We start from the raw sequence: 957,835 nt of genomic DNA, 5'->3' as shown, positions 1-957,835 counted from the left end.
TGTTCGACAACGTCGGCCCCGCAACTACCGCCTTTGCAGCGAGCTCCCGAACTTTCGATCTGGTTAAGGCCTGAACGCTAGCCTCACCAAACAAAAGCCCCTTCTCGCGCAGGAGGTGATCGGACCTGTTCGAAAATAGGTACGGGTACTGAGGGGGCAGCATAGTTGACACTGCGGCCTCCGTCTCAAGCGCTCCGAAAGGTCCTTCAATGAGCACTTTTGACGGGCAGACACACGCTATGAGCTTCCACGGCTTGCTTGATCCATGCGCACTCGCCCGTGAACATATCGGGTTCTACGTAAGAGGGGTGAACTACATATCCATTGTAGCTGCGGAATCGCGAAGCACTCGACACTCTTTCCCGTTCACGAGGAGGTCTCGCATGTAAGGCTCGAGAAGCTTCATGTTCTCGTCAGTGCTGCATAATGGCAAAAACACGACTTTTGTTTTTGTTTCCGGACACTGCGCCGAAAAGTGACCCGGCTTCTGGCACGTATAACAAACGCGCGCTTGCCTCGTCTCGAACCGCTTTCTGCGTGCGGCTTCGGTTGCCGCCGTCTCCTTAGGTTCGGTCGGACTGCTTTCACTCGCATCCGCACTACGTGTGTTCCCCCTTGCTCTCATGGGTGTGAACTTCGGCCTCTCAAACGTGGAGCCAAATTCACCCTTTTGACCGTCCTTAGCTCCGCGAGCCCGACGCGTCACAAACTCTTCGGCTAGCTCAGCGGCTCTAGCCACCGTACTAACGTCTGGCCTATCCAAGACCCAGTACCGCACGTTCTCATGTAACCGACTATAAAACTGTTCCAGCCCGAAACACTGCAGAACTTTCTCGTGGTCACCAAACGCTTTCTCTTCTTTGAGCCACTCCTGCATGTTTGACATAAGCCTGTAGGCAAACTCTGTATATGACTCACTTCTGCCTTTCTCATTTTCACGAAACTTCCGACGGAACGCCTCCGCTGACAGCCTGTACATTTTTAGCAGACTCGATTTCACCTGGTCGAAATCCTCTGCCTCCTCTCTCTTCAAGCGAGCGACTACGTCGGCCGCCTCGCCGGGTAACAAAGTGAGCAAGCGCGGTGGCCACGTTTCTCGAGAGAACCCCTGCTTCTCGTACTTTCGCTCAAAGTTAACCAGGAACAAACCAATGTCCTCTCCAAGCTTAAACGGCCGCATCAGGTCAGTCATTTTGAACAATACTCGTTCTCCTGCACCGTGTGCCTGACTTCCATTACGAGCGCGTTCCATCTCTAACTCGAGCCGCTTCATTTCCAAATCGTGTTGACGGTCGCGCTCTCTTTCTTTCTCTTGTTGCTCTCGCTCTTTCTGTTCTTTAAGTTCGCGCTCCTGTTTCTCTTTTTGCTCTTTAAGTTCGCGCTCCTGTCTTTCTTTTTGCTCTTTAAGTTCGCGTTCCTGTCTTTTCGCCGTCTCCCTCTCCTGAATGGTCTCAAGGCATTCCGACAGCTCGTCATCCTCAGCTTCTAACTCAAGAATAGCCCTCAGCAGTTCTGGTTTTCTGAGTTTGTCTGAGACATCCAGACCCAACTCTCTTGCAAGCTCCAGCAATTTCGGTTTGCGCAACGACTTCAAATCCATGGCTGCTCTGATGCTGCTTTCTCTACTGCCTACTATTGTCTTGCCGCAAACTAACCCGGCAGCAACGACAACCACAATTACCAGCTCTGTTTTTGACACTAACAAAAGCCTGTCAAAACTCAGAAGAAGAAAGTCCCGCACTCACCAAACCTCGCAGCCAAGAATTCAGCGCAGTCGTCCCGCTGCAGGCAACCAGTCATCACACGGGGCTCGTTGCAAAGCTCCCGAATGGTCGTTGTGCTGCTCAGCATACAGTAAACCGCATATCTTCGCTGCTGGCCTCCGTTGTCGCGATCCCACCGCTGCCACCAGCTAGTGTAATCGGACCGCTGACACCCGTTGTTGCAACTGGGTCGCAAGCCCCAAGGGTAGCGTTGGCCTGGCGGCCTGGGGCACAACTGGAAGCATCCGAAGGTCCTGGCAAAGCATGAGTCGACTGCTAACAGAACAACTTGTTTATTCAAGCATCGCAAAAGAGCGGCCGGTCAGGTCGACCGAAGTGGAGAGACGGGAGAGCACGTTACTCAACAGAAGAAATCGGAGCCTCTCTCGGCGTCCGGGGGCAGCTGCTTTTATACTCTCGCTCTCTCGGAGTCGAGGAGTCGAGGGCAAGAAGGAGTGCCTCGTCAGAGGCACACGTGACGGCGCCACGGACATGCTGAGAGACACGTCGAGACGAGTGTATTGACGCATCCGCCGGGCCGGCGCCGGTCAGACCTCCTCGCTTCACACTTGGGTAGCTCCTCTCCCCGGCTGCCGCGCTTTGACAAGCGTGGGCACCAACATGCACACACACAAACACGCACACTTGAAGACACGTGGCATTTAAACATGCCTGGACGCGCTTGGCGGGGAGGCGTCGCGGCAGCGCTGAACGGGCTAAAATGTCCGCCGCTTTGAACGAAGCCCCGGCGTCCGTTGCATCCGCGCCGGCTATACCGCGCGTCGTAGGCGAAATGTAACAGCGCCGGGTAGGAACAACGTCGCAGTCACACTGCTGGCGAACCTCCCTGACCAGGCATATGAAGAACTGCTCGAATACATTAACGCGATTGTTAAAGGGGAGAAACCGGTTCCCTTAGATTGGGAAACATCATTGGCTACATTCATTGCTAAATCAGGCAAGGAATTAACACGGACAACTTGAAACCTATCTGGTTCAAATTGTGTGTGCGCAAACTGACGGAGACGATAGTGCGGGTTAGACTGAGGATATCTGGAACACCGTAACACTTTCTCGGACACGATCTGCGGCTTTCGCCCACATAAGTCAGCACATGACATCCTGCTCGAGGTTAACAGAGATGTAATACAACCTATCGAGCATCCTCATAATGATAAGGTTATATCTTGGCTTTGGACTTGAAGGGTGCTTTTGATAGCGTCAAGCACAGCGGTATACTGACCCACCTCAGTGAGACGCAGTTTTAATTGCATAAAGGATTTCTTAATAGATCGGGCCACACTGATCCGTATTCAAGACACTGAACATGGACCCTATTATATGGGCACGTGGGGCACACCACAAGGCATGGTGTCAGTGGCGTAGCTAGTTCGTCTGGCACCCGAGGCGCACAGGTCTTCTGTCACCCCCTCCACACCCGAGTGTAGTGGAGGACATCAACAATTTCTGGGTGTCTTCAGACGTATATGACACAACCTCCCCCCCCCCCCCCCCCCCCTGCTGGCCCCTTGCACCCAAGGCCCCTGATGTTTTTCCCGCATAGCGCGGCTCCAGTAATCCGGCTTCGCCGCGTGGCCTGCGTGATGCCTGAGGCGGTGGATGTGGTTGGGGCGCAGTGCGAGAGATGGCGCTGCTAACGCCGCTTCACGGCACGGTTACCAGGCCCCGCACACTCTCAAGTTCAACAAATGGCCACAGAGGGCGAAAAATCAATCGAGGCGCGTTTCAGCGTAAGCGCGCAAGTGGAGCTACTGTAATTTGGTCGAATACTTTAATTTATGCTTTCTCTGCTAGGGGCGCTGAACATGGTGAATTTTTTACTCAACACGAACCATTAACATAAACAATCGAGGCGTCTAAGTATGTTTTATTACCTCAGGCAAATAGGCAGTTGATTTCTTTTTAATTTGATTGTTGAAGCTGCTTTTTAGTCATAGCGTCAAGGTTTTTGTACTTGATTAACCACCGACAGCCGACAGCCTATTGGTATCGATGTGTTTCCTGGCCGTTGGCGTTCCAATACTACGGCGGTAAAACCGGTAAAACATTTTCGAAAGCATGCTGGTTTCGTCTGCGAGTCATACATAGACTTGCTGTAAAGAGGTCTACTCTTGGCAAAAAATATTGCCTCATTTTGTTTAGGCGTTGATTATCATAATGAATGCGGCGGAGGTTGAGGGAGTACGCTTGAAGGTACGTTTTTATGCCGTTGATCTCCATAACACCGTAAGTACGCAAACCGATGTCACAGAACACCCGATGCATCATTGTGTGTTCTCCGTCATCGCTTGTTTGCTGTACGCCTACTAATTCTTCATTTCTTCAAGTGTTGTACCCTCCTTTTGTCCTTGTTCTCTTGTGCTTCAGTTACAGTATGTCGTTCCGTCAGCTGTAATGCGCATTTGCAAAACCAATACGTGTGATAAGACGCAGTGGTTATCATAATTTCACTACACATGTATTAAGCTGGCACATATGGTTCAGATACAGATGCCTGTATGCTGACTTGCACGACGTTGACGCGGAGATTAGGATAATTATGACAGAGGCAGCTGACGGCCGTAAGCTGTTGCGTTCTTTCCGCCAAACTACCCGGCCTGGTAGTGCTGTAAAGATGCTGTATAAAAGTGGCACGCGGTGACAGGAAAATTATTATACTTAGCAGCCGATCGTACGTTTTGTAGCTTAGGTCTTCTTTCTTGTGCGCTTGTGCTACCCTTATTAATGAGCCATTTCTTGACTATGTTCTTGACTATGTAACCGCGTTTGTGTGGATGCGTAGACGTGTGCTTCTTGTTGTACTTGTAAAATGCAAATAAAGTATTTTCAGGCTTACTCAATCTTTGGTGCCGTGTGCGTTTATTCCAGTCGAGGCCATCGTGCCACCTGGAAACCGCACTCTGTCAGTAGCCCTACACGAAATGCAACAGCTGGAGCGCGGCGGCACAACTCGGGGTAACGGCGGCGTAATAAACGAAAAACCGCTCGGGATGCCCTTTAAAGTCAGTTCAGAGTGTGCGTTGACTCGATATGACTCAGCGTTACATGTATTCTGCTGCGCCTTGATCGTTCTCCCGCCAGTTTGGTTGCTGTGTGGCAAACGTATATAGCGCCTACATATATGTAGGCGCTACGTTTGCCACACAGCAACCAAACTGGCGGGAGAACGATCGAGGCGCAGCAGCCAGAAACCCAGTAAAGCCACAGAACACCTGGTAAAGCGTGTGCAAGACCCCGTTTCCTGTTGTACAGCGCCACCTGTGGTCGCATACTTTAGTTCACGGCGCCACCGCTACGCTTATTTCCGTAGCACTGTGGAAGGTACAGTTTCCCTTCTCTAAGTTTGTATAGGTGTTCCGTGGGGTTACTTGGGGGCGCAGGGGAGAACAGCAGGCTGTCTCTTTCCCGGCGGATCGGCTAACAGCGAGGACGCCCGGGCGCGCGCGCCGACCATGCTTCTGCGAGACTGTCTCGCGTGGCCGCCTTCGAACGCGCCACCGTTGGCGTGACCGTACACGCGAACGACCAGGCGTTGGGATCCAGCATGGGGCGAACATATTCGCTCGCTATGCGGTCGCGGTGTATCGGACTTCTAGATTTGTCGCGCGCCCATGCTTGAGGCGTTGTTGTGCGCCATATTTCATAACCTCTGAGAGGGTTGGGCATAGTACCTCACATGGCACATCGCATTTTGTGGATAGCAACTCGGCTAGCAGGCATTGATCTATGAAAGGTGCAATAAATGCCCTTGTGATTGTTTGCACTACTGTGTTGTCGTTCCTTTGTCCCAAGAGCACGGAGGAGAACCCCACAATACACAAGCATTGACATTTGTTGGGCCTGTTGGTAAGCTGTCTTGGAAAGCATATTTAGCGCCAGCAAACAATGACAGAAGGGAGACGACACCATAATGCACTGACCAACGACTTGATTTTCAGGAAACGCACCTATTAAACCCGTGCACAGTGGCGCCACCTCGTCCAAATCTTAAAGGGACCCTGAAACGATTTTGGCGATTTTCTACAAACGTACTGAGTCGTTAGAGTAGGTTCTTCTGATCATTAATTGATGCATCTAAGTGCTCTGCGTAAAGCGTGTAATTTATTATAAGGTTTTAAAAATACCCATCGTTGCCGATCGCAGCGCACTGCTCGGCGGAATTTTAAGCCGCCCCTACCCATATGATGCAAATAACCCATATTGCGTCACATGGGCGAGCTATCTGATTGGCTGACCAGGGCGCGTGGTCGATAATTTTTCCAACTTTATGGTGAACAAATGATGCTCGTAATAGTTGGAATGTTAGTTACTTTGTTTTTGTAAAAAGAAAATAACTTAAAGAGAATACACAAGAATAGTTTTTAGTACACTTCAGCACTTCCGGCACACAGCAAGTGTCGTCTGCTTGTGTTACAACGTACTGCATTTTGACGAGAGCTCCGCGGTCGGAGTCGGTCTCAGTCTTTTCGCGAGCACTATGATTCGACTTTGTTGCCTTGTGGACTGCAAACCTAGCGACCTGCAAACCGCGAGTCCAGTATTAGGGCAAACGCAAGCGCAAGGGGACAGGGTCTGGCCGCTTGACTGTGCCGGGATGAGCCACGAGATGAGCAGAAGGGCAAATGTGAAAGGTCTGCATGGTGCAACCACCTGGTGGCACAGAGCTCAACCATACACAGTAGCAGCAACGAAGTGTATTCCTTGCTGCTGGTGTGTATTTTTCGCAGGAGTGTAATCATCAACACGTTGATTTATAAATGTTTAAAATGCTTTACACTTGGTTAGAGCAATATTAGCGCTTTGTTTGACTGGTTAAGCGCTGCGCCAGCAAGTGTCTGGACCGTGCAGACCGATCAGGCTGCTCACGTACGTCTACGCTAAAGTTCCTTCATCAGCTTGAGTTTATGCCTCCAGTCATTTGCCGAAATGACCAGCTTGCCTGTTTTTAGCGGAGTACCGGACACGTTCGGCGCTACGACAGAATGCTCGCAACGCACGCTGCTTCGATAGCTCTCGGTCGACGGCCAAGCGGCTAGCGGAGAGGTCTCGCGCGGGAGGGGGCGTGCTCCTAAACAACCGGAAGTGAGCGATGTGACGTCGCATCGTGACGCTGAACCAGTGAAGGCGGAGCTTAGCGCCGCTCGCTCGGCGAGCGAGTTGAGGAGGAAAAGCATAGCTAGGGAGGAGGGTAACTTCTAATCGCTTGCAGCTCCATTAATACGTAACGCTTCACTTAAATTGTGGTGCGAATGTTCTACTTAAGCTGTACCCTACGCACCTACAAAATTTGTCCGAACCGTTTCAGGGGCCCTTTAACCATCCAAAAAAGCCGTCTCCTTATCTAACAAGTCGACCGAAGGGGCCACGTATCACTATTCCGACAGATAGCCTGAGCCTCAATAACCTCTCGCACATCTTTATAATCTTTGTGCTTCGCAAGAACCCGAAAGGATCCATGCACCGGCGCACACAAGGTTAGCCCAAACACGATCGGGTCAACTACTCCTGGCTCGACTACAGATCGAACAGAATTTCCATATACAGGAAAGGGTCAGGGTTCCAGTACTATGGAGACGCGCAGTCCGAGTTTGATTTCTTCCATTCAAGATGGATAGAGGAGATCATAATGGACGCCGCCAAGCTAAGGCGTAAGGTTTGGAACGTCACTATGGCAACAAACACGAAGTTTAGTACGTAGGTGTCACTGGGCCAAACCACAGGGAATTGTATAGGGTAGCAGTCACACATCACGAAACACAGGTGGATGGTCTCAGTTTTCGTGCATCAGGTACAACACAAGCAGAGGAGGTAGCGATCGCCCTTGCTGCCTCGGACTCTAATTCTAAATATTATGCAGATCCCACGCACTGTGAGAATAGATGTAAGCGAAGCATTGCGTGCTGGATGCCTTGATGGACGACAATTAGCGGTGATATTGACAGCTTAAGCTTAATTTCTTCAACGTTTACTCAAACACGAGGGTAGTGAGTTGATGTTAAACGTTACCTTGAGGGCACCACTGCTGTTTGTCTGCCTAGTAGACAGAACACACAGGGAGAGGTGTTTGCTTGAGGCGTTGTTGTGCGCCATATTTCATAACCTCTGAGAGGGTTGGGCATAGTACCTCACATGGCACATCGCATTGTGGCAGAAGTTTTAAACTTGAATTGGGTTATGGGGCTGTACGAGCCAAAACCACAATCGGATTATGAGGCATGCCGTAGTGGCCCGCTCCAGAATAATTTTGAATCCGTGACATTCCTTAATGTGTCCCAAAATCTAAGTGCGCATGCGTTTTCAATTTCGCCCCCGTCGAAATGCGGCTGCCGCGATTGTGATCAAATCCACGGCCTCCAGCAATGCCATAGCCGGAAAGCTAACGTGGCGAGCACAGGAGTGTTGATTTGATTGTCGACCACTCACGCAGTGTCGCCTAGACCCTGCGGTGCGCTTTAATTAATGCGGTTCTGCTTCTGCATACCCTGTGTATTTTGTCCGCTTGACATATTTGCGTGGGGTTTATTTTTCAAAGATAGCAGCAACGTACTCTACAGTATCTTGAACTTAAGCTTGTCCAGGGGCCGAATCTTATAACAGTTCGGTTGGGGAACCGTTCCTTTGGCCTCACCTGATTGGCCAAAGTTTTTATTACGTCACAGGTCGTCAGAGGCAGCGGGGCGGTATCGCAATTTTCGAATACGCCACGCATCTGTCAATCATCTTCAAAGCGAACCGGTCGTAGGAACCGGCGAAGGGGTAGTCCGCTTTGGGTTCCGTTGCTGTGGCTTGGCTTTGGCTTGTGACCCTGGCCGCACGCGCCGGTCGCGCGACCCCGGAGACACGCTGGCGTCGCGCGCGCGTGCGTTGGTTGCTTCGGAGGCTATTACTTGCCTTCGTCGTCTGCTTGGCGTTCCTCTTTCGGTGTCCACCACGGCTGGAAGCGCGATACGCATTCGAAGAAGTGAGGGATAATGAGTTGCACCGCCCTTGCTGGCTTTCTAAGTAAACCTTTTGCAGGCTACGCTATCAAATGTAGGGGACTCAGGTGCAAGCGTACGAGTGGCCATTCCACGCAGAGGAAGGAATATTGCGCGCTGCGGTTCATCGCCACTGGCCTGCACCTCCCAGAGGTCGGTCGGACGTGAAGCATTCATCGTAATGACCTAGATCTCTGCTGCCGACACCGTCCACAAAGTTGCTCTCGCAATTACTGTGTTGGCCGGTTGAAGGGCTGGGTCAGCTTTCCCGTGACCTCAGCTTCAAAGCCAATGCCAAGGAGATATTTGCATGGTGAGATCGAATTCTCAGTGCTATCGCCAGCGTGAATAGCTTGCAGATCGCCGTTCAGCAGTCAGAAGGGTTCAACCTAGGCTGGTTCAGCACTTCCATCGTTCGGCTGATAAAACTATACAGTCAGGACGGGAAGATATTGTGGAGATCTCTTATTTGGCTGCCTTTTTTTCTCTGGTTCGGGAGTGCCGCACTTTGTTACTCAATTTTACGGCACAGCGCGCACCGTCAGCACCACACTTGTTCGATTTGACTTCGCGCAGGCAATGCAGGGCCCGTGTATCGTAATGTTCGATTTCAAGTTCCATTGCTTTTATCACGCGACGCGCCGTGGGGCTTATCGCAGGGACAGCGGCAGCGCGGCGGCGAGCGAGTCATGTCCGAGCCGATGACGAAAGGCGAAAAAAGATGGAAAATTGATATAGTCGGTTAGTAAAGGTGTCCCTAAGAACCAGTTCACGGTTTTGTCGCGCTCGCTACTTGAGAAGTGCCGGCAGTGCGTTCCTGTTGCATGCATCCTGCGAGCTCCTGGTAGCAGACGACATAGCGCTGCGCTCTGCCAACTCATTCACGCTTGCGATACCGCCTGTCGGCTGAGAATAAAAAAGAATGACATTAACAAATTACTTCTGCATTGCGTAAACGCCCGGCACCACACGTTTATACTTCAGAACTTGGCGTATAATATTAAATTTATATTTTACATTTATTTAGCAAGCGGAAACATTCTGCAATTCCTCGATTAGCTCGTCATATAATGACGTACACTTCAGAGGTGGCACCCTCTCATCTATTGGTCGCGTCCTCCCCTTCTTCCACCGCCGGCTTGGGAGTGGCACATCTAGTGACGTAAGCGGCGAAGCGAACGGTTCGTATTCCGAACCGTTATAAGATTCGGCCCCAGTTTTCCCGCAACCGTCGTCATATAGTACTTGGGATTGGTTGCCTTCTCACGTGACTACCCCCCTCCCTTGTATGTGAACTGCCTCTTCTCATCCCTCCTTCCTGTATATATATATATACATTTCTTGCTACGTTCCCCTGTGGACTCGTACCTTAGTACAAAGGGAAGCGTTGTAGTTTCTGCACTGCTTCTGCGTGGAGTCACGAATAATTACAGCTGTCAAGAGGCTAATGTGGCGACGGCCAGGGAGCCCCAGAGGGCATTGTGCACATTCGACGCGGTGGGGTGAAAACTAGTTTCTAGTGTCGCCTTTCCTCCCTGACTCGCTCCTGTCATATATGCACACGTTGTGACCCCCCTCCCGTCCGGACGCGGTGTGCCTGACAGCAGCAGCCACAACAGCAGCCACAACAGCAGCAGCAGCCGTCCAGCTTTTCTGGACACGAGGGTTTAGTTAGCGTGAGTGCCACCACGTGGCGTACTGACTTTAAACTTTTCAAACTTCCCGCGGTGACGCGTGATGACGTCAACAAAACAAAAATAAAATAATTAAAAGCTATTCCTGCGTATCGAACTTCGCCACAATGCTTGTACCGCTGGCGTTATCAGTGTTCTTGATAAAGCGTAGCCGCTCGTCGCTTGGAAATGACTTATCATCCTAGGAGCGTTTAGTCGCGTCGAGCGATGATGGATTCTGGCCTTTTCATATGGTTCTTTTTTTTCTTCTTTTACTTTTTATATTTTTTATTTTTTGATGCTACGGAGTAAACAAGCTAGGCTAACCGTCAGAAGCACTCCGTGGCAGCCTTTCTTCAGTCGACGCACATTGTTAACGTCCGATCATCGCTCATCGTCTACGAGAGACGCCGTCGTCGACGGCTTTTGATTTTGACCTATCGATTTCGTTAAGGTGCCCCCAATTATTTCCGTAGCGACTTTGCTATCCGCACTCATGAACTATCGCCGCAGCTGCAAATCGAGATGCGCTTAAAGGGACACTAAAGCGAAACAGTAAATCAGTTTAGACTAATGAAGCATTGTTTGAGAACCCTGCAGGCAGTCATTTCAAAAAGATAGTTTGATTATTAGATGAGAAAATGAACGTCCAAGTACTATATTTGAATTTCGCGCCAAAACCCCAGCGCCAGTACGTCAGCGTGACGTCAGGGATTCCGAAGTATGTTTTCGCATTTGAGCCGCGTTGGCTTAAAAAGGTTCCCGAAACTTTCCATGTTTAATATTTGGTTCCTTTAGAACACAATGTAGTCAATCTGTACCGCTATATACAATTAGTAGGCCCTAGAAGATGCCATGAAAATCCAAGACGTCATAGCCCCCAGGCGCGGGAACTTAAGTAGGCGTCACCACCCGTATTTCGTTCTTGCGCTTTTTCTGGCTTACCAAACTCTTATCGTTGTAAGAGTGGTGTTTTTGGTGTTGTAGCACGGTATTTTACTAATATAGAAGAAATCATTTTTCACTTTAGTGTCTCTTTAAGCATTAAGATATATACATGGATATGTTGGTTTTGCACCTTGACGCAAAAGTCACGACACAAGAATTGAGCAAACTGTCTCTATGTCGTCGTCCGTAAGCATGCTATGGCCGAAGCTGCTCGCAATATTACGTCAGATTTACTGGCCACCAGGCCAGGTACACCCTTGGGTAGGACATATACAGTGCTTGCAGTTAGTTTCCAAAGTAGTCTCCTATGACGGTTATGCACGTGCGTGAAGGAAGACCGCTATTTAAAATTATTGTGCAGTAATATATGTAGGATTTGAATGTTCTCCATGTTTCCGCTCCTTCATAATATAGCCGCAATGTAGACTAGCATGTATCGAACGCCATAAAGGCTACCCACATACTCAAAGACCTCGCGCACAGCTCCTGACAAGTATTTGTATTCAAGAGTTGTGCGACTGCCAAAGCCATCTATAACGAATGTTACATAACACATTACGGGATTTCACGGGCCAAAACCACAATCTCATTATGAGGCACGCCGTAGTAGAGGATTCGGGAATAATTTAGACCACTTGGGATTTTTTAACGTGCGCCTAACCCTAGGCACGCGGGTTTTCGCATTTCACACCCATTGAAATACGGCTGCCGTGTTTGGGATTCGATCCCGAGACCTCGTGATTAGCAGCCGAACCCAATAAAAGCTAAGCAACTACGGAGGGGAAGGAATGTTGGCAGTAGGAGGAAGGTCACAGCCGACACGTGAGACAATTTGTTCCCATCCTCATTGCGCGAGAATCGGTACCATCTGTCGAAGAATGACACCGTAGGATGCACTGTATTCAATGTGATGGAGTCCGCGTCCAATATTTCAGACCAGAATCATACTGTAACTGCTGACGACCAGGCATCTCGCTAATACGTGCAGTCGCTTGACAGCTGCCCAGCGCTGGCGTCGGCCACAGGACCTACTTGACTTTTGTTCAACACTTGCCGACATTCTCGCTTATTTGGCACCATTGCGTTTCAGCTGAACTGCTTCGACAGCCAACTTGGCTATGCCGAAATTTGGCCACCCTGTCAACGTTGTGGTGTCTTATTTTTAAGTCATCTTTTATATTTAGGCTAATACTGTCCTGAAATTTCTAGTGGTTTCACCTTTCCCAAAATTCCCGCATTTTTGTCGGCCTCAGTTCATATTTTGGAGGATTTTTAATAGACGTGGAAACCATTGCGTGGTACCCTGACCAAGCTGCTCAAAAAGTCATTTTATATCCCTGAGATCTTGTGCAAGCTTCTGCCTTCTTGCCGTTCACCAACCTCCTGATTTCCCTGTCAACTGTATCCCATTTTGACGACTCCAATCCCACGGAAGTTGGCAACAATATAATGTTCATGGGATTAAAGCCATTTAAATCAATTCTGCTGTGGATACGACAGCCGCTTTTGCTCACTGTGAATGGAAATATTGCGTTAATGAGCGCGACTCGTAAGCATTTAAAGTGATCGTCAAAAAATTATGCGTATCCCAAGTATGTGCGGATCGATGTAAGCAAAGCTTTCTGTGTTGGTTGTCGTTGACATACGTAATCTCCACAGAGTAGACAGGCACTCTCTAATGAAATGCTGTCAATGTTTGCCTGGTTACGCCTGCCATTGTGATGCAAATAAACTGAACTTCAACTAATTTTCTCAGAAATAAACGCTGAATGAAATGCTAACGTCATGCTAAACAAGATCAACAAGTGGCGTAGTGCTCGATCTTATGATGTCCCTATTCGTAAGCTTATATTCGTGATTTTTTTTTTTGGGGGGGGGGTGGAAGCGATGTGCTCTTGTACCCTAGAAATGTCCCTCGGACGTCTCTGATGTGCTCGTTTTTATTCTCAAGCAACCAATGAAAACTCTCATCGCTGCAACTTCATGATGTCCTGGTGGCAGGCCACCATGGCGTGTAGCGCAAGTGTTACCACGCCGATTTATTTCGTTCACATATACTATTTTGTGCGTCATACTACGCCACATTGGAGAAATATGGGAGAGACCTTTGCCCTGCAGTGGGCGTAACCAGGCTGATGATGATGATGATGATGACTACGCCACATTCATTGCCAGAGCTCGAAAAGGGCGGCCAACTCACTACGTCCCTTTCCTCTGTTTACTTCCGCAAAGTGTGCGTTTATCGCTGAGTTACCAAATACGCCCAGCGGCGTGCTACCGCTCAAGCCTTTCTGGCGGCTGAGCAACTCAAGTCGCAGGCTTTATTCAACATGACGTCGACGTTCAATATTGCTATCCTCAATTACTTTTCGCGGACTTGGCTCACCGCCTTCTCTCCAGTGTCATCTCTTACACTACTCGCTCCTGCTAGAAACAACGCAAACACGCAACGACCTTAATGAAGTATCAATTACACGCTAATTGACATGCTGTCGATGTATATTTCCGCTGAGCACCGGGACTGGAGCGTGGTCCTGTCCATGGTGACATTATCTGTCTACAGCCTCGTTCAACAACACTGCTCGTTACTCATCACGCTTTTTTTTTTTTGTCGACAAGAGCATAGTGTATTTCCTCTGAATGTGCTTTCGGCTTTAGGTGTGACCTTGCACGCCCGATTATTCTGTTACGTTGACGGCGACCGTTGTCGTCAGGCTGCCGCCTCATTCTGAGCTTCGTAATCACCAGAGAGCACAGAAAGCTGTCTTCACAAACAAACCACCGGCATTCGAGCCCATCGCCCAAATGCACCATCTTTCATTTTGGAGATGGGCGCGCTAACCATTACTCTACCACCTGCATCCACCAATTTCTGTTTATCTGCCTTCCCACTTCACGTTTTTGCCGCAGACGCAGGCAGAACGGATGCAGAAACGAAAAAAAAAGTAAACATTGCTTGCGCCGCCAGCTGACACATGACCTTAAATTTGGCAGGTTATTCTCATTGGAGCGCATGTAGGCTTGCGGCTGCGTGCAGATTGTGGATCGCCTTAGCTTTATTGTAAATTTGCTTTCACCGACTCTTTTCAGTTCGAACTGAAACGCCGGAAAAAAATGAAACCTACCGAAAATTTTTTTCGTGTTTTCTAGGTTTAAACCAAAAACGCTCATTTACACAAATAGTGATTTTTTTAAAGAAATGGCATAAGGATACTGTATTATAAGGATACTAACCCTGGCCCCTGACCAACCGAGACATGCACAGCGCTGTCGTGGAGAGCAGTTGACGTATCATCTGCCAGTCGCATAGTTCGGCAGCTCGGAGCGGTCTCTCGTTCGCTTGGCGTTTCTCAATGTGTAAAGGCCCGTCCACGTTACCGGCACGAAAACTCGCCGCACGCCGTTTGCCATTCGCGGGCCCCCGTGCGACGGCGGTTTTGCTCGCGAACGGCGAGATTTTCTTGCCGTAGAGAGGATGGACCCGGGACCCATTTGTGCGGCAGCCGTACTACCATAGCCGTACGGCGAAGCGGCCACTCAGCGACCGAGGAGTGGTCACTCTGGCACAGACGGCAGCCTCACCGCCGCTGATCGCTCGGCGGCGCCGATATCGTCGCTAGGCCTCTTCCGGTTCACTTCAAAGCTAAAGCTTACGGCGCTTCGGAATGAATCACCGACTCTCACAAGCCGCAATATTTTCGTACCGTTGTTGTCGCTCTTCGCAATAATTATAATAATCGCGAAACGCACTTCGAATCGCCAGTTGTTTACCTCTGGCAGAGCACGCGTATGCGCTAGCAGACGACGCAGCATAGTTTTACGTCACTATTTTTGTGACCCACGTGACCAAGCCGTGTTGCGTTTCCTCTCCTGCGACGTCATAGCATCACCCAGAGCCCAGAAACCGAAATCGCTCGGTATAATAATGCTATTATTAAATTATTTATCGGGTATATATGAATCCCGCGGTGTGTATCGTGCTTCCTGAAGCAATACGCAACGCTTGAATTGAAAAACGCATGAACGAAAATTTTCATGTCTCCAACCCGTTTTGTTCATCTTTCTCCGACTTTGTATTGGCACACTCATGTGAGTTGTATTGTTCCCGCTGCATGCAAATCTCTTGGCTTCATTCGTCGAACGCTTCATCAGGCTAATAGTGATACCAAGCTTCTTGCATATACCACCGTACTTCGTTCAAAGCTCGAGTATGCCTTATATGGAACCCGCACCAGACGCATCTTATTAATAAATTACAATCTTTTCAGAACAAGGCCGCGCGATTTATTGCAGGTAACTATTCACAACATTCAAGCATCACCAAACTAAAACATGACCTAAGACTCATCCCATTGCAGACGATAAGAAAAATATCTCGGTTAACTTTCTTCCATCAGCTTTTTCATCAACCAAATATCTTCCCTCAGGCACACGTCTTACCAGCCAAAAGGAAATTCCCACGAATTGATCACATATTTAAGCTTGAACAATCATTTGCACCTACTAAACTATTGCAGTTTTCATGTCTGCACTTATCTGAATGGAATTATCTCCCAAGTAATAGACCCGCCGTGGTTGCTCAGTGGCTATGGTGTTGGGCTGCTGAGCACGAGGTCGCGGGATCGAATCCCGGCCACGGCGGCCGCATTTAGATGGGGGCGAAATGCGAAAACACCCGTGTGCTTAGATTTAGGTGCACGTTAAAGAACCCCAGGTGGTCAAAATTTCCGGAGTCCTCCACTACGGCGTGCCTCATAATCAGAAAGTGGTTTTGGCACGTAAAACCCCAAATATTATTATTATCCGAAGTAATATAGCAGAAATAACTGACCGTATTATATTCAAACAAGCGCTTAATGAAACATTCGGAAATTGGAAACATGAACATTTCTTCCCGCATTTCTTGAGATGTCAGAGGATGTAGGATAATTGTTTCTATAATGTAAGAATTATTGGCGTATGATGTCGAATGAGAAGTGATGTAAAAGTTGCGTAGCATGTACGACTTTATACAAGGATATTCGACTTACATGCACGTTGCCTTCAATCTGGATGATGGCACCATTTAATCTCTTACTGACCTCTTTGATCATCACTGGGAAGCGGGTACGCTACCAGCAGACTGGAAGCACGCGGACATCATACTCATTCCGAAGCCGGGCAAGCTCTCCAGCTTAGAAAATATGAGACCAATCTCACTGACTTCATGCCTAGGCAAGCTTCTGGAACATGTCATTCTGAACCGGCTTCAACCTTACCTAGAATCCAGCGACCTCTTTCCCGAAACAATGTTCGGATTCGGGTCCCACCTTTCTACCCACGGCATCCTTCTTCAGCAGAAGGAACAAGTCCTTAAACACATCTCACCACACAACACCGGAGCGATTTTAGCACTCGATCTCAAAGGCGCTTTCGACAATGTGGCTCACCATACCATCCTTACAAACCTAAGCCTCACGAGCTGTGGTCATAATACTTACAATTATATTTATTTGTTTATTTAAAATACCTTACAGGCCCCATGGGGGCATTGTGTAAGGGGGGTTACAAAATCAAGGTAAAAAAAAAGAGAACAGTAAGCAGCCTTCTAAAGTGGAATACAAAAGATACACCTCAATGCAGGGCTCATCAACATTACTACCAAGATTAAAACAAGAAACAGGAACAACTGAAGTAATGAAAGGCCACAAAGGTACACTTAAGGAAATAACATGAGTAAAACTTAACGTAAGGCACCAATACTAAAAAGTAATATACACGAAAAATGAACATATCAGGGAGTACAATTCTTGAAGTGATATTTAGGGAAAAAGACGCAAAAAAGCAATAATATATACAGGGCATACACGTGTACACGTGACGCAGCATAAAATAGCAATTCACAAGAGCGAGATAGCAATGCATAAAAAAAATATCACAAGTTCGAAGCAGATTGCCAAGTGTAAGAAACTAGATAAAGTGATTTGTAAGTGCTATTATGAAAAATGCTCGTGTAGGAGATGACGAAATTTTTCTTGATCTGACTCGGAAACAATGTGATCAGGCAGATTGTTCCACAAGTGAATGGCCATAGGGAGTGCGGAAAAGCTAAAAGCACTTGTCGCACCGTACATGCGCGCAAAACTTAAGTGGTTATTTATTCGACGAGATGTGTTCGAGGCGATCTGGATGTGTAGTGTGGATTGTGTGGCATTATAAACATATTTGTGAAACAAGGATAACAGAGCGATATTACGGCGAAGAACGAAAGGCTGTATGGAATGATCGAGTTTCATTTGCGTTACGCTAGAGTGATGGCTATAATTACGTGAAATGAAACGGGCAGCGCGGTTCTAGACTGATTCAAGCATGTCGATTAAGTATGTAGGATGTGGGGACCAAATGGATTATGCATACTCGAGCTGTGGACGAACAGATGTCTGATAGGCCAATTTGCGGATGTTGGAAGGTGAATTACCCAGATTACGACATAGGTAACCTAATGTCCTTGAAGCTTTTGCGCAAACGGTTGCAATATGGTCTGTCCAGGAGAGGTTTTCGGTTAGGTGAACACCCAAGTATTTATACGATACTGTATGTAACAATTCTTTATTATTGATGTTGTATAAAATGTGAGTTGTCACGCTTACGACTAAAAGAAATTGCCTGACATTTTGATACATTTAAAACCATTAACCAGGTGTTACACCAATTATGAATTAGGCTAAGGTCATTTTGAAGGGCCAGGTGGTCGTCAGTACTGTTAATTGATCAGTAAATCATGCAGTCGTCAGCGAAAATACGTAAGCGAGAACAGTAAGTGGCAAATCATTTATGTAAATTAGGAAGTGTAAAGGGCCGAAAACGCTGCCCTGAGGCACACCAGAAGTAACGTAAGTAGGAGACGAGGCAATATTATTAACTACTGCGAACTGTTGACGATTCGAAAGAAAATTACGAAGCCATGTTAGAGTGAATGAGTCAATTCGAAGTGCAGTTAATTTTGCAATAAGGCGTCAATGAGCTACACGATCAAATGCTTTGGAAAAGTCAAGGAAAATGCAGTCAGTCTGCTGGTTATTGTTCATGTTGAGCTGCCGGTCAGTCGTGAATTCGAGTAACTGTGTCTCACATGATAATCCTTTCCTGAAACCATGTTGATGGCGAAAAAAGAAATTATTGGACTCTAGATGAATATAAATATGAGAAGCAATTATATGTTCGAGCATCTTGCAGCAAATGCAGGTCAATGAAATTGGACGGTAATTTTCCGGGGAGTTTTTATTCCCACTTTTAAATATGGGTATGATTTTGGCCATTTTCCAGTCATTGGGCAGCTGTCCCGATGACAAAGACTGCTTGAATATATGGTACAGAATGTTACTGGATATAGAAATGGTATTTTTTAATATCTTGGAACTAATATTGTCAATACCAGATGAAGTAGATAACTTAAAATTATTAATAAGGCATGCAATTCCCTCCACCGAGATTTCAATACTTTCCATGATTTGCCAGTCATCATCAGCAACATGAGGTACATTGGTATGATCCTCGCGGCTGAAAATCGATGAACAAAACGTATTAAATGCAGAGGGGCACTCATTGTCAGAGAGGGGAGTTCTTGCATCGCTATGCAAGGCTATCCGGTTAGAGTCACGGTCAGGTGATATAACTCACCAAAACTTTTTCGGATTCGAATTTAAGAGAGAAGGTAAATCTGTGGAGAAATATTTATTTTTAGCTGCAGCTAAGGCAGAACAGTACGTTTTTAAGCAAAGGCTGTACCTTTCCCACGAAGGAGCATTATTGACGCGTTTAGCGCTATTGTACAGACGTTTCTTTTTATTCCTGAGCTTACGTAGGACATTATTAAACCAAGGATTTATTTTGGCATTTGTTATCGAGATCAACGGGATATATTTGTTAATTAGAGCAGGCATTTTATTCTTGAAACATACCCAGTTATCTTCCACCGAGCGATTATAAAAAGAAGGAATTAGCATGCGGTTAAAAAATACTTCAAGTTCATCGTTTATTTTAGAGTAGTTTGCTTTGTTATAATCACGTATTATTTTCTTTGAGATCCCTGAGAAGGGTAGTGGAACAATGATTGTTACATGGTAGATCGTTATCGCTAAAGCCGTTTAGATGAATTACGGATTCAGTCGTTTCGGGAGTGTTGGTGAGTCTAAGGTCTAGAATGTTAGTACCACGGGTTGGTTTGTTAACGACCTGGAACAGGTTAAGATCTAAAGTTAAGTTAAGAAAATCTACAGATGTTGGACAAGATGATGATAGATTACGCCAATTTATGAGCGGAAAGTTAAAATCACCGAATAACTAAACAGAATGCGCTGGACAGAGCTGGAGGGCCGTGGTTATGCTATTGCATAGTTCTGTAACGAAAGAAGTGCTGTAGTCAGGTGAACGGTAACAGGCACCTACCGTTAGTTTGGTCATATTTATTATTACTTCAACCCACACAATTTCAAGAGATGAGTTCGAGTCGATAATAAGTGAAGATAATGATTTTTTGACACCGAGAAGAACGCCACCGCCTCTCTTGCTAGTTCGATCTTTGCGGTAAATATTAAGGGGGGATGCGGGGCTAAAATACCGATTTTCGGGAAAAAAATGTGTTTTAAAGATTGAGTTGTTTTGGTTTGCTGGTCTAATGAAGAATATTCTCACCAGGTTTGGTTGTTATCGGAGAAGTAGAAAAGAAGAAAATGAATTTTTTTCACGACGCGGTGGGGCGCATTTGCCGTCGAAGGCGTCTGTGAACGCTCTTTTCAAGACGCGGCCGCGGTGCGGGCAAGAAACCGAACGTGAAGTGAATGCCTGTGATAGAAAGTTTGTTTTTCGCGCTGTTTAGTGACGGAATACTTTCCATCGAGACTATGCAAGGCAACTATCGAAGAACTAAAAAAGAAAGGCATATTACTGGCCGCAGAAACCGAAACAGGAGCTCGAACCGAAGCAGTGGGTGGCAAACCGAAACAGAAGCTCGGATTGGCGGAAATGTACCACGTGACCACCCAACGCTGTTTTCGGGCCATTTGGAGTCGTTCCTGCTTTGGTTGCGCTCGACGCTTGCTATGTGTTGCTACATCTTCCTTCTGTGAGCTTATTGCGATCATCGGGTGGCCGGTGGTGTGACCCGAAGATTCCCGCAACGAAGGCTTCGACACGGAAAAGCTTCGGGAAGCGAAAACGCACGACGAAAGCGAGAGGCCTAAACAGCACTGGGCGACCGCCAGCAAGTGAGCGTCTGCCTGTGCGTTCGCCAAGCCCAAGCCTGCTGCCGGCGGCTGATGCGAACCCTACAAGCTCCGATGGTGGTTCGTCACCTATGGAAATGTCTACTGGTTCTGCTGATGGTGGTGAGTGCCAATTGACGACATTTGAAAGGAAGGTCGCGCTACTTTGCCAAGGTCCTGCCGACGAAAGCGAGGAAACGCCGGAGCCCAGCGGCTACCGTTTTGTAAAAGTTACAGCCATCAAGGCGGTGGTAACATCGCTTCTGTGCCCGCATTGTCACGGACAGTCGTTGGACTTGGAAGAAATCGGTGCGGGTGTGAATCTGGAGTTTGTCGTGATGTGTAGATGGTGTGGTGAAGTCAAGAAGGCCGCGCATGCTCCACCTGTGAAGTCCAGTCGGCAGCCTGAGCTTTCATTGCGCCTCGTGGTTGCAAGCCGTAACTGCGGCATGAACTACAAAACCATGGCAAACTTTTTTGCGGGTATGGACGCGCCAATGCCCATGCACCACAAACATGAGGGTGCACGTGGCATCAAGAGAGTATTTGACAAGCTGGAACTAGAACATGGAGTCCAGACGATGAAGCACGTCCAACAAGCAACCCATCAAAGCATTGCCCGAGCGAAGGCAAGGGCGATGGACAGCTCTAAAGTTGAGAAAAAGAAAAGAAGGCTTGAAGCAATTGCCACAGAACAGCGTCGCGTTGAAGATGAGGGCCCGACCTATGGAGCAGGGCACTTTGATTAATTTTTTTTTACCACAAAATAAAATAGCATGTTCTAAAATCTTTGAACTCATTTTTCTGAGTTTGCACTTTTTGGGGAAACAAAACCGTTAGGAAAACAATCATTTCTAAACTACATTGCCAAAATATGCTTTCAAGGTGGTTTCTAGACTGAAATTTTCTCAGGAACAAGATAAGATACTTTTTAGGGTGCTAAATAGTTTCTAACAGAAAATATTTTGAGATGTCTGACATGTAATGACAACAAAAAAATTGAACTTTGTTTTTAGATTGATGACATTTTGACAGAAATTGCATAAAAAGCATGCGAGCGGTCTTATCTTGCACTATGAACCATCTAGAAGATATCTAATTACAAACAGTTGATATATCTCCATTATTTTTGAAATGATAGTTTTCCTAAGCTGAGACACATGATTGCTGAATATGAGAGCTATAACTTTTTGTCTGTTTGAGCTAGCGCATTGAAACGTTGAATATATTCTAATGAGCAGATTATAAACAGTCGCTGAAAATTTGATAAAAATTGATGCAGTAGTTCAAAAGTTGACCCTTGAGCCTAGCATCCCCCCTTAAAAGAATCGCGCCTATCTAAGCAACCGCACGGCCACAATAGGCATTGGCTCACTCAGAACCCCGACGTTACCTACCCTCAGGAAAGGAACCCCACAAGGTGCTGTTCTATCACCCACCCTTTTCGATATTGCTATGATGAAATTACCTGACAAACTCAACGCAATACCACGAATCACGCATGCAATATACGCCGATGACATCACTATCTCGACCACCACTGGTTCCGAAGGAGAGAAACAAGACGCCCTTCAACAAGCGACCGATGTCGTCCAGCAATATGCAAAACAAGTGGTCTCCGGTGCTCCCTCGAGAAGTCAGAACTATTAGTCGTTCGACAGAAGTCACGAAGAAAACTCTATGAACTATCCCACATCACACTCACCCTCAACTACAAGGAAATACCCACAGTAAACCACGTCCGCATTCTCGGACTCCACATACAACAGGACGGCGGAGGCGCATACACCATCCAACGTCTCAAGCAGACCACTTTCCAAATCATGCGAATGGTCAGCCATATCACCACCAAACAATACGGACTGAAAGAAGACATAATACAGCTCGCCCAGGCCCTGATAATCAGCCGCATTGCCTACGCTGCCCCGTACTTGCCCCTCACTCCCAAGGAGATAGATCAATTAGACGTACTTCTTCGGAAAGCCTACAAGCAAGCGCTTGGCCTACCACCGGGAACAGCGACACTCAAGCTTGAAGCCCTAGGAGTCCATAATACTATAAGAGAAATTATAGACGCCCACCTCACAAGCAAACGAGAACGACTAGCCCTCACGCCTACAGGAAGAACAGTCCTAGCGCGCCTAGGCTACCCCACACACGGCAAAGGCCTCGAACAAGCAATTCATCTGGCCCCTAACTTCCGGGAGCACATCAAGGTAGCCCCTATCCCCAGAAGCATGCACTCGGAAAATCATGCCGATCGCCGCCAAGCTCGCGCAAAAACTCTACAGACAAAATATGGCAGTCTCCCCACCACACTATACACAGATGCCGCGCAGTACCCCCAAAAAACAGCCATGCCGGCCAGCGTTGTCGACTATAACCTACAAGAGGTGGTCTCGATGACGGTCCGCACTGCCAGCGCCCTCGTAGTGGAGGAGACAGCCATCGCCTTGGCCATCACCTCTAGTGTGACCAAGGAGTACGTCACAATTATTACTGACTCCCAGGCGGCTTGCCGTAGCTACGCGAGAGGCAGAATATCTTCAATCGCGCGCCGACTTCTCAAACAAGCCTCCCAATTCCCGGACGTGGAAATAGTGTGGACTCCAGGACACGAGTCCCTCCGTGGAAATCAGCGTGCGCACGCTGTAGCCTGAGCTCATGCCTCCCGGGCGCCACAAGAGAGGGATACGGCCGCATCCATGGAGCCCGTACCTTTACAATACAACGCCATAATACAACACAACAGATTGAACAGACGAAAATACCCACCTCCACACAAGACCCTCTCACGTGAAGACGCCGTAACATGGCGACAACTACAAACCAACACATACCCCCAGTTAAGCAGACTACACGCAATAGACCCTACACTACATTCATACAAATGTCCCCTTTGTAAGGATTACGCCTCCCTATATCACACCACACGGGCGTGCCCCAACGTGAAGGCGGCCCTGCAAATACCCAACCCCACACCCGAGCAGTGGGAGGCCGTGCTGACTAGGTCGGACCCTCGTAACCAACAGCAGCAACTGGTGCGGCGGGTCCGGGAGACAGCAAGAGCCGCAGGAGCCCTGGGCTAAAGGCGCCTCCCGCACAAGCAGAAAGATACCTGCTTGTCCTTTTTTTAAATAAATGTTTCTTCTCCTCCTCCTCCTATACCTTTGTATATTGACGCGAAATAAGTTTGCACGTGATGACACGGGACCCTTAAAGGGAAGCTGAAACACTTTTCGAAAAAAAAAAAAATGAGTTCCCTGCGGCATTCTGCAGTTTTGAGTCCATTGGACGTGAGACTCAGGAGCTTTGCAAGACGCGTAGCGCCACTTGCCGGTGCGAAGAGGCAGTAATTGAGTAGTGCGAAGCCCGACTCTCTTGCTAAGTTGCCTATGCAGCTATAGCGACTGCGAAACAACGATTTAACTAGATTTCGGTTCATATTGCGAGTGTTTTGCGCATTTAACACCCAGACAGAGAGCTAAGGATTTCTACGATAGTCGGACGGGCCGCCGAACTGCCATAAAGCGCTTCAGACTGATGGCGGAAACGACGGCAACCGTGATAGCTCCGCGCGTTACGAAGAAACGCCGCAATCGACGCTGCTGTTGTGTTGTAAATTGACATGAACGTGAAGTACGGAATAACGTTCAGTTTTGCCGATTTCCATCACGATCGTATGAAGGGGAAAGGCGAGAGCGCTGGATACGGCCGTTCAACCTGTTGGGTAATCGGATTACATGCATTCCCCATAACAAAGCGGCTCGCATGAGAAAGTGCGACAATTTTGTTCTTCTGTAACTGTGTTGCGTAGCCCTGACGGAGGACCGTGGTAACCAAGCAAAAACTCAAGAATCTGCAGCCGCCACTTCGCTGGTAACAGAAAAAAAATGGCTGTGGCTTAGGTAAGGTTAAGCCCAGGATGCGAAGCATACTAGCCTTTATTTTAGTTGTTGAACCACTGTTTAGCCTGGTGAACTGCTGTTGCTTGGCTATATTTGGTTCGGCTAGACGAAGAAACAACTCATGCATTACTTCTTCGCCTTCAAGAGTGGAACGCGACAGCGTTCCCGTCGACCCGCCAAGGGGTGTAAGACAATGGGCTACAGGGCAGCGACTACGCGCCCCGCATTGGACGCGGTGAGCGTCGAGCAAAGCAGCGTTCGGCGCGGCAACGAAATGTGCGCCTGAGCAAGAGACGCACGCCTTAGAAACAGCGCGTTTCTAAGGCAACACCGCATTCACTAGAGGCGCTTTTGTACCGCTTTGAAGCGTTGTACTCGTGGCTCAGTGGTAGCGTCTCCGTCCCACACTCCGGAGACCCTGGTTCGATTCCCACCCAGCCCGTCTTGCAAGAGTTGAGCCAAAGCCACTTCTCCTCTGTCGTGACGTCACGGTGTCACGTGATTTCATGGTCACCGCCGCGCCTGAGGAGCTGGGTTGAGCCCTCGTAATATGCTTCGCATAAAAACAACGTTGCGAACCATCTTGCTTATGTGCTATCGATATCTCCACCTTTTAACAGACGTCCGCCTCCGCTTGACTCAACAAGTGGAATGGAGAGGTTTGGCAGGTCACCTTAATGAAACATTTTGGTTCGTTTATGAATTCAGAATCCTGTTCTAGAGCATCGTTGTATCGCGAGCTCATTTCTGCTTTCGGTATATATGTTCTGCGCCGATACAACAAGCACGCTTCGCAATGTGCTGAGCCTGTGCGACTGCGTTTTTCAAATGTGAGCAATAAAGTTGCTGTAGCAGCACTGGATGTGTAATTGCGAAGTAACGCACGTGTGTAAAGAAAAAAATTTCGCGTTTATTTGCATTTATTTGTGCGCGCTTGTTGCTCGAAGCGTCTGCGAAAAGTTCAAATTAAGGTACTGAGCGATGCTGAATGCATCTTTCTTTCTCCTGCGAGAAAGAAAGATGCAGCGCGTAGGCACTGTAGGAAGCTTACTTTCGTTATGATCGCACGCTGTCTGCTGCCTTGGAAAACGTTTTCTGTTTGCTACCCTGGAAAATGCTATCAAAGGATTTACTCTGTAAATAATTGCGAGACAAAGCATTACTATAAAATACATAAAAATATAGGAGATACTTAAGTCTTGTGTTCAGGACATATTCAAAATGAACCAATTTGAAATGCTTAGATTTTTATGCTGATATGCCTATAAACAAACCTGATGCTCTCTGTACTTGCGAGTTGCAGCACGCCGAAATAATACTTAAGACTTTATTTTATATTGTCACGTGGTAGTGACGGTAAAGAGAGAACACAGTAGCAGTACTGTGAAAGACAAAACTAGCTTTTATTGGGCGAACCTGTGCCCACAAAACAGGCTACACTGAAAGCACAACGATAGCGGCGAACACAGTCGGCGATCGTCGAAAATCTGATCAGCGGGTCAAGCGCGTCGGCTTTTATAGAGCACTCGTCGAATGTTCCAGACTAATCGTTCGGACCCGCGTGCCTTCCACAAAGTTCTACACCATTCGCGTTACGCGATGAAATTAGATAACACAAGGTTCGGCGACAACAGACAGCCGGGTAGAAGCATCGATAACCTTCCAGAAACATCGGATACATTCAGGCGCATCCATCGCTGTGCGAATACAGTTGTTAAGCGGCGAAACGTGGTCGCCCGATAAAGATAAGTACACGTGTCAATACCCCCCTCTTAAAAAAAAAGCATCGACCCGATGCTACATACAAGCGAAATAAAAACACCCGTAGCAAAGAAAACAACAACAAAAAATAAGGAATTTCGTCAGCGTCCGTAAAAGGGTTTAAGGCGCACCACGTGGACCACTTCAGATCGTGCGCGGCGCCGCTGTGAATGCGAAATGCCGTCTGGCACGACCTCATATAGTCCAGAGCGCCAATACGTCGGATGACCTTGTAGGGTCCGAATTAGCGTCGGAATAGTTTCTCACTGAGTCCTCGTCGGCGTATCCGTGTCCAAACCCAAACACGGTCCCCGGGCTGGTACTCAACAAAGCGTCGTCGGAGGTTGTAGTGTCGGCTGTCGGTCCTCTGTTGGTTCTTGATCCGTAGGCGGGCGAGCTGTCGGGCTTCTTCGGCGCGCTGGAGATAGCTAGCGACGTCAACATTCTCTTCGTCAGTGACGTGGGGCAGCATGGCGTCGAGCGTCGTCGTCGGGTTCCTGCCGTAAACCAGCTTAAACGGCGTGATCTGTGTTGTTTCTTGCACCGCCGTGTTGTAAGCGAATGTTACGTACGGCAGGACGCAGGCACGTACCCAGGGGGGGGGGGGGGCCCGGGGGGGCCCGGGCCCCCCCCGAAATCAAGTGGCATACCCCCCCCCCCCCTCCCCGCCCACGCCACCACTCCTCACACATTCCTAAAGCGCCGCCAGATTAATGTTGAGACTTGGCAGCTGTTCATCGGTCAGCGTTATGCTGCCGTTTTCACTCCTTTTAGATGGCGGTAGTTATCGGCATTTCTTGTAATGTGAAGGACAGTTTTCTCATAGATTCCGCACCCGCGCGATTAACTCGAGATGCGCTCAGTTGTCACCATCTATTCAACCGTGACGCGCATAGCTGTTGCTTTTGTTAGATCAACCTTCTTTGTTTAGGCTGATCCTGGGACCAGGAGAGGGATGCGGCTGTTACTCAGCTGGTATGTACTCTCAAGGAACGAGTTGCGGCCGGAGAAAACACCAATTGCGTTTAACTTTTCCCTTTGCTTCATTATTTCCTTGAGTTACGGCTCGCCGCGACTGGCCGATGCCCGGAACCATATACACGTGATCTGGGTTAGATAAGGTGGGAAATAATATGATGTGAAAGAGCGTCCATCATGAAACCCTGCAATAACCCTTAAACCCATAAGCAAGATGACTGTCGCCAGTTACCTCGTCTGTTTTTCCTTAATTGTATCGCACTTTTCGTGCAAAATTGGAAACCGGAAACAAAAATCGCAAGGAGTTGAGAAATTAAGCGATCTACTAAGGGAGAGAGCCAACGCGCAACAACCAAACTGCAAGCAACAGCGAATAATAAAAATGTTAACCGTTGTTTATGAGAATATTTATGGATCAACATATTTTTATTTAAAAAGGAAGTAGAGAAAACGCCGCCGGAAGTGGAGAATAATTACTTGCTTTGAATGACGCTTCTACAGTTATCGGTCGAACCGCCTCACGCAGCCACTTTTCTGCTGTGCTTATGTGGTTGTTTTTCTAACCTTTCTCGGTGAGCGCAGTACGTCTAGAATCGCAGAGTCCTGCGCTCTACGCGTTTGTATGGGACTGGCGGCCGCAGAGCGTTACGCAATTCGCGGAACTGTCAAACTGATCCACAAGGCGAAAATAACTGATATTCGAAACTATAACATGTGAAAGACTGAAGAAGCCGCAAAAAAATGAACGCGGCCTGACATCAGTAAAAAAGAAACCTGGCATAGGACAAACCATGATGTATGCACTAAAAGATAAGAGGGATAATATCATAAGGAATCTCGAAGATACAGTAAAAGCAGCGGAAAAATTCTAAGCTGACCTGTATACAGTACCCAGAGGAGTCCCGATACCTCACTTAGAAACAGTAATGAACAGGATACGGAAACTCTCCTATAACTAGCGATGAAGTCAGAAGGGCCCAGCAAGACATGGAACGATGAAGAGCGGGAGGAGGTGGAATAACAGTCCATTTAATCAAACATGGAGGAGACATATTGCTTAGAAAACTGGCGGCTCTTTATACGAAGTGTATATCGACTGCAAGGGTCCCAGAAAACTAGAAGGATGCAGACATTATACTAATCCACAAAAAAGGAGACGTTAAAGAATTGAAAAATTATAGGACCATTAGCTTGCTCCCAGTATTATATAAGATATTTACCAAAATAATGTCCAATAGAATAAGGGCAACACTGGATTTTGTCAACCAAGGGAACAGGCTGGATTCTGGAAGAGATACCTTACAATGGATCACATCCATGTCATCAATTAGGTTATCGCGAAATCTGCAGAGTACAATAAGCCTCTCTATGTGGCTTATATAGATTACGAAAATGCATATGATTCAGTAGAGATACCAGCAGTCTAGAGGCACTACGTAATCAAGGACTACAGAACGCTTACGTAAAAAGCTTGAAAAATATTGCTACATGCGTTTGGTATTTGTTTGTTTGAACGAGGTGCGTGGGCGCCACCACTCCAGAAATGAGGAGGAAGAACGAACTGGGCTCGCGCTGTGAATGTGACCGGTCAGCGCTGCAACCATTGTTGTAAATATAATCTGTAAATAGTTTCTCGTCTTACTGACTCGTCCTTCGCGTAAGAATATCTACAGAGGTTCTACAGCTACCCTACTTCTACACAAGAAAAGCAGGGAGATACCTATAGAGAAAGGGGCCATACAGGGAGACACAATTTCTCCAAAGCTATTCACTGCGTGCTTAGAAGAAGTCAAGCTATTAAACTGGGAAGGCTTAGGAGTAAAGATCGACGGCAAATATCTCAGCAACCTTCGGTTTGCCGATGACATTGTTCTATTCAACAACAATGCAGACGAGTTACAACAAATGATTGGAGACCTTAACAGAGAGAGTGTAAGAGTGGGGTTGAATATTAATATGCAGAAGATGACGATAATGATAAATAGCCGGGCAAAGGAACAAGAGATCAGGATCGCCAGTCGGCCACTAGAGACTGTGAAGGAGTACGTTTACCTAGGTCAATTAATCACAGGGAACCCTGATCATGAGCAGGAAATTCACAGAAGAATAAAAATAGGTTGGATGGCATACGGCAGACATTGCCAGCTCCTGACTGGAAGCTTACCATTATTATTGAAAAGTAAGGTGTGCAATCAGTGCATTTTGCCAGTGCTGACATATGGGGCAGAGACTTGAGAATGAGTTAAGGACCGCGCAAAGAGAGATCGAACGAAGATTGCTAGGCATGACGTTAAGAGAGAGAAAGAGAGCGGTTTGGATCAGAGAGCGAACGGGTATAGACGATATTCTAATTGACATCAAGAGGAAAAAATGTAGCTGGGCAGGTCATGTAATGCGCCGGTTAGATAACCGCTGGACCATTAGGGTTACAGAATGGGTACCAAGAGAAGGAAAACGCAATCGAGGACGACAAAACACTAAGTGGAGCGATGAAATTAGGAAATTCGCGGGCGCTAGTTGGAATCGGTTGGCGCAGGACAGGGGTAAATGGAGATCGCAGGGAGAGGCCTTCGTCCTGCAGTGGACATATAACAGGATGATGATGATGATGATGAATGGGATGATGATGATGATGATGATGATGATGATGATGATGATGATGATGATGATGATGATGATGGAGGTGGTGGGCCCCCCCCGAAAAAAAATCCTGGGTACGTGCCTGGCAGGACGGCATCCCACGTCTTGTGTTCGACGTCGACGTACACCGCTAGCATGTCGGCGAGGGTCTTATTCAGCCGCTCCGTAAGACCATTCGTCTGCGGGTGGTAGGCCGTGGTCCTCCTGTGCCTTGTCTGACTGTATTTCAGAATGGCTTGGGTGAGCTCCGCTGTAAAGGCCGTTCCTCTGTCGGTGATGAGGACTTCTGGGGCGCCATGTCGAAGCAGGATGTTTTCGACAAAGAATTTCGCCACTTCGGCTGCGCTACCTTTCGGCAGTGCTTTAGTTTCAGCGAAGCGGGTGAGGTAGTCTGTCGCCATGACGATCCACTTATTTCCGGTTGTTGACGTCGGAAAGGGTCCCAGCAAGTCCATCCCGATCTGCTGGAATGGTCGGCAAGGAGGCTCGATTGGCTGTAGTAATCCGGCTGGCCTTGTCGGCGGTGTCTTGCGTCGCTGACAGTCTCGGCATGTTCTGACATAACGGGCGACGTCGGCGGTCAGGCGCGGCCAATAATACTTTTCTTGTATCCTCGATAGTGTCCGGGAAAAACCGAGGTGTCCAGCGGTCGGATCGTCATGTAGGGCGTGCAATACTTCTTGACGAAGTCCTGACGGGACAACAAGAAGGTAGTCTGGAATGTCTGGAATTAGTCTGGAATGTTCCAGACTAATCGTTCGGACCCGCGTGCCTTCCACAAAGTTCTACACCATTTGCGTTACGCGATGAAATTAGATAACACAAGGTTCGGCGACAACAGACAGCCGGGTAGAAGCATCGATAACTTTCCAGAAACATCGGATACATTCAGGCGCATCCCTCGCTGTGCGATTACAGTTGTTAAGCGGCGAAACGTGGTCGCCCGATAAAGATAAGTACACGTGTCAATATTGTACACGTACTTCGCCCTGCTGAGCTTCCTTTCCGAAGCGTGGATGGGCGGAGGAAGCATTCCAGGTCCTTGATTTTTAGGAAACCGTGCCTCAACACAAACGAAAGAGAAGGGTCCATTGTGGCCTATGCACCTTTGCTTGCGGACAGCTCTCCTTGCACTACTCAGTTCGTGCCAAGGCTGCGATGGGGGCGCAGGTGACGGGTTTTTCCGCAGCGCCACCTGGGAAGAGTCTGAGGTCTATTGAACACGAATATCTCGTTTAAAAAGGGCGGAAACAAACGCAAGCGGCTGGTTTTTGCAAGAAAACGCGCGCCAGCGCCTCAGGGCATCGCGCGAACGCCGCTGTTGCCCGTGATTGGTCGGGACCGCTGTGACGTCAGTCACGGGGATCGTCGGTCGGCGCCGCCGCTTCAGAGCATAGCACGCTGTTCTGTTCTGGCTTCACAGCTGAGTTGTAAGCATTATGGAACGTTCTCGCGGTCTTGGACAGCTTGTATCTTCGCCGTACATGTTCGAACCGACAGCCGATAAAGAAAACGATGGCGGCAACGACGATGTTGAGTGTGCCAACAGCGAGAGCGATGTGTGCACCTTCTCGCGCGATGGAAATCTTGCTGGCACGTATGTTATTTTTTTCGTGTAGCTGCACGTTCCAATGACGGGAGAAAAAACGCGCTAAGGTGTCACTGGGAACTTGCTGCTGGAAGAATGCCGAAGCACTAACTTCTCATTAGATTGTAAACACGGGTGCAATTCCGCGATGACAAGCACCTTGCCGCTGCTTGTCTAAAGTTCCGTGGTTTTTGAGTGTTGATACACGATCGCGAACATAAGTGCCGCGTTTGGCTACTTCAAACTCTTCAACATTATCTGCCTGTGTCACACTGGCTGCTTCAATCTCTTCGATTGGTGATGGTACGGGAACAGGTTCATCAGGGGCTCGGTTCTCAAGGAGCTCTGCTAGAACCTGAAATAGTGCAAGGCATGGATGTCATGAATTTCAGCATATCATGCATATCAGCAAACATGATAACAGTTGGATTACTTACAGTAATTGAAATACTTTTTCAGTAATTAATGTGATGGATTAGTTATCTAGTGATTTAGTAATGGTAATTATTTGGTGTCTGTAATTTCACGGCTGAAGTAATTTATTAATTACGTTAAATATGCACCAGTAAGCTGTGTACGGTGCCAGAACGTTGGTAGTGTGGTGAGGTGTCGTGGAGAAACATGGGGCAGGAGGGCATGAAATGTTGGCAAGTGTATGTTACCTTGAAGAAAAGTTGGTGTCCCTTTATACTTTGCTTTTTGCTTCATGTATGCATGAAAACTGTTTGGAAGCAATCGCAAAGTAATACTATTACTTTTTTGAAAGCGGTAATTGCCAATGCAATTCAAATCAATGAGCGTAGTAAGAAAGTAATGAGTATGTAATATAATTAATTTCAAATAATAATTTTACAATGCGTGATGCATAGCTAGTTCTCTAGGTACAAGGGCAAGAAAACATTTTTTTGTCCAGCAGCGATGCCTGATTTGGGCTAGACCACGTCGAACGCTGAAAAGTTCAATACCTTCCAACGTTACTTCATTATTTAAGCCTGTTCGCCTTTGTTACGTTTCGCCTACGACGCGCGGTAAAGCCAGCGCGGGTGCAACGTACGCCGGAGCTTCGTTCAAAGCGGCGGACATTTTGGCCCGTTCGGAGCGGCCGCGACGCATCCCCGCCGAGCGCGTCCCGGCATGTTCAGTGCCACGTGTCTTTGTGTGTGCGTGTGTGTGTGTGTGCCCACGCTTGTCAAAGCGCGGCAGCCGGGGAGAGGAGCTCCCACAGTGTGAAGCGAGGAGGTCTGACCGGCGCCGGCCCGTCTGATGCGTCACCTCCTTGTCTCTACATGTCTCTCAGTCCGTCTGTGCCTTGCTGTCACGTGGTGTCATCTCGTGACCTTCCTTCTTGCCCGCGACGCCAAGAGTATAAGAGCAGCTGCCCCCGTACGCCAGGAGAGAGGCTCCGATTTCTTCTGTTGAGTAACGTGCTCTCCCGTCTCTCTACTTCGGTCGACCTGACCGCCCGCTCTTTGCGATGCTAGAATAAACAAGTTGTTCTGTTAGCAGTCGCCTCATGCTTTGCTGGGACCTTCGGATGCTTCCAGTGTGCCCCAGGCCGCCAGGCCAACGCTACCCTTGGGGCTTGCGACCCATTTGCAACAACGGGCGCCAACGGTCCGGTTGCAACAACGGGTGTCAGCACTGAGGTTCCAACAGCTGGTGGAAGCGCTGAGATTCCAACAGCCGGTGCCATCGGTGCGGATCAAATACCTTGCTACGGGCGCGGCTGTGCCGACGCTCGTTTTTGCGGCATTTCGCTGCTGTTAGCAAGCTGTGAGTGCGAAATCTACGGAACGAATTTTTTACACGCCGAGTTCAACTACTCTAACGCGAGCATGAAAATATTACCTTAACGCCTCATGTCGTGCGATTTAACACGGATACTGAACGGATTAACCTGCGGGCACCGCGTGGTAGGAAGAATAACAAATATCACTGAATGCGCAAACGTACCCCGGGCCAGTTATTTGACCATATCAAAACAGCGCCGAACAAACAGCCGTAGTACAGTGTCCCGTGACAAAGTTGAGTGGCAAAACGGCAAGCACTATGCACGCATATGCATATTCCCGGCTGTGCCTCCACCTCGCTTCGTCATATGCCGCTGTAAGACCGTTTGTTCGATACTCAGTTCATCATCTGTTAAAAAATTGCCCGTGTGCACATTAAAACCCTTACCTCACGCTTTCTCCTCTTGGCGAAGGCCCCTATTGGAGGTGGCGAGGTGTTTCTCATGTTGGAGAATATGGACGTCAGACTCTGGAGTTTTATGAGACGCGTAGCGCCACCTGCCGGTGCGAAGAAGCAGTAATTGAGTAGTGCTAAGCCCTGCTCCCTTGCTAAGTTGCCTGTGCAGATTGCGACTGCGAAACAACGATTTAACTAGATTTTGGTCCATATGGCGAGTGTTTTGCGCATTTCACACCCAGACAGAAAGCTATGAATTTCTACGCTAGTCGGACGCGCCGCCGAACTGCCATAAAGCGATTACTGTCTAACTCTTCAGACTGATGGCGGAAACGACGGCAACCGCGATAGCTCCGCGCGCTACGAAGAAACGCCACAATCCACGTTACTGTTCTGTTGTAAATTGCCATGAACGTGAAGTACTGAATAATAACGTTCAGTTTCACCCATTTCCATCGCGATAGTATGAAGGGGAAAGGCGAGAGCGCTGGATACGGGCCGTTCAACCTGTTGGGTAATCGAATTACTTGCATTCCCCACAACACAGTGGCTCGCATGGCAAAGTGCGACAATGTTGTTCTGTAATTGCTGTTGCGTATAGCCCTGACGGAGGACCGTTGTAACCAAGCGAAAACTCCATCTGCAGCCGCCACTTCGTTGGTAACAGAAAAAACAACGTTGCAAACCATCCTGCTTATGTGCCATCGATATCTTCACCTTCTAACAGACGTCCGCCTCCACTTGACTCAACAAGTGGAACGGAGAGACTTGGCAGGTCAGCTTAACCAAACATTTTGGTTCGTTTATGAATTCAAAATCCTGTTCTAGAGCGTCGTTGTATCGCGAGCTCATTTCTACTTTGGGTATTTTGTAATTCCTGAGCCGGTACAACAAGCACGCTTCGCAATGTGCTGAGCCTGCTCGACTGCGTTTTTCAAAGTGAGAAATAAAGTTGATGTAGGAGCACTGGATCAGTAATTGCGAAGTAGCACACACGTGTGTAAAGAAAAAATGTCGCGTTTATTTACATTTATTTGTGCGCGCTAGTTGCTTGCAGCGTCTGCGAAAAGTTCAAATTAAGGCACTGAGCGATGCTGTAGCTCCTGCGAGAAAGAAAGATGCAGCGCGTAGGCACCGTAGGAAGCTTACTTTCGTTATGATCGCACGCTGTTTGCTGCCTTGGAAAACGTTTTCTGTTTGCTGCCCTGGAAAAGGCTATGAAAGGGTGTACTCTCTGTAAATAATTGCGAGACAAAACATTACGATAAAATACATAAAAACATAGGAGTCCAAAACAAGAAAGGGGCTGACAGATGGAATAGCACACTGTGGTCTAAAGTTTGTAAACAGGGATAAGATGCCTCAGAAAGGCTGGCCAACGTTTCGATAGGAGGACCTATCTTCGTCAAAGGCGGCCTCGTCATCCTCGGCGTGTTAGTTTTAAAGGGTTAGTGCAGTGACGTCACGTGCGGGTGTTGTCGCTGGCGACTGGCTTTAAAGAGAGAGATTACCAGAGGAAACAAGCGCTGCGGTCCGACGTCTGTGAGCTTCATTCCCAAGACGAGGGGACAAGAGCGTGAGAGTGGGCACGCGGGGAGAAAAGAAAAGAAATAGAAGCAGAAAAGAAAAAAAAAGAGAGAGATAAAAGGGGGATGGGGGAAGCCAGGGCGGCACCAAGACAGACAAAAAAGAAAAGGGGGGGAGCGTGAAAGAAAAAGAAAGAGAAAAATGAAATTTTTAAGAAATACGGGGGCTTGGGAGCGTGTTGGGGATGCGAAAGGTTAGGAGGTATTCAGGGGAAGTCGTTGGCGGCATGTTTTTGAGGCATTAGAACGGCCAGTCAAGCGGTCAGTGCGCGAGTAACACAAGACAAAAAAAAAAGAAGAGAAAAACAGACACACACACAAAAAAACATGAGCTGAAAGTAACTTGAGTAGCATAGCTGCAGTCCGTCGACTAAATCTGAAATAGTTAAGATGGCGACGAGGAGTCAGCGGTGCAATGTGTCGGGTGACTGAAAGGCAGCGGCATGGTCTTTCAAGGGGCACTGCCCCAGTCGCTCATCGTAGGTGTCGTTACGGCGTCATCCAGAAATGGCGATATTCTGGGTTGAGGCGCCGAAAAAGGCATAATGACTTCGGAATGTGTTGATGAGGGGGTTTAAAAAATAGATTTAAAAAAAAGGGGGGGGAAGCAGAGGCGTAGCAACAGGGGGGTCCGGGGGGCCGTGGGCCCCGGGTGCAAGGAGCCAGCGGGAGGGGGCGGAGGGGTGTCATACGCCTGAAGACACTCCTTTTCCGCCGGCTTGACTGGGCGCAAAATGGCAAAGAATGCTCCGGTATCCAGTAGCCCGAGCTCATGTACCCGATGCGTTGCGCCGCAGAATTGTCGGCTGCAGCTCTATCAACACCCCATGAAATAATGGGCCGCTGGCACATTATGGACAGCAGTTTGGCATGACAGGTGAGTAATTGGTGAAGGCGGGGAAGCAGAGTGTGCGCCTGGCCCTCAGTGTCCCTGTACCGCACCCAAAACTTTCTCGTCCGCTTTCTGGCACGTCGGCGTCGCACAAGTAAAGAACAAACAAGTATTATAGTGTTCACAGTCAGCTCCTCGTGAGTATCCGACATGCCTGAGCGTGGCCGGCAGTGGCGCAAAAGGACACAGACACTTCCGATGGAAGACGAAATGGGCAGAACGGAGAGCGCGTTGTCACGAGAAGTATCGAATGGAACGAGACAACGCGGGACTCCACGGGCCGCTGCCGCGTGCCGCAAAACGCGACTGTGGACTTGCCCGCACGCGTCTGCCGCGCGCGTTTTTGTCGCTAGTGGGGGCGTAGGGCGTTCAACGAGCGCGCCCGGCGCTCTCGCGAAGCGTTCGTTGAGAGCGACGTTGCATAAGTGCGGCCGTGAAAAGTCGCGTATGGGATTCTCTGGATCGTCTTCAGACTCGGTGCGGCCGAAGAGTTTGGCGGCGTATGACTCGACAGGCTGTATATAGTCGCGGGCGCCGCGATGTTCGGCTCGCTTTTACTTCCCCTCTCCCGCTCGCTCCGAGAAGCCGCTGCGAAACCTGCCGTTGTGTTTCACGGTTTCCTTCTTACCGTCGAAAGTTTCAGAAAACTGTTGTTATTGTGTGACTTCATGTCATAAGTACAGTGTCTGTGTCAGCTGCACAAAATTAGAAAAAAAACGTGAATTTTGTAAGGATATTTCCGGATATTCTATGAAGTTATGTGTTTGTGATTACTAGGAACTCGGTAGCGTGAAAAATATGGCAGGTAAATAATAACCATATCCTTAATAATCCCCTAATTAGTACTTATAGAGGAAGCACTTCAATTCCAGAATTGAGGATTCAAAGTCATATTATTAACTCAACAAAAACTTCTTAAACAAAATCGTTTTGGGTGCTACAACCTACAGTACTTTGGCACTGCGGGCGGCGCCCATTATGGCAGTAGCGAAAGAAATATGAAATAGGGGACCAGTGAGGTTGATCCCTCAACCCTCTCCATTGCGAGTGCAGACCAACAGGTTTCGCTGGCACGGGCTTCATCGAGGTCCTTTTTTTTTATGGTGACGCCAAAAATCGACGCGAAGCGTGCTCTATTCTGTTCCCAATCTTTTGGTGGTACCGCAGCTAGGATAATCACGTTCGTCCGTATAGCAGCAAATAAAAACAAGGCTTTATTGATCACAATAACAAGAAGTCGTAATTGTCATAACATTGGCACCTGCGCAGCAGGGAGGCAGGTGACGTTTTACGTTTTTCTAATTTGGTGGGGAGATCAGCGTCACTGCGACACAATTTAATTTTCGTTTTCGTTCAGTGCTGCCCACAGCCAAAATACTGCGGGCCATAGTACCTACGACGATTTTTGTTAAGTTGTTGTTGGGCAAGATATGAATGTCGGCCTTCAATTTTGCAAATGCAATGCGGCCGCTAAAATTGGTAATTAAAACTTTATAAAAGTTTTTGTTTACTTGTGACGGTGAGCCGTATTTGCCACGATGCCGCATTTGTTTTGGTTGCCTAGCCTTACAGTCTGACAGAAGATGTGCACATGCGCTTATCACAAGTTATCAGTGCTGTGTTATTTGGCGCAGAAAAGAATATCGTGTATTGGCCTCGAGCTCCACCACTGGAAAAGCTGGCGCCACCGTCGGCGTGACGTGCTATCAGGGGTCACGTGGACATAGCGGCCTCGTCGGCTGCTTCGGGAGCGCCGAAGCGAGCTGAAAAGGAAAGTTTAAGTTCTCTCGTACGCTGCGGTCCTCATTTATTGGCGGGATTTTCCCGCTTCGAGTGTCTCCTTTACAACGATTGAAAGCACTAGAATAGGTAGTGGCTGCCTTTGAAGGTTCGCAGCAACATGGTAGGCTACTGCTCGGTGCCGCAGTGCCGGACGTACGCAACGGAGCCCGGTGTCAGCCTTATTCATACGTAGCCGCAGGACAAGAAGCTGCGTGAAGCTTGGCTCGCGAAACATAAAACCGGCAAACAGTCATCGGCTACAACTCGGGTATGCAGCAAGCACAGACGCGAGGAAGATTTCTGCTTCGGCGCCGGGTCTGCAATGTTCGAAAAACGCGCACTGAGACGCTCGCCCGAGTCCGCTGCCCGACTAATGTCATGACGGTTTGGTCTATGAACTTGTCGATGCTATAGATACTGGCTAGTTCACTGGAGTGGATAGGGAGTGGTAAGAAGCACAAAAAAAGAACGCATGACATATGGTCATGTTTGTGTGGTGAATTAATGCACTGAATTACAAAAAAAGAAGCAGCGGAAAATCGCACGCTGAGAACACCGATAAACATATAGTGCGACGCAACTCGAGAAATAATATTGAAACGTCCAAGAATTTAGAAAAGAAAGATTGAATCGTCGCGACGTTCGGCACATCAGTCCCCGTAGGCGTCGAAGTCTCTAGAATGAAATTATTTTTGAACAGCTCTGATAGCGCCCACGCAACATTGGTTGCTTGTATACTGTCAAATGCTCATATTCTGCAGCCTAAAGCTGATGGCACGGTGCGAAAACGCGCACGCGGCGAAAGCGAAACAGTGCGCTGACAAGCGTGCAGACGCGCAGTCGGTCTCTGCGAAGCTGTGCGATCGCTGCATTGAGGCTTCATTCTATTACGCTCCATTTAGATATAAGAACATATTTCACATAGACCGCGTTTGGTCTCGGTGTTTGCCTACCTTTCACGCAAGAAGCCGGTTCGGGAGACTTTGCGGCAACCGCGCACAGTGGCGTCCACTGTACGTATTCGGTAACGAGATAGCGTCTGTAAACGATTATGTGCTTTCAGTTTGCCCTAGATTATTATTTAGACAGTAAAAAACTTCTCTCGTTTCGAAAGTACTTACAGAAATTTTTGGGAGGGCACCCGGGTGGTGTTTTCAGTGACCGCTGACAGCAAAACCTATGAGGAGCGCGCCGCGTGATCCCTCATACTACGCCAGCGAGGCGCTTCCGATAGATGGCGACTCCGTAATTCCTCGCCGCCACTACCTGCTGCATTCGCGACGTCTGGGAAAGAAAGCGAAGGAGAGGGGGAGAAGGGGGACGTGCGCGGTGTCCAACAACGAAAGGCGGCTGTACTGGTGCTGAAACCCGGAAATTGTCGATATCCTCGCCTTCCTGGACTACACCCGGGGGGGGGGGGTGACAGAAGACCTATGGGCCCCGGGAGCCAGACGACCTAGCTACGCCACTGGGGGGAAGGGAAGGGAGAGGGGGAGGGGGACCGACACCGGAATAACAAACAGGAGGGTGACGCGCGCAGAAGCGGGTGGGGGCAAGTGTACATGGAAGAAGGGGTCGTACAGTTGGTATAGACGTAAAAACCTGAAAGAGTACATTAAATTCAGTAGTAGGCGGGAAATTTTTTTTAGAGATGGAAGAGTAGGTGAGGTTAGGAATTTAAGCTAGCTGGTGGCCTAATGTGTTTTGTGTCTTGGTTGATGATATGAGAGTTTCAGATTTAAGTTACCGCTTTTAAAGATTCTAAGTTGCCGCGTGCCAAATTAATTCCTTTCGGGTGTAGGCAGTTAAACCTGTGTATGAGGTATGATTATTAGGTATTTTGTGTATTAGGTATTAGGTACTTGTGTATGAGGTATGATTTTAGGTATGATTATGAGGTATGATTATTAGGTATTGTTATTAAGGAAGCAGATAAGGGTGGAAGTATAGTTATTTGGCCAATAGAAAAATACAAGCACGAGGCTTACAGACAACTAAACAACCCAGAACATTACCTCAAACTAGATAATGATCCGACATTGTCAACAGGCTAAATTACCAACAGGCTGAAATCACTTTTGGTTGATGAATTGCTAACACCGTCAGAAAACAAATTTCTTAAACCAAGCAACAAAACTGCCGGGCGTTTTTACCTCCTTCCGAAAATTCATAAAATTCCATCCGCTGAACTATACACTGCCATTATCCCAGGCCGTCCGATAGTATCAAACAACAACACCCCGACAGAGAGCATCAACACATTCCGAAGTCAATATGCCTTTTTCGGCGCCTCAACCCAGAGTATCGCCATTTCTGGATGCCGCCGTAACGACACCTACGATGAGCGACTGGGGCAGTGCCCCTTGAAAGACCTAAAGTCCCTTGATGATTTGAAAGTAGCGACACTCTTTGAACTCTGCCGCCGCCGCGCGACCTCCTCGCCTCCTCCTCGCCCCTTGTGCGTTCCCCCCGCGGTAACCAATTTTTCCCCCGTTTTTCTGCACGACGATTGGTCTCCCTGCCGTTGCCCTTGGAAACGCGCGGATCTTGAGTTTTGCTTGTGTTTTTCTTTTTCGTTCGCGCCATTTTCCTCCTCGGCACGGCTGGCTCGGCGCTTTAGTTCGGCGTAGCGAACGTTGTACGCCGTGTTTCCTGCTATATGTGCTAGCGCTATGCCGGGCTGTTGCGCATATAACTGCAGCAAGAAGCCTGAAGATGGTTATGCGGTTTTTATGATACCACAAGGAAAGCGTGACGGCTTGCGCAGGAAGTAGTGGCTGCATGACAATGGCCGAAAGAACTTTGTTCCGACAAAGAACAGCGTTGTTTGCGAGCTGAGGCGTCTTTCTTATAGCTCGTAGCAAAGCATCCCGTAATGCTGCATTTTTTTTCCTAACCGACAGAACAGCGACAGTAGGCCTAGGAGACCTACGGAGTGACGCCTTTCAAACGCCATGCAAGGGCACTCCGCAGGGCTCAGTAATCTCGCCAGTACTCTTCAACATAGCGATGGTCAACCTTACCAAGAAACTTAGCAAGATCCAAGGAATCAGTCACGCAATGTACGCGGACGACATAACGATCTGGACTACTCAAGGCTCACTAGGGGATAAACAAGAGGCACTACAAGAAGCTGCCACCTGCATCGAAGAATACACAAAGCAAAGAGGCCTCAGATGCTCCACGGAGAAATCTGAACTCCTCAGGGTGGGCAGACACCCCACTGATGCCCCGCTCGAAGTAAGGCTAGAAGGACAGAACATTCCGGAACAAAAGATGATTAGAATCCTCGGCATGTGGTTGCAAGGAAGCCGGAAATGCAGCCACACAATTTGCCTGCTAAACAAAGCAGCAGGACAGGTGGGCCGAATGATTAGCAGAGTGGCACACAAGCGATATGGCATGAAAGAGGAGGACACACTCAGGTTGGTCAACAGCCTGATAGTCAGCCGGGTCACATACTCACTGCCGTACCATGCAATCACCAAAACCGAAAAAGAGCAAGTGGAGACCATCCTCCGGAAAGCGTATAAAACAGCTCTCCACCTCCCAAGGAACACATCCAACGACAAACTCATGCAACTTGGAATCAGCAACACTTTTGAAGAACTAAGGGAATGCCAGCTCAACGCACAAGTACGAAGACTCAGCAATACAACGACGGGAAGGGCGCTCCTGACAAAGCTAGGTCGGGAAGTAGAAAAATCACAAAGTAGCAGGGCCACAATACCAGACCCACTAAGAAAGAAACTACGCATACAACCTATCCCTCGCAACATGGACCCAAACCTCCATGCGAGTAGGAGACAGGCTAGGGCAGAATTTTACGAAAAGACGATGGGACATCGGGACAATACAGTCTATACCGATGCGTCCCTATACTCACACGCACACAAAAACAACGCGGCAGCCGTAGTAGTAAATAATCAAGGAGAATTAATCACAGGACTCACGGCCGAGGTGGCAAACATAACCGAGGCAGAGGAAATTGCTGTCGCACTGGCAGCGGAAGAAGGTTATAGAACAGGAATATCGCTCAATATTCTAACAGATTCACAAGAGGCGTGCCGGAGCTATATAAGAGGCAGAATAAGTAACACGGCGCTCAAGATCCTCAGCAGAGTTCCAATCGCTGAGGGACAACCCACACATAACATTATCTGGATACCAAGCCACGCAGGGATCAGGGGCAACGAAGGGGCGGACTGCCTAGCTCGAGGGATGACCAGCCGAGCAGGAACGTCAACCGCCCCAGAGGGGCCACAGATCAACTGCGGGAACAGCTATTCAGAGCTATTAAACCTCTATAAGGGTCTAAGATATCAATATCCGCCACCACATAAAGCATTAACAAAGGAGGAGGCCGCAGGATGGCGGAGACTGCAAACGGGCACCTTTCCAAACTTACACCTACTAAGTAGGATGTTCCCCACGCAGTATAGCGCAACCTGTCCGTGGTGTGGAGCTAAGCCAACATTATACCACATTACATGGGAGTGTACAAGAAACCAGGCATTCCACAAACACAAAACACCAAGTGCGGAGCAATGGGAGAGCTGGCTCACCAGCCGCGCGCTAGAGACTCAAAGAGCTCTAATAGCGCACGCGTGCGAGGCGGCCCGGCTCAGTGGAGCCCTGGACTAGGGGCCCATCCATGGCTGAAGAGGACTCAAGCTTCAAGAATGAAGACTTCGGCCTCGACCTGCTAAAACCTTTAAAGAGCGAATAAAGTTTTCCATTCCATTCCATTCATTCTTCCGCTCACCACGCCCACCACGCTCATAAACGCTCACCAGCGTTTTTGTTGCGGTTGTCCTCAGTATGCTTAATATTCCCCTCACACGTCGCGAACTGTTGTTATTCAGTCGGAAGTGCAGCCTTATAGATTGTGCTTTGCGCCCTGAAAAAATTAGTGGCAAGTATACCCGTGTTATTGCAGGTGATGAGCGTTAGCTAGTCAACATTGAGTTTTTTTTAAGTTTTAAGGCGAAAGCCTTCAGATCTCTGTTTCAAGGTCGCCTTGTAAACTGTAAGTATCACGTGACCCAAGAAAGGCCAGAGGTGACCCAAATCATGTCCGCGCCTGCATAAGAGAATGATTACCCAAGGTAATTAATGAATCATTAGTGATTGACATAAAATGGATTAGGGAGGATTAATGATTAGCGTGTATTAAAGAAGATTAAGGTGTATTAGAGTGCCTTAAGAAGGATTAAGATGCATGAATAAGGATTAAGGTGGGTGGAGGAGGATTAAGGCCGATTAATGTGGATTAAGGTGAATTATGGTTGCTAAAGGAGAATTAAGACCGATTAAGGTGGATTAGGGACCATAGAGCTGGATTAGGTTTGATAGAGGTGGATTAGGGTGTATTAAGATATATTGGGACTATTAAGCAGGATTAAGGTGGATTATGGAGGATTAAGACGGTATATAATGGATCGCGGTTGATAAAGGAGGATTAAGAACGTATATGGTAGGTAAGGTGCATTAGGGGCGATGTAGATTGATTAGGTTGTATTAAGGTGGATTGGGAGTATTAAGCTGGATTAAGGTGGATGAAGGAGCATTAAGGTGGATTAGGGTGGACTAAGGTGAATAAGGGTTCATTGAGTATTAAGCCCGATTAGTCAACCATAATCCCCCTAATGCACATTAATCCACCGAATCCACATTAATCGACCTAATCCACCATAATCCACGAGAGTCCGCCTTAATGAACCCTAATCCAACGTCATCGACCTTAATCTGCTCTAACTCTCCTTAATGCACTTTAATCCTCCTTAACCAACGGTACTGCTTCCTCATCCACTTTAATCCACCCTAATCCCCTATAATCGTCCTTAATTCACCTTAATCCACATTCATCTACTTTAGTCCACCCTTATCCTTCTTCATTCACTTTAATTCACTTTAGCCCACCATAATCCTCCTTAATGCACCTTAATCCTTCCTAATCCATCCTCATCCTTCTTCATGCACTTTAATCCACCCTAATCCACTATAATCGTCCTTAATGCACCTCAACACATCTTCATCCACCCTAACCCACCTTCATCGAACTTAATCCAACCTTGTCCTCCTTTATGCACCTTGATCCACTTTCATGAACTTTAATCCACCTTAACTCTTCTTAATACACCCGAATTCATCTTAATCCAATCCTAATCAATCATTACTTTGCTTATCATTAATCATCTCCTATGCGTGGCTGCACATGCTTTGGTTCGCTTCCCGCCTTCCTTCGGTCACGTGATATTTTCTGTAGCCCACAACGGGACCTTGATACAGAGGTCTAAGGCTTTCGCTTAATAAGCCACACACAAAGGGATGTGTCACAAGCATTACTATATCAGACGCACGAAATAAAGCATCTCATCATGCGGCAGAAAAATTGTCTGGAGTATAGAACTCGCCTCAAAAGCTCCTTTTACATCGGTATACCCCGTTCATACGGCTTTAGCAAAAAACCAACCTCGTCATAAATGTTGCCTCTAGCATTATCGATGCTGCTGTTAGCATTTCTCAAAATTTTCAACCCCACTGGGGCGCGCAACTGGCCCAAAATAACACGCCTCCATAGAATCCTGCGGCCCGTCCGCGGTAGCCAGGGAGGAATAGCGTGCCGTGCGCAGCCGGCGGGCGAGGAGAATCGAGGAGGAAAGCGCCGTGAGGAGGAGAGTGTCGCTACTTTCAAACATCAAGGGGCTTTAGAAAGACCATACCGCTGCCTTTCAGTCACCCGACACATTGCACCGCAGACTCCTCGTCGCCATCTTAACTATTTGAGATTTAGTCGACGGACTGCTGCTATGCTACTCAAGTCACTTTCAGCTCACGTTTTTTTTTGTGTGTGTGTCTGTTTTTCTCTTTTTCTTGTCTTGTGTTACTCGCGTACTGACCGCTTGACCGGCCGTTCTAATGCCTCAAAAACATGCCGCCAACGACTTCCCCTGAATACCTCCTAACCTTTCGCATCCCCAACACGCTCCCAAGCCCCCGTATTTCTTAAAAATTTCATTTTCCTCTTTCTTTTTCTTTCACGCTCCCCCCCTTTTCTTTTTTGTCTGTCTTGGTGCGGCCCTGGCTTCCCCCACCCCCATTTTCTCTCTCTTTTTTTTTTCTTTTCTGCTTCTATTTCTTTTCTTTTCTCCCCGCGTGCCCACTCTCACGCTCTTGTCCCCTCGTCTTGGGAATGAAGCTCACAGACGTCGGACGACAGCGCTTGTTTCCTCTGGTAATCTCTCTCTCTTTAAAGCCAGCCGCCAGCGACAACACCCGCACGTGACGTCACTGCACTAACCCTTTAAAACTAACACGCCGAGGATGACGAGGCCGCCTTTGACGAAGATAGGTCCTCCTATCGAAACGTTGGCCAGCCTTTCTGAGGCATCTTATCCCTCTTTACAAACCTTATACCATAAAAATATAGGAGATACTTAAGTCTTTCTTTCAGGACATATTCATTATGAACCAATTTGAGCTGCTTAGATTTTTATGCCGATATGCCTATAGACAAACATGATGCTAACTGTACTTGCGAGTTGCAGCACGCCGGAAGAACACTTGAGACTTTATTTTATATTGTACACGTACTTCGCCCTGCTGAGATTCCTTTCAGAAGCGTGGATGGGCGGAAGAAGCTTTCCAGGTCCTTGATTTTTAGGAAACCGTGCCTCAACCCAAACGAAAGTGAAAGGTACATTGTGGCCTATGCACCTTTGCTTGCGAACGGCTCTTCTTGCACTACTCAGTTCGCGCCAAGTCTGCGATGGGGGCGCAGGTGACGGGTTTTCCCGCAGCGCCACCTGGGCAGAGTCCGAGGTCTATAGACAGAACAACGCCTGGCTTCAGTCGCGCTGATTTAATTGGAATACCGATTGCCCGCATCTTTGTCAAGCTCCGATGATAATCACTGTCACGGAAATGGTCCGAGCACAGCACAGTTGATTTCGTCGGCACGAAATTGTCTCCCCTCACTGCACGGACCCACTGCGCTGCAAGCTTGTTGTCCTTCGGGAACTTGTGAAACACCACATCGTCTCGCCGCTTGTGTTCGCACAGCCGAATGCTGCACAGAACGAGGGCATGTTGGGCGCCCTTGGCTGTAGGCACTCACGAAGCACAGAAAGGAAGCACAGTTCACGAAAATCGCAAAATAAGACAAACGTGAGCGGCGACCGATCTCTCGTCGCGTCGTTTAGTAAAGCGCAGGACGGAAAGAAACATGCCAGCACATGCCAGCACGCCGGTCCGGCAGCACGGTCCTCGGGAATGACGTCACTCTCGCCGGTTCTCTCCTCCGTTTGCCTCCTCCCCCGGCGCTCCGGGAAGTGACGGGGGCGTGTCCGCGGGGGGGATTTAGAAAGCGATTTCCGCGCCTTATATTAACAAAACGAAGAAAAAGAAATGTCAGAACCGTAAATTAATAGGTCTGTTCTTCACAACCCTAGCAATTCATAGAAATTGAAAACCGTTCCAGCTTCCCTTTAAGGCGAGAACGACGAAGTTCGTGGTTGCGCGCGCGCTCTCCGAGGACCACCCATCGCTAAAGGCAGACGTTTCTTTGACAATCTGTCGGTGGTAAACTGTTTTAGTTGTAATAGCTGGGTGACATTTCTGGTGGAGGTGCTTGGTACGGTCGATGTTAAGATCTCCGGAGCATGCCCCAGACCTAAGCCCGGCGAGTAGTTCAGCCGAGCACGTACTACGTGCCATAGTACGTACGTGCCCTGTGCACGTACTACGTGCCAGCCGATGTCTCCAGGGACTCCAGCCACAGCACGGTCTGCTACCCGAACGAACTAGAATGACGAACCAACCACCTCCTGCCACTCCTGCAGCATCACACGTTGTCGTCAATCACATTCGGACGCCGAATCTGTTCCACGGAAGTGCTTCAGAAGACGCCGGCGACTGGCTTGACCATTTTGACCGGGTTGCCAACCTCAACGACTGGAACCATGAGCGTAAGCTACGCTACGTGTACTTCGCTCTGAGGATTCCGCGAAAACACGGTTTGAGAACCACGACGTGACACTGACGTCCTGGGAAAAATTTCGTAGGCAGTTCCTCAATGCCTTCGCCAGGGCGGACAGGACGGAGAGGGCGGAGTTAGCGTTGCAGGCAAGAATTGAAGGCCCGAATGAGCGAGTGACGGCGTACGTAGAAGACATGAATCGGCTTTTCAGACGTGATGACTGAAACAAAGAAGGTGCGCCATCCCATGCGCGGCGTCAAAGAGGAAATCTTTGCTGGCCTCATTCGAAATCCGCCGACGACACTTGCAGAGTTCCATGACGAAGCCACTACTATGGAAAAGGCTCTTCAACAGCGGGCCAGGCAAAACAACCGCGACGCCATGATTTCAAGGGAGCTCTCTACCGTTACCCTTAGTAACGACGTTGGCGCCTTGCGAGAACTCAACAGGGCTGTCGTCAAGGAGGAACTGCAGAAGATGCAGACGACCACTGCACCTGTGGGACAACTATCCATTGCGGAAATCGTGCGTGCCGAGGTCCGGCAGGCCGTCCATATTCCTGGACAGTACGAGGCACCACAGCAGGGACCGCACGCCGAAATGAGTTATGCTGAAGCAGTACGCCGTCCGCCACCCTCAAGTGCGTGCAGCATGGTACACGCCACTCAACAAATGGACTTAAGCTTCAGGCCGCCTCGCAGCCCACCGCAAATCGCCGAAGGAAGGACTAGAAAGAGCGACGTCTGGCGCACCACAGACTACAAGCCACTTTGTTTTCATTGTGGCGAAGCCGGACACATCTACAGAATGTGTCCTTATCGTCATGTGGGGCTCCGTGGATTCTCGCCGAATGCACCTCGTCCACGACCTGGTGAGCGGCCGCCGGAAATAGAGAATTTCGTCGCGAATTGTCGCAATGTTGATCAGCGATGGCAGGAGCCCCGTTCGTCGTCTCCTGCTCGTTACAGGTCACCATCACCAAGCCAAGCCTTTGCTGCTCGCTTAGCCCGGCGGGTCGGGAAAACTGAGTTCAGCGACCTCCGGAGGTGAGGCCGCTGACGACGACCTTACGCAAGATCCTCCACTACGACGACAACGACGAAAACAGAACGACGCAGACGTCCAGACGGAGTCAAACACCTTACGAGAGGTAGTAACGTCGAACATTCCCGTCACCATAGACGACGAAGAAATAAAGGCGTTAATCGACACTGCAGCGCACACCTCAGTTATGAGCATGGACTTTGCCTGCAAGCTGAAGAAAGTTTCTACCGAGTGGACTGGGTCGCAGATTCGCACTGCAGGAGGCCATCTGCTAACCCCCGTAGGAAGATGCACAGCGCGAGTGAGCATTCGTGTCTTTACGTACCTCGGAGATGTCGTTATGCTCCCAAGCTGTTCGAGGGACCTAATTCTGGGAATGGACTTTCTGCAGGCTAATGGAGCTGTGGTTAACTTACAAAAGTCACGGGTAACGTTTTCGACGGCGCAGGCCTTAGCAGGGAGCAGCGCTGACGACACGTATGTCAACGCCTTGAGGATTGTTGACGAGAACATCACGGTGCCGCCAAGGAGCAGCGTAGTGACCCTCGTCACCTGCGACGCGTTCGACGGCTATGAGGGTATTGCCGAGGCAAATATCTCGCTGCTGCTCGAAAGACACATCTGCATCGCCCGGGGCCTTGTTCCAATACAGCATAAGCGCTCGCAAGTTTTGTTGACAAACTTCAGCCATGAGTATCAGCACCTCCCTCAAGGTGTTATGTATCTCCTGGCGCCCCCTACAAATCCCACATTTTTGATAAAGGCTAAGCCAATTGTGGCCGCCAGAGTTCTTCTCAAGAAATGGAGTCTGGACGCGGCCAGCGGCTTCCGCGGGTTCCCGATAGGGGCCTCCGCTGAAGCTCCTCGGGATCAAATAAAGTTCATTGTCTGTCCGTCTGTCTGTCTGTCTGTCCGTCCGTCCGTCCGTCCGTCCGTCCGTCCGTCCGTCCGTCTGTCCGTCCGTCCGTCCGTCCGTCCGTCCGTCCGTCCGTCTGTCTGTCTGTCTGTCTGTCTGTCTGTCTGTCTGTCTGTCTGTCTGTCTGTCTGTCTGTCTGTGTCTGTCTGTCTGTCTGTCTGTCTGTCTGTCTGTCTGTCTGTCTGTCTGTCTGTCTGTCTGGTCACTCGCGGCTTCGTGCTGCCGGATCTAAAATCCCAACGCAACCAACCCAAACATAACATGGTGTCAGAAGTGTTAGCAGATCGTCCCCGCAACGTCTGAAATCAACAAAATGGCCAACGTTGTCATCCAGCCGCTCACTCACTTCGAACCTGGTGACACTCCTCAGACCGCATGGGAAGAATGGCGGGAAGCATTTACCATATATGAACTGGCTTGTGAGTACAACAGTAAGCCTAAATTAGCGCGTAAGGCATTGTTGCTTCATGTACTTGGCCCGCATGCTCGTCGCATCGCACAGACGTTCCCTCCAGAGCCTGCCGCCGGAAACGAAGACGCAGACCCAGTAAAATACACACTTGACAAGTTTGACGAGTTATATCGCCCGTACAAGAACGTCATACAAGCAGCGGCGGTGTTCAACTCGATGGTACAAAAGTCAGGTCAGTCAGTTGACGATTTGTTACTGACCTTCGACGACAGGCCCAGAAAGGCGACTTCGGTGACAAGTCCGACAGATTCATCGGCGACCGCGTGTTGGTTGGAATCCTCGATGGAGCTCTCCGCGAACGGCTCTTTCGGGAGCGCGACCTCACTCTGGAAAATATCGTCTCAGCGTGCAAGGCAGCGGAAATATGAAAGAAACATATGCAAGAGATCGTAACCAGGGATCAGCAGCCAGAAGTGAATGCCGTTCACACGTATAATAGGAAACCCACGAAGACAACTGGTCGTCCGCTAGGTATCAACAAGCCTCAGCAGCCTCATCGCTCGTCGCAAAGGTCTAATCGTAAATGTTCTCGCTGCGGAACCTCGCACCCTCCACAACAATGCCCAGCTTTTGGCAAAAACTGTTACAACTGCGACAAACTTGGCCATTTCGCGCACCTGTGCAAGCACCCACGTCGGCAGACAGCAGCGCATCGACCGCGAGTCGGACTGCTTCATGAGCATCCACAAGACTCGCAGAAGGAATTACACTTGGGCTGCTTGACTACGTGCAGTGTCAATGCCGACACAACAGACTGGAGCGAAAGTGTCAGTGGTAATGGACACGAGGTGACATTCAAGTTAGACACCGGTTCGGACATCAGCACAATTCCAGAACATATGTTCAAGCAGTGGCCGTGCAGACCAGCAACCAAACCAACCACAGCTAAAGTGACTACGTACAGTGGCCACCAGCTTCCAATAGACAGTGAATGTGAACTGTCTTGTGCGGTAAACAACAAGGAGTGCCGTCTGAAATTTCTGCTGGTGAAGGAGCCACTCAAGCCGATACTAGGGGCCACTGCATGCAAAACTCTGCACTTGCTTTCCCGTATGAAGACCCTTCAAGCAACGACAAAGTTCACTGACACAGTGTGGCAAGAACAGTTTCAGAAAGTACTGAATGATTTCCCTGACATATTTGCAGGAATCGGCCAGCTTCCGGGACGTTATAGCATCCAGCTGCGTGAAAGTGCAGTGCCGACAGTTTGTGCTCCTCGCAGAGTACCTAGTGCACTCGAAGATAAGGTCAAAGCAGAGCTGAAGCGCATGGAGAAGAATGGTGTAATCACGCGAGAGCCTGAACATAGTGAATGGGTCCATCCCATAGTGGTGATAACCAAAAAAGACGGAACTGTTCGGTTGTGCCTTGATCCACGGAACCTCAACGCAGCACTAAAAAGGCAACACTGCCGCATACCAGTACCAGAAGAGCTTTTTGCAAGCCTTTATGGCTCAACAGTCTTCTTTGTCCTTGATGCCAAGAGTGCTTTCTGGCAATTTACTTTCGATCAACCAAGTTCACGGCTTTGAATGGTGTTTCATGGTGTTGCACATTCGCAACACCATGGGGCCGTTACCCTTTTCTTCGAGTACCGTTTGGGCTTGCGACAGCCCCCGAGCTGTTCCAGCAGGCCATTGACAAGGTATTTAAAGGACAGGCCGTTGTGAAGCCGTATTTTGATGACATACTGGTTGCCTCAAGGACTCCAGAAGAACACAAAGTCCATCTCAGAACTGTTCTGACCCTAGCTAGACAAAACAACCTGAAGCTTAACAAATCAAAACTGAAGTTAGGACTTTCAGCCAATAAATATCTGGGTCACCAGCTTTCCTCAGATGGGCTATCCCCAGACCCTGACAAGGTCAGATCGATTGAGGCCATGTCACTTCCATCAAACAAGTCAGAACTGCAAAGATTCTTAGGAATGGTGACATATCTCACGAAGTTCATCCCTAATTTTCCGGCAACTATCCGTCCTCTGCGTGAGCTTCTCAAGGCAGATGTAGTGTGGCGCTTGACAAGCCAGCACACAGACACTTTCAAGCTCATCGAACAGAAGCTCACAACAGCACCTGTGTTGCGTTATTTTCGCCCATCCAAGCCGATTACAATTTCAACAGATGGCAGCTCATACGTCCTGGGATCGGTTCTCTTGCAGGAAGGCAGACCAATCGCATATGCTTCTGCAGCCCTTACACCTCCCCAACAACGTTATGCTCATATAGAGAAATAACTTCTAGCAGTGGTGTTCGCATTTGAGCGGTTCCACTATTACACTTTTGGACGCTCTGCAAAAGTGGAAACAGACCACAAACCACTTGTTGGACTGCAGACAAAGGATCTAACAAAAATGTCACCAAGACTGCAAAGACTTTTGCTCCGGCTACAGTGCTACAGCACTAAACTAGTGTATGTACCGGGGAAACAGCTAACTGTGGCTGATGCCTTGTCAAGATCCCCAAACCCCGAATCCAAGATGGAAACTGCAGACAGTGATCCAGGACTATTGGTGTCCAGTCTGGTTCAAACGTCGCCCACCAAGCTCCAGCAGATCCAGGAAGCAACAAGTCGGGATCCAGTCTTGCAACAAATAACCAAGTACATTCAACAAAGATGGCCTGATCGCCCTAGTAATGTTAATCTTATGGCAAGACCATACTTTCACATAAGGAGTGAACTGTATATCACAGACGGCTTCATTTGCTGTGGTCAACGGCTTGTCATTCCAGCAGTTCTCCAGGCTGATGTTCTTGAGAAACTCCTTCAAGCACATCGTGGCATAGTGGCTTGTAAAGGACTAGCAAGCCAGAGTGTTTATTGGCCCACACTCAACAAGGATATTGCCACCATTGTCTCAAGCTGTGACACCTGCCAATCAACTCAGAAGGCAAACCCTCAGCAACCATTGCTTGACAGAGATCTGCCAGCACGACCATGGGAAAAGTTGGCAATTGATTACTTTCACTGTCAAGGCAATGCATATATCCTTGTTGTTGACTACTTTTCAAAGTACGTTGAAGTGAAACGTATGGAAACCACTACGGCTACTTCAGTTATTTTAGTCCTGAAGGACATCTTTTCACGTTTTGGACTCCCCAATGTGCTTATCTCTGATCAGGGACCACCGTTTGACTCGCAGGCATTCAGAGCATTCCTGCAAGAATGGGATATTGCTCATGAACCGTCATCACCCCACTACCCGAGGTCCAATGGGCAGGTCGAGAGAACAATACAGACTGTTAAGTCCATGCTGATCAAGTCGCACAGCGATGGCGAAGATCTGTATTTGGTTCTCCTCAACTACCGTGCCACCCCAACCATTGGAGCATCTTCTCCAGCAGAGTTGCTAATGGGCAGGAAATTGAGAACGTTTACACCGACCTTGCCCCATAATCTGAAACCACACTACCCCACAGATGCACATCAGAAGCTCCTCAAATGCACACAGAGTGCGCAGCACAGATATGGAGACAACCACTCTCGCATACTTACACCTCTGAAGAAACATCAACCTGTATGGGTGAGGCACAAGAATGACTGGAAAACAGTCGTCACACAGGTTGGTCCTCAACCAAGGCGCTATACAGTGCAAACTACAAGTGGAGCAATTTATGTGCGTAACAGTGTGCACCTGAGGCCACGCACTCAGGTGGTCCGTGAAGCCACTCGTACAGCAGAAGACTACACCCTGGATGAATCGGGGCCAACAAGTGCCAACGATGCTACGCCTCACAACTATCCTGAAGAAGCAAGACATGCTTTGACATACGTGACAAGGGCTGGAAGAGCCATACGGCCACCGGCCAGATTTCAGAACTGAACGTCATGAAGTGCGCGTTTTATTGTTGTAATCGTCATTCAAAAAGGGGCGTGTTATGTGTCTCCTGGCGCCCCCTACAAATCCGACATATTTAATAAAGGCTAGGCCAGTCGTGGCCGCCAGAGTTGTTCTTGTCGCGAAGCACTTCGAGCAGTAAGCGTTCGCGACTAGAACGTTGGAGCAGCGAGAGGCAGTGTAGCCGACCGAGCACCGAAACAAGGTTGTTCTTTCTCGTCGTCGTCTCTCTCCCAGCCACAGCCCCGCTGCTCCCTATTTTACAATACAGTTATCTCCCCCGCGGAAAAGGAAGCCGTCCCGGCGACCTACGGGTAGGACAGCACAGGCGGATCATAGTAGGGCTTGAGACGCTGGGCATGCACAATTTCGCGTCCACGACGGCGATGATCCAAAGGTAGCTCGAGGGGTTTCACAATATGGTTGACTGGAGACGTTTGGTTGATCACGCGGTATGGGCCTTGGTACTTCGACGCGAGTTTCGGTCACAGTCCAGTGGTAGAGGCTGGAACCCAAAGCCACACTAGCGAGCCAGGAGCATAGAATACAGGAACATTGGAACTTTCTCAATGGTGCTTCTGGCGTTGCTGGTCTTCTGACGTAAATATACGGGAAAACTTGCGACACACTTCTGCGTGTGCAGCAGCTTCGGATAGGGTAGTTGTTTCCGTGCAGTCAGGGCGGTACGGAAGGATAGTATCCATTGTGGAAAAAGGCTCGCGTCCGTACAGGAGAAAGAAGGGCGAAAATCCCGTGGTAGTCTGCGTGGCGGTGTTTTAAGCGTAGGTCAGAAAAGGTAGAACATGGTCCCATTTGGTTTGGTCGGATGCAACGTACATGGTCATGTCACCAAGAGTGTGATTAAAGCGCTCGGTCATGCCATTAGTCTGTGGATGATACGCAGTAGTGGTGCGATGAATGATGCGGCATTCTTTGAGGAGAACCTCGATGACGTCGGAGAGGAAGACGCGGCCTCTGTCACTGAGTAATTCCCTGGGAGCTCCATGGCGAAGGATGATGTGGCGCAGGAGAAACCAGGCGACGTCACGTGCAAAAGCGCTGGACAAAGGGGAAGTTTCCGCATAGCGCGTAAGATGGTCGATGGCCACGATTACCCAGCGATTGCCATCTGATCTGGTTGGCAGAGGTCCATAAATGTCGATGCCTACTCGATCAAAAGCACGTGCTGGGAAGGCAAAGGCTGCAATGGGGCGGTTGAACGACGAGGGGGATCTTTACGGCGTTGGCAAACCAGACAGGAGCGGACATAATGATGGATGAATCGATAAATCCCCCGCCAGTAGTAACGAAGGCGTAGACGCGCGTATGTCTTCAGTACCCCTGCATGCGCGCACTGGGGATCGTCGTGGAACGCTGCGCAAATATCCGAACGCAGGTGTCGCGGGATGACAAGCAACCATTTGCGGCCGTCCGGGAGGTAGTTGCGACGGTACAAGAGCCCGTCGCGAATGGAGAAGTGATGTGCTTGGCGACGTAATGCTAGATTGTTAGTGGGTGTCGATGGGCTGGACAAAAAAACGCAGCATGGACACAATCCATGGGTCTTTCTTCTGCTCCAGAAGAATGTCCGTGGCAGCAAGGGAAGACTCGGACAATGAGGCCTTCGGGAAGCTAGCCTCGTCTGTTAGTGGCGAATGAGACAAGGCATCCGCATGCGAATGTTTTCGGCCAGAACGATACAGCACGCGAATGTCGTACTGCAGTCGAAGGGCCCATCGAGCAAGACGACCGGACGGTTCTTTTAAGGATGACAGCCAGCACAGCGAATGGTGATCAGTTATGACGTCAAACGGGCGGCCATAAAGATACGGACGGAATTTGGTTATGGCCCAAATTATAGCCAGGCATTTCTTTTCTGTGACAGAATAGTTCGATTCAGGTTTAGTGAGTGCACGACTGGCGAAGGCAACGACGTACTCATCGAAGCCAGCCTTTCTCTGAGCGAGAACGGCCCCAAGGCCAACGCCACTGGCATGCGTGTGTATTTCAGTTGGAGCACTTGGGTCGAAATGGCGCAGGATTGGTGGTGACGTCAAAAGACGACGCAGCTTTGTGAATGCGGCATCTCAATCCGGTGACCAGGTTGAAAGGTTGTGGCCACCATGAAGAAGCTGCGTTAAAGGTGCTATTATAGTGGCAAAATTGCGGATGAAACGGCGAAAGTATGACGCTAATCCAATGAAGCTGCGCAGTTCTTTCAAAGTCGTTGGTCGGGGATACTGGGCAACAGCTTGTAGTTTCGCCGGATCAGGGAGTACACCTTCTTTCGACACGACATGGCCGAGGATGACCAGCTGCCGGGCAGCGAAGTGACACTTCTTCAAGTTAAGCTGGAGGCCAGCATCGGCGATGCACTTTAGGACGCGTTATAGTCGAAGTAAGTGGGAAGAAAAGTCCGGTGAAAAGATAACGATGTCGTCCAGATAACACAGGCATATCTGCCATTTGAAGCCACGCAAGATGTTGTCCATCATTCTTTCAAACGTGACAGGCGCATTACACAGGACAAATGGCATCACGGTGAATTCAAATAAACCGTCAGGTGTGATGATGGCCGTTTTCGGACGGTCTGACTCAGCCACTGGCACTTGCCAGTACCCGGATCGTAAGTCTAAGGATGATTAGAATTCTGCGCCTTGGAGGCAGTCTAGCGCGTTGTCAATACGGGGTAGCGGATAAACGTCCTTGCGTGTGATCTTATTAAGTCGCCGGTAGTCCACGCAAAAGCGAATTGTGCCATCTTTCTTTTTTACCAGCACTACAGGAGAAGCCCAGGGACTGTGCGAAGGCTGTATGACACCGCGTTGGAGCATGTCTGCAACTTCCTCAGCGATCACGCTACGCTCCGTGGCGGATACACGATACGGCCTGTGGCGTAAAGGCGCATGGTTGCCGGTGTCGATGTGATGGACAACAGTGGAAGTACGGCCTAAGCGAGATTCTTGTAGGTTGAATGACGTGCGAAAGCGGTCTACAAGATGGACGATCTGGGCGTGCTGCGCTGGAGTGAGGTTGGGATCAATACTCTGGTAAAATTCTGGGTTACACGGCGGCGTGGGAGGAGAAACTTGAAGGGCCAGAGCGTCAACCGGAGGAGAAGCCGGGTCGTCAGGCACATCGTAAAGGAAGCTTGGTTCGATTTCGTCGGCATAACCAAGACACTCATTGTGGAGCAGCCTAGCAGGGCAAGGAAACAGGTTCGATACATAAAGTGCGCTCGAACCTTGTCGAATGGCAAGAAGGGCAGAAGGAAGCAAGAAAGGATGGCGGCGAGCAACAAGCTTAGACGGCGTGAAAAGAACTGTGGAGTCGGAAAACCCAACGCAGGAAACAAGTACAAGTGCGGCAGAGTATGGAGGAACCTCGGTGACGGCGGTGACGAACACACGACCGGAAGTGTCATCAGTATCTTCAAAAACGTTGGTGCCGAATGGCGGCAGTGCGAGTTCAGCACGGGCACAATCTATAACGACATGATGAGAGGACAGAAAGTCCTATCCTAAAATCATGGCATGGGAGCAGCGAGGCAGAACAACGAACTCAATATGGTATAAAGCGCCGCTTATAACAACACGCACGGTACACTTCCCTAAGGGTTCAATTCGCGCAGCGCTTGCTGTACGTAATGAAATGGCTGAATAAGTCGTCGCGACTTTTCTAAGGGTAAGACGAAGCTGGTCCGAAATCACTGATATTGCTGCTCCCGTGTCTAAAGCGCATGAACGCCAATGTCTTCTTCATAAACTTCAAGGACGTACGCAGGAAATAAATGAGGTCTTGAGGAGTTCGCTGAGATCGCAGTTCTTGTCTCCGGAACTGCGGTCCTTAGTTTTCCTCTCGGATAGCTTCAGGACGACGGATAAGCGGCGACAGAGAACGCCGACGGGCATTGAAGGGTCGGGAAAGAGGAGACGAGGCTTCGAAGGGCTGAGCGGCAGTAGCGGAACGGGACGGAGAGTCCAAACCGTTACTTTGTGCCCTCGGAGAATCCGAAACATACCATCCACGCCGGCGGCAAAGCCGTGCTACATGCCCAGGTAGGCCGCACGAATAACAGATAGGCCGATTGTGATGGGTGCGCCATGGATTGAGAACAGCGGGCGGAGACTGTTGGAAATATTGGCGAGGTGGGCGCACGGGCTACTGTGGCGGCCAGTAGCTGCTTGGGGGGGAGGGGGGGGGCAGGAGAATATGTTGCAGCTGCTTGCGGAGGTGAGGGAAAGGCGCTGGTAAGTCTGGACTGATTACCTGCAGAAGGAGGCCTTGGATTAGCGACAACGGCAGCGTACGTAAGTGGCACAGGCGTCATCATCATCATCAGCCTGGTTACGCCCACTGCAGGGCAAAGGCCTCTCCCATATTTCTCCAACAACCCCGGTCATGTACTAATTGTGGCCATGCCGTCCCTGCAAATTTCTTAATCTCATCCGCCCACCTAACTTTCTGCCGTCCCCTGCTACGCTTCCCTTCCCTTGGAATCCAGTCCGTAACCCTTAATGACCATCGGTTATCTTCCCTCCTCATTACATGTCCTGCCCATGCCCATTTCTTTTTATTGATTTCAACTAAGATGTCATTAACTCGCGTTTGTTCCCTCACCCAATCTGCTCTTTTCTTATCCCTTAACGTTACACCTATCATTCTTCTTTCCATAGCTCGTTGCGTCGTCCTCAATTTGAGTAGAACCCTTTTCGTAAGCCTCCAGGTTTCTGCCCCGTAGGTGAGTACTGGTAGGACACAGCTATTATACACTTTTCTTTTGAGGGATAATGGCAACCTGCTGTTCATGATCTGAGAATGCCTGCCAAACGCACCCCAGCCCATTCTTATTCTTCTGATTATTTCTGTCTCATGATCCGGATCCGCAGTCACTACCTGCCCTAAGTAGATGTATTCCCTTACGACTTCCAGTGCCTCGCTGCCTATTGTAAACTGCTGTTCTCTTCCAAGACTGTTAAACATTACTTTAGTTTTCTGCAGATTAATTTTTAGACCCACTCTTCTGCTTTGCCTTTCCAGGTCAGTGAGCATGTATTGCAGTTGGTCCCCTGAGTTACTAAGCAAGGCAATATCATCAGCGAATCGCAAGTTACTAAGGTATTCTCCATTAACTTTTATCCCCATTTCTTCCCAATCCAGGTCTCTGAATACCTCCTGTAAACACGCTGTGAATAGCATTGGAGAGATCGTATCTCCCTGCCTGACGCCTTTCTTTATTGGGATTTTGTTGCTTTCTTTATGGAGGACTACGGTGGCTGTGGAGCCGCTATAGATATTTTTCAGTATTTTTACATATGGCTCGTCTACACCCTGATTCCGGCACAGGCGTAGGAGGCGTTTGATGAGCAAGTGGTACTGCGTTAGCGACTTGTTCTCGTATCATGTGACGGAGATATGGAGACAAGCGCGGCTCTGAGGCTGGAGCGACTGGCAGAAGAGAGAGTTGGCGCGCCACTTCTCGTACAAATTGCTTGATTTTGTCGAAAATTTCTGAACTGCATGGGAGTAGAAGTGACACCATCACTCAGAGCTGAAAGCGCGACGTCCGGAGCCAGCGCTTGGCGCGTAGAAAGCCGTTGTTTGCGCAGCTCCTCATAGCTCTGGCAAAGCGTTGTGATGTCGTTGACCGTCTGAGGATTCCTTGCCAAGAGCATTTGGAAGGCGTCATCTTCTATGCCTTTCAAGATGTTCTTGACCTTGTCATCTTCGGTCATATCTGGGTCTATGCGCCGGCAGATGTCAACTAAATCTTCAATGTAGCTCGTAAAAGTTTCGCCCTTTTGTTGGGCACGACAGCGAAGCTGTTGTTCAGCCCGAAGTTTGCGCACAGCAGGGCGACCGAATACTTCTTGAAGTTCCGTTCGGAATGCTGTCCAGGTGGAAAAGTCAGCCTCATGGTTGCGGAACCAAAGAAGGGCGACCCCGGAAAGGTAGAATGGGACGTAGCCAAGCTTGCCAGCTTCAGACCATTTGTTGCGGGCACTCACTCGGTTGTATGATGACAGCCAGTCCTCTAGGTCATGATCGTCAGTGCCATTGAATATGGGAGGATCCCGTTGGCGTGGCGCACCAGGACAGACGACTGGAGGCGGTGCCATGGGTGGCGTGGTAGGACTAGTCTCCTCAGGCATGGGAGATGTGACAGGGATCGTCCGGCTTCGGAGTTCCAGGTTTGCAATAAGTCCAGCACCTCCCACCAAATGTCGCGAAGCACTTTGAGCAGTAAGCGTTCGCGACTAGAACGTTGGAGCACCGAGAGGTAGTGTAGCCGACCGAGCACCGAAACAAGGTTGTTCTTTCTCGTCGTCGTTGTCTCTCTCCCAGCCACAGCCCCACTGCTCCCTATTTTACAGTACATTCTCAAGAAATGGAGTTCGTCACTCGCGGTTTCGTGCCATCGCATCTAAAATCCCAATGCAACCAACCCAAACAACATAACACAAGGTACAGCTGTGGCATTCCTGAACGACATTGCTGACTTCTCCGACGCCGGCACGTTACAAGTGACTTCACCGGATGCAACAACTCACGCCAGCCTGAATACCCGCGTCCACATTAATGCTGGCTTGGCAGATGTACAGAAGGATCAGCTGCTGGGCCTACTGACAGAATTCTCCGGCTGTTTTTCCACGGAATCCAAAGTCCAGCGCACTTCCGTTACGCAATACCGGATCGTTACAGAGGAGTCGGCGCGGCCTGTTGGTCAGCATCCGTATCGCGTGTCGCCTATGGAGCGGGAGGCGATTAAGCGTCAAGTTCAAGAAATGCTAAATGATGACGTCATCTAGCCGTCGACAAGTCCGTGGGCATCGCCTGTCATACTAGTAAAAAAGAAAGACAACACACTCCGCTTCTGCGTTGACTACAGACGGCTTAACCGAGTCACCAAACGCGACGTTTATCCCCTGCCACGGATCGATGACGCTTTGGACCGTCTGCGTCATGCTCAGTTCTTTACTTCGTTAGACCTAAAGTCAGGCTACTGGCAAATCGAAGTGGACGAGCGTGACCGTGAAAAAACCGCCTTCGTGACTCCCGATGGGCTGTACGAATTTAAAGTGCTGCCTTTCCGTCTCTGTTCCGCTCCTGCTACGTTCCAACGAATGATGGACACTGCACTCGTTGGACTAAAGTGGCAGACGTGTCTAATGTACCTAGACGACGTTGTTGTGTTTTCCAGCACGTTCGACGAACATCTCGCCCGGCTACGAAGTGTCCTTACCGCAATACGCAAGGCCAACCTCACCATCAAGCCTGAAAAATGTTACTTTGGCTTCCAGGAACTCAAGCTTCTAAGCCACGTGGTCAGCTCCCTAGGAGTACGACCAGACCCAGAAAAACTCGCTGCCGTTGCCGAGTTTCCTCGTCCTAAAGACAAAAAGGCTGTTCAGCGGTTCCTGGGCCTCTGCGCTTACTACCGTCGTTTCGTTGAAGGTTTTTCTCAAGGATTGCTGAACCGCTCACGAGACTGACGCGACAAGATGTGCCCTTTGCGTGGACGGAAGACCAAGAGCAGGCCTTCACCGAATTTCGTAAACGCCTTCAATCCGCTCCAGTGCTGGCGAATTTTGATGACACCGCGGCAACTGAAATAGACACCGACGCCAGCAGCGTAGGACTTGGGGCCATTCTGGTTCAATGGCAAGATGGCGCAGAACGTGTAATTGCGTACGCGAGTCGTAGTCTGACAAAAGCAGAAGCTAATTCAATGATCGAAAAAGAATGCTTAGCAGTCGTGTGGGCCATCAGCAAGTTCCGACCCTACTTATACAGCCGGCCATTTCGAGCGATCAGCGATCACCACTCGCTCTGCTGGCTAGCCAATCTACGAGACCCGTCAGGTAGCCTTGCTCGTTGGAGCCTCCGCCTCCAGGAATACGACATAACTGTTGTCTACAGATCTGGCCATAAGCATAGCGACGCTGGCTGCTTCTGACGTTCTCCTATTCCCTTGACATCCTCCGACTTGGAGCTAGATTTGCCGTTTCTTGGTGTCGTCGACGTGGTGCGCATGGCTGACTATCAACGTGCAGACTCTGAGCTGCTTCCAGTCATCCGATATCTCGAGGGAGCTGACTTTGTTGTCCCACGCCCACTTTCACGAGGATTGACGTCGTACTGCCTGCGAAACGATGTCCTGTACAAGAAAAATTTCGAGAACAGCCAGAAAACGTTCCTTCTCGTCCTCCCGACGGCACTGCGCGAGGAAGTTTTACAGGCGTGTCACGACGATCCCTGTGCCTGCCACTTAGGCTTCGCGAGGACATTAGCGCGCATACGGCAAAAATACTATGGGCCACACCTATTTTCGTCGGTTCAGCGCTATGTGCGAACGTGCCGCGACTGTCAGAGGCGTAAAGTTCCAACCGTCAAGCCTGCCGGCCTCCTTCAGCCTTTGGATCCGCCTCCAGCGGCGTTCCAGCAAGTGGGAATGGACCTTCTTGGGCCATCCCCCACGTCATCCTTGCAAAATAAGTGGATAATCGTGGCAACTGACTATTTAACTCGCTATGCGGAGACGAAAGCTGTGCCGCGGGGAACAGCTGCTGAAGTCGCCAGCTTCTTCGTCCACAACATCGTGCTTTGCCTCGGTGCACCTGGTGTACTCATTACTGACCGCGGTGCAGCGTTTACAGCGGAGTTATTGCAACAAGTCGTCACACTGACGCACACCGACCACCAAAAGACCACAGCCTATCATCCCCAAACTAACGGCTACATTGATGTGGAACACAAAGCATGAGATGAAATTTTGCCAAACGTCACGTTTGCTTACAATACCGCTGTGCCGACCACCGAGTTTACACCATTCGAGCTTGTTTACGGACGTCGCGTTACAACCCCCTCAGACGCCATGCTCCCGGTAGACCACGGAACCACAAGGAATGACACCACTGAAGATTTCGTCGAGAAAGCCGAGGAAGTTCGCCAGCTTGGTCGGAATCGCATCCACACCCAGCCGAATACCGACGCCTACCGTTACAACCGGACCCGACGGAATGTCCAGTACTTACCAGGGGACCGCGTGTGGGTGTGGACAGCTATCCGACACCGTGTGCTCTCAGAGAAATTGTTGCCCCGCTATTTCGGCCCCTATGAAGATCTACGCCGCCTCAGTGATGTGAACTACGAGGTGGTGCCTCAAAGCTCTGATCCTGGTTCGAACCGACGCCGTCCCCGTGCTGAAGTTGTCCGCGTAGTACGGATGAAGCCGTACTCCGCACGCGAGGGATAAGCAACCCTCACAAACCGCTTCAGCATTGTGTACATTTCTGTATGCTTTTTTTGTCTTTTCATGTATTTCTGCCGCAGCAGTGAAGATTCTGAAAGAAATAACAAGACGCCAAGAACTACCCGAAACCTACGTCGCATGGACCCCAGGCCACGAACACTTGGCAGGAAACGAAGCAGCACATGCTGTCGCCCGAGAGCATACTAGCCGGGATTTCCTGCCGCACGGTCTCCGGAAACCGACGAGGGTGGAGTACGTTCCCATCAACTACGCCGCAATATTGCAACATTACCGACTAGAGAGAACACATTATCCTCTACCACATCCAAAATTAAGCAAGGAAGAAGCCACCGCCCTCCGCAGACTACAAACGAATACTTATGTCCATGGCATTATCATGCATCGAATGCACCCCACCGCATTCACATACCTATGCCGATTTCGTGAGGTACCAGACACCCTACAACACATGGTGTTGGTGTGCCCACACCGCGAGAACAACAGTCAAGATGATGCCCCAGAACCGCTACAAATGATCCAAGAAACATGAGAGGCAATGTTAAACGCACAGAGCCTGGAAGATCAGCGAAGTCTGGTGGACCGGGCCCGGGCTGCGGCATTAGCCAACGGCTTTCTGGACTATGAGGGCCGCCCACCTAGGGCGAAGAAAGAACACTTTCTCGCTGTTTCACACAATAAACGTTCATTCCTCCTCATGTTGGCACTCTTGCTCACAGTGCGCTCCCGCTTCCCTTGAAGCGACCGGGCCGCTCGCTTTTGAGGAGGGAGCAATGACGCGAAATAAGTTTGCACGTGATGACACGGGACCCTACGGGCCCTTATGGCGAGAACGACGAAGTTCGTGGTTGCGCGGGCGCTTTCCGAGGACCAGCCATCGCTAAAGGCAGACGTTTTTTGCCAATCTGTCGGTGGTAAACTGTTTTAGTTGTAATAGCTGGGTGACAATACCAGTTGTTCTCTCCCCACCCCCCCCCCCCCTCCCTATGTAATGCACAAGCTGGGCCTTCATGGTAAATAAATGAAAAAAAAATAAGTGACACCTAGGAGAAAAATACCGGCTTCTGGCATATGGTCTCATAATGCAACAGGCTGCTACTTTCCAGGGCCGCTGGCTGCATGAGCCCCGCGGGGCTCATGCACGTGGCTTTCCGCATTGGCACACGAGCGGGCGTAGTGAAGAGCGTCATGCTTCATGCCTCGCCAGGTAGTGGTACCGCACAACTTTTGGGAAGTCTAAGTCCATTCGCATGTCCGGCCAACCGTGACTCGTGGACAGTGGCCATCTAGAATCCGTTAGATATGTTGACAGCACTGCCCCCCCCCCCAAAAAAAAGAAACAACAAAAGAACAAACAAAAACAAAACAAGGACGCCTACGGCGTCCAAGTCGGCGGTGGCTTTTACACTTGGTGCTGCGCTCACATTTCTCGTTTATGGCGTCGAATCCAGGCGTTTCGTCGAAGCCAAAAGGGCGCTTGCTGCCGACCGCATTATTTAGAGCGTTCTCAAGGATTTCAGCGATGAAAGCACGTAAATAGTTGCGCTGTGCCTGCGAACGTCTGCCCAGCTGCCCACACCAGATTTCTTCGTAGCCTTGCAAGCGCGCCCGAGGTTAAAAAGCCGAGTGTTTGTAACGGGCCTCCGAAAGGTGCAAGCGATCGTGGCGTTGTTCGACTGGTACAGGTACGATACTGACTGTTTCAGACCTTCATAAGGAACTCCGCACTTCGACTCGTTTTGCAGTATATCACATATAGTATCTCACAATATATAGACAGTGTGTCGCGCTTTGAAAAGCTTACTGCGGATATGCTGCACTGATAGAACAAGGATAAAAAAGTTACCAGGTCAGTGTGTCTTGCGATAAAAGGAAATGAGAGTTCCCTTTGTGAGTCGAGGAGGAATGAACGTTTATCGTAAGAAACAGCGAGAAAGTGTTCTTTCTTCGCCCTAGGTGGGAGGCTTAGTCCAGAAAGCCGTCGGCTAATGCCGCAGCCCGGGCCCGAAGTGCATTTTCTTCTTATATTTAACTAATACGTGTGATAAGGTCAACTGCGTCCGATGACTTGGGCTTCTTCGAGCTTGCAGCATAAAGTGTTGCGAGGTAGGGTCCAGGCTTGGGAACACAGCATAGACACGCTGCCCGTAGAAATTAGGAATTATCAAACACTGCTGAAACGTGACAAGTCAAGCAAAACCAATCGAGTCAACTTGAGTGTCTTACAACAGGTTTCCAAAACTTTGCGAGGGGTTCCTTTTGGGCCATGCCACTTGTATTACTGTAAATGCTTGGATTGGAAACGAATTGAACCTGTTGTAATGAAATTTAGCCGTGTGCACACTGTTGGGAAACAAAGTAGCGGCGCTTTGCACAGGTCTAATGCTCCAAAGCTATTGCTTCTAAATGTCTTGCGAGCAAATAAACTGACAGCTCAACGCGTTGAAAGAGAAGATCTTCTTGTACCACTAAACTAGACCATGCTAAGTCACCTCGCGGCATAACATCTGTCATGATCAAGTGCATACATTGCGAGGTAGTTATCATTCCTGCTCCAGTGCCGGCGGACAAAAGTATATTTGCGAGAACATTGACGCTGGGCCATAAAACTGTAAACGAGCAAAATGAAATGAAACTCAAGCGTACATAGCTATGATTTAGTAGAACACCTAATCGATGTACATTCCGCGATTTGAAACACCAGCAAGAGTTTTAATATAAACAAAAAGAAAGCAATGTTCTACTGGCCGGCAAAACGAATTAGTTCCGAAGGAAATATTTTGAACACACCGTTATGTTACCAGTCACTTTTTCCCAATGCGCAAAGCTATTTTGTGGCTCTCCGATGCGCGTCGTCTTTCGGGAAAGGAGGAAGCGATTCATTGCCGTCTTTCCACCGCGACGACACGCGCAAACGTACTCAACAAAAGCAGTTCGATATGCGTCTTTGAGTTTTGTTTGCGGTGGCATCGCGACAATTAGTGCGATAGAAGACTCGCTTTAGCCTGGATCGGCTGTTTCTCGCCGCTAGGTAGCGAGAGTTTACTTGAAGTCGCAAATAGGGCAAGACGTCTCAACAGTTACATTGAACCATACTGAGCGCGAACCATACGACCAAATTTTCTAATGGGCTGCAATGGTCCGGTAATTTTCTCCACCGCGAAAATAGACAGAAAGAAGACAGGCATTGTTATGGAGAAAGCACCATTTGGCACGCGTACCCATATTTAAAGCACACGATTAATCCACCGCTATTTTAATGCAGATAACATCCATCTACACCACAGTACATTTGCCCTGGAGGCTTCTCTTCACACGAAGCACGGTACAAATTCACAAAACACCAGCAGATGTACTTGGGAAGAACAACGTGCCGAGACATGTTTGCGCCGTTTGCAAAACAGCTAACCAGATGTTCACAGCCGAGAGTAGAAAAGCGTCCGTTCTCTCCCATTTTTACTGCTCAGCTCCTACTCGCTGAGAAATCGATGACCACGACGAAGCGCCTGAGAAGTTCGGAGAGAGAGAGAAAGAAACTTTATTAATGTATGGTCCGGCAGTTTCGTTGTGGTGGCCTCAGGTGGCGGCTCGACGTCCTTGGACTCGGGCGGCATCTTTGGCTTGCCGGACGGCCAAGAGCTGGTCTGCGAACTCTGAACTTTTGAGAGCCGCCTCCCAGCGCCGGCGACGCCGATGGAGAAGGTCCCCGCCGGCCCCCGCAGCCGGAGCAGCGTCGGGAAGAAGCGAGCTCGAGGCTTCCCGTACTGTGGTAACGGCCGAGATTACGGACGCGTCGCGAACGGATGTGGTCCCATTACCGTGGTTGCCGACACATAGCATGTGTCGCAGCGTTGGTCGCTGTCCGCAAGCTTTACAGGCATCTGTTGGATATAAACCCGGGTAGCAGTGATGTAGGACCGCGGGGCTAGGGTAGGTGTGTGTCTGGAGCAAGCGTAAAGTTACGGCCCCATTCCTGTTAAACTTGTCGTGTGGTGGCGGGAATGTGCGTCTTTGAAGTCTGTAGTGTTGGGTGAGGTCTCTGAACGTGGTCAGGCGATCGCCGCACGCCCATTGTGATTCCTGTAGCCGCATTTCTGCTGTAGTGTCCCGATCAGGCAGATCCGATGCCCCGCTCTCGGGGGCGGGGACGGCGACCACATAATCTGCGGCGGCTCGGCGTGTGAGATCTCGAGCCGCGGTGTGGGCCGGCTCGTTGCCCGCGAGCGGGATATCGGTGTGTGCCGGGGTCCAGAGGAGGAAGACTGGAGAATTTAGGGGTTGCGAGGGCGATGACGAGTCGCCGTCGTCACAAATTTGGAGTATGCAGACCGCTTCCCGCGAGACGCGACCGCGCGCGAAGCCGTGGATTGCCGCCTGCGAGTCGCTGATCACGATCGCAGCGCTAGGCACCGTGGCCAGTGCTAGGGGCTATTGCGGCTTCTTCGGCCGCCTCCGTGTATACTGTGGCGCTCGCGAGCCACTTAAACCCGAGACACATGGTGCGATCTGTCGTACGACCATTCGCATCGGCAGCCGCACTCAACCGGTTTTCAACCGAATCCGCCGCATGTGACGCTGAGTCGCACGCCGCGCTAGTGTTCCTGTATATGCTCCCGCAGGGAGCGGAAGCATATACAGGAACACTACGCCACGCATGCGACCTAAAGGACCTTAATGCGGGAGACACATAGTGCGATTTTCCGTGCGATCGGTCGTACGACCATTCGCATCGGCTGCCGCACTCAATGGTTTCCCAACAGAATCCGCCGCATGCGGCGTCGGATCGCACGCCGCGCATGCGACCAACTTGCTGACTATTGTCGTGCGCATGGAGGAAGGAAACTAAGGACAGGCCCTACCCCCTCGGCGCGCTAGGAGAAAAGTGTGGCGGAAATGACATATAGGTTCTCAATTTTTTGCTGCTTTTTAATTTTTTTTGCTGCATGGCCACGCCTTTTGGGCCACAATGGCGGCGTTGTTCTGATTTTTTGAGCGCTCACACGTGTTGCTCTGGTAGGTTTCGTGCCGTGGCAAAGGCGCTGTGTGGGTGGGTTTGCGTTAGTCACCGTGTCTTGTTGCGCTGTGTTACCTGCACCGTGCTCTGCCGGATGTTGCGCGAGCGCGCGCGCTCCGCGCGCGAAACCACGCGCAGCGCGGCGTGGTTTCGCGAAAGATGTAAACAAGAGAGGAGGGTGGCACAAAAGGCGGAGCATCGCCATGAGCAACGCCAACTTCCGGCTTCACTTTTGCTTCACAAAGAGTGACGTCAGGGCCTCTCCTTAGTTTCCTTCCTCCGTGGTCGTGCGACTGCCGCATCGGTCGGCGACCGCAGCCAATGACAGCGCCGGTAGCGCGAACGTCATGGCCACGTCATAGACCCGACGGGGCGGAGCCGGCGGACCAACTTGCGAATATTGTCGTGCGACTGCCGCATCGGTCGGACGACCGCAGCCAATGACAGCGCCGGTAGCGTGAACGTCATGGCCACGTGGCGGGTCATGGCCACGCGCCGGCCCCGCCCCGGCGGGGCGGGGCCAGCGAGCGAGCGCCTTGGTGCTCCGTTCATGCGTGCGTATTTTTATGCGAAGCATATTACTAGAGCCCAACCCAGCTCCTCAGGCGCGGCGGTGTCGCCTTCAATACCACCTGACACCGTGACGTCACGAGAGAGGAGAAACGGGGCTCCAACTCGCGCCGTCGCTCGCGGCGGTATATAAGCAGCTGCGCTTGCCTCTGCTAGACACTCACGAGGTGCGATGCCTCCTGGAGACAGAGCTGCTCGTTGGAATGAGAAGCGAAGGTTGCGGCGTGCTACAGAGACCGATTTTCTAGGTGGCTTTGGCTCAACTCTTGCAAGATGGGCTGGGTGGGAATCGAACCAGGGTCTCCGGAGTGTTAGACGGAGACGCTACCACTGAGCCACGAGTACGATCCTTCCAAGCGGTACAAAAGCGCCTCTAGTGAATGCGGTGTTGCCTTAGAAACGAGCTGTTTCCAAGGCTCAGGCGTGCGTCGCTTGCTCAGGCGCACATTTCGTTGCTCAGGCGCACACCCCTTGGCGGGTCGACGGGAACGCTGTCGCGTTCCACTCTTCCAGGCGAAGCAGAGTAACGCATGAGTTGTTTCTTCGTCTAGCCGAACCAAATATAGCCAAGGAACAGCAGTTCACCAGGCTAAACAGTGGTTCAACAACTAAAATAAAGGCTAGTATGCTTCGCATCCTGGGCTTAACCTTAGCTAAGCCACAGCCATTTTTTTTATGCGAAGCATATTACGAGAGCACAACCCCGCTCCTCAGGCGCGGCGGTGTTGCCTTCAATGACCTTTGACCCCATGCGATACCACGTGACACCGTGACGTCACGACGGAGGAGAAACGGGGCTCCAACTCGCGCCGTCGCTCGCGGCGCCGCGAGTATATAAGCAGCTGCGCTTGCCTCTGCTAGACATTTTCTAGGTGGCTTTGATCGGACGCGGTGAGCGTCGAGCAACGCAGCGTTCGGCGCGACAACGAAGTTTCTAGGTGGCTTTGGCTCAACTTTTGCAAGATGGGCTGGGTGGGGATCGAACCAGGCATAGAGTTTCCTACAAAAATATCTAGAGGGAACTCTGGCGCTGCAGTCGTTGTCCTACCATGGGAATGATGGGAAGTACATGGATTTGTCTGATATTCATGCTTGTGGATTCAAACGTTCTTGTGGCTTTGTATATTACGCTTTATAAATCTTATTATCGTATATTTCAGCGCAATCTATATTCTTCGAAGTGCAGAAGACGCCGGGAACGCATACAATTGCTATTATTTGCAACGATTGAGCTTGTCCAGGTGGGCAAATCTAAACGCGCCAAGCGTCTCAAGGCACTGCCATGCCCGCGATAAATTCATAAGGGCGTTTCATTCGCTTGTCCATACATGCGTCTGTGGCTTAATGGCTTCAATATCAGTCTTCTGTGCTAGAGTCCCTGTGTTCGGATCCTGCCGTCGGGCAAAATTAATGACGTTTATTTAATTACTTCTTATGCAATACACTGTTGAAAATGACGAGTTTCCAAAGTCACAAAGCCGTTTGAAGCCAAAAGAACGAGGTTAAGGCAAATCCATGTACTTCCCATAATTCCCATGCTGGGACAACCGCTGCCATTGCAGCTCCCGTAGACACTAGCGCCAGAGTTCCCTCTAGTAATTTTTGTAGGAAACTCTATGGAACCAGGGTCTCCGGAGTGTGAGACGGAGACGCTACCACTGAGCCACGAGTACGATGCTTCAAAGCGGTACAAAAGCGCCTCTAGTGAATGCGGTGTTGCCTAAGCGGAAAGCTAGGGAAACTACGGAGCATGTTTTGTTAGAATGTGAAGACGTCTACCCAGCGGTCGATTTAGGCACCACTGGCCTCCTTGAAGCCCTTGGGTGCAGAGGGAGCAGTGGTAAAGCAAACATGTCCGCAATAGACATTAGTAAGAGGCGACTGGAGGATTGGTGGAAGAAAAGTAGGGAAACGACAAAAGACGGAGACGTACAAAAGCACAGTTCACAGTAGGGGATCAGAAAATTTGGGCGTGGTAGTTCGTAGTGTTTTTTTTTGTCTTTTTTCATTGTTTAACCTAGGTAGAATATTAGGCAGTATAGTAGCAAGAGCTTGGTGGTGCAACCCACCGCCCCGTTCCAAAGGGGACGCTCATAATCATCCATCCATCCGGAAACGCAGTTTTGTTTAGAGCAATATCCAATATGGCCGCTTCTCGCCGGTAGCGTGCGCTGGTACGCGCTGTGCTCACCCTGCTGGCTATGCATTCTATGGCTCTGCGGCATGCCTTGTTTTGGCTGCCGCGTAGCTAGTGCGCTCTAATTGCCACGAGACCAATGAGCCTCTACTGACGCCCATACAAACAAGACAAGTGAGTGAACTGAACGTACGACTTTATTGGCAGAAGAAAAGCAGTGTCCTTGTACATTCTCGTGCAACAACAAAAATAAAATTTGCATGTCGAGATACGCTGGAATAATTAACGCGAGCTCCTACTTCGTTGTCGGACCTGGCGGTCTGGTAACAAGCGACAACCAGCAGTGCAAACAGGTTGGACAGAGCGTCCCACCTGTTTGAACCGACAGTTGCCGTTGAGAGTGAGCAGCTTGCATTGCGAAGCAATCGGGTGATGCAAGCATCTGCTGCCGCAGCCAACGCAGTAACATGGACTACCCGCCACTTTAGAGTTCAAACTTCTTTCCAACCTGCATGTTTCTTTTTGTTAATTCGGGGGCCGCTAAAGTGTCGCTCGCACTTCGCGCCCCACTTTGTCTCAATGTGTTCATCGTTCGTTTCGTGGGCATCACATCTGGCAGCCACTTTTGTGGGCCTTTCCACCCACGTGGCTATCAACGTCACGCACTTCAGACCATGAGAGCACGTATGCTGGTCTCCATTAATGCCAGACCGCGGCCGCCGAGGAAGGCCGCAAGCACAATTTGCCCACGGTGCATGTGAATTTGGAGTTCATGTCACTGTGCGAACTGCAGCAGCAGGTGCTTACCTCGAGAGACTGCTACCCAATGTAACTGACCAGGCCGCCACATCCGAGAACCATGACCGAGAAGGACAGCATCTCAACAAAACTCTGCAATCAATTACTTCTGCGTACCACTCGCATAAGGTTCACTGTATACTCTATACATTGGTTAACATCAACATGGCATCAGCGAGCATTCGCGTACATGGGTGGCATGCGGAACATTCAGCCGTTAGAATACAGGTATAGTGCTTGACTTCCGTCGCACCTGGCGGTCTGGTAACAAGCGACAACCAGCATTGGAAACAGATTGTTTTCAACCTGTTTTGCTTCAATACCTGGCAAAAACCCAGTCTTCCCAGCAAGGAGAGCAATTCTGGATGAGACCAGCAATGCAATATGGGGATGAGAAATCTTGCACTTAAGTAGGAAGCCACTACGCTCTGTAAGCAATGGAAGCCAAAAACAAGAAGGCAAATGCTACATAGCAAGAATTGCTTGACCTGTACGTTTGGATGAGGGGGAAGAATTGGCTCGAAGAATAATTGAGAATGAAAAAGCTTTTCTACTTGACACAAATGGAATTCGACAAGGCCAGGAAGCTAAGTAAGAAAAGAAAACCAAAATCCAAGAGTCATTGAAGTGAAAAAGAAAGGAAGTGTTACCCTTACTTTTGCAAGGCACTCCGACAGTTGCCTACTGCAGCTTCTCCGGTTTTCTTTTCGCAGCAGATTTAGGTGCTTTTGACAAGCTTAACTCCCGGTTTTTCAACCGCAAATGCCAAAGAAGTCTAAGGTGGACATAGAGCTGCAGAAATTGCTGCTTGCAGACTGAACTACAAGATGGCAGATTGCCGGTCTCCTCTGCCACAATGGAAAACAATTCACTTGTAACACCTTGATGGTGTACAACAGCCTCTACTGCGTGTGTAAATTTGTCCTCAAGCTTCACGACATACGCATATGCTGCGTCAGTTGGAACAGTTAAATGGCCGAGGGATTTGCCGCTTATGGGAACAGCTTTAAACATCATAAATAACTGACTAGGTTTTGCAAGGTCCTGGTTGCTTTCCTTCAGGCGGTCGTGGCACGAGCTGCACTGACTTTTCTTTAGGAATGCATGTATAACATATCCACACACATAGCAAACTATGTTTGACTCAAGCACGTCATCGCTTGCTTCTACACTACTTTCAGAGAGCCCTTCTGTAAAAGCAGCACTTGTGGAGCTAGGGGCTCCTTCAGTCGGGCTGCTAAGGTTGGTCAGTTGCAGCGACTTAAGTTGAGTTAAAAGAAACCCCTTCTACTCCTCACAGTTACTGTTGTCAGAAAGCTTGAAAAGCTTTGATACAACAATGTGCCGTAGACCGGCACAAAACTGGTAGACGTTTGGAGTTTCATTGCAACCATGCTGCTGCCAAATGAGCCCGAACATATTCTCAATTGGGTCCTGATTGAGTCGCCGGGTTAGCAAGAATTGAAAATTAGAAGAGTGGTGCAGATCTTGCCACAGCAACAAGATTGCCTTGATTGTTACCTGCTATCCATATATTGTCACGTGGTCGTGACGTTGAATAACACAGTAGCAGTACTGTGAACAACAAAACTAACTTTTATTGGGCGAACCTGTGCCCACAAAACAGGCTATACTTATAGCACAACGATAGCGGCGAACACGCTCGGCGATCGTCGAAAATCTGATCAGCGGGTCAAGCGCGTCGGCTTTTATAGATCAGCCATCGAATGTTCCAGATTAACCGATGGGACCCACGTGTCTTCCACAAAGTTCTACACTATTCGCGTCACGCATACATGCAATCAGATTACTCAAGTTGCGGTGAAAGACAGTGGACGGAACCATCGATAACATTCTTGAAACTTCTTTTACATGCAGGCGCGTCCTGCGCTGCACGATAACATTTGTTAGGCGGCCAAACGTCCGATAAAGATAAGTACACGTGTCAATATAGTCGTAGGCATAAACGCCCGATAAAGATAAGTACACGTGTCAATATAGTCGTAGGCCGGCGAGGGCTATCGAACTTCTAGGACTTGATCCAAGGCACGCAAGCCTTTAAAAATTCTATGTGCTCTGTGGACGAGGTCATGGCATGTCTCATTTTTTCGCTCTTTTATACGTACTGCGGAGCTGTTCAAAGCATCAAATAGCTTGTCCATCCTTTCTACAGAGCTGCCCGTGTGTGTGGCAGTAGGAGGCAGAACATTAAAAGCAATGAAGGCCTCAATTGCCAAATACACACTGTTGCTGAAGACCTGCGAGGCGAACTTTACTTTCATGTTGCCGAAAGGAGTATGGTACAAATGCTTGTTAGTGATTTTAGGCAGGTATTTGAGCTTTAAGTGGTGGGTGGACTCGTATATCTTGAGTATGTGTTTCCATGAAACAACATCCTTGCCAACCTTGAGGTCATACTTCCGAAAGTTGTTCTTTGTACACTTCAATAAGTGTGGCGGATCAAAAATAAAGTATATTTTCGTCCCATCCATTTCAAAAAAAGGATCTTGTGGGGTTATTTTGAGGGCTCTCCCAAGTGCACAGTTGTTGGCAGCTTGGTCACAGATTAGTGCCTTTACAAGGAGACCACTGTCCTTCAGCTTACTTATTAGTTGTCTCAGCAAACTCAAAATGGCTTCAGAAGGAACTGTGCCGTCACCTATCATAAAACCTACAGGTTGGAGCCACTGCTTCGCTATACCAGACACAAGAAACAAGAGTGCTGTGTTTGCTACACGACCAGACCTTTCAGTGCCACTGTCAACTTAACCAAGAACATCATGCTTAGCGTAATACTGCAGGTTTCGTTTCAGAGAAATTTCATCAAAAATAAGGACACATGCCCTGTCCATCAAATCCCAATTTTTCGCTTTTTCTTTCACAAAATCCAGAATCTCTGGCATCAATCCTGGTTTGAGCGATATTGCCGATAGCCAGGTTCTTAATGTTTTTACTGTTGGAAGGCTAAGGGTTTTTGCCAGGTACCTGTATGCTTTTGGGCTATTGAAATAGAGGTTCAGTGCAAACTGGCGGAACTCTGTTGGCCAGCGTCGTCCGTGCTTGCACATGGGTTTCAGGTGCATCTGAACAAGAAGAATTTCTAAAAAGTCTGTTGAGGTACCTGGATGACTCTGCCAATATCCGTGCTGATGGAATGTAGGCCGAGGCACTTTTCAGTCTTGGCACCGTTCTCCGTACGCTTGCTATTTCATGCAAATATTTCTGTATCCGCTTCTTAGTTCGTGGTGTAAAAGCCTTGCGGATTCGGCTCCGGCTTCTTCCTGTTGGCGTAGATGGTAGCTCCTGCGACGAGGACCAAGATGTGCTTGGGACAGGCTCTGTTGGGGCAGAACAGCAACACATCAGATGCAGCACAGGCAAGAACGTCGGCAATTAGCCACACACTGCCACACACTAGCTGTGAACGCACCTTGAACGACAACTGGCGGAGTCGTGCTCACTGGGTAGTGGAGCTGGGTCAACTGACTGGGTTGAGGCGTGCTTGGGGAGGCTCTGTTCCTTTTTACTGCATGTCTAGAAAATAAATTTTGACTCAATCAGAAATTGAAAAAAAGATCAATTTTGCTATGTGAAATGCAAGAAACTGTGACACTGTAATGGTTTGTGACTGCAGAACACATGCAAATGCACACCGTCCCACGTCAAAGAAACTTAAAAAAAAATAATACTTGCTAACACATATTTCTGGTCACAGAGGGTATATTAGTACGAAGAAAACAGCAAAATTACAATTAAGTAAAATGAATTAGTATGATGATTACCGAATTAGTAATTCATTCGCTGAGCTATTCACAACTGAACACTCCCTCCAGAATATCGGAAAGGTTATAGTATGGGCTGTACATTGGGTTTATAGCACAAAATGAAATTTTTCAGCATGGAATCCAGCTTATCAAAAATGATATGTTGGGCTTTGTGGGGTTAAATGAATATTGCCACTGTTCATAACTTTGGTATCTACCTAACTACAATGTGTGTCAACAGCTTAAGTATTATTATGATCACAAATGAGAACATTTGTGCGCTCATTTTGTACAATAGAAGAGATCACACTGCTGGTTTCACAAGCAAATGCATGAAAGACATGAAGCTATTATCAATGATGCATTCTTTTTCTGCATGAACGTGATGAACCGCTTCACTACCACAAAAATAAATGTCCTCAGGTAAGCCAAACTAAACAGCAAGAACATTTCGAACCAGCAGGTACGAAATATGGGTGAATTATCGTGCGTGCAACTGTTTGATACAATAAATTCAATACTTTAGCTTCAGTTTATCAAAAGGTTATTGGGTTCTGCGGACGAAAGAACTTGCAGGCGGACTCGAAAAAAATAAATACATTGATAAGTCTACTCTCTCACCCATGACTACGGCTGCGAGATAAAAAATGTGACGCGCGTTCCGATATCGCTTTCTCTTTCGTGAATTCGTAACTAAAAGTTTATTTCGGAAACAGCAACGGAGGGTACTAACTGCCCATATGTAATGCAGCATATAGTTCGTTAGCTTGTCTCCGCCTGTAAATTAACGAGAGCAATATTACTTAAGGATTCAGGTAGCGATATTAAACGACTCACCGGTACTGCTGTCCTCAGTCGCAGAATACGGTTCCCATTTCTATGCAGACGCGTGGCTTACGACCGAAACGTAGCTTTCGGGCTTACATGTCCACTTGCAAACACGTCACTTCACCCCAAGTTAAGTAACGCGAGACATCGAATCGCAATAAACTAATTTTAGCAACAAAGAAGCAATCAATCTAAGTGTACGAACGAATGAATCCGTGCCGCCATGCACTCGAAAAAAATCTTGAATCCAGGCAACGCCTCCTTTATTTAACTATGCCTGTCAAAAGAGCCCCTCCTGCTCAATCACACCCTCTCCTGTCGCTCTTTCCCATATGCCGGCGCTTGCCGCTCGTGGCGCTGGCGGCTGACACTACAGTCTCCCGTCCGTCTCGGCCGTGCATGGGCTTGCGGGGTTCGTGGCGCGAGATAAACAAAGCAATGTTTTGTTCGCTGGTGTCGACGTGCGTAGAAAGATGCTCTGAAGTTTGATTTGGTTCTGTTTTGTGTACGGACAGTGTTCAGCATGAGGCACTGCTGTGTGCCTATGTGCACATCAAGTGCAAGAAAGAAGGACGACGGAGTATCATTCCACGAGATTCCTGCCGACCTCGAGTTGCGCCAACGATGGCTAAAGGTGATCTCACGAAAGAACTGGGAGCCCAATACAACATCTAATTACTCCGTCGTTTGCAGTAAGCACTTCGTTGCCTCGGACTTTCGGGAGAATACTAAAATCCGACAATTAAACAAGGGAGCGGTGCCCAGCGTGTTCACGTGCTACCCCTCGTACATGAAGCCTGCACCTGCCAAGGTACGTAGTGATGCAAGTAGTCGAAAGCGCACTGTGCAGCTCGACTGTGGCCAGGAGAAGGCTAGCAAAAAACGGAAAGCAGTAGCTGCTACTACCTTCAACGAGAATGAAGAACCTGGCTGCCCTGGCGTCGCGACGTCAGTAGTTGCGCGACCAGCCTTAGCGCCAACTAACAGGCCAGCATGCTCGAACGCATCTCTTCCTTTGAGTGGCACAGTATGCGCTGTAGCGACGGCGGTGCGTACCGAAGCGTTAACTTGCAGAACAGTGGCGTTTGCGAAGCGAACATTTTCAACTCAGACGGAAAGGACCGCAAGTTCAAGCAGTTACGTAGATCGCCGAAAACAGCGAGCCAAAGAGAAAGCCCTTCGGTTACAGATCGCCAGGTTGCAACAGACAGTTGAAAGTTACAAAGAAGAACTTTGCAAGCTGAAGGACGACTGCAATGTGCGTGCCTTTGTGGACGTTGTAGCCGATGCGCACCAAAACAAGGCAGAGGCTGTATTCATTGTGGACCAAGTCATCAATTACGGTAGGAAGAGACCAACGTGGTCTGAAACTAGCGTGAGGTACTGCGTGATCCTGAGGAATCTCTCGACCAAGGCCTATGAGTATGTGCGGACTGAACAACTTCTGCGTTTACCATGTAGAAATACTTTGCAAAAGTATATTGGATCGGCAACTGGGGAAATTGGCTTCAGCCCTCTGGTTCGCTGCAGGCTCAAAACAGAGCTTCAGGGTCTTACAAAATCGCAGTCAAAAGTGTGCAGTTTGGTAGTAGACGAAATGCACATCAAGCAAAAGCTTGAATATAATAAACAAAGAGATGCTTTTGTTGGTGACGTCAATATGAGCATTGATCTGGAGCATCTGGTACCAAGTGACAGCGACCAGTTAGCAAATTCATTGCTTTGTTTCTTGCTTTGTGGCCTGTCGACAAGCTTTAAGATACCTGTCGGGTACTTTTTTACTAAAGCCTGCACAGGAGCCGAGCTCGCGCAGACCATTTGTCACGTTGTCCAGAAGACAGTGGAGCTCGGTTTTGAAATAGTTCGTCTTGTCTGATAACCACAAGACAAACGTCGCTGCCATGGACATATTAAGCAAGGGAACGGCTCAAATTTCTGCTCCACATCCAGCGGATCCTTCAAGACTCCTTTATCTTGCTTTTGACCAATCCCAAATAATTAAAAATGTCAGGTCACAATTTCTTGCAAAGGACATAGGTGGTAAGAAACAAATTTCGTCAGCTCCTTTGAAAGAACTGTACAGAATGCAGCGAGGCTCAACTGTGAAGCCAATACGATATTTAACAAGGAAACACCTATATCCATCAAATATTGAGAAGATGAGTGTGAGACATGCAGTGCAAATCTTCTCTCCGCCAGTTACTGTTGCACTCCAGTATTTGAAAGACCAGGCTGGTCACACCTGTGACTTGGAGTTCAGGTCAGTGGGCCCAACTGTTGAATTTTTGTTGCTGATGCACAAGTGGTTTGCGCTGATGGATGTCAGCAACACAGAGCAGCACGTCCACAGGAATGACCCTGACAGCCGGCATTTCAGTGATGTTGACGACATGAGGTTGCAGTGGCTAGAGACCGATTTCCTTAACTATATCGAAAGGCTGAGACAGGAGAGCCACCCTGACAATTTCTTTACCAGTGAAACATACCGAGCACTGGTCCTGACGACAACATCGAATGTAGCATGCATTCGTTTTCTTCTGAAGGAAAAGCCAGCCGCCAGCCAACCAGCCGCCAGCGACAACACCCGCACGTGACGTCACTGCACTAACCCTTTAAAACTAACACGCCGAGGATGACGAGGCCGCCTTTGACGAAGATAGGTCCACCTATCGAAACGTTGGCCAGCCTGTCTGAGGTACTTCAACCCTGTTTTAAAAAAGTTTATACCACAGTGTGCCATTCCATCTGCCAGCCCCTTTCTTATATTTAGGAAAAGAAATTCATATTTGTTTTGACTCGAAAATTCTCAAGTGATCCGATTGAGGCACTGTTCGGTTTCCTTCGAAGGACAGCAGGTTGCAATGATGCCATGGATGTGAAGACTGTACTCTGCGGACTTGAGAAGATGTTAAAGACTGGCATTGTATCTGCATCAGTTCGAAGCAATGTGAACAGCTCAACCTCATTCCGTACTGATGCGGCAGTTTGCAATGGAGACACTCAGAAACGCAGCTGTACTAGCAAGGGTTTTTTCCCATCAGCAGCAAAGAATAGATTGCGGGACCTGTGCACTACACCATGGCTCCCCAACCCCGAAGTGGCTAGTATTGCCCTGATTGGTGGTTATCTAGCCAGAGCCTTGTCAGAAAGGCTGAGCTGCGAGAGTTGTATTCAACTTGTCGAAAAACCAAAGGCCAATGCCCCTGTTGATGGGCTCATTGCGTACCAAGACCGTGGTGGACTGAAGTATCCAACCAAAGAGTTGGTGTCCGTCTTGATAGGTCTCAAGCGGTTTGTTGACATAATGTTGTTTCACAGAAAGTTCATTTCCAAACCGCTCGAAACCAGTGTAGAACATGCTGTTGATGTGCTTGTGGACGTCCCCGTCTTGATGTGCAAGAACGGAGAGCCTGGCCACAGGAAGATGTTCCTTGAACTCTTGTGCCGCAAGTTCATCAAACCCCTGCTGTCTAACCATGCTTTTAATATTACAGATAAGAATTCAGTTGCCAAATTATATGCAAAGAAGCCATTGTCACGGAAGCTGCTAAAACTGTAGCATATGCCATGTGAACTGTAGCATTCTTGACATATTTAGATAACTACTGCAAATAAATGTTCGATTGTTAAATGTCCCATGTGGTTGACTTGTGAGAAAATTCGGGCCTTGGGAACGAAATCTTTTGAAAAAGCAGGGCAAATCACAAAATCGAGGACAAGTACAGTTTCTGGCTATTACGCTTTACGTTTTTGCCGAGCTCAGTGAGTGACAATCGATGCGTTTGGCTAGTAGCTAGTCGACATCGGAATACCTGAACGAACACACGAAACTGCTAGCTACTAACGCGGCGGCGATGTCACGCAATCGTATCGCTTGTATCACAATAAATATTTAGGTTATAAGCACCTGAGCAGTGTTTCGTTAACCTACTGGACGAACTAAATAAATTATAGTGCAATATGTAACTCGACGACCAACGTGAGCAAGTCGGGCGCGGCGCGTATGTTTCAGCAGCGTTCTGAGCGGCGGCATAGTGGCAGCTAGCAGCGCCGCGGTGCGAGCGGCGCGTGAACCGAGGCGTCCGCGGCGGTCCCATTGCGTGGCGCCGGAACTGACAGGCATAGTATAATAAAGGAGGCGTTGATCCAGGCGAGGGGTCACGTGGAAGATCGATGATGCTGAACGCTATTTGCGTTTATAATGACAGAAACAGTAAACTTACTCATGAAAAGTACAGTAGCTAATTAGCAAAGATAATTTTATGGCTTATCTTATGTAATAAACATGCTTCGCTAATTGTAGGAGAAAGTTTGTAAAAAAATTGCGCTTATTACGGCGCTCCTAGCGGGAGATATTGAAACTAACTCGGGAATCCCTTGAGGTGTTCTACTATGCTTGTTTACTAGCAGCGGCGCGCGATCGATTTTTTTGCCCTCTGTGGTCATTTCTTGAACTTGAGAGTGCGCGGGGCCTGGCTTTATTACGAGCTGCGGACGCATTGCAAGGGCTCTCGGCAGGGGTAGCACACTCTCAAGTTCGACAAATGGCCACAGAGGGCGAAAAAATCGACCGCGCGGCGCTGCTAAAGAAACAGGCATAGTACACCAATTAAAAAGGTTCCCCGTTGAGCGCATTATCTCCCGCCAGAGGCGCCGTAGTAAGCGCAATTTTAACCTACAAACTTTCTTCAACAGTAAACGAAGCGTTTTTATTGCATGATAAAGACTACAAAATTATAATTCCTAATTTTACATTGTACTTTTCATTACCAGCTTTATTTTTTTTGTCATTTTACACGCAAAATAGCGTTCAGCATCATCGACCTCCCACGTGACCTCTGGCCTGGATTTAAATTTTTTACCGGTATGTTCGCGTCCACGGCAGGTACGGATTCCTTGGTTCGTACATTGGTTGGTTATGTTGTGCTAACACCAGTGTTTTGCGCTTCGATATCTCGCGTTATTTAACTTGGGGTGTAAGCCTGAACGCTAGGTTTCAGTCGTGAGCCACGTGGAACACGTCTGCATCGAAATGGGAGCCGGGTCCTGCTGCGACTGGGGGCAGCAATACCGGTGAGTCGTTTAACATCACTGCTTCAATCGCTATGTAATTTATTCGTCTCGTTAACTTACAGGCGGAGGTAAGTTAACGAACTAGATGCTGTATTACATAAGGGCAGTCAGGACCCTCCGTTGCTGTTTCCGAAATAAACTTTCAGTTGCGAGGCCATCATTATACACACATTCACGAAAGAGAAACGATATCGGAACGTGCGTCACATTTTTCATCTCGTTGTAGCCGTAGCCATAAGTGACTGAGTTGCCTTATCAATACTTTTTTTTCGAGTCCGCCGGCAACTTCTTTCGTTCACAGAACCGAATAACCTTTTGATAAACTGAAGCTAAAGTACTGAATGTAATGTATTAAACAGTTGCACACATGATAATTTGCCCATATTTCGTACCTGTTGGTTCCAAATGTTCTTGCTGTTCCGTTTGGCTTACTTCAGGACATCTATTCTTGCAGTAGTGAAGCGGTGCATCACGTTCATGCACAAAAAGAATGCATCATTTCTAATAGCTTCATGTCTTTCCTCTATTTGCTTGTGAAATCAGCAGTGCGATCTCTTCTAGTGTATAAACGAGCGCACAAATGTTCTTATTTGTGATCTTAATAATACATCTGTTGACATGCATTGTAGTTACGCAGGCATCAATTTTACGGTGAGTAACCATATTTATTTACCGTGCTGCTTAAGCACCCTAGAACAAACAGTGTACATTTGCATGTGTTCTGTAGTCACAAACCATTGCAATGTATATGTCGCACCTTTTCGCATTTTATATTGCAAAATTGTGCTTATTCAATTTATGATGCAGTCAAAATTTCTGTTCCAGACATGCAGTAATGAAGATGGCACCAGTATAAAGCAACACACTCCATGCACTGAACAGAAGCTGCTGCCTGCTACAAGGTCATTGTGTGGACTTTGGCTGCTACTACAAGGTAAATAACACCTGGTTCAGAAATAAATGTGCTTGATATATGCTGTATTGGCTTGCTAGTCTTGAGATACATGTCATTTGTTTGTAGCAGATGATATGAACATTTGTTCATGTTTACAGTTCAGCATAATTAGTTCGAACATAAAAGAAAACACTACATGAGTTTGGATAATCTCTGCTGTATCTCATGTGCCATTGTTCTGCCCCAACAGAGTCTGTGCCAAGTGCATCTTGGTCATCACGGGAGCCCCCATCTACACCAACAAGAATGGACTGGAGCTGAATTCGCAAGACCACGAACAAAGAAGCCATTCCAGAATTATTTGGATGAGATATCAAGTCTACGGACGACTGTTTCAAGAGTAAAAAGAGCCTACGCCATCATTCCACCAGCACGGATATTGGCCGAGTCATCCAGGTACCTCAACAACAAAAATTATTTGTCTTCAGATGGACCTGCAACCTCTGAAGAAGCACAGACGACGCTGGCTAAGAGTGTTCTGTCAGCTTGCCCTTCCTTAGTGAGCTTCCTGGCCTTGCCAATTCTTGCCAAGTATAATTTTGTTTCAATGAATGCAAGCTTTTTCATTCCACACTTTTGTTAGAGATCATTCCTATTCCTCATACAAACATTAAAGGTCAACCGATTCTTTGCTCATACGTAATGCCAGTCACTGTCTAATAGCATAACATATGTGTAGCAGTTCTTTCTAGTGTATGTTGCCATGTGCAATTCCTCTACTGAAATAGCTGATGCGGCATTGGCGTGTGTCTTGCATTAACCTTTACACTGAGTGCTATGTAGCATTTAACTTTTGTTAACGTTTTTGCCTTTCAATGCTAGCAAGGTAGAGTGGCTTCTTTCTTGAATGCAAGCTTTCTCATTCCCATATTGAATTCCTAGTCTCATTCAGGATAGCTATTCTTGCTCGACAGCCTGTATTTTTGTGCAAGCTACATTGAAGTGATTGATTGCAGAATCTGGTTTCGGCGCTGTCCGACTTGGTACTTGTCACTGTGTTACGTTTCTCATATGTGGGAGCCTAGTCAGTTGCATTGGGAAACAGTCTCTCGAGGCAAGCACCTGCTCTTACAGCCCGCACAGTGACAGACTGCGAATTTACACGCACCGTGGTTGGTGCTCCCCGTTCCGTTCTTTCCTGCTGCTGCCGTGTGCAAATTTTGCTTGTGGCCTTCCTCGGCCATGATTTGGCGTCAACGGAGACTCTCATACATAATTACATGGTTCTAAGTGTATGAAGTTGATATCCACATGTGTTGAAAGGCCTGCAAAAGTGACTGCAAAATAGTGATGTCCACAAAACCGACCATGCCCATATATAGAGAATGTAGGGGACCAAGTGTGAGTTACACATTAGTGGCATGCAAAAGAACAAAAAGAAACATGCAGGTTGGAAAGGTGGTAACGCTAAAATGCTGGGTACTCCATGTCGCTCTAGGCTGTGGCAGCAGATGCTTGCGTCACCCGATTTCTCCGCTATGCAAGTTGCTCATATTCAACGCTGACTGTCGGTACAAACACGTGGGACACACTGTCCAATCTGCTTGCGCTGCTGGATGTTGCTTGTTACCAGACTACCATGTGCGACGAAGGCAAGCACTATGCCTACAGTCAGACGGTTGAATGTGCCGCAAGCAACCCGTGTGCGTGTATGCTCACTGTTGTGATGTAGATCGTAGCCAATGCATAGTGCCAATGTATAGATTGAGCGTTATGTTAGAGTATGCTGAAGTGATTTGATTGCATAATCTTGTTTCAATGTTGTCCCACTTGGTCATGGTTGCCGTGTTACATTTCTGGGATGTGGCAGCTTGTTCAGTTGTATTGGCCAACGGCCTCTCGAGGTCAGCACCTGCAGTCCACACAGTGACACAAACTCCCTGTTTACATGTACTGTGATTGGTGCTCCCTGTTTGTCCTTTCCTGCTGCAGCCGTGGGTAAAGTGTGCTTGTGGCCTTCTTTGGCCATGATTTGGCGTGAACAGAGACTATCATACATGATTACATGGTTTGAAGTTTATGAAGTTGAGATCCACATGGGTGGAAAGGCCTGTAGAAGTGGCTGCGAAATGGCGATTCCCACAAAACAGACCACATCCATATTGGGAACAGGTGGGGCACCAACTATGAGTTACACATTAGCGGCCCCCGAAAGAACAAAAAGAAACGTGCAGGTTGGAAAGGCGAGAACGCTATAATGCCGTTTCGTCCATGTCGCTGTGTTGGTTGCGGCAGCAGATGCCTTGCGTCACTCGATTGCTTCGCAATGCAAGTTACGGCGACTGTCGATGCAAACAGGTGGTGCACTGCCCAATTTGGTTGCGCTACTGATTGTCGCTCGTTACCAGATCGCCATGTGCGGCGACGAAAGTGAGCTGTTTACGAGCTCGCGTTATTGGTTTCAGCGCATCTCGACATGCAAATTTTATTTCTGATCTTGTATGAGAAGGTGCACTGCTTTTCTTCTGCCAATAAAGTCGCACGTCCTGTTCACTCACTTGTGGCTTGTTTGTATGGGCGTCAGTAGAGGCTCTTTAGTCTCCTGGCCATTAAAACGCGGCAGCTGAGGCATGCCGCAAAGCCAGCGAGGCGAGCACGGCGCTTACCCAGCGTACGCCACCGGTGTAAAGCGGACATATTGAATATTGTACTAAAAAAAGGACATTTCCGCTTCCTGTTTAAGTAGCGCCATCTGTCGGGCCCCCCACTAAGTTCCATGCGCTGCCGCTTCTTATTTTCGAACCACTGTGGAAGGTACAGTTTCCCTTCTCTAATGTTGTTCTTTATTCTATGGCTCTCGGCCCCGGATGGGCGTCTTGCGCTGGAGTTTGAGGTATAGTAGCGGCGCCTGGTGGCGGCGCGGGAAACGACATCTGGGTCGTACCAGCTTGGGTCGTATTGAGCCCTGGCTGTGGCGAAGCACGTTTCTAGGCCGAGTTTTGCGTCGATTCGCACTTATTTCTGCCCTGTTGCGAGTGCGAAAAGGCTCGTCACTTCTCGCAGACCATGCCAACCACGCTGCCAGCTCGCCGCAGCCTATAGTTTAACGAAAACGGGCTCTCCGTGTGCCGTGGGACGCAATGCTGGGAGCAGACGGAATCGGTAGCGCCGATCCGGAGAGACCTAGCCCAGCCTCGAGAAGGCGTCACCGTCATTACTTCTGCGTCGTGGGATGCCATGAACCAGAAGGCCTGAATCCCAACATCATATTCTGCCGTTTTCCTTCAAGGCCTCACGAAGTGGAGCGTCGGGCGCGCTGCATAGCTGCAGTTCGTCGCGCTGAGTAAGCGAAACTTCGCGCCATGCTGACTGCTTCGCCTGTCTTGAAGCTTGCTTGATTATCTGCGTTCTAATGTTCGGTCTTTTGCACCTACAGTCCCGACAGCAGACCGACATAGCAGCAGGCATGGCTGGTAATTCACGATTTGAGACCCGGCCACAGCGACAATTAACAATTCGACCGATGCGAAGTGGTGAAGTGACCAGGTGTGTGCAAATGAGCACAAATGGTCGGGCTCATTCGATGACAATTCACTACTCCACTACGAGCAGCACAGGTTAAGAGAGTTAAATGCGCTCATCCTTGATCTCAAGCCAGCACGTTGAGGCAACGCAGCAAGGCAGTATTGATTGCAGCACATCGATGTTCGAGCGCTGTCATTAAAACCTACATCAAGCGAGCGGCGTACGAGCTCGCGCTGCAGCGCGATTCGCACGTACGTACGTGCGAGCTCATATGCATTGCATCAGTTATTACCAGTTACTAAAAAGGACAGATGGCCGCTACTACAACGCAGGCATAACTACTTGTTTAGCGGCATGCAGTCAACAAAGATTGCAGGAGGCCCGCCGTTTCGCGGCATGTCGAAAGACCGCTGCCGTCGCGGCGCGTACGATCGTGCGCTCGAGCAGTTCGTACATCGCGGCGCGTACCGTCGTGTGCTCGAGCAGTTCCGTACACATGATGTCTGCTTATCGCCGCTGTGGATTCATTTATAGGAAGCATTTCCTCGCGTTTGTGCGCCTGAATCTAGCAGCTAGCGTGCAAACCTTACCTGAAGTTCCACTTCGTACGCGACTCGCTTCACTTGCGATTGACACGGCGCTAAAACATCGCCGCCCAATTCTTGAACGGCGTACACGTATTCGGCACTGCATAATTTCTTGCCTTTACGCAGCGTGCCACCCCTGAAAAAATCTTCGGCGCCCGATATTCGCTGCAGGCCGTGAAACAACGCAACCGAAAGTGGCGGGTCCATAGTGTAAACGTGCTTTCCGAAGCAGACGACCGAGCTTGAAGCGAGACGACCGACCCATTTTAGCGCAGAGGGCGCTTTTTAGCACCTTTTTCGCAGCGCCCCCTGGGCAATGCAAGAGCCCCATAGACGGCCGGCAAGCTAGGCCTGCACCATTTCCCAGCGATCGCAAGCTCGCCTGGCATGCTCGTTTGCTTCCGTCGGCGCCGATGAAATCAAATGTGCTGCAATTTAAGCGTGACATAACTGTGTACACGTTGTGCCGACTAACATAGGCGCTTCGTTACACGAGCTGCAAGCGATCGTGTCACAAGCGCCACCGGTGTCGGATTCGATGGCTAAGCGAGCTTTATCTGCCGGCTCGAAGCCTTCGGCGGTGGTTAACGGAGCCGAACTGCGAACACGGCCTTGCGGCAACATGTCTACGGTATTCACATACACGTGTTTATAGTGTCATCGTTTGTTACAGGCAAGAGAGCTGTGCAAATGGGCGTCTTGCGCTGGAGTTTGAGGTATAGTAGCGGCGCCTGGTGGCGGTGCGGGAAACGACATCTGGGTCGTACCAGCGTGGGTCGTATTGAACCCTGGCTGTGGCGAAGCACGTTTCTAGGCCGAGTTTTGCGTCGATTCGCACTTATTTCTGCCCTGTTGCGAGTGCGGAAAGGCTCGTCACTTCTCGCAGACCATGCCAACCACGTTGCCAGCTCGCCGCAGCCTATAGTTTAGCGAAAACGGACTCTCGTGTGCCGTGGGACGTAATGCTGGAAGCAGACGAAATCGGCGACGCCCATCCGGAGGGACCTAGCTCAGCATCGAAAAAGTGTCGCCGTCGATACTGCTGCGTCGTGGGGCTGCCATGAACTAGGCCGGAATTCCAACATCCGATTCTATCGTTTCCCTTCAAGGCCTCACGAAGCGGAGCGTCGGCCGCGCTGGATAACTGCAGTTCGTCGCGCTGGGTAAGCGAAACTTCGCGCCATGCTGACTGCTTCACCTGTCTTGAAGCTTGCTTGTTTATCTGCGTTGCTAAAATTCGGTCTTTTGCACCCACAGTCCCGACGGCAGACCGACATTGCAGCAGGCATGGCTGGTAATTCACGATTCGAGACCCGGCCACAGCGACAATTAACAATACGACCGATGCGAAGTGGTGAAGTGACCAGGTGTGTGCAAATGAGCACAAATGGTCGGGCTCATTCGATGACAATTCACTACTCCACTACGAGCAGCACAGGTTAAGAGAGTTAAATGCGCTCATCCTTGATATCAAGCCAGCACGTTGAGGCAGCGCAGCAAGGCAGCATTGATTGCAGCACATCGATGTTCGAGCGCTGTCATTAAAACCTACATCAAGCGAACAGCGCACGAGCTCGCGCTGCAGCGCGATTCGCACGTACGTGCGAGCTCATATGCATTGCATCAGTTATTACCAGTTACTAAAAGGGACAGATGGCCGCTACTACAACGCAGGCATAACTACTTCTTTAGCGGCATGCAGTCAACAAAGATTGCAGGAGGCCCGCCGTTTCGCGGCATGTCGAAAGACCACTGCCGTCGCGGCGCGTACGATCGTGCGCTCGAGCAGTTCGTACATCGCGGCGCGTACCGTCGTGTGCTCGAGCAGTTCCGTATACATGATGCCTGCTTATCGCTGCTGTGGATTCATTTATAGCAAGCATTTCCTCGCGTTTGAGCGCCTGAATCTAGCAGCTGGCGTGCAAACCTTACCTGAAGTTCCACTTCGTACGCGACTCGCTTCACTTGCGATTGACACGGTGCTAAAACTTCGTCGCCTAATTCTTGAACGGCGTACACGTATTCGGCACTGCATAATTTCTTGCCTTTACGCAGCGTGCCACCCCTGAAAAAATCTTCGGCGCCCGATATTCGCTGCAGGCCGTGAAACAACACAACCGAAAGTGGCGGGTCCATATTGTAGACGTGCTTTCCGAAGCAGACGACCGAGCTTGGTACGACCCATTTTTGCACAGAGGGCGCTTTTTAGCACCTTTTTCGCAGCGCCCCCTGGGCAATGCAAGAGCCCCATACGTTTGCTTTCACTTTCTGCTCGAAGTTACGCAGCATTCCGAGCACCCACGCAGGGCGCCGATTCTGGGCGGGGCTACGTGGCGCTCGCTCATTCGTACCATGTGTCTAGAATCGCCTCATGCGGAAAGTTGCACACGACGCGCCGTACGACCGATCGCACGGAAAATCGCACCATGTGTCTTGAACTTTATACCCGTGCGTTGTAGAACAGCGATCGCGTGGGCGCTTCTCCCTCCTCCATATCGCGCCGCGTCTACGTACACCGCCTCGTTGCTGTTACCAAACTTCTTCTGAAGGTCGCTTGCTCGTTTGTTGCGTCTCGCGCCGTGGTGCGTCGGGTGAATGTTTTTGGGAAGCGGCGGGATGATCAGGCGGTCGCGGACCGAGGCTTGAACCGCCATCTTTTCTCCATGCTGAGTGTGGTGCGCGATGCCGAGTGACTCGAGGATGCATCGACCTGTCTTTGAATGAGATAATCGTTCGTACTGCGCAATGTCGTGCGCCTCGATGAACTCGTCCCGTCGTTTAGCGCTGTTTTTATTGCTCGTAATCATGAACCAACCAGCCCAAATGCGTACTCTTTTGTCGTCAAGTGAGTTGTGAAGCCCGAGCTCCAGAAACTTGTCGGTGCTCGCGTTGAGTAGAACGCAGACTGCCCTCTTAAAAGCCTTTCGTATGATGCATTCAACATTGTTTTTTTCGCACCCTATCCACTTAAGGTAGGGGGCAACATACGCTATGCGGCTTATCGCGTACGCCTGCACGAGACGGATCGCGCAGTGTTCACGCATACCATTGCGTCTATTCGTGATGCGACGCAAGAGTCGGATCTTGTCATCTACCGAACGACGAAGTCTTCGCTCCGTCTCACCGTTATGGCCATTTGCCTGCAGGTGTAACCCCAGGATTCTAATTTTGTCTACGTGCGGTACGGAAGTACCATCTGCCAATATAATACGTATTTTGAAGTATTCCCGTTCTTCGTCGCGCAGGGTTTTCCGACCTCTCCTTGTGGCTTTGTAGATTAACAGTTCGGAGTTGGTAGCCGAGCACTCGAGGCCCGTTCCACGCTAGGAATTCTGAACCGCATCTACTCCTGCCTGTAGCGTTCGCTCGACGTGACCGTCACATCCTCCCCCGGAAACCCAGAGGGTGATGTCATCCGCGTATAGACTGTGATGCAATCCTTCTACTTCTGTTAATTTCTCGGGTAGACCGAGTAGAACTAAATTAAAGAGTAATGGTGATATGAGGGATCCTTGCGGCGTGCCGGACGGACCCGTCTCAAATTCCGGCGATTCCTCGTCGCCAACGACGATGCATGCACGCCTGCATGCGAGGAAATCTCTAACGTAATTATACGTTCTTTGGCCTAGTCCTAATGTTCTAATTGTTTTTAAGATTGCTTCATGTTCAACGTTGTCAAAGGACTTTTTAATATCTAGGCCGATGATTGCCTTAGTGAAGCTGGTAGTGTCGTCTACGATCTGGTGTTTAAGCTGCAGCAATACGTCCTGTGCGGAGAGGTTGCGGCGGAATCCCAGCATGGTGTGCGAGAACGAGGCACGGTCTTCGAGAAAGTCGGTGACGTGGGTGAGAACTGCGTGTTCCATGACTTTGCCGACGCAAGACGTAAGCGAAATCGGTCTTAGATTATCGAGCGTAACTTGCTTGCCGGGTTTTGGAATCATGATAACGCGGGCCTGTTCCCACGCTTCGGGGAGGGTGCCCCCTCGCCATCACCCGTTGACGTAGGTCGCGAGGCGGGAGATTGACTCGTCGTCTAGGTTACGGAGAGTCTTGTTGGTAACCCGGTCCGGGCCGGGCTCCGATAGGGCGTTTAGTTCGAACAGGACTATCCGAATTTCTGCTTCGCAAAATTCCGCGTCCAATTTCTCGTTTGCGACGCCGTCGTATTTGGCATGTTGGATGCTTTCGGCCTTCTTAAAGTAACGATCACGTATTGCGTCGAAGAAGTTATCACCTTTGTAATCTTGTACTAGTCTACCAGTCTTGTGGCCTTGAGCCTCCTCCGGATCTAATAGGTGTCGAAAGACGCGCCAGGCGCTCGCCCCGGCCATCTGACTCTCGAGGCCTTTGCACGTGTCTTCCCACTGTGCCCTGGATACCTGGAATGCATGTTCTTCGATCTCTCTGTCTAATTGTGCTATGCGTTTGCGCAAAGCCTCATTATGTCTTTGACATTTCCATCTCTTTAGAAGTGCTCGCTTTGCTTCCCACATGTTTAGCAGCCTGCTGTCAATTATTTCGAGGTTCGCCTCGGGCGGAACTTCGCTCGTTTCCTCGTCTACATCCCTTCTGAGCGTCTCGGTCCACTCGTCTATGTCCGTAATCGGCTCGTCGCCTCGCTCCGCTTCTTCTCGTTTCTTGCGGAACGTGTCCCACTTCACAAGTTTGAGTTTACGGCCTTTGCTTACAGGGTTAGTCCCACGACCGCTCGGGTCCGTGCCTATTGTCATCTCGATCAGCATGTCGTCAATTCCTAGATCTTCTTGCGTATTTTGCCAGTGAGCTGTGGTTACATTCGAAACGAACGCGAGGTCTGGTAGCGTGTCGACACTCACAGTGTTCCCTCTGCGTGTAGGATCGGTGGGATTCGCGATCAGTTCAAGCCTTCGGTCTTGCGAGTCTTCCCAAAGGTGTTTGCCCTTGGGTGTTTCTCGGACGTAGCCCCAGGCTCCGTGGGGCGCATTAAATTCGCCCGCAACAAGTAGAGGCTCGCCGCCGGAAGCCGCGCGCGCGCCCCGGAGCAGGTCCCCGAAGCGGTGCTGCAGCGTGGGTTTACTGTACACGTTAAGGACGAAGAGTCCGCGGCCACTCTTAGGAATTAATTCTACGAATACGTGAGGTATCTTTACGCAGGGAAGTTCGCGCTGCGCTACAGTGACGTTATGCCGAACGAGCACGGCGCCGACCCGCAACGGGCGGGGGCCACGGCCGGCGCGCCACCACCGCCCGCGCCATCCGCCACGCGGGCTGTAGACCGTTTCCTTGTTTGTCTGTTGTCCGCCGCGGTCGCATCTATGGCTTTGTAGCCAGCTAGTTTGACCGGTTGGTTTGTCTCTTGCAAAAGGATCACGTCCGGTTTCCTCTCGCGGGTGCGTATGAATTGCTGGAGATTAGCGCGCTTCCTCCTGTAGCCCCGGCAGTTCCACTGCCAGGTTGTGTATTGTTGTTGTTTCCCAGTGTTAGTGTGGTTCGTTGCGTGTGTAACCACGGGGATGCCTGTGTTTAATTTAACCCGTCGCCATCGAGGCGACTTGTTTGCTGCTGCGGTTGCGCCTCTACGTCTGTGAGCGGGTTTTGCTGCGGCTGATTGTGTTGTTGGTGTCTAGAGTACGGCTTCTTCATCGTTCTTATTGGTCTACCCGCAGCTGGCGGCAGCTTCGCTTCTATTTCGTCTATGCGCGCCAAGTGCGCGGCGAGCATTTGTGTTATTTGCTCAGAGAGCTTAGCTACCGCATTATTAAACATATTGTTCATATGTGCCGTCTGTTTTGCAAAACGTTCCTCGAGGCTCTTTTCGATGCTGTCTACTCGTTTCTCTAGTTTCTCGTAACGACCGCATCGCTGTTTGGTGTCGGGTCTTGCGGGATCTAGTGCGATCCTTTTCGCGGTAACTAGACGATTATCCCGTTCATCCGCCGTCTCCACCGAGCTGCCCTCGTCATCCGTGTCCAACCCGGCCGGCTCAGACCGAGATGGAGTCGGTGATCGAGGCACCGAGGACGGCGGCATCGTCGTGTGACGTTGCTGTAGTTGCTGCGGTTGTGGAGCCTCGCCTTTCAATTTGAAATTTTCCTCTCTAAGGAGTGCATTTTCGCGTTTAAGCTCGGCAATCATCGATTCTAATGCTTCTAGGCGTTGTCGTAGTACTCGCTCTATCGCTCGTTCGAGCTCGTTCCGACCGCCGCCGCCGACGGCGGGTCCGCCAGGGCGGCCCACCGGAGCGCCTCCGCCGCCGGGAGAAGCGGCGACAGCCGCCCAGCTCACCTGTTGCCCAGTGCTCCTGTGACCTTGTTGCTGCTGCCACAGCTGCTGCTGATTTTGTTGATTGATGTGCACGACAGCTGCGATGCCCGGACCGGCACCACCGCGCCCCATCGACGTACTTCTCGGACGCTGTGGCCAGTTGCGAGAACGGGATCGAGATTTTCCCACGCCACATTTCCTGCCGCGGCTAGTCGAGCGTCCTCTTCGGTTGTCGGTGACTGAATGACGGTCTATCTCTGGGTAATTGAGGTAGTAGCATCCGTTGCCATTACAGTCGCTGCTGCTGTTGTAACAGCTGCCGTACTCTGCGGCCGCTTCTTCCTCTTATCTTTTTCGTTCTAGTTCGCGGCGCTTGACTATGTACGGGGTCTTGTATCTCGCCTGGCACCTGCGGTCTCCCGTGAAGTGTGCCTTGCCGCACAGTCGAGAACGCGGCTCGTATCGATGGTCAGGCGACGGATTGTTGCGTCCGCATCCATGGCAATCCTTGTCGTTGGGACTGGGGCACACGTCGGCGCGGTGTCCCATCCTCCCGCACTCGTAGCATACGTCAATCTGCTTCCTGTAGAGGGAACATCTGACGAGCATAGGTCCGTAATATACGTATCTCGGTACGTGGAATCCGTCGAACAAAACGATTATGTTGTCTGTGTTGCCCATGTGCTTGGCGTGCAGCACACCGGGGTTGCGCTGCGTCACTAGATTAGCGATGACGTCTGCCGGGCTCTCGGTCTTTGTAATGTTCCTGATAAGGCCCTTGGAAGTGCTCTCCGGGGCGGCTGGATAGGCGTTAGCCTCGAACTCTCGGTCTCCTATGCAAAGCTTGCTAATGGCTCCGTAACATTTAGCTCTGTCTTCAGACGGCGTGCTGAGCACCACAACGTTCTGTTTAACGTTGAGGCAGACGCTATCTTCCTCGGCCGCTTCTCTGCCTACACCCGTCGCGTTACGTAGGCAGCAGTATATGCGATCCGTCCCGTAATCGCGCACGTTGAAACCGCCTCGGGGGCGTACGACGATTTTGTAATCGTCCGGCGGTAACTCTGGCATTCGGCTTGCCATGGCAATCTGATGCACTTGTCGGGCGTACTTCCTTTTGTACTGCGCTGTGGTGATTCCCGTATTCGACGTGGCTACCGTCCGTCGCTGCATGTGCACGTGCTGGTTATGCGCCGACTCGGTCACACCGTCGGCCTGTTTCTTCCTCTTGACATCGCACCACCCCGCTCCCTCGCCGAAATCTTCCGGCCTGATCTCTGTTCCTTCTACCTGGACAACTTCCATTTAACGCCGGGAAAGGTCTGGCACGTAGCCGTCGGTGACTGGGAGCCCCACTGAGCTCCGGCGACAAATGGCGGCCGGGCAATAGACAAGAACGGCACCGAGAGCGGCGCTGCTGCGCCGGCGTTGAGAGCGCCGCATGCGGAGCAAAATTCTATTAGCCGGTGGTACCCCTCTCCCATCTCTCGTTCGCGCCGCCTTGATTGCCTCCTGCACTGCGCGTGTTTGGGCACGTTTCGCGCCGCGCGCAGTGTGTGCGCGTGGACATTTCTTTCGAAGGGCGGTGTACAGTCTCTCTCACATTTAGGGGAAAACTCGAAGCGCATTGCATCGCGATGCGGCGAGCGCTTGAGTCAAGCGGCGGCAGCAGCTCGCGCAGATGCTCGAGGGGCGGGATCTTGAACGGCGTCGTCTGCTACGGCGACGCACGCTGGCCGCATTGTCGAGAAACGTTCTACTGTCAGGTGCAGGGCGCTGATCACATCGTTACTGCGTGAAAGGAGCCGGTATTCTTTGCTAAGCGTTGCGCGACGCCCACTGATACGCCTCGAATGTAAGTTCATCGCTGCATGGCAGTCATAGACGACGTACTGATTCCATACATTCTTGACGGCCCGTTTCTGGAAGGCGACTATATATTGTAACGCGATAGGACGCCGATCCACACTGCTCGTGCTGTGCAAGAACTGCTAGAAGAGCGCGCAGTCACTCTCTTGGAGCGGCCGCCTCAATCCCCGGGCGCCAACATCATTTAAAATGTCTGGGGCTCGTTGAAAGTATCGCTGGCGCAACATCCCCTCTATCAGTCGCCCGAGGATAGGCTTCGATCCACCACCGCACGACTCCATTGCTTGCCGCATCGCGACGCAATACGTTCCGAGTTTTCCCCTTAGTGTGAAACAAACTGCACACGCTATATTTGCCTTTAAGAAGATCGGTACGCTTGACGATTATTTTTATGGCTGCAATGCGGCGAAACGGCAGCGTCTGCTTAACCATGTAAGGGACGCTGAGCAGGTAATTGGAAACGACATCGTATGTGCCGCCGGAAAAATCGTCAGCACATACGATGTCGTTTCCAATTACCTGCTCAGCGTCCCTTACATGGTTAAGCAGACGCTGCCGTTTCGCCGCATTGCAGCCATAAAAATAATCGTCAAGCGTACCGATCTTCTTAAAGGCAAATATAGCGTGTGCAGTTTGTTTCACACTAAGGGGAAAACTCGGAACGTATTGCGTCGCGATGCGGCAAGCAATGGAGTCGTGCGGTGGTGGATGTGCCGCCGGAAAAATCGTCAGCACATACGATGCGGCACATACATACGGCACCTACGAGCTAAAGTCATTTTTGCAGTTTCTCACATTATGTTTGCTACAAATCCGTGTTGTCTCTGATGGCGACAACGGACTTCTATCGGCACTGTGCGGAAATAAACAAGATATATCGCTGCATAGCACAAGTACGACATGCGCACACAACTTTAACTAGTACGTCCCCTACAATATGGAATAGAGGCAGCAATGTAGACAGCTTGGTGATTTTTTAACAGCACTCAAGAGACGGAAGTTGAAAGTATTATTAATCATTCCTGCTTCAGCAATGCCGGCGCGACCAAGACGTGGGTGTGTATCGTCCAGTAACCCGATCGATCGGTGCGGTGGTGAAGCGGGAATGAACTCCGGTCATGTTCAATGCATCATGCACATATTCAATTTCTCGGCACGCGTGAACTTCGGCCACTGCTAGCGCATACAACAGACGTGGTTTCCATTCTTAGACAGCGCACACACAAACGAAACACGAGAAAGAAGACAGGACAAGCGCTCGTTTAACTTAATGTTTTTATATGAATAAAAGGATTATGTACCGAGTAATTATTAATTTCACGTGGGTTACATATAGAAACCGTCATACACTCAGGAGTGATCAATAAACGAGCTCGCTTCGTTTGCCAGATGTTTACTTCGCTCGGCGCATAATCATGTCTGTTGTCTGCTTCTTTCGTACCATTTTCTTGTGAATCGGCAGAATTTCACTGGTGGCATCAACCTTTTCATGTTTACATTGCTTTCGTGACAGTTAACAACACAATAATAATTTCCGGTCATCTGAAGAGGCGCCGTCGCAAACATGAGACGTTTCGCGCGCAGCGCGAACTGAACGCGGGCGCGACCGCGAAGGGAAGCGGCGACGGAAACCACCGTTGGAGATGAAATCGTGCCGCCAGGGGAGAAACGAGCGCTGGCGTCTAGGATGAAATAAAGTCCCTTTTAGGATGAAACTTGGCGTGCGGTCGTCTATGGTAGCGTACGTGGAGATGCTGTCAACAGTGTAATGGCTAGTCACGAGATGGCGCCATGTATCCATTGGTGCGCCGTTTTACGTTTTCAAAGCCACTCTTGTATTTTTTCTCCCTCTCGTTTTTTTTTGTTCCGAGTTCGTTAAACAAAATGGCAGCTTGACAGTTGTGTGTCGTTTCGTTGGCTTCGTGCCAAATCCACTCAATCCGCGAACCCAAAAGATCTGGTCACGCTGCGCACTCAACAAAACCAACAGGTTATGGGCCCAGGACGACGCATCGACCACCATTTGGAAGAAATGAGACGGATTGCCTTGGTTGAGTGATGAAAAAGTGCGACCACGTTGAAGCAGAAAACGTCAAGCTACACCGCCTTCACTACGTCGTGCCGATGTCTTCAGAAGTTTAGACAGGCGTGAGTATCGTGGAACTGTACGGGAAGAAGTGACTGACAAGCGGTGTGTGCCCGTGAAGAAAAGCGGGAAGTGCGTATTCTTTTTTTTTGTAAGTAAGACGGTCCGTCACGCGACACCGGCGTTGCTGCATGCTCCATGTTGGATGTGTACGGAATACGCTCAAATGCGTCCGGCGTGAGTACGGCAAAACTGTCAAGTGACTGACAAAATATTTTCAGTGGGTGTTAGTGGCGACATTTTTTCAGCAAGAAGTGACCGACAAATCGTGTTCGCGTACGCTATAATTGAGAAACAGCCCCGAAAAGGTAGTGCGTTGTCCCTCTTGCGTTCGAGGACCAGCGAACATGTCGGCATTAGACGAATTTAGACTGCCGAAGTTGTCATCAGATAACTATCACACATGGTCAATAAGGGCAAGAGCAGCTCTTGTACAAAAAGGATGCTGGGAAGCGACCAACCCTGGATTCTCGAATAGAGAAATGTACGAGCGAGAGAAGCAGACTGACAACAAGGCCCTGACCTTTCTGTTCCTTATCGTCGAGGACAACTACCTGGACGACATCGGGACCTGCAGAACTGCAAAAGAAGCCTGGAATACGCTGCAGGAAATGCACTCAAGGTTTCGACTCTTGCATATACTCCAGCTGATGCCCGACTTTTTCAACGTAAAAATGAAAAGAGTCGAGTCAATGCAAGATTACCTTGGAAGATTGATGATGCTGCATAGGAAGTTGTCAGATGCAGGCTATGCATCTGACAGAGAGGTTGCATTAGTGGTGCTAATGGGGCTTCCTGACACATATGAACCGCTCATTCTGAATTTGGAACAAGACGAACAAACCCTCACGACCAAAGCAGTGAAGACAAGGCTGCTGATTGAAGAAAAGAGAAAGCTGCGTCGTGATGAAGATCCGTTAAGCGACGAAGAGAGTCAGACGAGAGTCCTGATCACTAAAGCTCGATTAAGGACTGAGAGCAAGCAACGCAATAAGAAGGTGCATCATCAACTCACTGTCAAGAAGGACGAAAAGTTTCGTCAATGCACCTCAAGTATGCAAAAGAAGGTGCGGTGCTTCGCTTGTGGCAAGATTGGTCATATAGCCAGAGATTGGGACCAGTTCCAAAACGAAGGAGATGACCAGAAGAGAAACTCATCACAGGCAAAGATTGCAACACAGATGGCTTAATGTGCCAAAAATGTCATAACAGCGCTTCCTCATGTGTGTGTGGCATCTTGATAGCGGTGCTACAGATCACATGACATCGCACAAGACAAAGGTCATTGACTTCAAGCCATGCGAGTCAGGAGTAGAGACTGCAAACAAAGAATCCATGAATGTCATCGGGAAAGGAAGAGTTCAGCTTCAACTATCTGAAGAGTGCGGTGAGTCATTCATCACGCTAGAAGATGTTCTTTATGTGCCCGACTTGAACGGCAACCTACTATCAGTCGGACGAATTGAAGAGCGAGGTTTGCAAGTGACGTTCGCCGAGGGCAAAGCCGAAGTTACGAAGGACACCGGTGAGCTGACCTTTACTGCTACTCGAGAAGGAAGACTGTACTCTGTCAAAGAAGAAATAATGTTGACAAAGATGGCAGACAAATGACACAGCTTTGTGGCGCAGATGACTAGGCCACCTTCACCAGGATGCTGTTAGACGCCTCTGTGGAGCTAGTGAAGGCCCTGTGAAAGACAAATGTGACACATGTTGTCTGGGAAAGATAAGACGAAGCAGTTTCCCGAAGGGTGAGGCAACACGGGCTAAGATTCCACTGGAGCTGGTGCATTCAGATGTGGGTGGAAAGATCACACCAACGACCAAAGGGGGCTCCAATTACTTTGTAACCTTCACAGACGACTACTCGAGAAATACTGTGGTGTACCCCATGAAGCCAAAAGCGAAGTGCTTCAGAAGTTTGACAAGTACAGACGCATGGCGGAAAATCTGCACAACACGAAGGTGAAGACCTTGCGTAGTGACAATGGAGGAGAGTACACAAGCAAAGAGTTCCGTGAGTACCTGGCCAAGCATGGCATAAGGCACCAGCTGACCATTCCTGGCACGCCTGAGCAGAATGGAGTCGCAGAGAGAATGAACTAAACATTGCTTCATATGACGAGGTGCCTTCTTATCAAATCAGGTGTCACCAAAAGACTCTGGGCTGATGCCGTTGTCACTGCAAATCACATCAGAAACAAGTGCACATCAAAGGAAGTTGGAGGAGAGTCACCAGAAGCTCTGTGGCCAGGGGGAGAAGTGACACTGGACCACCTAAGAGTGTTTGGGTGCAGAGCATGGAGTGTGCGAAGCAGACGGCGCAAGGGGAGCAAGATGGACCCGAAAGCAGGTGAGTGCATACTGGTCGGCTACCCATAAGGAGTGAAGGGATACAAGATGTGGAACCAGAAGGAAGATCGCCTCTTTGTAAGTCGGGACGTTACCTTTGAAGAAGAGTCCTTCCCATGCAAGATTGCCCAAGTAGCAAATAGGAAGACTGAAGCATATAGCGATACTTATTTCACAATCACATTACAGGTTGAAGACAGCTTGAGTGAGCCACATGATGTTGGTAGTTCAGATCGCAATGATACTGATTACAACTATGCTGAAAGAAGTTGGCTCATCAGCTGATGAAGACGAGGGAACTACACAGGACAAAGGAACTATGCAGCGACTGTCCAGTGTGACAGATTGTGGTACACAAGCACTAAGATGGTCGGAAAGACTAGCAAACAAGAAACCACGTCAAGGTGAATGTCACGGCTACTGCATAGCCAGACAAAACAGCCAAAGAGGTCCAGAAACTCTACACGAACCCTTATCTGCACTAGACAAGGAGGAATGGAAAGCAGCTATACAGAGTGAACTGGAGAGCCTCGAAGCTTCCAATACATGGAAGATAGTGCCACGACCAAAAGACAGGCAAGTAATAAAATGCAAGTGGGTGATCCGCAAGAAGTGCGACGAAAATGGTGACCTAGAGCGATAAAAGGCGTGGTTGGTTGCATGCGGGTACTCGCAAGTGAAAGGTACCGATTACAAAGAAACCTTCTCTCCTGTAGTGAAGCTGAAGTCCGTCAGGACACTGCTGGCCATAGCAGTTCGAGAGGAATTGGAAGATCCACCAGATGGACATCACGACAGCATACCTAAATTGTATTCTGAAGGAGACCGTCTACATGGAACAACTGCAGCCTTTGAATGACTGTAAGAAGGATGAAGTCTGCCTTCTGAGGAAGAGCCTTTACGGGCTAAGACAGTCGGAAGGGAGTGGAACCTTGCTTTGGACAAAATGCTCATGTCGGGAGAACCCTGTGTTTATGTCAGCAAGAAGAAGAACCTCATCGTAGGAGTCTACGTTGATGACTTGCTGATCATCGCAGAAGATGAGAAAGAGATTGCTGACTTCAAGAGCCGCCTGGGTAAAAAATTTGATGCAAGAGACTTGGGTGAAGCTAGCCACGTTCTTTCCATACGAGTGAAGAAAGAAAAAGATGGGAAATTAACACTGGACCAGACGGCCTATGCTAGCGACATACTGGAGACGTTAGGCATGTCAGATGCAAAGGCAGCATTATCTCCTTTGGATCCTGAAAGCAAGTACCGAAAAGCAGACAACAATAACCCATCAAGTGAGGACCTGCCCCGCAAGTACAGACAAGCAATTGGTGCATTGCTTTACCTTGTCGGAGGCACAAGGCCGGACTTGGCTTTTGCGACTACTTACATGAGCCAGTTTAATGAACATCCCACAGAAGAACATTGGAATGACATAAAGCGCATTATTCGCTACGTGAAACACAAAAAGGATAATGCACTAGTCTACCAGAGAACTAGGAAGTGCATACAAGCCATTTGTGACGCAGACATGGGCCAGTCACAAAGCTGACAGGAAGTCATTCAGCGGGTATGTGTTCACGCTAGCTGGGGCTGCGATTTCCTGGAGTAACAAGCAGCAAAGCACTGGATTGTCAACAGTCGAAGCGGAATATGTAGCAATGCGTCACGCTGCAAAGGAGGTAATGTGGCTCCAAAATTTCATGAAGGAACTTAATGCGCAAGAATTCATGCACGAACCACAGATTTTAATGGCTGACAACCAGGGTGCAATTGCGCTTGCGAAAAGCTAAGTTACTTCAGATAGAAGCAAACACATTGACCTGAAGTATTATTTCCTGAGAGAAAAGGTCGAAGAGGGAAAGTTACAACTCCAGTACGTCGAATCGTCGAACAACTGTGCCGACCTCTTCACTAAACCGTAAATGGAAGAATGACTCTCAAGCACTGTGAAGGTTTGGTCATCAAAAGTGTGAGCGCAATGACAGTCCATTAAGGGGTAGTGTCAGTAGTGTAATGGCCAGTCACGAGATGGCGCCATGTATCCATTGGTGCGCCGTCGCCGTTTCATGCTTTAAAAGTCACTCTTGTATTTTTTTCTCCGTCGTTTTTTTTTTGCTCCGAGTTCATTAAACAAAATGGCAGCTTGACAGTTGTGTGTCGTTTCGTTGGCTTCGTGCCAAATCCACTCAATCCGCGACCCTAAAAGATCTGGTCACCCTGCGTACTCAACAAAACCAACAGATGCTAGGCTTAGCTTGCCCCTCCTGCGTGGCGGGACAAAACGCGCTGCCTATCGGCCAGAAAATGGGCCCACCTGGCAGAACTTGATGTTGGGGGAGTCCTGAAGCTTCCGCCTATCGCTGGCAAGAAGAATTTTCACGAGAAGTTGGGTAATCCGCCAAAAAGTATAGGAAAGTAGCGAAGCCGACACGAAGCACGTCCGCACTCTGTGGTCTTCTTATGCTTACTTATTTAGTCTTCCGTTTAACCGACGTTTTTAGGCCGTAGTGGGTAACACGCAGCCAGCTGCCGACGATCTGTGACAGACAGCGACAAGTGACCAGTGCCCGAAGCAAGCAAGAAAGGTGAGTGCTGGATTAGAAAGTTAAGCTGCGCAGCGAATGGATCGATGCCGGAGAGAAAGAATAATGTGGCCAGGATGTAAAGCACGGTCAGTGTTTGCGTTGTTTGCCTGACCTTCCCGCGACCATCTTTCCGAGGTGCTCGTGTTCCAAGCATGTCAAAGATCTTGGGGTTTCCTGTTCGTAAACGACAATCTCAGTTAAAAAGTTGTCGCAGTAACCTGTGATCCGTCGATCGTACGAGCTGCTGCTGCTGCTGCTGCTGCTTGTCGCATGCAGTTGCCATAGGTGCATCATCATGTTAGGGATAGTCCTAGAGAATTAAAAATTCTGCATTTATTATTACCGATTTATTTGCATTAATTTGTAGCCTTTCTTTTGCTTAAGGTTAGAATAGTTAGCGTTAGATAGCGTTTCCGAGCTATGCTTCTGCATATTTTTATAAAATGATGAATCGTGACAAAAGAGAGTTCCTGCTTTTATCCAAATATGCTTCTCTGCCTAAAAGAATATACAGCCTGTTTAGTCAATTTTGTGTGGAAGTGGGATACCTACAGTAGAGACGGGAAGGTCCCGCTATGTTTTCGCAGCGTCTTGCTTTTATTTAATTGCTTAGTATTCTCGAATTTACTCGAAGCTAGGTTGAACGCGAATATAGGTCGACCCTTATATGTTTTACGCACCGAGAAATAAAAAAAAACATAATAAATTTGAATAGAGGTCTACCCGTACCCTTAAAAATGGCCGGCGACCCCAATCTTCAACTCAGGTTTCACTTCGTGGCACTCGCATCTTGGCATTGGGTTAACTTTTGGCGAACGCAGCACACGAACCGACCTTCGAGGCAACTGTTTTTCTTTAATTAGCCGGTTAGCTATCATGCCACCTTCTCGTGTGTGACGTCATTAGTTACGTGATTAGTTCGGCTGCGTACTTCCGGGTTTCCAGGAATTTCGCTGAAGTCATGTTCATGTGGCCGCTCTCTAAACTTTATGATTCGCTGGTTTAGCGTCCGGTAATCAGTGATTTCTAAATAGTTCTAATTGTTTGAGACACTTGAGTAACTGAACTTTAACTAAGCTTATGCTCTGATATCACGTATATAATGAAACCCATGAGTTTTGTACCGTACTATTTTTTCTATACTTTCTTCTGATTTATTTGGATTTCCTCCCCGGTCGTCTGAGAAAGTGAAGCGGGAGTGCGGCGTAAGAAACCCGAGTGTCACTCGATGCTCGTGCCACTGAACAATTGCGCCGGCACCCATCTCACGATGTCGGTCGACGTTAAAGATAGCGACACCGTCGAAACTGTGTGGAGCGCAGAGACTCCCCTGAGAACACTTGGCGCCATCTATCGCCGCCGCTGCGAAGCCTGGCCTCCGAAATGCACGGCCCGCCCGGAGCGTGCAAGCTTGGAGAAACGCGTCGCTGCGAATGGAGCGAAAAACAGCGGTGCACACGTTGCAGCGCGATAACTAAAGCGCTCATTTCACACGATTGCGATTTCCACAATTCGGCTGGTGCGACGCCTATAGGGTTGCTTGAAGCAGGATTTTCTGGCATATTCTGTGGCAACTAATAAACCTGTGCATGGTGATATTAACTTGTCATTTATAAGAGGTACTAATTGGGGAAAAATGAGACATCCACCCTATCACAGCAATTGCTATAAAGCAAATCCATACGGGTTCATCGAAAGAAAAAGCCTCGCAGTTGAAGAAAAATTCGTCCTGGTCCGGGGCTGGCATTCGGCTAGCCAGCCGCACGTGGTCTTCCTCCTTCACCTGCTTTGAATTCCCCACATACTCTTGAGGCGTAAGCCAAATACGCACGTAAGGGTGTCACATTTGCATGTGGTGCACACACAAACACACACACAGTGTGTGTGTGTGACACATATGCAAATGTGACACCCTTACGTGCGTATTTGGTGTGCGTATATATATATATATATATATATATATATATATATATATATATATATATATATATATATATATATATATATATGTAAGTAGTGAGTAGTAGTAACATCAGTAACAGTAACAGTGAGTAGTAGTAACAAGTAGTAACGTTCGTAAGTAGTGACATCGTATATATATATATATATATATATATATATATATATATATATATATATATATATATATATATATATATATATCAGTCTATATGAATTAATCCTATCGTCTTACGCATTACCTTTATTAGGTGTATTCTATTCTCTCGCCAATTGTCTGCTTTTCCGCTATCCTAGCTGATTAATCAGCCTCGCGGCAACCTAGCCTAACCCTGTGGTTGTGCGTTTAGGATTTTCCTCTCCACCGTCGAGTTCAACTTCCTCAGCACCAGCTCCTGAAGTTTCCGTCTGGTCCTCGTTGGTGCTCTTCTTTCCTCGGAAACAGCTCGCCATTGCCTTGAAATGATCCGGCATATACATTCCGTCATGCGGCGTTCCGTTCTAGTATGTTTCCATCTTTGTCTAGGATATGTTTTTGCATCATTCCCCACTTCCTGCCTACTAACTTATTGTTGTTCCAAAGTACTCTAGCTGCGGGCCTTCTTTGACAGCTCTGTATGGCGAGCCGATTCATCCGTACGTCCGTCTGTCGCCTGTACGTCGAAAAGCCCTCCGGCGCAACTCCATGCGCATGCGCAACAAGAAGAGAAAGAAGAGCGCGATTGGCTGCGTAAGTAGTGACATCGTTGCTCTTCGTCGCAGCCGGGCATGCGCGCAGCAGTTTCTGTACGGCTCCAAATTGGGAGGCCACGCGTGATACATACTCCTGAGGAGCACGCAGCTTTCGGTCAGCAGCTCCGCGAGCAGAACCTAGAAGGAGCTCGTCTAGGCGGTGCCGATGCTATACACGAGAAAACCATGGCCAGGCGGTGCTACTGCGCCTCCTGACAGCGCCCCCAATGTGGAAACGTCAAGCAGCGCGGTCGCGCCGTAACGCAGCCTCCGCTTTGTTTACATTGTTTCGTCCTTTCGTTTCTTCGCTGCTCGTGCTCACGGCGTTCCGTTTTCAACGGCGGCAGATCGCCTGCTTGTGCAACAGCGATGCAAAGATCGCAGTGCGGTTTCAAGAAGGTTGCCGACGCCGCCAGCTTTTTTCGTGGCGGCAACCTCACTAAAGGGGAGCGTCTGCTTCCGAACGTGTACGGCGTTGAACAGATTGTGGACGGTGATGTGGCAGTGAAAGCCGAGTGCGTGTCACAGCTGTCCGACAAGATCGTATACGACGTCGAGTTAGAGGTACGCACCAAGTTCAGAAATTTAGCCACTTTTATTTCCATTACAACATAAGTCACTCTGGCAGCAAGAACTTCTGTTGTCATACTACTCGATGGCTGCAGAACCAGTGGGCTGCTTGCTGACGGTTGCGACACTTCAGAAAGGCATGTTCTGGAGTCTGTTTCACGTGTGTCCCACTGCTGCTCAAGAGCTGTGTCGCTACAGTACGAAAGCACATGTCCCGCTGGTGCTGACTGCTGAGAAAACTGCTGTGATTGCCATTGGTCTGTGAGACACCGCTCCCATCTGCATCGCATAGAAATGAGACAGTATGTGTCTATTGCGGGAATTAAATTACTCCCAATAATATTGTTACGAGGAGTTCCGGAGGAATGGTTTTATTTACAGGAGAATTGGACGATGATGGTAGCGTGATCGTAGCGCAGTCCGGCCGCTCTAACTCCTCGTTCTCTTCGTCTTCTCTTTCTTCTCTTCTTGTCCGTGCCTTTCGTATTTGTTACATTTCCCCGCAAGCAGACGAAGCCCGTGGGGCGAGTCAGGATGGACAAGCAGGGTAGAAACGCTTCAGGCGAGCAATATGAGTCAGCTGAGTTCTGCTTGATCGCCGGCCATTGCACAGTAGGCGAGCTATGACGTAAGTGAGTTCGCTCAGGCGGTCCACAACTACAAATGGGCCTGAATATTGTGACAAGAACTTTTGGCACAATCCACGCTTGCGTTGCGGTGTCCAAAGAAGGACTAAGTCACCTTTTTGCAGCGATACTTCTACGTGACGGTCGTCGTATCGCTCTTTCGAGCAACTTTGCGAGGCCAGAGTACGAAGACGAGCTATTCGACCCGCTTCTTCGGCGAGACACAGTCTTCGATACAGAATCATCACTGTGCAGTACGAAGGGTAAGGAAGTGTCCAGAGGGCTTTGCGGTAACCTTGTATACAGGAGATGAAATGGGCTATAGTTCGTGGTTTCGTGCTTCGCCGTGTTGTATGCATAAGTGATGAAGGGCAGCACGTCGTCCCAGTTCTTATGATTGGAGGAGACGTACATGGCAAGCATGTTAGTCAGCCTTCTGTTTGTCCTCTCAACGAGGCCATTGGTCTGTGGGTGATACGGCGTGGAATGACGGAACTGTGAAGTGCACAAACGAAGTAACTCTTCAATGGCATCAGCCGTGAACTGGCGACCACGGTCACTGATGATGACATGTGGTGGGCCTTGACGAAAGACCACGGAACGCAGCAGGAAGACCGCCACGCAAGCAGCGGTGGAAGATGGTATGGCTGCAGTTTCTGTATACCGTGTAAGATGGTCTACGCAGACAATTATCCAACGGTTCTTGTTGTTAGATAACGGGAATGGACCCAAAAGGTCAATGCCTACTTGCTCGAACGGAGTTCTGGGCGCTGTCAATGGCCGAAGGGGACCCGGCGCTGCGGTGGTCGGTCGCTTGTGACGTTGGCATGTTTCACAACTAGCTACATAGCGCTTGGTTGTTTCGTACATCTTGGGCCAGTAAAAGCGCTCCTGCGTGCGGTGCAGCGTTCGTACGAAGCCGAAACGGCCGGATGTCACATCGTCATGCATGGCGCATAGAACGTCGGAGCAGAGACTCTCGGGGACAGCAAGCAGAAAACGCGCTCCATGCCCGGATAAATTAGTTTTTATGCGAAGCATATTACGAGAGCTCAACCCAGCTTCTCAGGCGCGGCGGTGTCGCCTTCAATGACCTTTGACCTCAAGCCATACCACGTGACACCGTGACGTCACGACAGAAGAGAAATGGGGCTCCAACTCGCGCCGTCGCGGCGGTATATAAGCAACTGCGCTTGTTTCTAGGTGGCTTTGGCTCCACTCTTGCAAGATGGGCTGGGTGGGAATCGAACCAGGGTCTCCGGAGTGTGAGACGGAGACTCTACCACTGAGCCACGAGTACTATGCTTCAAAGCGGTACAAAAGCGCCTGTAGGGAATGCGGTGTTGCCGTGCGTCGCTTGCTCAGGCGCACATTCCGTTGCCGCGCCGAACGCTGCGTTGCTCGACGCTCACCGCGTCTAATGCGGGGCGCGTAGTCGCTGCGCCGTAGCCCATTGTCTTAAGGCGCGCTCACACTAGCGGGAAAGCGCGCAACGCAGAACGTTTCCCGCACGCCGCTTCCCGCACAAACCGGTTTTTCTCCCGCAGACAGGCTGCTCTGCTGTCCCGCAGAGCGATGGGTCGGGTACCTATTTTTGCCGTGCCGCTGACGAGAACAGCCAATGGGGGCCGACCGTGAACCGTGACGTCGGTCCCAGTTCAGTGACCCCGTCGCCGGAGGCAGGAGGCTGCGCGCGTGCTGCGGGACACTCGGCTGTTGCTCGGCGCGCTGTCCTGTGTGTTCCTGCCTCGAGGGTCCTCCCTCAACGCCTCCTCTCTCTACATCCCAAGAACCGCAGCGAGAAAACGCGCGCAGTGTGATCGTCATTCCGAGCAGCTGCGACGCAGCGGCGTCGTTTACGCTGTGCCGCTGCGGGAAGTCTCCCGCTAGTGTGAGCGCGCCTTTACACGCCTTGGCGGGTCGACGGGAACGCTGTCGCGTTCCACTCTTGAAGGCGAAGCAGAGTAACGCATGAGTTGTTTCTTCGTCTAGCCGAACCAAATATAGCCAAGCAACATCAGTTCACCAGGCTAAACAGTGGTTCAACAACTAAAATAAAGGCTAGTATGCTTCGCATCCTGGGCTTAACCTTAGCTAAGCCACAGCCATTTTTTTACAGCAATTTATCACGGACAGTAAAGCGACCGCTGCCTTTGCAAGTACGGGCGGCGACAAAAAGCGGATCAAGGGTAACATCATCCCGTTGTTCTCGCTGAAAGTCTGCCGCGTCAGGGAACGTAGGAGTAACAGCAGCGAGACAGTCGTCAAAATTCTCAGCATCGCAGTCGGTAGTCGCAAGTGGAATCCGAGAGAGGCAGTCTGCGTCAGCGTGACGACGGCCACTCTTGTACGATACCACAAAGTCGTATTCCTGGAGGCGCAGCGCCCAACGTGCGAGGCGACCAGAGGGATCACGCAAACCGACCAGCCAGCATAAAGAATGATGGTCGGTGATAATCTTGAATGGTCTACCGTACAGATAACATCGAAACTTTTGTATGGCGAAAACGGCTGCCAGGCATTCCTGTTCCGTAACCGTATAATTGCGTTCAGATTTGCTCAGACAACGGCTGGCATATGCGACAACATGTTCTGCGCCACTGTGACGTTGTACAAGCACCGCTCCTACCCCGATTCCACTAGCATCAGTGTGAACTTCAGTCGGGCAAGATGGATCGAAGTGACGCAAGAGGGGTGCTGACGTTAGTATAAACTTCAGTTGAGACAATGGTGCGTCACACTCTGGTGTCCAATTGAAGGATGCATTTTGTCGCAAAATACTTGTCAACGGATAAACGATGTCGGCAAACCGGGGAACAAAACGACGAAAATACGAACATAGGCCAATGAATGAGCGGAGTTCTCGTGCTGACTGCGGTGGCTTGAAGGAGCTCACTGCTTCAATCTTACGAGGATCGGGTCTGACGCCATCCTTGTCGACTAAGTGTCCCAGGACCAGTGTTTGACGTTCGCCGAACCGACACTTTTTTGAGTTTAGGACCAGTCCAGCTTTCTCAATGCAGTCGAGGACGAGGCTGAGGCGTTCGTTATGTTCTTCAAACGTGCGGCCAAAGATTACAACATCATCGAGGTAACACATACATATCTCCCACTTTAGACCACGTAGTACTGTGTCCATGAATCTTTCAAATGTTGCAGGAGCATTGCAAAGGCCAAAAGGCATAACATTAAATTCGAATAGGCCATCTGGAGTCACGAAAGCGGTCTTTTCCTTGTCGGCAGGGTCCATAGGTATTTGCCAATACCCCGATCGCAAATCAAGTGTTGAGAAGTAAGAAGCAGCGTGTAAGCAAACAAGGACGTCATCTATTCGCGGTAGTGGATAGACATCCTTCTTCGTCACTGCGTTTAGATGTCTGTAATCCACGCAGAATCTCCAGGAGCCATCTTTTTTTCGGACCAGGATCACTGGAGCTGCCCATGGACTAGATAACTCTTGAATGACACCTTTGTTCATCATCTCCTTGACTTGCTCGGCAATAACTTTGCGTTCGGACGACGACACTCGGTAGGGCTTCTGGCGGATGGGGTGTGCTGAGCCGGTATCTATTCTGTGACGAGCGCGGGACGACGGTAAATGAAGGGGTGCATCTCCATGCGTGAAGTCGAATGCAGCCATATGCCTGGCAAGGACTTGTACCAGTGCTTGCCGTTCCGATGTACCGAGACCCTTGCTGATCATGTCAAGCATTAGCTCTTCAGAATGGCAATTATCGCAAGGAGAGCAAGCTATAGAGACGTCCGTAGTTAGTGCCGCTATTGAGCTACATGCGGCTTCATTGAAAAGAGCGATTTTCATACCGCGAGGAAGGACAACCGGCGTGGCGGAACAGTTCAGCGCCCACAATGTGGCGACTCGTTTCGTCATGCACACGACAGAGCAGGGCACAAGTATATCTTTTTTAGCACAGTTTATGCGGAGAGGTCTAACTACAAGGTCAACACAATCAGCATCAACAGTAGTTGCCGAAACACGAACGGGCGTCAGGCACCACGATGGTGCAATCACTTCATCAAGAACACTGAGTGTGTCTGCGTCCCTGTCTTCACCACCCGAGCTTTGTTCAGAATGTGCTGATATTAATAACTTGTTCAATGATATTTCGCCACAACCACAGTCCACGGAAGCGCCGCACTGTTCAAGAAAATCGATACCAAGAATAACATCGTGCGAACAACGAGGAAGAACAAGGAATTCCGACACAAACACTTTCCCAGCCAACGAAACACTCACAGCGCAAACACCAAAGGGATGAAGCCACTCACCGCCTACTCCACGAAAGGTAGTACCGTCGTTCCAAGAAAACATAACTTTGTGGCCTAGACGGTTTTTGAAAGCGAGGCTCATCACAGACACAGTCGCCCCAGTATCCACTAACGCCATGGTCGGTATTCCGTCAATCGAGACATTCACTTTGTTTTTGTACATCACAACAGGCAGAGGTACTTCTTGCAAAGACCGTCCGGCGACCACACCTCCATTGGCCGCGGATGCTACTTTCCCGGTGGCGGTGAGGAAGAACGGCGCCGAGGGGACGGAGAGCGACGGGGACGGCTATTTGGTGGCTCAGATGCTGGGGAATCGCTGCGTCTGTTCTCGTGTGAGAAGTGGTCTATTGGAAGCAAATCCTTCGTCCGAAAGTCATATGAAGTATGTGTTCTGGGTGGCGAGAACATCGGTGGTGTCCTACGTGATTGACGGCCTTGGCGACAATACCGGGCTATATGACCTGCGGAACCGCAGTTGTAGCACACGGGAGGGCTGCGGTTCATAGCGTCTTCCTTGAAACGAATGGTAGGCGGCTGCGGGCGGCGAGAAAGTTCGTTGTCATATGGATAACGTTTCTCTGCTGCTTGCTGAAATCCTTTATATCGTTCACAAGTCACGTCGTGATACTAGGGTCAGTGCTGTTCTTGTCTCGGACTGACAGTAATCACAGGGCCTCGGGGGTAAAAACGCGGCTGCTCTCGTTGTGGCCGAGCGTCATAAGTAGGGCTTCTGTCGTAGAGACGTGGCCGCTGTCGGGGCGCGAGTTCATAATCCTCAGTGCCCCTTGCCGCAGGATACGGGGAGAAGGATGCCACCTTTGGCTCGAAATCTGGTGGTAGGCGGAAGCTACGAGTACCTGGTTGTGTCACTTGCGCGTGCAGGCTGAGCTCTTCCCGAACTATTTGTCGGGTCGTTGATGCAAGATCGAGGGGCTGGTTGCTGTCCACGCTTGCAACTGTGGTCACATTGGCTAGCCTGCCAAACTTCGGCGTGATGCGCCTCGTCTTCAGTTGCTCGAAAGTACGACAGTGCCGAATGATGTCAGCGACGGAAGCCAGGCTGTCTTTTGCAATGAGGAAATTGTAAACATCCTCGGCAATTCCTTTTAGGATGTGCCCGACTTTGTCCTCCTCGGACATTACGGAGTCCACCATCCTACACAGTTTTATTACTGCCTCAATATAGGTCGCGCAGGTTTCGCCTGGTACTTGCGCATGTTGCAGAAGCGTCTGTTCTGCCCTTTTCTTTTTAGTCGCGGAGTCGCCGAATCGCTCTTTGAGTTCCGAAACAAATCTTCCCCGTGTTGTGAATGTTTCCTCGTGGTTGTCGAACCATACCAACGCAGTATCCGTTAGAAAGAACACGACGTTAGAAAGCTGAGAAGCGCTGTTCCACCTGTTGGCGGCACTCACCCGGTGATAATGGATGAGCCATTCCTCGACGTCTTCGTCCGATCTTCCGGCGAAGGGACGCGCATCTCTCAGTTGCAGAACAGAACTTGTCGGGGAAGCAGTTGGAATGAGCCGTTGTTCGTCTGCGTCGTGGGACATGTTCAGCACCGGTGAATTCGGTGGGAGTCGAGCAAGGCGACGGCTCCGTCGAAGAACTTGTGGTTCAACCTCCGTCTTCGGGTGTCGATTACCCAGCACCTCCACTACAACTGTTACGAGGAGTTGCGGAGGAATGGTTTTATTTACAGGAGAATTGGACGATGATGGTCGCGTGATCGTAGCGCAGCCCGGCCGCTCTAACTCCTCGTTCTCTTCGTCTTCTCTTTCTTCTCTTCTTGTCCGTGCCTTTCGTATCTGTTACAATATGTTTGCAAAGGTGACGTTTCTGTGAAATACTTGCTGGGGGGCTAGTTGGTGCATGTTGCCAGAGTAGGGTTGTAGCGCCGAGGAAGACAACAGATAGCAAGCGAGACGGGACAGGCATGTGTTGTCTTTTTTGGCGCTACAACCCTCTTCTGGAAACGTTCCTGTGATTGTGTGCATATATTATTCTACAAGAATGCTACTACTACAAGTTACGATACTTGCACACTGCCAATCATACCTTCTCGCCCTCTCTCGATCTGGTGTTTCCTTTCTGTATACAGGTGGGAAGATGGTAGGAATGTATGATGGATGCTGACTTAGGTTACTCGTGCAGTTGCCAACGAAATGGTTGCTGCGAATTCGCGTGCTTTTTGATGGCTCTCAGGGAGTGTCATCAGCACTGCGAGCACAGAAAGAACACATGCATTAGGCACCGATAAGCATGTCGCTATACTAACGAGAAAGACCCTTTCCCATCTTCAGCAACGTGGCGTAGCTTGTAGCTCCTTATAACCTCTCAGCCTTAGGTTCAGGCAAATCACAAATTAAGATGTTTTTGGCAAACTGTACACGCCTTTAATATATGGTGATTCGGAGACGCCTGTAACTTGTGCTGCCTATTTCTTATCACATAACATCACGGCATGGTACGAAGAGAACTGCATTATTATAAAGCTAACGCAGTAATGTGGAAAGTTGGGCGAGTTGGTGATTAATAATCATACCGTGTTGGTGAAGCGGCGCACTGACCAGTACAAAGCGAGTGTAATGTTTTCTTGTGTGTGTCTGCATTGTCCTGGTCAGTCCGCTGCTTCACCAAACACTAAAGCAGTTTCCTTCGTAGAGTACACAAAATCCTAGAGCACAACAGCCAAAGCACACATCTGCTAAAAATTTAACAATTGAACAACATTTTAATTAACAATTAACAATTTATTTAACAATTTAAGCACTACATAGACTCATATTGCCTTATATCATGCTGCAATAAATATTTAATATATATCACGCCTTATTCAATGCAGATGTTGGAGTCATATTGCAACAAATTGCATTAGTAAGCAAGGTATATTTTCACTGCTCATGAGAAATGGCTCGTGCAGACTGCTCCGCGAAATGAACCGAGACCATGTTAAGCGGGGATTAACTTGGGACCAGCAGTACGAGCGCAAGCATTAGCGATACATGCCTCACCAAAGCAACTCAAGCTCCTCGTCGGCCGAGCAGCTAAAGTAAGCTCGCGCCGATGGCTGGCTACCATTGGCTTAGCTAGGTCGTCTGGCACCCGAGGCCCATACGTCCTCTGTCCCCCCCCCCCCCCCCCCCCGGGTATAGTCAAGGAAGACGAGGATATCGACAATTTCCGGGTGTCTTTAGACGTATATGACGCCCCCCCCCCCCATCTGGCCACTTGCACCCGGGGCCCACGGCCCCCCCGTTGCTACGCCACTGCCGGCTACTACAGGAAACGAAGATTTTTGGCAGGAAGAGTGAATCAGGAAGAATGTGCAAGGTGGTAATTAACTTAAAGCATGCTTGGATATTGTGAATTTAGAAAGCGTGGCCAAACAACAAACATAACGCGCACGCCTCGAGCGGCTGCTTTCCGATCTGCCGCATACCGATGCACGCGATGACCACAGCTTACATTAACTACGGTCTGCTACCACACGAAAGTAACGCGCGGCCCCTTTCGTTACCTGCACAACTGGTAATTTAAGTTGCAGCGTTTGGAAAAGGGAAATAATTCTCTTTAGCTCGTTCATGTCGATCGCGAGGGAAGGAAAGTGTAATAAAATAAAATCTGGGGTTCTAAGTGCCAAAACCATGCCACAACCACGAAATCATTGAGGCACGCTGTAATGGGGAGTCTCAAGAATAATTTTAACCTCCGGGGGTTCTTTAACGAGCACAAAAATCAAAGCACACGCTAACAAGAATGTTTTTGCATTTCGCCCCTATCGAAATGCGGCCGCCGTGGCCGGGAATCGAGCTCGCGTCGTCGAGCTTAGCGGCGCAACATGCGTGCATTTACCGCTAACAAACGGCGGATGTCACCACAATTCAACTACGCGACACGACTAAACAAACGGCCGTGCGCTAAAAGCAGGCATATCACTATTCAGCTTTCATCGAGCAGCCGTGATATTGCAGGCGAATGCGAAAGTAATAGACTTACTTGACTTGCGGGCTTCATCTGTGCCTGTGATTGATCGTGTTGCCCAATAGCTTTGTGGAAAGCGACGTGGTTTGTGTGGATGTCATCGCAACGTTTGCCAGCTGCTAGGTGGCCCCTGTGCAAGTTATTGATGGCGTTGCCCAGTAGCTTTGTGGAAGTTGATGTACCTTGTGTGGGTTTTTCGTTGCCGCTTATGACTGCCTTAATTATAGGTGGTCACGCTGCCTTTTGAAGCGTGTACGAGCGCGAGAAACTTCACCGATTTTTGTGTAAACAACGTGGACGTCTCGAAATGTTAGCTAGAAAATCAACCAGCAGCAAGGCAAATCTGTGTTTTGTGGTTTTGCGAGCTTATGCTCATGCGAGCAGCAGAATGACAAAAGATCCGTTACATAATGTCAGTTCCATAAAATCAGCTTTGCCGCAGCACAGTTGTGGTATGCGGTGAAGCATACGTAATGTATTGCGGTAAAGTGTATGAAAACGTAGGCAGAGACCACTGCGTTACTGTGGCTGTTTTCTTGTATAATGGTCATGGGCGTGCGCGACAAGGAAGAATCACGGTGGAAGCGCATGGCACAAGCCTTGCCAATGCTTCAATCGAAAAAAAAAAGAAAACGAGTTGGAGTGGGTGATGCCAAAAGCAAAGCCTTGACTTTTGTATTATCAAAGCAGTTCCGAGAATATTGAATATTCCAAGCTCCTGCCTTATTTATGATTGTTTAAAGCCACAAAGTTCTTTCAGCGACAATATGCATATATTGTGCACCAGCCTTAGCACCAATTCTAATGTACTTTAATGATGTGTGTTTAATAACACGTGGCAAATATATAATTTGTGCTGTATGGTGTTGTACTATTTATAAGCTGCTGCTTTCATGTAGTAATGTGTACATTGGCTGGAAGAGTTCATGCATCCTCCTTATAGGACTCATTGAAAGGTGAACCACCTGTGAAGCCATCATTGTTCTTGCGGTTGCACACCAGATTTCACAAACATGGGGATAGTAATGATACGCAAAGTGGAGCTGAGGCTTAACATATCCAGATGCATGCACAGGAGGGCGGGAGTCGATCATCTATCTAACTCAGGTTGAATGTGCATACTTGAGTAACATGTAACACTTGTTGGGTGTCTGGTTTCTTTTACTGTTAGCTTAGTTTGTTAGCCTATTTGTAGGTTTTAGTGTGTGTTGCTGTGTATGTATATAATTGCTGTCAGAGTGGCTTTTTTGCTGCTAATAAATTTAGAGAAGGCAGCGTTCTTCATTTTGTGCATCAGACAGGAAGTGAGGATGTTTCAAAGGATGTTGGATTTTGTTGCCATAAGCAACAAAAAGGCATAATCATATAGACTGCTTGCTGGAGGTACTCTTTATAGCATTAAGGATATTATCACGCTGATAACTCTGTGCACAATATATAGAAAGATCACATCATGTCTGACATGTCTTCTTGCCACCATGAAATCTTGTCAGATGCATAACATGGAACATACACCTCAGATCTTGGCCAGCCATTCTCATTTGTGGTCTCGACCTCCTACCACTGAGCAGACTGGTCCAAGAGACAAAACATAAATTTTTTATCTTATTAAATGTCGTGTATGTTGCACAAACTTAGGAGACCATGTCAGGTGTTGTTGACACAGTTAATATCTGTGAGCCTCATAAACTAATGTCTAAAGAAAGAGAATAATACCCATGAAATGCACTCTTGGTAGGATGGCAGGACCATTCTCTTGCAGAACTAAATAGCAACCATGCAGCAGTATCATGACATCAAGCTGAACAATAATTTACTCCAAGAATAGTTTTCTTCGTGCAACCTTGCACTGATAGTGTTGAAATACAATACCCATTGCTAACAGAAGGCCTTCCAAATTAGCATGTCAGGAGAGCATATTTTAGGAAGCAAGAATAAAAACGGAGCTGGTTAACTATGAAAGCTGTGATTGCGACTCTGCAGAAGTTAGAAAAATGAACCAAATGGAATAGTTTAAAAGTAAGTGGTTTAGAGACAAAAGGCCGTTTTATTCCATGCCTGAAAAGCAAGCAGAGGTAGAAATGCTTTCCACATACGTACCTTCAAGGTACATATACAGGGTATGTCCTGAAAGTAATGTCAGTAAGGTGATTAAAAATCATTTATTGAATTTGTTGTTACAAAAAGTTGAAACATCTTCAAAATACTCTCCTTTTGCCTCAGTACATCGGCTCCAGCGAGACTTCCAGCTCTCGAATGCGTTGCGGTAGTCCTCCTCCGGAATGGCCTTTAATGCTGTGGTGCTAGCTGCTTTGATCACGTCTGCTGTCCCAAAATGATTGCCTTTTAGGGGTGTTTTGAGGCGTGGAAACAGAAAAAAGGTCGGGGTGAGCCAAGCCCGGGCTGTACGGGAGCTGGGGGATCGTTGGCACCCCTGCTTTAACTAGTTAGTTGGTGACGAAGGCACTGTGGGCCAGTACATTATCGTGGTGCAACTTCCACTTGTGTACAATGTGCGGCCGAATGTGTTGAACCCTGCGTTTCAGTCTTTCGAGGACATCCACATATAATTTGGAGTTCACAGTGGTTCCAGTTTCTTCAAACTCGTGATGAACCAGTCCGTGGATGTCAAAAAAAAAATACGATGAGCATGACCTTGATCTTTGATTTGCTCATCCTGGCTTTCCTCTGGGAGGGGACAGCTTTAGAAATGGTGTGCATGCGTATTACCATTGACAATAGGGATTGCATTTTTTGCGTATGTTACAGACCCCCAACTGCAACCCATTCTTTCTGTGATGAACTTCATGACGTCTTAAATAATATAGTTGCGTGATACCCCACATTGCCTTTTTTTCTGTTGGGAGATTTCAACCTTCCAAACATCTCATGATACAGTGGTACCGCCGCTATCACAAAAATTTCTTCGGAATGCGCACAGTTTCTTGGTGTTTGTTCCGATTTCAACCTCACACAACTTGTTGATGAACCTGCTCGTACTACTGCAGTTTCCGCTAATATCCTTCATCTCATTTTTACTACTACACCTGATCTGGTTTCCAAATTTACTTATATCCCTGGTTTAAGTGACCACTTGATTATTCATTTCAAGTTGCATGCCCATGTTTCAACTAAAAAGAGCTTTAAGGTTGTTCGCGATTACAAGCACGCCGATACGGCTTCTATCACGGCAGAAATAGTATCATTCACAGCTGCTTACATCCCCGGTTTTGACGAACGCTCAGTTAAGGATAACTGGCAACTTTTCAAAAATAAACTACTGTCTTTATTTGACAGTTATATACCTCATCGAAAGATACCCTTAAACACTAGATCACCATGGTTCAACAACACTCTTAAACGCCTGTGCAACAGAAAGAAACGGTTATTCCGCCGGGCCAAGCAAGCAAATCTCCCCGTTCATTGGTCAACGTACCGTCAAGTGGAAACTGAGTATATCCAAGTGACTAGTAACACTAAAACTACCTTCTTGAGTGTTACACTGCCCTCGTTTCTTCAAACGAGCCCGCGAAAGTTTTGGAGTGTTGTTAATGGCACTAAAACAAACATTATACATTTAATTTACCCTGATGGCACCAGTGTTCCACCTAATCAATGTTGCAGCGTTTTGAATGAGGCGTTTGTCTCTTTCCTCAATGCCAATATCATTGTCAATTTACCGAGTGCACCAAGTTCAAACTTCCCTGTGATGGATCTCATAATAATTGACTGGGTGGGTACTAGCCAGCTAATCAATAATCTGCAGATTTCGTCTGCCAGTGGGCCTGATAGTATTAATTCAACAATATTCAAATGCATTGAGGTATTTTCATCTGTTATTCTTTCTAAAATTTTTGCTCAGTCGCAGTATTCTTCGCTCCTGCGTGAGTGGAAGGAAGGAAAGGTGATTCCAGTCCCAAAGTCAGGCGATGCGCATGCTCCCGAGTACTACCGTTCCATTTCATTGACAAGCATTCCATGCAAACTTTTGGAACACATCATTTACTCTCACCTGGTTGAATTTTTCGAAACCAATTCATTTTTTCATTCCTGTCAACATGGCTTCAGAAAAATGCACTCGTACGAAACCCAACTAGCTTGCTTTACTGATTATCGTTTTGCTGCTTCTGACAATAACTTTGGCGTATTTTCTTGGACTATGCTATGGCCTTTGATACCGTAACGCACGATCTAGTAAACCTTAAACTCGATCAGCTTAACATTGATCCTTTAGTATTAGCCTGGATTAAGGACTTCCTTTCCAATCAAACTCAGTACATAATTGCCAATAACGCTTCCTCTGCTTTTTCATCGGCTACATCAAGGGTCCCGCAGGGATCCGTCCTCGGGCCTGTGCTCTTTCTAATTTATATTAACGATCTCCCTGACTGAGTGAAATCGTCTTCAATTAACCTATTTGCTGATGACTGCGTAATATATCATAAGATTAGTGACCCCGCCGATACCACTAAACTACAAGAAGACCTTAACAATTTATCTATGCGGTGCAATGCGTGGAACATGAAACTGAACGTAAATAAATGTAAATATATGCGCATATCACGCCGCTCTAACAATACTGACACACGCAAGTATTTTCTGAATAGCGCTCCTCTCTGTCAAGCTAATTTTTACAAGTATATCGGCCTTTACATCACTCACGATCTATCATGGCACAAGCATGTTGAATTTATAACTTCTAACGCTAATCGCACGCTAGGCTATCTACGCAGAAACTTTTACGACGTTCCTGCAGCTTTAAAACTGACGCTCTACAAAACACTTGTTCGATCAAAATTAGAATATGCCTCGGCCATCTGGGATCTCCCTCAAGTATCACTAACCCTCTCCCTCGAAGCCATTCAGAACCGCGCGTCCCGCTTTATTCTATCTAATTACTCTCGTCATGCTAGCGTAACTCATGAAGCAAACCCTTAACATACCGGAACTTTCAGTACGTCGTGCATACAGTCGCCTCTGCCTTTTCCACAAGATTTACCACAACCCGGTATTAAAAGAAAAACTTCTTACTCCTCCTTCCTACTTTTCATCCCGCAGCAATCACCTTCATAAAGTTTTCATGCTATCTTGTCGCACGAACGCGTACTATTGCTCTTTTTTACCTCGCACCTGCAATGACTGGAACCACCTCCCCGCATCGGTCGCTACTATTATAGACTCATCGATGTTCAAGACTGCTGTTTTACATGCCATCTAACAAATATTTTATTCATTGATCTGCATTCTTTTTGTGTGTAGATGTACCACTCCTTTCTGTAACGCCTACGGGCCTTGAAAGTATTTCAAATAAATAAATAAATAAATAAATAAATATTATCCTAAACATGTTTCACGATAAATTAAAGCACACTTTTTCAATGCACAGCAGCGTTACTTGGTCTGTGAAACTACACTGGGGAAGTTGCATGAAGAAAGTATCAGTCCATTTTTGTAGCAGGTGTGCTCCAGTTTAAGACAAAATTACATTTACAAATTTTGCGAGATGGATGTGCAACATTTAATGCATATCCAAAACAGGATTACTGTTGTCATCATCATCAGCCTATTTATGTCCACTGCAGGACGAAAGCCCCTCCCTGCGATCTCCAATTACCCCTGTCGTGCGCCAACCGATTCCAACTAGCACCCGCAAATTTCCGAAATTTTGGCGCAGCACCTAGTCCTCTGCCATCCTCTACTGCCCTTCCCTTCTCTTGGTACCCATTCTGTCACCCTAATGGCCCAACGATTATCTAATCTGCGCATTACATGACCTGCCAAGCTCCATTTTTTTCTCTTAATGTCTATTATAATATCATCTATACCCGTTTGCTCTCTTTCTGTCTCGTAGTTATACCTAGCATTCTTCGTTCCATCGCTCTTTGCGCGGTTCTTCACTTGTTGCTACCAAATAGAGAAGGCTGTTGGTGCGCACTGCGGGGAACTTCTATTTAAAGCGAAAGCTTTACTGGCCGCGAAGTTCCGATTTCGCCGTGGCGGTGCTCTGAGGAGGCACATGACGTCACAACGCGTGCCTCGCCGCGGATATTTCTCTCTCTCTCGCTCCCTAGTCACTACTGCACATGCGCCACTAGTAGCACCGAGCCACAGGTGTTCCGCCACTTGGCAGCGCCGCGCCTTTCCTGCGCCACCATTTGGTATGACGTCACACCGCGTTCCTCGTCGTTGGGCTCGCCTCCGCTCGCTTAGCTAGCTTTGTCGCATGCCTGATAACATGCCAGAGGATTGAAAAGGAGAGCTCACGTGCGCCGCAACCACAGTTTAGGCGGCAGTATGGACGGCGACAATTCTGATAAGCAGGAGGATGCCTGTAATCGACATCGGAACGAGATGAAGAGGGAACGAATCGCCTAGAAAACAGATGAATAGCGCACCGAACGACTGGCTAAACGCCGCAACATAGCTTGACAACCAGACTAACCTGGACTTGCAATCAAGATTGACCAAGGCTAACCATGCTATGCCTTAGATTTCGCTACGTATATCCTGGCATAGCCGAGCTAAGCCACTGCCAATTTTATTCGCGACGATGTCGCTGCACAAGCAACACAAAGACACTCCATGCCGAAATACCCTTTCGACAACGTCGGTTTTGTCTTCCAGGTGCTCCACAATGCTTCGTAACTCCGGGTCTATTCGTTGCTGTTCGGCGAAGTCGTCTGCAGTATTGTTCCCAGGAAGGCGTCGACGGCCAACTCGTCTTGCCGTGGCGGGTCAAGAGGGGCGCGCGAGAGACCGTCAGCGTCAGAATGCTTTCTTTCGGACTTATGCGTTACGGTGATGTAGAATTCCTGGAAGCCCAGACTACATCGCGCTAGACGACCTGAAGGGGTCTTTAACTTTATCGACGAACAGAAGGCGTGGGGTACCTTATCATCTTGAAGTACTTGCAGTATACGTAAGGCCGAAATTTCGTCGTAGCACAAATGATGGCAAGGCACGCTTTCTCCATCGTAGAATAATTCTCTTCCACGTTTGACAGTGACCGGCTAGCATAAGCTATGACGCTTGCCACTCCGTCCTTCCTTTGAACTAGCATGGCGCCGAGGCCGACGCTACTTGCGTTAGTGCGGATTTCCGTGTCGGCACGTTCCTCTAACTGTGCAAACACCGGTAGTGATTGCAGTGGTCGTTTCAGCTCCTCAAATGCGTTGTCCGGCCGTGTTTCGCATTTAAAGTCGATGTCGGCTTTCGTGAGAGCAGTTAAGGGTTCCGTTATTCTTGAAAAGTCTTTTACAGAGCACCTGTATTAGGCAAACAGGCCAAGGAATCTGCGCACTACCTTCTTGTCGACAACCCCCGAGACCTTAGCGAGGGCAGCGATCTTGTGTGGGTCAGAACGGACCCCAGACTTACTGATGACGTTGCCCAAGGACAGAAGTCCTTGGTAAGCGAAACGGCACTTTTACGGCTTCAGTGTGAGTCCAGATGACTTCATCGCCTCTAGTACTGTCTGAAAGCACCTCAGGTGACCTTCGAAATTCGTGGCAAAGCCTACCACGTTATCCAAGTAAGCGACACAAGTCTGCTACTTCATTACTGCCAAGACTGTGTCCATCACGCGCTGGAACGTTGCAGGCGCAGAACGAATTCCAAATGACATGACCTTGAACTCAGAGAGGCCGTCTGGCGTGGTAAACGCGGTCTTCTCTCTATCCCTTTCGTCGATTTCAATTTGCCAATAACCAGCCTTGAAAGTCCCTCGATAGAAAATACTTAGCATTGCAGAGTCGGTTTAGTGCGTCGTATATCCGTGGGAGTGGGCATACGTCATTCTTGGTGATTGTGTTCAAGCGGTGATACTCGACGCAGAAGCGCAGAGTTGAATCCTCCTTCTTCCCTAAGACTACAAAAGACGCCCAGGGGCTTTTCGACAGCTGGATGACGATTTCGTGCAGCATTTCTTCGACTTTACCCTTGTAGCTTCACGTTCTCGCGTTGACACTCGGTAAGGGCTCTGATGTGGTCGAGCGGATTATTCGGTTATTATGCGATGCTTTGCAAGTACTGTTGGCCGAATCTTCGATGACGCCAAAAATCAGTATTTGCATTGTCAGATAAGCTGTTGTTGCTTACTCATGGGGAGGCTTGGATTTATTTCGAGGACGGGTTCAGGAATTATGGTCGTTGAGATAGGTGCGGCAGAATGGGAAAGGACAAGCGTATTGCTGGTTTCCACCACTTTCTCGAGGTATTTGATCGTCATGCCCTTGTTGACCTGATTGAACTCCTGGCTGAAGTTGACGAGCATCACTTTCGTTTTTCCTACATGCAGTCGAGTGATCCCTTTTGTGACGCAAATTTCACGACCAATCAGTATACGTTGATAGCCCTCTATGACACCTTCTACGTCGGCGGGTGTTTCGGTGCCGACGGAAATGACAATGCTGGAATGTGGCGGGAAACTCACTTGATCTTCGAGTACACCCAAGGCGTGGTGGCTACGAGAGCTCTCTGGTTGTATCGCTTGATCTTGTGATAGCGTTGTCGACTACGACATCAGGTGGATGATTTTGCCGTGTTGCTTCAGGAAGTCCATGCCGAGAATGACATCTCGTGAACACTGTAGAAGGATAACGTAGGTGGCAGGGTAAGTCCGCTGATGAACGCTAATTTTCGCCTTGCGGGTTGCAGTCGGCGTTATTGTGTCTGCTCCACGGTCCAAATGTGGAGGCCTTCCCACGAGGTTTTAAGTTTCTTGGCGTCGGATCACGGCTGCGTCGCGTTCACCTGTGGCTGGTACGTGGTGTCATCGGGGCTTCTTTTGTTGGAGTAGTCTTTGCATCTAGGCTTCGTTGGGATGGCGGCGTCTCCTTGATTTGTCGACTAGATAGACTTTTCGGCGTATTTGTCAGCGGCGGGGGATCTTCGTCAATTCGACGAACAGCAAACGCACCTCTATAGGTTGCTACTTTAGGTTTCCGAATATGGGCTTGCTGACCGGCATCGGGCTGGGCCAGTGTATGGTCGGCGTTGCCGGGACAGGTAGCGGCCTGGTGTGGGTGAACGGGAGATGTGTCGAGTGGCTCCTCTGAGCGGCGGCGACGTAGTCGGTGATATCACGCGGCATTTCACCTTGCTGCGCGCGCGACGCATTACCGGCGATCCGTCGCAGTCCCATCTCCCGCTATGGGCACCGGCGGTAGACGTCACACGCTTCTCCGCAGTGGTAGCAGTGCGGGTGGTGATCAGGAGCGTGCCAGAAGGCGGCCTTCCTTGGATAGTTGCGCTGGTCGACGGATGGGCGAGCTAGCGGCGGCGGCGGCGGATGACGGGACTGCAGCGTTGCGGGGCCTTGGCGTGGACGCGGAGGGGTACTTGAACGCTGGCGACGGGTGGCGTAGGTCGTCGCTTCAGGCTGAGGCTGTGGCGATTCCGGCTGTACTTCCGGAACTTCCAATAACAGCTTGATTTCACCCCGGACTACGTCGTCAATATAATTAACTTAGGACTGAGACACAGGGAACATACTCCGGAGTTCGCACGCAACCAGCCTGATTGTCTCTCGCCATTCGATGGAGTAGAGGGCTTGAACTTTTGTATAGGCTGGCACTGAGCGGCGATTGAATTGCCTGGAGCGAAATTTTAACGTGTTCTGGATCGTCGTTGCTTCTGACAGAAACTTTGCTCCGGCCGTTGGCGGGTTGCGCATCAGTCCTGCGAAGAGTTCTTGCTTTACGCTGTGCATAAGAAGACGTACTTTCTTCTAGTCAGACGTTTCTGGGTCAGCGTGACGGAAAAAACAAGTCATCCCTTCCGTGAATGCCGCGACGTTCTCGTTAGAGAGCAGCGATGGTGCTTTTTGTCGAAGTTCGGCCCTATCCCTTCTGCCAGCACTTGTGAAAGTCTTGAGGAACTGGCTTCACAACAGGCGCCATGTGGTTAACGAGGGCTCTCGGTTCGCGAACCAAATCCTGCGAGAGTCTTCGAATGAGAAATAGACGTGGCGAAACTTGTCTTCAGGGTTCCGCTTGTTCTAGGCTGACACCCTCTCGAATGTAGCGAGGCAGGTCTCCAGGTCCTGCGATGAAGCTCCGCGGAAAGTAGGTGGCTCCCTGGGTTGTTGAAGCTCTGCGACTGATGGCGACGCTGTTGTGATCGCTGCTGCTTACTTTGTGTTGATGCTTCTGCTCTGCTCGGGTAGAAGACTGCGCTCCGGGGACAAGTTTCATAGTCTGCGGCTTGCTCGATGGTCCGCACTGACGTTGGTGCTGTATTCCGGGTTCGGGCTTGCATCACGGCTTTTCGGGTGAGTTCAGTGCTGAACGCACCCAGCACCTCCACCAGATGTCATGTATTAGTGACAACGAAGAAATCAGTACAGTGTCAATGACGAAACTAGCAATTTCTTGGGCGAACCTGTGGGCTCAAAAACAGGCTACACTCAAAGAATAACGATATGGCGAACGCAGTCGCCGATTGTCGAAAGTCTGAGCTGCAGTCAAGGGCGGCAGCTTTTATACTTGGGTCATCAAAGTTTTCAGAGTAATCGTCATCCTAAAAGTACTGCACACTTCGCGTCACATGTACATGCAGATTACACAAGCTTCAGTGACAACAGACATTGCATAGAAACAACAATAATATTCCCGTAAGTTCCAATCATGCAGGCGCGTATTGCGCTGAGCGATAGCTTTAAGTTGTTTGTGGTTGAAATGCAGTGCCCAAGAAAAGTACAAATAAGTACACGTGGCAATATTATAATTATCGAACGGCATCTGGAGTAGAAAATCAGACAAAACGCCCGCCTAACATCTCCAGCACCTCATTAAATCTCGTTTCTCTCTTCCTGTGCTATTGTTGGGCTAGGAGTGTTTTGAATTTACCTATTGCACACGACTGGGTAACATCGTGACGCTGCAACCACAGAAGCACAGGCAACGTGCACAGGCGCCGTCGCCACACTCTTCTCCCCTCTCATTACTAGTCAAAGAGGATTTTGAACAAATAAAGCGCATGAAGGCCAGCTTGCCACACTATGGGCACTTTCTAATATAGAGGGGTGCATTGGCACGTAGACTGTGTTACCTTGGACTTTGTTAACTTGTTGTTTTGTTACTTTTGTTTAATAAGTCCTTCTGCGTTTCGCTCTTCTGTTATGTTTGTACCATCTGGACGGTGCTTCTTGAGTGCCATCGATGCGTGGAATTGTATATCTGTACGGGTGAGCGCTTTTCCCGTCTAAGAAATGTCATCGCTCAGCGCCGGACGTGCCCGCATGTACCAGACGTTTCTCGAATGTTATCGATGGGCGGTTTGTCACCGAAGCTGGTCTAAGCTGATTGCGTGTGAGACGCGAATTGTGTAGAACTCTATGGAAGACAAGCGGGCGCCAGTGATTACTATGGAAACTTCGATTACTCGTGTATAAAAGCCGACGCCCATGACCGGCAGATCAGATTTTCGTAGATCGGCGACTGCGTTCGCCGCTATCGCGCTTCTTGGAGTGTAGCCTGTTTTTGAGGGCACAGGTTCGCCCAATTACACGGTGGTTTCGTCATTCCCAGTTTTTATACTTCACAGGCACTAATGCGTGACAACATATAGCGTATCTTTTAAAATTAAGAAATTATGCGGTTATATTTGGACCCGAAATATTAATGTTTCAAAGTTGGCGGATGCATGTTGTGTGGCAGGTCTACGCGTAAATACAAGTGTTCGTCTGACCAGACGATGTGCTGTGGTTCGTACGCACCCTAAGAAATTCCTGTGACGAACAATCTGTCTTACACGCTACCTTGGCAGCTACACATATTAAAGTGACAAGATTTTGTTGCTTCCTGTAACCCAAAGTTCCTTATTAAACGTTCTTGCCAGCTTATTTCTATTCAGAACTGGTAATGCCTTGCATTTTGTTCCTGTTGTTGTTCACCACTGCTGTTCATGTTACTACTTCGTTCATTCACTTTATTTGTTCTTCACAACATGACGTACGCATTGTGAAAGGGGCAAAGAATAAAAGCCGTTTTATTACGGCTTGAAAGAAATCTTGGTCCCCTTGGCATTACGGCAACGAAGAAAGACAGGCCAGAAAAGCTGCACTGGCAATTGTACTGCCATTTTTGCTTGTATGATTTTTTGGCGCTTTGTTACTTTCATTCTGTATTACATGTCGCTCGATAATGCTTGTCCAATTTGCAGTTCTTATGTATTACTGGCCGCCATCTTGCTGTTCTGCCAACTCCTAAGTAGCGGTGACCTCGTGAAGTTGTTAGAAAAAATAAATAAATAAATATTAAAGAGAAATTATGGAGTTTTACGTGCCAAAACTCCGATTTCATTATGAGGCACGCCGTAGTAGGGGACACCACAAATGTGAACCATTTGGGATTCTTCAATGTGCACCTCAATCTAAGTACACTGGTGTTTTCTCATTTCGCCCCCATCGAAATGCGGCTCCCGGTCAAGCTGTTACAGCTTTCAATTCCGTACTCTTCCTTTTCAAAGAAAATAAATATAATTATTTATTAATTCATTATTGTTTTAAGCCTGATTCACCTCCACCACGGGTCAGCCCGGTACTGCACTATCTCGGGGATCAGCGCACACATTGCTGTCACCCATACGGACTTAAGCCGGTCAGGGTATTCCCCCTTGGAAGCGCATGCGGTAATGCATACAGGGACTAGAGGCCTACAGCTTCGGTAGAAAACGTTATCACAACGCTTGCGCTATTTTACACGAACCATCAGGTAGGTGTTAACTAACCACCGAACACGGTGGTTAGTTAACACCTACCTCACTGGCAACCATGCCCTCGAATCACGCAACACCGATGACCAGCTTGGCGAGCAAGGCACCACACGCCAGTGATGTTTAATGCCGTTTAGATTACCGCGGCGGAAAAAGTGCGCATGCGCCATGTGCGAGCCCTCACAACTAATGGGATGGCACTCCCTTGCACTCTCACCGTTGTGCGCATCTCTTCTTTCCCCCTCTTCATACAGTGCGCATGCGCGGGGCTCTTGAACCGGAATTTCGCCCTTTTCTTGCAGAACAAGCCTAGGGTCAGCGAAAAATGCGTTAAAAGAAAAGGAGCTTTTCATAGCATACCGTAATGTGCCAAGAACCAAGCAAAGAGTGCGTCGATATAAAGCCGACTTTTTCGCCTTTAGCGATTCTATGATAAAACCTAAGTGTACCAGGAACAGGCTCTCCAGATGTTTTGCTTTGTTATTTTCAGGCACACATTCAGTTATGAAGAAGCAAGCTCCTGAGGCAGAGTCCGGCAGCGGAACAGGGGATAAATCGTAAGTTCTGGGAATGTGCCAGATGATGGTTTCAGTTCTGTGAAGGGCTAGCGGCTTAAATTGCCATTAGACTTTATTAAGTATGAGCGGACTTCTCCGAGTAACAGCACTACCCCACATTGTGTCAGTGACGTTGATTAGTGCGAAATACTTATAGCATTTGGTAATAGCTGAACTTATACACCTAATGAAGTCAGCATTGTTAAATCGCAGCGCTGAGCTCAACTAGTCAAAAAATTTAAAGCCCTTGAAAATTCGGGGCACTGGTCTGAACTCTCTGTGTCATGCACGTTAAACAAGTCTGGTAGCAGGTCGAGTCCTCAGAAGTGATTTTGAAGGACGCGATGAGTGAGCCCCCGTGTCCCAGAATTACAAGTAGCCTTTCTTTATTAGCTTTATTTAGTAGCTTTTAAATGTGAGGTAGAAATGCGTTCTCGAAGATTTTCGGTATATTTGCTTAGTGCCTGGCTCGCCTAGAAGTCAAGCTGAGAAGACTGCACCAGGATGCTTCACGTAGACATCCTTTCGCGATAGCTTCTGGCCCCCACCCAAGTTTTCTGTGACGAATTGCTGCTTGTAGAAAGCAGGTTTATTCCAAGTCTAAGGTTGAACATGTCCACTTTGAATGGCCATCATCTGCTTTTGTCACTAGAAAAATAGATTTAATTGAAGCTGTTTCAAGTGTAGCCGGTGGAAGAGCCACCAGGGACAATCGCTTTCTCATTCATTTTACGGATCAGAGGAGTCCGGAACCACCCCGCACTCCTAGAGGGACGGTTTGGAAACCTAATTAGAATGAATAAAAAAGCAATGTCTCGAAGGACGGCCTAAGCTGTTAGTGCTTGGGATTCTGCTAAGCATAAATGACTTCACCACCTTACCACTTTTATTTTACAATTCGAACATGTGTTATATATAATAAATAGTTGAAATTTCTTAAACTTAGATTACCTAGCTGCATATTGCCATTTGTCGTGCAATTCCATTTCTCCTTTTACTGAGCACGCAATGGCCGAATTATAGTGCATGCGGTTTGTTATTTTTATGTGATGTGTTCTCCGAAAAAAAATTTACCCATGCTATATTTCAAGGACAACAGCACTAAGTCCTGTCACATCCGCGCTGCTTAAATCCAGTAATATCCATATCGCTATAATGCCCAATCCAGCAACTAACAGAGAAGTAAGTTTTGGAGCCGCTAGTGAGAAATTAGGATGAATGATCCAAGTGATAGCCAGTTAGCTGGTACGCTAATACCAGAGGGAGTTAAGTTGCTGCGAGTGTGATCGGCAGAAATATTTGAATTCGACCCGTCCCATGACTCCTCTTCAGGTTCACTTGCAAATGAACTCACTACAAGGTGCAGCAATGATTTTGTTCTCGTTCTGAAAATGCGCAGGCGAGTGCTTTGAAGCTTCGCACACCATAGAGCGTAGTATGCGGCTTCGACGGGTCTAGCAATGCTCCGCAAGGGTGTTGGTGGTTCTCTCTATCGCTAATACATATGACGTACGATATGTGTACAAGTTGGCTTACTACGTGGGCTTTGGCGAACTGTCAGTGTTGTATATTCAGGTACAAGTGCTTTATTTTTCTTGAAATACACCAAGAAAGGCACAGATGGTTAAGTTATAGGAATACCTGACGGAGACCTCTATACCGGCTATACAAGCATGGAACATTTCAAGTGGATAGTCACAAGTTCGCAGCATGCAGCAGGTTTTTGTAAGCACATCCTGAAAGTAACTCACATAATAAAGAAACTGAAGAAGGTAGAAGATTCACAGCTCATTTCATCTATAGAAAAATATACCAAACATAAAATACATTACCATGCATGACAAGTGCACCCTCCGTAACGCAAAACGTTTTTTATTGACTAAAAGGAAAGAAGATTCGTAAACTGACTAATGGGAACGTACTGGTTGACAATATACATTTAGTTGCTTTTTAAAATTGTCTACACTGGCCTCAAAGTACACATTTGTTTCGAGTTAATGAGGAAGGACATTTATTTGGTAGGACATGGTTATCCGCCGTGATTTTTCTGCGTACATATTTTTGAAAGAATCGTTTGTATTTATCAATCAATCAATCCATCACTCATTCTATCAATTTTTCATTTTCTCTGAAATAGAGAAGGAGACATGACTAAAAACTCGCAAGCTTGACGGAGTTCGTGCGCCATTTTTCAACTTGGCAGTACAGCAGAACAACAACAACAAACAATGATTTTTTTTGACAAAAACAAACATTTGAGGGAGAACAGAATAAAAAAAAAGCACTAGGTAAGAAACAGCGCTATTCATTGCCGTACAAAAGAAAAGAGCAACACGCTCTGGGAAAGAAAGAAACAATATAACAATAAAATGCATCTCGTGTGATCACATAAACTTGTTAAGGAAACAAATGTTTAATGAAAAAATTTGAATACTCAAAAGGGTCAACTATTTCTTGGTTTAACTTGTTGAATAACACTGGCAGAGCTTAAGAGATAAATTTTTCAATGTAATATCCTATGGGTGTCAGAACTATCCACGTTTCTTTATGGCTAGTCTGCTGGGCATGGTTTCTTTTTGCAAGTTCTGCAAGACGACCAATATAATTTTCACTACTTCGTGAAGTAGCTTTGAGACGCAATAAAGGTTTGTAATTGCATAAAGCAGACGCGGGTAACATTCCATATTAAAGAAACAGGTCACGTGTTGGGAAACAGTAAGGTACACCAGCAATGCATCTCACAGCTCTTTACTGAGGCAGGCAAATTAGTGATACTCGTACCCGAAACCCAAAGTAGTACCCCAAACGGTACGGCAGTGTTGTAAGAAAGTGAGCGAATTACAGAGCTATAAACGAGCAGCCTAATTTTAACAGGAAGAATAGCGCACAGGCGAGACACAAAACTGAGTGCTGAAGATATTTTTGACCTGATATAATCAACATGATCATTCCAAGTCAAGTGCCTAGAAAATATGACGCCAAGGATTTTGACATAATCTACAATCTCTACAAGATGCTGGCTTAAAAATACATTGAGCAATCTGGATATTATCTTCACTTTTGGAAAGTATAATACCGTTTTTGTATCTTTGAAATTAATCTAAAGAATATTTGCTTTCGGCCATGTATTCATGAATCTGGTGTTCTACTAGCTTTCTCTTCGATATCAATTTCCGATTTCCGGATATGAACACTGAAGTGTCATCAGTATAAGACACAAATTTACTGTCAGTTCCACAGTGATAACTCCCAACATCCCGATAAGATATCATTTAGATAAATTAACCACAAAGGCTACACCAAAAGGCTTCCTTGAGAGACTCCTGCACTAATATTTGTATTGAATACAAGGAACTAAAAGCTTCTTGTGAATGTACAAGAAGGCGCTGAGAAAAAGGCGCGATCACCATGACTACTGCTGTCAAGTGACCAGTGAGATTACGATGGCTTCTTGTTTGGTAATAATGCGAAAGCATATATGCCCCTAACGCGAAAATCCGGCTTTGTAACTGGTGGCGTGACTGAATGCTGGTGCCAAAACTGCCCGACAGGAAAAAGGACATACGGGTTGAGAACATATGGGTTGCAGTTTTCGCTGGATCTGAAACTGAAACGCGTCTGACAATTCTCGGTTAACTTACTTCCCAGCGCTTTGTGGCTGCTAGGTACGGGTTAGACCTTTCTCTGCATATGAAAGTGAGACGCATGGCAAAAAATCTATGAGCACTTCGCTGAACTGAACTGCGATAGACGAAAGCCTGTCTATAACTCCCTTTATTGCTGTTCTCAGCACTGTTCTGCTAATGGACGCCGCCGTGGCCGCGAGCATGGGATGCAAATACAGCCATATGGCTTCAAGGTTTGTCGCCAATGTGCGCGCATCCCCCCCCCCCCCCCCCCCCACGTCCGCGCTCTCCGACGCGCCCACGTGCACAGCGCTACTGGCATGGCGCCTCCTCTTCTTGCTCCCCTGGCCGGTAATCACCGCTTTCCTTCGTCCACCACAGACTGTGCACGGACACTCTAGAGCCCCTAAAGCTAACGCCTTAAAATCTCGGACAGCTTTCTTTCGTGTGCACGCTAAGGCTGCTCTGCAGCGGACGGAGATTACGCTCGATCTGAAACTGAGACGCGTCGCACAAATCTTGTTAGCTTCCTTCTCAGTGCACGCTATATTATAGGTAAGGGTTGGACCATTCACTAGATGTAAAAGTGAGACGCATCACATAACACTCGGATAGCTTTCTTCCCGCCACGCGCTATCGCTGGTACGTACTGTTTGGAGCTTTCGCTCGACCTGAAACTGAAAGCATCCCAGAACTCTGGGATAGCTTTCTTCCATGCGTACACTATGGATGAAAAGTGCTGTTTGGAGCTTTCGATTGGTCTGAAACTGAGACGCATCGCACAACTCTCGGATAGCTTTCTTCCATGCGTGCACTATGACTCCAACGTACTGTTTAGAGCTTTCGATTGGTCTGAAACTGAGACGCATCGCACAACTCTCGGATAGCTTTCTTCCCGGGGCGCGCTATGGCTGCAACGTACTGCTTGGAGCTTTCTATGTATCTGAAACTGAGAGCGTAGCTCAATTTTCGGATAGCTTGGGGGATTGCCAGGCGGCGCCGAGAAGTGCGGACGCGCAAACATCGGCTTTGTTTCCTGAAATGTTTTCGGTGGTACAGTCCGCGAAAACGCTTGAACATTCTGCATCATCCGACGCAGTTTGTTGCGGGGATCAAGCCGATACCGGATTTATATCGGTAGGTGCTTTTCTCGAACTTTTAAACGACCTTGAACTTTTCGCGACGCCGGGCGGTTCTAACCCTAACGGGTTAACGCTGGTGAGGAGTACGGGCTAGGCCTTGGCCTAACTCCGGCTAGTGGGGCATCATGCCCAAAGTCGAGATGGTGGAGGGGGTAGAAATCACCCCGAAGAAGCAAGGTGCCCCGGCTAGACCACGGCAACGGGCAAGACTAAGAAGGCAAGGCAAGAAACTTCCAAGTCGACGCCGAGCCTGGTAAAGCAGGGAGGCGGCAGGGGTGGCCGCCGCATGGCAGCCCCGCGGAATGAGCTGGAGAAGCTGGCCGCAGCCTCAAGGCTCCCAAAACTGCCACGGGACCATATTCGAATCATCGTTAGGCCAAGGGGTGGCCTCGACGTGAAAAAGATCAGCGCTATTAGGGTGGCACAAGCGCTGGCTATGGCGGGGGCGCTTTCACCCGACGAGGTTGGCGAAGACATCGTCTGCCCAAATAATGTGCAAAACATCTGCGTCGTCTCAACACCAGAAGAAAGGAACGCGCGTGCTTACGCGATGGTTCAACAGATGCACCTGCGCGAAGGGGTCTTTGAAGTGGCCGCGTACATGGCCGCCTCGGACAATACATGCAAGGGTGTTGTGAGGGGAGTCGACATCGAGTTCAACGACGCTCAGCTCCGCGCGATGATCGTACACCAGCGGAACCCCACCGCGTTGGAGGTGCGTCACATCAAGACCACCACCACGGTTATCGTCCTATTTGACGGACTGAGGGCGCCGAACTTTGTCATGTGTGGAGCGGGCATGCTGCCTTGCTCTCTATACAGAAGGCAAGTTGATGTGTGCTACGCTTGTGGGGAACTGGGCCACATGGCCGATGTATGTCCGACCCCGAGTATGAAGAAGTGCAGGGGATGCGGAGCCGCGTCCCCCACTGAAGGGCACCAGTGTGAGGCGAAATGCGGCATATGCGGAGGCCCCCACCCAACGGTTGATCGTAAGTGCGAGCAACGCTTCCAAACGGCGTATGTCGTCAGGCAGAGACGCCGAAGGCACCGGCGGAAGAAAACTGTCGACGCCAAGAAGGGCGCCAATGCGGCACATGAGGTGAGCCAGGCACTGACGTCAGCGCTACGGAAGAGGAGTTCTTCGAGGGGGCGTTCCCGCTCGCGCAGTCTTTCCCGCTCTAGAACGCACTCCCGCTCACGTGGGCGCTCCGTGCAACGAGGGCGCTCTCAATCTAGGGGCCGCTCCAAGTCCAAGGTGCGCATCGCAGGAGGTCCCACCTGGGCCGACAAAGTGAAACAGACGAAGCAGACGGGCCGGACGCAACAAGCCACCGCACAGGAGAGCGAGCGGGTGCACGATCCCAGTATCGCGCAGTTGATGAGCAAAAACGCCAGTCTCAAGGAATGAATTCAGAGAATGAAGGCCGACTTTGAGGCCTTCCGAAACGCCAGCGTCGTCCAAGCGGCCACGGCAAGACAAACGTCTACGGAAGAAGGGGCCGCAGCAAGGGCGGTCAAGCGCAGAGCCACCTCCTCCCAGGGTATGGTTGAGGATGTGAGCACGGCGGAGGCTGCCATGCAGAGGTCCTTGGACCGCATGCAAAAATCCTTTGCCGAGCTGGTACAGAGTTACCAGACCCTTCTACTCAGAGTGCAGCTGCTTGAGAAAGAACTTGCCAAGCGATGTGACCTACACTACGGCGAAGCCGCCAGGCCGGGGGTGGTGTCCAGTGAAATGCTACAGGACAGTCAGCAGTCGTGGGCTCACGAGCAAGATGGCACCCCAGCCCACCTCCGGTCCAACATGGCCAGACCGGATAGTAAGCTCATCGTGTGGCAGTGGAACTGCGCCAGCTTCCGGAGGCGCAGGCCTCAACTGGCGCAGTTCATCAAGGCCCGGGAGCCGCAAGAGAGGCCCCACGTCATTTTGCTACAGGAAACAGGAATGGAAACTATTTCCCTCCAGGGATACCGAGCTGTCTCCTCGTTAACGGAGAACGGGCTCGGCATCACTATACTTATTGCAAAGAAGTGCGCCTTCCAGGAGCACGATCTCCGTCTTGGCAACACCAAACTGGAAGCGTTGCTCGTCGAGATCATACCCAACAGTTGGCTGAAGAACAGCGTCTACGTTATCAATGTGTACTGCTCTCCTAGGGACAACCGGCAGACTTCCTACAGCCTAACAACCAAGGCATCGTCCAAGGCGAGGGAGACGCCGCTTGTTATGGCGGGTGATTTCAACGCGCCGCACGAAGCCTGGGGCTATGTGAGAAGCATTCCCAAAGGCTGCAGACTCCTGCAGGCAGCGACTGACAGCTCCCTGGAACTGATAACCGACCCCCATTGCCCCACGCGCATGGGAAACTCGGTCTCGAGACACACCACCCCAGACCTGGCCTTCGTCAAGAACGCGCCGGGAGCGGAGTGGCACAACTTACAAGAGAACCTGGGCAGTTGCCACTACATCGTGGAAATCTCCCTACCGGTCAGCGCGGCCCTGCAGATGGCTTTCGAAATAGTCGACTGGGACGCCTTCCGAAAGAGAAGGAAGGACGACCACGAAAAATACGAGTCGTTTGCGGACCTCGTAGCAAGGACGTAGCTGCGGTCACCAGGACCGTGGAAACGGACCTCAAAGTCGACCACATGGACGCTCGATTGGCGCACCTGCTCGAAACCAAGAATTCCCTCACGGCCAGATGGAAGACGCAGAAGCTGAATCGCAACCTTCGGAGGAGGATCGCGGCCCTCAAACGCGATATCGAATAGCCCTGCAAAGAGCTCGGCCAGCAGCGATGGAACGAAGTTTGCGCGTTGGTCGACGGCCAGATGCGTGCGGGAGGTAAGTGGAACCTCCTCAAGCAGTTATTGGACGACATGCAGTCCAAGAGAAACCACACTCTGGCCATCGATAGGCTGGTCCACAAGCTGAATAGCGAAGGCGCATCTAATAACGAAGTGATGGACGAAGTCGCACGTCGCTACCTCCCCATCGGGCAGTCCGGACCAGAAGATTACCCGGCCTATGGCGGCAAGGTGGACGAGGAGCTCGACTCCCCCTTCTCCGTCTCGGCGGTCAGAGCGGCCCTTCAAAGCCTCAGCGGAAGATCGGAGCCCGGGCCGGATGGAATCTCGAACAGACTCCTTCGAAATCTGGAAGACGGCTCGATCGAACTGCTCACTAAAGAAATCAACGATGTCTGGGAGGCCGGCATCATACCGGATGCCTGGAAGGAAGCCACGGTGATCCTAATTCCGAAGCCGGGCAAGACACCAGCCATAGGCAGTCTGCGACCCATTTCGCTCACGTCTTGCGTGGGCAAGGTGGCGGAGCATGTCATCCACAACAGAATATTGACACGTGTACTTATCTTTATCGGGCGACCACGTTTCGCCGCTTAACAACTGTAATCGCACAGCGAGGGACGCGCCTGAATGTATCCGATGTTTCTGGAAAGTTATCGATGCTTCTACCTGGCTGTCTGTTGTCGCCGAACCTTGTGTTATCTGATTTCATCCCGTAACGCGAATGGTGTAGAACTTTGTGGAAGGCACACGGGTCCGAACGATTAGTCTGGAACATTCGACGACTGCTCTATAAAAGCCGAAGCACTTGACCCGCTGATCAGATTTTCGACGATCGCCGACTGTGTTCGCCGCTATCGTTGTGCTTTAAGTGTAGCCTGTTTTGTGGGCACAGGTTCGCCCAGTAAAAGCTAGTTTTGTCTTACACAGTACTGCTACTGTGTTCTTTCTTCACCGTCACTACCACGTGACATCTGGTGGAGGTGCTAGTGCGTTCATGTACCGAACGCCCCGCAAAGCCGCGATCCAAGCCCGAAGCCCGAGGACAAAACCGACACCGCCCAAGACCAGCGTGCTAGCCGCAGACTGCAAGGACTGCCCCCAGAGCACGGACTTCTGCCTGAGGCGACAAAGAAGATCGTGGTCAAGACAACCTCAATGGCTGCCCCAGCGCCCCCGTTATCTTACAACAACCCCGGGACCCACCGACCTTCCATGGAGCAGCGACTGAAGACCCGGAATCCTGGCTGGAGTACTACGAGCGAATCGCGACATTCAACAACTGGGACTCCGACGACAAGCTGCGGCATGTCTACTTCGCCTTAGAAGACGCCGCCAGAACGTGGTTTGAGAACCGGGAGTCGACCTTAACGACATGGGACCTCTTCCGTAGCGGCTTCCTGCGCACCTATACGAGCGTCGTGCACAAAGAAAGGGCCGAAGCCATGCTGGACGCCCGAGTGTAGCTACCGAACGAGAACGTTGCTATCTTCACGGAAGAAATGAAACGTCTCTTCCGCCACGCCGACCCGGATATGCCCGAAGAGAAGAAAGTCCGCCTTCTCATGCGTGGTGTGAAGGAAGAACTTTTCGGCGCAATGGTGCGAAGCCCACCGAAGACCGTAGAAGAGTTCCTTCGCGAGGCAACCAGCATTGAGAAGACACTCGAAATGCGGAACCGGCAATTTAACCGCCGTACGAGCTCTACCCACTACGCAGGAATTCAATCACTGGCCACAGACGATCTGCGCGAGACCATCAAGGCCATTGTGCGCGAAGAACTGCGCAAGGTCTTGCCTTCGTCGCAGCCTCAAGTGGCCTCGATCGCCGACATCGTGAAAGAAGAGGTGCACCGATCCCTTGGAGTTCCTGAGGTGGAACCAGAATCACCGCAGCCGGAGGCAATGACCTACGCCGCCGCCGTCGCCCGCCGTCAAGGCCCCCCTGCGCGACCGCGCCAGGGTCCTGCAACGCCGCAATTCCGTCGTCCGCCGCCGCCGCCGCAGCCAGCACGCCAATACGTCGCCCAGCGCACCTACGCGAGGAAGACGGACATTTGGCGAGCCCCCGACCACCGCCCGCTCTGCTATCACTGCGGAGAAGCCGGCCATGTGTACCGCCAATGCCCATACCGCGACCTGGGACTGAGAGGGTTCGCCGTCAACGCGCCGCGTCGACAGCTTGGCGAGCGCCCACGTGAAATCGCCGATTACCTAGCCGCCACTCAGCAGAACTCTCGACGACCATCCCGTTCACCGTCACCAGGCCGCTACCTGTCACCGCAGCGTCGACCATACACTGGCTCAGCTCGGGGCCGCTCTGCGAGCCCATATCCGGAAAACTAAAAGCAGCAACCGATGGAGGTGCGGTTGCTGTTCGTCGAACTGACGAAGAACCTCCGCCGCCGACGAAGTCGATGAAGAAACCATCTCGACGACCTAATGACGACACGACGCCGTCCCTACGAAGTCAGCAAGCCAAGACTACACCGACGAAAGACGACTTGACGACGCGACGTTCCAGTATCAGTTCAACACGACGCAGCCGTGATCCGACGCCAAGACCTAACTGCAACGCCAGACAAAGAACCACCGACCTCGACGTGCTTCTCGACGGCCACGCAGTTACCGCCTTAGTGGACACCGGTGCTGATTACTCCGTCATGAGTGGACACATCGCCGCCCATTTGAAGAAGGTTAAGACTGCATGGGAAGGCCCTCAAATTCGCACCGCTGGAGGACACCTGATTACGCCGACTGGAATCTGCACGGCAAGGATAACCATTCATGACCGGACTTACCCTGCCACCGTCGTTATCCTCCAACAGTGTTCTCGAGACGTCATTCTCGGTATGGACTTCCTGAACCAACACGGCGCAGTCATCGACCTGAAGTCGAAGTCAATAACGCTGTCGGAAGATAAAGCGATACCGCCGGAGAGCTCTCGTAGTCACCACGCCTTGAGTGTGCTCGAAGACCAAGTGAGCATCCCGCCCCGCTCCAGCATTGTTCTTTCGGTCGGCACCGAAATACCCGCTGACGTAGAAGGTGTCATCGAAGGCGACCAACGCCACCTGCTAGACCGTGAAATTTGCGTCGCAAGAGGGATCGCTCGACTGCATGGAGGGAAAACTGAAGTGTTGCTGACAAACTTCAGCCCGGAGTTCAAGCACATCAACAAGGGCACGACGATCGCATACATCGAGGAATTTCAGGAAACCAGCGATGCGTTTGTCCTCTCGGATTCTGTTGCATCTACCCCGACGACCGTAGTTCCCGAGCCAGACTTCGACATAAATCCAAGTCTCCCCGTGATTAAGAAGCAACAGCTCAGAAGTCTCCTTCGACGATACAAAGACTGCTTTTCGACGTCATCGAGGATTCGACAAACCCCAGTCGCAAAGCATCGCATAATAACCGAAGCGTGCGCTCGACCACTCCGCCAAAGCCCTTACCGAGTTTCGCCGCGAGAACGCGAAGCTATAAGAGAACAAGTCGACGAAATGCTGCGCGACGACATCATCCAGCCGTCGAAAAGCCCGTGGGCATCCCCTGTTGTCCTGGTGAAGAAAAAGGACGGAACCCTACGTTTCTGCGTCGATTATCGTCGTCTGAACAAGATCACGAAGAAGGACGTATACCCCCTTCCACGGATAGACGACGCATTGGATCGGCTCTGCAACGCTAAGTACTTCTCCTCGATGGACCTCAAGTCTGGCTATTGGCAAATAGAAGTCGACGAAAGAGATCGCGAAAAGACCGCCTTCATCACCCCAGACGGCCTCTACGAGTTCAAGGTTATGTCATTTGGACTGTGCTCGGCGCCTGCAACGTTCCAGCGCGTGATGGACACGGTTTTAGCGGGATTGAAATGGCAGACCTGTCTCGTTTACTTGGATGACGTCGTTGTATTCGCCGGAAATTTCGACGATCACCTTAGGCGGCTTGCCACAGTACTAGAGGCCATCAAGTCATCAGGGCTCACTCTGAAGCCAGAAAAATGCCGCTTCGCTTACGACGAGCTTCTGTTCCTAGGCCACGTCATCAGTAAATCCGGAGTACGCCCCGACCCGCAGAAAACAGCTGCCATCGCAAAGTTCCCGCAGCCCACCGACAAGAAGGCAGTGCGTAGATTCCTTGGCATGTGTGCCTACTACAGGCGCTTTGTCAAGGACTTTCCACGCATCGCCGAGCCGTCGACACGTCTAACTAAATGTGATGTTGAGTTGAAGTGGGAAACGCCGCAGGCCGACGCATTTGCAGAACTCAAACGACGCATGCAGTCGCCGCCGGTACTTGCGCACTTCGACGAGTACGCCGATACAGAAATCCATACTGCCGCCAGTAGCCTAGGCCTCGGTGCCGTTCTAGTCCAGAGAAAAAACGGAGTCGAACAGGTGATATCTTACGCTAGCCGGTCGCTGTCAAAAGCGGAAGGCAACTATTCTACGACCGAAAAGGAATGCCTCGCCATCGCTTGGGCTACAGCTAAATTTCGCCCTTATCTTTATGGCAGGCCATTCAAAGTCGTCAGTGACCATCACGCTTTGTGTTGGCTAGCGAGTATAAAGGATCCTTCAGGACGACTGGCGCGGTGGAGCCTCAGACTACAAGAATACGACATCACTGTAACCTACAAGTCCGGACGAAAACACTCCGATGCCGATTGCCTATCACGTGCCCCCATTGACCCGCCGCCGCAAGATGACGAAGATGACGACGCCTTCCTTGGCATGATAAGCGCAGAAGACTTCGCTGAGCAGCAACGGGCAGACCCGGAGCTAAAAGGCCTGGTGGAATATTTGCAAGGGCACACCGACGTTGTCCCCAGGGCATTTAAGCGCGGACTATCTTCCTTCACGCTTCAAAACAATCTCCTCGTGAAGAAGAACTTTTCACCAGTCCGCGCCAACTACCTTCTTGTTGTCCCGTCAGGACTTCGTCCAGAAGTATTGCACGCCCTACATGACGATCCGACCGCTGGACACCTCGGTTTTTCCCGGACACTCTCGAGGATACAACAAAAGTATTATTGGCCGCGCCTGACCGCCGACGTCGCCCATTATGTCAGAACATGTCGAGACTGTCAGCGACGTAAGACACCGCCGACAAGGCCAGCCGGATTACTACAGCCAATCGAGCCTCCTTGCCGACCATTCCAGCAGATCGGGATGGACTTGCTGGGACCCTTTCCGACGTCAACAACCGGAAATAAGTGGATCGTCGTGGCGACAGACTACCTCACCCGCTTCGCTGAAACTAAAGCACTGCCGAAAGGTAGCGCAGCCGAAGTGGCGAAATTTTTTGTCGAAAACATCCTGCTGCGACATGGCGCCCCAGAAGTCCTCATCACCGACAGAGGAACGGCCTTTACAGCGGAGCTCACCCAAGCCATTCTGAAATACAGTCAGACAAGGCACAGGAGGACCACGGCCTACCACCCGCAGACGAATGGCCTTACGGAGCGGCTGAATAAGACCCTCGCCGACATGCTAGCGATGTACGTCGACGTCGAACACAAGACCTGGGATGCTGTCCTGCCGTACGTAACATTTGCTTACAACATGGCGGTGCAAGAAACAACACAGATCACGCCGTTTAAGCTGGTTTACGGCAGGAACCCGACGACGACGCTCGACGCCATGCTGCCCCACGTCACTGACGAAGAGAATGTTGACGTCGCTAGCTATCTCCAGCGCGCCGAAGAAGCCCGACAGCTCGCCCGCCTACGGATCAAGAACCAACAGAGGACCGACAGCCGACGCTACAACCTCCGACGACGCTTTGTTGAGTACCAGCCCGGCGACCGTGTTTGGGTTTGGACACCGATACGCCGACGAGGACTCAGTGAGAAACTACTCCGACGCTATTTCGGACCCTACAAGGTCATCCGACGTATTGGCGCTCTGGACTATGAGGTCGTGCCAGACGGCATTTCGCATTCACAGCGGCGCCGCGCACGATCTGAAGTGGTCCACGTGGTGCGCCTTAAACCCTTTTACGGACGCTGACGAAATTCCTTATTTTTTGTTGTTGTTTTCTTTGCTATGGGTGTTTTTATTTCGCTTGTATGTAGCATCGGGTCGATGCTTTTTAAGAGGGGGGTATTGACACGTGTACTTATCTTTATCGGGCGACCACGTTTCGCCGCTTAACAGCTGTAATCGCACAGCGAGGGACGCGCCCGAATGTATCCGATGTTTCTGGAAAGTTATCGATGCTTCTACCTGGCTGTCTGTTGTCGCCGAACCTTGTGTTATCTGATTTCATCCCGTAACGCGAATGGTGTAGAACTTTGTGGAAGGCACACGGGTCCGAACGATTAGTCTGGAACATTCGACGACTGCTCTATAAAAGCCGAAGCACTTGACCCGCTGATCAGATTTTCGACGATCGCCGACTGTGTTCGCCGCTATCGTTGTGCTTTAAGTGTAGCCTGTTTTGTGGGCACAGGCTCGCCCAATAAAAGCTAGTTTTGTCTTACACAGTACTGCTACTGTGTTCTTTCTTCACCGTCACTACCACGTGACAATATCGAGACATGTCGATGAACGACACCTCCTCCCGCCGAATGTGGTCGGCTTCAGACCCTCGCTGTCCACTCAAGAGGTCATGCTGCTGATCAAGGGGCAGGTCGTCGACGTGGTCACGAGAGACGTCCGAGGCGTCTTGGCGCTGGACATCGCCAAGGCCTTCGACACGACCAAACACAAGCACCTCCTCGACTCTGTGACGAGACTGAACCTTGGCGAACGCTTACACGCGTACGTGAGCTCTTTCTTAAGGGATCGCAAGGCCACGATGAAGTTGGGCCAGATCAAGTCGGACGGATATGCGCTGGGAGCCTGCGGCACGCCGCAGGGTGCGGTGTTATCGCCACTGTTCTTCAACATCGCCATGAGAGACCTATCAGTCCGGCTCGACCGAATCGGGGCCGCCAGTCTCAATCACGCTCTCTACGCGGACGACATCACCATCTGGTGCGGCGGTGGGTCGGACGCAGCGGTGGAGCGGGCCCTGCAAGAGGCCTTGCACGTCCGGAAGAATTCCTCGAGGGCACGGGACTGGTGCTCTCGCCGACCAAGTCGGAACTCTTGCTGCATCGGCCCAACAGAAAGGGCCGTAAGTTCGACACGACGCTGGACCAAGTACCGATCGAACTCAGAACGAAGACGGGTCAGCGCATCCAGAGGGTGGATTCTCTGAGGGTGCTGGGACTGGTCCTCAATGCAAAGGGCAGCAACGCGTAAACGATCGCGTGCCTGAGCGCGAAGACGGAGAACATGCTCAGACTCGTTTCGCGAGTGACGATCAGGAAGGGGGGCATCAGCGAAGCCAATCTCATAAGGATCTACCACGCCTTCCTCATATCAACCACGTGGCTTCTGCGCTAAGCTGGTCGCGGTAGGAGGAGAACAAGATCGACGCACTCATGAGGAAGAGCTATAAACGAGTCCTCGGCATCCCCGTGACGACCAGCACGGAGAAGTTGATGCAACTTGGGGTCCACAACACCCTGAGCGAAGTGGTGGAAGCACAGAAAACGGCACAGATCGTTCGCCTCTCTACCACCAAGGCCGGCCGTCGAATACTCGAGATGGCGGGTCTGGCAGCCATGGCCGAGGAGCCGTGCACAGTCCCGCTCTGCGAAGGAGAAAGGGACGTCTTCCGAGTCTCCCCGTTCCCGAGGAACGTTCATCCACAACACAACGAGGCCCGGCGCGCAGCCAGAGCCCGAGCACTCATCAAGACGGCCCTGCAGAACCCAGAGCTCGCGTCCTTTGTCGACGCGGCGCGGTATCCCGGATCAAACTCCTACGTGGCCACGATGGTTGACCCCAGGGCAAGATCCTGAATGCTGCGTCTATCCAACGCTCGACGGCGTTCATCGCAGAGCAAATCGCAGCGGCGCTAGCTCTGTGCGAGCCCGGGCGCATGCATATCTTCACGAACTCCAGGTCGGCGGCGATGGCCTTTCTCGCCGGCTCTGTCTTGGCCGAGGCTGCGGCAGTGCTGAGGACCCGCAAGACAGGCACGGCCCGTCACGTGATCACTTGGTTCCCGGCTCATATGGGCCGGAACGTCTCCCCCGGCTCCATCAACCCGAATGAGCTGGCCCACGACCAGGCGCGAGGTCTCAACAACCGCGCCGGTCCTAGGGGCCCGGCTTCGCAGGGGATCGACCGAACCACGGACACGCTGCTAACTTTCCACGAGATAACTGCTCACTACCAGCTGGGACGCAGGCAGGTTCCGGCTCCTCACCCGAAGCTAGGCGGACCCCAGGCCTCAGTGTTGACAATGCTGCAGACGGGCTCCTTTCCATCTCGTTCAGGGCAGAGCCACTACACTCCGGGTGTGGATCCCCGCTGCCCAGACTGCGTCCCAGCTGGTAGTGAGCGATCCACCTTGAACCACATGCTGTGGCAATGTCCTGTGTTGCGCCACTCGCCTTTCAACAGGCAAGAAGATTGGGATGAAGCCGTCAAGAGCGACAACCTTCAAGTCCAACTTCGGGCTGTCCAAAGGGCCTGCGCCAGGGCTGAAGATCACGGTCTTCCGCCCCGGGCGCCGGTGCGGCCCGCGACTACGACAACGTAGTCCCTAAGGACCAATTAAAGTTTCTTGTCTGTCTGTCTGTCTGTCTGTCTGTCTGTCTGTCTGTCTGTCTGTCTGTCTGTCTGTCTGTCTGTCTGTCTGTCTGTCTGTCTGTCTGTCCGTCCGTCCGTCCGTCCGTCCGTCCGTCCGTCCGTCCGTCCGTCCGTCTGTCTGTCTGTCTGTCTGTCTGTCTGTCTGTCTGTCTGTCTGTCTGTCTGTCTGTCTGTCTGTCTGTCTGTCTGTCTGTCTGTCTGTCTGTCCGTCTGTCCGTCTGTCTGTCTGTCTGTCTGTCTGTCTGTCTGTCTGTCTGTCTGTCTGTCTGTCTGTCTGTCTGTCTGTCTGTCTGTCTGTCTGTCTGTCTGTCTGTCTGTCTGTCTGTCTGATAGCTTTCTTCCATGCGAGCACTATGGCTGCAACGTTCTGTTTGGAACTTTCGCTGTATATGAAACTGAGACGCATCGCACAACTCTCGGATAGCTTTCTTCCATGCCTGCACTATGGCTCCAACGTAGTGTTTGGAGCTTTCGCTTGGTCTGAAACAGACGCATCGTGCAACTCTCGGATAGCTTTCTTCCCGGGGCGCGCTATGGCTGCAACGAACTGTTTGAAGCGTTCTCTATATCTAAAACTGAGACGTGTCACGCAACTCTCGGATATCTTTCTTCCATGCGTGCACTATGGCTGCAACGTACTGTTTGCAGCTTTCGCTTGACCTGAGACTGAGAGGCATCGCACAACTCTCGGGTAGCTTCATTCCATGCGTTCCCTATGGTTGTAACGTACTGTTTGGAGTTTTCACTGTATCTGAAACTGAGACATCTCGCGCAACTCTCGGATGGCTTTCTTCCAAGAGTGCACAGTGGCTGGAACGTACTGTTTGGAGATTTCGCTTGACCTGAAATTCAGACGCATGTCGCAACTCTCGGATAGCTTTCTTCCCGGGGCGCGCTATGGCTGCAACGAACTGTTTGGAGCTTTCTCTGTATCTGAAACTGAGACGCGTCGCTCGATTCCCGGATAGCTTTCTCCCATGCGTGCACTATGGCTGCAACGAACTGTTTGGAATTTTCGCTGTACCTGAAACTGAGACGCGTCGCACAATTCTCGGATAGCTTTCTTCCATGCGTGCAGTATGGCTGCAACGTACTGTTTGGAGCTTTCGCTTGGTCTGAAACGAGACACATGGCACAACTCTCGGATAGCTTTATTCCATGCGTGCACTATAGTTGCAACTTAACGTTTGGAGCTTTCGCTTGGTCTTAAATTGAGACGCATCGCACAATTCTCGGATAGCTTTATTCCATGCGTTCACTATGGCTGCAGCGTACTGTATGGAGCTTTCGCTTTGTCTGAAACTGCGACGCATCGCACAACTCTCGGATAGCTTTCTTCCAGGCGCGCGCTATGGCAGCTACGTGTGGCTTGGAGCTTTCGTTCAATCTGAAACTGAGACGCGTTGCACAAGTTGCGTTAGCTTCCTTACCTGTGCTGGTTCTGTGCTCCGTATGGGTTTGATCTTCCGCTGGATCTGAAAGTGAGACGCGTCGCACAACTCTCGGATAGCTTTCTTCCCGGCGCGCGCTATGGTAGCTGCATGCGGTTTGGAGCTTTCGTTCAATCTGAAACTGAGACGCGTTGCACAACTCTCATGAGCTTTCTTTCCTGCTTGCGGTATGGCCGCTACGTACGGTTTCGAGCTTTCGCTTGATGTAAAACATAGACGCGTCACACAACTCTCCGAAGCAGGGTTTGTACGAAGCTAATCTCTCCTAAAGAGTGCTTGCCTTCGTCGTTCTTTGGTTTTCTCTGTCTTTGCACGCGCTGTAAGTGATGTTTGCACCAGAATTCTCGTTTGCTTTCTTCCCCGCGCGTGCTGTTATTGCTACGTATGGGTTGGAGCTTGTGTTGCACCTGAAACTAAGACGTGTCGCAGAACTCTCGGTTTACTTTCTTCGTTGTTCGCGATGGCTGGAACGGGAGGAAGCGGTCGTTTCGCCCTGCTTCTCCTGGAGTGTATACTTGAGAATTCAGCCCAGTTGCTCCTAGAGCAGAGCAGCTGCGGGAAAGGGTGGTTTGATGATTTCAAAGCTGCGCTGGTGCCTGAGCGTGAGTCTTTAGCAAGGATTCCTGCTGCATAGGCTCGCGCTATCGTGACGCGCGCAATCAATCAGAGCCGTTTCGATTCCACCGGGGAAATATTGAGCCGGATAAGGTCCGGGCGCGCTGCGCCGGCTTCGTTTCCGTCCATGTCAATGTGGGAAAGCCTATGTAACGACCATGCGTTGTGCGTTCACCTAGGAATGGGCAGCGTTTGAGTACCTCGGGCGAGAACTCGCCCATGAAAGTGCTCCCCGTCGGCGCACCGATGCAGCTGTCAATTGGACAACAACACCAATTGGCAATTGGACAGCAACGAGAATAAGATTCCGAGCTTATGTAGCGACAGGCCAAGCGATTCGGCACCGCTACCTGTGGGTTATTTCACCGCCATGAAGATCAGGTGAACGCTGGGAAGCTGCGCTTGCCTCTTTTTCCGTTAAAGGAAGAGCTGGTGGTTTTTGTTTGCGGCGGGCGCTATGGCTGCTATGTTCGGGTTGGAGCTTTCGCTGGATCTGAAACTGAGGCGCCTCGCACAACACTACAGGGCGCTCTTTTTCTGCTGCATGCGATGGCTGCAACGGGACGAAGAGGCTGCTCGGCCTTGTTTCGCATAGGGAATTACTTAGGGCTTTCGCTGCGCGTATTGCAGGCTTTTCTGAAACGCGTCGCAAGAAACCCCTGCGCTTTCTTTCTCGCTACGCGCGCGTTCCCTGGCGCGATTGCGCGGCGCGCCAACGTGATTTTATAGCTGCATCCAAATTATTCCTGCCTGCACAATACATATGCTTCTTCTTGCATGTCACCAAGCGCTGCAGCCTAAGCACTTTCAGAGCTTTCAGTCGTCACGGCTGTATATTTCTTAAATTTGCATTGAATGCGCTGGAATGTTGCAGTAAATGCGTATTGTAGTGCAACCGAGATATTTCTGGGCTGGATAGCATCACGGTGGGAGCAGCGTGAAATATCTGAACCCAGCCGATGCAACATTAGAGTACCTCCGAGAATAGCCCTTTTCGAAAAGGTAAATAAAACGACACCTCAAGGATATCTCGCTGCAGGGGTAGTCAAGCAGCTGTACGAGCTCATGGACGAAAATACACCGCTTCGTGGCGATAACGATATACGCGACGCGAAGCAGCAAGAACCACTTCGCCCCTTTGCAGCCATCATGAGCTGCGAGAAAAGCTATCCGAGTACGTGTTGTGCGACGTGTATCAATTTCAGATCCAGCGAAACCTTCAGCCCGTGCATAGCACTCATTGCGCGAACAGCGAAAAGAGCTATCCGAGACTTGCGCCAGGCGTCTCCATTCCACATATATCGAAAGCTTCAACCTGGGCAGTTATTCTGACACGCTCGCCTTCGGCGAAACTATCGCCTTGGCAAGGCCTCCGCGCTGGTATGGCAGTTTTAGCAAAACCGGGCAATAAACAGCGCCATCTAGTATTTCCCGCCTATATCATTTTAACGTCATCGTGTCGATGGGTGCTCTCGACATATATTGAATAAACGAACACGTCTTTTGGGGTCTTTTGGCGTTATGTTGGTGGTGCAATGTTGTGAAAATAAGAGAGGTGGTAGTCTATAGGAGCCTTTTTGGTGGCGTCTCACACGCATTCTTTCATGGCGATATTTCTTGATTCATTTATTATAAAGCATTTCACACTTTCTCATTCAGTTTATTTTACCTGAAGTGGCCGTAACCAGCCGTAGTCAGTGCGCAGAACACGTACTGCAGCTACTACAACCGAAAACAACACACCCGAGCCGCTCTCCGCTCGCGCGGCGAGCAATCTCATGCGATTTGAAGCGTATGACAGCCCGTATGAGTAGTCCCCGCTGACGTCATGGGTGAGCAGTCGCTTAATTTATTGAACGTGGCTATCACGGCGGCGAAATTATTGTGGAAGGCGAACGTTTCAGACTACAACCCTTGTACGTAGTACCCAAAGTGCGAACAGCCACAAAAACTTTGCGAGAGTAGTGCGAGGCGTCTCAGATTCAGATGCAGCGAAAGCTTCAGCTTGTACGTAGCACCCACATTGGGAGCAGCGACAAGAAGTATGCAAGATTTGTGCGAGGCGTCTCAGATTCAGATACAGCGAAAGCTTCAACTTGTACGTAGCACCCATATTGGGATCAGCGACAAAAACTATACGAGAGTTGTGCGAGGCGTCTGAGATTCAGATCCAGCGAAAGTTTCAACCTGTACGTCGCACCCATATTGGGAGCAGCAACAAAAACTATGCGAGTTGTGCGAGGCGTCTCAGATTCAGATACAGGGAAAGCTTCAACATGTACGTAACACCCATATTGGGAGCAGCGACAAAAACTACACGAGAGTTGTGCGAGGCGTCTGAGATTCAGATCCAGCGAAAGCTTCAACTTGTACGTCGCACCCATATTGGCAGCAGCGACAAAAACTATGCGAGTTGTGCGAGGCGTCTCAGATTCAGATACAGTGAAAGCTTCAACTTGTACGTAGCACCCATATTGGGAGCAGCGACAAGAATGCAAGATTTGTGCGAGGCGTCTCAGATTCAGATACAGCGAAAGCTTCAACTTGTACGTAGCACCCATATTGGGAGCAGCGACAAAAACTATGCGAGTTGTGCGAGGCGTCTCAGATTCAGATACAGGGAAAGCTTCAACTTGTACGTAGCACCCATATTGGGAGCAGCGACAAAAACTATACGAGAGTTGTGCGAGGCGTCTGAGATTCAGATCCAGCGAAAGCTTCAACTTGTACGTCGCACCCATTTTGGGAGCAGCGACAAAAACTATGCGAGTTGCGCGAGGCGTCTCAGATTCAGATAAAGGGAAAGCTTCAACTTGTACGTAGCACCTATATTGGGAGCAGCGACAAAAACTATACGAGAGTTGTGCGAGGCGTCTGAGATTCAGATCCAGCGAAAGCTTCAACCTGTACGTAGCACCATATTGGGAGCAGCGAGAAAAACTAGGCAACAGTTGTGCGAGGCGTCTCAGTTTCAGATCCAGCGAAAGCTTCAACCTGTATGTAGCACCCATATCGCGAGCAGCGAAAAGAGCTATCCGAGCGTTGTGCCAGGTGTCTGAGATTCATCTCATCAACTTTTCTCATCATCAGCCTGGCTGCGCTTACTGCAGGGCAAAGGCCTCTCCCATGATTCTCCAACCACCCCGTTCATGTGCTAATTGTGGCCAAGTTGTCCCTGGAAACTTCTTAATCTCAGCCGCCCATCTAAATTACTGCCGCCCCTTGCTACGCTTCCATTCTCTTGGAATCCATTACGTAACCATTGATGACCAACAATTATCTTCCCTCCTGACAACATGCCCGGCGCATGCCAATTTCTTTTTCTTGATTTCAACTATGATGTCATTAACTCGCGTTTGTTCCCTCACCCAATCTGCTCTCTTCTTATCCCTTGACGTTACACCCATCATTCTTCTTTCCATTGCTCGTTGCGTCGTCCTGAATTTAAGTAGAACCATTTTCGTAAAAATGCAGGTTTCTGCCCTATAGGTGAGTCCTGGTAAGACACAGCTGTTCTACACTTTTCTCTTGAGGGATAATGGCAACCTGCTGCTCATGATCTGAGAATGCCTGCCAAACGCACCCCAGCCCATTCTTATTCTTCTGATTATTTCGGTCTCATGATCCGGATCCGCGGTCACTACCTGTCCTAAGCAGATGTCTTCCCTCGCCACTTCCAGTGCCTCTCTACCTATAGTAAACTGCTGTTCTCTTCCGGGACTGTTGCACATTATTTAGTTTTCTGCAGATTAATTTTAGACCTACCCTTCCGCTTTGCCTGTCCATGTCAATGATTATGCATTGCATTCGGTCCCCTGAGTTAATAAGCAAGGCACCATCATCAGCGGATCGCAATTTATTAAGGTATTCTCCCTTAACTCTTATCCCCAATTCTTCCCAATCCAGGTCTCTGAATACCTCCTGTAAACACGTTGTGAATAGCGTTGTAGCGATCGTATCTCTCTCCCTGACTCGTGCCTTTCTTTATTGAAATTTTGTTGCTTTCTTTACGGAGTACTACGGTGACTGTGGAGCCGCTATAGATATCTTTCAGTATTTTTACATACTGCTCGTCTACATCCTGATTCCGTAATGCCTGCACGACTGCTGAGGTTTCGAGTGAATTAAACGCTTTCTCGTAATCAATGACAGCTATATAGAAGGATCGGTTTTATTCCGCACATTTCTCAATCGTCTGATTGGTAGTGTGAATTTGGCCTAAAATCCTGCCTGGTCCTTTGGTTGATAGAATTCTAAGGTGTTCCTGATTCTATTTGCGATTACCTTAGTAAATACTTTGTAGACAACGGACAGTAAGCTGAAGGTCTTTCATTTTTGAGGTCATTGGCTTCCGCTTTCTTATGGATTAAGGTGATGTTGGCGTTCTTCTAGTTTTTCTAGAACAATCGGCCCACCATCCTTCAACAAATCTGCTGTAACCTGATCCTCCCCAGCTGCCTTCCCCCTTTTCATAGCCCCCAAGGCTTTCTTTACTTCTCCCGGCGTTCTGTACTTCTCCCGGCCCCGGTAGCACTGGACGTGCCCACTTTTCAGCACTGTATGTGCTTCTTTCGGCCTCCTAACTTCAATGAGCCCTATATATCTCATTTACTGCCCTCTAATTCCTCCAATAGCACTGCTAGACTCGCCTCATTAGATAACGTTCTAGCATTGAACGTTGCCAGGTTCAGATTCCAATTGTGGCCTGTCTGGAGCCAGGGATTCTTAGCACCCTCTGCTGCGTCGCAGGTCAGAACGCCGCCGCGGTCAATTGCTTCGCAGCTGCTGGCGCCTGAGGGCCGGGGGTTTTATTGTTGTATTCATATAGTAGGTTGTGGCCAAATGTTGCACCAGGGTGGCCAATCCTGCTATGGTGAGGGAGTGCGTTACCGGTTCTGGTCGCCGGGATCAGGCCGCACTCCAGGCCTGTTTAGGCAATTTCATCAACACGCGGATCTTTTAAAATATGGTGGCACCGGGATTCGAACCCCGGTCCTCTTGCACGCGAGGTGGATGCTCTGCCTCTACGCCACCATTGAATTGTCTGAGATTCATATCCAGCGAAAGCTTCTAACTGTACGTAGCACCGATGTCGCGAGTCACGAAAAAAACTATCGGAGTGTTGTGCCAGGCGTCTAAGATTCATATTGACACGTGCACTTGCCTATCTTTATCGATCGACCACGTTTCACCGCCTAGCAAATGTTATCGCACAGTGCAGGACGCGCGTGCATGTATCGGAAGTTTCTGGAATGTTATCGATGGTTCAATCCGATGTCTGTCACGGAACCTTGCGTAATCTGATTGCATGTATGCGTGAAGCGAACCGTTTAAAACTTTGTGGAAGACACGCGGGTCCCAAGGATTACTCTGGAACATTCGACGACTGATTTATAAAAGCCGATGCGCTTGACCTGCTGATCAGATTTTCGACAATCGGCGGCTGTGTTTGCCGTTTTCGTTGAGTATTGAGTGTAGCCTCTTTTTCTGGGCACACGTTCGCCCAATAAAGTTAGTTTTGCCATTCACAGTTTTGTTGCTGTGTCCTCAACCGTCACTACCACGTGACGATATCCAGCGAAAGCTTCAACCCGTACGTAGCACCCATGTCGCGAGGAGCGATAAACGCTATCGGAGCGTTGTGCCAGACGTCTCAGACTTAGATCCAGCGAAAGACGTATCAGCCAAAGCGGCCATAGCACGCGCAGCGAAAAAAGCTGTCCGACTCTTGTGTGACGCGTCACAAACGCGCACGCACGCGCAGAGAATTATTGCCAAAGAGATAACAAACAGAATCCGGCGCGAAGCAAGGCTGCGCAATCGCTTTTGTCCCGTATGAGCCAGCGCGCAGAATAATGTTCAGCAACGCGCCCCAAAATCTAGAAAACGATGCTAAAGCTGCTGGCGGTGGAGCATATTTAGGGTACTATCTGGCGGGGAGAGGGTGCGCATGCGTTGTGCTCCTGGTGTGGTAACTGTGCCCCTCGGGAACGACGTCTGGGCGTTGGCTGTATTTGACGGTGATGTTTCCCGTCAAATTTGGCAGGCGGCTCGGCAAAATTTACCCAAAGTGGCAAAAGATGTCTACCACACCAGTCAGAACTCTGCTTGTTTAAGAACCCCAGGTGTTCCAAATTTCCTGAGTACTCCACTACGGCGTGCCTCATAATCAGATCGGGGTTTTCACACGTAACACCCCATAATTCTTTCCCACATGTCTTCCACAAAGTGCTACACAATTCGCCGCGCTCACACAACCAGATTACGCGAGGTTCGGTGACAATAGACCGCAGAGAACGGATAGAACCATGGATAACAATCGAGAAACTTCCGATACATGGACGCGCGTCCTGCACTGACCGATAACGTTTAACCTTTGTTAGCCAGTGAAAAGCTGTCACCCAAGAAAGATAAACAAGTAAAGTACATGTTTCAATGCCCCCTCCTAAAGAGCGTCGTCCAAATGCTACAAACATAACATGAAAGCGAAAGAAAGCACACCTAGCCAAGAAAAATTATCAAACAGTCTCCAAGTTTGTCAGCGCTGGTGAAAGGCTTAAGCCGCACAAGATGACTATTTCAGATCGTCAGTGGCGCCGCTGTCATATCGATATGCTGCCTGGCATGAATTCGTCGGATAATCGTGTATGGTTTGAAGTAGCGTAGCAGACGTTTCTCGCCAAGACCTGCCCAGCCTGTTGGGGTCAAACCAAAACACGGTCCCTGGGATAGTGCTCCACGTATCTTCCTCGGAGATATAGTGCCGGCATCCGGTCCTCTGCTGATTTTGGATGGGCAGGTGGGCGAGCTGTCGGGATTCTCCGGCGCGCTGAAGATAGGCGGCGACGTCGAAATTCTCTTCGTCGGTGACATGCGGCAGCATGGCGTCGAAAGTCCTCAAGTTCCTTCCGCAAATCAACTTGAATGGTGTGATCAGCGTTATTTCTTGCACGGCCATGTTAAAGTGAAGGTTACGTACGGCAAGACGGCAGCGCACGTCTTGTGTTCGAGGTCGACGTTCATTGCCAAGATATCGGCGAGATTCTTGTTTAGCCTCTCCGTAAGACCATTCGTCTGTGGGTGGTAGGCAGTCGTCCTCCTGTGGTTTGTCCTGCTGTATTGTGCGATCGCTTGCGTCAACTGCACAGTAAAAGCCGTTGCTCTGTCGGTGATGGGCACTTCCGGGGCATGATGCCATTGCGGTACATTCTCGAAGAAGAATTTGGATAGATTAAGCATTTTGAAGAAAGTTGGAGATTAAGAATTAGGCCATCTTCGACCGCACTACCCTTAGGCAGCGCTTTCGTTTCGCTGCCACGAAAAAGGTAGTCTGTTGACACAACGTCCACTTATTTCCGTATGTTGACGTTGAAAATGAGTTCAGTGAGTCCATCCGAATTTGTTGGAGTGGTCGGCAAGGCTTAATTTCAGCTGTAGCAGTCCCGATAGCCTTGTTGTGAATGTCTTGCGTCACTGACAGTATCGGCATGTCTTCACGTAACTGGTTACGGCGGTGGCGAGGCGCGGCCAGCAGTACTTGTGCCTTTGCGAGTGTACAGGAAAATCTGACGTGCCCGGCTGTCCGATCATCCGCAGTGCTACGGGCACAAGGAAAAGGTAGTTTGAGCGGACAGGGGAGAAGTTCTTCCTTATTAGGACGTCAGTTTGTTGAGAAAACGAAGACAAAGCTCGCCCAAATGTCTAGGGTCGACGTCGGTGGGGCCTTCCAAATGCTGACCGAAGCTTTCTAGCTCCGGTTCTGCTCGTTGTTGTGCAGTGAATTTTTCCTTGGTTATTCCTAGGAAGGTCGCCCTTTTCACCGTCTTGCGGTAGCGGGTCAATGGGGAGCATGATAGGCAGTCGGCACCAGAATGCTTGCACTCGGATTTGTAGGTGATGGTGATGCTAAATTCCTGGAGTGTGAGACTCGAACGTGTGGGGCATCCTGAAGGGTCCATTAAATTTGCCAGCCAGCACAAGGTATGGTCGTCAAAAACGACTTTGAAGGGCCTGCCGTAAAGGTAAAGACGGAATTGCGTGGTAGCCCAAATGATGGCAAGGCATTCCTTTTATGTCGTAATTGGCTTCGGTTTTCAACAGCGACCGACTAGGTTAAGCAATAACCCTTTGAAATCCATATTTCCTCTGGACTAGGACGGCGCCGAAGCGTAGTCTACTTGCGTCGGTGTGGATCTCGTTGTCGGCGTTTTCATCGAAATTGGTGAGTATTGGTGGTGACTGCGGCATCGCTTAAGCTCTTCGAATGCCTGTATTTGCGGCGTTTCGCACCTAAACTCGACGTCTGACTTTTCCAGAATGATTAATGGCTCGGCGATGGGCGAAATGTTCTGGACGAAGCGCCTGTAGAGGCATACAAGCGAGAAAAAAATGCGCAAATTTAGCGATGGCAGTAGTCTTCTGCGTTGTTGATGTGGGCCAAGAACAGAAGCTTGTTGTAAGCAAAGCGGCCCTTTTCTTGCTTCTGAGTGAGCTCTGATGACTTTATGGCCTCTAGTACTGCTCCAAGCTGCTTAAGGTGATCGTTGAGGTTCCCGGCCAAGACGACAACGTCATCTAAGATGACGAGACACGTCTGCCACTTCGACCCGGCTAACACCGTGTCCACCCCACGCTGAAACGTTGCAGGTGCCTAGCACAGTCCGAATGACATGAGCTTGAACTAATTCGCAGAAGCCGTCTGGCGTGACAAAGGCGGTCTTGCGATCTCTATCGTCAGCTTCTATTTGCCGTAGCCAGTCTTGAGACCTATCGACGAGAAAAACGTAGCCTTGCAGAGCCGATGCATTGCGCCGTCTATGTGTGGAAGGGGGTATACATCCTGCTTTTTGATTTTTGATCTTGTTCAACAGATGATAATCGATGCAGAAACGCAGGGTTACGTTGTCTTTCTTTAACGAGACTACAGGAGATGCCCAGGGCTTTTCGACAACTGGATGATGTCGCGCAGTGTTTCATCGACTTATTGCATTATGAGTTAACATTCTCGCTTCGAAACTCGTTAAACAATCTGGTGAAGTTCAGTAAATTCTGCGGTTATTAAACTCATTAAACAATCTGGCGGAGAAACTCAGTAGATTCTGCGGTTATTATGCGATGTCTTGCAACTGGTATTTGTCGAACACACGATGACGTCCTAAAGCAGCCTTTGTATCGTCGTAGGAGAACTTACGCTGTTGCTTACTTACGGGAACACTTGAATTTATGCCAAAGACTGGTTTCCAAACATTCACCGCCGAGGTAGGTCCGACAGAATGAGAGACGAAAAACGCCCTTCTGGTTTTCCCAATTTCCTTGATATATGCGATAGTCATGCTCTTGTTTATGTGCTTCAATAACCTGGCTCAAATTTGTCAGCCTCACTTCCGCTTTTCCTCCTTGCAGTCAAGCGATGCCTCTTGTGACGAAAATTTCAAGGTGGAGCAGTAAACGTTCATCATCGATGACGCATTCTTCATATGCGGGTGTTTCGGTGCCGACGGAAATCACCATTCTCGAGCGAGGCTGGATGCTGACTTGGTTTTAATGTACTCTGAAGGCATGCTGACTGGAAGTCCTCTCTGGCGGTGTCACTTGGTCTGTGGACAGCGTTATCCGCTTCGACTTTACGTAAAGGATTGCGCCGTTTTGATTCAGAAAGTCCATGCCGAGAATCACGTTGCGTGAGCACTCTTGAAGGATAACGAAGGTCACAGTGAAAGAACGGTCATGTACTGTAACTCTTGCTGTCCAGCTTTAAGTCGGCGGTATAAGAATTCCCCCAGCTGTTGAAATGTCTTGGCTTTCCTCAGCTTTGCGGCGAACGGTCCACTGATGATGGAATAGTCGGCACTTATGTCTACTAGAGCGGTGACGGTGTGGCCCTCAAGAAGCACATCAAGGTCGGTGGTTCCTTGTCTTGCGTTACGGTTAGGTCGCGGCGTCCGATGACGGCTTCGTGGAATTGTCCAGTTGTGTCGCTCTCGTCGTCATGTCTTGTCGGCGGCGTACTAGTGGATGCGAGGCATCGTCTTGCTGTTGGCGTGTAATTACTACGTCGTCGAGTAGGATGCGAAGGTGTCGTTGTTGGCCGTGGACAATGTATAGCCTTTTGAGGAACAGCAACCGCACCTGCATCGCTTGCTACCTTTAGTTTTCCGGATATGGGCTGACGGACAGGCCCCGGGTGCGACCAGTGCACAGTCAGCACTGCACCGAAAGGTAGCATCCTGGTGACGGAAAACAGGAAAGACGTCGTGGACTTCACTCCTTTGCACCGATGTAGTTGGCGACATCACGAAGCCGTTCACCTTGCTGTGTGCGTGGTGCCTTGACGGCTAACGCTCGCAGTCCCAAGTCGTGGTATGGGCATCGCTGGTAGACATGGCCGGCTTCACCTCAGTGTCAGCAGAGCGGGCGGTGGTCGGGACGCGCCAAATGTGCGTTTTCCTCGGAATGTTGCGCTGACCTACAGGGGGGCGGGGTGGCAGAGTCTGGCGACAAAATTACGGCGCTATAGCGGCATTGCGGCTTTGAAGAGAGCGTGATAGGCAACCGGATGGCTGGCGATGGCGGCATGTGTCATTGTTTCCGTCTGAGACTGTGGCGGTTCAGGATGTCTGAGTGACTGCCGGATCTCCTCTCGGACTATGTCAGCAATCGAACTCATTTGGGGCTGCGAGCTGGGAACATCTTTCTTAGTTGGTACCCTTATAGTCTACCACAGATCACTGGAGCAAGTGTGCACTGTCTGCCTTCGAGCGGCGACCGTAATGTCTTGTATGCCTTTATAGCATCTTGTCAGTCGTCCGAGCGATCGTCAAAAATTCTGCTACAGTTTTGGATGGATAGCGCATTAGTCCAGCAAAGAGTTCTTACTTTGACCCACGAATGAAGAAGCGAATTTTCTTTTTTTCAGGCATATTCGGGTCGGCATGACGGAAAAGTCGGGTCATCTTTTCCGTAAAAGCGGTAATGGTCTCGTTGGGCAGCTGCACTCGTGCTTGCAGTAGATGTTTGGTCGTTTCTTTTATGACGACTCTTCTGAATGTCTTTAGGAATTCGCTGCGCACCAGGTCCCATGAAATTAAGGAACACTCTCGATTTTCGAACAACTTTCTGACTGCTTCTTTCAGTAAAAGATAGATGTCGCGCAGCTTGTCCTCAGCCTTCCACTTGTATGTTGACGCTTTCGAATGTCTCAAAGAATTGTTTTTATCGTCCCATGAAGCTTCATTGAAAGTAGTGGGCCCACTGGGTTATCGAAGCACGGTCAGGGGCGCTGGGAGTGCCATTGTGTTTCTGGACTTGGCGACATCTTCCTGGTTGTCTCAAGTAAGAGTCCGCGCTCTGGGGGCAAGTTTTTTTAGCCTGCGGCTTGCTCGATAGTTCGGGGCGACGCTCGTGTTGTTTTCGGGGAGTGGGTTTGACGGGGGTGACATGGTACATGAACGCAAAAGCACCTCAACGGAATGTCACGCTGTAGTGACGGTCAAAAGCATAGTAGTAGCAAAATTGTGAATGACGAAACTAAGTCTTTATTGGGCGAACTTGCGCTCCTAAAACGAAGTGACATTCAGCGCACAACCCTAGCGGCGAACAAAGTCACCGATCATCGAAAATCTGGTCTGCAGGGTAAGCGGGTCGGCTTTAATAGATGAGTCATGGAAGGTTGCAGAATAATCGCTGGCGTCCGCGTCTCTTCCAGAAAGTTCTTCACAATTCGCGTCGCGCATACGATCAGAGCGCACTAGGTTCTGTGATGACAGACAGCAGACAGAACCATCGATAACATTCGAGAAACTTCCGATACGTGCAGGCGCGCCCTGTGCTGAGCGATATTGTTTAACATTTGTTAGCTGGTGAAAAGTCGCTCATCTGAGAAAGGTAAACATGCACGCGCGTCAACGTCATTGGAGGTACCACGTAAATACGCAGAGCCTGACACATCAATATAGACAAAATGAGCAACTGCGCCAAGTTTTTAGGAGTTACACCATGGACACTTCAGTTTACTACCAATACTCGATCACAGAAGGTGTATGTTCCTCTTAAGCCTGAAGAAATATCAGTCGTAGAGGAAATTTTTATTTGGCAAGAATAAAAGATAAATCTGAATAAAGAAATGCAATGGTCACACAAACAGAAAATCTGCAACGGTTAAGATGATGCCAAGTATTTAAGACAACAGGGGGTTATTAAGATAGCAAGGTCGTGTACAGCAGACAAATATGAGGTACGACGACAAGCACCCGACCCTTCTACCAGGAAATAAGAAATTCACGAAGGTGTTGGTTCATCACGCACACGTTGTGACCTTCGATGGTGGTGAGTGATACACAGCGACACATTCACAAGCACGTTTTGAATTACACGAGGCCATGAAACACTTACAGGAGAGTAATACGAGGTTCGGAAAAGATATTGAAGAAGGGACATACGATGAAGTTATGAGGTTCGGAGAAGACATACGCAACACATAGAACCAACGATAACATTCGCATAAGGTGTTAATCATGCAGGCGCGTCTTGCGCTGAGCCATAATTTTTCATGAGCGGGTCGAATGTAGACCCTGATAAAATGATAAATAAGTGCACAGTGCAAAACTGCTGCCGTTGCGTTAGGTAGTAGTCAAACCGCCGCGGAATATGTTCATTTTAAAGAGATGTTTAAGTGTAAATATCATTTTGGAATGGGAAACGCGGTCAAACGCTTTTTCAAAGTCTAGAACGTTGATATCGACCTGGCCAGTATTATCAAGAACTGAAAAGAAATTTCTGGTATTGGCAAGTAACTCGGTAAGTGTTGAAAGGCCACGCCTGAATTCAGGCTGTATGTTGCAGAAAAACTTGTTGCCTTCTAAAACGCCACTTAAATGTTTTAAAAGAAAATGTGCCAATGCCTTGCGAGTTGTGCACAACAAGGACACCAGGTGATAATTTGTTGCTGCGAACTTATCACCGGGTTTATATATCTGCATAGCTTTACTTATTTTCAGCAGGAATTTACCCTTTTTCTAAATTTTCGCTAAAAATAATACAATGATAGTTAGCCCACGACTCCGCGTTTCTAAACAAAAAACGTATTTGCAGTTTCGTTGCGCCCCAAAGATTTCGAAGTGCCTAAATTATTCGATGCTGAAAAAATGCCTTCTTCTATGATTAGTAGCTTGGGAAGTTGTACCGAGATGCGCTGCTGAAATTTTTACTGCTATCGGTACTGCGCAAAAAAACCTGATTAAAAGTATTAATTGCAATGTGTTGCTACAATGGTTGGGCCAATGACCTACTTATTGTACATTCTCAATTCATTAATTGGTTCCTTGTTTTAATAATAATAATATTTGGGGTTTTACGTGCCAAAACCACTTTCTGATTATGAGGCACGCCGTAGTGGAGGACTCCGGAAATTTTGACCACCTGGGGTTCTTTAACGTGCACCTAAATCTAAGCACACGGGTGTTTTCGCATTTCGCCCCCATCGAAATGCGGCCGCCGTGGCCGGGATTCGATCCCGCGACCTCGTGCTCAGCAGCCCAACACCATAGCCACTGAGCAACCACGGCGGGTGGTTCCTTGTTTTGTATCAAGTGAAGCGAACACTTTCTGCAATCCGTGGAAAGTTCTGCATTCTCAGATTAAAACGTTTATCTGGACATTTTTCATTTCAGTCGAAAATTTGATCCAACCATAGCCATGATGCTCCTATCTTTCTGATTTTCGGACGATAGTCGCTTCACGCACCGCTTTAGATGAAGTATTTGGCGCGTTATCCAGGGGCTTCTAGTTGTCACATTCGGACAGCACGACAGTGCTTAGCTGCTCCTCTGACAAGATGACTAGTCGACGCAGCAAATACAGATGAGCTGCACTGAGCATTTTTAATGCGCATGGTACCCCTTACGCTGAGTGTAAAAGTGAAAATGTTTATTGGTGTGTATGTTTAGGGCAACAAGCAGCTGTGATTAAGCGACTAATATGGGCACAAGGCTCTGCGTTTGTTTATTTTTTGTGTCATATACTCTCTATATTTGCCATACTTCAAAAATAAAAGTATTCGTAAGCCACCTAATGTGTTTGTTGCCGTCTCGTCCTTGTATTTTCGCGCTGTGATTTTTCTAGTATGAGTATCAATGAGCCTTAACAAACAAAGTACTGCTCTGTATGTTTCTCCTGTCCATCAGTCTTAAATTACCACTGCTTTATTAATCAAAACTGGCCATAAAGAAATTGGGGTGAAATGCTTTAAAGGCATTATTCAGGTAATCGCCTTTCTCCATGCGTTGGTGTATTTCGCACTTTTATTTGAAGGTACAGTTTCTTACGAAGAAGCAGTTTCCAGCGTTTCGCCTGCTGTAGGTCGTTCTCTAATGTTTTATTTTTCAGCCGGCGGACACCGGCTTTCTATTGAATGCAACTGTCTTCTGACGAGGCATCCATCCCGTCACGGCACTTCGCGTGGGCCATTTTTGTGATCGATGGATGCAGCACCTGTGGCGGTTGCTTAGTGGCTATGGTGTTGGGCTGCAAGCATGAGGTCGCGGGATTTAATACAGAGCACGGCGGCCGCATTTAGATGGGGGCGTAATGCGAAAACAGGCGTGTACTTGTATTTCGGTGCACGATAAAGAACACCAGGCGACTCAAATTTTTGGATTCCTACACTACAGCGTGCCTCCTAATGAGATCTTGCTTTTAGCATGTAAAACCCCATACTTTTTTATGGGTGCCGCATGTAAAGAAGCGAAATGCTATGCGGCTTCGAAAGAGTACGTCTATACTGTGAGTTATACAGCTCATAGCGGAGCGCTGGGTGGAAGATGCAAACGCATGCTTTGCATGGGATTTATATCCTGCATACTGCGTGAATGCCCGTGGCCGCGTTGATGCACGTCGCACAGCACCTCGGTGGCACACGCGAATGCTTGCGCCACCGCTACAGGAGCGTCCGGCGTTTTCGTAGCCTGACATCACTGAGACCAAGAATGTACGCAATCTGGGACAGCGGGCTCCTTCAGATTGGCGATTAGGATGACACTGGTGTGACTCTTTTCTCTTGTGTTTTTATTGTGGTTACAAAATGCTTCTGACGGGAACCTCCTGCTGCCATGCCATTAATGCAATATGTCTTTATCTCATTTCTCAGAGGTACGCCAAGATCAACGGGCACTTCAGCTGAACACTCAGAGAAGACTCAGTCTAAAGATAAGTAAGTCGACCAGCGTGGCTCCTTTTGCTTGTGGGTAGGACCTTTTTTTAAAGCGCTAGTTAACGCGACCGTTTGAAGAAGAAAGGCAAGGCAAGACAACGCAATGCCCTGCTCATTTTTTCTCATTCAGGCACTTGCACTAATAAATTTTTTTTTTAGCGTGAAGGCCGACTGCCGTGTACTATAAACGCAACGGTCTTAGAATTGTGGTAAGCGGCGCGAAGAGGTATCCGCTGTAGACATGGTTTATTTAGGCCGACCAGCCATGGTGCAAAAGCGGTATCTCAGCCGATACCACGGCCGCTCACCTCAAGCCCGTGTTCTATCCTCGCGCAACCTGCACACGAGCACTCTTCTTCTTCGCCCGTTTTGGAGCGATAATCGCGCTTGTACAGCACAATTTTCTATTCAATGAAAATGCTTTTAAATTTTAAGACATGGACCTTGTTAGAGTGAGTAATGCTGCATATTTACTTTGCGTAATGCACACTTGAGAGATCTGGGAAGACGGTATTTCAAATTTTAGGACAACTACGGAATGAAGAAACGATTTTGTAGAATCCCGCAACAACCGCATGGTCAGTTTCATGACAAACATCGAGATTAAGAAAAGACGATAAGTTGCGCTGGTGAGAGAAAGTGAGCGGAGAAGTTTCAACAAGCTCACCGCCCCGACAAGAAAGTGGTTTTTCCGTGCCCATTGCGAAAAGACAGTCCAGCAACGCTACCGGAAGGCAAGGTAAACTTGGCCAGTGTAGAACTGACGCACAGACCTTGTAAGCTCCTAGGTGACACGAGAAAATTCGTCTTGTGATCCGAGCCCACCGCCGTCTGCGCCAGGTCATTTCCGCCTTACCAAAATCAGGATCGAGGATTCGCTTACTAACGTTAATTCGAGTGTACACACAAGCAGGGTCAGCCGATATTGCTCAACGTTGAGCAATGTGCACAGAGTCTTGATTTTTCTGGTTGCTGTTTGTTGCCTCCGGCAACGGAGGGAACGGAGGGAACCTGCGTCGTCGCTACGAAGCCCAACAAAAAAAAAAACAATTTAGGCTGTCTTCGCATAGCGGTAATGATACATAAATGTCGGCCCGTGGAGCGACGTAATCATGCTGCGGTCCTTCAGGATATCCGCGTCAAGTGTTTGGTGTCGGCTTTTTGAGTCCCGTAGACTTTTTTCGGTGTAAAGCACTGAGTTGCAGCACAGTTGAAGAAGGTAGCGAAGTGAAGATATCGGTCATCGTCCTGTCGGCACTTGCCCTGACTAAAGCTAATATAGCTTCTTCATTCCGCTTGGAAATCATGACGCTCCTTGTGGTCAGAAGAACGTGCTCTCTTCCATCCCCTGTGCCATGATTCTTCCGTGAAGATGAGGTTGTGAGAGGCAGCGCGAAGAGGTAGCCGCCGAAGCCATGGTTTATTTAGGCAGGCCGGCCATTGTACAGCGGGATCTCAGGAGCAAGCGACACCATGGCCGCTCTGGTCGAGTGCGCCACCGCGTTCTATTCTCGCGCTACCTGCACGTGTCTTCTTCTTGGTCTTCTTTGGAGGTGATAGTCGCCGCGCATTGAGGCCCTCCTCTTAGTGCGAAGCGTGATTGAAATTAAGTTCAGTGGTAGAATCTAGGTACCGGAGTCCCTGTAAAGATTGTAGATAGTGTCGTTGTTCGTAGTTTCGGGTCCACGCGATGCAGGAGAGATGTACCAGGCAACGCCGGCAGCGTAGGTTGTGAGCGAGGCGTAGCCACAGGGATGCCGTATTGCGAAATCACGACCTGCTGCAGGCATTCGGAAATGCCCAGGCCTGTAAACCTGATAGTTCCAAAAGTAGACCATCTGGCGGCTCGGTATTTGCGTGGAGATGGCGCAAGTGTTGGTCACTCATGATGTAGACGTAGAAGTAATGTTCGTTTGAAGACCCAGATAACTGGCTGGAAAAATATGACAGCGTCGCTGCATTCAACAACTGGAACTCCAACGACAAGCTCCGGCATGTGTACTTCGCCTTAGATGACGCGTCGCCAGGACGTGGTTTGAGAACTGAGATCAACCGTGACTACATGGGACCTGTTCCGCAGTGGCTTCCTGCAGACGTTCGCGAGCGTCCTGCGCAAAGAGCGAGCCCAAGTTGTACTGGAAGCCCGCATGCAGCTGCTGAACGAGAACATCGCGATCTTTACAGAGGAGATGACTCGCCGATTCCGACACGCCGACTCTGACACGTCGGAAGAGAAAAAAAATCGCTTTCGGATGCGCGGTTCGAAGCAAGAGCTTTCGCCGGATTGATACGCAACCCGCCTAATACCGTTGCAGAATTTATTTCCGAGGCGACAACTATTGAGAAGAGGCTCGATAGGCGGACAAGGCAGTACAATCACCGACCACTGACGACACCTCTTTCCAAGGTCGCAGCCTCAAGTGGCGTCAGTCACCGACATCGTCAAAGAAGAGGTTCGGCGATTGCTTGGAATTCCTTAGGTGCAACCACAATAACTGCAGCCCCAGCCGGAAGCGATGACTTACGCCGCCGTCGCCCGCCGTCAAGGTCCCGCTCAGCGACCGCGCCAGTGCCCTGTGACGCCGCAATTCCATCGTCCAGCGACGCCGCCGCCAGCACGCCCACCCGCCGCCCAGCTCAGCTACGCGAGGAAGATGGACGTTTTATTTTATTTATTTATTTATTTATAGGTACCTCAAATACCCCATTTGGGATTTTACATGAGGGGTGGGCATGTTTAGATCATATTTTCAATGAATGCCTTGAACGATGAATGACTGGAGTAGTGCATCGCTTCAGCAGGTAGATGATTCCAGTTTTTCGCTGTTTGAACGAAGAAAGAGTTAGGATGAGCGGAGGTGCGAGCTGGAGGGGGATAAACAGCCTTTGAATGGCTATAACGGGATGAAGTGCGATGCGCAGGCGTGATGTCGGTCTGATGAAATAGTGAGTGATGAAATTTGTAAAAGAGGCAAGGTCTTGCTGTTTTGCGGCGCTGCTCGAGGGTTGGAAGGTTCAGAGATGACTTAAGTTTAGTGACGCTAGTGTGGTAAGAGGTAAGGGTAGTCAGAATGAATGAACCTTGCTGCACAATTCTGTGTGGATTCTAGTGCTGTTGCCAGTTTAGATTGGTGTGGGTCCCACACTGAGCATGCGTATTCCAGTTTGGTTCGAACGATGTGTACTGCCGATGCCAATACCGCCACTTGGAGCTGAGACGGTTCGCCGTCAACGTGCCGCGTTCACAGATTCGGGAGTACGCGCGTGACATCGCCGACTACGTCGCCGCAACTCATGAGAGCTCTCGACGTCCGTCCCGGTCGCCCTCACCTGGCCGCTACCTGTCGCTGCCACGCCGACCATAGACTGACCCAGCCCAGGGACGGTCGGCGAGCCCATATGCAGAAAACTAAAAGCAGCAACCAATGGAGATTCAGTTTCTGTTCGTTGAACTGACGAATATCTTCCGCCACCGACGAAGAGACCGAAAATGCTGTCTCGACGAGATATCAACGAGACGGCGTCATCCCGACGAAGACTGGAAGCAAAGAATATGCCGACAAAAGAGGACCCGACTACACCACGTACCAAGCAGACGCCAACGCGACGCAGTTAAATATGCGAGTAGTTTTACTGAGGGCGCAACAAGACGTAGATTACGGCGCAGGTAGCATAGTCCATAATTGGCATCATTGCTAATGTTGCAAATGTGTGAGGACCAACTGAGGTTATTGGACAAGGTAATGCCTAGGCACATATCACTGTCACAGCACATATTTCCGAACCGGCGATAATGTAATTAGCTGAAATAAATGATTGGCGACGATGAAAGTAAGTAGCGACGTTTTTTTTGACGTTGAGGGACATTAGCCAATTATTACACCAAGTTTAAATGACGTTAACATCGGACTGGAAAGCGCGAGAATCAGCATTGTTAGTAATAGGACGATAGATTACACAATCATCAGCAAATAAACGAATTTTGGAAGAACAACCTATCGGTAAGTCGTTCATGTATATTAAGAAGAGTAGTGGCCCCAGGACTGTGCCTTGTGGCACGCCGGAGATAACGGGTGATAAATTAGACGAGCATTGGTTAGCTTATACAGACTGTTGACGGTTAGCGCGAAAGTTGCGTATCGATTGAGAACACAAGGGTTAAGATTAAGACATGATAGTTTTAGGAAGAGCCGTTCATGAGGAGCCTTGTCGAAAGCCTTTTAGAAACCTAGGAAGAGGGCGTCTATGGGTATGTTTTGATCAAGATGCGAGCTGATGTCATTAACGAATAGGGCTAGTTGAGTGTCGCAGGACATGCCTTTCTGAAAACCGTGTTGATTAGGATTAAAGGAATTAGCGGATGTTAGGTAGTTTACATTATGAGAATAAATTATATGCTCCATTAGTTTAGAACAAACACTGATGCGGGAAATTGGACGGTAATTGTGGCACGTTGACGATAATCCTTTTTTTGGTACTGGAATTACCGTACTTATTTTCCAGTCTTTCGGCACCACTCCAGATGATAATGATTGCTGAAAGATATGGCATAAAAATAAACTAGAGGTGTGTGCAGTGTTCGTAAGCATTTTGGAATTGATTCCATCGATGCCGGCTCAGGATGTTAATTTGAGGGATTCAATTAGCTTGGTGATACCAAGTGCTTCGATTGTTCTGTCTGGCATCGTTGGGTTGTTGAGGTAAGGACAGTCTGTGAGGTCAGTGTGAAGTTCAGAAGTTAACACGGAAGCGAAGACAAAGTTTAGTACTTCAGATACTTTATGGTCTGGAACACGGTTATTGCTGTTATCATATAATAATAATGTTTACGGTTATTTGGGTTAATGTATTTCCAGAATTGTTTGGGATTGTTTTGCACTATGTTAGGGAGTGTAGTTGAGTAGAAGGGTCGTTTAGCTGTTACGGCCAAAGAATCAAACTCCTTTTCACTGATGTAATATTTTTCCCAGGCCGGAGCGGTATTGGAACGCTTGGCTTTACGAAACAACCTTTTTTTATTGTTTAGTCGTTTTAATGTGTTGTTGAACCATGCGGACGAAGGTCGCTCTGTTAAAATGATAGTTGGTATGTAAGTCTTAGTGAGTTCGATCATATTATTTTCAAAAAGCGTCCAGTTGGTGTCTACTGTGCGCTTCGGGAAATCTTTGATGTACCAGTTGTAAAACTCGGTTAGTGCATTGTTGATGGTGATGCAATCATCTTTATCGTAAAGTGTTATTTTCTTTTTTGATTTTTTGCACTGAGGTGGCTGCCAGGATAATTCTGCATGCAATACCGAGTGATCACTTAGTTCTGGTAGATGTGTTTCAGAAGAAACACTGTCGGGATGGGATGTTAAGATAAGGTCGAGTATGTTAGAGCACTGTTCGTTTTTTTCGCGTTGGGGTAGATACTAGCTGCGTCAAATCAAAGGTTTTGCGAGTCTCCGACCACCGTCTGCTCTGCTATCACGGAGAAGCCGGTCATGTGTACTGCCGATGCCAATACTACTACTTGGGGCTGAGACGGTTCGCCGTCAACGTGCCGCGTTCACAGATTCGGGAGTACGCGCGTGACTTCGCTGACTACGTCAGCGCAATTCAATGGAGCTCTCGACGTCCGTCCCGGTCGCCCTCACCTGGCCGCTACCTGTCGCCGCCACGCCGACCATAGAGTGACCCAGCCCAGGGACGGTCGGCGAGCCCATATGCAGAAAACTAAAAGCAGCAACCGATGGAGGTGCAGTTTCTGTTCGTTGAACTGACGAATATCTTCCGACACCGACGAAGAGACCGAAAATGCTGTCTCGACGAGATATCAACGATACGGCGCCATCCCGACGAAGACTGGAAGCAAAGAATATGCCGACAAAAGATGACCCGACGACACCACGTACCAGCCAGACGCCAACGCGACGCAGCCGTGATCCGACGACAACACCTAACTGTAACGCAAGACAAACAACCCACCCCGATGTGCTTATCGATGGCCATGCAGTCGCTGCTTTAGCGCGCACAGGAACTGATTATTCCGCCATGAGTGGATGCATCGCCGCCCAGTTGAAGAAAGTTAAGACGGTATGGGACAGCCCTCAGATTCGGACCGCTGGAGCATACCTCATCACGCCTACTGGAATCTTCATGGCAAGAATTATCGTTGATGACCGGACTTACCCTGCCACCTTCCTTATCCTCCAACAGTGTTCACGAGACTTTATTCTCGTCATGGACTTCCTGAACCAACACGGCGCAATCGCACACCCTGAAGGCCCACCCTGGAGTCGAAGTCGTTAACGCGGTCGCAAGATCAAGTGCCACCGCCGGAGAGCTCTCATAGTCACCACGCCTAGAGTGTGGTGTAGAGTCACATGTTGACGCCATGGGGCTCAGTTGCTCACCAGCGAATTCTGAGTTTCTCATAAATCGCAACAAATCCAAGGCTCTGCGAAGATTTTCTACCGCCTGTCACCTTTTACATTCGCATCAACGGCGTCAGCATGACTTAGCTGCACACCATCCGTAGTTAGGAATGCTGCTGCAAAATAACACGCACAATGGGGAATCCATCATCAAGCTGAAAACAGTGGCGCAGCAGATGGGCATGCCTCATTCGTGGAATTGCCGCTCGTAAACATGGGGTTAAGCAAAGAGTAGTTTGTAAGCTGATCCAGGCATTTATTCTCAGTGACATCACGTGCCCACTTCTTTATGTGCATCTTTGTCAGGCAGTTAAGAGCAAGGTGGATTGCACCATCCACCAGGCCTACAAAGCAGCGCTTGGCATCGCACGCTGCGCCAGCACCGAGCAGCTCCTCCACCTGGGCTTTCCTAACATTGTAGATGAGCTCTGGAAAGCCCACCGAACAGCGCAGCAACACCATTTAGCGCTTACAACGACAAGCAGGCGTGTTCCTGCCAAACTAAACATACAGCCAGGCCATTCTCACATGAGACGCGAAAAACGTGTCTCTTCCACCTCTGGTCTGAGCCAAAATATTCGCTAATCCGCGTCCCAAGTATATGCTCGCAGGGATCCATGATGACAGGCGTAGGGCTCGCGCCGACCCAGCACCATTTCTATAACGCGCCGTCCATCCTTTAAATGGACGCGACTCGCTATAATCCATCTCATAGCTACTCTCACTAGCAGTCTGGATGATGATAGGCTTTGGGCGAATCGCTACCTCAGGTTATCTCAACACACAAAAGGCTTGCGTTGGGTGTAGTAAAGATATCATACCTGTGAATAGCGTCTGCCTGAGCTCGTTGGTTTAACGTAGCCCAAATGGTTTCCAGCAGAGCGTACTGACGCAGACAGAAAGGAACGACGACACACGCTGGACTGGCAACTGAATCAGTTCAGTTGCTAGTCCAGCGAGTGCCTTTGTTTTTTTCTGTACAGGTGAGTCTGTTCTGCTAAAAACTATTTGTGGTATCATACTTCTGCTTATGAAGGAGCGCTGTAAAGACGAGATCTGGGACGAGAATCACACAGACGAAGCGCATTTAATACCTGTTTATTAAAACGAACAGGGGGTGTACAGTGCCGGCAACAGCGCCATGCACAAAGGGTAATGCGCAAACTGAGCTCAACCGGCCGCGGTTCCTTAGTGACTATGGTGTTGGGCAGCTAATCACGAGGTCGCGAGATCATATCCTGGCCACGGCGGCCGCATTTAGATGGGGGCGAAATGCGAAAACGACCGTGTACTTAGATTCAGGTGCAGGTTAAAGAACCCCTGGGGGTCCAAATTTTGTCAGTCCGTCACTACAGTGTGCCTCATAATAATATCGCCGTTTTCGCACGTCAAACCCCAGAATTCAATTTAAACTGAACTTCGCACTTGCGGATTATCCGATAGTACCTTTCCTAAGCATCTGGTTAAGTCATATTCCTAGTTCTGCGCACTCTCGGTGTTTTCAACCGAAGCTTGTATTGGCTCACAAGTGGCGTTGTAGTGGTAACGTAAAAATGCAGTGGCTTCAAGAGCAGAGAAGCTGCGGGAAAGGGCGGTTTGATTAGTTGACAGCTGCGCCGGTAGCGGAACGTGAGTCATTAGCAAGGATTCCGCAGCCAATCAGAGCCGTTTGGCTTCCGCCGGAAAAAGAAGGGGCAGGAAAGGGTTTCGGGCGCGCTGCGCCGCCTTCGTTTCCGTTCAGTTCATTCTCGGAAAAACGGATGGGACGCGTTGCGGATTCCACCAAGGAACTGGCAACGTTTGACGAGCGGCGGCGAGAACTCGCCCGTGAAAGGGCTCACCGTTGGCGCGCTGACCCAGCCGTGAGTGCCTAAATATAGTCGAACGTAGCGTGAACGCGAGCACACGTTACGTCACGTTGGCGAGAACAGCGTCTATAGTTCGACTGATGTTTCAACGCACTGGCGCCGCGAATGTAACCGGACGCGACCAATGCGCTCCGACGCACCCAGAATTTACCGACGCTTGCCCGCGCGCCGAGGGATAACCTTCGGGTATAAACGTACCTTTAGAGCCAACCGAGCCCAGGCAATCAGAAAGCAACAAGAATATACAGAGTTGAGGGAGCGGTAGGCCGAAGCAATCCAGCACCGTTACCTGTGGGTTACTTAGGCGTGACGAATGTCAGGTGTACGCAGGAGAAACTCCGTTTACCTCCCTTTGCCGGTTGGGGAAGGGTGGCTCATTTTTTCGTCTTGTTTCCTAGGATAGATAATTGCCTTTCTGTGAGCGCGATTTAAGGTGAACATACGCAGGTACCGAAGTTTCCCGAAAGCATACTGGACGCTTGTAGAATTGTCCTTCTAAGCCTGTCTTTATTGCTTCATAAAAATGATGTGTCCTTAATAGTACAAGGACAGTTGCAGCTACAGCCGTGAAGAGCAGGGTTCTCCTCCTTTTCCACCTACTACACAAGCAGTTGTGCTCCTGGAGCATCTTGTTAAGGCACGTACCCGTCTGTCCAATGTAGAATCCTCCACAAGACAGGGGGGGGAGAGGGGAAGCTTATATAAGATTCCAACATTGCAGTCAACAAATTTCTTTACATCTGTGACAGCACATTCTGCTGTTCGGAGGTTTCTTGCACTGCTCTCCACGTTCAATTTTTTTACACAAATCCATCGTCTTCCTTGGCGCCGAATATACTACCGGGAAGCCACGTTTTTCTATATGTGCCCTACTCTGTGTATCTAAGACAAAGCAACCATGGGTTGCTTGCCATCTTCCTTCATTAATACCTTCAGAGATAATAGCCTTCAGAAAGGCTATTAGTTCTGAAAGTATTAATGAAAGATGGATGGACTTCCCATGGATGGATTTCCCATGGGAAGTCCATCCATGAAAAGTCCAGGATGAACTTCCCATGAAGCATATAGCGACCACGGGTGCTATATCTTTCATGGGAAGTCCATCCCTTCCTAGGCACTTTTCTTGCAGCTCCATGCAGTGGCTTTTGTTCTGGCACAATATTTTGACTGCCTCTGTCATACAAGATTTTGCAGTAAGTTTGGTGAGGTTGGATTGATTTGGTGAAGGAGCTTTCCCGCTGTGTGTCTTCCCGCTGTGTGTCCAGTATGTACGTTTTAACACTGTAGTGATTTCCAAGTTTAAGAACTGCAGCCGGCTGTCGACTGCGGAACCAAACGTGAAATCAGTGCCACTGTGTGCAGTCTCAAAAATAGAGCATATGATATCTTTCGCAGCAAGTGATTACACATCCGTGGGTACATATACTCGATAGCAATCCGCATAACGGAAGGTCTTCACCACAGCAAGGGCGACCAGTTCGATTTTACAAGAAACAAGCGTCAAAGGATGGCTCAACTGACCACCCGATGTTGACACCATCTTCTTGGGCGCACAGTTGACCATTGAATTCAAGAAACAGAAAGCTCACGTACTTGTTTAGCATTGTCATGGATGCTTTCAGGTACATCTCACTCTTGATCACGAACCGCGTGTTCCCGTATTTGTTTATGCACTCCTGAACATTCTTTATTATCTCTTGCTATGTCACCTTGTAGAACAGATCCTTGACGTCCCCTGAGAAATAGGCGATCTGTCTCATTTTTCTCAGAAAATCCACTGCAGAATCCGAATTAAGCATAATGAAGGGAGTCTGTACTAGTATCAACAACAAATGTTCCTTCATAAAACTGTCAACATTGCGCTGCTGCAAACCTTTATCTTCCATCACCGAACAAAATGACTTTCCTTCTTCGGGCGTCTTCATTGTGAAGAAAGTACTCAGGCTATTTTTTGTGCTTTCTTTTACTCCTTTGCCAGTTTTTCTCAATTCCGCCATTGCGCAGGGCTTTCAAACATCATTTTTTCGCATTATGGACAGACATATCTGCATCTGTTTCCTTCTGGTGTGCGCTAATTGCATATATGAAATTCAGGTCGTATTATTCTTTGTTTAAGACCACGAACTCTCCAGAGTTGCAGGACATAACCATTCTAAGGCGATGGCTTCTTCTCAGCCGTTCCACTGCGCCCCTTTTGTCAGTGAGTGGCTTCCAAGTAGATTTGCTCTTGCGTGCCTGCTCAAGGACTGTCTTAGCTTCCGCTGCCCAAACGCCCTCTCAGCCTCCGGAACCTTGAAAATTAGGCTTTCTGTCATACTAGGTCTAGTGGTTTTCTCCACGGCTCAGCAGCATACTTGGGGCCTTTTCTCAGAGTTCTCTGCGTTCAGCTAGGCAAAGCAACGTCTGAGCGATTACCTACACGTTCCTTAGGGCCATTTCCGTCACTTCTGCTGCTTTCTGGCACAACGTAATCGAGTTTGATTCAAGGCGGGATTATACAATTAAGACAGAAACGCGGTAGAGAGGAAAGGCAACGCGAAAAACTGGGTGGACCTATCCGTACCGTCGCCACAATGTCCTCTGGAACTCTCTGGCCGTCTTCTTAATACCCTGTTCACGCCTGCAATTATCCGGGATCCCTGGAAAAAGCATTGCACAAGCTGCAGCGCTTACCTTTGTACTGACGCGAAACAGTTCAAAGAGAAAGTAATTATAATGGTAGAAATGAGGTAGAACCGACGCGCCCACGAAACAAGTAAATAACAGGCTTGTTACTGTTGGCTGCATGAGGACTTGCGCTTGGAGCTCGCATGCCTAAGCGTGGACGGGTTCTTTAGCACCCGTCCTTAGCGAGATTTTTCTGAGCCGTGTCAACAGAATTTCGGAGCACTTCGCAGAGACAGCAGAATGCATTTTTCGCTACGTTGACGATTATTTCGTTTTCATGCGTGAAGACAATTACAACCACAGGGTCATTAACGGGCTCAAGGTCCTTCGAGAGAATGCATTTGGCCTTCTCATTTGAGTTGGGACAGTACAACATGCTCGTGATGAAAGGTGGCAGCGCACTTCGAAACAAGGAAGTAACCAAGAGTGCGCAAACACGAGCGCTTTCTGTACACTCTGTGTTAGGTCCTTCTTTCAAACTGCGCTGCCATATTCCATAATTATTATCCAACTAGCCCACCAGTACGTCTTAAACATGCTCCGGTTTTCGAACACACGGATGTGGTTTCCGCCTCACCACGTGTATTGGTGTTACAAGACATGAACCAAGAATACCCTAATAAATATTTTTTCCAGGCATTATAATGTTACTAAAAACGGAATGGTTTGTTCTGCTACGCTCGTCGCTCCTGAAATCCTGTTCGCACGAAGTTGAAGAAAGTTTTCGTTGAAGCTTGGCCTCCTCGTTATGAAATTTGTCGAGGGAACAAATACATGAATAATAACTGCATTGCCATCGTCAAATATGCTGCAAACAAATTTGAACGCTACGCACTGTGAAGACAAGGAAAATATGATATCCATGCTTCCATGTTTTTGTGTATTTAATAAGTATCACACGAACTTTAGAACTATATCAGTTTGAAACCAGCCAAGCAGTGCTTGCTGCTCATATGAAAAATGTAAAGGCCGTGAAATGAACAGGTCGAGGACAAATATTTTAGTGAAACTTTGTCATTCAAGAACTTGTTTACATTTTTGTACAAATGCAACGGACAGAGAAAAATCTCAATTACGCCGTTCTCTGTTCCATTGTATTGCGCAGGAGCAGCTGTCACCGGTTGTGTATTGTGAGTAATTCCACTGAAATTGTAGTCACAAAAGATAGCACATATAAAAAGCAGTAGTTCTGCAATATACACGAGGGCGAGTCAAATGAAAGTTAGCCAATGCTAACATGTCCCAAACGGCGTACTTTATTTAAAAGTCGTCTCCATGACCATTTCGACATTTGTCCCACTGACTAACGAGTCGCGTGATTCCCGTCGCAAAGAAATCCTTGGGTTGCTGCTTCGAAACGCCTCTGACTGTTTCATGACATCGTTCGACAGGAATGTAGTTCCCTTCAGCTGTTTATTCAATTGCCAGAAAATATTGAAGTCGCAAGGCGACAGGTATGGGCTGTGTGGAGGATGTTGCAACGTTTCCCACTTGAACTTTGCCAGTTTTGTGTTCACGAAATCAGCGACTTGGCGATGGGCATTGTCGTGGAGCAAGATTTATTTATTTATTTATTTATTTCAAGATTACTGGCAGCCTCTGGTTAGAGGCCTTAAGCAGGAGTGGTTACATACATGATGAACAAGACTGAGTACAAGGTGTGAAGCGCGAGCAAAATGAAATAGCACTGAATTTGAAAATATAAGCAGCATGTCATTTGCGAAAACGTAGCAATCAGCGCTAACAATGTGAAATTATTCCAGAAGAAAATGTAAACTGCTCTTAGCGCCAAGTTGACAAACACTTAAGAGACAGAAAAACTAAACTAGAATAATATATGTATACCACGCGTGGCAAATAATTACAGAACATACATCCTGTCAGACAAATATAATGTGGTAGTGTGTAAAACTGTGTAGCAGTGGCAGAAGCATCAGAAAACACGTGCGTTCAGTTATCTGGAAGGACAAGCCGAAAAGCAAAGAAAAAAATGGCTGTGGCTTAGGTAAGGTTAAGCCCAGGATGCGAAGCATACTAGCCTTTATTTTAGTTGTTGAACCACTGTTTAGCCTGGTGAACTGCTGTTGCTTGGCTATATTTGGTTCGGCTAGACGAAGAAACAACTCATGCATTACTTCTTCGCCTTCAAGAGTGGAACGCGACAGCGTTCCCGTCGACCCGCCAAGGGGTGTAAGACAATGGGCTACAGGGCAGCGACTACGCGCCCCGCATTGGACGCGGTGAGCGTCGAGCAAAGCAGCGTTCGGCGCGGCAACGAAATGTGCGCCTGAGCAAGAGACGCACGCCTTAGAAACAGCGCGTTTCTAAGGCAACACCGCATTCACTAGAGGCGCTTTTGTACCGCTTTGAAGCGTTGTACTCGTGGCTCAGTGGTAGCGTCTCCGTCCCACACTCTGGAGACCCTGGTTCGATTCCCACCCAGCCCGTCTTGCAAGAGTTGAGCCAAAGCCACTTCTCCTCTGTCGTGACGTCACGGTGTCACGTGATTTCATGGTCACCGCCGCGCCTGAGGAGCTGGGTTGAGCCCTCGTAATATGCTTCGCATAAAAAAGGAAAGGAGGGCAGGGATGTAGCCCGGTCATTTACACAATTTATTTAACTTATTTCTTTACTTTACCACAATTTCTTGAACTTTCTTTGACCCCATTCGTCAAATTTCCACGTCGTTTGTTTTTCATTGCGGTGCGCAGTCGATCCGGCGTTTCACAATATTAGAAACGATAGATAATGCCTCCAGGTTTAGGAAATTCGATCAGTAATGGCCCCTGACGATCGAAAAAAAGTCAACACTTTCCCGGCGTTAATGACGGCCTGTGCTTTTTTTGGAGTGGTGAATCTGAATGTTTCCGCTGTAATCTTTGTCGTCGTGTTTCAGGCTCGTAGTAGTGGCACCATAATTCGTCCCTGGTCACAATCGCCGACAAAAAGTCGTCACCCTCATTGTGATACGGGATTAGTAGAGCCAAGGCAGCGCCGAACCTCTCCGTCTTCTAGTGGTGGTTCAAAATCTTGAGCATCCATTGCGCACGCAAGAGCCGATAACCGAGATGTTCATGAAATATGATGTGAACCAAACAGTGGCTGAAATTCGCACGCTCTGCCAGTTCATCAATGCTTATCCTCCGTTCTTGTCTAACCAGTTCATCAACCTTTGCAATTGTGTTGGGGATGATCGCACGGTGGCTTTGGCCCGGTCTTAGGTCGTATTTGCAACTTTCACGTCCTTCTTTGAACCATTTGCTCCAATGCTTCACAGTGGCCAATGAAATAAAATGTTCAACGTACACGGCAGCCACACGGTGACTAATTTGTTTTTGGAAAACAGCTTCAGCTGTCAAAAACTGCACGACAATATGCTGTTAAACTTTCCGACCATCCGTTATGTCACAGAACCATGTTTAATGCAGTGTATGAGAGCGTTAAAGAACATTTATCTTCACACCTGTGTGTCACTCTTGTAAATGAGAGATGCCTGTGCGCTATGCGGATGCTTTGCTGATAATGAATTGAACCATTATTGCATGAGATGGGTTGGCTCACTTTCATTTGTCTCGCCCTGGCACATTAAAAATGCGAATACACTATGGAATATACAAATGTGAAGATAGAGCTTGATAAAGGGCAGAAAAGTGTCACTGGAAACAAGGTTCACTGCACGTATACAGAAAAGCTCGCAAAAAGGCATTTGAATATACGTAAAAGTCTTCAATAAATCTAAGTATGTAAGAAAAAGTCACTGTGTATATTGCGTCAAACAAGGCAAATAAACATCTTGCGCAGTGACAGATCACAGAATCCTAAGGCTTGCCCACCCTGCTCCCTCTACTCCCTCTGACGTATAGCTCATGGCGGAGGGCATCCTCCCAGTTTTCCTCCCTTGCGCACACAAAACTAAGCCACCAACGTCGGCTCACCCATACCACCCTCCGACCCCCCCCACCCCCACCCCCCTATACGCTTTCACTCGCACATAAAGCATGCAGCACGTGGTGCTGTTGTTATCGCCCTTGGACTTCATACGGAACATGAGGGTGACGGCGACGGCAGGAATGCGCCTTAGTTTCCATAAAATTGGTATTGCAATAATATAATAAGAGTATCCGGCAACTGAAGCGTCTCGCAGCTCATCACTTTCCGCAAAAGAAGATGTAACAAAATCGAACTTTCGCCATGCGGCAATTCTGTGTGCCGCAACAATGTCTTTTATTTTTGTGTGGAGGGGGCACCGAAATGAAAAAGCCCGAAGGAAAGCATGTTGGCCATAATCGAATGCGTACTTTGGGCACCTAATGTGGCTACCGAACGAATATCGACGAAAACGTGAGACACTTGGCCCACAGAGAACCATACGCATACTGCTCGGTATCCTGCACTGGCGAGACAAAGGCTTCCCAGAGAGGTCGCGCTCAAGCGAGTACGTTGTAATCCGTCTAGGCCCATCAGTCATGGCGGCGTACGATCATTGTTTACTTTTCTCGTATGCTAGCCGGAACGCATCTACAACTGTTCCAGGTGAAAATGCACTCGGCCAGGGAAAAACAAACGCGCACCAAAGTGGCCGCGCGGTGGTCGGGGCTATACGAGAAAGACGCATGCGCTCTGGCTGGCTCTGGCAGCCCGCGGGTAGCCAGAACAAAAAAAAAGAAAAAAAAAGAGGCGGAATGTGTCCTCGCGAATAAAAGTCTAACTGCAAAAAAAAAAACATCTTTGCTGGCTTTACTGTCTTGACATGGATGTTGGCGCAGGTGAAGAAAAATGTTGATATTCTTTTCTGTGACACGACGGCACAAATGAACCACCACAACGCTTCATTTCACCGGACCTCGCTGCGTACTTTCTCAACTTGTAAGCTAGTGCGTTGATTTGGCTTGTCTACCTCGCTGCGTACTTTCTCAACTTGTAAGCTAGTGCGTTGATTTGGCTTGTCTAGCTGCATGGTCCGATCTACGACATTGAAAATGCCAATGCACCTTTCACTTCAAAAAGTTTATGCGAACATTACACCTATGGGTTTCGGAATTGTGATCCACGCACTCCGTAGATTCCGCGGCCTCCGGGAGATCCCGCGACGAGCCCGCTCGCCATCAAAACACCCTTGAAAATTGGTGCTTGGATGGGGCTCCCTGCATTATGTAACTCCAGTTGCATGGGCGTTGCCACGAAATCCAGCCCGAGTTCCCAATGTTCGCACTAAAATGTCTATGTCTTTTCGAGCGTGAAAAAGACATTCTAAACACAAAATTCAGAATGATTTCCGGCGCAGGGGGCTGTTTTGGTCGGCGGTGCAGGACAGCAAAAAAGAATTTTTTGTGGGGGATGAACCCCATAAGCGCCCCCCCCTGGCTACGCCCCTGGTCCCTGGTGAGCAGAATGCCGGGGTGCTGGTGCATTACAGCGTGGTTGATGACATCGAGGTTTTAACGCGACAGCGTTAAGGAGCTCGTGTCGCAGAAAAGCCAGTGTCGTCGGCGTCGGTTGCATTGGCTGTGAGCGATAAATCCCAGCAGGCACTTCATGAATAAAAAACAATTTGCAAGATGGGCTGGGTGGGAATCGAACCAGGGTCTCCGGAGTGTGAGACGGAGGTGCTACCACTCAGCCACGAGTTTTAACGCGATAGCGTTAAGGAGCTCGTGTCGCAGAAAAGCCGGTGTCGTCGGCGGCGGTGTCGGCGTCCGCGGCGTTGACCGTGAGCGATAAATCACGGCAGGCACTTCATAAATAAAAAGCAACTTCCAAGATGGGCTAGGTGGGAATCGAACCACGGTCTCCGGAGTGTAAGACGGAGACGCTACCACTCAGCCACGAGTTCGATGCTTGAAAGCGGTACAAACGCGCTTCTAGTGAACGCGGTGTTGCCTTAAAACGTGCCGTAGAAAGTTATACTGCGGTGTATATCGGTAATTATGAGCATGTAACTTACAGAAGTCGCATTTACACGAGTAGCGAAGTACGTTTCCGCTACATTTCTTCTGCACTTACCGCACACGCAGAGCCATCTTGCGGCAAACACAGAAGACCCCCTCCTCTCAATGTACGGCGCTGCCCCGACAGGTGGCGCGCTGTCGCGGACCGGTGCCAGGCGCGTCGTTGCCCCGACTCCCTCTCTCCTGACGACGCTTCGCCGTGCTCCCACGTGGGTTGCAGAATCAAGCGCCGTTCCTTTCTTTAGATTACTGTCTATCTATCTCTCTGCCCGTGCCGATCACGACGTTTGGCTGGCGCAGATGGTTTCCCCCTCCGAGACACCGAGTTCTTTGGTTCGTACCGTTTGCTCAGGCGCACGTTTCGTTGCCGCGCCGAACGCTGCGTTGCTCGACGCTCTCCGTGTGATAGGTGGCCGCAAAGTCCGATTCGGGGCGCCTCGTAAGTGATCCCTGCGCCGTAGCGCATTGTCTTACACCCCTTGGCGGGTCGATGGGAACGCTGTCGCGTTCCACTATTGAAGGCGAAGCTTAAGCGTCCTCGAATTTTTTTCTTTATTCATCCACTCAGCCACGAGTTCGATGCTTCAAAGCGGTATAAAAGCGTCTCTAGTGAATGCGGTGTTGCCTTAGAAACGAGCTGTTTCTAAGGCTCAGGCGTGCGTCGCTTGCTCAGGCGCACATTTCGTTGCCGCGCCGAACGCGGCGCTGCTCGACGCTCACCGCGTCCGATGCGGGGCGCGTAGTCGCTGCGCCGTAGCCCACTGTCTTACACGCCTTGGCGGGTCGACGGGAACGCTGTCGCGTTCCACTCTTGAAGGCGAAGCTTAAGCGTCCTCCAATTTTTAACGCGATAGCGTTAAGGAGCTTGTGTCGCAGAAAAGCCGGTGTCGTCTGCGACGGTGTCGGCGTCAGCGGCGTTGGCCGTGAGCGATAAATCCCAGCAGGCATTTCATTAATAAAAAACAACTTGCAAGATGGACTGGGTGGGAATCGAACCAAGGTCTCCGGAGTGTGAGACGGAGACACTACCACTCAGCCACGAGTTTTTTTTTAATACCGGCTTGGCAAAACAAGGTACAATGTGAGTATTACATGTCCATAAAAACAACTAGTCAATGCCGGATCAGTGTGGTGTGATAAGAACGATGTAGGCTAGTCACTTTGTCCAAAGCACTTAGCCAATCAGGAGGGTCACTCTGTGCACAGAAAAATTCGCGTATACATAACACACTTTCAATGAAATATTCATGTGCTGGGGCCTGAACAATGCGCTCATGTCTAATATCCATACGCGTTCGCCACACACTGTGCATGCACAAAAGCATTAACAGATCGACAGGCACTCCCTCTGGTTCCGCGCATGGCAGGAAGCGTATTCCGAAAGCACTTAACGGCAATTCCTTTTTAAGGCTACGTTTTAGAATATCCCACAAAAACACTGCGTCATGACAGTCCAAAAAGATATGCTCAATCGTCTCCGGTTTTTTGCATATAAAGCAATTCACAGACCAAGGTACAAAAATGCCTTTGCTTTGCAGCCACGGTTTCACTGGGAGAGTGCCTGTATGTAGTTGAAAAAAGAAAGATTTTATAGAAGCTCTTACCGGCATTCGTTTAACTCTCTTAAGAACATCTCGTTCAGAACCTAAAACAAATACTGTACGATACAACGGTACAGGCAAGAATGCATCAACAAGATCTTTGTACAACTTACTAGTAACAACGGCCAGATATTCACTGGAAAATCTTGCTTTTAGTATTCGGAAAGACGCGACCACTTCACGCAAAAAAGCACTTAAAGGCATTGGCCCCGTATACATGGACGACACTATATAATCAGGCAATGAATCACGCAGTCTAGCTTGAATCATTGTTCTCAGAAAAGCATCCTTTTGATCACGCAAAAAAAGAAACCTGCTTACAATCTGTTTGAGGAACAAATGTGACAACCCCAGCCCCCCATTGAACACTCTATGGAACAGATTACTACGACTTGTACGTTCCCATGTTGAGGCCCAAATGAACATCGCAAATACTCTATGTAGCTTTTGCACAGACATCCTCGTCAGGCATAACGCTTGCATCACATAAAAGATTTTCGCGACCAAAAACAAATTACACACTGTGGCTCTTGCAAACATTGAAAATTTATGCCCTCCCCATTTGCCGGTCTTTGTTTTCATTCGCACTACTTCATTGTCCCAGTATTCTTTGCTATCTCGATAATGTTCGAGGGGGACACCTAGGTAGGTTCCTGGAGTTACCGCCCATTGCATGTTACAAAAAGTCTCGGGCTTGTATTGCCAATTCCCATGCCAAAAACCAAGACACTTGTTCCAGTTAATAGCACTTCCACTTGCAGTACAAAATTTTACAGCCTCTTGTACAACTGCTTTAACACTGTCATGGTCCGTACAAAACACTGCTACATCATCAGCATATGCTAAAACTCGAACTTCAGTTTTATGAAAAGTGTAACCCCGAATGTTTGGGCTCTTCAGCAGCTGCAAACAAAAGGGCTCGAGGTAGAGAGCGAAAAGCAGGGGGGATAAAGGGCAGCCTTGTCTCACAGACGACAGCACAGGAATACCATCACTTAACTGCCTATTAATTATCAGCTTCGCTATACAACCATTGTACATCATTTTAACACCTTCTCTAATAACAGTTCCAACATTGATATGGTCTAGGATCAAGAACAGAACTTCGTGTACGAATTTATCGAACGCCTTGTGCAGATCTAATTGCAACATGGCCACGCGCCCATACATTCCGTCACAGCATTCAAGGACATTTCTAGCTGTGTGAACATTGGTAAAGATTGACCTGCCTTTTATGCCGCATGTCTGATGTGGCCCTACAAGTGACTTAATAACACTTTGAAGGCGCCGAGCTAAAATCTTCATGAATATCTTATAGTCCGCGTTTGTTAGACTGATGGGACGGTATGATTCAACAGACTGTAACTTAATCGGATCAGTCGTTTTAGGAATTAGTACTACGTGGGACGCTCGGAAGGATGGAGGACTTGTTTTCGTTTCATAGAATTCGCTAATCAGTCTTTCAAGTGCGACTGCCATTTCTGTTCTAAAGGCTTTATATAGAGATGCACCGAGACCGTCTGGCCCAGGTGACTTGTGTGAACTAAGCTCCAGAATCGCTGATTCAATTTCCTCAGCCGTAATACTGGCTTCTAGAGCGTGCACAAGGTCATCCTCTAATCTCGGCATCAGCGATAGGAATTCTGTTCTGAAGTAGTCAGTGTCCGGAGTATTAAGGCTGAAAATATCTGTGTAATGTTCGACGAATGCCTGTTTGATTATTTCTCTTCGATTTGTGATTTCGTTTTGATAGCATATTTCCGTTATCTCTTTCGACAAAGCGTGCCTTTTTTCATCACTGAGCGCGCGTTTGGTAGGCGCCTCTCCGGACCACAGTTTCTCGTTACGCGCCCTTATCACTGCGCCACGGTACATTTCTTCGTCTATTGCCTCGAGCTTAGTTTTAGTCTCTTTAATTTCCCTTGTGAACAATCCCGGCTCGTAGCACTCCGTACTTAGCATAAAATCTAGGGCACTCTGCAGCTCTTTAGCTCGTTGTTTTTCTTTTCGCCGGAGTGCACATGATCTATCAATAGCGGCTATTTTAATATCACATTTGAACTGCTCCCATACTTGCATAAAACTTCCGGAGTTACTTCGCAGCATGTTCGCTATATAATCCTTGACTTTAGTCACGTACTCTTCATCTTCCAGTAATTTATCATTAAACTTCCACAAGTCCCAATTAAATTTCGCAGCTATTCTCTTCGTACCGATTGTAACCATAACTAGGCAGTGATCACTAAAAGAGACATAGATCGTGTGGTAGTCAGAACATAACAGCGAACATTCGACAGGAACATATATACGGTCCAATCTAGCATGACTGCCTCCCTGAAAGTGAGTGTACATTGCCTGGCCTTCATGCGTCGATATCAAGCCCACATCTTCAAGGTCGTGCTCTCCTACAATTTCGGAAAGTAACTCGGCGCTCCGATCTCGAAAGGAACGGTTTGTTGTCCTATCCTCTGGTCTACAGACGCAATTGAAATCACCAAGCAAGACCACCCGCCTCTCAGTAAGCAGGACAGGCTTCACCTGTCGGAAGAAACTCTCCCTTTCAGCAATTGCATTCGGAGCGTATACACACACAGCTCTCCAAGCCACTCCATCCGAATCAAAATCACACATTACAAGGCGCCCACTTTCACACGAGAACACAGTATCAACAGCCCCAATACCATTTCTTAAAAAAATAACACATCCACCCGCTCTTCCAACAGCATGACATACGCAAACGCTGTATCTGCTACGATAGACCGCTACCATTCTGTCTGTTTGTTCTTCGTCTTCAATTTTGGTTTCCTGAACCGCGAGCAAATCTATTTCGTTTTCTAGCAGAAGGCGATTCAGTTGCAGTTGCCTTCTACGCGCCGACAGGCCCCTTACATTAAGCGTAGCAACACGTAGGCTGGACGTGAGGTTGGTAGCCATCTAAGGAAAAGGGAGACGCCGATCAGTCTACTCACACATCAAACAGGGTGAAACCATATCCATTAAGGCGTTTGAGCTAGTACTGACCCGATCAAAGACCGGGCTTCAACCGTTGTGGCAAAGGTAGCCTCCGCTAAGGCGGAGGGAGAGCAGACGCAGTACTGCGTTCCGGTGGCGATTTCGGTTTGTGCTTGAACGGTCCGCGGCGCGTTGAAGGTGCCTTCGGCGGAGGCTCCTCGCCGCGTTCACCGACCAATCTCGGTTCCTGAATATCCGAATCCTCGTGAGCCCGCTTCACTGGCACACTTGACGCAGCAGGCATCTCGGTATCGGCGTCTTCCTGGATGTCGCCCTGCTGCCCAGTCGTAACCAGGCTTACAGCAGTCACTCTATCCGCTTTTTCCGGAAGGAACGCTGGCTTTGATTCGACGGCCGGCTGGGTTCGGTCCTCACCGGCTTGGCTGGTATCTGCAAGGGGTGCGGGTGCGGTTTCCTTGGATGTTGAGTCCTTGATGGCATCATCTCCCTCACTTCCGTGGGTTGCTTCAACTGCGTCTGCTTCATCCATGAGGTGTTCGGCCACTTCATCACTTCGTGCCTGGCCCGTAACATTAGCGTAGCTACGCACGCACTGGCTCTCATCGTGGCCGAAACGCCGGCATAGCCCGCAGCATGGCACCCGACACTCACGGCGTATATGCCCTTTTCCACGGCACCGAAGGCAGAGCGGAGCCCTACCAGGAACATGGACGAGGGCAACGTCCTCACCAACACGCAACTGATGGGGCAAGTCCTCGATGGTAACACCCACCTTCAGTTTCAGTGTAACCGACCGTGTTGTTGAAGCCTTGTCGACGCAGCCTTTAACCCTCCATTTATCGCGGGTTATTTCAGTCACTTTTCCGAACGCTGCTAATGCCACTCGCACGTCGTCGTCTTGCACACCGTGGAGCAGCCAAAACAGCTTCAGCCTGACACCTCGGTTGGCCGGGTCAATAACCACGCAGCGGTGGTCTTTCACATTGAAAGCTTCGGCCTGCAGAATCTTTGTCTTCGCTCCTTCGCTGTTGAAAGTAACGGCCCACAGGTGGTTCATCTGATATGCCCCAAGGGCAACCACATCCGGCAGCAATGACAGACGCGCTAGGGCATCGCGAAAATGCTCGACGCGATATGGCCTGGCGGTGACATCACCATGCAAAAATACTGTGTTCAAAACACTCGAACCTGATGGCAGATGCGGAAGAACCATTTCATAATCCTGGGCAGGCATTTCAGTGCTCCTGATACCGCGACCCGGCTGGGCCGCTAAAGCCGCTCCTTGGGAGCCCATGAAGCACACGTCCGTCACGCTCGGTGGCCGGAAGTCGTCGACTCAGCCACGAGTTCGATGCTTCAAAGCGGTACAAAAGCGTCTCTAGTGAATGCGGTGTTGCCTTAGACACGAGCTGTTTCGTGCGTCGCTTGCTCAGGCGCACATTTCGTTGCCGCGCCGAACGCTGCGTTGCTCGACGCTCACCGCGTCCGATGCGGGGCGCGTAGTCGCTGCGTCGTAGCCCACTGTCTTACACCCCTTGGCGGGTCGACGGGAACGCTGTCGCGTTCCACTCTTGAAGGCGAAGCTTAAGCGTCCTCCAATTTTTTTCGTTTGGTTTCCGATGTCCAGAAGAAAATTATTGAGCTTGCGTGACTCTAGTGCTCACGCACTAGAGTCACGCAAGACAAGAGACGACAAGACAAGAGAAGACTAGAGAAGACAAGTCCACTTGCCGGAACGTTGGCTCCTGTTTTCGCCTTGTTCTCCTTTTGCTCATCGTCTTGAATTTCCATCTCCTGCCTTCCCCGTGTTTTCCCAACAATTGTGTGTAACTTCGGCCTTTTTAAAACTTTCATAGCAACTTTCTGTTTATCTTTTCCTTATGGTTTGCAGTTCCACTACCAGTGCTGTTATGCGACAATAAAGTACTTAGGAGTAAAATTTTCCTGAAGTATAACCATTTGAGTGTTTGCGCTTGCGTCGTTTCTTTTATTGGTCCCCCTGTTGTTGTGCAGTTAATATGATTCGGGACCTACTAGGAGAAGGCGAGAAAGGGTAAAGACGACGTAAGAATTCTAGGAAACGCCACAAGACAAGGCTGTAGCTGCGGACAAACCGTATAAGTTCACCCTAAAATACGGCGCGTTTCTGCTATTTCTAACAAAATAAGCACTGAAAAATTTGACGAGCGGACAACTCACCCAGGGCTTCCAGACGCTAAAAAACAGCGCAGTGTCTAGACTACTCTATACGGGAGTGGCTGAAACATCAAATCAACCCTTCTGTACCAGCTGTGGTATCTTCGTGGCTCGGGCGTTCCTTGAGTTTGCGTGTACAATTACAACCATGGCAGCCATATATCGACGAGCGCGAAATGCAAAAATGCTCCTGTAATTCTGTGCGTGAAAGAATTCCACGTGGGTAAAATTTATCCGGACCACACACTGCCGTGTGTCTCATAATCGGATTCTGTGTTTGCCACGTAAAGCCGCATAATTTAAATAAATTTAACAATTCTTCCTGAATGCGACATGGGCCCTGTGAGTAAATAACAGTGCTTATCTCGCAGTCTATGAATTTCGGCGCACAACTACACCGCAAGGAAACACGTCTCGCTCTGTGTTATTTGTACTGCGCAGGCAAACAATAGTGGTGCACGCGATCAAACGTTTAACAAATCACCAATCTCGGATTGCACTAACGCGGAAGAACTCAAACATTCGCTGTAAATGTGACCGTCAGTTATCGTCGATTGACGCAAGGATCACGCAAAACATCGCTTACATTTTATGACACAGTGCGTGGAATTCGCGCATTTTTTGTTTCCATGTCTGTGTCTGATACACGAGCTTCGCAGTGACAAATATGGCCACTGAAGGTCTCCTACTCAATGCTCGCTAAAGTCAACAGCGCGGCAGGCTGAACACTCTTGTGTCATTTCGAGATATTCCAATCAGTGTAGAACCACATCGAAGTGTGAAAGGCACACGCGGAGATGCATGTGAATGGGTTTCCTTGACTAGACTGGCACACGCATACTGAACCATTTCTTTACGCCTGTACAGGTTGGTGATTTTTATGCCCCTCCTAAATAGTGGGATGCACATTCGGCCGTAGCTGCTGCTGCCACATTCCTGTTCATGCCACATTGCTGCCACATTCCTGTTACTGTTATTTCCGTTGTTTATCTCGCGTTCTTGTTCGCTTATCTCCGTTTTGTCCTGCGCTCTGGTAGCAATGACAGGCAAGCAAGAGTTATCTAAACTTTTCGAAGAACTTAAACGCGAGTTGAAGAATGAATTTAGAGAACTGCGCGAATGCCTGGAAAGAGACTTAAGGAAAGAAATTAGAGAAATGAAGGGATTCTTGGAATTTGCGAACAAGAACTATGAGGAAATGAAAACATCTGTGAGTGAGCTGAAAAATGAAAACTCTGATCTAAGGAACACAGTGGAGGGTCTGGAAAAGGACCGAGATGCCCTGCTCGCAAAACTCAAGGATCATGAAGTAAGGCTCATGCAAAATGACCAGCATACCAGGTGTTTCAACATAGAAATCAAAGGTGTACCAACGAAGCCAAAAGAAAACACCTTGGATATAACCAGAAAACTTGCAGGTACACTTGATGTACCTTTCGAGGATTCTGATGTTGAAGTTTGCCACCGAGTTAGGACAAGCGGTAACGCTAATTGCCCTAATATTGTGGTGCAGTTCAGACACAGGGCCAAGCGCGATTCTTTCCTAGAGAAGGCAAGGAAAAAACAGCTGACAACAGAAGATATTCAGCTGGAGCCCAGCACTCCGATTTATATCAATGAACACTTATCTCCTCCCATGAAACGCTTGTTTGGAGTGGTGAACAGCAAAAAGAAAGAACTCGGCTGGAAATATGCCTGGTATCGTAATGGCAAGATTTTTGCCCGGAAATCAGACGGCAGCCCCATTGTCCCCATTTGCCATCTTGATGACTTGCAGAAGATGACGTAGGAACAACAGTTGGGTCCATTTTTTTTCTGGTAGCTTCTTATCTAAAATATGGTTTTGTACCATCCGAGGTAAAGGATCTTATATCAGATAAGCAACCAGCAATGACATTTTTGCATCAAAATGTTCGATCGCTCGCAAATAAGACTGATGAACTTACCATGTTAATACACAGCTTCGGAATACCGATTACTGTCATAATGTTAACCGAAACGTGGTTAACGCCCACATCACAATTGTTCCAGCTATCTGGTTATCAGTCGTTCTTCTGTAGTCGACAGGATAAGCGAGGGGGCGGTGTAGCGCTTTTGCTCAAAGATAATATTTTTGCCGAACCAGTCGACGAGTTCACTGGTATAACTTCCGATTATGAGGTACTGACACTACAAAGCCATACAAACTTGTTCTCTGTTGTGTACAGACCGCCATCAGGTGATGCGACCCGCTTTCTTGCTTTCGTTGAAAAGCTTTTCAATTATGCAACAGAAGAAAAAATGAATCTTGTTTTAGGTGGTGACGTCAATATAAACATGCTGTCATCTTTTCCGCTGCAAAATGATTTCCAGACTCTAATTACAACTTGCGGTTTTTCAAATACAATTTCTACAGCAACACGCATAACTGTTGACAGCGCCTCCTTATTAGATGTGTTCATATCAAATATAAATATTCATTCATTAGAGGCCGACGTTCTGTACACTGATATCAGTGACCATCTAGGCATTATTCTGCTAGTGAGTAAAATCAATCGTGTGACTCAAAAAACTAAGGAACCAGTTTATATTCAGTCAATTACACCACCTAATCTGGAGGCTTTTCGCCATGCCATTGCTCAGCAAACTTGGGACAGTGTTTATTGTGCACAAGACAGCGGCTCTGCATATTCCGCTTTTATTAATATTTTTAAACCGTTGTATGATACGCATTTTCCATGCAAAAAAATTACGAGGCCACCTAAAGCGCGGAAACCTTGGCTGACCCCTGAGCTTCTTGACATGATTAAACAAAAACATGTTTTATGTGCCAAATTTGTGAAATCTAGGGATGAAGCCTTGCTTAAGGCGTTTAAGAAATACAGAAACAGTTTAACAAATAAAATTAGAACTGCCAAAGATGCTTATTTTTTAGGAATATTTAGTGACCCTGCTAATCAACGAAGTGATGTACTTTGGCGCAAATTGAATGCCTTGTTACAGCCTAACTCTTACTCAGCTATTCCTGATATATTGGAACATGATGGGCAACAAATTTCTGGAGATGCAGTACCAAATGCATTTAATGAAGTCTTTACTCTAGCACCGCAACAGGACCTAGAACAAAGCCTAACTAACCACGCTCAGTTTCTACCAGTAAACAGGAATGGAGCATCGCTTTTCCTTGCTCCAACTACTTCTATTGAAGTTTTTTCGTCTATTAGAGCTACAAGCAACAGCAAGTCACTAGACGCCGATGGTATCCAGATTCGCCCTATAAAGTATGTGCTCGATATTATAAGCCCTATTCTAGCCCATGTTTATAACTTAATATTATCAACAGGTGCCTTTCCTAAGAGAATGCAAATTACCCGCGTTGTTCCCGTTTTCAAGCGCGGTGATAAAACAGCATTAAATAATTATCGGCCTATATAAATAATGCCAGTATTTTCTAAGGGTATGGAGAAAATAATGCATGCGCGATTACTTTCATTCTTTAACCGTCACCATTTGATTGCAGACTTTCAACATGGTTTTAGAAAGCACCGCTCTACGGAAACAGCCCTCCTGAGCCAAAAAGAAATAATTTTAGATGCATTCAGCCGGAAGCATATGGCACTAGGCATATACATAGATTTCTCTAAGGCTTTTGATTTAATTAATCATTCCATCCTTCTTAACAAATTAGAAATGTATGGTGTACGTGGAACCGCCCACTCGCTTATGACATCTTATCTGTCCCACAGATCACAGTTCGTAGATGCTAGTAACACAATATCTTCAAGGAAGCCAGTTATCACTGGTGTGCCGCAAGGCAGCATTTTGGGCCCACTTTTATTTTTGATTTATATAAACGACATTGTACGCTGTACAGATAACGCTACATTCGTTTCGTATGCCGACGACACAACCGTTTTTATTACAGGCAACGTGGAAACAGATATAGAAATAAAGGCTAATAAGACGCTGTCTGACTTAGAACGGTGGTCCGTGATAAACTGCTTAAAAATCAACCCTAAGAAAACAAAAATTATCTTGTACGCGCCTAGAGGAAAGTTGTTGACAACTAATATGAATTTGTGTCTGGGCAGTGAGCAGTTAGAGATAGTGGATTCCGTTAATATCCTTGGGGTGCGTTTTACAAAGCACCTAACCTGGAATGAGCATGTTGATCATCTCCAATCTAAATTGTCATCTGCCATTGGTGTTATTGCTCGTCTGCGTCGCTTACTACCGACCAAGGTAAAAATTATGCTACATGTACAATGCTCTGGTGGTATCTGTCATGCAGTACTGCGTCATGGTGTGGGGTACAACTGGTGTAACAAACTTGCACAAACTACATTTGCTACAAAAAAGAGTTGTGCGTTACATAGCTGATGTCCATTATACGCACTCCACAAAACCACTTTTGTCTAAATATGAAATTCTTCCTGTATTTTGTTTTTACAATTATAGGTTGATGTTGTGCTACAAAGATTTCGTAAAATTTGGCATTGATGATACAATTCATCTGGCAAAACTTCGGGAAAATACAAATATTCGACAGACCCGACATAAAGAAATGTGGTTCGTACCTACCCCAAGAACCTCCTATGATGAGCAATCTTTATCTCATACATTACCTTCGCTTTTAAACCTATTAGACCGACAAAATTTTGATCCCTCCAGAAACCGAAACTCTCGCATTAAACGTTTTTGTCAACTTATTTATTTGCAAGACTAGACATTGCCTTCTTATTCTCCTAATTTTGTTTTCCACTGTTATTTATGAGTGTTGATTATTTCTTGCCGTCTTGTTTCACTCTGTATTACCCGTTACATTGTGATGCTTTTTTTTTCATGTCTTGTGTATGACTGGCTGTCATCTTGCTGTTATGCCAACTTACAAGGGGTCGGGACCTCGTCAAGCTGTCCAAGCTTTTAGTCCTGCACTCCTCCTTCTTTAAGGAAATAAAATGATTGATTGATTGATTGATTTTACATGTGCGGGTAAAATGGTCTTATTTATTGTAATAAAGGGAACAATTAAGTACATATTGAGTACCAATTATTACCTTATGAATAAGAAAAATTGCGTGGTAAGCCACGTCCTTTTCTCCACAGGCGAAAGCACTATAAGACAGGTGTGTTTTGAACATTGACATCGCCGCCGAGATGAACGCTGCCACGTGAAAACGTGAAAACCTCAAACGTGAAAACGTGAAAATGTGAAAGCTTCTACAACTGTAGCATGAAAATCACATTGCTTTGTACTGAGTTACCGAAGCCAAAATTAGAAAACAGTGAAGCAAATTGTTTTAGAGTGCTACATGAGGTAAACAGAAAACTGCGTCTGCATTGCCGGCTGATACAGCCGAAGTTTACGCAGCCCTTACCTGACAGACTGCTCCAAAATTTCACGAAAAGCGTTGACTGGACGCTAAGGCATCTTTGCGCGTAGCTTGCTTTGAATCTATTGATAGGAGGGTGAGGTAATGCAACGAGACATCGCGATTGTTTAGTATTGTTGCGGAGCGTGCGCGTCCGAGCAGCCCGGTTGCGCGCAACGCGGCGTGATTTCGCGAGGAATGTAAACAAGAGAGGAGAGCTGGCCCGATAGGCGGAGCAACGTCATGAGCACCGCCAACATCCGGCTTCACTTTAGCTTCGCAAAGAGTGACGTCAGGGCCTCTCCTGAGTTTCCTTCCTCCATGGTCTCGGGTGTGCGAAAACCCGAAAGAGCTAGCTAAAAGCACAATAAAATACCAATATTTGACTGGTGAAAGTTGCGTATTGTTTCAAATTAGGTGCTGTAAAAAACAAAAAGCGTATTGTTTCCTATTTCCCTCGTATGAAAACACGAGCAAAACTGCGGGACTACTCTCGGCAGCGGTGACAGAGGCGCGCTTACTTTCCGTAGGCTTCGCTTCGCAGCCAAGAAAAGTTGTCCACGCGTATAGAAGGGAGCCGCTGGTCGCGTGTGCCGTGGTCCCCGATCCGGCGCCGCGCCTAACAGGCGGCCTCTATGACGGCCTTATCGCCTTGTGCTCGCTCCGTGGCGGCTTCACTGTGATATATAGCGGTGCGCTACGCGTTGGTTGATAAGTCTCGCCATGGAAATTACCGACGATGAGTGTATATCCATGCAGATATTGCTTTCGCAATTCAACCAGGTTTAACCAGAGCTAAACCACAGCCGATGTTTGTGATACACAATAACTATACGTTGTGATTGCTTACGGCTGTGCAGTCACGTCGATCTTTAATGTATTGTGTAGAATAGTGCAGGTAGATTCGACCCCACCTCCCTATGAGGAAACAATGGCTGCAGAACAAAGACCGCAAGAAGCCGAACCGCAGTGCGCTTGGCCATTTTATCAAAATGACATGAAAACCGGACGAAAGGAAAAGCTTTCTGTGGCGGCAAACTGATTTGACTTTGCCAGACTTCTTGCATTGTAGTTGCAGGCGGCCCATCTGGTAAATTTCATCAATTTGCTTCTTTATTATAGATCCCATGAAGTCTCCGGTACCGGGTCCGCGATCGCTACTGAGAGACCGCCTGCGGCTCCTGGCGCGACTGTCGCCGCAGACTCAAAAGAGGACGAGCAGGCGAGTTTCCTCACATATACGAATATTGTCTGGGATAAAGGGGCAGACTCTACAGCTTGACGAGGAACCATCTCAAGTACACGGCTCGGAGGGGGAGAACTGTGATGCGCATGCTAGTGTGCATAATACAATTTATCGACGCAAGGAAAGGTGTGATCAGTGCAAATCTCCACTCAAATTGCATAGAGCTCGACTGGCAAAATTGGGAATTCTACATGCTCGTTAATGTGTAATACAGAGGAATAACTTTCTTAAAGAGGAATATTGAGAAAATGCAACTTTCATCGCCCTTCGTCTTGGCGTTCTTGCTGCCTTTTATGAGAAAGTTACTCTAGTTACCGCTAGTTCCTCAAAGCCTACAAACGTATCAAGGCGTGGTTCGTCGGGGCTTTCATCAATCACCACGCAATGAATGGCATCGTATGCATTTTCGCAAAAACATCGAATGCTCAACAGCTGCGTCCGCTTCTTGAGCCTGTTTCTTGCTCGTTTGTAATTCCCGGCACTCCCCTTCTATTAATGATCGCCGGCATTCCTTGTAGTCTAGCCATTGGACGCGCTGAGGCTGATCGCCTAGTTTCTGGGGCACCCTTTGTGATCGCTGACGTCTTGCAGCATGCACTCAGTCGCAGTGGATTCTTCATTCACTGACTCGTCAACTAGGCTGACTTGACGGTCGGGTCTTTCATGACCATTAAACTAGAGCCGTTGTGAACTAAGCCCTTACCTGGGCTTAGTTCACAACGTTTCAAGAGACGTCGGCACATGTGGCGTTACGTGGTACACGAAACAACTTATATTTTTACTAGAAAGAAAGCAATGAATATATCCTTCATTTTAGCAAAATGCTACCGCAGAGAATTCTAATGAATTTAAGATGACGACGTGTTAGGTATATAGCGCCATAGACCAAACATGCACTGCCCATTTCGAAACGATGGAAAGTAGAATAACAATAGGCCGGAGAAACTTTGGAAGCACATAAAACGAAACAAGAAGGACGTTTCAATTCCGGCTCTGAGCAGAGGCATGCCAACAATAGTGAGCTACGGAAAAGGCAACATTGTTCAATTTTTTTTTACTTCAATATTCGGAAGTGCTTACTAATCTTGGATAATATATTTATTTGTCGAGGCCGAAATCGCCTCCCATGCTAACGTAATAATGGACTACTGAAGCGTTGAAGTACTACTACACTATAAAAGTAGTCCGAAGGCTATCGGCACTAATTGTTCAACAACTGTCATACTGAAGTCTTGTTCCCACGCAGTACCAGTATCCTCTTTGAAAATGACTTAAGAGACAGCTCTCTCGAGGCTAAACAGAAGATGACATCGGTTGCTCCTATTTATGATTATGGTTCGCGTATTGTTATTATTACCTACTATTCTATGTTCCTTACCTGTATGTGCAGTAAAATTCTCCAACGTATTTGTATATATGGCAGGAGCCCAGCACATAGATGTAAATTTATTGCTTAACCCGTACCAACCCTCATTTATGTAAGGTCTATCTTCTATAACACAATCAACAGTATTTAGACATAATTTAGCGGCAGCACATTTCGCAGTGTGTCACTACGCAATGGGGAAGATTTGCTCAAATAAAGGCGCACAAAGACGAGCTAGATAGGCCAAATGCTTGGGACGTTTTCTCTCCACCAATTTCGGCTTTATATTTAGCCTTTTGCCACTGCATATTCAAGGTGATTTGCACAAATAAAGGCTCACAAGGACGATCTAGACAGATCTAATGCTTGTGCTTTTTTCTCTTCATCAATGTGGGCGTTCTATTTCGCAGCGTGCCACAACGTAATGGGGAAGATTTGCTGAAATAAAAGCCCACAAAGACCAGCTAGATAGGCCAAAGGCTCGTGCCGTTTTCTCTTCACCAATATCGGCGTTCTATTTCACCGTATGCCACCTTATAATGTAGATGTTTTGCATAAAAAGGGCCCACAAAGACGAGGTAATAAGGTCAAATGTTCGGGGCCTTTTCTCTACACCAATTACGGCTTTATTTTTAGCTGCGGGCCACTACATAATGGATACAATTTGCGCAAATAAAGGCCCACAAGGATGAGCAAGAGAGGCCAAATGCTCGTGCCGTTTGCTCCTCACCACTGCTTGAGTTCTATGTCGCTGTGTTTCACTGCATAATGAAGACGATTTGCACAAATAAAGGCCCACAAAGACGAGCTAGACAGATCAAATGTGTGTGCCTTTTTCTCTTGGTCAATGTAGTGGTCTATTTCACCATGTGCCACCATGTAATGCAGAAGATTTGTTCAAATAAAAGCCAACAAAAACCAGCTGGATAGGCCAAATGCTTGTGCCGGTTTCTCTTCACCAATGTTGGCGCTCTATTTCGCAGTGTGCCACTACATAACGGAGACGATTTGCGCAAATAAAGGTCCACAATGACGAGGTAGACAGGTCAAATGCTCGGGACGTTTTCTCTTCACCAATTTCGGCTTTATTTTTAGCTGTGTACCGCTACATTATGGAGACGATTTGCGCAAATAAAGGCCCACAAAGATGAGCTATAGAGGCCAAATCCTTGTGCCGTTTGCTCTTCACCAATTTCGTCGCTCTATTTCGCATTGTGCCACTACATAATAGAGAAAATTTGCGCTAATAAAGGCGCACAACAAGTAGGAGAGGCCGAATGCTTGTGCAATATTCTCTTCACCAATGTCCACATTCTATTTCGCTGTGAGCCAGTACATAATGGAGATGACTTGCGCAAATAAAGGCCCACAAGGACCAGCTAGACAGGCGAAATGCTCGTGCCGTTTTCTCTTCCCCAATGTCGGCGCTGTTTCGCAGTGTGCCACTATATAATGGAGACGATTTGCGCAAACAAAGGCCCCCAAAGACAAGCGGGAGAGGCCAAATGCTCGTGCCATTTTCTCTTCACCAACGTCCACATTCTACTTCGCTGTGAGCCAGTACATAGTGAGATGATTTGCGCAAATAAAGACCCACAAGGACCAGCTAGACAGGCCAAATACTCGTGCCGTTTTCTCTTCACCATTGTCGGCGCTCTATTTCGCTGTGTGCCGCGATATAACGAAGAAGAATCCCAGAAATAAAGGCCCACAAAGACGACGCGGAGGGGCCGAGTCATCATGCCGTTTGCTCTTCACCAGTGCTTGATTTCCATGTCGCTGTGCCTCACTGCGTAATGAAGACGATTTGCACAAATAAACCCTTACAAAAATTTTTAATGTGTTTTTTTAGAAAGTCTTTTGAACTTTCTCTATAGAACTCTATTGTGTTTATTTTGATTGCCTATAGAATTTTCCTATAGAGTTTCAAAAGTTATTTGGCCACCGCATTCTTATAGGAACTCTAAAGACACATTTCTATAGAACATTTCTATCGAGTTGCTTTAGAGATGCTAAAGACAAATTTCTATAGAATATTTCTATCGAGTTGCTTTAGAGATGCTAAAGGCAAATTTCTATAGAATATTTCTATCGAGTTCCTTTAGAGATGCTAAAGACAAATTTCTATAGAATATTTCTATCGAATTGCTTTAGAGATGCTAAAGGCAAATTTCTATAGAATATTTCTATCGAGTTCCTTTAGAGATGCAAAAGACAAATTTCTATAGAATATTTCTATCGAGTTTCTTTAGAGATGCTAAAGGCAAATTTCTATAGAATATTTCTATCGAGTTGCTTTAGAGATGCTAAAGGCAAATTTCTATAGAATATTTCTATCGCGTTGCTTTAGAGATGCTAAAGACAAAAATTCTATAGAATATTTCTATGCAGTTGCTTTCGAGTCCCTACAAGCAAATGCCTATAAAAGCTAGGCCGATGTGTGTAAAGTACTTGCAATTTACCAAAGTTCTACTGTAGGCAATAAGGACTACAGTAAATGCAGTGGCAAAATAATTGGTGCTACAACCACAAAGTATTCAGTTTGAAATGTTTATTGCACTTCAGACTAGATACATGCTTCATATATGTGACATACACACTTCAGACTAGAACTTGCAACACACAAACTGTAGCTGCCAACATGCTTCTCAGGTCAAGCTGGTGGTGCAAACACACGAAACATGAGGTAAACGAATAAGTGGCAGACTTGATTACAGTTGACACCTCGCAATAACAGGCTTGACTAGGACAAGAAACCATACCATTAAAACTGCAAAAGGAGTGCCTGTTCCAGCAGTGCACATTAAATGTTTGGATACTAAAGCCTGAAAATAGACTGATATGAATGTGCACTGCAATGTTGTGTCAGCCTGACGAAACGACACAGCATTTTAGTCTGAGCAAAAATAACACTGGCAGTCGCTGCAAAACTGGCAAATAATGGCTTTCACAGATAAGTACACCATATACCGAAACCACACAGCATTTTAGTCTATGTTTATGTGTAAAATTAGCACTGGTAGGCCCTGCAAAAATGTGGCAAACAGGGGTTATCATAGAGCAGTACAGCATATATCGTAAAAAGTTTAAAAGCTTGTATTTCGTTGTAAGGGAAACAATTTTGAGATCAGAGCCAATATTCTAATTAGGGTGAGAAATACAAACCAGACCGACACACGCAATGACTAAAAAAGAGATCTAGCTCAGGAGCTCCTATGTAATGCACATGAACAGTAAAATCGTTTTTCTCGGCAACTATGCAACCAAATTTGATGAGGTTTGATACATTTAAAAATGTTTAAATTATAGTTTTTACATTAACACCATCAATTTTTATTAAAATTTGCTGAAAATAGCAAAACTTGAAGGAAAAGGACTTAGTTTGCAACTGTAAATAAAAAAAACAGCTAGCACAAGTTCGTTAATTCTGTAAATTTTCCTACTCAAATACATCCAAAATACAGAAATACTTTTGAGACAACCTCAGCACTAATTTGAATTAAGTTTGCGGCATTTGAGAATTCTACCTGTTGCAGGAAGAACTATTTGGCAGGTTTAAGAAAAATAACACCACAAAGCTTACTAATCCCCGTCTCTGTGCCAGAAAGAGATATCATAGTTCTGCAGACTCCATCTGCTATGTCTAAAGTCAACAAACTGTATGTATGAATTTACAGCTTGCATGAAATTGTTGCAACGTTTGAGAGTTTTGCGCATCTACTCATAAATTAGTGATTGTATATTAGAGCAGCATATGGTATCTCTAATTTGACAGATTAAATTATGGTATTAGGTCCAACAGAAATGTGATCTCATTTTTTGTTATATAAGATTTGTTAACCTTACTGCTCTGTTTCTTCAAAATTTACAGTTTCCATGAATTCGTGCTACGTGAATTATGCTTTTTCAAATAACGTTTACTTTGATGCAACAATATTTCTTTATTTTACCTGACTCCTTGCTAAAAAAAACTGCACAGTATTCATGAGATATGAATAAATAAATATTAAGTGAATAAGTAAACAAATAAATATTGCGGTTTGTCTTATCATTCCACCACCAGCATGAACTGTAGGGAGCTTTGGCTACTGCCCACATGGTTGCAAGTTCATTCTTACATGACCACCTGCTATTTCACTTCCCAGGAATGGAGCGAGGAAAGGCTAGTTTTTGGCCTCATTTGGTCCGTCTAGTAACGGCGACGGTGGAGCCTGGAAAATAAAATTGAAATTAATTTTCAAAAGGTGTAATGAACATTCAGTCATAATGTATTAGCAGGCACAAACATGCCACAAATATCTATATAGTTGTAGCATTATGCTAAGTTTCATTTCAGTATTTCAGAAAAAAATTATAACAGAAAGGTGGCAGAACGCCCCACCTCCCCACCACTCTGCCAAACAGTGGCAGTTCTTTTGAGAATCACTTTTGAGAATATTTTTACTTTCCCAAGATTCGGTGACATCAGCACTGGGCCAATGTGCCTGGCAGTAGAATATCATTGCTGATGACAAAAAGCATCTCCGAACGACAACAGCCTAGTCACACATTAATCTCATCTTGCAATGACAACACATTCCCATTTATAACATAAGCAAGCAGGAACACCCATGAGCTAAGAGTCCTATACAGATGTCACACTATGGATAGAAATTTTTTTTTTTTTGAAAAGAAGGGAATGACCTACTGGCTTCTATTGCTGAGCGGTAGACAAAATTAATATTCCATCCGCTATTAGCCATAGTTGGTATGTACTATGCTTAATATGCGAATAATAAATTTCTCACATGGAGCTTGGGCATCTAAGTATGCATTGTATGGGGAACAATAATGTTTTAAGTTGTTTTCGCAAACTATGATGGATAACTGCCAATTTGTGGTATTTGGAACACAGTCGCAGTGTCACTGTCAGATACAATGGACACAGCATATTCGTGCTTTTTGAGTTATTGAAACAATTAGTTTCTAATCTAGTACGGGTATGTACACTGATATGTATCCTAAACGCAATGATAAGACTGCCCAATTGCAATTGAAATGTTAATTCAGTTTTAATTAAAAAGGGTCCTTCTTGCAACCTGGCATGTGAAAAACAGAAAACAAAAATTATACTAATCAAGTAACTTTGAAAACTGATTGCATAACTGCTCTATAGGTGAAGCAGAAAATTTAACAAGAAATAACGTGCCTAAAACTAGTTGTAACAAACAAATTTGTTACTACGAAGGTTGCGGACAATTCAGTAAACAGATTGTGACCCAGTCTTTTTATGTGGCATTCCTCAGCGATGTTGTTGGTCAATTGGTTGCCGCAGCTGAACAAAACAGATGAACAGTCTAAATCTGGTGCGCAGCCCCAGTCCCATCGGTGCATGGTCAAGTGGGACGAACATACTGATCCGGGGAGTGAATTATGGTGCTGTCTTTGGCCGGTGCCTCAACACGTACCTATCTGTTGCATGTACATTTGACCAAATATACACATGATCACAAGAATAGACTACACTACCCCTGACAGACAAGACAAATTTAGTGGTATCTAAGCAAGCCTTTCTTGTCAGGGTGCCATATGCACAGCAGTGTGCAAGAGAATTGAGAAAGGCAAGCAGGCAAGGGAGGCTTGCTCGGTGAAAGATACCACCAAATTTGTCGTGTGTCACAGGCAGTGAGTGCACTGTATCCCTTTCACATGTGGTCAAGCGTACATACGGCAAACTGGCCGGTATCTTCTCATGTGTATAAGAAATCACCATATTTCATTTAAAAGACCAGTATGGTCATCCAACTTGGCCGTACATTTCCACAACGGGGCTTCATGTTGGATTACAATCGTTCATCTGTTTTCATCCACCGTAAAAACTGACAAGTGAAATCGATGAGGCATACCACATATATAGTAAGAGATGTGGGTGAGCCCCCATATTTAATGCAACAAACAAAAAAGGCATCCTGTGTAGGTCACAAGGTATCCATATCAGTCTGTGCCTATGTACTACAGAAGTAAATGCAGCTTAGTAAATACTGACCTTCATATTAATTTTCAAGAAATTAAAGCTCACCAAATGTGTATTTTGCAGTGGCTGTTACTATGGGAACAGAGAAGTAACTGTAAAGATATCAATGATAAACAAAGATGTGCACACTACGTGCTTAGACCTATGACATATTTAGTCCACTACCCTTCGAATTCCTACATGCACAGAAAACTGCACGAGATTCTAGCACAAACAGAAAAAAAATATGCAAATAGGGGTACAGCATAGGAAATAGTTTTCAAAGAACAAAACCCCAATAAAAAGTCATAAATACTATATGTACAAAGCAAAAAATATATGTAACTTGCAGGTAAGCAACTTACGCAAAAGAAATACTAAACATCAGGAATGGTTGGGTATAGTTTTATACAGAACACAATCATGTGGGCATAATGGCTATGCACACTAATAGGTAGCAAGTTCAATAAGGTTGCATAAATATTTAGTCTCTTTAGTATGCTGCATTAAGTAATGTGTCGACAAGCTTCACCATGAATGACACCAAGCCCCCTTTTTGGAACACGTACATTTCATACACACCTGTCATGACGATCCAGATCACACGCCATGCTGCTGCAGCCATATATCCACAGGGTCTGCATTTCTTGGGGCTCCTCGATCTTGTAGTTTATGTTGTGGGTCACGGCCTCGCCACTACAAAATCAGTTCTATGTTAGCTTATAGCAGTGGCACAATAAAGCTGTGATATCGTGAAAACATGCAGTCAGCACCTAAAAGAGTCACGAAAACAATGTCTGCACTAATGTGGAAAGAGAGCAAATGCTCGAAATCATAGAATGTCATGACAATGCGGACCTCTACATCAAATAAAAGTTTTGGACGCACCGCAGCAGCAGATTACAATCTAAACTTAATGTTTTTTTTTTCCATTACTTAGTATAGGCAACGTTCCCCTGTCATGCTTAGTTAAGTCAGTTATGTCAACACATCTTGCCTTGGAAATAAAGCTGTACTAGTAGCAAGCTGTGATTGGCTTACATTTTTTTCTTAGAACTGTTCGTTAGCCAAAAACCTCGTAAGTAGAGATTGTGCACAACGTCGAAGCATTTATAAGTGAGGAAACGTCATTGAAGAAAGAATCGATGAAGAGGTAGACGGGTCGTTGCTATGCAACTTTAGCAGACAAGCGGGAGCTCACGCACAACTGCACAAGGCGAACACGATTTCCGAAACTTTTCTCAGGGGAAGCAAACGCTTATCAGGATTATCAATTCCGCACTGTGGCAATAGAGTTGCGTACACAATTCTTACAACCAGCGGGTAGCAAGTATCAGCACAGGGTTCACTGTTGTCGTGGGTGTTCCACTTACTACGTTCGCAAGGCACTCTATACACACACGGGAAGCACACACAACACGGATGAACGCACGTGTAGTTGGCGAGCACGATTGCTTACCGTTTCAACAGTACGACGAGGTCGAAAGGCACTCTCCAAGTTTCCAGTGATGCGTCTGCGATGTTACTTGCAGCAAACAAGCCACTGGGTAGTGGACGAGCTGAGGCGCGCTAATAATACGCATTGCTTCTCTGCACCGTCCACCAAACTTTCCACGAACACAAGCGGAGACAAAGGGAAGGCACTCCATGGCATGAAAATCGTTGGTCCACATTTAGCTGGCGCGCCACGCATACGGCGTGCTTACAGCGAGACTCAAGCCATCTTCTGGCACTTTCGTGCTCGCGAACTACGTCTCATTTCATTACAGCAAACCTAATAACACACGATCAAACAAACACATCGACGCAGCTCGCACGACAACCGTTGAAGACGGAGAAATAACAACACGCCGTAGCATCGTATTCTACCTGTCGCGTTGAATACGAAAATACTGGCGCCGCCAGCGCCGTCTGTATAATAGTGCGGCTGCTGTGGCCTCCGTGATTCCTACAATAATACCCACTACAGCAGGTTTTGTGCCGTCTTGAGCCGACCTTTGAGCCGAACTACATACATATGTTGCTAGACAAGACGAAACATTGACATGCTCATATTGTGTGCTATAGTTTAGGGCAGAAATAAATTACATGCAGTATTCTTGCTTTTGAATCGCTTATGCCACATGTAGTCAGAAAAAAGCATGGCCTTCAAGATCTCGACAATTTACCCTGTGTAAGCTATCGCTGCGGTGTGATTTTAACGATTTCAACCTCGGTCACTGGCTTTAAAACCCTAACTGACTTTATGCGCAGCCGTTACCTGCAGTGCCTGTGCCCTCACTTCGTTTCTCATTGAAGTAACTTCCTGCTGTCGTTTAAATGTAGCCCAGAAATTGTCGACACAACCTCGGAGGTACACGTGTGCAGTGTGTGATGTTTCCGTGCGCTTGTGTCCGTCGCACAGCAACGTATATACGATGATGTTTAATTTTACCCGTGAGGTACAGGTTACGCTTATGTGTTCCCTATCTTGCTTTCGTGGCGATGCGCTTATCATGCGCGGATCGCGCTCATGTGGTCTATGACTGTTCAAGATTCCTTGAAAAAAAAAATCGTTTCTGCAGCGTGCATTTGTCGCATTTGAGTGGTATGTGCCAGAAATGTGCGGCGGCGTTCGATCTGTTTCCGCCCCAAGTGCTGCAGTCACTGCATGCCAGCAAATAGATATATGACGCGATTGCTAAGGCGCAGTTTTGCTTAGTGTTTCTTGGTATACATCTTTGTGATTTACCTGCATATGCGATATAAACCACAATGCGCGCTTCCGTTATATTTCTTTGGTTTTCCTAATTTCGATTAGTGTGACGTTTGCCTTGGTCAATGAGTGTCTTTTTAACGATGCTCTTACTTGATAGTAAAAAACCTCTCAAATGCCGATTGCAAGAACCAGCGTCTTCCAGTGCCTTCCAGTGTGAAACCAGCGCGTTTTTCTTTTTTCTTTTTCTTTCTTTTTTTTTAAGCACTGGATCGCACTGGGTACGCTGGCGCTCGCTGGGACTCACTCGAGACCAGTGAGAACGCTGGATAAGAGCTGGGTCACACTGGAAGAGACGCTCGCATTGGAAACGGCGCTGGTTGTGTTTGTGCCGCGCTGGCTCCAGCACGCAAGGACGAGCGCTGCTGAATATTAAATGCTTTATACAATTTCATGGCTTGATACTACTCTCTTGTCCTAAATAACGCTATATCTTAGGGTCATAGAACTATTTCGTGTCGCAGCATGGAATAAAGGTGCGTGAGCTGCCTTGTTTATTCCTGCACATGTGACACTGAAAATCACTTTCGTTTTTTGCATTTTGCCTTGTGACAGGGCGGACAGCTAAATTCTTTAACGAAACCACGCAAAGACGGAGGACGCCGCTTTTTTAGTAGTTCGCACGTAACGTATGACTTGGAGTTATCGCCATTGTCGCAGTGTTGTGGAGTGGACATGAAATCCAGAAGTCGTTCAGACGCGCTCGAACGGACCCCGAGTTCGAAGCCTACCGCTGCTTGATATTATCGCACCGATAACAAGGCTGAGGCGATTCGTGCGCTTCCACTTTCCCTATTGTACTAAAAAGAGTTCTGAGGCTCAAATACACACATTTTAGCTTTCGCCAGCTACCCGCGCCGAGATCAGTCCCCATCGAAGCTTAGGCATAGCGTATCCGCCGAGTCCGTCTGCACGCTATCGGCGCGCCTAACCTCAAGAATCAAGAAGTCTAAAAAGGATAAATTACTTTATATTTCAGATTTCGCATCGGTGCTTTTAAATAAACAATTTTTTCATGTCTACAGTGCCAGCACAAGAAGTGAGGAGCGCCGATGTGACGCATCATAAACGCAGGTATATGTGCTGTCGCCGAAGGCTCCCAGCACTAGCCTGCGTTTCTCTGACGAATATATATGGCTAGACAGACGTGTAGACTGAAAGGCATCACTGAACTAAGAAAACATTGCATACCCCTCGCGTGAAGAACAAGAAACGGCTATCGAAATCGGCAGTAACAGCCCATTCATGCAGCGTCCCGGGTCGGTGGTTCATTTAGGACTTTTTTTCGAAGCTAAAATACCAATCGCAGTCGATGTTATGGCACTTCCAAGCACACTATTGAATATGGAGAGCAAATTTTTCTTTGTGGTACAGGCGTGATTTTAGTTGCTGGCCGATAGCGCATCTACCACGTCTGTGCAAGACTTCTCTCTGTGAAACTAAAACTGCTTCTCGATTTTGATAAGCTAAATTATCCGCCCATTTCCCTATGCTGACGTGGCGTAGCGGTAATGAGCCGGGCTGGGGATCTGCAGGTACGACGATCGAATCCTGGTCAGAGCACTTCTGTTTTTACATGTTCATTCTTTCGATTTATATTGTACTAAAACGCTATCTGTTGCTTTCTGTATTCAAAAAAAAAAATACATACGGTGTCCAGGCACCACGTATTTAACGCGCTAGAGCTGTTTTTCGCACCAGTAACCAGCGCCTCCCAGTACGCCGCGCTTGCCCAGCGCCCCATGCATCCAGCGCGCGGCACTGGACCCATAATCCGGCGATGCACTGGATACTGGGTACTGTTTATAGAGTGAAAATATAGAGCCGTTCTTAGACAGGCCGCACTTTAGCTTGTTTAATTTCCTATAAACGTTCCTTTACAGAACTCAGTACGTATGCCACATGATGGCACACTTTTAGAACGGGAATGGAGAGCCAGTCTAGAGACAGGCCGCATTAGAAGTTCTGAAAACGTTCTATAAATTTTTCTATAGAATTTGGTACATAAGATGTCAACACGACCTCTATAGAACTTTTATGGAGGATGTAGAGCCATTCTATAGACAGGCCGCATTAGAAGTTCTGAAAAGGTTCTATTTACATTTTTCTGTAGGATTTGGCACATAAGATGTTAATACGACCTCTATAGAACGTTTCCGAAAACGTTCTATAAAATTTTTTCTATAGAATTTGGTACATAAAATGTCAATACGACCTCTATAGAACATTTATGGAGGGTGAATGGAGATTCAGTCTATAGACAAGTCGCATTAGAAGTGTTAAAAACTTTCTATAGACATTATTTTATAGGATATTGTACATATGATGACAATAAACCCTCTATAGACTGCTTATAGAGCGTGAATGGAGAGTCAGTCTATAGACAAGCCGCATTAGAAGTGTTAAAAACTTTCTATAGACATTATTTTATAGAATTTAGTACATATGATATCAATACAATCTCTATAGAACATTTATAGAGAGCGAATGGAGAGCCATTCTATAGACAGGTCGCGTTAGAAGTTTTAAAGACATTCTATAAAAATTACTTTATAGAATTCAGTACATAGGACGTCAATACACCCTCTATAGAACATCTATTGTGTGTGAAATGACTTGTTTCTATAGAAAGGTTTCTATAGACTTCTTATAGAGATTCTATGCAGACGACTCTATAGATCGCGAGTTCCTATAGAGTCCCTTTTGACTCCATAGGAACTCATTAGGAGTTCTAAAGGAACTCTAAATCCATTTTCATAAGGGAAGGCTCCCAAAGACGAGCTAGACAGATCAATTGCTCGTGCCTTTTTATCTTCATCAATGTAGTGTTCTATTTCTCAGTGTGCCAGCACGTAATGGGGAAGATTTGCTCAAATAAACGGCCAGAAACACCACCTAGACAGGCTAAATGCTCGCGCCGTTTTCTCTTCACAAATGTCGGCGCTCTATTTTGCAGTGTGCCACTTCATACCGGAGACGATTTGAGCAAATAAAGGCCCACAATGACGAGGGAGACAGGTCAAATGCTCGGGACATTTTCTCTTCAGCAATTTCGGCTTTATTATTAGCTGTGTACCACTACATTATGGATACTATTTGCACAAATAAAGGCCCACAAAGATGAGCTAGAGAGGCCAAACGCTCGTGCCGTTTGCTCTTCACCAATGTTCACGTTCTATTTCGCTGTGTGCCACTACATAATGGAGATGATTTGCGCAAATAAAGGCCCACAAAGACAAGCGGGAGAGGCCAAATGCTCGTGCCTCTTTTCTCTTCACGAATGTCCACATTCTACGTCGCTTTGAGCCAGTACATAATGCGATGATTTGCGCAAATAAAGACCCACAAGGACCAGCTAGACAGGCCAAATACTCGTGCCGTTTTCTCTTCACCATTGGCGGCGCTCTATTTCGCTGTGTGCCGCGATATAACGGAGAAGAATGCCAGAAATAAAGGCCCACAGAGACGAAGCGGAGGGGGTCCGACTCATCGTGCCGTTTGCTGTTCACGAATGTCGGCTTTCTTTTTCGCAGTGTGCCACTACATCATGGAGACTATTTCCGCAATTTAAGTTACGTAAAAACTCTGTAGACAGGCCAAATGTTCGTGCCGTTTTCTCTTCACCAATGTCGGCTTTAGTTTTCACTGTTTGCCAGACTACATCATGCAGACGAATTGCGAAAGTGAGGGCAGACGATGTACACAGGCCACATGCTCGTGCCGTTTTAACGCGATAGCGTTAAGGAGCTCGTGTCGCAGAAAAGCCGGTGTCGTCGGCATCGGCGTCCGCGGCGTTGACCATGAGCGATAAATCACGGCAGGCACTTCATAAATAAAAAGCAACTTCCAAGGTGTGCTGGGTGGGAATCGAACCAGGGTCTCCGGAGTGTGAGACGGAGACGCTACCGCTCAGCCACGAGTTGGATGTTTCCAATCGGTACAAACGCGCCTCTAGTGAATGCGGTGTTGCCTTCGAAACGAGCCGTGGAAAGTTATGCTGCGGTGTATATAGGTAATTATGAACATGTAGCTTACAGAAGTCGCAATTACACGAGTAGCGAAGTGCGTTTCCGCTGCAGTTCTTCTGCGCTTTCCGCACACGCAGAGCCATCTTGCGGCAAACACAGACGACCCCCTCCTCTCCATGTACGGCGCTGCCCCGACAGATGGCGCGCCACGCGCGCATTGGATAAAGCCCCTTAAACTTCGTAAAGTAGTGCCACGCTTTGAAGAATGCCGCCTCCTCCTCCAGCGCTCTGGCCGAAGCCGACACCGCGTCGCTATTGGCCTAATGGCATCACGTGGCCCCTTGCGCCGGCTTCGTTTGTTTACAGTCGCGCTTCAGTGCCATCTTTGCTCGAAAGGCGGCGCTTCTTGGCGGCATTCCTTCCGTTCCTATTCTGTGTTGTTTTGATCTTGTGAACGCCTTGAAGGATGTTTTGTGGCAACTGCGACGTCGCTTCACGTCATTTTCTGTTACCATGACCTGCTGCGCGTTTGGATGCCAATATAGTTTTAGCAAAGGCAAGAATATGTTCGCGATACCGTCCGGTAAGCGCAACGGGTCAAGAAGAAAGACATGGCTTCACCGAATTGGGAGGGAGAACTTCCGACCAACTTCCTCCGCGCGACTATGTGATGTAAGTTGTGACTCTCTCAGAGTATTGTATACGTGCCAGGCTTGCGTATTGTGCTGCGGGCAATAACGTAGTAGATATTGCACAGTTCACTGTGCATGTTGTCATTTGTACGGACGCTTTAACATGATTTTTACGCAACGTCTGCTTTGCTTATATGCGCACTACGTGGTCGTGTTAGTCATATTTGGTGCGCTTAATCGTTTTGAACGCCAACCGGCTTGAGTTCGCGGGCACGCGAGGTTGCGTGCGATAACGTGATTACGAAATTTTCAAGATTCAGCGCAGTCCTTTTGATAAAATTTCAGTCTCGATCATGAAAGCGCCTCAGGAGAGCAACTCTCTGCCTTTTGTGGTTACTTACTAGCCTTCTTTAGATAGACTAGCTTTGTTTGCCACATTTGTTCGTGTTTCTCGTTGGCGGTCGCCCGGTGGATTTGCGATACAGAGGCACCGATGAAAAGCGTGCGTGCTCTCCCGAAACCGTGTTACGCGGTGCGTTCGTCGTCGAGCGACCGCATCATAGGTAATTGAGACGTATGTGCTAATTCACGTGAGCTTTAAAGTGTGCGAAGCTTAAGATGCGGCGGTGGAGCACTCGCAAAGAAAACGTGCGGTCGCCCGCCCGTTCCCTGGCTGGTTTAGTCGTCGTTCGTGATTAGTTGTTTGCTCGTTCGTTCGCACGCTCGTTTAGTCGTTTGCTCGCTCGTTAGTTCGCGCGCTCATATAGTCGTTCGCTTGCTCGTCTATGCTACTATTAGTTTCTACAGTCGCTATGCCTTATTGAGACGCGCTTGCTGTAGGACTCTTAGGCTGGTGCGTTTATTTACGCAATGAGACAATAAATGGTGCACACGGACTTGTGACTGCAAAGGCAAATCTGTAATGCATCTATGTGAAAATAAACTGTTAACTTGCAACTCGAATGCCGTTTCATATCATTTTAACCTATGGATAAAACCATTTCACTTGCCGCAATTTCGGCCGCGTCATGGCGGGGGGATTCTTTGCGCGATCATGACTTCGCTAAGAAAGTCATATCTCGCAAATGTTACTTCGAAGGGAGTGCAACCGTTCTCAATGCATGCACCTCAGTGCAACTCGGTTCGCGACAAGTATACGTCACTTAGTAAACGGACGAACCAACGCACGGTGGAGTGTTACTCGTGATAAGTCATTAACCTCAAAAAATTACTGAAGGCCACAGTAGTCTTGTTTGAAATTGGGTCAAGCATTGTTATCGCGCTCCCGCTTCGCGCACGAATGCTAAAAACTCATTTTATTTTCTTGTGTACGCACAGTCCCGACTCGATGATCGGCTGCGGTATTTCTGTCGGCGTTGAGACACGAGAAACATAATAGCACCAGCGCCCACCTCTGAGGCTTTGCGCGCGCTTAGATTGGCAAGCACACACGTTGGCGGCACTGTAGCTTGTAATACACTTTCGAGCCTCCAGAGCAGTGATCTCCGTCAGCCTTTGTACGTCATAGCTGATACGCGCCGCCAATTCACATGGTAAGGGCGGCGCGGATTCTTTAGGCTGAGGGCTTGCTGGAAGCCAAGAGGTTGTCATTCGATGGTAAACGTGTTATTTACAAACATTCGCAACAATATCTTGCGACACGCCCTTGACAAATGTTGCGTACCTAACTGTAGGGCACGCGATACATTCGCAGTCGTCAACGCACAGCGTTAACACTCCGTCAGATACTTTTTTTACGAAATAGTTATCAAAAAATGAAACAAGAGCTGTCGTTACCGAATTTGTATAAGCATCCGAGTAAAGATTCTATGCTGTACACGAAGTTACGCGGAGCTGGAAAGCCAACGTGAACGCCTAAAGAGCACTGCCTTGCTATGCGTGCATTCACTCTGCGAAAGGTCGTCTGCTGCGCTCGAGCAAGTAGGCGGTGCCATGGTCGACGAGGGAGCGTGAAAGAGAGGAGAAACGAGGAGGAGTGAAGGCGGAGGAGGAGAGTGGCACTACTTTACGAAGTTTCAGGGGCTTTAGCATTGGAGCTGCGAGGACCGGTGCGAGGCGGTTCGCGGCCCCGACTCCCTCTCCCCTGACAACGCTTCGCCTTGCTCCCGCTGCAGAATCAAGCGTCCTTCCTTTCTTTAGATCGCTATCTGTCTATCTCTCTGCCCGTGCCGATCACGACGTTTGGGTGGCGTGCATCATTTCCCCCTCCGAGATACCGAGTTCTTCGGTTCGTTCCGCTTGCTCAGGCGCACGTTTCGTTGCTGCGCCGAACGCCGCGTTGCTCGACCATATGGCTCGGCGCTCACCGCGTCCGATGCGGGGCGCCTCGTAAGTGATGGCTGCCCTGTAGCCCATTGTCTTATACCCCTTGGCGGGTCGAGGGGAACGCTGTCGCGTTCCACTCTTGAAGGCAAAGCTTAAGCGTCCTCCAATTTTTTTTCTTTACCAGTGTTGGCGTCCTATTTCGCGGTGTTGGACTGCATGATGAAGACGATTTGCGCAATGAAGGCCCACAAAGACGAGCTAGACAGGCCAAATGCTTGAACCGTTTTCTGTTGACTGATGTCGGCGTTCTATTTCGCAGTTTACCATTACATTATGGAGACAAAGGCCACAAATAAAGATAGACGAAGTATGCAGGGAAAGCACTCCTCCCGTTTTCCCTTCACTGAAATCAGTGGTTTTTCCTCGCGGTGTGTCACCATATCATGGAAACGAAGGGCACAATTAAAGACACACATAAAAAGGATGAAAATCTTGCTAACATAGTTTAATTCGGCGAATTCCCTGTGAGAATATGCCCGCGCCAAATTATGAACATCAGGTGTGATGTTGCTTCCGATGATGACCTGATCGAGCTCACAGAAACTGAACTGTGGAAGGTTGGAGTGAGCTAAATTTGAATAGTGTTTAACGAGTTATCTTAAGGAGCGAGGGCACGGCGATGAAAACCAAGGATTTAGTACTTATCTTTGGCTGAAGCATACTGCCCGAGACAATCGAGGCATGCTATGTGAAGCTACGATTCATACCATATGTTCCAAATCCTCTTCGATGCTTGAAATGGCAGCGTATCGATCACAGTTCCCGAACTGCCGAAACCGTGCGACATGTGCTAACTGTAGTGCAGGTGACCATGCCTCTGAAACTTGCAAAAACGCTCGACGCTGCCTGAACTGTGATGGCGAGCAACGCGCATACTGGCAGACATGCCCATGCTGGAAGAAAGAACAGAAGCAGTCCATGTAAAGGAAAATGTAACTTCAAGGAGGCTCGCAGGCGGGTTTCCCACGTGCAAACGAACAGCTTTACCGATGTGACGCGTCAGGGGGCGGAGCCGCAACAGTCCCCCGTGGCTGTCTGGCCCGCATGTAGTGGAGGAAGTGTCACGTGATAACCTTGAACGCTAGTTACAAAAAAATTTAGATTAATGGAATGATAGGAAATAGGCCCTCACGTGATAGGCAAGCGGTAGTTGTAGTGGGCTCGCTTTGGCTGCTTGTGCTGCGGTACTTTCAGAATAGGCGCACGTATTAGGCGTGACAAACGCATACCGAGGTTGAGTGAAGGAATTGGCGTGTATGAAGCAGTGGAGTCTCTCCTTATGTCAGTCAGGTAACGCACCGAATGATAATGAAGCTCGCCGCTTAAGCAAGCAGCAGACCAGGTGGCAAATATGTAGCAAATGAATGCTTCGGGCGATTAACCAGCATTGTGCCCAACACGCCGTGAGGGCCGCGTCAAGGACGACTGGTTGCCTTTCGGGATGGCTTCAGGGAAACTAGGAAATTTTTCGCCCTACAAACGTACGTGTGAATACGTTTACGTGTGAGCCGCCCTTTCGACGGTGATTTGTTCCGTTTGGGCGTATTTTCAGGGAAGCGGTGATGCCTTTTGCCCTTGAAAACAGGTGCAGGCGATCAAGCGAGCGTTCAGGTTTCGTAGCGAGTGCTTTCCCGTGCGAGAAAAATTGGCCCCATCTTGTTTCCAACGACTCAACGATGCACTTACAAGCCGGGGACCTCCACCATATTTATGGTGGTGCCAGCCCATTGTTATGGCAGACAGTCCCTGTCGACGCTGTCTTTTTGCTCACTGCCTTGCGCTTCTCTGCGGACCGACGAGAACTCAGTAGGTGCGTCTCTACCGCGTAACGACATCGCACCACACAATCTTACAAAATACTGCACGGACACCTCAACAAAGGCGAAGACTTCGGAGTTTAGGGTGCAGGTTAATGCTATTTATTTCTCTCATAATAAAAGACGCACAACAGAATCTTTCACTAATGAAACGTGCGAGAAGTAACTACCCGCGATTGGTCTCGTCCCATCCTATATAGGTGCAAGACAGCAGAATGAAAATTAGCAAGCAAATACGCACTGGAGTTTAAGGTACTCAACAGCTAATTCAGGAAACGATAGACCGTGCTCGGGCATAGTCTTGGCGGGTTTCGAGGTGAGCGCGCGGATTAACAGCGCTGGTAAGCGCAAGTGATGCTTTGAAAATTATGTCGGGATGGCTCTGGCTCCCCAGTCTTTCTCGACGTTTCAAGGCAACGCATTTCAATCGAACAACGGCGCCTGCGGTAGCAGAAACCCACGCGTTATGCTTCTTATGTGGTTCCATGCCCTTGATGGCAGGCGCCCACTAATCGTTACCACGTACGAAACAGCCACGAACGGTACGGCAGCAGTGTGGGCCTATTCCTACGCAAAAGGCTCCACGCACAAGGCTCCGGAGAGTAGGAGGGACGGCTTCAGAGGAAGTTGGCCTGCCGAGGCGAGCTTTCCTCCATAGAGCCGGCAGTAGCACTACACTAATACAATACAATACCATCTTTATTGTGCATAAAGAAAACAAAGTACGTATAGCAGGTCTAAGAAAGCCTCAGAGGGCTTGACTGGCAGTGCCTGGCATTCAGGTCACAGAAAATTGCACAGGGTTAATAGTGGCGTTAGCTATTAGCGGGTCGGAGCAAAATGTTGAATAGTTATACAAAATCTTACATTAAACATCGAAAATTCTAAGTAGTTTCTTAATCCCACGTCTTGTGTATACCTTTAACACAGGCGTTGGCAATTTATTAAATATGGCTGGAACATAGTATTGCTGCGTTCTCCTTCCCTACTTTGTCGCAGTCTTGGGGATGACGTAGGGTTCCTTCGGTCTTAAGGAGCGGAAAGGCATATCTCGTGTATTAAAATCATTATTCCAGAAGTGTTTAATTACAACACTTTCGACATTCAGGGAAGTGAAGTTTGGCAAATTCAGCAACCTGAAGACGTCTGCATCTTGCTTTGGACACAAATTGTAAGCCACTGATGACAGCAGTGAACGTAAAATTGAAATAATTCTTGAGCTCCACCTAAGAGTACAATGGCCATACACAGTCGAACCATAAGGTAGCACACTGTAGACTGAAGCATGGACAGTAATTTTTTGAACCGAGATTGGCATAAGACATCGCATATTGTATAATACACAGGAGACCGCGCGCAGCCTTTTACAGAGGTGGAATAATTGCGAGTTCCATAAGAGATCACAGTCAAAAAGCAACCCAAGGTACTTAACAGAAGATGCATTTTTAACAGGTTGACATGTACAGTCACAACAGTCCGATGTGTGTAAGAATAATGATGTCGTAGGCAGGAGCTTTTTCATGGGGTTATGGAAACAGACAAGTCGCGTTTTTGAAAGGTTGATGCTTATTAAATTAGCCGCAAACCAGTCCATAACTTTCGTTGCTTCACTCTGTAAGGAGCTGATTGCATAAGAGTAATTAGTTGCACAGGATACAAGAACAGTATCATCGGCATATTGATATATATAATTACCTGCTACATTGGACAAATCATTCACATAAATGTTAAAAAGCAGGGGGCTTAATATCGAGCCCTGAGGGACTCCAGAATGAATACAGGCAAAAACAAACTATTTTCCACCATTACACACTGTCGTCTGTACTGCAGAAAGTTAGTTAAAAATGGCTGTGGCTTAGCTAAGGATAGGCCCAGGATGCGAAGCATACTAGCCTTTATTTTAGTTGTTGAACCACTGTTTAGCCTGGTGAACTGCTGTTGCTTGGCTATATTTGGTTCGGCGAGACGAAGAAACAACTCATGCAGGCGAGCGCACGAGCTGAGACCCCGCTATGTAGCTACGCGGCCGCAAGCGAGCGCACGAGTTGAGCCTCCGCTTTTGCAGCTGTTATGACGTCAGATGGTAGCTACGCGGCCGCGCGCGGCGCAGCAAGGAAGAGCGTGGTTGTGCGGCTAGTATGCTTCGCATAAAAATTCAAGAATGTAGAACATAGCTTGAATAAAGTTTCTAAGTTGGCACACGAAAACTGGTTTAAATTTAACCCCCACATAATTTATGTTCTTTTTAAAAGAAAGAGTGGCGTAGTTCCCGATCCTAGTGTATTAGTGTATGAACGACAAATGCCTGTAAACAAAGAACACGCGTTTTTAGGCATCCTAATTGACTCTAAGCTTAATTTAATTCAACACAAAATATCTCTAAGCGAAATGCATAAGGACAATGGACGAAATTAAAATTCTATCTCTCACAACACGGGGCGGCCAAAGGAAATGTTTAATGAACCTTTACAAGAGCCTCATCTGATAGCAACTGCATTATGGCACTGTAGATTATCACTATTACGCTCTGAGCGCTACTAAAGTTGTTAGATGCCGTTTAGGATCTACGTATCCGCCTGGCCACCAGCGCTTTCAGAACAAGCCCTATTGAAAGCTTATGCGTAGAATCGAATGTGTGGTCGCTCCATCTGCAGAGATCATACATCAGCTTCACATAGTTCGTCTAGGTGCACTCTAACCATGAACTCCATGTTCTAACACCGTTAACGATTTAGTGTACTACACTTTTCCATAATCGACCCTCAGTGAGACAGCGTTCTTACTGTATATGAGGGAAATTTGCCATGAAACGCATGTCCCACTCCTCGAACGTCGCTTAATGGCTCCAGCGAAGCTGCTACCGCCTTGGGAGTGGCAGCTGATAGAATGTGATATAGTTTTTGTAAAAGTTACACAGCACGCACCGGAGCTCGAAATACAAAGGCATTTCTATGAACTCTAATAGAAGTACTCTTCCTCTGAATTCTGCACCGATGCATCAAAGTCGCAAGCGGGCGTATGTAACGCGAGTGTTGGTCTCTCGTTTTCTTGATCAAAGGTATTGAATCCTAATACAGAATAATATCTTTACTGCAGGCATTAAGCAAAATTGTATGTGGTTAAACACGTAAAAATTAAAAATAGAGAAGGAAATACTATTTAAGGACTCCTTAAGGCTCCTAAAAGCACTGATTTCCTTAATAAAACAGAAAAAAATTCCTGTTGTTTATGAGCTTTACTCATAATTGTGCAATCTTTATTCATCTCGTAGACATGTGGTAACATGGTGGGTTGCTGGTCATAGATGCATCGAGAGCAATGTGTTAGCAGACCGAATGACTACACCAATTACATTGCCACCAATTAATGCTACCACTTCTACTCCAGTCACAGATCTGAAGCCTTTTGTGCGAAAGAAACAGCGAAGCCGCTGGCAATGCTTGTGGAACGCCGAAACAAATAATAAGCTTGCTTTGATTAAGCCACAGTTAGGTTTTTGGACCTCTACAACGGCAACATGACGAATTGATGTTGTATTCTGTTGTCTCAGAACAAGACACTCACATGGTACTTTAAGTTTTCATTGACTGGTAAGGAACCTACCATCTGTGGTAGATGTGGTGAGATGTTCACCGTCGTCCACATCCTCCTGGAATGTCGGGAAGCCAAACGAGAGAGAAAGAACCATTTTCTCCTAGCATACCATTTTTGCGTCCCGGTCCATGCCGCTATGTTTGTTGGTTACGACCGCTTTTTACCACCAAAGTTGTACCAGGCTTCTTGAACGATGTCTACTTGCATGAAACTAGCGCAATAGTTTTGTAGCGCATCGTCTCTCCAGAGGATGCTGCTGTGATAGCAGTTTTGTATAGCACACGTTTCCATGTTCTTGAGTTTCCAGGGCTCCTTTAAGGGAGCAGTTATGTTGGAAAGTTTTTGCATCAGGCATATCTTAGCACATCGTCATTGTTTCACAATGTATCTCTCGCGCCCGTATCACACTTCATTATTCATTGCGATATCTTATTACACATAGGCTTTGCGCCATTTACTGCGACAGGAATTTAGGCCCTTTCACAGCGCCATCACATCCACTGCTCGTTATCCATCGCTTCATTTTGAACTCATAACCACTGGCCTTGCCCTCCTTGGTCATAATTGTCCCTGTCGCCACAAAACACTACATGGATCATCAGTTCATGTAAATACTAAGTCTACTACATGGATGAGAATGCCATCTGTCTTTTTCTAGTGGCGCTGCTCTCAGGATAGTTATGGCATCTATTAAGTATATTTTGAACGTTGAAGTGCCTTGAAAGACGCAAGTGGTGTTATCATGTTCAGCGACACGCACGAAATGTGCAGCATTAATTTACAATATGGCAACATTTCTTTTTTGCCACTGGATTAGAAAGGGTAACAGATTAAGAACCATTTGATAGGAATTATATAGATGCAAACTGTGGTATATTCATGAAGTTGAACTTTGTGGATTTTTAATAATAGCTTTTATGACCTACCTAGTCGAAAGCATTTGCGAAGTCAACGAAAACACTATCAATATAGCGAGTCATATGCAATGAAATCAGACGAATAGTCATGAGTTGGAATAACTTATTTTGCCAGCATCGTTCATGTCGAAAGGCGCGTTAGTTATCAAGAAAGAAGGGAGTGTCATTCGGGTGTGCCATATTTTAACGCGATAGCGTTAAGGAGCTCGTGTCGCAGAAAAGCCGGTGTCGTCGGCGTCCGTGTCGGGTGTCGTCGTCCGCGGCGTTGTCCGTGAGCGATAAATCACGGCAGGCGCTTCATAAATAAAAAGCAACTTCCAAGATTGGCCCGGTGGGAATCGAACCAGGGTCTCCGGAGTGTGAGACGGAGACGCTACCACTCAGCCACGAGTTTTTTTTTCTTTACTACCTTGATTTCAACACCAGTCAAACGCGTACAAAGTAGGTCACTTGGTGCAGAAAAATAATATTACATCACTTCGAGAGACTACCTATTTAAAAGGCAGTCAAAGAGGATATCACAGACACCAAAGTGTCAAGCTCCTGAGGGTTCAATCATGTGCTTGAGGGCATCACGCGTGTATGTAAGACTTTCATTTAGGTGTTCCCGCGCAGACCTTTCATCTACGCGGGCATTCCTGACATCCATACGCGTTTTCCACACGCTGCTCATACACAAAAGCATAATCAAGTCAGCCGGCACTCCACCTGTGTCTGCACACGGTAAGAACCGAATACCGAAAGGACTTAACGGCAGGTCTTTCTTCAGAGTCCGTTTGAGAACATCCCACAAGAAAACTGAGTCATGGCAATCCAAGAAGATGTGGTCAATAGTTTCAGGTTTCTTACATATGATGCAGTTAACAGACCATGGAACAAAGAAGCCCTTGCTTTGCAGCCATGGCTTCACAAGGAGAGTGCCCGAATGCAATTGAAAAAAGAAGGTTTTCGCTGAAGATCTAACCGGCATTTTTCTAACGCGTTTCAGCACATTGCGTTCAGGTCCTACGTTATACATCATACGGTAAACAGGATGCGGCAAGAAAACATCAACCAGATCACTATAAAGTTTCTTACGCGTCACTGAAGTCAGAAATTCGTTCGAAAAATGCGCTTTCAATAAAGAAAAGGACATAACAACTTCCCTCAGAAAGCCTATTGGTGTTCGAGTGCGTTCATTTGTTGATGAGACAACCCACTCTGGCAAAGAAGAACTCAATCTCACTTGAATAACAGTACGCAGAAATATATCACTTTGGTCCCTTAAGAAAAAGAACCTACTAACAATCTGTTTCAAAAACAAATGTGTTAATCCTAGTCCTCCATTCTTCACCGAATGAAACAAGTTACACCGGCTAGTTCTCTCCCAAGTGGATCCCCATATATACAGTAAAAGCTCGTTAATTCGAACCGCAAGGGGAAGCCGCTTCAGTTCGAATTAACGAAAGTTCGAACTAACGAAAGTGAAGGAGGGCAACAGTACACTGCGATTTGGAAGCAGTAGGGCATGTCAAAAATTTGGCGTGTCAAAAAGTGATGGCGCCTGCCGCGGGCACACGCCATCTTCAAGTCGAAGCTCTGGGTCCGACTGTGCCACACCACCGATATCCACCGAAACGAACGTTAGCCGAGGCTTAACACCGTCACAATGAATCGCGATGGCCGATACCTCCTAAGCAGAAAACAGAGGTGCACAACCGATGAAGACTGCCGAGACAAAGACGCTGAACATGTGAAGGTGGCGAAGGCCTTGATTCGTTGGTTCTTGATTGCAAGCGCAGCTGCGACGTACTTGATTAACTGTGTTTTGGAGCTTGCCGTGCCATCTACGCACAACATTAGCAGCTGTACAAGATTTGCAAAGGCTCCGAGATTCGCAACGGGCAAGAAGTCTCGGAGGTTACGTAGAACGGCCAGAAGGCAGCCGCCGCTGCCTTCTGGCTGACCTCGCGTCGATTAGATTTTTCTCCGATTTTGCCTTCTCTCGCCGTTCTCTCCGTTTCCGAGGCAATACAGCCTTGTGTGTAGGCAGTAGGCGCGCTTCTCTGGCCGTGTGCCAGGCGAGCGTAGTTCGAATTATCCGTGAGGCAGCCTTCTCGCGTTCGAATTAACGGACTTTTTTATACATAGACATCTGTGGAGCTTGGCCGGACCAAATCGTACAGTTCGAATTATCCATAAATTCGAATTATTGAAGTTCGAATTAACGAGCTTTCACTGTATACCGCAAACACTCTGTGAAGTTTCTGCACCGAAATCCTTGCCATGCATAACACTTGTAGTACATAATACACCTTTGTAACTAAAAACAAATTGCAAACACTAGCTTTTGAAAACATCGAAAAATTATGCCCGCCCCACTTTTCTGTCTGATCTTTCACTCTTTTTACTTCTTCGATCCAATACGCAGCACTGTCACGATAATGTTGTAATGGCACCCCAAGATATTTTCCAGGGGTAACACTCCAGTTCATATTGCAAAAATACTCGGGTACCTGTGTCCAGCTGCCGTGCCATAAACCTAGGCATTTAGTCCAGCTGACAACACTTCCAGTTGCGGCGCAAAAAGAAACAACCTCTTTCATAGTGTTATTCACGCTTTCTGTATCACGGCAAAAAATTGCCACGTCATCTGCATAAGCCAGAACTCTAGTCTCAATTCCTGCGTAGATAAACCCACAAATGGATTGGCTCTTAATTATTTTCAAACAGAAAGGCTCCAAATACAAGGCAAATAAAAGAGGTGACAAACAGCATCCTTGTTTTACTGATGACTCCACTTTTATACTGGCGCCTAATTTCCTATTAATTACTAACTTTGCGGTGCAATCTTTGTACACCATTCTTACTCCATGTGTTATCACTGCACCGGCTTTAACATGTTCTAAGAGCAAAAATATGACATCATGGACGACTCTGTCAAAAGCCTTTTGAAGGTCAATTTGTATCATAGCGACTCTGTCCTCCCTTTCATCGCAGCATTCCAGTATGGTCCTTGCAGTATGTATATTCGAAAAGATCGATCTGCCTTTGATACCGCATGTCTGATGGGGTCCCACAAGTTCTTTTATAACGGTCTGCAATCGGCGCACCAGTACTTTAGTGTACACCTTATAGTCCGTATTCGTCAAGCTTATTGGTCTGTAGGCTTCAACCGCCATAAGTCGTGCAGGATCTTTTGCTTTAGGAATTAAAATAACGTGCGATGTCCGAAAAGAAGGAGGTGCTTCCTTATTCTCGTACATCTCCCTTATCACGCGATGTAATGCTACAGCTATTTCACTCTTAAAGCTCTTATAGAAAGCCCCTCCCAGACCATCAGGCCCCGGTGATTTGCCGGGACTAAGTTCGTCAATCGCATCCTCAATTTCTGAAAGGCTTATTGGTCTGTCGAGCGCTTCACAGACCTCGTCTGATAATGTTGGCATTAATGGCAAGAAGTCAGTTCTATACCTTTCGATATCGCATGTCTTTTTCCCCATCAAACTTTCATAATAAGACTCAAAAGCGTGCTCAATCATTCCAACATCACTAGTGACTTCCCCTTGATAAGTTATTTCTGTTATTTCTTTGGAAACCGCGTGTTTCTTCTCGTCACTTATTGCTCGCTTGGTAGGCGTCTCCCCCATCCATAATCTCTCCGCCCTTGCCCTTAACACCGCACCCCTGTACTTTTCTTCATCCATGACTTCAAGTTCAGACTTAACTTCTTTGATTTCTTTCGAAAATAAGCCAGGCGAAGAGCCTTCTGCGCTGAGCATGTATTTTAGCCTAAGGTGTAATTCCTTCTCACGCTCTTTTTCTTTGTGATGGACTACGCATGCTCTTTCAATCGCGGTTAATTTAACGTCTCTTTTGAAGAGTTCCCATTCTGCAATGAAGAACGCTGACGTAGTTATGCTGAGCAAATTTTCGAGCTTTTCTTGAACTACCTTTTGAAAAACGTCGTCTTGCAAAAGCTTATCATTTAGCTTCCATAAGTCCCAGCTGAATTTCGATGGTTTTTGTTTCTTTCCTATGGTTGACATAACGAGGCAATGATCGCTGAAACTAACATGTAGCACTTGATAACTTGAAAATAACGGTACAAAGGTTAACGGAGCATAAATTCTGTCTAGCCTGCCATGACACTGACCTTGATAGTGCGTATACATGGTATGACTTTCGCTTGACAACACATAACCAATGTCTTTGAGCTCTTGTTGCCTTACAATCGAACTTAAAAGCAACGCACTTTTATCACAAACACTAGTCAACTTAGATTTATCTTCTGGAAAGCAAACACAATTAAAATCACCCAGTAATATGACATGTCTTTCACAATTCAAGTACTGCTGGATATTACCAAAAAAGGCTTCCCGCTCCCGTGCTACGTTCGGAGCATAAACACATAAAGCCCTCCAAGGCATCTCTGAGAAAGTAAAATCGCAGAGGACCATTCTACCGTCCTCGGATGACGTGACGGCTTCAACTACAGCAATACTGCTACGTAAAAGAATAAGGCAGCCTCCAGACCTACCCGCCGCATGACATACACTTACGGTATATCTAGGACGGAAAACGTTAACCATTTGCTCCGTGCATTCATCAGTTGCAATTTTTGTTTCTTGAATGGCCAATAAGTCAATATTGCCGCCAGCATTGCGAGAAGACAAAGACGACCGACATATCCCAACTGCGTAGCCGCCACACCGCGAGCGTCAAGCAAAGCACCGCAAGGCAACGCTCGGCCGGTACTGACAGGCCGGCGGCTCGTGCGCGAGAATCGGACGGTTGGCACGCGACAGCAGGCGAGAAAGAGGAGGACGACGTTCGAAGGAGCGAAGCTCGAGGGACGTTTTTGTTGTTGTTGAGTGCTCAGTCGGTTTTTTGTCGACGGGCACAGGTTCGCCCAGCATAAATCAGTTTTCGCAGAAACGGCTGTTGTAACTGTTGGTTACAATATTATTTTCAATAAGAATACGGTTAACTTGGCACTGCCTTCTACGCCCGCTAAGTCCACGCACGTTCAACGTCGCGACACAAAGACCAGTCGAAAAATTAGCTACCATTTACCAGGAGGAACTCTAAACCAATTACCGCACATCGTCCGTCTCACATCTGCTACGATGACTCGATGGTGTAGGGAGGCGGACCATGGTTTTCTGGACTTCATAGTCCAATGACGACGGCCGATGCACATCCTGCACACAACCCCAGTCCCCAGACCCCAACAACATTTTTTCTGACCCAGGAACGCCTCCGCTAACGCGGAGGCGTCTGGGTTGTAGAACGGCGTTTGGCTGGAACGCCGGGCTTGGGCTTGAACGCCGGTCGGCGTCCCGGGGTAGCTTTCGGAGGAGGCTCGTCATTCCCAGTCTCTTGATCCTTTTCCTCTAGCTCATCCGCCTCTTCGTGAAGCCTCTTAGCAGGTGCACTACTTCACGTTGGCATCACGGTGTCGTCAGTGTCATGCTGTTCGCCGGTCGTCACTTCTGTTGATGTGCACGTTTCTTCGGCCTCTTTTACCTCGACCTCTGTTGAGTTAGTTGGTTGCACCGTGTCATCCCATGGGTCTTTCCAGCCGTCCGATGGCTTGTCTTCATTAACAGTCGTTGCCTTCTTGAGGGGCGTTAACACCGAGGGCTGGATCTCTTTCCCTTCGCCTGCGGCTTCCACTGCGTCGACCACGTCCATCAAGTGATCTGCGACATCTTCCTTCATTGCCGGGCCTGTCACTGTGGCATAGGTTCGGACGCACTGGGTCTCGTCGTGGCCGAAACGACGACAAAGCCCACAGCGTGGTACACGGCACTCGCGTCGTATGTACCCGATGCCACGGCATCGGAGGCAGAGGGGAGCTCTGCCAGGGACGTGCACGAGCGCAACATCTTCCGCCACTCGCAGCTGGTGGGGCAAGTCTTCAGCGGTGACGCCTGCCTTCAGCTTAATAGTGACAGTACGGGTGGTTGACCCTTTGTCAACGCATCCTTGTACCCGCCACCTGTCCCTGGTGATCTCAGTCACCTTTCCAAAAGGCGACAAGGCAGTGCGAACCTCGTCGTCAGGTACACCGTGAAGGAGCCAGTAGAGCTTGATGCGGACGCCTCTGTCACACGGGTCGACGACCACACAGCGGTGGTCCTTGACATCAAACGCGTCTGCAGCGATAATCCTCTTTTTCCCTTCTTCGTCCTTGAAAGTCACCGCCCACAGATGGTTCATTTGATATGCACCCAGCGCAACCACTTCCGGCATGAGAGACAGCCGTGTAAGAGCGTCTCGAAAATGTTCCACTCTGTAAGGCCTCGCCTTAACGTCACCATGTAAAAAAACCGTATGCAGAACGGACGCACCTGTTGGCAGCGTTGGTAGAATCATTTGGTAGTCCTGACCTGGTTTTTCAGTTGACCTGATACCGCGGCCCAAAAGGGCCGCTGAAGCCGCTCGCGAAGAGCCCGACATTCCGCGTCCGCTCACCTCGGTGGCTGAAGAGGAAGTCACTCAGCCACGAGTTCGATGCTTCCAAGCGGTACAAACGCGCCTCTAGTGAATGCGGTGTTGCCTTCGAAACGAGCCGTGGAAAGTTATACTGCGGTGTATATCGGTAATTATGAACATGTAACGTACAGAAGTCGCAATTACACGAGTAGCGAAGTGCGTTTCCGCTGCATTTCTTCTGCGCTTTCCGCACACGCAGAGCCATCTTGCGGCAAACACAGAAGACCCCCTCCTCTCAATGTACGGCGCTGCCCCGACAGGAGGCGCGCCGCGCGCGCATTGGGACCGCTGCCAGGCGCGTCGCGGTCCCGACTCCCTCTCCCCTGACGACGCTTCGCCGTGCTCCCGGTTGCAGAATCAAGCGCCGTTCCTTTCTTTAGATTACTATCTATCTCTCTGCCCGTGCCGATCACGACGTTTCGCTGGCGTAGATCGTTTCCCCTCGGAGACACCGAGTTCTTTGGATCGTTCCGTTCGCTCAGGCGCACGTTTCGTTGCCGCGCCGAACGCTGCGTTGCTCGACGCTCACCGCGTGATAAGTGGGCGCTAAGTCCGATGCGGGGCGCCTCGTAAGTGATCGCTGCGCCGTAGCGCATTGTCTTATATCCCTTGGCGGGTCGACGGGAACGCTGTCGCGTCCCACTCTTGAAGGCGAAGCTTAAGCGTGCTCCAATTTTTGTTAGTAGATGATGTATTCGAATATTTTGTAGCTCACTGATGTAAGGGAAAGAGGCCTGTAATTAATGGAAGTATTCACATCGGCAGATTTAAACGCGGTTGTTACGTTAGCCATATTACAATCATTCGGTAGGCAACTGGAAACGAAGGATTGCTGAAAAATCAAGTACTTCAGACAGATGCAAACAGGCAGGTAAATTTTAAGAGTTCTGCGCTAGAACCATCTGGACAGCGACTTGTCTTATTGTACAATAGTTCAAAGGCGCGAGTTACGTAGTCTACACTAAGTTGAATGGGTGAACAACCAATCTTACTGTTGGTTAATTGAGTATAAGAAAATGAGTAAGACGCAATGGACCTCTCCAGAAAGTCAGTACATTGCACAAAGCTGATGCGGCGAAACTGCATAAGCCCTTTTCCTCGACGTCTTCTATGTTCAGACTTGGTGGTGTTGCCTATCGAACATGTCGACGGGTACGCTCACATGAAACTTTTTTTTGTTTGGATGCTTATTTGGATGCTTATTGCGGTCAAATAATAGTACAGTGCTTGCCGGGGATTCCGAATCATGTACACGGGCAGTTCGCAACTGTCTGACATGAACGATAAGGGGAAACTTCGAAAAAAAAATGGCTGTGGCTTAGGTAAGGTTAAGCCCAGGATGCGAAGCATACTAGCCTTTATTTTAGTTGTTGAACCACTGTTTAGCCTGGTGAACTGCTGTTGCTTGGCTATATTTGGTTCGGCTAGACGAAGAAACAACTCATGCATTACTTCTTCGCCTTCAAGAGTGGAACGCGACAGCGTTCCCGTCGACCCGCCAAGGGGTGTAAGACAATGGGCTACAGGGCAGCGACTACGCGCCCCGCATTGGACGCGGTGAGCGTCGAGCAAAGCAGCGTTCGGCGCGGCAACGAAATGTGCGCCTGAGCAAGAGACGCACGCCTTAGAAACAGCGCGTTTCTAAGGCAACACCGCATTCACTAGAGGCGCTTTTGTACCGCTTTGAAGCGTTGTACTCGTGGCTCAGTGGTAGCGTCTCCGTCCCACACTCCGGAGACCCTGGTTCGATTCCCACCCAGCCCGTCTTGCAAGAATTGAGCCAAAGCCACTTCTTCTCTGTCGTGACGTCGCGGTGTCACGTGATTTCATGGTCACCGCCGCGCCTGAGGAGCTGGGTTGAGCCCTCGTAATATGCTTCGCATAAAAATTCCCACGATGTCTTCGCATTCGCTTTGACAGAAGCTGCCCGACTCACCCTCTCGCCAAAACAAGACAACAGGATTAAACGCTAATCGCCATGTTGATCTGATGTATTGTTTTTCTTAAAATGCTACTGTCACCGCTAATGATTTCAACTCATTTTTTTCTAAAGTGTCTGGTGTAGCGAGACTTCATCCAGATATCTGCATATTGCAAACTAGTATTTAAGAATCCTCCTTTCTTTCCATGTTTTCGGAGCATGATCTGAAATCAATCCTTTTCAGTATCAAACCAAATAAGTCGCCAGGAATTGATGGTATTTCAATATTAGAGCTGCGCAGAACTTTCGGAGGAATAAAAGATGTGCTACTACTCATTTTAAACAATATTAATACCACTAGCATCATTCCCGATAATCTGAAAATTGCGCTGGTCATTCCTCTTTTTAAAAGTGGCGCATGCAACAATATCGAAAACTAACGGGCTATTTCAATCCTTTCATGCGTTGGGCAGATATTGGAAAAACATCTGCTGAAGATAATGAGCAGCTTTTTAAACAATCATGGCGTGTTATTTCCTATCCAGTATGGCTTTGTGCCAAATCGGGGCACGCAGTTGCTGCTTGAAGATTTTTCCGATACGCAGAAGCAGCGACCATTGTTGAAACCTTCGCTCGCAGCAGTGGAATGAGCTGCGCTCCCGATAAATCAGAATTTATCAGCATATGAGGTCGAGACCGTCAAACTCACGAGCCGGTGAACCTCTTTCTGGGAGACAGCCAGATAAAGGAGGTCCAGAAAATGCGAGTGCTCGGACTGTGGCTGCAAAGCAGCAAACGAGTAGACCACACCATTAAAACCCTTAGGACTACGGTGAAACAGATCTCCCGTATGAGCCGTAGAGTAACTTATCACCGAAAAGGTTTCAAGGAAACAGAGACGATCCGGCTCGTTCAGGCTTTTGTGCTAAGTCGTCTCACATATAGCCTCCCTTTCCAGGACACCACGAAAACAGAACTAAAGGCCCTAGATGCGTTGATTAAAACGTCGTACAAAGCGGCTCTTGGTCTACCGCAGGGAACCTCTACTGAACACCCGCTGGCCCTCGGGATTCACAATAACTACGAGGAGCTACGGGCAGCGATGCTCATATCTCAACGGGAGCGGCTTAGCTTAACCTCCTCTGGCAGAAAATTACTTTGCCGCATGGGTTACCCTATTCGTCCACAGTATGCGGGAGAAGAACTCGAATCTCTGCCCAGAGTCCTTCGTGAAAGGATCATAGTAGCCCCAATCCCTAAGAACATGAGTCCAAAATACCACCGGGGACGTAGAACTGCTCGAGCTCGAAAGTTAATGCAGCAATTCGGTGGAAACCCGGATACAGTCTACACAGATGTCGCTCGATGTGGTGCTTAAAAATACGCCCTCGCAGTGGTGGGAGCGGCCGCAAATCAAGGGCTTGTGACTTGCGCCACGGCTAGAGTTGCATCTGCGAATACCGCAGAAGCTTCAGCCATCGCGCTAGCTATTAAAACTAAGGACGCTCTGGGACAATCGTCGATAACTCTTACAGATTTTCAAGTCGCATGTAGACTATTCCTCACCGGGAGGCTACCACACAGCACCACTCACCTATTAGGATCCAACCTAACGCAGAAACACATGATCATCTGGTGCTCGGGTCACGCAGGACTCGAGGGCAATGAGAGAGCGGACGGCGCAGCTCGTGCTTTTGTCAACCGAGCGGTCGAACACTCTGACTAAAACCCCTTTTTACCATGAGACATCCTTGAGCACCAGCGGCGCGAGCGAAGAAAGTACAGTCCACCACACCCTGACCTATCCAGGCAGGGCTCTTATGACTGGCGCCGAATACAGACGCACACATTTCCAAACCTTTATTTGAAAAATGCCATTCACCCAACGCTGTACAGCGTTCGCTGTCCTTGGTGCGGAGGCCGGCCAACTCTCGCCCACATTACGTGGGACTGCCAGAACAGGCCACCTAAAATTAATACACCAAAAATAGCCGGCAAACTTTCCGGAACGGAGCAGTGGGAGACTTGGCTCGCCAGCTAGGATCGGGAGATGCAACTAGCGCTCCTCGACCAAGCACGGCGGACCGCTCAAGCCAGTGGGGCCCTGGACTAGGGGCTCCACCCACTCGCTTTCTGCATTTTTTTTCTTTGAAATAAACGTTTTGATATATATATTTCCGATGCACTAAACTATGCGTTTGAAAACAATCAGATTGCTTGTGCACTGTTTCTCGACGTCCGCAAATCGCTTGACAGCGTCTGTCATAGTATACTACTAACCAAACTTTCTTTGCTAGGCTTTTGCGGTACGTTTTTGCGGCTTCTGAAAAACTTCTTATCTCACAGGCAGCCATTTGTGTCTATTGGAAAATTTCCTAGCAGCCTGACCGAAATTAAAGCTTGCGTCCCCCAAGTTTCAATATTAAGTCCGTTATTATTTAATTCATATTTGAACGATTTGTGCGATGCTGTGAACGTCAAATTATATCAGTATGCTGATGATACTGGCCTTGTTTCATACGCTCGAAGTTACACTGACGCCATCTCTTCTTTACAAATGGCAACAACAAAAGTGATGGATTGGTTTTGGAATAATGTAGTCGATATTAATGCGTCCAAAACTCAACTAATCTGTTTCCACAACCCTGTCAAGCAAGTTACCCTATCGTCCCCATTATATTTGCACACATCAAACTGCAATCCCTGTTCATGTGACCCTGTGCAATACGCTTGTTCTATTAAATACCTCGGTGTTATTTTTGACAGTGATTTATCCTGGAACTCTCATTTCACACATATTTGTCAAAAACATTGCGCAGCGTATTGTGTTTTGTATAATATTCAATTTTACATGCCACTGTCTGTCCAAAAGCTTCTAGTACATGCCTTATGCTACAGTGTAATCCGGTATGGCATATCTACATATGGTCATGACGCTCAACATTTGGTAAACAGGGTCAGTTACGTCCTTCATGGTATTCTGAAGCATGTGGCATATGATGTCTCCCCCAAATCTGATGTATGGAAAGCTTTGTCTTTACCTGATTTCAATTCTTAGCTGCTAGAATATGTTGTCCTAAAGCATTTTTGGATAAGCGAGTATAAAATTCCTTATATGCCTGTTCATTGCTTGAGACGAAAGAATCCTTATGTTACACCCCGCTGTAAGACGAGATACGGTCGACGACTCCATAACTATTATGTCGCCGCAATGGTTAATTTACTTCCCCAAAGCATGCAAGACGTGAAAACGAAATATGGTCTGAGAAAGGCTCTTAGGCACATTAATGCGTGATCGGAAGCCTGTCAAGTGTGTTTCTTTCCTTATTTATTCCCTGTTTTCTACAAAATAATAACGTGTTACTGATGGCTCTGTCGCTCTCTGCGAGGCACGGCCGTTCATGCCCAGTGCGGCTTTGGCCGGCCCGAATCTTGCATTGTATTATACTCAAGTCATCAATAAATTATTATTATTATTATTATTATTATTATTAGTATAATTATTATTGTAAGAGTGTTAACCTCTAATGACGGACGCAATCCCAAGTTTTGCACTGTTCTTTCGTCATGACCTTTTCCTAGTACGGGAATCACTTCAGCTGGTGTACATAATCTTATACTCAAGATCGGTACTATGAATAGTACTGGGCCAGACAACTCACCAGATATGTTTGACGGCGATATTCTGAATGGAGCTCTCGGTACTTATCCCTAATTTTTTGAAAATCTGTAGAATCATCTACTGTTCCAATTCTCTGGAAATATGCTAAGGTTGTTCCCATTCAAAAAGACGGTAATAAGTAGGTAATCTCTAGCTACATACCTATTTCTTTAATATCAACATCTTCCAAACTATTGGAACACATTATTCACAAGTATATCGTTGAGTACTTAACTGAACATAATGTTCTTTCACATGCTCAGCATGGCTTCCATTCTGGATTCTTGACGTTAACACAATTTGCAGAATTCTCCCATTATATTTCATCCACGCTTAACCTTAGAGGACAGCTTGGTGCCATTTTCTTTGATTGCAGTAAAGCTTTTGACACAGTGTGTCGTAAAAAGCTTCTCATTAAACTCACGGCAATAATTCATGATTGCATACTACTAGGCAGGATACAGGACTACAGATATACAAAAACCCAGCTTTTTGCATTTAACCATGTGCACGCATCTCGTGTCAATGTTACATTTGGTGCACCACAGATGTCTGTCTTGGGTCCTTTGCTGTTTGTTGTCTTTGTAAATGATATCATTGAAGTAATTGCAGGTGCTTCTGTCAAAATAAGGCTATATGCTGATGACTGCGTCATTCATTCTACTATAACTAGTAATCATGATCAGTTGGAGGTGAACGAAGTCTTCGCCCGTTTTTGCGAATGGAGCAGAACATGGCAAATGTCACTTAATTTTAAGAAAACCGTATCAATGACTTTTTGGAATAAAAAACAACTATTACAACTTACATATTTTAATGAAGCGCACAAGCTTGCAAGCGTTCACATCTTCAAATAACTTCGTGCTACTTTTTCCCCTGATGTGAAATGCATGCCCACATTAAACGTATAACGAGCAAGGTGTTGACAAAATTGGGTTTTCTTAAAAGAAACTTAGGAGATGCAATCAAAGAATGTAAATTAACGGCATACATATCACTAATAAGCCCCCTACTTGAATACGCGTCAGTAGTGTGGTCACCACATCATTCCAAAGACATAAACATGCTTGAGTCTATTCAGAAAAAAGCCATAAGATTTATATATAATCGTTATGACCGCCATTTCTCGCCGACATCGCATGCTAGTAAGCAGCTATTAAAGCCTCGGGCCCATAGACGTACTTGTGACCGTGTTGCTCATGGGAAAACTTATGTCAATGCACCTATTGTTTTCACTAACCCTCCTTCTCGGCCCACCGGAAGACGTCATCGTCCTAACATTGTTCCTTTGAATGCATCGATTGATTGATGAAGTGCTCGGCTAAGTGCACACGGGAAAGCTTGTTCCCGCTGATGGTTATTTTCGTTAAAATATTTTGACCCTCATTGCGGTTAAGTGCGTGATTGATGGCTTTCCAAACTTGGTTTGGGCGCCGTCGACAGATGTCAGAAAACATGTTGTTATAGTAGGAGGCCTTTGCCTTTTTCAATGCGGCAGTTTGTTTCTGTAAATTTTAAATGCCTCAATTTCCTTAATATCGCGTGTGCGCAAAAACTCCTTAAAAAGGCGACTTTTTTTTCTTGATAATTTTGGTATGCTCGCACCCTACGCAAGGTTTTCTTCTTTTTCTGTTAGCTTTGGCGCTTACGCAAGGAAAAGATGTGCTGTAATGACTAGTGAATATAGATACGAATTCATGGTAGCTCTCATCCGGGTTTAGGTTATCATAAACAGAAGACCAATCTTCCCTCAGCATACGCATGCGGAACGAGGTCATATTTTTGCTAGACATACATCTATGTTTAACGACATCATGACAAATTATTTCATTTTCAATAGCTTTAGGAAAAGCAATAAAGACAGGACAGTGGTAACTTACGCTGGCGCATACCGTGTCAGCTGCGCTCACATCAGTGTCTATGCTGATGATAAACAAGTCTAGCATGGACTGGCAAGTTGTCATTGCGCGTGTTGGCGTGGTAATGACGTTATTGTAGCCGCAAGCGTAAATTTCGTTAAGGAATTCGCAGGAGGTCAAATTATCCTTCAGAAGGTTTATGTTAAAGTCGCCACCTATTAGAGTGTTATACTGATGAAATATTGAGTATTCTAACATTTCTTCAATAAATTACCGGAATACACTCATATCACAAGACGGTGGGCGGTAAAACGCCACGTACATGTTGATATTGCTCTTTATGCAAAGCACTTCATAGTCAGCTGTAATGCACGCAAATTTCGGGATTATGTCGCAGACCATGTGTTTTCTTACGTGCATTGCCACTCGGCCACCACGGCGGCCACTTCGATGGACAAAATAGTGATTGTAGTCAATCATATTTAACATGTCGCTTCCTTCACGATATCACGTTTCAGGCAACCTTATCACGCTGAAAAGGAAGTTGAATTCGTTAAAGAATGTGCTTAACTCATCTAGCTTAGTGGCGGTGGAACGTACGTTGAGGTGAATGGCAGGGAAAGTGCCCTGAAACTGCGCTGGAAGGTTAAGTTCACATGGCAGACAAAATTCTTGATGCAGCGTCGCATCTACAAGAAAGGTAACACAGAATATATGCATAGGCACCCTAGGCAATCTTGACGAGATCAGAATCTGTTTCAATGCGCACCATTTGACTGGACTGTGTCTTGCGCGCGAAAATCTTCCCATTCTTAGTCCACACAAACTGCCACTGATTCTGCCGTTTTTCGCAATTGCCTGTGCAAGCGGATGCTTCAGTGTTGGACAGAAATGCTCATTCACGAAGATTTGTGCTTCGCTGGAGATTCCTACGTCACGATTGCGAATGTGATTCTTGCGGGCTTTCTCGACGACATCGTCCCGTTTCTGCTTGGTTTTGAACTGAACAAGAACGTCCATTTTGCCCTGCTCACGAGTTTTGCCCTGCCCCGGTACTCGGTGGCGCACTTCTGTTTCGCTAGCAGAAATGGGTTCGCCAACGACATCACCAATCTACCCTAGAAGATCAATGCTGTCTTCATTTTTCATCTCAACGAGCTATTTTATTTCCACATTCGACCTGCGCGAGTACTGCTCACCTTCAACAACTCACTTCTGCAGCTCTACAATGATCGACTCATTTTTACTGCATTTAGCCTTCAGCCCTTCATTTTCCTTCCTTAAGCATTCTCTCTCGGTGCGCCCTTCCATTAACCAATGTTTCAAATTGCTTTTCCATGAATTCTAGTCCCGCTTTCATTTGTTTCATTTCGGCACGCAGTTCGCGCAAGTCGGAGCGTGCATTCCGTTCCTTCCGTGACATCACAAAGCCATCGAGAAAGTGCAAAATGTGCAAAAAGAAATTCAATATGCAAAATTACACAGCGAGTTGGCAGCGGTGACAAAAAAATAAAGTAAAACGCGCCTATAAGAGACAAAAAAACAGCACCAACCTGCAGTACAAAACCACTTTGATTAGTCTTGCGCCTGCTGGCTGTCACAGCTGCCAAATGCTCCGCTGAGTGTCGAGTGCTTCCTTTTGTATTCTCGCTGATGCACTGTGGGCAGCTTCGGGGTGATGCCGATGCGTTGCCTTTCGTGTACCTCCGGTGAAGGGCATCTTACACCTAGCGGTTCGTCGCGGCAAGTATCCGGGTTAATGACGCATTGGGTAGCTACAGGGCTGCTTCCAATGCTGCGCCGCTTTCAAGCTTCCAGTGAAGGACATCCTCGTGCCTAGCAGTTTCTTGCGGTGAGTCTCAGGTTATCTGCAGTACAAAACCACTTTGATTAGTCCTGGGCCAACTGGCGGTCACCGCTGCCAAAATCGACGCAAATAAGAGCATAAGCCTAGAAAGCTGCGGACGTCTTTGGCACAGGTCGGCACAGGAAAATGGAGGACAGCACGAAATTTTTCGGGATCGCGGCGTACGCCAGACGAGTCGACGAAATGACCGACGATAGTAATTTGGCGGTGACGGAAGTGGCACTTCGAAGAATTTAATTTTTGCCCAGCACCACAGAAAACGGAAAGAGTACCCGAAAGGTGTTCCAGGTGTGTCGCGAAGGTCGGCGAGAACACGATGACGTCGTCCAGGTAACAAAGGCATATAGACCACTTAAAGCTGTGCAACGGCGTGCACATCATACGCTCCAAGGTGGCCGGAGCGTTGCGCAAGCCTAATGGCATGACTCAAAGCAGATAAAGGCCATCTGGCGCAACAAATGCGGTCTTCTCATGGTCCATGCCATCGACGGAAATCTGCCAGTATTCGTAGCGCAGGTCTATCGATTAAAAATACGTCCCACCGTGTAGGCAATCTAATGCGCCGTGTATGCGTGGCAGTGTGTAGACATCCTTTGTTGTTTTGCTTGGATGTCGGTAAACAATGCAGAATCGCCAGGTGTTGTGCTTCTTTTTTACCAAGACAACAGGAGGAGCCCACGGGCTCGAGGATGGTTCAATAATGTTCTAGGTAAGCATCTTATAAACCTCCTGTTGTACTACTTGGCACTCGGCGTGTGACGCACCATAGGGCCGTCGGTGAATAGGCGACGCATCGCCGGTATGTATGCCATGCTGAACTAGGGAGGTTTGACCCAAAGGCCGACCGTCAAGCTAAAAAAAATGTCGCAATAAGATGTGAGCAAACCACGAAGATCGTCAGCTTGTGTGGGGGTAAGGACCAGGGCTGTCGTTGTCGTGCGCTGGAGGCGACGTGGCAGAATGAGAATTGCAGGTGGCAGAATAGTTAAAGGAAGACGGAAATGGCGAGAGGGAAGAAAGGTCGTACTCGTTCGCTTGTTCTTGTTGCCCTTTTGTGCCTCGTGTCCACTCTTGCGCAAGTCACTTCAGCATGGCGAGAGATCCCTTTAGGAAGTACCTGAGGGCAGAAGCCGAAATTCAGGAGCGGAAAGTAAGTTTTGTTATCCCAGATACGGTCACTGCGGTGTGAGGAAACGATACGCCGTGCGAAAGTAAGGCACTGACACAGGGAGTGACGACATAGTCACCATCCGGTACACAGGCGTTTGACACAGCAGTGATACAGGTCAGTGCCTGCGGAGATAGACGAACAAAGTCGGCACTACAGACCTGGATCAGTACGGTGTCGGTAAGGCCGGTAAGATCAGAGAAATCAAGTTTGACCACACGAGCCGAGCCGTTAATTATAGCTGAGTGGGCCGATGAAAATTAAGACCAAAGATCACGTCGTGAGGGCAATGGTAAAGTACGTGGAACAATACAGATGTACGGCGACCAGCAACGCTGACACGAGTGGTACACATTCCCAACAACGTGGGAGTTCCCCCATCAGCGACTCGTACGACGTGGGACTCGGCAGGAGTGAGCATTTTCTTGAGCCTGTTCCGGAGATCAGCGCTCATGAACGAGATGTGGGCGCCGGTGTCTATCAGGGCAATGACAAGTAGGGCATCTACTTTCACGCTGATTAGGTACTGATCTCTCGGCAAGGTGAGGAGAGGATCTTGCAGGTCGAGAGTCCGATGCGGCGTCACCTCCGGGAGCTGCGTCCATCGGTTTTTCGGGGGCGAGAAACGATGGATGATAAACGACGGGGCAGGGGTGCACGGTGTTAGATACGGGACCTTTTCCTGAGCCTCCTTCGAGTTCACCAGACCACATCGAATCGCGCCACAGCTAATTAAGGAGCGCAGAAGCACGTATACCACATTCCCGAGGCGCGGCACGTGCAAACAAGTTGGCGGCCCCCACCTCGCACGCCACATCTGGAGCTATTCACAGCTTGACTCTTCCCGAAAGTGTAGCGGGAGCCTGGCACGGTTCTAGGTAACGCAGCTCCCGAACGTGTAGCGGGAGCCTGGCACGGTTCCAGGTAACGCAGGTCCCGAAAGTGAAGCGAGAGCCTGGCACTGTTCCAGGTAACGTGGGTCCAAGAGGTAAGACGGGTGTAATGCACCGTGAAACCCTGGCAGCGTCGCCCCCTTCCGCCTTGGTGACGGTAGTTGCAGACCGGGACGGCAATACCGCAGAGAGAAGTAAGCACCCGGACAATTGGAGACCAAGGAGCGACCCTCTCCGCCTGGTGTGACACAATCGCACGGGCGCCTACCATTGGCCGAAAATGACGACACCTGAGCGGGCTCGCCGATTGGCCGAAAATGGCGTCACCTGAGCGGGCCCGCCAATTGGCCGAACGTGACATGTTTTGGAGACACCGAAGGGCTTAAAAGCCAGAGACCGAGAGCAGCAAGGGAGCATTCCTAGAGCATTCCTTGATTGATCTCTTTCGAGCTTCTTGCCACGGGCCGCAGCGTCCGAGTCGCTGCCGGCCCGTAATGACTCTATGACTGGTAATTTCTTGGTCGTCTCACTGTAAATAATGTAAATAAACCTCCAGTTTTTCATTCCGACGTCCTCCTCAACTCTTACAGTGGGACCGACGATCGTGCGGCGACCTCGAATGGCTCGAGTGTGTGACGGACGCAGAAGGGCCGCGGTCATGGTATGTCGGGACATTTGGCGCATAAAATGTCGCTGGTTGCCATTGTTGAAGTAGAAGAATGTGCAGTGTGAAAACGAGGGCGGTTGATAACGGCAACAGTGAAAAATATTCCCCATGCCGCTACAATGGAAACATATGGGATGGTCATCTGGTGTTCGTCATTGGGCAGGAGCTGGATAGCGTCGAAACGTCGGCGCTGGGCGATGAAGAGGGGCAGCGCTAACCAGAGGGCGTGTGATGGAGCACATCGGTTGAATTCCGGCGTTGGCCAGTTTTTTGCGGACAACTGCCTTGATGAGGGAGATCGTCACTTGCGTAGGGCGCGCGAAAGAAGATGGCGACGCAGCCGCGATTTCGCGCCGCACAATCCGGAGAACGCTATCTGTAGTGGACGATTGAAGAGCCGAACGAGCGTTTTCGCACGACGACGTAGCGGCGGTGTTGGGAAGCCGCACGAAATGTCCGGCGATGCGACGGATCTTTGCGTCTTCGAAAGATCTGCACTCACGGATAATTTGTCTACCGTCCAGCAGTCTAAAAACGAGCAAGTTAAACGCATGATCGGCGATGCCTTTCAGAATGCGCCTCACTTTGTCAGCCTCGGGCATATGGGCATCGACGCGGCGGCAGAGAGCTAGGACATCAAGGTTGTACGCAACGTACGACTCGGCAGCTGTCTGAGCCCAACACGGTAGGCCTTTCGCAGCGGTGAACTTGCGACCAGCGAGCTTGCCGAAGAGGTCGCGAAGTTTTTGCTGGTCGACTCTTCGTGTGTGTCATAGCAGGTGCGTGGTGACCCCTGGAGGTAGAAGAGAATATTTGAGAGCATCACTGTCAGGTCCTGTCGGTTGTGTGCAGCGACACGTTCGTATGTGCCAAGCCATTCTTCGATGTCGGCTTTGTTGGTGTCCTTACCAGAGAAGATGCCGGGGTGGCGGATGGGTCAAGACGACTGACGGTTGCGGTGTCGCGGATGCTGACGGCCCGGGTTTGCCGGGTGATGACGCCGTAATTAAATCAGCGGCCTGGTCATCTGTCGGCATGGTAGGACGGCCGAGGACAAGTCCGCTGCGGAGTTCCGTCTTGTGTAATGCCCAGAACCTCCACCAAAAATGAAACGGACAGAGATATAAGGCTAAATGGTGCCGTGTTTACTCTGCAGAAGATATGGCGGGTACAACCAGCATAGCCGAACGATAGGTTAGCCCCCCCTACGTCGTCGCTTTCGTCTTGTTGGTGTTCGTTGTCTTTATCCATCTCGTGGCACCGCGACAATATTTTTTAAGCGTGAAATTTAAGTAGTTACCTGTTGTCGTCGGAAGTATTAGTGCTATTAGAAATTGTCTTATAAGATATCCAATCACACACACACACACATATATATATATATATATATATATATATATATACACACATATTGTAAGGAAGATAACGAACATGCGCGCTGGGTCAGCAGCATCGGCAGCATCAAGCGCGCAGCAGAAGCTCGAGCTCGGGGACTGTGCTCGGTGCATCGTAGAACCGGCGGCCGCTGCGAACCCTAATAAACCTCCTTTATAATATACAATATTATCCAATGATAATATCCCTTCTATTGACCAAAGTGACTTATTCGATCTTCTCCTATCGCTTTTCGCCGAGCCATGCTTTGCGAAGCCCTTCTAATTTCATCGCTAGTTGGACAAGGAGTCTGTATCATGTGCGTCACTGCTTATAATTAATTGATACGAAAGCGTCAAATTGCCCATTGAGCGAAAAAGCCGGCGTCTGTAGCAGCGAAACGGCACCTAACTTCGCTTGGCTGCAACGTAACATCTCGACCTCACCTTCATGGAGTTCCCATTGGCTACGACTCCAGGGCACGAACCCACCTCGACCGAGCAGAGCGGGTGGAAGGGGGCACCTGCTGCCTTAGAAGCGCCCCACATGTTGCGCGAGGGGAGACGTCAGGTTATTTTCGTTATTGCTCTCGGTAGCCTGTGTTATCCGCGCCTTCCTTATGAGCGTAAGCTCCCGCCTGCGTTCTAAGTGCGCCCCCTTGAGGCCAACGCGCCTGCCTGCCTGCGAGTTAACAACTAAAAGGACCGTTAAGCGATGTTGAAATGGGCATTAATGATTTCGCATTCAGAACTCGTAAGAAGGGCTTAGGTGGCTTCGGATTTTTGTTTGGAACCATAGTTCCAACTCAGGAACAAGAGAGCAGCGGTCTTACTCACCAAAACATAGAAATGACTCACAGTTGACATGACAACAAATGAATGTGTAATGAGCACTTAATCAATAATTTTCCATTTAAGTGCTAATATCGCAACAAATACTAATCACACAATGAGAGAAATAAACATACAAAGTATAAACATACACAACTGAAAAGAGACACGGAAACAAATGAATAGGCAACGAACATGTAAATGATACCCAAGAACCCAATCATCATTCAATGGCGTATTCACACTCTCTATATGAAAAAGCACCAGGTAAACTATGGTCTCCATACAGCGTGCGCCATAGATAATTACGGAATAGTTAGTTAACTATATTGTTACCGGGAGAAAATATATGTATTTAGGATATGTACAGTTACAAGGTTGTAGCTCAGTGAGGGTAACCCCATCAACCAATCTTCGAGATACTTCAACCCCCTCTTCACCTCCCAACGTAATTTGTCCACAGAGGCACATATGTACGTCGTATGACAGTTGATATCTCATATGCCATGCTGGTGACTTGGCTAAGAACTCGGTATGGCCCGACGTATCGCGGCAGTAGTTTTTCGCAAAGGCCGATGCCACGGAAGAGTAACCAAAGCGGGACAAGTGACCCAGGGCCAAAATGAGCGTCCTGACGGCGACTGTCGTAATGGTCCTTTTTGATGGTCTGAGACGCCAGAAGACGGTCACGGGCAATGCGACGAGCTGTGGCCGCGTGAACTATGGCGTCGTGAGCACAGAACGTGGTAGTGGTCGCACCGGAAGGGCGCAGCGAGTCAAGAGGCAGGAGGGGGTCACGACCATATAGTAGATAGAATGGCGAATAACCGGTAAAATTGTGTGGCGACGAATTGTATACAAATGTCACGAAGGGTAAGGTGCAGTCCCAGTCCCAATGAGCATCAGAAACGTACATGGAGAGCATGTCCGTGATTGTACGGTTGAGACTCTCGGTAAGTCCTCTGGTCTGTGTGTAATAAGCCGTCGTGAACTTTTGGGAGGTTGAGCAATAGCAGAGAAGGTCGTCGACAACTTTAGAAGGAAAACAGTGGCCTCTATCAGTGAGTAGCTGACGTGGAACACCATGATGTAGGATGACATCATGGAGAGGAAAATCAGCCACATCAGTTGCTTAGCTCGTAGGGAGGACCCGTGTTATGGCATAACGCGTGGTATAGTCCGTCGCAACGACCACCACCTTGTTGCCCGAGGATTGAGTAGAAAATTGGCCAAGGAGGACCAGGCCGCCGCGGAAAAATGGTTTACTGGGGATATCTATAGGCTGAAGGCACCAAACGTGCGACAACGGAGGCTTCTTGCGGAGTTGACATTCTCAAGCAGCGACGTAGCTTTGAGCAGAGCGATATAGCCCAGGCCATAAAAATCACCTGCACACTCGGTCGTACGTACGGGAGACACCCAAAGGAGCAGCGGTGAGCACATCGTGTAACTGTGAGAGAATTGTAGAGCGCAAATGCTGGGTAATGACGATAAGCAGTTCAACACCATGTGGATTCATATTGCGTCGGTATAAGGTTCGTCCTCGAGATGAAACATACGGAGGGAAACGTCCTGTTGCTCCGAGGGAAGGCGTTCCATGACGGATGGCGAATATGGATCATGACGCTGCTTGTCGGCGATGCGTGAGAAGTCGGAGATTGACAAAACGCAGGTATTTGTACCGGTTTCGGTGCCATCGGGTGGGTTGACGGGATAGCGGGAGAGGCAGTCGGCGTCCTTATGTAGCCGCCCAGGTTTGTAGGACACGGAAAAGGCAGGCAGGCGTAAAGCAGTCTGATTGCAGGCGTGAAGCCCCGCAATCAGACGGCCTGTCGGGTCTCTGAGTGAAGATAGCCAACATAAGACATGATGATCTGTCACGACGATGAAATGCCGACCGAAGAGGTAAGAGCGGAACTTAGCAATGACCAAACAAGCTCCAAGCATTCACGTTGTTTTATGAAGCAGTTGTGCTCTGGTGCTGAAAGAAGACGGCTAGTATACGCGGTCACGCGATTAGTGTCCCGTTGTCGTTAGGGCAAGATACCGCCAATGCCATGGCCGCTGGCATCAGTGCGAACTTCTGTGTAGGCATGCGGATCAAAATGACCCAACACGGGTGGACTGATAAGGCGACTGATAAGCCTTGAATATGCTGCAGCCTGGTCTGGTCCCCAACGGAAAGTGGTGTCCTTTTTGAGGAGGTCTCTGAGAGGACGAGTGATTTCGGCAAAGTCCTGGATAAATCGCCGAAACTAGAAACACAGCCCTAGGAAACTTGGGACATTGGTAGAAGAACGCGGAAGTAGAAACTCCTCAACGGCACGAAATAATAACGATCAGGCTGCACGCCAGCAGCGTCAACCAAGTGACCAAGTAGTATTTGTTGGTGGACGAAATGGCATTTAGCAGAATTGAGTTGTAGGCCAGCTCGTCGAAAAACAACAAGGATAGCTGAGAGTCGGTGGAGGTGACTCTCAAACGTCGGTGAAAAAACAATGACGTCATCAAGGTAGCAGAGGCATGTAGTCCATTTGAATCCGTGCAGAAGAGAGTCAGTTATGCGCTGGAAGGTAGCAGGGGTATTGCACAGTCCGAAAGGTATCACTTCAAATTGGTAGAGACCATCTGGGGTGACGAAGGCGGTCTTTTCGCGATCTTCTTCATCCACTGCTATTTGCCAGTAGCCAGAGCGCAAATCAATCGAAGAAAAATACCTGGCACCCTTTAAGCAGTCCAGCGCGTCATCAATACGCGGAAGCGGATACATGTCGACCTGCCGTGGTTGCTCAGTGGCTATGGTTTTGGGCTTCTGAGCACGAGGTCGCGGGATTGAATCCCGGCCACGGCGACCGCATTCCGATGGGGGTGAAATGCGAAAACACCCGTGTACTTACATTTAGGTGCACGTTAATGAACCCCAGGTGGTCGAAATTTCCGGAGACCTCCACTACGGCGTGCCTCATAATCAAAAATGTGGTTTTGGCACCTAAAACCCCATAATTTTATTTTAGAGCGCAGCTCTTTGGCGTCCGTTCATGGGTTTCGCGTCGTCGTCGGCGTTGTCGTCGGCCTCGTAACCAGCTCCGCCCCCCTTTCATCCCCCCAGCGCTAGCAGCGACCGACTGATACCGCTGGATGCCGCTGACGCCGCTAGAGAGTCAAGATAACGTGCCTGTATAGAACACCGTCGCCGCCATGCAGAAAGAGGAGGAAAGGGTCCCCCCCCCTGTTCTTGTGTGGCGGATAGGGTGCTCTTCAGTTGCCGACGCGCTGGTTATTTCACGTAGGCCCCGGCACGTCGACGAATACGTGACCACCTTCCCACGGCTAGACCTGGTTCTTAGCGCTGCGGAAGCGAGGGTATCATATTGTTTGTGTCGGCATCGGCGGCGTTGTCCCTGAAACCAACTCCGCAGCTGGGGTTGACTCACTATCGGCGACAGCGGCATCAGTCAGTCGCTGCTATCTCTTCCCTCCTCCCTTTATCGTGTTGTCCGCTTGCTGCGCGCACTTCTGCCCCCATCGTTTGCCGCTGGGTGTACACGCCGCCCCCCTCCCCCCTCTTCCTGCGAGTCTCCGGTTGTCAAAGTGCCGGCTCGAACTTAATTCCTTTCTTCGCTCCTCCTCCAATGCAACCCCTGTGCGGTGGCAATCAGAGAGCCAGATCGGTGGCGGCGGATCTGTATATGTGCACCGCCCGAGCCGAAATTGCCGCTGCCGTTCGCCCTGTGCGGTGGCAATCAGAGAGCCAGATCGGTGGCGGCGGATCTGTATATGTGCACCGCCCGAGCCGAAATTGCCGCTGCCGTTCGCCACTGCGAAATTATCTGCCAGTTCTTTCTGAGCCATGAGCGAGACGACCGATGGAAGTCCTCCGTCTGCTGCTGCTGCTGCTGCTGCTGCTGCTGCTGCTGCTAAACGAGCTGCCAGAGCAGAGGCCCAGCGCCGTCGCCGTCAGAATCCAGAGGTGCGTGCCGCCGAAGCAGAAGCTTACCGTCGCCGCCGTCGAGATGATCCAGGAGTACGCGTCGCCGAAGCGGAGGCTAAGCGCCGCCGCCGAGAAGACCCTGCAGTTCGCGCCGCCGAAGCGGAGGCTCATCGCCGCCGTCGAGAGCAACCAGCAGTAAGCGAGGCTGAAGCAGAAGCTCATCGCCGCCGCCGAGAACGTCTTTGAGAATCAAGCATTGGTGTACCAAGTCGAACATATATCAGTCTATTTCTCCGACCACAAAGCTTCCTTCATGACTGTCAAGAACTGTTAGTGGAGTCTTTGTTAAAGGAATACGTGTCAAAATAAAAAAAATTCTGTGATAGCGCATACATGTGTTGCTCGATTTCTTTGCCTCAATCTATCGAAAAGGTGAAACAGCTTATTTGCTGCGCTCAAATTTCGCATTAGGAAGTAACGTAATCGTCGGTAATTTTTTTTAATACACGTCCTTCTTGTAAATCTAATTGAGGTGACGGCAATCAATACAAAATCTCCAGGTACTGCCCTTCTTTTTAACCAAAACGGCAGGTCACGCCCACGGACTGCGGTAAGGCTCGATAATATCGTTGGACATCATTTTGTCCACCTCCGTTTGGGTCACTTGGCATTCAGCCGCAGACACATGGTAGGGCCGCCGGTGTGTAGGAGGAGCTTCACCAGTGTGAATTGGATGGGTGACGACACGGGTTCGACGTAGCGGGCGTCTGCCAAAATCAAAGATGTCTTCATAGGATATCAGAAGGCGGTGAAGGGTGTTGGCGTAAGCAGGTCGTAAATAAGTAGCTGTCGTTGGCGTAAACTTGTCTTTGCGTGAAGTAGGAGGGCAGAAGCTGCAGCAGTATCGAATCGTGGTTCGGCCGTAAGAGCAGCTACTCCACAGTCTTCCGAAGGGTACAGCACAGCGAGAGATACACCTTGAGGAAGCACTTGCAGACACGAACCAAGATTCAGAAGAGGAAACCGCGCTTCAGAAGAACTTCAGTTTGGCCTAGTTGGTGTTTACTGCATATCATATTGACCGCAAATAAGGACGGGGACAGTGGAAGGGAACATAAAAACGACAGGGGTGGTTGTTTTCGTGTTCTCTTTCGCTGTCCCCGTCTTTATTTGCAGTCAATATGATATGCAGGAATGCTGTATCGTTGACAAGAGTTACAATTGAGCTTGGAAGTGCTATTTGACGGGCCTGAAGGACGTCGCAAAGTGGGGACACGACGTAAGGAACATTTCAAAGTGGGGGAAAAGGCGGCATGAGGACGTAAGTTGCAGCATCAGGTTGCAGTCGAAGAAATTTAGTAGAACGAAGTCTGGACTTGAGGTTCTCGGTTGGATCATAAAAGTAACGGGGCAGTTCAAAGCGAAGGGTGCCAGTTCCACGGTCAGTAAATGCTGAATGGGCAGTCAGAAAGTCGACTCCAAGAATCACTTCGTGGGGACACTCGGCGAGTACAGTGAACAGGACTAACACTAGATGGCTGGCAATGGAATACAGATAGCTAACATTCCCATCATGGCTGCTGTGCTGCCATTAGCTACTAGGACGACGGGCGTCTCGGCCGGTGTCAGGAATTTACGGAGACGGCTACGAAGGTCTGATCCATAACTGACACCACAGCGCCAGTATCGATGAGCGCTTGAACGGGTACATCATCAACAAAAATTTCAACAAGGTTTGGTCGAGCAGCAGGGCTCAGCAGAGGTTTTTCAGTCCGTGTCGTCAAGTAGCCTCTCCTTCGGTGGCTGCATTGCTTATTTATTTATTTATTTAAAATACTTTCGGGGCCCAAAGGCACTACAGAAAGGAGTGGGAAAGAAATGTCAAGGCGTGCAGCAAACAAACAAACAGAAGTATTACAAGGCGTCTTGTAAAGCGATCTTGAACTGGTGGTCATCAGCAATGCTGGGGATTGTGGAGGGAAGGTGGTTCCATGCGACACTTGTTCTAGGAACAAAAGAGTCATTACACAATTTTGTGCGACAAGAAGGCAGCCCCTACTTGAAGCGATGATCGGTCCTTGAAGAAATGTAATGAGGTGGATGAAACAAAACATCCTTCATCTCGTTGTTATAATAATATATTTTATGAAAAAGGCTGAGGCGAGATGACTTTCGACGCAACGAAGGATCAGGCAAGTTTAGGGTTTTGTTCATAGACGTGACACTGGAATGACGTGAATAATTCGACAAGATGAAACGTGCGCCGCGATTCTGAATGGCTTCAAGAGTTTGAATGAGTGTAGTTTGAGTAAGATCCCATATGGCGCATGCGTACTCCAATTTAGAACGTACCAAGGTTTTGTAAAGTGTTAACTTCAGGGACGGTGGGGCATCAAAAAAGTTTCGACGCAGATAACCAAGCATGCGATTGGCGTTGCTAGCTACATATTCTACATGCGCATTCCACGATAGATTAGAAGAAATGCGAACACCAAGGTATTTATAGCTGTGAACAGATGGTAATAGAATATTATTGAGGCGGTAAATACGCGGACAATGACTAGTGCTATGGCGAGAAACCTGCATACTTTTACATTTAGTTGTATTAAGTGTCATGAGCCATTGACTGCACCATTCAAATACCCTATCTAGATCACGTTGCAGATTGAGATAATCGTCATGGTTAGTAATTTTCTGGTAAACCATGCAGTCATCTGCTAACAGTCGGAAATTTGAGGAAGAAAGGCCAAAACGGACCCTTGCGGGACACCAGATGTTACGGCAGAATTACGTGAAGAGAAGTCGTTAGCCGTCACATACTGACTACGGTTAGAGAGAAATTCCTTAATCCATGCAAGTACATTGGGGTCTATGTTAAGTTGATTAAGCTTGAAGATAAGTAGATCGTTTGAAACGGAGTCAAATGCTTTAGCAAAATCTAAATATATGCAATCAGTATCAAAGTCATGATCCGTGTTAATAAACGAGTCGTTAGTAAAACATAACAATTGCGTTTCGCACGAAACTGCTTTACGGAATCCATGCTGATAAATGCTGAAGAAGGAATTGGACTCAAGGAATTCAATGAGGTGCGAGTATATTATATGCTCTAGGATTTTTTACTGGAATGGATGTTAATGATATGGGGCGGTAATTATTGGGGGAATGTACATCACCAGATTTATGCACTGGGACCACCTTCCCTATCTTCCAATCAGAGGGTAGTGTAGACATCTGTAATGACTGTTGAAAAAGCTTTGACAATATCAGTGCAGAATAAACTTGTGTACACTTCAGCATTCTTGATGAAATACAATCTGGACCGGCCGACGAAGACTGTTTTAAGTTGACAATCAGCCTTTCGACACCAACTGCATCAATAGCGATATAATCCATTGGGAAGAAGTTGGGTTTTAGTATATGCGGTAATACTGTGGCAGTGCTCTTATGAAAATGAGTAGCAAACACATTGTTCAGAACATTGCAGCACTCGCTTTGAATTACTGGGACATCAGATTGGATTAACTGAATGTGTGTCCTTTTAGTGCCGTTAATAATGCTCCAAAATTTACGGGGATTAGAACGAAGTAGCAAAGGAAGAGTTTTATCAAAGAATTCCTTCTTGGTTTTTGAGAGCGCAGTACAGAATTCTCTGTTAAATTTTTAATAGCAAGACCAGTGGTCTATTCTGGCTGTGAATTTTGCGCGTCGAAATATCCGCTTCTTTTTGTTGTGCATGCGCTTTAACATGTTATTGAACCATGGTGAGCGAGTACATGATGAAACTTTCCTTTTAGGTACAAAACGATCAATAAGAGACAAGAGTTTGTTTTTATAAAGCAACCAGTTGTCCTCAACCGACCGCTGCTCAAAACCGGCGAAAAACCGATCAGCAAAGACCTGAAATTCCCCATTCATTCCAGTTACGTCTGCTTTGCCGTAGTCTTGGATGACTCTAGTTTTTTTTTCTTAGAAATCTTTGCCCGTAGAGTGAAGTGAATTATCGAGTGATCGCTAATTCCCGGTGAATGAGTTAAGCCGGTAGCTAGGTCGGGTGTAGTGGTAAGTATTAAGTCTAGAATATTAGCGGAAGTGGAAGTTATGCGAGTGGGAAAGTGAACGAGCTGAGTTAAGTTGAAGCCGTGACAAAAAGTTAAAAATTCTTTACTTTCAGCTGAGGTGTGTTTTATGGAAACCAAGTCTCGTTCCCATCTGATGTCAGGAAAATTGAAGTCGCCAAGTATGAAGAGGGGCGATTTTGTGTATCCGACGAACAGCTGATTGACAACATCGTGCAGTTCATTACAGAACGATAATGATGCAGTTGGTGGCCGATAACAGACACAAAAATTATTTCGCGAGAATCAATGAGCACGCGCGCACACACAAGCTCAAGCGAGGATACAATTGGAATAACATGGGAAGCAAGACTATCGGTAACCGCCAGCAGAACACCACCACCAGACCGGTAATCACGATCACATCGGTAAAATTTGTAGTACTTTTCACAGTCCAAAATTTCTTCATCTTTAACTTTTGCAGAAAGCCAAGTCTCCGTTAGACCAACAATATCATCAGAGCAGGAATCAATAGCGGAAGACAATTCCACGCGTTTATTCAGAATACTCCGTATATTGGAAAGAAAAATGGAGGCGTCTTTTGCGCAGGATCTGGGCGGGCATAGCTGTGATTCACTGGAAGTGCCACCACGTGCAGTTACAGTACCAGCGCTATCTTGCGTATCCACTGATCGTGCTGAAGCAATTTCGCGTACAATGTCACTTACTGAGCAGTACACGTACGTTTTTTTGTCCATGATCAGTTTATTCATGCGAAGAGAGTACGTCTTCCCGGCTACCTTTGCAAATTCTGTTAGTTTCCTCCTTGTAGCTCTGCAATCATCTTCGCTAGCTGATACACCAGTCCCCTTGAGCTTATATTTCTGCGCCCAGACTGCATCCCTTACTTTAGACGACGAAAACTTGATGATAATTGGCCGAGTCTTTTTATCTGTGTAGGATCCTAATCCGTGTGCTCGGGATTTTTCCGAGTCAGAAATTTGTAGTTTAAGGTGACGAGACAAAACGTCTTGAACAAGGCCTTCTGACTGAGCCCATGTCTCAGTCTGGCAGTCCGGTATTCCAAAGAATTCCCGAGAAGTATTCCCGAGAAGCGGCGCGCATAGGACGTGGGCGAGGGACGTCGTGTAGGTGAACGGAACTGATGGCGTTGCGGCGAGGGTGAGCGGCTACTGGTGTATCCCCGGGAGGGAAGGCCGGCATATGGTTAAGAGAGGTGCAACAAAGGCCGTGGGTCTCGGTGGAAGCGGCGATGAGCATATCAATCAATCAATCAATCAATCAATCAATCAATCAATCAATCAATCAATCAATCAATCAATCAATCAATCAATCAATCAATCAATCAATCAATCAATCAATCAATCAATCAATCAAGAATCTTTATTCCAGCCACAAGTCTGTTCTTATGTGGAAGACAAGGGCTCGAGTCGAGGAGTACCAGCGGCTACTACGGCAGTGGCGGGAGATGTGACCGACCCGGGAGCAAGCAAAGCAAATTGGCCTGTCCTCCGGTGCTCGCCACTCAGAGGGGTTCCGATATCGATTCAGGAATGACTGTCGAGGAGCAGCAGAGGCAATCACAGGAGTGGTAGGAGTTGGACATGGGCGGACGGCAGACTGGATGTCGATGTTTGGAATTTTTCGGCGGCCAACAGATTCAGTAAGCGAGATGGTCATTTTGTCATGCGTATGGGGGCAACGAGAATTTGGAGCCGCTGCCTCAAGTTCGCGACCGATGGCCTGTGTCAAGCTTGGTGTTGTAGGCGGATGCGACGCCGGAGTGTCGTTGCAGTAGGAAGTGGCAGCCGTATTCGGAAGTCGGTCGAAGCGTTGTACGATGCGTTTGCTCAAGGCGCACACAAAATTCCGGCACTCCTTTATGGTCGACTCAACCCTTGAGCAGTTCCTGCAAAGCAGGAGGTTGAACGCATCGTCAGCGATGCCCTTCAAGATATGACCAATCTGATCTGCCTCCAGCATGTCCGTGTCCGTTTTACGGCAGAGAGCCAGAACGTCTTGAATATACGCGACGTACGATTCGATTGCTATCTGGGCACGAGACGCTAACTCTTGCTTGGCTTCTATTTGACGTCCCACAGGTCCTCCGAAAAGATCGCATAGCTTTTCCTTGCAGAAGTCCCAGCTTCTAATGTCGGGTTCATGCGTCTCGAACCATACCTTCGCGGTTCCTCCCATGTAAAAGATCACGTTGGCCGACAAAAGTGTGACATCTCACTTGTTGTCCTTACGGGTGCGTTCATACGGCGTCAGCCAGTCTTCGACGTCAACCTTACCAGTGCTGATGAAGATTTCCTGGTGACGTAGCTGGGTTAGCATTACTTTCGCTGGTGACTGCGTGGCGGAGGCAGCGTCAGTAGCTATCACAGCGGAACCAATGGGACACCCGTTGCGAAGATCCAGGGCCGGCCTGTGGCGAGAGTACCCCGCACGTCCACCAAAGTGAAAATATATGTATGTACAATATATACAGTTACAAGATTGTTGCTCAGTAGTGAGGGTAACACCATCTACCGATCGTCCAGACACTTCAACCTCCTCGTCACCTCCCAATGTCCTTTTGTCCACAGCGGCACGGACTCGTACGTGACAATATTATCAAAAACCAAGGATGGGAACAGTTCCTGGTTCTCCTCTGGGACTACTTGCTGTCCTGAGAAAAAGAAACGGAAACCTATATCGACATACTGCACAGCGAACAGAAAGCACGGCAGAAGAAATGCGCTAGAGGAGCCATATGAAATTGTGTGTTTCTGTAGACATCTTTATTTGTTTTAATTCTGGACCTCGATTCGCTTTTATATTTGGACTTCTCATATCGCATTAGATTGTTAAGTGCTTCGTGCGAGAGGTGACATTGTTCTCGGTTTCTTTGTGACACCAGCAAGGAAATATTTTGCTGGCGTATAAAGCGAAAATGCCGTAAGGTTTTGATCGCAATGCCAATAATTACACAAACCGACCGGAACGCCGGTGTATCATTTCTAATTTTGATGCACGCGTCTTGGAGTGCGCATTTCAGGCCCCACAGATATTCTTCGCTATAAGTTGCACTAAAATTTTATACGCGGTTAGCTGGGTTTCAGAAATGGCGTGTGACAGCATTGGCCTCATCCACCCTTATCGTTGGTTACCTTTACCCATTTTCTTGTCTATGCCACACCAGCTATCGTATTCCCATTATCTCGCCTCTTTCTGAAATGTTCGTATACCGTATGTTCGTAGTCAACCCCATTGCAGTGTCATCTAAATAATATGTAATGAGAATATTATTACTGTGTTCGAGGTTTTTATGGCCGTTTGAAGTGGCACTCGTGGGATGGCATTAGCTCGAGTTCATTTTTCAATTTTGCTTAGTATACTTAACGCGAAGGGGCGGATGAACACCGTATAGGCGAAGTTCGAACCGATTGAGTGTGACCTGACCAAAACGTACTATGAAATCGTAACAAAATGTCAAGTACACACTACATAGCTATGAATGCATTTAATAAGTGCGCCTTTTATGCGTTTCAAGGCAAACGGCGCACGAGTCTGGGTGCCCCCGCCGTTGGACCTACCTTCGCCCCCTCCGTTGGATGTGGGAGAACCTCTACAGGCAGCGCCGGAGCTACCACCGCGGTTCGATTTGGACATGCCACTTCCGTCTGCCCCGGAAACGCGCAGAACATCTCAGGATAAGCCCGTAGTTGACGAACCAGTGGTACCGAAACCCAGAAGAGGCGTATTTAAGTTTCCTTTTTTCAAGACCGGGGGACCTTCTCCAGCACCTCAGCAGGAGGAAAGCACGTGAGTTGGCACGGCTGAAAAGACATGCGTAAACTTTTCGCCCGTGTTTCTATTGCAGGTATTGAAGCATAGTTTAAAAACGCTGCAGACAGCAGGTGTCCATTTTCAATAACACGACTAAAAGGAATGATATGATGTCATGCAGTTTTGTGCCTTGTATATAAGTCTCGAAGGGAAAAAAGAGTGTTAGCAATGTCTTCTGTGAGAGTATTTGCTCATCTCATATGTCACTCCCTTTTAAAAAAAATGTCCTAATTTTTAAGAGACAGAGCATAATAAATCCATTAGATAAATTTTCACTCTTTCCAAAAGCATCGTAAGTAGGCTCATACTAAAAACTTCAAAAAGGTGGCACCAGTGAGACACAAAGGACGCGCACACAAAAAAAAAGGCTTTAGACATGGACGGACGCTGGTTTTTAAACTGTACTTTATTGGAATACCCATTGCCTCACATAGCCTCCGACGCATGCGACTCCTCCCATTTCATGTGCATTGATAACACTTCGATAAGTACATTGCTGCGCGAAAACAGCTGACGCATGCGCAAAGTGCAGTTGTTCCAAGACCCGTGCATCAATGTCAGTTTTTAATCATCTTTTACGGACCCGATAGATAAGCACGTTCCTTGTTGGTTAAATACGAAGACGTATCACTGATACAATTTTCTTTCTCATTTATATTGCGAAAGCTTCTAAGATTTACCTTTCGTATCTAGCCTTAGCCCTCGCTAAAATGATCACATGAACAAACAGTGGCGCACATTTTTTGCACTTCTTGCAGCCGCGATATTGAAGTGCCACAAACACGTCAAACCCTTCATCGAGTGCAAGACTGGGCTTGTTTACCGCATTCCGTTGGCTTGTGATAAACTATATATAGGCCAGACAGGTAGTTGTGTTAATAAGCGCCTGCAAGAACGTAACACGTCCTTAAGCAGGGACCAGGGAAGCAATCTGGCACTTCATTACAGCGGCTGCAAGTAGTGCAAAAAAAATTGGAGGACGCTTAAGCTTCGCCTTCAAGAGTGGAACGCGATAGCGTTCCCGTCGACCCGCCAATGGGTGTAAGACAATGGGCTACAGGGCAGCCATCACTTACGAGGCGCCCCGCATCAGACGCGGTGAGCGTCAAACCATATGGTCGAGCAACGCGGCGTTCGGCGCAGCAACGAAACGTGCGCCTGAGCAAGCGGAGCGAACCAAAGAACTCGGTATCCCGGAGGGGGAAATGATGCACGCCAGCCAAACGCCGTGATCAGCACGGGCAGAGAGATAGAGAGATAGTGATCTAAAGAAAGGAAGGACGCTTGATTCTACAGAGGGAGAAGGCGAAGCGTTGTCAGGGGAGAGAGTCCGAGCCGCGACAGCTCCAATGCGCGCGTGGCGCGCCATCTGTCGGGGCAGCGCCGTACATGGAGAGGAGGGGGTCTTCTGTGTTTGCCGCAAGATGGCTCTCCGTGTGCGGAAAGCGCAGAAGAAATGCAGCGAAACGCACTTCGCTACTCGTGTAATTGCGACTTCTGTAAGTTACATGTTCACAATTACCGATATACACCACAGTATAACTTTCCACGGCTCGTTTCGAAGGCAACACCGCATTCACTAGAGGCGCGTTTGTACCTTTTGGAAGCATCGAAATCGTGGCTGAATGGTAGCGTCTCCGCCTCACACTCCGGAGACCCTGGTTCGATTCCCACCCAGCCCATCTTGGAAGTTGCTTTTTATTTATGGAGTGCCTGCCGTGATTTATCGCTCACGGTCAACGCCGCAAAACGCTGACGCCGACACCGACGCCGACACCGACGCCGACGACACCGGCTTTTCTGCGACACGAGCTCCTTAACGCTATCGCGTTAAAAAGTGCGCCACTGTTTCGTCATGTGACCGTTTTAGCGAGGGGTAAGACTTGATACAACGCTGAATCTTAGAAGCTTTTCACGTTGGAAATGAGAAAGAAAATTATGTCAGTGATACGGCTTTGTGTTTAACCAACAAGAAACGTGCTCACCTATCGGGTGGGTAAAATATGATTCAAAACTTGACATTTATACACGGGTCTTGGGACGAGTACACTTTGCGCATGCGTCAGCTGTTTTCATGCGGCAATGCAATTTTCGAAGTGTTATCAATGCACATGACTTGGGAGGAGTTGAAGAATCGCATGCGTTGGAGGCTATGTGCGGCAATGGGTTTTTCAATAAAGTACTGTTGAATGACCAGCGTCCGTCCGTGTCTAACGCATTTTCCTTGTGTGCGCGTCTCTTTGTATTTCGCTGGTATCCATTTTCAAGTTCATCATTCACCAACTGGTCCATGAGCTTGCGCTAATGCACCTCATACTAAAAACATTTCAACCGAGTGCAAGCGCAGCATGCTAGGCACATGCGCCTACTAATGGCAAGTAGACAAACATTTTTATACGTGCTCAGTGCTTGTCAAGCACACCACGGTTCACCCAGCGTTTGCGGTTTGATAAGCTGTCACTGACAGTGGCATCGAAAAAAAGCAGAAGGAACAATCACGATGAAGTTCTTTTCCTAGTGAGATTGATAGGCGCACCGTGCCTGCTGAGTCAGTTGTCAGGCTAGACGAGTGCCTAAAAATAGGTTCTTTATAGACAGATTGTGCCACGTTCACTCGGAATCACTTACCATGGGGACTGCAGTGTTCAATCCTAGGAATCGTAATAAATATGCTATGGGGTTTTACTTGCCCAAATTTCTTTCTAATTATGAGGCACGCCGTAGTGGAGGACTACGGAAATTTCGACCACCTCGGCACCTAAATCTAAGTTCGCGGGTGTTTTCTAATTTCGCCCCCATCGAAATGCGGCCGCCGTGGCCGGGATTCGATCCCGCGACCTCGTGCTCAGCAGCCCAACACCATAGCCACTCAGCAACCACGGCGGGTGGTCTCGTTTGTCATCTTGATGAACACCAAATTGTCACGGGGATTCACGAGTACACGAGGGAGGGACGAAACCGTATATTACACTATTTACAGGCTGCTGCTACCGCAGAATGGCTGACAGCATCTCACGGGGCACTTCCCGTCTTCTTTCTCTCGGCAGAACGAAGCGGTCCTTTAACGGCATGCCTATACGCGATGCCTCGTAACAATAGAGTCACGTAGTAGTGACGGCAACAGACACAGTAGCAATACTATGCATGACAAAACTAACTTTTATTTGGTGAACCTGCGCCCAGAAAAACAGGCTACACTTAAGGCACAATGATAGCGGCGAAAACAGTTAGCGATCGTTGAAATCTGATCTGACGCTCAAGCACATCGGCTTTTATACACGAGCCATCGAAGGTCCCAGAGTAATCGCTGGTGCCCGCGTCTTACCGAAAGTTCTACACAATTCGTGCCGCACGTGCAATAAGATTACACAAGCTTCGGTGACAACAGAGAGCAGCAAGAACCATCGATAACATTCGAGAAACTTCCGATAAATGCGGGCGCGTCTTCCGTTGAGCGATAACACCTTTTAGACCGTGAAGTGGTCACCGGAAAAAAATATATGCAAGTGCACGTGTCAATGTGAACCAATTGCCGTCGTGAAGGTGTTACTAATCAGAATGTCAAGTGCAAAAATTCTACTACATCGGCCAGTCGGATAGGTGTGTTAATGAAAATATTAGGGAGCAGGCTCCAAAAGCGAAAAAGAAAGTGGATACGCACGCACATTTGGTCGCACACGTTCCCGCAGGCTGCGAGCCACGTCATGGAGATTCTAGGCAGCAGTCAAAGTTGAACGGTTGGAGGCGTTTCTTATGAAACAGAATGTCTCTTTTTGTATTAGCGAAGCTTTGATAAGCTTGCATTTGTGTGAATGCAAATTAATCCAAACCGCTTTTTGGTACGCGTGTAGCGGTGTCTTCCCTCGGGATGCGATGAACCTCATGCGCAATAAATTGTGCAAATATTTGGTGGGGGGGGGGCCTTCGAAAATAATGTTGGCGGCTGTCTTTGTAAGCTTTGTGCTTTTGTGCCTGTGTATTAATTTTTGCTAGACTACCAGAATTATAATGCAATATATAGCTATGTGGTGTACCGGTATGCAAGAAAATGTGTTTAATCAAAAATATTATCCTGATACGACGCCTGAGAAATAAAAAAAATTATACGAGCCCAGAGTAATAATGTTTCTGTTGCCCTGTCTCGTTTTTTTCATTATTACCACCTATGAAGGCAGAACTGATCACCACTGAGTTATTTCAATTCATCGTGAAAGACTTGTCTACCTTAGAATATTCGCTTTCGATGAATGTGTCATGAATGAATCAATATGTCACGGTCTTATCATGCCTCTTCGAAAGCAAACGGAAATGGTGTATTAATCAGGCACTCTTTTCAAGCCTTTTCTGCTAACTTCCTGACCTCGTAGAGAAACGAGTAAAAACAGCGAGAAAAAATTGCATAGAAAATTGATTTCTTCGCTAAACACTCCCACCTATGCTTGGCGCGTTGGATATGGAAGAATAGCTACTGTTGCATAACGTTCGCCTAGAGTAGTAAAGTGCATAAGTTGGTAGTGATTCATGTCTGAAGGCACTACACCCACACACCACAAAGGGAAGACAAGCACAGAAGACATTAAGTTTTAATTGATAGCGGAACAACTAAGCTTTATGTGGATACCGATTAGTGTCACCCAATCAAGCCCATAGGTACACAGTGCAGGTTTTTATTACTGCGTTCGTAAACAATCTGCCATGCCGACGGTCACACTATTCCTGAGTCATGCGCAATTCCCAATGACTAATGCGGCTCTAATGTCTCTTTCCAGGACCACCACGGCCGATCCAGCGTTGAGTTCTCAGATGCCAGTGTCCGTGTTCCCAGATTCTGCTTCGAGAACGCCCTCGTTATTTTCCAGGATTACAGGACTTTTGAAGAAGCAGCCACCAGCAATGAAAAAGTATGGCATGCTCACGCAACAAAAATGATGTTTTCGCATACGATGGACGTATAGCGGAACTGCACGCGGCAAGCGGTGGCCTAGCTTTGCGGCGCCCCAACGGGTGACGTGCCGGCCAATGCGAACGAGATAATGGCCTGCGGTAACTAAAAAAGAAATGTAGAACGTTAAAGAAGCTTCAGGAAATCGATTTGTGAATAGACGATAAACTATTCAGAGGCTAAGAACGAGCACTAAATTTGACCGCAACGAGAATGGACAAATGTCATGTGCTCAATTGCGACTGATATTTAGAATAAATGTAGCACTTCAACACCAATTGCGCCCCGGATTGTCAGGCATACGCACAGTGAAGGTCACAAATGCGTTTAAGGAAGCTTCTTTATTACTACAAATTTCACTTTCCTAAGTAGGACAGACGCGTCAATGATGCACCCATCCGAATGAATAAAGCAAGCCTCAAGATGCTCGCATGCGACAATATTGTTAGCTTTTTCGGACACGCTAGTGGACTCCAACAGTCGCGTGCACGATCATTCCTCATAATGCGCTGGCAAACGGTGACATGTCGGTTTTACTTATAAAAGGGGAGCTTGATATATTCGATAAACTTTCAATGCATTTAGTGATTTTTGTGTACATGTAATAATAATAATGCTATTATTAATAATAAATGGTACGGGTTCTCTTTTGTGTTCTCTCCCGTCCCGTTCAAATCTTGTGTTCGTTACTATCCGCAAAGAATGTACCAACTCAACCAACAACGCACGATAACATAAATCATTTGTTATCACAAACTCAAAATAAATATCTATAGAAGGTACTGGACCTCCGTACTTGGCCTTCCAGGATGCAAATGGAGCTCATGAAAACGTCAAAAAATACCTATTTTGATACCTACTTAGGAATGAAAGTCTGGAGGAAGCCCTGTTGAAGATGTAGGAGAATAATTATGTGGAGATGTAATGGGAAAGGCTACCTAAGAAGGAACGGTTCACATTCGAACGCGCTTGCGCCAGCGTTTTTCGTTGTCATTGGTGCTCTAATGATGTTCCTAATAGGCATGGATACGTGGCTAGAGTCAGGTAGGTCAGGATACATTTGGTCGTAGAAACGAGATGTCATGCCACGCGAACGTTTCTCAGGTTCGCTATATGCAGACGATATTGTTTTGATTGTGGACAGCGATAAAGTTATGAGATTCTAACTGGTAATATCGGAAAGCGAGGCGACGCTCTAGGATTTATGTTCAGTGGAAAGATATAAGGTCTCATGGTATTGAATGGTACCTGTGGTCAAATGGACCCCCTCCCTCCAAAAGAAGACGAAACCCCCCGACAATACAAATAGCGTTCCCTAAATATGTGGATTGACGGGGTAAAGTGTTACTTCGAAATAAACAAGTTATGCTCGGTACCTTTGTGGATTTCAGCAAGGCTTTCCACTCTCCGAAGGGAAAGTTACGACTACAACAGATAGATTTATATGGTATACGCGTTGTGGCCTTTTAGAATTAGTACTCTAAGGAAAGAAAGCAATATGTGTGTACAAATAACTTTACTTCGATCGTTAAATTTTCTCTGTATGATTCTGACTTATGACTATATTCTGACTGTATGATTCTTTCTTTTGAATTTATACATAAATGATATCGTAAACATATAGTATGGAAACAAATCCATCATTTATGCATAATATATGAGTGTATTTTTGAGGGTATATGAGCGTAGAAGCACTCACGTATTACAAAAGGTGTACGACAGGGCTTCGTCGAATTGAGTGCAAATAATTCAGAAAGAAGTCAAACAGGTCAGTTTTCGAGTAAAATGCGATCAGATGCTGTTAGGTTCTTTCTATCCTAAACTAAGAGTATTGAAATGCTGTATTACAAAAACAGTGAGTGTCATATTCTCTGGTGAAACGCTATACTACGCACAAGTAGAACACGTAGAAATAAATATAGTATAGTTTATCGCACTATTATTGAAACTGAATATGATGCGATGATATAAGCCGCCTGGTTAGCTCAGATGGTAGAGCGGCTGCCCCGGAAAGGCGGTGGTCCCGGCTTCGAGTCACGGACCAGGACGAATTTTTCTTCAACTCTGAGGCTTTTCTTTCGAGGAAACCGTATGGGTTTTCTTTGTAGCAATTCTACGAACGGGTGGATGTCTGATTTTCCCTTTATAGTTACTTCTCTCCACCTCGCGGGCTTCCGCAGAACTACTACGTCAAAACACTTGCCTTTGCTTCGTGTGTTGCCGACAAATTCAACTTCGCCCTGCCATCTGCTAGCCGCCTGGTTAGCTGGATGGTAGAGCGGCTGCCCCGGAAAGGCGGTGGCCACGGGATCGAGTCCCGGACCAGGACGAATTTTTTTTCAACTCTGAGGCTTTTCTTTCGAGGAAACCGTATGGGTTTCCTTTGTAGCAATTGCTACAAACGGGTGGATGTCTGATTTTCCCTTTATAATGGATCGGCTCTGCAACGCTAAATACCTGTCGTCGATGGATCTCAAGTCTGGCTACTGGCAAATAGAGGCCGACGAGAGAGATCGGGTAAAGACCGCCTTCATCACGCCAGACAGCCTCTTCGGGTTCAAGGTCATGTCATTCGGACTGTGCTCGGCGCCTGCAACGTTCCAGCGCGTCATGGACAGGGTGTTAGCAAGACTGAAATGGCAGAGCTGTCGTGTTAACTTGGATGATGTCGTTTTCGCTGGGAATTTCGACCATCACCTTAACCTGCTTACGACAGTACTAGAGGCCATCGAGTCATCAGGGCTTACTTTCAACGCGGAAATGTGCCGTTTCGCTTACGATGAGCTGCTGTGCCTAGGCCATATCATCAGCAAATCTGCTGGAGTCCACCCCGACCCGCGGAATACACCTCCCATCGCAAAGGTCCCGAAGCCCATAGACAGGAAGGTGGTGCATTGATTTCTTGGCTTGTCTGCCTACTGCAGGCGCTTTATCAACGAGTTTCACGCATCGCTGAGCCGCTGACACATCTAACTAAATGTGATGTCGAGTTCAAGTGGGAAACGCCGCAGGCCAACGCATTTCCAGAACTCAAGCGACGCATACAGTCGCCGCCGATACTTGCGCAATTCGACAAGTACGCTGATACAGAAATCCACACTGACGCCAGTCCCCTAGGCCTCGGTGCCGTTCTAGTCCAGAGAAAAGACGGATTTGAACGGGTACTATCTTATGCCACCCTGTCACTGTCAAAAGCGGAAGGCAATCATTCTACGACCGAAAACGAATGCCTCGCCATCGCTTAGGCTACAGCAAAATTTCGCCCTTACCTATAAGACAGGCCATGCAACGTCGTCAGCGACCATCACGCGTTGTGCTGGCTTGCGAATTTAAAGGATCCTTTAGGACATATGGCGCGGCTGAGCCTCAGGCTAAAAGAATTGGTCTTCACTGTAACCTACAAGTCCGGACGAGAACATTCTGATACCGACTGCCTATCACGTGTCCACATTGACCCACCGCCGCGAGGGGCCGAAGGTGACGACGCCTTCCTTGGAAGAATAAGCGCGGAAGATTTCGCTGAACAGCAACGAGCAGACCAGGAGCTAGAAAGCCTCGTCGAGTATTTAGAAGGGAGCACCGACGTTGTCCCTAGGGCATTTAAGCGCGGATTGTCTTCGTTGACGCTACAAAACACCTGCTCGTGAAGAACTTCTCACCAGTGCACGCCAACTACCTTCTTGTTGTTCCGTTAGCGCTGCGTGCAGAAGTACTGCACGCCCTACATGACAATCATCCGACCACTGGGCACCTCGGACTTTCCCGGACACTTTACGCCGCTATTTACGCCGCTATTTCGGGTACTACAAGACCATCCGACACATTGGCGCACTTGACTATGAGACAAGGTGCCAGTCGGCATTTTGCTATCACTGTCTGTTGTCACCTAACCTTGTGTAATCTGATTTATTCGCACGACGCGAGTGGTGCAGAACTTTCTGGAAGTCACGCGGGCATCAGCGGTTACAAGTTGCAGCGGTTACCCGCATAGCAACTTGAGCAGCTACTTCGGCACAAGATGAAAGGACGTTAGTTCGGCAATACGGCAGCAATGTCCACAACGTTTACCAGCTAAAACCTTGGAAGAGCTAAAGCTGAAAGCAGAAGACGAATTATCGACATGCACAGAGTGCCACCTCTGCGGCCAAAATCGTCATCATGAAAGAGACATTAATTTCAGGTTTGAAACCACCTCGTCGCCCTCACTGAGCTCAACGTTCCCCTTTGACTTGGCACCGCATGCCTGCGCACCATCTCTCGTGGCCTGGACAACCGCTCAAGAATTCACCGAGATTTGCTACAGGATAAACTGATCCATCTCAACATATCTCTCCTGAATGTTTAGTGTGTTTGTGTCTATGCATGTCTAGAAATTACAGACGCTGTCTAGGTATTGATGGCATCTGCGAAAACTTACAAACTAAATTATAGGGTTTTACGTGCCAAAACCACTTTCTGATTATGAGGCACACCCTAGTGGGGGACTCCGGAATTCCGGACCACCTGGGTTTCTTTAAAGTGCACCGAAATCTACGTACACGGGTGTGTTCGCATTTCGCCCCCATCGAAATCCGGCCGCCGTGGCCGGGATTCGATCCCACGACCTCTCGCTCAGCAGCCCAGCACCATAGCCACTAAGCAACCACGGCAGGTTGGAAAGTTCAAATGTCATACACTGGTGCCCCCCCCGGACTGGTGATAATTCAGGTTCAGTTCAGCCAGCCAGTTAGTGCACTGTCCTTGTACTCAACGATGGCATTAACTACCATATTGAGATTGCAGTTCTCTATTCGGGCGGTCATCAAACGATGTTATAGTGGGACTTCGTGTCTGTAGCATACGAGATCATTTCATATGGTGGCCCGATAGTACACTGTATGGACGCAGACCTCCCTCCTGTGTCGAAATTATCGCATCTACACCACATTATAGAGACGTATTTTCTACTCGCGCAAAGGCAATGACGTGTTCTCCCCGTCAAATGTACGCATTGCATCGATGGCAATGGTGTTTTTTTCTTATCAGCATTCTAATGTTCCTGGAATCGCCATAACCTCATTTCTTTCCTTTTTTTTGGCGTTATGCCAAGCTCACGGCCTTCCACACTCATAATTCCTTCTCAGTTTGCCATATAGTGTACAATGGTTCTCGGCAACATAATTGTTATTTGTTTAGACGCTGATAATTTTCGTTTTAGTTTGCATGTTATACGCGCGTTTGCTTATTCATCTGGTTTGTTTGAGCTTGTTCATATTATGGTGTTTAGATTCTTGCCCCTTCCTCATAGTAGACTTTAATGGGCAATTACCATAATTAAAAGAAAGCATAAATAAAATTCATAAATAAAATTTCATACTGTCGACCAATACTCGCGTGGCGCATGACTCCTGGCCATTTCAATACAGATAGTAAGGTAGATGCGCGAGAATGATGACCGCTACAATTTCTTGAAAAAAGAAACAACTTGAAAGCAAGATTTCCCTAAATTATTATTGGTTGCAGTCTGTTAAAGTGCGGCATAAATTTTATGTTTGGAAAAGCTATCCTAACATTTTAGTGCACGAGGAAGAATTCTTCGTTTCACTTAGGAGCCTTACCATGTCGACGCGCGCGCCTTGCAGCACTCTCGCAACCATACCGGAGGATCACACGCCTGGAGAACCAGAACAGTCAACGCTCATCAAGCATTCAGTCACAGGCCAACCGTTCCGTGAGCAGCCACCAGTGCAAGTTTACCAGGCAATGGCTGGTGAGCTTTGCTATACTTCGAACGTAGCCATATTTATGAGTAATCATTATCATCATCATCGTCGTCATCATCATCATCATCATATCAGCCTTGTTACGCCCACTGCAGGGCAAACGCCTCTCCCATAGTTCTCCAACTACCCCGGTCATGTACTAATCGTGGCCATGTTGTCCTTGCAAACTTCTTAATTTCATCCGCCCACCTAACTTTCTGGCGCCCCCTGCTACGCTTCCCTTCGCTTGGAATCCAGTCCGTAACCCTTAATGACCATCGGTTATCTTTCCTCCTCATTACATGTCCTGCCCATGCCCATTTATATTTCTTGATTTCAACTAAGACGTTATTAACTCGCGTTTGTTTCCTAACCCATTCTGCTCTTTTCTTGTCCCTTAATATTACACCCATCATTCTTCTTTCCATAGCTCTTTGCGTCGTCCTCAATTTAAGCAGAACCCTTTTCGCAAGCCTCCAGGTTTCTGCCCCGTACGTGAGTACTGGTAAGACACAGCTGTTATAAACTTTTCTGTTGAGGGATAATGACAACCTGCTGTTCATTATCTGAGAATGCCTGCCAAACGCACCCCAGCCCATTCTTATTCTTCATGATCCGGATCTGCGGTTACTACCTGTCCTAAGTAGATGTATTCCCTTACCACTTCCAGTGCCTCGCTGCCTATCGTAAAGTGCTGTTCTCTTCCGAGACCATTAAACATTACTTTAGTTTTCTGCAGATTCATTTTAGACCCACCTTTCTGCTTTGCCTCTCCTGGTCAATGAGAATGCATTCCAGATCGTCCCCTGAGTTACTAAGCAAGGCAATATCATCAGCGAATCGGAAGTTACTAAGGTAGTCTCCATTAACTGTTATCCCTAATTCTTTCCTAACCAGGTCTCTGAATACCTCCTGTAAGCACGCTGTGAATACCATAGGAGAGATCGTATCTCCCTGCCTGACGCCTTTCTTTATTTCAGATTTCGTTGCTTGCTGTATGGAGGACTACTGTGGCTGTGGCGCCGCTATAGATATGTTTAAGTATTTTTACATAAGGCTCGTCTACACCCTGATTCCGCAATGCCTGCACGACTGCTGAGGTTTCGACTGAATCAAACGCTTTCTCATAATCAATGACAGCTATATAGAAGGATCGGTTATATTCCGCACATTTATCAATCGCCTGCTTGATAGTGCGAATTTGGTCTAATGTTGAGTATCTTTTTACGAAATCCTGCCTGGTCCTTTGGCTGACAGAATTCTAAGGTGTTCCTGATTATATCTGTGATTACCTTAGTAAATTCTTTGTAGACAACGGACAGTAAGCTGATCGGTCTATAATTTTTCAAGTCTTTGGCGTCCGCTTTCTTATGGATTAACGTTATGTTGGCGTTCTTGTAGTTTTTCTAGAACAATCTGCCCACCATCCTTCAACAGTCTGCTGTAACCTGATCCTCCCGAGCTGCCTTCCCCCTTTTCATAGCTCCCAAGGCTTTCTTTACTTCTCCCGGCGTTACTTGTGGGATGTAAATTTACTCTAGACTGTTCCCTCTTTCATTAAGTTCGTGGGTGCCGCTGGTACTGTATAAATCTCTTCAGAACTCCTCAGCCACTTCAACTATCTCATGCATGTTAGTAATGACTTTGTCGGCTTTGTCTCTTAACGCATACACATGATTCTTGCGTATTCCTAGTTTCTTCTGCACTGCTTTTAGGCTTCCTCCGTTCGTGAGAGCATGTTCAATTCTATCCATATTATAGTTCCTTATGTCAGCTATCTTACGCTTCTTGATCAACTTGAAACTTGAAACTCAAAGTTCTGCCAGTTCTATTCTAGCTGTAGGCTTAGAGGCTTTCATACATTGGCGGTTCTTGATCAGATCTTTCGTCTCTTGCGATAGCTTACTGGCATCCTGTCTAACGAAGTTACCATCGACTTCTTTTGCACACTCCTTAACGATGCCCATAAGACTGTCGTTCATATCTGCAAAAATAAGGTCGTCAGTAAAGTGCAAATAAATGGAATAACGTTGTCGCACTAATTAGCAAATAAAAAAATGTACTTTTTTGCAGTTAGATGGATTTCTCTCACTGAAATTTGCAATAGTCTCATTTGATCTAAAATTGGCTTAGAGCACCATACTTGCTTATGTGCACTCTGGTAGTTCCACATCATTTTCGTATGTCGATATTTATTGTGCCATGTATAGTTTGCTAGATAGCTCACCTCCAGGGAAGATATGCAATAAAGCTGAATTTGATCAATTTCTGGAATGTTATTTACTCTGTAAGAAAACTGGATGTATATTTAAAGCTAGCACATTGAAATACATGAAGTGTGCAAGTTTAATCAAATTCTACAAAGAAAAAAAAAAGGTTTTCAGGCGCAGGGTCCCCCCTTAACGGCTCTTTTGGCAGTGATATTTTGTTTATGTGTATTAGCAAGATGCAATAAGAAATGCCATAAGGTACTGTTGCATTTAGGGAAGCATGGCTACAGTGAAAGGCGCAACCATGTAGCACAATACCTAGTTGCTATTTCTATAGACTGTAAATAAGATTTTGATTGTTCCTCGTGTATACTAATATGAGCTATGCCACGTGCAACAATATGCACCCTTTAGAACCACTGAACGTATAGTTAGTGCCCTATAACGTAGAACTTCTAACGTAGAATCTGCTTTTATTTCAATTTCGTCTCGACAAACTTACGTAACGACCGAAACAAGCATCGGGCAGCCTTATGAGAAAAGCCAAATAAAACGCGTTCCTTCTTTATAGTAGATCACTTTATTTCGCTTTCAAAGCAACGAGCAGTGCCTACATTGAGCATTTTTTTCTTAATTGGCTGACACGAGGCGAGGAGCCCTCTCAAGGGGAGCGAGTTTCACTGGGGCCAGTGCAGTGAAAGGAGATAACCGGACGAGGAAGCCGGCGTCTGCGATTCTCCTTAGCTTACAGTGGCTGGCCGAAAATCACGGTGGCGTGCTAAGGAAGATTAAAGATGCCGCTAAACAGACTTTCAGCAAAGAACATTTGGCAGAGCGATTTCATATATAGGCCGGAAAGGCTAGATAACGTTATACTGCCACCCAAAAATGTTTATTGTACACAAATAAATCCATGCTCCCCGGAAGCTCCAAGCTGCTGGTGCCAGTGCGATAGGCGCGCAGCCATCTTTATGCCTTTCGGAACGCGGCAGTGCCCGGCTGTTCAGAAGGAAAAAAATCAATTTTGTCTGGTATAATAATGCGGTTTTAGCGCATACACTTTAATTTGACGCGGTGAGTTTTCGCGGTTTTATGACGTCGAGTGTCAGAGAGCCCAAGTGGGCGCAGCCCGAGAACATTTGAGCAATAGCAGAGGGCAAATGGCGACTAAGGCTTCCAACCAAAAATGAAGGTTTTTTTTTTCTTTCGTTTGGTTAAATCATACAGAATCAGTGTGCACATATCATAGTAGATGAGACGGTTTCGCAGTTTTCGTGACGTTGGTCGACACGACAGCCAGGTGAAGGAGCGAGTGGCCCGAAAATTTGTTGGCCAATTGTGGAGGGCCGATTGCAGAATTCGAATAGAAAAGTTTGTACTAGCCTTGCGTTATAGCGCCCCATGTTACATAGGAAGAGTGTGTTGGTCTGGGCTGGTTGGTACATCATCAGGACGGGAACAAACAGCGCTTGGACAGGACGATTTCTTTTATTTTTTTATTTATACAATACTGCGGACAAGAAGTCCACGTAGGGTGAGCAAAAAACAAAGATGATATACACAGAAGAACAAGATGAAACAAATGAGTAACACGTTTTTCGCTCAAATTGTTTTGTCGTAACGTAGACGATTAAGAAAAAATTAACTTGATTACAATACAACTATAATAATACACGAAATAACAAGATTTACACAAATTATATACAGTTCACGGGCGCTGGGGGTATGCTTGAGTTAGTTTATTCCAGTCATCTATTGTTTGTGTAAAAAAAGAGTACCGAAAAGTGTCAGTCCTTGCGAAAACAGGTGTTAGAGAATGAGGGTAGTGGTGCCGAGTGGGTCTGCTTGTCAAGGGGGATACGTACTTTGCGGTGTCTCAGGCGATCCTATGATTAATTAAGCTTGAAAGAAACTCTAGCCGACTTTTCGTTCTTCGAATTTGTAGTAGTTCAATGCCGTTATCGGTTAGTAATGCAGTGGGGGAGTCAGTAGCCTTAAATATACAGCAAATAAATCGTACTGCTTTTCTTTGAATTCTTTCTAGGTTCTTAATGTCAATTTTTGTGTGAGGGTCCCAAGCTATGGAGGCATACTCAAGTTTTGGCCTAATTAAGGAAAAGTAAGAGAGTAGTTTAACACTAGACGGAGCAGACTTGAGTTTGTGGCGCAGAAGGCATAGTTTCCGGAAAGCGGCAGAGCAGATGCTATTTATGTGCAAGTTCCATGATAAGTCGCTCATTAATGTTAAGCCTAAATATTTATAGCATGTTACTTTCAGTAAAGGTGATGCAGCTAATTTGTAAGTGTAGTCTAAGGGGACCTTTTTGCGCGTTATGGGGAGATAGACACACTCAGTTGCATTAAGAAGCATTCCCCATTGCTCACACCCTTTCAACAAGTTGTCTAAGGTAGAGTTAAGGTCATATTGCTCAGTAATGCAGGTAACTTCTCTAAACAAAACACAGTCATCAGCAAATAGATGAATCTGAACTGGAGTGTTAACGACATTGACAATATCACTATTATACAGTAAACAAATTGAGGATAGCAGATAAGGTGCTGAACTAAAAAGCACGTCCTCAACGCAGAAGACCAATGAAAACACGATATATGCGGCCAGGACAGGAATTAAATCATCACATCCCATGCGTCGTCATAGCGGGTCGTCATGTTTTGAACAAGTCGTTTATCTCATATCTATATAGAGATACAGAGGGCACGATGACGCAGCAGTTTTTATGCGACTGGATACAAAACGCTAGGGAAATCTCGCGTACTCTTTGTTTTGTATATCTTCCTATCATTGTGTATTTTTCAAAGATAAGTTCACAGCCGCATTTTTTGCAGTATTGGGCTAAATGGGCTGGCTACAGACATTTTCAGTGAGTACGCATGCTCTCTCCGCCGGTCATTCAATCGTCGGCCTGTTTGGCCAATCAAGCAGCGCTTGCTGCTCTGAGGCGGAGGAGAGCAGTACTTCTTTAATTATTTTTGAGTGTGGAGAAATGAAGGAGAGAACACTTTTTCTCTGAGTGGGGATTGCATGTACAACATACGGAAGCAGTTTCAAACGATATCTCGAGGTCTAAAACCCTTATAATATTGTCGGGGGATGTTCTATTGTTAGGAGCAAAGCTTTCATTACCGATTTAAAGATGTATAAAAATTATTTTGCACACAAAAACTGGCCCCTTTGGTCGGTTCTGTGAAGTGCAAGGAAATCATCTACAAAGCCAAAAACATGTGCAACGCCGCTTGAAAGCAGGGCACCCAGGAGACCAAAACGGGCTATTAAAACGCTGCTACAAACTGGAGCGATACTGGGACCAATGCATACGCCACGTCGCTGGATGAAAATCATCCAGCACAGCCCTTATACAATATGCCCATGAGGTCTCGTAAAGATTGAAAACCAGGTAAAATAGTCGTACGCATTTTGTTCAGCGCAAGGGACATTCTCTCAGTGCTGTGTCTCATAGTCAACAAGGAAGGCGCAAAAAGAGTAATCTGGGAGAAAAAACACACAACAGCTTTCGTTCACTGCGCAGGTCATTTGCTTATATGATTCCCCTCTAGTGCAAACGCTGCTACGTAAGCCAAACAGGCCGATGTTTGAATAACCAGACGCGAGAGCGTGGTTACTCATTGAAATGGCCTGTGCCTTGTCATTTACCCCACCATTACTGCAAAAAGATGCAGTTGCGAATCGACCTTTGTAAAATGCAGAATATTAGGTAGATATACAGAAGAAGGCCCACGCAAGATTTGCGCAGCATTTTGTATCCAGTCGCATGGAGAATCTTGCGTCAGCGTGGCCTCTGTTTATCTACATAGATGTGAGAATAACTATTTTTGTAAGATATGAACTTCAAACAATTCTTAAGAACGTGACAGCCTGCTATGATGGCGCACGTAATGAGAAGATTTCATTTTTATGAAAGAAATTGGGTGGGGAAACGGTGCCGCGGTAGCTCAATTGGTAGAGCATCGCACGCGAAATGCGAAGGTTGTGGGTTTGGTCCCCATTTGCGGCAAGTTGTTCTTTCATCCACTTTCATTTTCAGTAATTTATCGTTTCCTTATTTCATTTATTAGGCACAAGTAATTTCCCCTATGTTGTTCTTGGTGTCAGTGTTAGTTGGCTTCTTATGATATGACTAATAAAAAACAATCGGGCCCCTCGCTTAACCCCTTCCTTCTGTTTTATGGAAATGATCACTTCCCGTTTTTTTTAAGCTTCACAAAACAAGGTAAGTGCTCTACACACGTTACTCGATGGGAACTCGACTCGGCTAACTGAACGACGTTTCGCGAACACACCTAATCTAGAATGATATCTGCGAGCTTAGTCTACATGATGCAGTAGCGAACATAACAGCATTTCATACTGATGCTGCATGAGTATGTATTCCCCAAACAAATGGGTCACCTTCAAGAGGATGTATTGCATGGTGGAACGAGGAGTGTAGGGAAGTCCGGAAAAAGCAAAACAGGGTTTGGAATCTCCTGCGCAAATCCCCTGCCACAGAAAGCCTAATTAATTTTAAGGCGATTGAGTCACAACGTAGGAGAATACGCCGCCGTGCTAAACGGGAAAGTTGGGGCAAATACGTAAGCAGCATCAGTTTTTATACACACGAACAAAATTCCTGGAACAGGGTGAACAAAATAAAAGGGCCCGAAACTCATCCTATACCTTAAGTAAGTACACAAGGAAGCACTCTTGAGTACCTGACAGATTGTCTAGGAGAACGTTTCCGGCATATTTCCAGTACACCCCATTACACAGATTCATTTCTGAAAAACCAGAGACAAGCGGGGCGACTGCGTCACGATCGGAAGGCCCATGCAATGACGTATACAATCGTCCATTTATCATGGCGGAGTTCCAGACCTCACTGAATTGTAACAACTCCGCTCCTGGAGGTGACAGGATAAAGTAGGAAATGATCATACACTTACACCCTGAAACCCACCGAACACGACTGTCATTATTTAACTGCATGTTGTCTGCAGGCTACATTCCGTCCTCCTCGAAAGAAGCAATCGTAATTCTTATTCTCAAAGCGGGCAAGGACCTTTCCTCAGTGAGCACCTATAGGCCTATAGCTCTGACAAGTTGTCTATGCAAACTTTTTGAGAAAATAACCGGGGACCCATCCATTTTTTAGGTAATAAAATATCGAACCCTTGCAGTGCGGTTTTAAGGATGCTAGATCCACAACAGATTACTTTGTCCGCATGGAGACAGATATGCGTGATGCTTTTGTGCACTAACAGTTATTCTTGTCAGTGTTTTTCAACATGAAGCAAGCGTACGACACAACTTGGCTCTTTAGAATTATCCGTGATCTACCTGAAATGGGAGACCGACGCAACATTCTGAATTTAGTTCAGAGTTACGTCTCCCATCTCACGTTGCGTGTTAGAGCTGCAAGCGTTCTGTCTCGTCATTTCACGCAATAGGCTGGTCGTCCACAATGTGTTGTGCTGAGCGGAACTATTTTTCTTGTAAAAGTGAACTCGTTCCACACTGTCATACCACATGCTGTTTTATTCTGTATGGAACTGGAACTTACAAATCATGTAATCTAAGTATCTGCAAGCGACAAGTACAGCTTTGTTTAAAGAAATTGTATAAGTGAGCAGACGAGAATGTTTTAAACGAAACCTAAAAAAAAAACTCTCTGCGTTGTTCTCTCAAAAGAGAGGCATACTGCAGGATGCCGCAATAGATCTCAATGGAGAACGGCTTTCTGTGAGCCGGGAACATAAATTTTTAGGGATACTTTTGGATAGAAAGGTAAGCTTTGTCCTGCACCTGAAGTATAATAAAGAAAAGTGTCTGAAGAGAATGAATCTGCTGAAAGTCTTGTAACGCACATCCTGAGGAAACAATATGAAATGACTTACAAGCTTGTACAAAAGTCTAATATTCTCACGTCTTCACTACTGAGCCATGTCTATAATTTTGCTACGCCCAGTGCTTTGAAAACATTAATCCTACCTACCACTTAGGCATCCGCCTTGCTACAGGTACATTCAGGACTACTCCTGTGTGAAGCCTGTACTTTTAGTCTCACGAATTGTCGTCATAGTTCCCGAGGATATATCTAAGCGTTTCCTACGAGTGGAATGTAAAATCAGCTCTAGAACATCCATGTCATTCAACTATTGATGACTTGTCCACGGCCAGGCTGTTCCGTAACCGCCCAGCCACTGAGCTTCTTTTGTCCCTCCGGTTGGAAGCACTGTGAAAAATCAGGCGCCCCGCTTTTAGAGAGTGTCCTAACGGCTCCTAGTAGGCTTCCATTGCATTGAGAGTCGCAGATTATCCACTGTGACATCTTTTTCTTCGAAATATCAAAACGAGGTCCTGAGGCACATATAGATTCGAATTTTCTTGAGCTTGAGAAGTATTCCTCTGCTGAATTTTATACAGATGCTTCGAAGTCTCCTCTTGGTTTTGCTTACGTAGCTCATGGACCATCTTTCTTAATATCAGGCACATATAAGTATTTTTACGGCGGAAGCATATGCGATCCTCTCTGCAGTTAAACACAATAAACGAACAAACATCATAAGGCTTCTGTGTTTACGGACTCATTGAGTGCAGTCCTAGCGCTAAAGTGTTTACGAAAACGTAAGAACAACGTTTGTTTCGCCCAACTATATGCATTGCTGTGCTCTGCTTATATGAATAAACAAGTCATCATCCTTTGTTGGGTGACTAGCCACAGTAGCATAAAATGCAGTGAAGCGGCTGTTGAGAACGCTACCTCAGCAGCTTTTAGTGACAGTGGCGCAAACGTACCCCTTCCATCCACGGAGCTCAAACGATACATGCGCCGCCAGCTGAAGAAGCACCGGCTGAAACAGTGGGATTCCCAGGTATCTAGTTAACTGCACTTGAAAGCCAAATTAGGGCACTGGACATCGGAGAATATAACATGATTAAAAAAAGTTTCCTTTGTCCACTAAGAATGGGTCATACCTTAGGCACCCACTCTTTCCTACTGATTGGAAGGGATCCTCCCCCATGTCGAAGGTGCCGCGACAATCTTACAGTTCTCAATATCCTCGTTCAGTGCAGGAAAATAAAACCTCAATGTAAAAAATACTTTTATTCTGCATATCGTCCGCAGATTACACTTCACCCAGCATGTTTTCTCAGTAACCGTGTATTGTTTAAGCCGAAAACAGTTTTTAGCTTTTTAAATGAAATAATCATCCTAGAAATCTTATGGCTGGGTCACGTGTAGCACGGCCTCACCGTTGAGGCTGTACCTGCACTGATATAAGTTTTTACAGCCCTTGCCTCTCCGCTCTTGCTTTACTTCAACACCCCTGTGGAGGCAGCAGTGCTTGTAGGAACCCTATTATATAACTTCTTCATACCGAAACTTAATGCCCTTTTTTGTCATGAGTCATTGTCACTATATTGATGCTTATATATATTAAACAGTTTACAGCGACCTGTTTTTATGCCTCCTTAGAGCCACATTACATCTACGTCTGCATCTAAGCTTGACCGTTTCTTAACATATTACTTACACAATTCATTATCACATGTCAAGGCGCTTCTTGGCCGCAGCTGACCCTTGTGCCGTTAAACGCCATACATAATCCAACATTAAATTGGCACAAATACGAAAAGATAGTATGCAGCCTCGAAAATTTTTAAATTATTTTTTTCTTTTCAGAAGAGCAACCTGGGAGGTCATACTCCTTGATATGGCCTACTGGTTCAACTTCATTTTTTTATTCGTCTCTCAACAGCCAGAGACCCTGCATATGATTACTTTTTCTAGGCCATCTCAGAGCGCGCGTCCAAAGTGACGTAGGTGTGCTGTTCGATATGGTGTACTGTCGCCTTTCTTGCCTTCGGAAAGCACTTCGCCTATGTAGATTCTTTCGGGAAATACACCTGATGGCAACGAAACATATGCGTGAACTGACACTGGTAATCCCGCCGAAAACATTCACAACTAAAGGGGCTAGAGTGAGATGACTTGTACAACATAGGAGTTATTATCACACGACAAAATTCTTGTATTTCATAGTTATTGGAAACGTTTCTATGACGAAGGCTGCTTAAATGAGTTTGCCTCTACAACAAAAAAAAATTACATGTCCCTGATTGTATAATTGTTGCTTTACAACGAACGCCACGTAGCGCTGCTGCGACTGCCCCCCGCAGAGGTCACCAGTGTCTGCTATGCGTTAGCGCAGCGGCAGCGCTAGTGAAGCATGCTAATAGGGAACCAGAAGGGTGCCTCTGCACTGCTCTAAGAACCACTCATGTCGCAAGCTGTTAGTTCTGAAGCATCGGTGGGTGCGTCGGCTGACGAATACGTCGCAGTCGATGACGACCTGATGATGTAATCAAACTGGCAGCTGACGACCTCTTGAAAGCCACCTAAGGCAGAAATCACTTAAATCATAGGTAAGGCGACATCGATGAGTATCTTGTACAGGAGCCAGGAATAATGACAGCAAGGCCATAGTGGCACTCAATGATCTGCGGCATTATTTTGTGTAGACACCGTGCTTTACCGCCAAGCATGATGTGAACCTCGGTAAAATACGGTCAGCTGCACTCAAGGACTATGTTAAGCAATGAATTGGAACTCAGAATAAACAGTTATTTCGATATTAACCAGTTCTTTCGATAATTTTTACCCTATTAGCTTGCGCTATCGTAGGCGCCACAGTGCACGACCTTTAAGAAATGACTGTAATAACGAAAGATTCTGCAGGTACCCTACACTTCGTTTTAAAAGCGTTCACTGTGGTATATTTAAGCCAATGCTGACTGGTTTAATGTGCATTTCGAGGGTTCTGCTGCTACTTAGTTGTCTAAAAATAATAGCTACTTAAAATGAGTATTCCTTGCAAAAAATGAGCGCAGTGCAGCTTTCTATAATAAAATGACAGGCTTTCATGCTTGGAATCGGAAGGCAGAGATTAGTAAATTGATTAATAAAGAGAAAATGAAACATCCACTCAAACGTAGCTAAGTGCTACAAATGAAACCCCCCGAAAGGAAAGCTTAGCAGTTGAGGAAAAATTCGTCCTGGTCCGGGACTCAAACCTGGGACAACCGCCTTTCTCGGGCAGCCGCTCTACGATATGAGCTAACCAGGCGGCTAGAAGATGGCAGGCGAAGTCAAATTTATCCATAACTCAGAAGCAAAGGCAAGAGTTTGACGCAATGGTTCCGCGGAAACCCGCAAGGTGGAGAGGAGTAATTAATTTATTAATTACTCCTCTCCATTTCGCGGTTTTCTGCTGGGCTATTGCGTCATTAGTAAATTGATGTTTAAAACAGCCAGACGGTGTTTTATCAGCTATTTTCGTACCATTTATGATCGTTCGCGTACAGTGTTTCTCGGTAAACATTACGGTTACATACGCTCCAGTTGGCGGGGAGCGTGAGGAGCAGTCGGGGATCTTTGAATTAGATCGCGTTGCACTCTTAAGCGTGAAGCTTAGGCGTCCTCCATATTTCTCTATATGCTGGCATCGATGTTATTAATTGTAATGATATTCTAATACGGTAACCAGAAGTCAAATAAGTTATTTTTCTTTTAGCCCTCTGGAAGTTTTCCCAGCGGGTCGCCTTGCAAGCGTGCATGCGCTGCCTGCGGAGATGTAGCGGAACATGCAATATTCTGATCCTAAAATAATTATCGGGAATTTCAATGAAAATCTCAATCATATTTCAATTAAAATGTCAACCAAACTAAATAAGATTAGTCTATGCCCACAGAATCACTCACGCTTGTTATTTTTTTTCACTGACATTTATTTGGTGTTTCGTTATTCATACTTCAAAAGCGGCACCAGCCGCCCATCCGGCCGTGTGGCCAGAATTATTCGAGACCGATGCTTTAGAGGAATGGGACAGCGCTTTCGGTGGGGTGTCTCTCGTTACGTCAGGCGGAAAGCTCTCCTACCGTGCAATCAACAGTCGGAAATGCAACTGGGTGATCGCTAAAGCACTGTGTTTCATTCTGTTTTAAAAAGATTCAGTGGCGATTAACAGGTGAGTGCGAGAGAGATGTGGTAGCATTACGTCTCACCTCTTTGGGGTCCAGCATCCATGATTCTTACGGTGTTCACCACATTGCAAATTTTTGTTGAGGAGCTCAATCGACACGCTTCCTGCCTGTTCGAGGAGCCAAGTGCTAGTGACGGTGCTCCGGAACAGACATTGGGGACAGCTATACAACGCTGCGCCTTTTATATCTTTGATCCTGCTTTCCAGTTCCGACTGGTTTCTAGACATCCCACGCTCTTCCAACCCCGCTCTACCCCTATCAAAAGACTAGCTTCGAGCACTTCGCGCACATACACTTTTTCCCACTTCGACACTCCTAACGCTGATGCATTAAAATGTGAGCAGGCAGAGGAAAGACATCTGCTGTAGTTAGTTGCAAATATATTGACTGGAATATTAAAGAATCACTCGAATCCGTGTGGCCAAGCTCCGAGACCGCTGCTACACAAGGACTGCCTGGGTCGTCAGCGCTTCGCGATGCACGCCTTTTCTCATGGGTATAAAATGTCGTCATGAGCCATTGTTGCATCGCTAACCTCCAAAGAAAGGACTTCAACCCCACAACGTCAGCAATGGAGAGTACTACTCGTGACAATGAGACAAAAGTGGTAACGCTGCTTCGTTGGAATGTTTCTCACACATTATCTACACACATCTACTTGACTCACACGGAAACTTACTTCAACTTTATCGCCCACGTATCAAGAATGAATGAGCTGGCGCACTCCTCAATCATTTCGCCGAAGCATCGGTAGCTCAATACACGGACACAACACGAATGTTTGAAGAAGCTAAACGTTTCGTGACGGCCCGCAGAATAAGCGAGTGACTAGCGATAATACTTCTTTGCTACACGCAATTACGAACTACAAAAGTTCGACGTTTCAAGCCTTGTGCTCATTAAGAACACATCTCCCAGAATTGAGTGAACGGAGCGAGAAACATTCCTGAGTCAGAAACACCACAAACCGCCGCTTCAAGTTTATTGCAAAGCAAGGAACGACGAGCAAAAGACACTGAGTCTAGTTTAACTCATTAGCAGAACGTTTGGGCAAGTTGGAGTACATTTCAAGCCCCGCTTCTGTATAGGCTGCTTGCACCGTTTCAACGAGGGGTAATCAAAAATAACGTACAGCGCGAAGGACAAGGACCGCGATAGACGACATATACCGCGCTGACTGGGACATACACAGTGCTGACTGAGGTTGGAAGTCAGCGCTGTGTATGTCGTGTATCGCTGTCCCTGTCCTTCGCACTGTACATTATTTTTGATCATGAATTACCAATGAGGCCAAGCAACCACCCTAGAGGGGTAATCAGCTCCAAAAACGCATACATGCTACCTGATGTTGTCACCGAAGCTTTGTGTCGTCCACGCAGTCCCCGTCTACGATTTCCGCCCAAACAGAGGTCTGGCGAGTCGCGCCAGTGTCATGCACATCCAGTACGTAAGCACGGAGACAGTGGAGGCAATTGAGGCAAGCAATATAGGCGTCACCACGCGATCAAACATGGTGGTACCGACAACAGTGGCTTAAAATGTTCTATACGCAACTGTTCATGATTTCCAGTGGCGCTAGGAGACGGAATTCCCATAGATCAGATTTTAGTTCTGTACTGCTTCTCAAATGGCGCAAGTCTGACTGTGGTGCCTGGAACTGTGTTCGTAGCACTTTTCTGAGATGGGCGTGCAGATTATCAGTAAAAACTAGGGAGTTGCCACGCGGAACGTCGAAGCGCGGTGACGATGCGGGACCACAGAGTACACTTGCTGCTCTTAAGAGTGACGAAGCTTCTGGATGTCGTCGGCGACCGTGTTCTCAGCAGAAAAAAAGTAAAAAAAAGGAATTTGCGATAAGCGATATCAGTAGATATGATATCGTTTCGGCGGGAATGTGCTATGTAGCGATCTCTAGAATTTCTTTTTTAGTTTAAGTAAGCTTCACGCATACCTTACCCAGTAGTGCTTACCACTTGGTCAGCTGGTTAGCATATTTACCGTGTTACTGTATTAATACACATTTCATATTGTTATACACCTCGTTCTCGCACCTCGGTATTATACACCTCGCAATTCTCGTTCCGCTACCTCGGTTGTAGCTTCCCTCGCTGTATACTCGGTAAATGCAGCCATTAGAAGAGGAGCGCGGATAATAACACAGAGAGGAAGGGGACATGGTGAGCGCCCGTCCTCTATCCTTCCTCTTTATGCTGGCAATTTGCAGTGCTGTCTTTATAGCGATGCATCCCCAGCTAATCAAGAAGTACTCCTCCATAAATAGACTTCTCCTTCAGTTTTCCACGCTCTTATCCCCGTCGCTGTTTCAACGAGGCATCAGTTGGATAAAACGGAGCTCTACAGCGGTTGACGCCTGGCTCTTTTCACCATGACAGAAGAGACCACCCACCACTGCGACAATGTCAACGTTAATTGTCGTCCTGGTACAGCCAAGGGAACCATGCAGGTTTAGCGGGACTGGTGATATCAACATTGAAGATTAGTCGGTAATCTACGAGAGTGCAAGTAAGGACAACGGATGGGATGATTTGGTCTTGTTGGCTAAGAGCCTATTTTATTTTGAAGTGTCACCAAGAGTCTGGTTCCAAAATCACGATGACGAAATTAGAAGCTGGCACAATTGCAAGCAAAAGACGTATGCTTTGTTCGGTAAGTCTGTTGGTCGCAACATGGCGCTAAAGTAGCTAGCACCGTATGTTCAAAGTTTACGGAATCCCACCTGTCTGGCCTGCAGTATGTGCTGGTCCTTTGCCGCAAAGCGGACAAATGCATGGCCGAGTCTTAAAATGTGCGACACGTCCTAAAACAGACAGCAAATCATGTGCTCAATCTGCTAATGTGCAAGCACTGCTGCATAGCTGACGTCATTATGCTGGAGTGCAAGCGTCGACGTCAAAAGTCGACGTCAATCGCTCATCAGTTGAGTCGACTTTTAAATACAACAGCTGCGTCGTCTTTCTAAGAGGCACCTCCACCACAGATGCTCCAAACCATGGAAGACACGACAACATTATCCGGTGTAAACTTGAGGCTGGTTCTACTGCCTCCCCGTGCACCTGTAAGTCTATCTCTCACATGATAGCAATTGCCCAAGCCATCGTTTGTGAGGACCATTCCTATGTTGGCATGAACTCTGTGCGCCATCACTTCCTCCAGCCCGACTGACTGCTTCCGAGGCTCGTATACCGAAAGCCAGAAGTTCCCGCTGTGTAAGCGCAATACAACCGAGTGGAATACAGCTGGCTACTGGCCCATTTGCTTTAATTGGTCATATTGCCCTCTATTTTAACAGCCGGTAGTGTTGGCATGTACACCTTAACATCATAAAACCGCTGCCTTGAGACTAACACTGGCCGCTCGCAACCTTACCACGAGCCTCAGGCTAACGGCGATGACGTTTCGACCATGTCGTACCGTCGTTCACCAACTCAGCGTGGTCACCAGTCCCGTACGCAGTTGTGTCAGCTATCATTCCACTCCACACAATTCCGTCGCCCTCCACCACCGATTGGTTGCCTACTTCCCATTAACAAGACGATGCAGTGCTACCAGGCGTGAAGCTGCGTGTCTTTCTTCTGTCCGTGTCTTATTTTTGCGCCTAAAGACATTTCTAGCTTTGTACCAACTAGCCCGATAGCAGGCGTTACTATGCATTGACAACTCGCCCACAAAATCCTCTAACCACGCTGCCGACTAGACGCAACTTAATTGGTATTTAGATGGACGGTGCACTTGTTGCTGATCTCATTGACACAGGGGCATGTATGTCAGAGTGGGATTCGGAGCATCGCTGTCGTCTTTACAAGGTTCTTACGCCACACACGTTACCACCCACCGAGTCGCTGTCGAGAGAACGGTTCCCGTCCGTGGTGTATTCTTCGCATGAACAAGTGTCGCCGGCTACTGTACGACTGAATGACTTCTTGTTCGTGAACACTGCTCCCATGAACTCATCCTCGGCGGGAACTATCTATCTGGTCGCATCGCCCTTATTAGCTCCAATGATGAAGATGATAATTTATCGGCGTCCTCTTTGAAACGGTGCAGTGACAAATGCCGAGGGCTTCCTAAGCCAGCCAGCCTACGGTTAACTTTCAACCCCTAGAAGACCTCCGATTTCGAGCACAGCATGCAATTTGCGAGCGTTAGCACAGGCATCATTACTACTTGCCAGATTCCACGAACCACCTCACATTTATTCTGGCCCCAATGTGCTCGATTCTTCATTATTGCTGCATTGCACTTCCTCTTTATTTTCAGATAATCTTGGTAGGTGCTTCAGTACGTCTTTCCTTCGTTTACGTACAGGCCCAGGTATATTGTTATGACTGCAATAGACAACATGCTGGTGGTCACGCGCTAGAGTACAATTCGATAGCTACGCTGGTGAGATAGTCGGAGGACAGTTCCCGAACGATGGTGGGCGCTGCTAATTTTCCCGTAACGAGCTGCCTCGTCAGAGAAGAAAGAAGCAGCACCACAAAGGGAGGAAAGAGTTGAAACTCCAGGGGAGGCCGAGACGACGCGATGGGCTCATGGACGTTTTCCGAAAGTAAGCCACCTCGAGCTGGTGCCTGCCCAGCACCAGTTGGGAGCAGCAGATCTCCCCCATTCCACAGCCAGGACCTCTCTCCGCCTTTGCGGCCACTGGAACTTTGTGGGGCCGCCGGTCCGATATTCCGTCTGCGACCGTGTTTGTGCTCCATGAGTGGCTACCTCCAGGAGGGAGGGTTGGAACAGAGGTGTTATAATGATGGCATGGGAGAGAAAATAAGCCTCTCTAGGCCTTGCAAACGAGGCTCACCCGGAAGCTCATTGCTAAACACTTCACTTTCTTCTGCTTTTTTCTTATGAATGATTAAATTACTTTTGTACAAATGCTAATAAACTTGTTGGTAATTGTTTTCTCATCTTTCGAGCTTATTTTTTCTTTAACCCCAAGCCTCCAGCAAGCTACCATATGGAGCAGGGTCCGTGACATACCGTAGCACTGCAACGAGTTAAATTGCTTGAATAAGGGCATGATTTGCTGTTGAAATGATAGCATGTAATTTCATGTCCATTCTTTAAAGGTGGTAATTCCTGATTTCTCTGTGATATACTTGTGGCCTAGATTTGTCGCGGCGTTGCCACACATATTTCCAAGTTTCTGTAAATCTATGGCATTGCCCGCTAGTTTAACTATCTAACCCGCATATCCGGCAACCCTCTCTTGAACCATTGGTGAATTACAGAAAACCCAAATTCAATGTTTTCCAGTCGTGTTTCTATGCCGTTAACATAAGACGTGAACAACAATGAAAGCAGAGAACATCCTTCGTAGAAACATTCATCATAGAAATTATTTGATGAATTTCCACGACTGAATTACATTGCCGGAGTTCTCATACAATTTCTATTCGGTTATCTTTATATACGTCCGTGAGGTGCAGCAAGGAAACGTCATGTATGCTATCTTGCTTGAGAATATCCTATAAAAATTCCCTGTCTGCATTGTCGCGCAGACGAGCTCGTCCAATCATTATCGCCTTTTCCTTTGCAGAGGAGGTTGCTTCGTTTGCTTCCACGCCATAAAATTAGAATTTTATTCATTTTAGTCTCTTTTTGTACACTAGCCAGCAGCGTCTGGCTCATTATGCCGAGAGTTTTGATTAGCTGTGCTGGGATTTCAAATGGTTCCTGCGGCTGTGTTATTGGGGATATTTTCATCTGCTTATTTTAGCAAAAGTTTTCGATGCTTAATTTCCATCTCCAAGGTTTATCTATTCTTGCACCATATGTTTGAGTCAAAAGTACGCTTTCTTTGGTGCCTAAGTTATACCTTATAATGTTTGCGATGTACCGAAGCGCACTGTCTCCTTCGAAGATCTTACCGTTCACATTCCTTATACTGGTTTGTGAGTATTTATTTGTCGCTCCGAGTGCTCTTACAGGGTTCCGGAAACTTTTCGGTGCACGTTGGTCTGTGGACGATGTTATGCACACTGCGCTCACTTGTGTAGCTGATTTTCTCTTGCACGAACTCACTCGCCACCATTTTATTTTCTCGGTGTGTCTTCCATGGAATCAGTATCTTCATGTAATCCAACGTTTTCGCTTTTGGATGATACCTAGATGCCTGCTCACGCTCTTCTATTGCTTCCTTTATTTGCTCGTTGCACCACCTTCGTGGATTCCTCTTTTCAATCTAGTAATTTTCGCCTTGCCTCCTCATGCCCCGAGATTTGTGAGTGGCACGCTCTCGCGTATGACATCGATTCGGGGAATCTGCTGCCTGGATGTGTGAGTGCTCCTTCCGTGAAGCTAACTTGATGCTGGCAGCCAACCTGGATTGCTCGAGTTTTTCATTTGAGAGTCTGCAGGTTTGTAGAGGAGCATAAACGCAAGTTTTCATGATTCTATTCCCAGCGACATCGCGTGAAGCGGTCTTTGTTGACACGTTTGTCTAGCGTGTGCGCATGTTCGGTCGGCACCTCAGTTTGCCACTGCATTTTAGTTTTGTTGCTGCGCAGCACGTTATGCATACTACAGACATTTGATTCCATACTCAGGATACTAGGCGCTCACTGCGGGGCGTTAATGGAAGCACTATTTTTGTGATGCTGCAGCGAAATAGTGTCTGGAACGTGTTTTTGTAAATCGGACAAACGTTGGGGGCAGTACAAAGTTACGTAGTTTTGGGCTGCAGTGATGACCTAACCATATTTTACTGGACTATAGTTGCTACACATCCACTGACTCGGCTGGCATAAGAAAACACGGGAACAACCTTCGTTTGTGTGAAGGTAGTTTGAAGGACCCCACTGGAGACAAGGTATCTTTTGATACACTTTCATTGTCATTTTCTTCATTATTTTGAATATATACGTTTCAACCCCAGAAAAATATTATTCATCTTATAATTATAATTACAAAGATATATAATTATAATTATATAATTATAAAGATAATTATTATTATTCATCTTTCCTTTATTACCTTTGGCTCCTAATGGTAGAATCAGCTCTACCGTTACCTCAGCACATGAATCTAAATAACGCTAAGAACCGTGACCAAGCACGCCCTGACTGTTAATCAGCTCAGCGCCATTAGTTCTTTCTTTGCTCCTGCCACGAGTAGCGAGCATGTTTCTCACGCGAGCTTTGTCCAGCGATGAGAATTATTGCTACCGTGTAACAAAAGCCGGCAATAACCTGCGCCATATAACAGTGTTCAACATATATAGGTATGTAAGCGCGTCATGCGTATTTAAAACCAAAACAAAAAATTTCAGACGTTTAGGTTTGCTAGTACTTGACTGAATGGGTACCTAAAGTACTGAACGCACAAGAAGTACAAGAAAAAAAGGCTCGGATAGGGCTGGGGGAGGAAACGTACAAAAGCGCGACGAAATTTTCATTGGCTTTCCTGCATTTACATCTGTAACCTAATATTCTTGCGCTTGTAATGTTTTGCGAGTGGCGTACATTAGTCTGAACGCGCGCTGAACCAAAGTTATATTCAGGCTTGGAGCTGCGCCTAACACCGGCTAAAAAGCCGAGATCCAGTGGGCATATGCTAAATCAATTAGGAAGGCCCACTAAGCTTTGGAATTGTCCTTCCTGGTACAGTATTCGGCCACTTCTTCCCTCGTGACTTCTACAATTAACCCATGGCCCTGAGTGCCCAGCAGCGGCGGATCACCAGACCAAGCGGCGGTTAGACCTGCAAAGCAGCTGAGGGTGCTAAGAATCTCTTGACCCGTGCAGGCCGGCAATGAAAACTGACCCTTGCAACCTTTAACACCCAAACTCATTCGTGTGAGTCTAACTTAGAAGGACTCTTTGAGGAACTATCAGGTATTGTTTGAGGTATCATTGGCCTTAGTGAGGTTAAAAGAATGTGTGAGGCTTACAAAGTGCTGACTAACGGTCATGTCCTCTACTATAGAGGACTCCCGGATAGGAAGTTATGCGGGGCAGAATTCCTAATACATAAGGAAGGAGCGGACAACATTTACGAATTCTACACCATTAATGAGAAGGTAGCAATAGTCATAATAAATGTTAATAAGAGGTGGAAATAAAGGTGGTACAAGCCTACGCTGTAACCTCCAGTGATGATCATGAAGTAATAGATCAGTTTTATGAAGATGTGAAATTTGCCATAAAAATTGCAAACAAAGTATACTGTAGCAATGGGCGACTTAAATGCAAAGGTGGGGGGGGGGGAGCAGGCTGGTGAACAAGCAATTGGCAACTATGGCGTCGGTTCTAGAAACACTGGAGGAGAGATGTTGGTATAATTCGCGGATAGGAATAAGCTGCGAATAATGAACCCCTTCTTCAGAAAGCGCGCAGCAAAAGGTGGACCTGCAAAAACCTTAATGGTGAAACAAGGAATGATGTGGATTTGATACTTTCTGCTGTTCCCAGCAATGTGCAGGATGTAGAAGTGTGAAGAAGGGTAACGTGCAGTGATGGTAGGTTAGCCTGATGTAAGATTCACCTCAATTTGAATTGAGAAAGAGTAAAATTGGTGAAGAATAAACACGCCAACATAGACACAGTAAGGATAAAAGCGGACCAATTGAGGGTGGTACTTGCAAACAAATATGCAGCCTTAGCGCAGCGAGATGTGGAGGACATAGAGGTGATGAATGAAACTAGGCTGGCCTAGGAAGCAACAGTTGAGATGTGAGGCAACACACCGAGGGTACCAGTAGGTAAGCCCCCTCAAGGAGCGAAGGACCTAATAAAAAACGACAAAGAATCAAACACTCCAACTCAAGAGATCAGATAGAATTCGCAGAATTGTCAAAACTGATCAACCATGAGAAAATGAAGGATATTCGAAATTATAACGTAAGAACGACTGAGGAAGCAGTAACAAATTGACGAAGCATGAAATCAGTGTGTTCCTTTTGTATTGTCGTTCTCCGCTGCCTGTAATGAAATGTTGTTTTCCGGGTGATAGGGCCAGTCAAGCTGTTAAATGCAGCTTTTCTCCCATCACACCTAACCACGTTCATGTGCACTTTCATGTACCTGCCATGTGGTTGAATAAACTCAAACTCAAACTCAAGAATACTTGGCATAGGACAAGCCAAGATGTATGCACTGAAAGAATGGCGTGGTAATATCATCAGAAATTTCAAAGATATAGTAAAAGCAGCGGTAGAATTCTATACTGACCTTAAAGATACAGAGGAACCAGGATACCTACATTGAAAGTAGTAATGAACAGGTTACAGAAGCTCTTTCTATAACTTGCGATGAAGTTAGGATGACCTCAGAAGACATGAAATCACGAAAGGCCGTCGGAGAAGAGGCAATAACAGTAGATTCAATCAAAGATGGGGGAAACATGATGCTTGAAAACCTTGCGGCCTTTAGTACGAAGTGTCTCATGACTTCAAGGGTTCCGTAGAAGGGGGACGATTCCAAAATTATTCTAATCAACAAAAAGGGAGAGGTTAAAGAATTTAAAAAAATATAGGCTCATCAGCTTACTTCCAGTATTGTAGAAAATGTTCCCCAAGATAATTTCCAATAGGATAAGGACAACACATGACTTTAGTTAACCATGGCAACAAGCTGGCTTAAGGAAGGGATACACTACAATGGATCACGTCCGAGCAATCAATCAGGTAATCGAGGAATCTGGAGTGTACAATCAGCCTCTCTACATGGCTTTAATAGATTACGAAAATATGTTTGATTCAATAGAAATACCAGCAATCGCAGAGGTCTTACGCTATCAAAGAATACAGGAGGCTTACGTAAATGCCTTGGAAGATATCTGCAATATCAATATCTACAATATCAATATTACAGCTATCCTAATTCTCCCTAAAGAAGCAGGCAGATAGCTATAAAGAAAGGGGTCAGACAAGCAGACACAATCTCTCCAGTGCTATTCACGGCGTGCTAGGAAGAAATATTTAAAGTAAAAATTTGGACGCCGTAGGAGTAAGTGTCAACGGCGAATATCTCAGCAACCTATGGTTTGCAGATGACATTGTCCTGTTCAACAACACTGGGATTGAAATGATTCAGAAGCTTAAAAGAAAATGTTAGATAGGGGTTGACGAATGATGTGCAGATAACTACGATAATGATCAATAGCCTGGCAAGGGAACAGGCGTACAGGATCGCCAGTGCGCCACCAGAGTCTGCCAAGAAATACGTTTACGTAGGTCGATTACAGTAGACCCTGATCGCAAGAAGGGAATTTACAGAATAATAAAATTGGTTAAATGCCAGACATACTCATATTCTTACCAGACTCTTGCCATTATCACAAAAAACGAAGGTGTACAATCAGTACATTCAACCGGTGTTGTCAAGAGAGGGAGAAACTTGGAGACCGGCAAGAAAAGCTCGAAAACATATTACAGACCGCTCAAAAAGCGATGGAACAAAGAATGGTATGTTATTGTATGGTAAATTTTTTTTATGGTATGGTGAAAAGGTGGGGCGGTGAAATAGGAAATTTGCCAGCGCAAGTTCGAATTGATTTGGGCCGCACAGAGGTAATTGGGGATCAGAGGAAGAAACCTCCGTCCTTCAGTGGAATTAAAATAGGCTGATTATGATGACGATGAACCTGAACTAACATGCAATTGTTACATTAGAAAGTGTGGTTTATTCTAAAAAAGTGTATGACTATTTCGTAACATGATAGAGCATGATGCTACTAACGCTGGAGATAAGCCCCTTATCAGTGTGAAAACTTTTATTGAAATGTGGTCCCGATTCTCGACTTTATACGCCAAGGCATGCCTCTCTCACGTTGGCACTGTCAGGCCAAGCCCTTCAGCGACACCATGGGCCCTCTGGACGGCCTTTAGTTTCTCTTGCAGCAATGGGCTTTGAATCCATTTTTCCCACTGTGTCCATTCTTCAACCAGGTTGGGGAGAGTCACGGGACACCATGCCCGCATATGTCTGATTCCAATGATGCCATTACAATCGTCGCAGTTCATCCTAATGTCCCTCTAGGGATATATTATATTAACGTGGTACGGCGTGGGATATGTACCTGTTTGCAATGAGGCAGTGAGATTGCCTGAGCCCTGTTCTGTTTTGAATGCGGCAATGGGAATTGCTTGCGTCCTAAATAATAATGTTTGGTGATGTCATTAGAAGTTAATAAATCATCTCTGCATTGCCTGGCTTGATGCTGAACGGCTCGGTTGTGACTGTCACGGATATCAAGTGCTTGTGCCAAGTCATGAGCAACCTCATCGAGGTTTACCCGAGTATCATCTACTTTCCCCTTACGCGCAGGACATCATCGGATTTCAGTTCACATAATCCCAATGTTTTCAAAACGTTTAGCTGCAACTCCAGCTGCGTTTCCTGTATCAAAATACTTTACAGCTAATTTCGAATGACTGTGAATGCAGGCCCACTTATTAGTCGTGATGGCTAGAGAAATTGCCGCTTGTTGCGCCACCATGGGGTCCTTGTTAAAAATAGTGATGGCGCCTTGCACCTTCCCTTGAGAATTTGATACAATGGCCCTATATGCCTCTTTACCTTTCACCTAGGTAGCATCAACTCTAGGTGCCATTTGGTTCTTCAGCTCTATTTCTAGTAAGCGTGCTTTCGCTCTTGCCATTCTACTTTCGACATATTGTAGATGCATGTTTCTGGGGAGAGGGTTGTTTCTCATAGTATTCCTAACTTCAGTCCTTAATTCTATTTCAGCCTCTATTGGGCTCCTTGATCTATTCAGTTCAACACCTATTGCCTGTAATATGTTCATACCAGCTCGTCTTTTTTGTCAATCTTTCGTGTTGCGATAGCTGTTGGGCCTCCGCGATTTCTTCCATTGTGTTGTGCACCAATAGACTCACGAGTTTATTGGTTGCAGCTTTACGAGTACCACTAGGGCTACCTTAACAAGCCTCCCGAGCATATCAGTAAGTTTGTTAAACTCTGCCTGGTTCTATTTGAATAATCCAGCCACATAAGTGAAGTGACAGAGAGCAAAGGCATGTATTAGCCTCAAAGCGCTGTCTTCTCCTAAGCCTTTGTGTTTGTTGGCAGTTCTTCTTGGTAACCTATTGACCGTCTAATTTATTCAAGATATGTTACATTGTTCTATAGTTAGCACTGTTTCCTTCTAGATGATACGCAAGAACCTATACTTTTTCAACTAGCCTGATTGCGGATCCTTCATCAGTGTACAAGCACACTCTTGGCTATCTTCCGGAATGTAACCTATTGGTTTACGGCCTTTTATACGATGTTTAATGACCAAGAGTTCTGATTTGGCTGCCCAGAATTTTAGCCCTATGTCTCGTGGTGTGTTCTCTAAACATATAAACTTTCCTGTAATCTGGTCTCTGTCTGTCCTACATTACCATTCGTACTCTACATGGTTATGTCGTCGCTATATACCACGTAATGTATGTCCTCAATTTTTACCAGATTTCTCGTAACCTTGTACATTGCTACATTGAATAGCATGGGTGAGAGCACAGCCTCTTGTGGAGCGCCCCTATTTTCCAAATTCTTAGCTTCTGATTTAAGCTCTCCCGGGAAGAGTTGTGCAGTTCTGTTTCCAGGAAAGTCATTCTTCATGTTAAAAAGTCCCTTACCTAACCCCATATCCTGGAGAACGTCAAGTATTGCCTGATGCTTTACACGATATAAAGCTTTTTGCATATCCAATCCCAAAAGAGCTTTTGTGTGCGTTGGGCTGGCCTGCATCAGTTGGTGTTTGATCAGTAGCATAGCATCCTTAGTTGACAGCACGGGACGAAAGCCGGTCAAGTTGTATGAGAGGACGTCGTTCTGCTCAGCAGTAATTCGTGAGCTGATTGAGGATGACGTGTTCCATAGCTTTGCCTAGACATGAAGTTAAGGAAGTAGGACGGAGGTTACCCAGAGTGAGTTGTTTGCCTCGCTTTGGTATGAGGATTGCATTTGCCACTCTCCATTCCTCTGAGTACACCCCTTTTCTTCAACATTCATTGAAACGTTCAGTTAGATAAAAAATTGATTCATCATCTAGATTTCTTAATATTTTGTTAGTTATTCCGTCAGCTCCAGCCGCCGATCTACCATTGAGACTCTGAAGAGCCGTCTCATTTCACTCTCAGTGAAGTGAGGGTGGCTCTCAGTCCCGGTCAAGTTCTTTACATATGCCTCCCGTATACTCGGGGCTCTCGTCCCCTTCGTTTGGACCCGCCGTGGTTGCTTAGGGGCTATGGTGTTGGGCTGCTAAGCACGATGTCGCGGGATCGAATCCCGGCCACGGCGGCCGCATTTCGATGGGGGCAAAGTGCGAGAACACCCGTGTACTTAGATTTAGGCGCACGTCAAAGAACCCCAGGTGGTCAAAATTTGCAGGGTCTCCAACTACGGCGTGCCTCATAATCAGAAAGTAGTTTTGGCACGTAAAGCCCCATAATTTTTTTCCTTCGTTTGGTTGTTTGGGTTGGAGATATCTGGATGAGTTTATCCTATCCATGACTTCCCTCTGCGTTTTATGCTTGCTTTCCTGATGCACCAACTTAGCTGTAGCTGTTCTCTTGCTTGTCCTTGTTTCATCCTCGTTGATCAAGTGCTTGCGGATGTTCCAGCTACCTCCATGTTTGAGTCTACCATCAGCTGGGTTACAAATCTCCTCTCACTGTTGCTTCACGGGGGTCTTCGAGGGATCAGCAATTTCTCTGTTTAATTGCGCTATTTATTCCTTAGCCTTCTGTTAAGTCCTTGCGTTTCCATATCTGTAATATAGCCTGTCTGGCCTCAATTAGATGCGCCAGCCTGCTGTCCATTGCCTCACTATTTTCCTCTGTCCTGATTTCTTTAGTGGCCTGAGCAGGATGACCCAAGTCTGAATGGGCTCTTGCTCGTCATCCAAAGTCTTCACTCTCCTTCTGTTCGCCCTGATTTTCCTGAACTGATCCAAATCAGTCAATTGGAAGAGTCTTGTTTGTGGTCTCGGTATGCGTGTGGTTATGTGTATGATGTATTGATCGCTGCCGAAATCCATGTTTGAATTTTCCCATTGGCACCTCTTGAGTTGTTTACAAAAGTGAGATCTGGTGTGGAGGCCCTACTTGTGGACGTGCTACAACGAGTAGGATACGCTGGATCAGTAATCAAGCATAACCCCAGATCCATGGCGAGACTCCATAGGTCCTCTCCCTTCTTTGTATTCCAAGAGTATCCCGACGTGTGATAGGGAGCATTAAAGTCCCCTCCAATAATGAGCGGGTAGTTTTTGGCAACCAAAAGCACCTTGTTAATGAGTGCCCTAAACCACTGTCGTATGTCGTTAGGGCTGCCGCAAATATTCAGAGAAAATGTTTTCTTCCTTGCCTCTATTCTTGTTAAGTATTATCTCAACTAGAATAAATTCGAACCTAGAATGTCTAAAGTGAATATCATGCTCAATGTATGGCAACATTGTGTCGATGAGGGTCGCCATCCCTCTCCCCCATTTTTTTGTCTCTACATATCGCTTGGTACCCAGTAGGTATAATTTCGTCTGCCTAAGTTTCCAGCAGCATAATTACCTTTGGCCTGGCCTCAGTTGACCTGATCACCTGTTGCAGTGGTGTTTTCTTGCATTGGAACCCAGGACAATTCCATCGCAACACGTTAAATCCATGATTACTGTCCATTCTTCTTAGGCGAAGCTGCCTTTCTATTTGCCGATATTTTAACCATTGTGATGAACCCCGAAAATGAGGGAATCAACTTTATGCTGTGCGCATCCGATGGCAGACACTCATCGTCGTCATCTCCTCGCGCCTCAATATTTTCTCGCGCCTCAGTCTTTTCTCTCTCGTTAGCCTCCTTTTCCACAATTTGTCCACTTGGAAGTGAGTCCTTCCCGCTGTCTTTCTTATCGCTTTAATTGCCTCTCTTATTTCACAGAGGGCTCAGAAGATTTCACCATGTTTGGAGCTCACCACCCTTTCTTTAGGGGCAGGAGGGCTGCATTCTCCTGGATCGCTGCTTCTGTTTACCGATGTATCTATCTCTGCCCTAGCAGGGCTCGACTGCTCTTCTTTCCGAAGTTCTTCTACCTTCCTGGTGAATTTTTCATTACCGTTTCTTAAAAATGTTATTTCTTTATTTATTTGCTCAATTCTGGCATCATTGTCACCAGTCACAGCCGTCGAGACGCCCCCAGCAACCGTCGTCGTAGCTTTCATTTTGTCAGCGCAGTTGGTTCCTGGCGTCTTCTTTTCGCCAGGTGTTGAACCCCTTTACACGAAGCGCACCTGCGCTTCCCTTCACTTGGGTCGGCTTCTCTCATTGGATAGTGAACGGTGCCTGGATTTGGTCGAACTCTTGCAGCGTGAGTGCTCCCTGTCTTAGGGGCAATAGTTTGGCGCCAGCTGTTGCGCCTCCGACGGCATTCTTGCTGACAACCGAGTCCTGTTGCGCTCTCTTCAACGTAGTCGTACGACGTAAAGGATTTGAAATCTTTGCTTGCAAAACTTTTCACCGGTAGGGGGTCACCTTCACAAAATTTACACTTAGGTACACAGACATGTTCATTTGCCGGGTGGCTAGTTTCACATCCCCTACCCCGAACAAACTGTTGGACAGAAATCAGAGTGGTGCCCGACCCTTCCGCAGGTGAAGCAGATGTCGAATTGCTAGTGCGAGGCAGCATCTCACTAGTGTAGATTGATATCTGATGAAATGGGGTACTTTGAGTCCACCTAAAGGTACAATGACCGATCCCGACGTCTTGATGCGCTTGGTAGCCAGCGCAAGCGGATTCAATTCATGCAGGATATTTTTTGCTATCATAGCTAGCGAGTCTCTAAGGTCCACTCTTCGGATGACACTTTTGCACGTGGCATGTGGTGCCGCGTCGTATGTATTTACCTCGCATTCCGCTGCCATAATCTTGAAGGACTTGATTCTAACGTACTTCACCGCATTTAGGGATTAGGTGTGCTGACTACGATCATATTTTGAGTGACGTTTGGGCAGACAGCATCTTCTCGGGCCCCACCTTCCATTAGGCCTGACGCGTCCATTACTGTGGAACCAATCGTCGTGGGGCTCACCTTGTACAAATTGAGTCTTTCTCGGGGTTATATAATTTTCTGTCTGTGCTCCTCAGGCAATTCAGGCATCCTCGAAGCTTTTATAACCCGATTTTTAACCATTCCACCGACGGCAGTTCCCTTGACGCCATGCTCTCACTGATTACGTGACAGTGTGCTCTCCTTATCCACAGACTTCGTGGTAGCTCGTAATCTTCGTGGTAGCCGTAGACTTCGTGGTAGCCCGTCCAGCCACTACTTGCCAACCGAAGTCTCCCTGAGCATTGTTTCCTTCATTTGTAGCAAAACCTTCATCTCCCATGTTTGTATCCGCCATGCCTGCGGGAGGTGGGCTTAGTGGGCCCAGTAAAGACCCTACTCCTTTTTTAGGCTTGTAGCGCAGCTAAGAAAGAGCAAAAAAGGAAGGAGGTAGGCTTACTGAAAGGGAACGGAAAACTTTCATTACCCCTACCTCCTTCCTTTTTGCTCTTTCTGAGCTGCGCTACAAGCCTAAAAAAGTCATGACATACCAACTCGCCCAAACTGCCACGATTTTGACCCTACTCCTGACTAAGCATTGCTCCGCTAAGCTTAACACGGCATCTAGGAGCAGAAAAAGTGCCGTAATATTGTGAAAACACAAGCTCCACTTCGAATCTTGGTGTCAGTCTATTCGCCGTCAGTTCGCGGAAAGAGTGATATGCTTGTTTTTGTTGTACTCACAAAATTCTCGAGCGGAGCTTGGAAAACAACAGAGCCAATGCTTCCACGTCTGCACTGCCCGGTGCTTCTTTTTCTTACCTGTCAGTGAAATACTGAGAGTTTTGTTTTTCAGACAGAACTGCAGTGCCAAAAAACACACACAAAATAAAGGAACACTCAGAGACATGGACAATCGCTGCACTCACAACTGAGTTTATTCTATGAAAAGAAGTTGAACATGCAGGCTGCGTCGCGTATGTGCGTTCGAAGACAAAGAACGCGTGCCACCACAACACCGCACAAAGTACAACTTCTTGCTGAGAAAAGATCACATTCCAAGCTATATAACGAAATTGACGTATAACGACTGCAATCACTGACATTTCTTTTTATATGCAAGGCTTCCAGCAGCTCTCGTATGGTCTGGCCTTTTTCCTCAAGTGATATCTTCGCACTCTCAAACTGCGGTGAACACTTCTTGCAGTAACTGCAGTGCTGTACTAAGCGTACGTCTTCACTGTTCTCTAAATTTCGTTAGAGACTCGAAGTAGCATCTTCGTCTTCGTTGAAAGCCCGAAAAACCAACTATGAATAGGCAGCGCCGAAGGTAACTTCACCATTCTGCTGGGTCGAGGAGACGGCGTCACATAAGGTCTCGTAGAGCTCCGAACAGGCAAACCGCAATCCTAGTTGCTAACTTCAATGACGACTACAAGCACTTTGCGAGGCATACCACCATGGCCTAAACTGGACGAGCCCAGCACTTGTGCTTCGGCAACGACAGTCTCTACTCAGGAACACAGCGATGTGGGCTTGACCAGTCACATCAAAGTCAATCCACAACTGGAACAATGAGAAATAGAGACGCTCCTCAGTTTACTGCCATCATTTAGCCACTTCTTTGCCAGCACGTCGAAAGTCAAGCAGATTCTTCTAACCCAGCACAGAATCATCACTGGCCCGACCGTCCAACCTGTTTGCCAACACGCTTACAACGTGTGGCAGAGAGAACAGGATGACATTCGCCATCAAGTTAAAGAAATACTCTATGATAATGTTGTAGCGTCCGCGTACGCTGCTACGCGTGGACGATAAGGGTCGACGCTCTCGGCCAGTAATGCTAAATGTTTACCAAAATAACGTTTTGTGGCTCGCGCTCACCACGCAAGCACGGCAAGCACTAGTTCGTAGAATGAGCTTACTACGCTGGTCCTCTGGTCCTGGCGCTCTGCTACAACCTCTCGGTTCGCAACATTTGGTGATTCTGGACTACGAAATAACCGACCCTAGCAACCTACCAGCACCAGGCAGCCTTCCACCTGACGCTACATCACGCCCACAGGACGTCGCAGCTCTACAGCTTCACCTGCCCACATTCTGCTGCAAGGACCCGCAGGTTTGGCTCGAGCAGGTCGAATTCTTCTTCGGTCTACCCTACATCACCTCGGAGACTTCTCGGTATCGCCACTTACTTCTCAACCTGTCTCCTGAGGTCGCTTACGAGGGGGTGAGTGTAATCGCTGCACCTTTGGGTTCTGCCCGTACCAGCAACTGAAGCGGAGTATTTTGACCGCACCTCGGTGGCTGAGAGCGCGCGCCTCCAGCAGCTGCTGACCTTCGACGAGCTGGGAGATCACCGCCCTTCCCACCTGTTCAGCAGCATGCGACCGCAACGCGGGTCAAGCAATGCCGACGCGAATGGTGCGCTGTTCAAGCGCTTGCCGTAGTCCACCCGCATTGTCTTGGCCGCTACAGGACAGTTGACCCTCGACAACCTCGCCGACCTCGCTGATCGAGTCGACTACACGACTTCTCGTTCGATTGCTGCTTTCTCTTCTGTCGCGTGGTTAGTGCCGCGTGGGGCACGAGCACGCAGGGACGGACCGACACGTACCGCCTCTTGCTTAGACGAAAAAGGAATGTCCCTCCTTTATTGGGCCCGAACTTATATACACACACACAGGTCGCAGGGGGCGCCACACTCTGGTGCCAGCCTAACAGGGCTGAACTGTGTCGACCTCTACATCTCCCCCCTTGAAGCATTCAAGGTTAGACTGGAGTGACTCAGGAAGCCAAACGCGTCAAAAGTTTCACAAGTTCAGACGGCGCGGTGGAACAACAGGCCGGCCGTAACGTGTTCGTGTCACACCGTCACTGCGGTCCCTGGCTGCAGAGGACTGTTGCACAGACTGTCCAAGGGGGACCGTTAATACCACGATCTTGGCAGGCTGAGCTTCCTGACAGCGAACTTCCTGCAGTGGTGGATCCTCTCCGCAGGCAGTAGGCCCAAAAGGCACTAGGTGACGCCGGTTGCGCTGTAGGGTGCCACGTCGCTCCGTTTCGACCACGTGGCCTCTTGGTCTTTGCCCCGCACTGAGGAGCGTAGCCCGCACTTGATCAGGTCGCACCCAGACACGCTGACCTATTTGGAGTGGCGGTAAATCTCGAGCTACACGATGCTTGTTGTAGTTGTCGGCCTGCTTCTGCTTGTAAGCCATATCCTTGGTGATGACGTCTTTCGTTGGCGGCCAGTTGGGACGTAGCTAGGAGTCTTGCTTTGGGACTCTGGTTCTGAGTTGACGTCCCATCAACAGCTGGGCTGGACTAAAGCCGTTGACTCCTGGAGTATCCCGATAGCTGAGCAGAGCCAGATGAGGATCCTTTGACTTGCGAAGCAGGTCCTTGATTGTACGCACAATCCTCTCCGCCTCTCCATTCGATTGAGCGTAGTGTGGATTGCTGGTCTTGTGGTTAAAGCCGTGTGACGCTGAAAACGCCGCCAACTCTTGCGACGCGAATGGTGGGCCGTTGTCTGACCTGACTTCTTGCGGGATTCCACGGCGGGCAAAGATGGATTTGAATGTGTCGATGACTGCTTGAGCTGTCGTGCTCCTCAGGGTCACCACCTCAGGGAACCATGAGTAATAGTCCACCACCAGGATGAACGTCTGGCCGTTGAGGTGGAACAAGTTCATTCCAAGGAGTTCCCAGGGATGTTCAGGTAGGGCCGTGGAGAGCAGGGGCTCGGCAAAGTTCACGCGGGTGGGAGCGCACTGTTCACAGTTGGCGGCGAGAGAGGCGATGTCTGTCGAGATACCAGGCCACCAAACTGACTCCCGAGCTAGGGCTTTGGTCCTGTTGATCCCCTGATGACCTCCTTGCAACAGCGTCAAGACCGCTGGTCGAAGGGACGATGGGATGACTATCCGAGCGCCTTTCAGCAGAACACCGTCGCAGACAGAGAGCACGTCTGCCACCGAGGCGTACCTTGAGAAGTGCAGTGGTATCTTGGTCTTTTGTGGCCAACCATGCTGGCAGTAGGAGGTGAGGGCCTTGCACTCGCCATCAGACTCTTGTGCCTGTCGCACGTCTTTAGGGCTGAGTGGCGAGACTTCCGACGTGCAGCCGACTGCCTGTGCAGCAAAAAGTTCGATCATGTCTAGAGGAGTGGGTGGCTTGTAGGTGATGCGCGACAACGTATCAACTGTGGCTAGCAGCTTTCCTCGCACCTGCAGCATACGGAAATGGTATCGCATGGTCTTCAGCCGTAGTCTCTGAATACGAGGCGTAAACATGTCCAGTTCCATCTTGCCCAGAAGGGAAACGAGTGGCAGGTGGTCAGTTTCGACGTCGAAGGGGATGACACGGACGAACTCGTCGAACCTTTGGATAGCCCACGTCGTTGCCAATGCTTCTTTTTCAGTCTGGCAGTAACGCTACTCGGTCTCGGTCATTGACCTCGAAGTGAACGCGACTGGGTGGCGCTGTCCTGAGGGTTGCGTCTGTAGCAAAACTGCGCCCAGTCCGAATGAGCTTGCGTCTGCAGACACCGTAGAGGCGTACGACGGGTGGTACTTGGCCATGCACCTGTTAGACGTCAAGAGTTCCTTGATTTTTTCGAATGCTGCCTTTTGCTCGTGCTGCCACACCCAACTCTGAGACTTGGTCAGTAAGGCTCTGATGGGCGCCGTGATGTCCGAGATGTGTGGCAAGAATCTGGCAAGACGATTCACCATTCCGAGCAGCCTTCTAACGCCGGCGACGTCCGTTGGAGCTTCCAAGGCTTTGACTGCTTCGACATTGCCCGGATCTGGCCTGATGCCCTGTGCTGAGACGACAACTCCGAGGAAGGAGACCTCGGGTACCCCAAAACGACACTTGTCCTGGTTCAATGTGATACCTGCTTTTGCGAGGCGAGATAACACCTGGCTCAATATGGCGTCATGTTCCTGGCGGGTGCGTCCAAAAACCAAAATATCATCTATCATATAAACGACTCCTTCTATGCCCTCCAGGATTCTTGCGATCTGCTTTTGGAGGTACTCTGGTGCAAAGGTGATGCCAAAGGGGAGCCGGCAGAAGCAGTATCGGCCGTGTGGGGTGATGAATGTCGTAAGCTCTTGGGAGTCGTTAGAGAGCTTCACCTGGTGGAAGCTTGCGATCGCGACCAGCTTAGAAAAAACTGTTGCATCGCCGAGGAGGCCAAGGACTTGCTCGACAGTTGGTAGAATATGTTGTTCGCAGAGGACGACCTTGTTCAGTTGTGTCAAGTCGACGCAGAGGCGGTAGGAACCATCGCTTTTCCGGACGACGACGAGACCCGAGCACCATGGTGTTGGCTGATCGACCCTACAGATCACGCCTGCGCTTTCCAATTTCTCCAGCTCGCGGCGGACGATCTCGAGCAGCGGGATGGGGATCCTGCGAGGTACGCTTAGCGAGAAAGGTACGGCATCGGGTTTCAACCGGATGTTGTATTCGTCCTTGAGAGTGCCCAATCCATTGAAGAGCTCGGCGTGCAGCGTCGCTGTTCAAGTCTTGAGTTGATCAAGAAATCGATCTTCTCGGAGGGCTTGGAGCGCTGGGAGTCTCAGAAGAGGCACTGTCAGAGACTGAATCACGTAGAGGCGCTGACAGATTGTTTTCCCTTGCCACTGAAGTCGTGCCACATGCGAGCCCAGTACGCGCAGTGGCTGTCCTCCCGGGCCAGTGAGCAGAGTGTCGACTTGGTCAAGTTTGTCGGGCAATGTAGGAAAGTCACTGGGAACGGCAGATACTTCGGCTCCGGTGTCAACCTTGAACTACGCAGTGTAGTCATGAACGGTGACGTCGACGAAGTTTGCCGCGGCGGGTGTCACGATGGCGTGCAGGTAAACGGAGCTGAGATTGTGCTGCTTGAACTTGCGCGAGCGGCATACTACGGCAAAGTGGCCTATCTTTTTGCAGAAGTTGCAGGCGGAGCGTCGGGCCCGGCAGTCTGAACGTCGATGAGCGCGCGGCCGCAGAATTCACGTGTGGACGGCTCGCGTGAGCCCTCTGCTTGCGGCTGCGGCAAACGATGCTTAGTGCCGGAGCGACGACGAGAGGGGAACTTGTTAGCTATTGTGGCGTCGAGGTTGAGCTCGCGGGAGTGCTCGGTGCGGTTCTGGGGCAACGCCTGTTCCCTGTCGGCGTCTTGGGATTGACGGGCTTGTGTCCAAGCGCCCTGGAATGTCAACTTCGCGTTCCGGCACAGCTGGTCCGAGAGACGGGAGTCGTGGAGGCCGACAACGAACCGGTCGCGTACGAGCCTTTCCTCGACAGCAGCAGACGGTAAGTTACAGCGCTTAACCATCCTGCGCAGTTCTGCGTAGTACGTGTCGACGCTTACGTCGAGTAGCTGAACACGTCTGTGGAACCGTGACGACTCGTAAAGCTCGTTTGCCGGGCGCACAAAGTGCTCAGTGAAGCGGGTGGCAACGGCTTGGTATGAAGCGAGTGACTGGGCTTCGAGCGAGAAAGTTTCGAGGAGAGGGGGGGGCCTCCGGGCCCAGGCAGTGCAGTAGCGAGTGCACCTGCATGTCTTCCGACGCTTGCGTCAGTCCTGAAACCGCTGTGTAGTCTTCGTAGCGGCTGAGCCATGTCGCCCAGGTTGGCGGGTTCGCGAAGACGAATGGTGCCCGCGGCTGAAAGTTGGCGCCGTAAATTTCGGCGGCTCGCGGGTCTCGAGGGCCATCTTGGTGGCTTCCTATGAGGTGAGGGCTAAGGCAGGGAGGCGTTATCCGGCCACTTCTAACACCATGTCGCGTGGTTAGTGCCGCGTGGGGCTCGAGCACGCAGGGGCGGACCGACAAGTACCGCCTCTTGCTTAGACGAAAAGGAAATGCCCCTCCTTTATTGGGCCTGAACATACATACACGCACACAGGTCACAGGGGGCGCCACACTCTTGTGGCAACCTAACAAACAGGGCTGAACTGTGGCGACCTCTACCAGAGTCCTCTATCACGGCCCACTTAGAATCCCGGATTGATCAGCTGGCCGTCTCTGTCGACGACCTTCATACTTCCTGTTCTGACCCGCGTGGCTTCCCACCACGCCTAAGCCACTGTGGTTCCAACCTGAAGACTTCCCGCTCACGTAGTCGTCGAAGATCGCCCATTTGCTGGTGCCATCGCACTTTCCAGCACCGCGCCCGCCACTGCAACTCTCCGTGCCAGTGGTCGGGAAAATTTTTGTGAGATCACTGACGGCAGCCTGTGACTTCGCCTTACAAGCTGGTGGTGTTTTCGTCGTCATGTATCGCATTTCCGGCCTGCGCTTCTTTGCAGGCACGGGTGTGGAGGTCAGCGTACTACCTTCCTCCAAATGTAACCGCGCTTTAAGTTACTTGGCCCTATGCTCCGCGTGGCGAACTCTATCACCATCGCCAGATATAGTCTATGATCAACCACTCTATACCTTGGCCAGGCCCACGCATGTTCGCGTAGGTCTTCAACGTTCCCGACGTCAATCAGCCTATCCTCAGCTCCGAATTCCAGACCCATTTCGACTTCGACGTCAGAATACGCCGCCCTCGACTGGTTGACAGCAAGACGCCACTCTCCATACTGGCAGTTTTGTCGACTGTCCACTATGCCCGTAGACGCGTATCCTCGAACAGGTTCATGAGGTTACAAGGCCCTGCAATTTAAATCACCCCCCCCCCCCCAGCACAGTGTAACCCACCACATCGCCACGCGTGTTCCACCCGTCACAGCTTGTCCACGCTGCCTCTTCTTTTAGCGTCTGGCTATTGCTAAACGGGAACTCAAGTCGATGCTCCAGCTCGGTATTCCTCGTCCTTCGTCCAGCCGTTGGGCCTCCTGACTCAATCTGATGCCCAACAAAGAACTGGGTGACTGGCGTCCGTACGGCGTCTAGCGGGTGTGCAAACGCTAACATGGTCCACGATAGGTATCCCCTTCCATGCATTCAAGATGTCACAGGCCACTTGGAAGGATGCAAACTTTTTAGTAAAGTGGGCCTTGCCAAGGCCCATCACCAAATGCCCCTAGAGCCTGCCAATATACAGTAGACCGCCATTACTACACCCTTCGGCCTGCTTGAGTATGAGCGCATGGCCTTTGGGCTACGCAACACAGCTTAAAGGTTCCAAAGATTCGTTGCAGTGGTATTGCGCGGACTCCCGGCTGTATTTGCCTACATCGACGACATCGTCGTCCCGAGTCCCAATCCACAAGATCATGAGCGTCACCTCCCGGATCTCTTTCAAGCTCTTGAACAATTTGCCCTGGTGGCCAACTGTCAGAATTGCGTCTTTCGGTATTCCGAACTCGAGTTCGGGGGTCATCACATCTCGGCGCTGGAAATTCTACCGCTGCGCTACCACATAACGCATCTGTCGCATCAAACGATATCTCGTTAGAAGCGATAACAAACACCTATTTAGAAGAATTATCTAATGGTTACACCAAGTAGGTTACAAATAAATGCAAGGAAAACACAAAATGTACCCTTGGAACTCTAAACAAACGTGCACGTGCGCTAATGTAATTCATTACGAATCAACACAAATTACGCGAAAGAATGGAGAAAGTTCTGGCAGCCTTCTTTCATGAAGACATGACCTGGCATCCACACATATATCATTTTACTTCAGACATGGCCAGAACCACAGGTTGGATTCGGATGGTTATTTTTTTATTACCGTTGTGACTCAAGAGAATTCTTTATTAGTTATTAGTGTATTCAAAACTTGTATAATGTACTTTAGTCTGGGGGAAAACTACTGGCTGCAAATACAATAGCTTATTGGTCTTTCAAAAAAGGGTACTGCATCGATTTGAAAATTATATAAGAGACACACGTGAATTAACGACGGGGAAATTATTCATTAAACATAACGTGGTAAAAGCCAGTCAAATATACCTATTGAAACTTATGCATCATGTGCACAATGCAAATGGTTTTAAAGAATGCATTACTAGTAAAAGTTTAACAGATAAATTATGAAAATGTAACGTCGGCTTCTTCAAGTCAGATTAAATTACGGAAAACGGGCCGTACATTATCTAACTACGCTTATTCTGAATAAACATGAAGGTATGCTTAGCTAGAGGGATCAAAGCGTATGTTCCGGATGCATCTAATTACTACAAAAGTCGGTTTTTGACCAATCCTGTATTACTAGCTATTCGTAGAAAAAGAATGTATGAATTACTATGGTGTTCTGCAACACTTTGAATCTATACGTACTCTGAATCAGTTGTTCAACAATTATTTCTGCTCGATCTGTTTCAGGATGTAAAATTGCAATAGGGCATTGCCAGAATTGTTTCTGTAATGTTCAGTTTATTAGGTATTCACTTTGTTGCTAAAAAGTTGTAATTTTTTTCGTTTCAGTAACTCCTCTAATGGAAAGAAATATATATCTTCTTGCATCATGGTTATCATCAATTTGCATCACTGTTCGTTCGTATGCAGCTCTGAATATTCTATTTATGATTCTTTTTTTCTATTGAACTTGTTGCAAAAGAGGGGCGATTGAAGCCTTTAGAGTCTTTCTCTTATGGCAAGACGTGACATAATATGAAATTCAATGGAATTGAATAACTTGCGTGAGTACAAGTGCTTCAACTGAATTGTTCGATGAGGCATATTGAAATAACCGTATCTGACTTGCTCGAAGTAGATTGAATTTCCACGACTCATGAGTGTGTTCAGTGCTTATGTTGTGTCACTTGTTTATGTACGCAATTAGGAAAACGGTGTTGACTGGTTTGCTGGACGTTGATTATTTGCATTGCTATCATCCACCACGTGCGATTCTTTGCAGACACAAAGGTGCCAGTTGGCTGGAAGTCTCCTTCTGCGAGATCTGGCTCCAGACAAGCAAGTCCTTTTCGACAGTCCAAGGAAGCCAGTACTCAAGAAAAGTCCGACGTAAGGTAGGTTTCTCATTGCCCTTATTAAATATAAGATTCGCCGCTAAAATGATTTATTGTGTACTTCTTTTTCTTACGCGGACAAGTGGGTCACTCTTGTTTTTGGGTGACCATCTATTGCCAGCTTGCTCTCCCAGCTTGTGAACGAGGGTGTCTTCTGATTTATATTGAAGGAGCATCCAATGTTAGCTGTCTTTTTAAGCATGTGAATGACGGTGTGCTAACAGCTATTTTGGGGGTTAACATTTAAATATGGCTTGCTATCTCAGTTTGTCAGTGCGGATTATGCTTTCGTTATTCTATGGTTACCGTGTAAGGCTGGCTTGTTTCCACAGCTTGTGAACGTTGAGGTTGTTTTAATTCATTTGGTCTGTGTATCTAACGCTGGCTTGCGTTCACAGCTTGTGAAGGACGGAGTTCTTGTTATTCTTTTTGGGCGACCATATAATGCGGGCTTGTTTTTCAGCTTGCGAACGATCAGGTAATTCTAGAACTTTCAGGCTAAGCCTCTAATGCTGGCTTGCTCTCTGAACTTGTGAATGATGGTGTTCTTGTAATTCTTTCGGTGAACTTCTAACGCGGGCTTGTAGTCTCAGATTTTCAATGATGGCATTCTTCTTAGTGTATTTGGGTGATATTTAAAGTTGGTTTGCATTCTCCGCCTGTGAATGACGGGGCTGTTCTGATTCATGTTCGGCGACCGTCTCACGCTGGAAGGTTTCCTCACCTTGTGAATGACAGGGTTCTTCAAATTATTTGGGTGAACATCTCAGGCCAGCTTGCTTCTTCAACTTTTGAATGACTGGTTTCTTCATATTCTTTTTTGGGTGACTATCTAATAACGCTGGCTTGCTTTCGCAGCTTGAGAATGACACGCTTCTTGTAATTCCAATGTTGTGAACATCTCCAGCTGGCTTGCTTTTTGAGCTTCTCAATTATGGGGCTCTGCTAATTCTCTTTGTGGTAAAATCTAACGATGGCTTACTTTCGGAGCTTGTGAATGACGGGGTTCCTCTAATTTTTTACGGGGGGAGGGGGTTATCACCTAGCACTGCCTTGCTTTCTCAAAACTGTTAATTATGGGGCTATTCCGATTCACTTTGGGTGATCAGCTAAACCTGGCCTACTTTCTCAGGTTGAGAATGACTTGACTTTTCTTATTCTTTCTGGCGACCGTTTAAGGCTGGCTTGCGTTCTCACCTTGTGAGCAATGAGGTTGTTTTAATAGTTTTGGGATGACATATAACGCTGGCTAGCTTCCTCAGCGTGTGAATGATGGAGTTCAAGCAATGCATTTCGTGGTTACATCTAATCCTGGCTTGCTTCCTCAGCTTGTGGTTGACGCGTTTCTTTAAATTCTATTGGCGTAAGCATCGAACGCTGGCTTGCCTTTTCTGCGTGTGAATGACGGTGTGGTTCTAATTCTTTTCTGTTGACCATCAAATGCTGGCTAAGTTTCTCACCTTGGGAGCAGCGGGGTTCTTATATTTCTTTTTGTGTGAGCATCTAACGCTGGCTTGCGCTCTCAGCTAGTGAATGACAGTTTTTTAAGTTCTTTTTAAATGATCATCTAACGCTGCCTTGTTTTCTATGCTTGCGAACGGTGGGGTTTTTCAAAGTCTTTTTGGGGCCATCTAATTCTGGCTTGTTTTCCAGCCTGTGAATGGCAGGTATCTTCTAGTTCTTTTTGCGATATCATTCAACACTGGCTTGCTCCCTAAGCTTGTGAATGACAGGTTCTTCTAATTCTTCTTCAATGACCATCAATGCTGGCTTCTTTTTTCAGCTTAGGGATGATGAGGCTTTTGGAATTTGTTTTGGCTAATGCATCTAATTCTGGCTTGCATTCTTCGCTTGTTGATGATGAGCTTGGCCTAATTCCATTTTCTGCGAGCATCTAATGTTGGCTTGCTTTCTCTGCTTGTGATAAGGCGGTTCTTCAAATATTTCGGGCGACCATCAAATTTTGGGTGCACTTCTATGATTATCAATGATGAGGTTGTTCTAGTTCTTTTTTGGTCAGCACCTAATGCTGGCTTCAGTTCTCAGCTTGTTGATGACGGGGTTCTTCAGTTTTTTTTTTTGTGCGTTCATCTAACGTGGGCTTGCTTTCGGGGTTTGTGAATGACGGTGCTCTCCTTATTGTTTACAGGTGACGATCTAATACTAGCTAGCTTTATCTGCTTCTGAATGACGGAATTCTTTTAATTATATTGGGATAAGCATCTATCCATCACTTGCTTCCTCAGCTTGTGAATGACCGTGTTCTAGCGCTTCTTTTTGAGTGACCATCGCATTCTGGCTTGTTTGTTTAGATTGTGGGGAACTGCGGTCTTTTATTTCTTTTTCGCTAATCAAGTAATGCAGGCGTCCTTTCTGAACTTCTGAATAACGATACTCGTCGAATTAGTTTACAGTGATCGTCTAATGCTAGCATAGTTTCTCCGCTTCTGAACGATGGGGACATTCCAGTTCTTATGGGCTAAGTATCTGACGCTCGCTAGCTTCAAAGCTACTGACTTTTTCTTCTTCTTAAGTGACGATCTTAAGTGATTCTTCTTTAAGTGACGATCTTACGATGGCATGTTATCTCAGCTCCTGTAGTATAAGGTTGTTCGGTACTTTCTGGGTACGCATCTAACGTTGGTTTCTTTCTCACTTTGTGAGTTTCTTGCGAATGGTAATTTTTTTAGGTTAAGCACCTAATCCTCGCTTGCTTTCTCAACTTGTGAATGGCGGGGTTGTAACTTTTTTGGTCGCCATCTAACGCTGACTTGCTTTCTCAGCTTGTACACATCGGCGTTGCTTTTAATCTCTTTCGGGGAACATCTAAAGCCGGCTTACTTTCTCAGCTTCTGAATGATGACATTCTTCTCGTTCTCTTCAGGTCACCATCTAACTCAGCTTGTGAATGACGAGTTCTTCTAAATATTTTTGTGCAAGCGTGTAATTCTGGCATGTTTCCCCGCTTGTCAATGACGGCATCGCTCTAATCATTTGGTGGTCAGCTTGTAATGGTGGCTTGGTTTCTCAGCGTGCGAATGACGGGGTTGTTATAATTATTTTTCGTTGAACGTATAAAGCTCACATGTTTTTTTCCGCTTGTAGATGATGGAGTTCGATTTCTTGTGGCGTGCCATCTAAATCTGGCCTTATTTCGCAGTTTGTGAACTATGGCATATGATTTCTTTTTTTTCTTTTTGCATGGGCATCCGGAGCTGGCTTGCTTTCTCAGCTTGAGAATGACGGGTCAGTTATATTTCTTTTTTGGCTAGTGTTTAAGGCTAACCAGTTTTCTCAGCTTTTTATTGACGTGGTTTTTCTAGTTCTTTTTGGATGACTGTCTAATGGTAGCTTGTTTTCTAATCATGTGAGCGATGAAGTTGTTATAATTCTTTGGGGCAAACATCTTTTGTTGTATTGCTTTCTTAGCTTGTGAACAATGGGGTTGTTCAAATTCTTTTTGGGTTACCGTCTAATGCTGGCTGCATCTCTCTGGATGTGAATGAAGAGGTTGCTCTAATTCTTTTTTCCGGAAGCTTTTAACGCTCACTTCGTTTGTCACATTGGGAAAGACGAAGTTCTTGTTTTCTCTGATCATCTAACGCTGGCTTGCGTTCTCAGCTTGTGAACGACGGGGTTCTTATTCTTTTTGTGTGACCATCCAACGCTGGCTTGCTTTCTCAGCTTGTTAATGATGGTGTTGCTCTCATTCTTTTCGGGTCACCATACAATGGTGGCCTATTTTTTCATCCTGTGAATGACGGCTTCTTGAAATTATTTCAAGAAGCCGAGGGCACTACGCTGCAGTAGTAGTGAGTGACAAAGGCGAGATAATTTCGAGCTGTAGCGTGAGACACTCTTCACCAGAGGAGGCAGAGATGGCGGCGATTGCCCTGGTAATCACAAACCCATCAACCAGAATAAGAATAATTATCACTGATTATAAAACTGCAATGAAAGCCTATGACGCCGGCAAGGTGCCCAAAGAGGCCGGCAAAATTATGCAGGCAGGCGAGGAGAACGCACACAACGACCTAATTCGAATAATATGGGCACCCACCCACAGTGGACTCACAGGCAACGAGATCGCCAACGAGGTGGCCCGAGGACTCACACAATGGACCCCAGCGGAGGCACACTACTCCCTGTCCAAAAAACAGAACTTAAACACATACAGAGAAGTTCTAGAACTCTATAGAATGGACAGGAGAACCTCCCCCCCCCCCTCCATAGATCTCTCACTAAGAAGGAAGAAGTAATCTGGCGAAAACTGCAGACGGGTACTTTCCCAAACCCGTATGTCCTACACAAATGGCATCCTGAGGTGCACTCTTCGAAATGCTAAAACTGTCAAGGCATAGCGACTCTAAATCACATGCTCTGGGCTTGCAGAGCGCTAACGGTCTAGATGGGAAAAAAGAGTCATGAGAATTCTCCCTCCGTAGCCAGAAAGAACGAGCCCAAGGACAAGTCATTGGTCAAGCCCAGGCCGCCACTGGAAGCCAACTAATTCCGGCCGATGTCGAGGGGGAGGTAGACGGTGAAAGGGGGAGCTGCGTCTCACCCCAATCACCCACACTCTCTCACGAGTGCAAATAAAGTGCTTTCTTTCTCCTTCTGACTGCGATCGATCAGGTAAGCGGTAAGCACCTAACGCCGACTTGCTTTCTCAGTTTATGAATGAAAGGGTTCTTTCAATTTTTTTGCGTGACCATGCAATGCTGGCTTGTTTTCTCAGCTTCTGGTCGATGGAGAGATTTTATTTTTTGGTAGTGCACATGCAACTCTAGCTTGCTTTCTCAGCGTCTGAATGAAGGAGTTCTCTCGCTTCTTTTTGGGTGACCATATCCTGCTGGCGTGTTTTATCAGCTTGTGAATGACGAGTTCGACTCGTTATTCTTGAGAGACGATTTATTGCTAGCTTACTTTTTAGGCTCCTGATTGATGGAGTTCTTCAAATTGTATTTGGGTGAACGCCTAATAGCGGCTAGTTATATCTGATTGTTATCAGTGAGGTTGTTGTTATTCTTTTGGGTTGAACATATAAAGCTAGCTTGTTTTCTCAGCTTCACAATGACGGGGTTGCAACTGTTTTTTTTTGGCGAGCATCTACAGCTGATTTGTTTTCTGAGCTTATTAACTACGGGGTTCAATTTTTTTGTGGTTACAATCTAATTCTGGCCTATTTTCACATAGTGTGAACAATGGCATTGTAATTTCCTTTTTTTTGGGGGGGGGGGGAGAATGCCACGGTCACTATCTTCCGCAGGTTGTCAATGACGGGGTTGTTACAATATTTTTTTGGTGACACTATAACATTCATTTATTTCCTTCGTTTGTGAAAGACAGGACTCTTCTAATTCTTTTTGGGCGGCCATCTTATGCTGGCTTGCTTTCACAGGAAGTCGACTACGTGGTTTCTCTAAATTTTTTAGGGTCAGCAATTAACACTGGATTGATTTCTCAGCTTGTGAATGAAGGGTCCTTCTAGCCCTTTCTGTGTGACCAACTTTATTTTTTTATTATTTATTTTTGGCTTACCATCTATAAATTGCTGGTTTCACAGGTTCTGGAAAAATAGCGTTGCAATTTTTTAAGGTGACTATATAGCGGTGGCTTGCTTTCTGAGCTTCTGAACGACGGCGTTCTTATATGTTTTCTGGGGTGACCGTTGTTGTGAAACTCAATAAGAGGTACAAATTGAAGCTTCTATGAAGACGTGGAATCGGCGATGGGTAAAGGCAAAACAAAATACACTATACTGATGGGCGACTTTAATGCCAAGGTAGGCAAGAAGCAGGTTGGAGACAAGTCAGTGGGGGAATGTGGCATAGGCTCTAGGAATAGCAGAGAGTTATTAGTAGGTGTTGCAGAACATAATAATATGCGGATAATGAATACCTCCTTTCGTGAACGAAGGAGGGCTCGAGGCACCCTCCGTTAGACGGACGCTCCGCAGCGTGGTGGTGATGAACGATGACTGACCACCGAGCAGCTGTGCTCACCGGTGTTTATTGGGGCGGTGACCAATGTTGCCTACCGAGCCTGACGGGCCAACGTAGATTTTGCCCGAGGGGGTGTGAAATGCTTGTTACAGATTCTTCCTTAATGACCGTCCTAAGTCTTGGTATAATTTATGAGGAAATAACATTGTGTTTTGATAGCAGCTTTTATACAGCAGCTTCTTTGCGTTCTCGCTATCTTGCAGCTCCGGAGAAAGCGGCAAAGCTTCTGCTTCACCTGGTTTCAAAGAAGTACCCGATGCCGCCAAGGCGCCAGCCCCACCTATATTCAAAAAGACAGCAGATGAATCCAAGTCCAGGTGATCAGTCTCGTTCATGATGCATACATCTTCATGTTTCTTAGAGAGACAGATATTTGGCTACTTCAGCTTCTGTGTATTTGGGTTATTTGATGATGAACATTCCTAGAGAAACATTCAAGAGGAAATCCCAAAGCTTCAATTTGTATGGGGAACTCCTACCGGCCAAAGGAAGGTGTAGCAAATATGAAAACGAGAAAAGAAAGAAATGGAAATTTAGAGGGGACAGCAGCGTTGGGAGTGCCTGTAGTTAGAATAGCTACAGAATATTCAAAATTAGGCTCTAATGTTTTCTCAAAATTAGGCAATGGAAGCACGCGAAAACCACCTGCGCAGATAAGTTATACGGCCAAGGGACACAAAGTGAGATGAGAATTATCGCTGTCAGCAGACCAATTCACTAAATTTGAATAATTAACTTTTTGTTGACTGCAGTAGGTGGGTATGTTTGTTCTGAAAGGTTAGAGACACTCATCTTTGTGTGCAGTATCAGTTGGAAGAATTGTTCTTGCGTGTCTATGCTCCAAGATATCCGACTCCGCATTTAATTTTCGTTCGCGTGATTACGCATGCAAGAGAGTTAGGATCGGCGCAAAGTTCCTCCCTGAGGTGATGCGGTTGTTGACTACAGCGTTTAGTGTGAAATCGGGGCGGCGGCATCGGCAAAGGCAACTTTTTCCCTTGCGCTCTCGGCTGGCGAAATAAGAAGTCGAAGAACTGAGAACTGCTGTCGTAACAGGAGACCACGCAGCCTGTAACAATGGTGGCAGCTGCCATGCCGAGATAATGGCGTGAACGGAGAAGCCGGAGGGCAGTGCGCATGCGTAATCTTGCCTAGACGAGCGGGCATGGCCCTTGCCTGGGCTACGGAAATAAAGTGACTGCCTATATTCAAGTACCATATCTTTTATTAAAATCAAGAGCAACAACTACACGGCCCACCGGGCTGTCATATCTTGATTTCGCCAGCCGAGAGTGGAAGGCGAATAGTTATATTTGCCGATGCCTCCGCCCTATTGCCAGACTAAACACCGCAGGCAACAGCCGCGTCACCTCAGGGAGGAGTTTCGCACCGACCCTAGCTCTCTTGCTTGCGTAATCCGGCGAACAATAAATAAAATGTGGACTAAGACATCTTGCACGACAAACATCTAGAGGAATTCTTCCGCTACCTTTTGAATGCAAACATACAAAAAGATAATTTTCTATTTTAGTTAATTCGGCTGCTGACAGCGATACTTATCATGTCCCACTGGCATCATAAGTTATCTGCACAGGTGGTCTCCGCGTGCCTCCAAGTGCCTAATTTTAAGAAAGCAATAAAGTTTAGTTTTGAACACCCGGCATATTATCAAAAAATGCGCAAACTAAATAATAAATACGTCAGTGATTAGGCAACTCGTAAAGATACATCAAATATTAGCTGCACTCATGTGCATCAATTTGACAAAAACAAGTAGAATATTATTCAACGTATATGACAAGTTTGCTCTCTAGAACACAAGAAAATTCCCCGTTTTAAAGCAAGTAACCATAGAGACAGATAAATATTGAACGCGTGGTTATTCCAAAATGCTAGTGCTGAAAAGTGTGATGTGCTTATTCCATAATTAGTTCATCTCACCGGTAAAACAAGATTGTTAGCAGCTAAGGTGATTTTTGTTAAACAGAAAGGACTTCGAGAAAATATTTACAGGAAGGTGGTCGTTACGTGTCTGAACAAAGGTTATCAAAAGATTACATTAGCATGCAACTTACGCTCGCTTGCTTTCTCAGATTGGGGATTACATGGTTCTTCTATCCTTTTCTTCGTGAGCATTTCGTGTTTGCTTGTGTACTCAGGTTGTGAGTGATGAGCTTGTTCTAATTCTTTTCTGGCGAGCATATAATGTTGTCTTGCTTGAAAAGGTTGATATGGAAGGGCATGCTCTAATTCTTTATAGATGACATGATCTTGGCTTGTAGCGCGAAGCGAACACGGACACAGAAACGAGCAGTCCGTGTTCGCTTCGCGCTACAAGCCAAGATCATGTTACCGTACCAACTCGCCCAACTGTCTATCCTTTATAGGTGTCCAGCTAACGCTGGGTGTTTTCTCATCTTCTGAATGATGAGGTTTTTCTATTTTTTCTGGTAAGCATCTAACGATGTCTTGCGTGATCAGCCTGTATATGACAAGGTTCTTTCAATTATTTTTGGGATGATCATGAAATGCTGGTTTGTTTTCTCAGCCTCGGCTAGACGGGATTTGCCTACTTTTTTTCGGGAGGGGGGGGGGGGGGGGCTGACCGTTTAATGCTGACATGTTTTCTTACCTTGTATAAAGAATTCCTCTAAGACTTTTTTGGTGACCTTCTGATGTTGGCTTGCTTTCTGAGCTTGTGTATGATGGCATTATTGGAATTCCTTTTGCGTGACCATCTAATGTTGGCTACTTTTCTGTGATTGTGAGCGATGGCCTTGGGCAAATTATTTTCTTGAGCATATAACCCTGGCGTGCTTTCGCAGCCTGGGAATGACGGGGATGATGTTTCTTTTGCGAGCACATCTAATGGCGGTTTGTGTTCTCAGCTTGTGAACGATGGGATTATTGTAATTTTTGTCGGGCTAAGATTTAACGCTAGCTTGTTTCTCAGCTTCTGAACGATGGGGTTCTTCTCATCTTTATTTGGTTTACTGTCTAATGCTGGCATGTTTTCTCAGCTTGTGAATAAGGTGTTAGTCTAATTGCTTTTTGCTAAAGTTATAGTCCTGGCTTGCTTTCTGAGCTTCCTAATGATGGGGTTCTTCAAATTCTTTTTTTGTGACCATATGATGTTGGCTGATTTCCTGTGATTGTGAATGATGAGGTTGTTTTACTTTTTTTGGTTGAGCATTCAACACGAATGTGCTTTACCAGCCTCTGAATGCAGGGGATCTTCTCATTCCTTATGAGTGACCATATAATGGTGGTTTGTGTTCTCATCTTGTTAAAGATGCGATTAATTGAAGTTTTGGTAGGCTGACATTTAATGCTTGCTTCTTTCTCAGCTTCTGAATGACAAAGTTCTAAATCTATGTCGGTGACCACCTAACGCTGGCTTGGTTTCCCAGCTTGTGTATTACGTGGTTCTACAGATTGTTTTGGGTGAGCAATAAATGGTCGCTTGTTTTCTATAACGACATGTGTGCACAGCGCAATGACGAGGACTGAAGGAAGAACACAACACAGGCGATGTTCTTCCTTCAGGCTGTGTTCTTACTTAAGCCCTCGCCTTTGCGCTGTGCACACATGTCGATATTAAATCACCAACTTGACCAAGCTTCCACCTTATCGCTTGTTTTCTTAGCTTGTGAACGATGGTGTTGTTCTAATTTCTTGATTGTTAACATAGACCCATGGCTTGCTTTCTGAGCTGTTGAACGATGAGGTCGTTCTAATTCCTTTTGTTGAGTATCTAACGCTGGCTTGCTCGATCAGCCTGTGTATGTGCTAATTATTTTTGGGGCGATCATCAAAGGCTGGCTTACTTTCTCAGTTTCTGAATAACGGGGTCAAATTGCTTTGGGTGACGATATAATGGTGGCTTGTTTTCGTCGCTTGTGAACGATAACGCTGCTACAATTTTTAGTTGTTGACATCTAATGGTGGCTTGCTTCCTCAGCTTGTGAGTGACGACGTTGCAGTATCTTTTTTTGGTGACCAGCTCAAGTTCACTTGTTTTCTCATCTTGTGAAAGACGAGGTTCGTTTGTTTCTTATGGGGGGAGCATCTAACGCTGGTTTGCTTTCTGAGATTGTGAATTACGGCGTTCGTTTATTTTTTTTTGGGGGGGGGTGACCATCTAATGCGGCCTTATTTTCTCAGCTTGTAAATTACGCGTTTCTTCAGATTTTTTTGGGCTGACCATATAATGTTGGCTTGCTTTCTCACCTTGTTAAAAACGAGGTTCTATTTCTTTTTATGCGACCATCGAATGCTGGGTTGCTTTCTCAGCTTGTGGATTGCATGGCTCTTCCAATGCTTTTATGGGGGCATATGACGGTGGCTTGTGTTCTCAGCTTGTGAATGACAAGGTTCCATTTTTATGGGGGTGACCATTTAATGCTGCCTTGTTTTGTAAGCTTTTGAACGAGGAGGCAGTCTTAAATCTTTATTGCAAGAAAGTAACGCTCGCTTGTTCTCTTATGTCGTGAATTACAAGGTTCCTCTAATGATTTCGGGGTAAACAGCTTGATTAATCAGCTTGTGAATGTTGTTGTTCTAATTTTTTTTACCAGCTGATGCTGGCTTACTTTCTCAGCTTGTGAATGATGAGGTTGTTCTAATTTTTGTTAAGCATCTAACGCTGGCCTGTTTGCCCAGCCTGAGTGTGACAAGGTTCTTCACATTCATTTTAACGGATCATCAAATTCTTGCTTCATTGCTGAGCTTCTTAACCAAGCTGTTCCTGTATTTCTTTTCTTCACCATCTAATTCTAGCATGTTTTCTCAGCTTCTGGACCAGGAGTTCGTGTAATTCATTTTTGTTAACCATGTATTGCTGGCTTGCTTTCTGAGCTTCTAAAATATGGCGTTCGTCAAATTTTTTTGGGTAACCATCTAATGTTGGCAGTATTGAAGCTTGCGCATGTTGGTGCATCATATTTTTCAACAACACAAATTACATGGACGAGACGAGTGAACATACACAGCGCTGATGTGCACTCGTCTTGTCCTTTGAGCTGTTGAAAAAGAACGTCTAATGGTGGCTGCTCTTCTGTGATTGTGAATGATAAGTTTGCTCTAATTCTTTTGCGCCAGCATTTCAAGCTGGCATGCTTTAGCAATCTATGAATGAAGGAGATATTGTCATTTTTTTGTGTGACCATTTAATGGTGGTTTGTTTTCCGCGATGGTCAACGACGATGTTGAATTTTATGGTTGTTAACATCCACCCATGGCTTTCTTTCTGAGCAGGCGAACGATGAGGTTTATCTAATGTTTTTATTGAGCATCTAACACTGGCTTGCTTGATCCACCTGTGTATGTTCTAATTCTTTTTGGGGCTGTCATCAAAGGCTGGCTTATTTTTCAGTTTCTGAATGACGGGGTTCTAATTGCTTTGGGCGACGATTAAATAGTGGCTTGTTTTCTACGCTTGCAAACAATGGGGTTGTTCTTATTGTTACGGAAGGATGAACGAACAGAGCAAGAAGAAGATCGCGGTACGCTGGCTTCTGCGTGCTGTTGGTGGTGAGCCATCTTTACTCAGACTCATTTTGTATATATATTGTAGATACATCGTTATATACTGCTAACATCTCCGTAACATATTGGTGAGAGATGCGGGGTACGACAGCTGGAAACGGAGCTCCGCAGTGGCCGTCGCGTCTTCATCCGCACCATGACTGTCGTTGAGCACTCAGGAAAAAATGTCGTTGCCACCTCCTACGTCACCGTCGCATGCTACGTCGCTGTCACCTTCGGTTGGCGTTGTGCAACCCAAGGATCCTGGAACTTTTTGCGGGACCGATGGCGCCAACGTTGTAGAGTGGGTGGCCTTGTACGAACGCGTGAGTGCATTCAATAGATGGGACCCTACGCTTATGCTAGCTAACCTATTGTTCTACCTTACAGCACCTGCGAAGGTGCTGTACGAAAACCACGAAGAGCAGCTAACCAGCTGGGCCCAACGCAAAGAGAAATTGACAATGTTGTTTATCAAACCAGCCGGCCGTAAAATTGCCGCAAAGCAGGAACTCGCCTCCCGTGCCAATCCCCACGGAGTCCTATGTATCGTACATCCAGGACGTGCTGGCACTTTGTTGTAAAGCCGATCATGACAGGACAGAAGCTGAGAAGGTCGGGCATGTGCTTAAGGGCATTGCTGACGACGCGTTTAATCTTGTTACGTTTCACCTATGACGCGCGGTATAGCCGGCGCGGATGCAACGGACGCCGGGGCTTCGTTCAAAGCGGCGGACATTTTGGCCCGTTCAGCGCTGCCGCAACGCCTCCACGCCAAGCGCGTCCAGGCATGTTTCAATGCCACGTGTATTCATGTGTGCGTGTGTGCGTGTGTGCATCTTGGTGCCCACGCTTGTCAAAGCGCGGCAGCCGGGGAGAGGAGCTCCCCAAGTGTGAAGCGGGGAGGTGTGACCGGTGCCGGCCCGGCGGATGCGTCACCTTCTAGTCTCAACATGCCCGAGCGCCGCCGTCACGTGGCCTCATCCCGAGACGTTCCTTCTTGCCCTCAACTCCGAGAGTATAAAAGCAGCTGCCCCCGGACGCCAAGAGAGCGGCTCCGATTTCTTCTGTCAAGTAACGTGCTCTCCCGCCTCTCCACTTCGGTTGACCTGACCGGCCGCTCTTTTGCGATGCTAGAATAAACAAGTTGTTCTGTTAGCAGTCGACTCATGCTTTGCCAGGACCTTCGGATGCTTCCAGTTGTGCCCCAGGCCACCAGGCCAACGCTACCCTTGGGGCTTACGACCCAGGTGCAACAACTCGTGCCAGCGGTGCGATTGCAACAACTGTCTGCCAGCGGTGAGATCGTGACAATGGAGGCCAGCAGCGAAGATATGCAGTTGACTGTATGCTGAGCAGCACAACGACCATCCGGGAGCAGTGCAACGAGCCCTGTGTGATGACTGGTTGCCTGCAGCGGAACGACTGCGCTGAATTCTTGGCTGCGAGGTTTGGCGAGTGCGGGACTTTCTTCTGAGTTTTGCCAGGCTTTTGTTAGTGTCAGAAACAGAGCTGGTAATTGTGGTTGTCGTTGCTGCCGGGTTAGTTTGCGGCAAGACAATAGTAGGCAGTAGAGAAAGCAGCAATCAGAGCAGCCATGGATTTGAAGTCGTTGCGCAAACCGAAATTGCTGGAGCTTGCAAGAGAGTTGGGTCTGGATGTCTCAGACAAACTCAGAAAACCAGAACTGCTAAGGGCTATTCTTGAGTTAGAAGCTGAGGATGACGAGCTGTCGGAATGCCTTGAGACCATTGAGGAAAGGGCAAAAAGACAGGAGCGCGAACTTAAAGAGCAAAAAAAGAAACAGGAGCGCGAACTTAAAGAACAGAAAGAGAAATAGGAGCGCGAACTTAAAGAAGAGGAAGAGCGAGAGCAACAGGAGCGCGACCATCAACACGCTTTGGAAGTGAAGCGTCTCGAGATAGAGATGGAACGCGCTCGTAATGGAAGTCAGGCACATGGTGCAGGAGAACGAGTATTGTTCAAAATGACTGACCTGATGCGGCCGTTTAAGCTTGGAGAGGACATTGGTTTATTCCTGGTTAACTTTGAGCGAACGTGCGAGAAGCAGGGGTTCTCTCGGGAAACGTGGCCACAGTGCTTGCTCACTTTGTTACCCGGCGAGGCGGCCGACGTAGTCGCTCGCTTGAAGAGAGAGGAGGCAGAGGATTTCGACAAAGTGAAATCGAGTCTGCTAAAAAAGTACAGGCTGTTAGCGGAGGCGTTCCGTCGGAAGTTTCGGGAAAATGAGAAAGGCAAAATTGAGTCATATACAGAGTTTGCGTACAGGCTTATGTCAAACATGCAGGGGTGGCTGAAAGAAGAGAAAGCGTTTGGTGACCACGAGAAAGTTGTGCAGTGTTTCGGGCTGGAACAGTTTTATAGCCGGTTACCTGAGAACGTGTGGTACTGGGTCTTGGATAGGCCAGACGTTAGTATGGTGGCTAAAGCCGCCGAGCTAGCCGAGGAGCTTGTGACGCGTCGGGCTCGCGGAGCTAAGGATGGTCAAAAGGGTGAATTTGGTTCCAAGTTTGAGAGGCCGAAGTTCACACCCATGAGAGCAAGGGGGGACACACGTAGTGCGGATGTGAGTGAAAGCAGTCCGACCGAACGTAATGAGACGGCGGCAGCCGAAGCCGAACACAGAAAGCAGTTCGAGACGAGGCAACCGCGCGTGTGTTATACGTGTCAGAAGCCGGGTCACTTTTCGGCGCAGTGTCCAGAAACAAAAACAAAAGTCGTGTTGTTGTCATTATGCAGCACTGACGAGAACATGAAGCTTCTCGAGCCTTACATGCGAGACCTCCTCGGGAACGGGAAAGAGTGCCGAGTGCTTCGCGATTCCGCAGCTACAATGGATGTAGTTCACCCCTCTTACGTAGAACCCGATATGCTCACGGGTGAGTGCGCATAGATCAAGCAAGCCGTGGAAGCTCATAGCGTGTGTCTGCCGGTAGCAAAAGTACTTATTGAAGGACCTTTCGGAGCGCTTGAGATGGAGGCCGCAGTGTCATCTATGCTGCCCCCCAGTACCCGTACTATTTTCGAACAGGTCCGATCCCCTCCTGCGTGAGAAAGTTCGGGAGCTCGCTGCAAAGGCGGTAGTTGCGGGGCCGACATTGTTGAACAATGAGAAAGGGCCAGAGGCGCAGCAAGCTGATATTTAGGGCACGTCCGAACTGAATAAAATTAAGCCTGTAGCGTTGAAGGCACCAGATACTGGAGAGGAAACGCCCGACACGGGAAAGTTAGAAGAGCTATCTGCAGATTTACTCATCGCGCCTACGTCAGACGGACTTAATAGGTTGCTAAAAGTCAGCCGGTCGGCTTTGATAGCCGAGCAAAAAAAGGATGGCAGCCTAGAAAACATACGCTCCATTGTCAAGGAAAGTATCGCCAAGAAAAATGCTCGTTTTGTGGAAAGAGGTGGGGTCCTGTACCGGAAGTATCTAGACCGCAGGGGAGTGGAGTTCGATCAGCTGATCGTGCCTCAGTGCTACCGTCAGGATCTGTTGCGCTTGTCGCATGGGGGTTTGTGGTCCGGACACCTAGGAGCTAAGAAAACTAAGGACCGTCTCTTGCAAGAGTACTATTGGCCAGGGTATTTTCGGGACGCAGACCACTTTGTGAGGACATGTGACACCTGTCAGGGGGTGGGCAAACCAGGGGACAAATCGAGGGCGCCGTTGAAGTTGGTACCTATCATTACGGAGCCTTTTAGACGGCTCGCTATTGACACAGTGGGACTTCTGCCGGTAACAACCGCGGGGTAAAGACCCATTTTGACTGTGATTTGCCCAGCGACAAAGTTGTGCAGTGCCGTTCCCTGAAGCAGTGCCGCTTAAAGTGCTTAAAGTGCCGTTCCCTGAAGTTCCCTGAAGCAGTGCCGCTTAAAGAACTCAGCTCAGTTGAGATAGTCAATGCACTACTGTCCATATTTGCGCGAGTTGGGTTTCCTGCGGAAATCCAGTCACATCAGGGCACAGTGCTTACTAGCGCTTTGACGACAGCCTTTCTCGAAATGTGCGGGGTAAAGCTGTTACACAGGTCAGTGTACCACCCACAGCCGAATTCCGTTGAGAAGCTCCACTCCGTCATGAAGTGCGTGTTGAGAGCATTGTGGTTTGAACAAACTGACTGGGAGCTGTGTCTGCCTAGGGTGATGTTTGCATTGAGGACCGCGCCGCATGCAGCTACGGGGTTTTCGCCAGCTGAGCTGGTGTACGGTCGCTCGCTTCGATCTCCGCGTCGCATACTTCGAGACGGATCACTGCCCTCTCCAATGGCTGCAGACCATCTCTTCCACAAATGGCCGCCTCCTGCGCTGGAGCCTCGCTATGCAACATGTATTCATTTGATGTGCGTTACAAAAAGGGGAGTCTCAACGGTAACGCCGATGGCTTAAGTCCAAGCCCCTGACGTAGGAATCAGCCTCAGAGTTGTTTGTTACTGAGGTTTTTCTTCCTGAGGCAGGATTTTTAACATATTGCTTTTGTTTAGTGTTTCAAAGTGATGACGTGCTTTCTAGTGCAATTTTCAAATTTGTGGACGCGTTCTGAGTGCTGCTAGACAACTGTAAGGAACTAGGCAGTAGTAGAAAAGGGGAAAGAGCCTGGCATGGCTTAGTGAGGATTGTGTCGTGCTTTCTGACTGAGTGGTTAAGTTTCGGCGTAGTTCTAACGCTTGCTGGGAACGAGAGAAAAATGGCAACTGTCCCGAAGTCACTTTGCAGTGTCCTGTGTGAACCTGATCGTGAGAACGAGGCTTTCTCTGTGCGCTGCGCTCAAGAAACGCCGAGGCCCGACCGACTTCGGTTATGAGCATCATCGAGCGACATCCCTCCGGACAGCGGATGCAGTCCCCTGACCATCGGGATCTCCTTCCCCCGGCGGGGCGGTCTGTTACGTTTCGCCTACGACGCGCGGTATAGCCAGCGCGGATGCAACGGACGCCGGGGCTTCGTTCAAAGTGGCGGACATTTTGGCCCATTCAGCGCTGCCGCAACGCCTCCCCGCCAAGCGCGCCCAGGCATGTTTCAATGCCACGTGTATTAGTGTGTGCGTGTGTGCGTGTATGCATGTTGGTGCCCAAGCTTGTCAAAGCGCGGCAGCCGGGGAGAGGAGCTCCCCAAGTGTGAAGCGGGGAGGTCTGACCGGCGCCGGCCCGGCCGATGCGTCACCTTCTAGTCTCAACATGCCAGAGCGCCGCGGTCACATGGCCTCATCCCGAGACGTTCCTTCTTGCCCTCAACTCCGAGAGTATAAAAGCAGCTGTTCCCGGACGCCAAGAGAGAGGCTCCGATTCCTTCTGTCGAGTAACGTGCTCTCCCGTCTCTCCTCTTCGGTTGACCTGACCGGCCGCTCCTTTGCGATGCTAGAATAAGCAAGTTGTTCTGTTAGAAGTCGACTCATGCTTTGCCAGGACCTTCGGATGATTCCAGTTGTGCCCCAGGCCGCCAGGCCAATGCTACCCTTGGGGCTTGCGACCCAGGTGCAACAACTCGTGCCAGCGGTGCGATTGCAGCAATCTGCTCATGTGCAAAAGCTGCTCTGCAGTTGATGCAATCATTAAGGAGTGCCGACAATTCGAGCAGGTCAAAAGCCGAATGATCTTGCAACCATTCATCACACTTCCCAATACTGCCGCAATGTCGACGTGTAAAGATCAACCCACACAGCAGCATGCGTCGCCATCAGAGGACGTGGTGCAAATCGTTAGACGGGAACTGGATGCGATGGCACCTGCAGCTTTTGTTCGCGTAGCCCTGATGCTAGCGCATTTTCAGTTCCCCTCATACAAGATATAGTTCGCCATGAACTTGAAAACATTGGTTTAAATTCTGTGTGTGCAGTCACCCATCCCAGAGCTAACGAACGCGCTTCTACTATTCTCGCTCCACCCCGGTGCTTTCCGCGTCATCGGAACTCGACTGAGTGGAGAACTGCGGACGACCAGCCGATATGTTTCACTTGTCGCCGCATTGGTCTTGTCACCCGATACTGTCGCCGCTCGTGGCCCTCAACCCCTCGCACGCCGACCAACGTGAGCCGTTTTTATGAAAATGCCCGCAATGTATCGCCCACCGCCGAGTCTAACAGCGCCGACAACTCTGCTAGGAACACGTGGTACTGCCGCTCACCATGGCCGCGTGGACACCAGTCTCGTTTACCGCAACCACATCGCCCATCTTCCCGTTTGCCGTAGCCACGTCGCCTTTCGTGCCATGTGGCTTTTGGCCGCACCCTTTCGGAAAACTAGGAAAGGCAGCCCTCGGAGGTGGTGCCGCATTGCCGACTACTGCAGCAAATCCTCTGTGCCCCCAAGGAGAGGTGTAACTGGCGTTAAAATAGACGGTGTAGCTGTCCAAGCACTCGTCGACACTGGAGCCCACGTATTTGGGATGAGTGCTAGCCTACGTAGACGTTTAAAAAAAAGGTCCACACCCCAGCAGGTGCCCGAGTGCTTCGCGTGGCCGACGGCGGCGTGCTGGTTGTTCTTGGAATGTGTACTGCGCATTTAGTTATCGCCGGACGCGCTACTTCCGTTCTCTTTGCTGTGATCGACGACTGCCCTCACGACGCTATCCTTCGATAGGCCTTTTTATATATTCATTCTGCTCTCATCGACTGCGCGGCCGGCGTTCTTACGTTAGAATTTCCTCAACTGGCCAATGCTCCGAGCACCACCCCACCACACTTGTGCTCGCTTCACGATGTGGGTCTGTCACCCGAGGCAGCTATTTATGTCACTTTGACCACCCAGCCACAGGTTGGTGACGGCGAACATGTGCTTCGCCCCATTGTCGACGTGATTTGAACCGGAACGTTGCTGTACCGCATACGCTGGTCAAGGTTACTAATAACGACGTCGTTCTACCGCTTCTGAATTTCAGCCTGTGCCTTCAAGTGATTCCGCCCGGCATGTTCTTGGCCAGTGTTTCTAGTGGTTCCGAATTGGAGATAGAGAGTCTGAATGCCGAGAGTGCTTTATTAGCGCCGCTTGCAGCTCACAGCTGTGGTTCCTTAATGGATGACTTCGCGAAAATGATTTCACCTGACCTCACCTCTGCACAGGCCACGGACATACATCTCCTGTTTGAATCGTGCAGTGACATCTTTGATTTCGGCGACAGGCCTTTAGGCTAAACATCTGTTGTTCAGCACCGTATAAACACTGGAGACACGAATCCTATTTGTCGGCATCCCTATCGTGTATCGCGAGCTGAATGTAGAATCATCCAATCAGAAGTGGACAAAATGTTCCACAAAGGGGTCATCGAGCCATCAGCCAGTTGTTGGGCTTCTCCTATCGTCCTTGTGAAAAAATAAAGATGGCACCCGGCGTTTTTGCGTCGATTATCGCTACTTAAACAAAATCATGCGAAAAACGTCTACCCACTACCATGCATCGATGAAGCCTTGGACAGCTCGCACGGACGGTGCTAAATACTTCTCGTCCATCGAGCTTCGATACGGCTACTGACAAATTTCAGTTGTTGAAATGGACTTCGAGAAGATGGCCTTCATCACGCCAGATGGCTTATATCAGTTCAACGTTGTGCCCTTTGGCGTATGCAGTGCTCCTGCGATATTTGTAGGTATGATGGACTCTCTTCTGCGGGGCTAAAAATGGACCACCTGTCTTTGTTACCTTGACGACGTTATTGGCTTTTCTCCCACGTTCGGCAGACACCTTGCCCGACTCGCTGCCATTGTTGCGGTCTTTCGAAAAGCCTGCCTGCAACTGAACTCCACGAAGTGTCAGTTTGGGCACCATCAGATTACCGTGCTGGGACACCTCGTTGAGGCATCCGGTGTCCTACCAGATTCGGAAAATGTTGGCGCCATGCGCAGTTTCCCTGTGCCACGTTCTGCTTCTGGCGTGCGCCGCTTCGTCGGCCTGTGCTCTTTCCTACTTTCGCCGTTTCGTCAAAAACTTCATCCACGTTGCTCAGCCCCTCACAGATCTTGTAAAGAAGAACACGCCATTCTCATGGGGCCCGGAGCAGGCTCACGCATACGCCGCTCTTGTCGGATTTCTGACCAACCCTCCCACACTTGCCTACTTTGATCCATCTGCACCGACCAAAGTACACACTGACGCAAACGGCCATGACATCGGCGCTGTTGTCGCCCAGCAACAGAATGGTACGGAGTGCGTGATAGCTTACGCCAGCCGCCTGCTGTCACTTGCCGAGAGAAATTACTCCGTTGCCGAGCGGGAGTGTTTGGCTTTAGTTTGGGCTGTCGCCATGATCCGGCCGCATTTGTACGGCCGCACGTGTTCATTCGCTACAGACCGCCACGCACTCTGCTGGCTGTCTTCCCTCCGGGAGCCGACAGGACAGCTTGGTCGCTAGGCATTGCGGCTCCAGGAATTTTCGTTTGTTGTGGACTTTAAGGCTGGACGTCTGCACAAGGACGCTGACTGCCTCTCTCGTAACCCCGTGGATCCCCCTGATCCTGCTGCGCATGATCCGGTGCCCTGCGTGATGGCTTTTACTGGCATGACCGACATGCGCGCTGACCAACAAAGCGACGAACCCTTACAATCCATCATCGCCGGAGTGCAATCTGGCAGCACTGACGCCACGCGACGCGTGTTCGTTCTGCAAGACGGCATCCTCTACCGCCGCAATAAAAACTCTGACGTCCCTTGGTTGCTGCTTGTCCTTCCTCGTCATGTGCAATCCGTCGCTCTCAAACAACTTCACGATGCACCGACGGTGGGACACCATAGCGCTTTGCGAACATACGACCATGTACAACGCCGGTTCTTCTGGCTGGGTACCTACCGCTCCGTGCGTCGTTATGTCGCAACTTGCGAATTGTGTCAGCGCCGGAAGAATCCTCCCCTGCCACCTGTCGGATGACTCCATCCAGTTGAAATTCCCTCTGAACCGTTCTTTCGCGTAGGCCTTCACCTGCTTGGCCCTTTTCCAACGACGACTAGAGGGAATGAGCGGAGCACCGTCGCTACTGATTACGCGACACGCTACGCAATAATAAAGGCGTTGCCGACTAGTTGTGCAACAGACGTCGCCGATTTTCTCCTCCACGACGTCATTCTCCACCACGGTGTACCTTCACAGTTACAGACCGCGGCCGCTCATTCTTGTCTTGTGTTGTCGATGACCTCCTCCGCTATCGTGCCCCTCAGAACAAGCTTTCTACCGTCTACCACCTTCCTACGAAAGGTCTTACGGAACGTCTAAACCGAACGATCAGAGAGGTGCTGTCGATGTGCGTCTCCAACGATCTCCGCGACTGGGACGCCACGCTGGCCTGCGTGACGTTCGCCTTTAACTCGTGCCCACATGACACAACAGGATATTCATCTTTTTATCTTTTGTATGGTCGTGACCCCGCATTGCCGTTTGACACCACCTTCCCGTCTGTGCCACGTGTTGCAACTGAGTACGCCCGTGAAGTCATCGATCGCGCTCACATGGCACGTCAAGTCGCGTGATCTCGTTTATTAGCCTCGCAGAATATACATAAAGAGCGTTATGACTGGTGCCGTCGCGATGCTAAGCTCGCGCCAGGTGCTTGGGTGCTCCTTTGGTCACCATGTCGTCGGGGTGGCCTCTTGCAGAAGCTCCTCTCTGGCTACAGAGGGCCTTATGAAGTCCTACATCAAGTTAACAACGCAAATAACGAGATTGCGCCGTTACAGTTTTATGCATCGTCAAGTCCGACGTCTGTTTACGTGGTCAACGTTTCGCGACTGAAGCCATGCTTCGCTGGTGATTCTTCGCCTACCACTGGCCGAGATGGCTTTACCATCAGGGGGTCCTGTTACGGAAGGATGAACGAAGAGAGGAAGAAGTTCGCGGTACGCTGGCTGCTGCGTGCTGTTGGTAGTCAGCCATCTTAACTACTCAGACTCAATTTGCATATATGTTGTACATACAATCCTCTATACCGACATCTCCGTAACATTATTTATTGGTTGTTAATATCCAATGGTGGCTTGTTCCCCACCTTGTAAATGACGCGGTTGTTATAGTTCTTTTTTGGAAAGCATATTGCCACAACCTCGACACAGCTGACAGCCACACGGTGCAATTCGGTGCCACATGCTAGGCATGTTGGGTGGCTCGCAGAAGAAGAGAACGACGAAGATGCCAGGACAGCGATCAATAAAGAGATCTCCTGCGTCGACCGAAGTCCTTTGTGGCTTTGTCTGTGACAAACTGGTGGACGTGCTGGGTACGCGTCTATGTACTCTGACCCCCAGGAACTGGAAGTGGACAACCTACGCAAAAGCCGACGGCTTCAGAGACTGCCTCCGGAATACGGCCTGCAAGATCTGCCGAGGATGTCCACCACAACCGCAAGCCAGACACAGGAGACGTACGGTACGGGACAGCCTCCTGCGTCGCTGGTTCTCCACACGCCACGCTGGCCGCGGCCGTTCCATGGTGAGCCTTTTGAGGACGTAGAAGACTGGCTTGACGACTTTGATCGTGTGGCTGACGTCAATTATTGGGACGAGCAGAAAAAGTTACGGAACGTGTACTTCGCCCTAGAGGACTCTGCCCGAACATGGTTCGCTAACCACGAGCAATCCATTACCACCTGGCAAGAATTTCAGCAGCAGATACGCGATACGTACAGCATCCCTGCAAGAAAAGAACGAGCAGAGCAAGCCCTTCAGAACAGGGTTCAAAGGCCGAACGAAAGCGTCGCCATGTTCGTCGAGGACATGTCGCGGCTTTTCAAGCGTGCTGACCCTGGCATGACAGAAGCTAAGAAAGTACGCCTGCTGATGCGTGCAGTGAAAGAACAGCTGTTTGCTGGACTGATGCGAAGGCCTCCAAGTACAGTAGCTGAGTTCGTCAGTGAGGCTACGACAATGGAGCGAGCCCTTCAGCAACGTTCCTCAGCCTACGATCGCCAAATCAGCCTGGGATCAGCGTCTTCTCTCTCGTTGCCCTATGACACCAATGCGCTTCGAGAGCTTGTGCGTAGTGTCGTGCGTGAGGAGCTCGATCGACTACAGGGAGCACGATTTCAACCGACCGTAACGTCCCTCACAGATATCGTCCGCGAAGAAGTCCGCCAGGCGGCACAGCCATTCGTGCAAACCAGACCTGAAGCCGCCCCCGTACTGACTTATGCACAAGCAGTGAGGCTACCATCGCAACCCGGGAACCACCGTAACCCGCCTTCTTCTGAAGAACCGCTGTGCCACTTCCAGGGCCAAGCTTCACGTACAAATATATACGGGTCCACGAGCCCCCGAATCAATACGCGAAAGTCAGACGTGTGGCGCACACCGGACTATCAGCCACTCTGCTTCCACTGTGGCGAAGCGGGCCACTTGTACCGTGCCTGCTACTACCGAAGAATAGGACTCCAGGGCTATCACCCCGGCGCTCGTCGCCCACGTGAGGGAGAGCGCCCGAGAGAAATCCAGCAATATCTGGCCAGTCAACCTTCGTTGCCGTACGCGCAGTTCCCACCGGTTGAACAGTCCCTGCCAACGACCCGATCTCTGTCTCCGCAGAGGCGCCAGTCACGATCACCACCTCCTCGACGATCGGCGTCACCTAGCCGCTACACTACGTTCTCCGCTTCCGTGGGCAACCGGGCCACGAGCCCAAGTCGGGGAAACTAAGAACAGCGACCTCTGGGGGTGGGGCCGCTGTCCAACGCACTTCTAAAGATCCTCCGCTGCGACCCCCCGACGACGGCGTCGACGACGACGACGATAACGATGACGACAACGACGACTGCGTACCTTCGACACCTTCCTGCGAAAACCGTGAACCTGTTTCAGCCGACATACTTGTTTCTGTAGATAACCACCCGGTAACCGCTCTTGTCGATACTGGTGCCGATTATTCTGTCATGAGCGGACAACTGGTTACTGCACTTCGCAAGGTGACGACACCATGGCCAGGACTTAAACTCCGTACAGCCGGCGGTCATGTTCTCACGCCGATCGGCAAATGCATTGCGAGGATACAAATTCGTGAGGCCACATTTGTCGGTTCATTTATTATACTGGCAGAGTGCTCCAGGCAGGTCATACTCGGCATGGACTTTCTTCGGGAGTACGGCGCAATCATCAACCTTCGCGAGTTACTTGTCACTTTTTCCAGCGAACACGCAACTCATTCGGGCGACTCCCACCCACAGTCCACGGTGTTACGCGTTTCGGGTGACTGTGCTACTTTACCATCCAGGAGTACTGCGTTGATCACCGTAGAAACAGACGATGATCCTCCCCGTCTCGGAATCGCTGAAGGCAATCTGTCAGTCTTGTTGGCGCGACAGGTTTGCGTAGCCCGCGGCATCTTGCAGCTGTCGTCACGGACTGCTCAGATTTTAGTGACCAATTTCAGTCGTGAATACCAGCACTTCGCCCCACGAACTGCCATTGCCTATTTGGAGCCAGTCAGTGACTTTCCCGCTTGTTTAACTGTAGGACACACTGATGAAGATTCTAACTGTGACGTACCAGCCAACGACAATATTGATGTGAATTCTAAATTATCAGTTGAACAGGCTAGCATTTGGAGCCTTTTACAGTCTTTTGCGGACTGTTTCGCTTCAACATCGAAGGTCAACCAAACGCCTATTGCGAAACACAGAATTATTACAAATCCGAATGAAAGACCTGTGCGCCAACGTGCCTACCGTGTTTCTCGTAAAGAGCAAGACGCCATTCGAAATCAAGTCCAACAAATGCTTACCGACGATATCATACAGCCCTCCACCAGTCCATGGGCGTCACCTGTGGTTCTGGTGAAAAAGAAAGACGGCACACTGCGTTTTTGCGTTGACTATCGCAAGCTTAACAACGTTACGAAGAAGGACGTTTATCCCCTTCCCCGCATCGACGACTCTTTGGACCGCCTTCGACATGCTCGATACTTCTCATCGATGGACCTTCGCAGCGGCTACTGGCAAATAGAGGTTGATGAGCGTGACCGTGAGAAAACCGCATTTATTACGCCTGACGGACTCTACGAATTCAAGGTCCTTCCTTTCGGATTGTGCTCTGCGCCTGCTACTTTTCAGCGCATGATGGACACGGTTCTATCAGGTCTCAAGTGGCAGTCATGCCTTGTCTATTTAGACGATATCGTTGTGTTCTCAGAAACTTTTGAGCAGCACATCCAGCGTTTACAAGCAGTTCTTGCCGCAATTCGTACTGCTGGTCTGTCTTTAAAGCCTGAAAAATGCCATTTCGGGTATGACGAACTCAAATTTTTAGGCCATGTCATCAGCTACGAGGGCATTCGACCAGACCCCGACAAAACCATTGCTGTTGCTTCGTTTCCAACACCTTCGAACAAACACGAACTCCGCCGTTTTCTAGGGCTTTGCGCATATTATCGACGCTTCGTGGCTAACTTTTCACGGATAGCCGAACCTTTGCAATGGTTGACTAAGGATAATGTTCCGTTTGTCTGGGAGCAGGACCAACAAGAAGCCTTCTGTGAACTCCGGAAACGTCTGCGCACACCTCCTGTTCTAGGACACTTTGACGAAGACAGTGACACCGAGTTGCACACGGATGCCAGCAACGTTGGCCTTGGTGCCGTCCTCGCCCAGTGGCAGGATGGAGCCGAACGCGTGATTGCATACGCAAGCCGCACTTTGTCTCCAGCTGAAAGGAACTATTCCACTACGGAAAAGGAATGCTTGGCTGTGGTGTGGGCAATTACTAAGTTCCGACCATATTTGTACGGCCGATCGTTTCGAGTTGTGACAGATCAACATTCATTGTGCTGGCTCGCCAATCTGAAAGATCCATCTGGCCGTCTTGCACGCTGGAGTCTTCGCTTGCAAGAATACGATATGACGATAGTATTCAAGTCCGGGCGTATACACACCGACGCCGACTGCCTGTCACGTGCTCCACTTCAACCGTCGCCAAACGACTTTGATGAAGAGGACGCATTTCTGTCCATTATCACAGCATCAGACATCAGCAAGCAACAGCGCGATGATTCAGAACTCCGGCCGCTCATCGACTACCTTGAGAACCGTCTACCAGAGCCGCCTCGTATGTTTATGCGCAAGTTATCCTCCTTTTTTCTCCGCGATGGCGTGCTCTACAAATTAGGTTTTCACTCGACCGCAACCGCCTGCCTCCTTGTAGTGCCGTCTTCACTACGTGACGACATCCTGCGGGCCTCTCACGACGAGCCATCTTCGGGCCACTTGGGCTTCGCACGGACGTTTTCACGCATACGCCAAAAGTACTTCTGGCCTAACCTTCGCCGTGACGTAAAGCAATACGTGAAGACATGCCGCGACTGCCAGAGACGCAAGACACCACCCGTGCGTCCTGCTGGACTTCTCCATCCCGTGGATCCTCTGAGGATCCCTTTTCAGCAAGTTGGCATAGATTTGCTTGGACCATTCCCCACGTCGAGGGCTGGTAACCGCTGGATTGCTGTTGCCACAGACTACCTTACACGGTACATTGAAACCAGAGCTCTCCCACGAGGCACCGCTAATGATATTGCGACCTTCTTTGTACATGGTATCGTACTCCGCCACGGTGCCCCTAGAGTGGTTATAACCGACCGGGGCACAGCATTTACAGCGAAGCTCACAGAAGATATCATGCTTCTCAGTGGTACAGTTCACCGCAAAGCCACTGCTTACCATCCCCAGACGAATGGGCTCACAGAAAGGCTAAACAAAACGATCGCTGATATGATTTCCATGTATGTTGACGTCGACCACAAGAACTGGGACGACGTTCTCCCATATGTTACGTTCGCATACAATACTGCCGTTCAAGAAACTACCGGCTTCACCCCTTTTCGCTTGGTGCACGGCCGGGAAGCTGTCACAACGTTGGACGCAATGCTTTTACCCACCTGCTGCTCTAATGTTGTCACTGATGCTGCCGAATTTGCTCGATGCGCCGAAGAGGCGCGCCAGCTCGCACGAATGCGTATCCGCTACCAACAACAAAATGACGCCGACCGCTACAATCTTCGTCACCGCGACGTCACTTATCAACCCGGTGACAAAGTATGGGTCTGGACACCGATCCGCCAGCGTGGTCGGTCGGAGAAGCTTTTGCGCCGCTACTTTGGACCTTACAGGATCGTTCAACGACTCGGCGACGTCACATACGAAGTGATTCCTGAAGGAGAAGGCACCACGCACCGTCCCCGACGCCCACCCCTGTCCGATGTCGTTCACGTCTCTCGACTGAAGTTATACAACAGCCGCTGAACGCAAAGCTCAGCACCTCTCTCACCATCTGCGTCTCTCTTAACAGTATCCCCGTGGCAATCTCCAGTGCATCAATGTTCCGCATCGAGACGATGCTCCTAGGGAGGGGGGTAATGCCACAACCTCGACACAGCTGACAGCCACACGGTGCAATTCGGTGCCACATGCTAGGCATGTTGGGTGGCTCGCAGAAGAAGAGAACGACGAAGATGCCAGGACAGCGATCAATAAAGAGATCTCCTGCGTCGACCGAAGTCCTTTGTGGCTTTGTCTGTGACAATATCAAGCTCACTTGTTCTGTCATCTTCTGAAAGACGACGTCTTCAAATTCTTTTTGTGTCAACATCTAAAACTGGCTGGCTTTCTTAGTTTTTTAGTGCTAGGGTTGTATAATTCCTTCTGGGTGAGAATATAATGCTGGCTGCTTTCTCAGCTTGTGGATCACGTGGTTCTTATAATTTTTGGTGTGAGCAACTGACGCTGGCTTTCTTTCTCAGCTGGTGAATGACGGAGTCTTTCTATTCCGTTTGTGTGACCATCTAACGCTGACTACTCCCGTCGCGTTGTGAAAGATGGGACTTCTTTTTTATTTTTTTGCGAGCGTATCACACTGCCTTGTTTTCTCGGATTGTGAATGAAGAGGTCGTTCTAATTCTTTTCTGGTGAGCATCTAACATTGTACAACAGCTTTTGAATGAAGGGCGTGTTCTAATTGTTTACGGGTTCTTTTACGGAATTCTTTGTTTTCGCAGTTTTTAAATGACGGACCACTGCTAATTAGTTATTTGTGACAATCTGTTTGTATTGACATGACGTCAACAGAAACACTGATGCATACCCGTGTCCGTTGATGTGCTGTCTTCCTCGCGCAGATTAGAAAATTTGTTGGGTCTACGAATCGACAAGCCGAAAAACTTGGCTTACTGATGACAGGCTTATGCTGACTGTTTTTCTCAGATTGTGAATGACGGGGATGTTTTAAACTTGAGGTGGGGGGTGAGAGGGAGATGAGTAGCTAACTCTCGCGGCTTTTCTCTGATTATCACAAATTAGGCTGTTCTAGTTCTTTTGGGGTGAGCACCTAGCACTGGCTTGCTTTGTCAGCTTGTAAATGATGGGGTTCTTCCATTTCTTTTTGACAGACTATCTAATGCTGGCTCATTTTCTCAGCTGTTGTACGACGAGGTTGCTATAAATCTTTTTTCGGGCGAGTATCTAACGTGGGCTTTCTTTCCAAGCTTGGGAATAATGAAGTTCTTCAATTATTTTTGGCGACCATGTAGTGCTGCTTGCATTTCTCTGTTTGTGAATGATAAGGTTGTTCTAATTCTTTTTTTGCGTGACCATGTTATACTGGCTTGTTTTCTCATCTTGTGAAGGATTAGGTTGTTATTATTCTAGGGTTATTAGCATCTAACGCTGGCATGTTTTCTCAGCTTCTGATTGACAGGATTCTAATAATTATTTCTGGGTGACTACCCAAGGCTGCCTTGTTTGCTGAGGTTGTGAATGATGGGTTCCTAGTTCTCTTTGCGGCATTATCTAATGCTTGCTGGTTTTATCCTCTTGTAAGTGATAGTGCTCTTCAAATCTTTTTGAATGACCATCTGATGCTCCTGCTTTTCTATTATTGTAAACAGTGAGGTTGGTCCTTTTCTTTTGGGGTGGGCATCTGAGCATCCATGGCCTGCTTTCTAAGCATCTGATTGATGGGGTTGTTATAATTTGGGCGGGGGGGGCATCTAACGCTGACTTGTTTCCTGACCTTGAGATGGAAAGGGTTGTTCTATTTTTTTTGTTTAGCATCTAACTGTGGCTTACTTTCTCAATTTGTGAAGGATGGAGTTGTCTTAATTCCTTTTGGGAGACCATGTAATGCTGATGTGCCGGTTCCATGGCCGCACTGCAGCATCCGAGACACTTTCTCCCATCTTTCACCACAGCTAGAATGTTATGCGATACGTGCGGGGAAAGGAAGTTGGTGCGGGTATGCGATACCGAGCTACCGAGGTGTCAATGAGCCGAAAATAATGTCAGCTGTGTTGTTCGTCAAAGATGTATTACTCGCTTCTGTCAGCCTTATCCAGCCACGCCTGCGCAGCTCACGACATTGGCTACTCGGACAAGTAGCAAGCGCGATGGCAATAGCTCAAGGCACCGACTTTCCGACACTCTCCGTCGTCGACGTTAAACTGCCTCCCTTCAGGACGGCGGATCGCGAATTGTTTTATCTGTATGAATCAAATTTCGCAGCACTGCGCATCAGGACAGACCTCACGAATTACAATTATGTGGCGAGCAGTCTGGCCCCATCAAGGGCTAGCGAAATTCGAGACCGGCTGTTTTCCCCACAAGAGACAACGATAAGCAGACAACAGGCGACTCTGAAGGCAGCGCTCATTTCCAGGGTCACGCCACCTGAGAACAAAACGTTGCTTAAATGATATTGCGCGACATAAAAAACGACACGGACGTGAAGGAAGACGACACACCAAGCGCACGTCCGTGTCGTTTTTTATGTCGCGCAATATCATTTAAGCAATGGATTACCAACTTGCCCGGAATGCTGCTCTCATTGAGAACAAAACGGCTGAAGCCACTGTCTCAGGAATCCCACCTTGGTGACCACATGCCCAGCCAGCTGTTGCGTCATATTCAGCAAATACTGCGCAACACAGTGGAGGGTCTCGATAGTACATCGCTCGTGAAATATTTTTACATAGAATCCCCCCAAACGTTAGAATGGTTATTTCTCCCTGTAATGAAAAAAGACCGATCCAAACCGACTGAGAGCTGGCCGACAAAATCATGGTCACAGCTCCCACATCTATCGCTGCCCTCATAAGCAAACCATCTCAATCCAAGCACCTTCAAGAATTGAAGCGTGAAATCTCGCGCCTATCGGAGTGCGTGACCACCATTCAGACTGCGTCACGCTCAAGGTTTCAGAATACTTCGCAGCCGCCTAACAAGCACCAAAAGCTATGCTCATGCTCCGCAAGTTCGGGAATGCTGCATGCAAATGTTTACCACCTTGCGACCTCTTGGGAAACGCCCTTGGCAAGTGCTGAGAGTGACCAGTGCCCCTGTCACACCCCAACGTGGCTCATCCGTTTTCTTCCTAACCGACCGCTGCAAGAAGCTCCTCGTTGACACAGCTGCCGAAGTAGGCGTTGTCCCAGCCTCGCCCTCGGACGGAAAGCCCCCGAACACGTCGCCTCTGGTTCAACGTCGAACACGTCGAACCATTGATTCGTACCAAAACCGCTTCCTAAGTGGTTATTTATTCGTGCAAAGAACACTTCGCTGGGTTTTCATAGTGACCGACAGGAAATTCGCTATCCTCGAGGTATCGGGCCTGGCAAACAGGGTCCTAAAGATTGGTAACCATGCTGTGTAAGCATGTCAGCCGGGAGGCTGATATAAAGGCGCAAACGACCAATAAAGCACATTGTTACTCAACTGAAGCTCGACTGTTGCCTGCGTCGGCATGCTATCTTGATCGACACACTCGAATCGCATTTTCTGTGCCATTTCAGTTTCTTAGTCGACGTGTGTAACTAAAGACTACAAGACTGCGTCTCACGAAGTCAGGTAAGAGACAAGCCTTAAGGACATTCACCGCTCAGCCATACGATGACACTCTTCGCTTCACTTTCATACTGAACGAATATTCAGAACTTACGCGCCAACGCCAAATCGGACTCGCAGAGAAACATGACATGGCCCACCACATCAACACCATGGGACCGCCGGTGCACGCGCGATCCCGTCGACTATCACCTGAAAAAGTACTTCTGACACGGCAGGAATTTGACCATACGTAGGAGTTGGGTACAATCCAAAATTCTTTCACTCCTTGGGCATCTCCCCTCCACATGGCTGTTAAGCCATCAACGGGGGACTAGCGCCTGTGCAGGCAATATGAAGCACTCAATATGGTTACGAAGCCCGGCAGGTATTCCATGCCACATATCCACGACATACTGGCAAGTCTTAATGGCACCAGAGTTTTTTCTAATATTGATCTCGTGCGGGCTTACCACCAAATACTTGCTTCACCAGAAGACGTCCCAAAGACAGTCATGACTACTCCTTTTGGGCTGTTCGAATACCTGCGCATGCCTATCGGCTTTCGCAATCCAGGTCAGACGTTCCAAAGCTTCGTCGACGGTATTCAACGAGGCCTCGTTTTTTGCCACAGCTGCGTGGACGACTTGCTGATCGCGAGCACCACTCCGGAAGAGTACGATGAGCACTTACGTACTGATTTTTGGCAAATATCTGAGCACAGCGTTATCGTTAACGCGGCCAAGGGTGAAATCGGAGTGCCCAAGGTATAATTACTTTGCATTGTGATCTCTTACTCTGGAGCAGAGCCACACCCATATAAAGTGAAAGTTGGACAACACTTCCCACAATCAACTACGAAGCGTTAGCTATGAGAATTTATAGGATTTAGAAACTTCTATCCCCGCTTTATGCCTAAGTTTGTCCAAATCATAAAGCCGCTTCATATAATGCTGATGACAGCGGAATATTTAATTGACCTGCTTTGCTGCATGGACGCGAAGAATGGTTCCGACAAGAGCAAGCAGGCCTTGGAAAATGCGGCTCTCTTGGCGCACTCACAACCAGGCACTCCGGAGTGTTTTATGGTGGACGCTACGGTCACAGGTATCGATGCCGTGTTGCAGCAACTCAGTGACGGCAAATGGCACCCAAATGGATTTTTGTCAAGAAAGCTCACACCGACTAAGCGCCTGTACAGCGCATTCAGGCGTGAGCTGCTAGCCGTCTACTCAAGCCCACGCAACTTCCGTCGTTTTCTGGAAGGCGTCCAGTATTTCATTTTAACCGATCGCAAGCATCTGACCTGTGCTGTTCGCTCTCTCCGCTCTGACGTTGGCACACACACGATGCGTGAACTTCGACAACTGGCATACTTCTACGAGTTCGCGACAAACATTCGCCACGTAAAGAAAGGCGTCAATATCGTGGTGGACGCCCTTTTGCAGTGTGTCATAAATGCTGTCAACACTCCTGAGGGAATCACCTTCGAAATCCTGGCGGTATTTCAGAGTTAAGATAAAGAGCTGAAAAAACTCTTAAGGACTGAACCTGTTCTCAAGCTCCAATGGCTGCAGATTCCATCATCACACGACCAGGTTTGCTGCGACACCTCCACAGACAGCTCACGCCCCTTTGTGCCTGCCAATCTACGCCGCTGGGTCTTCCTCCCGATTCCCAAGCTATCCCATTCAGGAATAAAATGTACGTAAAAGTTGCTACTCTGGTCAGGTCTTATATAGGAGAGACTGGTAGATGTCTTAACTTTAGGGGACAAGAACACAGCAATAAAGTGCGCGAAGGGCGGGAAGGCTTCCTAGGGGTTCACTGCGCACAATGCGGCTGCGTCCCAATTTTTGAGGAGACGACTATCTTAGCTAGGCATTTCAATGAACATACCAGAGTTATCATTGAAGCAGCAGCGATTGCCGATGGCGACTCGGTTAGTAAGCCATCAATCGCACTAACAGACAAAGAACTGGTTTTCCTGAGGTCGCACGTGCGCTCTCGTACATCTTAGGTAACAGATTCTGAATGCATTCTCATGTCAGGTTGCTGCTTGTAGAGGGCGCTTTTGTCTTGGTGTTTAGGGTATACACGTTTGTTTCTGAAAATAAAAATCAGTTGGAAGTCAGCGCTTGTCTACGTGGTCTTTTTTTGTCCTCCGTCTATGTATGCGCTGTAAGTGACGATTGATACCAGAGAGCATGTGACGTTGGCTTGTTTCAACTGATTGTGAATGAAGGACTGCTTTTCCTTTAGATGCGACCATCTAATGCTGGCTTGTTTTCTCATCTGCTGAGGGACTAGGTTGTTATAATTGTTTTTTATGGCGTGCACCTAACGTTTATTTTCTTTCTGAGCATGTAAATGATGGGGTTCTTCAAAGTCATTTAGCGCGAGCCTCTAACGTTGCCTTGCTTCCTGGGTTTAGAAAGACGGGGTTCTTACAATGAATTTTTGATGGCAATCTAAAGCTGTCCAGTGTTGTCAGATTGTGAAAGCGAAGGCTGTACTAATCATTTTAGGGCGAACATCTTTCCTTTAAATTAACACCTTCAGAATGAAGGAACTCATGTGATTCTTAATTGGTCATCAGCTCATGCTGGCTTGTTTTCTCAGCTTGTGGACGCTTGGGTTGTTATAAAGTTGGAAGATACTATCTAATGCCGAATCGTCTTCTCAGCTTGTGAATTACAGGGTTGTTAGAATAATTTTTGGTTAGCTTTTTTTTCGCAACTTGTGAGGAATGGGGTTCTTCTAGTGTTTTTGAGGTGACCATCTAATGCTGGCCTACTTTCTTAGCTGGTGAATGACGGCGTTCTACTGATCGTTTTTGGGTCGCCAGTCAACGGTGCCATCCCCTTTAGCTCGTGAATGACGGGACTTGTAATCCTTTTTGGGTGGCGACCTAATGCTGGCTTGCTCTTTTATCGTATGAATGACGGGCTTTCTCTAATTGCAGAGAAGTCAAAGTCATTATTGGACCTCGTTTTTTTATCGCATGGATGGATGGATGGATACAACTTTCTTGTACGTCCGGCAATGTTTAACGCGACCCGGGCTCAGGTCTCCCATGGAGGAACGTCAAGGCCCTGCCTCAACGCCGCCTCACGGGCTTGCTGGACTGCCCACGTCTGGATTCCGAGGTCTGAGCTGCGCAGAGCGGCGGCCCACCTCGACGACAGGGTCTCCGGAGTAACTGCCATCCCTCCTATAACTACATTGCACTCCCACAGCATGTGTTTGAGTGTTGCTGGTCCTTCCTGGCACAATTTGCACGTGTCGTCCTGATGCTTATCTGGGAAGATGCGTTTGAGACAGAATGGATTAGGGAACGTGTTTGTCTGGAGTTGTCGCCAGGCGACGGCCTGCCTCCTGTTCAATTTGGGACTCGGCGGGGGGTATATCCTTCTGGCGTTCAAATATGCACTGGTGATGTCGTTGTATCTTGTGAGCCTGTCCCGTTCTGCTCGAGAAACGTTCGCTATCGTGCGAGAGGCGTTTCCCTGTTCGGCGCGGCGGGTCATGTCTCGCGCCGTCCGGTGCGCCGTCTCGTTTAGGTTCGGGAGCGCGTCGCCTTCCGTGGTGACGTGCGCGGGGAACCATATGATCCTCGAGCTCGCGGTTTTGGATCTGCCCGCTTTGGCCAGAATGGACATGGCTTCCTTGGAAATTCGACCTTTGGCATAATTCTTTACTGCCGTTTGCGAGTCACTTAGTACGACTTCGCATTCCTGTTCTGTGAGGGCTAGCGCAATCGCTACTTCCTCCGCTATTTCTGAGTGTTTGGTGTATACACTACATGTGGTTCTGATTTTTGATTCTGCGTCTATGACTACGGCGGCGTATGTTTGGCCGTTCGCATATTCGGCTGCGTCGACAAAGCGCGCGTTTCTGTCCCTGCCGAATGAACGGAGCAGAGCCTCGGCTCTTGCCTTTCGTCTACCTCGGTTGTAATCGGGGTGCACGTTTCTTGGGATGGTTGCCACCGTAATGGTCTCTCTGATTTTGTTGGGGATTTGCATTTTCTGGCCGTGCTGGTTGTGGTACGTTATTCCGAGCGTGTTCATAATGTGTCTTCCCGTCGTGGTGGTCGACAGGCGTTCGAGCTGCGAGATGCGTTGTGCTTCGGCTATTTCTTCTATGGTGTTGTATATGCCCAGCTGAGTCAGGAGCTCGGTGCTCGTCGATTCCGGTAGGCCCAGGGCTATCTTGTACGTTTTCCTTATGAGCGTGTTAATCTTCTTCTTTTCCGCGACGTACCAGTTGTGGTAGGCGGCTACATAGGCGATGTGGCTGACAACGAATGAGTGGATCAGTCGAATGACGTTGTCTTCCTTCATGCCCGCGTGTCTATTGGTTATTCTCTTTATGAGTCTCGTGGCGCTGATGACTTTGCCTTCGATCTTCCTCACGGTTTCACCGTTAGCTCCGTTGGCCTCAATGATCATTCCGAGGATTTTGATCTTGTTCACTTTGGGAATTGCGTTTCCGTCTTGGGTGTACAGGCGGATTTCCTCGTACTCCCGGGGTCCTGTGTAGCTCTTTGGTGGCATGCCTCTGCGCGTGGGCCGGTAAAGGAGTAGTTCGGACTTGCTCGGGGAGCATTTGAGGCCCGTTCCTTGGAGGTACTCTTCCACTTTGTTAATGGCCGTTTGTAGTGCGTGTTCAATTTGCCCATCACTGCCGCGGTCTGCCCATATCGTTATATCGTCTGCATATATAGCGTGGTGGATTCCCTCGATTTCGCGTAGTTTGCTGGGGAGACCCAGCATGACTAAGCTGAAAAGGAGCGGAGATATAACTGAGCCCTGGGGGGTACCTGCACTTCCCTGGGCTCGTTGTTCGGACTCGAGGTCGCCAACCGTAAGGGTGGCTTTGCGATCGTTCAGAAAGTCCCTCACGTAGTTGTAGGACCTTTCCCCCAGGTTCAGATTAGACACTTGTTTAAGGATCGACTCGTGAGCGACGTTGTCGAATGCTTTCTCCAGGTCTAGTCCTAGGATGGCTCTGGTGTTTCTTGTCTTGTCGTCAAGGATCTGGTTCTTTAGTTGTAACATGACGTCCTGCGTGGACAGGCGGGATCGGAAGCCTATCATGGTGTGGGGGTAGGCTTCCGTCTCTTCTAGATGGCTGTTGATACGGTTCAGGAAGGCGTGTTCCAAGACCTTACCCACGCACGACGTGAGAGAGATTGGGCGTAGGTTCTCCAAACTCAACGGCTTTCCGTGCTTGGGTATGAGGATAGCCTTGGACCTCTTCCACTGCTCCGGGATGCGGCCTTCTCTCCAGCACTTGTTCATATAGCCCGTGAGTTTGGTAACAGATTTGTCGTCCAGGTTTTTGAGCGTTTTGTTGTTAACCCTGTCCGGTCCTGGGGCTGACTTGCTGTTGAGTCCTTGGAGTGCCGTTCTGATTTCCGCCTCACTGAAGTCTTCATCTAACTTGGGACTAGGACTGCCAGTGTACCGGCCGTGCTCGACCGTCGGTCGTTGCGGGAGGTATTTGTCGCAGAGTTTCATGACGATTTGCTTCTCGCTCGCCACCCCTTTTTCTTTGTGCAGAAGTCTCTGCATATCGGCTCTTTGCTTGGATTTGCACTGGGTTTCGCCCAGTAGGTGCCTCAGCAGTCCCCACGTATTTCCGTTGTGGAGTTGGCCATCCGCGGCATTGCAGACTTCGTCCCACTGTTGCTTGCTCAAGGTGTTGCAGTGCTCTTCGATTTGTTTGTTTAAGTCGGCTATCTTTTTTCTCAGCTTTCGATTGAACCGCTGGCCTTTCCATCGGGTTTTTATGGATTTCTTGGCTTCCCAGAGGTGGGCGAGGCGACTGTCCATCTTCTCCGTCAGGAAATCGGGAGTGATGGTTTGCGTGGCCTCCCCGACATCCCTGGTCAAGTCTGCGATCCATCTGTCAATGTCACCGATTGGCTCGTCGTCTTGCCTGATATCCCGGTGCTTGCGGAACTTGTCCCAGTCTGTCCATTTGAAGCTTTTGACTGGGAGGGTGGTTCCCGCTCGGGGGATCGTGATCTCGATGATCATGTGGTCGCTACCTAGGTCTTCTAGGGTGTTTCTCCAGGTAGCCCTCTCGATGTTTTTGACCATTGTTAAGTCCGGTGTGGTATCTCTTGCGACCGAATTGCCCATACGCGTTGGGGCGCTGGAATCCGTGATGAGCGTGTATCCCAAGTCTTGCGAGTCCTGCCATAACTGTTTGCCCTTGGTTGTGGTGTGGCCGTATCCCCAGGCATGGCACGGCGCGTTTTATCGCACAACATAATAAATTATGCATTAGGTGTTGTGGAGGCCATATCAGAACACAAGATGTCTTTACACATGCAGATCAGTGTGTGCAGTGTGGGGAGACCGTTCCTTCCGGTAAGAGTAAAAGGCTAAAAATGTAGATGACGTCTACATCATTCATTTTTTAGAATTACAGTTTAGTGACTTCGGACAGGCATCGAAGTGCGAGTCTCTGGACCAACTGTGGCAAAGATTTAAAAGTAGCATCATACTTTCCGTCGAGCGCTTTGTTCCTACTCGCATTAAAGAAACGCGCAAAGAAACCCCTGGGAAACAATCAGCATTCACCACATGATACGGAAAATTAAAAGACTGCGAAAACAAAACGTGAGAGTGAGTGATGGTAATTGCAGCTTTAACAATTGAGATACAGGAAGCTTTTGTGAATTCGAAAAAAAAGGCTATTCTCTGACCACACGGTTGCCAACTTTCCGAAAAGTTCACACATACCCTGGCATTACTTCAGTGAAAAAAATGAAAAAAAAACATTGAACAGATTGAACATGAGGAAACAGTCCTGACACAAGTTGAACGTTGAAGACTTAGCGGATACTTTCAATCGCTTCTCCCAGTCTGCTTATACAACAGACGAAGGTGATAAGATAGGCGAATACATGAACGGCGACGTGAGGAGCGCAATGGCAGCAGTTATTGTCAGCCGTGAACGCGTTTTACAATTGCTACTTGAATTACACGCGAAGGAGGCATGCGGACTGGATGGTCTATCAACTGAACTTTTGAAATGATATACCAAATGGGTTTCCTTTTACTTCGAGATAATATTTGCGAAGTCAACTGAAACGCATTCATTTCCGCAATACTGGCGTGATGCAATAGCAATCCCTGTTTTTAATGTGGCAACCACACACAAGTAAACAATTAGCGACCTTTATCCTTGACGCCAGCTTGCTGCAAATCCTAGAACACGTCATTGCAAAGCATATTATTAGTTTTCTTGAAACTAACGGGTTACTTTACACAAGCCAGCATGGATTTAGGGACAGTCTTTCTACGGTGACGCCGTTAACACAAACACTCCATGATTTCTGCTTGAACATGGATGCACACCTGCAACAGACGTTGATTTTAGGAAAACTTTCGATTAGGTTTCTGACCTTAGATTGCTTTTTAAGCTTAATGGAATAGGAATAGATAAAGGAGTAACAAAATGGTTAGAGGCCTATTTATCTGTACGCCAACAGTCTGTAAGGATTGAGAGTTGCACTTCATGTCCAATGCGTGTGTGCTCTGGGGTTCCCCAAGGTTTCGTTATAGGTCCAATACTGTTTTGTGTTTGCTAATGATATCAGTGCACTTGTTGTACCACCTGTCAAAATGAAACTTTTTGCCTATGATTGTTTGTACTATTCCCCAATAGCTTGCGAAGGTGATCGAATTAGTCTGAACACACGCCTACAGGCATTAGATGAGTCGTGCTTAAAATGGGGCATGGAAATAAACTGTAGCAAAACAACATTTATGCATAATCGCTCAAGTAGGGGCGAACTTTCCTTCATATTCCACTTCGGAAACCACCCTTTGAATAATGCAGCTTCTTTCAAATGCTTCGGAGTCAGTATTAGGCACACATTGCAATGGCACTCACAGATTTTTAATACTGTTCCAAGGCAAACCATGAACTACACTTTTTAAAGAAAAGGCTGGAATGTGCTACACATGACGAGAAATTAACAGCTTAGAAATCTTTTGTACGACCAGTCTTGAAGTACGTTTGTGTTGTATAGTCGCCTCATCAGAAAGTCCTGAAGGCAACAATTGAAAGAATAAAAAGACTGGCAGTCCGTTTCCTATGCGGTAAATACCTACGCACGGAGTCCGTTACAGCCTTCTTAAAATCATGTGAACTGTAGTCTCTTGAGGAATACAGACGTAAACATAGGCTAAAGTTTCTTTTCAATATCTTGAATGGGCGAACAAAAATAAACAAGGAGTTATATGTACAGCCTGCAGGAAGTAGATGCGATCGTCTAAACAATAGCAGAGCTATCAAACCTTATTTAACACGTACTGATGATTTTCGTTTCTCCTTTTTTTCTTACACGATTGAAATGTGGAACAGAGTGCTTAATGCAGTTGTGAGCAAAGAGGTGTGCGCCGATTTTTAAAATGCGTTAGATACTTTATTTTGCGAGGATGCAAACTAAATTTCGCTAAGAGCATTCTTGTTGACTTTTCTTTGTATAACTGCTATTCTTTGCTCCTTGCTTTTTTTGTTGTTGTTGTTAACTACCGACACTGCCAGATTTTTTGTATGTTACATAGAATAGAATGAAAGTTATCTATCATGTTTTCTGTACCCGTCACCCTCCCTGTAATGACCCCAAGAATGGCATTGACAGTATGAAATAAATAAATATATGAATAAATAAATAAATAAATAAATAAATAAATAAATAAATAAATAAATAAATAAATATTTCCTTGTGTGCGACCTTCTAATGCTACCTGTTTACGCAACTTGTTTGAACGATGGGATTGTTCTAATTTGGGGGGGGGGGTGCATCTAACGCTGACCTGCTTTCTCATCGTGTGAACCACGGGGCCCTTGTATTTATTTTTGGGTCAAACGGTGGCACGTTTTCTAATAGGCTTGCGAAACACAGGGTTCTTCAAATTATTTTTGACCTAACATCTACTGCTGGAGTGCTTTTTCAGGTAGTGAACAGAGGGGTTCATCTAATTTCATTGTTGTGCACATCTAACCCTGTCTTGCTTTCTGAGCTTGTGGATGACTGCCTTTTTAAAATTCCTTTTTAACGACAAATAATTGCTGTCTTGTTATGTCCGCTTGTCAATGATGAGTTTGTTCTAATTCTTTTTGGGCGAGCATATTACTCCGCCTTTCTTTAACAGCTTGGGAATGACTGGCTTAGCCTAATTCTTCATTGGTGATCGTCTAATGCTGTTTTTTTAGCTTGTAACGATGAGGTTGATCGTATTCTTCTGCAGGCAGAATCTAAGCCTACCTTTCTTTCTCAGCCTGCGTATGACCGATTTTCTTAAAATATTTTTGGCTTACAATGTAGTGCTATCTTTTTATCTGAGATTGTGAACGACGACGTTCTAATTCTTTTGGGTGACTATCTAACGCTATAAGTTGCTTTCTGAGCTTGTGTATGACGTGATTCTTTTAATTATTTAACAGCGGGGCTGTATACGTCTACCATGCTACACATGTTTTCAATGTCCGTGCCTCAAAACTCCCGCGCGCTCTTTTGAGGCAAAGCAAGCCAGTAAGGCGTGTGCTGACACCTGAAATGCCAAGAGGAAAGCTAAGAAACTACCCAATACATTATTTTTCACAACAATTGTTAAAGGTAAATCCGGTACTAATGTCTACGCGAGCTCCAATTGGGACGGTTCAGGCAGTATGGAAATTAAGGGAAGTACATGGATTGGCCTAAACTGGCCTATATCTGGCTTTAAACATCACTTCGACTTTGTAAATTTGTCATTTTGAATGAAGTACTTCGCAATAAAAAACAAGCAATGATTACAGTCATTCGCCGGCAAGATTCGAACACTGAACATCTAGTGCAGCAGCTTGACATTGACATCATTATGTCACGGACGCGTGCATCGGGAAGAGGCATGGAGTGCCCTGATCAATTTCTTGCGGGCAAGGCAGCGTCTTGATATGCTTGGCGCGTTTCAATTTGGACACTTTGACAGGTTGAGCCATTGGTAGAACTTGTTTTTGATCGAGACACGCTGCTTACCCTGTTTGTTACATTTCACTTATTGTGCCAATTTTATGTAAACGTTTTTGTGTGGCTGTGATGCTTCTGCCAAAATAAATAGATCATGGTCTGTGGGCTGGTCAAGCTGCCTGTGAGTAGCTTTTCTTCCCTCCACCCTCCCATCCACTATATATGATGGCAAATAAACTCTAATATTATTGTGTGTGTTCACGCCGTATTCTACAGACTCGGCAGGGAAATGTCTCAAAATAAGTAAACTTTTGCACACAGTGGTGTGCATTGTCTTATTTACACTTTCGCTGGTAGCCTACCTTCACAGGGTGCAAATTGTTGCGGATCAGTTGGCTGACCATTTAAGCCTGGCTTGTTTCCTCAGTTTCTGAACGGCGAGGTTGTTCTAATTGTTTTCGGTGACCATCTAACGCTGGCTTGCTTTCTCAGCTTGCGGATAATAGGATTCGTGTAATTATTTTGGGTGACCTCAAAACGGCGGCTTGCTTTCGCAACTTTTGAACGAAGGCATTGTTCTAGCTGTTTTTCATGATCATCTAACGTTGGCTTTCTTTCTGAACTTGTGGGCGAAGCGGCTCTTTTAATTCTAACTGACAATACAACCGTGGCGTGGTTTCTCTGCTTGTTAAAGACTGTGTTCTTCCAGTTGTTTTTCACTGAGTGCCTAATGTTGGCTTGCTTTCTCAGCTTGCGAATGAAGGCGTTCTTTAATTTCTATTGGTGTGTGTATCTAACGCTGTGTTGCATCTCAGCTTGTGAATAAGATAATGCTTGTATTTGTTCTTGTGTGGCCATATAAATAATGCTGGCTTGCCTTCTCAGCTTGTGATGAACGTGGTTCTTGTCATTGCTTTTGCATGACCATCTAGAGCTGGCTTGCTTTCTCAGCTGGTGAACGACAGACTTCATGCAAATGTTTTATTTGATGATTGAATGTTGGCTTGCTTTCTCAGCTGCTCAATAAGGGGTTCTACTAATCGTTTGTCGGTAACCAGCCAACGCTGGCTTCCACTCACCGCTTGTGAATGACGGAATTCTTCTGATCCCTTTAGGTGACTATATTGTGGTGTCTTTCTTTCTTAGCCTGTGAACTAAGGGGTTCTACGTATTCTTTTTAGGTGACCATCTAACGCTGGCTTGCTTTCTCAGCTTGTGACTGACAGGTTCTTATAATTTTTGGGGGGTAATCATCAATTTCTGACGTCCTTTCTCAGCATGTGAATGATGTGCTGCGAGATCTTTTAGGGCTGACGTCTAAAATTGGCCTGCTTTCTATGTTTGTGAATGACGGGTTCTTCTATTTCTTTTTAGATCATGATCAAATGTTTGCTTCCTTTCTCAGCATGTAAATGACGTGCTTCTAATTCTTTCAGGGTCAACATCTAAAACTGGCCTGCTTTCTCAGCTTGTGAATGACGGGGAATCGCCTCATTCTTTTGGGGTGACCATCTGCCTTGTTTTCACAGCTTCTGAACTATGAAGTTGGTGTAATTCTTTTTGGGCAGTGTCCACCTCTGGTTTGCTTTCTCTGCTTGAGAATGACAGACTTTTAACTCCTTTGAGGTGATCATGTGATGCTTGCTCGTTTTTCAAACTTGCGAACAATCACATTGTTCTATTTGTTTTGTGGTGACTGTCTCCGCTTGCTTTCTGTATCAGCTTGTGAGAGACGGGGATCTTTCAGTTCTTTTTGGTTGACGCTCTTCTGGTGGCCTGCTTTCGCAGCTTGGGAAGGATGGAGTTATGCAAATTTTTTGTGGGTGTAGGTGGAGCATCTGATGATCCCTTGCTTTCTCAGTTTGTCTATGACGGGATTGTTCTGAATTTTTTTCAGCGATGATCTAACACGGACTTGTTTTTTTTTTTGCTTCTGAACGGTGGAGTTCTTCAATTTCGATTTGCGTGGCCATCTAAATCTGGCTGCATTTCTCAGCTTCAGAATGAAGATTTCCTAATGGTATTTTCAGCAAGTATCTAAGGCTTGCTTTCTCGCCTTGTGAATGATGGGGTTTTTTAATTCATTTTGGGTGACCAACTGATCCTGACTGCTTTTGTGCGCTTGTGAACGATGAGGTTGTTCTAATACTTTTTTCGGCAAGCATCTAACGTTCATCCCATCATCATCATCGTGTAAATGATGGGGCTCTTTACAAAAAATTTTGTGTGACCACATCATTCTGGCTATTTTTCTCTTATAGCAAACGATACAGTTGTACTAATTCTTTTGGCGTCCAGTATATTTTTCTTATAAAAATTTTGCAGCATGGAATCGAGTGTCGTTGCCAGGTTCCCTGTGTGAAAGTTACAGTACGCCATCTGCGCTGTTTCAAGTATTGCGCGTTGCAAGGGAAGGCTACGTAGGTAAATACAGTATCCCATGTTAGTGCTCGATGCTGACGTTCCTCGGTAACAAGTTCTGCCAGACCTTTGACCTGCAGGTGGTAGCAGACGGTCAAACAGCTACTTTCCACGTTTTGCAGCGACTTCTCTCATCTTGCAATGAAAATGAGTGTAATTCATGCCAAATAAGTAGAAAACAAAGTATGTCTCATTCACCAAGAACTCGCCACAGCTTCTTGTCTACGAAACGGCTCGTTGCGTTTCGGCGACGTGGTCTGCGCTCATTGGTCCCCGAATAAAGTCGTGGCCAGTCGTGGCCCTGACAATACGGTGATGTCGAATTCCTGTTGTATGAGGATACACCGTGCGAGTGGGTCTTAATAATCCTCTAAATTTCTGAGCCAAAACATGCCGTGGTTTCCGAATACGACATTGAACGCCGAAATTTGTACATAGCCAATATAGTTGTTCTGCGTATCTTTTGCGCAATGAAAGAATTCACTTCCTCGATAAACAGCAGCCTGCTAGCGTGATCTGAAAGCCGTTAATTGTACTTCAACCTTTTAACTTGCATATTGGCGAGACCTACGTAATTGGCGATGGCGTCTTCGGTATGGCCATCTTCGTTTCAGTGTGCAAGTACTGGTGGTGACTGCGGGCGTTCATTTAGTTCTTTAATTCGAGTTCAACTGGAAAAGGACTTTCGTCCTTTTCCAATTAACTCGATATTACATTTCGTTACGCGTGTAACGGATCTGATATCTGGAATGGATGGATGGATGTTATGAGCGTCTCCTTTGGAATGGGGTGGTGGGTTCCTCCACCAAGCTCTTGGTACTAGATTGCCTAATGTCCTACCTAGGTTACACAATAAAAAGAGGAAAGACACTATCAACTCCCACAACTAAATTTTATGATTCTCTATGGCCAACTGTGCTTTTGTACGTCTCTGTTTTTTGTCGTTCCCTTATTTTTCTTCCACCAATCCTCCAATCGCCTCTTACTAATCCCTGCTGCGGACATGTTTACTTTTCCAATTCTCTCGCTGAACCCAAGGGCTTCAAGGAGGCCAGTGGTGCCTAAGTTAACCGCTGGGCAGACGTCTTCACATTCTAAAAAAAAAAAAACATGCTCCATCGTTTCTCTAGCTTTACCGCAGCAAGCACATGCATCTTCTTCCTTCTTATAGCTCGCTTTATAGGTATGTGTTCTAAGGTATCATTATCTCGCTTCAAAAAGTAATGAGCTTTTCTGTGAGTTATCGTAAATGGTTTATTTCCTTATTTCGTTTTTTCCTCTCACGTAGTTACCCATGGCACGTTCCTTTTCCATTGCCACCACCCATGAGATTATTTTAGCATCTCTGACTTTCCACCGCTTGACGTTCCTTGTTGCTCCGTTGCCCACCCTACAGGCCGCATACTTGCTGGTAAGCTTCCTAGTTCTTTTCTTCCACTGTGAACCAATGTTTTTTCTATACAGATACCTCAACATTCCCCCAGCCCATTTACTTTCTTCCCTATTCCTGAGCCGTTCTTCACACTCAATTTTACTGCGAGCTTCCCTCATTTCAAAACTAGTCGAGCCCGTATCACCCTGCACAGCTTCATTTGCAGTCTTCTCATGAGCGCCCAATGGGAGGCGACCTGCTGACCTTTGGTTCCCGTCGAGTCCTGATTGTACCCCTGATTTAAAGCAAATAACCGCATTTCCAAAAGTAAATCCTGGAACCATTCCATCTTTCCACATACCTCGGAGGACCTCGTACCTATTGTATCCCCATAGCGTTCTGTGCTTCAATATGGCTGCATTTCTCTTCTCTTTCACTGTTGCTGTTTTCCCCCGCGTTTCCATATATCTATTGCCTTCGTTTATCTATATACCAAGGTATTTATTTATATTCTGCTACTTGAGGTATTTCCTGACCCTGTATCGCCACTGTCTCTTCACTATTTTCATTGAATACCATAACACCTGATTTCCTAATACTAAATTTCAAACCAAAATTGTTGCCTTTCTATCCACAGATATTAGCCTGACGTTACTAATCACTTATCTTGTTAGCTGGCAACACAATGTGGTCTAGATAAAATAAACCTGGAAGCTGCTGCTCTACTACTGTACCCACCTTTTTGTATCAGAGGTTAAACCCGATATTACTTCTTTCTAGCGTCCTCTCCATCCACACTATGTAAGACATAAACAGCAGTGAGGATAAAAGACACCCCTAAAAAAGACGCCTCAGTTCCTTGTTGATATAAACTTTCTCCTCACTCCTCATTCCTTCCCATTCAACCAAACGGTATTTTCTAGGTAAATCTCTCTTAAAACTGTAGACAATCGTCAACTACGCCTTCCCCATCCAGAATATCCCACAAAATATTGTGGTTTACGTTGTCATAGGCTCATGGATTGTCTAAAAAGGTCACATATAACGGTCTGCTTTCTACTCTTGATAATTCAATGCACGGAGAAAGAACAAATAAGTTATCATCTAAACACCAACCTATTCTAAAGCCTTTCTGAAGTTCTCCAAAGGCAGCATTATTCTGTGCCCATGCTTGAAGCTTTAATTTGATTGCCTACATTGCTAGCCTGTATATTACCGATGTAATGGTCAACGGTGTATACGAGTGAGATATATCTTTGTCCCCCTTACCTTTATAAATATATTCATTCTACTTTGTCGCGAACTACATGGTATTCGTCTGTCTTTTAAAGTTTTTTCCACTGCCCCAACGAAGCGCTTCTACTGGCAGACAGGGACTGGTGCATTGCATTCTTGTTTACGGACTGCTGAAAAGTTGCGCTGCCCTGCCTCCCATCGTTGACAGCCAGCGATGGGAGGCAGGGCAGACCTGTCTGGCTGACGACATGAGGAAGTGGAGCTCTCCGTGCGCTGAGTGGCTCTTTGCTGGTTTCAAATTCTGTCAGGATGGCTGGATTACCTGTAGTACTTGTAGGATGTTCGAAACTTGAGCAAAAGAAGTAGAGGACGTCCTCTACGTAAAAAAGGTAGAACTGCAACTGAACATATTCTGCACCATGTACATCACGAGCTGTGATGTGGCAGGTGGCAGCCTATAAATGAATGAGCTGACTTTGGATTCAAAGAGGTCGATGGTCGTTTCAGCAGCATTTGAACTACTTTCGCGAGAGCGGGACATGAGAGAGAACCCAACACATTGTATCGTCTTTCTTGTCCCTTGTTCTAGTGCTTTTCCAAAATTCTGTTGAACCAAAACGCTCAATTCTAACCATTGTGCAATCAATTTACCCTAATTGTTACTTTATGGCCTCTTGTTCTCTTGTTGAAACTCAATGCAAGCTTTCATGGAGTGGTCGACTGCATTCTTCAGTTACAATGAGTGCTTAGCAACTGGTGTTTGTTTACTGTTTGAAAATGCGAAAAAGCAATCTTTACATAGCTGAAGGGGATTCTTGAGCTATTCTTGCTTCGAAGCGACAAACTTTATGCTGATCACAAATGATTGTTTCGAAACTTCGGCTGTCCAAGTAGGTAGAGTGGAATCGAACAGTACAAGCGCATTGCTGACGGTCCTAACTTCTGTCTTTCCCATAAGCGGTCTTCACGCCTTTGCTGACACGTTTCCTGTCGTGGCAATATTCTGTAACAATTCCTTGCGCTTTTACTTTTTAAAAGTGTAAAGAGGATTACTCGGGTCGTAGAATAGCAGCGACAAACGTAGTACCAGCAGATACGGCGCAGCCAGAGTGCGAACTGGGCACGAGCCACCGCGATCAGGGCAACGGGGCTTTCCAGCCTGCCGATATTCTTCGTCGCACTCACCCCTGGAATTGAAGAGTAGCCATCCTGGCGATCTTGGAAGGGGTGAGCGGATCGTAATACGGCTTCGGCCGGTCAATGTGCAGAGTCTCTCGCATCCGACAGCGCAGATCGGGAGATTACGATACAGGTTGCACCACGTAATTAACTGGTCATGACTGCGCAACCACGTGGCTGAAATCGTGACGCTCTTTCTGGCGGCACTGTTGAGCAGATGTCAAAGAACGGGCCAGTTGTCAGTATTTCTAGGCGTACTAAGTGACCGTAGAAAAAGGTCCGCATTCAGCAGGGTCCGGCCGGTACGGATGAACCGAATCAATGTAGCTGCAGAGATGGCGGCCCCAAAGAAGAAAGAATCATGAGAATCCTGTAGTGGCTTAAGAGGCAGTGTTATATACATATGTGATGAATGGAAGCACAAGATCCCAGTTGGAGTGATCAGCCGCAACATACATTGACAGCATGTCACCAAGAGTTCTGTTCAATTGTACTGTTAAGCCATTTGTCTGTGGACGATGAGCCGCGGTAGTGCGGAGAATGATTTGGCATTCAGATTTTAGTGACTGCAGGACGTCCGCGAGGAATATGCGACCTTGATCGCTCAGCAGTTCATGAGGTGCGCCATGGAGGAGAACAAAGCTGTTTAGAATGAACAACTTGTTTGCTGATGCGGCAGGCAAGGCGGCGCTCTTAGCTTATTGTGTCAGATGGTTTACGGCGCCAACAATTCATCGGTTGCCAGCGCCAGTAGATGGAAGAGACCCGTATAAATCAGTGCCGATACAGTCAAATGGCTGAGCTTGTCAGGGAAGTGGCTGGAGAGGTACGGTGGAGAGATGCTGGACACACTTGCGTCGTCGGCAGGCAATGCAGTAGCGCATGTATTTGTGGACGAAGTTGTACACCCCTCACCAATAATATCATAGGGGCAGCCGTGTGTAGGTTTTTGACACTGCGCCGGGACCACACTGTGGGTCTGAGCGAAAAGAGGAGCTTAAACCTTGTTGAAGGTGGCGGAGCACTACTAAGAGGCCATCTGCGGCCGTCATTTTGGCAGTTGCGGCGGTATAAAAGTCCGTCGCGGATTATCAAATGCTGCACCTGTCGCTGTACCAAGTAGAAAGTTCATTGGCGCGTTGGAGAAGTTGGTGTAGTGGTGCGATCACAGTAGCGAAATTGGCAACGAAATGTCGAAAATATAAGTATTGGCCAATGAAGCTGCATAGTGCTTTCAAGTGAGTGGGCTTCAGGAATTCGGATACGGCGCGAAGTTTAGCAGGATCAGGAAGAATGCCTTCTTTGGAGACAATGTGGCCTAATATGGTCAATTTTCGAGCTGGAAATAGGCACTTTTTTAACTTAAGTTGGAGACCAGCATTCCGGAGACAGGTCAAAACTTGATGTAAACGCCGAAGATGGGTCGGAAAATCAGGGGAAAAGACGACAACGTCGTCGCGGTAGCAGAGACAAGTATGCTACTTCATGCCTCGTAGGATATCGTCCATCAGGCGTTCAAAGGTGGCGGGCGCATTGCACAGACCGAACGGCATTACAGTGAATTCATACGAGCCGTGTGGTGTTGCAAACGGGGTTTTAGAACAGTCAGCGTCAGCCATGGGCACCTGCGGTAGCCAGAGCGGAGATCTAAGGAGGAAAAAACTCCGGTCCTTGCAAACAGTCAAGTGCGCCACCAATACGTGGCAACGGGTATACACCCTTTCGGGTAATCTTGTTAAGCCTTCGATAATCGACGCAAGATCTTATGGCGCCGTCTTTTTTTCTTTCTTTACGAGGACGACTGGTGATGCCCAGAGACTACTAGAAGGCTGGATGACACCGTGTTTGAGGATATCGTTCACCTGATCATTGATAAAGCGTATTTCAGTCGCCGATACTCGGTAGGGACGATGTCAAATGGGTTTATGACTTTCAGTGTAGATAGTGTGCGAAATTCAGTCGTTGTGCGGCCGAGTGATGTTGCTTGGCAATCAAAGGAGGAAGAGAAGCGTTGGAGCAAGCGAAGAAGTTCGTCGCGCTGCGTCGTCGTAATGTCATTGGCAATCGCTGGCGTAAAAAAGCGCGGCAGTGACTGAGGAGGCGATGCCTCGTGAGCGGCAAGAAAAGGGGAGTCATCGATCGTGTCAAATATTGAAGATGAGGTCAGTGGCTCTGCTCTGCCAATGCTTTCACGGCGACGTAATGTGTGGGTTCAGCCGATGGGTTTGAGACGCACATGAGAGAGCCGCCAGCTTCCAACTCGAGGATGGCGAACGGCAGTGGTAGTGAACGGTGGCGAAGTGAGAGTTTAGACGGAGCGAAGTGTACTGTGCCGTCATCTACACAGTCACAAGAGATACTGACAAGAGTGGAAGACCAGGTAGGTATAACTGTGTCTTCTGAAACAGCGATTTTCCGACAATGGTTCTTATAGTCAGTGATAACATCGGTCGAAAACTGAAACAGCTCGGTTTCGGCGCGGGCGCAGTCAATGATCGGTTGATGTGTGGAGAGAAAGTCCCAACCTAATATGACGTCGTGTGAACATGATGGCATCACGATGAATTCTATGTTATAGAGGACCTCCTGTATGACGACACGAGTGGTGCAGGCGCCGGATGGCTCGACGTGCTGCGCGTTGGCAGTGCGAAGAGACAGTCCAGAAAGCGGCGTCGTCACCTTTTCTATATTGCGGCAAAGACGCGCATCTATCTCTGAAAGTGCAGCGCCGGTGTCGACAAGTGGTGCAACGCTCCTTCTATTGCGACTTCAATAACGTTCTTCGAGGAAGTGTGAGACCTTATGCATTTCACTGACCCCGCAGGTCTCGCCTCCTGAACTGCAATTATTAGTTTTCCTGGCGCAGAGGGCTCCGCCGCCAGTGCATGGGGGAAAGGGAGCGGCGGCGAGAAGGTGAACGGCGAGCGGCGGATAATGCGGTCTCGACGGCAGGAGGAGATTCAAAGGCGTCCGAATAGTTGCAGCGTTGTTGCAAACGTGGCGCATAGAGACGCACATTGTTGGTGATGTTCGGTGTTAACAGGCGACAGTGACGTGCCACGTGTCGAGCGTGGCCACAATAAAAACAAATTGGGTGGTTATCTTTCGTGCGCCAATGGTCTTGTGGTCGTGCATGTCGCACCAGTGGCCGGACCGGAGGAAAGACGGGTAGGCGCAAAGGTAGGCGAAGGGCGCCGTAGGTCTGTGGCGCAGGCCTCATCGCGACTTCCGCGTACGTCAAAGAAGCGCCCGTCGGAGCCTGCTGGAGAGAAGGCGAAATGTGGTCGGCTACCTGCTCCTTGATGACAGATTGGAGAGCGGGTGCCAATGGAGTACTCGGCTGGCCAAGTGTAAGTGGAATCAAGGAAAGCTGACGAGCCACCTCTTCACGGACGAACTCCTTGATCTGTAGCAGCAAGGAAGTGTTATCCGGGGCAACAGCCAAGCTCGACATGGAAGTGGCCTGAGGAGGAGATTGGCGGGTTGCCACGCGTTGTTTGCGTACCTCGTCGAAGCTTTGATACATAGTTCAGACACTGTCACCAAATTTTTCGCCGACAGCTTGTGGAAGGAGTCGTCTTCAATGCCCTTAAGGTATGGCGGAACTTCTCGGCATCAGCAATTGCGACGTCAACGCGATTAGAGTGGTCAACGAAATCTTCTATACAACTGGTAAATGTATCCCCGTCCTGTTGCGCACGACCACGCAAACGTTGCTCGGCGCGAAGCTTGCCAATGGCGAGTCGCCCGAATACCTCCGTCACGTTAGTTTTGAAGGCCGTCCACGTCGTGAGATCATTTTCGCGATTGCAGTGCCACAGGCTGGTGACACCGCTCAAATAAAACGACATGGAATACAGTTTTTTTCGTCTCGTACCAGTGGTTGTGGATGCTCACCCGGCCGTAGTCAGCGCGTCAGTCTTCTACGTCATGCTATTCGGTACCGTTGAAAATGGGTGGGTCGCGCTGACGCAACGGGCCGGGACCACTCTAGTCACCACGGCCGCGAGTTGCGGCTGGAGTGGTCCTTCTTCCGGCGTAAGGAAGACAGGTTGCCTTGTCTGATTGTGAAGTTCTAGAATTCCTGTTGTGCCCAGTAGCTCCACCAAATATAAAGAGGGTTTATTCGGGTCGTACTGCAGCAGCGACAAACGAAGCACCAGCAGGTAGAGCGCAGCCAAAGAGCGAACTGGGTACGCGTCACGCGATGGCAACCGAGCTTTTCAGCCTATCTGTCTTCTTCGTTGCAAAATATATATCTCGCCGTGGGCAGTGATTTTCATGTCCACAGAGGCTCCTGCACCGACGTCCATGTTGGTTCCATGTTGCTTATGCAAGGCGGGATACTGACTTTATCAGCAAGTACGTTCAAGGCCCGGCTAATCATATTTATCGGTGTTGCTTGCTTCGTGGACAGCGTTGTTGACTTCATTCTCAGGTCTTTGTCTGTACCGTGCTGGCTTAATAAGACCATGTCGAGCAAAACGTCCCAGTACCGTTGTTGCCACATAACGAAAGGCAATGGGTAATGAATACATTGTTTTGCACATGAAAAATAAATACTTTAGAAGAAAACAGGAAAGGATACGTCGAGCGCTGGTCAAGCAATTATATGGAACTAGCGCTCCGTGTATCCTTTCCTATTTTTGGTCCTAAGTTGTTATTTTCCTGTTAGCACAACAATATATTCATTGCATCTCAGCGAACTCACCCGGCAACAAGGTCTACTCACAGGGTATGTCAGGCCATGCACCTTCCGTAGAGTCGTGTTTGTTCCTGTCGGCGTAATTCAGTGACATCAAAGTGTCCGTGTTTAAACGTCACCTCATACACTCTTTACTGCATTCAACTTCGCGCTCAAGGATCCTCTGATGACCGAGTAGTGAGCTTATGTGTCCACTATAGTGGTTACAATGTGACCGTCCAGCAACATGTCCAAGTTGGTGCTTTTGGCTCCTGCAACTACGGTAAGGTCACGGCCCCGAATCACGGCTACGTCCCGTTCGCCCGCGGTTCTTATGTCACGTCTTGAGGCGGCGCTTTTTTGTACGTGTGACTGCCTCGACAGCGTATTTATCCTACGTTGTCGAGATTTTGCAGCGTCATCACGTAGTCGGCAGGACAGGGTGTTCGGAATTTTGATGGAGAGCAACTACAAGTCTATCTGTCGCTGCTTTTACTCCTCCCGGCAAGGAACAAGAGACTGCCTAAGTGTTGTGGCAATCTACAGTCTTCGTGGCGCCACCAGGTCGCGGACTGGAGAGGCAAAACTGGATGGTCGTCGAGATATGCCCTCGATTGTTGCCGTACCGTAGGCAACATCTCGTGTCATTGCCATATTTAGGTGATTAGGCGAAATGGTACACTTCCGCATTCGCGCACACATCCGTATACGCATCCACTTAGAAAATCCCCCACGCACAGCGCTGTGTTCTGTGCGTGTGTGTGTGGGGGGGGGAGTCATGATTGTATGTGTTTGTGGGGGTGTGTGCGTGAATGCGCGAGTGCACAATTGCATTTTTTCGCTTTAATATGACCAGCTACCAACTAATCCAAAAGCAAGTTCTACTAAGCCATGTGCTTGTCGCGAGCGCGACACGTTCACGCTGAATCCTCGCAGTCCCATCTAGTGGTAGTGGTGACGCAGAAGATGTAAACTTTGCAGTGATAGCAAAGCGTGCGGTCTTTGCGGGCGCACGAGACTTCCATCTTCTGTCGAAAGCTTCTTGTGGACATGGAAAGGTTGGTTGGTGGCGGTGATGGGGGCTGGCGACGGAAATGCGGCGTTACGGGGCCCTGGCGCTGAGGGAAAACCTGATGGCGGTGAACGTCGACGTAGGTCATTGCTTCCGGCTAGAGTTGTAGTAGTGACGCTGAATAAAGCAGCAAAAGTGTGAATGACGAAACTATCGTTTTATTGGGGAACCTGTGCCCTCAAAAACAGGCTACACTCAAAGAACAGCGATGGCATCGAACACAGTGGGCGATAATCGAAAATTTGATCGGCGGGTCAAGCACGTCGGCTTTTGTACATCAGTCGTCGAACATTCCAGAGGAATCGCCGGTTCCCGCGTGTCTTCCAGAAAGTTCTATACCATTCGCGTCACGCATACATGAAATCAGATTACACGAGGTTCGGTGCCAACAGAGAGCGGATATTACAATCGATAACATTCGAGAAACTGCGTCCAGACGCGTCCTGCGTGGTGCGATAACATGCGTTAGACGGTGAAAAGAGGTCACTCAAAGGAGGTAAAGTACATCCATGAATGCGCCCCTCTCAAAAAGCACCGTCCCGATGCTGCAAATAGGACAACGTAAAATAAAAATGACACATGATAAAGAAATGTAACAAAATAACAAAGAAGCAAAGTGCAAATTAGCACAACAAAAAAGTTAAAGTTTAGCTATGCAAAGTCCCGACTTTCTTTAGTGCTGGCAAGAGCGGCTTAAGCCGAGCAATATGGACAATTTCAGGCCGTGAGCGGCACCGCTGACATAGCGAAATGCCGTCTGGCACGACCTCATATTCGAGTGCGCCAAAGCGCCGGATGACGTTGGACGGTCTGGAATAGCGCCGTAAGAGCTTCTCGCGGACGAGGGTCGTAGTGTGCCTGAAGTGCGGCCACGATTTCGGCATAGCTCACTTGGTCGGGCGTCTTCGGTTGAAGCAGAGCACAAACCACGTCGTAAATTGAGCACTGCACAGTGCAAGCAAGTGTGCTCGTTGCTTGACAGAGTGAGTCACATCGTTGGCCTCGAAGAAAAATTGTAGCCGGCCGAACCACGATGACCAGTTGGAGCCAGTAAACTCCTCCAAACGTGCAGAAAAATCATGCTGGCGCTCAGCCATGACTCACTGGATGCTCCACGATGCCCTCTGGGCTTCCCTGCCACGGGTGATACGCCTCGTCGCCAATGTTATGTACTGGGAATTACATTTAATTGCGTCCTCGATCATCTTGCCCCAGGGTTGCCCTGAAACTAGAACGGTGCGCTTTGCACCGCGGTGGTGGCGCAGTGCGGAGGGTCAACATCGAGGACAAAACTGCACCCTGTGCAGGGTGCTTGCATGCAGCGCTACTTTGCTCCTGGTGAGCAAAACGTGCACGCGCACGTTTTATTATTTGCAGGTGCTAAGCATCCGCGGCAAGCACTCGAACCTTGTCAGACTGCGTGCTCCGACATACCTGGTTGCAAGCAAGCACCAATGGTTTTATAATTATTCCTGACGACCCGTTCCTAAAGACCCGTTCAACGACTCTCGGCCACTCTTCACCACATTGTCTTTGAATGAGGTCGATCAGCATGTGCGTCGTCGTCGCTGTCAGAAGAACTTGAAAAAAGCTGATTGATTGCGGCAACTAGCAGCGCTTCCTTTCTCATTGCCGACTTCTCCACTAGCTGACTCCGTCAACTCCGTTGCAACCGAAGCTATCGCGCCAGAGTGTCTGCGGTTCTGCAGTCGGCAGTGCGCGGGCGCGTCGCTCGTCCCGCAGTGCTTGCTGGGATTGCAACCCTGCGCGCCGCCGAGTTTCTCGGCGCGAGACGGGTCAACGGAAAACCGCTCCAACAGGGTGCGCTTCCGGTAATCGAGGATGGTCGGTGCGCACCGGCGCAGTTGATCGAAGACGCTATTTATTCCGCACGTAGTACACATTATGAACGTAGATTTGTCGGAGAGTTGGCGACCACACAACATCACGTGGCGCGAACACACTGTCTACGTGACTGTCCAACACGACACCAGGGTTTGCCAGGGATGTGGCGCCACACATAGACACAGTGCAGTAGCGTAGCCAGAAATTTCGTTCGAGGGGGAGGGGGGGCTGCCAATGCAGCTCGGCCTCCTCCTAAGAGGAAACATTAGGTCGGATGCTCCTATCTAAATCCATGTAGAGGGAGAATTCATTTTCCTCGGCAACCACTTCACTAAATATGATGAGGTTTGTGGCATTTCAAAGAAAAACTTTAATTCTAGTGAGTGTATGTTGCAAATTTTCGATTTAGGTCATCAATTTTTTATTGAAAAGTGGCAAAAATAAAAAAATTTTCAGAAAACGAAACACTGAAGTTTACAACTCTGTAAATCAGCAATGAAAATTGACATCACAATTTTGTGAATTCCACATATTAGAACATCTACAGCGGACAAAATTTATGTTACACATGAGTGTCAAGAAATTAAGTATTATGGAAATACGACTTTTGCAGAACCCTTGTACATAAGATAACCAATTCACATACGATACAAATAGACATATCGAACATGTCCGCTTTGAATGGTGTAGTGGATGCCGTTTACAGAACCGTGATATCTGTTCTTGATGCAGAATTCTTGATGCAAAATTTGTAAACTTCGTGCTTCTATTTTTATCGAAGTTTCAAATTTTTCAAAATATTTTAAACAAAGTTCGGGCCCTAAATCGAAATTCCGCTTCCAACAGACGCTAGAATTTAACTTACTCTCTCAAATGCAACAAATTTCATTAAAAGAGATTCAGGAGTTAACTCAGAAAAGCTTTTCTGCATTTTACACGTATCTGAATAGGCGGTGTCGGAGTTGGGCCCGAGATAAAGCTTCCTCCTAAACAATTTGCCTAGGGGTCCAAATACATGAATAATAACTGCATTGCCATTGCCAAAGATGCTGCAAACAAATTCTTGAGCTCTACGCACTGTAAATGCAAGTATAATATGTATCTTTCCATAAAATATTACACCCGTATGTGCCAAAAATTATGCCCAACATAACTGATGTCAATGCTTCCATGCTTTTTGTATATTTAGTAAGTAAACAAAATATCCCACGAACTTTAGAACTACATCAGTTCGAAACGAGCAAAGCAGTGCATGGCGCTGATATGAAAAACGTAACGACCATGAAATGAACAAGTTGAGGACAAATACGTTAATGAAACTTTGTCATTCAAGATCCTTGTTTACATCATCGTACATATGCAACGGCCAGTGAAAAATCTCAATGCCTCTGTCATTTGTTCCAATGTATTATGCAGGAGCAGCTGTCAGCGGTCGTGTATCGTGAGTGTTTGCACCGAAATTATAGTCGCAACAGAGAGCACGTATAAAAAGCAGGAGTTCTGCAGAATATACGAGGGCGAGTCAAATGAAAGTGAGCCAATGCGTATAAATGACAAACGGGGTACTTTATTTAAAAGTAGCCTCCATGAGCATTTAGACATTTGTCCCACCGACTAACGTGTCGCGTAATTCCCGTCTCATAAAGCTCCTTGGGTTGTTGCTTCAAAACGTCTGCATCTGACTTTCACGTCATCGTCCGAGACGAATCTGGTTCCCTTGAGCTGTTCTTTCGGTTCCAAAATATGGAAGTCGGAAGAAGACAGTTCTGAGCTGTATGGCGGATATTGCAACGTTTCCAACTTGAAATTTGCCACTTTTGTATTAACCACATCAGCGACGTGGGGACGGGCATTGTCGTGGAACAAGATGACTAAATTGGTCAATTTTTGACGTGGTTAGAGTTCGATTGTGACACACAGCCGATTCGGTGTTTCACAATATCGGAAATAATTGACAGTCTCTCAAGATTTAGCAAATTATATCGGTAATGGCCCCTGACGATCGAAACATAAAAGTCAACATCACCTTTCCGGCAAAAATGACGGCCTTTGCTTTCTTTGAGGGTGGTCAATTCGAATGTTTCCATTGTAAGCTTTGCCGTCGTGTTTCACGCTCGTAGTGGTGGCATGATAGTTCGTATCCGATCACAATTGCTGACAAGAAATCGTCACTCTTATTGTGATACTGGATCAGATGAGTAAAGGCAGTGCCGAACTTCTCCGTACTCTGACGATGGTTCAAAATATTGGGCATATATTGCGCACACAATAGCCGATAACCGAGGTGTTCATGAATTATGGCGTGAACAGTAACGGTGAACCGAACCGTGACTGATGTTCAGACGCTCTGCCAGTTCATCGATGCTTATCCTCCGTTCTTGTGTCATCAGCTCATCAACCTTTGCAGTTTTGTTAGGGGTGATTGCACGATGGCTTTGGTCCGGTCTTGGGTCGTCTTTGCAACTTTCATGTCCTTCTTTGAACCGTTTGTCCTAACGTTCCACAGAGGCCAATGAAATGCAATGTTGAATGTACACGGCAGCCATACGGTGACTAATATCTTTTTGGGAAACACCTTCAGCTGTCAAAACTCTCACGGCACCACGCTGCTCAACATCTGGATCGTCTATTACGTCACGCAACCATGTTCAACCCAGTGTATGAGCGCATTAAAGGACATTTATTCTCACACCTGCGTGCCACTTTTGTAAATGAGAGATGCCTGTGTAATACGCGCAGGCCTTGCAGATAATGAACAGAACCATAATTGCGCAGGTTGGGTCGGCTCACTTTCATTTGACTCGCCCTCATACATTAGAAATGCGAAGATACAATGGAATATACAAATGCGAAGATACAGCTTGATAAAGGGCAAAAAGGTGCCACTGGAAACAAATTTCACTGCACGTATACACAAAACCTCACAACAAGACATTTAAACATACGTATAAGTAAGGGTCCAATAAATCTACGTACACAAAACCTCGCAACAAGACATTTAAATATACCTATAAGTAAGTGTCCAATAAATCTACGTATCTGAGAAAAAATCGCGGCATATAATAGGTCAAACAAGGCAAATAAAGATGTTGCGCAATCACAGATTCATAGAATCCTATATGCCTCCCCCATTCCATCCACTCCCGCCGATGTATCGCGCGCGACGGAAAGCGGCGCGCATGCTCCTCACTTTTCTCCCTTGCGCACACAAGACTGAGCCACCATCGTCGGCTCACCCATTCCCCCCACCCTCCACACGCTTTCACTTCCATATACAGCATGCAGCGCGCGGTGACGATGTTATCGCCCGTGGACTTCATGCGGAACATGAGGGCGACAGCGACGGCAGGAATGCGCCTGGAGTGTCCATATAATTGATATCGCAATAATATAGTAAGAGTATCTGGCGGCTGAAGCGTCCCATGGCCCATTACTATGCGCAAAAGAAGTAACAATATAGAACTTTCGCCATGCGACAATTCGCTGCACCGCAACGTTTTTTTTTCTCGTAACCGCAACAACTAGAGGCTCCCTGCCGTAAGCCGCGCGCGCGTCCCGCAGCAGGTCCCCGAATCTGCGCTGCAGTGTGGGTTTACTGTACACGTTAAGGACGAAGAGTCCTCGGCCGCTCTCAGGAAATAATTATACGAACACGTGAGGTATCTTTACACCGGCAAGTTCTCGCTGCGCCACAGTGACGTTACGTCGAATGAGCACGGCGGCGACCGGCGACGGGGGAGACAGCCGGTGCGCCACCATCACCCCCAGCCCCGCGCCACCGGCCATGCGGGCTGTAGCCCGTTTCCTTCTTTGCCTGTTCTTCGTCGCGGTCGCATCTACGGCTTTGGAGCCAGGTAGTTTAACCGGATGGTTTGTGTCCTGTAAAAGGATCACGTCCGGTTTCGCCTCGCGGCTGCGTATGAATTGCTGGAGATTACCACGCTTCCTCCTGTAGCCGCGACAGTTCCTTTAATACGTAGATTTATTGGATACTTATACGTATGTTCAGATATCTTGTTGCGAGGTTTTGCGCATACGTGCAGTGAACATTGTTTCCAGTGGCACTTTTTTGCCCTTTATCAAGCTGTATCTTCGCATTTGTATATACCATTGTATCTTCGCATTTCAATGTACGAGGGCGAGTCAAATGAAAGTGAGCCTACCCACCCTGCGCAATTGTGGTTCTGTTCATTATCTGCAAGGCCTGCGCGTAGTACACAGGCATCTCACATTTACGAAAGTGACACGCTGATGTGAGAATAAATGTCGTTTAATGCACTCATACACTGGGTTGAACATGGTTGCGTGACGTAATGGACGCTCCAGAAGTTGAGCAGCGTGGTGCCATGAGGTTTTTGACAGCTGAAGGTGTTTCCAAAGAGAAATTAGTCACCCAATGGCTGCCGTGTACATTGAACATTGTATTTCATTGGACACTGTGGAGCGTTAGAACAAACGGTTCAAAGAAGTACGTGAAAGTTGCAAAGACTATCCCAGACCGGACCAAAGCCATCGTGCAATCACCCCTAACAAATTTGCAAAGGTTGATGAGCTGATGACACAAGATCGGAGGATAAGCATCGATGAACTGGCAGAGTGTCTGAACATCAGTGACGGTTCGGTTCACCGTTACCGTTCACGCCATAATTCATGAACATCTCGGTTATCGGCTCTTGTATGCGCAATGTATGCCGAAGAGTTTGAACCACCGTCAGAATACGGAGAAGTTCGGCACTGCCTTTACTCATCTGATCCGGTATCACAATAAGAGAGACCATTTCTTGTCAGCAATTGTGATCGGATACGAACTATCATGCCAATACTACGGGCCTGAAGCACGACGGCAAAGCGTACAATTGAAACATTCGAATTGACCACCCTCAAAGAAAGCAAAGGCCGTCATTTCCGCCGGAAAGGTGTTTTTGAGTATTATTGTTCGATCGTCAGGGGCCATTACTGATAGAATTTGGTAAATCATGAGAGACTACCAATTGTTTCTGATATTGTGAAAAGCCGGCTCGGCTGCGTGTCGCAATCAAAAACAAACTACGTGAAAAATTGACGAATGGAGTCATCTTGTTCCAGGACAATGTCCGTCCCCACGTCACTGATGTGGTTAATACAAAAGTAGCAAAGTTCAAGCGGGAAACGTTGCAACATCCGCCATACAGCACAGACCTGTCGCCTTGTGACTTCTATATTTTGGAACCAAAAAAACAGCTCAAGGGAACCAGATTCGTCTCGGACGATGACGTGAAAGTCAGTTGCAGACGTTTTGAAGCAACAACCCAAGGAGCTTTATTAGACGGGAATTAGGCGACTCGTTAGTCGGTGGGACAAATGTCTAAATGCTCATGGAGGCTACTTTTAAATAAAGCACCCCGTTTGTCATATATTCGCATTGGCTCACTTTCATTTGACTCGCCCTCGTATATTCTGCAGAGCTCCTGCTTTTTATACGTGCTCTCTGTTGCGACTTTAATTTCGGTGCAATTACTCACGATACACGACCGGTGACAGCTGCACCTGCGTAATACATTGAAACAAATGACAGCGGCATTCAGATTTTTCACTGGCCGTTGCATACGTACGAGTATGTAAACAAGGATCTTGAATGACAAAGTTTCATTAACATATTTGTCCTCAACTTGTTCATTTCATGGTCGTTACGTTTTTCATATCACCGCCATGCACTGCTTTGCTCGTTTCGAACTGATGTATTTCTAATGTTCGTGGGATACTTTCTTTACTTACTAAATATAGCAAAAACATGGAAACAATGACATCAGTTATGTTGGGCATAACTTTTGGCACATAGGATATAATATTTTATGAAACAATACATATTTTATTTGTATTGACAGTGCGTAGAGCTCAAGAATTCGTTTGCAGCATCTTTGGCAATAGCAATGCAGTTATTATTGATGTATTTGGACCCCTAGGCAAATTGCTTAAGAGGAAGCTTTAGCGCGGGCCCTACTCCGACGCCGCTTATTCAGATACGTGTAAAATGCAGAAAAGCTTTCTCAGTTAACTCCTGAATCTCTTTTAAGGAAATTTGTTGCATTTGAGAGAGTAAGTGAAATTCTAGTGTCTGTTGGAAGCGGAATTTCGAGTTAGGGTCCGAACTTTGTTTAAAATATTTTGAAAAATTTGAAACTTCTATAAAAATAGAAGCACGAAGTTTACAAATTTTGCATCAAGAGTTCTGCATCAAGAACAGATATCACAGTTTTGTAAACGGCATCCACTACACCATTCAAAGCTGACAGGTTCGATATGTCTATTTGTACCGTATGTGAATTTGTTATCTTATGTACAAGGATTCTGCAAAAGTCGTATTTCCATAATACTTAATTTCTTGAGACTCATGTGTAACATCAATTTTGTCCGCTGTAGTTGTACTATTATGTGCACTTCACAAAATTGTGATGTCAGTTTTCATTGCTGATTTACAGAGTTGTAAACTTCATTGTTTCGTTTTCAGAAAATTTTCAATTTTTGCCACGTTTCAATAAAAGATTGATGACATAAATCGAAACTTCAAAGCATACACTCACCAGAATTAAAGTTTCTCTTTTAAATGCAACAAACCTCATCATATTTGGTGAAGTGTTTGCCGAGGAAAACGAATTCTCCTTCTACATGGATTTAGATAGGAGCATCCGACCTAATGTTTCCTGTTAGGTGGAGGCCGAGCTGCATTGTGAGCCCCCCCCTAACAAAATTTCTGGCTACGCCACTGCCTCCTGCACACGCTCCATTGCGGTTCCTGTGAATAGTTCTGCAGCTGCTTCATTTTCCTTTGAATCGCAGTTAACCTACCTTCAAAAGAGCGACACCTTATCTGGTGCCGAAACACGACATCGATGCCAATACGCCACCTAGCTTTCTTGAGGTTATAGGACAGTGTGTGGTTCTGAGATGCCAGTGGTTCTCTTCATGGTATGGCATACTTGGAGTTTCTTTACTTCGCATATAGATTTTCGCGCTGCTAGCTAAAGACGCAGTCTGATTGGAGACTGTCCCCTTGCTATAAAAGTGGCGATAATATTCGAGAGACTTCTGATACATGCACAAATACTTAGTGTTGAGCGATAGCATTCTAAAGATGGATTGCTGAAAAACGTACAACACGAAACGTAGGGAATGCACACGCGTAAGCATATTGATGTGCTTCTTCTTTAAGCATGATCTTAAGTGTCTGTAAACTTGAGGAATTATTATTGTGTTTTGATAGCATCTTTTCCAGAGTAACTTCATTGTGGTCTCGCATTTCCAGCAGCTCCGGAGCTAGTGGAAAAGCTTCTTCTTCACCTGGTTTCAAGGAAGGATCCGATGACTCAAAGGCGCCAGCCCAACCTGGATTCAAGAAATCACCGGATGAATCCAAGTCCAGGTGATCAGTCCTGCTCGTGATGCGTACGACTTCGCGTTTCTTAGAAAAATAGATAATGGCCCACTTCAGTTTCTGTTTATTCAGGATATTCAGCGGTGAACATTCGTTGAGAAATATTCAAGAATAGATGTCATAGCCCAAAGTTGTAGCCCATAGCCCAAAGTTCCTGTCTCCCAGAGGAAGGTCTAGAACATATAAAAACCATCAAAAATAGAAATGCTAAATAACAGTGGATAGTAGCGTTGGAAGTGCATATAGGTACAATAGATGTCAAAGAAATGCAAGCTAAATAAGAAATGCGCCGGGAATGCGCAACTGGTAAAAATGCATCAAACAACACCTGCAATAACGGCCATAGATATTGTTACGTAGGAAAAAGCCGATGAAAAACTATATACAAATATGTTATTTACAAGGCAATATGCCGCACTTGGTCAAGAAGCAACAACCCGCGCTAGCCTCTAATCGTCGTCATCGTCTTCACCCTGCTCGCCTCTTTGTCATCGCAAATACTGTTCCGTAGCACTATCCCCGGCGGCAAAAGCGCCGTCCCGGAGCGACTAAACGCCGGACTCGGAAGCTGCGTAGTAGGCCTTGAGCCTACTGACGTGCACAACATCACTAGGTGCCAGAGTAGAGGGCGAGGTTGAACGCACAGGAGCAACTTCGTATGTCACAGGCGTCACCTGGCGCAACACGCGGTAAGGCCCTGTATATCGCGAAAGGAGCTTCTCTGAAAGTGCGACGTGACGAGAGGGCGACCACAGAAGCACGAGCGCACCAGGCGAAAACTGTACGTCACGGTGGCGGGTGTTGTACTGACGCTGCTGACTGGTTTGCGAGGCCGTCAATCGAGTACGGGCAAACTGGCGTACATGGTGCACGAGGGCGATGGCGCCGCGCGCATACTCGCTTGTTGAGATCGCAGCAGGACGCAGTGCCGTGTATAGGGGCAAGATCCGTTCGCGACCGTAAAATATATAAAATGTAGAAAATCCGGCAGTGTCGTGCAGGGAAGAATTGTAGGCAAGTGTGACGTAAGGAAGGGCAATGTCCTAGTCGTGGTCGTCCTTGGAAACGTACTTGGACAGCATATCGGTAAGAGTACGGTTTAACTGCTCTGTCAGGCTATTGGTTTGAGGATGGTATGAGGTAGTCAGCTTGTGTTGAATGGAGCATGAACGCACAATGTCGGCGATAACTTTCGAGAGGAAGTTACGACCACGGTCAGTAAGCAGCTGTCGGGGGGCGCCATAAAGTAAGAGAATGTCACGGAAGAGAAAGTCCGCGGTGTCAGTGGCGCAACTGGTAGGGAGAGCCCGCATGATAGCGTATCGGGTGGCGTAATTATTTGCGACGGCTACTTATTTGTTCCCAGAGGATGACGTGGGAAAGGGGCCGAGGAGGTATAATGCAACACGAAAGAACGGTACCACAGGGACGGTGATCGGCTGGAGAGGACCGGCAGGTAGCACCTGAGGTGTTTTCCGACGCTGGCAGGGGTCACAGGCAGCAACATAGCGTCGGACGGAGCGAGCGAGACCAGGCCAATAGAAGCGGCAGCGGACGGGGTCGTACGTGCGGGCTTCCCCAAGATGTCCTGCAGTGGGTGCGTCATGCATATCAAAGAGCACAGTCTGTCGTAGATGTTTTGGCACGACAAGAAGAAGATCAGGACGGTCTGGGAGGAAGTTCCTTCGGTACAATATGCCACCCTGAAGGACATACCGGTGAACGGATGCGTCGGTAGGTGTAGAGCGCAGACGCTCCATGAGTACTCGCAGCGATAGGTCTCGGTACTGCTCATCGGCGATGTTAGCGAAAGCAGACACAGAGAAAATGACGTTGGTGGTACTAATGTCGGCGTCGTCAGGCTCGTCTACCGGGTAGCGAGACAGGGAGTCAGCGTCCTTGTGTAGTCGGTCAGATTTGTAGGTGACGGAGTGCGAATATTCTTGGAGGCGTAAGGCCCAGTGACCAAGTCTTCCTTTGGGATCGTTCAATGACCATAACCAGCAAAGCTCGTGATGGTCTGTGACAACGGAAAAGGGTCGGCCATATAAGTGCGAGCGGAACCTTGGAATAGCCCAAACTAGGGCCAGACACTCACGCTCAGTGAAGGAATAGTTGTGCTCCGCGGGCGAGAGGAGCCTGCTGGCGTAAGCGATAACACGGTCGTGGCCGCGCTGGCGTTGTGCCAGCACTGCGCCAATTCCGTGACCACTGGCATCAGTACGGACTTCGGTAGGCGCAGAAGGATCGAAATGGGCCAGAACGGGAGGCGTTGTGAGAACGTCGATTAGAAGCGAGAAGCAGAGGCCTCGTTATCGCCCCACTGGAAAGGGGCGTCTTTTTTCAAAAGCTCGGTTAGTGGTCGTGCTATGGACGCGAAATCTTTCACGAAACGGTGGAAGTACGAGCAAAGGCCGATGAAGCTGCGCACATCCTTGACACACTTTGGAAGAGGGAAGTGCGTAACAGCATGGATCTTGCCTGGGTCTGGTTGCACTCCGTTCGCGTCAACGAGAGGTCCAAGGGCGGTAATCTGGTGACGGCCGAATTGGCACTTCGATGCGTTGAGTTGCAGACCGGCTCGCCGAAAAACGTCCAGGACTGCTGAGAGGCCCTCGAGGTGCGTAGCGAACGTTGGGGGGAATACTATAACATACTATAACATCGTCCAAGTAGCACAGGCACGTGGACCATTTGAAACCGTGAAGAAGGCAGTCCGTCATGCGTTGAAAAGAGGAAGGAGCGTTACATAGACCGAACGGCATCACTTTGAATTCATAAAGACCGTCGTGTGTTACAAAAGGAGTCTTCTCGCCGTCGAGATCGTCCACGGCAATCTGGCAGTAGCCGGATCGAAGATGAATAAAGGAGAAATAGCGAACACCGTGGAGGCTGTCAAGGGCGTCATCAATCCGAGGTAGGGGATACACGTCCTTTTTGGTAACCCTGTTAAGGTGCCGATAATCCATGCAAAAGCGCCATGATCCATCCTTATTTTTTACCAGTACAACAAGTGACGCCCGTGGACTACATGATGGTTCAATAATGTTCGCAAAATGCTCGCCAAGAACTCCGGCTTGAATAACTTGACGCTCAGCCGGTGATACTCAATACGAGCGGCGATGAATAGGAGGGGCATCGCCGGTATTAATGCGATGTTTAAGGGCTGTAGGTTTGGGCCAAAGGGCGATCGTTAAAGTAAAAAATATCGTGGTAGGAAATACAGAACGCGATAGAGCTCATGAGGGTGCTGGGACGGTATGTCGGGCGCAATCATTTTGTGTAATTCGGCGATAGTACAAGTTGCCGACTGCGATGATGCAGGAGGATCGGCTGAATTGTCGGCTACTGCAATAGTTGCTACTGAGTGATCCTCGAATGAGCAAAGCTGGGCCAGAGACATCCCGCGTGGCAGCACTTGTGTCGTCACGCCGAAATTGACCACTGGCAGGCAGACGCAATTCGCCGTATTAGATAAAATTTTATAAGGTACTGTGATCCCATGTATAAGGAGGACGTCTTGCATAGGAGCCGCGATGTAGTGGCCGTCAGGGACTGGTGGGGATGACACGAAGTCAACGTAAGTCAACGCCGAAGGTGGCAAACGAACGAAGTCGATGAAACTGAGGCGACTGGGGTGTGGTTCAGCGGTATCCAGAACAGGCAGGTCAAGGCGGAGAGTACTGGCGGAGCAATCAATGAGAGCAGAACGTGCGGAGAGGAAATCTAAGCCGAGGGTGATGTGGTGGGGCCAGTGGGCGATGACTGTGAATAGCACGATAGTGAAGCGATCGGCGAAGGAGACGCGGGCGGCACACATACCAATTACAGCGACTGTTCCGCCATCGACGACACGGACAACAGGCGTCGAGGCGGGCGTGATTATTTTCCTCAGCTGGTTACGAAGGTCGGCGCTCATTACCGACAAATGCGGCCCAGTGTCTATGAGAGCAGACACAGAAACACCGTCGCTTGCACGTCAAGAAGGTTCAGATGAGTGGGCAACGTTAGTAAAGGATTTGGCGGCTTAGGGAGAAATTCAGCGTCACCTCGAGGCGCTGCATCGTCTAGTTTTCCGGCTGGGAGCGGCGTCCGAAGGGAGTCGGCGAATAGGAGCGACGGGGTGGGGGGCAGCGAGATTGTCGTCGTTTGGGCGAAGGCGAACCAGAAAAGGGTTGGTTCGGAGCAGGAGAATCTGTGGCGGCATTATCTGAGCGGGCAGCATAGGGACGAGAAAGGCCACGGGGGGGGGGGGAGGGGGGCGAGTAGGCAGTATAAGTAGACCGGTTCGGGGAACTCCAGCGACTGCGACAGTGCCGAGAGATGTGCCCTATTCGATGGCAGTGAAAACAAATGGGCTTGTCGTCTGTAGTGCGCCATTCAGACGAGTTTCGGAAACGTGGTGGGTATGAATATGCAGGACGGGGTGGAATTGAAGAAGCCGGGTGGGTTGACGAAAAGCTATATCCAAGTATATTTACAAGGCTATACGGCGCACTTGGCCACGCGGCAACAGCCCCCGCTAGCCTCTATTTGTCGTCGTCGTCTTCACCCTGCTCGCCTTTTTGTCATCGCAAATACTGTTCCGTAGCAATATGACATAACCTACAACATAATTCAACGTATATCACGAGTTAGCTATTTAAAAGAGAAGAAAATATTGTGACGTGCTAGTGACAGTGAAGAAAGTAAAACATTTAAAGGTGAAACTGGCGTTTTATTGCGCGAACTTGTGCGCACAAATGCATGTTACACTTAGTGAAGAGAAACAGCGGCGAACACGATCGGTGGTCGTCTAAATCTGATCAGTGGGTAGAGCGCGTTGGCTTGTATACGTCAGTCATCGAATGCTCCAGAGTAATCGCTGGGACCTACGCGTCTTCCACAAAGTTCTACATTTCTCGTGTCGCGCCTACATGCAATCAGATTACACAAGTTTCGGCCACGGACAGTGGATGGAAGCATCGATAACATTCCAGAAATTTCCGATACATGCAGGCGTGTCCTGCGCTGAGTGATATTTGTTAGGCGATGAAAAGTGGTCGCCCGATAAAGCTAAAGCATCGAGCCGGTGCCGCGAACAAATGAAAGTAACAAACAAACACACCCGTAGCAAAGAAACAACAAACTCAGGAAGTTCGTCAGCGTGCGTAAAAGTGCTCCACTTCAGCCACTTCAGATCGTACGCGCCGCCACTATGAATGCGAAATGCCGTCTGGCTCGACCTTATAGTCCAGTGTGCCAATACGTCGGATGATCTTGCAGGGTCAGAGATTGCGGCGCAATAGTTTCCCACTGAGTCATCGTCGGCGCATCGCGGTCTAAACCCAAACACGGTCGCCAGGCTGGTGCTCGACGTAGCGACGTCGGAGGTTGTAGTGTGGGGTGTCGGTACGCTTCTGGTTCTTGATCCGTAGGCGCGCGATCTGTGGGGCTTCTTCAGCGCACTGGAGAAAGGTGGAGACGTCAAGATTCTCGTCGTCGGTGACATGCGGCAGCATGGCGTCGAAAGTCGTCGTCGGGTTCCTGCCGTAAACCAGCTTGAACGGCGTGAACTGTGTTGTTTCTTGCACCATCGTGTTGTAAGCGATGGTAACGTACGGCAGCACGGCATCCGAGGTCTTGTGTACGACGTCGACGTACATGGCTAGCATGTCGGCGAGGGTCTTATTCGGGCGCTCCGTAAGGCTATTCGTCTGTGGGTAGTAGGCAGTTTTCCTGTTGTGCCTTGTCGTATTGTACTGCAGAATGGCTTGGGTTAGCTCCGCTGTAAAGGCCGTTCCTCTATTGTTGATGAGGACTTCTGGGGCGCCATGTCGCAGCAGGATGTTCTCAACGAAGAATTTCGCCCCATGGGCTGCGCTACCTTTCGGCAGAACTTCCGTTTCGGCGAAACGGGTGACGTAGTGCCTCGCCACGACGATCCACTTATTTCTGGTTCTTGACGTCGGAAAGGGTCCAAAGAAGTCCATCCCGATCTGCTGATATGGTCGGCGAGCAGGCTCTATCGGCTTTAGTTCTCCCGCTGGCCTTATCGGTGGTGCCTTGCGTAGCTGACAATCTCGGCATGTCTTGACGTAACAGGCAACGTCGGCGATCAGGCGCGGCCAGTAATACCTTTCCTGTATCTTCGATAGCGTCCGGGAGAATGCGAGTTGTCAAGCGGTCGGATCGTCATGCAAGGCGTGCAGTACTTCTGGACGCAGCGCTGAGGGAACAACACGGAGGTAGTCGGCGCTGACTGGTTAAAAGTTTTTTTTTTACCAGTAGGCTGTTTTGAAGCGAGTATGAAGACAAGTCTCGCCTAAATGCTCTAGGGACAACATCGATGTACCCTTCCAAATACTAGACCTTTTAGCTCCGGCTCTGCTCGTCGTTTTTCAGCAAAGTTTTCCTCCCTCATTATTCCAAGAAAGGCTTCGTCCTCCTCGTCATCTTGCGGCGGCGGATCAATGGGGGCGCGTAATAGGCAATCAGCATCAGAGTATTTTCGTCCGGACTTGTAGGTTGTAGTGGTGTCGTATTCTTGTAATCTGAGGCACCACCGCGGAAGTCGTTCTGAAGGATCCTTTAAATTCACTAGCCAACATAACTTCTGATGGTTGCTGAGGACTTTGAATGGCCTGCCATATCGATAAGGGTGAAATATTGCTTGTGCCCAAACGATGGCGAGGCATTCCTTTTCCGTCGTAGAATAATTGCCTTCCGCTTTTGACAGAGACCGGCTCGCGTAAGCGAACTCCGTTTTTCCTGCGGACTAGAACGGCACCGAGGCCTAGACTACTGGCGTCAGTATGGATTTCTGTATTGGCGTACTCGTCGAAGTGCGCAAGTACCGGTGGCGGCTGCATGCGTCGTTTGAGTTCTCCAAATGCATCGGCATGCGGCGTTTCCCACTTGAACCCGGCATCACATTTAGTTAGATGTGTCAACGGCTCAGCGATGCGGGGAAAGCCCTTGACAAAGCGTCTGTAGTAGGCTCACATGCCAAGGAATCTACGCAATGCCTTCTTGTCGATGGGCTGCTGGAACTTCGCAATGGTGGCTACCTTCTGCTGGTCGGCGCGCATTGCAGATTTGCTGTTGGCGTGACCCAGGAACAGAAGGTCATCATAAGCGAAGCGGCACTTTCCCGGCTTGAGAGTGAGCCCTGATGCAAATACGGAGCTTCAACCTTTGTGAAAAACACAGCGTGAGAGCGTGCTAGCGCGTCCCCAGCTGCTCCCAAAGTGAAAGCTAGGCAGAACGTACGTTGGCTTTTGTAGTTCTCCCGTCTCCAAAATGCGAAGCACGTGCTCCCAAGACATGACATCTGCTGAGCAAGCCATGACCCGGCCCACCGAAGACAAAGTCATGCAACCATGGGATAGCGCTGGGCCGTAAACCGAGGCGATGCGAAAGTGATGCTTTACACCTGTGTGAAAAACACAGCGTGAGAGCTTGTTAGCGCGGCCGCTGCTGCTGCCAAAGCGAAGGGCAGGCGGAAAGCAGGTTGGCTTTTGTAGTCCTCTAGCCTCCACAGAAGCGAAGCACGTGCTCCAAATTCATGGCGTCAGCTCAGCAATCCTTGAGCCTATTCGCAGAAGACAATGTCATACGGCGACAAGATAGCGCTGGGCCGTAAACCAAGGCGATCCAAAAGCGGAGCTTTCAACCTTTGTAGAAAACACATCGTGAGTACACGCCAGCGCAGCCGCTGCTGCTGCCAATGTGAATGGTATGCGGAATACAGGTTGACTTTTGTAGACCTCCACTCTCCACAGAAGCGAAATACGTGGTTCCAAGTCATGATGTCAGCTCAGCAAGCCATAGGCCTACCCGCTGAAGACAGTCATCCAGTCACTAGATAGCGCTGGGCCGTAAACCAAGGCGATGCAAATGCGGAATTTTCGACCTGTGTGGAAAACACAATGTGAGAGCCTGCTAGCGCGGCCACTGCTGCTGTCAAAGTGAAAGCACGGCGGAACGCAGGTTGGCTTTTGTAGTCCTCTAGTCTCCACAGAATCGAAGGACGTGGTCCCAAGCCGTGACATCAGCTCAGCAAGCCATGAGCCTGCGCGCGGAAGACAGTCATGCAGCCACGAGATAGCGCTGGGCCATAAACCAAGCCGACGCAAACGCGGAGCTTTCACCCTGTGTGGAAAACTCTGATGTGTGTGGCGCGCGACATGGTGCGGTCGTCTGGACGGACAGAAGCAGACGACAAGGAGTGCGCGCGCCGAGGCGAATTCCGTGCTGGAGAAAAACGACGCCGCCGAAGAGCGTCCGGCACGTGAATGCGCGGCACAAGAAAAGTAACTAAAAGAAAAAAAAGCCAACCCATTAAGAAAGACCATGGGGTGTCAGGCAGCCAATCGAAAAATGGCTAATCGACCAGAGAGGAAGAAAAGGCGAGGCGCGCTGGCAGAAGGGGGAGACGCGGGGAGAATTCCAGGAAGCGACGCCAGGAGAAGGTCAACCACCGGACGCGGAGTTGAAGATGGGCCGTCGGGTTCCGGACGTGAGCCACCAGGACTTCACCCGATCGGAGCCTCCTGCCAGCCCGTTCCTGTGTGTCGCCAGTCTACCCGAGCGTGCCGCCAGCTGCTCCAGGCGGGCAAGCTTCTGCGCCCGCGGGCAGGACGAGAGCAGACGGACTACGGACCCGAGTTCTACGCCCAGTTGCCCGGCCAGAACGCCCGGCCATCTACTCGTGCCGCCTGCTGCCCGAGTAGATGGCGGCGCGTTCTGGCCGGGCAACTGGGCGTAGAACTCGGGTCCGTAGCCCGACTGCTCTCGTCCTGCCCACGGGCACAGAAGCTCGAACGTCGGCCTGCGCGCGGAAGACAAAGTCATCCAGCCACGAGATAGCGCTGGGCCATAAACCAAGCCGACGCAAACGCGTAGCTTTCCCCCTGTGTGGAAAACACAGCGTGAGAGCCTGCTAGGGCGGGCACTGCTGCTGTAAATATGAAGGTCTGGCGGGACGCAGGTTGGCTTTTGGCCCTTCCACCTTCAGAGTATCGAAGGAGGTGGTCCAAGCCGTGACGTAAGATCAGCGAGCCATGAGCCTGCGCGCAAAAGACAAAAGTCATCCAGCCACGAGATAGCGCTGGGCCATAAACCAAGCCGACGCAAACGCGGAGCTCTCACCCTGTGTGGAAAACACAGCGTGAGAGCCTGCTAGCGCGGTCACTGCTGCTGTCAAAGTGTAAGCACGGCGGAACGTAGGTTGGCTTTTGTAGTCCTCTAGTCTCCACAGAATCGAAGGACGTGGTCCCAAGCCGTGACATCAGCTCAGTAAGCCATGAGCCTGCGCGCGGAAGGCAAAGTCATGCAGCCACAAAATAGCGCTGGGCTGTAAACCATGGCGATAAAAAGCGTAGCTACGATACTGCGTGAAAAGCACAGCGTGAGCACGCGCAAGGGCTGACACTGGTGTTGCCAAAATGAAAGCCAGGCGCATCGCAGCTTGATTTTTGTAGCCTTTCCGCACACACAGAAGCGAAGTGCCTGGTCCCAAGCCTTGACGTCAGCTCAGCGAGCCATGAGCCTGCTCGTAGCAAAGTCATCTGACGAAAAATTAGCGCTGGGCCGGAAACCAACGTGATGCAAAAGCGAAATTTCGAATCTGTGTGAACAATAGAACGTGATTAGGTTTAAGAGCTCACGCTGATACTTTCAAATTGAAGGCAGGCAGGAACCAAGGTTGGCGTGTGCACTCCTCGCACGTGGTCCCAAGTCCTGGCATTAGCTCAGCAAACCATGAGGCTGTCCGCCGAAGACAAAGTGATCCAGCCACGAGATAGCGCTGGGCTGTATTCCAAGGCGATAGAAAAGCGGAGCTTTCACCCCGTGTGGAAAACACAGCGTGAGAGCCAACTAGCGCGGGCACTGCTGCTGCGAAAGTGAAAGCACAGCGGAACGCAAGTTGGCTTTTGTAGCCCTTCCGCCTTATCAGAAGCGAAGTACGCGGTCCCAAGTCGTGATGTCAGCTAAGCAAGCCATGAGCCTGTCCGCCGAAGACAAGGTTATCCAACCACGAGATAGCGCTGGGCCGTAAACCAAGGCGATGCAAAATCAGAGCTTCTTAATTATATCGTGATTCTTGGTTATATTAAGCTTTAGCTCCTTTGAATGAAGTGTGCCCGAGAAATCCGCGAGTCCTTCGTGATCATCCAGTTGTCGGGCCAGATCACCGCAATCGAGACACTCTTTTATGCGAAGCATATTACTAGAGCTCAACCCAGCTCCTCAGGCGCGGCGGTGTCGCCTTCAATACCACGTGACACGGTGACGTCACGACAGAGGAGAAACGGGGCTCCAACTCGCGCCGTCACTCGCGCCATCGCGGCGGTATATAAGCAGCCGCGCTTGCCTCTGCTAGACACTCACGAGGTGAGATGACTCCTGGAGACAGAACTGCTCGTTGGAATGAGAAGCGAAGGTTGCGGCGTGCTACAGAGACTGTTTCTAGGTGGCTTTGCTACGGCGCAGCGACTACGCGCCCCGCATCGGATGCGGTGAGCGTCGAGCAACGCAGCGTTCGGCGCGACAACGAAATGTGCGCCTGAGCAAGCGCCGCATGCCTGAGCCGACGCCGACGACACCGGCTTTTTCCCCCAATTTTTCAGGAAACTGAAATTTTCACTTGTGAGCGTAGATTAGCGTGGGATTGCAGGCCACATCCTGGCACTACACAGGAGTGTCGGAGTCGGAAGTTCTTCATTGGAGTTATTTTGTCCTCTGAAAACATCGCCAGACAAGCAGCGGCGGCCGGCAACCCATGCTAAAACAAATAAAACAGGAAATTTTCTTGTACGATCTTCCGGTACAGGCACAGTATTGCCAGAGCATGGCAAGAGCTGGCGAAACCGTGTATTTGCGTTATATATCAAAATCTTTACGCATTGAGGAGATACGTGTCTATGAGGTTCACGATACCATTCATTCAGTTTATTCGCAAGCTTATGCTATCGACGTGCTCATCCCAAAGAAGCGATTCAGTGGAAACCACGCCTAGGCATTGTGCCGCTGTTACGATTTCCATTTTACCTTAAAGCTAGATAAAAGTTAGAGCAATATGTTTTGTTTTTCAGTCGAAACAAACCGTCTTTAGTTCTATTTGTAGCAGGCACGTACCCAGGGGGGGGCCCGGGGGGGCCCGGGCCCCCCCCGAAATCAAGTGGCGTACCCCCCCCCCCCCCTTCCCACCCACGCCACCACTCCTCACACATTCCTAAAGCGCCGCCAGATCAATGTTGAGACTTGGCAGCTGTTCATCAGTCAGCATTATGCTGCCTTTATCACTCCTTTTAGATGGCGGTAGTTATCGGCATCTACTGTAATATGTAGGACAGTTTTCTCATAGATTCCGCACCTGCGCGATTACATCGAGATGCGTTCAGTTGTCACTATCTATTCAACCGTCACGCGAATAGCTGTTGCTTTTGCTAGTTCAGCCTTTTTTGTTTAGGCTGATCCTGGGACCAGGAGAGGGATGCGGCTGTTACTCAGCGGGTCTGTACTCTCATGGAACGAGTTGCGGCCGGAGAAAACACCAATTGCGTTTAACTTTTCGCTTCGCTTCATTATTTCTTTGGGTTACGGCTCGCCGGGACGCTGGCAGATGCCCGGAACCATATACACGTGACATGAGTTAGATAAGGTGGGAAATAAAATGATGTGAAAGAGCGTCCATCATGAAACCCTGCAATAACCCTTAAACCCATAAGCAAGATGACTGTCGCCAGTTACCTCGTCTGTTTTTCCTTAATTGTATAGCACTTTTCGTGCAGAATTGGAAACTGGAAACAAAAATCGCAAGGAGTTCAGAAATTAAGCGATCTACTAAGGGAGAGAGCCAACGCAACAACCAAACTGCAAGCAAAAGCGAATAATAAAAATGTTAACCGTTGTTTATGAGAATATTCATGGATCAACATCTTTTTATTTAAAAAGGAAGTAGAGAAAACGCCGCCGGAAGTGGAGAATAATTACTTGCTTTGAATGACGCTTCTACAGTTATCGGTCGAACCGCCTCACGTAGCCACTTCTCTGCTGTGCTTATGTGGGTGTTTCTCTAACCTTTCGCAGTGAGCGCAGTAGGTCTAGAATCGCAGAGTCCTGCGCTCTACGGGGTTGTATGGGACTGGCGCCCGCACAGCGTTACGCAATTCGCGGAACTGTCAAAACTGATCCACAAGGCGGAAATAACTGATATTCGAAACTATAACATGTGAAAGACTGAAGAAGCCGTAAAAAAATGAACGCAGCCTGAAATCAGTAAAAAAAGAAACCTGGCATAGGACAAACCATGATGTATACACTAAAAGATAAGAGGGATAATATCACAAGCAATCTCGAAAATACAGTAAAAGCAGCGGAAAAATTCTAAGCTGACCTATATACAGTAACCAGAGGAGTCACGATACCTCAATTAGAAACAGTAATGAACAGGATACAGAAACTCTCCTATAACTAGCGATGAGGTCAGAAGGGCGCTGCAAGACATGAAACAATGAAGAGCGGGAGGAGACGGTGGAATAACAGTCCATATAATCAAAGATGGAGGAGACATAATGCTTGGAAAACTGGCGGCTCTTTATACGAAGTGTATATCGACTGCAAGGGTCCCAGAAAACTGTAAGAATGCAGATATTATACTAATCCACAAAAAAGGAGACGCTGAAGAATTGAAAAATTATAGGACCATTAGCTTGCTCCCAGTATTATATAAGATATTTACCAAAATAATCTCCAATAGAATACGGGCAACACTGGATTTTGTCAACCAAGGGAACAGGCTGGCTTCAGGAAGAGATACCTTACAATGGATCACATCCATTTCATCAATGAGGTTATCGCGAAATCTGCAGAGTACAGTAAGCCTCTCTATGTGGCTTATATAGATTACGAAAATGCATTTGATTCAGTAGTAATACCAGCAATCGTAGAGGCACTACGTAATCAAGGACTACAGAACGCTTACGTAAAAAGCTTGAAAAATATAGCTACATGCGTGTGGTATTTGTTTGTTTGAACGAGGTGCGTGGGCGCCATCACTCCAGAAAAGAGGAGGAAGAACGAACTGGGCTCGCGCTGTGAATCTAACCGGTCAGCGCTGCAACCGTTGTTGTAAATATAATCTGTAAATAGTTTCTCGTCTTACTGGCTCGTCCTTCGCGTAAGAATATATACAGAGGTTCTACAGCTACCTTAATTCTACACAAGAAAAACAGGGAGATACCTATAAGGAAATGGGTCAGACAGGGACACACAACTTCTCCAAAGCTATTCACTGCGTGCTTAGAAGAATTCAAGGTATTAAACTGGGAAAGCTTAGGAGTAAAGATCGACGGCAAATATCTCAGCAACCTTCGGTTTGCCGATGACATTGTTCTATTCAACAACAATGCAGGAGAGTTACAACAAATGATTGGCGACCTTAACAGTGAAAGTGTAAGAGTGGGGTTGGATATTATTATGCAGAAGATGAAGATAATGATAAATAGCCGGGCAAAGGAACAAGAGATCAGGATCGCCAGTCGGCCACTAGAGACTGTGAAGGAGTACGTTTACCTAGGTCAATTAATTACAGGGAACCCTGATCATGAGAAGGAAATTCACCGAAGAATAAAAATAGGTTGGATCGCATACGGCAGACCTTACCAGCTTCTGACTGGAAGCTTACCATTATTATTGAAAAGTAAGGTGTGCAATCAGTGCATTTTGCCAGTGCTGACATATGGGACAGAGACTTGAGAGCAAGTTAAGGACCGCGCAAAGAGCGATCGAACGAAGATTGCTAGGCATAACGTTAAGAGAGAGAAAGAGAGCGGTTTGGATCAGAGAGCGAACGGGTATAGACGATATTCTAATTGACATCAAGCGGAAAAAATGTAGCTGGGCAGGTCAAGTAATGCGCCAGTTAGATAACCGTTGGACCATTAGGGTTACAGAATGGGTACCAAGAGAAGGAAAACGCAATCGAGGACGACAAAACACTAGTGGAGCGATGAAATTAGGAAATTCGCGGGCGCTAGTTGGAATCTGTTGGCGCAGGACAGGGGCAATTGGATATAGCAGGGAGAGGCCTTCGTCCTGCAGTGGACATAAAACATGATGATGGTGATGATGATGATGATGATGATGATGATGATGGAGGTGGTGGGCCCCCCCCGAAAAAAAATCCTGGGTACGTGCCTGATTTGTAGTGATCTTTAAAACGCTTTGATTCTCCATTGCCACAAGTATTCCAAAAAGTAATTGCCATTTTTGAATCCATCTTTTCTTTTACCTGAAAATAGCATGGTAAAATCATCAGCCTACGCTACGATATTTGCTGCAATGGCAGAAAATGTAGATTAATATTGTGCAGAAGCAACACTAGAGGACCTAAAATGCTTCCTTGTGGTACGCCGTACCGGATGGGCACCAGCCTACAAGATGCGCAATTATGAACAACCATTTGTTTTGGGTGTTTCATGAAGGATTTCAATATTCTTAAGCTACTTCCTCTCATTCCATCGTGTTTGAGTTTTGTATTATTAGGTCGTTGTTCGGAAGAACAAATGCTTTCGACAAGTCTGTATATATTCCCTGTACAAATAGCTTTGCTTCAAATGTATGAATTACAATGTCATTTTGCTTCATCAGTGCTGCTTCTGTGGGCATCTTGTGCCGGAAACCGAATTGACAAATATATCAGATGGAATATTTGATTAGGTGCTTGTTAATTCCGATATACATCACTTTTTCTCGGCCTTTTGATAACACTGGAAGATAAAAGATTGGTGGAAAGTTATACAAGATTGATGCGCCACCCACTTTATGAGTGAAAGTGCTACCTGGTTTTGTTTTGGAAAGACTTCTGTGGTAAGAGCAAGGCTATAATTTGGCATAAACACTGGGCCTAACAAGTAGACAACATACGTAAAAGATATGATTTGAAAATCATCCACGTCTTCAGCTTTACTTGTTCTAAGATTAGAAAACACTGTAATCATCTTCCTTTTAATCGCAGGAAACACCAAAGCCAATGTGAATCACCTGGTGCGTGGCGAACGCAATTTGTGGGAGTGCTAGAACAACACAGCGTTTCAGTAGCAACGATGAATATAATAAATTCATTAGGGAAGTCTCCTCCACTTAGAACAAGGCAATCTCTGTAAGCGTCATAACAGTGTTTTTAGAAGCGCAGTTTAGAAATTTATTTAGATGGTCCCTTTAGCACTTCACACTTTTAATAAACGAATGTGAAAATGCCTTCATAATATAGTATAAGTTGGCTACTCTGAGCTCACAGTTTAACTGGTTGCGATATTAAGCATGAAATGATCGTAGTTTCCGTTGTCGGCAGCCTTCTAGTAACTGAGCGAAAAGCCAGAGCCGTTATCCGGGCTCTCAAGCGAGAACATCCGGGAAAGTTGCGAGAATAAAACGAGATCATCCGGGCAACCAGTCAAAACATAAGAAAATGTGGTCTCTGGCGCACAATCCTTTGTACAGGACAGCATTACATACGCTACGTACTGCACAAAAATATTGCTTGTGAGTGCTCCCTAACGTTTGGTCAAAATATCACTCAAGCTGTTACTTCCAGCATGCTGAAGTTTTATTTGTAATTTTTTGTAATTTTTTGTTTTATTTGTAATTAATGTAAGAGGCATGCAGCGAAAAAAGAAAGGAAGAGGACGATGTGCGCGGATCAGTCCGAGTGGCACGAGCCCTCGAGGCGCGTTACCGGAGCTGTGATTGGGAGAGAAAAGGCACTGTGCTGGCATTATCGACGTGGCTCAGGGCCATGAAGGGTGGGGCGCCAGCATCGCACTGGCGACGGGAGCCATGGAGGTGCGGCCAAGCCCGTGACGCTGGCCATCCAGGGTAGGGCCGTCGACCTCGGCGACGTTCGAGCGAGGCTCCTTCGACCTGCGGCAGCGTCTCAAGGCGGTGCCCGGCACCCCAGGAAAGAGCCCCCTACAGAGGCAGACCAGCGCGTACGATAGTCTCCGGGGCGCCTCGGCGGCACTCGAAGTAGCGGCGGAACCCGGCGTTAGGCCTAGCCAGGGAGGCCAGCGTGCCTCGTCACTGAAAGAGTTCGGGAAACCGACGTCCGAGACGGATTAGCTGGCGGCCCGATACCAAGGCAGCAAAACTTTCGGAGTGGGCGGGAGCACCGACTCTGACGAAGAGCTGACAGGCATCAGACTGGGAGATACGTGCGACGGCAGAACGTTGTAGGAGCAGTCCTTCTTTGTCAGCGTCGCAGCCATAAGCTTGGGCTGCCGGACTATCGCCTAGAATGCGCTAGGGACTGACACGGCCGCCAATTAGGACATATTTAGTCACCGTTATGTAGGCGACAAAGGTGTCGATGTCTCTTTGTTGTGTTTAATTTCTTAGGAATGTAATTTGGAGTTAACTGAGTTTTGAGGGTGTTTTATTTTGGGTTTGTTTTGAATAAAATCTGTTTGCTGTGCTCACCTGCGTCTCCCGACTCCATTTCTTACAAATACGGTCTTGAGAGACACGTGAGCCAATACCATTTTAGTAGGGAGGAGTCTAGTTCGACCAGAAAGCATGACCGCGTACTTTAAACGAGTAATCTTGGTAGATAAGTCCGTTAAATGTCTGCCAGATGCACGCATTCAAATATCGACACCCTGTTTTACAGGACTAGTCACAGCTATATGTGCAGAGGACCCCCTTTATGATTTGATTGTGGGAAAAGCACCTGGGGTGAGGAAGGCAGACGAGCCAGACCCAAGTTGGAAGAGGAAAGGGAAGGACATGGAAGAGAGAGAATGCTCGGAACTGCAAAAGTGGGGGTGTAAGAGAAAGATGTAGCGGCTGCAGTACAAACATAAGCAAGCAGTAGTAGTACTAAACCTCTGAGAGCATTGAAGGTTACAGCCATTAAGGGATCAAATATAACGGCTGCCGAATTCAAAGAATTACAGAAGAAGAGCGAGTGAATACGAAAATGTGAGCTAAAGGTAGGGGAACTGGTGCGAAGAAAAAGGAGTAGGACAGTGGTGGAGTTCGTAATGAAAAATAACCTATTGTACCGGAAGTGTATGTTTAGTTCACGTAGGGAAGTACTACAGTACATGGTCCCGAAGGAGCTGAGGAACACAGCACTGAAGATAGGGCACAATAGTGTAACCGCAGGTTATCAAGGAATGAAGAACACCGTAGAAAGGCTCACAGAAAAGTTCTTTTGGATCGGGGGGCAGAGCGACGTGAAACGGTATGTGAAATCATGCGATGTATGGCAAAAGACAGTGGCTAAGGGACGTGTAGAGAAGGAGAAAGAAAAGTGGAAGAACAAGGAGAGGAGCAGAGTTTGCATGGTGATTGCCCAAGAGGAGGACCATGGCGAATTTCACACTTATATCGATAAGACCATGGGGGTAGAGAGTGTTAAGCTGAATCAAGCCCTAGCGGCAATACAAGTAGAGAAGTTAAGAGAGCTGATTCACAAGCTCGAGGAATTTTTTTCAGATCTCCCCAGACGGACCGAAGTAGTGCGGTGCGAGCTATAGTAGTAGCAGTGCGGATTCGTTGAGCAGGGCGTTGGAGTGGTGAAATATCAAAACTATAACGCGGACGAATAAGTGTACACATGTAAGACGATGGGAACAATGAACTCGCAAACGTTGTGAACTGTGCATGGGGTGCATGGGTGCAAATGTGCATGACAGCGTGGTGATGTGTTGTGAGCCACAACGACACAAGAAAAAGCACGCAAGACACAGCGGGAGAGTCAAATTCGCAACCAAAAAGACCGACAGAATGCAGTTTTTTGGAAAAAGAAAACTCATGAAAAGGGGACCCATGTCATATATAAGAGACATGCGACAAAAAAGAAAGCAAGAGGACGATGTGCGCGCATCATTCCGAACGGCACGCGCGCTCCAGACGCGTGACCCGAGCTCTGATTGGGAGAGAAGCGGCGCTGAGCTGGCATTATCGACGTGGCTCTGGGCCAAGAAGGGCGAAGCTTCAGCATCGTACTGGCGACGGGAGCCACGGACATTCGGTCAAGCCCGTGACGCTGGCTATCCGGGGTGTGGCCGTCGACCTCGGCGACGTTCGAGCTCCTTGGACCTGCGGCATCCTCTCACGGCGGTGCCGGGCATTCCAGGAAAGATCCCCCTTCAGAGGCAGACCAGCACGTACGATAGTCCCCGGGGCGTCTCATCGGCACTCGAAGAAGTGGCGGCGGAAACCGGCGTTAGGCCTAGCTAGGGAGGCCAGCGTGCCTCGTCACCTAAAGGGTTGGGGAAACCGAAGTCCGAGATGGATTAGCTGGCCGGCCGACACCAAGGCAGCAAAGCATGCGGAGTCGGCGGCAGCACCGACTATGACGATGATCTGAAACACATCGTACTCGGAGACACGTGCGATGACAGAACTTTCTAAGAGCATTCCTTTTTGTGAGCGTCGCAGTAATAAGCCAGGCGTAGCGGACCTTCGCCTATAAGGCACTAGGGACTGAGCCGGCTGGCAATTAGGACATATTTAGTAACCGTTAAGAAGGCGACAAAGGTGCCGATGTCTCTTTATGGTGTTTCAACTCTTAGGTGTGTTATTTGGAGTTAACTGAGTTTTGAGTGTGTTTTATTTTGGGTTTGTTTTGAACAAAATCGCTTTGCTGTGCTCACCTGCGTCTTCCGACTCCATCTCTTCCAACATCTGCACGGCCCTAAGGTCAGTGACACGCGACACCAAAAGTGTTCGCGACGCATTTTCAATAGTGGTGCAACGTTCAAAAGACAGATGCAAGACACCACACGCGTCATTCTTATCTTTTGACGCTGAGACAGGGTTGCTTGTGCTCATTTGAACGCCCGCGGTCGGTGAGTTCAGCGGCGCGGGTTTTGTGTCAACTCAAGAGATGGCACCACCCAACATGGTACCTCATTCATGTGATTTACTTCTGCTACCTGGGCAGTGCGCTCTATCTCTCTGGCTTCTTTCGCTGCCTGCCGTGCCGCCTCCAGCTGGTTTCCTTCTTCTGTCTGGGCAACGTTCATATGGAAGAGTGTACAGTATGGCATCGTGCGGTGTGGTGTTGGGGGGTGCGCCATTGCGTTACACACATTTTATGATTGTGACATTATCATCCCCAACCAATCTGATTTGCCGGTTGCTATTTCATGCTTAAATCTACTCTCGATATCAGGAGAGCTTGGCTGATATGATAAGCATGTATGTAGATGTAGAGCATAGGAACTGGGACGAGGTTTTACCTTATGTCACCTTCGCGTACAATACGGCTCGTCAAGAGACCACTCGCAAGACGCCCTTCAGTCTCGTGTATGTCCATGAGGTTACAACAACATTAGACGCAATGCTCCCTCTTTAATTTTACGACAACGAGACGGGTACTGAAGAGATAACACACCGAGCAGAGGCAGCTAGGCGGCTTGCGCGTCTGCGAATCCACGAACAGGACTGTGACGCCAGAGGCTACAATCTTCGGTACAAAGCCGTAACATACAACATCTGCGACAAAGTGTAGGTCTGGACACCTATTCGACAGCGTGGGCTCTCTGAAAAGCTCCTACGGAAATACTTCAGGCCCTACATAGTTCTCCGACGCATCAGTGACGCCAACTACGAAGTCGTTCCAGACAGCTCGCACTGTTCAAAGCGCCGACGGCATTTACCCGAGGTCGTTCACGTGCTGCGTATGAAGCCGTACTATGAGGACTGCCAAGAATGCGCAGTTCTTTACCGCTGCTTTCCAAGCCTCTATCATCGTGACGATGATCTTTTCTAAAGGGGGAGCAAATGACACAACTAGATTTGGCAGAACCATAATGCAGCAGCTATGCGCCTGTGGGGACGACGCTGAAGTAGCGTGGGTCTTTAAGTGAAGCGGGGAAAACGAAGCAGACGTTGTTGTTGTTCCCTTGGACGACTGATAAAGTGCATTTCTTGGCTGTGCTGCTACGCATACTCGTCGATCCCACGTCGTTACAATATATATATATATATATATATATATATATATATATATATATATATATATATATATATAGAGAGAGAGAGAGAGAGAGAGAGAGAGAGAGAGAGAGAGTCTCGCGATTGTAAACAGACTTTTGTTGACCATGCGAATGGCGCATGGGACATAGTGCCTAGAATGTCTTTTCCAAGGTGGGAGCTTCTTTATTGGCCGAACAGAATTGCCAACAACACGCGTTTCGTCCCATACATCTCGTATGTTTTGGCATATTTTTAACATGCGGCAATATGAGCTGTGACAGCCTGTATATTTAGGTACGCTCTTGTCGCAGTGGCAGCGCTGGCTATGCTGGTGGTGGAAGTGGCTCGGGAGTGCAGGAAGCCTGGGTAGCCAAACCAGGAGAGGGACAACTTATCGCACATCCGCTCGCTACTGATGTACCAGAGCCACTGCTGCCTCCTCCTGGAGAAACTGCAGCACAAGCCGCGCCAGAAACACAGTAAGTATTGTGTGTTGACTTCAAAAGCTAATCTGGTACACGTATTTCTCATTGTGTAGCTTATATAATTGCGATAGTAAATATATAGGCACTACAAGCGCATTTCCACCGTCGGCATCACCATGAGGTTCCTTATGTTTTCCAAGTGCGTTAACACTGTAGCCTCGTGCCCTACACTGTATGTGGGAGTGAAGACGTGCAAGGAGAGCCGACGATAGCAGTTGAACCTCGCCCGCGCGAAAGAGACGAAAGCCGGGGAGAAGTGCCCCGTTTTCCGTCGTGTGCGAGGCATCTAGCGTTGCCAGGAACCATGCAGAAGGGAAAGAGGTCCGCGGGCGCTGCGTGTTGAGGCTACGCGTGGTCACGCGGCCGCATCTTGAGACCGATCTACGTTGTAAGCAGCCTAGTAGGCTGGTAGCTTTGTGCGTGCAGTGTGGTCTGCGCGCCCACTTTGCATTAAATGTCACTTCGCTCGCTGCTGCTGCTACCTTTCCTCACGCCAGCGTTTTGATAGAGTTTCCGCGGTCGTGGAATCAGATATGTTTATGTTTACTTGTGCGCGCGTGACAGCATACTTGTTAATTTAGTTAGTGTGGCTGTGCTTACGAGTGTATGCCGCCAATGAAGGTACTAGCATAACTTCGTATTTTGCTATAAATTTGCTGTCGCAACCGGTGCCCTGCCTTTGGGGCGAAAGAGGGATTTTTAATGAAAATTATTACAGTGTTGAAAGTACACCGGTGGGGGGGGGGGAAGGGGGAGGACCGGGAATATCTACAGTGAATTAATGCTTGGTTGCCATATGGCTAAATAATTCTGCACTGCCTATAGGCGGTCAGTACCGGGACACTCACTACTCATGTAAACGAAACGGAGAGCCGGTTTCCGTCGCCAGTGAGTCCAGTGGTAACGATGACTTGTGATTGGTGGTTAGAGCCTGATCAACCACCACGCAGGGATTCGGTGAAATAATAATTATATGCCGTGTATTTATTACGTGGCAGAGAGCTCTCGTGTACATTCCATTTCATAGAGCGTCCGAGGGTCAGACAATTCGGGTGAGGCGTACTTTACGTACAGCACAAAATTGGAGACAACACAAAAGGTCGTGGCTTCGCCCGAAACGCGAAGCATCGATTACGATAGCAATTTAGTGGACAGCTTTATGAAGTAAGGGTAGTAGTGTTATCCGCCGTGTGAACTTGCGAACATTCACTTCCTAAGTAAATCAACAAACCTGGTGCGACCGCGCTCAAGCAAACATGAACACATCAAGCTCGATGAGCGCGAACACTGGCTCTGAAGACGCCGGTGAGAGGAAGTGCGGCAGTAGAACCGAGCGAAGTGAGCTTCGTCCGGTCTACCACTTGAGCGTAAGTGCGATAAGAGCACAGCGCGCCCAGAACCGCCTGCAGATGCTTTTCGGCACGCGCGACCGCACGTGGCCATGCACACGTGTTGGCGGAGCCTGTCCCCCACTTCCTACGTTGCCTCCCCGCTTTCCTCCGTACATGGCACGTGAGTTTGTGCGGCGATCGTCAGTTGCCCTCGCGCCCGGTCGCGAAGTGTGCACTTGCTGTTGGAGCGCAACGCGGCCGCCTCCACCCGTCTCTACCTCTCATCCCTCCACGGCATTTCGTGCGATGGAAGACGGAGCGCCCATATAATTGTTATCGCAGTAAAAAAGACGAATATTCGCGTATTTTTCGGTTGCGCACTGTTAATATACATGCTAAAGCAGCCTTGTGAAACAGTGCCTTCAACAGCAACTATTAGCGGAAATGTTGCACAGTGGTACAGTATGGTAGGCAGCGTGGCTATGGGCTGAGCGAGTTGGTAAATGGCGAACTAAGATGGAAACCGGCGGAAAACGTATACGCACTCAGCAAGAAGTTGAAAGTCCAGCTGCACTAACAGCAGAACTTTGAAGTGTGCGTAGAAACGCAACGTTCCACCAAGCAAAGGCGCCACTACAAAACTACACTGTAATCACTCCGAAATATACACCTTACGACTAGAACATGCTATCGGATTCAAGGCTTTAGTTACGAACACTCGTTTTCAGCTAAGGTGACCGGCAGTAAACAAATTTATAGGTAAATATGCTTCGTAATTTAAAGGCTTCAAGGGAATTCTCGGGCAGTTCGCTTTTTGCCCTGGCCGAGAATTACCTGTGAGGCGTCGGTTACAAACAAACATTCCTCAACGCTGTTCGTAAGCAAACGAAGGACACACTTAAACAAAACGAAAAGGTACAGAAGCGAAAAAAAAACGTGAGCAATTCCGCTCTTTGAAGGTGAATGACCAACTAAGCTATTTACGCACAGGTAACAAAATTTTTCACAAAGGTACGAAGACCTTTATTGTCCTGATGGGTGGTTATCGTGATGACTGGTGTGCGCACATATTCTCATATCACCTCTTTTATTAAATTCATCCGTCACGTAAGACTGTAAATGGCTCATATACCCTTAAGCAATAGTTCATATCACAGTAAATAAATATGCATCCGAACATATTTATTGTTCCTATCGGCTCTCGTCGTGAGGAGTGGCATGTACACACATTACTGCATCACCTCTTCTGAACAAACTTATGAAGAAACTTGTGAACATTCGCTCACTAACTAAATTAACCATGACACAATATGTAAACATGACTGAAGGAGGTCGCAGAAAGAAACAGACAGACAGAAACAGCGCTGTCTCTGACGTAGTAGTTCTGCGGAAACCCGCAAGGTGGAGAGAAGTAATGAATAAAGGGAAAATCAGACATCCACCCGTTCGTAGCAATCGCTACAAAGGAAACCCATACGGATTCCTCGAAAGAAAGGCCTCATAGTTGAAGAAAAATTCGCCCTGGTCCGGGACGTCCCGGACCAGGGACGTCCCGGAAGGACGTCCCGGACCCGCGCGAATTTTTCTTCAACTATGAGGCCTTTCTTTCGAGGAATCCGTATGGGTTTCCTTTGTGCGATTGCTACGAACGGGTGGATGTCTGATTTTCCCTTTATTCATTACTTCTCTCCACCTTGCGGGTTTCCGCAGAACTACTACGTCAAACTCTTGCCTTTGCTTTGTGTTGTCGACAAATTCGACTTCGCCCTGCCATATGCTAGCCGCCTGGTTAGCTCAGATGGTAGAGCGGCTGCCTCGGAAAGGCGGTGGTCCCGGGTTCGTGTCCCGGACCAGGGCGAATTTTTCTTCAACTATGAGGCCTTTCTTTCGAGGAATCCGTATGGGTTTCCTTTGTTGCGATTGCTACGAACGGGTGGATGTCTGATTTTCCCTTTATTCATTACTTCTCTCCACCTTGCGGGTTTCCGCAGAACTACTACGTCAAACTCTTGCCTTTGCTTTGTGTTGTCGACAAATTCGACTTCGCCCTGCCATATGCTAGCCGCCTGGTTAGCTCAGATGGTAGAGCGGCTGCCCCGGAAAGGCGGTGGTCCCGGGTTTCTGTCCCGGACCAGGGCGAATTTTTCTTCAACTATGAGGCCTTTCTTTCGAGGAATCCGTATGGGTTTCCTTTGTAGCGATTGCTACGAACGGGTGGATGTCTGATTTTCCCTTTATTCAGCGCTGTCTCTGTGGCTGTCTCTGTCTCTGTGTCCCGCCAACGTGTTTTAACTTAGTTAACAAGCACGGTGGTACGCGCACACAGGTAAACGAACACAACTCCCTGGATGAGTGCGGAAACACGATGTCAAAATGCAGGAGTGAGAAATCGCCCAACCAGCAGCGAACTAATTGGCCTTCGTGCATCTCTCCCTTCAACGCTAGCAGAGCTCCTACTAAGCTGCCGGCACAATGCGCACTACAAACATCGCAGATCGCTTTGAAGATGAGGCCTTCACGAGCGCACACTTTAGCCACGTCGCAGATCGTTTTCAACATACGACGCCTGCTCGTCTGTGCCGTAAGCAGCCGCCGCCTCAGAAGGACGCCCCCCTCCCTCGCTTCACCCCCATGGCTCGCGGTCGACAGGAGAGGATGCCGCAGAAGGACGCCCCCCATCACGCGCTTCACCCCCATGCCTCACGGTTGACAGGAGAAGATGCGCTTCCGGCCCGTTTTCCTCGCTCGCACACGTGAAATTGAGCCACGTTCGCTACTCACCCTCGCACACTTTCACTCGCACATACAGCATACGGCATGCGGCGAAGATTTTATCACCCTTGGTCTTTATATGGAACCTCACAGGGGCGGCGACGAAGACAGCAGAAATGCGTCTGGAGTGTCCACATAATGGCTACCGCAATAAAATGGGCTTTTAGAAGACTGCATTCGTGCCGCTCGACCATGCTTACTCAACTACACGTATCCGTTCTACTTTTAAGGTAAAGCCACAATGATGCAATGTTTAAATCGATCGAGTGAGTCTTGTCGAGGGTTTCCCCAAGTTGAAGCCGGGTTTGTATAGAAGGCATGTGCCATCCAGGACCTTGTGAAACATATATCGCAAAAAATATAGCCAAGCATGCTTTTTTCGTCATTTCGTACGGAACCGATGAGAGTGTTGCTTGCGAATTCCACTCGTTGCTGTGAATCTTCGTAATCATTGACGAGTACTGCTCCACTGCCATATGCGCTCACTAGCATCAGTATGCAAATGAAGAGGTTTCTTAAAGTCAGGCAGACAGCTTACTGCATTTTGCAGCAGCTGATTCCCCGGCCTGGAAATGTGTGGGCAGTACGCAAGATACTGTATGCACAAAGAAACAATATCGCGAAACCGCAGGAAATCTTTCCTGCTGGGAGATTTCAGGTCGTTTCAGCAAGCAGGACGTCTTCAAACCTGCGTGCTAACTGCGCCATTCGCTCCGCTTTCTTGAGTGTGCGTCCCTAAAGGATTTGTTTTAACCTGGCGTGACTGCGTCGATTGAATTTAAATGCTCTCCACATGAGGTAAGCAGCGCAGCACAGACAAGGGCAAGAGCTAAGGAAGTGATTGGACAAGCGCTGAACTCGCAATTCATCAGTCCTTATTGCAATATCAATCATATGGACACTGCAGGCGCATTTTTGTCGTCGCCGTCGCCGTGATATTTCGTATCAAGTCCAAGGGCGATAACACCGTCGCCACGCGTCGTGCGCTGCATGTGCGAGTGAACGCACGCGAAGGAAGCCGGTGGTCGCAGGCTCAATCTACAGAGCGCGAAGGCAGAAAGCGAGAACAAATGCGCCGTCTTCCGTCGCGCGAAGGGCTGTGGGGGGGTGGAAGGGGGGGGGTGGTGTGCTCCGGCAGCAACTGGGCATTTCGCGGCCGGCCGCAAGGGGAAGTGAGGATCGCTGCTCAGTCTCGCGTGCCGTATATGGAGGAAGCAGAGAAGCACCGCAGAAGGGAGTGAAGCCGTCTCCGTGAAGTCCGTTCTTAGCACTGCCGCGCGCGCCTTGTCTTGAAGGAGACGTGGAGGCGGCTCACACCTTCCTGCGCGCTGTGTTGTCGCCGTCCTTGCGTTGTAAGGGTGGACCGCACCGAGAGCCCTTCGCTCACAGGCGCTGCCGCGCTTGCTCACACCAGCGTTTTGACGCGAGTGTCCGCACTCATCGAGTGACATGCGTTCATCTTTGCTTGTGCGCGCTGACATTATACTTGTTAATTCTGCTAGTGAGCGAATTTTTCCCAGTTTATGCGGACGATAAAGCTACTATCATTACTTCTTATAGATGCGTACTACTTTGCTATCGGCATCGATGGTTCGCCTTTCGGGCGAAACAGCGACTTTTTGAATTACAAGCCAGGGTGTCAGACCGAAATAATGCAGGTTAGGCTCGGGTTTGGGTTCGATGCGCTCCGACTTCGTTCCGCTTCCGCGAAATAAAATTAAATCGACTGCGCCGAACCGCTTCGCAAGACAGTTCGGCATAGTTGATCTCACCCGGCGCCATTGAGGTGTGCAGCATAGTACTATCTGTGTTGATGCGGAAGTTCAACGGGATGCACGAATTTTCGAATAAATTACAAAGATATCTGTGACATCCACATATCTGAGACAAAGATAACGGCAGAGAACCCCTGCATCCGCGTTAGATCTGGGCAGCTTGAAGACTCTTTGACAAGAGTAGAGCTAGGTAATTTTCGTTTCGCTTCTGAGTCTTTCTGCCAGATTGGTTATGAGTGAACTGTTGCATGTACGGTATGGTGTCGAAGAGAGCGGTACTTAACGATGTGTTGCATAAATTACTACATAAAATTTATTGTCTGTTGCAAACAAAGAAGCCTGCATTTTACATTTCGCTAAATTTGGTAATTTCTTAGAAATAGGTGAGGACAATGATGCTGCTTAACGACGAACAAGGACGGTCTGTGCTGAATCATACATTTATTAAGAAGAAAGCCTTACATGCCCCCTCACACGAAAATACAGCGTTCTAGTCACCAGCATGTTGACGAATGGTATGGTATGAAAATGGCGGATGGCAAAGAGTAAAACCACATAAATAGTACGCACTGGCATTGACGTCCGATTCCTCAGCGAGTTTCCCGTTAAAAAAGTAATTTAATGTTTTCGAAAAGAATGTTACATAAATTTCCGTCTGTGTGGGAATCGAACCCGGGCCTCCAGGGTGCGAGAAGAGCACGCACGCTTCCCCGACGACCCGGCGGCTCCATGGTTCTGGTTGACCAAATCTATTGCATGCGTCATTGCGCACCTCACGTCGTCGCCTTCTAGCTGACTAAACTTGTAGCCTAGAGCGTACGTTGTTGGGAATGCGACGGCTCAACCAGTGGTAAGGAGGTTGCCCGACGTCATCAGTGAAGAAATGAGTGCATCAAATAAAGAGCTTTCCCCTCAAATAGAACACCGCTAAGCGGTCACGCGACTTATAACCTCCTCGCGGGAAAGCGAGCACGTTGTGAAGCTTAGAGCGCTGTGAGGCTTGGGCCTTGCCGAGGCGCAGTTAAAACGCAGGCAAGAGCGTGCGCAGACAAGTAAGGCGCAGAAAGAAACGCTTCGCCGAAGCGACTTTTTTGCTTTCAAATTCCCGCTAAGGATGGTCGAATAATTTCTTTTACTCATCTAACAAATATTAATTCACCATTTAATCTTTAATCGATTAATTACTTCCGATGCAGAGGTTTTAGGTAGTATAAATTATTAATCAGACTTTTTGCCTTTTTAAAATGTTGGAACACAGTTACCTACTTCGGTAGGGCCCTACCTTAATGTTTGAAAGCTGGAACCAAGTTTTAAACACAAGTACACTGTAAACAAATTTGCCTTACTTTACAGAAAATCTGCTAGTCATTTGTGACCGAACATTCTTGCGTTATATAAGAACGGTAATTTCTGTAGAACGGAGAACTGTAAAAGAGAGACTGTAATACAAGATACGAGTGCTTCTGTATCTAGAAAACGGAAGACTCTGTATTCTGAATCTGTACTATAACCGTTCGAGCACGGTGCTTCTCATATCCAGAAAACGGAACACACTGTATGCTGAATCTGTACTATAACCGTTAAAATACAGGTACTTGCCGTATTAAGAAAACTAAAGACTCCGTATGCTGAATCTGTAATATATCCATTAAAGTACAGGTGGTTCCCGTATTTCAACTTGCAGAGCATACCCGTTGTTGGGAGAATGTGCCATCGGAGACAAAATTGCCCAGGACGCGCGTGAGTCGACCGAATTTTATTGGTGAACTATTTGCTGGGATCAGCCGTGCTAACATCTGCGTTGGGAATGTGCATACGTGACGCACTGTTTTCAGCGGTCTTGAACAGAAATGCAATTTGGTCGATGGTCGCACGTCCAGGGTACTTTTGTCCACGATAGTACACCTCCTTTAATGCAGATGTCATGAAGGCAGCTCATAGCCTAAGCAGCAGGTCACCATTGAGAAAATTGTCTTGCCAACACACTGACATGGCTGCAGAGATAAAACACTTTGCACTTTGTGATATGAATGCATTGCCTAGCATATATACAAAAAGGTGCAACATTTCAGTCCTCAAGTTCCTTAGATTACAGAAGCAACTTTATTTTCTTCAATCACTCGTCTTGCATTTTTTCCTGGTGAAAGTTCTTCTTGACCCCAAACGCTTGCAAGGATAAACTTGTTGCTGCTAGGACAAACAAATAGTATTCGTGAATATCCATCCTAAAGAAAGCGGCAAAAAAGTATAGTCACAGAACACGAAAAATCAGTAGCTTCTGTGTTACAAAAACGTGTAAGTAGACCAAAATTGTTGGAACAAGGGATGTTGCTGTAGCCAACATATCGACATAGGTGCTTGTCATCAGGGCAGCAAATGTTTTCCTTGGCTGGGTTGTTTTGGATTGTGCATAGCTCATTGGCCCCTAGCCTCATTGGGGGAGAAGAAGCTGGTGCATATAATAGGTCAAGAGAAGCCAGTGTTAATATAAAGGAAGGAAGGGTGTGCTTAGCAGTGGTGATTGTGATGGAGCGGGTATGAGCACTGCTGACAGTTCTTGCTAAGAGTAGGGGTGACCAAAACAGAAAACGATGTACACATGTAAGCAGTCATTAATCCAGTAGACCTACTCCTCCCAGATGACAACATAGGTATTAAGATAAACCACACATTCGGAAAAAGGAAACGAAGAATTAAGAAAAATATATTTTGTATCAAAATACATCTGGTTAAGATCACTGTATATGGCAAATGAAGGCACATTACGAATACATATTTTGTTGAAAGCCGATGAAGAAAAAACATATTAACCAAATATTAAAAACATAGGGACATTAAAATTAAACTGGATATGACCATAACACAGTAAAGAACAGCCTGTGAAAAAAAAATGAGATGGACAATGTGATAACCAGGTGCAAGATTGCAAAACGTGGAGCGCTGTTTATATTCATGCTGCTGTTGACGGCTTCAAGTTTCTCTCTTCCTGTGGAACCTTTGTCTTACTTGAACAAGGAAATGGGTCATTGTTTTAAACAAGTATCTTCAAATGACTTGTTTGTTGACTCACACAAGTCAGTTTCAAAGCTTCAGCATTATTATAATGAAAGAAATTATTATGGGAAGTTTCCCTGGGTGTGCTTTCATTCACCACTTATTTCCAAAGGTGTAAGCTCAAAATTTAATGGTCTAAATGGACCTTAGCTCCTGGCAAACTATTAGCTGGTCTTTTTTTCAACACAGATGCCTTCACATTATGTGTGTTTGCAGGAGCGCTAGCGAACTACAGTATACTTGTTGCCACAACCAAAGTGAAGCTTGGCAACAGTGAGCGAAAAAAGCCAGCATTCCACAATACTGATTCAAGTCATCTGGAAAAGTTGCTTGCGTACACCCCCTACCCCACCATAGAGAAAATTATACACCATGCTGACTCCCATGGTGTCAACCATGCCATTATAACACTAGGCATCAAGTGAGGAGAATTAGGGGATAAGCGGGCACAATTCTTTTTGTTAGAACATCAAATGTGATTTACAATAATGCTACGTTCCAACTCACAAAAGAGCAGCCGGTTTGCGACATACTGACCAATGCATAAGAAAGCTAATGACATTCTGTGCAGCAGAATGTTGCCGATGGGGTGTTATGCGCGCAAGTGTACTCTTTCACACAACATTACATCTTGCAGTCAAACCTTGTGCCAACATTAGAGTTTGAAAGACACCACAGTGGAAAGTAGAGTGCTAATTTTGTTGAATAATACTAAAAATTATTCGATTATTCATTATCCTTACTGTTCGTTAAAGATTCACAGACTGTTCCCTACGGGTGCTGTAAACAGGCACCCTGCTTTTACAGTCGTAGCAACAATGATCTGTGGCACAGACAAAAAGAAATTATCATGAAGTTTATGCAAGAGTATACCCTACAAATTACACCCCATTTCACATTCCAATGTGGTAGAAGAGGAAGACGAAAAAAACTATTTTCTGGTGGAGGATGCATACCCCAGGGTAGAAGAAACAATTGTACCCTAACCATTGCTGTTGCCGATGCATGTGCACTAGCAGTTACATATAATATGGCAGTTACAATTGTTTTTCCACAAGCATTGCAAGCTGCTGCCAGTTTACCAGTACACAGCTGTACTACATTTAGGGCAAGTTAAAGCTCTCTAATGGATTTATCTCATATGACACAATTGGAATGCAATATTCTGCAAATAAGTGAAACGCGATGTGCCATCCCAAACAATTAAACACCTTTGAAGAATCTGAATCACCACCTGGGCAGTGACGTGGTAAAAGGGTGCGTTCTGTGTAAAGTAGTGCACCTGCATAGCCTAAAGCTGTGTAGAATGCATTTATTATCAGCTGTGAAGGTTTCTAATTTTAATTGCACACAGTAAAAACCTCCATGCAGTTTTGCAAAACGCAAACCCCCTACCTTTTTGTTGTTCAAAGGTAACGACATGAAGAGCCACAACATGTACATTATGGGTTTTGTTCACAAACAAGCAAAGTGAATGGCACCGCCCTAAGTGTTGTGGGCCTTCTGCCTCACATTTTCTGTCAAAAATTGTTAGTGTCGGATACTGCGATCGGCAGAGAAACGGATTTCTGGAGCAATATACAGTATTAAGTACTGTGATCTCAGTTCTTTCACTGTTGTTTAAGCATTATCGGGTCTTAAAGTAAAAACAAAAACGAGGAATAAGTACAACATGTATACTTCATGTCACAACCCTCATGAGGTATCTAGTAGTCAGGATTATAAAGGATTCCAGGTTTACAACACAGGACCGATTTTATTCTACTGAAAGAATGGCATCATGCCAATGATTCTGCATTTGGTGCTATATTTATTTGCATTTAGTGCAGTTTGAATGTGCGTGCATTGTCATCGATATCGCTTGACAGGTTTTTGATTGACTGATTTCCCAATTTAGGCAAATTCGTATTCGCAAATAACCTTGTATGACACCAAGAACTTGCTTAGCAGGAGTATTTCTAACATTTGTTAGATATGAGGCTCCTGAATGCATCTCTAAGCCTGGGATGCACACCGCCCTCTCATCTCATCAGCAAGTTTCTGGAACTCATCTACAAGGTTTCTTATGATGAATGTAAACTTGCTTGAATGGGAGAAATGGGGAATTTAAACAGGTAAATTATGCAGCATAAATATGATGTCAGCAAGAAGCAAGCATCAAGAAGCACTGTCACTCGATGTGCATAGACTATCAATCGCAAGAATTATTTGGAATGATTTAAAATGCTGGCATTGGAACGAAATGTGTTTTAATCTATATATAAGCTCTGATTATTCACTCTACTACCATTACCTACACCAGAAAATCCATAATCATTATCATATCTATGCCATAGCAGAACTGATAGTTGGGCGAGTTGGTACGAATTCATAGTAAAATATTCTTGCGCGCACAATTGACAAGGACACAGTGAAGGGGACACACGAGCGCTTACTCACAACTATTTTATTTTCGGAAAGATACAGAACATATATACCTTAGCTATCAGCGCTGAGCATGTGCAAGAAGAGTGGTCAGTAAAACATAAACAGATTAAACACAGATTAAGAAGGTTCAACCAGTATTTAAGAAAGCGAATTCATTTTCAGTGATTACAACCGATGGTTGGCTTATGCATCTTTCAGCGCACTTTTTGATATGAAATGCTTCTGCGATTTCACGTGTTAGTTTATTATTATCTGAAAACAAAATGTCAGTGTTAAAAAATATCGGATCACAATGACATAGAATGCAGTGGTTCGACAAGTGCGAATGATTTTCTTTACCAAGGGAACGCTCATGTTCTTTTAGACGGGTGTTTATGCACCGACCGGTTTGTCCTATGTACATGCTGCCAAAGGTCAATGGAAGCCGGTACACAACACCTATTCTGCATTTTGTGAATTTTTTATCGTCTTTTATACCGCAGCTGCATTTTTTTACCTTATTGTCTAATTTTCTGGAAATAGCTTGACACAGTTTTTGCACCTTGTTAGGAGCGCTGAAAACTACTTCAACGCCATACCGGCTGGCAACATTCTTTAGCCCATGGGAAAAATAATGTACGTAAGGTACAACTGCAAGGCGTTTTTTGTTTGTGCTAAGCCTGTTCCTTGAATCTGTATGATGTACACCCTTTACTATTCTTATTACCTTTTCGGCCGCTCTGACTATAATGTGTTCCGGGAATCCCACCGAGGCTAGTCTAGTTACCTGATTAGCAAAGCTTTCTTTTAGTCGGTGGCAACAAGATTTTACCAACGCTGCCCGAAGGCAAGACACTGCAATTCCGCTTTTTACAATCTTCGAATGTCCTGATTTGAAGTGTAATATGGGCTTTTTTGATCTAGGGCTGTACATCCAGCATGTGTGCTCGGGTAGCAATCGCAGAGAAAGATATAGAAATTGTAGTTTAGCAATCTTTAGCAATCTCGTGGGTAAACTTAAGGCCTAGGCCACATTCGTGGAACACTTTCAGTACATTAACCACATTACATCCATGTTCATTCCCATCAAAAATAACCAAAAAATCATCAACAAATCGGAAAATTTTTGCCAGGCTTCCTAAAGCACTGTGAATACTTTTGTCAACATCAGCTAGAAAAATGTCGCTTAGTATTGGCGCTACCTTGGAGCCTATACATATACCTGATTTTTGCACATATATTGCTTCATTCCAACCAACAAACGTAGAACTAAGATAAAAGAGTAGAATTTCCATAAAGCTTTCCACGGTTGTTCCGCTGTCATTTCTAAATTTTACTTCATCATTATCTTCACAAATACACATTTTAACATTTTTTAGCAGCTCTGTGTGGGGAATTGAGCAAAACAAATCTTGTACGTCGACACTGAAGGCGCTGCATCCCTTTGTTTTGTTTTCCCTCAAATATTGTACAACAGCCTCAGAATTACAGATTGCTAACGGATCTGGGATTCTTAACGAGGAAAGCTGTTTCTGGATATACGATGCTACCTGCTGCTGCCAGGTGCTTCTTTCAGTGACAATGGCTCTGAACGGCTCTCCAGGTTTGTGCGTTTTACATGAGACATGTTTTTCTCATGTAAAACGCACAAACCTGGAGAGGTATATATGTTCTGTATCTTTCCGAAAATAAAATAGTTGTGAGTAAGCGCTCGTGTGTCCCCTTCACTGTGTCCTTGTCAATTGTGCGCGCAAGAATATTTTACTATGATATCTATGCCACATCATCCTGGCCAATATTCAAGCCTTCATAAGCTACTTTTCTTACTGCTAATTTTCTGCGGAAAAGAGGTGCCCGTATGAAGACCATATCATATGCTTATTACCCGTTTTTTGATAAATGATAAGGGAAAACTTCACACCAACAATGCATTGAGCTTGAGCAAGCTCTGTGTTTGAAGCCGTTGATTCTTTTTTCCCTTTTTCTTCTTTGACCCACCTGGTTAGCTAAGTAGACAGAAAAGCTGCAGGAGAAAGGTAGGGGTACCAAATTAGACTTGTGCCCCAGGGTCCCTTTTTACGGTCACTGGAGGAACTGCCTGTGGCCTCGGCATCTTCCTTGAGGGCCATGGCCATGTCTAAGAAACCTTGTCTCCACAGGCTGCATAAACAAGGATAATTTCTGAGCTAAGTCTTTTTTCTTAAAAGAACCCATTTAAGTTGTATTCGCGGCTTTGCACCACAAAACTGACACATGACTGGCCACTCAAGACACTTTACGTGTATTCGCAGGCTTATGCCTTGGAAAAACACTTTTATGTAGCACACAGTGAGTAACAGTAACAAAAAAGTGTATCGGGAGGCTTTCATATTGCTCTACAACTTTTCATTGACACTTTTCATTGACTTATTTGAGATGTTCATTAACTAATTAAGGATTATGTAATTAGGCAGAATGCAAAAACTAATCCGAGTATCTCCAAGCGATGGCAGACAACATTACCTTCGTTCTGTCTAGCTACATCGCATTTACATATTTCTAAATCTTGGTGCACGATAGTTAGGACACCGTGTAGATCAAAAAACAATATTAAAATTTTCATAATCATCTCTTGCATGTTCTTCGTGGCTATGACTGCTTCAAGTTATTCTTTCAGTATGGTACAAGCAGTTTTGAAGTAAAATTGTTTTGCATCAAGGGCATGTAATCTATAAAATCAAGCAAAAGGTCAAGTTGTGTTCACTATTCAGATGTTTAACTAAGAAGCTGCAGGAAAAGGAACCAGGACACAACACCTAATAAACAATGCAAAATTTGAAAATCTCAACTGAACAAGAAACCAGTTTTTGCAAACGCAGAAAAAAGCAACCAGCTTACGTCGAGAACACCCGTGCTATGTCCTCCAAGTGAAGTTGTTACTGCAATGCTTAAGCACCATGTGAACGTAACAATCAACAACATTGAGCAGAATATTAACACCACTAAATGAACTGGCCTTTGAAGATTCTTGACCTGAAATCCTCAACGACTTATTCTGGCGTTTAATCTGTCGAGCTCAATCTGCATTCTCAAAAGCTGGCTCTCGGGTCATAATTTCTCTAAACGCAACATCAGCTTAAATCTCAAGATAGGGTTGACATGTAGATAAAGTGGATAATGCATGGCAAACATCATGAACACTCTTACATGTTAACCAGAGGGTTCACTCATGCAGCCATGAAATTATGTGATACAGACACATGATATATTGAAACTGGTTTTGTAAAGTGTTTCATGCTTCTAAGGCTTCTTTTCCAGTTGTGAAAGCTGTCTCCACTAGCTAAATCAGCGATGAGAATAAAAAAAAAGAACTTCAACATGCTCACAATACGTTGGCCATTTGCAAGTAACCAGCAGTCTTATTGAGCTCCTAGTTTGCCTGGTGCAAATCCACTATGCCACAGTACTTGCGTTACCCAGTACCAGCCACTTTAAAATGCAATGCGTTCAAAACCCTTTCCCTGTTTTTCTGCTTTAAAAACAGTTTACCATGTGTTCAGTAGGCGTCGAGAAAGGTGACAGAAAACACTGTGCACCACTTATTTCTAATATGTTTTGCTGCATGGAGCACACCGCACCGGATGCAGGTGAAGCCAGTGGAAATGCGGTGTCATGCAGTCGCTTGTCCTGGAAGCAGGTCATATGGTGGACTAACTAGTGCGTGCGGTCAGATAATATGGCTGCCGAAAAAGCTTTCTTTGTGGTTTTTCACATTTTAGGAGGTCTCTACATGTCTGGTAAGCGTTTTTATGACAATCTGAACCCGTATACGATAGTGTTCTCTTACATCATGTTTTTTTTCTCATTTACCGGTGCTTCCATTGCACGCCACTTATGTTAGCGACACTGTGGACACTGCAATGAAAAAATTCTGGACACCTCGAAACACTGCTTGGGTAGTTTATGGCAAATCAGGCAGGCATGTTAGGAGAAGAAATGCCACACACCCGTGGAAACGAAGTGCTGCTGCGAAATTGTGAAGCACGAACTTCCGGGACAAGGTTGGCTTCAGTCGAAGGCGCTAGTCCATCCCCTGCAGTAGAGATCAGTGGTGTGGACCCTTTTATACTGGCTTTCTTTTCTGGTGGGAACCTTGGCAACAGCTTCCACCATACTTTTTTGAACGTGCAACATGTGCAGAGAAAGGCACATCACTGTGCGTTGATTGTATGGCTTTACTTTTTCTACACATTCTATCAAATCATTAAAAGATACAGTTCGCACATTTTTACTACTGTATATAGACAGTCTAGTTGCTAGACATGCGAAACATTACCATCCCTCTGACAGAATGCAACAAGAGAATCATACACTGGAAAGCTACACTAAAATTAATATTTATGTGACACCGTATGAGCATAAAGTATGCTTACTGTATGCTCTAGCCCTGTGTCAAGTAAAAGTTAATTTGTCAATCGTTTATGGTGTATTTCTACCTATTTTGGGTCATCAAACTGTACAATCAATGTTCCCAGTTTGCACATTGTTGGCTCTTGGATTGCCTATGTGATCCATTTCCTACTTACACATGCAGTAATCCCACTGTAATAAGGGAAACGAGTTAGAAAAAGAAATGCCGGGATAATCTTCCACATTTGCCGTGGGCAGGAGCAATGACCAATAGCATGTGGTTGAAGCTACATAAATACTCAGTTTCCACACAGCTTAATTGTTCAGCAAGTAATAAAGAGGTACGTTGTGCGCCTCTGCATGACCAATAAAATCTGACTACTTGACACTGCACTAAGGGTGCTGCTTGGTACTGTTCGGCAGTTCGGCTTTGGTTTTCTGATATACAGAACTGTTTAGGTATCAGTAGTTTAGTTTGGAATAAAATAGGGCTTGGAGCACTGGTCATTTGCACATAAATAATGCGACAGCAAATATAACACAAGGCTATGAATATGGGTCTCTTAGAAAAAGTACATACACATTATGATTATAATATGATGTGATGCCACAATGAAACCGAAAGCAACGCATAGAAGTGGACGGCACTTCCGTGCCACCAAGGTTACTGGACAGACAGTACTTCAGAAGTGCCCGCAACACAGTCAAAGAAGGCAAAGCTGCATTTCCTTGCGTTCAACACAATGCGTTGGCGGGCTAGTTGGCGCAAAGCCATAAATACTTTGTTTAGCGCAAAACAACAGACACAAGAAAGTCACCCCCCCCCAGCACAAGGCGTTCCCCTCAACTGACATCACTTTATTGCTTCACTCCTTTATAGATAGCAGAATCTAGAAGAACATGCGCAGTGAGCACCATGTGCAGGGAACATCAACATCCGATCACAAGAGCGCACTCATGCAACGGAATCCAAAAAACCATATTGAGCACTGCACAAGGTTAAAGAAGGCCCACTCATGCACTGTGACCCCAATGACTGTGTTAAGAAAGCTTCCAATAACTCTTGGGCGGTGGTATCAAAGCACTTTTTCAAAATCGTATTATCACGAAAGATGGCTTTTTACTTCCATACTTTACAATGTTGAGCCAAATGGGAACCTGTGCCTGTTGGTATAGATCGCTCATGTTCGCAATGTTTCGTGATACGACGATTTTGAAAAAGAGCCGTGATATCACCGCCCGAGAGTTATCGGCAGCTTTCTTCATACAGTCATTGGGGTCACAGTGCAATAGTGTGCCTTCTTTAATCTTGTACAGTGTTCAATACGTTTTTTTTGGATTCTGTCGCATGAGTGGGCTCTTGTGATCGGATGGTGGTCGTTCCTGCACATGGTGTTCACAGGGCATGTTCTTCTAGATTCTGCTGTTTCTACAGGGGTGACGCAAAAAAGTGATGTCAGTTGAGGGTAGCGCCTGGCTCTGGTCGTCTTGTGTCCGTTGTTTTGCGCTAAAGAAAGTAATGCTGTATTTCTTGTGTGTGTTTGAAGATAGCTCTACACGCAGTAGCTATTCCAGTATTGCTGCCCAGTGGTTTTGCTCGCCGGACTTTGAAGTGCCACAAAATATAAGGATAGAAAATTGCATTATATTCTTATTGCAAACAAGAATATAACGTGAAGTGCATTCTGAGGCCAGAAAGTATAAAAAAATTTCATGATGCACCACTGTGCAGGGTTTTATACCAAGGTCAAATACATTTAGTGCAAATATAACGCTATGGTGGTTCAGAATGGTGGTAATCTGCAATAATATAAAAGGGTGCCCTAATGTTACAACAAAACTTGACATTACTTAGTAATAGCCTTGTAAATTTGAGCATGCAGGGGCACCACATGGATAAACAATAGTGATGTGATGTCTATGTGAACAAGTATTACCCATGCATTTCTGCCATTGTCCAAATGGCAGAAATGAATGGGTAATACTTGTATGCATAGATATTACATCACTATTGCTTAACCAAGTGGTTAAACTATGTCTGCCTCATAAAAGATTAGAATTAAAGCATAAATTATATATAGTCACCCTAACAGTAACACCTCATTTGAACTTCACAGGAACTAAACGCCTGTTGAGGCCAGCCTCCCCGAGTGCTAAACTGTGCCGCACGCTTTACAGAGAAATTATAGCGGTATCACTTAACTCTGAAGCTATTCAGGACTGCAGCATTGTAGAAGACATCTACAAATGTCCCATTTCATGTATAACATCCTGAATTGCTTGCACATCTTACCAAGTGCAAATTAAGATTACTTCGCCTTGTTTAGCATTTTTGCCTGCTGGACCACAATCCAATGACATCGATATATTAACATATTACCTCAAAGGACCTAATTTGGCTTATAGAATAACACCTTCGCATAGTACCACAGCTGCACTGTGTCATATGCGTTGCAATCATGAAGGAGTGCTTCTTCATCAGCACTCCAATGTCACTAACAGTGATTGCCTACACAGCTATGTAGATGGTCATGACTGAGGTAGCAAATAGCCAAGAGAAAAAAAAATCCACTCACTTTGACAGCTAAAATACTGCGAAAATTTGAGAGAGATGGACCCATTGCAGGCTGCAGACCTCAGCTCCAGCAGAACAACAGCAACTTGCTTTTCAGTAAAAGAAAAGAATTAATTAGTAATGACAAGTTACATTGTTTTTGCTGTGGTATAAACTTTTTTAAACTTTTTTAAAACAGGGTTGAAGTACCTCAGACAGGCTGGCCAACGTTTCGATAGGTGGACCTATCTTCGTCAAAGGCGGCCTCGTCATCCTCGGCGTGTTAGTTTTAAAGGGTTAGTGCAGTGACGTCACGTGCGGGTGTTGTCGCTGGCGGCTGGTTTTAAAGAGAGAGATTACAAGAGGGAACAGGCGCTGTCGTCCGACGTCTGTGAGCCTCATTCTCAAGACGAAGGGACAAGAGCGTGAGAGTGGGCACGCGCGGAGGAAAGAAACGAAATAGAAGCAGAAAAAAGGGGAAAAAAAGCAGGGGGGTGCCAGGGCCGTACCAAGACACAACAAAAGGGGGGGGGGTGAAAGAAAAAGAAAGAGAAAAATCATCATTTTTCTCTTTCTTTTTCTTTCACCCCCCCCCCCTTTGTTGTGTCTTGGTACGGCCCTGGCACCCCCCTGCTTTTTTTCCCCTTTTTTCTGCTTCTATTTCTTTTCTTTCCTCCCCGCGTGCCCACTCTCACGCTCTTGTCCCTTCGTCTTGAGAATGAGGCTCACAGACGTCGGACGACAGCGCCTGTTCCCTCTTGTAATCTCTCTTTAAAACCAGCCGCCAGCGACAACACCCGCACGTGACGTCACTGCACTAACCCTTTAAAACTAACACGCCGAGGATGACGAGGCCGCCTTTGACGAAGATAGGTCCACCTATCGAAACGTTGGCCAGCCTGTCTGAGGTACTTCAACCCTGTTTTAAAAAAGTTTATACCACAGTGTGCCATTCCATCTGCCAGCCCCTTTCTTGTTTTTGTTTTTGCTGAGTATCAATACAATCTGACTTTCATGCGTATCCATTCTCCGCTTTTGTAATACAACTGAATTATTCGTAAAATAGAGTCTACGATGATACCATTCGCTTCTCTTGTATGTACAAATTTTTTCGCACTGATACACCGTTTACTGCTTGCTTACTGAGACGTATGCCTTGACTGCCCAGACATCATTCGAAGCACCACGTCTTGCTGCACCGCAAAAAAGTTGCACCAAGGAAACACAGCAGGGCAGCCAGAGCGAATAACTTTTTTCTGGTCACAATTAAAACGTGCACCCAAGCAAGAAAGTAACGATCACAGGTAGTGAGCCACTGCTATTGCCTCGAACGTTTATTTCCGTATTCTAACAGAAGATCTTGTATCGGATACAGTATGCTCTCAAGCCAATACAAGCGTCAATACAAGTGCGCAGCTGAACGCAGTTTTATTCTATGCTTTTAACGCGAGTGAGCATAAGGTTAGAAGTACCACATGGAAATTGTGATATATATGGGGATTATTAAGGAGGAAGGAGACGCTTAGATTTCTGCACCCCATCAGGGAGCACGGTGGGCTGCAGAAATCTAAGCGTCTCCTTCCTTCTTAATATTCACCATATATATCGCAATTTCCGTGTGGTCCTTCTAACCTTATGATCGAGCACATCGCGCTACCACTGGAATCGATCTGAAAAGATAGGGTGAACCCTTTCCCCATTCATGCGTCATTTTTGCCCTAAGACGTTGCATAGTGGTCTTTTGAATCAATATTTCTGTTCGCGACACTGGCTTATCATACATAATTTTAACACCTACGTTATGCAAACCAAATAAGATTAAAATGGGCTTACCTCATGAGCAAGTTACGAGCGCGCGTAGACTGCTGAACACCCGTTCAGAGCAAGCAGCTCAGGCTATCCACGTCCAAGTGCATACGTGCACCGAAACCCAGGACAATTTCTTCGATGCCGCAGCGTGCACAGTTTTGTACACGAAGTGAAAGACATCCAGCGCAAATATACCCGCGCGATGACGACACATGACGAGCGCACAAGCGTACACCACACAGCGACAAATTCGGAACTTTGCAAATTCGAACGTACCGAGACCCAAGCAGCGTAACCATCCATCGTTTCTGTTCTTCGCTTCCGATGCGTCAATCTCTCTTCCTTGGGGTCTTGCTCCACTCCCGAGTACAAATCAAGAGATGTTTACGGCACATTAACAACTTTTGCAACACAACACGATAAATGCCGGCTGTCTACACATGCGCTACATGTGACTACACTGCGCTTACGTTAGGAGTGGCCACTCCTAACGGAGGCGCAGTGTTGCCAGGTCGGGCAAGGTGGCGTAGCCCAAAGCTAGAGAAATGGTAGCACAAATGCAGCCAAGCACAGAAAAGAGCGAAAGAAATTTGTAGCCAATACGGCCATCTTTATTTGCATATACATTTTCACATACGACTACGGTAATCCTTTTTTGCGCAACCCGTCGTTACCAAAAGTACGTGACTCCGTTACGGTCGACCTTTGACAACCACAACAACGACATCATGCTTGCACACAGAACACTGCTTGGTTGGCACCGGAAACACAAGTTCCAGCGAATCGCTACAGAGGGTGAACCTATCGAAATGAATCTCGAATGTAAGCACGAAGAGAACTGTGGAGGAAGCTTATAGGGGCTGACAACTGGCCAGAATCTGTTGTCAGACGTTGATAGAAATGAAATGACCACGATTTATAGAGACAGAATCCAGCACGCTGTTCACGATTTAAGTAGGGATTATAATTGTGTATTGGCAAAGAAAGTCTGAAAAGTCAGTAAGTGACGAGGCCTGGCAGTAAAATCTTGGTACTTCGTATGTAGTCTATGAGATTACTGTATGTAAGTCGGCTGGTATTACGTACAACATAATTACTGCTTAGAATTGAAGTTGCTATATAATAATATACGCTTGCGGTTTATTCTGCGCTTCGGAAATCAAAAGCGTGCGCATGGCTACGGCCACATGCTGAACTGCGCATCACGTGTAAAAGCGCCATTTCGTTTTCGATCCAATTGGTTTCGTTTTGACTGGTTAAAACCCAAAGCAGTCGGACAGGAAACAACGAAAGCACATACCTATTATGGCAGGAATACTTTAATACTTCGGAAAACATGAATTGCAGCAACGTCCACTTGGTAGGCAACATAATACTTTCTGACAGTTACGACCACACTTGTTCGCAAAAGGAAGGATAGGTGAGCTAGTTGGTAACGCATATTAATAAAAGTTAGAGCTCTAAAAAGCGTTGTTGTGTGTGTTTCTTTCTATAAGTCTTACAGGTTTTTAGCGCCAACCTTTAATTAAATTTTCGTGCGCCTTCAACTGATTCCGGCGTATAATCGCTATCACGCTCACGTATCATAGCTTTCAGCATCCTTCCAGTAAACTACATCCTCACTTCAGATCGAAACAATTCTGATGAAAAATGTTCCACGACGTCTTCGCGTTACCAATTCATGATCATTCACTCTGACCGTTAACCTTTCCAGTGCATTCAAAAATAGGTATACCATGAAAATTGGTTCTCAGCGCCTTTAAGTTTCGCCGTTATAAGTGGAACGCAATAGCATTCAAATATCCATCACTGGGGTGGTTGCTTGGGCTAGTTGGTAATTCATGATCAAAAATAACGTACAGCGCAAAAGACAAGGACAGCAATAGACGACATACACAGCGCTGTGTATGTGCGCTGTGTATGTCGTCTATCGCTGTCCTTGTCCTTTGCGCTGTACGTTATTTTTGATCCATCACTGCTTCTCCCGCTTCCCAATGAATGCAGCTTATGTAACCGTAATGGTTACCTGCAACGCTGGCGGCGAACGCTATCCACGAAGGCGAGCTTTCTGGTTCTTTTTTTTCATTCCCCCCGCATGGCTGGCGGCGCCGCAGCCGCGAATGCCATCTGGATGGGGGTGCAAAAAACCGAGTGGAGTGCGCCGCACCTACTAAGACAGACCTCAAACGGCATTTGGAAAAGGGGTGTGTGTTTGAGTTTCTGCCTAACAGAAAGATGTTTTCTGGTATATTCAAATTACAGTTCGACGCTATCATGTCTGTAGGTTGCGTGTAAGTCCTACTTTACGAATTTTCCTAATCATTTTTTTACAAATGAAATTAATTCAGTAACGCCTATGCGTCAGTCGAAAGGTCTGCGTGGTTCGGGATCATTTTTCTGATACGGTTAACGACGCCAACACCGTATTTTCCGCGACGCGGGGCCCTTGACGCTGTCGCGTTAAAGTTCATCTCGCACATAACGGAAAATTGCAGTAGAGCTTACGGTATGAGAAACGTGGAGTAAGCCAAAAGCTGTGCCCGGCGGTTACTTCAACCAGAAGCCTTGGCTATGAACACACTGGAGCGTGTCATCTACTCGTGCTGCCCTTCTTTCATGCCGGCGCCACGATCGCCCAACCCTATTTTATTGCTCTCCGTTTCTGAGCATAGCCATGTTAGTACAGTGTACTATGAAACAACCTCTACTCCCGGGCTCACCCCGATGCCCGGTGATCGGGGATCGGGATAAGACGAACATGACACGATGTTGCTGTTGCTGTTGCCTTTCCTGTCATGAGACAGTAATCAATGGTCGATTGCCGGTTTCCCACTTCCCGCGTGATCTGTCCTTCACACTTAGGCCTGTATTCACAATCACGAGGTTATGTTGCTCACAAAGATCCAGCATTGACTTTCCGTCATTTTCGGTTTAGCCATCTAAATCCTGTATGTGGGCATTCATGTCACCTAATAGGACAATTTCAGCACCACTCCCGAAACCCTCAATATCAGCGCTTACGCATTCCCTTAGCTCTTTATTCTTCTCTGTGCAATCTTTTTCGGTTTACAAATACGTAACGCCCAGCCAAGTTTCTTTCCCCCTCGTTGTACGTGATAACCAAAGATGCTCTTCACATTGTGAATTTACTCTTTTCCATTTGGCTCCCTGATGGAAGAGCGTTCCGACTCCCCCTCCCTTTCTTTGCGACTTAGTTCTGTTGCACCCTTCCCAAACATAATTCTCAATAACTGGCGGATCATCTGAGTCTCTAAGGTGCGTTTCTGTAACCGCATACACCTCTATTTGTTCTCTGTGTAACTGCTCCTCAATCTCTGTCCACTTTTCCTTTCTTCTGCCGCCCTGCATGTTTATGTAGCCTATTGCATGGCGAGCTCTTTTTCTTGTTTTCCTCCTTTTTCTGTTATCGACGGCGATGCTCTTCTGATGTTCCCCTGGGGAACCTTCTTCATTACTATCTACTCTGACCTCCTGAGTGCCCGCGCGCCCCCTAAAAAACCAACAATGTGGCCACCAAGTCGTCAGCCCCATTCTCGTGCTAGCCTGTAATTGAAGTAGATCGCGTCTCGTTTTAAACCATCACAACTTCTCACTTCGCTGTTTACTTCGACAACCTCGAAGCCTTTCTCTCGGCTCATTTTCCATGTTGCCTCATTAGCAGCCACTACGGCTCTTTGTACGTGACTGTCACGCACAGGTACCTCCGGCACCGTGCACACCACGATCTGCGCCTGAGGGGATAGCTCACGGAAGTCGTACACCCCCTTCGCCAAGCGCTGGGCTAGTCCTGGCCCTTTCCTGTTTAGGACGTCATTTAGCCCACCTGCTACTATGAAGAGGTTGCGCATATGGGCATTTTGCGCGAGCTTTTCTTTTGCTCGCTCCATGACAGAACCCAGTTTGCGCCCTAGAAATGTCCCTACCGCCACTCCTTTGTCGCCTTTCACCCTCTCCACAATTGCTTTTGAGCACCCAGCCATGTATAAATCGCCAGCGATAATCACCCTTTCACTCTCTCGTACCTCTCCCTTCTTCCCTTTGTCATTTTCCGCGTGACTGAACGCGGGGACTCGACAAGGGGCGTTGTCCCCTGGGCTCCTGCTTTTTCCGCGTAGCGGCCTCACGGTAGGTGCTGCTCTTTTCAGCTAACCCTTCATCACCCTGCCTGCGTTCCGCGTATTTCTCTGACTCTTCCGCGCCTGTCACGTCGGGGGTCTGCGTTCCATTGTCACGCACATTCTCGGTCACAATGGCGACCCTGTTCAGCTTTTCCTCGGCTGCTTCAAGTCTCCTTTCAACTACCTTCCGTGCTTCACGCTCACTGTTTAGCTCATTTTTGAGCTCTTGCACCTGTTTGAGAAGCTCTTCCTGGAAGGCCTCCATTTTCTGCGGCCTGGTATCGACATCACATTGTGTGCCGGTTGATTCCACGCCCTCTCCCTTCTCACCCGTCTCCTCATCTGCATTGAGGGATTCCCCCCCCCCACTTGTACTGCCTGCTTTACCGGCTTTCTCGCCATGTATTGCACGGATTTTTGCAAATACTATAATACTATATCAATGCAGAGCAGGTGCCTTTCAGAAAAAAACGATACGCACAGGATCCAAATCCTCAAAATGCCGCAAAGCAACTCTCACCACTGTTTCAAAAAAAATCAATGCCGCGGAGACCGAAGGTATGACACACGCTCGCACGCGCTCAACCACGCGGCCACGCTCTCACTTTTCTACCAAACACGCACAGTAAAACCACTAATAGCTATTTGTCTTGCCACTTCCAAGCTACTATTTAAAGACTACAAACACTCAACGTCCCACTCGGCTGCATGTGTTGCAACACGTGGCACGAAAAGACGCTCTATTCATCCTGCAAAACAAATGTACACGAAGCACACCCCCGCACCCGAAATACGAGAGACAAAAAAAAAGGAAAGAGAAGGAAAACTCCCCAATCACTATTGAAATGCAAAAAACCAGCAAATAAAAACAGAAGCAAGCTCAAAGCATGCACAAAAACTTATGATTTCGTCGTCGCCATCGAGCCCCAAAAAGCACGTCCATTCGCCACAAAATCCAAGAAGCTACCACCAATTTCAGGGACGTGCCGCCATCTCGCGGCACTTTGGGTTTGTACGCGCCCTTTCGATATTTTTTCCGTCGTGGGTTGGCGCGCTCCTGTAAAATCTACTTCTGCAAAATGATGAGCTCAGACGAAGAAGACGAGATCGTTGGCATTTTACTCGCCCCTTGTCTAGTCGCTTTTCAAGTCTTGTTGGAGCGCAACACAAGACGAGGACAAAAAAAGTTATAAAGCGATGACACGGCGACATGTCGCCGTTTGATACCTTCTTTTGTCGTTGTCTTGTGTTGCGCTGTAACAAACCATACTATGAATCCCAACCAACTGGCCCAACTTGCCATTTTGACGCTCTTCAAGAGCAGAAGCGAAAAGCCCAGAGAAAGATATTCGTTCACCAGCGCTTCCTCAGTGTCGGGTTCTGATTGGCTGCGGCCAAAGCGGCCAACTTGTCCGTGCGGAAAAAATTGGTCCGGGCGTGACCCGGCCAAGTGGCTGTGTATTTTCCCAAAAGCGGAAAATCCGCGTCCGTTTCGCCGTATCCGCTTGTCCGCTCCGCCTTCGGTGTGAACGTGACTTTAAGCGCATCCTGTTTCCGCGCAACCACTGTAGTGGGTTTTCCTTGCCTTCCCACGTTACCTCCCCCATCTCTTATATTTGAACTGGCTCTTCTACCTCTCCTTCTTTTCATCTCTACAGTGCTATTTGCGTCCCCTCTGGCTTTGCACGTTGCTAGAAAGGGAAGCGCTGCAGTTTCTGCAGTGTTTCTGAGGGGAGTCACGGATAATTACAGCTGTCAAGCGGCTAATGTGGCGACGGCCAGGGAGCTCCAGAGGGCATTGCGAACATTCGACGTGGTGGGGTTAAAACGAGTTTCTCCCGTCGCCTTTTCTTTCTTACTCGCGCTGTCATCTATGTACACGCTCTGAACCACCCCTCGAGGTGTGCGCGACTGCAGCCCACAGCAGCAGCAGCAGTGGGAAAGCCGAAGGAAGAGGCAAGGAAAGCTTCGTTTTAAAAACAACTTCCCACAGGTGGGGAACGATCGCACGTCTTCGCATTACGCGTGTGGCGCGAAGCCGTGCGATCGTTCCCCACCCGCAGAAGGTTGTTTTTTCATCCACTATGATTTCCATTAGGTTATATTATTTAATCCCATTTGTATACAGATGGGAATAGTAAGTAATTACGAAAGTACAAGTAATTACCGCTATGCTATCATTGGTGCTTTTTTTGATGGCCTCCCATGATATGATTACTAAAAATCTGGCTCCTCTATTAACCCCCTTTCTTCTTGTTCATACTGTCAAAAAGCAGCACAAAAGCTAAAGAAGTTGGCGTCAAGGTCTGACCGAGTGGTGGATTTCTCTGCGCCATGTAAATTATGTAAGACTTTCAAGCATGTCATAATAAATATTGCAAATATTGTGTATTGCGAGCTCATCTGCTTGAGCGTTGGGCCTACCATGGCGGCGCTGACTCGTTCAGACTTTCCTCTTCATGCGTGCTCGTCGTCCGTCACATGACAAAGCACACAGAGATGGAGGACCGAATAGTTATTGGTATTCAGTGCTTCAGGGCGCTCTTGCGATTCATCCAACTCCGAAGAGGAAGAAGCCGATTTCAGATCTATTCGGCTGTAATATTACTGCAGGTTTGGCGGTGCGGGTGACTACGGCAGGGGTCAGCATTACTCCTGGTACCCGGGCGATTCCCGCGTGGAACATTTGCAGTGGCAGGTGCGCTGTGTCCAACTCATCCTGACCGGCCTTGTCATATTCGTGTTCGTGACCATCGTGCTATGTGCACTCAACGTATTTGGTACGATATTACACACAGAATGTACATTTCATTGTTTTCACTATGAATAATAAATCCCTTGAGAGACGCTAACAGCTCACGCTGGAGAAAAGACAGACTACCCCAGAAAATTGGGCTGCCTACTTCATATGCACATGACCTTTAAAAGAGATGCTACTATGAAATCCTTCTGTGCCTTCTGCTTTCGTGCTATGCACGTTGCACAAGTCCTATTGCTATCTTTGTCTCAGCTCCATCGAAACCGTGGCCGGTGCAGAGACTAGCACCAAGCAACCATAAGCCGGCACAATAAGCGCAACTAAGCTCCCTCATGTTTTTTTGCTTGAGGTTCACCCTGGATAAGATTAACCAAACTCCTCCTCGGCCGGGCTCACTCGTCCTCACTCTACAAGACCATTAGTAAGATCTTGATGAGGGCTAGTTGGTTAATACTTAGAACTGAGGTGAAACAGGTCGAAAAAGACGAGGACACAAGGAAACAAATACCACAGAAGAATGGCTATGGGAGTCATTTAGCTGGACACTGTAACAAGTGTCAATGCACCCCCATATTTGAAAAGACTAAATTCATAGGGAAAGGAAAGAGCAAGAAGGAAAGGGAGATAATAGAGGCCTTTCATATAAGAAAGGAAGGCGATAAATGTGTGAGCACTCCCTCTCTTGCCTTGTCGGGAAAAGAAATAACATTTTTGGAAGAAAGATTAAAATGATGATTTGCAGATGTTTTTGTGAATGATGTGTGCATGCCTATGCTGATGAAAGCTAGAAATGTCCGGTGTTTTTCAAATAAACTTCCAGTTGGCAGTCTGCGCTTGTCTGTGGTATTTGTTTCCTTGTGTCCTCGTCTTTTTCGCACTGTTTCACCTCAGTTCTTCTACAAGACCATGCTTGAGCGAGTCTACTTAGCCTACAGACTTTCGCATACTCAAATTGTCTAGTGAATTTAGCGCAACCATGATTAAACAACTTTCCCATCAAATATATTGCCACGTATTAGATAAGTACACGTGCCAATATAGCAAAGGGAATGCAAAGGCTAATTATTTATGGCAAGGTTTTAAACCATCAAGAAATTTCATTGTTTGAAGATCAAACACGTATGACGCACGGTCGTGGCAAGGCTGGAAGTATTTTGCCTATATATGAAATGTTCAAAAGAAATCATTAAAAGTACCAAAATATTTATTTGCGTTTGTGCGTGCATGTGTGCATGTGGCGGACGCTTTCGTTTTTGGCAGCTTAGGATCGAGCTCGCTTCTTTCTTTCTGGTACTGTATGGTATGAAGGCGTGTCTCGTAAACAGTAGTGAACGCTGCTAAAATTGCGGACAAAGAAAACATGACATTAAATATGGCGAAACTTTAACTACAAATCTTGACAGTGCAGCAGAAAGTTCGGGTCGCTGTCTTGCTTTTCAGCTTGGGGTATCATGCTTGACGCTGAGAAATTGGTAGCTCCTGGTTTCGTTTGTGCCTGAAATCACAAGTAGTTTTGTCTACAAAGGAGTATATTTGACGCCACTAAGGGTTCTTCTGAGCGTCTGTAGCTGACGCCATTGCACGCTTGCAAGAATTAGCTTTTCATACTGCATTGCACCTTTGTAGCAGTTGTTCTAATTTTCAATAACAGCGTCTTCTCGATAGGGCTATTAACGATATTTACTTTGTTGCCTCTAGGGTTAAGGGTGTGATGACCAATATACTACCCATTGACTTATGCAGTGTAAAGGTGTGATGAACCTTTTGCTATGAGGATGTTGTAGTATAGCATACTGCAGCAGATACAATATATGCATTTCATTGAATGTTTCGTAACTGTACTGGCTGGCTAGCGCACAGAAATATCATGTATGGTGTGTATACCATAGGTAATGTCTTTGCAAACACAGGGCACAAACACGTTGGGAGAAAACGCATAACAACATGTGTGTGTTTCGCCTGATAAGGTTACATTTACTATAGTACAGAAAGACTGAGTGCATGAAGCGTAATTTATTCTAGCCTGCTGTACAATCCTTAGATCTGGACCTGAGCCTTGCAGGTAGCGATGAATCTTTTGGGCATGCCTGCAAAAGAGAAGTTGCATCCAAAATCATAATTCAGGGCAGATGTGTCACTGGTAGTTCTTTCGTGTAGCTTGATTCCAGTATTCAAGGACCAGCCATCATAGATGAAGCCTTTTCTTCATTGATAAATCTGGACATCTGCTTCTTTTCTGCCTACAAAGTAGTTTGTTGCGGTTCGATGTCAGCAAAAGCACGATCCGTCGAAACTAGAGCTTCCTTCCATCATTCACTTCGATATTCCATGTACCGTTGAAGAAATTGGCAGGGCAAACAAAGGCACGATTAGTACTTATTTTTAAGAATTTTTTTATCGGGAACCATAACGACACTTAATAGTTCCTCATCATAAATGTACGATAAACAAGCCTCATGATTATATTAAAGCAAAAGCGTCGAACAGATTTCTTTTGGTGGTGACAAATGACCCCGGAGCATTAGTGAAGGCATTCATTGAAAATAAGTCCTAAATATGCCCACTCCTCATGTAAAACCCCAAATGGGGTATTTGAGATATGAATAAATAAATTAAATAAAAACAAATATAGCATGGGCACACAAAAAATGTTTGTCTTCAGTAGAACCAATAACCTAAAAATTATGTCAATTCTTGCTGATGCGATAAAGGTGCAATGAGAAGAGAGCCGTCTCATTGCAACTTTTTTATACAAGCAAGTTTAATATCGGACCCTAATTTCGACGGGGAGGAAATGCAAAAGCACCAGTGTAGTTAGACCTAGGTGCACGGTAAAGAATCCCAGGTGGTCAAAATGATTGCAGAGTCCCCCAGTACGGCGTGCCTCATTATCATATCGTGGTTTCGGCACGTAAATCCCCGGAATTAAATTTTTAGTTTTAATAGTAGGTGCAGCGATTGCCATATGTTAGAGGCATGGGGCACAAGAAAAGAAGAGGACGATGTGCGCCGAACGGCACGACCACTCCAGACGCGTGACCCGAGCTGTGATGGGGAGAGAAGTGGCGCTGAGCTGGGATTATCGGCGTGGCTCTGGGCGAAGAAGGTTGGTGCGTCAGCTTCGCACTGGTGACGGGAGCCATGGAGGTCCGGGCAAACCCATGACGCTGGCGATCCAGGGTGTGGCCGTCGACCTCGGCGACGTTCGAGCGAGGCTCCTTGGACCTGCTGCAGTCGCTCACGGCGGTGCCAGGCATTCCAGGAAACGGATCCCCCTTCAGAGGCACACCAGCACGGACGATAGTCCCCGGGGCGTCTCGTCGGCACTCGAAGAAGTAGCGGCGGAACCCGGCGTTAGGCCTAGCCAGGGAGGCAGGAGCGCCACGTCACCGACAGAGTTCGGGAAACCGACATCCGAGACGGACGAGCTGCCGGCCGATACCAAGGCAGCAAAGCTTGCAGAGTCGGCAGGAGCATCGACTTGGACAAAGAGCGGACACGCATCGGACTTGGAGAGACGTGCGACAACGGAACATTGTAAGGGTGTTCCTTTTTGTTAGCGCGCAGCCATTGGCCATGGTTGCCGGACTTTCGCGCGCAACGCGCTAAGGACGGACGTGGCCGGCAATTAAGACATAGTTAGTCACCATTAAGTGGGCGACAAAGGTTCCGATTGCTCGTTATGGCGTTGCATTTCTTATTAGCGCTGTGTGGAGTTAACTGAGTGTTGAGTATGTTTTGGGTTTGTTCTTAGTGCAATCTGTTTGCTTTCCTCGCCTGCGTCTCCCGACTCCATCTCTCCCAACATCCACACGGCCCCGAGATCCGTGACAGCCATGCGTTTTGCAGTGCACTGCAGGATACTAACCAAGGAATGCTTTGACATTAGTGCCTTGTTCTTAAAACCAATCGTTTAATGCCATGCAATATGTCGCAGAAAGTACAGGCCAATACGCAAAAAAATTCCGGTGTTTTACGCTCGAAAACAACGATCTGGTATGCATCGATGAATAATACTTGACACTTTTTTGTGTGTGCCTACTCTGTATTATCAGTAAGAATGGAAACCAACTTACCTTTCAGTAGCAGCTTATCTGTCCAACAACAATGTGTACGAACAAAGGTGTTTTTCACTTTTTCCAAGAAAGCAATGCAAGCAAAGGGATGGAATGTTGTACTGAAGAATGCGGGAGCAATACAAACTCTCTTTATGAAATATTAGAGGGAAAGAACACTCATAAGTTGTAAATCTTCAAGAAAGACTAAAACCTGAGGGCATTGTTCGCTACTATTCATTGTGGAAGAGGCACTTGGAATGACAGAAAATGTGGATGTAGGGCGAAAGGACATGCTGCAGTCTTTGGCCTTGTTACTAGTTCTTTGTGGGTTTTATAAAATGTGCCAATGTGAACTCGCCCAGTTTGCTGCTATTCTCTTTTGTATGCTATAGTTTAACGCTAATGCAAAAAAAAAACGATAGATCAGTGCCTGACATACTGCCTTCATGAATACATAATGTAGGAAGTATCTGGTTATGGAGGCTTTGCGTGATTACGTGAATGCGACTGCGAACTCGTAATGTAAGAAGCCTTAGCTTTACAAAAACAGAAAGGCACAATATCAAAGAGGGTTGACCACAATGTGTTATTAATGTAAGATTGCAAAAAAATAAACTGCTCTGTTGGAATAGAAGCCCCCTAGTACCTGTGCTAACCTCACCCCTGCAAAAAGTTCAAGAAAACTGTGTTTGTCTTTGTTACAGTTATATCGGCCTCTCTATAACCTTATTTCCACATGGAATATGGAAGCATACGATGCACTTGGTTTGTAAAATAAAAATAGAACATTTCTGAAAGTATGTACCATGTGCCCGTCTTCTCCGCATTGAGTTCTTTGTGAGAACTTAAGAAGTATGAATCAAATATGCCATAGTGCCTCTCACAACCTTTCTGACTAGCAGGCTGCCGTTTTCTGCATCCAGCATGAAGTTTTTGAAGTAATGTTCAGTGATACGTTCGTATTGACAATCAGGAGGAAAAGCAAGGTGCTCCCAGTTCCGTAAACGTCTAACAGAACACTGCAGTAAAATTTAGTGCACTCAGTTTGACGCAACAGCCCCCCTCCCCCCCCCCCCCTATATCGACACGCTACTCTCAACTGACAATTTTTATTGTGCAACCCATACAAATAGTAAGGAAGCATGCACAAAATATATGCGCGCCGCAGCAATTGTGTCAACCAAGTGAGCGCTTCAATAGACTGAGTGCAGAAGCAAGATTTCACTATTATACAAAGCCAAAAATATAGCACCACCACGTTATAAGACGATGTATTTTTAAATTACGCAAATTTCGTGCACTGTAGGAATTGAAGTCATGCGACGCATTTTGGAGGTACCTGGCTATCCAGTGTTCTTTCGGCTCCTGAAAGATTACCAGGCTGATAAATGTTGTAACCTTTGTCTCCCGGCATAGCCAATGTATAACTGAGAGCTTCGAAGATAATCTATGGTCATTATTGGGAAGCAGTTCCTCCTAACATTCTCGCCTACGCAAAAAAAGAGTATGTGAAAAGCTGTTTTCTAGGAAACTACGATAGCGATTAGCAGCCGACACGGCTTATGTCCACCAGACGTAAGAAGCTCTGTGTGAGATATGGCTCAGAATGTGTCATTCCTGCTTTCGTTGCTTGCTGTCGGAGTGACCTCAGCTTTTTAAGTTCACTTTACTGCATGTGCTTTCAATAGTTTCCCTTTCATGGTGATTTCTCTGCAAATGCATATCAAGCATGGTTCTTTTTTTTGGTTTGGTTTATTTCACCATATTGGAATAGTAGTAGATGACAAAATATACCTCAATGGTGAGGACAGCGGAGAAAAAGGTGCATTTTAGGAGCTTCACTGGCCCCGTCATCCCTACTAACAAAGGCAGCAACGCAGACAAACTGACACAGAACAATTCAAAGCAATGGTCTGGTATAATTGTACAATTCACTCAGTTTTCACGTTTCAGGGTACAAAAACATTCGTAATGCCATATTTAAAATAACAATTTTTTTATAACAGGCGTGAACAGTCACCCTTTTCTTGATACTCATTTATTGTGCTTGGGAGACAATACTGTAACTGTTGCATTACATATTTAGCACGACGCCGGGAGATATATCAATGAATGGAATGTTTCGGGAAGCGTAACGAGGGATTCACAGTTAAATTTGCTAGAGTGCGCATGTAGCGGCCATTTTGAATTGATCCTCACCTAAAAGCTGTTAAAAGGTTGTAACTATAGTGTTGTAAAACGTTAAATTTGGCAACTAATTCGGACACTCCTACATTGCACCAGAGACGTGGAATGCAACGCGCGGCATTTTTTTTTTTCATTTGATTAACTTATGCAACGACTTCTTGTTACCACTGGCTCTGACTAGATGACAGTGATTCAGATGAGGAGGCAAGAAAGCTTTACATAACATACGCTTTTACGGCTCCGCAAGTATGCGCTGACATTTTTGCACGTTACCTACGCTTTTGCCAAGTTTATTTCTTACGTGGCATGTAGAAAAAAACAAGTCGCGTAAGTCCAACAAGGCATAAAGTGTACCATCCGATATTACATCAACCACTGACGAGTGTAGGCTGCTCCACTCCCGTATCGTAAAAAAAGACATCCTGAACAGTTTTATGTGGCAACACATTTCTCGTCCTATCTGGGTGTGGTTGCCTCTAGCTGATGCGTGATATAGTTCACGCAAGTACGGTTGCTTGCCGATAGCCATTATTGAGTGAAAGATACTATGCAAAAGTTCTGAACAATATTTTTTACTGCGATTTAGAAAACGACCCCAATTATAAATTATTCTGTGCTTGTGTAGCGCTAAAAGTAAAGCTATAATTCCACTAACAGATGTTGCACCTAAATGTTCTACTCTTTCAAGGGGTTCCTTGTCACTAGCCATCGTTGGTTCCTAAACCTCACGTGCATATTGTCACGTAGTGGTGATGGTGAAGGCAGCAGCAAAACTGTGAATGGCGAAACTAGTATTTTTCGGGGCGAGCATATGTGGCCTCAAAAACAGGCTACACTCAAAGCACAAGGATAGCGGCGAACGCAGTCGGCAATCGTCGAAAATTTGATAAGCGGGTCAAGCGCGTCGCCTTTTATACATGAGTCATCGAAGATTCCAGAGTAATAGCTGGCGCCCGCGTGTCTTCCAGAATGTTCTACACCGTTCGCGTCGCGCTTACATGCAATGAGATTACACAAGGCCCGCTGACTCCTAGACAATGGATAACACCATCTATAACATTTCAGAAACTCTGGATACATGCGGGCGCGTCCTGCGCTGACCGATGAGATTTGTTAGACGACGAGACGCGGTCATGGGATGAGCAAGTACACATGTCAATACCCCCCTCTTGAAAAGCATCAACCCGATGCTGTGAACATAAAAGGAGTGCGAGAAAGGAAAGCACACCTATTAAGAAACAGTGACAAAACAAAGAAGCAAAGTCCAAAGCAACAAAGCCGAAAGGAAGTCCAAAGTTAAGCTATGCAAAGTGTCAAGTTTCCTTAGTGCTGGTAGAGTGGCTTAAGTCGCACAACATGGACTATTTCAGCTCCTGAACGGCTGCGGTGTGATCAGAGAGAAAGAATTTTCAACAATAGCGGACACTCCCATAGAGCCTAGCGGCCGAATTGACTATAGAGCACCAGGCGGAGGGTATTAACGTCTTCCAGTTTCGGTTCCGGCGCGCGCGTTCTGAACGCCAGTTGGTACACACCACGCAGGCTCCGCGGATCGGCGCGGCATTTATTTATTTTCGCTTCCGCTGCTGAACCATGAGCGGCCTTGGCGCGGAATCGTACTATTATTTAGTAAAAATGATTGCCAACGATATTTACATGCCTCCACCGAATGTGTGTCACGCAAAATTTCACAAAGAAAACACAAGACGTCTTCTGAAATGATGAAATGTTTACTTTGGTCTACACAATTGCTCGTTCCGGGCTTCTCGTGCATTTATGAAAAGTTGTGGCACCAGGTAAGGAGCAGTCATTCCCTTAGGAAGCTCCACCGGATGCCATCAGCTGAAATAAGTAAATTACAAGCATGTATCATTTTTGTATATTGACCCAACTGGAATATTGAATATAGAGGCGAAACGTGCGCAAGTTGTGAATGAGTGGCACTACAAATAAATTCACTTTTACATATATTTCGTAGCAAATAGACTCGTCCCAAACGCCATAAAGTCTGAAGAAAACATCCCATTTTCAAGCATACCTCCCTTCCAGGGCATTATTTACTGCACTTTAAGAGCACAAATACACGGTGCGATGGTACGCCAAGTACGTAGAGGTGGATGCAACACAAGCTCTCAGCCAGACCATTTTGCACGCTCGCAGAATGCCTTCTTGTCGCACTCAAGACGGATTTCTGCGTGCAAATCCTGTTTTCAGTCGCTCAGAAGACCAAAATGTCAAGTTCTTGAGCTCCTCGGTGTTATCTATTACGCGTCCTGCCGGCGCAAGCAACACACTCCAGTGTTATCCCTCTCGGCAATCGCTCACCGCGTTTTAGACAAGCGTAATACCGAAATAGTACCGTAGTACCGAAATAAGGTACTTGTTGCAGGGCGATAAAAAGCGTCACAAGCTTGTCCCACTAAAATTCAGTACACGCAAAACTAACTAACCACGGCCGGCTTGCTTATTTGCAAACAGCTTCACAACCCCAGGCGTGGCGAGCGTGCCTCAAAAGTATCCGCAAAAGTTACGAAATGAATTACAATAATGTTGTGGGTCAGACAATGCGTCACTAACTTCTCCCAGTTAGATTCAGTACACGCGAAACTAACTTCGGTGCACAGCCGAGCTGCTTTTCGCTAACTGCGCCACTACGCCGAGTGCGGCCACTCTGCTTGAAATGTACCACAAAAAGCAGCGAAATTAGTTACAATAATGTCTGGGGTCAGAGAAAGCGCCAAAGCTTCTCCCGGTAAGATTCAGCACACGCGAAACTGCGTATACATGGGCGAGGTGCTTTTCGTCACAAAGCAAGGTGCGGCGAGCGTGTCCCAAAACTACCGAAATAGGTTATAGTAATGCTTGGGCTCATGGAAAGCGTCGCAAACATCTCCCAGTACGAGTAATTAACTCAGAATAACCACTCTTGAACGGGGAAGTTGTTTTTCGATAACTGCGTCACGATATAGGTTCAGTTTTGTGCGGTAAGCCTAGATGTGCTTGAAGTGCGTCGCAGACCGTCAAACAAAATGCCTCACCTTGCTGTCGTCCAGTGGTGCAGTGTCGAAATGCAGACGGAACATAAGGGAACGCCAGGAGCCCCGAAAAACGGGCTACCTCCAAAACAGACGGGTCGCCGAGCACGCGAACTTCGCATGCGCTGCCGGCGTCGCTCGTTCCTGGCATGTCTGGCATGCCGCTAGCTTATTGCCAGGCAACGCAAGATAGATAAATCGCAAAGTATAAGTACATTTATACGCAAAAGTTTTTTTAGTTTTAGCGGGAAAGAATAAAAAATATAAAACGTTGTCTGTAAGTTCATTCACATTCTTTTTTTTCTGATGCTCGTGTCAACTAACGGATGGAGTTGAGACTAGGCGTGACGTGTTTCCTGTTACCAGTTTTTGCCGAGTGTCCCCTCTTGTTGAATTTCTTTCTTTATGGTGTGACTGCGAAATGCCGTCTGGGACGACCTCACCGTCAGTGCGCCATTGTGTGGGATGATCTTGTAGGGTCCGAAATTGCTTCTCGCTATGTCCTAATCGGCGTATCGGAGTCCAAACCAAAACACGGTTGCCGGGCTGGTATTTCACGTAGCGTCGTCGAAGATTGTAGTGCCGGCTGTCAGTCCTCTGCTGGTTCTTAATGCCCAGGCAGGCGACCTGTCGGGCTTCTCCGGAGCGCGAGAGCTAGGAGGCGAAGTCGACATTTTCTTCGTCGGTGCCGTGCGGCAAGATGGCGTCGATGGTCGTCGTAGGGTTCCTGCCATGAACCAGCTTGAACGGCGTGGTATGTGTTGTTTCTTGCGTCGCCGTGTTGTAAGCGAAGGTTATGCACGCAGAACCGCATTTCAAGCCTTGTACTCCACGTCGACGTACATTGCTTGCATGCCGGCGAGTGTCTTGTCCGCGCTCTCCGTGAGACCATTCGTCTGCGGGTGGTAGGCAGTCGCCCTCCTGTGGCTGGTCTGACTGTATCGAACAATGGCCCGGGTGAGCTCTGGTGTAAAGAACGTTCCTCTGTCGGTGATGACGACTTCTGTGGCACCATATAGCAGCAGGATGTTCTCGACGAAGAATTTGGCCATTTCGGCTGCGCTACCTTTTGGCAGAGCTTTAGTTACAGCGAAGGAAGGCGTCGTCATCCTAGTCGTCTGGCGATGGAAGGTCAGTCGGGGGGAGGAGGAAGGGGGTCGCGTGATAGCCTATCACGCGACCCTCCGCCCCCCCCCCCCCCTACCCCATGACTTGTAGATATATCTTATTCTTCCTGTCTGAAGCTCCACCGCGCCACGCGTCCTGAAGGGTCTTTTAAATTCGCTAGCCAACATATTGCGTGATGATTGCTGACGACTTTCAATGGCCTGCCATATAGGTAAGGGCTGAGTTTTGCTGTCGCCCAAATGATGGCGAGACATTCTGTTTCGGCGGTAGGTTATTTGCCTTCTGCTCTTGAAAGCGACCCGCTAGCGTAAGCTATCACCCTCCCAAGTGCGAATTTTTTATTGAAATGAATATTGGAAGAGGTTGGCGCCTTCATTGCGGCACCGGCTACTCCTCGTCGCTTAGAGAAGGAAACAAATTTCATTTAAAAGGAAGAATAATGATGCAAAATATGACACTATGTAGAACACCAGATGATTAAACCTATGCAATCCAACAGTACCTGAATCGCAAAGTTTTGTGCATGAGTTTAGTACACATACGCATATGTAAATTCAGATAACTAAAACAGCTAAAACAAACAACACATGTAACATCACTGCAAGTACAGGACAGAATTATACATATTGCGTAAAAATTACGATCAGCACAGAAATAAATTTTGAACCTAGACCAACGTTTATTTTCCTCATTAGCGTATTAGGATCACTTGAAACTTAATATTTCCCCATAATGTTGGTGTCCTCTAAAAGTGATACTTTCAATGAACCCCAGAAATGTTTAATGATGTTGAGGTTCGGGGGTTGCGGCGGCCACTCCAGGACAGCGACGCCGCACTCTTCGAGTAGTTCTTGCACAATACGAGCAATGTGGATCACTGACCTATCGTGTCGGAATATGTAATCACGTTCCGGGAACAGCCCGTCAAGAATGTATGGAATCAGTTCATCGTCTATGATTGTCGCTTTCAGCGGTGAACATGGCTTCGAGGCGTATCAAGACCATCTTTGGTAATGCAAGCCCACAGGCTCATACTAATGTGCCTGCTCACTGCGACCCGTTGCAGGTACCGTGGAATGTAGCTGGGGCACGAAAAAGAGCAAATACTGACTACCGATATTTTGCATTAGGTAAATAAATTGTTTAAGAATCTGGGCCAACCTCACTTTCGTTCACGTTCAGAGCCCGGATTTCGAGCACCGACTGGCTGAATCGCAAGCTCATACAATACCTCAGGCTCATTTTGAAACTGCAATACTAACCCGAATAAGTTTTCTCATCGTGGTGCACTGGTCCACTTTATTCAGCAAATATCTTAGCCTGATATAGTTGCATTGTTTTCTTCTTAAGTGGAGAAGCATTCTAACACTTAATTCTTCGTCTCGCTAAACCACAGAAAATAAGGTTGCAGCCGCATAGAGGTAGACCACCTTGAATGGTAAGAGCTAGTATCTGAATTGCATTGATGAATAACAAATGGTTCTAGAAAATAACTTATACTGTCTTGGCAGGGCACCAACTTCGTTTTCGCTGGTCACCAGCGCTCGTAAACGTGGATTCATCACCTAATACAAGGTTTTTCCATTGTTCCAGAGACCGCCCGTCGTGTCATTGCGGAAAAGCGAGCTGGTTTGCTCTATTTGCGGCCCTAAGTAGATGCTTCTGGGGGCTGGTCTGCTCCTTAGGCCAACTTAATCGATCCGGCGCCTCACGGTAGATGTCAAAGCCTTCAGCTTCAAGTTTTGTCGTAGCTCTTGAAGCTGAGCGCGGGGAGCATCCACAGCAGACGCGACAATGAACAAATCCTCCTCGTCCGTTGTGGCTCTTGGTGGACGTCCGCGAGGAGCATGCCCGAGGCGCCCGTCTTTGTTGAAGGCTTTCAGTATGCTGTTCACAGATTTAAGCGAACGTCCTGTCATTTCTGCTATGGTTTTCAGTATAGTTCGTAGAACACCAGTTCAATAATCTTCAATCGGTCTTTCGCCGGTACACGGGTAACGTGAACGAGGCAAACAATTTGCCACTGTTCTGGTCAGATAAAAAGGCTAGAATGAAGTAAGACAGACGAGCACCAACTTTATTCAGATCAATTTTGAATACTGTAAAGCTTATTGTATCTGCGGAGAGTCGCGCCGTTCTTCTATCTCCAATGGCTGAAGGAAGGAGATGACATTGCATGTTGGCTTTTCAAAATAATTTCCTTTTCATGTGAAGCAATTTAAAGCGAGTGTGGCGTGCTGCGAATGAGCACATCGCTGACCGAATGACTTTACACATCACTGCTCTCAGCAGAATGAGCGCTGTCATCGCTGCCGCTGGGGACGTAACTAAGTGAAGTTCGGAGTGGAACCAGTGCATTTTCGCGCCGGCCGGCAGGGCCTGTCTGGTGTATGGTCGAGAAGAAGCACATCCAGCTCATCGTCTTCACCTAAAGCATTCCTTTATTCATGTCCGATTGTTTTATCGTGTCTGACCCAAATAGTTATTATGTTGAGCGCTTTGTTCCCCCTTTGCGTGAACTAAAGGCCGAACACGTTGCACGCACATTTTGGTGTCTCTTTTTAGTCGCTGCGTATTACGATAGGACACACAGTGAAGCAATATACGTGCGCGCACTCAGTACCCAGCCTTTTCAAAAGGACGGACGAGGCATGCTGTAAAAAGGTGTTTGAAGAGCTCATTACAGCCGATGAAGGCTCAGTGGTTGGCGCTTAGTAAAGAATATCCGCTCAGTCCCCCAGTAACAATGAAATCCGCGCACTGCCCCTGACAGTAGCACGCTTCCCGACAATGCGGCCACGGCGCACCGCCACAGCAGACGACGCGCTTCAAGACTAGGCCCCTCGAGCGTCTGCGCTTGCGCGACCTTCTTGCCCCGCCCGACTCCAGCAGGGCTCGCAGGCATCGCGATGCAATGTGCTCCGCGTTTTCCGTTGGGTGGGAAACAGCCTGTACATGTGGCTGGGCTAGTTGCCCCCCCCCCCTCTCCCACCCCTTCCGATTGCTCAATACACCACAACTATGGATTTCCGGCGGTAAAAAGACGAAGCAGAGTTCCATGGTTTTATTGCGCTAGAAGCAAGGCCAATAACGATGCGAATGATCTCGTCCGCACGTTCTATCGATGCGTATGTTTTGTGTTTGGTATGGCCATTTGTCAACCACCTTTGACTGTAACCCTACGTACTACGCTCACCTTTGTTAAAACAATATATTTCACCATACTGCGAGATTGTGCAGAGCGGAGACAGTAAATAACAGCCGTCGTTTTGAAGTGGGCCGTGCCGAAACCGTAATTGTTGCTTCGCGAAATGCCGTAGTTCGTCATGTGTGCGCATAACTGCCAAACAGAGGGACCAATCGAATGTATGTTCAAGAACGACCACTGGTTGTTCTCTGAACCAATTTTAAATAGTAATCTGTCCAACCGGACAGTAGTCTTCAGGCCATCCCCGTATTGCCGTTAGCACAACGCCACTTGCGTGCTTTGCTTGTTGCAAAATATTGTCAAGCAATTAACGTATGTAACGACAGCTGTAGCAATATAGCAGAATCGCTTCTGCAGGCCGAATTGCCAGTTTTAGCGGTTGAGTGAAATTTAGGTGCCGTTAGCAATCAAAATTGTCTAAATCGACTTGGTGCGTACTTTGCCTGGTCGCTGGCACAAAACAAGAGTATCCGCGTGGAAAAAGAAAGTATGAAAGAAAACACCATGATTCGCCAGTTCCTATAATAGGCAGTGCAGCGAAAATACTGCGCATTTCGCTGATTGTGTTCGATCAACGAGATAGGTGCAGTGTTCATGGCTTTCTTCTTCCATATTCATTACAGCAAGAAGTCTCCTACATGGAGCATTGCTGTGAGAACTGTGGCACTGCAATGAACTTCAGATCGTGCCATTATAGTGTGGACTCATCGCAGTTAACCTTACGAACCTAGGTTCTAAGTCTGAATGTAAATTATCCACAATAAATAAGAACGTCTTCACGCAATGTAATCGCACTACCGCTGCCACTGCTGCTGTGGCCTTTACGATATGCTCGCTCGACCGCTAGAGGTGTTCTCGTTTGGGTTGGAACTACATATACAGGGTGCCTGTCCTCCGCGGTCGGATTTTTCGATCAATGCTTCCCGCAGTAAAATATGTTCAGATACCAATGCTTTCACTGCAGTGTGCAGAACAACTGGTGCCACACTGCGGTGAATTGCCTACAAAAAGTTGGTGCTAGCGCATACTCATTGCAAGTGCTTCACGGCAACCCTCTCTTTTGGGAAACAGCTTCCGAGAAAGTCCATAGCGTCGTCTGTTGGGCCAGTTGGACATCATGTGGTGTCGTTGAGCGGAAATACGGGTGGGACCGACGACCACTTACAAATGAAGTTTAATGAAAGGTTTTCCAGGAAGCGGAGGGCCACACGTGTGCACTCAAAAGGCAGATACAAAGCTGAAGCACAATCACACGCAAAAATTGTACAAAATGCTGCCGCCCAAAGAGACACCCAATTTATTTTTTCGTCAAGGCAACTGACGGCACACTGAAAAACGCGGCAGATTGTGTGTACATCTGGCCAGCATCAGCGATTTCTCTCGCCAGTGTGTCATTAGACATGTTCAAAATGGACGCATTTCTAAATAGCGGAGTGCAAGCGCAATTTTTTATATACGCAGGTCGGTGCATATCACTTGCAAGAGCCTTTAAAAACGCTAGTGCTCCCTGCGTCGGTGGTTTCTACATCGACCCGTTTGGCCAATGTAAACTTTACCGCAGTAGAGCAGAATCTGGTAAAGGTCCTCAGTGGCGCAAGTCATTCACATGCGTGTTCTCACATGCCTGTTTTGCAGTTTTCGCTCCGATTACCTATTAGAGAGGACAACCTCCCGAGCCTACAGGGGGCTGTGCAAACTACGTGGATCTCCCGTTTGCGTCCTACTTTTCTTCGGGTTGTGCGAAATTGCGTTTATGTAAGGCATCACCACAACATTTTTTTTGGTTTCTGCTCATCCTGTCTGGTTGCGGCGGTTGCCATTTTGAGCTCATTTAAAAGCGAACCACTCAGGGCCACCAAAAACCTGGAGGGATAAGTGGAGCTTTCGAGGAGCGACACCTGCAAAGTGAAACTGTGCTCGACCTTGTGCATACAGGACTTTCTCAACGCCGAATGCAGGCGTGACAAATCAATCTCTCGTTTGACGAGCTTAGTGTGCGAGAAGTCATAAGGTAGAAGGCTTTTTTGGAGCATGGCTAATATTCCCAACAAACATGGTTGTGTCATTCAATATAGAAAGCGAGGTCTAAAAACTACAACACACCATGGCGGGAAGTTCAAGGGTGAAAGTAAAAACATGAAGTATTATTAAAAAAGATGTAAGACACCATTAGTTGCTGATACAGGCGTTTGGTCACTCGGTACACTTAAAAAAGCAAGAAAGTCATCAACGTATATGTACACTTCTAAAACATGCCTTTCTATAAGTTTATGTTGCAACTGGCGGTTCAATTTGGCTAAAGATATCTCACAAAGCACCGGCGCAACACAAGAGCCAATGCTATTATCCCTCTCTTCTGCACATAGGTATAGCTGTCATGGCTTACAATCGTGGAGAACAAATAACACTTCAAGAATTCTAAAAACTCTCCACTTCGGCTAACGAGGCGGTTTGAAAGGGCACTGCGCCATGAAAGTCAGTCGCATCACAGACTGCTAAAAACAAATTGTGTGGCACAAAGTAGAAAACTTCCCCAAATTCAACAGAGGCGTCGTAGTTGGCTCCAGGTAATCATTGCGCTAGGTCCTGCTGGAGCGATTCTTTTTTAACTTGAAGGGGTCTACAGTTGTTAACATGTTGAGGTGGCGTTGCAAGAAAGAACTGACATTGTGCGGCCAGCAGCGTTTTTTTCTGACAATGGCTTGGAATGGACACAAATCTTTGTGCGCGGTTGCGGTGAAGAATAGCTCAAGGACGTCACTTTTGCAGGATTTGACAGCTTCTCTGAGGCCTTTCAATCCTATGTCGGCGGGGAGGGCTGCCGCCTAGGACTTCACCTTAGAAGGGGCGGTGTCATCGAGCTTGGAGTACTTCGCTTTGGCTAAACCTGCTTTTTCTTTGAACAGTGACACTGGAAGTACAGCAAAACTGCCTTCTTTGTCACACTGTAATAGTTCGAGGAATGCATTATTCAATTACTTCGATACGTTGCGAAGAACCAAAAGACTATGAACCGCGTGCTGCGATGCACGACATATCACATCCACACAATCCTAAAGGCATTGGTGCCTCTCCTGGCTTGGCGCTTTCTCTGCGATCTTGTGGGCTGTAGCCAAGAGCACATGTTTGGAGACTGCAACTGCAAGACTAAACTTGAACATTTTTCTATGTTTTTTCTAGTGCTGGTGGCACCGACGCCCCACCCAAGTTCGTTCCGAATAGGTCGCGAAGCTTCGGGCGAAACGCGGTTCAGTGAAATTGGCACCGACATCAGCAAGGGTGGTTATGGGAGCAGCGATCGAAGCGCGACTGTGTTTGGAGGGAACAAACATTGGGAAAGAAAAAAGGCGTTTTTTTTAATTCAAGCGAGACATTGTTAGATCCATTCAACGAAAATAAAATACCTGGTCAATGTTATATATTTCTGACAAGTTAAGAAAATACAAGTTCATTCAATTTTATTATTACTAATAAATACTTTTTTTTTCAGCGCCCACCGTTACAGGGGGCGTTGGCGCCGCTATTTCTTGCAATGTAATGCACCTCTTGAAATGGGCAGGAAGGCGCGCCCGTAATGTTCACCTGTTCAAACGTGCCCCCCTCACAGGTTGTGCATTTTGGCTTGTCGAAATATTTCTGAATTTGGTGACGCGGGTAGCTTCATCGCTCCTTAACCTGTTCAGCCAAAGTAGCGAGTTACGACCGCCAGATAATTGTGTAGTTCTTTTCGTGTGACTGCGCTGGCCGACGGGCTCAATTGGCATCCCACGATGTAATCAGCACTCTACACCTAAAGCTTTCGTCGGCCTCCAAAGAAAGTATGTTTAGTTCAGGGGTGCGGTTCGACAACCGTACGGCTGGCTTTTCCTGCATCGCTTTCCGCTCTGAAAGCTCAAAGCGCCCACCATGTCGAATGGAGGGGCATTTGAATAGATAGCTCTAAAGGCAGGCCAATAAAACAAATTTCGCGCCTTCAAAAACAAAACAACCTCACTTCTGTTTTTAACGGATATGGCGCCATATTATCTTTTCTTCCGCCGGAAGTGTTCGCTCCACATAAAGATGGCGCCAAGCCCCATGAACCGACGATGAACCGCCATGTTTTGAGCGTATGGGCTCGAATGGAAGCTTAGCTACGAGGTATATTTACCTTTAGAAAGATGTTTATTTTTTTTACAGGTTATTATACTCAAGTAACAATCACTTGTCAGACCTGACGTAGTAGTTCTGCGGAAACTCGCAAGGTGGAGAGGAGTAATGAATAAAGGGAAAAGCAGACATCCACCTGTTCGTTGCAATGGCTACAAGGGAAACCCATACGGTTTCCTGGAAAGAAAAGCCTGAAAGTTGAAGAAAACTTCGTGCTGGTCCGGGACTTGAACCCGGGACCACCGCCTTTCCGGGGCAGCCGCTCTACCATCTGAGCTAACCAGGCAGCTGGCAGATGGCAGGGCGAAGTCGAATTTGTCGACAACACTGGGTCGACAACCGTATGGGTTTCTCTTGTAGCAATTGCTACGAACGGGTGGATGTCTGATTTTCCCTTTATTCATTTGTCGGACCTGTAGCCGAAGACTAGTCGAAGGTCCGATACAAAATGTATATATATATATATATATATATATATATATATATATATATATATATATATAAAGGAAATCCTAGCAGAGCAGGAATAAAAAAGAGCAACAGCAACTGTATATACAAAAGTGTTAGTTGTTGATTCACAAGTCAACTAAAAGGAAGTGAATACAGCAGAGTACCAAATAACAGTGTAAGGGGCACAGTTCAAATACAGGAGAATACATATCGCAGTGTAAAGATGTGTACTATGATGTCAATTTCTTTTACGTATCCCACAAAAATTGCAGCCAATATCGATTAGTACTGAACTGGTTGATAAAGCATACAATTAATGAAATTAAATACGTATATAATAAGAAAAACGAGAGCATAAGACATTTCAATGTATAACAAAAGAACACAATCGCGTCATATTAATTACATGGAATATTCAGAAAATAATCTAAAAAATTTAATTCTTCTTGCTTTGTACAGATCTATCAAGAAATAGATTATTTACTCTGTCTTTAACAAAGAAAGAGAATATTGTTTCAGGGCACTAGGGAAGTTTGAGGAATTAATGACTCCCGCTGGGAGTCCGTTCCAGGTTTTAATGCCTGTGAACTGTAACATACACTCTCCGTATATATTGCTACACGGGGCGAGATTAAAATGACCTGCAGTTACATTTCTTGTACATCGCGAATACGAGTAAAATATGGATGAGCTTAATTCGTGGCTGAATCTAACAACCCTATAAACACACAATGAAATGCTCTGCTGACGTAAATAGTCAAATGGTAATATGCGATATTCGTGGAATAATGGGGCCGTGTGATCGTAATTCTTAAAATGAGATATAATTCTTGTTGCGCGTTTTTGGAGCCTAATAATCAGATTTAATATGGTTTTACAGGCCCATCCCTACGAGTCTATGCAATACCTTGAGTGACTTTCAATAAAAGCAAAATACATAAGTCATAAGACTGAGGTGTCAAAGTACTCGCGGGCTAGAATTAAGCCGTAGCAACCAGATGACAATCTAGAGCACACACTGTTTATGTAATCTTCCCATCGCAGGTGCTTATCAAAAATTACCACAAGGTATTTGTGAGAACTTATCGGATCCAATGGGATGCTATTTATATGTATGTGCAAAGGTGTAGTATCTACAATGTTGAAGCGTGAATGAAGAACAATATATTTTGTTTTCTTTCTGTTAATTGCTCATTTGTTAGCCAAGAACGCAGTCGGAAATTCTATTTAATTCTACATTTACCTTATGACTAAGTTCTGCAATATTATCCGCACTTACTACAATACATGTGTCGTCTGCGTACATCAATATTTCTGCAGAGTCTATAATTTGTGGCAGGTCATGTATATACAAAGAAAGAAGAAGCGGACCTAATGCGGAGCCTTGAGGGACTCCAGTAACAATATTTTGTTTTGAAGAAGTTATGTTATTGATTTTCACGACCTGAGATTGATCGTGCATATAACTTGATAAAAAGTCAAATACATTGCCTCGAAACCCACAATGTTTAAGTTTGTCCAATAAGGTGGAATGATTCACTGTATCGAATGCTTTCTTTAAATCTAAAAAGACGACAGCTACTAGTTTATTTAATTGTAAAGCTATGTTGAGCTTTTGCGTTAACGTGAAGACTGCAGTAGGTGTTGAGAAACGAGGTCTGAAGCCATGTTGCTGACGGCAGAGCACATTGTACTGATCAATGAATATTTTCATCCGATTCGAGAAAATTTCGTCAAAAACAGTACTGATTATACTTAAAACCGAGACTGGCCTATAATTTAAAGGGTCAGACGGATCACCTTCTTTATGTATCGGAATGACTGGCATTTTTTAGAGAATTTGGATATATTGCTTGAGTAATAGAGTGATTGAACATTCGACACAAAATTCGGCCTAATATATCAATATTTTTCTTTAACACCCTTACAGAAATGCCGTCGGGTCCTGACGCTTTATTGTTTGGTGTATTTATTACGTTTGAAACGATGTCACTGAGCTCTATCTCTTCTAGAATAAACGAATTTACAACTGGATTAGGAGAGAGAGGAGCTTCACTATTTACCTGTGGTAGTTGAGTGGCTAGTGCTGGACCTACAGTAGTTAAACAGGTGTTGAATTCTTCGACAGTGTCTGCACCAACAGTGGGAGAATAAGCACACTTTTTTGTCTTTTTACCGGTAACCTCGTTTACTATCCGCCACAGTTGTTTGGAGTCGCCGGCAGCTTGACTGATACGTTTGGAATTTGAATATCTCTTTCGGACTCTCATCATTGACACCGCTTTGTTGCGAAATGTCCTGTACTGACCAAAGCGGTAAGCATTACTCCTATTATGCCTCCAGTCGTTGTACCAGCATTCTATTGTTTTAAGTATTTCCAAAATTTGTGTCGTCATCCATGGACAGATAGGCTGATTATAAGAATGTCGAGTATATGTACTGCTACACTCATTTATCAAACGGCTAATTAAGCTAATAAAATTGGAAAACTGTATGTGTACATTATTATTGTACACTTGTTCAAAGTCGGCCTCCTGGATTTTATCTCTGAGCTTCCTATAATCTAATCTGGTTATAAGCCTCCCGTCATCCTTATACGTTACACTTTGGCTGTTAAATGCCGTGAAGATAGGCAAATGGTCTGAAAGAGGTAGACTGTACACTCCACTATGAATTCCAGACTCGATGTTCGTCAATGCGTGATCAATTAGAGTAGCCGTAGTGCTTGTTACACGCGTCGGTTGACATACCAAATTTCGGAAATTAAATGATTTAAGGAGATAAGAATAATCCTTGTGTATTCGATTAAGTATATCGATGTTCACGTCACCGACGATTGAAACCTGCGTAGCTTGGCAGTTTCGTAAGCGAGATAAAATTGATTGCATTTTATCAAGAAAACTGCCAAGGCTCGCGTTGGGAGGTCGATAGACCACGCCTACGATATAACCGGTTTCTATTTTCACAAACAGTACTTCAATAACGCAGGAAGAGAATGTAATCGAAGGCAGTATTGTAAAGTGAAGATTATTTCTCACAAAAAGGGCGACACCGCCCCGACAATAACGTGACACAAGATGGCGTGCATATCCCTGACATATCTACGATTTCATCATTCAAAAGCCAAGTTTCACTTGTTGCAATGACGTCATACAGGAAATTAGGCAACGAAAAAAATCAGGTCAAGAGCTTTACGTTTTTTCTTAAACTGCGTGTGCTATAATGAGAAATGGTCACATATTTGTTCAAACAAAGGTAATCCATTTGCTTTGATGTGTAAGCCATCTTGATTTAAAGATTGTATCTGTCAGGCTACCGAAATATACGGAATCACACAATTTGGGCTAAATCTTCTGCACTTTAAGGCTGATGAACCTAGAATTATCCGTCTTCTGCATAAGTACTGTGCCATCAGATACCCAGGCGAATTTCCACTTGTGCTCTCGCTTCATATGGATGGCCTTGGCGAGTAGCGCCTTATATTCGGGGCATAGATGTTCATTCACGTACAGCGGTCGAGATTTTCCCGCGCCAAGCATTGCTCTTGGTCGTTTTTTTCTTGCTGCTTGTAGGATCATGTCGCGCTTTCGGCGTGCATTAAACCTGACAATGACATTGGCTGGTTCATCACCCTTTGTGCGCACACGATGAATAGCATCAATGTCTCCATCAACAAGATCAACGTTCAAGAATGTTGCAATCCTTTGCATTGCTTTGTCAAGAACATCATTTTCAGTGCAGGGGATACCTGTCAATTCAAGATTATTTCTACGACTGTACTGTTTCAATTCAGTCAGTTGCCGTGGTGTTTCTTTAAGTTCTTTGTCCAGCCGCTTGTTTTCTGTTTGACAAATCAGGCTTTGTTTCTGCACCTGAGAAAGTTCTTGTCGAAGGTTTACAATTTGTCGCTTGAACTCTTCAATGTTACTATTAATAAAGCCCATTGAAGCTGCAACTGAATTCAGCTTTGCTTTTATGCTGTTGTTTGATCGGTCGATATTTTTCATTTCTGCTTTTAATTCTGACAAAACTTCCGCAAATTTCGCGGTCATTTCCACCATAGTCTTAACAACTTCCTTTAGAGATCCAGGTGGTTTGTCTCCAATAGACTGAGTGAATTGTTCGAAAGCGTCACTCTTTCCACTTTCCATGATGCAAAGCAAAATACCAACTAAACATAACGAACAGCACACATCGAACAAGGGTGTAATACGGCAACAGAGAGCAGTTCAGCAGCCGCAATATTCTAAATAGAAACAGTAAAAAACGGCCGTTGGCCCACCTGCAACAGTGAAAAAACGGTGGTTTTAGCACGTCGTGCTGTTGACACGGCTGCCGAACCACTCTGATGAATAGCCAGGAATCCGTGCTACTTATATGGGTCTGCAGAAGGCCCTGCCACGCTGGAAGCGCCCTGATAGGGAACCACGGTTGACTGAAGTACGCCTGCGCGCTGGTCTACTTGTCTGTCTTCGTCACCTCTTGTAACCACACCATGCTAGGAAAGCCTGCAGCGGTGAAAAAACGGTGGTTTTAGCACGTCGTGCTGTTGACACGGCTGCCGAACCACTCTGATGAATCGCCGGGAATCCGTGCTACTTATATGGGTATGCAGAAGGCCCTGCCACGCTGGAAGCGCCCTGATGGGGAACCACGGTTGACTGAAGTACGCCTGCGCGCTGGTCTACTTGTCTGTCTTCGTCACCTCTTGTAACCACACCATGCTAGGAAAGCCTGCAGCGGTGAAAAAACGGTGGTTTTAGCATGTCGTGCTGTTGACACGGCTGCCGAACCACTCTGATGAATCGCCGGGAATCCGTGCTACTTATATGGGTCTGCAGAAGGCCCTGCCACGCTGGAAGCGCCCTGATAGGGAACCACGGTTGACTGAAGTACGCCTGCGCGCTGGTCTACTTGTCTGTCTTCGTCACCTCTTGTAACCACACCATGCTAGGAAAGCCTGCAGCGGTGAAAAAACGGTGGTTGTAGCACGTGGTGCTGTTGACACGGCTGCCGAACCACTCTGATGAATCGCCGGGAATCCGTGCTACTTATATGGGTATGCAGAAGACCCTGCCACGCTGGAAGCGGCCTGATAGGGAACCACGGTTGACTGAAGTACGCCTGCGCGCTGGTCTACTTGTCTGTCTTCGTCACCTCTTGTAACCACACCATGCTAGGAAAGCCTGCAGCGGTGAAAAAACGGTGGTTTTAGCATGTCGTGCTGTTGACACGGCTGCCGAACCACTCTGATGAATCGCCGGGAATCCGTGCTACTTATATGGGTCTGCAGAAGGCCCTGCCACGCTGGAAGCGCCCTGATAGGGAACCACGGTTGACTGAAGTACGCCTGCGCGCTGGTCTACTTGTCTGTCTTCGTCACCTCTTGTAACCACACCAGGCTAGGAAAGCCTGCAGCGGTGAAAAAACGTTGGTTTTAGCACGTCGTGCTGTTGACACGGCTGCCGAACCACTCTGATGAATCGCCGGGAATCCGTGCTACTTATATGGGTATGCAGAAGTCCCTGCCACGCTGGAAGCGGCCTGATAGGGAACCACGGTTGACTGAAGTACGCCTGCGCGCTGGTCTACTTGTCTGTCTTCGTCACCTCTTGTAACCACACCATGCTAGGAAAGCCTGCAGCGGTGAAAAAATGGTGGTTTTAGCACGTCGTGCTGTTGACAGGGCTGCCGAACCACTCTCATCTGCCCACCCTGAAGCACAGGCGGCACATTTCCTGAAACTCTTTTAGGACGTTTTGGTGGATAAATGAGAGCGCTGGCCCACAAATTCTGAGACACTGCAATTGCGAAAGCGCTTCCTAAAATTTTCGCTTGTGTTATGGTCACCGACTGCTGCCTTCCTTCGCAACTTCTTTAACCATTCTGTGCTACATTTTTGTTAGTGTCTGTTAACTCATCAGGTTAATGTTATATTGGGACTCTTCGATTATCATTCCCGGACATTCCCGGACTGCTTACTGCTGCTGTGCAGCGTTCTATTTTACTGAACAGCTTCGGAAGCTCCGCCCACGAGTCTAAAGATGGCTGCCATAATAGCGTTCATTTTTCACGGAGCGGTATTCAGGGGCTGTCCGCGGACTGACGCGGCTCTCAGCATATTTTTGCTCGCATGATCGGAAGCAGCCAGCAGACGATGGCTGTCCTAAAAAGAGGCGCGTGGCGTCTGATGCCATGGTCTGAAAGATGCCGGGCCCTTCTGCATACTTTTCGCGTTCGAGACGGCAAGTACTGAGCATTCGGTTATTGTTTCTGTTGCATCAGTGATTTGCGTGCCATCATGCGAGTTTTCCCGAGCGGTCTAATTGCTGTAGCTTTAGCCTTCGTGTTTTTCAGTGAAAAAGTACAGCGAGCAGGCGCACGTGCTTGCTCTTGCTGTATTTCGCGAAATTTGCCAGGTTCATTGCTAAATCCGTAGTAGATTTCGCTTTTCAGGTGAGTGAAACTCGTGTGCGGGGAAGTACATTATATTGCATGTGGCTATTTCATGACGGTAGCTGGGCTGGTACATATACCGAGCTTCGCCGATTGCTGTTGGCTTATACATATAGTAAGTTGATCCTTTCTGTTGCCAAGTTCACGCGTTTGCTTTTTGACGTGCATGCAGGATTAGCAGAAGGTGTACCTGTGCTCTGTTCTAGATACGCGTCGGGCGTTTAGTAGACGGTCTCACGAGCTTACAGGATACCGGCGGATGTTTTCTGCGTGAGCAGCGACAGTAGCACGACCGCAATTTTGCTTAGTGTCCGTGTTAGAATTACGGATAAATTCAGCAGGCAACGAGCTAGCTTATATGCAGTGGTAAAGGAAAATGAATATCGAGAGGGCGACGTTAACTGGTCCTTGCGAACGCGTTCCATGCCCTCAAGCTTTATTACGGTCGTGGAGCTTTCGAGCGAAAGAAGCCTCGGACAATCTCCGACAGCTAGATCACGTGGCTGTGACGTGCTCTTCTGTCAGGGCTAGTCAGACCCGAAGACAGAGACTGTTTGCGGACATTCCGGGACTGCATAATCGAAGAGGCCCATTGTGTGACCTAAGTATCACATTGTAAGCTTTTCTTCTATATGTAGGTTGCAGAAATCCACCATCGTTCCCGAACATATACATGATCAACGAGACAACAAGCTGCATCTCAGACGGCTGCAAAGACTTTGGTAAGTGTTCAAGGCTGTCCAAATAACTTAAGATAAGTTCACGAAGTAACTTCAGATTAGCGCTAACTGTTGAAGCTGACCGCACATATTTGATAAGTGCGTGTGAGCTCCCTTTCCGTGAAGATGACTTAAAGTACTTCAGGTGTATGTCATTGGCGGGTGCGTTATATCGACAGTTACAACTTCATCGCTTGGCACCAGGGATGCGTTTTGTTTCGGCACTCTCTACAAAGTTGTCGCCTACTCTATAGCGAGGAAACTGTCTTATATGAACGCAAGTTCGACGCAAGTAGCGTTCTGCATTTTCGAAGGCACGGGAGCACCACCGAATAAACTAGAATGCGCGACGTGCCGCGCCAAAATAAAACGACGCGCTTAGGTCAGATTTCGGCAGTTGAAGGCTGTACTCGCCTCATCTGCATTGTTTCCAGTGCCAGCAGTCATAATTGGGCACAAGTTCGCTTACTTGAAGAAAAGAGCGCTACGAAGACGCGGACTAAAAGAGCAACATGTACGACGGACAAGGCACTGAAAAGCACCTTGTCCGTCGTACATGTTTTTCTATAGTCCGCGTCTTCGTAGCGCTCTTTTCTTGAAGTATCCAAAACCAACTCGCCCACATGAAGCTTCTACTGCACAAGTTTGCATAATAAAGGGTTAAAACGGTTGCTCACACTTTTGCAACTGGCTGGTTCTTTACCGTCACTACAACGTCACATCTGGTGAAGGCGCATCGGGCACCCGCTCCCAGGCATGCGAAATGTACCAGCAGTGTACACTGTGGCAGCATCGCCCTGGACAAGCGAGCTGTACAGCAGCTGGTTAGAATGATTGCGCCGGAGTATGAACTTTTGCACCACAGGAAGATCATGACAAGACCAGCCCCCGCAATGACAGCCCCAGTGTGGCCTGCACCAATCTTGCTGCATTAGCCTAGGGACACGGGGTTTAATTAAGGCTTGCAGTTTGGATAGTTGGAGTAGCACGGTCAGGATACAACGCTGCAGATGTAAGACAGACACAAGAAACACGGTCGGAAACGGGTAAGCGCTTCCTCGTCTGTACTCAAGTTTAGGTTTTGTACCTCTCTTGCCTCTGTAGTGCTTTGCTCTAATTAGTAAACGGAGAACTATGCACAAAAAAATATGGAGACATAAAAATGTACACAGCAATTCCTCTGGGATTTGTCTAAGTATGCGCAAGCTTTGTGCCGCTTGCTCATCTCCACGCAGCCCGGTGCCATTAGGACTGTTATAAAACTTGACCCGACCAGTACAAACGGCAGCGCTGTGGCAACACCAACTGCTGTCGATGGTGGCGTAAGGCGAATTGATGACTCAAGCAAAGTACTGCAAGTGGTGGCGCCATATGCGGGCATGACGTTCTGATCATTATAAACAGTAATCGCTCTTTAACGCCTTATCCAACCGCGTCGACCCATTATGAACCGCGATCAACGGAGCTGCGGCGGCGGCGGCTACGTCTGGCGCTGCGACGCGGGTCGCATCTCGAAAGCGATGTGCGATGCCGACAGAGAGTACTGACTACTGATAGCTTGGCGCGCTGTGTTCTCGCCGCTTACTTGGAGTTAAAGAGAGACGCGTGGGCGCGCATCTTGAAAGCGGTCTGCGAAACAGGCAGAGTGCGGCGCTTGCTGTGAGCTCCGTGAGCACCGTGTTCCCGCCGCTTCATTCGCGGTGAAGTGACAGGGAGCATGAAGGTAAAGTGGCTCTCTGCCGTGGGCTCTACCTTGAAAGCGATCGTGTTACATGACGAATGGACGAACGGCCGGACAGTTTTCTCGTTGGGTAAGCGTAGAAATGATCACGTATTTAAACGAGCCCCTGGGTTTAATCAGTTTACCTGGCATTGCAAGGTGCGGCATCACCAGTTTTCTTTGGCAGGTGCAGCCGAAACTGGGTTTAATAATAGAGAGTGCACCTTTACAAGAGCAAGGTAAATATTCGGGCGAGTTTGTAACGTTCCATGATGAACTATAGGAGCGTAATCAATATAAACTAAGCCGAGGAAAGGACAATACGAGCGCTTACTCACCAGTATCTGCTTGCTTGAGGAAAAAAATACGTATATGAAGGAAACCTTTACAAGGGTAATAATGTGGAGTTGTTCGTACACGTCGGCTAAAGGTGGTTGAGAGCAGGAGATCACGAGGACAAAGAAAGGCAATTGGGTGCAAATGCACATAAGAGCCTATGCGTCAAATGTGCCTTCTGTTCACTTGTTTCACTAGCTGAACCACCTTTACAACGTGGAACCTGTTTCATACCATCTTGGACAACTTGACGAGAGTCGTACGCATGGAAAGGGCTGAAGCTCTGTGAGCAGCACTTGTGCACCTGCCAAATGAGGATAATAAATCAGATCATTGTGGATGCGTGGCATGAAAAAAAGCTCTTCACCTGGATTCCTATGCAAACCGCCAAAGATCATAACCGAATTTCTTTCAGAGGCCAAAATGATCTCGATACTGTATGACATGTGGACCAGACAAAACAACGGCCATATGATGAGGAGAAACTACGTCGAAACTCAAGCACTGGAGACTAACGACTTGGTTGAGACAATTAGGGCGATCGTACGCATCGAAACACAGAGGTTGTTCCCAAGGTCACTGTCACAGGAGGTTTCGATCATTGACATCGTCAAAGAACTATAGCGTTCACTAGAAGTTTCTGAATTGAATCCACAATTGCCGCAGTCCCAGTCGAAAGTGGTCATCTTCGCAGCCATCCGGCTCTATAAATAAATAAATATATATATATATATATATATATATATATATATATATATAAATATATATATCGAGCATATCCGGCCGCTAATCCTGCGTATAGAGTGACGAAAGGGATCATATCGGATGCCGGAGCCCGCACGCCGAATCGGGACTACATAGCCGTCAGCACGCATTTGCTTTTGCATCGATTGCGTCGATTTGCAAGTAAGCCGTTTAAGAAACAGTGGGTACTCGAACACTATGGTGGTGCAAATCGGTGAAAACATGTTGCCCGAAGTCAGAACCAACAGGAAACGGCAAAAAACACAGGAAAACGAAAAATTGAAGAAACACGTGGTGTTGCCTTACAGAGGGTGAACGCAGGATCCAAATAGGGCAATCCAAACGGTACGGTCTGCCAGACTAAGCACGTGAAAAAGTACATGAAATGTGCCAATTCAGTGGTTTACAAAATCCCACTATATTGCGGGAAAGTATACATTGGGCAAACTGGATGTTGTCTAAATGATATGTTACGGGACCACCAATACACGCGCCAGCTTCTGACAGCACCTAACAACTTGGCTGCACACTGCAAAGAATTCAAATGCTCTCCGCTACTAGAAAGCACCACAGTCATTGGCACATCAAAAACAAAAACGGAGTGAGAAATATGGGAGGCGCTTGCGATAGCTAAAGGAAAAGAGATGTGGGTAAGCGCTCCGTCCATCGCGCTCCCTCCATGAAGCTGAGGTCGAGTTTGCCAGGACCAACAGGTGCAAGTGAACGATGTATGCCTGGCCCAAAGTATGATCACATGTCGTCACCTTGTCATTTCTTTTTACATCTCCCCCCGCCCGCGCCATATCTCCTTGCATATAAGCGCGTTCTTTAACAGTATTACACAGTTGGTAGTTTGCACTACGTATGTCTACGTCCTGTCTTTCACTTAAAATCGTCAGTGTAACACTAAGCGCAATATAATCATGAACGTTCACCAACTAGCCCCCTTCATGGCTTTACTAAACTCAGTGGAAACACTGATGGCCGTCAATTTCGCCAAAGCTTCGCCGTAACCTCTCACCGGAGCGTTGACCGTACGTGGGCGCGTTTCCCGTGTTCACTAAGCCAGTTTTTATTCATAAAACTGAAAGCAGCAACGGTGGGAGGTGCGGTTTGTCTACATGCTGCACATCCTCTGTTGCTGTAGAAGCGCAGCAGGAACCACATCGGGGAGGTAGTAATGACACGCCGCCACTAAGCCGAAGCATCGAACGCTTGCCATGACTTCTTAGAAGAAATAGTATGCGCCTAGACTGTAATGTAAGAAAGCTTCAATTAACATGATGCTCTACTTCACAAGACCACTAGGGCACTGCTGAAAGCCGGGCTCACCTCACCGTTCTGGAATGTAGGACTTGTGCATTAAGCAGTTTGAAGGTCCGCGACTGCTTCACAGATGCAACAACAGTGCTGATCACGACAGAAAATACAAGCGTAGATGCGCACGCAGCACTACCAGGGCACAGCCGTGACACTTGGTCATAGTCACGCTGAACGCCAATGCCTCATCCGCGCAAAACCAAGCGTGGACGTCCAGCATGTGTGCATGCTGGACGTGCATGGTGAACGTGAACTGAGCTAAAACATGGTACACGGTGTCGATCGCGCTAGCTTCTCACGGCGTTCGGCCATAGCCATACCTGGTACTCCTAACAAAGGTGAAGGTGAAAGCAAAAGCTACGCTCGCATAGCACCCAATGCCTGCCAGGCTTCCCATGTTTCTCTTCAGCATTTCCCCCATCATGCCGCGAAGACGCCTAGAACGGACATGTATTTAGAAGCAAAACGAGAAACACCGGGCAGGGACGGTGGCAGAAGCAGTACGTCCAAGCTGCGTGTCGTCAGCACTGCAATTATGCTACAGGCATGTACGCAAAGTTCTCATGGGTTCTTGTGAGAGGGAATGCAGGGCAGGTGCGAGCCTTGTGCTGCCGATAACGTGGCCGCCACGGTGTCTCGCGATCTGTACTTTTGAAAGAGGGAAAATTGTGGCGATTTGTGCGCTGTACATTTCCAGGTGTACACTGTGTGATATGCGTGATGTGCAGTATCAACATGTCCCACCTGCCTTTGTGGTATTATTTGTCGTTTTAGTTTACGTTCAATGACTCTTTTGTACCTACTACAGTGTCTCGATTCTCGGATACGGCTTTACCTATGGTGGACCCGTGCGAAGATTTCTACGAGCATGTCTGCGGTGGATGGCTCCTCAGGACTCAGGTTCCCCTCGATGCTTTCGATGTCAGCATTTTCTCCGAGACTCGAGCGGCGCTAAACGACGATGCCATGGGTAACTACTACGCCTGCCTGCTTAGTATAGCAAGAGATCTTGCTTACGGCATTCAGTGTTGTCTATTCTTGTTCAGCTTTAAGAAGTTCTAACGTACTCAGTTTTCAATTCATCTTGCATTCTGCTTGCGGTGCCTGGTTTATTGTGCTCTTAGCCCGTTCTTTTGCCTGCCGAGTTGTAAGTTATCCGCGTTGGCTTGTTATATATAGTTAAATATATTTGGCTGCTCAACATGGCAAAATCAGATTATAATTAAGGTTCTTTTTAATAGAAACAGTAATGTTTAAATCCCCGAGGATAATAAAAGAAACGCATGGGCTTCCTTTCAGTAAGCCATCATCGAGTGTACAAACAACGGAGGCAGTAGTAGTATAGCAGCGATTAGCAGTTTTCTTCTGCGTTAGTATTATTGATGTATGATGCTGAGATCTGGGATAAGCACCCTATTTATAATAGTTCCCAATATAAGAATACCTCTTTCCTTCAAGAGATTATCATGAAGGAGAAGCTACAATGTAACTTTCTTTTTGGCGTTTTTCGTGTGCGCCCCGAAAAGCAGTGCCACACTCACAAGATGGGCGGTGAAGAGGATAGCCAGCTGATTTTCGAAGGGCCTCGGGCTGCACGAGACTGTCGCAATTACATGTGGCATATCAATAAACTCCTCTCATGGATACAAGACAGTGATGGAGGTGCTCCGTATGACGCACCGTTCTATGAAATCGCAAACACTCGAACTTCAGCAGCGCCACCGTTTTCCGGACTATCGCCGACTACTCAGGACGCAGCTTGGAATGCAGCTTGACAAAGGTTAGCGACAAATGGACCTCCGCAAACGTTGGACCTACACAATACTACCTGTAACGCCGCTCATTCGCGCGAAGCACAGATGAAGGTGTCGACGAGCAGCTCAAGCTCTATGCTATGGTGAGTTGCTACAAGCAGACGGTCACTGAACTGGAAAATGTCAAACTGTCTCTGACTGGAACGGAGCTGATGTGTTACGATGACCTTGAACATTTGTTAACAATACTGAACCTCGTTGTTGCAGCAATTAGGAAGTGATTGGGCGACTCCAATGTCAGAAAGAAACGCGCGGAGGTAGCACTTGTTTCAGCTCACAATCCCTGAGAAACATGCCCCACCTCTTCAGAACAAATCGTCAAACTTTGCGAAAACATCCCCTCAATACATACCCTCAGCACAATTGCAGAAGATGTCCACAGTTTCCTTCTAGGCAGAAAAAAAACTCAATTCCGTCTGACATGTTATACGTCACGGCCATGCATTTAGCGAATTAGAGACAGGTTGATTGCCCTAAAATTTGAGTGACAGGTCAACGCGGCAACTGTTGCCGCCGTCGAGGTCACACCGTACACCGACCGTTCCTCTTGCATACGGCAGATCGCGTGCAAAGAACTGCTAGGACGCGGTCGCTGGCATGCAAATATATGGAAAAAATACTTGCTGCCTATTCTCCGTGACGGAAGTGCGCCTGCAGCACCGGTACACTACTTCACAACCGTCGGTATCTGCCACGCGCCCCAATCTGCAAGTAGGGCCACATCAGGGAACATCTTCATCGTAACAGTGATATAGATAACTGCGTCACCACGGTTGCTTTGCATTCAGGCCATTGGTCCTTGTCAGGAGACTGAACCAACTAACTCCGTTCAACAACCTCCCATGCCTCAGCGCTTTGAGCAGCAGTTCTTCTACCATCCTTTACCCGTATGCTGTAGCTGCAGCGTCGCGCGTTATATCACCAGGTACTGATATTCCCGCCCGCCACCAAGGTCCAACCGACCAACGACGCCTGGGTGGTTCCGCATTCTACTTGAAGGCTCATACTCGACCTTGTACACATATCCGGGAAGCATTTCTCACCAGTGCCTTTGGACACTGCGGAAGCATTCTTCGCCCTCCAATCACAGCTGCTTCTAGCACAAGCCTATCACCGTGGTGTCGTTATCCTGTGGACACCTCATGAAAAGTAGCGACCGTGCACCTTTTTGGCGTGAAGTCGCGGGGTATTCTTCGATGTCCACAGAGTTACCTCCCCGCATTCAGATGTTTAAATACAAGGTGTTTGTACTAATTCATGGTGTTTCAATAATATTAGACACGACAGCAACCATTACAGCGATCACTAATCACTTTTCGTCTTAGAAGAACGGAATGTGATAAGTGGTCTGGGACACTGCCGATCCGTCTCGCGGAATGAATTTGGGAGTGACATCGTGTCGGGGTGTGCGAATTTTAGCTTTAGTGGTCAAATATGTAACGCAGGGTTCCATGTTTCTCATAACTCTTTGAGTGGTATAATTGTGGGCCTTGATTTTTCTGGACTTTGTGGTGCCACTGTTCACTGCAAAACGTGAGAATTTAGTGCAGGTACAAGCCTTTCAGCCGCCTTTATGGAAGATCCCCCGTATGATGATAGTATGCTGCGTGTGTCCGGCGACACAGTTCTGTCACCATTATTTGTGAAGTATTTTCAATCCCTTCGTTCCCAGCCGACAACTGATTATCTGATGCAACCATAGTTCCCCGCTCCTCTAATCTGCATTAAAAGGGATGGGCTAATGTCCTATTACACGCTGGAAAGACCTCACGAACGGACTAACCTATGAACCGTAAAATGCTCGAATGGAACCTACAGTACACCACAGGGTCTGAAACTCCAGGCATTTCGTGAAACCAAGGGGTCCCTCCATGCTTGCCGAGGTCGTTACTCTGCGGGAGAACAAAATTTTGTTGATGCATGCCATGCGGTCTTCTCCATTCCAAGTCAAAGAACTCGTTCAGAAAGAATAAGCGTCTTCAAGTCCCGAATATCCTTCTAAAACATTCCAGAGTTTCGAGCTTTCTCAGGGAAAGGAGGCACAATCGTTTCTATTTTGTCGTACACAGCGTCACACAAATGAATCATCGGCCCAACCTTTACGCCAGGATTCATACAGAGTGTCACCATCAGAACGCGAAGTGATCAACTACCAAGTCCACGAAAACTTGGTAGTGAGATAATCCAGCCGTCATATAGACAGTGGGCAAGGTAACTTTGGTGCAAGATGGCATACACGGCATGGGGCACCGTAAAAAAAAGACGTGTTCTCTGCCACAAAATCAAATTGATACCGAGTACCTATCGAGCATCTTACGCCGGCTAAATTGAGATTGGCGTCCTGGCAAATTACTATGCACGAGGCAGACAAGAAGAAAATGGTATTTGTAACTTTCCACGGACTTTTTTGCATTTACATTGACACCTTCTATACTGTGTAATGCGCCTGCGACTTCCGAGCACTTTATCAACGATATGCGCGGTTGTAGTTAAGAGTGTGGATGTGCTATTCAGACGATGTTGTAAATTTTCGGCGCACGTTCAGCGAGCAATGGCCCGTGTCAAACTATACTGCACTGTTTAGACAAAGCGTGTTTGGTGCTCGAATCTGAGAAGTGCCATCTTGGAGAGCGGCAAACGTTGATTCGGAGCCACCTAGTGGGCAAGGATGGAACACATTGTAACAGTGTCTCCATCGCAATGTGCATCTCGAATACATAAATTCAACGCTAACCGCACTCCGTTTCATACGCCGCAACTATTCTAGGGCAACTGTTATGTAAGAGTTCAATAAAACAATGATACGTCCCAAGCTCCAATATGCCTGCTCCATTTGGGACCATTGTCAAGCAAATCTAGCAAATCATCTTGAATTTCTTGATAACAGAGCCGCCTCTTTCATTTTATCAAATAATGCGCGTCACGTAAGCATAACAACAATATCACTAGTCCTCGGTTTGCCAGACTTGCCTCACGTCTAAGTTTATCTGTTCCTACCTCTTTCACAATATTTACTACACGAATACTGTTCTTAAATTTGAGCTATTCCTTTGTCGACTCTACACTTCACTTTGCATCGATCACCAAACCAAAATGTGGGGGCTACCATGGAACTCCGACTCTCACTGTCACCCATTCTAACCATGGACTGCCGAAAACTCGACTTACCATCCGCATTTGTCGCTGCCATTTGTGACGCCACTAATCTCAAGAAGGTTGCTAAATCTTGATATTGTCACGTTGTCTTCACAGCGTAGAATAACACACTATCAAAAGCACGAATTTCAAAACGGTAACTTTTTATTGGGCGAACCTGTGCCCAGCAAAACATCATCATTATCATCATCATCGTCGTCATCATCATCAATAGCCTGGTTAAGCCCACTGCAGGGCAAAGGGCTCTCCCATACTTCTCCAACTGCCCCGGTCATGTAATAATCGTGGCCATGTTGTCCCTGCATACTTCTTAGTGTCATCCACCCACCTAACTTTCTGTCGCCCCCTGCTACGCTTCACTTCCCTTGGAATCTACTCCGTAACCCTTAATGACCATCGCTTATCTTCCCTCCTTATAACATGTCCTGCCCATGCCCATTTCTTTTTCTTGATTTCAACTAAGATGTCATTAACTCGCGTTTGTTCCCTCACCCAATCTGCTCTTTTCTTATCCCTTAACGTTACAACCACTATTCTTCTTTCCAATGCTCGTTGCGTCGTCCTCAATTTAAGCAGAACCTTTTTCGTAAGCCTCCAGGTTTCTGCCCTGTAGGTGAGTACTAGTAAGACACAGCTGTTATACACTTTTCTCTGGAGGGATAATGGCAACCTGCTGTTCATGATCTGAGAATGTCTGCCAAACGCACCCCAGCACATTCTTATTCTTCTGATTATTTCAGTCTCATGATCCGGATCTGCGGTCACTACCTGTCCTAAGTAAATGTATTTCCTTACTACTTGCAGTGCCTCCCTACCTATCATAAACTGCTGTTCTCTTCCGAGACTGCTCAACATTACTTTAGTTTTCTTCATATTAATTTTTAGACCCACCCTTCTGCTTTGCCTCTCCAGGTCAGTGGGCATGCATTGCAGTTGGCCCCCTGAGTTACTAAGCAAGGCAATATCATCAGTGAATCGCAAGTTGCGAAGGTATTCTTCATTAACTCTTATCCCCAATTTTTCCCAATTCAGGTCTCTGAATACCTCCTGTAAACACGCTGTGAATAGCGTTGGAGAGATCGTATCTCCCTGCCTCACTCCTTCCTTTATTGGGATTTTGTTGCTTTTCTTATGGAGTATCACGGTGGCTGTGGAGCCACTATATATATATATATATATATATATATATATATATATATATATATATATATATTAAAATTTTTACATACGGCTCGTGTACACCCTGATTCCGTAATGCCTCCATGACTGTTGGGGTTTCAGCTAAATCAAACGCTTTCTCGTAATCAATGAAAACTATATATAAGGGTTGGTTATATTCTTCACATTTCTCTATCACCTGATTGATAGTGTGAATATGGTGTATTGTTGAGAAGCCTGTAGGGAATCCTGCCTGGTCCTTTGGTTGACAAAAGTTTGAGGTGTGGCTGATTCCATTTGCGATTACCTTAGTAAATAGTTTGTAGGCAACTGACAGTAAGCTGATCGGTCTATAATTTTTCAAGTCTTGGGCGTCCCCTTTCTTATTGATTAGGATTACGTTGGCGTTCCTCCAAAATTCCGGTACGTTCGAAGTCATGAGGTATTGCGTATACTGGGTGGCCAGTTCTTCTAGAACAATCTGCCCACCATCCTTCAACAAATCTGGTGTTACCTGATCCTCCCCAGCTGCCTTCCCCCTTTGCATAGCTTCCAAGACTTTCTTTACTTCTTCCGGCGTTACCTGTGTAAAACAGCTAGACAAGTGGCACTCAAAGCTAAAAAAATAGCGATGAGCACTGTCAGTCATCACCCACCGCGTTGGCTTATACCATTTGTGCATGTACTAGTCACTATCGTCCTGCTTGGTTGAAATAATGGTTCATCTCGACAAAAGTTTTAAAAATTTATCTACAGAAAATTGTTACCATTCAATACCGGGTTTAATTAACACCAATTTATTAGTAACCGATGACACCATTTATGTAGCGTACACAGACTGAATTAGTGCGTTTAGCTATGAACTCAAAACATCGTGAACAAGTTGTACTGCCCATGGAACGAAAATTCTTATAGGTCATGCTTAAATATCACCCGTACACCAGCCTCACTCGTCTTTACCTCTGAGATCAGCAATCATTGCCCCTTTTTCACCAATAGTAACTGATTGATCCAATCAAAAAGTTTGTGGCTAACAGCTAGTGTGTTCGAAAGGCAAAATTTCTAGATGACGGGAACAACATCGGACATCGAATGGTCAAAACTTGATCTTATGCAAGGCCAAGAAAATACCCTTCCAGATTTGGCAGTTTCTATGGGGAAGGCCATACTCAAAACGGAATGAAGGTTAAGTCTGCACAGCTATATAGTTCACTTTGATATCAATGGGTAGCCAGCCAAATGGAAGCTTGAATGTATGCGTGAAAGAGATCACAAACAACGAAAAAATGAAACAACGGGTAAATATGTGGCTTACGTATTAATATAAAGTATTGCGCAAGATTTTAAGTGTTTTAATCATTAAAGCTAAGAGAAGGTGTTAATGATATTGTGAGAACAACTCGAAATGTGGGAGCTGCTCAACATTGTCTAAAATTTTCCAAATTGTCACGAGAAAAATAATTATGTTTTTACAGATCATACTGCCAATGTTTCCCATTAGTTATTTTTGGTGTAGATTGAAAATGTCACGGGTGCTAAACGAAGTATGAATGGAGGGGTAATCTTATTTTGTTCTGCTAATAATGCAAAAGCTTTTGTAGAAATTTTTATGTTGAGGTACTTCGCCCTAATTAAGTAGTATTCAAGCCCTCCATGTAAAAATGGTGGCTCACTTGACGTCTATAAGGCTTGTCAATATAATCGCCGCAAATTTAAAACTGGTATTTTTTTCATGCTTCCTTAAATCCTCCAAAGTCATACTCTGTTAGCAAGCGTTGTAGGTTCGCGACTGCTGGACATCAACGTATTTTTGTTGTCTCTACAATTGGAAAAGTAAACAAGGGGTATGTGTTAGTCATTTAAATCATGCTAGACCAAGTTTAATAATTGAAACGGCTGCAAATTTGATTTTAGTTATAGTTGTTATACTCACTTGGCGGCGACGTAATTACCAAAGTGCATTAGTATTTCTTTTAGAGCAGGTTTATTGTTCGTTCTGCTATTTTGGAGCTTATCTAAAACTGTTGAGAGAAATAATAGGCATAGGTTTCTTTAAAAGTTAGAAGTCATTTCTACTGCTTAAGAGACTTAGGTGGGCTAGTTGGTTACTGGTATATGGAACATGGTTATAATGGCACGTTTTGAGAATGGCACACGATGTTGAATTTAGGCGACTGTCCTTTGTGCATTAATATTTGGTTAGTTGGCCCACCTCCATATTGCAGTTGCCCCGCCACGAATTTCAGTTGGACCCCCCCCCCCCAAATTTTAGGCTGGCCCGCCGCAGAACTTAAGTTGGTCCGCGTCTAAACTTAAAGTTCGCCCACCTCCAATTTCGAGCCCACTCCCAAATTTCAGTTAGTCCACCCCTACTATGAAATTTCCCGTGCATACTTGCTCTGAATGCACAGCCTCTGCACACGGCACTCGGCGCCTTCGGATCACACTTCGCTTCTTAGCAGACGACAAATTCATTGAATTGTGCGTGACGTTTCCATAACATGCGCGCGCGCCCGAAGGCGACGGCGTCACCCAGGCGGCGACCAATCACTGCTCGCAAAGCGGATTCTTCGAATACGGAGTCGTTACAGAATACGGCTCCCGAAATTCGCTTCTATCAATTATGCATATGGGGTTGTGGTGGCGTCGCCTTACCTTGGTCTGCATGCTCTGCTCCTGGGATCAAGTTTTCATAACTAGAAATACCCTAGAACTTCGGTGGAAGGGTGCACAACTCGCCGCTTCTTTCTGCCTGATGTGCACACGTTAAACCGATGAAGCGATTGAACACGGTGTGGCCTGTCGCTGTCATTCTGGTGGATATTCGTTTACGCCCATTTATAGCCTAGCTTTCGGTGTTCTACCCTGCTACGCTCACTGCAATAGTGGGAGAGTTAAAAATGCTATTTAAACAGCAGGCATGATTACCACGTCACCAATGAACAGTCACATGATACCTCAAGGTACCAAAGTTGACTTTTAAGTAGCGTCATATCATTAGCTAGCATTCAAAGTTCGGAATACGTTTAAACGAATATGAAAAAAGAACACAGTCATAGTTTTATGTCAAGAGCACCGCACACGTGTATTTAGCGAGTGCGGCTTGTGCCTACGACGATTTTTATGTTTGGTCGATTTCTCTTCTGTAAAGACTAACAAGATCTATCCAAATTTACCGCTTAATCAAAGATAAATTCAAATAGAACCTAGCATTGCATTTGGTTTGGATGGAACTACAGGAATTTTTCTAGCACTGCAAAGCTTTCTCTCGGATGTTGCCATGTGCTACTCACGGCTGGATGACAATTGGCGCTTTCATAAAATTTCAATAAAATGTCAATTTTGAGGGTGCAATGCCCTATATACTTGTTCACTTTGCTTTCATATCTATTTGTGACCACAAACAAATCACCCGAACCTATTCAAATACTAGTAAACTTTAAAATCGTTGCGATTTCGCTTAGTTGGTATGTCCTTAGCACTGTCGAGTCATTGCCCCTATTTCGATTCCAATATAACATTTCAGCGCTAATTTCACCATGTATATTTTCTTTACTTACAGACAAGCTGAACCACACGCTTGTGTCTTACCGGCGGCAGAACGCTCTACAAAAGGCTGCAGCTTTTTATCTTGGCTGCCTCAATATAGGTAAGAAATGAGGCAGCGCTTGCCTTCTGACAGAAAAATATGAGAGGTGTCCTTCATTGTAATGATTGTCCGATTAACACGGACGTCAAAGAAATTTAGTCCTCTACTTGGTGCACGCTAGGCACAGCATTAATTTTTCCGTCTTTGTGCATCACCGTCCTAGAAGCACTTGAACAAAGTTGCCACAAACTGTTTAGAGCCGAAACGTCATCGAAGACTTGAAATATGAGAGCCAAATAATCGTGCTTAGGATACTAAAATTTGTAGTTATTTAAAGATGCCCCTACAGACCTCGTATGAGGCAATCGGTAAGGGGGGCGTCACAGACGGAATTAGGAGTATATATTGGCCATATAACAACACATATTATACATACTTTAGTAACAAACAGTAGAAAAATGTGTACACCTCTTATACAAACGTTAAAGCATTGCAAAAAGTAATAGGAGCGGTAGTGTACATATTAAAGTAAAGACAAACGATACACTTCTTTCAATAAACAATGTAAAATCGCCACCATCATCATCACCACCACCACCACCACCATCATCATCATCATCATCATCATCATGATCATCATCATCCTATTTTCTGTCCACTGCGGGACGAAGGCCTCTCCCTGCGGTCTCTATCACCCCTGTCCTGCGCCAACCGATTTCAACTAGCACCCACAAATTTCTTAATTTCGTCGCACCACCATGTTTTCTGCCGTCTTCTACTGCGCTCCCCTTCTCTTAGTACCCATTTTGTCACCCTAATGGTCCAACCGTTATCTAATCTGCTTACTACAAGACGTTCCCAGCGCCATTATTTTCTCTCACTGTCTACTAGAATATCGTCTATACCCGTTTCCTCTTTGACCCATTCTGCTCTCTTTCTGTATCTTAAAGATATGCCCAGCGTTCTTCGTTCCATCTCTCCTTGCGCAGTCCTTAAATTGTTCTCAAGCTTGTTTATCACTGTCCAAGCCCCTGCACCGTATGTTAGCGCCATTAAACTGCACCGATTCTATACCTTCCTTTTCCATGATAACGGTAAGCCCCCAGTCAGGACCTCACGATGTCTGCCGTATGCGATCCAACCTATTTTTATTCTTCTGTGAATTTCCTTTTCATGGTCAGGGTTCCCTATGATTAGTTGACCTAGATAAATGTACTCCTTCAAAGACTCTAAAGCTGACTTGCGATCTTGAACTCGTGTTCCTTTGCCTGGTTATTTAGCATTATCTTTCTCGTCTGTCTGTTAATCTGCAAATTCACCCTTACGGTCTCCCTGTTAAAGTCTTCAATCATTTGTTGTAACTTGTCCACAGTGTTGCTGAATAGAACAATGTCATCGGCAAACCGAAGGTTATTGAGGTATTCGCCGTCGATCCTTACTCCTAAACTTTCCCAGTTTAATAGCTTGAATACTCCTTCCAAGCACGCAGTGAATAGCATTGGAGCGATTGTGTCTACTTGTCTGGCTCATTTCTTTGTACGTATCTTACTATTCTTGTGTAGAATAAAGATGGCTGTGGAATCTCTGTTGATAATTTCCAGGGTATTAACGCAAACGGTCTATACTTCTTGATTATGCAATTCCTATATGACTGCTGGTATGTCTACTGAATTAAATGTTTTTAGTAATCTATACGAAAGCCATATAGAGAGGCTCATTGTACTCTGCGGATTTCTCGATAACCTGATTAATGACATGGACGTGATCCATTTTATAGTATCCCTTCCTGAAGCCAGCATGTTCCCTTGGTCGGCTAAAGTCCAGTCTTGCCCTTATTCTATTGGAGGTTATTTGCATAAATATTTTATAAAACTAGGTGTAAGGTAATGGCGCTATACTGTTTCATTTCTATAACGTCTTCTTTTTGTGGATTAGTATAATGTTTGCACTTTTCCAGTTTTCTGGGACCCTTGTACTCAATAGACAGTTCGTATAGAGAGCCGCCAGTTTTCCTAGCATTATGTCTCCTCCATCATTGAATAAATCTGCTGTTAGTCTATCCTCTCCTGCCGCTTTTCCCCGTTTCATGTCTTGCAAGGCCGTTCTGACCTCATATCTATATATAGGAGGAGTTTCTGTATACTGTTCAATGCTGTTTCGAATAGAGTACTCCTGAGTCCTCTGGGTATTGTAAAGGTCAGTATAGAATTCTTCCGCTGCTTTCATTATACGTTCGAGATTGCTGACGATATTACCCTGCTTATCATTTAGTGCATACATCTTGGTTTGTCCTATGCCAAGTTTCCCTCTCACTAATTTCAGGCTGCGTCCATTTTTCTAAGGGCTTCTTCAGTCTTTCTCACGTTATAATTTTGAATATCACTTATTTTAGTTTTGTGGATGAGTTTTGACAGCTCCGCGAATAATATCTTATCTCTTGAGTTTGCACTTTCATTCTTTCTCGTTTTTTTATTAGGCCCCTTGTTATATGGGAGAGCTTGCCTACTGGTTGCCTTGGTGCCTTGCCTCCCACTTCAATTGCTGCCTAAGAGGCTAGCCTCATTACGGCTTCATTCATTACCTCTATGTCATCATCATCATCTCTCTGTTCTAAGGCTGCATATTTGTTTGCAAGTACCAGCCCAAATTTGTCTGCTTTTACCCTTACTGCGTGTAAGTTGACCTGGTTTTTCTTCATCAATTCTACTCTTTCTCTGTTCAAATTGAGGCGCATCCTCGCCCTTACTAACCTATGATCACTGCTCTTTACCCTGCCTATCACTTCTACATCCTGCACTATGGTGGGATCGGCAGAATTTATGAAATCAACTTAATTTCTTGTTTCGCCATTAGGGCTTTGCCAGGTCCAGTTTCTGTTGCTACGTTTCCTGAAGAACGTGTTCATTATTCTCAGCTCATTCCTTTCTGCGAATTCCACCAGCACCTGTCCTCTAGCGTTTCTAAAATCGACTCAGTAGTTGCCAATTGCGTATTCACCCCCCTGCTTTTCCCCCACTTTTGCATTGAAGTCAACCATTGCTACTGTATACCGAGTTTGCACTTTTCTCATCGCTAATTCAACATCTTCATAAAAAGATCTGCTTGATCATCATCGTGACTGGATGTTGTAGCATAGGCTTGTACTACCGTTAATCTGTGCCTAGTATTAAGTTACATTACGACTACTGCTACCCTCTCGTATAATGCTGTAGAATTCGTCAATATTGACCGCTATGGCCTTATGCATTAGGAATCCTACCCGGTATTGCTTCTTCTCAGGGAGACCTCTATAGCAGAGGACATGGCCGTTATTTAGCAATGTGTAAGTCACACCAGTTCTAATATCACTAAGGCCGATAATATCCTAAACAATGTCTGATAGTTCCTCAAAGAGTCCTGCTAAGCTAGCCTCACTGGAAAGGGCTCGCGTGTTAGGCGTTGCAAGGCTTGCAGTATAGCTACTCTAATGTGATAGGACAGAAAATACAAGAATGATGACAAAACGAATGAGCTCATGAAGCTTAAACCTTTTTCATTAGAGGAAAGGTAAGGGCGTTTCTATCTTTGGCCCAGTTAATAATCCTAGTGGAGCCCGCTTTCCTCGACATGGACTGAAGACACCTGTTCCTAAACTTTAGATATCTGGTGGTAAAGAGTTTGTTGATGAAGAAAATTCAGCGATGATGACGATACTCCTTAGTGAGAAATTTGAGCGCAGCTCTATACGTGTTTTCCTTTCGCGATATATTGGCGGGCATGGAGAATCGGTACTGTACGGCACCATGCAAATAAGTGAAGTGTGGCGTGATTGCCGCGCTAATCGGGAGACCACGAGAGGCAGCGCGCGAGTGACGTGTGGGCGCGATTCAGAGCAGGCGCCAGACAGACCTGCACTCATGCAGCGCTTTGTTTTCACGCATTCACCGCATGCCTTATCGATTGTGTAATCGGTGAGCAGACAAGCGCTAATCTGGTGCCATCTCGGACCGATAGCCGCCGCCGCAGCAGGCTCCTTATACACTAGAAGTAAATCGTGCGTGGCTCGCCCCCAGCGCTGAAACGCAGTCGCTACAGAGCAGCCACACCAGCTGGCGGCGAGCTGCTGCGGAAGCCTGATGACAGCATGAAAATTTCGCATCCTCTCTGTACGTGCGAAATGTCGCGTGCTCTTTATTGAGAAAGCAATACTGCTCGCACTTTCAGCCCATCGGTGGTCGTGGCGCCTCCTTATACAGCTGCGTGTTACGTGACCGTGTGACGTCACGCCAGACCGAGAGACGGGGCCCCAGCTCGCGGCATCGATGGTGGAGGCGAAGCCTTGAGCGCCGCTGCTGCGGCGCTACCGAGAGAGGGCGCTTGCTGGTGTGACGTCACGCTGGGAGGATAAATGGGGCTACAGCTCGGCTCCCAGCAGTGGTCGGTGCGCTGCCTTGCGCTATGTCGGATGATGTACAGCCATAAGTTTAACAAAGGGCAACCATGCCCACACCATCAGCCGAACCAAGGCGCAGCCAAGGGTATTGCTTTCGCAATCTTCCAGGCTTAACCCAGCTAAGCCTTGAGCCATTTTTTTTCTTCGTTTGCTGACAGGCAAGCACTGTGTTTACGTTCTTCATCGTTCTTTCTTAATGAAGGCCATGTGCTTGAAGGTGACGTAGTTGCCACAGATCGTAATCATGTTTGTGCGCTCTCGTCTGCTGTGGCATCGTCGCATTCCAAAGTCAAGGAGATTGAGGCCTTGGTGTGTCCTCGGCGTCCTTGGCGTTTATTCAGGGTCTGTCGTCTCGTACAGAAGCGGATATGGCCTTCTGTCTCCAAAAATTTTTCTATCAGGACGGCTCGGTTTTACACTCATCTTTGTAAAGAATCGCTGGCTCTTCCGTAATCGAGACTAGATGTAAGCATGAAATAGCAACCCGCAATGCAGATTGGTTGGAGATGATACTAGCCACAATCTTAGAAAGGGTGAGTGCATGCTCCCTACTGCACACCTAACCACACCACGCCATAATATGCCCTGGTCCTTATGAACGCTGCCCAGCTAGAACAAAGAAACCGGATAAAGGTGGCATGACAGGCAGCGAAAGACGCCAGAGAGAGAGACAGCACAGCCCAGCTTGAAGAAAACTGCCTGAAGCAGGCACCACGGAGCGTTGCGCCATATCTCCAGGCGAAGCAAAATCACGCCCTGGAACTGACGAACCATTCGCGTTCAAAAGAGCACAGGTAACCCTCTATCAGCGCAAAAGATCACAATGAAGTGTTTGGTGCCCTGTATACGCATTTTGAAAGTTGCTACTGGAAAGGACAAATGAAGCTTCAGCGTAATAGAAGCTACAGCTGGAGTGATATTGTGAACAATGATTAGGAAAAACTCGGAAGCAATATTGGTTGCAACTTGTTTGGGCAGCTACTGGCGTAGGTAATGTGGTGCTGTACAAAGGTTAGGGGCCAGAGACTGGTTGCCCGGATGATGGCGTTTCGTTCTCGCAACTTCCCGGATGTCCTCGTTTGATGATCATGACGATATGTGGTGTAAGGTGCAAGGTCAATCATGGTAAAAGAGCACCAAGAATGTTGTAGTCAACTCAATGATGCAAATAATGACAAATGGCCTCGTGGTTGGCTTTAAAAATATAATGTTGTTCTATAAGGGCCTAAAAACGGTAGTAAATTAAATATATGCTCTCGTTTGAGTGCCCGGATAACGGCTCTTGCTTTTGGCTCAGTCACCACCGGCAGTGGGAACTGAAAGCATTTCATGCTTAAAATACTGAGCTATTCCACTCTGTTAAAGTGGACGACCAGTGAGGCTGCATAGCGCACGACAAAGAGGTGACGCGGAACATTGAACAAAGGTACTAACACATTTATTGTCTTGATCGAGATGAAGGCTCGCACATGCTTTTATTTTCAAGCCAAGCTTTGGTTGCCTGACTCGTGTCGGCATCGATATCGTTGTTTCCGAAAAAACTGTAGCCACTGCGAAAATAAAAATTGTTTGTCGGGCTGCTGATGCAAACCACGAACCTCCGGGTTGTGAGACCACCACGCTAACCAATTCAGCCATTGTCGCTTTTCTTATTGCTGGCTTGGCGAACGAACAAGAGAGAACACTGTACATGAAATGCTTAAAAAGACCACCATTGAGTGGAGTACCCATTAAAAATGCTTCACGTTGACAAGTTCATCCATCCTACTGATTCACGCTGGAGATTCACCTTGATTGACTCTTGATTGCAACTCTAACATATAATATGCTCTCCATAAGGTACTGTCTCGCAGTGCGACCCTCTATATGAGCATTCTGGACTGCCATAAGCACTTTCCATAGACTGTGCGGGCCCAGTAACAAGACAAGACCATATTCAGGGATCATCATCATCATCATCATCATCAGTCTGGTTACGCCCACTGCAGGGCAAAGGCCTCTCCCATATTTCTCCAACAACCCCGGTCATGTACTAATTGTGGCCATGCCGTCCCTGCAAACTTCTTAATCTCATCCGCCCACCTAACATTCTGCCGCCTCCTGCTACGCTTCCCTTCCCTTGGAATCCAGTCTGTAACCCTTAATGACCATCGGTTATCTTCCCTCCTCTATACATGTCCTGCCCATGCCCATTTCTTTTTTGATTTCAACTAAGATGTCATTAACCCACGTTTGTTCCCTCACCCAATCTGCTCTTTTCTTATCCCTCAACCTTACACCTATCATTCTTCTTTCCATAGCTCGTTGCGTCATCCTCAATTTGAGTAGAACCCTTTTCGTAAGCCTCCAGGTTTCTGCCCCGTAGGTGAGTACTGGTAAGACACAGCTATTATACACTTTTCTCTTCAGGGATAATGGCAACCTGCTATTCATGATCTGAGAATGCCTGCCAAACGCACCCCAACCCATTCTTATTCTTCTGATTATTTCCGTCTCATGATCCGGATCCGCAGTCACTACCTGCCCTAAGTAGATGTATTCCCTTACGACTTCCAGTGACTCGCTGCTTATTGTAAATTGCTGTTCTCTTCCGAGACTGTTAAATATTACTTTAGTTTTCTGCAGATTAATTTTTAGACCCACTATTCTGCTTTGCCTCTCCAGGTCAATGAGCATGCATTGCAGGTGGTCCCCTGAGTTACTAAGCAAGGCAATATCATCAGCGAATCGCAAGTTACTAAGGTATGCTCCATTAACTTTTATCCCCATTTCCTCCCAATCCTGGTCTCAGAATACCTCCTGTAAACACGCTGTTAATAGCATTGGAGAGATCGTATCTCCCTGCCTGACGCCTTTCTTTATTGGGATTTTGTTGCTTTCTTTATGGAGGACTATGGTGGCTGTGGAGCCGCTATGGATATCTTTCAGTATTTTTACATACGGCTCGTCTACACCCTGATTCCGTAATGCCTCCATGACTGCTGTGGTTTCGACAGAATCAAATGCTTTCTCGTAATCAATGAAAGCTATATATAAGGGTTGGTTATATTCCGTGCATTTCTCTATCACCTGATTGATAATGTGAATATGATCTATTGTTGAGTAGCCTTTACGGAATCCTGCCTGGTCTTTTGCTTGACAGAAGTCTAAGGTGTTCCTGATTCTATTTGCGATTACATTAGTAAATGGTTTGTAGGCAACGGACAGTAAGCTGATCAGTCTATAATTTTTTCAAATCTTTGGCGTCCCCTTTTTATGGATTAGGATTATGTTAGCGTTTTTCCAAGATTCCGGTACGCTCGACGTTATGAGGCATTGCGTATACAGGGTGGCCAGTTTCTCTAGAAGAATGTGCCCACCATCCTTCAAGAAATCTGCTGTTACCTGATCCTCCCCAGCAGCCTTCCCCCTTTGCATACAATAATATGTATATGTATTCCTGTATTCCTGTATATGTATTCAATAATATTATATGTACCCCTGAATACAATAATATGTATATGTATTCAGGGGTACGTTTCCAAAATTTTGAACACGGGAAAACCGGATGCCTCGATGAGACAACGGGAGCTCCTGTTTTAAGGTTCGTTGAAGGATGTCCCACTGGAAGTGGCATCCGAGCATTCGAGAAAGACATCTTCGATGGTCTCGCCTTTGTTGCACAAAAGGCAATCAACAGACCACGGAACAAGTGTGCCTTTTTCTTGAAGCCAGGGCTAAACTGGCAACATATTGCTGTGAAGCTGGAAAAAGAAAGTTTGTGCTGAGGAACGAATTGGCATCATTTTAACTCTTTTCAGAACATCCCCTCCTGGACCTGCACCATATATAGACCGGTACAAAGGCACTGGTAGCCCTACATCACTTTCATCTTTATGCAGTTTTCTGCTGTTAACTCTAGAGTAGTACTCCAAAGAAAAACAAGCTTTCAAAAACTGCAAAGCTGATTCAACCTCACTTAAGAAACCACGAGAACTTGTACATCTTACATTGTTCTTTGACACAGGAATGTCAGGTAACACTCTAGTAAGCCTTACTTGTACTACCATTCGCGAAAAGAGATCGCTTCGTTCGCCTAAAAAAAGAAACGTAGACAACTTCTGTCAAAGAGACAAATGGACTAGTACTAGACCTCCCTTTCTCACAGAGCGAAACAAATTAATCCGGCTTGTTTGCTCCCAAGTAGATCCTCACACAAAGACTGGGAAAACTCTGTGCACTTTCTGCACATTGGCTCTCTTCATCCAAAAATTTGAAACATGGACCAAATTTTCGGAACAATGAACAAATTGCACACCTTTCACCGAGCGAACATTGATAGTTCACGTCCACCCTGGTTAAACGTTTTCTCTCGCAGTAAAGTAGTTTCCGTATTCGAGTACTCAGTAACTTTTTGGTACTGATCAAGTGGTATGCCTAGGTATTTTACTGGCGTCTCTGTCCACAGGAAGTTTTGAAAGAAAGGTGGTTTGGTTTCCCAGCTCCCATGCTAAAAACCTAAGCATTGGCACCAATAACCGGCGCTTCCGGACATTCGACAAAATGGGTAACAGTGTTAACTGTTTCGGTGTTAACTCTACAGAAAACAGTTACGCCGTCTGTGCAGGCTAAGATTTTAATTTCACTTGCCATAAAGCTAAACCCCCTCACTTGTTGACTCTCATCTACCTTTAAACAAAAGGGTATATAGCGAACAGCAATGGAGATAGCGGGCCACATTGCCGCACTGATGTTAGCACTTGAAACGGTGTTGTTACACGCTTATTTACAGGACTAATGAAACACTCTGTATATGCCATCTTAACACCTTCTGATACTACTGAGCCGAGTATAACGCGTTCTAAGGTTTTCTACAGAATTTCATGTACCATCCGGTCAAAAGCTTTCTCCAAATGTAGTTGTATCATAGCGACACGCTTTCCCCAATGCGTCGCAACACTCTAAGACACTTCTGGCGACATGAATGTGTCTGAAAATTAATCGGCTTTTAATCCCGCACGCCTGATGCGGCCCCACGATTTGTTTCATCACTCTTTGTAACCTTGTGGCTAAAACGTTGGTGACAATTATTTTAATCAGGGTTCGTCAGTTTGATTGGTCGAAATAATACTACCGACAGTTGTTAACAGGCTCTTCTCTTCTGGAGATAAGTACAACATGCGTTGTCTTAAAAGATGGGAGAAGACGCTTTTTGTGGTTTGCCTGCATGACTGCGTGGTGCAGAGCGACTGCTACATCGTCCTTGAATGCCTTATAAAAGGCCGCTCTTATTCCATCTGGCCCAGGCGCCTTCTGCATTCCGAGTTCACCGATCGCTCTGTCTCCCACTACGTAATAGGCGCTTCAAGCGCATCAGTGGTTTCCTGCTCTAACTTCAGCATAAGTCTAAGGAATTCACCTTCAAATCTTTGATCCACCTTTGCTTGCCGTCCCAGTAGCTCACAGTAAATTGTTGAGTTCATATTAAAAGCCTGTTGAAATCAATGAGCGTCGCTGGTGGCTCCGTCCCATATCTTATCTGCCTAATTTCGTTTTTCATTGCGTATCTCTTTTAATCTGAGATGGATCGTTCCCTTGGTGTTTGGCCACATAGCACACTCTCAGCGCGTGCGCGTACAACGTCACCCATGTACTTTTCGTGGGCGATTACTTCTAATTCATTTTTAGCTCTTTAATCTGAGCCGTATACTTGCCTGGCTGCTCAGATTCTAAGCTCAGAGCGAAATTTCAGTCACGCTGTAGGTCCTTTTCTTTCATTCTTTCGTTGCGCCGCAAGATAAAAATTCTTCCGATGGCAGGGATCTTTCATTCCTCTTTAAAGTTTTCCCACGTTTCTACTGATCTTTCTGGTTCTGCTTCCAGTAGTTTCTGAATTTTTGTCCTTAACGTCAGTTTGCAAAACGTCATCTTCTAAAATCGTAACATTCAGTTTCCAAAGATCCCAACTCAAAAAGTAAGCTTGTTCTCATTGCTATAATTGTGAAGCAGAACAGACTCTGCTCACTGAATGATACTTGCTATAGAGTCGTAAGTATATCTGCTGAGGACGCAAATAACTCTTGGTTATATCCCGCCCTCTGCGTTCAGGCATATGCGCTTCTTTCCACGCCGGCTTCTGTGCGCACATGCCTGAGTGTTCAACGCGTGCACACGCCTCCTCCGCTACTGTTAGCGCAAAATCAAGCGCCTCATCCGCTGGTACGTTCTTTCATGCCTCGCTTACCAGCGCCACAAGAATCAAACGTGCGTTCCCCAGCTCCGTTACAGCAGTTGCAATTTCCGAGGCGCCCATTCGATCGCGTTGGTAATGGCTTGTATAGACGCATTGCTATTATTCCGGCGGGCAACCGCTGGATAATTGCTGCCACCGAGTAACTATCATTTCTAGCATGACCAGCTTAACTTACTGGCTGCTGTATCTCGGCAGGTTCAGTAAGATTCAAAAGTCATGTTGTCGAAACGATTATTACAGTGGCATAACGGTTAGTATAACCAAACTTTGTTTTTCCCCAGCTAGACAAAATCTGTAAAACGCCAAACTTTAATGAAAACGTTCGCTTGTCGAGCGGCGTAATATGACTATAGGTCTGTTTACTTGGCAGAAATGCGCAACACGAAGGGAGTCAAGCCCCTCATCGACCTTCTTCAGAAGCACAACATTCCTCGCTGGCCAATGGTGCAAGGCCGTGTCGCGGACGACGTAATCACCACCCTCGGCCACTTCATACGAGAGGTGGGACTCAACGCAATTGTGTCCGTGCGTGTGGGCGTCGACCAGACGGAGAACCAGAAGCACATCATCTATGTGAGTAACCTTTGTGCAAGAACGTAGACAAGCAGCCGCGCTTCATTCGTGTGACCAAACCTGCATGAAAGGTTCTGCGTTAGCTGTACATGGTGTACGCTGAGAACTTCAGGTAGCCTATTACAAGCAACGGTATACCAGAATGTCACAGGCACACTACTGGCGTCTGAATAGCGTCATTTGAAGCGAACTCGGAGCGGCAAACGTGAAAGTCGGAGCTAAATAATAAATGAGTCAGTCGATCACCTAAGCGATTAGTTACCATGCCTCCGAAGAAGTCAAGTCTAAGGTCGGAGTGGTGGGTCACATCAACAAACCAATGCATGGGTATATACATACACACATACATACATACATATATGTATATTTATATATATATATATATATATATATATATACGGGTATATAACACTGGATGCAAATACAATAATAAAGAGAGTCCATTAGGGAAAGCGCAAGGTACATACATATAAGAATGCAGGTGAACGGCAGTTAGACATTGTGCGAAAATGTGACACAAGACAAATCCCTTAGAAGAACAATGACAGCGAGGTATGAAAAATATTGGGATTTCAAGGTTAATACAAAAGAAAAAGGCAAGGAAAGCAGTTTAACAAAGCGGGAATACAAAACAAAAGAGGCCAAGCCTCCGTAAAGGCCGTTTCAGTGACCTATGCACAACATCCATTTCACAAGGCAAATACAAACAGAAAGGAGGAGAAGGCACCTGAACAATGCGGGGAAATGTTACACATACAACGCAAAGCTTGGAACACAACTATAAAAGTCAGTTCTGAGATATATTGACAGTCAGAGGAAAATACAAAAAATAAAGGAGAACAAAGTAGTTGAACAAAGGGGGAAAACGTGACTGAAGAACCCAAAGCACGGAAAAAGTAACGATAGCACCTCCTGCAAAATATGGACATTCCAAGACAAACGCAAAAGCAGAAGGAGGAGAAAGCAGGTGAATAACGTGAGAAAGTGTAACACAACCACGACATATACGAAAAAAAAAATGAAACCGAGACGTGCAAAATAACGGGACCACAAGGTAAATATAACACAAAAGGCAGAAGAAAGCGGTTTAACAATGTGAGAAAAGCAAAAAAAAAAAAACAGAAAGCTCGAAGAAGAAAAATTAAAGTGAGTTTTAGAACATATCGAGATAACAATCTAACTAGGAAAATAAAGAAGCACTTGAGCAATGTGCGAAAATGTGACACAAGAACGCAACACTCGGAAAAAAATTAAAGTGTTTTAACCAAAATAAAGAGATTGAACGGTAAATACAAAATAAAATGCAGAATAAAGTAGTGGAACAATGTGGGAAAACGTGAATCAGGAACCCAAAGCTCGGAAAAAGACATTAAAACCGACTTATACAAGATACCAAGTTCTCAAGGTTAATTAAATAAAAGACTGGGAAGACGCTTAAGCTTCGCCTTTGAGGGGGACGCGATAGCATTCAAACATCCTTGACTGATTCTTACGCTTTCCGTCGGCAACAGCATCTTATGTAACCGTAATGTTTACCAGGAAATGTTACCAGGAAACGTTGGCGCCGAACAGTTTGCACGAAGGTGAGCTTTCCGGTAGAAACGGCATGCGAAGGATGGATGGATGGATGGATGGATGGATGGATGGATGGATGGATGGATGGATGGATGGATGGATGGATGGATGGATGGATGGAAGGATGGATGGATGCTATGAGTGTCCCCTTTGTAACGGAGTGGTGGGTTGCACCTCCAAGCCCTTGTAATTGGATTGCCTTATGTGCTATTTATGTTAAAAACAAAAAGAATGTAAATGAAAAATAGAACAAAAAATCCACGATGAGTTGCCATCGCATGCGGCAGAGGCGCGAGCCATCTGGAGGTGTTGCAAAAAAACGGGCTCACCGCTCCATGGCTTCCTAGATTGGCGCGCGCAAACTTTGGAGGCCATGGCTGACCTATGAATGGTAGAATTGTTGGTAAAGGGGGTTAGTGTGAGTTTCCGCTTAACAGAATTATGTTTTCTCGCATACTCAAATTACAATCCCGCGCTATCCTCACTGTATATTGCGTTTAGATTGTGTTTTACAATTTTTCTGACGCACGTTACCCTTAGGAATTCAATTAGTTCAGTAAGGCCTCTGCATCACTCGAATTACATGCGTGGATGTGGTTCGGAATAATTTGTCGCGAAGCGACGCCCGACACCGACATCCTATTTCTTGCGACAGGGGGCCCTTAACGCTGTAACGTTAAAAGGAGGAGAAAGCAGTTAAACAATATGGGAAAATGTGACAGAACAACCAAAAGGTCGGAAATGAAAACTGAACGCGAGCTATGTAAAATATCAAGATCCCAAAGTGAATAGAAAATAAAATGGCGAAGAAAGCAGTTCACTGGTGCGGGGAAATGTGACACACCAAGGAAAAGCTAGGAAAGGAAAAATGAATGCGGGTTATGCAAAATATCAAGATCACAAGGTAAACAATAGGAAAAGGAACAGTAAGCAGTTGAAAATTGTGGAGAAACGTGATTCAGAACTCGAAGCGCCAGAAAAAAAGACAACGGTGACTTATGCAAAATGTAGAGATCACAAGGTATATGTAAAAGCAAATGGAAGACAGAGTAGTTAAATAACATGAGAAAATGTGACACAATAATGCAAAACTCGGAAAAAATGAAAGCAAGTTAAGCAAAATAACGACGTTGGAAGGTAAAAAAAAACAGCAATAAGCAATTGAGCAATGTGGGTTGCATACGATTTTACAGCTTTTATTCGAGGCGATAGAATGGCTGAAAGAAGGCACGAGTAAGACGACTTCGTTGTTAAAACGTCGTATATGCTTACTAATGTCCGGCCTAATTATTTTTCTGAGATGATCTAGAACAGGTCTTCAAAGCGAATTCACAAAGCTGATTTTCAACTAGGATTTGGAAAGACACACATGGTCGTTTTGCCAGGGTTCATCACAAATACCTTCTAGGCGCTTTTAAGACGTTATCCGAAAAGCTGGTCTAGAAGTGGTCTTGTAAGGTTTACTATAATCTGTAGCTTGTTTTGGCGGATTCCAGATGAGTCCGTATCTCGTGCAACACAGCTCCTGGCGTAGAGCACAGCAGTGTTCCCTGCCGAGGCCGATGTAACCAGGTCACATGGAAAAGAACATGTCGACGAAAATGGATCCCTACTACCACCTTTGGTCGGCAACACGGATGTTTGCCAACAAAAATAGGAATGACATGGCATTAAGAAAAATGAGTTCGTCGTGAAAAGCGGCCAGACCAGGCTGTTGTGCAAAGTGTGCATGAAATGCGAACATTTTCACAAAGCAACATTTCATTAAAAATGTAATACGTATGCAAGCTTGCAACACAATGCATGAAACATGCATAGTAAATCGAATGAAAAGTATAGCAGCAATGAATAAAACTTGCAGAAACAATTCATAAAGAACTAGATTCTGATCAACAATGACTAGCACGTACATAAAAAACATTCGTGTGCACACACACACAATAACGAACACGAAGAACACGCAATCTGGTAAAGTTTCTTATTTTAGCATAGCAAAAAGGCCACGCTATCAGGTCACTTAGTTATGTACGGTTTCCTTGATTCTCGTAATTCGTTGGATCATCCGCAAAAACTGTGAGGTCGTGTGTTGTAGCTTCTTGATGGCCTACCCTACGCCCCCGTCCTTTAGTAGGTGTAAACCGATGATACCAAATCTGTCCACCTTGGGGATATTTTTAGGACTTGTTCGCAGGTCGATGGCTGGTGCAAGAGATGGCGGTCGTCCTTATAAGCACTTCTCGATTATGAGGCGCTCCGGCTTCTACGGTGCGCATTGCAGTATGCTTGTCTCCGTGTACTACATCTACTGCCTTCTGCTATGCCTCTTGTTCTCCTATTGACCCTCCGACCGCCCATATCATGACACCGTCTGTATAGAAGACATGCGTGATCCACGGTATTTTCTGGAGTAGCGCTGGGAGTGTCACCGCTGTCACTTCGAAAACTCTCGGGACAGCACTGCTCGTTATGCCTCTATTGGGTGTGTCTACACGCTGCGACCACATTTCGCAGCTCCAGTGTGGGTGGGCAATCTTTGACGAGAGCCCTCACGCAGTTGTAAATTCGTCGACTTCAATTCGTGTGACTCAGATTGGCTAGTACGGCTTGGTACCCCAGGTTGTGAAAGGCCCCCTTTAGGTCTTGTGCAATAGTTGCTTGCAGTGCTGCATTGAGTACTTCCTTTTTAGCTGCAGAAGCATGTCTTGCGTTGACAAGGCGGGTCGAAAACATAACACCGTGTTCGGCATCCGTTGATTACTTTGAGATGCATCAGTAGCCAATATAGGATCAGGCGTTCCATCACTTTACTGAGGCAAGACGTGAGCGAAATGAGCTTTAGGTTCTCCAGGCAGAGCTATCTTCTCGGCTTAGCTATAAGTATAATGGCCGCCGGCTTGAATTAGAAGTACCTGTACTCCAGTGTACATTTTAGAGATTCGGTATAGCTTGCACGGTTGCATCGTTCAGGTTTCACCCACGCCCTGGCACAGCGCTGAATATGTGCAGCTGTGCTTTGCACCAGGCTGCACCTTGGGGCAATAATTTTCAACTACCTTGGAGATTTATAGTAGATTCATGCTTGTATTTTCAAAGTTATTGTAAACTTTATCTCGTTTTTTTTTCACGTGCCGAAGGAAGTTATCCATAATTCGTTGTTCAGACGCTTTTTTCTGAGGAATAGCTGTTTTTTCCGAGAAGCAGCTGCAATAAGCCCTTAAAATTTAGGACACGAAGCTATCCTATTCTTAGATGGGTTGGCTTTCTTGGTTACGTCGTCGCAGCTAACGCTTGCTAGCCTATCCGCAAAAATCAAACTTCACGAGGGTTAGGATAACTCTATGTCACTGGCTGTTTTCGTTTGTTAGAAGCAAGCACGACTTTCTTGATTTATCCCTAAAATGGAACATGGTCGTCAATGAAAAAGTTAATAGCATTTGCAGTCGTATCTTTTTATCTTGAAATGTCTAGTAATTAGGTCAACAAATGTCTCCTAGTGTTCCGTTTGCCTAGTTGGTGAGGTCACTTTATGCCATAAATGAACCTTTGACAATTTCTCGTTTATAGTTTTATGTTACTATTGGCCCCTCCAGAATACATTACTTGCACTGGCAACACTGTCCAAATGAACAAAGATGGCTGCAATATCCAGGGTCCTGGCGGCTCTTTCGGTTGGTACCTTGCTTTATCGTTTGTGGCATCGAATCGAGGTGTTTTGTTGAAACCGAAATTACTCTTGCTGCCAATCACCCTATTAAGTTTATATCAAGGCATTCAGCGACTAAATAAATAAATAATTTGTTCCGTTTTGTGTGCAAACTTTGATAGAGCCCGTAGAGCCCAATCACATTTGTTGAAAGAAAAAGAGCCCAACAAGTGAGCCGAGGATTATTCACAAGCAGTTTTTGTGCCAAGCGAGCTTCACCCTCCGGTACAGGTGCTTGTGCTCGGTGTAGTTCCATTGGTACAGGTACCATACCTGACGGTTTTGGCTGTCATAGGCAAATCCGCAGTGCTACACGTGTTGTAGGATATTGCATAGAGCATCTCACAATATAGGAGCAGGAAGGTCTCTCGTGCAGTCAGATGCTAAATACGGACATTCTGCACTGATAGAACGACGTTAAGACTGTAGCGTTACCTGGTGGGTGTGAATTGGGATAGACACAAATTAGAGATGTATTCGTGAGTCTGGGTGCTCATTTCTTTAGTAAGCTTATACGTGTGGTAAGGTCGTCGACGTGCGATGACTGGTGCTTGTTAACGCTTGCAGTAATCGAGGTAGACACCTAGCTTGGGAACAAAGCAGACACCTGCCGGCCAGTGGAATTCTGAAACCCCCAATAAAACGTGTGAATTGGTGAAAGGTAAGCCTCTTCCAACAGGTTCCCAAAAGTTATCGATGTTATATTTTTGTGAAAGGTGACTTCACAAAAGGGTGACTATCACCGCCAACACACCACATGGAAACGAATTGAACTAGTTGTAATGTGATTGGCAGGCATTCTCAGATCATGAACAGCAGGTTGTCATTATCCCTCAAGAGAAAAGTGTATAACAGCTGGGTCTTACCAGTACTCACCTACTGGGCAGAAAGCTGGAGGCTTGCGAAAAGAGTGCTACTTAAATTGAGGACGACGCAACGAGGTATGCAAAGAAGAATGGTGAGTGTAACGTTAAGGGGGGAAAGAAGAGAGCAGATTGGGGTGAGGGAACGAACGCGAGGTAATGACATCTTAGTTGAAATCAGGACAGAGATATGGGCGTGGTCAGGGCATGTAATAAGGAGGGAAGATAACCGATGGTCATTAAGGGTTACGGAGTAGATTCAAAGGGAAGGGAAGCGTAGGAGGGGTTTGCAGAAAGCTAGGTGGACGGATGCGATGAACTTTGCAGGGACAACATGGCCGCAATTGGCACATGATCGGGGTAGTTGGAGAAGTATGGCAGAGGCCTTTGCCCAGCAGTGGGCGTAGCCAGGCTGCTGCTGCTGATGATGATGATGATGAATGTAATTTAGCTATGTGCGCAATGGCGGAAAGCAAACTAGTGGCGCTAGTTTGCTTCTAAATTTTTTGCGAGCAAATAAACTCGCCTGTCAGGCACTATGTTGAAAAAGATAATAACATCTGCTTGCAGCGCTAAACCAAAGCAGGCTAGGAAAATGATACGTCGCCGCGTGGCATAACATGTGTCATAAAGATCTTCAGACCTTCCGAGGTAGTCATGATTCTTGCTACCATGCCTGCAGTCAAAAAACATTGTCGAGAATATTTCTGCTGCGTAGCATCGTGAAAAGTGATTCTTAGGCAGAAAAGTGTGCACGAACAAAACCAAATGATGCTTAAACGTGCACCACTATAATTTATTAAAGCCTCTGGCTAAATAAGGTGCTTTCCGCTATTTGATGCGCCAGCAAGGTATTTCAAATAATAAAAACAAGCGAGTTGTCTAATCGCCGATAAGAAACAAGTCCTCCAGAGCTAAATGTTTTGAACAAACACGCTTAGTTTCACTCATTTTTTTTCCAATGTGGATGTTTCTTATCTAAGTCGCTCTCAAATGCGCGTCATCCGCTTCCTTCGGGAAATGACGAAATCACACATTGCTGCCTTTCCGACGCGAGGACACGCAGGATGGTGGACAACAATTGCGTACCTGTTTTTCATTTTCGGGCTTTTGCGCACGTCCGCATCACGACGACTGGAAAACTGCCGAGGCGTTCAGCACAGGCGGCGACCTCCTTTCGCTCCAGCCTCAAGCTGGAGCGCTTGTTTCTCCGCGCGGCCACTAGCTAGCGAGCGCTTATAGGAGTCGCGAATTCCAAAGCATGTCATTATTTTGGTTACCCTTGCAAGCAATTTCCTTTAAGTGAATTCTAAGAGGCTGTCTAGAAATGAAAAGAAAGCTTGCACATCTCTACCTGGCGAGGGGTAGCAATGATTATACAGACACACATGACCTTTGCGTACTAATGCTTCATAGACAGATGTAATTGAGTTAACACTTTCGTGACTGCGGGAAAATCGGTAGTTTTAGGGGAGTCTGGCAATTATTTTTTTTCCTGCCACAGGAAATGATTCATGTTGAAGTATATGATACCAAATTGTAGAAGAAGAAATTATATTTCCAACGGTATTAATTTCAAACAACATTTTTATTATAATAGTACGAAAAAATTAAGTAAAAGGAAAAAATTGCAACAGAAATGAGAAAGATCGATAAAAACATCAATGCTCCTTAGCACAAAAAAATATTTAAAAAAATCGAAACATACATTTTCAACAAAAGGGCCATATAAAATCAGCCTGCAAATATTAGCTCTGTATCTACAAAAGTTCTTCAGGTACACAAGAAAACATTAGACCTAGTGTCGTCTATCGTGCCACCGTGCGAAGCAGTTTCTCGATGAAGTGAAACAGAAGTTAGCTGCACGTTTCGCAGACTTGTTTTCTGCGCAACTTTTCTTTCTTCATAGCACAGTTTACACTTTCTATATCTTTCCATTTTTTTGTATTTGATGCTGTTGAACCTAAGGTGCGCTCCGAGAGGGAACAACAGGCGCAACTGGGGGGTCCGCAAAATGTGGCTCATCATATCCCAGCAGCTGGTCAATGAGTTCTTACCTGAAGGCAAACTGGTTGAAGTGCAAAGTTCGCGATAATTCTGGGACTTCTGGATGCTGCTGATGATGCTCGTCAAACATCATAAAGCTATTTACTACAGCTATATCGATACAGTGGAAAAACAGTGTCTTCCACCAACGCACGGACTTCATATGAATGTTGTAGGTTCCGATGAGCTGGTCAGATTTATCCCCTCCAAGCATGCCCACATTGTATTTCTTGATCAGCACCGGCTTCTTCACGGACACTTCTGTCCTCATATTCCCAACTTTCTTCCTTCGCTTTGTAAGGACGAGTTTATTCGCTGTCTGCGCGGTAGACATATTCACAACCCACCTGTCTTTCCATTGCAAGTACAAAACATCCTGCTCCCGCAGCCATCGAACTCTGCCCTCTCTTTTCGCTTTTCGCCTTCATTTCCCACTGTGTGCCTTTGAGTTCACTTAGAAAGCCACGCCGATCTTTCCACATTATCCCACATGGAAGTGTCTTGCGCTCCAGTAAATGAACAAACAAAACAAAGATGTGGAAGTGTAGGAATTGGCCAAAGAAATGATGCAACCCTGATCAAGATAATTTTTGCTCAGCCGCGTCACAACATCGAATGCCAAACCTTGCACGCTAGGCTCTTCGCGCTTTCCCGTGTAGACGCTGAACTGAACAGTGTACCCCGTTTCTGAATCTGCCAAAACCCCTAATTTGTAACACTTTATCCCTCATGCACTGGCGAATTCAGACCGACCTTTTGATTTCACCATTTTCTCCCCGACGGAGAGATTCCGACGCGGTTGGAAAAATAACGTGGAAGAATCGTTGATGTGCTGAAGCAGAGAGGATATGCGGTGAAGCTTGTCATAAGATGCGACGGTCGTCTTCCCTGGATCAGACACCCTCAGGAAGGCAAGCAACGCCTTGAACCATTTCCTTGGCATCACTGTAGGCAGAAGAAGCCCGGAGAATAATCTGCATGTGCTCCAATAACAATGCAAGCATGGGACTCGCACGATTCCCATGTATACGAGAAGTCCGATGAACTTGAGCATCTCGTCTTGAGTGACTTCCTTCCGCGATCTATCTCTCGCTGTACGTGGGCTTCTGGAAAATATGCATCCACGCATACTTATTTGTGTTGTTGCATATATCCCTGATGATTTCGGCGGCGAAAAACAACAAGAAATTGACGGCTCTTACGAACCGCTGTGCAGCACAACGGAGCGCGATTCCAAGGTCCACTCCCGGCGGTCTTCATATACAAAACTCCACTCTCTGCGTGGCCGCCGGCAAATGGTCCTGTCTGAATGACATTGACACCGTGCAGATAGAAAGTGTAACCCTTAGAGCACGGCGGAAATCCTTACGATGCGATAACATGGTCCGAGAAGAAAGCAAAACTCACCGGCGGATACCTGTCGATGTTCCACGGCAGTTTGCTGCACTGTCGTCGTCCGTACTGAAGTCCGACGAATCGAAGTTGTCTTCCGAGTTTGTGGTGCTGTGATCATCCACAAATTCGAGCCCAGATGCGTCGGAATCCGTCGAAACTCACCGTTTCCATGGAGCGGATGCGCACGACGTAAATGCCATCTCGAAAACAACGAGCGCTCGTCACCCCGACCATGCAGGCGCTTTAAAAATCCCTACACGGTGGAAAAGAGAAACACAAATCTGAACCTGATAAAATAGTCTCTCTTTAACCTGTTCGATGGCGCTAGCTGTCCTAAGCGCTCGGAGAGGCAGCAAAATTCGAACTTGTACCACCGAGAACATATTGTCGACGGGAATAGGTGCGGTCACGAAAGTGTTAATGAGGCGATGTAATCAGTAGATGGACGACGAAGTTATCATAGATACACCACCTGTTGTTTTAGAACCGTGGTTTAGGTGGGAGGGTTTGCACGAATTGTCTTGTGCGACAAAGCCAAACTTTGTGAATGCAATGATACCGAAGTGTACACTCACACGAGCGAAGAGGTACTCTAGATGGTCGTGCTTCTTCCGGCCTGGTATGGGAGGTTCAAGTGAGCGAAACTGCAGCGCTGCGTACAATCAATGGCAATACATTCGTTCTGTTTAGATGCCGCAATAACCTGGACAGAGGAAGAGCTCATTATTAACACAATAGGCGAGAAAGATAAACTGCCCCACCATTTATTTTATTTATTTCAGAATACTGCAGGCCATTGCTTGGCCCAAGCAGAAATGAATTTACATTGTTACATAACCAAGAGAATGAAATTGATACAATAGTAGAAGCGTACAGGATATCAAAAGAATAAATCATGAGAATAAAATGACACAATATTAGCAGCACACAGATACCAAAAGAATAAAATTATACAGTATTAGCAGCATAGGGATACGAAACATACATATGATAAGGTAAGTAGACGATGTAATTCGTCAGAAACATTTTGTGAGGAAAAAACAGACGCCGGTTACGAATTCCAATCTTGCACTGTTCTAGGGGAAAAAACTGTATTTAGAACTATTAGTTTTGGCGCAAAGGGGAGCAAGTGAATGCTCATGAACGCTCCGAGTCCTTCTCACTACAGGACGCTTAATGCACTCGGGAAGCTGGAGCTTATTTTTTTTCTGTTAAACTATTAAACAAGAATATCAATCTATTAATCTTTCTGCGGGTTTCGAGTGTATGAATGCTATTTGAGATCACTAAGTGCGAGGGAGAGTCTTCCCTTTTGCATTTTCCGTATATAAACCTTACCGCTTTCCTATTGACTTTTTGCAAGGATCATTATATCTTTTTTCGTGTATGGGCTCCACACTACTGAAGCATATTCAAGTAAAGACCGCACACAAGTTTTGTAAGCCAATTTTTTTTTATGTGTGCAGGGGCAGTTTTTAGCTTTCTTGGTAGAACCCATAGGTTTCGTAATGCACCTTTAAAAATATTAGTAATGTGAGCCGACCATTTTAAGCTATTGTCATGTGTTACACCTCAATATTTATGTTTCTCAACTTCGAAAATCGTGTTGCCGCGAAGAAAGTAAGGAGGCAAGCTGGGAGACTTTTTTCTAGTTATCCGTAAGAGGAACAGGTTCTTCACTATTAAGTTCCATAGCCCATTTCAGACACCATTCTTCAATGGCAAAACTGCTTTTTGTACAGAGCTGAGGTCATGATCTGATGAAATTTGTTTAAACACAACACAGTCGTCTGCGAATAACTTAACAAAGACATCTTCAGGAACAACCGTAACTAAATTATTTACATATATTGAAAACAAAAATGGTCCCAGTGCACTTCCCTGAGGAACTCCTGAATGAACGTTAACAACACTAGAAGCGGTCTTATTAATTTACACACATTGCCGTCTGTCTCTAAGGTAGGCTTGAATCCATCGAATGATCAAAAATGGTATACACATACGTTTCATCTTATAGAGAAGTTTGCCATGTGGCACCTTATCAAAGGCCTTGCTGAAATCAAAGAAAACAACGTCCGTTCGCCCGGACAAATCAAGCACCCGCGCAAATTCATGTACAGACAAAACAGTCGGAGTAACTGTAGAAAACCCCTGCCTAAACCCGTGCTGATTATCGGACAAAAGATTTTGATCACTCAGGAACTTTCGCAGGTAACCGGCTACAATATGCTCCAACATGTGACAGCAACTGCATGTTATGGAAACAGGCCGATAATTTGAAACTGACAATCGATCACCTTTTTTGCATACGGGAACCACATGTGCTGTTTTCCAATCTGAAGCAATTTTTCCATTGGCTAACGAGAGTTTAAAGATGTCTCTGAGGCAACCTGATATTTGTTGTGCGTAACGCCTGAAAAATACATTCGGAAGACCGTCGGGTCCAGCGGATTTTTTAGTGTCCAGCTTCAAGAGCATTGCCAGGACACCCTCACGACTTGCTTCAATGCTATCCTCTGGTGCAGCCACTGCTTTTATTTCATATTCATCTAATTCTGAAAAAACCTCGTAGAAATACTGATTGAAATTCTCAGCTACTTCGGCAGCGTCCGTGATAATTGTGTCCCGAATTTTTATTTTAGTAAGTGCATCTTTGGGTTTACTGAAGTGCTGCCAAAACTTCTGCGTATCTGTCTTTAGAAACTCTGCTAAAGTGTGCGAAATATGTTTAGTCCTGGCGCAGCTCACTTTTGATAATGGCTCATGTTTGATTTCTTTAAACAGTGACGTTGACGTCCCCTGCTTCTTACGATGTCTCTTAAGTTTACACTTAATGTGTATAATTTTACGAGTCATCCATGCATGTTTCCGCCTTGTGAATATTGTTCTGTTTGGAACGTATTTTTTAATGCAATGCCTAAGCACATAATCGAAACATTGCCAAGAGCTTTCCACATCATCACATGTAATCCCAAGATTTTCTTCAATATAGTCAATAATCGCCACATCGTCAGCTCTACTGAATTCCTTAAATGTAGCGACATCAAGCACATGTGTTTTTGATTTATCAACCTTCCAGGAAAAAGAAATTAACTTATGGTCAGATATGCCAGTTTCAATTGTAACAGTTCCTTCTCTAAATCGTTCACTAATGAACAGCAGGTCAAGAATTGATGTTGCGCTAGTATATTCAGTAACTATTTGGTCAAGACCAAGAGCAAGCATAACATCAAGAATTTTATCGCTCGTATGCGGTAATCCAAAAGACAGATTGTTCCAGTTAATGAAGGCGAATTAAAGTCACCCGATACAATCACATTCTTGTTTCGTGTCTGGTAAATATCGAGCAAGTGAGCATGCAGCGTTTGCTCTTTCGGAAAGCAAGGAATGGTACGTGTGGCGCTCTTACTGAACCCAGTATAGGTTTTCAGGAGCACAGCCTTGCACACGCAGAAGGAGGTACCCTTGCAACTTGACAGCATGTACGCCTGATTACGAGTGCATAACAAACAAAACAAATGTTTCCTGGATCGTGAGCTTGCATATGCACGAATAAACTTGCAAAATATATTGATGCATGTTGCTGTAGGGAAAACATTTTCACCTGTCACAACCGCAGAGAGTGAGAGGACGACATTTTCTTGGGACATAGGAAAAGCTAATGACGTTGTAATGCACGGCAGTTCATGCTAAATGCAATATAATGGCATGGAATGCTCTTGAGAACAGGAAAGAAATTCCAAATAGATTGGCCGCCGACGCTATCAGGCAATCGTGTCAAGGCCCGTTTCTTGCGCCAACAATAAAGTTTATGCTAACTTTCTAAAAATATCTCGGCATTTCGACTCAAACAAGTCCATGCTTCCGTTTCAGAGCGTTCGCCACGCTAAACGTGCTATTCTGTGCCGCGAAAAAGAGCTAGTTGTCAGAAATTGGAGGACGATGGGGAAGAGCCGATTTTTCTGAGCCGTACGACATTCGCACTTTCTAGAGGGTTGTATTTTTCTCGCTTTTTAGTGGCCTACACATTGGTGCTACTTGACTTGCATTTCCCAGGTCTTGCATGACATGCTTCAATGTCATTCGAGGCTATGGACACCCAGCCGACAGACGACGTCGGCCACATTTTGTTTGAATGGAAGCATTTCACCTTTCAACTAATCGAAGGAAGTGTAGGTAATAATGCCTGGAAATTTTCTCACGGTTTCGTGCTCAATAATGTTAGGAATTTCCATTAGCCCATTTCCCAGTGCTTTAGGATTTCCAACGTTCTATTCCAAAGGTGATAGCGCTGTAAGTTGCTGATAAGAAGTAGCTTGTGCATGTATTTTTTCTACGTTCTTTAAATCAATGCGATCACGTTATTTCTATAACCATTGTATTGAAACCTCTATTACGCACGTAACCATTGTCAAGTTGTTTTCTTCTGTGTCATTTTCCAACATTCTCCGGCGATATTTGGCTGACGTGCTCTCAGAGGTCTTCGAACAACCTTGCATGAAATATACTATTCATGCGATATAATTGCAGCAATAAAGGAATCGTACGCTTGTTCTAGATTAGTAACTTTGAGGAAGTGAGTCTAGTACATTTCTAAACGCTTTCCTCTAAAATTTCCAAGCATCCCACGGCTAATACAGTGATTTCTTCCAAAGAAAAAGCAGTTTCGGATGGCTAAACTCTTCACCAAAACTTGGTTTGCAAATTATAACTTAATTGAATGCAAAATATAGCAGACAACGTAAACTACGATGTGACGTCATTCACAATCGCATCAACTGATTCTTTTGCAGTCCAGTTTACTCCAAAGGGACATTGATGAAACCATGTCAGTGAAGCTTTTCGTCAAGTGGATTTCGCTTTGAAAACAAAAACAAATTGAACGTTGAGGTCTTCACGCAGTATTACATCACACTTGCTAAGAGGAACGAACGAGAAGAACTTATTCACAAAATGGAGAAATTGGAATATTTCTGTTAATGGGGCGATTCACACAATGAAAGACGCTCTGTTCCCACTGAAGTAAAATAATTGTGTAATCGCAGTTTGTTGTAGAAACAGGAATAGGAGAAGATGAAAATGGTTCTTTTGCAGCTAATAGAGACTACCGCCTATTTTGGTGAGAGTGATTAGACGCATGCATAGCCCAGCAAGGTAGACCTAGTGTTTTGCGAATGATCTCGATAATATGCCTCGGTTATTATAACGACATTAAAAATATTGTTCGGCTGAAAAAATTGTTTCGACATCTTCTGCCTTGTATAATCACTCCGCATTATATTAAATAAAAGTGATGTTTTAGGAAACGCCTGCAGGCATGCAGAGAGACGTTTGTTGAGGGGAACATGTAAATGATACGAAAGGCGAGGACAAGAAGAGAGAAGACGAAGGGAACGAGAAGTTTGAGAGGCCGGGTTGCGGTATGGTCATGCTACGATCATCGTCCATCTCCTGCAAATAAAACCATTTCTTTGCAACCCTTCGTAAAAGTTGTGGTGGAAGGTGCGGGGTAATCGACACCCGAAGACGGAGGCTGAACCACAAGTTCTTCGACGGAACCGTCGCCTTGCTGGACTTCCACCGAATCCACCGGAGTTGAATATGTCCCATGACGCAGACGAACAACGGCCCATTCCAACTGCTGCGCCAATAAGTTCTGTTCTGCAATTGAGAGATGTGCGTCCCTTCGCCGGAGGATCGGACGAAGACGTCGAGGAATGGCTCATTCATTATCACCGCATGAGTGCCACCAACAACTGGAACAGCGCTTCTCAGCTTTCGAACGTCGTGTTCTTTCTAACGGATACTGCGTTGTTGTGGTTCGACAATCATGAGGAAACGTTCACAACATGGGGAAGATTTCTTTCTGAAATGAAAGAGCGATTCGGCGACTCTGCGACGACAAAGAAAAGGACAGAACAGACGCTACTGCAATGTGCGCAAGTGCCAAGCGAAACCTGCACGACCTACATTGAGGCAGTAATAAAACTGTGTAGGATGGTGGACCCTGGAATGTCCGAGGAAGACAAAGTCCGGCACATCCTAAAAGAAATTGCCGAGGATGTTTACAACTTCCTCATCGCAAAAGACAACCTGGCTTCCGTCGCTGACATCATTCGGCACTGTCGCACTTTCGAGCAACTAAAGACGAGGCACGTCACGCTGAAGCTTGGCAAGCTAGCCAATGTGACGACAGTTGCAAGCGTGGACATCAACCAGCCCCTTGATCTTGCATCAACGGCCCGACAAATAGTTCGGGAAGAGCTCAGCCTGTACGCGCAAGTGACACAACCAGGTACTCGTAGCTTCCGCCTACCACCAGATTTCGAGCCAAATGTGGCATCCTTCTCCCCGTATCCTGCGGCAAGGGGCACTGAGGATTATGAACTCGCGCCCCGACAGCGGCCACGTCTCTACGACAGAAGCCCTACTTATGACGCTCGGCCACAACGAGAGCAGCCGTGTTTTTACCCCCAAGGCCCTGTGATTACTGTCAGTCCGAGACAAGAACAGCACTGACCCTAGTATCACGACGTGACTTGTGAACGATATAAAGGATTTCAGCAAGCATCAGAGAAACGTTATCCACATGACAACGAACTTTCTCGCCGCCCGCAGCCGCCTACCATTCGTTTCGAGGAAGACGCTATGAACCGCAGCCCTCCCGTGTGCTACAACTGCGGTTCCGCAGGTCATATATCCCGGTATTGTCGCCAAGGCCGTCAATCACGTAGGACACCACCGATGTTCTCGCCACCCAGAACCCAGACTTCATATGACTTTCGGACGACCGATTTGCTTCCAATAGACTACTTCTCACACGAGAACAGACGCAGCGATTCGCCAGCATCTGAGCGGAGTTTTACGCCACCAAATAACCGTCCCCGTCGCTCTCCGTCCCCTCGGCACCGTTCTTCCTCACCGCCATCGGGAAACTAGCATCCGCGGCTAATGAAGGTGTGCTCGCCGCACGGTCTTTGCAAGAAATACCTCTGCCTGTTGTGATGCTCAAAAACAAAGTGAATGTCTCGATTGACGGAATACCGACCATGGCGTTAGTTGATACTGGGGTGACTGTATCTGTGATGAGCCTCGCTTTCGAAAACCGCCTAGGCCACAAAGTTATGTTTTATTGGAAGGACGGTATTACCTTGCGTGGAGTAGGCGGCGAGTGACTTCATCCGCTTGGTTTTTGTGGTGTGAATGTTTTGTTGGCTGGGAAAGTGTCTGTGTCGAAATTCCTTGTTTTTTCTCGTTGTTCGCACGATGTTATTCTTGGTATTGATTTGTTGAACAATGCGGCGCTTCCGTGGACTGTGGCTTTGGCGAAATATCATTGAACAAGTTATTTATATCAGCACATTGCGAACAAAGCTCGGGTGGTGCAGACAGGGACACAGACACGCCCAGTGTTCTTGATGAAGTGATTGCACCATCGTGCTGCCTGACGCCCGTCCGTTTTTTTGCAACTACTGTTGATGCTGATTGTGTTGACCTTGTAGTTAGGCCTCTCCGCATAAACTGTGGTAAAAAAGATATACTTGTGCCCTGCTCTGTCGTGTGCATGACGAAAGGACTCTCCACATTTTGGGCGCTGAACTGTTCCACCACGCCGGTTGTCCTTCCTCGCGGTATGAAAACCACTCTCTTCGATAAAGCCGCATGTAGCTCAATAGCGGCACTAACTGTGGACGTCTCTACAGCTTCCTCTCCTTGAAATAATCGCCATTATGAAGAGGTAATGCTTGGCATGATCAGCAAGGCTCTCGGTACGTCGTAACGGCAAGCACTGGTACAAGTCCTTGCCAGGCATGAGGCTGCATTTGACTTCATGCATGGAGATGCACCCCTTCACTTAACGTCCTCCTGCGCTCGTCACAGAATAGATACCAGCTCAGCACACCCCATCCGCCAGAAGCCCTACCGAGTGTCATCGTCCGAGCGCAAAGTTGCAAAGTCGCGAAGTGCAGAGTAAGTCAACGAGATGATCAACAAAGGTGTTGTTCAAGAGTCGTCTAGTCCATGGGCAGCCACAGTAATCCTCGTTCGAAAAAAAGATGGTTCCTGGAGATTCTGCGTGGATTACAGACACCTAAACGCAGTGACGAAGAAGGATGTCTATCCACTACCGCGAATCGATGACGACATTGATTGTTTACATGCTGCTTCTTTCTTCTCAACACCTGATTTCCGATCGGGGTATTGAAAATACCTGTGGACCTTGCCGACAAGAAAAAGACCGCTTTCGTGACTCCAGATGGCCTATTCGAATTTCATGTTAGGCCTTTTGGCCTTTGCGATTGTCCTACCGCCTTTGAAAGATACATGGACACAGTACTACGTGGCCTAAAGTGGGAGATATGCATGTGTTACTTCAATGGTGTTGTAATCTTTGAGTGCACGATTCAAGAACCTAATGAACGCATCAACCTCGTCCTCGACTCCATTGAGAAAGCTGGACTGGTTCTAAACGAAAAAAAGTGCCGGTTCGGCGTACGTCAAACACTGGTCCTGGGGCACTTAGTCGACAAGGATGCCGTCAGACCCGATCCTCGTAAGATTGAAACAGTGAGCTCCTTCAAGCCACCGCAGTCAGCACGAGAACTCCGCTCATTCATTGGCCTGTGGTCGTATTTTCGTCGTTTTGTTCCCCGGTTTGCCGACATCGTTTACCCGTTGACAAGTTTTTAGCGACAAAATGCCTCCTTCAATTGGACACCAGAGTGTGACGCGTCATTCTCTCAACTGAAGTATATACTAACGTCAGCACCCCTCTTCGGTAACTTCGATCCATCTTACCCGACTGAAGTTTACACTGATGCTAGTGGAAGCGGGATAGAAGCGGTGCTTGTTCAACGTCACAGTGGTGCAAAAGGTGTTGCCGCATATGCCAGCCGTTGCCTGAGCAAATCTGAATGCAATTGTACGGTTACGGAACAGGAATGCCTGGCAGCCGTTTTCGACATACAAAAGTTTCGGTCTTATCTTTACGGTAGACCGTTCAAGATTATCACCGACTATCATTCTTTATGCTTGCTGGTCGGTTTGCGTGGTCCCTCTGGTCGCCTCGCACGTTGGGCGCTGCGCCTCCAGGAATAGGACTTCGTCGTATGGTACAAGAGTGGCCGTCGTCACGCTGACGCAGACTGCCTCTCTCGGATTTCTCTTGCGACTACTTACCCCGATGCTGAGAATTTTGACGACTGTCTCGCTGCTGTTACTTCTACGTTCCCTGACGCGGCAGACTTTCAGCGAGAACAACGGAACGATGTTACCCTCGATCCGCTTTTTGCCGCCGCCCGTACTTCTAAAGGCAGAGGTCGCTTTAGAGTCCGTGATAAATTGCTCTACAAAACTAGTTACTCCAGGGATGGAGCGCGTTTTCCGCTTGTTGTCGCCGAGAGTCTACGCTCCGACGTTCTACGCGCCATGCATGACGATGTGACATTGGGCCATTTCGGCTTCGTACAAACGCTGCACCTCACACAGGAGCGCTTTTACTGGTCCAATACGCACGAAACAACCAAGCGCTATGTCGCTAGTTGTGAAACGTGCCAACGTCACAAGCGACCGACCACCGCAGCCCCGGGTCTCCTTCGGCCATTGACGCCGCCGAGTATGCCATTCGAGCAAGTAGGTATTGACCTTTTGGGTCCATTCCCGTTATCTATCAAGAACCGTTGGATAATTGCTACATAGACCATCTAACACGCTATGCAGAAACTGCAGCCATAGTGTCTTCTACCGCTGCTTGCGTGGCGCTCTTTCTGCTGCGTTCCGTGGTCCTTCTTCATGGGCCACCACGTGTCATCTTCAGCGACCGTGGTCGCCAGTTCACTGCTGATGCCATTGAAGAGTTACTTCATTTGTGCACTTCACAGTTCCGTCGTTTCACGCCATATCATCCACAGACCAATGGCCTCGCTGAAAGGACGAACAGAATGCTGACCAACATGCTTGCCATGTACGTCTTCTCCAATCATAAGAATTGGGGCGACGTACTTCCATTCATCACTTACGCGTACAACACGGCGAAACAAGAAACCAGGAACTATAGCCCGGTTCCTGTATGCGAGGTTACCACGAAGCCCTCTGGACACTTTGTTACCCTTGTACTTCCCAGTGACGATTCTGTATCGAAGACTTTGTGTCTCACAAAAGAAGGCCGTCGAATAGCTCGTCTTCGTACTCTGGCCTCGCAAAGTCGTTCGGAAGAGCGATACGACGACCGTCACGTACAAGTATCGTTTGAAAAAGGTGACTTGGTCCTTCTTTGGACACCGCAATGCAAGCGTGAATTGTGTCAAAAGTTCTTGTCACAATATTCAGGCCCTTTTCTGGTTGTGGACCGCATGAGCGAACTGACTTACGTCATAGCTCACCTCCTGTGCAATGGTTGGCGATCAAGCAGAACTCAGCTGACTCATATAGCCCGCCTGAAGCCTTTATACCCTGCCTGTTCATCCTGACTCACCCCACGGGCTTCGTCTGCTTGCGGGGAAATGTAACGGATACGAAAGGCGTGGACAAGCAGAGAGAAAACGAATAGAACGAGGGGTTTGAGAGGCCGGGCTGCACTACGATCACGCTACGATCATCGTCCATCTCCTGTAAATAAAACCATTTCTTCGCAACTCTTCGTAACAATATGTTACATTCTAACACTTAGTGACAATTTCGGTACAAAACATGGCGCAGGAAGCGAACCATGAATGAACAAATATGTACCATGAAATGACAAATACGTCATGACAAATCATGAAATTATGAGAAACCGCAAAACAGTAACAAAAAGCACATGAAAAACGGAAGATGTTCGCAACCGGTGTTACTAAATTCTATTTAATTACACAGTTTGCAGTCTTTTAAAATTGAGTAATGGAAACAAAAACAATGACAGCAATTGAAAGAGGGCAATGACACACTACTGGCATCACAAAAGCATGTAAGAACAGAGTTCCGACAGTGTTTGTATAGCTTTATTAATGTGCGCACGCAAATCGCCTGCCATCTCCAAGTAAGGGGTGGATTGACAATTTGCAGAAGCGTTTAAATTATCGTATACATGTGACTAAATAAAGCGATCGGTAATACTGGCGCAGATACATTTCTTGGTGAAACGTGCGACTTATCGTTGTGCATATTATTGCAATAGAAGTTACGATTACAAGACATGTGGCACAGGATGACGAAGACCTGCATCTGGGCATAACACAAGCTCGTTTCTATCTTGATAACTGGCTGGACTGCTCATGTAAGTGCATAGTTATTTGTTCCCTTCTTCATGTGACACATTGTTGAAGGTGTGCGCTCTCTGTCCTCGGCACGCAGCTCCGCAGTGGTCGCTACATCCAGCTCGTTACGGTGTCTCCCGGAGATAAGATCCTATCAGCGTCGGCTACGACTCGTGAGACTGCTTATGAGCTTCATGCATGCGTCAGCATTTCAAACTCAGCTTAAGAAGATTCTCAATAAAAATATCACCTTCTTTGAGTCCGCGGTTGTCATCGGTGTTTTTTATTAATAACGACGGCGTATGGCAATTCTGTGGGGATTACGACCACATGCGGAAAGTGACTAAGAAATATCTGTACCCGCTGGCACAAAGTCACCATGGTCTCACTTGTCTCTACGGTGCCAGCTAGTTCTCCTCTATTGACCTGCGATCTGGGTACTGGCAGATCGCTGTCGACCTTATGGACAGAGAATAGACCGCATTCTGAAAATTCGATGACATTTTCCTGTTGAACGTTGTCACTTTGGATTATGCAATGGTCTTGACACCTTTGAGCGTACGCTGGACTCCTTGAGTCAGTGTTGTCAATGAACCTCATGCCAGAGATGCCTCAACGTTATTGTCTTTTTGCCAACACTTGGAACTCACGTTGAACATCTCTCAGACATACTTAATGTTATTGGTAATGCCAGGTTACAACGGAATAATCGAAATATTGTAATTTCAGCCACGGCCAAATTACAGTCCAGGTGATCTTGTCGACGCTTCTCGAATACAACCAGACCCATACGAAATTCCTGCCGTCCGAGATGGTTCAGTTCCAAAATCTTTCGCAAATGTTGGCAGTTCTGTTGTGCTATGTTCTTACATGCTCTGCTTTGCCCGGGATTTGCTTATAGTGCTGCCTCTCACTCATCCTTTAAAGAAAGGTGTACTCTTCCTGTAGGGACCTCCACAATTTGCCACCTTTTCTCGTCTGGCCATGCATCTGACCTTACCGCCAACCATCACCCACTTAGTCCCTAATGCCGCAACTGAACTGCTTACGAATGCCAGTGGTTATGGTGTAGGTGCTGCCCAAGCCAAGCTTCAGCATGTCCACAATCGCATCATAGCGTATGCTAGCCGCCTCCTCTCACCATCAGAGTGCAACTATGCTATTACGGAACGTCAATGGCTCGCTGTTGTCTGGGTGGAGTTCCATCCCTAGCCCACAGGCACCGGTTTTCCGTGGTAACCGACCATCATGCGTGCTCCTGGCTTTCGTCCCTGTTGATTCTGCAGGCCGGCTTCGTTGTTGGCTGTGAGGCTGCAGGAGTTTTAACAATCTGTAATTTACGAGCCAAGACGCCTGCATTAACATGTGGATGATTTGTCACGTCACTTCATCGACAACTCTGACATCGCTGACATCGAGAATGCCTTTTCTGTTTTCTCCATGCCACAGCTCAGCGGTATTGGTGACGATCGACTTTGTGACGCTATATTCAAAGAGCTCATTGATCGTTTTGATCCCATGCCTGACGATGCTTTATTACGCCTCTTTGTTCTCCGGAATGGTTCTCTGTACTGTCGTAATATTTATCCTGAAGGCCTCAATATCCTTCTCATAATCCCAAAGCACTTCTGTTTGGACATTCTGAAGACTCTTACAGGCATACTACCCTCCGCATAGTTCGGCATGTCTCGCACTTATGGCTGATTACGCCGCCGCTTCCTCTGGCCCAGTCTTGCACGTTCTGGAGCATGTTACGTCTCGGCTTCTTAGCATGTCATCGCCTCAAGAAGTCATTCCTGTTTTGCGCTAGTTGTCAGGAGCCACTTGAAATCCAGCTGGAGCCATTCGGTCGTACCGGCTTGGACGTCCTGGGTCCCTTTCTAGTATCCGCGGTGGGGTGGAAGTGGGTCACTTTCGCCGTTGAATGCGTGACCTCCACTATTTGCCACCTTTGCTCGTCTGGCCATGCATCTGACCTTACCGCCGACCGTCACCCACTTAGTCCCTAATGCCGTAACTGAACTGCTCACGAATGCCAGTGGTTCTGGTGTAGGTGCTGCCCAAGCCAAGCTTCAGCATGTCCACAATCGCGCCATAGCGTATGCTAGTCGCTTCCTCTCATCATCAGAGCGCAACTATTCTATGCGATTACGTTCGCTCTTGCAAACAGCTGCGCAATTGATGTGGCAGATTTCTTCGTACGCGACGTCGTCTTGATGCATGGAGCTCCACTTCAAGTTCCCTTACACGTAGGCCGTACCTTGTTGTCCAAGGTCATTGATGACATCATATGCGTCTGCTCCATCCTTCGTTAACTTGGTACCCCTGCCATCCACAAACTTGTGTGCTGACCGAGCGCTTGATACGCACCCTTAGAGATACGTCTGCGAAATACCTCTGAATGGTCACCGCAATCGGCACCTCACTCTACCTTACATTACCTCCGCCTATAATTCTTCTCGCCTTCATACTGGCGGCTATGCTCCGCCCTACTTCTTGTAAGGCTGTGAATCCGTGCGAGCGGTAGAAACCTCGCTACAATCGATTACGAGCTCGGCAAGATAATACGCTCGTGATGATGGCATCGCTCGCATTCGTCTATGAATGCCACAAGAGAACCCGAAGCGCCGCTGGGACCTCTGTCCCCCTGATAGAGAACTCTTCGCCGGGCGCCCTCTTGCTTCTTTGGTCGCCTTCCTGTCGAGTAGGTCATTTCGTTAAATTCCTGTCTTGTTTGAAAGGTCCATATCGCATGGTTCGCCAAGTCACTGATGTCGCCTACCAAGTCGTTCCAGCCTGCCTCAAAACGCCCTCGGCTTCCGTAACCAATGACTGCTTTACGTCTACAGGCTCAAGCCATACAACTCTCCACTTATCATATATATCTAACGGCATCGGGACTGCTCAGTTCCCGCCACGTGTTGGGTTGCGATACAAAAGGCATTTAGAAACCGGGCGCCAATGAAGACGAACTGTGGGCATTTGGGCTGCACCGAAGCTGGTTTCCATCATGGTCTCTGGCTGCACTGCTCTTTTAAATATATCTTGATTAGCTCCTTTGTCTGTGTCTCTCTTAAGAATTGTTATTATGAAAAATAAGAATTTTCAATTTCCCTTCTTTCAAGACATAAAGCACGGTTATCAATCCCTTACTAGCAGGTCACAGGTTTTCACAGATGTAGAGCGGAGTTTCTTCATTATGGCCGAGGTCACTTGTAATGATGCTATTCCTTTTTTTATTTATCAAAGAGAACATCGCGTTTTGAAAGAGGAACTGACCATGACTCAAACATACGCAGAAATCTAATTTGAAAGGCACTGACAGTTTTCGACATCCTGCCGTGCCATATTCTCGTTTACTAAATCACCAATTTTCTCAGGCATATTCGAAACTTTAAAGTTTAGTAAGTATAATTTTTGGTGTCAAGGTTCTTTTTTTTCTCCATCATTTCTCGAGGCTTGTTCAGCGGTACTCAAATTTGGGGAGCACTTGCATATAGCTTCACATTCAGATAACAGTGCGACGATGTCGGCTTTCAAGGTTTTCTTCTCTGAGCTTTAAATTGAACTTGCATAAGGCTGGCTCCCTATATTATTCATGCAAGTTCCTTTGAACGGCACTTCACACAGCCCTAATGTAACCATAACCTAAACAGACAGGGAGAGACAGAGAAACAACTTTACTGGCCCATAATAAAATGGAATGCGTTAAGCGTCTGATGGGTTGGCACCCTCTTCACGGACTCCATATGCTTGCAGGGCCACCTGGCTTCTGTGGGTCAGTCGGGGATGGTCTTGCAGGGCGGGGTTGGATAGCATGATCTCCTATCGCTCGTAAATGGTGGCGTTAGTAGGGGGGTTAGGTACGGGCATAGGTGGGGGGTGGTCTTTGGAAAATTGCACTCTCCTATGACGTGCCGAAGGGTTCCTAGTGCATCGCATTGAGGGCATGTGTTCTAGTACCTTTATGGGTATATTTTATTCTGGAGGCATGGGTGGGGATAGAATCTTGCCTAGATATGCCTGTATATTGTTTGTTCGGCTCGGGTCAAGGAAAGGTGGGGGTGCGGAAATGTCTTCCTACCGTCCCTGTAATACTTGACTATATCTATGTACCTTGTGATGGGTTGCCATCCCCTTGCCTCTTCCTCAATGGCCCGAGGATTGAGCGCTCGGGCCTGTTGATGAGCATATTCGCTGCCCTCAATTAAGGAGTGGGTCGGGACGCAAACTAGTTCGATTGCTTGTTTAGGAGGCGTAGCTTTTCCGAGGATTTTTAGTGCCGCAAGATACACCTAGCCAGTTCTTCAGTTCTCGTATGCAGCTTGTGAGTCCGTGATGATCTTGGTGACGTTAGGATGCAGGAGTGCGAGGGCTCTCCCCGCTTCTTCTGCTTCCTTTGAAGACGGAATGCTGATTGATGCGCAGGTGAGCAGCTTTTCTAGCCTGGTGACCACGACTAAAAAGACACAATCTCTTTATCACTAGTCACTGCATACTTAGGAGAAGTATTCAAGCTATTGGTTGGGAAGGCTTAGGATATCGTCAGCGGCGAAGATCAAAGCAACTTTCGCTTTGCAGATGACACTGTCTTGTTCAGCAACACACGGGATGAGTTGTAACAAATGATTGGAGACCTTAATATAGAAAGTGTAAGAGTAGGGTTGAAGAATAACATTCAGAAGACAAAGATAATGTCTAAAAGCCTGACAAGGGAGCAAGAGTAATCGTCACCATTCAGCCTGTGGAGTCTGTGCAGGAGTACGTTTATCTAGGTCAATTACGGAGAAGGGAACCTGATCGTGACGAATTTACAGAAGCGTAAAAATGGGCTGGAGTGCACACCGTAGCCATAACCAAATTGTTACTGGGCTTACCGCTGTCGCTAAAAATAAAAGTACACAATCATTGCATTCCACCAGTACTGATATGTGGGGTAGAAACTTGGAGGTTACCAAAGGAGCACGAGAAGAAGTTAAAGTCTGCGCAAGGAGCGATGGAACGAAAAATTTGACGCGTACCGTTAATAGCCAGGAAGTGAGTGGTGTAGTTCATAGAGCAAACGGGGATAGCCGATATTCAGTCTGACATTAAGAGTATGGGATGTCGTGTGAGCCGAAGGACGAATCCCAACATAAAAACGTAACACTTCTTTATTCGGCTAACGATGGCAGCGGACGGGCATACCAACGCTACGTTCGTCCCGGTAGTGGAAGGTAGAAGGCGGTCTTTTTCAGCCAGGCAGCATGTTTTTATAGCCACTGTCGGTGACACGTACCTCGGGTGACGTAGCGGTGGCGCTGTTTTATCGACCATACAGTCCAGCGTGCAGCTGTGTTATGCTGGGCAAGATGATAAGAAGACGGAGGGTGCGCAGAAATATGCGCGTAGTGTCCCCCCCCCGCGGAGTGGAGAGCCCTCAGGGCTTGAAAAAATCTAGGCAGCGTACCCGACGTCCGCTGCGCGTAGTGACAGAAGCAGGCTGCGATGTCGGCGGTCGTGGATGGACGTCTGTGGGTGCACTGGCATTCCCTGGTTCGGCGGAATCGGTGTAGGCCGGCTTCAGCTGGTCAATAGCGACGCGGACGGCGTTCCCTTTAATGCGCAGGGTGAAGGTTTTGTCGTCGCGACGGCGAACTGGGTAGGGTCCGCTGTAAGATGGCTGTAAAGGCCGGCGGACGGTGTCGTCGCGGAGAAAAGTGTGCGAGCACGTTGCCAGATCCTTGAGGACGAAGGGGGTGGTCTTACAGTGGTGAGCTGCGGGTGACGGGCGGAGGGCAGCGATGGTGGGTCGGAGCCGGGCGATGAAATCGGTGGGATCTGACGTCGCGGTGGTGGATGGCGGGGTAGCGAGAAATCCGCCTGGCAGACGGAGGGATTCCCCGTAGACGTGTTCTGCGGGTGTAGCCTGAATGTCGGGCTTGAAGGTGGCGCGAAGACCTAGGGTGACGGCTGGGATGGCTTCAGGCCAGGTTGAGTCCGGGTGGTACTTGATGGCTGCTTTGAACTGTCGGTGGAAACGCTCGATCATCCCGTTGGCGCATGAGTGGTAGCTGGTGGTCTGCGAGCGTTCGAACCCGATGGTCAGACCGAGCAGCCGGAAAAGGTGCGATTCAAACTGTCGTCCTTGGTCGGTGGGGACGCGGCGAGGGGGCCCAAAGCGGGCAATCCAGCCGGCGAAGAAGGCCGAGGCGACGTCTTCCACAGTGATTTCCTCGAGGGGCCTTGCCTCAGGCCATCGAGTGTACCGATCGATTGCGGTGAGGCAGTAGCGATAGCGTCCAGCTGGAGGCAAGGGCCCTATGATACCAAGGTGGACGTGTTGAAACCGACCAGAGGTCTGGAGGAATGCGCCGAGTGGTGAAGTGACATGCCTGGTGACTTTAGCGCGCTGGCATTGAATGCAGGAGCGCGCCCAGGTGCGGCAATCCCGCTGCATGGAGAGCCAGACATAGCGGTCGGCCACGAGGCGTGCAGAGGTGCATATGCCGTGATGGCTGAGATTATGTAGCTGGTTAAAGAGGCCACGGCGGTGGGAAACGGGCACGTAAGGCCTGCTTCCTGCTGTTGATAAGTCGCAGTAGATAGTCTTTGTCGATTCACGTATGGGGACTTGCTGCAGCTGTAGCGCGGACCCGCCCTTAAGAAGCTCCAGAAGTTCGGCGTCCGTAGTCTGAGCCTCAGCGAGGACATCAGCTGTTATCTGCGAAGGGCTAATAGCTGCCACACGTGAAGGCGCGTCGGCGACCACGTTGTCCTTCCGACTGACATGTTGCATGTCGGTGGTAAACTGGGCAATGAACGAGAGCTGGTTCTGCTTGACCGGCGGTAGTTTGTCGCGGCGTTGAGAGAAGGCGTAGGTAAGATGTTTATGGTCGGTGTAGATAGTGCAGTGCTGTGCTTCGAGAATGTGGCGTAAGTGCTGAACTGCTTCGTATATCGCCAGAAGTTCTCTGTAGTAAGCTGGCGAACTCGACGTCGCGGGGGTCGTGGTTTCGTCGGTGGGACTGGCCGCAAAAGGGGTCGTTTTGCGAGCTGAGAGTTTCTTGGAGAAGAACGCCAAGGGATGCCAGGTGTTGTCTACGTGCTGCATAAGGGCGGCGCCTACGGCGATGCTAGAGGCGTCCGTGAAGAGCCCCGAGGGAGCGTCTGGCACAGGATGGGAGAGAAGTGTGGTGGTGCAAAGAGCAGCTTTGCATTTTTCGAAATGTTCCGTTAAAGCCGGTGTCCAAGTGACGGGATGGTTTCCTCGTAGACCAGCCAAGGCATCATGGAGGGGAGCCTGGTAGTCGGCTGCGTGTGGCAAGAAATGCCTGTAAAAGTTCAGCATGTCGAGGAAATGGCGAAGGTCTTCAGCGGTGGTTGATTGAGTGTAATTTTGCATGTCTGAGATGCGTTGAAGTAAGGGTCGAGTTCCCTCTGATGAGACTTCATGACCGATGAATTTGACCACTGAAGCGCCGGGCGTGCTCTTCGGGACATTGACGAGTAACCCGTGGTCGTCGACGCGTTGGAAAAGCAGACGAAAGTGCATGTGGTGTTCGTGGGTGTTTCGGGAAAAGGCCAATATGTCGTCAAGATAGACGAAGCAGAAGTCGAGGCCGCGGACGGCTTCGTCGATGAAGCATTGAAAGGTTTGCCCAGCATTCTTCAGGCCAAAGCTCATGAAGGGAAACTCGAACAAGCCGAAAGGAGTAATAATTGCAGTTTTCGGGATGTCGTCCGGATTGACGGGTATATGCGTGTAGGCCTTGACCAAGTCTAGCCCGGAAAAAAACGCGGCAACCGGAAATGCAATGGGCGAAGTACTGTATGTGGTGAACGGGTACCTGTCCGGAATTGTGCGGGCGTTGAGGTCACGGTAGTCCCCACAGGGCCGCCAGCCTTCGGTCTTCTAGGGACGAGGTGAAGTGGCGAGGCCCATGGGCCGTCGGAGGGGCGGGCGATTCCCTCCCGGAGCATTGCTTCGAACTCTGCTTTGGCTATGCGCCTACGGTCCGGGGCAAGGTGGCGGGCGCGACAGAAAACCGGGGGGCCTGGTGTGGTCCGGATGCAGTGCAAGGTGGTGTGCTGCACGTCGCGTGGCAGCCCTCTGGGGCGCGTCTAACCGGGACATTCGGCGAGGATGGCATGGTACGGTGAATTATGTTCGACACTGAGTACTTTGATGCTTGGCTGGTGGGGAGCCGTTCGCTGTCCTGGCGAAGAATGTCCCATTGTCGCGTCGATGAGAGGGTCGTGGCGGCAGTCCGGAAAGAGGTTGTAGTGCGCCAAAAAGTCTGAGCCGATGATTGGCTCTGTGACGTCGGCGATGAGAAAATTCCAATGAAGGTCACGGCGTAGGTTTTTAAGCTGGATGTGCAGGCGGAGCGAGCCGTAAGTTTTGATAGTGGACCGGTTCGCCGCACTGAGCTCGACAGACGTGGAAGGACGGGGACCTTGAAGGTGGGCTCGCGGGGTAGCAGCAAATGTCGGAACCGCTGTCGACAAGGAAGCGCTGCTTTGTAATTTGGTCGGTGACGAAGATGCGACGGCCTCCAGGTTGGCAGCTCGCAGCCGTGGCTACGAGCTGCCATTGGTGTTTTCCCGATTTCTAGCGGAGCAGGGTGGTCGACAATGCTGTGCTCTGTCCCCGAAGCGTCGATGGTAGTAACACCGGCCGTCGTCGCCAGGCTGCTGCGACGGGGTAGTGTTCTGGCCACGGCTTTGCGAAAGGCGCGTCGGCAAGTGTTGATCCAGGCGTCGTTGAATGGAGCTGAGCTGTCGGTTGATATCGTCGATAAGGCGCGCAAGCTCTGTGGTGTTCAGCGCTGCGGCGACAGCCCGGACGGTGGGCGACAATGGCGGCAAAGAGACCTTGATGACGCGATCAGTGATCCCGGCGAGTTGGTCGAGAGGTAGCGTAAGCTGAGCCTGCAGAATTGCCTGGACGTGCGGTGGAACTCTCTGAAGCCAAAGTGCTCGCAGTAAGGAATCCTGGTCTTCCATGTTACCCGCGAGAGCACGCATGTGGCGGATGAGCTGCGAAGGCTTGCGCTCGGCAAGTTCTGCGGACTGAAGTTGTCGCACCTTCTGGTCTTCCGAGAGTGACAGGCGGAGAATTAGTTCCGTCTTGAGGTGTTCGTAAAGGTTGCCCGTTGGTGGGTTGGCAAGGATATCGCGGACCTCGCTGGTGTAGCTGGCATCGAGGTGGGCGACGACATAATCGTAGTGCGTCCGGTCTTGTGTGATGTGCGTGAGAGAGAACTGGGCCTCGACTTGGGCGAACCATACCTCGGGCGAGTCGGCCCAAAACGGCGGAAGCTTGACAGCGACACGCCAGACGCCGTGCGGGGCAGCGTGCGGGATGCCATCTGCCGGGGTTCTGACGTCCTCGGCGGAGCCGGCAGGATGCTGCTGCACGGAGCCATTGGGTTGGTCGTGCCGTTCCTGAAGCTGTCGCTCTTGCTTCTGGATCACCTCGTGCTGCGCGTGAAGCTGTCTGTTGAGAAGTTCCAGCTGTCGTTAAAGGGGGTCTTGTTCATCCATGGCGATGCGTTCTTGTTCGTTGTCCGGGTCACCAGATGTGGGATGCCGTGTCAGCCGAAGGAAGAATCCCAACATTAAAACGTAACGCTTCTTTATTCGACTAACGATGGCAGCGGACGGGCGTACCAACGCTACGTTCGTCCCGGTAGCGGAAGGTAGAAGGCGGTCTTTGTCAGCCAGGCAGCCTGTTTTTATAGTCACCGTCGGTGACGCGTACCTCGGGTGACGTAATGGTGGCGCTATGTTTTATCGACCATGCAGTCCAGCGTGCAGCTGTGTTATGCTGGGCCAGGTGATAAGAAGGCGGAGGGTGCACAGAAATATGCGCGGAGTGTGTCGCCACAAGAGAAAAAAATAGAGCTTGGCAGGTCATCTAATGAGGGGGTAGATAACCAGTGGAGCATTAGAGTTTGTGATAGCAAAGGCTTCGAAGGCCCAGGTACTCAACACGTAGCAAGGAAGACGTGGCAAACCGGCATTTTGTTTATCCGCCGTATCATAGGGTCTGTATGGAAGTTACCAGCACATAATACACCTGAACACATATAACGCTAAGAGAAACTGAAAAATGCCTTTGCGGCGCGTCCCTTATGGTCCGTTGCTACGCACTAGAGTTCGTTGGCTTCAAGTCTCTGTTGTCGTTCCGCCGGTGACTCACCTACACGCAGCACACGGCGAGGATTCACGGTGCCTTAGCGACCGCGGATGTGCTGGCAGGCGAAGCTGCCGCACCCAGGTACCAGGTGAGGAAGAGACGCCCGTCCTCCTGACTCGCAGACCTTCAGTGGCCCGTTGGTGGCGAGCTCCGCTGGCTCCTGCCTACGGCAAGGGCCGTCAGCACGGCTTGCAGCGACGCGAACTGTAGCGCATTGTGGTTGCGGCAGCGGGCCTAAAGCGGGCCGTCAGCGGGCCGTCCGACCACAAGCACAGCCAGCAGGGCGGACAGTCAGCCGCCGAAGCCATTCTGTGGCCTCAATGGTTCGCTATGCTCGATAGTGCCCGAGCCGCTCGTGTGTAGGTAGGCCCAGGCGGGTCGGTGAACAGTCAGTCACCCAGGTCACCTCGCACACCCCGGAACAAGAGCTGCCAGGTCCTTCCCGGTCGGAGCTTGTTCCACCAACCCGTCCACCATCGAAGCCCACGGGTTCCTCCCTCCTAGCGAGCCAGCCTCGGCGAACACCCAAGCACACTTCTTCTTCGTCCACTCATACCGCGCAATCGCTCCAGCCTTCACAAGTTACCGATTTGAGACCAAGCGAAAGGAACGGCAGTGGAAGGCGGCAGAAAATTAGGTAGGGTGATGAAATTAGGACACTTACACACACACGTTGGAATTATCCCGGCAGGACAGGGTTAACTGAACATCGCAAGGAGAGGCCTTCGTCCTGCAGTGGACATAGAAAATAAATCTGATAATGGTGATAACACATAAAATTATCAGCAGACCTGCAACATATGCGGTTATCTATTCGCAGATTGGAGAACCCGAGTTCGGCGTCGAGCGCAGTGTGCTCAGGGGCAAGTACAGGAGCCCGTACTTCCGCATCCTGCATCGCTACAAGGTGTACATGTACCGCTCAGCGCTCATTCTCGGCGCCACAGTTGCGGCAGCGGATCTCATCAACGAAATTGTCGCCTTCGAGGGACGCCTTGCTGCTGTACGTCGCCGCAGACTCGCTGCTCAAATACGTAGCCTTGCTGCAGCGACCTTTGTGGTGCTTCGCGCAGCTGTGAAATGTTCGGTATTCGTCACATGCCTTTCGGTTTTAGGCACCGGCTATGTGTGCGAAGAAGCTTTCGGCTTGGGAGCAAATTATCAGGGCATATAACGCCAATTATCAAGGGCATATAACCTTTTTTTTCTTTTGTCGACAAGCTAATGAAAAAGACTTTGGGGTCAGCAGTCACTAGGTAGTAGGAATCAAATCTAAAATTGTAGCACGAAATACTTGCCTCATTGTCGGTAACCCAGTACGAGCAATACTGTCCGTGAACACCCTCATCCTTGTGGTAAATCTGTACGAGATCGGAAGCCGAGTACGGAACATGTGCCCGTGAATGCTCGCGCAGCGGTCAGTTATAGCCAAGGGCCAAACCTCTTCACGAGCAAAATAATCGATGAAAGTTGCTACTATATGCTATTTGTTGCACCGACCAGTACTAATACAAATGTGCATAACAGGGAGATAGCAGTGCCCAATTCTACATAACATGCGCTCTCACCCCGGAACAAATAAAGTGGGCTATTCTGCTGGAATCCTTACAAGGACTCCTCCAATTTACTAATACAATAGCGACAAATCAAACATTCATTTAACATCAGCTATGACCCAATACGCTAATGATCCTAATGTTCAACATAAATATCTACAAAGAAGATAAAGAAAACTGCTAAAAATAGCAAGTTCCTTTGCAATGCTTGGATTAGGACACCTTTTTTATATACAGCAGTGCGGCATCAGTCAGCTTACCGAGTTAGAAACCGTATTGCTGATTACTGATTAAATTCTGAGAGTCTAGGAAATGATGTAAGCGCATGTGGAATTTTTTTTTCAGCAGCCATACAAAAATTCGCCTGCACTGAAATTGGTCCCTCCTCCGCCTTTTTCATTTTCCTGTGCTGCCTTCTGACGCACGCCACTGGATACGTTTTTGAAGGGTGCCCCGGCATTCGTCCGTTGACTGGCGTATCTGCGCCCAGAATGAGTGCGCGTCGGTTGTACGTTCTGTGGGTGGCGTATATTGTCAACGGCTTTTCCAGGGCAGCACGTCGTCCCCGGAAGCCATGCAGCACTTGCCGACTAATGGGTGAAGAGGCCGGAGTGCGCTGTTGTACAAACATTGCGGCCGATAAATGGCAAGCTGAGTTCCGTTTGTCTACACGGCTGCCTTGGAGTTCTTTGTCGGTGATCTGAGCACTTGGAGTTCACTTTTTGTATTCTTTTTACACATCATAAAGACACTTCGCATATTCAAGAAGTCTCCGAGCGCAGCCTTCCCTGTCGGATTTATCAAAGCGGTGCACATGTTTACATTCACATCTACGGACACATACCGTTCTTAGCGTCAAATATTGTGGGAAAGATGCATCGTTGATAGGAAATATTGTCAAAATGTAACAAAGCATACATTTCTGCACGTAAGTGCAGTATTGTTCGACCCTGAGACGCGTCAATATGAACGGACGAACCATTTCAATAACGACAACTTTTACCGAGATAGATATATATTGCGGGCTGTTAATTTATTACTGAGTCGCGCTTTTCTTTTACTCCATCATACTGGCAGTTTGCGCATGCCATAAAGCATTATTATAGGAAACTGTGCTCGGCATACGCACTCATTTATATGCTTTGTTGTTCTCGCGAAAACGTGGATGTCATCACTGACACCGTTGGTATAACTGAGCGAGGCGGTCTTTTATACTGCTGTATACCGAATGCTAGAATAGAACTGGCAGAACTTTTGAAGTTAATCAACAAGCGTAAGACAGCTGACATACGGAAGTATAATATGGATAGAATTGAACATGCTCTCAGGAACGGAGGAAGCCTTAAAACACTGAAGAAGAAACTAGGAATCGGCAAGAATCAGATGTATCCGTTAAGAGACAAAGCCGGCAATATCATTACTAATATGGATGAGATAGTTCAGGTGGCTGAGGAGTTCTATAGAGATTTATACAGTACCAGTGGCACCCACGACGATAATGGAAGGGAAAATAGTCTAGAGGAATTCGAAATCCCAAAGGTAACGCCGGAAGAAGTAAAGAAAGCCTTGGGAGATATGCAAAGGGGGAAGGCAGCTGGGGAGGATCAGGTAACAGCAGATTTGTTGAAGGATGGTGGACAGATTGTTCTAGAGAAACTGGCCACCCTGTATACGCTATGCCTCATGACCTCGAGCGTACCGGAATCTTGGAAAAACGCTAACATAATCCTAATTCATAAGAAAGGAGACGCCAAAGACTTGAAAAATTATAGACCGATCAGCTTACTGTGCGTTGCCTACAAACTATTTACTAAGGTAATCGCAAATAGAATCAGGAACACCTTAGACTTCTGTCAAGCAAAGGACCAGGCAGGATTCCGTAAAGGCTACTCAACAATAGATCATATTCACGCTATCAATCAGGTGATAGAGAAAAGTGCGGAATATAACCAACCCTTATATATAGCTTTCATTGATTACGAGAAAGCGTTTGACTCTATCGAAACCTCAGCAGTCATGGAGGCATTACGGAATCAGGGTGTGGACGAGCCGTATGTAAAAATACTGAAAGATATCTGCAGCGGCTCCACAGCCACCGTACTTCTCCATAAAGCAAGCAACAAAATCCCAATACAGAAAGGCGTCAGGCAGGGAGATACGATCTCTCCAATGCTATTCACAGCATGTTTACAGGAGGTATTCAGAGACCTGGATCGGGAAGAATCGGGCATAAAACCTAATGGAGAGTACCTTAGTAACTTGCGATTCGCTGATGATATTGCCTTGCTTAGTAACTCAGGGGACCAATTGCAATGCATGCTCACTGACCTGGAGAGGCAAAGCAGAAGAGTGGGTCTAAAAATTAATCTGCAGAAAATTAAAGTAATGTTTAACAGTCTCGGAAGAGAACAGCAATTTACAATAGGCAGCGAGGCACTGGAAGTAGTAAGGGAATACATCTACTTAGGGCAGGTAGTGACTGCTGATCCGGATCATGAGACTGAAATAATTAGGAGATTAAGAATGGGCTGGGGTGCGTTTGGCAGGCATTCTCAGATCATGAACAGCAGGTTACCATTATCCCTCAAGAGAAAAGTATATAATAGCAGTGTCTTACCAGTACTCACCTACGGGGCAGAAACCTGGAGGCTTACGAAAAGAGTTCTACTCAAATTGAGGACGACTCAACGAGCTATGGAAAGAAGAATGATACGTGTAACGTTAATGGATAAGAAAAGAGCAGATTGGGTCAGGGAACAAACGCGAGGTAATGACATCTTAGTTGAAATCAAGAAAAAGAAATGGGCATGGCCAGGACATGTAATGAGGAGGGAAGATAACCGATGGTCATTAAGGGTTACGGACTGGATCCCAAGGGAAGGGAAGCGTAGCAGGGGGCGGCAGAAAGTTAGGTGGGCGGATGAGATTAAGAAGTTTGCAGGGACGGCGTGGCCACAATTAGTACATGACCGGGGTTGTTGGAGAAATATGGGAGAGGCCTTTGCCCTGCAGTGGGCGTAACCAGGCTGATGATGATGATGATGATGATACCGAATGCACCGTCTCTTGTTTACCGTTTGAAGCAGAGGTAGACAGTGAGTCCTTGGAATTAAGAAGTGTGCCAGCATAACAACATCTACGTAGCGAATGAAGCCGGCAGCCTACGGGTACAGTGACGTACATATGTTGGCACAGCGCTTTGTCGCCGCTTGCCGCGTATTGTATACGCACCGTGCGAAGTAAAGAGTAGTTGATTTCAAATCGATAAGGCCCCAAATGAACTATAAAAGCAGTTCCCTTCGTTCTAACTCTATACATTTCATTTGAGGAGCGCCGATACTGGGCGAACGAATTCCATGGCGCCAGGCTTAACCTTCGCTGAAAAGTATCAACATTGGCTCAAATTTCATGCCCGCGGCTTGAGAGGGTTGTTGTTTGTGAATTTCAACTGGTTTCAATTTTGAGCGCGATTAATTATATATACAAGCGAAGACACTGCCACTATCGTCTTGTCCGTTCCACGGCCAATCGCGCTGGGTTCGGTCGAATGATGGCCGGCACCCTGATTTTGTCGGTCTCGTCGACAAGAAAGCCCGTCGCTGTAAGACAACTCGCGCTTGTCGGTTAAGTTGTACATGGTTGAGTCGTTGTTGGTCAGGTATGATGGTTTCAGTGACGCACTGTGCTGAACAGACGGTCAATCGTTGGCGCGAGCGTTTTGCCGGTCTCGTATCGACCCTGTGTTACCGCGCCCTCAACCACTACGCGAAGTCAAGCACGCGCTGTTACTACCGGCAAGTGAGGGCCCACGCTGCAAGAAGACTTCGTCAGCAACGTGATCTTTTTAAGTGTCGCCTGAGTGTAACGCATGGGCTATTCGTTAGACTTGCTAGGCATTAATGAAAAGCGGCAACTAGATGGCTCATGGTGTAGTCCGGACCACAAAGGATCTGACAAAGTATCTGAGGCTGTGAGTTCGGCTGCTTCAAAAATGTCTATTAAAGATATTTTCTAGCGTTGTGTTATTAGAAAAATCTGGTTAATCAGCAGTTCAAGAGGTGTATCTTTTTTGTTACCTTGAGAGTTGGAATCTTTTCAAAGGGTAGACTAAAATTATTGATATTGTGCTAAAACTTATTACTGTAAACGGATTTCTAGCCTTCTTCAGTTATGCGTTCGGTTCATTACAAAACCTGTTATATTCAACTAAGATGTGAATGCATAAGGTTTTTAGGAATTTGGAGGATCTCAAGATTTGTGTATTACTCCCAAGTAGGGAGTATTATGCAATCCTTCTTATCTATTCGATACTTCCTAAATGCAACACAGGGAAAGTAGCATAGTTATTCATGAGCGTTCTTGTTAATATTATGTTATGACCTTAAGCTGAGTTAGTTGCCCTGTCGACATCCGTCAAGTCACTTGCTGCCATAAGAAAGTGACGTCATTATTTGACTCCATTCTACCAGTGCAAATAGAAGTGGCTTGTTTCTTATGCATTGCAAAGATGTCAAAAGAAGGCAAATGGCCCCCTGAACCTGATGAAAACACAACATAAAATACCACATCAGAGGGGAAGTTTGACTAGCGTAGATCTATTGCTTCAGTGTGTTAAGGGAATCAGTGTGTTAAGACTACCGTACAGCAGCATAGATAGGTTCGGTCTGTGCATTGTGAATAGAAGATACCGCCGTAACATCAATAATAGCAACCCAAGTTGAATAATATCTCTTTTATTTCAAGTAAAAACACTAAAGATATTCTGCCAGTCGTAAAAACTTCAGTGTTCCTTCTTAGGGAATGTATAGCACAAAGATAAAAATATTCCGATGTAATATGTTTGCAGGGTAAAAATCCTGAGCAAGACTAGTGTAATCAGTATCGGTATCAAACGATTAGATTTTTCTTATATTTAGGCTTCACCGCCACTTCGTTTATCTTTCCTGATTTGGTTTAAGTACTTGTAGCCTCGACATCGGATAAGAACAACATCCGAGTGAAACCATGTCTCAGTAAAGACGAGAAAAGCAAGCGTGCACTAGAGCTGCAACATATTTATCTCAACTTTTCTAGTAAAGTATGTGATCGCTCTCCTAGAATTCAATCTTGTTTACGCAGTGCTCCCCTTGACAAGGGAAAGCAAAAACTGCGTGAAGAATACTAGCGCTTGTCTTCGTACCACCTATTCTTGCCGACCTCTGTCTGTTTTTACTCTCTTCAAACAATGTCGCTTTCTTGATGCTTGTTTCTAGGCTTTCGGCATCCAGGTGATAAAATGACAAGCTATTTTTTGAGTGTTTTCAGCTAATTCTGATTTTGAAATAATTCAACAGAAAAATGAGCCCTCATTCCAATATATTATTCCAAAAAACCTTCGAGATCTAAATCATTATAGATGGCGATGCGGATTGCGCGAACTCCTTCCTTTTCTTTTCCGGACAAAAATCGTTCCTTTCCTCGATCAAACAAACGCGCAATCCATTTCCTCAGCTTTTATCATTGCAAGCAACGGTAGCTTGTTAAATGCGGAGTGGATAGCACACTGCTTGCAAATCATTTCCCAAAGTCTCCGTCAACGAATTTGGTACCATGCGACTGGCTCACACTTCTCATTAATCCAATGCGTAGAAGTGGTGATCGACTGCCCACAAGCAAGTACGGACAGGTTTCACTTGCGTTCTTTCGTTGGAAAATGTTACATCATGGCATAGCCAAACACATTATCGCTTTTCTAAAACACAAACACAATTTTCGTCTCTATCAGCATGGTTTCCGGAGAGTTGCTCAAACTAAAACGCAGCCAACTCAAACGATTCATCGTATTGCGACAGCTTTAGGCATGCAATGACAACTTGATGTCATATGTGAAGGTTTTTCTAAGGCTTTGGTAAGGAGCCTCACAAGAGATTGATGGTTAAGCCCCGTAAAGTAGGACTTAGTCAATGTGTACTGTGTAATGGAATATCTGTAAGCGCATTGGAATGATAGGCAGAAATTTGTAAAAATAAAAGGCTTCATTTCTGGTTCACTAGGATCACTTTCTGCAGTCCCCTAGGGCAAAGTTCTCGCTCAATAAATATCTTTACTGCAAGTCAGTCATGCTGACACAGACAGAAAAGCCTCCTGCAATGCTAAAACTGTTTGCTGGTTATAGCTTAATTTACGCACAAATACGTAATGCGAATGATCAGCTGAGCTGAAAATTAACCAGTGTCTGCAGGCCTTACACATGCGGTGTCAACCATTGCGAATGGAAATAAAGTACTGGAAGTCAACAATCACCCACATATCTAAGAATATCAAGATAATTCTCTTTTAATATCACATTGGGAATAACGCTTCTCGACAGAGGGTGCTTTGATTACCTGGGTGCAAAAATCACCGATAATTTAAAGTGGCATAAGCATATGGATAGTGCATGCTCTAAAATACCACGGAAGATTCACTTTTTTAAAAAAAGAACGTCTGGTAGCAAATAGGGACGTGGAACTCATTGCTCGTAAGACGTATATATGACTGATTCTTGAACATGCCAGTGTTGGCTTGATTGTTCATCAGAAAGTACTGCAGAAAAGGAAAACTAGGAAGAATACAACGCCGTGCGGTCCAGTTCATGCCTTCAAAGTATACAAAGAATGACTCAAGTACAACAATTTTACACTTGTGCGGCGTTATACTCTAGGGTTTTGCACGTGAAAACCACAATTTGATACCAAGGGATGCCGCAGTGGGGAACTCCAGGTTTTTTTACCACCTCGGGATCTTTGCCTTCAACCTAAATCTAAATACATGGGCGCTCTTGCACTTCAACCCAATCGATATGTGGCAGCCGCAGCCTGGATTACATCCTGCGAATTCATGCTTACCAGCGGAACACAAAAGCCGCTAAGGTTTCTGATCTGAAAGACTGCTGTGCGCCGGGTATCCTCTGAACCTCCTCATTTCGGTCGCGGAGGGCGTTCTCAAATATATGGGCACTGTAACGTGCCAAGGGAGACGACGCTTACAGCAGCATGGTCAGTGCAGGAAAGAACAAAGGTTTATTGAGAGCGTGGCTTATAAAGACATGAATGCAGCGCGCTGTACAACTGCGCATCACAGATGCGCATCCGCGCTGATATAATCAGTACACGCTTCCGATACATCCTCCCTCGGGCTTCAAACAAAAGACTTAGACACGTATACACATTTGCCAAAACTTATCACACTTGCTGAAAATGTTCATCATAATGAAGCTTCTGGGGAGGCCGGACGATACGAGTCGACCTACTAGTAGCAGGCGTCGGTTGGATGCCAGGCGAAGGATCGCCGTCACTTGCTGGTAGCATTGATCCTACGGCTGTTTGTAGAGATGTCTCGGTGGCTTGCGCTGTTGGTTCAGCTGGTGCTGCAGGCGCCGGTGCACGGGGGCTTTCGCATGGTGGAATCTCCTCGCAGTCGTCATCACTTTCACTGCTATACAGTTCACCCGTCTTAAGTAGATGTCGGCAGTTGCGGCGCAGAACACGTCGATCTTGCGTTCGTACAAAATAGGAACGTGGAGCAGTTTCACCAACGACCTTCGCTTTAGGGGACCACGCAGTCGCATCCTGAAGCCTCACCTTCGTGCCTCTGCGCAGTATTGGCAAAGGCTTCCCGTCCTTGGCTTGGTGGTGCTTCCTCACAGGGGTCCGGGACACCCTACCAGAGTAAGGAAGGTTAGAATGAAGTCGCCTTCTTTCCAGAAGTTCACCCGGAGAATGCCCATCTTCCAATGGTGTTGAGCGATAGGCTAGTAAACCCAGCCAGAAGTCCTCCCTCGCCTCGCGAGTCTTTTTCAGGATGCGCTTTACGATTTGCACACCTTTCTCAGCCAAGCCGTTCGACTGCGGATAACGGGGGCTGGAGGTTACATGGTTGAAGTCGTATGTTTTGGCAAATCTGGCAAATTCATGGCCTGAAAACTGGGGTCCGTTATCCGTGCAAACTTCCACAGGTATGCCGTACCTGGCGAACATGGCGCTAAGGGCTGCGATCGTCGTTGCTGCAGTTGTGTCGTCAAGTTTCTCAACCTCAGGGAAATTTGAAAAGGTGTCGTAAGCAACTACGTACGAATTTCCAGCATAAGAAAAGCTATCTACGCCGACCCTATACCAAGCACATTTTGGAACTGGCCGCATTAAAAGTGGTTCATGTGGTTGCCTGTACGCGTACTTTCGGCAGGATGCTCAGCTTTCTACTAGGGCAGCTATTTCGCCGTTCAGACCGGGCCAAAATACAAGAGTTCGGGCCCTCTCTTTGCACTTTTGCAACCCGAGGTGGCCAGCATGTATTCTGTTCAGGATGCTTTGTCGCATACTCTTCGGTATTACAACTTTCGAGCCCTTCAACACTATTCCATTAACGACTGACAGCTCTTCCGCAAAAGCCTTGAGTTCCCCGGTCACCGGCTTTACGCTTGTTAAGCTCTTCCTCACGGCCTGTAAGTATACGTCACGAGACGTTTCTTGCTGCAGTAGCCGCTGCGTTTCGGAAGTGACCATGTAGCCCGAGGACTGCACCGCATGGATCTCCACGTCGTCGGTGGTGCCAGAAGTAGCGCCAACTTGATTTTGCCCTGGTCAGTCGTTGAGCGTCACAACATGTCAGCGAGAACCAGCTGTTTCCCGGGAATGTACTGCAAGACAGTTGTATTTTAGTAGCCGCAAAATGAATCTTTGCACTCGCGGTGGCATGTCGGCGATTTCCTTTTGCGCGATCGCCATAAGCGGCTTATGGTCTGTTTCGATAAGCACTTTTCTTCCGTACACAAACTCATGAAACCTTTCACAGCCAAAACAAATTCCGAGTGCCTCCTTTTCAATTTGTGCATAGCTTTGCTCGGCTCGGGTTAATACACTAGATGCATACGCTACCGGTCGCCATTCACCATTGTAGCCTTGCAATAATGCTGCACAAATACCTTCCTTTGATGCGTCGCACGTTATCTTAGTTTCTCGTTGCGGATCAAAGATTGCAAGGAGGGGGGAGGTAGTCAAAACTTGCGTTAAGATATGCCACTCTTTCGCGTGGTTTTGGTTTTCTGTCCATTGGAACTCTGCGCGGGACTTGATAAGTTCTCGTAAAAGCGTCGTTCGCTCGGACAACCGTGGCACGAATTTGCTGAAATAGTTCAGCACTCCCAGCATCCGCTGGACGTCAGTCTTGGACGTTGGTGTCGGCATGTTCGCCAGGCTTTCGATAAGCTTTGGGTCAGGCGATATGACCGTTCGGCTTATGACGTCACCAATGAATTTGACTGATTTCACGCCGAACTTGCATTTCCGCGCGTTGAAAGTCAATCCTGCTTTCTTGGCAGCCTTAAGCACTTCTGTCAACCGTTCATCGTGTTCTTTTTTACTGGAACCCCAAACTAAAATGTCATCAATGTATACCAGCACTCCAGGTAGGCCCTTGAATACTTGACTCATGGTTTGTTGAAATACCTCCGGTGCGGACGAAATGCCGAAGGGGAGACGCAGAAAACGGTATCTCCCAAACGGTGAAGAGAAAGTGCAGATCTTAGATGTGCGCTCGTCAAGCGGTATCTGATGATAGCCGGAGTTCGCGTCAAGACAGCTGAAGTACGCGGCATTGGTTAAACGGGCTTCCAAAGCTTCGCGCCTAGGAAGCGGGAAATGCTGCCGCTTTATGTACTTGTTCACAGCTCTGGGGTCCATGCACACGCGTAGTGTGCCATCTTTCTCTTTTGCCAGAACTAAAGGACTGGCCCAGTCGGTAGGCTCGTTCACTTTGACAATTATGCCCGCACGCACCATTCTTTCAAGTTCCTTCTTTAGAGGCTCTTCCAGTGCCAAAGGAACTCGTCGAGCTGGTTGCATGACTGGCACCGCTTCAGGTTGCAGGACCATGCTGTATGCCTGCTGCAAACAACCTAGGCCCTCAAAAACATGCCTGAATTTCTTGAGAAGTCCGTCGTAGGAAATCTTGTCTACGGCGCCTACTTTACGCTGGACCAGCCCCAAAGCCTCACTAGCTTCTCGCCCGAGTATGGCCTGACGGCCATTTTTCACAACAAAAAATGTGACCGAAGCAGAAGTATTACGAAGCCTTACTTCCTGCGTAGACGTTCCATAGCACGCTATGGTACCGCCGTTACATGCCCTCAGCATCGTATTCGTTGGCTTCAACTCTTCAGCTCCCCTCAGTTGGCGGTAAATTGACATGGGGAACAGGCTTGCCTGTGACCCCGTGTCCACTTTAAAGCTTATCTCGCGATTGCGAGCTTGGGCTTTAACCATCCAATCCCTTTCGTGACTAGATGTCGTGATTTCGAGAAAGCTGAAGTCCTCGTCCTGCTGTTTTTGGACTTCGCTGAGTACCGCTGACGCGCGACTACTTGCAAAGTGGTTCAGGTTTTGGCGCAAACGACACCTCTTTCCAAACGCTGGGCATTGCTTCGGTTTATGCCAGCGGTTGCACTTACGGCAGTGAAATTGTTCTTTTCCTTGCTTCCGCTCATTTGTGGGCGGTGCCGTGCGCCTCGATACGGCATCGACTCTGTCTTCCCCGCTACGCCATACTTCGTTTCGTTGTGCTGCCGTCTCCGCTGCTTTACACATTTGCTCTGCTTTTTGCAAAGTCAGTTGGCTGTCACGAAGCATTTTCTCCTGTAGTCTAGAATCGTGCGTGCCAAATACGATCTGGTCCCTTATCATGGATTCTTGCAAAACGCCAAAATTACACTGCGCTGCTTGCTTTTTCAGGTCAAGAAAAAAATTTTTCAAATGGTTCTCCCTCCGCTTGCTTTCTTGAACGGAATACATATCTCTCGTGCACTTCATTGCTCACTTCGGCACAATAGGCATCAAATTTTCTCACCACTGTACTGTAGTCGTTCTTGTCTTCATCCAGCGCGAACTGGAAGTTGTTGAAGACGTCCAGCGCGTCGTCACCCGCCATGCTCAGCAGGAGGGCTGCCTTCGATGCTTCCGTTTTCGGCTGGTCCTTTGCCGCCGTTGCCTGCAGAAATAACTCAAATTTCTGCTTGAAACGCTTCCAGTTTTCCGTGATGTTACCCGGCAGCCGCAATGGCTGTGGTGCCTTCAGCAGGTCCATAACGCGTTCTTCGCGGGAACGGTTCCCCTCAGGTGTCGACAGGCAGCGCAGCAACTTCTGGCACCAGCTTCTGATCCCACTTCTGACACCATGTAACGTGCCAAGGGAGACGACGCTTACAGCAGCATTAAAAAATTAAATTATGGGGTTTTACGTGCCAAAACCACTTTCTGATTATGAGGCACGCCGTAGTGGAGGACTCCGGAAATTTCGACCACCTGGGGTTCTTTAACGTGCACCTAAATCTAAGTACACGGGTGTTTTCGCATTTCGCCCCCATCGAAATGCGGCCGCCGTGGCCGGGATTCGATCCCGCGACCTCGTGCTCAGCAGCCTAACACCATAGCCACTGAGCAACCACGGCGGGTATACAGCAGCATGGTCAGTGCAGGAAAGAACAAAGGTTTATTGAGAGCGTGGCTTATAAAGACATGAATGCAGCGCGCTGTACAACTGCGCATCACAGATGCGCATCCGCGCTGATATAATCAGTACACACGTCCGATACAGGCACAAAGCTGCAAACCAGTCAAGCTCGTGCACACCGTAGGCAGAAAATAGCTGTGATAGGCTGTGTTCACACGCTATCACACATTATGAAAAAGGTGGCCCATCATTACGACGTGAAGGTCGCGTTGTCTGCCCCCCACAAGCTGTCAAAGCATTGCAGGCTGAAAAACCCGGCGACAAACCAGCAACATCGCTGCAGCATAAAGGACAGGCAGCCTTTTGTTGAATGTACAGAAAGTGTAGTTTACCAAATTTTTTTACGGTGCGGAAAAATGTACGTTGGCCAAAATAGGAATGAATGAATGAAACCACGCTTCTTCCATATTAACCCATTAGGGACCGGTTTCGTTTTTTTCTTGCTATCTTGAAATAAATCTAATATATTAGCTTACCTATATACTCATAACTCACATGCAAGAATTTATTACTCTTGCCTAAATAGCTTTTGAAATATAGCCGTGACCATTTGGTCACACTGGGCTCTTGCGCTACAGCAAAATACGCAAAATAAAAACATTTATTTCATGCCATGAAATATCACGAAAAAGATACATAGCAAATAGTCGAGCACTTATTTAGTGTGATATGGTTTAAATCACGGAATACACATGCCGACCTCATACTTTGTGCATTGTGTGTGCACCGCGCTGTTGCAATTATCTCATGCACACCTCCACCTCTTGCCATTAGGTATTGTTGCAACAAAGTGGGCCGCTTGGTCATACTGCCTACCATTCAGGACATCACCAGTCTTAGGGATTCTGCGTTGACCAGGTGCTCTAGGCTTATTGTCCCATCGCATGAGGTAGCATTGCGCAATTTGCCTGCGGAAGTTCACCTGCGTGACGTTGAGCCCTGTGCTACGAATTAGCGCCCAAGCGTTGCTGATATATACATTACAAAGTCAAGTGAAAATCGGCCGCCAACACTTTTTGCTACGGATTGCAATCCTATAGGCGCCTACATTTGCATCCATCTGGTCCGTGCCTCCTATAAAACTTGTACTGAGCAACAGTGTTCGGACGGGCCACCGTGATTCGCTTCTTCTCAACACGAGAGTACCTGTCTGCAGATGACATTGGCTCACGCCGTGAATAGTGCTTACGATAGCTAGTACAGAATCGTCCATCCAGCGGACAGCAATTATCCCATTGTCGCTCAGCACGGGATCTTCGTGCCCGCGAGGTTGGCACTTGAATCTTTGGGGAACACGGTTCTGCTTCACTGTTCCCGTGCCTTCGTAGCCCTGTGCCTTGAGGTGCCTGAGTAGCTTCATGCTTGTGAATAAATTGTGAAAATATAAAAAGAAAGGAAGGTCGTGCGTCTCTGCTGCGAGTTCTTCCACCATTTGAAGAAGTGGCGCCACTGCTCTTCCGAAGTCCTTTTCATATTTTTGAGATGTTCTGGGATCTCCCCTGCTTGCCTTGATACACTTTGAAGTTTGCAAGGTATCTGTTAGTGGCATTTAGGCACCATACTTTATACCCGAAGCGAATAGGCTTTCCGAGTTTCGCCAGCTCACAGCTGCCACCTGCTTAGATTGTCAATGAGCCCACCTGAGTCTTCATCCGAATAGGTGCTAGCCTCTGGCGGCTCGATATAAATCACTGACACGACGTCATCTTCCTCTACGACTATCTTCGCTATTTTTTGCAACATCAACCTATTCAAACAATAAAATAAAAAAATAACCACTGCGAGAACGCGGCAGCAGACGTGCGAGAGATGAGAATGCAGTTACGAAAATAAAAAGTTCGGTAGCCTAAAGGCCCAGCGTGACCATATGGCAACGCGCAAGATAACACGTTCGTTCATGGATAAATCAAACATTCATCTTTCACAAATGCTCATCGAAGGTCACATATTCAAAGGTCAATACTGAGGCAGGGATATCTGACTGTTGCTTAAACAATTAGTGAAAAAAAAAACACACTTAACCCTTGGAGCGATGCATGGCAACGCTACTCGCAGAGCAACACTTATTCCCGCCTTTGCGAGGGGCTTCCACAAAACGACTGACAGCTGCTGCCACTTGGTATCCATAAAGGGAACGCTAATCTGTCAAACGGCATGTCAAAGGCAATTTTGGTGCCGCTTTGTTAACCCTAATTAATTGAAATCCACTGTGAAGACTAACGTAACCATATGGTCACGCTGGTCTTTAATGGGTTAAAATGCGCCGAAGACGCTGCTGTAGAAAGGGGGGGGGGGCTGTTATTGCAATAGAGGAAGGTTAAGGTTAAGAGTGCACGGCTGGTTGAGAGCGCACGCAAAGAACGCAAAAATGCGGGTGAAGAAAACAATTTCTTAAGTTATCTGGCAAGCCTTTCCTTTACTTGCAAGGACTGTTCGCAGACCTTAAAAACACCTCCATTATGCATAATTACTTGTTTAGCGCAGAATAACGCCCGCCTAGCCTAGCCAACTAACCCGCCAAGGCATTGTGCTGAACCTCCATTACCAAGTGATGAAAACGCGTGTACATGGGACATCGCAGAATATTAACTGATTCATAGACATGGGGAGGGATGTGCCAGCATGGTATCCATCACGTTTTCAGACAAAGCTGGCATATTTACGTATGGGCAGGTCATCACCTGGCCTCGGACATCGTGTATCTATTCGCGAATGTTAACAATAAAATCTGCTGAAAGTTCAGCCCTCGTCTTTGTCGTCTCTTCCCCGTCTTTCTCTTTCTTTTTTATTGCGCTGCCGCGTGTTCAAATATTAACCGGCACGCCCAGTTCGCAGCATTATACATGGTGGGTAGAGTTCCTATAAGTAGCAGCCGCTTCTACGTAGGGCAAAGAGGCCGTTATGCTAATCAGTGACTAATGGAGTATAAAAAGCCGTCAACTGGAGCACCACCATTCAGTCTTTCTTTAGACTGTCGAGGTTGTAAATTTAGGCCAAAATTCTGTGCATGCGCTGTTTTATACAGGCACAAGAACGAAAAAAACGCGTTCAGTGATCGAGGCCTTGCATGTCTATAGCAATGGAAGCGCATGCCTGAGCCAGCCTGCGATTAACTTCCATAAAAAAGAAATGAATTGCCTAAACACTTGTCTCGCGTAGGGCCCCACGTGTGCTTGTTTGACAGGTGGCGCTACGATACACGATCATGCGTAAATAAGTAGGCAGTAGGTGGTAGCTGGTTGTGTTGTCTGGTTGTGTTGTGTCTGCATGCTTTACGTTCCTTCACGATGAATCCTTACCAACTAGCTCAAGTTCTTGTAGTGGTAACTTTACATTCTGGCACTCTGAGCTCCTATCCATGTGATCCTACTTACTAGTACAATCCTACATCTTTATCTTCGATAAGTCTTATCTGTTTGTTGCAAGCTGGGACCAGGTCGAAATTTACCCGGAACCGTGTCTGCCATAGAAGTTCACATTGTGTGCTGATTTCTGCAAACATCGGCAGGTCGCCATGCTAAGAAGATATTTGCTGTGCTCTTCGATGAATCCTGGTGCCCGCTAAGGCTTTACCAGAAATGTCTACACGTTCACTGTTTAGCCCCGGAAGATGACCTTGCGCAGGACACCTTTAAAGCCTAACGTGGAATCTGTGGACGTTTTAAGCCTGAATCACTAGATTTATCTCTGAAGAAGGACCCACGTGCTGTATTTCAGATTGTCAGGCTGCATTGCTAGCATCAAGGTACCTCATATGAAAATTAAGGCGTCTGATGCTATGCGCCCTTTAGTCAATAATTGGTAAAGAGAGAAGTTTGGTTCATATTATGAGATAAGGAACGGTATTTTGTAATTATGCCACACAGCAAGTTCTAAGAAGAGCATTGCCAGCAATTAAAAACTTTCAGACTGTAAAACTCAAGCTATCCGCACTTAAGCAACGCGCTGTAGACCTCCAATTAAGACATGGTCTGGATAAGATCATTGAACAGTTATTTTTTTCCACCAAAACTCACACTCAAAAGCTTTCTTTTCAAGCAATTGCTTCGGCGAAAGGGACCTGGCAAATCGCTGTTACATGCAGAACTGCTTAACACTGACTTTCTCGGACCCTTTTCGCATGCGTGACTTGCAGGTGCAAGTTCACTTTCTACCAGAGGAGAATCCCTGCAGTTGTGCTGACTTTAGTATGAATATTCAAGACCTTTATTGCTCTTTGCCGCATGACCGATTGTTAACTGTGTCAAAGACAGTGTTGTAGTTGTCCGGGTAAAATAGCTAACTACAAGCCATAACTTCGGTAAGACGGGTGTTGTCTGTCATTTAATCTTATTCTCCGCCAACCTCTCTTCTTCTGCGCCTTTCTCTGCTTCCTCCTCCTTCACATTCCAGACGCAGTCGGCTTAATCCATCCCGGCTTCTTTCTTTAACGCTTCCTGGTGTTATACTTCAATACGTTTCCGACTGAGGCGCACTCTATTTGACCAGTGCCTCCTAGGTACGAAATAACCTTCAAGACACCGCACTGTGAGCCGTTGTGCGCATGGAAAGCGTGCATAAAACGTAATGTTATTAGTTGCAAGTCGTTTCGTGACTAGGACGCTGTCCTTCACTTCTATATGTGGTGTATCGCTGTGTCGCTTCGTGCAGAAGTTCCTCTTCATGCCCTGTCTGTATGGGCTTACTTATCTCTCGCTTTCCATGACTTCAGTGAGAGTTAACTGCTTTAGGATGGCGCGCTCGCTATCCGCAAGGATAGTAGGCACAATTCTAGAGGCGGATGAAAGAGAACTGCAGCCTAAACCGATCGTATATGACAGCTAGTGGTATCTTGTACCAGCCTAGAGGCCGCACTTCCAGCCACCTCGGAATTTCGGATAGATCTTCATATCTTAAGAGCACTTCTTGTTAGACAAGTAGATATCGATTCCTTATAACTATTTTAAGGCGCCAAAGAACAACGCAAAGCACGCAAGAGAGCACAACTGCAAAGACCGCCACTCGCAACTGCTTTATTTTTACAGAACACACGTACATACTGCTACGGCGAGGAAATATATGTATTGTGAGCATTATATTACCCCTTCATGTTCTTCACCTGTATATATTCATAATCATGGCCAGCGTCATCGTCTTCAGCTGCTCGGCCTACGCCCCGCCCCATTTGTTATTATTGCAGTATTCGCAGGTATATATCGCGTTTTTGCCGAAGACGGAAGCAGGGTGAACGCCGTGGCAAAGATATTTATGAGAGAGACCCGTTGCTTCCTCAGAGTTCCTACAAGCGCCGGCTTTCCCCATGCGAAATTTCTCCACCTGCCGAAGTGCCTCGCAGGTACTGTCCAGGGCGCCGCCGTTCGCCCTCCCCTCTCCGACGCTCCACATCACCCCTGCAACCGGCCACCCCAATTCCTGACTACCGATCGGAAAACTAGACGGTGCAGTTTTTCGAGGGAAAGCTGCATGGCTCGCCCAGAAAGCAGTCCCTCCAGCGTGCCTGGCCAATCATTTATTCGTGTGTGTAGAAGGTGTACCAGTTCTAGCACTGACTGATACGGGAGCAGCTATTTCTATTTTTCACGCTGGCTTGTGCTCTCGTCTACGCAAACTTACTACACCTTACAATGCAGCTCTTTTTCGTAGTGCAAACAATGCTGTGATTCGGCCATCGGCGTAATGCACCCTTCGAGTTTCGGTCGACGGGATACGCCACCACATAGAGTTCGCAGTGTTGATTTCCTCTACTCACATGCTTATACAAGGGTGTGAATTCTCTCTTCGGCGTCTGCTTTCATTTTGTGCCGTCAACGCCTCCTTAACTCGACAGAGACCGACCATTTAGACGACGTGCACGAACCGTGCCTTTGCTTACGAACTGCTGACGATTCTATGGTGCCACCTGGCCGTGAACAACACCTTGTAGTTAACTCTGACATAACCGATGGTGACGTTTTAGTTGTACCATCAGCCCGTTGCCTATCCAAAGGGATTGCTCTGGCACCCAGCCTTGTTCGCTTCACCAACGGCACGGCCACTTTGTCTGTACTGATCACAACCCCTGAGCCAGTCCTGCTTCCTAAATGCGCCGTTCTCATGTACGTCTTGGAAACTCAGCCTGTCTCTGTGCATACCTCAAGTACTGCTGTTTCAGAACCACCCACAGCTATAGATACGGTCCCTGCTTCTGTTCTCGCTAGTACCATCAGCTCCGACCTAATGCCACAGCAGACGGGCGAGTTACTGGCATTGTTATCCAAGCATAAAGACTCCAAAGTCCACTCTCCTCTTCTGGGACAGACTTCTACTACGGCTCATCGCATATACACAGATGGAACTTCCGTCATGCGCCAGCGGCCATATCGCGTTTCTTCCGCTGAACGCCAGATCATTGATACCCAAGTTGCTGACATGCTGAAACTTAGCATAAACCGCCCTTACTCAAGCCCTTGGTCATCACCTGTCGTTTTGGTGCATAGTAAAGACGAATCAGTGCAATTTTACCTAGACTACCGTGCCTTGAACAAAATAACCCGTAAGGATGTATATCCACTGCTCCGAATCCATGATGCGTTAGATTCATTAGAAGGCGGGTAGTATTTCTCCTGCGTTGATCTATGCTCCGCATACTGGAAGATCCCAACGAACGAAGCTGACAAGAAAAAAACCGCCTTTGCCACACCCGATGGACTTTACGAATTTAACGTAATGCCTTTTGGCCTGTGTAATGTTCCCGCCGCAATTGAGCGGATGAGTGACACCGTACTGCGGATCCTAAAGTGGAAGACATCCTTATGCCACCTTGACGACATCATCATATTTTAGTCGACCTTCAATCAGCTCTTGCAGCGCCTCGACGAAGTCGTGACATGCCTCTCAGCTGGTGGCCTTCAGCTGAATACAAAAAAGTGCCTCTTCGCCAGCAAAACCATTAAATTACTCGGACACTTTGTCAGTGAGGAGGGCCTTCGACCCGACCCCGATAAGATTACCGCTGTCCTTCGTTTCTCCAGGCCCCAACGCGCCAAAGACTTGCGTAGCTTCCTTGGCCTAGCTTCGCGTTTCCGGCGCTTCATACGTAACCTTGCCACCATTGCGGCGCCACTCCATCAACTCCTTCCTTCTGGAGCTCCCTACGCATGGGTGGACGAATGCCAAACTGATTTTGACGCCCTCAAGCATGCCCTCACGTCTGAACCTGTGCTTTGTGATTTCGACAACACCGCACCCACTCTTCTACATACTGACGCCAGCGGCCACGGTATCGGCGCTGTTCTTTTGCAACGTCAGCAAAATTCTGAAGAATGTGTGGTTGCATACGCAAGTTGCACGCTAACAGCTGCTAAGAAAAATTGTACCATTACCGAGCCAGAATGTCTCGCTTTGTTTGGCCCGTCCGAAAATCGCATGCGGCCTTATCTGCACGGCTTGTGCTGTTTGGAGACGCTAAAGAATTTACCGGGACGTCTCGGCCGTCGGATACATCGCTGACAAGAATATGACTTCGACGTCACCTACAAGTCTGGAAAGAAACACCAGGAGCCCGATGCTTTTTCTCGTTGTCCCCTACCACCGTCTTCAAACACTACTTCCTTACCACCTTCCGTGCGGAAACCGCAGGACGCGTCGCCTGCATGCCCTTTACTCGCAGCTCTCGACCGGCTCCCATGCAGCCATTCTCATACGATTGCCTGCTTCCAACGTAATTACTACTGGCACTCCGTTATGCAAGGTATTCACGGATCATCTCGCACACCTTTCGCTCGGTTCCGTCGGCAGTTGAAGAACTTCAACATCAAAAATTCGATATTATACCGGTACGTGCTTCATTTCGAAAAACACCGTTGGGTTCCTGTTGTTCCCCGATAACTTCGGGCCCAGATATTGGAGACCATTCACGACGATACCACCGCCGGTCACTTTGGTTTCCATAAAACCTATGAGCGAATTCGCAGCCGCTTCTCTTGGCCTGGACTTGCAACCAGCGTAGCGAAATACGTGGCTTCCTTTCCGCTCTGCCAACACCGCCAATGACTGACCTCACCTCCGGCTAGACTGCTCCAACGTGTCCCGTGTCCTGAAGCTCCTTTCCCAGTCATTGGTATCGACCTCTATGGACCGCTACCCTTAAGTATTGGCGGTAAATGATGTATCATCACAGCTGTAGACGACTTGACACGGTAATATGAAAAAGCCGCGTTACCTTCGGGATCCGCAGAGGAGGTTGGTGCCTTTTTCTTGGAAGCCATCTTTTTACGGCACGGAGCCCCACGTGTCCTTTTGAGTGACAGCGGCAGGTCCTTTCTGTCTAAACTTTTCGACGATGTTCTCTGTGCGTCCAATATCCATAAAACGACTTCCAGCTACCAGCCTCAAACTAATGGTCTCACAGAGCACTGATGGCACGGTGTCTGACATGATATCAGTGTACATCAAGCCTGACCACACGAACCGGGATGTCATTCCACCATTCGTCACTTTCGCATACAACACGGCCGTCCAACGCACTCCGGGGTACTCGCCCTTTTTGCTTGTGTATGGTCGTCAACCGATCACTATCCTCGACGTTTCCTTTCCCGTTTTATCGGGTCCTACATGTTTCTGAAACAGACTTTGCCAGTTAACTATCGTGCCACTCCAGTTGTTCCGCCTTTGGGCGGCCGCTGCAGTGCCACCGAGATTGTCCATGTTTCGCGTTTAAAGCCTTTCATATGGCGTTTGCCGCAGTAACCAGGGGCCAGGTTGGCTGCTTCCACGCGCGGGGGAATTTCTGTGAGCATTATATTACCCCTTCATCTTCTTCATCTATATATATTCATCATCACGGCCAGCGCCATCGTCTTCAACGCGCGACCTGCTAAATGAACCGTCGAGGCTTCACAGCTGTCTCGCAGTATTTGCAATATATACAGTTACAAGGTTGTAACTCAGTGGCTAGGGTAACACCATCTACCGATCTTCGATATACTTCAACCTCTGCTTCACCTTCCAACGTCCTTGTGTCCACTGCCGCACAAACTCGTACGTGGCATTAAGCCTCGGTGGCAGAAGGATCGTCTCGATGCTTCTTAGGGTGTCAAATCAGTGTGCAAGTTACACGGCTTTAGTCGCGAAACATGCACGATATCAGTTATTGGTGAGGTAGAATACATCTAAGTTGCAGTTGATATCTCATATGCGATGCGGCTAAGATCTCGGTATGGCCCGACGTGCCGCGTTAGGCCGATGCTACGGGAGAGTCCCCAAAGCAGGACAAGTGACCCAGGGCTCGAATGAGCGTCCCGATGACGACTGTCGTAACGGTCCTTTTTGATAGTCTGAGACGCCAGAAGACGCTCACGGGCAATGCGACGTCATGCGGCCGCGCAAACAATGTCATCATGAGCATTTAACGTGGTAGCGTTGGCATAAAAAGGAAGCAGCTAGTCAAGACGAAGGAGTGGGTCACGGCCATGCAGTAGATAGAAAGACGAATAACCACTAGTATTTTAACGTGACGAATTGTATGCAAACGTCAAGAAAGGTGAAGTGCAGTCCCAATCCCGGTACACGGAGAGCATGTCTGTGACTGTACGGTTGAGACGCTCCGTTGGTCTGTGGGTGGAAAGCCGTCGTAAACTTTTGGGACGTTGAGCAAGAGCAAAGAAGGTCGACGACAACATTTTTAAGAAAACCCCTGCCTCTATCAGTGAGTAGCTGACGTGGAGCACATTGATGTAGGATGACTTCATGGAGAAGAAAATCAGCCACATCAGTTGCTCAGCTCGTAGGGAGGGCCCGCGTTATGGCATAACGCGTGGTATAGTCCGTCGCAACGACCACCCACTTGTTGCCCGAGAAATAAGTAAGAATGGGCCAAGGAGGACCAGGTCGACGCGGAAAAATGGTTTACTGGGGATATCTATAGGCTGAAGGTACCAAACGGGAGACAATGGAGGCTTCTTGCGGCGTTGACAAAGTTCTCAACGTGATATAGCCCAGGCCATAAATATCGCTTGCGCACACTGTCGTACGTGCGGGTGTCACTTGAATGAGCAGTGGTGGGCACATCGTCTAACTGTGAGAGAATTGTAGAGCGCAAATGCTGGAGAATTACGAGAAGCCATTAAGCACCATGTGGATTCATATTGCGTCGGTATAGGCTACTGTCTTGCTGAACTAACATACCTAGGAAAACGTCCTGTAGTTCCTAGGTAAGGCGTTCGATGATGGATCGCGAATAGTGATCACGACGCTACTCGATCGCGATTCGTGAGAAGTAGGGCATCGAGAAAGCGCAGGTATCTGTATCGGTTTCGGTACCATCGGGTGGGTTGACGGGATAGCGGGAGAGGCAGTCGGTGTCCTTATGTAGCCGCCCAGATTTGTAGGACTCTTCCATGCGTAAAGCTCAGCGGCTAAGACGGCCTGTTGGGTCTCTGAGGGAGGATAGCCAAGGTAACGCATGATGATCTGCCGCGACAGTGAAATGTCGACCGAACAGATATGGGCGGAACTTAGCAATGTACCAAACAAGGGCCAAGCATTCCTGTTCTGTTATCGAGTAGTTGCGCTGTGGTGTTGAAAGAACACTTCTAGCAAACGTGATCACGCGAATGGTGTCTCGCTGTCGTGCGGCCAAGGTAGCGCCGATGCAATGGCCGCTTGCATCTGTGCGAATTTCTCTGTAGGCATGTGGATCAATATGCCCAACACGGGCGGTTTGATAAGGCGACTGATAAGCGGTAAAAATGCTGCAGCCTGGTCGGGTCCCCAACGAGAATTGGTGTCCTTTTTAAGGAGATCTATGAGAAGACGAGCGATTTGAGCTAACTTCTAGATAAATCGCCGAAAATAGGAAAACGGCCGTAGGAAGATTCGGACGTCGGTAGAAGACGTGGAAGTGGAAACTCACCAACGGCATGAACTTTATCAGGATCAGGCTGCACGCCAGCAGCATATACAAAGTAACTGATTACTTGTATTTGGCGGTGGCTGATATGACATTTTGCAGAATTGAGTTGAAGGCGAGCTCGTCGAAAGACAGCAAGGATAGCTGAGAGCCGGTGGAGGCGGTTCTTAAACGTCGATGAAAAGCGATGATGTTATCAAGGTAGCAGAGGCATGTTGTCCAGTTGAATCCATGCAGAAGAGAGAAGATCATGCGCTCGAAAGTAGCAGGGGCATTATACAGTCCGAAAGCAATCACTTTAAATTGGTAGAGACCATCTGTAGTGGCGCAGGTGGTCTTTTTGCAATCTCGTTCATCCACTGCGGTTTGTCAGCAGCCAGAGCTCAAATCAATCGGTGAAAAATAACTGGCGCCATGTAAGCAGTCCAGCGCGTCATCAATACGCGCAAGCGGATACACGTCCTTTTTGGGCACGCTAATTGAGGTGACAGTAATCGATACAACATCTCCAGGCATTGGGTTTTTTTTACCAAAACGACAACTGGCGCCCATGGACTGCAGGGAGGCTCGAGAATACCTTTGGAAAGCATTTTTTCCACCTCGGTTTGGATCACCCGGCGTTGAGCCGCAGACACACGGTAGGGCCTCCGGTGTATAAGAGGAGCGTCACCAGTGTCAGTGGGATGGGTGACGATACGGGCTCGACCAAGCGGGCGATTGCCGAAATCAAAGACGCCTTTATAGGGCATCAGAATGCAGCGAATGGAATCAGCGTGAGGAGGTCGTAGATCAGTAGCTATCATTAGAATAAACTTGTCGTTGCGTGAAGTAGGAGAGGTAGAAACTGCAGCAATGTCTAGTCATGGTTTCGGTGCAAGCGCAGCTACTCCACAGTCTTCCAAAGGAGACAGCACAGGGAGAGACACACCCTGAGGAAGCACTTGCAGACACGGACCAAAGTTCAGAAGTGGAAGCCACGCTCGATTGTTGACAAGAATTACCATTGAGCTTGGTAGTGCTTTTTGACGTGCAAGGAAGACGTCGCAAAATTGGGGTACCACGTATGGAACATCCATAAGTGGCGGAGAAGGCGACATGAGGACGTAAGTCGCAGCATCAGGTTGCAGTCGAAGAAATTCAGTAGAAAGAAGCCAGGACTTGTGGTTATCGGTCGGGTGATAAGAGTAGCGGGGCAATTCAAAGGGAAGGGTGCGTTTCCACAGTGAGTACGTGCTGAATGGGCAGTCAGAAAGTCGACTCCAAGAATCACTTCGTTAGGAAACTCGGCCAGTACAGTGAACAGGGCTAACATTGGACGCCCGGCCACGCTCGATTGTTGACAAGAATTACAATTGAGCTTGGTAGTGCTATTTGACGTGCCAGGAAGACGTCGCAAAGTTGGGGTACCACGTATGGAACATCTCTATGTGGCGGAGAAGGCGACATGAGGACGTAAGTCGCAGCATCAGGTTGCAGTCGAAGAAATTCAGTAGAAAGAAGCCAGGACTTGTGGTTGTCGGTCGGGTGATAAGAGAAGCGGGGCAATTCAAAGGGAAGGGTGCGTTTCCACAGTGAGTACGTGCTGAATGGGCAGTCAGAAAGTCCACTCCAAGATCACTTCGTTAGGAAACTCGGCCAGTACAGTGAACAGGGCTAACACTGGACGGCCGGCAATGGTAACACAGATAGCACCCATTCTCATCACGGCTGTTGTAATGCCATTAGCTACTCGAACGGCAGGTGACTCGACAGGTGTCGCGACTTTAGGGAGATGGCTACTAAGACCTGGTCGCATAACCGACACCTGAGCGCCAGTATCCATGATGCTTTTAACGGGTACATCATCAACGAAGATTTTACCAAGATTTGGTGGAGCAGCAGGGGACAGCAGAGGTTTCGTAGTCCGAGCCGTCAATGCAGCCTCCCTTCGGAGGCTGCGTTTCATCGATGTTTAGGCGAACCGGACTGACGGTGTTCCGGCGAGGGTGAGGAGCTAGTGGTGTTTCCCCGAGAGGGAGGGCAGGCATGGTATGGTTCAGAGATGGGCGACAGAGGCCGAGGGTCTAGGTTGAAGCGGCGATCAGCATATGGTCGAGGTGAGTAGTACCAGCGGCTACTACGGCAGTGGAGGCAGATGTGACTGGCTTGGGAGCAAGCAAAGCAGACTGGCCTGTTATCCGGTGTTGACCACTCAGAGGGGTTCCGATATTGATCTGGGAATGACTCTTGAGGTGCAGCAGAGGGAATGACAGGAGCGGTCGGGAAGGGACGTGGGCGGACGGCAGACTGCATGTCCATGTTTGCAACTTCTTGGTCGATAACAGCTTGAGTGAGCGAGATGGTCATGCTGTCATGCATGTGGGGAGAGTGAGAACTTTGGAGCCATAGCTTACAGTTCGCGACGGATGACCTGTGTCAAGCTTGGCGATGAAGGTGAATGTGACACCGAGGGTAATTATGCGACACCGGAGGGAAGTATCAGGAGGAAGTGGCAGCCGTATCCGGAAGTCGGTCGAAGCGTTGCAGAATGCATTTGCTTTTCGCTTGCTAAAAATTCCGGCAGTCCTTATCGATGGACTCAACCACTGAGCAGTTCCTGCAAAGCAGGAGGTTGAACGAATTGTCCGCGATGCCCTTCAAGATGTGTCCAACCTCATCGGCCTCCAGCATGTCCGCGTCCACTTTATGATAGAGAGCTAGAACATATTGAATATATGCGACGTACAATTCGATTGATGTCTAGGCACGAGACGCAAGCTCTTGCTCGGCCTCCATGTGACGTCCCACAGATGTTCTGGAAAGACCGCGTAGCTTTTCCTTGCAGCAGTCCTAGCTTCTTACGTCGGCTTCATGCGCCTCGAACCATACATTCCCGGTTTCTCCCAATTCAAAGATCACGTTGGCCAGAAAAAGTGTGGCATTCCACTTGTTGTGCTCACCAAAGTCTGATACGACGTCAGCCAGTCTTCAATGTCGACCTTGCCAGTGCTGATGCAGATTCCCTGGTGACGTAGCCTGGTTAGCAATACTTCCACTGGTGTCTGAGCGGTGGAGGCAGCATCAGTAGCCATAACAGTGAAACCGATAAAACAGCCACTGCGAAGTTCCAGGGCCGGCTTGTGCCGAGATTACCCTGCACGTCCACCAAAATGTTATGGGGAGAAAATATATGTATTTACAATATATACATTTACAAGGTTGTAGCTCTGTGGCCGAGAAAATACCATCTACCGATCTTCCAGACACCTAAACCTTCTCTTGACCTCCCAACGTCATTCTGTCCGCAGCGGCACCAACTCGTACGTGACAATATTACCACGCAGTAGTGACAGTGAAGAAAGCAGGAAAACTGGGAATGAGGAAACTGGCGTTTTATGTGCTGAACTTGTGTCTTCAAAAACAAGCTGCACTTAAAGAACGGCGACATCGGCGAACACAGTCGGTGATCCTCAAAAATCTGATCAGTGGTGAAGCGCGTGAGATTTTATGCGTGAACCATCGAAGGCTCCAGAGTAATCGCTGGTGCCCACGTGTTTTCCGGAAAGTTCTACACAATTCGCATCACGCATGCAATCAGACCACACAAGCCTCATCGACAACATACAGCAGCAAGAACCGTCGACAGCACTCGAGAAACTGCTGATAAATCCGGGCGCGTCCCGCGCTGAGCGATATCATTTTTGAGACTGTGAAAAGCGGTCACCCGAAATAGATATATACAAGAAAAGGTGTCATTATATACTTTCTGTCAGCGCCTGCGCAAGAAGCACATTGGAGCATCAAGTGCTGTAAGATCAGGAACTTTCAAAGAACTTTTATCTGACTTATACAACGACAAGGACGTCTCACTAACATACAGGCTACCTTTCTTAGCGATATAAAACGCCTTTATAATTTCCCTAGCTTTCGTATTTTTACTTCTGATGAAAATACGCGCGTCAGAAAGGTGCGCCTCACAAGAGTGCGAGGGGCAGTTTCTAAGATCGTTAGGTACATTACGGCCGCCTTTATCTTGCTCATCCTTTCGTTCGTGTTCCCTGATCCATTCACTTACACAGCGCCTAGTCTGTCCAATATAAAAACAACCACAGGATACAGGAATTTCATAGACTACCTCTACTGCACATTTCATGAACTATCGCTAATGCTTGGTTCGGCAGCTTCTTTTTTTATTTTCCCTTTTCTACCCGACAGCAAAGGCCTCCGAGCTCTCAAGGGGCTGTAAAAATGAGCGAAACACCATCCCTGCCCGCAAGCTTATTCAACTTGTGGGTCCACTTCTGCACGTACGGCACGGCTGCCGATCTCTTGAGGGACCTCTGTGCCAGCCATCACAACCCTTCTTTTCATTTTTTTCTGGTCAGAAGTAAAAATACGAAAGCTAGGGGAATTATGGAAGCGTTTTATATGAGTAACAAAGATAAGTTGTGCGTTAGTGAAACGGCCTTGTATTTGTGTAAGTCAGAGAAAAAGTTTGTCGAATGTTCCCTATCTTACCCAACTTTATAATTGAATGCGCTTCTTGCGCTAACGCTGACTGAAGGCAGATGTCTACGTGTCTTCTGTAAAGGTAAAGCAGTTGTGAGAGGCTCTGTGTCCCGTTGTCCTCTCGTGTGCTGTGTTTTCTTCTTTGGCGCCTTAATGTAGTTCTAATGAACATCTTCATATATTGATGCACGCCCCTATACAACGTCACGCACGACAGCCTGCTGGAAGGTCGTACAGTGAACAAAGCTTTACTGTACTCCCATAATTTCAAGCCGGAGTGGCTAACTTTCGGCTGTGAAAGGCAGGGCCATTCACACGTCTTTGTATTTTGGAAGCATTCAGCTTGAAGAGCAATGACACTGTTGGAGTGTTCTTTTCCTGCCCTTGCCCTGATCATAATTGTGTATTCGTCGATGCTGAGCAAAAATGCTTGTTTTCATTGTGCCTTCTCTCTTCTCTTTAAATCTATGAAGTCTTGGTGGATGACTTCAAAGTGGATGCGTGAATGCTTTGCGGTTATCATTACATCTGTAGCCTGCTTGAATTTTACTTTGTTCACTTGACATATATGGCATGCGCGAATAGATTTTATGATGTCGTTCTTAATACTTGACCAAATAAGCCATTTCAGCAGTTTGCTTTAAAAGTGTGCCAGAAGCCGCCATGTCTTCCGCACTCTGGAATGTCGTGGTATTGTTGAAGTACCTTGGGAACCATTGTCTGTGGAACGTGATATTTTCCGTCCACAGACGTCAGTTTCTCAGTGCCTTCGCACAACTTGCGCTGATTTATTTTTTCTTGTCTCATGGAGGGGGGGGGGGTGCAGGTGAGCTGGACATGACGTCCACATCTGTAAGTAGTGGATGTTGTTCTTCGAGTTGCCTAGGAGACGAGTCTAAGCTTTATGATATGTAAAAATTTTGAATTTAGGACGTTCTAGATAGCGGAGAAAATATTATACAATTTTTAAAACTGAAAGCGCTTCTTTTAGTGTAGTAGCAAAAATGACTTCAGCGGGATTTAATGTGTAGCTTTAATATCCAACTACGCGATTCTTTTATTGATCAGATTGTCGTGATGGTTTCTGATATCGAACTGCACCCGCTGTGTACTGCGACGCACCAGTACTGAGAACGAAATGGAAGAAGTCTGAAATGCGTAGGATAGGATTTAGCGATATTAGTTGGACTAGTTCGCCACAGACCCTCTCACATTCCGGATCCCATTGGAAAGGCACGTTCTTTTGCATCAAACCTCTTAAGACGCCTTGTCTTAAGCGCAAAGACCTTTATGAAAGACGTGAAAGGGGAAGTAGTGCCTAGAAAAAGCCAGAAAGAGTGGACATCGTACGGTTTCACCAGCTTTGAAATTAGGTACACAAAATCTTGCTTCGAGCTTTTAGTTGACCTGTCAAAAACTCTGGTGAGGAACAACACTCTTCCTCGAGAAAATGCGCTTTTGACGTTTAATTTAAGGTGGGCGTGGCTGCGGGCACTCAGGAACTGAGAGAGATGACTCTGGTCTGAGAAAAAGATACGATGTCATATATGCAGACAATACTAAAATTACCTATACTCACGTACGACTTTGTGTGGCAAGGAAGGAAAAGCAACGGAAGCAAAGCGCGTGCAAGTAAGAGCGCTTCTTAAAAGAGTCGCATGCTTTATACCACGTTACTTTATTCTGGGGAAGGGAAAACATTAACCCTTTATTAGCAACAGTTAAAAAAGACAGAACACACCACTGAATGTAAACGTTTACTTGTCGCGCGGCTTTTTCCTCCACGCCTGGGCAAACGCGAAACCGTCGCACGTAAAAGTTGCGTCGATTCAGCATCTTTTCCGAGTAACTAAAAGCAGTGTCAAGCGCTGCCGGCCCAACGGGCGCGGTAACACATGTGCTGAAGCTCTACCCCTATAACTTTCTTTTCATTGCCACAGAAAGTTGTCCGCGGTATATGTGCGGTTTCAAAACGACATATATCATCTTTCGAAACAAAGCCGTAGAGTTCTTCCTGCCGAACGCCGGCGAATATACTCAATTTTAAGTCGAAAGACTAACAAATGCGGTGTGCTTCTTTGTGTCCGCAGTAAGTGAAAATGGTAAAATCCCTTACAATAATCATTAAGCGAAAAGTAGTGGCATCCACCTGTTTCTTCTCTAAAGGTACGTATCTTTGGAATTTGGAAAGGTTGTAGCGCCAGCGTCATCGTCACCATCGCCCTAGGAAAGAACACGAAGTCAGGTGATGCCAGGAGCTGCGCGGGAGCTTTATTAACTGGGAACCAAAGAAATAAAAGGCCTGTTGAGTTTGAGATCGGCTGACGGAATAACGTCTCGCTGTCTCTTTCCCAAGCCCTCTGAAAATGGTGACTGCGGAAGTCTGGATCAACGCAAAACTTGTGCCTGGTAATAACGCACCACAAAAAAAGGAAGTGGAGCAATGTCGAACACCGACAACAAACTCCAGCATGCCTCGACCCATCCTGAAGCCGCTGAGCTCTCTTCAACCAATGCGGTTGTTTTGAACGTCCTCCGCATGACAGAACTTGGGGAGTGGAACCCGGCTGCATGGCTCAACCAAGCAGAGGCCCATTTCGAACTCTCTCGGACAACATCACAGTCCCGCAAGTATCTCGTTGTGGTCGACGCGCATTCAGCGGCCGTCATCGACGAGATTGTCGATCTTTTCCTTTCGTTCGCGCACAGCCTCCCAGCGTCACCTTATCATGCAATCAAGACCGCTGCACTAGATCGCACAGCTACGCCGGGACGCTCTCTAATACAACAGGCGACATACAAACTCTCATTTAAGCAGCAGGGCAATCAACGCCCAAGCCACTTACTGCGCCGAATGCTTAACTTCCTAGGCCAACTATCTTCCACCATGGACAACGCCTTCATACGGAAGGTAATTCTTCACCGCTTGCTCACCTAAGTCCAGATGGTGCTGGCCACTACTTCAACCCAGGATATGCTAAAGCTCACTTCATTGGCCGACAAGTTGATGGAAGTTGCCAATCCACTTCCACTGGGTGCAGCGGTGATGCTGCCGTTAGCGCCGCACACTGCGCCTTCTTCCCCTTCAAACCGACCAGAGACAGCATCCACAACTTTCCCAGTCGCTGAGCTGTGCGATAAACTGGACGAACGCCTGCTTGCGAACGCTCAAAGGAACGTTTCTCCTTCTCGGCAAAGTCAATGCCGATCTCCATACCGTCCACGCGGCCTATCCAGGTAGTGCCAGCGCTATAGAGCGGCAGATCAGCGAGCCATCTGCTGGTATCACTGCCGATTTGGTGCGGAAGCACATCGCTACGTTCTTCCTTGCACTTGGTCAAGAAACCGTCCGGCATACCGCTAACAGCGACGAGCGGTCAGGGCCCCACAGCATGTGGCCTGTACTACGTCATCGACAAGGTCACTGTGCCACGCTTCCTGATAGACACGGGAGCAAAGGTCAGCATTCGAGCTGTTAAGCGAGCGGATCGCATAGCTGCTCCCATTCTGTTCTTGGTAGCCATGAATGTCACCCTAATTTCGGTATTTCGATGAAGCTCGCTCACGCTTAACCTGGGCCTGATTATGGCCTCATGTTAGACGTCATACGACAACGTATCCACGACGCAACAAGCTTTGTCTGTGTGCAAGGCATTGTTGTGCTGAAAACCACAGATTTGGCGCTCTTTTGTGCTACAGTTTCGAATAGACCCTTCACGGCTTTGTTGCTAGAATATCGCGAAATTCAATTCGGGCGCTGCATCCAAATTGAATAAACCAATGTGCCACGACATGCGACCGCACATCACTTCCGGACCTGCTACACTATTCCTGCCACATCGATTTGTTCCTGACAAGCTCAAGTCGCACGTGCAGAGTTCGAGCACATGTTCGAATTAAGCATTATTCGGGCCTTCGTCAGCAACTTGGCTGCTCCGCTTCACACGGTGCTTAAGAAATCGGGCGACTAGAGGTGATGTGGAGATTACATATGTGTCAATACTAAGGTCGTCCCGGTTAGGTGCCCTTTGCTCCACATACGAGGCTTCACCGTCGCTATGCACGGTGCCAACATCTTTTCAGAGATTAAACTGGTCCGCGCCTACCAGCAAACGCTTGCGGCTGAGCAATAGGTGCCAAAGCCGGCCATTACAACGCCGTTCGGACTTTTAGAGTTGCTGCTAATTCCGCTTAGTTTCAGGCACGGTGAAAGACATAGCTTAGGTAAGCGAACGCCGCCGCCAGCACTTGGACTATACTATTGTGCTTCCTTTTCATTCGACAGATGGCGCTTCCAACTTGTACCCTTGAGCCTATGAGACGTAAACCGCAACATTTTGTGGGATGTTTTGTGGATAACAACATTTTGTGGATAACCTAGATAGGGCATTAGGCAGTATAATAGCAAGAGCTCGGTGGCGCAACTCACCGCCCCGTTCCAAAGGGGACGCACGTAACATCCATCCATCCATCCATGCATCCATCCATCCATCCATCCATCCACCCATCCATCCATCCATCCATCCATCCATCCATCCATCCATCCATCCATCCATCCATCCATCCATCCATCCATCCATCCATCCATCCATCCATCCATCCATCCATCCATCCATCCATCCATCCATCCATCCATCCATCCGTAGCGGCGCCGTTCGTGGCTTTAGCACAGCGTCTCCGTATGGAGCTTCAGGAAAACTTACGGTCATTAGCTGATTTTTTAGGCGTTTATTACACTGTGAATCATCGCAAACTTTGAAAAAGTTGTCCGCTGATATGGCCGAGCGTTAAGCCCCTTTATCGACGCTTGCGCAAGACGACAGATAACGCTACGGAGAAGCTCTGGTGGAGCGGGAACCAAGCAAGCCAATATTACATAGTTTGAAACTTTTCTCGGTTATAACATGGACCGAGTTTACTTCTCACTCAAGAATGAGGTGAAGGGCGCATCAAGTTACAAACAGCGTTTGAGAATCCAGTGGCTACGCCGCACCGATGGGGAAATGAATGTCTGTGTGTCAAAGCGGCTGAACGCATGCCTTAGTTCGGTTACGCGAGAACTGCATGTGATTTCTGTGAGGATGATAGTGGGTGTTTTCCGCAGCCCCAAAAACTTTATAATCCAGGTAGAACCTTATGTGCTTATTTCGTACATGAAGCAAAAAGTAGTCATTGCCAAACTGGATTACGCACGGAACATCTAAATTCCACTGTTGTCTATACAATCAAAATAACAAACAGTACACTCAGCTCGGCTTGTGGTCATACAAGTTTGGACATTTTACGCAAGTCTTGGCCTTTTTCAACGAGCTTGCGTTTCATCTGACGGCAGTACTGACGCATATGAAGGCTTATTTAATAATGAAGTACCTTGGTGAGCATGTCCTCCCTGTGGATAGTACAAGGAAAAGTGAAAGTGAACTTCTCTAGTACAGCATCAATTGTTTTATCGTAGGCATCTCTCAGATTTGCGTATTTAGAGAAATGTTCTTCAACTTCCATAAAAGCCTGATAGAGGCGCATGCTAGGGTGCGTAAGTCTGCCCCTTGTTTTGCAATTAACGAGCTCAGCTTCGGGCACCTTTGACAAGCCTTTCTGACGCTCCAGTGCTTTCTTGCACATGGTGCAGGAGGTCTGATTGAAACTTTTCCTGGATACAAACCCTGTAACAGAATAAATTATACACCCAACAACACTTGCATCATTATTATAATACTCAAGCACTTCGTCGCACTCCCAGCTCCCTTCATCGATTAGGCCGTCAAGCCGCTCTTTCAGCTGGTCCAGCTTGTTCACTTCCTTCGATGCTGAGCTGTTATATGCGTTCTCAAAGTCAGCCAAAGTCATAACGCCATACTGTTCTTTCTCGGAAGCTGAACAGTTACCAAACCGCGGTGGCTTAAGGAGGGAGTAAAGCGACAGCATATGGTACAGCTGCAAGAATGTTGGGAAAGTTGGATGTCCGTTTTGGCCACCCGCTTGTCGAATAACACACACACACACACACAAAAAACATTCCAACGGGTCCTGATCCATTTTTCCGGCCAGGATATACCTGAAATCGTACTTTGTCAACAGGTACATTTACAGCTCACGAGCAGATCGGAGCGTCCCCCTTAATCCTTCCGCAGTTGACTGGCTTCGGAAAAAATCCTGAGGAATTTCTCCTTTCGCAACTTCTTCCTCCCATTCGTCAAGCCAATCAGAGGCACTCTCAAGAAATTTAAGATCATTGCAGTCTATAGTCAGGCCTTCTTCTGGAAAGCGCCGCTTCAGGGCATCAAATAATGTGTTCGAAAGATTGTGAGCCCAACAGTGGGCTCGACATTAAACAGCCGTGGTCCTCCTCTACGTGCGTAAAACAATATTCCTTGTGCTACCTAATTGCTGAAAATTTGCGTTGCCAATTTCACTCTCATTTTAAATGTGTTAGAAGGAATAACATGGTTGTAAGTGAATTTTGGGCATACTCTCAGCTCAAATGCGTTCTTGGTGTCTGCTACAAACAGGGCGTCGTAGGAAGACCATTTAATGAGCTTTCCGCCTTTCTTCAACACTTATTTGCCATACAGACGATTGTGTATGCACTTGAAGAGATGAGGTGCATCTGCGAAGACATGCACCTTTCGCGATGAATCCAGTGGATGCTCAAAGGCGTTTACAACATGCCCTAGTGCACTGCTGATTCCAAGCTGTCTCCACGTTGTTCTGTTGGTAGAGGCGCCATCACAAAAAACTACATCAACAAAAAGGCCCGCTTCTTCTAAGTGTACAATGCACTGAAGCAGTAGCGGTGCTAGGAGCGTTCCTTTCGTAGCTCCCTTGGAGGCAAGCACAGCCACTGGCTGCAAGTATTTCTTCCCGAACGGTGCGAAGGCCAAAACGAGCCCGTGATCAGCCGGCTCATTGCTTTGGCTGTTTTTCTCACCAAAGTCAACAAGCCTGGCATATGTCATTGCTCGTGAGTTCACCGTGATCTCCTTTTTAACTTGAATCTCGTCAAGAATGAGGATCCCTCATCGTTGAAATGCTGGTTTCAGGGCAACTTTCATTTTAAGGGCCTTAAAAAACGCTTCGTCAAAGCCACACTTCAGCACGACTAAGCTGATGTACTTTCCGATAGTGGAAATGCACGGCAGAGGTAATATGGCATTGCTGCGCAGGAAAAAGTATGCCACAGGGCTTCGGATGTTTAACAAAAGGCGCAGCAGGTGCCAGTCGTCAGTGTATCTTCTGTTCTGCTTCGTCGTGCATTTAGCTGCAGCAATGCTCTCCTTTACAAGAAGTAACTGTGCTGCAGGCAAATCAACGCTTTCTAGCTTCTCTGGGAGCCCTTCCTCTTTCACTTTTGCGAAATATTGCTGGCAGTTTTTCGATTAATTCACAAGCAATTTTTTTTGTGCTAAATGTCGTGCTCGAGACCGCAGTACAGTGGCTTTTGCATGGCGCAATGCGCTGATTCTTTCAAGTTGGGCAGACGGTACACTTTTCCTCAAAGCAGAAAGCCTGATCCGTTGAAGCGGTACCTTCTGCTTTGCTCTTGCGATGTGGCGATCAGCCTGCAATTGCAATGTTTTGTCGAGGCCACTGCATGGCCGACATATACCACCTGCAGACGATAATAACGGGCATTTGTTATGTCTCCACTTTTTTCATTGTTTCATTGTTTCAAGCACATTCTGGCAGCACAGACGGAAAGCCTTTCAAACTTGACCCGCCGCAACAAACGTTCGCATTGTCAAAAGCGCTTACCATCCTCTCAAGTTCAGATGTTGTTGAGACAGACGGCCTGATTCCTATCGCTGTGCAGTCGACTGGCCTGTCGAAAATGTAGGCTTGGACCACCATGTCTGAGTTTACATGCAAATACTTCTTATTAAATATACAGCAGCTTCCGTCACTGTGCACTATGCGAGCATCAATGACCAGAACGGCTTTGGTCCTTTCTTCTTCGATCCGGTGTACTGCACACGATGACCTTGGTAAGCACATGTTCGCTGCGAAGTCGAATAAGTCCTCAAATGAAGAGTGGTGTGGAGCTTCAGTGCCATCGCTGTTTTCTTCTTCATGGCTTGTAGCTGCGGTCTTCGACACTTCCGCACCAAGTGATGAGCCCTTAGACATGCTGGTGTAATTCGGAGGAAGCACAGAAGTTGCCGCAGGTTTCTCTGTCCGCTTCACTTTTTTGGGGGGACTCTTGATCTCCTTGGTAAGGTAACTCGGTGCTCCTTCAAATATTGAAGGCACAGCGTCCTTTGTTAGGCCGGCTTTTCTATTCCCTGACATCAGAACGTGACCATGTATTTCGGAGGACCACGTTTTTAGAATATAATCAGGAGCAAAATTTTTCTCACACACACAGTCTGTCTGCTACAGCACGCGATCTTTGCGCGGGATTGCTCTTCTCCATGCCTCCAACCTGGCGTCGTCATTCGGTGGCTTGAAAAGTGATAAATTTTCCGCACAAGACTTGTAGCTTGTCTTACAAAACGGCACGAAGCACTTCCCCATGTCACCAGCCCATCAGTGCATCAGCAGTAAACACGACACTTAAGAGAGATATCCGGACGGGAAAAGGCGCGAAACAGCCGCTACGCGGGAAGTATGAAGCGCGCATGCCCATGGAACCTCCCTAGCGGGCCGCAGGGTGGTGCGCCCTCTCTTTAACTGCCGGCTAACTACTGCACTATCCTCCTGGTGCGGAGCGACGCCTCTTCCTTGCCGTTTGCTCACCTAGCCTACTCTTACACCGTGGTTTCAGGAACGCCGCCTAGTCATTCCAGCGATTTACTGACAAGGTAGCGCGTGAGGTACCCTTTGCCTACACCTCCGTCGATGACTTGTGAGCGAGAAAATCAGTGGAGGAACACTTACAACATGTACGTGTTTTGCTCTTAAGACAACCCGAACTCGGCATCTTCATCAACGTCTCCAAAAGCGAGTTTGGCGTCGGCGACTTGGAGTTTCTAGGATATCATCTTGATGTCCACTTTCATCAGAAATCGAAGCAATACATTGCTCACCCAATCGTGCAACGATCGCGAAGCTGCAACATTTTCTCCACTTGGTTAATTTTTACCGCCGACTTATCAGGAACTGTGCTGCCATAGTAGAGCCTCTAGATTCTTCCGTACCAACAAGAACAAGACGTCCTTAGTGCACTGCGACACCGCTGCTAAAGACGCCTTCATCAAGATAAAGGTCGCACTCGCAAAGGCCGCACTTCCTGCACATTTTAAGCCAAGGCAGCACTGGTCCTCTTGACGGCGCGCCCAGTGCAGTCGTGGGAGTGGTTTTCCAGCAGTGCATCAATAATTCATGGCAAACCCTAGCCTTTTTCTCCAAGAAACTCGCTCGTCACATACGCCAAGAGAAATCCGACAGCTCATGCTCTTATGGGAATTCTCCGCCAATATATGAAACACCAGTGGCGACCAGAATGTAGCTGCTGACATACTGAACCGTGTAAAGGCCGTGACATCACCTGCACGTTCTGTGCCATTTGAGGTGCAGACACTCGGCCCACATAAGTTGATGATCCTGAGCTCTTTCAGCTGGCCTCATTCAAAAGAGCACAGCGGTTCGACGATATCCTGCTTCATGATTTTGCACTGATATACTTCTACTGGCTACCCTAGACCATTTGTCCCGAGCACGTTGCACAAGCCGCTATCCGACGCAATGTACCAGCTCCCTCACCCCGGTGTTCGTGCCACATCATCATCAGCCTGGTTACGCCCACTGCAGGGCAAAGGCCTCTCCCATACCTCTCCAACTACCCCGGTCATGTACTAATTGTGGCCATGTTGTTCCTGCAAACTTCTTAATATCATCCGCCCACCTAACTCTCTGCCGCCCTCCGCTACACTTCCCTTCCCTTGGAATCCGTTCCGTAACTCTTACTGACCATCGGTTATCTTCCCTACTCATTACGTGTCCTGCCCATGCCCATTTTTTTTCTTGATTTGAACTAAGATATCATCAACTCGCGCTTGTTCCCTCACCCAATGTGCTCTTTTCTTATCCCTTAACGTTGCACCTATCATTCTTCTTTCCATAGCTCATTGCGTCGTCCTCAATTTAAGTAGAACCTTTTTCGTCAGCCTCCAGGTTTCTGCCCCGTACGTGAGTACTGGTAAGACACAGCTGTTATAAACTTTTCTCTTGAGGATAATGGTAACCTGCTGTCCATGATCTGAGAATGCCTGCCAAACGCACTCCAGCCCATTCTTATTCTTCTGATTATTTCACCGCACAGCGCCGTACTGCGCCTTAATTCATTGCGCGACCTATGGACTCGGATAATGCCGTTGTAGATGACTGGGTTCCTGCCAACTTGCAAAAGTTCATAGGTGTCCTGTTACCCCAGCACGCCGATTTCTTCAACCTGACCATCGTTTCAACGTTTTCCACATTCACATTGTTCCAGGATTGTACCATGTGAGAGATTTCGCTGTCTGCTCACCTCTATCAACAGGTTTACTCGTTGGCCAGAAGCAACGGCACTTCAACACACCTCCGCTGCAATCGTGGGTTGCAGCGGAGGTGTTCTTCGCATGCGCTACCAAAATTGTTACTCACAGAGGACAGCAATTCATGTCCGCTCTCATTCAAGAACTCCTGCGCTTGCTTGGAATGAATCGTCTTCGCACGGCCGCCTACCAATCCTAAACCAATGGCCTCGTGGAATGATTTTATCGACATCTCCAGTAAGTGCTGATTGCTCGTAGCACGCTATCGCAATGGGTTCAACGTCTACCACTGGTTCTTCTGGGTATACGGCTCGCCTTGAGGTGGACTTCAGATGCTCGATCGCGGAGCTTGTCTAGGTACTCGGCTCTGTCTGGCCAATAACATCTTTTCACCAGAACAACCCTCGGCTACTCGGCTACACTGTCTACTTACAGATATGTGCACCTTCTCGACCTCTTCCCGGATATAAAACCCTGTATGACGCGTCCAGTTTAAGCACGCACACATTAGTTTTAAACTGGCTTTGCCAACGCAACCTGCGTCTTCGTGCAATATGGACCCGCCCGTCCTGTTGTCCATCCACACTACCTCGGACCCTTTCCCGTAATATGGAGATGCGAGTCAATATGCGTCATGGATATTATTGGCAAACCTGACATCATCGCACTTCACCGGCTGAAGCCAACCTACAGCGAGACAACTCCTACAGTGGCATCTCTCAATTCACCTGCAGACTTCTTCATTCCTGTCGGTGTTCACGCTACTTCAGTCCGCGGAATTTCATGGGCGTGCTGAGGTCGTTCCCAGATCAAGCTGCTCGCTAGAGGGGAAGCCATGTAGCCCCAGCGATATTGACGCAATTGACCAAAGAAAGAAGACGCGGTCAAGCGATGCCGTGAGCGCCGCAGGAGCCTAATTGACTGGGAAACGAAGTAATAAAATATCACTTGAGTTTCACCTCCGGTGCCGGAATAATGTCTCCTTGTCATTCTCTTATGCGGTCAACAGGCTAAAACTTCCAGTTACTGGTCAAGGGATCATAATCAGTGCAAAGACGGATGGTACCATCTGTGGGTGCAATAGTTATAGGTGAAGCCAACGGTGACATGGTAGCTCGAATAATATTAGCCTCTAACATAGCTTGCAATGGGTTTATCAAATCAAGAAATTCGCATGCGCATGTTGGAAACAGTTGGCACAGGAAAAGGGTGATTGTAGATCGCAGGGAGAGGCTTTCGTCCTGCGTTGCACAAAATATAGGCTGTTGCTGGTGATGATGGTTGCTATTCCTTTTTCTGCTGCATCTGCTTTTCTATTGATCTATTGTATGGTGCCTTTCGTACCACCTATTAATCAGCAATTTCAAATGGAACCGCATGTGACTTCGTCGCTGGCGAGTAGTTCCACAAACAAATTCAGGCTACCAACAGCCCCAATTTCTTCCTCACATTGAAATACCCGTAGTGGTCAAGGTATGTCGGCATTTGGCTACACTGTTGGTCCTTCTTCAAGAAATAGTTTGTCGTCCCAATAAAGAATAATATTGGGTTTCTTCTTGTCAGGACGAGACAGGAGAACGTTTGTGTTATGCCGGTACTCGAGAACTGATAGCTGTACCAATATGAAAAATGAAATAGGATTGGAAGTTCTTTGCTGTCGTCGAAAGAAATTGAGACTGAAACTCCATTATCAAATATTTCATCGTAAAGCCGGCCTACGGAAAGAAGTATACTTACGCATGCCTCATTAGGTCTCTGTGCGTACTGATCATAATTTCAAGATTTTAGAATACCGCACTAGAACTAATATGTATGGTAATTTATTTTTCGCTCTATTAGCGAATATCTTCACCTATCAAGTCAGCAGGTGTGCTATGTCAATGAAGATTTTTTTTCCGACATTGTAAACCCCGTGCTATAGCGCCTTCAAGCTAAGCGGGGTAATCGTTGAATAAAGATTAAAGAATAAAATCTTATGTAACATGTGGAATTGCGGACGCGTGGCTGGTGAGTTAACCTGAAATGCAATTATTGCAGATGCCCACTCGTTGTGTAAGCTCACTGACACATCGTATCATTGTACGCAAGGAGCTTCACCAATGCGTAAACGAGTGATGTCCAGTCGGATTCTTGTTAATAATTTATACCCAAGCTCCAGTGTCTAGTAGACCGGGGAAACATTTCGACGCCATCAATCTTCACAGGTAGCTATAGTAAGCTGGATGACACTACGTGCAGTGCCTCATGTTGATAGTTGTGGCGATATCGTTGATTTTCCCTAACTTTCGTGTGTAGTTGTGCTTGAGCCTGTACTACGACTGAATGGTGTTCGACGCTCCCGCAGTCACTATCAGATTGGCGCCTAATGCGTATATATATGGGCATATAATTTGAGTACACGCACTCTTATTTGTCACTAAAGTTTCTCACATTCTGATTGTCATAATGCAGTTGTATCCTCCACATTGACTCTTCCTGTTCCAGTTCTGTTCCTAGTAACAGAGTCTGAAGGCACTACGAAAACTCCTTTAGGGACCTTGTGGCTGTCATCTGAACTCTACTTCGAATGTCCACATGGAGACTCTGTGTAACTAAGGCAACAACTGCCGTTCAGGGGAGTCTTGCTTGAAGGGCGTGCAGCAAGCGTTGCTTCTCATGGAAATACTTTACAAGAGAGGCTGATGTGTCGTATTTCGTGCACTCCCACTCCCAGAGTTGCTGACGAAGCCCGACCGCTCTCGCGTGATCTCGAGCTGCTCTGTGGGAGCAGCTCGCCGGTGGCCAGCAGAGCAACAGGCTCGTATGCGCCATCACCCCTGAAGTTCGGCGTTGCATAGTGGAAAAATGGGCGGTCGCCGCGGACTTGTCGAGCAAGGCCTCCTCGCCGCGCTACTGCAGCCGCAAGATGCAGAAGGCCATCTCGTCAGTGGCACTCGGTCGCCCCTTGCAGGATGGCATAATGGACCCGGCTCCTGCTCCAACGCTTCGCCGAGAACACTCAGGCATGCGATGTGCCTAGCGGCCCCACCCATCTCCTGAGGATGCGGAAGCGATCTGCGCCCAGCCCCATCGTGCATTCTACCGAAGCAACATAGCCACGACCTCGGCCTTGGAGGATAACGGAAGGCCGCTCTGGACACAGGCCTTCGGAAGTGTTTAGGGCCACTGTGGTCGCCACCGAAAAGGAGTACGTCGGTTCACTGAATTATTCCGAATCCCAGAACAGTCCTGAGACAATCGTTCATAAACCATTCTTCGACGGCTATGCCTACGAGTGGTCGATAGAGCCCGACAGAGCCGAACCTGAGGAACGCATGGGCCGAGACCGAGAGGAAGACACAGCAGTTGACCCATTTAAATCAAGGCCTAGGTTCTAAGGGAGCATTTAGAAAGCTTCCTCAGTGATGAGAAACGACCTCGACATACACTTGAAGGAGATAGGCAGGGTTCGAATATTCAATGAATTTCTTCGATACGGACTACAGACAGAGTACCAAAATTCACAGGAGAGCTTTACAAAGATTTAATGGACAACAGCCAGCCGGAGTCGGGTGGCTACATTATTGGCGTCTTCTCTGGGAAATGCAAAAGGACTGCGAGGGCCAGCCCATCCTTTTGGGAGCTCGTTAAGATTCGTTTCAAAAAAACAAAACAAATGGTGTCAATGACAACTGCTCCGGTTCCTCTTCAGGTGGCGCCGGTACTCACGATACACCAATGTGATCTCAACTATACGGTCATTTTGGTCTATCAGGACACGGAATAAATCGGCTGCGTCGGCAGTTAATACTTTCGTGCATCACCTTCTGGTCTCGAACGAGCTCCTGCTAGCTGGATCCAAGTTTCAAACTGCCATTGTTATGGACACTATCCTGCACAACAACGATACAATGCACGCTCAAGACATTCCCGTTCATTATCGTGACTCCAGTCATATGGTGGTGATTGCGATCGTGGCAAATGGCTTCTGCGGAAATTTTCTGAACAGCATGTTTCGGAGGCGGATGGACCAGCGGTTGACACTGGCATGCGGTCGCGCTTGGCGCCGCGAGATCGAACCTCACTTCCGTCTGCACAGCCTGGCAAACACGTTGGGGCGCCCGCCGTAGGCAGCTAGCTTTGCCAAGCACATCAATTTTCTGTTTTAACGGCGATAAATTCATCCACCCTTTCAGTGCCGCATTGCGATACGTTTAAATATTCCTATTTCCCTCGCACTGTGAACGCTTGCAACTCATTACCAAGTGAAGCTGTAAATAATATATATCCAGATCAGTTCTGTTTATTTGTGGAGCAGTTAATGGAGCCTGTAATACTACTTGTAAAAGTGCAGAAAGTATCTTGGGTTGTACTGTGCTGATTTTGTTTGTACGTAATTTTTCTCATGTGTAGCAAGCGGTTTCTAATGGTAGACTTGCTTTTCTCATGTACGCGAAGTGGAAAAATATAGGTAATATAATATTGATTACTTGCTATTGAAAAAGCGTTCCTGACTTCCTTATATCGTCCCTTTTGTTTTTCTGGGAACTTGTATAGTATTAGACACGTGCGATGTATGCCGGCTACCTCTATGGGTCTGCAGAAGACCTACAGCATTGATAAATAAAAGAAATAAGTGTACACTGGTAACACAGACTAGCATCCGATTTGTTCACAGCACTGGCCTCGAAAGAAGCCAGGAAACGCAGTTTATATTTCTTCCAACAGTGTGCTGCCTTGTCACGAATCTGCAAGTCCTACCATTTCCTGGCGGTGGCATGAAAATCACGATGCATGTTTTGATTTTATTTATCGGATATCCACCTATTATTTTCTGATGCCTACTAATAAAAAAGTTAATGCTCTTCCCCTCTGTGAAAGATAACCAGCGAAGCTGTAATGGGATGACTAGACTCAACTATGTTGATTTATGTGGTTATTCCCATATTGAATAACTAAAGACACATACATGTAACTTTAACTTTGTGGTTGTTATCGTCTTTGGTTTGGCTCATTGGTTACCACAGTGACCGTAGTTTTGTGGTCGCTGTGGTGCACCGTGATCGTTTGTACTGCTATGCTAGACACGTTCTTGCAAAGGTTAAATCTATACATGACCGTTGACACGTAGTCAGCACATTGGCATCCCTGGAGCACTCAATTCCAAACCGTTCCAACAGGAAGGAAAAAATGCATTTGACTTCGGCCCAGGCTAGGTTGAAGTTAAAGTCGACGATTGGTGGGTAGATTATTGCCTTTTACTATACTTTTCAACCCTCTAATGGGAGCGAACCAGGGCCGCCATCCCGCGTTTTACAGATGGCCACGAAGGCCATGCTTCATAAAATGACCCATAAGTTGTGCCATTGAGCTTGAACCCTTTCTGCACATCGCCAGGATCGGTTGACGTGATGATTTCGTTTTGTCAACATTTCGGGATGGGGGGTGGATACATTTTTTTCCGAGATCCTTACCATAGACAGCTTCGTTATCAATGGTAGTCATTGTTGAGGCCTTTCTTGGTTTCCTTCAAAAATGTCCAGCTCCACAAGCTTTCCGAATTGTTTGTACAGGCTGAGAGACTGAACTTGGGTTTTCATTATTTGAACGTGTTGCGTCTTTTGTCGGTGCTCCTCCTCATTTATTTTCATAAGGATGCTCACCTTCGGAGTAGTTTCTTGCATGAGGCGTCAACATCGCATCGACTCTAGGATTTGTTCTTGTGCCGGTAGTTGCAGATTCACATTCCCCGATTACTTCTGAATAAGTTGTTCGCGCCATATGACGGCTACTTTCATATCTGTGTTGAAGAGGTCTGCTTAACTTATTTAACATGAGAGGTCAGTTGATGGCTTACCTGATTCTTGGTAACTTTTGAAGACAACATGCTATAACGCTGCCTCGCCTATGCAGAACGTAACCCACATGTTCGTCCTCGGCTGCGCCAAAGTATGTTGCGGTGCGTGTAAAATACATAACCACAAAGCGAGACAGTTGTCCATCGTTTAATGTTATTCTCCACCAACGCATGTTCTTATTCTCCCCTTCCCTGCTTCCTCTTCTTTCACTTTGCAGATGCAGTCTGCTTGAATGAACAAGCCAAAAATCGGTTTACTTACACAAAGTTGGTGTACAACGGGGGCTTTTGTGGAAATTCTTTCCCTGTACTTGACGAAGCTGGTTCGGTGGTGAGAAGGCATGCTTGTGAAGAAATCGCAAATTTGCATTGGCTTCAAGGTTTCTCCTATCCTCAGAATCTATACCTTAGCAAGACGGACAAGTACGTAGAGGATACCTTAGATGATCGTGTTATTAAGGTATTTGAATACGTGAAAGATTACCTGATTTTATATAGTTATGATGTATTTCAACCCATTGTTACGTCAGTGAGTGAACGATTTAATGTTAAGGAACAATTCATTGACCGATTTAATGAACGATTTAATGTTTAATTAGGGAGGAGGGCTGCAGTTTACTAAAGAATTCCGTCGAAGTAAGGGAATACATTTTCTAGGCATTTCCTTGAGGTTTCAAGAGAACCACGAGTGCTGGCAGTATTCCACTGGACCTTCAAAACTATGCTAAACTTTTCGTCGAAGCATTCTGAAGTTGGAACAAACAGAATTGTGCAGGTCATGCCTTAAATCCTCGCTCACCAATCCTATGCACACAAAGTGAGCATTCTCCTCGCCCGACCGGGGCTCGGTGCCGAAAGGTGGAGAGGGTAGCCCGGACCACAAGTGCCCTCAAATGAAAACCGACGTACTCGTTTCTTCCCGCCCTACCCTTTGCCTTATTCCGTATTTCCGTTTCCCATGTTCTCCTTCCTTGATTAAGGAATATAATTTTTCGGTTCACTCATCCATCCACAAAATGCCCCATATTAGGACGAAGGTTCTGCGTCTGTTACAAGTATGTTTCCTCGCGTTGCACTAACCATTGTTGCTGGAAGCTAAAAAAAGCCAAATATAATTTTTTTAATGCGCAATTAAAAAGCTTTTAAACAAAAAAATTCGAACGCGGTTACAGAAATCAATAAGAACAGGAGTCGTAGGTATTCCATGCATCCATTCCTTATTTGATGTGCTAAAGGTGGGAAGTAGTTACGATGTTTACGTTGCTTTTAGAGCTACCAACCCTCTGAACGCGAGACGTTTTGAAGACGTGTTGGGCCAGCCAAAATTAACTAAAGCACCTAAAACTGTTTAGGACGGCTACAAGATGCCTTTTGATGCACGTCTGGAAGACGTTTTGCAAAAGACGGCTAGGAGATATCTTGTTAACACGTCTTCTACTTGCATCTTGCTAAGACGTCTTTAAAACGTCGTCAGAAGAAGCCTTGAGAACATTTTGCGTAAACGTTTAAAAGATGACTCTGCTAATGTGTTTTGCATATGTCTAAAATAAGGAATTTTGGTGATTTTCTGGGCTTAGACGGCTGTTACATATCCCAAAAGGACTCCACTATGGGAACTCCGGCATCGGAGCCAGCATTCGAAGAAGCGGAGGACAAAGTGACTCGTGAGTGCGAGCGGTGGTCTGACGCTCGACTTGGCGCTCTTGGGCGCAGCCAGCCAGGACTGGCGCCTGCCGGCATTGACTGAGAAACCGCGCCGTTCCGACACTGGCACCCATAGCCTCTGGATGCGTTACCGGAAGGAACATGATTGTGGGGAACGCAGGCGGTGCCCGTTCCACGTTCAGTAGCGACGCCTGCCTGGCATGGTGTGCGACCATCTCCATGGTGCGAGCGGCAGCTCTGGCGTTCACTGAGGAGCATTTCTGCTGTCTCCTGCGCTGTCACCGTCATCTGGTCTAGCATGGGTCAAGAGGCGGAACACTCTGCTACACACTGCTGAAGCTCCTGGTGCCACCATTGGAGAAGGGAGCCGCCAAAATGCGCAAAGGTTAACTGTCAAAGAAAACGGCTGGGAAGAACCGCTCGTCGGGTAGCGAAGCAGACAAGAGTGACGCGTCGTCGTCGTCTGAGCCCCGAAGTGGGCGAAGTCTCACATTTTGGCGGCGGCTCCTTGGCGCCGGCTCCTTGGAAGGCGGGAGATGGAAGTTCAAGACGATGAGCCGAGGATGCTCACCTTGTTCCTTCATCTTCCGTCGGTAGAAGACCAGGGAAAACACGGGGAAGGCGGGAAATGGAAATTCAAGACCATGAGCTTAGAGAGATTAGAGGGCTGCTGTGAACGCCGTTCACACGGCGGCAGACACATGGGTGTTGACACGTGATTGAAAGACCGCCATGTCCCTGGTATTGTGCGTGGCACTTTAGGGACATGGGCTTGCCAGCGCTATTCTCAATTCGACACCCTCGCCGTTAACACACCTTCGCTCGTTGCCGCACCCACCCGCCTTACGCCATCTCCCCTTTAGAAGAACCCCACCTACATATACTGTAGCGAGGAAAGCATATGTCGCCTTGAAGAAGACAAGTCCAGCAGTCGAAACGTTGGCTCTTGCTTTCACCGGGTTCTCGTTTTCCTCATCGCCTCACCTAACCTTTTTCCGTCCTCTACGGCGCTGCCACTATCGTGGCACCCACTCTGTGACCCTAATCGTCCACCCGTTACCTAACCTGTGCAATACATGAGCTGCCCAGCTCCATTATTTCTCTTAACATCAATTGGAATATCGGTTATGCACGTTTCCTATGTGATCCAAACCGCTCTATTTCTGTCTGTTAACGTTATGCTTAGCATTTTTCTTTCCGTCGCTCTTTGTGCGGTTCTTAACTTGTTCTCAAGCTTCTTTGTCAGTCTCCAAGTTTCTGCCCCCAATGTCAGCGCCACTGAAATTACCTGATTGTACGCCTTCCTTTTCAATGATGATGGTAAGCTTCCAGTCTGGAGCTGATAATGTCTGCCCTGAGCGCTCCAGCCTAGTTTTATTCGTCGGTCAATTTCCTTCTCACGGTCACGGTCCCCTGTAATTACCCTGTTATTTCGAAAATGTTCCATATTTTTCGACATATTAATGCATCTTTAATGCGTAGACGCAACTTTGATGTGGTGAGTTTTGGCGGTTTTTTGACGTCGCGTGACAATGCAAAAGTGGGCGCGGCTCGAGAATATTTCACCAATAGCCGAGGGTAAAGGTAGAAAAGTTGTCCATTCAGAAATAACTATCTTTATTTAGGTCGGTCTAAGCGTCCATGACTAGTGTGCACACGTAGTATCAGATTATGAATTTTGGCATTTTTCGTAACGTCGCGTGGCATACAGATGAAGTGGGGTGCCCCAAAGATTTGACCGATACTGGATGGCTGACTGCAGAAATTGAACAGTACATTTTTAATTAGCTTTGCTTTATAGTGCCCCTTCTAAACCCTTTAGAAGCTGCTGCCGGCTGCACAATGACGTCAGCGGCCAGGTTCCCATATAGAGCTGTGTTTCGCCATTAGCGTAATAAAGCGAGCGGGTAGTTTAAAATCAATGTGTAGCTTCTTATATTATTGTGTATATATATTCTGCCTGACGTACGGGGATCCTTACCCCATACCTCTACCGAAAAGTTACGCGAACGAAGGATTAATAACTGAAGACTATTTACAGTCTATTTACAAAGGATAACTGCAGCGCTGGCCAGTTCTGCCGACAATTCAAGAGCCACAGAGCGTTCGTCGTCTTCGCCGGGTAGCCCATGTGCATCGTCCAAAAGAAATACGCGACATGGATGTATCAATATGTATTGAGGCAGTTGCATAAACGTGCTCAAGGCATCGAAAATCTGCGTTTAAAATTTTGACAAGAATAGCGCATATTTGTAAGAATCCGACTACAGATCACGCACAGCCGCTCCTGCATATGTGGGGATGAAACCATGGCCACAATGCCTATCTGTGACTCTGCTTCAGCCGTCGGGTCTCGCTAATTTCGATTAGTTTTAAAGGTACATCTAACATGAATCACGAGAAACGTAAGCTGAGACCACACGCATGCTATGCCTGAGGCGCTATAACCTTCGCATTTTGTGTGCGATGCTCTACCGATTGAGCTACCGCGGCACAGTTTCCCCATCCACTTTCTTGGGTATTTATGTTTCCTAGCAGGACCCTGGGAGTGTTAGCCAGCGCTACCACTCACAGACCTTAGCAGCGGAAGTGGAATGTCCTTCCTGCCGCAGGCGTCACGAGAAAGTGATCTTTTTGGGTGAAGGCAACTGGTCAGTAAACCCACTTGTGCCACCTCAAGGCATCAATGTTGCCGGATTGGAGACCCTCGATTTGTAATAAACAAGAAGAACGGCCGTTAACCTAAGGGCCAGATTTTTATTAGTCATATTGTGAGCATTATATTAGGCCTTCATCTTCTTCATATGTATATATTGACACGCATCTAGACCATCTTTCAACGATTCCTGGCGTGTTCCGCCGCGCCAGTCTCCAGCTGAACTCGTCAAAATGTCACTTCGCTCGCCACCAAATCTCCGTCCTTGGACACCTCGTGGACGCCAGAGGCGTGAGACCTGATCCGGACAAAATTCGCGCCGTTATGAACGTTCTTGTTCCGAAGGCTACCAAGGACGTTCGTAGTTTCGTAGGGCTGTGCTCTTATTTCCGACGCTTTGTGAATGATTTTGCGACCATGGTCCGTCCCCTTACCGACCTCTTGAAGAAAGACGCCCCATTTTCTTGGAGACCTGACCATGCGGCATCTTTTTTGCAGCTCACTACTCTCCTTACCACGCCTCCAATACTGGCCCACTTTGACCCGTCTGTTTCAACGGAAGTTCGAACTGATGCCAATGGTCACGGCATAGGAGCAGTGTTATCACAATGCCAGCATGGGCATGATCGCGTTATAGCCTATGCCAGCTGACTTCTATCACCCACCAAGTGCAAATATTCAAACACAGAGCGCGAGTGCCTCGCTCTTGTTTGGGCTGTTGCGAAGTTTCATCTATACTTGTAAGCACGCCCCTTCTGTGTTATCACTGATCACCACGCGCTCTGCTGGCTATCCTCGCTTAAGGACTCCACGGGACGACTCGCTCGCTGGGCGTTACGCCTGCAAGAATATACCTTCTCCGTGGTTTATAAGACGGGACGCTTGCACCAGGATGCCGATTGTTTGCCCCGTTACCCCGTTTACGAACCGGCTGATGCGGACGCCATCGCTTGCGTTTTCTCTGTGTGTCCCAGTTGCTTGTAAATCGGCCCTCATCGAACATCTGGAGTCCACGCCTAGCGACGCCTCTCTCCGGATGTTTCTCCTTAAGAGGGGACATTATACCGCCGCAATCTCGATCCGCGCGGCCTTGATCTTCTGCTCGTAATTCCATCGCACCGGCGTTCGACTGTCCTCCAACTTCACGACGCTCCCTTGGCTGGACACTTGGGCGTCTCGCGCACATACGACCGTGTACGGCGTCGATTCTTTTGGCTGGGTCTCGCCCGCTCCGTGCAGCGCTACGTCGCTGCTTGTGAGCCCTCTCAACGCCGGAAGAAGCCCTCCACATCTCCAGCTGGATGTCTCCAGCCGATCGACAACCCACCAGAACCCGTTTTCCGTGTTGGTCTAGACCTGCTTGGGCCGTTTCCTCTCGCGAGCTCCGGAAATAAATGGGTTGCCGTCGCTACTGATTATGCTACGCGATACGCAATCACCAGAGCCCTCCCGACAAGCTGTGCTACTGACGTTGATGACTTTCTGCACTATGACATCACTTTAGCGCACGGTGCTCCACGCCACTTACTCACTGACCGTGGTCGCAGCTTTCTGTCGGCAGTCGTCGAGGACATCCTCCGCTCCTGCTCTACGAAGCACAAGTTCAGCACGTCCTACCACCCACAGACCAACGGCCTCACGGAGCGCCTCAACCGCACCATCACCGACATGCTATCGAGTACGTCGCGACCGACCACCACGACCGGGATTTCTACTTACCATATGTGACGTTCACGTATAATTCATCGCGTCACGACACCGCCGGCTATTCACCATTCTATCTCCTATATGGCCGAGAACACGCGTTGCCCTTGGACACTTTGTTGCCCTCGGAAACACGTTCAACCACTGAATACGCCTGCGACGCGATCGCACACACCGACCACGCGCGCCAGCTCACCCGCACCCGTCTCGAGGCCTCACAGGAGCATCAGAGGCTCCTCTATGATTGCCACCATCGTGACGTACACTTTACTCCGGGTTCTCTGGTGCTTCTCTGGTCACCCATTCGACGTGTGGGCCTTTCCAAAAAGCTGCTGTCGCGCTACAATGGCCCATACCGTGTGGTGCGACAAGTGACCGATGTCACGTATGAAGTCATCCGTGCCGACCTCTCAGCGTCATCGTCGGCTGCAAGTGATATTGTTCACGTGGCGAGACTAAATCCATACCACACACCTTTCACCGCGGATGTGTAGATTGAGCACTGCGACGGTGCTTCTACTGCCAGGGGTGATGCTACGGAACAGCCGTCACAGTGTGGCTGCACTGAGGAGTAAGAAGACGACGTGGGCCCGCTTGATATAGCGCCGCCATTTTCGCATTCCGTTAGCGTCCCTGTAAATAAATTGTATATAGCATTGGGCTTCAGCTTCACGTAACAATATTCTTCATCATGGCCAGCGTCATAGTCATCAGCGCGCGACTGGCCCAATAAACCTTTGAGGCTTAACAGCTGTCTCGCAAGTGGTGGAGGTGCTGACTCGGAGGAAGCAACGGGTCTCTCTCATAAATATCGTAGCCACAGCGTTCGTCCTGTTGTCTTCTTCGGCAAAAACGCGATATGTGACCGCGAATACCACTATAATAACAAATTGGGAGGGCGTAAGCTGGGTCGTGTAACATCCTGTGGCAGGCGGACGGGGTGGTAGAGTCGCCAGATGGTTCGAGGCAGTAGCAGGAGCAGGCGGCGCTGTCCGAACGAACGCTGGTTGCATAGCCGCAACCTGAATATACGAGGTGAATGGCGAAGGAGGGCCAACCGCTCACTATCGTCGACGCTTCTCTTTCGGTGTCCCCATGCTATCGTCCACATTAGTGTGTGAGCAGTTCGTTTCGCGCATTGCCCGGTGTCGCCAACGTACCCGCCTCCACACCGACGCCAGTCAACAAGACCGCAAAGATCGCTTTCTGTTGGTCTGAGGGGGGTCTGATGATTGAGAATTTTCAGTGCTGGTTCATTAACTCGGCCTCTCGAGTAGTTGCGGATTGCAGTTTTGGAATCACTAAGGATAACCTCGGCAGCGGTGGTTGAGATGGCCAGCGCTATGGCAGCCTCCTCCGCCTCTATGGACGGGCGCGCGTGTATTGTGACAGCTGTGATGTAAACAAGTTGATGGGACACTGCACTTACGACATAGGCTGGTTTCTGTGGGTAACTAGTGGCGTCGACACACACAGTGAGGTGGCCGTGTTGGTGTTGTTTGTAGAGGGCTTTTGCCCTGGTCTGCCTGCGTGCCTCGTGATGCACGGGGTGCATGTTTTTAGGCAGTGGGAGAATAGTGATGCAGTTTTGTATGTCCGATGGTAAAGGACATGTCTGATGGGCCTTCGAAGTCGGGATTAGTCCTAGTTTGTCCAGGCTGTGCCAACCTGTGGTGGTAGAGGACAGCCTCTCAATTTGGGCTGTGCGATGGGCTTCCGTGAGCTCATCAAATGTGTTATGTACCCCCATGCGAAGGAGGCGCTCGTTTGGCGTGTGCCTGGGGAGTTTAAGTGGAGTGTTATACGCTTGACGTATAAGGGCATCCACTTTTTCCATTTCCGTCCGGTTGAGATGTAGGTATGGGAGCGAGTACAGTACTCTGCTTATGACAAAAGCCTGCACTAACTTTCTCAAGTCATGCTCTCTTATCCCATCGTGTCTATTGGCTATCCGCTTAATCAGGCGCATAGTGTGGTGTACTGTGGTGGTGAGTTTGTTCAAGGTTGCCGTATGTCTGCCGTTGTTCTGCATGACCATGCCAAGCACTCGTAGCTGTGTGACCTCTGGAATGGAATACGTCTTCATGTGGATACGGATGCTGGGGTTTGGAGTTGGGTCTGTGCGACTCTTAGGGGGTGAAGAACAAGAAGTTCCGACTTGGTGGAGGAGCACGCGAGACCTATTGTCATAGCCCGCTCCACCACCACATCGGCCCCTGCTTGTAAGGTCGCCTCCATGTCGCCTATGCTGCCTGTAGTGGTGCACGAGGTAATATCATCTGCATACAGGTGGTGTGACAGGTTGGGAATATTTGCCAAGTCTCTGGCCATGGGAATGAGTGTAAGGTTGAAGAGGAGTGGTGAGAGCACTGACCCTTGCGGTGTGCCTCTGCTACCCAGTTGGACCTTGTCTGTTGTCAGTTCTCCCACAGTAAGGACCGCAGTCCTGGCCTGTAGGAAGGCTGTGACATAGGCGTGAGTTCTCCCGCCTACCTGTAGATCGGATAAGGCGTTCAGCACTGCGGTATGTTCCACATTGTCAAAGGCCTTGGTCAGGTCGAGTGCTAGTATGGCTCTTGTGCGTTTGGCATGCCGGGGTGCAGGACTTCTTCAGAGAGCTGAAGCATGACCTCTTGCGTGGATAGATGCCCGCGGAAGCCAATCATTGTGTGATGGAAGAGATTATGTGTTTGCATATGATGATTATGTTCTTATGCCCTGAGCTCCAGCCACCCTCTGAGTGGCAGCTCACCGACGTCGAGGGATGGGAGACCGTGGTGTCTTGCTTCAACCCAGCCGACCAAATACGGCTGGTGGACTGGGCTCTGAGGGTCGCCGAGGGCCACAAACTCCCGGACACCCTACGCGCTCCTGAGCCCCCTCACAAGTAATGTTGTAAAAAGGCTCAAGCAATAAATGTTTACTACCACCACCACCATCGCTTTGTGTTCGCACGAAGTGTTACTGTGGACCCGAGTTCGCGCTCCTGGATTGTGCGAGAAATTTCAGTCCCGTTTTATCGGGCCCTACATTGTTCAGGAACAGACTTCGCCAGTTAACTATCGTGTCACTCCAGTTGTTCCGCCTTTGGACGGCCGCTGCCAATCCACAGAGATTGTGCATGTTTCCTGTTTAAAACCTTTAATACGGCGTTTTCCGCCATAACCAGCGGCCAGGTTGGCCGCTTCCACGTACGGGGGAAACTGTGTGAGCATTATATTGCCCCTTCATCAACTTCAGCGTCATCGTCTTCAGCGCGCGACTGGCGCAATAAACCGTTGAGGCTTAACAGCTCTCTTGCAATATTGTCAGAAACGAACAAATACTCACACCAAGGGCAATGTAGGGGTAATCACTTGGGCCTAATAAATAATACAAAGAAACGATAAATATGAAAATGAAAGTGTATGAAAAAAATGGGAGGACGCTTAAGCTTCGCCTTCAAGAGTGGAACGCGATAGTGTTACCGCACCCAGTTCGCACCGCCCACTAATTCGTTCGGCATGCTCTTGAGTCACACAAAGACATAGTTTTCATATAAAACACTTCTATGTCCACTGCACAACTTTGTTTTCATTATTTGTTCTATCAAGTGGTCCCTGCACGGCCCGAATGCGCTCAAACAAGACGAAGGGGATAAGCGGGCGAGTGGCGCAGCACCATTTAGGGTCCCTATAAGGTAAAACTATTCCAATATGTTTCTATTCCAATCTCCTGACGTCAAATTTGCGTAACCACTGACGCAAGCACCGGGCGGTCACCCGCAGGGTTGTCTGAACAGACCAATCAAACGCTCTCCTCTTTCATAGGAGGTCACATTTGTTTGCTCGAAAAACGAATAACATTGCCTACACTGAGCGGTTTGTCGTATCTAATTGGCTGAAAAGAGGCGAGGAGACCGCTCAAGTGGACAGGGATACGGTGGGGCCTAGCCACTGCACTTAAAGTCGATAACCGGACGAAGGGGGTGGTGCCGGCGTCTACGATTGGTCGGCTTTCCCTTACTTAGCTTGCGGTGGCTTGTCGAAAATCGCGATGGCATGCAACGGAAGCTCAAGAATGATGCTAAAACGGACCCTCAGCAAAGAAGAGTTGGCAGAATGAGGGGGTAAACGTGCCGAAAGGGCTCGAAAACGTTACACGGCCACACAAGAAGTTTGATTTTACGCAAAAACACCCATGCTCTCTGGCAGGTGCGAGTAGCCAGCGTCTCAGTGATCACCCCAGCCATCTTTTATTCCTTTCGGAACGGGGCAGCCTGCAGCTATTGCGAAGAAAATTCAGTTTTGTTCGGCATATTAATGCATCTTTATCGCGTACACGTCACTTTTACGCGGTGAGTTTGTGCGGTTTTTTGACGTCACGTGACAGGCAGGTGAAGTGGGTGCAGCCCGAAAACTTTTTACCACTAGCCGAGGGCTAATGGCGAAAAGGGGTCGAATCAGAAAAAAACTGCTTATCTTTTTACTGTTAAATCATGCATACCAGTGTGTACACATCATATCACATGGGGAGGAATCGCGGTTTTTGTGACGTCGCGTGACAGACAGGTGAAGTGGGGATGGTCGAAAAAAGTTTTTGACCTATCGTGGAGGGTTGATAGCAGTATTGGAATAGAAAAGTTTCGAATAGTTTTACGTTATAGCGCCCCAGGGCAGCGCCCTACATTGCGAGGAGGGGGTCTTCTGTGTTTGCCGCAAGATGGCTGTGCGTGCGCGCCAAGCGTAGTAGAAATGTTGCGGAAACGCACTTCGCTGCGCGCTTAACTGCGACTTATGTAATATACATGCTCACAATTACCCATATACACAGCAGTACAACTTTCAACGGCACGTCCGATTAGCCAGTCAAGGCCACCGGCTTTTACACATGACTCGTCGAAAATTTCGTCGTAATCGCTGGGGCCCGCGTGGCTAAAAGAAAGTACCATGCATTTCACCTCGTGCATTCAATCAGATTACAAAAGGTTAGGTGCAACAGCCAACAGATAGAACCATGAAGAACATTCCAGAAGCTTCCAGTACACGCAGGTGGGTACTTCGCTGAGTGATAACGTTTAACATTTGTTAGACATTGAAAAGCGGTCACTGGAGAAATATAAAGCACAGCTGTGATTACCATAGTCGGCACTGTGTCATCGTATTACGTGTCTTGCAAAGCATTTGTTGTACCGTGATCGTGCTAAATGTCGCGGTCGTTCCATGGTCGCCATTTCGACATCGTCACCCGACTCTCGTGACGGCGTCGGCGTCATACCGTCGTTTTCATGCCATTGTCGTCATGCTTTCATCGTCACGCTGTCGTTTTGCCATTCCGCCACTTCAGCACCAGTCTCCAATAGGCTTCATGCTTTTGCTATAAAACCGCTTTTGCCGTTCCATCGATGGATTTTATCACATTTGTCATTCAATCGTGATAATCATTGGCGAACGTTGTCCACTAATCGCCATCACAAAGTCATTTTGATTGTTTGATTAACATTAGAATTTCTTTCAATTTCACCCAAATTCCTTATCCGAGAAACTCCATTTTGGCCTTCTTTCAACTATTGACGAATTTCGATAAATTATTTATAATCCTTCGAAAAAATGGTCATAAGGGCATCGATTCTGATAAAAATTTAGGAACTCCATAGAAATGTCCTACCTGTCAGAATGTATTGCACTTTGAGTGTGTTCGTAACAACCTCGTACCCTAATGTTTTCACATCCTGAAGTGATAATTTTTGAAGCTGCAATCAGTTGCTCTGTTGACAGACTAGTGAACCGTTCTTACGCACTTCTCAAGCGCGATGATGGCTCCCTCAAGGTCGTCCCGTATAGTTGCTTTCGTTGGCGACCGCCGTGTTACCTCTGCGATGAGACCTGCGTTGATTCGGCGCTTAACCGTAACTTTACAAGGCGACGCCCAATGACGCCGGTCCGACTACGCATGTCGAGCTAAACGATATGCGAAGTCGAAAATTCGCCGTCAACCAATTGAACATCAGGCCGCGAGCCATCGCGGGAAGCTTTTCACTGGTCACCACATCAAACGTACGAGTAATACTGACTGATGTTCGAGTCAGCGAGGCGACCACCCCGCAACAATCACCAGCGCGCTGATAGCTTCGATGTAGGCAGAAATTTTCCAACTCCGGAAATCTGCGTATGACAGCACTCGTATCGTATATGAACTGCGGGCCCACCGGTGGCTCATCAACCCGGTCTCCGCGAATGCTTTCGTGCTTTCTATACAGACGATTTGTTGTTGATCCCTTGTGCATTGAACGCCGTAACGACAAAGATCGGCGCTCAAGGAATAGGGCACGTGCCAAAGCACCGGCCGGGACCGAGTCGTGCATTCACTATACCAGAATATTAAAAAATAAACATATGTTTGCTCCGCAAACGAATTATTGAAACGTATTCCTTTCGACTTTTGCTCGAGTTACACGAGTATTCGCTTACCTTAAGAAAACATGTGCATGCAAACAGTTTGCATTGTTTGAAGAAGAAAAACCTTTTTTGGTGCGTAAATTGTAGGAAGAAAGGCAGAAGGCGACAGGACAGAGCGCGCACTAACAACTAAGTGCATCGCTTAGATTGTGATCCGTGGGGGGCTGATTGAAACGACGAAAAGTAGGGGGCAAAATAACTGCGTTGGTGCACATGTGCAAGAACACGCATCATCTCAAGACATACTGAGATTCATTCTTGATGAAATGAGCGCTGCGAAGACGCGGACGAAAGAACACATGTACGACAGACAAGGCGCCAAGATTCAGATTTCAGACAAGATTCATTATTTGAAAAGTTGAGTTCGACGTCCACAAACACCCACGTACGCAGCGCCCATGGGTGGGCGTACTTAGCGAAGCACGCTGCACGAAACAGCAATGGTTGGACGGAGGCAAAAGTTGAGAAGCGGGCTGCTGACTTGCAGGCACAGTAGCCGGTAGTGTGCTACTCAGCGCTGCCACCTTCTGAAACGGTGCAGCCAATATCAGCCGTCACAAAGCCAAATCACAACATAGAGTAATGTAGAAAAAATAAAGCCAGTTCCACGCAGTGGAAGCTGTGAAAACCGCGAAGCGGGCGGTCGTTTTCTCATGTTTTAACTCGCCTTTAGCGCGATTTTCATGAAATGTCTTATGTCTCGTTGTTGTTTTGCTGGATCTGAGGTTCGGTTCCAGATTGCGCCCGCTTTTCAGTGCGTGAGGTTGGGATCAAACCACAGTTTATCACACACCTTGCAGCTGTGGCCGATTTCACGGTCGAGGAATTCTATCTTCAACCGTCCATCGACATCCTCCGTCGGAGGAATCTCTCAGCCCACGTCTCTGCTTGGTCTCCTGCTCTCGAAGTTTGGGGTTAGCTTGCCTCTCCTGGCGCTTGGCTTGCGTTACCTTTTCTTCAAAGTGGGGGTTGGCTTGCCTCCACCGGAGCTTGGCATGTGCTTCCCGTTCCCGATCCTCGGCGGTAGCGGCTGCCCTCCCCTGGCACTTTGCTTGCGATTCTCGCCCTCGAAACTCAGAATTTGAGCGACGCTGGCACTGCCGTTTTCGTACCAGCTCGCGCTGCCATTCGCGCCGAGCGGAATCCATGGGGCGAAAGGGCGCACCGATGAAACACCATCTCTTATACCCCTCACCATTCCCCCGGCGCACCCTGGGATTGGTTCGCTCCCATCATGGCCGGGCCCCGGATGGATGGATGGATGCTATGAACGTCCCCTTAGAAACGGGGTGGTGGGTTGCGTGAACAAGCTCTTCTTATTTTTTCGCCTAGTGTCCTAACTATGTTAAAGAAGAAAACAACTATAAAAATGAAAAAAGAAACCCATGATGGATTCCCACAACCAAACCATCTGAACCCCTATTGTGAACTTTGTTCTTGTGCGCCTCCGTTGTTTATCGTTTCCCTACTTTTCTTCCACCAATCTTCCAATCGCCTCTTACTGTCCTCTATTGCTGACGAGTTTGCATTTCCTTGCTCTCGCTGTAACCGAAGGCGTCAAGGACGCCAGAGGGTCCTAAATCAATCACTGGGAGATGTCTTCGCATTCTAATAGAACACACTGCGTCGTTTCCCTAGCTTTGCCGCAGCAAACACAAGTTTCTTTTTCCTTGTAGTATCTAGCGCTTTAAGTTCGTGTTCTAAGGCAACCTGATCTAACTTCGAAGAGTAAAGAGTTTCCCTTTGAGTTATCATTAGTTGTTTCTTTCTTGATTTTGTTTTCCCCTCTTAAGGAGTTACTCATAGCAGGTTTCTTTTCCACCGCTGCCACCCATGAGATTATCTCAGCCTCTCTGATTTTCCGCTCGACGTTCTTTGTTGCTGTGCTGCCCACCATACAGGTCTTATACTTGCTGGTAAGCTTCCTTGTACTTTAGCTCCACTGTGAACCAATGTTTTTCCTGTACAAATACCTGAAAACTCTACCAGCCCATCTATTTTCCTCCATATTCCTCAGTCTTTCTTCATAATAAATTTTACTGCTAGCTTCCCTCACTTCAAAACTTATCCAGCTCCTACGCTCGGTGCGCCTTCTCGCGGCGAGCTCCGGAACCTGCTCCGTGCATGACACCAGACAGACGATGAAGGCTTGACATGTAATAGCTCTGCTGTTCAAATCTGCTCTCGTCGACACGCTAGAACATGCGAGAACGTCCCGCAAAGGCGAGAGTGGACGCTACGCAGTTTTCTAAAGGCTGCGAGCGCACCCAAGTGACCGGGCGTGCCTCTGCGTACTGCGCATACACAATGCCGCCTCTGCGGACTTCCACCTAAAGCCACGCCCACCTAAAGCTATCTAATAAAAGGCGCACTCACTGTCACGGATCTCATCCGGAGAACACTCTGGCCGAATGAATGGACTAGGCGACAGGTGTACAGACACAGATGCACATTTAATACAACCCACGCGACACGAACAGCAGCACAGAAACCTAACAAAACTAACGCACAAGATACAAAAACTATCAGTAAACACGAACCGGTAACACTGCCACTAGCATTCTATTGAGAGTGGTTGGCGTTCGTGCTCAGGTCTGCTTCGGTGCGGATGTGGCGCGGTGTGGGTCCCGTAGCCGGCGTCGGAATGGCGTTCGACGTTCTAGGGCCGGCGTCGCTGGAGGCGTCGTTGGTTGCGTCGTACACGCTCCCGGTCCAAGCGCCCGTGGAGGTGTGGCCGGTGATGTTGGCGTTGGGGCACCACCCGGAAGAGTGGCAACAGCGGTGGAGACACCCCTGGCCGCAGCAGGTAGTAGCGTCCTCCGTGGACTTTCCGGAACGGGCCCAGGAATGGCAGGAAGTCTGCGGTGCAAAGCCGTAGAACGCGAGCACACCGGAGCACTAGCCGGCGTCGCTCTCTTCCGGTCGAACCGTCCCTGACCCGCCTAGTCTCCGCAGCTTTGTTCTTTTTCCCCCCTGTGTCTCGCCCTTCCTCGCCCTTTTATAGCCTTCTTGTTAGTTCACGTCATCCTTCTCTTCGTCTTCTTCTCTTCTGCACCAATCATCGCTTTCCATCTCACCGGATACTTCTTCTTCTTCTCTTCTCCACCAATCATCCCTTGTCACCTCACTGAGAACTTCTTCTTTACCTTCTTTTGTCTTCGGTTGATCCACGTCATTCTTAACGCCATCCCCGTCATCTTCTTGACACCTTTTTTCGTCTCCCATTGTATTTTATCTTCCCTCTTATATGTGACAAGGGCCCCCTCTATCAAGAGTTTTTCCCTGAAAAACTGCTCAAGTCGTCCTCCTCTTCAAGCCATCCAGCCAGCCGACTATCTTCTGTGGCGATTCTGGCCCCAGCGCACCACACAGCACAACGCAGATGACCAGCACACACCAAAAGCACACCACTAACACATCACTGCCGTTGTCCATACAATGTCCTTAACAAGCGTATTAACGTTCACAACCAAACAGCGTTCTCGGAATACTGCCGTTGTCCGCACGGTGTCCTTAATAAACGTGTTAATGTCCACAACACACTCCTTTGTATAATCACGTAACAACCACAACAACATCAACAACACGATACAACCCTGAGATACATAGCACAGCAGCAACAAGATACCTCCCAGAGATACCTAGAGCTGTTCAGTTGGCTCTAGTCATGATGTCCGCTGCAACGTTATCTCTGCCTTTATTATATTCCACCTGAAATGCGTATTCTTCTAAGGCCAAACTGGACTTACCTGACTCCTTACTCTGCTTGTCATTGCTGTGCTTCTCCTTGCTTTGTTGCTTTTCTTTACTTTGCATATCCTTGTTGTCTTTCTCCTTGCTGCTCTTTTCCTTGCTGTGCCTCTTGGAGGCCCACTCCTTGCTCGACTTCTCCTTATTGCCTTTGTCCGCCTTCTCCTTGCTTCCTTTGCTCACCTTCTCCTTGCTGAACTTAGCCTTGCCAGCCTTCTCCTTGCTTCTGGATCTCGATCTGCCTTCCTTAGAGCAGCGTTTCTTGGCCTTCTTGGACTTGCGCTTACCTCCCCCTTTCTCTTTGGTGCTCTTGCTGCTTTCGCTGCTTAGCCAGGGGCAGAAACCCTTCTTTTTCTTCTTCTCTTTACAATCCTTACCTTTGCTTTTCTTGTCTTTGCCCTTGCTCTTCTTGTCTTTGGACTTGGCTTTGCTCGTGCGCTTCTTGTCTTTGGACTTGTCTTTGCTCGTGCGCTTCTTGCTTTGGACTTGTCTTTGCTCGTGCGCTTCTTGTCTTTGGACTTCTCGTTACCCTCTTTCTTTCTTTCCAAACGCTGCGTTGCTCTGCCTGTCGCTTGAGTTCTTGTCTCTACTGCCGACGAGAAAGTGACTGCCCCACCACTCGTCTGAGCTCCTGAGCTGTTGTGGGCCTTTCTTCCTTTGGATTCTCTTCAACGTCGAGCATCCTCCGCTCGGGATCGGGGTCCTCGACACTTCTTGACCCGTAATGTTTCCCAAGATGAGGTCGTAGATGGGTTGCTCTACGCATTTTGCCACTACCTGTCCAGTATAATATGGTGTGGACACTAGAATTCTGGCTTCAGGAAGGCACCCTACTGTGCTATCTGCGAGAGTGAGGGTCGACGTTTCCCGTGTAGGCTCCTCGTCCTTCACCAGGTTTCTCCTAACCAAAGCTGGGTTGGCTCCGTTGTCTCTAAGCACCAATACAGGACGGTCCCCTATTTGCCCAACCACAACCGGCATTGCTGCTTTTGACTTGGGTGCTCCATTCACAACCTCATTTCCCCGCGGCGTTTGTTCTCCTTTCAGCTGTGGAACTTCAGGTGGTGTGACAAGCTCTGCCCGAGAGTCGACAACGAATGCAGATTGGTCTTGCCCCAGAGCTATCCGCTCGAATCGTTGCAGATATGCCTCCACATAATCTCTTCTGTCATCAAAAGGAGCCATCAACTTTCTTGGACAAACTCTGGCTGGTCTAGGAGACTCGGTACCAGCTAACGAACGCTGATCATCGTCCGTGATCCCCTCATAGCCTCCTGCGATATGCGCCTGTTTCTACAAAATGAACTCCTTCTCTCGTTCTATCCTTTTCTCCTGTTCTTCTGCCTCGCGAGCTCTTCTAGCTTCTCGCTCTTCTGCCTCGCGAGCTACTTCGCGAGCATCTGCGCGTGCTTGCGCCCTTTCCTCTTTCTGCCTTTTGGCCTCTTCTTTCTTCTCGTCACAGAGACGCATCGCCTCTTCCTTGCTTAGCACTAGCTTGAGCGCAAGTTCTAGCGTTTTTGCGAAATCCATACTTTCAGCCGTCGAGAGATCGGAAAGATCCGAGACAAACCAAAAAGAAACAAGGAAATGAATCCTGGCAGGCTCGCCACTTGTCTTTTTCACGGAACACTCTGGCCGAAAGAATGGACTAGGCGACAGGTGTACCCGCACAGATGCACATTTAATACAACCCACGTGACACGAACAGCAGTACACAAACCTAACAAAACTAACACACAAGATACAAAAACTATCAGTACACACGAACCGGTAACACTGCCACTAGCGTTCTATTGAGAGTGGTTGGCGTTCCTGCTCACGTCTGGTCAACACCACCTGGATAGAACAAGGCCTTTTCACTCCGATCCATGACGTCATGCTACCTGGCCCGACTGCCATAGAATCTAATGGCGATGCTCTCGAGTAGGGCAACAGTGATTTTGACGTCACCGCTTTCATCACGCCAGCCTTGTCAATAGAAATTTCGGGCCAGGTAGCGTGTCGTCATGGGTCGGAGTAAACAGGCCTTGTGCTATCTAGGTGGTGTTGGTCTGGTTCGGTGCGGATGTGGTGTGGTGTGGGTGCCGTAGCCGGCGTCGGAGTGGCATTCGACGTTCTAGGGCTGGCGTCGCTGGAGGCGTCGTTGGTTGCGTCGTACACGCTCCCGGTCCAAGCGCCCGTGGAGGTGTGGCCGATGATGTTGGCGTTGGGGCACCACCCGGAAGAGTGGCAACAGCGGTGGAGACACCCCTGGCCGTAGCAGGTGGTAGCGTCCTCTGTGGACTCCCCGGAACTGGCCCACGAACGGCAGGAAGTCTGCGGTGCAAAGCCGTAGAACGCGAGCTCACCGGAGCACTAGCCGGCGTCGCTCTCTTCCGGTCGAACCATCCCTGACCCGCCTAGTCTCCGCAGCTTTGTTCTTCTTCCCCCCTGTGTCTCTCCCTTCCTCGCCCTTTTATAGCCTTCTTGTTAGTTCACGTAATCCTTCTCTTCGTCTTCTCTTCCCCACCAATCATCGCTTTCCAACTCACCGGATACTACTTCGTCTTGTTCTCTTCTCCACCAATCATCTCTTGTCACCTCACTGAGAACTTCTTGATCTTCTTTCGTCTTCGGTTCATTCACGTCATTCTTAACGCCATCCTCGTCGTCTTCTTGACATCTTTCTTCGTCTACCATTTTATTTTATCTTCCCTCTTATATGTGACACTCACACCATTATTTTCACCCGAATCGCGAATAAGAAATGTCTCATGAATGTCATGTGATCTTTTGTCACTGTATTTGGCCACAACCCGGTAATCGTACAAGCTAGGGTTTTCTGGACTTTTCCAAGTGCAAGTGCATTCCCAGTTTTTACGACTGCCAAGTTGTGGTCGAATACAATAAGAAAAGAGCACGAGAAGTTTATGAGCCCTTTCTTCTTTAGAATTCGGGTGAAAATAGATGTGTCAGGGCGCCTTTTACAATTTATTAGTTAATCGATATCACTAGCTCCTGAGGTGATACCTGTTCTTGCACGCGTGCCTACGCTGGTATTTCTCGCCGTTATTCCCCCTCCCCCTCATCTGATTGCACCGCATCCGTAATAGACTTGGTTTCTAGGGAGCGCTTCGTCCGGTCTTCTCCTTCCGTTCTTCCTAAAAAACGTTTTTTATCCTTTTTTAACAATATTTCACCGACCAGATCAAGGAGCCACCATATTGTAGTACTCTTGATCTTGTGGAACCTTGCAGCGCGTCCTTTTCTTATGCTTTCTGGTAGTGTGCAACATTGTGAAATTTTACACGTTGGGACATATTGCATTCCTTTTGATTTTTCCATTGAACCCCCTGTTTGCATCTGATTTACGAGATATATTCCCAAAACTTGTGGGCTTAGTCATGCTGCTAACTCAAAGCAACATTTTTTCTGAGCCTATGACATAGGGCCGATTCTTGCTATTGGACTTATTATTCGGAACAATATACTGACCACCTAACCACCTCTTGCAGGCTGTGTCAACTTCAATGTCCAATCCCACGAAGACCTTTCGGACCATATCCCTGGAGTCACTTGAGACGGCATTACCATTGGTACGATTCTGATTTCTTTCGCCATTTTTCGAGACCTTGTACGCACAATATTTTTTTTAAACTCATAGAAAGAACGACGCTGACGTAATTTATGTGTCCTAACTAAATGTAGCAAAATAAGTAAAGGTGAAAATAACGTAAGCCCCGAGCGCGGAGTAAGCTAAAGAGGAGCGCGGACTCTCCTTGACGCGAAGTGCGCGCCGACGGACGAGCTACGGGTGGCGGCTTTGTTAAGTGCGCTCGGGAAAAGAAGCGGCCGTCCGCCGTCGTTGTCGGCGTCGTTCCACGTGCTTCTTTGCTTGATTCCCGTTTTCGGAGCGAAATAACTGTGGGTAGTAGCCAAAGTGGGTAGTAGTCATGTGGGTAGTCATGTGGGTAGTAGCCAAAGCTTAAAGGCATGTCGAAGAACCATTGTTGCGTGGTAGGGTGCTCAGTTACCTGGCAAAAGTTGGCGGTGACACACTACTAAATATTCGCGTGAAGCTGTATGGGAGGGAGCAACGGCAGGAATGGATTGTCGCCGTGTGGCTGGAGATTTCGTATCACGCTTTTCTTGTTATTCCGGTGTCTGCTTCACTCGATCACGTTTTCACGGGTAAGCGAAGTAGGGTATCACGGCACAACCACGTTTGGTTCGGTTTGTCGGCAGTTCAGCATGCGGGTTATATATGTTTTGCATTAGTTAAGAATTTCAGTTACCGCCTTTATTGTTCGCCGCTTCTTTGCCGTGTTGCTTTTACTACAGAAGCACGATTGTACAAGTGCATAACGTTAACGCTTTGGATGATTGCAAGGACGGATCAGGTTCGTTTTATGCCAGCCACTAAATCTTTGCACCAGCTATAACGCAGTTCATGTTTTCGTATCTATATATTGTGTAGCTTTGTGCACGTTGAACGGTTGGTAATTGCTTCATGCCAAAATGTTCTTTTTTTCTAAATACGTGGATGTCGCCTCGCCTCATTTTTCATGCGGCGTGATTAATGTTTTGTTGTCGCAGTGATTAAAGGCCAGTGCTCATTAAAAAAATTTTACTCATTTCGCTGAAGGACATATTCAATTTTGTGGTTGCTTGAGATCTTTTTTAGAAAACGCGCAGCTGAGGCGAGGATAGCTGTCGGCTGCTTCATACGATATTCCTGTTGGATTTCTGCTGAAGAAGTCGCATCTTGTCTGTGAAGTCGTTAGAAGTTGATGCTGCCAGAAGGTACTGACCATGCAGATTGTCTTTTCGCATGTGCTTCTCGTACAAAATCGAATTCTTATTATACATTGAAGTGTAGGAGTACAATGGCTGAGCCGTAAAGAATTCTAAACCTGTGCTTGTTGCAAGCGCCAATTTACATGTTTATGCGCTGCTTCGCCTTCAAAAATATCGTGTGGCTTCTTTCTTAAGTAACAATACAAAAAATATTCAGGAGTTTGGAAAGCTAGGATTTCATATTTCTAAGCGCGCCAGTAGGGGAATTTCAGACCACCAAAGCTGCAATGGAAACAGCAGTCCGTCTTTCGGAGCAGCGGAACTGCGCCATTGGCACAACGCTATTTCGCGCTGTTATTTACCAGTGCGTTTGGTGACTTCGTTGACTGGTGTAGCCATTATCATTTAAAATTTGTAATTACACTCCTTGGGTAAGTTTGATGGCAGTCATTTGGCGACATCATGCGTATTTATTGGTACCTTGATCGCTACAATTTGTGACCGCATCGCACTCGACGGAGTCATTTGAGATATGTCTCCGACAACAACGAGTGCCTTTTATAGAGGTACGCAAATAGCATTAAGGCAATAGTATATTTAAAAAACATTGATGACCAAGATGTTGCATTTGCCAAAGAAAAAATACAAGGCAGCGACTACTTAACACAAACTAAGTTCGTGTAGCTGGGCTTCGTTGCGTTATACGGCTGAACGCGTCCGGCACGCATACGTACATGATTGTCCCGAACTGATCGGTGCATGTCGGCTCTCTTAGCAGTCTACGCTTTTCCAACAGCATTCACCACTGAAGTAGCGGACTGGCAAACGAGCAAACGGGAAATTGCAGCCGTGAGCTTGAGCCATCCTCGCTGCAAAGTGTAGTCGTCGGCTACTGCATCTCGCGCGTAATTAAAAAAAACGCCGGTGAAAAAAAGTGGGGGAAATAATCAAACGGTGAGCAGTAGAGATAAGCAGCGGACTTTTGGAGTACTGATGGGAAAAAAAGCAGGGATGACATTGGCACAACCGGATCCGTTATAGGCATATGTAGTGCTACAAGGCAAATAGAGAAGTTACTTAGAAGAAAAAGAAGGTCATGGAGATTTATGCAAAGATACTACAATGAAGAGCATATTTATTTATTTATTTATTTATTTATTTCACACACTGTCAATCCCTCTTGGGATTATAACAGGAAGTGCAAGTACATATGGCAGTATTTACAAACAGAGAATATAAATACATTATATAATCATAAGTGTGTTATTGCAAAGGTATTGGCTTCGCTAAACAAAAGAATTAAATAGTTCATCATAAATGCAATATTTGGGTACAATATACTATAACAAAGAAGAATCTGAGACAACAAGAAACCAAACAAGAAAAAGAACACCTGAAAACACATGTATTATATAATACCTAATGAACATGAGAAACAGGATGCAGTAATGCGTATGATGCATCATACAAAAAAAAAACAATCATAGATTAAAGTGTTAGGCTATGAAGATCGGTAATAAACCTGAGTATGTAATTCAGAGCTGTAAGGCGAGGAGATGTTCTTCCACTGAATTACCAAATGTATCTAATGAGGGGCTGTTACTAATGGATTCACTCAGTTTATTCAACTCTCTTATCGCTAAAGGAAAGAATGAATTCTTAAAGCAATCAGTACGAAATGAATGCTCATTGAGTGCTTGCGTGTTTTTATGCCACATTGGCCGTGTTTCATTTCTGCAGATGTATCTAGAGGTATCAATATTAAGCTTGTTGTGTAAGAGCTGGTACATAAGTTTAGAACGGGCGAGTACAGCTCGGTTTTGTACTGTTAGGATTCCGGCTTTGTTAAGTAGTTCGGTGGGTGAGTCTGCTAATTTATGCTTATTGTATATATACCGTAGAGCTTTCCCTTGTACACCTTCTAGTTTTTTAATTAGTTGTTTAGTGTATGGGAACCAGATAACATTTGCGTACTCGAGGACTGACCTGACGAAAGTTTTGTAAGCCAGAAGTTTTTTATCAGGTGGTGCTAGTCGGAGGTGTCTTCCAAGAAAGAAAAGGCCTTTCATTGCAGTTGCTGTGACATTATTTAGATGGGAGTTCCATCTGAAGTCATGTGTTAACATTAATCCGAGGTACCTGTGTTCATGAACTCGTATTAGTGGCACGTCGTTAATGGTATACATAAAGCTCGAGTTACTTTTTTTCTGGTGATTGAAAGAACAGCAGATTTCTTAGAATCGATAGTCATTTGCCAGTGGGCACACCAGTTAGACACAGCTTTCAACTCGTTGTTTAATGTTATGTGGTTATCATGTGAGTTAATATTTCGATAAAGAATGCAGTCGTTTGAAAATAGCCTAATGTTTCCTGTGATTTTTGTAGGTAAGTTATTTATAAAAATTAGAAATAAAAGGGGAGCCAGAACGCTTCCTTGGGGGACTCCCGATGTTACCCGGGCTGTCGGGGAAATCTGTCCGTTCACTTCCACAAACTGGGTGCGGCTAGTAAGATAGTCGCAAATCCAGTCAATTATGAGGCCTGTACCTAATGTAATCTCAAGTTTCCTTATGAGCTTTTTGTGTGATACCCGATCAAATGCCTTCGAGAAATCGAGTAGGATGTGGTCGGTTTGTCTTTGTTGGTCGATAATAAATGATATGTCATCGGTTAGTTCCAGTAGTTGAGTGATTGTCGAAAGGCCTCTGCGAAAGCCATGTTGATATGGTGATAAGCTACTCTCCTTTTCTAAGAAAACGGTTATATGTTTTAGTATGATGTATATGATGATAATGATTTGTTAAATATTATACAAAGGTACTTCGTCATCCATTCTGCGTATCGTTTCAAAAAAGTGTTTGGTATTTTATCCGGGCCTGGCCCTTTTTTCGTGTCCAGGTGTAGGAGAACGTTCAGTACTCCGACCTCCGTGACGGTGACGGGGCTTAGTGTGCTGTTAACGGGGATGTCAATTTGGGGCAGTTTCCCATCGTCAGATGTGAAGATAGAATAAAAATAGTTATTTAGTGAATTAGCGCTTTGTTTGCTAGTTTCGGGCGATACTTGGGGATCACTTGATGCCTTAGTTTTAAGGTAGGTCCAGAATTTGCTCGGCAAATTTCTTAGGAATCCTTGAAGTGTGTTTGTGTAAAAGTTTGACTTCGCTGTCTTTATTTTAGAATTCATGTCTTGGATAGCTAGAGTAAGATTACTTTGAGATGAAAGTTTAGGTGCTATTTTCGTTGATTGTTTCAGACGCTTGACTTTATGTTTGGCATGAATGATGTCAAGTGAAATCCAGGGATTGTGCTCCTCATTTTTTTAACTTTAGAAGGTACATACTTAGAACTACAATGAGTTATAATTTTTTTGTAATCATGCCACAATGTTTCGATGTTTGTAGTGGAACGTATTGAAAGTTCTTCAAAGGCGGTAAATTCGTTAGATAAGTAGTCAATAATACTCGTATCGTCTGCTCTACTGAAGTCCGAGTAAGTGATGCGTGGTTGGGAAGAAAATGTATTCTGAACAGGTACAGCACATAAAGTAATCTTATGATCAGACAGGCCATCAATGAATTCAAGATGCGTTTGCTCTAACGGGAAGTGACGGCTCAAAACAACTAAATCAAGTGTGTTAGAAGTAGTTCCTTGAACACGTGTGGGCTCTGTTACGATTTGACTGAGATTAAATGAAAGCATGAGTTCGAAAAGCATATCAGCACTTGGTGAGTGGTATTCAAATGTTTGCCAGTTCACATCAGGGAAGTTAAAATTCCCTAGAAGTATTACTCTGGTCCCTAAAACGTTATTTTCGCATACGAACACAGTTTTTCCATCACTTCAACCTCACATGAGGGACTACGACAAGTACAGCCGACGACAATATTGCATGTAGAAAATGTTAGTTTACAAAAAATTCCTTCCACTCCTGTGACATAATACGATATAAGGGATTTCTTTTTTTAATCAATAAGGTGACGCCACCCCCACGTGTTAATCGGTAATAGCATACCTGAGTAATACAAGCAGGCTAGGTGACTACTGGTCACCATTCCGCTTCAAAGGGGATGCCAGTAATTAATCAGTATCATAATCACATAGGTGATGTATGACGAGTTTATTACAGTGCAATTGGCGCAGCCAACTATTGTCCTAGCCATAAACGGTAACCAGGTTTCTACACTGATATCTGCCTCAGCTCAGAGCTCGTCTTTGTGGCTTGCCAATGCGCTCCCTTTATTCCTTCCCCAGCTGTGGACGGTAAATCTACGTGTTGTGCTCCAATAAACTAACTTACCGAGCAGCCTTTCAGTCATCGAAATATTAAGTGGTTGGATGGCGCACTATCACTTTAGTCGCTGCTTTCAACTGTATAATATTGCGACTGTATGAATGAATGTATGGTTTTTATTGACGCAAGGGCCAGATATGGCCAAATAGCGCCAGGTCCGCGGTGATATTGCGACTGTAATACAGATTGTGTCTGGAAAGTAATGCATTTCTTTCCGGCACTGCTATTGGACGTACTACGATGGGATGGTATGGGTTAGGTGGCGGGACTCCTAGGTTTTCATCATTCCTTAGCGCAGTCTGCTCGAAGCTCTGGGAGCGTGAGGATCGCTGTTTCCGTGACCCTTCTGGTAGTGCTCTTCCACGACGTGCGATGGTGTCCGCACGCGAACAACGGTACACGACCAAGTTCTGCGCTAAACTCGATAAGATTCTTCTGCATATCTGCCAAACGATTGAGCAAGCCTACGGCACCTCTGCTTTGACATATTCTCAAGTTTTAAGGTGGTTCAATGTGTCTAAATTGGCCGAGAAGACACGGATGATGAATCCTGCTTCGGACGGCCATGAACGAGCAAAAGTTGCGAAAATATGTCTCGTGTTCGTGATGTTTTGAACACCGACCGTCGGATGACTGTGCGGATGATAGCAGAGACTCAGCATTCCGAAAACGACCGTGCAAGACATCGTAAGAGGCAATTTGAACATGCGGAAAGTGTGCACCAAGCTGGTCCCCTAACTGCTTACTGACCACCACAAGGACACCGTGAACGAACTTTTGAAGCCGGTGTAAATATAACTTTATTTTTTGGACAGTGGCATTACCGGGAATGAAACATAGGTAATTGAGTACGATCCTGAGATGAAGCGCCAAAGTTCCGAATAGCGCACCTCAGAGTCCCCTCGCGCCAAGAAGGAAAGAATGTGCAATTTGAAAGTGAAAACAATGCTGATTGTCTTTTTCGCCGCCAAGGGTGTGGTTCACGAAAAATTCGTACCGCAAGGGCAGACATTCAACGCTGCTTACTACGTGGATGTGCTTGAGAGAGTGGGAAACGGCGTCCCCCGTGCACGAAATGTCACCCAAACCTGGTAGTTGCACCACGACAAATCTCCCAGCCAAACTTCCCTGCGCGTACGGGAGTTCCTGGTAAAGCGCGACTTGGTGACGCTGCCCGAGCCCCCTTATAGTCCTTACCTGGCTCTGGCGGACTTTTTTCTTTTCCCGAGAATCAAGAGCGCCATGAAAGCAGTCCGTTTTAGGACCATGGAAGTCATCCATCCCGCAGTGACAAACGCTCTGAAAAAGGTTCCCGCCGATGCCTTTCAATATGCGTACAGTGCATGGCAGAGTCGCTGGCAAAAAAATGGGCACATTCCGGACAAGACTACATTGAAGAATTCTAAGGGGTTGTAACGTTATCTCGAATAAGCATTTTTCTACAGATAAAATTACACACACACAATACACACCCTGTATATTGTCCCATTGAAGGAGACTGGCCGAGGAAACCGAAGATGATAAGGATGATGTTTGGGTTGTTGCTAAAGAGCTTCCGTAACCATGTTTGAAGACATCGACTTGAGTCATCTGGGCTCGTTCCTGCACGCATAAACAGAAGTTTGGCTTGCTTGCAACTCGAAATAGTTTTGGCGTAGGTGCTGAGTTCCACAACATGCAGCTCTGCAATTGACGCTGCATAAATAATCCCGGAATGGTCGACGGTCATAACGCCAAGATGGCCGCGGGCTACGCCCACCTCCGGCGCAGCAGACTGATTTTCGTAGTGTTGTCCAAGTCGAAAGAGCTTGGGGCCGTCTGTGGCACCGATTGACATGGTATTGAAGATTGGATTTCGTGGTTCAGCGCGCATGCAACCACAATCAGTGGGCTGCTAAGGCAATTTTGGCGAATTTAATATTCCACCTCCGAGGTACGGCGCAAGTATGGTACGAGACACACAAATATAACACCATCATATCGCATCATTCGCAAGGAAATGTTTCGGGACCTATTTGGAACGTATATGGGTGAGCAGCTGCCAGAGAGAAAGGAGCCTTCTAACCGCGCTCAAACATCAGCAAGGGAGATAGGAAATATGCCTGGCGTATATTCAAGATGTGCTCGCTCTCTTCGGTAAAGTCGACAACAACATGAATTAGACGCACAAGGTTATGTACATGCTGACGAGCTTTGCAGATGACTCCTTTAACTTGCTCATCTACGAGAACTTGACTCAGTCGAGCAATTAGTGTTGCACGTTCGAACAGTTGAGGGCCATGGCATTACGCAGCAGGTTCTGCTGGATGTCAAATACGACAGTGACATGGTAGCGTGAAGACGAACCAGGTCAAACTCATGGGTCTGGTCAAGGAAACTTGAAGCAGATAATCCATTGCGAACTGGAAACCATGTCTCCAGCCACTCCTGGTCACAATTTCCTGGATAACGCATCTCCAAGTTCGCCTCTACAAGCCGTTGTCTGCGAAGTAAAGGCAAATGTTGAGCATTAAACATGAGCTTGAGATTCATTTCGCGTACATACAAGGTACCGATGCCAGGAGTCTCTTCACTCCGTTTGCGATGCTACCATCAACCAGGACCGTCCAACTACTTCCCTGTTTTCTGGGTTCTCCACTCGCCGTCGTATCCCAACCCACTGGAGAACACCAGGCGATAGGCTGATCTATTTATTTGCTCACACGTTGGACATATCTCCGTCACTGCAGCAACTGTTGGAAATCTTTACCTCGGTAGAACTTCCCGCACGACCGTTCAGAATCAGTAGTTCCTCTACATTTCTCGACCTCCTGCTTTGAATGCTGCTGAAGCACCAAGGACCATTCCAACGAGTCGATCATCTTCACCCCTAACTCGCCGACGTCATTCCCCGCTGGCACACCGCTGTTCCTCTTCAGCGTGCGTCCGACAGGAAGGCTAGTCGGTGCAGCCAATGGAAGGGACACTCGATCGATAACGTGGCCTAGAAATATTGCGTCGAGACTGCCTACTCATGGAAGCATTTTACACGTTGAAGTGAATGGCGTTCTGGTTATGTCCCTGGTCGGCACCGGTGAACACGTATCATTGCCGCACTTCACGAACAACTTCGAAAGATTCTCACACCGGCGGTACCGTGCGCAATACGCGTTGCGGATGGTAGCCGGCTTCCCGTTGTCAGCATGTGTGCAGCCCAATTGTCGATTGCAAGCCATAAAATGGTCGTTTTGTTAGTTGTGTTCGAGTGGTGCATGACCTGATCTTGGGGCTAGGCTTACTTTCGGATCATGCTGATCTCATTGACTTTTCCACCTGCTTTGTTGGACCTTCACAGCAATTATCTGTATAATGCGCTTCCCAACTTGTGCTCCCCTGACGTCATCAAAGTGACGCCGCAAGCCGCTACTGCAGGGCTTTTTACCCCTTAGCCATGTGTTCCTTATGTACGTCATTCTGAAGTGTAGTGTCGTGCTCCGAAATACGATCGTAACGATTGTAGATAATTCTTGTCTTGCCGTCCTCAGCTTTAGATGCCCTGCGCATCTTCTTCGCCGTGACATTGCAATAGGCCGTCTGACGCCTGTGTACGAATGCCATATATCATCACTCATACCTGATATTTCTATCAGCCCTGTGCTAGAGTGCTCCAGTTTGGCTTCTTGCTCACCCTTGCAAGACATTGACAGGATTATTGTTACCGACCTTGCTTCACTCAAATCAGATAATCGTCGTCGCCTACTGCTCAATTTCGACGAATTTTTTTTATTCGGTGACCGACCTCTCAATCAAACAACAACCGCAACTAATCGCGTTAAGTCTGGTGATGCAAGTCCCATGCACCGACATTCCGATTGTGTGTCTGTCGCCGAGCAAAAAATCATCCAGATTGAAGTCGCAAATGTACTGAGAAAGAAACTAATGGAATATTGATCTAGTCCATGCGCCTCGCCATTTTTTCTCGTCAAGAAACAGAACAGCTGAACAAGTAAATTAGCGAAATAAAAGACGCACACCCAAGAAGGGGGACAAAAAGAAGCGCTGCTCACAACTGTTTAATGGCAAGGGAACAATTCTACATATTTATCCTCCAGTCGCGCATGCACCTACGCAGAAATATGAACAGAGACGTGTATATCAAAGGCGGTGCCACAATAACGGGAATTTAGAATCAAATAATGCGATAGACTGTTCACTTACACACCGACCTCTTTTCACATATGCTTGCCCACGTTACCATAGACAACCATTCTGGGCAAGAGCGGTAACGGTTGCTCTTGACTTGTATGGGAGGGATTGCTTATCAAGAATTAAGATCGGTTTACAAGCGAGGCGTCTATCGCAATGCTTGATTTTGAACTCGACTTCTGGCGTAACCACCTTTGATGTACACGTGCCCCTTCATTTTGTACTGTGTGCGCATGTGAGACTAGAGGATATATATCTGTAGAATTCTTCCTCGTCGAAATAGTTGTGATTAGCGCTGCGGAATAAAGTCGTTATGAACTACGACGAAGTCGCCCAACAGGACACAGCAGCAGGTTGCCCTTCACAGAGGTTGCCCTTCAACCTGTATACAGGTTGCCCTTCCGTCGCAATACAATTCAGCTCATTTTCACTCTTCCGCGCCTACCCAAGTCCGCACAGATGCTAGCGATATCTGTAGCATCGCCCTTTTTGCCCAGATTTAGTGTGGTGAAGAGCGTGTTCTCACTTACGCTAATCGCCTTCTCCCCACGCCCGAATGCTACTCTATTATTGGTTTGGGCAATAGGAAAGTCCCACCCGTACCTGTATGACTGCCATATTCGCGTAATACAGAGCGCCTTGGCCCTTTGTTGGCCGTTGCATGTACTTGAGTAAACATTCTCCTTGGCGTGCAAATCCGGACTTTCACATCAGGACGCTGACTGCATTTCCCACCATCCTGTGGACCTTCCGTGTGCAGTGGTCGGTGTCTACGGCATGCACGTCATGTCCATTTCCGAGTACATTCACACTGCCGACGGACAGCGCCGTGCGTCTGTTCTGCCCACCATCATGGATTACTTGGGCTTGGCGACTCCTCATGCTTGGCTTCGCCGATTCTGCACACCTGATGGAGCTCACTATAGGCGGAACTTGCATCGTGATTTCGCATACCAATTGCTTAACATTCCGGGGCACCTTCAGTCTAATTTGTGTCAGCAAACTCCGCGACGCACCTATTGCTCTACGTCTCGGCAGTTACTCGCATCTAGAACAAAATCCGACGGTGATTATTCTGTCCCGATCATCGCCGTTTTTTGCACCGGTATGCTACCACTTACGACCAGTGCCAACGCCCGAAGCTTCCTCCCACACCTCCAGCAGGGCTTTAACAACTCATCAATATTTTCACTTATCCTTTCTTTCTTGTGTGTCTTAACCTGCTATGGCATTTTTGTTATGTGAACTACCGCAAGAAATGGGTTGCCGTTGAAACTGATTGCAGACCACGCTACGCCATTACGCGAGGTCTTCCCAGCAGTTCTAGTTCCTGCACAGCGTCATCCTACACCATGACCCTCCAGGCAAGCCTTCACAGATTGGGGACGTTACTTCTTGTCATTGACGACATCCTCCTTTCATGGTCAAGTGAGCATCAATTCGCTACAACTTGTCATCCACAGACAAACGAACGGCCTTATACAAATACCTTAAAGAACGATAACCGACATGGAAGCGATGTACGTTTCTGCAGACCATCTGATCTAGGACGCTCTTCTAACACATGTCACCTTCGCGTATAATTCTTTCCGCCATGACATGGCTGGGTACTCGCAGTTTTACCTACTATTTGGCCGCAAGTCTGTGCTGGCCACAGACACCATACTGACTTGTGGAATATATTCGCGCAGTCCGTGCGCTTACCATGCAATTAGCAAGGCAACACAGGCCCATCAGATTGCTCGTGGTCGCCTCAATGCGTGCCAAAATTCCCAGAAGTTCCATAACGATAGGTACCACAGGGACATCAAGTTCTGACCTGGCTCTACCGTACTCTTGTAACAACCATCTCACCTCGCTCGCCTATCACAAAAATTTTTGCTGCGTTATTTAGGCCGCTATAGAATTATGCGACAGCTATCAGATGCAACTTATGGGACTGTTCCCGCAGACTCGGGCCCATCATCTGCACAACCAAGACTTGATGACGTTCATGTCAACCATTTGAAGCCCTACCTGCGAACGGTTGCTGCGCCACATTAGCTTGCTTCAGAATGGCGCTCTATTGTTGGCGCGTTAATTTCGTGGCGAAGAAGACTAGGACGGGCCTGCCAAAGACGATGAGTTTGAAGTGTGTGTTGTTGCCGCTAGCGCTTCAGTCGCCATACTTGAAGATGTCTGCTTGAGCCATCTGTGTTAGTGTCTGCGTTCATAAACAGCACTGGAGCTTGTTTCCCTCCGAACAATATAAGTGCGTATACAGGTGGCCCCAACTAACTTGCACCAAGATATAAGCTTATGTAAATGCCACGTAGCTGGACAGAATCAAGGTGATGTTATTTGTCATCGCTAGGAGGTACTCATACATGTTTTGAATTGCGCGTTGCTGCATAGTTAGTCTAAATTAATTAAACAACTGCTGAAATATTATAATTAGATAAAAAAGTGATGATAACATTGTAGATCAACATTAAACCTCCCGACACTGTTTTCTGTTACTTAATAGGTACTACATAAAAGTATTTTTGCGAACGTGAAAAAGCTCGCGATTACACGGAAAATTTCCGCGCGACTGGCCTCGCGAGGCCCTTTCCGCACGTTTCTTTTCAACGTCGGAGTGGTGAAAATATTTTTCTTTGTCCTCAGTAAAGAGTTCCCACGTTCTTGAGGACTTTTCGTGATTCTCAAACTACATCAGTACGGTTTTTCTCAAAAAGAAGACGAAGTTGTCAAGCTTCGGGACCGAGTTACAGTGGTTATATCATGGTTAAAAGGGTAAACAAAAACCCGGGGCACTTCGCCGACCAAATAAAGATTTAAAAGAAAAGAAGACGAAGAAGATGTGAAATCCAGTGCCTTGGCTGAGCATGCCACTTCAAGCGGCCACGCAATCGACTGGGGGAAGGCACGTGTCCTTGCCAGGGAAAAAAGGCTATCTCGACGCCTTTATCTTGAGTCCCTCATGATCCAGACTACGCCACACACTCTGAACAGGAGCGATGGCAATCTACCGTCAGTGTATGCGCGCTGCCTGCGTCACGTGTTCTAGAATATTTAAGCGAGCTGCTCGAGCACCTTTGTTTATTTTACCTGTGAACAAGGCTCCCGTGTGGGAGCCGAAACGTCTTCTTTTCTTTTAAATATTTATTTGGTCGGCGAAGTGCCCCGGGTTTTTGTTTACCCTTTTAACCATGTTTCATCCCGACCAGACGGGCTTCCGTCAAACACTGAACTTCAGTGGTTATATCAGCTCACCCTATCCACTCATCCACATTTTCTCCCGCTCTTCGCGCAAACGAGCGTGGTTAGTGGACCTTTTCGCGGTTGCAAGAGGCGCTGGCTGTAATCCATCGTTCTGGGGCATGCTGACTGTTGTCGGCGAAGAGACCGGCAGTATGGCGGCTCTGGCGCGTTTGAAGGGGTTGCGGCTGCCTAATACCTCGTGTAACCCGTACCTGCAGCACTCTGTAGGGGCGCTCGGTGAAGAGAGCGTTTATTGGGACACGACATGACCGACGGCCTGGAGCGCCAGCCGGGATTCCGCTATGGCTAGGCGAACGTCTTCTACCTCTACCTCTACAAGATGTAGTGTGCCACTACATCTTGTGGAGTGTACTCAAATCACACAAGATTACCATGCTTGTAAGAATATCATTATCCTCATTTCATTCTGATACAGAAGGTCCCTCGGATCGTTCACTTCGGGTCCAGCTAATTTACTGCTGAAGATGTATCCTTGTTTTTATTTGCGCCACAAATAAGCTTCCAAATTTCACTAAACTTGAAAACTGATTATTTAATCTCTGCTAGAGCACTCAAAGGTACACAGCATACAAGCGAAAAGGACAAAGGCCTGATCAAAAGCTGAGTGTAGCGGTGGCGAAAGGGCTCGTCGTGAACTACCCCGTGGCGGCCGAGGTGTGGTCAAGGCTAGGCAGCACGCCATCTTATTTGTCTTCCTTTTTAAGGTCGCAGACATATATATTGTTACGGGGATGTTGGGAGTATAGACAGACTGGTTTAAAGTATATATGCAAGCAGATTCAATGTAGTTAAGGTATCTGGCCTGCAGCGACACGCAGCAGCCAGCGTTTCACGATCTTCTTCTCCCTTTCTCTTCTTTTATCCTTCCGCAACAGGACCCCAGAGTGCTGAAGCGCCGTCTCGGCGCATGTTAGGCGACGAACTGCGAGCGAAGTATGCCTTCAGCCGCGAAACGTACGCGGTGTCAACAGCTTTCACACTTGAGGAGGGATCAAACTGTAATGGCGAGATCTCGTAATTGACGTCGTTACCTTGGCGTAGGACTTCATAAGGCCCTGCGTAGCGAAAGAGAAGCTTCTGGGAGAGGTCGACCCGACGACATGGTGACCAAAGGAGTGTCCAAGCACCTGGGGCTAACTCAATATCGCGATGGCACCGGTCGCTACGCTCTTTTTGCATACGCTGCGAAGCTCACAAAAGAGATCGGTTGACTTGACGTGCCATGCGAGTGCGCTCGAGGACTTCACGAGCGTACTCACTTGCAACACGTGGATCAGAAGGTAGGATGGTGAAAAAGGCATTGTGGGGTAGCGAACATACAAAAAAGAGGCAGTGGCTTAGCTCCGCTATGCCAGGATATACGTAGCGAAAGCTAAGGCATAGCATGGTTAGGCTTGGTTAGTCTTGATTGCAAGTCCAGGTTAGTTTAGCCAATCGTTCGGCGCGCTGTTCGTCTGTTTTCTGGGCGATTTGTTTCCTCTTCATCTCGTTCCAATGTCGATTCCAGAGGCGTGATCGGAGATCTTTCTTCGATACGCGTTCTGTTCGGTTGCTGCAACGTCACAAAGTGGCAGTATCCAAAAGTTTTGAGAACGGGGCGGAGAGGGCAGCCAATCGGCAAGCGCTGAACTGCCCGCAAGTTTACTTCCCTTGTTTGTCATCTGCTTACAGAGAGTATACTACAAAGCGAAATGTCTCTAGTCTTCCGATGAATGAAATCCTTATCTTAAAAAATGAATTCTTTTTCTTCTCAAGAATAAACACGTTTTCAATAGTAGTATGTGTGAATACGGCAATTTATAACTATTATTTTTTCTGCGTCGTCCCTAGGTGGTGTTGCGCACAGCGAGAAGAAAAATGAAAAATGAAACGACGGGAACAGTGGCACAGTTTTCAAGAGGCAGCAATAACATTGCAGTGGCTCGCGTGCACCGATGATGGGGTCGATTTTGCTCTACAACGAAATCACTGTTTGTTTTGAGTAACGAAAGCGACGCTGGAATTCACTTTCTGCCATTTCTGCAAACGCGTTTCGCACCGTCACCCGCTCTCCATCCTGCTCGAGCAACGCCAGCGCATCAACCTAAGTTGCCAACGCAAGCGTCATGTTCTCGAATCAAGCTATGGATCGGAGCCAAACGTTCTATTCCGCAGCCGACGGTTCGATCCAATCCAATCCTTCAGACGCGCGATGCGAAATCGGTTGCGTAACGAGCGTATGATCGCTCGAAACTTCCAAACTCCCGTCGGGTTCGGCGCCTAGCATACGACATGCTCGGTAGCAAGATGATTGACAGGAGCGTGTCGTCATTTTCACGTCATCAAAAACGTGGCCGCGCCCCGCGGCTGGCGACGTCGGCGCAGGAGTAGGCCAGTCGTGCGCGCCGGTTACCGAACGTACGCAATGAACAACAATCTCCGATCGCACCCCAACCCTCCCCACGCTTATCAGAATTGTCGCCGTCCATACTGCCGCCGCAACTGTGGTTGCGGCGCACGCGAGCTCTCCTTTTCAATCCTCCGACATGTTATCAGGCATGCAACGCAGCTGGCGAAGCAAGCGAGCGGCGTCGAGGAACGGTGCCGCCCGCTTCGCGAGGAATACGACGAGGAACGCCATGTGACGTCATACCAAAGGGCAGCGGCCGATAGGCGCGGCGCTGCGCAGCGGCAGAACGCCTGTTGCTCGGTGCTACTAGTGGCGCATGCGCAGTAGTGACTAGGGAGTGAGAGAGAAAGAGAGAGAAATATCCGCGGAGAGACGCGCGCTGTGACGTCATGTGCCTCCTCGGATCACTGCCACGGCGAAAGCGCAAGTTCGCGGCCAGTAAAGCTCTCGCTTTAAAAATAAAAGGATGAAAACCCTGCGGTGTCATGTCGGCACGAGTTATACGCGAACGTCACGTAGGCCAGAGAGGCGTTCTAGTCGCGGTGATTGTTGGAGACGTACATCGACAGCATCTCTGTCAGTGTTCGGTTGAGACGTTGCGTAAGACCGTTGGTTTGTGGGTGGTAGGCGGTGGACAGATTGTGGTAAATGGCACAAGAGAGGAGCAAGTCGTCGGCAACTCGAGAGATTAACGAGTGGCTGTGGGCTGTAAGCAACTGTCGAGGTGTGCCGTGGTGGAGAATGACGTCATGGAGGAGAAAATTGGCGACATCAGTTGTGCAACTAGTCGGCAACGCCTTTGTTATCGCGTAGCGCGTCACGTAACCAGTAGTGACGGCGATCCACTTATTCCCTCTCTCCGTCGTCGGAAAAGGACCAAGCGGGTTAAGGCCAAGGCGAAAGAAAGCTTCAGAGGGAACTTCCATTGGATGGAGTCGTCCGTCAGGTGGCAGGGTAGGTTTCTCCCGGCGCTGACACCGGCGTCGTACACGGTCATATGTAGGGAATACTCTAAGGTGTCCCGCCGTCGGTGCATTGCGAAGTTGTTCGAGAACGACGGATGGCAGATAAAGAGGAAGGGCAAAGGGCAACTCAGGGCCATAGGGGCTGATATTGTGGTGGTAGAGAATGCCGTCGTGCGTAGGGAATTCCACGTCTTCATAGAAGCTTTCGACTTCCTGGTCATCATGACTGGATGTAGGGGCGTAGACCTGTACAACCTTCATTTTGTACCTCTTATTGAGTTTCACAACAAGGCTTGCCACCCTCTCGTTAATGCTATAGAATTCCTCTATGTTGCCAGCTGTATTCTTATTAATCAAGAATCCGACTCCTAGTTCTCGTGTCCCCGCTAAGGCCCGGTAGCACAGGACGTGCCCGCTTTTTAGCACTGTATGTGCTTCTTTTGGCATCCTAACTTCACTGAGCCCTATTATATCCCATTTACTGCCCTCTAATTCCTCCAATAACGCTGCTAGACTCGCCTCACTAGATAACGTTCTAGCGTTAAACTTTGCCAGGTTCATATTCCAATGGCGGCCTGTCCGGATTGCAACTCGTCAGATCTGCTGCTGCTTATTTGCCCCAGCTTCAAGCGAATGCGTGAGTTGCTAGAGATACATACGGGTACTTCTCGGAATCTGGCTTTCGTAGGTACTGCTGTACCACGGATGAAAACGGGCGCTTTGGTCCACTTGTCCTTTCCTGAGCTGATACCGCATACGTGCTCCGGAATAGGCCTGCTTATAGTAAGCCCGTACTTCATGGTGTGTTGGCCGTGTTAGTGCAGCACTCGTGATAGAGGGGTCCGTCGTGAGTATCCCGTGACGGACAGGCTCTTGTTGCAATAGCAATTGTATGGATACTCCGGGTGAATTTCAGCCATCGCCATGTGTTCCGCGTAAAGTGCAACTGTGATAACTTCGTGGGCGCGCGCCGTATACTTTGAGTGCAACTGTAAAAGTCCGTAGGTACGACAGTGGGGTTTGCCAAGCCGAGTTCGCGGCCGTCTGCACATGGGCGATTCCGGAACTACGAGGCCAGAACCGTTTAGAAATCGTTCTATATTGTGTTACCTATCGCGATCAGGAAACACATCTTTCGCGGATACATCATTAAGTCTTTAGGCACGTAAGATTTACGAAATGGGTTGCAGAGAGCTTTGAAACGCTCTGCCGATATGCGGCTACTGAGATGCCCTCCTTTTAGTGATTGAAGCAAACACATCGTGCACGTTATTATTATTTGAAACTAAAGTAGCGGTATGAGCTCTGTGTCGCACAGTACCCGGTGGCGGATTCTTCCGATGCGTTTGGGAGCGGAATTTTCCGCGTACATATACGTATGTGTATATATATACGTATATATATGTCGCATATATATGTACGTCTATTCGTTTTTGTGGGTTTCCATTTGTACTCCCGTAGATCACGAGCGTGTATCGGCAACTCCTAAATTGCCCATGTTGCAAGCTCGGCGGCACACGTGACTTAATAGGTTTCCCGCACGAAGTGTATAAACATTGTCTAACGGATCGCAGGCAGAAGCTTACGGTGTAGCTTAAAGGGACACTAAAGGTTACTATGAAGTCAAGTTAAAGTGATAAAGCAATGCTCTATAACGTCTACGACGTCAATATGAACGCGAACAGAGCTTTAGTAACCGAGAAATTCAGGTAAATGCATGACACGATTTGAGACCCCCCCGCGACATTCCGGTACTAGACCGATGACGAAGGCACTCCTCATCATACTTTATGTCACTAGTACTCAACTACTCGTATTAAATAGATCATTTCATTAGGTTATAAGGTGGAAGAAAATGCTACTTTTCTACTTCTGTTCGATTGTCTACTTCTGTTACACTTCAGAAATATGACTGGTCGAAAGGTTTCGTTTTCGTTCGACTCTGCGCCGCGCGCGCTTTGGAGTTTGAGTTGTTTCGCTATCGCGTCGTGCTGCGCTGGTTCTGCTGGCTGGCGGAACTTGCATTTGGAAAGTCCATGTGATGTAGGATGCGTGAACGGTCCGCGGAACTTGGTCAAGGGCAGTTGCAGCGGCGAATCCAACCTTACTTATCACTGTGTGCCAACGAGTGAGCCTCTCCGTTCGAAGTGGTGAAGTGCCGTACCCCTGCCACAACGCGATGGCAAAGAGCCGAAAAATCGTATAGTGTGCTCGCTGCACTTTCGTCCAGACGATTACGAGTTCAACGCCGACTTACTGATGTCGTGTGGAGTGCCCTTCAAAGCAATGCTTTCCCGTAGCGCTTTTCCATTGGTCTTGCCTGCATTCTCTGAAGCGCATGAACAACTGCAGGTCGAAGACGGGGCGGTGAGTGCGGCATTTTGTTTCCGCGAAGGAAAAGCTACAAATCTGCGAACATGTACAGCCATGACATACAGTTGCCGCCGCAGTAGTGCGCAATGACGCCGGCAGCACAGGTCCTCAGCAGCAGGTCACGTTCATCAGTGCTTAAATCGCTGAAGTCGAGCGCAGCATCGCGAGCCAATGTGTCGTTGTCGGGGTCGTTCATTGCAACGAGCGTCAACGTCGTCAAAGGTGGCGTCATAAACTGAAGAACCAGCTTGTCGTTGCGTGCTTTCCCTTCCGCTAGCCACCATAGCTCCGCTTTCGCGCTGCTGTTGGGTCTGTCTTGGCTCTGTTTCAGGCCGCGCGTTAGCGTTTTGTGCAGAAAAGCAGTAATGCCGTCTGTGGGCGCCGTTTTACTCACCGACGGCGCAACGTCACTATGAGGCCATGACGTCACCACTTCTCAATCGGGGTTAGGCGATCTGAACTGCGCTAGAGGTACGAGGACGCTTCAGAACACCTTTTTTTTTAAATATGTCTCTTCTTCGCATGAAACAAGCGTTTCGAGGTTTCTGGATGGTATTTCAACAGTCCACGTTGACTTACCATTAACCTTTAGTGCCCCTTTAAAGGGAGCGTCGTATAAGCGCATAAAACCTTAGAGCACGGCCGCTTCCAAGGTTGCATATTTTACGCGCGGCTCAGAACTGTTACTTGACGGCACGTCGCGACACTGAGGATTTGCCTTTGAGCGAAAGTCTCTGTCAGTGCGCCCTCCTCCCATACGATTGGATTAGATTGTATTGGGTTTTATGGCGCTTAAGCTACTCAGGCGTCTCAGCCTTGCGCGGTGCATCAGTACCAGGTCCGTCTCGTTCGGAAAGACTTCTCCGATGCAAGGCAGGCAGCCCAAGACCGTGAACTGTTTGGTGTAGTTCCCTGCGCGCGCGTCTAGTGAATTTGCGGTAAGCGCTAAAGGTTTTTTTCATTTTCTTATGTTCTTTTTTCACACTAATTTTAAGTGCTGTAAAATTCCTCCGAAAATATATCGTGTATCTAGCTGCGTTCAAGGCCGCTTGCGTACGGGAGACTCCGAAACTACGATGTTGGAACCATTGAGAAATACTTTGCCATGCCACCTGCCGCGATCATCAAGACCCGTATGCCACGGATTAGTCAAGCATGTTTTCAGGCATTAGAGACATTCCAAATGGACTTAAACTGACTCTACCGGCATGCCTCGCGCTAAAAATTCTAGTTAGAGACACCCTCCCCCCCCCCTCCAGAAAAACAATCCTAGCGCTAACGGAAGAGAAGAAGTGATGAGAAGGTTTGCAGTAGCACGCAAACAATGACAAAAAAAACGTACCAACAGTCGCAAATTTCACACACAGATTTCTACATTTGCAGTTATATTCGTTTTGGGGGGTTTTCGTTTGTACTCCTGTAGATCACTAGCATGTATTCGCAACTGTAGAAGAACATCGGTACGCCTGCAGGATTTGCCTAACCGAGTTTACGGCCGTCTGCGCACGTGCGACACCGGAACTACGAGGCCAGAACCGTTTGGATATCGTTCTATAGTGAGTTGCCTATCGCGATCAGGAAAACACATACATTCATAAGTTTTTAGGCACGTAGGGCCCTCTGGGCTATACTTGCCGGCGATAAGGTAGCCTCACCGCCTACGGAATTATCTGACTGAGCTATGTGCAATGCTGGGTTGCCATAGTCAGAAGTTCTAATCCTTCTATAAGTCTTTTTTAATGTGACGATGGTAAGCTTCAAATTCACCTCCTTCAATGGACTAAATCTGCAAGCTAGGAGTGACGCCTGACACCAGCAAAAGGTGCCGAGAGTGAGTTCGGCTACAATAATCCAAGTACAGCCAAATATGAACGCCCAATAAGCTTCAACAAAGACACTCCCTCACCAGAACAGGAATCGAGCTTCCTGGTGCAGTATTCGGCCACTACCTCGCAAATGATTCCTTCAACAAACCCATGGCCCTCAATCTCCAGCAGCTGCGGAGTACCTGACCAAGGCGGCGCACAAACTTGTAACGCAGCAGAGGGTGCTAGAACGTATGGGGGCTGCACAGACCGCCAATGGAAACTCACCCTGTCAACCATTAATTGCCGAAGTCTGTCGAGTGAGGCTAGCTTAGGAGGACTCTGGGGAACTATCAGACATTGTTTGGGATATGATCAGCCTTAGTGAGATCAGACGAACTGGTGAGGCTTATACATTGCCGAATAACGACCATGTCCTCTGCTATTGAGAAGAAGCATACAAGAAGCAATACGAGGTAGGATTCCTAATCCGTAAGGATATAGCGGGCAGCATTGATGAATTCTACATCATTATAGAGAGTGTAGCTGTAGTCGTAATCAAAGTTATTCAAACTTAAGAGATATAGATTCAAGGTAGTGCAAGCCTACGCTCCAACATCCAGTCACGATGATGAGGAAGTATATCACTTCTATGCAGATGTTGAAATAGCGATGAGGAAAGTGCAAACTCAGTATACTGTAGTAATCGGCGACTTAAATGCAAAAGTGGGGGTAAAGCAGGCTGGTGAACAAGCAACTGGTAACTATGGCGTATATTCAAGGAACGCTACAGGAAAGATGCAGGTAAAATTCGCAGAAAGGAATAAACTTCGAATAATTACCACCTTTTATCGGGAAGCACAGCAACAAAAAGCATACTTTGAAAAGCCCTAATGGTGAAACAAGAAATGAAATTGACTTCATACATTCTGCTGATTCCAGCATAGTGCATGATATAGAAGTGATAGGTAGGGTAAAGTGCAGTGATAATAAATTAGTGGGGGCAAGGATTCACCTCAGTTGAAGAGAGAAGGAGTAAAAGTGGCCAAGAAGAAACAGGTCAACATAGAGGCAGTAAGACTAAATCCAGACAAATTCAGGCTAGATATTGGAAACAAATATGCAGCCTTAGAACAGAGGGATGAAGACGACATAGATATAATGAATGAAACCATAACTTCGCTGGCTTAAGAGGCAGCAATTGAAGTGGGAGGCAAGGCACCAAGGCAGCCAGTATGCAAGTTCTCCCTAGTGACAAATGAGCTAATAAATAAACGACAATGAAAGTGTCCAAATCAAGAGATAAGATAGAATTTGCGGAACTGTCAAAACTTATCAACAAGGCCAAAATAAATGATATTTGGAACTATACAATGAGAAAGACTGAAGAAGCCGTAAAAAATGGACGCAGCCTGAAATAGGTGAGAAAGAAACTTGGTATAGGACAGAGCAAGATGTACGCACTGAAAGGAAGTCAGGGTAGTATCATCAGTAATCTTGAAGTTTTAGTAAAACAAGCGGAATGCTTCTATACTGACCTGTACAGTACCCAGAGAATTCAGGATACCTCCATTAGAAAGAGTAATGAACAGAATGCAGAAACTCCTTCTATAACTAGCAATGAGGCCAGAAGGGCCTTGCAAGACGTGAAACGTGGAAGAGCGGCAGGAGAACATGGAATAACAGTCGATTTAATCAAAGATAGAGAAGACCTATAGCTTGGAAAACTGGCAACTCTTTATACTAAGTGTCTATCGGCTGCGAGGGTCCCAGAAAACTGGAAGAATGCAAACATACTGATAGACAAAAAGAATTGTAAAATCGTAGGCCCTTTAAAATATAAAGTATTTAAGAAATATTCTCCAGTAGAATAAGGACAACAGTAGCCTTTAGTCAACTAAGGGAACAGGCTAGCTTCAGGAAGGGATACTCTACAATTGATCATAACCATGTCATTAATCAGGTTATCGAAAAATTCGGAGAGTACAATAAGCACATCTATATGGATTTCATATATTACGAAAAGGCATTTGATTTAGTAGCGATACTATGAGTCGCAGATGCATTACCTAATCACGGCGTACAGAAAGCTTACCTAAATACATTGGAAAATATCTACAGAGGTTCTACAGCTACCTTAATTCTACACAACAAAAGCAGGAAGATACCTATAAAGAAGGGTTAGACAGGGAGACACAATCTATCCATTGCTATTCACTGAGTGCTTGTAAGAAGTATTGAGGCTATTAACTGGGAAGGCTTAAAAGTAAGGATGGACGGCGAATACCTCAGCAAGCTTCGGTTTGCCGACGACATTGTTCTATCCAGCGACACTGCGGACGAGTTACAACAAATCATTGAGGACCTTAACAAAGAGAGTGTAAGAGTGGGGCTGAAGATCAATATGTAGAAGACAGATTATGATGAATAACCGGGAGAAGGAACAAGAGTTGAGGATCACCAGTCAGCCTCTAAAGTCTATGAAGGAGTACGGTTACCTAAGTAGTAATCACAGGGAAAGCTGATCATGAGAAGGAAATTCACAGAAGAATAAAAATGGGTTGGATTGCATACGGCATACATTGTGAGCTCCTGACTGGAAGCTTACCATTACATTGAAAAGGAAGGTGTAAAATAATTGCATTTTACTGGTGCCGACATATGGGGCAGATACTTGGAGACTGACAAAGAAGCTTGAGAACAAGTTCAGGACCGCGCAAAGAGCGATGGAACGAAGATTGCTAGGCATAAAGTTAAGAGACAGAAAGAGAGTGGTTTGGATCGGAGAGCAAACGGGTATAGACGACTTTGTAATTGACATCAAGAGAAAGAAATGGAGCTGGGCAGGTCATGTAATGCGCAGATTTGATAACCGTTGGACAATTAGGGTAACAGAATACGCACCAAGAGAAGGCAAACGCTCTCAAGCACGGCAGACGACTAGGTGGAACGATGAAATTTGGAAATTCGTGGGTGCTAGACGGAATTGGTTGGCGCAGGACAGGGGTAATTGGAGATCGCAGGGAGAAGCCTTTGTCCTGCAGTGGATAGAAAACAGGCTGATGATGATAGTGATGACGATGATGATGATGAAGAAGAAGAAGGCGTCAAGTTCACGCCGGCATATGCGCAGAGCATACGCCTATGAGGGAGGGGCGCCTCCCGTCGGCGATGACTTGTGCCACAGCAAAGCAGCGAACATTATGCCACGCGCTGCCGCAGTAACATGGGCCAGCCATTGACGCAAACAAAAAAAAAACTGACGCCTCGCCGTTAAAGACTATCTATCGGTCACTACGATTCCGTTTGGACGGTAGATTAGCCGGGCGACGAATCAAGGCGCGTCGCTGTTTTTAGTAATCACGCAAAGGCACCATTGAGGCGAAACAGAGCGAACATTTCCCATCAAAAAGTCCCCAAACCTATGTCGGGGGACTTTTTCGCTCTGGCAAGGAGGGGAAATATACTATCGTGTTGCAGGTGACGTGGTTCTTAGTGCTAATAACTAAGTACCTTGAATAAAAGTAAACAACTCTCCTCTGGCGCATCCGCACTTTTGGTTGCAACTGGCGCTCGGGCTTTGCTATTTCTCTCCATGGCGCGCGTACGTCGCTGATACTCGAATTTGGCTGTTTTTTTTTTTAATGAATTGAGCAGAAAAAGGTCAAAATATCCGGACGTGCAAACGGTACCGAAAAGGCCGTGAATTTAGCCGTGATATATGGCGAGTTCCTAAATTTTAGAGGTATAGCTCTAATACACCAAGTGCAAAGCCAGAAAACGCGTAGTTCCGTAAGTCTGACCTGCAAGGTCAAAGTGGGACTTAGCCTGACACTAGCGACACGTGCAGCCACGTGGGCACCCATACCTTGAAAACCATCGGCGATGTGACCAAAGGAAGACAAATGCTGGTAGATTCGCATGCGCTGTGCTTTTCAGGGTTCGTTGGCGTCCAAGCGAAATGCAGCATGAAGGTCAATTCGCTTGCTACTGCTGCCAAGCCGAGCAAAGTCTATGCGCTGCCTTGTGGTGCAATTGTACATTCAGTAGTTGTTGACGGCACCGAGCAGCGCCTGTGTCCTTTTCCATAGGAAGCGAAACCATGCTATCAGTCAACGAACTTGGTTAACAGCGTTCAATCGCGGCACATTTTTTTTTTTCGATTTCGGACAAGAAAGGCCCGGTCATCCTTAAGCGGCATTGCCAGTCTGTCTGCGTACAGCACAAACATCACTGTTACAATCTCGGTAGTCAGGCCGACGTTGCGTCATAGCAAGATCACACAGTTCGGTGAGCATTGGCGCTCCCAAAATCGCACGCTGCGCCTTTGCTCGGCCAACAGCAGTGACCATGGTAACACGGTAACGCCGTGCAAAGAAACTTCAAAACGAATATTTTTAATCATACACTTGCCGTCTTTCTCAGCCTCGAAGAAATTCACCAAGTTTCGAGCTCCCGATTTCCAACCTGCATTATGTCTAGAAAGATAGTGCCCCTCCAACCGTTGATATCTGGTCGAGTGGGCCCTGTGGGAATCACCGTCACGCGCCACAGGGAAATACGCCAACATTGAGAGCTTCATCAGTTAGCAGTTTTCGTGTTTTCGAGGTTGTTGTGGCATGGAGACACTATTTGTTTGCGTGTACGCAGCACGCGTTAAGACAGTTTCAATATCTGTCAAGAAATCCCAAGTATCGGCAGCACGCACTAGAAGAGAAACAGGCACAAAGCCGCTGCGAAGAAATACGACGCGGAATTCGCAAACAAGGATCTTGCGGTCCAGTCGTACTCGTTCTGAGTAATTTTCGCAGATGAAGTAGGAAGAATGTCTAGGTGTGCATCTTTAAAGCCAAGCGTTTTGCTTGGCTTCGAGCTGCCCAGTTGGTGCACATATTGCACGTCGCCAGTAATAATCATAAAGCCAGTTCTTCGGAGTAGAAGGACATAATTTGACACCCAGATTAGGTGCAGCAGTCGCTGTTTACGCCTGGAAACAAAACAAAAATATGAAGCCGGAGTGGCCCGAGCGCTTTTTCACACCATTACCTTTTTAAGTTGGAGACTTGCTCTTGTACGACAGAGTTGTGATAGTATTGTAGAGGCGCGACTATCGCCTCCACAGCCGGTGAAGAAAAAGACGGCTCACGTGCATGTAGCGGGAGAAGAGAACGCGCTGGCGCTCGACCTGGTCGGCTGCGGTAGATGCCGCGCCGGGATCCCATGGCATCATGGCAGGCCGGCATAAATAAACAATGAGCACAGCGGCTACATATTGGCGCCTACTACCCACAAACAAGCTACCATTGAATGACCGAAACCAGCCGTGCCGCCTTCCGCGCACCAACTCTACCAAGGCCACTGACGTGGCATCAAGCAGTACGCCAGACTTCCGGTGGTTGTAGGATGTCCCGGAATTCTACATCGACCTGCAGGACATCTGGTTTATCCAGCTGGACAGCCATCATCATCTTCAGCCTGGTTACGCCCACTGCAGGGCAAAGGCCACTCCCATAGTTCTCCAACCACCCCGGTCATGTACTAATTGTCGCCATGTTGTCCCTGCAAACTTCTTAATCTCATCCGCCCACCTACCTTTCTGCCGCCCTCTGCTACGCTTCCCTTCATTTGGAATCCGTTCCGTAACTCTTAATGACCATCGGTTATCTTCCCTCCTCATTACGTGTGTTGTCCATGCCATTTTTTTTTCTTGATTTCAACTAAGATGTCATTCACTCGCGTCTGTTCCCTCACCCAATCTGCTCTATTCTGATCCCTTAACGTTACAGCCATCATTATTCTTTCCATAGCTCGATGCGTCGTCCTCAATTTAAGAAGTACCCTTTTCTAAGCCTCCTGGTTTCTGCCCCGTACGTGAGTACTGGTAAGACACAGCTGTTATAAACTTTTCTCTTGAGGAATAATGGCAATCTGCTGTTAATGATCTGAGAATGCCTACCAAACGCACCCCAGTCCATTCTTATTCTTCTGATTATTTTAGTTTCATGATCCGGATCCGCAGTCACTACCTGTCCTAAGTAGACGCATTCCCTTACCACTTCCAGTGTCTCACTACCTATCGTAAACTGCTGTTCTCTTCCGAGACTGTTAAACATTAGTTTAGTTTTCTGCAGATTAATTTTTAGACCCACCCTTCGGCTTTGCCTCTCCAGGTCAGTGAGCATGCATTGAAGTTGGTCCCCTGAGTTACCAAGCAAGGCAATATCATCAGCGAATCGCAAGTTTAGAAGCGTACGGTGAGGGGCTAGTTGGTATGACATTATGGGAACAAAGAAAAACTGCGCAAAAAAGGACAAGACAGAGAAAGAACCACATGACACAGGCGCAGTGTCGCCTGTGTCGCGTGGTTCTTTCTCTGTCTTGTCCTTTTTTGCGCAGTTTTTCTTTGTTCCCATAATCGCAAGTTACTAAGGTGTTCTTCATTAACCCTTATCCCCAATTCTTCCTTATCCAGGTCTCTGAATACCTCCTGTAAACACGCTGTGAATATCATTGGAGAGATCGTATCTCCCTGCCTGACGCCTTTCTTTATTGGAATTTTGTTGTTTTCTTTATGGAGGACTACGGTGCCTGTGGAACCGCTATAGATATCTTTCAGTATTTTTACATACGGCTCGTCTACACCCTGATTCCGCAATGCCTCCATGACTGCTGAGTCCACGTATTATTCTGTGGCGACGAGCGACCACGTAGACCAGTAAAGTCTCGGGCTCTCGCAGGAAAGGAAGAACCGACACTCGATCGCTTAGCGTAGCATTCTTTTTAATAATCTACTTCGGAACGCTAGCCCGTGCCCGAGCGTGCCAGCCGCTCGTGCCTCGTGTAGACGCGAGCGTCTACGTCATCTCTCGTGCGACGCCGATACTGCTGCCGCTACAATTCTTTCGCTGGACAGCCATTTCATTCTAAACAAGGTTCCAGGCTCCGTCTACATTCCAGGCCCTCCATCTGCCACCCCAGTGCCCCGACTTCTACGAGGACTTGCAGGTAGCCTTACTCACTATGTCACCTTGAGCACTCAGTCGCATTCAGCTGGCGCTCCATCAGAACAGCTCTCGCCATTTCAACCATCGCGTCTTTCCGCCTCTTGTTGTCCCACATCGCCTGCGTCCTCTCATGCCGATCATCAGCACGCGCCGGCCCCAGCATCAAACCTGTACTTAGTCCCTGAGCTTCCTGCCCATCTGAAAGGCAGCTACGTGACGACTATTTCCAAGGGATTAAGTGGGCCAAACACCAGTGCTTTGAGCTACTCTACGATCCACCGCTCTCCTTCCTTGGACGTTCCCTCATGCAGTCCACTCTTCATTAGGGGGCAGCCCACTCATCACCTATTCGCAAATTTCTCTTTCGCTAGCATGGCGATGCCACAAGTAGAACCTTCACGTTGCCTTCAGCGACCAGCGCAACCCTGATGCTATTGGCATTCGAGATCTCACCTCAAAAAACAGCAGGCGAGCCTTCCTATGTTCTGTGTTCACACAGAACATAAGTTTTACAGGAGCAGCTCTGTCATCTGGTTTCTTCAGCTCCAGGATCATTTGTCCATCAACAGCCTGAGTAACCAACCACTCACATGGGGCTTAGAACTTCCAGACTGTTTTGTTTCGGAGCCCTGACTTCTGCAGGTCCGCGCTTCTACGAGAACCTGCCGGAGGTCGTGATTTCGCACTACGACATCATTGTGGTTGCGCGTAGCTCACAACCTACGCTGCCGTTGCTGCATGCTACATCTCCAAGTTTGAGGAACCCGACCCTATCAATGACTAACACTTCTAACAACACTACCAATGCCACCGCCAGCGTAGCCCGCCATCCGACGACACCGTCTTCAGCATTGTAACCCGCAACGTCTTGAACCCTCAGCACGAGCCAAGAACCGGCCAATGCACACCTTTTGCGCATACTTTAATCGAGCTTCGCACTAAGAGTGGCAGTGGCACGACTACCGTAGAGTCGGCGAAGATGAAGACGGTCCACGTGCTCGTAGCCCGAGAATAGAACACGGTGGTGCTCGACCTGGCCCACCACGGCAGCTGCCGCTCCCGGGATTTCATGGCACCATGGCTGATGGGCGTAAATAAATATTGGCCATGGCGGCAACCACTTTGCACCCCCCCCCCCCCCAGAGTTTCATTGTGGTATTTTAACGTGCATCACCTGCTTCTAGTGCATTTCCCGTTCTTCTAACAGCAGCTCATCAAATAGACATACACGGCACTGTTCTGTTCAGCGCTGTGAATTCTATGATTGTCCCTCAATTTGCGTGCTGTGATCATAACCAACAAACAAGCCAAAGCGTCCGCTAACTCATTTACCATCCTAAACGCACGAAGAAATGTTTATTATAATTCCCTTAGAATATGTTTGTGCCACTCTAATGTGTTTAACTTCAGGCACACATGTCTAGGAAGCATCTGTGCCTGTCAGGCAGTTCAGTAGAGGCCCCGGTTCGGAACTGGACATAACCACGCTGGCACCCCATATCAGCGTACAGAAGTATCTGGAACTGTGGCAAAAATCTAAAAAAAAACATTCCAATTCAGCGCACAGTATACATGTGTGGCCAATGTTTCGGGAATCAGTGGAAAAGCTAAAACATATTCTATTGAAACAAGTGGTGATGGTTGTCTTTTTCAGGTGAAGTGGACATTGTTCCTCAACAACATCCTGAAGGACACGCAGCTCACCCTAGATATGAATGACAAAGTGGTGGTGACCAACCAAGAGTATTTGCGAAGAATGTCCCTCATCCTTAAGGAAGAGCCGCCGTGAGTATTCCATTAGCTGATTTATGTGCTGTCACGCAATAATGACATTGACGGTAAAGTATAGCAGTGCTGTAGATGTGCCTTACTCGGTTGCTTCCTGGCTTCACCGAGTGCCGTGTTGTATATGACATGGCGGTCTGTATAAGGTTTGTTAAATAATACCATCAAATAAATGCACAGGTCTCTGGCCCTCTTGGTTCGGGAAAACATAGTGCTTGTTTCAACATACGACCAGTTTGCTTGAAAAGCACTGCGGTTAGCTGTTGAACATATACTTAACTCCTTTGGTTGGAGGGGACCAACATTTGTTCACAGCACCTATTTCGTGCGTTCCTTCTAACATGTGCGATCGTAAACATCGAGCTTTCCTACACCCAAGAAATAAACATTTTGTATAGGTTCACCGCTAAATGTTCGGTAATATTAAAATATATTTTTTGTGGCAGCAGAAGCAGTGATCAGCGCTCTAACGCACCTTTCTTTCGCCTGTGACAGACTCCCAGCCCGTAATCACTTTCCTGGCACGTTTCCTGAACAGCGCATGCCCCATAGTAAGAACAGAGCCTGAGCACTCTTATCCAGTGATACATGGACTGAGGCTCACACCTGTGGGCACTGTTCCGCATGTGGCGTCACCACCACAAGGCACGTCCATAAAAGCAACAGCTTCCAACCTGGACACTTCATTTCGGCAGCAGCAGTAACAGCGAATGATTTCAAACTTCTGTATTACACATTTTTTCGCTCGTAGCAGACTTCCAGGCCACCATTACTTTCTCGGCACGTGACCTGGACCGCGCATGCACCATAAAAAGAAGGCTGCCTTATCGCCTTTCGCCGATGATATCTGGACGCACCTTCGTTCCTGCGAACACTGGTCTTCGCATGGCACCGCCACCAGGGGAGACGTCCATGGACGCAAGTCCCTCCAACCTGGACCTTTTCTTTTTTTGGGGGGGGAGGGGGGGGGGGGGGGGCAGAATAGCAACGATTGGTTTCAAGCGTTTCTTTAATTGTGAAAGGTACCTTCTGAATCTTATATATTAAATTGCCGTATTAGCCTTTTTTTGCTGTTTGCTGGTGCCGTCTTTATTGCCTGTGCTTGTATTGAGGTTCTATTTGCACTCAATGTTACTATGCGGGAGCTTGAAAAAGAGTGTGAGGGATTGAAGGTCACCTTTTGGAAAGAGTTCTCAGCGTCTAGATAAAAAATTACCCAGAAATGGATGAACTAGAACTAGAACTATAACACACACCTGAAGGAAACAAACTCGACACTGCGTGAGGTTAACCCGCTAACTAGTACAGCGAGCAGAGATATTACACCTTGTATAATACAGCAGAAATCGAAACATCAAGCCAGAGGGTTTGCCGCAAATCACACTTGAAAAGATTCCTGTTTTGTAGTGGAAGATGGCAAAAGCGATTAATGAGCCGATTGATCCAAGGGACGTTGAAGTGAACCATTGCACACCAGCAAGTGTTTCTTTGGCTTCTATTGTTCTAGGTTGAGAAGGAACATCAGATATCAAGAAATGCTGTCATATTACCTACAATAGAACTCGTTTGTTCAATGACTGTCTCTAGCTCATAATGACAGAAATGCGACAGTACATTATAATTGGCCTCAACATATCACAAAAGCTTCATTCCTCACTTCCGCCTCGGAAGCTCAAGTTTTTCTTAACTGTTCGAATCTTCGCAATACCAGTGCTACTGATATAGGTGATCTACAGCTAATTCCAATCAAACTTGCTGCGGATATTGTCATGCCAATGCTCCACCATCATCATCATCGTCATCATCATCATTATCATCCTGATTACGCCCACTGCAGGGCCAAGGCCACTCCCATACTTCTCCAACTACCCCGGTCATGCACTAATTGTGGCCATGTCATCCCTGCAAACTTCTTAATCTCATCCGCCCACATAACTTTCTGCCGCACCCTGCTACGCTTCCCTTCCCTTGGAATCCAGTCGGTAACCCTTAATGACCATCGGTTATCTTCCCTCCTCATTACATTTCCGGCCCATGCCCATTTATTTTTCTTGATTTCAACTAAGATGTCATTTACCCGCGTTTGTTGCCTCACCCAATCTGCTCTTTTCTTATCCCTTAACGTTACACCCATCATTCTTCTTTCCATAGCTAGTTGCGTCGTCCTCAATTTGAGTAGAACCCTTTTCGTAAGCCTCCAGGTTTCTGCCCCGTAGGTGAGTACTGGTAAGACACAGCTATTGTACACTTTTCTCTTGAGGGATAATGGCAACCTGCTGTTCATGATCTGAGAATGCCTGCCAAACGCACGCCAGCCCATTCTTATTCTTCTGATTATTTCCGTCTCATGATCCGGATCCGCAGTCACTACCTGCCCCAAGTAGATGTATTCCCTTACGACTTCCAGTGCCTCGCTGCCTATTGTAAATTGCTGTTCTCTTCCGAGACTGTTAAGCATTAATTTAGTTTTCTGCAGATTAATTTTTAGACCCCCTCTTCTGCTTTGCCTCTCGAGGTCAGTGAGCATGCATTGTAGTTGGTCCCCTGAGTTACTAAGCAAGGCAATATCATCAGCGAATCGCCAGTTACTAAGGCATTCTCCATTAACTTTTATCCCCATTTCTTCCCAATCCAGGTCTCTGAATACCTCCTGTAAACACGCTGTGAATAGCATTGGAGAGATCGTATCTCCCTGCCTGACGCCTTTCTTTATTGGGATTTTGTTGCTTTCTTTATGGAGGACTACGGTGGCTGTGGAGTCGCTATAGATATCTTTCAGTATTTTTACATACGGCTCGTCTACACCCTGATTCCGTAATGCCTCCATGACTGCTCTGTCTGCCTCATATGTGAGTACTGGTAACACATAGCTGTTATACACTTTCTTTTTGAGGGATAGTGGCAACCTGCTGTTCATGATTTGAGAATGCCTGCCAAACGCACCCCAGCCCATTCTTATTCTTCTGGTTATTTCAGTCTCATGATCCGGATCCGTGATCGCTACCTATCGTAAGCTGCTGTTCTCTTCCGAGACTGTAAAACATTACTTTAGTTTTCTGCAGATTAATTTTCAGACCCACCCTTCTGCTTTGCCTGTACAGATCAGTTTGCATGCATTGCAATTGGTCCCCTGAGCAAGGGGGACTAAGCAAGGCAATATCATCAGCGAATCGCAAGTTACTAAGGTATTCTCCATTAACTCTCATGCCTAATTCTTCCCAATCCAGGTATCTAAATACCTCCTCTAAACACGCTTTGAATAGTATGTAAGTTTATTTCGACCATCACGTCATACATGATGATGCCGGGGGACCGAAGTAAAAGTTGTATTTCAACAGCTTGACAGAGCGATGGCCCCCCTTATTTGGCGGTAGCATAAAAAGTAACGTAAAAAGAAGATAACACAAAAACAACCACTGCTCACGGCGGTCACATTGCACTACAGAATAATATATAAACATGGTATATAAAGGCTGCATCTGATACATAATTATTAAAAAAAAAGAATTAAGCCATAGACACAAGGTAAAAAAATTGAAGGTTTTTAATGGTTTACACAATGCAATGACATAGCAAAGGCACTTGAACAGAAAAAACATAGGAATACCATCGTGAAACATCCTAATTCTGTTAAGCGATTTGTCTTTAGTTGCATTAAGAAATCACAAAAAAAGTTTAGGAAAGAAAGCAAGCCAAGGGGGTCCGAAATGTGACTTATTGGGGTGTTATATCCTGTCTGAATAGGTCATTAAGAAGTCGTGGAAGCCGGTGTTCTAACGTTCGTACGCCATATGTGGTTCGAAATGTTTTAATTTCCCACATATCCTTATTTCTTGTGTTGCAGTTTTCGCGCCTTCTCAGGCCTGAAAGAGAATAAAATGTGTTTTATTTAAATGTTTTATTTAAATCTTACAGTATTTTTACATACGGTTCGTCTACACCCTGATTGTGTAATGCCTCCATGACTGCTGAGGTTTCGACAGAATCAAATGCTTTCTCGCAATCAATGAAAGCTATATTTAGTGGTTGGTTATATTTCGCACATTTCTTTATCACCTGATTGATCGTGTGAATATGGTCTATTGTTGAGTAGCCTTTACGGAATCCTGCCTGGTCCTTTGCTTGACAGAAGTCTAAGGTGTCCCTGATTCTATTCGCGATTACCTTATTAAATAGTTTGTAGGCAAATGACAGTAAGCTGATCAGTCTATCATTTTTCAAGTCTTTGGCGTCCCCTTCCTTATGGATTAGGATTATGTTAGAGTTCTTCCAAAATTCCAGTACGCTCGAATTCATGAGGCATTGCGTATACAGGGTGGCAGTTTCTCTAGAACAATCTGCCCACGATACTTCAACAAATCTGCTGTTACCTGATCCTCCCCAACTGCCTTCCCCCTTTGCATTGCTCCCAAGGCTTTTCTTACTTCTTCCGGCGTTACTTGTGGGATTTCGAATTCCTCTAGACTATTATCTCTTCCGTTATCATCGTGGGTGCCACTGGTACTGTGTAAATCTCTATTGAACTCCTCAACCACTTGAACTATCTTATCCATATTAGTAATAATAAGGCCGGCTTTGTCTCTTAACGCATACATCTGATTCTTGCCAATTCCTAGTTTCTTCACTGGTTTTAGGCTTCCTCCATTCCGGAGAGCACGCTCAATTCTATCCATATTATACTTGCTTATGTGAGCTGTCTTACTATTGTTGATTAACTTCAAAAGTTTGGCCAGTTCTATTCTAGCTGTAGGGTCAGAGGCTTTCGTAGATTGGCGTTTTTTGATCAGATCTTCCCTCTCCTGCGATAGCTTACTGGTAACCTGTATAACGGAGTTACCACGGGCTTCTATTGCACACTCATTATTTATGCCCATAGGATTGTCGTTCATTGTTTCAACACTTAGGTCCCCTTCCTGAGTTAAAGCCGTATACCTGTTCTGTAGATTGATCCCGAATTCCTCTATTTTCCCTCTTACCGCTAACTCATTGATCGGCTCCTTATGTACCTGTTTCTTCCGTTCCCTCCTCAAGTCTAGGCTAATTCGATTTCTCACCATCCTATGGTCACTGCAGCGCACCTTGCCGAGCACGTCCACATCTTGTATGATGCCAGGGTTAGCGCAGAGTGTAAAGTCTATTTCAGTCATTGCTTACAATATGTCAATGCTTACATATATTAAAAATCATTTCCTATGTCTTGGCAATTCTCTGTAAAATGCAACGTACAGTATTTTGTACAAATGTAAACAGAAGCAAGTTTTGAAATTACGGGCTAATATCGGTTGTGACAATGTTTTGCAAAGGTATGAAAACGTTATTCAAAACATCGTGCATTTTGAAAACGTTAACAGGTTTGTCTAATGCGCCATATGGATTTGTTCCCGGACGGTTCAGAATGCATGAGCTAACTGAACGTAAAAGTCGCACCTTCGCCAGAAAGGCGAAACGTCGATTGCGACAGCAAATCGGAGGATAGCAAGTGAGGATAAATATTTTATCGCCCGGGTAAATTTGTTAAGATAGGCACTCTAACTATATTGACAAGCATGGTGTCACGTGCGCACAAGCAAACATGAACACATCGAATTCGATGACCGCGGAAACTCCCTGTCAAATCGCTGTCGTGAGGAAACAGTGCAGCAGTAGCTAGAGAAGTGACATTCTTGTTGCCGGCGCACCTGTACTCTGCCGCCAACGCAGGGCGGTCTCAGAATACGGCGGCCCGACGGCGCGCAGCCGGCCCACGTGACGTTGCAGCCGGAGTAGAATGCCCACTCTCCCCTGCCGCCAGTGCTCCGCAAAGTTCGGCGCCTCGCGCACGACGGGAGACCGACGCGCTTCCTTCCCGCTTTCGTCCCGCGGGCGAGATTCAGTCCCGATAGTCGGCTCCCCTCGCACGCCTTCATTCGCACATGCAGCGTAAGGCGCGCACGATGGCCTTATCGCCCTTGGAATGCATACTGAACCTCACGGTGACGGCAATGGCGGCGGTGTACATACGCTTGCAGTTTCCATATAGTTTTTATCTGAATAAAATAAATTATATTGCAGGCGTTTGAATCTCACCTGCTAACACTTTGAATTTGGAAAGACTTTTCAAAGGTATTTTATCGGCTTAACATTCTTGTACTGCAACAGAAACTCGAGAGCTATGGCATACACGGCACCACGCTGAACCTAATCAATAGCTATCTAAGTTACTACGGTTCACTTCAATCGTGCACTCACAATTTAACTTCCTTCCCATGCGTACGAGAGTGCCACAAGGTAGAACTTTAGGAACTTTTTTATTAAGTCTAAATACGAACGGTATTATTCAGATCACCTTCAATTCCAATTTTTATATATGGCGATGCTGCCGGCATCATCATGAGAGCAGGTAGGACAAATGAAATCACTTGCTTAGGTAAAGGCATTCTTAACCAATTTCATGACTGGAGCATTGCGAACTCACTTCCAGTTAACATACAGAGAACCAAAGGTATATTATTCCAGACCAGAAACACGCCATGGCATGGCCCTGTAAATTTCTTTTTTTTTTTAACAAGAACAATTCCTGTGTAATTGATATCAAAACATTACAAGTGACATTAAACGAAAACCTTTCACAATATACATATTCAGAAGCTTCAGCAAAGCTCTCAACTGTTTATGGTGTATTCCTCAAGAATGGGACTGACAGATTGAACAGCACACTGTGGTATAATGTATATAGACAGGGATAAGCTGCCTCAGAAAGACTGACTAACATTTTGTCAAAGGCTGCCTCGTAATTTTCGGCATGTTAGTTTTAACGGGTTACTGGAGTGACGTCGCGTGCTGTTTTTGTCGGTGGCGACTGGGTGTAAAGGCAGAGACTGCAAAGAAAATTAGCACTGTCGCCAGACGATATATTTCTTCCCACATGAAAGTGGGAACTCCCGCTTTCATGTGGTAAAAAATATATTGGACAAACTGGGTGTTGCCTCAATGATCGGCTCTGCGAACACAGCAACAATGTAAAAAATGGCTCTGCTGGTCTCTTGGCGATCCACTGTCGCGATCATGGATGCAAACCTCTTGAGGGTCAATGCACGATTGTTTCACGTGGCAGCACGCAGCTCATCCGTAAAATATCTGAAGCGTAGATGATCGCGAAATTGGGTGATAAGTGTGCTAGCTTCCCGTATTTTGCTCTCACCGAAAAATAACTTTCTTGGAGGCGGCATCACATGACTCGTAACTATGTTACATGAATTCGCACTTCGTTATCTTGTAAGCGCATGCGTGGTCTGCACTGCTTCCGATGTATAAAATCGACGCAGTGGCACAATAAACTTAGTTGAAAGTTTGCGCTTGGTGTGTCGTCTTCTCTCACGTCCGTGTGGTTTTTTGTCGTGCAATATCATTTAAGTAATGATTCTTGGCTTTAGAAAAATCGGTCAGCCGATCGTATGCGAGGGACGAGAAAGACCACAATAACATGAGTTGAAACAATGACGTCTGTAGCGTAGCATTAATGCATCGGGTAATTTTGAAAGAGTCAAGATCGCGACAAGGAGTCTGGGATGAAATGCATGGGGTGGCTGGAAGCCAGCGGCTTGGTCTTTCAAGGGGCGTTAGCCCCATAGGATCAACATAGGTGTCGTCACGGTGGTGTACAGAAGTGGTGACATCCTGTGTGGCTGAGGCGCCGGAAAAGGTACCCTGGTGTCTGGGACTTTGGAATATGCTGGATAGGGTGTTACAAGAAATCAAATAAAGAAAAAGAGACAAAAACTAAAAAGGAGGGGAGTCGAAACTGCAATAACTAACAGAAGAGCTACAGGAGTAAAAGCGGGTGGGGGCAGGTGTATAAGGAAAAAGGGGTCGTACTGTTGATATATGCGTAAGAACATATACATATATGAAATTGAATAGTAGGCAGGAAAAAAAATGGAAATGGAGGAATGGGTGTGGTTAAGAATTAGGGTTAGTTGGTGGCACATTGTGTTTTGTGCCTTGGTTGATGATATAAGAATTTTAGATTTAAGGTACAGATTTTACAGTTTCTAAGTTGCCACGTGCCAAATTAATTCCCGTCGGGTGTAGGCATCCAAACTTTTGTATGAAGCATGATTCCTTATACTGCCTCTCACGAGGTGAGCGGAAATTTGTTTGTACTATTTAGACCCTTGCTTTGTCGAATATTGTCCATGTTCATTGAAGTGGCTGGCTATGGCTCTAGGTAAACTGTGTTTTGTATCTGCGCGGTGACCGTTGAGCCTTGTATGAATTTGTTGTCCAGCCACACCACCCCCAATGTATTGTTTGCTACAATCGGCACATTCTATAGAGTAGACTACGTTGCTGCATGTGCAGGTGAAACTCGAGGTTACCTTGTGTGAGTAATTCGATGCTGTACTTTTCACTGCAGTAGTAGATTGAATATATTTGCATGTGGGGCACTTGGGGCGGCCACTGGGACCAATTCCTAACTTCGTCTTTGTCCTTAGTTTGGCATGTACAATAATATTCTCAAAGTTAGTGTTGCCTCTATAAGCCACTCTAGGTGGGTCGAGAAAAATCTTGTTTCTGGTTGCTGGTGAGAATTGGTTACTATAAAATAATAAAATAATTTACTGAGGATGCTGTTCACGTTTCGGAGTGCGTTTGAGATTTTGGTAGGTGGAAGAAGCGTTGTTGCTCTTGTGATCCTAGGGTGGGGCTTGATGACCTCGGCTCGATCAAGTTGGATTGCATCGGGGTAGGCTTTTTGAAGGGAACTCTTTGGGTGGTTCCTGTTTAAAAGGGTTTCTTGAAGCTGATCGAGTCTGTCTATTTAGTCTTGGTTTAGAAAGGCGACGTAGTCGTGTGGCTAGCCTTTAGAGACGCCTTGCTTGCAATGTCTGGAATGGTAGCTCGCATGTTCTAGGTACTGTTGTTTGTAGAATGGTTTCCTATACAGCGTTGTCTTTAGTGTCCCATTGCCAGTGTATATTGTTGTGTCCAGAAGGTTTATCGCTCCACTGAAGATTCTGACCTCAATTTTGTTGTTGCGTGAAAATAATTGTAAATGCTACATATCTATCTAGACTGTCATGGCCACGCCCCCATAATATAAATAGGTCGTCTACGAATCGTAGGGATGTTTCGGGCTTGTCAGTGAAGCGCGATGTGAAATCTGTTTCCAGAATCCCCATAAATATGTTCTCGTAGGTTGGTGTAAAAGGCGTGCCCATGCTTGTTCCATGTATTTGCGGGTATCCAGCTCTCTCCTGAAATTCGAAGTAGTTAGGTGTTAGAACTAATTCAAGGAGAGACAAGTAGACTTCAATAGATTGTTGTACACTGCGTTTAGACAGTGTTTGTTTTATCGAAGATAAACCACCGGGGATAGCAGTGTTTGTGTACAGGGCCATGACGTCCAGTGTTGCGAGAATATTGTTTTCGGTTAATGTGCATTTAGTATTCATGTCCTCCATAATTCTCAGTAGTTGGGACATATCTTGTGGAAATGACGGAAGTTTTTTGGGAAAGTCACCATGGAAGTGATAGGGGATTGTGGAGATGCTCTCTGTAGCGGTGTTGTTTGATACTATCGGGCGCCCAGTGCGGTGTATAGTTCAGTGGTTCAAATTTTATGAATTTTTGTATGGAGTTAGAAGCGCCCCGCTGTTTTGTTGCTGGTTTGAAACAATTGTATTCTGACGGTGGTATGAATTCATCAGCGAAAATTTATTTCAGCCTGTTGATAATTGTGTGTGTGCAGAATAATATCGGATCATTATCTAGCTTATGGCAACGTTCTGTGTTGATGAGTTGTCTGTAAGCCTCGTGCTTGTCTTTTTCTGCTGGCCAAGTAACCATACTTCCACCAGTATCTGCTTCCTTAATAAAAATGTCATTCCGGCCACTAAGGTTTGAAATAATTCGACTGTCCGACGTAGGTATGTTTTTAGTCCACGTAAATACTTTGATTTGCTATTATTTCTCTACTCACGGTTTTAAGATATAGGTCAAATTCCATGGCTTGTTCTGGTTCGGGAGTCCCAAGTGTATTGGGCTCTAAGTGGTGTCGTGCCGGTGTCTGTTGTGTTGTCTGCGAAAAAGTGACTGATACACATTCGTCAGGACAATTCTGAAAGTAAGGATGGGTAGTTGGGCGTGTTGGTTAAGCATGATCTGAAGTGAAGGCGCTAAATGACGTGTGTGTGTTTCTTCTTTGTCCTCCGTCATTTAGCGCCTTCACTTCAGATCAATTCTGAAAGGTCCTTGTGAAGCTGCCATTCATTTATTGCGTTGTTTATGGAACAAAACTTTAAGCCCTTGCTGAGAACACCTATTTCTTCTTTATTTAACGTGTTGTAAATGCCTACAGCACTGGACTGGCTTAATTTTGTGGAAGCTTCCACCACGTCTGGTGTTTCTAGATTCGAGGTCCCTCTTGTTAGTGTGAGCGGGCTGTTTGCCTGCAAGGCTGTTTTTTTTTTAAATTAAAGTTTTCTGTTTTTGTTTTTGAACCGATTTTCTAGATTGTTTTTCGTCGTAATGCTCTAAGTCTTTCTTCTCATCCGGTGTCAGAACTGTGTTCTGAGGTCTGCGGCTAAAACCTTTAGATTGTTCTTTGCAGTGTTTCTTAAGGATATTAAAAGTGTAAGTGAAACATTGCCTAATGTTGTTTGCCAGTTTGCGCAATAGTGTGATGGGAGTGTTGCTAGAGCTTGCATAGCGTTTAGTGTTAGACCTTTAGGTATTGTATTGTTCTCTGTGAAGACTGTGTACTTATTCAGATGTGAGGTGTAGCTCGCACGTTTTTTGTTAATTTTTCTAGCCTGCGCGAATTCTGGGCTCCGTGGCAGAGAAGAGCTATTGGTTTGCGATGGCGGTCATTTAATTGTTCTTTTGTGGGTAGACCGGTGTCGGGTGTGTTTCTGTTTGGCAGGTTTCTTCCCGCATGCCTCACTTAACTTCTGCTCGGTTTCTATTTGACTTTATGCGTGTGCAGGCGGGCATGTGGGTGTATGTGTGAAAATTTTGGTAGTGGATTTTCTGTCGTCTCTCACAGTTGTATCCGCTTGCACTGTCGTTGATGTCATTTTTGGAGTAGTGTGTGTCTTGTGGGTTGTTTCACTTTCCGCTGTCTGTGTCACGTGTGTTCCTGAGGTGACAGTCGCAGTTATGTTGTTCGGGGCGGCATGGTCGCGTAGAGTTGAATAATCTTTTTCTCAACTTGTTCTTGATAAAGCATTTGATATGTTGAGAAACTAGCTGTATTCCTTCGCAATTTAGGTGGAAGCCGTCCCAAGCTAGGCGTTAGTGGGGTGCTTCACGAATTTCTGCGTGGTGCATCCTATCAACGTTCTTGTGGATATATTATGCACGGCTAATAGCACAGGGCACCCGATAGTATCACACAACAACACCCCAACACTATATGCCACAGCCCTGTACACCAACATGCCAATCCCCAATGGTTTGTCTTCGATAAAACAAACGCTGTCTAAACACAATGCATACACTCTACTGAAGTGTACTTGTCTCTCCTTGAATTAGTTCTAACACATAACTACTTCGAATTTGAGTAGAATTACTACGTACAAATACATGGAACAAGTAAAAGTACGCCTTGTACAACAACCTATGCGAACATATTTATGGGCATTCTAGAAACAGATTTCCTATCGCACTACACTAACGTGCCCCACACTTACCTGGGATACAAAGACGACATATTCATAATATTGGAGCATGGTCAAGAGAGTCTAGACAGATACGTAGCATTTATAAATTCTATTCACCTAACAATGAAGTCGACGTCAGAATCTTCATCAGAACGCATAAACGTTGTGTAAAACAACAATATACATTCACAATGGGACACTAAAGACAACGCTGTATAGGAAACCTTTCGACAAACAGCACAACCTACAATGTACGAACCACCATCTCAGACATTACAAACAAAGCATCTCTAAAGGCCAACCCACACGACTACGTCGCGTCTGCGTTGAAAACGAAGACTACATAGATAGAATCGATCACGTTAAAGAAACGCTACCAAACAGGAGCCCCCAAACAGTTCCCTTCAAAGAGCCTACACCGCAGCCACCAAACTTGACCTAACTGAGGTCCTCAAGTGCCACCCGAGGTTCACAAGAACAACTCCTCTTCTTACTACAAAATTCTCAAAATCCCTCCCAAACATGAAGAACATCCTCGGTAAATACTACCCAGTTCTCGCCAACAACGAGAAACTTAACATTTTCCCGACCCGCCCAGAGCAGACTACAGAGGCAACACTAATTTTAAGGATATTCTTCTACATGTCAAACTGAGGAAAAAGACGAAGTTAGGAACCAGTCATTGGGGCTGCCCCAGGTGCTATACATGCAAACATATTCAATCTACTGCTACAGTAAAAAGCACAGCTTCGATTTACTTACACAAGGTAAATTCGAGTTTCAACTGGACATCAAGCAACGCAGAGGGCCGTCTAGAATGTGCCGCTTTTCGCAAAGAATACATAGCTGAGACACGACAATAAATTCATACGATACTCAATGGCTACCGCGCAGATAGAAAACACAATTTACCTAAAGCAGTAGCCAGCCACTTCAATGAACATGGTCATATATTTGACACAGCAAGGATCTATATACTAGAATGAATTTCAGTTCACCTAGTGAGAGTAAGCACAGGGAATCTTACTTCATAAACAATTTTAAAGGTCTACACCTGAAGGAAACTAATTTGGCACCTGACAACTTAGAATCTTTAATATCTGTACCTTAAATCTCAAATTTTAATCTCAAATTAAATCTCAAGACAGGATACCTTTTTCGGCGCCTCAGCCACACAGGGTGTCACCACCGCCGTGACGACGCCTACGTTGAGCTACTAGGGCTAACATCCCTTGAAAGACCAAGCCGCTGCGTTCCTGCTAGCCCGACACAGACTCCTTGTGGCCAGCTTAACACCTTCAATATTCCACGACGCATTGCTGCTACGCTACTCAAGTCATTCTTTCGACTCATGTCTTTCTGGGTCTTTTTTATTACTCGCGTACTGACCAGCTGACCTACTTTTCTAAAGCCACAATAACATGCCGCCAACGATAGCTCTGAATGCTGCCTAACCTCTCGCTCCCCCAAGACTCTCCTACGCCCGCCTTTTTCTTTTCTTGTTCGTTTTCCCCTCCTGGTCTCCTTTCCTTTCTCTCTCTTTTTTTCTCTCCCCACCTTTGCACTCTCTCGCTCTTGTCCCCTAGTCTCAGAAACCATGCTTACAGGCGTCAGGCGATAGCGCTCAGTTTCTTTGCAGTCTCTGCCTTTACGACCAGCCGCCACCGACAACAACCGCACGGGACGTCACTCTTCTAACCCGTTAAAACTAACCTGTCGAGGATTACGAGGCCGTCTTTGACGAAGATAGGTCCTCCTATCGAAACTTTGGCTAGTCTTTCTGGGGCAAATTATACCTGTTTTATAACATTTATATCACATGGTGCGCTCATGAATCTTAGGCACTTCCTACCTACAAAAACAAAAACGTTCTAATGTACAACATTCCTTTTTCCCTCTCACATATCATGCGCATAATTAATATTAGGTACAAACACCAATAGTAACCCTAATAAACTCCATATTTTACAACGAAAGCATCCTGTGCTCTCTGTTTTTATTTATTTATTTATGATTTGGTTAGAGGCCTCGTAAGAGATACATGTAAGGGGTCGTCACAGAAGGACTAAAACAGTATATATAAATGGTTTGTAACAAAATGTAACTTACATTATATGATTAACAGACACTATAAAGTGTAAGCTCAACATTTATTACAAAGATTAGAGTAGTGCACAGAATAATGGGAGGCGGTAATGTACTTATTACAGAAAAGACAAAAGATAATGCGCTTTCAGCAAACAATATAACTACGAAAGTAGTCACTTCATTGTGATAAGAAGAAAAATACAAGAATAATCAAGAAAACAATGAACTCATAAACAAGACAGCACACAAAATGCCTATAACTGGAAAATACATTGCACACTTTGTTGACGTTACGCAATGCAATTTGAACTTATCAGCTGGCTAAATTTATCTTGATTTGGTTCGGAGACGATGAACTCAAGAAGCGCGTTCCAAAACCTGTAGGCTTAAGGAAGCGCCGTCGACCTTAATGCATGAATTTTACCGTAGATGGTAGTATTCCTTGTGGAGCTTCCACGAAATTTCTATTCCGTGATACTCAGGTCACTCCTGTTGATTCTTTTTGCGGACACCAAGTCATACTTCCCCAGATTAGAGAAAGAGTCTAATCGCACGTTACAACAGGACATTGACAAACATCAAAAACAACCTCGTTTCCGCATCCTGGCATATACGCTACAGTAAGACTGGTTAATGATACCAAGGACTACAGCACCACATGCCTTTTGTTCAAAATAAACTTCACTCATGAAATATAAACCCAAATGCACTCACACATCAAGCCTAAAAATAGCATTAACTTAACAGCGCATAAAGTGCTGGAGTGAAAATTTGTAAGGGATGCGACGGTTGTAGTCCGTAAAACGCACGCCTTTGTTTTACTGTATTAATCTTGATTCCGTGTATGGCTACGCTAAGATGTGATGCTACCATTAGGGTTACTTGCTATAACTGTTTTGTGCAAGATTACTGTGAATGACACCACCATTTCTGTTAACTGTTTCTTTTACCATTATGTCCCCATAGAAGAGTCTCGTATGTAATTATACTTACCACATATCTATTTTCATGGGCCACGTACACATTCTTACGACCTACATATTCGTCCACACGTGCCAGGTATCAGTTCTTACGTTCCACATATCCGTTCAATTTGTGCCTCGTATGGAATCCTACATGCCCCGTATTCATTTAAATGTGCCTCGTACAGAACAATACGTGTCCCGTATAGAACCGAAGTGCCCGCTATCCATTCTTCATGCCTGAATTTTAGATTCATATGTACCTTGTATGTGCTTCTATGCGGCCATGTCTGGCCCCAAGCGGATGACCTGCAAGCAACAGACCCAAGTTGCTATCCTAATGCGAACTTGTTCCTATGCGCTGTAAAAGATTTATTGAATATCTACATAGTAGAAATTTTTTTACATACATGTACAATTTACTCTACATGATCAATTTAAGAGCTGTGTTTGTCGAATATTTACACAGAAAAAGCTGTTCATTCAGTCATACAGTAAGCATACTCGTAACGTTACCAGTGCACAGTAAGACTTCATGAGAAACATAACTACACAATAAGTTTCTTTCGAGTAAAAAATCGCGGAAGTGTATTGTTGCATCATTCTTAACCTGTGCTAGTTTTCTAAAGGAGACATATTCATTCATGATGGTCTGTGTAAAGTGGATGTAGGTCTAGCAGTTCTGATGAAGCTACTGGGTAGAGGAAATTGCACACAGGTAATCACGGCATGGAAAAACTTCAATTTTTCAACGTGGTGGCAATAAGAGAGAGTAGCAAGCTGACGATTTCTAAGAACGGAACCGTTACGATGGAAGCCATTGCAAGAGAGCTGTGCTTGCAACTTATCGCAGAAAGCGTGAGCTGAGATATAACATCGTGTCCATTAACACAAAAGTTTCAATGACCACGAAGTTACGCGTTTGCTTGCCAAATTGGGGGATACATGACAAAGCTAATTTATAAAGTGATGATATCTTGTGTATACACATATACTGACACTGGTGACCATGCTCCACTGCGCCAGCGTTGCTACCGGGTATCACCGACCGAACGCCACGTTATCAGCTACAACGTCGACGATATGCTGAAATGTGGCGTAATTCGAGAATCCCACAGTCCCTAGGCTTCTTCGATCGTGCCGGTACGTAAAAAAATGGTTCTTTCAGGTTTTGCGTCGATTACCGCCGACTACACGTGCTTACAATTAGGATGTCTATCCGCTACCGCGTATTGACGCCGCCCTGGATTACCGTCAAGGTGCCCAATATTTCTCGTCGCTGGATCTACGCTCCGGCTGCTGGCCCATGGCTCTATGCGACCGCCCCAAAACAGCTTTTGTCACCCCTGACCGTTTATGTGAATTTAGTGTAATGCCTTTCGGGCTTTGCAACGCACCTGCAACTTTTGAGAGGACGATGGACTCTATTCTCAGACAATTCAAATGGCACACCTGTCTGTGTTACTTAGACAATATAGTAATATTTTCTGCAGAATATTTCTCTCACGTCACTCGCCTTGAAGAAGTTCTCGAGTCTCTCACTGCGGCAGTATTACAGCTAAACGTGAAAAAATGTAATTTTAGCTCCCGTAAACTTACGATCTTAGGCCACGTGGTTTGGAAAGAAGGCATCTTACCGGATCCTGCGAAGCTTCGTGCGCTTGCCGACTGCCCAAAGCCATGCACTCTAAAGGAGCTCCGCACCTTCATCGGTTTGTGCTCGTATTTCCGGGGTGTCATCTGCAATTGCGCCTCCATTATCGCCCCCTTGACGCAGCTTCTTGCCGGCAGCACTGACCTCTCGACTTGGAATTCCGAGTGTGATTAGTCATTCAGAACGTTTCGCCGACTCCTCACATCTCCTCGAATACTGGGTCACTTTGATCCTACCACACCTACTGAAATCTACACGGACACTAGTGGTAGCGGACTTGGTGCCGTACTCGCCCATGCAAGCGTGGCTTTGACGTGTATGTGGTGGCATATGCCAGCCGTACACTAACAAAGGCAGAGTCAAATTACTCCGTAACGGAAAAGGAATAATGGGCCATTGTTTGGGCAATCGGTAAATACCTACTTACCTTTACGGTAGTCAGTTTGACGTTGTCACCGACCACCATGGCTGGTGTTGGTTATCGTTGTCGAAATAATGCATTGGACGCCTCACTCCCTGGGCTTTACGACTTCAAGAATATGATATTCGTGTCATCTATCGCTTGGGAAGAAAATATTTGCACGCTGACACCCTCTCCAGTTCACTCCTACCTTCTCAACCTGTGTGCTCAACAACTTCCACCTGCGATACTTCATCCTTTACCATCTCCGACATGCCGGCGGAACAGTGCAAAGACCCCTGGATCATTTCACTACTTGACCATATATCTCGATCTTCACCTGACTCTCCCTCACGCACCCTTCCTCGTCAAGCTCCACACTGCGCCGTTCGGAAGGGGTTGCAATTACTTACCGGCGGCCGCAGGTGGCTGCTTGTTATTCCTCGTCTTCTGCGCTCGGACATTTGCAGCGTTTTCCACGATGACTCCCAATGTGGCCACCCTGACACATTAAAGACGTACTCCTGTCTTCGCCTACGGTGCTACTGGCGCGGCATGTGTCGCTACGTTCGCCAGCGTGTTCGGTCATGCCCTACGTGTCAGCGCCGCAAGACACCTCCTCACAGCACAGCCGGACCTCTAAGCCATTGCCTTGGCCTGTCCGACCGTTCGACCGCGTTGGAGGCGATCTTTTTGGTCCCCTTCTGAACATTTCTGACGGCAACCGGTGGATAATTGTCACTGTTGACCACCTTACACGGTATGCTGAAAGATTGGTGCTGCCAACCGCCGCCGCGAAAGACGCTGCTTATTTCCTTCTTCATCACGTCAATTTGCGACGTGGTCCAACCCGTGAATTGCTGAACGACCGTGACCGCGTGTTTCTCTCAAACGCCATCGATGCCTTTCTAAAGTAATGTCAGATTGTACATCGCACCACCTCAGCCTACCCTACTCATACTAACGGCATGACGGAATGTTTTAATCGTAATGCGCTGATTTGGGCTTGTTGGTAAGACATCTTGAGGCTTATAGCGCTTGAGAAAAACAAGGACGAAAGGAACATGTGACACACACAGGCGCCTGTGCGTGCCACGTCTTCCTTTCGTCCCTGTCTATTTCATGCGCTATAAGCCTCACGGTTTCTATCGTACCCTTGCCGACATGCAGGCGATGACGTGTCCGACGATCACACGATTTGGGAGCGGGTATTTCCATTCATAACCTACGCTTATAACTCTTCCACTCAAGCTACCACTGGTTTCTCACCCTTTCTTTCTTTTCTATGGATGTGAACCATCACACTTCACAGACACAATCCTGCCATACCGACCTGACGTTTCTGAAGCGGCTACTTTTGCAGAAGAATGCCGTCAACTGGCGCGTTCGTTTACCACGCAAGACAAATGTCGTCAAAAATCTCGCCATGGTGCCTCTGCATCTGCTGCCCACTATTCCCCCGGAACGCTGATTTGGCTATGGGTTTCGTGAAACACTCTCGGCATTTCCACCAAGCGGTTGTCCAAATAACACAGTGCTTACAGAGTCCTAGAGTAAACGTCGCCCGTGAACTATGCCATCGAGCCGGTCGAGCCAGTGCCCAACAATCGTTTCCGAGGGTGCGAAACAGCTTATGTCGCGCGGCTTAAACCGTACTACGACCCGCTTGTGCTGTTTTCTGCCTTGGTCGCCAGTTTGACTTTTTTCTACCTAGGGAGTATTTTACCAGAGCGCTTGAGCGCCATTTCTGTGCCAGCACAGAGAAAGAAATGCGACGTTCATGTGTGTCTCGCTCTGTCGGTTTTTCTGGCTGTGGCTTCCTTGTGTATAGTGTCCCTCTTACGGAGGCCGTGCCCACGTTGCTGAGACGAACAGGCCTGTTACAGTATATGTTTCCTGGTTTTGTCAATTCGCACAAAATTTATTGCTTAAATGTCCTTCTACTCTACTTAATCACAATACCGCAAAATTCGACGGTTAATGTTCTCCTTGGAACAAGCAGAAGTCCTATGGAAAATAGTTAAAGAATGGTGGACCAACAATTTGGTGTATATTGAACTTATTATCCAGGTGTCCGGCTTCCACATGGTTGACAGATATGAAGCTTTTTCCAGAGCAAGTAGTTTCTAAATATATTCGCGGAATGACTAATGAACGCGCACCATGGCTACGCTTTGCAGAAAGGCATGAAACAAAGTGGCCATGATGAATTAAATTTTGGGATTCTAGTTTTCATAAAATCAATTTCGAGTTATTTGCTGAAAGCCGGTACTCGTGCATAACATGTATGCGTCATTATGCTTGTTTTTACCCACGGTATATTATACTAAGCATTATGTCAGAACACGATAAGAATTCCGCAAATGGAAAGGAAGAAAGCGCTAATATTTACTAAACATAAACACAGTGTTTACAATACCCTGGCAAATGCGTAATCCGCAGACAGTCGCTAAATAAATCTGTCATTTAAGCAGTAGTGGGACATAGGAGCTTATTTTCTAGTAAGCAGATAGCTGCTCATGTTATGACCTCTACCATTGTCCGGACAAATGTACATAAACATCCCGCATACACAATAACTTGGCAGCAATCCAAAGCCAATTACAAAAGTAGCAAAATTGTGTTGTATTGTATTCTTTTAGCGCATGCTGAAATTACGTATTGGCTTCTTAGCTTACAAATTGCAGGTGATAGCGGCATGAAATATCGTGTATTTATATAAACACTTGTACGGAGTAACTATGCAGGGCGCACGATAGCATACTCCCGAATTCATGTTGAAACACTGAAACCCATACTGTTGAGTAATATCTCCAACTGTCTTTTCAAATCAGAAAACAAACAATGCATCCATCAAAGGGTTGTGCTTTGAACAAATGTCATGACGAAATGATATACAGTACTTCAAACGAGTAGGCAATAACATTCGCTTTTAATAGTGCACATGCCTCAATCTCTAAGCGCTGAGAACATGAAATATTGACACGTCATAGTAATATTCACGTACGAAAACAAGTTTAGATATCTTGCTTTATAGCTGGATGTCCAGAGTTGGATTGGTATGATCTTGTAAGATTACCGCTCACGCCAGTTTCCAAGGAATATAACACCCGATTATTTCAGCCTCCTTCCAGACTTCTTTATACTATCAAGCAAGAATATCTTTAAGACGCAACTCATTGAAGAAGGCGAACAAAACACAAAATTCCACAATCACAGTGCGACTTCATGCAAACGCGTTGTGGGTTCTAGCGCAAATGCAGCTAAATCACAAAGGTAACGAAGAAACCCAAAAACAACTGCAAGTAAACGGCCACATGCATAGCTGGAATCCACAGCAGCACTTGGCTGCAAACACATTGTGCGCCACCGCAAATTCCTGATGCACACCAGAGAGAATAATGCAAGCTGCAGATGCACGTGTTTTTTATGGCTCTTCGTGGGTCACAAGATAAACACAGAAGGCGCGGACAGCAGGAGAGCAACCCGCGCACATTCAACACACCGACACAAATGTAAATGTGGAGAACACCGGTGTAACGTGCGCCTAACGAGTGATGAACTCTCGTAGATTTGATGTTTTCCTATTGAAACTGTCACAAGGCGTCGGAAACATCGAACACTACGCAAGCGTACATCCGATACCCTGTCAACAATTTTGGAGGCTACAGTTGATGTTGACGAAAGCAGAAAGTTATTTAAAACGAAGTTACTGCGCACGTAGCACAGGCAGGAGAGCCAAACATCGTGGAGGGACTTCAATAAAACTGACCGAAGTTTGTTTGCTTGATTGGGTGTTTTTGTGTTTGCTCTGTTGAAACGTGACGTAGTTAGCGTGAACAATAGTGCCAGAAAATAGCTTGGGTTTTTCTGCAAACTCGCCGAATTCGTGGCGCTCCAGGCGAATATGCACCAATCATTTTCATGTCATGGAATGCGTTCCGTCCGTCTCTAGCTGCGGCAACTTCGGTGAACGTAAAAAAAAAATAATAATGCGTGTTATCAGCGTGCCTCTGGTTGTCCACTATGCAGCCGAACGTATGCTGGCTGTGGCATCGTCGAAGCAGCACCGGCTACTCGGAGAGTGCCTTTAGACTGCGTCGTACCATTCGAAAGGTAAGTAATCGTGTTTGCTAACTACACGCGTATGGTGCGTGCTTCTCGTGTGTGCACAGAGTGCGCGAACTTAGAAAATAGAACGCCCACAACAACAGTGATACCTTTGTTTACACTTGGTGTTACGTAAGTTTATTGCGTCACTGCGAAATTTGAAATCTTGAGAAGCGTTTTCTTCCAACGAGAAGTATTAGCTTCGCAAATATTCGTGTGCGCCTGTGCATGAGCTTCCGCTTTTCTGTTGAAGTTGCATAACAAGGACTCATCTGCCTCTTCACCGAATTTTTACTGCAATGAAATTTCCTTCCTGATAAATGCTTCGACGTTGTGCACAACCTCTGCTTACGCGGTTTTCGCTGTAGGAGCAGGTTTAGAGAAAAAATTGTAAGCAATCAAAGCTTGCTACTTTTACAGCCTACTATTTAAGACAAGATGTGTTGACATAACTTATTCGCAACTAATGACGCGAGAAACTCGCTTAATCTAAGTCATGAGAAAACGAAATGTTATGTGAACAAATATGTTTTGTAACATGCGGCTGCGTGTCTGTTAAAAATTTTACTCTGATGAAAGGTCCCTCTGTCGCAACCCTTCACTAGTACAAACATTGTTTTCGTGACTATTTTTAGATGCTCCTCACATGCGTTTACAATCTGACAGCCTTAATGTCCACTGTTATGAATTAACACCGAATTTATTTTGTAGTGGCGAAGCCGTGACCCACAAGAGCGTCCACATAACAGAGGAGCCAGCAGAAATGCAGGGAACCGTTGGATGGCTGCCGCAGGGAAATGTATAATCGGGATGGTTGGTTCAGGTGAGTATGAAGTGTAGGTGTTCCAAAAAGTAGGATCTCGGTAGCATTCTTGGATAAAATTACAAACATATTACTCAGCACAGCTTACTAAATAGGCTAAATATTTCTGCAACTAGCTATTTGTGTTCATAGCTGTTACGCACACATTAGCGTCTTCTATATTAAACTTGGCCCAACATGTCCTGATGCTGAGTATTTTTTCTTGCATCAATCGCTTGGTTGCAAATTAAATTTCATTTTTGCTTAGTACGCAGTGCATTTATCACTCTTTACATTGGATTTATTGTTTTGGAGCTGTTTCCTATGCTGCAGCTTTTATTTTCCAATTGTTTCTGTTTATGCTATACTCTTGTGGGGTTTCTGCGTATGTAAGAATTCAAAGTGTAGTGAGCCAAATATGTCGCATGTCTAAGCACATGGCATGCTGACCATTGTTTAACATTCATATCTACAATTACTTCTCCATTGTTCCCAGAATAACACCCACTGGCAAATACACAATTAATGAGCTTGAACATGAAATGATACAGGAAGGCCAGTATTCACTGTGTTGGAGTTACTACTGTACTGAGGTGTTTTCTAGTAAGCTAGATTTTTTCTTTCCTATCTTTTTTTATGTTCTTGGCGATCTGTCCTCTTTCATAGAAGTAGGCATTATAGCAGTTGCGAATGATAGTTCACTTCATTGATGCTCAGTTATTAGTGAACACTATTTTACACACAGTGCTAAATTGTCTGCTTCCTCTTGCTATGCCATTTTCTCGTCGTTGATATGTCGCTCATCAAATGAATTTGATGTCAACAGCGCTACACAGAATATTATGATTGAACCTAGTGTGATTTCAAGTCATAATCAATGAAAAAGCCCTAATTCTACAGCTGTGAAGAATTATTTTTAATACGTTGGCTCCCTTTCCATGTGTTCTATTTTATCCTCTGTATAAAATAATTATGTAAACAGAAATGTTTTTCAGGGGTGCAGCGAATGGGATAGGATTGCAGTGCAAGTAAAGAGGTGCGTATCTTTGACGCCTGAGTATGCGCGGGCAAATCAATTTGGAAAATGTCTTTAATCTTGCCTTTATTATCTTTTACGCCTGAAGGTGCGCAGGTACGTGAATATGAAGTATGTGTTCTGAAATAAAATAGTTGTGAGTGCAGCGAGTGTCGTGTATTCTTGTGTGTCTTCGCCGTGTCCGTGTCATTGCGCTGCTTCACCAGCAAGGTATGATGATCCTATGTATTTCGTCAGCACGTTGGGCAGTCTTCCATACATTCTGCTTGGTGCTGTTCAGGTCAGAACATGTCCAAATAGCAAGTCCAAATTATAATGCTATTAGTAAGACTTCCATTACTGGGCAGATGAATCGAAAGCGGTTTATCTAATTCTAAAATTATTTTTGACAAAAATAGCGGTATGTGGAACAACCATCATATGCCATCACAACCATCATAATTGTGCATATGCTTTCTACATATCAGTTAGTGTTTAACTACATGAAAAAGCCTATGTTGTGATTGCTAACGTCAAACTTATAGTTCATGTACATGCTTGTTTTTGTTGTTGTGTACTTACACATATGTTGTCTCTTAAGCACTGCAGTCCTGTGACAGGTGAAGTATTGCAGCAACGTTGGAGCTATCTTGCACCAACTGTTGCTGCAGTATTAAAAAAGATATCTATTGCCGTATTTGTGCATTTTCTGAGAAACAGCCATGTTCGCTAGGTGAAACTTATAGTGTCCTTATGAGTTTGCGGTCATTTCATGTAACTTCTCAGGACAAAATTTACACAAGGAGGGCAAGGAGACCATTCAACATTACAGGTGCTTTCCATTGACTATTTTGGTGGAAGCATAATACTGGATGTGTGCTTATATTGTGCGCACTCTCCTTCAAAGGGAAGGCGTAATTATTGATATAAAGGCGTAAAATCACGAGAAACGGTATTTGCATCAAAAGAAAAGTACATATGTGCAGACAAATTTCTATCCCTGGTCAACTAGACAGGACGCATTCTTTTCTTTCATTGATGATGCGGGCTGCCTCACACATGTTTTATTTAAGTGGTGCGCAACAATGATTTCTCTTGTCAATTTTTCACCATGGGTGAAAAAAGATGAATGATCGTAATCGAGCCAAAAGGCCTATCGCGGCAATGCACGGCGAAGTTGGACAATCGTACTGCTCTTTTGATTGAAATGTGGTGTTTCTTTGGCCCATATTTGGCACGTTTACTTATCGCCAGTCTGCCCTGTGTACAGTGCTCACGGAATGAAACGCGACAGCGACTATTTGGTAGAATCCAGCATATGTGCAGAGAACTCGAGAGTACCATGTCATGTCGCTATGAGTCTGGTCACTAAAGGTGACTCTGTCTTCGCTCTAAGTGTACACACCAAAGTTACGTCGATGTGACACGAACTGCAGCCGGTGGAAACGATAGTATGGGCGTTAGTTTGCCCTAAATTGACGCGTTTCATTCCGTGAGCACTGTACCTTTGACCACATGTGAAAGGAATACAGTGCACTGCCTCTCACGCACACTAGACAAGCATTGGTAGTATCTTTAACCAAGGAAACTTCACTTGCCTGCTCTGCTTTCTCAGTTGAAGTGTTGACTGTAGAGCATGAGCTGCCTACTTTATTTTTCGCTTTTATTGTGTATGCATAACAGACCACAAGCGAATTGAGAAAGGCACCCATACAGAGGATGCTTGCTTAGGTAACGATACCACCAAATTTGTCTTATGCCCGTCCGGGGTGGCGTAGTCTACGCCTTTGAACATCTATATATTTGGTCAGATGTACATAGGGTAGACTGCTAGCTGGTGCCTCAACATGCACCCAGGAGAGCACCATAATTAAGTCCAAGGGCAAGTATGCTCATCCTACTTGGCGATGTATTGACACGAGATGTTGCGTGTCTGGTTAAGATTGTTCATCTGTTCAATTATGGCAACCGATTCACACACAAAAAAAATATTGAGGAATAAGACATAAAAAAGCGCGACATGTGTCATTTCCCGCTAATTATGATGAGAAAGAGATATACTCTCTAGATGACATGTAGCAGCAATAACGCCATGCTTGTTATTCTATTTTGAATGCAAGTACTGTTTATCATGTTTTTGTACATTTGTATTGCGACTTGTGCCCTCTTCTGAAAGAAGGTTTGTGTAGTACAAGTGCAGATGCAGCGTAAATATTTTTGTATTCCTTCCAATAAAATAAACGTTGAATACGTAGCGTTTGTGCCCTGTGGTATAACTTTTGCCCTTGTAGCGAAGGTTACGTACGGCTGAATGGCATCCAAGGTCTTGTTTTCGACGTCGTAGTACAATGCCAGCATGTCGGCGAGAGTCTTGTTCTGGCGCTCCGTAAGACCACTCGTCAGAAGGTGCTAGACAGTTGCCCTCCTGCGGCTTCTCTGGCTATATTGCAGAATGCCTTGGTTGAGCACCGCTGTAGAGGCCGTTCTTCTGTCGCTGATGAGAACTTCAGCGACACCACGTCACAGCAGGATGTTTTCGACAAATTTTCCCACTTCAGCTGCGCTACCTTTCCGCAGAGTTTTCGTTTCAGCGAAGCGTGTGAGGTAGTCGGTTGCCACGACCATCCGCTCATTTCCGGATGATGACGACGGAAAGGGTACCAACAAGTCCATCCCGATCTGCTGAAGTGACCGGCAAGCAGGCTCGATCGGCTGTAGTAATCTCGCTGGCCTTGTCGGTGCCGTGTATCGGCATACGCTGAGGTAATGGGTGGCGTTGGAGGTGAGCCGCGGCCAGTAATACCTTTCCTGTATCCTCGACAGCGTCCGGGAGAATCCGAGGGGCTAAGCGGTGGGATCCTCGTGTAGGGCGTGCAGTACTTCTGGACGCAGCGCTATGGGAACAACAAGAAGGTAGTTGGCGCGGACTGGTGCGAAGTCCTTCTGCATGAGTAGGTTATTTTGAAGAGAGAACGAAGACAATCTTCGCTTAAATGCCCTATGGACAACGTCTGTGTTCCCTTCCAAATACTTCGCGAGACTTTTAGCTCCGGGTCTGCTTGCTGCTGTTCAGCGGCATCTACCACTCTTATTATTCCAAGGACGCCGTCGTCATCCTCCTCATCTTGCGGTGGCGGGTCAATGGAGGAGTGGGATAGGCCGTCGGCAACAGTGTTTTCGTCCGAGGTTTTAGGTTACAGTGTGTGGTATTGCACTCTGAGGCTCCACCGCGACAGGCGTCCTGAAGGCTTATTCAAATTCGCTAGCCAACAGAACGCTTGATGGTCGCTTTCCAATGAGAACGGCCTGGCATATTGGTAAATCCGCAATTTCGCTGTTGCCCAAATGACGGCAAGTCATTCCTTTTCAGTCGTAAAATATTTGCCTTCCGCTTTTGAAGGTGAGCGGCTAACGGAAGCTATCACCCGTTCAAATCTGATTTTTCTCTGGACTAGGAAAGCACTGACGCGTAGGCTACTGGCGTCAGCGGGGATTTCTATATCGGCGTCCTCGTCGAAGTCAGCAAGCACCGGTTGCGACTACATGTGTCGTTTGAATTTATGAAATGCGTCTGCCTGTGGCGTTTCCTAGTGGAACTCGACTTCACATTTGGTTAGATGTGTTAGCGGCTCAGCGATGCTTGAAAAATCCTTGACAAAGCGTCTGTAGTAGGCTCACATGCCACGGAATCTACGCGCTGCATTCTTGTCGATGGGCTGCGGGAACTTTCCGGTGGCAGCTGCCTTCTACGCGTAGGGGCGTACTGACTTGCTGATGACGTGGCCTAGGAACAGAAGGCCATCGTAAGCGAACCGGCACTCTTCCGGCTTTAGAGCGAGCCCTGATGACTTGATGGCCTCTAATACTTTCGCAAACCGCCTAAGGTGATCGTAGAAATTTCCGGCTAAGACAACGACGTCATCCAAGTAAACAAGACACGTCTGCCACTTCAGTCCTACTAACACCGTGTTCATGACGCTCTTAAACGTGGCAGGCGCTGAGCACATGCGAAATGGCACGACCTTGAACTCGTAGAGGACTTCTGCCATGATGAAAGTGGTCTTTTCGCGATCTCTCTCGTCGACGTCTATTTGCTAGTAGCGAGTCTTGAGGTTCTTCAACGAGAAGTATTTAGCGTTGCAGCGCTGATCCAATGCGTTGTCTATCCGTGGAAGGGGTTATACGTCCTTCTTCCTGATCTTGTTCAGTCGACGATAATCGACGCAGAAACGTATGGTTACGTCCTTTTTCTTCACCAGGACTACAGGAGATGCGCATGTGCTTTTCAACAGCTGGATGATGTCGTCGCGCAGCATTTCGTAGACTTGTTGCCTAATAGCTTCACTTTCACGCGTTCAAACTAGGTAAAAGCTCTGGCGGAGTGATCGAGCGCACTCTTCGGTTATTATGCGATGCTTTGCGACGGCTGTTTGTCGACTCCTCGATGACGTCGAAAAGCAGTCCTTGTGTTGTTGGAGAAGAATTCTGATCTGATACTGCTAACTCGTGCGGAGACTTGGATTTATGTCAAAGTCTGGTTAGGGAAATATGGCTGTCGGGTTAGATGCGGCGGAATCCGAGAGGACAAAGGCATTGCTGGTTTCCAGAATTTCCTCGATGTACGCGATTGTTGTGCCCTTGCTGATGTGCATGAACTCTTGGTTTAAGTTCGCCGATATGACTTCGCCGAGACTTCGCCGATATGGCGTTGTGTCATCGTTATGTCGTCGACGTAGTCTCTTCGGCGTCTTCATAGGCGGCAGAGGATCTTCGTCAGTTCGACGAGCAGCAACCACTCGTCCATCGGTTGCTGCTTTTAGTTTTCCGGATATGGGCTCGCAGATTAGCCCTGGGCTGAGCCAGTGTATGGTCGGCGCTGCTGCGACAGGTAGCGAACCTGATGATGGTGAACGCGATGGTCGTCAAGGGCTCCACTGAGTGGCGGCAGGGTAGTCGGTGATATCACGAGGTCGTTCGCGAGGTTGTGGTCGTGGCTTGTTAACGGCACCCCCTCGCAGTCTCATCTCGCGATATGGGCATCGGTGGTATATTTGACCCCCTTCACCGCAGTGGTAACAGAGCGGGCCGTAGTGAGGGGCGCGCCAGACATCTGTCTTCCTTGGATTGCTTCTCTCGACAATGGGTGGGCGAGCTGGCGGCGGAACTCCGTCGTTACAGCGCTCTGGAGCAGTGGCGGAGTGTCACTTTGACGGCGGGCGATGGTGGTGTAGGTCATCGCTTCAGGCTAGGCCTGTGACCATTTCGGCTGGCCTTCGTGAAGCTCCAGTGACCGCTGGAATTCGCATCTCACGACGTCCGCGATCGACGCAACCTGAGGTTGGAATCTTGGGAACATGGTCTGAAGTTCCTCTCACACGACCGTTCTAATGGTCTCGCGTAGGTCGTCGGTGGCCAATGATTGAACTGCGGCGTAGTTTGCTGGGCTTGCGCAGCAGCTGAGTTGCTGGTTCCGCATTTCAAGAGTTTTCTCGACGGTTGTGGCCTCGTGAAGAATCTCTTCGACGATGTTCGGTGGATTTTGTATCATTCCGGCGAAAAGTTCTTGCTTGACGCCACGCATGAGTAGGCGAAGCTTCTTCTCCTCAGACATTTCTGAGTCGGCGTGGCGGAACAGACGCGTCATATCCTCGGTGAAAATCACCATGTTTTCGATAGGTAGTTGTACTCGGGCTTCTAGCATAGCTTCTGCCCTTTTTCTTACCCACGATGCTCGTAAAGGTCCGCAGGAAGGCGCTACGGAATAGGTCCCACGTTGTCAGGGTCGACTGCCGGTTCTCAAATCATGTCCTGGCGGTGTCTTCTAAGGAGAAGTATACATGCCGTAGCTTGTCGTCGGAGTCCCAGTTGCTTAAACGCGTGATTCTTTCATATGTCTCGAGGTAGGTTTCTGTATCTTCAGACGATGGTCCATGAAAGGTTGGTGGGTTCTGAGGTTGTTGCAGCAGAATGGGGGACGCTGCGGCAGCCATTGGGGTTTCTGACTTGGATTTGATCCCTTTGAGAGCTCCGTATTCCGGTCGCAATCCTTGCTGCCTAAGGCTAGCTCGCTGGTCATTGGCGGCGATGGTGCTGTCTTCGGGTTTCGGGCATGGATCGTGGCTTTGCGGGGGCGTTTGGTACATGAACGCAATAGCACCTCCACCAGATGTCACGTAGCAGTGACAGTGAAGAATGCAGCAAAACTGTGATTAACGAAACTAGCGTTTTATTGGGAGAACTTGGGCCCTCAAAAGCAGGCTGCACTCAAAGAACAAAGGTAGCAGCGAACACACTCGGCGATCGTCGAAAATCTGATCAGCGGGTCAAGCGCGTCGGCTTTTATATATCAGTCGTCGAATGTTTCAGAATATTCACTGGGACCCGCGTGTCTCCCACAAAGTTCTGCGCCGTTCGTGTCACCCATACATGCAATCAGGTTACACTAGGTTTGGTGACAGACAGCGGATGGAACCATCGATAACATTCCAGAAACTTCAGATACATGCCTGGCGCGTCCTGCGCTGTGCGATAACATTTGTTAGGCTGTAAAACGTGGTCGCGCGCTAAAGGTGAACAAGTACACGTGCCAGTATGTAAAGTGGATAATTTATAATTCCGGTTTTAAACATCTGCATTGCTAGAGATCCGATCATCACCACTTCCTGCGTTCTCATCTGCCTCTGCTCATTTTAAATAAACCGAGTGAGCGATGTCGTTTCAGTGAGTGATCCGACTGGCTCTGCGCGACACGTCATCAGGATTGCTTTAAACAAGCAGTCCCATTAGGCTTATATTTGCTCGTTTCTAAAAATAAATGCACAAACGCTAGACATGTAAATGTTTTTTTAAACCAATGGCACACTTCCTCCTTTGAATGTAAATCACCTGCTAAAGCTGCAGTTGTCTGTACATGTGCATTTGTGCATGCAAGCGAGAGAAGGAGGGGAATAACGAATTTTATAGAAAACTTGACTCTGTTGTAGAAGTGTGAAACAACTGCGACTAGGATTGACAATAATGCATTGGTGATTGCAGCTGATGGGATTCAGAGATGTTTTCACGTAAAAATAGGCTCAGCAGAAACATGAATGGTACGAGAACTGTGCTGTGCTCATCTTGCACTACAGACGTGTGTAGCTGCAGTGACCGCACGCTCCGGGAAACTCGAGTTCCTCCATGCAAACTTTTTGAGGCCGTCCTTACCACAGGAATGAGATAAACTGTGCGAGAGAGAGATACGGGAAGAGAAATTTCAGATCGACCGAATCGCATGGTGTCTAAGGAGGCAGGACATGGCCATGGCCGCAAGGTACAAAACTGCAGGGTGAATGCTTTGGCCTGAGAGGAGGGGAAATGTTTTTGCAGCTGCTTCATTTCAATACAGTGCCACAAATGTTTGTTAGAAAGCACTCCACTCGATATACTCTCTATGTCAAGGCAACAGTCTTAGGTACAACAGTCACTTCAGGGACTCTTTATGTTTGACAAACTTTCGCTGAATAGACCTATGTAGGGTCGGCTCAACTTTTAAAAGCCTGGCCAAACAGAGCTAGCTTTTCAATGCGTAAGTCTCTAAAGAAAGAAGAATGTAGCTTTTAAAAAGTGAGAAAATGTACAAAATGCATAGATGACAGGTGCCAGTAAGTCTGATTTTGAAGCATCGGGAAGATGTCATTGTTGTGCGGAGAGATCTTGAGTTTAGTCAACATTGTTTAATCTATTGCATCTGCTCATTTGGCCATGCGCGTAACATTTGAATCAGGCGCTAGCCATACATTTTCAAAGAGGGAGACATTAAAGAGCTTTTTAAAGATGATCTGTTAGGGTGTGCACATGTGTGTGAACTTGTACTCAAGTAATTCATGAACGGGAGAAATTAGCACGCACTTCACTGTTACACCTAGAAAATTAGCTAGCTAACGCAAGGCGTGGTGGTCGCTTGCGACTTTGAATGGTTTACCATGTAGGTAAAGGCGAAATATTGCTGTAGCCTATATAACACCAAGGCATTCATCTTTGGTTGTAGAACAATTGGCTTTCGATTGTGACAGTGACCAGCTAGCTTAGGCTATCACCCGTTCAAGTACATTTTTCTTCTAAGGTAGGACGGCGGCGATGTATAGGCTACTGGCGGCAGTGTGAATTTCCGTATCCGCATCTTTGTCCAAGTGCGCAAGTGCCGGTGGCCACTGCATGAGTCATTTGAGGTCTTGAAACACGTCGGCCTGCGGTATTGCCCACTCGAATAGGTATCACATTAAGTTAAATGTGTTTGCGGCGCAGCGATGCCTTGAAAGTCCTTAAGCAAGCACCTGTAGTGGGCGCGCATGCCAAGGAATCTAGGGACTGCATTTTTGCCGACGTGCTCCTGGAACTTCACGTTGGCAATTGTCTTCGGCGTGTCGGGGTGTACTGCAGACTTGATGATGACGTGTCCCAAGAACAGCAGCTCTTCTTACGTAAATTGGCACTTTTACGCTGTCAAAGTGAGTCGGGAAAACTTGATTGTCTTTAGTACTGTTTCAAGTCGCCTCAAGTGCTCCTCGAAACTTGCACAAAAAACGACGACGTCTTCCAAGCGAACGAAGCAGGCTTGCCGCTTCAACCCTGCCAAGACAGTGTTCATCCTGCGCTGGAACGTTGCAGGCGCTGATTACAGTCCGAATGGCATAATCTTGAACTAACAGATACCGTCTGTCGTGAAGAAGGCAGTCTTTTCGCGATCTCATTCGTCGACTTCTATTTCGCAGTAGCCAGTGTTTAGATCAATCGACGAGAACTATTTGACGTTGCAGAGCCGATCCAATGCGTCGTCTATCCGTGGAAGGGGGTGTACGTCTTTCTTAGTAATCTTGTTCAATCGACAATATACGACACAGAAACGAAGGTTTCCGTCCTCTTTCTTTACCGAGGCTACAGGAGATGCCTGCGGGCTTTTCTATGGCTGGATGATGTCGTTGCGCAGGATAACGTCGACATGTTTCCTTATAGCTTCACGCTCTCGCATCGAAACTCGGTATTGGCTTTGAATGAGGGGTAGAGCACACTCTTCGGTTATTATGCGATGCTCTGCAACTGGTGTTTGTCGAATCCTCGATGACCTCGAAAATCAGTTTTTATGTCGTCGGAGAAGACCTTTGAGTGGTTCCTGCTCATTGATGAGGAGACTTAGACTAATGTCGAAGTCTGATTCGGAAACTATTGTCGTGGAGGTAGATTCCGCAGAAACCGGGTGGTCAAACGCATTGCTGGTTTCCAGAATTTTCTTGATGTATATGATCGTCGTGCCCTTGTTGAGGTACTTGATTTCCTTGTTGAAGTGGGTCAACAACACTTTCATTTTTTCTACTTGCAGTCGAGCGATCCCTCTTTCGAAGCGAATTTCACTGTCCAGGAATAGACATTCGTCAGCCTCGATGACCCTTGCTACGTCTGCAGGTGTTTCGGGGCCGACAGAAATGACAATGCTGGAGCCAGTCGGAATGTGGCTTGATTTTTGAGCACTCAAGGCATGGTGGCTTCGAGACCTCGCCGGTGGTATTGGTTGATCTTCCAACAGAGTTATTGACTTCGACATCAGGTAGATGACTTCGCCGTGCTTGTTCAGGAAGTCCATGCTGAGAATTACCTCTCGTGAACACTTTTGGAAGATAACAAAGGGGGCAGGGCAGGTGCATTAATTAAAGGTAATCCTGGCCGCGCAGAATCCGGTCGGTGTTATCGGGTGTCCTTCAGCTGTCCGGATTTGAGGGCCTTCACATACTGTCCTAACATTCTTCGACTGGGCGGCAAGGGGTCCACTCATCACGGAGTATGCGGCACCTGTGTCCATTAAGGCGATGACTGCATGACCCTCGATATGCACATCGGGGTCGGTGGTTGTATGTCTTGCGTTACAGTTAGGTTTTGGCGTCGGTTGAAGGCTGCGTCGTGTTGACATGTGGCTGGAACGTCGCGTCGCCAGGTCCTCTTTTGTCGGCGTACTCTTTGCTTCTAGACTTCGTCGGGATAGCGGCGCCTTGTTGATATATCGTCAAAATACACTTTTCGGTGTCTTGGTCGGCAGCGGAGGATGTTCGTCCGTTTCACGAACAGCTTCCTTACCTCCTTCGGTTGTTGTTTTCGTTTTCCAGGTATGGGCTCACGTACCGGCTCCGGGCTGAGGAAATAACACCCGTCGCCGCAGCGCCGGGTGTTATTTTGGCGACGGTGAACGCGAAGGACGTCGTGGTCTGCACTGTGTTGCGGCGATGTACTCGGCGACATCACGAGGTCGTTCGCCAATTAAGCTGTGGTCATGGCGCGTTAACGCGAAACCCTCGAGGTCCGGTATGGGTATTGCCAGTAGACGTGACCTGCGGCTCCGCAGTGGTAGCAGAGCGGACGGTGGTCAGGAGCACGCCATACGTCTTTCTTCTTGGCATAGTTTTGTAGGACGATAGGTGGACGAGCTGACGGCGGCGGCGGACGACGAAACTGCGTCATTACAGCACCCTGGCGCAGACGTGGGGGGTTAATCAAACGGCGGGCGTCCGTGACGTAGGTAATCACTTCAGGCGGGTCCTGTGGCGATTCCGGCTGCGCTTCGAGAAGTTCCAGTGTCCAGTAGATTTCTTTTGTCATGACGTCAGCGATCGAAGAAATTGAGGCTGGGGTCTAAGGAACATCCTCTGAAGTTCCTCTCGCACGACCGCTCTGGTGGTCTCGCGTAGGTCGTCGGTGTCCAATGAATGAACTTCGGCATAGTTTTCTTGGATTGTGCGGTGGTTGGATTGGCGGTTCCACATTTCTAGAGCTTTCTCGATGCCGGCGGATTCGCGTGGAAACTCTTCGGCAGTCTTCGGTGGGTTTCGTAACCTTCCGGGGAAAAGTTATTTATTCACACCATGCATGAGTAGGCGAACCTTCACCTGCAACATTTCTGGGTCGCCGTGACGCAATAGGCGGCTCGTTTATCTAGTATAGATGGCAACGTTCTTCTTTGTCACCTGGGCTCCGGCTTCCAATCGAACTTCGCCACATTTGTTTCCTGACAACACCTGTGAAAGGCCTCAGAAAGTTGCTGCGGAAGACGTCCCACGTTGTAAGGGTGGACTCCCGATCCTCGAACCATGTCTTTGCAGCATCTTCCAAGGAGGAGTATAGATGGCGTAGCGCATCCTCGGAGGTCCAGTTGTTGAAGGCTGAAATCCTGTCTAAAGTCTCGAGCCAGGTTTCTGGATCGTCCACCTAAGCGCCACGGAAGGTAGGTGGTTTCTTGGGTTGTTGAAGCATGATCGGGACGCTGAAGCTGCTATTGTTGTTGACTTGGCGACGATCTTTCTGATCGGCTCGTGTAGAAGACCGGGCTCCGTAGGCACGTTTTGTAGTCTACTGCATACTCGATGCTTTGCGGCAAAGCTGGTGCTGTCTTCCAGGTTCGGGCTTGGATCACGACTTTGTGGGAGCATTTGGTACATGAGCATTCGGTACCGCCATCAGATGTCACGTGGTAGTGACGGTAAAGGAGGCATCGAAACTGTGAAGGACGAAACTAGCGTTTTAGTGGGTGAACGTTTGCCCTGAAAAGCAACACACTCAAAGAACAATGATAGCAACTAGTCCAGTTGGCGATTGTCGAAAATATATCAGCGGGTAAAGCGCGTCCGCTTTTGTACACCAGTCATCGAAGGTTCCAGAATAATCGCTAGTGCACGCGTGTGTTCCAGAAAGCTCTACACCGATTCGTGTTGCGCATACATGAAATGAGATTACACAAGGTTCGGTGATAACAGACAGCGGATAGAACCATCGATAACATTCGAGAAACTTCCGATACACGCAGGTGTGTCTTGCGCTGTGCGATAACTTTTGTTAGGCGGTGAAAAGCTGTTTCCCGAAAAAGATAAAGCGCACGTGTAAATATAGCTTGCAGAGAACGCAAGTTCGAGGAATTCACTTAGCTTCTTACTCAACGTGTACAACCCCGTATCGCTGCGCAATTTCCAACATAATGCCTACCACACCTTCATGAAAAGCTATAGTGAGATGTCAGAGCAAAGAGAAGGTGAATATTCGTCTGGTTCTCCCCTTCGTATATCTGCTGCGCCTAACACTATGCGAGAATTGGTGTTTGGAAAGGAGCGCGCGTAATTATTTGCCTGCACAATTTAGAGCGCTTTGCTTCACTGCATGGGAACTTGCGCATCATTGAACAACGTGAAAATGTGCTCAATTGTAACCTGCATGCGAAATAATTGGCTGCCTTCAGTACAAACCTGCTGTTTCTGATTTTTTATGTGCAGATACGTGGTGGTAAACTACATCGCATGGCGCGTCGTACAGCTTTTGGGGCCACTGTCCATTGATCGGCTGAGGCACGCTAAATTTCGCTTCGACCGGTATCGCTACTCGCTCTTCCAGATACAGCAGCTCTCACGGCAGTGCTTTGACCTCACCTTCAGGTACATGCGCTTTGCCGTGGGGCGCATCCTCTACGACCGCGACACGCAGCGCCCCTTGGAACGACATGCCAAGGCAAGCTTCCTTTGCAGTTTTGCGTAGGATAATAGTTTCCTCACAATTTCGTCTATTGCTTCTTCATCAAAACATTGCCCGCTAATATCCGTGAGTAGGTATTAGAAAATACAAGTGGTTGAAGGTGAGTGACCAGATGAAAACACAGGGTGCACAAAAATAGACAATGGGACGAAGGTCAACTGTCAGTCCGCTTCGTCCCTCAATATTCTCTTCCTGTGAGCGCTGTGTTTCAGCAGGTTGATAGTCTTCAACCACGTACAAAATGGCCCAGTGTTTGACCTTGTCGAAACAAAGAGTCATGCTCACTCAACAAGTTGAAAGTTCAGTGGCATTCTTGGACTCCCAGGACATTCTGTGTAAAAATGCAGAGCCACTTGGTCATCATGAGCGCATGTATTATGTGACGTAATATGTTGAAGTAGTCTTGAGAACACGAAATGCATCCGTGCCGCTCTTGATGTTACATATCGCCTGTATCTGTAATAATTCGAGCACTAGCCACGTTTCTTCTATGGCAATAAATAATGCGTTGCAGAGCAGCTGATAAATATTTGTTTATTGAGTATTACAATATATATTTTTACGTGTTGATTAAGGGATGAATTTATTTATTTTTTACCGTATTTCGGCTACTTGTCTTAGTAATTATCCAAAGTAGAGAACGACGCTGGTTCGCGTGGCCTCACGCTCGTCACAGACCCTGCCATTCGAACCAGGCATGACGCTAAACAGGCAGACAAACCCAGACCTAATCTTTAGCAAGAATATTGAACAGGCGACCTGGCACAACACACCGGAAGATTTGGGTAGTGACCACCGCATATCGGAGTTGCATGTCAGAGAACGGCCGCATAGACCCAAGGAACGACAGATCAACTTAGTAGACTGGGAACTATTTCGTAGAGCGCAAGAGACGACAAAGCAACGATCAATCACAGACATAGAACAATGGACTAAGGAGCTTAGTGATGACGTCAGAGCTGCCACAAAAATAGCACCACCTGAATCTAACTTAGAGAAATACGGCAGCAGACTTCTCCACATGTTGGAAGCTAAGCAGTCGCTTCAGAATAGACTTAGCGGTCAGAAGCATTACAGAAAGTTAAGGAAGGGCACAGCGCTCCTCAAAAGAAAAGGACATGCTAAGCAATTTACCAAACAACAATGGGACGAGATATGTAATTCCATGGACAGACGATTAGGCACCGGCAAAACGTGGCACATGCTCAGGTTCCTGCTTGACCATGAGAATAACAAGAAAAACCACATGCAAGCCATTATTAAGTTAATACACGCATATGAGCGCGCAGAAGATGAATTTCTCATGCATTACAGCAGACATACTTAACACAGGCACTCCCTTGCAACTATCCTAGCTACAACGGGAATAAAAACACGAAATTAGACGAGGAACTCACGGAGGCAGAAATCCGCGCATCCCTACAAAAGTTAAACACCAAATCGGCCCCAGGCCCGGACGGTATAACCAACAAGACTCTCAGAAACCTCGATGACGAATCGATAGCCAAACTAACACAGTACATAAACGAGTGTTAGGTAAAGGGAGGAATGCCAGCTCAATGGAAGAAAGCGACAATAACGCTCATTCCAAAACCGGGTAAGAAGCTTGAGATCGACAACCTCCGACCAATCTCCCTAACATTCTGCGTCGGAAAATTAATGGAACATGTAATTTTAAACTGAGTAGATAACTTCTTAGAGGATAATAACATATACCCAGATACAATGATAGAATTTCGCCAGAACCTTTCGACACACGGTGCGGTGCTCCAACTTAAGCATCAGATAATCGATTACAAAACGCGCTCTACAAGAGCCATCTTGGGCCCTGATTTTAAAAAGGCTTTCGATAATGCCAACTACGCAACCATATTGGAAAACATTGAACGAATAGTACTAGGGCAACGGACGTATAACTACATCAAGAGCTTCCTATAAGTTAGGAAAACAGTCATCTCCGTCGGAGGGCTCACGTCGCCTGAGATCGACATAGGGGGAAGGGGGGGGGGGGGCGGCATGCCACAAGGCGCTGTTATCTCGCCGATGCTGTTTATTCTCGTCTTGATGGGACTCCCCGAACAATGAAATCGCATAGAGTCCCTGAATCACGCACTCTACGCGGATGATATTACTATCTCCAGACTGCAATTAACAAAGCAGAGGTACACCTCATAGGGACAGGCCTCACATATTCTTCAGAGAAATCTGAACTTCTCCTCTACCACCCCACACTTAGTGGCAGGCCTCCCAAAGGATACCAAAAAAACAAGGCTTATGAGGAAATCAAGCTACACACGAAGAATAGGCGCAATATCCCAATAGTCAACCAGCTCGAGGTGCTGGGTCTAGTAATCGAGAACAAAGGCGCAAATGGCGAAACCATAATGAAGCTAGACACAAATGTAACAAACACTTTGAGATTAATCAAACGAATTGCTAACAAGCACGAGGGTATGAAGGAAGAAAGTAACGTACGGCTGATACAATCCTTCGTAATCAGTCAGATCACATACATAGCAGCCTTCCACAATTGCTTTGCAGCTGAAAAGACTAAAATTAACAACCTGATAAAAAAGGCATACAAACTAGCACTAGAACTTGAGACTGACTCCAACCAAATAACTGAATTTTATTAGCCCGACGTTTCGGAGCCCATTCGACTCCTTCTTCAGGGGGTTGTTCTTCGGGGGGTGGCGGTGTGCCTCTTTTAAAGCGTCTTTTTTGAAGAAAGGAGGGGGGGGAACACGGGAGGTGGGGAGACACTCCACAGACGGAAAGGTGGGGGGGAACAAAAGGAAAGGGGGGTTTGTGTTGTTGACCGCTTCCAAGGAGCTGCGATGACCGGTGCTGGGTGGAGTGCTCACGAGGGTGCCCTTGATGGGCCGCGGGGGGGGGGGGGGGGGGGAGGTTACAGGGTCGCGCCGACGTTCTGTGTTGGTGAAACGAGCGGGAGTCTATCTGGCTGTGCGTCCTTTTCTTCTTTTCGTCATGTCGCCAAGGCCATGGACATAGACCGAGGGTAGGTTGCCCTTCACACGGTTTATGTTATTCTCCGTATTCTGAATGTGCCATGACTCCAGTAGTAGTCTCTTTCGCCAGTTCGTTTCTGTTTGAAGGATTTCAGTTTCCTTGAAAGCAATTTTGTGGTCGGCGACTTCAGAGTGTTCCGCGACGGCGCTGCGAATACGGTTGAATGTCCTGACGTCGTTCTCGTGTTGTCTGATCCTTTCTTTTAGATTTTTGGTTTCCCCGATGTACGACGCCGGACAGTCAGCACAACTGATTTTGTAGACGACGCCTTGAGCTTTTTCTTTTGGTGGACGATCTTTTGGTTTAGGGAGGAGGATATTGAAAGTGTTTATTGGTTTGTGCGCCACTTTGAGGCCTTCTTTTTTTAATATTCGGCTGAGCGCTTCGCTGGTACCTCTGATGTACGGGATGGACACTCGCTTCTGGGGTTGGGGAGAAGTAAACGGCTGAAGGTCCCGCATTTTGTTTCTTCTTTTTTGTTGTCTGGTTGTCTTTCGAATGAAGTCATCTGTGTAGCCATTCCTCTTAAGTTCGTTGAGAACCGTTCTCTTTTCTTTCTTTAGATCCGATTCCGATGAGGAATGAGTTTCGGCTCGTTTGAATAAAGAATTTACAACAGACGCCTTGTGGTTTGCCGGATGGTCGGATTGGAAATGAAGATAGCGGCCTGTGTGGGTTGGTTTTCGGTAGACTGAAAATTTTAGAATGCCGTCTTTTCGTGTAACTTGTACATCTAAGAATGGGAGTGATCCGTTCTGTTCGCGCTCATATGTGAACTGTATATCCGGGTCTATGGAGTTTAAGTGTTTCTGCAAGTTTTCGACTTGGCTCGTCTTCACGATGCAAAAACAATCATCCACGTACCTGAGGAAGACTTTTGGTTTCGGGAAAAAAAGTATTTAAAGCTCTCTCCTCGATGCTCTCCATAGTCAAGTTAGCCATGGCAACGGAAATTGAGGCCCCCATAGGAGTTCCTTTGACCTGTTTGTAGTAGCTGCCTCGGAAGGTGAAATAGGTATTGGACAGGCACAGTTCGAGAAGGCGGCAGATCTCGTCTACACTCAAAGGGGTTCTCTTACTGAGCGTATCGTCACGTTCCAGTGCATCTCTAGTTGCGGAAACAGCCAACTTAATGGGTACTCTTGTGAACAGAGAGATTACATCAAAAGAGAATCTCTCTTTGATGTAATCTCTTGATGATACCACCTCTTTGATCTCTTTGATGATACCACCGATGTTCTCGTTACCCGGACTTCGTACTTCATATGACTTGTGGACGACCGATTTGCTTCCAAGCGACAATTTCTCGCACGAGACCAGACGCAACGATTCCCCGGCATCTGTGCAGAGTTTGACGCCACCGACCAACCGTCTCCGCCGTCGCCGTCGGTCCCCTCGGCGTCGTTCTTCCTCACCGGCGCCGCAAAAATAGCATCCCCGACCGATGGAGGTGACGTCGCCGGGCGGTCCTTGAGAGAAATGCATCTCCCTGTTAGGATGGTCAGAAACAAAGCGAATACCGACCATGGCACCCGTTTATACTGCGGCAACTGTGTCTGGGACAAGTCGCACTTTCAAAAACTGTCTAGGCCACAAAGTTGTTTTCTTAGAACGCCACTGTTATCTTTCGTGGAATAGGCGGCGAGGAGTGCCTTCATCCCCTTGGTGTTTGTGCTGTGAGTATTTTGTTTGCCAGGAAAGTGTTTGTGCCGGAATTCCTTGCTTTTTCTCGTTGTTCGCACGATGTAATTCTTGGTATCGACAACGCGGCGCTTGCGTGGACTGTCCTAGTGGCGAAGTATCGTTGAACACGTTTTGGATACCAGCACTATCCGAACAAAGCTCGCGTAACAGAGACAGGGACACAGTCAGTCTTCTCGATAGAGTGATTGTACGATCATGGTGCCTGACGCTCGCTAGTGTTTCTCAAACTAGTGTTGACGCTGTTTGTGTTGACAGAGCAGTTAGGCCTCTCAGCATAAACTCCGCTAGATATATATATATATATATATATATATATATATATATATACTGATGCACTGCTCTGTGGTGTGCATGGCGTAAGCAGTCGCCACATTGTGGGCGTTGAAACGTTCCGCCACGCCGGTTGTCCTTGCGCGCGTTGTGAAAATCGCTCTCTTTGATAAAGCTTCAGGTAGCTCAATAGCGGCATTAACAGCGCATGTCGCTACAGCTTGCGGCCATTGCAATAACCGAAATTTTGAATAACCAATCCTCTGCATGATCAGCAAGGCTCTCTGTTCTTCGGAGTGGCAAGCAATCGTACAGTTCATTTCGAGTTAAGTTGCTGCATCCTACTTCACACATGGAGATGCACCACTTCATTTACCATCGTCCCACGCTCGCCACAGGATACCGGCTCAGCACACGCCATCCGCCAGTGGCCCTACCAAATGTCATCCTCCAATCGCAAAGTGATTACAGAACAAGTCAAGGAGATCATGAACAAAGGTTTCGTTCAACAGCCGTCGAGCCCATGGGCAGCCACAGTAATACTGGTTGGACAAACAGATGGCCTCTGGACATTCTGCACGGATTACAGACGTTTAGACGCAATGACGAAGAAGGATGTCTATCTGCTACCGCGAGTCGATGATGTCATCGATTGCTTACACGCTGCTTGTTATTCCTCAGCACTTGATTTGCAATCGGGGTATTGAATCAGGGCGTTGAATCAGAGTATTGACAAACACCTAAGGGCCTTGACGACAAGGAACATTCTGGATTTATGACTCCGGATGGCCTATTCGAGCCTAATACTATGCCTTTTGGCCTTCGCAATGCTCTTGCTACCTTTGAAAGATTTATGAACATATCATTACGTGGCCTTAAGTGGGATATACACACGTATTACGTCGATGATGGTATAATCTTTGGCCATACGTTTAAACAAAATAACGGCTGCCTCAGCCTCGTTCTTGACTACATCGCCAAAGCTTGACTGTTCGAAAACTAGAAAAAATGTTGCTACAAAAACAGGTGCCGGGACACTTAGTCGACAAGGATGACGTGAGACCCGATCCTCTTAAGATTCAAACGGCCACTTCCTTCAAGCCACCGCAGTAAGCACGAGAACTTTGTTCGTTCATTCGCTATGTTCGTACTTTCGTCGCTTTCTGCCCCAGTTTACCAACATCTTACACTTTGACAAATATTCTGCGACGAAATGCGGCCTTCAATTAGACAACAGAGTGTGACGCATCATTATGTCCACTGAAGTTTATACTAAAGCCAGCACCCGTCACTTCGATCCATCTTACCTGAGCGAACTTCATACTGTTGCTAGTGGCATTGGGATAGGAGTGCTTGTACAACGTCACAGTGGCGCAGAACATGTCGCACATACCAGCCGTTGCATGAGAAAATATGAACGTAATTATGCGGTTACGGAACAGGAATGCCTGGTAGCTGTTATCGCCATACGGAAGCTGCGATGTTATTTTTACGGTAAACCATTCAAGATAAACACCAGCCAACATTCTTTATGCTGGCTGATCGATTTGCGTAATTTCTCTGGTCGTCTTGCACGTTGGGCGCTGCGCCTTCAGGAATATGACTTTCTGGTGTCGTAAAAGAGTGGCCGCCGTCACGGCCATTTCGGCTTCGTACTAACGTCGCACCGCACTCAGGGGCGCGGGCCCAAAGTTGTACACAACAACCCAGCCCTCTGTTGCTAGTTGTGAGACGTGCCAACGTCACAAGCAACCGACCACCGCTGCCCTGGGTCCTCTTCGGCCACTGACACCGCTTTGTGCGTCGTTCGAGGAATTGACCTTTGGGTCCATTCCCGTTATCTAACAATAGAAACCGTTGGTTCATTGTCTGCGTTGACCACCTTACACGGCACGCAGAAATTGGAGCCATGCCCTCGTCCACTACTACTTGTGTGGCAGTCTTACTACTGCCTTCTGTGGCCCGTCATGGCCCACCACACGTTTTAATCAGCGACCAAGCTCACCAGTTCCTTGCTGATACCCTTGAAGAGTTACTCCATTTGTACACTTTACAGTTCCGTCATTCCACGCCGTATGTTCCACATACTAATGTACTCTTTGAAAGAACGAACAGAACGCTGTCTAATATGCTTGCTATGTACGTCTCCTCCAATCATAAGAACTGGGAGGACGTGCTGCCTTTCGTCATTTACGCATCGAACACGGCGAAACATGACACCACGAGCTATAGCCCACCTTATCTCCTATATGCAAAGTTACTACGAAGGCCTTGCTTACATTTTATTCTGTACAATGGCAATTCGGCGTCGAAGACCTTGCGTCTCCCTGAAGCCGGTCGAATAGCTTCGTACTCTGTCCTCGAAAAGTAGTTCGAAATGGTGATACGATGACCGTCACGAACAAGTGTCGTTGGAAAAAGCAGACTTGGCTCTTTGGACGCTGCAAAGCAAGCGTGGATTGTGTCAAAAAGCTCTTTGTTTGTAAAAGAATTTGTAGTTGTGGACCACCTGAGCGAACTCACTTACGTAATATCTCCCCTCCTGTGCGATGCTTGGCCACCAAACGAACCGCAACTGGCTCATATTGCTCACCTCAAGCCTTTCGTCTCTACTTGTCTGTCCTGACGCGCCGTATGGACTTCGTTTGCTTGCGGGAAAATGCAACGGAGATACGGAAGGCAGTGAGAGAGGAGGAAAAGAACCAACAGCTTTGGACTGCGCTGCTACCATAGTCCGTCTCCTGAGAATAAACTTGTTTCGGCACAAGTGTTCGTAACGATAATATAATGCAGCTGTTAACAGCGCAAAACGTAGAAGGGACACGAGACGTGGAGACGACACCACAAGTAGCGCTTGCGGTGTCGTCTTCTCGTCTCGTGTCCGTTCTACGTTTTGTGCTGTTAACACCAGGATGAAAAACCGACAAGCCCAAGCTGCAATTCTAGCGAAATGTTATACGGTAAATAACTGAGCGCTGCGACAGAATATAAGCACCAAATATAGGATAGTTGAGGCTCCAACATTCGCGGAATATGAATGGTGGTGCCGGCCTGCAGAACTAGCCCAAGGAAACGTCGCAGATAGTATAAACGCATCCATGACTCTAGCTCTGCTAACAACTGTTGTAAACAGTGCAGCAAAGATAGTTATTGGTTGGAGAAGCGAACTAAAGAAAACATGGGTATCGTTTTGGATATATACTAGGACTATAGCTAAAAAAAAGAGTTCACAGCGCTAAACAAGAAGACTAGCATGCTCAAGGATCATAGAGACAAATGAGAAGAAAAGGGTATTGCAGTGAGGCTTAACATTTATCTATTGACGAAAGCTGTACCAGATAGAAAGCATCTCATGCTGTAAAATGAATCCAATCATGAAAGACAGAATACGTCCAATCTATAACTAATAATGAAGTTCCTATTGTGATGGTGGCTAACTCGCATATTTGGGAATGTAATCAATAACACGAGTACTATCTGCAACGTAGGAGCAAATAAATTAGAGGTTTTAATCATGAAGAAATAACGAGTATCATCTAAGGAAGAAATTTCAAAGGCATCTGAGTGTCTTCATTTCTCTGAGCACCTCAGTTTCTACATGTGTGATGGGTAACAATTTTCCTTTGCTTAAGACATAGGTATGCTCAGCGAGATAGTAATTGCTATCGAAATGTTCATAGGTGTTAGAGTAAAAAATTCACCAGCAAGCCTGCACTGGAATGAAGTTACAACGGCACGAATGCTAGGCTTGATAAAGTCTGCTGCGGTTTGTGCATGGAATGGCAAATTACAAATCGACCTTGTAGGTCCTTTGCGGTGCCTTAGCAGTAGCGGAAAAGTAGTTGTGGAAGTAACTTACTACACAAGAAATCAATAGTGTAAGTGGGATTGAAACAGATTATGACACATCTGCTTTTTCATGGATGTTGCCGCAGAGTTACAAATGGCGTTCATTATCCCAGTCGCCTTGCGAAGGTCTTTGCGAATAGTTTGAAGAGGAACATACTTGTTTCAGTTTTGATGAAACCAAAATTGCTGAAGATTTTATTGGCGTTGCATTCCGTAAGATCTGGTTCTATATTGTCACCGTCAGCTTTCGTCGCAATAATATAAATTTAGGTCTAGAAATAGAACATATCGTTTAGTCAATATTCCTTTGAAGTTGGTTCGCTTGTTGCAAATGGCGCAAGCGTCCAGCCATTCTTGTATGCATGGAAAGTTCTCCGAAACTTGGCTGTAATTCGTAAGAAAAGCACAGTTGCTGGTGTCGCTGTTCCCCATGTTGTGATTCCCATTACACGTGCTTTAGCAGCTATCGTGGCACATGCGTCCAATTACAAAGCATGTTTGGCTTGTGACAGCAGTAAAACTAGTTGCAACATAGCTGCTTATCTATAGCCTGTCTCTCGAATTTCGTGATCGCAGTTGCAAGAGATGGCGGACGACGTGAAGGACGCCTTTGCTATCCTCCTCGATCTCGTCGACTGGATGAGCGCTGCCAACAAGAAGGCCGCCATCTACAAGGTGAGCGCAGCCTGAGCCCGCAGTGCTAACACTCGCCGAATTTCACGGCACTGGTGTACGCCCAATCTTTTCCGTGAGCGTGAAGACTTCTACTTACCAAGGTTAGCTCAAGAAACGCGCTGGTGTGGTGATAAGAGACGAAAAATAAGTTCTGTAATACAGTAAAATCTCGTTAATTCGAACCGCAAGGGGAAGCCGCTTCAGTTCGAATTAACGAAAGTTCGAACTAACGAAACTGAAGGAGAGCAACAGTACACTGCGATTTGGAAGCAGCAGGGCATGTCAGAAATTTGGCGTGTCAGAAAGTGATGGCGTGTGCCGCGGGCACACACCATCTTCAAGTCGAAGCTCTGGGTCCGACTGTGCCACACCACCGATGTCCACCGAAACAAACGTTAGCCGAGGCTTAACACCATCACAATGAATCGCGACGGCCGAACCTCCTAAGCTGAAAACAGAGGTACACAACCGATGAAGACTGCAGAGACAAAGACGCCGAACATGTGAAGGTGGCGAAGGCCCTGATTCGTTGGTTCTTGATTGCAAGCGCAGCTGCGACGTACTTGATTCGCTGCGTTTTGGCGCTTGCCGTGCCATCTCCGCACAACATTAGCAGCTGTACAAGATTTGCAAAGCCTCCGAGATTCGCAACGGGCAAGAAGTCTCGGAGGTTACGTAGAACGTTGAGGCCGCAGCCGCCGCTGCCTTCTGGCTGACCCCGCGTCGGTTAGATTTTTTTCCGATTTTGCCTTCTCTCGCCGTTCTCTCCGTTTAGGAGGCAATACAGCCTTTTGTGTAGGCAGTAGGCGCGTTTCTCTGGCCGTTCGGCAGTTCGAATTATCCGTGAGGGAACCTTCTCGCGTTCGAATTAACGGACGTTTTTATACATAGACTTCTGTTGGAGCTTGGCCGGACCAAATCGTACAGTTCGAATTATCCATAAATTCGAATTATTGAAGTTCGAATTAACGAGCTTTCACTGTATTTGCTAAAGAAAACAGCCGAGATGGGCTTGTTGGGCAGCCCTTACAGTTGCAAAGGCAGTGCGCTTGTGGATACAAGGACGAACACCCAAGGGAACATGAGCGTTAATGTTCTTGTGTTCACATTTTCATCTTGCGCGAAATACGAAGTTGAAGTGACCAAAAGACCTACTAAAGCTTTTTTCGCTCTGTTTACCATTTTTAGACATTTCAATAAAGATGACGCAGATGTATAGCCCCTGGATTGACTTCTGTACTGTCGCACACAAGGAGGTTTGAAAAAAAGAATTGCTGGAGTGGTAATGCTGTCCCGCAGGTGAAGCCGCACCGCAGTTATTTTAAGAGGGCCGTGCAGCGGCACGATAAAACGATATCTTATGGTGAAGATGCGCTTTCTCGCACTTCCGACGAGGTAATCATGGCTTATTTTACCAGACAGATACTTGTCTATCTCTGTATTACCGCATCTAGTTATGAAATCTGAACATCATATTTTATTGGAGCTAATGTCATCGATACTCAGAGAAAGTCAGTACTTTTGTTGGAAGCAATCTTTATTTTCAACTAGCCTATCAGTACAATAACTGAGCCAAATCACTTAATCTTAAAGCCAACGTCACCCAACAAGGCGCTATTTCAGAGGTCGAGGATGCGCAAGCGTTGGCTTCCCTTCTGGAGGAAGCTACAAAAGTTTCGACTTCAGCAATCTAGAAACTTCCTTGATTTCACCCAGTGTAAGCTACAACGCGAAAGCATGTGGCAAGCGGTCGCATGTTGTAGCTCATATTAAGCGCGAGAGTACCTGCCATTTATAGTTTTATATGGCGCGCATTTATTATATTTGAGGTAACAGCACAGCTCCACACAGAACTGCTTAGAACAATGAGATGGTAAACAGTTTTCCATACCGTAATTCCAAAAGCAATGCTATTTAACCTGCGCCTATTTACAAGAAAAAAAAAACGCATTCTAGATTCAATATACTATATGTTATACCCTAATATGCAATTTAATGTTCAGTTTGCGACGACAGGAAAGTAATGTCTTCAATGTAACAATATACGAACCTTTTTTAAGGTATTTTTGTTTATCGAAGCATGCATTTTCGCTTGCTTTTATGCACAATATTGCTTGTACCAGATTAAATTATGCTTCGAAACTGTCATACATTTGCATTGTCTGTGGCAGTTTTGAAATTTTTTCGATGACGTGCCTTTGCAGCGACTTCATTCTTGTAAGCTTTTGTTCTTGTTCATCTATTTTCGACAGCCTGTGCTTGACTTTCAAAATTCTTTTGCAATAATTTTCTGCGGGTGTAACAATTCCTCCGTGTTAGTGAACACATTGGCTCACGTTTCGTGCACTTTGATGACAATCAGAATCATTCTTAGCGGATGCAAAAACCAAAGATATGCAAGCTTGCGCAAGCAATATCCATATCTACATGATGCATATCTATATGATAGTCGGGTCAAATGTGCATATATTGTACGGTAATATTTTTTAATAAACCAAATTGGAAGTACAATGCTGATCTGTGTGTGCCTTTTTTTTGGCCTTGTCAACTGCTGCGTACTTTAAGGTTTGCAACCAATAAACAAATCGATTGAATGAATGTGGGCAGAGCTCTTATCCCAGCTTCCATCTGCAAAGAGCAACCAACTTGTGAAGCGCCATATTTGGGGTAGGCAACCTGCGCAACCATAAGTAGCAAGCTTCGCCCCTAGATAAAATCTTCATGCACCAAAGCAGTTTCGCGAGCTTTTATCTGTACTTGCTAGTCAAGAAGGGAATGCCGACTTAAGTTAAAAGAAAGCGAATATGAGACGTGGGGATCCCCTTGACGTTCCCTTTCACAACGCAACATTCTTACTGAGAATGACCACTTGGCAGTTATAGATGCATCCAAGGAATTCGGTTTTGTTTCTCTGCCGAACTAATTGAAAAAGAAAGGCAAAAGCGGCTCTTACAAGAAAAGAAAGCTCCAAGCGAATTATTCTTCCGCCAGAGGCGTCCAAGAAAAATTTGGAGGACCCTTAAGTTTCGCCTTCAAGAGTGGAACGCGTTACAAGTCAAAGTTCCTCGAATGTTTCTCGCGCTTCCCGGCAAGTGAAGCTTATATAACCGTAATGTTTACCAAGAAACGCTGGCAGCAAGCGCTATGCACGAATGCGATCTTTCTGGTAGAAACGCGGTTTCTTGTGCGGGACGCACATGCGCGGAGAGCGCCATCTGACGGTGTTGTTGCACGTAACCGGGCGCGCCGTTCTATTATGAGTAGAGACGCTGGGAAAGAAGTTTGTGTTTGAGTTTCCGCGTAACAGAATTATGTTTTCTCGAATATTCAAACTACTATCCAGTGTTGCCATGTCTGTAGGTTGTGTTTGAGGCGTACTTTATGATTTTTCTCACGCAAGTTACTTTGCGAAATTCAATTATTTCAGCAACTTCCTTGCGCTACATAAAGGGCGTGTGGGGTTGGGCATGCTTGGTTCGGAAGGCTTTTTCGCACAAAAGGCGTACGACGCTGGACACGGGATGCGGCACGCCAATTCCGAATTTTCGGCCACACGAGACCCTCTATAGTATTAAAAAGTGAGAAAGTGGCTACAGAAGCTGGACTTGCTGTGAATAAGCAGGCATAAGAGCTCGTATATATGTTTGATCGTGAAAAAATAAAAAATGGCACGAGCCTACATACACAGTAACTATGAAAGGGGCGTGGCAAAGCTAATTTAGTGTTCTTTGGCCTAGAGACCCATGTCTTCCAATAATGCAACTTCGGGTTGTGCCATCAAATCAAATAATTGAAACATTGTCCATTGCTCATTCGATTCACATTGTAGATTTATTTTGCTTCGTTTGACACACGCCTCTTTTGAAGGCCATGCAAGAAAAGGTACAAAAGACGGAGAAATTGGTATTCAAGAATATTACAGGGCATAAGCAGCGGCTTCTTATCAGCACATTTGGGAATTTATCAGTGGACGACACCCACTTGCACGATCAAGAAACTTGCTGCGTACAAAAAGCAGAGTTCTGCATTGGACCCTAAGTGGCATTAGTGTTCTACAACACTGCTATCAGTTTGAAAGAAGTGAGGCAACGGTGCCTTATCTCACATTCATGTGGACAAGGTGTTCGATACGTAGATGACTATATATTTATTGATGGTCAGTCACAGGAAGGCACATTGCGTCGCCTAATAGAAACTATATTGACACTTCTGCACTACTGACTGAAAGAAAAAAAGTGTCCATGGCTGGATAATTTTAAAAAGCTGGCACATTTGTTGACAACAAGGTTTATAGCTTTTATGATTATATTACCACGTGGTAGTGATGGTAAAGAACACAGTAGCAATACCGTGAATGCATAAATTACCATTTATTGGGCCAACCTGTGCCCAGAAAAACAGGCTACACTCAAGACACAACACAACAGCGGCAAACACAGTCAGCGATCGTCAAAATATGATCTTCCGGAGAAGCGTGTCGGCTTTGATACATGAGTCATCGAAGCTCCCAGAGTGATCGCTGGTGCCTTCCTGTCTTCCACAAAGTTCTAGACAATTCACGTCACACATGCAGTCACATTACAGAGAATTTAAGTCATACCGCTGCATTGACACGAACAAGAAAGACGACCCGATCTGCGCAACCAACTTAATTTTATTTCAGAAAAGCATGGTACCTATACCAACCAAGATACTGGAAATCATCGCACCTGCAAGCCAAAATTTTCCACAAAGGCATTTCCCTTTCTACTTAGAGTAATCGACGGAGCGCTGACGCAGTGAGCTTCTTTGGCAAGAAAGCTGGCTTCGACAATTTCTCTCGTACCTTTATCTGTATTTCTAAACAAGATTACACAATCCCGAAACAGTGGTTTATACCTGCAGTCATCACAATGGGCGCAGACATGTTCCTCTTGATAACAGTTAAATTTTTGCTTTTGTACCCTCAGCCTTTCATTGAGGCATCTCCCTGTGTGCCCCGTGTACACTTTGCCGCACGAAAACAGGAAGCGATATACGACACCTTACGCGCAGTGCAAAAAAGCGGCTGACGGTTCTTTGCGCAGCCACGGCGCGTCATTCTCAACGGATCAGTGGCCTTACATATGCTTGATAGATTTTGCGGAGCTCGAAATGCAACATGCACTTCCACTTTTCGGGCCCCCTTCTTTAAACCATGTTATATCCTATGCATGTACAGTACAACCTTCTTTCTCCTTTCATGGCTGCGCTCACGTTTACGACCCGGTTCCGCTAGTTATTTCAGCGCATTTTCTGGCACTGGTAACAGTACGTGGATATCAAGCAATCAATCAATCGAAGCTTCATTTCAGTTTCCATTACAGTGTACAGCACACATTGGGGGTAAGAAAGAAAAAGCAGTCTACCCTACCACTTGACAAAGCTCTCGAATAAGATAGCCTGCTTCCAGTAGTCGCTCCTTTTGTATCAAAAGCTCCGAGGCATATCAAATGCCAAACGTATTTTGGACGTGGAATGTCTGAAGGGCATTTTATTTACTATTTCTTAACCTAAGTAGCAAAGGTGTGCGGACACTCGCAAGGCGGAAAAAAGACAAAAAAAGAGAAAGCAGCCGTATCCACTGTAATGTAGCGTGCAACTACAAGGGAAAGCCATGCAGCTTGCTCAGAAGGAAATGTTCGCAGTTGTACAATTTGTCCTGTTCCGGGATTCGCCCTTTTATGCATCCTGCTAAAGAAAGCGTCCGCGGCCTAAGAGTTATAATATCAGGCTCCTGTGTTGTAGGTCCTTTGTTGGAATGCAGCCGTGTGACAAATGGTTATTTAAACAAGTATATACTTAGTATATCCGGAAAATCAAGGCGACGCGGACTATCAATCTTTGGCTGGGGTTGCCATATAATTTTTCTCGCAATAATACTGAGCTTGTAGAGTCGTGTCTCGATAGTGGCACAATTTAGAAATCTTGCGTGCTTTGGGGCTTGACTTGTTCAAGTTCCCTTCAAGTTTAGTGATTCGTATTGTGTAAAATGTACGAGCATTTGTGCTCACACTATAACAGTCACCTATCTGGCGTGTCTTCCATTTATATAAAGCGGTGCTTCCATGTGACGAGTGGCTTGCGTGCTAGAGATGTGACACAATATAACTCACACAAAACTATGGAGAACTGACTTTTCAAAAAATGAAACACTGGAAGGCAGATAGCGTACAATATCTAGGTGCAAGACACATTCCAAAGGATGCAAAATTTAGAGGACCAACGGAATGCGCGTAGCCTCTAGGTCTTATTGCTGAACAGCAGCACAGAGAATTATACTTTTCCATCCGATCAAGAAAGAAGTCATCTGTGGTGGTGGAGGCAGTGCTGGTTGACATTGCATTCTATAAATTACAACGCCATGTTTCTGTTCACTTGCAAATTGGGAAAGCAACGTTTGATATTTTCTTTAGCTAGTTTGGTATGGAAGCAAGGAAGGGGATTGACGACAGTGAACAAAAAACAGGAGTGTTTTATGTCAAACTCCGCATCGATCTTTCTTACAGTACTTTCTTAAAGTAGATTCTTAAAGTAGAGTTAATACAGGCGAAAAAGCTGAAACAACCACACTGTGCCTCGTGAATGATTTCTACAAATGGACGAGTGTTGCACTGCTTTGGGATGACATGACACCTAGAAGAAGTGTATGTCTCGTGCCCTTTACGACAGAGATTGCCGTGGACTCACCAATCACATTTCAACGTTAATTCTGGACCGCAATCACAAATTTACACGTCCAGAAGCTGCTGCACACAGCTTGCAAAGTTTTTTCTTCAGGAGCACCATCCATTCTACTCACCGTGCATCCTGTCATGCGTGTTTTACGGGTTAATTATAGAGGTATATGAAGTTGCTTGTCGTCTTCTTTAAGGCTAGTTTTATGTAGTCTTACCTGTGATCTTTGAGATAGTGTTGTTTTAGGGAAATCATGGAAATTTAGTGTATCGCCTTCACGGTCTAAAGCCAAGTGCTGATTGAATGAAACTTAAGAAATTGTGTCTGCGGAAAATAAAAAGAACACTCCAAACTATCCCGCTCTTGTTTCGTTTTGCCGGGAAATGCACTCGACATTTACGGGGACACGTTTTTGTCGCCGATACTCGGCCAGCACGCCACGTCGACGTAAGTGTCTCGCCTTCTCTCGTATTTACTTCGGCCCGAAAGCCACTTGTCGCTGTCACTCGTCAGGCAAGATGAGGTGAAGTGCTAGTCGAAGGTTGAAGAGAGACGCGCACAGCACTTGCTTTGGTAAGCAGGTTGGTAAAATAACCGGAACCACCAAGACTCACTCCCAAAATAGGCATTGTGTTTATGTCTCTATACCCCCTCACTCTTACTCCCGTAACCAAAATTTACTGTGACAGGCTCACTCAGACGTTGGCTCACCACAATTTACTCTGGCATGGTAATATGGAATTACACTCGCAAGAATTTCACTCCGCAGGCTCACTCAGACTCAGACTAATCAAAGATTGAGTCAGACTCAGACTCAACGGTTCGTCTGAGTAAGTCGATTACCAGCGTGCTTACTGACGTATGCCTACGTCTATGTACCAAGCGGCAAATATCTGAACACTCCTGTGCGAAATGAGACGTCAATTTGCAGAGAAGGTAAAGAAAATTGTCAAAAGAGGACTTATGCTTACATCGTAGGCGCCATGATGGTAATGTATTTTACTAATAAGTGCAGCTTACTCATGCATTGATGTTTTCGTCTTCTTGTTCAGCTTCGAGAAATGAAGGTCAACGCTGGTTTTCCGCTGTGGATCCGGAGTGACACGGAGCTCAACGAATATTACTCGTCGGTAAGCACTATAATATATACGCTAGTTTGTCATTTTCTGAGGAAAAATGCGAAGCGTAACATTACGTACGGGCTACAAAGGGCTGACATGTTACGTGTTTTCTCTGGTGTTCTTTGTTACGGTGAACGATATATTAAAGTAATCATGAGTGGACTATGAACCAGCTGAGACGGAAGCATTATTCGATGAAAATGATTTTGCAGTAAACTTCAGAGCACTCAGCGTCGACACTTAAACTCAGGTTCACGTCAAAAACATTAGGAGTTCGGAATTTCCGGACTCCTCATAATAGGCATGCCTAATAATCGGATCGTGGTTCTGGCAGAAAAACCTCACAGTTTAATTTTTAAATAATGATAAGCTTCTCCCACTGAAAATTGGAAGCACGTAGCCCTTGCCGAAAACTTTCGCGGTATAGATTACAGCTGCCCCAGCTGCCGCGGCAACGGCAGGTTGCGGCGTAGGGAGAGAACTTTATAGCATTCCATACATAAGAAGACCAGCCTAACAACTGATTTCATGTTATTAGTGCACCACTATGTGTAGAAAACGCATAGTTAGTGCTCACGAGGACCAGGTCGAATACGAGGAGGGAATAAGGGAAACGGAATAGCAATATGAACAGCGGCGGCTTGCCACCGCTGGTACTATTGTCGGGAAATTCTAGTAAAGTGGAAGTCCACACATGCACATCCTCCTGTGGCTGAATGATGCCCCGGAGGAGGAATTGAACAAGCAAACGTTGCATGCCCCTCCCCCCTCTCGTAATAGTCGTGGTTTTCAACACATCTGATTTCGCAGCACCAGCATGGCGAGTCAATATATTTTTTTGTTGAAATTGTGCGGATATGTACATTTTGTTTATTGTTTGTCAGCCAGCACTTATTGTGTGGGATCAAGGCATAAATTCAATTTCTTATTCGAATAACTTCTGATCGCTACGCTTTCCTTCCGTGTTGTCAGTTTTCTCTGGTGCTCTTTGCGACGATAATAGGCCAGCTGGCGAAAGGAGTAAGGAACCGGTCCCAGGTCGGCCCATCTCACGAGCGTCAGTGGGTGAGATGTAGCGGCCTGGTCATAGTGAACGGCAAACTCGTCGGGCCCTGCACTACGTCGTGGCGAGGAAGGAGAAGGAGAAATTTCTATTCCGACATAGTGCAATACGATATGGTTGACAGTATCAGCTGGATCCTTAGCCAGGTGATCCTTAGCCAAGGTGGCCAGTTCGGGATTCTATTTTGAAGTGGATGGTCCGAGTGGCCAGAAAGGTTCTAGGGCTGGGGCCGTGTCTGGTGCCGGGCAAATAGAGATCCAAAGCGAAGGTTGATAGATGAAAAAACACGTTTTATGAACAAATTTATATGATGATGGTCTAGAAGAAGGGCTCCGGGATTCTTAGAGCACACTACATGTCCAGCGCTGTACGTCCAAGTCTTTACGTGTCTGAGCAGCTCCACAACACCCAAGATCCATCGGATAAGCAGTTGATGTGCTCCCTTAGCTCGTCGTGGAAATTCAATGTGCTTCTTCTCAGCCAATTATAACTGTCGTACAGTCTGCAAGAACTCAACCATGGTGTCACACATTGTTGCCGGAGGTCACCTTTGGTGTGCAACCTTCGACCCGCCCTTGACGTAATTACAGACAGTCGATTGAGAAACTTGGGTTGACGCTGTTCTCATCGAAGTCGTTTGCGTAGGCTTTCTCCCGCAATTAGTGGGCTCTCCTCAACGGCCAACTTGCAGCGATATTCATCTTGCCATTGATTCTCGACTTCATCACCTTGAAGGTGGGTTCTCTGTCTGCCTGTCAATAGTCGGCACCGTCGTGTCCAGTGGTAGTCTGGATGGTTGCTGGTGCTTCACGGGAAGCACAGAAAGACCGACGTTGTTATTAGAGACCCACATGACCAACGACCCTAATGAATCACCCTTTCAACGTCACCCACAACGTCACTAATGAATCACCCTTTCTTCAGAAGGACCTCCAACGCAACAGTTTATAACAGAAAAGTATGCTAAGTTACAGTCCAAAGCAGCACGGACTAATAGTGCTCTCCTATACATAATGAATATTGATTAGATGTCGTGACGGCATTTAGAACTCTATGCGTGGATGATTTTGAAGTTTTGTAATGAACCTTGGTACTCTATTCGAAATTTTTGAGCCGTGAAATGATAGGGAACGTTGATAGTATACACTATGAGCAGTGGTGTAGCCAGAAATTTCATACGACAGGGGAGGGGGGTCGCGTTCCTGCTTAGCCTCCTCCTTATATAATTTGTCAAGTGATCAAATACATGAACAATAACTGCATAGCCATTGCCGCAGATGCTGAAAACGAATTCTTGAAACAAGGCACTGTGAAGACAAGTAAAATATGTATTTTTTCGTAAAAGAATGTTGTTATAGCTTCGATGGGACGGTCGGATGGAGGACCTACGGCTTGAGGCCTAAACGGCCGGGGCGCGCAGCGCCGCTAAAGGAGCCACACTGTTCAAGTCGGGGACCAGGCCAAGAATTAATTTATTTCAGCGAGGGGAAACGCACCAGGCAACTTACAGCGCTAGGCCTTGAGTGTAGCCCTGACGTAAACGATTTGAAACTGAAACTGGAAGGCAACAAAGGATACCACATCACCTCTCCCTTGAGAGGAAAAAGTGATACTCGCTCTCCTCGCAACAAAAGCACGTCATGAATCACAGAAGAACACAGAAGCCTCAGCGTTACACAATGAAGATTTCCCAATGTAAGTTTTGGACGTTATCATTTATCCTTATACAATGAATAGGATTTCTACTAGTATCAATTAAAAACATGTATCATTTGCACATTTTACTTGGCGTTGGCTAAATGGAAAAATAATCGCAGTGAAAATGCGGCTCACTACGTCATGTTATTGATTTGGATTGCATTTAGTAAAGAGTACATGTTAGCACTAACACGCATGTGTGGTGAAGACATATATATATAATAGAAAATTCAGGTACATGTACCGATCACAAACTCTATTTTTAAGCGGACATCTTTGACTTCCCCATTTTAAGAGAAATACACAACATGAAGACTGAAAATAAACATGATTGCACTACAGTTCTGAAGAGTTTCAGTACACATGACGATGAGCTGCACACTTGCACACACAGATCTCACATGAAAAAGTTCATAGAGTACAAAAAGACAGTGCGAACATCAGTGTGCCCCCTGGGACAGCACTGATGTGTGGCTCATTCACCCTGAGAGTGACTCAAGACAGCTCTGTGACTGTCGTGGATTGGAGACTGTGCCTATAAAGCGTTTTACACTCCCAAGTATTTGGGATAGTCCCCCCCGTGAGGATTCTAAAACCTCAATAAAGTGCAGAACTTTTTTGGCATGAAAGACAAATTCGCATGGCGGCTATTACCGTAGTGAAAATGTGAGTACCACAGGCTTATGCTGTAAGAAATGTAAGGTACAAGAAACGCATGGTATCCCTTCAACGGGGATGCTGAGAAATCAGGGAAAGCGTTCCTACCACAATGATCCACTGATAAATCTGCAGTATAGGAGTAAGTACAGTGTGCGCATTGCGCCCTTTATGCTGCCAGAAGTCCCCCAATTTGAAGGATACTACTTATGCACTATTTACCTAACAAACATATAAGGAAAGACTTTTGGCGTTAAGAGCCGAATTGGAATGGGAGAGTTGAAACATCTGTAGATATTAAACCAAGGCAGAATGGTACTTGGAATCACAATCCTTAACCGTAGAGGAGGTTGTTTTTCACGTGTAGGCCTACGCAGGACTGGTTCAGGTTTTAGAGGAGGAACAGCGGAAGTGTTACTAGTACAAAGACTGGAAGGTGTGTCAGTGTCCTGAGTGCCTTCAGGGGCCGTGTCTTGGGGATGAGTGTCGCACGGACGGTCAGGATACTTTTCTGCACGGGTAAAATCGATGATGGCGGTGAAACAGGCGTTTGCAAAGTTGTGGCTGCCTCAGGAAAACGGGTACTATTAGGAACTGGAAAAAAAGGTGGAAAACTATCGTCAAAGGATGTGTCGTCATCGAAATGGCTCCTTCCATTTGTTTTTTCACGCTGACGTACCGAGTACTTCACCAGTTTAGAAGCATTCCAACGCGTCCCATTTTCAAGCCGGAGAGTACTTCGACCTACTTTGCGATAACTCTTGAACAGACTGGAGTATTTAGGACCAGATTTCCGTGAAGTACGTGCCCTAACGAGATCGTCTGGCTGAAACTGAGGACATGTTGTTGCGTGACGATGATCCACATACTTTTTAGTATATTCCTGTTTTTTTGTACTCCACTCTGCACTTGGCGCAACTTTGGAGAAGCGAATTCAGGATAAATTGGAGGCATGTTTGCGACGTCCACACGAGTTCCTGGTTGCCGGCTACGGAGCAGCATAGGTGGAGACACACCGGTAGTCATATGTAGAGTAAACCTGTAAATTGATAAGCATTCAAAAACCCACGCCTGATGTCTCGCTGTTACAAAATAGCAATCTGTATGAACTGTGCAAGGACACAGTTAAATCTTTCTACCTGTCCATTGGGCTGTGGGTAGTAAAGAGAAGACAAGAAATGCTTAATGCATCTTTCCTTGAGGAAGTTTTCGAACTGCGCAGAAACAAACTGTAGTCCGTTGTCGGACACAATAGGATCAGGAAATCCTTCTCTAGTTATTATGGAAATGAAAGTGCGCATGATGGGCTCAGATGTGACGGAAGGCATAAAAGCAACTTCGGGCCGCTTGGAATGATAGCCAACCATGACCAAAGCAAAACGTGCATACTGTGTAGCACGATCAAGAGGGCCTATTATGTCTATGGCTAACTTTTCCCATGCTCTTAACGGCCATCCGACAGGTTGTAATGGAGCAAAAGGTGGTTTGGCAGATTTATCTGCTTGCTGGCACACAGAGCAGTTTCCAATAAGGTCCTCAACTTGCCTATCCATTTCAGATAACCAGTAGATGCCTCTCAATCTGAACTTGGTTTTCGTGATGCCTAAGTGACTTTCATAAGCAATAGGCAGGAGTGTCTGACGCAAGGAAGCAGGAGAAACGATACGTTCACCTCGGAGAAGCAGATTATCCACGTAAGACAATTCAGACTGTACAGCAGCATATGCCTGTAACTTTGGCGGAAGGTCCGCCGCGGTTCTCTATCTGTGTACTATTTTGTCTTTTCATGTTTGGCACACTGGGTCTGCTTGTGTAGCTGCTTTGAATTCTTCTTTTGTAATACAATATGAAACCAAAGACACTATTTCCTTATCTAGCGCTGGTTCACTTTCGAGAGGGATAGGTAAGCGTTACAATGCGTTCGCAATTACATTTTGGTCACCCTCACAGTACTCGATGATGAAATTGTAATATAGCAATCTTGCGCTCCACCTTGAAATTCTTAATAGTCGCAGTCCTGGACTCTTTTAACATAGCAATGGGACTAGAGCTTCGTGATCAGTTCGTATAGTGAATTGTCTACCCCACAAGTAAACATGCCAGTGTTCACACGCAAAAATACTGCATTTATATCGCTGACGGCACAATACACGCCGACATTACTTGGAACCTACATGAATGTCATCGCTGATTCTTTCTGTTGTGTTTGTTCGCGCCGAACTTTGTGTCACCAGATTGTATGCTTGACACGTATTGTGTAGTACTTCATTTCATTTCATTTCATTTATTTACCTGAAAGACCCCACTAGGGGGTATTACAAAAGGGGTGGGTGCACATAAAAAATATAACACTCAAATTAGTGACAACAGGTACTCAGTCACATTGGTAGAAAAAGATGATGGACAGGTGAGAACGACGTTATTGCGAGGAAGGCTGTTCCAGTCTTTGGCTGCACGAGGAAAAAAAGATGCTGAAAAATTAACAGTTCTCGTACGTGTACGGGAAACTTGCAGTCGGTGACCAGTGCAAGGAGATATGTATGCGGGTGGTGTTATGTAAGAGGCACTGTTAAGTGATGAATGGTAAAGTTTATAGAATAGACAAAGTGTTGCTATGCGTCGACGGAGGGATAAAGCTTTCTTGTAGGCACACGGGTACGAGCAATCACATTGGAACATTTGACGACTTATGTGTAGATGCCGACGCACTTCACCCGTACATCAGATTTTAGACGATCGCCGACTGTCGCTGCTGCCGGTGTGGTTTGAGTGTAAACCGCTTTTCTCGAAATAGGTTTATCCAATAGAGTTTGTTTCGTAGTTAACTGTATCATCTGCTGCAGGCAGGTACCCAAAGGGGAGCCCAGGGGGGTCCGCCTCCCCACCCCGAAATTAGAAGCTTCGCCCCCCCCCCCTCTTCGCCCACGCCACCACTTCACACACACATTCCTAAAGCGCCGCCAAATCAATGTTGAGACTTGACAGCTATTCGGCGGTCAACATTTTGTTGCCTTATTGACTCCTTTTGGATGACCATAGTTATATGCTTCTCTTGGGATGTGAAGCCAGTTTCCACATCAATTCGGTGCCCGCACGATTAACTCGATATGCATTCAGTTGTCACCGTCTATTGAACGGTCACGCGCATCATTGTTGCTTCGTTAGTTCTACCTTAATCTTCTAGACTGATCCAGGGACCAGGGAAGGGATTCAATTCGTGGTCAGCTGGTATGTATGCACGTGGAACGAGTTGCGGCCAGAGAAAATGCAAAGTGCGATTGACCATTCTTTTTGTTTCATCATTTTCTCGAGTGACGGCTCACCTCGACGCTCACAGATCCTCGAAACAATGTACCCGTGGTATGGGTTAGATAAGGCGGAAAATAAAATAATGCGAAACAGCATCCATCATCAAACCCTGCAATAACCCTTAAATTCATTGGCAATATGATTGTCAGCCGTTAACTCGTCTGGTTTTTACCTAATTATAGAGCGCTTTTCGCGCAAAATTGCCAACTGGAAACAAGAGTCTCAAGGAGTTGAGAAATTAAGCGATCTACTAAGCGAGACGGCCGAGACAACAGCCAAACTGGAAGGAAAGGCGAAAATCAAGAAATTTAGCTGTTCTTTACGAAAATATTTATTGATCAGCATCTCTTTATTTAAAAAGGAAACATAGAAAATGCCGCCGGAAGTGGAGGACAATTCTGTCTGTTCTGAATGACGCTTCTACAATTATTGTTAGAGCCGCCTGACGTAGCCACTTCCCTACTGTGCTAATAGGTGTGTTTTCTAACCTTCCGCGGTGGGCGCAGTACGTCTAGAATCTCAGCTTCGTGCGCCATACGTGGTTTTACGCAACTGGCGGTCACGCATTGTTACGTAACTTCCCAAACACCAATACGAGTCGGTTGTGGCATGTGTTAGAGCATTAAACGCGGGATCCAAAAGTACAGTGATTGCTCCGCAAATATATATTTCTGTATAATTCTTCGAGAGCTAATTGAAGAAACGCTACTATAGGCAGATACAACTTAAGTCTGCAATGATGCCCCGCCCACGCCCTCATAACGGCCATACACTGTTCCGCCGCGGGGCTGCAAATAATTGGTACTTCAAACTTTTTCTGTTACCCAAATAAGGCGGTAACTACAAAAATGAAATTTTTAGCACGCAATGTTTTCTCGCCTATTATACTGAAATGGCGAATGACTGATTCTTTATTGAACTGAAATAACATGCTTGCTTCGTTACAACTATTTTTTGTGAGGTTTCACTTCAGTTTGTAGTGAAGTTTCATGAGTAAAACTGGTGCAGCCCTGAAATGAACTGCACCGCAGACTTGTGAAGACTCCATACATTTTGTCCATGTATGTTGCACACCTGATTGCTTCTACCGATGAAAAGACTCTTCAAGAACAGCAGATGCTCTGGAGCTATCAAGTACGATGCCATATTGAAAAGGCCGCATGACGACGATTTGTTTGCTTCGGTGATTGGTTGGCGGATCAACCTAACTCCACGCGTTGCGTGTGCCTTTCTTGCCAACTGCTGTTTTTTTTTAAGTTCTATTCTACTAAAGTAATCTTTATTTTACACTTTTGCTTTTTTACTTGTTCTTGGCAGTGTTTTTTTCTGCTCTTCTTTCCTGCGCGAGTCCATTTGACGTGGTTCTTTGTTTGCCAAGTAAAGGAGAGGGGTTTCGCGCAGGCGTACGTGTAAAGCGCACCTTGTTTCATTTTTCTTTTCTGGGTTTGCGCGTTTTTATGGTGAATGGTGGGCGTTATTCACATTTGTACAAGTAAAGGTACTCCCCCCTCATTTGCATATAAAGGTTACCTTCGTTTGCCCCCCCCCCCCCGCCCCCGAAAAAATATCCCGGGTAAGTGCCTGATCTGCTGGATTTTCACTGTCCCAACTACGTGACATTCGTGGACATGCTTCGATGTGTAAGGGAAACTGCCTGCAAACTCAAGCCGTAAAAACATTGTCAACGTTGCCACGGACTATCGAGCTAGTCGCAGGCTGCATAGATTACCGCTGGAGTAAAAATTTCTTCCGGAGATTTTAAAGAAGACCAAGGCCAAGCCAATAGCCAAAATGACAGCACCCGTGTCTGCGGTCTCCCTGCTGTTAACAATCCTGAGACCAACCGAACTTTCGTGGGTTATTGACTATAGACCTCGAAAACTGGCGGGAGACATACGAAAGGATCGCGATGTTGAACTGGAACTGCTAGGAAATGTTGTGCCATGTGTACCTTACTGAACCTTGAAAGATGCCGCGATGACCCAGTTACAGACGCAAAAGTCGACCCTGACGACTTGGAACCTGTTTCCCAGCGGCTTCCTGTAGACCTTTACGGGCGTCGTGCACAAGGGCAGAATCTCTGCTAGAAGCCCGAGGGCACCTCCCAAACGACTACGGTGCCAACTACTTCGAAGAACTGTCCCATCTACACCAACGTGCAAAGCGGAATCTCTGTGAAAAAAACGTTTTTTTCTCATGCCGGAAGTAAAGCAAGAATTTTTTTACGGGTTTATTAGCAACCCCTTCAAACAGTTAAAGAATTATGAATGTGAGTCATGACCATTGGGAACATGCTAGTGATGCGCAATAAGCAATATCACCGCCAAGTACTTACGCCGAAGTAAAAATCCAAGCACTTGTCTCCAAAGAACTGCGAGAAAACAACAGGGCCGTAGGGCGCGAAGAACTGCGCCAAGTGGTTTTTTCATCCACTTTAGTTTCCATTAATTTATCGTTTCATCTCATTTATTAAGCACAAGTAATTTCCCCTAGTTGTCCTTGGTGTCAGTGCTTGTTGGCTTCTTATGACATGAACAAGATGAAACACATGTGGCAGAAAGCACCCTAGATGACTACTCAAAAACTAAGGGGCAAAAAAAAACTATCATTATTTAATCAAAAACAGGGTTTCTTTATCTAGGACAGCCACCGAAGGCTCACTTACACACGCGTATAGGCCAAGTATGCGCATGTGTGACGCTTCTATAATTTCTCGCTCAAGTCTAGATTCTCCCCGCCTATAATGATGACTTCATTGGAACTTGGGTCGCAAACTTTGCGTTCCCTGGTGTTTCTTGGGAGATTGGCGCCGCTAGCACCCTACAAGAAGCGGAAATGCTGCTGCAGGATATCGATGACACATTGGCCAGTTCGGTCAACGTAAACACTGCCGCACAGCAGTGGAAACTAGTACACCACATTGGTGGCACAGCGCACGTGTTGGTACTCGTGCTTAGTAGTGCAGGCGAACTTGCGCGGACCATCTGCCACGCACCTACATAGTTGGGATAACTTGCAGGGGCCTGAGAAACGATTCAAATGTCCTGTTTAGCCACCACTTTCTTCAGGTTGTGTACCATTTTGCGCACGTATGCCCTACGTGCGCAAAATGGTACACAACCTGAAGACTTATTGTGTGCATCTGTTTAGCGGCACCGCCTGCGCCGGCCCACGCGCTTTGTGCCGCCGCTTCAACAACGATGATTCACCCAGGGCTTGAAGAAGGGCTGATGGAAAGCCTGGCTGTTCTAACTTACTTACTTTGGTCTGAAAATTTTCAGCTGTGTTTTGCTGGCATGACTTCAAAGGGCTAACCTCAAACAGGTGATAGCTAGGCATGTTTTAATTAGTTTCTAGTGTTAAGAGGACAGTGGTAAAACGGCCTTCTTAGAACGCGGCATATAGGCCCAGCACAGATTATCAAGCATGTCGAAGGACATTTGTGTGTCTAAAAACTGAATACTTGCTCCTGTTTAACGGTAAAATTTAAGCATTTGAACAGTGTTTAAAAATTTAGAATACTTCCCCAGCGACACTGCTACGACTTGATTTGCGGTTAAGGCTTATCATGACTGAGAAATCGTCTGCATATCTAAACACTATTTTATCACCAAGGTTGGTGGCCTCAATCTGAGCTTGAAGCTGGTGGTCAAACCTAGCTACGTAGATTTCACACAGGGTAGGCGCAACACACGAACTTATGCAGATGCCCCGTTTCTTGGGGTACAAGTTCCCTTGAAATTTTACAAAAGTTGCACACAGGTAAAAGCCTAAAAATTCCAAAAACCCTTCTCTGGAGATGCCACAATTGTTTTGAAAAGGCCCTACACCAGACAAGTCGATTAGTTCGCGGACAGCGCGAAAAAGTTCATCATGTGGAACAGAGTAGAAGAGCTCTTCAATATGTACTGAAATGCTTAAATGTGCACCTAAGTCACTTTTGTTAAAGCGCCGCTGTCACATCTGCGGTAACACTTAACCTTGCAGGGGTCTTCAGGCGTGAGGCTGTTGAGATGCTCCATGAGGTGTCTGCTGAGGATGGCCTCCCAGCTGCCTTTTTCTGTGACTATTGTTCGTAGAGGGCACAAGTACTTATGCGCCTTAGCGGAAAACAATGTAGTCAAGCCTTGTACCTTCCACTTGTCTGTGCAGGGTTTGAAGATCTATCTGTTCGCGCAGGTTCAAAGTAGCCCGTTTCCACTTAGCTAGTTTTAACCTAGACTTGTTGAAATTTGTCATAACTGCCTGCAGAGCTTTTCACGAGAATGGCAAACCCGCCTTCCTTGTCAGAAATGACTAGTGTAAGTTCGCCCTTGCGCAAGTAATCTGAAAGGCACCTAAGAACCGTCCGTCTATGCCATTCGCGAAGCAAACACCCCTATACAGAGTACGCAGCTGTTTTGCACGCAGCTTTGATGCACACATTGCCAGATGACTTGGTCATCCTGTACTGTAAGCGCCCGAAGACAGACGTGGGCGTCGCGGACTCTGCAGCTGAATCGAGAAAAAAGCAACTGCAGGCAATTCTGAACTTCGTTCAAGTTGAAGAGGAAAGTGGGCATGAGAATAGAGCTTCACGCGGGAAACCCGCATAAGGGACGTTGCCACCTAACTGCAAGGTAGCGGTACTCTTCACACTACTTGATAAACTGCCCGGCATACCACAAGTAGCGCGGTCTTGATCGCCATATGCCACTTCAATGCCTGGAAAGGATACATGTCCCCTATGTGGAATCACAGGACATGTGATTTGGACATGCGTGATTTCCGGAGCACAGTATCAAAGGAGGAAAAATTCCAATGCTTTAAGTGTGGTAAGCAAGGGCACATTGCTTTCTCTTGCCAAACAGCAGCGCGGCTCAAGTGTGAGTGATACTCAAGACGACACAAGTCTGCACTGTGCGATATTTATGGAAGACTAGGAATCCGGTCCACAATAGAATACTCCTGTTGGAGCTAAAAACCGACAGGCGCTAACACAACGAGAAAAGGAGATAACAACACCTCCTGTAAAGGAGCAGGCACTCGTCATCTGTGTTGCTCCAAACAACCACAGTGTGGGCGACCGGAAACTATGGCCGTGTGCCAGTACGGCTGCTGCTTCGTACCAGCAGCCAACGGACCTTTGCCCGTAAATACGTGTCGCAGCAGCTATATTTGCCTTGTACTGTAAATGATGAATTGTACGTGTTTACATTCTACAGCTGCATATCCCCACGGCATTACCAATGCCGAAGGGATAACGTCACACTTTGTGGCCGCATTGAGTCGGTTGATGTCACTCTTGAAACTACGGAGTTGTCAGAGGGCTGTGCCGTGAAGGGCCCGGCCACAGATCACATTGCTATTAACGCGATGCGTGAGTGCAATTTAGCCTTTCCTAAAGAACCTCAAGAGGACGCACTTCAAGGCTCGACGATAAGCGTTTCATCGCCTCAGGCGATTATTGGAGGTTAGTGACCGGTTGCGTCAAACGTTTCAACGACAGCCAATGTGCAGTAGGGACTATATTTGGTTGGGTCAGCAAGGACTGTTAGATAGTATCTGCCATTCTCTGTCACCCCATAATGCCAGTGCAACTGGCATTATGGGGTGGGCAATATGGGCAATATGGGCAATATGGCTTGTTCCTGACTTGTTCCGACTGCTAGCGCGTTGAAGTGCGGCCTGGAGGCCCAGGAGATATCTCGTGCTTGGATGCCCTTGCTATAAGCAACCGACACGAGGGTCACGACATCTAGAAGCACGCGGTCACTACGTAGTGCCGCTGATGGTGAAGACGTCAGGTCTCACGTCATGTACGAACCGGAATGGAACGAAGACAGGCTCATGCGTAAGCATCAGTGGTTCAAGTATAACCCAGCATTTCTGCAGGAATACAATGCCGCTATCAGTGGGCAATTTAAGAAACACAAAGCCATGCGGAGAGAGTAGTGCCATCTGTGCCACTTGTCTATATGGTCTGCTACACTTCTCATCATAAAATAGCCGGACGACAAGCCGTAACTACAAGGTCTGTGTCGTGTCAAACGCCTCTTCGCATGGATAGGTCGAATCTTGTTGAAATGACATGCTTGATAAAGGCATCAAGCCTTGTCGCAGCCTCTTGCACATGAACATTCAGTGTACATGGACATGCATCCCCCCGCTGGCATCCGAATGACCTTCCTCCTGGTATGCATCCGACCGGAAGATAGAGAGCCTCTCTTTTCTAGTGGATCGACCGACTACCGATATGTAAACATCTCGTCCTGACAATCATCTAGTCGCGCATGACTCGGATCCCTTTCAGAGAGTCTTCCAGTTCGTTCTTGCTGTCACCAACCCTGCAGCACCACCAGAAAACGTGGGAGGCAACACATGCCCATATTGCAGCCCGCCTACAACCGTCATTCTACGTGCACGGCTTAGTCGTAGGCGTGTCTTCTGAAGAGGAGGCATTGGAGATTGACCGGGAAGCGGATGTCATTATTGCAGATGCAGGATTGGAACCGAGAAAATCGTGTGCCAATTCCGCCTGCTCTGCACCCAGTTCTTGAACGACGGCTTCTCACTTGAGAATATTAGTGAGCAAAGCTCTAAGTCCAAGCTGTTTGGTCTCCTTTGGGACCACTTGACAGATGATATGATAGTCATCATGCAAGCCGTTCTGAACATTTCAACAGACATTTCAACTCAACCATCGACAAAGCTAACCGTTTCACAAGCCTTCGCCCCGCTATTAGACCTACTGAGCTTCGTCGCACCATTTGGTGTCAGGGCACGACCCATGTTCCAAAGCTATGGCGGCAGGGCATGGATTTCAACAAGCCTCTACCACCTGACGCTGATGAGTTGTGGAAGAACTGCTTATTGGAACTGCCCATCCTGTGTACTGTTTAAATGGCACGTCGCCTCTCCGTGGCATCACAAGATTATGGCATCTCGACAATAGCTCTGTTCACGGACGCCATCTCTTAAGCTTATGGATTAGCAGTGTTTGTACGCCATCCACAAACCAACGGTAGTTTTTCCGTACTCTTCCTTTCTAGCAAGTGTCGCCTGGAACTGCTCAAGACGATTTCTATAGCGCGTTTATAGCTTCTTGCGTATCTTTTATCGGCGAGATTACGACATTTCATCGAGAAAATTCCCGAGTTGTCATTATGTGTCAACTTCTTCTGCACTGATTAAACGATAGCGTTGAATTGGATCTGGGTGACGCTAACTGCATCGAGCCCCCGTAAATAACTATGTTTATGAGGTTCAGGATTTGACTTAAGGCTACACTCAGTGGCACTCAGTGAGTGCAGACAACCCAGCAGGCCTTTCGAGACGCGCAGCAGGAGCAGCATTTCCAACTCGAGAAACGACGTTGTGGACTGGACCTCAGTGGTTGACCCAACCCGAAGGGAACTGGCCTTCAGTACCTTGCACAGCGCTTAAGGTGCATGACCGGAAAAGCGAGATAGTGTCCGGGTGTCCACCTGCAGTCTCACCGGAAGCCATACATATCCCGAACGACACCACTGCCGGGCCTCGAAAACTACAGCTAATTCTCCAGATTTCTCAGAGTAACCACCTGGATTTTGAGGTTAATTTGCATAATTTCCCGAAACTAGACATTCTTGTCTACATCGCTGACGCCGCTGGAAATTAATCACGCGGAGCAGTATTGACTTAAGTTGATCGAGAAAACTTCCTTCCCAGCCGACGTCGCCGCACGTCATGCGTGCCAGCCACTGCCGTCAGGTCTCAACATGTTAAGCCTACGGCCGGATATTGACCGGGACGGGATGGTTAGAGGTGGAGGCCCCTTGCAGGAACTCGATGGGCCAGAGAAACTCAAACACCAAATCTCTTTAGCAAGTGGCATGTTTACACGGATCTTTGTATCTGGAACACAGGCCGGTCTTCTACATTCCGCAGTTCAAGTTACGCCTCTGGACCTCTGATAAATGTTTAGGCTCTTAAAAGAGACGATAAGTCGTTAAGAAGGTGCTTCAGCCGTGCTTGACGTGTAGCTGTTGACGTTTGCTTCCAGCGTTCGTCCTGGTTTCAGCTTATTGAAAGACTGCGTAGCAGAAACGTCACCGTTTGACGTCATGGGAATAGGCTTTTGTGGCCTACTTTACTGCCCCTTTACGCAACAGTCTACGAAGCTTTTTATGGCCGTTTCCTACTGTGTGGGGGCACAAACAATGCAGATAAAAGTAACCTCGAACATGACAGGGTGAGCATTCACCCTTGACTTCTGTCGTTTTACATCCAGGCGTGGTAATCCCTCTAATTTTATTCAGATTATGCTGCGATATTCCGGAGCTGTTCCAAACAACTGCGACTGCTGCTCAGGAAGGGAGTCCACGACTGCACAAGTGCTCAAAGCATCAGGCGGAAATTCAGCGCCGAATGAGCTCCATGGATGCGCTGAAGGCTTGCCTTGGATGAAACAGCCTCAGCTAGGAAGAACTGCTCACAGTACTGGCTGAGGTAGAAGCGATTGTAAAATACCGCACTCTGACGCAGTTCTGCGATGACTCCGAGGATGCAGAGGCACTAACTCCATTGCACTTCCTAACCGGCCAGCTCGTATTTGGTGTACCAGCATGAAACACCGGCTGGCTGCCTAGTGCAACCGTGCGTGACTTGCGAAGGCGGGTGGAGTAAACAGACAAGCTGCTGTCCCGAAACTATGGAGGAAAAAATATTTGTGTATCCTCCATTCAGCTCATCATTGCCAGTCACCGCCTTCGTCTCGGCAGCGCTTAGGCGATGTGGTGACTGTCAAAGACGACAACGTTCTGGCGTTGCACTGGAATGTATGCAGAATTGTCGAGGCGTTTGCAAGCAGGGACGGCAGCGAGAGATATTTCGAAATGGCCTTCCTAAACGGCGTGCAAGTTAAGCGAGCCGCTGAACGGTTGTACTCTTTCCACGCAAACCACCACACTGCGGCGCCGGGAGGATGTTTAGTCTACCGCGGCGAAGCAGCGGCGCGAAACGTCATGCGTCAAAAAGACAACCTGTGAAGACGAGGCCGACGTGGGCGGCGGGCGGGGCTGCTCGTGAACATGCAATAAAGAAAAGAAGTGTTCGATCGAGGAAACCCGGGTGTCCGTATCTTTGTCGCTGCAGCCATCACAACGAAACCTCCAAGTCAAGAATAAGCCGACAAAAGAAGACTTGAGAATACGACATGCTAGCCACATGAAAACACGACGCAGCTCGGATGTGAGGCCAAAGCCTAATTTCCACGTAAGGCCAAGAAATACAGGACTTGATGCGTTGATCGGTGGCCGAAAAGCCACTGCTTTAGCCAACACAGAACCCGAGTATCCTGCCATCAGCAGAACATTGGCCGCCAAGTTGAGGAAATTCCACGATTACTTAAAAGACCCTCAAGTACAGACAGCTGGAGGATACCTCATAACGCGGACCGAAATCTGCACGGCGAGAGTGATAGTTCGTGACCGGACTTATACTGCGACATCCGGCAACAATGCTCAGGCGACCCAATTCTCGGCATGGAGTAGCTGACCCAACACGGCTCAGTCATCCAAGTCTAAAACTCTGTCCATAGATAAAGCGATACCACCGAAGAGAACGCTCAGTCATCGTGCCCTAAGTATAGGTAAAGTCAATATCCCACCTCACGGCGGCTTCGTAGCATCCATCCCCGCAGACATTGTCGAGAACGACCAACAGCAGCTGTTCATCTGTGAAAGTGTTGTCGAAAGGACTATCGTTCAGTGACGCCAAGGAAAGGCACAGGTAATTGTACCAAACCTCAGCCAGCAGTGTAACCACTTGAACAAAAGCTCGACGATCGCATGCATGAAAAAATTTACTGTAGTCAGTGATGCGCTAGTTCTATCGGATACCTCCGAAGCTCTAACAGCTGTGCGTGTTCCTGAACCACTTTTCGATATTAATCTCGTGCTTCCCATTGATAAACAAGAACAGCTAAAGGTCTCCAGCAATTTAAGAACCGGTTTCCGTCGTCATAAAGAATTGGACAAGCACCCATTGCTAAGTATCGTATATAAACCAATGAATTCACTCCACCACTCCATCAAAGCCCCTTCCAGGTTTCAAAGAGAGCGAGTGACCATAAAGCAACAAGTCGATGAAACGCTGCTACACGTAAGCATGCAGCCGTCGAATATCCCGTAGCGGTCTACTGTGGTCCTAGTGCAAGAGAACGCAGCGCTTCTGCGTCCATCATCGTCGCCTGAACAAAGCCACAAAGAAGCGTGTATACGCATTCCCCAGGATAGATGATGCACTGCACCGACTCTGCAACGCAAAATATTTTTCGTCGATGAACCTCAAGAAGGGTACTGGTGAATTGAAGTTGATGGGAGGGACAGAGAGAAGACCATCTTTATTAATTAAATAGATTATGGGGTTTTACATGACAAAACCATAATCTGATTATCAGGCACTCCGTAGTAAGGGACTACTGAAATTTTAACCACGTCGGTTTCTTTAACGTGCACCTAAGTCTAAGTACACGGCTGTTTTGACATTTCGCCCCATCAAAATGAGGCCACCGTGGCCGGGATTAGATCCCTTGACCTCGTGTTTAGCAATCGAACACCATACCCACTAAGCAACCACAGTGGATGAGACCGCCTTTATCGTATCATACAGCCTCTATGCATTCAAGGTCATGGCCATTGCCCATTGCTCTGCACTTCCAACTTTTTACCGCGTAGTGGACACGGTATTGGATGGCTTGAAATGGCAGACCTGCTTGGTCTACCTTCATGACGTTGTAGTTTTGCCTCAAAATTCGACGCTCACCTTGATAGCTTTCCAACACTACAAGAGGTCTTCAAGTGATCTGGGCCGACCCTGAAGGCGGAGAAGTGCCGATTTGCTTAAAAAAACATTCATAGTAAAATATTTTTGCGCGCACAATTGACAAGGACACAGTGAAGGGGGACACAAGGCGCTCGTGTGTCCCCCTTCACTGTGTCCTTGTCAATTGCTCGCGGAAAAATATTTTACTATGAATTCGTACCAACTCGCCCAACTATCAGTTCTGCTGTAGAAAAACATTGTTTTCCTACGTCACGTTATCAGAAAGTCGGCAGTCGTTCCCAATCCGCTTAAAACTGCTGTCATTGCGAACTTTCCGCAGCCTGTGGGCAAAAACACAGTGCGCACGTTACTGGGTCCATGTGCCTACTGTATGCGCTTTGGCAGCAACACTGCGCATCGCCGCGCTTCTGACCCATCGCATGAAGTCCGACGTGGAGTTTAAGGGAGAAACACTGCATGTCGCGGCATTTCAAGAAATAAAACGAGCCTACAGTCACGACTAGTATCGTCCACTTGGACGAACATGCCGACACCGAAATTCACACCGATGCAAGCAATGTAGGACTCGGCGCTGTCCTAGTCCACGGGAAACACGTATTTCAAAGAGTCATATTTTACCCTAGCCAGTCGCTGTCAGAAGCAGAAACCATTTATTCAATGATGCAAAAGGAATCTTTTGCCATAATTTGTGCTACAGTGAAGTTCCACCTCTACCGTTAAGGCCATTAGGCGTTGTAAGCGACCATCATGCACTGTGTTGGCTAGCCAATATACAGGACCTAAGAGGACGCCTAGCACGGTGGAACCTCCAACTGTAACTCGACATGAACGTAATATAAAAGCGCAGCCGAAACCACTCCTATATGACTGCCTCTCCCGCACTGCTATTCACCTGTCACCTCAAGACGACTAGGGCGTGTACTCCTTGCTCGGGACAATCGATGCCGACGAGTTCGTCGTACAGCAGCGAACAGCTAGACCCGGAGCTAAGAAGCCTTGTCGAGGTCCTAGAAGGGAAGGAAGCCTTTATCCCAAGGACATTTAGGCGCTCAATGCCTGTGTTTTCATGATAAAACGACGTCCTTGCAAATAAATACTTCTGGCAAGTCTGTGCCAACTATCTTCTTGTTACAGCACTGCGGACAGAGGGCCTTGACGCCCTTCGTGGTGGCCGAATATCAGTCAATGCCGACTTCTCCCCTGCGTCTGTGAGGATTCAGGAGAAGTATTACTAGCCATACCTGGTCGTTACGGTAAGACGTGCCGAGACTGCCAGCTAGCGATGCAAGCCACCACGCACAAATCAAATCAAAGCAAATAGAAGCAAATTTATCTGTATATACATACAAAAATTGCAGCCTGTCTAACCATATTGTGCTTGTTGGCTTGTCAGACAAAAGGTGGAGGGTCTTTTCAAATGAAAACCTTCATATACACGAATTTCTTGTTTAAATATACAGGACATCATCGATAAAACTCGCAACACAAGATAACCCATAAGAAGCAATTCAGGCTATGCACAATACTATATATTGTCACGTGGTAGTGACGGTTAAAAAGGCAACAAAACTGTGAGTAACGAAACGAGCGTTTTATTGGGTGAACTTGTGCCCTCAAAAACAGGCTACACTACAGGCTACAGGCAGCGGCGAACACACTCGGCGATCGTCGAACATCTGATCAGGGAGTCAAGAGCATCGGCCCCCACACAGCAGTCGTCGAATGCTCCAGACCAACCGCCGGGACCCGCGCGCCCTCCACAAAGTTCCACACCATTCGCGCTAGGTGACGAAATCAGACAACACAAGGTTCGGCGACAGCAGACAGCGGACAAAAGCACCGACCACCCTCCAGAAACCTCGCACACATTAAGGCGCGCCCTACGCCGCGCGACATTTGCCAGGCGGCGAAACGCGGTCGCCCGATAAACATATGTACACGTGTCAATATTTATGCACCAATCTCTTATATTAGTCATGACCTTTCCATTTATCATCAAGAATTTCAATAAATGTTGCTGAAACATAGTAATTGCGCATGTTTTTACCATAGTTAGTATTGACCCGTTCGAACAAAACGTTCTAGTTTGCTCAATGAAACATATCTTTAGAGGCATTTTATATTAACTTCAACAATAACACCACGTCAACACAACAAAATAAAACAGTTGACAAAGCTTAACGATGCCTAAGTCATCGCATTTATATTTCACGTCAAGCGAGTGTAGTTTGGTGTCGTAAGATACAGTGTTCATGAGTCATATTACGATAGGATATAATGCTTGCTTCTTACATTGGGAGCAGCTGCCATCCACAGCAATACTGTATGTTAAAACAGGTTTCACTAATTCCGTTTGTATAACTTGTCTAAGGTGAAACGGGGATTTTCCCAGAAAGCAATACGTCATGCCACAATGGCCATACTCTTTCTAGAGAGGTCAACAATGTGGTTTTTCCAATTGAGGTTTTGATCATAACGGATACGGAGATTATCAACTGTTCGTTCTATTTGCAAGATTTTGCAATCATATCGGTACCAATGGGATGAGTGCGGATATAGTAGTTGGGTTAAAGAAACAATTTGATGAGGTTTTTAAAACATGTAACTTTTGTTTTTTGAAGGTTTAAAAAACATAACACTTAGCGAGCACCAGTCATCTACTTTAGCTACATCTGTCTGAAATGTTTGAATACATTTACAATATTCAGTGGCTTCAAGTGCGAGCGCTGTATCGTCAGCGTATTAAACGACTTTTTATTTATTATTCAATAAAGTCAATTCACACACAAATATTAAAAAGCTGTAAACCGAAAGTACTTCCTTGAGATACAACGAAGGTAATATTCATCAGATTTCCATATCTATTATAAAACATAACACACTGAAACCTCTTTGTATAATAAACAACAAACTTTTTGAACTGACCACACAAACCAAGTGAGCTTAATATTGCTACGGAACAATATGTGCGATCACGAAAAGGCGAGCAGTGCGAAGACGACGACGACGATGTGAAGCTAGCGCGGGCTGTTGCCTGTTGGCCGAGCGCAGAGTATTTTATTGTAAATATACTTGTACATAGCTTTTCGTCTGCGTCTTCCTACGTAACAATATCTTGAGTAGACATTTTTCACACTTATTTATCGTGTCGAATGCTTTCGCTAAACCAAGAAATAGGGCTAGCATAACGTGAATATTTTCTATTCATTGCAAGCATAATGAGAAAATTCATCAAGTGTTGTCGTATTCCTTTTCTTCGTAAAGCCTAATTGGGCAGCATTGTTGAAAGAGTATTTTTCACAGAACGATTGCATAACGTGTGCAACGTGCCTTTTCATTATATGTGCTATCGATGACGGTATTACAATGCGCCTGTAATTTGTTAAGTCACCTTTTTTGCCGAATTTCTACGCAGGCCAGACAATAGATATTTTTTCTTCAGCTCTATCACCAGTTTAAACATACCGTTAATTGTGTTCAGAAGAACATCTTTAAGAACGCTAAGGCTGACGCGCAAATCTCTGAGACAAATCCCACCGTATCCTGGTGGTTTGAGGTGTTTCACTCTGCGTATAATTCTCCATGGAGCTTCCGCTGATATGAGGGGCAGATACGTTCTGTGCGCACGTGCTACTGTGCGCACGTTCTGTGCGCACAGGACTACTGACAGTTAAGGTTCGCAATAATTGTGTTGTATTTGAGAACACATAAGTAAATGTATCACAAACCACCTTCACGTTTTCCATTGGAAAATTCTGCTTTACTTTTTCATGAATGCAAGCCTTTCTTTGCCTACCCATTAGATATTTCGCGATCTGCCACGTCTTCTTTCCGTCATATCTGTTGGGTGAAAACGTATGAAAAAGAATGTTTTTGCTTGTCGCATTTTTGAGTTACTCGATTTGGCACTGCGCAATAATCATGCCATATCGCTTTATCACCAGATTTTTCCCTACATTGTCGCTATGTTTTATCTTTCGCGAAGCACAGCTCTACTATCTCATGAGTGTTCCATTTCTTATCTGGGCTTCTTATTTTGGTGTCAACGGATTTATTTCATTGTTCGTAGATGGTGCGAAAGATTTCAATAGTTTTTTGTGTAAGCTGATATGATCCAAATGTAAAAGGGAACTCCAGTTCTTCATCATCATCATGATCATCATCATCAGCCTCTATTATGTGCGCTTCAGGACGAAGGCCTCTCCGTGCTATCTCCAATTACCCCTGCCCTGCGCCAACCGATGCCAACTAACACCTGCAATTTTTTTAAATTTTATGACCACTGTAGGTTAAATGAGGCGTACAACTCCTGCGGGACCCGCCGTGGTTGCTCAGTGGCGATGGTGTTAGACTGCTGAGCACGAGGGGCGCGGGATCGGATCCCGGCCACGATGGCCGCATTTCGATGGGGGCGAAATTCCAAAACACCCGTGTACTTAGATTAAGGTGCACGTTAAAGAACCCCAGGTGGTCGAAATTTCCGGAGTCCCCCACTACGGCGTGCCTCATAATCAGAAAGTGGTTTTGTCACGTAAAACCCCATAAATGAATTTTTTAAATTTAACTACTGCGGGGACGGTAGAGTATCCGTCTCCCGTGCAAGAGGACCGTGGTTCAAATCCCGGTGCCGCGCAATTCTCTACCGGAAAATACAAAAAAAACCGTGTGTTGAGAAAATTGCACAAACAGGCCTGGAGTGCGGCCTGATCCCGGCGACCAGAACCGGTAACGCACTCTCTCACCAGCGCAGGATTGGCCACCCTGGTGCAGTACTTGGCCACGACCTCCCATATGAATACAACAATTACACCCCGGCCCTCAGTCCCCAGCAGCCGCGAAGCAACTGACCACGGCGGCGGTCAGATCTGTGACGCTGCAGAGGGTGCTAAGAATACCTGGCTCCGGACAGGCCGCCATTGGAATCTGAACCTGGCAACGTTTAACGTTAGAACGTTATCTAGTGAGGCGAGTCTAGCAGTTTTATTGGAGGAATTAGAGGGTAGTAAATGGGATATAATAGGGCTCAGTGAGGTTAGGAGGACAAAAGAAGCATATACAGTGCTAAAAAGCGGGCACGTTCTGTGCTACCGGGGCTTAGCGGAGAGACGAGAACTAGGAGTCGGATTCCTGATTAATAAGGAAATAGCTGGTAACATACAGGAATTTCATAGCATTAACGAGAGGGTGGCAGGTCTTGTTGTGAAACTTAATAAGAGGTACAAATTGAAGGTGGTACAAGTCTATGCCCCTGCATGCATTGATGATGACCAGGAAGTCGAAAGCTTTCATGAAGACGTGGAATTGGCGATGGGTATAGTCAAAACAAAATACACTATACTGATGGGCGTCTTCAATGCCAGGGTAGGCAAGAAGCAGGCTGGAGACAAGTCAGTGGGGGAATATGGCATAGGCTCTAGGAATAGCAGAGGAGAGTTATTAGTAGAGTTTGCAGAACAGAATAATATGCGGATAATGAATACCTTTTTCCGCAAGCGGGTTAGTCGGAAGTGGACGTGGAGGAGCCCGAATGGTGAGACTAGAAATGAAATCGACTTCATACTCTGCGCGAATCCTGGCATCATACAAGATGTAGACATACTCGGCAAGGTACGCTGCAGTGACCATAGTATGGTAAGAACTCGAATTAGCCTAGACTTGAGGAGGGAACGGAAGAACTGGTACACAAGAAGCCAATCAAGGAGTTAGCGGTACGAGGGAAACTAGAGGAATTCCGGATCAAGCTACAGGACAGGTATTCGGCTTTAACTCAGGAAGAGGACCTTAGTGCTGAAGCAATGAACGACATTCGCATGGGCATTATTAAGGAGTGCGCAATAGAAGTCGGTGGTAACGCTGTTAGACAGGATGCTTGGAAGCTATCGCAGGAGATGAAAGATCTGATCAAGAAACGCGAATGTATGAAAGCCTCTAACCCTACAGCTAGAATAGAACTGGCAGAAGTTTGGAAGTTAATCAACAACCGTAAGACAGCTGACATCAGGAACTATAATATGGATAGAATTGAACAGGCTCTGAGGAATGGAGGAAGCCTAAAAACAGTGAAGAAGAAACTAGGAATAGGCAAGAATCAGATGTGAGGGTTGAGACACAAAGCCGCCAATATCGTTACTAATATGGATGAGATACTTCAAGTGGCTGAGGAGTTCTACAGAGATTTATATAGTACCAGTGGCACCCACGATGATCGTGGAAGAGAGAATAGCCTAGAGGAATTCGAAATCCCGCAGGTAACGCCAGAAGAAGGAAAGAAAGCCTAAGGAGCTATGCAAAGGGGGCAGGCAGCTGGGGAGGATCAGGTAACAGCAGATTTGTTGAAGGATGGTGGGCAGATTGTTTTAGAGAAACTGGCCACCCTGTATACGCAATGCCTCATGACCTGTAGCGTACCGGAATCTTGGAAGAACGCAAACATAATCTTAATCCATAAGAAAGGGGACGCCAAAGACTTGAAAAATTATAGACCGATCAGCTTACTAAGTAATCGCAAATATAATCAGGAACATCTTAGACTTCTGTCAACCAAAGGACCAGGCAGAATTTCGCAAAGGCTGCTCAACAATAGACCATATTCACACTATCAATCAGGCGATAGAAAAATGTGCAGAATATAACCAACCCTTATATATAGCTTTCATTGATTACGAGAAAGCGTTTGATTCAGTCGAAACCTCAGCAGTCATGGAGGCATTACGGAATCAGGGTGTAGATGAGCCATATGTAAAAATACTGGAAGATATCTATAGCGGCTCGACAGCTACCGTAGTCCTCCACAAAGAAAGCAACAAAATCCCAATAAAGAAAGGCGTCAGACAGGCAGATACGATCTCTCCAATGCTATTCACCGCATGTTTACAGGAGGTATTCAGAGACCTGGAGTGGGAAGAATGGGGGATAAAAGTTGATGGAGAATACCTTAGCAACTTGCGATTCGCTGATGATATTGCCTTGCTTAGTAACTCAGTAGACCAATTTCAATGCATGCTCACTGACCTGGAGAGGCAAAGCAGAAGGGTGGGTCTGAAAATTAATCTGCAGAAAACTAAAGTAATGTTTAACAGTCTCGGAAGAGAACAGCAGTTTACGATAGGAAGCGAGGCACTGGAAGTGGTATGGGAATACAGCTACTTAGGGCAGGTAGTGACCACGGATCCGGATCATGCGAGTGAAATAACCAGAAGAATAAGAATGGGCTGGGGTGCGTCTGGCAGGCATTCTCAAGTCATGAACAGCAGGTTGCCACTATCCCTCAAAAGGAAAGTGTATAACAGCTGTGTGTTACCAGTACTCACATATGGGGCAGAAACCTGGAGGCTTACGAAAAGGGTTCTGCTGAAATTGAGGACGACGCAACGAGCTATGGAAAGAAGAATGATCGGTGTAAGGTTAAGGGATAAGAAAAGAGCAGATTGGGTGAGGCAACAAACGCGGGTAAATGACATCTTAGTTGAAATCAAGAAAAAGAAATGGGCATGGGCCGGACATGTAATGAGGAGGGAAGATAACCGATGGTCATTAAGGGTTACAGACTGGATTCCAAGGGAAGGGAAGCGTAGCAGGGGGCGGCAGAAAGTTAGGAGGGTGGATGACATTACGACGTTTGTAGGGACAACATGGCCACAATTAGTACATGACCGGGGTAGTTGGAGAAGTATGGGACAGGCCTTTGCCCTGCAGTGGGCGTAACTAGGCTGATGATGATGATGATGATGATGATGACCCACATAGCCTTCTGCCAGCCTCGACTGTGCTTCCCCTCTCTTGGAATAGATCCTGTAACCCTAATGGTCGACCGGTTATATAACCTATGCGTTACATGACCTGCTCAGCTCCATTTCATTCTATTACTATCAATTAGAATATCGGCTGTGCCTCTTCCCTCTCTGATCCACACCGCTCTCTTCCTGTCTCTTTACGTTACGCCTAACAATGTTCGTTCTATCGCTGTCTGCGTTCTAACTTGTTCTAACGCTTCTTTGTGAGTCTACAAGGTTCTGCCCCATATTTCAGCACTCGTAGAATACATTGATTGTACACCTTTCTTTTTAATGATAATGTTATGCTTCCAGTCAGGATCTCATAATGACTGCCGAATGCGCTCCAACCCATATTTATTCTACTGTAAATTTCCTTTTCATGATTGGGGTAGCGTGTGAGTCATTGACTTCGGTAAACATACTCCTTGACAGAGTCTAGAGGCTGACTGACGATGCTCAACTCTTGTTCCCTTCCCCCGCTATTGATCATTATATTTTTCTTCCGGATATTATTCTTCAACCCCACTCTGATACTCTATCTGTTAAGGTCCTCAATCATTTGTTGTAAGTCGTCCCCAGTGTAGCTGAAGAGAATTTCATCTGCAAATCGAAGGTTGCTGTGGTATTCGCCGTTGATCCTTACTCCTAAGCCTTCCCAGTTTATAAGCTTGAATACTTCTTCCAAACATGCAGTGAATAGCATTCGACAGATGGTGTCTCCTTGTCTGTCCCCTTTCTTCATAGCTATCTTTCTACTTTTCTTGTGTAGAATTAAGGTAGCTGTGGAATCTCTGTAGATACTTTCCAAGATATTTACGTAAGCGTCCTGTGCCTATTGATTACGTAATGCCGCTATGACTGCTCGCATCGCTACTTATCCAATGCTCATTCGTAATCTATGAAACCCATATAAAGAGGTTGATTGTAATTTGTGAATTTCTCGATGACCTTATTGATGACATGGATGTGATCTATTGTCTAAATAGAAACCAGCCGGTTCCGTTGGTTGACTGATGTCGGGTGTGACCCTTATTCTATTGGAGATTATCTTGGTGAATATTCTATATAATACTGGAAGCAAGCTAATGGGCCTATCATTTTTCAATTTTCTTACGTCTCCTATTTTGTTGAATTAAATAATATTGGCATTCTTCCAGTTCACTGGTACCCTTGAAGTCGATAGACAGTTCGTATAAAGGGCCGCCAGTGTTTAGAGTGTTATGTCTCCTGCATCGTTGATTAAACATACTGGTATCCCATGTTCTCCGGCCGCTTTTCCCCATTTTATGTTTGCAAGACCCTTCTAGCTTCATTGATAGTTTTAGAAGGAAGCTCTGCAACCTGTTCATTACTACTTCGAATGGAGGTATCGTGGCTACTTTTGGTACTGTACAGGTCTGTATAGAATTCTTCCACTGCTTTTTCTAGATCTTCGAGATTGCTGATGATATTAGGCTGCTTATCTTTGAATGCATGCATCATGACATTACAAAATAATTGGTCTAGTTTCCTGGTATCTAAAAGAAAGCCTCGTATAATGTCTTCAACAGTTCTATGACTGCCAGACATCATTGCGACTGTTAGAAGGTACTGTACAGCTAGTTTTTCTTGATAACTCACGAAACCTATTGCTGGTTTTGTAAACGGATTATTATGTGGTCCATGCATGACTTTGTTATATTACCTCATAAGTATTCCTCTTTCGCACATTCATACAATGCGTTGACCGGTCCTAATTATGCTAGCAAATTGAGGCAATCATCAATGATATTTTTGCCCAATTTATAATGTCAATGTTATGATCCCCCGCAATAATTAAGTGCTTGTCATTCATGTATTTGTGAAAACGGTATGCAAATCATATAAAAATGATTTGGCTTTCATATACTGTGGCCTATACATTGCACATAAAATGTATTCTGTATTTTCTCTGGAAATAGAGTGACGGTCTCCGCATGAATAAAACAAACATTAACTCTGTTTGTCATCCACACATAGTTTTATGGACCATAACAGCGCCTTCTTTACTATTATCACTGCAAAAAGTGTGTATTGGGAATATCCAGCCAAGACAAATGCGCATTTTTTCGTCACATCTCTAATAACTTAAAATAAAATAATAACACCAAATGGAACCGCAGTAGTCCCAATTCATAGCAGTATTTGTTCGAACTTCTGATATTAAGATGTAGCAAACTAAGTTCGTGGTAGAATTGCGAATCATTTATAGTAATTCCGACACGAATACTCCAGAAATGACTCAAATGAAGCCATCACGCTAGTTTCTCGAGGTCTTTTTCTGAGTTGATATTAATTACCGATACACCTTCACTTTTCCGGACAAGCTTTTTGGCGTTATTCGCACGTACAAATTTGAACCCTCGATCTTTTGGAAGCTTCTTCCACTTCGAAATAAGTTTTTGTACCGTTGTTTGTTATTCAGTTATGTAGATTTTGTCTGTATGCAACGTGCGCCTCTTCTCCAGCCACATGTCCTTTGTGGTCTGGTCCAAAAAGAAAACAATAATTGGACAAATCTTATGATTCTGTGTCTTGAAAAAAAAACGATGCAGTGATCCTATCGCCTGTCCCTCCGTTGTCTGTATATTCAGCTTTACGCTGAGTTCAGTCAGGACTTGGTAAATGTCCTGATTGGGGGCATCAGGTATCGAGGGTATTTCTACGTCTCTGCGCCATGGGCATTGTTCAGCGCATTCAACACAATGTTTCAACCTGGCAAGATGAGTGCCCTTTCCATTAAACTTCCCAGTCAGTTCTTCAGTTTCTTTTTTACTTTAGCGATTTCATTTGCGTGATTGGCAATCTTTGACTTAGAGTTCGTCGTACTTCGAAGCAAGCAGTTTCATTGGGTTTCACACTGCCTCTGTTATCGTAGTCCGTTTGTCAACCTTGCGTTGAAGGGTTCCCAATCGGCTGAATATTTCGGTAAGCTCCTGGCTTAAGCCTTTACTCAGAGTATTCACAGACGCCGTGGTCCTTCCTTTCACTTTCACTTTCAATATTTGACACACCGTTATCGCCTCCAGTTTCCTTGCAGGCTTCACGCTTCGAAGTTGTGAAGGTTGTGAAGTTGTGAAGTTGATAATTCCCTTGGTACAAGGTTCTTAAACGCTGATTTAGTTGTTCCTGAGCACTTGCCTAAGTGGAAAGACTTCTCACATTATCTGCATGTTAAAAACGTTTATTTTTCAATACAATTCGAACAAGGAAAACCGTGTTGAGGAGCCATTACTGATTACAAAAAAGGTGCAGTTCAGTGGAGCGTAGAATTGAAAAAAAAAACGTCGCTAACCTAAGAACAGCGGTACAAGCAGTTAGTCCAGCATTCAATGCTTCACCAGACTACGGAGTTTAGCCCCCCTTCACTGCCCTATATTATAATGTTCAAATATCGTGGACCATGATTTCAGTAGGTGCTTACGCCGACGTTATCTGTTGTTGCTTCGGTGCCTCTATGCTTTCGTCGCTATGGCCGTACATCGGATCATCAGTCCAGGAAGGGATACGTCAGTGCCGCAGAGCAACAAGAAAAGCAGTCGGCCCAGCATTTGATGCTCCACCAGATTGCAGGAGAAGTATTACTAACCACAGCTGAACGCCGATGTCGCCGATTACGGCAAGACAAGGCGAGACTGCCATCTATGCAAGACACCACTGAGAAGCCCACCGACAAGGCTCAAGCCGATCGGCCCTGCTCACCAATGGTTTCAGCTTATCGGGATGGAGTCGTGGGCTCTTTCCGACGTCAAAATCCGGAACCAAGAGGATCGTCATTGCCCACTACTACCTTACCCGCTACGCCGAAACAAAGGCTCTGCCCAAATGTATAGTGCTGCGAAAGTGGCAGAATTCTTCGTTGAGAGCATTCTTTTGCAACATGGTGCGCCAGAAGGCCTAATTACCCACAGATTAACGGCTTTTAGAGCTGATAAGGCCCTCCTGTAATATATATAGTCAGACTAGACAACGCAGGACAACCGCCTGCCACCAGCAGACAAACAATCTAACAGAACGCCTCTACAAGTCGCTCGCCGACATGTTCGCAATGTCGGCGAGCGTCTTCTTTTCATCTACTTCGAAAAGAAGACGCTCGATTCAGTCCTTCCGTATGTGACGTTCGCTTGACACGCGGCAGGGCTAGGGACCACCCAATTAGTGCCGTTCTACCCAGTTTATGGAAGAAACCCGGCACAGCGCTCGACGTCATGCTGTCCGACGTCACCCACGAAGACAACCGCGACGCCGCCGTCAATCTTCAGCACGCAGAAGCCCGAAAACTCGCCCGCCAGCACATCAAGGGCCAGCAAAGGACGGACAACCGACACTAGATTCTTGGACGACGCTGAATACAAGCCTGGTGACTGTGTTTGGGTTTGGACCCTGAAGACGCCGACGAGGCCTTTCTGAGAAACTTTTGCGACGCTATTTCGAACCCTACAAGATCATCCGACATATTGGAGCGCTGGACTACGAGGTCGTGCAAGAAGGAATTACGCAATCACAGCGGCGCCTCTCGCGACCTGAAGCAGTCCATGCTGTGTGCCTTAAGCCCTTCTACCAGCGATAACGAACTCTGGGATTTTGTGTGCTTGTTATTCTTTGTTTACTGCTTTTGCTTTAGTTTTTGCTCTCCGGTTGGCTGCATCGGTGCGAGGCTTTTCTAGAGGGGGGCATTGGCACCCCTACTTCAGGATTATTCTTCCGGGAACTGCATTTCGCCCGCTAACAACTGAGTGTTACCGCTCAGTGTAAGTTATATACCGGTAAAATTTGGAACTTACTCGAATGCTATCGTTGATTCTATTTGCTGTGTATGGTTTCGCCGCACAATGTTTTATCAGATTGTTTTCGCTACACGCATTGAGTTGTGCTTTCTGGGATGCAGACGGGCACCAGCGACTACTCTTGAACCTTCAGCGAGTCGTGTATAAATGCCGACGCGCTTATCCCGCAGATAAGATTTTCGACGATCGCCGATTGCGCTCGTTGCTGTCGTTGTACTTTGAGTGTAACCTGTTTTTCCGGACGCAGATTCGCCTAATGAAGAATTAGTTTCACGAGGGACGGTTTCAGTTACTGTGTTTTTTTTTTACCTTTGCTATAACGTGACTATATGAATGAAATTATGTTCTCTGGAGCTCCAAATCAAAGTTAACCAGCCCTGTTTGACAGATACCGCGTATCCATGCGAACAGCACTTCCCAAGCACATATCTTCACAACATGCAGCAGTAACAGGAGACGGCTACCAGCGTGGGAGCCGAGAGGCGATGAGAACTATGAAGCTTCGGTAGGGGAATCTAAGGCATAAGATCACCCGGAGCAACAATTCCGAGAAGACATGCATATTACATCAATATATGTTCATTAAACAATTTTCTCGCATAACGTGGCAACGACGACATCTGATCCAAGCCTCTACTAATAGGCAAAGGAGTGACGCAAACGTCTAGCGATGTGTTCAGAAATGTTAAAAAATTAAATTATTGGTTTTTACATGCCAAAACCACTTTCTGATTATAAGTCACGCCGTGGTGGAAGACTCCGGAAATTTCGACCTCCTAGAGTTCTTTAATGTGCACCTAAATCTAAGTACACGGGTATTTTCGCCCCCATTGAAATGCGGCCGCCGTGTCCGGGATTCGATCGCACGACCTCGCGCTCAGCTGCCTAACACCGTTGCCACTGAGCAAACACGGTGGGTGCGATTAGGAATGTTCAACGTGTGGGTACTGAAAATGTAGTCGCCGGTGATGTGAGGACTGGCGATTAAAGAAGGCCCACGGCAAGGAAAAGAAAGCTTCTGCTGGTGTGCCTGAAAATGACTCATTCTTTTCTTAAACCACGCCAGAAACGTGCTGTGGTGTCCCAGACGGTTCGAAGGCTCGAACTGCGCTGTGTACTACAGGGTGCCTTTACGTTTACACAGTTGCGCTTTTGTCTGGAAAGGTGGCGGTAAACTCGCGTGCTTGCTCCACGCTGAGGAGAGCATGTCGATCGTTCATGGAAATTAAAACTCGTCGTTACCGTTTTCGTCATTTTGCTTCTTTCGTCACACGCACACACTGTTGCGTTAATTCTTGTTCACTCTAGTCGCCTCACACACAAAAATATTCGATTTATATAAACATATTAACCAATTTTGCCACGCTTTACGCCGTGCTAAGTAATGCTTCTCACAGTGCGTGGGATCTGTACAATATTTTGTTAATACATCCGTCATAGTTATTTTTTGTTAACTTTATCGTGAAATCGCGCAAAGAGAATCTTGAAATTCACGCGACTTGGTGACACAATCCTTCGTCAGATTTTAAGTTCTACAGTCAGTTTTCACGACAATGTTTACTCCTATGACGTAGATACCAGACCTCAGGAAAGAGGAGTTCTTTGTGTCAGCCCTCCACGTCATCAAGGCATACGTGGTCAGCGAGCTTCGGAAGCTCAAGTTCATTGGTTACAGGAACGATTTCGGGTGAGATATTTTCCTCCTCTTTATTGCAAGGTTGCTTCTTAGGACACAATTTTAGCATATAAAGGCCGTGGAAGCCCTCTATTGATGAATGTCGACCATAATGGGATGAGTGGTCATATAGGAACATTGTATGATCGCACTCTTCTTGTTTGCTCTTGGAGCTCCTGCCGCTCCTAACGAAGTTTGGAGAATGTACACACACTACAGCTCACTGAGCAGAATATTGCCGAATACTTTTGGTGCGCAACAAATTCATGTTACTACATACCATGCCACTTATACTAACGCCTATAGTCATCTTCCGCTTGGAGATCCCACTGCTGTTTTCACGTGCAAGGAGCGACCTAAGTTTGCGTCGAAAAGATTGATTGAAGAGAGGATATACCACGTGGTCCAAGTTGACGTCGAACAGGGTTATCCAAGAAAGGCACACAATGCACGTACATGCCAAGTTACCTGAGTGTGCCCGATTGTCGAGCCTGCTTTCAGACCATAGGCTACCCAAGTTTTCGGCAAAATGGTTAACCACGGACAGACCTACCGCTGAAGAAGGGCAAGTTTCCAAGTAATATTTGTTGAATTAGAAATGAGCGCTAGAAGTTGTACTATAAGCCGACGGGACCACTGCGGTGCTCCACTTTATTCCTGATTAAGCAGCGCTTTATTGCAAAGCGAGACTGACGCTAGAAGGAAGATAGCGTGAAAAGCAGGAGAGCTGCACTTTGTCTTGCACGTTCAATTAATTCTTTTGTTTTCGATGTGTCCATGAACAGCTGCGAAAACCTAAGCAATTGTGACCTTTTGAATTCACAAAGAAAAAAAAAAGCAAGCACCACAGGCGATCAAACAGCGGTACAAGATAGTGCAGAAAAGGGAGAATTTGCTTATATACCAAAATAGGTCGGAGAGCACAATGGCATATCAAAATCTCAGCATAATATTTTAAGGTGTTTTGCTGAGTTGAAACACGTTTTAAAGCATTAGCACTAAAGGTAGATTTTCCATAAAACACATTCATTACTCAAGTTTGCGCATTTCACAAAAAACAATACAGCCGATAGCAACTTTCTACACGAGAAATAATTCTGTACTAATTGACTAAATATAAAGATTCACAATATATTTGTGAAATTTTTTATGGCCTCATTTTATACATGCATGCCGTACGCTCATATAGTCAGGCCAAACATGTCTTCCGAGAAATTGATCCGAGAAACTCTGCGACCAAGTAAATGTCTCTGAGCACATTACGTTTTTGCCGCGATGGTCAAAGTAATACTTGTTCAGAAAAGCAAACTCCAACCTAGAAAGGACGAGACAAACATTAACCACCGTAAGCAACGTACGCATCTTTTTGGCATTCTTGAATTGAGTACTAAAGTTCTTTGCAGATCGATAACCATGGTTGGAACGGCTTTTTGAAAAAGGCGCAATTAGGATTATTATTTTTTTGTAATTTCTAAATTGGAGCCAAATTTTTTATACAGAGGACTAAGAATGATTGAAACGTAATATTTGGAACACTCGTTCTCTTGTGAGAGAAGACTTTTCAATTGTGTAGGCATATGGTATTAAGGTATTTCTAGTATTCATAACTCGGTTCCACATCTTGGCTCCATCTCTTTATCCTACAAAAGTAGATAACAATGTTTCTACCTTTTTAAAGCACCCGACAAAAAATTTCGATTACGCAACGAATCTATGAAAAATCCTGAACCGGAAAATATTTGTTTAACGGCTATGACTTTGAATGGTTACTCGTTAATGAAATAAAAAAATTTTCCAGCATCCCTATATTGTCGTGGTCATTTATCGAGAAAAATAGAAAATAGGTACCTTAGTTGAATTGATGAGTAATATTTATGCGCACAGCGCTCTGTCACATTTTTCTGTAAGAGTTCAGTGATGGGGTGGGTGTATTTCGACGAAAGTTTTGTATCACTAGAGCACAACAGGAGGCTCGAATTTTTAACAGATTCTTGGAGATTGATTTCAAGCACGTTCGAAAATAGACAGTTTTAGCTACACGTACGTAGGGGCTTCACGTACGCAAAGGTGAAAAGCCTACGTACCTTACGTGCACGCCATCTGAAACGCTTTTAGCTAACGTACGCGACGCACGCCAAGAGGGAACCCGTAGCTCCATCTATCGGGAAATGTGAACACGGTGGTAGCCAATTCAACCCTGTCGCCGTGTTTCGATGCGAGCCATCTGCGCGCGCGCGGCCCGCTATCGCTTGTTCGTGATCTCGCGGAACTCCCGCGCGAAGGTCTACGTGTGCAAGAAACGCACGCAAAGAATTGAATCTCACGTACGTCCGTGAGACGCGCGCGCGCCCGCTACTTTCTACGCATGCGCACTGCTCACACGTAGAAGCTCTACGTACGCAAAGCCTCTACGTACGTGTAACTAAACCTGTCTACTAACGGCCGTAAGATTTTATTCATGAGACTAATAATGCTATTCACCAATGCGGATTTAGCGTATTAGGAGGACAATCAGTGTTTAATCAGTTGGAAAAGGCTAGAACTAGCACCATAAGCTGACAATTGGTGTACAACTAGATCATGTTCTGAAGATCATGATCATGTGTCCGTGTCACCGATTAGCTACAGAGGGTCCTACGGCATCAAGAAAACAAACCAGTTTATTTTTTTATAGATCTGCTATGAAAATAACGACGTTGACAAAAGTTAACCCTTGGCCTAAATAAAAGTAACGAATGGTTGATCATGGCCATTTCAAATGCTTTGGAAACGGTGACAAGGTGGGCACGGCACTGTAGTTTTCTGATGGGGCTGATGCCTTTATAGAGTCACAACTACTTTCCTTTCGCAACAGGAAGCAAACACAAGTGTGCGCAAAGCAAGAATGTAATTGTGGTGAATGAGCGAAATAGATATCACAGAAGAGCCTGTGACATAAAAATTGTATCTTCGGGAGTAAAACCTTTAAATTTCAACTGATGTATGACGTCGCGTTATCTTAATTTTAAAAACGTGGAACACTACAATGATGATTAAATCTACACTTCCAGTCACCATATATAGGTGCTCTACTTAAAAAATATCTTCAATGAATGCCTCGGCGATACTGTTGCAACTTCTCAAAATGGCACATGAAGGATAATTAAAAACATTTTTTTTCTACCAGCTCAGAAGTGCGATCTTTCGTTTACGCCAAGAAAACTTTGGCATCACACCTAATAACCTCTTCAACAATTTTATTAATTGCACCGTATGCATCACCTGTTTATTTTCCAAATACGGAAAATTCATCTTGTTTAAAATTTGTATGATTTGAATTCCAACTTTCGATTACTTCCAATGTCTCCTCCTGAGCAGACGGGTTTCCGTCAAACTCTTGGTGTCACACGCATCGCTGACCCAACGCAGTGCACATTTCGCGTTACTGCGCAACAAATTAAATTTTTCGCCGCATCATCATGATATAGTGTTTTCCAAATTCACACACTTAAAGCTTTTTTTATAACCCGCGTTTTCCTTATAAAACAATGCGGGATACAGCGCAGGCTGAAAGTGGTAAATGAAAGTTTGCCGACTACGTTTGACAGTAGGTATGCTTACTGCTTGCTCACATCTGTTTTCCGAAACAGTTAGAAGGAAGCTTTAGCTCGGGTGCTCCTATGTAAATACATGTAAAAGGAGAATTCGTTTTTCTAGGCAACCTCTGCACCAAAATTGATGAGGCTTGTTGCACACAAAAGAAAAAGACTTAAAATCTAGTGAGTGTTCTTTGCGAATTTTCAGTTTATGTCGTCAATTTTTTGCGAAAATTGGCAAAATCGAACATTTTCAGGCAAAAAAACTATCAGGTTTACAACTCCGTAACTCACCAATAAGAAATGATATTACAATTATGTGAGTTACATCTCGTCGTACTACTAATGCGGAAAAGATTGACATGTTACACATGAACTTCAAATAATTTAGTAATGTGTAAATACAGCTTTTGCAAAACCCATCTACGCAACGTAATTAATTCCCGTAATATATAAGTTGACACATGCAATTTGTTCGCTTTGAATGATCTAATGGTTGCCGTGTACAGAACCGCGATATCTGTTCTTGATGCAGAGCTTTACATTTGTAAACTTCGTTCTTCTAAGTTCTTCAAGCTTCCTAATTTTTAAAAACTGTTGTAACAAAATACAGGCCCTAAATCTAAATTCCGTTGGAAACATTCACTGGAATTCGACGACTTTCTGTCTCAAATTCAACTAATTTCTTTAAAATAGGTCCACGGGTTATCTCAGAAAAAAACATTTTTGCGTTTTACATGTATTTGAATAGGATGCGTCGGCGTTGGGCCCGAGCTAAAGCATCCTCTTCCTCTTCGCGAAAGCTTCCCTGGACCGATGTTAAGAAAATTTGTGGCATTTGAGTAAGAAAGTGCAATTCTAGTGAATATTTCTAGCGGAATTTTGATTTAGAGCCTGCATTTTGTTACAAGAGTTTTTAAAAATTAGGAAGCTTGAAAAAAACAGAAGCATGACGTTTACAAATTCGCATCTCTGCATCAAAACAGATATCGCCGTTCTGTAAATGGCATCCGTTAGATCAATGACAGCAGACGAATTCGATATGGCATTCCATATGTTACGTGAATTTGTTACGTTGTTTACAAGGGTTATGCAAAAGCTGTATTTCCGTATTGCTAAATTTTTCGTGATTCAAGTGTAACATATTGTTTTTGTCTGCTTTACAGAGGCACTATTAGATGCAATTCACAGAATTGTATTATCATTTTTCGTTGCTGAGTTAGAGTTGTAAACTTGATAGTTTCGTTTTCTGAAATATTACAATTTCTGTAAATTTTTAGAAAAAAGTAGACAAGATAAATAAAAATTTCGAAAGAAGCCGTCACTAGATTTAAAGTTTTTCTTTAAAATGCAACAAATTTCGCCAAACTTGGTGCAGTGGTTGTCGAGAAAAACGATTTCTCCTTTCACATGTGCCTAGATAGGAGCACCCGAGTTCAAGGTTCTACTTAAGATAACTCAGCGTCTTTGAGAAAGTGAGGCGAAAAGAAAGAATAAACTGAATTAAAATGACCTAAATAGTCTGTCTGAAAAAGCAAGCAAACAAAGTCACTCCTTCAACGTATCATTCTTTAGCGACATTTTCACTTCAAATGCTAGTGCCACTTCTCGGCGGGACTTAAGCCGCTGACTGCTACAGCTATATCGCAAATAAAGAAATTCGTCAACAACGAGGTTTTACACATTTGCAGCGACAATCTGAGCAATGCAACACAGAACTGCACACCGCAGCGGGGAAGTATGAAGAAACGGACGCCGCGCATGAGAAATATCAAACAGGCGGAAGGCTGAAACCGCCAGTTATTGTGACATTACCAACGATAGTTGTATAAGAATGCTGGGCTTGTTGGTCTTGCATTATAATTAGCGCAAGTTATCAACGGACAAAAATAACAAAGTGGACAAAGACAGGCGCTACTAACGACTGTTTATTCTTATGCCGCCTAACCGTGCGTGTAGAATTGCTTGTAGTGACAAAATTGGTACAGTGGTACTGAAACAATATTGATGTTCCCTGTACGCCAACGGAAATGTATTTATTCTTGCGTTTCAAATCTCCGCATATCCTGATCTATTGAAGTGAATCAAGGTAGTGCCCACACTTAGACATGGGAATAATAAAATACTTGAAAATTAGCGTCGTACTTCAGTATTGACACGTGTACTTGTCTTTATCGGGGGACACGTTTCACCACCTAACAAAATTTATCGCACAGCGCAGGACGCGCCTGCATGTATCGGAAGTTTCTGGAATGTTGTCGATGCTTCTATCCACTGTCTGTTGTCGCCGAACCTTGTGTTATCTCATTTCTCGCGTGAAGCGAATGGTGTAGAACTTTGTGGAACACACGCGGGTGCCAGCGATTAGTCTGTAACATTCGACGACTATTGTATAAAAGCCGACGCGCTTGACCCGCAGATCAGATTTCCGACGATCGCCGACTGTGTTCGCCGCTATCGTTGTGCTTAAAGTGTAGCCTGTCTTTGTGAGCACAGGTTTGCCCAATAAAAGCTAGTTTTCTTTTTCACAGTACTGCTACTGTGTTCTTTAGCGTCGCTACCACCTGACATCAGGTGCAGGGGCTTTTCGTGCATTTACCGGACGCCCCCGACAAGCCATGATCCAAGCCCGGACCGCAAAGAGAGCACCAACGTAGTCCCGGACCATCGAGCAAGCCGTCGTCTACAACAGCTGCCCCCGGAGCACGGACTCCTACCTGAGAAGACCGAAAAAATTGTGCCCAGGACAACCAAAATGGCAGCCCCAGTGTCACCCGTCGTACTTCAACAACCCAGAGAGCCTCCCACCTTCCGTGGAGCTAGGTCAGAGGATCCGGAAACCTGGCTCGAATCCTTCGAAAGGATCTCGACCTTTAACAACTGGACATCGGAGCATAAGCTACGACATGTGTACTTCTCCTTGGACGATGCCACGAGGACTTGGTTCGAGAACCGGGAGTCCACCCTTGCAACATGGGACCTGTTCCGCAGTAACTTCCTCAGGACATTCACGAGCGTTGACCGAAAAGCAAGGAAGATGGACATTTGGCGCGCCCCAGACCACCGCCCGCTCTGCTACCATTGCGGTGGCCGGCCATGAGTACCGCCCATGCCCATACCGTGACCTGGGATTGCGAGGGTTCGCCGTCGATGCACCGAGCCCTCGGGAAGCTGAAATTCCTCGTGACATCGCCGACTACCTCGCCGCTACTCAGTGGAGCCCTCGACAGCCCTTTCGGTCACCGTCACCACGCCGCTACCTGTCGCCGCAGCGCCGTCCATACACTGGCCCAGCACGGGGGGGCTCTGCGAGCAGCAACAAGCAGCAACCTATGGAGCAGCAACCTATGGAGGTGCGGTTGCTGTTCGTCGAACTGACGAAGATCCTCCGCCGCCAACGAAGACGACGAAGAGACCATCTCAACGACATAATAACGACACGACGCCGTCCCGACGAAGTAAGGAAGCCAAGACTACACCGACGAAAGACGACTTGACGATGCGACGTTCAGACTTCAGTTCAACACGACGCAGCCGTGATCCGACGCCAAGAGCTAACTGCGACGCCAGACGAAGAACCAGTGACCTCGACGAGCTTCTCGACGGCCACGCAGTTAACGCCTTAGTGGACACAGGGGTTGATTAGTTCGTAATGAGTGGACACAACGCCGCCCAGCTGAAAAAGTGAAGACTACAAGAGAAGGCCCTAAAATTCGGACCGCAGAAGGACACTTCATCACGCCGACTGCAATCTGCACGGCAAGAATAACCATTCATGACCGGACTTATCCTGTCACGTTCGTTATCCTCCAACAGTGTTCACGAGACGTCATTCTCGGTATGGACTTCCTGAACCAACACGGCGCAATCATCGACCTGAAGTCGAAGTCAATAACGCTGTGGGAAGATAAAGCGATACCGCCGGAGAGCCCTCGTAGTCACCACTCCTTGAGTGTGCTCGAAGATCAAGTGAGCATTCCGCCTCGCTCCAGCATTGGTATTTCGGTCGGCACCGAAACAGCCGCTGACGTAGAAGGCGTCATCGAAGGCGACCAACGCCTACTGCTAGACCCTGAAATTTGCGTCGCAGGAGGGATCGCTCGACTGCATGGAGGGAAAACTGTAGTAATGCTGACAAACTTCAGCCAGGTGTTCAGGCACATCAACAAGGGCACGACGATCGCATACATCGAGGAAATTCTAGAAAGCAGTAATGCGTTTGTCTTCTCGGATTTCGCCGCATCTACCCCAAAGACCACGGTGTCCGAACCAGACTACGACATTAATCCAAGTCTCCTCATGATTAAGCAACAGCAGCTCAGAAGTCTGCTCCGACGATACAAAGGCTGCTTTTTGACGTCATTGAGGATTCGTTGAACACCAGTCGCCAAGCATCGCCTAATCACCGAGGAGTGCGCTCGACCACTCCGCCAGAGCCCTTACCGAGTTTCGACGCGAGTACGTGAAACTATAATAGAATAAGTCGACGAAATGCGGTGCGACGACATCATCCAGCCGTCGAAAAGCCAGTGGGCATCCCCTGCTGTCCTGGTGAAGAAAAAGGACGGTACCCTACGTTTCTGTGTCGATTATCGTCGTCTGAACAAGATTACGAAGAAGGACGTATACCTCCTCCCACGGATAGACGACGCATTGTATCGGCTCTGCAACGCTAAATACTTCTCGTCGATGGACCTCAAGTCTGGCTATTGGCGAATAGAAGTCGACAAAGGAGATCGCGAAAACACCGCCTTCATCACCCCAGATGGCCTCTACGAGTTCAAGGTTATGCCATTTGGACTGTGCTCGGCGCCTACAACGTTCCAGTGCTTGATGGACACGGTTTTAGCAGGATTGGAGTGGCAGACCTGTCTTGTTTACTTGGATGACGTCGTTGTCCTCGTCGGAAATTTTGACGATAACCTTAGGGGGCTTGCAACAGTACTAGAGGCCATCAAGTCATCAGCGCTCACTCTCAAGCCAGAAAAGTGCCGCTTCGCTTACGATGAGCTTCTGTTCCTAGGCCATGTCATCAGCAAGTCTGGACTCCGCCCCGACCCGCAGAAGACAGCTGCCATCGCAAAGTTCCCGCAGCTAATCGACAAAAAGACAGCGCGGAAATTTCTTGGCATGTGTGCCTACTACAGGCGATTTGTCTAGGAATTTTCACGCATCGCTGAGCCGCTGACACAGCTAACTAAATTTGACGTCGAGTTCCAGTGGGAAACGCCGCAGGCCGGCGCATTTCAAGAGCCCAAGTGACGCATGCAGTCGCCGCCCGTACTTGCGCACTTCGACGAGCACGCCGATGCCGAAATACACACTGACGCCAGTAGCCTAGGCCTCGGTGCCGTCCTAGTCCAGAGAAAAGATGGACATGAACACGTGATAGCTTACGCTAGCCGGTCGTTGTCAAAAGCGGAAGGCAATAATTCTACAACCGAAAAGGAATGCTTCGCCATCGTTTGGGCTACAGCGAAATTTCGCCCTTACCTCTATGGCAGGCCACTCAAAGTGGTCAGCGACCATCACGCGTTGTGTTGGCTAGCTAACTTAGAGGACCCTTCAGGACGGCTGGCACGGTGGAGCCTTAGACTACAAGAATACGACATCACTGTAACATACAAGTCCGGACTAAAACACTCAGATGCCGATTGCCTATCACGCGCCCCCATTGACCCGCCACCACAGATGACGTGGATGACGACGCCTTCCTTGGAATAAAAGGAAGATATCGCGGAACAGCCACGAGTAGACCCGGAGCTAAAAGCCCTAGTCGAGTATTTGAAAGGGCACACCGACGTTGTCCCTAGGGCATTTAAGCGTGGATTGTCTTCGTTCACGCTTCAAAACAATCTACTCGTGAAGAACTTCTCACTAGTCCACCCCAACTGTATTCTTGTTGTTCCGTCGGCACTGCGTCCAAAAGTACTGCACGCCCTACATGACGATCCGACCGCTGGGCACATCGGTTTCTCCCGGACGCTATCGAGGATACAAGAAAGGTATTACTGGCCGCACCTAACCGCCGATGTCGCCCGTTACGCCAAGACATGCCGAGACTGTCAGCGACGCAAGACACCACCGACAAGGCCAGCGGCATTACTACAGCCAATCAAGCCTCCTTACCGACCTTTTCAGCAGATCGGGATAGACTTGTTGGGACTGTTTCCGACATCAACTTCCGGAAATAAGTCGATCGTCGTGGCGACGAACTATCTCACCCGCTTTGCTGAAACTAAAGCTCTACCGAAAGGCAGCGCAGCCGAAGTGGCGAAATTTTTCATCGAGAACATCCTGCTGCGACATGGTGCTCCAGAAGTCCTCAGCACCGACAGAGGAACGGCTTTTACTACAGAGCTCGCGCAAGCCATTCTGCAATACAGCCAGACAAGTCACAGGAGGACAACTGCCTACCATCCACAGACGAATGGTATTACGGAGTGCCTGAACAAGACCCTCGCCAACATGCTAGCAATGTTCTTCGACGTCGAGCACAAGACGTGGGATGCGGTCCTGCAGTACGTAACATTCGCTTACAACACGGTGGTGCAAGAAACAACACAGATCACGCCATTTAAGCTGGTTTACGGCAGGAACTCGACTACGACGCTCGACGCCATGCTGCCGCACGTCACTGACGAGGAAAATCTTGACGTCGCTAGCTATCTCCAGCGCGCCGAAGAAGCCCGACAGCTCTCTCGCCCGCGAATCAAGAACCAGCAGAGGACCGACAGCTGACACTAAAACCTCCGACGACGCTTCGTCGAGTACCAGCCCGGCGACCGTGTGTGGGTATGGACCCTGATACGCTGATGAGGACTGAAGGAGAAACTATTGCGACGCTATTTCGGACCCTACAAGGTCATCCGACGTATTGGCGCACTGGACAACGAGGTCGTGTCAGACGGCATTTCGCATTCACAGCGTCGCCGCGTACGATCTCAAATTCTCCACGTGGTGCTTCCCTTTTACGGGCGCTGACGAACTTTCCTCATTTTGTTGTCTTCGTTGCTACGAGTGCTTCTTTATTACTTTCGTTTGTTTACAGCATAGTGTCGATGCTTTCTAAGAGGGTGGTATTGACACGTGTACTTGTCTTTATAGGGCGACATGTTTCACCGCCTTACAAATGTCGCACACCGCGGGACGCGCCTGCATTTATCGGAAGTTTCTGGAATGTTGTCGATGCTTCTATCCACTGTGTGTTGTCGCCGAACCTTGTGTTATCTGACTTCATCACGTGAAGCGAATGGTGTAGAACTTTGTTGAAGATGCGCGTGTGCCAGCGATTAGTCTGTAACATTCGACGACTATTGTATAAAAGCCGACGCGCTTGACCCGCAAAGCAAATTTTCGACGATCGCCGACTGTGTTCGCCGTTATCGTTGTGCTTTAAGTGTAGCCTGTCTTTGTGGGCACAGGTTCCCCCAATAAATGCTAGTTTTGTCTTTCACAGTAGTGCTACTGTGTTCGTTAGCGTCACTACCACGTGACAGTATTAAGGTGCACTATTACAGTATTTGAAAAAGTAATTTCTAAACAGATGATTATATTTTTTTCGGTGCGAATCTGCCGTCCTCAGTAAACATCAGCATGGCTTCAGAGCTATAATGTCCGAAGATATTGCTGTACTGGGCTTATCTGATATTGTAAATTTCCGTCTTAACTACAAGAAACCATGCTAGACTTCTTTCTTCGCATTAGAAAGTTTTCTGGTAGTGTGGACAGCTATATATGAATATTTGGTAAGTCAGAAAGAAATGGTTTCGTGGTGCGTCACTAAACATTTTGTAGCAATATGTCTAATAGAAATACCTTGGCATTCCACAAATTTTCTCGTCCACTCTCACATAACCACAGGTGTACTCGAGGGCTCGATATTCGATCCAGTATTTTTTTTCCTTGTATCTGAATGAACTGCCCCAATTAACATTGATTTTCGTTCATAATATATGCAGAAGATGCTGTTCTTTCCTGTGCTTATGGCTTTTCAATTGAAGCAGCCCATATAAGCCCTAATGAATTGCCACTCGTTAAATAGCAGCTTTTGTTAAGTAAACTATTTCTACACGCAAAAAGAGACGCGATACACAATCTTCAAATCTATTTGGAAGGTACCGACAGAGGTTCCACTTACACTAAACGCTAATAGTAATGCACTCAAACTAGTAAGTATTTGCAATATCGGGGGGGGGGGGTTAAATTAGATGAGTTTTTTTTTTTCATTCGAAGCCAGTGGAGCAAAGCCTGTTACATTCTACTCAAGTGCCGAAAATCTATTTATACAGATACCCTTAAATACGTTATTTTAGCACATTTCACAGCTATCTTTCGCACTGTGTTACATGATGGAACCACAGTTATCATACGTACACTAAACAGGTTATACAACAAAAGAGGCATGTCAGCCTTATGACTTCCTCACATTGGAAGGCTAACACAACGCCGCTCATTCAACAACTGCTTATTTTACCACTTGACTGACTACTGCATTTTATACTTTTGTGATACTTATTCCCGGCAACCTTACCAGGTACCCGCTCTCCGCGACCAACTTTACCTTATCAGCACGCTATATACGCAGTGCGCTAAGAAATTTTCTGGTTTCGAAGGTACGCAATGTGTATGGTAAATGGAACATTTTAAGTGCTCGAAATAGTTGAGTGGATCGTTCTACTCAAAGAATTTCTACATGCAGCTCATTTTCAGTACTTTCTTTCAATGTTTAATGTTACATCCACTCCTTTATTTCTTTCTGGTGCGTGTTCATTTACTTGTAAAAGTTCAGCTATACGTCTTACATCTAAGAGGGCTATTAGTTTGGGCTAGTTGGTTGCAATTCATGGTCAATGTTATTTGCGCATCACTTGGAACGAGGAATGGGGGAAAACAGGCAGAAACGCCAATTTTCACCTGGTTTTATACGTAGGATTGTCAACTGGTTTATATACATACATAAATGGGACGTAACATGAAAGCCACCATAAAATATGCATGTGAAATCAACCAGACAGATTTACGCACGTACATTAGCAATATCAAAACAAATTCTAAATAATACGTGTCACACCCAAGGCACGCATGTCGATGGCCTACGCATCTATCGCTCGGCTTTCGCAAAATCCGGCCTCGTTAAGACAACTAAGTGGTCTTAACGGAGCCAGATGTCGCGGAACCCTCGCTGTAATATTTGCGATACAATGATTCTGTTCTCATCTGCATGAATGCCCCTTCACAGTTGTCACCGACCACCATCCGTTGTTTTCTTGTACACGTTTGTGGCTCTTGTGCCAGCCTTGCGTGCTGGGCGCTCAAACTGGTATATAAATCGCTTGACTTCCTATAATTAAAACCAGTTGAAAGTTGGCGCCTGTCTTTGTCATCCCCCAGTCCTCGGTGCAAGTAGTGTGTAAAACATTGATGATGCATTTTGAAGATCCATTGTATCCTATTCTAAACTTTGATATCAAGTAATTATTGTTTCTTAATTGACAAGTATGTGAGTCTGTGCTATCTGTATCGCTCTGCATTCTTGCCTGGATTTGTTGTTCATCCCGACTAACCTCGAGCTAGGGATACGAACAGACTTGTTCACATATATTACTTTGGACTGTATGCAAGAAATAAAATAAAATTCATCTCAAATAATATGGACAGGCTCCTTCCACGGTCGAGAACAGTGTTGCCACCATACTGGCATCAGAAGCTCTCCGCATACGTGAACAAATAAAGACGCTTGATGCCGCACTATGCCATTCAGTCATCACCCGCATCGTCTACAACGGGACGTTGCCGACGACCCCTGCCTGTCTATTCTATGAAATTGATTAAGCAAAACGCAAAAAGGTGCCGGTAGGGCAGGGGGTCTTAGCAGCCTAAACATGTCCCTGCTTCACCAAATCACGCGCCACTTCGGCCGCGGCTACGTCCAGCGCTGTCTCAGCGTTGACTGGCATTCCCTTACCTAAGGTGCGAAGGGCACACGTTTGCGGCTCGTGCAAGTAGAGGATAAATTCCGCTTGCATGTCGCGTCCGCATGAGCTGTTGCGCTAGCAAGTAGTTGGCGACCTATACACCGTGTATAAGCCTAAAGCAAGCTCTCATCACTTGTCTTCAAGTGACAGTATCTTCCACTTGTACTTGTAGAAGAAATACGCGTACGGTGATAACTTCAGCACCAACTCTGTGACGAGGCGGCCTTCACTGGCAGGGAAATTTTTCGTAAGTGGTTCGTGCCATTCTTTCAGCGCTCGTGCGCATAGCTTTTACTACTGCACATCAGCTCCCGCTTTTAGACTTCGCATATTTGTGGATCGCGCGGCTGATCTCCCCGCACAAGCACCCAAACGGCCAAACACGGATCAGTTCTGCACGATTATGCCGTCTAGGTGGCACATCTTTTTCTGGCAGCGTCCCACCGCCGTCCAAGTTCCCTCACCCGTGGTTATCGGTCAACGCTGCCCAACCTGATTGTTCTGCCCAAGTGAATTTTTTTTGGCACCCACTAGACAGAAATACTTGAACCTCTCTACTGATAGTATGTAGTATGTTATCGAGAGGAACAAACGCAGGCCAGCGGAAAGGAAGTGTGTCCTCAGTGTAAAAGTTTCCTCTCGCACCCGCTTTGTGTCATTGATAGCATTTACCTGCTTTGGTTTTGGGCCTTCAAAAGTAAGTAAATCGCCCCACAAGTGCACTCAAAGAGCAGGGAGTGTTATCTGCAGTTTAAATTATGTTGAACCAGTGTTAACCGATGAGCGATTCAAGCAGCGACGCCCAACGGTAGCTGAGACGTCGACATGCAGGGTGCGAGGACGCTTACGAAGCATGTCGACTGACCAGCGGGTTCTTATGGTGCTGCAACGGTTTTAGTTATCACAACGAAAGATGAACGCCGAGGCTCGACCATGACAACATAGCGAGAGCTACGAAGACGCGAATCACATGACAATTATCCTTCATGCTATTCGCATACCATGGCGGTGCAGGGGTTCGTTACTCCCATATAACGAGAAAGACGAGGAGGCCTCTACCAGATGCGGGTGAAAACGGCCTGAACACCAGCCATCTTTTTCACGTCGTGGAACTTCAGTCAGGCACTCTTGGGAACGCAGCGGCTCAAGCCTTCATTATACCTGTACCCACGCCAACCGACGCACCCGTGTCCAGTCCGTGCATTTGAAGAAGTCAATGCTTCTATAGGCAAACCTAGGGCCACGTACGGCTGGACACCCGTCACATAGGTTCGCGACCACTATGTCAGTGGGTATTCTGGACTAGTTCCGTCCACGATGACGTCAATAGCGCGAACTTTGAGTCATTTCGAAACTTATCTGAGCTGCCTCTGATTTATTGACGCCGGTATGACATTTCGCGTGGCGTCATTTCTTCTGGTGTCGTTTTGTTGAAGCCCCCAGTTGTGGTCATTCCTCCATGAGCCTTCCGAGCTCACAAGGCTCCTAGAGGGAAGACCCAAACACTCACTTGCACCCTGCATCACCGCTCAAGGACAGAAATCATCATCCGCGTGGCCCGACAAGAGCTGGGCCCAAATAGTTCAGAGTTTGCTTAAACTCTTGTTAATCAAATGGTATACAGTGTGACCGCAGTTTCAGTGTGATCAGCTGGTCAACGGCAGCTTGATATCACTTACACTTGTGCAAATTATCCCAAAACACCGTTTTGTTACGCTGAATTACACTAATAAAAATGAGTTTTGCCACTGGCGCATGGCATGGCGCACTCTTCGTTATATTGTCGAGTTGTCTTCACGGTAAAGAAACACTTCCAAAGGGGTGGCATCAAAAGTTAACGTTTTATTGAGCGAACTTTTACCTAGAAAAATCAAGTAACACTGAGAGCACAACGAAGCGGTGAGCACGATCGTCGACTGTGGAAATATGGGGACGTATGCAGGGTCGATAACCCCTAGCAATACTATCGCCTGGACCATGAGGCACACGCCGTTTGGCTAGTTGAGCAAAATCGGATGAGCTCATGGAGGAAAGCAACCACTTAGGAGACGCCTTGATATCGCGTTTTTGAAGCCGGCAATGCCGTCATGTCGGTGTGTCATCTCCCGTTGCGCCTCCACTAAGCTCGCCGGAGAAAATAGATGCGAGCTTTGGCCTTGCATTGCAACAAGCCGCCGGCAGTGTGTGCTTCCGACGCGCGTCAGAAAATAGCCTGCGAAACTTCTGTAACACTTTTAGTGAAGCATACGCGCTCCTGTGCTTTTCCGTTGAACTTTGAAGACGGCGACGAAGACCCACGCTATGATTACTAGCATGTGTCTGTTGCTGACTGACAACTCACTCTCACAGACCGAAAACAGAACTTTTAAGCTTGCACACCGCGCTCCAAAGTCAGAATGTGCTGCGAAAAAGAGATGGGCCGGAAAAACATACCTTACTTTTCAGAGGCCTAGAACAGCGGCCAGATCTTCACGGGCATGGTTACTATGGCAACGTTGACGTTAGGAGCCCCAGTCCCAGTGGTCCTTTGCGCAAAACACCATGTGATAACCACCACATTTTCTGCAATACGTCCAGGCTGGCAGGGGGTTTCTCTTATGCTGTCCTTGCTCCATGGATGAGCTGCTTGGCTGGTTGAGCACCACTTCACGCCAAGGGGACAGTATCGTGGAATATCATCTTCGGAGAATACCTACCATGATGTACGGCTAAAGCATGCCGGTACCCGCCGTGGTTGCTCAGTGGCTATGGTGTTAGGCTACTGAGCACGAGGTCGCGGGATTGAATCCCGGTCACGGCGGCCGCATTTCGATGGGGGCAAAATGGGAAAACACCCGTGTACTTAGATTTAGGCGCACGTTAAAGAACCCCACGTGGTCGAAATTTTTGGAATCCTCCACTATGGCGTGCATCATTATCAGAAAGTTATTTTGGCACGTAAAACCCCATAATTTAATTTTTTTAAAGCACGTCGGCCATTTGTACACGAGTCATCGTTCATTCTATTGTAATCGCTGATGCTGGAACGCGTTCCACGAATTATAGCGATGTGCGCGCCACACTTGGAATGAGATAGCAGACAGATCTCTCGCTGCAGAACTGCCGACAACATAAAAGAATGAACTGATGCAGCTAGCCGGCGTCTTGCACCAGGCGATCATCTTGTGTACTCTGTAGCCGTTGAGAAATGGTCACTATGAAAGCGAAGTACACAGTATATTACCCCTCGTTAAAGACGTCGTACTGATGCTCCGAACAGGGCCAGTATCTTGTACACGTTCGAAAAGCCGACGTTCGATTTCGCCTCGCGCGATTGTCCAGGCTGGACCGATATCGCGGCCTAGGCCCATCTAGTCCAATCGCGTGAGGCGAAATAGTACGTCGGCTTTTCGAACGTGTACAAGATAGCGCCCCAGAACACTAAAGAGAAGAACCACACACGATAAAAGAACGTAGCAAAATAAGCAAGAATTGCACTTTCACAGTGCATTAGCGTGCATAGAATGGCTTAAGGCGCACAAACTCCATTGCTTTAAGTTTTGCACAGCGCTACTGTGATTGCGTAACACCTCTGGGCAAGACCTCATGTTGAAGTGCACCAAAACGTCTGAGGATGTTTTATACAGGGTGTCGAAGCGAACGCAAACACTAAGCGGAATCGTTGTTTGAGCTGATGGCGAACCTGAACCGGTTTTTATAACGTGCCTGAACCCGAAACAAACCTGAACAGAAAAAAAAGTAATGTCTATGAGTTTACCAAGAAAACGGGAAGCATGCAGGGTGCTTAAACGATACGCTACTTTTTGAAAGATTTACTTCTTCAGTCGGTACACACAGTAGCTGATTGTAGGATTCGAGGGTCGTATTACGTGTGAGAATAGCGATAGGCCTAGACAGAGCTACTTGCGCTTCTGAACTCGGCAATGCAAGTGCTGTTCCCAGCCAAAATGTTGTTTCAGGGGCTCCGCAGAATCGCTCTTTCCATCGAAGCTCGCAACCAGGCTTGCTACTATTATCACAGGAACCGTAAAAAGGCACAAACTAGGATGTACGTAGATCACAAATTACGGTGTTCCCGGAAAGCGACGATAGGAAACCTGACCAGTTAATCAATGCGCCTTCTTGTAACAATATAACTGTGATGGCTAATATAAATGCCGTCACCATTTCTGTGCGCAAAGATATGCGGCTAATGGTATGGGAACTGTGCTTTTTGTTGCGTCCCATGGTTCAGCGTACCTTGGCACTTCCAAAAAGAATACAACGCTCTTCCACTCATAATTCTTTCCCGGAGCGCATTTCGATGTGATTCCAAGTATTTGTATCCGCCTTGGTCAGCGCAAGGCTCTACGCCACATAAAGACTGTTTTAGGCTTGTAGCGCAGCTCGGAAGAGCAAAGAAGGAAGGAGGTAGGGATAATCAAAGGGAACGGAAAACAGAGTGAGAAACAGAAACATCCTTCTTTGCTCTTCCGAGCTGCGCTACAAGCCTAAAACAGTCATGACATACCAACTCGCCCAAACTGCCACGCTTTTGGCCACATACAGCTGCGTAAGAAAAATACGTCATGGTATTTAGCACGCACTGTCCTTGTAATCTATCACGAATATTAATGTCCTTAGCGGCTTTTGTTTAAAAAAGGCAAAAGAAGCAGTAAACTGAGACTAGCTTCTTTCTTTGCAAGAAACAAGAAGTTCGGAAGTTTTAATTTAAGTAATACAATGTTAATTTGGGCTCTCATGCGGCAAAGATAATCGCGCAAGAAGGTCACACAGTGAAAAAGAAAAACGATCCTGTAGGGAACCGCGCGGCCGGTGTTCCCGTTCGGATCTACGCCCGGATCGACGGTGCATCGCCAAAGCGATTTCTTATAGTTTAATTCTGATACTATAAGGGAGAACAACGGTTCCTGTTGTGTACAGGGAAACACAATGATGCAAATTTAGGTTTGTCTGAATTATGGTGGTACAGCAGGACCGTTCGTGCAAGTTGGTGCGATTTGGAAAACTTGACATCAGAGCGCTAAAGCAACGACCGCAAGGGAGAAACACACTCAGAGCGCTGACTACCAGCTGATTTACTGAAATAGAACCTGGAACATAGTGCAGTTCATGGGCCCGTGCGACGCACGACACGTGACATGACATTGAAGGATTATTTTATTGCGAAAGCAATACTGCTCGCACTTTCGGGCCATTGGTGGTCGTGGCGCCTCCTTACACAGCTGCGCGTCACGTGACCGTGTCACGCGTCACGCCAGACCGAGACACGGGGCCCCAGCTCGCGGCATCGATTGTTGGAGGCGAAGCCTTGCGCGCCGCTGCTGCAGCGCTACCGAGAGAGGGCGCTCGCTGGTGTGACGTCACGCCAGACCGAGAGATGGGGCCCCAGCTCGTGGCGTCGATGGTGGAGGCGAAGCCTTGCGCGCCGCTGCTGCAGCGCTACCGAGAGAGGGCGCTCGCTGGTGTGACGTCACGCCAGACCGACAAACGGGGCCCCAGCTCGCGGCATCGATGGTGAAGGCGAAGCCTTGCGCACCGCTGCTGCGGCGCTACCGACGGAGGGCGCTCGCTCGTGTGACGTCACCACGCATTGTCCGCAATAGACATTAGCAAGAGGCGACTGGAGGATTGGTGGAAGAAAGGTAGGGAAGCGACAAAAGACGGAGACGTACAAAAGCACAGTTCGCAATAGGGGATCAGAAAATTTGGGCGTGGTAGTTTATAGCGTTTTTTGTGTCTTTTTTCATTGGTTAACCTAGGCAGAATATTAGGCAGTATAATAGCAAGAGCTTGGTGGCGCAACCCACCACCCCGTTCGAAAGGGGACGCTCATAACATCCATCCATCCATCCATCCATCACGCCAGACCGAGAGGTGGGGCCCCAGTTCGTGGCATCGATGGTGGAGGCGAAGCCTTGCGCGCCGCTGCTGCAACGCTACCGAGAGAGCGCGCTCGCTGGTGTGACGTCACGCCAGACCGAGAAACGGGGCCCCAGCTGGCGGCATCGATGCTGGAGGCGAAGCCTTGCGCACCGCCGCTGCGGCGCTACCGAGAGAGGGCGCGCGCTGGTGTGACGTCACGCTAGGAGGATAAATGAGGCTACAGCTCGGCTCCTCGCAGTGGTCGGCGCGCTGCCTTGCGCTATGTCGGATGATGTATCGCCATAAGTTTAACAAAGAGCAACCATGTCCACACCATCAGCCGAACCAAGGCTCAGCCATCGGTATTGCTTTCACAATCTTCCAGGCTTAACCAAGCTGAGCCTTCAGCCAATATTTTTTTGCCGTTACGTCTGTCATACAAAGAAGCACATCTCAGTATCAGACAACGTTAGTGAGATATTACTCACACAAGCGATACCTTTGCTTTTGATGTAGCGAGAATCACGTTTTGTTGCCGCTCCGACCCAGTGTGGCAACCCGCGTGAGGTAGGGCTCACACGCGCAGGCATTGCAGTGTGTGTGCTAAGAGGCGCGCTATCCAATTTATTTGAAGTTGTTTGGAAGGCTCCCTGACTTTACCATTAAGGCATATGCCAGTTTGCTTTACATACAACTTTCCGCAGCTACGAGTAATATCAGAAACTACCCCAGTAGCACCACGCACAGATAGCTTAGCCTACATCTTTGGGCACCCATGCCTCCAGTAGCCTTCGTAGGATGACATAGCTTGGCTAGTTTGTAGGGGGCGGAAAAAACGACACAGAAGCCGTGTCAAGCGGCCACCTTAAGGTTGAGGCGATTTCATGTGAAAAACTTGCCTGCATTGTACGAACACGTGATTTACGCAGCGCCGACCCACTTTATATAGAGATACAATACCACGTTTTGGAACCTTTGATTTGGTCGAGTCGCACGGGATGAATTCTTCCTTAATGCGCGGGTTATAACCAAAGTGAACATGACGAAGTAAAGACGTTAGGCTGTTATTTGAAGAATGTGATGTGTTTGCAAGAGGTTGTTCACCAGTGAAAGACAGTCCTTGTCCACATCGCTTGTAATTGCCTAAAACAAAATCGACAGTCCCCTGAGAAGTCACTGAGTAGTCGCTTCCTAAAAGAATAAAAAAAATTATCAGCGCACCTAAATACTTTCAAAAGAAGATGTGAGCAGTTAACACGCTGCAGTGAGTGTGAGTAGTCAATATTAGATAAAACTGTCCTAAACTATTGGCGCAGTTGGCATATATATAGGCGTCTCATCTTAGGGAGCCAATGAATTCGCTTTCTTGATTTAGGGAAATCAATCTTTTTTTTAGTCATCTCAGCATCGCTGGATTCCTTCCAAACAGTGCGTGGTGCTGTATTATTTTCTTAAGCTCTTTCAAGGAGCACTACATTATATATATATATGCACCTGGTACATGCCGTTTCACTTTTGATTAATATTCATCCTGCACGAGGTGTGCTCGTATTGCATCATATCAAGTGTATATGCACCAAATATTTAAACAAGCCTTTAGGCCGTACATACAGTACGAAACTTCAATTTGACTTTTTAAATATAAATTCTGAGTATTTTATATTCGATTAGATATGTAACGGTTGTTTTTCTCGAGTACGTGTTCTCGGTTCTATTAGAATATTTTACTATTTCAGCACCCCGCTTAATATCTAGTGTGATAGATAGATAGATAGATAGATAGATAGATAGATAGATAGATAGATAGATAGATAGATAGATAGATAGATAGATAGATAGATAGATAGATAGATAGATAGATAGATAGATAGATAGATAGATAGATAGATAGATAGATAGATAGATAGATAGATAGATAAACTTTATTAAAAGAATAATCAGAAAAACCGCTAATGCTCGGGCCCTTAGTCCAGGGCTCCGCTGGCTCTTGCCATCTTCACAGCTCTCTTTATCAGCGTGAGCTGGTCGTCGAGGTCCGAGCTGGATAGCAGTTCGTCCCATTGCTCCCTCGTGGTGTTCGTGTATAGGTGTTCTATGTTGTGTAGTGTGCACTCCCACGTAATGTGGTATAGGGTTGGCGTAGCCCCACACCATGGGCATTGGTCCCTGTAGGCTGTGGGGTGTATCAGATGTAATATGTGTAGGTTCGTGTAAGTGCCTGTCAGGAGCCTATGCCAGGCAGCGGCATCTTCTGTCTTTAGATTTCGATGGGGTGGTGGATATCACAAGCGACGCCCTCTGTTGTAGTTCACGATGGCTGAATACTCGAGGTCCACAGGGTCCAGGTCTTCTGCAGCCGGCACGATGAGTGCTCGGTTATGTACGAATCTTCGAGCTGCTTTGTCGGCCTGCAGGTTGCCCGTGATGCCAGCGTGGCCCGGTATCCAGATGATGGTTAGAGTGGTCAAGTCCTCAGGGTCCTCCTTAAGTATTCGGGCTAGGACTTTTGCAGCAGGTCTTCTAATTCTTCCCTGTAGGAAGTTGCGGCAGGCCTCCTGGGAATCCGTGAGGATCGTCAGTGGTTGGTTTGCGTGCAGGCCCTCGCGGATAGCTAACGCGATGGCCAGCTCTTCGGCTTCCGTGATCGTGCAGGGGTGGGTCGATGCAGCAGAGGTAACGTGGCCTCGGTGGTCGCATGCCACTGCCACTGCGCCCTTGTTGTTCGTCCCATACATGGCGGCGTCCGTAAAATGGGCCGTGGTATTGAACCTGAACGCTTTCTCCATGTACTGCGCCCTTGTTCTCCTCCTACCGGAGTGTAGGTTAGGGTCCATGTTGCGTGGTATCGGGGCAACGTGAAACCTGTTCTGCACGTGACGAGGTATCAAACAGGTTTCTTGGATTCGTGTTGTCATTGCTGGGAACCCCAAGGTTTGTAGGACCTGCCGGCCCGTATGAGTCAGCGCAAGTCGCTGCTGTTGCGAGACGGAATGGGCTTCTGTCAGTTCGCTGAGGGGGTTGTGCAACCTTAGCGCCAATAGTTTTTCAGTCGATGTACTCATCGGCAGGCGGAGAGCGGTCTTCAGCGCCATCCTCAAAAGTGTGTCGGCCTGCTTCGTCTCGGACTATGTGAGGTGGTAGTAAGGCAGGCTGTATGTGATTCTTCGCACCACCAGGCCGCTGACCAGTCGGAGGGTATACCTTTCCTTCATTCCTCTGTTCTTGGATGTAACGTGGGAGATCATGCGTGATATCGCCTTGACACTGGTTGTGAGGAGTGTAAGGGTCTGTGTGGCCCGCTGGTTAGACTGCAACCCCATGCCCAGCACCCTCAGCAATGGCTTCTCTGGTATGAGGCCCCCGTTGAGGCGTACCTCGAGTCTTCTTGTTGGGTCTGTGGGGACTTTGTGGTTACCCCGGCCTAGCCAGACTCGTAGGAGCTCAGATTTTTCGGGGAAGCATTGTAGTCCACGTTGGCTGACGTATTCTTGAATGAGATCTGCTGCAGTTTGCAGGCGTTCTTCTTTTTGAACGAGGGACCCTGTTGTGGTCCAGAGTGTTATACCGTCTGCGTAGATTGCATGCCGAAGACCTGCTGCGTCCTGCAGTTTGCTTGCGAGACCGATCATGGCGACGTTAAACAGCGTGGGAGAGATGACAGCACCTTGTGGTGTTCCCTTGTTGGGAGGGTGGTACACTGGAGTCTGGATCTCTCCCATCTTCAGCTCCACCGTGCGGTGGCTCAGGAAGCTCTGAACATACTTGTACGTTCGCACGCCGCAGTTGGTGTTGGCAAGCCCTTCTATATTCCTTGGTGGCTGACGTTGTCGAAAGCCCCTTTGATGTCGATTGCTAGGAGGACGTGTTCGCCGCTGCGGGAAACGTTGTTGAGGACTTCTTCCTTGATATGGAGTAGCACATCTTTTGTGGACAGGCCTGCGCGGAAATCGAACATGGTGTCCGGCAGGTTTTTGTTATCTTCTAAGTGTCTCTGTAGTTCGTGTTCATAATTTTTTCGTAGACCTCGGCGAGGCAGGACGTGAGTGATATGGGTCTGAGGTTTTCAATTGCCAATTTCTTGCCCGGTTTGGGGATCATGATTATTCGTGCGTGCTTCCACATCGCCGGCACCGTACCTTGTTCCCAGTGTTGGTTGAAAAAGGCCGTGAGTGCGGAGATAGAATTGTCGCTCAGGTTTATGATCATCGAATTTGTGATCTGGTCCGTGCCCGCCGCTGTGTTACGGGTGGTGGCTGCGATGACCACCCTCATTTCGTTTTCGGTGATAGCTTCGTCCAGTAGTGGGTTGGGTTGTCCTATTTAGGGCGTTCTACATGACTGTGTAGGAGTGGGATCTCCATAGCACTTGGTCTTGATGGCATCAATGAGGTCTTCTTGGCTGCTTGGGCAGGTGTGTAGTAACCGTTCCAAAGCCCTGTGTCCTTCTCCTTTGATTTTGGTGGGGTCTAGGACGGCTTTGAGGATATGCCACGTCTTGGCCGTGTCCAGCGTGCCACCGAAGGAGTCACACAATCTATTCCAGTTCGCGGAAGCGAATTGCATGGCATGTTCTTGTGCTTCCACTGTTATTAGTGCTATGCACGTCTTCAGTTTCGTGTTATATTTCTGTTTTTTCCAGCGGCGGGTAAGGCCCCGTTTCACATCCCACAGGTGTAGTAAGCGGGGATCCACGTTCTGGCGATTTCTTTTGTGTGGCGTTGTTTATGGCGACGGAGGTTGTCGCACCAGTCTTTCAGGTTCGTGCTTGTGTCGGCATCCTGTTCTTGGGCTTCCCTGATTTTTCACCAGTCAGTGAGTTTAGCTGCGCCGATCTGCCTGCGTAGGCGTCCACTCTGTAGTGTTATGTTTAATATGTAGTGATCGCTGCCTAGGTTTTCGAGCGCGTTGAGCAATTCGGCTCGCGTGGTTGGAGTGATGAAGGCGAGGTCGGTAGTGGTGTCGCGTGTTACGCTGTTCCCTTCCCTCGTCGGTATGTTCGGGTCTGTGATAAGTGCGAGGTGACACTGCTCAATTAGTGTTTGTAGCTGGATATCCTTCCAATCCTGCCTCTGGTACCCCCATAGCGTGTTCTGAGCGTTGAAGTCGCCCATGATTACCAGGGAACTGTCTTTAGCGAGGCGGAGGGTGTCCCCAAAGAGTTTTTCTATGTTTGCCCGCCTTTGGCTAGGGGGGCAATAAATGTTGAGGACGAAGGCGCTCTGTTTCTGGTTGCCTTTGTATATTATTTGGAGAAGTACATGTAGTATGTACATGTCGTCTATGGGTTTGTGTTGTATGGTTGTGATGTTTCTGTCTACTAGTGCGGCTACCTTCCACTTGTCTTGACATGTGTGGTATTCTTCGTAGCCATGTAGTGTTGGTCGGGTACCGGGCTCTTGTAGGGCTATGACCCCTGGTGGCTTTGAGAAATGAGCGATCAATTGTGCCAGCAGCCCTTTCTTCCTGCGGTACCCACGGCAGTTCCATTGCCAAATTTCTAAATTTTCTTTGACTTGCCTGTATGGTCTATGCATTGTTGGACGTTGTGGTCGGTGATGTTACGAGTTGGTTTGGCGCTGCTACAGGTCTGGCCTTGTCAAGGTTCTGTCGTAGTGTCTTTCGTAGTTTTATGGAGTGAAGCTGGCTCTTAAGCTTGCCGTCTACAGTGGCTTCCATGTGTTTTATTTTTGTATCTGTGTGTTGTATTGCAGTCTGTATTCTTAGTTCCAACTGGGCGCGTGTAGCGTCTATAAAGGCTTGCATCTGGGTGCGGATGACATCGACATGGGTTTGTAGGTCAATGATATCCTTGTGTGGAGCCACCTCTTGTGGTATTTCTGTGAGCTGTGTCACTTGTTGTTTGAGTTGTCTGTTTTCTTGTGTGATTGTCTGTATCTGTGCGCGCATGGTCGTGAGCTCCTGTTCCAATTTCACCGATGGTGGCATCTGTGGTTTTTTATACGAGGGGGAGGCTACTGCTGCCCAGCTTACTTCGTGTTTTTTGGTGGTAGTCCTCTTGTCTGAGGCTTCCTTATTCTTTCGCTGGTGTTGCTGGGGCCCCTTGTCTTTGAGTGCCGCGATGGCTGGTGCTGCCTGCTGTCCTTGCTTGGGCGTCGACCGAGATCGCCGTCTGGGCGACCGAAAGTGAGACCCGGGGCGAGAGCAGGAGCGGGACCTGGACCTTGGGTTGGAACCGGACCGGGATCCGTAGATGCTCGGAGACTCCGAGTAGTCGAAGTCGGGTCTTCCCGCTCGGAGCTGAACCATCGCGGGCGAAGGTCAGCCGCCTTGGTCGAGTGAGTGACCGGGCGGGGCTGTCGTTGGGTTTTGGGTGTGGTGGTGGAGGCAGGCTTCCATCTGGATGGAATGCGTTTGAGCTTGTTATTGCACTCTGTTGCGGCGGTAAGATGGGCCACTCCGCACAGGGCGCACTTCGGAACACAAGTGTGTCCGGCGTCTGGGTTAATGTAGCTGCAAACGTTGTACGCACGAACCGTTGGGTTGGGGCAGTCGTCTGGTCGTTGTCCAGTGATTCTACAGATGGAGCAGAATTGCCTTGTCGGCTAGTAGTCTCGGCAAGGCATCTCCCCTCCATAGTAGTACACAAATATAGGCACCTGGGGTCCCTCGAATTGGAGTAGGGCTGTCTGGGATTTTCCGAGCATACGGGCCCGCACGATGCGGAGTCCATGTGTGCGGACCCGAAGATTCGCCATAAGCTCTTTTTCGCCGGTGCCTGCGTCGATGCCGTGTACGACACATTTAAGCAGGCCCTCGGGTGTTGATAGATACACGTTCACAGAGTGTGATCGTCCGTGAATGGTGAGGCTTATAATTTGCATGAGGGTGGCCGCGGTGGCCTCGTGAGGGGTGCTCACGATGATGATGTTCGAGCCGTGTCACAGGCGGACGATGAAGTCGTCCCCCTTGCAGGTCGGCGCACCTCCTGTGGCTTGGACGATCGCCTTGGCCACTTGGTGGGTCTGTAGTTTTCGAACGATGAGGCCCAGGGCAAGGCGCATAATGATTCTCATGTCAGTGCGCGGGAGTGGAGGCGCGCGTCGGCGAGGCCTGCTCCTTGCAGCCGCGTCTTCAGAAATAGCTGTTCCGGCTCCGCGCTCTTCGCAGGTAACTTGCGACATGGCTTTCGCGGCGGCGGCTGGCGCCTGGGTTAGAGCTAGCCCTAATGGCGTGGTTTTCGATGGCGGGATTTGCCCGACTGGGGGTCTTGCTCACCAGTGGATTGTTGTTTTTGCAGGCGGCGTTTCCGATGAAGGGAAACGACCGTTTGCCACTGGGATTGTTGATTGTGGAGCTGCTCCGAGAGGACGGGAGACGGCCCGGACACAACTTCCATGGTTTCCGTGGCGGTGGGTTGGTGGCCGATGGTGCCTGGGTTCCCCGCGATCGTAGCGTACCGGGCTGGGTAGTCCGCACAGCTCACCGTAGACACGGTGGCAGCTTCCTGGTCTCCGAGCTCCCGCGCGCCAGCGTTCGGCGTTAGGGCTAACCCTACCGTCGGCGTGGCCGAATCAATAGGGCTCTCGTTGGTCTTAGAACCGCGGCTCACCGAAGTTCGGTTTCGTTGAATGCCCTTGATGCTGACAAATATTCCGCTGATCCCAGTGGTACCAGGAAATTATGGGCGCTTGGAAACTTTCAAATCACGGAGCCGATGCAAAGCACGTCTGCACGCCTCGAGCTTCTTCCTCCTGTCTAGTGTGGCGGCGAGCCATGGAGCCCACTCTGTCAACGTCCCGACAATACCTGGTCCCGCGCCATGCAGGCAAGTCAGCAGCAGTGTGTAGCGTGCCGCAATCGTAGGACAATACAGAATTTATGGAGCCGAAGCTGCCAGCCGCTAAGCGGCGTAAGCAGAATGTCGGCTTGTGGTAAGCGACTACTTGCGCGCTGCAGCCTCCCAGTTTCTGTTTCGTGTGCTCTGACAGACGAAATTTGACGTGCTACAGCTCCACGAGTAAAGGATTTTTCTAGATGCAAAGGTTATGGGTTGTACACAGGCTCATATAAAAAAGTAATGAATTATTTCTTAGCAGGATTCTCGTGCGAGTTTGTCACATTTTCACATAGGTGACGATGGTAAAAGATGCGGGTATAAGCCAGTACCGGGAAAGAAGTTCCAGAAGGAAAACCATTAATGTGGGACCACTGCGAAAAAATATGGATCCCAGCCTACACGAAAACAGGTGGCAAGCTAGGGCCGAATTCGTTGAGAGAACGCTAGCCGAGCTAGACAATGCAGTATACACGGACGCCGCCGTATATCCACAGGGAAGAGAACGCGTGGCCGCGACGGTAGTGGTTAGCAAGGAAGGAAACCCGATCACGTGTGCCACGGCAAAAGTGGCTGGCACAGCGGAGGCCGAGGAGATTGCCGTAGCGCTGGCGGCAGCAGAAGGTTATTGAACAGGCCGATCTCTCAACATACTGACGTTCTCAAAAGAGGTGTGCAGGAACTACAGGAGGGGCAGAATCAGCAAAACTGCCCTCAAAATACTCAGCGGATCTACCTCCGCCGAGAAGGAAAAGCCCAGGCACAAACTAATCTGGATCCCGGGTCACGTAGGCATAGGGGGGAACGAAAGGGTAGACAGCCTAGCTCGAGGCGACGCGTTCCGAGCAGGGTGGTCGAATGCCCCGGAGACCCACCTACAGGCTTGCGAGAGGGGACGCGCAGAGACCCTGAACTTACATAGATGAACTAGAATTAGATATCCGCCACCACACAAAGACCTCACAAAGGAGGAAGCGACCAGCTGGCGCAGACTACAAACAAACTCTTTCCCAAACTTACACGTGCTCAATAAGATGTTTCCGACACAATACAGGGCCACCTGCCCTTGGTGCGGTGCCAGACCTACATTCTACCACATCACCTGGGAGTGCGAACGCAACAAAGCATTCCACAAACACGAACACCCGAGTGCGGGGCAATGGAAGAGTCGGCTCACCAGCAGCGAGCTCTCGGCCCAAAGAGCCCTAGCGCGGCATGAGAGCGATGCAGCACGACCTAGTGGAGCCTTGGAATAGGGGCCCACGCTTGCTGAAGATAAGTCTCAAGTCGCCAGCGCCAAGAAGATAAAGACGACGGAGACCTAGTAACCGCGAAACTCTTAAAAGACTCAATAAAAGTTTACACTCACTCACTCACCCCAGAAGCAAGCCACAGATAAAAAACACAGAGAGATATCATCGAGGCTTACTACGTAACTAGAGCGAAGCAAAAATACATAAGCCCACCGTCACTGTCACCTATTGATAAAGAGTTACATTTTTTATGGTTTCCTTTAACGTACGTAATGTAGTAATGTTGCAGGGATTCTATGAATGTTAAGGTTAATTTCCATAGCAATCATACTGGCACTCCGTCACCGTGATGTTGCCTATAGGGTCCAATGGCGATAAAATTGTCACCTCATGCCGTACAATGTGTGTGTTAGTTAAAGTGTGCGAGGCTCTCCATCGTGTGCGCGTGACACCGTGCTTGTGAATTTAATTGGTAAGAGTATGTTTAAAACTTGATGACACTGATAAGACTACTATCCTTGCTTTTTCTAAGATTTCTGTTAAAGTTATGGCATAAATACTGCTTGGCCGCTCGATATACGTAGTTGGAAGTCCGCGCTCGCTGAGTATATTCGTGTGAGTCGTTATAACGCGATAGCGTTAAGAATCCCGTGTCGCAGAAAATCAGTCATCCGGCGTCAGACGTCACATTTGCAAAATAATTTTTGGGACACGTTCGCCCAGGAATTCCATATGATGCAAAGAATTCATTGAACTAAGTGAATTCCTCAACCTAAAATGCGCAGGAAAATCGTACACTACGATTTGTGCCCAACCTACTGACGTGATAGCTATCGAATGGTAATTTGACTATACGATAAAACGTAATTTTGTTACGTGAAAACTCTGAGACACCATTTCACACACACAAATCGGCCGCGGCGTCAGCCATTTGCGCGCGCCGGCGCGATGGGTGCTTTGGGGGCCACGAAGCGGCGAGCCCCGTTCCTTGCATTAACTCCAGCTGACACTGGCCACCGCCGCATCGCGACCCACGCAAAAGGCCGTGGTTCCACCACAAAGCTCGCCTTCGTGCATAGTGTTCACGGCAAGCGTTTCCTGGTAAACATTACGGTTATATACGCTCTATTTGCCGGGAAGCGTGAGAAGCAGTCGGGTATCTTTGAATGCTATCGCGTTCCACTCTGAAAGGCGAAGCTTAAACGCCCTTCAAATTTTTCGTCCCGTTTTCTTCGCGCTCATCAAAGTTTGCTTCACGTTGAATTATTGAGTTTTTACGTGCCAGAACCACCGTACGATTTTGAAGCACGCTCTGGTGGGAACCCTAAATAATGTTTGACCGCCTTGAGTTCTTTACTGTATGGGTATTTTTTACTTCCACCTCGTCATGGCTGGTAATTGATGCCGCGAACTGGAGCTTAGCAGCGCAACACAAAAGCCACTACGGGGACCAGGAGGACCACTCTAACGTACCAATAACGATCGATGAGCTACCGACTATAAATTTTAGGTCATATATAGCCTTCTCATTAATTCGCGACTAAATACCTGATATAGTCCGTGTCCCCATGGTTGCCACCACTGACGACATCCTTGGGGTCCTTTCATTTAGAAACAGATCCTCTTTAACAGTGCCTAAAGGAATTGTGCAAACCACCGAATTTGTAGCTGGATGGCTTACGCCTTTGTAAGTTAAAGCTCAACCTTTGTTTTATACAGAACTGCTCCATGGCATAGTTGTTTTCTATAAGCATAATTGCCGCAAGCAAAAAAGAAGAGATTTATTACCGTGCAACCCAAGTCATCGTCAATGTCTTTCTTGTGTCTGTATTCTGTTTGAGCACAATATCGGTTTAGCTTCCCAGAAGACTTCAGTACACTGTTTTCTATAGGGTAAGGGAAAGAATCCTACAGATGATTTAAGGTTCTGACTTGGTAAACGAAGAGACTCGGTGTGCGGCGTCAATATTGTTACGTAGGAAGACACCGACGAAAAGCTGTTTACAAGTATATTTACAAGGGAATACGCCACAGTTGGCCAAGAGGCAACAGCCCGCGCTAGCTTCCAATCGTCGTCATCGTCTTCTTACTGCTCGGCTCTTCGTCATTGGAAGTACTATCCAGTAGCACTATCCCCGGCGGCAAAAGCGCCATCGCGGAGCGACTAAAGGCCGGACTCTAAAGCAGTGTAGTAGGTCTTGAGCCTACTGACCTGCACGACATCACTATATGCTAGAGTAGATGACGAGGTTGAGCTCACAGGAGCAATTTCGTACGTCACAGGCGTCACCTCACGTAGCACGCGGTAGGGCCCTGTGTATCGCGAAAGGAGCTTCTCTGAAAGTCCGACGTGACGAGAGGGCGACCACAGGAGCACGAGTGCACCAGGCGAAAACTGTACGTCACGGTGGCGGGCGTTGTACTGACGCTGCTGCGTGGTTTGCGAGTCTGCCAGTCGAGCTCGAACAAGCTGGCGTGCATGGTCGGCGAGGGCGATGGCGTCGCGCACATACTCAGTTGTTGAGGTCGCAGCAGGAGGAAGTACCGTGTCAAGTGGCAAGGTCGGTTCGCGACCGTAGATTAGATAAACTGGAGAAAATCCGGTGGTGTCGTGCCGGGAAGAGTTGTAAGCAAATGTGACGGAAGGAAGGGCAACGTCAAAGTCGTGGTGGTCCTTCGAAACGCACTTGGACAGCATGTCGGTAAGAGTACGGTTTAACCGCTCTGTCAGGCCATTGGTTTAAGGATAGTATGAGGTAGTCAGCATGTGTTGAATAGAGCAGGAGCGCACAATGTCGGCGATAACTTTCGAGAGGAACTTACGACCACGGTCAGTAAGCAGTTGTCGGGCGGCACCATGCACTAGGATAAGCTCACGCAAGAGAAAGTCAGCGACATTAGTGGCGCAACTGGTAGGGAGAGCCCGCGTGATAGCGTATCGGGTGGCGTAATCAGTTGCGAAGGCTACCCATTTGTTCCCAGAGGATGACGTGGGAAAGGGACCGAGGAGGTCTAATCCAACACGAAAGAACGGTTCAACAGGGACGGTGATCGGCTGGAGATGGCCGGAAGGTAGCACCTGATGTGTTTTCCGATGCTGGCAGGGATCACAGGCAGCAACGTAGCGTCGGACGGAGCGAGCGAGACGACGGCAATAGTAGCGGCGACGGACGCGGTCATACATGCGGGTTACCCCAAGATGTCCTGAAGTGGGTGCGTCATGTATCTCAAAGAGCACAGTCTGTCGTAGATGTTTTGGCATGACAAGAAGAAGATCAAGGCCATCAAGGAGGAAGTTCCTTCGGTAAAGAATGCCGCGCTGGAGGACATATTGGCGAACGGATGCGTCGGTAGATGTAGAGCGCATACGCTCGATGAGTACTCGCAGCGATAGGTCTCGGTACTGCTCATCGGCGATGTTAGCGAAGGCAGACACAGAGAAAATGCCGTCGGTGGTACTGCTGTCGGTGTCGTCAGGCTCGTCTACCGGGTAGCGAGACAGGCAGTCAGCGTCCTTGTGTAGTCGGCGAGATTCGTAGGTGACAGAGAACAAGTATTCATGGTGGCGGAAGGCCCAAGCGACCAAGTCTTCCTGTCTGGTCTTTCAATGAGCATAACCAGTAAAGGGCGTGATGGTCTGTGACAACGGAAAAGGGTCGGCCATATAAGTATAGGCGGAACTTCACAACCGCCCAAACCAGGGCCAGGTACTCACGCTCAGTGATGGAATAGTTGCGCTGCCCGGGCGAGAGGAGCCTGCTGGCGTAAGCGATAACACGGTCGTGGCCACGCTGGCGTTGTGCCAGTACTGCGCCGATTCCGTGACCGCTGGCATCAGTACGGATTTCGGTAGGCGCAGAAGGATCGAAATGGGCCATAACGGAAGGCGTTGTGAGAAGGTCGATTAGAAGCGAGAATACAGAGGCCTCGTTATCGCCCAACTGGAAAGGGGCGTCTTTTTTCAAAAGCTCGGCTAGTCGTCGTGTTATGGCCGCGAAATTTTTCACGAAATGGCGGAAGTACGAGCAAAGGCCGATGAAGCTGCGCACATCCTTGACACACTTTGGAACAGGGAAGTGCGTAACAGCATGGATCTTGCCTGGCTCTGGTTGCACTCCGTTCACGTCAACGAGATGTCCAAGGACGGTAGTCTGGCGACGGCCGAATTGACACTTCGATGCGTTGAGTTGCAGGTCGGCTCGCCGAAAAACGTCCAAGACTGCTGAGAGGCGCTCGAGGTGAGTAGCGAATGTTGGGGAGAATACTATAACATACTATAACATCGTCCAAGTAGCACAGGCACGTGGACCATTTGAAACCGTGAAGAAGGGAGTCCATCATGCGTTCAAAAGGGGCAGGAGCGTTACATAGACGGAATGGCATCACTTTGAATTGATAAAGACCGTCGGCTGTTACAAAGGCAGTCTTGTCGCGGTCGAGATCGTCCACGGCAATCCGCCAATGGCTGGAGCGAAGGTCAATAGAGGCGAAATAGCGAGCACCCTGGAGGCAGTCAAGGGCGCCATCAGTCCGAGGTAGGGGATACACGTCCTTTTTGGTAACCCGGTTATGGTGCCGATAATCCACGCAAAAGCGCCATGAGCCATCCTTATTTTTTACCACCGTGACAGGTGACGCCCATGGACCACATCATGGTTCAATAATGTTCTTGGCAAGCATTTTGAGAACTTCGGTGTGAATAACTTGACGCTCAGCCGGTGATACTCGATACGGGCGGCGATGAATGGGAGGGGCATCGCCGGTATTAATGCGATATTTAACAGCTGTTGTTTGGGCCAAAGGACGATCGTTAAAGTCGAAAATATCTTGTAGGAAATCAGAACATGGTAGAGCGCGCGAGCGTGCTCGGACGGCATGTCGGGTGCAATCATTTTCTGTAAGTTGACGATGGTACAAGTTGCCGACTGCGATGGTAGAGGAGGATCGGCTGAATTGTTGTCTACTGAAATTGATGCTACAGAGTGATCCTCGAATGAGCAAAGTTGGGCCAGAGACATCCAGCGTGGCAGCACTTGTGTCGTCAAGCCAAAATTGACCACTGGCAGGCAGACGCAATTCGCCGTAATAGAGAAACCTGTATGAGGTACTGTGATCCCGTGTGTAAGGAGGATGTCTTGCATAGGAGCCGCGATGTAGTGACCATCGGGAACTGGTGGGGAAGACACTAGGTCAACGTAGGTCAGTGCCGAAGGTGGCAAGCGAATGAAGTCGACGGAACTGAGGCGAGTAGGATGTTGTTCAGCGGGATCCAGAATAGGCAGGTCCAGGCGGAGAGTACTGGTGGAGCAATGGATGAGAGCGGAATGTGCGGAGAGGAAGTCTAAGCCGAGGATGATGTCGTAGGGACACTGAGCGATGACTGTGAATAGCACGGTAGTTGAGCGATCGGCGAAGGTGATGCGGGTGGCACACATACCAATTACAGGGGCTGTTCCGCCATCGGTGACATGGAGAACAGGCGTTGTGGCGGGGGTGATTATTTCCCTCAGCCGGTTACGAAGGTCAGCGCTCAATAATGACAAATGCGGCCCAGTGTCTATGAGAGGAGACACAGGAACACCGTCAACTCACGCGTCAAGAAGGTTGAGATGAGTGGACAACGTCAGGAGAGGATTTGGCGACGTAGGGAGCAATGCAGCGTCACCTTGAGGCGCTGCATCGTCTAGTTTTCCGGCTGGGATCGGCGTCCGAAGGGAGTCGGCGAATAGGAGCGACGGGGTTGGGGGAGTGAGATTGTTGTCGTTGGGGCGAATGCGAAGGAGAATAGGGGCAGTTCGGCGCAAAAGAATCGGTGGCGGCATTATCTGAGCGGGCAGCATAGGGACGAGAAAGGCCACCTGGGGGGCGAGAGTAGGCAGTATATGTAGACTGCTTCGGGGAACTCCAGCGACTGCGACAGTGCCGAGAAATGTGCCCAATTCGATGGCAGTGAAAACAAATTGGCTTGTCGTCAGCAGTGCGCCATTCATAGGGGTTGCGGATACGTGGTCGGTAAAAAGGTGCGGGACGGGGCGGAATCGAAGAAGCTGGGTGGGTATCAGGGCGATGGGCCGAGCAGATGGTGTGAATATCCATGTTGGCGAACTCCTGGCGGACAACTGCCTGCATCAGGGAAACAGTTACTGCAGGTGCATTGGAGGGACTGGAGTCGAAGGCAGCCGGATAGGTGGCCTCGATCTCACGCCGGGCAATCCTGGTAACATTGCCAATGTTGTTGGGACGAGGAGCGTCGGCACAGGAAGATGTCGCTGGGGTGTTGGGCAGATGGGCAAACTGTTGGTCGATACGTCGGCTTTTAGCGAATTCCAGGCAGCGGCACTCTTTTATAACTGCATCCACCGTCGCCACGTTGTTAAATACGAGCAAGTTGAAGGTGTCATCGGCAATGCCTTTGAGGATGTGGGGACCTTGTCGGACTCAGTCATGTGTGCGTCAACTTTGCGGCACAGAGCCAAGACGTCCTGAATGTACGTGACGTAGGGCTCCGTTGACGTCTGCACACGACAGGAAAGCCCCTTCTGCGCGGCAAGTTGGTGACCGTAGGGTTGCCGAACAAATCTTGGAGCTTTTGCTTAAGCGAATCCCAACTGGTGAGCTCATCTTCGTGTGTCCGATACCAAACTCGAGGTGTGCCACCGCAGTAAAAGGCTACGTTGGCGAGAATGATAGTAGGGTCTATCCGGCTATTGCGGCTGACGTGTTCGTACAGGCTGATCCAGTCCTCGACGTCTTACCTAACTTTTGCCGATAATACGCCAGGATCATGGGGAGCGGGGAGAGTGATGTAGGTCTTCGAAGTGGCAGCAGGTGTCGGAGCCGGCGGGGTCGAGTTGTCGTCGCCAGGAGCCATGATGGAAGGCTCGACGTACCGTCCAGTCCCGCCAGATATGTTACGTAGGAAGACACCGACGAAAAGCTATTTACAAGTATATTTACAAGGCAATACGCCGCAGTTGGCCAAGAGGCAACAGCCCGCGCTAGCTTCCCATCGTCGTCATCGTCTTCTTACTGCTCGGCTCTTCGTCATTGGAAGTACTATCCCGCAGCAATATCTTGAGTTGCCCTTTCAGGCATTCAGTGCTCCTTCTCATTGTGGAGTTCTCTCCTTTATCCATAGGAATTCTGTTATTTTAAAAATTATTCTGACAGTTTTCTAGCTGTAGTTGCAATAAACTCCTTTTTTATTTCGTTGGCTTCTTTAGTGAAGAAGCTATTTTTTTTTAAACAGGTTGCTTTTTGCCATCACAACGTTTGTTGGTTCCTCGATGTTCCAAGTTTTGTTGTTCAAAGAGCTGGTTCGTGAAAGTGGTCGTCTACCAGGAAGCTTGCGGTTCAACTTCGATAATCTTAGGAATGTCTCTATTAAGAAGGGTATCTTAAGGTGAATGGTTTTCAACGTGCTTAGCGTTATGCTTCCAACAAGAGACACATGCAGCAGATTCTCGGCTGTACGGTGGGAATCTTTGACAACATCGTGTTGTTGAACAGTGGCAAATGCACAAGTCAAACATGCCGTTGTCAGAAAAACCATCAAAAAAGCAGGTTTCGACACTAAATTCAAGACGAGGGAGCAAGCTTTCCAGCAGTGCAGCGTCGTCAGTTTGCACGCTTCACTTTTACAAGTGCAAAACCCCCAAGAAGGAGAACACGATAACAACGTTTATGACTCAGGTGTGCACGATTCACGAGAGAGGCCTAACGTGTCTGATCAGGTCATTGATAAGTAGAGCATTCCACTACTCATTCAGTCGAGCGCGTGATCTGTGCCTCGGCGTCGTTATATTAATTTGTTTATGTTGTTTCTTTTTGTGATTGAACAATCAAGCTTTTCAGCTTCTAGCGCTCTCTCTGTTCCTATAAACATGCATGTGTGTATTAACTATATGCTTTTTCATATATGCACTCGTGTTTGCCCAGTTGTGTAGCGTATTTTGAGCTTTGTGTGCCAGAAGTTCAAATGATGTCTCTATTTACTGCACAATGTTCAGCGTAAGTACAAACCGTGTAATGCGACGAAAATTTTGCCAGTTCTTTTGCAGTAGTGGGCAACATAACGCCCATGTCGCTAGTCGATCACAGAGCTGTGATCATCAGCCGTGAAGGCCTAGAGGCTTTGGCATTACACTGCTCAGACCAATCGCGTGGGCTCGAATCCCGCCCCGTCAGCTGCACTTCAATTCGGCGAAATGCAGAAACGCCTGCTTACCGTACTTTCGGCAAACGTAGCGAAACACATTTGGTCAAACTTATACTGGAGTCATCGATTACGGTGTCCCTCATAATTATATCGTGGTTCAGCGCGTAAAGCATCAAAATTTACCTAATTAATAAACAGTTGCATTTGTGTGTCATTCCACGATTTATACGATCACTGTTCCTAATTTGGGTCTTTCAGCGAAGGATGCCGTGAACGTTTAGGAGGGCTGTTTTGAGGTTCATTAACGTTGAAAAAGTGTGGCAGGTATCCACAATTACGGATTTGCAATAAAGGTTTGTGGGGCTAACGCCTTAGTGAATATTATTGGGATCAGTATCCAGCACATTTAGCAAGTGCTTACAGTTGGTTATATTCTATAACTACAACAAATGACACTCTGGACAGTGGACTGACGGACCTGTAATATTGCAGATGGGTTCCACTGCAACCACAAGCGGACCCGACATATCAGTATCTGGGCAACTTTATCAGTAAGTCTTTGGACAGCTATTACAGCGAAGCTGTTTATGCGGACCCTGTGCCGTCGTTGTCAGATTTCGCTAAAAAGGAGCCACGTAATCTAGCGGGAGGGAAAAATAAGAGATAAACAGGAGAAAAGAGATTGGAGTGACCACTTTCCCACTGTGAGAAAAATATCTCATACGCGAGTGTTCTTATAACGTTGTCCCACGGTGCATTTTTGGTGATCTAGCCAGATCGGCATTGAACTTATCGGCGATTGATTGCACCCTGCCGCGAAAGAAACAAACGTTATGCTGGCCGTTTGCGGCTAACGAACAGTGCCCAGCGATTGAAACGCGATTTACAAGGAGCGCGTGGCTGCGGGCACTTCTGGCACCAGCATGAAGTGCCGGCAGCCACGTCAGTCGTCAAACCAATCTAACCAATCCTCGAAACGATTGCAGCGCCCGCATCCCCGGTGGTGGGCCTTGCGCATAACATACGATTCTTTGGATTAGTGGATACGCACATTTCAACCCAGCTGCAACTATGGGAAGACCACAAGTAGTGTGCCGAGGAAGAAGCCGGCCACCGCATAAGCGAAATTGAGGCAAAATAATCTTGAAACAAAAGATTTACAACATAAACTACTTGCCGAGTTTGACTTGCATGGCGTAACACTCGGTGTAACTTACAAAGCCTCTCTGTTTGACCATCTGCACAGGCTGAAAGGGGCGGTGTTTTTTTTTCTTGAACACTAGCAGACGGGATTCTTGTTAAAGCAGTTGTCACTCCTAACAGGTCCGTATACTTGGCAACCATGCAACTAAGGAAATGCTCTTATCTGGCGAGGACCAGTGGTGAGCTACAATAAAGTTGTCTTAATTACTGGCCATAATCCTCTATTAAATGTCACCTAGTAATTATATTCCAGTCCAGTAGCAACTACGTCATTATATTTGCCAGTAGTAGAGGTAAAATTCTAGGTTGTCTAGAAAGATTTTTAGCCCATCCGTAACTTTTAGGTGCATATACGCAAACTTGCGCACAAATATTTGCGTGTACCAGGCTGCTTATTATTTTTACGCAATTCCAACAGATCGGCTGCAGTTTTTGTCAAGCTATATTCTGCATATTAGTAATGGCAACAAAAAGAACATCAAATGTCTTGGTCAGATGGCTCAAGGGGGACATTCACGCACACTACGTTGTTTTGGGGTCGTATTGAATGCTCCCACAAACAATGTATCGACAACCTCTCGAGTGTGAGAGAGGCAACACAGGGACAAGCATTTTCGTCCCAGTGTTGCCTCTTGCGCTATGTGCGCTTTTTATTAGTGAACCACGTTGCTTAATAACATTCTGTTTGATGACATAGTGCTCTGGTGCCTCGACAAAAATGTGAAAACCCGCAGCACTGAAACAGGATGTATGTCAGAAGACGTGCGAAGATGCAAGTGTTTGCCATATTTATGATTTCCAACCAGAACCAGACGGAACCTGCTGTGTGAATATGAACAATTTTTTGCCGAACGTAATGGCTACTAAGCGGAAAGACCAAAGGAAAAGAACATTTGTTCAAAGCGCAGTCCACCTCTTGAAAAAGGAACTTTATTGTTCTATATTACAATACGTCACGGTTACTTTATGCTGCCAAGTCGCGTAAATTCTTTCAAATTTATTGATTTATTATACCCTCAGGGCAAGAGGCAATCAAGACGGGTGTGGTTAAATCAGTAGAAAGTGATAACAAAGGAATAAGAAAGTTAGGTGTAGTCAATGGAGCTCAATATACAATGTTAGCTAAAAATATACACGGGCCCCTAATTCACAAATTATTAATGAAAAGGAAAATTTAAACTGGTTTGCCTTATAATTTGCTCTCTTGACAATATCAACTAAAGAATTCTTGAAGTGATCATGATTTCCTATGGCAGCAATGTCTGCTGGAAGGTGATTCCACTCTGTGGATGTGCGTGGTAGGAATGACAAAAGGTATTTTTATGCGTCATGGAATACCAATTTTGTGACAGTGACCTAGCCGACATTTTACGCAACGAAGAGATTAAAATAAGTTAGCCACAAAGGAAAGCGGAGGGAAATGTGGTGGAAAATATAAAGAGTCATTTTGCGGTGGTGTGCTAGCCATGGAAGGTCAAGATTAGATTGTATGTTACTTACACAGGCAGTTGTTATATCTGAAGCAGCAGAAGCTCGATGTTAGCGAGTTGGTGAAGCGTACTTGAAAAAAAAAAACAGCGCTACAAAGACTCAGCACTAAAATAAGGACATGCGCCTGTCCATCGTATATGTTCTTTTAGTTCGCGCCTTTGCACCGCTGTTTCTTCTCCAATCAGTTGTTATAGTTAGATAGGATGAAGCCGTTAGACATGTTCTGAACCATTTAAAAAGAGTATTTGGTAGTTACCAGGGTCACTGTCTGCGGCAGACTACTCTACATTTGAGCGATATAATGTTATATAAAGCAAACGTTCAAGTGGTCAAGGCCCTCGTGAAAAGGTCCACTGTATGTATCTCAGTACTTTTTTGTTTTTTATCTCTTGTATTTACGAAATACTGTGCTGATTGAAAAGCAGGAAAGTGACGAGGGGAACAAGTAACCAATTACGGACGCGATAAATAGAAAGAAAAAATTTACTTATCAAAGGATGTACAATGGGTGATCACTACAAAAGAAGACATCCAGCGGAATCGGTAGAAATACAAAGAAAGCCAATGTCTAGCACAGGAACACCATATATGTGTGTGTATATCTATCTATCTCTCTCTCTCTCTCTATATATATATATATATGTATATATATATATATATATATATATATATATATAGATATATATAGATATATATATAGACGAGAAGAAAGAGGGTTAACAAAAGGGCCAGATTTTTAGTAGTCATACCATAAGAAGCCAACAATAACTGACACCAAGGCCAACATAGGGTAAAATACTTGCACATAGGGTGGGGCGACGAAGAGCGACGGGGCAGGGACAAACGGGACCGACGATCGTACGGCGACAGCGAGCGGTTCGAGCGTGTGAGGGACGCGGAAGGGCCGCGATCATGGTATGTCGGGACATTTGGAGCATGAAATGACTGGCGCTGGTTGTCATTGTGGCGGTAGGAGCACGTGGAGCGTTAAAATGAGGGCTGACTATAACGGCTACAGAGATGATGATGATGATGATGAAAAACTTTATTTATCCCTCTTTAAAGGGAAGGGGGCAATGGAATAGAGGGCGGGGGAGGAACTACATTAAGTAGGCCTCCTTTATCCTCTCAGCCCACTCCAGGATGGCCTCCTGAAGATCGGGCGTGGAGCTGCGCAAGGCAGCCTCCCACTGCTCCTCACTGGATATTAATTGGTTGAGGAAAGGGGGAAGGGGGTGCTTAGGGCACCCCCACATGATGTGGTTTAAGTCTGCTTTGGTAGAGACACAGAATTTACAAGAGGGAGAAAGGTAAATGGCGGGATGAATGCGGTGGAGGAGGTAAGGGGACGGAAAGGTGCGAGTCTGCAGCTGTCGCCACAGAACTTCACACCTACGCGGAGATTTGCCCATGAGTGGCGGAAAGGTTAAGCGGTCTAATCGGTAGTGTGCGCAGATGTCGTGGTAAGTAATAAGTCGATCCCGCGCTGTAAATGGCGCATCCTCCGTGGCGAGGTCCGACACATCTGATGCCTGAGCCCGGACAGTAAATCTTCGGGCACTGGCATGAGCCGCCTCGTTTCCGGCAAGGCCCGCATGCGCGGGAGTCCAGATTAATGCCACAGTTTGATAGAAAGGATGGGCCAAGAGGAGAGAAAGGGCTGGCTTAGAGACCCTACCCGCTCCGAAGTTATGTATGGCTGCTTTGGAGTCGCTAACGATAACTGATGAATTTGGAATTGTGAGGGCCAGGTCTATGGCCGCTTCCTCCGCCTCCTCCGAGGAAGAGCCAGGAATGGAGGCGGCCGCAGCGACCTGGCCGTGAGAGTTAATGACTGATATTGCGTAATGATTTCTGTTCCCATATTCGGCGGCATCAACATAGAGCACGTCTTTAGAGGTGGAGAATTGTTTTTGGAGAGCCTTTGCTCGCTGCCTCCTGCGCTGTTTATGATGCACAGGGTGCATGTTTTTAGGAAGTGGGCGTATGCAGAGGTTTTCGTGTATGTGATGTGGAATGGTGTATTTAGTCTTGATGATAGGTGCTGGAGTGATAGAAAGAGTTTGCAGAATGTGTCGACCTGTTGCGGTGTTAGAAAGTCTGCTATATTGGGATGTGAGGTGGGCTTCTGTGAGTTCAGTAAGTGTGTTGAAAGTTCCAGTGCGCATTAGCCTATCAGTGGAGGTACGTATGGGGACTCCTAGAGCGAATTTATATATTTTGCGTGAAAGAGTGTCGATCTTATCTGATTCTGATTTAAGGAAATGGAGGATTTAAGGAAATCGAGAGAGAAATGTTCCCCACGCTGCTACAAAGGAAGCATATGGGCTTGTCGTCTGGTGTTCGCCATTGGGAGGATCTGAATAGCGTCGAAACATCGGTGGAGGGCGATGAAGAGGGGCAGTGCTAACCGGAGGGCGTGTTATGGAGCACAAGGGTTGAATCCCTGCGTTGGCCAGTTCTTTGGGGACGACTGCCTGGATGGGGGAGATCGTCACTTGCGTATCCTCAGAAGGGCGCGCGAAAGGAGATGGCGACGCAGCCTCGATTTCGCGCCGCACAATTCGGACAATGCTTTCGGTGTAGACAAGTGATGAGCCTAATGAGCGTCTTCGCACGACGACGTAGCGGCGGTGTTGGGAAGCCGTACGAACTGTCCGATGATGCGGCAGATTTTTGCGCCTTCGGAACGTGTGCACTGACGGATGATTTTGTCTATCGTCGAGCAGTCTTTAAAAACGAGCAGGTTAAACGCATCATCGGCGATGCCTTTCAGAATGTGTCTCAATTTATCAGGCTCGGGCATACTGACATCGACCTGACGGCAAAGAGCTAGGACATCAAGGATGTACGCAACGTACGACTCGGTAGCTGTCTTAGACCGACAGGGTAGGTCTTTCGCAGTGGCGCATTTGCTACCAGCGAGCTTGCTGAAGAGGTCGCGAAGTTTTTGTTTACTTACGTCCAAGCTGGTCAACTCTTCTTTGTGTGTGTCATACCAGGAGCGTGATCATCCCTGGAAGTAGAAGAGAATATTTGAGAGCATCACTGTCGGGTCCCATCGGTTGTGTGCAGCGACGCGTCCGTATGTGCCAAGCCATTCTTCGATGTCGACTTTGTCGGTGTCGTTACCAGAGAAGGTACAGGGGTCGCGGATGGGTCAAGACGACTGACGGTTGTGGTGTCGCGGATGCTAAGGGCCCGCGTGCGCCAGGTGCTGACACCGTGCTAAACCCAGCGGCCTGATCGTCTGTCAGCATCGTAGGACGGCCGAGGACAAGCCGCTGTGGAGTTCCGTCTTGTGTAAAACCCAGTACCTCCACCAAAAATTAAACGGGCAGAGATATATACACAAATGGCACCGTGTTTACTCAGCAGCAGATGTGGCCGGTACAATCAGTATTGCCGAACGTTAGGTAAGCCCCACTACGTCGTCTCTGTCGTCTTGTTGGTGATCGTCGTCTTTTTCGCTCTCATGGCACCGTGACAATATATGTGTATATATATATATATATATATAGTCATATCATAAGAAGCCAACAAACACTGACACCAAGAACAACATAGGGGAAATTACTTGTGCTTAATAAATGAAATAAAGAAACGATAAAGTAATGGAAATTAAAGTGGATGAAAAAACAACTTGCCGCAGGTGGGAACCAAACCCACAACCTTCGCATTTCGCGTGCGATGCTCTACCAATTGAGCTACCGCGGCGTCGTTTTCCCATCCACTTTCTTGGGTATTTATGTGTCCTAGTAGAACCCTGGGAGTGTTAGCCAGCGCCACCACTCATAGACCTTGGCGTCGGACGTGGAACGTCTTTTTTGCCGCAGGCGTCACGAGAACGTGATCTTTTAGGGTGAAGGCAACTGGTCAATAAACCCACATAAGCTACCTGAAGGCATCAATGTTGCCGGATTCGAGACCCTCGTTATGTAATGAACGAGAAGAAAGGAAATTAACCGAGGGGCCCGATTTTTATTAGTCATATCATAAGAAGCCAACAAACACTGACACCAAGGACAACGCAGGGGAAATTACTTGTGCCTAATAAATGAGATAAATCAACGATAAAGTAATGGAAATTAAAGTGGATGAAAAAACAACTTGCCGCAGGTGGGAAGCGAACCCACAACCTTCGCATTTCGCGTGCGATGCTCTACCAATTGAGCTACCACGGCGTCGTTTTCCGCGAAATGCGAAGGCTGTGGGTTCGGTTCCCACCTGCGGCAAGTTGTTTTTTCATCCACTTTAATTTCCGTTACTTTATCGTTTCTTTATACACGGGTGTTTTTACATTACATCCCCACCTAAATGGGGCCTCCGCGGCAGGGATTGGGTCCGGTGCCCTCGAGATCATGGGCGCAACGCCACTATGCCACTACGGCGGGCGACAGACGTTTTGTAGGTGCCTGGGGTTGTGCCTTAGGCCTGCCTCGCGCGCTGAGCCTTCACAGTATGCCACACCTATGTACAATTGAAGCGCCATTGCGGCCATCAATATTAATTATGCCCATATATGCATAGATGCATCAATCGAAATAAAACATAGTGCAGCGACGCCGCTCGCCCTCCTTCACAGAGTGGAAGGGCTAATGAATTTTTTTTGTCTTGCTCTACAATTTTTTCATAGGCACTTTTCATCTGCTATAATGTTTGACAAGTTCATTAATTCATAAAGACTGAATATCCGATTAGCGGGAGCGCAAAAAATAATCTGAGTATCTCCAAGTGACGGCAAACAACATGCGTTGCTTCTCTCCAGCTACGTGGCACATATATATATTTAAGTCTCGGTGCAAGATAGTTTGGACAACCTGTATAACCCTGCGTCAGAATGTCACAGTAAGGCACCCAAACGAAATAGTTCATTCTATCGCTTTCAGTGCTTCGGCGTTCAAGCGAAAGGGCAGTTTTGTTCTTTCAGAGAGAAAATACAGTAACAAGTGGTTGGCTAGAAATTACCAGCCTCGTGATAACTTTTGGGGATTACTGTTGCGATTAGTGCTTGGCAATAAATGGGAGCTTTTTCATCTTTCCATTGATTTTCTCATGCGCAGTGCTGCCGGAAGTCTACCTTCACGACCCTTTCTTTAGACTGACGGCGAGCCCGTAAGTCCTACATGTATTCTTGTCTTCCAATTTCTGCACCGAGTGCGCTGTGGAGGGAATTCTCGCATTGCGCTACTAATTAAAGCGAATGAATTAGACATCTGTACTAACTGGCAAATTCCAAGGCGCTCTTCGTTACGTTGTCAGGGCCATGTTTGATCAAGTGATGATGCCTATTCGAACGTTGCAGGTCTTACCACAGTGGGAATGGCTATGCGCTATGAGAGGCACAGACCGAACCGAGTCTCGTGCTTTTCTTGTATCCATGCACATGCGGCACACAAGTCCAGGAATTCAGGACATTGAATACTGCGGCGAAGCTGACCCTGGGGCGATGCGGTCGGCGTAACTCTATGGGAAGCATTTCTTTAAAAAATCGCCTGCTGATCAGTGCCTCGTTTTTCGTGATTTTCACCTTAGGATCTTAATCCCGACAGTGGTCTCACGCTATATGTCCAGTGTAGCTTGATTTCTCTGGCTCAATTTTTTTTTTCTTGGGGCACTTTCGTTGGCGCAATGGCTTTATTGAGTGATATCCAAGCATTGAATGCCGCTGCACGTGCCACGTTTTCTCAGATTTCGGCGCATGGTAAGATGCTTTTTTTGTATTAATCAAAATTAGGTATTAAATATTTAAAAATAGTTACTATTAAGAAAATGTTTGACACATTAAGACATCTCCAAATAAAGCGCTCTGTACACGTGTTTATTGATAGCGCAATGTGCGGACAATGCCGAGCTCTGAATATTGTTACGGGGATGTTGGAAGTATAGAAAGAGTGTATTTGCAGTGTATTTGCAATATTTATGTGTGTGTGTGTGTGTGTGTGTGTGTGTGTGTGTGTGTGTGTGTGTGTGTGTGTGTGTGTGTGTGTGTGTGTGTGTGTGTGTGTGTGTGTGTGTGTGTGTGTGTGTGTGTGTGTGTGTGTGTGTGTGTGTGTGTGTGTGTGTGTGTGTGTGTGTGTGTGTGTGTGTGTGTGTGTGTGTGTGTGTGTGTGTGTGTGTGTGTGTGTGTGTGTGTGTGTGTGTGTGTGTGTGTGAGTCCCATGAGGCTGAGTAGCAAAGATAGCTGACCACCAATAACACGCAGCAGCCAGCGTCTAGCGATCTTCTGCCTCTCTCTTCTTTAATCCTTCCGTAAAAGGACCCCCGAGTGGTGGAACACCGTCTCGGCACATGGTAGGCGAAGAATTGTGAGCGAAGTATGACTTCAGCCGTGAAACGCGCACGACATCAGCAAGCGTTGGACTTGAGGATGCATCCAACTGTAGCAGCAAAATCTCACTTTACGTTGTTATCTTGACGTTGGACTTCATACGGCCCTGTGTAGCGAGAGAGAAGCTTTTGGGAAGGCCAACCTGACGACATGGTGACCAGAGGAGCACCCAAGCACCCGGCGCGAACTTAACACCACGATGCCACCGGTCATAGCGCTCGTTTTGTATATGCTGCGAGGATAATAAACGAGATCAGGATAGCTGACATGCCATGTGAACGCGATCGATGACTTCACGAGCGCACTCCGTTGCAACACATAGTACAGAAGCGAGGATGTTGTCAAACGACAATATGGGGTCACGATCATACAAAAGATAAAAGGGAGAATATCCTGTGGTGTGACGTCAGAACAACTTATACGCGAATGACACGTAGGTGAGCATGGCGTCCCAGTCGCGGTGATCATTGGAGACGTACATCAACAGCATCTCTGTGATTGTTCAGTTCAGCTGTTCCGTAAGACCATTTGTTTTTGGGTGGTAGGCGTCGAACAGCTTGCGCTCAGTGGCACAAGAGTGGAGGAGATCATTGGCAACTCGATGCAAGAACGAGCTGTCGCGGTCTGTAACTGATGAGGGGCACCGTGGTGGAGAATGACGTCGTGGAGGATAAAATCGGCGATGTCTGCTGCTCAACTTGTCGGCAACGCATTTGCTATCGCGTAGCGTGTCGCGTTATCAGTAGCGACGGCGATCCACTTACTCCCTCTAGTCGTCGTAGGAAAAGGGCCAAGTAGGTCAAGGCCTACGCGAAGGAACGGTTCAGAGGGAACTTCAATTGGATGGAGTCGCCCGACAGATGGCAAGGGAGGTTTCTTCCGGCACTTAAACAATTCGCAAGTTGCGACATAGCGACGCACGGAGCGGTAGAGACCCGGCCAGAAGAAACGGCGACGTACGCGGTTGTATTTACCCGAAATTCTAAGGTGTCCCGCGGTCGGTGCATCCTGAAGTTTTCGAGAGCGACAGATCCCAGACGACGAGGAAGGACAAGGAGCAACTCAGAGCCGTCAAGGTTGATAATGCGGCTGTAGAAGATGCCGTCATGCAGCACGAATATGCGGCACATGCCGTAAATGCTACCAAATTGCACTGAGTGCGCATGTCGCTCATGTCAGTAAAATCCATCACGCAGGTCATTGGATCATGCGCAGCAGCATCAGGAGCGTCCAGGGGGGACGATAGAGTCAGTCTGCTTCCTTGTGGAGGCCTTTAGTCTTGTAATTGGCAAATCATGAATATACCTGGAGCTGCATATCCCAGGGTCTAAGCCGTCCTGTCGCGTCCTGGAGGACACACAGACAGCAGAATGTGTGGTGGTCCTTAACGACGGAAAACGTGTGGTTATACAAATATGGCCGGAACTTGGCGACAGCCCAAACTAAAGCGAAACATTCCCGCTCGGTGATGGAGTAATTTCTCTGGGCAGGTGACAGCAGACGGCTGGCATAAGCAATCACGCACTCGGTACCATTATGTTGTTGGAAGAGAAAAGCGCCGATGCCATGGCCGCTTGCGTCAGTTCGGACTGCGGTCGATGGAGATGGATCAAAGTGGGCAAGTCTGGGTGGCGTGGACAGAAACCCGATGAGAATGGCGAACGCGTGAGCCTGACCTGGGCTCCATGAGAATGCCGTGTTCTTCGTTAGAAGATATGTCAAAGGCCGTGAAACGACGGCGAAGTTTTTGAAGAAACAGTGAACATAAGAACATACGTCGACATCAGAAGTAGAATGTGGCACAATGAAACTGCATACGGCGCGAACCTTTTGCGAATCTAGTTAGACACCGGATGCGTCAACGAGGTGTCCCAGCAGGGTAATCTGACTGCGCCCGAATTGAGAATTCGTGGAGTTCAGTTCGAGGCCGGCTTTTCAGAAGAGCGCAATGATGGCTGCGAGTCAGGTGAGGTGCCAGCCCAGCGTGGTAGAAAAAACAATAACGTCGTCAAGGTAACAGAGACAGGTGGTCCATTTGTAGCCTCGCAGAAGAGTGTCCATCATACGTACAAATGTTGCAGGAGCGTTGCATAGGCCGCATAGCATGATCTTGAACTGATATAAGCCATCCGGCGTGATAAAGACCGTCTGCTCGCAGTCCATTTGCCAGTAGAACATTTACCAGTAGACATACAACCTGCTAGTAGCCGCATGAAAGATCGATGAAGGAGAAGTATTTATCTCCACGCAAGAAGTCCAACGCGTCATCGATCCGTGGTTGTTGGTAGACGTCTTTATTTCACGCAAGAACACCTGGTACTATCTTCTTTTTACTAGGACTACAGGCAAAGCCCAGGGCTGGCTGATTGAATTGAATTGAATTTTTATTCTCCTTGAACAAATACACAAGCTTCGATGACATCATTGCTGAGCATTTTCTCCACTTCTGATAGGATGAATCTGCGTTCAGCATGCGATACACAATAGGTACGCCGATGCATAGGATTCGTGTGCCCAGTGTTAGTACGGTGGTAAACAACAGATGTTTGTCCTAAAGTCCTGTCACCAAGATCAAAGATGTCACGGTACGATTCGAGACGAAGACGTATGTCCGTGGCCTGTGCAGAGGTGAGGTCAGGTGCAATCATCTTCGCGAAGTCATCCGATAGGGAACCAGAGCTGTGACCTGCAATTGGCGCTAAGAAACCACTCTTGGCATTCAGACTTTCAATGCCAAATTCGGCAGCATTAAAAAAAAGTCGGCTGGAAACGCTTGATGGTACAGGCTGAAATTCATAAGCGGAAGAGCGACGCCGTTATTAATAATCGTCACCAGCGTATGCGGAAGAGCAACGTTCCGGTTCAAACCCGTGTCGATGATGGGGCTGAGGACATATTCACCGTCAGGAAGCTGTGGCTGCGCGGTGAAAGCGACGTTAGCGACTGCCTCAGGCGATAGGCGTACATCTTGAAGCGAACACAAGTGCGGTGGAGCGGGGCTCAAACAATCAGCGATTAGAGACAGTTCGAACTGACGAACCCTGGTTGCGCAGTCGATGAGGGCGGAATGATGGTACAAAAAGTCTAATCCAAGGATAACGTCGTGAGGGCAGTTGTCGATCACAGCAAAGAATAAAAATTGGGCGGCCGGCTATACGTAATTGCGCAGTACCCATTCCAAGAAGAACCACCATGCCGCCATCGGCCACACAAAGCACTCGGACAGCTGCTGGTGTGAGGACCTTCTTTAAACGTCAACGTAGGCTATCGCTCATCATTTAAAGTGGGCTACAGTGTCGCCGAGGGCTTGGTGAGGTACGCCGTCGATTTTAACGTCAGTTACACTTCTCCTTGCAGCGGTGGTGTATTGGTAGAGCATCCGCCTCGCGTGCAAGAGGACCGTGGTTCGAATCTCGGTGCCGCGCAAACTTCCACCGGATTAAAAAAAAATCCGCGTGTTGATAAAATTGCAATAACAGGCCTGGAGCGCGGCCTGATACCGGTGACCAGATCCGATAACGCACTCCCTTACCAGAGCAGGATTGGTCACCCTGGTGCAGTACTTGCCCACAACCTCCTATATAAATACAAAAATCAAACCCCGGCCCCCCATCCCCAGCAGCTGCCAACCAACTGACCACGGCGGCGGTCAGACCTGTGACGCAGCAGAGGGTGCTAAGAATCCCTCGATCCGGACAGGCCGCCATTGGAGTCTGAACCTGGCAACGTTTAACGCTAGAACGTTATCTAGTGAGGGGAGTCTCGCAGTGCTATTGGGGGAATTCGAGGGCAGTAAATAGGATATAATAGGGCTCGGTGAAGTTAGGAGGACAAATGAAGCATATACAGTGCTGAAAAGCGGGCACATACTGTGCTACCGGGGCTTAGCGGAGGGCCGAAAACTAGGAGTCGGATTCCTGATTAATAAGAATGTAGCTGATAACATACATCAATTCTATAGCATTAACGAGTGAGTGGCAGGTCTTGTGGTAAAACTTAATAAGAGGTAAAAATTGAAGGTCGTACAGGTGTACGCCCCTACATCCAGTCATGATGACCAGAAAGTCGAAAGCTTCTATGAAGACGTGGAATCGGCGATGGGTAAAGTCAAATCAAGATACACTATACTGATGTGCTGCTTCTGTGCCAGGGTAGGCAAGAAGCAGGTTGGAGACCAGTCAGTGGGGAAAATGACATAGGCTCCAGGGATAGCAGGGGAGAGTTATTAGTAGAGTTTGCAGAACAAGATAATATGCAGATAATGAATACCTTCGTCCGCAAGCGGGATAGCCTAAAGTGGACGTGGAGGAGCAAAATTGGCGAGACTAGAAATGAAATAGACCTTACACTATGCGCTAACCCTGGCATCATACGAGATGTGGACGTGCTCATTAATTTGCGCTGCAGTGAGCATAGGATAGTAAGAACTCGATTTAGCCTAGACTTGAGGATGGAACGGAAGAAACTGGTACATAAGAAGCCGATCAATGAGTTAGCGGTAAGAGGGAAAACAGAGGAATTCCGGATCAAGCTACAGAAGCGGTATTCGGCTTTAACTCAGGAAGAGAACTTTAGTGTTGAAATATTGAAGGACAATCTTATGGGAAACATTAAGGAGTGTGCAATAGAAGTCGGTACTAACTCCGTTAGAGAGGATACCAGTAAGCTATCGCAGGAGACGAAAGAACTGATCAAGAAACGCCAACGTATGAAAGCCTCTAACCCTACAGCTAGAATAGAACTGGCAGAACTTTCGAAGTTAATCAGCAAGCGTAAGATAGCTGACATAAGGAAGTATAATATGGATAGAATTGAACATGCCTTCAGGAACGGAGGAAGCTGAAAAGCAGTGAAGAAGAAAGTAGGAATTGGCAAGAATTAGATGTGTGCGTTAATTAAGAGATGAAGCCGGCAATATCATTACTAATTTGGATGAGATAGCTCTTGTGGCTGAAGAGTTCTGTAGAGATTTATACAGTACTAGTGGCACCCACGACGATAATGGAAGAGAGAATAGTTCAGAGGAACTTGAAATCCCTCAAGTAACACCATAAGAAGTAAAGAAAGCCTTGGTAGCTATGCGAAGGGGGAAGGCAGCTGGGGAGGATCCGGTAACAGCAGATTTGTTGAAAAGTCGTGCGCTGATTGTCCTACAAAAACTGGCCACACTGTATGCGCAATGCCTCATGACTTCGAGCGTACCGGAATCTTGGAAGAACGCTAACATAATCCTAATCCATAAAAAAGGGACGCCAAAGACTTGAAAAGTTTTTGTATGCAACTGTCCGTTGCATACAAAGTATTTTGTTAGGTAATGGCCAATAGAATCAGGAACACCTTATTCACACTATCAATCAGGTGATAGAGAAATGTGCGGAATATAAGCAACCCTTATATATAGCTTTCATTGATTACGAGAAAGCGTTTGATTCTGTCGAAACTTCAGCAGGCATGGAGGCATTACGGAATCAGTGTGTAGACGAGCCCTATGTAAAAATACTACACACACACGCACACACACACACACGCACACACACACACACACACACACACACACACACACACACACACATATATATATATATATATATATATATATATATACACACCAGATGAGTCAGACTAGTTAAAGTGGTGGAAACATCAAAATGTTCGTTCATGCGTTTGTTGAATCAAACGTTAAATCATGCTTCAGGGAGCACGATACACACAGCGGAATTCATATATATCCGATAAATAATTTAATAATAGGATTACTATACCCAGCGATTTCAGTTTCAGTTTTTGGGCTCCGTGGGATGCTATGACGTCACAGAGGAGGAAACGCAACATGGCTTGGTCACGTGGGCCACAAGAAATAGTGACGTAAAACTATGCTGCGTCGTCTGCTCGCGCATACGCGTGCTCTGCCAGCAGAGCTCAACAACTGGCGATTCGAAGTGCATGTCACGATTATTATAATTATTGCGAAGAGCGACAACAACGGTAAGAAACTATTGCGGCTTGTGAGAGTCGGTGATTCATTCCGAAGCGCCATAAGCTTTAGCTTTGAAGTGAAGCGGAAAAGGCGTAGCGACGATATCGGCGGCGCCGAACGATCAGAGACGGTGAAGCTGTCGTCGGTGCCAGAGTGACCACTCCTCGGTCGCCGATTGGCTGCTTCGCCGTACGGCTGCCGCACAAATGGGTCCCGGACCCGTGCTCTCTACGGCAAGGAAATCTCGCCGTTCGCGAGCAAAACCGCTGTCACACGGGGGCCGGCGAACGGCAAACGGCGTGCGGCGAGTTTCCGTGCCGATAACGTGGACGGACCGGTAACGTGGAAAGGCCAAGCGAAGGAGAGTCCGCTCCGAGCTGCCGAACTATGCGACTATGTGAGGAGAGAAGCAGAGGACACGAACGCCGCATATCCTGGGCCGGCTAGTGTTACACTCAAACGTGTAAAGGCCCGTCCGCACGGCAACTCGCCACACGCAGTTTGCCGTTCGCGGGCCGCCGTGCGGCGTTCGTGCTGTCCACTTCTCTCCTCTTGTGTCCGTGTCTGCACGCCTTACCCCTTCTTTGCATTAAGAAATGATTTCTGTATGCCTGTAGCTCGGTCATAGTGGAGGCTATGCTCGGTCGCTCGGCTCAGCAGGCTCCGTAATCGGCATTTCATCGCTACTCATCATACGTCACGTTTTTGTGCTAGTGTTCTATGACGTCAATATTTTCATTCCTCCTCTGTGACGTAGTAACTGCCACGCTAGCGATGGGTCTCGACTACGGAAAGGAGTTTTTAATGACTTTTTGGAGCTTAATGAAAATTATTTTGAAATTTTTGCAGCGTCCAATACCTCGTTCTGGGTGTCCTTGCATACGGAAGCAGCCTACAACATGCTTTTTATAGCCGCAACATTTGGTGTCCCAACCCCTTTAAGAAGGCTGACAACAAAGAACACGCAGCTGCCAGCGTCTCACGAACTTCATCGTCTCCCTTGTTTAATCCCTCTGTAACAATGTTATCAGTGTAGAAATAATTCAGAGAATTTTCATGCTCTGTAGAACGCTTGCGGAAGAAAATAAAAAGAAAGAGGGGCTCCCCATGTTAGAGTGAAAATCAGCACCTTGCTGTCCTTTAATAAAGGATGCCATTTTAGCTTTGAACTTACCGGAAGTCTGCCTATCGACGACGAAAGCTTCCCATCACCAGAGGGCAGTGGTTAACCGCCGCTACAAAAAGACGCAGCAAGAAAGCCATTGTTGGCAATCCGGCAGCAGTGCACTTTGGCATCGCATACTAATGCTTTGTCTCTTTCAGAAACACCTATGGCTGATACATTGGTGAAACTGCTTGATACCTCAATAATGCCATAGACGGGCAAGTTTCATATATCAGCGACGAAAGCTGAGCATCACCAGAGGGCAACTGTTCACCGATGCCACAAAAACACGCTGCAAGAAAGTCGCACTTGGCAGTTTGGAAGCATTACTGCGATCGATTGCATTACCGGGATCGATGATAAAAGCTGAGCATCACCAAAGGACAACAGTCCACTGCTGCTACAAAACGACGCAGCAAGAAAGTCGTTCCGGGCAGTCCGGCAGTAGTGCACTTTGCCATCGCATACTAAAACTACGCCTTTTTCATATACGCCTACTCCTGATAAACAGGTGATGCTGCTTGGTAGTTCAGAACTGGTATTACTGGGTGCATTTCCTGTTTCCACGACCAAAGGTTCGCATCACGAGGAGGTGACGGTTCACCGCTGCGATGAAACGATTCTGTAGGAATGTCGTTGTTGGCAATCCGGCCGTAGTGCACTATGGCATCTCATACTGAGACTATGCCTGTGCAGATATGCCTACTGCCGATACATTGGTGGCATGCAGAACTGGTACCGTAGGGCGCGTTTCCTCTATAAACGACGAAAACTATGCATCACCAGACCGCAATGGTTAACTGCTACTACAAAATGACGCTGCAAGAAATCATTGTAGGTTGTGTGGCAGCAGTGCACTTTGGCATCGCATACTAAAACTACGCCTCCTTCTGATATGCCTACTGTTGATACATTGGTGACACTGATTCATATTTCGGAAATGGTATAGTGGGGCGCGTTTCCTGTATCGACGACGAAAGCTCCGAATCAGCAGAGGGCAACAGTTCACCGCTGCTACAGAAAGACGCTTCAGTAAATCCGTCTTTCGCTTACACGGCAGCAGTACACTTTGACATCGCATGCCAAAACTACGCCTCTTCAGACACGCGTACTCTCGTTGCACTGGTGACTTTCAGAACTGGTATAGTGGGGTGCGTTACCTGTATCGACGATGAAAGCTGTGTATCACCAGAGAGCAGTGGTTCTCCGCGGTTGCTAAAAGACGCAGCAAGAAAGTCGTTGTTGGCAGTCAGGTAGCAGTGCACTTTGGCATCGCGTACTAAAACTTTGTCTCTTTTACATACGCTTACTCTCAATACATTGGTGACATTCACAACTGGGGTCCTATATCGTAAAACTATTTCAATATATTCATATTCCAATCTCCTGACGTCAAATTTGCGTAACCACCAACGCAAGCACCGGGCGGTCACCCGCAGGGTTGTCTGAACAGACCAATCAAACGCTCTCCTCTTTCATAGGAGGTCACATTTGTTTGCTCAAAAAACGAATAACATTGCCTACACTGAGCGGTTTGTCGTATCTAATTGGCTGACAAGAGGCGAGGAGACCGCTCACGTGGAGAGGGATTCGGTGGGGCCTAGCCACTGCACTTAAAGTCGATAACCGGACGAAGAGGGTGGTGCCGGCGTCTACGATTGGTCGGCTTTCCCTTACTTAGCTTGCGGTGGCTGGTCGAAAATCGCGATGGCATGCAACGGAAGCTCAAGAATGATGCTAAAATGGATCCTCAGCAAAGAAGAGTTGACAGAATGAGGGGGTAAACGTGCCGAAAGTGCTCGAAAACGTTACATGGCTGCGCAAAAGGTTTTATACGCAAATACACCCATGCTCTCCGGCAGGTGCGTGTAGCCAGCGTGTGAGCGATCGGCGGCAGCCATCGTCTATTCCTTTCGGAACGGGCCAGCCTGCGGCTATTCCGAAGAAAATTCAGTTTTGTTAGGCATATTAATGCATCTTTATCGCGTACACGTCACTTTGACGAGGTGAGTTCTTGCGGTTTTGTGACGTCGCGTGACAGGCAGGTGAAGTGGGTGCAGCCCGAAAACTTTTTACCAATAGCCGAGGGCTGATGGCGTAAAGGGGCCGAATCAGAAATAACAATTTTTCTTTTTTCTGCCAGACCATGTATAAACAGTGTGTACACATTGTTATGTACGGGGAATTACTTTATTCCGCACATAGAACACACAAAGAACGTAGCCTTGTCGAAGAGATGGCGACCACACTACATCACTCGGCGCGAACACACTTTCCACGTCATTGTCCCACACCAGGCATTGCCACGGATGTGGCTCCACCCATCGGCACAGTGGGGAACGTTCACATGTAGTTCCGGACACTCCCACTACGCGGCTGCACCCGTCCGCATCCGAGGACCGAAACCCGAACTAATCACGGACACAACGCTTTTTCCCCCTTAGAAGGATGCCTTGTACCAAGAAGGCTGCCGTCTGATCCGTACTGGTCTTTTCGGTGTGCTCGATTCGGATTCGAGTGGACGTGAAGATTGCATAGCTGGTGCGCTTTCCGCTGGATCACTGTCCATGCCCCACGTGAGCATTGCTGAGGCTTGTCTGTCCAGCTTTACTTCGCCAGTGCGCTTCCTGAGCTGGTTTAGATGGCATCTAACAATTCTTCCTGCGCATTTCACAAGCCAGGATCTGTGGCCCATCCTTTTAACCAGAGTTCCTTCTGCCCAGTCTGGCCCCTTGCCGAATTGTTTTACCCATACGGCTTCTCCTTGCATGAGTTGGCGACTCTTGGGTAGGTCAGATTGTGTAGCCTCCTGTCCTCACCATGCAATGATGAGGTCCAACTGGTTTGGCAGCTCCCGCCCGAACAGGGCTTTAGCTGGTGTTAGCCCGGTTGACTGGTGTACAGTGGTATGCTGCCGAAACAGAAAACGTGACAAGCGAACACTGAGCGAACCGGATGGTTCTCTGGCCAGTGCCCTCTTCAGTTCTGCAACATAACGTTCTGCTTGCCCGTTTGTACGTAGCAGGATGGTAAGGGGCTGACGTTACGCTTCGAATGCCATTTCTCTGGTAGAAGTCTTAAATCTCTGAAGATGCAAATGCAGACCCATCGTCCGACACAACCAAATTGGTATGCCACATTTGGTATGCCAAATGTGGCAAACAAAGAGCGCAGCACACTAATGACTGCTGTTGATGTCGGGCTGTTCATCGGTCGCACCTCTACCCACTTGGTAAAAGCGTCGACAACCACCAAAAAGGTAGGTCCTTCTACCGGACCTGCAAAGTCCACGTGCAATGTGTGCCATGGTGTCGTTGGCTGCGTCCAATTTGGAACTGGAGCCTTTTTTGGATCGCTCTGGGTGCGCTGGCACTGGTCGCATGATTTGACAGTTGTTTCGATCTCCGCGTCCAAGCCAGGCCACCAAAGATAACTACGCGCACAAGCTTTCATGGCAACAATTCCACGATGGCCTGCGTGAACTAATGAAATGGCCTGTTCTCGTGCTCCTGCCGGTATGACAATTCTTGAGCCCCAGCTGATGCATCCTCGATGGATAGCAAGTTCAGTGGCTCTTCTGAGGTATGGGGTGAAACTGTCTCCCTGCAGACGCTGCAGGGTGCCATTCTGTACTGCTGAAAATACCTCTGCTAGGATTGGATCCTTTTGCGTTAGTGTAGCCACAACCTCAGCTGTCAAGGGTGGTCGGGGTAACGCCTCGAACATGAGCACGTCTCCAGGTGGGTTAGGCTCTTCAATGCGGTCTGGCAGAGGCAGTATACTCGGCGCATCTGCATTCTGATGATGACTACCGGCACGATACTGGAGGTTGTAGTTGTATGCTGACAGTTTAAGGCACTACCTTTTATTCGGGACGAAAGCATTTCTGGTACCGGCTTCCGTGGTCCGTGAATCCCCAGTAACGGCTGGTGGTCAGTCATGAACGTGACTTCTCGACCCACAATCTACTTGTGGAAGTGTGTGGCTGCAAAGACTACAGCAAGACCTTCACGGTCAAGTTGTGCATAGTTACGTTCAGCAGCACCCAATGTCCGGGATGCAAACACAATCGGTGCCTCTCTGCCTTGGCTGTCCAGCTGAGCAAGCACGGCACCTACACCATAAGGTGAAGCATCACACGAAATCAAGAGGGGCTTGGTTTCGTCATAGTGTGACAAGACAGCCCTCGACAACAAGCAACGTTCGAGCTCATCAAACGCCCTTTGATGCCTTTGCTCCCATTTCCAAGTCTTGTCTTTAGCTAGAAGTTCATATAGGGTTGCTGCAACTGCAGCACGACGCTCTAGAAATCGATCATGGAAGGCCAACAAGCCTAAAAATGACTGCAGTGTCTGCTTACTTGTGGGCGCTGGTGTCTTCACGATAGCTTCCACTTTTTCGTCAGATGTGTGAATCCCTGCTGCATCAATCTTGTGACCCTGGAATTTTACCTCCGTCACACCAAACTGACACTTGGATTTGCACAATCGTAGGTTTGCCTGAGCCAGCCGCTGGAGAACTGACGCTAGGCGGTCCTTGTGTTCTTTTGCTGTTGCTCCACTCACGATGATATCGTCCAGGTAAACACTAAATCCAGGCAACCCGCTCAAAGTGGTCTCCATAAACCGCTGGAAAATTGCTGGGGCTGCTGAAACACCAAAAGGAACCCTGTTTACCTTGTACAGCCCTTTTGTAGTGTTTACTGTGAGAATCTGTGCTAGCGCTGGAGTCACATGAAGTTGAGTGTAAGCTTGAGCCAAGTCCAAGGTGCTGAAAACCCGGCCACCTTTCAAAGTGCTAAACACTTCCTCTGTTGTAGGCAGGGGGTATGAAGCCTTTTTCGCAGCTTCATTCACTGCACAGCGGTAGTCACCGCAGGCGCGCAAGCTTCCGTCTTTTTTCCGCACCCATACTAGCGGTGTAGCCCAGTTTGAGTGTTGGACTGGCTCCCAAATACCGTCTTCTACGTACTTGTCAATCTGTGCCTCAGTTGACGTGCGCATAGCAAAGGGCACAGGCCGTGCCTTCAAAAACTTGGGGCTTGCCCCTTCCTTCAGTTCCAGATTCACTGACGCACCCGTGTGTCCTGCGGTGTCTTCATGAAAAATGTCTTCATGCTTCTGTAGCAACTCGGTCAAACTGCTTTCCTCCGTTGCCTGGTGAATGCCGTGAAGCTCGATGCCCAGCTTGCCAAACCAATTGCGTCCCAACAAGCTGCATCCAGTGCCCTCGACAACGAGAAGTGGTAGCTTGCAAGCTGTGTTCTTGTGACAAACCATTACTGTTGCCGTTCCGACAACCTGCAGTTGCTGACCTGACCAGGTGCGCATATGTATGTCGTCCTGCCTCAGAGAGGGTGGGTGTGGCTGCTATACGGTTTGAAATGTATCTCTGCTAACTATGGTGCACGCTGCACCGGAGTCGACCTCAAAAGTCACAGGTCTGCTGTGCACTGTAAGCGTCAGAGTAAACTTCGGGGTGCTGAATTCGTCTGCCACTGCACAGAGGTCATGCAACGTTGAAACCTCATGTTTGGTTTCGTTAGTCACTTCCGCAGTTCGTGAAGTTTCTAAGGAGATGCTACGTTGGTAAGCCTTTTTCTCAGCCTTCTTCCTGGAAATGCAAGCCTCGGCAATGTGCCCTTGTTTCCGGCAGTAATTGCAAATAGTTGTGCTGAACTTACACCTCTTGGGACTGTGCGAACCGTCGCAACGCCAGCAGCGTTGCGCTTGGTGACAATGCATCTTGTCGCCGGCGCGCGTAGCCGCCTTGTGGACTTCCGCATGATAAGCTTTTATCTGTCGTTGATGCTGGACGGCGCTTTCCGCTCGAATAGCGAAATCATAAGCCTTGCAAAATGTCAGATCCTTCTCTGCAAACAGTCGCTGTTGAAGATTCTGGTCCCGGAGACCACACACGAAGCGATCGCGCTACATCACATCTAACGGCAGAAGCGTTGGATTGCAGCCCGTAGCTCCCTGCTGTGTTGATGATGCCGTTCCCTCAGCTGGCGTCGCCGTAGCTGTTGTTGCCGTCGGCAGCGTGCCGAAATTGCAGCTCGTAGCCAACTTCCGTAGAGCGGCCACGTAGTTGTTTACCGACTCGCCTGGAAGCTGATCTCGCCTTTGGAACATCGCACGACTGTAGACTTCGGACGGTCGAGGATCGTAGTGTGCCTGAAGTGCGGCCACGATCTCGGCATAGCTCACTTGGTCGGGCGTCTTCGATTGAAGCAGCGCTCAAACCACGTCGTACGCTTGAGCACCGCACAGTGTAAGCCATCACACACATCACACCAGGTGGGGAGGTATCGCAGTTTTCGTGACGTCGCGTGACAGACAGGTGAAGTGGGGGTGGTCGAAAAAAGTTTTTGACCAATCGTGGAGGGCTGATAGCAGAATTTTAATAGAAAAGTTTGGAGTAGTTTTACGTTATAGCACCTTTGGTATAGTGGGGCACGTTTCCTGTATCGACGACGAAATCTGCGAATCGCCAGTTCACCGCTGCTACAAAAAGACGCTGCAAGAATGTCGTTGTTAGCAGTTCCGCAGTAGCGCACTTTGACATCGCATACTTAAACTACGCCCCTTCAGCTTCGCGTACTGGCGATACATTGGTGACATTCAATACACGTATAATAGGACCAGTTTCCTGTATTGACTACGAGAGCTGCGAATCACCAGAGGGCAACAGTTCACCGCTGCTACAGAAAGACGCTTCAACAAAATCGTCTTTGGCGGCCCGGCAGCAGTGCACTTTGACCTTGCAGAACAAAACTACGCCTCGTCAGACACGCGTCCTGTCGATACACTGGTAACATTCAGAACTGGTATAGCGGGGTGCGTTCCCTGTATCGACGATGAAAGCTGTGCATCACCGGAGAGCAACGGTTCTCCGCGGCTGCTAAAATACGCTGCAAGAAAGTCGTTGTTGGCAGTCCGGCAACAGTGCACTTTGCCTCGCACACTAAATCTACGCCTCTTTCAGACACGCCTACTGCCAGAACATTGGTGACATTTAGTACAGCTATAGGGGGGGCCCGTTTCCTGTACTGACGATGAAAGCTGCGCATCATCAGAGGGCATAGGTTCAGTGGTGGTGCAAAAAAATACTGCAAGAAAGTGTTTCGCAGTCCGGCAACAGTGCACTTTCGCATCGCATACTAAAACTTGTCTCTTTCATATACGCCTACTGCCGATACATTGGTGACACTGCTTATACATCAGAACTGGTATAGTGGGGCTTCATTCATGTATCGGCGACTACAGCAGCGCTTCACCAGAGGGCAACGGTTCAGCGCTGCTACAGAATTCTGCTGCAAAAAGTGGTTGTTGGCAGGCCGGCGTTAGTGCACTTTGGCATTGCATATTAAAAGAACGCCTCTGTCATATACGCCTACTATGGATACATTGATGACAGTCAGGCCTGGTGTTGTGGGGCACCTTTCTCATATCGACAACGAAATCTGCACATCACCTGGGGGTTCACCGCTGCTACAACAAGCTGCTGCAAGAATGTCATTGTTGGCAGTGCAGCAGTCGTGCACTTTGACATGGCATACGAAAACTACGTCTCATTCAAATACGCCTACTTCCGATACATCGGTAACATTCAGAACTTCTACAGTGGGGTGCGTTTCCCGTATCGACGGCGAAAGCTGCGCAACGGTTCACCACTGCTACAAAAAGGCACTACAAGAATATGGTAATTGGCAGCCCGGCAGCAATGCACTTTGGCATCGCTTACTACAACTTTTTCAGAGACGTGTACTGCCGATACATTGGTTACATCGCTTGATACTTCAGAACTGGCATAGTGGGGCGTGTTTGATGTATCGACGACGAAAGCTGACCATTACCACAGGGCAACAGTTAGCCGCTGCTATAAAAAGACGCGTTAAGAAAGTCGTTGTTGGCAGTATTGCTGTTGTGCACTTTGGTATCGCATACTGAATCTACGCCTCTTGAGATATGCCTACTGCCAATACATTGGTGACATTCACAACTGGTATAGTGAGGCGTGTTTCCTGTATTGACGACGGAAGCTCCGCATCACCAGATGGCACCGGTTCAGCACAGCTACAAAGACTGCTGCAAGAAAGCCGTTCTTGGCAGTCAGGCAGCGGTTCACTTTGGCATCACATCCTAAAACTAGGCCTTTTTCAGATACGCCTACGGTGATGCATTGGTGAGATTGCTTGATAGTTCATTTTATTTAATTTTATTACCTTAAAGACCCTTTTGGTGTATTAGATGAGGGGTGGTTATTATGTATACACAAGGAAAGGCATGTGTTACAGTTAAATACAAGTGTGAACAGTTTCCAGAAATTGTGAATGACATGTGATGGCAGCGACATTAAACGGCAGGTCGTTCCAGTCTTGGGCAGGTCGAGGAAAAAAATGAAGCTTGAAAAGTTACAGTTGACGTTCGAGAACAAGAAACTTTCAGTTGATGGTTGGTGCGCTGTGTCGTGCTTGAAGATGATGGTGCAATGCAAGGTGGATGGTTTGGTGAGCTGTAAAAAAATTGTGATAAATAGAGAGCGCGGCGATACGGCGACTGAAACAAGAGATGTGAAGCTAGATTCTGCCTTTAGGATTGAAATGCTGATGTTATGCGAATATGCGGAATGGATGAATCTAGTCGCATGATTCTGAACTTACTGTTGTGCATTGATATGTGCTTGATGAGGGTTCCAGATGGTGGCGACATATTCTAATTGTGGTCTTACAATGCGAGTAGTTTAACGTGCCTTGGAGCATGTAGACGGTGACGTTTCATGAAGCGAAGGGTCTTGTTCGCTGACACGCATGCCAGGACATGTCATGGTACAGGGTTACGTCTAAGTATTTATAGGCTAATACTGAGTATACTGGGACGTTTGCGATTGTTTATGTAGAGAGATAAGAATTACTACTATGAAGTGCAAATAAATTTGCACTTGTTAGGGTTCAAGGTCTTTTGCGAACGGTTGAACCAGTTCTGCAGGCTATTAAGGTCATTCTGGAGAGATGCATGGTCAGAGATGTTAGTCACAGTAAGATAAATCACGTAGTCTGCAGTGAACATGCGAGTTGGACAAGACACGTGCAGCGGAAGATCTTTAAATGGACACTAAAGTGAAAAATTATTTCTTCTACATCAGTAAAATACCGTTCTACAACACCAAAAACAACACTCTTACAACGACAAGACGTTTGGTAAGCCAGAAAAAGCGCAAGAACGAAATACGGGTGGCAACGCCTACTTAAGTTCCCGCACCTGGGGGTGTGACGCCTTGGGTTTTTATGGTATCTTCTAAGACCTACTAATTGTATATTGTGGTACAGATTCACTGCATTGTGTTCTAAAGCAACCAAATACTAAACATGGCAAGTTTCGGGAGCCTTTATTCAGCCAACGCGGCCCAAATGCAAAAACATACTTTAGAATCCCTGACGTCACGTTGATGTACCGGCGCTAGGGTTTCGGCGCGAAATTCAAATACTAATACTGGGACCTTCATTTTCTCATCTAATAATCAAACTATCTTTTTGAAATGACTGCCTGCAGGGTTCTCAAACAATGCTTCATTATTCTAAACTGATTTATTGTTTCGCTTTAGTGTCCCTTTAATGTACATTAGCAAAAGAAGCCGTCCCAAAACTGAGCCTTGAGGGTCACCTGAAGTGATATAGAGTAGTTTGGAGGAAAAATTGTTGACAAGGACGAACTAGGAACGATTAGTGAGGAATTCTTTCATCCGTTGTATAACATGAGGCTCCAAGTTCAATCTGGAAAATTTTATTAGCAAGCGGTTATGAGGCACTGTGTCAAAAACTTTAGAGTAGTTTAAAAAGATGACATCGGTTTGAACAATGTTATGAAGATAAACGTGCAGATCGTCACGGAAGATAGCTACTTGTGTTTCACATGAAAGCAGTTTACGAAAACCGTGTTGACAAGGATGAAAGAAGTTTACAGAGTCTAAAAAGCTCATGATATATGCGAGTACAAGACATGTTCAATGATTTTGCAAGCAACAATAGGTAATGAAATGGTGCGGTTATTGAAGGGGGAGTCGTTGTTACCTGCTTTGAATTCTGGAACGACCTTTCCCACTTTCCAATCATCCGGTAAGGCACCTGTAGACAATGATTGCCAGTACAACAGAGGGAAGATACCGCTGATATATGCATTGGGATATTTGAGCTAATTTCGTCTACAGCAGAAGTACATAATTTGTTTTTCAATGATTGACAGTTTACCATCTATCGAAAACACAATGGGTGGCATATGCGATGTTGTGTGAGGAGGTAGTGGAAAATCTGGAGTTGTAGTTTCTTTTTTAAACACGGAAAAAATGTTGTATTGAAAACATCAGCGCACTCGGCGTCCGTGGTGGTATCGCCTGCTGCATTCGTCGATAGTACAGGTTTCTTGAGTATATAAAATGCGCCAGAACTGCCGAGGATTTCGAGTAAGTAGCTCAGTAGGTCGACGTTACAATAATATTTTAGCAGTGCAAACGGCACTCAGCTACGCGTTCTCTGCCATGTAGTAGTTTGGCCATGCCTCGCTACTTCCAAGACGCGTGGCTAGCTGAAAGCAACGTTTCTTTTGGTTTTCAATAGCCTTTAGAGCTTTGGTGAACCATGGCTTATTTTGATTGGCTTGCATAGCTATCCTGGGTATATGTTTTGTTTACAAGTTCCTTTATATTGTTTTAAATACGGTCCAGTTTTCTTGCGAAAGTGCATATAGAATAATGCTTCAAAGGTTGAAAAGAAGTTGCCTGACTCGTTAATATTATATTTGTAGTTCCCTTTATCATATAGGCATAGAGTTTTGTCAGAATATTATTGTAGCATGGGCTGAAAGGCGAAGCTGGCATGGGTTACATTATGATTGCTTACCTCACGGAGGTAAGCTGTGGATGATGGGCTGTCTGGATGGTTGGTTATTACAACGGCGCGTACATTAGAGGTGTCTTTTGTAACCAGCGTAGGTCTAGTACAAGTGGAGTTAGAATGAAATCAAGGCACTCATTAACAAATTCTTCAGCAGCATCCCTCCCTATGATGAAGCACCCATTGTTAGTTAAGTAGATTTGCGGAAAATTAAACTCACCAAAAAAGAAAATTTCTGCGTTAGGGTTTTTTCCCCAAGTACGCTGAAGATGGTTTCTGCAAAAAATCAGGAGTGTTATGCGGTGGCCTGTAGCAAACGCGCAAGAGAGGGGGGAAGCGTGGCAGATTGGCCATCCTATTTGCAGGTTAATCCCAGTGGTTGCAAGCGAGCACGATAAATGATGATGCGCGACTTCAGAAGCGGCATAGTGGGGCATGTTCCCTGTATCGATGACTAAGGCTGCGCATCAGCAGAGGGCAACGGCTCACAGCTGCCACAAAAAGACTATGCAAAAAGTCGTTATTTGCAGTCCGGCAGCAGTGCGCTTTACCATCGCCTGAGAAAACTATGCCTCGTTCAGATAGGCCTACTGCCGATGAATCGGTGGCGCTGCTTGATACTTCAGGACTGGCATGGCAAGGCGCACTTCTTGTATCGACGATGAAAGCTGCGCATCACACGAAGGCAACGGTTCACCGCTGCTACAAGACGCTACAAGAAAGTATTTTGTTGTCAGTCCGGCAGCACTGCATTTTGGCATCGCATACTAAAAGTACACCTCTTTCCGATAAGCCTGCTTTTGATGCATTCGTGACGCTGTTTGATATTTCCGAACCGGCATAGTGGGCCGTGCTTACTGTATCAGCGACCAAAGCTGCACATCACGAGAGGGCAAAATTTGCGGGGATTAGGCTTCGTTAGTTTCGGCAAAGCTACCTTGTAATAAAGTTCTATTGCAGCAACCATTCCAGAATAAAGTTTAATTTTAGCGCTGTGGAACTGCATAAGTTTTATTAATTTGTCAGAGCGTTTTGATCGACATAATCTGGTCACACGACGTGATAACTGCAAAAGGTCCCTAGTCATACAAGTAATTTCAGTGTTTGGTTTCTTTGTTTTTAAAGGAATGAAAAGGTTGATGCACTTACTGACAAACTTTTTGAAGAAACTTGTGAAGGTATTAGTATCACTAATAGTACTTATTAATTCATTCATAAAAACAATCGCCAAATCATCAGCGTTGTTAAAGTCGGGAAATGTGCAGTAAATATAGCGGTGCGGAAGGTTGACATTCGGGCTAGTTGGTACATTGTTGAAGAAAAAAACCAGTCACAAAACACAAAGGACAAGAGGAGAGGTTCACATCAAAATGACTTTCAATGCTTCTGCAAAGCGCTTCTTCCCAGTCATTGTGGTGTGAACCTCACATCTTGTCCTTTGTGTTTTGTAACTGGTTTTTTATCTCAAATACAGCGGTATTTGTGGACGATGCCTGGAACTCCATTCCATCAATACCATCACATTCATAACCGGCATTAAAAAGACGCAGTAAGACAAACAAGGGGCGCTATAACGTAAAACTATTCCAAACTTTTCTATTCCAATTCTGCTATCAGCCCTCCACGATTGGTCAAAAACTTTCTTCGACCACCCCCCATTTCACCTGTCTGTCACGCGACGTTACAAAAACCGCAATACCTCCCCATCTGATATGATGTGTGCACACTGATTATGCATGATTTGACAGAAAAAAGAAAAACAGTTATTTCTGATTCGACCCCTTTTCGCCATTAGCCCTCGGCTATTGGTAAACAATTTTCGGGCTGCACTCACTTCACTTGCCTGTCACGCGACGTCACAAAACCGCACGAACTCACCGCGTCAAAGTGACGTGTACGCGATAAAGATGCATTAATATGCCGAACAAAACTGAATTTTTTTCGGAATAGCCGCAGGCTGCCCCGTTCCGAAAGGAATAAAAGATAGCTGCCGCCGATCGCTGAGACGCTGGCTACTCGCACCTGCCGGAGAGCATGGGTGTATTTGCGTATAATAAAGTTTCTTGCGTGACCGTGTAGCGTTTTTAAGCACTTTCGACACGTTCACTACCTCATTCTGCCAACTCTTCTTTGCTGAGGGTCAATTTTAGCGTCATTCTTAAGCTTCCGTTGCACGCCGCCGCGATTTTCGACCAGCCACCACAAGCTAAGTAAGGGAAAGCCGACCAATCGCAGACGCCGGCACCACCCTCTTCATCCGGTTATCGGTTTTCAGTGCACTGGCTCTGCCCAATGAATCCCTCTCCACTTGAGCGTTCTCCTCGCCTCTTGTCAGCCAATTAGATACAACAAGCCGCTCAGTGTAGGCAATGTTATTCGTTTTTCAAGCAAACAAAAGGGACCTCCTATGAACGAGGAGAGCGTTTCATTGGTCTGTTCAGACAACCCTATGGGTGACCGCCCGGTGCTTGCGTCAGTGGTTACGCAAATTTGACGTCAGGAAATTGGAATAGAAACATATTGGAATAGTTTTACGTTATAGGGCCCAAGGTCAAGAACTGAAGTTGGCCAAATGACATCCCGAACGATCTGGTGCAGGTCATAGGGAAATGAAGTGTAGACCGACTCCCGCCTGATAGCTACTTTGTGTTCGCTTACTTTCACAGAAGGCCAATCGACGCCAGGAGCATTAAAATCGCCGATGTAGATAACGTTTGATGAAGGAGTATTATAACTATGCAAAAACTAACTTAGATTGTGTGAATACTCAATATTAGAACCAGGCGGCCGGTAAACGAACCCTATAATCAGACATATGTTCAAGTTACTCCAACTTGACGACACTCTACAAAGACTCAGTATCAGGCGGGGAAAAGAGTAGAGAAAAAGTTGAGGTTATATTGAAGAAATACGGCAATACCGCTTTCGCTCTCGAATTTTCTGCCTCCTTGAACTGATTTGAAGCCAAGGAGAGTTACTTCAGAATCATGAACACGATCATGTAACCAGGCCTCTATAAAACCGATATAGCTGGCGAGTAAGATGTGACCAAGGAAAGAAATCTAGAAAAATTGCTGACAAGGCTTCTGGCATTAATGTATCAAATGGAAAGAATATTGCCAGTACGCGGAAATCAAGGAGATTTGGCCTTAGGAAGTGTTTCGGCGGGTTTAGTTGAGCCAGCAGATTGTCTGGCGAGAGTATTGCATGTGGTATTGCAATGGCGTCGTACACTGTAAATAATTATATGATGAAATCGATATTGGACAGATGGGAGACTATTCTTATGACAGCAAGACGCCTCCGAAAGCTTCTTGCCAATATTGTGAACCTGAGGCGAAAAGCTCCTGAAACATGAAAGCGAATGTTTTAAAGTTTACAGCAATTGTTCAGCACCAGCACCGTATCCTGATAATCAAGGAGCTTCATAATAACGGGATGTGACCAGTCTCTAAAATTACTGCGGAGTCTATGAAATCTCTCGATACGCAGACATGTGATCCAAGAGTGTCCCGGAACCACTTAGCGATGTTGGAAGAAAGTTGCTCAAAGTTGTCGTTAGGGCCTTGGTTCAGACCATCTATAATAATGTTGTTTCTACACGACCTGTTTTTTAATTGTCGTTTCTGCAAGAAAGAGTTGAGATAGCGTTTTTTATTTGCTGTAGATTATGGAGGTTTTACGTGCCAAAACCACTTTCTGATTATGAGGCACGCCGTAGTGGAGCGCTCCGGAAATTTCGACCACCTGGGGTTCTTTAACGTGCACCTAAAGCTAAGTACACGGGTGTTTTCGCATTTCGCCCCCATCGAAATGCGGCCGCCGTGGCTGGGATTCGATCCCGCGACCTCGTGCTCAGCAGCCCAACACCATAGCCACTGAGCGACCACGGCGGCTTTTTATTTGCTGTATATGAGTGTGTAGATGGTCATCAGAAGCCTGCGCAAGACTAGAAGTTGAGAGCGACTCCAGAGTAGATACACGAGCTTTCAAAATTGTCACACTTCCTTCTAAGAGACGATTGAAACATTTTGATTTCAGAAATCCCCAGAGCCAGTTTTTTTTGCCGTTTAGGAGTTCAGAGAGCATTTCCGCTACCTTTGGTTGTTCATCAACATCAATCAGCCGGGTTTGCGAGGCAGGATCGCGGTACAACGAGCATTGGGCCCATAGGTATAATCCATGTCGCCGCTAAATAAAAGCCTGCGGGCACCATTTAACATCGCAGAATACAGAGAAATATAAACTAAACCATGGTAGTAGTCATGTGGGTGAGGGAACGGCTGCATACATCGGCCACCAGAGTGGAGGCACCGAAAATTGTCAAGGCAACATACCTGCGTAAAAAACAAAGAGCGGGTCAACATGGTGCCCAAGGCGCGGTTGCCTCGTCCACAGAAGAAAGCAACTGCTGGGGGTGCTTTACAGACGCAAACCACGTCGTCGTGGAATGTGCTCCGTCGATGATTGGGTGGTGGATTGGGACGTTGATCTACGCCAGCGGAGCATGTGGGATACGGCAGATGCAGCAAGGAGCAATCTGTCGCTTTATCTTCAAGGAACATATGGTCGATGATGCGTTGACCACCCAGCATATCCAAGACGCGGCGAGGAAAAGATGATAATGCCAAGTGCAGCGTGACGTCAGGGACATGTGCAGTATTCTCGAACATACAGACAGCAAGGTAACCGGCGAACTGCGTGATAAACAGCGGATCAACATGACGCCCATGCCGCTGTTGCCCACTCGCTGCTGGGCCGACACTAGATTCATGGATTGGCCGTTCATATGCCGGAGTACCTAGAAGCCGCCTTGCATGTGGTGAAAGACGTTCGAGGCTTCCTGACTGATTTGAAGTCCCTCATATATTTTTGCCGGTACTACTGCTGGCATCTATGTACCTGAGGGAGCCCGCCTCGTTTTTTCAAGTCTCGCCCACTGCCATTCAGGCTGAAGGACGGTGTCACCCAGGAACTGCAACGGTCACAGTTAGAGGGCACCCCGGCGCCCGTCAGGAAGTGTGAATGGGCCGTTTCCACCGTACCATTCCTCAAGCGATACGTCAGTGTCAGTATCTGCGGGCATTTGACGGTTATCATCAACCTCATCGCCACTGTCTAGAAGTGCCAGCTGCCGCGGATTTAGGACCTCTGCTCAGCGTTGTCCGGGGGACAGAAGTTAACCAAGCTCAACCTCTCAGAGGAACTTACCAGCAGCTGCTGCTCGATAATACCTGCCATACGTATATCACAATATGGGCAACTTTGGGGCTCTTACAGTGCACGCGCTGGCGCGGCCTCAGCCTCTGTTTTGTCTCTGGTCTCCAGCTGCCAGAAGACAAAATAAATAAATGTTTGAAAGCCCGTTCCTACAGGTATGGAATAACGGGTTTAAAGCCTTGACAATAAATAAATAAGGGGTCTGAAAAAGTAACCCAAGACACGGATTTTGAAAGAAAAACCACTTGGAAAAATAATATGTGTGCATGGAAACTCTTACTTTCGTAAGGTCCGGTCAGCTAGGGTACAAAGTCGCCGCGTAGAGCGTTTAGTGAGATGAGAATGCAGAGATGCGCTTGAAAAGTGCCATGAAGAGCCATGATCAAAGTGCCCCAATGTTGATGGTGGTAGAAGGTTTGTCCGATGATCCATGTAGTTCCACCTGCGTGAAGATCCTTTGACGCGGAAGATATCTGAAACAGCCTTCAGGCATGTAATGATTACCACTCGTCAATAGCCGCCAGATTGGAAATTCCTTGCCAGTCGGACAGCCACCGACGAAGGAAATACCTACCCATTGCGAGATAGGGCAGGAGACATTTGCTGAACAATGACAAAAGGAGTGAAGGGGAACAAACAGAAATAGATGGAGCGGGAGTGGTATTTGCTGCAGTAACTAAAGAGAAAACGCATGACTAATGCAATTTATTGAGAGCACCCAGCAACAGCCGTAACGCAAGCCGTCCCTCAGAATGGTGGAAAAGAGATTTTACAAAAAAGGAACAGAAAGTAATTGAGAAAAAGCTGTATGGAGTGAGAAAAAGAAAAGAGGAAAAATAAGAAAAATAAAATACGTAAAATACATGAGGTGGAAATCGAACCATCGAAGGCATCTCCCGAGACGAATCAAGAGATGGTTATGCTATGTTTAGAAGGGGGATGCAGGGACCGGCACTCCAGTGCACAGGATCATAAAACAGCCGTCGGGCGGACACCGGCGCTGCGCACCGCGTACCAGGACGCCGGGCCCAGCCTGAGGGCAGCGAGTTCGGAAACCAGGCCGATAAGGTGCCCAAGTCAACCTGCCACACATCCGCGCACAGACATCATGTAAGGGCACAGCCCACTTATGCAAAGCGGCGCGAAACCGCCCAGGTGACGCCACGCCGACCCCAAAGTTCCCTTATGAGGGTAAAGCAGGATGTGCAACCACGTGCTCTTGCAGAGGGATGCGACCGCTAGACACTCAAGCCCTGCCATTAGCATCATCATCATCGTCGCAAGTCGTATGAGCCAAGTGACCCGCGCACCAGTAGTCATCCGCAAGCAAGCAAAATATATGACTTTACGAGGCATCGCTGCGCATCTCGGATGATTGTGTGTTAGCTTTTCTTTTCATGGGTTTAGCCCTCTAAGAAGCTGGAGCGTAGGGTCAACCATGATCCTCCCAGCCGGCTGGCGAAGAAGAGAAGACGAAACTTCCTTCATTTCTGAAGCAACGCCTGCCTCCAAGAAGCTGGATGCGCGGGGTCGGCCACGGTCCCCAGTAAGGCCAATTTTAGCGGCTGTCCCAGTCACGGGATAGCAGAGTCAAACTCGACTCTTAGTCAAAGGTGGGCGACTTTTGCGAGGGTCCAGGCTTGGCGACAAGGAATCGGTAACGTCGCGCATTCTGGCAACGGACCTGGGCATGTACTGCGCATACACACGTGAGTGGCCAAATCATCGACTGGCATTGCGTGAGCTCCCCGAGAGCACTGGCTGAATGCTCTTTCTCCGACATGAGCAAAGAAAAGCAGGGATGAGTTAACACTGCGGTAGAGACCCTGCCTCGATTACGATATATCAATCCGGGGAAGGCCCCCCGGCCTATCCAGCACGGCTTCACTAAGTAGGCGTTCCATGCCAATCAGAATGGCCCGATCCCGCCGGTCTGAAACAACACGTGGATATACGCCAATCGCCAGGGGGCCCCAGGGGCGAGAACAAGACATGCCGCCAGCTCAGCCGTCAACGTGCATCTCGTTAGGTAGTGATGGAAAGAAGTGCACTCCACGCCACACGGGCATATACTAGCAGGGGCGGGGCCAAATCTATGCAGGTAGTAAGGGAATCTACCATGTCCAGTAAATATTCGTACTAAAGGTTGGAACGGAAGGGAGTAGGCCGGCATCGCTGATGTGGTGGGGAGCGGTAAGAAGGCTTCTGTGTCAGAATTGGCCTACCTCCAATCTCGATACCAATCGCGCTCCATTTGCCATAGCCCCAGCCATTTTTCAGAGGGAAATGGACAACCTCTTCAGGGGACTCAGGCGCGTAGCAGTGTACTTGGATGACATCCTGTTTACGGGCACTGAGGACGGGGACCACCTGCAGAACGTGCACAATGCACTGACGCGATTGCACGACACCGGTATCAAGCTCAAGCTGTAAAAGTGCAGTATCCTAGCCACCGATGTTGAGTACCTGGGACATGTTCTTTGCGAGGCCAGTCTGACTCTGGGGCCCCGCAAATTTGTTGTTGTGCTCAAGGCGCTGATGTTCCACAACAAGGAGCTTCAGAGCTATCTCGGCCTCATGAACTTCTACATGAGTTTCCGGCCGAACTTGTCGGCGCATATACAGCCACTCTGTTTTCTGCTTCGAGATGGTCAGCTGTGGGTCTGGGAGAAGGAGCAGTACGTGGCCTAGCAGCGCAGCAAGGAGCTAATCACAACGGCTTCATTGCTGGTAGACTTCGATCCGTCCAAGCATGTCGTCCTGACCGTAGATACGTCGCCGTATGGCGTGGAAGCCGTCCAGGCGCATCGACACAAGGATGGTCAGGAACGGCCTGTGTGGTTTGCTTCTCGTCGGCTTCATGCTGCAAAGCAACGCTATAGCCAGTTGGACAAGGAAGGCCTGGCCCTCATGCTCGGGGTCGAATGCTTCCACCAGTACCTGTGGCGCTGGAAGTTTGAGGTGGTCACGAACCACAAACTGCAGTTGGGGCTACTGGTGCCTGAAAAAGCGGCTCACGTGCAGGCATCAACTCGAGTGGTACGCTGTGGCTTGAGGCTGGCAGCCTACAGCTACCAGCTGGTCTACCGTACGGGAAAGGACCTGGGACCTGTGGATGCCCTGTGCCACCTGCCTCTAGAAGTGGTGCCTGCTGCTGCTCCAGAACCTGCTAACGTGTTCCTACCAGATCTCGCATGCTTCTTCTTATAATTATTAGTATTATGCAGATATATGGCATCGCAGGCGATCAGCCTGCGATGGACCCAGTCCCATCACACCTGAGACACCTGAGACACATGAACACCTGAGACAGGACTGGGTCCTGTCTCAGGTGGTCAAGGTGGTGTCCCGAGGGGAAGAGTTGATTCAGCGGGCGTATAGCCACAAGGCGGTCGAGCTGACCCTGCAGCAGGGCTGGCTACTGTGGGGTTCAACCGTGGTGATCCCACAATGTCTCCGGTCCAGGGTCCTGAAGTTGCTGCAAGCGCATCATCCTAGTGTGGAAAAGACAAATATGGTGGTCCAGTCCCAGGTTTGGGGGCCTGACCCGGACCAGGACATCGCTTACATGGTGCAGAACTGCCAAGGCTGCCAGCAGCATCAGCGTGCCTCGCGTGATGTGAAAGTCACCCCCTGGCCGTTGCCACAGAGACCTTGGTCCCACCTGCTTGTGGATTTTGGGGGGTATTTCAAAGGCCAAAGGGCCATTACTTTCTGGTGGTGGATGCCTTATTGAAGTGGGTGGTTCTACCTGTCAAAACTCTATCATCAAGTGCGGCTACTGCGGCACTGCGACAGGTCTTCGCCGCCCATGGGTTGCAGGACGTCATTCTGCCCGACAATGGTCCGGCTTTCGCCAGCGCAGAGTACCTGGCCTCGCTGACGAAGAATGGAATCCGCAGCATGAGGGTTCCGCTGTACCAGCCTGCTTCAAACGGGGCAGCCTAGCGAGCGAGTTTCTACTGTCTTGCGGTAATCATTGGATTTGCGCATGCGCATTGTTCAAAGAGTTAGCATTGTGTGGTTTCAATAAACCAGTTATTTTTCTGCGTTCATTCTTTCTTCTTCTACTTCAGTGTCGCTACCCTAGCTCAGTTTAATGTCCCAAATATTGTCTCACAAAATGTACTACCAACCCACGCTCCTTGAAATTGAAGCTTGCACAGCCTTAAGCAACATGATTATTGCAAAATTGAACTGCGGCTCTAGATGGCAAGAGCTTTCGAAATATTTTAAGCGATCGTCAAGCAAAAATGTAACGTGAAACATTGGACGTAGATAGCAAGTGCTCGCCCCAGTAGCAGGTGTAGCCATACACAATGCAAATTGTGGCAATGGGAGATGGAACGCAAAGGAGACCCAAACACACGTGCATGTGTAAATAATAAGCAGTTGGGAATCAAAGTGGGATTTCGTGCTCCATTACCATCTCTTGCAAATTACTCTTTTAGCGCCAAACATAATGGCTGTGGTCTATGCCTAAACTTTAGGAAAACGTTTTACTTATCATGTTGTGGTGCGCTCAGCGATGAGAGAAGCTACCAATGTATATGCGAAAGAACTAAGTCAGAACAATGGGTTGCTGTGGTGCTCGTTCAATCTCTTTCGAGATGTAAGAGAAATGCAGATTGTCAGCAAATAACCTTTAAAGGAAGTGCACTATAAGCCGTCTTTACGGGAGTGTTGTATTAATTTGAACAAGAGGCTGGGGGGGTGGTGAAATGAGGCGTAGCAATCCTGAGGCGGCTGAAGGTTTAACATTTTCTATGACATAAAGTACTGCAGCACTCGCTGGAAAACTAATGTTCTGGTGGTGAGCTACGGTAAATATATGTCACTATATCCTTCTGTGGTTCAACAATCCGGCAATAAATTCTAACATACATCGTTGAATAATTATTTCTTAGAAATCTAGCCGCAAGGCGGTAAGTAAATGAATGATAGTGAGTGTGCCAGAAATGCGTAATAAAACGTAATACATGAGCGGAACAACTAGAAAGTTAAGGTACATTAACATATCTTACTTCCAATGTAACAATTACAGAATGATTATTTCTTTACGCTGTCACAAAATACTTACTCGTAGAAATGTGATACGGTTTGCTTAGGAGCACGAGCTAAATAAAGAAATGTGTGGGATTATAAATTCACTACTCAGCGTCATGTTGTAAACTATATTTGAAATTAATTGCAGGTCTGTAAACTTCGGAGCACTGGGAACGATCTTGGGACATTACATGACCCTCGGCTTGAGCGCTCACGGTGAGAATTCAACCCAGCTCTTTGATTTGATTTGACATACGCTTTTTCCATTCCACATGCTCATCGGCTTGATGTAAAAGAACTGCACGAAAGAAAGGCATGCCGGAAGCGCCCCCTCTCTTGTCGCACGTGAGGCATGGGGGTGAGACGAGGGTGGGCGGGCATTCTTCTAGAAAGCGATCATCTAGAAAGCGATCTGCGACGTGGCCACAAAGTGCGCACCCACGCCGGCTTCATGTTCAAATGCAATCTACTATGTTTGCAGAGTATGCGTAGTGCCGGTATCTTCGTATGTGCTGTGGTTTCGACGTTTCGTTCGTGTTGAAGCGAAAGTCACGAAGGTCGATTCGCTTGCTGCTGGTACTGCAATTCCTGACTTCAGAATTTTTACAGCGATTTTCTGCACTCATCGAGCGAGATTTGTTCATGTTTTCCTGTGCATGCGCGACACGTGCATGTGCATTTAGTTAAAACATGCTGGCGGGATAGTTGGTTTGAATCCACGATAGACTGTGTGAGCGCGACTCAACGAGGACGTAGAAAGAAACAGACACAGAGTGACAGCGCCTACCTTTATGTGTCTGTTTCTTTCTGCGTCCTTATTCAGTCGCGCGCGCACATTGTACGATTGGTAATTTGGTCGGTAAGCGAATGTTCACAAGCTTATACGGCGGATAAAACTACTATCCTCACTTTGTCTAGCTATCAACTAATTTGATATTGCAATGGGTGCTTCGCCTTTCGGGCGAAAGTGCAACTGCTTTGTGAACTATAAATTATCTACGATCCACAGGACAACAGTGAGCATGCACGCACACGGGTCACATACGGCACAATCAGCCGTCCGACTGCAGGCATGGCGCTTGTCTTTTCCGCACATCGTGGTCGGGTAACAAGTGACAGCCAGCATCGCAAGCATATTACATTGTGTGTCCCATCTCTTTGCAGCGAGAGTCGCAGTTGAAGACGAGCAACTTGCATTGCGATACAGTTAGGTGACGCGGCCATTTGCTGCGGCAGGCAACACTGCGACATGGGCTGCATGCTTTTTTGTTCTTTTGGGAGACGCTAATATGTCTGCTCATACTTGGTGCCCCACTTTCTCTCAATATAGACATGCTTGATTTCTTGGGCATAACCTTCGGCAGCCACATTTGCGGGCCTTTCCACACACGTGGCTATCAACTTCATACAGTTCAGACCATGAAATCGCTTATGCGAATTTCCATTAATGGCAAGTTATAGCCAAGAATGGCCACAAACAAAATTTGCACATGACTGCAGCAGCAAAGTATGGAACGGGGAGCATCAATTATGGTGCGTGTAAATTGAGAATAAATTGACTGCAGGAGCAGGTGCTTATGTCGACAGACTGTTTTTCGATGTAACTGACCAGCCTCCCACATCCGAGAAACGTAACACGCCAACGACCAGCAAGTAAGACAGCGGCGAAACTACACTCTGCAATCACTCACTTCAGTGGAACTTGTGCAAAAGTTCAGGCTATCCGCAAAAAGAGCAATCCGGAACGAGGCTAGGAATTAAATATGGGAATGTGAACGCTTGCATTCGTGAAAGAAGCCACTCTGCTCTGCAAGCACTCAATGCCAAAAACATTAAGAAAAATCTTATACTACGTTGCACATAGTGCAAAGGATAATGCAAGAAACATGCAGATGTGTCATGAGCTATTTCTTGGTAGGAATTGATATGTCAACGTAGACTAGAAAATAATAGAGATATGATATGCTACAAGAGGGTGGCTGGCAATAATTATGAGCAAAGAATCGGTTAACCTTTACCTGTGGATGAGGAAGAATGATCTTCAATAATAATTGGGAATAAAATTCTTGCATTCATAGAAAAAATATTATACTTGGCACAAATGGAATTTGACAAGCGCAGGAAGCTCATTAAGGAAGGCAAACGGACGGCACTCTTTTGGCCAGTGTCATCCGTGCTTTTCAGAGGTTGAAAGTGTACCTGAACACGAAGAATTTCTTTTGTTTACGTACTCGAATTGCTCGGCCAATAGCCGTGCAGATGGAAGGATGGCTGATGCTCTTTACAGTTTTGGGACTGTCCTCCGTAGACTTGATATCTCACGTAAATACATCTGGGTCCGCTTCCTTGTTCGTGGTCTAAAAGTCGCGAATTTGGCTGCTGCCCTTGTTCGTGTAGATGGTGGCTTCTGTGATGCGAACCAAGAGATGCTTGGTGTCGACTGCTGGAGCGCAACACTAACACGTGAGACACAAGACAGATTACCCCAACTCATTTAGTGTTTCCTGTATTTTGAACCGATTACCCTCATCCGTAAATGTGAACAAGTTTTCATATTGTTACGTTGTAGAAATCACATATAAAGATGTATTTCCAAGAATTACAATTGAGACAGACATCCATGAACAAGATTGCTGTCGCGACCGATTCCACCTGTACATGCGAAAGTGTCTTCTGACTGGCGGCACACTTGGTTGCACTGTAAAATAACCCTGCCCTGTATAGGCGCCGTCATGTCGTTAACTATAAGGGAGGTGAACTAGCGGCAAAGTAAGGCTTAAGCCGGGACACAAGCACAATGTCCGTGGGGATACACGAGTCCAGCGGGGTGATCTCATAGTTCACCTTTCAACGCTAACGCAATATTGTGTAGGGTCCTGTGTAGCGCTCTAGCAGCTTTTCCTACAAGCCGATGCAGCGGCATGGTGTCCATAGCAGGACAACAGAGCCAGGAGAAAAGCGAACGTCCCGATGTAGGTTGTCGTACCAGACTTTCTGCGCGGCTTGAGACTCAGTGAGTCGGAAGCCGGCAATCTAGCATGCGTGTGAGCCCGGGTGAAGGCCTCTTGAGCACATTCAGTGCGTGTATATTGAGGAAGGAAGCTGTCCCTTACGAAAATTTCTAGTTTCTTTGAATAATATTTCAGACAAATGTCACTAGATCCTACCAATGATTTACTGAACCTTTTCAAACCGTTTTTAAACTTCCTACAAACATCATACTAACATCCTGTCTATTGACCACCAATATTGAATAAAAAATTATTTACACTTTCTTTAAAAGATGACTGAACATGCTACAAACATTAATATCATGATTCACTTACCATCTTGATCCTTTCAGAAATTTTATAGTAACATTCTACCAACTTCTTATTTCTCCACCTAGAAACTTGCTAGTAACATTTTCGAACTTCGTGTTGCTCATGTTAGAAACATATTTGCAATTTTTTGTAGGTTTGAGAAATAGCATGGTGGCATTTCCCGCTTTCTACAGAATTTTTTAAGTTTTGTTCTGATGTAACCTTGCACATGAGCGGGATATAAATGCATTTGTTAGCAAAACAATAACTTTTTAAACATTGATTTATTTTGCGACCCATTGTACATTTCCTTCGAAGGCACAACAAGCAGTAAAGATAATACATTCTTCATGTCCCCATGGTGAAATTAAGATGCCTTGCTGAGAGCCTAAGGGAGGGAAATGCAAAAATAGTTAGAATAGCCTGATACATTGTGTCAGTGTATGTGGACAGGACAGCATGTAGCAGTCATGTATGAGAACTTTAGGTGACCTACAATGAAAGCGAGGATTTTAACTGGATGCCTTGCCACACATGCTTAGAATGGCATTGACACATCTGAGGCCCAAGGGCTCTTTTTCGGCGACATCATTATGGGCATTGGAACACCACCCGGAAAGCGAATGAAGCGGTACTGCTGCGCAGAATATACACCTGTTACATCTAGGAATCACAGAGTTGCGTAAAGTAGCCATATATCAGTTGCATCAAGGATATTCAAAATTCATAGAACGGCTTCAGCCAGACACGCCTAACTGACAATAAAGGCGATGACGTCACTTATTCAGTGTACAACTTTACAAACTTTAAAGAGCCTTCAAACACTCCTTGTTACTACAATTTTCTTGTATTTAGCAACGCTAAACTCATCAGAAGTAAACGCAGCTGTCTGGACTGCTCAACTATAGAATATCTATAACCAGTGCCTTACAAAGAGCCCACTGAACACAGATTAGTCTATTAGCCAAGATGTTTTGGCCAAGACGTCTTGGCAAGATCACCAAGACGTCTTGAAAATAATATAAACGTTTACAAAACATATTCAATACGTCTTGACAAGATATTTGGGACTTCTTGAACACGTCTTACGAAAACGTTGTCGGATTTCTTAAACGTCTTGTAGTCGTCGTGAAGACCGTTTAACGGACCGCCAAATAACCGATATAAGGCGTTTTGAAAGACATCTTGTAGGCGTTTTAGAAAATGCAATAAAACGTATTGCAAGACGTTCTGTTGCCATTTTACAAACGGCCACCATATGTCTTGAACAACGTCTTATAGCCGTTTTGAAAACGGCCGTAGGAAATTTTGCGATCGTTCTGTAGCCATCCTCAAAATATTTTTCCAACCGTCAAAACAGGCTTGACAAGCAAGGTACGATAGCTTCTAGTCAATATAATTTAATAAAGCATATTTAGGTAACGAACGTACAAACCATTAAAAATCTTCAAACGGTGGCGGCCCTTCTAGTCAGGAAGGTTTAACATTCATTGCAACCATCAGCACCTTAAAATTGTATAGAAAAGTACCACTTGTTCATTGGGCTAGGGAGTAGTTGCAAAAAATGACAGCAAGATCTACTCAGCCTATCAATTTACAGTGGGAAAGCTATTGTCAGGAGAAACACCAGCACAAAGGTGGCATATTTAAGTAGTCTCCATGCTAAAATTCAGTCATAACATTGCAATCGAGTGTCGCTTTTCTTCCAGATCAACGGTCAGAATAAATGATGCGGAGATTCAGTCGTCTCGCTAGAAACGGCATACACTGCACATATGCGATGGTCTGGCAAGACCCAAGATCATTTTCCTTAGCTTGTCAACATCGTTCAAGATTTGCAGATGGAATAATATCAAAGACGCCAGGAACACTATCACAGAAGTTTTTCTTACATGGATGTTCGGCACACACATGAACTTAGGAACACAATACACCCTTCCACTATAACATTCATCATAAAGAAATTTATTTCCTCCTGACGCACTAAATGAACAAATCAATTGGAATGTTCCTAATCCTCGCCATATTGAAAAGTTTGGCTGCACCGACAGAGCCAATGCATATGGCCCATTTCTTACAGCCCACAATAGCACCACTGAAATATTGGCAAAGCCACAAAACTGACAACACGTGTTAATGCCACGCTTAACATAAAAGAATGAATACTCACACAAATGAAGCGCTAAAGTGGCCACAGGTTTCAAAATTTTTAAATAAATGAAATCAATAACACCACTACATAAGCAAAATGTTTCTAATGCACCTTCTAGAGATTTGGTTGGTTGCTATGTTATCACACATTGGTGGCTTCATGATTCAGGGAGCTGGCTTAGACAGTTCCACAGGCTGATGCACCTGCAGACAATGTAGCTTGTTCCTAATGTTGCTTGAGCGCAGTTCTGTCACGTGTAAGACAGGTAAGACAAGATATTACCAAATACATGTTGCAGTGAAACTTCCGTTCTAACGAAACGGGACATAACGATTATTGGGTGTAACATAGTGGAATCCCCGTTGAAATCTCCGTAGATATCGACGTTTTAAAACCTTCTTTCAACCAAGTAAAATTATCCTGCCAGTGGATTCGCCGAGCTTGATTTGTCTCCAAAACACAAACTTGATTTCTCTGCGAAACAAGAAATGTCCGGTCTTTGCAGACTCAATCGCATTCCGCGAGATTCGGCACGCATTCGGAGCCAAAAAATTTAGGTATTTGCGTTGAATGCGCCATCGAACGCTGTTCCTTCTCACCTGCGCGTAGCTGCACATAACCAGAGGATCTGTATCGTCATCGCAATGTCTCCAATTGCGGCGCTATGGTGTACTGGAATAGGGTAGTGTTTCATTCAGCGGCGAAAACGTGTCTCTTCTTGCGCTGACGGCCGGGGGTGCTGGAGCACGCCGGTCTACTGCAGCACCACCTGTCGCTGCAGCTTGTAGTCACTGCTGGCAAGAGGGAAGTAATGGTGCAACACCGAGCCTCCGGAATTGGCAGTTATATGGTTGTCGCAGAGGTTATGCATGTACGTACGGAGCTCGCTGATTGCTTGTTGTGGGTTGTCCTGCCATGTTCGCATATTCTTTATGTGAACGGGAAGCGCTGGATTTCTAAATATCTGTGTGTATGTATGTGCGTGCGCATTTGTGTATTTGCTTTCTTCAGTGAAACCTGGCAGCCGCCTTGCTGGCTGATGCAACATGAAAGGAATCACATGTGACCCACCAGGCACAGTGCAGGTGCTTCTTTCGGGTTTCTTATCCACGTGTGTTTCCAAATACTAAAAACATATGCGTGCTTAGCGAACGGAATGAGTAGACGAGTGTTTGTCTTCTGCAACCGAAACGCTCAGCAGACGATCAGGAACACAGCATGATCTGTGGTTTGAAATGTGCAAGCTAAGACGCCGTTTTCATATATCCTCACAGTTTGCAGGGTTTATTTCTTGTGAAGTATACTAATTTCATTTGTTTTGAATGCGTTTTCCCAGTTTAAGAAGACAACACAAATTTCTATCACAACTACAGAAATTTCAGTCCTACAACAGATGTTCCTGACGTTTCTGTAGTTGCGACAGACATTTCTGACGTTGCGACAGAAATTCTGATGTCACAACAGAAACCTTTTGTCGCGAAGACCAAGAATCCTGAAGTCGTAACAGAAACATTCCATCGCGTCAACAAGAGTTCTGAAGTCGCGACAACAGCTTTCTATCGTGACAGCGACTCTGACGTTACGGCAGATATTCTGACGTCGCAACACAAACATTCTGTCTCGACGACCAATAGTTCTGAAGTCGCAACCGAAACGTTCTGTCGCAACAACAAAAGTTCTCAAGTGGCAACGACAACTTTCTGTCGTGACAGTGGTTCTGACGTCGCAACAGAAACATTCGGTCGCGATAACAAGATTTTATAAATTCGCAACAACTTTCAATTGCAACAAGGATTAGAATTGTGCCACTTTCTGTCGCAACGACAGAAAGTGGCACAATTGTGACGCAAGTTCTCACGCCGCGACAGAAGCGCTTTCCGTCGTAACGCTTTAAAATGGTAGGTTAGTTTCGCATCGGTGGTGTACATTGTACTTTTCTCTTGAATGGTATTCAATCGTGCTTCTTTGAAATCGGGAATGCTTATAGCAACGACACCGGTATTAAAGTCGACGTGGCCAATTGTTACAATTGTGCCGCGACGACGAGGCACCAGCAACGCCCTACCGGTCTCCTCAAAAACGGCCGCTGATCAAAACAATACCATCTGCTCCGTATTCGTTTTGTTTTATTTGGTAAGATGTCGCGCACAGGCCGCGCACAGGCCTGTGGACTTAGATGAGATGTTACGTTCACACATTGCTTAAAAAAACAGAAATATTTTATGAGCTTTAGCAAAGTGAAAAATCATTTTTGGTTGTTCAACAAAGTTGCGTGAAAAGCTGTCTCGCTCGGATCTCAATATTCTGGCACAGCGCCGCCGTGAGAAACTAGTATGCTGTCAGAATGAACATTCGTCCAGGAATGTTTATGTAGCAATTTCGCACAAAACACACTAATTATATGCGTGCTAAAATGTGTAAAAGGCGAGAGATAACTGTCGAAATTACCAGCAACCCAAACAGTGTCTCCTGTCGCTGTTGTCTATTTTTGAATTTCTTATTTATTATGGATATCGTAAAGCAAAATCGATGTTCTAGCATGCACTTGTCGATGGTAACAACACTTTTACTCTTCTAGATATGCACCAGTCGACGCACTGGAGTGAAAGCGCATCTTGGCTCTCAAAATGCCAATGTAAACAGCGACGCAGACAGATTCTTACTATTTACACAGCTAAAATGTACACGTAGGGTCACGTTAGGCGTGGTGCAGTGGTAAGATACTTGGTTCGGGATGCTCAGGGCGCAAGCTAGAATCAGCGGCGGCCAACTTTTAGTTTTTTCTTTTTCATTCCTTAATTTTCTATTCGCACTAGCAAATTCACATAGCCTTAAGGAGGTATCTGTCAATTTTTAATTAGATATTGATCGAGAACTACGGAACGTCCGACTACAGACAATAGACGTCAGACAACAGACGTCAGACAATGGAACGTCAGACAACAGAACGTCAGACAAGAGAAAGTCAGACAACAGAACGTCAGAAACACAACGTCCCATTATACGATGGACTGCAATTTTCTGTTGTGTTTTTTAACCTGGTTAGTTCATAAATACAGAACGTTTTGCACAACATGGTTTAAATTTCGCGTGCTAAGCACGTTGGTCGATCGCAACGCCCTACTGGTGGCGCTATTGCAGAGGCGCCTCCGGTTTTGTCATAGTTTTGCTCTACGGATGACACACTGCCCCATTCCAGTACGCCATTGCAGCACCGGGCCGGCTAGTGCAGCTAGGCGTGGCCTCAAAGATTGGGCCGGTGCAATCTCAGAGACCACGCCTCCTTGTGTTGCACGTGTTGCTCGAACGAGCCAACGTTGTTGACTTTGCAGCGTGCAACGTATTCAACCTTGGCGCCATTTCGCGATGCTAGAGATGAACCAACTCAAAGCGGAGCGAAAAACTATCACATTGCAACCGAAAGCAGCCATCGTAAATGCAATCGTGTAGGATGCTAAGGAGTTCTGTGTTGAGGACCCGGTAATTTGTTTTGCTGTTTTCTGTCAGCGCACATGGCCATGTAGCGGTCCTACTCGCCGCAAGCCGTCTTCTATGCAAGTTTGAAATTTTGCACTTCATTACGCAATCATTACAGTTAAGGGCAGCAACGAATATAATTAATTTTGGCTCCCTTTTAACTTGGTTATAAAGAGGTTTGATAGCATGTGACTGATAAGAGCTCCCACTCATTTGTACGGAAGCTTTGTTTGCAAACACTAAGCGCTAGAAATTCGACCTAGGCATCTAGCGTACGCATACCGAATATTGCCATCGCTGCGATTCAGCCTTTTGTGTATAGTGGGATAGGAAGCACCCAGGATACCGACGTGCATTGGAGATTTTCGACAATAACGAAAGCCTTATCCAAGGCTAATATCATGGTTAGAGGCTGTCACGTCCTCCGCAAGTATGTCGCAAGCGAAATTTTTCGTTTTCGCAACACAGACTTGCTGCTTCAAGCACTTTTCTAAGATGTATCGCTTGTTCAGGTAAACGTAGTCATAGTTCCCGCACGGAATACCTATGCCGCGCCGAAAACCCACTTTACAGCATTACCTTCACACGCTTTCAGAAACCTCCATATCGTGCATATGAGCGCTCTACCATTAAGCTATGTGCGGCATAATAACGGGTTGCGCGTGCTCGGTCCATTATTAGTTGGCGGTGCGTCACGCATTCACACTTCGTACTGGCGACGCGGCCTTGGTGGGAGAGGTGATCGTTAACCGACGACATCGCACGTTCCGCATGGCAGCTGTATCATGCGGCGCTCAGCAAACTGAAACTTCCTGGCTTGTTATCACCTGTTCTGCTGTGTTGCATTTATGTGTGTACTCATAACACAGCGGACACAATTCGACTAAACGGGGACATGCGCAAGGGGCCAGTCATAACACTGCTTGAAACATTAAGTTATTAAGCTGCTTTTTATGTGCGCTGGTGGGAATGGTCGAGAGCTTTGTAGCTGATGTTGTACCAGTCAACAATAATTTTCAGTGGTTATCGACTGGTCACTATTCTTACGCATCCAAAATGGTTCCAGTGTACCGGCGCGCACCATTCCTATTGTTCTCGACAAAGGTAACCTATGCACGCGACCCCTGACGAATGAATTACTACCATCCGCTGGCACACCGACTCCACCAGTGCACCCGGGAAAAAATAGTGCACGTCTGGAGCGGTAAAGCGAGCCACATAAAGGCACAAATAAACTCACGGCATACTCAAGTAGAATTCTAATAGCCAATGAAGCAATTTCACTTTCGTACTTTTTTCTGCAGCTAGTAAAATGGCCGGGCTACAAGTCCGTTGCGTTATGATCGCACGGATAAATGCCACACCCAAGCAGCTGCTAACAAGTGAGGGAGTAAGTTTCCGTTTGCTGAATGACCATGACACAGCTGCCGTGCCCAACGCGCGAAGTGTGCGTCGTCGGTTGAGGATAATCTCTCCCACGAAGGCCACGTGACCAATACTAAGTACGAATGCGTGATGCACCACGAAGGCATAATGGACCGAGCACGTACTACTAGGCCCGACAGCATTTCATTCCAAACTGCGCACAACCCGTTATTATGGTGCACAGAGCTTAATGATGCAGTGGTCATATGCGAGACATGGCGGTTCTTTGCTAAATGATGCGCGAACACGTACTGGCAAGTGCTACTGCACTAGATTAGGTCAGTGATTCTTCAGCTGATTTAGCCTTATGAATGGCAGATGTCAGTACACCGTTTGCATTAGGTGGTAGCGACCGCTACCTCGCGCCGACCACAACTCATCTTAGCCGTGGCCTGAGATTGTGCGGCGCGGCTCATCCTGGAGAAGCTTTAACGGAATGTAGCAGATTTGAGCGATTGTACCGGCAATCGGAGTACACACAGAACAACACACAACGCACACTGCACGTGTGTGGTCATTCTACATGGCATTTTCCTAATTGAACCAAATTTATAAATTGTCTGTGGCAGGTAGCACCAGCCTAACCTTTGTGCAAAAATACTTCTTGAGACGGCGCAATATTCTTACAGAAAATGAAAATGCTTCATTGAAACATTGACATAATTATGCTAAGTAAATTTTTAGAAATTACTTTACTACACATATTTCAATCTGCGTATTGTAGATAGTGAGTATCCAAAGGATACCGACTTGGAACGAATTCTGATGATGGTACTGCTTTAAAGATAGACGCTGTCAAACTTGCGGTAACAATGCACTGTTTAACTTATATTTTTAAGGAAACGCTATTTCATGCGCTGAAGCACAAGTTATTTTAAACGGCAATGCATTTCGTCGGACACTATAATATTTATCTCCAATTACGTGGAAAGATTTAGAATAGTGCTACCTGCCACAGGCAATTATTATAAATCGGGTGCAGCTAAAGATGAAGCATCATGTATATCTGAACACACAATTCGCTTTGCAACAAAAATGTGACATCGCGTCAACATAAGTATGTTGCCTGAAAACATGCACACAATTGTAAATTTCCTTTTCGCATGTCTATGACACAAGAGTATTAAGAAATGACCTTTTGGACCTTGCAAATAATTTTCCGATAAGAATGGCCCATTGTTATGGAAACATCCCAGAGAAAAGCTCCGTCAGGCATCGTTCTGTTTACTAGCGCTTGAAGTTGCTGATGCAATGCTACAGGCCTCTGATGTTGCTCAACGCTTGACGCTACGTGCGTGTAGGCACACATACCTCAATTTAATTATTCAGATACCGCACAAGTGCCTCCTGGAAGACTGACTGAAGAAGCATTCACCATATTCCACTCGACTATTGCGCTGCCGTTTCCGCCAGCTACCAGTCGGTTTACGTGCATTACATATAAACAGCGCCACGCATGCAACTGGCGCAGCTTAGCCTGCATGCACCGAGCGGACTTGTGCTATAGACCGTCGCGGCAACGCTATAAAACGCTAAATTGACTGGGAATGTTTGTAGGACATGAATGCAGCTTTTTTTCATCCATGACGAGGACAAACATGAGGGTGAAAGGCACAAGTGCACGCCGCACACTGACAACAGTGGTTTATTTTGAAGAAAGTGACCACGTATATTGCAGAATCTGTGACACATCACGAAGCGGCAGCCGCAAGAAATTCCTACCTCTGCGCAAGATAGCTCCTTGCTGAAAAGGGAGATAGGCGGTTTTGCCACGGGCACAGGTGTCACCAAACCTGTCAATCAATAAAGAATTTATATTATGTGGTTTTACATGACAATACCTCGATCTGATTATTAGGCATGCCGCAACAGGGAACTCCGGAAATTTGGACCACACGGGGTTCTTTAACGTGCACCTACGAGTAAATTTAAGTACACCGGTGTTTTTGCCATTCACCCCCATAGAAATGTGGCCACCGAGGCCGGGATTCCATCCCGCGGCATCGTGCTTGGCAGCCTGACACCATGTAACTAAGCAAGCACGGCGGGTGTCAGTAAATTCCACTTCGATGGTTTCTCGGGTTAACTGATTACGATTTTTGCTGACAACTGAGCATGCACTATATACCGGTTCACACGTGACCGTAATTGTGGCGCCTGCCTGATTACGCATAAAATTTCTCTAGTGGCCATCCCAAAACCCCCATCTCTCTTGGGTCCAACTATGTTGGTCAGAGCTGACGGTGTCTTAATGACAGGCTACATCAGTATCGCTACTATGTGACAGAAATGAGAGGAAGGTTTTTGGATGCCCACTGTAGAAATTGTATGCTTAATTAGGCAGATGCCACAAATACGGTCACGTTCAAAAAGGTTATAGTACATGCTGAATTGTCACCAAAAATTATACTCAGTTAACACAAGAAATCATCGAAGTGCAATTTATTGACAGGTGTGATGACAGCTGTGTGTCAAAACCGTCTATCACCTTTTCCAGGAAAGAGCTATCCTTTTTGCGTAGAGACTGTGGTATAAAGTTTGTAAACAGGGATAAGGTGCCTTAGCACCTTATTCCTGTTTACAAACTGTATTCCACAGTCTGCTATTCCATCTGTCAGCCCCTTTCTTGATTTTGGACTTGCGTAGAGATAGGAATTTTGTGCGGTCGGAGCACACGTGATGTCTCAGAGATTCGGCTACATATGTGGTCACTTTCTTCAAAATAAAACGCCGTTGTAAGTCTGCGCTTATGTGTCAGCCTGTTCTTTGTCCTCCTCTTGTGCGCACAAAGCTGCATGCAGGTAGAGAACGATGTATAACGCGACGCAAAACGGTTGCAACAACCTCAAATGGCGATTTCTGTCCATATCCCGCTATATATATATATATATATATATATATATATATATATATATATATATATATATATATATATATATATAATATTTGGGGTTTTACGTGCGAAAACCACTTTCTGATTATGAGGCACGCTATATATATATATATATATATATATATATATATATATTGCGAGACCGCTATTAAGCCTCAAGGGTTTATTGCACAGGTCGCACGCTGAAGCAGATGGCACTGGCAGTGATGATGAATATATACAGATGAAGAAGATGAAGGGGTAATATAACGCTCCCACAATTTCCCCCGCGCGTGGAAGCAGCCAACCTGGCTGCTGGTTATGGCGGGAATCGCCGTATGAAATGTTTTAAACGCGAAACATGCACGATCTCTGTGGAACGGCAGCGGCCGTCCAAACGCGCAACAACCTTACTTTTTATTTTTCGATTCACTTTTCCGCTCTGTATTGGCTGTTGCCACTGACAAAACGATACGCAAAGGCAAAGCCCGCATATTGTCGCGAGAACAAGGGCGCATATCTCGCCAATATGAGTTGGGGCCTTGCTCATGTAGTCGCCACTTCGGGCGACAGTAAAAATATGCTGAGGTATACATCTGGGTCTGTGCGTATTATTACGCATTGTTATATTCTTGCACTTCGTACAGCAAGAGCTGTAGTGTCGACAAATGGTGGTATAGCATCGATATCGAATGATCTCACGTTATGAAAAAGTACAAACAATAAAGCCATCCACTTATAGGCATATCTCTTAAGATCATTGATATAATGCGACAGCTATGCGTAGAACTGTGTATAGAGCGTTATTTTCGCCCGTGTGTGCGTGTTTCACTTGCATTTACGCACGTATTTGTATTTCCTATGAACTGAATTGCCAATTTATTAATTTTCACTGATATTGGCCTATGCACTGGCACGTTGTCAGTGAAATTTAACGCTACTAATTTTACGCTCTATGCACGATTTTTGTCCGTGACGTACGTCTAGACGTTATAACTGGGTACCAAGAAATGTACGTATTTGTACGACATATAGTCATTTTGGGATGATATTTAACAGCCGTGTAAGTCTAGAAAAGCACCGAAACGTCTCTTTTTAGACATATCCAAAAACAGATTAGCGCAGACATCTTCCGTACGTTTACGCAAACCGTTTTCAAGCCGCCTTCCCACAACGTTTTAAAGACGTCTTAGCGAGATGTAAGCAGAAGACATCTTATCAAGATGTCTCCCAGGCGTCCATCGCAGAACGTCGCACAGACGTGCGCACATAGGCATCTGTAGCCGTCTTAGATAGTTTTTGACGTTTTAGTTTTTTTGGCTGACCAAAGACACCTTCTAAACGTGTTGAGTTTAGTGGGGAGTGTGCTACATTCTATTTGACAGATTACTTCTGAACACTCCCAGGGTTCTACTAGTACACATAAATACCCAAGAAAGTGGATGGGGAAACACCGCCGCGGTAGCTCAATTGGTAGAGCATCGCACGCGACATGCGAATGTTGTGGGTTCGGTTTCCACCTGCGGCAAGTTGTTTTTTCATCCACTTTAATTTCCATTAATTTATCATTACTTTATTTCATTGATTAAGCACATGCAATTTCCCCTATGTTGTACTTGGTGTCAGTGTTTGTTGGCTTCTCATTATATGACTAATAATTATCGGGTCCCTCGGTTAACCCCCTTTCTTCTCGTTTATTACTTAACGAGGGTCTCGAATCCGGCAACATTGATGCCTTCAGGTAGCATATGTGGGTTTATTGACCAGTTGCCTTCACCCGAAAAGATCACGTTCTCGTGACGCCTGCGGCAAAAAAGACGTTCCACGTCCGCCGCCAAGGTCTGTGAGTGGGGGCGCTGGCTAACACTCCCAGGGTTCTACTAGTACACATAAATACCCAAGAAAGTAGATGGGGAAACACCGCCGCGGTAGCTCAATTGGTAGAGCATCGCACGCGACATGCGAAGGTTGTGGGTTCGGTTTCCACCTGCGGCAAGTTGTTTTTTCATCCACTTTAATTTCCATTAATTTATCATTACTTTATTTCATTGATTAAGCACATGCAATTTCCCCTATGTTGTACTTGGTGTCAGTGTTTGTTGGCTTCTCATTATATATATATATATATATATATATATATATATATATATATATATATATATATATATATATATATATATATATATATATATATATATATATATATATATACCTGCGGCAAGTTGTTTTTTCTCCACTTCAATTTCCATTAATTTATCGTTTCTTCATTCCATTTATTAAGCCCAACTAATTTCGCCTATGTAGTCCTTGGTGTCAGTGTTTTTTGGCTTCTGATGTATGACTACTAAAAATCGGGCCCCTCGGTTAACCCCCTTTCTTCTCGTTTAATACATAACGAGCGTCTCGAATCCGGCAACAATGATGCCTTCAGGTAGCCTCCATGACTGTTGGGGTTTCGACAGAATCAAACGCTTTCTCGTAATCACTGAAAGCTATATATAAGGGCTGGTTATATTCCGCACATTTCTCTATCACCTGACTGATAGCGTATATGGTCTATTGTTGAGTAGCCTTTACGGAATCCTGCCTGGTCCTTTGCTTGACAGAAGTCTAAGGTGTTCCTGATTCTATTTGCGATTATCTTAGTAAATAGTTTGTAGGCAACTGACAGTAAGCTGATCTGTCTATAATTTTTCAAGTCTCTGGCGTCCTCTAGAATTCCTCCTCTCATCTGGAATTCCTCTATTTTCCCTTTCATCGCTAACTCATTGATCGGCTTCTTATGTACCAGTTTCTTCCATTCCCTCCTCAGGTCTAGGCTAATTCGAGTTCTTACCATCCTGTGGTCACTGCAGCGCACCTTGCCGACCACATCCACATATTGTATGATGCCAGGGTTAGCGCAGAGTATGAAGTGTATTTCATTTCTAGTCTCGTCGTTCGGGCTCCTCCACGTCCATTTTTAGCTATCCCGCTTGTGGAGGAACGTATTCATTATCCGCATATTATTCTGTTCCGCAAGCTCTACTAATACCCGCCGTGGTTGCTCAGTGGCTATGGTGTTGGGCTGCTGAGCACGAGGTCGCGGGATCGAATCCCGGCCACGGCGGCCGCATTTCGATGGGGGCGAAATGCGAAAACACCCGTGTGCTTAGATTTAGGTGCACGTTAAAGAACCCCAGGTGGTCAAAATTTCCGGAGTCCTCCACTACGCCGTGCCTCATAATCAGAAAGTGGTTTTGGCACGTAAAACCCCAAATATTATTATTATTATTATTAGGCTCTACTAATAACTCTCCTCTCCTATTGCTAGAACATATGCCATATTCCCCCATTGCCTTGTTTCCAGCCTGCTTCTTGCCTACGTTGGCATTGAAGTCGCCCATCAGTATAATGTATTTTGTTTTCACTCTGCCCATCGCCGATTTCGCGTCTTCATAGAAGCTTTCGACTTCCTAGTCATCATGACTGGATATAGGAGCCTAGACCTGTAGAACCTTCATTTTGTACCTCTTATTAAGTTTGAGAAGAAGACCTGTCACCCTCTCGGTAATGCTATAGAATTCTTGTATGTTAACAGCTATATTCTTATTAATCAGGAACCCGACTCCTAGTTCTCGTCTCTCCGCTAAGCCCCGGTAGCACAGGACGCGCCCGATGTTTAGCGCTGTATATGTTTCTTTTGGTCTCCTAACTTCACTGAGCCTTATTATATCCCATTTACTGCTCTCTAATTCCTCCAATAGCACTGCCAGACTCGTCTCACTATATAACGTTCTAGCGTTAAACGTTGCCAGGTTCATATTCCATTGGAGGGCTGTCCGAAGGCCTGACCTCCTAAATTTCCCCAATTCAAGCTTAAAGGGACCTGCGTGATGACAGCATGGGATTCGACAAAAGTACACCTTTGATGGAGTGCTTGTTAGTTGCCAATACGTGTCACGAAATGCCTTTATTTAGCAAAAACATTATTCCGTCGAATACATTTTTTGCGTCATATCGTTAAAAATAAACGCGTACGCTTTTTCTTGATTATTGTTCGACGCTAACACACGTAACGACACCTGGCTGAGGGCTACGCGGACGCCTTGCGTGGGATGCCGGCAGTTTCGTATGTACTAAGTTGTCGTTGTGCAAGAAAGGCGAGGCGTGCAGACAGGACACAAGAGAAGTCGACAGGACAAACACATTTTTGTATAACGAATCCTTACCAACTAGAACAGCTTTCTGTCGTTATAAGTTGTCGTCCGGCGCTGTTTCGCCCTTTCGTTCTCAACTGATAGTTCGTTTGCTTCAGATTTGTGTTATGATGCTTCGACAGCAAGGTAGTAGTGATAACTGAGCGATGTACCTCAGTCTGATTCTCAATTTTTCGTTGTTGTAGGCAGTCAGGGTGCGGCATTATTCGACTCTTTGAAGAACCGATCAACGGGCGCCAAAGGGTGGCAGTAATAGGAACCGACAAGCACGACGGTTATTGCCGGCCGCTCAGCCAAGCGGCCGAAAGGGGTCGACAGCAGGTTTTCTGGATTATTGTTCTTTTTTTGTCATCGGCGCGACAGGGGCGGCCAGACCGCCTTTTGTAGGGCCCCTGTGCATTCTCTGCCCCGCGCGTGCATTTTGAGCCTTACTAAAAAGGTGGGATTACGAATACTACAAAATATGTGGTGTATCTGTACAAGCCTATGTCCACGATGTGTTGACAGTGTATGTGGTGTTTCTGTGCAATGCCGCGTCCACGAATTGCTGCCAGTGTATGTATGCCGACAGCGCCGTATGGCCAGCTGCCGTAGTTTCTCCCATTTTCATGAACGGACAATGGAGGTCCGGCACGGATGCAAGGGTGTGTGTGCATGTTGCAATACGAGTGCGAGAAGTCTATCAGCAGGAAAGAAGCACCCGTTCCCTCGCCCCTAATTAAAAGGGGCGCGGCCAAGACCTTGAGAGGAGCCAGTATACAATTGGGTGAACTTGATGGGATCCTTACCAATATATGCCATCCTCCCACCCAGGGCGCTAGAGAAAGGAGAAGTTGTTTACGCGCAGGTTTTAGACCGAGTCTAGAGTCTAGAGTGTAGAAGCGGAACCTACACTCTGCTCAAAAACGTCAAGCAGCTAGTCCGGTCCAGTATCACCTGGGCCGCCTAGCCGCGTCTGAACTGCGACATACTGGTTGGCGTAAGAGACGACAAACCAACGTATGCAACGAAGCTCACGGTAGTTCCCCTCAAGTTGGCTCAACCTGCTGGAGGGAAGACGTCAGACCTAGACTCCTGGGAAACCCTGCCCAGCAATCGCATCCACCGCAACGAGATCGGCTTGCCAGCCTCCTTCGGTAAAGCTCTGAGGTCGACGCCATGCTTTGTGGACTAGCTGCAGCTTCCCGGCTATGCGTGTGCCATCTTTTGTTTTCTTTGAACTCTGTTTAGTTGACCACGTTAAGTCTGTTTCTGTAGTGTTATTTCCTATGTATACAGGTAACTGTTCGTTGTATTTCTTTTATATTCATCATTGATCTAGATTAAGTGCATATGTTAGTTTTGTGTTTTTCGTGTTTCATTTAATCTTTGTGTCATTGTAAGTCGATCAATATTGTTTTTCTGTCTTTCTCCCGACTCTGACTTCTTCGCTGTGTTCGCTTGAGTACAGAGCGATCAACCGGCTTGTACACCCTGTCAACGACTTCGCGCCAACAGCGAACGGGTGACAAGCCGTGACATAGGCCTAACATAAAGAAGCTATACTAGCTCAACATGCCCTTGAAGTTCGCCAGCGTGTATGGCAAGCAACGCGCGCACTGCGGTAGTTTGCAGGACTGCACTGCACTTCACATAGAGTGTCTGCTCAAACACGCAGCCACCGTTTTCTTCTCGCCGGCCAGCTCTACCTGAACAGTGGAGACAGCGAATAAAAGACAAGTTCGAGAATGTTGACAGCCAAGTACAGGGTAATTAAAAGTCTAGATAAGCAACCAGGAGTGATCAAGAAGAAAGTGACAGAAGCAGACAGTGAATTGAACTCAAAAATTTTAAACAAGAAAAGTCCATGGAGATACATGCAAGATTGGGAAGAAAGAGAACAGAAGTGAAAATTTGCGCGGTAATGCAAAAGGCAGTGCCTTTCTACTTGAGGCCCCAGCCCCTTGCTTAAGGACAAAACTATACCGGAGCAAATATACACAACAAGCTAAGGCATAGGTGACCGGAGACCACTCAGTACATCACAATTTAATGCCGAGTTACTCCCTTAGTGAGACCCGTAGGTAACGTACACCTTCACAAAGCTCTAGTATTTATAGTGGGCGGAAGCATCGAGATGTCATCATTTGAGATAAGCAGGACTAGCACTACAGCACTGGTGGAAAAAATGAAAACAGGGAAGGGATTGTTATTGCTAAGCGAACTCAATAAATCATTATGACTAGGTGCGTTACAGCTATAGGTATATAGCGCTACAAGGTAGATAGAGAAGTATCGAGGAGAAAAAAGATTAAGCTGTTGCATGCAAAGCTGCTAGAATGAATAGCATATATTGCACACCTGGTTAACTTAAGCAGGCCAGGCGACTATGTGCCACCACCCCGTTTCAAAGGAGACGCGCATAGATCGAGTCGTCCCTGACCAACACAAAAGTGTTTCTCTTCTTCGGCAGCGTCCCCACCGCGGCTCAGCCCTTACAGCCGCTCAGCCACCGGAGCGGGTCGACAGGTTTGCCGAGATCGCATTTTTGAATTGAGCTAACTTATTTTTCATATATTTTCTGTACTTGCGTGTTCCAAGTCTATATGCGCTTTACCGCTGCTCTGATCGTGGTACGCGTAAAACTACCATAACTTGAATCGGTGTCGTGAATTGAGCGCTCGCTTGGAGCGTGTTTGATTGACGCAGCGGCACCTTGCAGGCGCCTACTACGATTACAAGGGCAACCTCGACGAGTGGTGGACGCCAAAGATGCGGCGCGGGTACGCGGCCGGTGCCGTGTGTTTCCGCAATCAAGCCGACTGGTTTGTGAACCCGGCTACGGGCGAAGCGGTAGGTGCAGTCTTCTCTCGCCAACATGCTATTTTTGTCTTTGCATAACAACCACAATAAAATGACAATGATCGCAAGTGAAACCTGGCTACTAACACACAGCTCAATTTCCTTCAAGAAACCTACATGCACAGAGAATTCCACCATTTGCGCTTGCGCATTCGTCCACGTTTTTTGCGTTGATAAATGTCTATGAAATTAGTACAGATTTACAGAAGTAAGCACAGAAATAAGTCCATGAGTTCGAATTATTCTTCAAAGGTTTAGCCAATCAGGACGCATTAAATGAATTTTGCGCTGTGCACTGGGGGAGAATCGCACGTATGTTTCCTCCTACTAACGCCACTGTGTTTCCTTATCCGCTCACACCTCACCAACACACCACTCGGTGTTTCTATTCACGAATTAACAAGAATTCGCAACTACTCACTGCGTTCTAAAGCATACATACAGTCATACACACGCCGACATTAACAACAAGTTCCTGAATAATCTGCGCGTCGTCGTCACCGGCGAAGGATAATCGCAACGATTTCATTATGTTAAAAAAGTCTTTCTATAGGATTCGTGGCTTACACACCAAAACGTGCAGTACAGCGACGGAGGTACTGTCACTCCCACGCTCAGGTTGGTCTGATGCTTTATTTAGCTTGCCTTTCAGACCGGGAGCAGGCACCGGTGGTGCACTTACACGTTTGCATTGCTACACGGAGGCCCGGCTCTAGGGGCGGCAGGCAGGCATTGTGAGGTTGCAGAAAGCGGATGGCTGCGGAGGCCCTGATGAGAGCGGCGGTCTAATGGGCCATACCGCCAGAGGGCTGTAGACAAGAACGAAATGATATGTATGCGAAGAACTGCTGAGAAATATGTAAGAAAGTAAATGCTCTGGGGGAGAGTTGATGTATCTGTACAGAAAAAAAAATTGATTCACAGTGGGGGAAAAGAACTAGGAAGGTCACCAGCAAGTATGTGGCCTGTGGGGTGAGCAACACAGCAACAAAGAACGTCAAGCGGGAAGGCAGAGAGGCTGAAATAATCTCATGGGTGGGGGAAATGAAAAAAAAACCTGCCATGAGTAACTACTTCAGAGGAAAAAAAAAACGAAATCAGGGAAGAAACAATTTATGATAGCTCAAAGGGAAGCTTATTACTTTTCGAAGTGAGATAAGGATGTCTCAGAACACGCATCTGTCAAGCGGTATACAAGAAGGAAGAAGTACGTGCTCGCTGCGGTAAAGCTAGCGAAACAATGGAGCATGTTGCATTAGAATGAGAAGATATCTGCCCAGATATCTGTCCAGGCACCACTGTACTACTCGAAGGCTTCGGGTTCAGCGATAGCAGGGGGGAAAGTAAACATGTCCGCACTAGAAATTAGTAAGAAGTGATTGGAAGGTTGGTGGGAGGAAAGTAGGGAAACGACAAAAAACGGAGACGTACAAAAATAAAGTTCACAATAGGGGTCAGAAAATTTTATGGAAATTTATATTTCTTTTTTTTTCTTTTTTTATTTCTTTTACCTAGGTAAGGCATTAGGCAATATAATAGCAAGAGCTTGATAGCGCAACCTGTTTCAAAGGGGACGCTCATCCATCCAACGAGGGCGTGCTTTATTTGGTTCTCAGAGCACAAGTTTACGTGCTGCGGACGACGTCCACATGACTGTTTTACTTGCGGGACGGGGAATCGTAGGACATGCCTTCGCCGCCGTAGGCTCCTTTAACACGCTCGATGCCACATTATCCTCGTTCGCAGGTAAAGTACTCGTCTTATTTCGGCAGTTGATCACTTCAAGTCCTTCGTACGGCGACCTTAGTCATGGCCGGAAGTCTTCTCGGCGCGCGGAAGCATGGTCCGATGAAGCAAGGTCTTGCGGAAGCGTCGTAAGAGGACGGTTGGCAGGCTGGAGTTGGCCGTAAGCCTTGGAACAGTAATCGTAGCTGCTCGATGTAGTCACAACGGTCAGTTGCGATACGGGGAAGGTGAAAAGGTGCTCCTTAAACCATTTCCGCCGCAGTGCACGCGAGGTCCTTCTTGATGTCCGAGTGAACGCCAAGCAGTACGATGGGAAACTCTTGAATCCGCAAAGCAGAGGTGTTCTGGGTAAATAGCGCTGTCTTTTGCAGCGGGCACAGTCACTCAACCATTCCTTTCGCGGAGATGCGTAATGTAGTCGTGTGAACGTGACTTGGGCGTACCGGATATGCTTCAGGCCACCGGGTATAGCGGTCCATACAGGTGAGGATGTAGCTTTTGCCCGACAAGGTCTATGTGAACATAGTCAAAGCGGTAGTCAAGCGCGCCGAATTGCTAAAGCGGTGAATTTGTGTGGCAGGGCGTTTTCGCGCGCTCACAACAGCCTTACGAGCCCATCTCCGAACGTCATTGTTCATGCTGAACCACACAAAACGAGTAACAATGAGGCCCTGAGTGGGGCGGACGCTAGGATGGATTGAGTCGTGCAGTGTGGCGAAGATCTGTTGATGGTAGGGGCTTGGCACAAACAGGCGCGCACTGTTAGTCGACACGTTTTACACCTGTTACCCGAGTAGAAAGGCAGTGGTACTTCAGACAGCAAAAGGGACGTGGGGCCGGCACGCAGAAAGGCCGTGGTACTTTTTATTCCAAGCTGCTAACCTGCACACCGACATTCACTACTTCCCTACACGACACCATGCATACTGCTCCGTGCCTTATCTACGTACTAACTACGGTTTTCAAGCTTTAAAGTATACTTTCCGTTCTTTACTAAATAGGTTTGACTTATCATACACCTCGCTCCGTGCAATTTTTTTTAATTTCCTTCCAGACATCTTTCGTTAATCTTTCATTTTCTTGCATTTCCCTGCCACTATTTCCCTCTTATTTGTATTAATTGTCCACAATGAGATGTTATTGTGTTTGTTGTATGGTTCATTTTATGCTGCACCGCGTTTTGTTTTTGAATCTTCCTTGTAAACAGAGTTGCCTTGTACTGTCTGTTTTTTGTACGCACCGCTGCACCGATGTGCACATGCGGGAAGGGATCACTGCCAAGTTGCGATTTAGTCACTTTCTTTTTCTCGTCTCCTTTGCCATGTAATTAGGTATGCATGTCTGGAATAAAGGCATACTCAGATAGCGAAACTTACTGTCATGACGTTGTATCTCGGTGATTTTCTTGAAGTATACGGCATCTAAGGAAAGGACGCTAAGACGCGAAAGGACATCGATTGTCGTTTTAGAATGGCCTTCAATGTGTCTAGGGTCAGCGGTGAATGGGACATGAAATTCAGAGTTGCAGTGTAAAGCACATGACAGTGTTCTGGGATCGGTAAACACGTATAACACACGATGTGGGATGTTGCGCTAAGTGAGGAATGAATCCCAACCTAGTAAATGTACGGTGGTTTATCGCCTCAGCAGCAGTATCAGGTGATCGTACCGGCACTTCGCACATCCGGTTCGCAAGTAAGTTTTTCAAGACATGCAGCCTGCTTTTTTGTATCGTTGCATCTTCCCTATCACCTGCAGTAGGCGGTGGCAGTGTTCCTTATCGGCCACGCAGTGCAGCCATGCTTCGTAGGGGTTGAGGTGGTGGAAGCTGGAGGAGAGCGCATCGTCGTATTCCAGTTTGTGGGGAAGGGGGGGGGGGGGGGGGGGCGTTGAAGGTAGGCAGTGAGGAGCGTGCATTCGAACGGGCTTGACGCGTTTCTGTTAGTTTTAAGTCGAGCGAAAGAAACTGAGTGGGCGCTTTTGTTGAAGCTATTACAAGACGGCATCGCTGATCAGCCTCATTGGGGCGTCGGGTAGGCGGTGGACGTAGCGTTTGCCAAGGCGTTCTTGCAAAGGTGCGTTTAGCCTCACTTGTCCATGTCAGAGGAGCAGATGGTTTCTTGGGCGACTTCACCGTTTCGGTCAGGGGTACAATAATGCCAGCTAAATTAGGCAGAAAGCGATGATAACCGTTAATAAATTCGAGGAACTCACGCAAATTACGGAGCGATGTCTCTTGAAGAAAATTACCAAGAGCTTCGTCCAAATGACCAAGAGCCGAAAGGTCGCGCTGCTTCATACATGACCAGAGTACAAAACATTTGATGGTCTGCGCGTTGAAGATGTATTTAGCTGTGTTGGTTCTCAAGCGACGTTCTGAAGTCGAAAGAAGAGCCATCGCAGGTGTTCTCTGTGTTTCACGCTAAGGGTTGTAACAGCGCACCCAAGACAAGGACAACAGAAGGAATAAAACGAGGACATGGCGCTGACACTGAGGAGGACTCTGACTCTGAGGACACTGAGGAGAGTCAGTGCCGCGTCGTTGTTTTATTCCTTCTGTTGCCCTTGTCTTGGGTGCGTTGTTACAACCCTTACCATGAATCCCAACCAACTAGCCCATCTTGCCGTTCTGATGCAGTTTGCGTTATCTGTGCTATTGTGGAGCTCCATAACGTAGAGCTATTCGAAACTGTTTCTAATAAAGTTTTGCAATCAGCCCTCTACAATTGGTCAAAAAACTTTTGGATTTCCTCCTTTTTGCCTGTCTATCAAGTGACGTTATGAAAATCGGGAAATCTTGCAAACTGACATGATGCGTTTACACGCACTATGCATGCTTAAACCAAACAAAAATAACATTTTTTTTTAAATTTCACACCTTTCTCGCCATTAGCCCTGCTCTGTTGGTCAAATGTTTTCGAGCTGTGCCCACTTTGCCTTTCTATTACGCGATGTCACAAAAGCGCGAAAAGTCACCACGTGAAAGTGAAGTGTACGAACTAAAAATGCATCAACATGCTGTTAGGAATGGCCTGCCGAGGGGCCGACATGCAAAGTTTCTCAGCCAGTTGCAGCAGCAGGGTTGTCGTTTTCTAGGAACCGACCGTCCTTCTCCAGCATCTTGGCGCCACGATGTCTGCTCTGAAAGGAGTACAATACGCCGCACAGGTTTTCGATCGCGATCGAGCGCGATCAAATTTCTCGATCACGATTGGTTCTACGCAGATTTCGCAGTGCAGGCAATCGTGATCACAAAATCCGATCCCGATCGGGCTCGGTCGCGATAGAAACTGCTCCGGTATGACGCCCGTATAAAATTGAGAGCACTCACCTGTTAGGCAGCGTTGGGCTTGACGATCCACGACCGCCTCGTCATGTGATTGTTCTTGTGGCGCTTGTGTTTCGCCAGCTACCAAAGCGCAGGTCGAGCCTCAACGCAGGCAATCAGCGCTTCGTTGTTGATCGCCTCCATAGCCTCTGTGCTCTATCGACACGAAACCAGCAGTGCCTCCCGGCGTCTCCGCACGATTGTGAAACTTCAAAAACTTTTCCGAACCGCCGGAAGTGTGCATGCGGCCCACGTGACGTCGGTGTACAAGCTGCCACTTCCGTCGCGTACGTTCAAAATGACGCGCAAGATCAAGACCACCTGGACGCGCGCGATTCCTGGGCGTCTGCCCTCTCTAGAGGCGTAGGACAGGCGCGTACGGCCTCGCAGACGCGTGACGCGTATCCAGGCGTGCACGATTCACCACGTGTGGTTGGGCCTTTATGGTTACATAAGCTGCAGTTGCCGGGAAGCATGAAGATCAATCAGAGGTCTTTGAATGCTCTGCCATTTAACTCTTAAAAGCAAAGCTTAAGCGTCCACCAAATTTTGTATCTCAACCTTTAGCTGGGCATCCCCTATCCGCTTCTTCTATGAGTGGGCACAGAACGCAACGGGGCTCTGTTTGTTAAGCGCTTACAACGAGATACCAAAAAGCGGCGTGATTCGGAGAACACTTCGTATTGAAAGATTACCGCGACCGCACAGTGGCGTGGGCACGGTACATGAAGCAGCTAGTTGAATATATTAACTCTGTGGCTAGCAGACGTGCGGGACCTGTTGCCTAATAAACGGTAATGGTATGCGATCAAGGGAAGCAGACAAACCGCGCACTAGTTCACTGCAGTATAAATCACATGTCACTTCCAGTGTGGGATAATCGTGAAGATTTTCATGAAAAACATTTCTCTTTGCGAGCGTTTTGTGAAGCACAAGCTCGCTGCGATCGTGAAAATTTCCATATCGTCTTCTCTACGCTTAAACTATGTGAAACGGAGCCTACTAGGCGTTCTTGTAATACGTTGTCGGTGGAGTTTAACCATTCACAACGCCTTGCCACTCTGCTTTGCTATATTTTGCAGATCAATACTACCGTGAATGAAGACGTGGTCGTTGCTGACAGCGCAGCAGTCAAGGAGGCATTTAAGGTGAGCTGCGTGGCTTGATTAACGTACAGGTAATGAAGGCTAAATGCATGGGACAGATAACCGGTGGTCCAATAAATACATAGAAGGGGTGTCAAGGGAGGGCAAATGCCGTAATGGGCGGCAGAAAATTAGGTGGAATGATCAAATTATGAGATTTGCAGCCAAAGGTTGGAATCAGGTAGAACAGCGCGGAAGGGATTGGAGAAGGCTGGGGCAGGCCTTCGTCCTACATCGGACAGGAAAACAGGCTGATGATGATGATGTTCAATGAAATAAAATTCACTGGAGATTGATCTCCCATGCGAAATTTCAGCGCAGCTCTATACGCGCTTTCATGCCGTGATGTATTGGCTTAGGCGGACAGTCTCTCTTGTGCGGCACGTTGGAAACGGAGAGAAGTGCACGCGGATGTACGCCTAATTGGGAGATCGCGAGATGCAGCACGTGGATGACGCGTGGACACAATTTATTTGCACACATACCTCCCCTCATGCGGCGCATTGTTTCCATTTGTCTACCACGGATTACGCTTACGCCATCTCGTAGCCATCGTCGTCGCAAAGCCCGTCTTGCGCGAAACTACGCTTTACTTCTCACGCTACCTCCAAAGCATGAACCTCCGCTTTCCGGCTCGTTCTATGTTCGCTATCGCCGTTTTACATCACCCACCACGCTCAGCGTTCGATTTTTTATGCTTCGCTGTGCTCATTCGCCGAGTTAAGGGGGGCACTCAGGCACGCCGACGCTCAGCGCAGGAACGGGCACCTATGAGCTGCGTTTTAAAAGAATTATTTACCTATGTAACAATACTGCTGGCAAAAAAGCAGGGCCCAAGCAGGAGGGCCAACATACATGCATGTAAAAAAATGTGCACATCACACGAACTGTGGGAGTCTATGTAAGCGAAGCTTTGTAAGCTGCTTGCTTTGACTGACGATAATAAGCCGTGATGTGTAATTGTGTAATTGGCCATTGTGTAATTTCTTCAACGTTTAGTCCAATACGAGAATGGCGAGTTGATATTAAATGTTATCTTGCGTGCACCATTGCTGTTTGTGAGCGTGGTCAACAGAACATGCAGGGAGACGCGTTTGCTCGAAGCGTTGTTGTGCGTCATTTATAATATCTGAGAGGTGATCATTATCATTGCCTCACATGGCGCATCGCCTTGTGGCAGGAGCGTTAAACATTGATTGAATTATGGGACTTTACGTAATTCCATTAATCATTCTAAAATTGTGTGTATACGTTGTATACAAACGCTCACGGTCTGCATCACGTTTCACTGCGTAGCGAAGATGATCCTGCTTCGCCAGGCGCTTCTTGTTGGCCTTGGTGTCCTCAATGCTGAGTGAACGCTTTTGAGCCATTTCGCTGGCGCGTGTTTACATGCCCTTTCTGCATATGTGATCAGCATGCTGTGGAGACGCCAGCTCCAAGCGCTCTCTTCAGGCTATGGACGACTACAATGTTTACACTATCACGGCTCAGCACGAAACCTCTTCAGTCCAGCACCTGCATTTTTGTCGGTCGCATAGGAGAGCAAGCAGAGCACATGCCATACGCGGCGGTGCCGGCCGATATGCGCGGAGGGGAGCGCCATCTTGCAAGAAGTCAAGCGTGCCGCAGGTTAAGACCATCACAGCAGCGATCGGAATGTCGAGAGAAGAGGCTCGCTTTAAAAAGGGAAAAGGACCAGCAGTTCCAATGCGAGAAATAAGAGGAGCGCTAGTGGGTGGGAGCCATTTGTTGAGTCAACAACAACAACGAGAAGTGCCGCTAACAGCAACAGCATCGCCAAATCTACACAGAACCCGATAAGACTCAAGTTTGGAAATATTGTGCGGTCCTGAGCTTCTGATCTACTATCTTAGATGTGTACACAACACTCATATACTTAGAAAAGAGACAGACAGAATATCGCTCTGCCTCTTCTTTTTCTTAAGTATGTGTGCTCTGTGAAAACATTGAAGATGCAACGTCACCTACGCTATCAATCTTCAACTTTTGAATGCAAGATGATCTCTATGCAATAAAGCTTTCTCACAATAGTGTCAAGTGGATCAGCAGCATATTCAGTGTCGCGAGGTAATGTCTTTCCTTTAGGCTCTTTCACATGGCGCGATTGGGGCGAGAAAAATCGTCCTGCCGCGCATGTCGCAGGACTATTTTCGCTGACAACTTTCGAATGCGTCTGCGGCAGTGGGATTTCCGGCGCAGCGATGCGCAAGGTTGCCTCCTGCTCACGGAGTATCCATGCCTGCATCGTTCAATAAAAACAACATGGAAACTAGGCAAATTTTCGAATTTTCCTATTATTATTCGATAATATAACCAGTACACCATTTTTTACCGTTTGAAAGAGTTGAGACTTTACGACAGCTTGCAGATGCCGTGAGTGAGGCGCTGCACAACACCGCAAGTATAGCGTGTGGCTTGTGCGGCGTTGGTGGCGTGGTTCCGTTTAGCACAGTCTTGTTTCTTTGTTACTATGGAAGCCACAACGTTGTTTCCTGGATGAGTATTTGCTTTGATCAGCTGGCGCAATTTGTAGCGATGAAGAGGTTGACGACGGTGGCGATCAAGTGGGTACGTGCCTTATGTTGAAGCGGCGTCCTTCTCCCGAACTGGATAGCGCGCATCTTCTCCTTTTAAAGGAATTGTGTAAGCAGAAGATAAGAAAAATTTTTATGAAGCTCCTAAGCCGCAAACGCCTGCCGAGTACGCCCTATTGAAGCATAACTATAACTGGCGCGCGACATTGCTCCACAGAGCTACCCCCGCGCGGTAAAACAGGAAAGCGCTTATTGTTACGGCGCTTTGTTTCATCACACACATTGCCCCTCCCACATCGCGCCGATCGCTGCGACTCAGCGACGGCGCGACCAACTATGTGGAATCCAGTTGGGACGAGCCCATGACGTCGCGGCGGTCGCTGAGCGAATGAATTCGCTGTGTCGCTGACTGAAAATCACGCCATGTCAAACAGCCTTTTCCCGGGCATATACTTGTCGGGCAACACTGATGGGCAACCAAACATCGATGAAATCTTAATATTCGCTATCTTTCCCTAGGTTTAATACTTAGGAGTGCTCGGGTAGCTATGTTTGCCCACGCCTGTGGAGTCTTGTGGCGCATCGACATCGAGAGCCTTTGTTCGTGCTTTGGCGTCTTCGCGTCGCGACATTTCTCCGTTAATGAACTTTGGCCACTAATAACAGAATATTTGGTGAATGACTTCCAGAGGACTGTACCAGGTAGGTATTCACATGACTGCCAAGAGAAACACTTATGTTGTTGACGTTTGTGAAGTTCAGTCATGTAAAGGAAGCACGTGGCGGTGGATGAGTTTTTGGGTTGACCGACAGTGATGGTGACTGCTCCTAGGTTCACTCTCGGGAGCTTGAGAACTTCATTGCTCGGGCCGCAAAGACGTCGGCTAATATAAAGGCAGCGTCCTTCAATACTTTTCGTGTGGTCATGAAACTTCCCTAACAGTTTCACATGGGGACCGAAGGTGGTATCACTAGCACTGGCGTAACTAGACGGTGAACAATCTGCCATGCCAGATGGCCGGCCTGCGCGATCATGCAAATCTTTCACGAGGAAAGGCGCCTCCCGCACAGTTATTTCGGCACGTTTGTAGATGAACATGCAACGTAAACGTCTGGCAAAATAATTTAATGTGCGATGCGTTTGTGTTCAAATTATGAACGGCACTGTTTTATGATTGACATCGCCCCCTCCACCCCCTAGCTTTCGTTGCAAAAACTGTTTCGTTCGGCTGTCTCTATTTGCGCCTTGTCTACTCAGTTGGATAAGTCAGATATATTTCGGTAGCTAGTTCTGTGTGTTGTTTGATCATTAGCTAGGAAGGTAATTATATTTTCTTAGTTATTGCAGCTAGGTAGGTTATTAGTTAAGTTTGTTCGTTCATTACACAACGGAGTTAATGAGTTTGTTAGCTATGTTAGTTCGATTAGTTTTGTTGGGTACCTTACTTATATACTTTAGTTTGTGTATTATTCGTCATTATTGTGGAATTAGTTAATTGGTTGAGTTGGTTTTTTTACTGTAGTTTATTACGTCACTTACAATTGCATTAATTCGTAAATTAGTTGTTAGATTAGGTAGTAATTTAGCTTTGATTTTTTAGTTTGAAAGCAAGTTTTTTTTCCGCCGAATTACACAGAAGTACGACGTCAACTTCCTCCGTAGGCGCTTTCTAACCATGGAGTAGTCCGAGCGTACAATTTTAATCCGGAATAAAGCCGCTGTCGCGAAGGCAGTTGAACCTGGAAATGGAACAAGGCGTTATACTTGTATCAAAATTCTTTCCATTTAAGGTTGTGAACACTGTACAAAAACAGAACGCAGATTTGCACACTGTGTCGAGAATATTTACACGCCGGTACAGGCAGTCGACCCTTGAGCAATAGCGAGCTAACACAGCAAGCTGGGTGAGTGGCTGGCTGAACGTGTTCGTGGGTGTGGGCACCGCAAGCCGGGCGAAAGACGAAAGGAAGTGGACGATACGAGCGCAAACCAAGAGCTTTTTTTTTTTGCAAACAAGTCATTAAATACGCAGAGAATGGGATCATGTGATGAAGAGACGCGCACAAGTGGTGAAAGGGTGTCATCCTATTTTACCATTCAAAAACTTCGTTTCTTAATCATGCAGAGAGATAGAAGTCTGGTTGACGCATACGTCTGATTTGACATGCATGTAGTAGGCTTCCACAATTTCGCAGTTGATTTTTTATTTTTTATTTATTCCGTACTGCCAGCCTGTTTTAGAGGCCCTAGGCAGGAGTGGGATATACATATAGGCTTAGAGAGCCAATAACATGTGAAACACAAGAGAAAAAGAAAAAAAAGTGGAAACAAGCAAAGCGTCGTCTTTGTACAATGCAAAAGAAAGAAACAACAATAAAAAGGAAGGAAGATATCAAATAATTCTGCAGTACAGCACATGTTTACACAATCGCTTATACACACACACACACACAAAGAAATTAACGGTGCCCTTAACATGATATGATCTATATCACATAGTGTATGGATTAGGATTGAAATCGTGGGAAACGTTTCGGTTCATAGATTAATGAGTGCGTGCATGAAGGATGATATGGTGGAGCTTTGAAGAACGTTTTCAGGCAGGGCGTTCCAGTCATGGATGGTTCGGGGGAAAAAGGACTGCTTAAATAACGTGGTATGGTGCGAATACTCTTCTAACCTGAATGAATGTGATGAACGCGTTGGGCGCCGGCTACAAGGGGTAATATACAATTTTTTATCTAGTTTTACATGTTCCCGATGAATTAAATATAACATTTTGAGCCTGTCTCGATACCGTCTTGCCTCTAGGGTTTCCAGGTTCGCCTGCTGTAAAAGAGCGCTAACCGATGTATGACGGCGGTAGGAATTAAAAATAAACCTGACTGATTTCCGCTGTATCATTTCAATCATGCTTATGCTTGCTTGGGTGTAGGGGTCCCATACAGGAGTAGCGTACTCTAATAATGGTCTGATGAAAGTCATGTATGCTAATAATTTTATATTACATGTAGATTTAGCCAAGGTCCTCCTCAGGTATCCGAGCTTATTCATGGCTTTCTTTTTAATGTGAGCTACATGACTATTCCACCTATGGTCCGACGTAATTACTGAACCAAGGTATTTATATTCTGTAACAGAGGATAAGTTATGGCCATTAATGCTGTATACAAAGGGTAACGGCTTCTTTTTGCGTGTAATGATCATTGATACTGTTTTTGTTAGGTTAATGTTCATTTGCCACTCTAAGCACCAAGTCGCTATTGCTGATAAAGATGAATTTAGGATCGTCTGATCTGCCTCGCTGTGAATTTCATGATAAAGTACGCAGTCATCTGCAAACAGTCGAATTTTAACTGGTATATTATTCCCTATATCATTGATAAAAACTAGAAAGAACAGAGGGCCCAAGACTGATCCCTGTGGGATTCCAGATTGTACATCGGATAAGTCTGATTTCGCATCATCAACAACGACTGTCTGTCGCCTGCCCGTAAGATACGCCTCAATCCAGTGAAGTAGTTGCTCGTTTTTGAGAATAGGTTTTAACTTTGATAACAACTTTTGGTGGGACACACGGTCGAAGGCTTTTTCAAAATCTAAGAATACCATGTCAATTTGGCCTTGGCCATCTAGTGCTGCCGCGATTTCATGCACTGTTTCTAATAGTTGTGTTACAGTGGATTTCCCACGACGGAAGCCGTGTTGTCGCGGGTCACAGAGGCCATTGCTTTCTATCAAGACTGAGATGTGCCTAAATATTATGTGTTCTATCACTTTTGATGAAGTGCAAAGTAGGGAGATAGGACGGTAAGACTGGAGCAATGAACGGTCGCCTGATTTAGGGATGGGAATTATTTTTGCATGTTTCCAGTCACGTGGAATTTCTGCACATGAAAGTGATTTATTATAAATAACGTAAAGATATTTGGCGCACCATTCGACGTATCTCACCAAAAAAGCATTAGGTATTTCGTCGACGCCTGGTGACTTCTTTATATCAAGATCAAGAAGCAAGGACAGTACACCTGCTTCGCTTACGTCGAGATCATCGATGGGTGGAATATCATTTAAAGCAGCTATGTGTGGTGTGTTTCCATCATCCCTCGTGAACATAGAGCAAAAGTACTTGTTAAGCGCATTTGCAATTGTCAGTTTATCTTTCACTATGAAACCATCCACACAAATATCAGACACGTGGGTTTTCTTTGGCGATAAGTACCGCCAGAACGTATCCGGGGATGACAGAAGAAAATTTTTTAAAACAACATTTTGATAATAGTCTTTCGCTTTCGAAATCCCAGTTTTTAGCTGTAGACGCAGGTTGGTTAGCTTTTCGGCGTTAGCCTTTGAGGGTCGTGCTTTATGTTGCTTTCTTACTTGCTTTAGTTTTCGCCCAAGTCGTACGAGGTCTCTTGTCATCCACGGATTCGTTTCACATACAACTTTCCGCTTTATGGGCACAAAAGTGTCGATACAGTTGTGAACAATATTTTTAAAGAAACACCATAAATTGTCTGCGGACACAACGTGAGATTCTGAAAGAGATGCAAATTCAGAAAATTTGCTCTCTAAGGCATCAAGTATGTCGACATCACTAGCGCGCGAGAAGTCGGGAATCGAGTACTGGTTTTTAGAGGGTTTGAACCTGAAATTTAGCTCTAGTGTAAGGCATATCATTCTATGATCCGAAATTCCCTGGAATATGTCGACACTCGGATTACGATTGAGGACTTGGTCGTTTACAAGAAAGAGATCTAATGTGCTTTGCGCGCGAGTCGGTTGTTTTACCAGTTGAGTCAAAGCATGAAAAATAACGATGTCAGTTAAAGGCTCAGCTGCCGCGCAAAGGGCATCAGGGAAATCAGTTGACCAGTCTACTGACGGGACGTTGAAATCACCAGCAAGCAAAACATTCTTGCCCTGTATGCCAGTTGTACACAAAAATTCATTCAGAGCGTCGAAGAATGCGTCACAATGTGGTGGGCGGTAAAAACCACCAAGATGGAAATCGTCCAAAAACACTTTCGCGATGACGCATTCAGTGCCGGCAATATCAGGTAACCTTTGTACTTGCAAACAGTTTTGAAACAACAAAGCGACTCCGCCTCCGCGGGAATCTCGATCTTTCCTGTATATTTTGTACCCTGGTGGTGTTATCTCGAAGTCCAGGATGCCAGAGTGCAACCAAGTTTCAGTTATTATCATTACATGTGGCTCATGCGCCACTGCAATGCTATGCAAGTCGGAAAGCTTGTTTACAATGCTGCGTGCGTTAAAATTAAGGCATCGGAAGCTTTTTTGAGTGCCCGAAGAAGTTCACTGTTTCTTCCTATGTTTTTTGGTGGGTGCTAAAACAGGAATTCTTTTCATTTCAGTAGCGTCCCAGGTATACATTTCTCCGTTGATAACGATTTTGTCATGCACAAGCCTCACTTTTTCGCCGCCCTTTCTGATATTTGCCGTGCTTTCCCATAGATGCCTTCTTGTTTGCCTAGTTTCTGCAGAAAAGTCTTCTGCAATCGAGATTTCTTTTCCTTTTAGCTTAGAGCAGTTTCTGAGCACTTTAATCTTTTCACGGTGGTCAATGAGCTTGAGCACAACTGGCCTATTTTTGTTTCGCTTCTTTTGTCCGATTCGGTGAATTCTTTCGACTGTTGACACCTTTACACCGAGCATATTCTCAAATATTTCGGAAACCACAGAATTTGTTAGCGATTGAAACGTTTCATCAGGACGTTCCGGTAAACCGAACACGAGAAGATTATTGCGCCTGCTCCTGTCCTCGAGGTCGATCAATTTACTTTGCAAGGTATTTATGGTTGTCTCAAGACTAGAAATCTTGGCCGTAAGTTCTGTAAATGTTACTGTGGAATGTTCGACCTTGGATTCAATAGTGTCAAGTCTTGCTTGCATGGTTTTTTGACCATCAAGTATTTGACGCAATAGCTCCTCTGTGCTCGGCCCGGGGTTCGATTCTATGTCACCGCAAAGCATGAGCAATGAAAATGCAACGTCTTGCACAAGAGAACATAACCCATTTAAACAAGTGGGGCACGTCAGCTGGATGAAACAACGGTTGCTAGTTTTGATAGTCGAGTAGCTCTTACTAACCTGCACAAAATACAGAAACGGGTTCATGCTTGTTGGGGAGCCGCTGACGTGCCCACTGAAGAAGCTGTCGTGCATCCCTGTTCTTATAGTCCTCGGCTCCGATGACGTCGAACTGGGGGGCGGATGCTCCTGGTCACTGCTGCCGCCGAAGTAACAAAGAAGCCCATCTGCGCAGGTGCCTCCAGTAGTGTCTGCCGATCGGGTGGTGTCCTTTTCCGTTACTGTAGGTGCACCGGTCAGTCCAGCCGAGCCGAGAAGTGCAATCTGCACAAAATACAGAAACGGGTTCATGCTTGTTGGGGAGCCGCTGACGTGCCCACTTTATTTTATTTCAGTTTTATACAGTGTTTCGGTTTTTTCGAACAGAGGCTTGCATGGACAATTTCGACAATTCGCGGCCGAAGTCGAGCCTGTTGAATTCCTGATCGCACTCTGGTGCTCCCTAAGGCGAATATTAAAGCAGTGTCCCGTCTGCCTAAAGTGCATTTTGCCACATGAAAGTGGAATAATCGACACCAGTCGAACCGAGCAATACCCGAACTGCCCCGTGTGTTTGATTTGACAAATTGCTTTGGACGACTGCTTAGGTCTACTGACGCTCTTTGAAGTCTTGTTTAATGATATTTTAGGAGAAAAGACGACTTGAACACCAGATTTCATGGCTGTCTTTTTTTAACCATGCCCCATCAGATGTACATAAGGGATGATTGCAAACATTTTTACCGTTTCGGTCAGTTTATGGGGTGCTTTCCTTTTTGTTTTCTTCACTAGCTATTCACATATTGATACGAAAATAGATTTTGGAAAACCGGCCTTCTCTAGACGATTAACCTGCTGCGAAAAGCTGAGATTGGCGAGGTAGTGAGATGACTTTCTAATGCAGAATCTAAACACGTCATAGCACTGCCTCTTTTTGCTAGCTTTGAGTGCGCCGATGCATAGCTTAAGATCGGTTTGCTTTTCCTTGGGTTACACTGCCGACAAATGTGTTGTGCTGTTAATCCTAACTGTAAATACAAAAATTGAATTTAATTATTAGTCGGCAGCTCAATCCGAGAACCATTCTTTTTTATCAAAGGCTGCGAGAATAACGCTAATATCTTTGGAACTTGTTTGCCAGCGGTTAACTATCAAGTCGTCATCAACAAATCCGAAGCGCTTAATTATTCTCGCCCAGACGCTCTACAGCGCTCTCTGTCAACACTGACGGCGGAGTAAGGTCTCGCTAAGAATTGATGCGACCTAAGAGCCGATGCAGACCCATGCTTCTGAGTCATAAATTCATTATCCCAGATAAGGAACGTAGAATTTAAATAAAAAAGACAAGAGTTATGGAAATGACTGTACCATGTCGCCACTCTCATTCCTAAACTTTCACTCATCGTTATTCATAATGCAATTTTTTATTTTCTTCATGAGCTGATTTCTCGGAAGGAAATAATATAAATCTGTGATATGAACGCTGAAGGTTGTGCATGCTGGATACACCCTAAACACGCTATGACATGTTTAGGTTCCATACTTTGAAGGTCATGCCACCACCTCGCCAATGTCAGCTTTTCGCAATCGTCTAGAGAAGGCCAGTTTTACAAAATCCATTGTATTATGAATATTTGAAGGGCTAGTGAAGAAAATACAAAAAAGGGGGAAACACCCCAGAAACAGATCAAAATGGTAACAAAGTTTGCAGGCACCCCTTCTGTACATCAGATGGAGCATTGTTTAAAAAATACACTCATGAAATATGGTGTTCCAGTCGTCTTTTCAGTTAAAACTTATTAAAGAAGATTTGCAATAGCGCCAGCAGACTTAAGTAGGCGTCCAAGGTCATTTGTCATATCAAACACACGGGGCAGCTCGGGGCTTGCTCTGCGGGAATTGTGCTTGTTATTACACTTTCGTTTGGCAAAAAAGTACTCTGAAGAAAGGGGGTTAACCGACGCGCCTGATTATTAGTCATATGTCGAGAAGCCAACAAACAAAAACAAAGACAACATAATGGAATTACTTGTGCTTACTAGTTGAATTAAAGAAATGCTAAATTAATGACAATGAAAGTGGATGAAAAACTATTTACCGCAGGTGGGGAACGATCCGACGTCTTCGGATTACGTGCGCGATGCCCTAACCACTTGAGCTGCGAAGACGTGAGATCGTTCCCCACCATCGGCAAGTTGTTTATTCATCTACTTTCATTGCCATTAATTTATCATTTCCTTAATTCTAATAATAAGTGCAAGTAATTTACCCTATGTTGTCGGTGGTGTTTTTGTTGTCTTCTCATGATATTGTCACGTGGTAGTGACGTTGAAGAACACAGTAGCAAAACTGCGAACGACAAAACTTACTTTTATTGGGCGAACCTGTGCCCACAAACAGGCTACACTTATAGCACAATGATAGCGGCGAACGCGGTCGGCGATCGTCGAAATCTGATCAACGGGTCAAGCGCGTTGGTTTTTATACATCAGTCGTCGAATGTTCCAGACTAATTGTTGGGACCCGCGTGCCTTCCACAAAGTTCTACACCATTCACGTCAGGTGATGAAATCAGATAACATAAGGTTCGGCAAAAACAGACAGCGAATAGAAGCATCGATAACTTTCGAGATAACATTTGCTAGGCGGCGAAACGTGGTCGCCCGATAAGGATAAGTACACGTGTCAATATGGTTGATAAAAATTGGGCCCCTCGATTGACCCCCTTTCTTCTCGGTTTTACATAACGATGGTCTCGAATCCGGCAACATTGATGCCTGCAGGTAGCATGCGCGGGTTTATTGACCAGTTGCCTCCACCTAGAATGATTGCGCACTCGTGACGCTTGCGGCAGAAGGCATGTTCAACATCTGCCGCCAAGGTTCTTCAGTGGTGGCGCTGGCCAGCACACTCCAGCCTTAGTTCTAGTAGTAACACATAAATTTCCCTGAAAGCAGATGTGGAAGCGGCGCCGCAGCAGCTCAATTGTTTAGAGCGCACACGCGTAATGCGAATACGTGGATCGTTTCCCACCTGCGACGAGTTCTGTTTTCATCCATTTTCACTGCCATTAATTTATCATTTCTTTAATTCAATTAGTAAGTACAAGTTATTTCCCCTATGTTATCCTTGGTGTATTTGTTTGTTGGCTTCTCATGATATTGCTACGGGGTCGTATTCCCACTGACGAAGAGCCGCGCAGGAAGAAGACGAAGACGACGATTGGAAGCTAGCGCGGGCTGTTGCCTCTTGGTCAACTGCGGCGTATTGCCTTGTAAATATACTTGTAAATAGCTTTTCGTCGGTGTCTTCCTACGTAACATATTTGGTGGAGGTGGACGTTCCCTGTACCTCGTCACGGAGCTTCGCAGTGGACGGTCCGTCGAGCCTACCTTCATGGCTCCCGGCGACGCCAACCCGACTCCACCGGCTCCGACACCTGCTGCCACTTCGACGACCTACATCACCCTCTCCGCTCCCCGTGATCCTGGCGTATTCTCGGCAAAAGATGGGGAAGACGTCGAGGACTGGATCAGCCTTTACGAACACGTCAGCCGCAATAACCGGTGGGACCCAACTATCATGCTCGCCAACGTCGTCTTTTACCTCGGTGGCACACCTCGAGTTTGGTATCGGACGCACGAAGATGAGCTGACCAGTTGGGATTCACTTCAGCAAAAGCTTCGAGACTTGTTCGGCAACCCCTACGGTCACCAACTTGCCGCGCAGAAGGCGCTTTCCGGTCGTGTGCAGACGTCAACGGAGCCCAATGTCACGTACATTCAGGACGTCTTGGCTCTATGCCGCAAAGTTGACGTACACATGACTGAGTCCGACAAGGTCTCCCACATCCTCAAAGGCATTGCCGATGACGCCTTCAACTTGCTCGTGTTTAACAACGTCGCGACGGTGGATGCAGTTATAAAAGAGTGCCGCCGCCTGGAATTCGCTAAAAGCCGCCGTATCGACCAACAGTTTGCCCGTCTGCCCAACACCCCAGCGACATCTTCCTGTGTCGACGCTCCTCGTCCCAACAACACTGGCGATGTTACCAGGATTGTCCGGCGTGAGATAGAGGCCACCTATCCGGCTGCGTTCGCCTCCAGCCCCTCCACTGCACCTGCAGTCACTGTTTCCCTGATCCAGGCAGTTGTCCGCCAGGAGTTCGCCAGCATGGGTATTCACACCATCTGCTCGGCCCATCGCCCTGATCCCCACCCGGCATCTTCGATTCCACCCCGTCCCGCACCTTCTTACCCTCCTCGTTTCCGCAACCCCTCTGAATGGCGCACTGCAGACGACAAGCCCATTTGTTTTCACTGCCATCGGATTGGGCACATTTCTCGGCGCTGCCGCAGTCGCTAGCGTTCCCTGAACCAGTCAACATATACTGCCTACTCTCGCCCCCCAGGTGGCCTTTCTCGTCCCTATGCTGCCCGCTCAGATAATGCCGCCACCGATTCTCCTGCGCCGAACCGACCCTATTCTCGTTCGCCTTCGCCCCTACGACGACAATCTCGCTCTCCCCAGCCCCGTCGTTCCTCTTCGCCGACTCCCTTCGGACGCCGCTCCCAGCCGGAAAACTAGACGATGCAGCGCCTCGAGGTGACGCTGCATTGCTCCCTACGCCGCCAAATCCTCTCCTGACGTTGCCCACCCATCTGAACCTTCTTGACGTGCAAGTCGACGGTGTTCCTGTATCAGCTCTCATAGACACTGGGGCGCATTTGTCGGTAATGAGCGCGGTTCTTCGTAACCGGCTGAGGAAAATAATCACGCCCGCCACGACGCCTATTGTCCGTGTCGCCGATGGCGGAACAGCCCCCGTAATTGGTATGTGTGCCGCCCGCGTCTCCTTCGCCGATCGCTCCACTACCGTGCTATTCACAGTCATCGCTCACTGTCCCCACGACATCATCCTCGGCCTCGACTTCCTCTCCGCACATTCTGCTCTCATCGATTGCTCCGCCAGTACTCTCCGCCTCGACCTGCCTGTTCTGGATCCCGCTGAAGAACACCTTCCTCGCCTCAGTTCCGTCGACTTCGTTCGCTTGCCACCTTCGGCACTGACTTACGTTGACTTCGTGTCATCCCCGCCAGTGCCCGACGGTCACTACATCGCGGCTCCTATGCAAGACGTCCTCCTTACACACGGGATCACACTACCTCATACTATTTTATCTATTACGGCGAATTGCGTCTGCCTGCCAGTGGTCAATTTTGCCTTGCCGACACAAGTGCTGCCACGCGGGATGTCTCTGGCCCAACTTTGCTCATTCGAGGATCACTCTGTCGCATCGATTTCAATAGACGACAATTCCACCGATCCTCCTCTACCATCGCAGTCGGCGACTTGTACCATCGCCAACTTACAGAAAATGATTGCACCCGACATGCCGTCCGAGCACGCTCGTGCGCTCTACCGCGTTCTCATTTCCTACCAAGATATTTTTGACTTTAACGATCGTCGTTTGGCCCAAACAACAGCTGTTAAACATCGCATTAATACCGGAGATGCCCCTCCTATTCATCGCCGCCCGTATCGAGTATCCCCGGCTGAGCGTCAAGTGATTCACACCGAAGCTCGCAAGATGCTTGCCAAGAACATTATTGAACCGTCATGTAGTCCATGGGCGTCACCGGTTGTGCTGGTAAAAAAGAAGGATGGCTCATGGCGCTTTTGCGTGGATTATCGGCACCTTAACAGGGTTACCAAAAAGGACGTGTATCCCCTACCTCGGATTGATGACGCCCTTGACTGCCTCCATGGTGCTCGCTATTTCTCCTCTATTGACCTTCGCTCCGGCTATTGCCAGATTGCCGTGGACGATCTCGACCGCGAGAAGACTGCCTTTGTAACACCCGACGGTCTTTATCAATTCAAGGTGATGCCGTTCGGCCTATGTAACGCTCCTGCCACTTTTGAACGCATGATGGACTCCCTTCTTCACGGTTTCAAATGGTCCACGTGCCTGTGCTACTTGGACGACGTTATAGTATTCTCCCCAACATTCGCTACGCACCTCGAGCGCCTCTCAGCAGTCCTGGACGTTTTTCGGCGCGCCGGTCTGCAACTCAACGCATCGAAGTGCCAATTCGGCCGTCGCCAGATTACCGTCCTTGGATATCTCGTTGACGCGAACGGAGTGCAACCGGACCCAGGCAAGATCCATGCTGTTACGCACTTCCCTGTTCCGAAGTGTGTCAAGGATGTGCGCAGCTTCATCGGCCTTTGCTCGTACTTCCGCCGTTTCGTCCACAATTTCGCGGCCATAGCACGACCACTAACCGAGCTTTTGAAAAAAGACGCCCCTTTCCAGTGGGGCGATAACGAGGCCTCTGCATTCTCGCTTCTCATCGATCTTCTCACAACGCCCCCCGTTCTGGCCCACTTCGATCCTTCTGCGCCTACCGAAGTCCGTACTGATGCCAGCGGTCACGGAATTGGCGCAGTACTGGCACAACGCCAGCGTGGCCACGACCGTGTTATCGCTTACGCCAGCAGGCTCCTCTCGCCCGCGGAGCGCAACTATTCCATCACTGAGCGTGAGTGTCTGGCCCTAGTTTGGGCGGTTGCGAAGTTCCGCCCATACTTATATGGCCGACCCTTTTCCGTTATCACAGACCATCACGCGCTCTGTTGGTTATGCTCATTGAAAGACCCTTCAGGAAGACTTGGTCGCTGGGCCTTACGCCTCCAAGAATATTCGTTCTCTGTCACCTACAAATCTGGCCGACTACACAAGGACGCTGACTGCCTGTCTCGCTACCCGGTAGACGAGCCTGACGACGCCGACAGTAGTACCGCCGACGGCATTTCCTCTGTGTCTGCCTTCGCTAACATCGCCGATGAGCAGTACCGAGACCTATCGCTGCGAGTACTCATCGAGCGTCTGCGCTCTGCACCTACCGACGCATCCGTTCGCCGATATGTCCTCCAGGGCGGCATTCTGTACCGAAGGAGCTTCCTCCCTGACGGCCCTGATCTTCTTCTTGTCGTGCCACAACATCTACGACAGACTGTGCTCTTTCAGATGCATGACGCACCCACTGCAGGACATCTTGGCGTAACCCGCACGTACGACCGCGTCCGCCGCCGCTTCTATTGGCCTGGTCTTGCTCGCTCCGTCCGACGCTATGTTGCTGCCTGTGATCCCTGCCAGCGTCGGAAAACGCCTCAGGTGCTACCTTCCGGTCATCTCCAGCCGATCGCCGTCCCTGTGGAACAGTTTTTTCGTGTTGGATTAGACCTCCTCGGTCCCTTTTTTCCCACATCATCCTCTGAGAACAAATGGGTAGCCGTCGCAACTGATTACGCCACCCGATACGCTATCACGCGGGCTCTACCTACCAGTTGCGCCACTGACGTCGCGGACTTTCTCTTGCGTGACATTATCTTAGTGCATGGCGCCCCGCGACAGCTGCTTACTGACCGCGGTCGTAACTTCATCTCGAAAGTTATCGCCGACATTGTGCGTTCCTGCTCTATTCAACACAAGCTGACTACCTTATACCATCCTCAAACCAATGGCCTGACAGAGCGCTTAAACCGTACCCTTACCGACATGCTGTCCAAGTATGTTTCGAAGGACCACCACGACTGGGACGTTGCCCTTCCTTACGTCACCTTTGCTTACAATTCTTCCCGGCACGACACCGCCGGATTTTCTCCATTTTATCTACTCTACGGTCGCGAACCGACCTTGCCCCTTGACACGGTACTTCCTCCTGCTGCGACCTCAACAACCGAGTATGCGCGCGACGCCATCGCCCTCGCCGATCATGCACGCCAGCTTGCCCGTGCTCGACTGACGGACTCACAAACCACGCAGCAGCGTCAGTACAACGCCCGCCACCGTGACGTACAGTTTTCGCCTGGTGCACTCGTGCTCCTCTGGTCGCCCTGTCGTCACGTTGGACTTTCCGAAAAGCTCCTTTCGCGATACACAGGGCCCTACGGCGTGCTTCGCCAGGTGACGCCTGTGACTTATGAAATTGCTCCTGTGAGCTCAACCTCGTCATCTACTCTGGCGTCCAGTGATGTCGTGCACGTCAGTAGGCTCAAGAGCTACTACACTGCTTCCGAGTCCAGCCTTTAGTCGCTCCGGGACGGCGCTTTTGCCGCCGGGGGTAATGCTACGGGGTCGTATTCCCACTGACGAAGAGCCGCGCAGGAAGAAGACGAAGACGACGATTGGAAGCTAGCGCGGGCTGTTGCCTCTTGGTCAACTGCGGCGTATTGCCTTGTAAATATACTTGTAAATAGCTTTTCGTTGGTGTCTTCCTACGTAACAATATTGTTACGGTGGGAAAAGAGAAGAAGGGCGTCGACGGTGAAGAGGATGAAGTGGCCAGAGCCTCTCAGGGATTCTCGGCAGCTGTGTATATACGCTTTGTAAATACACCGTGTAAATGTTTTTATACCCGTGAGATTTTGGTGGACGTTCGTGGCACGCGTCTTCGCCACGGAGCTCAGCAGCGGACATTTCACCCAGCCCGGGACCATGCTTCCAGTGCAAGGCAACGCATCTGCAGCTGCAATGCCGACTACGCATACCCAGTACGTTGACCTACCTCAGCAGCAAGACCCCGGAAAGTTCACCCCTCGATGGTGTTGACGTGGAAGAATGGTTGAAGATGTATGAGCGCGTCAGCAAGGTGAGCAGGTGGGATTCGACCATAATGCTAGCCATTGTCGTGTTCTGCCTCGACGGAGCACTGCGAACATGGTTTTATACACACCAGGAAGAGCTAACCAGCTGAGACTTGTTTAGAGAAAAGCTGTCCGAAGTTTTTGGTAATCCGACCGGTCGACAACTATTTATTTATTTATTTATTTAAGATACTTTCAAGGCCCGAAGGCACAACAGAATGGATTGGGGTAGCATAACAAAAACAATATGCAAGATACAAAGACATATTCAACGTGGCATTTCATTATTGCTGGTTTTGAAGGTGTCGGTTTCCAGGATAGCTTCGACGGTGGCGGGAAAGTGCTTCGAATCTTTGCTTGTGCTAGGAATTAATGCATGTACTACAAAGTTTAGCACCCAGCAATAACTCTCCATGCGTGCCCAAACTGCTACCGAGTCGTATGTCTCATACATCCAGGAGGTCCTAGACCTCTGTCATAATATCGACACGTCCATGCCAGAGGTGGATAAGGCTGGACACATTACCAAAGGAATTGCGGACGACGCATTCAACCTTCCGGTCTTCAGGAACTTATCGACTGTCGACGCCATCATGATGGAATGCCGCCGTGTCGAGCAGGCGAAGAGTCACCGTATATACAATCAGTTTACACGGCTTCCAAATACTGCAGCGACCTCTTCCTGTAGCGGCTAGTCTAGCTCGGCACTAACAAGGAAAAACGTGACCCGAATTCTACGCCGCGAACTCGAAGCAGCGTTTCCTGCCTCACCTCTACAGACGTCTTGGAACAGCACTGCTGAGACGATATCGCTGATCCAGTCCGTGTTCGTAAGGAGATCGCTAATATGGGTCTTCTAAGCGCCTGCTCCTTGAGTCGCCCTGACACCCGCCCTGCATCTATGCCTCGGTCCTATCGCAGTCCACCTCACAGTTTCTGTTATCCCTACGCTACCAGGAATCCCTCGGACTGTCGTTCACCTGGCGATAGGCCAATCTGTTTCTGCTGAGGCCGATTGGGTCACGTTTCCCATCACTGCCGGAGCCGTTGGCCGTCCCCTCCTCGAAACACCTTCTGGAATTCAAGTTCGCCCGAAGGTCCTCACCCCATCGTTCCTACGATGCTTCCGACGGCACTACCTCGAGTCGCCGCTATGCTCGCTCGCCTTTGCCTCAACGTCGCCAGCCACATCCATCCCAGCTTCACCACTCGCCATCGCCGGCCTACCCAGGACCGTCCCAGCAGGAAAACTAGGCAATGCAGCACCTCAAGGTGGTGCTGCAATATCGCATTCGCCGTAAAATTCTGCTTTGACGCTGTTTCCGAGAAATAACCTTCTTGACGTCCAAGTTGATGGCACACCCGTCACAGCACTCATAGATACCGGAGCACATACATCGATTATGACCAACCGCCTACGCCGCCATTTAACGAAAATTGTTGCGCCTGCCGTTATTCGGTTCGTATGAATCGCCGACGGTAGCACGGTGACCGTGGTCTGAATGTGTTTTGCCCGTGTGAGCATTTCGGGCTGCCATACTGTCGTTCTTTTCACTGTGTTTGACCAATGTCCCCATGACCTCATCCTAGGCCTCGACTTCATCTCAGCCCATTCAGTGCTCATCGATTGTTCTTCAAGTACTGTGCGTCTTTACCTAACTCTACTGGACGTTCCTCCATCACGACCCGAAATTCGCCTAAGACCGACTGATTTTGTTGACGTTCCACCGCAGGTCTTCACATACGTCGAAATGTCGCCTTCTACGCCAGTTCCTGATGGTGATTACATCTCCGCTCCCATAGCTGCCATCGTTCTCACGCACAGTGTTACTGTCCAGCATACAATGCTGGGGTTCAAAAACAATGGCACGTATCTCCCTGTGGTGAATTTCGGCATCGTCAACCAGATTCTACCTAAACATATCACCCTGCCTACAATCATTGCTTTAGAAGTTGGTTGCGTTGAGACTTTTGCCATCGGCGCTTCCTGTGAGCCTTTCCGGTCTGCCAAACGCACTGACAACGACATTGGGAAAATGATCGCCCCGAATCTCACTCCTGCGGAGAGTGAACAGCTCTATAGTGTATCGCTTTCCTACAGGAATATACTCGACCTGAGCAACCAACCCTTCGGTCAGACATCACTTGTAAAGCATCGTATACATACTGGCGATTATCCACCCATCCATCGGTGACCCTACCGAGTTTCAGCTTCAGAGCGACACGCCATCAAAATGGACGTAGACAAGATGCTGGCGAAAGGCATCATTGAACCATCGTCGAATTCCTGGGCGTCTTCTGTCGTGCTTGTCAAAAAGTATGACGGCTCATGCAGCTATCACTTCAAAGTTATACCTTTTAGGCTATGCGACGCTCCGGCTACCTTTGAGCATATGATGGACTCATTACTCTAAGGATTCAAGCGGTCGATTTGTCTCTGCTACCGAGATTATGTTATTGTGTTCTCGCCCTCATTCAGCACTCACATTGAGCGCCTTTCAGCTGTACTTGCTGTTTTTCGCAAGGCTTGTCTACACATCAACTCCAAGAAATGCAATTTCGGCCATCGTGACATAACTGTTCTTGGACATGTCGTCAATGCGACTGGCATCCAACCGGACCCCGAGAAAATTCGCGCAGTGAAATAGTACCTTGTTGCACGGTCCGCAAAAGATGCACGAAGTTTCGTGGGCCTCTGCTCTTACTTCCGGCGCTTTCTTAAAAAATTTGCCACCATAGCACGTCCTCTCACAGATCTCCTGAAGAAAAGTGTGCCGTATTCATGGCGAGCCTCTCAGGCCACCGCGTTTTCACGCCTTACCACCATGACTTCCACCCCACCGATTCTAGGACACTTCGCTACTTCAGCCCCTACAGACGTGCGGACCGATGCCAGTGTTGAACTTGTGCCGTCTTGGCACGAGATCAACACGGCCATGAACGTGTCATCGCGTACGTTAGCCGTTTTTTGTCCCCTGCGGAGTGCAACTACGCTATTACCCAGCGCGAATGCGTGGCCGTTGTGTGGGCAGTGGCGACATTCCACCCCTATTTATACGGCAGGCCCTTTTCCATTGTAACCGACCACCACGGTATCTGTTGGCTTTCGTCCTCAAAATATCCCGCAGGGAGGCTTGGACGATGGGCTTTGCGGCTACAAGAGTATTTCTATTCGGTGGTGTATAGTATGGTCGCCTACACAAGGATTCCGACTGCTTGTCCCGTCACCATGTACACACGCACCCCAATGCCGACATGGATGCTTCCACAAGTGTTCTTTCCATTTACCAGCTTTAGGAGATGGCCAACGAGCGACGCCATGACGCTACTTTGAAGACCCTCATTGACTGAATGGAATCTGCTCCTACTGGTCCATCTTTACGGTGGTTCGTTCTCAACGACGGCATATTCTACCGACGCAGTTTTCATTCTGACGGTCCTCCCCTACTCTTTTGTCGTTTCTCAACACCTCCGCTTAACCGTGCTTCAAGAGCTCAATGATACCACAACTGCCGGACGCCTTGTGTTTGCTCGCACTTACGACCGCGTGCGCCACCTCTTCTACTGCTCCGGCCTCGCACGCTCCGCACGGCGCTATGTAGCTGCTTGCAAGCCCTGTCAACATCGCAAAAAACCAACTACGCTTCCCGCCGGGTACTTACAGCCGATCGACATTCAACCTAAGCCGTTCTTTCGCGTCGGTTTGGATCTCCTTGGCCGTTTCCCTGTGTCCAGCTCCGGCAACAGGTCGATTGCCGTCGCTAATCAATACCAGACCCGCTATGCTATCACTCGGCCACTTCCCACAAGCTGCGCAACTTACATTGCAGATTTCCTACTCCATGATATCAATTTAGTACATGGCGCGCCACGAGAGCTCCTTCCTGATCCCGGCCGCACTTTCCTCACCCAAGTCGTCGCCAATATCCTACGCTCATGTTCTACCAAGCACAAACTGGCTACCTCCTATCATCCCCGGACAAACGGCCTTAGTGAGCGACTTAATCGAATCATTACTGACATGCTACCGAAAAACGTTTCACCCGACCACAAGGACTGAGATATGGCGCTCCCTTATGTCACGTTCGCCTATAATTCATCACGCCACGATACTGCTGGGTATTCCCCCTTTTACTTGCTCTTCGGTCGTGACCCCGTATTAGCGTTGTACACTTCACTACCTTTGATACAGGATTTGAGGACTGAGTATGCCCGCGACGCCATCGCCCACGCTGACCATGCCCGCCAGCTTGCCCGTGCTCTTCCTTTAGCATCGCAGGAATCTCAACGGCACGCTTACAATCGCCGCCATTGTAACACATTTTTCAACAGGCTCTCTCGTGCTACTTTAATCCCCTTGTCACCGAGTGGGGCTCTCAGAGAAACTTCTTCCGTGCTACAAAGGCCCTTACCGTGTTCTTCCTCAAGTGACCAATGTCACTTACGAGATCATCACCGAGACCTCCGCCATGCCACCCGGTTCCACATCACCTGATGTCGTACACGTCTCTCGGCTTAAGCCTTACTATGACCTTACCGACGGCCTCGTCTGAAGCACCGGGACGGTGCTTTTCGGCCGGGGTCATGTTACGGTGGGAAAAGAGAACAAGCTCGTCGACGGTGAAGAGGACGAAGTGGCAAGAGCCTCTCAGGGATTCTCGGCGGCCGTGTAGATATGCTTTGTAAGTACACCGTGTAAATAGTTTTACAGCCGTGACAATGTGATTCAAAATACTTTGGGCAGACGGGACGCTGCCTTAACATTCGGCTTAGGCAGCACCAAAATACGATCTGGAATTCAGCCGGCTCGAATCTGGCCACGCATTGTCAAGGTTGTCCATGACAACCTTTGCTTGCACAAAAACGACATAATATATAAAATAGTAATCACACCAACTTCTAGATTGGGGAAGCCTACTGCATGCATGTCATCTCAAGCGAATGCATCAGCGAGACTTCTCTCTCTCTCTGTTTGATAAGAAACGAAGTTTTTGAATGACAAGGCGAGCTGACACCCTTTCACCACTTGTAGGCATGTCTTCATCACAAGATCCCCTTCTCTGCATATATATTCACTTGGTTGGAAAAAAACTCACCCAATTGTTAGTCTGCGCTCGTATCATCCACTTCCTTTTGTCCTTCGTCCATTTTGCACTGCCCAACCCTAGGAGCAATGGCGAGCGCACGCACAGGATGCTTGTGGCATCCGTTCGGCGTCTGCGCCAGTTCACCTTCTACTTGCGCCAGTGCCGCGGTGCGCCCACTGCAGACGCTACATGAAGCCCTCCTATGGAATTATGCGGAAGTTCGAGGAACAGATGAATAGTATTGAATTATTGAATCACGTCGGTATAGCTTTTGTAAGGTGACATCCGGACTAATGCTGCTGAAGATTTAAGGAATGGTGGCCACTAAGCAACTCAGCTCTGGGCTACTTTTCATCGCGGGGTAATGTTCATCGAAGCGAAACACTGGATTCCCAGCTGTTGGTACTCGCAGGTTTTGTGGCATGCCTCACCGCCATTTTAGCATAATGGGCGATTGTTGTAAGTAGGCCACCACTAGGCATCCGCATATACAGTCGGGGGCTGTTCTACAGGACAGCGTTAGCGTACGTGCCCGAAAAGCATTCTGTTTTCTTATGTATGCACTGATGGAGCTAGACAGCTGACTATCAGAGCAAAATCGTGCGAGGCTACTGCTTTGGCTGGCAAAGAGTCTGGAACAGGCGGCACAGCGAGCGTTTTCTCCAGCTGCCTGAACCTTTTGCGAGTGAAATTTGTCCCAGCAGTCACAGTTGGCATAGGAGGTGCTCTGAAATCTGTTTTTTTTTGTTCCACATAAATCTGGAAGCTGGGCAGGCTCAAAGTTGGAGGTTTTCGACAAGTTCAGTGCTTATTGTTGCCATCCTTCCCGAATGTTCCTGCTGCCACGGATTATATCTGGTTCACAGGTAGAACGAACCACTGATCACATGTGGTACTTTTTGGATCTTCAAGGAACTGCTAAAATAATAACTGTAGTACGATGACGGCTTGATGACTAGGATTTCTTGGGAGTGACTGCATGATGACATTGAGGTGACGATGAAGGAATTATTACGCCAGATTGACAAGTGACTGAAGACAACACCATAACGATGGCATAATGACAGTGATATTACGACAACTGTTGATCATGATACAATGAGGACCGTGTCGTGATATCCTCTAAATGACGGTGATAGAATAATCATCACAGCAGAATAATAAAGCCGATGGATGCATTGACGACGAGAGAACGATGGCGGAGGCATGGTAACGACGAGTTAAAAAAGTCCTGAGAGTTATCACAGAATTACGATCTCATTATGAGGCATGCCATAATGGGAGACTAATTTCCACCACTTGGGGTTCATTAAGGTGCAGCTAAGTCTAAATACACGAGTGTTTCACAACTCTGAAGAACGCAATACGGCTGCCATGACAGGGACTGAATCCACAACCTTAAGCTCAGCAGCTTAACGCCATAGCCACGAATCTACCGCAGTGCAACGTGACTATGGAATGAAGACGAGAGTATAACGAGGCACGAGAGCATGACGCACTGACGACGACCTAATGACGCCATAGGGATGACGACAGATAGAAATTCTGATTTATCGTTCCCTGAAATGTAGTTACAATATCACAAATGTACAGACGAGTTCCAATGTGAAAAAGTGTAGTGAGACCCTAGGTTGCCATTACAACATTGATCGTGACATCTACCCATAGAAGATGAACTCTATTACCGGATAACCTCAACAGAATAAATATGTTATTGCACAATACATTTCATGTCAAGCAAACATTAACACCACGGCATAAGGCAGGCAGGCGCCACCGTAAGCTGATGGGTGTACCTCCATGCATACAGGACTGTTGAATTCCCAGTAAGCGCTGAAAGTTCCTTTTTTACTTTTTTATCTTTCTTTCCTCACTCTTCTTTAGGGCTGTTCAAGTTCGCCGAAAGTGTATCGCTTACCTAGCGTTTATGGTCGCATGCGTACAGGAGACTCCGAAAGCATGATGTTGCAAGCATTCAGAAATAATATGTTGTCCCACCTCTCGTGATCACCGAAACCCTTATATCGTGGATAAGTCAAGCTGGCCTGACAGCCCGCAGGGTTATTTCACTGAGCAAGCTTGTATGCTCGCTTGGTACAGTCAGAATTACGAATCCTCCTGTTTTCTCTTTCGGAAGGTGAAAAGCTCGACTTCACCTCCCTCAGTACACTACATCTCTAGGCTCGGAGTGGCACCTGACAATGGCAAAAAGGCGCGACCAAGTGCTGCTTTACTAATCCAGGTACAAGCTTATTAAGACACTTCCTCACCAAAACAGCAATTGGCCTCCCTGGTGCAGCACTCAGCCATTCCCTCTCGAAGGACTCATTTGAACTACCAATGGCCCCCAGTCCCCAGCAGCTGCGGAGCACCTGATGATAGTGGAGGTGAGGCCTGCAATGCAGCAAAGGGTGCTAAGAATCTCCGCAGCCGGACAGGCCGCCAATGTAAACTGACCCTTGCAATGTTTAAAACCCGAACTTTCTCGAGTGAAGCTAGCCTAGCGGGACCTTTTGAGTAAATATCCCACATTTTTTGTATATCATTGTCTTTAGTGAGGTCAACTGCTGAGACTTATACATTGCTGACAAAGAGCCACGTGCTCTGAACAGATGCCAGACAAAGTGCTCTGAAATACAGGCCTACCTGATAAGAAGCAGTTTGATGTAGTATTGCTAATCAATAAGGACATACTGGGCAACATCGGCAAATTCTACAACATTATTGAGAGGGTAGCAGTTGTCGTAATAAAGCTGAATAAGAGGCATTGAATAAACGCAGTACGAACCTAAGCTCCAGCCTCCTGTTATGACGACGAAAAAATAGAACAGCTTTTTGAAGTTGTTGAATTAGAGATGCGAAAAGTACAAACTTTGTGGACTGCGCTCATGGGCAACTTCAATGCAAAAGTGAGGAAAGAGCAGGCTGGGGAAAAAGCAATTGGCAGCAACGGCAAGGATTCTATGAACACTCGGGGAGAGATGTTCGTAGAATTCGTGGAGAGTAATAAGCTGCGAATAATGAACACTTTCTTCAAGAAGCGTTGGAACAAAATTAGAGCTAGAAAATCCCTATTCGGGAAACAAGGAATAATATAGATTTAATATTTCCTTGCGATTCCACCATAGTGCATGACGTAGAAGCTTTAGGTAGCGTAAAGTGCATTGATCATAAGTTACTGAGGATTAGGATTGGGATTTGAAGAGAGAAAGAATAAAATTGGCCGAGAAGAAGCAGGCCAACCTAGACGCAGTAAGGGTAAAAATAGACCAATTCAGACTCGCACTTGCAAACAAATATGCGGCTTAGAAGCGAGAGATGAAAGTGGCATAAAGGCGATGAATGAAACGATAACAAGGCTGGCTTCAGAAGCAGCAATTGAAGTGAGAGGTAGGCACTACGGCAACCACTAGGTAAACCCTGCCAAGTAACAAAGGAGCTAATAAAGAAACGACAAAGAATGAGAGTGTCCAACTGAAGAGATCATAATATTTCGGGAGCTGTCGAAACTTATGAACATGAAGATCAGCGACATGCAAAATTATAACGTGAGAAAGACTGAGGAAGCAGTGAAAAATGAACGTAGCATGAAATCATTGAGAAAGAAACTTGGCATCGCATAACCGAAGATGTATGCACTGAAAGATAAGCAGTGTAATATCATAAGCAATCTCGATGACATAGCAAATACAGCGTAAGAATCCTATACTGACCAGAATAGTACCCAAAGCAGCCATTATACTTCAATTCGAAGTTGTAATGAACAAGTTACAGAGACTCTTTCGATAATATGCAGTGAAGTTATAAAGACGTTGCAAGACATGAAAAGAGGAAAAGTGGGAGGAGAAGAAGGAATACCAGTCGATTTATTCAAAGATGGAGGAGACCTAATGATTGGAAAACTGGCGGCCCTTCATGCGAACTGTCTCTCCACTTCAAAGGTCCCAGAGAACTGGAAAAATGCCAAAATCCTACTAATCCACAAAAAGGGAGACGTTAGGTCAGTGCCTCTGTGTGTCCTTATATGGTCCTTGTTGATAGCCCCGTGCAGTCCACGGAAATGTAAGAGGCACTATAGGGTGCAGAGGCTTGAAGGCACACGCATTGACGCCCCCTGACATGGAAATTAACCCACGATGGCCGGTGACGACGCAGGAACCAATGGCGTTCAGGAACCCAGGCAATTGATCACCCAGGTGACTATTTTCTTAGAAGGGGCATTTGCCGCCGCAATTGCTTCTGGAATATTGAGTCGGTTCCGCTGTGTGCGTCCTTATATGGTCCTTGTTAACAGCCCCGTGCAGTCTACGCAAATGCAAGAGGCAATACAGGGTGCAGAGGCTGGAAGGCACACGCATTGACGCTACCTGACGTGGAAATTAAGCCACGGTGGCCCGTGACGACGCAGGAACCAACGACGTTCAGGAACCCAGGCAATTGATCAACCAGGTGACTATTTTCTTAGAAGGGGCACTTGCCGCCGCAAGTGCTTCTGGAATATTGAGTCGGTTCCCCTGTGTCTGTCCTTATATGGTCCTTCTTGATAGCCCTGTGCAGTCTACGCAAATGCAAGAGGCAATATAGGGTGCAGAGGCTTGAAGGCAAACGCATTGACGCTACCTGACGTGGAAATTAGCCCACGGTGGCCGGTGACGACGCAGGAACCAACGACGTTCAGGCACCCAGGCAACTGATAAACCTGATGACAATATTTTCATAGAAAGGGCACTTGCCGCCGGTAAAGGTTTCTTGAATATTGAGTCGGTTCCACTGTGTGTGTCCTTATATGGACTTTGTTGATAACCCCGTGCACTCCCCGCAAATGTAAGAGACAATATAGGGTGCAGAGGCTGGAAGGCACACGCATTGACGCTACCTGACGTGGAAATTAAGCCACGGTGGCCCGTGACGACGCAGGAACCAACGACGTTCAGGAACCCAGGCAATTGATCAACCAGGTGACTATTTTCTTAGAAGGGGCACTTGCCGCCGCAAGTGCTTCTGGAATATTGAGTCGGTTCCGCTGTGTGTGTCCTTATATGGTCCTTCTTGATAGCCCCGTGCAGTCTACGCAAATGAAAGGGGCAATATAGGGTTCAGAGGCTTGAAGGCAAACGTATTGATGCTACCGACGTGGAAATTAGCCCACGGCGGCCGGTGACGACGCAGGAGCCAACGACGTTCAGGTACCCAGGCAACTGATACACCTGATGACAATATTTTCTTAGAAAGGGCACTTGCCGCCGGTAAAGGTTTCTAGAATATTGAGTCGGTTCCGCTGTGTGGGTCCTTATATGGACCTTGTTGATAACCCCGTGCACTCCCCGCAAATGTGAGAGACAATATAGGGTGCAGAGGCCTGAAGGCACATGCATTGACGCTACCTGACGTGGAAATTAACCCACGGTGGCCGGTGACGACGCAGGAACCAATGACGTTCACGAACACAGGCAATTGATCAACCAGGTGACTATTTTCTTAGAAGGGGCACTTGCCGCCGCAAGTGCTTCTGGAATGTTGAGTCGGTTCCGGTGTGTGTGTCCTTATATGGTCCTTCTTGATAGCCCCGTGCAGTCTACGCAAATCCAAGGGGCAATATAGGGTGCAGAGGCTTGAAGGCAAAGGCAGTGATGCTACCGACGTGGAAATTAGCCCACGGTGGGCGGTGAGGAGGCAGGAGCCAACGACGTTCAGGTACCCAGGCAACTGATACACCTGAAGACAATATTTTCTTAGAAAGGGCACTTGCCGCCGGTAAAGGTTTCTATAATATTGAGTCGGTTCCGCTGTGGGTGTCTTTATATGGACCTTGTTGATAACCCCGTGCAGTCCACGCAAATGTAGGAGACAATATAGGGTGCAGAGGCTTGAAGGCACATACATTGAGGCTACCGACGTGGAAATTAGCCCACAGTGGCCGGTGACGACGCCGGAACGAACGACATTCAGGAACCCAGGCAATTGATCAACCAGGTGACTATTTTATTAGAAGGGGCACTTGCCGCCGCAAGTGCATCTGGAATATTGAGTTGGTTCCGCTGTGTGTGTCCTTATATGGTCCTTGTTGATAGCCCCGTACAGTCTACGCAAATGCAAGAGGCAATATAGGGTGCAAAGGCTTGAAGGCACCCGTATTGACGCTACCTCACGTGGAAATTAACCCACGGTGGCCGGTGACGACGCAGGAACGAAAGACGTTCAGGAGCCAACGACGTTCAGGCACCCAGGCAACTGATCAACCTGGTGACAATATTTTCTTAGAAAGAGCACTTGCCGCCGCGAAGGTTTCTAGAATATTAGGTTGGTTCTGGAGTGTGTGTCCTTATATGGTCCATGTTGATAGGCCCATGCAGTACACGCAAATGCAAGAGGCAATATAGGGTGCAGAGGCTTGAAGGCATACGCATTGACGCTACCTGACGTGGAAATTAACCCACGGTGGCCGGTGACGACGCAGGAACCAACGACGTTCAGGTACTCAGGCAATTGATCAACCAGGTGACTATTTTTTTAGAAGCGGCACTTGCCGCCGCAAGTGCTTCTGGAATATTCAGTCGGTTCCGGTGCGTGTGTCCTTATATGGTCCTTCTTGATAGCCCCGTGCAGTCTACGCAAATGCAAGGGGCAATATAGGGTGCAGAGGCTTGAAGGCAAACGCATTGATGCTACCGACGTGGAAATTAGCCCACGGTGGCCGGTGAGGACGCAGGAACCAACGACGATGAGGTACCCAGGCAACTGATACACCTGATGACAATATTTTCTCAGAAAGGGCACTTGCCGCCGGTAAAGGTTTCTAGAATATTGAGTCGGTTCCGCTGTGTGCGTCCTTATATGGTCTTTGTTGATAGCCCCGTGCAGTCTACGCAAATGCAAGAGGCAACATAGGCTGCAAAGGCTTGAAGGCACCCTTATTGACGCTACCTCACGTGGAAATTAACCCACGGTGGCCAGTGACGACGCAGGAACCAACGACGATCAGGAACCCAGGCAATTGATCAACCGGGTGACTATTTTCTTAAAAGGGGCACTTGCCGCCGCAAGTGCTTCTGGAATATTGAGTCGGTTCCGCTGTGTGCGTCCTTATATGGTCCTTGTTGATAGCGCCGTGCAGTCTACGCAAGTGCAAGAGGCAATATAGGGTGCAGAGGCTTGAAGGCAAACGCATTGACGCTACCTGATGTGGAAATTACCCACGGTGGCCGGTGACGACGCAGGAATCGACGACGTTCAGGAACCCAGGAAACTGATCAAGCTGGTGACAATATTTTCTCAGAAAGGGCACTTGCCGCCGGTAAAGGTTTCTAGAATATTAAGTTGGTTCCGCTGTGTGTGTCCTTATATGGTCCTTGTTGACAGCCCCGTGCAGTACACGCAAATGCAAGAGGCAATATAGGGTGCAGAGGCTTGAAGGCAAACGCATTGACGCTACCTGACGTGGAAATTAACCCACTGTGGCCGGTGACGACGCAAGAACCAACAACGTTCAGGAACCAACGACGTTCAGGTATCCAGGCAACTGATCAACCTAGTGTCAATATTTTCTTAGAAGGGGCACTTGCCCCCGGAAGTGCTTCTGGAATATTGAGTCGGTTCCGCTGTGTGCGTCCTTATATGGTCCTTGTTGATTGCCCCGTGCAGTCCACGCAAATGCAAGAGGCAATATAGGGTGCAGAGGCTTGAAGGCAAACGCATTGACGCTACCTGATGTGGAAATTACCCACGGTGGCCGGTGACGAAGCAGGAATCGACGACGTTCAGGAACCCAGGAAACTGATCAAGCAGGTGACAATATCTTCTTAGAAGGGGCACTTGCCGGCCGAAAGATTTCTAGAATATTGAGTCGGTTCCGCTGTGTGTGTCCTTATATGGTCCTTGTTGATAGCTCCGTGCACTCAACGCAAGTGCAAGAGACAATATAGGGTGTAGAGGATTGAAGGAATTCGCATTTAGGCTACCGACGTCAAAATTAGCCCACGGGGGCCGGTGATGACGCAGGAACCAACGACGTTGAGGAAGCCAGCAACTGATCGACCTAGTGACAATATTTTGTTTGAAGGGGTACTTGCTGCCTGGAGTGCTGCTGGAAAATATAGTCCGTGCTGCTACGTGTGTCTTTATACGAATCCCGTTGATAGCCGTGTGGAGTGCACACAAATGCAAGAGGCAATAGAGGGTGCAGAGGCTTGAAGTCACAAGCAATGAGTGCTGCCTTATGTGGAAATTAACCCACGGTGGCCGTTGACGACGCAGGAACCAAGGACAATCAGGAACCCAGCCAACTGATCAACCAGGTGACAACATTGTCTTAGAAGGAGAAGTGGCTGTCGGAAATGTTGCTAAACGATTGAGTCGATGGCGCTGTGTGTGTCCTTACACGGTCCTTCTTGATAGGCCCGTGCAGTCCACGCAAATGCAAGAGGCAATATAGGGTGCAGAGGCTTGAAGGCAAACGCATTGACGCTACCTGACGTGGAAATTAACCCACGGTGGCCGGTGACGACGCAGGAACCAACGACGTTCAGGAACCCAGGCAATTGATCAACCAGGTGACTTTTCTTAGAAGGGGCAGTTGCCCCGCAAGTGCTTCTGGGATATTGAGTCGGTTCCGCTGTGTGCGTCGTTTTGTGGTCCTTATTGATAGCCCCGTGCAGTCCACGCAAATGCAAGAGGCAATATAAGGTGCAGAGGCTTGAAGGCACACGCATTGACGCCACCTGACGTGGAAATTAACCCACGGTGGCCGGTCAAAACGCAGGAACCAATGACGTTCAGGAACCAACGACGTTCAGTACCCAGGCAACTGATCAACCTGGTGACAATATTTTTTTAGATGGGGCACTTGCCGCCGGTAAGGTTTCTAGAACATTGAGTCGGTTCCGCTGTGTGCGTCGTTATATGGTCCTTGTTGATAGCCCCGTGCTGTCTACGCAAATGCAAGAGCAATATAGGGTGCAGAGGCTTGAAGGCGCACGCAATAACGCTACCTGACGTGGAAATTAACCCACGGTGGCCGGTGACGACGCAGGAACCAACGACGTTCAGGAACCCACGAAACTGATCAACCTGGTGACAATATTTTCTTAGACGGGGCATTTGCCCCCGCAAGTGCTTCTGGAATATTGAGTCAGTTCCGTTGTGTGCGCCTATATATGGTCCTTGTGGATAGCCCCGTGCAGTCTACGCAAATTCACGAGGCAATTTACGGTGAAGAGGCTTGAAGGCACACACATTGACCCCACCTGACGTGGAAATTAACCCACGGTGGCCGGTGACGACGCAGGAACACACGACGTTCAGGAGCCAACGACGTTCAGGTACCCAGGCAACTCATCAACCTGATAACAATATTTTCTTAGAAAGGGCACTTGCCGCCGGTAAAGGTTTCTAGAATATTGAGTCCGTTCCGCTGTGTGTGTCCTTATATGGTCCTTGTTTATAGCCCCGTGCAGTCTACGCAAATGCAAGAGGCAATATAGGGTGCAGACGCTTGAAGGCACATGCTTTGACGCTACCTTACGTGGAAATTGACCCACGGTGGCCGGTGACGATGCAGGAACCAACGACGTTCAGGTACCCAGGCAACTGATCAACCTGGTGACAATATTTTCTTAGGAGGGGCACTTACTGCCGGAAATGCTGCTGGAAAATATAGTCGGTGCTGCTACGTGTGTCTTTATTTGAATCTCGTTGATAGCCCTGTGGAGTGCACACAAATGCAAGAGGCAATAAAGGATGCAGACGCTTGAAGTCACAAGCAATGAGTGCTGCCTTATGTGGAAATTAACCCACGGTAGCCGCTGACGACGCAGGAACCAAGGACGATCAGGAACTCAGGCAACTGATCAACCAGGTGACAACATTGTCTTAGAAGGAGAAGTTGCCGTCGGAAATGTTGGTAAACGATTGAGTCGATGCCGCTGTGTCTGTCCTTACACGGACCTTGTTGATAGCCCCATGCAGTCTGCGCAAATGCAAGAGGCAATGTAGGGTGCAGAGGCTTGAAGGCACACGCATTGACGCTGACGTGGGAAATAAACCACGGTGGCCGCTGGCGACGCAGGAACCAAGGATGATCAGGAACCCAGGAAACTGACCTACCTGGTGACAATGTTGTCTTAGAAGGGTTGATCGGCACCGGAAATGCTGCTGGAAAATTGAGTGGGCACCGATTTGTGGGTCCTTATATGGTCGTGTTTGATAGCCGCATGTAGTCCACGCAAATGCAAGAGGCAATAAATGGTGCAGGTGCTTGAAGGCGCACGCATTACGGTTTTCTGACGTGGAAATTAAACCGCAGCGATCGCGGGCGGCAGACTTATTTGAGCATCTCTTCGCTGTAGAGGAAGCCACGGAATCGCTGCAGAAAAGGTACGAGGTAGTCGGGCTTTTGCTTCCCGCGGTACGAAATATCGAAGGTTCCTGTGCAGAAATGTTCAGCAAAGGCATACTTATTTGCAAAGAGGCGGCTGAAGGCCTAGAGCGTTGCGCGGACAAGCTGTTCGCAAGCACGGGAAGTGTCTCAGTTTTTTTGATAGGGGCCCTCTTATACTTGCTGCTTAAGTATTCTTGGTGTTCAGATGCAACATCCAAGCAGATGGGTTCTCCTTGGCTGGAGAACCCATCTCTCTTCCCATCTCTGGAGAACCAAAATCTCTTTTGTTGGGGCAGGATGGCGCCAGCACAGTCGCGAATGCAGACTCTAGAGCATGGCCAAGCAGAGTGATGTTGAAAAACATCCGGCGAAATGAAGATGCCCACCAAGACAGTCCACAAGATGTTGCAGAATTTAGGTCATTTCAACAGTCAGTTGCGCGTCGCTTTGATGTTTTAGAGTCACGTGTTCATGCACTAGAATCCACTCCTATTTCCAATGTCTCTAGTTTACCGCGTGATTTACGTGCTTTAATAAATGCCTTGACTACTAAGGTAACCGACTTGGTCTTAAAAAATGACAGTCTTGAAAATCATTCTCGTAGAAACAATCTGATAATACACGGTATTTCTGAAGTAATGGATGTAAACGCTACCACCCTGATGACTGCAGTTTCATCTGTGTTTACTGAGCACCTGAAGACTAGCTGCCCTCATATTGTGCGCTGCCAGAGGCTCGCTAGAGCACGCACTGGTTACATTCGTCCCGTCATTCTTAAACTTTCTAACTTCAGCGACAGAACCGAGGTTCTTAGGAAGGTTTCAAAACTCAAGGGCTCAAATTTCGTCATTAAGGAAGACTTCTCTTCTAGGGATCGGTTAATTGGGAAAAAAATCTGGAATGCATCAGCCTCTTTTCGGGACAGCGGTTCTGTTGTGAAGTTGAGGTACGATCATGCTTTCATTAACAAGGTTCGTTATAACTGGGATGACAGTTCAAATTCATTAGTAATGGCACCCACTCAAGGTGCTTCTTCGGAGTCTGGCCATTTGACTTCCGTTCCATGCACTTCCTGAATTCACCCTGGTTGTTTTGAGACCCTTGTTATCTTGAATATAAACGCTCGTAGTATTGTTAAAATTTCCAGATTAATTGTCCCTTATATCTATTCATTCCTCCCGTGTTATCGGCATCACAGAGATTTGGCTGCACAATGGTATTTACGTATCTGAGTTCACTCCATCCGGTTTTGGTGCCGTGCGCTTAGACAGGGTTAGCGGTACTGATGGTGGCGTGGCACTGCTTATCTGGTCGGATCTACGATTCTCAGTCTTGCCTTCTCCTCCAGAAACAGAATCCGTGTGGTGTAAAATTTACCTTCATAATCGGTGTATTGTGATTAGTGTTAAATATCGTCCCCCCGGCTCTACTCTTGATGTTCTTTATGCGATTTCAAATTTCATAAGCGAGATCAACATTGCTTCGTCGAGTTTTATCTGCATGGGTGCCTTCAACGTCCCTGGCATCCACTGGCCATCACTGTCTGCAGTCGGTCGCGACACAGCTATTTGTAAAGAACTAATCAACATTTCCTTGTCCTTTGGTCTCACCCAGGTTGTTCCTAGTGCAACTAGATTAAATTCCGCCCTTGACTTAGTTTTTTTAAGCGCTAACCTAGCCGAACGTGACTTTTCTTGCGAGGTAATTGATGGTATTTCAGACCATAGAGGCGTTTTAGTGCCACTCTCCCGTCCAAATTCTAAATCCCCCTACACGTTTACTAGTTTCCCTGATTTCACTCGTGCAGACGACAACTCCATTACTGATGCCTTATCTCATCATTTCGATACGTTTAGTGCACTTACAGACAACCAGGACGTCAACTGCCTTGGTAATTACTTTGAGCGTCTTGTCAAATCATGTATCGAACGTTTTGTGCCCATTAAAACTAAGAAAAAAAATTCTAACATTCCGTGCATGACTCGCGATATCTTGCATTTGTCCCGTCGCGCTCGAAGGTTAAAACGTTCCAGAAGAGGCACTGATCCCATAGCATTGGATAGATTTCTTAAGGCAAATAAAGAACTCAATCTTATGTTGCAAAATGCCAAGGATTTCTTTTTTCGCGTTCGCCTGTACAATTTGTTAAGAACTAACCCACGAAAATTTTTGTCTTCTATTTTACCTCGCGATGCTTCATCCGCTTCTTTCAGAATAGATAATGACGTCACCAACGACCCGGCGGTGATATCCGATGCATTCAACAAGTATTTCCAATCCGTGTTTGTTTCCGATAACCACTTTATCCCAACACTTACCAATATAGTTTCTTCTGAAGCAATCAGTGACGTTGAGATAAACTGCGAAGGCATCCTCAACCTTATATTAAACCTGGATGTTAGGAAATGCACCGGTCTGGACGGGATACACAACGCGTTCCTTGTTCGTTATTCGTTGTGGTCATCAAAATATCTGTGAGTCATATTCAGAAAGTCCTTATCATCCCCTACTGTACCTTCTTCATGGAAGTTAGCCAAAGTGCTCCCTCTTTACAAATCTGGAGATAAGCAGTGTTTGTCGAACTACAGACCGATTTCACTGACGTCACAGTCATGCAAAATGTTGGAACACATCATTCATAAGCACATCACGCTCTTTCTGGAATCAAATAATTTACTGTCTAACATGCAACATGGGTTTAGGCGTGGTTTTAGCACGTTAACACAGCTAGTTGAGTTCACGCATGACATTTCATTTAACCTTGACGTAGGCAACCAGGTTGATGCCATTTTCATAGATTTCTTGAAGGCAATTGACACCGTTTTACATTCTAAATTTATTGCTAAACTTAATGCTGTACTGAATAATCCTCATTTGGTTAACTGGATTTTAAGCTTTCTCTCATTTCGCTCCCAGTTCGTCTCTTACAGTTCGACTGACTCCGCTACTGTTGATGTGACATCAGGTGTGCCCCAAGGCTCCGTCCTTGGGCCGCTTCTTTTTGTATTATACATAAACGATTTGCCACTTCACTGCTCCTCTGACATCCGTCTCTATGCTAATGACTCCGTTCTATATGCAGTGATTAAATCTTCTAATGATCATTATCGCCTTCAAGAGTCGTTTTCTAGGTTTTGCAATTGGTGTAACACTTGGCAAATGAACATTAATTTCAATAAAACCGTTCTGATGTCTTTCTGCAACAAATATTTCTCCTCCCTTTTCAGTTACTCGTCCAATGGCCGTACAGTAGATAAGGTTTCTGAGTATAAGTATATTGGTGTCATTTTTACGCATAACATGTCATGGGCCAAACACATTGACTACATATGCAGTAAAGCACTAAAAAAGTAGGTTACTTGAGGCGAACACTAACCCGATCTCCTAAAGACACAAAGTTACTAATGTATAAATCTCTAATCCACCCTGTTCTTGATTATGCATCTGTAGTTTGGAGCCCGCACAAGCAGTTAGAGATTAATAAACTAGAGGCTATACAGAAAAAAGCTGTGCGATTTATATGTCATCGTTACGATCGCGACTTTTCGCCCTCTTCAGCACTTTCTTCCTTGAGCCTAAACACGCTCTCTTCTCGTCGCCGTGTCGAATCATTAAAATTCTTGCATTGCTTTGTCAAATCTTTCGTTAGGCTCTCAAATTATAACTACATTAACTTCGCACCGGGATCATCACCGAGAAAACATCATGACCTAAACTTAATACCCTACTACGCACGTACTAACATGTTCAAATTCAGCTTTCTTCCCCGCTCAATCGAAGACTGGAATTCATTACCTGGGTCCATTCGCTCATACTCATCCCAAATTTTTGCAACCGCCATCCCAGATGCATAATCATGGGTATGGGTATGGGTATGGGCATAATCAGGCATGGGTATGCCTGGCAGCATTTGTATAACTTCTTGTGTATTCTTTCATCGGTGCTCTTTTGTAAAAGTGTTCACTTGTATTTTTGGGTATTTTCCTTTCATCTCTGCTCTTTAAAAGTGTTCACTTGTGTTTACCGCTGTATATTCCAATGCATCTTCTGTACATTTTCTTAGCCCACTCCTGCTATAGCGCAAATTGCGCTGCAGTATGTATAAATAAATAAATAAATAAATAAATAAATAAATAAATAAATGTCTAGACTCATTGCAGGGGAAATTTCTATTTGCCTTACAAAGGGAACTCGCGCAGACACGGTCTAGACCCTGAAGTATTGGAAAGTGAACGCTAGGCCCTTTCCCTTCCTTTCCCGCATCGTAAGGGCAGCTTTCACTGTGAATGCAACGTCAGAATGCCGCGTGTATTATATGGCATGCCAGATAGTGACAGCGAAGCATCGGCTGTGAAGCATCTCTGTCGAGCAGCTCAAGTATGTCAAGCACGACACATAGGAAGAAAACAATTTTTTCTTTCGTTTTTTTTGCCCTTTGAACCAGCCCTTGAAGTTGCCGTCATTAACACTTCGGTTTTCAAAACTTAACGGCGAAGCACTCGTTTAGCTCATGAAAGTTTGTTGCAAAATTTTGATCAAGAAAACCAAAATAAAGCTTATTTTTGCAGCTTGCACTGCTCGCGACCTTTATTGCAGCATTCAAAAACCGCGAGATCATTTTAGCATTAAGGCATTTAAGCCTAGCAATATTAAATCATCGCAAGCCATTAGAACATGCTGACCATTTCAAATACTATAGGTAGTGGGAGCACTGCCCCTATGGGAATAAATAGCATGGTTGTACTGCACGAGATATGTCACCAAGCTTCTATGCCACGACCTTAGTAACGTGTTTTCCGTATTTTTGCAGTTCTTAACGCGTCTGACGATATCACCTTTGTATAGCGTCCACAGGTAACTCGATAAATCTGCCAAGATACTTTTCCTATGTTGAGGAATTACAGGAATAGAACTGAACTGCCCGGCCATTCCCGCAGTGGGAATGAGGAGGTTATTTTTTCATTCGGGGGAATTTGAAGGAACGGAATTGCGCCAAGTTCCAATTCCCCGGAATGCAATTCGAATGGAATAGGTGTGCCCATTCCTCAGCACTGATGGACTTTGAAATATTCACGTGCCGGCCCGCGTGAATGGCGGACGTCGTGGCTGATCTATAGATTGAAGAAACGCTAATAAAGCGGTTTGATATTTCACGTTTCAGAATAATGCTTTCTCGTATATTCAAATAATAATTCAACGCTTTCATATCTGTAGCTTCTGTGTAAGTCGAACTTTGTAATTTTTCTACTTTTTCGAGCATGAGAAACACAATTAGTTCAGTAAATTTCTTGCACGATATGGAGGCCTTAGGTATGGGGTGATTCGAGAACATTGTTCTCGAAACACCGTTGGACGCTGGACACTGGACGTCGACGCCGGTAGTCTGCTACACGGGGCCTTTAACGGTATGGCAGTAACACTGGTTCCGCACATACTCAACATTAAATATGGCTGTTGTTCAGGTGAAACCTCCGAAGATTGTGGAATCGGGCCGACGTGGACGATTCGCATTTATTTCCACCTCGCGGCCCTAGAGGGCAGCATGCTTATAGGACCGCCACCACGGGAGAGCGGAAGGAAAAGAAGGAGGATACGCAAGTGTATGCAAAACCGACAAACAGAGGGTGGTGCGAACGTAGGCATGGCCGATGAGGGTCAAAGTTTACCATCTGTTCTTGTGAGCTTAAAATCTGATACGCGTTGCATACGGGCCTAAGATATTGTTACGCTGAAGCTACAGGGAGAACGGAAAAGAGGAGAATGAAGTGCGCTTGTAATTGCAGCGGCTCGGTGTCGGCGCGGCCCATTTCATCAATTCATCTTTAAGGAAATCCGTTCCATCGTAACAAATTTGGTGGAGGTGCTGGGTAAAACAACGGCGCCCCCGGAGAATGACGACGAACTGGCTGCAGAAGCGCGATTCGTGGAGCTTCGCCGAAGTCGACGAATTGCCGGTTTGCCACTACAGATGGCTTCCGACGGCGACATCCGGCCACCTTCTTCCAGCAACCCATGACAGCCCTACATCGAACCACGAACCTTCGCGGAAAAGCCGGGGAAGACGTGGACGCATGGTTCAGCGTTTACTAATGCGCAAGTCGGTTCAATGGTTGGAACGCCACTGCCAAGCTTTACAATGTTGCCTTCTTCCTCGAGGGAACCGCATCTGTGTGGCTTGAACACTACGAAGAACGCATGACGACGTGGGAAAACTTCGTAGACGAAATCAGGAAGTGCTTCGGAGATCCAGCAGCTAAAAAGAAACGTGCAGAGCAAACGTTAATGCAGCGAGCCCATGTTCTCAGCGAAACCTGCACGACGTACATCGAGGAAGTGCTGAAGTTGTGCAAGGTCCTGGACCCTCAGATGACAGAGGAGGACAAAGTTGGTCATCTTTATAAAAGATCGCCGATGACGTGTACCAGTTCCTCATCGGAAAAGACAGTCTTCATACCGTAAGTGACGTCATTCTGCACTGCCATACATTTGAAGCCTAGAAAGCTCGGCGTATCACACCGAAGTTCGGCCGTCTGGCCAACGTAAATAACTTCGACATTTTGACCCCTCTACCACAACAGAATCGCACACCAACGCGAGAGGAATCGGCCTCGGCGCCGTCCTCGTACAGCGTTTTGGTGATGCCGAGCATGCCATTGCCTATGCCAGCCGTTCGTTGAGCGAGGCCGAACAGTATTACACCGTCACTGAGCAAGAATGTCTCGCTGTTACCTTTGCAGTGCAGAAGTTCCGCCCATATCTCTATGGGCGCCTATTCACGATCGTTACTGATCACCATTCACTATGTTGTTTGGTTTGTGTCTGCGACCCATCTGACCTCATTGCTCGATGGGGGCTACGTTTGCGGGAATTCGACTTTGCAGTCCGTTAAAACAGTGGCCGACATCATGCAGACGCCGACTGCCGTTCCAGGCTCCCTCTACCACCAAGTGCATGTGACGCTGACAATTTCGATGACTTTCTGGCCGCCATCGATGACATTCGTTTTCCCGACCTGGCCACTTTCCGGGAACAGTAGCGTGACTACCGCAGCCTGGAAGCCCTCTTCGCCTCAGGTGCTCAACCAACAGGTAAAAATGACTTTGTCATCCAAGATGGCCTGCTCTAAATGCAGAATTATGCGGCTGATGGCGCCCGACTCCTCTTACTGGTCCCTAAGAATTTGAGAACCCATGTGATGTGTGCTAGGCACGACGACTCGACCACTGGACACCTAGGTTTCACGAGAACATACCACCGCATTCAGTGCAGACTTTACTGGACTTGTATGTGATGGGATATATGGACTTGTGTGTGACGGCCAGTCATACCAAGTGCCAGCAATTCAAGCGCCCTAATACTGCTCTGGTCGGCCTCTTTCACTATGTGGCGCCACCATCACCTCCTTTATTTTAATCTGCGTCGACCATCTGACGCGTTATGCTGAAACCGCAGCGATGCCAATGGCCACGGCTCTTGATGTTTCGAGCTTCGTGCTGTCTTCCGTTATACTGCGTCATGGACCCCCCCGTGTCATTGTGAGTACGTTGCCGACGTAGTCCAAGAGCTGTTGCGTATCTGTGCTTGCCAGTTTCGCCACGTGACCCCGTCCCACCTGCAAACAAACAGTCTCGTCCAGCGCACTAGCAAAACTGACCAACATGCTTTCGATGCACGTCGATTCCAGGCACAACAATTCGGATGATATCTTGCCTTTTATCACGTGCGCCTACAACACCGCAAAGCATGAAACTACCGGCTACAGTCCTTTCTATCTTCTTTATGTCAGACCACCCCGCAGCTTCCTTGACACCATTGTGCCTTTTACTCCTCATGCGGACTCTTATATTGCGCAGACTCTGCCGCGCTGAGGAAGCACGTCGCATAGCTCAGCTCCGTACGCTGGCATCCCAGGACCGCTCCAAAAGCAGCTACGATTCTCCCCATAAGAATTTGTCCTATGACAAAGGGGACACAGTATGGATTCGTACACCACTTCGCAAGCGCGGCCGGTGCCAGATGGTTCCGGCTCGTTACACCGGGCCTTTCGTCATCACCATCGCATAAGTGATGTGACCTATCCAATTGCTCGTCTCGTTTCCAATGGCTACCGGTCTCAGAAGACGCAGCTAGTTCACGTCGCCCGCCTGAAACGCTGTCATCCCCTTGACCCTGAGTGGACGTAACAGTTACACGTCGAGCGGGCTTCGTCTGTGAAGGGAGGAGTGTTACGCTAAACCTACAAAGAGAAAGGAAGAAGAGGAGAATGAAGTGCGCTTGTCTTTGCATCAGCTCGGTGACGGCCCGGCGCCTCTTCATCAATTCATCTTGAAATAAATGCAGCCCATTGTAAAAATATTGAACATATTGCTACGGAACAATATGTGCGATCACAAAAAGGCCAGCAGTGCGAAGACGGCGACGACGATGAGAAGCAAGCGCGGGCTGTTGCCTCTTCGCGAAGCGCAGTGCATTTTCTTGTAAATATACCTGTACATAGCTTTTCCTCTGCGTCTTCCTACGTAACATATTTGGTGGAGGTGGACGTTCCCTGTACCTCGTCACGGAGCTTCGCAGTGGACGGGTACGTCAAGCCTTCTTTCATGGCTCCCGGCGGCTACAACCGGACTTCCCCGGCTCCAACACCTGCTGTCACTTCGACGACCTACATCACTCTCCCCGCTCCCCGTGATCCTGGCGTATTATCGGGCAAAGATGGGGAAGACGTCGATGACTGGATCATCCTGTATGAACACGTCAGCCACAATAACTGGTGGGACCCTACTATTATGCTCGCCAACGTAGTCTTTTACCTCGGTGGCACACCTAGAGTTTGGTATCGCACGCACGAATATGAGTTCACCAGTTGGGAATCACTTAAGAGACAGCTTCGGGACTTGTTCGCCAACCCCTACGGTAACCAACTTGCCGCGCTGAAGGCGTTTCTGGCCGTGTGCAGACGTCAACAGAGCCCTATGTCACGTACATTCAGGACATCTTGGCTCTGTGCCGCAAAGATGACACCCATATGAATGAGTCAGACAAGGTTGCCCACATCCTCAAATAAATTGCCGATGGCGCCTTCAACTTGCTCGTTTCCAACAACGTAGCGACTGTGGATGCTGTTATAAAAGAGTGCCGCCGCCTGGAACACGCTAAAAGCCGACGTATTGAACAGCAGCTTGCCCGTCTGCCCAACACCAGGGCGACATCTTCCTGTGCCGACACTCCTCGTCCCAACAACACTGCCGATGTTACCAGGATCGTCCGGCGTGAGATCGAGGCCGCCTATCCGGCTGCCTTCGACTCTAGTCCCACCAACACATCTGCAGTCACGGTCTCACTGATCCAGGCAGTTGTCCGCCAAGAGTTCGAAAACATGGGTCTTCATACCATCTGCTCGGCCCATCGTCCTGATACCCGCCCGGCTTCTTCGATTCAGCCCCGTCCCGCACCTTCTTACCCACCACGTTTCCGCAACCCATCTGAATGGCACACTGCTGACGACAAGCCCATTTGTTTCCACTGCCATCGAATCGGGCACATTTCTCGGCACTGTCGTAGTCGCTGGAGTTCCCCGACCCCGTCTACTTATACCGCCTACTCTCGCCCCCCAGGTGGCCCTTCTCGTCCCTATGCCGCACGCTCCAATAACGCCGCCGCTGATTCTCCTGCACCGAACCACTCCTATTCTAGTTCGCCTTCGCCCCAACAAAGACAATCTCGCTCTCCCCAGACCCGTCGCTCCTATTCGCCGACTCCCTTCGGACGCCGCTCCCAGCCGGAAAACTAGACGACGGAGCGCCTCGAGGTGACGCTGCATTGCTCCCTACGCCGCCAAATCCTCTACTGACATTGCCCACTCAACCTTCTTGACGTACAAGTCGATGGTGTTTCTGTGTCTGCACTCACAGACAGTGGGGCGCATTTGTCCGTAATGAGCGCTGGCCTTCGTAACCGGCTCAAGAAAATTATCACGCCCGCCACGACGCCTGTTGTCCGTGTCGCCGATGGCGGACAGCCCCCGTAATTGGTATGTGTACCGCCCGCGTCTCCTTCGCAGATCGCTCAACAATCGTGCTATTCACAGTCATCGCCCACTGTCCCCATGACATTATCCTCGGCTTAGACTTCCTCTTCGCACATTCTGCTCTCATCGATTGTTCCGCCAATACTCTCCGCCTTGACCTGCCTGTTCTGGATCCTGCTGAACCACACCCCAGTCGCCTCAGTTCCGTCGACTTCGTTCGCTTGCCACCTTCGGCACTGACCTACGTTGACCTAGTGTCTTCCCCACCAGTCCCCGATGGTCACTACATGGCGGCTCCTATGCAAGACGTCCTCCTTACACAAGGGCTCACAGTACCTCATACAGTTTTATCTATTCCGGTGAATTGCGCCCGCCTGCCAGTGGTCAACTTTGGCTTGACGACACAAGTGCTGCCACGCGGGATGTCTCTGGCCCAGCTTTGCTCATTCGCGGATCCCTCAGTAGCATCCATTGCAGTAGACGACATTTCATCCGATGCACCTCTACCATCGCAGTCGGCAAATTGTACCATCCCTGACTTACAGAAAATGATTGCGCCCGACTTGCCATCTGAGCACGCTCGTGAACTCTACCGCGTTCTGTTTTCCTACCACGATATTTTTGACTCTTACGATCGTCCTTTGGCCCAAACTACAGCTGTCAAACATCGCATTAATACCGGCGATGCCCCTCCTATTCATCGCTGCCCGTTTCGAGTTTCACCAGCTGAGCGTCAAGTTATTCACGCAGGAGTTCTCAAAATGCTTGCCAAGAACATTATTTACCATCATATAGTCCTTGGGCGTCACCTGTTGTAGTGGTCAAAAAGAAGGATGGCTCATGGCGCTTTTGCGTGGATTATCGGCACCTTAAGAGGGTTACCAAAAAGGATGTGTATCCCCTACTTCGGATTGATTGCACCCTTGACTGCTTCCACGGTGCTCGCTATTTCTCCTCTATTGACCTTCGCTCCGGCTATCTGGCAGGTTGCCGTGGACGATCTTGACCGCGAGAAGGCTGCTTTTGTAACACCCGACTGTCTTTATCAATTCAAAGTGATGCCGTTCGGTCTATGTAACGCCCCTGCCACTTTTGAACGCATGATGGACTCCCTTCTTCACGGTTTCAAATGGTCCACATGCCTGTGCTACTTGGATGACGTTATCACATTCTCCCCAACGTTCGCTACGCACCTCGAGCGCCTCTCAGCAGTCCTGGACGTTTTTCGTCGAGCCGGTCTGCAACTTAAAGCATCGAAGTGTCAGTTCGGTCGTCGGCAGATTACCATTTTTGGACATCTCGTTGACGCGAACGGAGTGCAACCGGACCCAGGCAAGATCCATGCTGTTGCGCACTTCCTTGTTCCGAAGTGTGTCAAGCATGTGCGCAGCTTCATCGGCTTTTGTTCGTACTTCCGCCGTTTCGTGAGAAATTTCGCCGCCATAGCACGACTACTAACTGAGTTTTTGAAAAAAGACGCCCCTTTCCAGTGGGGCGATAACGAGGCCTCTGCATTCTCACAACTGATCGACATTCTCACAACGCCTCCCGTTCTGGCCCATTTCGTGGCTTCTGCGCCTACCGAAGTCCGTTCTGATGCCAGCGGTCACGGAATTGGCGCAGTACTCGCACAACGCCAGCATGGCCACGACCGTGTTATCGCTTATGCCAGCAGGCTCCTCTCTCCCGCGCAGCGCAACTATTCCATCACTGAGCATGAGTGTCTGGCCCTAGTTTGGGCGGTTGCGAAATTCCGTGCATATATGGCCGACCCTTTTCCGTTGTCACAGATCATCACGCGCTTTGCTGGTTATGCTCACTGAAAGATCCTAGAGGAAGACTTGGTCGCCGGGCCTTACGACTCCAAGAATATTCGTACACTGTCACCTATAAATCTCGCCGTCTACACAAGGACGCTGACTGCCTGTCTCGCTACCTGGTCGACGAGCCTGACGACGCCGACAGTAGTAGCGCCAACGCCATTTTCTCTGGGTCTGCCTTCGCTAACATCGCCGATGAGCAGTACCGAGACCTATCGCTGTGAGCACTTATCGACCTTCTGCGCTCAACACCTACCGACGCATCCGTTCGCCGATATGTCCTCCAGGGCCGCATTCTGTACCGAAGGAGCTTCCTCCCTGACGGCTCTGATCTTCTTCTTGTCGTGCCGAAACAGCTACGACAGACTGTGCTCTGTGAGATGCATGACGCACCCACTTCAGGACATCTTGGGGTAACCCGCACGTACGACCGCGTCCGCCGCCGCTTCTACTGGCCTGGTCTCGCTCGCTCCGTTCGACGCTATGTTGCGGCCTGTGATCCCTGCCAGCGTCGGAAAAAACCTCAAGTGCTACCTGCCGGTCACCTCCAGCCGATCACGGTCCCTGTGGAACCGTTGTTTCGTGTCGGATTAGACCCCCTCGGTCCCTTTCCCACGTCATCCTCTGGGAACAAATGGGTAGCCGTCGCGACTAATTACGCCACCCGATACGCTATCACTCGGGCTCTCGCTACAAGTTGCGCCGCTGACGTGGCGGACTTTCTCTTGCGTGACATTATCTTGCTTCATGGCGCCCCGCGACAGCTGCTTACTGACCGTGGTCGAAACTTCCTCTCGAAAGTTATCGCTTGCATTGTGCGTTCCTGCTCCAGTGAACACAAACTGACTACCTCATACCATCCTCAAACCAATGGCCTGACAGAGCGGTTAAACCGTTCTCTTACCGATATGCTGGCCAAGTACGTTTCCAAAGACCACCACGACTGGGACATTGCCCTTCCTAACGTAACATTTCCGTACAATTCTTCCCGGCACGACACCGCCGGATTTTTTCCATTTTATCTACTGTACGGTCGTGAACCTACCTTGCCCCTAATAATAATATTTGGGGTTTTACGTGCCAAAACCACTTTCCGATTATGAGGCACGCCGTAGTGGAGGACTCCGGAAATTTCGACCACCTGCATGGGGTTCTTTAACGTGCGCCTAAATCTAAGCACACGGGTGTTTTCGCATTTCGCCCCCATCGAAATGCGGCCGCCGTGGCCGGGATTCGATCCCGCGACCTCGTGCTCAGCAGCCCAACACCATAGCCACTGAGCAACCACGGTGGGTAACCTTGCCCCTAGACACGGCACTTCCTCCTGCTGCGATCTCAACAAGGGAGTATGCGCGCTACGCCATTGCCCTCGCCGACCATGCGCGCTAGCTTGCCCGTGCTCGACTGACGACCTCACAAGCGACTCACCAGTGTCATTACAACGCCCGCCATCGTGACGTACAGTTTTCGCCTGGTGCGCTCGTGCTCCTGTGGTCGCCCTCCCGTCACGTCGGACTTTCAGAGAAGCTCCTTTCACGATACACAGAGCCCTACCGCGTGCTGCGCCAGGTGACGCCTGTGACTTACGAAATTGCTCCTGTGGGTTCTACCTCGTCCTCTCTTCTGGCATCAAGTGATGTCGTGCATGTCAGTAGGCTCAAGGCCTACTACACTGCTTCCGAGTCCGATCTTTAGTCACTCCAGGATGGCGCTTTTGCAGCCGGGGGTAGTGCTACGGAACAATATGTGCGATCACGAAAAGGCGAGCAGTGCGAAGACGGTGACGACAATGAGAAGCTAGCGCGGGCTGTTGCCTCTTGGCGAAGCACAGCGTATTTTCTTGTAAATATACTTGTACATAGCTTTCCCTCTGCGTCTTCCTACGTAACAATATTTTTCGCATAGTGGCGGAGTGCCTAAAGCATGCTTCCCTCTACCACCGCGGGTCGGCCCACAGTTTTACTATCTTTGGAATCAGTCCACGTATGGAGAGAAATTCTCGATCTACAGGGCTCGAAGAGGCACGCCATTTTTTCCGGAACTTTGCCATATACGGTTCCGCTGTAAAATGAGCCTGCGCCATCTCACACAGTGTAGCAAAATATTTGAAGGACGCTCTAAGTACGGGCAATAGTGTCAGAAATATGGCCTGCAAGGACCTCATGATAGATGTACCAACAATACCAAAACGTAACCGGTTCGGTGACATTTGGATATATCCCGGTCGCTGTTGCAGCACACCGATCCTTGAATAACGCGCGATGCATGATATGTGAAGCAGACTTCTGTGACCTGAGTGAGTGCGAACTCCTCGAGGGTTGGGAAGTTCAAAACGTCGTCAATGAACAGGAGACGTGGTGACAGAGCGATAGCGACCAAAATGCGATATTACCCTTTGCATCCAGCGTTCTGCCAGCGACCATGACTACGGGACGTAATCAGAAGCAGAACATTTCTGATGAAGTTCGTGATTCTATCTTTTGAAAAATTTGGAACTGAATTGATGTGGATTGACTTTCTTTTCAGCAATCTTTGCGGGGCACCTGGAAAAATATTTGTTCAAAGTGCTTGAGAAGACCTGGTGCGCTATAACATAAAACTAGGGCCCTATAACGTAAAAGTATTCCAATATGTTTCTATTCCAATTTCCTGACGTCAAATTTGCGTAACCACCGACGCAAGCACCGGGTGGTCAACCGCAGGGCTGTCTGAACAGACCAATCCAATGCTCTCCTCGTTCATAGTAGGTCACTTTTGTTTGCTTGAGAAACGAATAACATTGCCTACACTGAGCGACTTGTCGTATCTAATTGGCTGACAAGAGGGGACGAGAACGCTCAATTGGAGAGGGATTCACTGGGGCAGAGCCAGTGCACTGAAAATCGATAAACGGATGAAGAGAGAGTGCCGGCGTCTGCGATTGGTCGGCTTTCCCATACTTAGCTTGTGGTGGCTGGTCGAAAATCGTGGCGGCATGCAACAGAAGCTTAATAATGACGCTACAACTGACCCTCAGCAAAGAGTAGGCAGAATGAGGTAGTAAATGTGCTGAAAGTGCTTGAAAACGTTACACGGTCTCGCACGAAGTTTTATTATGCGCAAATATACCCATGCTCTCCGGCAGGTGCGAGTAGCCAGCGTCTCAGCGATCGGTGGCAGCCATCTTTTATTCCTTTCGGAACGGGCAGCTTGCGGTTATTCCGAAAAACATACAGTTTTGTTGGGCATATGAATTCGTCTTTATCGCGTACACGTCACTTTGAAGTGGTGAGATTCTGCGGTCTTGTGACGTCGCGTGACAGGCAGGTGAGTGGGTGCAGCCCGAAATCTTTTTACAAATAGCCGAGGGCTAATGGCAAAAAGGGGTCGAATAAAAAATAACTGTTTTTCTTTTTACTGTCAAATCATGCATAATCAGTGTGTACACATCATATCAGATGGGGAGGTATTGCGGTTTTCATGACGTCGCGTGACGGACAGGTGAAGTGGGGGGTGGTCGAAAAAAGTTTTTGACCAATCGCGGAAGGCTGATAGCAGAAGTGGAATAGAAAAGTTTGGAATTGTTTTATGTTATAGCGTCCCTATTCCAAACTTTTCTATTCCAATTCTGCGATCAACCCACCGCGATTGGTCAAAAACTTTTTTGGACCACCCCCACTTCACCTGTCTGTCACCCGACGTCACGAAAACCGCGATAGCTCCCCACTTGATATGACGTGTACACACTGATTATGCACAATTTGACCGAACAAAACAAAACTAGTTATTTCTGATTCGACGCCTTTCTGCCATTAGCCTTCGGCTTTTGGTCAAAAGCTTTCGGGCTGCCCCCACTTTCACCTGCCTATCACGTGACGTCACAAAACCGCAAAAACTCACCGCGTCAAAGTGACGTGCACGCGTTAAAGATGCATTAATATGCCGAACAAACCTGAATTTTCTTCTGAATAGGCGCAGGCTGCCCCGTTCCGAAGGGAATACAAGATGGCTGCCGCCGATCGCTCCGGTACTGGCTACTCGTCCCTGCCGGAGAGCATGGGTTTTTTTGGGTGTAAGAAGAACTTTTGCGCGACTGTGTAACGTTTTCGAGAACTTTTGGCACGTTTACGACCTCGTTCTGCCAACTCTTCTTTGCTGAAGGTCGGTTTTAGCATCATCGTTAAGCTTCCGTTGCATGCCACCGCGATTGTCGACGAGCCACCGCAAGTTATGTAAGGGAAAGTGGACCACTCGCGGACGCCAGCACTAGTTTCTTCATCCGGTTATGGATTTTCAGTGCAGTGACTCGGCCCCATCGAATACCTCTCCATTTGAGCGTGCTCCTCGCCTCTTGTGAGCCAATTAGATAAGACAAGCCGCTCAGTGTAGGCATTGTTATTCGTTGTTCAAGCAAGCAAAAGTGACCTTGTATGAACGAGGAAAGCATTTGATTGGTCTGTTGAGACAAACCTGCGGGTGACCGCCCGACGCTTGCGTCGGTGGCTACGCAAATTTGACGTCAGCATATTGGAATAAGACATATTGGAATAGTTTAACGTTATAGGGCGCCTGGCTACCCTACACACACGTCGGTGTGATGTTTTTTGAAGTTATTAGGTTTCGGCAACTTAGCGACCGCACGAAGTTTCGCAGGGTCGGGTGCAACGCTGTGCTTGATACGGTGTGGCCTAAGCTGGTTAGCTCCCGCGCGCAGAAGACGCACTTTTTCAGGTTCGGTTGCATGCCAGCGTTCATTCGAAACGTCAAGACATGTCTAAGGCGCTGTTCGTTGGTCGGAAAATGATTTGCAGGCTAAGTCTTTGCTATCCGGGCGGGGAACTACAGAGGCGGACGCAGCTCTATATGTGTAGACAATGTTATCAATGTATAATTTACCGAGGGTTAGCTTAGGTTGCACCTTCTTGGTTTTTGGGAAGTCAGTGAGTTTGCGTCTTGCAATACGGGTTTGAAAAGAAACATCCTCACCAACAGCAAAGTTAGGGCTTTTGAATTTGTAGCCTTTATTTATTACACCCTGCTTGTCTTTAAATATGCGAACTTGATAATGACCATCCATTGGTCTCTCTGCTGCACTGGTCGAGATGATGCTGCCGGTCTACTTGAGCTGGATCGATAATGATGCCATGGTGACGCTTACTTATGTCAATGACTTTTGATTTGCTGATAAGCATCATTCACTTTCGCGGTCAGGGGTTCCAAAGAAGAGGAAGTTGCAGCAGCAGAGTCGATTTTCTGTGAATTTAAAGCGCAATATTATTGTATTTAGTTGTGGTGAAATGCCGTTAGCAATGTTCACTGATTCGGGCAATGTATTATTGACGGAAATTTTCACTGACACAATATCGACTTCTACAGCACGAAGCTTACTCGACAACTTCTTCAGCTTGACATACGCTGACACCTCCCAATTCTTTAGTGCACGCGTGTCATTGCGAATCTCGTCCCTATTAAATACGCAGTGAAGTTCCGAAAACGTTATCCAGCACATCAGCATCCAAGCTCCAGCTGTTAAGAAATCTTGCTACTTGGTAGTTTGTTGCTCGTGGCCGGTAATTTTTTCATGCAATAAATGATTTCCACAAAAGGCAAATCAATGCGTATGGCGTTATACGGGAGCCGGAATATATATAAAGCTTGTTCTTATGGTTATTTTGTAAAGATTATAAGTAGTATACTTGGTCTGTCTTCAACATGTATATGAGGAGCAGTAGTTCAGTGCGTAAGTGCGCTAGGTGTCCTCTGTAGTGCTCATAAATTCTGAGTTCTATTTTGCAGAACTGTCAACTTTCTGAAATACCGCACACTACTACATAATAACGCAATTTAGAATAAAATATTGAATAATACAACGCTTTCTGGAGCCCCACGGGGAGGAAGTTGTGTACTTCATGTATGACACAAACAACTTCGGATAATTCTGTGTTTACCCTAGTGATATGGGGAACCCAACATAAGTGTAACCAAGCCATAGCCCGAGAAACGTTTGTTCGAAGAGTCGATGTAACAAAGGGCCTGCGAAAAGTATTTCAACAGGATGCTTATCTCTTTTGGTTACTTGCTTGCAAATTGCGCATCTGGTTTTATGAGTCTTCTGTTTGTCTTTAATGAATCACCTGTAACCAGCCAGACAGCTTTGCAAGGTACCTATTCGGCTTTGCAAGGTACCTATTCGCCACTTCCACCAGCCAGTATTTTGACGTGCCTGTAAAAAAACTTATTTGTGTTGGTTATTAGATAAGCATTGCAGTAACCACGTACATGCACGATGTGGCGCATTTTCTAAGAAAGGTGGTTACTAAGGTAGGAGTGATGTTTTACGTTAGTGCTTCTAATGAGCTGCAGAATCTATGTAGATTGGTTTACGAAGGAAATGTCGTAGTTTGGTTTGCAAAACGAGCACCAATTGCGATTGCAAATTAATGGAAAGCTATAAGAAGTAAGCATTGTAGTTTTTTCGGCTCTATAAACTAGAAAACACACACCAAATAGCTGAATTAAGCACGCTGTCAGCGCGGACAGGCAAATATGAATGCATCACACTCGATGAGCGCGCACGCTCGCTGTCAAAACAAGGGTGTGAGCAAGCACGGCAGCAGGAGCGCGCGAAGGGACCCTGGTGCTGTCCATCGCTTCAACACAAGAGGGGCGAGAACGCAGCGCGCACAAAGATATGAGCCATCTGCAGATGCCTGCAAGATACCGCGCGCGACTGCATGCTAAGTACGCACTCGTTGGCGGAAACACAGACGCCCTCCCTCCCACGCTTCACCCCGCTTTTCGTGTATATATGGCGCGAGGGATTCAGCCGTGATCGTCAGTTCCCCATGCCCCGAAATGCGTAGTTGCTGCCGCAGAACAATGCCGCCACCCATCCATCCCTCCCATCCCCTACTGCCTCTCGCGCAACGGAAGGCAGCGCGTTTGCTCTCCACTCTGTTCCTTCGCGCGTGCCAGATTGAGCGGCGATAGTAGGCTTGCCTCGCATCCTTCAACTCGCACATGCCACACACGACCCGGTGTGAAGGTGTTATCGCACTGAACTTCTTACGGCACGTCACGGTGAGGCCGACGGCGAAAATGCGCCTGGAGTGTCCATATATATAGGATATCGCAGTAGAAAGAATCACAACACATGCGAGAAAAGCCATCCATGAAAGTATGTCAAATGTCCCAGCAAAGTTGTACCTGATTCCGCTGTCCGGCGGCCGAAAGTACCCGAGCCAGACGGGTCGTGGTGCAAATGATGGGGCGTCTGAAGTTACGCGCAATTTTTTTTTTACGGGTGCGATAGGTAGCAATCCCACCGTGCATTTTAGCAAGTGCAAGTGTCATCCAGATTTGGACAGGTGTCCGATTGTGCAAACTAAACGATAGCAGAGCAACCGGAAACCATTCGTAGATTTTGTGTACAATAAAAAAGACATGTGCGTCATCACGCCATCAGCATTTCTGCCCAGAAACTAGGTGTTGTGCCTTTTGCGGTAGGTCTTATCTTTGTTCCTAACCTCGTTTTTTTTTTCTGCGAACATCTAAAGTTCGAAGGACGAAGTGATAAGCTCACATGGTTGCGCGGTCAGAGCAACGTGTATGCTTTTGTTCTGTTGTCAGTGTGCATGTCGTCTTAGCGCTGCACGATCTTCCGGGATTCGAACTATGCTGCACAAACCGGCCCAAGTTTCTACCCTTCTATTTAAGCTTTTTTGTGTGCAGGTGGTACCTTGGCGATTTAGAAATTGCCATAGAGCTCTCAAGATTTAGGCACGACATTTATTGTTGTAGCCAATGGGAAACTATTCTTGCAGTGCAAAATACAACTATAATTGCACGTCCAAACTAGTATGTAATATTTGTGTGTGTATGTGTACGTATGCATTTGGTAATTATGTATTATACAGGTTATGTACTGATTTACTCCCACACCTTGTGCAATAGCCCTATCAGGGGGTCCTTAAGGCAATAGAGATTTATGGTCATCTTTGCCTGCACGAACATCATATTGTAAAGGTAGCGTAATTTACTTGACCGCATGTGGAAAAAGATTGGTAAACCTAGAGTGTCTGCTGCCATTTACACGTTTATTTTCCATGCTACTGGTTTGCGCTTATGCCCCAACGCTGGCTAAGAGATCATTGGGTTTCATCTGCAAGCTTTCTTTCATTGAAATGCACACCTTTCACGAGTGCGTCATGAATGATCGAACGTAGTTGCTTTCTAATCATATAATTGTAAACAGGGTCTCAGCGCTACTGGTTACTGTTCTTTTTCCACCAGCCGGTCTTCGTAGTACATCTTCCTTGCTCTTTTTGCAACCGACTTTTGCTTGGTCGTAACTTTTTATGCTCCGGTATCACGGTAAAATCCCTAGATTTTATGGCAGCATATATATGTTCATATATGAACATATAAATATATATGTCCGCTGTATTTCCAAAGAATGTATGATTAAAATCAGACAACTATGAAAAAAGTGCAACTGTCACGACCACTCATGCTTTGCTTTATTTCGCAGGCTTACCGGGTCTTCATGACAAGGTACGAAGAGCTGTACAAGCTGATCGTTATCCAAGGCATGGAAACGTACACCCAGGACCAGATATTTTTTGTCTCTTATGCCATGGTGCGTTGTCTTGAAATTGATAAAACATACAAACTGTAGGCTTACACCAAATTTTAACAAAGATCATTTAGGTGGTTTTTGTCTTAAGAAAACATGAGTGCTATAAGACGTGCAATACAGAGCATGTAAACGTCCAATATTTATACATTTTGTGCGGTTACACAACAGCATGAGGTATTCTGCTGCACTTATCTCTTAGCAGAGATTTACTTGCAGTGTGCATCCATCACAGTATTGTTCACTGCGACAGGATTAGAGACGAACTCCTCCAACTTAAGAGGCAGATAGCCGAAAATATAGGCCGATCAGAATGGCATTAATTAATCGAAAAGGCGAGGACACCTACTGAAATAATTCACGGCTACTCCGCTCTGCGAGGGTGGATGACCAGCGGAGATGTAAACTACGTGGTAAGGCAACTTGCGGCAAAGGCGTTATTCGCATCACCCACCATCACTTCGTAATGACGGTCACGAAGTCTTTGTGGTCGTTACCATATGCACTGATCGGCACACTCACAATTGCAAACACATTATTTCATAACGCCAAATCTATGGACCATCGTACGCGGTATGAGAGGGACACAGGAGCGCGTGTCCGATAGCCTCGATGCCTGCTATGGGTGATACGCGGCGGCCGGCACCAGAACCAAAGTGTAAGCCTGTCGCTATTCTAATAACCGCTGGCACCATGCGTCTGTTTATCTAGCATGCGGAATTTCACATCGCCAGCGCACAGAGATAACACTTACTGATATTGCGGTTACTGGTAAGATAGTGCGCCGAAGCGTGGCCCAAAGTTCCACTCTTTTAAGGCGTAAACATTGAGGGCCGGAATGTGTCGGTAACGCGTGGCACGATGCTTTCCATAGGGAATACATGGGGTCCTAAGGGGGTATATATGAGCACGCCTTGTGAATATGTATGACTATGGAGATTTATGATTATGTTTAAAAAATTATGGGGTTTTACATGCTAAAACCACGATCTCATTATGAGGCATGCCGTAGAGGACGACTCCGGAAATTTGGACCACCTGGGGTTCTTTAACGTGCACCTAACTCTAAGTACACGGGTGTTTTCGCATTTCGCCCCCATCGAAATGCGGCCGCCGTTGCCGGGATTCGATCCCGCGACCTCGTGCTTGGCGGCCCAACACGATAACCACTAAGCGACCACGGCGGGTGATTATGATTATGAGTAATTAACGCTTAGAAAGCATGCCAAGGCTAATTACGATGACAACACTAAGCACACATCAGACTCTCTGAAACTAATTAAGGGTAAGAAAGCCCAGCGAAGATTAGTAAGTAATAATGTAATCAGCCTAATTATGTGTAAGGATAATTGAAGCACAATCGAGAAATCAACAGCAGGAATCAAGGGCGCTTAAGACTATTGCAGCCTAATTTTGATTCTATAAATAAATTCATTGCGTTTTACCCGGTGTAAAATAAAGTAATTAATACAATGCAAGCATTATAATCAGACTAATTGCAATTGCATTAATTTCTCGAAAACAGGTTACTTCCGACTATTTAGATAATTTCAACCGGTCATTGCAATACTTGCAGCACATTACGTCATCCTTGACACCGTGAGGCACGCTGTGCGTAACTCAGCCATGCGATCAATCATTCGTTCCATAGGTGCAAGATGAGCGGCTGGAAACAAAGCTTACGCATTATGTAACAAGTCCCACTTGGGTTCTATTACTTCGATTTTGCTGTATTTCAAAACTTGTAAAGCAGGCAAATATCCCGTAAGGGTGAGTCTAAAACTAATATATTGGCGCTTGCCGAATGATATATATATAGCGTAACTAATATTAAAAATTGGAGGACGCTTAAGCTTCGCCTTCAAGAGTGGGACGCGACAGCGTTCCCGTCGACCCGCCAAGGGGTATAAGACAATGCGCTACGGCACAGCGATCACTTACGATGCGCCCCGCATCGGACTTAGCGCCCACCTATCACGCGGTGAGCGTCGAGCAACGCAGCGTTCGCCGCGGCAACGAAACGTGCGCCTGAGCGAAAGAAACGAACCAAACAACTCGGTGTCTCGGAGGGGAAACGATCTACGCCAGCCAAACGTCGTGATCGGCACGGGCAGAGAGATAGATAGTAATCTAAACCGGGAGCACGGCGAAGCGTCGTCAGGGGAGAGGGAGTCCCGCGACGCGCCTGGCAGCGGTCCCAATGCGCGCGCGGCGCGCCTCCTGTCGGGGCAGCGCCGTACATTGAGAGGAGGGGGTCTTCTGTGTTTGCCGCAAGATGGCTCTGCGTGTGCGGAAAGCGCAGAAGAAATGCAGCGGAAACGCACTTCGCAACTCGTGTAATTGTGACTTCTGTACGTTACATGTTCATAATTACCGATATACACCGCAGTATAACTTTCCACGGCTCGTTTCGAAGGCAACACCGCATTCACTAGAGGCGCGTTTGCACCGCTTGGAAGCATCGAACTCGTGGCTGAGTGGTAGCGTCTCCGTCTCACACTCCGGAGACCCGGGTTCGATTCCCACCGGGCCAATCTTGGAAGTTGCTTTTTATTTATGAAGCGCCTGCCGTGATTTATCGCTCACGGTCAACGCCGCCGACGACACCGGCTTTTCTGCGACACGAGCTCCTTAACGCTATCGCGTTAAAAAGCGCCTTCATAAAAAGCGTATATAAAGCACCTTCAGAGAAGCTCGCTACAGGTCTCTGCCTCAAAGAATGTAGACCTTCATTCAATCTGGATTTTGCATGACGCGTTATTAGGCCACCCACAGCACAAAGGAGAAAACGAGCATACGCTGGAGCGATGCTACCACCCTATTTCCTGGTATATATATATACCAGGAAATAGGGTGGTAGCATCGCTCCAGCGTATGCTCGTTTTCTCCTTTGTGCTGTGGGTGGCCTAATAACGCGTCATGCAAAATCCAGATTGAATGAAGGTCTACATTCTCTGAGGCAGAAACCTGTAGCGAGCTTCTATGAAGGCGCTTTCACTCTTCTTTTTTTGCTTGCCACACTTGATCGGAGGTTTGCCAAGACCAAGCCGCTAGCGAAAATTAACCGTAATTGGTGTTTTTGCCACTCATATGCTTTGAAAAAAAACTCCTTTGTACTTAAAAGTGAATAACGCATGCTGGAGTGAAATGGGCTACATTACATCGCTTAAGTGCTTCCTTTAAGAAACGTAGCCAAACGACGTCATTAGCTGGCTTTACGACGTAGGTAGTTTGAGAGCACAGAAACCACACAAGGGAGTTAAAAACCCCGTCACCTAGAACCTTGCTCAAGAACACGTGAATAAATACTGCCACGATACTTCACAACCCCTCACAAGATCCGTCCCTTCCATTTACGCATACACTCGGCAACAGGCACGGCCACGCTATTGCAAGACATGCCGTGGCGGTGCATCCACCAAAATATTAGAGACTTTTAGCCTGTCCGCTATTGTGGCAAACGGGAGTGGTTTGGGCGGATTGCCGTATTCGCGGTAGCGTAGACGTGAGCGGCCGGATTGGCGCAGCCGCCTGGTGGCGTAGAGTTTAACCAGGCAAACACAGAGCTAAAACTGCAGTAACCCACTATATCCTGCTTCGCTGCTGGTGGAAATTTTTGGCAGCGCCGTAACTGTGAACACAATTACCCCGCTGTCGCAAATTCACAACAGCAGCTAGACAGAATATAGTAATTTGCTTTGTGTTTGTTTGCTTGAGCTTTGCGCCAGCAGCTGGCGCCACCAATCTGGCCACTCATGTTTACGCCCCCGCTAAACCGGCAAACCACCCGCGCTTGCCGAAATACCGGGCGCACTAAAATTCCCTATTGCTGTGTTGAATTTAGCGAGCGTCGAAGAAAAGTACGTACGATGGCGCGAATCACGTAAATGTTTGCTTGGGCGCAAAACTGAACAATTTATAACTGTCAGTTGGCTGAGTTGCGAGAGCTCTATATGGAGCATGGCCCTATTTGTTTATTTACGCGCGCATGCAAGCAATACGGCTGTTACACTTCTGCCGAAGCTCCAGCTCCTGCAGCAAGCCAGCCATCGTGACGTTTTGTCGTCTTTGTCTCGTACACTACGAGAAACTTTGGTTCCAGTAATACAACTTGAAAAAACACCTAACTTGGCGCCATAACCGGTGGGCTCCCAGGAATAGCTCTCTGGAATAGCTGCAGAAACTTTGTAAAGGAAGTAAAAAAATTATTCCGACTATCCTCCCCAACAACCTTCACGCCGAAGAACTGAATACTCACGTATGAATACTCACGGTTTGTAGCGCATGGCCATTTTGCCAGTGGTTATTCGCCAGTGGTTATGCCAGTGGTTATTCGCCATATATGCGGCCAGCGATGCATATATGCTTACAAAAAAGCCCGTACACTTGACATAGGTCGAGCACTAGTCGCATATTACGATGTCTTTGAAACCTTATCAGAATCTAATGACGTGCATGAACTGCGGCGCATATTTAAAAGCAAAATCTTTTAATTGCGGGAACGATACGTTCCATCGTGGTTGATGACGTCGCGGCGTGGCAAAAGTAAAGCATGGTATACGAAGGAAGTAGGCAAAATCGCCAAGCGAAGGCAGTATGCTTACGCTAGCTACAAAATGAACCAGTCGGCCACAAGAAAAGTTAAATTGCATCACCTTACAAAATACATGAAAATTCCAGTGAAACAGGCCAAGAAAAAGTTTTTCGGCTCTTTCCCCTCGCGAATTAAAAACCAGCCTAAAGTATTCTGGAAGCTTATCCAAATGAATAGAAAGGACGACTTATCAATTCCCCCCTTAGACGATGCTGGCATCGTTGTTCACGAAAATCTGGCTAAAGCAAAATGCTTCAACTCATTCTTTGCCTCGGTGTTCTCTGCACGTGGAAACAGCAGCAAAATGAATCCGAATTTGGGCAAAATGGGTGGTGAACCAATGGAAGACATTTTGATTGATCAGAGGAGAATTGAACTGATACTAAAGCGGCTGGACGTTGGTAAGGCTTGCGGTCCTGATGGCTTACCTGTTGCATTACTATCATCGTGTGCTCACTCTGCCTCAAAATATCTTCGCGTCATTTTTGATAAATCTTTACAAGAAAGTGCCTTACCTGATGATTGCAAATCTGCAAATGTCCCTGTGCACAAGTCTGGACCCCGTAACAGTGTATTCAATTATCGACCCATTTCTTTGACATGTATTGTTTGCAAAGTGTTTGAACATATCCTTTTTACTAGCATTATAAACCACTTAAACAGATACTCACTTCTAAGTCCTCAGCAACACGGATTTCGTACAGGTTTTTCCTGCGTTACCCAGCTAACAGAACTAACACCAGATATACCAAGTGCCTTAGATAACGGCTGCTCCGTTGATTCGGTTTTTCTCGATTTTGAGAAAGTTTTCGATGTTGTTCCCCACGATTTATTAGTAGAGAAGTTATCATGGTATAATTTAAACACATCAGTTATTGCTTGGATTAAGGAATATTTAAGCTCAAGGCACCAGAAAGTAGTTTTAAACAGCCAACACTCGGATGACATTGAGGTAACATCAGGAGTACCACAGGGATCCGTCCTGCGCCCTCTCCTATCTTTAATCTACATGAATGACTTATGTGTTTATATTTCATCTCCTATACGTTTATTCGCAGATGATTTTGTGTTATATAGAGTTATTCATAATGAAAATGATTGTCTTGCCTTGCAAGAAGACCTGAACAAGGTTACGGATTGGAGCGAAAGTTGAGGCATGCGTATAAATTTGCGGAAAACTGTTCACCTGTCTTTTACAAGAAAACGTACTCCTCATCAATTTAAATACAATATAAGCACTCAACAGCTGTCGTCTGTATCCGAGTTCAAATATCTTTGTGTTTTTTTTACCTCCAATCTGTCATGGCCCCGACATATTGAATACGTTTGAGCCAAGGCGTGTAGGGTACTAGGTTTCTTGCGACGAAATGCAAAACATTTTCCTTCGGAAACTAAGCAACTCCTGTATAATACGAATGTTAGATCTGTCCTCGATTATGCTTGCACTGTATGGGACCCTTGGCTAAAGGTTGACATACAAAAGTTAGAACCAGTGCAAAATTTAGCGGCTCGTTTTGTGTTCCGTAATTACTCCAGGCATTTCAGCGTATCACGTGCGAAAGAGAAACTTGGCTGGGAACTATTAGAGGAACGAAGAAAATCACTCAGGTTAAAGTTCTTAAAGAATAACATATTTCATTCTAGAACTGGTATTGAACGCGATAAGTACATACTTAGGCCTGATTATGTATCTTTACGTCTAGATCATGTAAATAAGGTAAGAGAAATAAAATGCAAAACCGAAATGCTAAGAATGTCTTTTTTCCCAGGATGATTTCGAACTGGAACAGGTTACCGCAGGACTCTGTAACAATTCTGTCTAACGATGCATTTTTTTCTTCCTTGTTATAACATGTTCTTTTGATGAATGAAGTTGTGCTCTAAGGACCAATGCTGTCTGATGATACATCTTTCTTTTTCTTCATTAAGATAACATATTCTGGTATTGACTGAAGTTGTGTTTCTCAGGATGTATGTGTTGTGCCATAAATTATTTTGCATTTATTACGTTGTTGTATATACTATTTGACTCCCCCCCCCCCACTGTAATGCCACACTGGTGCTGTGGGTTCCGCAATAAATAAATAAATAAATAAATATGGCTTAGGCCTGCCTTGGCTACTAGTTGCTGGCGCATGGGTGGACGGTGTTACTTGGTCTTGTTTTGTATTGCTCATTTGATACTCTGCGCTGGCGACGTAGAGACCGACCCAGGCCCGGATAAGGTGGACCAAGTTCTCGCGCTTGTTAAAGAGTTAAGGTTGTCAAATGAAACATTTCAGAAAGACACTTCAAACAAACTAAAGGATATTGGAACGAGCGTCACTGACATCAAAAGACGCCTCAGCGGTGTCGAAGAGCGACTAAAAGCCCTTGATAACCTGTGTCATGACGTCACCACCGTTAACTCAGTCGTTCAGGAATCGCAAGAGCAGCTGAAGACCATAGAAACTAAACAGTTGGAGCAGGCCAATCTGGTTGTTGATGACATAAATAACCCTATGCGCAGAAATAACCTAATATTAAAGGGAATTCCGGAAGAACCAAAAGAAACATGGGTTGACACTGAACGCATCATCAACCAGTTTGCGTTAACTAAGCTAGGCTTCAATGCAGGCGAAATAGAGCGAGCCCACAGAATAGGTCGACCTAAAGCAGTTACATCCGACCAATTGTCGTGAAATTTCTGAGTTTTAAAGACAAGAGCATCATTTTAAGAAATGATTCCAAATTGAAGGACCTGCAGAAGCCACGCGTGTGGATTGAAGAAGATTTCTCGGCCCGAATGCAGCTCATCAGGAAAAAAAAACTCAGAGATTTCGCTCGCGAAGTACGTAAGCCTAACGAAAAATATACTGTGGTCTAAGATGAACTTCTTCTTGGAAGCAAATGTTACACCTTTGATTCATCACAAAACAAAGTAGCCTGTCTTTCAACGCGCACTGAAGCCGAAGTATGTCAGCTGAGTGAGCAACCTACTGTGGGCGCACGAGGGGACGAAACTAACCAGAATGATTGACACAGTCATGCTAATCAAGGTGATTCATTGTCACTCCTGGTGTGCAACTTTCTAAGCATGTTTCACAAACAAGACCAGCTATGTGCATTTATTGAGGCTTGTTCTGTAGATATTGTTCTTGGGACAGAAAATTGGCTTACACCCGATATTGGGGACAACGAGCTGTCGCTCTCTAGAAACTTTACTATATTTAGTAATGATAGGGTGGGCGCACGGGGAGACGGTTTTGTAGCTGCCGTGAACTCTAATCTATGTGCTCGCGTTGTTGACACACAGTCAAATATAGAAATTTTGTGGATTTCACTTCAGATCTGTCCCTCTGTGACTTGCGCAGTCGGGGTCTGTTACCGTCCGTCTGATTCTACTTCTGAATTCATCGAGAGTCTTAACCATTCCCTAACTTTAATCCAAGACAAGCATCCAACTTCACCCATAATACTTGCTGGCGATTTCAACTACCCCACAATAAATTGGCAGACGTGTACGCCCCTAGGTTGCGCAAGGAAGAGCGAAGGCAAAGAATTTCTCGATGTTCTTTGTTCATATGCGGCAAGCCCTAGCAATAGCAACAAAGCAGACAATAGAGAATGCAGCAGACTATCGGCGATGTATGTATATATTAGAGAGATAGACGTTTAATGACACGATATGCAGAGAGGTCGGCCGGAGGTATGTTCCTCTAGCCAGCTACTCGGCGTTGGGGAACGGGGAAGAGGGAAATAAGAGGCGCATGATGGGTGACGATGACGATAGAAGGAGGATGTAACACATATGTCAAGCAATTTGGCGTGCTCAAAGCCTACAGTCCAGGCCCGTACTTTTTCAAAACTTCAGTAACGTCTGGATGGCCTTGAAACTTAATTGAGCGTCAGACCAAGGGGCTAAAGTAACGCCCTCCGACAACGGTGGGCTGCCGAGATGCATAAGCTCATTGGTTAACTTTTGACGCTCTTCTACGTACTTTGGGCAGTCACAGAGCACATGACCTATAGTCTCATTCGCATTGCTCCACTCAGTCTGACGACTCAGTGCGTCTCACGAGGTGCACATATCAGTGCGTGAACGCTACGCCCAGCCTAAGTCTGTGCAGAAGACTGCCACAGCTGCATTGAATTTTAGCGGTAGCCTAATTTTCATGGTAGGGTCCAATATCTGCAGTCGTCTGTGGTGATTATCTGGATTGTCCTAGTGCTTTTCTGTCAATTTATGGATGACACTGGAGAGGAGGCAGTTGGCATTCGCTCTTGAAGAAGCAATTTCAAGCAGTGACTCTGGTTCTTCGAGTGCTTTCTTCACTTCGCCATCGGCCAATTCGTTGCCGTGTATACCAGACTGATTGAAAATGCACTGATATATGATGTGGCGACCTTTCTTTTGCGCTAAGCCATAGAGCTCGGCAGTTTGAAGAGCCAACGCTTTGTAAACGCTGTCTTTGAGCACCACTCCAAGTAGTTGGAAAGCCGATCTGTTGTCGCTGAGGACTGTCCATACTCGAGGAGGCTGTTGCAAAATATGGTAAACGGCCTCTCTGATTGCCACTAGTAGTTCCGGAAATGTTGTACGCAAACATGGCCGGCTCATAATTGATAAAAATGGCAGGTTATACCGAATGTAGCCGACGTAGGGAAGCTGATACAACCGGAGTAGCGAATGCTCACATGGACCCCACTTCATACTGAGCTAGAAACCGAAAAACTTGAGCAATCCCAGTTAATTTTTTCTTTAACTTTGTCACATGCTTCGACAACGAAACACCGCGGTCAGTGACAACGCCGAGGGATCCGTGGTGTGTTACGTATGGGATGATATTGCCATCGGTCATAATTGGATACCAACTCATAAGCTTCTCTGGGTCCGGACGGCCAGCCATTGGAATCTGCACCGGGCAACGTTTAACGCTCGAACGTTATCTAGTGAGTCGAGTCTAGCAGTGCTATTGGAGGAATTAGTGGGTACTAATGGGCTATAATAGGGCTCAGTGAGGTTAGGAGGACAAAAGAAGCACATACAGTGCCAAAAAGCGGGCACGTCCTATGCTACCGGGGCTTAGGGGAGTCACGAGAACACGGAGTCGGATTCCTGATTAATAAGAATATAGCTGGTAACATAGAGGAATTCTATTGCATCAACGAGGGGGCGGCAGGCATTGTTGTGAAACTCAATAAGAGGTACAAAATGAAGGTTGTACACGTCTACGCCCCTACATCCAGTCATGATGACCAGGAAGTCGAAAGCTTCTATGAAGACGTGGAATCGGCTATGGGTAAAGTCAAAACAAAATACACTATACTGATGGGCGGCTTCAATGCCAAGGTAGGCAAGAAGCAGGCTGGAGACAAGGCAGTGGGGGAATATGGCATATGTTCTAGCAATAGCAGGGGAGAGTTATTAGTAGAGTTTGCAGAACGGAATAATATGCGGATAATGAATGCCCTCTTCCGCAAGCGGGATAGCTGAAAGTGGACGTGGAGGAGCCCGAATGGCGAGACTAGAAATGAAATAGATTTCATACTCTGCGCTAAACCTGGCATCATACAAGATGTGGACGTGCTCGGCAAGGTGCGCTGCAGCAACCATTAAACCGTAAGAACTCGAATTAGCCTAGACGTCAGGTGGAAAGGGAAGAAACTGGTACATAAGAAGCCGATGAATGACTTAGCGGTAAGAGTGAAAATAGAGCAATTCCGGATCAAGCTACAGAACAGATATTCGGCTTTAACTCAGGAAGAGGGCCTTAGTGTTGAAGCAATTTCATTTCATTTTCATTTATTTGTTGTTTGAGATATACAGCTGTCTCAGATGCTGCAGCAAAACACAGTATACTTGCCTGACAAAGGCTACAGCACCCACAGCATATTGACACTCTGCAGCAAACAGCACAACAAGTGTAACTATTTTCAAAATATGAAAAAGAGATCAAAACAATAAAGAGTTCGAATCTTAATCCGAACATGTTAAACAAGGAAAACAAAACAATAACATTGAGGTACATAAGGAAGGCATACAGTAAAGCAGCGAAGAAAATGCCTTTTAACAGATTTTTTGAACCGCAAGCTTGATTTCGAGGTTCCTAATTGTTCCAGGACTGTGGGATTATTGTTTAGTAAGGTCGATATTTGAAAGTGTAATGCATGTTTCCCGTAGTTCGTGCGAGTAAGCGGTATAGAGATTGGGTCATGTCTGAGAATATACGGAGTTTCTTTGTTGGGGAAGGTCTGATTAAACTGTATGTGATCATCTGAAAGCAATGAAAGACAATCTTATGGGCACCATTAAGGATTGTGTAATAGAAGTCGGTGGTAACTTCGTTAGACAGGGTACCAGTAAGCTATGGCAGGAGACGAGAGATCTTATTAAGAAACGCCAATGTGTGAAAGCCTCTAACCCGGCAGCAAGAATAGAACTGGCAGAACTTTCCAAGTTAATCAATAAGCGTAAGACAGCTAACGTAAGGAAGTATAATATGAATAGAAATGAGTATGCTCTCAAGAATAGAATAAACATAAAAGCAGTGAAGAATAAACTAGGAATAAGCAAGAATGAAATGTGTGCATTAAGAAAAAAATCCGGCAGTATCATTACTAATATGAATGAGATAGTTGAACAGGCTTAGGAGTTCTATATAGATTTATACAGTACCAGTGGCACCCACGATGTTAATGGAAGAGAGAATTGTCTAGAGGAATTTGGCATCCCAAAAGTAACGCCGTAAGAAGTAAAGAAAGCCTTGGGCGCTATGCAAAGGGGGAAGGCAGCTGGGGAGGATCAGCTGGGTAACAGCAGATCTGTTGAAGCATGGGGGGCAGATTGTTCTAGAAAAACTGGCCACCCTATATACGTAATGCCTCATGACGTCGAGCGTACCGGAATCTTGGAAGAACGCCAAGATAATCCTAATCCATAAGGAAGGCGATGCCAAAGACTTGAAAAATCATAAACCGATCAGCTTACTATCTTTTGCGTACAAAGTATTTAGTAAGGTAATCGCAATTAAAATAAGGAACTCCTTAGAGTTCTGCCAACCAAAGGATCAGGCAGGATTTCGTAAAGGCTACTCAACAAAAAGCACTATTCACACCATCAATCAGGTGATAGAAAAATTAGTGGAATATAACCGACCCTTATATATAGCTTTCATTGATTGAAAGCGTTTGATTCAGTCGAAACCTCAGCAGTCATGGAGGCATTACGGAATCAGGGTGTAGACGAGCTGTATGTAAAAATACAGAAATATATCTTTAGCGGCTCCACAACCACCGTAGTCCTCCATAAAGAAAGCAACAAAATCCCAATAAAGAAAGGCGTCAGGCAGGGAGATACGATCTCTCCAATGCTATTCACAGCGTGTTTACAGGAGATATTCAGAGACCTGGATTGGGAAGAAATGGGGATAAAAGTTAACGGAGAATACCTTAGTAACTTGCGATTTGCTGGTGATATTGTCTTGCTTAGTAACTCAGGGGACCAATTGCAATTCATGCTCACTGACCTGGAGAGGCAAAGCAGAGGAGTGGCCTAAAGATTAATCTGCAGAAAACTAAAGTAATCTTTAAGAGCCTCGGAGGAGAACAGCCATTTACAGTAGGTAGCGATGCACTGGATGTGGTAAGGGAATACATCTACTTATAGCAGGTTGTGACCGCGGATCCGCATCATGAGACTGAAATAATCAGAAGAATAAGAATGGGCTGGGGTGCGTTCGGCAGATATTCTTATATTGTGAACATCAGGTTGCCATTATCCCTCAAGAGAAAAGTGTATAACGGCTGTCTTACCAGTACTCACCTACGGGGCAGAAGCCTGGAGGTTTACGAAAAGGGTTTTACTTAAATTGAGGACGGCGCAACGAGCTATGGAAAGAAGAATGATGGGTGTAACATTAACGGATAAGAAGAGAGCCGATTGACTAAAGGCACGGGTTAATGCCGTCTTAGATGAAATCAAGGAAAAGAAATGGGCATGGGCAGGACATGTAATGAGGACGGAAGATAACCTATGGTCAGTAAGGTTTACAGACTGGATTCCAAGGGAAGGAATCGTAGCAGGGGGTTGCTGAAATTCAGGTGGGCGCATGAGATTAGGAAATTTGCAGGGACAACATGGCCACAATTAGCACATTACCGGGGTACAATGTAGCCGGGGTAGTGGAAGAAGTATGGGAGAGGCCTTTGTCCTGCAGTGGGCGTAACCAGGCTGCTGCTGCTGTAAGCTTCCATGTGAACGCTATCGCAGCGGTTTTATGTGGGGCCAGTTGCAGTCCTTGGAACTGCAGGTACTGAGACGTTGAAGAAACAGCTAGCTGCAGTCTTCCACAAATTCGCGGTCGTGTGACTCCGGACGCCTATATGCATATGCCGTCTGCGTAGGTACTTATGCGTACTGCATGAGGAACTATTCCCGCAAGGTCAATGAGGGCAACCTTGGAAGCAGTCAGGCTGAGCACTCCTCCTTGAGGCACTCCACGGACCGCAACGTATCTTCTCGTTTCGCGATGATTCGTTGACATTTAAGGTTGTGCGGCCATCTAGGTAATTTTAAATTCACATGTAGAGACGGCCACCGATGCCCAAATTACTGGGGGCACCAAGAATGCCTTCGTGCTGTCCATTTTTGTCATAGGATTCCTTTAAGTCTCAGAAAAGAGCCTAAGAAAACAGCTCGGTGTCACCTTTTTTTCGTGTTCGATCGTGGACACGAGATCAATGAGCTCATCTATTGCCGGCTGTGCACGTCTAAATCCGGTCATTATTTCAGGACAAAGGTCATTCTTTTCCATGAACCATTCTAGCCTAGTGAACACCATCCGTTCCATCACCTTACCACACAGCTAGCTAAAGCTACCGGCCAGTAAGATGGCATTTCGTAAGGCGATTTTCCTGGCTTAGGAGGGCCACCAAACGGCTGGGTTTGCACTGCTTCGGGACTGCACTGAATGACCAGTAGTCGTTATAGTACGACAGCTGGACTTTCCTACCTTCCACACCAAGGTGGCACAGAGCAGTATATGAAATACCGTCATGTCGAGGTGCAGAAGATCGTCTCGATGCAGCAAGTGCATCTTCCAATTCCGGCATCCTGAAAGGGAGGTCAAGACGAGCATCTTTAGGAGGTGGCACGTGTCTTATTTATTTATTTATTTATTCAAAATACCCCCAAAGGCCCTCATTACGAGGGTATTACATGGGGGGGGGGTCAATCACAAGCACTGGTTGTAGTTTGTACATACTAAAAACAAGAGAGGTTAACAGAAGTAATAATACAGTGAAACATAGTTAACATACAAGATAATTAGGTCACAATTATTACAGAGAAAACATTAGTACATATTAGGAGAACATAAGGAAACTGCACTAAAAACACCAACAAATATCGAAAAACACTGTAAAGTCCCAAAAAAGAATAATAATACGATTAGTCGACAAGTCGTGAGCGAATTAAATGTTGAAACTTAGTGAAGTCTGGTTCCGTGGCAATGACTGATGGTAAGGCGTTCCATTCAGTTATTGTGCGTGGTAAGAACGAAGATGCATAATGGGATGACTGGCAGTTAATGCGTTTGACTTTGTATGGATGGTCACGGCGTGGAAAAATAACTGTTGGTGACTGAAAGAAATCATCGTGAAGTGATGGATGGTGATAAAGCTTATGGAAAAGTGTTAGGCGAGAAATTTTACGGCGAAGTGCTAAGTTGTCCAAGTCAGCTTTATTCTTTAACGCGGTGACGCTGGTGTAACGTGAATAATCTGAAAATATAAATCGCGCAGCACGGTTCTGCAAGGCTTCGATGTTACTTATGATATACGTTTGTTCGGGATCCCAGATGGCAGACGCGTATTCAAGTTTAGGACGGATTAATGTTGTGTATGCTAGTTTTTTAACATGCATTGGGGCTTCTTTTAAGTTATGTTTAATAAGTCCGAGAGTACGATTTGAAGAGGCAAGGGTAAGGTTAATATGATTATTCCATGATAAGTTTGATTGAAGATTGATGCCAAGGTACTTGTAAGTAGTTGCCAGTTCCACAGGGTTGTTATCAAGGGAGTAGGTGGTTAGAATTCGTGGCCTATTGGTGAAAGACATGAGTTTAGTTTTGGAAATATTTAATGGCATTAACCAATTAGAACACCATGCACTTATTGCGTCCAGGTCAGTTTGTAGTAAGTGGCTATCGGTGTTACTTGTTACACATCGGTAAACTACACAATCGTCTGCAAATAGTCTGATTTTAGATGAAACGCAACTGGGTAAATCATTAATATAAATTAGAAAGAGTAAAGGACCAAGTACGCTGCCTTGTGGAACTCCAGACGTAACATCAGCATAACATGAGTTAGAATTGTTAACTGATGTAAACTGAATTCTAGATGAGAGAAAATCGGTGATCCATGCAATTATAGTAGGGTGAATGTTAAGCTGTGAAAGTTTAAGTACCAACCTATGGTGTGGAACACGATCAAATGCCTTAGAAAAATCTAAAAATATTGCGTCAACTTGGAACCCGGCGTCTATTAGTGCGTGTATGTCGTTAATAAATCCGGCAAGTTGTGTGTCACATGAGTAGCCCTTGCGAAAACCGTGCTGATGCTTAAAAATAATGTTATGGTCTTCAAGGAAGTTGATTACTTGACTGTGTATGATATGTTCGAGTAATTTACAAATATTGCTGGTTAAGGAGATGGGACGATAATTAAGGGGAGAAGCGCGATCACCTGATTTGAAAATGGGTATTATTTTAGCAATGCGCCAGTCATTAGGAATACCACCAGTTGATAGTGACTGGGAAAATAGAGCTGTTAACAGAGGACAAATACTATGCGATGTATTCTTTAAAATTTTATTGTTGAAACCTAGATGGTCGGCACTAGATAACATTTTAAGATTGGTTAGTAGAGATAAAACACCAGCCTCACTGATGTCTACCTCATGCATTGTGATTCCCACTAATGTCTTTAAAGTTGGCAATGAGTTAATGTTTTCATGAGTGAAAATTGTTACAAACGTATCATTAGGAAGTTGAGCGCAATCTGAATCGCTGATGGGAACACCAAAAGAATCAGTAAGAATGATGTCAGTGCGAATTGCAGGGTTCACCACACGCCAAAAGTGACGAGTATTAGTTTTTAGCATGGATGGTAAATCATGAGAAAAAAAGTTTTTGCGAGTGGATTTTAGTAATGCCTTATAAGCCTTTTCACATGCTTTGTGTTTATCATGAGCACTCGCTACACCAGTCAGCTTAGCCTGCCTGTAAAGTCTTTTCTTTTTGTTATTAAGCCGCCGAAGCTTGTTAGTAAACCATGGAGAACTGCTTTTGTAGGAAATGGATAACACAGGAATGTAGGTGTCAATGAGTGAACTGAGGGTGGCCTTAAACAGGACCCAGTTCTGTTCAATGGAACGGGAATGAAAATCATGCAGAAATTGACCTGAAAATGTGGTTAATTCATTGTTAATTGCGTCGAAATTGGCTTTACCGTAACACCTTATTTTCTTTTTGGTAATTATTCTTTTGCTCACGCAAAAGTTAATGCATCCAGATATGACATCATGGTCAGCGATGCCTGCTTCATGAGTTATGTCAGATAATATATCCGGATTATTAGTTAAGATTAAGTCTAGTATATTGGCAGAAGTTTCAGTGGATCGTGTTGGTTGACTAATAAGTTGGGTTAATGAAAAGTCAAGACAAGTGCCGAGAAAGGTATGCGCGGCCGCATCCGTGGCCGATACGGAGAGCGTCGACCAATCTATATTAGGAAAATTGAAATCGCCAAATATGATAATCACCGACCTCGGAAAATGCGCGCACACCTCGCTCAACACTCGATGATACTCTTCGGAAAACGCGCCAGACATGTCGGGTGGGCGATAAAAAACGCCAATTATCACACCAAATGCAGCACCCTTCAGGGAAATCCAAATACATTCCAGAAAAGAATCGATAATGATGGGTGCGGCGATGAATTCTTCCTTTATCGCGATGAGCACACCGCCCCCTCTACGCTGTCGATCCAATGTTAGACATGTTGAGATATCGGTACGGGTGACTGTCTTACAGAAGTCTTCGGCAACTTGCACTTCCGTGAGAGATTAGTGAAGTGCTAGAGCACGGAAAGGATATTTTTGCTGAGGAGGGGCACGAAGACTTTGTACTCTCTGCCAGATCCTAGAAAGTGGCTGTCGAGAATCCAGAGACGAACAGAAGGTCCTCCATCCTTCTTTCCCCATTTTTTGAAGGTGGCGCCATATTTTTCACTGAGGTCGGCGACATAAGACAAGGTCTAATGACGATTGAGTTCGATGACGATGACCAGAGATAGTGCAGTTGGCGTTGCCGATCCGGAGAGCAATATACGCATAGTGTTTACTAGCTGTTTAAGCATGTCTACACCTTTTCCTTTCCAAGCCTTTCATTAGCCTCCCGGCTCTTGTGGAGAGCCGAAGGAGTATCTCTACCTGAAGCCCTTTGTGGTAGCGGAGGCCACTCTACAGCTGCGGAGCTTGGACGCACGTTGGATGACGCTTCATTCCTTGACGGGCGCGGAGGTACTGGAGGGGAGGCGCATCTTGTGTGTGCCGGCCTTGCGCTCTCTGTGACACGTTTTGCATCCAAGTACTCAAAGGAAGTGCCTCTTTCACCGGGACTTGCTCTGGGAGCGGCGACGCCTTTGCCGCAACTGGCGCCTTTTCTTGCGGACAGAATAGGAAGCCTCCTTGTGCGTAGAGTTCTCTCTCACCATTTTTCTCAGAATTCGTCACCCCTCTGTCATTTTGGGGCAGTCTTTAGATGTCGCTTCATTGGCTCCGGAGCATTTTGCGCATTTCATGGCGTCAGTCTCACAGGAGTCTCCCTGATGAGCACCACCACATCTTCGGCACGACGTAGGATTCTTACACACAGCACTTACGCGGCCCAGTTTAAAACACTTGTAACACTGTAACGGTCGTGGCACCTATGGACGCACTGAGTGTCTCACATAACCTATTTTGATCGATGCTGGCAAACAGCCTGACTCGAAGACAAACTTGATGCACCGGGAGCGGCCGAATCGGTGCATGTCGAGGATTCGCACTGTCGACAATAGAAGAGATCGCAGGTCTTCATCCTAGATGTCAATGTCCACATCTGATACACCACCAGAGCGGGTATCACTGGCATACGCTAGGAATGAGCGAACTGGGATGTTGCCAACCACTTGAATGCCTTTCAAAGCCTCCAATACTGCTTGAGAATTCACGTCCACCGTCAGAATGTTCTTCCGAGCATTAATGCGGATCTCTCTCACATGTCCTGAGGCTATTCGATCGAAGTATTTGGTCAGTGATTGTCTGTTCAATGAATTCAAGTTCGTTCCTGCCATAGTTGGCGTGTAGCCTACGGATAAGACCCGTTCATCACATCTGCTTTTATGAGTAAAATCACTGCCTGCTGACGTCTGGCGAAGCTTGCGTTTCCAGTGGTGCGATTGGACTAGCCTGTAATCGCTGTCTGATTCCATCTCTGCCGCTGTTGAGCTGTCAGATGAATCGGAAAGTCTATCGTCAGTGATGTCGCGGTTTCCCGCGGACAGGGCTACCGACGCGAGACTCGCCTTGTCAGGAGGGCGCGGAGGTCCTCCGTACCCCATTCCAGAGGGCGACGTCTTCGCGAAGCCCCTGATATCCAGAAGTCGCACAGCTTTGAAGAACCACACAACAACAACTTTCGTTCCGCACTTCTTCGTGTTCGTCTTTAGTTTATGAGTCCATCGGCCATATAATCTGCTTACTAGCATTAAAGTTAATAGCAGCGTTCCTTCTTACATTCGTATGGTTTCGTGTCACTCGCTGCTTGTGTCTTCCGTGCCAAAGGCGTCACCTTTTTATAGCCACGGTGTCGGTGAGTGCGCAGGCACAATCCAGTCTTTCAGTCATCTGGCAAATGAGGCGATGATTCTGGTGTGCAGCCAGGCCTAGCAATAGCAACAATAGCAGACAATATAGAATCCAGCAGACTATATCGGTGACATAATGTGCTTAGTAGTGTTAAAGTTTATAGCAGCGTTCCTTGCTACATGCGTATTCTATTGTGCGACTCGTGCTTCTGTCTGCCTGTTTCAAAGGCGTCTTCTTCTTATATCTTCAGTGGCGTTGAGCGCACAGGCCCAATCCAGTGTGTCACTCACCTGGCAAATGAGGCGATGATTCCAGTGTGCAGCAAGGCCTCAAAATGGCAACGTTAACAGACAATAGGGAATCCAGCACACTATCGGCAATATAATCTGCTTAGTAGTATTAAAGCTTATAGGAGCGTTCTTTGTTACACGCTTATGATTTCGCACCACTCTCTGCTTTTGCCTTCCGTGCCAAAGGCGTCTTCTTATAGCTGCTGTTAGCGCGTAGGCGCAATCCAGTCTGTCAGTCATCGGGCAAATGAGGCGATGATTTTGGTGTGCAGCAGGGCCGGTATTCTCGCATGCAGCTAATTTAGACTCCGTCAGGCTATCGGCGATTTGACCTACAGAATAGCAACGAAGGTTAACTGGTGTTTATTTGCATGCTCATGATTTCGAGCCGCTTGCTGCAGTGTCATAGAATTTCCGGTTGTGAGCGCAGAATTAGAACGCTCGCAACAAATGCGTAAGTATAAGCTTCTTTTTTTACTGCGACTTGGTAATACAAACATAACATTGGAATCTGATGACGGCTTAAATTCATTCTGCCTAAAATGCTACCCAATAGAACGCACGAGCGCGCCTTTCTGCTTGAGATGGCAGGCTTATTGCAGAGCGCTATCACTTCAAACGCAAAGAAAAAGAAATGTGCTTAGTGGAAAAATGTATATTGACATGCTAATATTTTGTGTGATGTCCATGTTTCACTGAATAGCGTAATACAGGCTGTTCATCAAGATGCATTGCACAGGTATGTCTCTTGTGTTGCAGACAATGTGCGAGAAAAGCCGTCGCCACGCTGTCTCCTACTACCTCTATACGGCGCGCCATATTCCAAATCACCTTAGGTAAGTGAACTTTTCATAATATTTCACGGCTTTCCAGCGCACACCTCTGTCCATCGTATTGAGAAAGGAATAATTTTTATTCCGATAACAATTATATAAACACACTCGGCGCATTTTCGGGCGTCGGCATCACCATGAGGTTCCGTATTAGGTTCAATGCGATGAAATCGTCGCCGCATGCCGTATGCTATATGTCCGAGTGAAAGCTTGCGAGGGTGAGTCGACGAACGTGCCTCATTCTAGCTTGTTAGAGTGAGGAAGGTGGGCCGGAAGCGCACCCTGTCCCATCGCCCCCGAGGCAGGGCGGTGAGAGGATGGAGGGGAAGGGACGTTCATCCTCGACGGCTGCTGCTTACAGCGCGGCCGCGCGGACGCCGTATCTTGAAAGCGATCTGCGACGAGGCAAAGTGTGCGCCTGCGAGGGCCTCATTGTCGAAGTGATCTGCGATGTTTGCAGAGTGCGTGTAGTGCCAGTAGTTTCGTATGCGCAGTGATTTCGAAATTGCACTTGCGTTGACGCGAGAGATGCACGAAACTCAAGTTCGATCGCTGCTGCTGCCGCGATTCCTCGCTCCACCAATTTGACAGCGAGTTTCCGCACTCATGGAGCGATACGCGTTAATGTTCACTTTCTGGGGTGTGACACCGCGCTTGGTAACGTTGACGGGTTGGCGGGCTAGTTGGTTTGTATCTAGGAATAATGTGTAAGCGCGACTGAACGAGGACGTAGAAACACACACTGAGACAGCGCTGTCTCTGTTTGTTTATTTCTACGTGTTCGTTCAGTCGTGCTTACTCATAATATCATTGTTAATTTTATTACTAAGTGAATGTATACAAGCTTATGCGGGCGATGAAACTACCGTCCTGTCTTCGTATAGCTATTTACTAATTAGCCATCGGGATTGAACCTTCGCCTTTCAGTCGATGCTGCCACTTTTCATAATGGAACAAAGATTGAGAAAACGCTGATTTAACAGCCTTGGTTTCCGGCGCGAACTTGACGAATGAAGGCTCATAGTAAAGTGATGCCTTCTCTCGAATTTCAAATCGGTATGCACGAGCCCGTTAGAAATAACGTTCACAACTGCTTGTGTAAGGAAGCTATACAGCATGAGATGATTCTTTGCTTGCACCACCAATATCTCACAAATAGGGAAAGCGAGAGCAAAAAAAGCAAGGTCAGACTTTGCATCCTATCACTTTTCCAGTTGTGTCTCCTCTGGGCAGTCCCCCTTGCATCTGACTGCTATTTATAATGGTCATCCTAGCAATATCATATTGAGTACAACAGCTGGTTCTTCTGAGCAAATGATTCGAAGATGCGCCTATCGTGAAGCACTAAATTTAGGAGGCCGGCTAGAAAATACACATACCCGTTTCCATTTACATGTAATTCAATATATTTGTGCACGTCCTATAAGAAGTACTTTCAGAATTATTTCATAAGTAAATCTGTCTACTTTGACAGGCTTACACAGCAAATACGTACACGCTTGAGATAACCGATCTGAGCTCTAACAGGACACATACAATTTCATGGTCGCTTGTAAAAGACTCAAGCCTCAAACAAAGCACTCAACGGATACATCCTGTTATTATTTCTGCTATCCCCAACTGCCAACTGCCGCCTATCGTCTTTACCATCTTCAGAAGGGATCAATGTGACAACGTTTCGGTGGCTACGCGTAGCTAGCGACGAGGACATATACCATCGGAACGGCTCGTCTGTCGAGAAGGCAGGCTAACTGGACACGGCGTAGATTTCTACGACGCGAAGCGCTGATGTACGGAAGGAAAGGTAAATAAGGACGGAAGAATGGCAAGTGCCGGACAGACACGAACGCTGGCTACATACTGGGTTTATTTCTCCCAAAAGACACACACATATATACATAACGGGATATAGTTATAGAACACTGCGTGAGAGACACAAGTCAAATTGGTAGGTTATCACACCAAGAGCAAAAAAACACACAAAATTACGGTTGGCGTAGGTTCCAAAGCACCAATTCCTTATGGTATGAAGTTAGTCATGGTTGATTGACGCACCTGTGATCCATTTTCTAATTATGCCTCTGAAATTGCCCTGGTTGCCCTATCGGGATGTCTATCCGGCAGACATCCTTCTTCGAACTGAGGCTTACAGCCGTACCCTTTGCAGTGTGACTCTACGTTACAGGTTCTTCACATTTTTGTGTTCCCCTACTCTTTTATAACAAAAGCGCCCTGTTTGCCCCACATAACTGCAGCCGCATCTTAATGGTATCCGATAGATGACCACAACGCAGCAACTCACAAATTCCTTTTTACGTTTCGTATTTGATGCCCCAGTAAGGCGTTGGTCCATCATCCTCAAAATACTTGTGATGTGGCACGCGGCTGATGATAGTACCTCGACACTTTATCGTGAGCCTATATTTTTCAGCTCATGAGAAGTGTTGGGCAAATATGGGATAACTGCTGCTCGTGCCTTTTTCATTGATCTTTTGAATGTATCTAGACCCCTTTTTTCACTATAGGAATTAATTTTCGCAAACTGAAGGAATGACAAACCTCTGGGAATCCCACTCAGAGGTCCCGTTTAGCATTTCATTCCGTACGTCACTGCTTCGCGCTGTAGAAATATACAACAGAAACAACTCGTCCACGTCGCTATTCTTATTTAGTGGACACTTTCGTGCACAATCGTGTTTTTATTCACAGCAGAGGTTGCGCGCTGTCGTCATGCAGAAGCACCACCTCACCTTCATGCAACCGAGAATAAAATTAAGATCTGGTACATCCGCTTCCGTCGTGTCCAAAGATCTGTGATCAGGCACTCACGATATCGCGCTTGGCGGTCCGCACCTGTCGATGGTCAGCGATAGCGACTTCTCGCAGAACACATGCCGCGCAACTTCCGAGCCAGAAGTCCTATGAAGTCGGCGTTTGCAGCGTTTGCTATGTAAGCGCTCTGCTGCTTACGACCGCTCGAACTTCGCAGAGGGCGTGATTAGCGGCGACGCTCGGGTGAACGACGCGCTCTTTGCCGGCGTGCTCGCACCAGCCTCCCCTGCAAGGAGCTCTGCTGCAGCACAAGCTCGTAATTGCCAGCGGGATTTCGAAGAGCCGTCACAATCGTTTACAAGTTTATGGTTTTTAAGTGGTCACAAGTTTTCAAAGATATGAAATACAAACCAATGTCCCATAGTCAGACTGTATTTGGACCTCCATTCAAGGTTAGGTGCTTAAAAAAACTACTATACGTCAGAAATATAAAGCAATATCACGGGAATAGCATACCGCTCATATAAAATTAGAAGAAAATTAAGGGGCGAAGTTGAGCGGAAATACACAAAAAAGGAGAAAAACACAAGTATAGGAAGACTAGAGCGCCGAGTATGTGCAGATATATATCAAGAGTGGACTACACGCAAATAACAAGCATAATAGGACAAAACCTCCTTTATGTATTACAATGCAAACACACAAATTGAAAAAAATATAATTAAAAAATATGAGCAACATACCTGAAAATAGGCTAAGGTGTCAACGTCGAAAAAGTCCCGAAAACATGATGACACACAGTGAGCAAGAGAAATAAAAAGAGTGCACAGTAATTGGACAAAATTACTGTGGCCTTACACTGTTTTGTGTGGTCTTACACTCTTTTATAGCTAAGGAAATTGCACAATGAAATTCATAAAGAATTAAATGTGAATTTGCCACAGTTCCTCGACACTGGGGTTAAGATGAAATACTCTTAAATCCAAATCCTAAAATATAAGCATTCTTTAAAGATGATTCCGAAACTAGCTCAACTGGGAGCTGATTGCGCAACTGCTTCTAAAAGAAGATACCCAAATCATACGTAGTTCGGCACAGGTATTTTGCATTAGCATTGTAAGACCTATAAGTTAGAACTCTAATGGCTTGATTTGGAATGACTTGCTGCACGCAGATTATATATATATACATATATATATATATATATATATATATATATATATATATATATATATATATATATATATATATATATATATATATATATATATATATATACGAGAAAAAAAGCAGTTCTGGGTCCGGGTAAATATTCACAGTGAAGTAGTCGCGCGTATGAAGCGGTTTATTGACGTGTCGGCCGGGGTCCGGCCTTCATCAGACCGGATATAGTTATATATATATATATATATATATATATGTATATATATATATATATGTATATATATATATATATATATATATATATATATATATATATATATATATATATGTATATATAATCAGTGCATTTTACCAGTCCTCACATATGGGGCAGATCGTGACAAAGAAGCTTGAGAACATATTAGGGAACGCGGAAAGAGTGATGGAACGAAGATTCCTAGGCATAACGTTAAGAGACAGAAAGATAGCGGTTTGTATCACATAGCGAACAAGTATAGACGATATTTTAATTGACATCAAGAGGAAACTGGAGCTGGGCAGGTCATGTAATGCGGCAGTTAGATATCCGTTAGACCATTAGGGTTACAGAGTGGGTACCAAGAGAAGAGAAACGCAAACGAGGATGACAAAAGACTAGGTGGAGCGATGAAATTGGGAAATTCGCGGGCGCTAGTTGAAGTCGGTTGGCGCAGGACTGGGGAACTAATTGGAGATCGCAGGCTTCGGCCTGCAGTGGACAAAAACAGGCTGATGATGATGACTAAGATGATATCAACTATACTGCGGCGCTTTGGGGAAATATATATATATATATATATATATATATATATATATATATATATATATATATATATATATATATATATATAACATCTTCATAAAACTAAGCTACTTCATCATCATCCTGATTAAATTTTCGAGCAGAGGCTTGTACTGCTTTTAATCTATAATTATAATTATAATTATAATTCGTCAATATTGCCCGATATGTCCTGATGGATTGGGAGTCATACCCCGTATTGTTTCTTAACTGGGAGACATCTATAGCAGAGGACATGGCCGCTATTCAGCAATGTATAAGCCTCACCAGTCCAAATAATCTCACCAAAGCCAATGATATTCCTAAGAATGTCTGATAGTTCTTCAAAGATTCTTCCTAAGCTCGCCTCATTCGCGAGGGTTCGGGTGTTAATCATTACAAGGGTCAGTTTCCATTGGCGGCCTGTCCGGACCCTGAGATTCTTAGCACCCTCTGCTGCGTTACAGGTTTGACTGCCGCCTTGGTGAGATGCTCCGCAGCTGCTGGGGACCGGGGGGCATGGGTTAATTGTTGGGGTCATTTGGAAGGTAGGGCCCGAATACTGCACAAGGGACGCCAATTCCTGTTCTCCTGAAGGAGTTTCTTCGTTGAAGCTTAGTGGGCCTTCCTAATTTGGTTGCACCTATATTAGTATAGACCCACTCGATCTCGGTATCTTTTGCCGGCGTCAGGCGTCACCCCAAGCCTGCAGATGTAGTGCACTGTAGGACCTAATTTCAAACTCGCCACTGTCAAATTATTAAAAAAAATTCCTTATAGAAGGCTTTGAACTTCCGACTATGGCAACCGAGCATTCGACATAGCTCAGTCAGGTAATCCCTAAGCGACAAGGCTACTTTATCGCCGACAATTAAGTACACCCCAGAGGACTCTAAACTTCTTTGATTTATCCGCGATGGATGTGTTTTCCTGAGCGCGATGAGTAACTGAATTTAGAACGACTTCTAGCGGTCCTGGCCTTTTAATTCCGGAATTCTCGCGTGTGCAGACGACCGAAAACTCGGCTAGGCAAACCCTACAGGCGTACCGACGACCTTTAACCGTTGCGAATTCATGCCCGGGATCTACAGGAGTACAAATGGAAAGCCGCGAAAACGAGTATAAGTGCAAATGTAGAAGAAATAAATGGACGCAAACTACGACCTTCTAATTTTTTACTTGATTAAAATCTGTATGTCAACTTTGCAGCTGTTGATAGTTGATATATTAATAAACAAATGCGCAATTGAGCAACAACAGTGTGTTAGGATTGAAATAGGAACGCGCACCGACAAGGAATTGCATGCCGTAAGTCATTTTCTTTTTACGCATGCAGTATTATGACGAAACCTAATATTGCGGACTATTTTTACTACGAAGCATGTGGCATAATAACTTGCGGTAATTTGATCATTCCCAAGTTCTAGATGAGCTATACTATTTATGTAATATAAGTTCGAGTGAAAACAAGGAAATTAGATTTGAGAAGGCTTATCTGCAGTTAATTATTATTGCACCATTCTTGACCGTTTCTAATTTCAGAGTTCTGTGTAGCTAACAGTCCTGAAGCGCAATTGGCAGGATTTGATATGATCGAGTTATCTGCACAGATCATACATTGCGAGAAATAGGAAAGTTAGGCATATCATTTATAAAGATTTGATTGAGAAGGGGGCGTAAAATACACCCTTGAAGAACACTTAAATTAGTACATCATATTATATTGACCACAAATGAAGACGGTGACAGGTGGAAGAGAACGCCTGTCGCCGTCTTTATTTGCGCTCGTTATGGTACGCAGTAAACACCAACAAGGTTAAAGTGAAGTTCTTCTGAAACCTAAATTAGTAGTTTCAATTCAGGTACCTAATTAACAATAAAAATGGCAAAATGAGGACCACATGTTTCGCTAAATTCGAGATTTTTAAACAATCGGAAGCGATCAATCTTTGAAATAATTCAGTGAGATCTAGACGTAAGCCGGCAATATTACCCTCATCAATAAGTTTCCTTAAAATTTGAGGTGACTAGTAACTAGGACTAGGTCAGTTGAGTATGTCTGCTGGAATGAGAACCGACAAGAAAGAACAGTATATTTTATTACAGGTTTAGTTAAACGTAGAACCACTAATTTTTCCATTGCTTCACTGAACAAAAGCCATATGCAGATGGGTCGATGGTTAAGCATGATTGAACGGTCATCTTTCTTTGAAATTTCATAACATTGAATTAGGTAAAATGCATGTTTACAACATAGTGGTATTTAAAGCAGAAAGAACATGTGACATCAGGTGCTTAAAGGGAAGCTGAAAGGTTTTCCAGAAAAAATGAGTGAACATCTGCACATAATGGTTTGCAACCCTCCGAATTCGAATATCGCATCTAAATCGAGCGAAATAAAGCGCAAATATATTTTATTTCGACGAAAAGTGCAGCAGCGGACACGCCCAGCTCGCGCGTCTCATTTCCGCCTGTGATTGGTCGGGCGCCTCGTGACGTCAACTCTAGTGACCGACCGCTGCCGCTACACATGAAGCGTGGTGCCAGGTAGTTTGGTGCTGTAATGGAAAATTAAGAGGTAATGGAAAATTTAGAGAGACTGCGTTTTTCTGAGGAGTTCGGCGTTACTCCCTACATGTACGAGCCAATTTCGAAGAGCCGGCCTCTCGAAGAAGCAAACGATGCTGGTGCGAGCAGTGCTTTCGATGCGAACGAAAGCGAAGTCTTGGGATCTCCTCATGCTGGAAATGCTCTTTGGTGAGTATGTTTTTTGCAAAGCAATCTAGTGATCTCGCCGATCTTTCGCCGATCTAGTGAGCTCGTTTCCGGTCAAACAACTGTAGTGTTGGCCGTAGTGAGGCCGTCATCAGAAGCAATTTGAGAACGTGGGTCTCAACTCCGTGTGTTCATCGTCTCCACCCATGGTTCCCCAGTTCTCTAGCAGGACTCCTCGTCTCCGGCAGTCCTTGTCTGACTCCTCTCGCCACAGCCCGTCCGAATGGCGTACCCCTGATGACAGGCCGATCTGCTTCTACTGCTGTCGCATCGGCCACGTCGCTCATACCTGCCGCAACCGATGGCCACCACCTCCTCGGATGTAAACCACCGCTCATTCCGGCCCCCTTTGGACCTTCTGTTCTCTATGCCACCAGCCATGAACCCACTGCCGCTGATGCCCCTGCCCCGAACCTTCGCTACAGCCGCTCGCCCTCACCTCGAAGCCATCAGTCTCGTTCGCCCCAACCCCGTCGCTTCTCTCCGTCGCCTATCGCCTCCCGGATCCAGACGGAAAATTAGGCACTGCAGCTTCTGGAGGTTAAGCTGCATTGTCCACCCTGCCCTCAAGTCCTCTGCTCACGCTATACACGAACCAAAACCTTCTTGACGTTGACGTGGATGGCTATCCTGTCACGGCACTCATCCATACAGGTGCACATTTTTCTATTACGAGTGCTGCCTTCCGACGACGACTCAACAAGCCCCTCTCCCCAGCGTCGGCGCGCGTCGTCCGCTTTGCGGATGGCGGCACTGTGCCTATCATCGGCATGTGTAGGGCACGTTTTAGCATCGCCGGCCACCACACTCCTGTCCTTTTCACTGCGATTGCTCATTGCCCCCACGACCTCATTCTCGGCCTCGATTTTCTCTCTACGCATTCTGCTCTTATTGACTGCTCTTCCAGTACCCTTCACCTTGAGTTTCCTATTCTCGCAGAACCTTGTGACGCACCCCAGTGCCGCCTACGCCCCACCGGCTTTATTGGCCTGCCGCCAAAATCAATAGCGTATATTGAACTCTTGTCTTCCCCACCAGTCGCTGATGGCGAGTACCTCGTCAACCCTCTGCCCGACATTCCACTACAGTATGGCGTTACCGTGCCTCACAGTATGCTTACTATTACTGCGAACCACACTTTCAAGCCCATCTTTGGATTGGCAAAGAAAATTCTACCTCAAGGTATTTGCCTTGCCAACCTTGATTGTCTCAGCGAGCATCACGCGGCAACATTATCGACCGATGCTTCTTGCGAGCTTAGCAGGCGCATCGTGCCAGCCTCGGCCGCCGATCCAAAGACACAGAAAATGGTTGCGATGGACCTGTCTTCTGCGCAGGCTGAAGACCTTTACCAATATTATAGTTCTACAAAGATATGTTCGACTTCGACGATCGCCCTTTAGGCCAGACGCTCGCGGTCAAGCATCGGATTTTTAGTGGCGATGCAACCCCTATTCAGCGATGACCGTATCCAGTTTCTGCGTCGGAACGCCGAGTAATTCAAAGTGAAGTCAACAAAATGCTAGACAAAAACATCATTGAGCCTTCTTCGAGTCCCTGGGCGTCACCTGTAGTGTTGGTTCAGAAGAAGGATGGTACGCGGCGCTTCTGTGTAGACTACCGCCATCTGAAGAACATTACTAAGAAGGACGTCTACCCACTCCCATGTATAGACGACGCCCTTGACTACCTTCATGGTTCCAGCTACTTCTCTTCTATTGATATTCGTTCTGGATACTGGCAGATCGCTGTTGACGATATGGACAGAGAAAAAACCGCGTTCATCACACCTGATCGACAATAACGATTTAAAGTAATGCCGTTTAAATTATGCAACGCCCCTGCCACCTTTGAGTGTATGATGGACTCCTTGCTCCGTGGCTTCAAATGGTCCATATGTCTCTGCTACCTCGACGACGTCATCGTCTTGTCGCCCACGTTCGACACTCACCTTGAGCGTCTAACAGCTATACTTGATGTATTTCGAAAGGCGAAGCTGCAACTTAACTCCTCCAAATGTCATTTAGGCCACCGTCAAATTACTCTTCTGGGCCATCTCATTGACGCCTCTGGAGTACAGCCTGATCCCGACAAAACTCGCGCTGTCCGAGACTTTCCGGTTCCGAAGACAGCCGCAGACTTTCGAAGTTTTGTAGGGCTATGCTCGTACTTTCGTCGTTTTGTTCAAGATGTTGCGGCTATTGCTAGACCCCTCAGTAATCTTTTGAAGAAAGGCGTGCAATTCTCGTGGTGTGCTCCTGAAGCCGCCGCCTTCTCTCGTCTCGTCAGTCTTCTCTCCTCACCACCCATTCTCACCTACTTCGACGCTGATGCCCCTACAGAATTGCGTACAGATGCCAGCGGTCATGGCGTAGGTGCCGTCTTAGCCCAGCGTCAGCGTGGCTAGGAACGCGTTATTGCTTATGCGAGCAGCCTCCTCACACCATCGGAGAGCAACTATTCCATTACGGAACGAGAATGCCTTTGCTGTAGTCTTGGCGGTTGCGAAGTTCCGTCCTTACCTTTACGGTTGGCCTTTTTCCGTAGTCACTGATCATCATGCTCTCTGCTGGCTCTCATCGCTAAAAGATCCTACAAGCCGGCTTGGTCGATGAGCTTTGAGGCTACAAGAATTTTCATATTCCGTGGTCTTTAAGTCTGGCCGCCTGCACCAAGACACTGGCAGCTTCTCGCGTTACCGTGTTGACGACCCTGACTCCTCCAATATTACCAGTGCTGCTTGTGTATTTGTGTCTCTGCTGCTTCATTTAGCCGACGAGCAACATCGTGGCGCCTTCATCAGAGGACTCATCGACCGTTTTGAACAATCTATGGCCGACGCCACTCTACACCTCTTCGTCCTCCGCAAGAGTACTCTGTACCGTCGTAACTTTCATCCGGACGGCTCTGAGTTCCTACTTGTCATACCTAAACACCTCCGCTCAACCATTCTAGAAGAGCTTTACGCCTCACCAACGGCAGGACACCTCGGCACATCTCGAAGCTATGACCATGTACGTCGCCGTTTCTTCTGGCCGGGCCTTCCGCGTTACGTACGACGTTACGTCGCCGCTTGTAAACTTTGCCAACGACGCAAGAAGCCTTCCCAGCTCCCCTCTGGTTACCTACAGCCGCTCGACATCCCTGCCGTGCCCTTCCATCGTATAGGCTTAGACCTTCTCGGCCTATTTCCGGAATCTACATCAGGGAACAACTAGGTTGCAGTCGTGGTGGACTACGCCACACGATACGCCGTAACCCTCGCTCTTCCGACAAGTTGCGCAACTGATGTTTTGGACTTTCTCCTGCATGATATCATTTTGATTCATGGTGCTCCGCGTCAATTGCTACCAGACCGTGGCCATATGTTCTTAGCCAAAGCCATTGACGACATCATGCATGCCCGCTCAATACAGCATAAATTCACCACCTCCTACCACCCTCAAGGGAACGGCCTCACTGAGCGTTTGAACCGCACCCTTACAGACATGCTATCTAAATACGTTTCAGACGACCACCGTGACTGGGATCAGGCTCTACCTTACATTACATTTGCGTATAACTCTTCCCGCCGCGAAACTGCTGGCTTTTAGCCTTTTTACCTCTTGTGCGGCCGCAAACCGACGCTACCACTGGACACTGTGCTTCCGTCCACCACAGCTTCAACTAGCGCATGCCCGTGATGCTATCGCCCATGCTGACCATGCTGGCCAACTTGCGCGCACTGGTCTACAAGTCTCTCAAGGCAAACAAAAGAAATGCTACGACCTCCGTCACCGTGATGTCCAACTTGTGCCTGGCACCCTCGTGTTGTTTTGGTCACCACCGCGTAAATTGGCCTTTGTGAAGAGCTGTTTTCCTGCTACACAGGCCCATATCGCGTGCTTCGCCATTTAATCGATGCCACCTACGAAATCGCTCTAGCCGCGCCCACTACGTCTTCCGCTAAGACAACCAGTGACATTGTCTACGTCACTCGACTCAAACCCTACAACTGTCTACGCGCCTAGGATATTTAACAGCACCGTGACGGCGCTTTTCCCGCCGGGGGGTAGTATTACGATATCATCGAGCGATGCTCAAGGGACGAGCCACCGCGAGAACGACCCTGGGCGCGGGTGAGTGTCGGCCTGGTGGTCTGGCTCCAGTGTATATAGCCTGTATATAGCCTCTTTCATCAGTGTTTTTCCACACGTAACAATATTTTGGTACACAGCGAGTTATCTGCCCAAGAGATTCGTTGCACGTACTCTCACTAGAGGCTGCTGCTGCGATAACACTTGTAGACGTCACGCACCCAACTTTCACATCTACATTTATTGTTTCTTGGACAAGCTCAGTAACTCTGCCCTTTTCTGGGTACTTGTTTCATCTACAGCGTACCTCTGCTTTGCATAATCCCAACTTTCCGATTTCTGTATTTTCCCTAGATGCCTTTCTACCCCATGCAGTGGAATGCTTGGCTTCCTTGTTCCACCCCTGACGTCTTGTGTTTCCCGTCCTACACTATTTCCTATGTTTTTTTTTCTGTCTCGTGCTGCATGACGTCTATCAATGCTTTCTCTTCGAAGAATTTTTTAGAAAGCGCCTCAATTTTCCTCTGTACGCTTTTTGAAATCTCTGCTATTTGAATTTGATGCATCTTTAAGCTATCTGTCGCTTTTGATTTCTTGCTTCCTTAAGTGTAACTCTCGAATATGAAGGTTATGTTTTTATGATCGGTAGCCTTGCTGTCTATTGTACGTTCATTTATTGTCACTTTGTCTAGCCATCCTTACCCCGTTTCTGAGAATAAGGCATAATCTATAGTTGACTTACTACTTCCGAAATTGCCACTTTAACTGTGCATTGTAGTTATTCTTCCTGTTAACCGCTATGTGATTCGGTTTGTCGCGCAGGGACAGCACTTGAGAACCGCTACATACAGTATAGCTGTCGAAATCTTCAAGCTGTGCATTTATATCTTCTATCGTATCATCTGGCCCGATTTCTTGAAATATTTACTATCGCTTCATAGGGAAGCTCCTCCCAGCAGCGTCTTTTTGCCTTTCCGTGGGTCCTTAATGGTCCTCAGGTATCATTTACTGCTTCCAACCTCCTACCTCACCTAATTGGAATGCCTACATCATGATCTTTTTGTGGCCCAGTCAGTGTGTTGGACCTTTCCCGTACAACATTGTCCATTGCAGGCGGACGCTCCAATTCTGGAGATACGTTTGGTAAAAGCGTACACGCTGGCAGCTTCCTCCCTTTCAGCAGCGTTTTAATTACAACCATTTATTTTGCTTGCTAGCAACCTACATACCTATGCAACACATTTGATGGTCTGTATACCTAATCATTCAGCGGCGTTCCTTAACTTCTTCTGTTTTAATTCTGCTCTGTTCTTGTGTGCCGTTATATTCAACACCTAATCAACTTTGCGTAATCCCTGCAGCCCGCTTAAAATGCTTATGCGCCTTTAGTGAATCAACATGCAGCCGCGCCTCCTAGACTCTCACTGAAGTGTTTTGCGTCATGCATAAAAGCGCCATCGTTGCCTGCCTTATGTAACTGCCTGTTGAATGCATCGTAAAATTTATGACCTTAGCAAGCGTCCAAACCTCCGGGTTTACTGCATGCCCTACTCTTTCAGTTTCTCTCCGCTTGCTATGAACCGCAGACACCGTGCAGACTGTGATTTGCTCTTTCCTGGAATGTTTTTGAGATCAGTAACCCATTCGGCTGTTTGCTTTGCACTTGCTGCTTCGCCTCCTGGCAGTACGTAAATAACCCATTCTATTAACACTACAAGGCGTCGTTCTTTCTTTTCGTCCCACGCGTATTGTCAGTCCTTCGCTATTGCTTTCCTGAAAGCTTTCCCCAGAGGTGTGCTATTCTAGACTAGCACGCGTGTATCTAATCGACTGTCGGTGCTCGCCTTCATCTTGGAATCCCCAACAAAACTTATAGAAGAGCGGCATATACGCAGTGTCACAACTGTTTTGACGGTTGGCTCCAAACTCAATTATTTCAAGAGCGTAGGTTTGCGCATGTTGGTATTCCATAACCTTTAGGTCTTTTAGCGCACGGAAAGGGTCGAGAGACAGAGGTACGACGCGGACACAGTGCTAACCAATTATTTCAGCACAAGAGTCTTATGCCCTACGCATCAGACAATAAATTACCCAGTGATCAGATCTAGCATTCAAGAACTGAGGCAGAGACAGACATTCCGTAAAGTAGGTGAAGTTCCTAAGGAACGCTAATCGCATTTATGCAAGAGAGTGTTGAGACTCTGCTTGTGCGTAGGCCAGGCATCCTCCATGCCATAAGGATGAGTACGTCCGAGAGTATGAGTTAAAGGGGGTTTCTTGAACACTATTTGCACATTGAAGCAAGAAGTGAGATTCTAGTCAGGAAACACGTGTCCGCAGACGCCAAGATATCTCAGCGCACCTCTCTCTGCACCAAAGACCGCTTTTTAAGGCGTTATTCTTCCCTAGTTCCCAACATAAAGGAGTTCGATGACCTTCCTCCAGTCAGTCAGAGGGGTCAAGTTCGCAGAAATCTGCCTCTGATATCCAACCTTCGAAGCAAGGACAACGCAATCTGAAAACAAATTTCGTCCACGCTGCTTCCGTAAAACAGTTCACCCTTCTTCCACGAAGCAGTAAACACTCGCTCCGCAATAGTCCCCGCTCCTTCCACGAAAATCGTCAACTGGGTGTCCTTGCTCTCCATGGCAGTCATCTTGTCAGGGGCAGGAGAGCGACCTTCGCGCTCGTTAACACTTCCATGGAGGGCGGCGGATGCTGTCATTTCTAAGTGAGCCTCTTTGTTTGCGAATCACCGTCGGTGCCGGCCCCATGGCCATGGGTGCCGGCACTGATATAGGGGGCTGCTTTTGGGGAAGCACCCAAAGAATACGCACTGCCGATTTGGGGCGCAGCAATAGCTATATAAGGAGTAACAACACCCAGCAAGCTGGGAATTTCTTCAGACGCTTCTTTACTGAACTGCGATATGCACCTTTGCTTGTAGAATACAAAAGAAAACGAAGCAGCAATGTGCTTTTCTTCCTACCAATATGAGGAACATGTAAGAAAGCGAGCGTGTTTACCTGTCAATCAATCAATTTTTATTATTGCATAAAAACAATATACAGATAGAAGTATACAGGAAGAGGTCCCATAGTTAAAACTGAATTGGGACCTCTTGTTCATGGTTAACATAAAAGTTCATTTGGCAAGCAGCAACAGATCAATTGATACGATTCCAGTAATAATAAATAATGAGATACAAATCTAAGTAGATGAAGTAATTAGTAGACAATATAACGGCAGTAAGCAATATTTCGAAGCTAGATCAAACTAAAGTAAAAGAGGAAGAAAGAGAAAAAAATTAAAGCAAATAAATTATTTGCATAATGGAGTACATAACAATGGCTGGTCTAAAACGAAGATCGGATTATACAGTGCATAGTGTCACTTACATATCGCATACCAGAAAATTTTGCAGTTCATCACACAATCGATGGGGTTTCAGGAGTTTTATGATAAGTGGTATTGTATTCCATGATGATATGGCTGCAAAGTGAACTGTCTGTTTCCCATTATTAGTGCCCACTTTGGGCAAAATGAAGTTATTATGCTGCGCAAAACGAGTTGAGTTAGTGTTTGGTAGAGATGGTATAGGAATGAGCGATTATGATATTTTGTCATTTATTAGTTTCAAAAGAAAAGTGACAAGGTTGTACTTGACAAGGGCTGCAGCGTCTAGAATGTTTTTTGCTTGTAGTAACTGTTTAGCATTGGCGGTGTGTGAATACGATGCGATAATTCTAATTGCCTGGTTTTGCATGGTTTGTATCGGCTTTAGGTGAGTAGTGTACGAGTTACCCCAGGAGGTTATGCAGTTGTTAATGTGAGAGTGTACAAACGCAAAATAGGGTGAGAGCAACACAGGTCGTGAAAAAAATGGACGCTCCCTGATGAGAATGTGTATTCCATCTGATAACTTCCTTTCAATATGCGTTATATGGCGATGTAATTTTAGGTTACAGTTAAGAATAACACCCAAGTACGTGCATTCTTCACTTGCTGGTAATAAATGGTCACCAATGGAAATCAGCGGAATGCAGAGTAATGATTTATTTTGGCATTATAATAAATATAAATTTAGTTTTAGTAGGATTAATCATAATTCTATTCATCTTGCACCATTCTAACAGGTTATAAAGATCACTATTTAGCTTGGTTATTACTGTTTACAGACAATGAGTAATTGTGTCATCGGCAAACAGTATACATTTGGTGTACCTTATGGTATACCATTTAGTATACCCGTGATGCGATTAATCGCTTAATAACACCATCGTAACATACAGAGCACGGTTTCCAGGCATCTGCACATAAAGCAACATTTCTCATTCAGTAAAATTTCTTAGCCGACAACCTAGTGACTATTTGACAAAAAGGAGAACGCCAGGCCATTTGCCACCATTTCATGTCTCTATGCTACATAAGACCCTTCAAATAAATTTGCTGTTGAACTGTATGAATAATCCCTATTTTTAAGCTTGAACTTGTATGTTTCAGAACGAATATTGCTCTGATGAACTTCGACCGCTTTGCCATTGCGTTCAACTGCCCTGTTGGATCGCCCATGAATCCGGATGCCAAGTGCGACGTGTATTGAAATCTGTGGTACCGCAGCCGGAAGTTGCACGTTTCTGGCAAAGGCATTCTCTGTGCCAGATATTCTTCCTTTGCTTCATTGAATTACTGCAATTAAAACGGTAAAAATCACTCATTTATTAGGTTAGTTTCGGCTTTCTTCTTTATTATATTTGTACGCTAAAATAAATTTGAAATAAACATTACGTGTGAGGAATTTGTGAGCACGAATAAAAACAGTGCAACGAATTATTTATTTATTTACGTGATTCTGCTGGCAATGTGAGCCGAAGCAGGAAAGGGGAAAATACAAATAAACAGAAAGGAATTTGCACACATTCAGAATACCAAAATAAATAATGACCAAACTCTGAAAATGTGGCAATCAGAAATCAGTTTTAAAAATCAGTACTGCGGAGCAAATAAAATACTGGGGTATTCATTTTATAATAGCGTGAAATAAAATTAAAATTTCAGAGCCTTAGTTCTTGAATGCCAAAGAGGTAAGTAGTCTGAGTGATAATGTCTGGTTTGCCGTGATGCTAAAGGACGGACATATGCGTGAACGTGCAAGGAGAATTTGTTATTTCGAAGGAGAGAGAAACTTGCGCTTCTTAAGTTTCCACTGAAGTTGCGATGTGTGGAAGCCATGAAGTTTCATGACAGCTGTGGGTGAGTCGGTTTTACGTTACTTAGGAAAAAACCTATATGCTTTCCATTGAAGCACTATAAGTGACTTATTATGGTGTTTATTGCCATGATCCCAGACGGTACCAGCATTGTACATTTTCGACCCAATGAGTGATGAGCGTCCATAAAGGTTTTTATTAATGTATTTATTTATTTATTTACAAATACTGCAATCCCGTTACGGGATTTTCGCAGGATGGGGATACGTCATTATGACATGATTAGCAGGGCAAACAAAGGAAAAGTTACATGGACTAGTAAAAAGACAATACAGATATCATGAAATAAAAGATACGCTTCGAGTACAACTGAATCAATGCATCTACTGCAAGTGCAAATATAACAGAGCGAAAATAAGAAAATTACACAATATGGGACATAAACGAATTCAGGGATGGCTGCAACACCACATGCACAATGCATACACCTAAAAACACGAACATAGAGACCAAGTCTCGTGTTGACTACACTGGAGATCCCAAACGCGGTGTGTCCCAAGCATGACAATAGTGTGCCCTCCAAAATTTTTTCCTTCGCTACTTTTAGATATTACAAGATCATCCTGCAACAGTTTAACATGCAGTAGTCAAAAATATACGTAATGTTGTGCGCGCAGCATGTTGGTGCTGTAGTATGCCAGATCGCTAGCCTAGGACATAAGTCCCAGCAACATGCACTGCCATGGCTCTTTATTCACAGCCCGCCTGCTCCGTGTATTATTTGCGCATTGTAAGAATGTATTACAAGGAAACTGTAGTATCAACCAGTAGTGAAAATATGTAAGTGCTTGTGAGGTACACTTTAATGATAGGTGGATAGGATAGCCATGCAAAAGATTTGGCATGCTACTACTCAAGTATAATATATAACGAGATCAAATGACGAGAAAAGAAAGTACACATGCATCCATTTGCACAAAAGCCCGCAAAAGAGCAGCAGTGAGGACCATGGTATTAACAAAGGAGTTTCATGGCACCATCAATAAACAAAATGTTATTGAACTCTCCTTTTGCCTGCACCACGGAGATGGATAGCGCTCGGGTTATTATTGGTGCCATGAAGCTCCACTTGCCACTGCGTTGATTTCACGATGCATGCGCGCTATTATTTTTCACAAGTCCATTAGTCTCTTGTCATCTAATAAATGTGTAGTAGTATGCCAAACCTTTTGCTCAGCCACTCTATCCACCTATTACTAAAATGTACCTCACCAGCGCTCACATATTTTCACAATTGAGTGACTACGGTTTCCTTGCAATACATGTTTGGACTACGCAAGTTATACACACGGCAGGTAGGCTATGTGGTGCGAAGAAAGTGCCATGGCAGTGCATGTTGCAAGGACAACTGCACTATGCTCTCGACCTGGCATAATGCAGCACCAACACCGAGCACATTAGCTCACACGACCTAAATGCCAAATATCATATCTTTTTGTTCACTACATGTGGGAATGTACTGTGTGAAAACAGTCCTACATATAATTTCTTCAAGATACATTATTGAAAATGTAGGGAAATGGGAATTTCTGCTTTTTCATGGTGATCTGACACCAACTGCTTCGTCTGGATTGACAATTGTGTGACAATCTGAATTTTCTGAGGAAAAATTATGTTAATGAATGAATGAATGAATGAATGAATGAATGAATGAATGAATGAATTATTTCATCATTAGTTCAAGCATACATATCCAATGGTACAGCGGGAAGGGGTGGCGAAAGGCATCTGAATGCCTGACAATGCGCCGGTCCCCGCCCAGACCACGATATTGCAGACCACTCAGCGTGTCACTCTGTAAGACATCAATGTAGTAGAAAAAGAAACGAAAAGAACAACGAAAATATTGCAGTACACTCAGCCTGTAATACACAATGCATAAATATAACACTACATAATAATACATAATGTAAGACAAATACATCATAAATGAGAAGAGAGGGGGTTAACCGAGAGTCCCGTTTTTTATTAGTCATATCATAGGAAGCCAACAAGCACTGACACCAAGGACCACATAGGGGGAATCACTTGTGCCTAATAAATGAAATAAAGAAACGATAGATGAATTGCGACTAAAGTGGACGACAAAACAACTTGTCGCACGTGGGAACCGAATCTACAACCTTCACATTTCGCGTGCGATGCTCTACCAGTTGAGCTACGGCCACTTTCCACTTTCTTGGGTATTTATGCGTCCTAGTAGAACCAGGGAGTGTTAGCCAGCGCCACCACTCACGTACCTTGGCGGCGGACGTGGAACGTCCTTTTAGCCGCAGGCGTCACAAGAACGTGATCTTTTTCGGCGAAGCCAACTGGTCAATAATCCCACACATGCTACCTAAAGGCATCAATGTTGCCGGATTCGAGACCCTCGTTATGTAATAAACGATAAGAGAGGGGTTAACCGAAGGTCCCAATATTTATTAGTCATATCATAGGAAGCCAACGAACACTGACACCAAGGACAACATATTGGAAATCACTTGTGCTTAATAAGTGAAATAAAGAAACGATAAATTAATGGAAATAAAGTCGATTAAAAAACAACTTGCCGCAGGTGTAGTAAGAATAGGAGTGGCCCAAGTATAGAACCCTGTGGGACGCAGTACTTGACCTTGCCCATTTGTGAGTTCGAGTGCTGCATATGTGTACAATGATACCAATTAGTAAGGTAACTTCTTATTAAAATAAGAGGCGTACATGTTATTTATTGATTTAGCTTCTGCAAAAGAATGTCATGCTTGATCGAGTCAAAAGGTTTATTAAAGTCGAGAAATATTCCAATTTTGTGATATTTTTGCTCAAAATCTTCAATAATTTGATCTTTAATAGATAATGAGACCTTTTCAGTACACTTGTTCGTCTGAAATCCATATTGATGTTCGGTTATAATCTTTTTTACGTTACAAAATTTTGCAATTCGTACATATATGACAAGTCAAGTCAATTTATTTCAGCATTTCTTTTGTACAAACAGAAGAATGCTAGGACAAACACAAAAAGCTGCTAAGCTGCAGCTTGACTAGGCGCTTGCCCCATCGCTTGGCAGAAACAAGAGGCAGGAAATACATTCGAGTGAAAAAAAATTATTTACAGATTTGAATTGGTCATGTGAAAGCATGGGAAAAAACACAAAGTACATCATATAAAATACTGAAAAATCTATAGCGACTGCTCTGTTATAGTATGTCACTGAAAAATATGTAATGAACAGTAGCGCACAGAACAGCAGTAAACAGAAAATGCTAAACACATGACGTAAAATAATTAGGAACCTCTCTACAAGAAAATTGAACAGAAGTACAACATAAATATTTCAATTCGATGTAGTAGTCTAATCATACAGTCAACGAACGGTCTATATCTTTTAAGAGCACCAGCGATTTAGTAGAAAAGTTTTCCATTTTCTGCGGGTTAACTTATCTATGTCGATATTGTCTTCTTCTAGGTCACCTAAAAGGGTAGCTATGCGTGATTTTAACCTGTTTCTTCCATGGCATGTTCTTGAAAAGGGAGTCAGCCAAGTACTTCTATTTCTGAGCGTATAGGGTATGTCGGATGGTTTTGTTAAGGTGCATAAAGTAAGAAAGGTGGTTTCGTTTTGCTTAAGACTGTTTTCGTATTTTAATAGTAGAGTAAAGTCATACAATAGCTGAAATGGAAGTATGCCATATTTTAGAAACAGATCCTTAGTATGCGCATCGTGTACTACATTCGCTATATGACGCAGTACCCTTTTCTGTAGAGTACACATTTTCTGAATGTTCGTCCATGAAGTAGTTCCCCATATAAGAGTACAGTAGTTAAGAGGAAGCTTTAGCTCGGGCCCAACTCCGACGCGGCCTATTCAAATACATGTAAAAACGCAAAAACGTTTTTCTGAGATGACCCCTGGACCAATTTTAATGAAATTTGTTGCTTTTGAGAGAGAAAGTTAAATTCTAGTGACTGTTGGAAGCGGAATTTTGATTTACGGCGAGAATTTTGTTAAAGAGATTTACAAAATTTCAGAAGTTTGAAAAAAATAGAAGCACGAAGTTTACAAACTAATAGCTCTGCATCAAAAAGAGATATCGCGGTTCTGTAAACGGCATCCATTGGATCATTCAAAGCGGACAAATTTCATATGTCATTTTACATCTTACGTGAGTTTGTTACGTTGTTTACGAGGGTTCTGCAAATGTTGTAATTACGTATTATTACATTTTTTTAGATTCATGTATAAGATGTCAAATTTGTCCGCTTTAGATGTGCTATTGAGTACAATTCACAGAATTGCGATATCACCTATTCTTGCTGAGTTACAGAGTTGCAAACTTGATAGTTTCGTTTTCTGAAAATTTGCGATTTTTGCCAATTTTTAATAAAAGATTTCCGACCTAAATCGAAAATTCGAAACCAACAGTCACTAGATTTTAAGTTTTTCTTTTAAATGCAACTAACCCCGTCAAAGTTATCTGTGGTTGCCGAGAAAAACGAATTCTCCTTTTACATGTATTTAGATAGGAGCACCCGAGCTAAAGCTTCCTCTTAAGGTGAGTTGCAAAGAGAGCATTATAAAGCAATAATTTAATCTTGTCCGTCAGTACATGACGAAGCCTAGAAAGCACACCGCACGCTCGTGACAGACTTGCACATACACGATGTACATGAGCATCCCAGCTTAAGTGTTCTGTAAAAATAACTCTTAGTGTCTTAACCTCACTCACAACAGCTATTTTTTCACTCCCTAGGTACAGATCAACTGAATGGTTAACTGGTTTTTGAGAAGGTATGAATAAAACTGATTTTGTTTTTTTGGTATTAATTTCAAGTGAATTTGCCATACTCCAGGTGTGCATTTTTCGAAGTGTTGAGTTTGCTAAGCAAGAGAGCTCCTCAACATCGTATGCTTGGATGAATATGGTTGAGTCATCGGCAAAAATAATGAACTGCGCATTGTTACTAACTATTACGATATCATTTATATATAGGTTAAATAAGATCGGTCCTAATATGCTCCCCTAGGGTACCCCTGCAACAATCTCTTCTAAAGAGGAAAGGTGATTTGTGATTGCCACTGCTTGTTTCCTATGCTTTTAGTATAATTGTAAAAGAGAAAGAGGTAGGCCACGAAACCCGTAGTATTCTAATTTAGCAAACAAGGTTCGATGACTTATTCTATCGAAAGCCTTGGAGAAGTCCACAAAGATGCCTAGCATTAATTTTTTGTCTTCAAAACCCTGTAATATTACTTCTTTCTGTGTTAGCAAAGCGAGTTCTGTGGACATGCGCTGGCGGAAGCCGAACTGTTGCTATGATATAAGAGAGTGTTTTTCGCAGAACGACGCGATTCTTTTAACAATTACTTTTTCCAAACCACCCGCCGTGGTTGCTCAGTGGCTATGGTGTTGTGCTGCTGAGCACGAGGTCACGGGATCGAATCCCGGCCACGGCGGCCGCATTTCGATGGGGGCGAAATGCGAAAACACCCGTGTACTTAGATTTAGGTGCACGTTAAAGAACCCCAGGTGGTCAAAATTTCCGGAGTCCCCCACTACGGCGTGCCTCATAATCAGAAAGTGGTTTTGGCACGTAAAACCCCATATATTATATTATTATTATATTTTTCCAAACCCTTAGAAAAGACTGGGAGAACAGAAACGGGTCGATAATTTGAAAAATCGTTTTTGTCCCCGCTCTTGTATAAAACTGTTACTTTCGCGTGCTGCATTTTTTTCAGGAAAAATGCCTGTAGAAAGAGAAATGTTATATATGTGGTTAAGCACGTGCACAAGGAAGTCAAGTACATACTTTATTGGCTGTATTTGAAGACCATCAATATATCGAGCTTTACTGTTCTTTAGGTTTGAGAATATGGAATAAATTTCCTCGGGTGTAGTCGGAGAAAAAAATGCGTAGTGAATGTTAGGTTCATTTAGAAAGCTCATAGCTGCATTGTTGTGGACGCCTGACACTAAATTAGTAAAGTATGTATTAAATTGGTCAGCTAGCTCTCGGCCCTTCATAAGCCTATTATTGGATGTCAGCTGTAGTTCATTGAACTGACTACTACGATTCAAGTGCTTGTTAAGTTCGCGCCATAAAGCTTCCCCTCGGCCGTTACATCGTAAGAACAAGTTTTCGTAATACAAATTTTTCGTGCTGCGCAAACGTTTCGTTACATAATTTCTAAATTTTTTAAATGAGGCTAGGTCAGTAGGATCCTGTGTGTGCATGAACTTTGAGCACATTGCATTCTTTTTTTTATTAAGTCCATAAATGCAAGTGTAAGTCATGGCTTCCTGATTGTCTTAGGCTTACTTATCGTTCTAGGTTGAAACAAGTTGTCATACGCTGTTTAAAAAATTTCCATAACAATTTAATACGCCTCCTCAGCATCTGTGCATTGAAATACTGGTGTCCAATCTATGTTTTCTATTTTATGACGAAATATTTCCAGCGTTCTTGTGTTAATATCTTGAATAATAAATGTATCGGGATTATCTGTTCCGTTTCTTTGTAACTCATTTTGTTTGCAAAACATAAGTATGGGCAAGTGATCACTCACATATGCGCCAATGACGCCCGACGCGATGTTGCTGTCTGTGCAATTGGTATTAAACAAGTCCAAAAGGGTTTCAGAAACGCAACTAATGCGTGTGGGTTCTGATGTGACGTTCATGCAGTCAAACGAGGCAAGTAACAGTTGTAACTCACGGGAATGAGATCTGGGTTGTAGAATATTGATATTACAATCACCACCTATTACCAAGTCTAGCTTATTAGATGAGGAAAAGTCGAGCAGTTTTTCTAGGAAAACAAGAAACCTCCCAACATTTCCATCAGGAGGGCGGTAGACAACTGCAAAAAGATGTTTTCCGCATTGCACGGCTAGTGTTTCATAATCATGGTAATGTTAGAAAAGTCACTAATAATTGAACATGAGAGTTTAGTGGATACAAGTTGCGCTATGCCCCCACCTCGACGGTGCTTTCTATTTAAAAAGAACCTGTTAAAACCAGGTAAATGCAACACGTCCATATCAGAAACGTACCTAGTTTCTGTTATCATGATCACATGAAAATCTACGTTGAATGAAGAAAGAAGTGCTGTTAGGATGTCATGTTTGTTTACTGCGGATTGCGCATTACAGTGTAGAAAACCTAGATAATCGCGTTCAAAAGGGCATACTACATCTTTTGGGTCAGTCATTGTAAGCCGTCAGACAGTGGCGACGTAGGCTTATCCGTAACTGTCTACTCCATTTTGACCAAATCATTTTCGCAGGTGATCCGAATCACGTGAGACGTTTCTGTTTTTCTAGTGAACACCTTCCCTCCCTTCGTCCAAGCGAATTTCCAGTTCAGTGCTTTCTTTTTTGCAATCGTCATCCCAAGCAGCTTCTTTAACTGGGGACACAAGTGTTCATTGAAGAACACGGGTTCTCTCACGCTATATCCTAGATCCTGCGTGGTGAATCTCGTTTTTCGCGCCTTCTCAACGACTAGATCACGCTTCGCTCGGCGACTGAAACCTACAACAATATTTTGGCTTGAATTGTCCTTTTGGTTCGGAGTACGGTGACACACTTCAATGTCCTGCTCGCTTAGCGATACGCCAATCGTATCGCCAGTCTTGCTAACTACTTCCACAAGATTTTCATTCTTTGACAACGGGATTCCCTTGATTTCTATGTTTCTATTTCTGGAGTACTGGTCCTGAGCCACTATTTGCAAGATTGTTTCATGGGCTTGTTTTTGTAGAGCGGCAAGCTCACGTTTCAATGGCTCCTGCATAGCCTTCAGATCTGCATTTTCTTTCCTTGTGTTTTCACACTCTTTCTTAAGGCTTTCATATTCCTTGCTGACAAATTCCAAGCTGTTCCTTAACTCTCTTATGTCTTTCCGAAATTCACGTTTCAGATCAGCCAGCTCTCGTTTAAGGTCAGCGACGTCGCCTCCCATCACCGTAGTACAACGGCCAATGAAGCAGCAAGAAGGCAAATGGCAGCAGAGGCAGCAAGAAAGCGAGAAAAAAAGGAAAAAAAGAAAAGCAAATTGTTTCACCAAACCTGTGAATGTAAGTTGATTCTTAGCCACTGCTCTACCCGCCGCCTCTGCTGCCAAGTGTCCGAGAAGCCGGTCGGAGCGTTGTTTTATCGGGTCCAGCAGGTGACGTCAGCCACACGTGGTCCCGAAAGTAGGCTGTGCGTCTTTCGCTGCTGTATTGAACAGCCGATCGGAGCGTTGTTTTATCGGGTACAGCAGGTGACGTCAGCCACACGTGGTCCCGAAAGTAGGCTGTGCGTCTTTCGCTGCAGTAGTCGGTGCAGATTCAGCCAGCCACAGTCCGGGTCCTGAACGAGTTCCACAGTCCACGGCTGCCGGTCTATAGATGGCTTCAAGGGTCACCCAAACCTGTGAATGTAAGTAGATTCTTAGCCACTGCTCTGCCCGCCGCCTCTGCTGCCAAGTGTCCCTCTGCTGCCAAGTTCTATAATTTCTGAAAAAAATCAGCAAAACAGAAATGGGCCTTTAGTTATGTCATTTTCATTACCACCTTTGTGAACAACAGATAGTCTAGCAATTTTCAATTTATCCGGGAAGGTTCCAGTGCTCAAAATAAGGTTGCATATATGTGCAAATTGTGCACTAATGTGCTCTGAAACTGCTTTTAAAGGTTCTGCCTTTATATTGCCATGACCGACAGCCTATTTGTTACCTAAATTCTGTATGAGCGAGGCTACCTCCGATTCATCAAAGATTTAAATTAGTTTAGTATTATGACATGCACTTTGTATGGTGAAGAATGCACATATGTGCCCATAAAAGCTTCTGTTAGTACACGTGTGCGTAAAATTGCTAATAAAAAGGGAATATAGGAAACCTCGAAAATAAAAAAAATCTAAGAAAGCGGTATAAGGCGGTAAAAAATGACCGGTATATAAGACGGGGGTCGACATTTTGCCAGGTTATGTTGAAAAAAAAGAAAACGTTCGAACAATATTCCGCTTTTTACGATACTTATTTTGTCACATACAAACATAAAGGCTCATTTCGTTGAAAATTCCTTCCAGACTGAAAACAAAACGAAAACAACAAAGTGGCTTACACTCTCTCGAAACGTGTTGCTCCACTCGCAAAGGTGCGATGTTGTGGACCTCGCAAACCCAGATGAAACGAGCAGTTCCACATTGAAAAGCAGTGCTGCCACATGTGTGGTGCAGATTTCTAGAAGTTTGTTATGAAACAAGGAATTGTGCATTCATAGCAATTCTTACACAGAAAATCATGACCATTTGTCTAAAGGAAAATAGAAAACTCGAATTGGCCTCCTCCGAAGAAAATATCAGAATTATCACTGCAGGCTTTTCGAAAAGCTTCACTAACGGTTTAGAATCGATGTTATAGAAAGGCATCCGTGCAATGCCCTACACGTTTTACATGCGCAAGCGAAAACAAACGCGCAGTGGACGTTATGTGCCTGCACACAGTCGCTGCTTTCCTGTCGACGGCGCGAGCGCACACGTGGCGCAATATGATAGCGATCGTTTCAGTTTATTTCCGTTGTCGACATTGCTGAAACCACACTGAGCTACACCGTAATCCAACAAGCATAGCTGCCGCTCATAACACATGCACTATAATTTATGTTGACCCGCCGTGGTTGCTCAGTGGTTATGGTGTTCGGCTGCTGAGCACGAGGTCGCGGGATCGAATCCCGGCCACGGCGGCCGCATTTCGATGGGGGCGAAATGCGAAAACACCCGTGTGCTTAGATTTAGGTGCACGTTAAAGAACCCCAGGTGGTCAAAATTTCCGGAGTCCTCCACTACGGCGTGCCTCATAATCAGAAAGTGGTTTTGGCACGTAAAACCCCAAATATTATTATTATAATTTATGTTGCTTGATTCGCTGGAGCTGAACCGCCAGCTTGCTCCAAAGCTCCATTGATGCAAACGCGATAGGCCAACACGGCTCTGTAAGCGTTGCAGAGGCAAACTTATTGAGACGACAGGAATGAATGCTTATAACTGAGCGTAATATGTTCATAAAAAAGAGAACTCCCCCGGCAATGCACGTACAATGCACCGTGTGGGCGCTCCCGTCTCCACTAACAAGAGCCCGTGCCTCGCAGGGCTTGGTGGTCGTCCTCGGCAATGGCGTCACTTCTGATTTCAGAAAACAGCAGTCCATACTCAAGTCGGAAATTAGCACTCTGTGTACGTGCTCTTCCAAGGCAAGGCCGTACGCTTTCAGCGATCGGTAGGGCTTCATCGCCTCGGCACTGTACGGGCCAGGCGTATGAACAAGGTACACGTATATGTCCCCAAACCTAACGTTTGGCGAACGCTTCGGGTGATTCTTCCACACCGAAATGGTGCGCGGGTCAGGATACTGGTTGCCACGAACTTCCAGGTTTTCGGCGTACCGCTGGCGCGCAATTTCGGACAGCGACTGCACATACTCCGACAGCTCCATACTGTGTTGTCAGCGTAGAACCCTAACCGAAATGGAACCTTTTTCCAACCAGATAGAGAAACTCGATTGGCGTGGTGGGCGCGAGGATGTCGATGCCGATGCACCGCCCACGCTCAGTGACGTCACATTGTTTGCAAACAGGGAGAGGTCTATAGGAACCGACGATCAAGGCTGTTATTGCCGGCCACCCGGGAAAACAGCCGAAAAGGGTCGAAAGCAGGTTTAGAAATTATTGGCCTTTTATCGTCAGCGCGATCGTGACACCTCGATGGCTTTTCGTAGGAACTACCTATTCTCGGCCACGCGCGTGCATAGAGAAGCTTACTAAGAATGCGGGGGTGCGAATACTTCTTAATCTGAAGTGTGTCTGTGCAAGCCTGTGTCCATGAAGTGCTGACAGTGTATGTACTGTCTTGTGCAATCCTGTGCGCACGAATTGTTGCCAGTGTATGTGTGGCGACAGCGCCGTATGGCCAGCTGCCGTAGTTTCTCCCATGTTTATGAACGGACAATGAAGGCCTAGCAACGAATCAAAGGTGTGCGTGTGGTGTAATATGAGTGCGCGAAATCTATCAGCAGGGAGAAGCGCCCGTTCCCTCGTCCCGAATTAAAAGGGGCGTGGCCAGGACCTTGGGAGGAGCCAGTACACAATTGGGTAAACTTGACTGAATCGTTATCAATATCTACTGTCCTCCAACCCAGGGTTCTAGGGAAAGGAGAAGTTATATAAGCGCAGGTTTTAGGCTGAGCTAGGCAGTCTAAAGTCAAGAAGCGGAGCCGGCAATCTGCTGAGAAGCGTCAAGGAGCTAGTGCTGTCGATTATCGCCTGGGCCGCCTAGGCGCTTCTGAACTGCGAGTCACTAGTTGGCGTAAGAGACGACAAACCAACGTCTGCAACGACGCTCACGGTAGTTCCCCTCAAGTTAGCTGAACCTGCGCAAGGGACGACGTCATACCTAGACTTTCATTTCATTTCATTTTATTACCTAAAAGACCACTTGATAGGGGTATTACATAAGGGATGGGAATATATTAGTACATAATTTGCATAATACATAAGTGAACACGCAAACAACAAAAAAACTGCATGTACTAAAGGGTTACATACGTCAGCGCAAATACATAGAACTAAGTAATACAAGCTAAAGTTGCACGAGCATATAAGTCTATGAACACAAGTCATTTCTATTGCAAAAAGTGTGCAATGACACTCTCCATGAACGTAGAACGGCAAATGATGGTGGAGATTTGGTAGGGCAGATTGTTCCAACCTTTAGCGGCATGGCAAAAGAATGAGGTGGAAAAGGTAACAGTGCGCATGCGAGGGCGGCCCACTTGAAAAGTGTGGCGTGTGCGATGAGATGATCAGGCTGCGGGGAGGATATAGGGTGGTTGATTAAGTGAGACTTCAGGGAAACCCGGCCCAGCAATCGCATCCACCGCAACGAGATCAGTTTGCCAGCGTTCTTCGGAAGAGCGGTCGTCTTCGCGCTTGATGGACTTGCTGCTGCTGCCCGGCCATGCGTATGCAATCATTTGTGTTCTTTTGAACTCGGTTTAGTGGAGAACCGTTAAGTGTATTCTTGCGTAGCGTTAATTTTTATGTCCACTGTTAATTGTTCATTTATTTCTTTTATATTCATCAGTTATCTAGAATAAGTGCGTGTGTGTTAGTGTTCTTGTGTGTTTTGTATTTCTGTTTATCTTTGCGTCATTGTCAGTCAATAAATATATCCTTTCTGTCTTCCTTCCGACTCCGACTTCATCGCTGTGTTCGCTTGAGTGGAGAACGACCAGCCGGCTTGTATACTTCGTCGACGACTTCGCGCTGGCGGTGACCGAGTGACAAGCCGTGACATTCAACTGGCGTCCGCAGACAGGACGCTCTGTACAAAAGCAGCACAGTGAACGAACAATGAGAATCGTGCAGATTGATTGATTAGCGCTATTGACCAATATTTGCTAAATGTCGAATACCCGTGCATGCGAATTGTGAGCTCGCAAGTTTTGAAGGTGTAGGGGCATTTTGGAGGGAATGGAGCTCGACAAGTGGATTGAATGGGGCAAACAGTTAGGCCTAGAGGGCGCTGAGCTGAGGACGTGGGTTGCGGAACAGCAGGGGCAGGCCCGAGAAGAGCGGGAATTGGCTCTAGAGGAAAAACAAAGAGCGCAATGAAAAAGGGACAGAGCGCGTATAGAAAGGGAGGCAGTGAGTCGCGGCTAAAGAAGCCGGAGAGCTGGAAATACTGTTGTTACACCTTATTCATCTTATTCAAGGTAGCAATGAGCACCCAGAAGTACAGGATCTTGAAGAGAGGAAGCAGAAATGGCAGGCGCCCGTAGAAGTGGCGCACGGAAGGTGCAAAGAAGTCGCATGCACGGTTCTACCGATGGCGGAAAGAGAGGCTAATCGCTGTGAGTCTAGATTTACGTTGACGGGGCATGCCAGATCCGCAGACCGTGGCGTAGTTGCGGAGGAGCCCGTTGATGGGGATCCGATTGAATGCGATGAAATACGGTACCAGTGGAGTGCTACAGAAGCAGCTAGGCCAGCTGTGGAACATTTAGCACAATTATCCAGGGAGTACGCCAGCCTAGCTAGCAATGATAGGAATTATTTAGCCGCAAATCATTCAGACTGTTCAGGCTGTACGCTTCAGACGGCAATCGTGAGCGACGATATGAGTGCCGGTCAGCGCGAGACACGAGCGGAAAGCTCGGAAATGAGCACCAGGAAGCGTGCTAGAAAAAAAGCGGCGTCGCAGAATCGGGAATGCGGCAGAAAAGACAACGCCACCACCTAAATCGAAAGGTGCTAAATCCTGTGGACCTCGCAGCCAAAGAGTTCGCAAGAGGCGTTTCTCCCTTGGGAAGCATTCATTCATGCGGGCCGGAGCTGCCAGACTGAGTGAGTGAAGAAACTTTGTTATGAATGTCCGCAGAACGGTTAGCCTTCCCTTGTTAGGGACGCGTCACCGTGACGCGGCCATGCTGTATTCGCGGCGTGTGGCGCCTCTACTTCGGCCGCGGCCGCACTACTTCCTTTGGTCGACCGTGCCTGCCCCTCTTTTGGAGTGGCAGCCTCGCTCCGGTTTCGCTCGGTCGTTGCCTTTCGAGGGCCACCGAGATCTGCTGGATGGCCTGGCCTTGGACATCTTGATCATAGCACCTCGTTGCGGCCTTGAGCCGCGGTGGGATCGTTGTTATCGTTGCAGCTTCGTGCGGATTCTTAGCACAGTCCCAAAGGATGGGAGCTGCAGTGGCTCTTTCCTTTTGGCTCACAACACAGGTCACTTATATTGTGGCGACGAGCGACCACGTAGACCGTCAAAGTATCGGGCTCTCGCAGGAGAGGAAAAACCAACACTCCGTCGCTTAGCGTAGCATTCTTTTTTAATGATCTTCGGAACGCTAGTCCGCGCCGGAACGCGCCAGCCGCTCGAGCCTCGTGTAGACGCGAGCGTCCGCGTCAACTCTCGTGCGACGCCGATGCTGCTGCCGCTACAGAGGGCTCCCCCCCTAGAGAGGAGGAAAGTTCGACGAACGATGGAAAGTCCACGTGACGCGGCGTGTCTTCGCGTTGGTCTTGGGTGTCACGTGCGCAGGCGGCGACGAAGGATGCAGCAGGGTCGCGTCGCATACAGGTGGAGCTGATGGCGCGGGTGCTTCGATGTAGGCGGGTTTGAGACGTTCCAGGGCAATTGTGTCTGATCGGCCGTTGACATTCACAACAAACGTCGTCGGACGACGCTCTAGAACACAATATGGCCCAGAGTAGTGTGGTTGTAGAGGCTTCCGCACGGCACAGTTACGCACGAAAACGTGGGTAGCAGAGCTGAGTGCGGGAGAAACGTACGGGGACCTTGCTTCTTGTGAACGTGTAGGCACGGGGCGCATCTGGCTGAAGAAAGCTTGCAGTTCGGCTACGTAGTCGGCAGGTGATGGCATAGGCGTTTGGGGGGTGGCAACAAAGAAATCGCAGGGAAGGCGTAGGTGGGTGCCGTAGACTAGCTGAGCACAGGAGCAACCTAGGTCGCTCTTGAGTGCGGCTCTGATGCCAAGTAAGACGAGAGGCAAATGCAGGACCCACTTCTCCGGCGATTCATGTGCCATAAGGGAGGCCTTGAGATGCCGGTGAAAACGTTCAACTAGTCCGTTGGACTGCCGGTGGTAAGCAGTTGTGCGAAAACGTGTCGTTCCGAGTAGTTTGAGTAGCTCGTTGAAGAGCGCTGAGTCAAACTGTCGACCGCGATCTGTGATTATTGTGGATGGGCAGCCGAACCTTGCTATCCACGTAGACACGAACGCTGCTGCAACAGTGGGCGCTGAGATATCAGATATAGGTGTAGCTTCTGGCCACCGTGTGTAACGGTCGATGCATGTCAGTATGTAGCAGTATCCTTTCGAAGGTGGAAGAGGGCCGACGAGGTCCAGGTGTACGGTGTCAAAACGAGCATCCGGTGGAAGAAAAGACTTGGCAGGCGGAATGGGGTGACGCTGGGTCTTCGAACGTTGACACGACAAACAGCAGCGAACCCAATCGCGAACTTGCGCGTTTAGCCGAGGCCAAACGAAACGACTGGAAAGAAGCTTCTGTGTCGCGCGTATGCCAGGGTGCGACAGGTTGTGCACGGTTTCGAATAGACGTCTGCGAAGGGATGCCGGAATGTATGGTCTGGGTGTGTCGTTAGAAGTGTCGCAGACGATGGACGTACCATCTGGGGTCACAACGACGTCTTCCAATTGCAGGGACGTTGGCGAATTCCGGAGTGTACGAAGTTCAGTGTCGTCACGCTGTTGACTGGCGAGTAAGTCGGCCTCGATGATGAAAGGTTCCGATGTCAACGTGGAAACGACATTGACACGACTCAGAACGTCAGCTGGAATGTTGTCAGTGCCCTTGATGTGGCGGAACGTTGTTGTAAACTCGGAGATGTAGGAAAGCTGTCGAATCTCGCGGGGCGAGTAACAGGACGCCGAACGATTCGTTGCGTGCACAAGGGGCTTGTGGTCAGTCAAGACAGTGAATGCACGGCCTTCGAGGAAATTGCCAAAATGCTTGATAGCCAGGTAAACAGCGAGTAATTCACGGCCGAAAACGCTGTAGCGGGACTGCGCAGGCTTCAGTTTCTTGGAGAAAAAAGCGAGTGGATGCCCCTCATTGTCGATGAATTGCTGCAGAACGGCACCAACGGCGGTATTTGAAGCGTCGGTCATGATGGCAGTGGGTGCGTCTGGCTTTGGGTGTCTAAGCAGCGTGGCGTCGGCGAGGGCAGACTTGACTTTTGCGAAAGCGTCTGCGGCCTCTTCAGTCCACTGAAGCACTTGTTTGCGCTTGTTTATTAGGAGAGCGTCTAGCGGAGCCATAAGTCGTGCGCACTCGGGAATGAATCGGCGGTAGAAATTGACGAATCCGAGAAATTGGCGAAGCTTGGTGAGTGTGGTCGGTCGGGGAAAGTTTTCGATGACGCGAATCTTGGACGGCAGAGGTCGAATGCCGTTAGCGTCGACGATATGACCGAGGAACTCGAGTTCGGTTTGACCGAATTCACTCTTGGCGGCGTTGATGACAATTCCTTTACTGGCAAGGCGTGAAAACAACAACCGCAAGTGGTGAAGATGTTCTTCGGCCGAAGAGTTTGCCACGAGGAGGTCGTCAATGTATGCAAAAACGAAAGGCAGACCTCGGGTGACGGAATCGATGAAACGCTGAAAGGATTGGCCCGCGTTCCGTAAACCGAAAGGCATGCGGAGAAATTCGAAAAGACCGAAGGGCGTGGTGATGGCGGTCTTGGGAATGTCTTCTTCAGCGACCGGTAGTTGATGGTAGGCGCGAACGAGATCGATCTTAGAAAAGATCGTCGCACCGTGCAACGCTACCGTGAAGTCCTGAATGTTCGGTAGAGGGTAGCGATCAGGAACTGTGACGTTGTTTAGTGCCCGGTAATCGCCGCAGGGGCGCCAGTCGCCCGTCTTCTTAGGCACCATGTGAAGTGGTGATGCCCAGTTACTGGAAGAAGGGCGGATAATGCCAAGTTGCAGCATGTGTTCGAACTCCGCGCGAGCGATCTTGAGTTTCTCCGGGGACAAACGCCGGGGTCGGAAGTAGACCGGTGGGCCGGAGGTGACGATGTGATGGCACACGTCATGTTGCACCGGTTGCGTCCAGTCCGGTAGGCGCGTCAAAGTGGGAAACTCGCGTAGGAGTGCGGCGAAAGGTTCGTCCAACATGGCAGAAATAGGCGCTATGGGCGATGTGCCTGATGATGGGACGCCGGGAACGGATAGCTGGGTCACGGAGTCGATGAGACGGTGTCGTTGGATGTCGACAAGGAGTCCGTAGTTATGCAAGAAGTCTGCTCCAATGACTGCATGACGGACGTCTGCAACCAGGAAAATCCAGCGGAACGCTCGTCGAAGGCCGAGGTTTAGCATGACGGAGCGTGACGAGAAAACTGGAATCCTGGTGCCGTTGACGGCTTGCAAAAACGACACAGGAGTCGCTTTTCGGTCGGAGCGCTGCGCGGGTAGAATGCTGACGTCAGCACCTGTGTCGACCAAGAATCGTTGTCCCGTAACTCTGTCCGTCACGTAGAAAAGGCGACTTGTGTGCTGGGCCGGACCACTCGTCGCCGTTAGAGGTCGGCCGGCCTGTTTCCCTGCCAAGCGCAGGGACGCCGACAGTGACGAGCGTCGTTTCCAAAACGGCGATGGTAGTAGCAAACGCCAGGCGTTGTAGTTGAGGCTTCATTGCGAGTGCCCGTGCGTCTTGATCTGCTGGAACTACGGCTGCGTGGGCGACGAGACGTGCGGCGATGCTCCGCTCCACTGATGATGCGTTCCAGGCGCTCACACAAGGAGTCGAGCGGAGAGTGCACTGCGGAAGAGCAGGGAAGAGTTTGCAGAGCGGTTGTATTGTCACCCGGAGACGGTGACGTGGCTGCGATGGTTGGGGTGGCTACTTCCATGACTTTGTCGGCCAAAGCGGCAAGTCCGGTAAGGTCCATGTTAGAGGCTGTCGCCAGGACCATCTGCACGTTAGCCGGGAGTCGTTGCAAAAACAGTTCGCGCAACAGCGTGTCGTCGATGGATCTCGCGTTGTTTCCGAGCAGCTGGCTCATTCGGCGAAGAAGTTGACTAGGGCGTCGGTCGCCGAGTTCTTCAGCGGACAGAAGCTGCTGGATGCGAGAACGCTGTGAAGCTGCTGTGCGCTGTAGCAGTGCTGCCTTGAGATCGTCATAGGCGGCGGCAGACAATGGGGAGTTCAACAAATCTGCTACCTCGTCAATGGCGGCGGGCGAGAGCGCTGCGACGGCGTAATGGAACTTCGAGGCTTGAGAGCGGATACCAGCGACTTGAAATTGCGCTTCGGCCTGAAGAAACCACGCCGAAGGATGCTGGTCCCAGTACTGTGGGAGGCGGACAGCGATGGCGGAACAGGAGGGCTCACCACGTTCCTCAGAAGGGTTCTGGCCTTGAGCTCTCGTAGCGTTGGTCTGGTCCATGGTCGTCTCTACCACAGGAGCGTATGGCAATATCACGTCCGGTTTCACCAAACTGTGGCGACGAGCGACCACGTAGACCGTCAAAGTATCGGGCTCTCGCAGGAGAGGAAAAACCAACACTCCGTCGCTTAGCGTAGCATTCTTTTTTAATGATCTTCGGAACGCTAGCCCGCGCCGGAACGCGCCAGCCGCTCGAGCCTCGTGTAGACGCGAGCGTCCGCGTCAACTCTCGTGCGACGCCGATGCTGCTGCCGCTACAATATAAACACTTGGGCACACGTGCCTTATCAGCACCGGGGTGAATAACGACCCCATTTGAAGTTGTCGATATAGAATCCCTTCCTTACAGGTCAAGCCTGGATGAGGTGGCTGCATTGTCCTTCGCTCTAGTTTGTACCACTTCACAATTTCGTTGTAGGAAGTCATTTCGTCCTTCGTTTCCCACCACCACGATGGGTCGACCGTAGTAGCAGCGGCACGGTTCGTTAGTCCTCGCGCCGCCGCGTTCGTCGTTTCGTTGTGGTTTGCGTTGCCGCGATCCGACAGATCACTGCCCATGGGGGCCGGAAACCACTTTATCCCTACACACCGATTTTCACTCGCGAGATCGACCGCACGCAACACACGTGCGGCTTCACAACACACTTGCTTTGGCGTAATTTCACTCTACCGCTCTAGAATCACAGAGCACAGTCGTGCACTCGGGGTCGGCGATGGCCAGGGCAATGGCCACCTCCTCGGCTGGATGCGCCCGTCGAGTCCGCACACTCGCGGCTGTTCTCGTTCTCGAATGCCTTTCTGTCATGTGGATACTCTGCCGCGTCCACAAACACGGCACCCCTGTCTTTGGCATGGAGATCGATGAGCGCCTTGGCCCTAGCCGCCCACCGCTCTTTGTGGAACTAAGGGTTCATGTTTCTTGGCACTGGACATACCCGTAGCCGTCTGCTAATTGCGTCCGGTACAGGTATTTCGGTATTTTCGGGTCCCCTTTCCTTTGGCCCCAGGCCTAGGTCACGCAGCACTTGTCTGCCCGTTCTTGTTTCCGATAGCCGCGCGGGCTGAGCGGTCCTCTGAGCCTTGGCGATTTCCTCCAGGGTGTTATGCACTACCAGGGCCAAGAACGTGTCGGTGCTTTTGCAGTCTAGAAGTCTGAGTGCAGCCTTGTACGCTTTGCGTATGAGCGCATTAATCTTATTTCGCTCGCACTGCCTCCAACTTGTGGAAAGCAGCAACGTATGCAATGTGGCTTATAGCGAAGGATTCCACTAGCCGGGTGACTTCCCATACTTCAATGTCTCCATCTAGCCACTCGTTTGCTTCGCTTAGGTAGTCCGGGTGCGTTTCTGTGGGAGTGACCTGCAGGTTTTTGTCGTCGACGCGCTTCTTCACCTTGTCTTCTTCGTGCTCGGTCAGCGCCCTGTGGATGATCTCGGCCAGGTTGTGGTCCTGGTGAGACTTGGTCGTGGTCGCATCCAAAAGACGGCAAGACGTGGAGTATGCTGAGGCATCTTTTGGAAGCCGACAGACTAAAAAGAAAAGAGAGGGCCGTTCGGGGACAAGATTGGCAAGGGCCAGGGTGCAATTATGGCCCACTTCCTTGGGTTCTTTTCATGTGATAGGCATGACACCGGAGAACGAGGCGGTAATACGGTGGTCACGCGCGGCCGTGAAGTCGCAGTACGATACCTAGAAAGCATGTTGCCGCTATCTACAGTTTCGGGGGCCCACAGCGAGCGGGACAGCCGACGTGTCCTTTGCGATCCCTGGTTGACAAGACGGGCTTCCGAACGGCACCCGCCTCGAGTTTGGCTTAAAGAAATGCCACAGCCACAGACTTTGCAGAATGAGAAACGACATTGGAGGCTTTGTGGCAACAGCTGTTTGCTTCTTAAATTTCATGGTTGGTTGGATATTCTGGGATTTCCGGAGATCGTTTCGTTAACCAAGTTTCCAGCTTTGTTTGGATTGGTTGTTTTAGAGGCTCATGATATTCTCAAAGCAATGTCTTGCATGCGCATCAATTTTTCATATTTCTGAAACCTTGTTTTCTCAAAATAGCAATCCGTATTGTTTAGTTTTTTTGCGAAAGACATGCGCTTGTAACGTCAAGTCCAGATTGTTCGTCGGAGGCCTGTGGTGGCACTTGAGCCTCTGTTCACTTTTCCGAAATGTTAGCGATATTTTTCTTTTTAAGCGGAACGCGTTATTTGGAGGAGCTGTTGTTTGACTACACAACTTTAGAAAGTGTTTTTTTTTAATACGTGAAGCATGCCTTGCGCAGACGCCTAGGAGTATTGGTGCGTGCCTAGCACGTGTGCGTGCCGAGCAGGTGTAACATGACGTCAAATGGTCAACTGCGCTGCTGTGAAGCCACATTTACTGGCGCGGCGCCGAACCATTTGCGTTAGTGCGATCGAAACTGCAATCAGCAGACCATCGAGCGTCCGTTGCACCGATCGACCCCGGGTTGCAGGTAAGGTATCCGACGTTATTAAGTTAATGACTTTGGTGAAGTGATGCGGAACACATCATTTTGACACTTATATTCCAGTATAACAGGGTGCAGCACACCAAACTGCAGAAACCGCACAGAAGGTGCAAACGTTTTTACGCAGTGCTGTACGGACTGACGAGAACGGTCGCCTCCGAAAGAGACCATGATATGCGATGCCCGTTGGCCTTGTTTCCAGAGCGGAGTAAGGCTTGTTTACACTAAAGCAGCATTTTTCTCGAGTAATAGCCCTCTACACGGTGAAACTCGTACGCATGGTACGAGAGGTTCACTTGTGCAATTTTCGGTGTACATGTGCAGCGCGACACACCTGGGACAATGAACGACACGTCTGTGTCGCACTGCACATGTACGCCAAGAACGTTAACTTGCCAACTCGCCCAATTCGCTGTGTTGTTTGTACAATTGTTCTGCCTATGCGGCTTTAGAACAGTGTGTTCAAAACAGAGTAAATGCTAGCAGATAAGATTAGCCCGCTGCATCCTGGTTTTTCTCTACTCTGTTTCTGATTTTTTTTGGCGTTCTGATTTTTTATGTAAGGGCACTTCATGTAATGATGTTCATTGTTTTGCTTTAGGCGAAAACACCGTGCGCTCCGGCCGATGAGACAGCTGTGACACCTTCAGCATTTACCGCCCGCAATACGTTGCCTGTTCGACCAACGTTATCGACGTGAAGAATGTAAAACTCTTTTTGTACTTTTAATAAGCGCTGTGTTGTAGCAAATTAACCTGAGTAGTATGAAGAGATTAAAAGAAATGTGTTGTAATATTACAGCCTACAATTTGTGAATAATTACTTTGCAAGTTAGCCATCTCATGTGATTGGTGCAATAAAAATAACCTGTTGTAATAACTTGTTGCCCTTCCAGTGGCTTTGAATTCTGCTCCCCCAGACGCCAAGAACCAGGACTCATCCCCTGCTGCCACCTGCCATTGCTTATTCATTCCCTAGTACGAAGTAAATTTCACATAGAACCTTGTGCATCTTGAATCTTTTTCTACTTGCAGATTTGCTGCTACAAAAGAACTCTTATGCCTGCGGTATGAATCGCAAAAGTAAGCTTTCCATTATGTGCGCATGTGAACGCTTGAAATGCATTTAAATCTATGTGTCGGCACCGCATATATGAAAAACGTGCTGCTGCTTTGAACAACGATTAGGGATGAGTGACGTTCACGGTTAACGGTCAGCGACACAACTGCAGGTAGGATAGTTCTCTTGGCCACGACCATTATTCGTCTGGTTTCGGCAGCCAAAATCTCCACACATAATTGTCTACCACACGTGTGTGAAGCTTTCTTTAAACACCCTTTAAAACATTTCTTGCCTCCCAGCCTCCGCGGAAGAAACTTCATATGCATCCTGAAAAACTTTGCACCGCTTTTTGTTGAAGGTAATGCGTGTTTGCACGCGAACGTTTCAGCTGTTAGAGCCACGGGCGTACTCAGGATTTTCTTTCGAAGGATCGATGGGGGTCCATCTCACATGTACGTTACTGCGTGTGTCTGTATATGTGGGTGTATATATGTACATACAAACTAAAGATTTCGGGGGATTGGCAACCCTCTGGTTACGGCAATCGTTCGAGCGTATCCTCCATTAAAAAATGTCGTCTTTCTCAGCGCTTGCAAACAATTGCCGCTTGTTGATAGCGAGCAGCAGACAAAAAAGCAAATAGAACATCGCGCGGCATTTGCCTCCGTGCGCGCAAGGAGTGGCTTCACTGCAGAGATGGAATATAACGGCGGACCTATGCGCAACTCTGCTCGCTGCGGGAGCATGCAGGGGGAGGGGGTGACTTACGGAGGCGCCATCTGTCGGAAGCGCCTCGCTTGCGTAGTATGAGGGATCGCACGGCACGCTCCTCATACGTTTCGCTTACGGCGCTCAATAAAAACACCACGCGGCTGCCCCCCTGGACATTCCTGTAAGTACTTTCAAAACGAGGGAAGTTTCTACAGTCGAAATAATATTCTTTGGCAAACTGAAAGCACAGAATTATTTACAGACGCTATCTCTTTACCGAATACGTACAGTGAACGCCACTGCGCGCAATCGCCGCGATGGAGTCTCCCGAACTGGCTTCTTGCGGGAAATGTAGGCAAACGCTGAGCGCAAACCATGTGAAGTATATCCTTATAGTGGGTTGTCTGTATAACCAAATGCAGCATAACTGAATGAAGCCTGAACGTAGCGATCGCACATGTTCGCAGTGACCGACTGCACGTCTGCATGCATGTCCACGCACAATATTTCGCTTTCGCTACGAGCACGTTTTCGCACCATGCCGTAAGCTTTAGGCAACAGCACATGAGCATTTTACCGCACACAAGCAACCACTGTTGTGTGGATGTTATTAAAGCTGTTCCAAAAAATTACGTTCTAACTAGGGATTTCGAGGTCTACGGTGACTTTTGATATGCCATCGGGACGATTCAATCTTTCTTTTTCTAAATTCCTAAGACATAACAATATAATTATTTCTCAAGTTGTATCGCATGGTATCTTTACCGATTTTCTCAGCGAGCGATTTCCTGCTGCTTCTTTATCGTAATCCAGTGCATTATTTCATAACACAAACATGACCATATGCCATGCCTTTCTTTAATGTGCTTCTTACCCCTCCCTTCCCATTCCAGTGAACTTGGCAGTACGTTGCATCAACAAGTTCACAGACCAAACCGTCATGACAGTAGCTGGGCAGCGAGCGTGGACGAGCGTCTCAGGGCGCATTTTCTGCTACTCACCGAACATCGCAGCCCTGGCGCCAAAGCAGAAATCTTTCTCGCATCTGTGTTTGCTGCATACCCGAGTTGTAGCCCACGGCTTTCTGCCGGTACTATGTTTCGCGAGCCAAGCTTCACGCTGCTTCTTGTCCTGCGGCTACGTGTGAAGAAGGCTGACCCCAGGATCCCTTGCGTATATCCGACACTATGGCACCGAGCAGCAGCCTACCGTGTTGCACTTCTCCAAAGGCAGCAACTACCTATTATAGGGCTTTCAAATGATGCAAAGCAGACACCCAAGGCGGAAAAGCCTCACCATTTAATCAGAACCGCAGTGCAGGTGCGACTTTAAACTTTATTTTTCAGCTCGCTTCGGCGCTTCCGAAGCAGCCGACGCGGCCGCTGTGTCCACGGCATCCCTCATGCCACGTCACGCCGACGGTGGCGCCAGCTTTTCCAGTGGTGGACCTCGCGCCCAATAGAGGGACACTAGAATCAAGTTACGCGCAGCGCCATGCGTGGGAAGCGGTGAAAATGTTGTTCAGGGGCGGTGCAGTCCGCGTGCCGTCTACAGCGCCCCGTCACCTGCGCGGCCACAAGTCTTGAACCGCGGTCCTAATGAACGCGATCAAAAAGAGTAAATTTGCGCTTGACTTGCCGCCACCTAGATGCTAAGAGCACAGAAATGATCGAGCGTTCGGAACATCATAGGTGACATAAAGCGCTGCTTTTCCGGAGGAAGATTCGCCGTTGGGACGCTATATCGCACGACAAATCTAAACACATTCACTTCGTGGAGGGAGCGTGGCGATTGACTCAACGAAAGACGCACGAGTCACAGCACAGTTTGTTTTCGACACTGTTGTACACGGCATGTGTCAGTGATGCCTAGCTACGACGCGTTTAGTCTATCAAGTTGCCAGCAGATACAATACGCCGTGTAAAGCCACCGTTGGCGAATCGGGAAACGTGAACATATATATAGTCATTCCAAAGTAGATCTCTTTTCATCCAGAATGAAAGTGAGGGATTGACACTAACGTACGTGAGCAAATACATACAGAAGCATTTGCACTTACATTGTTGTGAATGTGTTTCCGTCCGAGGAATTCTATATAGCGCTAGACGCAGCTCAGCGAGGTTATTTGGCTGCCCAAGAATACCGTTCTCTGAAACATAGTGCTGCCAGTGCTTAGTCGCATTCTATGCCACTGTAGCAGGAGTGTACGTATGTGCTTGCACGGCTGGCACTGCACAAGATTAGTTTCTCCTGCTCGTGCTATTGCATGGCAGGGCGGCAACGCACGGCCAAAGGAAAGGGGCGGTCTCGTAGCCGGTGACGCGCGGCGTGTGCCGCTTCAGGCATGCGCTTGGTTTTCCCCGCTTCCCTTGCATGGCGCTGCGCGCAGCATGAGCCGCGCCCTCGCGTAGTCCCTCTAACAGTGAACCAACCTGCACATACATACTTCGTACGCGCGGCATTTGTAGCACGGTGCGGGCACTGCATGCAGACATCGGTGCTCCATGCATATCACGACGCAGCCACACTCTCTGAAGTAGCTTGCACGGCAAGATTTTGCATTAGAACCCTTGCAGATTAAGAGCAGCTGCAATGACGACAAGGCATCGAATTTAGGCCCCTCTATTAACATGTAGATTTCAACATATCGAAAAGTGCAGACGAGCTCTCGAAACGAAGAAACGCAGCCTTAGCGCACTCTCCTTGCAAATTAACGGCTGCAAAATGTGGTCCGCAGGATGTGAAAATCCGCAGCCTTGAAATGCCCATTTCACGCGAAGCGCAGCGCAGCAGAGACCGTGCGCCGATCAAGCAGCAGCCACTGAACGCCGTGAAAAGCTCCCCCGAACCTTAGCCTCCTATATTTTTTCATGCCCGCTCACTGAGTGGGGGAACAAAGCGCGCCGTCCGTACCGCCTAGTTCATGCGCCCGCCACCAGACCGCGCTGCCTTCCCATACCCTGTCCCAGAGCAGACGACGCGACGCCGCCGCTTGCGCACGCGCTCGTGGAGACAAGTTTGGCGTTCGTATTTGAGATGGAATTATAAAATTTAATCGCACGTTAAATTGATGTTCGTACACAATGTACAGTGGAAGTAAGCAACACAAAACATGTTGTGGAGAGCCAGCCCTTCACCAAAAAGCGCCGAACTGTGAGATCAAGGCTCACAGTTTGAGGGTCTTACGTGACAGCGGTTTTATTTCAAACACTTTAGCCATGTCGTGTTTGTCTGTCGCCTTCATTGCAAAATTTGTGAATATTGGGCGAAAAAACTTTGTCAGCAACAGTTGCAGCAGGTTCTCTTGGTGTCCTGGCGTCGAGCACATCAAAGTTTTGTGCTCGCGGAGTATTGCAGCGGCATTACTCACAGCCTCCTTCAAAGGCTGATTCATGTGCCTTCTTCTTGCGAGAAGAACGTCGATAAATTTCTCTAATGCGTAGAGAACCGCTAAAAGTTGTCCAGATGGGTAGATGAGTCCACCGCGGTCTTGGTGCTTTATCAGCGAGTCCGAGGGCGCCGAGGCGTTTGGCTTTTTTAACAGGCTGACGCACTCCTCGCAATTGATATTTTCTTGTACAACTCTTGCCAAGTAGCCGCCGACCATAGCCAATGCTGCGACATCTGGAGTAGGAAGCAGAGGCTGTCCTCGCTTGAGTCGCTTTGTGAGCTCTCTACATGCATCTGCAGGGAATTCCTCGCTGGTTCCTTCCCTTGTGTTTTTCTGTTGCGGCAGCGTTGACAAGCAATCGCTGCCTTCTGCTGCCATTACGTTGCTCGTACCAGCCGCCGACGCGATGCCAGTCTTCAGAGTCTTCTCAATACCTGACAGAACAGCTCGGGCATCCGTTTGATCATTTGACCCTGCTGACTTCCTCAGCCAGCCAAAAAACGACTCGATTGGGTCAGACGACATTTTTCTCGTTAAAACAAAGTGAAAGCGCATCTCTTCAAGAAGATATCGAATGCACTCAACATTTGAACGAGTTGTCATCACCAGGCCTTCGTAAGTCTCCTTGGTTAAGAAGTTCTTCGCCAGGCACTGGCTTTAGAGATCGGCCAGGTAGTCGAGGAAACTTGTTTCAAGCCAAATTAACCGTTCATCGCTTGTAAATTCGAACTGCTTGCAATCGGCATTGTTCTGGTGTATGTGCTGGGTACAATTGCTCACGTCCATGAGCATGAACCAGCGGTGCACGGTGTCCATGAATTCAACGGTCGGTCCGACACCCGCGAAACTTGCGTCGCATGTGTGGCCCGCTTGCTCTTGCAGGAGCTTCAGTGCCGCTGTCACCGCAGGAGACAAAACTTGGATTGCTCTTCTTACGTTCATTTTTTCGATGTTTGTGGGGAACACGTGTTTTCTCGTTAGAAATCTAACTGGCTTTACAAGGCTGCCTTGCTGCATTTTGTAGACGCTCTTTAAGTGGTTCGCCGTTATTTCGCCGCCTTTTCCAATGTCACGCGATAAAAACTGCGAGCGCACGTTTTTGACCAAGTGGCACTGATCGAATGCTAAGAAAAGCTTTCGATTTGGTGTTCCTGGGTGCTCAATGCAATGCGTGAGGCTTCCGTTGCATAGAAGTTGGCACGCTAAGACATTGATTTTGTGGTTGTCGGTGACAATGCGCACGATGAAAAATCCTATGTTTTCAACTTCATTCAGGACGTGTCGCATGAGCGTGTGCAGCTCGCGGCCAGTGCAATTTCTCGTGAAAAAGTATGCCACGGGTATTTTAAACGAAACTGAAAGGCCGTTGAGGACGAAGCACAGAAGTGAGTTGGCTATCACAGGCTCATTTGTTGTTTCCTTAGGAAAGCTCCTACCATAGTCTACTTCACCGATGAAGGCGTCCCTTTGTTTATGGTAAAGTAGCCTCTGTTTCACGCGCATTTCGTCGACAATTAAAGAGCACGCTCTGGGTTGCGATGAGGGATGAGAAGCGAGCTCGGTTGACAGCCTTTGCTTCGCGAGTTCCGTCACGCCAACTTCGCCACGTGATGTGCCCGTAAAACGCTCCAGGGTGCTTCGACTGGGCAGCCGGAGAATGCCTGTAGTACTTATGTGCTCGTATGCGCGAGTCGAGAGGTTACGTAAAACTACAGCATGGCGCACTGTCAGATCAGACCACGTTGGTTTCGTTTTCCCGAAATTCTTAACTTGTTCTACTAATACTGACGCAGCCAAGTCTTTCTCCTTCGCTTTCTCGACAACTTGGAGGAATGCATGAACAAAGCACTCTTCCTTGAGCTTTTGTATTTCTTGTTTATAATTGTCGACGGTATTCTTGAGCCGCTCAATATGCGCGTTTAAGTCTCGTTCTTTGCGTCTCCACTTTCGTTTGTCCACTGTCGAAACCGAGAATTGTGAGGACACCTGCACTGCTCTGTCCATCTGCAAAGTCGCGGCGATGCAGCGCTCGCTAGCACCGTTTTTCACGGGTGGCAACGGTTCGGTAGCGGTGCAGTCCACAGGTGACAAATCTTCAAAGACGACGTCGACAACCGGCAATTCGTAGAGCGGATGCGGACACGACTCCATTTGGTTATCATCAATGACTGCTCGTCGCTTCGGCGGTGGTGGGTTGGCTAGCGCAGCAGCCTCGCGCTTTTTCACTGACGCGTAGCTTCTCTCTCTTTTTTTAGGAGGCTGCAAGTACGCAGGATATTCTTCGAAAATGCTGGGAATAGCATCTTTCTTAAGTTTCCGAATTTTGAAACCTTCCTTAAAGTCAGAGGAACTGAAGTGTCGGCTGCATACAGTAGAATAGCACGACGTCGTATTCGGCACCCAGTTTTCACGAGAAATGACTTTCAGCCATTTTGCGCACAGTTCCGGATCGCTTGGTATTTCGTGGAACGATATGCCCGGCGTCCGTTGTTTACTGGATGACTTGCAGCGTGGCACACAGCAGTACGGCATCTTGTCGGGCGCAGGACACCACAACCGATTCCACACTGCAGATAGAGAACTGATTGGGTATAAAAAAGAAAGTAACGCAAGGGAACGATAAGAACTGTGCATCGTAAATCACTGATCTTACACTAGTAAAGCAATACACGTTGCAACAACGCCAACAACTAACACGTGGTCGCGGAAAATCTAGTAAACAAACGGTCGCTTCATTTGTGTACACTGCTTACAAGTTCGGTCATGCATCCCTGATATTTCAAGAAAATATGTATATAAACATGCTGCTGTTGCAAAACGCATACGCTTACCTGCAACCAACACGGCGGAAATCGCACAACTCTTGCTTGACGGATCGGTTAGGGTGCTTCGATGGGCCTCGACGCGTAGCTCGGTCTGGCATGTGAGGGCAGCATTTTAGGTAGTATGGGGTGTGAGCGCCTCTCGCGGAGAGCCGAGGCGTAAATCGAGGAGGAAAGGAGAGGGCAATGGACGGTCTCCGCGGCACCATTGCGCGGGCATGAAAAATATAGGAGGCTATGCCCGAACCAACTGTGTTCCCGCCTCTTGAGCAGCGTTGCCAGGTCGGACAAGGCGACGTAGCCCAAAGCTAGAGAAATTGTAGCCCAAATGTAGCCAAACGAAAAAACCAGCAAAAAAATTGTAGCCAATATAGCCCCCTTTATTAAAGCGAAGCTGTATACCTCTACCGTCCAAGGAAATTTTCGCGTCGTTGTGGTAAGCAAAAAAGTTCTCATGCGTGGGCCGATCCCGGAGATAGTGCAATGCCGGGCCGACCCGCGGCTGAGGTGAAGCAAGCGTTAAGCACTCCGGGACCATATCGCGTTATCGCGTTAAAATTTATCTCGAATGCAAAGGAAAATGGCAGTAAAGCTCACTGTGAGAAACGTGGAGCAGGTCGAAGGCTGTGCACGGCACGAAACTAAAAGCAGAAGCCTTGGCCATTAACACACTGGAGCGTGTCATCTACCCGTGCTTCCCTTCTGTCAGGCCGGCGCCACGATCGCACGACCCTATTTTATTACTCTCCGTTCCTGAGCAGAGCCATGTTAGTACAGTACACTGTGAAACACCCTCTACTCCCAGGCTCATCCCGATGTCCGGTGATCGGATGCGAAGATCACACGATGTTGCTGGCGCAAACGTTAGTGCGGTGAACCGCGGTCTAACATTAAGTGCATCAAAAATCAAAGCCATCGGCTCAGAGAACGGCGCACTGAGGGGAGGGGGCGATTTCCCGCGCGCACAATGCACAGCCACGCTGCCAATTCATCCAGCTAAAACATAGCCTTCGAGAATTGTTTCTATTCGATGAGAGCCACCTGTAGAGCTTGCATAAGGGCGTTCCCTATAACCCAAACGAAGCGAAGTCGCGTATTTTCGGTAGCCCAAATACAGCCACGTAGCCAACTCGCCCAAGTCGACGCCAAAATTATTTTCCTGTAGCCCAATTTGGCTATTTATAGACCCATGGAGGAAGGAAACTAAGGAGAGGCCCTACCCCCTTCACAGGCTAGGAGAGAAGTGTGGAGAAAATGACGTAGTTTGTTTGACTTTTTATTTTTGCTCTCTTTTATTTGTTTGCTGTAGCGGCCACGCCTTTTGGGCCAGAATGGCGGTTTTGTTATGGTTATGGGCGCTCACACGTGCTGCTCCGCAGGTTCCGTACCATGGCAATGGCGCCGTGCGGGCAGGTTTGCGTTGGTCTCCGTGTTTTGTTGCGATGTGTTATCTGGACCGTTCTCTCCCGGATGCTGCTGTTGCCAGGTGTGACAGGGGGAACGAACGCGTTGCATGCGCGTTCGTGAAATGAACGCGCATGCAACGCTGTACGCAATGTACTTCGCCACGGCAATTGCAACGGACGAAGGAATGCCCACAGAAAATTTAGCTCTCTTTGGCGGAATCATGCTAACGTGCCATCGCAGGCCGAAACCGATGCGTTTCAGTATCTGTACAATGAATGCCTTGCAGGTCAGTGATTCCTGCTTCTGACAGGGCATATGGTGCATTTGTGGCACGTAGAACGTACGTTATGAATTCATAGTTTGCGTTCAGTAACAACTTGCTTTTGTGCATATTAAAGCACACCTTGCATAACTGTTGCTTGTACCTCGCAGTACTCGCGACAGCACGAAGTCTTTTAAGCAGAGCGCGTTCAAGGTTCATGTACACCTGCACAGGTGTACCTCAATACACGTGCTGATATAGCGTTACGAAGAATATTCGCATTTTGCTGCCCTCGGCACCGGACGCCTGCCAGCCGACGCTTCATCCTTGAAGATGGGAAAGAAGCGGCTGCTTTCACCTAAGGAACGAATCCTCCCTACCGCAGGCGTATCTTATCTGTGCGTGCGAGAAGCGTAGGGAAGTAAAGGTTAGCGGATGCGCTGCAAGAGTGTGCTCCACGGAACGTACGCCTGCGAACGCATGAAACGGCTGTTCCATGGTCACACGTCGGCCGATTTTACGCGCGTGCTGTTCAGCACCTTCCGCACGATATTGCAAAACTTTTGTTACGTGATGCTTCACTTACCGTGGTAAGAAGGCGCATCAGGATTCAGTCAATGAATTTTTAAACACGAAGTCAGAAATGACATTTTGCTTCCTCGCCGGCGCGCTGTCGTAGTGATGCGCGGCCACCCGATCTTTGTTCAATAAAGCACGACGATTCCTCAAGCGAGAATGTGTTTGTGCTAATAAACTCCAAATGGATCGCAAATGGCTCGGTGTGTCGTACGTGTCTCCAGTGCGTTCTTGCAGTGCAGTGAGAATGCGTACACTTTTTGCGTATCGCCAGACGTCAAGCTCGCAAGTCCATCTGAGAGCCCCAGGAAGCCCAAGCTGAGAAAAGTAAGTAGAAGGCAGCGATAAAGGTGACTTTCTTTTAAAAACACGCAAGAACTGAGCAGCGGCCGGTACCTGCGGTTGATGCAAACAATTCAGTTGGCAAGCCTTATAAGGCATGCTTTTTTTTTTTAAATCCTGTAAAAGCGGCCGATTGTACCTCACGGCCACGTTTGCGAAGTTCATTATGAACTTCTTTCAAGACGACTTCGGCAACGTTAATGCTATGAGACATCGCGATTGTTCAGTATTGCTGCGGAGTGCGCGCGTTCGAGCAGCCCCTTTGCGTGCAGCGCGGCGTGGTTTCGCGAGAAATATAAACAAGAGAGGAGAGCTGGCCCCATAGGCGGAACAACACCACGAGCAACGCCAACTTCCGGCTTCACTTTAGCTTCACAAAGAGTGACGTCAGGGCATCTCCTGAGTTTCCTTGCTCCGCCTCATTATAGTGCCTAGAATGTACTGGCTAGTGTGCCGTGCACCAGCTCTTTTCAATGGACGAGTGTGGCGCTGCCTGCAATGAATGCCCACGATGACCGGCAGAGGTCGCTGCCACACGGGTGGGTGCAGACTGCGCGTGTCGTCTGCTTCGCATATCAGTTTCGCAGTTGTTGCGTCGGTTTCTGTGTTTGCGTTTTCAGTGTTACTACAGCGTTGCGTGTTTGTGCTTGGTGTTGTCAAAGAGTGAGTGCGTGGCTGTTATGTTCGTGTGCCTGTCATTGCGAGAACTATGCGGCGGCGGTGAAAAAATGCCGAAGCTGAGACAGTGCAAGGAGAGGACCTGCTTTGTGCCGTTGTGTGGAAGCGGTTACCGCTCGAACAAAGGGCATGTATCCTTGTTCACTCTACCATCTGATACGAAGCGGCAGCAGAATGGGCAAGAATGATCAGGAGAACGGACAGAAGGCCGGCACCAACTGCTGCGGTTTGTGAAAAACAGTTCGAAAACATCTTTGTCGAGCGCGCCTTCTCTATCACCGTGAATGACGTTGTCCACGAGATACCCCGCGATAAAACACGCCCACGGTGGAAGTATTCTTCCATCGTGACCACGCCTGAAACCCTAAGCTATACCCACGATATTTCCTGAGTTTGCTAAGCATTCAGCTTACTTTTCCTGAGTACCAGGGGGAAAAAAAAAGAAGAAAAAACGAGCAGTAGTGCTTTGAACTACTATACTGCAGGTTATGTTGCACGATAGATTACTGCCCAAAATTCTTGACCACATTGTGCAGGCTTCCTTTGCATAAGTAAAGCTGAAGCTAGTACAGACGCTGATTCATTATTGCACTTCCCATTTTGACAATGGAGGCCTTGCTTGTCTATCTTAGCCAGACGTCAACCGCTGTGAAAGCCGGGGAAGATGCTTTTACTGTGTTCTTCAGCAAAAACAAGTTACATGTAGCGAGTATAGCTGATTTTTCAGGTCAGCTGCAGACAGCTGGCCTTTCCACAACCAGGGTGCCCAGAGCATGAAAAACCAGCTTTTGACAGCAGTTGCAAAGTTCTTTGTTTTCTTGAGGTTTCGTTTTTTTTTTTGTGAAAGGCATCAACAAAGAGAGGGAAGCGCAAAGGCAACGGCAGAAGCTCCTAAAACTGCGTCACTGCGCGATCTATTCATGTATGTGTACATTATCTCATCTAGGGCTGTCTTATATGCCTGCGATTGACTGTTGTTACGCATGAATAAAATCTTTGTTACGCTTAAATGAAATATCTGTTTCCTAATTTTGTTCACGTATATCACACATAAAAAGAAATCTGCACGTATTTACCAGGTATAAAAAAAATGTATAGTACACGGAACACCACGTGCAGTCCATTTTACAGGTATTTCTTTTTTTTTTTGCTTATTATCCTATCCTCGGGGCCCAATGGGAATTATGAGGAGATGGGTACATGGTTTACAAACCATCAAAAACATTCAAACCTATGAGGACAACAATAAGATAGTAGGCAGAAATAGCAGCAAATAAAATAAAAAGAAAGAACACAGAAATTCAAGTCATTTCAAAAGATGATCGGTTACAGTGGTTTTGAATGGTTATGCATGCATTAATATAACATCTATAGAGCAGTAACGTAACCTTAGAATTCCTTTACTTTATTAGAATGAAAAATGTAACCTGAAACGCACCCTTAAAAAATTACGCTGCCATCATCGCTAGAATAAAAAAACAAGAGTCCTTAGCTATCGCCGAAGATATACACGTACGAAGGCGAAAGCCTTGTAAAGCCTACTCTAATTCACTCTAATCCTTAATTAATAACCTTAATCCCTCTAATTCAGCCTTATCCCCTTAATCCAATCACTATAATGAATAATTAAATTTGCTAATCATTTAGCATCTCCTATACACGGCTGGACATGCTTTGGCTCGTTTCTGGCCTTCCTTGGATCGTGTGATATGTTCTGTACCTCGCAACACGGCCTTGGAACATGGAGGTCAAGGCATTTGCCTTAGAAATTACGTTTTCTCTTCGCCAGCATAGAAACACATCAGGTTCCCCGCTCGAAGCCCAGCTGAGCTAGCACACGCTTTTCACGCAAGCGACAAGCGCTAGAGAAGCCTGTTGTAATCGAAACAAACCCTGATTTATAAATCAGCTGCCCACATTTGAACTGTGCTGCTGCTACAGCTTAATAAAAACAAAAAGCGCAGCAGCCCGCTTGCCGATGCTGTGGAAACACGGCGAGCTACGAAGACCGGATGGTGCCGCGGCACCCACCTGCACTGCAGCGCCCCTAGTGGCAGCCGCCGGCATTCATTGCATTTGGTGCCACCCGAGAGGCCGCGGACGGCACACTAGCCAGTATATTCTAGGCACTATAGCCTCATGCACCGCCCATAGAGGCGCCACTGAAAGCCACCTAGTGGATGCTTCCAACAGTACACGTGGGAGCAGTAGCAGACGACAACCCTTTGCAGCAAGGATGGCTGAGCTTCGCGGCCTGCGATTTCTCCTTTGTTCGGGTGCCAGGCTGCTGATTCTGCGGTGACAGCTGTAGGGAAGATGCTGACCTCTGTGCGAGCGGGTATGAACACAATGTTACCGGTGTTTGGGACAACGTGGTCCACATACGTGCAAGGTGTGTCCCGCAGACAAACGCCATGAACCCCATTTACATGACGTGGAGCTCATGTTCACTAGCCGATAAATTTTGTTGAGCGATGCGATCTCTCGATGGTTTTTTTTTATTCTACCCTTGCCGCAATACTGCTTCCGTACCTGAATAATAAGGACCCGTCGTTAGTGCAGACTTATATCAAACAAATCCACACGGTGCACTCTCTGCATATGCCGGTGTGATTTTTCTGCCGATGAATACATGTGACATCGCCGAATTGTGCAGTCGAAGTCACCTCAAGAGGAGTAATTGCCAATTTATTGATGGAAACGCGTACACTAGCCAACGAAGTCCCCAAACACACGGGTTACTAAAAGCGCGTGTTAGTACTGTACCGCCGATGCAGTTCTGCTGCATACGCCGATAAACAACCGTTTCTGCTGCAGTTTGTTCAACATTAAGTTCCCCAAGGGAGCTGCTTGGAAAAGTACAAAGCTAAAGACTGACTAACTTTTCAGTACTTTTTTATATTGCGAGAGAGAGGTGCCACATGATATATTTAAAGGCAGAGAAGCGCCAGTCAAAGTAGATTAGCGCTGGCGGCAAGGCCCGGTTTAGTCGTCTGCAGCGTAAGTATAAGAAAGAATTCAGTTGAGTACAAAACTCACATGCAAGAAGGGACTACGTTGTGAAACAAACAAATCACTCAGCGTGTTAAGTTTGCTCAGGCAGCATCGAGGTGTGATGTCTTCCCAAACGGGACGCGAACTTTTCAGCAAGAAATGGAACAAAAATACAATATGCAGCAGCTATTAGCAATTCTCGCCCTGAACTACCTATTTTCTAAAGACATTTCCAAAAAACGCAAAGAATATCTAAGACGCCCTCGGGCGAAAAGAATAAAGCTGTTAAAGAAGCACTTCCTTGGTATCATTCCGATTAGGCACAGCGTGATTTATACCCATTACAAACAAGGCAGGGTAAAAACTTCGCAGCACAAAAGAATCGACAAGAGTTATGCATCGAGAAACTAGCAACAGTTAAAGATGTGCGAAGCCACGCATAAAATAGATGTAAAAACATGAAGTGCGCACAGCTGCTGCGAGGATTTACCGCGCCACATGAAACCAACAATTTCAATTCTTGCAAACTTCAATAGCTTTAAAATACAACGCAATGCGCTCGTGCAGTCGTGCTGCCTAGCTAGCGCAACGCAGTAAAGAAGCGGAAAACTATATAAGCGGCAAACAGCATTCCGAACTTTAGTGAAATGCCTTTAAACCTCATGCTGCACTGCAGACGAACTTCGTTGCTCACGCGTCTAACTATGATCGAATGAAAAAAAAAAACACCGACGAGACAAAGGAAAGGATGAGAACAAGAAATTTCCCTTCGAAGCGACGATCCAGTTTTGCTACCGTTGCTCTCGCTGATGAGGCTTTGCCGGGAATTATTAAAACCGTATCGTCGGCACTTTTTCACCGGTATTTGATCCCCACCCTGCAGACATTCTTCTTCGAGATTCCCTGAAGCTTTGGCCTCCCCACACGTGCGAATAGTGTTGCCTATCTTGCTCTGAAAACGTGAATAAGACAGAGAAGCACGATCAACGAAACAACAAACTACGGCGCGCGCCAGGCTCCTCGCCCGCGTGTTCTGCGCAAGGCCGCAACCAGTGGCGCGTCCTGGGCGTGCATGGCGCGTATACTTTTCATTGGGCGAGGAGGATAGGGCACGCGGCGAGCCATTCGTCCTCTCTGGCTTGGGCGATCCGGCGCGGCGCTGCTTGAAACTATTGCTGTCGGGGGGCTGCGGAACGATTTCCGAATGTTTTAGATCGTACTCTGTGAAATTTACGCCATGTCCGTTCATATAAGGTCGTCGGGGAAGCCTTTGTGTGCATCGGTAACTACATTAGGCAGAAATGTGTCTTGGAGGCGCAAACATGGGACGCTCTTTGTCAGCCGCGGCGTACGCACGTGATCAGTCGCGGTGTGTGTATATGTTGCGAACTATTTTGCTTATATCAGTTTTAATACAACAAAGAAAACCGGTGTCACTGCATTACCAGTATAAAATGGTAAATCAGCTCACTGTCTGATCGCTTGGCGTAGGGAGTAAAACATAAGAGGGCATGCTCGCGCACGGCCAACCTAAGGCAACCACCAAACATCTCAGCGGCAGGCGCTATCAAATATTTGTGATGCACCAGCATCGTTCTCGCGCATCTCATGTCTAGTAGGCTTGAAATTACTATATGTCTACGCTAGCCTTCCTGTAAGGGGCCGATGGCGCTGCTCAAAACAGCGGTAAATGCGGTTGGTAAGCCAGCATGATACATACATAAGGTGCGTGCTTCGGCACTGCCATTTTGGCCTGTGACCATACGATGGTAAGAATACGAATTAGCCTAGACTTGAGGAGGGAACGGAAGAAACTGGTACACTTGAAGCCAATCAATGAGTTAGCGGTAAGAGAGAAATTAGAGGAATTCCGGATCAAGCTACAGAATAGATCATCATCATCATCATCAGCCTGGTTACGCCTACTGCAGGGCAAAGGCCCCTCCCATATTTCTCCAACAACCCCGCTCATGTACAAATTGTGGCCACGCCGTTCCTGCAAACTTCTTAATCTCATCCGCCCACCTAACTTTCTGCCGCCCCCTGCTACGCTTCCCTTCCCTTGGGATCCAGTCCGTAACCCTTAATGACCATCGGTTATCTTCCCTCCTCATTACAGGTCCTGCCCATGCCCATTTCTTTTTCTTGATTTCAACTAAGATGTCATTAACTCGCGTTAGTTCCCTGACCCAATCTGCTCTTTTCTTATCCCTTAACGTTACACCTATCATTCTTCTTTCCATAGCTCGTTGCGTCGTCCTCAATTTGAGTAGAACTCTTTTCGTAAGCCTCCAGGTTTCTGCCCCGTAGGTGAGTACTGGTAAGACACAGCTATTATATACTTTTCTCTTGAGGGATAATGGCAACCTGCTGTTCATGATCTGAGAATGCCTGCCAAACGCACCCCAGCCCATTCTTATTCTCCTAATTATTTCTGTCTCATGATCCGGATCCGCAGTCACTACCTGCCCTAAGTAGATGTATTCCCTTACGACTTCCAGTGCCTCGCTGCCTATTGTAAATTGCTGTTCTCTTCCGAGAATGTTAAACATTACTTTAGTTTTCTGCAGATTAATTTTTAGACCCACTCTTCTGCTTTGCCTCTCCAGGTCAGTGAGCATGCATTGCAATTGGTCCCCTGAGTTACTAAGCAAGGCAATATCATCAGCGAATCGCAAGTTACTAAGGAACTCTCCATTAACTGTTATCCCCAATTCTTCCCAATCCAGGTCTCTGAATACCTCCTGTAAACATGCTGTGAATAGCATTGGAGAGATCGTATCTCCCTGCTTGACGCCCTTCTTTATTTGGGTATTGTTGCTTTCTTTATGTAGGACTACGGTGGTAGTGTAGCCGCTATGAATATTTTTCAGTATTTTTACAGACGTCTCGTCTGCGCCCAGATTCCGGATTGCCTGCATGACTGCTGAGATTTCGACTGACTCAAACGTTTTCTCGGGATCAATGAAAGCTATATATAAGGGCTGGTTATGTTCCGCACATTTCTGTATCACCTGATTGATAGTGTGAATATGGTCTATTGTTGAGAAGTCTTTACGGAATCCTGCCTGGTCCTTTGCTTGACAGAAGTCTAAGGTGTTCCTGATTCTATTTGCGATTACCTTAGTAAGTAGTTTGTAGGCAACCGACAGTAAGATGATCGGTCCATAATTTTTCAAGTCTTTGGCGTCCGCTTTCTTATGGATTAGGGTTATGTTAGCATTCCTGCAAGATTCCCGTACGCTCGAGGTCTTGAGGCATTGCATATACAGGGTGGCCAGTTTCTCTAGAACAATCCATCCACCATCCTTGAACAAATCTGCTGGTACCTGATCCTCCCCAGCTGCCTTCGACCTTTGCATAGCTCCCAAGGATTTCTTTACTTCTTGCGGCGTTACCTGTTGGATATGGAATTCCTCTAGACTATTTTTTCTTCCATTATCGTTGTGGGTGCCACTGGTACTGTATAAATCTCTTTAGAACTCCTCAGCCACTTGAACTATCTCATCCATATTAGTAATGATATTGCCGGTTTTATCTCTTAACGCATACATCTGATTTTTGCCTGTTCCTAGTTTCTTCTTGACTGCATTTAGGCTTCCTCCGTTCCTGAGAGCATGTTCAATTCTATCCATATTATACTTCCTTATGTCAGCTGTCTTACGCTTGTTGATTAACTTCGAAAGTTCTGCCAGTTCAATTCTAGCTGTAGGGTTAGAGGCTTTCATATTTTGGCGTTTCTTGATCAGATCTTTCGTCTCCAGCGATACTTGACTGGTATCGTGCCTAACGGAGTTACCGCCGGCTTCCATTGCACACTCCTTAATGATGCCCACAGGATTGTCGTTCATTGTTTCAACACCAAGGTCCTCTTCCTGAGTTAAAGCTGAATACCTGTTCTGTAGCTTGATCTGGAATTCTTCTATTTTCCCTCTTACCGCCAACTCATTAATCGGCTTCCTATGTACTAGTTTCTTCCGTTCCCTCCTCGAGTTCTTACCATCCTGTCGTCACTGCAGCGCACCTTGCCGAGCACGTCCACATCTTGTATGATGGTATGATGCCAGGCTTAGCGCAGAGTCTACTAATAACTCTCCCCTGCTATTTCTAGTGCCTATGCCATATTCCCCCACTGCCTTGTCTCCAGCCTGCTTCTTGCCTACCTTGGCATTCAAGTCGCCCATTAGTATATTGTATTTTGTTTTAACTCTACGCATCGCCGATTCCACGTCTTCATAGAAGCCTTCGACTTCCTGGTCATCATGGCTGGATGTAGGGGCGTAGACCTGTACAACCTTCATTTTGTACCTCTTATTAATTGTCACAACAAGACCTGCCACCCTCTCGTTAATGCTATAGAATTCCTGTATGTTACGAGCTATATTCTTATTAGCAGGAATCCGACTGCTAGTTCTCGTCTCTCCGCTAAGCCCCAGAAGCACAGGACGTGCCCGCGTTTTAGCACTGTATATGCTTCTTTTGGCCTCCTAACTTCACTGAGCCTCATTATATTCCATTTACTGCCCTCTAATTCCTCCAATAGCACTGCTAGACTGGCCTCACTAGATAACGTTCTAGCGTTAAACGTTGCCAGGTTCATATTCCAATGGCGGCCTGTCCGGAGGGTATGGAATTCCAAATATTAAGGAGAGGATGGAACAGGTGAATTGAGCAGCCTGTGTGACTACACTACTCCTTACGCCAGGATGCTGGCAAGGATCGCTCACGGAGCGAGCCAGCAGATACGCACGTCATGTGTCACACTGACAGGGACTTATCAGCTAACAATGATGAGCTTCGAACTCAAAAGTGCTACCTTTTGTTTTTTACGCCTCGTGGACAGGGTTCTAAAGGTTTGTGAAGCATTTTCCGTGCCATACCTAGACGACATCACAGTCTCTTGAAATATAGTGGGAAACCAATTGGTGCATCTTATAACAATGCTCAGCCGTTTCCGCCAATCTGGGCTCACGATGAAGGCCAGAAGTGTTGTCTAGCAAGGGCGACCGTAGACTACCTACGTCACTACGTAAGTCAAGGTTTTAGGAAAATTAGCGAGAACAAATGATCAGCAGTAGCATACTATCCTCAACCGCAAATTCAGAAGGACATTCGGGCATTTTCGGGCGTCACTGGCTATTATATACTTTACATCTGGCGTTGTTTAACTTTGGCAAGCTGATACTCTCCGCGGGACCGAACTGACAAAATTAGTATCGAATGAAAATAAGAAGGCAGCCTTATTAAGCCTCAACGCTGTATTAATTAGCCGTCCAGGATTGCGAGCTCCCGATTTTTACCTAGAATTCAGGGTCCAGTGTGACGCGAGTGATGGAGGAGTTGATGACATTCTCTGCGAGCGAGATGACAATGATAATGGACATACCGAACTCTATCTGAGCTGAAAACTGCGTTTCGGTGAGATGCCATACTGCGCGTCGGAAAACGAATGTGCTTGCATTGTGTGGGCCCTTCAGAAATAGCAGTGCTATCTCGGCGACGCACACATCACCGTTTACACGGACCATTGTACCATGGCCTGGTTGGAAACCACGACATCAAAAACAGTCGCCTCCTGAGGTGGAACTTCATTCTATAGCATTGTCATTTCGGCATAAAGTACAAGAAGAGCAAAGTGAATTGATTCGCGGATGCGCTTAGTCGCCCTTCCTTAGTGGTATAGTGTCCCTCTTCGACATCACTCATCATTGCTTCTTGAGTCTAATTTCTTTGTGCGATTGTGTGTGTAAAAGCGTAGCGTGGCACGCCTGGTTTGTCAGCCTAGCAAGTCCGCAAAGTTTTGAGTGCGTGCATTTCACAAACAGCTATTAAAGAAAGATTGATCACCGTCGCTCTTTCGACCTCATTTTTTCAGAGGAGGCTGAGGGCTCGCTCGCGCTGATGTTTGAGTTTAAGAGTCAGCTCCAAGAATTTTGGCGGAGAAGGAAGCTGTCATAACTGAAATAGACGTCATATTGTTTTTCACGCGCAAGAGTAGCATGCGGGAGCCACGCTGCGAACATAGTCGGAGGACAGTTCTGACGCGGTGCTGAGCGCTGCTAATTTTCTCGTAACGATCTCCCCTCGTCAGAGAAGAAGTGCCACAAAGGGAAGAAAGAGGTGCCACTCAAGAGGAGGCCCAGACGGTGCGAAGGGCTCACGGACGTTTCTCGCAAGAAAGCCACCCCGAACTGGTGCCTGGCGTATAAGCGGAGTAACATATTCTCTCTCCCATTTCCACGGCCAAACACTTTCTTCGCGGTTGGGCCCGCTGGAACTTGGCGGTGCCGCCGGTCCGCTATTCCGTCTGCAACAGTGTTGTTTGTGCTTCTTGATTGGCTGTCGTGTCTGTGGGTTGTGACCTGTCTGTAATTGGGTACCGTAAGAAGGGAGGGTTGGAACAGAGGTGTTATAATGACGATTCGCAGACAAATGAAGCGGCTCTGAGCCACAGAAACGAGGCTTATCAAGACGCTCGTTGCTAAACACTTTAGCTTTTTCGTTTTTTCCTATTCAACAACCCAATGGGCATTGAAACTCCCTCGGACGTCCGGATAATATCCCGACGTCCAAGTCCTACAGCAGTCGTCCTGGGGACATCCAGTGGATATCATTATCGGACTAATTTTAACATCCATTTCTTATCCTCCTGCGGACATCCTTAGGTCATTCGTGCTGGACATTTCGCCAATCTCCTGAGCATGACTTTGTTCGGATTTGAGTGACGAACTGCTCCCTTGCTGAGCATTTCTGCGCTTGCAAATATCAACGTAAAACTGACCTCGAGTTCATTCAAGCTATAGCCACAGCTAACTTTGTTCAATAGAGGCATCAACGTTTGTCGGCGAAATATCAACGAGTCTTCAAACATGCAGCATAAAATAAACCACATTCGATCTAATTCTACCCGCCCATGGGATTTTCTTCTTCTGGTGGAGAGCGTACAGGTACCCACGGAGGCAGGTTAGTGGACTGGTTCTAATTATAAAGCACAGCGTGATCGTAAAAGGTACGTGCATGCACATGTGACCGCCTCATTATTATTACTTGCAGAGCCACAGAATGATTTCTGTGCTTACAGTGCTCACGCGTTATCACGCATATCCTTTGTGAGCCATCACGCTCGCCAGACATCGATGTGACCAGAGATCAACTGCGCCATTGTATAGTTGACGTCCATTCACGACGCTTTTCAAATAATAATTAACAGCAGCCACACATTTGGAAACTTCATAAATATTTCGATCATATTTAAAGATGCAGAAAACGCGCCGCAAGCATACCCATTATGCTACCAGCGCAATCTTTTCTGAAGCTTAGCACATACCCTGCATTTTTTTTTTTTTTGCGGGAGGCTATTTCTTTTTATCGTGCGGGTTCTTTCCGGTAATATTTTTGGAAGTGTGCATCGGCAGAATTTCACTGGTGGCATTAACCCTTTCGTGTTTTCATTGATGTTGTGACAGTTAACAACACAATAATTTCCAGTCATCCGAAGAGGCGCCGTCGGAAACAAGAGACGATTCGCGCGCAGCGCGAGCCAAGCGCGGGCGCGACCTTGACGGGGAGCGGCGAAAACGTACACCTGTGGGAGGTGAAATCATTCCGCCGGGAGAGAAGCGAGCACCATGCGAGCGCTGGCCTGTAGGATGAAACTTGGCCTGCGAAAAAGGCGCGAAGGCGAGCGTTTCGCGCGCTTATTGTGAGTGCAGAGGCGCCATTTTCAGTTGTCACTACGGCTGTGCAAGGTGGTCAAGACTGTTGTTTCTTTCTCCTGAGCTCCTGGCCGGGTTGGCATCGCAGTAAAGGTAAGATGAAGCGTGCCTGGACTTTATACTATACCATGTGTTGTCGGTATGGTCTACAGGCCACATATGCACAGTAGTTCGCGTGAGCGCCTTTCTTTTAGTCGCATATGTGCAAGGAGGTGCTGCTGTACGCAATTGCTTGCGGTCGCATATGTCGCTGGGAGCTGCTACTCACTGTTAATACGGTGTAGTGCGCGTAAAGTATGCAGAAAGCTCGCAAGAGATTTGCTGAAGAGAAAGCGGCACGGGAGACGAAAAAATCCCTTCAACTTCTCCATTCTGCATGCACCGGGCAGGAGTGTTCTTCGACCAGTCCATCTGTTGTTTCGCAGTCCTTGTGCAAACGGTTGGAAACCGTACCTCGTGTTAACGTGAACGAAATTGTTCAGGAACCCGAGTCGTCAGAATATGACACACTTTCAGAAGACGCCACGTTCTGTGACCGCGATTACTCCAGGCGATTGAGATTTGGTGCGGATGGCATTCCACTTCGTCAGTCCAGTCCTATAGCTTCATCGGGTTCTGATGTGGTAACTCCACAAATACGTTTTCGAGATTCCCTGCGTCTATGGGCAATTGAAAACAACATTAAAAGGAAGCCCATTACTGACCTACTGAAGCTTCTGAAGTCCCAAGACCTTTCAAAATTGGACCTTCCCGGTGACGCGGGTACCCTCTTGAGAACACCGTGTACGCAAGGTAAATACCCGGTAACTGCTCTGAAGCCAGGTGAATATTGTCATTATGGTCTTGCTGCAGGATTGCGGTACTCTCTGAGAGCCGTGAAACAGCTCCCACACATTCTTAAACTCACATTGAATGTGAATGGATTACCGCTTGCAAAGAGTTCCGAAATGCAACTGTGGCCAATTCAGTGCCAGGTCAGCAACTGCGGCGCTGTTACCTCACCATTTGTAATTGGTTCTTATGCAGGGCCTTCAAAGCCACTGTCTTCAAATGACTTCCTCACACCTTTCGTTGACGAAATGCAGCATCTGTTGACACATGAGCTTGTTGTCGATAACCAAAAGATTGAACTGAGACTGAAGGCACTAGTGTGTGATGCCCCTGCACGGTCCTACATAATGATGTCGAAAGGTCATAGTGGCTACAACGGGTGCCCAAAGTGCACTGATGAAGGCTCTTATGTGGCAGGCAAGGTTGTGTTTCTTGATTCAGATAGCCCTCTGCGCACTGATTAAAGCTTCAGGGAATAGCATGATCCCGAACATCACAGAGGAACCTCTATTCTCCTCGAGTTGCGCTTTGATACAGTACGTGATGTTCCTCTTGACTATATGCATGTTGTCCTTCTCGGTGTTGTGAGAAAACTCCTTTCCATATGGGTATCAGGACCTTTGAATGTTCGGCTCGGTCCACTTTCTCGTCTCAAGTTCAATGAACTAAGCAGTACTTTGCGTCGACATAACCCACGTGAATTTTCCCGGAAGCCACGGGGACTTGATGAGCTAGATCGTTGGAAGGCGGTTGAATTCCGGCTTCTTTTGTTCTACACAGGGCCAGTATTGCTCAAACTCATTCTTCCAGATTACCTCTATGAAAATTTTTTGGTTCTTCATGCCGCACTTTCAATTCTAGCCAGCAAGCAGTTATGTGCTCGTTATGCTGACTATGCAAAAGATCTTCTCAAGCATTTTGTAAATACATTTGCTAATTTGTATGGAAAAGACCATGTGTCTTTCAATGTTCACTGCCTGTTACACCTGCCTGACGATGTAAAGTATCATGGGGCACTGGATTGCTTCAGTGCATTCCCTTTTGAAAACAACATGCGACACCTGAAAAAGCAGCTTCGCAAGCATAGAAAACCCTTGCAGCAACTTGGAAAGCGGCTATCTGAAGCACGGTCAAGCAGTGTCGGAGAGCTTCGTGAGGAAGCCAGTGTTGTAACACCCGGTTGCCGTCATGAAAATGGTTCACTTCCTTCCACGTGCTGTGTGCCGTGCTTTCAAAGTGTGAAATGCTCAAGTTTCACCCTGAGCTTGGACAGGCAAGACAACTGCTGTATGCTTGATGAGCACATTATTATTATACGAAATATTGCCTGCTTAAAGTCAACTAAGGAGCTCTGTATCATTGGTCAAGAGTTTCGTCGAAAGGAAGACCTTTACACAGTGCCTTTTCAGTCTTCGAGACTGGGCATATACATTGTTTCAGATCTTTCAGAACTGAAAGTGTGGCCTCTGCATAATGCTCGAAAAATGGTCAGGCTCCCATGGAAGAAGCAGTTTGTGGTCGTTCCAGAGCTGCATTCAATCTAACTTGTGCTGTTTGGAAAGACCTCTTTTTCGGAATTGAGGCATTATTTGTGTTGCTGTATAATAGAAACTTCGTTCCATTGTTCCCCCACGAGCCTTGGGCTATACCGAACTTCAGCATATGCCAACAAATTGTATAACACTTTTAGCAGTTGCCTTTACGCATGCTAACAATGCCAAGCTGTACTTTGGTAAGTATGATTGTTTTCCTTATGCAATGAAGTCCTTGCAATTTGTTTATCGCAATTATTTTTTTGGGAGATACCTATTAGTTGCCTTGGAGCTTTTTAAAACTTGAAGGGGCCCTGTAGTAGCGTTGCCCTGAACCACTTTTTATCGAAGGGGAGAAATGTATTTGAAGTGAAAATGGCTATTCCAGAAATACTTTGCCGCAAAAAGTACTTCAATGGGTTCAGCAGAAGCGGAGTTATTGGAAATCAAACACGACCTCCGCTGTGCACCCGTTTCTTCTTCAATCCCTTGCACTGCAAAGGCTACGGCGCAGTGAGGCATGCCCACAACGCTCGACCTTCTAGATGTCACCGTGGCGCACAGTTTAAATTTCATTTTGGATGTTTTGGATGTCATTTTAGTTGTTTTTTCATCCACTTTCGATTCCATTAATTTATAATTTTTTTTATTTCAGTTAGTCAGTACAAGTAATTTCACCCATGTTGTCTTTGGTGTCATCGTTAGTTTCTTAAATGATATTATTAATAAAAATAGCTTTTTCTTGTCATACCCAACCACAAATTCACATTTCTTATGTACCATATGCGGTTAAATAAAATTAAACTCATAGTGACTCACGCTACGAGGGACAATGTAACGGAGAGGTCCGAATGAATTACAGCCACTTGGGGTTCTTTAACATGCACTGACATTACAATACATGAGCATTTTGCGTCCATTGAAATGCGACTGGCACAGCAGGAATCGAACCCGCATTTTCTGGGTCAGCAGCCGAGCGCCAATACCACTGAACCACTGCTGCGGGCTAGAATACTTGTGACTTTAAAATTCCTTTTCTGGTGTATTGGCTGCAGCTATAGACTGCAGTTGATCATTTGATATTGTAACATTATTTGTGCAGAATTTTGTGCTTAAATTCATTGTTTTCACAGTTTTCTTCTCCTTTGAATGACTAATTGCTGATATTTATGTCACTTTTCAGATTCTGAGTGACAAAAGGGTGTGAAATAGAAGGCATCAAGGCATCAGTGGGCATTTTGTCTTCACTGAGTACTTCATTGAGTGAAGGGCAGCCAGTCCACTGCAGTCTTTCTTTCTCGCAAGTCATGGCTGCATGCTTCTGAACGGCCTTTTTTGTGTGTACCGATCTTAATAGATTTGCTGCTGACATGTCTCCTTTCTTGTAGTTCTCTCACTATATTTCTATTATATTGTAATCGATTCCATTGCAGTATTTTTGTCAGTCTTATGCGGCTACTTCCGTTGCAGTTTGTGTTACCACTAAAGAAAGCTGAACTAGCTGGTAAATGTTCACACTTTTGCATACAGCACAACATGCATAAATGCACAGTACCACTTGTGTGTACTTCCTGTTGTCCATTGTCATGTTACGTGGTATTGTAGGAACCATGCCAAAGTGTAAGCTTACTACTATCTTTCACAATTCAAGTGATGGCTAAGTTCTAGTGTGTTGCAAGGTGAGGCTACGAAACAGTTTGTTTACATTTTATTATACCTCTTTTGTGTTACGATGTGGCCGTGAGTCGGAAAGGCTGCACTATATTGAGCTGAATGAGGACTCCAGTTTCAGTATGTATCAACCGTTCCGTTCATTGCTATTTACTTCTTTGCCTTAGGAAGTTTTGGCAGGGCTTCTAGCATTTAGCAAGTCAATGCTACACATATTTCACATTTAACCATTCTGTGTCACTTCCAGTTTTATGTTTATTTGTTACAAACAATAATTTCCTTGATAGTTATTTTACTGTGAAGTATTTATCTTTTATGCTGGTCTTTGCTGGCAGCAAAAAGTCTGCTCTCTTCTAGTCGTTTTACTTTTATGCGTAGCGTTGTATTTGTTTTCTTGCTGTCAGCCCAGAGTTTTTATCTAGTACATAGCGAGAATCTAAGCTTCAGTTCTTATTTGCATTTTGTTTTACTGTGACTTACTTTTTCGAGAAGAAACAGTATTTTATTTGTAGTGCATTGCAAGTTTGTCACATTTCAGCTACTGTTTGCATAGTTTTGTTCGTATGCATGTGTAAACCAAGGAGGGATCATTTGCCGTTTCCAAGGTATTGCTAGAATATGAAAAAAAAGGCACAGTCCAGATAATTTATGTCTCAGCTGTGTGATATTTTAGGTGTGAGGATTGCTAGTACCTTTATGTTCCTTGTATACTCATTACTGAATGTAGTGAAACGCGATAGCGTACTGATCGCCAGCTTTTTTTTCGGGGATAGGAGCCTCACCTCAAGACTCATTCACGCTAATGAAACAGTGTATACCTGCGCTCTGTTCATGTCTCGTATACCATGTGGCGTTCTGAGCTTTTTTCTCATGCTCCCTGATGTTAAGGTGAAGAATAATCGTACTATAGTGAAAGAAGTGTACCATGCTTTTGAAGTACCCCGAGTGCTACACCTGGCCCTGCCCACCTTGATGTTTCTAAAGATATACTACCGATAGTGGTGCTTAGTAAACACTCTTATAGCACTTGGGGGCTGGAAATTTTAATGTACTGCTGTAAAAGCTGTCACCTGCAGACTTTGTCTTAGTTTGTGCTAATAAGTTGTTGGCTTTTATTATAATGCAGGACTGTCACATATTATTTCTCTGAATGTTACAGGTTTGCAGTATATCAATGGTCTCGTGACCAGTTCTGTGTTTGAGTACTTGTAACACTTGCATCACTATACCGGCTCTCCATGTATTAAATCGAGTTTTTGTAATGGAAATGAATAAAAATTTCTGTGAAAGTGATTGTCCATTTTATGTAAACTTAGCTTGCTTTGGAATCTTTGTTCCATGGGTGCAAGTTGTATTTTCAGTGGTGCATGTCAGTATACTGCATAATCTTTGCAGCACACATTCTACACAAAGCCAATGTTTACGCTAACTGTGCTATTCAGCCCATTTAAATAAAAATGAACATCCTGCAGACATCCCTTAATGGTCCACAGTTCGTCGTACGGATGTCTGACGGACGTTTAGCAATGAAAATCTAAACAAATTCTTGCGTCCGAGGAACATCCGTATATCCGTTCTAGACATCCACGGGACACCCCTCGGACTGCCAATTAGTATGCGCCTGCTAGTCCTGTGGATGTCCGCCGTACGCCCTTAGGCGATCTGCGGACGTCCTATGGATGACCAAGATATCCAGAAGTGGTAGTCCAGTAGACGTCCAGAGGAGTTCGAATGCCCATTGGGAATCTAAATATGTCTTGTTCAAGTCCCAGTAAACTTGTTGGTTTCTTTTTGCGAACTTCCGAGCTTCTGATTTCTTCAACCCGAAGCCTCCACTGCGCTACCACATCGAGCCGTGTCCGAGAGACAAGCTAGCATCGGAACATCTTTCATGGTGATCTTGCCTGGAGCAATCATTGAGCTTGCGGGAAACTTAGGACAGTTGTGTGAATGCACTATAATACGAGTCTTTTTCTTTCGGGTACCTATGAAGAAAGACATTCATGCACGCCCTGGCATACAGTCTGTTAAGATGGGCTATTACTTTGTTTGTTTTCGGTGCTGTTCGCTGGCGGATCTGTGCGAGCAATATCCTGAAGAGTATGCTAAGGAGCGTAGCTTTCAATACCGCTACCTCCAGCAGTACGGAATTGGGCCGGTCCTTAGGTCTTCCCACATTTTATGCTTTGTTTTTGAAAATGGCTCTCATATCTCATTTTTGGAACAGTGATTTCCAAAATAATTATGTAGCTCCGCAGTCATTGCGCAAGGTGGCACGCCTCGTAGCACGACGAAACTCTGCAGTGCTAGAAGACGTGTGCGTATGCTGCAAGAATATTCAACGACCTTCCAGAAGAATTTTTCAGTGCACCATTAAAGCGCAGCCTGCAAAACGTTTTGAACTCATACATTTTGAACTCATATATACGTTATTGTTTATTTATCCTCCACGTTGTTTATAGAGTAAGAAGTGTTTAAACACGAAGTGGTACTGATTACAAGCAATAAATTGCTTGCAATTGTTTTTAATTGATTCGCCGCTGCGGCCAGGCCTAGTCGCGTAGACCTACTGATTGGCTTTGGCAGGCTGCAATTGTTAAGTGTTAACCTTGATGGCGACAATGAAAATATCATTATTATTGCCTCGATGAAGTAACTCTTAAACTATTATTGAGCGCGAATTTCAACAGCTCCCGCCGGCTCGAGCGCGGTTTCTTTTTCGCTCCCTGACAGCAACTGCCTGCTTTCCGAATAGGTGATAGACTGGTGGATTTGTTCTGCCCTGTCGGTCGAGTTTTGACTGAGAACGTGCTCCCACGGTTCACATTTTCTTCCTGCGTCGAGCAGCGCTCTCCTCTCTCATTATAAACGTCATCGCCCTATGGCCTCGACGGAAACGAAACGACCTCTTGGCGGCCGGTAATTGGTGCGCCCGAACACGCGAGGCACAAACGAACCCAATCACGCGACCCGGCTAACGACGAGCATTCTTCGATCGGCCTCCGTGACATTCGCCAGCATTAAATAAAATACGTTTTCTTTGCGAGTACTACGCTACAAACTGGGTGACGGCCGCGCAAACTGCTCTAACTTTCAAACCCCCGACGAAACACGATCCTTTCTATCACACGTTGTTATTTTATTTTTGTCATGCATATTAGTGCTACGCCAATGGATTCCTTTTTTTCTACACGTGCACGTGCATCGTTTAAGCTAGAAATTGTTAAAGAAAGTGCCACAGAAAATACGTTTATGGATGTTCTGGCAGCTATTCGGTGAGCCAATAAGTGTTCTTTGAGATGCCTACGAGCAATGAGTGTTTAGAATGCTCGTTCTCTATTATTTGTGTACGTGGCAAATTCTTGTTCTGGACGGGAAGATTCAGATTGCGAAAGTGATCATCCTTTTTAAGAACTAACATCAATATACTCAAATCTTCTTAGGCACTAACAATTAAGGACGAGTTCTGCGAATGCGATGAAAATATTTCGCACCTGCAGGTTTCTTCTGAGGTGTATGCCGCACTCATTTTGAATCAATTTCTTTAAAGAATGACTGTTTTTCCCAAATCATAAAAGCCAAAGGAGCGCTGCTCCCTCTCACCGACTTGAGACATCATTAACTAGCGCTATAAATACAACTTACGACAGAGAAAAGCACACGAGACAGAACGGTAGACTTCAAGTACACTTGAAAGAATTCATGGGGTGCACACAAGCTCACCCCATAAATCCTAGACGCAAGAAAGACGCAAGCTACACGCAAGAAAGGAACATTCATTTTTCCCTTTCTCCAATCTAACGCAGGAGCCATGGAACAATTAGATGGAGACGCTATATTCCATAGACGAATTCTTTCTTGTTGAGAGCTAAGTCGACAACGAGGCAGTTTTCATAACACATTCGTGAGAGACACTCCGTGTAGGGGTAAAAAAGCGTTATGCTAAATTTTACATCGCACATTCTCTCGTCTTGATATTTCTGTGGCACATGTTGTGTTCAGGTGCGGCAGGAAAGGCTTCGACACAAGTGGAGTACTCGTAGGAAAGCGATGAACATTGTGGAGACAACAGTGCTGATAAAGACAGTTGCAAGTATTGTGCGAGTAAAGAAGGACAGTGAACAAACTTACAAGGCCAATTATTGCTCATGGGTCCTCGGAAAATGCAATTTGTGGTTTCATATTGAAGAAAAATCGTGGTTTGTCTATTCAAACAACTCAAAGACGTTGCAAGGAGATGAACATTTCAATTGAATAACAGAGGTGAGCAAGGGAAGCCTCAGCCTGGAGGACCTTTCAACACGCAAACATATTTGGGATGGCCGTGACGAAGACGTGTTCCCACTCTGAGGCTTCCCTTTCTCGTCCACTGTTTATTGCCTGAATGTTAAGGCAAACTAACTCCGAGTATATTTCGAAAATCTTTTGGGAACACACTGCTCACGTTTGTCATCTGTTGTTTGAAGAGAAAGAAAAATTGTTTTTAGTGATTTGCCATGTTGAGAAGTGCGGAGCTGGTTGGCTTTGTGCATTTGCCTCTTGTAGCTGTCACTTATGGTGCAGGGCTAGCCTAGTTACTGTTTTCATGCAAATTGTACACGAGCCTTTGGTAGGTAAATTTGCGAAATAATGCGCCTATCGAGATCTAATTCTAACTATAGAACTTAACACCTGAACAAAGTTCTGTTAGGTTTCATCATGTCTTATAAATATCTGGGTGTACACCTTACACATAACATAAATTGGACCATTAATATTGCTACGGAAAAGCCGCCACAGTGAGGCTGCACTGAGTATGAAGGCGACGTGGGCCCGCTTGATATACCGCCGCCATTTTGGCCTTCCGTTAGCATCCCATCCCTGTAAATAATTTGTATATAGTATTGGGCTCCAGCTACGCGTAGCATTAGGTTGGTGGAGGTGAACGTTCCCCGTACCCGTCATGGAGCTTTGCAGCGGTCGCAACGGCGACAGTACAAGAATTTCGGCTCCTGCTGGCGGCACTTCATCTACGCAACCGTCTCCGCCTGCAGCCCAGACCTACGTCGCCGTTTCCCCCCCTCGAGATCCTGGTGTTTTCAACAGAGTCGGCAGTCCTGACGTTGGCGACTGGCTCCGCTTATACGAACGTATCAGCACCAGTCACAGGTGGGATCCAACTATTATGCTTGCGAACGTTCTTTTCTACCTCGACGGAGCTCCACTTGCATGGTTCCAGACTCACGAAGAGGAGATCTGGAGCTGGGATCTCTTCAAAGCGAAGCTCCGCGGCCTTTCTGGCAATCCGTTCGGTCGCCAAGTCAATGCCAAGAAAGCCCTTGCCACACGCGTACAGACGTCGACCGAGTCCTACGTGTCGTACATTCTCGAGGTCTTGGCCCTTTGTGCTAAGGCTGACCCGACCATGTCTGAGGACGATAAGGTTAATCACGTCATCAAAGGCATTGCTGACGACGCCTTCAATTTACTGGTGTTTACGAACGTCACCAGCATCGATGCGATCCTCAAGGAGTGCCGCCGTCTTTAGCATGCTAAAAGCCGCCGGGTATCCCAGCACATCACGCGACTTTCCAACATAGCTGCTACGTCATCCTGTGACGACCTCTTCCACCAGCCGTCGCGATGTGACAACTTGACCCGCATCATTCGTCGTGAGGTCGAAGCGGCACAACCGGCGGCCCCTTCATTCCCGTCACCTGATCATTCTCCGGTGACAATCTCCTTGATCCAGGCCGTCTTCCATCAAGAGTTGTCCAACATCGGCCTGCAATCCATTCGTTCCATACGCTCGGAACCGCTTTGTCCACGCAGGTCCCCACCGCGCTCTCCTTACTCCTCTTACGGACAGCGCAACCCCTCCGAATGGCAAACAGTGGACGACAGGCCGATATGTTTTAATTGCCGACGCATTGGACATGTCGCTTGCCAATGCCGCAGCCGCTGGACTTCTCCGATGCGCTGTTCTCCTGATTACCACCCTCGCCCCTCTAGCGCGTCCTTTTCATTCGCCCCTTCTATGCCCGCTCCATCATCTGACCATGCGACACCTCTGACATGACCCCGCTACTCCCGCTCGCCTTCTCTCTCCCGTCGTCAATCTCGCTAGCCCCCGTCACGCCGTGCTCCTTCTCCGACCTACTCGCCGCACCCCCGACCGGAAAACTAGGCAGTGCAGCTTCTGGAGGTGAAGCTGCAAAGACGACATTGGCACGAAATCCTCGCTTCACCTTACCCACGAACAAGAATCTTTTGGACGTTCTCGTCGACAATGTTCCTGTGTGCGCGTTCATTCACACCGGGGTGCATGTGTCCATTATGAGTGCTGCTCTTCGCCGTCGGCTCAAGAAAGTTCTGACGCCCGCCCCAAACCGATTTGTACAAGGCGCCGACGGAGGGACAGTTACTATTGTTGGCATGTGCTCTGCCCGACTGACCTTGCTGAGAGACAAACCGTCGTTCTCTTCACCGTCATCGAGCATTGCCCTCACGACCTCATTCTCTGTCTGCATTTCCTTGCCAATCATTCGACCCTCATTGACTGTTCGGCCGGCTCACTTCGCCTTGACTTGCCTCTTTTTGGCGGCCCTGTGGACCCGCCTCCAAGCCGTTTGAGCTGCATGGATTTTATTCGCCTACTGCCTCAATCTGTGACACACGTCGACTTGTTGTCCTCACCAGCTGTACCTGAAGGTAATTACATGGTCGCACCAATTCCGGCAGTTGTACTTACACATGGCGTTACCGTGCCGCACACTGTGCTGACAATTACTGGCAACCGCACCTGCCATCCCCTTGTCAATTTCACGCTAACCGCGCAAGTTCTACCTCAGGGAATTTCATTGGCTATAATTAGCGCTTTGCAGTATGATGAGATCGAGCCATTCACAGTGAAAGATCGTCACAGCTCAGCCCATACCGTGACGTCATCGCACGGTACTGACGTCGACATTGAGAAGATGGTTTCCTCTGACCTTACACCTGTTTCAGCTGAAGCACTTTGATGCGTTCTTGACGGCTATCACGACATTTTCGACTTTGACAATCGACCCTTAGGTCAAACGTCCATCGTGACCCATCGCATAAACACTGGCGATGCGAACCCTATTCGCCGACGTCCATATCGTGTTTCTGCGTCCGAACGAGCTGTTATCCATCAGGAAGTCAAAAAGATGCTCGCAAAGGACATTATCGAGCCTTCCCGAAGTCCCTGGGCTTCTCCCGTCGTACTTGTCAAAAAGAAGGATGGAACGTGGCGTTTTTTTGTAGATTATTGCCACCTGAACAAAATCACAAAGAAGGACGTGTGCCCTTTGCCACGTATTGATGACACTCTAGACTGCTTGTATGGTGCCACCTATTTTTCTTCTATCGACTTACGGTCCGGCTACTGGCAGATATCCGTCGACGACATGGACCGAGATAAGACTGCATTTATTACCGCTGACGGCCTTTATCAGTTCAAGGTGATGCCTTTCGGTCTCTGCAATGCGCCCGCCACCTTCGAACGAATGATGGACTCTTTGCTTCACGGGTTCAAGTGGTCCACCTGTTTGTGCTATCTGGACGACGTCATCCTTTACTCGCCGACATTTGACACGCATCTAGACTGTCTTTCAGCGATTCTTGACGTGTTTCGTCGTGCCGGTCTGCAGTTGAACTCGTAAAAATGTCACTTCGCTGGCCGCCAAAGCACCGTCCTTGGACACCTCGTGGAAGCCAGAGGCGTGCGACCTGATCCGGACAAAATTCGCGCCGTTACGAACTTTGCTGTTCCGAAGTCTACCAAGGACTTTCGTAGTTTCGTAGGGCTCTGCTCATATTTCCGACGCTTTGTGAACGATTTTGCGACTATCGCACGCCCCCTTACCGACCTCTTGAAGAAAGACGCCCCTATTTCTTGGAGACCTGACCATGCCGCATCTTTTTCGCAGCTCACTACTCTCCTTACCACGCCTCCGATTCTGGCCCACATTGACCCGTCTCCCTCAACGGAAGTTCGAGCTGACGCCACTGGTCAAGGCATAGGAGCAGTGTTAGCACAACGCCAACGTGGAAATGACCGCGTTATAGCCTATGCCAGCCGACTTATTCAATCACAGAGCGCGAGTGCCTCGGTCTTGTGTGGGCTGTTACGAAGTTTCGTCCCTACTTGTACGGACGCCCCTTCTGTGTCATCACTGATCACCACGCGCTCTGCTGGCTATCCTCACTCAAAGACCCCACGGGACGACTCGCTCGCTGGGCATTGCGCCTGCAAGAATATACCTTCTCCGTGGTATATAAGAAGGGACGCTTGCACCAGGATGCCGATTGTTTGTCCCGTCAACAAACCACGTCGACGAACCACGTCGACGAACCGGCTGATGCGGACGCCATCGCTTGCGTTTTCTCTGTCTCCCAGTTGCTTGAAATCGGCCACGAGCAACGCCGCGATCCTTCATTATGAGCCCTCATCGACCATCTAGAGTCAACGCCTGGCGACGCCCCTCCCCGGATGTTTCTCCTTAAGGAGGGGACATTATACCGCCGCAATCTCGATCCACATGGCCTTGACCTTCTGCTCGTAATTCCGTCACACCTGCGTTCGACTGTCCTCCAACAACTTCACGACGCTCCCTTGGCTGGACACTTGGACGTCTCGCGCACATACGACCGTCTACGCCGTCGATTCTTTAAGCCGGGTCTCGCCCGCTCCATGCGGCGCTACGATGCTGCTTGTGAGCCCTGTCAGCGTCGGAAAAAGTCCTCCGCACGTCCAGCTGGATGTCTCCAGCCGATTGACATCTCACCGGAACCCTTTTTCCGTGTTGGTGTAGACCTTCTTGAACCGTTTTGTTGTAAAACATGGTATCAAACCGCCGCGTCATGTGCGCGCTGTCAATGCGCAGGCGCCAAGTTCTTTTTCTATGTTCACTCCTCCTTTTCCCTTTCCCCTTTCGCTTTATATATACGTGCATTAAACACCTGTGCGTTGTTCTCGGCTAACCACTGGGTCGTCAACGTCTCCCTTCTTACATGACGGCAGCTACGCTGCCGCTGCTATGTTACAGTGGCGACGAGCCAGGAAGACACCCACGCAGTCAAGGTAGAACCCGACGCTAAGTACCCGCAGACAGCCGTACCGCTGACCACGATGGCCTCCCACATGCTTCCGAACTTCGACGACGTCGCAGATAAGTGGAAGCCTTACCTCATCGAAGTGGAAGCGTATTTTGAAGCTAATGCCATTTTGGATTCTACTAAGAAGAGGGCACTTCTAGTGGCTGCACTTAGCACGTTAACGATCCAAATCCTAATGGGAAGGATAGCACCTGCAAAGCCCAATGCCCTAAGCTATGACGAAGTAGTCAGGGTGTTAAATGACCACTATGACCCAAAACGCAACGAAATCGCTGAAAGTTTCCAGTTTTTCAACCGCTGTCAGCAGGAGAATGAATCCATTCATGATTTTTTCGTTGCAATTCGGCGCATAGCAGACAGCTGTAATTTTGGCGACTCGCTGAGCAGGCTACTTCGTGACAGAATTGTCTGTGGCGTGCGTTCAAAGGCCGTGCAAAAGCAACTTCTGTCAAAGAAGGAATTAACGCTAGAGGAAGCGGAGTCGATAGCAATAGCCGCTGAAACTGCCGAAAAAGACGCCAGGACAATGTCCGTAGACGTACCGCCTGTGCTTAAAGTGGAAGCACATCGCAAGCTACCACCGAGATCAAGCACGGAAAGCGCAGGGCGACTGGAGTGCGGAAGGTGTGGCAGTTTTAGACACGACAGCAACAGCTGTCGATGGGCTAAAGCCCTATGTTACTCTTTTGGTCAGAGGGGTCACTTGGCAAAAATGTGTCGCAGCCGCAATGGTAACGGTGTTCCCAGCAATCGGAGAGTCCATCACGCGAAAGCCTTGGCGGTGGAAGACGCCGTTTCAGAAGAGGACAACAGCGATAGTGCGCACATCTGGACGTTGGCGTCAGCACGAAAGAATGCTCTTCAGCCACCAATTAGGCGTACGTTTAGTTGGGGAGGCGTGGATTTATCCATGGAAGTAGATACTGGTTCCCCGGTGTGCGTAATATCGCGACAGCTTTTTGATAAACATCACAAATGCTGGCCAAGCTTGAAACCTTCACACGTGAAGCTATCCTGCTACAATAGAAGATTACCGGTGGTGGGCGAGCTTCAACTTTGTGTGAAATACCGCGATATTTCCGTTAACTCTGCCCATGTAGTGCTAGACTGCCCCGGACCAAGCTTGTGCGGCCGAGATCTGCTAATGCTCCTGGAACAAGCGGGCGTTCCGGTACTACAAGTGACGGGTGAAGGCGAGGCCACGGCGGATCAAGTGGACTGTCACAGGATCCATGCCATCTGCGACACATACCAGGACGTTTTCTCAGAAACTTTGGGGTTGATCAAGGGACCACCAGCCAGCCTCCTGCTGAAGGGCGACGCTGTTCCCAAATTCTGTAAGGCGAGACCTATTCCATATGCTCTACGTGACAAGGTATCGCAAGAACTTGACCGGTTAGTGTCGCTGGGTGTAATATCGCCAGTCAAGCATTCGAATTGGGTGAGGCCCATTGTACCCGTTCTGAAGAAAGATGGCTCGGTCAGAATTTGCGGTGATTTTAAAGCTACTCTAAATCCTGCTTGCGCCACGGAGCAGTATACCCACTTCCGGTAATTCAAGATATCTTTGCGTCATTAGGAGGAGGCCAGTTGTTCAGTACGCTCGACTTGCGGGATGCTTATAACCAGGTGCTTTTGGACGAGGACTCTCGGAAGCTTTGCGTTATCAACACTCACAAAGGCCTGTTTTGTTACAATAGGCTTCCGTTCGGCATTTCCTCGGCTCCCGCAATTTTCCAAAGAAAACTTGATACCATACTATCTGGGTTACCTGGCGTTCAGGCTTACTTGGATGATGTTCTAGTCGCGGAAAGGGTTGAAGACTGCGGAGCTCGATTGCAAATGGTGTTAGAACGGTTCAGAGAACACGGTGTGAAGCTCAGATACGATAAGTGTAAATTTAGCCAGCCATCTGTCGCTTATCTTGGGCATCGTATTGATCGTACCGGCCTTCACCCAACTGAGAAAAATGTAGATGCTATCATGAATGCCCCTAGTCCCCAAAACCTAAGTGAGCTGCGTTCGTTCCTTGGTATGATCTCGTTCTATTCAAAGTTTTTGCCGAATATGTCCGATACACTGTTCCCATTGTACCAGTTGCTAGAAAAAAACGCACGCTGGCAGTGGAAGTTATCACAGGAATCTGCATTTCGGAAGGCAAAGCATCATCTTAAAGGACGCCGAGGTACTTGTGCATTTTGATCCATCGAGGAAACTGAAGTTGGAATGTGACGCATCCGCTCGTGGTATAGGCGCTGTTCTTTTTCACACAATTGGAAGCACCAACAGACCAGTCGGGTTCCGTTCCCGAACCCTGACAAAAGCCGAAAGAAATTATTCTCAATTGGAACGTGAAGCACTGGCACTTGTTTTTGGGGTGACTAAGTTCCGGGATTACCTTTTAGGTCGAGAGTTCGTCCTCGTTAGCGACCACCAGCCACTTCTAGGACTGCTGAGGCCCGACCGCCAGACGCCTGCCATGGCTGCAGCTCGCATCCAACGCTGGGCCCTCTACCTGGGAGGCTACCGTTACAAGCTCGAATATGCTCCGGGAAGGCTGCTACTGAATGCGGATGCACTGAGCAGACTGCCTCTGCAGGGCTCCGATCTCGTCACGGAACCTGACCCTGAAGAGTACGTATTTTGTTTGAAAAGTCTAGATGAAGGGATAGTCACAACACGTGAGCTGAAGGAGCTGACCGCCAATGACTCAACCTTAGCTCGCGCAAAGCAAAACGTGTTACACGGGTGGCCGAAAGGCGCAGAACGACTTGACCCTTCCTTGGCTCCCTTTGCTGATCGCAAGTTATAGCTATCTCTGGCACACGATCTCGTCTATTGGGGACACCGTGTCGTCATACCTGTCGCAGCGCGTAAGCGCTTGCTACAATTATTGCATGAAACGCATCAGGGGTCCTCGGCAATGAAAACAGTTGCGCGGTCCTTGTTTTGGTGGCCAGGAATAGACCGCGAAGTAGAGCGCACGGCAGCTCAATGCGAGAACTGCATTGCCAATTTGCCTATGCCACCAGCGGCCCCGCCGTTAAGTTGGCCTCAAACGCAGGAGAGATGGTCGCGGGTTCACGTCGACTTTGCAGGACCAATAGAAGGTAAAATGGTTCTCGTGGTAGTAGATTCCCACACTAAGTGGATAGAAGCAGTGACGCTGAACCAGGCTACTTCGACAACCACCATTGACTGCCTGCGGGATATATTTAGCCATTTCGGGGTACCAAGAACCCTCGTATCTGACAATGGAACTCAGTTCACCAGCCAGGAATTTGCAACGTTTGCTGACAGGAACAACATTACACACCTAAGAACCGCACCCTATCACCCGCAATCAAACGGAGCGGCGGAGAGGGCAGCACGGACAATCAAGGATGGTCTCCGGAAGATGCGACGCGGAAAGCTGGAGCATAACCTTACACGTTTTTTGCTTAATTACAGAAGGACTCCCCAGAAAACCGGAAAGTCGCCATCGGAAATGCTGCTGGGGTACCAGATACGATCGCGCCTGGACACCTGCTTCCCTGCGGCGACTGTGTCTAATTCTAAAAAGGAAAACGACGAGTGGTTGCCTCCAACGGACTGTAGTGTACATGTCCGCAACTACGGGTCAAATGGTAAATGGATACCAGGACGGGTAACAGCGACATCGGGAGGACGGATGATCACAGTGGAGACTCCTCAAGCAATCGTGCGGCGTCACATCGACCAAGTGCGCACCCGCACTGAATCGTCTCCAGATGAACCACCAGGAACCGACCCAGGCTTGATCAGCAGAGACCGTACTCAGAGCGCACCGCCACTCTGCCAAGAGCCATCCGCGAGCCCCGAAGACGCGGGAGAATCTTCACCCCAGGAAGCGTTTCGAGACCTGGACCACCAGATACCTGTTCCACCACTCGTGGCATCCGGGGCAGACCAAGTACCCATGCAACCTGTTCGACGCTCCACAAGATCCCGCAAACCAGTGCAGCGTTTTTAAGAGGGAAGAAATGTTGTAAAACATGGTATCAAACCGCCGCGTCATGTGCGCGCTGTCAATGCGCAGGCGCCAAGTTCTTTTTCTATGTTCACTCCTCCTTTTCCCTTTCACCTTTCGCTTTATATATACGTGCATTAAACACCTGTGCGTTGTTCTCGGCTAACCACTGGGTCGTCAACGTCTCCCTTCTTACATGACGGCAGCTACGCTGCCGCTGCTATGTTACACGTTTCCTTTCTCGGGCTCCGAAAATAAATGGGTCGCCGTCGCTACTGTGTATGCGACGCGGTATGCAATCACCAGAGCCCTTCCGACAAGTTGTGCTACTGACGTTGCTGACTTTCTGCTCTATGACATCATTTTAGTGCACGGTGCTCCACGCCACTTACTCACTGACCGTGGTCGCAGCTTTCTGTCGGCAGTCGTCCAGGACATCCTCCGCCTCTGCTCGACAAAGCACAAGTTCAGCACGTCCTACCACCCACAGAACAACGGCCTCACGGAGCGCCTCAACCGGACCATCATCGACATGCTTTCAATGTACGTTGTGACCGACCACCACGACTGGGCTCTTCACTTACCATGTGTGACGTTCGCGTATAATTCATCACGTCACGACACCACCGGCTATTCACCATTCTATCTCCTATATGGCCGCGAACCCGCGTTGCCCTTGGACACTTTGTTGCCCTCGGCCACACGTTCAACGACTGAATACGCCCGCGACGCGATCGCACACGCCGACCACGCGCGCCAGCTCGCCCGCACCCGTCTCGAGGCCTCACAGGAGCATCAGAGACACCTCTATGATTGCCACCATCGCGACGTGCACTTTACTCCGTGTTCTCTGGTGCTTCTCTGGTCACCCATTCGACGTGTGGGCCTTTCAGAAAAGCTGCTGTCGCGCTACACTGCCCCATACCGTGTGGTGCGACACGTGACCGATGTCACGTATAAAGTCATGCCCGCCGACCTGTCAGCGTCATTGTCGGCTGCAAGTGACATCGTTCACGTGGCGAGACTGAAGCGATACCAGACACCTTTCACCGCGGATGTGTAGATTAAGCACCGGGACGTTGCTTCTACTGCCGGGGGTGATGCTACGGAACAGCCGCCACAGTGAGGCTGCACTGAGGATGAATAAGACGACGTGGGCCCGCTTGATATAGCGTCGCCATTTTGGTCTTTCTTTAGCTTCCTTTCTATCCTTCCCTGTAAGTGATTTGTATATAGTATTGGGCTCCAGCTACGCGTAACAATATAAAATACGTCATTAACAATGCTAATGCGATGCTAGGGTACTTATGGCGCAATTTTCCTAAGTACCGTTTACTTCAACACTAAGCTTTACAAGGCTCTAATACGCTCGAAACATGTATATGCACCTGCAATATGGGATCCTAGTAGCGTTAATCTTATTATTTATTGTACTCGTTTCATTCCTTCTCAATATAACCGTACCACGAGTAATTCAATGAAAACTAACATATCCGTTATTCCCAGCTAACCGCCGCAATGTCGCCAGTCTTTTGCTATTTCATAAAAGTTTCTTCCTGCAGTGGACATCAAATAGGTTGATGGTGATGATGATGTTGATGATGATGATGATGATGATGATGATGATGTTGATGAAATGTTTCCAGCACACCATATTTCACGACGACTTCATACTTCGACACCTCAGTACATTTGACACTGGGTTGATCATCGCAGTAAGGTAGGAATTTATTCATGTTATGCGAACTGTTTCTTTCAATCTTTCATCCTTCATACATCTCAGGAACGGAACCATCTTCTCTAAAGTACGTTAGCCATCATGAATAACCAACTTGTTTGCAGCACGTTAGCTAACATTGTATGCTCAAGATAATCATTAGGTTACCAGAACTCACTGCACTTGCATGACAGTCAGTCAGTCAGTCGGTCGGTCGGTCGGTCGGTCGGTCAGTCAGTCAGTCAGTCAGTTCATGGTTCTAGGTGAAGAGTTCAGAAACATACCTTGCAGAACAATAATCACTCTTTTGTCCGTCTTCCTGAAAAGAGAAATAATGAAATCATGACAAACATGCAAGCAGAAGAAAGGGTGAAGCAATAGTTTGTGAAATAAATGAACAAATCATGGTTCTAGGTGAAGAGTTCAGAAGCATACCTTGTGAGGATTCTGGCCCAGCGGTGACACATCTAATGCCTTGTATGTCCAGACACAATAAAGTCCAAAGGGGCGAACAAATATGAGCAGAGTCTTGGAGGCTGTAGTAGAAAGAAAAAAGAGCCTTAATTACTTTGGCGGAAGTGTGGGTGATGTGGTTCATGTATGACTAAGAGCAGTACACAAAGCGCTCCATGACGGAAACACACACACACAGAAACACACACACGCAACACTGTTTTGAGTGCGGATTTCTTTCAATGATGCCTGTGTGTGGGCTATGCTTAGTGAAGCCTCGATGGGATGAAATTTTCTGGCACCTGATAAGTAATAAAAACTAATTTTGTTATGTACCAAATGCAAATAATCCAACTATCACCGGAAGTCGATTTGCACTAATGTGCAGTGAACTTGTCGCAGCGTATCATTTATGTAGAAACAGTGAAAAATATTTATTATTTATGCTGTACAACGTGTTGAGAATTTTAGCAACGTGACAAAATAACAAGAGCTTTGTTTCAGTTCCCTTTGAATAGCAATAACTTTACTATTATTATTTTCCACTTTTAAGGAATGACTACCGAAATCTATTTAATCCACCTAGCAAACAAAGAGAAGTTGACAATGCGAAGCAGTGCTATTTTACTCACCGGTGGGCCCACCCGGACGTTAGGTTAATCCATTTTCGAGGGTAGTTTCCAAATGAACTTTGCCTGATTCCAGCGGCGAATTTTCAAGCTAGCTGGCACATCTTTTAAAAGCAAATCATCATTACGCGGCCAGACGCAGCAGATCAAACCGTTAATGCAACCGTTATCGCAGTGAAACGCCGCAGCTTATAAAATTCAGTCTGTAAGCATGTTCGCTTGGTGGCGGCTATCGAATGTGTGACGGATAAGCTGACTGAGACATTATTGTTATCGAATTAAAATGAACCTGCGTGATGCTGCTTAAAAAAAAAACGACCACCCTGTTCGCAAAAATTACCGCCGTAGAATTTGAATCAGTGAATGGCATGTACTGTGATCGATACCAGTGGGCTGCTGCATATCTGACTTCAGTGAAGTCTCAAAACTTTTATTAAAGTAATAAAACACAAACTTTAATAGGAGAAGTCCCCCAAAAACAGCTGTCTACTGATTTTGTAACAAAATGACATGTTATCTACGTTTGTCGGTTATTATATGTACACTTATAGATCAAATATTTAGCTGCGTTTAGTAACCGCTACGAAAAAAAAATACAATTTAATGTATGGGTCCAAATTACAGTAGCTCCACTTAGGGGCTTCGTGCTGAAAAGCGCCGCGGTTGATTTTTCGCCCTCTGGGGCGATCGGTAGAACTTCAGAGTGTGCGGTGCCTGGTGGAACCACAAGGGACAGAGAACGCTCTCACATGGGAGCACGTATTTAGCGGCCACAAAGGGAAAGAGACCGCTTTCACTTCGAAGAGCGCTTGTAGCGGCCCCTTTTGTCTAAAAACATGTCTCTGGGACGTATACCTGTCCGATAAGGGGATAGGGACTCATTTTCACTACGAAGTTCCCACGGGACGGCCGCGAGTAGTTCGTACGCTCGAGGAACAGCGAATGTACGAGGAACGACGCCGAGAGCAGCGGCGGGAATGTAATAGTCGACGTCGCGGTGGGACGGGCAGACGGTGAGAGGGCAGAATTATGACTGGTGTGGCCATGGGTGTGACACAAGTCTGTTGCCAGACTTTGAAGTCAATGTTGCCAGACGGCCTTCCGAATTTGGCAGGGGAAAACACCGTCAAATACAGCGGACGCAGCGGCTCTGCTTCCGAGGCACACAGAGTTGCCAGATGAGGAACACAACACACACGCACCCTCTCAGCTCCCAATATTACCGTAACGTTACTGTATAACCCGCTCCCTTTGGAGTCAATTGCTAGTTGCGGGCTTTGTATAACTTTCATCGCTGCGCGCGCTATGCCTGCTACTTACTGGTAGACGCTTTCACTGGATCTGAAATTGAGGCACATCGTACAGAACTCGGGGCGATTTCTTTCGATGCACTCGATTCCCGCAACAGCATGACGTGGTTGCTTTGCCTTGCTTCCACAGAGGTAACCTCAATCGCGACCCCTTCACTACGCTTGTTTATGACGCATAGCACAATTGTTAGGTGGCTGTTTTGCTGGATCTGAAACTTCTACGCATCGTAGAACACTCGGGGTGCGATTGCCGCAACGGCATCACGCGCTTGTTTGCCTTGCTTCCACAGAGGTAACCTCAATCCCGACCCCTTCGCTACGCTTGTTTATGACGCATCGCACAATTGTTAGGTGGCTGTTTTGCTGGATCTGAAACGTCTACGCATCGTAGAACACTCGGGGTGCGATTGCCGCAACGGCATCACGCGCTTGTTTGCCTTGCTTCCACAGAGGTAACCTCAATCCCGACCCCTTCGCTACGCTTGTTTATGACGCATCGCACAATTGTTAGGTGGCTGTTTTGCTGGATCTGAAACTTCTACGCATCGTAGAACACTCGGGGTGCGATTGCCGCAACGGTATCACGCGCTTGTTTGCCTTGCTTCCACAGAGGTAACCTCAATCCCGACCCCTTCGCTACGCTTGTTTATGACGCATCGCACAATTGTTAGGTGGCTGTTTTGCTGGATCTGAAACTTCTACGCATCGTAGAACACTCGGGGTGCGATTGCCGCAACGGCATCACGCGCTTGTTTGCCTTGCTTCCACAGAGGTAACCTCAATCCGGACCCCTTCGCTGCGCTTGTTTATGACGCATCGCACAATTGTTAGGTGGCTGTTTTGCTGGATCTGAAACTTCTACGCATCGTAGAACACTCGGGGTGCGATTGCCGCAACGGCATGACCCACTTGCTTTGCCTTGCTTCCACAGAGGTAACTCAATCCCGACCCCTTCGCTGCGCGCGTTTAGGACGCGTCGCACAACTGTTAGGTGGCCTTTTTATGCGAAGCATAGTACTAGAGCTCAACCCAGCTCCTCAAACGCGGCGGTGTCGCCTTCAATACCACGTGACACCGTGACATCACGACAGAGGAGAAACGGGGCTCCCACTCGCGCCGTCGCTCGCGGCGTCGCGGCGGTATATAAGCAGCTGCGCTTGCCTCTGCTAGACACTCACGAGGTGAGATGCCTCCTGGAGACAGAGCTGCTCGTTGGAATGAGAAGCGAAGGTTGCGGCGTGCTACAGCTCTGTTTCTAGGTGGCTTTGCTACGGCGCAGCGACTACGCGCCCCGCATCGGACGCGGTGAGCGTCGAGCAACGCAGCGTTCGGCGCGACAACGAAATGTGCGCCTGAGCAAGCGCCGCTGTCACAGTTGTCGGACGATACTACCGCTGTCAAGCAGATGTAGGAGTCGTCGGACTACCTCGCCGCTGCCACCATTTGAAGGAGTCGAAGGTCGTAGATGAGGAACTCGGTTAAAAGGATTTATTTACAGGATTTGACATTTTAAGACAAGATACATTGGTAGTCTAGCGCGACTCCCATATGGAGCCCGCAAGATTAACCTTCAGCAAGCAGCATTCGAGCACACAGCTCCTTACGATGAGCACGACACGAGCACTCTCTAGCAGTCGGCAAACGCTGCTTATAAGCTCTCCGCTTGACGTCATAGTTCGACGTCATCGCTCGGCGTGGACGGAGTGCGAGTGGTCGGAAACGTTCGTCCAATCATTGTAAACTCGCCGCCGCCCCGCAGTACAGCCCACACACACAAAGGCTAACACGTTCGAGCCTACACACACAAAGGCTAACACGTTCGAGAGCCAAGTGGACGGAAATGTTCGTGTTGCACACACACACAGCTCTCAGTGCCGCACAGCTCTCGGTGTTGACGTCAGAGGGCTTCGTGGAACTCTGCTCCGTACCACATTCCTGAGCTGACCGCGCGCCACGTGGCTGCCGGTCACCGGCAGTTCTCGGAAGGGCGTCTCGTCTGGTGGGCTTGGAACACGTGCAGCGGGCTGAAAGCCGGCACGTTGCCACCCCGTACGGCCATCCCTAACAGCTCCTCCATGGCCCGGAAAATCTCGCCTGGCCAGTGCTGGCAACCGCTGGGCAGGAAGAGAATGGCTGGCGAGCAAGATGACGGCTTTGCTCTCTGCAACACCTGCGTACTTGGAATGCCTTCAACCATCTTACAACAACTGGCACAGAAGAGTCGACCCGGCAACACAATACCGCTCAGCGTTCAAACGCCCGGAATTAGCTGCTAACCCACCAGGCCTCCTATCACAATTTCCATGCAAGTCACTCAACTGGAAATCCCAAATTTTGCCCCAAAATTTCGTGCCACCAAAGCGAGCGTTCACGTTCCTCCTGAGTTCGACCAAACCTGACCGTCGCGCTGCAGACGAGTAAAGGTTTACGCAGAATTAAACCGAAGCCTTTCAAATACCAATACTCAAACATAACTTCAGCAGCCTAACTTCGCGAACAGCCTATTCTTACCCAATCGCAGTGGCGTACTTATTTCATGTACTGCTGCCACTGAACCGTCTGGCCAACTCCACAGGTACGTCAGCACAAACGCGCTGAATTTGAGGTCCCTATTCCGAACACGTGCTTGCATCATACAAAGATTTCATCACGCTGACTCACATTTGTTCCTTTAATCCACACAGGACACGTTCCTTAAACAAACAACCACTCTTTCGTAACTTACGCAACACACAGGAACCTCTTAACAAATGTGTCTTTTACTAACTAGCTCTTCGCACGCGTACTAGAGAAGTCAGAATACGGCTGCCCTCGACACACACGAGCAACCTAGTCATCAACGTTCTGCTTCCTTCCGTCCGCACAGGACACGCGCTAATGGACCTAAGAGCTCTTCTCAGTGCAAATCACGCACTTACTGAAAATCTACGCGCTTAACCTTAAAATTCAAAAAGCAGTTAAAAAGAAAGAAGGTTAAATAACACGCGCGTTACGATAGGCCTCTCAACGATAACCTTGACGTTCAGGTTACTCAGGTACACAAAAAAAGAAAGCCTGTATCCTTATTAATGAACACCTTGCGAGACTACAGGTTTACTTTAAACGCGTCTTTCAAATCTCGAGCTTCTCAAACAAATCATAAACAGAGCTCATACCTTACATATTGAAAGAAATGCTAGACTCAAATCGCGAAAATTTGCAAATGTTCAAAAATAAAACAAAACACGTGTCACTTCTACGGAAGCTCTCCTGGCTTCCCGTTCCCGATTGCTTACGACTGACTAATACTTTCAGCCGGACTCGGGGGGGTCGCGTACCGAAAGCTACTCTGGCTACGGAGGAACAACAAAAGGGCTGACTCACTATCAGCTCCCCGAAGACGTTACGGTCTCCTGCCAATTTGCGTCCTCCCGCCCTGCTTTCAACAGGACCTCGACTGACCACGTCGCTACTCCCCACCTGGTCTCGTCCTGCCACCTTGCGCTTCTTTGTACTGCACGCTGAGCTTCGAAGAGAACGACGGAACGACGAGGAATTTGACTGCCCCGTGCCCTTTGTCCGCGTCCGTGCAGAACAAGCTTCTCGGTCCCCCTTTGACCGGTGGCTCGAACTTGTTCGATGCGTCAACATCGTCCGTGACGACCGCACCTTTCTTTTCTCCGCGCCCTGCCTTTTCGCGCTTGTCGCCGTCTTTGGCTTCGCTACATTAGCCACCGCATTCCGATCTTTTCGGCGCTTCTTTCTGCGGCGCTTTCTCCTCGAACTCTCTTTCATGCCGTCATCTCGCGCCTCGTGCTGGCCGTTACACATTTCGTCGGCCCAGATCGGTCTCTTACCCGCACAGTCTGATTGATTTTCATTTAAATCAACATTCTCTCTGCCTCGACTGGCGGACAGCTCAACCGACTCTGGCACAATGCAGCAGGCTTTACTCGAGTTATGCAACTCGCACTCTTGCGAACTGCCCTCTACTGCATTGCCCAGCTCACGCTGTGCATCGACACACAATCCGTCGGTCTCGATCGCTGTCTCACGCGCACAGTCTGAATGATTAATAACTGAATCATCCCTCTCTAGGCTACCTAGACTGGCGAAGAGCCGCACCGATCCCTGGACAATGCAGTTGTTCTCTCGTGAGCTACGGAGCTCGCCATCCCGAGCACTACTCTCAACTGCACCGTCCAGCTGGCACTTCTCTTCTGCACGCAGATCTGACTCGACATGGGTGCTCGCGTCTGTCAAGTCAACAGTACCCTGTACCTCGCTAACGACCTTGATACCATGAGATGCGACGCACACACGCGGTAACTGTGCCAAATTGTTCGCAGCTGGCCTAGCTGTCGCTACAGTCCTCTGTCGGGACAGAACTTCGTCGCTCTCACTCTGGCCTTCAACGGCCTCTGCTGCCACTAAGGCATCGTTAGCTGCTAACACTTCGAGTTTACTTATGAACGTGTTGCTATTCTCACAGGTACTACTACTCTCGGCTTTCGACTGAAATCTGCTGTCGACATCCTGCCACTTTCGCTGCGTCCAGCCTAGAGATTTTTCAAGCCGCTGTTGACTTTGTTCGATTAACTGCTCGAAACCTTCAATCTTTATGTTCAATGCCTCAATGTACTGCCTTCTCACTTCTGTTAGACCTTCTTCCTGTTAAATGCTTTTCAGTTTCTGCCTTGCTTTTTCCTGTTCTTGCTTGAATTCATCCTGTTCTTGCCTAATTGCTTCCTGTTCCCGCTTCGTACTTAGAATTCGTTTGCCCATTTATTCTATGAATTTTGAATCATTATTACTTTCTAGAATTGCCTTACGAATTTCTGCTTCCGTCAAGTCCTCCTCTACGTTTACCTCGATCTCCTCACACAACCACAACAGGTCAGCTCTCGTCAAACACATTAGGACCATGGTCGCTACTTTAAGCTTTGGTTCTGCTGTCACACAATACTTGCTGCGATACCCACGCAAATCAAAATACAAGTAAAAGATCCCCAGCGAATCAAATCCAAGAACACAGTGAAATTGAAGCCTGGTAAATCTTACAGCCAAAACCAAACGCTTACCCACTGAAGCAGCACCATATCACCAGTCCTTTGCCGCCGTATCCAGTCAGTTGCAAGAGGTGGTCGCCCAAGTCGCCTCCAACTTGATCAGGATGCCGGTCGGTCACCATGTGCCAACGTCCGTCAGCTGCCGTTGCTGTCTCCGAGTCGTAGGCCGATCTAGGAGCCGTAGTCGGATCCCTCCGCTGCCATTCAGTTGTCAGGGTTGTCGGAGTTGCAGCGGTCGTACTTGTAGGACGATCGGAGGAACTTGGGGTGGCAGGACCAGGCGAGCAGGATTTAATGGCAGTCTTTACATTTAAAACATGAGGTACATTGGCAGTCTAGCGCGACTCCCATATGGAGCCCGCAAGATCAACCTTCAGCAAACGGCATTCGAGCACACAGCTCACTAATACATTTTCAGCATAACAACGAGCACTCAGCTCCTTACGATGAGCACGACACGAGCACTCTCTAGCAGTCGGCAAACGCTACTTATAAGCTCCCGCTTGACGTCATAGTTCGACGTCATCGCTCGGCGTGGACGGAGTGCGAGTGGTCGGAAACGTTCGTCCAATCGTAAACTTGCCGCCGCCCTGCAGTACAGCCCACACACACAAAGGCTAACACGTTCGAGCCTACACACACAAAGGTTAACACGTTCGAGAGCCAAGTGGACGGAAATGTTCGTGTTGCACACACACACAGCTCTCAGTGCCGCACAGCTCTCGGTGTTGACGTCAGAGGGCTTCGTGGAACTCTGCTCCGTACCACATTCCTGAGCTGACGGCGCGCCACGTGGCTCCCCGTCATCGGCAGTTCCCGGAAGGGCGTCTCGTCTGGTGGGCTTGGAACACGTGCAGCGGGCTGAAAGCCGGCACTTTGCCACCCCGTACGGCCATTCCTAACACCGCACGCCTGAGCCGACGCCGACGACACCGGCTTTTCTGCGACACGAGCTCCTTAACGCTGTCGCGTTAAAATAAAGGCTAGTATGCTACGCATCCTGGGCTTAACCTTAGCTAAGCCACAGCCAGTTTTTTTTGCTGGATCTGAATCTCCTACGCATCGTAGAACACTCGGGGCGCGATTGCCGCAACGGCATGACGCGCTTGCTTTGCCGTGCTTCCACAGAGGTAACTCAATCCCGACCCCTTCACTGCGCGCGTTTAGGACGCGTCGAACAACTGTTAGGTGGCTGTTTTGCTGGATCCGAAACTCCTACGCATCGTAGAACACTTGGGGTGCGATTGCCGCAACGGCATGACCCACTTGCTTTGCCTTGCTTCCACAGAGGTAACTCAATCCCGACGCCTTCGCTGCGCGCGTTAAGGACGCGTCGAACAACTGTTAGGTGGCTGTTTTGCTGGATCTGAAACTCCTACGCATCGTAGAACACTTGGGGTGCGATTGCCGCAACGGCATGACCCACTTGCTTTGCCTTGCTTCCACAGAGGTAACTCAATCCCGACCCCTTCGCTGCGCGCGTTAAGGACGCGTCGAACAACTGTTAGGTGGCTGTTTTGCTGGATCTGAAACTCCTACGCATCGTAGAACACTTGGGGTGCGATTGCCGCAACGGCATGACCCACTTGCTTTGCCTTGCTTCCACAGAGGTAACTCAATCCCGACCCCTTCGCTGCGCGCGTTAAAACGCGTCGAACAACTGTTAGGTGGCTGTTTTGCTGGATCTGAAACTCCTACGCATCGTAGAACATTCGGGGTGCGATTGCCGCAACGGCATGACGCGCGTGTTTGCCTTGCTTCCACAGAGGTTCCTCAATCCCGACGCCTTCGCTGCGCGCGTTTAGGACGCGTCGAACAACTGTTAGACGGCTGTTTTGCTGGATCCGAAACTCCTACGCATCGTAGAACACTCGGGGTGCGATTGCCGCAGCGGCATGACGCGCTTGTTTGCCTTGATTCCACAGAGGTAACTCAATCCCGACGCCTTCGCTGCGCGCGTTTAGGACGCGTCGAACAACTGTTAGGTGGCTGTTTTGCTGGATCTTAAACTCCTACGCATCGTAGAACATTCGGGGTGCGATTGCCGCAACGGCATGACGCGCTTGTTTGCCTTGCTTCCACAGAGGTTACTCAATCCCGAGGCTTTCGCTGTGCGCGTTTAGGACGCGTCGCACAACTGTTAGGTGGCTTTTTTTGCTGGATCTGAAACTCCTACGCATCGTAGAACACTCGGGGCGCGATTGCCGCAACGGCATGACGCGCTTGTTTGCCTTGCTTCCACAGAGGTTACTCAATCCCGAGGCTTTCGCTGTGCGCGTTTAGGACGCGTCGCACAACTGTTAGGTGGCTTTTTTTGCTGGATCTGAAACTCCTACGCATCGTAGAACACTCGGGGCGCGATTGCCGCAACGGCATGACGCGCTTGTTTGCCTTGCTTCCACAGAGGTTACTCAATCCCGAGGCTTTCGCTGTGCGCGTTTAGGACGCGTCGCACAACTGTTAGGTGGCTTTTTTTGCTGGATCTGAAACTCCTACGCATCGTAGAACACTCGGGGCGCGATTGCCGCAACGGCATGACGCGCTTGTTTGCCTTGCTTCCACAGAGGTTACTCAATCCCGAGGCTTTCGCTGTGCGCGTTTAGGACGCGTCGCACAACTGTTAGGTGGCTTTTTTTGCTGGATCTGAAACTCCTACGCATCGTAGAACACTCGGGGCGCGATTGCCGCAACGGCATGACGCGCTTGTTTGCCTTGCTTCCACAGAGGTTACTCAATCCCGAGGCTTTCGCTGTGCGCGTTTAGGACGCGTCGCACAACTGTTAGGTGGCTTTTTTTGCTGGATCTGAAACTCCTACGCATCGTAGAACACTCGGGGCGCGATTGCCGCAACGGCATGACGCGCTTGTTTGCCTTGCTTCCACAGAGGTAACTCAATCCCGAGGCTTTCGCTGTGCGCGTTTAGGATGCGTCGCACAACTGTTAGGTGGCTTTTTTTGCTGGATCTGAAACTCCTACGCATCGTAGAACACTCGGGGCGCGATTGCCGCAACGGCATGACGCGCTTGTTTGCCCTGCTTCCACAGAGGTTACTCAATCCCGAGGCTTTCGCTGTGCGCGTTTAGGACGCGTCGCACAACTGTTAGGTGGCTTTTTTTGCTGGATCTGAAACTCCTACGCATCGTAGCACACTCGGGGCGTTATTGCCGCAACGGCATGACCCACTTGCTTTGCCTTGCTTCCACAGAGGTAACTCAATCCCGACCCCTTCGCTGCGCGCGTTTAGGGCGCGTCGCACAACTGTTAGGCGGCTTTTTTTGCTGGATCTGAAACTCCTACGCATCGTAGAACACTCGGGGCGCGATTGCCGCAACGGCATGACGCGTTTGTTTGCCTTGCTTCCACAGAGGTTACTCAATCCCGAGGCTTTCGCTGTGCGCGTTTAGGACGCGTCGCACAACTGTTAGGCGGCTTTTTTTGCTGGATCTGAAACTCCTACGCATCGTAGAACACTCGGGGCGCGATTGCCGCAACGGCATGACGCGTTTGTTTGCCTTGCTTCCACAGAGGTTACTCAATCCCGAGGCTTTCGCTGTGCGCGTTTAGGGCGCGTCGCACAACTGTTAGGCGGCTTTTTTTGCTGGATCTGAAACTCCTACGCATCGTAGAACACTCGGGGCGCGATTGCCGCAACGGCATGACGCGTTTGTTTGCCTTGCTTCCACAGAGGTTACTCAATCCCGAGGCTTTCGCTGTGCGCGTTTAGGGCGCGTCGCACAACTGTTAGGCGGCTTTTTTTGCTGGATCTGAAACTCCTACGCATCGTAGAACACTCGGGGCGCGATTGCCGCAACGGGATGACGCGTTTGTTTGCCTTGCTTCCACAGAGCTTACTCAATCCCGAGGCTTTCGCTGTGCGCGTTTAGGGCGCGTCGCACAACTGTTAGGCGGCTTTTTTTGCTGGATCTGAAACTCCTACGCATCGTAGAACACTCGGGGCGCGATTGCCGCAACGGCATGACGCGTTTGTTTGCCTTGCTTCCACAGAGGTAACTCAATCCCGACCCCTTCGCTGCGCGCGTTTAGGACGCGTCGCACAACTGTTAGGTGGCTTTTTTTGCTGGATCTGAAACTCCTACGCATCGTAGAACACTCGGGGCGCGATTGCCGCAACGGCATGACGCGCTTGTTTGCCTTGCTTCCACAGAGGTTACTCAATCCCGAGGCTTTCGCTGTGCGCGTTTAGGACGCGTCGCACAACTGTTAGGTGGCTTTTTTTGCTGGATCTGAAACTCCTACGCATCGTAGCACACTCGGGGCGTTATTGCCGCAACGGCATGACCCACTTGCTTTGCCTTGCTTCCACAGAGGTAACTCAATCCCGACCCCTTCGCTGCGCGCGTTTAGGACGCGTCGCACAACTGTTAGGTGGCTTTTTTTGCTGGATCTGAAACTCCTACGCATCGTAGAACACTCGGGGCGCGATTGCCGCAACGGCATGACGCGTTTGTTTGCCTTGCTTCCACAGAGGTTACTCAATCCCGAGGCTTTCGCTGTGCGCGTTTAGGGCGCGTCGCACAACTGTTAGGCGGCTTTTTTTGCTGGATCTGAAACTCCTACGCATCGTAGAACACTCGGGGCGCGATTGCCGCAACGGCATGACGCGTTTGTTTGCCTTGCTTCCACAGAGGTTACTCAATCCCGAGGCTTTCGCTGTGCGCGTTTAGGACGCGTCGCACAAATGTTAGGTGGCTTTTTTTGCTGGATCTGAAACTCCTACGCATCGTAGCACACTCGGGGCGTTATTGCCGCAACGGCATGACCCACTTGCTTTGCCTTGCTTCCACAGAGGTAACTCAATCCCGACCCCTTCGCTGCGCGCGTTTAGGGCGCGTCGCACAACTGTTAGGCGGCTTTTTTTGCTGGATCTGAAACTCCTACGCATCGTAGAACACTCGGGGCGCGATTGCCGCAACGGCATGACGCGTTTGTTTGCCTTGCTTCCACAGAGGTTACTCAATCCCGAGGCTTTCGCTGTGCGCGTTTAGGACGCGTCGCACAACTGTTAGGTGGCTTTTTTTGCTGGATCTGAAACTCCTACGCATCGTAGAACACTTGGGGTGCGATTGCCGCAACGGCATGACCCACTTGCTTTGCCTTGCTTCCACAGAGGTAACTCAATCCCGACGCCTTCGCTGCGCGCGTTAAGGACGCGTCGAACAACTGTTAGGTGGCTGTTTTGCTGGATCTGAAACTCCTACGCATCGTAGAACACTTGGGGTGCGATTGCCGCAACGGCATGACCCACTTGCTTTGCCTTGCTTCCACAGAGGTAACTCAATCCCGACCCCTTCACTGCGCGCGTTTAGGACGCGTCGAACAACTGTTAGGTGGCTGTTTTGCTGGATCCGAAACTCCTACGCATCGTAGAACACTTGGGGTGCGATTGCCGCAACGGCATGACCCACTTGCTTTGCCTTGCTTCCACAGAGGTAACTCAATCCCGACCCCTTCGCTGCGCGCGTTAAGGACGCGTCGAACAACTGTTAGGTGGCTGTTTTGCTGGATCTGAAACTCCTACGCATCGTAGAACACTTGGGGTGCGATTGCCGCAACGGCATGACCCACTTGCTTTGCCTTGCTTCCACAGAGGTAACTCAATCCCGACCCCTTCGCTGCGCGCGTTAAAACGCGTCGAACAACTGTTAGGTGGCTGTTTTGCTGGATCTGAAACTCCTACGCATCGTAGAACATTCGGGGTGCGATTGCCGCAACGGCATGACGCGCGTGTTTGCCTTGCTTCCACAGAGGTTACTCAATCCCGACGCCTTCGCTGCGCGCGTTTAGGACGCGTCGAACAACTGTTAGGTGGCTGTTTTGCTGGATCCGAAACTCCTACGCATCGTAGAACACTTGGGGTGCGATTGCCGCAACGGCATGACCCACTTGCTTTGCCTTGCTTCCACAGAGGTAACTCAATCCCGACGCCTTCGCTGCGCGCGTTAAGGACGCGTCGAACAACTGTTAGGTGGCTGTTTTGCTGGATCTGAAACTCCTACGCATCGTAGAACACTTGGGGTGCGATTGCCGCAACGGCATGACCCACTTGCTTTGCCTTGCTTCCACAGAGGTAACTCAATCCCGACCCCTTCGCTGCGCGCGTTAAGGACGCGTCGAACAACTGTTAGGTGGCTGTTTTGCTGGATCTGAAACTCCTACGCATCGTAGAACACTTGGGGTGCGATTGCCGCAACGGCATGACCCACTTGCTTTGCCTTGCTTCCACAGAGGTAACTCAATCCCGACCCCTTCGCTGCGCGCGTTAAAACGCGACGAACAACTGTTAGGTGGCTGTTTTGCTGGATCTGAAACTCCTACGCATCGTAGAACATTCGGGGTGCGATTGCCGCAACGGCATGACGCGCGTGTTTGCCTTGCTTCCACAGAGGTTACTCAATCCCGACGCCTTCGCTGCGCGCGTTTAGGACGCGTCGAACAACTGTTAGACGGCTGTTTTGCTGGATCCGAAACTCCTACGCATCGTAGAACACTCGGGGTGCGATTGCCGCAGCGGCATGACGCGCTTGTTTGCCTTGATTCCACAGAGGTAACTCAATCCCGACGCCTTCGCTGCGCGCGTTTAGGACGCGTCGAACAACTGTTAGGTGGCTGTTTTGCTGGATCTTAAACTCCTACGCATCGTAGAACATTCGGGGTGCGATTGCCGCAACGGCATGACGCGCTTGTTTGCCTTGCTTCCACAGAGGTTACTCAATCCCGAGGCTTTCGCTGTGCGCGTTTAGGACGCGTCGCACAACTGTTAGGTGGCTTTTTTTGCTGGATCTGAAACTCCTACGCATCGTAGAACACTCGGGGCGCGATTGCCGCAACGGCATGACGCGCTTGTTTGCCTTGCTTCCACAGAGGTTACTCAATCCCGAGGCTTTCGCTGTGCGCGTTTAGGACGCGTCGCACAACTGTTAGGTGGCTTTTTTTGCTGGATCTGAAACTCCTACGCATCGTAGAACACTCGGGGCGCGATTGCCGCAACGGCATGACGCGCTTGTTTGCCTTGCTTCCACAGAGGTTACTCAATCCCGAGGCTTTCGCTGTGCGCGTTTAGGACGCGTCGCACAACTGTTAGGTGGCTTTTTTTGCTGGATCTGAAACTCCTACGCATCGTAGAACACTCGGGGCGCGATTGCCGCAACGGCATGACGCGCTTGTTTGCCTTGCTTCCACAGAGGTTACTCAATCCCGAGGCTTTCGCTGTGCGCGTTTAGGACGCGTCGCACAACTGTTAGGTGGCTTTTTTTGCTGGATCTGAAACTCCTACGCATCGTAGAACACTCGGGGCGCGATTGCCGCAACGGCATGACGCGCTTGTTTGCCTTGCTTCCACAGAGGTTACTCAATCCCGAGGCTTTCGCTGTGCGCGTTTAGGACGCGTCGCACAACTGTTAGGTGGCTTTTTTTGCTGGATCTGAAACTCCTACGCATCGTAGCACACTCGGGGCGTTATTGCCGCAACGGCATGACCCACTTGCTTTGCCTTGCTTCCACAGAGGTAACTCAATCGCGACCCCTTCGCTGCGCGCGTTTAGGGCGCGTCGCACAACTGTTAGGCGGCTTTTTTGCTGGATCTGAAACTCCTACGCATCGTAGAACACTCGGGGCGCGATTGCCGCAACGGCATGACGCGTTTGTTTGCCTTGCTTCCACAGAGGTTACTCAATCCCGAGGCTTTCGCTGTGCGCGTTTAGGACGCGTCGCACAACTGTTAGGCGGCTTTTTTTGCTGGATCTGAAACTCCTACGCATCGTAGAACACTCGGGGCGCGATTGCCGCAACGGCATGACGCGTTTGTTTGCCTTGCTTCCACAGAGGTTACTCAATCCCGAGGCTTTCGCTGTGCGCGTTTAGGGCGCGTCGCACAACTGTTAGGCGGCTTTTTTTGCTGGATCTGAAACTCCTACGCATCGTAGAACACTCGGGGCGCGATTGCCGCAACGGCATGACGCGTTTGTTTGCCTTGCTTCCACAGAGGTTACTCAATCCCGAGGCTTTCGCTGTGCGCGTTTAGGGCGCGTCGCACAACTGTTAGGCGGCTTTTTTTGCTGGATCTGAAACTCCTACGCATCGTAGAACACTCGGGGCGCGATTGCCGCAATGGCATGACGCGTTTGTTTGCCTTGCTTCCACAGAGGTTACTCAATCCCGAGGCTTTCGCTGTGCGCGTTTAGGGCGCGTCGCACAACTGTTAGGCGGCTTTTTTTGCTGGATCTGAAACTCCTACGCATCGTAGAACACTCGGGGCGCGATTGCCGCAACGGCATGACGCGTTTGTTTGCCTTGCTTCCACAGAGGTAACTCAATCCCGACCCCTTCGCTGCGCGCGTTTAGGACGCGTCGCACAACTGTTAGGTGGCTTTTTTTGCTGGATCTGAAACTCCTACGCATCGTAGAACACTCGGGGCGCGATTGCCGCAACGGCATGACGCGCTTGTTTGCCTTGCTTCCACCGAGGTTACTCAATCCCGAGGCTTTCGCTGTGCGCGTTTAGGACGCGTCGCACAACTGTTAGGTGGCTTTTTTTGCTGGATCTGAAACTCCTACGCATCGTAGCACACTCGGGGCGTTATTGCCGCAACGGCATGACCCACTTGCTTTGCCTTGCTTCCACAGAGGTAACTCAATCCCGACCCCTTCGCTGCGCGCGTTTAGGACGCGTCGCACAACTGTTAGGTGGCTTTTTTTGCTGGATCTGAAACTCCTACGCATCGTAGAACACTCGGGGCGCGATTGCCGCAACGGCATGACGCGTTTGTTTGCCTTGCTTCCACAGAGGTTACTCAATCCCGAGGCTTTCGCTGTGCGCGTTTAGGGCGCGTCGCACAACTGTTAGGCGGGTTTTTTTGCTGGATCTGAAACTCCTACGCATCGTAGAACACTCGGGGCGCGATTGCCGCAACGGCATGACGCGTTTGTTTGCCTTGCTTCCACAGAGGTTACTCAATCCCGAGGCTTTCGCTGTGCGCGTTTAGGACGCGTCGCACAAATGTTAGGTGGCTTTTTTTGCTGGATCTGAAACTCCTACGCATCGTAGCACACTCGGGGCGTTATTGCCGCAACGGCATGACCCACTTGCTTTGCCTTGCTTCCACAGAGGTAACTCAATCCCGACCCCTTCGCTGCGCGCGTTTAGGGCGCGTCGCACAACTGTTAGGCGGCTTTTTTTGCTGGATCTGAAACTCCTACGCATCGTAGAACACTCGGGGCGCGATTGCCGCAACGGCATGACGCGTTTGTTTGCCTTGCTTCCACAGAGGTTACTCAATCCCGAGGCTTTCGCTGTGCGCGTTTAGGGCGCGTCGCACAACTGTTAGGCGGCTTTTTTTGCTGGATCTGAAACTCCTACGCATCGTAGAACACTCGGGGCGCGATTGCCGCAACGGCATGACGCGTTTGTTTGCCTTGCTTCCACAGAGGTTACTCAATCCCGAGGCTTTCGCTGTGCGCGTTTAGGGCGCGTCGCACAACTGTTAGGCGGCTTTTTTTGCTGGATCTGAAACTCCTACGCATCGTAGAACACTCGGGGCGTTATTGCCGCAACGGCATGACCCACTTGCTTTGCCTTGCTTCCACAGAGGTAACTCAATCCCGACCCCTTCGCTGCGCGCGTTTAGGGCGCGTCGCACAACTGTTAGGCGGCTTTTTTTGCTGGATCTGAAACTCCTACGCATCGTAGAACACTCGGGGCGCGATTGCCGCAACGGCATGACGCGTTTGTTTGCCTTGCTTCCACAGAGGTTACTCAATCCCGAGGCTTTCGCTGTGCGCGTTTAGGGCGCGTCGCACAACTGTTAGGCGGCTTTTTTTGCTGGATCTGAAACTCCTACGCATCGTAGCACACTCGGGGCGTTATTGCCGCAACGGCATGACCCACTTGCTTTGCCTTGCTTCCACAGAGGTAACTCAATCCCGACCCCTTCGCTGCGCGCGTTTAGGGCGCGTCGCACAACTGTTAGGCGGCTTTTTTTGCTGGATCTGAAACTCCTACGCATCGTAGAACACTCGGGGCGCGATTGCCGCAACGGCATGACGCGTTTGTTTGCCTTGCTTCCACAGAGGTTACTCAATCCCGAGGCTTTCGCTGTGCGCGTTTAGGGCGCGTCGCACAACTGTTAGGCGGCTTTTTTTGCTGGATCTGAAACTCCTACGCATCGTAGAACACTCGGGGCGCGATTGCCGCAACGGCATGACGCGTTTGTTTGCCTTGCTTCCACAGAGGTTACTCAATCCCGAGGCTTTCGCTGTGCGCGTTTAGGGCGCGTCGCACAACTGTTAGGCGGCTTTTTTTGCTGGATCTGAAACTCCTACGCATCGTAGAACACTCGGGGCGCGATTGCCGCAACGGCATGACGCGTTTGTTTGCCTTGCTTCCACAGAGGTAACTCAATCCCGACCCCTTCGCTGCGCGCGTTTAGGACGCGTCGCACAACTGTTAGGTGGCTTTTTTTGCTGGATCTGAAACTCCTACGCATCGTAGAACACTCGGGGCGCGATTGCCGCAACGGCATGACGCGTTTGTTTGCCTTGCTTCCACAGAGGTTACTCAATCCCGACCCCTTCGCTGCGCGCGTTTAGGACGCGTCGAACAACTGTTAGGTGGCTGTTTTGCTGGATCGTAAACTCCTACGCATCGTAGAACATTCGGGGTGCGATTGCCGCAACGGCATGACGCGCTTGTTTGCCTTGCTTCCACAGAGGTTACTCAATCCCGAGGCTTTCGCTGTGCGCGTTTAGGACGCGTCGCACAACTGTTAGGCGGCTTTTTTTGCTGGATCTGAAACTCCTACGCATCGTAGAACACTCGGGGCGCGATTGCCGCAACGGCATGACGCGTTTGTTTGCCTTGCTTCCACAGAGGTTACTCAATCCCGAGGCTTTCGCTGTGCGCGTTTAGGGCGCGTCGCACAACTGTTAGGCGGCTTTTTTTGCTGGATCTGAAACTCCTACGCATCGTAGAACACTCGGGGCGCGATTGCCGCAACGGCATGACGCGTTTGTTTGCCTTGCTTCCACAGAGGTAACTCAATCCCGACCCCTTCGCTGCGCGCGTTTAGGACGCGTCGCACAACTGTTAGGTGGCTTTTTTTGCTGGATCTGAAACTCCTACGCATCGTAGAACACTCGGGGCGCGATTGCCGCAACGGCATGACGCGCTTGTTTGCCTTGCTTCCACCGAGGTTACTCAATCCCGAGGCTTTCGCTGTGCGCGTTTAGGACGCGTCGCACAACTGTTAGGTGGCTTTTTTTGCTGGATCTGAAACTCCTACGCATCGTAGCACACTCGGGGCGTTATTGCCGCAACGGCATGACCCACTTGCTTTGCCTTGCTTCCACAGAGGTAACTCAATCCCGACCCCTTCGCTGCGCGCGTTTAGGACGCGTCGCACAACTGTTAGGTGGCTTTTTTTGCTGGATCTGAAACTCCTACGCATCGTAGAACACTCGGGGCGCGATTGCCGCAACGGCATGACGCGTTTGTTTGCCTTGCTTCCACAGAGGTTACTCAATCCCGAGGCTTTCGCTGTGCGCGTTTAGGGCGCGTCGCACAACTGTTAGGCGGGTTTTTTTGCTGGATCTGAAACTCCTACGCATCGTAGAACACTCGGGGCGCGATTGCCGCAACGGCATGACGCGTTTGTTTGCCTTGCTTCCACAGAGGTTACTCAATCCCGAGGCTTTCGCTGTGCGCGTTTAGGACGCGTCGCACAAATGTTAGGTGGCTTTTTTTGCTGGATCTGAAACTCCTACGCATCGTAGCACACTCGGGGCGTTATTGCCGCAACGGCATGACCCACTTGCTTTGCCTTGCTTCCACAGAGGTAACTCAATCCCGACCCCTTCGCTGCGCGCGTTTAGGGCGCGTCGCACAACTGTTAGGCGGCTTTTTTTGCTGGATCTGAAACTCCTACGCATCGTAGAACACTCGGGGCGCGATTGCCGCAACGGCATGACGCGTTTGTTTGCCTTGCTTCCACAGAGGTTACTCAATCCCGAGGCTTTCGCTGTGCGCGTTTAGGGCGCGTCGCACAACTGTTAGGCGGCTTTTTTTGCTGGATCTGAAACTCCTACGCATCGTAGAACACTCGGGGCGCGATTGCCGCAACGGCATGACGCGTTTGTTTGCCTTGCTTCCACAGAGGTTACTCAATCCCGAGGCTTTCGCTGTGCGCGTTTAGGGCGCGTCGCACAACTGTTAGGCGGCTTTTTTTGCTGGATCTGAAACTCCTACGCATCGTAGAACACTCGGGGCGCGATTGCCGCAACGGCATGACGCGTTTGTTTGCCTTGCTTCCACAGAGGTAACTCAATCCCGACCCCTTCGCTGCGCGCGTTTAGGACGCGTCGCACAACTGTTAGGTGGCTTTTTTTGCTGGATCTGAAACTCCTACGCATCGTAGAACACTCGGGGCGCGATTGCCGCAACGGCATGACGCGTTTGTTTGCCTTGCTTCCACAGAAGTTACTCAATCCCGACCCCTTCGCTGCGCGCGTTTAGGACGCGTCGAACAACTGTTAGGTGGCTGTTTTGCTGGATCTTAAACTCCTACGCATCGTAGAACATTCGGGGTGCGATTGCCGCAACGGCATGACGCGCTTGTTTGCCTTGCTTCCACAGAGGTTACTCAATCCCGAGGCTTTCGCTGTGCGCGTTTAGGACGCGTCGCACAACTGTTAGGTGGCTTTTTTTGCTGGATCTGAAACTCCTACGCATCGTAGAACACTCGGGGCGCGATTGCCGCAACGGCATGACGCGCTTGTTTGCCTTGCTTCCACAGAGGTTACTCAATCCCGAGGCTTTCGCTGTGCGCGTTTAGGACGCGTCGCACAACTGTTAGGTGGCTTTTTTTGCTGGATCTGAAACTCCTACGCATCGTAGAACACTCGGGGCGCGATTGCCGCAACGGCATGACGCGCTTGTTTGCCTTGCTTCCACAGAGGTTACTCAATCCCGAGGCTTTCGCTGTGCGCGTTTAGGACGCGTCGCACAACTGTTAGGTGGCTTTTTTTGCTGGATCTGAAACTCCTACGCATCGTAGAACACTCGGGGCGCGATTGCCGCAACGGCATGACGCGCTTGTTTGCCTTGATTCCACAGAGGTAACTCAATCCCGACGCCTTCGCTGCGCGCGTTTAGGACGCGTCGAACAACTGTTAGGTGGCTGTTTTGCTGGATCTTAAACTCCTACGCATCGTAGAACATTCGGGGTGCGATTGCCGCAACGGCATGACGCGCTTGTTTGCCTTGCTTCCACAGAGGTTACTCAATCCCGAGGCTTTCGCTGTGCGCGTTTAGGACGCGTCGCACAACTGTTAGGTGGCTTTTTTTGCTGGATCTGAAACTCCTACGCATCGTAGAACACTCGGGGCGCGATTGCCGCAACGGCATGACGCGCGTGTTTGCCTTGCTTCCACAGAGGTTACTCAATCCCGACGCCTTCGCTGCGCGCGTTTAGGACGCGTCGAACAACTGTTAGACGGCTGTTTTGCTGGATCCGAAACTCCTACGCATCGTAGAACACTCGGGGCGCGATTGCCGCAACGGCATGACGCGCTTGTTTGCCTTGATTCCACAGAGGTAACTCAATCCCGAGGCTTTCGCTGCGCGCGTTTAGGACGCGTCGAACAACTGTTAGGTGGCTGTTTTGCTGGATCTTAAACTCCTACGCATCGTAGAACATTCGGGGTGCGATTGCCGCAACGGCATGACGCGCTTGTTTGCCTTGCTTCCACAGAGGTTACTCAATCCCGAGGCTTTCGCTGTGCGCGTTTAGGACGCGTCGCACAACTGTTAGGTGGCTTTTTTTGCTGGATCTGAAACTCCTACGCATCGTAGAACACTCGGGGCGCGATTGCCGCAACGGCATGACGCGCTTGTTTGCCTTGCTTCCACAGAGGTTACTCAATCCCGAGGCTTTCGCTGTGCGCGTTTAGGACGCGTCGCACAACTGTTAGGTGGCTTTTTTTGCTGGATCTGAAACTCCTACGCATCGTAGAACACTCGGGGCGCGATTGCCGCAACGGCATGACGCGCTTGTTTGCCTTGCTTCCACAGAGGTTACTCAATCCCGAGGCTTTCGCTGTGCGCGTTTAGGACGCGTCGCACAACTGTTAGGTGGCTTTTTTTGATGGATCTGAAACTCCTACGCATCGTAGAACACTCGGGGCGCGATTGCCGCAACGGCATGACGCGCTTGTTTGCCTTGCTTCCACAGAGGTTACTCAATCCCGAGGCTTTCGCTGTGCGCGTTTAGGACGCGTCGCACAACTGTTAGGTGGCTTTTTTTGCTGGATCTGAAACTCCTACGCATCGTAGAACACTCGGGGCGCGATTGCCTTCACGGCATGACGCGCTTGTTTGCCTTGCTTCCACAGAGGTTACTCAATCCCGAGGCTTTCGTTGTGCGCGTTTAGGACGCGTCGCACAACTGTTAGGTGGCTTTTTTTGCTGGATCTGAAACTCCTACGCATCGTAGAACACTCGGGGCGCGATTGCCGCAACGGCATGACGCGCTTGTTTGCCTTGCTTCCACAGAGGTAACTCAATCCCGAGGCTTTCGCTGTGCGCGTTTAGGATGCGTCGCACAACTGTTAGGTGGCTTTTTTTGCTGGATCTGAAACTCCTACGCATCGTAGAACACTCGGGGCGCGATTGCCGCAACGGCATGACGCGCTTGTTTGCCTTGCTTCCACAGAGGTTACTCAATCCCGAGGCTTTCGCTGTGCGCGTTTAGGACGCGTCGCACAACTGTTAGGTGGCTTTTTTTGCTGGATCTGAAACTCCTACGCATCGTAGCACACTCGGGGCGTTATTGCCGCAACGGCATGACCCACTTGCTTTGCCTTGCTTCCACAGAGGTAACTCAATCCCGACCCCTTCGCTGCGCGCGTTTAGGGCGCGTCGCACAACTGTTAGGCGGCTTTTTTTGCTGGATCTGAAACTCCTACGCATCGTAGAACACTCGGGGCGCGATTGCCGCAACGGCATGACGCGTTTGTTTGCCTTGCTTCCACAGAGGTTACTCAATCCCGAGGCTTTCGCTGTGCGCGTTTAGGACGCGTCGCACAACTGTTAGGCGGCTTTTTTTGCTGGATCTGAAACTCCTACGCATCGTAGCACACTCGGGGCGTTATTGCCGCAACGGCATGACGCGCTTGTTTGCCTTGCTTCCACAGAGGTTACTCAATCCCGAGGCTTTCGCTGTGCGCGTTTAGGACGCGTCGCACAACTGTTAGGTGGCTTTTTTTGCTGGATCTGAAACTCCTACGCATCGTAGCACACTCGGGGCGTTATTGCCGCAACGGCATGACCCACTTGCTTTGCCTTGCTTCCACAGAGGTAACTCAATCGCGACCCCTTCGCTGCGCGCGTTTAGGGCGCGTCGCACAACTGTTAGGCGGCTTTTTTTGCTGGATCTGAAACTCCTACGCATCGTAGAACACTCGGGGCGCGATTGCCGCAACGGCATGACGCGTTTGTTTGCCTTGCTTCCACAGAGGTTACTCAATCCCGAGGCTTTCGCTGTGCGCGTTTAGGACGCGTCGCACAACTGTTAGGCGGCTTTTTTTGCTGGATCTGAAACTCCTACGCATCGTAGAACACTCGGGGCGCGATTGCCGCAACGGCATGACGCGTTTGTTTGCCTTGCTTCCACAGAGGTTACTCAATCCCGAGGCTTTCGCTGTGCGCGTTCAGGGCGCGTCGCACAACTGTTAGGCGGCTTTTTTTGCTGGATCTGAAACTCCTACGCATCGTAGAACACTCGGGGCGCGATTGCCGCAACGGCATGACGCGTTTGTTTGCCTTGCTTCCACAGAGGTTACTCAATCCCGAGGCTTTCGCTGTGCGCGTTTAGGGCGCGTCGCACAACTGTTAGGCGGCTTTTTTTGCTGGATCTGAAACTCCTACGCATCGTAGAACACTCGGGGCGCGATTGCCGCAACGGCATGACGCGTTTGTTTGCCTTGCTTCCACAGAGGTTACTCAATCCCGAGGCTTTCGCTGTGCGCGTTTAGGGCGCGTCGCACAACTGTTAGGCGGCTTTTTTTGCTGGATCTGAAACTCCTACGCATCGTAGAACACTCGGGGCGCGATTGCCGCAACGGCATGACGCGTTTGTTTGCCTTGCTTCCACAGAGGTAACTCAATCCCGACCCCTTCGCTGCGCGCGTTTAGGACGCGTCGCACAACTGTTAGGTGGCTTTTTTTGCTGGATCTGAAACTCCTACGCATCGTAGAACACTCGGGGCGCGATTGCCGCAACGGCATGACGCGCTTGTTTGCCTTGCTTCCACCGAGGTTACTCAATCCCGAGGCTTTCGCTGTGCGCGTTTAGGACGCGTCGCACAACTGTTAGGTGGCTTTTTTTGCTGGATCTGAAACTCCTACGCATCGTAGCACACTCGGGGCGTTATTGCCGCAACGGCATGACCCACTTGCTTTGCCTTGCTTCCACAGAGGTAACTCAATCCCGACCCCTTCGCTGCGCGCGTTTAGGACGCGTCGCACAACTGTTAGGTGGATTTTTTTGCTGGATCTGAAACTCCTACGCATCGTAGAACACTCGGGGCGCGATTGCCGCAACGGCATGACGCGTTTGTTTGCCTTGCTTCCACAGAGGTTACTCAATCCCGAGGCTTTCGCTGTGCGCGTTTAGGGCGCGTCGCACAACTGTTAGGCGGGTTTTTTTGCTGGATCTGAAACTCCTACGCATCGTAGAACACTCGGGGCGCGATTGCCGCAACGGCATGACGCGTTTGTTTGCCTTGCTTCCACAGAGGTTACTCAATCCCGAGGCTTTCGCTGTGCGCGTTTAGGACGCGTCGCACAAATGTTAGGTGGCTTTTTTTGCTGGATCTGAAACTCCTACGCATCGTAGCACACTCGGGGCGTTATTGCCGCAACGGCATGACCCACTTGCTTTGCCTTGCTTCCACAGAGGTAACTCAATCCCGACCCCTTCGCTGCGCGCGTTTAGGGCGCGTCGCACAACTGTTAGGCGGCTTTTTTTGCTGGATCTGAAACTCCTACGCATCGTAGAACACTCGGGGCGCGATTGCCGCAACGGCATGACGCGTTTGTTTGCCTTGCTTCCACAGAGGTTACTCAATCCCGAGGCTTTCGCTGTGCGCGTTTAGGGCGCGTCGCACAACTGTTAGGCGGCTTTTTTTGCTGGATCTGAAACTCCTACGCATCGTAGAACACTCGGGGCGCGATTGCCGCAACGGCATGACGCGTTTGTTTGCCTTGCTTCCACAGAGGTTACTCAATCCCGAGGCTTTCGCTGTGCGCGTTTAGGGCGCGTCGCACAACTGTTAGGCGGCTTTTTTTGCTGGATCTGAAACGCCTACGCATCGTAGAACACTCGGGGCGCGATTGCCGCAACGGCATGACGCGTTTGTTTGCCTTGCTTCCACAGAGGTAACTCAATCCCGACCCCTTCGCTGCGCGCGTTTAGGACGCGTCGCACAACTGTTAGGTGGCTTTTTTTGCTGGATCTGAAACTCCTACGCATCGTAGAACACTCGGGGCGCGATTGCCGCAACGGCATGACGCGTTTGTTTGCCTTGCTTCCACAGAGGTTACTCAATCCCGACCCCTTCGCTGCGCGCGTTTAGGACGCGTCGAACAACTGTTAGGTGGCTGTTTTGCTGGATCTTAAACTCCTACGCATCGTAGAACATTCGGGGTGCGATTGCCGCAACGGCATGACGCGCTTGTTTGCCTTGCTTCCACAGAGGTTACTCAATCCCGAGGCTTTCGCTGTGCGCGTTTAGGACGCGTCGCACAACTGTTAGGTGGCTTTTTTTGCTGGATCTGAAACTCCTACGCATCGTAGAACACTCGGGGCGCGATTGCCGCAACGGCATGACGCGCTTGTTTGCCTTGCTTCCACAGAGGTTACTCAATCCCGAGGCTTTCGCTGTGCGCGTTTAGGACGCGTCGCACAACTGTTAGGTGGCTTTTTTTGCTGGATCTGAAACTCCTACGCATCGTAGAACACTCGGGGCGCGATTGCCGCAACGGCATGACGCGCTTGTTTGCCTTGCTTCCACAGAGGTTACTCAATCCCGAGGCTTTCGCTGTGCGCGTTTAGGACGCGTCGCACAACTGTTAGGTGGCTTTTTTGCTGGATCTGAAACTCCTACGCATCGTAGAACACTCGGGGCGCGATTGCCGCAACGGCATGACGCGCTTGTTTGCCTTGATTCCACAGAGGTAACTCAATCCCGACGCCTTCGCTGCGCGCGTTTAGGACGCGTCGAACAACTGTTAGGTGGCTGTTTTGCTGGATCTTAAACTCCTACGCATCGTAGAACATTCGGGGTGCGATTGCCGCAACGGCATGACGCGCTTGTTTGCCTTGCTTCCACAGAGGTTACTCAATCCCGAGGCTTTCGCTGTGCGCGTTTAGGACGCGTCGCACAACTGTTAGGTGGCTTTTTTTGCTGGATCTGAAACTCCTACGCATCGTAGAACACTCGGGGCGCGATTGCCGCAACGGCATGACGCGCGTGTTTGCCTTGCTTCCACAGAGGTTACTCAATCCCGACGCCTTCGCTGCGCGCGTTTAGGACGCGTCGAACAACTGTTAGACGGCTGTTTTGCTGGATCCGAAACTCCTACGCATCGTAGAACACTCGGGGTGCGATTGCCGCAGCGGCATGACGCGCTTGTTTGCCTTGATTCCACAGAGGTAACTCAATCCCGAGGCTTTCGCTGCGCGCGTTTAGGACGCGTCGAACAACTGTTAGGTGGCTGTTTTGCTGGATCTTAAACTCCTACGCATCGTAGAACATTCGGGGTGCGATTGCCGCAACGGCATGACGCGCTTGTTTGCCTTGCTTCCACAGAGGTTACTCAATCCCGAGGCTTTCGTTGTGCGCGTTTAGGACGCGTCGCACAACTGTTAGGTGGCTTTTTTTGCTGGATCTGAAACTCCTACGCATCGTAGAACACTCGGGGCGCGATTGCCGCAACGGCATGACGCGCTTGTTTGCCTTGCTTCCACAGAGGTTACTCAATCCCGAGGCTTTCGCTGTGCGCGTTTAGGACGCGTCGCACAACTGTTAGGTGGCTTTTTTTGCTGGATCTGAAACTCCTACGCATCGTAGCACACTCGGGGCGTTATTGCCGCAACGGCATGACCCACTTGCTTTGCCTTGCTTCCACAGAGGTAACTCAATCCCGACCCCTTCGCTGCGCGCGTTTAGGGCGCGTCGCACAACTGTTAGGCGGCTTTTTTTGCTGGATCTGAAACTCCTACGCATCGTAGAACACTCGGGGCGCGATTGCCGCAACGGCATGACGCGTTTGTTTGCCTTGCTTCCACAGAGGTTACTCAATCCCGAGGCTTTCGCTGTGCGCGTTTAGGACGCGTCGCACAACTGTTAGGCGGCTTTTTTTGCTGGATCTGAAACTCCTACGCATCGTAGAACACTCGGGGCGCGATTGCCGCAACGGCATGACGCGTTTGTTTGCCTTGCTTCCACAGAGGTTACTCAATCCCGAGGCTTTCGCTGTGCGCGTTTAGGGCGCGTCGCACAACTGTTAGGCGGCTTTTTTTGCTGGATCTGAAACTCCTACGCATCGTAGAACACTCGGGGCGCGATTGCCGCAACGGCATGACGCGTTTGTTTGCCTTGCTTCCACAGAGGGTACTCAATCCCGAGGCTTTCGCTGTGCGCGTTTAGGGCGCGTCGCACAACTGTTAGGCGGCTTTTTTTGCTGGATCTGAAACTCCTACGCATCGTAGAACACTCGGGGCGCGATTGCCGCAACGGCATGACGCGTTTGTTTGCCTTGCTTCCACAGAGGGTACTCAATCCCGAGGCTTTCGCTGTGCGCGTTTAGGGCGCGTCGCACAACTGTTAGGCGGCTTTTTTTGCTGGATCTGAAACTCCTACGCATCGTAGAACACTCGGGGCGCGATTGCCGCAACGGCATGACGCGTTTGTTTGCCTTGCTTCCACAGAGGTTACTCAATCCCGAGGCTTTCGCTGTGCGCGTTTAGGGCGCGTCGCACAACTGTTAGGCGGCTTTTTTTGCTGGATCTGAAACTCCTATGCATCGTAGAACACTCGGGGCGCGATTGCCGCAACGGCATGACGCGTTTGTTTGCCTTGCTTCCACAGAGGTTACTCAATCCCGAGGCTTTCGCTGTGCGCGTTTAGGACGCGTCGCACAACTGTTAGGTGGCTTTTTTTGCTGGATCTGAAACTCCTACGCATCGTAGCACACTCGGGGCGTTATTGCCGCAACGGCATGACCCACTTGCTTTGCCTTGCTTCCACAGAGGTAACTCAATCCCGACCCCTTCGCTGCGCGCGTTTAGGACGCGTCGCACAACTGTTAGGTGGCTTTTTTTGCTGGATCTGAAACTCCTACGCATCGTAGAACACTCGGGGCGCGATTGCCGCAACGGCATGACGCGTTTGTTTGCCTTGCTTCCACAGAGGTTACTCAATCCCGAGGCTTTCGCTGTGCGCGTTTAGGGCGCGTCGCACAACTGTTAGGCGGCTTTTTTTGCTGGATCTGAAACTCCTACGCATCGTAGAACACTCGGGGCGCGATTGCCGCAACGGCATGACGCGTTTGTTTGCCTTGCTTCCACAGAGGTTACTCAATCCCGAGGCTTTCGCTGTGCGCGTTTAGGACGCGTCGCACAAATGTTAGGTGGCTTTTTTTGCTGGATCTGAAACTCCTACGCATCGTAGCACACTCGGGGCGTTATTGCCGCAACGGCATGACCCACTTGCTTTGCCTTGCTTCCACAGAGGTAACTCAATCCCGACCCCTTCGCAGCGCGCGTTTAGGACGCGTCGCACAACTGTTAGGTGGCTTTTTTTGCTGGATCTGAAACTCCTACGCATCGTAGAACACTCGGGGCGCGATTGCCGCAACGGCATGACGCGTTTGTTTGCCTTGCTTCCACAGAGGTTACTCAATCCCGAGGCTTTCGCTGTGCGCGTTTAGGGCGCGTCGCACAACTGTTAGGCGGCTTTTGTTGCTGGATCTGAAACTCCTACGCATCGTAGAACACTCGGGGCGCGATTGCCGCAACGGCATGACGCGTTTGTTTGCCTTGCTTCCACAGAGGTTACTCAATCCCGAGGCTTTCGCTGTGCGCGTTTAGGACGCGTCGCACAAATGTTAGGTGGCTTTTTTTGCTGGATCTGAAACTCCTACGCATCGTAGCACACTCGGGGCGTTATTGCCGCAACGGCATGACCCACTTGCTTTGCCTTGCTTCCACAGAGGTAACTCAATCCCGACCCCTTCGCTGCGCGCGTTTAGGGCGCGTCGCACAACTGTTAGGCGGCTTTTTTTGCTGGATCTGAAACTCCTACGCATCGTAGAACACTCCGGGCGCGATTGCCGCAACGGCATGACGCGTTTGTTTGCCTTGCTTCCACAGAGGTTACTCAATCCCGAGGCTTTCGCTGTGCGCGTTTAGGGCGCGTCGCACAACTGTTAGGCGGCTTTTTTTGCTGGATCTGAAACTCCTACGCATCGTAGAACACTCGGGGCGCGATTGCCGCAACGGCATGACGCGTTTGTTTGCCTTGCTTCCACAGAGGTTACTCAATCCCGAGGCTTTCGCTGTGCGCGTGTAGGGCGCGTCGCACAACTGTTAGGCGGCTTTTTTTGCTGGATCTGAAACTCCTACGCATCGTAGAACACTCGGGGCGCGATTGCCGCAACGGCATGACGCGTTTGTTTGCCTTGCTTCCACAGAGGTAACTCAATCCCGACCCCTTCGCTGCGCGCGTTTAGGACGCGTCGCACAACTGTTAGGTGGCTTTTTTTGCTGGATCTGAAACTCCTACGCATCGTAGAACACTCGGGGCGCGATTGCCGCAACGGCATGACGCGTTTGTTTGCCTTGCTTCCACAGAGGTTACTCAATCCCGACCCCTTCGCTGCGCGCGTTTAGGACGCGTCGCACAACTGTTAGGTGGCTTTTTTTGCTGGATCTGAAACTCCTACGCATCGTAGAACACTCGGGGCGCGATTGCCGCAACGGCATGACGCGCTTGTTTGCCTTGCTTCCACAGAGGTTACTCAATCCCGACCCCTTCGCTGCGCGCGTTTAGGACGCGTCGCACAACTGTTAGGTGGCTTTTTTTGCTGGATCTGAAACTCCTACGCATCGTAGAACACTCGGGGCGCGATTGCCGCAACGGCATGACGCGTTTGTTTGCCTTGCTTCCACAGAGGTTACTCAATCCCGACCCCTTCGCTGCGCGCGTTTAGGACGCGTCGCACAACTGTTAGGTGGCTTTTTTTGTTGGATCTGAAACTCCTACGCATCGTAGAACACTCGGGGCGCGATTGCCGCAACGGCATGACGCGCTTGTTTGCCTTGCTTCCACAGAGGTTACTCAATCCCGACCCCTTCGCTGCGCGCGTTTAGGACGCGTCGCACAACTGTTAGGTGGCTTTTTTTGCTGGATCTGAAACTCCTACGCATCGTAGAACACTCGGGGCGCGATTGCCGCAACGGCATGACGCGCTTGTTTGCCTTGCTTCCACAGAGGTTACTCAATCCCGACCCCTTCGCTGCGCGCGTTTAGGACGCGTCGCACAACTGTTAGGTGGCTTTTTTTGCTGGATCTGAAACTCCTACGCATCGTAGAACACTCGGGGCGCGATTGCCGCAACGGCATGACGCGCTTGTTTGCCTTGCTTCCACAGAGGTTACTCAATCCCGACCCCTTCGCTGCGCGCGTTTAGGACGCGTCGCACAACTGTTAGGTGGCTTTTTTTGCTGGATCTGAAACTCCTACGCATCGTAGAACACTCGGGGCGCGATTGCCGCAACGGCATGACGCGCTTGTTTGCCTTGCTTCCACAGAGGTTACTCAATCCCGACCCCTTCGCTGCGCGCGTTTAGGACGCGTCGCACAACTGTTAGGTGGCTTTTTTTGCTGGATCTGAAACTCCTACGCATCGTAGAACACTCGGGGCGCGATTGCCGCAACGGCATGACGCGCTTGTTTGCCTTGCTTCCACAGAGGTAACTCAATCCCGACCCCTTCGCTGCGCGCGTTTAGGGCGCGTCGCACAACTGTTAGGTGGCTTTTTTTGCTGGATCTGAAACTCCTACGCATCGTAGAACACTCGGGGCGCGATTGCCGCAACGGCATGACGCGCTTGTTTGCCTTGCTTCCACAGAGGTTACTCAATCCCGACCCCTTCGCTGCGCGCGTTTAGGGCGCGTCGCACAACTGTTAGGTGGCTTTTTTTGCTGGATCTGAAACTCCTACGCATCGTAGAACACTCGGGGCGCGATTGCCGCAACGGCATGACGCGCTTGTTTGCCTTGCTTCCACAGAGGTTACTCAATCCCGACCCCTTCGCTGCGCGCGTTTAGGACGCGTCGCACAACTGTTAGATGGCTTTTTTTGCTGGATCTGAAACTCCTACGCATCGTAGAACACTCGGGGCGCGATTGCCGCAACGGCATGACGTGTTTGTTTGCCTTGCTTCCACAGAGGTTACTCAATCCCGACCCCTTCGCTGCGCGCGTTTAGGACGCGTCGCACAACTGTTAGGTGGCTTTTTTTGCTGGATCTGAAACTCCTACGCATCGTAGAACACTCGGGGCGCGATTGCCGCAACGGCATGACGCGCTTGTTTGCCTTGCTTCCACAGAGGTTACTCAATCCCGACCCCTTCGCTGCGCGCGTTTAGGACGCGTCGCACAACTGTTTGGTGGCTTTTTTTGCTGGATCTGAAACTCCTACGCATCGTAGAACACTCGGGGCGCGATTGCCGCAACGGCATCACGCGCTTGTTTGCCTTGCTTCCACAGAGGTTACTCAATCCCGACCCGTTCGCTGCGCGCGTTTAGGACGCGTCGCACAACTGTTAGGTGGCTTTTTTTGCTGGATCTGAAACTCCTACGCATCGTAGAACACTCGGGGCGCGATTGCCGCAACGGCATGACGCGCTTGTTTGCCTTGCTTCCACAGAGGTTACTCAATCCCGACCCCTTCGCTGCGCGCGTTTAGGACGCGTCGCACAACTGTTAGGTGGCTTTTTTTGCTGGATCTGAAACTCCTACGCATCGTAGAACACTCGGGGCGCGATTGCCGCAACGGCATGACGCGCTTGTTTGCCTTGCTTCCACAGAGGTTACTCAATCCCGAGGCTTTCGCTGTGCGCGTTTAGGACGCGTCGCACAACTGTTAGGTGGCTTTTTTTGCTGGATCTGAAACTCCTACGCATCGTAGAACACTCGGGGCGCGATTGCCGCAACGGCATGACGCGCTTGTTTGCCTTGATTCCACAGAGGTAACTCAATCCCGACGCCTTCGCTGCGCGCGTTTAGGACGCGTCGAACAACTGTTAGACGGCTGTTTTGCTGGATCTTAAACTCCTACGCATCGTAGAACATTCGGGGTGCGATTGCCGCAACGGCATGACGCGCTTGTTTGCCTTGCTTCCACAGAGGTTACTCAATCCCGAGGCTTTCGCTGTGCGCGTTTAGGACGCGTCGCACAACTGTTAGGTGGCTTTTTTTGCTGGATCTGAAACTCCTACGCATCGTAGAACACTCGGGGCGCGATTGCCGCAACGGCATGACGCGCTTGTTTGCCTTGCTTCCACAGAGGTTACTCAATCCCGACGCCTTCGCTGTGCGCGTTTAGGACGCGTCGCACAACTGTTAGGTGGCTTTTTTTGCTGGATCTGAAACTCCTACGCATCGTAGAACACTCGGGGCGCGATTGCCGCAACGGCATGACGCGCTTGTTTGCCTTGATTCCACAGAGGTAACTCAATCCCGACGCCTTCGCTGCGCGCGTTTAGGACGCGTCGCACAACTGTTAGGTGGCTTTTTTTGCTGGATCTGAAACTCCTACGCATCGTAGAACACTCGGGGCGCGATTGCCGCAACGGCATGACGCGCGTGTTTGCCTTGCTTCCACAGAGGTTACTCAATCCCGACGCCTTCGCTGCGCGCGTTTAGGACGCGTCGAACAACTGTTAGACGGCTGTTTTGCTGGATGCGAAACTCCTACGCATCGTAGAACACTCGGGGCGCGATTGCCGCAACGGCATGACGCGCTTGTTTGCCTTGCTTCCACAGAGGTTACTCAATCCCGACGCCTTCGCTGTGCGCGTTTAGGACGCGTCGCACAACTGTTAGGTGGCTTTTTTTGCTGGATCTGAAACTCCTACGCATCGTAGAACACTCGGGGCGCGATTGCCGCAACGGCATGACGCGCGTGTTTGCCTTGCTTCCACAGAGGTTACTCAATCCCGACGCCTTCGCTGCGCGCGTTTAGGACGCGTCGAACAACTGTTAGACGGCTGTTTTGCTGGATCTTAAACTCCTACGCATCGTAGAACATTCGGGGTGCGATTGCCGCAACGGCATGACGCGCTTGTTTGCCTTGCTTCCACAGAGGTTACTCAATCCCGAGGCTTTCGCTGTGCGCGTTTAGGACGCGTCGCACAACTGTTAGGTGGCTTTTTTTGCTGGATCTGAAACTCCTACGCATCGTAGAACACTCGGGGCGCGATTGCCGCAACGGCATGACGCGCTTGTTTGCCTTGCTTCCACAGAGGTTACTCAATCCCGAGGCTTTCGCTGTGCGCGTTTAGGACGCGTCGCACAACTGTTAGGTGGCTTTTTTTGCTGGATCTGAAACTCCTACGCATCGTAGAACACTCGGGGCGCGATTGCCGCAACGGCATGACGCGCTTGTTTGCCTTGCTTCTACAGAGGTTACTCAATCCCGAGGCTTTCGCTGTGCGCGTTTAGGACGCGTCGCACAACTGTTAGGTGGCTTTTTTTGATGGATCTGAAACTCCTACGCATCGTAGAACACTCGGGGCGCGATTGCCGCAACGGCATGACGCGCTTGTTTGCCTTGCTTCCACAGAGGTTACTCAATCCCGAGGCTTTCGCTGTGCGCGTTTAGGACGCGTCGCACAACTGTTAGGTGGCTTTTTTTGCTGGATCTGAAACTCCTACGCATCGTAGAACACTCGGGGCGCGATTGCCGCAACGGCATGACGCGCTTGTTTGCCTTGCTTCCACAGAGGTTACTCAATCCCGAGGCTTTCGTTGTGCGCGTTTAGGACGCGTCGCACAACTGTTAGGTGGCTTTTTTTGCTGGATCTGAAACTCCTACGCATCGTAGAACACTCGGGGCGCGATTGCCGCAACGGCATGACGCGCTTGTTTGCCTTGCTTCCACAGAGGTTACTCAATCCCGAGGCTTTCGCTGTGCGCGTTTAGGACGCGTCGCACAACTGTTAGGTGGCTTTTTTTGCCGGATCTGAAACTCCTACGCATCGTAGCACACTCGGGGCGTTATTGCCGCAACGGCATGACCCACTTGCTTTGCCTTGCTTCCACAGAGGTAACTCAATCCCGACCCCTTCGCTGCGCGCGTTTAGGGCGCGTCGCACAACTGTTAGGCGGCTTTTTTTGCTGGATCTGAAACTCCTACGCATCGTAGAACACTCGGGGCGCGATTGCCGCAACGGCATGACGCGTTTCTTTGCCTTGCTTCCACAGAGGTTACTCAATCCCGAGGCTTTCGCTGTGCGTGTTTAGGACGCGTCGCACAACTGTTAGGCGGCTTTTTTTGCTGGATCTGAAACTCCTACGCATCGTAGAACACTCGGGGCGCGATTGCCGCAACGGCATGACGCGCTTGTTTGCCTTGCTTCCACAGAGGTTACTCAATCCCGAGGCTTTCGCTGTGCGCGTTTAGGACGCGTCGCACAACTGTTAGGTGGCTTTTTTTGCTGGATCTGAAACTCCTACGCATCGTAGCACACTCGGGGCGTTATTGCCGCAACGGCATGACCCACTTGCTTTGCCTTGCTTCCACAGAGGTAACTCAATCCCGACCCCTTCGCTGTGCGCGTTTAGGACGCGTCGCACAACTGTTAGGTGGCTTTTTTTGCTGGATCTGAAACTCCTACGCATCGTAGAACACTCGGGGCGCGATTGCCGCAACGGCATGACGCGCTTGTTTGCCTTGCTTCCACAGAGGTTACTCAATCCCGAGGCTTTCGCTGTGCGCGTTTAGGACGCGTCGCACAACTGTTAGGTGGCTTTTTTTGCTGGATCTGAAACTCCTACGCATCGTAGCACACTCGGGGCGTTATTGCCGCAACGGCATGACCCACTTGCTTTGCCTTGCTTCCACAGAGGTAACTCAATCCCGACCCCTTCGCTGCGCGCGTTTAGGACGCGTCGCACAACTGTTAGGCGGCTTTTTTTGCTGGATCTGAAACTCCTACGCATCGTAGAACACTCGGGGCGCGATTGCCGCAACGGCATGACGCGTTTGTTTGCCTTGCTTCCACAGAGGTTACTCAATCCCGAGGCTTTCGCTGTGCGCGTTTAGGACGCGTCGCACAACTGTTAGGTGGCTTTTTTTGCTGGATCTGAAACTCCTACGCATCGTAGAACACTCGGGGCGCGATTGCCGCAACGGCATGACGCGCTTGTTTGCCTTGCTTCCACAGAGGTTACTCAATCCCGAGGCTTTCGCTGTGCGCGTTTAGGACGCGTCGCACAACTGTTAGGTGGCTTTTTTTGCTGGATCTGAAACTCCTACGCATCGTAGAACACTCGGGGCGCGATTGCCGCAACGGCATGACGCGCTTGTTTGCCTTGCTTCCACAGAGGTTACTCAATCCCGAGGCTTTCGCTGTGCGCGTTTAGGACGCGTCGCACAACTGTTAGGTGGCTTTTTTTGCTGGATCTGAAACTCCTACGCATCGTAGCACACTCGGGGCGTTATTGCCGCAACGGCATGACCCACTTGCTTTGCCTTGCTTCCACAGAGGTAACTCAATCCCGACCCCTTCGCTGCGCGCGTTTAGGACGCGTCGCACAACTGTTAGGTGGCTTTTTTTGCTGGATCTGAAACTCCTACGCATCGTAGAACACTCGGGGCGCGATTGCCGCAACGGCATGACGCGCTTGTTTGCCTTGCTTCCACAGAGGTTACTCAATCCCGAGGCTTTCGCTGTGCGCGTTTAGGACGCGTCGCACAACTGTTAGGTGGCTTTTTTTGCTGGATCTGAAACTCCTACGCATCGTAGAACACTCGGGGCGCGATTGCCGCAACGGCATGACGCGTTTGTTTGCCTTGCTTCCACAGAGGTTACTCAATCCCGAGGCTTTCGCTGTGCGCGTTTAGGACGCGTCGCACAAATGTTAGGTGGCTTTTTTTGCTGGATCTGAAACTCCTACGCATCGTAGCACACTCGGGGCGTTATTGCCGCAACGGCATGACCCACTTGCTTTGCCTTGCTTCCACAGAGGTAACTCAATCCCGACCCCTTCGCTGCGCGCGTTTAGGACGCGTCGCACAACTGTTAGGTGGCTTTTTTTGCTGGATCTGAAACTCCTACGCATCGTAGAACACTCGGGGCGCGATTGCCGCAACGGCATGACGCGTTTGTTTGCCTTGCTTCCACAGAGGTTACTCAATCCCGAGGCTTTCGCTGTGCGCGTTTAGGGCGCGTCGCACAACTGTTAGGCGGCTTTTTTTGCTGGATCTGAAACTCCTACGCATCGTAGAACACTCGGGGCGCGATTGCCGCAACGGCATGACGCGTTTGTTTGCCTTGCTTCCACAGAGGTTACTCAATCCCGAGGCTTTCGCTGTGCGCGTTTAGGACGCGTCGCACAAATGTTAGGTGGCTTTTTTTGCTGGATCTGAAACTCCTACGCATCGTAGCACACTCGGGGCGTTATTGCCGCAACGGCATGACCCACTTGCTTTGCCTTGCTTCCACAGAGGTAACTCAATCCCGACCCCTTCGCTGCGCGCGTTTAGGGCGCGTCGCACAACTGTTAGGCGGCTTTTTTTGCTGGATCTGAAACTCCTACGCATCGTAGAACACTCGGGGCGCGATTGCCGCAACGGCATGACGCGTTTGTTTGCCTTGCTTCCACAGAGGTTACTCAATCCCGAGGCTTTCGCTGTGCGCGTTTAGGACGCGTCGCACAAATGTTAGGTGGCTTTTTTTGCTGGATCTGAAACTCCTACGCATCGTAGCACACTCGGGGCGTTATTGCCGCAACGGCATGACCCACTTGCTTTGCCTTGCTTCCACAGAGGTAACTCAATCCCGACCCCTTCGCTGCGCGCGTTTAGGGCGCGTCGCACAACTGTTAGGCGGCTTTTTTTGCTGGATCTGAAACTCCTACGCATCGTAGAACACTCGGGGCGCGATTGCCGCAACGGCATGACGCGTTTGTTTGCCTTGCTTCCACAGAGGTTACTCAATCCCGAGGCTTTCGCTGTGCGCGTGTAGGGCGCGTCGCACAACTGTTAGGCGGCTTTTTTTGCTGGATCTGAAACTCCTACGCATCGTAGAACACTCGGGGCGCGATTGCCGCAACGGCATGACGCGTTTGTTTGCCTTGCTTCCACAGAGGTAACTCAATCCCGACCCCTTCGCTGCGCGCGTTTAGGACGCGTCGCACAACTGTTAGGTGGCTTTTTTTGCTGGATCTGAAACTCCTACGCATCGTAGAACACTCGGGGCGCGATTGCCGCAACGGCATGACGCGTTTGTTTGCCTTGCTTCCACAGAGGTTACTCAATCCCGACCCCTTCGCTGCGCGCGTTTAGGACGCGTCGCACAACTGTTAGGTGGCTTTTTTTGCTGGATCTGAAACTCCTACGCATCGTAGAACACTCGGGGCGCGATTGCCGCAACGGCATGACGCGCTTGTTTGCCTTGCTTCCACAGAGGTTACTCAATCCCGACCCCTTCGCTGCGCGCGTTTAGGACGCGTCGCACAACTGTCAGGTGGCTTTTTTTGCTGGATCTGAAACTCCTACGCATCGTAGAACACTCGGGGCGCGATTGCCGCAACGGCATGACGCGCTTGTTTGCCTTGCTTCCACAGAGGTTACTCAATCCCGACCCCTTCGCTGCGCGCGTTTAGGACGCGTCGCGCAACTGTTAGGTGGCTTTTTTTGCTGGATCTGAAACTCCTACGCATCGTAGAACACTCGGGGCGCGATTGCCGCAACGGCATGACGCGCTTGTTTGCCTTGCTTCCACAGAGGTTACTCAATCCCGACCCCTTCGCTGCGCGCGTTTAGGACGCGTCGCACAACTGTTAGGTGGCTTTTTTTGCTGGATCTGAAACTCCTACGCATCGTAGAACACTCGGGGCGCGATTGCCGCAACGGCATGACGCGCTTGTTTGCCTTGCTTCCACAGAGGTTACTCAATCCCGACCCCTTCGCTGCGCGCGTTTAGGACGCGTCGCACAACTGTTAGGTGGCTTTTTTTGCTGGATCTGAAACTCCTACGCATCGTAGAACACTCGGGGCGCGATTGCCGCAACGGCATGACGCGCTTGTTTGCCTTGCTTCCACAGAGGTTACTCAATCCCGACCCCTTCGCTGCGCGCGTTTAGGACGTGTCGCACAACTGTTAGTGGCTTTTTTTGCTGGATCTGAAACTCCTACGCATCGTAGAACACTCGGGGCGCGATTGCCGCAACGGCATGACGCGCTTGTTTGCCTTGCTTCCACAGAGGTAACTCAATCCCGACCCCTTCGCTGCGCGCGTTTAGGGCGCGTCGCACAACTGTTAGGTGGCTTTTTTTGCTGGATCTGAAACTCCTACGCATCGTAGAACACTCGGGGCGCGATTGCCGCAACGGCATGACGCGCTTGTTTGCCTTGCTTCCACAGAGGTTACTCAATCCCGACCCCTTCGCTGCGCGCGTTTAGGGCGCGTCGCACAACTGTTAGGTGGCTTTTTTTGCTGGATCTGAAACTCCTACGCATCGTAGAACACTCGGGGCGCGATTGCCGCAACGGCATGACGCGCTTGTTTGCCTTGCTTCCACAGAGGTTACTCAATCCCGACCCCTTCGCTGCGCGCGTTTAGGACGCGTCGCACAACTGTTAGGTGGCTTTTTTTGCTGGATCTGAAACTCCTACGCATCGTAGAACACTCGGGGCGCGATTGCCGCAACGGCATGACGCGTTTGTTTGCCTTGCTTCCACAGAGGTTACTCAATCCCGACCCCTTCGCTGCGCGCGTTTAGGACGCGTCGCACAACTGTTAGGTGGCTTTTTTTGCTGGATCTGAAACTCCTACGCATCGTAGAACACTCGGGGCGCGATTGCCGCAACGGCATGACGCGCTTGTTTGCCTTGCTTCCACAGAGGTTACTCAATCCCGACCCCTTCGCTGCGCGCGTTTAGGACGCGTCGCACAACTGTTAGGTGGCTTTTTTTGCTGGATCTGAAACTCCTACGCATCGTAGAACACTCGGGGCGCGATTGCCGCAACGGCATCACGCGCTTGTTTGCCTTGCTTCCACAGAGGTTACTCAATCCCGACCCCTTCGCTGCGCGCGTTTAGGACGCGTCGCACAACTGTTAGGTGGCTTTTTTTGCTGGATCTGAAACTCCTACGCATCGTAGAACACTCGGGGCGCGATTGCCGCAACGGCATGACGCGCTTGTTTGCCTTGCTTCCACAGAGGTTACTCAATCCCGACCCCTTCGCTGCGCGCGTTTAGGGCGCGTCGCACAACTGTTAGGTGGCTTTTTTTGCTGGATCTGAAACTCCTACGCATCGTAGAACACTCGGGGCGCGATTGCCGCAACGGCATGACGCGCTTGTTTGCCTTGCTTCCACAGAGGTTACTCAATCCTGACCCCTTCGCTGCGCGCGTTTAGGGCGCGTCGCACAACTGTTAGGTGGCTTTTTTTGCTGGATCTGAAACTCCTACGCATCGTAGAACACTCGGGGCGCGATTGCCGCAACGGCATGACGCGCTTGTTTGCCTTGCTTCCACAGAGGTTACTCAATCCCGACCCCTTCGCTGCGCGCGTTTAGGACGCGTCGCACAACTGTTAGGTGGCTTTTTTTGCTGGATCTGAAACTCCTACGCATCGTAGAACACTCGGGGCGCGATTGCCGCAACGGCATGACGCGCTTGTTTGCCTTGCTTCCACAGAGGTTACTCAATCCCGACCCCTTCGCTGCGCGCGTTTAGGACGCGTCGCACAACTGTTAGGTGGCTTTTTTTGCTGGATCTGAAACTCCTACGCATCGTAGAACACTCGGGGCGCGATTGCCGCAACGGCATGACGCGCTTGTTTGCCTTGCTTCCACAGAGGTTACTCAATCCCGACCCCTTCGCTGCGCGCGTTTAGGACGCGTCGCACAACTGTTAGGTGGCTTTTTTTGCTGGATCTGAAACTCCTACGCATCGTAGCACACTCAGGGCGTTATTGCCGCAACGGCATGACCCACTTGCTTTGCCTTGCTTCCACAGAGGTAACTCAATCCCGACCCCTTCGCTGCGCGCGTTTAGGGCGCGTCGCACAACTGTTAGGCGGCTTTTTTTGCTGGATCTGAAACTCCTACGCATCGTAGCACACTCGGGGCGTTATTGCTGCAACGGCATGACCCACTTGCTTTGCCTTGCTTCCACAGAGGTAACTCAATCCCGACCCCTTCGCTGCGCGCGTTTAGGGCGCGTCGCACAACTGTTAGGCGGCTTTTTTTGCTGGATCTGAAACTCCTACGCATCGTAGCACACTCGGGGCGTTATTGCCGCAACGGCATGACCCACTTGCTTTGCCTTGCTTCCACAGAGGTAACTCAATCCCGACCCCTTCGCTGGGCGCGTTTAGGGCGCGTCGCACAACTGTTAGGCGGCTTTTTTTGCTGGATCTGAAACTCCTACGCATCGTAGAACACTCGGGGCGTTATTGCCGCAACGGCATGACGCGCTTGTTTGCCTTGCTTCCACAGAGGTTACTCAATCCCGACCCCTTCGCTGCGCGCGTTTAGGACGCGTCGCACAACTGTTAGGTGGCTTTTTTTGCTGGATCTGAAACTCCTACGCATCGTAGAACACTCGGGGCGCGATTGCCGCAACGGCATGACGCGCTTGTTTGCCTTGCTTCCACAGAGGTTACTCAATCCCGACCCCTTCGCTGCGCGCGTTTAGGGCGCGTCGCACAACTGTTAGGTGGCTTTTTTTGCTGGATCTGAAACTCCTACGCATCGTAGAACACTCGGGGCGCGATTGCCGCAACGGCATGACGCGCTTGTTTGCCTTGCTTCCACAGAGGTTACTCAATCCTGACCCCTTCGCTGCGCGCGTTTAGGGCGCGTCGCACAACTGTTAGGTGGCTTTTTTTGCTGGATCTGAAACTCCTACGCATCGTAGAACACTCGGGGCGCGATTGCCGCAACGGCATGACGCGCTTGTTTGCCTTGCTTCCACAGAGGTTACTCAATCCCGACCCCTTCGCTGCGCGCGTTTAGGACGCGTCGCACAACTGTTAGGTGGCTTTTTTTGCTGGATCTGAAACTCCTACGCATCGTAGAACACTCGGGGCGCGATTGCCGCAACGGCATGACGCGCTTGTTTGCCTTGCTTCCACAGAGGTTACTCAATCCCGACCCCTTCGCTGCGCGCGTTTAGGACGCGTCGCACAACTGTTAGGTGGCTTTTTTTGCTGGATCTGAAACTCCTACGCATCGTAGAACACTCGGGGCGCGATTGCCGCAACGGCATGACGCGCTTGTTTGCCTTGCTTCCACAGAGGTTACTCAATCCCGACCCCTTCGCTGCGCGCGTTTAGGACGCGTCGCACAACTGTTAGGTGGCTTTTTTTGCTGGATCTGAAACTCCTACGCATCGTAGCACACTCAGGGCGTTATTGCCGCAACGGCATGACCCACTTGCTTTGCCTTGCTTCCACAGAGGTAACTCAATCCCGACCCCTTCGCTGCGCGCGTTTAGGGCGCGTCGCACAACTGTTAGGCGGCTTTTTTTGCTGGATCTGAAACTCCTACGCATCGTAGCACACTCGGGGCGTTATTGCTGCAACGGCATGACCCACTTGCTTTGCCTTGCTTCCACAGAGGTAACTCAATCCCGACCCCTTCGCTGCGCGCGTTTAGGGCGCGTCGCACAACTGTTAGGCGGCTTTTTTTGCTGGATCTGAAACTCCTACGCATCGTAGCACACTCGGGGCGTTATTGCCGCAACGGCATGACCCACTTGCTTTGCCTTGCTTCCACAGAGGTAACTCAATCCCGACCCCTTCGCTGGGCGCGTTTAGGGCGCGTCGCACAACTGTTAGGCGGCTTTTTTTGCTGGATCTGAAACTCCTACGCATCGTAGAACACTCGGGGCGTTATTGCCGCAACGGCATGACGCGCTTGTTTGCCTTGCTTCCACAGAGGTTACTCAATCACGAGGCTTTCGCTGCGCGCGTTTATGACGTGTTGCACAACATTTATGTGGCTTTTTTTGCTGGAGCTAAAATTCCTACGCATCGTAGAACAGTAGGGGCGTGATTGCTGCAACGGGATGAAGTGGTTGCTTTTATTGGCTTCGTGTCCTGAATCTTCGGGTATTCGCTGCTCGCGCTTGTGACGCGTTGCACAACTCAGCTTTTTTTTCACTGCGCACTTTGCCTTCTACGTACGAATCTCAAACTGAGATAAGTCGCACAACTCTCGACTTGCTTTTTTAGCGGCGCGCTATCCTTGCTACATACGGGTTGAACCCAATGGCAAAACAGTGCTCAACACAACGTTGGTCAGTGGCCGACCTGGCCGACGTTATCACGTCTATGGTCCGCTGCCGAGCTCGGCCCACATTCGGGGATTGACGCTGGCCTCAGTTTGGCTGGCGTTATGGGCAGCGACGTTGGGCTGACCTGAATGGCCAACTGTTAGCCACAGTAGGACCAGGCTTGGCCCGGTGATAATTACCAAAATTTGCTAAGCCACTCGTTTACATATGTGATGGTTAAATCACCAGGTGTTTTTTTATTGCATCGAAATTCCTGTGGCTCATAGCACAATTTTAACCCTTCAGCTGAATTACACGACGAGGCAGCCATTAGCTCTACGAGAAATGGTAATGTTTAATTCAATAATTACCATAATTTCACTGATTAATATTTTTATGCAATAACTTTACGGAACCTGTTTCCATCTACAAATTACAGCAGGCGAGTTCGCAAGGCGTATCCACTTGGAAAGAATTCTCAGGTCTACATCGGTTCCGAGATACTAAGTTTTCAAGTGTCCGACGAAATGAATTGGTCTTCCAGTTACTTCTGTGTTTAATACATAAAAAAGCGTTTCACAACACTGTAAGTAGAATAGCAGTGCATTTGTAATCGCAAGTTTGACGGCGCACATTTTGAAATCGGCATGTTATGGTATGTGATCTTTATTAATGTCCTGAAAATCAACCCTTAGGTTGACGCAAGGGGTTCCCACGTCGGCACAGTAAGGTTTAACCTTACCGCCTTATCGTGGGCCTTCTGGACGGCCAGTACTTGATCGAAAAGAACTCCACTGTGTAGGACGCGTCGCCATCGGTCTCTCCTTTTCACAGTCTGTGAAAGAAATCGGAGGCATTCTCAGAATTTGTTCCAAAAGGAAATGCCTGGCAAACACACTATAGCTACTATTCGATAAGT

General features: G+C 47.6%; 4 protein-coding genes, 3 long non-coding RNA genes and 1 pseudogene across 19 annotated transcripts; 2 read left to right on the top strand and 6 right to left on the bottom strand.

The window, feature by feature from the left end:
• The first annotated feature begins 100,775 nt into the window (after positions 1 to 100,775).
• On the top strand, positions 100,776 to 853,049 carry LOC135897954 (neprilysin-1-like). 11 transcript variants are annotated; one of them, XM_065426667.1, is made up of 31 exons: positions 100,776 to 100,850; positions 126,214 to 126,280; positions 159,718 to 159,780; positions 189,925 to 190,024; positions 245,704 to 245,975; positions 250,769 to 250,900; positions 256,563 to 256,690; positions 294,785 to 294,896; positions 301,105 to 301,218; positions 356,283 to 356,396; positions 376,694 to 376,861; positions 403,710 to 403,876; positions 429,164 to 429,247; positions 434,173 to 434,334; positions 443,055 to 443,141; positions 454,116 to 454,318; positions 486,138 to 486,320; positions 549,787 to 549,867; positions 579,001 to 579,131; positions 614,089 to 614,320; positions 623,774 to 623,872; positions 631,621 to 631,698; positions 663,377 to 663,489; positions 700,593 to 700,651; positions 707,858 to 707,909; positions 737,573 to 737,640; positions 757,553 to 757,683; positions 763,849 to 763,914; positions 817,035 to 817,142; positions 836,677 to 836,753; positions 852,840 to 853,049. In XM_065426667.1, the coding sequence occupies exons 2-31, from the start codon at positions 126,228 to 126,230 to the stop codon at positions 852,937 to 852,939; spliced, it is 3,537 nt and encodes a 1,178-aa protein (XP_065282739.1). In that variant the 5' UTR covers positions 100,776 to 100,850; positions 126,214 to 126,227; the 3' UTR covers positions 852,940 to 853,049. The 11 variants fall into 11 exon arrangements, 8 of the variants coding, with proteins under 8 accessions (XP_065282739.1, XP_065282738.1, XP_065282742.1 ...); XM_065426666.1 differs by having other exon boundaries at positions 356,280 to 356,396; XM_065426670.1 differs by lacking the exon at positions 486,138 to 486,320 and having other exon boundaries at positions 356,280 to 356,396.
• On the bottom strand, positions 181,350 to 182,549 carry LOC135897882 (uncharacterized). The gene has a single exon (XM_065426574.2). It carries the CDS (start codon positions 182,547 to 182,549, stop codon positions 181,350 to 181,352), a length of 1,200 nt encoding a protein of 399 aa, XP_065282646.1.
• On the bottom strand, positions 193,801 to 199,232 carry LOC135897953 (uncharacterized). The gene is made up of 3 exons (XR_010563208.2): positions 198,866 to 199,232; positions 197,989 to 198,102; positions 193,801 to 195,625 (listed from the first exon to the last, which is right to left on the bottom strand). It is a non-coding gene; the product is annotated as an uncharacterized lncRNA (long non-coding RNA).
• On the bottom strand, positions 218,857 to 219,879 carry LOC135897889 (uncharacterized). The gene has a single exon (XM_065426576.2). The coding sequence runs from the start codon at positions 219,877 to 219,879 to the stop codon at positions 218,857 to 218,859; it is 1,023 nt and encodes a 340-aa protein (XP_065282648.1).
• On the bottom strand, positions 392,207 to 395,392 carry LOC139055350 (uncharacterized). Its single transcript, XR_011511689.1, has 3 exons — positions 395,359 to 395,392; positions 395,171 to 395,258; positions 392,207 to 392,277 (listed from the first exon to the last, which is right to left on the bottom strand). It is a non-coding gene; the product is annotated as an uncharacterized lncRNA (long non-coding RNA).
• Positions 493,890 to 498,092, bottom strand: LOC135897883 (uncharacterized). The gene is made up of 2 exons (XR_010563183.2): positions 497,734 to 498,092; positions 493,890 to 495,529 (listed from the first exon to the last, which is right to left on the bottom strand). It is a non-coding gene; the product is annotated as an uncharacterized lncRNA (long non-coding RNA).
• Positions 853,050 to 878,729: 25,680 nt separating the features above from the next.
• Positions 878,730 to 880,246, bottom strand: LOC139055349 (uncharacterized; annotated as a pseudogene).
• Positions 880,247 to 908,909: 28,663 nt separating this feature from the next.
• Positions 908,910 to 913,333, top strand: LOC139055898 (uncharacterized). 3 transcript variants are annotated; one of them, XM_070533510.1, is made up of 3 exons: positions 908,910 to 910,516; positions 911,585 to 911,813; positions 912,633 to 913,333. In XM_070533510.1, the coding sequence occupies exons 1-3, from the start codon at positions 909,193 to 909,195 to the stop codon at positions 913,168 to 913,170; spliced, it is 2,091 nt and encodes a 696-aa protein (XP_070389611.1). In that variant the 5' UTR covers positions 908,910 to 909,192; the 3' UTR covers positions 913,171 to 913,333. The 3 variants fall into 3 exon arrangements, with proteins under 3 accessions (XP_070389611.1, XP_070389610.1, XP_070389612.1); XM_070533509.1 differs by having other exon boundaries at positions 912,630 to 913,333; XM_070533511.1 differs by having other exon boundaries at positions 908,910 to 910,574; positions 912,630 to 913,333.
• Positions 913,334 to 957,835: the final 44,502 nt, after the last annotated feature.

This window comes from Dermacentor albipictus, chromosome 2 (genome assembly GCF_038994185.2).
Source record: "Dermacentor albipictus isolate Rhodes 1998 colony chromosome 2, USDA_Dalb.pri_finalv2, whole genome shotgun sequence".
Classification (NCBI taxonomy): domain Eukaryota; kingdom Metazoa; phylum Arthropoda; class Arachnida; order Ixodida; family Ixodidae; genus Dermacentor; species Dermacentor albipictus.
The sequence above is the reverse complement of the archived record's forward strand: the minus strand, read 5'-3'. Positions and strand labels throughout refer to the sequence as shown.

What these genes read in the sequence shown, in the direction of transcription:
- LOC135897954 (XM_065426666.1), top strand. Translation starts at nt 126,228, where the DNA reads ATGAAGAAGCAAGCTCCTGAGGCAGAGTCCGGCAGCGGAACAGGGGAT. An exon ending in CAAGAAAAGTCCGACGTAAG is followed by an intron (nt 294,897 to 301,104) that starts GTAGGTTTCTCA and finishes GCTATCTTGCAG; the next exon opens with CTCCGGAGAAAGCGGCAAAG. An exon ending in ATCCTTAAGGAAGAGCCGCC is followed by an intron (nt 579,132 to 614,088) that starts GTGAGTATTCCA and finishes TTTTATGTGCAG; the next exon opens with ATACGTGGTGGTAAACTACA.
- LOC135897882 (XM_065426574.2), bottom strand. Translation starts at nt 182,549, where the DNA reads ATGGGCTCCCAAGGAGCGGCTTTAGCGGCCCAGCCGGGTCGCGGTATC.
- LOC135897889 (XM_065426576.2), bottom strand. Translation starts at nt 219,879, where the DNA reads ATGTCGGGCTCTTCGCGAGCGGCTTCAGCGGCCCTTTTGGGCCGCGGT.
- LOC139055898 (XM_070533509.1), top strand. Translation starts at nt 909,193, where the DNA reads ATGGCCTCCCACATGCTTCCGAACTTCGACGACGTCGCAGATAAGTGG. An exon ending in CGACGCTGTTCCCAAATTCT is followed by an intron (nt 910,517 to 911,584) that starts GTAAGGCGAGAC and finishes ATTACCTTTTAG; the next exon opens with GTCGAGAGTTCGTCCTCGTT. An exon ending in ACGGAACCTGACCCTGAAGA is followed by an intron (nt 911,814 to 912,629) that starts GTACGTATTTTG and finishes GCTTAATTACAG; the next exon opens with AAGGACTCCCCAGAAAACCG.